This window comes from Bos grunniens, chromosome 29 (assembly GCF_055505025.1).
Source record: "Bos grunniens cultivar Pamir isolate PY7600 chromosome 29, Bosgru_T2T1.0, whole genome shotgun sequence".
Lineage (NCBI taxonomy): Eukaryota > Metazoa > Chordata > Mammalia > Artiodactyla > Bovidae > Bos > Bos grunniens.
The window spans coordinates 20,690,892-21,826,793 of NC_141193.1; the positions used below are offsets into that span (position 1 = coordinate 20,690,892).

At 47.7% G+C, this 1,135,902-nt stretch overlaps 11 protein-coding genes, 7 long non-coding RNA genes and 1 other non-coding gene across 93 annotated transcripts; 9 read left to right on the forward strand and 10 right to left on the reverse strand.

Moving 5' to 3' along the window:
* The first annotated feature begins 78,995 nt into the window (after window positions 1-78,995).
* Window positions 78,996-683,218, forward strand: KIRREL3 (kirre like nephrin family adhesion molecule 3). Of its 6 annotated transcripts, XM_086383694.1 has the most exons (17): window positions 78,996-79,401; window positions 553,522-553,599; window positions 585,222-585,371; window positions 590,778-590,927; window positions 640,261-640,418; window positions 648,115-648,265; window positions 653,552-653,657; window positions 658,651-658,799; window positions 660,238-660,365; window positions 661,692-661,818; window positions 666,010-666,110; window positions 669,548-669,746; window positions 670,719-670,754; window positions 674,338-674,445; window positions 675,896-676,005; window positions 680,936-681,022; window positions 682,016-683,218. In XM_086383694.1, the coding sequence occupies exons 1-17, from the start codon at window positions 79,347-79,349 to the stop codon at window positions 682,457-682,459; spliced, it is 2,337 nt and encodes a 778-aa protein (XP_086239820.1). In that variant the 5' UTR covers window positions 78,996-79,346; the 3' UTR covers window positions 682,460-683,218. The 6 variants fall into 6 exon arrangements, with proteins under 6 accessions (XP_086239820.1, XP_086239821.1, XP_086239826.1 ...); XM_086383695.1 differs by lacking the exon at window positions 670,719-670,754; XM_086383696.1 differs by lacking the exons at window positions 78,996-79,401; window positions 553,522-553,599; window positions 585,222-585,371; ... (1 more) ...; window positions 640,261-640,418; window positions 648,115-648,265 and adding an exon at window positions 652,561-652,884.
* LOC147342228 (uncharacterized) lies at window positions 380,717-400,860 on the reverse strand. Its single transcript, XR_015157575.1, has 3 exons — window positions 400,658-400,860; window positions 399,755-399,955; window positions 380,717-380,847 (listed from the first exon to the last, which is right to left on the reverse strand). It is a non-coding gene; the product is annotated as an uncharacterized LOC147342228 (long non-coding RNA).
* Window positions 582,863-586,961, reverse strand: LOC147342229 (uncharacterized). Of its 2 annotated transcripts, XR_015157572.1 has the most exons (4): window positions 586,763-586,961; window positions 586,318-586,434; window positions 583,923-584,031; window positions 582,863-583,536 (listed from the first exon to the last, which is right to left on the reverse strand). It is a non-coding gene; the product is annotated as an uncharacterized LOC147342229 (long non-coding RNA). The 2 variants fall into 2 exon arrangements; XR_015157573.1 differs by lacking the exon at window positions 583,923-584,031 and having other exon boundaries at window positions 583,187-583,536.
* Window positions 590,811-592,333, reverse strand: LOC147342230 (uncharacterized). Of its 4 annotated transcripts, none has more exons than XR_015157569.1 (4): window positions 592,100-592,333; window positions 591,933-592,019; window positions 591,785-591,846; window positions 590,811-590,940 (listed from the first exon to the last, which is right to left on the reverse strand). It is a non-coding gene; the product is annotated as an uncharacterized LOC147342230 (long non-coding RNA). The 4 variants fall into 4 exon arrangements; XR_015157570.1 differs by having other exon boundaries at window positions 590,812-590,940; window positions 591,780-591,846; XR_015157568.1 differs by having other exon boundaries at window positions 590,820-590,959; window positions 591,780-591,846.
* Window positions 628,995-740,073, reverse strand: ST3GAL4 (ST3 beta-galactoside alpha-2,3-sialyltransferase 4). 29 transcript variants are annotated; one of them, XR_015157565.1, is made up of 14 exons: window positions 732,060-732,170; window positions 701,254-701,326; window positions 700,867-700,951; window positions 700,353-700,433; window positions 700,057-700,154; window positions 699,795-699,855; window positions 699,012-699,107; window positions 698,737-698,926; window positions 697,968-698,111; window positions 692,977-693,120; window positions 666,713-666,910; window positions 666,244-666,405; window positions 660,282-660,394; window positions 659,316-659,927 (listed from the first exon to the last, which is right to left on the reverse strand). XR_015157565.1 is itself a non-coding variant. In XM_086383732.1 (12 exons), exons 2-12 carry the CDS (start codon window positions 701,267-701,269, stop codon window positions 650,565-650,567), a joined length of 1,053 nt encoding a protein of 350 aa, XP_086239858.1. In that variant the 5' UTR covers window positions 701,270-701,326; window positions 732,060-732,170; the 3' UTR covers window positions 650,416-650,564. The 29 variants fall into 29 exon arrangements, 28 of the variants coding, with proteins under 28 accessions (XP_086239843.1, XP_086239847.1, XP_086239845.1 ...); XM_086383732.1 differs by lacking the exons at window positions 659,316-659,927; window positions 660,282-660,394; window positions 666,244-666,405 and adding an exon at window positions 650,416-650,636 and having other exon boundaries at window positions 666,845-666,910; XM_086383722.1 differs by lacking the exons at window positions 659,316-659,927; window positions 660,282-660,394; window positions 666,244-666,405; window positions 732,060-732,170 and adding exons at window positions 650,416-650,636; window positions 721,566-721,907 and having other exon boundaries at window positions 666,845-666,910.
* On the forward strand, window positions 731,171-741,522 carry LOC147342232 (uncharacterized). The gene is made up of 4 exons (XM_086384518.1): window positions 731,171-731,204; window positions 731,629-733,981; window positions 736,732-736,797; window positions 739,645-741,522. Exons 1-2 carry the CDS (start codon window positions 731,171-731,173, stop codon window positions 732,534-732,536), a joined length of 942 nt encoding a protein of 313 aa, XP_086240644.1. The 3' UTR covers window positions 732,537-733,981; window positions 736,732-736,797; window positions 739,645-741,522.
* Window positions 741,450-782,856, reverse strand: DCPS (decapping enzyme, scavenger). Of its 5 annotated transcripts, none has more exons than XM_086383755.1 (6): window positions 782,733-782,856; window positions 780,745-780,919; window positions 754,785-754,930; window positions 748,545-748,658; window positions 743,632-743,742; window positions 741,450-741,840 (listed from the first exon to the last, which is right to left on the reverse strand). In XM_086383755.1, exons 1-6 carry the CDS (start codon window positions 782,733-782,735, stop codon window positions 741,574-741,576), a joined length of 816 nt encoding a protein of 271 aa, XP_086239881.1. In that variant the 5' UTR covers window positions 782,736-782,856; the 3' UTR covers window positions 741,450-741,573. The 5 variants fall into 5 exon arrangements, with proteins under 5 accessions (XP_086239881.1, XP_086239883.1, XP_086239879.1 ...); XM_086383757.1 differs by having other exon boundaries at window positions 741,450-743,524; XM_086383753.1 differs by having other exon boundaries at window positions 782,635-782,856.
* Window positions 782,581-788,851, forward strand: LOC147342234 (uncharacterized). Its single transcript, XR_015157566.1, has 2 exons — window positions 782,581-782,708; window positions 787,061-788,851. It is a non-coding gene; the product is annotated as an uncharacterized LOC147342234 (long non-coding RNA).
* Window positions 784,601-802,985, reverse strand: TIRAP (TIR domain containing adaptor protein). Of its 8 annotated transcripts, XM_086383761.1 has the most exons (8): window positions 802,607-802,705; window positions 796,805-797,004; window positions 795,858-796,151; window positions 794,981-795,129; window positions 792,700-792,823; window positions 792,336-792,494; window positions 789,484-790,095; window positions 784,601-787,712 (listed from the first exon to the last, which is right to left on the reverse strand). In XM_086383761.1, exons 6-8 carry the CDS (start codon window positions 792,400-792,402, stop codon window positions 787,693-787,695), a joined length of 699 nt encoding a protein of 232 aa, XP_086239887.1. In that variant the 5' UTR covers window positions 792,403-792,494; window positions 792,700-792,823; window positions 794,981-795,129; window positions 795,858-796,151; window positions 796,805-797,004; window positions 802,607-802,705; the 3' UTR covers window positions 784,601-787,692. The 8 variants fall into 8 exon arrangements, with proteins under 8 accessions (XP_086239887.1, XP_086239889.1, XP_086239890.1 ...); XM_086383763.1 differs by lacking the exon at window positions 796,805-797,004 and having other exon boundaries at window positions 802,607-802,725; XM_086383764.1 differs by lacking the exons at window positions 795,858-796,151; window positions 796,805-797,004 and having other exon boundaries at window positions 802,607-802,725.
* On the forward strand, window positions 802,244-806,524 carry LOC147342236 (uncharacterized). The gene is made up of 4 exons (XR_015157571.1): window positions 802,244-802,379; window positions 803,228-803,400; window positions 804,033-804,145; window positions 805,276-806,524. It is a non-coding gene; the product is annotated as an uncharacterized LOC147342236 (long non-coding RNA).
* A 236-nt stretch (window positions 806,525-806,760) lies between these two features.
* FOXRED1 (FAD dependent oxidoreductase domain containing 1) lies at window positions 806,761-814,514 on the reverse strand. 14 transcript variants are annotated; one of them, XR_015157562.1, is made up of 11 exons: window positions 814,363-814,514; window positions 811,915-812,135; window positions 811,148-811,258; window positions 810,558-810,676; window positions 809,567-809,661; window positions 809,165-809,266; window positions 808,727-808,803; window positions 808,212-808,372; window positions 807,988-808,117; window positions 807,645-807,847; window positions 806,761-807,443 (listed from the first exon to the last, which is right to left on the reverse strand). XR_015157562.1 is itself a non-coding variant. In XM_086383702.1 (11 exons), exons 1-11 carry the CDS (start codon window positions 814,490-814,492, stop codon window positions 807,189-807,191), a joined length of 1,506 nt encoding a protein of 501 aa, XP_086239828.1. In that variant the 5' UTR covers window positions 814,493-814,514; the 3' UTR covers window positions 806,761-807,188. The 14 variants fall into 14 exon arrangements, 12 of the variants coding, with proteins under 12 accessions (XP_086239828.1, XP_086239836.1, XP_086239838.1 ...); XR_015157563.1 differs by having other exon boundaries at window positions 814,238-814,387; XM_086383702.1 differs by having other exon boundaries at window positions 807,645-807,749.
* A 151-nt stretch (window positions 814,515-814,665) lies between these two features.
* Window positions 814,666-821,014, forward strand: SRPRA (SRP receptor subunit alpha). Its single transcript, XM_086383701.1, has 14 exons — window positions 814,666-814,847; window positions 815,477-815,560; window positions 815,856-816,019; window positions 816,412-816,575; window positions 816,829-816,988; window positions 817,120-817,273; window positions 817,499-817,590; window positions 817,692-817,810; window positions 817,931-818,017; window positions 818,321-818,493; window positions 818,591-818,804; window positions 819,444-819,607; window positions 819,692-819,790; window positions 819,927-821,014. The coding sequence occupies exons 1-14, from the start codon at window positions 814,731-814,733 to the stop codon at window positions 820,053-820,055; spliced, it is 1,920 nt and encodes a 639-aa protein (XP_086239827.1). The 5' UTR covers window positions 814,666-814,730; the 3' UTR covers window positions 820,056-821,014.
* A 262-nt stretch (window positions 821,015-821,276) lies between these two features.
* Window positions 821,277-869,852, reverse strand: SIRAL1 (SIR2 antiphage like 1). Of its 6 annotated transcripts, none has more exons than XM_086383750.1 (8): window positions 869,774-869,852; window positions 845,414-845,506; window positions 841,366-841,618; window positions 831,819-832,046; window positions 829,025-829,153; window positions 827,265-827,550; window positions 822,151-822,207; window positions 821,277-821,771 (listed from the first exon to the last, which is right to left on the reverse strand). In XM_086383750.1, the coding sequence occupies exons 2-8, from the start codon at window positions 845,497-845,499 to the stop codon at window positions 821,758-821,760; spliced, it is 1,053 nt and encodes a 350-aa protein (XP_086239876.1). In that variant the 5' UTR covers window positions 845,500-845,506; window positions 869,774-869,852; the 3' UTR covers window positions 821,277-821,757. The 6 variants fall into 6 exon arrangements, with proteins under 6 accessions (XP_086239876.1, XP_086239873.1, XP_086239872.1 ...); XM_086383747.1 differs by having other exon boundaries at window positions 822,151-822,210; XM_086383746.1 differs by having other exon boundaries at window positions 868,844-869,852.
* A 102-nt stretch (window positions 869,853-869,954) lies between these two features.
* On the forward strand, window positions 869,955-879,317 carry RPUSD4 (RNA pseudouridine synthase D4). Its single transcript, XM_086383752.1, has 7 exons — window positions 869,955-870,168; window positions 870,542-870,707; window positions 871,898-872,099; window positions 876,273-876,366; window positions 876,444-876,588; window positions 877,821-877,918; window positions 878,621-879,317. The coding sequence occupies exons 1-7, from the start codon at window positions 869,980-869,982 to the stop codon at window positions 878,858-878,860; spliced, it is 1,134 nt and encodes a 377-aa protein (XP_086239878.1). The 5' UTR covers window positions 869,955-869,979; the 3' UTR covers window positions 878,861-879,317.
* Window positions 879,318-892,059: 12,742 nt separating this feature from the next.
* Window positions 892,060-895,928, reverse strand: LOC147342241 (uncharacterized). The gene is made up of 2 exons (XR_015157574.1): window positions 895,610-895,928; window positions 892,060-895,342 (listed from the first exon to the last, which is right to left on the reverse strand). It is a non-coding gene; the product is annotated as an uncharacterized LOC147342241 (long non-coding RNA).
* Window positions 895,929-973,045: 77,117 nt separating this feature from the next.
* On the forward strand, window positions 973,046-979,689 carry LOC147342242 (uncharacterized). The gene is made up of 2 exons (XR_015157792.1): window positions 973,046-977,890; window positions 979,274-979,689. It is a non-coding gene; the product is annotated as an uncharacterized LOC147342242 (long non-coding RNA).
* On the forward strand, window positions 975,922-976,116 carry LOC147342243 (U2 spliceosomal RNA). The gene has a single exon (XR_015158191.1). It is a non-coding gene; the product is annotated as a U2 spliceosomal RNA (small nuclear RNA).
* A 31,205-nt stretch (window positions 979,690-1,010,894) lies between the features above and the next one.
* CDON (cell adhesion associated, oncogene regulated) lies at window positions 1,010,895-1,110,334 on the forward strand. Of its 9 annotated transcripts, XR_015158047.1 has the most exons (24): window positions 1,011,358-1,011,614; window positions 1,013,349-1,013,479; window positions 1,044,298-1,044,434; window positions 1,046,252-1,046,524; window positions 1,047,992-1,048,138; window positions 1,049,160-1,049,303; window positions 1,050,162-1,050,449; window positions 1,052,218-1,052,487; window positions 1,056,439-1,056,516; window positions 1,057,600-1,057,944; window positions 1,064,379-1,064,668; window positions 1,066,418-1,066,592; window positions 1,069,086-1,069,214; window positions 1,072,608-1,072,811; window positions 1,074,860-1,075,041; window positions 1,075,921-1,076,026; window positions 1,080,973-1,081,095; window positions 1,085,003-1,085,224; window positions 1,087,231-1,087,481; window positions 1,090,667-1,090,746; window positions 1,100,802-1,100,872; window positions 1,100,967-1,100,993; window positions 1,101,087-1,101,383; window positions 1,104,545-1,104,836. XR_015158047.1 is itself a non-coding variant. In XM_086385470.1 (23 exons), the coding sequence occupies exons 3-23, from the start codon at window positions 1,044,359-1,044,361 to the stop codon at window positions 1,101,188-1,101,190; spliced, it is 3,585 nt and encodes a 1,194-aa protein (XP_086241596.1). In that variant the 5' UTR covers window positions 1,011,358-1,011,614; window positions 1,013,349-1,013,479; window positions 1,044,298-1,044,358; the 3' UTR covers window positions 1,101,191-1,101,820. The 9 variants fall into 9 exon arrangements, 7 of the variants coding, with proteins under 7 accessions (XP_086241594.1, XP_086241590.1, XP_086241593.1 ...); XR_015158048.1 differs by lacking the exon at window positions 1,056,439-1,056,516 and having other exon boundaries at window positions 1,011,182-1,011,614; XM_086385470.1 differs by lacking the exon at window positions 1,104,545-1,104,836 and having other exon boundaries at window positions 1,101,087-1,101,820.
* Window positions 1,110,335-1,112,328: 1,994 nt separating this feature from the next.
* Window positions 1,112,329-1,123,447, reverse strand: VSIG10L2 (V-set and immunoglobulin domain containing 10 like 2). Its single transcript, XM_086385471.1, has 12 exons — window positions 1,123,366-1,123,447; window positions 1,121,432-1,121,779; window positions 1,120,914-1,121,189; window positions 1,118,665-1,118,940; window positions 1,117,866-1,118,114; window positions 1,116,871-1,117,131; window positions 1,114,992-1,115,282; window positions 1,114,059-1,114,355; window positions 1,113,258-1,113,380; window positions 1,112,749-1,112,773; window positions 1,112,597-1,112,649; window positions 1,112,329-1,112,459 (listed from the first exon to the last, which is right to left on the reverse strand). Exons 1-12 carry the CDS (start codon window positions 1,123,445-1,123,447, stop codon window positions 1,112,362-1,112,364), a joined length of 2,379 nt encoding a protein of 792 aa, XP_086241597.1. The 3' UTR covers window positions 1,112,329-1,112,361.
* Between the last annotated feature and the right edge of the window lie 12,455 nt (window positions 1,123,448-1,135,902).

Here is a 1,135,902-nt window from a genome sequence, read left to right on the forward strand (position 1 = left end):
CACCCCTTCAAAAGGAAACAAAGCGCCCAGACAAATGAAATGGATTGCCCACGTTCAAAGCAAATAATTAATGGCAGCCTGGAAGACATTCTGGTTCTTCCAAATCCCAGACTAGTGCCCTTCCAAACCACAGTGGCAGAGAGGGGGCACAGCTGTGTCCTGGCCATCAGAAAAACAAACAACCCCCCCACCCCCACCCCACGAAGCACAGTGAGAAAGACCGTGAGGGTGGCTGCAGGCATGGAACCCAACGGCCAGCGCCCAGCACGAGCAGCCCTCCCAGGACAGAAAGGCGCCAAGAGCTGCCACCCTGCCCAGCGGCTGGCACGATCGCCAAGTCACCAGAGTCCTTGAAGGTGGGAATGCCTCAGAAGCGCCCACCCCACCCGGAGAGGCGGGAGAGGCCAGGCTGCCTTAGCGACCGTGGCGCCTTAATTGAAGCCGGCGCAGAAGAATAGGGGCCTGAGGCCCCGGGTCCCCTCCGCCCCGCAGAGCCGCACAAAGCGCGCCAGGGCCGCCTTTCGATTGCTGCCTCCCAGCGCCTTGTAGCTCTGGAGAACTTTTAATAGAAATCTGCGGAATGAAATGGGCTACAGCTGTTTGCCTTGATAAATATATTTTATGCTACATGCCTCAGCCGCCATCTGTTTGCTGATACGAGCACTTCTTCGTGGCAACTAAGGAGAAGTCATCAAAAGGAAGCGCAGGAGATGGGTTTCCGAGCAGGTAGAGAAGCAGCAGGCGGGGGCGGGGCGGAGGGATTGTTTTCAGGCCGAAAGGGGCCGGCCTGGAGATAAAGGCGGGGATTGCAAGCGCAGAATGGGGGCGCCCTGGCCAAACCAGAGAAACCACCCACTCCAGGATACTCTCACTGCATCTCAGAGCCCCGGTCTCTCCTCACTCCGTCGACCTTTGGCCTTTAACACGAAAAGCAAGATGATGACCGGAGTTTCAACGGTGCCTGCCTGTAAGCAGTGGTGAGCTTGCCCAGTGGGCCCTGGCTACAGGCTTCTGGCCTGTCAGTCCCGCAGGAGGAGCCTGGAGTCCCTGCACCTGATTCCCTGTCCCCTGGGCCCACCTCCCACCTCCTCTCATCCCGGCTGAGTGCAGAACAGACCGGGAGAGAGAGGCAGAGGCCAGTGCCCTGAAAGAAGCAACCTATTCCAGGACCAGACCGAACCAGGGAGCAGTTTCAAGGCACGTGTGCTGAGCCCCGTGGTCACACAGCTGCCCAGTCCTGTAAGGACTGGGGAAATGGTCCAGGGACGCGTAGAACACGTATGAAGGAGGAGGGACTTGCGCATTCTGGAGCTCTGAAATATTTTCTTGGAGGGCAATAGATTTGCTCAGTCTTGAACCCTTAAAGCCAAAGAACAGTGGAGTCACCTTAAGAGATCACCAGCATCCAGAAGGAAAGACTCAAATACTTGGAGGGCTTTCTGATTTCGGAGTGCAGATGCCTCTGTGCATGCGCCTTCCTTCCTCCACTCCTTCCCTGCTCCCTCGCTTCCTTCTTTCCTCCCTTCCTCCCTTCCCTTCCCTCCTTCCTTCTCTCCTCCACCCCTCCTCCCTTCCTTTCCTCCTCACTTCCTTCCTCCCTCCCCTCCTTCCCTCTTTCCTATCTTCCTCCAGCCCTCCGTCCTTCCCTCTTTCCCCCTCCTTCCTCAGGGGAAACAGGAGAGGCTGCTATGACTCATCGCTACCCTGAGTGGCACCTAGTTTTACATCCCCACGGCATCACTCACTCCCTTGTCCCCCACCCACCAGAGCTCCCGCTGCCCCAACCGAGAAATGCATCCCAGCTGGAAAGGGGTCTCGGCATGCATGGACCCCACGAAGCCCCACACAAGAGCAAACTGGCACCCGGTGCATCCCCTGGCCCAATCTCCTCCCTCCACCCCCACCCAGGTGCTGGCAGGGAAGAGAGGGTGCTGACCCCTCCAGCTGGCAAGATGAGGGCCGCTGACACCACCAGCAGCCTCCAGTGCTTCCTTCCCCATTCTGTGGGGCTGTGAACCTTCGAAACGACTAATCGGGTGGGGAATTGGAGCACCGAGCTAGTAGGCTGAAGTGAAAGCAAAACTGGATCCCTGAGAGCCGAAAAAGGAGGGACAGGCTTCCAAAATCGTATTAGTCAAAAACAAACAGGATGCAGCGCCTGCTGCTCCGCGCCACCTCCTCGCAAGGACGTGGGCAGGGTGGCTGTTGGTGACAGGCTTTGAGGCGCTCTGACAGAAGGCATGAAATCATTGTGTACTGAAGATTGTGGTTTCGGGTCCAAGAAACCAAGTGCTCTGGACACGCTTCAGAACTCCTGGCTGTTCAATGAAGCCAGAGCAAGCCTCGGGCTCCGATGGAGCACCAGCCCCCAGTATTAATAAGTGTTTCCATGGCACTTGATATTTTGCAATTATCTTCTCTAACACGTCTGCCTTAGCAGCAGAAGAAGGCCAAATAGAAATCCGTCTGCCCTCCTGGATGCCTGCCAGCCCTGAGGATGAGGTCCTGGCCTCATCACCCACCTTGTGGAGCCTGAGGGGTCTCTGAGTTTGCAGTCTCTTCTGTCCACTCTCAGTTGCTGGCTCCATGCTCACTTCTACTACTTCACTGTCCATCTCTCAGTTCAGTTCAGTTCAGTTCAGTCACTCAGTCGTGTCCGACTCTTTGTGACCCCATCAGTCGCAGCACGCCAGGCCTGCCTGTCCATCACCAACTCCTGGAGTTCACTGAGACTCACGTCCATCGAGTCAGTGATGCCATCCAGCCATCTCATCCTCTGTCGTCCCCTTCTCCTCCTGCCCCCAATCCCTCCCAGCATCAGAGTCTTTTCCAATGAGTCAAGTCTTCGCATGAGGTGGCCAAAGTACTGGAGTTTCAGTCTCAAGGCCAGCTCAAAACAGACAGCATCCACTTACTCATCCCTCCAGCACTTGTGGAGGACTTACTGTGTGCCAGGCTCTGTTGCAGGCACTGACGATACAGCAGTAAGTAAAGCAAACAAAAATCCCTGTCCTCGTGTAACTTACATTCGATGAGGAGGTGGATAAATAAGAACCAGATAAATATTTAGCACCATAAATAAAAATAATGCTGGGTGAGAGAGAGAGAGTACCCAGAAAGGATATCATTTATTATAGACCTAATAGTCCAATGGTCTGACATCTGAACAGAAATCAAAAGGAAATGAGGGAGTCAGTTAGGCATGCAGGGAAAAACACCCCAGGCAGTGGGAGCAGCGGGTGCAAAGGCCCTGGGGTGGAAACACGCTGAGTGTTGAGAAACAGCAAGGAGGCCAGTTTGGTTGGACTGGAGCCTGTGCAGGGCATGTGTTGTCATGTCACAGATGGGGTCTGTGAAGTAAAGAGTCAGTTACTCAGTCGTGTCCAACTCTTTGTGACCTCTGCGGGCTGTAGCCCTCCAGGCTCCTTTGTCCATGGAATTCTCCAGGCAAGAATACTGCAGTGGGTTGCCATTCCTTTCTCCAAGGAATCTTCCCAACCCAGGGGTCAAACCCATGCCTCCTACATTGCAGGGGGATTCTTTACTGTCTAAGCCAGCAAGGAAGCCTGGTTTAAGGTGTAGCTGGGCCTCTAATAAGCAACTCTTTCTTCTTCAGCTGGTCCAGCCCCACAGGACCATCCGTCTTCAAACTCCTGTGCGTGCGTGCTAAGTCGCTTCAGTCATGTCCGGTTCTTTGAAACCCCATGGACTCACCAGAGAGGAGCTCACCAGGCTCCTCTCTTCATGTGATTTCCCAAGCGAGAACACTGCAGTAGGCTGCCATTTCCTCCTCCAGGGGATCTTCCAGATCCAGGGATGGAACCCACATCTCTTATGTCTCCTGCATTAGCAAGCAAGTTCTTTACCACTAGCACCACCTAGGAAACCCAGTGACTCAGTTGGACTTTATTGGCATTTGCCTTGTGGCTTCACCGATTCACACACTTTTATTTTCTATACCCAAAGCAGATGAAGTTTCCCCAGATTTACTCCTGATTTCTGTGTCTTTCCAGAGCCCCATAGTCCTCCCACCCACCCCTCCTGTCTAACATGCTGAACATCTTTCCAACATGCCCCTGAAAGGAAATGTGGAAAAAACCACACCTCATCAGTCACAGGTCCCTGTGAACCCACCTGGGTACTCAGAAACCTCTTCATTTTCAGTTCTAACGTCAGTCAGACAATGGTTCCACTGTTCAAATTAACCCTAAACACGAATCCATTGAGAGGTCATTTTTTTCACTTAAGAGTCATTGATTAATTCATTAACTTAAAAAAAAAAATCTATTCTGCTGGGGAACAAAAGGTGAATGAGACGGGTCCCCTCAACAAGCACCAAGTCTAGTAGACAGGTAATAAGAAAAGAAGTAAATGTTAACACAAGAATACAAAAAGCGATATGAGAGACCAGAGGACGAAGCAATTAATTTTCCATTAATTTCTTCCCAGAGAAGACAGGGAAGGCTTTCCAAGGAGAGTGACTTTGTCGGTAGGTAAGTAGGATGCATAGGAGTTTTACCAGAGAGAGGGGAGTGAAGGACATCAGAACCGAGCTTCTCAGCTGGGGTTGATTTCTCTTCCCAGGGTGACTGATAATGTCTGGAGAGGTTTTGGCTGTTGTGGCTGAGTCAGTGATGTTCCTGGCCTCCACTGGGTCAAGGTCAGGGATGTTGGTAAGCATCCTACATACAGTGTACGGAATGTGTATGTGTGTGTGTGTGTGTGCGTGTTAGTTGCTCAGTTATATCTGACTCTTTGTAATCCCATGACTGTAACCCACCAGGCTCCTCTGTCTGTGGACTTCTCCAGGCAAGAATACTGGAGTGGGTAGCCATTCTCTTCTCCACAGGATCTTCTCCACCCAGGGATTGAACCTGGGTCTCCTGCATTGCAGTTGGATCCTTTACCATCTGAGCCACCAGGAAAGCCTACAGTGTACAGAATAGTCCCCAGCAAATAACTATCCAGCCCAAATGCCAGCAGTGCTAGGTTGAGAGACTCCGCATTAGAAGTAAAGAGAACAACGTGTAAAAGGGCATCAAGTCATACAAAGGTTGGGAAAATCTAGAGAACAGTAGAAGAAGTTCAAGTATGAAACAGAAATCTGGAGTCAGTGGAGGCCATGGCCAGAGATGGTGCCGGGAAGGTAGGTTTGAGCCGGAGAGAAAAGACTCAACAGCCCAGACTATGAAGTTTGGCTCTTAGATAACACAGACCAATTAAGAGAGGCTGAAATAGGTGAGAACAGCAGCTGCCAGTTTTGGAGCCTCTACTTGGCTGGATGCTTTGCCACATTACCTCTCATTCTTAAGAAAGAGACGGAGAAACCCAGAGGGCAGGTATTGTTATTTCTACTTTACAGATGAGGAGACAGGGAAGTCACTGCTCAGAAAACAGAAGCCGCTTGCTCAAGGCCAGCCACAGGAACAGTTACAATAAAGGATTTCGATCAAAATGAGATCTACCCACCTCCTGCGCCAGTAAACCTCACAGGCAAATCAGCCTCTCCCAGTTTGACCTCCTCTGCTTACCTAGAGCCTTCCAGCCCCTGGGGTGTAACCACAGGGCTCTGAACTCCCCGAGCTGAACAAAAGCCTTCTGAAGGAAGGGAAGCCTGGCTAACACAGGCACACATTTGGGATGCCAGTGACATCATTCCATTCTTTCTACACATTGGCATATTTTGCATCACAGGAAATATGAATGAATAATCTGTAGAGAACAACTGAGCATCTGAGAATCTTCCCTTCTTTTCCTTTCTCTTTCTTCCTGCCTCCTGCCCTCCCTTCTTTTCTTCTTTTCTTCCTTCCTCTCTTTCTTTTTCTTTCTTTCTTTCTTCATTTCTCTTTCTTTCTCTCTGTCTTCGCCCTCTCTCCCTCCCTCCTTTCCTTTCCTGAAACAGTGTTTTTGGCACCCTAGGACTATTCACCAAAAACCATCTGCTTTCCTCCTGAGCATGTAACCTGCTGATATTTCCTGGCCCCCTTGTGGCCAAAGGACAGAATTTCGGCCAATGAGATCTCGGTACAGTGGGCTGTACCTCACCTTGGTATGGCCCTTAGAAGTGACCCGTCTGCTATTCTTGACCCCTCACCCCATCTGCTGCACACAGAGGATGCAGAGGGTACAGAGCTCAGTGCAGACCAGGAGAGAAGGAGCACAGGCCCTGGGATCCAAGATAACTTGCCAACCAGCTACCTCCTCATTGGGCTTGATGTGAATGGCAGGCTTTTATTGCATCAACCAACTGAGATTTGGAAGTTTGTTTCAGTAGCTACATTTGTTTGCCTGACCTAGTGCAGGGAACATGGATGGTGTGGCAACATGTAGGACTGAGTTCAAAATGCAAACAAGTGGCTTCTGGGGCAGAGTCCAGAAATAGGCAGGCACGAGGGTCAGCTGGGAATCAGAAACCTCGTAAGTATCTGCTTCATCATCTCTAGTATGCGGCTCTGATATCACATTACCCGTTAGAGCTGAGCAGAACCAGGCGGCTCAGCGGTAAAGAATCCACCTGCCAATGCAGGAGAGGCAGGTTCAAGCCCTGGGTTGGGAAGATCCCCTGGAGAAGGGAATGGCAACCCACTCCAGTATTTTTGCCTGGAGAATCCCATGGACGGAGCAGCCTGGAGGGCTACAGTCTGTGGGGTCACAAAGAGTCATACATGACTGAGCAGACACACACACACACACACACACACACACACACAGAAGGACACATTTTAGGCAGAAAGATGGAGAAACTGCAAAAGACAAATGCCCCCTTGGTGAATCCACATGGTCGAGGGGCTTGCCTGGAAGCTCCACTGAACGACTTCTGCTCACTTCTGGGGGCCTTGCGTTCTTACAAGGGAGGCTGGGAAACATCGCTCTTTTACGTGGCATCCTGCGTCCCAGGATAAAATCAGGGTTCTGTTAGTAAGGAAGAAGGGAGGATGGATACCGGGTGGGAAACTAGGAATCTTTTAAAAGAAGGGAGGGGATGGTGGTTTGTGAATCAGAACACACTGCCTGGACTGGTTATATGACGCTGGCTTCCCCTTTATGTGCTGGACTGTTTCTGGCTTCGTCAGCCTGGGGGCGGGGGGGAGGTGGGGGCAGATCAAGGTGTGGGTGTCTGAAATGGCTCTGCCCTAGAGGGGACCCACCCCACCTCCCTTTGTCAATTGCCTCCAAAATGGTTCTGTCTCTGTCTCCTCAGCCTCCCTCAGCCCAAACCCTCTGCACGCTCGCTCCCCCCTCCCACAGAAGATGCTGCCGCCTCTGCCTTAGTGCTCCTTTCAGCAGCATCTCCCAGGGCGGGAAGCAGCACCACGTGCCAGGGCTCCCGAGCGCCCACTACTTCTCCCCATCTGCAGTTAACACCAGAAAAACATACATTCTCCTGCCATCAGGCGAAGCCTGTTTCCAAGTCCTGTGTGGAGTCAACGCCCCGCCCTCTGTCTCTCCTGCTTGGTGTTACTAAATGCAGTTCCCCTGGGGCACTGGGCAGAGACCTGTAGCGAGACAACAACACAAATTAACCTGGAACATAGGTGTGGGGGTGAAAAGCAGCTTTACCAAAACGAGAATAATAAAGGGCCGGTAATCACCCCCTTGATGTTCTCACTTTGGGGTGCCGCACGGAAAAAAAAAAAAAAACTGTGCTGTATTTTCCAACTTGCTTACAGGACTCACTGAGGTTGATTAAACCCTCTTCTCCTGCCTCCATGCCTGGCAGCAACAGGAAAGAGGCAAGCTGAAGAAATGGAAATCAGTCTGCCCTGGCGTTGGTGCTCGGGGAAGCAGGCAGGGGAAGGGCCTCTTAAGTCAGCAACGCAATGACCTTGAGCCAAAGCTGGCTTCTGGTGCCCTGGCACTGGGCACCCAAGTGCTGGGACTTTAGAAACAGGCTTTGCATAGTTCAGTATGTAATTCAATGTCTTCACAGCAGTGCAAACTGTCTCTTTCTGTTTTCCTCTACTTCTATCTCATTGAGACTATTTTCTCCCTTTCTCTCTTTCTTTTATTATTATTATTTTGCCTGCCAGGACTCTAGATCGCATGGGCTCAGTAGTTACAGCCCACAGGCTTAGTTACCCCCAGGCATGTGGGATCTTAGTTCCCCACCCAGGGACTGAACCCACATCCCCTGCATTCGAAGGCAGATTCTTAACCCCTGGACTGCCAGGGAAGTCCCTCTTCATCTCCCTCTTATATAAGGAATATTTTGTTCAAGATCCATCAAGGGCGTACTTCCCTCATGGCTCAGGAGTAAAGAATCTGCCTGTGCAGGGACATGGGTTCCATCCCTGGCCCAGGAAGATCCCACATGCTGCAGAGCAGCTAAATCCATGCACCGCAACTACGGAGCCAGTGCCCCAGAGCCCTCAGGCCACAGCTACTGAGCCGAATTGCCTGGACCCTGTGCTCTGCACCAAGAGACACCAGTCAATGGAAGTCCGAGCGCTGCAACTGGAAAGTAACCTCCCACTCACTGCAACTAGAGAAAGCACACACACAGCAATGAAAACCCAGTGCAGGGTTAAATAGATAAATGTAATTTAAAAAATAAAATATAGCAAAAAAAAAAGACCCATCAAGGGCACTTTGGTCATCTAGGGCCCTGCTTCCTGAATGTTAATGTGTGCACACACCCCTGGGGGATCTTGTTAGAATGGAGATTCCAAATCAGTAGACCTGGGGCACTTCTGAGATGTGAACTCTAAAGAGCTTCCAAGGAAATGCCAGTGCTGCTGGTCCTGGAACAAGCTCTTCACCTTGGCATTGTTGGCAAACATGCTTTGATTGGTTAAGCATTGAGACTTGAAGGTATGTTTGCCAGAGCATATCTAGAGCACAATCAGGATCTTGGATGGAAGACTCTGGGGCTTGTAGAACTACTGATCCTGCACTTAAAAGCCCATGGGTCTAAGACTTAGAGGCGGGTTCAAAGGCAGAGAACTCTGCCAGATGAACCAACCCCCACGCCACATGCAAAACCGAGGTGTATGTGAGATGGACCCATTGTTTCCAAGAGGAACCACTGACTTTACACAGGCTACGGGCAGGTGACTCTTCATCGTGCAGCACATCTGTGGAACGTTCTGCTCACAAGTGGCCTCCTGAGCAGAGGGGGCCAGAGAAGTTTGTGCTTCCTTCTTTCTTTGATATCAACAAACAACTGTGTCCACAGCATCCCAAAGACTGATGTTGTTGTTCAGTCACTAAGCTGGTCTGACTCTGTGCAACCCCATGGACTGAACAAAGACTGCCAGGCTCCTCCATCCATAGGATTCTCCAGGCAAGAATACTGGAGCGCGTTGCCATGCCCTCCTCCAGGGGATCTTCCCAACCCAGGGATCGAACCCATGTCTCTTATATCTCTTGTGTTGGCAGGCAAGTTCTTAACACTCGTGCCACCTGGGAAGCATCACCAGCTGTTGCTAAATGAGGGCCATGAGGAAGTGGCCCACGGGCGCCTGAGTTAGGCAGCGCTCCTGGTAAGTTGGGAGTTTTACCCAAACGCAGAGCTAGATTGCCGTCAGCCTTCATGTCATTAAGGCAACACTGTTGAGGACACGAACATTTCCCCCAGGAGAATGATTCCCAGTTATTCCAAGCAAGAAGACCTACCACCATGACTCAGCAGAGAACAGCAAACTCTATCCACTCGTGATGTCTTTTCTCCCCAGAGGTCCTGTCCCTGCGGGTGAAAGTTTACCACACTCGTTCCCCTCTGACTTATTTCTGGTCACCAGGGAGATGGGAGAGATGAGAGATTGTTTGAAAGAGGTTAATGAGCCCACAGGCTGTTTTTCCAGGGACAGAGTTCTCTCCCTTTCTCTTTGCCTCTCCTCCCGCCTAGAAATGCTTCTTATGCAAGCGTCCTTCTCGACTAGTCTGTGAAATGCAACTCAGATTTTGACATTTCATCTTTTTACTACTTACCCCTCCTCCCCAAATGCTTTAGAGGAGCTGATAAACTATGCAAACAGGTTGCACAATTGTGTGTGAACTAGAATATACCAACTTGAATTTCAAGTGCTGGGTCACTTGGCTGTGACATAAAGATGGACAAATTACTTAAATCTCCAGCCCTCAGTGTCTGCATTTGTACAATGGCTCCCTGTCCACCTTAGTGTCTATGCTAATTATTGGAAGTAAGTGGTAGTCACTCAGCCATGTCCAGCTCTTTGTGATGCTATGGAATGTAGCCCGCCAGGCTCTCCTGTCCATGGAATTTTCCATGCAAGAATACTGGAGCAGGTTGTCATTCTCTCCTCCAGGGGATCTTCCTGACCCAGGGATCAAACCTGGGTCTCCTGCATTACAAGCGGATTCTTTACCATCTTAGCCACCAGGGAAGCCCAATTATTGGAAGTAATATCAGTATTTTATAATATCTAAACCAGATGACAGAAATAAAGATTATATGTGTCAATCTCAATCTCCCCATTCCTCCCACCCAGTGGATAACTAATGAGAACCTACTGCATAGCACAGGGAACTCTACTTAATGTTCTGCGGTAATCTGAATGGGAAGGAAATGCAAAAGGAGGGGATATATGTAAACGTATGAATGATTCATTTTGCTGCACAGTGGAAACTAACACGACATTGTAAAGCAAGTATGTTGTTGTTTCATCACTAAGTCACATCTGACTCTGTACAGAATGCATGAACTGCAGCCCATCAGGCTTCTCTGTCTATGAGATTTTTCCAGGCAAGAAGATTGGAGTGGGTTGCCAGTTCCTTCTGCAGTGAATTTTCCTGACCCAAGGATCGAACGAACCCATGTCTCCTGCATTGGCAAGAGGGATTCTTTACCACTGAGCTACTTTGGAAGCTTACTCCAATAAAAATTAATTCTAAACAATTTTGAAAAATGAAGATTATCCCAAGAATATTGGAGTGGGTAGCCTATCCCTTCTCCAGCATATCTTCCCGACCCAGGAATTGAACCAGGGACACCTGCATTGCAGGAAGATTTTTTTACCAGCTGAGCTAGGAGGGAAGCACCAATAATGATTAAGGAGCTATAAACAAGGTTTTTATTTGTTTTGTTTTTTTAAGGGAGGGAGCTGGTTACAAATAGCTCCAAAATTATAAAACATTATAATGAGGCAACAATATAAGAAGACAATGAAGCAGAGGAAAGGTGACATGAGTCATAAGATGAAGATGACAAAGTTTCCATGACAGGAGAGCTTGGTGATGAGAGGGGAGTGGCACTCAGATTCTGGGGGTGACAAGCCACATCCCTCCATGCACACTTTTGGAGGCCACATTAGGGAGTTTGCATGTTTTTCTGAAAGACCATGAAAATGATCAATGTGTTTCAAGCAGAGAAGTGCTTGATAACATTTGCATTGAAGAAAGTCATTTATGTAGAAGTGTGGACATTGGACTTGAGTAGGTCGAGACTGGAAGTAAGGAAACCAACCTAGAACTCTGTGTCAATGACCCAAGTAAGAAAGGGCAGTGCTCAGGGCTTGGGGAGTAGCCATGCGAATGGACAACAGTGGATGGAGTCAATAACTACATGAGCAGCAGGGTCCAAATGCCACAGTCTCACCTCTGAAACCTCAGGTCATCAATGGCAAAGGATCCCCTCTAGGAAGGCAGACTGGATCAGCAGGAAGGTGCCACACTTCTCATCAAAAGAATTGCATTTAATTCCTAGCCTTGCCATTAATTAGTTAATAATTAAACTTAGCTTCATGGATTTGGGTAAGTCACTTAACCTCACCAAGCCTCAGTTTCCTCATCTATAAAATGGGAATAATAGTCCTGTCCCATCCTGCTTACTGGGCAGTTGTGAAGCTCAGATCACACATAATACAGGAGAGGTGCCTTGTGAATTGTGGAGCACTGCATAACTGTAAAACAGCTGTATTCTCTAGACATGCAGTCAAACCAAACAAAAAGAATAGACAAATGAGAAAAGAACATCAGACTGCTCGTCACAGCCCCCTGCCTGCTGCCTCCTTGGCCTGCTTGACTTATATGAGGCCAGGGCTTATTGCCATGGTTCCTTAAATTTTAGAAAGCCTTCCACAGTGAGAACACTTTGTGAGAATCTTATTAGACACAGCAAAGACCGAAATCAGCACTAAGTTCACATATAAAAGCTTTAGGAAAAAAATAAGGATTTCTCGAGAGGCTCTATATGTGCTTAAATGGCGCAGAGAGCTAAATTGTGAAATTACAAATGAGATGTGGAATGGCATATTTGATTATACAGAGTTATCTGCAATGCCTCATAACACGTAAGAAATTTGAGAGACTGTTTATCTGGCATGAGCTCAGGAAGAGCTGCAGAAGAACTAATTGAGCTCTAACAGGGTGTTCCCAAGACAGAGGTGTGCCTCTGTAGGGACTGTAGAAACTCGGGGTCTCATCGTGGTGCCTGGGACCCCAGTTCCTCTTTATCCCCCAAATTCCCAAGGCTCACGTGTACTTAATTTCCCTTGACTTACTTGAGAAGAATGAAAAGATCATCCCTATTTCACAGGTATTGAGACTATGTCCTTAAAACCGTAAGGTATGGTCTCTACTCCCCACCAGCTGACAATCTAAGAGGGTCCATGAGATAGTGTGTGACACTAACCCAGGGTCCCTCATGTTGGGGGAGGCAGGAGAGCACAGGCTTTGGAGCCAGTCAAACCCTGACTCTGCTGTTTACCAGAGGCCGTGGATAAGGTCCCTTTACCCATCTGAGCCTTGATCAGTTCAGTTGCTCGGTCTTGTCCCACTTTGAAACCCCATGGACTGCAGCACACCAGGCCTCCCTGTCCATCACCAGCTTCTGGAGTTTACTCAAACTCATGTCCAATTGCGCCGGTAATGCCATCCAACCATCTTATCCTCTGTCATCCCCTTCTCTTCCCGCCTTCAATCTTTCCCAGCTTCAGGGTCTTTTCAAATAAGTCAGGTCTTCACATCAGGTGACCAAAGTATTGGAGTTTCAGCTTCAGCATCAGTCCTTCCCATGAATATTCAGGACTGATTTCCTTTAGGATGGACTGGTTGGATCTCCTTGCAGTCCAAGGGACTCTCAAGAGTCTTCTCCAACACCACAGTTCAAAAGCATCAATTCTTTGGTGCTCAGCTTTCTTTATAGTCCAACTCTCACATCTATACACGACTACAGGAAAAACCACAGCTTTGACTAGACGGACCTTTGTTGGCAAAGTAATGTCTCTGCTTTTTAATATGCTGTCAAGGTTGGTCATAACTTGTCTTCCAAGGAGCAAGTGTCTTTTAATTTCATGGCTGCAGTCACAATCTGCTGTGATCTGGGAGCCAAAAAAAAATAAAGTTTGTCACTGTTTCCACTGTTTCCCCATCTATTTGCCATGAAGTGATGGGACCAGATGCCATGATCTTAGTTTTCTGAATGTGGAGTTTTAAACAAACTTTTTTACTCTCCTCTTTCACTTTCATCAAGAGGCTCTTTAGTTCTTCTTCCTTTTTGCCATAAGTGTGATGTCAACTGCATATCTGAGGTGATTGATATTTCTCCTGGCAATCTTGATTCCAGCTTGTGCTTCATCTAGTCCAGCATTTCTCATGATGTACTCTGCATAGAAGTTAAATAAACAGGGTGACCATGTATAGCTTTGAAATATGCCTTTCCCAATTTGGGACCAGTCTGTTGTTCCATGTCCAGTTCCAACTGTTGCTTCTTGATCTGCATACAGATTTCTCAGGTGGTCTGGTATCCCCATCTCTTTAAGAATTCTCCACAGTTTGTTGTGATGCACACAGTCAAAGGTTTTGATGTAGTCAATAAAGCAAAAGTAGATGTTTTTCTGGAACTCTTTTGCTTTTTCGATGATCAAACAGATGTTGGTAATTTGATCTCTGGTCCCTCTGCCTTTTCTAAAACCAGCTTGAACATCTCAAGTTCACGGTTCACGTACTGTTGAAGAAGCCTGGCTTGGAGAATTTTGAGCATTACTTTACTAGCGTGTGAGATGAGTGCAATTGTGCAGTAGTTTGAGTGTTCTTTGGCATTGCCTTTCTTTGGGATTGGAGTGAAAACTGACCTTTTCCAGTCCCGTGGCCACTGCTGAGTTTTCCAAACTTGCTGGCATATTGAGTGCATCACTTTCACAGCATCCTCTTTGAAGATTTGAAATAGCTCAACTGGAATTCCATCACCTCCACTATCTTTGTTCATAGTGATGCTTTCTAAGGCCCACTTGACTTCATATTCCAGGATGTCTGGCTCTAGGTGAGTGATCACACCATTGTGATTATCTTGGTTGTGAAGATCTTTTTCGTACAGTTCTTCTGTGTATTCTTGCCACCTCTTCTTAATATCTTCTGCTTCTGTTAGGTCCATACCATTTCTGTCCTTTATCGAGCCCATCTTTGCCTGATATGTTCCCTTGGTATCTCTAATTTTCCTGAGGAGATCTCCAGTCTTTCCCATTCTATTGTTTTCCTCTATTTCTTTGCACTGATCACTGAGAAAGGCTTTCTTATATCTCCTTGCTATTCTTTGGAACTCTGCATTCAAATGGGTATATCTTCCCTTTTCTCCTTTGCCTTTAGCTTCTCTTCTTTAAGGTCACCTCAGACAACCATTTTGCCTTTTTGCATTTCTTTTTCTTGTGGATGGTCTTGATCACTGCCTTCTGTACCATGTCATGAACCTCTGTCCGTAGTTCCTTTATGGAGCCCTGATCTCCTCCATGCTAAAGCAAGGATACAGTGCCTGGAGTGCTGGTGGAATTAAATGAAATGTTCACGCAGGGCACAGAGCCCCGACCTCGACACTGGACGTGCTCTGTAGCTGCTAGTACTCCATTCGTGTTGTGGGTGGTGCTTACGATTAAGGGTGGAAGGGAGGCTACCCTGGTGGCTCAGTGATGATGAGTCTGCCTGCCAATGCAGAAGACACGGGTTCAATCCCTGGTCAAGGAAGATGCCACATGAAGTCCATATGTCACAATTATTGAGCCTGTGCTCTGGAGTCCAGGAGCCAAAACTACCGAGCCCACAGGTCACAACTACTGAAGCCTGTACACCCTAGAGGCCGTGCTCTACAACTAGAAAAGCCACTGCAGTGAGAAGCCCGTGCATTGCAAGTGGACAGTAGCCCCCACTCTCCACAACTAGAGAAAAGCTCACACAGCAGTGAAGACCCAGCACAGCCCAAAATAAATGAAGTTATTGTGGATGGAAAGTCATTGAAGGAGTTAGGGGTTGCACAGAAGGAGCACCCAGCCTCCTCTGACCCTAGGTTAGCTCCACCCCCTTCATCAAAGTCCCAGGCATCATCCAGGTGCACCCGAGTACCAGCCACGGTATCCCAGGATGCAGACATCACAGCAGCAACCAAAGACGTCTGTTTTCCTCAGAGTAGAAAATAAGAGGATCAGAAAAAAGCAGGTGCCCTCCCCTGACCCAAATCCTGCTGAAGAACCCAGAGCTGGTCTTCTATCCCCACCCCAGCCAGGGTGGCTTTGCCAGGACCCCTTGGAAGGAAGCCTAGCCCCCAGGTTGCTGACATGGCAGCAGCGACCAGCAGGCAGGTGTGCAGGCAGGACGTGCTCACAGGAGAGAACAGATTGAGAGGGGCTTCGGAGAGTCTCCGGCACAGATGCTGACGCAGAAGGGAGACTCTTCCCTGTGTTCCATCTTCCCGCCCCTCCCAGCAAGCCGAGGAGTGGGGCAAGGAATCTGAGATGGATCAGACCTGTTCATTTGAGTCCAACAAGGTCTAACACCTCCTCTTCTAACCTGCGCAATTGAGGCTGGGACCCTGGAGGTCAACGTGGAGACATAGTTAATAAAGCCTACATGTGGAGGTCTGTACCACCCCCAACTATGAGCATTTGTTATCTGACTGTGGAAAGCGCAGATGAGTTTTGCACAGATGACAAAACAAATGCATAATAAATCTGTGTTTGTGTGTATCCAGGCTTGTGTGTTTGTGTGTGTGTCCATGCATGTGTGTGTGTGGGCATGTGTGTTTTGGGATAAAGAGGGTGAAGCGATAGGAAATGTACAGATTTTCATTTAATTTCACTTGCTAATCAATACTAAAAGAATGAGGATGGGACCTAGAGAAATAGGACAAAGGCGTAACACGGAGGCTTTTTCCTGTTGGTTGTTGTTGTTGTTGTTCAGTCACCGAGTCATGTCTGACTCCTGTGACCCCATGGACTGTAGCCCACCAGGCTCCTCTGTCCATGGGATTCCCCAGGCAAGAATACTGGAGTGGCTTGCCATTTCCTTCGCCAGGGGATCTTCCCCACCCAGGGATCAAACCTGCGTCTCTTATGTCTCCTGCATTGGCAGGCAGATTCTTTACCACTAGTTCACCTGAAAAGCCCATTAAAACATTGTCCTTTCAGATCAGCCTCTGACACGAAACTAATTGTAACCTCTAATGGGGCTCTCAGAGAAGGCAATGGCACCCCACTCCAGTACTCTTGCTTGGAAAATCCCATGGATGGAGGAGCCTGTTAGGCTGCAATCCATGGGGTCGCTAAGAGTCGGACACTACTGAGCGACTTCACTTTCACTTTTCACTTTCATGCATTGGAGAAGGAAATGGCAACCCACTCCAGTGTTCTTGCCTGGAGAATCCCAGGGAAGAGGGAGCCTGGTGAGCTGCCGTCTATGGGGTCGCACAGAGTTGGACACGACTGAAGTGACTTAGCATAGCATAGCATAGCAATAGGGCTTTATAACCCTTTAGCGTAGGACACACAGCCTGCCACTGAGAAGATGCTCCAAGGCATTTGCTTCCCAGAGCTTAGACTCCTTCACATCAAGCTTCATCTGTGGTACATTTACCTGTGTATCTGGCCATCTCACCTAGCAGATAGTGGGCCCTTTAAGGACAAGACCTGTATTCATCTTGAAATCCCCAGTGCTGAGTACAGTGGTTGGTACCTAGTGATGAGCAAATGAAAGAGTGAATTACACGTGAATGAATACATCTCTAAATTCCTTCTGATTTCTCTGAGGCTGTTTCTAATTCTAAAATAAGAGTCGATGTGTACCACATGAGCGCACAGACAATAAATGCTATTACATCTCTCAGGAGGGGAAGATCGCTTTCAGCTAGAATGGTTGGGAAAGGTTTTAAAGAGAAAATGTGATTTCAACTGAGACTGGAGAAGGCATAGTATCTGAATATGTTGATGGAGTGGGAGGACCTTGTAGGAGGAAGGAAGGGGGCAGAGCTAAGAAAGAGCAACCCCTCTCACCACTGGGCTCCTTGTCCGTATCTGATCTATATGGGAAAAGGAGAAGTGAAGTTGGCTTTTTTCCTCTCTCCCTCTGCATCCACTTCAGAATTCTCAGAGCAAGCGTGTCATCGGATTCACTCTTCACACGTGATGCTTCATAGTGAAAGATTTGGGGGTAGAAGTGGCAGAGTCATAAGGTGACCAAATGTCCCAATTTGTCAGGGAACAGTGATTTCCTCAGACTCTTGAGAGTCCCTTGGACTGCAAGGAGCTCAAACCAGTCAATCCTAAAGGAAATCAACACTGAATATTCATTGGAAGGACTCATGCTAAAGCTGAAGCTCCAATCCTTTGGCCACCGATAGGAAGAGTCGACTCATTGGAAAAGACCCTGATGCTGGTAAAGATTGAAAGCAGCAGGGGAAGAGGGTGACAGAGGATGAGATGATTGGATGGCATCACAGAATCAGTGGACATGAGTTTGAGCAAACTCCAGAAAATGGTGAAGGACAGGGGAGCCTGGTGTGCTGCAGTCCGTGGGGTCGCAAAGAGCCAGACATGACTCAGTGACTAGCACTTCCGAGTCATCAGCTCTCTCAGGCTGCAGGGCTCAGCAAACTTTAGACTACTGAGGCCCCGTGACTCCCCACAAATGCTATCAGATTCAGTGAGCAGCCAGTCAGCATTCATAAGGGTCCCTGCTTGGGCGGGGCCAGAGCCCAGGGGTGGCAGGGGGTGGCCAGCTGGTTTCACAGACTCTTTGGAAGCCTTGGCCCCAGTGGGCCAGTAGGCCCCAAGCCACTCTTGCTACATCAGACTGAGATTTGGGGGAAGGGATGAGGTGAAATGGGAAGAATTCCAATTCATGTCCAGGAAAAAAGAGGATTTATGGATAAAACAAAGTCAGCTAACTGTACTTTTCCCATTTTTATTTTTTAATTTTCAAGCCTACTGAAGGTTGAAAGTATAATACGAATGAAAACGCATATACCTTTCCTTGAACTTGCTTTTCCAATTGCTTACATTTTGCTCTATTTGCTCGAGATCGCTCTCAGTGTTTTTGCTAAACTGTTTGAAAATTAGTTATAGGTATCTTGAAATTCAACGTCTGAAGTACTTCAGCATGCCTCGCCTAAGAACGACGTATTATCCTACATAAGCACAATGCATTTTTCACTCCAAGACACTTACCTCCCAAGACACTGATACAATATTATCTAGTGTGTGCGGCTGTGTGCTCAGTTGCTCAGTCTGACTCTTTGTGACCCCGTGGACTGTAGCCCACCAGGCTCCTTTGTCCACGGGCTTTCCCAGGCAAGAATATTGGAGTGCATTGCCATTCCCTTATCCAGGGGATCTTTCCCACCCAGGGATTGAGCCCACATCTCCTGCATTGGCAGGTGGGTTTTTTACCACTGTGTCCCCTGGGAAGCCCTTTATTATCTAATTGATTCCCCATATAAAATTTTTCCCAATTGTCTTAGTAATGTTTTGATTCAAGACCCAATTAAAAATCCTCTACTCCTTTCTCTTGTTTTGGTCTTTTAAGACAGATAGTTTTGGAGTACAGGCTAATGTGGCATATCTCATAATCTAAATTTGAGTGTTTGTTCCTTCACTGTCAAGTTCAGATTAGACAGTTTTGGAAGAAGTACTACAGAGGTGACATATCCTTCAAAGCCCAGCATGTCAGGAAGCTCAGTGTCATTGTGTTTCAGCCTTGATAATGATGCCAGAATTCGCCACCATAAAATCTCCTTTGTAGATAATAAATAATCCATGGGGTAAGTCCATGTGAATATCTAATGGAATTTTAGATGAAATTTTCTAATGGAACTTATGTAATGAATTTACCATCCAGTGATGCCCTTTGTCCAAATAAATCATTGTACTAATACTTATCAGAGGTGAGTTTTCTATCATTTTTTCTCCATATATAGGTTAGCATTCTTCTGTAAAGAACGGTACATCATCACACATGCATATACACGCTTATTTGTTAACCTTTTATCTTGAAATAATTAAAGACTCATAAGAAATTGCACACACAAAAATATGACAAACAGGCTCAGGGTACCCAAGACGAACCTTCACTCAAAGATAAGATCCTACATAGTACATTATCAAATCCAGGAAATTGACATTGGTGGAATGTGTTAGCAAGACTATAGACTTGATATTTTTATAGTCATGTTAATTTTTTTTTTTTTTTTGAGTGAGAGTGATATATTTTCCTGCTTTGGTGCCAGGATTTTGCTGACTTCATAAAATAAGTTAGAAGTGTTTACTACTCTTTTTTGAAAAAGATTGCATAATATTGACACTATTTCAATAAATGATTGAAATAAAGTATATAGATTTTTTATGAATTTCACTTTAAAATTTTTTTCAATTGTATTCTAATTGTTTAATGTCTCTTTGAACTCATTTTTTCCCCATTGTATTACTATCTACTGCCAACATTATTCTTTTTGATGCTCAAAATGTCTCACATTTAGCTAGTGAGCACCCCTTCAAGCCAGCTCATGTATCTTGTTGATAAGTTACCATCAGTTTCTGAGCTATACTTTGATTTCTGTTACAAGGTGTCGGAGGTTCCAGATCTATATTAGCCATTTCTCCAAGGGACTTGATTCTTTCTTTTTTTTTTCCCTTTGAAACTTTGATCCTGATTCCAAGCCCTGGTTTCTTTTGGTGGGGAAGCTGATTTAAGTATAAGATCTGGGCACTAGGTATGCTAATTGCTACTGGATTTTAAGATCCTTCCAATTCTTATTGATTCCCCTTATTTAAATCCAGTGTCCCACAACTCTTCCTCATAGCTCAGATGGTAAACAATCTGCCTGCATTGCAGGAGACCTGGGTTTGATCCCTGGATCAGGAAGATCCCCTGGAGAAGGAAATGGCAATCCACTGCAGCATTCTTCCATGGACAGGGGAGCCTGGTGGGCTACAATTCATGGAGTCACAAAGAATGGGACACAATTGAAGCAACTAACACACACACATGTCCTTATCCCTAGCTCCTATCATCATCGATGTATTTAACTCACCTGCTGAGTCATTCAACCGTTTTAGAATTACTATACCAATACTGGGAGGGATTGGGGGCAGGAGGAGAAGGGGACGACAGAGGATGAGATGGCTGGATGGCATCACTGACTCGATGGACGGGAGTCTGAGTGAACTCCAGGAGTTGGTGATGGACAGGGAGGCCTGGCGTGCTGCGATTCATGGGGTCGCAAAGAGTCGGACACGACTGAGCGACTGATCTGATCTGATCTGATACCAATACTACCCACTACCAACATCAAACATACGATGTAAGTTCAAGGTGTCTTTACAGTTCTTTTTTTAAAAACTAACCTATCAGGGCCTTCCCACTGGCTCACTAGGTAAAGACACTGCCTGCAATACAGGAGACACAGGACATGTGGGTTCAACCCCTTGGGAAGATTCCCCGGAGGAAGAAATGGCACCCCACTCCAGTGTTCTTGCCTGGAGAATCCCAGGGATGGGGGAGCCTAGCAGGCTACAGTCCATGGGGTCACAAAGAGTTGGACACAACTAACCAACTGGGGAGAAGGCAGTGGCAACCCCACTCCAGTACTCTTGCCTGGAAAATCCCATGGACAGAGGAGCCTGGTAGGCTGAGTCCATGGGGCCGCTGAGAGTTGGACACGACTGACCGACTTCACTTTCACTTTTCACTTTCATGCATTGGAGAAGGAAATGGCAACCCACTCCAGTGTTCTTGCCTGGAGAATCCCAGGGACGGGGGAGCCTAGTGGGCTGCTATCTATGGGGTCGCACAGAGTCTGACATGACTGAAGCGACTTAGCAGCAGCAGCAGCAAGCAACTGAGCTCATCAGGATTTACGCTGGAACACTGGGCTCAAGAGTTCGTGAATTAATTATTTATTTTCTGCTTGGTTGTATTCTCAATTTGATATGTGGTTGGCTTCCAGTTTTAAGATTTGCTTTGGAAGTTACTGACTTAATTTTATTTTAAACTGTATGAAACACTTATACAATTTATAAGACAAAACTATATAAAAAAGATATATTCACAGAAATCTCATTTTTGTCCATAATGATTCCTTCCCCCATCCCATGCCTTGTAGTAACCACTTTCCTTAGTTTGTGGTTCATGCTTCTTGCATTTCTTTTTGCAAAAGTGAGGAAATAAGTTTGTTTTCTTCTCTTTTTTTTATATAAAAGGTAACATACTATGTACTCTTTCACACCTTACATTTCGCTCTTAACAATATATCCTGAACATCATTGCATATCAGTTCCTAGAGAGCATCTTCATTATTTTTTACATTGTGTATACTGTCCTGTGTGGTGTGCTATTCCATGTATCTACTATAGCAGGCACTTCAGTTGATTCCAATGTTTTCTTACAATAAATAGCACCACAGTGAATAACCTTATCACAAGGGTTTATATTTGTGGAAGTGTATTGCAGGATAAATCCCAACAAGAATAATTGCTGGCTCAAAAGGTAAATGCCTAGTTTTGTTCAATATGAAGGAATCTTCTCTGTGGAGACTCATCACCTTACTCTTATATCAGCAATTTATGAGAGTATCTATTTCCTTGCCCAAAGTGTGTATCGTCAACTTTTTCAATTCTGCTGCTCTGATAAGTAAAAAAATAAAAATAAAAAAATAGCAGCAGAATGTAGTTTTATTTTTCATTTTTCCAATTGAGTAAGTTTCAGCAGTTTTATACATATTTGAAGACTATTTGTGTCTATTTTCCTCTGAAGTGTCTGTTTCTCCTGCTCATGTTTCTTGCAGGTTTTGAACTTTCATTTCTTGATTTTTGAATGTTCTTTATATACAAAGAAGCTATCAGCTCTTTATCTATGATGTATATTAAATATACTTTTTCCAAGTTTGTTGCTTATCTTTGGACTTTTTCATCTTTCTGCCATGAAAGAATTTTGTTTTGTTTTAATATTTTGGCCATTTTTCTTCTTTTAAATCTGGATTTTGAATTATGATTAGCAAAGCTTTCTCCATAACCAGATTATAAAGAAATTCATCCATATTTTTTTAAGTACCTTATTTTATATAAGGAAATACTCATGTGGTTTCCTTTTTTTTAACATTTAAATGTCTGATATATTTAGAGTATATTTTGGAAGATGGTGTGAGATATGAATGCATTTTTATATTTTCCCAATGGCTATCTACTTTTCCAACCCTTTATTAAAAGGTCCACCTACTTCCCAGAACTTCTTAAATTTGGAGTTCTTCTACACTAAATAAGTCCTACAATCAATATTAGTCATGTGGGTTTTTCTTTTTGTACTTTTTTGGTGTGATACTTCCAAGCCTAGAAAGAAAGAGAAGATCCAGGGGGGCGGGGGCAGGGGGAAGGACTAAGGGTTAGAAATGCAGAGTTTCTAAATATACATATTTTGCTTATTTTTAAGAAATACATGCTAATGACAAATATATTTTTGAAGAAATACACACTAATGACAAAAATTCACATAGTACAAAAAGTTGAACAGTGAAAGGTGAAAAACATCCTCTTAGATAGCAGCTGGGCTTCCCTGATAGCTCAGTTGGTGAGGAATCCGCCTGCAATGCAGGAGACCCTAGTTCGATTCCTGGGTCAGGAAGATCTGCTGGAGAAGGGATAGGCTACCCACTCCAGTATTCTTGGGCTTCCCTTGTGGCTCAGCTGGTAAAGAATCTGCCTACAATGTGGGAGACCTGAGTTTGATCCCTGGGTTGGGAAGATCCCCTGGAGAAGGGAAAGGCTACCCACTGCAGTATTCTGGCCTGGAGAATTCCATGGACTGTGTAGCCCATGGGGTCCCAAAGAGTTGGACACGACTGAGTGACTTTCACTTCACTTTGAGATAGCAGCCACTGTTGCCAGTTTCCTATGTATCGGTCCACATGTGTCTGTGCAGAGAGGAAAAATGAGAGAGAGAAAGAGAGATGGAGAAATGCTTTAAACTAAAGAGGTGGAAAGTGAGCTTGTACCTATAAAAGGCCCGTTAAGTGTCAAGAAAGTAAAGGTTATCACTCTATCTGCCAATGATCAGTATTTTCCAACGGTTCTGTATTGTCATTCCATTTTACAGATGAGAAATCAAAGTTCAGAGAGGTGAAGTGACTTGTTCAAAGACCTCAACTAGCAACGGGAGATTCCAGATTTGAATCAACACAGTCCCCTCTGTACCAGGATGTGAACAGGGAAGGAGTGGGTGGTCTCCACCTATGAGTGGCTGCTTGGGGCTCCTGAAGGCACACTGTCACCACCCCCAGAATGACTTGGCAGTGGGGAGCAAAGGGATGTCCAGGTTGTGCCAAGAATGAACATGTCATGGCATAGTCATGTGGTCCTTGACGGGAAGTTCCCCATGATGGAAAGGGAGGTTCATGCAACAGGGCAAAATCTCCCATCCTCAAACACTTTGGAGTTTTTTCTAAACCCTGATACTAGGAGAGAAAAAATTCAAAAGATATACTGGATTATGTCAAGAAACATTAGCAGCTGTGACTCAAAGATACATGGGAGGGCGCATATCTCTTGACTCAGAGGGGTCCTTTTCTTAGTCACTTTGCAGCTTTTACCACACTTTAATCTTTTAGAGAAAGAAAGTGATTTATAAAGTGGGGGGGAGGTAAAAATAAAAGATTGCAACAGAAGGATTTGCTTCACAACAGCAGTTCGTGGCAGCATGCAAGGAAAATATAGAGAAGAAAGCATTGTTATTCTATTCCAGAGAGAGGGTTTTTGAATACCCAAGTAGATGGGTGTCAATTTCTGTGTATTAAAACATTCAAAACACAGCTCTTTCTCACAGAAGTTCTTTCTATTGTAGTGGAGACATATTTTTTTCTCATCTTTAGGGATTACAACTCTGCAGAAGAGCACTGGCTAAAAGGGGATGCAGGAGTGTGGGAGGCAGCTCCCCTGGAAAATTTTCACGTTGTCTGTCTTTGGTTCCCTGGAGATTTTTACTGCTTCTGGAATAGGGTCCTTGAACTGTTCCAGTTCTTGAGATCCTGGATATTGGATTAGGGTGGCCCTTTGCAGGAGCCACTTCATCAGTATATGGCAGAGTTTCAGCTGATGATCAAGTCTATGTTTTCCCATTCCACTTTCTTTCCTGTATCCCCAATTACAACCACCACAAAAGGAGGGGGGAGCACTAGAATTCTGGATTCTGTGTATATGTACAGTCTATGTGCTTTTTGATCACCAACTGCAAACCTGAACTTCTCTCACAAGGATGTTGCGGGCCTTGCATGGGTGTCCATCTCTGCAAGGATGCTGCAGGCCTTATGTGGATGCTCAACTTTGCAAGGATGCCCAGTTTTCATGGTTACCCATCTTTACATGGACAGCCATCTTCACATAGATGCTCACACAATCAGCTATTTGCTCAGACACAAGCTCCACCACAGCACCTAACCTCTGATCTCCCAGCCTTCCATTAATTCGCCTTTTCCTCATTCTTTACTTAATGCCCTTCAACTCCTACTCTACTCAGATTCTAGCCAAGGGAATATGCTATTCCCTCTCAGATTTTTTCATTTGTACAGTCAGGAATATTCCCTTGCTCTTCCTAGCAGATCTCCACACCCTTTCCCATTTAAAAATTCTATTAAAAACCCATGATTTATAGCAAATCTCCCTTGAGTTTTTCAAATGTTTCAAATAACTCCATTCTCACCCTTTAGCATCTGTCTTTCCATCCATCAACTAGCGTATTTATTAGGCACTTGCTATGTGCTAGACATTGTGCTAATATGAGGGAAAATGACATTTGTGTTACACAGTTTGCAAGGCATCTTCACATCTGCTTTCCTATATAATCTCCACAACAGCTCAAAGTAGGAAGGGCAGAAATAATTACTAATCCCATATTGCAGATTAGAAAACTAAGGCCCAGAGGCTCAGGTGGCTGCCAGGAAGTGACAAACCCCCAAATTCAAACAGAGCTCCTTTCGATAGCTCAGGCGCTTTGTATCAAGCCTCAGGCGGCATGTGTGTGTGCCCCTGCGTGTGCCCCTCCCCCCAATCCATACTCAAACCCACACAGTCTGTCTTTATATTTGTAATTATTCGTAAGCATGTTTTTCTCTGTTTTTCTAATGTGTTTGTTCTGTCTTCTCTGTAATCAATAAGGTCCCCTTAGACCACAGCCCAGAGTGGCTCTCCAAGCTCGGTGCAAAAAGGGGTAGAGAAAGTCAGATAAATCCACAGCTCTTCAGAGCAAAGCGGGATAAAGGTTTCGATCTGTACAGATACTGTCCCATCTAAAATGGCAGTGAGAGGTACTGAGAGCCCATGCAGGTGGGCTCCCTGGAACTTTACCCGTTTAATAAGTATTAGTGATTTTTGGAGCCATTTCCATTCCTTCAACACAACCCCGAACAAATCAGCTCTGAGTCTCCTTTCCAGTAGTTCTCCCTTCCCTCCACACAAAAGCTGGTGAGGATGAAAAGCCCCCATGGTGGGCATCTAATTATCATCAAACTGCAAACCCATTTCTCAAGGATCCTTCCCCATTGCTAGAGAACTGGATTAATCAGCACGGTGCACAGTGGTTTTGCAACTCTTAATTTACTAGCAAACACTCCTTCTCTCCTGAGAGGAGCTGTTTTGTTACATGTAATTAGACCATGTATGCAACCCTACGTGGGACTTGTTATTTTTGCACAGGAGGATTACAGAGCCGTCTCCAGGTGGGGAATGGTGACATGCTACAGGGACAAAGGTATGCCGGCTGCATGTTCATTTGCAAACCTCCTCTGGCCCAGCGTGGGAGGCTCGTTGGGGAGATGGGAAGGCTGGAGGCCCACGTGGGCTCAGCTCATCTGACTAATTGTCTGGGGCAGGAGGTTTGGAAGATAATGGCTGAAGCATATGGTTTCTACTGCTTCTGAGATTTTTCTGCCTCCCAAGAGCAAGGCCAGCAACAGCCGTCCTGGGTCTGAAGGGTGTGGTGGTAACTTCAGAACCCCTCCTTCTCAGGACACGTGCAGGGGACTGGGACATTTAGGCAGAGCTGCATCTGATTCCAGGGAACAGAGAGGTGGCGGGGCTTCAGAGACTCAGAGACCCAGATCTCTCTGGACCTTAATCTCCAATCTTGGGGCTTTTCCTTGTGAATGCTGATCCTTCGCAAGACCTCAAGGAAACATCACCCTCTGGGAAAAGCTCTTGAAGCTCTCAATCCCACCAGAAGCAAAAGGAAAAGCGAGCACTGGAGTTCCAATCCAGTCTGTTTCAAAACCTCTCCACCCACTTGCTTAGAACCTCTGCTCATCACTCAGATGGTAGTAGGAAAAGCTGTTTAGAATTCGAATCAGTCACTAAAAAAAATCCTACATTTGCATTTGTCCTTGGCTGTCTTTATTAATGATGAGGATACAGGGGTCTGTCCAGAATACTTAGGGTCGAGTACTTCACAGCAGCAAGAGGTGCCCTGGTCAGACAGGAAGAGAAGAGACTTGACAGGAACCCTCCTGACCCATCCTAGGTCCCGGTTCCTGCTGCATCACTTACTGGCTGTGCGACCTTGGGCAAGTCATCAGCTCTCTGAGCCTCCATCTCTGCAGACATCTGAGGCGGATAATAGCAGGAACGTCTGACCTACTTCTCAGCGCCTTGGTGAGGATCAAATGAGATAATGGACATGCAAGAGCTTTGTAAACCATATCCCGCTTTACAAAGGAAAGTCGTTATTAATAATAATGACTCTTCCCGCTGGTAATGGCTGTCCGCTGGGAGTTGGGGGGGATATTCCGCCAGCTCTGCCTGGCTCTGTTCAGGTCCTCTTTGAAGGCCTGGCGTGGGCCCTGTCACTCACCAGGAGACACCTCGGGGGACTTTGTCAGAGGTGCTGGAGGAGAGTGGCCAGGGCACCCTGTCCCTCAGGTTTGAGGCAGCATAACTGTTTTGACATATGATGGAATTTGTCCTCGCACAGGTCAGAAAAAAAGCCCAATACCGATGCTTTTCATCTAATTTCAATTACAGTCATTAAAACCCTTACTCCTGAGTCAAGCCTTTCCAAAAAGCCATCAATGACAGCCCATTACAGAAGAGTTATTTATAGTGGCGCATGTTAATTTTACAGTACCACAGACCAATGATTCATGGCTTGGCATTAGTGAGAGACATCATTCACAGGGCTGAGTGATCCCTGACATAACAAGTGCTGCTCTGAGTCTCTGCAGGGACGATTCAAGGCCTCAGACTTGGAGACCAGGCCCTGTGCTGAGCAGAACATGCAGAGCCTCTTGGCTTGGCCCATTCCACCCAAGGACACCTTCTATCCTAAATGGAGGAGAACAGGATGATCGGCTTTGGGATGGGAGTGTGACATCTATAGGATTTCTAACTGAGATGCTATCTGACCTGGGCCAGAATTGCAGTTTTCCTTCTCATACTGACAGCTATTGGGCTGAGCACTTAGTAGATCTCATACCATTTGCTGCTATACAATAACTCTAAGGGTACATCTGATGCCCACCTGAACTGGATGGAAGCAGATGGCTCTAGGGCCATTGAAAGCCCAGCTTCCTTTTATCCGAACTACTGCAACCTCAGGTTCGTAAGTGCCACTTTGCCGGATCAATATCGGGCCTCTTGAATCTTGGTCTATTTGTGGCTGAAATTCTCCCCCTTGATTAAAAATTCACCAGGAGGCAGCCTGATGTGACATTTATGAGTTCCTGGAAGTCCATAAATGTTGAATGTTAGAAATTAGCGCAAGTTGTTTAGATGATAAAAAGCAATAAGCAACCAGGAGGACTAATATTCAGCACTCTTATATTTTTATTGTCTATCCATGAAGCCTCACAGCAAACTGGAATGAAAACCTCATACAAAGTGCTTCCAAGTTTGAAGTAACCTTCCTACCAGTCCCGCCTCTAAATAGTACTCTCTTCCAGATGAAGGTGAGTGGGGTTCAATGCAACCGACTGCCCTCTTTCCTTCCAGCTTGGGACCACTTTGACCATGAGTAACTGGCCCAAGTTCCCTGCTCTGTTTCAACACAGACCATGATAACAAGTATTGAAACTATGTTGGCTCTATCTTCATATAATGGTAGCTCTGCAATCATTGGGAGGAAAGACGGGCAAAAATAAATGTGTGACTTCATCATTTTGGAGTTTTCAACCACAGGGTTTTTATACTCCACCCATGATTATTTCTTTCACATTATTTCCTGCCCACATCCCAGCACTTTTCTGAGCCTCCGTTCCCCCCAGACATTTCTATAATGTTCCCTCTGTACACCCTTCCGGGCCATCGATCACAGTTCTGGGAGCTTTAGCATGCTTCCTGGGAGGCCTTGTCTAGTCTAGGCTGAAGTCAATGAAAAGACAGAGAAGGTTCAATGACTAAGGCTCTAATGAACCAGCTGAGTGCTGTTCTACTTCTTTTACTGCACGGCCGTCCAGAGAGCAGTTTGTACGGAGAATTCCAATTCTGTCCGGTGACTGGAACGTTTCAGAAAGTACCGTGAGGCACTCTTCTTGACTCTCAAATGGAGAAACCAGAAATGTGCTATATTATGGGTGGATGAAAGAGAGAGAATGGTGCAAAGAGGACAGGGTCTGGAGCCATGTGGTTTGGATTGATTCCAAGCTCTACCATTTACCAGGTTTGTGACTTTGCTCTTTAACCTCCCTATGCATCTATGCTGTCTTCTGTAGAGCAGAAGTGATGAGGTTCCTGTCATTAGGAGAGAGCAAATGAGTTTACATTTGAGGGCATTACCTATTAATAGCACATAGTCTATGCTGTACACGTGTTAGCTAAATGACAGACTTTTTTTTTTTGGAGTATTATTGCTTTACAATGTTGCATTAGTTTCTGTTGTACAACTAAGTGAATCAGCTCTGCAGGTCAGGAAGCAACAGTTAGAACTGGACATGGAACAACAGACTGGTTCCAAAGAGGAAAAGAAGTACACCAAGGCTGTATATTGTCACCCTGCTTATTTAACTTCTATGCAGAGTACATCATGAGAAACACTGGGCTGGAAGAAGCACAAGCTGGAATCAAGATTTCCGGGAGAAATATCAATAACCTCAGATATGCAGATGACATCACACTTATGGCAGAAAGTGAAGAAGAACTAAAAAGCCTCTTGATGAAAGTGAAAGAGGAGAGTGAAAAAGTTGGCTTAAAGCTCAACATTCAGAAAACTAAGATCATGGCATCCTGTCCCATCACTTCATGGCAAATAGATGGGGAAACAGTGGTAACAGTGTCAGACTTTATTTTGGGGGGCTCCAAAATCACTGCAGATGGTGACTGCAGCCATGAAATTAAAAGACGCTTACTCCTTGGAAGGAAAGGTATGACCAACCTAGATAGCATATTCAAAAGCAGAGACATTACTTTGCCAACAAATGTCCATCTGGTCAAGGCTATGGTTTTTCCAGTGGTCATGTATGGATGTGAGAGTTGGACTGTGGAGAAAGCTGAGCCCTGAAGAATTGCTGCTTTTGAACTGTGGTGTTGGAGAAGACTTTTGAGAGTCCCTTGGACTGCAAGGAGATCCAACCAGTCCATCCTAAAGGAGACCAGTCCTTGGTGTTCATTGGAAGGACTGAGGCTGAAACTCCAACACTTTGGCCACCTCATGCAAAAAGTTGATTCACTGGAGAAGACCCTGATGCTGGGAGGGATTGGGGGCAGGAGGAGAAGGGGACAACAGAGGATAAGATGGCTGGATGGCATCACCGACTCGATGCACATGAGTTTGGGTGAACTCCGAGAGTTGGTGATGGACAGGGAGGCCTGGTGTGCTGCCATTCTTGGGATCGCAAAGAGTCCGACACGACTGAGCGACTGAACTGAACTGAACTGATACATAGATCCAAGAGAAAGAGACATTTTGTAACTGGAGTATGCTGCTGCTCCTGCTGCTAAGTCGCTTCAGTCCGACTCTGGAGTATAGTTGATATATAAAGTTGTGTTAGTTTGGGGTGTACTGCAAAGTGATTCATTCTTTTTTAGATTCTTTTCTCATATAGGTTATCACAGAATACAGATTAGAGTTCCCTGTGCTATGCAGTTGGTCCTCATTGGGTATCTCTCTTATACATAGCAGTGTGTGAATATTCATCCCAAGCTCCTGATTTATCCCTCCCACCACAAGCATGTTTTCCCTTTGATAACCAGAAGTTTGTTTTCAATATTTGTAAGTCTGTTTCTGTTTTGTGAATAAGTTCATTCATATCACATTTTAAATTAGATTCCATATATGAGTCATATCATATAGTATTTGTCTTTGACTTCCTTCACTCAGTATGATAATTTCTAGGTGCATTCATGTTGCTGCAAATGGCATTATTTCCTTCTTTTATGCTTAATAATATTCCATTGTATTCCACATCTTTATCCTTTCCTCTGTCGATGGACATTTACGTGGCTTCCATTTCTTGGTTATTGTAAATAGTGCTGCAATGAACACTGGGGTGCATGTATATTTGGGGATTATTGTTTTCTCTGGATATATGCCCATGAGTGGGATTGCTGGACCATATGGTAGGTCTATTTTTAGTTTTTTAAGGAACTTCCATTGTGTTCTCCATAGTGACTGTACCGATTTACACTGAGAGACATTTGTAATTTAAGAAATATTTATGGACTATCCACTGCCCAAAGACACAATGTGAAGCAACACGGGAATGGAGAAAATGAACAAAATATGCCTGCTTTTAAGGACAGTGTTTGGAGAAGCATGGACATAGCCTCAAAAAACCAAGAGGAGGGCTGGTGCATGATCTATGCAGGGGTATCTGCACCAGTGATGGATAGGCCACTCCACACAAATGATGGAAGGCCACTGCTGGGAGGGGTCTAAGAAGGTTACCCAAGAGATGATATTTGAATTGCTCCTTAAAGGATGAGCAGTATTTCCAAGGGCACATAATGTGGGACAGGTGGCAGAAGGCTGCCCCATGGGTGCCTAGCACAAACACAAGGTCGAATTGCCACCCTGCATGTCCATCAACCCCATATCTGTCTTCTCCCCAGGGCTCCTTTCCCAGGCTTGCCTGCCTTTCTTCCTCTTTTTCCATCCCTCCCTTCACTTGAAAATTTCTACCACAGGCCTCCCTTTTCTTCCAATTACTTTCTTCTTATTTTTATCTTTCTTTTAATTTCAAAAATTAATGTAAGCTATTTAAATCAAATAATATAGAAAGATACAAAATGAGAATCAATTTTTCTTCCTCCACCCCCTGCTCCCTAGAGGTAACAAGAGTGTGGTCATTTTGAAACATGACCACAAATTCTTAGTGCTTCTCCCTCTGATGGGAGCGTTACGTCTGGCCCCTTGAAACTGAGCAGGTTTATAGCTACTTCTGCCCATAGAGGAGGACAGAAGGGACAGTGCATGCCTTCCAAGGCTGAGACATTAAAAGACCATGCAGTGTCATCCGTGTTCACCCAGCACCCTCTCTAGTAACCCTGAGCTTCCATATAAGAAACTCAGCCTCCTGACATCCTGGATAGTGAGGCTGCTGCTGCTGCTGCTAAGTCGCTTCAGTCGTGTCCGATTCTGTGTGACCCCATAGATGGCAGCCCACCAGGCTCCTCTGTCCATGGGACTTTCCAGGCAAGAACACTGGAGTGGGGTGCCATTGCCTTCTCCAGGATAGCGAGGCTAGGTGCCCACATTCTGGGCAGTAGTCCCAGTTGGGTCCAGCCTTCCAGCCTTCTCCAGCACTTACAGAGTTAACAGACACCACTGCACAACTAATTCAACCAGCCTTTTAACGAAAACTCCTCCAAGTTTTTGGCATTACAAAAATCCAGCCATGAACATTCTTATCTATACATCTTTGCTAAATGTATGGGTGTGTCTGTAAGACAAACTCTCAGAAATAACATTGCTGAACCAAAGAGTACGTGTGTATTTCCAGGCAAGAATACTGGAGCAGTTTGCCATTTCCTGCTCCGGGGATGGAACCCACATCTCCTGCATTTGCAGGTGGATTCTTTATCATTGCTCTACCTGGGAAGCCCTTTAAACAGGTTATGTCAATTTAGACTTCCTGATGGTGCATGAGAATGCCTATTTCCCCACAATCTCACCAACACTGAGTGTTATTGCTTTTTCATCTTTACCATGCTGACGTCATCTCTGCCTCCTTTATGATGTGCCCCAGCTGTGTGCCGTGTCAGCAAGCCATCCAAGCGTGACCTGTCTCCACAGGCAAACCCAGGGGAGGGGGCCTGTAGAAGTGGGGAGGAGGGGTGTATAGCAAGTTCAATATTAAAGAGAACTAAGTTAACACAAAGATGAGACATAGAACATAGCAGCCTTGCATAGCAGACGTGTCAGAATATAATGGAACTCAGCTCAGTGACATCCTGCTAATGGCAGGCATTATCTGAAGTCCAGAAAGACCCTGTTGGAAGAAGAGAGTTTGGGGCTCAGGGAATGAGGAGGGAGGTTTGAGAAATGAAAGGAAGTTCTTTCAGTTAATCAAAGTGCTCACTGAACAGCTGGCTAAAAATAGAATATTTTATAATGATTGATTTCAACCTGGATGATTCCAGGGTACAGTCAAGAATCATGGGCTCCAAACCTCACTGCCTAGCAATATTACCTGGAGTGTTTTTTAGAAAAACATAGATATTTCATCTTCCTAACCATTGCTTTTAAACACATATATTGTTACCATGATTCTGATTCAGTTAAGGAGCAGAGTTTCTCAAACTTGCATGGGCATCAGAAACACCCAAGATTTAATAGTAAAACACAGATTGCTGGGTTCCACCATAATAGCTTCCAATTTGGTAAACCTGGGGTGGGCCTGGGAATTTGCATTCCTAGCAGGCTGCCAGCAGATGCTGGTCCGGAGTCAGAGCCTGGGGACCAGTGCTACAATAGGAGCAACATTAAGAGCTTGCTGGCTGGAAATGCAGAAACCCAAGCCCTACCTCAGACCTGAGGAATCAGAATCTGCATTTAATAAGAGACCCAACCATCTGTGTGCTTATTAAGCGCCTCACTAAAGGTCTTACCTTTGTTGTCTGGGAAAAGATTCAAAGGGAAGAGGCCTGAAGGAGTGGAAACCTGCCAGGAAGACCTGCATTCTGGTCCCAGTACTAATGACATTCATGATAAAATAAATTGCTTCATCTCCAATGGCTTCTGTTTCCTTATAAATAAAAGGGCGATACTGAGGTAAGTAATCCTGTAGATTTGTTGTTTCCTGTGCTTTAAATTTGGTAATTGAAACACCATAAGAGCTGAATTGTATTCACCCCAAATTATAAATGTTGATGTCCTAACCCTCCAGTACCTCAGAATGTGACGGTATTTAGAGAGCATGTCTTTAAAGAGGTTGCTTGTGGTTCAGCTGCTCAGTCAAGTCTGACTCCTTGCGATCTCATAGACTGTTGTCTGCCAGGTTCCTCTGTCCATGGGGTTTCCCAGGCAAGAATACTGGAGTAGATTGCCATTTCCTTCACCAGGGAATCTTCCCAACCCAGGGATCGAACCCGTGTCTCTTGCATTGGCAGGCGTATTTGTTTTTTAAATATTTATTTATTATTTTTGGCTGTTTTGGATCTTCATTGGTGCTTGGGTTTTTCTCCAGTTGCAGGAAGTGGGGGCTACTTTCTATTTGCCATGTGTGGGGCTTCTCGTTGCAGTGGCTTCTCTCGTTGGGAAGCACAGCTCTAGGGCACACAGGCTTCAGGAGCTGAGTCCGGCAGGCTCAGCAGCTGCAGCCCCTGGGCTCTAGAGCACAGGCTCAGTAGTTGTGGCCCAGGGGCTTAAGTTGCTCTGAGGCACGTGGGATCTTCCCGGACCAGGGATAGAACCTGTTACTCCTGCATTGGCAGGCAGATTCTTTACCCATTGACCCACCAGGGAAGCTAGCAGGCCGATTCTTTATAGATGAGCCACCTGGGAAGCCCCTTTAAAGAGGAAATTGAAGTTAAATTGGGTCTCCAGGGTGCATGCTCAAATTCAATGGACATGAACTTGGACAAGCTCTGGGTGAAGGTGAAGGACAGGGAGGCCTGGCGTGCGGCAGTCCATGGAGTTTCTAGGGTGGATCTACTCTGACTCGTGTCCTTACAAGAAGAGAACAGGACACAGACAAGCATAGAGAGACAGTGAGAAGACAGAGTGAGAACGTGGCCATGTACAAGCCAAGGAGAGGCCTCAGAAGAAACCAGCCCTACTGACACCTTGATCTTGGGCTCAGAGCCTCCAGAACTCTGAGGAGATAAGTGTCTGTTGTTTAAGCCACCCAGTCTGTGCTTCTATGTTATGGCAGCCCTAACAGATGAATATACATGTGTATTTTAGAACTTTGCAACTAAATCTAGATTAGAGTCTAAATGCAGAAATCTGATTTCTTATTACCACTCATTTCACATCAGACCCATTAGCTACTGCAGGAAGAATGCCAGGGCTTTCCACTGGGGCCTCAGGTTTTCTAGGTAATTCCAACACGGGTGCAAATTCATTTCCCTGGATTCCATACCAAAACTATGGAACCCTCATTTACCATCAAACATCCCATTTTCCCCAACCTGATTGCCACATGTACCCCCACTTCCACCAGCCCTACCCATTCTGCCTAGATTTAGCTACAAATTTTGATCTCTAGGGGACTTCCCCAGTAGTCCAGTGGCTAAGACTCCAGGTTTCCAGTGCAGGGGGTCCAGGTTTCATCCCTGGCCAGGGAACTATATCCCATATGCTGCAACTAAGAAAGACCCTGCATGCGACAACTAGGATATAAAATCAACACACAGAAATCCCTTGCATTCCTATACACTAATAATGAGAAAACAGAAAGAGAAATTAAGGAAACAATTCCATTCACCATTGCAACGGAAAGAATAAAATACTTAGGAATATATCTACCTAAAGAAACTAAAGACCTATATATAGAAAACTATAAAACACTGGTGAAAGAAATCAAAGAGGACACTAATAGATGGAGAAATATACCATGTTCATGGATTGGAAGAATCAATATAGTGAAAATGAGTATACTACCCAAAGCAATTTATAGATTCAATGCAATCCCTATCAAGCTACCAACAGTATTCTTCACAGAGCTAGAACAAATAATTTCACAATTTGTATGGAAATACAAAAAACCTCGAATAGCCAAAGCGATCTTGAGAAAGAAGAATGGAACTGGAGGAATCAACCTACCTGACTTCAGGCTCTACTACAAAGCCACAGTTATCAAGACAGTATGGTACTGGCACAAAGACAGAAATATTGATCAATGGAATAAAATAGAAAGCCCAGAGATAAATCCATGCACATATGGACATCTTATCTTTGACAAAGGAGGCAAGAATATACAATGGATTAAAGACAATCTCTTTAACAAGTGGTGCTGGGAAATCTGGTCAACCACTTGTAAAAGAATGAAACTGGACCACTTTCTAACACCATACACAAAAATAAACTCAAAATGGATTAAAGATCTAAACATAAGACCAGAAACTATAAAACTCCTAGAGGAGAACATAGGCAAAACACTCTCCGACATACATCACAGCAGGATCCTCTATGACCCACCTCCCAGAATATTGGAAATAAAAGCAAAAATAAACAAATGGGACCTAATTAACCTTAAAAGCTTCTGCACATCAAAGGAAACTATTAGCAAGGTTAAAAGACAGCCTTCAGAATGGGAGAAAATAATAGCAAATGAAGCAACCGACAAACAACTAATCTCAAAAATATACAAGCAACTCCTACAGCTCAGCTCCAGAAAAATAAACAACCCAATCAAAAAATGGGCCAAAGAACTAAATAGACATTTCTCCAAAGAAGACATACAGATGGCTAACAAACACATGAAAAGATGCTCAACATCACTCATTATCAGAGAAATGCAAATCAAAACCACTATGAGGTACCATTTCACACCAGTCAGAATGGCTGTGATCCAAAAGTCTACAAATAATAAATGCTGGAGAGGGTGTGGAGAAAAGGGAACCCTCTTACACTGTTGGTGGGAATGCAAACTAGTACAGCCACTATGGAGAACAGTGTGGAGATTCCTTAAAAAATTGGAAATAGAACTGCCTTATGATCCAGCAATCCCACTGCTGGGCATACACACTGAGGAAACCAGAAGGGAAAGAGACACGTGTACCCCAATGTTCATTGCAGCACTGTTTATAATAACCAAGACATGGAAGCAACCTAGATGTCCATCAGCAGATGAATGGATAAGAAAGCTGTGGTACATATACACAATGGAGTATTACTCAGCCATTAAAAAGAATACATTTGAATCAGTTCTAATGAGGTGGATGAAACTGGAGCCTATTATACAGAGTGAAGTAAGCCAGAAGGAAAAACACCAATACAGTATACTAACGCATATATATGGAATTTAGAAAGATGGTAACAATAACCCTGTATACGAGACAGCAAAAGAGACACTGATGTATAGAACAGGCTTATGGACTCTGTGGGAGAGGGAGAGGGTGGGGAGATTTGGGAGAATGGCATTGAAACATGTGAAATGTCATGTATGAAACGAGATGCCAGTCCAGGTTCAATGCACGATGCTGGATGCTTGGGGCTGGTGCACTGGGACGACCCAGAGGGATGGTATGGGGAGGGAGGAGGGAGGAGGGTTCAGGATGGGGAACACATGAGAAATAAAGGAATAAAAAATTAAAAAAATAAATAAATAAATAAAAAATAAAAAGTCAAAAAAAAAAAAAAAGAATACATTTGAATCAGTTCTAATGAGGTGGATGAAACTGGAGCCTATTATACAGAGTGAAGTAAGCCAGAAGGAAAAACATAAATACAGTATACTAACGCATATATATGGAATTTAGAAAGATGGTAACAATAACCCGGTGTACGAGACAGCAAAAGAGACACTGATGTGTAGAACAGTCTTATGGACTCTGTGGGAGAGGGAGAGGGTGGGAAGATTTGGGAGAATGGCAATGAAACATGTAAAATATCATGTAGGAAACGAGTTGCCAGTCCAGGTTCGATGCACGATGCTGGATGCTTGGGGCTGGTGCACTGGGACGGCCCAGAGGGATGGTATGGGGAGGGAGGAGGGAGGAGGGAGGAGGGTTCGGGATGGGGAACACATGTATACCTGTGGCGGATTCATTTTGATATTTGGCAAAACTAATACAATTATGTAAAGTTTAAAAATAAAATAAAATTAGAAAAAAAAAATAGATCCCACAACTTAGACCTGGTTTAGCCAAATAAGTAAATATTTTTTAAAAAATTCTGATCTCTGACCTTTGATCTCAGTAAACCCCTCTTTTCACAAATCAAGTAAATCACATTTCTGCAGCGGTTCCTGGTTGTTTCATAATCCCTTTGCGCAAGAACAGGTTTACATTGATTGAATTTTCATTCAGATCATTTTTTTCCCAGCTAAACCAAGACACTCGCAAACATAAAGGATAAAGATGATGAGGATAGGAGCTGTCCAGTCCAGAGTAGGTACATTCAGACCATCTCCTTGCTTCACTGTAGTTGCTAGAGTAATATAGCTTAGAATTAAGAAGTCTAGAATTCCTCTAGTTAAATGCAAAGACTCAGGCCTCCAAACGCTAATATAAGAATCTCCAAACACTGTTTTGAGAGCCCAAAAGGTAAGCCTATTTTTCACAAGTCAAAGATGTAGGCATCTTGGGCATTTTCCAGTAGAGATACAAGTAGTCAAAGTCCTACAAAAGAAGAAAAAATACTTAAGACATTTTCTGAGCAACGGAAGGAATGTCAAAACTTAATGTTTTTTTCTTTTTTCCCATCAAGGTAGTATAAAAGTGTGTTTCTTAGCCATAAATGTGCATGCACGTCACCTGGGGTCTTGTTAAAGTGTTCATTCTGATTCAGAAGGTCTGGCATCTGAGAGTCTACAGTTTTAAAAAGCTCCTAGTGGGGTACTTCCCTGGTGGTCCAGTGGTTAAGACTCCACATTGTCACTGCAGGGGGTGTGAGTTCAATCCCTGGTCAGAGAACTAAGATCCCACAGGCCTCACAAAGTGGCCAAAGAAAGTCCTAATGGAAGCCCACTCTGCTGGTCCATTGACTGCACTCTGAATAGCAAGGATCTAATGGAAGGACTGATGCTAAAGCTGAAACTCCAGTACTTTGGCCACCTCATTCAAAGAGTTGACTCATTGGAAAAGACTCTGATGCTGGGAGGGATTGGGGGTGGGAGGAAAAGGGGACAACAGAGGATGAGATGGTTGGATGGCATCACTGACTTGATGGACGTGGGTTTGAGTGAACTCCGGGAGTTGGTGATGGACAGGGAGGCCTGGCGTGCTGCAGTTCATGGGGTCACAAGGAGTCAGAAACGATTGAATGACTGAACTGAACTGAACTGAATGGAAAGAGAGGTCTATGGTTTCTGCAGTTTCAATGATACTAAGGTTTAAATTCTAAGATTTGCTTTGGATGGGTTAGTCCCCTTTACCTTGTCCAAGGTGGGTGTTTGAGAGACACAAAACCTGGACATCGTTCCTGTGGGCTCTTAACATCTTTTGAAGAGGCCAGCAAGACCAGAAGACATCCAATTTGTTGGCTATTATTACAAGTGGTGTGTTCCAGCTCGCTCTTCTGCACTGACACAAAGAAAGAAAGCATTAATAAATGATTGCCACAACCATGAGTTTAAATTGTAGAGTCTGATAAACATCCCTTCTCTATCTTTCCAGGTCCCTGGAGACATTCCCTAGGCCTGGTTATACAAGCTCAGCAGTTTTCTCACCTCCTAGTCCCAGAGGGTACAGTGTCATTAACCGAGGTGCCCACCAGAAAAGCCAACCGCAGGTGTCCCCCACAGTCCACCAAGTTTCTGAATAAAACTTGTGTCTCTGTTGGGGTCTCTGTTGGGGTCACCTGAGGAGCTTCAGATACTGCTGATGGCCTAGTGTAATCCTCAAATGCTGAGACTTAATTGGTCTGGAGTGCATCCTGGGCTTTAGAATATTTTGAAGACCTCGCCCCTACCCCAAGATAGTTCAAATGTGCAAACAAGTATGGAAATCACTGCTAAACTGTAATTTTCTGAAGGACTTAAAAGAGCTGCCTCTCAAGCGATTGTTCATTCATTCATGCATGCATGCACAGTCGTTTAGTTGCTAAATCATGTCTGACTCTTTGCGAGTCCATGGTTTGCAGCGCGCCAGACTTCCCTGTCCTTCACTATCTCCCAGAGTTTGCTCAAACTCATGCCCATTGAGTAGGTGATGCCATCCAACTATCTCATCCTCTGTTGTCCCTTCTCCTCCTACCCTCAATTCTTCTCAGCAACAAGGTCCTTTCCAGTAAGTCAACTCTTCGCATCAGGTGGCCGAAGTTTGGAGCTTCAGCTTCAGCACCAGTCTTCCCAGTCAATATTCAAGGTTGACTTCCTGTAGGATTTACTGGATTGATCTCCTTGCTGTACAAGGGACTCTCAAGAGTCTTCATGCATATATACAGCAAATAATTGTGCCAGTGCTATGCCGGGTCCTTTATGCCAAAGAGGAAGGACATAGCCCCTGCCCTCAGGGGTTGGTAGTCCAGGAGAGGAGATGTAGATGAGTGAACAGACAACTCAAGTATAGGATGATGGTTTCAGGTTGGTGGGACGATGGCATGAGGGATGACAGTAATGACAGAACCACATGTCTCCTGTGCAATTGCCTCTCTCAGAATCAAGACACCAGATGGCAGTTCTGACAAGAAGGGTGTACAGTATTCACTCATTCAACAAATATTTAGTGAGCACGGATCACACGCCTATCGTTGGGTGAGTTGGTGAGTAGATGGCAAATGAAGCAGTTGACTCCATAAACACAAAGTCTCATTCAACTCCCTAAATTTTTGGATTTCCTAGTAGAGTAGATATTTGTTGTCTTTGTGCTGTGCTGTGCTGTGCTAAGTCGCTTTAGTCACATACAACATCATGGACTGTGGTCCGCCAGGCCCCTCTGTCCATGGGATTCTCCAGGCAAGAATACTGGATCAGGCTGTCATGCCCTCTTCCAGGGGATCTTCCCAACCCAGGGATCAAACCCACATCTCTTATGTCTCCTGCATGAGCTGGCAGGTTCTTTACCATTATGGACAACTGGGAAGCCCTTCCTTGTCTTTGCTGCTGCTAAGTCGCTTCAGTGGTGTCCGACTCTGTGTGACCCCATAGATGGCAGCCCACCAGGCTCTGCTGTCCCTGGGATTCTCCAGGCAAGAACACTGGAGTTGCCATTTCCTTCTCCAATGCATGAAAGTGAAAAGTGAAAGTGAAGTCGCTCAGTCGTGTCTGACTCTTAGCGACCTCATGGACTGCAGCCCACCAGGCTCCTCCATCCATGGGATTTTCCAGGCAAGAGTACTGGAGTGGGGTGCCATTGCCTTCTCCTTCCTTGTCTTTAGTTGTTTGTAATTCTGTCTCTCTTCTGGTACCAGAACTCAGAACTTTCTCTGAGAAACAGCCACATTTCTGGGGATTTTTCTGGGGAATTTCCTCTAAGTAGAGCATCAAGTTTTTCTGGCTTTGATTTTATCCGTGGACTTAAAACTTGATGTGTACATGGACATGGATCTGTTGGCTTCCATTTTGCAACCTATGGATAGATGTAAAGGATGCGGCCAACTTGAAGAAGTGAGCCAGGAAGTAGAGACTGCTGTCTGGATGGCCCTGGATAAGGTCATGTCTGTATCCCCTGCTATAGGGGCTCCCCTGTTGGCTCAGAAGGTAAAGAGTCCACCCACAATGCAGAAGACTCGGGTTTGATACCTGGGTCTGGAAGATCCCCTGAAGAAGGGAATAGAAGGGCTCTCCCCTGCTGGGTATGCTCATAATTTTCCTTTGGAGCCTAATCCAACTTGACTTAGCTTTTCTGGTATTTGCAACCCAGAGTGTCTGAACTGCTGCACCTAAAATGGATTTTTTTCAGGACTATTTTTTGTGTGATTGAAAATAAGAATAGACCCATTAATATCTGTTCATGAATTGCTCAGTTTCCTGTTTTGTAAAAATGTGTTTTTTAGAGATTCTATTCTAATACATCTTTAGGTGTATAAATAAAATTCTCTAAAGTCAGATCATGAGCTTAAGATGTTCTTTAGAAAAGTATTTAAATAATGCTATACCTAGTAAGCAGCTGCCAACTAAAGCTCAAAGAGCAGATGGAGAGAAGTATTCCAGGTTGTTCTCTTTGCCTTCTAACAAGTACCTGAGAAAACCTTCTAGGTTTGAGAAGCCTGGGTTTGGGCTTTGCATTCTCTGGACAGTATTGCTATGTGATTAGGAATTATGGTGAGGAGAAGCTGGTGAGGTTTGGAAGGTCTTGAGCCTCAAAACCAATCAGCTTGGAGTCCCAGCAGAGAGGTGTGCTCAGCTCCTGAGGGGTCAAGATATCCATGGTTCCAAGATCCTGGGCTGGAGATCACCATGAAGGTAGCAATGGTTATCAAGTGAGGTGGAGGAGAGTTTGTTAAACTAAGTGTATCTCTTCACCAAGTACTGCTTGTCCTTCTAAATATCTCTCAAATTGTCTTCTTGATTCCAACTGTCTTGTCCAAATTCTCATCATCACTGCTGCTGCTGCTGCTAAGTCGCTTCAGTCGTGTCCGGCTCTGTGCAACCCCATAGACGGCAGCCCACCAGGCTCCGCCGTCCCTGGGATTCTCCAGGCAAGAATACTGGAGTGGGTTGCCATTTCCTTCTCCAATGCATGAAGGTTAAAAGTGAAAGTGAAGTTGCTCAGTCCTGTCCGACTCTGAGCGACCCCATGGACTGCAGCCTACCGGGCTCTTCTGTCCATGGGATTTTCCAGGCAAGAGTACTGGAGTGGGGCGCCATCGCCTTCTCATCATCACTAACCTAAACTAATGCAACAATCTCTTAATTATTCTTCCTGCTTTTGTTTAATTGGAGGATAATTGCTTTATAATGTTGTGTTACTTTCTGCTGTACAACAATGTGAAGAAGCCATAATTATGCATACGTTCCCTCCCTCTAGAGAATCCCTCCTACTTGTCCTATCCCTCTAGGTTATCACAGAGCACAGAGCTGAGCTCCCTCTATTATACAGCAACTTCCAACTAGCTATCTATTTTACCTATGGTAATATATGTATTTCAATGCTACTCTTCTTCCCCTACTATGTCCACAAGTCTGTTTTCTGTGACTGTATCTCTATTCCTGCCCTGCAAATAGGATCATCAGTCCTCCTAGTTTTAATACCATTTCCACCTCCAGGCACCGAGTCAGTCCATCCTCCAAGCTGCACCCAAGTGGGCCAATCATGCTACCTATTTAGAATCCTTCTCACTTGTCCCATCACTTACAGAAGGTCCAAGATTAACGTCAAGGTACCATTTGCCTCTATCTACCTATAAAAACTTTACCTCTAGTTCCCAGCACAGGCTAGGTTGCTTCAAGTATTTATGCCTGTGCTCACTGCATTCTTTCTCTTTCAAAGTCTTTTGGGAAAAACCCTCTTCATCCTTTGAAACTAAGTCCAGATATTCCCTTCTTCAGGAGGCCTTTCCAAGAATCCCCTAATCTTCAAAGCCAATTCCTTCCTTCTCTGTTCTTTATTTATAATTTCTACTTACCTTTATCCTCTAATATCCTGCCATTATATGTTTGCCCTTCTAAGTTTGAGTTCCTTTAAGACAGGAACAGTTTTGGGGCTACCCTGGTGGCCCAGTGGTTAAGACTTTCCTTCCAATGCAGGGGGCGTGGGTTCAATCTTTGGACAGAGAGTTAAGATCCCACATGCCTTGCAGCCAAAAAAAACAAAGCATAAAAAAAGAAGCAGTGTCATAACAAATTTAATAGAGACTTTTAAAAATGGTTCATATCAAAAATTCTTAAAAAAAAAAGATAGGACTAGTTTCTTATTCATTTTCTGTCTCTAATATCAAGTACAGGGCCTGACATATCATAACTGTTGAAAGTTAGTCACTCAGTTTTGTCTGACTCTTTGTGACCCTATGGACTGTAGCCCCCCAGGTTCCTCTGTCCATGGAATTGAACCCAGGTCTCCTACACTGCAGGTGGGTTCTTTACCATCTGAGCCACCAGGGAAGCCCTCAGTGAATGTTCAGTGAATTGAACTGATTGCATATGTCTCCAAGTCAGTGCTGAGGGTGATTTGGAAACTGTCAGCCTGATGATCAGAAAGTGAAAGTTGCTCAGTCCTGTCCAACTCTTTGCAACCCCATGGACTATATTCTCCAGGCCAGAATACTGGAGTGGGTAGCCTTTCCCTTCTCCAGGGGATGTTCCCAACCCAGGGACTGAATCCAGGTCTCCTGCATTGCAGGAGGATTCTTAACCAGCTGAGCCACAAGGGAAGCCCAAGAATACTGGAATGGGTAGCCTATCCCTTCTTTGGTGGATCTTCCTGACCCAGGAATCAAACCAGGGTCTCCTGCATTGCAGGTGGATTCTTTACCAACTGAGCTATCAGGGAAGCCCCCTGATGATCAGGGGTGAGATCAAAATTAGATTAAGATGAGACAGGAAATGGGCTTCCCTATGGCTCAGTGGTAAAGAATCTGCCTGCAATACAAGAGATAAAGGAGACATAGGTTCAATCCCTGAGTCAGAAAGATCCCCTGGAGGAGGAAATGGCAACCCACTCCAATATTTTTGCCTGCAAAATTCCATGGACAGAGGAGCCCGTGGGCTACAGCCCATGGGGTTGCAAAGAGGCTGACATGACTGAAGCAACATAGCACGCACCCACAAGATGCTGCTGCTGCTGCTGCTAAGTCGCTTCAGTCGTGTCCGACTCTGTGCGACCCCATAGACGGCAGCCCACCAGGCTGGGATTCTCCAGGCAAGAACACTGGAGTGGGTTGCCATTTCCTTCTCCAATGCATGAAAGTGAAAAGTGAAAGTGAAGTCTCTCAGTCATGTCTGACTCTTAGCGACCGCATGGACTGCAGCCTACCAGGCTCCTCTGTCCATGGGATTTTCCAGGCAAGAGTACTGGAGTGGGTTGCCATTGCCTTCTCCGACCCACAAGATGGGAAATAGCTAAAAAATAGTGATAAAACTTTACCTATATGCTGATATCGCCTCTTAGAAGTTATCTAATTTAATATGTCAGGCTTACCATGTTTAGCTTTTGCATCAGAAGTAATATATTGAGACTAATTCTGAAGAAAATATATTTATAAAGTGTGTAGATTTGAGTTGAAATCTCCATAGAACTCTCACACACTAATTTTGACTTATACCCAAACACCTTCTATCTAGTTTACTCTGGGAGAAAACGGGATTCCAATTACCTACCCTAAATTAAGTTAAAATGTCTGAGAGGAAAAGAAATTCTTTAAAAAAATTTTTTTAAGACATTCTTTAATCCTAATTATGCAAAACTAAAATTAACTAGTGGAGACTAGATTGTCTGAATCCCAAAGGGTCAGAGTACAAAAAGGGAGAGAGCAAAGCTCCATTACCAGCCTGCCTTACCAATCCAGATGACTGGGTCCCAGCAATGATTTCCAGACAGTCTATAGCCCAGAGCCAGGGGCGTGAACCAAAGGGCCCCTCAATTTTTTTCTGAGTCTACAGTCACCCTTTTCAGATAAGCCCTGCTGGAGCTGGGTTGTGTTTATTTCTAGTAACCATTAAAGTTACAGCATAACTCTAAACTAGCAGCAGTAAAAGAAGAAGAAAAAAAAAAAAAAAAAGCCAGTGAGAGGGAGCCTGAGATTGCCTTGTAAAATTGGCAAGGACTTTCTGTTGCTTTTTGCTACTGCTCTTAAATTCAAGGCTGGTTTCCACGTTCCAGAAGCCCTGTTTTGTGACTGACTGATACTGGGAAGCAATGGGGCAATTCTCCCATGTTTTGCCCCTTCGTTTAGCAATTTCACTGTTAATATAATAAGATTAACCTTTTTGCTGCAGTGAGTGTGGCTTCTTCATGCCAAGGACACCATCCTGTTCATAAGTATAATAAATCCTTTAAAAAAAAATCCAACAATCAAGAGACAAATGTAACAACCTGGAATTTCTGGATCCTCCACCAATTTAATTAGAATGGCAATGAGAGAACATGTGCCTAATTAAACTGTCAATCAAGCCAAAATGACATGCATCCTATTTATACAAATGTTTACTCCTGTTTCTGTGGCTTGAATCAGCCCTTCTAGCCCAGGAGGCAGCAAGTGGTGATTAAAAAACAAGTGAGATGAGAAATCTCCCCAGACTAAGTAATTTAGCTTTACTTGGCTGCTTACAATGCTTTTGATTATTTTATTTTTCATTAATACACTTCTATCTTTTTAATGTTGTGTTGTGAGTGTGTTTAGTTGCTCAGTTGTGTCTGACTCTCTGCGGCCCCATGGGCTATATAACCCGCCAGGCTCCTCTGTCTGTGGAATTTTCCAGGCAAGGACACTGAAGTGGGTTACCATTTGCTACTCCAGAGAAGCTTCCAGACCCAGGGATCAAACCCACGTCTCTTATGTCTCCTACATTGGCAGGCAGGTTCTTTACCACTACTGCCACCTGGAAAGCTTCATTTCTAATGAAAATGCACATACTATACATGCATGACTTGATCATTTCCCCCAGACTGACTACATCCATTTACTAAGACCAATCACCGAGCATGGTCGGCAACCCTGAAGTCCACGACTTACGCCTTCCAGTAATGCTCCCTCTCCTCCTAAGGGTAGCCACTGTCCTAACTTCACACAGCTTAGTTTTGCCGTAGTTTTTGTGTATTACATAAATGGAATCATTGGGAATGTACTCTTCAAATGTCTGTCTTGCTAACATGATGCTCTGAGATTCACCCACAGTGCCTTCTTACTGCTGGGTCATGTGATTGTGTGGCTACACCACACTCCACACACCTATGATCCATTCCGCTGCTGGATCCCGTTGTTTGAGTTGTTTCCTGTTTGGGATATTATGGGGCTTCCCTGGTGGCTCAGATGGTAAAGAATCCGCCTGCAATGTGGGAGACCTGCGTTTGATCCCTGGGTCAGAAAAATCCCCTGGAGAAGGGAATGGCAACCCACTCCAGTATTCTTGCCTGGAGAATTCCATGGACAGAGGAGCCTGGTGGACTACAATCCAAGGGGTCACAAAGAGTTAGACACGGCTGAGCGACTAACACTTTCACTTTCACTTCACTGGAGTATTTTGAGAAGTGTGGCCATTAACATTCTAGTACATGCCTCTTGGTGATATATGTTCATGGGCTTATTGGGTTGTAATTTGCCATAAAAAAAAAAAAAGAATGAAATAATGCCATTTGCATCAACATGGATGGACTTAGAGATTATAATGCTAAGTGAAGTAAATCAGTGAAAGACAAATGCTTATATGCAGAATCTAAAAACAAATGAACTTATTTACACAACAGAAATAAACTCACAGACATTGAAACAAACTTCTAGTGACCAAAGCAGGGGCGAGAAAGTGAAGTCAAAGTGTTAGTAGCTCAGTCATGTCTGATTCTTTGTGACCCCATATGGACTGTAGCCCACCAGGCTCCTCAGTCCATGGAATTTTCCAGGCAAGAATACTGGAGTAGGTAGCCTTTTCCTTCTCCAGGGGATCTTCCCAACCCAGGGATCAAATCTGGGTCTCCCGTATTGCAGGCAGATTCTTTACCATCTGAAGTGGGGGTAAGAGTAGGGATAAATTAGGAGTTTAGAACTAACAGATACACACTACTCTGCAGATGATAGATAACAAGGACCTGTTATATAGCCCAGGAAATTATATTCAGTATTTTGTAATAACCTATAATGGAAAAGAATCTAAAAGAGAATATAAATACATATATATGTATAAGTGAATCACTTTGCTGTATAACCGAAACACTACAAACCAAATATATGTCAATTAAAAAGTAAAAATTAAAATACATATACATGCATATACTCAGAATCTGACCTTTCTTTGGTTATTCTAATTTTAGACACCATGGTTCTTTCAAAAATTTATTCTATATTTTAGCATTTTTACTACCCTTTCTTTGAAATTTTCTCATAACACACCTCCCTCTCACCATGCTGCCCCTCAACCTATTTGTCATGACATTATAGGTACTTGTTTTTTTTTCCCTTACTGATATCTTTCTTTGTAATTTCCTGGCCATTTTCTCTCCCTCACTTTAGCTTCCTGATCTTCTTGCTATTCTATTTCCATGAAAAATCAATGTTTTTATGTTTTTTCATTTTTATCCATGTTTCACAAATGTGTATATAACGATGATATTGGGGATGATTTTAGAAAGAATATGGATGAATATTTCTTTTATAATAGTTATTTTATTTTACTGTATATTAGACAAAATATAACTAGCACATAAAGCCTGAGATTTCACAGACATTATTGCCTAGATGAAGTGAAAAAAAAAAGTTTAAGTTAAATTACAGTAAAATATTAAATAAACAATACTATAAGAGCATGAAACAGAGGGGAAAAATGTAAGTAGTACAAAATTGAAGCTAAGGAAATGTATGTGGGTCTTCAAGTAAAAAATGTTCAATGTTCTCTTTGAACACTTGTGATGGCCACCTGGAGAGGTCCATTTGGATGATGGTCCGTCATAATTTTAACATTAATAAATAACCTCAAAATGATTTCCCCCCCAAACAAGTTCCTCTATTGATTCAATGATTTCACTATTCTAGAAGGCCAAGTCCAACAACTGGACATCATCTTTATTCATCTCTCCCTTTTGTCCCTTTTATTCACTAAATTTTTAAATTCTGAAATGACTGTCACATTTACCTTTTCCCTTTTATTCTCATTAACATCATCCCAAGCCATGACCCAATTACCTCATACCCAGATCACTGTAATGACCCCCAAACTACCCTCTTTCTCTATCTAAATTCAATAGCTTTCTGCCAATGCCCTAAAATCATCATTCCCATGCTAAAAATTTCCAGTAACTTGCCCTTAAAGCAATGTCTAAGATCCCTAACCCCATACTAATAATAACTAACAAGGATTGAGTTTTCTGTGCTGAAAGCCTTACAGGAATTTTCTCATTTAATCCTCATGACAACCCTATAAGGTAGATACTATGGATGAGGAAACTAAAGTTTAGAAGTTAAATGGCTTGCAAGAGCCAGTAAGTGGCAGACCCAGAATTCCATCTCAGATGTTGTTCTGTCACTCAGTCATGTCCAACTCTATGATCCCATGGACTGCAGCTTGCCAGGCTTTCCTGTCCTTCACTGTCTCCCGGAGTTTGCTCAAACTCAGGTCCATTGAGTCAGGGATGCTATCCAACCATCTCATCCTCTGCCATCCCTTTCTCCTTTTGCCTTCAGTCTTTCCCAGCATCAGGGTCTTTTCCAATGAATTGGCCCTTTGCATCAGGTGGCCAAAGGATTGGAACTTCAGCTTCAGCATCAGTCCTTCCAATGAATATTCTAGGTTGATTCCTTTTAGGATTGACTGGTTTGATCTCCTTGCAGTCCAAAGGACTCTCAAGTCTTCTCCAGCACCACAATTCAAAAGCATCAATTCTTTGGCACTCAGCCTTCTTTTTGGTCCAACTCTCACATCTGTACATGACTACTGGAAAAACCATAGCTTTGACTATAGGGACTTTTGACAGCAAAGTGCTGCCTGTGCCTTTTAATAGGCTGTCTAGGTTTATCATAGCTTTCCTTCAAAGGTGCAAGCTTCTTTTAATTTCATGGCTGCAGTCACCGGTTGCGGTGATTTTGGAGTCCAAGAAAATAAAATCTGTCACTGCTTCCATTTTTTCCCCTTCTATTTGCCGTGAAGTGATGGAACTGGATGCCATGATCTTAGTTTTTTAAAAGTTGAGTTAAGCCAGTTTTTTCACTCTCCTCTTTCACCCTCCTCAAGAGACTCTTTAGCACCTCTTCAACAGCCTAATGCTATCTTTCATCTAGACTGCCTATTGACAAATCCAACATTCTTTCTAGTTATGTGTCATCTTTGTGCCCTCTACTCCATTTCCTTTTCTCCCCTAATTTAGGTGAGTCTCATTCTTTAAATATTGGGCCTCTATGAAGCTCCACCCAGGTTCTGATACTCTATACTTCCCCGCCACATATACACATTGCAAAACCACCTTCTGCTATAATAATATCCAAATTGTACCTCTCCTTTAGGACCTGACTCAAGTTTAGCCCCTTATTTTGATGCTAACGCTAGAATTACAAAATTACCCCTGGAAGAAATAGATGGCTGTACTTCCAGATTGAAAACTTACACACGTGGGCCCTAAATTGCTTAGCTTCAGTCCTAATGTGAACCTGGCTCTAGGGACAAATTACTAGGAGGGAAGAAGCCAACACCCCCACCCCATCCTATGAACAGAATGTCCTTTCAAAGAAAGGCAAGTGGACTCAGTTCAAGGCATTTCTTCTCAACTTTTTATGTGCACAGGGCCTTTTCAGCTCATTCTTTGTCATCTCTGAAATGAAGGGGTGGGTATAGATTATGTCTAACTTTCCATCTAATTCTAACGTTCCCCCCACCGCCCGTGGCCTTTTATTACACAAAATGAACAGAAGAGACAGCTCATTTTTGCCAGCTCTATTTCTCTTCTAGCTTGTCTGTGGACAACAGCTCAAGGGATGAATTGACCAATTGAAAAAAGATCAGTAAGCACAACAAATCCTGCTGGACCAACTGTGTTCCATAGACATTCTATAATCATAATAACAGTGTGTGTATGTGCTAGTCACTTAGTCATGTCTGACTTTGTGACCCCATTGACTGTAGCCCTCTAGGCTCTTCTGTCCATGAGAGTCTCCAGGCAAGAATACTGGAGTGGGTAGCCTTTTCCTTCTCCAGGGGATCTTTCCGACCCAGGAATTTAGCCCAGGTCTCCCACATTACAGGCAGATTCTTTACCATCTGAGCTACCAGGGAAGCCCCAAACACAGGCTGGGTTACAAATGTGCCAGTGTTTCAGAGACAGAGAGACAAGCATGAGTTCTGCCCACAGAAATCATGGCCTCAGTAAGCAGTTGGTCCAGCAGGATTTGTTGTGCTTACTGATCTTTTTTCAATTGGTCAATTCATCCCTTGAGCTGTTGTCCACAGACAAGCTAGAAGAGAAATAGAGCTGGTAAAAATGAGCTGTCTCTTCTGTTCATTTAAATAAAAGGCCACCGGAAAAAAAAACAAAAAAAAAAAAACAAAAAAACCTTAGAATTAGATGGAAAGTTAGGCATAATCTATACCCACCCCTTCATTTCAGAGATGACAAAACTAAGGCTCTAATAGATACAAAGTCACACGCCCAGTTGTGTCTAACTCTTTAGGACCGCATGGGCTATATAGCCCTCCAGGGTCCTCTGTCAATGGGATTTTCGAGGCAAGAATACTGGAGCAGGTTGCCATTTCCTTCTCCTCTTGGGAATCTTCCTGACTCAGGGTTTGAACCCAAAACTCCTGCATTTCCTGCACAGCAGGTGGATTCTTTACTACTGAGCCACCAGGAAAAAGTAACGTAATGGTGATAATTAATGGCATACGTAGGATTGGAATCCAGGACTTTGAGCCATAGTGCAGTTCTTAAATCCTTAAAGCCACAGTGCAGTTCTTAAAACCACAAGGCTTTTAAATCCTAGCTCTCTTAATAGGGCTATAACTTTGCAAACATGGACACACTCTTCCCTTTCTGGGATTTAGTTCTCAATTCTGTAATGAGGCTAATACTGATGATTACACTAATTTTGAAGGATTATTATAAGAATCAAATAAAGTCAAGTGCAAAAGGTAGAGAGCAAGAATCTAACACATAATAGTTGCTCAAAAGATGTTCTTTTGTTCACCCAAATAGTTGTCGGTGGACATCAGGAAGAATCTAGCTAAGACATATCTTCAGAAGATGACTGAAACATTGAAGACCTAATCTCATGAAGTTTCTGAAAACCCAAGAGAGCCTTGAAATCAGGGTAGGGAGAAGGGAGGCAGATGTGAGAGGGATGATGTTTAGTGGCAAACGTGTCCCCCTTGTTTGTTTTTTAAAGGAAAAGGTGTGACTGGGTGACTCATGAAACACTAATTAATTTTTTTTTATTCTTTTCATCCTTGTAACACAAACAAACCACTTTTAGCAATGCTGAGCTTTCTGTAGACCCAGGAAAATAATTGTCTGAGTGCAACATTAATTGCTTTAAAAATTAATTTTATGTTTTAGATTTGTTTTTTAGATGTTAAAAGTGAGTGTTAGAGCTAAGTCTTAAGTTAGGTGACCCCTAACCCAGTAGAAAGAGGCAGAGCTGAGGAGAGTTGCTTGCCAACCATCCACACTGCAGAGTTCAGAACTTGGCCTCATTCTGGGTCTCTGCTTATGGTGATGGAGCTGCCTGACCCCGGGCAATGACGTTACATCCCAAGGTGGTCCTTGGAAGAGAGTTTCTCCGAGTGCTGCTTCCTGCCCTTGTCTGCTTGTTCTGAAGCCTGCTAAGACTATCACACTTAGATGGGGTCTGTGAGGGCTGATATCAAATGATCAGGAAAATTCTGATCTTGCAGAATGATTTTTGAGTTTTTAAATTATGAAAAATGTATATGCATAAAAGTACAGAAAATCATTTAACAATTACCTATGGACCATTCACATTTTCTGTATGTTAACTTTTTTCCTATATGCTCTAGAAAAAATTTTAAAGCAAAAATTTACAGATATAATTGAACACTCCCAAACGTGGCTTAGATGGTGAAAACTCTGCCTGAAATGGAGGAGACCGGGTTCTCTCTCTCGGTTGGGAAGATTCCCTGGAGAAGAGAATAGCAACCCACTCCAGTATTCTTGCCTGGAGAATCCCATGGACAGAGGAGCCTGGTGGGTTACAGTCCACGGGGTCGCAAAGAGTCAGACAGGACTGAGTGACTAACACTTTCACTTTTCACTTTTTGAAATTTTTCTGTTGCCTCAAAGATAATCACCATCTTGAGATTCAGTTTTATCTTTATATCTGTACTGTTCATAGTTTTACTATGTATGTATTCACAAATAATATATAATATTAATTTGTTCTTGAATGTTTTATATAAATCATATCACCTGCACATGTATTTTTGTAACTTGCTGTTTTTCACTCAGCATCATATTTTTGAGTTGTGTATATGTTGCTACATTTAAATCTAGTTTGTTTTATTTTAATAGGCAATACTTCATTGTATGAATGGACTGCACTTTATCTGTTACATTATTGATAGACATTTAGATGTTTGCAGTTTTTTTGCAATTACTTAAGACTGCAATGACTATCCTTGATCGTATCTGCTTATGAACATGTGCGAGATTTTCTCTTGGATATACATATAGGAGTCGGTTCCTGGATCATAAGGCTTGTATGTCTTCAGTTTTACTAGACTTGGACCAATGCTTCTCCAAAGAGGCTGCACTAGTTTACACTCCAATCTCCAGTTTATGATAATTCTTGTCTCTTCTTCAGTGCTTGATGTTATGAGACTTAAAAAAACTTTCCTAATCAGATGGGTATTAAAATAACCTTTCAAAAATAAATGACCTTTCCTTTAGAAGTTAGTCCTTGATCACTAGTTTGACATCATCTGTATTTTGGGTGACCTGGTTACTAGCCAGCCTGTTACCCTTCATGACTAACTGTGTTAGCAAGTGCTTATAAAGGAATAAATTAATTAGTTAATGTATTTTCCTTTCTACAAACAAGGTTGCATGTTTTAAAATGTTTTTTCACTATTGGGGCTTCCCTGGGGGCTCAGATGGTAAAGAATCCACCTGCAGTGTGGGAGACCTGGGTTCGATCCCGGGATTGGGATGACCCCCTGGAGGAGGGCATGGCAACCCACACCAGTATTCTTGCTTGGAGAATCCCCATAGACAGAGGAGCCTGGTAGGCTACAGTCCATGGGGTCGCAAAGAGACACAATTGAGCAACTAAGCACAGCACAGCATTGGCTTTTTGAATTTTCTTTTCTGTGGATTTCTTTTTTAATATTAGTTATTATTTTACTATCTTATACAATTTTAAAGGTTATTTTCCATTCACAGTTATTACAAAATACTAGCTATGTTCCCTGTGATGTACAACATATCCTTGAGCCTAACTTACATCCAGTAGCTTGTATTTCCCCCTCCCCCATCCCTATATTGCCCCTAACACACACTGGTAATCACTAGTGTGTTCTCCGTATCTGTGAGTCTGCTTATTTTTTGTTATATTCACTAGTTTGTTGTTTTTTGGTTCCACATATAGTTACTTGCCTATAAAACAATATATAAGTATATATCTTTCTCTGTCTGACTTATTTCACTAAGTATAATGCCCTTGAAGTTCATCCATGTTGGGGCAAATGGCAAATTCCATTATTTTTTATGGGTGAGTAATATTCACACACACACACACACACACACACACATACATAGCACATCTTTATCCACTCATCTGTTGATGGGCACTTAGGGTGTTTCCATATCTTGGCAATTTAAAAAAATGATGCAGTGAACATTGGGCTGAATGTATCTTTTCAAATTATTTTATTTTTTTAATTGTTCACATATATATCCAGGAGTGGAATTGCTGGGTCATACTGTAGTTTTATTTTTAGATTTTTGAGAAATCTCCATACTGTTTTCTACAGTGGCCATACCAATTTACTTTCCCACCAACTGTGTGCCCGTGGACAAGGGTTCCCTTTTCCCTTCATCCTCTCCAGCATTTACTTGTATTCTTTTTGATGGTAGCCCTTCTGACAGCTGGGATGTGGTATCTTACTGTGGTTTTGACTTGCATTTCCCTAAGGATTAGTGATATTGAGCATCTTTCACATGCCTGTTGGCCATCTGCATTTCCTCCTGGAAAAGCGTCTACTCAGTTCTTCTGCCCATTTTTAAATTGGGGCTGTTTGTTTTTTTGATGTTGAGTTGCAGGAGCCATTTACATATGTTGGATATAAATCCCATATCAGTCATATCATTTGCAAGTATTTTTCTCCCGCTCAGTAGATTGTCTTTTTATCTTGTCAATGGTTTCCTTTGCTGTGCAAATGCTTTTAAGTTTAATTAGGTCCCATTTGTTTATGTTTACTTTACTTTAGGAGATGAATCCAAAAAAAAGAAAAAATCTCGCTGCGATTTATGTCAAGGAGTGTTCTGCCTATATTTTCCTCTAGGAGTTTGATAGTATCTGGTCTTATATTTAGATCTTTAATCCATTTTGAGTTTATTTTTGTATATGGTGTGAGACAATAAGTGGTGCTGGGAAAACCGACAACTATATATAAAAGAATGAAATTAGAATATTCTCTGACACCATATACAAAACTAAATTTCCGTGTTTTTTTGTTCATGTCCTTTGCCAATTTATCTCTTGCTTTTTTTTTAACATGTTTGTAGAAAAATATTTTTAATATTCTGGAAATGAATCCCTTGTTGACTATGCAATATTGATTTCCTCATTCCCGAGCTCTTCATTATTTTTATGGGGCAGACTTGAATGTGCAAGCAGCCATGGACAAGCACTGTCGTTCAGGGTTTCCCAGGCACAGGATGTGTTGGGCTGTCACACTGGATCCGTAAAGCAATATGGTGGAGTGGCTGGAATTCAGCAAGCCTGGTTTCTAGCTTCATCTTGACCCTTGATTAACCCAAGCATTCTCAGGGCTCTTTTGCTTCATCTGTGAGATCATAATATGAAGGTCAACCTCTATGAAAAGCAAATAAGATACATAAAATCACCTTTGAAAATGTTGTGCAAATGCTAGCCATTATTACTAGCAGCAACTCAAACATGAGACTATCATATTAGTCTGCTTGAGGTGCCATAACAGAATATGATAGACTGGGTGGCTTAAACAATAGAAATGTATTTCCCCGCAGTTCTGGAGGCTAGAAGTTCAAGGTCAGGTGCCAGAGTGGTTGGTTTCTGGTGAGTAGTTTCTTCCTGGATGCTGACTTCTTGATGTGTCTTTCCATGGTGGAGAGTGAGCTCTGGGTCTCACCCTCTTCTCATAAAGGGACCAGCCTTATCAGATTAGGGCACTACCTTTGACTCCTTTTCATCTTTATCACCTCCTCAAATCTCCAGATATGATCACATCTGAGGTTAAGTCTTCAACATAAGGATTTGGGGGAGACACAATTCAGTCTATAGTAGTTATGGTACATTGATGTCCACACATTTATTTCCAAAAGGACCTAAATTTCTTAATCTTTCTATAGGGCTTGGAGACCTAGAGAGGAACACCACTAATTCTGTAGTTATCTCTGACTTGCTCTATTCAAAAGTATTATTGTTATCAAACCAAAGGTTGATCATTTCTGAGACTCTCATTCAGAAGGAACAAATTCTGATGGTTGGTATTTTCCCCATAACGTAAACTTCAAACTGATAAGGTGAAGAGACTAGAGCAGTACCATCCAATAGAGCTTTCCTTGATATTATAAATGGTCTATAAAATCTACACTGTCTAATACAGTAGCCACTAGACCCATACATGATGGGAGAAGTGTTTTTGTTTTTGTTTTATTGGAGTTTGGTTGATTTACAAAGTTGTGATAGTTTCAGGTGTACAGCAAAGTCAGTCAGTTATACACATACATATATCCACTCTTTTTAAGACTTGTTTCCCATATAGGCCATTACAGAGTATTGAGTAGAGTTCCCTGTGCTATACAGTAGGTCCTTATTAGTTGTCTGTTTTGTGTATAGTAGTGTGTGTATGTCAATGCCAGTCTTCCAATTTATCCCTTCCTCTCATCCCCCTGGTAACCATAAATTTGCTTTCTACATTGGCACCTCTATTTCCATTTTGTAGATAAACCATTTGCAGCAAATGGGGGGGGGAACTAGAGATTGTCATACTGAGTGAAGTAAGAGAAAGTAAAAACCAGAGCTGTGACTAGATGGACCTTTGTTGGAAAAATAATGTCTCTGCTTTTTAATATGTTGGTCCTTCTATGACCAACCTAGACAGCATATTAAAAAGCAGAGACAGTACTTTGCAAACAAAGGTCCATCTACTCAAAGCTCTGGTTTTTCCAGTAGTCATGTATGGATGTGAGAGTTGGACTATAAAGAGAGCTGAGTGCTGAAGAATTGATGCTTTTGAACTGTGGTGTTGGAGAAGACTTTTGAGAGTCCCTTGGACTTCAAGGAGATTCAACCAGTCCATCCTAAAAGAAATCAGTCCTGAATATTCATTGGAAGAACTGGTGCTGAAACTCTAATATTTTGGCCACCTGATGTGAAGAACTGCCTCATTGGAAAAGACCCTGATGCTGGGAAAGATTGAGGGCAGGAGAAGGGGCCAACAGAGGATGAGATGGTTGGATGGCATCACTGACTCGATGGACAGGAGTTTGAGCAAGCTCCAGGAGTTGGTGATGGACAGGGAAGCCTGGTGTGCTGCAGTCAATGGGGTCATAAAGAGTCGGACACGATGAGTGACTGAACTGAACTGAAAAAGACAAGAGAAGCTCGAAGCTCACATGAAAATTCCAAACGGGGGGATGCATGTGTCAGAGAATGGCATAAATCAAGAAGGATGGGCAGTAAGGAAGGAAAAAAACTCTGAGGGGAACAGGCCTATACGAAGTACAGCACTGGCACATGCTTCAGAGGTCACGCATGTGGAAAAAATCAAGTTTTTACCTTTCCCATTTTTCTTCTACTTTTAGGAAATCTGAGAAATAATCCTTAACGATAGAGGGTTTCCAGATTTATGATGGAGAGGCCCCCTTGGCAACCAGGCTGAACTAAAATTCAGCACGCCTGAAATGAGAAGAGAAAAAAGCATCTACTTGTTCCTTCAAAAGGTTTCAGCTTATAAAATGATTTTCCCAGGGTCCCAAATAGAAGTAGTTCACAGAAGGAGATTGGGGAGCACAGACAATTCAATTACACAGCCAGGCTGTGAGATCTGCCATGTCAGTCCCATCTCTTATTAGGGAACGTCAACAAATTCAAGATCCCAGAGCATCTGAAACTAAGAGCAACCGTCAAATAAGGAAGGTCCCCTAGGCTGGTCAATAAGTGAGAGAACAGTAACACAGATTTATGAAGGCCATGATTCTGAATTATTTATCAAAACAGAAGATTAGACAGCTCCAAATCTGATCTGGAAACACAGGTTTGAAAATTCCAGCTTACTCACACAGTTCAGAATCTCAAACACTGGGACTTTTCTGGTGATTCAGTGGTTAAGAGACCAACCTTCTAGTGCACAGGAGATGGTTTCCCTGGTCGAGAAAGTAAGATCCCACACGCCGCGGGTAACTAAGCACCCTAGCTACTGAGCCCACAACTACTGAGACAAATCCAAGCGACGTAATGAAGACCTAAAAAAAGAAAGAGAAAAAAATCTCAAAAGCTACTTCTTTAAACTCAGAACCAAACTCTCAGCCATCATCTCATGTCTTTGGCTCCCCAACTGCCATTCACACACTCTCAGACTGTATTTACTATGTTTGTGATTTAGCCAATGCCTTTGTGTGCCTGACAACCTAGGCGTTCAAATGATTAGAACCATCTATTGTGCTCAAATCAATAGGCTGAACCCACACTTACTTTTTAGCTCAGAAAAGGTTTTCCATTTTTCCCCGTTAATGGCCTTTAACATCTGCGCCAGTAACCATCAAGCCAGGATAAAATGTCCCTGAGTTGGAGCAGAGGGGTGAGACAGGAGCCATGGGGCCCAGACACCTTCATACACCTCGCCAGAATCTTAAAAGTGTGGAGTCTCCTGAGGAAACCACATCCCCCAAGTCCCCACTCCTTAGTGAAGTCACTCCCTCCCTCCCTCCTTCACCATGCCCTCTCTGCCCTTGACCCAAATCTCATGTGTCCTTGTGGCCCTCCAAGGTGATGTCCGGATCCAGGTTTCCATGGTGATACAATCTGGACTCCCATAAGAGAGCCACAAAGCCAGGAGGAGTCCCAGTGCCTTTGCAAAAGTTGTAACATTATTATTCACTCCATGGACTCAGTTGCTCTTATTATTCTTTACAATGGGCTTCCCTGGTGGCTCAATGGTAAAGCATCTGCCTGCCAATGCCTGCTAACGTAGGAGACACAGGTTCAATCCCCAGGTTGGGAAGATCCCCTGGAGAAGGAAATGGCAACCCACATCAGTGTTCTTGCCTGAGAAATCCCATGGACAGAGGAGCCTGGTGGGCTACAGTCCATGGGGTTGCAAAGAGTCAAACATGACTGAGCGACTAAACAACAACATTCTTTACAATACATGCTGATTCTCCTGCCTAAGAATCAGAGTAACAGGTTAAGTCTGGAGAGTGATCTGCAATGAACTTCACATTTAGCTGGAAATGGGTTCTAGGGCCACCCCGCACAGCCCCCTCTTGGTCTTGGGAACATCCCTGAACCTCCCCCAGCCTCTCCTTTTCACCCATACTGTAGGGGATCATAATCATAACAGACCTACGGTTACCAGGGTACCTGAAAGAGAATTCTCCTGAAAGGACCACCACAGGCCCAAGCGGTCCTGACTCTGATTCTCTGGCTCTGTTAAAACTTACAGCAAAGAGTGAAGTAAGGTCCTGTTTTTCTCACCCGCTCATCTCTCACCTAGTCTCAGGAACAACAGATCATAATAAGTTTAACACTATCCATGGTGGCATTGGGGCATGTCTTGCACCTACAAATTTGAAAAAAGAAAATGAAAAAAAAAAAAAAAAAAGCAAGTCTCACTTGGGTTGTTACACTGAACAGGCAGAGAGGAGCTTGGGGGTCTGCAGCCTCTTCACCCAGCCCAGTCTGGGTGTCTCTGCATCGCTCCAGATGCCTTCAACTAACTGGCTTTTCCAATGACAACGTGGGCCCCTCAGAAGGTCCAGCTTCAGCTTTGTGAGGCCCAAGCCTCTTCCTGGGTCACACCAATGCCTCAGCTCATCTCTGAAATGAAATGTGCCCCCATCTGACCCACAAAGCTGCACACCATGCACCTCCTGTTTTGCCCTCTTCACCGTGTTGATCTCCGGGCACCGGGTGAGGTGGGTGGGTGGGGTAGGTGGGAGGTAGGAGTGTCCCAGTGAAGCAGAACTCTTTTTTGGAAGACTTGGCCCCTGTAGTCCCCACCTCCTATTGATGCCGAATCCAGCCTCTGTACCCTGACACAGAATTAAATCTCAGAGACAGAGTTCTGGGTGAAGCAGAAAAGAATAGCTATATTGCTTTGCCAGGCAAAGGGGGGCACAGTGGGCTAATGCCCTCAAAACTGTGTCCCAGGGACTTCCCTGGTGGTGTAGGGGCTAAGACCACACTCCCAGGGCAAGGGTGCCTAGCTTCCATACCTGGTCAGGGAACTAGATCCCACATGTCACAATTAAGAGTTTGCATGCCACAACTAGGGCTTCCCTGGTGGCTCAGACGGTAAACCGTCTGCCTACAATGCGGGGGACCAGGGTTCAATCCCTGGGTCGGGAAGATCTCCTGGAGAAGGAAATGGCAACCCACTCCAGTCTTCTTGCCTGGAAAATCCCATGGATGGAGGATCCTGGCAGGCTACAGTCAATGGGGTCGCAAAGAGTCGGACATAACTGAGTGACTTCACTTTCACTTTCATTTTCATGCCACAACCAAAGATCCTGCATGTTGCAAATAAGACCTGGCGTAGCCAAATAAAATAAACGTTAAAAAAACAAAACAAACAAAAAACCCTAAACTGTGTGTCCTGACCTGGAAAGAGTAGTGAGAAGTTTTATAGTAATGGTTCAAAGAGGAGGGTGTGATCAGTTCATGGACATTCTTCTGATTGGTTGGTGGTGAGGTCAATGGGCGTGGTCATCATCAACCCTCTGGTTCCAACTGGTCTGGGCTCTACCTGCTTGTGGGCAGCATACTCTTAACTTATCGCACCTGGAGGGAGTTTCCCGATATGCTTGAGGTGCAGGACACTTCCCCAAGACTGTACTATTGTTTCTCTCCACTCTTCCTCCCTTGTCTCTGCATCCCCTCCTTTCCCCTAATTAGCATCCGTTTGAACCTGTCCATTGGAATTCAGGGAGGCTCCTGGGGACTGAAGGAAGCCTATTTCCTGTAATCAAGACCTGGGGGACGCTGGAAGTCTTCCAAGCAGGACGGCGTCCCCCCGACCCCCCGCACCCCAACAGGGTCCTGCTTGGTTTCACTATCACAAGCTTGGGCGTTTTAACCAATTGATGGTCGATGGCTTGCTTGGTGACTTTTCCTGGAGGTTCCTGAGACCCTGCAGGAGCTTCCCCAATGGCTCAGCAGTAAATAATTCACCTGCAAAGTAATGGGCAGGAGACAAGGGTTTGATCCCTGGGTCTGGAAGATTCCCTAGAGAAGAAAATGGCAACCCACTCTAGTATCCCTGCCTGGGAAATCCCAGTCCATGGAGGTCTCAAAAGAATTGGACTTGGCTGGGCAACTAAACCACCACCTGAGACCCTGCAGGGCTTGAACAGGCTAGAAATTCTGTCTGTGCTGAGCAGGGCTGTGTCCACCTACTGGTGAGAAACAGGAAGAGGCCCTCTGAAGAAGCCCTGCAAGGCAGGGCTAACACCCAGCGGCAGAAGGAAAGAGTCATGAAAACTCGCCTTGGGGTGAGCAGAAGAAAGAGAAAACCAGACAAAGACAGGGGCTTTTAAAACAAAATATGGTGCGTTTGAGGTAGAATTTGCTTCAGAGTACTTGGGAGAGTTAGAAGAAATTCCACAAAGGCCTGAATGTTAAAGTATCAGAATGAAATGTTAAAAAAAAAAAGATACGGGAAAATCAAGTAACAAAATAATCATGGGTTTTAGAAAAATTGAGTTGAATGTCTCCTTAGATTTTCTTCTTAATTGGCTAAAAAATGGATGTATTACATAACTTTTATGTATTAATAACTTCGCTTTTACGGAAGTCTGGCCACCAGCCGTGATTCATGAGCCCATCCAAAGGGCCAGTACACAGTCGCCCATGAACACTCACCCCAGTCCTACGTACCTACAGCCTGCAGGAAGGCTGCTCCTGATGGCAGAGCTGCAAGTAGGAGTCAGAGCTATTTTTCCCCACGCATATGTTGATATGCAGCAAAGCGGACAGCCTCGCTCTGTGCAAGCTGTCCTATTGAAGGCTCATTTCCTGTCAATCTTCCTTTTTTTTTCCACAAAGCTTTAATTTTTTGCCACAGCACTTTCTACATTTTAGTTTCCTGCAAACCTCAGGAAATAGACTGAAATTAATATCGTCAGATGCTTCTAAAAGTGCTGGCTTGGCGGCACTGCAGAACGCTTTCAGATGCCATTTTGGGATTAAAATATACCAGTTATGCCCACCCCCCATCCCATTGTTTGGAGGAGAGATCTGGGAGAGGGATTGTGTCTGAGATTGGACCGACTTGAAATGCAGATTTAACGAAAACTGGGAACGGAGACCGGCAGGTAAGCCACCTGGAGGAGGAGATGAAGAAACAAACCCGGCAGCAGATCACAGCGCCCCCTCAGCCTGGACAGCGGAGGACAAGACCCCTCAGTCTTGTTTTCCTTGCAGATCTTTTAAGCTTCGAGTAAGACATCCCTGCTCTAGGGCCTCCAGATCTGACTCCAGCAAGAAGCGTAAACTGTCATAAGAAAAAAGAAGAGGTGGAGAGATGTATTATTAGCTCTGCCTTCCCAACCAGCAATGATTGGGCAGAGGAAGCAACCTATGCCTAGCTTTTCTCATGTCCCTGAGAAGCTCAGGCCGGGGGTCAGACGGACTTAATGTTGAGACCCCGTTGTGCCCTGACTTTCAGCAGATCCCTCCTTTCCAGATCACAGCTTCTCTGTCAGTCCAACATGGAGAGATGAGTCTCCCCTCCCTCCCTGTACAAGGATGTCACAATGATAAACTCCTAACAACTATGCAAACATACTTCGGGTTCTTGAGGGGGAGAGCATGACACGAAGCGAAGTTATTTTTATTATCGTTGGCTTCTTCATCTATGACTTCCTAAGAGTGTTACATGAGGCCACGCTATTACAGCATCTCCAGAAATCTATGTGAAATCTTTGTGATGTTGCAGAATGCTCAGTCCTTTTACGCTCTTTGGATTTATTCACCTTTGGGATCCGTCAGCAGCAACTTCTCCATTGTCTACACCACACAGCCTCTGTCCAGTCCATCCGGGAGATGTATGGATTGAACAGACAACTCCTTTTCCTGTCTGTCCACACCTGGGATTCAAGTCCTCAGCATCTTCTCTGTCTCCAAAACCAACAACTACGTCTCTGATGTTTCTGCTTCCGGCTCTCACTATTCAGCCATCCTCCACATCACCTCCAGCTATCTTCCTAATATGTCACTCTAGCTAGGAAACCTCAGTGATCCTCCAGAGATCTTCTAGGAAAACCTGTATTTTATAAATGAGAACATTGGAAAGGCTAAGGGAATCACCCGGAGTCACCTTACCAGCCAGGGGCAGAGCTGGACCGAAAGCCGGATTAGACCCCAAATCCTAGGTGCAGACTATTGCTCACCGTGTTCTGAATAAAGCTAGACCAGAAGCATAGTCCCTGATCCCAGGCCTACACTATTGCTTGTCAGCTTTCAGGGGTGCCTCCTACCCTGCAGAATAAACTCAAGCTCTGGACCACTCCATGCAGCTTCACAGAAGAGAAATATGACTATAGAGGCTTAAAAATTGGGGCTTGTTTTTTTTTCCACAGAATGAGAAGGCAGGAGGAGTTACAAAGCGGATGCTGCTGCCCCAGGAAGTCATCATGGATCCAAGTTCCTTCTCATGCTCTCCTACACCTGGATCATTGCTTCATGGTCACAGGATGCCTGCTCCACCTCCAGGCCTCAAGTTCATGTTCTAAACAGGAAGAAGGAGAGAGGTGCAAGGGCAAAAGGCATAGACCAGGTGAGTCCTTTTTCTTTTTTTTAAAGTTAAAAAAAATTTTGACCACCGCACATGGCGTATGGGATTGTAGTTCCCCAACCAGAGATTGAACCCGCACCCTGTGCATTGGAAGAGCAGAGTCTTAATCACCAGACTGCCAGGGAGGTCCCAAGGTGAGTCCTTTTGGTCACTCATCCAACGGTTTTCCCAGAAGCCTCATCTGGGAGCCATCGGTGTACATGATGAAGGTGAGAGTTAAGTCATGTGATGTCCCTCTAGCTGCAAGGGAGCTGAAGAGGTTCACAGTTTTAAATGCATATAATGTCACACTGAAAAAAATAGAGGTTCTGTCAGTAAGGAGAAAGAGAAGCAGGAATATGGAGCGTGCAACTGGCAATCTCGGCCACATATAGGTTAGTGTTGACCTTCACACACCCTACAGGCCCACGCCAGCTGACTTTCCTATTCTCACTTCCTCTCACCTCGGCCACTCACTCCATGACCCAGCCAACCCAGGGCACCCGGTGCCCTTCCCAAGCATGATGGGGCGTGGGGGGCTTTCCTGCCTTGCTGCTTTTACACACCTGGTTGCCCACCACTTCTTTAAAACCCAGTTGGCATATCACTTCATTTTTCCTAATGCTTGCAGTCAAAATTAACCTCCGATTCTTCTATTCACCAATAACATATTGTACTTATCTCTATTAAAGCACTAATCACATCCCACTCTGAAATATAATTTGCCAGGCACGTATCTGCCTCATTCAGCAGAATGTAAGCTTCGGAAGACCGAGGATCCTATCTTGTTTATCTCCATATCCAGTATGACGTTTAAAACGCTGTTATGTTCTACGCTAAATGCCTAAGTGTTTAAAACTGGAATTTTTTTTTTCTCCTTTTGCATGCATGGCTAAGGATGGGTGAAAAGGAACACCTCATAAAGCTGTGTAAGTAAAGTTGTTGTGACCTCCCATCTCCCTAGCATAGTCTGGTACTACTCTCTTTGGAGGCAGAAGGATGAATTCTGGAACTTTTTTCCAGCCAGTGGACTCTATGATGGTGTTAACGCCCAAAGGATCAGTGACTGGTGGTTTGCACTGTGTCTTTTAAGCTCTAAGCACTCTAGGGTGACTCAGACAACTGTTTTTTCGCCCTTTTGGTTTGAACCTGAGCCTCACGAAACTCTGCCCTGTGTTGATCTCCAGGCTGAAGCTCCATCAGGCTGAAGTGATGGCTGTTCTCTGCACCCTCCTGACCTCCATCACCACCACCAGGGTTTACTCTCCAGCGTTCCCCACTTGGCTCTGTGCCCTGATGAACTGACTCTGTGGGATTCAGACTCCTCTTCCTTCTGTTTTTCAGTTGCATTTGGCCACCAAGAATCACCAGAGATGAGTGCACAGGAGGAGAGAGAGGGGTGGAAATAATTCTTTCGCTGTCCCCTTTCTGCTGCAGGGCTCAGCTGTGACATTGGTAGCATCCTGCCCCTCCAGGATTCAGCTCCTGCCATGGGGCCCCGGCACCCTGCCTTCAGTTCACAAGCTTCCACTTACCCGGGTCCCTCATCTCTGCTTCAGGGCTGTGTTGGGGGTGGTAATGATCTTAACCACTGTTCCACCTCCCTGCATGTCTCAAGATCACCTCTGATGGTGTCCCAGAACCCAGCCCAACCCTCTGTACACAGTCTATGAAATTTCCTTCCTCAACCTATCTGAGTGTATTTTATTTTATGCCAGGATACAGACTGGCATGGCTGCCAAGGCCCTTGCTCCGTGACCTGCATTAAAGTCTTCAACGTGATAAGGACTATTCAGAATTTTGAACTGGCTCCACGAACACGCCATCTACAACAGTCTCCAGAGAAGCCCAGCTAGTGTTTCCCTTGTTCTCTGAAGACGGAGTGAACCTTCACTGAAGACCCGATGCCTATCTGTATCCACAACTGCATTACACTTGAATGTTTCAGAATGAATCTCTTTCTCGGATACAAAAACGTTTGTCCTATCTGATAGGATGGCCTATGTTTGGGGAGATGAGGGGAGGGCTGGGGATAAGAGTCCGGTGGATATTCAAGTCTCTGATTAATTATGTGTAGAACCAAATAAGTTAAACAATGCTTCCCCCAAGACCTTCCTGTCTAGAATTGAAGGGTGTGAATGTCAAGAAAGCTATCAGACAGTGACACTCTGAACTCAGAATTAACCCTTTTCTGCTTTGTGTGCACTGGACGTCTGATAAGATGGTAGCTTCCAAACTCTCCCCAACACGGGTCTCCAAGAAACTCAAGCCTGCAGAGACCGAGCAGAGGCATTTAATTAGTCTCTTTCTTTCTCTGTTTCCTTTTTTCCTTATTTTCCTTGTCCACCCCTCCCTCTCTCCTTCCCCCTCTTCCTTCCCACTTCTTCCTTCCTTTCTTTCACTCTTTCTTTCCTCTTCCTTCTGAAAAGGGGCAGCGGTACCCTAAAAGAATACCACAAAACCACTGGTACACTTTTGCACATAGAAAATGATGAATACATGTAGACTTGAGAGTAGTCAGTTCGAGGTCACTGCCATCTTCCTCCCTGAGGCCAGCCAAACATCCTTTACTGAAAAGTGTCGAGGGTTCCTCTTTCCCCTCCCTGTGTTTGGACCAGATTTAAAAACACCGGGAGACTCAGTGTAGCTCCTGTTTTCTCCTGCTCCCTCACCTTTTCCCTTCTGCTCTTTTCCCCTGACCACAACAGCAATTACCGCTTCCCTGGGAGGCTGGATCAGATAGGGATGAAAAAAGCAAGTCTTGCCTTGGAAAGCCGAAGACAAAAGGAAATGAATGCTTCAATTTCTGCTTCCTTCAGGCATATTAAAGCAGACTATCGCTGGGAAAAATCTCTGAGATATATTGTTAAATTCAAAGAAGATATAATTGCGGAATAATGTACATCATGTGTGATTCCATTTATGCATTTGTGCTCAGACTGCTTGCTCGTTTATATGTATATAAACTCACAGCACAAGACTCCAACTGCTAATAGCAGTTACCTCTGGGAGTAGATTTGGGACGAGGGTTGGTGAAGGAGGGTGTTCACACTTTTAGACGTTTCTAGAATATTTGGTTCTGTAAAATGAGATTAACTTCTTTAGTTTTTGCTTAGATAAATAATATATGGATTCTATCACAAATAGTGAATTCTTTAACAATCTTTTTTAGGTCTTTTCTTTTCCTTCTGTGCTACCAGGAAGAACCAAATTAATTTTCTCTATATTTTAAAAATTGAGATTTCTTCACTTGAAATACATCCTCTGTCATTTCGGGGTGTCATTGTGCTTCCTGATCATGATTTAAAATAGGTTGTAATGAATCATCTTCCACAGTAAGTTTGACTAAGTCAAGTGAAAATGGTTCAAAGGAAATCAAAATTATGAATTAATCTCCTCTATCACCACGATGATGCCTCTCCTACTGAGTTTTATTGCTTATGTTCTGGAAGGTGGAACATGGGAAGAGAATAAGGAACCGCTGAACTCAGGGTCCCTGATTTAACTAGGACTCCATGGGGTCGCTAAGAGTCAGACACGACTGAGCGACTTCACTTTCACTTTTCACTTTAATACACTGGAGAAGGAAATGCCAACCCGCTCCAGTGTTCTTGCCTGGAATCCCAGGGACGGGGGAGCCTGGTGGGCTTCCGTCCATGGGGTCGCACAGAGTCGGACACGACTGAAGCGACTTAGCAGCAGCAGCAGCAGCATGTCAGGTTTGAGTCCTAGCTCTTCCTGCTCCATTGGGCCCATTGTAAGACTCCCCTGCCTATTCAGCCGACAGCAAATGCTCCCTTCTCAGAGTATCTGTATCTTCCAGCTGCTTTCAGCTTCTCTCAAGGGCTTATACTGTTGTCCTATATGTCTCATGAAGCGTGACAGGCTCCTTGAGGACACAATGTAAATCTTTTTCATCTCTGCATTGCCAGAGCCTACGCCTAGTGCCTGACACAAAGTAGATGCTCAATAAATATATGTCACATGCACATCTGAATGAATGGATGAATGAATGGTTGGCTGAGTCAAACCATGAGTCTTGTTTTGTGTCTCCAAATGCACTGGAACGTACTTGAGGACAGGAGCCTACATCTTAAATCTTCTGCATCCAACCAGTATTTCTTGATTGACTTCTCCTATTTTATTTTTATTTATTTATTTTTATTTGGCTGAGCTGGGTCTCCATTGCATCATCCAGGGGCTTCTCTGGTTGCAGTGCACTGCCTCTAGGCTCACCAGCTCAGCAGTTGCAGCGCACGGGCTTAGCTGCCCCCCAGCATGTGTGATATTAATTCCCCAACCAGGGATCAAACCCGAGTCCTCCTGCACTGGAGGGCAGATTCTTAACCACGGGACTACCAGGGAAGTACCCCATGTCTCCTATTTTAAAGGATAATACCAAAAATACTTACAGAGATTTATATCTTGATTTTTTTTTTTTTTTGCCAGCCTATTGACAAGCTGGCAAAAAGAGGAGAAGAGATGTGTTTTCCCCTCATCTTGTAGATAATTCCAGTGAGGCACAGAAAGGTGAGACAGCTTGACAAATGAGGAGAATGGAAATGCACCTCCTGACCTTTCCAAGCTCCTCTCCGGGACCCACCCTTCTGGCCCCCTCAAGAGCCCAGTGTTTTCTGACTGTGGACTTCCCTTCCCGCCAGGGAGTATGCCACAGCTCGGTAGACAGCCTATTGCCGGGTGCTCTCTGAATTTCAGGTAGTTAAAGTAGAAAGTTGCACTTCATAATTAGATGGTAATAGCATAATTATTTGAAGGCGCCTTATAATTACATGCCTCCTCCCCAAGCTCTTTAGCTTCTTCAACTGGGATCTTGGTTCCTGTCCCCTTCCTGTCCTACATCAGTGCCGTGCCACTGAGCCACCAACATTTACCAGGGATGGCTGTACCGTGATAAGGGGGGAACCTCCAGTGGATTCTCTCCAAAACTCAGAACTCATGGGCTCTCACTGTTACCACGTGGCAAACCCTACTTCAAATCACTTTGTACATGGTGCCAGATAAAAGAGATGGGAGGTTAAGAGAGTACTGGGAAGCCACTAAATTTAGATGCCTCTTCAATATTTATCTCAAAGAAAAAGTCCATGACCTCAGTACACCCCGCTGAGGTTCTCACCTCACTAAGCAATTCTCTCCTTATTTTGTAACCCCCAGTCCCATGATAAACAGATTCCCTATTGGTTAGCCTTGAAAGAAAAGAAAAATCACCATCATCTCCTCCACCGATGGAAGAGATGGGTGCTTTTCCTTTCTCTCGAGGTGGAATATGGCTCCAAACCGATAGTCTCTGAGCAGGGAACGCAGATATAAGGGCAGAGAGTACAAAGGACAGCTCAGGTGGGACAGCAAGGCGACTCGCAGTCAGTAGCACACATCACCCACTTCGAAAAATGGCTGACTCAATGAACACCCTGTCTCAAGCAAGAAAGGGCCCAAGGGAGTCATTAATGAAACCAAGAAGCTCAGTTTTACGTCTCCTTCCAAAGATGGATTCACTGTACTCCTTTCCATCCAGGTGGGTGAGTTCCTGTTGTGTGGAATTTGTCTGCCCTCACTGAAAACTCCAGTCAGGCAATGAATTATTCCAAGTAAATTAAGCGTATCGATCCCCTCCCCTTTCTGACACTTTGCAGATATTGCTATCAAATCATGTCCCCTGCAAATGTCAGTTTTTGCCAGACATCTGAAGAGGGGAACAAATATTCTCTTGAGTTTCTCAGAGTCTAACAAGTCCTCTTGGGGGTCTAATAAGACTTGAAGGAACCAGGTGATGACATAACCCTCGGATGAGATGGGCTGTTTACAGTGGAGAGCTAGCATGCTTGGCTGAGGGGAACAAGGTCATGGCTGTATACTTCTCTGTATTTCTCAGGTAATATCAGATCACAGTCATGGGTTGTATCTTAACTCTGGCCAATTTTCATACAAATGCCAAGTGGACCAGAGAGAAGATCAGACCACAGAGCATGAACACAAATTGTGAATCTATGACAATTCCGGGAAAAAAATCAGGCTATATACCCAATGAATAGGATGTAGCATAAAACTTTATAAACTGTAAGGCAGCAGCCTCTTTCAAGGTGAAGTCAGGCATCATTTTGTTAAGGATGTGCTTCTTTGATGTTAATTCTTCTTCCCAGATGACCAGACTCATCCTTTTCTAAATAATAAATTCCTAATAAAAAAAAAAAGCTTTCTCAGTCTTATCTAATTGAGCGTTATTTTTTTAATTTTTATTGTTTTGGCTGAAAACTACCCTATTAAGGCTGTTGAATATATTCAAAGGATGAACTGTCTAAGATGAATAGTCTGGCCCAGATAGCTAACAAATGTATCATATAAAGTGTTACTTTCATCCACATTGAAGTCCCTTATCACACACTGAAATTCTTATGGATGAAAGGATATAATGTCTGAATTTGCTTCAAAATAATCCAGTGAGGTGGGAGGAGGATGCAGGATTAATGAAGCAGACCGGGCCCTGGCTCGATCATTGCTGAATCTGAGTGATGGTACAGGGGAGTTCTGATAGCAACGCTTCTCAAACCTCAACACAGGTCAGAATAATCAGGAAGGCTTGTTAAAACACCCAAACTGGGCCCCACCTCAGAAATTCTAATTCAGGAGATCTGGGTGGAGCCAACAATCTGCAATTCTAAAAAGTCCTCAGGGGGATTTCCCTCGTGGTCCTGTGGTTAAAGATCTACCTGCCCATGCAGGGGACACAGGTTGGATCTCTGGTCTGGGAAGATCCCACATGCAGTGGGATAACTAAGCCCATATGCCACAACTATTGAGCCCTTGTGCCACAACTGTAAAGCCTGCATGCCTAGAACCAGTGCTCCACAAGAGAAGCCACCACGATGAGAAGCCCACGCCCCGCAATGAAGAGTAGTCCCTGCTCTCTGCAACTAGCGAAAAGCCCGTGCAGAGCAATAAAGACCCAGCACAGCCAAAAATAAAGCAAAAAAATAAAGTTCTCAGGAGAGGTTGATGATGCTGGCCTGGGAACCCCAAGTTGAGAATCATTATATTAATCTATTCTCTCTGTTTTTTGTATATTTCTTTAAAAACCAAATGGGACTCAACTGGACTGGCGCAACAAAACAAGGTGGAGGAAAGGAGTTCCTACTTTTCTGCTTGTTCAGAATCTCAGACAGGAGCAAAAAAGTTAAAAAAGCAGAAAAGAAACACAGACAACAGGAAAAGCGCTGAACCATCAACACAATTTAAGCTGGGCTGAATCTGGGAAATATTAATGCTGGTTTTCCTCCTTTACTCTGAACCTGTATCTATATAACAGTTATGGAGCATGCTAGCTTCTCAGCTGCTTGGGACTGTGCCTTTAAGCAAAATAAATAACCAGAATTTCTAACTGCTTTTTTTTAATACAAGAGCTGGAGCTAGGCTGGGGTTTATATAGATTGATGACATCACTTTGCATCTTTGCCTGAGACTCAGTTTGGTTTTAAAAGGTACAGTCAAGAAATCTTTTCTTTAGGTCTTTCCAACGTACCTAGTTCCGGAAAGTGGATGTGGGGCTTTCTGCAACTAGTTGAGTCTAGACACATCAGATGATACAGAAAGAAAGTTTCACACTTGAGACTGAATAGTCACAAAGAGGCGAGCTGGACCTCTGATCTAATTTTATCTTATTTTAAAACCCTCATTTAGCCAACAATGACTGCATGCCAAGCATTGAGCAATAGACTCTGGGATATGCAAAAAAAAAAAAAATTCCAACAAATGGTCCTTGACCTTGAAGAGCTCACACATAGTTTAGAAGGTAGACGTGTAAATAAATATACTATAATAGTAATCGTTATAGAGTAACCATGGCTGTTGTGAATACGCTGCTCGTTTTCAACTAAGGGGAGAAAGAGGTGACACAAACAACTCATGGATGACAGTTCAACTGGTTCTGAAGTGGTGAGCACCTATCAGCAAAGAGATGCATCAGCGAGAGGCATGCCAGAGAGGAAGCCGTGGAAGAGAGATGCGGGAGAGTCAGAGTAGCTGTTGACTCTAATCAATAAAGAGTAATTTGATGGGATTAAAGTGTGGGCTGTGAAGGAGGGGGCTGTCGATGGGACAGAAAAGGTACGTTTGCTTGGTGTGCCCTACACACGGTGATAGAAAGTTTATACTTTCTCTTGGGGACCATGCACCCCAAGGTGGTGTAGGCGGAAGATTGCACAGGGCTGAATTTTGAACAGACAAATGCGGTAGGTCAGACAGTGGAGAAGGCACTGTGGACCAGGCAATGAGTGGAGGGAGCCATGAGTTCAGGGAGACATGATGACAACCTGGTCGAGGGCTCCTTAGTTCAGACTATTTGCACAGGAAGCCACTTGCTAGCATGTTGGTAGGCTTCCCTCATAGCTCAGTCAGTAAAGAATCTGCCTGCAATGCAGGAGACCCGGATTCGATTCCTGGGTCGGGAAGATCCCCTGGAGAAGGAAATGGCAACCCACTCCAGTATTCTTGACTGGAAAATCCCACAGATAGAGGAGCCTGGTGGGCTATAGTCCACAGGGTTGCAAGATTCAGACACAACTTAGCAGCTAAACCACCACCAGCATGTCAGTAGAAAAGTGGATGTGTGTGTTTGTGTGTAGAGGTTTTTCCTTTTTTTAAGTCTTTATTGAATTTGTTACAATATAGCTTCTGTTTTATGTTTTGGTTCTTTGGCCCCAAGGCATGTGTGATCTTGGCTTCCTGACCAGGGACGGAACCCACACCCCCTACATTGCAAGGCGAAGGCTTAACCACTGGACCATCAGGGAAGTCCCTAGAAGTTTGAATATATGTAAACTTACGTAATTTCATAAAGCTAGATAAATCTAAAAGTTGCATATACGACTTTGATATTACCTATCTATCCATAATATGAAGAGAAGAAAAGAAGGAAGAAAGGAAGGGAGGAAGGGAAAATGCTGTCTATACATAATAAACAGAAAAGAGGAAGTCAAGTTTGCCATCCAGGAAAAGAGCTTAAAGGCTTCAAGTGAGAAACAGCTGCTCCTTGGGCTTCTCTAAAGGTTTACTAATTTATAACATGGGCCTAGGGTGTGTGTGTGTGGGAGAGGGCAATGGCACCCCACTCCAGTACTCTTGCCTGGAAAATTCTATGGACGGAGGAGCCTGGTGGGCTGCAGTCCATGGGGTTGCTAAGAGTTGGACACGACTGAGTGACTTCACTTTCACTTTTCAGTTTCATGCATTGGAGAAGGAAATGGCAACCCACTCCAGTATTCTTGCCTGGAGAATCTCAGGGATGGGGGAGCCTGGTGGGCTGCCATCTATGGGGTTGCACAGAGTTGGGCACGACTGAAGCAATGCAGCAGCAGCAGCAGCAGGGTGTGTGTGTCGGGGGGCGGCGGGGAGAGGGTTATGAAAAAGAATAATAGAGAAAAAGAATAAATGTGGTAAAATTTTTAAGACTTTGAATACCACAAATGAGTCATAAATTGGAATTTCACTTTGTCTTCCAATATTTTCCACATAATTAGCCCATTCATATACACAAAAAGAGCACATGACATATTCCAAAATGACACAAGACTTGTTCCAAGCACTGAAGCAGGATGCTGAGGCTTGCCACCCGTGCCATCCCTGGAGCAGGGATGAAGGTCCTGGCCTGTGTGTTCAGCTGGCAATGAGACAAGGCACCCGGGCATGGCCACCACCTTTCATACCGTTTCCCGTATCTTTTCTTCCCTGTAAATTATACACTCCAGGCCTTTGCCGAGGGAGATAATGCTGCTCCCCTGAGAACTGACTACCCAGTGCCCTGCATGCATGAGTGTGTCAAGCCTAAACAGGTCTATTGTTCTTAAACAGAACTGCCAGAGAAATTGTCTCCTTGTGTAGAATGATGCTGAAGAGATAAAAATATCTTTCATTTCTATAGTGCATTGCATCTTAAAGTGTGTTCCACATTTTGCAAACTATATATAGGCTCAATTCATTACCCAGCCCCATAAAATACAGCCAGAGCAGTGGCAGGCGCATGCCAGATGTTTGACAATGGTTTAATAACAGAGTGAAGAATAAGTTAAATTGGATCCAGAAAACAGGAAGAGGGATGTGGGGCACTAGGTAAGACTGTGCCAGTCACCCTAACTTTATGTATTAAGTGCCTACTGCCTACCAGGGCAAAAGCTGGGTGCCATGGTACCTGAAAGGTACTGCCCCTACCCTCATGGGGCCTCCAGGATATTCTGGAGAATGCACAATCAGATAGATTCTACGGTCCATTCTGATTCATGTTAAGAATGAGTTAAAATACAAGGCGCAATGGTCCTTTCAAGGGTGGCATTTACCATGAGCCACGCTGGCATCAGCATTCCCTCTCTTGACTAAAGGGTTTGCATCCAGTAGAATTATAGAATGTACGTTGAAGAGAAGCTATGAAGGAGGGATATGGTTCTGGGGAAAGTAAGGAAAAGAAGAGAAATCACAAGATGAGCAAGTTGGGGAAGGAAAGAGGGTACTCAGAGTAGGATGAAGATGAAACAGTTTGGGGATACGTTGTGACCAATGAGAGCAGAGGGGCCCACGCAGATTCCAGGGTCAGCACTATTTTCTTGGGGGTGGGGATGTCACTGACAATAAACTGCCCGAATGCTGAATTCCCTAAGTCACTGGGGAAGCACATTCAAATCTCTCCAGGCTGAAAGGTGTGGGTTCTGGAAAACAGACAACAGGATTTTAGGATTGGGAGGGATCCCAGAGAGCCATTGTTTTATTTCATAGATAAAGCAGGATATGCCCAGGTTTATTCAGTTCAGTTCAGTTCAGTCGCTCAGTCGTGTCTGACTCTTTGCGACCCCATGAATCGCAGCACGCCAGGCCTCCCTGTCCATTACCAACTCCCAGAGTTCACCCAAACTCATGTCCATTGAGTCGGTGATGCCATCCAGCTATCTCATCCTCTGTCGTCCCCTTCTCCTCCTGCCCTCAATCCCTCCCAGCATCAGAGTCTTTTCCAATGAGTCAACTCTCCGCATGAGGTGGCCAAAGTACTGAAGTTTCAGCTTTAGCATCATTCCTTCCAAAGAACACCCAGGGCTGATCTCCTTTAGAAGGGACTGGTTGGATCTCCTTGCAGTCCAAGGGACTCTCAAGAGTCTTCTCCAACATCACATTTCAAAAACATCAATTCTTTGGCGCCCAGCTTTCTTCACAGTCCAACTTTCACATCCATACATGACCACTGGAAAAACCATAGCCTTGACTAGACAAATCTTTGTTGGCAAAATAATGTCCCTGCTTTTGAATATGCTATCTAGGTTGGTCATAACTTTCCTTCCAAGGAGTGTCTTTTAATTCCATGGCTGCATTCACCATCTGCAGTGATTTTGGAGCCCCCCAAAATAAAGTCTGACACTGTTACCACTGTTTCCCCATCTATTTGCCATGAAGTGATGGGACCAGATGCCATGATCTTTGTTTTCTGAATGTTGAGCTTTAAGCCAACTTTTCCACTCTCCACTTTCACCTTCATCAAGGTTTATTAAATGGTTGCAAAACATAGCAGTGCCCAGGCCAGAGCCCGGGTCCAAAAGCTTGCCCCTGACCTCTCTCTCAGGCCTGGCCTTGGGTGAATCAGTGCCACAGACAGGTCCTGCCCTTTGGGGATGCTTCTGAAAGCTGAAAAACAAGTTCTTGGGGGCCTTTCCAGAGCAGTGCAGAGAGACTAACCACAGTGCACAGGGGTTAAAGTCTTATAATCCACCTACACAGATGTAAGCCAGAAATTTCGTTCAGATAAATGAAAGAGAAATAGGCTGAAAGATTGTGACCGCCCAGGTCAGACAGGCTGCCACCCAGGGAGAACCTTGGAAGCCCATTTGGTCTCTGCAAGTATATGTAGCTTCCAGCCCTTATTAACTCACCCAGGAAGGGAGGGTCAGGTTACTGGGAACTCCCAGGAGGAGCCTGTTCAAAATGAGTTTAAATCCCTGGACAAGGAGGTTTGAACCAGCACTGGCAGGATCTAAGAAAAACAAAAGGAAATGTGGTTTATAATGTATCTGTGCAACAAATAACACGGAGGCATTAAACAGGAAATTCTCCACCCTTGATGATGGCCCCTCTCATAAAACTGCCTCTCCTTCTCCTTCGTGGTAAGGGCCCCTGGTAAACACAGGAAGGTAATTTACATGCACTGCACAAGAATTGCAGGAGATGGGGGGGGGGCAGCCATTTGAAACTCAGGCAGAAGATACTGGCCCTGTATTGCATCTCAGCCCTCCAGCTTCCTGTAGGGCCTCAGGCAAGTGAACCCAGAATGACCCCACAAGAAGGGATTGCACCTGACAGATGACCTCCAGGGCAAAACCTGTCTTGTTAAAAAGCCAATGTTGTTGTTGTTTAGTTGCTAAGTCATGCCCAAGTCTTTGCAACCCCATAGACTGTAGCCCACCAGGTTCCTCTGTTCATGGGATTGTCCAGGCAAGAATATTGGAGTGGGTTGCCATTTCCTCCTCCAGGGGATCTTCCCTACCCAGGAATCTCTTATGTCTCCTGCATTGGCAGGTGGGTTCTTTACCACTGAGCCACTAGGGAAGCCTAAAAAGTCAATGAGATGGTTCATAATTTCGTTCCCTGGATGCACCTGTGCATATGCTTCTCCCCAACTAGAGGGCAAACTTTCCAAGAACAGAAATTCATGTATTCATTCCACCCATCTTTATTAAGTAGCGCAAACAGGCCTTTGCACAAATGGAGGGAATAATAAACATTAGAGACACTGGACGAAGAGCCAGGAGGAAAGTCACGGAAAGTGGTGATGAGGCAGTGTCTGGATTCTCAAGGGTTTGGGGTACTAATCAGCGGTGCTGGGACACTCCTGCCTCACTCTCTGGCCCAGAACTCAGAAAGCAGACGAGCAGGGTTTGGAAGCTGTCCAGAGATCTACCCTTCTGAAACATACTGGCCGGAGAGCAGCTCCGGAGCCAGCCCTCATTCTCCGAAGGGAGATCCCGCTCGACTGGGGTGGGGGTTCAAAAGAGACTGCACTTGGCCTTGAAGGCCCGAAGGAGGGGCTGGAGACTGACCACGACAGCCTCGGGTTCTGCGCCAGATGAAGAAACACTGGAGATGATGCCACCTGCTGGCGAGGGGCCCGGCTTCGCGCGGTGGGCGCAACCGAGACCCGGAGCCCAGATGGGCAAAGAACAAGAATTCGAGCAGTTGTTCAAGTGCTGGTTTTCTGCTGCCTCTTTAGGGTCTCCACCTCCTAGGGCCAAGCCCGGAGACTCCGGACGCCGAGGTTTCCAGCGGGGGCGGCGGGCGTCCTCCCCCGGCCCCCTCCCCTAGCGGCGCTCGGAGGTCTAAGACTCCGCGCTTCTCCATCAGGTGGAGCAGTGCTCCTCGCTGCCGGTCTCCCCCGCTCCCTCCTAGCCGGCGAACTGCACGCAGGCACCTAACAGCGCCAGGAGGTTAATCGAGCCCCCGGAGGAGGTGAGGCCGAGGACCAGCCCGGGCGGAGGTGGCGGGGCCGCCGTCGGGGCTGGCGCCAGAGCCCGGCCGGCTGTGAGTCCTGCAGGTACCGCTGTGGTTCTCGCTGCCCCACGTGGTGGCTGCTGAAGACTGCCCGTGGTTTTTCCGGCACGCAGGCTTGAAACGCCTTCTGGCCCTTTTAGAGGCAGGCAGCTCACCACTTAATCCAAGCGTTTTTCCCTTTCTGCCGGAGACCGGAGGCTGAGGGGCGGCGGGGGCAGAGGGGCTGGAGGAGGGAACAGGCCCAGCTGGCTGGGGTGGGCGTGGGGGACCGAAGCCAGACCGAGAGTCAGGAGGCCAACCACAGGGACCAGGGGGTGAGGGAAACCAGGCACTCCCTACCTCGGAATCTCCCTCAACCCTCTTTTCCTGATCCAGAGTTAGTGTGTGTGGGTTGCAGGTGCCTGTATGTGAGCCTGATTTCCGTGGATTGCACAGGTCATGACCCAGGGCTCCTGACCTTGGTTCCTAGTATTTATTTCCTTCTGGGTCCGAATTAAGCAAGTCTGGGCCCCAGGCCACTTAGGAATTAGCAAGCAGAATTAACAACAGCTTAAAGGATGAATGTCAGTTAAAACATCAAATGTTGCTTTGTAAGGTGCAACCTATATTCTGTAATTATTTGTCTTACTCACAGCAAGGTTGGCCTAAAGAATGATGCCCAGACCTGAAATTTCTTCCTGCCTGCATAGATTCAATGAAAAGCTCCCAATAAAAGCACGTTTCTATTCGTGCTGTGTTTTCACCTTTGATATGTTATTTGACATGTTATTTAGAATTATTGTTCATCTTTTGCTTGTGTTTCCTGATTGGCTCTTCTGTTTTGTTGCATTGTCTGTTATAGCAAGTCCCTGGACTAAGGCAATGCTGACACTTTATTTAGATACCTTGTTTGCAGTTTACCTGATGGGGTGCCTCTTTTGGGTCCTCTTAGTTTCCTTTGCTAAGCACTTCCCCCCCACCAAAGCTTGCTTACAAATTTCCCTTTGATATGTTTAACAGCCTCTAAGGGATGCAGTTAAATAAACTATTAAGTGAAGAATAGAAGAGTCAACAGAGCAGACACCTACTAATTTGTAGACCTTTGATGTCAACAACCAGATGTCAGCTCCTACTAGCACACACTTTCACGGGTGCCCCTTCTCTCTTTCTTGTTCATAAATACTAAGGGATGCATTTTTTAAAAAGTTAAGATCCACATGGAAATTTGGAGTTAGAATGTATCTTGCAATCAGCAAAGTCCCCCAAATACGTAATACTTATAAGCTAAGAGTTTCCCCAAAGACCTCCCCAGGGTCCAGTGACAGATGAAAGTAATGACTGATTTTATAATTGTGCGGCACAAATCAAGGAAGCATCTTCCATTTCCCTCTCATTATTCATTACCCCCCTTCTTCTGCATGCTGCTGCACATTTTTATATGTTGCTTTGTAACTATCCTTATAGTTAGGTGTGTTCTCTGATTTGTAACTGTCCTCATAGTTATAGGTGTTCCACACTAAATTACGAGCTCCTGAAGGCATGGACTCTGCCTGCAATTTTATTTCCCCCAATGCCCTGCTTATACCAGGCATAGCTAAATGTCTATCAAGTAAATAGACCTAGATAAATTTGCTTTGATATCCGGGAGGAAATAGAGTTTGATTTGAATGTGAGTTTGGTGACAGGTAAAAAAAAGACCTGAAGGTTCTTAGGAGGCACTGCCTATGACCTTGGCCTCTCCTTCGCAGTAGGATTCACAGCACCTCTTGGAAAAAAGACACAGAGGGATGGAGCGCTCCTTACAGGAGAGCTTCCAAATGTAAAACCAGGCAGCTCCCCATCCTTGGTAGGAAATGCACAAACCAGGATAATAATAATCAAGGGGCATGTGTCACCCATTTACCTGTTTTCCCTCTAGTTCCTTCATTTTGTTTTCTAGCAGTATCGCAAAGCAAAACCAAGGTGCAAACATCCCCATTTTATTACTGAGCCCCCCTCCTAGGAAAGTCTCAAAAATGCAAACCACGCTTATCTCTTCCCCAACTCGGAGACTCCCGCTGCACATACTGGCCGAATCCTTCCTGGAGAAAGGTGGACACCCCCGAGCCCCCCCACCCCACCCCGTGCAAAGTCAAGGCAGGCATATTGTTATACTGAGGCTAGGTACATCCAGCCATCCTTCACTTCACTCCTTTAAACAACATTATGTCCTGTGGACAAAAAGTCTCAGCTCCGCTCCCTGTTCAAAATGCCTTTTGGTCAGTGATGGTGACAAAAGCTGAATTTCCCCCCATGGAGGGGGAGAAAGAGAAGGAAAGAAAGAAAGGAGCCTCCCCCCGCCACCACCAGCACACCCTCCTTTTTTGCAAAGATCGCCTTTCTCCGAGTGTTTCCTCTTTAATTATGCCCCGTTTCCCCTCCCTCTCCCCCCGCCCCAGCTTCAGTGAAAGGAGCCCTTCTGTCACTCGTCACTCGCTCCCTGGCTCGCTCGCGCGCTGGCTGTGGGAGGAGCCGCCGGAGGAAGCTGGGTGCCTCGGATGCCGAGCGCCAGAGGATGGAGCTGCTCCGAGAGGGGACGTCGCTGACGAGCCCGGCTTCCCGAGGAGGCTAGAAAACAGGCAACTTGCCTCGTCTGGGCTGCGGATCCCCCGAGGCACGGAGCCCCAGGCCACCCGGAGGGACCGACGGACAGACAGACAGATGGTCGGCGCGAACCCGGGAGGACCGCGGCGGAGGCTGAGCAGCACCGCGATCCGCCCAGCAGGAGAAACTCACCGCGAACCCAAGTTGCCCCACCGGCTTCCCCTCGGCGCGCGGAGGAATGAGACCTTTCCAGCTCGACCTGCTCTTCGTCTGCTTCTTCCTCTTCAGCCAAGGTAGGACCCGTGCGCCGCCCGGAGTTGCAAAGAAAGTCGGCTGGGTTGTCAGGGCTGCGGGCAGAAATTGTGGGCAGGCTTTGGGAACTCGGACTGATGGATGCGTCTCCCGGTGCCCGGCCGAGAGGCACTGGCATCGCCTCTTTGCCTTTGAAAATGCAACAAAATGGTACTGTTTATTTTCCTTCGGAAGGCAGGGCTGCGGGTGGGGAGGGAGGGTGACTTTCTCCCCTCACTTGTCAACATCCAGCTCAAACTCTCCAATGCAAATGAGTTCTTTATGCTCCCTGTATGTTAATTAGGCGGCATCTCTGTGGCCGTGCGGTGCGGTTCTGAACTTCTGGGCGCCTCCTCTCCTCCAGACGCCGGTTGGAGAAGGAGAGGGTCGAGAAGGAGAGCTCTGTTGAGGTGGCTATTTCAGCTCGAGGAAGGTCTGCCTTGCACGGATGTATTCGGAAGGGAAGGCGTGCGGAGGGGGCTGCGATGACCGAATGGAGCGTGGGGGTGATGTGCAGTTTTGGGGGAAAGCTTCTAAAGAGTTTCATTGCGTGTCATCCGCTTCTCTGAATAAGAGTGCATTCTGAGTCCTACACGGCGTTAGATTTCAGGGCAGAAAATGAAATCCGCCCCCCTCCCCCTGGTGCAGACGCTTCCTCTCTGCAGCTTAGTAGTGGCAGAGAAGTCGATGGACTTTCCCAAAAGAACTTGGCCCCCTTGGGCTCCCTGCCCCTGAAAGCAGCCTGGGCCAGTAGCCGTGGAGGGAGGGGAGGACTGTTCCAGAAAAGGATGGCGAGAGTGCCCTCATAGCCAGCAGCATCCGGAGTCACCTGTGGAATTGAGTTTGAGGGACTAGTCAGCCGCTTCCTTTCCCCTCTCCTGGAATGCCGGCCGCTGTCTCTGCCATCTGAGGCGGCGTTTGTGCCAGCCAGCACAGCTCTGGGAGGAACAGGACTCTCTCAGAAAAATCCACAACAGAGCACATCCATCTGTTGATTAAATGAAGGGTAAAAGTTTTCCAGAAAGCACAGCACCGCTATGGGTGGCTGGCTTTGCAAGTAAACAGCATGTCTCCATGCCTCCCCCTGATGAAAGCTGAAACCCATGCCTCCTTCCCGGCTCCTCCGCTGGTGCTTGTGGTCACTGCAGATTTCCCCCTTGTCAAACTTTGCTTCTGACCCTCCTGATTTAACCTGGGGGCCCTTCCCCCACCTGGGTGTGCATGTGTCCCTGATTGTATATAATCCTGATGTACACACTCACACACATGCACACACACACACTCATGTATTCATGTGGTTGTGTTGCCTCTCACCAGGGCTCTCTACAACAGCAGGAAGATAAATTGCCTTCCCCAGAGTTTTCAGGCTGAATGAATAAGGACTATCTCAGAACACTGGTATAGAAACAATTTGGGTTCTATTACCACTTGGGGAGATGACCCTCCTTCTTGAATGTGTTTGTGCTCACTTATGGATACACATACACAGCAGCACACATGCTCTCTCTCCTCGTTTACCTCTTACCATTCACTCACTCAGGAAGTTGCATGTAGAATCCCCAAATAGAGGATCTAACTGGCCGTCCCACACCCAGGCTCCCCGGACCATTGCACGTTTTACTGTGCCCACTGATTGTGCTAGAAGGTTGAGCTGAGACTCTCCTCTAGGTTGACACAAGAAGCCTGTAGCTGTCTAAGTGGTTCTCTGACTATTGGAATCATCGCAGCGTCCATCTTCTATTTTGCTTATTTCTTTCTGGGTATGGAGCTATTTTTTGAGCTGCTCATATAAATCTTTAAATATATGGAGATTAAATGCTCTGTTTCTTCTACTCTTATCCCCGAGGGCAGTGGGAAGGAACCACAGCATCGTGCAGTTCAGAGTTTCTTGCTCTTCCTGACTATTCTGAGCTTGGCCAGCTTTGCCCACCCTACCAGATGGTAGGTGCATAGTCCACAGGACTCCAGAACAGGGAATTCTGGAGAATTCCTGGACTCCAGAGCAGGTCTAAAGAAAGACAAGGAGACCTAAGTGGACCTGGCCAATGAGAACCCTCTACACTACTGAACGTTGTACGGTAGGGTCCTTGAGTTGACCGTGTCTGACTGCAGGAATGAAGGATCAAGTGGGACAGCATTTAATGGACTTCACTGGGATAGAAGATCTTTTGACTTGATCGGGGGCATTGATGTGAATGTGGATGTTGTTTGTAGTCTTGTGAATTCCCCAGAGAGTTCTATTTGACCCTCTACCCATGTATGCTTAAGGCATATACTATGCCAACCCCTGCCTGGTGCCATATATTTATCAAGGTATCAGATAGAGCATATCCACTTTCAACAGGCCACTAGGGGACTAGCCCCCCTCCCCAGGCTCTGAGTGATGCCCTCTCTCATCCCCCTGACTGTGGTTGCACCCCACCCGACACACACACTGAGCCACGCCATCAGATGCCACTTCCTGCGTGCCTTCCTCCCGGGATGCTTTCCAAGGAAATGTGCTGAGACTCAGGGATGGCCCTCGACTTGGAGAAAACAAATGCCCAGGGCTCTTTTAAGGGCTTTCTGTGGCCCTCTATTGACACATCCGTCTGCTGTCCCACGCCTCTCACAATGGGAACCTGCATGTCATTCTGGAGTCACTGGAAACAACTCTCATGTGTCCCATACAGAGGGGATGCTCCAAACAGCACTCCGAAGACTTTAAAAGCAAAACACTTAAGTCAACTCTTAGAGTCATTTCAATCCTCCTTTCTCTTTTAGTTTGTCGAATATCTATTCAACGTTACTTTTTTTTCATACCCCCTCTTTAGAGAGTGAAATTTGGGTATCATTTATGTTAGTGATATACTATACCCCTAATCTTGTAAACTTTGGGCTTTTCAGATAGATTGAGATTAAGTATGTGTTGGCCACTCTTGAGGTGGCCGTAGAAAAGCCAAATGGCATGCCTCTGTTCCCGCCCAGCTGGTGTCCCCGGGCCCAGCTCCCCACAAGGCAGTGGAGAGGTGTCAGCGACTGCTGTTTGTGGGTTTCTCCCTTGCTGGGGCTGCCTCTTCCTCCGCTGTCAGGACGGCATGCTCCATACAGAGAGGGATAATGTCACAGCACAATTTGCCTCCCGCAGAGAAGAAGCATGTTCTGCCCCTGGGTGAAAAGGAATTGATTCTCTTGTCATCCACGCGCTTGGAACTCGCTCTGTCTTTCCCTTTATCATTTTGGTTTGCCCACCACGATTTCCTTCTCTGCCCTCCTTCATCTTCAAGACCTGGCCCATCCAGCCTGCACGTCCACACTGTAAATGTCTTTAGAGGGACGATGTCCCAGCAGGACTGGGGACACCCTGCTTCCTGTCAGATCTCAGGTTCTGAGACTGTTCAGGGAACATGTGGTGGTACAGACTCAGCGCCTCCTACTTCGGCCGCTCCTAGGAAACACGCCCTCTTGCCTGCTCTGTGACGCTTTGCTCTAGCATCCCAGAGTGTCCTGTCCTGCCTGGTGACTTGATGGGTCTGAAAGTTCTAATTCTCGGGAGTCCATTCTCTTATTGGCTTTGTGTGTGCGCCGTGCTGCTCTGGATGTTTTGGGGCAAAAGCGAAAACTTGCACTTGCCCATCAGTGGCATCTCTAAGTTGAGGATTAATCCGGGGTGCCATCTTCCTGTTGGGAAGATTCTCAACCACTTGCTGTCCTGACTTGCTGGCAGAAATCACCAGAAGGGCTGTCAGATGGCCATCAGAGGGGCAGAGGTTCTTGGTGATGCGAATCTCCAGGGAAATAGAAGAGCGACATGCAGAGAGAGGGTAAAATAGGGTGTGAGAAGAGAGAGGGGCCCGGATGAAGGGGGCCAGGCTGGGGCTGACAGGAAGCATGAGAACAGAGGAGCAAGGGCCAGAGGCTTCAACTGGCAAGAAACTCCCTTGGTGGGGAGGCTTAGAAAACAGCATGAGCATGTCTGAGGCAGCCAGGAGTATGGAGGAGACGCTGGGGGTACAGGCTGAGAAGGCGTTAGAAAAGGAAACTGGGAGTGAGCAGCAACTTTGGAAGCATTTATCATTACCCAGAAATGTCATAGAACAAAGGATGGGGCAAGGAATAAGTGTGAGGCTTCCCCCATGGGCACCCCAAGTGGTCTGATGGCTTGTCTAGAGGGGTAGAGTCAATGCACAGATGCCAAGGGTGTGGGACCACTTCTTCTTTCAGAGACATCCTGGGTGACGGGGACTTGGGCATGTCTGTTGGGTCTGGGGGTGGTCACGGTGTCTGCTGCCTGGTGGGGAGTTCTCAGCTGCCAGCCAGACCTATAGAGAAGGGAGGAGAAATATCCCAGGGGGAGAGGGGCGTGGGCTGGGGTCAGGGCCTTCACACTGCACTTAGGATCCCACAGGGGCCTCCCTCTGGGGTTACAGAGACAGATCTTGCCTGGAACATGGCAGCAGTGAGCCAGGCTTGCCACCAAGGAGCCCTCTGCCTGGTGCGCCTGTGTTGGTAGGAGCCAGGGCCAGCAGGGGACCGGGTGGAACAGGGCAGTGTGCCTGAAGATGCAATTTTTCTTTTTTGTTCAGCCCAGTGGGGGTGACTTAGGCGGCATTATGTTTGCAGCCCCAAAAAAGCACATGAATAATCCCTAGTGAATTCAAGAGATTTCAATAGCAAAATAATAACAATACTAATGATTCCTTTGATTTGCAGAGTACTTTTCTTCCAAGGAGATAAAAAGATAAACTGTTTTGGAAACATGAACGAGGAAAGAAAATTGCCTGTGATGGAGGATTGGGGAGGAGGGTCAGGAGCATTCATTTTAGGGTCTCTGGGTAATTGGTGGGGGGAGGGGTTTACACGGACTTAAGCATCATTTCTCAGCTGTTGTCCTTATCCGTCTAAGATGCTGAGATGTCTTTTGGGTGAAAAATCAGTGCAGGCCTTTTAAATCAAGGTCAGTCTAGAAATAATGGGACCCTGAATTCCACTGCTGCCCCCCTCCCCACCAGGAATAGGCCTGTTCTAATTGGAGGAGATCAGCAAGACCAGAAACTTGCTGAAATGCATACAGGGACTCTCACCACTGTGCCAATCTTGACCATATTGGTGGTTCTCCAAGCAGAATAATTGGGGCCTCAGTGATCCCTCAAAGTCAGTGGGCTCCCCAGCATCCGTGGAGCTGCTGCCCTGGGGACATCTGCACCGGCAAGTTTCATATCACGTCACCACTGTCCACAAGGGAGCAAGGAGCTAAGCCTGCCAGCATCCTGTGCCAGGCTGTGATGACTTCGCCCAGTATTCCAAATGGAGTGGGATTTTGTTTCCAGTTAGGGGAATGATGCCGCGTCTACTGCATTGAGATGGTATACAGCTCTGTATGTCATCGTGTGTCATCTCCTTTTCCCTGGGGGAAGCCTGTTCGGTGAGCCCATCAAATCAGAATATAGATGCCTTATGGATCACTGGTATACTTCTGTCACATGCGGGCAAAGAACGCTAGGTCCCACTTTCTGCTCAGCTTGAGGAGTAAACAGAACGCACACAGTTGCATAGACTGGGGATCTCCACCACCATATTTAACATTAGCTTTTTACTTCTAACCCACTGAAAGAGCTAAGGATCAAATATGATGCTTTTTTCCCCCTTTTCTTCCTCTGTCAATGGTAAAAGTGCATATTCTGGCTGTATACTTTTAGAAGTCAGTAAATGTCAATATTAGTTAAGTGTTTCCTTTATATCACTGCAATTTAGCATAAGCTGCTTGGAAACAAATGTGTTCCGTAAGCATACAGTGTTTCCGTGAGTACACAGTCAATACCACTATGAGGATTAAATAAATGTCAGCTTTCCCTGGGCACACTGGTAACGAGTTAAAACCATGGAAATAGTGGCCAGCAGGAGCGACTGCTGCTCCTTACAGAAGTCTTGTGTTGCAGCCTGGCTGGGACATGGAGTCTGGGAGACGGACATTCATCCATCTCTTGGCTGGATATTAAGGCAAGGGAGGAGCCAAATGTAGACACCTCCTGACATTCCACAGAGAGATTTTTCCTAGGAGTCCAGAAGCCTTACCATGCCCACTTCAAGCCTACTCCCATCCAGGAACTCCCGGTCCACACACACACACATACAACACTTACTGCTAAAATGTAGTGATGTCCAGGGCTTAACAACACATCAGCCATTTTCCTGAAATGGGAGATGAGCTTTCCCTCTAATCTTCCACCTGGTGTTACTGTCCTCATGGGCAAAGTGAAGGAGATTTTGCCTGAGGTTGTTTATTTGATGACTGAAACAAATGCTGCCATGGCATGCATTTGTCACTATTGAAAGGAGGTGTGCGCATCAGGCCGGATTATCTCGATGGTCTGCTTACTTGGCCTGTGTTCACTGGACAGATGTTGCAAGTTCACATTCTTTCTAACGAATGTCTAGAAGACAAGAATTTGAAATCTGGTGCTGACAGTTGCAGCAATGACTACCAAACATCATTTTCGCCTTTCTACACTCTTCCCCGGGGGCTCCATGCAGTCTGGGTCTCAGAGGGCCTCGTTTCTTTCTCCTTCCTTTGTGATGAAGCACCTTTGTATGACACCAAAGCTCCATCCTGTCCACTCAGCCAGCCCTCGTTGGGGGCCTACTGTATGGTGGGCACTGTGCCAGGGGCTTTTGATGGGAAGATGACTGAGGGTGTGTTTCTGCCCCAGGGGAGCTCTCAGACTAGTCGGGGAGCAGACAGTTGGACTTGTCATTACAGTTCAACAGCTCAGAGCAGTCAGAGTGTTCTGAGAACAGCGGGGTTGTCTGAAGGTGTTAACAAAGGCTTCGCAGAGGAGGTGAATTGATCGTAAAAGATGTCTAGGGTTCTTCCGATGCTGCAAAGAAAGAGGGTCCCAGGTGGTACCTCAGAGAGTGTGCACAAGTCAGAAGGTAGGACAGGCATGTCAGGGTTCAGAAGTAGTGGTTTACTTGGGGGCTGGGATGCTGTGTGATGAGGAAGCTTGTGAATGGTCGTGAATACCGCGCTAAACATTTTGAGGATGGCTTGTCAGCATTAAGTCTATTCTTTAGAAAAATCATTAGTGGTTGTAGTCCTCTCTATACTATGGGTTCAATGGACAAAAAAAAAAAAAAAAGAGAGGGATCAACATGTTATCTTTCTTGGTACTCCCTGTGTTTCACAAGGGGCTTAAAAATGGAGAATTGAATGGAAATACGCTCACTCATCTTCCTACATGGTAATGTGTAAAAGGATGGACAAGTGAGCAAGAGAATAAGTGGGAAGTTATGACTTTCACTGTTGGTCTAGATTCTAGAGGGAAGGCAGAGAAGGGTAGTAGGTAGATGCATAGTAAAGGACTGGATAAAGAATATGGATGGGACCATGGAGAAGGCAGAAGCAGGGATGGTCAACTACACACTGGACTGTCAGTCGGACGGACTGTGCCAGGAATGAGGGTTTCCAGTTTCTGGGGCCCCTGGCAGGCTAGGTTGAGGTGGAGGCAGCCTGAGGACGAATGGTAAATAAAAAAGGGAGACTGAGACAGGATGAGACAAGCAAGAGGTGCCTGGGGACAGTCTGCCAGGGATTTCTTTCCTCTTCTTAAGAGGCAGCTAAGCTTCCCTGGCTTTGCGGGCAGCAAGGTTACAAGCTAAATGATTGTACTCAGAGGTTAGAAATGCTTACCGATCTCTAGCAGCAAGTAACCTTTCATTCAAGAGTAAAGAACGTCATCAGGTCCACCCGCGTGTTTTACACTCTGGTCTGTTCTCTTCAGGAAACGACAGGGTGGGGGGAGGTGGTGCTGGCAGGACAAGCTCAGGGGTGAAGCCAAACCCTGCATCATTGTGCAGGAAGGAGACCGTGACACCTCCAAGAGTGTCCACAGCTAACCCTAGTGTCTCCTGAAAGGCTCAGACTGGAATTCGGGCCATCAGAAATGGAGGAGTCAGCAGGGACAGCAGGATCTACTGTATAGCACAGAGAACTATATTCAATGTCCAGAGTCCCTAATAGAAAAGAATACTAAAAAGAATGCATATGTGCGTACAACTGAATCACTTTGCTCTACAGCAGAAATCAATGCAACATTGTAATTCAACCATACTTCAGTAAAAATAATACTAAAGTGAATCTCCTGCTGGCAAATAATAATAGTGATAATGGAAGAGTTGGTTCCTATGAAGGAGATTGAAGAATAGACTCAGTTCAGTTCAGTTGCTCAGTCGTGTCCGACTCTTTGCAACCCCATGAATCGCAGCACGCCAGGCCTCCCTGTCCATCACCAACTCCCAGAGTCCACCAAAACCCATGTCCATCAAGTCAGTGATGCCATCCAACCATCTCATCCTCTGTCGTTCCCTTCTTCTCCTGCCCTCAATCTTTCCCAGCATCAGGGTCTTTTCAAATGAGTCAGCTCCTTGCATCAGGTGGCCAAAGTATTGGAGTTTCAGCTTTAATATCAGTCCTTCCAATGAACACCCAGGACTGATCTCCTTTAGGATGGACTGGTTGGATCTCCTTGCAGTCCAAGGGACTCTCAAGAGTCTTCTCCAACAGTTCAAAAGCATCAATTCTTCAGTGCTCAGCTTTCTTTATAGTCCAACTCTTACATCCATATATGACCACTGGAAAAACCATAGCCTTGACTAGATGGACCTTTGTTGGTAAAGTAATGTCTCTACTTTTCAATATGCTGTCTAGGTTGGTCAAAAGTTTCCTTCTAAGGAGTAAGCGTCTTTTAATTTCATGTCTGCAGTCACCATCTGCAGTGATTTTGGAGCCCAGAAAAATAAAGTCAGCCACTGTTTCCCCATCTATTTGCCATGAAGTAACTCCGGGAGTTGGTGATCGACAGGGAAGCCTGGCATGCTGCAATTCATGGGGTTGCAAAGAGTTGGACATGACTGAGTGACTGAACTGAATTAAACTAAACTGATGGGACCGGATGCCATGATCTTAGTTTTCTGAATATTGAGTTTTAAGCCAACATTTTCAGTCTCCTCTTTCACTTTCATCAAGAGGCTCTTTAGTTCTTCTTCACTTTCTGCCATAAGGGTGGTGTCATCTGCATATCTGAGGTTATTGATATTTCTTCCGGCAATCTTGATTCCAGCTTGTGCTTCCTCCAGCCCTAGATGACATCAGAATTCCAAGAGTTCCTAAATATTATCTATTAACAGCAAGCTATTTAGACAATACATTCTTCTACCATCTTCTACCATCTAGGAGGTCTGTGATGTGTTACAGATCTCTTTGTCCAGCTCATTTTCTTGTAGGTACTAGACAGATTCCTTGGGTTGTGGTTGGTCGCAGCAGCAGCGGCCATAATTACGGTGGTCGGGATGACAATGATGATAATTTAGTGTTTTCACATGACCTTCCACAAGCGGTACTTCATTCGTCACCGTGATAGCAGTGAGAATCATCTATTGTCATAAACCTCGGAGAGGTTCAGCTGCTTGACCACACTGGCTCCCCATCCAGCTGACTGTGTGGTCCAGAAGCCTTCGTGCATCTCAAGATGCTGGTGGATCCGCATCAGCAACATGGACAGATGCAGGAAAGGCTGCTAAGCTGGGGCCTGAGATGAGCCATGTTCTTAGAACCTGTGTGAGTCCTCAGTGCCCAGGCACAGAGGAAGGCATTGGGGGTGCCCTATGGAAATTGGGAAGCTGACCTTTGAACCGTGACCCCAAGTTGCAGCTCTCTCTCTTATTTTGACTCCAGACTCTTCCTGAGTTGATCCCTTCCTTTGTCTGACTTTCAGCGTTACCTTGAGGGTTCAAGGTTTCCAGGCCTCTCTTGCCAGGGAGAAATGACAGGTTGGCCTTTTGGGTTGAATAGCAACCAAGGAGATGCTACCTGGGAAACTCCTTTTGTGACTGTTCTGACAAAAACGAAAGCAAACACAAGGCTGGTTGATTAAAACCTCCATTTCTTTTATACCCTGTGTGTCACATACTACTCAGCACATAGGAGATGAATGAATATTGAAATACTGAAACATGGACTTCCCTTGCAGTCCAGCAGTTAAGACTCCATGCTTCCACTGCAGCGAAGCACAGGTTCGATCCCTGGTCAGGGAAGTTCTGCATGCCACGAGTGTGGCCAAAAAAATGAAATGTGGGGAAAAGTGAAAGAAAGAAAAAGCAGTCCGTCTGACACCCCCACCTCACCACGCACCACAGCAGAAGCTGAGACGCCCCCACGGAGGACAGAGGAAAGACCCCGAGAGTTTAAAGTATGGTCTTGCCCTATAGGAAGCTCTTCCTCTCCCAGCAAGGCCTTGAATAGCCATCGGGTCACCAGGAACACTGCCAAGAGATATACCCTCTGGCAGCCACTGACCCCTCCCAAGAAACAGTCGGGCCTTCTGTTCTCTCCTGCATGCCAGTGCCCATCTCTGTAAGCCACCTGCACCTGTCACGGGGGTCGCAGCTCCGGCACAGTGTGACAGGCCACCTGTCACCTTTGGCGATGCTGGGAGCTATGGCAGCTTCAGAGTGACATGGGGCCGGGCTGGCTCATCATGCAGGCGTGCAGGGGACAGGAACTTGAGTTGTCTCCTGGGGGCCCGTCCCAGTGCTGCACAGGGAGCGACCGCCTTCCTTCCCTGCCCCACTGTCCTGGTCACAGAAGGAGAACAACTGCCAGTTAACCTCCCCGTGGCTTTGTTCTCCACGTTCGAGGGCCCGCACTTTTCTGTGCCTCGCTTAAGGATGCTGGAGTCTACCCCACGATCACAGGAAGTGCCATTTCTTTGGGGAGCTGGACTCTGAAGCCTTTGTCTTGCATAAGACACTGGGTCCGTGTGTCTGGTGGGGAGAGGGCCTGTGTTTGTCTTAGGACCACAATGGTCAAGAGCTGGTGGAACGTTAAACAGAAAGTTTTGGGATCTTAAAAACCAGGTGAGCTCTGCAGTTCCTACATCTGCCTGATGGTGGCAGCAGCAGCGCTTGCAAAGCCCAAGAGTGAGCTGAGAGCAGGCGGCCCAGGGCTGTCCCTTAGTACCAGGAAGAGAGAGAGGCTCCCAGGCCAGGGTACCAGGGCCCCTCTCTGCCCCGGGCCACCGGGCTGGGGCAGCTGAGTGTGGGCAGAGGGCATGGGAGGGAGGCGCAGGCTTTCCTGGCGGCAGAGGCTCCCCAAGGAGGCTCCCTTCCTTTCTCCTCTTTCTGATGGATAAGAGGGCAGAGCGCTAAGGGGAATACATGCCTGCGTGGAATGGCAGGAGGTAGGTGGGCACAGTTAAAAGTGCTCAAGAGGCTTGGAAGAGCTACAGAGAGAGGGGGTGAGAGAGCTCTCAGCTAACGAGGTCTGTCCTGGGGGTGATGGGGGGGCTAGTCCTCCCAGGCGGGCGGCTGGCAGCCAGGAATCCTGCTTCTCCCCAGGAGAGCCCATGCCCCTCTCAAGTGTTTGCCCCTTTAATGATCCAGGAGCCAGTATTTCTGCTGCTGCTCCCCTCCGCTGCTGAAAAAGCCAAACAAACATGCTAAAATTAGTCCTCATTATCCCTGATCTCCTGGGCAGGCTCAAGAGGAGTCACTCTGTTTTTTTACCTCTGGACTGAAACAGTCACCATTAAAAAATTGCTGTGAGCCGTGGCTGCTTGTTTGAAAGTGTGTCTTTCTGGGCAGGGTAACCAAATCCTGAAGTGGGCACTGGTAACTGATGCCCTGTGCTCTGTCTGAGGGAAGTGGAGGAGTCCTCTCGGCCCCAAGAACTCTTAGTCTCTTCCTTTATCTTCTAGGGGGAGGCAGCTGCCTTGTTTACCTTTTGAGAATTACAAGCAGGATGGACCAAAGGCTCAGGGTCAAACCACAAGCATCATAAACTAAGATAGCGGGCTGTGAGATAAAGGAAGGACGAGGTATCTTTTGAGCATCCCTCACCAGTCTCCTCTGTGTAGCCTGAGGGGCTGGTGGAACTGGCCGTTTATGTTGCCTGAAATGGTCAGACGTTGTGTGGCCGACCATTAGGTCTCAGTTGCCAGTGGGATTAGATGAGGTTTGCTCAAGCCCGAGCAGCCTCCCACACCTGAGTCACCACCAGCGTCCCTCACTACTTTCTCAGGAGCCAGGAGAGCTGCCATCTGCCCAGTCCTCACTGCCTGTCTTCCTGAGGGCGGGAGAGGTTGCAATAGGGTTGGGAGGAGGTAGGATGCTCTGTCCATTCTGCTAACAGCTCCACTGGCACATAGGGGTGAGCATCTCATGTCAGAGAAGAAAACCATTGGCATCAGGTTTGCAAAACCTCATTTGAAACTGCAGATTGGATGCTAACACAGGTCAGAGAGGCAAGCAGAGCTGTGTAATTTGAGAATTTGCCAAAAAATAATAGAGGTATCTCTCTTCCCTATAGGAAAAGGTGTTGCAGCAAGGTGATCCTCTGCTTTGCTGTCCCCCAATTTGGCCACTTGATGCCCTTTCTCCTTTTACAAACATAGTCTTCCTTCTGGGCCCCTTCCATAGAGAGCTTTTCCGTTCTTGATGAGAACAGAAAAGAAGCAAAACTTCTCATAGTCTCCTTGTGTTTCTCTAATATTGATGCCCTAAGCAGTCCATTCTGAAGGAGATCAGCCCTGGAATTTCTTTGGAAGGAATGATGCTAAAGCTGAAACTCCAGTACTTTGGTCACCTTATGTGAAGAGTTGACTCACTGGAAAAGACTCTGATGCTGGGAGGGATTGGGGGCAGGAGGAAAAGGGGACGACAGAGGATGAGATGGCTGGATGGCATCACCGACTCAATGGACGTGAGTTTGAGTGAACTCCCGGAGATGGTGATGGACAGGGAGGACTGGCGTGCTGCGATTCATGGGGTTGCAAAGAGTCAGACACGACTGAGCGACTGATCTGATCTGATCTGATCTAAAGCTGGAACCAGCCATGGGAAAGCGCTGTTGAGGCCTGTGGCCAGGTCCTTTGCTGAGTTTGCCTGCATTCACCTACTTAATCCTCTCAGCCACGTGATAAAAAGCCAGGCCTGTCATAGCCTTTTGCAGATGAGAACTACTAAGGCTTAGATTCCATAACTTGCCCATAGGTCATACCACCACGGACTGTAGCCCACCAGGCTCCTCTGTCCATGGAATTCTCCAGGCAAGAATACTGGAGTGGGTTGCCATTTCCTTCTCCAGGGGATCTTCCCAACCCAGCGATCAAGCCCAGGTCTCATGCATTGCAAATGGACATTTTACCATCTGAGCCACTAGGGAAGGCCAATAAGCATAGGACCATCACTTCAGAAATTTGGATGAAGACCCAAATCCTTTGCTGCCCATCCCTTGAGGAGGAATTCTGGTCCCACGGGTCTTTTGTAAGCCACAGAAACCTCTGGCATCACCTCTGGTCCTTCTCCTTCCTAACGTGTAGGACTTGGGAAAAAGCACTGATAAAAATGAAAGAAGTCATCTCCCCTTATGCAAAAGCACGAGTAAGAATTTGAGACGCTTTCCTCCATGGCTGGTGCTGCTCTTTACCTCCACCGCTCTCCAGTTCAGCTTAACGTTTTGAAAGCTAAGTGCTAATTTCTTCATGAGAAGCTACCACCTAACTTTCCCTCTGTGGATTGATTTAAAAAAAAAAAAGTGAAACCCCATTCTGCTTAGGGAGAAGTTAGCCTGGTATGAGCCGTGCCCTGTGAGAACGGAGCTACTCCATAGGAAAAGAAACTCAGGACATCAAAACCCTCCTTTGTGTCAAGTCTAGAAGAATGAAAATGTCAGAAGACCACATGCTTCTGAAATGATTAATACTGGTCGTTAGGAAGAAACAGAAAGGACTCTTGGAAAGCAGAGGAGTCTACATGCTGTTCAGCCTTCGACTCTCCTCGCTTTGGATCCAGCTGCAGGTATATCTTATCTTGTGTCAGAAGTTATTTCTGAAGATGACTTGTATTTACCTAGGCCATGCTTGAAATCATAATATTGATTTAAAATAGACACTTATGATAAACTAGCAAAACATGAAAGTTCTTCGAAGTTTTCAGAGCTCCTTTAGATTGAATCAGAGGAATATAGAGGAAAAATGCCAGGCTGGAAGATCCCCACGTGAAAGATGAAACCCTCCTTCTTATTCCGCCAACTAAGTCCTTTAGTGGAACACACGGATCACATCAGCATTGTGCTGTCAGCCGTTGCCGGGGCTCCAAATCCACCTGGATGCCTGCTTCTCTGGACATGAGCTTTGCCTTGGGTTTTTCTCTTCATCAAATCAGGGCAGGGTTATTTACAGATAGAAATCCATACTTTATAACTGAAAGCAACTGAATGCTGAGCTGATCAGAATCAAGAAATATCATCCAGAGAAACCGATTCCTGTCCTTGCCTGTTCTCCTGTGAATAATAATACAAAATCTGCATTCCCATCTCATTATTAGCAGATATTTATTTTCTAAAAACTCCACACCACCGAGTTCTTGTCAAGGAAAATAAAAATATATACACTGCTGTATTTTTAAGTGCAAGGAGATCAACTGCAAGAAGGAGATCACACCAGTAAATCCTAACAGAAATCAACCCTGAATATACATTGGAAGGACTGATGTTGAAACTCCAGTACTTTGGCCACCTGATGGAAGGGGATGACAGAGGATGAGATGGTTGGATGGCATCACCGAATCAATGGATGTAAATCTGAGCAAACCCTGGGAGGTAGTGGAGGAGAGGGGATCCTGGTGTGCTGCCGTCCATGGGGTCACAAATAGACACAACTTAGCGACTGAACAATGAAATTTTTAAGTGCAATTGTCTTAGTCTTCTCACACTGTCAACATCTTAGTCTGACTCTGATATCGTCTGCCTTAAATGTTTACACAGGTAGGGCAGGGCTGTTTACATCTGTAAGAACTGTTGCAACCCAGGTGGAGCTAGTGATGAAGAACTCTCCGGCCACGGCAGGAGATGCAAGAGAGGCGAGTTCGATCCCCGGGTCCAGAAGACCCCCCGGAGGAGGGCATGACAATCCACTCCAGTATTCTTGCCTGGAGAATCCCACAGACAGAGGAGGCTGGGCTATAGTCCATGGGGTCGCAACCATATGAACTGGAAATGTTTTTTCAAATCCCAGTATGAATAACCTTTATAGCAAACAGTTTTGCTGCTTTTGTTGAGTAGGTTTCAGTGAATGTGAATGTCTACCAGACACCAGTGTGGAGGTCACGACTTTCCCTCAGTAAACACTGAGATACTTTAAAATACCAGCTTCACAGATGCTTGTCCATAAAAGGAAAACAGGTTTCTGGTGGTGCATTTTCTGGCACCGGACTGCCCTGGATCCACTCTACCCCTCACACCCAACCTTGCTTCATGTAAATCCTGATATATTAACTTATTCTGTGCAAGGAGTCTTGTTCTTTTAAACAGTTCATGAGGTTCCCATGGCAAGTACACGGAGATGGTGAAGTACAGGGAAGTCTGGTGTGCTGCATTCAATGGGGTCGCAAGGAGTCGGACGTGACTGGGCGACTGAACAACAACAGCGAGGGGCCTTGAGAGCAGTTTTCAACCAGTGGAAGCAAGATGACTCGTGAAAGCTGCCTCTCAGAGTTTTTATTCAATATATCGTGTTATCTTAGAATGACTTTGATGGTGAGAATTGACCTGGGAGTTCCCATAGGTCCTGAACTAAGAAGGACTTCCCTGGTGGCTCAGGTGGTAAAAAGTTCACCTGCCAGTGCAGGAGACCTGGGTTCGATCTGTGGGTCGAGAAGGTCCCCTGGAGAAGGAAGTGACAACCCACTCCAGTATTCTTGCCTGGAGAATCCCACGGACAGAGGAGCCCGAAGGGCTACATTCCACGTGGTCACAAAAGAGCTGGGCACAGCTTAGCGACTCAACAGCAACAACAACCTGAGCTAGGAAACCAGACAAGCGCTAAGGCCAAGAACATGCAGTTTAGAACATAGCAGCTTTACCCAGCCATCACCGAGACACGCTCTGAGAATCGTCCCTTTCCGTGTGACTCTCAGCCCTGACGCCCTCAGGAGAGCCGTGATGATCTGTGCTGACAGGATAGACCGTAGCTCAGGACAGTGGGGTGTTTTTTTTCCACCTGCGCTTCAGGGATGTGTATTTTAAGCCAAGGCTGTACACCAGAGTTGCTCATGACCATAAAAGATGGATTTTCTGTTTGGTCCAGATTCCACATGTATATAATAATGTACCCTGAGAGTCCTTGTTATGTTGTTGTTGCTTTAAAAAAAAAAAAAAAAAAACTCTTCAAGGTCAATACAACCTCAGACATCGATATTTGCTTCATTGTGAACTGGGATCTACTAGTTGCTCACTGTCATTTTAGCTTTCAGTTCATAAAAAAGGATGTTTTCATCACTAGGCCTCTGGGCCTCTTTCTTCAACCTGGATCACCGATAGGAAACTGGATGCAAGAGCTGATGAATATGACGACGGGAGGAGAGAGACGTGGGGCCAGTGCCTGATTTGAAGACACCCTCAGCCCCTCCAGGGGCCACTGAGTGTGCACTGTGCGTGTTCCCAGATGTCTCAGTGATGACGTGATAGGAGAGTGGAAGGGGGAGAAAGACACAGGTGCAACCCTCAGGTTCACGAGGAGAGACAGACGGACAGACAGAAAGACTGAGGAGCTGAGACTCATGTGGGAGACAGATGGTCTGGTCTCCCAGAGATCAGAAGACTGTAGGGTTCAAAGAACAGCTTTAACTCTCCCGACCCAGGTGGGGACCATGAAGGCACACACTTGAACAGAAGAAGGTTTAAAAATTTTATTATGAAGTTCTTAAGTAGCTTAGCCATAAAGATGGGCAAGTGTCCCAGATTGGGGTCACAGAGGTCTCTGTCTTTTAAACGGTTGTCGTTCCTTTGATGGCCTCCCAACACCTTCAGGATGAAAGATCTTCAGGACAGAAATCAGGCCTCCCTCTTCTCTCATGCACCCTTCACTCCAGCCCAGCTGAGCTGGGGGCATCTCTGAGTGCCCTCTGCTCCCTCACATGTCTTGGTTTCCTCACCTAATTTCCTTCCCCCTTGGAAATGTTACTGACCAGGGTGCTTGGCCTCCTTAATCAATAGAAATTGACCAGAGGCCAGGCAAGAAATTCAGACCAGACTTTATTGGGGCCGCTACCAGTTTCTCTTGCTCTCTCACTTGATCAGGGAAACCGAGCTGGTTCCGTATATGGAGTGACGGTAGGGGTGTGTCCAGGGCTCAGGCTCGACGGGTGCCTTAAGTGGTCTGCCCACCCCTTTGGGGGTGGTGTGTGTATGAAGCATGCGCAGTACCCTGCTTTTATTCCTAGTTCTTCAGAAGTGGCGTTGGGCTTTTTGATTTCGTATCTTGTTGTTGATAATTGGCCCCAACTGGCATGCATGCAGTTATTTTTAGTCCCCTATAGTTTCTTTGTATTTTGTTACTTGAGGATACATTTGTCCAGGTGCAGGCACTACGGCAAAGTGTCCCACGTCCCAGCCTGCCTCACTAGGACCTCCCCTTTCCCCCATGTTGGTCTGGCTAACTTCCACCCTAAGGGTCAGCTCACCTTGCCTCCTGGAGGGCTTCCCTGACCTCCCTCCTCACAAGGAAATAGAGCTGCCCTTCCTGCCTCCTTCCAGGCTCTCTTGTCACCCCGTATTGAAGTGGCTTTTTCCTGTCTGCCTTCCGTTCAGAACTGTGAGCTCCTGGAAGGCGAGGGCTGGCCCTGTGATCTCGGTTTGTGCAGAAACCCTGCTAGTCCGGTCATCACGCATCTCGTGCTCCGCACGTGGGGAGAGGATGGAGTGTGTCAGTCTGGATAGCTTCTGCCTTTCATTTGCCACCCTCTGTGTCGTGGCCCTCTTCTGTGAAAGGGACCCAGGCATCCTCTCCACCTGCCTCCAGAGGTGTTCCTAAGGGAGGCGTGTTTTCAATCACTGTGAAGGTCACTAAGCACAGAGGATGTATTCACCACCCTCTGGTGCAGCATGTCCAGATGTGGTGAGCTGGTGCCCAAGGCCAGGACAGGTCTGCTCGGATCCTCGGTCTCTTTTCAGGGCAAGACACCACATGGCTTTCTCGGGGAGCAGGTGAGGCCAGGAGACCTTTCTCAACAGGACTCATCAAGAGAATGAAACTCAAATGCCCGGAAAGACAGCCATTGTATTAATGTTAGTGTGTTCCCTCTGCAGCTAAAATGGTGCTGCATGCATGTGTGCATGAGAGGTCGCTTCAGTCACGTGCAACTCTTTAAACCCCATGGACTGTAGCCCACCAGGCTCCTCTGTCCATGGAATTCTCCAGGCAAGAATACTGGAGTGGGTAGCCACTCTGTTCTCCAGCTGATCTTCTCAACCCAGGGATTGAACCCTCATCTCTTTCGGCTCCTGCATTGGCAGTTAGATTCCCACCTGGGAAGCCCCTAAAGTGGTGGTGGTGGTGCTGCTGCTGCTAAATCGCTTCAGTCGTGTCTGACTCTGTGTGACCCCATGGACGGCAGCCCACCAGGCTCCCTCTTCCCTGGGATTCTCCAGGCAAAAACACTGGAGTGGGTTGCCATTTCCTTCTCCAGTGCATGAAAGTGAAAAGTGAAAGTGAAGTCGCTCAGTCATGTCCGACTCTTTTCGACTTCATGGACTGCAGCCTACCAGGCTCCTCCATCCATGGGATTTTCCAGGCAAGAGTACTGGAATGGGGTGCCACTGCCTTCTCCGAAAGTGGTGCTAGATATGTGTTATACTTGGGAGAAGAGAAGAAACAGTTACTTGTATTGTTTTCTGCATGCCCTGGTTCAGTTGAGAAGGGCTGTATTAATTTCCTATGGCTGCTGTGCAAATCACTACAAACTTTAGTGACTTAGAACAACACAGATGTGTTACAGCTTTGGAGGCCAGAAGTCTAAACTGAGTCTTGCTGGGCTCAGAAGTCAAGGTGTGGGCAATGCTGGCTCTTTCTGGATGCTCTCAGAGAGATCTGTTTCCTGACTTTTCCAGCTTCCAGAGGCAGGCTGCCTGCATCCCTTGGCTTGTGGCTCCTCCTCTGCATCACTCGACCTCTTGCTTCTGTCATCACATCCACTACAACTTAATCTGCTCCTCCCACCACTCTTATCAGGTTACATAAGTTTCCCTGGTGGCTCAGTGGTTAAAGAACTCGCCTGCAATGCAGGAGACACAGGAGATGCAGGTTTGATCCCTGGGTCAGGAAGATCTCCTAGAGGAGGGCATGGCAATCCATTCCAGTATTCTTGCCTGGAGAATCCCATGGACAGAGGAGCCTGGCCGGCCACAGTCCATAGGCTTTCCAAGATTTAGACACAACTGAATGGGCACTTGCACACATATATGTGATTACATCGTGATCGTGAAAGTTGCTCAGTCCTGTCCAACTCTTCGCAACACCATGGACTATACAGTCCATGGAATTCTCCAGGCCAGAATATTGGAGTGAGTAGCCATTCCCTTCTCCAGAAGATCTTCCAAACCCAGGGATCAAACCCAGGTCTCCCACATTGCAGGTGGATTCTTTACCAGCTGAGCCACCAGGGAAGCCCAATTGGTTACATCAGGCCCACCCACATAATTCACGGTAATCTCCCATCTCAGCATCTTTTAATTTAATCGTATCTGCAAGGCCCCTTTCACCATGTAAGGTGACGTATTCCAGGAGATGGACATCTTTCAGTTCAGTTCAGTCACTCAGTCATGTCCGACTCTTTGTGACCCCATGAACCACAGCAGGCCAGGCCTCCTTGTCCATCACCAACTCCTGGAGTCCACCCAAACCCATGTCTAGTGAGTCGATGATGCCATCCAACCATCTCTTCCTCTGTCGTCCCCTTCTTCTCCTGCCCTCAATCTTTCCCAGCATTAGGGTCTTTTCGAATGAGTCAATTCTTCGCATCAGGTGGCCAAAGTATTGGAGTTTTAGCTTCAGCATCAGTCCTTCCAATGTATATTCAGGACTGATTTCCTTTAGGATGGACTGGTTGGATATCCTTGCAGTCCAAGGAACTCTCAAGAGTCTTCTCCAACACCACAGTTCAAAAGCATTAATTCTTTGGCACTCAGCTTTCTTTATAGTCCAACTCTCACATCCATACATGACCACTGGAAAAACCATAGCCTTGACTAGACGGACCTTTGTTGACAAATTAATGTCTCTGCTTTTCAATATGCTATCTAGGTTACTCATAACTTTCCTTCCAAGGAGTAAGTGTTTTTTAATTTCATGGCTGCACTCACCATCTGCAGTGATTTTAGAGCCCCCCCAAAATAAAGTCAGCCACTGTTTCCACTGTTTCCCCATCTATTTGCCATGAAGTGATGGGACCAGATACCATGATCTTCGTTTTCTGAATGTTGAGCTTTAAGCCAACTTTTTCACTCTCCTCCTTCAGTTTCATCAAGAGGCTCTTTAGTTCTTCTTCACTTTCTGCCATAAGTGTGATGTCATCTGCATATCTGAGGTTATTGATATTTCTCCCAGCAATCTTAATTCCAGCTTGTGCTTCATCCAGACCAGTGTTTCTCATGATGTACTCTGCATATAAGTTAAATAAGCAGGGTGACAATATACAGCCTTGATGTACTCCTTTTCCTATTTGGAAACAGTCTGGTGTTCCATGTCCAGTTCTAACTGTTGCTTCCTGACCTGCATGTAGGTTTCTCAAGAGGCAGGTCAGGTGGTCTGGTATACCCATCTCTTTCAGAATTTCCCACAGTTTATTGTGATCCACACAGTCAAAGGCTTTGGCATAGTCAATAAAGCAGAAATAGATGTGTTTCTGAAACTCTCTTGCTTTTTCGATGATCCAGCGGGTTTTGGCAGTTTGATCTCTCGTTCCTCTGCCTTTTCTAAAACCAGCTTGAACATTTGGAAGTTCACAGTTCACATATTGCTGTAGCCTGGCTTGGAGAATTTTAAGCATTACTTTACTAGCGTGTACATCTTTGGGGGCTCGTTATTTGGCCAACAGTTGAGGCCGTCTGAGTGTGGATTGGAAAATAATTTCCAAACACAGAACATTTCAAAAGGGAGGGGATTTATTAAGGACAAAGAGCAAAGATGAAGTGGGCACTATGAATGCAGCGGGCCGACCTCCTGACAGACCACGGAAAGCCGACAGTTTTCGTGGTTAATAACCAGTTTGTATGGCCTTAAGACAAAGAAAATTCCTGCTGGAAGGTTGGTGCTAGGTGATTGGTTGGGGTGCTAGAGGGTGTTTACTGGACTGGGCATCTTTGCCTAATTGGGAGTCAAGAACTGGTTAGTGAGGACCAGGGAGCTTTTGGCCAGGTTACAAAGGGGCTCAGTCAGCTTCAGAGGTGACCTTAATCCTGGGCTCCGCTTCTGTAGCCTTGGTGCAAAGCCTCACACCTGTGGCCTTGCGAGCAGGACTCAACACCAACCACAGGGACCATAGTCAAAATTGGAGCTGAGTGGTCCTCTTTTTCAGGAAAAGGTCAACATTCCTGTCCTAACTCTCTGTGGGAGAAATCTGTGCCTTGGTCTCACTCTCCATAAATTAGAACCGTCTTTCATCCTGTTTATGTTTATAAAGTGCTTTGGTATTATCAAGTAAAAGGTGCTTAGTATGGAATGGCTATTACAATATCCTACCATGACTTCGTATAAATTATGCTTACGTTAATCAATGGAGCTGCTCCGAGATGCAACATTTCTTAGGTCCCGTGGGGAAGAGATTAGGGGGCGTCTATTAAAGTCTGAAGTTAAACCTCACTAAATGATTCTTAATAGTGATGTACTTCGACTTCATTAGCGTGGAGTAAGTGAATGCTCCTTGAGAATACTGTATAGCCCGTACTCCTCCTGTCTTCGGAGTCACTGAAATGGAACGGGAGGTAAACAGCAACAATAGTGTAAGACAAAGGACTCACGGGTACAGGGTTTTCCTCCTTGGATTTGCTATAGATTTTTCTCTCTTGGGCCCCGTGTCTGGTTGAGTCTCTGGCTGGGCAGGGGGTACAGGGAGTGGGTATAAAGTGTGTGGCAGTGAACGTGGGGTTGTGGGCTCAAAGATGAGTTTGTGTGTCCAAGCAAAGCAGAGTGTGTACTGTGATTGTATTGGACACGACTTCGGCTCATGTAGGTCAGGTGTCCCCAACCTCCCAGCCACAGACCTGCTAGGAACTGCGCTCACAGCAGGAGGTGAGCAGTGGGTGAGCGAGCGAAACTTCAACTGTATTGACAGCCACTCCCCATCACTCCCCTTACCACCTGAGCACCACCTCCTGTCAGGTCAGTGGTGGCATTAGATTCTCACGGGAGCGGGAACCCTACTGTGGACTGTACATGTAAAGGATCTAGGTTTCATGCTTCTTATGAGAATCATCCCCGAACCATCTCCCTATGCCCTGGGTCCGTGGAAAAGTTTTCTGCCACGAAACTGGCCCCGGGCGCCAAAAAGGCTGGGGACCACAGATGTAGGCCTTAAGGCTCCATTAGTGCGCTGAAAAGGCTTTATGAAGTCTCCCTCCACTGGAGACGGAAGAGGCCCCTCTCGCTCCCCTCACCACCAGATGCCTTAAGACTCCAGAGAAGGAGAGCTGAGTTTCAGCTCTCAGAGAATCCCCAGATGGGGCTCTGAGTCTGTGTCCACCTCCTGCTCACCCAAAAATGCCCCACAGCTCTGCCCTGGGAGCCCAGGGAGAGACACCATCCGCAGACAATGATAGCATCTTCAAATAGGTTTACACAGCATTCATCCCTGGGAGGGCCTGTGTCCAGGAAAGGTTATGCTGCTGTTAAACTGTCCCAGGGGGAGCATCACAACCCGCCCTGAGCCCAGGACTCTGGGGAATTAAAGGAGAGACAAGCCCTGAGAATGATTATAATCCCATTATGCAGAGCTCCCCCTATTTATTTCTTCATATGGATGAATTTGTATATATTTGCATTTTGTTCTATCTGATAATATGCATAGAATTCAAATTGAAATGACATGAATAGATTTGAATATTAATGAGGCGTTGAAAGGCTGCCATCACTGGCAGAGTCGCCTGGCAAGGGAACCTGTGTTGCAGAACTCAGCCATCTCCTTGGGCACAGGCCCCACCACGCACCAGCCCTGGAACCAAGGGCAGGGGAGGGCTGAGGGCAGGGGTGGAGGGAGAAGCCCCCCACAGCTGCCAGCACCAAGCCAGGAGCCCATTCCACAGAGGGGAGGGCCATTGTAAACAGCCCCTGACTCTCACTGGGTTATCCTCAGACATCCAGACACATGGTTTTAGCAAGGCCGTGAAGGTCAGATGGCTTTCCCACACGAAGGGAAAAAGCGGAATTGCCTTTGCCCCCTAGAACTGGGAGGTGAGGGGCAGAGTTGTGTTGCAAACAAATAGGTCCAAGTAAGGGTAGCTCTTCCTTAGGACCTACCCAGAGCCTGGGCTTTCTTCTGCCCTAGATCCTGGAGCTCTAGCACATATAACAATTCAGTTCAAGTTGCTTAGTCATGTCCGACTCTTTGAGACCCCATGGACTGCAGCATACCAGGCCTCCCTGTCCATCACCAACTCCCAGAGTTTACTCAAACTCATGTCCATTGAAGTGGTGATGCCATCCAACCATTTCATCCTCTGTCATCGCCTTTTCTTCCCGCCTTCAGTCTTTCCCAGCATCAGGGTCTTTTCAAATGAGTCAGTTCTTCGCATCAGGTGGCCAAAGTATTGGAGTTTCAGCTTCAACATCAGTCCTTCCAATGAATATTCAGGACTGATTTCCTTTAGGCTGGACTGGTTGGATCTCCTTGCAGTCCAAGAGACTCTCCAGAGTCTTCTTCAACACCACGGTTCAAAAGCAGCAATTCTTTGGCACTCAGCTTTCTTTACAGTCCAACTCTCACATCCATACATGACCACTGGAAAAACCATAGCCTTGACTAGATGGACCTTTGTTGGCAAAGTAATGTCTCTGCTTTTGAATATGCTATCTAGGTTGGTCATAACTTTCCTTCCAAGTAGTAAGCATCTTTTAATTTCATGTCTGCAGTCACCATCTGCAGTGATTTTGGAGCCCTCCAAAATAAATCTGACACTGTTTCCACTGTTTCCCCATCTATTTGCCATGAAGTGATGGAACCAGACTCCATGAACTTAGTTTTCTGAATGTTGAGCTTTAAGCTAACTTTTTCACTCTCCTCTTTCACTTTCATCAAGAGGCTCTTTAGTTCTTCTTTGCTTTCTGCCATAAGGTATCATCTGCATATCTGAGGTTATTGATATTTCTTCCAGCAATCTTAATTCCAGCTTGGGCTTCATCCGGACCAGCGTCTCTCATGATGTACTCTGCATATAAGTTAAATAATCAGGGTGACAATGTACAGCCTTGCTGTACTCCTTTTCCTATTTGGAACCAGTCTATTGTTCCATGTCCAGTTCTAACTGTTGCTTTCTGACCTGCATACAGATTTCTTAAAAGGCAGGTCAGGTAGCACATATAACACCCCCTGGTTATTTTCTATGGGATGATGACATTCTGTCCACGTGTTCTCAGTGGATCTGAGGGCCCTCAGTTCTTCTTGAGGCTCTGGTAGGAAATCACAGCTGGTCATGCTGGTCAGTGTAACCTGCCTGGGCCCTGAGCTAACACCCTAGAAGAAACAGAATAGAAAAGCTTGTGAACATAAGAACACGTACTCTGGTGCTCATTCACCATCATTCTTGTCTTTGTCTAGACATTTGGGTAACAGTTTATCCTACAAGGTGTCCTGTGGTTCCAGGCTTCAAATATTTAAAACTCAGCATCAAAATTTGTAGGCCCATTATTTAAGAGGAGCTTCCTTGGTGGCTCAGTGATAAAGAAACCACCTGCCAATGGACGAGATGCGAGTTCGATCCCTGATCCAGGAAGATCCCCTGGAGAAGGAAGTGCCAACCCATTCCAGTATTCTTCCTGGAAAATCCCAGGGACAGAGGAGCCTAGCGGGCTATAGTCCATGGAGTCCAAAGAGTCGGATATGACTTAGCAACTGAACAACAACAACAAAATCATGTGAGAACAGCGTTTTTGGCAATTTCAATTGGGTTAATGGTTGACTATTGTATAGAGTGCTAAGGATTAATGTTTCTAAGTGATCTGCAAAATATTTGATTTTGTTCTAACTCAGTCTTGGCTGGTTCCAAGTTTAAACCCCTAGCACCTGTTCTAGGGGCTAATTGTGAGAGCAGATAACAATGAAAATATACTTGTGAGTTGTTTTGTTTCCTAGTCCATGAGATCTCATATATACCCTATTGTCTCTTCTAATTCAACACCTGAACGCTAAAATCGTTTAACCCCCTGTTATGGTCCTCATCTCAGTGAAGGATCCCCCCATATTCCCAGTACCTTGTCCTGAAACCCACGTCATCTCCAGCCTCCTCTTTCTAATCTGCCACAGCCAATCATTTGTCTTATTATGACAATTTTAATCTGAACTGTTTCTATCACCCTGCTTATCCTCATCATTTTCTCTCAAAATATTAGAATATCTTAAGTTCCTCACTTTCTTTCCCAGAGTCATCCTTCAGCATCGTCATTCTTCACTACTTGTAGCTTCCTAAGATACAAGTCAGATTTACTCTTTCCCATCTCAGCCAAGTCCTCTGGTTACCTTCTGTCTGTAAACTGAACCCTGACACCTCCACCTGGTATCTGAGTCTGCGCCATCACCCCACACTGAAAGTGCTCTTCAGTCTGGAACCAGCTGTCTTTCTAGCATCAACTTCTCTCCATTCCTCCTTGCTCTTCAAGCTTTGGCCAAGAAAGAAAGAAAAAAATAATATTCCCTGGATATAAACATGCCCTCATGTCCTTGCATATGCAATTCCCTCAGCCTAGATATTCTTTCATCACTTTTTGAAATACGCTTCCTGTTTCAAGGCTCAGCTCAAAGCTCACCTCTGCCATGAGGTCATTTCCTGTTTGCAGCTCAGAGACACGCCTTTCTCTGTCCTCCCAGACATGATGTAAATACCCTGTTATATCAAGTGATGTATCCTGCCCTATTTGTTGCTTACTGGATACCTTACCAACTCAATCATGAGTCCCACAAGGAGAGAAACTCTAATGCTTTAAAATTTTTTATATCATCTGATCAACTGTGACTATCAACAAATGTTTAGTGAGTGAGTAAATGAAATAAATGAGTGGAAAGGGTACACTGTGTCTAGAGCTGGTCCAGTCCTCCGCAGCTTCCTGTTCAGCCCTGGCCCCTATTCAGCACCTGACGTTTGTCATTAGCTGTTCGGTCCTGTCCAACTCTGTGACCCCATGGACTGTAGCCCACCAAGCTCCTCTGTCCATGGATTCTTCAAGCAAGAATACTAGAATGGGTTGCCATTTCCTTCTCCAGGGGATTTTCCTGACCCAGGGATTAAACCTGGGTCTCCTGCATTGCAGGCTACCACACTAATGTTTATTAAGCTTCTACAACACACTCCAGGTACTTCTTGTGATCTCTTTGATTCACAACAAAACACTAAAACAAAGAGATCCTGGGGACTTCCCTGGGGGTCCAGTGGTTAAGACTTCACCTTTCAATGCAAGGGGTATGAGTTCAGTCCTTAGTTGAGGAACTGGGATCCCACATGGCTCATGGCCATAAAAGGAAAACATAAAACAGAAGCAATATTGTAACAAATTCAATAAAGACTTTAAAAATGGTCCATGTTAAAGGTCAACATTCAGAAAACTAAGATCATGGCATCCGGTCCCATCACTTGATGGGAAATAGATGGGGAAACAGTGGAAACAGTGTCAGACTTTATTTTGGGGGGCTCCAAAATCACTGCAGTTGGTGATTGCAGCAATGAAATTAAAAGACGCTTACTACTTGGAAGGAAAGTTATGACCAACCTAGATAGCATATTCAAAAGCAGAGATATTACTTTGCCAACAAAGGTCCGTCTAGTCAAGGCTATGGTTTTTCCAGTGGTCATGTATGGATGTGAGAGTTGGACTATAAAGAAAGCTGAGTGCCAAAGAATTAATGCTTTTGAACTGTGGTGTTGGAGAAGACTCTGGAGAGTCCCTTGGACTGCAAGGATATCCAACCAGTCCATCCTAAAGAACAGTCCTGGGTGTTCATTGGAAAGACTGATGTTGAAGCTAAAACTCCAGTACTTTGGCCACCTGATGCGAAGAGCTGACTCATTTGAAAAGACCCTGATGCTGGGAAAGATTGAGGGCAGGAGGAGAAGGGGACGACAGAGGATGAGATGGTTGGATGGCATCATTGACTCAATGGACATGGGTCTGGGTGGACTCCGGGAGTTGGTGATGGACAGGGAGGCCTGGCATGCTGTGGTTCATGGAGTTGCAAAGAGTTGGACAGGACTGAGCAACTGAACTGAATTGAACTGGAAAAAAAAAAAATCTTTCATTCCATTTTTCAGGTAAGGAAACTGAGTCTTAATGAGCTTAAGAAATTTATCCCAGGTCATACCTCCAGTGGGTGGTAGTGGTAGTTACTCAGTTGTGTCTTTGCAACTCCATGGACTGTAGCCACACCAGGCTCCTCAGTCCATGGAATTCTCCAGTCAAGAATACAGGAGTGGGTGGCCATTCCCTTCACCAGGGTGTCTTCTTGACCCAGGGATCAAACCCGGGTCTCCCACCTTGCAGGCACATTCTTTACCATCTGAGCCATCAGGGGGGCTGGTGGGTAATAAAGCTAAAACAAAAGCTTAAACGCTCTGCCTCCCCAACCAGTGTTCCTGCCACTACCCCAACTCCGCCTCTCAAGGCAGCAGCCAGAGCAGCCCGACTCTGGCTTCCCCAGTCTCTGGGTCAGGCTTCAGTGCTCCGGGAGAATGAATTTCCTCAAATCAGTCCTGGATGCAGTTATTATTTTATAGGGATGTTGTAAGTTGATAAGGTAGCTGTTATATGTTAATAGCCATTGTAATGTTGTTCTTAAGGCCTATTACTGGGACCCGTTTGTATTTTAATGTGTGCAAAGGTGATTACAACTTTAATATGAATGTTAAACAGATTAGCTGATTTATGTGGAAAATAAATAAATAAACGAAACCCATACTCTCATTTCTATTCATTTCTCTCTCCCTCTCTGTCTTCCTCCCTCTGTCCAAAAGCAGATGTGGTCTGTGGAGCACTGACAATGGAACAAAACGAGAGTGTTTTCTGGGTGATAAATAGTGGTTGTAGACGGGCCTTTTGTTCCCAGTGAATTTCGACTGTGTGTCCTTAATAGCTACTCGTCAGAGACTTCATGCTTTTGACAGTGTTTGGGGAGTTCGGTTTTGTTTGTGAATTGTGCGTTCACCATTCTCTCCCTCGAAATTGTGTTCCCCGCCTCTGGGAAGCCCCTGATGTTTTCTCAGTACACACTGGAAAGTGTGCCAAACCTTTAGAAAGGCAGATATATCCCTATGATGCTGATGTATCCAGGGGCAGAGAGCATAGAGGGGAAGACAGATTTGAAAACACGCAACTAAGGTGCAGGTAGATGGGGCCCAGAGCGGTCTGCATGGAGCTCTTTCTGTGGAAGCAGTCAGGAAGTATGCTAACCCACTGGGTGGGGCAAGCTCTCAGAGGAAACTTCCTCCACAAAACAGAGCTCCAAGGATGAGTTGAAGTTTGCCTAAGAAAATAACCCGGGGATTGGAGGGGGCTTGGAGGAAGGAAAGGGTATTCCATTGCTGTTTTTCAGTCGCTCAGTTGTGTCTGACTCTGCAGCCCCATGAACTGCAGCACGCCAGGCTTCCCTGTCCTCCACTGTCTCCTGGAGTTTGCTCAAACTCATGTCCATTGAGTTGGTGATGCCATCCAACCATCTCATCCTCTATGGCCCCCTTCTCCTCCTGCCCTCAATCTTTCCCAGCATCAGGGTCTTTTCCAAAGAGTCAGCTTCTCGAATCCAGTGACCAAAGTATTGGAGCTCCAGCATCAGTCCTTCCAGTGAACATTCAGGTATTTCATGGCATATGCTAAATCCTCAATGCATGAAGCCAGTTCCGGGAACTGCAGGGTGCTTGGTGTGGCCAGAGCCAAGGGCTTTGAGGCCATTGGTAACACCAGTGTTTCCACATATTGTGCCCTGAACCAGAAGTCAGAGAGCTTCCTGGCCCCGAAGTGTTAATTTCCATTGGATGGGGGAGGTAATCACCAGTGTATGGTTATCAGATACTTTGCATTAGGATGTAATTGCAGCAGAGGACAGGCACAAGGAAGAAAGTGTGCAGGTTGGTTATGCAGATTCCACACACGAAGTGGAGGAAACCTCACTGACAGTCACTGAAAGTGAAGTTGGAGGGGAAGATGAAGAACACGCCCATCTGAACTGGAATAGTTCAGTTCAGTTCTCAAATCTGTCTTCTCCTCTATTCTCTGTGCCCCTACTGTTGTGTGAAAATTGTATAAATCTTAATTGTGTTGAACTGGTTCATAGTGCTTTTCAGGTCTACTGTATCCTTTGACTTCTCTGTATTATTGGCATTCTATTAATTTTTGAGAGTTTGACATTGAAACTCCAACTAAAAACCTTAATTTATCCACTTAAATAATTGTCATAGATAGTGGAACTATAGGTAGCCTTCTTCTGTATTTTCCAAGTCTCCTATAAATGTATTATCATACTTTCATAATTTAAAAAAATGAGAAAGAGTAAAAAGAAAAGAACACACTTATCTGAGAGGATACTAGGTATGACACAGGAAGAAGTGGGGAGTGGACAGCAAGCCTTCGAAGGAGATATCAGAGAGAGGGACAGGAACAACAGGAAGAACCATGTGATTGCCTCCACACGGCACATAATGATAGATTAAGGAAGCCTTCAAATCTAACACCCCACCATGTTGACAGTTATCCTCTGGGCTTGACATCATAGGCTTGGTAGGGGGCACCTTGGAGGGGACCATGGTGAGGTGAAGATGGCGGTACTGGGCATCAAGGAATCATCGCTGTGTGAGAATGCATGCTCCGGGAGGTGGGAAGCATGGTGGGCAGAGTCTGAACGAGGGTACAGATAAAAGAAGCAGAGGTGATTGCTCTATGTAGCATACAGGATACGCACGCTCTTTCCTGGTACCAAGTACAAATTGGCACTGCCATGATGGGGACCTTCAACTCTCTGGACATTGGCTGGAAGGCCAGTCAGGCAAAAGCAGAATTTGTCACATCTTTTTTTTTTTTTTTTTGACTGACATGAGGTTGATTTACAATGTTGTGCTGATTTCTTCTGTACAGCAAAGTGACTCAGTTATGTTCATATATACACTCTTTTTTAATATTCTTTTCCATTATTCTTTATCCCACTAGGTTGGATATAGTTCTCTGTGCTGTACGATAGGACCCTGTTGTTTATCCATTTTGAATGTAATAATTTGCATCTACTAACCCCAAACTCCCAATCTGGCCCTCTCCTTCCCCTACCCTTTGCATCCGCAAGTCTGTTCTGTGGGTCTGTGAATCTGCTTTGGTTTTTTTTTTAGATATGTTCATTTTGTCATATTTTAGATTCCACATGTAAGTGATATCATATGGTATTTGTCTTTCTCTTTCTGACTTCACTTAGTATGATAATCTCTAGTTGCATCCGTCTTAACATCTTTTTAATTGCCTTATAGGCAGCTTGATTTTGTAGCATGTTGAGGAAAAAAAAAATCAATGAGGGACTGTGCCACTTGGGGCTCAAGTCTAAATAATTTTCTCTTTTTCAACAAGTATTTATTGAAAACCCAATACGTGCCAGGTGTTGTGCCAATAAGATGTACACTTCTTGATGACTTAGGCGTGTGCTAGGCACTCACTAAAGGCATGTTGAAAGAATGCAGGGATGAATGAATGAATGAATGGGTGGATGTATTGGAAATCTTGAAGGAAAATGAATGCTAGTCTTCAGAATTAAAATAAAAACAGGACACTGGGCATGATCAGACACCTATCCTAGGCTGTAGGCCTATCACTGAAATCCACAGGAAAAAAAAAAATAAGGGCAAGCAAAAGGAGAGGTGGTTCCAGAAAGATGGGAGCTTCAGAAAACAAAACGTACTTTGACAATCCAATATAAATCATACTGATAAATCACTGGGCGGCTTCTAAAGAAGCCAACGTGGCCACCCAGACAGCTCTCTAGGGACCTCAGGTTGTAACAAGATGCACAGAAAGGATGGAAGGTGGGTACCCAGCACAGGGTGAGTTCAAAGAGGAGGAGGGGCCAGAAAACATTAAGACCAGGATTGAGCTAAATTTGCAGAGATAGAAAAAGGGAAATCATGAGAAAAGACAACATGGAGATTTCCAGTGCTGCTTGAGAAAGGAACACAGTGTTCATTAGTTACGGAGAACTTCTTGGCTTCTCTTTGGCTCTGTCTTTTCACATTTGAGAAGGAATGCGCTTGGCTGAGAAGAAGCTGAAACCTGAGCGAGGTGCTGAGATGGTAAGAGTCTGTATAAGGCTGAGAGTCCCAGAGTTCAAAGGTTCAGTGCCAGCCCTGTCACTTAATAAACTCATGCCAATACTAACCTCTCCTGGTTCAGCTTGCTGCTGCTGCTAAGTTGCTTCAGTCGTGTCTGACTCTGTGCGACCCCATAGACAGCAGCCCACCGGGCTCCTCCGTCCATGGGATTTTCTAGGCAAGAGTACTGGAGTTGGGTGCCATTGCCTCCTGGTTCAGCTTACCCTTCTGTAATCAGCTTGAGATAGCCAGAGTACAGATGTCATAGATCTGTTGTATAGATTAAAAATGTGATGCAAATAACACACTCAGTGTCTGAGTCTGACATGTTAAAAGAGTCAATAAATGTTAGCTATCGTGATGACGGTGATAATGATGATGACTAGACAATTAAACAAATATGACCTAAAAGTGAAAGTCGTTCAGTCGTGTCCGACTCTTTTTGCGATTCCGTGGACTGTATATTCTGCAGGCCAGAATACTGGAGTGGGTAGCCTTTCCCTTCTCCAGGGACTCTTCCCAACCCAGGGATTGAACTCAGGTCTCCCGCATTGCAGGCAGATTCTTTACCAGCTGAGCCACGAGGGACGCAACAAAATTAACTTCCCAGGCTATTGAAACAATTTGAGGGTAAGATCCTGCAACCATTCTGGGTGAACAATAGTAAAGAAATAATGGAAAATATGAGAGTCTGGGAAAGGATCGTTCTTTTAGAGTGGAGGAGTAGATGACAGTAGATTCTAGAAATAGCAAGCACGTGGGTTTCATAGAGATGTCTTATGGGGGGCAGAAATCTGCAGGAGGTAAATCTGATGGTTCATAAACACTTAGGAGGGCTTCCCAGTGCGCTAGTGGTAAAGAACCCATCTGCCAGTGCAAGAGATGTAAGAGACATGAGTTTGATCCTTGGGTTGGGAAGATCCCCTGGAGAAGGGAACGGCTACCCCTTCCAGTATTCTTGCCTGGAGAATCTCGTGGACAGAAGAGCCTGGCTGGCTACAGTCTATGGTGTCACAAGAGTCGGACATGACTGAAGCGACTTAGCATGCATGCAAACACCAGGAAATTCATCTGTGGTCACTAGCAGCTACCTTGGGCTTGCTCAGAGCAATTCATGCTAACGTCTCCTTGAAGAAAAAAATAATTGACATTTTAATTTCATGATCTGTCTCTCCTTTGTGATGCTGCATTATTCACAAATTTGATAAACAGATCTTCCTCTGTCTTAATTCCAGAGTCTCTTAATTGAAAAGGTTTGTTTATTGAAATCTCAGTATGAGGTAACAGTGTGACATGATTACAAAGAACGGACTTTTCCGCTTCCTCGGTAGAAGGGGCTGTGGTTGTATCGGGGACACTAGCACTGGGGATCGTGGCAGCCCCACCGCCCCACTCTCTGCTGATGTGACCTCACCTGGGAGAGTGTGCTCTGCCCTGAGAGTCACATCTTAGCCCCTTACAAACCAGGGCATCCTCAGAAGGCTGAGGGCCAGGGTGGGCATGAGCCTGGAGACGGTGTCATCCGAGGAAGGGTGGAGGACTCTGTGCATTATTGAGGCGAGACAGGCAAGACTTCCAGGCTTTCTCCAGCTTTCTCATGCATCAAAATCACCTGGGGTGCTTGTTTAAATTGCGGATTCCAGTGAATCCAATCCCTAGATTCGTAGAGATTCCGATTCATTAATCCCAGGAGGAGCCCGGGAAATTACAATCAAACAGACATTCCAGGTGGTTCTCATTGCAGCGGCCATATTTTAAGCAACACTGACTTAGAAGAACAAAATAATTGTCCCCAGAAATAAAAGTTCGCCTCTCCCACATGGCTGAGAGAACATAACCCGAAGGGCCGAGTCCTCGGCAGTCTTGCCAGCCCTTGGAGGGTGGGGGCCCTGGCTACTTGTTCCTATGTCTTTCCTTTCAAATACAGTGTCCGGCACACAGTAGGAGGTCAGCAAATATTCCTTTAATGAAATTACAGAAGATCGGAGAAAGAACTTGGCAAGAAAGAAGGCTTCTGCAAAAAGAAGCAGGTGGCCTTGTTAGGCAACCAGCCTGCTGTCAACAGCATCTCTATGGGGAAACTAGAGGATAACGTGTAAGAAGTGGTGTCATAAAAAAGATTGTCACGGGACAGAGGTTCAACTAAGGTGACCTCCAGCATATTTCACATTCTTAAAATCCAGTTAAAGAAATAAATATTTTTAAGTTTTTTTGGCCACGCCATGTAGCATGGGGGATCTTAGTTCCCCTACTAGGGATCGAACCCATGCCCCCTGTGTTGAAAGTGTGGCGTCTTAACCACTGGATCACTGAAATTATTTGCCAACAGTCCAGAGATGACAGAGTCAGAAAGATAGATGATGATGAGCAAACACTGGAAATGTGAAGAGGTGAGCGAGTCTCAGGAAGCCCTCGGCATAAAGCACTGAATGTCTTAGCTGTGAAATGGTCACCTGCAGCATTTTACATGGGGTCTGACTTAACTCTACCCCAAACGTTCACTGAGCACTGACTGTACGCAGACTGGAAGCAGAGTCAGAGCCGGTCTCTGCCCTCCAGGAGCTCACAGGGCAATGGAAGGGATTGTGAATCCTGCTTCTGTACCCTGAATCACAGAACATGAACCTGCCTCTCCTCATAAGCAGAGAAAACATTATGAGTCAGAACATTACCTGACTCATAAATCACTGGGTCCCTAGCACTTAGCATGTACCTGGCATGTGTGCAGAGTCGATAAATATTTGTTGAATGAATCAATGAGCAATAGACACTAATATTTATTGAATCCCTTTTTGCCGGACGGTGTGTTATCAATACATACCTTATATAAGTCATTACTCTTAATTCTTCCAAACTCCATAAAAGGCATTGACCTTGTTTTAAAAATGTCAAAATGGAAGCACTGTTGAGTTACTTGCCAAGGTCATAAAGCCTGTGTTTATGTGGCTTCCTAAACTCAGGCCATTTCTACTACACCGTATGAGTCTAGATAACTCGGTTTTGGTAAGTGGATTGAGATTCTGAGAGGTACAAGGTCTTGGTCAGGGTCACCCTAATGAATTGTAGCAGAACTGGGTCCAGACCTAAGGCTGGAACACGGGTTTCAGCTGCCACCGGGGCTCTTTGTCTCACAGCAGCAGCTGACCTTGCTCCATCACAGCCTTGCTTCTGTTGATTACTACGGGCTCCTGGCCTTCACACCAGGAGTGTGTGCCATAGCCAGTTCTGCCACTGACTAAGGGGGGCCCTCGAGGTGGTCTCAACATTGGGTGGGTCAGTTTGAACTTGGCATTGTGGATGGGGCAGGCAATTGTGAGATGCAGAGGTCCTAAGAAGACTCCCCCACCATAAAATGAACAGGTTTTCATGCCAGCGGCCCTCTGGCCTGGGATTCAGAAGCCTGTGACTAACATACACATGCAGATTGGCCTCAGAACTCAATTTCTGCCTCTTCTTTTTTCAAAACTTAGAGTTGGCATGAAATAAGTTATGTGCTAAATTGTCCTCCAGTCTCTATGGGTTCAGCTCTGCCCTTCGTTATACAAATCTAATTCCCATTGACTTTGGCCAGCGTCCCACTTGAGTGAAAGAGAGGGTAGATTTAAGGCTATCGACTCAATCAGAGCAGAATATTGCTCCTTCTTCTGTGTCACTTTTCTTGTGGAGGATGGGGGAAATGAACACAGGGCTTTTTCCCCCACTCCCGTGTGGTTGTTTCAGCTAGCTGTACCTAACATTTTCCAAGGCAAGAGAAGACGACCAGGGAAGGAAAAGAAAGTGTGTATGGTGTGTGTGTGTGCACATGTGGCACCCCTGCATGCACATGGGGCCTTAGTGGAAATCCACACCAGCCTTCTGGCTGGTATAAATGGAAGAGAATATTGGGCAGGTCACAAACTGCAGGAGAGCTAATGACCAGGCTCTGAGGTGGTCTATATGCACGTGGACTAAGTTGCTTCGGTCGTGATTGACTCTTTGCAACCCCATCAACTGTAGCCCACCAGGCTCCACTGTCTGTGGGATGTTCCAGGCAAGAATACTGGAGTGAGTTGTCATGCTCTCCTCCAGGGGATCTTCCTGGCTCAGGGATGGAACTTGTGTCTCTTGGGTCTCCTGCATTGGCAGGCAGATTCTTCACCACTAGCGCCACCTGGGTGAGGTAGTCTACATGGTACCCCACACCATCGTCAGAACTCCAGCTGATGACAGCAAATATGTAGACCCCCACATCCATCTGGCCACAGCTACCAGTCCTGTTGGAAGAGATGCTCCGCTTAACATCCTCTCAGCATCACTAACTCTCAGGCTGAGTCTGGGAAGTGGGTCATGTTAGCAGGTGCTGGGCCTGCACTCTAGCTGCAAGGGAAGCTGGGAAAACCAGGATCTGGATTTTTGCAACTTCTACCTGGGGGTGGAAGGAGACTCTTTCCTACTAAGCCTCATGGATACTGAATTTCTCCCAATGTAGGAAGGGTTACTCCTGCTGAGCAGCCAAGAGGAAGAACACATCCACCCCAGGCAGATCTAGTGTGATTTTCCCTTTTCATTCAGGAGACACAGCATGTGAAGGAATGTAGGTGTTCAGTCGCTAAGTCATGTCCGACTCTTTAAGACTCCATGGACTATAGCCCACCAGGCTCCTCTGTCCATGGAATTTCCCAGACAAGAATACTGGAATGGGTTGCCATTCCCATCTCCATGGGATGTTCCTGACCCACAGAAGGAAGCCTCATCTCCTGCAATGCAGGTGGATTCTTTAGCCCTGAGCCACCAGGGAAGCCTGTGTGAAGGAATATATCTGCATAACCCTGTACTCTCTCTCCCAGGCCTTTCCTGTGCAATCACCAGGTCTAGGAAATGTCTACATGGTGATTATACCCTGTGATATTTTCCAGTAAAACAGGCGCTGAGGTGTCATCCCCTCTAACTCATCCGGTATTCTCAACTTTCCAAATAAGAGAGACCAGATGAGCTTTAGTGTCGCTTTGCAGCAGTGGGTTTATCATTATAAATCAGAGAAGGGGCTGTATAAATTCTCTGCCATGAAACTGTCTCTCTTAGACTGATTGAATTTTCAGATACTGCTCTTACCTCGTCAGATTCCATTGCTGGTCATCTTGTCTGTACAGTGGACTGGGCCCAAGGCCCACAGAACCTGTGTGTTAGGAAAATCACTGCAAATGAATCATTGCAGTGATTTGAAATGAATAACAAGATTCCCCTGCCTCTTTATCTGTAGGCCTTACAGGATGGACCACAGGAAAGATACAGAAGCCCTGCCTCAGTGCTCTTTGCTAATTTAGATTAGACATTGATTTATGATGAGTGGTTTCCATTCCAACACTTTAGGTTTATCTCCAAGCAAAGAATCACAGTGATTTTTTTTTTCACCTCCATGGTTCCTTTTGGAGCTCTTTCTACAGTAACTCCCCCTCCTAGGCTTGCTGAGTTAAGGTAATGTGGTCCTGTTTTTATGGGGGCAAAAGAGAAAGAATCTCAATGACATGCTGAAGGTCAGATGACAGGATAAGGAGGCAGCACCCAGGACAGAACATTAAAAGCCTGTCCGGCTTCCAGTGGCTTTCGATCTCATGTTCACATCCAGCTGTTATCTCTTGAAAATTTTTAAACAGTCGGTAATGATTGCAGTCTTTTCAGTAGAGATCATTATTCTCAGGTCAGAGCTGGGAAAACTGGGCACTCGGAATTGCCTCTGCATCCCCTAGTCATTCAAGAATCAGAGATGGACCTTGATGGGTTTTTACTAATGATTTGACCTCCAGATCGTTGCACTTTTCGTGGTGTTTATTCAGTTCTGTTTCTTTAGTTAATGTCACCAGGACTGTGGGTAATACATTCTGCTCATAAATAATCAAAACCCACCTAAATAAGAATCTGCTTCTTTGAGGAAGATGACAATAAAGAGATACCTAGGAAGGTGAAAACTGTTGTGTTGAGGGGATAAACAATAGATTAAAGGAAAACGGAAAAGCACTATTTGTTTAATATTTTAGCTCTTAAAACTACCTGAGCCCTTTTACAGCCACTGCAAGTGAGGGAGGTGCTGGAGGCTGGAATCCAAGCTAGAGGTCACAGCCGCATCTCAGTGTCTATCTGTCTTTCCACTGCTGTGTGGACAGATGTCTGGTAGATACTCATCAGATACTAATGTGAAAGTGTTTCTTCACTTCCTTGCATGCATGCTAAGTCGCTTCAGTCATGTCTGATTCTTGGTAACTCCATGGACTGTAACTCTCCAGGCTCCTCTGTCCGTGGGCTTTTCCAGGCAAGAATACTGGAGTGGGTTGCCATGCCCTCCTCTAGGGGTTCTTCCTAACCCAGGGACTGAACCCATGTCTCATGTCTCCTGCATTGGCAGGCAGGTTCTTTACCACCTGTGTCACCTGGGAAGCCCCTCGACTTCCTTAATAGCAATACTTTATCATAACAGCAATAGCTAGCCTCTGTGATCCGTCATGTGTGTGCTCGGTCATGTCTGACTCTTTGTGACCCCGTGGACTGTAGCCCACTAGGCTTCTCTGTCCAAGGGATTCTCCAGGCAAGAATACTAGAGTGGGTTGCCGTGCCCTTCTCACTTCCTTAGGTGTGAGCCTATTTGGAGCTCAACAAACGCCCTCTTCATAGAAACAATGTTCTAAATTAGAACACTGGCCCAGCGGTCCCCACACTTTTTGCCACCAAGGACTGGTTTCATGGAAGGCAATTTTTCCACAGGCTGGGGTGAGGCAGGGATGGTTCGGGGATGATTAAATCTCATTACATTTATCATGCTCTTTATTTCTATTGTTATTACATCAGCTCCACCACACATTATCAGGCATTAAATCCTGGAAGTTGGGGACCCCTGCCTTAGCCCATCCACAGAATTTTGTTTAACTTGAAACGTGGTTGAAATACTATGTGGTGGTGGTGGTTTAGTCCTTAAGTCGTGTCCAACTCTTTGTGACCCCATGGACTGTAGCCCAAAGGCTCCTCCGTCCACAGAATTTCCTAGGCGGGTTGCCATTTCCTCCACTGAAATACTACATGTTTACAATTTTACATATAATAGAAAACACCCATGTCATTGTATCAATAAACTCGTTAACAATTCAATAATTAAAATTTTAAAAAGGTAAAATCAAAACTGTTCTGTTATTTGATATTTAAAAAAATCAGGTTTCTTTAGAGGACAATATATTGATGCAAATCATGGCTCTTCTGGACCCTGGAAGTTTGTCACGGTTTGAAAGTTTGATGGTACAGGTTTCTTTTTGTCTACTTTAGCTCTAAAGTAATGGATTTCTATTTAGTTGATACAGATGCATTACTTGGATTTATACTCATCTATGGATAATACCAGTGACCCTGGAGCAGTGCCAGGGCTAGGAGCACCAATCCCTATGCAGTCGAAAATGCACCTGTACCTCTGCAGGTGGCCTTCTGATTCCCTTCTGCATCCCAGGTTCTGCATCTATGGGCTCAGCCAGCCGTGATAATGCAGTACTGTAGTACTATTTAATGAAAAAAATCCATGTATAAGTGGACCTGCGCAGTTCAAACCCATGTTGTTCCAGGATCGCCTGTAATTAGAATTATGTTTAATAAGGAGATTGTGAAAGACTAGAAGAAAGGAAAGAAAAGAAAAGGATGGGATTTCCTAGAAAACTCAAATTAAAAAAAAATTTAAAGGAGCCAAAGAGAAATGTGTACAAACATGGAAAGCAGTGTGCATAAAGTAGAATGAACTGAGTTTTGAAGAGTAAAAAACAGAAAGGAGAATTTTTCAAATGTGTAATATCCCTAAGGGGAAAAGGCCGATTGTAGGGAAGGTCGCAGTTCCCTAGGTCACCTCTAGGTGGCAGTGTCAACCCTGAGCCGTTTGGCTGTTCTGAGACTTGGGGAAAAGAAGGCTAGTTTCAGCCAGATTTTCTTTTGTATGGTGTTGTCTGAACTCAGGTAGAGTCTTACATTAATTAAGCACATTAACATATTAGCAAAACTGATTCCCCTTACTGGTTTTGCTGGAATGAAATACAACCCTTCAAAACCATTTTCTTGGGACTTGCCCAGGGGCTAAGACTCTGAGCTCCCAAGGCCAGGGACCTGGTTTCAGTAGTCAGGCAACTAGACGCCACGTGCTGCAGCCAGTCATTCTCATGCTGCAACTAAAGATCCTGCGTGCCACAACTAAGACCAGGCACAGTAGACCTAAAACAGTAGACCTAAAAAAAAATTGTGTTTGTGTACTAGGATCCCAGCACTTGGCTGTTCCCAGGGAGTCAATAGTAGGGAGAAGGTAGAAGATTAAAAAAATATGGATAAGCTCTCCTGGTGCCTCTTTCCTCCACTCAAGAAGAGAATCCTGGAAAGAACCTATCTCCAGCTTAGACAAGACCCACAAAAGCCATATTCCAGGTTGGCACATCATCTCTGAGTTACTCAAAGCGGCCTTGTGCCATCAGTGGTGTGAAGAGTGTCAAGGCTACCACCAGGGTTCACTGGAGGCTCCTTCATGGCTACTTGCTCTTCCCTCAGTTCACTTGGGTAGAATCTACATGCTTGTGATTAGTTGCCAGTCATGTCCAACTCTTTGCGACCCCATGGACTGCAGCCTGCTAGGCTCCCCTGTCCATGGGATTCTCCAGGCAAGAATACTGGAGTGGGTAGCCATTCCCTTCTCCAGGGGATCTGCCCAACCCAGGGATCGAACCCGGGTCTCCTGCATTGCAGGTAGATTCTTTACCATCTGAGCCACCAGGGAAACCCAGAATCTGTCTGTGGGGAGGACATTTCCTATATCCTAATGTGGGGTTGCATGCATGTGACCTTGGACACACCAAGCTCCGTTATCACCCTGCCCACAGCTCCACAACCCTAACAGGACGCTCTGACCGCCTCTGCCCGGGTTCACACCCACCCCTTCTTACAGGCTCTGCATGGATATCACCTCCTCAGGAGCTTTCTTTCCCTCTTTTCTGTGAATTACCCTCATCTTAGGACTTGCCACACCACACTGAATGGCCAGTATGTTTTCCCCTGTAGTAATAACCCCCTCTCCCTGGAAGACTGGTGGTTCTAAAGCCAGAAAATCTATCTTCTCTCTCCTTCCCCTGTGCCCATGGCAAGCATTCAGCAACTGTTTATTGACTAAGTGCATAAAGCGAGTCCCCCTTGACCACACTAATGTCCACGGGCACTTCTACCCCCAACGTGGTTTTCACAGTTAAGTGGCTTCCTTGGCACCTGAGCACCCTCTTCTGTCCGAGCAGAAGTGTGCTGTGTTCAGAGCCTGGTGTTCCAGTGAATGGTCGCAGAGCAGGTTCTCAGACACCTCTGCTCCAAGTGTCTCCCTCCCATCAGAGGTCTGTTCCAAGGATGTGGCAGGATGTTTCTGTGTCTGGTATGATGCTCAAAAAATGCATCTCGTCACATCCTGTTAGAGCTGAAGGAACCTTAGAAATCATCAAGCCACGCCCACTGTTTTTTACAAATGAGAACTGCATCCCAGAGAGGTTCATTCAGTCCCTTTCCTAAAGTCACACAGCAAGCCTGCTGGCAGACTACAGCTGAAAACTCCATCTTGTATCCCTGCCATTTTCCTGTTGCAAAGTGCTGTTGTGTACGATTCCTGATCCATGGGCTCCTGAGCGCCTTCTCCTGGAATCATGTGAGCAAAAGTGGTGCAGTCTTATAAATGGGCTAAACAAATATATACGACAGCTTACTCATCTCAGAGCAGCTTTCTTGAGGAGGAGCTTAGCGTATTTAATAAGGTGCTTTTAAACAGGAGCAATTTGGATAGTTTCTCCAGCTCACTGTTAGCATTTATAAGTGCCCCATTTCATCTGTAATCCGCTTTTACAAGGCACTGGTGAGCCTTTGATGGCAGCAATGAATGACCCAGACGGCTTCATCCCAAATGTTCAAACCGAGCTGAAAATTTGGGCGAATCTAAGGTATTCATCTCCATAAAAAAAAAAATCCAAACACATTGACTCAAATTGCTCTTCTCCATCCAGATACATTAACTTTTTCTTCCTTCTCCCTTTCTTTCTTTTGCATTTCGCCATTTCCGTGTTCTGGTTATGGCCCACATCTGGAGCACGGCAGCTGTCCTGTAATGTGCAAGCTGCGGTGTGTAATTTGGAAAACTTGAATACAAATATCTGTTAATTAAAAAAAATACAGAAGCATGTTTGTCAGCTTGTAATTATGTAAAGAAGAACACCAACTCCCAAACTAATTTAAAAAGCAAAATGAAAATAACTTTACCAGTGGCTTTGCAGACTCCAACAACTCCACATTTAGCCATTATGTTTCTTCCAAGTATCCCAGCTTCCTTTGCCAACATCCACGAAGTTGTCTCTGGGGAAAGCAGGTGGGCCCAGTAGCATACTCAGGAAAGGGGGCCTGAACTGACGGGTCACTCGATTCTGTTACTTGCTCCTTATGGTAAGTGGAGGGTGGGGTTTCTCAGCCTCAGAGCTGTTGATACGTGGGGCTGGAGTCTCTGTGGTGTTGGGTTGCCCCATGTATTATAGGATGTTCAGCAGCATCTCCACCTCTGCTCCCTAGAGGCCAATAACACCCACCCATGCCCCAGTGCTGACAGGCAAAATGGCCCCAGACTTTGCCAAGTACCCCTGGAGAAGGACTGGTGAAGAAATCGCCCTTAGCTGAAAAGCAGTCGTTTTTCATTTGCTGTTTAATACGAACAGCACAGGACTTGGCCTCAGAAGACTTGTGTTGCCGTGGACACTTCATTGCAATTATATGACCCTGGCTGAATCTCCGGGCTTTTCTCGACACCAGCTTCCCCATCTCTATGATGATGGGTTTCTGTGAAGGGCAAGTGGGATGTGGAAGGTTTTCGGATGTAGAAAAGGGCATAGTGAAGGCAGTTTTTAAATCATTGTTGTTATTATTGTCACGAGATGGCTCCTGAGGTGAAACTTTGGAGGAGGCCAAGGAGCAGCTTTGCGCAGTGGGGAGAGACTCCCTGTGAGGACTTTGGCCGGTTAACACAGAGCACAGTCCTGACCTTGACCTGTTAGCAGAGAGCTCTCACGTTCTCTGAGGCTGGGGGAGCAGGTTGGGCTTGTGGTGTTCTTTGGTGTTTCTGTGAGCTTCATTGTAAGAGCACTGGGCAAAGAAAATTGCTGAGGAGCAGCTGATGAAGCTGGAATAATTTTACAGACACCAGAGGAAGAGCTGAAAGAGGGGCTCCAGGCCCCTCCCCATGCCCTCCCTCCTCCCTGTAACAGGTTGTTGTTGCTCAGTCACTCAGTCGGGTCCAACTCTTTGCGAGCCCATGGACTGCAGCACGCCAGGCTTCCCTGTCCTTCACCATCTCCCGGCGTTTGCTCAAACTCATGTCTGATGCATCGATCATGCCATCGAACTATCTCATCCTCAGTCGCCTCCTCCTTCTCTGGAACAGGTTAAGAGGTAGGTGTTTGAACTACTCAGACTGCTGTGAGGTTGTGTAAACACCAGGCTTCAGGTCAGAGAATGTCTCAGAACCTTTTCTAATGGTCTTTTAACAGTAGAGAGATTGTCAGCTGTCCGGGTGGATAAGACAGGCAGGTGGATGGATGAGATAACCACACAAGGGCCTTTCCAGCTCAAGAATTCTAGGATTCTGGGTTCAAGGCTAGGCATTCTGGAACCCAAACCCTCCCTTAATTCATGCACAGATTTCTCGGGGAGACAGTGATCTAGCAGCAGCTGCCACTCACGAAGGACAGCTCTGTGCAGGAAGAAGTGTACTGAGCCTTTGAGGTTTATCATCTCATTTAACTTTCCAGACAGGCATTATTCCCATTTCCAAATGGGAAAGCTGAGATGTTTACAGATGAAGTAACATTAAAGGAAGGGCTCCCCTGGTGGTGCAGTGGTAAAGAATCCGCCTGCCAATGCAGGAGACATGGGTTCGAGCCTAAGATCGGGAAGATCCCCTGAAGGAGGGCATGGAAACCCACTCCAGTCTTCTTGCCTGCAAAATCCTGTGGACAGAAGAACCTACTGGCCTTCAGTCTATGGGTTTGCAAAGAGTAGGACACGACTGAGCAACTAAACAACAGCAACCTAATGCAAAGCAGGGATGCGTTGTTTGTGATAGCAAACCCATCAGCATCTCATCCAGGTCGATGAGGGGAAGGGTCTGTGGCAGGCAGCTGGACTCCAAGTTCACAGGCACCTGGGCTAGGAAGGCCAAAGGGCTGCCACTCACAGATGGGATGGGTGGGTCCCAGCCTAGCCAGGCTCCTCTGCTGAGCACTTGACCCTGTGGCTAAGCTTTGAAGGCCAAGCATTACAGGGGGGTTTAGGAGGATACCGTAATGTTGAAAATAAAAAATAAAATAAAGACAGGAGAGAGAAGCTGACAGCTTGACTAGAGCACACACAATCGATACACCCAAGATAACAATTTCTGCACAACAGTGACTTGCTTACCCAGACCCCCAGGAGACGTGGCTGCTCTGACAATCGGCAGGAATTCTGACTCGCTACAGATCTTTTCATCTCCTGCCTGCTTTTTCATTTTACCTTATTAAATATTAAACCCTGTAAACACTTTCATTTGTCTGCGCCATATTGCCAGTCAAATTACCTTTCTGTAACAGGGAGTGCATGCTAAGTCGTTTCAGATGTGTCCAGCTCTTTGCGACCCCATGAACTATAGCCTGCCAGGCTCCTCTGTCCTGGGAGAGGGATTCCCCAGGCAAGAATACTGGAATGAGTTGCCATGCCCTCCTCCAGGGGATCTTCCCGACCCAGGGATCAATCCCATGTCTCTCGTGTCTCCCACATTGGCATGCAGGTTTCTTACCACTAGCGCCACCTGGGAAGCCCTTTCAAATCGTATTAGTATCTCTTCCCCAGGCCATTCCAAAACCCCATGGCAGAATCAAACAAGGATGGACCTGAACTGCTGATAAGACTCCTGAATTTTTTTTTCAGACCCTGACATCAGCTAACTACGTATATCTATTCAAGTCAAATCACTTTCTTTCCAAGCAAACAGCATGGATGTGCTGTGAAGACCCCCACCTTCCTTCCAACAGATTTAAAGTCAATTGGAATAACTTTGAAACTTCAGAATTCTAGAAGTGGAGCCCCATCAACTCAAGGACCTGTCTGTGGATTAGACAGAGCAAGTCATGATCTGTCACTTCTCTGGCTGTCATTTCTTGGTGCTCTGGAGTTGTTCATTATTTCCCAATGTTAAATATCCAAAAAACCCAAAAACAAACAAAAAACAGCAAGGCCAACGTGATACATTAGGGCAATAGCATATTCCAAAGTCAGAAATAAATAAGATTGTGGAATTAGCTAATATTTTGGATTATCCATGTTTCCCTTCTCGCCTTTAGCAAAGACAATCAAAACTTTGTAATATATAAAATTCAAATTTGAGACAATGCAAAAGAAAATTGATTCTATGAATTCAAATGCCCGTTACTTGTGTGTTATTATTTTGTGATATTTCTTAGCACAAGCATCCCAGGCCCCCACTGGGAAAGCCAAGGCATTGCTGAGCATTGGAATCTGATGCTAACTGTTGTGCAAACAGAAAAACGACTCTCCCTTCCCAGTCACCAGTGTAGGCTCCTTGTTCTACAAAAGATAGAAATGAGAGAACTTACGATGTGTAAACACCCAAATGCCTCCCTGTAAATAAGCAGTACAGTTGACCAGCCCAAGTGGATTTGTCAACAGTGGGAAAGAAATGAACTGAATTGAAGGAATTTAATCAGATGGACTTAAGATTCTACCAGGAATTTGAAATTAAGACACCATCCTTTACATCTTTGCTAGTCTCCCCAGAGTTCCCAACCCACCCTCTTCTCCAATCCATCTTCTCATTCATGTGCTGCTCTCTCCGTGCCCTAGGTAAAGTGATTTAACCTTTTCCTGGCTCTAATGACCCATCTGTTGGGTTTGGAGAGCAACATTTGGGTGCATCTGGTAGAATGTGGTCCCCTTTAATGAGTGTTTGGAAAGTGCTTTGAACATGAGTGGCTTCCCTGGTGGCTCAGATGGTGAAAAACCTACCTGCTCTGCAGGAGACCTGGGTTCGATTCCTGGGTCAGGAAGATCCCCTGGTGAAGAGAAAGGCAGCCCACTCCCATATTCTTGCCTGGAGAATTCCATGGACAGAGGAGCCTGGTGGGCTATTATAGTCCATGGAATCACAAAGCGTTGGACACGACTGAGCAACTAACACTTTGAACATGAAGTGTTCAGTTTTAATATTGCTTTCCAATGTCCTTGACTAATGAAATGACATCTTCATGTCACAGCGAGTTCATTTTGGAATGGAGTCTGCTGAATCCAGATTTCAGTTTGGGGGTCACCGAGAAGATTTATTTTTCCTTGGGGCAAATATTGACCTTCTGAGCCTCCATCAATATTTACCTTTTGGGTTAATAAATCTCAGTGTTGACCTTGATAAAAGTCAACAGTCTCCACAGAAGCTCAGGCCTGCATCTGTGCTGCCTTAGTTCCAAAGGCTGTCACTTGATTCTGTTTTAATAAATCCCTATTTGCAGGAGTTTATAACACAAGCTGTTGGCGTGCCCTCAGGGGCAGAGTTGTTGGGTGTCTCCCCGCTGGGCACTGGTGTAGAAATGCTGAAGTGGAATTATTCAAGTGCTCCTTAGAAAACTCCTGATCTTATGTTCATACTTCTCTTCTTGCTGGGAGGGGCTTTCTAGGAGAGCCTACCCAACTTGCAATAAAGTACAGACGAGACTGATTCCTAACAGAGTCTATCAAACTGGATGATTCCATTCACTGAGGCTTGAAGGCTATCTATTTGGGAGAAGGAGATACATGCACCCCAGTCTTGTGTTTGTAGATAGTGGAGGTTAATCTGAACATGCTGACTGTCATCAGTAACGCTGTTCATCACCAAAGAGACCACGTAGCTTTCATTCTCTACCATGAACATGCCTGGAATAGTCTATCAGCCGAACTGAGATCAACTGTGAACGTGAAGTCACCCAGTCATGTCCGACTCTTTGTGACCCCATGGTCTGTAGCCTACCAGGCTCCTCTGCCCATGGGATTTTCAAGGCAAGAATACTGGAGTGGGTTGCCATTTCTTTCTCTAGGAATGTACATATTTAGTCACATTCAAAAGTTGTATTCATTGAATATTTTTTCAGAAACTACTGGGCCAATCTCTTTGCTAAGGTGAGGTTCTCTTCTCTCTCTTTTTAATTGTCTTTTTTGGAGTATAATGTGTTGGTTTCTGCTGTACAATGAAGTGAATCAGCTATGTGTGCGTACTTAAGTTGCTACAGTCGTGTCCAACTCTTTGCGACGCTATGGACGGTATCCTTCCAGGCTCCTCTGTCCGTGGGATTTCCAAGGCAAGAGTGCTGGAGTAGGTTGCCACGCCCTCCCCCAAAGAATCTTCCTGACCCAGGGATTGAACCCGAGTCTCCCAGAGTGCAGGCAGATTCCTTACCATCTGAGCTGCTGTCCCCTCCCTTTTGGACCTCCCTCCAACCTTCCCCATCCCACCCCTCTAGGTCATCACAGAGCATCAAGTTGAACTCCTTGCTGAGCCCTACAGTTGCCTACCACCTGGGGCTGAGAATAAAAAAAAAAAATATGTGAGGCACGGGGCTGACATGGAGGGAACTTTGACTATAGTATACACAGAGTTGAATGCATTCCTCATTTTTCCTACATCTCACCCTCGTCAAACAGTTATATCCACACCTCTCCCACCATGAACAGGTTCAGAGCAAGAGCTGGTACTCATGTAAATCAATTGGAGTCACATGCCAGCAGGACTAGGATCATTCATTCTTTCCAAGGACAGCATTTCCCACCACCTTCAGGCACCTTGCCAGCATCACATCACCTGTAGTCTTTGGGGAACAGTTGGAGAGTTCAGCTTGGTTAAAGACATGAGCAACACGTTTTGTAAGAGCCTTTGAGCCTGTGGAGAAGATGTTATCCAAGAGGAAGGGTGGGCAGTGATGAAATGACAGATCAATAGTGTAGCTGCTGTGTTCATCATGTTTTGTCTTTGGGGTTTGAATTTAATTGCTTTCCATATAGATTCGAGGAAAGAGAATGGTTCATCACAAAATATTTTGTTCAGAAATGTTGCACAGATAAACAGATTTCTAGAATAAATGTGCGTAAAACTCAAAACCTTGTCCAGCACGTCTTATGATAAATGAGGCTTTTTTATGTGTTTCCCATTGATTTATCTGCTTTTAATGGGCCCATTTGCAAGCAGCAGTGCTTCCAAGCTCTCAAGGATCATGTGTGTGTGTGTGTGTGTGTGTGTGTGTGTGTGGTGAAGGATGGCAAAGGGAGAAAACTAGCCATTCATTTATTTCAGAAAACGAAGTGTTGGGAGACTAGATTTCTCCTACAGACTTCCTCCCTTCTCCATTATTTGCAGTCCTTTCAGTTTATCAGGCTATAATAGCCTATTTTTTTGTTTACCTAGATTTTTCTAGGTAGTTGGGGAAAATACATTGATGAGAAGGTGACAGGAAAGGGGCCTTCAGAGTTACTCACCAGTAGGGTTGATGTTGTCTGAGTTTTTAGCTCAAATGTCAGCTTCCCATCTGCATTTTTCTGGGTATCCCAGGCTGATGGACTGTTAGCAGCTGCCTGGAACCACAGTTCAAATCCAGTCAGTCTTGATGAACTTGATTAATTGAGCTCCAGGAGCTTTGCCTGGCGCTGGTCCTTTGGATCAAAGCCTTAAGATCCCAGGCACTGTGTCTTGGGCGAGCTCTGTATGTGCCCCAGGGCCTCTTTAGAAAGATTGGGTTTGTCTCAGTGTCCTATTCTCCGTTTCTGGAAAAGGGAAACAAAAGCAATAACAAATAGACAAAACGAAACCTCTCATAGGAGAGCTTGTCCTGTCCCACAGAGGGTAGCTAGGATATTAGCGGCCCTGCTCTTAAAATGACTGCTTGTGTTTGTTTTCCTCATTTCACATTTATTCACGGAAGATTTGCCTTTTATTTATTTATGGCAAATGAGTTAACTTCTTTTACTCCTTTTGTGTCTCCTGGGTCCTGCTGAGGTCTTATCTGATACTCCGCTTTCTTCCCGACTCCCAGTGGACTTGCAAGGGAGGTCATTCATTCATTCAGACAACAGCCCGTTTATTAAGTATTTGATATTTGCCGAGTACTTTGCTGGGAACTGCAGGATTTTCAAAAATGGATCAATCAGCATTCCTGTCCAGAGGGACAGAATGTATCATTGAAAGGCAGACTTATATAAACATGTACAGTAAACATTAGAAGGAATGAGGAAGAATGAGTTGAAACAGGGCTGATGTGTACCAGAGGTGGGTGGACAGGCCTAGATATGAGAGGAATCACGAGGTCAAGTCTGCTGTTCTTGAGCACCGCTTGCATTTAGGGAGTGTCAGATGAGTGTCCCCAAGGTTGGGTAACAGAATGGAAGGTGGGGCATCATCTGAAATGGGAACCAGTGGAAAGGAAGCAGGTCTATGTAGCAAGTACCATCATCTCATTTGGACTCACTGAATGTGAGTGAACTTGGAGGTGTCTGGGGAGGGGTTTCAAGTTGGCAGTTGAATATGTGATATTGGAGCTTGAAGCTTGGAGGGAGCGATCTGGACTAAAGAGAATGCTTTGGGATATTTATACATAAAAGTGGAAGTGGAAACAATGGGAGTGGGTGAAATTTTCCAAGCACAGCTTGTGGAGCAAGGAGAAAAAAGGCTAAGAAGATCCAGTAAAAACCACCCTTAGGTGTGTATTGGTCAGAATTATCCAGGAAAAAAAAAATAACCAATAGGGTATATAGAAATAAAAAGAGATTAGTTAAGAAAAAGTAGGTTCCTGTGTTTATGGAGGCTAGGAAGTCCCACAGCCTGCTATCTATAAGCTAGAGAACCAGGCAGAACTGCTAACGTATTAAGTTCTAATCCAAATTCCAGCAGAATGAAACCTAGGATGAGCCAGTGGTTTAGTTTGAGTCCAAAGGCACAAGAAAAACGGATCTTCCATTCAAGCAGTCAGGCAACGGGAGTTCACTCTTACTCACGGGAGGACCAGCCTTGTTGCTGACCTAGTCATCCCTCCACTGACTGGGTGAACCCCACCCACATTGGGAAGAACAATCTGCTTTCCTCAGTCTGCTGATCTCATCTAGCAACAGCCTCACAGCCATGCCAGAATACTGTTTGACCAGGTGTCTGGGCACCCTCTGAACCAAGGGGCATACAGAAGAGAAAGAAGGGGCGGCAGAGACAGGGAAGGTAGGGAGAGCTGGGCTGAAATAGAAGAGCTTGTGCCGTGTCGGAAGGACATGGGACACCAGCCATGTCAACTTCACTTAAGACCTGGGCTTCTCTGGGGACATCACACATTCCAACATTCTGACTTTGTGCTTGATGAGTGGTTGTGCATATGTACTAAGTCACCTCAGTCGTGTCTGACTCTTTGCAACCCTATGGACTGTAGCCCATCAGGCTCCTCTGTCCATGGGATTCTCCAGGGAAGAATGCTGGCATGCATTGCCATACCCTCCTCCAGGGGATCTTCCCAACCCAGGGACTGAACCTGTGTCTCTTATGTTTCCTGCATTGGCAGACAGATTCTTTACCTCTGGTGCCACTTGGGAAGCCCCTGATAAATGGTCATGATCAGACAACTTTCATATTCACACTCCGGGCTGTCCTCTTATTTTTTTTCCTTAAAAACTCTAAAGTACCACTACTAGAAGGGGTGAATTCACATTTTGATGCCAGGCACTGTGTTCTACATACATCCTCTCATTTACCTCTGCCAGCAGGCCTTAGAGATTGTCCAACAAACCTAAAACTTCAACTTAAGATTATGAGATGCTGTAAGGCTTAAGAGATAGTAGTGGACCCCTGTTCTCCATTGTGCTTTGTAAACAGAAGCAGCATACAATTAAACAGTCTTAGTACTGAGTGACATGACAGTCCTCAAGATAGATGACACCCTGCCCATTTTACAGAGGAGGAAACAAAAGTTCCTTGTGATTGATTTGCTGCTGCTGCTGCTGCTAAGTCGCTTCAGTCGTATCCAACTCTGTGCGACCCCATAGACAGCAGCCCACCAGACTCCCCCGTCCCTGGGATTCTCCAGGCAAGAACACTGGAGTGGGTTGCCATTTCCTTCTCCAATGCATGAAAGTAAAAAGTGAAAGTGAAGTCACTCAGTCGTGTCCGACTCTTCTCCACCCCATGGACTGCAGCCCACCAGGCTCCTCTATCCATGGGATTTCCCAGGCAAGAGTACTGGAGTGGGGTGCCATTGCCTTCTTCAGATTGATTTGCTAGTGAATAGTAAAGCTGATTTCTCAGGTGGCGCTAGTGGTAAAGAACCCACCTGCCAATGCAGGAGACCTGAGAGATGCAGGTTTGACCCCTGGATTGGAAAGATCCCCTAGAGAAAGAAATGGCAACCCACTGCAGTATTCTTGCCTGGGAAATTCCATGGACAGAGGAGCCTGGCGGAATACAGTCCATGGGGTTGCAAAGAGTCACACGACTGAGCTTGAGCACAAAGAAGTAAAGCTGGCAGCAAACCCAGGTCTTCTGGTGTCTAGGTTTGTTGATTGCAACCTGGTGCTCCAGGTTAGCCCCAGCTACCTGTGTAGGAAGACATCAAGGCTGAGCCTCAGATTTTGTCCTGTCCAGGCAGAAGTCAGCCGTGACTCAGGTCCACAGCAGAGCCAATCTGCTCCCTGCTCCTCAGAAACTTCTGTCATCTAAAAGCTCACCAGACTGCCACGGTCCATCCAGCCTTTCTTTGCTGCCTGTGCTCTTTCTCAGACTCAGAAAGTGCTGAGCTGTCAGTGCCGGCGGCCCTATTCTTGGATGCGCTGAACATCAGGTGAGATAGCTTTGAGCTCGCACCTTCCCCTGGCAACATTTGACAAGCTTTTGCAATAAAGAAATTCAGAATTAATACCTGACAATTAATCTCCAACTTGAAAAAGCCATATATCCCGTATGTGTAACCCCTGGACATTTCCGTTTCCAATCTGTGCAAGTAAGATAACATTCTGAAAATGAAATGTAATCGTTAATGAGCGATGTTCTTTAGGATAGATTGATCTACAGCAGTGAGCAGGCTCCATGATCTGAGCAGTGGCTAATGATAAGGAAGAAGCAGGAGAGTCGGAAGAAGGACAGAGATGAGCATCGAAGCCGTGAGATCAGTCCAAGAGGCTGGAAGGTGGAAGGCCAGCTTCCATGGAACACCGGGCAGCTCTTCCTGGGGCTTGTTGTTGTTCAGTTGTTCAGTCATGTCCCACTCTTTGTGACCGCATGGACTGCAGCACACCAGGCTTCCCTGTCCTTCATCATCTCCTGGAGTTTGCTCAGACTCATGTCCATCAAGTCGGTGATGCCATCCAACCATCTCATCCTTGTCATCCCCTTCTCCTCCGGCCTTCAATCTTTCCCAGCATCAGGGGCTTTTCCAATGAGTCAGCTCTTCACATCAGGTGGCCAGAGTATTAGAACTTCAGCTTTAGCATCAGTCTTTGTAGTGAATATTCAGTGTTGATTTCCTTTAGGATTGACTGGTTTGATCTCCTTGCTGTCCAAGGGTCTCTCAAGAGTCTTCTTTAGCACAACAGTTTGAAAGCATCAGTCCTTCAGGGGCTTACCTCTGTGAATTCATCAGTTGGCAGCAGCCATTGTCTGGACCAGGACAGGGTTAACTAAGGCACAGTGGGGAGACACCAAAGAAGCAGAGAAGGTGGCCTCTGCTATGAAGACTTCATAATTGCATTGCAGAATCAGACCATATACACCTGAAGTTGATTAAATGCACCACCCAAGAGACACCCACATAAGTACAAGTTGATATGGAGCCTGGTGGTTGTGGGCCTATTTCCATGCCTCTTTGTCACCCAGCATGACGACTAGAATTGCCTGGCAGCAATTGTCAAAAAGTACTTGTAGATCCTTGGCGAGAAGTCATCAGGCCAAAACATGGCATTGTGATTTCTTATTATATTTAATGGAAAATTGAAGCACTCGGATATTTCCGAAGTGTAATTTGTTCTGATGGGTAGGCCGACAGTGAATTGGACTGCTTCACTAGGGAAGAGGCAAAAAATAAATTAAACAAATTAATGACTGTGACGCATTCCAGGGGAGAGAATGCAGTTGATAACCCACCCACCCCCACCCTACCCCCTAACAAAAAATCATCATTTTATGGCAGTCACATCTCCTTGGGCTGCTGCTTCTTGTGGGTATTTTTAAAAGAAAACTTCCCCTCTAGTCGTTTTCTTTAGCCCAGTAAGCACAGTTGCTAATTTTCTCTCATTTGGAGATTTCCCCCCTGGAACCATATGCCATTAAAATGCTTAGACATGTGGAAATGGGCTGATGAAGATATGAGGAGACAGGGAGTTTCAGACGAGGAGAGATTTTGTCAGATGGAATGGCTCTGACACGGGATTTACTAACCAGAAGAGAAAGATCCTGCCACGGGACAAGGAGGAGGAGAGCTGGGCCCCGTCCCCGGAAGCATCCAGGAGGCATGTGCCCAGTTCAGGCTCAGTGCCCAGCCTCTGGCAACTGCTCATTGGCAGAGCAAGTGAATGAGTGAATGAACAAATGAATGAATGAGTGAGTGAATGAATGAGTGAATGAATGAACTCACGAACAAACAGGCGAATGAGTGAGACAGATGAGCCACTGATGCAGAGAGGCAGACCAGAATCTAGGAAGGGGGGTGAGGGGTTGCAGGACTTGAGAGCACCTGATCATCAGTGGGAACCATCAACAGAGGGCATGGCAGAGCACAGTATAGTGTGGGGTGGGGTGAGGTGGGCTTGGCGTGTGGACCCATAGCTGAAGTCCCTTTTTCCTAAGAACTGTTTTACACCTCGCATTTACTTATGTGATCATTCAATTCACATTTTCAGGATAATATTCCAACTATTTTAAGAACTGGGCTATCAGTGGCACCGACCGGCCAGAATAGACCCAATTCCCAGGGGCACTGGCCAAAGACCCAGAATGGCCATCCAGGACTGCACCTCAAGACCTGAGTTTTCTGAGGATGAGTATCATGTTTGTTTTAATGTCTTCTTAAATCCTCAGCACCTTGCTCAAGCCTTTGATATAAATATAGTTCCTCTGTATGTAGTAGCTACTCAGTAAATGCCTGTGGAATGAGTGAATGCATTATATAAGGAAGACGTGCTTAGTTGGATGGAGAAGGAGGCAGGCCTTATCCAAATGGCAGGACTGCCTGCCTTCCCTCTGGGGCCCCACAGGGCCTTGACGCACACACACGAGGGCAGAGGCATACTCAGCCCCCAAAACCCCCACCCAGGGCAACCTGTGTATTTCTACCAAAGCGCTTTCCTCGGCTTGGGTAAATAGATCTGTTAATACTCTCCAGCCTCTCTCCTTTGTTAGGGAGCCCAGTGTATTAATTAAAAACCCAGGGCAGCTGTAAGTATTTTCAGAACAAGGATTAAGCCAGCTTTCTGTCAATTGCTTTCAAAGTGATTGCTTTTGCTCAAGATATGCTTTCTTGAGGGGTTAAAGCAACACGCTTTCCTGTCTTCCATCTCCTCGGTTTTACCTCATTACCCTGTCGGCCCCTTCCCCTAGTTCACGCTCAAAACCAGCTTCAGTGGGAAGACCACCATGAAATGTCACGTGCTTGCAGCTGTGCCCCCTGGGGACAGACATGGCTCGCTGGGCACTAATACAATCAGACCAAGGCCAGCGTGGTGAGCGGGTCAGCCCCTACTCCTGCCCACCTCCCAGCTTTGCTGAGTTAAGGCATAGATATTAATAACATATTCCTATCAAACATGCATGTCCTACATAACGGGTCTCAGTTAGCTCTTCTTTTTTGTGTCCATTACACGAGTGGCTTACACGATGACTGTGCACCAGGGGACCCATTTCTGCCTGTTATGGGAAGGGACATTCTCTTAGAGCTCTTCAGGGGTGAGCCAGGCTGTCTACAGGGGTGCAGCTCACCAGTGTAGGCTCTTGGTGTTGTTGTTTAGTCACTAAGTCGTGTCCAAGCCTGTGAGACCCCATAGACTATAGCCTGCCAGGCTCCTCTGTCCATGGGATTCTCCAAGCAAGAATACTGAAGTGGGTTGCCATTTCCTTTTCCAGGGGTTCTGCCCTACCCAGGGTTCAGACTTGTGTCTCCAGCATTGGCAGGTGGATTCTTTACCACTAGGGCCACTTGGAAGTCCAGACTCTCAATATGACTGTTGAAATGAACTGCCCAGGAGATTCAACTAGATGGTCTTTGAGGGCGCTTCCTAGGATGAAATGTAGTGTTGTGAATCAATTGTCTAGCAGGGTTTGAGTTGAGTTGGGAAGACTGTCTCCCCTTCTTCATGGACAGGCTAGGTTCTGCCCTTTCTGGATCATCCACTCTACCCAACCTGTATAGTTGTTGTTCGATTATTAAGTCATGTCCGACTCTTTGTGACCCCATGGACTGCAGCACACCAGGCTTCCCCGTCCTTCACCATCTCCTGGAGTTTTCTCAAACTCATGTCCATTGAGTCAGTGATACCATCCAACCATCTCATCCTCTGTCGCCTCTTTCTTCTCCTACCCTCAGTATTTCCCAGCATCAGGGTCTTTTCCAAAGAGTCAGCTCTTCACATCAGGTGGCCAAAGTATTGGAGCTTCAACTTCAGCATCAGTCCTTCCAATGAATATTTAGGGTTGATTTCCTTTAGGATTGACTGGTTTGATCTCCTTGAAGTCCAAGGGACTCTCAAGAATCTTCTCTAGCACCACAGTTTGAAAGCATCAATTGTTGGGTGCTCAGCCTTCTTTATGGTCCAACTCTCACATCCATGCATGACCACTGGAAAAACCGTAGCTTTGACTAGTAGTTCCCTCTTATCTGCAGTTTCACTTTCTTTGGTTTCAGTTACTCACGGTCAGCTGCCGTCTGAAATGTTAAATGGAACATTTCCAGAAATAAACAGTTCATAAATGTTAAGTTGCATGCTGATCTGAGTGGCCTGATGAGATCTCATCCCATCATTCTCCATCTCACCCTGGATGTGAATCATCCCTTTGTCCAGGGCATCCATCCGTCAGCCACTTGGTAGTGGTCTCAGTTATCAGATGGACTATCACAGTGTCAGCTGGAGTTCAGGCCACATTCATTTACTTAATCAAGGCCCTGAAGTGCCAGAGGAGTGATGCCGGCAATTTGAATACATCAAAGCTATGAAGTACCTTCTTTAAGTGAAAAGGTAAAAGTTCTCAGTATAATCAGGAAAGGAAAAAAAAAAAACTGGAATGCCGAGATTACTAAGATCTATGGTAAGAATGCGATTCATGGGGTCGCAAAGAGCCAGACACGACTGAGAGACTGAACTGAACTGATGGTAAGAATGAATCTTCCGTTCGTGAAATTGTGACGAGGGAAAAGGCATTCATGCTCATTTTATTGTCACACTTAGAATGACAGAAGTTAGGGCTGCAGCGCATGATACATGCTCAGTTCAGATAGAAAAGTCATTGAATTTGTACAGGGTATTTGAGAGAGTAAGACCACATTCAGATAACTTTCATTGTAGTATATTGCTATCATTATTCTGTTTTATTATTAACTGTTGTTAATTGCTTACTGTGGCTAATTTATAAATTAAACTGTATCATATGTTTGTAAATATAGGAAAAATATAGTCTGAATAGAGTTTGGTACCATTTGCAGCTCCAGGTGTCCATGGGGGATCTTGGAATGCATCCCCCAGGATAAGGGGAGATGATATAAAGGGCTGGAGGGGGATATGGGGATGGGGCTGGGACATAGATAGGAGAGCATGAGAAAAGCAAAGTAGAAAGGAACATTCCTGAGCCCCCAGACAACTTGTAATTTGCAAATCTTTACATTATAAGCAATGACTATTAAGTAAATCAGCATGTTCTCCATTGAAATGATAAATAATCAGCTATAATAGCACAAAATACATCTGAACTCTAATGTGGCCAAAAATAAAATGTCGAATCTGAGGCATATTTTTTGTTTTGAGAGACCTGATATGAACTTCCTGAATTCTTTTCTGATTCTCACTTGGGTTCAGGCAATGACTGACTCCATCCTCTGGTACCTACGGGGATGACTTCAACACCTCTGCCCCACTCATTTGGAAACCTTGAGGAGTGACATAAGATACAGGAGATGTTCACAGCCCCTGATGAGAATTTAGACTCTGCGCGTGTGCGTGCACACACACACACACACACGCACGCACACACGCACGCACGCACACACGCACGCACACACACACACACACGCACGCACACACAGGCCTGGCAGACCTACATCTTTTCTGTATACCATTCAGCAGACTGTGCGGTGAAACCCAGCCTCAGCAAAGAAAGAAAGGGGGAAAGGAAAGATCTAAATCAGGATAACATAAATAAGCCTGTGGCAGGCAGAGAAAAACCCAAACAAGTAATAACACCTGGGAAAAGTCACTGCAGAATTTATATAAAAACAGTATATCACAAAAGCTCTTTGAAAGACCTCTGAGAGGTAGAAATCACAGAAATCCTTTCCTGCCAACCTGTGGTTTAAAAGCATAGGAATTATTCTTTTGTGAAACACTGGTGACCAATTTGATTATTTTCTGTCAGCAATCAGCCTTTTGGTCTTGTCATTATATTTAGCAGGTTGGTAGATCTCTTTCTCTAAAATGTGTGTGTGTGTGTGTGTGTGTGTGTGTATGTCTTTAATTCACATTTGCATCTTAGATTTTTCTACAGGGTCACCTCTTTGAACTATCTACATTTTCAAATCATAAACAAATAAACAAAACAGTATGTGTTCTTAAACCCTCATTGTTTCTCTATCCCCTATATTTTCCCAAACTTTTCCTGTGCTATGAGCTAGTATACTCAGTAGCTCAGTCGTGTCTGACTCATTGTGACCCCATGGACTGTAGCCCGCCAGCTGTCTCTGTCCATGGGATTTTCCAGGAAAGAATACTGGAGTGGGTTGCCCTGACCTCCTCCAGGGGATCTTCCCAACCCAGGAGTCAAACTTGTGTCTCTTGCGTCTTCTGCATTGCAGGCGAATTCTCTACCCACTGAGTAAAGAAGTCAGGGGAAGTCTCATGCATATCTCATGCTTCTGTGCTCTGCTCAGTCACTCAGTCGTACTGGACTCTGTGAACTCATGGACTGTATAGCTCGCCGGACTCCTCTGGTGTCTCTTGTGCCTCTTGCACTAGCAGGCAGATTCTTTATTACTAGCGCCATTTGGGAAGCCTTATATATATGATAAATGCATATGTATTGGCCCAAGCTCATTTTTGTGCCTTGGGCTCATGATTGATCTTTTTAAAGCATATTTTCTTAATCCAGGAAGGGGTGATGGGTTGGTGGGGATATAGACGAAACACAGTGGGGCATGAGCTGATTCATTGTTGGAGCTCAGTGATGGCTACTTGGGTGTTCCATTATAACTATACTCTCTACTTTTATATGTATTTGGAAGTTTCCCTAATAACCAGTTTTTTTAATAAAAAAATTATAATAAAAAAAAGAGCACATTTTCGGTTCATCTTTCCTTTTTCCTTTGGCCAATGGCTTCTTTCCTCCAGGTGAGTTCACTGCTGCAGATTTCAGTGGAGCAGGAAGGATGGCTGGCAAGCCTTCAGCCGATCCTGCCTCTCTGCCGGATTGCTGGGACGAGTCTCTCTGTGCTCCGTCCATCACTCAGGGGCTTGGTTTGTCCTCTGGTTGCTTTGTCTCCAGTGTCTTGTATGCCAGCCTAATGATGGGCACAGCTGTCTTCACACCTCAAATACAGTCAGCCCTTCCATGATGAGGAGGAGGCAAGATGTGTTCCTTATTGAGACATTCACCTCCGATCCAGTGAGACATTCACCTCTGATCGGGATTGTCTGCTTCTCTCTGAGTCATTTCTGAGTAGAAGACACCCATCCACCAGTAGCAGACACCCCTTACCCTCCTCCTTATACCAAACTCTCGCTGGTCAGTAAGGCATTACTGAGCGTTTACTGTGTGTTCCGCAGTGAGCCAGATGCTACGGGCAATAAACTGGAAATTGTAAGACATGGTTTCTGCCCCTCTGAACCTTATGTTCTAATTAGAGAAAAATCCAAAAATATGAGAGTCCATTATGAAATGCTCAAAGCATTTGTATTGATGCACCCGCCTCTCTTTTTAAACTCAGGTCTCTGGATTACTAGGCTTTTTTCTGTTACTTTTCCTTTGTCTTAAGGCTAAAGGTACATGTGGTTCCTCTCTCCCAAGGCTACCCTCAGCACATGCCCTTTATTTACCTCTTATGGTAGACAGATGATGGTCCCCAAAGATATTCTCATGCCCTAATCCTAGAGCTTGTGAATATGTTACCTTTCTTATTAAAAGTGACTCTGGGGACTTCCCTGGTGGTCCAGCAGCCGAGACTCCAGGCTCCCACTGCAGGGGGTCTGGGTTTGATCCCTGGTCAGGGAACTAGATCCTACATGCCATAACTTTAAGACCCAGTGCAGCCAAACAAATACATATTTTAAAAGTGACTCTTATGAGATTAAATGACTTCCCTGGTGGCTCAGACAGTAAAGCATCTGTCTACAATGCAAGAGTCCTGGGTTCGATCCCTGGGTTGGGAAGACCCCCTGGAGAAGGAAATGGCAATCCACTCCAGTACTATTGCCTGGAAAATCCCATGGACAGAGAAGCCTGGTAGGCTACAGTTCATGGGGTCGCAAAGAGTCAGACATGACTGAGCAAATTCACTTTGACTTATGAGATTTGGTTAAGGATTTTAAGGTGGGGAGATTATCCTGTATGATGTGGTCAAACCCAGTGCAATCACAAGAGTCATCGTATAGGGAGGCAAGAGGGACAGAATCGGAGAAGGGGATATGACAACGGAAGCAGAGGTTGGTGTGATGCAGGACTGGGAGCCAAGGATGCAGGCAGCCTTCTGAGGCTGGAAAAGTCAAGGAAATAACTTCTCCCCCAGAACTTCCAGAAGGAACCCAGCCCTGCTGAGCCACCATCCACTCTGACCTCCAGAGCTGTGAGACAATAAATTGGTGGTGTTCTGAGCTACTGAATTTGTGGTCATTTGTCACAGCACTGATAGGAAAGTAATACACACTCATGCCACCCCTGGTTGCCTGTCTCACCTTTGCCTCTTCCATCTCCCTTTCTGCAGGTTATGGAATGGCAACACGTTTAGGTCATAAATAAACAAAATTCCATTTGTTTTTAAACCCTCATTGTTCCTTTATTTTCTGTATATTTTCAACCTTTGATAACCAGATTACTTTAAACATAGGGTAAGATGGTGATTCTCGAGTCTGTCACCAAAATTGCCCATGGAGTCTTTAAGGGGTTCCCCACAGACCCCCCCATCAGTGGCCCCTGTCCACTCACTGGTCTTTGGCACTTACCACCTGAATGAAAATATTTTAATGAAGTTGTGGTAGATATACATAATGGAATATTACTAATTTCTACAAAGGAATGCATCTGAGTCAGTTCTAATGAGGTGGATGAACCTAGAGTCTATTATACAGAGTGAAGTAAGTCAGAAAAAGAAAGACAAATATTGTATATTAATGCATATATATGGAATCTAGAAAGATAGTATGTGCAGGGCAGCAAAGAGACACAGACATAGAGAACAGACTTTTGGACACAGTGGGAGAAGGAGAGGTGGGATGATTTCATTCAAACATATACATTACCATATGTAAAATAGATAGCCAGCGGGAGTTTGATGTATGATGCAGGGAACTGTATTTGTGAGGGTTGATCTTTATTCCTCAAGTAGTCTTTCAACCAGATCCACTCCATCACTCTTCTACCAAGGAGTTTATGTGCTCTGTGCAAATGTAACCAGTCCTTGCTTCCTGGGATCCCTAAAATACATATGCAGGTGGATGGTCCCTCACCTCTACCCTCAACTGTGTGATGGGAGACGAGAGAAGAGAGGGACCAGTCCAGATCAACACCAGGCAAAGGCACTGGTTACCGGCTTGACCTTAGAGAAGGCTGTATCTTTCTACATGGAGGAGGAAAGTGTGAGCCTCTTCTTAATGCATGAAGCCTGAGCAGAGACCTGAAGGCAGAAATAAGAATGAATGATAGAGAAAGGTGACCATAGTGACGAAACTAGCCTGGTTGAGCCATGGCATTTATGAGACATGAAATTAGTTGTGTGTATAGGGTCAGATTCTGAAGGCTTTTAACCACCAGCCATTAGCCATGGTGCTCGGGCACTGGGTATCATTGTATATTTTAAAGCTGGAGAGTGATCTAATGCTTAGGTTTCCATAACTAACAAACCAAAAGGAAGAAGGAAAAAGTGGCCAAATATCTTAAATTCCTCTTGGGCCTATTGCCTGATTTATCTTGGACCCCAAACACACAGACATGTGCAGATTTTCTCGGATTATTTATTTTGGTTTGAATGTACACAGTGGAGAACTCGATGTGAGCTTGGCTGGATGCTTCAGAGAAAAGAGCTGTTGTGTATGCATCTGTTGATGCAACTGGTACCCAGACCATCTGTGGGTGGTTCCTGCCATTCTTAGCAGCCCTCTTCTCCTGCAGAAAGAAGGTTCCCACACTGAGTCATTTGGTGGCCATTGAATTTTATTTTAGGGATGTGTCCTAAATGCCGAGAGCTTCCCACTCACTATGCAGAACAGAACACTCTCTGAGAAGAGGATTCCTGTGTGTCTAACAACCGCACAGTACCCAGGCACTCGCTCTCTTTTGTCACCGGCTGAATGAGGACATGTTCAGCCTTCAATCTCCGAGGGTGAGAGCTTCCAGGGAGGATGCTTAGCAGCCTGTGAGGGTTTGAATCTGAACTACACCTTGATGTCGCTCCACACGAAGGTGTGTGTGCATCACTGTTGCAGTGTTCCAGAAGAATCAGAATCATAAACTCTAAGAACTCGAAGGGACCTGGGAGTCCGACTGCCTACAAATCACTAACCTCCAATCGAGAGTCCTTCTGGGTCGAAGTAATGCTGGTTACAGCAACGTGCATGGACCTAGAGGTGATCCTACTGAGTGAAGGAATCAGAAAGAGACAAGCACCATATGATGTCACTTCATGTGGCATCTCAAATATGACACGAGTGGAACTATCTATGAAACAGAAGCAGACTCACAGACATAAGAGAACAGACTGTGGCTGCCAAGAGGGTCGGGTGGGGGTGGGAAGGATTGGGAGTTTGGGATTAGCAGATGCAAACTGTTATATATAGAATGGGAAAGCAACAAGGTCCTACTGTATACACAGGGAACTGTACTTAGTATCCTATTATAAACCAGAATGGAAAAGGATGTGAAAATAAGACTTGTTATATATATAACAACCACTTTGCTGTATATCAGAAATTAATAACATTATAAATCAACTGTACTTCAGTTTTTAAAAAAGAGTCATTCTTCCTCGTGCTGTCTTCTTCTGACCAAAGCCAAAGATATCTAATACCTTACAAAGATATCTAATTCATGGTAACCAGTAAGCTGAGGTACCGCTTCCATATAGCACTTCTAGAGAGATTGAATTCTATGTCTTAAGCTCACCGAAAATCATACCCGCAGACCCAGCAAAATCATATCTAGGAATTTATCTGAGGGAAGAAATGAATCAATTCATCAAAGTATAATATTCCTTCTCAATAGTGCTAAGGAAATTAAGCAAATGAACAAAAACAATACCTCCTGTTGTAGAATAATAAATACTAATAGACAAAAATATAGAATGATAAATATTAATAGAGAAAATGATGTTGTTGTCCAGTTGGTAAGTCATGCCTGACTCTCTGCAACCCCATGGACTGCAGCACACCAGATTCCCTGTCCTCCTGGAATTTGCTCAAACTCATATCCATTAAGACTGTGATGCCATTCAACCATCTCATCCTCTGTCGTCCCCTTCTCCTCCTGCCCTCAACCTTTCCCACCGTCAGGGTCTTTTTCAATGAGTCAGCTGTTTGCATCAGGTGGCCAAAGTATTGGAGCTTCAGCTTCAGCGTCAGTCCTTCCAATGAATATTCAGGGTTGATGATAGTTTATGTTTTTAGCACTTGCTCTGTGCCTTTGCTGAGAGCTTTATATGTATTATTTCATTCATCATTCACCCAGCTCTGCCATGTTTAGGGAATGTGCATATGTCTGGGTGGGTGTTAGAGGTGAGAGTCTTGGGCGTTCTGTGCCTCTGTTAGGCTTCGTGAGGACCAGCCAGCCGTGTCTGCTCCCTCACGGCCCCTACTCTGACCTCTGAGTTGCTGTCCCACCCCCAGGTTTCTGCCTCACTGGAGTTGAACGATACATTTCCCCAGTTTGGTAAAGCCACGAATGGGGTCAGTTTCCTATTCCTCCCATCCTGTCTGGGTGGGCACCGCCAGAAGGTAGAGTTTCTAGGAGTACTTTGAATAAAGAGGGAAATAGCACTGGGCAAATTCTGAAGAAGGAAAGTTTATTTCTATGTGTCTTTTAAGTTCACGGTTCGTGGTTCATGTTAGTTGCTTCAGTTGTGTCTGACTCTTTGTGACCCCCACAGACTGGGGCCCACCAGGCTCGTCTGTCCATGGGTTTCCCAGGCAAAAATGCTGGAGTGGGTTGCCGTTTCCTTCTCCAGGGGATCCCGATCCAGGGATCGAACCCATGTCTCTTACATCTCCTGTGTTGGCAGGCAGGTTCTCTACCACTACTAGCACCACTGGGAAGCCCTATAAATGCATATTAATGCTTAATTTAGCATCTCCTAGCTTTCTGGACCTTACAACCACAGGGAAGAGCTGCACTTTCTGTCAGACTGGACCGTGACCCTGGGTTCCTGCTTGTTCCCGCTTGCTGTTTCTACTGCGATTCTGATGACTTTCTGGCTGTGAGCATAGCCTTTGACTGCCATGCACCTTAGCTAATATCACAGTGACTAGAACCATATCCTGGTCCCCTGAGCTCTTGGCTACCCTGAAATCCTTCTATGAAGGGGGACAGGTTCATGCCAGGGAGCCTTTCTTATGCTGTTCTTAAAACCTTGACTTTTTTCTTTTTTATGATCAAGTACGATGTCAATAATACAGAATTGGTTTCTTATTAAATCAAAGGAGAAAGATATCAAGCGTGATAGGTATTATACTTTAAGTTGATTACAAAAAAGCATTTATTGAGGGTTAACCACTTGGCAATGGATAGAAAATCAATTACACGGTAGTTAAACATCCAATAATATGTATTTTAATGAACAATTCATATTTAACACCTCTTATGAAATAATGGGCTGTACTAGAGTTTGGGGTAACTTAGCTGCAGTTGGGATGTTTGAGTTAACTCTTGAAGAGCCTGACACCATTTTTTAAAAATTGACATGTCATTGATTTATATTAATTTCAGAAGTATCACTCATATGTGGAATCTGATGCTGTGTTTTGTCACATAGCATTCTGTAGCTTCATGGTAAGTGAGGGCTGGTTCACTTCTGTTCTGACATTGTGCTTCCTGACCCACAACAGCTTCTAAGAGCCACCTTCTAGACTAGAATCAAAGACGAGACTGATATCACGGTGGTCTGAAAGAGCAAGTTGTATTTTGAAGAACTCACTAGGATGGTGCTGTGCATTATGAAATGACATTTCCAGATTTCTTTAAGAGACCCAGCATCCCCATCCATAAGAGACCCATCTCTCCATCATCTGTCACATCATCTCCCACGTGATACGTGAGAACCTGACCCAGACATCTTTATCTTGAAAAGGTGTTTGTATGTCTTGTGTGCGTGTTTAACTCAACTCAGTGGCTGTTCATGTTTTTCTGTTTCACTGCACCCGTCCAATCAAATGTGGTTTCAAGATAGAAAGAGACCGTCCAGTTTCGAGACATGCCAAGACACCCACACCCCCAGCTTCATTGAAAGTCATTTCGGAATTCCCTGACTCCATTGCTGCTCTGGGTTCTGTAAGGCGCAGCCACTCTTTTCAAAGGAGTTCATAGTCTGTGCCTCTAGAATCAGACCATGGGAGAGTCCTTCTGTTTAGCCAATTCACAGCTATTTTACAGAGTTAGAGGAGAGGTGAAGGAGAGAGCAAAGAGTGGAAGACAAGAAGAAAATAGCAGTGTGCAGGTGGCAATTGAAAATGAGAAGCAGTGAAGCAGGGAGAATACAAAGTGGGTATTTCATAGGTGGAGGATGGCTGTGGGGAAGGTCAGTTCCCATGTGGGAGAAGCCGAGTGGGCAGAGGACCATGGAACTGAGTAAGCTATTGATTCAGTAAACACTGGCTTTGGCTGACTTTATGGAGATTACCAAACCAAGCTGAAGAAGGTAGGATGGTTAGCAGTTAGGAGCTTGGGCCCTGAAGCCCGGTGAGCTAGATTCTTTCTGCCACTTGCTAGCTAGGTAACTGGGAAGTCATTTAACCCCTCTATGCCTGGACCATACAGAGTACCTAGTACAAGGCCTGCCACATCCGAAATACACAATAGACATTGATCAAACAATGTGTGCACAAGGATAATCTACCTTATATGGTGGTTTTGTCCAGATAAATTTAAAAACCCACGTGGAACAAGCATTTAGTGCATTGCTTGATACATAATAATGGTAACTTAATAACAATTATTATTATTGCACCTATTAGTAGGTGTTTGATTCTCTGTAGTGATTTAATCTTGTTATTTAAGTGATGCCCTTCCTGTTATGGTTATTGGGACATATTTTGTGAGCTCTTATGATTATGACTGACATAAAGTATGTTCTCAAGATAAATTAAATAAATGAATCAATTAATTTGTGAGACTTAAAGAGTAGAAAGTCACCTTACTAAACATCTAATGTAGCCTGTATATTTTATAGCCTTATTATAAATCCTTTTCTAGAAATAAATAAATAAAGCAGAGTAGTGTTTTATTAATGAGGACACAGAGACCCAGTGCTTGGTTTGGCCTGGGTGACCCAGTACGTGAGGACCAAGGCAGAACTACAGCCCAGGTCTTGGAGCTCCCAGCGTGATAGCATGTCTTGTCAACCAGATCCTCCCCTTCAGAGGACAAGGGTGGCTGGTCAACTGTGAAGCCTGGAAGCCACTGCCTGAGACATGAGTTTATTTTGCAGTTTGAGGGGCTTCGGGAGATGGGGAGGGACAGGGAGGCCTGGCATGCCACAGTCCACGAGGTTGCAAAGAGTCGGTCATGACTGGGCGACTGAACAACTATCATTTCAGGGGAAGAAATGCAATTTGAGTCTAAGCTCTGGGTTCTTATCCTCACGAGGGGGATTTGAGCCCCAGTTTAAGGACTCTGGGTTCTTGTGTCCAGTTCAGTATTCTTGGCAGCTCTGGTTAAGCTTCCTGACTTGATCTGAATTTCTAAAGGCCCAGCTCAGGATCTGAGATTTGGAGAGGCCTCATTCTAGCCGCTGTCATCATAGGCTGGAGGAAGGGCCCACGACGAGGCCAGGAGTCAGATGAAAGAGGTCAGTGCTGCTTGGGGGATGCAAGTGGAAATTCTCCTTGGAGGGCATATCCCTACCTTTTATGGCTGATGTGCTGGATGGATCAAAGAGAATTTGCATATAAAAAGGGACCGAAGAGGAGAAGCTATGGTGATTATGGGGGACAAGAAGTGGGAAGAGTGTGTGGGCACCTGTATTAGGTGTGTAGTCTCATTTCGCTTCCAGCCTGGTGGACTCCAGCCCATTCCCTCGGAACTTCAATCCAGGGAATCCTTAGCCAAAGGCCAAACACGTGACAAGTACTCAATACGTGTTTGATGAATGGATGAATGAGCCCATGAATGAATCTAACTTTAGAGCTGAAAGGGACCTTACTGGACCTCAAGTGATGGATATAACCAACATGATTGCAGTGATTAATTCGAATAAAGTCACTCTAAAAGAAAGCACTAACAGAAGCTTTGAAAATGCAGAATTTATAGTCATCAGCATGCTTGTTATTGTCACCGTCTTGATGGTGACCTGCCTGGAATTCCCCCCCTCCCCTTTTCGGGCTATCCTAAGGAGGTGGGAAAGCTTCAGTCTAGGAGCCCCGTGGAGGAGGGGCAGGTCTGTTGTGAGTCTAATGAGGTTCTTAGGATGGAGGACAGAGAGCAGCTTCCCTGCAAGGCACTGGAGGAATCCTGAGATGTGTCTCCCCACAGCCTGGGGGAACATTTCGAAAGATTTGCTCAATCGCAAGTATAGATTAAAATGGTATCAAAAGGCCCCAGGCCACTTTCTTCTAGGGACCTCCTTCTAGGAAGACTCAGGGAAGAATGACTTCTTTCAACAGGATGGCTGTGCTGGCTGGAAGGAAGGGGAAGAAAGAAGGTGTAGGGTTCCTCCCTCGGTCCCTCCAGGAATTAAGCGGAGGTGTCCTCACACCCCAGACACAGCCAGGCATGGGATCCACACTTGTGGCTGAAGGTTGATGACACTTCTCTGAAGAGCTGTAGACACTGCAACACCCAAGAAGGATGGCTTTGTGGTGACAAGAATCACACTGGACAGCGGCCGGGCAGGGGCGGGGGCTGCAGAGAGCGGGGGCCCTGAGAGTCTGCAAACGTGTCAAAGCAGTTTTGTCATTGCAAAAGCAAACCGAAGGCAAAGCATCACGGAGAACTCGGTGCGAGGCAGGCAGAGTGTGTCAGGGAGATTTAATTTGTTTCAGAGCAGAGGGAGTCGAGTGGGCCCCCGTCCCTCCTTGGAGCGGGTAGTGATGGTGGGGTAGACGTGGATGAAGGGCGGCGGAAGCTCTCCACCCCGGATGGGATGTGTGTCCACCAGCCCCATCTACCTCTCCGTTAGCATCTTGAATAAAAGGCAAGTGGAGAGAGGGCAGAGCTCAGCCTGCAGTTTAAATCTGGTCAGAGCCAATATCTGAGAATCCCCCATGCTGTTAGCCAAATGAAAGCTAATGCAGCTATGAATTGGCAGCTCCGGGAGCCGGAGGAGGGAGCTGGGTTCTCCTCTGTCTCATCCCTAGCCTAGACAGAGCCAGGAGCCCCGGGGAGGCCAGTGTGCATCCCTCAAGCAGACAGGTGTTAGAAGGGGTGGCAAGTGCAGGCGCGCCCCTTGGGCTGCCCTGTTCAGGTTGCAGAGTCCAGCCTTGTCTCCGATGGAGCCCGAGTCAAAGCTCTGCCTCTTCTGGAAGGTTTCACTGGAGCCCTGTCCCCTTGGAGAAAATTTGGTTCATGCTCTCACCTTCCTCTTGCCCACCTGGATCATCTGTGAGCCCTGGAAGAGGTTTCCTGGCCTGGCCCTCAATTTCCAAATGAAGAAGCCCCCACTCAGTCTGCCTTCAATGACGGCATAGCCCCCAAACCTTGAGACTTCATTTCACTCATCCTAACAAGATGTTAATCAAACCAAGAGGACAAAAGGGATGATGACGCCTTCCTTTCACTTACGGAGATTGCTCTCTAATGCTTCCCTTAGAGGAAACGCCCGCCCTTGACCCCTCACATCAGTCATTCTGATCCCCCTGGACCCTGCGGTCATGCCTGCCTCCTAACCTTCCACCCCATATGGCACTCACACTGAGAAATATATTCACTACTAATGCCTGACACTCATTTAGCTTTCGGTCCATGATTTAATCTCGTCCTGGGCTTGTCCTCACCCGTTCTCCATTGCCCCGTGTAAATGTGCTTGCCAGCTGCAAAGAGGCAAAGTCGGCCATGCTTAGGCAACTCTGTATGTACAGTATGATCTGGAAAGGGGCTTCTGTTGATGATGCTGGTGATATTGATAGCAGACTGTGCTGAGAAGGACAGAGAAAAGCTGTGATAGTTCCAGGACTGAGGCGTTCTGTGGCAGAGATGGAATCTCCCTCCATGCCTCTCCGGGATGCAGCTTTCCCTGGAAGGGAGAGGAGGGGAAGGATGACGATGAATGTCTCACCTCAGGGGGCTGCTCAAGGCCCAACGCCATCTCAAGAGCCAACCCCCGAGATCCTCAAGGGAAAGACCCAGTGGAGCAGCACCAGGGCCTGAGACGCTGATGGGAGTATTTATCAGAAATCTGCAAACAACTGTGCCAGAGTAGAGGCTTGTCCCATGAGACTTTGTCTGCAGTAGGTGGGAGGTTGGAGGGGATATCTTAGAGTGAAATCTTTTAATGTTCCTCTCCACCGCAGTAGAGCCTCTTTAATGCAACAAATCGGAGCAGCTGCCTACTTCACTGCCTGCATGTTAATGCGTGGAGCTGGGGTAACAATGCCCTGGCAGGATGACCTTACAGACCGCTTGGCTTTGAGATGTTCAGAGACAGGGAAGGAAGAGGAGGTCACAGGAGAGCAACAAGCCTGGAGGAGGGGGCTGCTTCCCTGCCAGCCCTGGAGTCTCAAGGACAGCCTGCTCAAGAGAGTCCCTGCTTTTGGAGTGGCCACACAGAGTGAGCCAGGGGACATCTGAGACTCCTTTCCACTGAAGGGCCTCATTCATTAAAACAAGATACAAAGCACCCTCCAGCACGGGCCACCCAACTCCCAGGATGAATGCAGGTCACTGTCCCCGAGCGGCTGCCACTTTATGGCACTTGAGTGACCCTCTTCAGCCGGGAGAGGAAGGGAGAGAGTAGGACCTGGGCGTTTACAGAATGAGTAAGTCCCTGTTTTCTGAATCCAAGGTTGAGGTTATGCCCTGATTCTTTGTTCCTAAGTCCTTCTTACTAGTTAACGAGATTCTTTGTTACTACCTTGACAGGGTGATACAGTAGCTGGCGTGAAGCAGGCCCTTTGGAACACTGGAGGTGATGTGGTGATAAGCGTGAGGGTGATGATGATGATGGTGATGATCTGATGCTAACACGATGTAACAGGTCTAGCGCTTACCATGGGCCAGGCATGCAGGAGGGTTTCTCAGTGCCTGTATCATTTAATCCTCATTCAGCTATTTGCTTGATAATGCTATTACTCCATTTTTATTAACGAGTAAACTAAGTCTCAAAGAGATTAATAACTTGAGATCTTAAGAGATGAAGAGTGTAAAAGTATTCATCCTTGGAAGAACATATATGAAGCTCTCTTGGAGTGTGTCTTATTTCAGAGTGTTTGAGCCAGAAGGGAATTTAGGTATCATCTGCTGCTGCTGCTAAGTCGCGTCAGTCGTGTCCGACTGTGCGACCCCATAGATGGCAGCCCACCAGGCTCCCCCGTCCCTGGGATTCTCCAGGCAAGAACACTGGAGTGGGTTGCCATTTCCTTCTCCAATGCTTGAAAGTGAAAAAATAAAGTTAAGTCTCTCAGTCGTGTCCGACTCCTAGCAACCCCATGGACTGCAGCCCACCAGGCCCCTCCGTCCATGGGATTTTCCAGGCAAGAGTACTGGAGTGGGGTGCCATCGCCTTTTCCAAGGTATCATCTAGCCCAACACTTTTTATTACTCAGATTAAAAAAAAAAAACTGAAGCCTGGAAAGATGGAGAGACTTCTGTAAGGCTAAAGTCCTGGAAATTGGCAAAGCTGGGGTGAAAGGCTAGTTCGGCTGAATTCCAGCCCTGTGTTCTTTTCATTTTGGCAAAGTCCTTGTCTCATTGTCTTCCTGTTTGGAGTGTTGCAGGATTTTAATTTTTAAGTAACTCGTTGATGGCTTCTTGTGAATTAAATGCATGCTGGAACTAGAGCATTAAAAAATTGGAAAATATTCGAGGGGGAAGCTTGGGTCCATTGAGCAGTTACAGGTGTACTGAGACAGACACTTGGAAAGTCCACCATCTTCCCCAGGGAAGGGGAGGGTGCACCACCCTGACCCGGCCTGCTTGGGGAAGGCTGCAGAGTTGGAGGTGTTTGGTTCAGGTCCTGGGACTCTTGTTCATCCTGGCTGGTGCCCAAAGACTGAGAAAGGATGAAGAGGAAAGAGTGGGGAACAAGCAGAGATGAGGCTTTCCACTTATCCTCCTGAGTGTGCCCAACGCATGCTCCAGGCTGTAGTGACGTAAATGCCAGTTTATGTACCATGCTGGGCTGGCTTCCAGGAAGCACCTGCAGAGTAAATTAAAGGCTGATTCCTCAGTCCTTCTCTCAGAACTTCTGATTCAATAAGTCTAGGTTATGATTCATCTGTATTTTTAAAAATTGCCTCCTGGATGATTCTGATTATCGGCCGTATTTGGAGCCACTACTGAAGGCTCTCGTGTCATTGGGCAAAACACTGGAAGCTGGAGACAGAAGGGACAGTGATGTCCAGTTACATAAAGGAAGGTGGTATAGGGTTTGAAGGGATGTTTCTAGGTGTTTTAACTATAGTTCTGGGGCTATTGCTAAGAATGACATTGAGGGTGATTCCAACATTAAGGAATAAGGGGAAAAAAAGGTTTTATGGGTATGATCCATTATTTGACTGGAAATGAAATTTTCTGTAATTACAATTTCTTGTCTGACATGAAGGCTCAATTGAAATAAAATCATGACTAGTGTCCGAATTATCTAGATCAGTTCTCCTGTATGCATTGTCCCTGGGAGTCAACACATAAAGTTTCCATCACGCTACATAATTATCTGGATAAGTGAGGCAACTAATAACTCCATGGTAACCTGGCCATAAATCAGTTTGCTCAGAAAACTCAGGCTGATGGAGCTGGAGGAGAGGAGGGAAACTGATCATGGTCCAAAGGGCTGCATGGCAATCCTGATCTCATCCGGTACTTAGGATGAGGTGCCGTCAGCATCTAAGGGCTAAATCGATGCCTATAGGAACAAAGATGGGGGACAAGGATAAATTAAAAGTCTAAGGTCATCCCTCAGTTTTCCAGCTGGCAGACTCCCAAAGTGAAGTATTATGAGCCATATGACTGGAAGAACATGGCAACTTCAATATGGAGAACATGGCCTTAGCACATAAGATAAATGTCTGGACACTCTGTTGTAGCAGATGGAGGGGCGAACACACACACACACAGCATGGAGATGGGGAAAAGTTCCTTCTCTCCGTTGTAAATTTAAATGAAGTCCAGAGTAGAGAAGGCCATTTGTAAGGTCTGCTGAGCTAATGGATTCATAATGATTTTTAAAGCTTCACTCGGATAAGAAATACTGTTCATTTTTTAATTGCATATAATTATACTTTTTCATAATCTAGGGCGGCATAGCAAAAGTAAATCTACTGGCTTAATTATAAATCTTTTTATTATCTGGAACCCTGCTGAAATAAAAAGAAAGAGAAACAACTGTTGTTTTTCTAATCTAGGAGAAAGGATTTAAAAAATATTCTCAACGTTCAATGAGTTATGATGCTTTTGATGAGAGAACACAGGTTAGTTTCATGGTTGATACTGCTTTGTGGGGAGACTGTAGAAGTGCCGAGGTGTTGTGACCTGCCTGTGGTCCACATTGCTTCTCGTCCTGGAGGAGTGGCTTTGGATGACCTGCTCAATAAGCTAAAAGAGTCCTTTTTATCCCTAGAGGTGGACTCTGTGAAAAGCTTTAAGCTTGAAGGGGCAGGAGGTTGGGAGGATGGGACTGTGAAGAGGGTAGTGAGAAGCCGAGGAAGTGAAACCCCCAGGAGTCAGATTTTTCTTTCTACTGGGTTTCTCCTAATGATTTTCCCAAGGTCCTCAAATGACCCTGCGGCTCACTCAGAGTGAGCCTGGGGAAGACCACGCGTCTCTGAAGGACACAGGATGATAAGTTGGCCAGGAAGATTCATTGCTTCCATGGAGATAAGATTCGCTGTATTTTCAGTTTCTTGCAAAGTGGAAATGCCAAGTCAATTGCATATAGGAAAGTAGCCCCTTCTGGAAGGAGTGAGGGCAGATTCCAGGCTACAGGACTGTGCCAAGGTACAGTGAGCATGGTTCTCCATGTCCAGCTCGCCTTATGTCTCATCTCACAAATCTGAGAGATGCCCACAGCCCATGGGAGGCACCATTGCTAGGAGACAGCTGTTGGGTGGTCCATGCGTGCAGGCTAAGTCACTTCAGTCATGTCCAAGTCTGTACAGCCCTATGGACTATAGCCCCACCAGGCTCCTCTGTCCATGGAATTCTCCAGTCAAGAATACTGGAATGGGTTGCCATTCCTTCTCCAGGGGCTCTTCCCGACTCAGGTATCAAACCCTTGTCTCTTATGTCTCCTGCATTGGCAGGAGTGTTCTTTACCACTAGCACCACCTGGGTGGCCAGTGGAAGCCAGTTAAGTGAGGTAGCCTTTCAGTAGCACCGTCCCAGCCCCCAAACTGTTGCATTGACCTGTCTTCTCCCTGGCCCAGGCTTCTGAGATCCCTTGAAAAATCATCAATTCTGGCTGTCCCTTGTTTGAGTGAATCAATTATTCAGTCATTGCTGGGGAGGCAGGAGCCCAGAAATAAAAGTTAATTAAGCTCCTAAAGGGTGATCTACCCATTTAGGTCTGATGGAGATGGATGATATTGCAGCCCATCTCAGAAGCGGGAGATTACTTCTTGGGAAGAGGCAGCAGTTAGCAATTAAACCTCTCTGAATCCTTTCAAAGTACTTTTCACCATCCTCCCTCAATTCCAAGCCAATATGCACATCAGGCCCCACGACAGCTCGAGGATGCTACGGATTACCTGTCATCACCTGGAAGAGCACTGATGGCCATCACAGTGATGTTGTGGTGTGTGCCTGGTGCTGGTGGAGAGGTCTCACTGAAGCCAGGCAGGCACCAGGGCTGGGCTTCACCCTCCAAGGGGATTCTTTCTCCTCTGGCTCATTCTAGGCTCCAAGAGCTGTCCTTACACCTGGTGGTGCTGAAAAGTGATGTTTTAATCTTTACCCCTGGGGGCTTCCCTGATGGCTCAGATGGTAAGAAAAAAAAAAAAAAATTGCCTGCATTGCAGAAGACTCCAGTTCAATCCCTGGGTCAAGAAGATACCCTGGAGAAGGGAATGGAAACCCACTCCAGTTTTCTTGACTGGAGAATTCCATGGACAGAAGAGGCTGGACGGCTATAATCCACGGTATCACAAAGAGTCAGACACGGCTGAGCGACTAACACACTAGGAAGAAGCAGAACCTCACATCTCCCATAGAAAACTCCTGTACTGTCCCCTACATCCTGTAATCAGTGTGAGTTTCCTGAAAAAGTTGGAGGATAAGATACAAAAGTGGTTGTAAACAACATAAAAACACTAGGGTCTTTATTTTACTGTTTAAAATGTGAACATTTCCAGCACACACTCAAGCACTGTGAGTTTTGCTAGCTAACCTGAAGCCCACTAGGGATCATCCAGACCCATTTCCAAGTCGATGATGTTTTTAATCCGTGGACACATTGAGCAGCTCGTTCCTTTATCCTAGGGCATGTGCTTTATGCCTTTCAGTTTCCCTCAGAGTGGGCAAGACACATGCCAGTTGAGGATCCCAGCACTGCTACTTACTAGCTCCGTGACCGTGAGCAGTTTACTTAACTTTTCTTAGCCTCAGTGTGCTCATCTGTAAAGTGGATCTAATGATACCTGGTTTGCAGAATCATAAGAATTACAGAAAAAGGCTCTCTGTTGGCTTTGTGGTAAAGAATCCACCTGTCAATGCAGGGGACATGGGTTTGATCCCTGGGTTGGGAGGATCCCCTGGAGAAGGAAAGGACAACCCACTCCAGTATTCTTGCCTGGGAAATCCCATGGACAGAGGAGCCTGGCGGGCTACAGTTTATGGGGTTGCAGAAGAGTCTGATACGACTTAGCAGCTAAATGATGACAACAACCTGGAGTCAGGCCTGGTGCCTAATCAGTGCTCAGGAGGTGGGTTTTGTCTTTGTCGCTGTGATTACTCTTAGACCAGTAGATTCAGAAACCTGGGTACAAGTCCCTCTTCTTCCACTTGCTACCAGTTTGACCTTGAATGAACTGCATAGTTCTGCAAAACTGTAGTTTTGGCATCTGTGAAGTACGACTAGTAATTTCTACTTTAACAGATAGCAGTAGGTTTGGTGACAGCAAACAGGAAAGCCAGCCACAATGGTTTAAACAAGTAGAGATTCACTGATCTCACTTAACAGGCCTGCCAAGGACATGATGTTAGAGTTGGTCCAGCAGTTTGACCTCATTAGGAGCAGCATCTTGGCAATGCTCAGGGGTTCTCTTGCCCTTTTTTATTGATTCTGCCCTTCATGATCCCAATACAACGTGGAGAAGGGGGAAGCGGAAGGCATGGAAGATCTGCTTCTTGGTGTCAGAAGAGCAAAAGCTTTCCCTTCAGCACACCCAGCAAACTGATGTTCACATGTCACTGACCACAACAGGGATGAGGGTCAGACCAGCCAGCTGACAATGTTGGCCACATCTCATAGTAGGGTTCCTGAGATAGTAGATGAGATGGTGTGTGTTAAAGCATTTTGTAGGTGCTTTACCAAAGAAAATTATTATCCTCACCCCAGCCCTTGCACAAAGCAGAGGCCAGTCAACTGGTCAGTGGGAACTCTATTGTTCAGGCCTTTTAACCCACACAGAGATATATGAAAGGCATCCGGGAGGCAATGGTTGTTTTAGGACTAGCCGACAGGTCATACCCTCTTTCTGACCAAGCTGGGGGATATCCTATTTCATTCTGCCAGCAAGATGACATTTGAATTGAACTTCGAACTTGGTGGCTTCAGTTGTCTCTGCTTGATCTAACTATGAGGCTATATCTTAGATAAATACAGTGAATTTCTGGTGCCAGCAGGAGGTATTCCTGAAAGACTCATTCATCAGTAATGAGGTGATGTGAAATTAATCACAGGTAGTCTCCTTAATGTGTGCCCTCCCATTCATGGGCCCCCATGACATCCTTAATAAGCATCTGCTGTTTTTAACAGCTTTATTGAGGTTTAATTTACATACTGTAAATTCACTAACTGTACAATTCAATGATTTTTAGTAAATTTACACAGTAGTGGGGCCATTGCTACCATCCATTGTAGAATAAGTCCATCTCTCTAGGAAAGGTCCTCGTGCCCAGTTTCAGGCAGTTCCCAGAACCGCTGTCACCCACAATCTCCCCTGCCCTGCTCTGGGCAATTATTGAGCTATTTTCTATCTCTGGATTTGCCTTTTCTGGGCATTTCATGTCAGTAGAATTTAATAATATGTGGTCATCTGGATCTTCTTTCACTGAGCATGTTGTTGAAGTTCATCCATGCTGTAGCAAGCATCAGAAGTTAGTTCATTTTTTTTTTTTATGGTTGCCAAGGGGGAAGGATGGGGGGAAGGGATAGTTCGGGAGTTTGGGATGGACACGTACACTCTGCTGTGTTTAAAACGGATGACTAACAAGGACCTACTGTAGAGCACATGGAACGCTGATCAATGCTATGTAGCAGCCTGAATGGGAGGGGGTTTGGGGGAGAATGGATTCATGTGCATGTATGGCTGAGCCTCTTTGCTGTCCTCCTGAAACTATCATAAGGCTGTAAATTGGCTATACTCCAATATAAAATAAAAAGTTCAAAACAGAAGTTAGTTCATTTTATTTTTAAATTGTATTTCATTGTGCGGCTATAGAGTTAATGAACATTTAAATGCCTTCCACTTTCTGCAGTTATGAATATACTACTATGAACATTTACATGCATGTCTTTTGTGGTCATATATATTTCTCTTCAATAGCTATCTATGGGTGGATTTGCTGAGTCATGCAATAAATTTATGTTTAACATCCTAAGAAGCTGCCAAACTGTTTTCCACATTTTACCAGAATGAAACATTTGTTACAATCCATGAACTTCCATGGATCCATCATCACCCAAAATCTATGGGTTACATCAGGGCTCACTCTTGATGTTGTTCATTTCTGGGGTTTTCACAAACATGCTTGTTCTTTATGTATGTATCTGCTTAGGTGGAGTGTCTGATCTGGTTTTTTGCCCACTTTTTTTATTTAACCAGGTTATTCATTTTCTTACTGTTGAGTTTTAAAAATTATTTATATATTTTATATATTGCTAAGTCAGTCAGTAAGTCGTGTCCGACTCTGTGCGACCCCATAGATGGCAGCCCACCAGGCTCCCCCATCCCTGGGATTCTCCAGGCAAGAACACTGGAGTGGGTTGCTATGTCCTTCTCCAGTGCATGAAAGTGAAAAGTGAAAGTGAAGTCGCTTAGTCGTGTCCGACCCTCAGTGACCCCATTGCAGCCTACCAGGCTTCTCCGTCCATGGGATTTTCCAGGCAAGAGTACTGGAGTGGGGTGCCATTGCCTTCTCCAATATATTTTATATATTAGTCCTTTATCAAATATGTCTTTTGCAGATATCGTCTCCTAGTTTCTGACTTGTCTGATTTTGCCTATGTTTAAACTGAGTTGTCTGGTTTCTCATCATTGAGCTTTCAAAAGAGTTCTTAATATGTTCTGGATATAAGTTTTTTATTATGCATCTGATTCACAAAATTTTCTCCTAGTATGTGACTTATATTTTAAATTTCTTAATGGTGTCTTTTAAAGTACAAAAGTTTTAAATATTTATGAAGTCCAATTCTTAATGTCTTTCTTTATGGATCATTCTTTTGTTGTGTATTGAAAAACTGTGCCTAAACAAAGGTCTCAGTGGTTTTCAACTGTTTCCTTGGAAAAATTTGTACAGGTGTAGCTTTTACAGTTATCTATATGAATTTGGGGTAAATTTGTTTATGTGGTATTAGGCATGGGTGTCATTTTCACATTTTTGCATGTGACTATCCAACTGTCCCGGCACCTTTTGTTGGAAAGGCCATTGAATTGCTTTGGCATCTTTTTAAAAAATCAATTGACCATAAATGTAAGGGTTTAGTTTCAGACTCTCAGTTCTATTCCACTGATCAACAAGTCTATCTTTATGTCAACATCAGATTGTGGGGGTTAGTGCAGCTTTGTGAAAGTGGAAGTGTTAGTTGCTTAGTTGTGTCTGACTCTTTGTGACCCCATGGACTGTAGCCCACCAGACTCCTCTGTCCCTGTAATTCTCCAGGCAAGAATACTGAAGTGGGTAGCCATTTTCTTCTCAGGTAATCTTCCTGATCTGGGAATCAAACCTGCTTCTCTGTGTTGCAGGCAGATTCGTTACTGTCTTAGCCACCAGGGAAGCCCCTACTGTAGCTTAATAGCATGTTTTCAAATCAGAAAATGTAAGTAATTCAATTTTATTCTTCTTCAAAATTATTTGGGCTATTCTGGGTTCTTTCCATTTCTATATAAATCTTGGTATTGGGTCAATCAAAAAATACTGTTGTGATTGTGATAGAAATTGTGTGAAATAGATATTTTGTGAAGAATTACCATCTAACATATTTTAGTCTTTATATCCATGAACATGGAATGTTTCTTCATCTACTTGAAATTTCTTTAACTTTTCTCAACAATGTTTTTTAGTTGGCAGTGTATGAATTTTCACTTTTGTTAAATTTATTCTTAAATGTTTAGTGTTTTATGTTACTGTAAATGGATTGTTTTCTTAGTGTTGAATGTATATCCTGTGACCTTGCTGAATTCATTTATTAGCTCTATGCATTTTTGTTGTAGATCCCTTAGGATTTTTAATATGTAAGATTTTCCTCAAATAAAGACAGCTTTCCTTCCATCTGCCTTCTATTCTGATTGCCTAGTATCTGTTACTGATTTTGAAATTTTACGGAACACTCAAAGAGTAGAGAGGAGGTCCCCAGGGAAGATAGCATGATGACTCTGGGGAGGCAAGGCCTGCCAATTGGAGCAGGGGTGGCAGAAAGAAACAAGGAGTCGTACATTAGAGGGTAATGACTTTGGACTCACTTATTCACTTTGCAAAATACTGGGATGAAGGAACTGTCATGAGAAAGCCATGTCCAATTTGATGGTAGGGACTTAGCTTTTTGTTTAAAAATTTTTTTTATTGATGTTCAATTGTTTTGCAATGTTGTGTTCATTTCTGCTGTGCAGAAAGCTGAGTCAGATACACACACACACACACACACACACACATCCCCTCCCTCATAAACCTCCCTCCCACCTCCTGGTGATTGAGACTATGATAGCGAGTCAGAAGATGCATTATTATTGAGCTTCTTTCAGAGAAATTGAACAACACACTCCAGTATTTTTTACTTTGTTCCCTGAGGAAATGGCTTATTCCCTTCCCATTAATTTGGATGTCCTTTTCTGCTGGGCAATGGGTGGTACCCCACCCCTTCCAAATGAAGGTAGGGAAACAGTGACTTGAGGGTAGCCAGATGAACAATCAAGAAATGAATTGGCAGTCAGGTTCGATGCAGGATACAGGATGCTTGGGGCTGGTGCATTGGGATGACCCGGAGGGATGGTACGGGGAGGGAGGTGGGAGGGGGTTCAGGATGGGGAACACGTGTACACCCGTGGCAGATTCATGTTGATGTATGGCAAAACCAATACAATATTGTAAAGTAAAAAAAAAAAAAATGCATGTCAAAAATTATAAAAAAAAAAAAAGAAGGGCTTGAGTCCATGAGTTTATCTGCCATTACAGCAGTAATTCCAAACCATAGCAACCAGGCTTCCTCCTCTCCAGTGAAAGAGCCTTTTAAATAATCGCTCATTATTTAACATGCAATGGCTATATGGCTATGTGAGCTGTTATCTGTTTATGTTGACTATTAATAAATGATTAGACCATATTGTGTGGATTTTAATAACTCCATAGGAAGGCGAGTGTGGCCAGGAGGTGAAATCTCAAGCAATTACACATGCATAAGTTGAGTTATGTTTTTTTTTTTTTCCTAACACACAGAAGCTGTTCACTTACAAGTGAATTAAACACACAGGCCTGCTGCCCTTGCTTGGGATTCTGGCCCTGCAAAGAGAAGGCACGCACAGCAGATGCTAGGTTCCTGGTGGGAAGAACCTGTGGGAAGCAGACGTGGCAGGATCTGCCCAAGGCAAGAGCTGCTGTTGGCTAGGCTGGATGCATTGCATTACGCCTTGGCTGAAAACCCCCGTCGGGACAGGAATGTTGACAGTCATGGTCATATCTGTGTGAGGCCAACCAGCACTTTTAAAATGTATTCTTCTAAATCAGCCTTGAAATAGGACTGGCCTGCTTGACTGCCCCGCCCGCTCCCCCAAACTGGACTGCTTTCCAGATGAGACCCAGAAAGCCACACTGCACCCCTTACAGACCTGCCCTTCCCCATTCTAGACAAACAGGTGAGAGGCTATTGGAAAATCAGGATTAGAGTATCAGCCAGGGAGCTTCTTGATGAACTCTGCTCTGGGAGGTCAGACAGAAGCAGAGCAAGCACCACAGGCTTCGGCCACAAAATGGAAATGGACTCAAATCATTTTCTTGTCAGTAAGGATTTTCAAATCAATATCAAGCCTCTTTGCTACATTCTTATTCTTTTTCTTCTTTTCTTTCTGTCTGCTGAGGGCGATGATGAATTTCCTTCTCCAGGTAGCCGTAGAGATGAAGTTTTTATACTTTCATTAGGTACCGGGGTGCCCTGGCCACATCCATCCAGGTAAGAACGCAGCACTCCAGGGGGCTCAGCCTGACCCGGGGCTCTGCAGCACTGGTCATTGTCTTTTCTCTTTGCTATGAGGGGGTCCACTCCACATTTCCTGCCTCTTGCTCCAATCTGGAAACTGCCGACCTTCCCTAGGATGCTGTAAGGAAGAATGAGGGCAGGTATATGACTGTTTCCTTTCCCCCTTTGAATTGTTTAGACAACCAGGGCTACTCAGGATCCTCTCTTACAATGCTACTAGAAAGCAGATTTGGACATAAAACAAAGTCACCCTCTAGGATGGCCATCCTAGAGGGTTCACTATAGACTCCCTCCAAAAGAATTGTATCATAAGACTGTCCCAAGCATAGATCTCACGGCACCTGGGCTCCAGGAAGACAGGGAGGTTCGCCTCTGTATCCCTTTCTCTTTTCATAACCAACAGGGAATGCTTGTGGAGTGATTGACAGCGAAAGATGGAGGAAAGGGTGGAGATGGGGGCAGGAGGGAGGAGATGGGTAATAGATTCCAGTGTGTCCATTCATTTATCTGGTCTTGATTGCAGCGCATAGCATGCGCCAGGCACTGCAGTAGGTGCTAGGCATAGAACAGCGCCCAAGAAACAGGATCATCCCTCAAAGAGCTTACTGATGAGCTGGGGGGGCAGGCAATGAGAGAAAACAGACACATGCAGATGGTGCGCTTGAGTCCTGTGCTGGCCTGAGCACAGAGGGTTGTGCGAGCTCAGATGAAGGGTGTTCAACTCCCCAGAAGTTTCTGCGCAGGTGAGATCTACGCTTGCTCTATGTGAGATGAAAGCTGGGGAGGGAAGGGATGTTGGGGTCAAGCGAACAGAATGTAAACGCCTGGAGAGAAATGACTGTGTAGGCTGGGAGTTCCAAGTGTTCAGTGCAGTTGGAAAGAGTGTGGGGAAGAGGGTGATCAACCTTGAGGCTAGTGTGATACCCAGTCTGTAGATGATGAAGGGCCTAAGAAGAAGCTGCGTGAAGGATTTGGGGCACAATCCTGGGAGCAACTAGTGCAAGTGTGAAAGTGAAAGTGTTGTCATTCAGTCCCATCTGACTCTTTGTGATCCCATGGACTGTAGCCTGCCAGGCTCCTCTGTCCATGACAAGAATACTCCAGACAAGAATACTGGAATGAGTTGCCATTCCCTTTACCAGTGGATCTTCCAGACCCAGGGATTGAACCTGGGTCTCCTGCATTGCAGGCAGATTCTTTACCATCTGAGCCACCAGGGGAAGCCCCAAGAGCAAGGGAGTGGGGGTGGGGTGGGGTTTGAAGCATGGAAGTGGCAGGATAGTACAGGCAGTTCAGTAAGTCACCCTAAACTGCACTGGGCGTGAGTTGGGTTGGGAGAACTGAGCTGAATGCAGGGAGATGGTGAAGGAAGATGGCAGACCCAGTGGAGGCGTAGGAATGGAGAGCATCCGGCACCCGCCCCTCATCCCTAGCATCCTCCTTCAGCTTCCGGTCCAGGCAGTCATGGCAGGAAGAGCAGAAGACATCAACCAAGAAAGTGGATGCATCACAGAGACAGCTTTTAAGCTTGGAGGAACTTTGAAGGAGAGAGAGAAAACGCCTGCCACAGATCTCTGGAGAGCTTAGGAAAAGTAGGGAGAGACCTGCCCCGCTGAACCCTAGGGGAGGGCAGAAAGGCGATGGGCATGCAGCATGGGTGTGGGGACATTTGGGAGAAACGCAGTTCCAGTGCATCGCACACAGGGCTCAGGAGGCATGGGTGAGATACAAGCTTTGTGAAGAATGGGGAAGAGATGGCTTTGGAGAGCACAGTGGGTTCATTCATGAACTTACTGAGATGCTCCTGTTACCACAGTAACATGTCAAGGGTTTTGCAGATCTGGGAGGAGAAAAAAAAAAAAAAAACCCGAGTTACAGTACTCAAAGCAAATTAGGTCACTGTTACGAGTTATTAATTTTAATGCATTAAGAAAAGTGTGCAAGGGGGGAGTGAAGGGTTTGTGTATGTGTTTTTTTTTAAACACAGCAAATGAGAAACAGCAAAAAGTACAACAATAATTATGCTGAAAGCAAAAGTGAAGTGTTCCATAAAATGTAAGAAATGAACAAATTACACGCCCCTCCTCCCCCTCTCCCCACCGCTTCCCCATCCCCTTTCCCCTCCTCCCCCTCCCCTTCCCCCCTCCTCCTTCCTCTCCTTCCCCTCTCTTCCTCCACCCTCCCTCCCGTGTAGTTAGGGGTGGGTGAGGTGGGGGTGGGGGCCCCCCACAGCCTCTCACGCAATAATGAGCTCTCCATTCCCATCTCTGTGCACACTGTGGGACATTGCTTAAGCCAAGCTGAAATTCAGGGCTGGAGAGAGGGCACAGAGGGGCATTTTTCTGGGCTGAGTTATGTTTAGTGCAGAATCGCTCTCAGGCAAATGTGCAGTCTGATGAAGGGAAATTGGAAGCCATGAATAGATTCTCCAGGAACTTTCATACCCAAGGGGACTCCGGGCAGGCTGCTTTTTTGGTTTCTGGGCCTGGCTGACTCACTCCGCAGCCTACTTCCCTGATGGGGCTCCGGGTCCCCCCGGGTGCGAATCTGGGTCATGTGTCTCTCCAGCTTGGACTGGCCTGGTGCGCCTTTGTTCTGTCTCATTTGGCTTCCCTTTTGTTGTTGCATTTGTTTGTTTTTTATCATAGTCAGTTCTGCTCTGCATTTTTGGGGGCAAGTCAGAAAATGTCGTGTTCCGGATGATGCCGCACGTGGAACTGACCTCCGTTTTTCTACACATAAAGTCTCCCTGTCCCCCTGCTCCTCTGACCTCTTCCTGAACACGCCCTCTCCACCCAGCCACACGTTCCCCTGTTGCTCCCTGTCCTGGTGGTGTTCACCAGTCAGACCGTGTCCTCTGGAGGATCTTCTCTCTCCAGGGTCACTCATTCCACGAACAGATACTCTGAGATTTGAGGACATGTGAAAGGACCAGGGAGATGACAAAGGCAGCTCCTGCGCTTGACTCTTACGTGAATATTGCTGGAGATTCAGGCGACAGAGGGCCAGGCCGGGGCGGGGATTGTGGAAACCTTGACATCGTGGTTTCTGTTCTACCTGTTGTTAGGTGGCTGGAGTAAAAGTCATGTCCACATTTTCCTGTGAAAGTGGTCCAAACGGAGAGTGGTCAAAGAAGAGCTTTCATTTTTCATTGTTTAAAATAGCGTTTGTATTTATGATAAAGAGAGAAAGAAAAATGTGAGCCTGGTGGGTTCTCACAGATATGATCGAGCTCATACCTAGCATTGCTAAGTAGGTACAGATCCAGAATAGTGGGTATAGTTGAATAGTACCTATCAAATATAAGTGTGTGTGCATGCTTGGTATGCTAAGTCGATTCAGTTATGTCCGACTCTTTGTGACTCTATGGACTGTAGCCCACCAGGGTCCTCTGTCCATGGGATTCTCCAGGCAAGTGTACTGGAGTGGATTGCCATTCCCTCCTCTAAGGAATCTTCCTGACCCAGGGGTCAAACCTCTGTCTTTTATGTCTTCTGCATGGGCGGGCGGGTTATTTACCACTAGTGCCACCTGGGAGGATTGTGTGTACGGGCAGGCATAAATCCAGCCAATATTTGTTGAGTAGTCACTGTGTCCCAAGTATGCAGTGTGTGTGTATTTGTGTGTGTATGTGTGTGTGTGCACGCGTGCGCAGCTGCATGCATGTTCCACGTGCTGCATTAGGGAGCTTTCCTTTCAGTAATTTGTATGACCCACTTCTCATGTCTTTAGTACTTTCTGGACACTGGTAGAGAAATCAGATTTTTTTTTCCCAGAAGCTAATTTACCTTGTGAGTGGAAAGTTCCTATTTAATTGATTCCATCTTTCATGATCCAAGTAAACTATAATCTCAGCTCAGTGGTCAATATTTTGGCTACTTGGTCCCTCAGCCTTGAGCACACGGCTGGGGCAGGCAGAGAGCCACCGTCATGATGCAGGAGGAAAGGGGAAAACAGCTCAGGGTAATAATCTGCTTTTGATTTTTTTTTCCTTCCTTTTCCGACACCCTCTCTCAAATCCACTAAAACAGGGGGAAATCCATAACGATTAGAAAAACTTCCGACTGAGACCTCTTTCTCCACTGGCTTTCATTTTTTCTCCCACCCTCTTTAGTATTCAGAAGCCACCCAAACATCAGAGGTTTCCACGAGGCTCGGCTGTGCTCAGCATCCCAACCACAGAAAGGGAAGGGAAATTTTCACTGGAGATTTTGCCGTTCCTTTCAGGGCAGTGCCAGGTGGCTTCTGTCACATCCCAGACCTAATTCTTGCAGCAAGTCACTAGAGCAATGATGCCAAGAGTCGAGCGCCTTCTGCTGAGGCAAAGAGGGCATGCAGAGATGTGAATTAAGTGGGGAGCAGCCCCTCACTGGACACGGTACCCAGGGAGCCTCTCAGCTGTTCCTACAGAGCCATGGATCTCCCTGGACAGAACCTGGGGAGATGGACTTCAGGGCAGCCCTACAGGAGCTGCTGCTGCTGCTGCTGTTGTTAAGTCGCTAAGCCGTGTCTGACTCTTTTGCAACTCCACGGACTGTGGTCGGCCAGGCTCCTCTGCCCATGGGATTCTCCAGGCAAGAATACTGGAGTGGGTTGCCTTTTCCTCCTCTAGGGGATCTTCCCCACCTAGAGACTGAACCCGTTTCTCTTGCATCTCCTGCAGTGGCAGGCAGGTTCTTTACCATTGATCCATCAGGGAAGCCCACAGGGAGCCGATGGGCCACCAAATGACAAGAAAATACTCAAATCAGCCCAACTAGGTTCAGTGATGAGCCTGGGCTCTATGTATGACTATCACTGTACAGCCTCCTAGTTATTTGTCTCCCCGTCTTTCAGAAGACAACTGAATTGCTTAGCTGAGGTGGCACTGACTAGTGGGCGGTTGATCCAGATTTCAAACCCAGGTTGGCCAGGCTCCTCCTCTTCACAGCAGACGGGCAGGCTGGGCCTTCAGTGCTGTCTCCCAGGGTCTCCTCTGCTCCGTTCCCAGGGCCTGATGTGAGTGTGCATGAGGAGTGGGAGGACGGGGGACGGGTATGCAAGGTTGGGGTCGAAGAAAGGACATGGGTAGGAGAAACAGCATCCTCAGCCCCCTGTGACCACGTGCAGGACAGATGATGCCTCTGGACACGGATGTCTGAGATCCGGGTGACCTCAGCCTGGCAGAGAGCCCTGTTCTGTGACCACTGCAGGTACAAGGAGGAGGGAGCATTTGGGCAGGTACAGGGCCAAAGGGGAGGAGAAGGCGGGTGCAGTGCCCACCTGGTGGGGAGGCGCCAAGGCATCACCACCTAGAGCCAAAGAGCAGGGGGGCAGATGGGCCGGTGAGAGGGGCAACCGGCGGTTTTAATGCTGATTCCCCGGTGGTGACTCCGACTCCGGGAGGTCCGTGGTCTGGGGCCCTGCGGAGGGTGGAGCTGGGGAACCGGAGGTCATTAACAGCAGGAGGACATGATGCCAAGGAGGAGAGGGCAGGTAGGTGGGCTCCCAGGCAGTGGCATCTGCTTTCTAGCTCAACCCTCCCGCTGCACTCAGCTCGGGCCTGACCACCTTCTCCATCTAATCTCTAAATCCCCACTCTGCCTCAGGCGACTCTGTGACTCTGGGCCCGTGTTGGGGGGCAGCTGCGGACTTTTTCAGCTCTCTTCTCCATCCCTCCCCATTCCCAGGCACCTGTCACTGCCTGGCCTGCCTCTGGCTGGCAGCCTCCTCACATGTGTGGGAGGGGGGCCTCTCACCTGTCAGGACACGTGGTCATGCGCATTAAATCCAGGGCACTGACAGCCCAGGAAAAGGGCAGGAGAGCCTTCCAGTCCCCAGTGGATTATGATGGTGTGTGGCAGGAGGAGAGATGGCAGAGGGGCACCAGCCAGACCTTTCCAAGAGCTTCCAGGACGCTGTAAACCCTCGCCCTTTCCTCTCGTGGAAGGAGAGAGCTGGGAAGAGGAGCAGAGATCCCTCTAGAATAGTCTCTTTCAAGAACACAGACATCCTTTCCCTTTGCCCTAAGGGCACAGCACCCAGGTGTATTTGCTATTTCTTCCCTGGCTCCTCTGCACACACACGCACACCAGACACACACTAACACACACACACACACAGTCACATTGAATATCCATGCTATTGGAAAGTGAATCAGGCTGATAACAACTCCCTCTACCTGCAGGAAAACTAACCAGGAGGAGTGGGGAGACAGGGGTGAGTGTCAGAGGGGTGGGGTATGGGCATCTGGCATCACCACCATCATTGGCGGAGATGCAAGTGAGCAGCCACATTTGCTTGAAGAGACAGGGATTCTAATGGAGGCAAGCTACCCCTTTATCTTTCTGTTCTCCCAAATCCCCCAGTGGCCCTGCCTTAAAATAAATGTCACTCTGGGGCCAGATTCTGAGAGGAAGTAAACAGAGGCTGAAGAACAGTCGTAGGGCTGGTGTACGAAGCCACATGTGTTCCTTATTGCAAATGAGCAAATATAAGAATGACATAAAATTAATGGGCGTTAGACTTCCCACATGTCTGGAGATCTTTTCTATTTTAGATCCCAATCTTTTTTTTTTTTTTCCACTGAGCAAATATTTTTGGAGGGCTTGTTAAGTGCCTGGTGCTCCAGTAGGTGCTGGAAGAGAGCTCTCTGAAGGTTGTAAACAGGACAGTGAACCTAACCTGTGCTGAGGAAGATCACTCTGCAGTGAGGAGAAGGGATGAGCTGCAAGAGGGTCAGGAAAGCCAGCTAGGGGGATTCATCCAGGTGAGGAAGGAACGGGTGTAGGAAATAGGTCCAGTGAATGCACGCACCCCTTGCAAGAAGTTTGGAAACAGAGTGGAGAAAGTGGGTAGGTAGCTGCAGAGGAATCCAGGGTAAGGAGAGGGGCGCTGTTGCCACTGCTTTTTGTTTTTAGGATGGAGAAGACTTGCACATGTCTTAATCCTGTTTGTAGAAGGGGAGAGGGTAAAACTGACAGGGCACGGTCCCTAGAAGCGGGAGGAAGGGACCCACGGCACAGATGGAAGGATAAGCCATGTATGGGTCGTGGCCATTTGTCCTGTGTCCTAAGTGGAAATGTGGAGAGGGTGAACACAAAGTCCAGATGAATGGGGCATTAAGAAAACACTTCTCTGTTGACTTCTATTTTGTCTGTGGAGTAAGGAGAGCTCCTCTGCTACACGAGGGAGCCAGGGAGGCAGTAGTAAATTTTGGGAAGCACGGAGGAGACAGGATTCAGCCTTTGCGGAGGCTGGGAGACAGACCTGATCAAGAGGTTTGCAGATGGTGGGACAGTCAGTGGAGGCTGGAGGTCATGCATTCAGATGGGGTCAGTTGAGAAATATAGCTCCATTTGACTGCAAATGGAACCAGTGGGGTGCTGTGGTGATTTGGTCTAGAAACTCTCTTTTAAAAATCATTTTTAAAAGATTTGTTTTATTTGGCTGTGCTGGGTCTTAGTTTCAGCATACAGGATCAATTCCCTAACCAGGGATCGAACCTGGGCATTCTGAGCACAGAGTCTTAGCCACTGGATCGCCAGGGAAGTCCCTAGCCTAGCAACTCTCAGCATCCCAGAATTGGGCACAGGGGTAAGTGTAGCGGGTGACATGATGGGGTCTCATGCATTGGGTGAGCTGGTTAGGGAAGAGAGTGGAGATGAGGGGTCTGTAGGATAAGGAGAAAGAAAAAGGCCAAAGAGGGGAGGTTTCAATAATATCCAAGAACATATCTGTCTTAGAGCACATTCTAAGCTATAGCCAAGAAAGATCAGGAAAATTAGGAAACTATGGATAGGAAATAAAGTATCTAAATTTATTCTTTCAGGAAAAAAAAAAAAAAACAGGCCATGGCACTGCCTCACAGGAACAAAGCAAGTCTTCACGGGAAGACTTCTTTAACTGGAATCCCAAATCCAGATCCAGTGGCTTAAGTCCCATGGTGAAGTGAGGGTCTTTGCAATTTATAGAGATTTCGCTCAATCTTTTGTTCCTTGAAGCAGTGATTTGAGAGCTTTATTATAATGCTGTGCGCTTATGGCTGTCTAATCAACAGGTCTCTTGGGTTTGCTTCTTATAGTGACCAAAAAAAGTCATCTCATAGGTATAGTCAGCAGTGAGAGAGCCTGTGTAAGGCAATAAAGCGTGAGTGTTAGGAGCAAGAGTTTCGGGGGTCATATTTCTAACCTCACCACTTATTGTCTGTTTGACTTCAAGGAAGGGGTTTACCCTTTCAGAGCTTTCATCTGTGTGATAGAGAGAATGACGAGTGCTTTATGGGACTGATATGAAGACTGCATGATAGAATTAAATGATGAAATAAACGACAGTTATGAACACAGCACCCTGTCAGGCATGTAGTAATGGTTCCGTGAGTGACAGTTGGTGGTAGTAGTAATATTCTTCCTGATTAAGGCAGAGGGACGAGCTAGTCTCTATGGCACATCCCTAGGTAGCAACAAGTATGACCTGCATTTGCTGTTGCCATGCCAACTGAGCTGGTCCCATGTGGCTGACACTCCACCTGCTCCAGCAGCTCCTGCCAGTGCTCCCTGGAGCCTTACCCCCTAAAACTTCTCCACATCTACTCCAAAAGCCACGCGTTCTGATTCAGCCCCTCTCAGGAAGGGTGCTTCTTTTCCGGCTGGCTGTGGGAATTTAAAAAGCTTCTGCACATTAGGCCTCGATGAACTGAAGCATGTCCCAGCCACAGCAGCTTGAGCACCCGGAACAGCCGGACCGCAGCTCTGTTATCTCCCTCAGCCAGAGGAGTAGGCTCGCCACCCACGTGTCAAGGCCTTGGGCGGTGGCCTAACATCAAGGACCTGGTTATCAATTATTCTAATTGTTATTCCTCACCGTGGCTAGAACTGCCGGTGTTTAAAGGAGTTTCCATCCTCCAGATCCATAAGCTTGCCCTTGGCTTATTGAGCCAACCACACTAGTTTAACAGAAGTGATTTTAATTACTCAACTGGAACTACAAAAGGAAGTGAGGAGGGCATGGGGGGCTGTGATCAGTGTTTAAGCAGAGGGCCGGCGTTCTCTTATCTTAGGGGCAAAACCGCTCCTGATGGCTACACCTCCCACGAGCTCTCTCCCACCCACATCACAAGAGCATCCACACTGAGGAATCAGATGTATTGAAACCCACAGAGCTTCCATGCCTCAGTTCTAAAAATTACACGCTTGTTAAGTACTCAAAGGTGTCGAAACCTAAGTTGATGTTAAAAAATTGTGTTTCCTTGGGTCTGTATACACCCCCATCTAGTGTCATAGGAATGTCTTGCTGGTCCAGCTGCCCATTCTTCACTAATGTACATCAATCAAGATTGCACACATGTACTGCACTCCATTGGTAGTGGCTGCCTGGCATTCAGTGTAGGAAAAGATGCTGGTAAAGAACACTATGCTTGACTAGTAATGTCTGCCATGGGCACAGGATGAAGAATGGAAGTACCCTTTCTATGTATCTGCAAACCCGATCTTAGTTTACAAACCTCTGGGAGGCGGGAATATACTGTTTTAGCTCTTCGTGTAAATGTACCTAACATATATCATGAGTTATTAGTGATGATGGTGGTGAATATTTATGCCAAACTGCAGTAATTTAACCAGTTTTGGTGTAGTTGTTTAGTAGCTAAATTGTGTCCAACTCTTTGCAACACCATGTACTTTTGAGCATGCCAGAGTTTGCTCAAACTCATGTCCATTGAATCGGTGATGCCATCCAACCATCTCCTCCTCTGTCATCCCCTTCTTCTTTCGCCCTCAATCTTTCCCAGCTTCAGGGTCTTTTCCAATGAGTCAATTCTTCCCATCAGGTAACCAAAGTATTGGAGCTTCAGCGTCAGCATCAGTCCTTCCAATGAATATTCAGGGTTAATTTCCTGATTGACTGGTCTGATCTCCTTGCAGTCCAAAGGACTCTCCCTTGACTAGTTTTAGCAGCTAAAAATCTCGTGATTGCCCTCTAACCTGTAAGCTTGTTCATCACCCTGTCGGAGAATAAGCAATACAGTTTACAAAATCTTCACTCCTTACACTAAAACTACTTGGATAGTCTAAAGCACTGTCATAAATATGAGACACCAAATTGTCAAAATAAATAAAGAGGGAAGTTTTGCAGTGTGGCAAATTCTCCTCTTCTCCTCCTAAATCACGTTTATTTGCTTACTTGAAATTCACTACATGCCCTCGGCATCCAGCAATGATTCTGAGGCTCAGCTGGACACACACTGGGGAGAGGGAACAGCCTTATAAGCAAATGAATGACAAACACCTCTTTGGCTTCAGCATCATCCATCTCACTCAAGTCACGTGTCCTTCAGCTGCTCTGCCTCAGGTCCGTGTCGTCCCCCTGAGAAGCACATATATCATCACATGTAACCTTGTATTTCTGAGATGTGTAATGCATGTGCCAGAGATCAGCGTGGAGTCGTATGAAGACCAACTTGAAGAGAGGAGTCACAGGTCCAGATTCTGCCCCCTGACCCCACAGGCTGTGTAATCACAGACCCAGTGAAAGAGTTTGGCAACTACCGGAGACACAGCTGGATGGCAGGGAGAAGCAGATTCTGCCCCCACCCCCACCATCCCTGCCACCGCCCGGGGCTTCTATCATCTCATTCCGGAAACTTCACCCCAACTCTGACATCCATCTCTATGCTTAGGAGATTAGTGGAGGGCAGAAAAATGATTATCTGTTGCCACCCGAAATCATGGCAGCCTTCAAAAATCTCATGCTGAAAATTGGATTGCCCCAGTTCATCATCACTCATTACCCACAAAATGTACATATATGAAGTGAAAACTGTTGTAAGGTGGCTGACTATCCCTGCAGGAGAAGCAGGCTGGGGGAAGCCAAGCTTCTCTTTGAATTGGCTTGAAGCTTAAGCATCAGATATAAGGAGAAGCCAGGATGTTGGGCCAGGCCTAGTCACCTGTCTAAACCTTCACTTTCTATTATTTCAGTTGTGAAAATGAGTAGATGGGACCAGGTGATTACGAATGTTCTTTCCAGTTCCAAAATTTCTATTCAAGACCTAGACTCTTCCTTGGCAAAATTCCGCCCGACATTCTTTCTAGGTGGACTATTCCTAAGTTGGGGTGCCCCATTCCATGGTCTGTATCAATAACTTTGTTGTTTACCTTTTTAATGAAGAGGGATAAAGTCTTCACTGAAACTTCACAGGCTGGCTTTCTATTAATACCCTGGTCAGTTGAACGTGATAAACTAATCATACAGCCAGAGGACGTTCAGAATAGTCTATCTCATGCGCATTTGCTTTCCTCTTCTTTAGATGTGATTGATCCTAATGAGTGGTTCTCAAAGTGTGGTCCCAGAACCAGCAGGATCAGCATCACTTGGGAACCAATTAGAAATGCAGATTCTGGTGGTCCCCCTAGACCTACTGAATTGACACTGTGGGAGTGGACCTCAGAACTGTGTATTTTGATAAATTCTCCATGTGATCTCCAGGCATGCTAAGCCTTGGGAAACACTGATCTACGTGAGAAAAATAGCCCCTGCTGAGTGAGGGTCAGGTGATCTGAAATCTACTCCAGTTTCCCATTGACCAGCTGTAGGATCTTAAAGTACTCACACCCCATTTGGAATTCAGCTACTTTATAAGTAAACTAAGGAGAGTGACTACAGCCATGAAATGAAAGGGCACTTGCTCCTTGAAAGGAAAGCTGTGGCAAACCTAGGCAGCATATTACGGAGCAGAGACATCAGTTTGCCAACAAAGGTCCGTCTAGTCAAAGGTATGGTTTTTCCAGTAGTCATGTATGGATGTAAGAGTTGGATCATAAAGAAGGCTGAGGGCCAAAGAACTGATGCTTTTAAATTGTGGTTCTGGAGAAGACTCTTGAGAGTCCCTTGGACATCAAGGAGATCAAACCAGTCAATCCTAAAGGAAACCAACCCTGAGTATTCTTTGAAAAGACTCATGCTGAAGCTGAATCTCCAATACCTTGGCCACCTGATGTGAAGAGCTGACTCATTGGGAAAAAACTGATGCTGGAGGCAAGAGGCTCTAAAGGGGTGGCAGAGGATGAGATGGTTGGATGGCATCACCGACATAATGGACATGAGTTTGAGCAAACTCCAGGAGATGGTGAAGGACAGGGAAGCCTGACATGCTGCAGTTCATGGGGTCACAAAGAGTCAGACACGACAGAGCGACTGAACCACAGGAGAAAAGGATGGCTTTATTTATGTTACTCATTTGGAATAGAAATAGGTTACAATTCATCAGTAGGTGTAGAAGGGCTGTGAACAAGTTGAATGCATTTTTCACATGACTAGAGTTTTATTCATTCATTCAACAAGTATTTTTCCTCATCTATATGCTCAGGGTCTGGAGGATACGACAGGAAGAAGGTAGATAAAGTCTTTGCTGTCATGGAGGCTACACTCCACACTGGATTCTTGGTGATACTGTTTGATATTTACAAGTAGTTGTATGATTCATTTCAAGATTAGGTTCAGATCTCTCAAGGGATTGGGAAAATGGGAAATGCTTTTACCTAAGAGGAAGATCAGGTTATGTCAAGCATAACAAAGAATAAGTTGACTACAATGCAGCTAAAGCAATATTAGCTACCAGGACAGAACATAGGAAGAGATTTAGAAACTGTCAAGCTGGGTCTTCCCTCAGCACAGCAGAGACTTGGCTGAATGGTACTCAGGCCTCATACAGATTATATTTCAATTCTGTTCTCTCCATCCGAGCCAGCCCTCCTGGCTTTTCTTGAACAAAACTGGATACTACAAAGAGTAAAGCAAAGCCTGTATTCCCTGAGCTCTTTTCCAGAATCATAACTGGTAGCTCAGTTGGTAAAGAAGCCACCTGCAATGCAAGAGACCCCGGTTCCATTCCTGGGTCAGAAAGATCCCCTGGAGAAGGGATAGACTACTCACTCCAGTATTCTTGTGCTTCCCTGGTGGCGCAGCTGGTAAAGAAACCACCTGCAATGCAGAAGACCCGGGTTCAATCCCTGGGTTGGAAAGATCTCCTGGAGAAGGGAAAGGCTACCCATTCCAGTATTCTGGCCTGGAGAATTCCATGGACTATATAGTCCATGAGGTGGCAGAGTCGGACACAACAGAGATTTTCCCTTTTACTACCATCCGAGGGACTTGCCACGTGGCGCTAGCGGTAAAGAGCCTGGCTGCCAATGCAAGAGACATGAGAGATATGGGTTTAATTCCTGGGTCAGGAAGATCTCCTGGAGAAGGAAATGGCTACCCACTCCAGCATTCTTGCCTAGAAAATTCCATGGACAGAGGAGCCTGGTGGGCTACAGTTCGTGGGGTTGTAAAGAGTCGAACACAACTGAAGTGACTGAGCATGCGTGCACTACCATTTGAGATACGAGCCCAGTGAGAATAAATAAATGATCATCAGATAGTTGGACCCCAGGACCAATTTTCAGGAGGATTTTAATCCTTAGCCACTATCATTGACAAGCAGCTGCTTTTTTCTTTTCTCTTCAATCCAAAGCTAAAATTCAATTTCCTAAATTTTATGAAAAGAAATGAAAAATGTGCTGGGGGGAAAAGAGTAGCTCGGGAGAGTTTTTGGACTTCAAAACCCTCAAAAATCTTTTAATGATTTAAGTGTAAAGGAATCAGAAACATACTGATGAAATTCCCCTTGATATCCACATGGTGCTTACAAATTCTGGAGGGAAGATTTCAGCAATGAAATCTGCTTTTTTTTTTTTTTTTTTTTTATCAAACTCAAACCATTTGAGATGCCTGGTGAACTCCAATATGGTGCGATCATATCTTTTCTCATAACAGTCCCTTCTCCCCAAAGGCAGAAGGGGAGGAAAAAGCCTAATTAAAGAGCATTGGTTTTTAAGGTCAGAGTCCTGCGGGAAGCGGGGAGGGGGTGGGGGTGGAGGTGGGGTGAGATGTCAGGTTGTCATACGCTGAGTTGTTTGTGGTGTTTACACTGACCCACAAGTGTGCCATGGACAGACAAGATCAAAAGGTAATCGTCTAATCTTCTGCTACTTTTCAACCTACAGTTGGCAAGAAGTGTTGCATCCTAAGTTCAAAAACAGTAAATTTCCAAGCTGTCATAATATTGAGGTCTCAGGTGTATTGCTTGCTCTGCATAATTAATTGTAAAGTGATCATTTGTACACTGAGATATTTTCCTTCAAACGTGAAAGTGGAAGTCTCCGCATCTTTGCCTCCGGCGGGCAGAAGAAAAAGTGAAGAGGTATGTGCTCTCCAGGCACTGACAGTACCTCTCCTTTAACTGAGGCTAGCTGATAAGGGGCTTGGAGGGTCTTCAGCTGCCTGGGCCCTGACACCTACCCACTGTGAACCCCACCCACTGCTCTCCAGATCTCCCCCATTCTTGAAGATTGTCCCAGCAAGTGTATTCATCTCTGGTCTCCTTCCCTCTGGATTCTGGCAGCCCCCACAGTCTCTGTGTATAATGTATGCCTGAATGTGTACTCTCAGTAATTCTTCTGGAGTTTATTGTGTGTGTAAACTCTCTGAGAACAGAAACCAGGCCTCATAATTCTGTGTCTTCCAAATCACCCTGCAGAGTCCTAAGAATATAGTGGCACTTGATATATACTTGAATTAGCTTGAGTGCTGTAACAAACAAGTCCTGAGTCTCAGCACCCTACAGCAAGAAATACTGACCTCTTAGTATCATTGCAAGGGCTTCCCAAGTGGCTCAGATGGTAAAGAAACTGCCTGAAGTGAGGTGACCTGGGTTCAATCCCTGGCTCAGGAAAACACCCTGGAAAAGGGAGTGGCTACTCATGCCAGTATTCTTGCCTGGACAATCCCACGGACAGAGGAGCCTGGCGGGCTACATTCCATGGGGTCACAAAGAGGCAGATACAACTGATTGACTAACAGCAGCACCACCAGTATCATCACAGGGGACTATGGGTTGGATGTGTCTGTACTCCATGCAACTGCATTTTAGGGCCTTGGGCAAAAGAGTAGCATCTCTCTGAGACATTCCTTTCTCATGACAGAGGGCAGAAATTGGCCAAGCCAGGTGAGACACCTAGGGTCAAAGCATCTGCCCACACGTGGCGTACCTCAAGTTCTTTCATATTCCATCAGCTAAAACAGGTTGTAAAGCAAAGGCCGGTGCAAGCCTGATGAAGGGATGAAGAAGGAAACTCTGCCTTGAGGAAGCACTATATGTCACATGGCAAAGGGAGGAGGGCACCAAACCATGGGGAACAGAATGCAGCCTGCCACAATGCTGCTGATGGATTGTACGTGGGGTGGGAGGAGCTGACCTCCTCTTCATGAGTGTGGATGGATGTGTTGCCTGGTAACGAGCCCCCTCTAATGCACGCATGTAGACATCAATCACAGGGACCCCTCCTCAGCTTTGCAGCCCTGAGGACCCATGCACCCTCTGCTCTGCCCGGCCACTTCCTGTGTTCCTCCATCAGTGCTGAGGTGGTGGTCTCTTCCCAGGCAGACTTGGAAGGAGGTACTTTTTCTTACAGAAGTATTCTTTGGGCTTCATTAACAGAAACTGACTGCAGTGGTCTAAAGTCATAAAAAATTTTGCTCACATAACCAAAAATGCAGCGTTGGGCACTATCGAATAAAGCCTCTGGATCTACTTTTCCATCTTTGTCTTAGTCCCTTTTTTCATGGATTGGCTTTTTCCCCAAGCAGGCCTCCTTCCCAACCATAAGATAGCTGCCAGCATCAACCTTGGAACATGATTCAGGCTTTACATCCAGGGAGAGAGAGTGTGTGGGCTTTCCATCACTCTCATAAGAGTGAGATGAGTTTCCAAACACCTCTCAGCAGTCCTTACTTGCATCTTGTTGGTCCAAAGAGGGCCACTAGCCCAGTTCTGAACTGGTGACTTGTCAGGGAATTGGACAGCCCTCAGACCCACTGGAGAAGGCAATGGCACCCCACTCCAGTACTCTTGCCTGGAAAATCCCATGGATGGAGGAGCCTGGTGGGCTACAGTCCATGGGGTCTCGAAGAGTCGGACACGACTGAGCGACTTCACTTTCACTTTTCACTTTCATGCATTGGAGAAGGAAAGGGCAACCCACTCCAGTGTTCTTGCCTGGAGAATCCCAGGGACGGGGGAGCCTGGTGGGCTGCCGTCTATGGGGTGGCACAGAGTCGGACACGACTGAAGTGACTTAGCAGTAGCAGTCAGACCCACCAGGCTCACCCAGGGAACTGATTGTTTCCCTATTGAGCATTGCCGTTATTCAGTGAAGGAGAAATGGAATAGATCTTAGAGAGTGTCCTGTGTTTCCCAGCCATAATTGGACAGTCTGGTGTCAATTGCAGTCATTATTGATCCAGATAGCTCATGGAGAAAGGACATTGGAAGATGGGTGAGATGAGCTCAGTCTTCCCAGCTCCTGTGCCGCGTGTTGTATCCACATATGAATCTCACTGGATGGTTATGGCCAGAGGTGCATTCTAAATTTCACCTGCCTGCCAGCCACTCCTGTTAACTATGTCTGCTTGGCTGAGAGTCTTTTCCAGCCAGCTGGTGGTCCCCTAAGGGTTGCTTCTCGTGCCTGCTTTGACTGATTGGCGCACCCCATGTGTCACGACTCAGCACCCCCTAGCATGTCATCATGATGAAACGGCCCTGGTAGTCATGACAAAGAGAGAAGTTCATCACTGGGTTCTGTTGTCACGTCAAGTCTCTCTTGGCTATGCTTTACCTGCCACACCCGTGGGAATGAAGAGAGATGACTGGTAATTAGGCTGCTATAGCGGGGATGCTCCATGGTGCCTCAGAGTCGAAACAAAGACCCTGGAAGCATAATGAATGGCAGGGGCAGAAACCTCACAGCTACACAGTGTGAGCTCCAGGAGGAAGGTGAAGTGCCTGGCCCTTCTGCTCATCAGGCTCTTATTCCAGACTAACAGACAGGCTGGGTTATTTCTATCTTGCAGCTCGTGGCGGGTTGCCTATGGTGTATGTGTGTGTGTGAGACAGAGAGAAAGAGAGAGAGATGTCCTCCTGGTTGACACCTGTGTGAGAGATGCTCAGCACTGGGGCCAGTGAAAGTGCCCCAATCTTCACACATACTCGCTGGAGGAATGTGAGATGGGAGGGGGTGATCAATGTGAGAGAAGTGAAGAAATAGCTCAGACAGTGACAGACAGGGTCCAGAGAGGTGAAGAGAGGGAGAGGTGGGGAGGGAAGACTGGCTGTAGATACCTGTGGGCCTCACCTTTACATCCTGAGAGTCACGCTGGGCTGCGCTAATTGCTTGAGATGCGGGTTGCCAGCACATCTCCGGGGAAAGTAGCCATGCTACTGATGGCTGTGCTTTCGTCTGATCTTGTCTTTCTGAGAGGAGAGCTGGTCTCCAGACATCTCCTGGAGTTCTGACTCACTTCATCTAGGCTTCTGGACCCCACTCTGCTCCCACCAGGGCTCTGAATGATTGGGACTACTCTCTGGGTGCCTGGGGCTGGAAGCAGCTCTCCAGGGCTTCTTTTCTGGTCTCCACTGAGTCATCTCACCATCCCCTGAGGCCAGTATGTAGTGTCCAAGTGTCTGTATGCTGCTGGGGAAGAGTGGAGAGATAGTTCCAGAAAGAATGATGTGTCTGGTGGTGAAAGTAAAGCTCGATGCTGTAAAGAGCAACACTGCACAGGAACCTGGGTTGTTCGGACCATGAATCAAGGTAAATTGGACGTGGTCAAGCAGGAGATGGCAAGAGTTAGCATCAACATTTTAAGAATCAGTGAATTAAAATGGATGGGAACGGGTGAATTTAATTCAGGTGACCATTTTATCTTCTACCGTGAGCAGGAGTCCCTTAGAAGAAATGGAATAGCCCTCAGAGTCAACAAAATAGTCCAAAATGCAGTACTTGGAAGCGATCTCAAAAATGACAGAATGATCTCGGTTTATTTCCACTGGGGCAGAAGAGGACATTCCTTCATAATAATCTGTCTGCCCCACCACCCACACCTCCCACCCCCACCACTTCTTGGGGGCTTGTGCACATGTCAAATCCTTCCTCTTGGGGCAGGGAGGAGTGGGGCCAACAGAAATCTGGCCCGAGCCTTCCCTTCTCTGGCTGTTGATGGCCAGCAGGGCGCAGAGGTAATTTAATGGCTGGGCAGCCTTAGTGCTAGAATGCCCCGCTGGTCCCTGCACCAGAACCCTCATCGGATTGGGCCATATGGAAGCTTCACCAGCAGATGCACTGGCCGCGTCCCTCTGTCTGCAAAATCTCCATTAGGTTTTTTAATTAGACAAATGTCAGTGTTTTATCCGGGATGAGAAACTGTTTTCTGAGGGTGGCAGCAGTGCCGCTTTCAAAGGCAGCACAAGGACTGCCTTTCCTCTGGGGGCCTCCTTCTCCCTTTGGGGCTCCTACTTGGAGAGGAAGTGTGGGTCATGGTTGTCATCGCCTGTACCCCGAGCTCTGTCATCCCTTGGAACTTCCTGCTCTCATTGCTTCCCCTCCCCTCCCCTTCACCCCACCTCCTTCTGATCACAGTAGCCCCCACCCCCTGCCTCCGAAGAGGATAAAATACAGGAAGAGGGATGTTGGCGGCCCAGGACAGTTGTAGAGGGAATTGTAAAGCCCAGCCTTCCTTCTTCCTGGCTGTTGGAACACATATCTTTCTGTCTTGCTCACTGCCAAACCCAAGGGTCCAGTGCAAGCCCCTCCTGGGCTCCTTTTGCTAATGACACCATCTGATAGCAAGGACGCGCCATCAGAGGAGCCACTGCTACCAGCTAAGTGGGACTGGAAGTGTTGAACACTTCCTGCATTCCATCAGCAGTGTACAAACACTGTTTGCTGGGAAGAGGGGTGTGTTGTGGCCAATGTGGATTGGCTCGTTGGGGCTTAAGCCAAGCCCAGTTGCCTTTTTAGGTGCGTGATGTTGACTCTTGGAGAGGCTGGAAAACTTGCCCAATTTCATCATCCACAAAATGGAGACATTATATTTATCACATGGGCTTGTTCTAAGACTTGAGTGGGTTTTGTTGTTGTTGTTCGGTCACTAAGTCATGTCGGCCACTTTGCAACCCCATGGACTGCAGAACGCCAGGTTCCTCTGTCCTCCACTATCTCCCTGAGTTTGCTCAAATTCATGTCCAGGTTCCTATGCCATATTGCTCCTCATAGCATTGGACTTAACTTCAGTTGCCCTCTGCTCTTCCCCAGTAGCACATTGGACACCTTCTAACCCGAGGGGGCTCATCTTCCAGCGTCATATCTTTTTGCCTCTTCATACTGTTCATGGGGTCTTCAAGGCAAGAATACTGAAGTGGGTTGCCATTCCCTCCTCCAGTGGAGCACGTTCTGTCAGAACTCTTCACTATGACCTGTCATCTTGGGTGGCCCTGCCCCGCATGGATCATAGCTTCACTGCGTTACACAAGCCCCTTTGCCACCACAAGCCTGTGATCTATGAAGGAGTATGGCTTAATTTATGGAAATTCTTCAACAGGGACCTAGGTTTTCGTAAGTCCTTAGTAAGGAATGGGTAGCAAGATTTATCATGAAAATGACCACAAGTCTGTGTAGGCGTCTCAGCTCCTGGTTATGTTCCTTGTCATCCAGACCTGATCAAGGATTTGAAGACTTCTCTCCTTGCCAGCCAGCAACTCCAAAAAGGCCTTACGATCCCCCAGTCACCCCTTCTCTCCAAAGTACTCCTTGGTTGACCCCTTCTTCTTTTAAGTGAGGGCCTTTATACCTGGGGCTGTGTGTCCATCAAACAGCTGCCCCCTTTCCTTTCCTGAGCAGGAAAATCCCACATCCACAGAGGATGTTTCAAAGCCTGACTGCTTCTGGGAATGCAAGATTGAACCATCTGTCGGTTCCAAGATGCACACACACCATAAAGAAAAGGATATCTGGTGATAGACTCGGGGCTGAGTTAGGTTTGTTGCTTTGAGCTCAGGTAGACAATTTAGGGTGATTTTAATGACTCTGAAATGTTTTATCTTTTACAACCCCTGGAACTGCCGCTCCACAACCTTAACAAATTGCCGGCTTTCCATCCCTCTCTCCCTGTCATCTTCAGTTAATGCAAGGTCCATTAGGACTTGAGAAACTTATTATTGCAATAAAAAAATATACCCTACCCATATCACAGACCATATATCTGAATCTCGCCTAACGCCCGCCCAGGGATTAATACATATTTTAAGCAAGTGTTTTACAGTGGCGATGCTGCAGATCCCTGCACAGCCATTCCCACCGATGCTGAGACAATAGGAGCAAAAGGTCATCTATGGGGTCAGGGTGCTGCCTCTCCTGGGCTTTTGGAGACCAAAGCGCATCCCCCCACTCCTCTGGGAGACGGGGACCATCATAACCTCAGTCAGGAGAGCCCATTTGAGTTGTACATTATCCCAAGGGTTGGTGTCTGTGCTCGAGGTGTGCGTCGGAACTTACATCACCATCTTGTCAATGGAATCACACCCTGGGAGCTAGCGCTTAGCAGGCACTGAAGATGCAGTTTCCACCTTCACCCTGCGGACAGCCCGGGTGCTCTACAACCTGGACCTGGTGTTTTCTGTACCTACAAAGAGTCCTTCAGGACTACAAAGAGTTCTTGCTTGGAGGAAATATCAGGCTAGAGAAAAGGTCTACCCTCAATCCCACATCTGTATACCTGTGATGGAAAAAGCCCACAGGTGGGACCTGGGCTTTAGTACACAACCCCTACTAACTCCTCCCTCTCCATCCTGACCTCCTCCCTGCCCTACCAGTGCTCATTTCTACTGCAGAAATGAGCACCTACTTCAGTTCAGTTCAGTCGCTCAGTCGTGTCCGACTCTTTGCAACCCCATGAATCGCAGCCCACCAGGCCTCCCTGTCCAGCACCAACTCCCGAAGTTCACTCAGACTCACATCCATCGAGTCAGTGATGCCATCCAGCCATCTCATCCTCTGTCATCCCCTTCTCCTCCTGCCCCCAATATCCCTCCCAGCATCAGAGTCTTTTCCAATGAGTCAACTCTTCGCATGTGGTGGCCAAAGTACTGGAGTTTCAGCTTTAGCATCATTCCTTCCAAAGAAATCCCAGGGCTGATCTCCTTCAGAATGGACTGGTTGGATCTCCTTGTCCAAGGGACTCTCAAGAGTCTTCTCCAACACCACAGTTTAAAAGCATCAATTCTTCAGCGCTCAGCCTTCTTCACAGTCCAACTCTCACATCCATACATGACCACTGGAAAAACCATAGCCTTGACTAGATGAACCTTTGTTGGCAAACTAATGTCTCTGCTTGTGAATATGCTATCTAGAGTGGTCATAACTTTCCTTCCAAGGAGTAAGCATCTTTTAATTTCATGGCTGCAGTCACCATCTGCAGTGATTTTGGAGCCCAGAAAAATAAAGTCTGACACTATTTCCACTGTTTCCCCATCTATTTCCCATGAAGTGGTGGGACCGGATGCCATGATCTTCGTTTTCTGAATGTTGAGCTTTAAGCCAGCTTTTTCACTCTCCACTTTCACTTTCATCAGGAGGTTTTTTAGTTCCTCTTCACTTTCTGCCATAAGGGTGGTGTCATCTGCATATCTGATATTTCTCCTGGCAATCTTGATTCCAGTTTGTGTTTCCTCCAGCCCAGCGTTTCTCATGATGTACTCTGCATATAAGTTAAATAAGCAGGGTGACGATATACAGCCTTGACGGACTCCTTTTCCTATTTGGAACCAGTCTGTTGTTCCATGTCTTACTATCTACCTACTACCTACTTACTACCCACCTATCTATTCCACCTGCCTGCCATTTTTCTAAGGACACCCTCCTGCCATTCCCCTGCCACCCAGAAGATACAGATTAGGTCTTCCATCCTTCAGGGTCATAGTTCCCTGCATCTTCATTGTTCTTGTTGTTTGGTAGCTAAATTGTATCTGACTCTTTGTGACCCTGTGGACTGTAGCCCACCAGGCTCCTCTGTCCATAGGATATCCAGGCAAGGATACTGGAGTGGGTTGCCTTTTCCTTATCCAGGGGAGAAGTGCTACAAAGGAAGAGAAAGCAGGGGAGAGGTTTGGGGGTCTTGTGGATGGTAGGGTAATTTCACGTCAAGTAGTCAAGGGAGGTTCTTTTGAAAAGGCGACACATGAATTAAGATCTGAAGACAGTGAGGGGATGAGCCGTGCAGGTACCCAGAGGATGAGGACCCCAAGCAAGAGAACCTTCACAAGGGAAGGGTCTGGACCAGATGGAGAAAGTGCAGAAAATGAGTGGGAAGGAAAGCAGGAAGAGGAGAGGCTGGAGGAGAGCAGAGGCCAGACCCTGCTAGCTTTGTCTTCATCTCTGTCACTTTACACTAATTTTCTGTTTACAACTTCAGCCCATCGTTCCATTAGACTGAAGGAAAGAAGCATTCATCTTTGCAGCTCTGGGGGTCAACTCTGAGCCTTGCCACAGCTAGTATTCAGAACACTTTTTGAACAAGTGCTAGAAGCCCTCAAAGAGCTCCAATCCTAGACTTATTTTCCTCGCTTAATTTTGTTATTGAAGTTCTCTTAGCTTTACAACCTGTCGTTCCATCAAAAAGTTTCTTTCCTGGCCTCGAATCTGCAGGCTGTCTTTTTCTTGTTTCATGTGTTATGTGCCATTGGCAATGACCTTCCATTTCTACTTCCTTTCTATCGCAGCTGTCCCAAAGTGTGGAGGAGACTGTGGTAGTCTTTGGTGAATATAATCATAACTATATTTGATCAGATGCAGATCCACCTCCCTCGGGAGATGGCCCAGTCTTCAAAGCCAGATGTGTAAGCATACAGATCAGTCACTGTGTCTGAGTAATGGGGCATCTGGGGAAAGAGTGCAAGGGTGTTTCCAACTGGAAAAGTCACTGCTCTGTCCTCTGACCAAATCGCCAGTAGAAATTCAAGTCCAACAGCAACCATAATAGTGACATCCTGTACTGATGGGTTTGTTGACCATGTGCTGGGCCCCATGTGGGTGATTGGACCCAAATCAGAGAGGTGCCCTTGTTTGAAAAAATAAGGGCACTATGGCTTCCTTCATAGACTGGTTTCCTTCTTCGCTTTGAATGTCCAAGCGATGAACCTTTCATTGTACCTTTCTTCCATGGAATGGAATAACTCAGAAGCAGAAAATTGGGGTTCAGCCAAACCACTCTGACTTCTCTTTATGGCCCCCCAAAAGACAAGACAACTCACGACAAGACAGACATCCCAGAAAGAAGCCAGATGCAGCCTCATACGTGGGGCCACATAGGAGAGCTCTAGGGTCTAAAAGGGCTTCCCTGGTGGCTCAGATGGTAAAGAATCTGCCTGCAATACGGAAGACCTGAATTCAATCCCTAGAAAGATCCCCTAGAGAAGGGAATGGCAACCCACTTCAGTATTCTTGCCTGGAGAATCCTGTGGACAGAGAGGCTATAGTCCATGGGGTCACAAAGAGTTGGACATGACTGAGCGAATAACACTTTCAGGGTCTAAAAGGATTGTAAACTTTCAGGAGAATCTACCTCGTTTTATAATGTGTGCAGTTCACATTGCCTGCTTTTAAAATTATTCCTGATTATCAGTGAATATAATGTTCCAATACATGCTAAAAAACAGTGAAAGGAAATGAGATTTGAAGCAAAAACACTGTTTCATTCACTTATCTGCTGGAAGGAAAACAAGTTGTTGGGCCGAGGGAGCAAGGAAATCATTTGTAAGGTCCTCGCCATCTGGGAGGCTGTGTGACCTGTCTCTTTTGGAGTCATCTTGCTGTTCACACGTCCCTTTTCTGAGCCTCAGTTTTCCTCTGTTGATAAGAGACTAAGAATTCCAGTTCTTTCCCAGCCTCCCTACTTTTGAAGGCTTCCCTTTAACAAAATCCATGCCACCAACAAAAAGGCTTCTGCAGTCTCGCCAGGCAGGATAACTTCGATTTCAGAGATGAGGAGCTGCATCTTTGAACTGCTTGCCTCTTGAGTGGTCAGTGGGCAGAAGGAAGCCCGTCAAAAATCTTCAAAGGAATCAGAGGGTTTGGGGAGAAAGGGGACCAGTGTCTGCAGTGAGAGGACCCAGAGAGGAGGCAGGATGGGGCTGGCAGTGTGATCGCAGCCTGGGGCTCTACACAGCTCCCAGCCTTGAAGCCCGCCTGGCATTTGGTTCTACAAAGCTCCTGGTTTAGCAGATGAAATGGAAATCTGAACTGACAACTTTGTATACAAACCCCAAACAAGATCGCCCTGCCTGTCAGCTGTTTCATCTCCACCAGACTTCCCCACTCTGCTGCACTGGGATTTTTGTACTGCTGGGTGTGGACAGGGGAACCCTGGAGCCCTTTGGGGAGTCACATCCCCTTGAAACTGTTCCCCAGCCACCCAGCATGGAGTGACTGTGGCAGATAGGGCTCTGTGTTGTCAGGCTGTGGAGGTGAGCATAGCTCCGTTTTATGCACTGCTCCAGTGTTTTGTTAAAGGTTCACAGCCGGACAGGTTAGACAATGGTGGTACCTTTCAGCAATGGAATCTCACACCCGTCCAGTACGCAGGCTGAGACTGGTAATGTGTTTGCTGGTCACAAGTGGGACAGGTCCAGCAAGGCCTAAAAGAAGGCATTCCCTCCTCATTCTCTGACCGCTGGGCAGGGAACTGGGGCTTCCCTGGTGGCTCAGACGGCAGAGAATCTGCCTGCAATGCAGGAGACCTGAGTTTGATCCGTGGGTCAGGAAGATTCCCCTGGAGAAGGACATGTCAACCCACTCCAGTATTCTTGCCTGGAAAATGCCTTGGACAAAGGAACCTGGCAGGCTACAGTCCATGGGGTCACAAAGAGTCAGACATGACTGGGCAACTAATACTTTCTTCCTTCCTATGGGCTCCTCGGCTTGGAATCCCAAGAAGAATGGGCATGATGTAAGTGCCTACCTAGTGAACTGATGAATTGAAATTCTATAAGGCTCTTTACCCCCACAATGCCATTTTGCAAATGAGAGAGCAAGGTGGGTAAAAGTTAAGAGGATTTCCATCCATCTCAAAGGAAGCCTGTGTATCTGGTTCATACCAGCAGCTCACAGACCCCTCTGTGAGCCTCTCCTTCATTGTGAAATATTAACCAGCCCTGCCCCACACCCCACCTGGGCATGGCAAGTCCTGCCCTCAAGGATGGAACCCTCTATATGTGGCCACCTGGATGGGAGGGGAGTTTGGGGGAGAATGGATACATGTATATGTATGCCTGAGTCCCTTTGCTGTCCACCTGAAGTATCACCACATTGTTAGTCAGCTATACTCCAAAGTAAAATAGACTTTTAAAAAAAGAGATAGACTCCTCTGAATCATGCTTAGCTCACCCTCTACAGATTGAACAGTATGGTCCTAGAGCCATCCATCCAGGAATGAGATAGAGTGGACAGTTGGCAAGACACTGCCCTTTGTGCCAAACCAGGGAATGACCCAGACTCCCTCAGGTTCTCCTCTGAAGCATTGCCACAAATATGTATCTGAAGATGAGTTTTCATGTTACTTCCTATTTCTGCATCGTCACCATCATCATCTCGAGTTAATTATTTTTTAGCTACTTGATGATTCTTGGTACCCTCTTCGATACCTTCAAAGAAAATTTCCACAGTTTTTATTCTCTGGGGTCTTAATGTCTCAGAGGAATGGCTTCCATGCCGACAAGCATAAAGAGAACATTACAAACACTAAGTGAATGTGGAATAAAAATAGAGCAAGATTAAATATGGAATTATGCAAACTTCCCCCACCTTGACCATCTTCCCCCTCAAAGCTATGGGTGTGCTCAGTGGTAGCAGGGGACAGGTTTTCTTGGCCCAAGTAGGAATAGTCTTATGAAACAGATGACTTCTTTCCCTGCTGTCAAAAACATATATTTGGAGTCATCAGTGGGAAGCCATCAAGCAGCTATGCTAAGAAGCGTGGCTAAGAAGTTTTAAGGAGATGTTATTAGGAATGACCTCTTATTCATAAAAGATTTTGTGACCAAAAGCCTGTTCTGTTGATGTTGCTTCAGATGGAGTCTCTTGTATCAACTGTAATATCCCTAGAGTAATCAGTGTGATTGGCATCAGAAATGCAGTAAATATCAGGGCACAATTTAACCAGCAACAGCAAAAGAGCAAGTAATCATAAGTGTGGGGGCCTTTGACCATAAAAATGCAGATGTTTACCTTGAATGTTGATTTAAACCATCTAGATTTTGCACCAAATGAAGCTTGAAATGTATCAACTGAAGTACAGCATCCAACTGATAAAAAATAGTCCTAAAAGCTTTGACTTTCTATGAAAAAGAGATTTCCAAGGGGATGGTCCTCTTAGAGCCAGGCAATTTGCTCCATGCCACTTTCATAAAATCATAGCATTTTCAAGTTGCAAAAGACCTTTAGGGTCTCATAATCCAGCCACCTTTTCAATGCGGAAAATCTCCGCTAAAGAATTACCTCCAGGCCAGGCTTGAAATATGCTGCCTACCTGAGAAGGTCTATTGGAGGGTCACCTTGGGGAGTGTTGATTCTGTTCCGGGGTGAACCAAGGGACTGTGTTCTTTGTTGGGCAACTGAAACTGATGTAAGCCTCCCAAGCAAGGTCCCCGAATGAGCCAGGCTCCCTAGAGAAAGTGGCAGGAGGACTTGTGATACTTGGAAATTTCTTTGATTTAAGACCATCTTCTTATTTCTCCATCTGACAGCATCCATTGTTATACTGACCTATTAAGGTGATTACAGAAAGTGTTGGTGGCCCAGTAGATCTCATTTTCATCACTGCCAGCCTCCTGCAATCACAGCTGCTGAACAGGCCATAAATCCAATAGACTGAATGGCTCTGGGACCTCTGCAAAGAGGCTGCAGCTTTTTCTGTTTCCACTTAGGCCAGGGTTATGAGTAGTAATAAACTCAGCAGTCAGGCCAGAAATGTGATGATGGGGGAAATGAAAAAGGGTTCAAGACAGGATAGGGGAACATATGTGTACCCAGGACTGATTCATGTCAATGTATGGCAAAAACCACCACAATCTTGTAAAGTAATTATCCTCTGATTAAAATAAATTGATTAATTTTTTTAAAAGAAAAGAAACAAAAAGAGAAGGGGTTCAAGAAAGAAAAGCAAAGCCAGAAGAATGCTCAGCTCCCCTTGAGTCGCTGCGTTTTCAAATTCATTAGCAACCCCAATTATTCAGTTCCTCAATTTTAATCTCTAATTAAACACTACCACAGACACTGTATCTTCAGAGGGTGGGATTTAAGTGGCCTCTTCTTAATAATTGTGCAACTATGATCCCTGCATGTTTAACCCAGAAAATAAAGGGAAAAAAAGTGTATTAAATAAAAAGAAAGAAGAGAAAAACCGTGAATGCCTAAAGCTCATGCCAAATGGTAATTGCAGAGAGACATTATTTTCTCTAAATATAGCAAAGATGACTACAAGGCTTCCAGCATTCTCCTATAATAATTTCTTAAATCAAAAGCGTATTTGCTGATATGAGGATGCTCACTGTAGCTATTCTTTCTGGACTAATTAGACAAGCTAGAAAACACCAGGCAGAGGTACAATATGTTGCTGGCTGAGAGTATTTTTTGCTTATTTCACAAGGTCGAAAAATCCTGAGCTTCCTGTTTAAAAAAAAAAATTATTCAGATGAAGTAATGAAATAAATATAGGCAGAGATGTGGGGCGGTAACATTTTGGTAACCAGATTTCTGTTTATTTAAAGAAAAGCTCCCTGAGAGAGGGAAGGCACATGTACATCGCCCAAGAAGGAAATGTGATTAAGACGCAGGTAGGAGGAAGATCGAACACGAAATTGCACCTCTTCCATGATGATAGCCGCGTCAGAACTAGCTTATCCTGTACCGGGTATTGGAAGAGCCGTGCCCTGGGTTTGCCTGGCACCTGTCCACTTCCTAACACACTGCACTGTAGTTGTCGATTTTCTCACTTATCTGCTCGTAGACTGTGGACTCCAGGGAAAGGAGTGTGCCTTTCACTTCTGTACCCGCAGGAATTAGCACCTTGCCTGATACATAGCAAGTACCAAATAAATGTGTGTTAAACAAATCTGCTGCATTAAGGCAGTATAGTTATGAGTACATTCTTTCCAATTCCCTTTTGTAAAGCCTTAAACTAATTGCATATGAAATATACACTTCAGAGTCAGGAGCAAATGTGTATTACATACATACACGATAGGTATGTGCATACTGCTGCTGCTAAGTCACTTCAGTCGTGTCCGACTCTGTGGGATCCCCAGAGACAGCAGCCCACCAGGCTCCCCCATCCCTGGGATTCTCCAGGCAAGAACACTGGAGTAGGTTGCCATTGCCTTCTCCAGTGCATGAAAGTGAAAAGTGAAAGTGAAGTCGCTCAGTCGTGTCCGACTCTTAGCGACCCCATGGATTGCAGCCTACCAGGCTCCTCTGCCCATGGGATTTTCCAGGCAAGAGTACTGGAGTTGGGTGTCATTGCATACACATATTACAAATGATTAATTTGACCCAAGGAATCAAACTGAGAGTAAGCCAGAAATTTTAAGCAATGGGAAGGAAACTCTTACTCTATAATAAAGATACAGAAGTACATTCCTTCTGGCCGGAACTGATTCTCTTTTGTCAGTTATGTAGAACCCTCCATCCAGGGGGTGTTTCCTTGCCAGGGTCAACTGTGGCAACTTTGTTTGTGAAGTTGCTCAGTCATGTCCGACTCTTTGCAACCCCATGGACTGTAGCCTGCCAGGCTCCTCCGTCCATGGGATTTTCCAGGCAAGAATACTGGAGTGGGTTGCCATTTCCTTCTCCAGAGGATCTTCCCGACCCAGGGATCGAACCTGGGTCTCCCGCTTTGTAGGCAGACGCTTTTACCATCTGAGCCACCAGGGAAGTGGCAACTTTAGGTGGCCCCAAATGGCTCAGATGGTATAGAAACTGCCTGCAATGCAGGAGACCTGGGTTCGATCCCTGGGTTGGGAAGATCCTCTGGAGAAAGGAATGGCTATTCACTCCAGTATTCTTGCCTAGAGAATTTCATAGACACAGGAGCCTGGTGGGCTATAATCCATGGGGTTGCAAAGAGTCAGTCATGACAGAGCTACTAACACAATCACCACAAAGCCCTGTGCACACTCCATGCTCTACAGTGGCAATACCATCAGACCAAGGCTTAGTGAGTGTCTCTCACTGAAGGCTGATACCCAAGAGCCAGGATGTGCTCAGCAGACCCCAGAGTGCTGGGCACTGGGGATGTTTTTTTTCACTGTCCTGTAGAAGAAAAGAATGGGGCTTCAGATGCTCTGCTCTTGAAAGATTTCACATTGCAGTGGGGGGTGTCTTGAGAGCCACTTGGCAACCAGCTGAGGTCTGTGCAGCTGTGAACTCCATGATGGCCTCAGTGCCAGGCAAATTCATTGGTTGTTTCTTTGCTTCAAGGAGGACAACCAATTATTGAAAGAGTTTGCACTGGACACCCTCAAGATGCATATATTTTATTGAGACCATCAGGTGAGAAAAGAACTTTTTCAGTCTTCACCCTCAACAAGTTTATAGAAGAAATTAACACAACACTGTAAAGCAATTATACTCCAATTTAAAAAAAAATAGAAGTTTATAGTCATGTAGGGGAGATAAGTTAGAATGACAAATCTATGCTTGGGGCTAGTCATCAATTTGTTAGCATTGTATATGATGACTTTGGACATCCAAGTTGTAACCTAAATAGGGCCATGATTCAGATGATCATTTAGGGTATCAAGGGCCTTTAACCCTAGTAGAGATTCCCTACGGGCTTCCCTCATGGCTTAGTTGGTACAAAATACACCTGCAATGCAGGAGACCTGGGTTCAATCCCTGAGTTAGGAACATCCCCTGGAGAAGGAGATGGCAACCCATTCCAGTATTCTTGCCTGGGAAATCCCATGGACAGAGGATTCTGGTGGGCTACCGTCCATGCAGTTGCAAGAGTCGGACACAGCTGAGGTTCCCCACAGGTTCATAACTGTTCCAAGCAGTCACCCATTCTCTCTCCAGCCAATGTCCTATTTCACTGCTGATGGACTTGGTTCTGAGTGCCCTGTGGCTCTCCGCATCTCCTTCCCAAGAGAATGCGGCTGGATTTGCTGAGACTGTGCAGATTTTTCAGACTTGCACCTAGCTGTCTCCTCTTCAAAAAGCCCCCTGCTCCCCAAGTGAAAGTGGACAGCTTCTTGCCGCAAGGATGAAGATGACTTCTTTGTCATTTTTTCCCACAGAAAAGAAAAATGATGAGAACTGAACATTAAAAAGCATCTGTAACTTGAAGCAGGTACCATGTATTGGTTTGAGCTGACGTCCCAGGACCTAGCTGTTGGTTCCATGTTTTGGTCTTTGCATTGATTTCTACCGGAGTCTCCTCCAGGTCCCTTTCTTCTCTCTCCTTCAGTCCTAACTGGTCCTCTTTCTTTTAGTTTCCAAGAAAAAGCAGCTACTTGACTTCACTTGCAACTATTTTGAAAATGTCTTTAAATAAGTGCAGTGCATTCCTTCCAACAGAATACTCTAGAAGAGCTCAACAGCCCTGAAGATATACAATCAATACTTTGCCTGAACCATTGATACCCTTGCCCATCACTTAAATATCATTACAGGAAAGATTTCAACAAGATCACGGCACATTATACTTTAAAGTTTGACTTTAAAGGATGCCTGGGCTTTGCTGAAAGGCGTTAGTAATGGAATTCTTTATCTCTGAGCTTAATTTATTCTGGGGAGAATAGGACCATTATCTTAAATCTATTTTTTTTTCCAACAGAGAAAACAGGCCTCAGAAGTCCAGCACTTATAAGGAAATCATTGTTTAATTACTTTTTTGCTTAACCCTTTACAGAGGAAAGGGAGTGGGTGTGTGTTATTGGCAAATGAATATGCTTTCCTATTGGGTTGCCATCAATAGACTTGCAGTATTTCTTTTTTTGTCATTTCTATTCCTATGCTTCTCTGCGATTCTTGCGTACAAGAACTCTAGAGTCAAGGAAACCTCTAACTGGTTCTGAACCCCAATGGAATCCACTTTCTCCTTGATCATGGGTGATGAAGGGGTCTATGGTTTGAAGAATGTAAGTGACCGGTGACTGAGAGATTAATGTTCTGGTGTTAAACTATATAGTTGGTATAAATTAGATACAACAGAGCTGTGTGTTTTCACACCTGGGAATGGACACAGTTGTGTGCAGCTCCTTGACTCCTCAGTGTGTCTCCACTGCGTAAAACACTTGTTTGAAGAGCAGAGAAAATGATCTATCAACTGACTCCTTTTACAAAACACCAACCACCAAGCAATTAATAGACTCATTGCTGCTTCCCTCCCTCCCAGCAAATTTGCTTAATTGAAGGGCAGTTTGGGATTTGTAGAAGGAGATGTGAGCTCCAGGAAAGAGCGTAAGAAGATGCTACATGTCTAGGATTTCTTCCGGGGCCCCTAATGTTGTTGTTGTTGTTGTTTTCCTATTCTAATATGTAAAGCTCAACCAAGCCCCCATGACACATTTTGGGCCAGGTTTGGGGATCACTTGTGAACTAAATGATGTCTTCAAATGTTACAGAACTTCAGGAATAGCTCTTTTGCCAGCCTTAGGCGTCATCAGCCTCCCTAGTCAGTCCTTTTGTTTGATGGCATGTTTCAGTATGGAGCTACCCTGGTGATTCAGCGGTAAAGAACCTGCCTGCAAGTACAGGAGACCTGGGTTTGATCCCTGGGTCGGGAAGATCCCTGAAGAAGGAAATGGCAACCCACTCCAGTATTCTTGCCTGGGAAATCCCATGGACAGAGGAGCCCAGTGGGGTCACAAAGAGGTGGACATGACTTAGCGACTAAACAACAACAACCACCTTTCACTACAACTGCTTCCAAAACTTGATCCCTAGGATTCAACTGGGCAGACATGCCAGTTGGTGAGCATGGCATGGCTTTCCAGAGGTCGAGAGGTTGTCCAGCTTTAAAGAAGGTTTATCTTCCACTACATACTTACAGATTGCTTGGGTGGAAGGAGAAAAGTAGGCACCGTTATAATTCCAGCAGCAGCGAGCTTATCAGAGTTCACATTCAACTTTCAGCTCCTTCCTTTCCTCTCCTTTGTCAGTTAGGGTACATGGCACTTTTTTTTTTTTAACTGCTATTATCAGAGATTTTGTGTTTAATGGTTTGCCGGGTCACATTTTATAAGTGCAAACGACTTTGATGACCTCCATTACTTCTTCTTAGCTATCTTCACATCTCTACAGAATGAAAGGCTATAAAGAATTCAGACCAGATCTTGTTTTGATCAACCTCTCCAAATGACCATTATACCCAAGTCAAAAAGTCAGTGCACTTCCCAAATCGGAGTCTTATACATAGAACATCTCCATTTTACAAGAGAGGAGAACATTCCATCCTTATGGGTCAGTTACTTTGCAACTGAGTCTAATTGACCTTCTGCTTTCTGTTAGCCTTAACTACCTCTAGTCACAGGAAACCCAGAATATCCACCTGCTTTTGAATCCCCTTGTCTAACAGCATCCTTACTGATTGTACAAGATAAGCAGGTTCAGTGGGCCATTGGAAAAGGGAGCCTGGGTTGTCATCAGAATCAGTGTCTATGCTGGAATTTACATTCTCTACCCATGCTCTAAGTTAGCAAGCTAATTTTAAATTGAATATAAGCTGAAGAAATGTTGGCTGGTTATATTTCTCACCTAACGGTCATTATCACCCATCTAAGAAGAACACTCTTTTCTAAATTATTTTACCATTATCCCTGGTCCTCACTCCTGTTTCCCTTCTCTACCCTAGGTAACTATTCTATGTTTGATACATGTCTTTTAATATGTATGTAAATAAGCAGCATTTTCTATGTGAATGTTGTTAATTTACCTAAATGACATTGTACCACACATATAAACCTGTTTCTTCTTCCATCCAACTCTACAGTTAAGAACTGTTCATATTGTTAATATTTACCCAGTTTTTGTCTCTAACTGATGCATTTGCAAAGTTTCACTTATCCATTCCCTTTTGATGGATCTTTGAAAAATGCAAGTGTGAGCCTCTCTGTCATGTCTGACTATTTGTGACCCTATGGACTGTAGCCTGTAAGGCTCCTCTGTCCATGGGATTCTGCAGGCAAGAATACTGGAGTGGGTTGCCATGCCCTTGTTCAAGGGATTTTCCCAACCCAGGGATCAAACCCAGGTCTCCTACATTGCAGGCAGAGTCTTTACCATCTGAGCCACCAGGGAAGCCCTTGATGGATCTTTGGGTTGCTTCTAATCCCATTCCCCACTCCCATGAACCTGCTTGAGAATTCTGGCATTCATACCCCCAGACCAAATGTCTGGGCCTTTAGGGTGTATGCTGCTGCTAAGTCGCTTCAGTTGTGTCCAACTCTGTGCGACCCCATGGACGGCAGCCCACCAGGCCCCCTTGTCCCTGGGATTCCCCAGGCAAGAACACTGGAGTGGGTTGCCATTTCCTTCTCCAATGCATGAAAGTGAAAAGTGGAAGTGAAGACGCTCAGTCCTGTCTGACTCTTAGCGACCCCATGGACTGCAGCCTACCATGCTCCTCCGTCCATCGCATTTTCCAGGCAAGAGTACTGGAGTGGGTTGCCATTGCCTTCTCCATAATTTTATTGAATACTGGCAGATGTATGCTAAAATAATTGACCAGTTTATATTCTTACCACTAGTTCTGGAGGTTCCATTCCCCACCCCATGTCCACTAACCTTGGTATTCTCCACTTTTCTAATTCTTGCTTACCTAATTGATACAAAGCAGTATTTCATTGTTACTTTCACTCATTCTCCTTACTGATGACTTTGATGCTAAATCTTTACTTTCAAATTTCCACGAGATAGGAGGGAATAGCATCTGAGAACAGAACCAGGGCAAACAACCGGAGATCGCCAGAAACAGAATACCTGAGTCCGCAGGGCAGTTCTTCAAACTCCCCAGCCTGTACAAGCTGTGGTCCTTATGATGACCGCCCTGATGCTGCAGGAATTCAGGGACTTGATGGTGTTTCATGGGCTTGGACAACCCAGGCATCTACTCCCCCTTCCCCAGCAGAGGCAAAGTGACATGCCCTCCCTAATCCCAGCTGCAACTCGAGCTGCCATACATCAGTGGATATGTGCAGACTCACTTAGTTTAATGTTTCTATCAAAGTAGCCCAAAGTGCCATCTTATCAGAGGATCAATTTTATATCAGAGGGTCATTAAATTCTTTTTCATGAGAATAAAATGGGCTTTTGCTGCTGCATGTTGTACTGCTGCTCATCTGAAACTGGAGATGAAATCAAAGTGGAAGAGATTTAACCAAATTATCCATCTTCAGAAAATAAGCTTCACTGCAAATGTATTTTTGATGTGGCATTGTGCAACACAGAGAGAGGAGAAATAAAAATATCCTGATGGTCCTGTTATACACTGACGGGGGGGAGGCTGTGAATTTAACTCTCCGTGGAGGCAGGGGTTCACTCGCCCTCCCATTGGCAGTGAGGTGGGGTTAGTTAGGAGTTTGACAGGTGAATGACAAGAGATCTGATCCTTGTGATAGATCATGCTGGCATCCAGTTGAACTGCACGTTCGTTTGTTTTGTTTTCTAAAATATGATTTGACTTTCCGTGAGGGCTTGAACACCTTCAAGGGAGGTCTCGCTGAGTTGTGTGATCCAGAGCTCAGCACAAGAAAAGCACCCAGGGCCGATTACCCACTGCAGCCCCTTCCCTGACCTCTTCCTGGGGTCTCGTGACTGCGAAATCCTAGAGGAGCAAACCAGCAGAGCCAGAAGCAAACAGAAGCCATGGCAATGTTTATGAAAGTACCCCTGGGCAGCTGGTGTTTAGTCCCGCAGGCATGTCCAGCTCTTTGCAACCCCATGGACTGTAGCCCACCAGGCTCCTCTGTCCATGGGATTCTCCAGATAAGAATTCTGTAGCGGGTTACTATTTCCTCCTCCAGGGGATCTTCCCAACCCAGGGGTTGAACCCAGGTTTCCTGCATTGGCAAGCAGATTCTTTACCACTGAGCCACCAGGGAAGCCCACCCCTGGGCAGAGAACTGGACTAAATGTGGGAAGTACTAAATATGGGAAATACTAAATGTGGGAAGGAAATGGGAGCACAGGATAGTGTGCTTGGGTAACAACAAAGAAGGCAAAGAGTCACAGAGATGAACCCTATGGTGAGAGTGAATTCTCAAGTGCTAGAGATCACAGATCACATCGCCGCTCCCCCGGGGGTCGGAGCAGAGTCAGAACTCTGGACGGTGTTACAGTCCTGGCCAGTCCACACAGTCCCCACACCCTGGATGGTGGGGCACTGAAGACACCAGTGGGCCCCACACTCCATGCATATTCCACACAGTTTTCTGGGACATCAGTGCTGTTGTTCCATCCACTGGGAATGCCCCTTACTCTGCCTGCTTCATAGGTTTTGAGGTTTACTCCATTCCAAGTAAAGAGCAGAAGTCTTTAAAAAACACGCCTGTCGCAAGACTTCCCTGGCGGTCCAGTGGTTAACACTTCACACTTCCAATGCAGGGGGCATGGGTTCCATCTCTGCTCCGGGAACTAGGATCCCACATGCTGCACAGAGAGACCAAAAAAAAAAAAAGGATGCCAGTCAGTGGTTCTTCAAGAGCCATGGGTACCTGGAGGGTGTTCAGAGGAGAGCCACGAAGCCAACCTCAGGGGCTCAAAGCCCAGTGTTGGAAGAACTCAGAGAGGCTGTCTGACCGGCTCAGCTTTTCTCTGAGATGCTGCCCTCTCTCAGGGCTCCTTTTTCCCCTTGCAGATGAGCAAAGAGACAGCGATGCCTGGGATGCTGTGGGTTCATTGCTGAGCCATCCAGCCACTGGCAGTGCATTAGAGCTTCCATGGTGTCCCGGAGAATGATGTCTCTGTGATGAATGGAGGCCTTGCCTTTAAAAGACCCAGCTGCATTTTATATATGCCATAAGCCATGCATGTGCTCTTCAGAGAAAACAAGAATGAGGAAAAAAGAAAAAAAAAAAAAAAAACATTTGCAAGATAAGTAAAGAGAAATGTAATCCCTCAGTGGAATGAAGGGTGCTTTGAAATGAATGGGGGATAATCCTTTTGTTGTCTATTACAAACGCACTTTATTTCTGTATTATCTGGCTATGAGAATGTGCCGTTTGCTCTGGTGACACAACCCACTGCAGTTTCTTCTCTCGATGTCATTTTTAAGTGTGTGACAAAGTAGTGTTTATCGCCAGGGGTCTGAGGCGTCTGCCGGTGAGGGCGGCTGGGTCATGTGGTCACTGAGGCTCCTGACAGAATGAGTTCTGTCTCCTGCTCAGGACAGTCGTGAAAGGGAGGTTCAGGGCAGGGATGGGATGAAGGTCCGACCCCGACCTGCTCCAGAGGCGAAGGTCCGGGGCTGTATTCACATGGGCTTTCAATAGCCAGGAGAGGCATGACTCAGACCCTCACTCCATCTGAGACCCGGGACTCATCTTGCTCTTGCAGGATCTGACGTTCAGGTCTCTTAAAGGGAGAGCAGGAAGATTCTGAGCGCTTCTCAGAAGCCTTTTGGATGGTGTTTCCTTCTTCCCACCTGTTCTCTCAAGCCTGCTCTGCTTGTCTTTTTCTTCTTCCCACCAGAAAGATGCTCCTTGTTAGTGTTATGGTCGCTCAGTCGTGTCTGACTCTTTGACTGTAGCCCACCAGGCTCCTCTATCCATGGGATTCTCCAGGCAAGAATACTGGAATGGGTAGCCATTCCCTTCTCCAGGGGACCTTCCCTACCCAGGGATTGAACCTGGGTCTCCTGCACTGCAGGCAGATTCTTTACCATAAGAGCCACTGTGGAAGCTTTCCTTTTTCTTCTTCCCACAGAAGGATGCTCCTTATTGGGAGGCAGCTATCATGGAAACACCAGGACTGATCACAAGCTGCAGTAGCTGGGAATCTCTGTTCCTGGGAGTTACTTCCTTTGAAGCTCAGATATTGCCATGCTGATCTGTTGATTTTCATTCAAAGCTCTTTGTGTGTGTGTGTGTGTGTGTGTGTGTGTGCGCGCGCGCGCGCACGCATGCTAATCTCTTGATCCTGACAGACAGCTTTGGAGTCCTACACTCTGTAGATTCCCAGAGAAGATGGAGCATGTTATGCAGGATTCTGTAACTCCCACTCTTAGTGCCTAGATAGCTCAAGAGCTCATCTGATTGCTGCTCAAGAAAATACTGGAGGACAGGACTGGTGAGTGATCATGTCACTTTCTGCTTTAAAGGTGCCAAGGATAAAATGGCCCAGTGTATTTTATCCTTGGCCAAGGATAAACATGAAGTTCTGCAGAGAGCTCCCCACTGCAAACCCAGCCTGACCAGACAGCCTCAGCTGGCTCTTTGCCACTTTCTGCCCTGGGACCATCATGCATGCTGCTCTCTGTCCCTGCCCCATTTATCCAATAACTTCTACTCATCTGCCAGAGTCCAGCTGAAATAGCCTCTCCTCAAAGAACTCCCTACACCCAGTGAGTAGATCGGGCCATCTTTGATGATACCTCATAACTCTGGGAGCCTGGTGGGCTGCCATCTATGGGGTCACACAGAGTCGGACATGACTGAAGTGACTTAGCAACAGCAGCAGCAGCATAACTCTTTATTTTAATTAACGTGATTAAAAATGAAGGACGCACTGGGGAATTAGCAGCTCACTATACGAGCTTCCCTGATGGCTCAGATGGTAAAGAATCCACCTGCAATGCAGGAGACCTGGGTTTGGTCCCTGGGTTGGCAAGATCCCCTCGAGAAGGCAATGGCAACCCACTCCAGTATTCTTGCCTGGAGAATCCCATGGACAGAGGAGCCTGATAGGCTACAGTCTAAGGGGTTGCAAAGAGTCGAACACGACTGAGCGACTCCCACTAACATGGTCTCCTCACACTGAAAGATAGACTCGAGAGGCACAAAACACACCTGGCCTATTTTGTTCCCCACTACATCCCTACAGCAGGATAAATACTGACCAAACAAAGAAATAAATTAAGATAACTCTAGCTTTCTCTGGTTTGCATATGTAAACCTCCATTCATCACTTCCTTTCACTCTGTTAGAAGGAAGACAGGAAGGCTGATTCCCATCAGTGTCTCTCACAATCACATCATCCTCTGAGGTCGCCCTCGACGTGATGATGTGGGCATGTCAGCCCTGGAAATAGGTTTTGTCACGTCTTCCTGCAGCTGCACTGGGGAGAATTCTGCTAAGGCTGCTGGAAGCTCAGCATCGACATGCCCACCACCTCATTCTCTGCAGCACCCAGAGCCCACACAGAGCACTGAGTCATGCGTGACTCTGGGCTCAAACCGCCCAGAGACTATCTCATGGGTTTGCATTCTGCCTCCTGAGAGCTTCCAGTCTAAGAAATAGAAACTGATTCTAGAAACGGTACCTGCACCCAGAGTTTCCTGGCAACAGGATCAAAACCTGAAACTCTGAATGTTAAGGCATTTATAACATACATAGTTCAGTAGTATAACATTTGTCTTGGCAGGAAGGGACAAGTTGAAGTACATTTGCAGGTGGGAGATGGTTGGCTGGCTGAGACGACTGGACATAGAGGGATGTGAAGCTTGGAAATCAGATGGGGAAACAAGTTGACTTTCTCACAGTAACCCAGATAGCCAGGCTATAGAGAGGGTCTATTTCTCTAGAGTCTAAAATTTTAGCCTTTCAGTTCACCGGTTCACTGGTTCTGTTTAGGGCATGAGTTCAGCAACAAATTAAGAAAAGTGTCCCCAGTAAATGCTAATAAGCCCCAAGAGAAAACAAGGGCATCCCCATGCATACCAAATGCACTTATTAGCATCCTTGCTATTATGAAGAAAAAAAGAGTGACCTTGCAATCGTTAGGAGCTTAAAATGCTATGACTTAAGTTTAGGGGGACACATGTTACATTGTAAAACCTAATTAGTGTTCCCTTTGCTAATTGCTGCCTAGCACTGAGCTGGATAAAATAAATGCATGATAGACGTTTCAGAAAGCAGACATAACCCCATCACCGTTTTTAAAGGAAGTGAAATTACAGGAGAAGTGCCATTTGAAAAGGTGTTTATCTGAATTGTTGTGAGTGTCGTAAGGGAAGTGGGGAAGCCTGGGCTGTGAGTGGATTTATTTGTCCCCTAAATGCTGAAATCTGCTTGGGAGAATACTGTTCTCCTCCTATAGTTCTCTGATGTGAAAACAGGGGTACCAGACAATAGAGGGAAATTACTGCATGGAAACAGCTGTGCGGGGAGGGAGGTGGTGAAAGTGTGTCTGGACAGGTGGTTAGAACGCTCAGCAGTGGTCCAGCCCAGACCCAGGGCTGGGGTGTCGGGCTGCACACGTGTGCCCAGAGGTGGGTTTGTCCCCCAGACAAGCTTGACTTGAGTTTCTCCAGTTCACATGGAAGACCTGATGGGTTCCCTCCACTCTCATGGGATATGAAGGGATTCACAGCCCCTTGGCCATCTTGGGGTCAACATACCCGCAGTGCCAAGGGCACAAAGCTGGGATCTGGCTGCAGTCTCTACCCTGTTACATAACCATAAGAGCAGAAAGGGTTGAATCATCAACTATACCTGCCCACCCACACCACACACACATCCATACCATGAATACACACACACATACGCACACACTTCAGTTCCGTTCAGTCACTCAGTCATGTCTGACTCTTTGCGACCCCATGGACTGCAGCACATCAGGCTTCCCTGTCCATCACCAACTCCCAGAGCTTGCTCAAACTCATGTCCATTGGGTCGGTGATGCCATCCAATCATCTCATCCTCTGTCGTCCCCTTCTCCTCCTGCCTTCAATCTTTCCCAGCATCAGGGTCTTTTCAAATGAGTCAGTTCTTCACATCAGGTGGCCAAAGTATTGGAGTTTCAGCTTCAGTATCAGTCCTTCCAATGAATATTCAGGACTGATTTCCTTTAGATTGACTGGTTTGATCTTGTAGTCCAAAGGACTCTCAAGAGTCTTCTCCAACATCACAGTTCAAAAGCATCAATTCTTCGGTGCTCAGCATTCTTTATAGTCCAACTCTCACATCCATACATGACTACTGGAAAAACCGTAGCTTTAACTAGACAGACCTTTGTCGGCAAAGTAATGTCTCTGCTGTTTAATATGCTGTCTAGGTTGGTGATAGCTTTTCTTCCAAGGAGCAGGCATCTTTTAATTTCATGGCTGCAATCACCATCTGCAGTGATTTTGAAGCCCAAAACGTAAAGTCTGTCACTGTTTCCATTGTTTCCTCATCTATTTGCCATGAAGTGATGGGATCGGATGCCATGATCTTAGTTTTCTAAATGTTGAGCTTTAAGCCAACTTTTTCACTCTCCTCTTTCATTTTCATCAAGAGGGTCTTTAGTTTCTCTTCACATTCTGCCATAAGGATGGTACCATTCTGCATATCTGAGGTTACTGATATTTGTCCCAGCAATCTTGATTCTGGCTTGTGCTTCATCCAGCCTGGCATTTTGCATGATGTATGCTGCATAGAATTTAAATAAGCAAGGTGACAATATACAGCCTTGGTGTACTCCTTTTCCTATTTGGAACCAGTCTGTTGTTCCATGTCCAGTTCTAACTGTTGCTTCTTGACCTGCATACAGATTTCTCAGGAGGTAGGTAAGGTGGTCTAGTATTCCCATCTCTTGAAGAATTTTCCACAGTTTGTTGTGATCCACACACACTTATACATACACTTATACACATGCTTATACACACACATACAGACACACACACACACTTATACACACATACATGTAATTATACACACACTTATGCATACTTTTACAATTATACACACACATATACACACACACACTTATACAGACACATTTATGCACTCATATACACACTTACATGCACACACTTATACATACACTCACATGCACTTATACACTCACACACACACAGCCTTGCCTTGCCTCCAGCTATGCTCAGCATTCATAATAAGGTTGTGAAAAGGGAAATCATTTTCTCAGCATTGGCATATTTTTTCCTCCTTAAGGATAAGTGATGGCTGATTTTCCAAGGGAAAAAGTCTGCCATGTGCCTCTCTCAGGGCCCCTCCTGAGTGCATCCTAAATGGTACAGATTAAAATCAAGTCATAAATGTTACAGCCAGAAGCACTTGTGAAGATAGTTTAGTGCTTTGTTTTCCTGGTAGGTTCTGAGGAGCGCTGGGGTGCCCTGAGGTCCCTCAGCCTCTGCTGGGGCGGCTGGTAGGAGGGGGCCCACGAGAAACAGAGCCAGCAGGGGCCTCATACCACCGGGGAGGCCCCTCTCAGCTATTGTAAATAGTGAGCTGCATGTCAGATTTCGTTTGAAGAAGAAAACGCTTCCACTGCTTAAAAAAAAATAAAATTAAAATGGTTGGAAATTGCCAAGGCCATTGAAGACAAGGGAGGCTCTGGGATTTCCCTCGGGCTGTGTCTGATGCTGGTAGGGTCAGGACCAGCATCCAGGCCTCTGGGTCAGAGATCTGTCTCCGGGTCGGTGTGGGAGGACAGTGAAGAGCGTCAGCCGCTCCCAAGGGTGGTGAGGACTTTGGATATAACAGGGGACTCCCTGAAGAACGTCAAACCCAGCCTCACTTTCGCAGACACTCTTAGGTGGTCTTAAGTAAGATTCCTTTCCCTGAGCCATATTTCCCAAGGATCATGCTCCTCTTTCAAGGATAACGGGGACCTCACTGAAGTGGGGGAGAGGATTGGCTTCTGCCCACCACTGCAGCTGCCCCAGGATCACCTCCACCCCTGCCATGGCTCTAGCGTCAGCAGGTTATAACCCAGATGGTCAAGGCTGGATTTGGAAACTCAGTTGCTTCCGTGTGGTTTCCGACGTCTGCACATTTGCCTTGTTAGCCCGTGTGGCTTCTCAGGGATCAACTCCTGCCATTTGCTGCCTGCCAGCATTAATGCCAGCAAGACAGACTAGCAGCAGAGAAGCGCCTACATCTGCAGCCCAGGAACCCCTCCATCCAGGGGTGGTGGGACCTGTGGAAGGCAGCAGGGTTTCATAGCCATTTCACCTGCCTCCTTCTCCTCCTCATCGTCCTTCTTCCCAGCTCCCCTGTCCTTTCCAGGCACTGAAGATTTAAAAAAAAAAAAAAAACAGAGCTGCTGATAATTAAAATTAAATCTCTGTTCCACCAATGTCTGAAGCTCTGGGAAGTCATTATCAGAGTCAGACAGTGATATTTTGATATCCTGGAATCTTTTTGATATAAGGAATCAAGTTCTAAGGCAGGAGAAGATAGAGCGCCATGCTATTTCCTAATCAGCCTTTATAATTTGTGGTATCTTGGGACGCTTCTCAGATGTTTCCACTGTGGCTTATGTACACTTCAAACCCGCATGCCATTAAATGCAGAAGCTGGGTACTGAATTAATGAAGGGAGCTTCAAAAGCCCACCTCTTTGGCAAGCTGAAGATCTGAGGGTGAACTCAAAGACGGTGATGGGGCTTTGAAAACTGCTAAGCACAAACAATAAACCTCATTACATAAAGTCAGTAGAGTGGGCTCAGGAGTGGGATAAGGGGAGTGGGGCGCAGAAGGGGTGAGACTCAGCCTGACAACCGGCTCAGTCGGGGGGCTGGGGTTGGAGTGAAAAGGACTGCGTTTGGGAAAATCATGTGATATATATAGAAGCCATGCTGAGGAAAGTAGACAGGAGGATGATGGGAGAATCCAGGGCACAGGCAGGCCACTGTGGGGACAGTGATGGGGCAGCCTTCCAGCTTGAGGATGCTGTGGGCGAGAGGTGGTCCGAGTTTAAGAGTGGGATTGCTGGCTCCTGTCTCGCTCACTCTAGCAGCTTCAGAAACATCTAGAGAGGGCAGAGCTTTTGCAAAGGGTGTGTAAAGCAAGAGAGGAGCTGATGGAGTCCACTCAGATGTCTAAATGTAGTCTCCGAAGGTTTTTGAGGTTATGAGTCATCCTGTCAAACTGAAGCTTAGCTGGATATCTAAAATGGATAGTCAACAAGGACCTACTGTACAGCACAGGGGACTCTGCTCGATGTCATGTGGCAGCCTGGATGGGAGGGGAGTTTCAGGGAGAATGTGTATGTATGGCTGGGCTTCCCAAGCAGGTCAAGAACCTGTCTGCTAGCGCAGGAGATGCAGTTTCGGTCCCTGGGTCAAGAAGATCCTCTGGAGGAAAGCATGGCAACCCACTCCAGTATTTTTGCCTGGAGAATCCCATGACAGAGGAGCCTGGCAGACTACAGTCCATGGGGTCACAAAGTGACTTAGCACGCATATGTATGTGGCTAAGTCCCTTCGCTGTCCACCTGAAGCTATCACAACATTGTTAATCAGCTGTACCCCAATACAAAATAAAAAGTTTGGAAAAAAAGAAGCTGAGCGGGGACTTCCGAAACTCTCAAAACACCTTTATGCACAGTCAGGGAGTAAGAAGCTTAAGGAGTTGATTGCTATTCAATGGGAGAGTTCTTCAAGAGATTCCCTTGAAAACTGGCCAGCAGTTTGGATGATCAGAGCGCCAGACCAGTGGGGGTAGTTTTCAGAAGTAGCTGGGGGCCACAAGGTAATATGTGGAGACATTTCATTAGGACACAGCAAGAGAGTGAAGAACCGCTCAGCCTTGGGTCCCAAACCTCTCCCTCTAGACCCTCCTATAGGAAAGCTGAGGCCACTGGGGCAGTGCAAACCCTTTCTGGGCCATCACTGCTAGCCAAGGCGGTCCTGCATAGGTACCAGGCTCCCCGAGGGTCCAGGCGGGAGGCCAGATCTCTCGTGAAGCTGCTGAGCATCACAGAGCGTCCCCCTCCATTGCCAGCCCTCTCCCTCTAATAATTATATCTTCATTTTAATTTGAGAATTTAACTACAGAGATTACACTGACCCTTTCCCCTAGAATGAAAGGACAGAGGATCCTCTACCAGATAGTTATTTGTGATTGCGGCTGGGGGTTTATTTAAACTAATTTTATTATTCATGACACTGACAATTTATGCAGTGAATGCAATTATAGGCTATGATTGGCTGCCACCGCTAAGGGCGAAAAGTACCACTTCCCTGAATGTGCAAGAAAGAGAGGCAGAGAATATTAGAAAAATAATCAGTCACAGAAATATTTTTTATGAAGTGTTCCCCCCAAACCTTCATTGAAAAAAAAAAGCTAATTTAATTTCCCAAACACCCTGCAAAAGATATCTAATTATCCACTGCTAAATTGCTCTCATAATTTTTTCCAAAGTTCTCCATTGTTTATGCCTCTGTGAGTTCTCCTTGTCTGCAAGCAAAGAAACTGTCGTCTTGATGCACAGGTCTCAAAAAGACCTCCTCTCAATGATGCTTCCTGATGCTGTGGTCTGTGCATCTCTGATACGTTTGCCCATTTAATCAGGAGATATCTGAGGAACAGACGTGAATTGTTATCATCTACAGTTGGAGCAGAAGTAGAGGGAATTGCCCTTATTTTCCCTTTTTTATCCATTTTCCTGAGAGAAACCATTAACACATTTGTTTGGACATCAAATCAAGACCAACTGTGGTGCGTCCACACAGTGGAATACACCTTGGCAGTGGAAAGAAGTGAGCTAGTGATACATGCAGCAGTGTTAGGTGAATCTCAGAATAGCTATGCTAAGTGAAAGGAGCCCAGCAAAAAAGAGTTCTTAGTATGTGATTCCATTTATATAAAGTACTAGAGAAAGCCAACTCATTTTTAGATACAGAGAACAGATCACGTAATTCCTTGAAGGGTGGAGGCAGGCAAAAAGGAGCGATTACAAGGGCACATGAGAAAACTCTGGAGGGAGGGATGGCAGTGTTCTTTCTCTTGATTGTAGTGGTGCCTTCACAGGTAAATACATATCAGAACTGATCAAATGGACACTTTGAATATGTACAGTTTATTGTATGCTGACGTTACCTCAATAAACCTGTTACCATAGACACACACCCCTTAGTGTGTGTGGAACAGTCTTGACTCCAGCATTTACTAAGTATGTGACTTTAACCTCTGCAGATGGTGGTTTCAGATCAGATCAGATCAGATCAATCGCTCAGTCATGTCCGACTCTTTTACTCATCTGTAAAAGGGGATGCTAAGGTCTTCTCTGCCTACCCCATAGGGCATTATGAACATCAGCATGAGAACACAACCCAGGTGTATTTGTACTGATAACCTCACAAATTGGACTTCCTCAACCTCAATCCCTGGAGAGGTAAAGGGAGTCAATGCTGCTGTCCCAGAACCTAGCATGTAGTCAGCACCCAGTCTTTTTTAATTGAAATGATGGACCTCCAGTGTTTAACGCTTAGTAAACCTCCACTGGGACCTTCCCTGGTGACTCCCTGGTAAAGAATCCACCTGCCAGTGCAGGAGATGTGGGTTCAATCCCTGGGTTGGGAAGATCCCCTGGAGAAGGAAATGGCTACCCACTCCAGCGTTCTTGTTTGGAGAATCCCATGGAGAGAGGAGCCTGACAGGCTATAGCCCATGGGGTCAAAAAGAGTCGGACACGACTTAACAACTGAACAACAGACCTCCATTGGCATCACAGAGTCTAATTATTATCTATTCACTGAATTTCTGATAGGGGCTTATAGAATTCTGAAATAGCACATCTTAGCCTGGAAGGGCATCAGGAAAGCCTTTGACCACATCCTAGCTTCAGATAGATAGGATGTAAAGACATCTAGTACCTGCTTCATGGCTTGGCCTTTATAAAGGATGCTTGATGGAGGGGAAAGTGGTGACCAAGATGAAATTCCTAGAACCTTTGATGAGCTCTCCTACGCTGTTCCCTAGTATAGGAACTGATCCATAGAGAGCCTGGTGAGAATCTGGCAAGAGCTCTTTACGTTCACAGCACAGCAAAGTGGAACTGAGGTGGGGAGGCGCCCTCACTTCAAAGGCTCTTGCAAGCCCAGGAGAGCTCTGAATTGTAAATTGTCTGATGTCGGGCCTCTGCGGCTGTTGTGTAGATGAGCGTCGCAAACTCTCAGAATTTTCTCCCTAGCTTCCTGGCAATCAGTGCAGCCCACTTGATCACTCATCCACCTCACTCCAGCCTGTACTAAACATTTGTTTATGTCACCCTTTGCAGCTCTCACAGTATTTTCACGTAATTATCACATTTAGTCTTCACCTTGGTTCTGTGGGATGTTTTGGATGGATCCTGCTATGTTTCCTGTTTGTGGCTAGAGGAATTGACGCCCATATCAGTGAAGACTCACCTAAGGATCCTCACTGAACAGAGTGGAGAGAAGAACCAGTTCTCTGCCTTCTAACATCATTTCCTATACTGTCTCTACTCACGCCCTTCCCAGGGAGATGGTTGATAACATCACCTCTGCTTAACTGATTCTGAAGGCCACGTTATGCCAATTTCCACTTTTCAGATATGTTGGAGAGAAATCATGTGACCTACGTAATAAGCTCACGCAGTGGCTGAGTGGAGATCAGATCCTGGCGAATGCAGCTTCCTTCCCACTGTACCCATTTCGTCTCCAGCGTAGGCAGACCTTGTTTTGTGGCATTTTGCAGATACAGCATTTTTTTACAGGTTGAAGGTTTGTTGTGGCAACCCTGCATCAAGCACTCTGTCAGCACCATTTTCCCCCCAGCATTTGCTCACTTCATGCCTCTGTGTCACATTTTGCTAATTCTCCAGATATGTCAAACCATCTACCAAGAAAAGCATGATGAATCACTGAAGACTCAGATGATGGTTAGCATTTTAAGCAATAAAGCATTTTTTAATTGGGCTTCCCTGATGGCTCAGTGGTAGAGAATCTGCCTGCCAATCCCTGGATTGGGAAAATCCCCTGGAGAGGGAAATGGCAACCCACTCCAGTATTCTTGCCTGGGAAATCCCATGGACAGGGCCTGGCAGGCTACAGTCCATGGGGTCACAAAAGAATTAGACATGACTTAGCGACTAAATGACAGCAAACTTTTTAATTAAAGTTTGTAAGTTTTTTAAACAAAAGGCTATTGCACACTTAATATACTGTGATATATTTTGAACTGGGAAACCAAAAAATTGTGTGACTGGCTCTATTTTGATGTTCACTTCATTGCAGGGCTCTGGAGCCAGACCCCCAATTCCTCCGAGGTATGAAGTTCATTTCCAACTTTTGAGATGTGTGTGTCTTTCCATTGCCTTTACATTCCTGACCAGGTTGGGAGAACCTTGGGAGTGGTAGGGGGTGTTGGGGAAGAGAGGTGGAGAGATGAATACCGACTCAGTGGACCAGCCCAGATCCTGCCTCTCCCATTCCATCCCTGCAGTGATGGTTGGGTTGCAGAATAACACACCTCAGTGCTTGCCAAGGAAAGAGTGGTGACCCTTTTGACTTCACGAATTTGGAAGAAGAACAGCATGGAACCTAAATTTGAACAGAGAGGAGAATCCTCCCTGGAAAGCACACTGACCGTGACCACAATCAGTAATGCTCTGTCCTCCTCAGCCTCCAATCCCCCGAGCACCTCTCACCCTTCCATCGGCGAAGACATGCTTGTCTTTTTGTCTTAGAGTGATGAGGGCATGCTTGCTCTAATGTTCATGGGCTGCATTCAGAACAGAACCCGGGCAATTAGGAGTTTTGGAAAGTCAGACTCAGATGTTTCAGATGACACGATACCTCCGTTATTCAGAGGCCACCGTTTCCAAATCACATTCTGTAATTTTGTGCCCTATTCACCTTGCCTGGGTCCCTACATGCTCCTGGCCACTGTCTCTCTCTGCCCCTTCCAAGGTCTTCTGGGAGCCTAGTCACCGTGAAGCAGCAAAAGAGGTGCAGGGAGAATGATCTCTAACTCATGTGTTCACCTTAGGTTTTGACTTTCCAGAGCCCACCTGGAACCGTTATCCTCTTTTTTGAATGTTGAAGGCATCTTTTTGTCCCCCGAGGAGACATTTTTGAAACAGATCACCATTGGAATGTGAATTTTCCTGTCAAGGGTGGGACAGAATAAAGAATGTGGCCATTATTCTCCACTCATAAAAGAAGCCTCCCTCCAGCTGTTACTCAAAAGACAGTAAAAACCCTCCTAGCACCGGGTCACCCTGCAGACTGGCGCTTCCCCAGTCGAGGCCCTGCCCCAGCATTCAGTGCTTGGGACCAGGCTGGAGGCTGATGGCAGAGCTCAGCTTTCGAGCCCAACCATTCAATAATGCTCTAATTAACTACCACAAACTTCAGAGGACCCACTAACTATAATTGAGAGATCAACGGAGGCTGCATGGAGTTAGATATGCATACTAATTACTGAATTAGCCAACACCTGTTTTGGAACTTTGTGCTGAAACGTGGCTGTGTTTCAGGCTGCTGCTGCTGCTGCTGCTAAGTCGCTTCAGTCATGTCTGACTCTGTGTGACCCCATAGACGGCAGCCCACCAGGCTCCCTTGTCCCTGGGATTCTCCAGGCAAGAATATTGGAGTGGGTTGCCATTTCCTTCTCCAATGCATGAAAGTGAAGTCGCTCAGTCGTGTCCAACTCAGCGACCCCATGGACTGCAGCCCACCAGGCTCCTCCGCCCATGGGATTTTCCAGGCAAGAGTACTGGACTGGGGTGCCATTGCCTTCTCCAGTGTTTTCAGGCAGAAGACCTTTAAGTGTAAGAAAAAAGTTTGTCTTTAGAGAGAAAAATGAGGCCCAGTTCTTGTCTGGTGAATAAGACCATTTCGTTGGCAATATGTAGTTGATAAAGCCAGGGGTGAGGCAATGCAGATGAAGCGGTACATGGAGTACTCTGAAGGGAAGACAGGGATGTTTAGAATGGATATCAATGAGGATATTGATGTCAGGGAGAGAGGCATGCTGGGATCTGGGTGTTTCATGGCTGCGCCTGGACCACATTTCTGCATCTTCTGCATCTAGGGGCACCACCTATTCTGTGCTAGGAATAGGTCAGAACCACTTAACATCTTCATTAGGACAAGGAAGAGCAGGACAGGGACAAAATATGTCAAAGGACAGTGTAGAGGAAAAGGTGTAAGAGTCGGGCCCCAACCTAGAGGAGAGCGCAGGCTGAGAGAGGACAGAACACAGAACTCAGGTGCCAGGCAGACCGTACATGAGAAGGAAAGAAACTATTTCTTAATTCTATTCCTCATTTTTACTGATTAGCTTCAATAACCTGTAATCAGTGGATTCAAACGGGAGAAATCATACTTACCCTGTGAGCCTTGTAATTTTTAAGATAAAATATTTGTTGCCAAATGGAAAAGTGGAACCTATTTTTTAAAGTCCCAGATACTCTAGGATGAGCACAATGGGGCACTCATTGTGAGATAAGCCAGCTCGGTGCCCTCTGCTCTGCGCTCCAGCTAATTGATACAGTCTTAATTCATCAACGAAGGGACTCCCCATTACTATGAAAGAATTACCTGCAAGAAAATAATAAGGCAGATTTACTATTTCTGGCTTGTTCCTCCATTGGGAGAAGAACGTGTGATGATGCTAAGAATATTGGTGTTGGTGATGATGGTGATGATGAATGCGATCATTGACATTCACACAAACAAAACAAGATCGAAGGGCTTCTGAGATTCTAGCATGATCTGTCCTTACACCATCTTTTCTCTTTTTAAAAATATACATTTATTTATAATCTATTTGGCTGTGTCAGGTCTCGGTTGTGGCACATGGGATCTTCATTGCATCACACGATGTCTTTCATTGTGGTGCCTGGACTCTCTGGTTATGGTGCATGAGGGATCTTAGTTCCCCGACTAGGGATTGAACCCACAGCCCCTGAATTGCAAGGTGGATTCTCAACCACTGGACCACCATGGAAGTCCCATTATGCTCTCCTTTCTCGGAAATTCAATACACTTGATAAGAACCTTTCTGAAAATTTCTAAGAATATCTGTTTGGGAAACACACTATTTTTTTCATGCTTCCATCCTTTCTCTGAGAGGCTATTCTGAGAATGAGAGTTGCGTGGGTACTGCAGAAGATGCCACCACACAGAGACTCCTTATGTTTCCCACCGTCTTCAGGGATCCAGGTAACCTTGAATGTGGATCTTCTCAGACTTGACACACCTCTGCATTTGGCATCTTTCTCACTGATAAAGTGTCAAAATGAAGGGGCGCTTGTCCAAGATGGAAGGATACAGTACCCATGGTCATCTCTTAACATCAGATTCCTCTCCCAACTTCAAAGGTTTAACAGCCTTGGAAATAACCCCGTTTCTACTACCACCCTATCTGAATGGAGGATTTCTCTATTGACACTAAGTCCAGAGAAGGGTTTCTATGTGAAAAGAATATACTAGCCTCTTAACCTTTTGCCCCCTTCACCCGACATTTATTCACAGAGGGTTGGGTTAAATGATCAACGCTGGGTGCTGTTAAACCACACAGACTGTGGGTTGTCTGATATGGAGAAATCTCACTGCCGAGCAGCCACTGGCTGTGCGTCTCCTGTTGACTGCCCGCCCCGTGTGTGTTAAAATCTGCTTTTTGTGCTTTTGTAGCTGAGCTTTTCCACTTCATTAGCCTCTGAGGAGAGGTGACATCATTGCTTTTGAGCTCCCCCACAACCTTGACAAACCTCCTTGTCCCACTTCTCTAAGGGTAGGCCTCAAAATCTGTCATCTAGCTGATCAGTCAGTGAGTTTCCTGGGTCACGATCCTTGCGTGCTGGATCTTTTGTTACTTTCCCTCTTGGAGCACTGAGCTGTCCTTGGGTTGGGAGAGCGGTAGCGGTCTTGTGCACGTGTCCATCTCCCACCTGCCCAGCCTTCCCCAGCACCCTCTGAACACATCCTCCCTGCATCCTGACAGCCTGGCTTTGGAGACTTTCCTGTGCCTCTGTGCTTGGACTTGGAGCCCACATTGTAAACTTCTCACACTCACGTGCTAGGAGATCCCTGAAGCTTGGGTTGTCTTCATGGTGATATAAAGAGAGATTTGTTGGGACTTCCCTGGTAAGTCAGACTCCATACTCCTAATGCAGGGGGATCGGATTTGATCCCTGGCCAGGGAACTAGATCCCACATGCTCCAACTGAGGGTTCACATGCTGCAACTAAGATCTGGTGTAGCCAAATAAATATTCTAAAAGAAAAGAAAAAGAGAGATTTGTCCAGTAATGTGGTCTCTGGTCTATTGATTGACACTTTCTAAAACAGTATTTCTCCAATAATAGTCAGAGCTGTGTGCATGTGTGCGTGAGTGCTAAGTCTCTTCAGTCATATCTGACTCTTTGTGACCCCATGGACTGTAGCCTGCCAGGCTCCTCTGTCCATGGGATTCACCAGACAAGATTCACCAGTGGGTGGGATGCCCTCCTCCAGAGGATCTTCCCGATCCAGGGATAGACCCCTGTCTCTTATATCTCCTGCATTGGCAGGCTGATTCTTTACCACTGGCGCCACCTGGAAAGCCCAGTCCAGAACTACTTCCAACAAAATCATCCACAGAGATTGTTTAAAATGCAAATTCCCAGTAACCGCCTCCACATTACTGAACAGGATTTCTGGGAGTGGAGCCCAGGATTTTAACAAGCTTTACAAGGGAGTCTTATATATGCTGAGAACCGAGCACTACTAGAGAACTCTTGAAAAAAAATTATTGGAGTGTAGTTGCTTTACAATATTGTACTGGTTTCTACTGTACAGCAAAGTGAATCAGCCATATGTATTCCTATCTCCCCCTTTTTTGGATTTCATCCCTGTTTAGGTCACCACAGAGCATTGAGTAGAATTCCCTGTGCTATACAGTAGGTTCTTCAGTTGTTTAGTTGCTCAGTCGTGTCCGACTCTCTGAGACCCCATGGGCTGTAGCCCACCTGGCTCCTCTGTCCATGGTATTTTCCAGGCAAGAATACTGAAGTGGGTTGCCATTTCCTTCTCCAAGGGATCTTCTCCACCCAGGGATCGAACCCAAGTCTCCTGGGTTGGCAGGTGGATTCTTTACCATTGAGCCACCAGAGAAGTCCAGGTTGTCAATAGTTATCTTTTTAATACATAATATCAATAGAGTATATATGTCAATCCCAGTATCCCCATTCATCCCATCCCTGCCTTTCACCCTTGGAATCCATATGTTTGTTCTCAATGTCTGTGTCTCTATTTCTGCTTTGTAAATAAGATCATTTATGCTAATTTTTTCAGATTCCATATATATGCGTTAATATACAGTATTTGTTTTTTGAGAATTTTTTAAATTAATTATTTTAATTAGAGGCTAATTACTTTACAGTATTGTAGTGGTTTTTGCCATACATTGACATGAATCAGCCACGGGTGTACATGTGTCCCCCATCCCGAACCCCCTCCCTCCTTCTTCCCCATCCCATCCCTCAGGGTTGTCCCAGTGCACTGGCTTTGAGTGCCCTGTTTCATGCATCAAACTTGGATTGGTCATCTGTTTCACATATGATAATATACATGTTTCAATGATTTGAGAGATAATGTTTTTAAACTAGTAGACCTGAAAATTGTTTGTTCATCTAAACACACCTGATGCTTCACAGGATCTTAAGGTCAACATATGTCATGAGGATCACTGAGGTCATGTGTGCCATCTCCCCAGGAGATTACATGTCCTCCTCTTTAATATTTACAGAGGGAGGGAGCTCACAGCTTCAAGAGACTTCCAAACTGAAGCTGCTCTAGTGATCAGAAAGTTCTTTGTACTGCTTCAAAGCCTCCATCTTCTCTGCTCAGTTCCAGTTTTGACTCTGAATAAATATATAATGGCCCTTCTTTTACACAGCGTGCTTTCTAATATGTGTGCTCAGCTGCTTCAGTCGTGTCGAGCTCTTTGCTCCCCTATGGACTGTAGCCTGCCAGGTTCTTCTGTCCATGGGATTCTCCAGGCAAGGATACTGGAGTGGGTTGCCATTGCCCTCCTGCCAGGCAATGGCAATGGGTTGCCATTGCCTTCTTCCCTACCCGGGGGTTGAGCCCACATTTCCTGTGTCTCCTGCATTGCAGGAGGGTTCTGTACCACTGAGCCACTCAGGAAGCCCATCTACTTTCTAATATTGGATCATAAATTCAATAAATAAGCATTTCAAGGCACTCTTTACAAATCCATAAGCTGACTTGGGTTCGGCTCTGAAATTCCAAACCTGAGTTTGGGTCCTTATGCTTACCCATGAGATTTCCATAGTGTGATATGGAAAACTTTGTAGGGATGTGAATGCTCAAAGAGGTGTATGTGTGTGCTAAGGAGACAGCAATGAATTCTTTGCCACAAAAATACCCTTCATGAAGCTTGAAGAGTGTTAGATTTTTTTCCAGGGGCGGAGATGAGTAAAGGCCATGCCAAGGTGCCAGCATAAGTAGCATCATGGAGATCGTGATGGTGACCATGCACTTAGGAACCAGTGCAGAGTCATGTGTGCATAGAAAACGGGGAAGCGGAGCTGCAGGGGCAGGAGGTGGCAGGAAGCGACAGGAGAAGCACTTGATGGGAACAGATCTCCAAGGGCTTTAAATGCTGTGCTGTTTGGAGAGACCTCTCACCAGCCTGGTGACCTGGGTTGCCTTTCCACATTGCCTCCTTTTCCCCTTAACTACTGCAGGCTTCTCCGTGGCCCTTTCCAACACTTGCTGTTTCTCTTGTCTCCTCCTCAACTGCCGAGAAGTAAGGCCCCAGACTCAGTATCTGACTCAGTCCCTGTTTGGAAGAAAAGAACAAAGTAAAGTAACAAACCTTAAGGACTTTGGCTTAAACAAGAGGAGATGTATTACTTTTAACAAAAAGGACACTTGCTCTAATGGGGAGCCATATATGCTGAGTTGGCGTGTTAGTAGATGGGGCTCAGTGGACAGACCTTCCAGGTCTCTCTAAATTCTCACTTCCTGTCTCTCCTGCATAATCATCCAAATCCCAGCAGATCATATGCAGAGGGGTGAGGGGCTCTGCAGCCATGGTCTCTGAACCTAGGGTCTCCATAGGTTTCTTTGTTTGAGTGACTTTTAAAGTTTCTGTAACACTGGAAACCTGCCGCTCAAAATGCATCCATTAGTCCAGGCATGTGATAGGAAATTTTCCGTCACTCAGGGAGTCACGGAAGGGGGTACAGAATCAGCTATTCACTGCACTGGAGGCAGCCAGGAATGTCCAGGATGGCTCTTGGCATTGCAACATTTGTTGGCATCACCAAAAAGCATGAAGAATAATGGAACTAAGAACAAATATCATTTATCAACACATATATATGCAATCTAGAAAGATGGTACAGGCGAGCCTATTTGCAGGGCAACAGTGGAGACACAGAATAAAGAGATTTGTGGACATAGTGAGGGAAGGAACAGGTGAGATGAATTGAGAGAGTAGCCTGGAAACCTACATAATACCATCTGTAAAATAGATAGCCAGTAGCAATTCGCTGTATGATGCAGGGAGCTCAAACCTGGGCTCTGTGACAACCTAGAGGGGTGGGATGGGGTGCGAGGGGGGAGGGAGGTTCAAGAGGGAGGGGACATATGTATACCTATAGCTGATTATTGTTGAGGTACGGCAGAAACCAACACCGTATTGTAAAGCAATTATCCTCCAATTAAAAAAAATAAACAAAGAAATGTAAGCAGTAAAAAAGAGATTGCTGGCAGGCAGAGAGTTTAGGGCCTTCGTTTCGTCTGCATCCTTCAGTGTCTCTTTCCCCTGGTTACAATCACACACACACAAAGGGCAGGGTGGACAAGCCGGCCCAGCATTTTGTAACAGCAAGATGCAAATACAGAGGTATGATTTGTGTGCTGAGTTCAGCTGACCAGGGAAGTGAGCGATGCTGTAACTGTGGGGTTAGATTTATGCCCACCAGACCGCCCCACATTGCTTTAGCAGGATGAAATTCAAAAATGCCCCCTACTGAGCCGGAGGCCTGCAGTTCCTGATCTCAAGGAGACAAAGGTAATGCATGCACCTGCTCCTACTTTAACAAGTGGCTGGCAATTTTTAGATACATTTGAAAGGATCCTTCAGTAAATAGTGTTCTCAGAGAATGTCAAGAGGACATGCGTCAGGGCGAGCACGAAGTTTCCAGGACTAGAGTGCTCATTTCCCAGATGTTCCAGAGTACAAAGAAATGTTGCGGAATATGACCTTATCAGGGGCCGATTTAGCACCTGCCCCCCCCCACCCTTGCACCCTAGGAAAGTTCCTGAGGGGATCTTCCATGCTCCAAGCACTGCTTACTTAGCTCACCCTACTTTTAGTTCATCCATGCCTTCCCAGACATTTTGACACTTGTTTTTCAAAACCAGGCACTTTTTTTTTAAAGTTGCATTTTAACGGAGAAGGCAATGGCACCCCACTCCAGTACTCTTGCCTGGAAAATCCCATGGATGGAGGAGCCTAGTGGGCTGCAGTCCATGGGGTCGATAAGAGTCGGACACGACTGACCGACTTCACTTTTCACTTTTCACTTCCATGCATTGGAGAAGGAAATGGCAACCCACTCCAGTGTTCTTGCCTGGAGAATCCCAGGGACGGGGGAGCCTGGTGGGCTGCCATCTATGGGGTCGCACAGAGTCGGACACAACTGAAGTGACTTAGCAGCAGCAGCAGCAGCTTTAAGGAAAACCAGCTCAGCCAATTGCTGAGACAGGTCCTAGCCTAGGACCTTCTGTCTCAGGGACCATGACCGAGGAAAGCACAGTAGGGTTGGTTCAGAACCAGCCTCCTTGGCCAGGAAGCCAGGTCTAAATTGGGAGTGCGTCATGCCAGCCTGTTCATGGGCTCTGCAGCTCTTTGACAAGGGCACTGATCTGGAAGAGCTTGGAGAAAAGTAATGGGATCGGCTGGCACCTGAGTGCGGCCCCTTTAGCAGAACATGAGAAGCGAGAGGCAGCTGCACACGGAGTTCAGCCATTTATGCCACTTGGACCCATTCCGGCTAATCAAAGATACACTCCCATTAGGTACATTACACTGACACTGTGATTGGTGGAGGAGCAAAGGACTTGTCAGCGGAGTGAGTATTGGCTGTCACTCCTGCTCTCAAGCTGCCTGCCTATTTGCGATTTTATTTTCAGATGTGATTGACAGCTGGATGGCTCTGACATTCTCGGCGCAAACATACAGCCTGTTATTATGCTTGCATTAACATTTTGATAAACACACGGTGCAGCGTTGGAAAAGTAATTACATGTCATCACTTCAGTGCTTCATCAAAGAAAAGTTTACTGTGTAATTGCTCTGTGATTTACCTAGGTAGAATGTGTTACATTCCACAAAGGCTCTCTCTATTTAATAGTTTACATTTACTCTTTAAAATACACAAGATCCCTTCCCAGGGGCTTCCTTGGTCTAAAATAAACTTGGCAATATAATTTAGCTTTCCATAAATACACTTAGATATTACTGTGGAGTACTTTTGCATAATAGTTATTTAATGCCGAGTGTAAATATGCAACACATTATATTGGCTGAGCTATCAAAAGAAAGAACTTTTTGACGACAAGGAAAAAAGAGGATATTGTTACCTTGGTTTCTGCATTAAGAAAAGGGCCTTTTGCTCTTATATTTATATCCATGCTTTTCACAATGACATCTAATTTTACAATAAAGTGACTTGAGCTGAAGCACCGAGCAGTAGAATCTAAAATATTGGTTCTTGTTAGCGTTTAAAGAGCTCTTGTGATGTGGCGCTGAAAGAGGTATGTTCTGGAGGAAAGCACACATGATTGCAGGGTACTTGGAAACTGGAGACGAAGGGACAGTTTGACTGATGTTCACTCAGTGGGATCTGTCTGAGCGGCTGGAAATTCAGGAAGCAAAAGGTGGGAGGGGGAAGGGATGGGTTGAACCACATAGTTGTCAAAAGCCTCCAACAGAATCTCAGAAGGTAAATTGCATTTATGGCTGATACAGGTAGGGCACTTGGATTGGCGTGTGCTTTGTGATTATTGAGAGGCAAATCCTTACAGCTGCAGCCAAGATCAAATAGGTAAAACTTTTCTAGGATGCTCAGTGATCATGTGGACGTCTAGATTAGCCTGCATTCAAGAAAGGATAGGTGCAGAGAAGGGACAGAGAGGAGAGGGTGGGCTGGATGACCTCTAGCTTCCTACTTGAGGGGTCTCCTTGGGCACGATGCCCCCTGATAAATACTGCAGCTTCCTCCTTGAACAACTGAGATGGGGAGTAGGGGCAATGCTCTTTTCTGAGACGGGTCAGCCGCTCAGTAAGGGACGTGGAGGTGTAGGTCTCTGGAGAGAGATACTTCTGGGTCATGAGATCAGTTGAGTCCTTGACATGACCTTTATCATAAATCTAAGTGGTCTCTTTGCCAAAGGGTTATTCTCTCGGATGACCCACCTGGTCCTGTGCTGTGCTGTGCTTAGTTGCACAATCGTGTCCGACTTTTTGCAACCCCATGGACTGTAGCTGCCAGCCTCCTCTATCCATGGGATTCTCCAGGCAAGAATATTGGAGTGGGATGCCCTCCTCCAGAAGATCTTCCAAACCCAGGTATCAAACCCAGGTCTCCTGCATTGCAGGCAGAGATTCTTTACCATCTCAGCCACCAAGGAAACCCAAGAATACTGCAGTGGGTAGCCTATCCCTTCTCCTGGAGAACTTCCTGACCCAGGAATTTAACTGGGGTCTCCTGCTGTACCGACGTTAAATGAATGAACCACAAAATTCTAGGTGAAATCCAAAGGCTTTTGATTCTCTGGCTGTTATCCTTTTTGGGATCACTCACGGCTGCATGGTAAGAGGTTTAACAGTGAGCAAGCCGGGAAGAAATGGAAAAGATTGCAGCCTGATCTTGAAAAGGAAGGTGGGAAACTGGCATTCAGACAAAGATGAAGAGGAGCAGTGAAAGGATCAGAAGCGGGTGAGGGCCATGGTGTTGATCAGAAGGGCCTGTAGTCATCCCTACAGCGTGACATCTATTCAGCTGGGTCTTAAAAGCAACCTCAACTGTATCAGCTGCTTCTTCAGTGCAGCTGGCAGCCACAAAAAAGAAACAGTTAAAAACACGCATTTCCAGATGTGTATAACGGTTCAATAATTCCACATTAGTGTATATTAATCCTCTCTGGAAATTGGCATTAACTCGGCTTTAGCACCAGTCTAAATAAACACGTCAGCTCTTTGAGCGGGGGCTTCTTTGCATAACAGCTGCATGGAGCATCTGCATCCTGGTTATAGGTTCCCTCTACATTACCTCTGAAATGAGCTCCACTTTCCCACTTTACATTTAGCCGGACTCAGAATACTCTCTCCTTTGGCTGTCACTGATGAGAAGAAAGATGCCATTGTAATTGCCAGTTGGCCTGCAGAGTAATGCCCTGTAATTGACAAAGATTGCTTAGCTGCAAGAAAGAAAGATACGCTGATTAAGAGACATCATCTTCAATATTGCATTTAACCCTCAGTCTTTTTCCCCTTCACTTTTCACCTGAGCCCTGAAAAGGATGTCTTGCCTTCTTTGCTGTGCTGTTTTACTCTTTATGGGAGAAAAAAAAGAAGTGCAGTGAGGTCCACAGGGGAACACTTGGTCCCTGGAGAGTAATTTCACTGAGTTGGGAGACTTAAAAGCTTTAATATGGTTATATGCTGAACTATCCAAAAACAGAATTTGTTCCCCATCACATTTAACGCACCCTTTGACCTGCCAATCCCACGGTGGCCAAGGCTTATTCCATTTTTCATCCTTGCCTCAAACTACTAGGTCAGATCTTTAGATCTTCATTATTCTTGGAGGGCTGTTTGTGCATATGTGTGCGAGTGTGTGTGTGCCTTTGCTCCCGAATTCAGGGTTGTGTGTGTTGCATTTTTCCTTGAGAATCACATTGACTTTTTTTTTTCAGAGAGCTTTAAAAAATTGCGCTGTTAGAAAGAAAATATATGGGTTAAAATGCATTTTTCATGTCCTTTCATGCTTTATTGATTTTTTCACTCGTTTTTCTTACAAAAGAAAGTTTTAATGCAGTTTTTGGGGAAAAAAACAGTTAGCAATTGCTCCCTCCCCAGGAATAAAAATACTGGACACCTTGCTTAAGAGATCAGCAGCATATATATCTAATCAGCATCTGTATATAATGGGGGTGGGAGGTGGTGAAACTCCATTAGTCACCCGTAACACAGCTCTTCCCGAGACACACTATTTTAATAGCTACAGGGGACTTTTAATTCTCTACAGTTTCTAACTCTGCAGTAAAGTTTAAATGTCCTTCGGGGAGTTTTTGATGTACCTATGGGATATTGAATCTGAAGACAGAATAATTGTGTCTAAAAACGAACACTACCGAGAGAATATGTATCTATCCATTTATCTCTCATCCACATACATACCTCTCTCTCTCCCTATGAATGGTAGGTCACGTGTGGGAGTGCCAAAGCCCTGAGTTAGGAGTCAAGGGTATCCAGGATTTCATCTCAACTCTAAGACTCTGGATGAGTTATCTTGCCTCTTTGAGTCATCTGTGAAATAAGCAACTTGGGTTATATCTCTAAGGAGAAATCTAGCCCTGACACTGCAACGGTTTAGCACCTGTTATATTAATATTCTGCCTTTTCATGCATAAAAAATGAGAATGGTGAGTGCACGATGGCTGTTATCACATCCTGCTGTATGTCACAGCCTTTATGTTTCTGTGGGCCATCTTGAGCCCAGAGATATTGTTACAACAGTGCGACCACTCACTCCCTGTTCAAACTTGTTGTTCCGTTGCTAAGTCACGTCTGACTCTTTGCAACCTCATGAACTGCAGCACGCCAGGCTTCTCTGTCCATCCCTCTCACCTGGAGTTTGCTCAAACTTATGTCCACTGAGTCGGTGATGCCATCCAACCATCTCATCCTCTGTCGCCCCCGTCTCCTCTTGCCCTCAATCTTTCCCAGCATCACTGGCACATTCATGAGTTCTTCTAGCCAAATCAAGTTGATAAGTAGAGATGCCTTTCCAAATAAATCAAGTCAGAAGTGCTTTCCTCTAAATCAGTTGATGCTGGAATTCTTTTAGCTCCCAGTATAATTTACTTTGTTTTCCTGGGGTAGACCCCGTGTGCATTAGGTATGTCTAGGGAGTCTATGCTTCACCCACCACTTCACTCACCAGTGAAGCAGAGCAATGCTTTCCACTGTAGGCTCACAGATCCTAACTATAAACTGGTTGGGTTTTTACAGATCAAATAATTTACTTTCCCGGCCTGTTGACAGACCAAAGCCTTTCCATCCAGACTCACATTGGACTTGAATGTACAGAAGCCACAGGAAGATTTAGAAATTACATTCCGCCTTGGTGTCAACAGAGGATTGGCTCCAGAACCCTCTGCAGATACCAAACTCCATGGATGCTCAAATCCCTTATATACAACGGTGAAGGTATTTGCATATGGGCTTCCCTGGTGGCTCAGTGGTGAAGAATCCACCTGCACTTCAGGAGACACAGATTCTATCCCTGGGTTGGAAAGATCCTCTGGAGAAGGAAATGGCAACCCACTCCAGTATTCTTGCCTGCGAAATCCCAGGGACAGAGGAGCCTAGTGGGCTGTAGTCCATGGAGTCACAAAGAGTTAGACGTGACTTGGCAACTAAACAGCAGCGGAATATGCATATAATTTGCACACATCCTCCCATATACTTTAGAATCATCTTCAGATTACTTATAATACCAAATTCAAGTTTTGCTTTATTGGGACTTTCTAGAATTTTTTTTTTTTTTTTAGCATTTTCAGTCTGTGGTTGGTTGACTCCATGGATGCAGAATCTGCAGATATGGAGCGCTGTGTATGTATATATGAAATCCAGCTTTCATATTCGAGCCCAGTTCCAGGTGTCATTCAGCTCTTGGCTGGCCATTCCAGAAAAAAACAAAACTCTTGCCCCTAGTGGGTCCACACTGCTTCCTATCAGCTAAGAAGCATACAGTGCTTTTTCTCAATCTGTGATCTCTTAAAGCGCTGGACAGCTGCTTGGCCTCCCCCTTCCTGTTCAAACATCTGCCAAGCCTCCTATCCGCCTGGCAAGGGGTCCCCAGCCTTGCCTTGGCCAAGCGCCACAACCAATTTTTATATTTATGCAAACTCAAGGAGCCTCCCGCCCCTTTCTTGTCTGTTCTTCCTTCTCCTTCATCCTCATTAATACAACTCTTTTCATCATTTCAAGGATAGTCTGTCTTAAAGTGTTCTGTCATCTCTTGTAAGGGTTATCAATTATGAAATATTTTGGCTTAATGATAAAGTCATTCTTGTTTCCCATTCATTAAAAACTACTTACTGAGTATGTACTGCGACCAAGCCCTATGATAGATGGCATAGGTGCAGTAATAAACAGCACGATGGAGTCTGTGCAAACTGATCAGCTATGTGCTTATTTTTCCCTGAGTGTGATAGGCAATCCAACTATCCAGATGATCCCAAGCTTCTCTGTACCACCCAGACACCCCTTCTCCACGTCTTTCTCTGGACTAGGGCTCCCCAACCTCCGGCAGACTCTAATGCCTGATGATCTGAGGTGGAGCTGATGTAATAATAATAGAAATAAAGTGCACGATAAATGTGATGAGCTTGAATCATCCTGAAACTATCGCCACCCCCACCCCCCGACCTCAGTCCATGGAAAAATTATCTTCCATGAAACCAGTCCTGGTGCCAAAAAGATGTGGGACTTCCATCTCTAGACAATGCCTTTGACCTAAGAAATTGATTCTAGTAAGCCTGTACACAGCAGGTGCCTTTCTGCAGGCAAGCAGCAGCAACTCTTGGTCAGGAGAGAGAACTCCTAATGCTGATTCTGGACAGAAAAGACCCCAGCCTGGTCTCCGTGGTCTGTTTAGCCAATGATATTCATGCCAGAAAGTCCTGAAGGATAGAGGGATAGACTTTGAAGTGACTATTTCCAACATGAGGTCATGTGGTGCACCCCTCTCATCACCAAAGTCAAGCCTGGCCAGGCTGTGCTTGCTCTCTCCAGGGAAGGAGGGGTTTAATCTCACTTTCACCTCCAAGCCTTTGCCTGCTTTCTAACATCTTATAATATAGGGACGTGTCCTCCCGTGAGACGCCAGGTTTTCTCTCAAAGTCTTCATCTCATTAATGATCACGCTGTTACTCTGTTTTCCCTGTACTATTCCATAGATCATTTTTATTATGTAGATACAAACCCTTTGATATTATAATTGTGAAGTACATTCGATGAAGACAAATGCGGAGAGCGTAATGAGAATGGATTGCCAATAAAAGTTGAAAAACAATGAACCAGTTTTAAAAGCAAACCCTTATCCAGAGCACTGTCACTCTGAAAGCTCTGTAGAAACGCCTTGGATGGAAAAAGCTTATTTTTAGTCTAATGTTGATAAAGGTTTGACTTTGGTAGCATCTTAATTATCTGATAAAAGCCAGAGTCCTATGCCTTGCTCACCTCTAATGTCTAATGCCTTCTACTGGCATTAAAATTATTGCCATGGCTCCAGAGAGAGAAACAAGAGATAGCAGCATTGGATTTCTGAGATGTGAATTAGAGTTTAAAGAGTCACTTGGTTTTGTTTAAACAAATTACAAAAATAATGGGTTGCCCTTAAAAGGTCTGTTGCGGGTATTGTTATCCTTCACTTGTGACACCGCTGGCACTGCCATTCCGAGTATTATGTTTTCCGATAGTCCTGAGGGGAGAATCGTGGTTTCTGGGGATTTCATCTGTACTTTTGTTACTTTGCCTCTGATTCTGAAGGGCAGAGAGAAAAAAGGTTCAGGGTCATAGCTGGGGGTGGGCAGAAGAATGTATCAGTTGATTGGTTGAGGCCAGATTGATTGACAGGTTGATGTAAAATCAAAAACTCTGAATTCACAGAGGGCTGGGAAAGTATAGAATAGGGCCACACATTGTAGTGGTGTCCCTTAGATCACGGGTGCCCAACCTCCAGGATCTAGTGCCTGGTGATCTGAGGTGGAGCTGATGCAATAATAATAGAAATAATGTACACAGTACATGTAACGCACTTGAATCATCTCAAAACCATCCCCTCCACCATTCTTGCAAAAAATTGTCTTCCATGAAACCGGTCACTAGTGCCAAGAAGGTTGGGGACCACCGCCCTAGAGGCCAGTGTGAGTAGTGTTCCTAGTATGCAGGAAACGAGAAGGGCAGACACAGACCTCCGCCAGGTGAGGGTCAGTCATATCACAGGAGAGTGGGACACAGACTGACCTTTCCAGGTCACTTGAGGTCTCTGGACCTCCCCGTCTCTGCTACAAAACGAGGAGGCTGAGCTGTGCGTTCTCTGAGGTTGCTATGCATTTAATATTTCATGAGCCTCTGGAGGCTGGAAGTACCAGCTATGAGTCCACGCAGAGCCAAATGGGAAGCTGAATACCAAAAATGCCCCCTCTCATAGAGGGAACGTGCCCGTGGAAGTATTTAAGCAAACATTTTGTAGGGTTGACCCAATTCTCACATTAAGAAAATAATGCCCAGGCCCATATGGCTAATTCCTTCCCAAACTGTTTGTCTGCCATCATGCAAACTTACCCTGAAAATAAAGCGTCTAGGCGAATTTCAGAACCCAAATGGAGCAGAATGCAAATGAGCAAGATAATGGCAAAAAGTACATTTACTTTGAAAATTCTTTCGGGTGCAGTCATCAGCGGCAGAGACACTGGGATGTTGGTTTTTAAACGACGCTGCTTTGTGATTCCAGCATGTAATTTTTACCTTGGATAAAAGATGATGCTGTTTATTGAGTGCCTTCCCTGACTGCTTTTTTTTTTTTTTTTTTTTTTGCTTTGGCAAGCACCTAGCCCTCCTCACAAGCACAGCTGGAGATGTGAGATACAGGATATCCTGTTGTGTTGCAAAGGAAAGACCCATTGACCCCACTGTAAATCATGACCTAGACCCTCGGAGTTAGGAGGGTTCTTGAAGACTGTGTAGTTACTTCATCCCCAAGTTCTATCTGTCTGATGCCACCTGGGAATAAGAAAATGATAATGACACCAAGGCCAGAATGTTGCGTTTGAGCCATGGTTGGGGCAGGTACTTTGTGTTACCTTGACACCTGAAGAATAACCAGCACAGTGAGATGTGAAACTGTGGACATTATTGGGTTAATTCTGAAGGTGCAGACCACAAGGCTGCAGAGATGGGATTCCTTAGGAGAATTTTTTGGGGAGGAGAGAGTGTGAGAGATGACCTGGGCGTCCTAATCTGTGGCCTCGCTAATTGGATTAACCTTCTAATTTCCTATCATGGCATCCTTACTGTGGTCCCTAACCTTTTTGGCACCTGGGATTGGTTTTGCGGAAGACAATTTTTCCACGGACTGGGGGTGATGGTTTCCGGATGATTCAAACACATTACATGTATTGTGCACGCTCAGTTGCTAAGTCCTGTCTGACTCTTTGCAACCCCATGGACTGTAGCCTGCCAGGTTCCTCTGTCCAGAGGATTTCTCAGGCAAAAATACTGGAGTGGGTTGCCATTTCCTCCTCCAGGGGATCTTCCTGACCCAGGGATCGAACCCATGTCTTGTGCATTGGCAGGCGGGTTCTTTACCACTGAGCCACCAGGGAAGCCTATTTATTGTGCACTTTATTTTTAATCCGATGCTGCCTCTGCTCTGACAGGAGGTACCTGTCCACAGCCTAGAGGTCAGGTACCTCTGCTTTAATACTGGGTAAACAGTTACTGCTTCTTTGCTCGCAAAAGCATCCATCTAGCACACAAATAGCAGAGTTGGGCCAGACAGCGCTAGGAGATTCCTCCTGTCCGGGAGGTGCCTGGTGCCTGAGTCCGTGGACATGTCCCAAAGGCCTTTATGCTGGGTGTGAGTCACTCCTCTCCTTAGCTTTTAGAGTGATGAAAAATAATTTTCCAGCGGCCAGTAATTATATAAAAATTGCTTTTGCTTTAAACAAGAATTATGCCTGAACCTTTGGAGCCAGAAGAAAAATGTACAGAGGGAATCATTAATTTTTGAATAAAAACACTTACTTTCCGGTAGCCAACAAGGGAGGGAAATGTGAAATTGGTGTTTTCTCCAAACAGCCCAGCACCGCTCCCTGATCTGTTTGCTCGATCTATTACCCAGTCACCTGCAAAGTTGAATGTCTTGTTTGGCCTGCATCTGACTTTTATTCTTTTCCTTCTACCTATTTTGTAAGGACTGTGTTATATGCATACTTCAGACTTCATTTGCATCACATTAAAGTAAAACATTTTAAATTTCTTCACAGCAGAAGTAAATCTGACAGACTTTATGAAGCTATTACACCTGCAGGTATTTTATACTTTTAAAATACATTCTTGTCAAGCTATCTTAATTATATTATTATATGTACTTTTGAACTTGTATCCGCTATTCCATGATATATTACACTTTTGACAGAGCCGTCCAAAAAAGCTACTATTTCTATCAAAGTTCTGGGGCTGAACAAAGATGTGCTGTTGTGGATTCTGCAGGAATGTGTTCCTTTACATGCTGGAATGTGTAACCACTGATGGAGTGGTTGCTTTAATTTTCCATCCAGGTGATGACGCGCGGCCAGTGCCCTTCAGGATTGGTGGCCAGAGATACAGCTCATCTAATAACTCAGCTTCAGGGGTGAACACTGCCCATGCCCTGGGTGCCCTCCAGGCCTGCTCTGGGAGTTAGGCTGCCTTTCAAAGGACCACAGCTGTCACTGGGTTCCACAGGGCACACCAGAAATGCAGAGGGCTGCTCAGTATCTTGTTTCTCGTTTCTATTCAGCATAGTGTGGCTGCACAGAGCAGGAAAGTGCCCCTACTCGTAGAGAATGTGAATGCAAGGCTAGGCTGGGTTAGGCTGGAAGCAGAAAGAAGGCTAGAGGCTTTATGTACCTGTTTCAAAGGTAACACAACCTGAGGTCCCTTCCAGGGGCCGCTGCGCCTTTGCTGTAGCTGCTGTCTGCATCAGTGCAAGGTGGGCGCACTGTGGTCTGTTCGGGTAGCCCAGTCAGATTGGGGGATATCCTGAACTGGTTGGACAATGGTCCCTCCTCTGCTCCTGATGGCAGGGCATCCCTGGGGCTCAAGCTCTGTGAAGGCAGGCACGGGGTGAGCGTTCTGTTCACCCGTGTCCCCAGCATCATGCGTGGGCCCTGGATGATGTGTGCTGAATGAGGGCTGAGCTGACTTTAGTTGCAGGTGTACCAGACTCTCTGTCTTCTCTGGGCTCGGATCTCCCTTCTCTTTTTTCAAAGAACTTTTGTGTCCTCCAAGAGCTCCCCCTATACACTATTGAACTGAGGGAGACAAGCTCTTTATCATGGATGCGCTCAAGTAAACCCTGAAGCAAAGATTTCTACTTCCAGGGAGAGGCTGGGACAAGCGATCAGAAGACCCCTTTCCCCTCTGATTATCTAGATTCTCTCATGGCGGGTCTACAAGGTAACAGCTCTTCTGACGAGAGGCTAGGAGAATGACAGCAGCTTTATTCAGAAGCCTCATTCTTCCCTTGGGAAAAAAGGTTTCACCATAAGCCTTCTGTTTCATAGTTTCCCAAGCCCTGTAAGGTGTATCTGTATCTGGCATTGTTGAAGGTGCGGAGTGGGTAGGTGACTTACCCAAAGTCGCACAGCATAATGCAGCACAGAATGCGCTATCCAGCCCAGCTTTACTACCACTCGCACCATGGACCTCTCCCTTGATTTCCTTTGAGCTCACAGGTGACCCTGAGTGTTCCCATCCCACTCGGACCTAGAGGTCCTTCATCACCTCTTTGTGTTTCCTCTTCCTTCACAAGGACACGCGACCCTAATTTGGGCATCAGAACAGAAGACCATGTGTTCAGCAGACCCTGACTGGAGGGCACAGCTGTTTGAGGGATGGAGATTGCTTCTGAAGAGTCTATTTGGACCGCTTTAGGCATCATCTGTTGGCTTTATTGAAGGAAGCTCCACGGATGCTCTTGATGCCTGCTCCCAGCTCCAGACCCCAAGCCAGGCCAAATTCCAGGTCATCAGCAGAGCTGATTGTCTGGAGAAATGTGCCCCATGCCCCTGTGGTCAAATAGAGCTGTTTGGGTCCAGTCTTTCTCTGAGGCTGGAAAAAATTCCCACTGCCGACTGCAGAAAACACCCATTCCATTTGTCACCGTGCGTGTCCATGACCCATGCAGCACCCTGCTCCAAGCCATCCTTTGCTCTCTGTATGGTGAGCAGAGCCCCAAGGCCTCCACTAAGCACAGACATGCAGGGCACACCCTGGGTCCCCTGCTGTCTGCTCTCTTGTCTGGCAGGTGCAGAGGGTAGATGTGCCCCAGGGCTCCTGGACTTCATGGCTGCAGCCTTTGCAATGAGTGGACTTGGAAGAGAGGCTGAGTAAGCATCTGTTTGTCCTGTCTGGGACCTGCCAAGCCTAGCATGATGAGGGTGTGTGTGGTGGAGCCAGGAGGGCCCACAGTGGGCGAGGGGAATTGGCATGGGCCAGCCAGGAAGTTGCGTTCTCCTGAGATGTTTGCCTCTCACCGGGTCTGTCGGATATGATGTGAAGGATCCGTCTTCTAGGAGACTTGCATCTCAGGTGCAGGGACAGAAGCCTCAGTGAGAAAAGTCCAGCTCTGGTTTAGCACTTTGGCTCTGACCCAGTGGTGGTTGGTGAGCCGTCTCTGAGTGATGATTCACTTGGCTGGATGGGACTTCCAACCGGCCTCGGCCCCCAGAAGCCAGGCTGGTTCCATTGCCACCTTTGATAATTATGTCCAGTAACCAACCGTCTAATGGATTCACTGTTGAGTGCATGACATAGGTAGCCATGGCATCTCCAGGAGGGCATGCAGAGTGGACCATGCTGCCAGGGAAAGGGGGAAGATGCACTCTGCTGCCCTGGCAGAGATGAACCCAGGGCAGAGAGGACACGGCCTTGGCCTTGGACTCTGGACAGGAGCCCTGCCCCAGGACAGAGATCTCCTGGACTGCACACTCACCAGCGCTCACTCCTCCTCATTAATCACGGTGTTCTCAGGCACCAGTTACAAAGGTAGTGTTCATGTACATGTGGATCAGATGAGCTTCACTGAAGAGAAGACTGTTTAGGGGCATCTGAAGCTGATGAAGAAAAGGGTGCCCATGTTTGAAAGGCCACTCAGGGTGGGTACAACAGGATAAATAAAATGATGGACCCATTACAAGAAACTTGTAAACACTGTGGCTTCGGGAACTGAACTTTTATCACTTTAGAAGCCAGAGAAAGGCATAGGGATTAGCTTGCTTTTGAACAGAGGGGTATTTTTTTCTGTGAACACAATCCAATTTAAAGACCATTCATCGAACACCCACTCTGTAAGAGGGATTTACTGTAAAGACTCAATGTGGCATAGCCTCTGCTGTAAGGACTTCCAATCCTAGTTTGGAGTGGGGCGAGGTAGGGAGCTGATAAACCAAACCCCCGGATGAGCATACCATGAGAAGGATGCTGCCAGCCTCCTGTGAACTTGTGTGACACCAGAGCCCAGGGCTGAGACGTTGTGAATGGCCGACCTGGTTTATTACCCTTGAGCAGAACCCATGTGGACAATTGGAATTGATCTATTAGCAACTATGCATGCCTCTACAATTAATAAAGACCCCAAAGCACCTACTTTGGGTTCTCCCAGAAATAGATGCGATTCGAATGCAAGCAGTTCATTTGGGATGTGATCCCTGAAAACACTGTAGGAGGCGGGGAGGAAGCCAGGGGAAGGGAAGGCAGCCAACAAGCAGCTCATTATGTCGAAGTCACTGTGGGGCAGCCAGAACTCAGGCTGCACAGAACAGACCTCAGAAACAGCCGAGCCAAGGGGCAAGGAAGCAGGCAGGGCCCTTGTCCCCCTGCCCCCATCTGTCACCGGCTGAGAACTGCTTCTGCCTTGTTCTGCTAGACAGACTCCCTCAAGTCCAGGGTCCCTCCACAAACAGCCTCTGCATGTAGAGTTGGGTGCTGCTGAGACGGTAGGGCAGAGCACCAGCCACGTCAAAGACAGTGACAAATAAGACCAGACACCATGTATATAGGACCTCCACTTCTGCACCACACTCGCAGACTTGGTCATACTTTATCCCATGGCTAGCCCATAAGCCAGACTGAGCAAGTGCCTTAGCTTAGCAGACATCATGAATGGTGACGAAGTCTAAGCAAACCACAACCATCCTTCAGTCACTAAAGAGTGGCGGTAAAGGATCAGAATGAGTCTTTCTCATGACGGTGCCTCATCCCTGCTCACTCCACCTAGGGCCCCATTCCCCATCCTCAAACCCTACTGGCCCCCCTTTCCTGAAGCTCTATCCAGCCACACTGAGGACTCATGCTGATCTTCAGAGTTTTTTAATCCACCTTTCCCATGCCCTGTACCACATAGCCAAGCAGGAACAAAGCCCCTGGCGAAGGCTGCCTTGCCTGGCTCTCTAGTTGCATCTTTTCAGGCTCAGCTTTGCCTCTTTCATGACAAGGAGAAGATTTCAGATTGCCTTCTGTCCCCCACATGCCCGGCCTGCCATCGTATGTGTTTAATAGACGTCTGCTTGATTATCTTGAACTGGGCCCATACCAGACTTCTCTAAAGAAAACTGGCTGTGCCCTTCTCCTGCACCCCTCAGTCTGCATTGAGCACTTTCCCAAAATGAGAAAAGGAGACGTTTCCAGATCTGGAAGCTCTCTGGCCAGTCAATGATCAAGTTTATACTGAATGTGCCTTGCTTATCTGGCTGTGAGGTTAGGAGCTGTAGGGGATACAGGTATATCAGGCATGAGCCACCTCCTTAGGGAGTACACAGTTTTATTACAGAACTAAACTAAAACCTAAAAATCAATTACCTCAGAAGTAATACTGGGCTGAGAGGCTGTCAAAGGAGTGGTTAAAGACTCATAAAAGAAAAAAGAAGGCAGAAAATCTGGATTCAGATTCTGGCCAACTTACCTCCTAACTGAATGTTATTGTTTTAGAGTTGCTAAGCCTTGTCCGACTTTTTGAGACCCCATAGATGGTAGCCTGCCAGGCTCCTCTGTCCATGGAATTTCCCAGACAAGGATACTGGAGTGGGTTGCCTTTTCCTTCTCCAGGGGGTCTTCCTTACCCAGGGATCAAACCCATGTCTCTTGCATCTCCTTCATTGACAGGCGGATTCTTAACCCCTGAGCCACATAGCTTTAAATAATTACTTCGCAGAAGCTAAGCCTTCATTTTTGTCACCTGGAAATATTTACAGCATCTCCTGATGGGGTTTGTGAGAGTGGAAAGAGGTAGTGTGTGTAAACCACATGGTGCCCAATAATCGCCCCATGAAGTGTATTGTCATTGTCTAATATTGGTATTATCTGTGTTCTGATTTGAGTCATTGCTGACTCAAAGTGCTATGAAAGTTTGGAGAAGTGACTAAGCAGACAGGCTTAGTCATGGAAAGAGAGGTGGATGAAGTGGGTATTAGATTGGTCCTGGAGAGAGTTTTAGAAATGGGAGGAAAGAGAGTCTTCCAGGAGGGGACAACGAATGAAAGGTGACTGCAAAGGTGTTCAGCATGCAGGCATCTTGGGGCACCTGGCCCCACGGAACCCCACGGGAGTGCAGGGTAAATGGGAAGAGAGTCAGGCATGCAGGTCCTGAAAGCTGGCATGCCTGGTGAGGAGAGATCCGATTTGCTTGGAGAACGGTTTTAGTTCCCTAAGCAGGATAATGGCATGATAGTGGTGGAGTTTCAAGACAGTGATTCTTATGGAGGTGGAGGATGGTTCTAAGTGCAAGAACTTGGGAATAACGAGAATACAGGCTGTGGGAAGGGAGCCCCATCCTGCCTGGCCAGGTCTGTGGAAAGGGAAGCACAGTTTCTCTGCAGGACAAAAGCCGCCTTCCTCACCATTTTTGCCTAAATGCTGGGCAGTCTTCGGCTTCTTTGTAGTGTTTAGACAAGGGAGAAATCCCAGCACCTATCCCTGATAGCTCTCCTGGAATCCCAGTCTAGACACACAATGGGAGCATGCATATTTCTCTTTCTTCTCTTTTGTGCTCCAAAGATGGTCTGACATTGGTAAATCACTGCAGCAGACTTTAAATGATGTATGAAATGAAAAATCCCTTCCCTGTGTATTGGGAACCTCCTACCCAGCAATGGGTTGTCTCTGCTGGGCTGGCTACTCTATTATTCAGCTCAGAAGCTCAGTGGAGGTAAGAAACTTGTGATCACAAAGGGAAAACAAAGTTAAATTTTTTTTAAAAGTAAGAAAAATATCTACTGACACATTTATGTCTTTCTCCCTGGCTCTCACTTTTTGTTGTTGTCTTTCTTTTTAATTTCTGCTAAAGCTTTTTGGGTAGGAAAGCTTTTTTCTCCGCTTCCTTATGCATTTTTATCCCACCCAAATGTCTAGTCTCATTCCTTAACTTCCCCAAAAGACAAAAACAACAACTTTGTTTCAGAGTCCTGCACAGTTGATGGTATTTCTGTTCCTTTCGCAAGAACCATTTTTAGTTTAACCTTGCTCCTGTGAGTAGTTCAGGATGGCCAAGGTGGGAGGGGCTTCCTGATGGATTAGCTCAGGTGAGCTCCACACCCAATGGAATCCTGCAGTGCGGCCCCGCGGAGAGTATAGGATGGTCATTGCTGCAGCAGCCTGGGTCTGCTTTAAGAAGCGGAGACAGAAACTGTCCCCCTGATCTCTACCTCAGGATCTGCTAAGCTCAGGCTAAACACATCCATGACCCACTGTGTGAACTCCATCAGCGCCGAGAGCAACAGGCAGTCTTGACTCAGAGAAGCCACTGCTTGCCTTTCAGACGGAGCTACAAATAGACTGAGAGCCTCTTTAGTCTGCAGGGAGAGCGGAGCTTGATCAATTTGCTTTTAGCCGATGAAATAATCATTGACGTGGACTTCTAATCTTGGCGCAGAACAGTCAAGAGGCATTTTAGCTATAGATGGTAAATGGGATCATCCCGGGATATATTTAGCAACGTGGCCTGGGGGCAGAAGAGAAAAAGGCTTTGGGATCCAGGAGACACGTGGGTGCTAGAGCCTCTCTGTGTCTGGAGGCAAACCGCTGATTCCCTCTGGCTTCTTGGAGTCATGCACCAGTGCATGCAGGGAGGGGCCAAGAGGTGCTCTGTGCTGGGCACTGGGTGTGGAATCACCCACATGACGCACACTACCTGCACCTACAGGTTGACAGGAAAACATGTAAGGAAGTGGAAGACTGTGGGAGAGCAGGGAGCGTACGCGTGCATGGGACAGAAGCGGGGTCCGCAGGGTTCTGAGCATATGCGCTGCAGCCTGGATGGGCATCCTGATTCTACCAGCTTTAGGGGTGTGTGACTGGGGCAGCTCGTTTCACCTCTGCCCCTCAGTCTCCTTACCCATAAAACGAGGATAAATCTGCACCAACTCAAGGCTTGTAGTGAGGGACAAATGCTTGTAAAGGCACCTACTTCACTGAAGTGTAGGTCACTGTTCCTTATGAGGAGAAGAGCGAGCCAGGTGCACCCAATCTGGAGAGCACATGGAGTCCAGACCAGTTCACACATCATCGGTTGCAGTCTTATATTTGTTTCCAAAAGGAGACGGGCCATGGACAGTTATCCCCCAGCATCCACAAGGGACTGGTCCCAGGAGCCCCATGGCTATCAAAATCCAAAGATGCTCAAGTCCTGTTATATAAAATGGATGCTGCATCTCTGGATTCAGAGGGACCATTGTGCTTCCCTAAGTAATAAGAATTTCAGAACTCGGCCACTGCTCTTACCTCCGCCATTGGCTATCACATGTCACCATGGCAACGCGGATGTCACAGGGGCAGGTGACCCTCCCAGCCCCACTCCCGCTTTTCTCCAAAAGTCACAGGGGGAAGGGGAGATCCTAAGGATGCTCCGTTATCAGCATCCTTAGGGTCATTCTGGAAGCTGGTGTCCCCTCCTGCAGGAGGCAGTTTCTAGGATGGAGTGGAAGAGAGTTTGAACCAGGTACCATGTAGTTCCTTAGTTCCTTAAAATGAGAATAATAACTCCATTTTCTTGACTTCACAATTGAAATAGACAAGGAAAAGGCCTTTATAAATGTGAGTGTGCATAATACACATCTGGTCAGATCCTCTCTTTATCCAAGTGTTCAGCTTCAGGAAGGTTGCACAGGGTGGGGGGAAGGCGGGCAGGGGGAGTTAATACCCACTTCACCACTTATATCATCCGAACCAATCCGGCCGCCAGTGGGTTTAGCACATGATGCAGCTGGATCACAGCAGTCTCCGCAGAACTCGTGCCTGGCTGCCTGGCTCCAGGAGAGCTTTGGTCACCAGGTGCGACCTGCACCTGCCCTTGGTTGTGTGACCTTTGGCACAGGAGGGAGGCAGGGTGGAGGAATAGCACCTCTGGGGGTTTCTGAAAAGCCCGCAAAGCCTCCCCTAAAAATCAAGCTTCACATGATTGCAAGGATCTCAACTTCACTGACTCAGGTCTTCTCCCTCTAACTGTGCATGTGGGCACGCATGTGCACTCAAATTCCCCCTCCATTCAAATACCCAGAACCCTGATTGGACAGCTGAGAAGAGAAGGCTGGGCCTCGGGGCAGAACAGTAGCTGAGCAGTCCCCGATCTTTTCCCATAGGTAGCACATTCCAAACCCGCAGCCCAGGTGCTGCAGAAACACCTCCGTACTTTCTTCCACACCTCCATGCAGGGGAAGAAGGCATCCAGGCCGTGACAGCCAGGGATCCACAGGAGTTGCTGACAGCCTTTCAGACAGAAGGGAGCCGACAGGAAAGGAGGAGGCCAGTCTCTAACCATCACACTTCTTACGCCTGGAATTAGCGCCTTGTCACTCACAGCTCTGGCCTCCCGGTGCTGGCTGTCACAGCCATGGAGCAGGTGTGATGCCCAGGATCTCCGTGATCAGGGAGCCACAGCGAGAAACTGCCAGCCACACTCCCACTCTGTCTGCTTTGTGAGTGCCTGGCAGTGTAGACTCGGCCTCCAGGGTCTACACCGTCAGATGCATCCATCTCTGGCAGGTTGATTTCTCCGTGCCTTCTCATCTCTCAGAATCACAGGATGCAGAACTGGAAAGGACCCTGTTGTTACTGATGAAATAATGAGGTCCAGTGGGATTAGAGTAGATGGTGGGAGTAGAGGATAGTAAATGGAGATTGGAAGTCAGTGCCTGCCTCCTTTCTATTGCCTCAGCAAGGGGCGATCAAGCCTCTTCCTTCATCGGGGCTACTCCCTGCCAGGAAGGGACAGAGGCTTGAGACCCCCTTCCAAGCCCACTGCCCATGTGCACATGCCCATTAAACTAGCACACCTGGTGTCTGCTCAGATGGGGTTCAGATTTTCCCAGATCCCAGGAGGAATGGAGATTTTTATCAATACCCACAGCGGAGATGCTGGCTTGGTTTCCAGTAAGAGTCAGTGAAGCTGGGAAAATTACTCATTACAGTTTTATTGATATTCACTTCACTCTGCAAATGACCTGGGATGGTTCTGACAGGATGTCTTAATGGGACTGGCTGAGAATCCATTTGGGTGGATGCGGGTTAATGGGGCTGCAGAGACTAAAGGGTTCAGTTGCATCGGCCCTGTTCCCCAGGCGTCTCCTCCACCATCAGGAGCAAAACGACGTGGGACGGTGCCATGTGTGATGCTCGGGGGAGTCGTGCTGCTCGGGAAAGTCTCAGGTCTCTTTTCCTCTCTCTCTTCCATCACCTGAATAGCATCAGACCTCTTCACTTTGATGTGGCTTTGTTCATCAGGGCTGCTTGCTGCCAAGAAGAGGGGCCGGGGAGGCCCCTCTCCAAGCCTGATGCCCACCTTCCCACGCACATTAAACTGGTTCTGAGAATAGTGGTTTAGATGCAGGTGACTAGAGTCTCATTGTCTGCAGAAAGATCTCATCACCTGGTACCGTCCAGTGCTCCCAGATATCTGTGGCAGCCCATTGGGTGAACAGGTCCCAGCGACTAGCCCCAGGGAAACACCATCAGCCCATCTCTACTCCAGATCCAGGTGGGGAGAGAATTAATGACCCAACAGTTAAATATGAATAATCTTTGACTGCCAGCCAAAACTCTTAATACACAAACATAATTAAATCCAGAGCTGTCCAGCAGAGTTGGAAACATCGAAAACCGCGTAGCCTAGTTCTTGCCCTTAAGGTGCGTCCAACCTAGTAGGAGAAAGATGGCATCAAAGCCCAGCTAATCTTTAGAGATTGATAAAGTGGGGCAAATCTGTAATTGTGCAGAGCAACAGAGAAGCTGATCGCACTGTGAATGCTTGGGTCTTGTCAATGGGTAGGATTTTCCCACTCCAGTACTCTTGCCTGGAAAATCCTATGGACGGAGGAGCCTGGTGGGCTGCAGTCCATGGGGTCGCCAGGAGTCGGACACGACTGAGTGACTTCACTTTCACTTTTCACTTTCATGCATTGGAGAAGGAAATGTCAACCCACTCCAGTGTTCTTGCCTGGAGAATCCCGGGGATAGAGGAGCCTAGTGGGCTGCCGTCTATGGGGTCACACAGAGTCGGACACGACTGAAGCGACAGCAGCAGACTTCCTTCCAACTGGCTTCTGTATAGGTTTAAATGGAACCTCTGTCAGGGGCTTAGCAGCTAGAGAGAGAAGCAGGTATATTTCACCCCTTCCATCCTGGTTGGGGTGGCCTTTAAGACTGTAGTTGTGTCTCATTGGAATCCAGTTCCCATGGGGTGGCCTGTGTCTCCCTCCCTGGCCTGGCTACCCTATGTTACTAGCCTTTGGGTGTCCTCACACTCCCCTTTTAGACTACCTGACATGGGCTCTGTCCACCTGGCTGCAGCTTGACCAATACATTCCGAGAAATGGTGAAACCAAGCCCAGGGCAACACAGCTACCACATACCATGGCTTTGTTGTTGTTCAGTCAATCAATCACATCTGACTCTTTGTGACCCTGTGGCATAGCCCGCCTGGCTTCCCTGTTCTTCACTATCTCCTGGAATTTTCTCAAACACATGTCCATTGAGTTGGTGACGACATCCAACCATCTTGTCCTATGCCAAGAGGACGAGATGCCTTGTGCTTCTGCCACCAATCTTTCCCAGCATTAGGGTCTTTTCCAATGAGTTGAGTCTTTGCATCAGGTGGCCAAAGTATTGGAACTTCAGCTTCAGCATCATCCTTCCAGTGAATATTCTGGGGGGTTCAGTTCAATTCAGTCACTCAGTCGTGTCCAACTCTTTGCGACCCCATGAACCGCAGCACCCCAGGCCTCCCTGTCCATCACCAACTCCTGGAGTCCACCAAACCCATGTCCATTGAGTCAGTGATGCCATCCAACCATCTCATCCTCTGTCGTCCCCTTCTTCTCCTGCCCTCAGTCTTTCCCAGCATCAGGGTCTTTTCCAATGAGTCAGCTCTCTGCATCAGATGGCCAAAGTATTGGAGTTTCAGCTTCAACATCAGTCCTTCCAATGAACACCCAGGACTGATCTCCTTTAGGTTGGACTGGTTGGATCTCCTTGCAGTCCAAGGGACTCTCAAGAGTCTTCTCTGGGGAGTAGCTGAGCAGAAATCAACTCTTGTCCTTGCAAAACTTCCTTAAATGGATGTTTGCACCCCAGCAGCTCATCACTTAATTTTGTGGGAAACCAGAATCCTTGTCCATAGCTTGAGTCCTTCAGCAACTAAGACCACTGTCCTAAGAGATGGTGGCCATCCAGCTGACCCCAGGATCCCCAGCCAAGAGCAGCTCCACAGCCTTGTTTAAACCATGCTTCCCTCCAAAACTCTTCTCCTGGGGAAAAACCACAGTCCCTCCCATCAACCCGGCAGCCTGCCTCTCCAGCCATAAATAGAACTGTGACTGAGCTGGTTTTGAAGACTGTCATTCTCTCAGCATCCCTTTTGCGGGAGACTCTTGTGTATCAGCTGTCTGTACACGGGCTAGTGCGTGAGTGCTCAAGCCTGCCCCTCCTCCTTCTCAGAGTCCCGAACTGAAAGCGACAGACAGACAGACAGACAGACACAACACACCCACTTTCACAGAGCTGACCAATTTCCTAAGCGATCAGAGCCAAAATATGAGCCTGCCTGTGGATGATAGATGAAGATTCACATTGGCTGTGTATGTGAGTGAGAGAGAGAGAGAGAACATGCTAACATGCTCTTAGGAGGTCAGAACCGAGAGATTAATCCCCTTTGCTGATGACGAGCCACACCCAGTGGCAAGCAGCTTGTCCCTGGCCCTCCGTCGCAGTCTCTCCGCCCCCTGCTCACCCCGTCTCAGCATTTACGGTGGGTCTCTAGTGTACTGAGAGGGAACTGCATCTGACAGTCTGATGTCTGCTGTTTAAGTCGTCTTGCTTCATGAAATTGGGCCCAGCAGCCCCTCATAGTGGCCGACTCCAGAGCAGCCTTAGACGGGATGTCCTTCAAGGTTAAGAGAGAAAAGCTCCTTCGGACGAGCTGGGTCTATATTTGTGTATTTCGCTGCCATGATGTGAGAGCTGAAATGGACCAAACTGCTTCCCAGCAGGAGCCCACAGTAATATTTCTCGAGCTTTCGTACACAAGCCTCTTGGCCTGGTTGGCTGGGGCGGTTTGTGGGTAAGTGGGGCCCTGGCCAGGTGCCAGCATGTTAGAGCTGTGAGTCTGTTGCTTAGTTCATCTTCAGCACCAGCTCCGTGCCCCCTGGCTGTCTGGAGCAGGGCTGGGGCAGCCATGCTCGTTAATTTCCCTTACGTATGTTGGAGCAGGGGTTTCTCTGCCCCTTCTCAGAGCCTTCCACTGCCTCCAGCCCCTGCCATCCTTCTGGGCACATCCTGACAGTGCTGGAGGAGCCAGGCTCACCCTCACCCCCCCAGTGAACAGGTCTGCCAGGAGACCCTCCTCCCAAAACGTCGGCTGCCTCTTTGGGAATTAGGCAAGGAGTTATGATAAGAAACATGTCCATCTGGGGTCTGGATATGCTGGTTACGAAAGGTGTGACCGTGGAGGAAATGCCTGTGTCAGATCAGAGTCCCAGATGCAGTCCCGAAGTAAAGACCCCTGAGCTGGTGCTCCCAGGGGAAACAGGAGGAGAAAGGGCAGCAGATGGCAATGGAGAAGAAGCCAAGCAGGGGTGTGACTTCAGGTGGAGCCCAGTCTCAATGACCCTGCAGAGAAGCTCCAGAATGTAAATGACACCTTAGGGTGTATCTGAGTCTGCAAACATTCATCCTCCCACACCCATCATTGGCTGGGAGCCCCAAGGCGCATCCATACTCTCAGGCATCTCCCATTCTCTGAAAGTTTGGTGAACAGTGGGGCCAAGCGTCTCCATGCCCCAATGGCAGCGGTGCCTGGAGACTGGCAGGTGTGGAGCAGTAGAAGCAAAGCATGCGGGTGGGCAGAGGCTGCCCGAGGGACCAGCAGAAGGATGCAGGGGGTCGGGGTGGGCCACCAGTTGAGCCCCCTGCCTCCCAAGTGCACTGAGCTTCATGGCCCTGGTTGTAAATGGAAGATGCCACTACGTAGTCCATAAAGTTGTTGTGAGACTGAAAGCTGGCCACATACACAAGTAATCCCACACCTAAGCGTGCTATCTCAGTCGTGTCCAACTCTTTGGGACCCTTTGGACTGTAGCCCGTTAGCCTCCTCTGTCCATAGAATTTTCCAGGCAAGAATACTGGCGGGGTTTGCCATTTCCTACTCTAGGAGATCTTCCTAAACCAGGACTCAAACCCACAGCTCCTACATAAAATGTTAAGTGGGAAAAAATTCAGGATATAGATTTGTGTCCCTGGCATACTCACCATTGTATAAGATTCTTAAAATATTATTATTGGGCTTGCCAGGTAGTAACTCAGTGGTAAAGAACTCACCTGCCAATGCAGGAGACATAAGAGACATAGGTTCAATCTCTAGGTCAGGAAGATGCCCTGAAGGAGGAAATGGCAACCCATTCCAGTATTCTTGCCTGGAGAATCCCATGGACAGAGGAGCCTGGCAGGCTATAGTCCATGGGGTCACAAAGAGTTGGAGAAGACTGAAGCTACTTACCATACCATTATTGGAAAGCACTCAACATGCTAACGGAGATAATCTCTAGGTATTGGAACTCTGAGTTATTTGTTATTATGTCTTTGTACTTTCCTGATTTTTCTCCTATGAGCAAGTGTTATTTTTCTTTTAAAAAGATACTTTAAAACACCAAGGCTTAGAAAGATCAAGCAGTTTAATTAAATTCAGTGAGAAAAACTTAAAGGCCATCTTGTTTTCACTTGTTTCCAACTCCTCCCTTCAGAGGCAGAGGCAAAGTCGTGAGGTTGATAGATTTTATCTTTGGTTCCTAATCCCCATCCAAGTGATGCATTTGCATTTCAACAGAGATCTCAGTGGATACTGTGACTTAAAGTTAAACAGGCTTCTTTACTATGGACTTTCCCAGCGCTATCAATGAGTTAAAGTGCATCCTGACTCTTGAGATGCAAAGTGTTCTCCCAAATTTTCCAGCACTAGGTTTCTTCAAAGAATATTTAAGGCACTTTTATCCCAGGAACAACTTTGGGAAACACCAGGCTTAAGGCACCTGGGCTTCCCTGGTGCTTCAGTGGTAAAGAATCGCCTGCCAAGCAGAAGGCACAGGAGACATAGGTTCAATCCCTGGTCGAGAAGATTCCCTGGAGAAAGAAATGGCGATTGACTACAGTGTTCTTGCCTGGGAAATCACAGGGATAGAGGAGCCTGGTGGGCTACAGCCCATGGGGTCGCAAAGAGCCAGACACGACTTAGCAACTAAACCACCTCCAGGCTTAAGGCAAGAGAAGGAGAGCTCTCTGGGGCAGATGTTTGGGGCCCAGCATGTCTCCCCAAATTTCCTGCTGGGTCCGCAGCTCCTGCTTCCACCCACAGCCTGGATCAGGTCCAGGAGACCCCAGAGCCTGAAATCTGATGAGTGAGCCAGGAGTGCCAGCAAAGGTGGTGAGAGGGAAGGAAACATGGGCCATGGGGCATCACCCACAGGTGTAGGTGATAGCATCATGTCTGCCTAGACCTTACCCAAAGGTGTCCAGAGGAGCCCTGGGGGAAGAGCCCTCCAGCCAGGAAAGGTGATGACAGGACCAGTGGGAGAACATTACCCACAGGGTGACCAGTTCCTCGGCTATCACAAACTATGGACATAATGCTGCTTCTTACAAAGCAGTTCCGAGTGGCGCGGTAGCAAATGTGTAAGGTAAGATGGCAGGAGGGGCCGCCCTAAGATCAGTATCTCTGAGACCCAATGTAGGATGATGATGATGTCCCCAAGCTCCTGAGCCAAACCTCCCTGCTATGAGTCCTGCCTCTGCTGTGCTCTGAACCCTCAGGCTGAAGCTGAACTTCTCTGCCTCCGAGTCCTCATCTGTGATGCAGGCATTACTTAAAGACAAGGACGCATCTACATCTGTGAGGATTATTTTAATGAGGACCGTGGCTAGGTATTCCATGTAGAGAGAAAGAGAGGTTGAAATGACTGCAGGGAATGAATTGGAACCTTGCAAGTTGCTGGTGGGAATAAACAATGGTCCAGCAGCTGCAGAGAACAGTATGGTGCTTCCTCAGAAAATAAAATACAGAATTACCACATGACCCAACAACCCCGATTCTGGGCGTACACCCAAGAAAACGGAGAGCAGGGATTCGAACGGCTGTTCGTTCATCATTTACAAGAACCAAGAGGTGGAGGTACCCAAGCGTTCATCAGTGGATGAATGGAGAAATAAACTGTAATATATCCATACCGCAGAATGTTATTCAGTCCTAAAGAGAGAGAAGATTCAGATACATGCTGAAACATGGATGAACCCCAAAGAGATTATGCTAAGCAAAGTAAGCCAGATACAAAAGGACAAATACTGTAGACGAATTTATAGAGACAGGAAGATCAGTGGTTGTCAGTAGGTAGAAGTAGGGAGTACAGATAACGGGGAGTTAGTATTTAATGGGGACATTTCAGTTTGGGATGATGAGGAAGTTCTGCATGTAGATGGTGATGGTCTTTGCGTAACAATGTGAATGTACTTAATACCACTCAACTACACGCTTAGAAATGGTCAAAACAGTATAACCTTGTTATTTATAGTTACCATAATTTTAAAAAAAAGTATTAACACTAAAGAGAAAAATAGAATCTGGAAAAAGCAAAAATCCATATAGGGAGTCAGGGCTGTAGGTCAGAGGCTGGAGGCCCCCTCTTCTTTTGTGTTTTCCGAGCAGACTTGAGTGAGACAGTCCCTGTGCCCTGGTTGTTGATCCGAGTGTTGAACTGACCTTGGACATCAGTCTCCATGTATTTATTTTCCATCCCACCATGAATACCCCTAAGACTGAGAAAAGTGAAAGTTGCCCAGTTGTGTCCGACTCTTTGCGACCCCATGGACTATACAGTCCATGGAATTCTCCAGGCCAGAATATTGGAGTGGGTAGCCTTTCCCTTCTCCAGGGGGATCTTCCCAACCCAGGGATCAAACCGAGGTCTTCCACATGGCAGGCAGATTCTTTACCAGCTGAGCCACAAGGGAAGCCCAAGAATACTGGAGTGGGTAGCCTTTCCCTTCTCCCAGGGATCTTCCCAAACCAGGGATCAAACCCAGGTCTCCCACATTGCAGGTGGATTCTTTACCAGCTGAGCTACAAGGGAAGCCCTGAGACTGAGAAAGATATTGTTAAATCGCTGACATTTGAAGTCCCTATCCTATATCTAGAATGAAACAGAGAACCGAGCGTTCTGCAGAGTAGGTTCAGAGATCTTGAAAGGAGGTCAAGAGAGTGTTTTTTTTAAGTTTGTATAAAAATAATTTTGACAGTTTTCACAGGATTGGTACAATGCCATAAGAAGCATATGCCTGGTGACAAAAACTTGGAGAGAGCCTGCTTAACACTCTGAAGTGGGCAGAAATAGGGGGTGAATGTTTTCCAGTTTTAATTTCTTTATTTTCTTTAATTTCTTTCATGGTGTCAAAGGTTGTTTTAATAATAAACAAAATGGACAAAAGGATAAAAGGAACAGTTGTAAAGAGCCAACTCACTGGAAGAAAATCCCTGATGCTGGGAAAGATTGAAGGCAGGAGGAGAAGGGGACGACAGAGGATGAGATGGTTGGATGATATCACCGCTCAATGGACGTGAATCTGAGCAAACTTGGGGAGATGCTGATGGACAGGGAAGCCTGGCATGCTGCAGTCCATGGGGTCGCAAAGAGTCAGAGACCACTGAGCGACTAAACAACAACAACTGCTGGGAAACTAAACGCGTGAAAAGCCCATGAAGACTAACAGCCTGCCCTTTTTAAAATCATTTAAAACCCAGACATAAGAAGTGGGATGAGATAAAAGCAGAATATCCTGCTTAATAAAAGTGAAAACAGCCCCTTGTATTAAAGACTCAAATTACGGTCACAGGATAACTCCATAAGATGGCAGTTCACTAAGAATCAATAAAATTCCAGTTTGTTTGGAAAGCCAAGTTGCCTATCTGCCAACAAACATATTTTGCAAATTGCCCAATTTACATTTAAAAAGATCCAACCTTAATTCTTCAAGAAACTGAGTGGAAGGATTAAGAGAAAGGAAAGGGAAAAAAACCCCAACAACACAGCCATTTAATCATCTTTTTTTTTTTTTGGTTCTGCAATATATATATAATTTGATGGAAATTGATAGCATTTGGAAAAAGGAAATATTTTTTCCATTAAAAGCAAAAACAGCAACAACACAAACAACTTGCCGAGTGACATGAAGTCTTTGTTGTCAGTGAGCTTTGACTGACTCTAAAACAGAGGGGTTGCTTTCTGACCTGGGCACATAGCCCACCATTGCTTTGTCGTGGTGGGATCTTTTGCTTGGGGCTTCCCAGGTGGCTCAACAGTAAAATATCCACCTGCAGTGCAAAGGATTCAGGTTCAATCCCTAGGCTGGGAAGATCCCCTGGAAGAGGGCACGGCAACCCACTCCAGTATTCTTGTCTGGAGAATCCCATGGTCAGAGAAGCCTGGCGGGCTACAGTCCATGGGGTCACAAAGAGTCGGACTCGACTGAGCAACTGAGCATGTATGCAAGTGACCTTTAGCTCAGTGCCTGAATCCTCATGCTTTCATTTCTTTGAAAATTAATATAATAAAAAGCACAGCAGATATTTTAAGCTCAGATATAGTACCTTGAATTTGAGTTCATAAGGTTCTTTCTCTGCTCTCTCCACCTCATTGCATCAGTGATGCTCGGAACTCATCACTTTAATGTAGAGACTTGACAGGTTTTGGAGTCCTGGTGCGGGGTGACCTTGCACAAATGACTTCTCTCAAGCACAGGTTCCCTGGTTGTGGTGAGAAGTGAGGAAAAGTGTATAGATGGTGTCTGGCATGGAGTGGGTGCTGAGGAGTTCACTCCTTTCCTGCCATGCACATTGAAGACCATTTTAGTTTCCAGATGGGCTTCAGAGAGATTCAATGACTGGTCTGGGGCTAGACAGCTACTAAATGGCAGAGCTGAGCCTAGAACCACGGTCTTCTCTTTAAAAAAAAATATTTATTTATTTGGCTGTGTCGAGTCTTCATTGGATCATGCTGGATCTTTCATTGTGGCACGTGAGCTCTCTAGTTGCAGAGCATGGGCTTAGTTGCCCCGACACATAGTGGAATCCCGTGGGATCCCAACCAGGGATCAGACTAGCACCCCTTGCATTGCAAGGCAGATTCCCAACCACTGGACCACCAGGGAAGTCCCTGGAACCATGATCTTCTGAATCATATCAAGCCCAGTGGCTGTTCCACTCACTTCCTTCCCTCCCTCTTCTCTAGAATTCCTGAAAAGTTGTGCTTTATAAAAGAATGGTAGATGGAAAGTAGTGGGATCAGATAAAGAGAATGGGCTGCCAAGACCTTTGCCAGCCCACCTTCCAGGTGGAGGAGAGGCCCTGGCCTGCTCTATAGCTGCTGGTGTGTCCCTGGCCTGTTTGCTGGAGCCACCTGCCCACGTGGCTCTCATGGCCCCAAGGGAGCTCAGAGGAATGATCCAGTTTTATGCTGTCCCATCAAAAATCAGCAAATAAGGAGCTCACCTCCCTGCCAGGATGTCTTAATCGCTCTCCCTGGGTGCCTGAGTCCAATATGCGCAGCCTACAGGCTAGAAAAGAGAGAGAACCACACGGCGGAGATAGGGTGGGTGACCTGAACAAAGACAGCTTGGGCTTGGGGGTGAGTCTGTGGCTCTGTAGTTGGCGGGAAAGGATGGTGAGCACAGTTTCTCCAGCTGAAATACAGGGGGATGAGAGTAGGTATTACCCAGGTTGACCCCAGAGCATCCCCCTTGTTAGTCCCAACCCTTCATCACTGTCTCTAATTTATCCACAGATATGTATTTGTGTAGCACCGAAACCGTGTCACTGGGGAAGCTCCCAAGCAGGCATGTGGAGAGGTGCCCCTCCGCATGGACACATCGCGTGGGGACCCCCAGTGCCTGCAGCAGCACACTTGTGTCCAATAGTTTATAGGCGATGCCCTGCCCCCGGCCCAGGACCTGCACCACTGTACCATCAGCGTGCTGACTAGGGCAGCACTGCCCGACGACCCGCACACTAAGGTTTCCAGACCACAGCCCTTTCATTCAGTGCACACCCACTGGCAATCTGGGCCCCGTGTAATTGGACATGGACAAAAAGATTTGAGATCAAAGCCTTCTCTGTACAGAATCCTTCTCCTTCCCGACCCTGGGAGTTCCTACCAGAGAGTCAAAAGCCCTGGCACCTTCCCAGGGACCCTACGGGGGCTGGTTGCAGGTCATCTGAACCTCCACAGGCTAGCACCGCTCTGCATCTGCATCAGTGTGCAGTGCTGACACAGCTTCAGGGTCCTTCCCACCCCCTTGTCTCCTGGTCTGACTGCCTCTGCAGCCGGCTTTGAGTGTGGGGTCTCCTGCGGACCAGAGGCAGGTTTCTCTGAATCACAGCCTGCCAGGGACCTGGTCTCTTAGCCTCTCACCCCTGCATGGCTGGAGCCCCTTGCAGGCTAGATTCCCAGATCCAGCATTTCAACCACTTGAGTCCATCTTTTGAATTTAGTAATAAACCTCTGGTGTCCTGGTGAAAATTTTCCTCTGTTGGCAGCAGAGATGGTGACCAGGCTCCCTCCACTCGCCCCCACCCCCTGACCTCTGTTCGTTGGCGTGGTTAGCTCATGGTCACCACGGAAGGGGTACAAGGAGCCTGGGCCCAGGGCAATGAGGTCCAAGAGGAGGAGGGGTCGGGAGGCCCCATGGGGACGGCCTGGGTTAGCTTTGCCTGCATCGTCAGTCCTGTGAAGGCTGCTCTGTGGTCCTTTCCTGTCCAGAGTGGGGTGCGAGCTGCAGAGCCCCGGTAGACTCTTCTATCCACTGCCACTTCCTCCTCCGAAGAGTGGAGGTGATAACAGCCACCTGCCAGGCTGCCCGTGCTGCTCAGTAAGATACGCGAGGAAACCTCTCCACAAAGTGCAAATGGCCTGCAGGTGGTGGCTGTTGTCACTGGGTCTTCGCTGTTTACCTCTGTCTCCTCTGCCCCAGGCCCCAGCCAGACAGACCACAGGGGCCTCGCCGTCCATTAGTGGCCGAGGAAAAGAGGCCCTGCTGCGACCGGACAAAAACAGATGTTTGTGATTACTGTTCCCCTCTTCTTTTAGAAAGTGAAATGAATAAAATGTCTGCAGTTCATGGACACTAAAGAACCTTTTCATATCAATTTAGGACGAGTTGTCAGCTTTGATTTACTAAGTAAAGTTCTGAGACGGGTTACCAGGGGACTGTCAGCCTCCTGGTAACGGATGGGCCTCAGCTGGCTGTCTGGGAACGAGTCTGCATCCCAGCCTCGCCACCTTCCAGAGAGGCATGGAAGGTGCAATGCACACACCAAGGCAGCCTCGTGCACTCTCGGTGGATCTTCCTACTTGCCATCACCCCCACCTAAGTCTCTTGCTATCTCTGCAGCGGCCCCCACCCCATACCAGTCCTCCTTTCTCAAATGCACCCCCATCTGTCACCAAGTGGAAAAGATTGCTGGGTGTCCCAAGCCTGTCCACACCTGCTCAAGGTAACCCACTGGTCAGGAGGGCTAGAATGTCTAGGAAGACCCTCTCAGAAGAGGGTCCCCTGGAGACCCCCATTTCTTTGCCAGGCCCCATGGTCTCATTTACAGCAGTGAGCTCTCTGGTCACTTGTTTATAGTATGAGCAAGTAGGCTGTGTAAGTTCCCGGGGGGTGAGGCTGGGCAGACCCACGTCAAATGCAGGAACTGGGGCTGGGGTCACTCCTTCTTGTAACCAGTGGTTGAGTGAATGACTCACTCACTCCAGCATTCACCATGAAATCTTTAAAAAAATTTTTTTTAATTTAATGTTGGACTAGAAAACTCTGCTCAATATTCTGTAATAACTTAAATGGGGTAGGAATTTGAAAAAGAATAGATATATGTATAATTGAATCATTTGTGCTACACCTGAAACGAACACGAAATTTCTCTCTGTAAGCATTTCACTGACACCTTTGTACTTGGCGATCTTCCGAATTCCCTCGACTTCCAGGCAAGAGCAAACCCCATCTCTTGGCCTGTACACCTGCTTTTCATAAGGTGGGGACACAGGTTAGGCTGTTTTGGTGGGTTTCCTGATGGTGTTCTTTCTTGGTTTTTGCCTTATTCAGAGACGTCTCTCGATAGCAGAGAACTGTTCCATGTCTCCTCTCAATGCTCGATCGTGCAGGATATTGTCCTAAAGGGCAGGAGAGAATGGGGATGCCGCGCTACAGAAAGAGGGACCAGCCTCTCAGTTAGGCTTCAGATTGTGTACACTGAGGTAGGGAGTCTGTAGAACTGTTCTTCAGAGGCCAAATAAAGGGACTGCTTTCGCAAAAAGAGAAAAATCTGTGATGCTTGGTCCTTCTGAACCTGACCCATATTCTCTGCTGATTGGGAGGTCAGCTCTCAGGCTAACTGGAGGTGTCATACTGAGTCAAGCTCACGGTCAGCCCAATGTCTGCCTGTGACAGAGGCCGATAGGACACTGGGCCTCTGGCAGCTGGCAGTTCACTTTCTGAGAATACATGTGGATCCTCATCATCCACACCTTGCCCTTCACAGCCCCTTGACTGTGGCTCTGTCTTCTCTGTACCACCTCTTGGAATGTGTTCTTTAGCCTCATTGTATAAACCATCACAGACTTCCCAGGTGGGTCAGTGGTTAAGAACACTTCTGCCCATGCAGGAGATGCAGATTCCATCCCTGGGTCGAGAAGATCTACTGGAGGAAGAAATGGCAACCCACTCCAGTGTTCTTGCTTGGGAAATCCCATGGACAGAGGAGCCTGGAGGGCTACAGTCCATGGGGTTGCAAAGAGTTGGACACAACTTAGCAACTGAACAACAACAATAAATAAACCATCCCATGTGGGCCAGAGTCAGGTCTGACCATGAAGCTCTGCAGATTCCAGGGACAGGACCATCAGTCCCACAGTAGCACTTTAAGGGCATTTAGATCCAAAAGGAAGGCTGTGCATGGAGGACATGAGTGGACTTGGTCTGAAAAAGGAGAGGGTGTTGTTGTTCAGTCACTAAGTCGTGTCTGACTCTTTACAACCCCATGGACTACAGCACACTATGTTCCTCTGTCATTCTTTATCTCCCAGAGTTTGCTCAGATTCATGCCCATTGAGTCAGTGATGCTATCCAACCATCTCATCCTCTGCTATCCTCTTCTTCTGCTTTCAATCTTTCCCAGCATCAGGGTCTTTTTCAATGAGTCAGCCCTTCACATCAAGTGGCCAGAGTATTGGAGCTTCGGCTTCAGCATTAGTCTTTCCAATGGATATTCAGGGTTGATTTCCTTTAGGATTGACTGATTTAATCTATTCCTGGTTTACGGTAATATCTATCTGTTTATGTACTGTTTCTACATATCCTCACTAAAGGATGGGAAAACTTTATAGCCATGAGTTAGAAAGGGAAGCTTTGTTTTTCAAATGTTGGATTTTATAATTGTTACCTGCTATACACTCCAGTATTCTTGGGCTTCCCTGGTGGCTCAGCTGGTAAAGAATCTGCCTGCAATGCGGGAGACCTGGATTGAATCCCTGGGCTGGAAAGATCCCCTGGAGAAGGGAAAGGCTACCCACTCCAATATTCTGGCCTGGAGAATTCCATGGATACAGTCCATGGGGTCTCAAAGAGTCAGACATGACTGAGCAACTTTCACTTTCACATACTATCTATTTACTTTTGCACTGTATACTTTTTTTAAATTAAGACCATTTTTTAGAGCCAGTTCTGAAAAAGGAGAGGGTGAACCCTAACATAATCTTCCCATGGATTAGTGCTTATCACAGGAAGGAAGGGGCAAGATGTTGGCCTCTCCACCTGGAACAGAGTAGATGGAAGAACATTTGTATCACGGAATCCTGAGAAATTTAAACTCAATACAGCAGCCGTTTTCCCATGACTAAGAGAGTTAGGTCCTAAGTCAAGGTCATAGAATTAGCAATTCAGACATAGAGGATTAGGTAGAAGCAATCAGATGGCATGAGGCAGACCCAACCTCCCGGGTTAGAAGTGCCATCTCAAGCCGTGGCCGTGGGGGCAGAGTCTGATAGAGACACACAGAAGCCCCATGAAGGCAGATGGGCGATTCCTCTCCCCACCACCTCCTCCCGAAGTCTCTGTCTGTCCTCTGTCCCACCTCTTCACTGCTGCAGAGCTCAGCAGACCGTGAATCACCCCCAACTACTCATTACCTGGCCCATCCTTCCCGGCCCAGAGCCTGACTGGGGATACAGGCTGAGGGGGAAAGGGGGTTGGAGGCTTACTCAGTAGGATTGCTTCTTCCTCCTCCTTGTTTCAACCCAAAGCCTCATCTTGACCATATATGTAGCCTTTGTCTTTTCCCGCAGGACCTAGGCAGAAAAATGATCATTGGATAGGAGCATTTAAGTATAAGACCTTTCTAGCCAGTTGAGAGAGAACTGGCAAGACACTGTCAACAATAACTAAAAAGGGTTATTTAGAGGACTTCCCTAGAAGCCCACTGGTTAAGAGTCCATGATTGCAACTCAGGGGGTGCAGGTTTGATCCCTGGTCAGGAAATGAAGATCCCACATGCCATGGAGCATGGCCAAAATATAAAAGGGTGCCTAGACGCTGAGCGTGGCTCTGAAGGACAAAGATGATGTTGTCGGGCACAGAGGAGGAGGAAATAAAGTTTTGGGTTTATTGCTGTAATTAATTGAACTATAATGGATATAACTCTCTTTCAATAAGCACACATTTATCAGATACTCATGGTGGTTAGCCCTGGGAATACAGATCAATAGGATGATCTGGAATCTGGCCTTTGAGGGCTCAGCCGTCTAGTGGGCCAGAGGAACGGGTAAGCAAATTATGAAACAAAGAAATCTAATAAGTGCTAGAGAAAGATCTGCACAGTATGCTGTAGACAGCAGAGGTGGAATCCCCTCTCTTTTTTTGCCACATCATGTGGCTTGTGGGATCTTAGTTCCCTGACCACGAATTGAACCCACGCCCTCAACAGTGAAAGTACCTAGTCCTAACCGCTGAACTGCAGGGGAATTCCCAGGGATTCCCTTTTGAATGCTTCCTCCATGTGTGGCAGCTGAATACAGCCTAGTCTGCCCAGGGAGATTAGACAGGGCTCCAGGGTACAAGGACTTCCTAAACAGAAGGAGCAGAAAGTACAAGAATACAGAGATGGGAAAGCATGGCCGGCTTGGGAAAGTATGAAAAAATTATCTGTTTCTTCTTCTGTAACCCCAGCCTCATCTGCTGTTTCAACTCAGATCCTCAGATGCTATGAGTCATGGGAAATAGGACAGTGTCACTGAGATACGGTCTGGAAACATCAACTGAGATCCTTAGACTTGACCCTGGGCACTGGAATGTTCGTGAAAATTCCAATTAGGATAAGTTTGTCCTCTTGTCCAGGCTTCCCTGGTGGCTCAGATGGTGAAGAATCTGCCTGCAATGCAGGAGATCTGTGTTCAATCCTTGCGTCAGGAAGATCCCCTGGAGAAGGTTATGGCCTCTTATCCTTGAGATTCCTACAGAAATCATATGTAAACCAAAAGAAACTAGTCTGGATGTCAGTAAGTTCTAGAGCAGTGATTTGCATGAATTGCCCCTTTCTGTTAATAGAAAGGATCAAAATAATTATGGTCTTCTAGAACTCAGGTCTCCAGAATGGCATGAAAAGGCAGTGATTACCAGTGTCAATAGAAACCCACATAATTTAATCGTGGTAGTGGCTTTTATTTTTTAATGGATCAATCTCCCAGAGATTTCTCAATGCTCCTGTCCCCAGTGAGAAGTTGATTTTATTGCTTTAGCTGTGTGTACTTTCCTTCCTGAAATCAAGAATACAGAGGGTATTCGGTAAGACACACGGCAGGAAGTGGATTCATCCTTGTCCACTTAAATATTCATGACAGCTTGCATTTTGGTTCAAAAAGACACTTGTTTATTTAGATAAGATTTAATTTATTCATAATTTAGCTAAATTTGCAGGCGCGTGCATGTACATTTTAGCGTATAAGTAGTATAATACATAAAACATCACCGAAGCATGCATATTGTACACTGACAGCAGTGGAGCCCGCCTGGATGTTTTAGGAAGATAACACACTTCTACCAGAGCAAAGACCCGAGCACAACGGCCGGGGATTGTGTGCCTGTAATGCGCTGACTCATCACTATGGTTTTACCCAAGGCAGACGTCTCATTAAAAACTAAAATGTATCTAATATAAAGTGATGCTGAAGGACAGCTTTCTGAAGCCAGTTATATGCTTCCTCCTCTTCCCCCCGGTCCTTTTTTGTTGTACGGCCGACCCCTTCTCCCGTCTCTAACGACAAACAAAATAACACAGCTCGATGCCCTCCGTGTTTATGGCTAATTAGTGACAGCCTTACATTAGCATTCATTTGCTCATTTATTCAACTAATATCTGTTGTCCACTTGTTGCATAGAAGGACTATTCTGGAAATTCCAGCCGCCTCTCAGAGCACCTGATCTATGTCTTCCACAAGAGAATGAGCTTTCTGAAGGCAGATGCAGTGGCTTGTCCTGAGACAGGCTGGGACCTGGGACCCTTTGCAGTGGTGCTTGCACCTGGACAAACATCTCCTTGAGCAACAAAATACAAAGAAGATATAAAGGACTGAAAATAACCACATGCATGCGCAGCCGGGGCAAATTATGGACAAGGAAATGTAAAAAGACCAAAAACCCAACTGCCGCTTCTGAAGATTTGGGAGAAAAGCAAGGTATTGGGAGCAAAAGCAGGGTACTACCCGTGCCCTCTGCACACAACATCACCAAAGGGGTGGGCAGACCACCTAAGCCACCCGACCCCTGGACCTGCCCCTGCCCTCACCCCATATAAGGAGCCAGTTCACCCCACCTTCGGGAGGGAGCAAGGAAACTTGTTCCTGTTCTTTCTCCCTCCCCCTCTCCCCCCACCTGCCCCCACTGCAGCGGGAGCTCCAGTAAAGCCTTTCCTGAATTTTTTGTCTGGCCTCTAATCAACTGTTATTGATTGGGGATGGCCACAAACCCTGGTCGGTATCAGGCTGCCCTGGTATTCTAGCCCTGGTATATGAGAGCTGGTGGATAAATATTGTTAATGGTGTAGATCATTATTTTCAGCAGCATATAGGAATTTTTAGAAATAGAGACAAAAGGTAACTTTCCATGCAAGTTTTTGCCATGAGAACTTTCTTATGACTTGTCGCTGACCATGAATCTGACAAGCCCTTTATCCTGACTCAAAAAAGAAGAAAACTCCAGTTTTTGTCCAGAGCTGGCAACAGTGAGCCTTTCCTCCTTAGTATGCAAGGCCTTTCTAGCCAGAGCACCGTTTATAGGCTTTGGGAAAGGAATTGGAGAGACACAATCTGAAGAGAGTGTAAGAGGATTTAAAGGGAGGCGACTTCTTTGGAGTCTTTGCTACCTAAAGGCATTAAAACTTTATAATGCCAAACAATCCCGTTTTTCTTTATTTATGGATCATATATCCCCCCTGTTATTACTGCCATATATTTTTCCAATCTGACAGCTGATAACACCGAAAATTCACTGCGAGCAAAAAAATCCCATTTACCACTCTCTCCAAGATAATAATTTTAGAATTAAAGGAAAAAATACATATACATGTCTATGCAAAAATATACATATTTATTTTTAGCCCCTGAACATGTACTCCACACTGAATATGGATTGGGTGCCTAAAATCACATTTTGATCAGTCGAGGGGGATTCTTTGAAAAATATCACCCTCAAATATCCTCTCTTACCTGTTAGCTATTAACTTGGGGAAGAAATATCAGAACCGGGCATCCTGGTTTCCCCAGAGTTGGCGCAATTTAATTTCAATTTGTCAAACATGACATGATGGCAGAGATTTATTTTTCTTCTTGATTTATTAGAAATGTTCTAAAAGGGGCAGTCTGTCACTCAGGTTATTTCAGCCAGACCTTTTGTTGAAGTTTCTTTTCCTTTGGCTTCCAATCCAAATCCACAGGAAGCGGGGAAAACAACCTAAGAGATAAAAACCACAAGGGGGAAAAAGAAAAGAAATCCATGTGTTTGAAACCTGATGACAAGATGGGTTGTTTAAATTGCTTCTGCACATTGATTTAAAGCCTGCCCAGTGGAAACCTCGATTCTATTAGCAATCTTTCCCTTCATTTCAATCACGGTAGTTGCTGTATCTTATTACCTTTCCGACAGATGATGTCCAAATATAATGTTGAAGACGATTTTTGTATTATTATTATTTTGTTAGAAGAATGATGGGCAATGACTTAGAGGTCTGGGGACAGAATTAGGAACATAAATAATGTGAATTCCAAATAACCCAAGATAATGATAAATCAACTGCACATTTAACTATAGATTATGTCCTAGATGTATTTCTGAAAATGGCAGTTATTTCAGGCTCCAGGGGTGCAGAGAGATAAGATATAATCTTGGCCATAGACTGGAAGTGGTGGAAAATGTTTTCCTCCCGTGTGAAATGAACAAGGCTTGCAGTGTGAAAGGTTGTGTTGTATTTTTTTTTTTAACAAAATCACCTTTAATCTCAAGAGTTTGTCATTGAGATGCCGTTGTCAAGATCACCAATATCTTTTGTAAAAATACTTCTAATTAGCCTACCTATACTTCAGCTCAGAGGCAATTCCCTGTGTTGTTTTGATATTTTTACCAGTGTGACTCCTTAATGATCATTAGGGTTGGAAATGGTGGGAAGGGGTCTTTCTGGACCCGTGTCTTAGACAAGATCTGGTACCCAATTAATTGTTATGGAAATAATCCAATGATAAAAAATGCAATCCATCCATCCACTAGGTTTTCTATTTTTACTCTGAGTCTAGCACCATCCTTATATATGAGGATCATAGGTTTCACTCAGGATTGTGAAATGTTATCTGACCTATATGTGGGAGTTTGCTTTTGCATGCTGAGCACGTGTTTTTACATATGCAGTCTCCTTCAATCTCACGAGGCTGGTTCGAGTCAACCCATTTCACAGTTGAAGAGACAGTTTTAGACAAAAATGTCATTCACTCAAGGTCACACACTTGTTAAACAGAGATTAGATTTGAACCAAGTGGGTTTTTTACTCCAAAACTTCTCTTTCCTACACCATGTTATGCTGAAGCTGTTGTTGTATTCACTTAACCAAAAAATACCTACTTAATAGCTTCTTTTTTTAACTTTTTATTTTATATTCGGGTATAGCCAGTTATGGAGAAAGAAATGGCAACCCACTCCATTATTCTTGCCTGGGAATTCCCATGGACAGAAGAGCCTGGCGGGCTACAGTCCATAGGGTGGTAAAGAATCGGACACGACTTAGTGGGAAAAAAAAAGAGAGAGAGAGAGAGAGCTGATTATAATGTTGTGATAGTTTCAGGTAAACACCAAAGGAACTCAGCCGTACATATATATGAATCCATTCTCCCCCAAACTCCCCTATCCCATCCAGGCTGCCACACAACATTGAGCATATCAGCAGCTTCTATTTGTCAAACCATCCGTGTTTTCAAGGTACTGAGGATCAAAGTAATGACTGATTCTGCTCCAAGGAGTGCAGTACCCAGATTGGTTTGCTGTGTGTTGGAAGAGCTGTGCATGGAGTGCCATGAGAGCATTTCTGAGGTCTCCAGTCCCACTAGGCTAAAGGAGAGCATCCTGAAGGAGTAGACCCTGGGTCATATCTGATCATGAAACACTTGCATGCTTCCTCCCTTGGCACTGTCCACCTTGTGCACATAACTAGATCTGTTGATCCGTTCTGCAATGAAGAGCTCAAGGAAAAAAATCCCTGAACATTTTGTCTTCCCTACACAAGTCAGAGGAAGCTGACCTTCTTGTTAGCGTGTTCTTCATGAGATTAAAGAAGAAAAAAGAAACAACTCTATCCTCTAGGCGTCTCAGACAGGCATCTTTAACCAGGTTGTCAATACAATAAAGACTTTTTGAACTGTTGGGTTTAACTTAAGTTTAAGCACTCTGTTCATCTTCCTTCTAGCTCTTGGCTCAGATCCTTATCATCTACCTTAGGATCCTGGTAGGGAAAACAAAGGCTATTTATCAGGGCTTTGTTGGAGTCAGGATTTATGCCAGGCAAGAATCTTAAAGGTATCAGACTTGAAAGTTAGTCTGTGTCACCTTTATCTTCTGCCTCACAAATTCTAATTCATCCTTGTGTGAGTTAGAATCATCCCATTGTATATAGTTAGAGGGCACAGCACTTGCAAGAGACCACCTTACTTCTGACATCAACTGAAATTTCAGGAGGGTCCCCCGAACCAACCCTGAGGTTTGATCATTTTCTAAAATGACTTACTGAACACACCAAAAGCCGTTAAAATCATAATTAAGGTTTTCTGCATTAAAAAAAGAATTAAAATCAGCCAAGGAGGAAGACTTCAGGGCAAATGCCAAATGCAAAGCTTAGATTAGTCCTGTGTTGTGGAGGCAGGATGCTCACCTTCCTGGTATCCACATTTAACAACACACAAGGGACTTCCCTGGTGGTACAGTGAATAATAATCCACCTGCCAGTGTGGGGAACACAGGTTCGATCCCCAGTCCGGGAAGATCCCACATGCCTTGGAGCAGCTAAGCCCCTGTGCCACAACTACTGAGCCCGAGCCCTAGAGCCCATGAACTGCAATTCCTGAAGCCCCTGCAACTCTAGAGCCTGTGCTCTACAAGAGAAGCCACTATAATGAGAAACCCACACACCACAATGAATAGTAGCCCCCACTTGCCGTAACTAGAGAAAACCCACACAAAGAAACCAAGACCCAGTACAGTCAAAAAATAGATAAAATAAATTTTAAAAATTAAAACACACACACACACAAAAGAAATATTGCTCACCAGGAAACTCACCTGAGCCTCAGTGTTCAGAGCTTTTATTGTGGCTGCATCGTGTAGGCGTGACTGGTTCGTAGATTGATTGATTGCTCTCATGTTTAATCTCAGTCTCCACGTCCAGTGATGCCAGGCAACCCAAAGTCCCCAACCTAAATCACATGGTTAGACTGTGTGCTGCGTGCGAACCAAAGCCCCCATCCAAATGAAGGCGCTAAAGACACTGACAATAGCCTGATCTCTTTGGGGTCAAAGTTCCGTAATTTACAATATCATTCAAAGTACCAGCTCTAAGACGCACCCCACATGCAGAGCCTGCTTTCCCCCTCGGAGCCCCCAAGGACTGTCCAGGTCTCTATTTGCATTGATTACATTGGAATTGAAGACCACAGCTGAGTAATCATTCTGCTCCAACCACTCAGCATCTATATGGTCAAGTGCATGCCCCTATAGGGTTACCATGCCCTCCTCCAGGGGATCTTCCCAACCCAGGGATCGAACTCGAGTTTCTCATGTCTCCTGGACTGGCAGGCAGGTTCTTTACCACTATCACCACCTGGCAAGCCTGAGCACATAGTATGCGCTTAATAAATTTTAATTGGGTTGAGTTTTTCTATTTGATGCGGAGACCCATCTTTAGATTTGCAAAGAGTTTAGATCTTACTAGCTGCTTTTTTATTTCCTGGTGGATATTTACTTTTTTTAGGTGTAATTCTTCTCTTACATCCAAGTGGAAGACATCAAAAAAATGTTTTAGCCTTCTACCAGCCAGTAAAACCCTCAGCTGTTATCTTAGCTTCCGCTGGTGGTTACAGAAGCTTGTTAAGTCTGAGCAAATACCATACACCTTCAGCATGTCGATGATGTTTATAGGAGAAAATGATTTCCAAACCCTGGGAAGTATAGAGTCAAGAGGAGCTATCCCACGCTTTGTGTTATTTCTCTAATGTGGTGACATTACTCAAGATAAGTCTGCAGGAGAACTCAGCTCACTGAGAATCAATTGCAGGACTTTGAGTAGAAAAACTCTGCTATGGTAGGAATAGGAGATTTCAAATAGAACATAAACAGGAGAGGTGGCAGGGAAGCCACTGAAAAATGCACAACTGGATGCCCCTGGGTCTTTCCCCCCAAGATCTGTTTCTTGTTGCATGTTTGTTGTTTTGTGGGTGGAGCAGCTATGCTCTGAGCATGATCAGTAGGCGGAACGCTTGCAAAAAAAAGCAATGATTTGCTTGCACTGAGCTTCTAATTATGTGCCAGCTGTGGAGTGTTGCTAATGAGTCTGGAATGGTGGCACAGACTAGGAGCCACACTGCCAGCTGTGCATGTGAGAGTATGTTCTCTGTGCAGCTCTGTGCAACCTGCGGTGCTCTGCACTAGGGGAGACGGGCTGCAGGTCAGAGGCTGCCGAGACTCCTGTCATGAGAATCTTCTTCTTTACAAATTGGGAGAGAGCAAGACTCTTAGATGGCAGAATTTCAAACCAACAGCATCTCAAAGTAATATTCAGTAATGGCATTCGGAGTGCCCCTGAGTGATCTAATTTCCAATTTTTTCTCAATAGTGAGCTGCTGAGATGATGAACAGTGTTATCGGCTCTTCTCTCTCCTGCCAAGAGTCAGGGTCTAACAGAGAGTTCAGGCTTCTGAAAGGAAGGGAAAGCCCATGTTTGTATCTATGACTCAGGCTTTTCTCTTAGCCTCCGATTGGATTATGTGTTAACCGTTATGCTAATGAGTAGTTTCATCCTAGCCTAGACCTGTTCTGGTGGCTAAGTCATCTGGAACGTAAACTCTTGAAAGAAATCCATCTTCCCCATCCCCCACCTCCAAATTCCAGGTCATGTGAGCTATAGCAGCCTCAGCAACCAGCCTACAATAGGAGGTCATGTGATGGGGTCATAAGGCCTTACAGAATGGTTCCAGGGAATATAGATGATCCAGCCTCAAACCACAATTAGTGGCTCAGATGGTAAAGAATTTGCCTGCAATGTGAGAGACCTGGGTTCAATCCCTGGGTGGAGAAGATCCCCTGGAGAGGGAAATGGCTACCTACTCCAGTACTCTTGCCTGGGAAATCCCATGAACAGAGGAGCCTGATGGGCTACAGTCCATGGTATCGCAAAGAGTCGGGCCTAACAGAGTGACTAACACTTTCACTTTCATACATCACTGGGGGCTTCCCTGGTGGCTTAGCAGTAAAAAATCTGCCTGTAATGCAGGAGACCCAGCTTCAGTCCCTGGGTCAGGAAGATCCCCTGGAGAACGAAATGACAACCCATCCAGTATTCTTGCCTGGAGAATCCCATGGACAGAGGAGCCTGGTGGGGTGCAGTCCATGGGGTGGCAAAGAGTAAGACACAACTCAGCAACTAAACAACAGCCATATATATCACTATAGATGTAATGGTTGCATTTCAGCTATCCGTTATACAAAATTATAGTGTAGAAAAAATTTTCAGAAAACAGACTTCCTCCCAAACGTTCTACATTTGGATGGGTGCCTTGGGTGGGTGTGGGGAGAGCAGATACTCAGAGCAAAAGAAGTTGAGAAGAAAAAAAAATTGAGGTGAACCCTGAGGGCTAAAACACAATGTAGACTTCCAGGAGAATAAAACCTCAGAGAGTGACAGGGTGTTAATTTTTCCTCACAAGTCTGGAGTCAGATGTAGGCCGAACATGATTTTCAAGAGCCTAAGACCTAATCAGACCTGTAAAAACAACGCACGTGGAGAAATGTGAAACTCAGGAAGATGGGGGCGATCTGTGTGTGATTTCAAATCAGTCTTTGTTGAACACGGCCAAGAGCTCCGGATGTCAGCAGCCTGCTCGTCTGCCTGGAGCCACGCCATGCTCAGGGGGCTAAAGGTGTGAGGACGTTCATTCTTCATACGCAGCACTGTGTCACCAACTGTCTTTACAAAGGAATTCCAATTTGCATGTTTCGGTGTAAAGGGAACACTTTATTTTTTATTTTTTTTAGAGACTCTGTCCATTGCTGTCTTAACGGAATACTGCTGAGATTCAAAAGGATGCTGGTTACGTGAGAACCATAGAGGAGTGGACAGCAAGACAAAATACAGCTAATATAGCAGATGGGCAGATAGGGGTGATAAAGCGTTTGTCTGTCAACAGGGAGCTGGCCGTGTGGACCTGCAGTGGCCAACTGGTTTGGGGACCATGAGTGCATCCCATTTGCCACAGATGATTTGAGCTTACACTTGTGTGTGCCTGTTTGTGGTATGTGAGTGTGCCTATTTTATACTTTTAAGGGCTTGTTGCCCCTGTGAGCAAGATACTTAACCAAGAAAAGGGAAGAAGATTGGGCCACACATAAAAGCAAGCTTTCATCATCATTGTGCTGTTTGCAGGAGGAAGGGTGGACCTACGTGACAAATCACTTCTGTTTGAAATAGTTGGAACCGCGCATCTAGGAGACTAAGCAAACTTGAATGATCCTGTTAGGAGGATTAACAGCAGTGACAAGAGGGCAGGGACAGCTGTATGCGAGGACATTCTGCTGGTATGGCAGCCTGAAACTCAGGAGGCTCTGCTCTGGATTGCTTCAATGCAGACCTTTAATATTATTTTATGATTTATTCTTTTTCTGTTTTTAATTAATTAATTTTTTCTGTCAAACCTCAACATGAGTCAGTTATAGATACATAATTTATTTTTCTTTTTTTAAATTGGAGTATAGGTGCTTTACAATGTAGTGTTAATTTCTTGTACAGCAAAGTGAATCAGCTGTATGCATACATGTACCCCCTGATGTTTGGATTTCCCTTCCCTTTAGTCCGCCGCAGAGATGAAGTAGAGCTCCCTGTGCCGTGGTGCAGGCTCTCATGGTTGTGTTCTTGCTTACTCGCTAAGTCATATTTGACTCTTTTGCAACCCCATGGACTGTAGCCCACCAGGCTCCTCTGTCCATGGAATTCTCCAGGCAGGAATACTGGAGTGGGTTGCCACTTCCTTCTCCAGGGGATCTTCCTGACCCATCAAATCCACATGGCCTTCTTGGCAGGTGGATTCTTTACCACCGAGCCACTGGGGAAGCCCTAGATTCTCGTTAGTTATCTATTTTATACATAGTGTTGTATATATGTCGATCTCAGTCTCCCAATCCATCCTTAACATTATTTTAACATAGCTTGATCCGGGCACCAGGATAGAGTCCCTTTCAACAAACCTTTGCTCAAAGGAACATGCCATCTGGGCATCAGACAGAAATACAAGAACAAGCACTGCTGGGTCCTTGAGGAGTGGGCATGCTGGAGTCCAGGCACAGGTTTTTCTAGGTCCCAGGAGCTGCATCGTGGGCTGTGCTGATCCTTTCTGCTCATTATGACATAACCAGAGCCTAACCCCTGTGTCACCTCTGAGAGCAGGGCCCTTCGAAAAGAAGACCCTTCAGCAGCATAAATTTGCAAGAGTGGTCTTGTGGCCCCATGAGTTTATCTTCCATCTGGTTCTACCCTAACGAGACGCGCAGCTCTGGCTCTGAGTGGTTTAGAATGTGCGAGGAATATGCTGTCCTGAAATACACTCCCGCCTCTAGCTTTCCTGAGGATGATTTCAGCGCCTGGGAGAGGGAGGAGGCTTGCCTTTCTGTGCAGCCTCTTCCAAGGATGATCTTACAGGAATAGTTTTATCTTAAAGCAATTATAAATTTTCACATGCTCATTTATTTATTTTCTCCATCATATTTATCTCCCAAGCGTATAATCATTGTGTGAGCTTTACTTTAAAAACAAACATACATTGACTCCTAGGCCTTGCATTAATAGATGCTGTTTATTCTCATTTAATGCAGCCCTGAGTTGAGGGGAAAACAGCTACTCACAGTGCACGTTACCGACATTGGTTTCAAACATAGTCAGTGCAGCAATGGCTTGACCCTGTTGTTCCATTCAGACCCCCCCCTTGCTGTAGAATCTGGGACATGTGTTCATTTTCCTTATTTTAAAAGAAAATGGAGAAATATTTGATGGAGAAATAACATTTAATTTTTGAGAGTTTCCAAGGTTTACATAGTATAAGATGTAAAAGACCAATTAAACATAAAGATTTAAGTAGTGTTTTATTTTTACAGTTGTAGAAATAGAGAGATAGATACGGTAATGTTTGCTTGTCAACCAGTTACATGCCATGGAGGCAATTGCTAAATGATGTTTTGCAAATAATAAGACATTTCAAATACTCAGCCAGTAGTATGAACTTGTCATTAGTTCTTTGACCACCTACTGTGTCTAACTATCACCCCAAATTATTTCTCAAAACTTGCTTTAATAGGACATTAGGATCCCTCAGGAAATATTCTAGGCTTGCTATTCCTTCAAACAAGCAAACAGAAAATACAGATTTTCAGTTATATGTAGCCCCAACTTATAAGTTGGGGAAAAATTATCTAAGGGCACATTCTGCAATTGCTGAGCCAATTAACACAGGTTGCAGTTGTTGCTTCTAAAGACGTTCAAAATGATGTATCTATTTGGGGGGGGGGGTGGTTCAAAAGAATGCTTTCAAGCTGTGTAGCAGTTACCCAATTGTCTAGATTGCTATTTAGAATAGAAGAGGATCAAATGGATGGATGGATGGTCAGATGGATGGATGGGTGGTTGGATGAATGGATGAGGCATGGAAAGAAAGAGATTGATTTAACAAATGATGAGCATATCCTCCAAGAAAGCTGTGCCCTGACTTTATTGGGCCCACTGTTTCTCTGGCCATTATTCACCTCCTAGAATATCATCTTGGTGAAGGCGAATTTCCATCAGTGAATAGATGGGGTAACAGTGATCCCAGAGTTGAACTTAAGCCAGGAGCTATAACCTCAAAGTAAACATCAGTGTCCCTGATTTACAGATGCAGACAGTGAGGCCTATATAGAATAAAGGATGTGCATAAGACCAGAAAGCTGGTACGGGGCAGTGCCAGTTTTCAACCCCAATTTGTGTGATCTGCGATCCATGCTCTTTCTTAATCCCTGTGCTGAGGTTTAGCATCTGTAAAGTCTAGCTGGTAATAATACCCAGAATGGTATTATTCGCAGACGTGAGCCATATGTGGACATACTCTTGGGCCACAAAGCACCATTCCAGTAATTATGATGTGATCTTGCTTCTAACTGCTGTAATGAAGAATCAGGGGTGACAAAATGCATGGAGACTCCAAGCTCCAGTCATCAGTGACATAAGCAATAATGCCACCCCTTGACATAGGGAGGTGCACTGTTAGGAAGAAACCTCTTCAAAAGCTCTCACACTTCAGCTGCTGTGCTAAGTGAGTTTTGCATCCAGGCAGTTAGACAAGGAATGCATCTGGCACCACTAACACCTTTCTAAATGCCTGCTGCCTGTCCAATTCCTGCGTAGCTGGCTCTTAACAGCCTCACTGAAATGGAAACACTAGGAGATGACTGTCACCAAGCCACCTGTAGAATCCAGGGTTGCAAGAGGATCAGCCCCTCGTTTAATTGTAAATAAACGAGGAGCTCCTCGCCATTCGATTCAGAAGGCGATCACTTAGAAATGTTAATGTTATTTACTGTAGCATGCCTGGGATGGTGGCGTTTCTCAACATCTGTTTTCATTTAAAATTTCTGAGTTGCCTTTGTGTTCCATTCTGCGGGCCCCGCTCAGTAATGATGCCGTTCATACTTACGAAGCAGGAGGATGGAGAGTGGCAAGTGGGAACCCAAACAAAATATTATTAATGAATATTTGCAGCTGCTGGTGGGACTTGGTGAGTAGCTGCCAGCATCACTGATGGAACTCATCTTGTAAAAGGTACTATGATAAATATCAGCCAGGAGTGATTAGCAAGGGTTGTTAATTCATGAATGACTTACAAGCAAACCAGCAACTCGATCACCACCAGAAACAGAATGCATTTTTTTTTTCTCTCTCTCTTGCAAGGCAACCAGAAGCTTAAGATTATAACATAGTCATCGTTGCCACACTCTTGGCTTTCTTTTTGTACCTTGAGAGGTTTAGTCTTGAAGAAAAATAAAAGAAGCAGAAGTGTCTGTGTGTTTAGGGAAATGAAGTGTCTAAGACCATGCACATCTTTCAAGGCTCAGATCAAAATTCACTTCTTCCCAACAGGCTTTTTGGCAACGTCCACCCTCTGGGCTTCCCTGGTGGTTCAGTTGGTGAAAAATCTGCTTGCAATGCTGGAGACAACTAAGTGACTAACAGGTTTACCTTTTATATACAAACACACATATATATATGATAAGTAGTACTGTCCTCATTGTACAGATGAGAAACTAAATTGAAGAAGATAAGGAACTCCACCCCTAGTATCACATGTCAGCTAAGATTGAACACAAGCCAGTACAATTTAGTTTAACATTGTGTAATTCATTGGAACATTATCCAGTGGAGACCATATGACAAGGGTCAGGCAAAGACAGGAGGAAAACTCCTCCCCCTATCTGTGACTCAAGGGTCTCCTTCCGACCCCTAGCACCCCTTTAGCTTACTCAAGTGCAAATCAGAGAAAACGACACCCACCAAAACTCACACATTCACTTATTTAAGGCGGTCATTTTGGGATCTGCCCTCCTATTTATTGATGCAACGATAGCGTTACACAATTTTGGAAATCCTTTAGCATTATGTCCAAAACTGGTTCAAAAGAATATCCTCTAATATACATGACTAGTTACTTCACCCCCAGAAGAGGCAGTGCTATCACCCTTTAAAGTAATACTGATCCCAGTTCATCCAAAGCAAGGAATTTAACAAAGCCTCTGAAGATAGAAAGACCTTCAGCCAGCTGTTTCCCCAACTTTCCTTAATGTCTGGGGTCACAGAAGAGGAATTTGGTTCTTCTCTGTTATTTAACTAAATACCAAGTAGTAAAAACAGAAAAATCCAGATGAACCTAAAGATAGCCTGGGTAGAGAGCATCCCAAAAATGGGCAAAGAAAAGTCCTCATCCCCAGCGCCATAGGAGGGAAGATGAAAATGCTGTTTCCCACTTCACTTCCAACATGGTGGCCTGAGGCTGCCCCACTGCGTGTCTCCCCGCCAGAGACGCTGACTCTGGGCTCAGGCACTTGGTGCCTTCATGAAAACATTTCCTTTGGGGGAAGCCATTTAGGCATCCAGAAAGATGTCCATTTGTTCCCTTCCTGTCCTCAGCTATGGTCCTGGGGGAGACTAGAATTGGCAGCATCAGGGTGGAGCCCCAACAGGTGCTTGCCTTTCTGGGGGTAGACCAGAGCACAGACTCCGGAGGAGCGCCAGCATCCCCGTTGAGTGATGATACCTCCCAACACCTCACAGGTGTACTTCCCAGAACATCCAAGTCCCAGATGTTCAGAGCAGAAACAACATTGGAAAAAACTGGAGGAGACTCAAAGGAAAGAATGATGGTCTAAAAGCCAGGGGGGACAAAGGGACCCCATTAAGAAACAGCCGCAGAAAGATGTAGCTGATGGTTGGTTACCTGGTAACGTGGGGGGAGGGGTCAAGTACATCAGTAATCACAGGGAGCCAATAGGTAATGTCCCCAGGATTCATCATCCTCTGTTCAGTCATTCTGTACACACTTACAGAGCATCTACCGGCTCCAGGCACGTCGGTCAGGGGTTGGGGAAATAAAGGTGATCAAACCAGGCCGAGTCTCGCCTCATGGCACTCACTATCTAGGAAGAGAAACAGATGTTAACTTGACAATCACAGAAATAGATGCTCACTTGCCAGGGCTTCCCTGCTGGCACATAAAGAATCTGCCTGCAGTGCCAGAGACCTGAGTTTGATCCCTGGGTCGGGAAGATCCCCTGGAGAAGGAAGTGGCAACCCACTCCAGTATTCTTGCCTGGGAAACCCATGGACAGAGGGGCCTGGTGGGCTACAGTCCATGGGGTTGCGGAGTCAGACATGACTGAGTGACTGACACTTTCACTTTCACTTTTGCCATAATGACCAGTACTGGGAGGAAGAGGCAATCAAAGTTACAGATGAATGTCATGGGTAGGTGACTATTCAGAGCAGCTTCTCTGAAGAAGCGGAGGTGCAGGAGGGCTAAGAGTTAACCGGACCCAGCAGAGGGAACAGTGCTCCAGAACTCTAAATAACAGTTGTTATTAGACTTTTGCTCAATTCTATTGTTCATTGTGTCGGTAATGAAGCACGTGCTGTAATGTCCCACACATGTGCTTTTCTTTTAACACTTTTGTAACTATATTTCCATGTAATTGCTTCCTTTTGTGATCCTATATATTTTGTTTTATATTTGAAAACATTACTCTGAGAAGAGGTCCATAACGTCTGCAGATTGCCAAAATTTATGAATTCCTGCTCTGCATCAGATGTTCAGATGCTAAGCATAATTCTGAGGGTGTTTCCCACTTAAAAACCCCCACCAGATGGTGGTGGAAAGTATGCTGGAGTTAAGAGTCAGAAGGCCCATATCTGGATACTGCCTATGGCCAGCTGTGTGACTTTGGGCAAGGTGTCACCCTCTCTGAACCTAAATGTCCTCATAGCAAATCTTAGGTAATATAATTCCTGCCTCGCTGATTGTCGTGAGTAGAAATGAGACCATTTGTGTAAAAGCATGAGGGTTTGATCCCTGGGTCAGGAAGATGCCCTGGAGGAAGGCATGGCAACTCACTCCAGTATTCTTGCCTGGAAAAATCCCATGAACAAAGGTGCCTGATGGGCTACAGTCCATGGGGTCACAAAGGGGTCAGACATGGCTGAGTGACTAAACAACAACTAACCTGCACAGATACGCCTTCCATAAACGTTTTCTGAATCTGACTGAAGGCCATGGGCTCTTCAGCCCATTTGCATATGCAGGCATGGGCTTGTGGGAAAAGATGCTTTTCTGTCTGCCTCCTGCTGGGACTTGGGGAGCCTGCCAGGATGCTTGGGGATGGCTCTGACAGCGAGATGCCAAGAGGAAACCTGCCTCCACTTCCAACCCTGTCCCCTCGGGTGAACCACGCTGAGCCAAAGGGTTCACAGGGATCGGCAGGAAAAGGGAAAACAATTTGTTCAGGGGCCCTAGAGTCAGACACTCGGCATGCTGGGCTGGTGGGGTTTTTCAGCTCTAATCAGCATCAAGTTGATCTCCTTTTGAGAGATACTAAGAAATCCAGACTATCTACAGGTAGCAGCCACCGGACACACCCAGCCCTCCACCTGGCCCCTGCCCCTTCACTTGCCATCCTGAAGCCCATGTGGTACCAGGGTGCCTGGACCGCTGTTCCGGACCCAGCTGTCAGCCTTCGCCTCCATGCTTCAGCTAGGGGCAGCAGGCAGCAGAAATTTTGTTCTCCATTTCAGTCTTGACAGATTGGTTGTTTTTCTTCCCCCTCCTTGATTTTCTTTTGTTGAGTTCCATTTTTCTGAAAATTAATTTATTGTGGCTGAAAGGATGGCAGACAGAGAACCCTGGAGACTGGCTTCCTGTATTTATCCAAGGCAGTCGCCTGGTGCTAGCAGGTTCCTCATTGTGGGGACCCACCGAGGAGACCAGCCAGGCTCTGGAGTTAAATAGCTTCTGTTCTCTGAGGAGCTCAAAGCACTTTAGAAACATGAGCTCATTTGGGGTCCGTACTGACCTGGATTCAAAGTGCCCCCCCGGTCCTCCCGGGATACAGATGTCTAAGACAGCCCGCGCTCCTGCGGAGGCCATTCTGTCCGCCTAGAGTCAGAAAAATGGAAACATAAAGCCCAAGTTAGATGAGCCTGTAATGAAAAGCAAATACCTTGGAGGTTAGATGAGGGGCTTTCAATTGTCCCCCCTCCCATGTTCTCCAGGCTTTGGTTTGTGCCTTAGCTGAGGCAGAACACTGTCCTTTCAAAGGATCAGAGGAAATCAGAATATGAAAGTGCCTAGCCTGATGCGACTTAGCAGCAGCAGCAGCAGCAGCAGCCTGATGTGTGGAGAAGGAAATGACAACCCACTCCAGGATTCTTGCCTAGAGAATCCTGTGGACAGAGGAGCCTGGTGGGCTGCCATCTATGGTGTCGCACAGAGTCGGACACGACTGAAGCAACTTAGCAGCAGCAGCAGCCTGATGTGTTACAAGTGTTGTTGTTTAGTCACTAAGTCTTTGTCTGACTCTTTCGAGACCCCATGGACTGTAGCCCCGCCAGGCTTCTCTGTCGATGGAGTATTCCAGACAGGAATACTGGAGCAGATTGCCATTTCTTCTCCAGGGAATCTTCCTGACCCAGGGATTGAACTTGTGTCTCCTGCATTGGCAGGTGGATTCTTTACCACTGAGCCGCCAGGGAATCTGGTGTTACAAATAATGGATTCTCACTGTGTTAGTTGAATCCAAAATGTCCAGAGTGATGCAGGCCAGTGGGTTCGATTCTTCTTGTATCGCCAAAGATGGACAGTTTAATCCCTTACATCAACTCCCATTTCTCCTTCTCTGGGTTATCTCTAGGGAATACCAGACATACATAGTAGATTACAGAGGGTCACAAAATCCTTGGGGCTTCGTAGGTGATGCAGTGGTTAAAAACAAAAAAATCCACCTGAGAAATGAGACCATTTGTGTGAGAGCACTGTTGATGCAGGAGACACGGGTTTGATTGGGAAGATCTCTTGAAGGAGGAAATGGCAACCCATTCTAGTATTCTTGCCTGAAAAATTCCATGAACAGAGGAGCCTGGTGGTCTACAGTTCTTAGGGTTGCAAAGGGTAGGACATAACTTAGCGAATGAGCAAGCTTGCATGGCTACACTGGGCCACCTGGATAATACATCTCAAGGTCAGCTGATGATCTTACTTTCATGTACAGCCTTAATGCCTTCCCCTTGCCATGTTCACATGCTCCAGGAATAAAGATATGGGCATCTCTTTGGGGAAAGGGAGGAGAGGGGTCATTATTCTGCCTACCACACTCTGGTGGTGGTGGTTTAGTTGCTAGGTCATGTCCGACTCTTGCGACCCCACAAACTGTGGGGACCCTGCCAGGACCCTGCCAAGCTCCTCTGTCCGTGGAATTCTCCAGGCAAGAATACTGGAGTGGGTTGCCATTTCCTTCTCCAGGGGATCTTCCCAACCCAAAAATCGAACCCAGGTCTCCTGCATTGCAGGCAAATTCTTTTCCACACTCTGTCAGATGGGAATGGCTATGTCTCCCTTTTATAAGTGTGGGAGCTGAGAATCATGGCAGTTCAGTAACTTTTCCAAGGTCACCCAATCCAAATGTCACTTCACCTGAAAACTGTAGTGTCTCAGCTAAAAAGCAGAAGTATTCTGGTGAATGGCCAGAGAAGCCCTTCCAAAGGGAGGGATGTCATTTGGAAGTGGACTAAACAAATCACCATGCCTTTCCACAAGCCCGTAGAAGTATAATTTTCTGTCAGCTTTATGGTGATGAGAAGCACTACTGGGGGTTTTCCCCCTGCCAGCTTCTCCAACCCGAACAAGAGAGAGAAAGAGAGACCTTGTCTAGGAAAACCCCTCCGAGATTGCTCGCTTATCTGTCCCTGAGAACTGAAGAAACACCATTTCTCATCTCCAGTAAAACCTTCCAATAATGAACTCTGCGATAAGGGGACTCCATTCATCGTGAAGCCACAAATCGTTCCAGTGCATCAACCCTTTCAGTCCCCAAGGAGATAAAGAGGGGATGTTTTGGAGCTCTTTAAAAACATTTTGTGTGCCTTGGACCTGGAAACCTCCACACGTGTGCCACACAGCACTTTCCTAGCCCCGCCCCAAATGCAAGGCTTGCTCTCCTGCACACGTGTGACATGGCAGTCATCCAGATACCTGTGATAGTGACCTTTAATCTCTACCAAAACCGCTCCAAGTAGCTGTTAATCTCTATGACCCTCAGTTTCCACACCTGCAGAATGGATATACGTACGCTATTAAATACCCAGTATATGGCAATAGGCTTAGAACTCAGGTCTGGCCCCAACCACATGCCCTGGCCACTTTGCCTCCAACCCGCTTTTCCACCTGCTGAGCCTCTGCTCAGTACTTCTCCTCCCAAGGACATCATCTGTCTGCCACTTCTCCCCTTTGTCAGAACTTCCCATCTGCCCTTCCATCCCACCTCACCCACCAGGGAGCCTGCTCTACCTACTTGACTCCCTCCCTTGGTCAGAATTCTCTTCGTCTTTCAGTGCAGCAGCTCATAATTATATGTCCTTAGCCCATAACTTTGTGTCTTTATTCATGTTTCTCCCTACATCTGAGTCATTCTCCCAGAAGAGGCTGTGAGCTCGTCTGGGACAGAATCCATTCCTTACACACACTTTCCCTGGAGTTCATCATGGACCCACCATAGGATGAGGGGCACAGGTGTCTGATAAGGATGACTTGATCTGAATATTGACCTACTTTATAAAATGTCTAGGTTATTATTTACAGAAGCTTACTATAAAGTTTCAGAAAGTTAAAGAGCTTCCTGTACACCTGAAACGAACACAAGCTTGTAAGTCAACTATGCTTCAATAAAAAAGAAAGACAAAGGACACCTGTAGTAACCAATAGCCAGTTCGTTGCTGGGTTAACCTGAGCCCCAGGAGTCCTGACTCCTCCTGCAACGTCCCCTCTACCCTACGGGCCAACTATCATCTTTTTCTTGGAAAAAACTGCCACAGGAATAAGATGGGACAGGGAATTCTGTATGTTTTGTTCATGAATGAACCACCAGCCCCTGAAACAATGCCTGGCACGTGGTAGGAGCTCTAAAACTATTGCATAAATGAATGAAAATTGTTGAAAAATATTTTGAATACAAATTTCAGATGAGTACCTTAATTAGCTATTAATTAGATGACACTTCATTAGCCCTCATCAAATAGAATCCAGATGTTCTGGACCCCAAACAAGTGCAGAGTCCAATGCTGAATGTTTGGAGTGAGGTCTGGATGATGATATTCTTGTTTTTCTTTTCTTTTTTTTTTTAAATATTTCTTTATTTTTGGCTGTGCTGGGTCCTCGCTGCTGCACAGGCTTTTCTGTAGTTGCGGAGAGCAGGGGCTACTCTTTAGCTGTGGTTCGCAGGCTTCTCATTGCGGTGACTTCTCTTGTTGCGGAGCACGGACTCTGGGGCATGTGAGCTTCAGTAGCTGTGGTGCATAGGCTCAGTAGCTGTGGTGCGTGGACTTAGTCGCTCTGCAGCATGTGGGATCTTCTCAGACCAGGGACTCAACTGGTGTCTCCTGCACTGGCAGGTGGATTCTTCACTGATGAGCCACCAGGGAAGCCTGAATGATGACATCCCTGAGACCTCTCCTGGATAATTCTGATACCTTTGAGAAATGCAAATCAAAACTACATTGAGGCATCACCTCACACCAGTCAAAATGGCCACCATCAAAAATCTACAAACAATAAATTCTAGAGAGGGTGTGGAGAAAAAGGAACCTCCAGACACTGTTGGCAGGAATGTAAATTGGTACAACCATTATGGAGAGCAGTATGAAGGTTCCTTAAAAAACTAAAAATAAAGCTAGATGGCATTCCAGTTGAGCTATTTCAAATTCTGAAAGATGATGCTGTGAAAGTGCTGCACTCAATATGCCAGCAAATTTGGAAAACTCAGCAGTGGCCACAGGACTGGAAAAGGTCAGTTTTCATTCCAATCCCAAAGAAAAGGAATGCCAAAGGAATGCCATATGATCTAGCAATTCCACTCCTGGGCACATACCCTGAGAAAAGGTATAATTCAAAAAGACACATGTACCCCAGTGTTCATTGCAGCACTATTTACAATAGCCAGGACATGGAAGCAACCTAAATGTCCACCGACAGAGGAATGGATAAAGAAGATATGGTTCCATTCCATTCCACACAATGGAATATTACTCATCCATAAAAAAGAGTGAAATCATGCCATTTGCAGCAACATGGACGGACTTAGAGATTATCATACTAAATGAAGTCAGAGAGAGAAAGACAAATATCATATAATATTGCTTATATGCAGAATCTAAAAAAATGGTACAAATGAACTTAATACAAAACAGAAAGAGAATTACAGGTGTAGAAAAAAATTATGATTACCAAAAGTGGGGGTAGGGGATAAATTAGGAGATTGGGATTAACATATGCACTACTATATGTAAAATAGATAACTAATAGGATTTACTGTACAGGACAGGGAACTCAACTCAATACTCTGTAATAACCTGTATGGGAAGAGAATCTAAAAAAAGTGGATATATGTATATATATATGCATAACCACTATACTCCACTATGCTCCAATAAGTCAATTATACTCCAATAAAAAATAAAGTACTCCATCAGAAAAGAGCCACTGCTTTATAGCAGAACTGTTAGTTGTCAGTTGTGAACTTGGCAAAACTCTAAGTTACACTGATACATTGCCTGCAGGTAAAATCCATCCGACAGGCAGAGAAGTTGGCCTCACTGACCCTTTCCCCGTTACTCAGAGAGGTGTATGGAGACCATATCCTCTGTCAGTTTTCCAAAGTCTAGCCTGAGCCCCACCCAAGGGACCCTGCACATCGTAACTGCGGGAGGAGACCCGCTGAGGTTCTCCTAACTGGGAGGCTGCCCGGAAGAACCATCCATCCATCTTGCCAGTGACAACAGCTGGAAGGAGCAGCCTCCACCATGGACCTGCCCACTCCTGCTCGACTACACCTCATTACACCTGAGAAATTGATATACGTGTTGTTTTTGCCTTGACAGGCAGGGTGGACTTGCTTCCTGTATCTTCGTGCTGTGTCTGCGTGTTGCTGTTAGTGGCACAGGGGACTGGATGTGCCCCTCAGCCTGGGAGAGGGCACTGCACACTGAGAGACACCCCTGGGGGCAGGCAGGAGCCTGGCAGACCACCCCATCATCCCAGGCTGCCCAGAAAACTAGGGACCCCAGGTTTCCAGCCATCTTTCTGTTAACGTCATCTCCTTGGGACCCCGCGTGTCTCCCCCTTCTTCCACTGGGCTGATGGGTGTCTAGATGTCTAAAGCTGCCCACATGTCCTCACCAGCCACATTATTCTGAGTGTTCACTTGGACCAGGCTCTGGGCCAGGGCAGGAAGGTGGGGATACATTCCCTGCCATTCGGGGTTCACTGTCTAGTGAAGTTTCACATCACAGGAAGTTGAATGACTGTGAAATATCCCTGAAGAATTTGGGGACCAGAGACCAAGTGATGGACTCGAGTGAAGGCAGACCTGGAGTCAACATTTATAGTCATTTTATAGAGTCCATGTAATGGGGGAGTCCTGATAATCAAAGAAGATTTATTTCTCTGTAGTATTTCCTAAGTCTCCAGATGAGTCTTAAGGTTCTGTCTCTCTCTGTCATACACACACACACACCAAATTCCTACTTTAAACAGAATATATAGAAAAGTGGAGTGATTAACATTTTATTGAAACCCTATAACATTCTGGGTGCTTAGTGCGTGCTTATTTGTGCTTAATGACTCAGTCGTGTCCAACTCTTTGCAACCCCATAGACTGTAGCCCGCCAGGCTCCTCTGTCTATGCGATTTCCCAGGCAAGAATACTAGAGTGAATTGCCGTTTCCTTCCCCAGGGGATCTTCCCAACCCAGGGATCAAACTTGAGTTTCCTGCATTGCAGCGGGTTCTTTACTGCTGAGCCACAGGGGAAGTCCTCATATTTATTTAATATATGCAACAACTTTGTGAGAGAGATGGCATCATAATTAGGTGAGGAAACTGAGGCTCAGAGAGGTTAGGGAACTTACCCGAGCCCACACAGCCATACATGGCAGAGGCGGGATTCAAGTGTCTACCTTACTCCAAGCTGGTTGAGCACCTCACACTCTGCCACCTGGCCTCCCTCTAGACACATATTTGCTTCACTGTTCAGCCTTCCTAAGTAACTGTTGGCCTTTTCGATGAACCAGAAGCAATTAATTACAAAGGGCCAGTCTATCATCTATGCCTCTCCATCCCACTGGAGCCCCCAGCCACTACCCCAAGTGTGAGAAGGATGAGAAAGCAAGCACTTCCTGGTCAGGCTGGGGAAGGGGAGGTAACAGAGAGGGTTCCTGTGATTGGCCATCAGAGACTTGGTCATGTGGATGCATGATTGGTCAGTGGCAGATTCTGGCCCCTCCCTCCATCTCTCCGTTCCCACAGAGCAGAGAAGAGAGCTGCATGGCTACCTTACCCCATGCTCTCTGCCTCTGGAGACCAGATGGCAGATGCCCTTGGTCATCTGCAGCCTTTGGCCAGCAATGGCATCTAAGTCACCATCAGCTTTTGCTAACTGGCTCTGCCACGGCCACTGCCCTCAGCACACTGCCCTCTTCCTCCTTGGAAACTGATTCTGACTCAGGAAATCTGCATTCCTTTTCACTTGCCAGTTGCTAAAGACATCATCTTCAACACAGCGCACGCTGTTCATCCTCTGGTCTTAGATGGGCTGTTGACGCACTTGGCTTTTTTTGCTGTGTATTGATGCCACAGTCCTTTAATTTTTTTCCCCTTTGCTGTTAATTTCAGTAGAGTTGGCTTTTTCCTGTTTAATCTTTTTCTCCCTGCACTCCTACAATTACGTGCTCCTTTCCTTGGCCCTGTTTTTAATGCAGCAGGTTCTCGCTTCTTTCATCAGGTACCATGTTCCCTGTAACTGCTTTTGATTGTGCCCAGTATATCCACATTTGTTTAACGAGGCTCTGCTCAGCGGCTCCTCTAGGAGCCAAGTCTCTGATTAGAAGGAACGCCGTGCCTGTGCCATTTCTGCGTGTCTTTTCTATAAATCACTTTTTTCTCTCTGAGTTTGTTTCCTGGACACTTACTGATTGTGGTAAGGCTCCCATCGCGTCCTGAGCGGCTTTGGGCTAGAACGACATGGTGAGCAGACCTTGGAGCAGACGCGAGCCTGGGGTTTTGCTTCCACGTGACTTCTGAGCTCCCAGCTGGGGAAGAGGAGGGCTGGGTGGGAAGGAGAGGATTGACAAGCATCCCTAAAACTCTGGGAGCACTTGGGAAATCTCTGGTTTGGAGATTTGTGCTTGGATCTGACCTTCAATTTTAGCATGAGGGATTATAAATGAAAACATAGCCAGAACTTTCTTTTGTCCCCTGTGGGGCTCCAACTTTACAATTCTAAGCAGTTCTAACACATTTAATTCAGAACCGAGGCAATGAATCCAGAGCACAGACGGATGAAACTTGCCTTCAGCCCACTTCTAAATCCAGGGGCCATTATAATCCTGTCGACTTGTCAAACAATGGATTTCTCACTCTACCTCAGGAAGCGTAAACTCAAAAAGAAGTCTTGCAACCAGAGTGATCACTCTAAGTGAAGGAAGTCAGAGAGACAAAGACAAATGCCATATGATATCACTTATATGTGGAATCTAAAATATGGCCCCAATGAACCTATCTATGAAAGAGAAATAGACTCACAGACATAGAGAACAGATATGGTTGCCAAGGGGGAGGGGGAGGAGGGGAGAAATGGACTAGGAGTTTGGAGTTAATACAAGCTCTTACATTTAGAATAAACAACAAGGTCCTACTGTATAGCACAGGGGACTTTATTCAATATTCTACGATAAACCATAGTGGAAAAGCATATAAAAGAGGATGCATTTATGTATATAACTGAGTCACTTTGCTATATAGTAGAATTTACCTTGACATTGTAAATCAACTATACTTCAATACTAAATAAATTAAAATTCAATTTTTTAAAATAGTCTTCCCCTCAAAAGGAGAAAAACAATTTGTCCGTGAAATTTTAGGAAATTCAACTGACATACGTTTGAGTGATAATGAATAAATATTGTTCTTATTTGTTATTTACCTGCTTTCTAATTTTAACACATAGCACTAGTGATAATTACCAAATCCTACATTTATAGAAGACTGACTCTTCCTTAAGGCTTTGATGGGGCAATTATCTCTATTCTGTCTGTGCTGTTTCCCTATAAATGTTGAAAATTTAGTCATTACCACTAGAACTAGCTGTGGCATTTTGAATACAGATACATAATAAGGAAGGAGGTCATTTGTTTATTAATATTCAAAACACCCAGTAATTCCTGCTCTTCTCTGGTGGATGAGCTCAGCTTTGGGTTTTGTAAGAACTTTACATAAACCAGTTAAAAACTCTGTTTCTGTGCAGCTTTTACTTACTAAGAGTTGATAAGCACTGTAACCAATGGAAAAGAGAACAAAAGTATATCTTGTAATAAAAATAATAGCTGCCATTTATTGAATATGATTGTGTATTGGGCAAAATGTGGCTTCAGGTTTGTCTTCTTCATTATCTCAGTATCTTTACAATAGAAGGCATTATCCTTCCCCCTTGTTACAGAGAAGTCTATAGAAGGCTCAGAGAGGTTCAGCATGTTCCTGAGGTCACACAGTAAGAGGTGTCAGAGCTAAGACAGAAGCAAGACCATCCGGTTCCTCAGCCTCATCCCTTCCACCCGGTCATCACAGGGGCCATGCTGGACTCTTGATATCCCCAGGCTTTTGAGTGGGGGGATAAAGTGTGCCAAGCGTTGTTATGGAAATGAGCTCATAAGCGCTACTTGCTGTGGTTCTAGAGAAGAAAGATGAAGGTTTAAACTAGAGACTTCAATTCCTTTTCTAAGTAAGTCAACACCATAAGAGCAGACTTTCGGAGCCAAAAGAAGGGACCAATGGGTTTAGGCGCTTCCGTGTCCACGATTAATCTTCTCAATTTAGGGTGCAATTTCAGGAAGGTGGCCTAAAGGGACAGGGAAGCGTGGTGGGCTGCAGTCCATGGTGTCGCAGAGTCGGACATGGCTGAACAACAACCCAAAAGAACCTGTTTATGTTTTGGTTTGTTTGGGCTGTGTTTTATCGCTTTTATCAGTTTTTAGATTTTGAGTAAGAAACTTTGAGAGAAGAATCCCATTCTCTGCCTCATAATTGTGACCTATTTGCATGAAAGTCATCACAGATACAACCCTCACTCTGTGTGTGTGTGTGTGTGTGTGTGCGCGCGTGCACGTTGGTCGCTCAGTCATGTCCGACCCTTTGCAACCCCATGGACTGTAGCCCGCCAGGCTCCTCTGGCCATGGGATTCTCCAGGTAAGAATACTGGAGTGGGTTACATTTCCTCTGCCAACAAACCTCAATACAAATGATCTAAGCTCATAAGTTCTGATGGCAACAGGGTTAATGCCAGTCAAGGTGTTTGTGAAGATCATCAAAGCTAATGGCAGGACTTCCCTGGTGTCCAGTGGTTAGGACTTTGCCTTCCAACACATGGGGTAAGAGTTCGATCCCTGGTCAGGGTGCTAAGATCCCACCTGCCTCATAGGCCAAAAATTCAAAACATAAAACAAGAACAACATTGTAACAAATTCAATAAAGACTTTAAAAATGGTCCACATCAAAAAACAAAATCTTTTATAAGCCAGGAAGTCAGTTCTTCAGTCACTCTTTGGGCAGCATTCCCCACTCACTGCAGTGAAAGTCAAGTAAGCCAAATCTCAAGGTAATATTTGGGTCCAAAATACTTCCAACTTTTTAAACAGTAACAACAAAAAAAAGATATCATCTTGGCAGGGTGAATGTGTGGGAAGGAGATAAATGAGGGACTGCCCAAGGAGAAGCAAGCAACGGGGATCAGGGATGGATCAGAGATTCCACCAATTTATTTGCTTCATACACAGGTGGTGAGAGGTGCTTTGGACTAATGAACATGTTTTTAATGATTTTGAAGTGAATCCCAAAGCCTTGTTAATGCTCCAGTCACAAAGGGAAGCAAGGCTGAAAATGCCTTCATCTCCCCTAGTCCTGGGTATCTGAAGGCACAGTCCTTGAATCAAGTTATTTTCAGCTCAGATCTGTGGCTGAATTGTTTTCACTAGAGATCTACCGCCTCCATAAAACCTTGCAGTGATTACAAGGAAAGGCAAGTCTTACTTCAACGATGGGAGCCTGTTCATGGGTTTGAGCTGGGGAAACCCAGGCCTGATACATAGTGGGCTGTGACTAACGAAATGGAGACACAGGTGTCCTTATTGCTTTGATCTGTCTGTTATGTCCTGCTGGGGTGTCCCACCTGGCTGCAGACTCCAGTGAGCGCCCCTACTTGGGAGAGAGGTGAGCGGGCTCAGGACAGTGGTGTGCTCTGGGCACAGTGAATGGGGACGGTTCACACAGGGTCTAAGAGACAGTGCCCAGCCCAGAACCTGGCTCGCAGTGGAACTTGATGGAAATGCAGTGGCTCATTGTTTGAGCCTGGTTCTTATGAAATAGTGGCTGCTCATTTCAACAAAAGGAACCTGAATTTCCAAAACTGAGGCTCAAAGTTCAAGCAAACTAAAGAAGCCTAATACTTCATTTCATTTCATTTCAGTTCAGTTCAGTTCAGTTCAATCATTCAGTCGTGTCCAACTCTGTGACCCCATGGACTGAAGCACGCCAGGCTTCCCTGTCCTTCACCAACTCCTGGAGCTTGCTCAACCTCATGTCCATGGAGTCAGTGATGCTATCCAACCATTGCATCCTCTGTCGTGCCCTTCTCCTCTTGCCTTCAATGTTTCCTGGCATCAGGGTCTTTTCCAATGAGTCCGCTCTTCGCATCAGGTGGCCAAAGTATTGGAGCTTCAGCATCAGCTCGTCCAATGAATATTCAGGACTTATTTCCTTTAGGAAATCTCCTTGCAGTCCAAGGGACTCTCAAGAGTCTTCAACACCACAGTTCAAAAGCATCAATTCTTCGGTGCTCAGCTTTCTTTACAGTCCAACTCTCACATACATACATGACTATTGGGAAAACCATAGGTTTGACTAGATGGACTTTTGTCAGCAAAGTAATGTCTCTGCTTTTTAATATGCTATCTAGGTTGGTCATAGCTTTTCTTCCAAGGAGCAAGTGTCTTTTAATTTCATGGCTGCAGTCACCATCTGCAGTGATTTTGGAGCCCAAGAAAATGAAGTCTCTCACTGTTTCCATTGTTTCCCCATCTATTTGCCATGAAGTGATGGGACTGGATGCCATGATCTTAGTTTTTTGAATGTTGAGCTTTAAGCCAACTTTTTCACTCTCCTCTTTCACTTTCATCAAGAGGCTCTTTAGTTCCTCTTTGCTTTCTGCCATTAGGGTGGTGTCATCTGCATATCTGAGGTGATTGATATTTCTCCCAGCAATCTTGATTCTAGCTTGTGCTTCCTCCAGCCCAGCGTTTCTCATGATGTATTCTGCATATAAGTTAAATAAGCAGGGTGACAATATACGGCCTTGACATACTCCTTTCCCAATTTGGAACCAGTCCATTGTTCTATGTCTGGTTCTAACTGTTGCTTCTTGACCTGCATACAGATTTCTCAGGAGGCAGGTAAGGTGGTCTGGTATTCCCATCTCTTTCAGAATTTTCCACAGTTTGCTGTGATCTACCCAGTCAAAGGCTTTAGCATAGTCAATGAAGCAGAAGTAGATGTTTTTCTGGAATTCTCTTGCTTTTTCGATGATCCAACAGATGTTGGCAAGTTGATCTCTGATTCCTCTGCCTCTTCTAAATCCAGCTTGAACATCTGGAAGTTCTCAGTTCACATACTATTGAAGCCTAGCTTGGAGAATTTTGAGCATTATTTTGCTAGTGTGTGAGATCAATGTGATTGTCTGGTAGTTTGATCATTTTTTGGCATTGCCTTTCTTTGGGATTGGAATGAAAACTGACCTTTTTCAGTCCTGTGACCATTGCTGAGTTTTCCAAATTTGCTGGCATATTGAGTGCAGCACTTTCACAGCATCATCTTTCAGGATTTGAAATAGCTCATCTGGAATTCCATCACCTCCACTAGCTTTGTTCATAGTGACTAACCATTTCCTTTCATGTAAGAACCCACAGGTTGGAATCTAGTCACCAAATAGTCACTATAGAAAAAAAAATACATATATATATATATATATCTCCATACATGGATGATGAGCATTTCCTGGAGTCCATTTTATATATATATAATGGACTTCCCTGGTGGCTCTGGTGATAAAGAATCTGCCCGCAATCAAGAGACCTGGGTTTGGTCTCTGGATCAGGAGATCCTCTGGAAAAGGGAAAGGCTACCCACTCCAGTTTTCTTGCCTGGGGAATTCCGTGGACAGAAGAACCTGTCGGGCCATAGTCCATGGGGTCGCAATGAGTCAGACATGATTAAGTGACTCACAAACACACACATTTATATACTGGGTTGGCTAAAATGTTCATTTGGATTTTTCCATGGAAATAGATAAACAACAAGGACCTATTATATAGCACAGGGATATTTGATATCTCCTAATAATCTATTGTAATCTATAATGGAAAAGAATCTGAAAAAGAGTATTGTGTATATGCATATATATGTATGTATAACTGAATCACTTTGCTGTATGCCTGACATGAACAGCATCATAAATTAGTAATGCTTCAGTTTAAAAACAGTTATAAAAAGTAGTTGCTAGCATCTGTGACATGTGTACCACGTGCTGAGTACTAGACATGTGTAACTGACTCATGGACGTGGAGCCTGACCTTTCTGGAACACTGTGTTCTATCTACTAGACCCCAATCAATGTGGATGCTGTCATAGTTCATCAAGAAGTGCTGTCATAAAGTGTGGGCAGATTCTGGGGTGGGGGAGGGGCTCTGCTGTCTAAACCACAAGTACGTGGCCTAGGGAGCCCACCCATCCCCCACACTCCTTGCCACTGTCAACATCGGCTGCATCTTCAAAACAACGTGAATGAGAGCCTACTGTATACGCTGCTGCTGCTGCTGCTGCTAAGTCACTTCAGTTGTGTCCAATTCTGTGCAACCCCAGAGACAGCAGCCCACCAGGCTCACCTGTCCCTGGGATTCTCCAGGCCAGAACACTGGATTGGGTTGCCATTTCCTTCTCCAATGCATGAAAGTGAAAAGTGAAAATGAAGTCACCCAGTCGTGTCCGACTCTTCAAGACCCCATGGACTGCAGCCTACCAGGCTCCTCCGTCCATGGGATTTCCCAGGCAAGAGTACTGGAGTGGGTTGCTATTGCCTTCTCCGACTGTATACGCAGCTCCATCATAAATGCCCTGAAGTTCTCAAGTAGGAGAGTAAAGGTCTCTGGCGTTCTGTTTTGTATGATGATAATAGTAAGAGTAAGTAAAATGGCACAGGTGTGCTAAGTCGTGTCCGAGTCTTTGTGACCCCATGGACTGTAGCCCGCCAGGCTCCTCTGTCCATGGGATTTCCCAGGCAAGAGTACTGGAGTGGGTTGCCATTTCCTTCTCTAGAGGATCTTCCTAACTGAGGGATCGAACTACAGTCTTCTGCCTCTCCTGCATTGGCAGGTGGATTCTTTACCACTGCGCCACCTGCCACACCCTGTTAAATGGTAGACAATAGTAAACTGTTTGCTTACTACATAGAATCTATTATATCTTGTCATCAAGGTAAATGGTTCAAATGTAAATTGAGTCTAAAAATTCTCCAATCCTAAAAGTGCCTTAACATTCTCAGTGACAATAGGCAGTCTGGGATGTGTCAGTATCAGTGCTTAAGGAGTGGGAGAGCAGGATTTAGAAATAGTCCTTTGAGGATGTGGTCTGATACATTTTAGGCTTAAAGAAGCTCTGCTAATGTGGAGTCCTATAAAAGAAGGCATAGCCGTCACATCACCATTCCTGCCCAATACACCCTGGTTCTCATTCATTCACTCATTCATTTGTCCATCTGTCCATCCAAACAGTCAACAGCTATTTATTGAGAATTTTCCATGTGTCAGGCACTTTGCAAGGTTCCAGGGACCTAGCAAGAAACAGCCCAGACACCGTCTCCCCCAACCCTTTTGGTGTTTACAAGACAGCAACCACATGGAAAATTCAGACAAGGACCACATGTTCCATATCAAAGTCATTTGGTTTCTGGGTCAAAAGGTCTCCTGGGAGAAGGAGGGTGCTGGGGGTGGGGGGAGGAGAGAGCTGAGGAGGACCTCCTTGGGAAGAGCAGCCTTCTCAGAACAGGAGGGAAGAGGCAACTGTGAACTCGAACAGGCCCTGGTGATGTACCAGGGGTGGAGTTGCTTGCTGGCTCCTTAGAGCCTGGCCACAGCAGGAACTTAGAATCGGGGATCTCACACTCCTGTTGGGCCCACAGTGGGGACCTGCACGTGCCCGGGGGTGCTGGCTGAGCAAGCACAGAGCCTGGGTGGCTGATGGAAGGGAGCAGATGGGATTTGTCAAACGGGCTGCATGGCTCATTAGCAAGCTCCCTCCTTCCTGTGCATGCTCTGATGTGCAAGCAAACACCTGCAGCTGTCCTGGAGTGAGCTCAGGGTTGAGGCGGTGCTTCAGACAACCTCCAGAAGAGCATCACACTCTCGGGGTCACAGCCAGGACTGCAACAAAAGGTGGAAACTGCTCTCTCCTACTCAGCCTCCCTGATTAATTTGGTGTTTCAGACTCAGTAGCCCATGAGGTCTTCATCTCTTTCAGTTACTCCTCCAAACAGATGTCCGTTTTATGAGCCATTCCTTAGCCTTGCCTGGGGTGCCAATTCCCCTCCTTCACATGAACGCCTCCGGCTTCCCCCAGCCTCCAGCACGTTGGCAGTGCCCAAGTATAGGGCTGAGTGCAGAAATGATCGCTGGTGGCTGATCGTTTTTGCCTTGTGGTTCCATCCAACCCCTTATGGGACGTGTGTGTGTGTGCGTGTTAGTCACTCAGTCATGTCTGGCTCCTTACGACCCATGGACTATAGCCTGCCAGGCTCCTCTGTCCATGGAATTCTCCAGGCAAGAAATACTGGAGTGGGTTCCCATCTCCTTCTTCAGGTGATCTTCCTGACCCAGGGATTGAACCTGGGTCTTCTGCACTGTAGGCAAATTCTTCACCATATGAGCCACCTGAGAAGCTCTATGGGATGTTTGCAAGACACTCAACATAAAGAGGGAAAACACGTTATAGCTTGGAAACGTGTGGAAACCAGAGATTCTGGAGGGAAAAACCTATGGGACTTGAGGGTTTATGCGAAATGTTTGTAAAGTGCTGTCCAGAACGAAAGCTTCCCAGAAAGTCTTCATGTGTCTGTAGGAAGCTAATGTATGGTAATCAGGGCCACGTGGAACGGCTGTAATTTTTGACAACATAACAAGGAACTTATCGCTGTTTTCCGCTGTTGCTGCATATTCCTAGCACCCTTGCCCGCTGGAGAGGCGTGAATAGAAGATTTATTTTGTATTGTTAGACTGTCAAGGCACTCTGGAGCAACAACTTTTAAATGATAACTTCCCCAAGCTTATAGAAGTTTTGAATTACACGCTTTTAGTCCAGCATGCGTGAAGGTCTGACAGCACTCTGCTCCCCGTCATCCTTCACTCAGCACCCTGTATGGTCAGTGGCTAAACACTCTGCCCTTCCCAAACCCAGTGGGACCATTATGAAGAATGACAGAAAGCTATTTCTAGACAGGAAGCGAGCTGAGGCCACTGACGTGTCATCGCTGAAAGAGAACTTCTTCACACCTTGGTCCTTTGGGGGCCCCAGGAGACCTTTCTCTGCCAAAACAGAGACCATCTCGAGTTAACTGAATGTGAGAAAGGATTCCGAGGTTGGGAGGGGGAGAGAGGGAGGGATGTGCAATGAGATGGGACACGGTTTCAGAAAAGTTTGGTCCAATCTTCCACCTTAGCGTTCCCTAGAAGTGGGCATGACAGCAAAGCTTTGCATAAGGCAGGACCTGATGTGCTTTGACTTTGATCGCTGAGCAGCTGATGACCTCTGTCATCCCTCCAACCTCTCCAGTTGGCATAGAGGGATTTGGTGCCGATACTTTGGCCACCTGTTGTGAAGAGAAGACTCATTGGAAAAGACCCTGATGCTGTGAAAATTTGAGGGCAGGAGGAAAAGGGAGCTACAGAGGATGAGATGGTTGGATGGCATCACCGACTCAATGGACGTGAGTTTGAGAAAACTCTGGGAAATAGTGAAAGACAAGGAAGCCTGGCGTGCTGCAGTCCGTGATGTCGAAAAGATTTGGACATGACTTAGCGACCGAACCACAAGTTAATTAATTAGTTAATGAGCAGATCTCTTGAATGGGGTTACTATCTGACAATCAGTCTAAAGACACAGGATGCGGCAATTTCATTTTTCACTCCTGTCTCGCCCCATTTTTGCATCCACTTGGCACTTAGAACTCTTCTTATTCCGCAGGTGCTGAGGTTACTGAAGTGTCTCTCTCCCCTGCCTGCCTGCTGGATCACACAGCGCTTTGGGCAGTGGTCCCCAACCTTTTGGGCACCAGGGGCTGGTTTCGTGGAAGACAGTGTTTCCATGGACTGGGGTGAGGGGGATGGTTTGGGGATGATTCAAGAACATTACATTTATTGTGTACTTTATTTCTATTGTCATTACATCAGCTTCACCTCAGATCATCAGGGATTATATCCTGGAGGTTGGGGATCCCTGCTTAGGGGGCACGGTCTGTGCCTTATGTGTTGTCTTCTGTGTCACCCAACACATGTGGCATTTAGTATGCATGTAAATAAACAGTCATGGGAATGAATCAGAGTCTTAGGCGATCATATAAGCCGTGGTCCTCCTGATCAGGCTCCTTCCTGAGCCCAGAGAAGGTGATGTTTTCCTCTCAGCCTCCTGCCTAATTTCATTTGCTCCCAGGGCATATGAGTCAGGGCTTGTTTTCCAGACTGGGTGAGCCTCTTTTCTCCACGACCCCTTAATGAAGGTTCTGCTGAAGCCAAGGGCTCGTGTAGTGAGATTGTTATTGTGGTTTTGCTCGTGCCTGCCGAATTCGGGTTTATTATTAGAGGGCTGTACACAAGGGCTGGCTTCTTGCCTGTTGTTGTGTTTTTCTTTTTCCTAAGGCAGCTGAAAACAGAATAGTTGCATTTGTTTTGAGGGGGGCAAAAAAGAACAAGAGATTTTGCAAACAGTTATAAAAAAAAATAAAAGCTGAATTGGTCCATTTTGGAATCTCCCGACCTTGACAGTGTCCTTCTGATGCTCTATAAACATTTGTTTGTGGGTATTTAATAAGCTGCCAGCTGACAAATTGCGGAACTTTTTGCAAGAGCCCCTTATCTTTTCTAGAACCACTGAGATGGCAAAATATATTCTCCGTCTCCACAATTCGCTCTATATTTGCATGTGGAAATTGGAAAGCAAGTTGTTTTTCTTCGTTTGCATGACAAAACTCAGACCCCAAAATACAATTCAGCATTTAATTTGAGCTAGTTAGAGAATGCAGAAAAGGGCCTCAGCCCCCAGTTGGCTCCATTTTGCTGCTGCTGTTTCTGTTGTTACAATTAAAATTGATGTATTACGCTGAGGATATAAAGTACCTCCTTGGGCAGCGCTGCAGTGAACCTGGGGAGCAGGCTGCCTCAGGAAGTCATGAGGAAAAAACAAACCCCATGAAAAGCTGCCTTTGTTTTTAGGTTTTAATAACTCCGTTACAACTTGGCAGAGGCCTCCCATCAGCGTGAGAGGGGGGCTGTCAGCCCTGGGGCAAGGACGGAGTTGCTGGAATGACCCCTTGGTAGCAGCCCCTGATCACAGCTTGCCGAAAGCAGATCAGGAGAAAGAACTTAGAACAGTTCATGTTTAAACAAGCGCTCCTCTTAGCCAGGGACTCCCCACAGAGTTCTCCATCCAGACAGGGATGCTCCGTTCCTTCCCCTCCCAGCCTCCAGGGGGCGCCCCATCCTTCACACTGCAGGCAATCTTTCCTGCCCCAGGGCAGTAGGTGCTCCTGCTGCTTGCAGGGAGTGGAGGATGCTTCCTTCTTCCTGATCCACACCAGGTGGGACTCCCACCCAGTCCATCTGCGTCCAGTGCCGACTGTGGACAGGCACTGTGCCAGGTGCTGAGGGATGCAGATAACCTATAATGGAAAAGAATCTGAAAAAGGAGAAAATATATGTGTGTGTGAGTGTGTGTACACATATACATACACACACATGAGCTTAGCAGGTGGCTCAGTGGTAAAGAATTTGCCTGCCAATGCAAGAGACATGGATTTGATCCCTGAGTTGGGAAGATCCCCTGGAGAAGGAAATGGCCGCTTACTCCAGTATTCTTGCCTGGGAAATCTCACGGACGGAGGAGCCTGGCAGGCTACAGTCCATAGGGTCGCAAAGAGTTGGACATGACTGACTAACAACAACACACACACACACACACACATGTTTAACTGAATCGCTTTTCTATACACTTGGAACTAACACAATATTGTAAATACCTCAATATAAAAAAAAAAGCAGGAAAAAAAAAAAAAACAAAAACAGAGGATCTGCTCCATACCTTGGAAGTCCAACGAAGGAGGCAGGCAAATGAACAGGCACTTTAACACCAAACTAGTCCATGCAGTGAAACTTTCGAACCAGATACTGGATCAGATTCAGACTCTGGCATCCAGAGGTTCTGTGTCCTTGGGCAGGTTGCTCACATTCCTAATCGGGGTTTCCTTTCAGCATCTTCCTCTAAGAGCATAATGAGCATTATGCAAGACAATATATGTGAACTGCTGAGTAGCATGCCCAGCCCCGAGTAAGTGGTAAATAGTAGTCGTGCCTGTCCCAATAGAGAACAGCCAGACCTCCAAAGAGGAGTCCTGACCTATATTGCAGAGCAGACTGTGGAATAACCTCAAAAGCCTTCTAGAAATGCTCAAAAGATTATTTTACAAAGTTCAGGGAATTGATGAGAGGAAAAGACATTCAGGCAGAAGAAGTGCAGAGTTCAAAGACCTGAAGATAAGATGGAGCAAAGCATCATCGGGTAGCTGCGAGTGGTTTCACATGAGGACCCATGAAGCAGAGCTGGTGTTCTCTGTCGTGGTAGGTGCATGTCCCGGAGTGGGAGGATTCAAGGTGACCTTTTTAAAGTTTTCAATTGAAACACGTTTTAAAATTTTCCAACATTATGTATGTATGAGTGGTGAAACATATAGCTAATGAGAAGGTCTCAAACACTAGAGTCTGAGGGCAAGTCTGAGGGCTGCCTGCCATTTAGAACATCTGTTCCCTGCAGAGAAGGGGCAGGCAGGGCTGGACGCTCTCATTTACCAGAACTATCCTTGCTTCTAACATCTTTCCCACCACGTGGAAATGCAACCATAATTCACCTTGGTGATCTTACAGCTCCCTGTGCCAAGTTCCAGAATTTCAGTGTGAAAAATTCCCTCACTAAGAAGCATAGGGTGTTATCCATGGTGTCTGATAGAAGAACTACAAACCTAGCAGGGACTAGAGTCTGACTCCTTCACCTTTCCATCTTCTTATACTGCATCCCATTCACAAACATGACGGTGTACTGGAAAGTCCTTACTCTCAGGGTCTCGGTGACACCCCCTCTGCAGGAAGCATCGTGGTTAATACCTGATCTTCACCTAATAATACTACAGGCAGACCTTGGAGGTGGTTTGGGCTCAGTTCCAGACCACCCTTGTAAAGCAAATATCGCAATAAAGCAAGTCACACAGATTTTTCAGTTTCCCAGTGTATAGAAGTTATGTTAACACTATAAGGTAGTCTGTAAAAGCCGCTCAGTTGTGTCCGACTCTTTGTAACCCCATGGACTATAGAGTCCATGGAATTCTCCAGGCCAGAACACTGGAGTGGGTAGCCTTTCCCTTCTCCAGAGGATCTTCCCAACCCAAGGACTGAACCCAGATCTCCCGCATTGCAGGCGATTCTTTACCAGCTGAGTCACAAGGGAAGCCCAAGAATACTGGAGTGGGTAGCTAGCCCTTCTCCAGCACATCCTCCTGACCCAGGGATCGAACCAGGGTCTCCTGCATTGCAGGCAGATTCTTTACCGACTGAACTATCAGGGAAGCTCTGATAAGCCCTATTTAGTATGAAATAGCAGTATGTCTAAAAAAACACAGTACATGTCTTAATTGAAAAGTACTTTATTGCTAAGAAATGCTAGTCATCATCTGAGTCTTTGGCAAGCTGTGGAAGCACCATCAAAGATGACTGGTCACAAATAGACAACTAATGATAACTGACCGCACAGCACGGGTTACTGTACTCAGTGCTCTGTGCTCGCCTAAATGGGAAGGAAGTCCAAAATAGAGGGGATATATGTATAGCGTAGCTGATTCACTTTGCCGTATAGTAGGAAGTAACACAGCATTGTAAAGCAACTATATCCAATAAAACTTAATTTTAAAAAAATCACTGATCACAGATCACCGTACTAAATATATTAACCATGAGAAGGTTTTGAGTTATTGCGAGAATGTCCAAAAGCTGACACAGAGACACAAAGTGAGCAAATGCTGCTGGAAAAATGGTGCCGTTAGACTTGTTCGATGTAGAGCTGCCACGGACCTTTCATTTGTAGCACAATAAAGTAAAGCACAATGAAATGAGCTATTCCTGCATTACTGTTCCTCACTTATAGGCGAGGAGTCAGAGGCATTGTTGTTGTTTAGTCACTAAGTCGTGTCCGACTCTTTTGCAACCTCGTGGACTGTAACCCACCAATATCCTCTTTTCCTGGGATTTCCCAGGCAGGAATACTGGAGTGAGTTGCCATTCCTACTCCATGGGAATCTTCCCAATCCAGGGATCAAACCTGCATCTTCTGCATTGCAGGCGGATTCTTTACCTCAGTGGTAAAGACACCTGGGAAGACCATTTATAGATTTCAGAGGTGTGGCCAAGAGTCATATAACTTGTCTGATGTTATCCACAGCAAGTATACCGTGGAACCTGGGGGCGGCAGTCCAAAGCCCATGAAAAGTGGCTGAATAAAGGACTTTTGTGATTACTATTTGCGCTTCAGGTAATGGAATAATATAATCTTAGGACCAGAAAAGTTCTAAGGTCCTCCCCCCAGATTATAGCTGGAGGTGGGCAAGAATTAGGGACTGCCAGCCCAGGGCCCCAAGGCTACTCTGGGAGTCAGGCTAGGCAGAGGATTGCATTTGAAGGCAATCTCTTCTCTTTTATTACCATCACTATTAGTACTCAAATTGTTGTTGTGCGTATATGAGGGAGAATATTATTCATGTTTTTATTATCTCCATGAGGCTCATCAAGGCTGAAGAATCAAGACAATAGCTCTCCCTGAAGATCTGAGCTGGGTTTTCATCTCATCCATTCCCCAGCCTCTCTTTTTGTCTCTTTGCAGTTTGAACTCAAATTGGGATTCAAGGTCTGGATGTTTGTACAATGGCTGGGCTGGTAACTGTTTGGGCATTTAATTTGGCACATGATGGACTCCATGTGGATTTTTTAAATTTGTTGAAATAGTTGAAGGGAGGAATTTGGGACACAGGAATATTAAGAAGACAGCCAAGGAGCAGATAACACTAGGACACGCAGGCTGTGGGTTGGGTTGGAGCCTCTGGTCCCATGGAGGTGGGGAGGGGGCTTGGATGGAGAGGCTGAGCTGGAAGCTGTGGAAGGTCCAGGGTACCAATAACGCCTCTTTCCCTCCATGTTTCCTCCCCTCCTTTCCTTCTTTGGTTGTCCTTCCTTGCTTCCCTCTCTCTGTCTCTCTCCCTTCCTTCTCTCTGCTTTTTTTACTTAACATAATAAGTAAATACTGAAAGTCTGTTGCATACTTTGTTCTGTGGAAATTAGCTATCACCCTGAAAATAAATGTTCTTCAGTTGACAAGATGAAAGGTTTGGGAAGCATATTTTAAAGCATTCCTAAATGAATAAATGGCAACTTAGAGACCACAGTCTGCAATCAGATCAAGGTTTCTTTTCCTTTTTGCAGGGGGGACACCACACCAGACTAAATACTAAAGTTCAGAGCAAAAGCAGGTGAGATAGGGTAAGGCTGGTGGGAGAAATGGCCTGATAGTGCACTGGGACCTCCGAGAAAGATGAGCAGAGCCTTTCAGTAATTACAGCCCCTCCATCCAGAATGGCTTCTAGTAGATTAATCTCGCTTCCCCCTCCAGGTCTATTTATTACTGAGATGTAGCCCTGCTCCCAATCTTCAGGATGAGACCTAAATTTATAAAGAAATCTTTCATGGTTTCTATAGAACTTGTCATCACTGCCTTGTTTTATGTATTCACCTATGAATGAATTAATCTGAATACAAAGATCCTGCTTTAGTATATAAAATATATAAATATATGCATACATACCTATGTAATTCTTTCACCATAGGTTAAGACCTATCTACAAAAACTCCTCAGATCTTATGACTGTGCTCCTCAAATGAAAAGCCAATCGTTTTTAATCTCAATCTCTTTGCAACCCCTCCCACAACCAGACACCCATCCAACTTCATCCATCCTCTGAGCTCAACTATTAGCCAAGAAATCTCCAACCAGTCACTGGAATGTGAGTCTTGACCTTTATCGCATCCCCTTTGAAAACCTAATTAAATCTTGGATTCTGCTTCCTAGAAAGACGTGCCCAACTCTTGAAGATGGTTTCACATACTTGATTCACTCTTAGGGATCTGAGCCTCCCCAGGATGGGAACCCCTGCTTGGAGGAGAGGTTGTTATATACCAATGACTTTCCAATTTCTGTTAGTAAATGTTGTGAATGTGATCTATGACTTTTAGTTCCATGCATCTGACAAACGTCCATAGATTTTTTTAAACAAAAAGAAGTCACAAATGAAAACAGGGAGGCATATTTCATAGTTTCTTTCTCTGTAACTAAAATGCTTTTGTCAAAAGATATTTACCCACGGGAAGCCTGGCCTGCTGCAGTCCATCGGGTTGCAAAGAGCCGGACACAACTAAGCGACTGAACAGCAATAACAACATTTACCCACAAATCTCCTGCTCCTCCTCCCCACCCAAACACCAGTTTCAGACCTGTTTCTCAAGGTGAAGTTCACCAGGGGACTCCGATCCACTTCCTGTGGCATCTTCTCATAAGCCTCTAAATGGACCATCATCCCCTCCTTTCCTGAAACAAGAGGGGATTTGTCATTGGAGAGCATCTTTCAGGTTGTAGGCATTTCCCTTCCACCGTTATGTATTTAAAGAAGAAAATTGCCACTTATTTGTACAGAGTAAATTGGCTTATGGGCCATAATAGGCTTCTCTACTCTTGTCTCGGCCAGGAAAAGGTCATCTTCAGACTGCTGCAATCCGCAGAACTCAGGGATTCTTGACAGCAAGTAGAGAAATCACATACTCCTAAACTGCAATTTCCTTTGCGGATTAAGACCTCACTGGTCACAGGTGTTTGATTTCAGCAGGTTTATTTTCTAGCATTGCTGGCTATTGACTGGGATGTAAATTGTACCTCATGTGCCCTCTTCAAAATACAACCAGAGTGTCTGAGACACACATATGCACAAACCTACATGCATAGGTGGGTACATACACACAAACACGCAAAAACACAGGCCACTGTCGTTGCTGTTTTCAGTTTGGATAGCTCAGCCGTGTCCTACTGCAGAAGGCCCTGTTCCAATTGATGTTATTAGCCATTGCCGTGGCAACAGATATAGATGGCTGTGATTGTGGCAGTAAGATGCCAGGTCCCTATGGAGCTCTTACCCTTGAGTGTATCTAGTTTACAGCTGAGACAAAATGAACATAAAACAAGCAGGCTAGAAAAGAAGTAAAAACCCATGTATTGTCCAGGGGATAGTACAGTTGACGGCCAGTGGTTGCCCAGGGGGTGCATGTGGAAAGTTAGCTCTGATCATCCTGGGATGGAAGGTCTCCTTTGATGAAGCAGTCATCTGCTCCAGCTTGTCTTCACAAGGAGCCTTAGTAAGTTATAGGAGAATGTCATAGTAGCCAAATGTTATCGTTGCTGTGTATTATAAATCTCACTAAGAATAGGATTTGTAAATGTGATCTATGACTTTTTGTTTCAATCCTTCGAGAGAAGAGCTTCCTAACCTCAATCCTCTGATGACACTCATGGGACTAGAGACGATGCTTACCTCCCCTAGAGAGAATCAGGAGCCTTCATCCTTCTGTGCTTTCGCAGAAGCTGTTCCCTCTGTTGATAAAGCTGTTCTTCACTTCTGTGCGTGGCCATCTCTTTTTCTCACTTTTCAGACCCAGCTCAGTTGTGTTCATCCCCATGAAGCCTTTACGTATTCCTCTAAAGAGACTGGAGGATGTAGCAGACATCCTCCTGTGTCCCATTGCACTCGTGGGACCGTATGTGCACATGCCCTGTGGGACCATGCATGACATTCAAGCAGTTAAGCCCAGGCTCCTCGGCCTGGGCGTTGCAAAGGCCAGGTGTGCCTCTCCGACTCTGGTCTGCTCCTCCCAGCACCTGGCATTCTGTTGGGGCTGGCACTTCATTCTCACCTACTCAGTGTTTCTGAATTGATGAATGAAGGAATCAATTAGGTAACTCTGTGATACTCATTTAGGAAGCTCCCTGGGAAAACAGCTCCCTTATATATAGAAACCATTTCTCATGCCGTGTGAATGATGAGTCTGGTACTAGCGCCGTCTCCCTGGGCTGAGCTTCCTTTGTTTCTGCTCCCACCTGCCTTCACCGTGCTCACATGTAGGAAGTTTAACTCCGCCGTGGTTAGCCTCTCTTGAGGTAGGGCCGAGGCAAAGAAAGGAAGAGAACTGCAAGACAAAAAATCAAGGCAGCAGGTAAAGGGATTAGAAACTGTGACTTTGGAACTGAATTTCTGCGTGTCCACTGTCTTTCCTCTTCTCCATCACAGCTACAGACAGCTGATGGACATCATTCCCCTGTGGAATAGCAGCAGTGAATCAGGTTGTAACCAAGTGATGGGGAGGTCGGGGTGCGTGGAGGCAGTGGAGTAGAATCTTGCTTTAGTTTTGCTTCTCTTAGCTTTTAGGAAGGTTCAACTTAAAAAAAATTTTTTTTATTGGAGTATAGTTTGGGGCTTCCCTGAAAGCTCAGTTGGTAAAGAATCTGCCTGCAATGCATGAGACCCCAGTTTAATTCCTGGGTTGGGAAGATCTGCTGGAGAAGGGAATGGCTACCCACTCCAATATTCCAGCCTGGAGAATTCTATGGACTGTATAGTCCATGGTGTTGCAAAGAGTCAGACACAACTGAGCGACTTTCAAAATATTGTGTTAGTTTCTGCGGTACAGCAGTTAATCCGCTATACATACATCCTCTCTTTCTGAGATGTCCTTCCCATTTAGGTCACCACAGACCACTGAGTGGCTCAGTGGTAAAGAATCCACCTGCCAATGCAAGAGATTCAGGAGACAAGGAAATGGCAACCTGCTCCGATATCCTTGCCTGGGAGATCCTATGGACAGAGGAGCCTGGTGGGCTACAGTCCATGGGATCACAACGAGTTTGACACGACTGACCACACGAGCACAAGACCCCTAAGTAGAGATCTACCACTGAGTAGAGACCCCAGGGATCTCTACTCATGAGTTATCTATTTTATGCGTAGTATCAATAGTGTATGTATATCAATCTGAATTGTTTATTTTGAACACATTAAGAATGTTTCCTATGACAGGCACTGTGCTAGGCACGTATGCGTTTCTCACTTATGCCTAGCCCACGTTGCTGAGTGGTCTCATGATTCCATCTTACAGATGAGGACCAGGTCAGGGAGGTAAAGTGTCTGGCCAAGGTCCCGCAGCTGGTGAGCAGCAGAGGAAGCATTTGAACCCAGGGAAGCCGTGCACTGAAACCTTGTAAATCAACTATGTTGTTGTTTGGGCACTAAGTCACTTCCAACTCTTTTGCAACCCCATGGACTATAACCTGCCAGTCTCCTCTGTCCATGGGATTTCTACACTTCAAAAAAGAAAAAAAAAAAAAAAATTAAGCCAAAGTACACAACCAAGGAAAGAATAGAGTATAAAGTACTACTCCAAAGGAGATAATCACATTTTCAACTCCTTATCTAATTCAGTCTAAACATGTTATGTTTCATATAAATTTTTTGAGGGAAAAATCCACAATTGCTATGATGACAATGTTGACAAAGAATTAAGAATAATAAACTACCAGGATATTTCAGTGTCTGAGACACATGTAAGTAATATGGACTTACCTTAGACATAAGGGTTCCCCAGAAATCATTCTCAAAAAAAAAGTTTTTAGAGGTGAAAAAATATTTTCTATAAAAATGGAAACTTCAAAGCTGTGGAATTTCTGATACATCCTCAGTTATGCAGAATAACTTAGTTATCCGTAAATCTGGGCTTCCCTGGTGGTTCAGTGGTGAAGAATCTGCCTGTGATACAGGACATGCAGGAGACACAAGTTTGATCCCTGGGTAGGGAAGATCCTCTAAAGGAGGGCATGGCAACCCACTCCAGTATTCTTGCCTGGAGAATCCCATGAATAGAGGAACCTGGTGGGCTACAATCTGAAGGATCACAAAGGGTTGGACACGACTGAAGTGACTGAGCACACATGCATGCAAGCAACCATAAATACACATCTTTTTAAAACACTCAGGTTAACCCAAGTTTCACTAAAACACAGAATTCCCAAGGAGATTGCAGCTTTGACCTTGGCAGGTCTGAGAGTGGGGATGCATCTGAGATGTGAGGTCCTCAGTGGCCTCACTCCTCTTGTCTCTGTCCCTCACCAACCCCAGCAGCCTGCAGATACCCTATTAGCTGGAGCTTCCTGAATCTGCAGCTCAGAGCCCTGCCAGTCCACTTTGCCGCCCCATCATTCCCATCACACCTGCATAACCTGTATAATGACCCCTGGCTTCCCGTTTGCTTCCTGATTGCCCAGGGTTTGAAGATTCTGCTCAGCCAGAAGACCTGGAGGTCATGCTTGGCCCTTGGAGGCAGCCTGTTTGCTGAGGACAGCGCACTGCATCTCAGACACTAATGGAGCTGAGAAAAGGCGCGCAGGGCTCATTATCCTTGAGGGGATCCTCAAGGTCATAGTCCCATAGACTTGCTGTTCGCAGGCAGAAAAGGCAGGAGAGAAGCGGATTTAAGAATCCTAGCGCTTGGTGTGGGGTTTTTTTTCGACACATATAAGAGGTGTAAAATTTCTGGTCTCCCACTGCAATTAAATCTTAATCAAGGGAGGGAGCTTCCTTGGTGCTCCAGGGGTTAAGAATCTGCCTCGCAATGCGGGGGACACTGGTTCGATTCCTGGAGAATCCCACATGCTGAGGGACAACTAAAACTGTGCTCCATAGCAGCTGAAGCCCGCGCTCCTTAGTGCCCATGCTCTGGAACAAGAGAAGCCACTGCAGTGAGAAGACTGCACGCCACAAGTGGAGAGTAGCTCCTGCGTTGCAACTAGAGAAAGCCCACGTGCAGCCCAGCACAACCTCCCCGCCAAAATAAAAAATCTCAATCAAGGGAGAAATCCCTGCCCGGAGACCTCCATACCTGCTGTTTACACTAACGCCCTAGTGAGGTTGTCTTTCTCTAAGTGCGCACCTCCCCCGACCCGGGTTATCATAGTGCAGCCCACGCTTTATCATGACAGCCTGTCTTTCCCCAGACCAGAAGGTGGAGTAGGTGCTCAGGCCATGCTGAGAGCTCAAATGAGGACAAGGGGATGAGCCAGGTTTCTGATAGACAGGGAGGGAAACCCTCAGTCCCACTTGGGTCACGTTCTAAATGGCCCAACTTAATTAGCTTTCCAGCAGTCTAGACCACTTCCCTGAGATCCCCCAGGGCATTCCTAATGATGCCGAACCCATGGACACAAGGGATGTTCCCTGGAGGCAGTGGGGCCTTTGAGATTCTTTGAGATCTGGTTACAGGTGACCTGGAGCCACGTTAAAAATGGTCCTCGCTATAGCATAGGGAACTCAACTCAGTGCTCTGTGGTGACCTAAATGGGAAAGAAATCCAAAAAAGAGGGGATATATGGGCTTCCCAGATGGTTCAGTGGTGAAGAATGTGCCTGCAATGCAGGAGACTCGGGTTCCACCTCTGCATGGGGAAGATCCCCTGGAGAAGGAAATGGCAACCCACTCCAGTACTCTTGCCTGGGAAATCCCACGGACCGAGGAGCTTGGCGGGCTACAGTCCATGAGATCGCAAAGAGTTGGACACAACTTAGTGACAACAACATGTATACTTACAGCTGATTCACTTTGCTTTACAGCAGAAACTAACATAACATTGTAAAGCAACTATACTCCAATCAAAATAAAATTCCTTGAATATATTTCAAAACCGGGGGCAGAGGGGGTTCCAGGGACCAGGAAAGATCTCTGCCATCTCTCTGGCTCTCCCTTTCCCCCTTCCTCCCTCCCAGCTCCCCTCTCTCAGCAGAACAATACCAGATATGCCCCTGCATGCGTGCCTGCTCAGTTGCTTCAGTTGTGTCCAACTCTTTGCAACCCCAGGGACTGTAGCCAGCCAGGCTCCTCTGGCCATGGGAATTCTCCAGGCAAGAATACTGGAGTGAATAACCATGCCCTTCTTCAGGGGATCTTCCTGACCTAGGAATCGAACCCAGGTCTCCTGCCTTACAGGCAGATTCTTTACTACTGAGCCACCAGGGAAGCCCAGATACCCCCTCTACTCTTCTGCTCAACTGTCATTTCCACCTGGGCTTACGTTCCCAGGAACCTTTTCTTCCCTTAAGTCTTCATCATCGTATTTTTCCGACAAAAAAAAAAAAAAATTTATACCCAAGAGCAATCTGGGAGGAGCTGTTCATGTAATAGTGTTTCCTCCTCTTCATCACTCACACACGCACAACCCCTCCTTCTTTGCAGTTCACAGAGCAGCTGTGCATAGGTCCTTACTGGTGCTCCACTGTGATGGGCCTTATTGTAATCTTCGTCTGGAGAGACTACGGCACAGCAGGACTGAGATCACAGAGCCAGTGAGGACTGGAAGCCTCCTTTAGACCCCAGACCATGCTCTCTCCTCTTTGCGCACTTTGTCTCCTCAATCGAAAAGCATTTCTTAGGCTATTACTACTCCACACCGTTTCTTTAAAGAGATCCCTGAAGACATGCCCGCCATCAAATTAGAAACCCAGAAAAGAATGAGGAGACCCTGAAGGGCAGACTCGGAGTGAGCTGTTTAGAGGCTCCATGTGTCAAAACGATGGTCTGTGGGCCCCATGTGCCCCTCTGTGCCCCAAGTCAACATGGACTTGAGACCAGTTGGAGGTGTGTGTATGCTCAGTCATGTCCGACTTTGTCCCCATGGACTGTAGCCCGCCAGGCTCCTCTGCCCATGGGATTTCCCAGGCAAGGATACTGAAGTGGGTTGCCATTTCCTTCAGGGGATCTTCCCAATACTAAGCCACAAGTCAGGAAAGGAGTGTGCTCTGAGACTCTCTGTTTTTGTTAATGAGGGGCCCCTCCCTTCTTTTAACCAAATAGCAAATGGCAAGTTCCTTCCCCCAAAAAATGTTTTCCTAATTCTTCAGCAACCCCAGTTTTTCTGGAACCCAGTACACCTGTTTCTGCTGCCACTGGCTGTGGAGCCAGCCTGGGCAGGCGTTCTAGGAGGATCCCGGGACATTAGTCAGCAGGTTAGGAACCTCAGCAAGCGATCTGCTAAAGGTTCTAGCCAAGGAGCAGGCTTGGACAGACAAGGAATATTCAGATGTTTTAAAAGGGAAAGAGGCTGTATGCCTAGGATCCCAGAGTGGGGAGCAGTGGGGGCCACCCTTGGGGGTCCCTGGATTAGAGAAGAAGAAGGGGGCTGCAAAGACATCCACCCGGAGGCCCCAAACATAGGGAGATCTTTGCTTTCTACCTGGCTGGGGTGGGTGTAATGAGTCATCACTTCCACAAGCATCAGCTTTGCACAGAGGGGAGTAGAAATCCACCCGCTCCAAGATACTCCCTTTCCCGTTCCTGCCAGGCACACAGGGAGGCAGAAACCACAGAACAAACCCGCGTGTTACTTTGCAGTGTCCACGGGCCCTCAGGATCTTCGTGGACACACAGATGAATTGTTTCAAGCCAGTCCGAATGCAATTATTTCATTTTCCTTCCCATTCCGAATTGTTGATGTTTAGAAATAAATTGCTCCCGGTGCTTCTGATTTACAAGGACAAAATGCGCATGCAGAAAACAGGGTCAGTGGAGTGATTTGAATTTCCATTACAATTACAGTTCATTTCAACCATATGATTCTGTGCTTTCCTCATCTACATCAGCCCGGTGCTGGCGGAGATTGGAGGCTGAGGCTCACACTGCCACCGTCCCCTCGGCAGCCACGTCAGTCACTCGGCCCCTACTGTAGCAGGCCACACAGTGGATCAGGACTCAGCCACTAAGTCAGCCACTCACGAAACTGGAGTGCCCATCAGGGCATGCTTTGAGGGATTGGCAGGGAGGAGGGTGTGGCTGAGCCTTCCAGGTAAGGGATGAAGCTGGAGAGCATCAGACACTGACCAGCAGATTCTTCCTGCCAACTACAGCCATGCCATCAGAACTATCCATATCAAGTACTTTTGTGAGCCAGACATAGTGCTAAGAACTTGACATGTTTTATACTCACAGCAGCTCTGTGAAGTAAGGTTATTATTAGTTGACTTTATGGATGAAAAATTGAGTCTTAAATAAGTGGCAGAAATGAAAATGCACAAATGGCAGAAAGTGTTAGTTGCTCAGTCGTGTCTGACCCTTTGTGACCCCATGGACCATAGCTCGCCAGGCTCCTCTGTCCATGGGCTTCTCCAGGCAAGAATCCTGGAGTGGACTGCCATTCCCTTCTCCAGGGGATTTCCTGACCCAGGGATTGAACCTGGGTCTCCTGCCTTGCAGGCAGATTCTTTACTGTCTGAGCCACCAAGGAAGCCCATCCAAATCATTTAGATATTCAGAGCCCAGACACATATTTCCCGCACAATGCTGCATCCTCCAAGTTCAGTGACAGGAGATTCAGAAAGCTGAAGGGACACCCCAGAGTCCTGCTTTGCTAATTGCAGGTGGTCCTGAATGTAGGTTTCAGGGAGTCTGAAGGGTGCTTTTCCCTTCCCCTCTCCTGCAGACACCTAACAGTGTGCAGAGACCTGCACAGTATCAGCCTTTCTGGGCCCACCTCTGATATGACCCCGCACCCCAGAAATGCTGCCTTTGGGATATCCCCTACTCCCCGCTCTGCGCTGTTCTCTGCCGCTCGCAGCCAGGCTTTTTCTGCGTCCCAGCACTGTGACACTCATGCTCTTTGAGCTAAGCATCAGCATTTTAAAGAACAGGGGAAAAGGTGATAGTTAACACAAGAGGAAACTCACGCCAACATCGCAGATACCCTATTACCCAGTGGGCACCTGCTCCGTATTTCACGCCAGAAGGAGGAGAATTTCGGTCTCAGTGGCAGAGACACTGGGGAGTTTCAAAACACATCACTTGGGCAGCCTGATCTGTTGAAGGGGAAGGCCAACTCTGCCACCACAGTTGTGATGTCTCTTTCTCCAGCTGAGCAGACTGACCCTCCAAGGCTCTCCTTCCCTCTGGATTCAGCAATGCGCTTACCCAGTACAGCTGGACAGGACTGCAGAATGGAATCCCTCTGTCCAGAGAAGGTCAAGACCATGCCCTGGACCAGTAAACTATCACCGACTGAGCCTCTTTCTTTTTATCCCATTAGCCAGATTTCTTTGGTCCCCCATTTTAATATATAATCAGTCAGATCTTGTGCATCTCACCTTTTTTTCCTTTTCCCCATTGCTCTCCGGGTCACCTCTAGAGACTTAAGAGTATGTTCAGGATTCCAACCTTATTGAATTAGCAAAAATAAAGTCAAGCCTATGTCTCCCCATGGATACAAAAGTGTCCCCTTGAAAGGTGAGTTTAAATCACAAATTAAATGAAGACATGATAGCAAAGTGGCTTATTATTGGCTATATGAATAGCAAAATAACCAGACAAGGTAATAGTTCAGCATGAAAAATGTGCTGTCATTTTTGATTCATGCTTTTCCCAAAGCCTGCATGAGTGTGGGAATGAGCTTGGTATTGCTGAGACTGGGCTGGTATGGGAGAGCTGTTTCTCTGCAGGGACCGGGTGAAGAAGAAGAGTCAGGGTTCAAACAGCTCTGTAATTATTTTTTTTAATTAATACGCTTTATTTCTTAGAGTGGGCTTCCCAGATGGCTTAGCGATAAAGAATCTACCTGCAATGCAGGAGACACAGAAGATGGTGGTTTGATCCCTGGGTCAGGAAAATCCCCTGGAGAAGGAAATGGCAACTCACTCCAGTATTCTTGTCTGGGAAATCCCATGGACAGAGGAGCCTGGTGGGCTACAGCCCTCTTGAGATTACAAGAGTCAGACATGACTTAGCAACTAAACCACCGCCGCCACCGCCGCCATTTCTTAGAGCAGCTTTAGGTCTATAGGAAGATTGAACAGAAAATACAAAAATTCCATATACATTCCACACCCATATTAACATCCTGCATTAGTGCCATATATTTGTTACTGTTGATGATCCAGGATTGATATATCTTTGCTAAATAAAATCCCTAGTGTACACATGGGCTTCCCCGATAGCTCAGTTGGTAAAGAATCTGCCTGCAATGCAGGAGACCCCGGTTCGATTCCTGGGTCTGGAAGAGCCACTGGAGAAGGGAAAGGTATGTACACTGGGGTTCACTGTCTGTATTGTGTGGGCTATAGGTTTTGTCAAATGCATGATGACGCGTATCCTCCCCTGTGGCGTCACACAGAGTATTTCACGGCCCTAAAACTTCCCTGGGCCCCACCAATTCATCCCTTCCTCTAACCCCCCAACCTCTGGCCATCTTTGTACTGTCTCCACAGTCTTGTTTATTCCAGAATGTCAGTAGTTGGAATCATGCAATGTGCAACCTTTGCAGATTGGTTTCTCTCACTTAGCAGTGGACGTTTAAACGTCCTCCATGTCTTTTCCTGATGTGATAGCTTGTGTCTTTTTACTGCTGAATACCATTGCCCTGTCTGGATGTACCGCCGTTTGTTCATTCATTCATCTATGGAAAGACATCTTGGTTGACTCCAGTATTGGGGAATTACAGGGAAAACGCTTCACTAAACTTTTGTATGCAGGTTTTGTGTGAACATAATGTTGTAACTCATTTGAGTAAATACCTAGGCCAACAATTGCCAGATCGTATGATCAGAGTATGTTTAGCTTTGTAAGAAACCACCACACTGTCTGGCAAAGTGGCTGCACCATTCTGCCTTCCCACCAGCAGTGAATGAGAGTTCCTGTTGGTCCACATTCTCTTTAGAATCTGGTTGTAATTTGTTTTCAGAAATATCCAGGTTAGGCAACTGCCCTGGTAGTCGGGTAGTTAAGACTTTGCCTTCCAATGCAGGGGGTGCAGGTTCCATTCCTCCTAGGGCAGCTAAGATTCCACATGCCTCTCAGCCAAAAACACCAAAACATAAACAATAGAAGCAATATTGTATCAAATTCAATAGACTTTTAAAATGGTCCACATCAAAAAAAAATCTTAAAAAAAGTATTCAGGTTAGAATATTTTTGTAATCATAAACCAACATTCTGTGACATTTTCACACACATTCTCTCATTTGATCTTTGTTACCATCCTATGAGGAAGCTTTTATTATCCCCATTATATAGATGAGGAAACTGAGACTCAAAAAGATTATATGAAAAGCCCAAGGTCACATAATAAGTGACAAGAGCAGGGGCTGGAATCCAGTCTTCTGAGGACAAAATCCATGTTCTATCCCACTGAACCAGCCAAAGAGAGGGAACCCAGGAGGGAACTATGGACCCAGGCGGGCAGACTCTGCAAGGTTCCTCCAGGGTTAACTTACCCAGGAAATAGACTGAACAAGCCCTAAGGGTACCTGAAACATCTTTTGGATAAAATTTTATAATAAGTGTTTAAAAAAATTAACTTCAACCATCATGAGAAATATCAGAACATTGTTGGACTCCCTTACCGTTATTTTGTGTCCAGCTCTTTGCAATCCCATGGACTGTATCCCACCAGTCTCCTCTGTCCATGGGATTCTCCAGGCAAGAATACTGAAGTGGGTTGCCATTCCCCTCTCCAGGGTCTTTTCCGGACCCAGGGATTGAACTGGCATATCTTATGTCTCCTCCATTGAACAAGCAGATTCTTTACCAACTTCACCACCCTGGAAGCCCCATTTTCTGGTCTTAGAATTGTTTTTATTTTTAAATAACAGAGGAAAGCATACTGTAATATTTTCAGCATTTAGTACCCTTTAATAAGGTTTCAGTTTGGCCCTAGTCTCTCTCTCTACAGATATTTCTCATGGCCTCATTGGACACTTAGCTGTTAGAAATCCATTCATTTATGCCTTTATATAACTTTCCAGATTTTCAATAGGCACCTATTAAAATCCAGGTACTGGCTGAGAGTAAAGAGAGGCAACATGTGTATTTGGATTGCAAATTTATTCACAGTAGAGCTCAGATATGCAGAGGAACTAGAGTTACTCCTATCTGCTTATTCCTTATCTGGACTTCTCATGAGTGGGCTACTGGTTCACTCCAGCACACTTGATCCAGTATAATAATTTACACACTTGCCCTAGTTAATTCTCAGTCTCTTTGGTTGAAATTGTTCAGTCTCTCAAATTGCACCCTCTTCCTTCAGCTGCTCCCTATCACATCCTCTTAGGAAAGACTCACACTGGCCATGCACCAATTCTTCTCTGAGGGTTGCTATTGATGAGCAGTGCTGTATCTACTTGATGCCTCCATGAGCCTTTTGCTGAGCCCCTGGTGACATCTGGTCTACCTCACTGTTACTTGTCTCTTTGTCTGTCTTTCCTTTTCACCTTCTGGCTGACTCATCAAACCCTTGACTCAGTGTTCATGTCCAAGAGAATTGAGGAAGGTTTGAAAGGGCAAAGTCTCCCCTCCCTCAGCCTGACCTGGGGTCTGGGGGCGAGACTGAGAAAGGGTGGGGCTCGCTGAGCCAGGACCCCAGCCCTGTCCACTGGCTCAGAAACTGCTCTCAGATCCTGTTTGCCTACAAATGGTTGACTGCAGCCTCCACCCGTTTTTCATTTTCATACAGGTGCCCTAGAAATTCATTTAAAAAGAAAGTTAAGAAAAAGAAATAGATCTGAATGGTACATTCAATTTTCTGCAAACCCCATAGCCATCAAGAGTGGCCAGACTTTCATTTCCCCTGTGCTGAGGTCCAGCTGAAACTACCATGAGCCAAAGTCTGGTGAGATGGTAGCTGACTGCATTAGGCCCTGGCCAGGGACAATGAATTGGTTTTTTTAATTAAAACACTCTCTGCCTGTCCTTGAGGATTTAATACCTCAACTCTTTCCCTTCTCATCAGGTCAAAAAATAACAACCAAATTGTCAGTGCAGGCCTCAAAACACACTCTTTCCATAGGAAGAGATTTCCTAAACACGGAGCTTTCTTCAGAAGCAGACAGCCAGTGCACAGGAGGCAATTTCTGATCTTTTGTTCACAAAGATGCTTTTCCTCTCACCTTCCTAGCAGTCAAAACAGACCATTCCAGGGACCACTTATTTTTTTTCCTCCCAACCTTAACAAGTGACCTCACTGTCATTTGCAAGAATGCAAATGGATTTGCAAATCCCCCACACCGCCCGGTTTAGTCAGTATATTATTTTATTCATAATTTTTAAAAGGACACAGGCCATTTTAAGCCAAGCACAATAGGCATTGTTCTTGTTTCTGATGTCCCCATCCATCATTGACTCTTCTGGGAGCAGGAGTCGGGGGACACGAGACAGTGGTAAAGCCCCGACCAGCAGGGGAGACGGGGACGGGGACAATCAAAGGGCACGCTGACCCGCGTCCGAGCCGGTGGTGTTCTCACCACATCTGGGCTAGGGGCTGAAATCACTCTTTCCTCTGACTCATTGGTGGTGATGTGTGCACATTATTTATTCATCCGTTCATATGCTGTTTAGGTTTACCTCAGGCTGGGTGGAACACCTGCCAAAACAATCAGAAAAAAAAAATTGATCAAATGGTGGTATTGTTTGTATTAGAGTGTGTGTTTGTTTGATGAAGTATTGAGCACTGATGCGCTAGGCATTATGCATATTGAAAACTTGCAATAGCGCTGTGTGATAGGTGTCACTAGTTTCATTTGCTAGATCAGGAAACTGAATCTTACCAAGATTGAGTTCCCTGACCAGTGGCACCAAACTAATCAGGGACAAGCCTCTTTCAGTGAAAACTGTAAGGCTGTGACTTTTGATTGAGAATCTAAGACTGCCTTTCCTTTGACTAGTCACCCATCCTTGTATTCATTCATCATCCGACATGTATTTCCCAAGCATGTGGACCAAGTCTCTTTAATTTATTAGCATCTGTCCAGTGCCATGCCTGGTCATCTCAGATTGAGAGATGAGAGACGAGTGAACCAGAAACAAGGGAACTAACCCTTGGGGTCAGTGAGAAGACCACAGAGTGGGCTAGGGGAGTTACAGATGGAGCTCAGAATTTCAGCCTGGGCAGCTAGAGGGACAAGAGATTTCAGTTACTAAGACAGAGAAAACTAGAAAAGGATATGGTCTCTGCAAAGGAATGTGATTAAAGAGGTTGGGGTTTGAAACAGGGTCAGTCTGAAATGGCTAAGAGATAGTCAAGGGAAGGGTATCAAGTAGGCAGCTGAATACAGTGGGAAGGTTTGGGCTGGAGATGTCGATATGGGGATTGTCTACCATGTATGATTGGAACTGGTGAGATTATTAAAGAAAGGATAGCACAGAAAGGAAGGGTCAAGGTCAGGGTCTGTGTTTATGAAACAGGACCTGCCAGGGAGGCCAAGAAGAAGCTAAAAGAGAGGGATGAGCAGGAACAGCCGAGAGCCTATCACCTGGACTGAGGGGAATCATATTCAGAGAAGTCGGGAGGAGGCAGCGTGTGCAATGTTTCCTGCAGCTCCAGGAGGAGGGAGACAGAAGGCAGATGGACCCCAAATCTGGAACTCATCTTGACAGGAATGAGCTTTTGTAACTGTAGGGTGGAAACCAGAAGAGGATGGCTTGAGAGTGAATGGGAGGAGAGGAAGTGGAGCCGATGTGTGTAGGTGACTTTTTTCAGTTGTCCTAAGAAGGATACAGAGAGCAAGGGAATGACAGCCAGAATAAGGTGTGGGGTCTAAGGGAGATTTCAAGAGCAGGTGGTACTTGGGTAGGAATTTGTTTGCTTTTTTGCCTAATGAGAATGGTCCTGAGAAGACCATTCAGGGTGCAAAAGGGCTTTAGGACGCAAAAAATTAGAAGCAGTAGCTAAGGAGCCCTGGCCAAGGCAGGAGGAGATGGACACAGAGCCCATGGTGAAGGACCAGCTTCTGTCATGAGAGACACCAAATGAGAGAGGAGGGAAGAAGGAAAAGATGAATGCACATGTGGTAGGTTTGCAGATTTGGCTGTGGAAATGTCTCATTTCTCCATAAACTACATCCGTCATCAACATTTGACAAACCTACATTAAGTGCCTACTGTATGCCCCGGCTACTAGGCACTAGAGATGCAAAGGTGATGAAGAGTAGTCTTTGCCCCAAAAGCGTTCATGGTCATGTTGGAGAGACAGACACCTGTACCACAGACTCATCACTTGCCGGAGGTATGCACAGGACATGGAATGGGGCAGGGGGGTGGGGGTTACATCCCAAACATCAGATCAAAGAAAGTGATTTAAATTTCTGGGCAGGGTGCCTAAGCTCACATAACTATTCAGGGTGCTAAATAGATATCACCCTTTAAAAAAATATATTTTTGACTATTTATTTATTTGGCTTCCTCGGGTGTTAGTTGCGGATGTGTGGGTTCCTCGTTGCAGCACACAGGCTTCTCTCTAGTTGTGCTGAGCGGGCTTAAGAGCACACTGGCTCAGTAATTGCGAGGCACAGGCTTAGTCGCCCTGGAGGCATGTGGCATCTCCATTCCCCAACCAGGGATCAAACCCACATCCCCTGCATTGGAAGGTGGATTCTTAACCACTGGACCACCAGGGGAGCCCCCCAGATATCACTCTTTGATGATGACAATTATTTAGAATTCTGATTTTCTACCAATGGAGGTCATGATGTGGGAACTGAAATCTTCAAAACAATCCCGCACTTCCCCCATCCTCTTCCTGTGATACTGCCGGTACAATGTACGGCTACCTGAACGACTGCAGATTGAACTCTGACCATCTACAGATCAAAACAGGCAGTTTCTTTGATCATGAGTGTAAGGCCTTTGTGGTTGATCATGTGGAGAAGTGGTGATGATGTGTCTGATGAGGCTAAAGCTGGCTTTTAACCCAAGCACCGTGCAAACTCGCACAGTTCGGTTCAGCCTACATCCTTAAAGCAGGCATCTCCAGGGGGAGCTTCACACCGCAGGTTTCGCTCCATCCTGATACCCCAAGAGATGGCTATGCTGTTCTCTTGACCTCTCTGAGAGGTGTGTTTGCACTCTGCAGAGCTGCTGGTAGGAAGCAGACGGAGGAAGCAAGGATAGGAGATTGACTCAATCTCAAAGCCAGTGACTGCAGACAGTACAGAGGCAGGATGCAGTCTCTCCCCTCTGAGTCAGCACAGTGAGAAGAATCATGTCTCAGCCGGGAGAACGTGGAAGCCCAATGAGACCAAGATGAACTTAAAAGAACTTGGACCTGCAGATAAGCCCTGGGAGGCAGTGTCCATGGGAATAGAAAAGAAATGATTAGAAATTATTTTTCTAGCTGAGAAATCAGCAACTGACCCATCCTCACTTTTTTCCCACCCCAACTCCATTCCCCATTCTCTACACCCTCAGTGACTGGCAGGTGTCAGGGGAGGTAGAGTATTGTTTGGGCTAAGAGTATGGGTTCTGGCAGGCAATGGCAACCCACTCCAGTGTTCTTGCCTGGAAGATCCCAGGGACGGGGGCGCCTGGTGGGCTGCCGTCTATGGGGCCGCACAGAGTCGGACACAACGGAAGCGACTTAGCAGCAGCAGCAGCAGCAGCATGGCTCTGGGGCCACGGAGCAGCAGCAGCAGCAGCAGCAGCAGCAGGGCTCTGGGGCCAGGGTGCCACGTTTGTCACACACCAGCTGTGGCAAGTCCTGATCTCTCAGTGCTTCTGTTTCTCCATCTGTAAAATGGGGACGCTGATGGTGATGATACTTGTAGCTATATTCTAGGGTTGTTAGGAGAATGAAGTGGAACAGTTCCTGGCACAGAGTAGATAGTTAATCAATAAGGAAAACTGGATAAATGCCAAGAGGAAGCAGGGTGAAGAGTGGATGTGTCAGAATAGACGTGCTTCCATTGTCAGCAGGCAATCCGGAGAGGCTAATTCATCAGGAGTGCTCCCTTCGAAGGCAAGCTGTCTCCGCCAGCTGACGGGATGGCAGGCCTGGAAACAAAGGCCCAGGCGAAGAGTGTCTATGCTTCACTGGGTGGTGAAAAGAAAAAGAAATAACAAGAAGCAAGTATTGTGCTCCTGAAACTGGCTGTCCAAACTGTACCATTTCTGCCGCCCAACTAAGGAGCTGAAAGAACATTTACATTCATTAAAAATTTATCTTTCCAGGGGAAAAAAAAAAAACAGTCTTTTTTTCCTCTAGTGAGAAACATGAAAAGAAGATGCTAGAAATTGGCATGAAAATTTAGGTCTCCCTTCCTTAGCTGCAGGAAGGAAAACAATGTGATGAAAAGTTCTGCTGTGTGTTTGGGTGTGTTTATGTTGACTTGGGTGGGTTTGGTTGGAGCTTATTGTTCTTAGCGTTTGGCAAGGATTTGAATTATATGAATAACAGACACTCGGGGCCATGGTGTGATATGATTAATTGTGCCAGCTCCACACACAGAAAGCGGGCTGTTTCCTGTGGCCCTCACATTGCAAATCAAAGAGAATCCTGAGAACATGTACAATGGGGAGGACAAAACCCATCCGTGTGAGGGTGGGCTGGCTTCATCATTTCATCGTTCTGTCATTCATTCCGTCACCTTTTCCCTCCAGTGAGTGGCCCCTGGCTCAGCTAAAATCACATCTGGTCCATCTTTTCACTGATAATGTAACTGGCCCCCTGTGCTGGCTTTCCTCACTATGATGCAGGCAGATGCCCCAACCCACCCTGCTCCATCGACCAAGATTTCCTCTAACTGCAGATAAGGGGCTGCAGAGGGACACTGCCTCTCCCCCAGACCCCCCCACGGCCATGCTGCTCCTGATTGCTCATTTGGAAAGACCAGCCCCATTTCTGGTCCTCCTTCATACTGGTCTTCACTGCTGGCTTCACTAAGGGCTTCGGCCCAGGTAAGGAATCAAGTGAGGAGGCCCAGTGGTGGCCCAGTGGTAAAGAGTCTGCCTGCCAGTGCAGGAGACATAGGTTCAATCCCTAGTCCAGGAAGATCCCACATGCCATGGGGCAGCTAAGCCTGTGCTCCACAACTACTGAGCCCATGTTCCAGAGCCTGGGGGCCACAACAAGAGACGCAGCCACAGTGAGAAACCCATGTACTGCAGCTAGAGAGTAGCCCCCACATGGCAACTACACACAGCCCGGGCAGCAGTGAAGACCCAGCCCAGCCAAAAATAGATAAATAAATTACCAAAAGAAGAGAGAGGGAGAGAATCAGGCAGAGCCCTGCATGAGTGCCTGCTCAGTCGCTTCTGTCGTGTCTGACTCTGTGGACTGTAGCCCACCAAGCTCCTCTGTCCACGGGATTCTCCAGGCAAGAATACTGGAATGGTTGCCATGCCCTCCTCCAGGGGATCTTCCTGACCCAGGGATTGAACCTGCATCTCCTGCATTACAGGCAGATTCTTTACCGCTGAGCCACCAGGGAAGCCTGCAGAACCCTGTTGACATCTCGAAAAAGAAAAAAAGAAATCAAGTGAAGGCTTCATCCAAGGTGCCCTGCAAGCAGAACCAGCCTATCCAGGGCTCCATTGCCTCAGCCCAGGGAGCCCTGGGGAGGGGAGCCATGGCTCAGGTGTGGAAAGGGCATTTGCTCTGTAGATGCCCAACTGTGAACAGCATACAAACTTAGAGTTGGCCAGCTTCCCAAGTAGCCTAGATTGATAAGATGCCAATCACTTTGATAAAAAAGGGCCCCCCAAACTGGTCCTGGAGGAAGTCAGTATGTTGATGTTAGGAAATCACCATATCATTCTTTCCCAGGCAGTGTGTTCCCTTTTATGTTATTAATTTTTATTAAGGTTCTTTTATTATCGATGACAATTATTATATGTTTCTATACATACTATGAACCCCACTATTCATATGCATTGGGGGACAGGACTTGACATATTTTTAAAATAATCACTTCCATTAGGATGTAATATTACCACATCATAGAAAGTCTAGAAACTAGAGAAAAGAAAAAAAAAATCAACTCAAATCCCACCCATCTAATACAAACTCTGTTAGCATTTTGGTGAATTTCCTTTGAGTTGTTTTGCTATGCATATTTTAACATAGTAGTAATTATCTTCACTTATATTTTGCATATTTTCTTTTTTCACTTACCATAGTTATCATATGCAATTTGCACATTATGTAATTCTCATAAATGATTGTTTCAAGGGTTTCATAACATTCTATCAATTCTATGAACCATAATTTATTTAACCCTATCTCAATGGTTAAATATTTAGGCTGTTTTTGCTATTATACTTTTAAATTTTTTTGGTATCTAGGATTATTTTCTGAGAACAGATTGACAAAAGTGGGATTACTAAATCAGAGGGTATGAATATTATTTTGACTGCTGACTATTGTTGTTTAGTGGCTAAGTCGTGTCTGACTTTTCAACCTTATGGATTTAACCCACCAGGCTCCTCTGTCCATGGGATTTCCCAGGCAAGAATACTAGAGTGGGTTGCCATTTCCTTCTTCAGGGGATCTTCCTGACCCAGGAATCGAACTCAAGTCTCCTGCTTGACAAGTGGATTCTTTACCACTAAGCCACTTGGGATGCCCACATTGATGCCAGATTGCTTTCTAATGCATGTTTCAGTCTAACCGTATTCTGTAGGCGTTTTGGTCAGCAGTGTTGTCTTTATGTTATGGCCCATGCCTGGCATCCATATGGTGACAGTCTGGGCTGTCTTGCTCTTTAGAAAGAAGGCCCTCAAGAAGGTCCTTCTCACACCCCCGAGCACGTCACACCACGGGGCACTTGGTGGATTAGGAGGAACTAACAGGATCTCTGACCAGGGTGGAGGCAGCCTTGAAAGAAGCGTCTGAATGTGTTACTTTGTTAGGATGAAAAGCAGAAAATTAATGTCAGACTTATCGTGCATAACTCGAAATGCTTGTTTCTGCTTTATAAAGACATTCTCTTACAGACAGCCACCTGTCTAGCTGTCACCAGATCACATGTAAATAACAGGAAACAAGTCTCCGAGGGGAGTGCTCCGGCTGGATTGCCCACTGTTCATCTCCCCTGCCCCCATGCTTTCCATACCTTTTTATCCCCATGGGGGTTCAGGAGGCTTCAGTGTAAGACTCTCCCTCTACTCTATCTCTGTGAGCAAAATGTAATTAAGAACACCTCCCTTGACACTCCTGGATTTTCTACCGTCAAACAAGTAGGAAACTGGAGCTGTCGTTGTCCATTGAAAGACCGTGCTTCTTGAAGAGGAATACACAGGCCACTGGTGGTTCGTGAGATTTCTCCCAGAAACTCGTAGGTAATGCCCTGTAGTATTTCCATTTATGATGAAACTGACTCCTCTTATTTCTAGTACAAATTAGTACTCTGTGCAGATGCAAGACAAGCTCTAAGAAAACCGGCAATAGAGTGCAATTCTGACTTTAGTACTACCACTCAAGCTGTTTATTGTGCAAGAACACCTAGCTTGGAGGGATAGTGAGTGGGCATGTAGCAAGTCAGTTAAGACTGATACCCAGCCTAGTGGCCCCTCTTCAGTTTGTGTACCCTAGCATGAAGCTATATCCAGTTAATGTTATTATCCTAGGAGTACCATTTGAAAAAATATATTTCTTTCTTCATTTGGCTTGCTCTGGGTCTTAGTTGCGGCTTGCAGAATCTTCAATCTTTGTTTCGACATGTAAGCTCTTAGTTGAGGCATATAGGATCTAGTTCCCTGATCAGGGATCAAAGCCAGGTGCCCTGGGAGCACAGAGTCTTAGCCCCTGGACTACCAGGGAAGTCCCAGAGTAGCATTTTTAAATGAACTTTTTATTTAAGAACAGTTTTAAATTTACAGAAAGATTATAAAGCAGTACAGAGTTCCCACACATACCACACCCAGTTTGCTCCACTGTAAATGTCTTCCATTAGCATGTACACTTGTTGTAATTAAGGAATCAATCAGTTCAGTCGCTCAGTCGTGTCCAACTCTTTGCGACCCCATGAATCACAGCACGCCAGGCCTCCCTGTCCATCACCAACTCCCGGAGTTCACTCAGACTCACGTCCATCGAGTCGGTGATGCCATCCAGCCATCTCATCCTCTGTCGTCCCCTTCTCCTCCTGCCCCCAATCCCTCCCAGCATCAGAGTCTTTTCCAGTGAGTCAGCTCTTCACATGAGGTGGCCAAAGTACTGGAGTTTCAGCTTTAGCATCATTCCTTCCAATGAACACCCAGGGCTGATCTCCTTTAGGATGGACTGGTTGGATCTCCTTGCAGTCCATGGGACTCTCAAGAGTCTTCTCCAACACCACAGTTCAAAAGCATCAATTCTTCGGCGCTCAGCTTTCTTCACAGTCCAACTCTCACATCCATATGTGACCACTGGAAAAAATATTGATACATTATTATTAAGTGCATATTTTATTTAGATTTCCTTAGTTTCTCCTCAGTACTCTTTTCTGTCTCAGCATCCCATCCAGGATACCACATTCCATTTACCAGTTTTGTCTTCCTTGGTCTGCTCTTAACTGTGACACTTTATCAGATTTCGTTTGTTTTCAAGGATCTTGCCAATTTTGAAGAGTCCTGGTCAGGGATCTTGTAAGATGTTCTTTGGTTGGAATTTGTCTGATGTTTTCTCATGATTTAGACAGGGATCATTGGTTTGGGGGACAACCTCAAAGGTAGAGGGCCACTTTTGTCACATCATATTAAGGGTACAATCTATCAACATGACTTGTCACTCTAGAGCAAAACTTTGATCACCTGCCTGAGGTCGTGTTTGTCAGGGTTCTCCAGGTAAAGTTATTCTTTTTTCCCTCGCTTTTCATCTTGCTTTAGAAGGACATCACTACGTGCAGCCCACAGTTAAGAAGTGGGCAGTTATTCTCCATCATCTCAAGGGCAGTGTACCTACACACATTTTTTGGAATTCCATAGCATTGGAGATTTACCATCCTCTCTGTTTATTTGCTCTACTTATTTATTCAATCACTGATTTATGAGTCTATACTGTATCCTCATTATTGGTATGGATATTTATTTTATACTTTGGGTTATAATCCAATGCTATTTTATTGCTCACCTTCCTCCATCTTTAAGTGTTAAGTGTTAGTCACTCAGTCATGTCGGACTCTTGCATCCCCATGGACTGTAGCCTGCCAGGCTCCTCTGTCCATAGGATTCTCCAGGTAAGAATACTGGAGTGGGCTGCCATTTCCTTCTCCAGGTGATCTTCCCTACCCAGGGATCAAACCCCGGTCTCCTGCATTGCAGGCCGATTCTTTACTGTCTGAGCCACCAGGGAAGCCCCATCTTTAGACACTGGGAATTCTTTTATTTGGTTTGTATCCCGTTGGTGTAACCCATCACAACTGGCTTTTTTTGGACTGTGTTTAGTTGTTTCCTCCAAAACAAAATATGCTGAAGTCCTAACCCCCAGTATCTCAAGATGTGACCTCTTAGTCTGAAATAGGGTTGTTACAGACATAACTAGCTCAGAGGAAGCCAAACTGCAGTAGAATAGCCTATTAATCTAATGTGACCAGTGTGTTTATAGGAAAAACAGAGAGACGTGGGGAGAAGATGGCCATGTGACAACAGAGGCAGAGATTGGAGCGATGTGTCTACAAGCTAAGAAATGCCAAGGATCACCCATAAATACTAGAAACCAGGGAGAATCAGGGGAGGATTCTCCCTTACAAGTTGCAGAGGACGCATGGCCTTGCTGACACCTTGATTTTAGACTTCTGTGTGTGTGTGTGTGTGTGAGTGTGTGTTGCTCAGTCGTGTCCGACTCTTTGCAACCCCATAGACTGTAGCCCATCAGGCCCCTCTGTCCATGGGATTCTCCAGGCAAGAATACTGGAGTGGGTTGCCATTTCCTTCTCCATCTACTGACCCTCTACAACGGCAAATTCAAGATGATATTCTTTTTTTTTTAAGCTTCATCATTTGTTGGTGGCTCATCAAAAGAGCTCCACAATTTCCTTTTCTTCTCCAGAGCTGAGTTTGTAAATGAAAGCGGGTGGGCCGGGTGGTCCATGGAGCCCTCTGGTGCCCTTGCATGATGCACAGGCCACAGGGAATAGAGGCCCCTTCAAGGTCACCTTCCTACATGTGATTCCTGCTGCTGGGGAAGAACAAATGTTTTTATTAGGAAAGGAGATGAGCCCCATTCTTCATAGAATTTTAGTGTCAGAAGAAACCTTGAAAATGAGGTCCAAATAATTTTTTAATGACACAGGGAGAATGCTTATGATAATTTAACATTAAGGGGAAGGAAAAGCATGTTACAAAATTGTTTGATTTCACTCTGCAATACACTATAATAAGGAAGCAGACTCCACCAAAATATTAACAATTGTTTTCTCTGAGTGGTGGAATAATAGGTGTTTTTAATTATCTTGTTTATACTTTGATGTATTCTCCACGCTTTCTATAATAAGTACACATGACTTTATCATCTGAAAAGGAATGCTGAGAAAGAACTTAAAAGATGTCTAGTCCAAGTCACCTCTCCACTGCAGAGATGAAGAAACCAGTGCCCAGAGAGATTAGATGGTTTGTCCAACATCATGCGCACATTCAACTGAAAAGTCAGGAACCCATGTGCTGGCGTAGAGCGCGCGTCTCTTCCACAGCTCCTGGTCAGTGAGTGGAGCACATCTAGAGTAAGCCCTGGGGAAATACCACCCCCACTTCCGCCCACACCACGCATGCGTCCACAACCCCCTTTCACCTGGTCCAAAACACCCAGAGTTAAAAATGTTTCCCAAACCCTCCCCCTATTTCACCCAGGGGCATGGGAGCCCTTGCCATCTCTAGAGAGGGGAAAGGAATTTTGATTTAGTCTCTGAGATAGGCAGGCCTTCAGTGAGATCTTTATCTCACTGAAACCCAGCAGTGAGAATAGGGGAGAAAAGGACTGACATTGTTGAGGCTAACTCAACAAACTAAGCCTTAAGGCCACTTTGTCCCCATTTTACAGATGAAGAGACTGAGGCACACTCATGGCCACCAGGAGCAGAACTGGGATCCAGACTCATCTGACTTTCTGGCCCAAGCCCTCCCATGACCAACATTACCACCCAGCCTCCCTGCTGTAACACGTTTTGGGTGCATATTGAAAGCTCCATATGTATTTGTTGAATTTATATAATGACCTCAATTGTGTCCCATGCCTGAGAGTTCAGCAGGCTTTCAGCAGACTCTCAAATAGCATCCTGGAAACACCTGCCAGCCTAGCACAGGTGGCCTGGTCTGCGTCCAAGGTGATGGATATGATGCCAGATGTGGGAGTCTGGGCACTTCTGGGTACCCGCTTACCTTTGTGCAGGACATTCCCCAAGCTTGATGCCCTGTCGAGAGGCTGCTCCAGGAAGATATATACTGATGAGAAATCTCAGCCCCCAAATTCATTTTTCAAAGAAGCCAAGCAAATCTGGTGATTTATCCTCTGTCATTCTGATCCCAGCATATGTTCCACATCAGGTAAGTGAGATAGAAGGGATGGTTCAGCAAACATTAAGTTAAAAGAAACCCTGTCAGGCTTCCCCACGAATAGCAGGTTTTTATTTAAAGCCACAGAGTAATTAATTACATTGGGTAAAAAGCTGAGGCTCTCTCCCGCACTGCACTTCTCAAGTATGTTCCGCAGAAGACATTGTTCTTACACAATCACGGTGCACACACCCACGCTAGCTTTGTGTTTGTCCTGCTTCCTCATTTTTTTTTCCTTCTCGTCTGCTGTCCTTTCCTGTTTTTCTTTGAATATGAAATCCTCCCTGTCTCTCTCTCTGTGCTTCCTGCCTATCTTCCCTCTCCTAATCCCTCACCATCTCTTCCCTCCGCTGGGACTCCTGTTTCTAGTCTTATTAGACATTCTGTCCTCCCTTCCACTCACAACTTGGGGCTTCCCGTTACCAGTGGGTGAAGCCAGGCTCAGCCCAGCTCCCCCTCCAACCCTGCCTCTGGTGACAGAATTAGAGCTTGTTCTCTTCATCCCTTCTAGCATCTCCTCCTGAAGGTACAGATGCTGGCAGAGCACTTGGTCCTGTCATTTCTGCTTGGTCCTAAGAAGGGAGTCATACCATGTATCATTAGTTCATGAAATGAATCTGAATAGTAGAGAGTGTCATGACTCTAGTTGGCGAATATAGTAGACTATTTTGGATGGAGCCATGTAGATGGACAGATTGGAGGAAGGAAATAAAATAGTATGGAGAGACATTATCGTTTTATTCGTACGTTCATTCAGTAAGTATTTATTGGGACTTCCCTCGTGGTATGGTGGCTAAGACTCCAGGCTCCCAACGCAGGGGGCCTGGATTCACCTCTGGTCAGGGAACTAGACCCCACACGTTGCAACTGAAGATTCCACATACTTCAACCAAGACCTGGCGCAGCCAAATACATAAACAAATATTTTTCTAAAAAAGAAGCATTTATTAAGCATCTGCTACTGCTAGGTCACTTCAGTCGTGTCCGACTCTGTGCGACCCCATAGATGGCAACCCGCCAGGCTCCCCAGTCCCTGGGATTCTCCAGGCAAGAGTACTGGAGTGGGGTTGTCATTTCCTTCTCCAATGCATGAAGGTGAAAAGTCAAAGTGAAATCGCTCAGTCGTATCTGACTCTTAGCGACCCCATGGACTGCAGCCTACCAGGCTCCTGCATCCACGGGGTTTTCCAGGCAAGAGTACTGGAGTGGGGTGCCATTGCCTTCTCTGTATTAAGCATCTACTGTGTGCTAAGTTTGATATCAAATGTTGAGAATATTAACCTAAAGTAAAATAAGATTCTGATTCTTAACAGTCCAGTTGGTAAGATACACAGTTCAGTTCAGTTCAGTCACTTAGTCATGTCTGACTCTCTGTGACCCTGTGGACTGCAGCACACCAGGCTTCCCTGTCCATCACGAACTCCCAGAGCTTGCTCAAACTCATGTCCATTGAGTCGGTGATGCCATCCAACCGTCTCATCTTCTGTCGTCCCCTTCTCCTCCTGCCTTCAATCTTTCCCAGCATCAGGGTCTTTTCCAATGAATCAGTGCTTCACATCAGGTGGCCAAAGTATTGGAGAGACACATGAAAGCAACAATTATAAGTACAAAACAAGATCTTATAAGTAGTGATTGGGCAAGATTTTTTTGGACTACAGGAGAGGATATTATCATCTAGGTGGGATAGAGAGAAAAAGAGTTAACCTTTAGGTTTCCCAGGAAACAGTTCTGCAAACAGTGTCATAAAGGAAATAAATGTATTTTAGGAAGAGAGAATAGCCCTGTTCCCAGTTGCAGAGGAATAAAAGGTCGAATCCTGTTGAGAGACCCACTAGTGGAGCACGTCTGGAACATGAGCAAGGGTAGGAGACCCATGGGATATGAAGCTGCAGGGCTTCGGGGGCAGGTCAAGGAACTTTTCAAGCCCTACCATGGAGTCCAGACTTCAGTATGTAGACCATAGGGAGCAACTGAAGACATTTAAGCAAGAGAATCACATGGTCTGTCTTGTATTTTTATGAATCACTGTGGCAGATGTGTGGATTGGCTTATAGGTTTCCAGGACAGGTGGCTGGAGACAGCCTTTCAGATAAGAGATGATAAAGCCTATACCCATAGCCGTGGTGATGGACAGAGGTGGCAGGAGCATTTGTCAAGTTTCTGTTGTGTTCTAGGTATTGGGCTGGATGCTTTCTTTCGTGTTACCGTAGACGTGTGTTCAGAAGCGTGTACACAACTGCATAGCTCATCACACCAAAACTGAGCACACAACTGGTAGACTATAAAATAATAAGGATGGCAGCTCCTCTGCACCAAAATGCTATAGATGGGATTGAAATAGCTTGTCTTGGTGTTTACATGGATGACGTGATAGCTTTTGTTCAAGAAGAGCTAACGTGGCATTTTCCATACACCACTTGTAGGAATGAATGTCGGCACAACCTTTCTGGAAAGCAGCATGGTCCTACTTTTCAAAAGCTGTAAAACAGGCAATTTTTGTTCCAGCGATTTCTATTCTAGAAATTCAAACTAAGGGAAAAAATGAGGGATGCGTGCGAAGATTTAGCTAACAGGATATTTATTGCAGCATTGTTGTCATAGCAGAAATATGAAAGCCATTCAAATGGCAATGATTGAGGCCTGGTTTAATATGTTACAGTGCAACTGTACGGCCACGTAGTTTGCAGTCTTCGGTGCCGTGGAAGTATATTATTGGACATGGAAAGATGTTCACACAGATTTACCCCTCTTCAAAGATGCAGTCTAAATAAAAACGGTTGATTGCTATGCAAACACAACTTTAAGACAGATTCCCTGGCATGCTCCTGCACTAGTTTTCAATATATTTTTAAGTGAAGAAGCAAGCTACAGAGCAACATATATAGTGTGATTCCATTTTAATTAAAAAAATATGTGCATGTGAATCTCATGAATAAATAACCCTAAGAAAGGATGCCATGATATCTACTGAAATGTTAATGTATTTATCACTGGATAGGGAACCATAGGGGTTGGATCATTATTATTTAATTCTTTTGGGTTGTCTATAGATTTTTTCATTTATTTGTACAATGGACATGTATTTCTTTTTTAAATTTATTTAGTTTTAATTGAAGGATAATTGTTTTACATATTGTATTGGTTTCTGCCATGAAAGTGAAGTCGCTCAGTCATGTCCAACTCTTTGTGACCCCATGGACTGTAGCCTACCAGGCTCCTCCCTCCACGGGATTCTCCAGGCAAGAGTACTGGAGTGGGTTGCCATTTCCTTCTATGGTTTCTGCCATACATCAACCCTAATCAGCCATAGGTAATACATATGTCCCCTCCGTTATGAGCCTCCCTTCCACCTCCCACCCCATCCCACCCCTCTAGGTTGTCACAGAGCACCCGTTTGAGCTCCCTTGAGTCATACAGCAGATTCCCTGGCCATGTATTTTACATATTGTAGTGTATATGTTTCCACGCTAGAGTAGCATGTGCATGTTTCCATGTATTTCTTATATTTAAAAAAAGAGGGACTTCCCTGGTGGTCCAGTGGTTAAGAATCTGCCTTCCAACATAGGAGACGCAGGTTCAATCCCTGGTCGGGGAACGAAGATCTCACATGCCACAGGCAACTAGAGAGAAGCCCATGCACTGCGACAAAGACCCAGTGTAGCCGGAAAAAAAGAAAAGAGGAATAAGGAAGCCTATCACAGTCCTAACAAGCAGGCAGAAAGTCAACTTACCCTCTCCTGTTGCTTCATTTATGTGGCTATCCTGCTTTATGTACCTATTGTTTCTAGGCATCATGGAAGGTACCAAAGATACAGGAATAATTAAGCATGATTCCTGTCCTCAAGGAGCTTATGGTCTAGCAGGGAAATTGATTAATAGACAAATAGTTATAACATGGTACGGTAGGGAAAACAATGATGAAAGTGTGTACAGCGTTTGGTGGGCTCACATGAGTCCTGTAGGTGATTAAAAAGTGACTTGCATGGTGTGACTGCTGTTCAGCCCTCCGTGCCTCTCCTCTTGTCTTGGTTAGGAAAGAGGCAGCATGGGAAACCAGCTCTAGTCTGGCCATTTAGCAAATGCGGTTTTCTTGTCTATGCGGCAAAACTTTGTCATTTGCTAAGACCTTTTTCTGCCTCCATCCTATCTTTCCAGTCTCACCTTCTGCTGTCACCTTCGTTAACCTCACATCCTGCCTCTCACCTGAATGATTACCGTCCTCTCCACCTTGCAGACCCTTTAAGCACTTGGTGACTTGAAACACACCATTCTCTTTACCTCTAACCCAGGCTTCTCGACCTCAGGACTGTTGACCTCTGGCGCTGGAGAATTTTGGATGGTGGAGGGGGGCGCATTGTGCCGTGCCTGCGTTTTGGAGGATGTTTACAGCATCTCTGGCTTCCACTCTTTAGAGGCAGTAGCCTCTCTCCAGTCATGATAATCAAAACTGTCTCCAGATACTTTCCCTGTGGTCCAGTGGCTACAACTCTGCACTCCCAATGCAGGGGGCCCAGGTTCAATCCCTGGTCAGGGAACTATATCCCACATGCCACAAGTAAGACCCAGGGCAGCCTGATTACTTAACTAATCAATTTTAAAATTAATTAGTTGGTTAACTAATGTCTCCAGATGTTGCCAAATACCCTCTGGGAGAAATAAATCTCCCCAGTGTAAGAACCACTGGGATCCCCAATCATGGAACCTCAGAAAGGTCACTTCATTGTTGGGCCTGAGCCTTCATCTAGAGAGTAGAAGTAGAAGCAAGCAAATGCCTGTGGCTATGGCAGTCATGGTTCATTCAGGTTTACTGGGCTCCCCCTCACCACCATGCTCTACACTGTGCTGTGAGATCAGGGGACATGGGGAGAAGCCCTGTTCCTGCCTCTCAGGTTGTAGGGGAAGCCTGTACATGTCCAACAATTATCCAGCAACAGGCTGCAGCATGCGAGCCGAATCCTAAGCATTCCTGCCCTGCGGTCCAGCTGGCAATGCCACGCCAGGTTTCTGGACAGCTTACCTCTTGACATTTGGGGTTTGGTACTGCTCACAGGGGCTTCCCAGGTGGCACTTGTGGTAAAGCGATGCAGGAGACATAAGAGGTGGGTTTGATCCCTGGGTGGGGAAGATCCCCTGGAGGAGGGCATGACACCACACTTCAGTGTTCTTGCCTGGAGAGTCCCAGGGACAGAGGAGCCTGGTGGGCTACAGTCGCAAGGAGTTGGACACAACCGAAGCAACTTAGCACGCACGCACGCACCACCCACAGGTGGCTGTGCTGGCATCTTGCAAGACATCTATGCAGCATCTATGGTGCCAAATCCAAGTTTCTAGGACCCCAAAAGTCCTCACATGGTCATCACTCTCCTGGGCTTCTGGGAACTGCTCGGGACATTGCCGTGAAATCTGGCCACTGCATCACCCAGGGCTGCTCTGAAAAATGCTCTCTGTGGTGAAGAAGGCAGGCAGGGGACTCGGTGGAGGAAAAAGGACCTCCACTAAACCATCTCCTCCGTTCTCTTTGGATGACTGTGAAGTTTAAAATAGTCGACTTCTCTGATGCCAAAATCCCCACGCTTTGGAAACATGTCCTGCAGTGTTTCAAGCTAGAGCTGTTTCTAGAGAAGGTCTCTCAAGAGACCGGGATTCACCCTCGTGTTCACCCACTTGGTGTGGGAGGCAAGGTCCACCTGGTCCTGCAGCCGTGTGTCCCTGATGAGAGGCATTGCTCTTGTTTTTCAGTCACTCAGTTGTGTCCAGCTCTTTCACAACCCCATGGACTGTAGCCTGCCAGGCTCCTCTGTCCCTGGGATTTCTCAGGCAAGAATACTGGAGTGGGTTGCCATATTTCCTTCTTTAGGGGATCTTCCCAATCCAGGGATCAAACCCCCGTCTCCTGGGTTGGCTGGTGAATTCTTTACCACTGAGCCACCAGAGAAGCCCAAGAGGCACTTTTCTGGCACTTGTTCATCATCTTGTTTGACTCGCCAACCACCCCAGGAAGTAGGTGGCTGTGTCTTTATTCTACTATCGGGAAATTGAGGTTTTGAGAGGTTTCATCACTGGCTAAAGACGGTCAGAACAAGGACCTGAAACCCAGATCTCTGCCTCCCTCCATGCTCACTGCCCAGCCCCTCAGGAAGCTCTGTCTGAAACACCCCTTTCCTGACCCATGCTCTTCACTCCTGCCTGTGTGGGTGTGCAGAGGGCAGAGGACGTGGGAGGGAATCCCCTGCAGACGAGGCTGAGCTGGTTTCCTGAGGCCAGGCCCCAGCAGAGCAGGCAGAGACTCAGGAAGCCCCCAAGGTGAAGGGCACCCCACAAGGACTGAGCCAGACCTGACTGGGGAAGATGCCCAGACCATCCTGCCTCCAGAGCCTGGACCCGCCCCCTCGGAGCCTGGTCCCTCCCCCTTGGAGCCTGGCGCCGCCCCTCTCGGAGCCTGGCCCCTCCCTGTCGGGAAAGGGCCGTGGCCCCCGGGGCTCAGCACCCCTCCACCACTCCCCAGCCACAGGAGTCAGGAGCCTCCAGGCAGCCTCTTTCTTCAAATTCTTTAGGTAAAAGAGCAGAAACATGGCCAGTGTGATGTGAAGAGCCCCAGACTTGGCTTGAGAAGAAGCGAATTCACATCCCAGCTTACTCCCTCATCTACAAAATGCAAATAATATCATTTCTGCCTCTAAGATCTGTGTTAGATTTAAAAATAAAATTTAACTCTTGATATATTCAATATCTTATAATAGCCTACAATGGAAAAGAATCTTTAAAAAGATATACAACTACACACACATATGGGTATATGTGTGTATATATATATATGTATGTATATAGATAGATAGACTGTATGTGTGTGTGTGTATGTGTGTGTTTGCTCAGTCGGGTCTGACTCTTCAAAACCCCATGGATTGAGGCCCACCAGGCTACTCTGTCCTTGCGATTTCCTAGGCAAGAATACTGGAGCAGGTTGCCATTTCTTTCTCCAAGGGATCCTCCTGACCCAGGGATCAAACCTGTGTCTCCTGCATTGAAGGCAGATTCTTGACCATGATGCCACCTGGGAAGCGGTGTGTGTGTGTGTGTGTGTGTGTGTGTGTACACAACTAAATCATATTGCTCTATGCCAGAAATGAACACAACAATGTAAATCAACTGTATTTCAACTTTTAAAAACATAAAAGAGAGGGGGAACCATTGCCAAGACCAATACCAAAAAGAAAAAAATCACATACGTAAGGTATTTTCCAGCACCTGGTCCACGAAAGGCAGTTTTTACTGGGAAGTGTTTCCTGAGCACTTACTATGCACCAGGCATAAGAGCAGACAGGCCCTGAGGTCCTGAGGAGAGAGACAGGCTCTGGCATCCTCAATGGTCTGGAGAGCCAGGCAGGCAGGGCATGACCGGGCTGCGCAGACTCGCTTAGCTGATTGGGAAGCCAGGGAGGAGGAGCTTGGTGGTCTCAGGCGCTGGCCCAGGACTCATATTTATTTCCCAGGGAGTCGAGATGGCCCCCTTGGTCATGGAGCCCCCACTACCTACATTGCCCACACAAAGCTGGCTTTATCGGAAATGTCCACACTGCTGGGGAAGATCTGTAACTTGACGCTTAACACAGTGGGACCAGGGAGAATTCCATTTTGCTGTCGGGAACCCACTTCCAATGCATCCATCTGAATTTTTAAATCGATGGACTCCTTAAGTGAGCGCATCTGGCAAACAGCTCCTTCTGCCTGCCTCCCACGGCTTGCATATTCATTGACAGAACAACAGGGAGGTGAACGCAGTGATTTCTAAGAATGAGGAGCTGCTCTTCTACCTAGGGAGTTGGGTATCCATTGTTTACCCCAACTTCTTAGAGACAATCAAGCCTAGTGGACAACTGGTTATCAATAGCATAATGGGGAAACTCTGTCATGATTTTATTAAGATAAACCACATTTGGGAGTCCTGGGGTGCAGCGGGGGTCCATTCTGGGCTGCTGTCGGGTGGGGCAGCTCACAGGCAGCGTCCAGGACTTGTTCAGAACAGCCAGGAGCAGGAGGCCACCTTGATACATTGTTGTTCAGTCACTCAGTCGTGTCCAACTCTGCGACTCCAAGGACTGCAGCACGCCAGGCTTCCCTGTCCATCACTGTATCCCGGAGTTTGCTCAAACTCATGTCCACTGAGTCGATGATGCCATCTAGCCATCTCGTCCTCTGTCGTCCGCTTCTCCTCCTGCTCTCAATCTTTCCCAGCATCAGGGTCTTTTCCAGTGAGTCAGTTCTTCACATCAGGTGGCCAAGGTATTGGAGCTTCAGGGTCAGTCCTTCCAGTGAATATTCGGGAGCTTTAGAAAGAGGAGTGGGAGGCTGGGCTACAGCAGGAGCCTGCTGTCAGCTTGGTTTCCACCAAGAGTGCAGATCCAATTGGCTCGGAAGATGGGTCAGCATCTCCAAGACAGCCCTGCCCTGCAGGAACCAACCCAGCCCAAGGGCTAGGCTGTCTGAAGGAGAATTTTTCCAACTGGAGCTGAAAGCACTTGACAGGAGCCCCATTCCGTCTCCACCCTGAGGGGTGGGGGGTCACGGTCATGCAGATGCAGGGTGGGGGTGAAGGGTGCAGCCCACACTGCTGTCTGCCCCTCTGTTTACATGCTGCACACACACATGCCGCATTAGGCTTGGGTGAGGGCACAGGTGGTGTCTCAGGTACTGGTAGCCCAGAGACCTCATGACCAAAGCAAAATTCCATAACTGAAGCCAAACCAGGCCACTTCCCCATCCACCTGCGTGTCTGAGGGCACAGTCCATCTCAAGACCATGGATGCCCCAGCCTGCTGCCCAGCACCCGGTGCCCATCCTCTGGGTTCCAGCGGGAGGTGATGGAGGTGGCCACTGGCGTGGATTCCAACTTCTGTCTCCCTCCTCCTGCACACAAACTGGCTCTTCCTGGGGCCTGTTTCCCTGCTGGGTTAGGGCCCTTGTCCCTAACCTCCATCTCTACTCCCTACCCCTTCTTCATTAATTTAGTGACCTGAAGATTCCATGCCAGAGCCAGTACACGAGTCCCTAGCAGAGTGTGGGCCACAGAAAAGCCATTTGGTACAAGGGGCTTCCTTCCCGTTTGCCTCCCTCTTTCCTTCCAGGCTTCAGTGTTCACTGTGTTACCCCTGGGACCCCCATCATTTCTTCCAGCCTGTCACAGGACCTACACCCTCGCCCCAACCTTGTACCTATCTGCCAAAGTATCTGGGGACAGTGCGTATGTATGTGTGCATGTTTGCTCAGTCACTCAGTTATGTCTGACTCTTTTGTGAGTCCACATGACCGCATGGACTGTAGCCCACCAGGCTCCTCTTCCATGGGATTCTCCAGGCAAGAATACTGGAGTGGGTTGCCATGCTCTTCTCCAAGGGATCCTCCCGACCCAGGGATCAAACCTGAATCTCTTGCATCTCCTGCATGGGCAGGTGGGTTCTTTAGCACTCGTGCTACCTGGGAAGCCCTATCTCTGCAGCAGTCGAGAGGAAACAGGGGACCACTCTGTGCCCTGCCTCCCAGGGATCTGGAAAGTCTCCATAAGTATCCAAACAACTGAGACTCAGAGAAGGTCTTTTTGCTTTCCTTCAATCACTCGTTCAGTACTTACTGTCTTCCAGGTTCAGTGTTGGGGACGGCGACATGAGAGATGAATAAGGCATGTGGGTCCCAGGCTCCAAGGAGCTCACAGGAAACACACATACAGCTTGACGCTCTTCCTAGGGCAGAAGCTAGTGCTCTCAGGGCAAGAAGGACCGTGGATTGTCTCCATTACTCATATCTCTGCAATGACCTAGGTTCTAGACCCAGGGTTAGTTCTCACACCTCACTGGGTCTTGAATTAGAGTTCCCCAGAGAAACAGAACCAACAGAATGTTTGTGTGTGTGTATATATACACACACACACACACACACACATATGTGTGTGTGTTATACGTTTATTTATATGTGTGTGTGTGTGTGTATATATATATATAGAGAGAGAGAGAGAGAAAGAGATTGATCTTAGGGAATTGCTCACTCAATTGTGGGGCTGACAAGTCTAAAGCCTGCAGGGTAGGCCAGCAGGCCAGACACCCAGAGCAGAGCTGCAGTCCGAGTCTGAAGGCCATCTGCCACCAGGATGCCCTCTCACTCAGGAGAGATCAGTGTTCGCTCTGTTCAGGCCTTCAGGGGATTAGATGAAGCCCATGCACAAGTGGAGCCCGTTGAAGGACAATGGACTTTACTCCAAGTCCACTGACTTCAATGCAAAATCCAAAAAGCACCTTCAGAGAAACAACCAGAATATGTTTAACTGCATATGTGGGCACGGGCATCAGTTGACACATGAAATTAACCATCACTGTCCTTTAAAATCAAGCAACTGAACTGCAGTGAGTTGGAAGATTCCTTCATTTCCAGCATTTTAGGAGACTAGCAGTTCTGGTAAACGAGACACAGACTGTCCTTTCCCTGTTGGAAGTTTTTTGAGAACCAAAGCTATTCTTAGCAGTTTGCACAAGATCAATGATGCCGTCAAATGATGCCACAGTGTGTCCCCCTCCCCAGCTTACTGCCAATCATGAAACCTCAGGACCTGACTTAGCTCAATGGCCTGGTTCTAATGTTCATGGGAACCACCTGGGGACCTTTCAAGAGAGCAGTCTCCCAGCCCATCTGTGAAGACTTGGATTTGTTAGATGTGGCCTGGACGCTGGGGGCCTGGGTCCTAAAGCCTACACAGTGAGAAAGGAGCTACTTGGGACCTGGGAAGAAACACCCCAAGACTGAAAACAGCATGACCTCATCTCCAGGGGGCCGCGTGATTAAGGACCCCCAGGTGACTTCATTGGGGGTGATCTGTGGACACTGGAAAATGCGGGCCTGGCCTCTCCAGAGGATCTTAGGCTAAAGCAGTGAAGACGCGGTGGGGCAGGGTGTGCAAAGGGCGAGGTTGGTGCCCTTGGAGACATCAGCTAGCATCTTGCCATCCCTTTGCTTCTTCCTGCCGTCCTACTGCTCACCCGGCCCTCCCACCCTGTGGCTGAAGCTTCCTCCTCCTAAACCTCTTCCTCAAATTCTTCCTTACTCTTCCTGAAATTCCAAATTCCAAACCATCCCTGATGGCTGCGGTGCCTAGGTTGGTGTCTAACCTGTACACGCACTCTCTGTTACTCTCTATTCCAAAAACCATCTTAGCAGCCTTGAGTTTGAGGGTCTGCTCCTCAAAAAAATGATATGAGGAAGGAATTCAGCATCCTTCCTGAACCCTGTACCCCAAATCCTACTGCTGTGTTTCGTTTCTAATTTGTAGCACCTCTTTCCTCCCAAGTAACAGTTGGAGACTTCATCAGAACTCCCCCGGGTGGTTGGGAGTCTAGAATAGATACGACTTTCCATCAGTGAGAGATGCACTGGGTCTGTCTGCCAGCTAGATCCACCCTGCTCTCCAGGCAGGTGGGGGGATCGTGGATCCCTGAGTTTGTCCCCCAGTCACCACCCTAAGACAGGAAGCAGTGGAGAAGAAGGGGTTTACGGAGGCAGGACTATGTCTAAGGATATTAGGATCTAATTAGCAAGAGGATGCTGTTTTCTCTTGATGCTAAGACTGGAATTGTGGGGTGTTGGAGAAGACTCTTGAAAGTCCCTTGGACTGCAAGGAGATCAAACCAGTCAATCCTAAAGGAAATCAACCCTGAAGATTTATTGGAGGGACTGATGCTGAAGCTGAAGCTCCAATACTTTGGCCACCTGATGGGAAGAGTCAACTCATTTGAAAAGACCCTGATGCTGGGAAAGATTGAAGGCAAAGGAGAAGGGGCTGGCAGAGAATGAGAAGGTTATATAGCATCACTGACTCAGTGGACATGAATCTGATCAAACTCCAGGAGCTAGTGAAGGGCAGAGGATCCTGGCATGTCTGCAGTCCATGGGATCATAAAGAGTCAGACAGGATTTAGTGACTGAACAACAATCCAGCAGGCTAAATTAGCTTACACCAAGGTTAAGAAGGGACTGAGCTAAGGGAGGAGTGAGGTAACAGGAGTGAGAGCAGAGCAGCTCCCATAAGACTTGGTCTGTATCGCTTGGTAGCAGATGTTGGTTCACTGGTCCATCTTCTAGCCACTTGTCAACTCCTGTGCTTGCCTGGGGGGAGACATGGAGCCCAGGCAAGGGCTTTAGGAAGAAGCCAAAGTGAGTCTTCCTCAAAGGCTGTCTTGAGGAAGAGTCCTGGGGAAGGGGCATGAAATTAGGGGTAGCCTCTCTTGTTGGGCATGACTGGGTGGAAATCATCTCCTTCAAAGTCTGTGCATCACCAGCCGCCCCCAAAATCACTTGCAACAAGAAGCATAATACGTTTTGCCTTCTGTTTTAGAACCATCAAGGCACTTTTTAAAAGATTTTGTTAATTTCCATTTGCACATGATTATTATCTATTCAGAATCCCCTGGTGCAAATGAATCACACACCAAACATCACGTCTGAGCTCTCGCAACCCACTCGCTGACCCCAACACTGCTGGGACTGGAGGGACAGGAAGAGAAAGGGGCTGAGTGGCAGGGAAGGGTCAGAAGTCTTGGGAGAAAACCAGAAGGCTCCGTCGGGTGTCTGTAGGTCGGAGGCGGGTGAATCAATTTATGATCTCTCTGGGATATGTTTAAGGCAACAGAGGAGAAAGAAGACAGATGGGTGGGTTCTGCTCACAACCAGAGCAAGAGAGGAGGGTGGACCCTGACCAGCGTGCATCAGACAGGCTCCACCCAACTCCCAGGTGCTGGCTCCATCATTGTTCCAGGGAGTGTGTGTGTTAGTTGCTTCAGTCGTGTACGACTCCTAGCCACCCCATAGACTGTAGGCCACCAGGCTCCTCTGTCCAAGGAATTCCTCAGGCAAGAATAGTGGAGTGGGTTGCCATGCCCTCCTGCAGGGGATCGACCCAGGGATCGAACCCACATCACTTTACATCTCCTGCACTGGCAGGCAGATTCTTTACCACTAGTGCCGCTTGGGAAACCCAGGGTAAGCTGCAGCCATCCCACCTCTGAGGCTTGAAATGTGGGAATGTATACCTGTGGCGGACTCATTTTGATATTTGGCAAAACTAATACAATTATGTAAAGTTTAAAAATAAAATAAAATTAAAGTGAAAAAAAAAAGTTGGACCTATCTGCAGAGTCTAACCAGGAGGTTTTATTTAATTAAGTTTTATCTGTGTTATTTTTGACTGTGCAGGGTCTTCATTGCTGCTCGGGCTTTCTCTGGTTGCAGTGAGTGGGGGCTAGTCTCTGTTGTGGTGCGCAGGCTCAGTAGCTGTGACACGTGGGCTTAGATGCCCCGTCACATGTGATATCTAGAAAGATATCTTTCCAGACCAGAGATCAAACCCAGTCCTCTGCATTGGCAGGTGGATTCTTAACCACTAGCCCACTAGGGAAGTCCTACCCAGGGGTTTTTAATGGTATCTGCAAATTCCCCCATAGAGGGATGTGAGAAAACCAGTAAACAACTGTTACCCACAGGAGTAGACACTTAGGGAGTTTGGGATGAACACTGCTATATTTAAAATGGATAAGCAACAAGGACCTACTGCATAGCACAGGGAACTGCTCAATGTTCTGTGGCAGCCTGGATGAGAGGGGAGTTTGGAGAAGAATGGATACGTGTGTATGTATGGCTGAGTGCCTTTGCTGTTCACCTGAACCTATCACAACACTGTTAATTGACTGTGTTGTTGAGTTGCTAAGTTGTGTCCAACTCTTTGTGACCCTATGAACTGCAGCACGCCAGGCTTCCCTGTCCTTCACCATCTACCAGAGTTTGCTCAAATTCATGTCCCTTGAGTCAGTGATGCCATCCAACCATCTGATCCTCTATTTCCCCTTTCCCCTCCTGCCTCAGTCTTTCCCAGCATCAGGGTCTTTTGCAGTGAGTTGGCTTTTCGCATCAGATGGCCAAAGTATTGGAGCATCAGCTTCAGCCTCAGTCCTTCCACTGAATACTCATAGTTGATGTCCTTTAGGATTAACTGGTTTGATCTCCTTGCAGTTCCAGGGTCTCTCAAGAGTCTTCTCCAGCACCATAATTTGAAAGCATCAATTCTTAAGTGGATCAAACAACAACAAAAAAGCAAAAACAAGACATCTGATACCCACAGAGTCCTAGCTATATGCCCCACATTCTGTCAAGTCAACCTGACTCGTTCTGAATTGTTAGTTGCAACCTCACTTTATAAATGAGGAACCAAGGCTGAAGGAAGTTAAGCCAGTAGCCCAAGATCACACAGGTCATCAGTTTTGAAACCCACATCTTCTGATTCCAGAACCCCAGCTGGGAACTCGTATTCTTCTGCCTCTTCCCTGTGAGCCATCCATCCTGTGTGAGCTCACCAGAGACAAATTTCTAGTTCCTTGTCCTTCACAGGACAAGGATCAAACAGGATCTTCAAGAAACATTTAATTAAGAGTTGCTAAATGAAAGAAGGAAGGAACCGGGGGACCGAGGAATCTGTCCTTGCATTTCAATGTGAATGGAAATATGCAAAGTACTTGGGTATCATATGCAAGTCAACATCTACCATTTTCATCAGCTGCCTGAACTGGCATCACATGGAGAGAGGAGAAGGTCACATGGGTTTCACTGGGGTGGGCTCTCCATCTTTCTTTTTTTTACTGGGGTATAGTTGCAACTCATGGGGTCACAAAGAGTCAGACATGACTGAGCGGCTGAACTGAACTGAACTGAACTGATAGTTGCTTTGGGCTCCCCTCTTGATGTCAGTATCTTTCAGGCATGACTCAGTTGACTTGAGCAGATATTGTAGGATTTGTGTGACTCTGGCCTCTCTTGATCATCTATCAAAATTCTATCCATCCTTCAAAAGTTCCTTCCACGGAGCCTACCCTGACTGCTGGCCCTTGTCAAATCTATTAAGCCCCCTGCCTTGTTCTGGGTCCTTTGCTAGGGGAGACACATGTAAGCAGGTAATGGCAATGTATTAGATTTTGTGCAATATTAGAGGTGTATATGAAGCATAGGAGTAAGAAAAGGGAGTGATTGGCAGAAGATAGGGCCGGCCGGAAGGTCAAAGAAGGCTTCACAAAGGAAGCAATACCTGAATGAGATCTTAAAGTCTCAACTGACAGATAAACGAGACAAAAGGCAATCCCAGAAGATAGACTGTACAGAGCAATGGCCATGTCCCACAGAAGTGTGTGTTTTGGAAGCTATGAGTACTAATTATTTTTAAAGATTTTGAACCATGAATCAGATTTTGTTATTTCCTTGCTTAAAATGCCTCGCTGGTTCCCATACACAGAGAAAGCATGCCATGACCTGTTCAAATTATGGTCTGTACCTTCTGCTCAGACTCATGCTGGGTCCCCTTGCCTCTGGCTTCATCAAGCTCTAGCCACAGCAGCCTTCCTTCTGTTTCTGGTGGATAACCAGCTCATTCGTGCCTCAGGACTTTTGCACTTGCTGTTCTATTGTCTGGGATTCTCTTTTCTTAGCACCACACCCCTCCCCCATTTCAGAGAAAGAATGTTCATATTCAAGTCTCAGCTCAAATGTCACACCAGTCCGAGAGTCCCACTCTGCCCACCCCATTCATCATACTCTTCCAACCAACCTCCAGTCACTCATTACCCTATTTTACTTCCTCCTGTGTACTTCTCACTGTTTGAATCTATCTTGTTTATTTATTTGTTTGTGCCAAGTCTTGTGGCATGCAGGACCTCTTAATTATAGCAGGCAGGATCAAGTTTTCTGACAAGGAGTCAAACCTGGGCCCCTTGCATTGGGAGCCTGGAGTCTTAACCACTGGACCACCAAGTTCCCTGAACCTATCTTATTTCTTTACTTTCTATTGTTGTTCTCTTCTACACACACCAAACCATAAGTTCGTAAGATCCCCAGTGTGCTGACCAACTCACATGCATTCCAGACATGCGGACACACAGTGCTTGTACCTAATAGGCTCTCAGTACTTGTGGAATAAGTGATGGCTGTATGGATTAATAGATGGGTGGATAGATGAACAGATGGATAGATGAATGAATAGATTGCTGGATGGATGGATGAATAGATGGATAGATGGATGGATGGATGAATAGATGACTGGAATGGATGGATGGATGGATGAATAGATGGATGGATGGATGGATGAATAGATGGATGGATGGATGAATAGATGGATGGATGGATGGATGGATGAATAGATAGATGGATGGATGAATAGATGGCTGGAATGGATGGATATGTAGACAGATACATGGATGGATAGATTGATGGATGGATGGATGACTAGATGGATATGCGGATGGATGAATGGATGGATGGATAGATGAACAGATGAATGGATGGATGGATGGATGAATAGCTGGATGGATGGATGGATGAGTAGGTGACTGGATGGAATAAATAAATGAATGAATGATAGTTGCCAGACAAGGCTGATATGAGGAACCGTAAGGAGGAGAGACTTAGGGAGCTGACCCCACTGGGCATTGGATGTCATGCAGATCATCTATCCTGTATCTGATGAGGACACTAGGAAATGAACATTCTCACCAGGCAACTCAGCATTTGATTATCCCTTGCTCTACATTGCCTTTTGAGAGCTTCTCATGCCTGAACCTTATCTCACCAAAATGCCAACCACGTTTCATGAACCAGTGTTTTCAGAGAACTCAACATAGTCCTTCTTTTACTGAGTTTTCATGGGCAAGTTTCTCCTCATAAATTCTTCTAGCACTGGGTTGAACATAGGGCAGGTTCTCAGTAAGTATCTGTTGACTGACTGAATGTCTGAGGTGGTAAAAAGAAGGGAAGAGTAAAAAGAAGGGAATTGACATATCCAGCACAGTGATGTCTGGGCACCCGGCTAGGGCTTTATGTATTCAGTCCCCACAGTTACCTTACACAGTGTGTTATTAGCCCCCTTCATGGTCAAACTTGGGCCTAAAGAGGATGGACAGAGGGTCTTACAGCTGACAGGCAGCGGAGCCAGGACTCAGGACTCCTTCTGCTGATCCATGCTGCCCTGCACTCTGTCCACAGTCCTGGCCTGCTCGCTGGGTCTGTCCCAGAAGCAGACTCAGTGGCTACAACTAAGGCAAGAGTTCAGCGCCCCAGCCCCTGGGTCTCTGGAGCCTAATCACTAAGGATGTGAGCTCTGCCTCTTGCCTTGAGGGTGCCACCAGCCCCCTCCCAGCATTTTCAGATTTGGCAGGAAATGCCCTCAGCCTTTCTATGAGGCCCTTTGCCCTTGGGGCTGGGTGCCTGGTATAAAACACACAGAGAGGGAGACTGATCCCTGGGCTTGCTGTCTCTTCCGGTGTCCTAGTATTACTGCAATTCCCTTCATCACCCCCATTTGAGCCTGTGTGCGTATCTGCTCAGTCATGTCCAACTCTTTGCAACCCCATGAACGGTAGCCCACCAGGCTCCTATGTCCATGGAATTCTCCGGACAAGAATACTGGAGTGGCTAGCCATTCCTTTCTGCAGGGATCTCCCCCACCCAGGGACTGAACCCCAGTCTCCTGCACCGCAGGCAAATTCTTTACCCTCTGAGCCACAGGGAAGCCTCTCTGGAAAACCCGGCACTTGCACCTCTAGCTCGCTCCTGAACATCCGTGCTCAGCAGAGCTCTTGGTGTCTTGCAGGTCTCCGTTGTGCTAACCCAGCCTGTACATCTCATGTTGAGAGTTCCCCTTCCCCACAGAGCAGCCACCCCCTCAACCCCCTCCTCTGTGCCTGGACCAGTCCCTAACGGCCAGACAGAATTAGTGATTTGACTCAGCTCTCCGTGCCTCAGTTTGCCCATAGGTCAGATGGAGCCATCTCTTTCTCTCACCTCCACAGGGGAGTCCTAGGGACCATTTACTGTAAGCAGATCATTGTAAGCATCATAATTATCAACAGCACTTTATGATCTCCCATCAGAAAGATGATCATTTTCTGCAACACCCCTTCTCCTCTGCCCAAGGCGGAAAGTTAATTCTGTAAGTGCCTGTTGAGATTACAAAAGCCCCAGCAAAGAGCATCCTTGAATAGGCCCCATTTGGGGAAATGATCCTGAGATGACGCTGCTGGCTCCTCTGTGAGACCCACTGATTCCCTAAAACCCAAGTGATGCCATCTTCTTCCCAGAAAATGTGTCATTAGGCAGGGATATATGGTTTCATGCTTATTTTTCTTTTTGTTTTCTTTTTTTTTTTTTTTTGGCCACTCCATGAGACATGTGGGATCTTAGTTCCCTGACCAGGGATTGAACCTGCGCCCCTTGCAGTGGAATCACAGAGTCTTAACCACTGGACTGCCAGGGAAGTCCCTTGTTTATCTTTTTAATAGAATAAAAGAAAATAAAAGAAAAATAATGCCGCATGTTAAAAGGAGGAAAGAGAAACAAAGCAAAATAGCACAAGATTTCAACCCTGCCCCCTGTCTCCCGTTTTGTTTTTTTCCCCCTCTCTATGTAGGAGTGAGTGTTCTAATTCTGCAATGCTGTCATTACTGTACTGGGTTTGGCAGGCCCATATTACAGCACCGAGGCTGTCAGGAGCCGATGACATGCTGTCTGTTATGGGCTCCTACTGTTCTCAGCCAACCGAGGGCCAGGAAGACAGGAGAGGAGGTGGGGAGGGAGGAGGCTCCACTTGGGTTAGGCATCCTTGGAGATGATCATTTTAACCCACTCACAACATTACGAATGAAATGACACTAGAGAACACCCCTGGAGGGCTGGTGAACGCAAAGGGTTATGGGGATTGGAAATAAACAGCAGAACGAGGAGGTGAGTTTACTCCACCCAGAGCATCTTTCCAGTGTGACCAAGCTCACATTGCTGGCAATGGCTTCTATAGCACTGAGTGGATACTACAGAGCGCTAGATTACGGGGCTTGGCCAGAAGGGGAAGTGGGGTGCTTCCTTATCCAGGTAGCAATTTTTTTTTTAAAGTTTTCATTGGGAAAAAAATTGGTGAGCTCAAACCTAGTAGGAATCTAGCACTAATCATTCCTCACCTCTCAGCCTGGTGGCAGAACTGGGAACAATTAATCACCCTGAGGACTGGGGTCCGACTCTCCCTGCTGAGGTCAACTGCGTTGCTATGCCGCTGCTTCTAATCTGCCTGGGTCCCTTTGCCTGATCTTTGACCTCGTAAAGGGAAACAGTGAAGAGAATGATAGCAGCGCCCTCCTCCCCTAAGGAAAAGGGCTTTCTTTGATTAAAAAAAAAAAAAGAACTTCCCCTAAAAAAAAGGCTTTCCCCTAGGTCCTATGGAAAAGGGCTTTCTTTGATAAAAATAATAATAATAACTGTAGAAGTAAATAATGGTGAGCTGGCAATTGTCAGTAAGAACATTGTTTATTCCATGGCCAAATTCTGGAGCCACAATCCTGCCTGAAGATAGCCTGAGGACACCTTAGATGAGGGAACCCACCTGCCATGTGCCCCTTGGGGGCCACAGAACAGGTGCAGTGGATTGCCAGCTGTGAGATGCTCCTGGTCCTCGGGAGGATGTAGGCATGATGGTCCAGGCTATTCCTTTGCTCTGAGCTCTCTGCCACTGGGACCTGGCCTGGAAAGGAGAAATACTGGAATGAGACTAGAAAAGGAACACAGGGGCTTAACTCTGTGGGGTTTCAGTAAGTAGATGACTCCGTAGAAGAACTTGAGCATTGGATGAAGACTCTCCGTGTTTCAGCCCTAGAAGTTTGTTCCTTTATCGTGGCCTCCAGGTGGGGAAACTGATACCTCAGCGGGAACTAGAGTCTGCAGAACCACGGATTGCAGTTGGCCCAGGGTGTCTGATGACCGTCAGGGGTTTCTGAGTTACCAGTCTGTGGTCACCAAAGCTCGGGAGACTCTAAGTGCTTTTTGTCACCCTCTGATCTTTCATGAAAGGCTTCCTTCTTCCATCTCCGGGCTGTCATGATTGCCCTTTTGTGCTGCCTCTAAGCTGATACCTCTTACTTTTCCACCTGTATACTATCGATGACACCTCAAGAATTCTTCAAACTGTAGCAAGGAACCCTTGCACTTGACAAACAGAGCTGAGGTATTGGTAGAAGTGACACTTTGGTGCTTCAGTGAAGATGATCCAGGGTGTGGGGCTCTTGGCTAAGACCCAGTCTTAAGGGGTCCTGCTCCTTTGGGTCCTGAAGTCAGACCTTGGAATAGCCACATTTAAGATCCCCTGGAGGAGGGCATGGCAACCCAGTCCAGTATTCTTGCTTGCAGAATCCCATGGACAGAGGAGCCTAGTGGGCTACAGTCCATGGGGTTGCAAAGAGTCGGACATGACTGAAACGACTTAGTGCACACACACACACACACACACACACGCACGCACACACCTATACACGGGGCTCCAGAAACTGACAGCTCAAGCCCCAAGCAGCTGGATATGATGTTCCACTTGTGTGTTAAATAACATAAACCCAGTATTCAGGGCCTCCAGGTCCAGAGTGAAGGAGAGGGTGGTGACCAAGATCACATAAACTGAGACCCATGGAATGAGGGGGGAATTGTTTTGGGGGTGGAGGTCCAGTCATCATTGGCTCACAGAGGGTTGACCGGAGCCTCCTGAGGCAGCAGGGTGCTACGGAGAAGGAGACAGGCATCAGAGATGGATGTGAGGAGGGAAGGTCCTCTGCACCCCTGGAAAATGTGCCTCTACTGAGAGCAAAGCGGGAGCATCACAGTTCTGAAGCCACAGTGCCGCCTGTTTGAACGACAGATATCCGTAGCTTGCACACTGCAGTCATCTTCTCCATTAGCACCTAGCTAAGGAAGGTGGTGAGAAGCAGGATGCAGGCAGAACGAATACTTGCTGAGGCTGTCGCGCTGCTGCTGTCAGCCTGGTGACCATGATGACCTCCTGTCGGATGCCTTTCCTGGAGAAACTGAGTTATGTTTCATTTTGCCCCAGGGTATGCGGGTGAGTGGGTTAGATAGGGGGTGGGGGGGGCGAGTTAGCATTTTATTCATCCTGATCTGAATCCTTTTTCAAACTCAAATGGCATGCATAATCTTCGCCTTAATTAAAGCTTCTGAAATATCACTGGGCATCCATGTAACCCCACCTTTCCTTGCCCTCTACAAAGAAGGAGGATGGGGGAGCTTTGCTGGGGAAGGAGGTGGGGGAGGACGGTGCAGAGTTGTAGGGGAAAAGAAAAAGATACCGGAAAAGAGAGGAAAGATTCCGGGGGCAGAAGCCAGAAGAGTTGGAAAGGTCGGCTGGAAACTAAGTGGGGTCGTTAATCAGAGTCTGATGTTTTCAGAGAAGAAAAGGGGGGGAGGTGGAGACACAGAATTCACTGGGCACCTACTGGGGTCCACGGCCCCTCGTGTACAGGGGCTGCTTCCATCATCCTGACCTGACAGGTAAGGAAACTGAGGCTCCAAAGCCTGGGAACTTGTTCAAGGTCATACAGCAAGTACGGGGGCAGGCAGGCTTCAGTCCTGTGCTGGGGGCACCCTGCTCACCTCCCACCAAGCCCCGCCTGTGCCCCAGCCCCTCCTCAGGGGCACATTTCTTGAGTCACTTATTAGGCTGTTCTCACAGATTCCATGTCTGTGTCCTGCGGCTCTAGAGGGACTAGACCCCTCAAGAGAGGGTCCCCCGTCGGCTGTTGCCTTTGCAATGCTTCTTGCCCTCTGCACTCCCGTGCCCTCTCCTTCCCCTCACCCCACCAAGAGCACCGTTCAGGGCTCAGCAAATGGTGAGAAATGAGCAGAGCCATTCTGCCCCACCCTCAGCACAGACGTGGACCTTCCAGGGGTCATTTGCTTCCAGCACCCCAGCCACAAGGCTGGTTATGGAGTTGTCACATCACAGAATGCCAAGCTGCAAGGAATTCCAGCCAGCATCCAGCCTAACTCCGCTATTTGGCTCCAGAAGGAGGCGAGTGGTTCAAAATCACACAGCTGGTTAGTGACAGAGCCAGAATGGGCTCTCGACCCCAGCCCGGCATTCATTCCTGTCTGCCAGACAATGAGAGGAAGGTGTCTGGGAGTCAGGACGGGGCTCCTGGGTCCCTGCCCCCCTCCTCCTGCCTTGCCATCCTCTCCAACATCAATGCCAAGAGCCCTGAGTATGACTGACGTCTGAGAATGTATCACCAGAACTGTCAGCCACAACCAAAGAAGCAAAGGAGGAACTGGGGGGCCAAGAGCCCCAAATTCTACAGAGTTGGTCCTCAGCTCTGACTTAGCTTTTACCTGTAGAGAGTCTGCCTGGCAGGTTGACAGGAGAAGAAGACAGGAGCCCCCACCCCCGGGTTCCCCATGGAAAGTCTCCATAGCAAAGGTTTCTGTTGAGGGTCACATAACAAGGACGCAACTTAACAGCCACAAGAGCGTTCATTTCCCTGTCATCTGGAGGAGCATGACTCTATCTGTGGTTTCCAGGGGCTGCTCCAACTCCCACTGTATGTCCCGACTCCAGTCGATGGGAAGGGGAGAGACAGAAGAGAAGCACTTATCTCTTTCTTTTAATCCAGAACTTGTACTCATTCCTTCTGCTTATGTCCAGTTGGCCGGGAATTGATCAAAGAGTTGCAAGGAAGGATGGGGAATGTGGGTTTATTCTGGGCAGCCTTACTTTCTACTGATATTTAGGGTGTTCTTTAGTAGTAGCTAAAAAAGCAGAGCAGAATATATATTAAAGGACATATAATTTGGAAAAAGAAAAAAGGCTCAGTGGTAAGGAATCTGCCTGCCAATGCAGGAGATGCAAGAGATGAAGGTTCAATCCCTGGGTCGGGAGGATCCCCTGGAGGAAGAAATGGCAACTCTCTCCAGTATCCTTGCTCGGAAAATCCCATGGACAGAGGAGCCTGGTGGGCTACAGTTCACGGGGTCTTGAAGAGTCGGACACGACTGAGTGATTGAACGTGCATGTAGCACAGTGGAAAATAAACAAATGAAAAAAGGACCTCTAGTAATGTGTGTGTGAGATTATTTCTAACGAAACTTATGCATCTGCTTTGGCCACCTGATGCAACCCAGTTCCCCCAGCTGAGGGAGGGGGTCCTACTGTGAGGCAGCCCCAAATGAATGGCAAGTAAGCCAAGAGGAACAACCAGGAGACCCAGACTAAATTCAATTATGGGAGATTCAGAGCTAGATATCAGAAAATGAGATTGAAAGCAGGGGGCAACCTCCTGGGGAGGCTCCCTAAGAGATTTTATAGGAAAGAAGATAAAACCAAGAACAACAGCAGAGATCATAACTCAGCTCCAACCCCCAGGGGCTGAGTGGGGTGCCCACCGCTCTACCTCGAATACATGGAGACTACACGGTAATTACATTTTCACAAAATTAGTTAGCGTTAAGGGTAACTACGTCCCAAAGTAATAACAGCATAACCATATAATCTGCTTTGTGAGTTAGGCTTGCATTTGCTTCCTAAATCCTCTTCCCAGTTGCTGATCTTGACACTTCAGGGCATATACAATGCACTGTCAACTGATAACCTCACCTTGAAGGAAGAGGGTGGGACGGAGGTTGTCCTCATGTGCAGGAGGCAGGAGCAAGAGACTCTGGACACTGCCCTCTGCCGGTGACCAGAAGCAAATCGCCATCCCTGCAAGTCTGGATGGGTAAGAAACTCTCCCCAGAGGCCAGTCCACCACAGTGCCCCCACCCCCGCCCGCCCCGCAGCCAGCCGCAGGCAGAGCTGCCAGTAGCCTTGGCCTGGGCAGAGAGCCTGGGATCTGATAAGCTGACTGCTATCCCTCTTCCTTTATTTAGGCCGTGCATGACCCCGAGCCCCTGTCAACTCCGTTTCCACCCAGAGTTCCCATTCTTCTCAGACTGGTCAGGACAGGGATTCCAAGTCCTAGCAGATTCTTCAAAAGAAGGGAGGAAGTTGGAGGAAGTGGACCACCTCCATGCCCATCCCATACGACCCCTATGGCTCAGCATCAAGGAATATGTAGACAAACTGACCTTCAGCTTCTTACTGCATGTATGGTGAGCAGTATTTGTTGTCCCAGAAGGTGAACATGGACAAGAGAATAGCCACCTTCCTAAGCACCCTAATCCAGAGTGACCACCCTCCTTTAATATGTGTATGTGTGTGCAGTCAGTCATGTCCGAGTCTTTGCAGCCCCGTGGACTATAGCCTGCCAGGCTTCTCTGTTCATAGAATGCTCCAGGCAAGAATACTGCAGTGGGTTGCCATTTCCTCCTCCAGGGGATCTTCCCAACCCGAGGGTCAAACCCACGTCTCTTGTGTCTCCTGCACTGGCAGGCAGATTCTTCACCAACTGCGCCACCTGGGAAGCCCACCCTCCTTTAAGTCCTAAAACTACATGGTACATTCCAGCTTATAAAACATTTCCACAGCCACAATTTCATTTAATTCTCAAGACAATTCTATCAGTTGGTCGTATCATTCATATTCTATTGCTGAGACGCAGAGGTAGTTTGCCAAAGGTCATGCAGCTGATAAGTAAAGGAGCTTAGACTAGAATCATGATCAATGACGTCAAGTCCTAGACTTGTTCCAGAACATCACAAAGGCCTTGGGACTTGCCTGGTGGTCCAGTGCTTAAGAATCTGCCTTCCAAAGCAGGGGACATGGATTCAACACCTGGTCAGGGAACTAAGATCCCTGACCACAAGGCAACTATGCCACAGGGCAACTAAGCCTGTGTGCTGCAACTAGAGAAGCCCCTGCATGCCACAATGAAGACCTAATGCAACCCCCCCCCCCCAAAAAAAAATATCCAGTGGCTTCCCAGCTCCTAGCAGACCCTGAATGGAGCACTAGCACAGGTGGGTGTGGTGCTGCGTCATAGTGGGTGTGTCTTGCCCTGTGATTATCCTGTGTGGTCTTGGGTTTGTGGTTGCTCCCTCCAACTATGTTGCAAGTCAGTGAGACCAGGGACAGACTCTTGTGCCTCCTTTGGATCCCTCCAGCATCAAGCTCAAGATGGAACATAAAGGAGGACCTCAAACATGAATGAAATAGATGTAGATGGTCCACAGAAATGCAAGCTGTAAGAACACACTAGAGGGACTTCCCTGGGGGTCCAGTGATTGCGACTTCCCAATGCAGGGGACATGGATTTGATTCCTGGTTAGGGAACTAAGATCCCACATGCCTCCTGGCCAAAAAAACCAAACCATAAAACAGAAGCAATATTGTAACAAATTCAATAAAGACTTCCAAATTATTTACATCAAGGAAAAAAGAACACCCTAGAATGAAACTCTCTGAAGGAGCAGCTACGAGGCACGAGCAAGGGTGGTGCAGACAGGCTGGGCATGGAAGGCTCCCACCCTCTCTGAGAGCTTCCCCTTTCCTCCTGTTGAAATAAACGTATTTAATGGTCTGGAGTTCTCAGCATGGAAGCAGTGAACAGTAAATAGGAGCCATGAGTTGGCAGCCTCCCAAAATTCCAGAGTAGAGACCTACGGGTGACTCCCAGCCAAAGAGGAGAGAGGAAAGGAGAATCTCAGATGGGGCAGAAACATGCCTGACATGTCTTAAACACCCAGTAAATATTTGTCATCCAGTGAAGCGGCAACCAGAGTAGAAGGTTCTTGGGAGTAAGGCGAACTGTGCTAGATAAAAACCAGTTCCATGGGCAATGTCAGAGGCCCTTCTGTCTGTGTAGGGAGTCCTGGTTTTGTCTGTGTAGAGAGTCCAAACTAGATAGGGTGCCTTTGGACTCTCGGCTTATGTTTGGGCTTGCTTAGCTGGCATTGTGTATTTCCCTCTTGTCCTCCATGTTGACCATTTTTATCTGAAAACACCCCAGCCCATCTTATTCTAGCTGGCATCAGTGACTCAATGGACATGAATTTGAGCAAATTCCGGGAGAGAGTGAAGGACAGGGAAGCCTGGCGTGCTGCAGTCCATAACGTTGCAAAGAGTTGGACATGACTGAGCGACTGAACAACAACAACAAATTTCCTTACCCCAAAGAAAATAGGATCTCTTTTAGAGATATTGATAACTGTATTTCAGAAAAGCTTATTTTGTTATTGTCTGAACAGAAAGGGATAAAATATGTTAGATATATTTAAGTCCAATTGTCACAGTCAGGTTTCTTTATGTCATAGACGTGACTTCTCTAACAGTATATTTGTACATAGAGCTAGTGAGCTCTTCCTTCTAGAAAATTCTCTTTAAAAGCAATCCATCCTCCCAGCTAGCACCATAGATGATGTGTTGTCTACTAGCGATTGCCAAAGATTTTTCTTTTATCACTGGCCCCTATCAGTAAAATTTTAGCATATACCTAAAATATATGCATTTCTACATAAATTATACACAGGTATTCCAGCTTCAACGTATTATATGCATTCAACAATATATCTGTAAAATAGGCGATATAGAATTAAGAAATGAAACACTCTTTTCCTGTGCTCCAAAGTATTGGATGATTTACTGGGGTGCCCCCAACCCCCTGTGGAGGCCACTGGCTTACACAAGACCACACCCAATGCCCCCAAAGTTACCATAATCAAGGAAGCATTTTACATTGTTTTCTTGGGTAGCTTGTTTTCCAAATCAGTGCTGAAACATCCCGTTCCAAAAGGTCCCGTTCCATCATGTAAGGGTTAAAAAAAATACCAACATGCCACATTTCATATCGGTCAAAGCGTTTTCTGCCACAGAAGCAGTTTTGAGGGAGAAATTGTCATCTAGCACCACAGTTATGCAAATGTGATAGTTATTTTTGACACTGGTAAATAATAGTTCTGTATGCACAGGCGCTGTTTTCTTACCTTATCATGCAGTCTCAAGTCATAATTTAGATGTTCGTAAGTGATTAGCATTTGGGGGCTATGGTAAGCAATTTGTGCAGTGTTCCCGATCTACCTTCTAACTTGAAAAGGTGATTAGCACTTTGAGGTGGGGAGGAGGGAATACCTAACAAACCACTTCTCTTATCAAGGTGAATCAAGCCCTCTGATGGATGATTGGTTGATGTACGGACATGAGCCATACCCTGTGTTCACATTAGAACTAACGAACTGCCTTTATTACAAATTTGCCTTTATTACAAAATTGACTTCTCTTCAAATAGTATGAAAATCACTACCCCTCAGAATAGTAGGGGTATTTGGTGGCAACTTATTTGGTGGCAGAACAAAAATAGAATGAAAATATGCATGTGACACTGGTAATACAACAAGCACTGTACTATTATAAAAATCTGAGGAAGACTACAAGACAGCATTGCCAGCCCAAAATAGCTAACTGAGAAAGATTCCTTTATGCTAATGCTCTTAATTGCCTGGGCAGCTTTATAGAAAAGTCAGTTCCTGGCTAGGACTTTGAGAATCTTAATAGCCAAAACCAGGAGCCCAGTAAAAATAGTGTCACAGCAGGAACCCTGGTTCCTTCCTGCATTCTCTGTACTGGATGTCTTTCTGGCTAATTAGTGAATCACAGCCATTATGCAAATGAGCACTTCCTGATTGGCAACAGCTTGTATCTCTCCCCACCACCCATGCAAATGAGGCCAACTGAATGGTTGTTTGTAGTCCAGCACAGAAGGAGAGAATGAGAAAATGTCACAGCCAGTCTCCTTTGGAGATCACATGGTCTGACTTCTCAATTTATAGAGGAGGAGACTGAGCCTTCAGAGATTAGGACCCTTGCCTAAAGTTAGTAGTAAAGCCAAGCTTATTTTCAGGTTTTTAAACTTCTAATAGACTGTTTTCTTGCCTTTAATTTTTATTTCATCTTGGAAACCTTGGGATTCTACACACAGAAACTCGTGAAAACCCTATTATGGCAATGGGAAAACTAAGGTTGATAAAATGAAGTGTCATCAGATCAGGGATTCAAGAGACTTGTCATTTGAGGGACCCTAAAACCAGGGACTCTCTGCCCATCACATGGGAATTGAGCTCTATCCCCTGGCAAAATTCTTGGGTCATCTAAAACCATCATGAAAGAACATTGATGTGACTTTCATGAGTCCCTGAAACACTTTTCTACAGTGCTTAGGAAATACTCAAGGTTTCCTATCCCCTCTACCCCTGGAGTTCTAAGCTGAGGCCAGTGACTTCAGTCGTAGCAAATTTGTATTAGGAAAGCTCTACACTTCTGAATTGTTGAGACTGGCTTTATCTTTTCTTTCCTTTTCTTTTCTTTTTCCAGTTCCTTTGTAATCATCTCAAAGCCAAGTGCTCATTTCCACCAGAACTTTAAACATTGTGCCTTTATGTAGCACAGCTTTTAATTTTCCTCCCTAACAGAAGTGATTGTTTATGTTGTAAATGCCACATTAGTCTCCATGAAATGGAGATGGAATTGATTTTCATTTCAGAGATTTCACAGCTTGCCCCAGAACTTTGTGCTTGATTGCCAGTGCTCAGAAATGCATGGGCTTCTGAGAGGTTCAGAAATGATGTGTGTAACATGGCATATAAAAATGTGAGAATTGGAGCTGCATTTGTTGGGAGGACAGACCCCTCGTGTCTCAGTAGCTTTGTCTGTCCAGGTACTCAAAGAAACCAATGCCTTGAGAAGAGGTGACACCTTCAAGAAACAGACTTTAGTGTCAAGTTAGAGTACCCAGAGTACCACCTTCTTTCCCCTCCAGAAAGCTCTGGAAGATTTATTTATAGGTCCCTTAATTCAACTAGCATTTCCTGAGCACCTGCCCGGAGCTGCTTGGGCATCATTGGAGTGAAAGGAGTGGCATGCACCTTTGGAAGTTTATAACCTAATGGGGAGGGAAAACACAGGATGCCACCAGCGTATTTGGGAGGGACGAGTGGATGTGCTCCAAACCAAATACAACGCATACACCACTCAAAGCAACGGATGGGGAAAGCTACACGGGCACGTGAAGAATGGAGACCAAATGGAGGGCAGATGTCAGGTTGATCCAAAGGAAATGTTTTATTTTTGCTTGTCTCCCCTGCAGCCCCCTCCTCCTTGGGGAACCCTTTGTATTTAACTGCTGAAGCCAAGATGCCAGATGGCTCCACTCTCTTTCAGAGATGTGAGATAATGCCACTGGCATTTCAGGGGCTTGGACTGATCCTACATCTGTTTTGATCTTGGTCATCTGTTGGTCCGGTCACCCAGAAGATATGCTTTCCAAGGGACCTGCCTAACTTTCCTGGAAGCCTTTTCCTCTTTAAGAACTCTGTTGAAACTGGAGTTGTGAGAACACAGTTAGCATTCAACACAGTTGAGATATTCCCTGTCATTCTGTTGACTGTTATATTGGACAGACCACTTTAAAGGTCAACATCTTCATATGGAGTGTACAGAATGATGTCTGCATAGTGCTCTATATTTTTTCTGTGCAAGGTTTTTGGGGTTTTTTTAACAAGAAGTTCAAATATTTTCATTGACGTATAATTCACTTCCAATATGATACTAGCTTCAGGTGTGTGGCATAGTGATTCAATGTTCTATATATTATAAAATGATCGCTACCGTAAGTCTAGTTACCATCAATCATGATACAAGTCATTACTATGTTTTTGACATATGTATATGTATGGAATATACCTTCAAGCAACTTAGGTTGCTCCTACATCTTGGCTATTGTAGTTAATGCTGCAGTGAACACTGGGATGCATAAACCTGTTCAAATGAGTGTTTTCATTGCTTCAGGTAAATACCTAGAAGTGGAATTCCTGCATTATATGGTAGTTCTCATTTTTATATTTTGAGGAACCTACATACCTTTTTTCATACTGGCTGCGTCGATTTGCACTTCCGTGCAAGTGTTCCCTTTTCTCCACATCCTTTCCAAAATTTATTTCTTGTCTTTTTGGTAATAGGCATTCTGACAGATGTGAGATGATATCTCATAGTGGTTTGTATTTGCATTTCCCTCATGATTAGTGACGCTGAACATCTTTTCATGTGCCTTTTGTAGTGCCACACAAATATTAGTATTGCCTGTTCCAGCTCTGTGAAAAATGTCCTCAGTACTTTGACAGGGTTCCATTGAATCTATAGTTTTCTTTGAGTATTAATAGTATGGACATTTTAATAATGCTAATTTTTCCAGTCTATAATTATGGTATGTCTTTCCATTCATCTGTGTCATCTTCAGTTTTTTCAATTTCTTGTCATTTTCAGATATGTCTTTCACTTCCTTGATTAAATTATTCCTAGATATTTTATTCTTTTTGATGCAGTCTTAAAGGGGATTGCTTTCCTAATTTCACTTTCTGATAGTTTGTTGCCTGCTAAGTTGCATCAGTCATGTCTGACTCTTTGCTACCCTGTGGACTGTTGCCCACCAGGCTCCTCTGTCCATGGGATTCTCCAAGCAAAAATACTGGAGTGGGTTTCCATGCCCTCCTCCATAGGATCTTCCCCACCCAGGGATCGAACCTGTGTCTTCTGCACTGCAGGCGGATTCTTTACCACTGAGCCACTGGAGAAGCCCCTGATAGTTTGTTACTAGTATATAAAAATGTAAAAAGGTTCTCTATATTGATTTTATGCCCTGCCACCTTACTGAATTCACTTATCAGTTCTAATGCTTTCTTGGTGGAGTCTTTAGGGTTTTCTATACATAACATCATGTCACCTGTAAATAGTCTTACTTCTTCCCTTCCAACTTGGATGTCTTTTATTTACTTATTTTTCTTGTTTGATTGCTGTGGCTGGGACTTCCGATACTGTGTTGAATAAAAGTGGCAGTTGTGGGCATCCTTGCCTCATTCTTGATCTTAGAAGGAATACTTTCAGCTTTTCACCATTGAATATGTGTTAGCTGTGTGTTTGTCATATATGGCCTTTATATATGACTTTTGTGTCATATATGGCTGTATTAGCATATAGGGTAAGGTATGCTTTCTCTATACACATTTTGTTGAGATTTTTATCATAAATGGACACTGGATTTTGTCATAAGCTTTTTATACATCTGTTGGGATGATCATATGACTTTTATCCTTTGTTTTGTTAATGTGATATATCACATTGACTGACTTTTCAGATATTGAACCATCCTTCATCCCTAGGATAAATCTCATGTGTTCATAAGTGCATGATTTTTTAATACATTATTGAATTTGATTTGCTAATGTTTTGATGAAATTTTTTTATTTTCTATTCATCAAAGATGTGTTGTGTGTTAATTGCTTAGTTGTCTCCAACCGTTTGTGACCCCATGGACTTTAGCCCACCAGGCTCCTCTGTCCATAGGATTCTCCAGGCTACTGGAGTGGATTGCCATTTCCTTCTCCAGGGGATCTTCCAGACCCAGGGACTGAACCCAGGTCTCTTGCATTCCATGCAGATTCATCAAAGATACTGGCTTGCAGTTATTATTTTTTTTTTAATTCTGGTTTGGAATCACAGAATGCTGACCTCATAGAATGAATTTGAAAGTGTTCCTCCTGGCTCAGTTTTTTGGACTAGTGGGGAAGGACAGGCATTAACTCTTAAATGTTTTGTAGAATTTACCTGTGAAGTCATTTGGTCCTGAACTTCTGTTTGTTGGAAGTTTTGATTACGGATTCAGTTTCATCACTAGTAATCAGTGTTTTCAGTTTTTCTATTTGTTCCTGACTCATCTTTTTCGAGGAGAAAGAAACTTACCCATTTCTTCTAGGTTGTCCAAATAATTGACATCTAAATGTTTATAGCAGTCTCTCATAATTATAGTTCTGTGGTATAGTTGTAACGTCTCCCCGTTTTATCTCTGATTTTATTTATTTGGGCCTTCTCTCTTTTTATCTTAATGAATGTGGCTAAATGTTTATCAGCTTTGTTTATCTTTTCAAAGAACCAGCTGTTCATTTCATTAATCTTTTGTATTGGTTTTTATTCTCTGTTTCATTTTTCATCCTGTTCTTTACTATTTTCTCCCTTTTACTAACTTTGAGCTTTGTTCTTCCTTATCTAATTCCTTTAGGTGTAAAGTCTAATTGTTTACTAGGGGTTTTTCTTGTTTTTGCTGTAAGCATCCATCTTAGAACTGCTTTTGCTGCATCCCACACACTTTGGAAATTGCATTTCCATTTTCATTTGTCTCAAGATATATTTTCATTTCCTCTTTGATTTCTGCATTGACCTATTTGGTTGGGTTAGTCTCCATGTGTTTATATTTCTTCCAGTTTTCTTCTTGTAATTGATTTATAATTTCTTGCTGTCGTGGTCAAAAAAAGATGCTTGGTACCATCTCAGTCTTCTTAAATTTATTGAGACTTGTTCTGTGGCCAAACATGTGATCTATGCTGGAGATTGTTCTGTGTGCACTTGAAAAGAATATGTATCCTGTAGTTCTGGGATGGAATTTTTTATATATCTATTAAATCTATTAAGTTTAACTTGTCTTTTAAGGCAAATGTTTCCTTATTGATTTTCTGTCTAGATGATCTATCCATTAGTGCAAGTGGGACATTAAAGTCTTCTACTATTATGGCATTACTGTCTGTTTCTCCCTTTATGTTTGTTAATATTTGCTGTGTGTGTTTAGGTGCTCCTATGTTGGGTGCCTAAATATTAACAAATGTTATGCCCTCTTTTTGAATTTATCTTTTTATCATCATGTAATATCCTACTTTGTCTTTGTTACAGTCTGTATTTTGAAGTCTGTTTTTTTTTTTTTCTGATACTAGTATTGCTACCCCAGCTTTCTTTTTGTTTGCATTTTCAGGGAATATCTTTTTCCATCCTTTCACTTTCAGTCTGTGTGTGCCTTTAGATCTGAAGTGAGTCACTTGTAGGCAGCATATGGATAGACCTTAATGTTTTCTTTCATTTTCTCAATCCATTCAGCCACCCTATGTCTTATGATTGGCACATTTAGTCCATTTACATTTAAAGGGATTATTGATAGTTATGTATTATTTCCAGTTTGCTGATTGTTTTCTGGTTGTTTTCATAGTTCTTCTCTGTTCCTTTCTTCTTGTCCTGGTTTCTTCTCTTGTGATTTGATGATTTTCTTTAGTGTTATATGTGGGTGCCTTTCTCTTAATTTTTTGTGTATAATTTGTAGGTTTTGGTTTGTGATCACAATAAGGTTTATATATATGAGTCTATATATCGTAGTTTATTTTAAACTGACAGTTGCTTAGGTTTGACTTCATTCTAAAAGCACTATATTTTTACTATTCCCTTCATCTTTTATTTTTCTGTCATATTTTCCATCTTTATATTTTGTGTATCCCTTAAGTACTTGTTGTGGTTATATTTGGTTTTACTACTTTTGTCTTTAGCCTTCATACTTCATAGCTTTTTAAGTGGCTGCTCCACTGCCTTCCCTATATATTTGCCTTTACCAGTGAGATTTTTTTTTTCATAAATTTTCTTATTACTCGTTATGGCCTTTTCTTTTCTGCTTAAAAAAGATCCTTTAACATTTCTTGTAAGGCCGCTTTAGTGATGATGAACTCTTTCACTTTTTGCTTGCCTGGGAACTCTTTATCTCTCCTTCAATTCTGAATGATAACCTTGCCAGGTAGAGAACTCTTGGTTGTAAGTTTTTTTTTTTTTTTTTGGCACTTTAAATATATCATGCCACTTTCTCCTAGCCTGTAAATTTTCTGCTTAAAAATTAGCTTATAGTTTTGTGGAAGTTCCTTTGTATGTGACTAGTTGTTTTCTCTTACTGTCTTTAAAATTATCTCTTTAACTTTTACCGTGTTAATTTTGGCTTGTCAGTGTGGTTCTCTTTAGATCCATCTTTTTCAAGACTTTCTGGGCTTCCTGAGCCTGATTATCTGTTTCCTGCCCTATCTTAGGGAGGTTTTCAGCCATTATTTCTTCAAATAAGTTTTCTGCCTCTTTATCCCTCTCTTGTTTCTACAAAACAGTTCTCTCGCCTGGTCTTGAAGGTATGATCTTGCACTGGATGGCTTTTGCAGGCTGGATGGAGTAGGAATGGTTGTGAGCCAGGGTGAGGGGTATCCCAGGGTGTGCCATTCAGCATATAATTTACATGGCAGTGTTGGGAGATGCAGTCACTTTGCTGAGGGATATCAGGGGATCTTATTTTGAATGATTGTCATCATTGTTGTTATAAACATTTCCACTTAATTATAACTAGCTCCATTGAGTTATAAATATGTACATTTTAATGTTAATAATATGAGCTTTATTGGCTAAAGATACAATCAGTGATTAAAACAGATATCTCTTGATGTCTAAAACCACCACCCTAAATTAATGATAAGAGTATAAAGAGCCCTGGTTGACTGCCAATAGATGAACAAAACTTCTTTACATTAAGATAACAACTGAGTGAGATTTAATACTCCTGAGTGAGGGTACTGGGTCATCTAAGCCGAGTTGAGAGTCTCTCTCCCTGTCTGTCCATCTGTCTCTTTCTGTCTCTCTCCTCCTCAATGGCAGATGACAAACACACGCACAAGGTAGGGAAGAGGGGGTGGAAAAAGTGCAAATAAGTGACATGGAGAAGAGTTACTTGGAGCTGTCAGGGGGACACATTTTGACAAGGGGAGATGGAATTAGTTGGCTGCTGGGGAAAGCTTGGATCTATAGGAATGGTGGTGGAGAGGGCCACTTAGGTACTCAGGGAAGCTTCGGTCAGTATGCCGATGGTTTCCCATTGTAGGCCTTTTTCTTCTTTTATGGTGTTTTTTCTCTCTCTCCCTCTTTCTCTCTCTCACTTGCTGGTGTTTCTTCTTTAAACGGAGTAGGGGGAAGAGGTGGCTTGATCAACGCCAGTTCTCATTTTGCATCGAAGGGTAGTATTGATTTTCCACCCATGACTGCTGAAAATTAAAATTTCTTCATGAAGCGGGGTTCTATTCTTGTCGTATTCCTTATCTTTTTAAATATGATTACCTGCACTTCAGGGCTTCATGGCTAAAATCGTAATGGACTTCCCTGCCCACCACAGTGCACAGGATCAAGAGAGATTTGCCTGCAGGCTCGTGCTTGTGGCTGTAGGAGGACTGGCAAGGGCCTTGGGCTGGAATAGATGTTTTTCCTCTGGTGAGTTAATGCCCTGTCTTTGGGCCACCGGCTTATTGACTTACTACTAATTTTCCTGTCAGGATAATTCTTCCAATCAAGATTTAAAACAAACTAGGGGGTTACTAAAGCGCTGAGATTAAAGCCTAATGCTTTTTTTTTTTATTTGATTAAGATACTCTTATCTGGTTTCTTTGGGCCCAATTTAAACTCGGCACAAACCTTCCTTAAAGGGCCAGACTTGTTTGTTTCAAGCAAACACTTTTTCTCCTCTCCCGCTGCGTATTTGCTCACTGGGAAGAAGGAATAGATTACCCCACTGCATCAACTTTCAGGCAGCTGTTCAGGACAATTTTCTTCAATGTCTTGCCATGGAAAAAGAGACCAGTCATTTCCTAAGTGGTGATTTGGGGTGACCTATATTTTAGGAAACTATTGGATTCACCATCAGCTCCTGTCTTTCCAACATGTAGACCTAAAGCCTTAACAGAGAACTGCACTTGGGGGAGAGATTATTGAAAGAGGAGAGAGGATCTGGAAAGAACACAGCATGGTCACCTGATACCGCTCAGTGCACAGACTCGCCGTGGCTTTAAAGGCCGTCTTTTAAATTTATCTCTTATCCCCATTCTTTGCTTCTTAAATGATGTTGAGCCCCTTCACCAGTATCTGAGGAAGATATTATCCTGTTTATAGCCCTTAAGCTGTGACAAACCTAGACAGCATATTTAAAAGCAGAGACATCACTTTGCTGACAAAGGTCCACATAGTCAAAGCTACGGTTTTCCAATAGTCATGTAGAGATGTGAGAGTTGGTTCATAAAGAAGGGTGAGCGCTGAAGAATTCATGCTTTTGAACTGTGGTGTTGGAGAAGACCCTTGGGAGTCCCTAGGAATGTAAACAGATCAAACCAGTCAATCCTAAAGGAAATCAACCCTAAATATTCATTGGAAGGACCAATGCCGAAGCTGAAGCTCCAATACTTTGGCCACCTGATTCCAACTCATTGGAAAAGACCCTGCTTCTGGGAAAGATTGAGGGCAGGAGGAGAAGGGGGCAATGGAAGCTGAGATGTTTGGGTGTCATCATCGAGTCAATGGATGTGAGTTTGAGCAGACTCCAGGAGATGGTGAAGGACAGGGAAGCCAGGCGTGCTGCAGTCCTTGAGGTCATAGAGAGTCAGACACGACTGAGCAACTGAACAAAATCCCTTAAACCAAGTACACTTGGTTTACGAAGACTTGGATCATCCCCTTCTGTTCTTATCTGTACATGTCCATTTGTACTCCCAAGAGAAAGCTCCCCAAGCAAACATCCAGCCCAGCTACATAGTCTGGGTTGCAGCCCAGAAACAGACATACAGGGAGCATGAAGTCAGTGAGGTGGGTTCTGGGGATGCTCTTCTCAGCCCTGAACATCTCTATTTTTCACCAAGTTTTCTTTTCATCTCTCTTTCTATTAAAAGTCTTCTCAATGCTAATGCAATAAATTTAGATCTGTAGCCAGATGCAAAGCAAAACTTTTGGCAGGGAACACTCCATCAAAAGACATTGCAAATGAAATATGCTCTCCCTTGGGGATTATTCTACAGTTTAATTTAATTTGATATTTCAAATTAAATTAATTCAAATGGTGATGCAGTTTCCAGGGAAAACAGACTTCATTTATGATGTTCTGCCACCAAATTGTTTAGCAGCCATCATACATCTCACATTGTTAATGAAGAAAGATAAATAGTGACAAGGTAGGCTCTTCCCCTCATTTTCCAGTCCCGGCCATAAATAGAACACAAGGAAACCCTTCCAGCATCATACGCTCACTTACTGAGCAGCATAAATATTTATTAAGACCATTATAGTTAAGACTAATACTATCTGTGGACCCTTCTAGCTGATCATTTCCAGGCATGTAATGAAGATGTATGGGACCTCAGGAGAAGAACAGATGTGACGATTTCCGTTTTATAGTCCAGGAGACAGGTGGTGACAGGATTTACCCAGCCTCATATGGGGAACCAGGATGACAGGCAGGAGCTCAGATCCAGTGCCCAGGTTCTCAACCCTCCACTTTATCAGGTTATGCTCCCAGCTTGTAGCCCTTCACTCAGTCTTAATATAATCTGAACTATGTCTGCAGTGTCCAAGCAAACAGAAAAGGGAGTCATTATGGAGTAAATGAATCAACATAGACATTCCATCTGGGAAGCCAAGAAGACTTGCGTGCCACAGTTGTGTTTTATGTAATTTTAGTGTTCAGGTTATCAGACAGCGAAAGCACCTCTTTTCTTCGGTTGCCATTTTTGTTTGTTGTTTTTCTTAAGTAATCTAGGCTATTACTCTCTTTTGCAAGTATGGCTAGCTGAGAAAGGAACCCTATATCCCCGTGGTTTAGGATGGAGCTTGTGACTCCTCAGGGTCATTGCAGGGCCCTCCTGCCTGGTTCTGGAAGGCCTGGCTGGCTATGAGTTGGAGAGAAAGATGCAATTCCCCTCTGAGGCTTGGGAAGAGGTACTTGGTGCTCTCATGGGCGGTCACTTTGTTTGGAAAGGCTTCCTCCAGTATAGAGAGTGGGCAAGCAGACATTTACCATTGTGTTATGTCCTGGGGGTCGGGAAGATCCCTTGGAGAAGTAAATGACAACCTACTTCGGTATGCTTGCCTAGGAAATCCCATGGACAGAGGAGCCTGCTGGACTACAATTCATGGGATCACAAAAAGTCAGACACGTCTGAGCAGACACATGCACGCACACACACACATATGTCCTGGGGGCTTTTTTTTTGCCTATTTTTCTTCTTTCTTTTATAGCACAGGTTTATTGAATGCATGCTGTCCCTTGAGTCTACTAACCTCGTGTCCCAAAATGTTGACTGGAGGAAGGCAGACCATTGTGGAAGGCTTGCTTCTCTGCTACTTTCTCTATGCCCACTGGCCACATGAAAACTCCAAGGCTTTTCTGCTAAACAGAATTTAATATTATGACGAGAGACTGTGGAGGAGCACAGAAAGCTAGATTTATAGCGGTTCATGGCTGCTTCCTTCAACAAAGGACACAACTTTTAGCGAACAAAGGGGAGTTTATCTACACCAACATCTCATGCCCCCAGCTCTGCCCAGTTCAGCCCCATTTCCTCTTAAAATCCACAGAGAAACAAGCAGACTCCTTTATTCTTTTTTTAGGCCTTCATTTGGGGAGAGTTCTTTTTTCTGGGTACAGCTAGGAGAATCCATGGGTTTAGATTTTTTTTGTCTGGAGAAATGAAATTTGCATTCCTCTGACATGTGAACCTTTAGGGAAAAAATAGTAATTATTAGAACAATGATACTTTATACAATAGACGCTTGTAAATTATACACAAACTTGAAAGCCTTCAGTGTCCTATAGTTCTGCATTTGTTTTCAGGTACAACACCCAGTGGGCTCATTCTGTTGTAAGGATAATGCTATTATGCAATCATTATTATTAGCACAGTAATGATCATGTAAATACTACAGCACATAATTAACTCACCAGCCAGTTAGCACCTAGGATCTCTTGAACTCATAAATGCCTAACTGATCCTGACTTTTTTTTAAAGTCATCTTTTTAGTTCTCAAGAGAGGAATCCACAAAATCCAAAAGTGAGGAGGTTCCTAAAGACAGTTTTGAAAGCCAAGACCCATAGTCAGCTACCTAGCCGAAGAGACCGTTAAGGGCTACAGTGTTTTGAACATCTCCCAAGAGCTCGGGAAATGTTTCAGCGCAGTGTCTTATTTCCTCTTCACAACTCAGGGATAGGGGTTCCTTTCCGGCTTTTGTAAAAGAAGAAACTGCACCACAAGGAGGTAAAGTAACTTGATCAAGGTCACACCCTCAGGCAGAGTTGGATTTGAAACCAGTTCTTTTCTCTCTCAAGCCAAGATTTTGGCAAGCTGTATGTCTATAATACAGTTTGGCCGCCACAGTTACAGATAAACACAAGTTAAGGAGCCTGGACTTGTCTCTCTTTTTCTATGCATCTCCTTTCACTTTGCATTTTTTTCCTCCCTCTCTAGTTTTCTTCTTATAATGAGATAGACACTGAACTTTTACACTAGTACTCACTCTTTATTTTTTCTTTTTCTACTCAACAAATACATTTGCTAAGAATCCATTTGCAGCAGTTATTGTAACAATTACTTTGCACAGTTTTTTAACCGATGGTTCCTCTGGCCCTTAAGATCTCACGCCCCAAAGTTATTATAACTCCCTTATCAAGGAGCTCAGTGTGTAGAGAATGATCTCTGTGACAAATGCTAAGTGAATTGAGTTTATTTAGCCAGCGGAATAGAAACTTGAACAGTGTTTTTCAAACAGCGTTCAAGTTTATAACAGAAATACTGAAACCTTCCCAGCTGTTCTCCACTGCTGGCAAAAACAGAACAGAAGGAAAGTGGTTCACTCAAAGCAGCAGACATTCTGATTATGTATAAGAACTTTCTGGCTGTGAAGAATTGTTAGACAAGGACATGGTTTACTGAGGTGGGCTGTCCTTGGAGACCTTTCGGAATAGGACAGTTTGCTTCCTGGGGCATCTCAGATGTAGAGAGACTGGATTGAATGAGCTGAGTAGCGGGGTCATTCAGGCTAAGTCCTCTCGTTGCACAGAATGGATTTAGACAGTTTGCACTGTCTCTACAAAGTGGAAGTTGCATTCATTTTCTGGGAAATTCTGCAGCACAGATAGAAGATAAACTATCTCTGATCTAAAGGATCCAAATCGATTTCTCTGTCCAAATCACATGTGTACACATCCGGATAGAGAAACTAGACAAGATCATCTTAAGATAACAAACTTAATTGGATTTATAAAAATCTATAGCTGTTGTTAGCCTTAGAGGTAGGGGCTATGTAAATGTAAGCCATCTCTACAGTGATAGTCGATGCGCACTTTATTAGCACAGTCATGGAAATGGAGACAGATGAGCATCAGTCACTACGGACCTGGGTTCAGATCCTCTTACATTTCATGTGATCGATCTGAGAGTCTGCTTCCCCTGCTATAAAATGAAAAGCGTTATAATACTTCCTGGTATGGCGAGAGGGAGGTTAAGTCAGCATTTGTACATCACCCCACAGAGTACCTGTCGATATGGGGTGGTTCTTTCCCAATAACATGTTCCACAGAACCTCTTCCATTCCAGCATGGACTGGTGGTCCAGCCCAGGAGCACTGTAATTCCTCATTGCTACATTCACTGGCAAGTTCATACCACATCCCTCAGCCAAACCCCTCCAGCCTGGGCTCTCATTTGCAAAGATGATAGCAGAGGAGGGCTCTCTCTGGCTTTGAGCTCATACATATCTGGGCATTGAGTGTTTTTACAGCTGGTGTGTCATTTTCACGGCACCTCCAAGGAACAGGAGATGTTCAGTGGGGTGGGCGTTGAGGAGGTAGCACCACAGCAGAAGCACTGAACTGGGGATTCAAGGACTCGAGACTGGCTTCAGGGTTGCCAAGGTGACTCGGGGCAGGTCAGTTTACTGCCCTGCACCTCAGTAGCAGTTAGCATGCCTTCTGCGCCGACTGTGTGGTGAGGACCTGCTTATTACCTTCATTATCGTCAATATCCCCAGTAAGCCCTGAAGCAGATAGATAACACAGCCTTCATTTTACAGAGGGGGAAACTGAGGTTCAGTGCAGTTGGGGGTCTTCACAGAGGACCCCTGATAACCAGTGAACAGATGAGCAAACATTAGCACCCGTGACACAGGGCATCACAGTGGGCACCGGCCCCACTCCTCGGCTCTGACTCAGTTTCCTTGTGGAAAAAATGAGGCTAGATGGAGTTCTCTGGGGTTTTCTAGGGCCCAGATAGCTGATGAACCTAATTCTGGACTTCTCCCAGCCTCAGGGCCAGTCTGGATGCATGATGGTGGAGACGTGGAAATGATGCCAACCATCAATTTCCATCTCTCACTCCCACCCCATTCTTTTGTCTCCCTCTGTAAAGACTATTTGGGAGTTCTCTTGTATTTCCTTCCCTGAAAAATAATCATTGGCATCTTTTTTTAAAGGAAGACTTTTTGGTAAATGGGCAGAGTCCAGAAAGTACTTTGGTAAAGGAGCCACTTGCAACATGATCCTATTTCTTTCGGCCATACTCTTGTAGCATCATTATGGGCCATCAGTTAGCCTCCTCTACCCTTGCGTGATCTTCTGGTGCTCAGTCTCCAAGAGAAAACGGGCAGGAAGAGAGGACGAGGCTTCCTCGTTGGATGCGGAGGAACAGGGCAGCGGCAGTCAGTTGTGTGTAGCAAAGGTGTAGACCATCCAAGCCTACCATAAATACCAGCGAATGTTCAGATAAGTCATATCAGGAGAGGGCCAGGGGACCAAATTTATGTAGTTGAGCAAGGATCAAGCTCCAAGGGAACACAATCATGGTCTATAAATACCTCTACAGAAACAGTATCAATGAAGTGAGAGTTAATCACCATCTCCAAAGCCAGGAGGACAAAGTGCACTAGCCCTCAGCGTGGAGAGGGAGCTGGAAAGCACAGGAGTGAAAACTTCAGAGCTGAGAGAGGCACCGGGACAAAGGGCCCAGCTACCCAGGGAAAGTGGCCTTGCTCCCCCGCTGCTTGGAGACCTGGCAGGAGGAGAAATGCTAATTGAGCCAGAGTCCAGGGAGGCCCGGGAAGGCTAGATGGGGGTCAAATGGGATGACCCAAGGGGTTCCTCCACCTATGATTCAGCAAACTGAGGAGTAATTACTTGCTCTTGCAAATTGCTTGGTAAATACACTGAGTAAATCAAAGTAGCCATTTCAGCAGAGGAGTAGCTGGGGATGGGCAGATCGGAACCTGCAGATTCTAGAGAGAGCCTGTGCAGAGGTGGGTTTGTTTGTGAGACTTGCTCTCATAACACTGGATGGCCACTTGTCTCGGTTATTTTTTTGTGTGTTCACTTTTAGCTGCGTGGCATGCGGGACCTTAGTTCCCCAACCAGGAATCGAACCCACACCCTCTTCACTGGCATCGTGGAGTTCTAACCACTGGACCACCAGGGAAGTCCCTGACCTGATTTAATCCACATTTATTAGCACGAAAAGCAGCTTCTCTTGTCAGACTGCGGATCCCCTACCAAGGGCCTTATTGAGCCCCAGCCTCCCTGTTCCTGCCCCTTCCAGAAGAATCCTGCTCCTCTTCTGTCTCCACCACCTATCACATCCCGCCTGTCCCGCCCCGCCCTTCAACAATATTAATGACTCCAGCCTAAGTACCTGAGTGGAACCAGGCCTCTCCTCCACAAAGCATGTTTAGAGATGGCCCGAGTGCCTGCTGGGAATAATTCTAGCCATAGGCAAGCTCAAGAATTATTGATGAAATAACCTTTTGGGGCCTGAGTCTGGGGTTTTGCAGATGCAACGGCAAGATTGTTGTTTAAGTGGGGACTTGATCAGGCAGTGACCTAGAAAACATTTAGTTCTTTTATTGCTTTCACAGCTTCCCGGGGCTAACGCTGTCTACTGCCACGGAAGCCTGGGCAGCTCACTGGGAAAGGGAATGAGGGGAAGTGGACAGTGAGGTTGTCCGCAGATCCAGAAGGCCAGAAGGAAACGAGACAGTGCCTGCACCCCCAGACAAGAGCACCCTGGGTCTCCCACAGCACTGGAATGGCGTAAAACAATTCAGCTTTGCAGCAACTTGCTGTTTTCACCTGAAATGCTCAACCTCACTGGATTCGAAGAGCAGATAAATCCATCAGGAGGGAGGTGGTTAGTAATGCAGGAGGCCTTTCCAGGAGCCATAGCGCTAGGCTGGTTCAGATGGATACTGAGACCTAGATGAGAGGAAAGTCATCTGGAAGGTCAAGTTCAGCGCCAGAGGGGTGGGGACTTGAGGCTGACCACAGTTCTCCAAGGGGCAAAGACCACCACAGGCACCCTCTGCAAATAGAAGCATAGGGGGCTCGTCTCTACTCCCTGCATGTCCCCTCACCCGTTCAATGATTCTCTCGATTTGAACAATCTGTGGAAGGGAAGACCTTTGGTACCACAGTAAGAAGTCCAGGGAGTTTCTCGGTGGGCCAGCGGCCAGGACTCCATGCTTTCACTGCTGAGGGCACAGGTTCCATTTCTGGTTGGGGAACTAAGATCAGAAAATTTTTTTGAAGTTCAAAATCTCTGAAGGTAGGACATGAGCATATCTGTTTCAGAATACATTCTAGAGGCAGTGAGGGCTAATTAGAACCAGGCAGAGACTGAGGGCAGAGAAACCCCACATATACACAGTGTGGGCCACAGATCACCCACCAGGGAACCATAGGGCCCTTCCCCCAAATCTATCTAACTGGACATTCTAGGCGAGGGGCTGGAGAACATATGCTTGTAATAAGCCCCCTGCGTGATTCATGAGTACCATGGAGTTTGAGACCAATGAGTTAGGGACACGTGTGTATGTGTGCGTGCTCAAGTCATGTCCGACTCTTTGCAACCCCATGGTCTGTAGCCCACCAGGCTCCTCTGTCCAGTAAATTTTCCAGGTGGGAATACTGGAGTGGGTTGCCATTACTTCCTCCAGGGGATCTTCCCAACCCAGGAGTTGAACCCATGTCTCTTGCGTCTCCTGCATTGGCCGCCGGGTTCTTTACCACTGTACCGCCTGGGAAATGAGTTGGGAAGTGATTGCCGTATTTGCAGTTCTCCAGGTGAGAGAGAGCAAGGGCCTGGATTCGGAAGTGATCATGACAATGTAGAAGACAGCAGGCCTTCTTCTGTAGAGAACTTCTGTAGCGATGTTGTTATCAGGATGTGATTGGATGAGGCAGAAAGAGAGATCTCCAGGATCGTGCTGAGGTTCCCAACTTGGGTGCCTGGGTGGCTGGTAATGGTGATGCATGGAAGTTGGAGTTTTCGTTTTGAAATTTTTGAGTTTCTGATGTTATGCGCAGGGTATGCTGGTGGAGATGTCTGTCAAGTCATCTGAAACGCCCATGTAGAGCTCAGAAGACAGGAGGCAGATCACAGGGAGAGCTAGGAATTTGGGACCCTTGACTGATCCTGCATAAAGTTGATCCTAGTTCGAGAGGCAGAATTGACCACTTTCTCTGCCACATATCCATAACACCTGTACAGCACGCATCACACCATGTGGAGTCTGTTTGCTTTATGTACCTGCTCTTCTACTCAGTCACAGGCTGATTAAGAATAAGAACCCATCATTCATGTCCATATGCCCAAATGCCCAGCACAGTGTCTGACATACATGAAGTTCTTTAAAATATCACTGAATACATGCAAGAAAATAGAGAATTAGATGAAATCAAGAAAGGTTCTGTGGACCTGACCTCAGGAACCATCAACATTTACAGGGTGGATGGAAGAGGACAGGACTGCAAGGAAACCTGGCAAAGGGTGGTTAGAGTGGGATGAGGAGAAGCAAAAGAAAACAATGACAAGGAGGAAAGAGAGAGGAAGCCCTTGGCTTCCCTGGTAGCGCAGATGGTAAAGAACCTGCCTGCAATGAAGGAGACCTGGGTTCGATCCCTAGGTTGGGAAGATCCCTGGAGAAGAGAATGGCAACCCACTCCAGTATTCTTGCCTGGAGAATCCCATGAACAGAGGAGCCTGGTGGGTACAGTCCAGGGAGTTGCAAAGAGTCAGACACGACTGAGCAACTGAACTGAACTGATGAACTGAGACATGACTGGGCGACTAATACTTTACAAAGAGAAAGGAAGACCCTTCAGTTACTGCAAAGAGACCAAACAGGGATCTGACTGGTGGTGGTGACCACTAATGGTGTCCCGTTCAGGAGTGAGGCTAGTGTGGTACAAAGATAAGCTCCAGACACCAAGTCTGGCCTCTGGAACTTTCATCTGGTTCTTTCTTTGCAAGTCCAAGTAGCTCTGGCATCATGAGGGTGAGTTGTGAAGCCAAGAAAACCCAGATTGTGTTAAGCAATGAGATGGCCAGAAAAATCCAGATGGTTGCTACAGCTCAAGCTCTCATGTGGTCCTCCCAAGGAAGTGAACCCAGTGGTTAGATCATCTGGATACTTTTTTTCCCTTCTCTCCTTGATCTTTGGCCTTATAGGCATCTTTTCATGCAGATGTTTGGGAATTTAGTGGGAAAACAAAGAACCATCAGAAATGGCCATACCGAGAATACCCAATATTTACTGTAACACAACCAGTTATCTGGGGGCTTTGTTTGGTTTGGTTTTCTTTCCTTTCTTTCTTTTCTTTTCTCTTTTTCCTATCTTGGTCTTATTTCACTGGCCTCAGCTCACATGACCACATTGTAAATTTCCATTTTGTCTGTTGTTTTTTTTTTTTTCCCAGACGTTGAAATATGAACCAAATGCTGTTTTTAATGAGTTAGGAAACTGTTCCGGCATCTCTGTCTCTCTCTTTTGCCTTTTGAATTGCTGTAGGGTGTACCTCAAAGCTTCTGTTGGAAGCCTGCAATTTCAGAGTCGTTTTCTTTAGGCAAGAGAAGCTGTGCTGTATCTCAGAGATATCACCACGGCTCAAGTTCAAAGAGTCTCTGGTGGAAGAACCAGGATATGGGGCTTGGAAGGTGGGAGGGTGGGAGGTGCTGGAAGAGGTGTCTTTGGATCGTCTGGAGTAGCTGGCTGGAGGCAGGGTGACTGCCTGGATGGTGGGGGTGCCCACTAGTGGCCAGGGTCTCACTCTTTAAGCTAGACCTCCAGCCCATAATATTCAGCTACCCCATGCACATTTCCACCAGGATGGCTCCCCTCACCTCAAACCTAAAATGTCTTGAGCAGAGTCTGTTGCTTTTCTTATCAGTTCTATTACTGTTTCCGTCTTTATTTAGTATCTTGGACTGTGAAGAAGGCTGAGCGCCGAAGAATTGATGCTTTTGAACTGTGATGTTGGAGAAGACTCTTGAGAGTCCCTTGGACTGCAAGCAGATCCAACCAGTCCATTCTAAAGGAGATCAGCCCTGGGATTTCTTTGGAAGGAATGATGCTAAAGCTGAAACTCCAGTACTTTAGGCACCTCGTGTGAAGAGTTGACTCTTTGGAAAAGACTCTGATGCTGGGAGGGATTGGGGGCAGGAGGAGAAGGGGATGACAGAGGATGAGATGGCTGGATGGCATCACTGACTCGATGGACGTGAGTCTGAGTGAACTCCGGGAGTTGGTGATGGACAGGGAGGCCTGGCGTGCTGTGATTCATGGGGTCGTAAAGAGTCGGACACGACTGAGCGACTGATCTGATCTGATCTGATGTGGCAGATGGAATTTTAAGTGTTGGGGTCATGATGATGGGCAACAAAGACACGGTTCCTGGCTGAGGAAGCCTATGTTCTAGTGAGGAAAGCAGACTTGAAATATGGTTGACATTGTCCTGAGTGCCATAAATAACAGTAATAACACTAATGTTCATTGAGTCTTTACTGTCTACCAGACGCCATGGACACCACCATCGGACACGGAGACTGGACTTAGTCTGGAGGGTCAGGACAGGCTGTAGTGTCCCTAACTGGTCCCCACTGGCCTCCAGACACACACTTTGGAAACTGAGGTCTCTGTCTCTTCTTCCCACACCTTCCTCTGTAACATCGCCAAGCACGGCGCCACCTCCATCACCTGCCCCTCCTCTCCATTCTTTGCCTCCCTCCCTGGTCCAGTAGCCTGCCTCCCACAACTGGACATCACAATAGCCTTGGCCTCTCTGGTCCAGAAAGGCTGCTTTCTGCTCAAAGTCTCAGTCACTAATTCAAAAAAATGTTTATCAAAGGGCCTTTCCTCACCCCTCACAATTAGGTTGTGTGTTTCAATAGAGAAACTGATGCTAACTATGGTCCCTTGACTACAGATAGTCCAGCCTCCTTCCTCTGGTATGCTTGCCCTCCCCCCACAAGCCAGCGTTCCAGATTCATCCCCACAAATGGCCTGTTCACATGTCCCCTGGCATGACTTCTGTCTTCTTGGGCTCCCTGACCCTCTCCACTTCTACTTATTATTCAGTAATAAGGCCCTAATCAGATGTCACCTCTCTGTGAGGACTTCCCTGGTGAAGCCAAGAAGTGAAGTACTTTCTCCCGTCACTGCATTTATTCTGAGAGGCATTCATACTGCAAATACAAGCCTGCGTGTCTCACACACTCATATACATGGCACACACGTGGCTGATAACCCCTAGGAATCCTTGTGTGCATCTACTGTTGGTAAGCCTTGGCTTTGCTCCAGGGCCTGTGCTAAGCAACCAGCCAGATTCTCTCTTGTTCTCATCATGGCCCTCTAACAAAGTAGCTCTAGCAAAGTATCAAATATGGGGATATGATAACAAATCACATCCCTGTATTACAGATGAGATCAAAGAGGTTAGGTGAGTTGCATAAATAAGGTCACACAACCAGTAAGTGCCAGAGCAAAGGTTCAAAGCCAATTTTGACCTAATCCCATGTATGTAACACTGCATGGCCATTCACCAGGCAAGAATTCCTCTTCAAACAGTCATGTACCTCAGCTTCCTTGTACAGTGTTTTGCATGCAGTATGCATTCACCGTTATATCCCAATACCTCACACAGAGTCCAGAACATCTGCTGCATGCACAGTAGATACCTGGGACTGAGTGAATGGAGCTCTTGCCGGGCACTCCAACGAACCTTCTAAAGGAAAACAGCCACCACCGGGGCCTGAGAGTGTTAACAAAAGCTCCAGTGATTCCTATGCAGCCAGGCAGCACCTGTCCGCAGACTGCTGTCCAGCCAAAGGGACACTGAGGCAGACAGTTGTTGACTGACTATCCCGAGGTTAGCAGCCTACCTCCCACCCCGAGCCAACTTTTGTAGTCAGTTCCTCTTGGTGTCCGCCTGGCTGTAAGATAAGAAACTAACACTGGGCAGAAAGCAAGCCCTTGTCTCCATCTGTCCTGTCTAAGGAGATCTTAAATTGGTTTTCCTGACTCTTTCCTCTGAGGAGGTCCTTACCAGGGCCTCATCTCAGATAAGCTAAGTAGGGGACAGCCTCCAAGCAGCTGACCTAGAAACTCCAAACCACAGCAAACCAAGTCTTTGACCTGGAAGGGCCTTGTTGTTGGGTTTTGCTTAATGCAGATCCATCATCTTCAGAACCTTCTTGCCTCTTTAGAGAGGAGCCATGTTGCCTGGCAACCAATGTGTCAGTGAGGTGACAAAGTTGTTGATCAATAAAGATTGGGTCTCATAACCTCTCTCTGAAATTATGTTTGGTCTCTTTGAGTCTCTAAGCCACTGTCTGCTGATGTCTTAGCAGCTGGGGTGATGCATTCAAAAGAAAATAAGATTCAGAGTTAGACATAGCTAAATCAATGTCCCAATCCAGCCACATACTGGCTGTGTGACCTTGACAAATCACTTGCCCTCTCTGATTCTCAGTTTCCTCAAACCAGTGGTGAGGAGACTTTAGTGGGAAATCTCAGGTCCTTCCAGTTCTGACATCTATGATCTGTGTTTCATGACCTGGGGCATGAGCTCCTCCCATGATCCAAGTCTAGTGTGATGAAGGGACTCAGTTCTGCTTCATGTTGGTCATCCTGAGTTATCATTCTAGACAACTGAGGCATGAAAATAAGTCAGAAGCAATGAGAGGGTAGGATACATTGTCCTTCCATGAAAACCTTCCTCTTCCCAATCCCCAGTCTTGCCTTGATAATAAAACCCCCTTTCCTACAGACAGACAGCACGACTCTCTGGGAAATCTTCAAGAAATGTCGTCCATATGTTTTTGAGTCATTTACACTGAACCCATCATAATATTGTTCTTTGAAGATCCATTTACATTTGTTCTAAAGGCTTATTTTAAAGCTTATGCAAATGAAATAGATTAAGGTTGCATTCTGGAAGCTGAGGCTGGAAAATGGGAAGTTCATTTTAAAGCTCGGTGTAAATAGAGTTTCACATGTGTTCTAAATAGTTCTTCCTTCTTAGCCCAAGTGGCCTCCGTTCAACCCTCCGGTAACCTCAGACCGAGAGAGAAGTTCTCTGGGTGGGAAATGCTAATTGGTGGCAGTTAGGAATAATGGAAAGAGCCAGGGAATGGGAGCCTAATTCTCCCCCTCTTAACTAGCCTTATGGCATTGCATGAGTTCCCCAGTCGTCCTAGGTTTCAATTTCTTCATTTGGGTCCCACACAAGATTTCTGTGGCTCCCTCATGTCAGCATCATAAGAACAGATTTCGAGGAGCAGCTTTTGGACTCGTCACCCTGATCTACTGATTTATAGTCTCCAAGAGTGAAGCCTGGATTTTTTTTCCCGCGCCCCCCAAGTAATTCTGATGTGTGCCCAGGTGTGAGAACCACTGGTCTAGGTAATCCGTAAAGATCTTCCGTCTTCACCTACAAGATTCTATGATTTGTTTCTGAAGTCTCTCTTTTCCACATGTATGTCCCTACCTGCCTCCTACACTCTTGTATGTGCTAAAAATTTTCGTTCTTCATATGGCCCACATTGTGGACACTAGGGACTTTTCTTGGAAGAACCCTGATGCTCTTGTTGAAGGCTGATTGGATGTAAGAAACTATCATTTGTCATCCCAACACACTCTGATGGAGAGGCTGAGGTGTGGAGCTCAATATCCGGTGGCATTACAGAGCCCCTAAGAGTCATTGTGTCTGCCCTACAGAATCGAGCAGACCCCCTGGTGAACAAATACATCAGTCAAATGACCTGCATATTGATACCCATCTACCTTTGTAGGTGGTGAGTAAGTGGCATCATGGGAATCTGCCTTAGGATGTGGACCTGTGCTCCAACGCACTGGTGAAAGTGGAGATGGGGGAGAAGAGTCCTGGGCTTGGCGAAGGACACCTTGTCTCTGACCTGAGTTGCCTCCTCCAACCGTTGAGAACGGAGGGTTGACTTGTGTTACATCACTCCTGGGATGGCTTTCTGCTCAATGCCTGCAGAAAACAGCTCCTCATGATGAAAGCTTCCCCCTGGCCTGCCACTGTCCCTCCTCTCATGTAGCCCCAAAGTCAGCGCTGTCTGATGTCATGTCTGAGGGCCTTGTCACTTGTTATACCATGGAGGACTCTCGGGGAGTGAGATGTATCTTCTGCTCAATGAGTCTGGCTTTCTCCACGCAGCGTGGCCTCGTTGTGATGTCAGTCTGGCAAGGGTTACCTTCTCTGCTCCCAACGAGGAAAGGATATACCTGAGCTCAGAGAGGCAGAATTAAGGATCTGTCTAACTTTGCGGCTTCCCTGGTGGTCCAGTGATTCCGAATCCACCTGCCAGTGCAGGAGACACGGGTTCAATCTCTGGTTGGGGAAGATCCTACATGCCGCAGATCAACTAAACCCACATGTACCGCAGCTACGGAGCCTGTGCTCTAGAGCCCGTGAGCCACAACTCCTGAGCCCACGTGCTGCAACTGCTGAAGCCCGCTCACCTACAGCCTGTGCTCCAAAGTGAGAGAAGCCACGGCAGTGAGAAGCCCACGCACCGAAAGTAGAGAGTAGCCCCCACTCGCCAAAACTAGAGAAAAGGCTGCACACAGCAACACCCAGCACAGCCAAAAATAAATAAATAAGTAAAATTAAAGAGAACTGGTCCCCATGGCCATCTCAAAAAAAAAAAAATTTTGTCTAACTTTGTCCTTCAGTCCGTTTTTGTGCGCCCACCCCTCCCCACCTCTCCATCAAAGCATCCAGTACCCCCTAGCTGGTAGCTGGCCGCTACCATCTTAAAGTCTTGAGCTACAGGATTATTGTTTTATTAGTCTTCTCTCCCAAGATAAAAGACGGTGCTGGGAGAGAGCCGTGCTTTACCCATAGGGATAAACTGCAAATATAAGCAGCGTGATTCCAGGCAGGAGAGATCTGTGAGTGAGGGGCTTTCACGTGACCATCCCTCAAGTCAGGGCATGTTTGTGACTGCTAAAGGCCTGGAGTATCCAGACAGACTTTTCTCCAGACGACTTCCAGACGACGGCGGCACCTACCATCTCCATTGACTTTAGCAATAGAACAGTTTCGTTTCTTTCAATCCTATTTATAAAAGCATTTTTTACACCGCTGCTTCAATTCAGCCCCATCTGCAGTTCCTTCCATTAATCACAGTAGAACTCCCCACTGTAGCTTTCATTACCTGCTCGAAATGAATGTGGAGAGAAAACATAATTAGATGCCACTTTTAAAAAATAATATCTCGAAAATAGAGCAATGACTTAAATAAAAAAGAAAGAAGGGGGGAAAAAAAAACACCATTTGAACTAATGGGCCAAATTACCTTAGGTTAAGCTGGATTTTAAATCAGGTTTTTCTTTCTTTCTTTCTCTTTCTGCCCCCCTGCCACCCCTCCAGTGAATCATGACAGATCTAGAGTTCAGCTGGATGGGTGATTAGATTTGCTCGTCCCAGCTGAAACAATGAAATATTTCTGTAATATTAAACGTGTCAAACTGATCAAAGTGCAGTGTCAAAATTCTAAGTGCTCCTTCTCGTCCAATCCCCTCCGCTCTGGCAAAATGCAGCACATTTTATTTGCTGCCCCTAAATTCCCTGAGGTTCTTGAAACCTGACCCATGCTGCCTGATTGGCAGGGGTTAGCGCCTCTCTGCTGGAGGTGTTTGCCCCCACCCACCCGAAGGCCATCTCACCTACCAAGCCTGCCCCCTCTCCCCCGCCCCGCCGCCCCCACCCCATGCCTTAACTGTGGTTTGCGCCTCTTTCCGCCTGAAATACAGACTTTGTATTTGAAATACAGACTTTTTTTTTCTTTCTTTCCAGAAAAGGGTATTTTTTTAATTCAAGTAACCAGAGGGGGAGCCCCAGGCCAGGACAAATAATGACTACCTCCTCCCCGACAGAACAGGTGGAGAAGGTGGCCCCCGCACACGACAGTCAACACAGCCCCCCCTCACTCTGCTGCAGCATCCCAGGGGCACGGCCCCACCTTCCCTGGGACTGGGGTAGTCGGTACCCGCTTTGCTCCAGGCCCCTTCCTCCAAGAGCTTCCTGGAGGAGGGGACCGTGGCAGAACACGAGGCAATGAGGATGAACATTTGGCGCTGGTAGCCACAACAGTGACAGATGTCCAAGAATGAAACATTTAACAAACAGCAACACAACTGTCCCGAGGTAGTTTGCAACAGAGGAAAGAGGGAACCCGAACCTCGGGGGTTGGGGAGGAGCAGAAGGCTGGGAGTGAGCAAGACTAGCTCCTTGTTATTAGTGCCCCAAGGGAAGGAAGGAGGGGAAACTGAGGCCTAGAGTGGAAGCAGACAGGGAAGGGGAGTGGCTCCAGCTCGCCTGAAGTGAGGGGAGCCCAGGCCTCCTGGGTCTCACCTGGATAAAGGAGACTGCATTTTCCATCATTGCAACTGGATTCCAGGATGAGGGCAAGGCGAGCTGGAGACTGCCTAGATTCCTACCTTCCTTCCTGTGCCCCCAAGAGGGTGGCCCAACCTAGTGTAGGGACTAGGCAAGGTGGGAAGAAGAGGGGGTGTGAGCCACCCCTGGAGAGACACAGGTCGGTCGGGGGGAGGGGGGCATCTCGGGGCAGTCACCCCGCTCCAGTGGCCGCATCGGCTGCCGCTAGTACAATGGCGTGGGGCTGGTCCAAATGTGAGGATGAGATGGGGCTGGGGCCACTTTCAAGGCCGGGGAGCCCTCCCAGGCCCCTTAATGGGAAGCCAGAGGGGAGAGTCAGAGGAGATCCCCAAACCAAGAGCCCAGCCAGCAAGGTCCCCCCACGGAGGGAGGAGGGTGCAGCAGTGCAGGAGCAGCTAAGTGGAAGTCAGCTTGGTGCAGGAGGGCAGGCGTGGTGTGTGGGTCAGGGGTCGCTGGGACCTGAAGTCAAAGGGAGCTGCTCCCCACTCGGGCCCAGGGACCCTGCAGCAGCTGGTGTGCCGTGTAGTGTGGTGGTGAGGGTGCAGGTGGGTGGCGATGATGTGAGGGCCTGGGAGAAGGGGCTACCCAACCGAGTGGCTGAGCCTGGCAAGAAACCCTCAGAAAGAGCGTATCAGGTGGTGTAAAACCCAGGCAAGGTTCAGGGTGCTCTGGACCCCCACCCCTTGATCAAGGGTCCAAGCGCTCCTCGGGCTGCTCAACTTGACCCAAATTCCTCGGTTTCTTCCCCTGTAAATGAGAGTAATTCAGTACTGCCCACTCAGCCTACAGCAAGCACAGAGAACTCTGATCATTGTTATGTGGCAGGCTGGGTGGGAGGGGAGTTTGGGGGAGAGTAGATACATGTATATGACTGGCTGAGTCCCTTCTCTGTTCGCCTGAACGATCACAACATTGTTAATTGGCTATACCCCAATACGAAAGGGAAAAAAGATTAAGAGATTTATGGAGGAGCCTGTAACCAGGCCAGGAGGAGGTCACTTGAACACCATTGTGAGTGTCATCTGGTGCTCAGTGGGCGAGTTGTCTGCAGAAGCTGGGCAGTTCGCATTGGTGAAGGCACGTTTTAGACACGAACATGGAACCATGGGGAGAGTTCAGCTTCAGAGCCAGACCAGTCTGGATCTGGGTTTCTGTTCTGGTACTTTCTAGCTGTGTGGCCGTGAGCAAGTTCCTTGGTCTTTCAGGAACACGGTCTCTTGTTTGTACAGTGGAGATGATATTACATACCTGCCTTTTAAGATCGCTGAGGTGTTATAATTAAATGAAACATGTATTTAAGCACCTGGGACAGAGTAGGCTCTCAATAAATGATGGCTTTATCACTGAGGTGCTCTGTTTACTGGACATCGTCTGGAAGAATAAGGAAACGAGATGTCGCTCTGCTTTTAAGGAGTTTCTTGACTGACACCAGGTCAGCCCTGAGGCACTGGGGGGCTCAGGGTGGAGTTCATTTCTTTTCTTTTTCCATAAACTTTTTTTCAGGTAACTACCTCATTCATGCAGCAATAATCTCTTTCTGGGTTTGTGTGTGTGTGTGTGTATGTGTGTGTGTGTGTTTAATGTTGTTTTGTTTGGTTTGGGCCTTCTGTTCTCAAGACCTGCTAGGGCTAAAATAGGAAAGGCCATTTCTGGGAAGAGAAAGGATGGAGGAAGCCAGAAAATGGGATGTCTGCAGTGACTTCATTTCTTAACAAATGAGAAACAAGCTCAAGATGTACAGACTAAGTGCTATTAATTACCACCCAGAAAACATGGAACCACAATGCGGTGCTACTGGAAAAGAACCAGGAGCCTCAGCCTGGTTACTGAAGGGCCCCGCTCGTCTCCGTGAACCCTGCATCCCGTTCGTGTGGCTCTGAGACGCTCTGAGAACCCCACGGGAGGCACAGGGAGGGCACGCCAGGTGGAGTCTGGACAGGTTCCTGCATGAAGCCCACTTCTACCTGTGGCCCGTGTCAGGGACGGGGGGAAGGAGGGAGCTGTCTGCTGGGAGGAAGGCAGAGGACCAGAGGAGGCGGGTAGGTGAGGCAGCCAGCAGCGCTGCTGGGGGTCTTCTCACCTTGGAATAAAGACAGGTCAGGTTTTGTTCCTGGGCTTAGCTGTGGGCCTTGCACACTTAGTACCCAGCACACAGGAAGCCTTAGATGTACTTGTGCATTTAAGATGTCCTGCCCTGGGACCTCCTTGTTGGTCCAGTGGTTAAGACTCCGAGCTTCCACTCCTGAGGGCACAGGTTCAGCCCCTGGTTGGGAAAGTTCCATGTGCCCCACAGTGTGGCCAGAAAGGAAAAAAAAGAAATAAAATGTTTTTATAAAGAGCCACTGTATCGCACAGGGAACTCTGCTCAGTGTCACGTGCAGCCTGGATAGGAGGGGAGTTTGGGGGAGAATGGATACACGTATATGTCTGGCTGAGTCCCTTCTCTGTTCACCTGAAACCATCACAACAATGTCAATTGGCTTTACCCCAAAACAAAATAAAAAGTAAAAATAATAATAAATAAATAAAATGTCCTGCCCTGACCACCCTAGTGCACACACAAGTCTCCGCTAGTTCACCACGTCCCCAGACCCCCTCATCCACTGTAGGATGCTGAGATGGAGAAGCACCTAACACACATTGACGTGTCCTGCGTGTCATCCTGGTGCTAAGTGTTCACGTAAGCGATCTCATTCCGTCTACCCCTGGGATGATCATCATCACTGTATCGTTAGGGAAACCAAAACTTGGAGATGCTTAGCCCTTGCCTGAATCCTTCGCCAGGATCCACATGTGACCCGAAGCCCCTGTTCTCTCTCCACCACATGCTGTCCCACCCCAGACCCCAGAGTCGTGGAGACTGCTTGGGTGGTAACGCATGGCGACCGGTGATAGGGAGGTGAGCGGCGTCACCTTCTCCCTGCCTCGGTGGCCACTGCCCTCGGCACTCTGGAACTGCAATCGCCAACACACTCTCTGCCTTGAATGTGTCCTGCTTCCCTCCCCGGGCCCCAGCCCAATGCATTGACAGCCACCTTTGTGCCCAAAGTCAGCTCCCAATCAGGAGGACACATTAATTCTCCCCTTGACAAACATGACCCAGCTCAGCACACTCACCCAGATTCTGATGTCGAATCTGCATCAGAAAATTGCCAAATGGAGCAAAAGTGGGAAACTTACTACTTGAGAAAACTTTAGCCCTTTTTTTCCCCTGCAATCTAAACAAGATGCTGCTCCTGAAGATAATGTGTTCTGATGTAACAAATTGCTGGCTCCCTGAATAGCACCTCTCCCTCCCGCACTCCATGACAGCCAGAGTAGGGTGCAGCCTTTGAATTCTTCTTCCTGGGTACCACAGGGACAAGCCTGGCAGCCCCCATCAGCTGCTCTCTCTGTGACCTTTCACCCTTCCCCTACGCAATTTTCTCAGCTGTAGAATCAGGAGACGGTCTAGACAAGGATTGCTCAGCCTCAGCACTGTTGACCTGTGGGGTAGGGTGACCCATTGTGGCAGGGGCGTGGAAGGATGTGTAGGAGCAACCTTGGCCCCAGGATGCCAGGAGCGCATGTGCGCCCCCATCCCCACCAGCTGTGACAACCCAGGGTACCTTCGGACATCTTCTGCAGAACAGAAGAGAATCACTTGCCTATATAGTTGCTGAGGATCCTTCCAACCTTCGAGCTCTCTGTTTAGAAGGCAGTAGGAACACACAAAGAGCTTGGATGGGGTGGTTGACCAGAGGTGGACCCCTCTATTCAAATCTCAGCTCTGGCGTTTACATTTCAGCTTTTTATGTAACTGGTCAAATGACTTTACTTCTCTGAGCCTCAGTTTGCTTATCTGCAAAATGGACGTGACCATACCTATTTCATAGGGTAGATTGAAGGATTCAATGAGAAAATGTATGTAAAATGTCTGGCACATAGTATATAGCCCCCGAAACGAGGCTGTTTTTGCTGTGATGGCAACTGAAAGTAAACCAGATCATCTGTTTTCCCTGGACAGTCCCTCTGGTGACCCAGTTCATGCAGACTCACACAAAACTGGCCAGCCAGCCGCAATACCTATGCAAAGAAAGACGCTAATACATGGATTAAACACTGCTCTGTCCTTGCACTATGTTAGCTGTGGGAATTCTCAGGCTACATCAGAACTGTAAACAGCAGTGAGAATTAGCATAGTTATGGAGATGGACATGAGTCTCAGTGAACTCCGGGAGTTGGTGATGGACAAGGTGGCCTGGCGTGCTGCGATTCATGGGATCGCAAAGAGTCGGACACGACTGAGCCACTGATCTGAGCTGATCTGATCTGATGGCTGTGGGCATAGCCAGACCCCAGTCAAAGTGCAGATGCCGAGAAGCTCAGGGTCTGGAAATATCAGAGTATTTCTTTTGTACCTTCAGTATTAGGAGTCAGTTCTCTGACTTTTCCATTAAATTTATATCATCCATCCCCTGTTACCCGGGATGAATGCGGTATAGGAGACCGGAAGGGGTGAAAAGTAATTTTTAGCTGGATTTGTTCACTCTCAGTTTCATGTCTCCTCTTTGGCTTGGTTCTGGCCCCCAAGCACCATTTATTTCAGTTCATATAGAAAGAGACAAGGAAATAATATTAACACCTGTCCTGAAACCAGAGTTACAGGATCCAACTCCTTCTTTTCTCATTTCCCATCTTCAGAGGCCTGGCAGCCGTCCGTTCCCTCCAAAGCCACCTTCTCCAGTAAGCCCCAATTCCCTGGGGCACCTTACCAAGTTCATACCCTGGTCTGGCCTGCCCCATGAGTGGTTTTGCTTTTCAACAGAAGTGTTGAGCTGGCAGGTCCCAGGCCTGGTTTCTGTATTAACTGTCCACAAAGAATGGATGGGGGACACTGGCATGGGGCCGATGGAGACGCCCCTTCCTCTCTTCCTGGTGGGTCCTGCTTGAGTCTCTGACACTCCAGGGTCCCACGGTGCTCACCTGTCCTTGTCGGTTTCCTTTGCTATTACTCACTTCCTGTTCCACTCCTTGGCCTCTGATTCATGTGCAGATCCAGTCGTGTTTTGGCATGACTGCAAAGTGCCAGTCTCTTTCATGTATTTCAATCTCACCTAGCCTTCCTGCTGCTGCTGCTGCTAAGTCACTTCAGTCATGTCCAACTCTGTGCAATCCCATAGACGGCAGCCTACCAGGCTCCCCCGTCCCTGGGATTCTCCAGGCAAGAACACTGGAGTGGGCCTAGCCTTCCTAGGAACTTGTTTTACAGATTTACAGAGAGATCGAGGGTATCATCAAAGGCCACCACTAACCATTGGTAGAACTGAGTTGACATGTCCCCAAAACTCTGAGTCCCGGTGCTTGATCCTCTCCCCAGCAGCTGCCAACCGTGGTCCCAACAGGAAAATTCTTTCTTCCCTAAGATGGGAAACATCCCCTATGAGCCTCCATGCTACAGATGCTGTGACTGGTCCAGGCCATGCCAGTCAGCCCTGCCCTTGAGCAGAGCCAGAAACAGGGCTGAACTAAAAGACAGTGTCGTTCTCTAAACATTTATGTCCGAGTCTTTCCATCGTCATTCCCTCGGCCTCAGTTAACACCCAACCACCCCTTTACTTTCACTTGAAAACTCCTATACATTCTTCTAGAATCGGCTCAAGAATCACCTTTTCAGAGAAAGTTTCTCTGACCTCTCCATGAATCCCCCTCTCACTGTGAATATATCTCTACTATAGCAGTGGCATTTTGTGTCTTATTTATCACTTTCCACAATTCCTAGGATATAACAGTACTCAATCAAGGGTTCATAAATGAACAAACAGATGAAAGGAAAAATGGAGGAGGTTGGGTGGTGTACATGAAATCTTGGGCCAAATAACTAATACAGTATTTGAACTACTTTCAAAATTGTCCAAGAAAAATCTATCATGGATTTTGAAAGTAGAGCTTTTTTTTAAAATTTTTTTCATGAAAGCCTGGAAATTTTGAGAGAGCAGCAGAGAAAAGCCTATTTCTTCCCACCCACTGCTTGATTTCCTCTAGAGCAGTGTGTCTCAAGCTTTAATGGGCACACGAGTCACCCGGAGATCTTGTTAAGATGCAGATTCTGACTCAGTGGTTCTGGGGTGGGGCTCCCAGGTGACCCCCAAACTGTCAGACCACACACTGAGAAGCAGATTCTGATTCCTTCCAAGCTGCTTCCTGCCTCGTCTGAAGTCCCTGGCCTGTCCCTTTGAACCCCTGGCAGGGGCAGAACACCCTGGCAGCCCTGTGCCAGCTTGGCAAGGCAGCTGTCTGCTAGTTTATTTATTCCCTCCCATTATCACCAGAGGAAGAGAGTCTGTAGACATGCCACATCTTGTTTACAGCGAGCTTCAGAAAAGTTAAAAGTGCAAGTTAAAAAAAAAAAAAAATTGCCTCAACAGCCCCTTAGAATCACACGTATCAGGGAAAAAATGGGCTAAAGGAAATTCATAAAATATTAAATGACACTGTGTCAAGACACAGATAGGGGCAGAACAGTAATTAAAGTAAACAGCGCATCAAAACCTTGGCTTAAGCCGTTATTTAAATTGAAAGGAAGTGTAGGAATGGATCATGTAGCCTCGTATAAATGTGTTTCCAAGAGCCTTTTAAGAATATTAATGATTATGGAAGTATAATGGCGGCATATCAATGATCATCTTTACTACAAGTGACAGCTCAGAGGGAGAAGAAAAGAGCCGAGATCCTTCCAAAGATGCCGCCCCTTTGGTCGTCCCAGCACACTGTGTCCCTCCCGGGGACAGAGAAGGACTCGGAGGATGGTGGAGGTGTCCCGAGTTTAGGCCGCTGCTTTCCTGCGGTGAGAGGGACAGAGGACTGTCCAGACAGGGCGCCTTGGGGGTGACTGTGGTCCTCCTCCTCTGGTCCAGGATACCAGCTGAGCTCCTGCTGGGCGTGTGGCCTGTGACACCTTGCCATTGCTAAAAATACTTTCCTGCCTTGCTTGAAAGTTGCTGAAAACTGCAACAGCCCCAGACCAAAAGGGAGACTGTAGAAAACCATAACTGATGTTTCAACAAAGGGGCTAGAAATTACCGGTCTGAATTGAAAGGTTGTACTCTTATTAAAGGAGCCTCCCAGGTGGCAAGTGGTAAAGAATCTACCTGCTAATGCAGGAAATGCAGGTTCAATCCTTGGGTCAGGAAGATCACCTAAAGAAGGAATGCAACCCTCTCCAGCGTTCTTGCCTGGAAAATCCCATGGACAGAGGAGCCTGGAGGGCTACAGTCCATGGAGTGGCAAAGAGTCAGACACAACTGAGCACCCACGTACTCTTATCAGAGGTGAAAGTGAAAGGGTTTATTAGTCGCTCAGTCGTGTCCGATTCTTTGCAACCCTACGTACTGTAACTCCTCTGTCCGTGGGATTCTCCAGGCAAGAATACTGGAGTGGGTTGCTATCCCCTTCTCCAGGGGATCTTCCTGACCCAGGGATCAAATCCAGATCTCCTGCATTGCAGGCAGATTCTTTACCATCTGAGCCACCAGGGAAGCCTCCAAATATCTCAAGACGCCTCTGAGCCCAGCGTTCGTGTCTTCAGTGTCACGATAAGGGTGGTCTCCCTCCTCTGATGTTGGATTTCACCAAAACTATCCAAGAATCCAACGGGTAGGCAAGCTGTTCAGGGTCCAAAATGGAGCTCTTAAGCCCTGTTTTCCCCTAGGGCTCAGCATCTTGCTAACCTCTGGTTTGCTCTGTTTTCTGGTAAGAGAAAGGTCTCCCACTGGGTCTTTGTTGTCTATGGCCCTCTGGGGTCAGAGCCCAAGTTTCTCCTTAGGCTGCTTCTTCTTCAGCAAAGTCTCTCAACGAGCAGCGTCCCAGCACCAGAAGGTCACCTTCCTAAAAGTGTCTCCTCTCTTCTCTGAGGTGGCAGCCAAGCCACAGCCAGTATCCTGGTTCTGGGCCAGGCTTCCCAGGCCAAAGTTGAGAGCAGGAGCTGGAAGAAAAGACTCGGTCTTCATTGTCTCTCCATCCCTCGATCTGGCCTTCCTGGGGCTGAGATGGATTGGATTGGCCATTGTCATGAGGCTGTTTAGGCCTGACTTACTTGGTAAGAAGCATCATCTTATCCAGCTGACCAGACAGCTCCAGAGTTTTGAGCCCAAGCTCAGCTGACAACGAAAGCACTGCTTCCCTTTCTGTGCTTGTATTTTCTCAAGGTGGCCTCATGAGGAGTGGACAGGATTGGGGATGTTCCTGCAACCCTGGGCTCAATATAGTAACTTACCAAGTTATTGCATTATAAACTATAAAGTCATTTTATTGTTAATAATAGCTTCGTGTTGTTGTTCGGTTGCTAAGTCGTGTCTGACTCTTTGCGACCCCGTGGACTGTATGTAGCCTGCCAAGCTGCTCTGCCCATGAGATTTCCCAGGCAAGAATACTGGACTGGGTTGCCATTTCCTTCTCCAAGGGATCTTCCTGACCCAGGGATCAAACCTGTGTCTCCTACATTGGTAGACAGATTCTTTACCACTGTACCGTCAGGGAAGCCAGTAGCTTCCTATTAACTACTATATTATTCTAGCCATTACTTACAATCCTCCATTTCAAATCTCTGGCTTCGATTGCCGTTCCTGCAGGAACCCTGGGTCTCCTGATGGATGCATTGGTGAGGCCCCGAGGCAAGGTGGCGAAGAGGTGACATTAACGAGATCCCCACTCCTGGTGCCCCCCGGAAACCCGCTGAGCTCCTAGTACCCACCCCACTTGGTGATTTTCTGGCAAGCACTTCTGCCTCTCCTCCCTGCTGGGGGCTCAGTCCTCAGTTGCTGTCTCAAAGAGCTGCCTGCATCAGAGTGGCCACTGTTTCCAGCATCTTCCTTTCACAGTCCCTTTGGTTTTTTTGATCTTCCTTTCACAGTCCCTTTTGATCTGGCATATGCTGGGGGTGGGGAGGAGGGTAGGCTTTTGTCTTGCAGCTTGTGAACAAATGGAACCACTTAGGCAGCGGCAGCAGCCGGCCGATTCATTTCTTGTTCTTCTCTAACCGGGAGCAGGAGGGATCCAGCAGCTCGGGACCTACCAGTGGTCTCCTTGAGGCCATTAGGTCTGGTGAGCAGAGCAGAGCTTGGGAGCCCTGAGACCTGAGTGCTAAGCCCCGTCCTTGCTGCAACAAGGGGTGTGCACTTCAGCCAAGCCTGCTTCCTTCCCCCACTGGTTCACCATGCAAGGTGGGTGTCACTGGGTCTGCAGCGATCAATAAAACCACATCTCAAGGAGATGGCAGCAAGGTGAGAGGTGCATGAGAGAATACACACGAGCGTGTAGGAGCAGCCGCTGTGGTGGAGTCTCCTGGTGGCCCAAACGGTACAGACTTGACCTGCAATGCAGGAGACCTGGGTTCGATCCCTGGGTCAGGTAGATCCCCTGGAGGAGGAAATGACAACCCACTCCAGTATTCTTGCCTGGAAAATTCCATGGACAGAGGAGCCTGGCGGACTACAGTCCATGTGATTGCAAAGAGTCAGACATGACTGGGCGACTACACTTTCACTTTACTTTATATTAAGTATTTATAAGTCATCTAGAGATGATTTAAAGTGTATGGGAGAGTGTTTGTAGGTTATATGCAAATATTAGAGCATTTTGTATAAGAGCCTGGAGCATCTGGGGATTTAAGTATGTGTGTGTGTGTGGGGGGGGGGGGGCATTCCTGAAACAAATCCCGTGGATCCTGAGGAAGAACTGTATGCTAAGAAGTTGGGGAGTGGAGAAACGCAGATGGATTCGCTCGTGGTTAAGAATTCTCTCAGGAAGCAATGAAGAAAGTGGCTTAAAGAGGAGCCTGAGGTCAGAGAGACCAGTTAGGAAAACATGGTTTTATCAGCTCTGCGCCATCCACATTTGGACAGGACTAAAAATTCTTGGGAGGTTGGGGCTGTCTTGTGTGTTTTATGATGTTCAGCCACATCCCTGACCTCCACCCACCTGCCACTCAGTCATGATCATCAATAATGTCCCCAATGATCATCAAGTCATCACCAATGATCCCCACAGAGGCAAAGTTTCCTCTGGGTGAGAACTGTTCCTCTAAGCAAAGGGTGATGCTATCCTAGGTGTGGGGCTTCCCTGGTGGCTCAGACAGTAAAGAATCTGTCTGCAATGCAGGAGACCAGGGTTCGATCCCTGGGTTGGGAAGATCCCCTGGAGAAGGAAATGGCAACTCACTCCAGTATTCTTGCCTGCAGAATCCCATGGACAAAGGAGCCTAGCGGGCTACAGTCCATAGGGTCACAAAGAGTCAGACACCACTGAGCGACTAACATTTTCACTTTCACCCTGAGTATGGTGTGAAGCTGGTGATACATGGAAGACACATTTAGCAGTCAAACTGAGAAGGACTCGGGACTTGCAGATGTGTGGGGTGGGGAGAAGGGCTGAGGCCAGGATGACCCTGAGATTTTCAGTGGACAACAAGGAGATGTCAAAGATACACTGAGATGGGGAGAAGAGGGCACAGACCAGACTTGGCAACAGTGATCAGGCTGATTAGACATGCTACACCCAAGGGCCTGTGCGTCCCCGGCTGCAGGGGTCAGAAGAAAGTTGGCTCCAGGGGCTGAGGATCAGAGCCCAGATCTGGGTGGAAGACACAGATTCAGGCTCAGGGAGTGATGAGGCTGTTCTCAGGAGGGGCATCCTGGAGAGAAGGGGGTGAGGATAGATCCTAAAGACACCAGCATGTAAGCAGCTGGGGGAAAGGACAGGTCACTGAGAGGAAACAGATGTCAGTGAAGGATCAGGAGGACGATATCCTAGAAAAATGACTGGGAAGGAGAGTTTGCAAAGGAAATGTCACAGAAATGTCAAGGAAGGGAAGTGGGAAGCGTCGGCTGATACGTCAAAGGCTTGCTTTTGGAGCAAACATGAAAGATCTGTTAAAGGTTCTCAGCGCAGGACAGACATGCAGGCTCTTAGTGGCGAAAAGGGTCCCCCCTTGACCCAGGATTCCCTGGGCTTCCGATTGCCTCCCAGCTTGTAAAATACAAGTGCGAGCCCAGAGGGCTGCACCGCTGGCTCTTTCCTGTCCTGGGAGTGCTGCCCTGGGCGCCCCCAGTGGCTGCAGCAGGACCCAGGCCGCCTACCTGGGAGCACCGACCAGCCTGTCCCCTGTGCCCCCCACTATCTCCAGCAAATGGAGGCCAGGAACAGGTCCTGTCTTCCTGTCTGCCCTCTGTTTACAAGGAGAACCCTGGGTGTGTTAAGATAACTCGCTTCCTGAAGCAGCGAGGAGAAGCCCTGTTGACCCACTGATTCCCTCCTGGGCTCTGTGAGTTCTACTGCAGTGACCTGGTGAAATGACCCAAACTCCTACTTTCTGTCTGTCCAGCATCGTCCCTAAGATGACCCTCCCCAGACTGTACTCCATCCATTCCTGTTCTTGCTCTCTCTTTCCGTTCTTTACCCATGCACTACCCTCTTCCCTGAAAGAATTGTTGTAGTTCAGTCTTTAAGTCGTGTCCAACTCTTTGCGACCCCATGGACTTCAGCACACCAGGCTTCCCTGTCCTTCACTATCTCTCAGACTTTGCTCAAACTCATGTCCATCAAGTCGGTGATGCCATCCAACCACCTCATCCTCTGTTGCCCCCTTCTTCTCCTGCCTTCACTCTTTGCCAGCATCAGGTTCTTTTCCAGTGAGTCAGCTCTTCGCATCAGGTGGACAAAGTATTGGAGCTTCATCTTCAGCATCAGTCCTTCCAGTGAATATTCAGGGTTGATTTCCTTTATGGTTGACTTGTTTTATCTCCTTGTTGCCCAAGGGACTCTGGAAGAATTAGGTTTGCGTTAAACTAGAAGTCTTGTGCTTCTCAGATGTCTGTTTCCCTGGCTTGACCTCTGTCCAGCAGCTCTTCTGCTCCACCTACGATTTCAGCAGGACTCAGGTAAGAGGAGAGGAGACGGCCAGCTTGTGTTTACCTGGCCTGGGATGGGCACCCATCACTCTGGCCTGGTGTAAGCCCACAAACATGCACACCTGCTCTCAAACAACCCCAGCAAAGGGACAGCCTACTGCTCGACCCAACCCCCACCTCTCCTCCCATCTTTCAAGCTTTGGAGCCTAGGCTCAGCTCCCTGAATACAGACAGTACCCTGGGAATGGGGGCCACGAGAGATCAGGGCAGGAGCTGTGGGAGAGGGATCATGGAGTCAGCACAATGCATGGGGCAGGGAGGGACCAGGTACAACATCCTTCATCCAGAAGACTAGGTTACTCACTAGACAGACCAGTCCCTAAATCCTTAAGAGCCCTTCCTCCACGGATGAGTACTCAGCTTTTCCTCTGTCTCGCTCCTCTGCTGTACACAAAGTCCAGGTTGTCCAGGGTTTATTGGGTCCCATGTTGGACTCACTCAGCCTGAAAAACTAATAACTGTGTTTGGCAGGTGGCCAGCAGTCAAACCTGTATCGTGTCAGCTCCCATGAACCGACACCCCCAAACTGCATATGGGCCAGGCAGGGTGCTTAGCGCTAGAACAGAGTAGGAAGTGAGACACACCCTGCCCCTCCAGGGCCAACACTGCAGTGGGGAGAATGCATCCGTGGACACCTCACTTTATTATGGTGGGTGTGACATTGGTGCTACACAAGGACATCCATCCATGTGACACCTCCATACCCACTCTGCAGAGGGAAAAACTGAGGCTCAGGGGCTTTGAGTGACTCACCCCAGGGCACATAGCTATTCACAGGTCCTCTGTGATTTTTATTTCACTGGGCTGGCTTCCCTGCGGTGGTGGCCACCTCATCTACTGGTGGCCTTGTTCTGAGCATCACTGCCCTGTCAGGTCCAGCCCCTCTGATTCTGCCCCTACCCCTGTGACTCTGATGTGTAGGGACCACCTTTGCCCCACTGTCCTGGGTGATCTGCTGGAGGCTCCCAGGTAGCGCTGATCCACTTCTCTCAGAGTTGTGGGGCGTGGGGACTGCAGGAGAAGTGCTCACACCTGGGGCAGCCCCACTCCATGCTCATGCTATCCCTCTGGGCCTCCTCACCCCTGGATGTGGGGGACCCAGGGGTCCAGGTTAGCCTTCTGTGGCCCGAAGCTGTCTCCATCTGCATCCATGCAGGGTGAGTCATCCAGACACAGCCGTGCCCCACCCCCCCACTCCCCACCCGCCTCGGAAGTTACCAGTTCAGCCCTTTGGTCCTCACAGAGACCATGTTTCAGCAGCAATTGTGGAAATGGCTCGAGCTAAGTCAAATCTGATTATCTTTGGGGAGAAAATTGAATTCTCCACTTTGTGAGGCAGACAGAGAGATTAGAAGGAGGACCAGAAGAGCACAGCTCACCCAGGGTGGGACGGCCAGACACTCGGAGGGGCGGAAGGAGGGGGCGTGCAGAGCGGGAAGGCTGGCCGCAGCGGGCGTGCAGCTCTCGGGCTTTGAGCCTCACAGAAGCCTCAAGTCCTCCAGACTGAGATTCAGCACTGAGCCAGGGCATGGCTGTCTGCTTACGTCCTTGTTTTAGTTTTAAGATCTGTGAGCTCAGAGGCCTGTCTTCTTGAGCCGAGGCCATCAGAGGCAAAGGTCTGTACCTGTGGTGGAGAACGTGTTGCAAGCGAGCATGGAAAGGAGGAAGGAGAGGCAGCCTGAGCTCTTGTGAATCCAGTGGGGAGAGAGTGTTAGGGGACGGCCAGCCTGCTGGATGCAGGGAGTGTCCGCATGGGGGCCCCCAGCGGCTGCGTCCTCTAGGAAACCCCTGCTGGCCACAGGCCTTGGCTGTTTTCTTGGTCATTTCATACACATGTATTGAGTTTCTCCCCAGGAGGCTCCGTGCCTGGGCACTGGGAATTCAGAACAAAGGCCCTGCTGTCAGGGAGCTCTTAGTCAGGTGGGGAAGATGGGCTTGTCTACATTGGCCATGACATTCCCTGTCGAGACTGAAGAAGCAGCGGACTGCCCTATGGAAGTGGGTAAGAAAGAGGAAACTTTTCAAAAGAGGGGGCATCTGAGCCGGGCCTTGAAGGATGTGTAGGAGTTTTCCAGGAAGAAGGTAGAAAGGGGGACATTCCTAGCACAGGGAACAGCACAAGCAGCGGCATGGAGGCTCAGATACACGGTGTGTCCAGAAATGGCGTGCAGTCCAATAGAGAGCGAAGGGAAGTGACGGGGTGGAGAGAAGAGGCCGGAAAAGTAGGCTGGAGCCACTCAAAAAGAGGCATCTTGAGAAGTCCGGGCTCTTCCCCAGAGCCGAAAGTTTGTCCCAGAGAAGTTTCAAAAGAAATGATGGGCAATTTATGAGAGAAAATTCTAGAAAACATGTCAGAGCTCTTCCATGGATCTGTAAGGGATTTATAATGGCTCCCTTAGGATCACTAGAATCGCTGGATGTCAGAGCTTTAAAAAACTGATGAGAGGATCTCTGTGGTTATCAAAATGGGTTCAATGGAGCCCCAGGGTTCCAGAGAAGGGCTTTCGAGACCCACTCTTGGGCAGCGGGTTTAGAATGGGAAGGAGGGTGCTCAGTGGGGTGGTCTGCAGAGCCCCAGGGACAGAGACCACCAGCCCTGAACATGCACTCCTGGGGTCCTTCAGCGAGGTCGGTGCCCTGACAGTCCATCCTGCCGCAGCCTCCAAGCCAGGCAACCTCTTAGGTAGACAGGGGAGCTATGGAGTGCACATCCACACTCGAAGAAATTGGGAGGGCCAGGCAGCTTGCAGACAAACTGGGGCAAACTGACAGGCATGATAATGCTTTTGTTTATGAACCGGCAACAATGAGATGCAAGGAAATGTCCAAAAAAAAAAAAAAGTCCAAGTAGGTGTTAGCACCATTCCTATATTGTATGGTTTGCTTTGTGCTGGAGTCAGTGAGTCAAGGCCACTCATGCACAGGGCAGCAGAATGCAGCCTTCTGTTTTGCTTTGATCTCTCCTGATAGCACGCTCCACCAGAGATATCATAGCTTTAATCTCTTGACACTGATGTTAAGTTTCTGGAGCTCAGTAGAATCTCCTTGAGATTAATCCTTCATGGCACAGCCAGCACCGTGATGTTCTCTCCCATATACATCACACCCAGCCACGCGTCCCTGTGGCCTGAGCCTCTGTGGTTACACACAGGCTTAGGAGAGAACCCCGCTGTGTCCTCCCCTCCAACCTCCTCTCTTTGGTTAAAGCCTTGATAAAATGGAAAGCTGGTTAGGCAGACACCAGGAGACCCGCCTTTGATTCCTGAGTCAGCCACTCTTTAGGCAAATTCCTCACCTCTTTGAACCTCAGTCTCTTCATCTGTAAAACAGGAATGAAAGCTCCCGCTTCCACTCTAACTGCACACTGCTTAGCACAAAGTCACAGTTCCATAAATATTCATCAAAGGAATAGTGAATTGACTGGTTGATCTAGGATAAAGGGGAATGCAGGAGAGTTGTTACTATTAAGGTTAGTTTAGGGAGAACTCTCTGCACATAAGCAAGGCTTGGTCTTGCCTCTCACACTCAGCATTCAAAAGATGTCTCATTGGAATTCGAAATGGGAAGAAAGGCCTCGAGAAGAAAGGCAGAGAAAGCATACACCTGGACTCAATCTTGGCATGACGTATCCACTGAGCAGCAGGAGAGACTTCGCCAGCCCTCAGGGAGAGGAAGGTTTCACTCCAGCTGGAAATTCACAGAACCCACCCATCTCATCAGCAGCCCCTCCCAGATCCTGTCTGGGTCTTTAAAGAAGGCTAATGGGGAGTGACATGGCTCAGAACCTCCAGGGCATCCATCTGCTTGCTCACTCACTGTGCATCTTATCCATAAGAGGAATGAACAATGACAACAAGTCTGCTTGTGTGTGTGTGTGTGTGTGTGTGTGTGTGTGTGTGTACACCAGCTGAACCAGGAGCCTGTCTTATGATGATGTTCATGTACCACAGCACAGGTGTTTAAGGTATAGAGAAAATGGACCAACCTCAAGGAGATGGAAACATGAAATCTTGTTGTTCAGCCACTAAGTCATGTCCGACTCTTTGCGATCCCATGGACTGCAGCACGCCTTGTTCCTCTGTCCTCCACTATCTCCTGGAGTTTGCTCAAATTCACGTCCATTGAGTTGGTAATGCCACCCAACCATCTCATCCTCTGCTGCCCCCTTCTCCTTCTGCCCTAAATCTTTCTCAGCATCAGGATCTTTTTCAATGAATCGGCTTTTCGCATCAGGTGGCCAAAGTATTGAAGTTTCAACTTCAGCCATCAGTCCTTCCAGTGAATATTCAGGGTTGATTTCCTTTAGGATTGACTGGTCTGATCTCTGTGCTGTCCGAAGGATTCTTAAGAGTCTTCTCCAACACCACAATTCGAAAGCATCAATTCTTCAGTGCTCAGCCTTCTTTATGGTCCAACTCTCACATTCATACCTGACCACTGGAAAAACTATAGCTTTGACTGTGCAGACCTTTGTCAGCAAAGTGATGTCTCTGCTTTTTAATATGAGAAATCTTACACGGGAACTTATTTTCCCCTGGCCAGGGCAGATGAAACCTACCTTTGCGGTGTGAGACGGGGGTCAGGTTCTTCTCCCCACCTGTCTCTCCGGTCACCCACGTGGTCAGTGGCGGGAGGGTGTGGGCTCCTCTCTGTCCTCTGCAGGAGGTTTGGGTCTGAGAAACAGTCAGGCAGGACACAGAGGCTCAAAACGGGCAGCCCTAGCAATTCATTTTCCCATGGAGCCTGCCCACACCTCTCCATGCCTCCTTTTATAATCAGAAAGCCTTGTGAAACAAATCAGATCAGAGTCTAGTTTCCTGCAACTGTGTTCATGCATAAAAGAAAATTCCCAGGAACCCCGGGCAGGGAGATAACTGTGCTGGTGTTCACCTTCTCTCAAAGTATCTCAGTGCTTTGTTGGTTTGGGAGGTTGTTTCCTGAGTTCCGAGTCCAGCAGGTATTTGTGCTCATCCCTTTCTTCCTTCTTTCTCTCCTCCCTTCCTTTTTCATATCATATCAGGTCATTTATGTAATTCAACAAAAATTAATTGAACATCTCTGTAATCAGGCACTGGCCTAAATGCTAAGAGTATAAACACATAATAGTCACTGTTCTCAAAAAGCTCACAGTTTAAAACAGTAGAAAATACTGTTTATTTTCGTTGCTCTACTAGGGCCTTTATTTTGTTTTTGTTTTTAACATTCTTTTTTTTTAAATTTTATTTTATTTTTAAACTTTACAATATTGTATTAGTTTTGCCAAATATCAAAATGAATCCGCCACAGGTATACCCACGTTTCCCATCCTGAACCCTCCTCCCTCCTCCCTCCCCATACCCTCCCTCTGGGTCGTCCCAGTGCACCAGCCCCAAGCATCCAGTACCGTCATCGAACCTGGACTGGCGACTCGTTTCATACATGATATTATACATGTTTCAATGCTATTCTCCCAAATCTCCCCACCCTCTCCCTCTCCCACAGAGTCCATAAGACTGATCTATACATCGGTGTCTCTTTTGCTGTCTCATACACAGGGTTATTGTTACCATCTTTCTAAATTCCATATATATGCGTTAGTATACTGTATTGGTGTTTTTCTTTCTGGCTTACTTCACTCTGTATAATAGGTTCCAGTTTCATCCATCTCATTAGAACTGATTCAAATGTATTCTTTTTAATGGCTGAGTAATACTCCATTGTGTATATGTACCACTGCTTTCTTATCCATTCATCTGCTGATGGGCATCTAGGTTGCTTCCATGTCCTGGCTATTATAAACAGTGCTGCAATGAACATTGTTTTTAAGGTTTTTTTTTTTTTTACCTTTTTTGTTTTGTTTTATATTTGTTTTATTTATTTATTTGGCTGCACCGGGTCTGAGTTGCAGCACATGGGATCTAGTTCTCTGACCAAGGATCAAACCCAGAGCCCCTGCACTGGGAGCACGGAGTCTTAGCCACTGGACGACCAGGGAAGTCTCTGTTGGTTTTTTGTTTGTTTGTTTGCCACACCTGCAGCTTGCAACATCTTAGTTCCCTGACCAGGGATTGAACCCAGGCTCCAGGCATTAGAAGCATAGAGTCCTAAGCACTGGGCCACCAGTGAAGTCCCAAGGGTGTTTATTTTTAAAGCATGGAGAAGGGTCCTTGCTTAAGGACTAGCAAAAGGTGCTAGGCACTCTCAGCCCCAATTATTTATTGATCCCACAGAGCATGGGAGTCAGGAATCCAAGGGAGAATTGGTTTGAAAAAATTGATGCTTCTTTATCGCAGAGTGTGCTGGACACAGCGGGGCCCCTCGCTTCCTGGCCTGACTGCTTCTGGCTCCCTCTGCACGGCCCCACCCCCATGAATTCGGTGTTCTCTGGTTCTGCCCTGTTCCCTTTTCTTCCCGTTTCATTCCGCAGACACAGAGCCCTGATGAGTAGGAAGGCTACCAGGGTTTCAGTGGGGAAGCCCAGCTGTGTTCGCTGACTGCCTCCGCACAGGCCGGGTGTTAGATGCCGGGGCAGAGATGACAAGCCCCCAGTCCCTGCCCACGGGGGTCTTAGTCTTGAGACAGGAGTGCAGGAGCCTTGTCTGTGCCAGACATTGCAATGCCGTTTCCATGGGCAGCCATAGATGTTTTAAGAGGAACAGAGAGGCAGATGGTGGATTCTGTCTTGGGAGACAAAGGATGGTTTCGCCATGGAGGTGACCCCTGGAGCTTACCACCTCGTGAGAGAAATGAAATTTGTGCAGAAATCACTATGCTTCAAGGTAAAACTAAAGCACCATGAAGCAAACAAGAAGGAACATATTTCTGGCTAGAAAATAAGAAATGCTTCATGAAGAGGGGGTCTTGGAGCTGGACCTTGCCAAGGGGCAGAATTTTCAACAGCGTTCACTAAGTCAGTATTTACTGGATAATTATCATGCTATTCTAGGTCAAGAGGAATGTGATAATTTAGAAGATAGACAAAATTTCTTGCCCTTATAGAGCTCAACCTCTAGTCATGAAGACAGAAAATGAATAATATAAATTAACTAGAGCAGGAGTTCAGCAAACTTCCTGGGAAGGGTTAGTTAATCAAGAGTTTAGTCTTCGGACCATATGGTCTCTGTCACAAGTACTCAAGTCCACTGTTACAGCACAAAAGCAGCACATAAATGAAGAGGTTCAACTGTGCTCCAATAAAACTGTATTTATGGAAACAGGAGTGGACTGGATGTGGTCCATGGGCCATCATTTGCCAAGCCCTGATGCAGTATGTTAGTCAGACGTGCTCGAAAGAAGATATAAGTCAGGAAGGTTAAAGTAAGTGAAAGAAATGTTGGAGGAAGGGGGTGAAGTTTTAGTAGGTGGGGGGTCAGAGAATATAGCCTGTAAGAAAGTGGATGAGACTTCCTGGCAGAAAGTCAGAAAGAACGCATAACCAGAGATCAGAAGAGCCTTTCAACAGAGGGAGCAGCAAATGCAGACCTCCAGGTTCAAGTGGCAGTGAGGAGGTGATGCCTGGGATGTTTGCAGGCAAACAGATTTGATAGATTGGAGAGAGATGCCATATGAGGGAGTCCTAATTTTCTTTCTAGGGAAGGATTTTTCTGTAAATCCCTCTCTTCTGATCTGAGCAGACAAAAATGGTTCAGAAGCACAAACAAGCTTTTTAACTGGGAGTCCTTTTTAACTGAGGCCAGGACAGGGCTGGGGGCCCCGATGGCCCTGCCCAGTCGTGAAGCTGCTCTCATTCCCCCAAAGCACCCCACCACTGTCCTGATTCAGCTCATGGGCCGCCCTGCCAGGCCCTTCAGCCCGTCCCCCAGCTCCTCACTGCAAGCCCAGCAGGGCGAGCCTCAGTGATTGGTCCCCTCTTCTCCTTCTTGAGGAGCAGGCTCCCTAGAGAAGATGCTGGGGAGGCCCCTGTTCTGAGCCATGCTGGATGCCTCGCTGCCTTGCTTACTCCCCAGAACCGTTTAAGGGAGGTGCTAGGAGGACAGGGGGGCAGGGCCAGTCCGTGACACCCCCAGTCCAGTTCATGAGGGCCAGTGGGTGAGATTAAGTCAGGACCTGACTTTCTTTCTGAGTCTCTGTGAGGCTTCTCACTCAGTTGCAACCAAAGGGAGTCAGTTGACTCCAAGGCAAAATTGTTCTCATTTCACGGTCCCCACCCTGACCAGCTCAGCTGATGCCCAGTTAGCTCCTTCCATAGGAATCCTAGTTTCTTTCTTCTCTTGGGCATGTGAGATAGACCTTCCTCCCAGACTCTTCCAGCCCCTGCCCTCTTAACATGTCAGACCGGATGCCCACATTTCTCTGCCTCTCCTGGCTCCTCTTCCCCTCCTGGTCCCCTCTCTGTCTCCTCCCATTTTTCCCCAGGCATCTTCTTCTCCCCTATTCCTCTAGCATCATCCCCATGCCACAGGCCAGCCCCTCCCTCCCCAATTAGGGTGGTCTCACCTGGTTTGCCCCGGACAGTCCTGACACAGTTATGAACAACTCCCCAGTCCCTCCCCAAAGCATCTCTGTTCATGATACACGTCTTCACCTAGACGGAACATGGGCGTGAACTCTAATTGAAACCCTGTGGATCTAAATGGAAAATAATTTTCAGTTTGTCACACTTTTCTCCCCATCTAATGTTTTTATTTCTTTACATCATCCAGCAATCTAGCGTATTTCCTTGGGGTCTCATTTTTAACTACTATGGTGACACCTTCTTGGAGGGATTTGGGGTCAAGGCAAGCATTTCTTTTTTCTTTAAAAAAAAAAATTGGGGGAGTATAGTTGCTTTACAATGTGTGTTAGTTTCTGCTGTACAGCAGAGTGAGTCAGCTCTGCATATACACATATCCCCTGTTTCTTGGATTTCCTTCCCATTTAGGTCACCAGAGAGCATTGAATAGAGTTCCCTAAGCTATACAGTAGGTTCTCATTAGTTGTCTATTTTCCACACAGTAGTGTATATATGTCGATCCCAGTCTCCTAATTCATCCCACCACCGCCCCTTCTCCTACCTGGTGTCAATTTTCTCTCTGTCATGGAAGTGAGCAAATATAAAAATGAAAAAGGTAGAGTGTTTACACTGAGAAGGCTGGAAGTAATGACATACTCGTAGCATTCCCACCTTGGCTTCTAAACAGCATGTTCCTTTAAAAGGAGCAAGCACTCCTTGGGGGAAAAAAGACTATTTCCAAAGATGGTACAGGGCCGAGGCATTTAGAACTCAGTATCACCAGGGTGCCAGGCAGATATAGCCCTCGAGCAAAGCCCACCCCCTGCCAACTGTGCTACACGCCCCTGTCTGCTTGCGAGCAGCCGTGTGGAACAGGGCGGGAGTACTGGAGGCAGACTCCAGGGTCACCCTGGGTCTAAATCCATCCCCTCAGCAAATATTTATTGGGCGCCTACTGAATGTCTGGGCACGCCCTATTCTGAGCACTGGGGACACAGGAGTGGAAAAAATAGACTCCCTGCCCCCAAGACTTCGCATTCTACTGAGAATAGAATAAATATATATATATCCGGTGATGAGAAATTCAATGAAGAAAAATAAGACGGAGTAAAAGAGATAATGGCACCCCACTCCAGTACTCTTGCCTGGAAAATCCCATGGACGGAGGAGCCTGGTAGGCTGCAGTCCATGGGGTCGCAAAGAGTTGGACACGACTGAGCGACTTCGCTTTCACTTTTCACTTCCATGCATTGGAGAAGGAAATGGCAACCCACTCCAGTGTTCTTGCCTGGAGAATCCCAGGGACGGCGGAGCCTGGTGGGCTGCCATCTATGGGGTCACACAGAGTCGGACACGACTGAAGCAACTTAACAGCAGCAGCAGCAAAAGAGATAGCAGGCAGAAAAAAAAAAGTAAGGTCTGAGATCTGGAGAAGGGAGCCTGCTTAGCATGCCTGAGAAATAGCAAACAGTCAGTGCTGCTGAAGCAGAGGGAGGAAGGAGATGAGTAGGAGCTGAGATGGGAAGGGTGAAGGGCCAGATCCCGACCCTGAGCCACTGAAGAGTTTGGACAGAGGAGCACCAGGATCTGAGTCACACTGTGTGAGGATCATGTTTCCACCCTGTGCTGGGAGAACACCTGAGGGGCAAGGAGAGAAGGAGCCACCTCCTAGGAGCTGGCCCAGGACGATGCTGCCTGGGACCAAGGAAGCAGCTGCAGAGATGGTGAGAAGTGGTCAATTTTCTAGATAAAAGATTGATTTGAATATGGAGTGTCGGAGAAAGAGGGGGACGACTTCTGATGCCGTAGCCTGAGCAAGAGGAAGACTAAGTTTGCCGTTTTCTGAGCAGGGGATGATATTGAGGGGATTAGGTTGGGGACTGTGGACAGGATGTGGATCAGGGCTTCCCTGGTGGCTCAGATGGTAAAGAATCCTCCTGTCATGCAGGAGACCCAGGTTTGATTCCTGGGTTAGGAAGATCCCCTGGAGAAGGAAATGGCTACCCCACTCCAGTATTCTTGCCTTGAGAATTCCATGGACAGAGGAGCCTGGCAGGCTACATCCCATGGGTTTGCAAAGAGTCAGACGTGATTGAGCGACTAACACTTTGGATGGATTACCTTTTTTAATATATTTATTTATGTGGCTGCATCGGGTCTTAGTTGTGGCAGGCATGCAGGATCTTTCATTGCATCTCAAGCTTCTCTAGTTGTGACTCTCGAGCTCAGTAATTGCCCCACAGCATGTGGGATCTTAGTTCCCTGACCAGGGATCAAACCTGTGTCCCCTGCCTTGGAAGGTAGATTCTTAACCACTGGACCATGAGGGAAGTCCCGAATTACATTTGAGACGTTCATAAGACATGCAAAGAGAGATGTCAGGCAAGGAGATAATCTTCAACATGTAGGTAGTATTGGAAACCACAGGACTAAATAAGTTAACTTAGGAGTGATGATGGTAAAGAACCCACCTGCCAATGCACGAGACGTAAGAGATGGGGGTTCGATCCCTGGGTCAGGAAGATCTGCTGGAGGAGGGCATGGCAACCCACTCCAGTATTCTTGCCTGGAGAATCCCATGGACAGAGGAGCCTGGCGGGCTACAGTCCATAGGGTCACAAAGAGTCGGTCAGGACTAAAGTGACTTAGCAGCAATAGCAGGAGTGAGTATAGACAGCCAGAAAAGCCCTAAGGTCCTTCAACATCTGGAATAATGTGGAAGGACCAACGAAGAGATGGAGAAGGAACAGTTGTGACCTAAGAGCTTGTTCTCCCAAAGAGGAAGAATGGAAAGTGTTCAAACAGGAAGAGCTGATCAACCATAGGAGTTGACTGAGGGATTTGACAGTGACTTTGGGGCAGGGGGTGGGGGGAGGGGGCGCGGTACAGAGAGCTAGGGGCAAAATCTGAGTGGGTTCAAGAGAGATTGGGTGAAGGGGAATTGGAGATGGTGGATCCGGCTCTTCTGTTATGCAAGAGAGAACACAGAGGAGGATCTGTGGCTGGAGGGGACCAGAGTCAAAGGAGGTTTGTCCATTTTTTAAACCTCAGAGATACCACAGCATCTTTGTAAGGAGATGATTACAGAGAACGGGGAAATGATGGCCCCGGAGAGAAAGGGTACAGATGTTTGGATCAGTTTCCTTGAGTAGGAGGGAGGGGCTGGGGTTTGGCCTCAGGGGGATAGGGACTCCGTGAAGCCCCTGTAGTACGGCACCACTGGGGTGCCTGGCCAACGGGGGGCTACCCAGAACCCAGGAAGCTCTGTGGGGGCCCCAGTGAACTTGGCAAATCACTTACTGTCTAACTCTGTTTCCATGTCTTAAATATTAGCTGACCATGCCCACTCAAATGACCGCTGTGAAAGGTAAATAGATTTTAAAAATACGTACAGAAACAGAAAAAGATTTACAGACTTAGAGAACGAACTTACGGTTGCCAGGAGTAAGGATGGAGGGAAGGGATAGTTAGGGAGTTTGGGATGGACAGGTACGCTCTGCAATATTTAAAATGGATAACCAACAAGGACTTACTACAGAGCCCAGGGAACTCTGCTCAACGTTATGTGGCAGCCTGGATGGGAGGGGAGTTTAGAGGAGAATGTATACATGCATATACAAGACATATACATGTATACATGACATATACAAGTCATACATGTATATGTATGACTTGAGTCCCTTCACTGTTCACCTGAGATTATCACAACATTGCCCACGTTAGCCGGCTAAACCCCAACACACACACAAAAAAGAATAAGTGCAGAGGGCGGCGCATGCCCCATAGTAAGGGCTGGGCAAAGGCTGGTTCCTTCTCCCCTCCCTCCCCCAGCTTGTCCTTCAGGGTTTCCCTGGGACCTCTGACTCCTCATGAGACACGGGGATGGTCCTTCTGCTTCCACTGCTGCTTTGAGGTCGGCAGGGCTGAAAGCAGGAACAGCCAGGGGCTGTCATTCTCTCAAACACCCGCTTTGTGTATCTGTCTCAGCAGATTTCTGCCTGTGTGTTTGGTGAGTCATTCTCCTATGACGGTTTTTCATTTCTGTGCAGTCTCGTGGAGCTGGGCTCTGTAACCTGCACCTGCTGTAGCCAGAATCTTCAAAGAGCTACTTCCCACTGAGTGGAGCCCAGCCAGGGGGCTCCTACCCTCCCCAGGAGCCACATGGCAGGGGAGGGAGACGCCTGGCTGCTTCTCCAGGACGGCCCCCGCCTGCCTGAGCCTGAGACAGAAGCTGGAGGTACAGTTTCAGGAGACAGAAGTCCCCCTCCTGACAGCCTGGGTGGGAAAGAGAGAGAGACCCAGGCCCAGGGTGCAAGCCCTCCTCTTAGCCAAAGCTCTGAGATGCTCCTTTGCCTGACTAGGAGGTCCATGAATCCCTGACCCAGAAAGACTGGGCTCTTGTCATGAGGAAAGGGACATTTTAACTTCCATCCCCAAACCTCCCGAGGAAAAAATTTAAAGTTCTGTCAAAACAGGTTAGCATATTAGCAATCAGGGCTCCCAACCATCTGTATTTGTTCCATTTGCGGCGTTTATGACGGTTATCCACATTAATTATTTCACTGCTGAAGTCCCTTCTAATTTCTGAACACTGTTATTTCTAAGAAAGATGGATATTAAATACGCCACACATCAGCACAGGGTGGCATTACAGCATGCTATTAAGTTTGGATGCTGAGGCCCAGCAGAAAATAGCTTTGCTATTTGTAATTGCAATAAAGTGTCTTATTTTGTGGTTCAAAATGAAGAACAGCACTGATGGAAAGGGATTTCTTAGTCTGGCAATGACCCTGAAGTCACCAGGAAAGACAGAGACCACGAGGCTGGGGTGGGTAGGGAACCTGGGGACAGAGATGGGGAGAGGGGGTTGTAGAGGAAAAGACATGGGGTACTGTGATTTGTCCCAACACCTGCCTGTCGTTCAGTCACTCAGTCGTGTCCGACTCTATACAACCTCAAGGATGGCAGCACATCAGGCTTCCCTGCGCTTCACCATCTCCCAGAGTTTTCTCAAACTCATGTCCAATGAATTGATGATGCCATCCAACTATCTCCTCCTCTGTCACCCCTTCTCCTCCTGTCCTCAATCTTTCCAAGCATCAGGGTCTTCCTGCCTGAGGGGAGTTGAAAGGATCACTTTCAAGAACCATCAGAGGTTTGGTTGAGGGGTAGCCAAGGAGCCTGGTAGGCTCCAGTCCATGGGGTCGCTAAGAGTCGGACACGACTGAGCGACTTCACTTTCACTTCTCACTTTCATGCATTGGAGAAGGAAATGGCAACCCGCTCCAGTGTTCTTCCCTGGAGAATCCCAGGGACGGTGGAGCCTGATGGGCTGCCGTCTATGGGGTCGCACAGAGTCGGACACGACTGAAGCAATTTAGCAGCAACAGCAGCAGCCAATGCTAGAACATTCTCTTACTGCTGGTTTGCAGTCTCTGGAGCCCCCATTAGAGAATTTGCAGATGGTCAAGGGGAGTGGAACCCCGCAGACAGTAGCCACTTTCAGAGAGCGTTAGCTTATAAACTGTTCTTAAACGTCATCAAACATCATGGCAGACGTGGAAAGGAGTCTTTATTATTATCATTACCAGGACAAACAAGATAAATAACTCTTCTCTTAGCTCCCAACACCACTCCCCAAAGAAGACAGCAGTGGATTAAACAGCTAAACCCCAAGAAGGCATCTCTTATTTTCTATTAAACTTTTTTTTTTAATGGGGACCATTTTTTTTAAGTCTTTATTGAATTTGTTATAATACTACTTCAGTTTTATATCTGGTTTTTTGGTCGTGAGGCATGTGGGATCTTAGTTCCCCAACCAGGGATCGAACCTGCACCCCCTGCATTGGAAAGCAAAGTTTTAACCACTGGACCACTGGGGAAGTCCCAAGAAGGCAGTCTTGAAGGTAAAGCCCAACAAGAAGGTTGTTGGAAAGCGCAAATAGCTCCCTCTCTGGGGCTCTTTGCTTAAAAGTGACCTCTGAGATTCCCATCTGTAGGGGGCTTGTAGGATTAAATGCTTCATTGAGATCCTCTCCTGCTCAAGCGTGTCTGCATCCTCTCATTGGCTCACTCATTTATCAAAAATGTACCACGCAGCTACATGCATCAGGGTCTCTGCCCGGCCACAAGCCAACAGGAGGCAAGAGACTCGAGTCATCTTTCAAGGGACAGACAGCTAACCAGAGCAACAAGGAAGTCCATGGACACAATCTGAGAAGGGGGAACAAACAGATACCAATTGAGAATAACAGGTAGATGCCATTTAGATGGGATCCAGGATAGAGTGAAAATCAACTGATAACAAATCCCCCACAAACTCAAGCTAGAATATAACGCCTTTGCCTGGCATAGCTAGTTCTTAGAGGAGTGTGGTAACTCTTTCTGCTGTGGAGATAGCGCCCCCTGGTGGTTGGAGGCCTAAGTTTTTACATCTATAGGACAGTCCTTTACATAGGAACCTTCAAATTGCAAATTTTCAAAGTTAGGAACAGGTGTTCCATCAACATCAGGTGTGAGTGAAATTGCAGCTTGCCCTCTGTCTCCTATTGCTGACGATCCTTCAGCTCTACCATCTCCCATCTTCTCTCGTCCTCCAGTCAGTAACGCTTTTTGCCTGTTCACTGGATGCCAGCCCCTGTATGCCAGCTGTTGTACAATACAACTGTACTTTTCAAGGTCCTGTACTGTAAAATTAAAAATGTTTTCTTTATTTTTTGTTTTTGTTTTTTGTGTATAATTTGTGTGAAAGCTATTATAAACCTACTACAGTATGGTACTGTATAACTGTGTTAGTAGGGTACCTAGGCTAAGTTTACTGTATAACTGTGTTAGTAGGGTACCTAGGCTAAGTTTGTTGGACTATTGATCAAATTGAACTTACAAATGAGCTCTCGGAGCAGAACTCATTTGTATGTTGGGGTCCTACTGTATAGGAAGTTTCTGTGATAAATTGGTACCTTTGATGGGAGCCCAGTAGTCCATAAAGGCAGGCGTGTGCCTGTTCCCCTGAAGTGGGGCCGATCTTGGAGCATCTTGAACTTCCTTCATCCTTGAGTTAAGATCGCAGCCTCCCCTCTTCCTCAGTGTTGTGATTTGGGACAAAGTTACTTAAATTCTCAGAGCCCTCCTTCTCCTCAACTTATATTAAAATGAGTGTGACAGCTCCCTGGTAGCCTAAAGGTTAGGATCCTGGGCTTTCACTGCCGTGGCCTAGGTTCAGTCCCTGGTGGGGAAACTGGCATGCCACAAGCCACATGGGGCAGCCAAAAAAAAAAAAATAGGTGTGACAGCACCAATGTGGTGTTGGTGTAAGGATTAAGCAAGATAACGACATGACAGCCAGCCCAGTATGTGGCTGCTAGCAGGCCCTTCACTGATGTTAGCTGCTTTACTCTTAGCTTAAGATTTCCAAACGCTCTGCATCTCCCTCCACTCTGCCCTCCTCTCTCAAACGCCCATCCTGTCCTCTTTGGTCTTTTCCCTGGCTCCCTCCGCTCGGTTCCCCTCCCCTCTCCTTTCTTCCTCTCTCTCTCTCCACCTCCTTTCTTCCTTCCCATCACCTCCCACATTTCCCCTCACCTCCCTGGGCTTTCCTTTTTTCTGCATCTCATCCTCCGCCCTTTTCATGCCCAAACCTCTTGCCACAGCATCTAAGAAGTGACACCGGGGCACACCGAGGGTGCTCTCCAAAGATAAATGGCATCCTGTGTTAAGTCCAAGAGGAGCCATCTTCTGCTATTCAATAGCACCATGGATGTCTTGTATTCTTCAGAAGGGCACCGGGCGCCTTGCCACACTCTTCACTCAGGAACCCGGGTCCCTCCGCCGCCTTCATCCTTGGTGACGTCTGCGCATGCTCCGTCTTCCGGTCGCTCTTTTGAATGCTTTCTGATGCTGGCAGGCTCCGTGCTCCCCTTTCCCTCCTCCTCTGCTGGCCTGCCCTCTCCCCCCTTATCTCGCCTTGCTTCTGTCTTCTGTATCATCACACGTGTTAGCTGTCCTTTGCCTCTTGTTTTTGATTTGCAAAATGGCCCATGTTCCCCTTTATATTCCCCAGCTGCGTTTGCTCCAGCAGCCTGCGATAGCTCTTGCCTGTCACGGCAAAGGCTTTTTCATCTCCATTTGGAGCCATTTGCCCTGATCATTTCTCTCTTCAGTATCACACTGATGAACCCATGGGGTCTCTAGCTGTCAACAATCCCCAGGAAAGGAGAGCTTGTTCTTAAAACTTGCTTTTTAATTTGGGGGCCCCTGGGAAATGGGGCTGGTGCATGCTGAGTGGAAGCCACCAACTGGCTCAAACAGGCCAAGTGGGCACGAAAATCTTTGGGAAGGAAGCTGGAAGGCCCAGAATGGTTGTGTTTCCTTCCCACGCTAGACAGATGGAAGGGGTAAGTAGGCCAAGACTGCTTTCCTCAAGTGATTCTGTCTCTTAACAGTTTTCTTTAAGGAGGAAGGAAACAAAATGATCAGATGGCAAAACAGAGATATCAGTTGTCCAGGCATTGTTCCTGGGGTGGAGAGACGGGCGACTCGCACAGAAGACCCAGTGATAGCATCCCCAACCATGCCGTCGCATAGAAAGGTCGTGTGTGAGTTGAGAATTTAAAATACATGTGTTAAGTCTTATCCTGCACCCTGTGGCTCAAGGCCTCCAGGGGAAAAAAAAGTCCTGCAAAGGAAACCGCTAGCTCTCCAGAAGTAGACCTCCTTCTCCATAGTGGGATGTAGTAAATATGCCCCGCTCCCTCTTGGGGCAACTAGGGGAGATCCACTGTCTTATTTGGATCACCCTCGAAGCAGATTCTGAGACAAAGATTCACATGCACGTGGTTCATTTGGGGTTGGGGGGTGATCCCAGGAAACACGGGTGGAAGGCAGGGAGCCAAGGAAGAGTGCGCTCACTGCACCCAGGCCCACGGGCGGCTCTGGGTGTGGCCTTCTCCCACTGAGAAGCGAGGCCACTAGGATATTTGTCCTTACGAAACCCACCCATCGTTTGTTGAGGGTTACCTCTGGGGCGATAACTCCCTGCCCCCTGCCAATCACCTCACCTTGGTGTTTCCTCCTCAGCCTATAAGACGTCAACATCACTTCCTCAAGGAAACCTTCTCCACGCCCCCAGCCAGAGCAGATCCTCTCTTTATTAGGCCCTCACACCCTCTGCGCTCCTTCAGAATTTCTTATCACAGTAGAAATTGCATAATTAATTGTGTAATTAGTTGTTTAATGTCCGTAAGTTGCCATCAGTTACCAAGGCCTGTTAAGTCTGCCTCCTAACACATCTGAAATCTTCCATCCTCGTTTCTTCCACCAGCACAGCCCTGAGCCAGGCCTCACCTAGGCCCTGCAACAGCCTCCTGGCTGACCCTTCTGGGCATGTCCCTCCTCCGCTTAAAAGCATCCATGGCTCCCTTGTGCCTTTGTGAGAACCAGCCAGCCCTCACTCAGCTACCAGCCTCAGCCAGGAAGTCCCTGACTTCCTGAGAAAGAAGAGCTCCAGCCCCTTGCAGGGGCTGGCTCCCCTGCATGGATGCCCTCTCTCCCCTCTGCCTTTCCCATCAGTCCAGGCACTTCCCTGAGAGGCCCTCACAGGACATTTGTCCTCACGCCCCACGGCAGCCCCCATCTCATGTAGGTTCCAGCACTATGAGCCTCCTCAGCCCCCATGCTTACCCGATTTCATGTTTCTTACACCGTGTTACAGCTGACCATTTACCTCATGTCATCCTTATCAGACTATGAGCATTCTGAGATCAGGAACTAAGCACAGCACTCAGCACCTAGCACCCAGCACCTAATACCTACTACCTACTACCCAGCACTCACCACCTAGCACCCAGCATATAGCACCCACCACCTAGCACCTAGCACCACACCAGAGCTTAGGAGGCTCTAAGGAAGTATCTGGTGAATGACCCAAACCCTTGGAATACATAAATTATAGCTTCTTTGTAGGCAACTGGAAGGGGGCTCTTGAGTGATCTCTGAACTTCCTGTTACTTTGTAGGAGAAACAAGGATGGATAAAAGCGGGTCGTGGCGTCAAAGTCGCACTATCTCCACCTGCTTCTTTTCTCTACTGGCAGCTTTTTGGTTGTCACCAACCTCTGTGAGTCCCAAACTCACAGACCTCCTGTCCTCTCCCGCCTACCACAGGCCCCACCCAGTGACTGGCAGAAGTCCTTGATCCTGAGGTCCAGGGCACAGGGCATCATGCTGGAGACCTCACCTGCATCCCGACTCCTACGGGAGAGGTGCTGTCACCAGGAGAATAAGGGAGTAACCACAGGCCTCCAGTTTACCTTTTCCTTCCACGTCCCTAGGAGGCAGAGGGGACTGCTGAGTGGACCGAAATCCAGGCGCTGCAGCGATGAGGCAGGTGGCAGACTGGCCCTCTGGCATGAAGAGGTCCTGGCCCTCATCCATTCAGAGTGGCCTCTGAGTGTCCTCCCACCCCCTGCCTCACTCAGAAAGACCCCTTAGGAATCTCTTTGATAAGTGAGGACAGCCCCGCCCTCTGTGTGCACACACGCACACACACACTCCCCTCTGCTTCACAGCACACATTTCCTCCTCCTCCTCGGGGCTCCCGGCAGCCAGCTGTACCGTCACTTTTATGATAGCAGATGATTCACATTCAAACAAACTCTGACTCACCAGGGACTCAGAAAGAAACTGTGGGCGACTGGGAACACCGCAGCTCGCCGCTTTGCCTTCCCTTTCCTGGCATCATTTGTGTCCAAAGAGGACCAGTGGGAGAGGGGCCTGGCTGGCGACGACTGAAGCCCAGGTACCACTGTACTGAGGAACAGTCAGCCGTGCCCCTGGAGAGTGGGCTTCCGGGACTCCTAAGGGGGCACTTTCAGTGGAGTGCTAGCTTGTTCGTGCGTCTGGGATATCATGTTCTTAGGGATGTTACTGCTTTTGATAATGAAGTGCTTCTGCCCGTGCGGGTCGGCGGGTGGCTCTGTGACTCAGCTGAGCCCTGGCCTTTGCCTGCAAAGCATCATCAGGCAGTGAGGACTGTGCTAGAAATCCCCACCTGACTAAAGCAGATCTCTGAGCCCATGCCTGCTCAGTCACATTTCTGTGAGACCAAAGCTTTGCATTTTGTTTTCCCACAACTAACAGGATACCAGTTCCACTGTGAGGGAACCGTTGGTTTAATTAGCCGTATCAAGACTTCTCCTGAAGACACATATGTAAAGAAGTGACTTTTGGACTCAGTGGGAGAAGGAGAGGGTGGGGTGGTTTGAGATAATAGCACTGAAACATATGCATTGTGTGTGTGTGTGTGTGCACACGTGCATATGCTAAGCCGTTTCAGTCGTGTCTAACTCTGCAACCTCTTGGACTGTAGCCCAGCAGGCTCCTCTGCCCATGGGATTCTCCAGGCAAGAATACTGGAGTGGGTTGCCATTCCCTTTTCCAGGGGTTCTTCCTGACCCAGAGATCAAGCCCGTGTCTCTTGCATGTCCTGTATTGCCAAGCCGGTTCTTTACCACTAGTGCCAATTATCATATGTAAGATAGATGACCAGTGCAAGTTCCGTGCTTGAAGCAGGGCACCCAAAGCTGGTGCTCTGGGACAACCTAGAGGGATGAGGTGGGGAGGGAGATGGGTGGGGGTTCAGCATGGGGCGGGGTGGGGGGACATATGTATACCTGTGGCCAATTCATGTTGATATATGGCAAAAAAAAATCTCAATATTGTAAAGTACTTATCCTCCAATTTAAATAAATAAATGTTTTTAAAAAATAATTCTCCTGAAACTCAGGTGGTTACTTGCTCACGCACCAGGCAGGATGGAGTTCCTTGTTTTGCACTAACTTGGTCCATGAAAGGATGGAGCCGAGTCTTTTCTCTAAGAATCTAAAAATGTGTCACGGTCTCCCGAGGTTAGCGTTCAAAACCTGAATGCCAAGAATGTTCGACGATCGGTTAAATTAATTTGATTAGTGGAGACCACAGATTTTTCCTGAGGGAAGGTGAACTTGGCCAGTTTCTCCCCATGATGAGCTGAGTAGAGGCAGCTGCGACTCCCTTTGCCCAGGGAGGGGGCACCTGGCACCCTGGGCTCCCTTTGCCGCTTCTCTGAGATGTGCCTTCCCCTCAGCCCCCAGCCCCATGACACCCCTCTCCCTGTGAAGACATTGATCAGGATGAGACTGTTGCCATGCATTAATTAACGTCTCATTCATTATTAAAATGGCCTTTATTGAGCTTTGGCAGCTCCGAAATCAGCTTTCATGGTGGTGGCTGTGGTTGCCCTTTAGTAATTCTATTTGTAATAATCAACTGTGATCTGTTTGACTTGGAATCACTTTTCTTATTAAACTAAACCAAACCTTGATTTGAGACACTTAATTATAAGTGAGACTAATTTGCTTCCCCTCAGGGCACCAGGGACTCCAGGTCCACAGAGGGATGGGGGAGGCCTGCGTCTGAGGGTAGAGGAGGGGCACCTCCCTGGGAGACTTGGAGAGTGATGGTCATTCATGCAGAGCGACACTTAGAGAAATATCCCCCCAGGCTCTCGTCTGCACACACGTTTGCTGGAGCTCTAAGGACCGCCTTCTTGGCTTATTAGGAATGCCGGAGGCCCTGGAGGGTTACTTGAATGAGATTGAGCCATCTTGGGAGCTGAAGCTGGCTTCCCATTCGAGTACTTCCGGGACCAGGCTGAGAGTAAATAGGAAGGGCTGGTGGGTCAATGGAAGGGACACTGGGCTGATCCTCATCCCCTCGGCTCTGAAGTCTTCTGTTTCTGGCTCTGTGAGCTCAGTAAACAGGCCCCTCTAGACAACGCACCTAAAAGCCACTCCTAAAACCCATCTGGTGGTCAGGTAGACAGTCCAGGGCAGACTGATGCCAGCCCCTGTGCTGATTGACATGCATGACACAGAAGTGTGAGCACAGGCTTCACAGAGAGGAGACTGGGGCTCAGACCCAAAAGCTGAGGCTCATCTTCCGTGTCTCGTGGGACCCTTACTCTTATTCTCAGCTCTGGATCCCATATCTCTGCAATGACTGTGACAGGAACTACCTCGCAGGGGTTTCTGTGGATTAGAGATAAGGAAGGTGAGATGCTCGCATGGCGGTGTGATGCTCGGTGCATAGAAGACGCTCAGTAGAGGGAGCTCTTGTTATCAGTATGTGCCCTGGTGCCCCGTAGCCCCACCTTGTCCCCCACTTCTCCAGCCAGTACCTGCTTTGTTGTTTAATCACTAAGTCGTGTCTGATTCTTTGTGACCCCACGGACTATAGCCCTCCAGGCTCCTCTGTCCATGGAATTTCCCAGGCAAGAATATTGGAGTGTGTTGCCATTTCCTTCTCCGGGGGATCTTCCCGGTCGATCCAGGAATCAAACCTGAGTCTCCTGCATTGGCAGGCGGGTTCTTGACTGCTGAGCCACCTAGGAAGCCCAATACCTGCTTAGTCTCCTGTATTAGTCTGCTATGGTTGCCATAACAAAGCTCCACAAACTGGGGGACTTAAACGAGAGAAGTTTATATTCTCAGAGTTCTAGAGGATACAAGTTCAAGATCAGAGTGTCAGCAGATTTGGTTTCTTCTAAGCCTTTCTCTTTGACTTGAAGATGGCCATCTTCTCCCTGTGTCCTCACATGGCCGTCCCTTAAGTGTATCTGTGTCCTCTTCTTCTCAGGACCCCAGTCATGCTGGATCAGAGCCCTCCCTAATGAGCTCATCTTAACTTAATTACCTCTTTAAGACCCTATCCCTGGTCACATTCCTGAGGGTTGGGACTTCAGCACATTTACTTGGGGGCACACAGTTCAGCCAAGAACAGCTCCCCACCACCATCACAACCACACATTAGCAGCTGCTTGTCTGGACTTTAGCCAGATAGGTGTGAGTTCTGTCTTTCCTATTTGACTGCTGCTGCTGCTGCTAAGTCACATCAGTCGTGTCCGACTCTGTGCAACTCGTTGGACGGCAACCCACCAGGCTCCCCCATCCCTGGGATTCTCCAGGCAAGAACACTGGAGTGGGGTGCCATTGCCTTCTCCATATTTGACTGCACTTTCCACCAAAGGGCCTGCCATTCCCCACTCCTCCAAGAGACCTTGACTGGAACATTTTTCTCCTTAGGATAGACTTTGTGATAAGGCCAAGTAGTCAAATAAGAGCCATATTATGGGGGGCGGGTGGTTTGAATACCAGGAAAAGAACTTTGAATTGCTCTAAGAATTTCTTGATCCTTTTCCTTAGGGATATCTGCCTGCCATGCAGGAGACACAGGTTTGATCCCTGAGTCGGGAAAATCCCCTGGAGAAGGAAATGGCTACTCACACCAGTATTCTTGCCTGGATAATTCCATGGACGGGAGTCTGGTGGGCTACAATCCATGGGGTCACCAAGAGTCAGACACAACTGAGCTAGGAACACAACAACAACATATAGTGAAACACACTACATAAGGTTATTGACAGTCTTAAATGAAGTGTCCCGGGCTGGAGCAGTGCCCAATGCAGTGCAGACACTCACATACCATCGCCTCCCTCTTGACTGGGAGGAGCACACTGCAGACAGTACTGTGGCACATGCATCTGCCCCAGTGGCACAGGCTGTCCTGGGGTGGGGCAGAAACTGTGGGGTTCGATGGATGGGGGCAGGAACAATGGGTTAGAGAAGAAGAGACTGTCACAAGACACCTGGAGAAGGAAGCACTGAATTTAGGGACAGTGTGGATATGAGGTGGGAACAATGAAATAGAAAGGGAGAGATGAAAGTTGATCCCATGGTCTTAGACCTGGCTAACAACGGTGCATTCGACAGAAAGGGGAGCTGGAGAATGGAGGAGTGGGGTGTGAGCTCTGTGGAGGTCATGCAGAAGCGGAGATGAGGACTCTACTGGAGAAACTGGGGAGAATGTGCCAAGGAATGTGAGCTCAGATTGCTTTGACCCTTCATTTGCCGGGAGCCTCTTCTGGACATTGAACTGCCCACCTTCCCAATCACAGGAAGCCCAAGTGGGAACCTCAGCTCGTGAATTAAGTCGAAGGATGATGATGACTCCTGGTTCTGAGCACCCCGGGGTCAGGATTTGAGACCTGAGATAAAGGACTCTAGTTCCTGTCCTCCCCTCCAGTCATCCCCTTTAAAAAGAAAATAGGGTACTCACCACTGGATTACAGATCTTCTTTCCCATTTTCCAAGAGGAGAGCAAATAAAATTTCTGAGCAGAAGTGCTTCTCTGGCTAACTGTCCTGGGTGAGGAGGACATTGCTATTCCAATATTTTTATTTCAGACTTTCAGGCCTTCTCAGATGCTTGACTTCACAGAGTCATTTTGCCTACTTTCATGGCGATACAACATTGTAAACTGCCAGGGAGAAAAAAAAAGCAGCAGCACAGGCTGATAAGGTTTCAGGCAGCATGAATATGTTCTGACTCCCTGGATCAGGGATTTCTTTCACATGTGAAAAGCAGATGGAAGAGGGACACGGTTTATTTCTTGATCATCAAATGGTACATGGACGCCCCTAGGACCTGTGGGAATGATCACCTTAGTCAGGGACACCTACGAGAAGTCCATCAATCTCGTGGTCTGCTGGCCACTTACTCAGCCAGGCTGCCCCATTTAACACGGCAGGTGAGTGAACAGGCAAGGGAATGAATGAGCCTGGACATCCACAAGAAGAACTAATTTCCTAGGGGAGGCAGGAAGAAGGGTATAAGGGTTCCCAAGAAAGCAAGAAAAGATAATCAAGGTGGCCAAGAAAAAGAGCTTCAGAGCAATTACTAAAAGCAGTTTTTCTACTAGGGAGGAACGATCCATGGAGGGAGACTTCCTAAGGAAGTGCAGCAGAGTCTATAGAAGAAGAGAATGGATTAGACTGGGATGAAATGGAGGTATTATCCCTGGGGCTGGTAACAGGGCTCAGAGCCCCAGACCCTGGCTCTAAGAACTAAATACCATCCCTGCCATCCACAGGAAGTACCCACTGGCACAGCTGAGATGCGGACTTCAGGTGCTGGTGATGAATAGAGCAAGGGAACAAAATAGTACAGAAATAGGACTTACCTGGCAGTCTAGTAGTTAAATCTCCATGCTCGCACTGCAGGAGACATGGGTCTGATCCCTGCTCGGGGAACTAAGATCCCACATGCTACGTGGCATGACCAAACAAACAAACGAAAAAGCAACAGCAAAAAAAAAATAGTACAGAGATAGAGCCAAGCACATTATGTGGGTTAGTTTGTGATAAAGGGGTGTTCCAGAGCAATGGGAGCAGGATTCACTTCAATAAATACTGTTGGGCAATTGACTAGACATTTGGGAAGAAAATATGTAAACAGAATGCCTTCCACATTCCTTATACCAAAACAAATTCCACCGGGATTTAAAAAAAAAAAAAGAAATGAAAAAGAAAAACCAGAACAAGAAAACAAGAGAGAAAGAAAATGTGTCTTGTATATATTGGTATACACGAAGTGGGAGGCTAAAAAGAAATCTATGAAAAAGGATTTGTAACACAAACGACAAAGGGCTAATTTCTTTCGTTTGTCAACTGAGAGTTCTTGCAATTCAGCGAGGAAAAGAGTTGTTAGAATTCAATAAAGTGAAAAGCTCTTATGAGCCAGTAGAAAAATGAATAAAGGACATTAGGTGCAAAAGAAAAAATAGCTAATAAGCATATCAAAAGGCAAACCACTTCAATCATCGCTGAAGAAAAGCAAACTAAAACACGGTTGATATTTTTTTAATCTATCAGACAAGAAGAGATGAAAAGTTTGATTACATCGCCATGCCCTTGTGGGCAAGGATATAGGGAATCAGGCACAATCATATACTTTTGGTGGGAGGGAAAAATGTGGTGGGGCACCTTTGGAGGATAACTTGACAGTATCTGTCAAAATTTTAAATTCACATGTCGTTAAATAAGAATTTTATTTCTAAGAATTTAACCTAGAGATATTTATCTATACATGTGCACAAATATACATGTCTATTGCGCTACCCCTGCAAGGAATCAGACATAACATGCGTGCATGAGTGCTCAGTCACTTCAGTCATGTCTGATTCCTTGCAACCCCATGGACTTTAGCTCCCGCAGGCTCCTCTGTCCATGGGATTCTCCAGGCCAGAATACTGGAGTGGGTTGCCCTGCCCTCCTCCAGGGGATCTTCCTGACCCAGGGATCAAACCTGTGTCTCCAATATCTCCTTCATTGAAGGAGGATCCTTTACTCACTAAGCTACCAGGGAGGTCCAGATATAACATAAATGTCTTTTAATAAGATACTAGTTTTGTAAAATTATAGCAAATCAATGCATGACTACTTGGTTATTAAAATGAATAAATCAATCCATTTAGTACTCTCTTTCTGTGTACCAGGCCACTTCACAACCGGGTAGCTTAAAACAAAAGCCACCAAGTCTTTCATGGTTCTGTGGCTTGGCTGGTTTCAATCCAGTGGTTCATCTGCTCTGTCTGTTATCACCCGGGGCTGCTACCATCCTCCGAAGGCTCAACCGGGCTGGAAAGCACAGTGACTCACTCATGTGGCTGGCAGTGGATGCTGGCTGTTGACTGGGAGCTCGGCGCATGCTCTCGGAGTCGGGTCTCAGTCCTCCAGGGGTCTCTCCCTGGGATATGGGCTTCCCACAGCATGGCAGCTGCATCCCAAGGGGAATCTTTCCAAGGACCTGCAGGCACAGACAATGGATTTTAAGCCTGTGTCGCAGAAGGTACACAGCACCCCTTCCTCCGCATTTTACGGAAGAAGCGGCAAGGTCTTTGTGGCCGTCTGATCCTCCATGGTGTGTTTTCCATTTATATGCATATACGTATACACTGGCAACCCACTCCAGTACTCTTGCCTGGAAAATCCCATGGACGGAGGAGCCTGGTAGGCTGCAGTCCATGGGGTCACTAAGAGTCAGACACGACTGAAGCAACTTAGCAACAGCAGCATACCTCCATATACATATGGCTTCCCTGGTGGCTCAGCAGTGAAAAAAAAAAAAAAAAAACCCGCCTGCCAATGCAGGAGACACGGGTTCGATCCCTGAGTCACAAATATCTCCTGGAGTAGGAAATGGCACCCCACTTCACTTTCACTTCCTGTGAAATTCCATGGACAGAGGAGCCTGGAGATTCTACAGTCCATGGGATCCCAAAGAGTCAGACAGGACTTAGTGACTAAACAACCACCACCTCCATATACATATACATCTATACATACATACCTGCAGATACATATATATATATATAATATATATATATATATAATTTCTGGAGTGCGGCACAGAAACTGTTTCTAATTCTGGCATCAATGGAAAAGGTCTGACATCTTTGTACTGTTTGCATTCTCACTATAAACATAACTTTTTTTAGTTAAAAAAAATTTTTTAAGAAAACCAAACTCATGTCTTAAGCCAAAGCAAGCTATATTCAGTAGATAAACTCTCAGTTTGCCGCTCACATATAAAGTTTGGCCCCAAGCTCCCTCCCACTCTAATCGTGCATCTCTGTCCCCTGAGGAGCTGACTGATCATTTCTAGAGGCAGAAAACTGGGCAAAAAGTAAAAAGTAGTGGCTTTGGACCAACGACTTGGTTCAAGGAGGAAACTATTGCTGCTTCTTGTGGGTGATGGTCTGTTGAGAACCTTGCCTTCGTCTTGGACAACCCTTGGTTTGTTTTGTCACCCACTTTAATGAGAAGCCTTGGGGTTGGTGTCATGATGCAGCAAGAAATACCTTGCTGATGCAGACATGAAGAGGGCATGGAAACCCAAGTGTCAGGAAGGACTTGGACTCCCCTATCAGCCAGGACTTACGAAAACCAAGTCATTGGAAAAGAAAGTGTCCTCTACATATGGAGAGTAAACCTGGGCCACTCGCACACGTGTGTACAAGCACACTCACATCGATGAGATGGTGTTCCCGAGGAAGACTCTTCAGGGTTATGGTTGCCAAGCTGAGTCGAGCTCTGCCAAGATCTCTCGGACAGAACTTCTAAGTGAGGAGACTGTGAGCCTCTCGCCACCTGAGTCCCTTCACGCCCCAACCAAAAGACCTCAGACAGCTTGCCTAGCCTCTCTGGCCTCAGTTTTCTGTGTAGCATGGGGGTAAGATGATAATGGTACTGACCCTGCAGGGTGCGGTGGGGATAAAGATAAAGTGCTTAGCACCGAGCCTGAGACTTGACCGGTGATCAGTAACTGCCCAGGTGATACTAGTCATGAAATGACTTCACCGGCTTCTCACAAGAGCCCCCTGAGCAGGGCTGCTGCTCTGTATAGCTCTCAGGGCACGTCATACGTGCAGCAGGCAACCCTTGGCCACATGCAGTACACAGCCTGTGCAGCTGCCCATGGTAGCCCAGGCCGAGAGACAGGCCAGACACTGTGAACAGGAATCCAGGTCTCCTGGATCCTCCTGGCCCTCCCACCCCATTGAGCTGCCCACACTGGCCAGAGCAGTTTCCCAGCTCAGAGAAAGTGCTGTCCCATCACTTCCTCTTTGGGATGCACAGTCACCATAGACTGCCCGGAAAATAAAGATGCTCCTCCAGAGAATGAACTATGATTGTCTTCAGGGCTTCTGGCCAGAATAAGCCATGACAGAGCACATGACCCCAAGTGAGCAAGCCAGACCTGTCCCCCTGCCCCCTCCTGGGGACAAACTGGGCATGGGCCTCCATGCTCCCAAGGGGGAACTGGGCAGAGAGGAAGGCATGGGTACCAAGGCAGGAAAGCAGAGCAAGGAGTGGCCAGCCCTGAAGCCACCGCTCATGGCTTTGCTCAGGTGTGCTCAGAAGATGATACGCAGTCTGTGGGGCACCGCATGAGAGGAGTCCATCAAAGCACAGGCTGACGAGCATCTTCCCCTCCAGCCTGGCACCAGCCCCCAGACCAAGTGGCACAGCCGGCCGGAGTGACATGCACCCCCCGCTGCACTTGGACTTGGAGTGAGGGTGTGACACCGACAGAGATGATAGTAATAATCATCATGTCATGTATTTCTGAATCCCTGCACATGCTTCAAGGAGATTGTACTTTCTTTAATTTGTTGTTCAGCACAAGCTTGCATAAATACCTGTGCTGCCATCGGCGGGGGGCTGTTCTGCCTGACAGCCTCCACGCTGAGCGCCGTACCTGCATCATCACTTACTCTCACAACAAATCTGCGAGGCTGGTATTATTCTTCCCCATTTTACAGATGAGGAAGGCAGCAGGAAACAGAAACCTTAGGACGCTTTCCTAAAATAAAGTAGCTAGTTATTGACAGAGGCCAGATTCAAAGTCAGGTATCACTGGCCACACACCCATAATCAGAGCCATCATGCTTTATGTGTAAATCAAACAGCAATTTAATTAACAAGTACGTTAGGACCCTGTTCTAAAGAAGGAACTTGATTTTAAGTGGATAACCAACAAGATCCTACTGTACAGCACAGGAGACTCTGCTTAATGTCATGTGGCAGCCTGGATGGGAGGGGAGTTTGGGGGGAGAATGGACACATATATGGGGCTTCCCTGGTGGCTCAGATGGTAACGAATCTGCCTCCAATGCAGGAGACCCCGGTTCCATCCGTGAGTCAGGAAGATCCCCTCGAGAAGGGAATTGCTACCCACTCCAGTATTCTTGCCTGGAGAATTCCATGAACAGAAGAGCCTGGCGGGCTATGTGTATCTCACATGTGTGTGTATATGTATATGTGCGGCTGAGCCCTTCAGTGTTCACCTGAAACTGTCATAACATTGTTAATTGGCTCTGCTGCTGCTGCTGCTGCTAAGTCACTTCATTCTTGTCCAACTTTGTGTGACCCCATAGACGGCAGACCACCAGGCTCCCCTGTCCCTGGGATTCTCCAGGCAAGAACACTGGAGTGGGCTGCCATTTCCTTCTCCAGTGCATGAAAGTGAAAAGTGAAAGTGAAGTCACTCAGTCGTGTCTGACTCTTCGTTCTAGTTCAATATAAAGTAAAAAGTTAAAAAAAAAAGAAGAAGAAGGAAATTGAGGCCTAACGTAGGTTAAGGAACCAGTGCAGGGCCATGCAGCAAGTTCACAGCAGATCCTGGTGCCAGGGCCTGGCCACCATTGACTAGTCTGAGAATCTTAACAAAATGAAAAATTTTAAACCCTAAGAATATTTTATGGCACCTTCACAGGATATTTGTCTTCCCTGTTTATAGATGGGAAATCTGAGAACAGGCCAGAAAAGAATTTGTCCAAACTCTCCCCAAGATGTTGGGGGGATTGTTCCCCACTAGGCTGGGACCAGGCTCCAGGGCTCCTCCCAGGAGCTGCCGGCCCAGCCCAGCTCCTCTTTCTTCCTGCCCTTCTCTCTCCTCCTCTAGCGAAGAGGGTCCTATGGTCTCTGCCCTCCTTACCTCATTCACATGCTATATGAGTGTCCCTTGTGGCTCAGATGGTAAAGAATCTGCCTGCAATGCAGGAGACCCAGGTTCGATCCCTGGGTTGGGAAGACCTCCCTGGAGAAGGGAATTGCAACCCACTCCAGTATTCTTGCGTGGAGAATCCCACGGACAGAAGGAGCCTGGCGGGCTACAGTCCATAGGGTCACAAAGAGTCCAACACGACTGATCGACTACACAGGGACTTTCCAAGCACGGCAGGAGAGAAGCTGCTTTAAAAAGCACCCACCTAGTGACTTTCGGAGGAATCTTCCGTTTCCAGATAAGGGGCCGAGGGGTGACAGGTTGCACGCTCATAGCCGCCAAGGAGAAAGGGCATTGCCTCGGGGTGTCTCTGCCCTGCTGCTCCCCGCTGCTTCTCTCAAATGTCCTTTCATGCCAGCATGGGCACAAGGCCGCCGCCCTCCCATCGAGACAGAGAATCCGGGGCTCACGGCTTCTCCATGGGTCATGAGGATGTTGGGATTAATGCTGAAAGATGAGTGCGTGGACCATTCGCCTGTGAGGTCAGCTCATCTAGAAATTCATCATGAAGGGGGCGGGGGTGGGGGGGGTCTCTCTCTATCACACACACATGACTCTACCCCATCATATAATTCATTTATTGAAAAAGGGACTGTGTCATTGAGGAATGAACCTTGATGTTGGAAAGCGGTTGAAATGCATTGAGATCATTTCTCTGGCACTACCTGGTTCAAATGGCCCTTTTCTAACAATGCAGTATGGTTTCCACAGAGAGACACTGACGTATGCTGACTTTCAGAGGCTATTTTGGGATGAATGGACTGCCGGGCTGGCTTTTGTGGGTTCTCATTAAATGAAATGAAGCTGGAGGTCTTGATTCGGGGCTTTGTCTACATGACCAGACACAAAGCAAAGAGTTGCTGGGAAAGGATCGAGGCAGGGGCTGGGTTTAAAAGGACTGAGCTCATTAGTGGAACCACGCTGGGGAAGGTTGGGGATGACCACTCTGCCTGTGAAGACCTCAAGGAGATGTTAGCCCATCACCCGCTGAGGCCTGTTTGGACACTGTGGGGCTGGGAGGAGGTTGCAGGAGAAGAGATTTTTATGTAGTGAACAGTGATGTGAACCTCGCAGACAGATGAGACCTGGCCTCTTGGAGCTCCTGGGCACTTCTTGAGGCCCAGACCCCAGCCCTCCAAAAATGACACCCTGCAGGTCCACTCAGGGGAGGGTCCCAGCAGGGGAGGGCCTTGGCCCAGCAAAAGGGCCAGCACACCCCAGCTTGGTCCAGGGACAGAGGAAGAAGTTAATAAAGTAGCATGACGCCAGAACCTCTCACTGTTTGCCGTCCCTACTACTTGGAGAAACTTTCTGGGTTCTTAAGAAGAAAGGAGCAAGACTCCCTGGTGGTCCAGTGGTTAAGTCTCTGGTTAAGGCAATGCAGGGGGTCTGGGTTCAATCCCTGGTCAGGGAACTAGATCCCACATCCTGCAACTAAGAGTTTGCATGTCAGAAGATGTAAGAACTAAGATCTGGTGCCACCAAATAAATAAAGATTGAAAGAGAGGGAGAAGACGAAGAAAGAAAGAGACTGTGAGGAAGAGGAAGTAAGTCTGAATGGGAGAGTCCCAGGAGCTAAGGGTAGAAGGCCCCTCTGAAGGTGACCTCATTGCAGCCTGAGTGGTGGGAGGGTGTCCTTCACTCACTGACCTGCCCTCTCTGGAATCTGAACATGTTCAGGTTCCTGTGGGATACTCTGCTGACCCTTGGAGCTGGAATAGGGGGAGGCAAAGGGATCTTGACTATAACCATGTTCCTTCATGATGACCATGTAAGGGTGGTTTGAGGACCTTGGGTGGGTAACTGATGGCACCTTGGATTCAAGATGTCTACTTTCAGCTCCATCCTCTTGGAACAGTGCCTTTAACATATGTCGTTGACTCTCCTCTTTCATTTATTTTGCATTTCCTGAGCAGCTAAAGTGTGCCATCACCGTGTTAGGTCTGGACAGTGCGATGCTAAGCAAAGTAAGATAAACAAATAAGATATGTTTTCCTGCTCTTGAGTTCACAGCCTAGGGACGAATATGGACACATAAGTTGTTAGAATCCCATAACATAACAAATTTTAATAAATGAGAAAACACGATGCTCTGACAGTAACTATTAAATAAGGGAGGATCTAGAAAGTTTTAACAGAAGGGATTTGAGCTGATTTTTGAGGAAAAATGAGAGATAGCAAGCAACGAAAAGGGTTGGGGAAGATATTGCTGAGAAAGGGAATGGCATGGGGACTTCCCTGGTGGCCCAGTGGCTGAGGCTTCGTGCTGCCAATGCAGGGGGCCCAGGTTCAATGCCTGGTCAGGAAACTGGATCCCACATGCCACAACTAAGAGTCTGCATGCTGCAACTAAGACTTCGCACAGCCAAATAAATAAATATTTTTTTAAAGGAAGAACATGGATAAAATCTCCGAGGCAAGAAAGAGCAGGACACTGGCAAGAAATCAGAGGTGTAGGAAGTGGTGGCGTTCTGGCCAGGCACCATTCATCCTCCAAGATGGAAAGACTGCAGCCAGCCAGCAGCTCCCAAGTCTGCACAGCCTCTCACATGCAGGGTTCTCCTTTGATTCTCAAATCAGTCCTACGACTATTAGCCCTATTCTATGGATGCATTATGAGCTTGGGGTTTTACATGCTCAGTAGCTGCAATGCCAGCGAGAAAGGTGGAGGGGAGGGAGCTGCCAAGAGTCCATATACAGTCATTACTCCATATCCTTAGGGCATTGCTTCTAGGAACCATAAGGATACCAAAATTCAAGATGCTCAAGCCCCTTGTGTTAAATGATGTTGTGTTGGTATGTAACTTGTTCACATTCTCCCATATGCTTTAAATCATCTCTAGATTACTGATGATACATAATGCACTGTAACTGCTGTATAAATAGTTGCCAGCACACAGAAAATACAGGTTTTGCTTCTTGAAACTTTCTGGAATTTTTTTTCCAAATATTTTCAATCCATAGTTGATTCACTCCACAGATGCCATGGATATGGAGGGCCGGGGGCAGTCTTCTCCTGCAGGAGTCGGCAGGTGCATTAGAGCAAGGGAAGGAGGGAGGAGGAGGGGGTGAGCCAAGGTATCCTTTTCACTGGTTCCAACAGGAAATGAACGCCACCTCATTCCAGATACACGGCTCTAAATTATTGTCAAGTAAGATTTCCAAATGATCTATCTTAGACTCTAGAAACTGTAGGCAGAAAGGGAGTTGTAACCTGTTTCTGGTCCCATCCTCCTGCTTCTGGCCCCCTGGAGAGTCTGGGCAGTGATTGTACCTATTAGGGCCACCCTGCTTCTGTTCATGGGAGTATGATTCTTCCTGTCATTCGAGCTCAAAATCTGGAAAGTCAAGTCCGACAGCTTCTGCTTCCTGCGTCCTCTAATTCACCGCAGTGAACTCCATCCGTTTGCACCCTGCACGGCTTCAGACCTAACGCTCATCCATAGGCTTCTCTGCTTCTCCTTCTGCCCCTTTTCTCCCAGAGCCATGCACCGATGTGACCCCAGGAGACCACAACATGACCTGAGGCAAAGTTTCAGCCTGTCCTTTCCCCCCATTCAAAGCCATTCTAGCATCTTAATGTGCGTGTGTGCTCAGTCATATCTGACTCTTTGTGACCTCATGGACTGTAGCCCACCAGGCTTCTCTGTCCATGGGATTTTCCAGGCACAAATACTGGAGTGGGTTGCCATTTCTCCTCCAGGGGATTTTCCCAATCCAGGGACCAAACCCCTGTCTCCCACATGTCTCCTGCATTGCAGGCAGATTCTTTACCACTGAGCCACCAAGGAAGTCTTCTAGCATCATACGTGCTCAGCAAATGTTTGCTGAATGAGGGCGTCCACGCCACTTTCTCGGGGAAGTGCAGAGCCCTCTGCATCCAGAGCCTTCTAGCCCCAGGTCCAAGTGGCCGTTGCAGCCATGTCTTCTACTACTCACTCACCCTTGGCCGGGTCTTCAAGGAATGGGGCCATCACCCGCTCCACGTGGAGCTTGTACTTTCCTGCTCTACTTCGATCCTGGCTTCTCCTCCAGTGAGAAACCTCCCCCCTCCACCCCCAACCACCCTCACCCATCTCTCCTGGCAAAGTGGCTCCCCTCTGGCGAGACCTGGTGAGATGCCACTCCTCCTCCAATGAGCCGTACCGGGTCATTCCTAAAACGTGCCTGTTTAAGAAAGAAGAGGAGAAGCTTGCTAACTTATTGCTCTCAGGCCGCATGTTGCTTTGGCTCTCTGATTCTCATTTTCACTCATCTGTTTTAAAAAAATAGTAATGTTGATTGTCTCAGTCATAAAATTGCCAAGAATATCAAATACAATCATGTATGTGAAAGTTTTTAGCAGATGATTGTTGGAGATTAAATAACAATAATTATTATGTACATATTATATTATTCTTATGCATACATTTTCCTCTCCTTGGTAAGCTCTACATCTGCTCTAACACAGTCACCACCAGCCACCCATGGCCGGTAAGATGTGGCCAGTTCACACGGAGATGGTGCTATAGGTGCAGAGATACTTACCAGATTCTAAGATAAGTAAAATATCTATTTAATAATTTTCACCATAATCACACGTTGGATATATTAGTTGAAATAATACATAATACTAAAATAAACTTCATATTTTTGTTTAACATGGCTACTGCTAAGTCGCTTCAGTCATGTCCAACTCTTTGCAACCCTATGGATTGTAGCCCACCAGGCTTCTCTGTCCATGGGATTCTCCAGGCAAGAATACTGGAGTGCATTGCCATGCCCTCCTCCAGGGGATCTTCCTGACCCAGGGATCAAACCCACGTCTCTTACGTTTCCTGGGCAGGTTCCTTACTAGTGCCACCTGTATTAGGACATTTAAAAATGTCCTGAGAGATGTTATATTTCTGTGGGTCACCACTGCCCTGGAGAACGGAAAGCGTGTCTTATTCCTCTTTTGTAGCACCTTGTGGGCACAGTCTCAGTGTTTCTAAGTAAAGTATTTTCTTCATTCACTCAGCCATCCTGGGGAAGGTTTGGTTGTGATACTGGATGTGTGAGGATGAGTTGGGGGAGGGGCTCTGGCTGTGCCATCATCACCTCCCCAGGAGGTTTCCCTGGCCCCGTCTGCATGTGGCTGTCACACCCCAGTGGCTCCCTGCACCACTTCCCAGGCTTCAGGAGTCACTCAGGCTGCTGGCCTCACTCCGCCTTCCACCCATCCTGCCTCTCCTGACAACCAGAAATGGAACTGTTTATTGGAAGGAAGGTGAATTAGAGTGTGATTTTTTTTTTTTTTTACATGGAGGTAAAATCACTGGGAAATCTGGGAAAGATTGAAGGCAGGAGAAGAGGGTGACAGAGGATGAGATGGTTGAATGGCATCACCAATTCAATGGACATGAACTTGGGCAAACTCCGGGAGATGGTGAAGGACAGGGAATGCAGCCCATGGGGTCACAATGAGTCAGACATTAACCGACTGAACAACAACAAAAGCTTACTGATGAACAGGCACCTTCCCACACAGCATCCTAGGGCCGCAGCCCTCTCATTCTCCTGTCTATGGAGCAAGGGCTTGGGAAGTGCTCTGCTTCCTGGCCATGAAGAGGCAGCGATGGGCGGGAATGCTGGAGCCTTTCCTGCTGGATTCCATGCTGGAGGCCACCTGTCTTCTCTGGGGCTCCCTGCCAGAGAGTGGAGAGGAGCCAGTGGCAGTTGAAGTTGCTCAGAGGCCAGGACATTGGGTGAAATTCCCGACAGGCAGAGCTGTGGCTTCCAGGCCAATGCCTTAGGCCACTGACACTCCCAGCCCCTCCGGCTCAGCTTTCCCCCTTCCATTTGGATTCCTCTTCCTCTTCACGCTGCAGATCCCTTGTCTAGTTCTCAAGACACGCCAAAGGGATTGTTGTTGTTCAGTTGCTCAGTCATGTCTGACTCTTTGCAACCCCATGGACTGTAGCACACCAGGCTTCCCTGTCCTTCAGCATCACCTGGAGTTTGTTCAAACTCATGTCCATCGAGTCAGTGATACCATCCAGCCATCTCATCCTCTGTCGTCCCCTTCTCCTCCTGCCCACAGTCTTTCCCAGCATCAGGGAATAGACAAATAGATTCAATGGGTTAGATCTGATAGAGTGCCTGAAGAACTATGAAAGGAGGCTCATAACACTGTACAGAAGCCAGTGACCAAAGCCATCCCACTGGAGGGATAGCCCTGAGCAGATGATCTCATGGCCTGTCACCTTCATTCAGGGCACGGGGGCCCCAGGTCTCTACCAGCCCCTTCTCATCTGCCCAGGGCTCACCCACCAAGACAAGCCCGCAGAGGAGGACACCCAAAGTGGGGATACAGTGTGGTCTCTCCTTCTTTTGACTCCATCATGGCGTTTGGAGAGATTACAGGATCTTTAAAAGCAGAGTCTTAGCAGGCCTAGGAGACGGATTTGTCTCTCCTGAGTGTCTTTTCTTGGGGATATGTGTCAGAAGGATTCTTAAATCTTCAAACAACCCTCATCTTTCTGTGAGCCTGAGACTGTGGTAGCAGTAAGGCACAGTAAAAAACCTGCTGATAGACAGATGGAATGCTGTAATTATACGCAGGAGGGAGAGAGGGAGCGTTTGCCGAAATTATTAGTGTGGGCAGACAATTAGAGGCTTTTCCAGAAGATTACACTTTTCCCTCCCATCTGCGCTCCATTTAGGAGTTTTTACATTCACAATGCTATTTCCTCCTCAGCTGTGCCATTTGCCATTTTGCCCAAATTATTATTGTGCTTGACTTTGCGTTTGCTCCGACTTCGCCAGCATTCCCGTCTTCTCCTCCCGGCTCCCGCTCTTTCCCTCCCCGTCACTTCCAATCTCTTCCTCCTTCACTCTCGCTTCCTCCTGCTTCCCTCATCCCCCAGCAGAGAGCCAAACACGTCCATCAAGAGTGAGGTTGCTTCTTGGTAGGCTGAGTGGGACACTATCAAATAGGAAACACCAAGAAGGTGATCAGAGTGACCTGGAGCATGCTTGCTGCCCTGGGACCTACGCCAAAGCCCAGGGAGAAGCCGGGATCCCAGGGCAGTAGAGCTGAATGAATCTGCGGTTGAATCCCTGTCTTGGAGGGGGAGGAAAGCACATGTGTTCTCTCCCATCCGGTTACACCTGAGCTCAGGTTGTTGGGATGGGTCCAAATCTGACTCCTTATGAGCCCAAGGCTTTAGATCCCAGAGCCTCATTCACATTCACTCTCCATTCATCGATCCATTCATTCATTCAACACAGAGTACTCGAGCAGCTACTGTATTGCAGCAGAGTCCTCAAGCAGGACTTACCACCGGAAAGGTGGAAGAGAACCAGCGTCACTCAATGTCTGCTCAGAGTCAGGGCCTGCAGAAGGTGTTTGGCAGGTGGGAATTATTGTCTTCACATTTCAGATGAGAAACTAGGTTCCAGGAGGTTGAAGGACTTGCCCAAATCAGAGATGTCGTGCCCGATCCTGGCTCTCTGGCTCCAAGGCCAGTGGTCTCCATGGCATTCCCTTGTGCCTGGGGAAGCAGAGTGGTTTGCAAGCAGTCCTCTAGCGGTCCTGCCGTCTTCTAGATGAACAAGCGTGTGAACAGTTACAGCAGTAAATGAGGAGGGCCGTGAGCCAGGCGGAAGGGGTGGCTGAGCCTTCACAAGGAGCCAGGGAGGCGTGGGCTGGAGCAGCGGCCAATGATGAGCAGAAGCCAGCAGGCGAGGGAGAGAGGTGAGGGTGGGCACCTGGGCACAGGGGCAGCAGGCCTGTCTGGCAGGGCTGAAAGGGATCAGGTGGCACTTCTTCAGTGCAACTTTTTATTCAGCACTTTCACATATATTATACCACTTAATCCTTGGGGCGGCCCTTAGGTAGACATCACGGTCTCCATTACACAGATGAAGAAACTGAGGCTCTGGGAGGGTGAGTGACTGGTCCAGAGAGGAAGTGGCACAGTGGAGCCCTGACAGGCTGTGTTGGGCCCCGAGGCTGGCAGTGTGTGGAGGAGGGCCAGAGGGAGACCCAGTCTGGAGTCAGGGAGGTCTGTCAGAAGGCAGGTCCGGAGGCCAAGCGGCGCCTGGTCTAAGGCTGTGGAGGTGGAGGCAGGATCCGGAACTGATTGAAAGTTGGGAATGATGGAGTGGAAAGAAGGCGAGGAGGATAACTCGAAAGTTATGGTAGAAGATACTGGATGGATTATGTTGCCATTAACTGAGCTAGGAGCTCAAAGGAAGAAGATCAAGTTCTAGGGGGAGGGTGGGAGGTGGGGAGAAAGACAAGGACAAATTAATCGAGAAGGAAGCTTTATGCCATTGAGACTTTCTTAGGCAAGGTAGCTGAGGAGGCAATTGTGCCAAGGAATTGGGGGTGTTACCATGAATTAGAGATAACCTCACTCCTTTCCCACCAAAACTCAATTAAAAAATGACATCTCCCAGTGTGAGTAGACCTAGAGACCATCATACAGAGTGACGATAAGTCCAGAAAGAGAAAAACAAATAGTGTGTATTAACACATGGATGTGGAATCTAGAAAAAATGATATAGATGGTCTTATTTACAAAACAGAAATAGAGATACAGATACAGAGAACAAAGACACAGACACTAAGCCGGGGCGGAGGGGCAGGTGGGGGGATGAATTAGGAGATTGAAATTGATGTATATACTCTATTGGTACTATGTATAAAATACATAACTAATGAGAACAGACTGTATGGCACAGGGACCTCTACTCAATGCTCTTTGATGACCTTAATGGGAAGGAAATCCCAAAGAGAGGAGGTATAGGTGTACATGTGGCTGATTCAGTTTTCTGTACAGCAGAAACTACAGTAACATTGTAAAGCAACTATGCTCTAGTAAAAATTAATTTAAAAAATAAATAGAATGTTTATACTGATACCAAAATGAAGTCTCCCAGGAGTGTGATACTCCATAGGAAAAGCTGGATTCCCTAGGAGTCAGGCTTCCTGTCCCTGCTCCCTTCACCTCTTGGTCTCTATCCCAGCCTCTTCTTGTAGAGCCACGGAGCCTCAGGGACACGGAAGCCCCAGACAGGCAGTGGCACACAGACACATGGACAGAGACACCCGACACCAAGGAGCCGGCTGGGCCCTGTCAGAGTTCTCTGAGAACCACCTGGAGGGTGAGCAGAGGCAGCACAGCTGGAGGGTCGTGTTCTCAGGGGCCTCAGGGGCATCTGAGCCTGCAGAGATGGGGGCACCTTGAGGGTTAGTCTAGAGGGTGGAGTCTTGGGGAAGGAGGCACCAGTGCCAGGGTTACCAGCCAAATAGAATTCAAGTCGCCACATGACTCGGAAACTCACAGAGTGAATCCCGACGGCTTTGGGGTCTCTGTGCAATGAGACCGTCAGTTAATGAAACCACTGGGCCAAATCAGGAAAGCTGATTGCGGTTCTAAGGCAGACACTAACTCTGCGATCCTGGATGGATCACTTCCTCTCTCTGAGCCTCACACCCCTCCCAATTCCATGAGTCCTCTGACCACGCAGATAGGAGAAACCCCAGAAGTAAGGATGAATAAGAGCAGGGGGTGGCAAACTTCCCCTGTAAAGGGCCAGATTGTTAATATTTTCAGCTCCATGGGCTCTATTGTCTCTCTCAGAAATACCCAACTCTGCCTTTGCAGCAGGAAAGAACCGCAGATAGAACCCAAACAGACAGGCATGACGGTATCCCGATACAGATTTATTTATAAAAACTGACGGTGACCAGATCTGGCTATTGGTTGCTGATCTCCGACCCAGAGCATTCTGGGCATGGGGAACCTCGAACCTGATCTTCCAATCAAAGCAATCCCATCCTTTTGGGAGTCTGCGGCAGGAGATGAGGTGAAGTTGAAAGCTGAGCTCTCTTCCAGCCATCCTTCTTGTTGTTGCTGCTGTTCAGTTGCTCAGTCATGTCCAGCTCTTTGATCTCATGGACTGTAGCCCACAAGATCCTCTGTCCATGGAATTTCCCAGGCAAGAATGCTAGAGTGGATTTCCATTTCCTTCTCCAGGGAATTTTCCCAACCCAGGGATCAAACCCACATCTCCTACATTGGCAGGTGGATTCTTCACCGCTAAGCCATGGGATTCCCCGCCAGCCATCCTTAGAAGGGAATTTTACATTTAGTAAGCCTCTGCCCTGTACCAGCTAAGATTTCACATATACAATAAGCCTCCATCACCAGGATTACTAACAACAGCTCTGTGTTTAAAAAAAAAAACTCTCAAAGTTTAAAAAAAGGTGGCTGGGGGACTTCCCTGGCGGTTCAGTGGTTAAGACTTCGCCTTCCAATGCAGGGGGTGCGGGTTCAATCCCAGATCAAAAAAATAATAATTGGTCCATATCCCCCCAAAAAAATCTTAACAAAAAAAGAGAGAAAAGGTAATAGTCCTAGGGTCCTGTTGCTTAGACTAAAACCAGGATAAAACTTCAAAGACTTCAAATGGCATCCCATAGTTCATTAATCCCCCCAAGCAGGTCCATTTCTGTTGGAAGGCTACTCACTGCCCCCAAACCTGTCCTCAAAGCAGCCTTCCCTGCACCCACTCTGAGCTGACGGAGATCTGAACAATCACACTTCACACTCCCCTTGCTTTCTCTGCAGTATTTCCCTTCCCCACTTTTAAATGTCATGGAGCATGATGCTGACACAATGAGACAGAATCCCCAGTCCAGACAGCCCCGCAGCCAGGGGAGACAGAACCCCGCACATGCTCGCTGGGATACAATGGGAAAGTGCCATTCGCTTTAAATAGATTCCCATAAATAAGCAATAAAACAGGCGCAGCCATTTGCAGCGCGCATTTCCAAGGTTTGATGAGCTAGGAGTTCGGACGAAGGGGAAAAACAAAGAGTCTTTCTCATTATTTCCCCATCCCTGCAATTTTCTTTTACTGCCTGCCGACTCTGAAAGGGAAGAAACGAATGTGGCTCCCTTAGGAATGGAGCCCGCGCTCCCATCTCCCGCTACAACCTGCCAACTTCCACGTCGCACTTGTGCGAATGTCACTTTGAGAGCTATGCCTCTGCCCTTCTCTCTCCGACCCTGGCCGCCTCCACCTGCTGCCTCCCTCCGCCGGCCTGCCCTGGGCCTTTGTCATCAGGCTTGGACGTCTGGAGAGATGAGGCGGACAGATGGGGTGAGATCTGGGGAAGGGGCAAGGAGGAGGCCACTGGGGACCAGAGAATCTGAGTTTTGTAAAAATGTGTCTAGACGTGGAGGGGATGCAGCCCGGGCCGGGCACCATCAGAAATGTCTTCGTTTCCTTTCTGTTCTTCTCTGATGTCAAAAGTAACTTCCTCCCTGGGGAGTGACCTCAGTTTACACCAACATGGAAAGTGACGGAGGCCGTCATGTGGACTGATGAGGTTTTCCCTTGATAAATTCACCCCGATTTGAAACGCCGCTACTTAGGCTACAGGTGTGTATGTGTGTGTGCAAATGTGTGGGCCCATGCGTGAGGTAGCACACACCTTCGTGTTCACTCTCTTTGGAACCATGTCCCATGCCGTGAGTCATGCGCTCCTATGGCCTCCCTGCATAGGAGAGCACGCGCACCTCTCTTTGTCTCCATGTTGACTATGACTCATTCTTCACCTTCTGATTGGAAGGTGTCGGAGAAGGCAATGGCACCCCACTCCAGTACTCTTGCCTGGAAAATCCCATGGGTGGAGGAGCCTGGTAGGCTGCAGTCCATGGGGTCACTAAGAGTCGGACACGACTGAGCGACTTCACTTTCCCTTTTCACTTTCATGCATTGGAGAAGGAAATGGCAACCCACTCCAATGTTCTTGCCTGGAGAATCCCAGGGACGGGGGAGCTTGGTGGGCTGCCGTCTCTGGGGTCGCACAGAGTCAGACACGACTGATGTGACACAGCAGCAGCAGCATGACTTCCCACAATCCACGTGGCCTTTTTGGCAGTTTCCTCTGACTTTGCTCCCTCTCTTGAATCCCAGCCTTTGCTTAAAACCAAAGGATCAGCTGTAACCAAGAGCTGGTTTTTCTATTAATATCGAGCTGCTCTTTCCCCTTGCCCAAACTTACTGCCCTTCCTAGGATTGCTTAGTGAGCGTAAAATCCCAGGAGAGTGCCTGCTCACTGAAGCCATCCTACACAGACATGAACAGGCCCATGTTATAGATGATTCACACAACTTAACATCTGATTTTATATTATCATATCATATATTATTCCCAATATATGGAGTATATTTCTCTAATACTTTGGCCACCTGATGCAAAGAACTGACTCACTGGAAAAGACCCTGATGCTGAGAAAGATTGAAGGCAGGAGGAGAAGGGGACGACAGAGGATAAGACAGTTGAATGGCATCACCGACTCAATGGACGTGAGTTTGAGGAAGCTCTGGGAGTTGGTGATGGACAGGGAAGCCTGGCGTGCTGCAGTCCATGGGGTCCCAAAGAGTCGGACACGACTGAGCGACTGAACTGATTATTCTTCTCAAGTTATTTCATACATGTTAGACTGTTAAGCTCTCTGAAGACAAAAAACTGCACACATACACATGGACATTTCTTATGGACTAGCCCTGTTAGTAACAGCTAGCTATTGCTATATAAAAAAAAATAACGCCAAACTCAGTGGTTGGAAAAACTGTAAGCATTTCTTTTCGCTCACCTAGCTATATGTCTGCTGGGCAATTCTGCCCATCTGGGCCAGGCTTGGCTGAACTTAGCTGGACTCAGTCACCTGTCTGTAGTTACCCGGAGGTGACTGGGGAATGGCTGGTTTTAGATGGTATCACTCACGTATCTGATGGTTGCCTGACTTCTGGCAGTCACTGCAGCCATGCCTGGAACCAGCGTGTTGTCTGTCCCAGGCCTGCTGACACAACAGCATAAGGGTTCCAAGGGACCATGCAAAGGCTCTCAAGGCCTCAGCTCAGAACCTGCATACCCTCACTGCCACCACATTGTACTGGCCAAAGTAAGTCCCAAGGCCAGCTCAGATCCAAGGGATAGAAAACAGACTCCACCCATCAAAGGGAAGAGCTTCACAATCACAATGCAAAGGATGTGGATGCAGGGAAAAATGGAGAATTGGAGCATCTTTGCTGACAGCCTACCATACACACTAATGGATGGATACATAACATGTTGTTGTTGCTGTCCAGTTGCCAAATCATGTCTGACTCTTTGCGACCCCATAGAATGCAGCACTTCAGGTCCTCTGTCCTTCACTGTCTCCCGAATTTGCTCAGACTCATGTCCATTGAGTTGGTAATGCTATCTAACCATCTCATCCTCTGCCACCTGCTTCCTCCTTTGTCATCAATATATAACGTAACCCAGCACAAAATCCAAAACTCAGTTCTGTTGTGATTATACTCATATATACGTTCTCATCCTTCTTGGTACCTAGCTTTGATCTTTTTCAAGTCTGGCCATGGTCTGGTCATCCCAGGACCCACCTGCAGGTCAGGAGGAGGTCTTTGTTGCTGCAAAATAGATCATCCAGTTGAGTGAGATCAAGGCATGAGTTTCATCTGTTAGATCGGTCAACCTGTGAATCCATTGTTGTTGTTTAGTCGCTAAATTGTATCTGACTCTTTGCAATCCCATGGACTGTAGCCTGCCAGGCTCCTCTGTCCATGGGATTTCCCAGGCAAGAATACTGGAATGGGTTGCCATTTCCTTTTCCAGGGGATCTTCCTGATCCAGGGATCAAACCCGAGTCTCCTGCATTGGCAGGTGGATTCTCTAGCACTGTGCCACCTGGGAAGCCTTGCGAATCCATCAGACGGTAGTAAATCAAATATGAATTCAGTAAGTTTCATTACCTCCTTTAAGAAGCAAGCAGAAAGCTTTCAAATCTGTGATCAAAACTGCCAGCCTGATCATTGCCCAGAGAAGAGCCTAGGGATCAAGGGGAAGGGATTTAGGAAGGACTGTAGCTTCCACCTTCCAGCCAGTCTTTGTCCCCCATACTGACAGCAGTCACGTGACCTCAAAGTTTTCTTCAGTCTAGATCAAAATCATCTGAGAGGTTTCTATTGACATTTGTGGCCTTACTCCATTTCTTGAGTGCCAGTGCGCCAAGCTGAGACATAACTGAACTAAATACAACCATTCATCATGCACTCTCCTCTTTAGTCAATAAGTGGCTCCTTTTATTTATTTTCTAATTTTTGTGTTTCTTCACTTAACATATTTCCTTTGTGAGGGGAGCAGGGGGGTGAGGGGTGAGGCTAGGTTATTATATTGGAGTTTCAGGAGTTGAGTGTGATTTTGTTTAATGCTGATTGAACCCGAGATTCTTTTCTTGAACATTTGGCAGTAATTTAGTGAGTGCTTATACAGTGTGGCTCCTGCCTTTTTAAAATGTTTTTTATTGTTGTAAAAAAAAATGACATGAAATTTACCATCTTAACCATTTTTAAGTGTACATCTCAGTTATGTTGAGTATATTCAGATTATTGTGAAACAAACCTCCAGAATTCTTTCATCTTGCAAATGTGAAACTCTATACCCACTAAATAACAACCTCCCTTCTCCCCACCCCGCTCCCACCAGCCCTGGTAACCAACATGCGACTTTCTGTTTCTGTGAATAGTCTGCTGTATGTATATGCCACATGTTGTTTCTCCATTCATCTATGGAGGGACATTTGTGTTGCTTCCATCTCTTGGCTTTTGTGAGCAATGCTGCTATGAGCACAGGTGTGCAAATATCTTTGCGAGCTCTTGCTTTCACGTCTTTCTGATGTAGACCCAGGAGTGCGCTTGTTGGACCAGAAGATGGTTCTGTGTTTGTTTGTTTGTTTTTAATTTTCTGAGTATCCTTCATACTATTCTCCATCGCAATTACACCATTTGACATTCCCACCAACAGTGAACAGGGTTCTGATTTCTGCACATCCAAGACAACACTTGGTATTTTCTGGGTGTTTTGAGAGTCGCCACCCTCAGGAGTGTGAGGTGACATCTCACTGTGACTTGGATTTGCATTTCTCTAATAACTAGTGATCTTGAACAATTTTTCATAAGTTTGTTGGCCACTTGTAGATCTTCTTTAGAGAACTGTTCAGGTTCCTCAGCCATTTTCAAATTGGGTAGTTTGATATTTTGTTTTTGTTGTTGCATTTATGTATGTTAGTACTATAATTTTTAAAAAAAAAATCATGACTTTTTCAACAAACAAGAAAACTAGGCTATTGATGACAGCTGTGTTCTATCCTCATCTTCCTCTGTCCAAAGTAACTAAATACTATCTTGAATCTTATGTTTGTTATTTCCTTGCCTTTTTTTTTTCAAATAGAGTTTTATTAACAGCTACATGCTTTCTTTAAAAAATAACATTTGGGATGTGGTTTGACTTTAATTTTATTTTGTGTATTTTCTTTATACTATATTATTTATTTTAACTTACAAATGTATCTATTATGATACAAAGGGGATCAGGCAATATTAATTATCTGGGGGCTTGCTTTTTTACAAGGCCTTCCCTTGTGGTTCAACTGGTAGAGAATCCACCTGCAATTCGGAAGACCTGGCTTCGATCCCCGGGTTGGGAAGATCCCCTGGAGAAGGGAAAGGCTACCGACTCCAGTATTCTGGACTGGAGAATTCCATGGACTGTATAGTCCATGGGGTTTTTAAAGAATTGGACATGACTGAGCGACTTTCACTTTTTTTTTACTCAAATTTGGCCACTAAGACGTAGCCATGGTGTTATATGTAGCTACTGTTCATTCACTTTAGCTGAGGTTTATTATTGCATTGTATGCTCACAGTGCAATATAATTCTCCATTCTCCTGTTGGAGTTCATTTGTATGGTTTCCAGATTTGTGCTGTTTATGGATCATGCTGGCGTGAGCATCCTCATACTCATCTCCAGAAGAATGTGTATACGAGTTGCCGTTGAGTGTATTCCTGAGAGTGGGATTGCTGGATTGTGGGGCATTTGAATGTCCAACTTCACAAGAGAATGCTAACTGTTTCTGAAGTGGCTGTACAATTTCACACTCTCCCCTACCCCAGCAAGGTACAGAAGGTTCTGTCAATCCACGTTCTACCCAACACTTGATATTGTCAAACTTCTCCATTCTTGACGGTGAAATGGGGGAGGGTGGTGTCTCGTGTGCCCTTGGTGTGCATTTCCCTGATCATTAGTGAGGCTGAACCTCCCTGCCTGTGTTTATTGGCCATATGTGTTTTTTAATCAACTTCAGAGCTTCTGTTCATGGAGACACTGCAAAGAAAGGGAAAAGCAAGTTACCCACTAAGGCGAGTTATTTGCCTCACACATAGCCGACAGAGACTTAGTGCAAAATATATCTGCGAGAAAAGGACAACTCACCTAATAGAAAACAGAAGAAGAAACGGCCGGCATTTCACAGAAAACCCCCCAGTTGTTACTGTTAGCCGTAAAGATGTGTTTCTATTCATAACACCAGCTGGTCGTATCGTGGGGTTTTCTAACATCAGATGGGGACTTCTCCTAGTGTAGACACAATTTTTTAAAGACTTGTCCTCCGCTAGTTGAGAGATTAGTCAGACAAGCCTGCTGCTTTCTCACTTGGCAACTGGAGGATTCATCTGAGTCCAGAAAAAGGTGTTCACAGGGACAAAGACTTAAAGCCAAGGAATGCTCAGGTGGTTACCTGGAGACACTCGAGCCTTAGAAAACCCTACAGCTGAAGGTGTGAATAACCATCCTTTTCAAGGAGAGCGAGGTTACATTTTCTCATCAAGGCCTTTCCAGAGTATTCCCAGTGGAGGTGGGGAATCTTCTCGTCAGTGTCCATGCCTTGAGGAGAGGGCGACCATTTCTCTTGCCCTAAAAGTGCTCTCAGATTGATGACCAGAAAAAAAAAAAAAAACAACTATGTGGAACTAATTTCTCTCGAGCATTCCCTGGAGCCAAGGAAACGGTTAAGTATTTAGGCTTTGAAGGATTTCCCTGCTGGAGTGAGGTTTCTGGTGAAGAGAAGAAGGGTAAGAGAATATATTGATTAAGTAAATGAGTTGAAGGGAAGGGACATGAGCTGTCAATCATTTTCCGCATAGTCTGCCCCGCAGAGGATACCAAAATGAGGCCACTCTTGGAGGTCAGCCTGGCTCCCTTCTCCCACTTCCTCCAGTGGCTTCTGAGGGACTTGTAGAGGGAAGGGCCGAGCGAGAGAAGAGCAGTGAGACAGAGAGGTAAGTGGAGACTGAGACAGGAGTCGGCACTCACGCCTCTATTCCTCTCTGTCGCTAACTATCTTTCTAAGGTGGTGCCTGCCACTTGCAGTTAATAGCAAGTGTCTTCCCATATTTATTCACTTACCTGTCAAGGCTACCCATTCCCTGTGCAGCAGCGGGGAATCTGACTGGCAGATTATGCCTTTGGTGCTCACCTGTCAGTCCCAGGCTCTCCTCTGCTGGATCGGAGACCCAGGCCGACACCGGAAAGTGACAGGCAGACAGGTAGCTAGTTGCAGTGACTTGAAGCAAAACTAACTAGAAGCTGGACCCTTGCAGTGGACATTACGAGGGGAAACGGCGAACAAGATATCTTTTCCAATCTCCAGGTGGGGCTGGGATGGAATGATTAGACCTGTCAACACTGGGGCGTGTCAAGGTGAGACAGAGCCAGGTGACAAGACCTTCAGCTGGAAAGTCTGAAGGCTTCTCCTCCTTCTGAACCCTGGAAACATCCTCTTGGGAGCTTGAAGGACGGGAAGGCCCAGCCTGTGATCACACACACATACACACACACAGGAAAGAATGTTAAGTGAGAGGCTGGAAAACACAAGCCTGGGTTCCAGAAGTCCTGTGGCCTACTGGGGCTCATCCTCCAGGTGCCTCATTGTCCCCAGGTCTGGATGAGCAAATTCCTACACCATATAGTCATCTCAGAGGCTGCTGGCAGAGCATACTGGATCATTTGAAAATCATCTTTCTTAACTATTTCCCGGATTCGTTCTAGTTGCTAAAACAGCACACCACAGATTGTTGACACTGTCAGCAGGACCACAGAGGCTCAGCTTATCACTGGTGAAGGTGGGGTAGCTCATGCCAATACATCATTATACCTCTCTCCCTTTCTCCCTTGCCCTCTCCCTCTCTGTCTCTGTCTCTCCACCCCCCGTCACTGACACACACACAAACACACACACCTCTACATCATGTCTTTACAGCCCAGCGAAAACAACATTGCGGGCAGAAAGAAAGCATCTCTCAGTCCCACCACTTTCTGGCTTTTATCTCCCCCTTCCTCATCATCTCTGGGTAGTTAGCATTCCATGTTATTAAGCAAAAATGTCTTGTGACAGCAACCATGTCATCTCTGAGTCTTTTAGCGTTGACGCAGACAAGAACAGAGCGTATGAAATACACACATTTTCCTTCCGTGCAGGAAACTGGGACAGCAACAGAGCTTTAGAAACACACACTGTCCTCCCTACAGAAAACTGACATCCTATACTCAAAGCCAGTAACAACAATTCCTTCCTTTATTGTTTAATTATGAGCTGACGCAGCCAAGATAAAGACCCAACCAATCCAGGGCTCAAAAATGCCAATCACTCTCTGAAGAAATTAGAGGCTGCCTCTCTCCTTTTTATTATATTTGTTACGATTGGAGTTTGTTCAGCAGTAAGTGCAATATTGACATTTAGAACCCCTAGCAAAGAAAGAGAGAAAGATAGGAAGGAAGAAGGAAAAAGGCAACCAAAACATCATTTGCTTCACATCCTTGAGCAGTTTCCGACTGGAGGCCATGAGGGTTTCCTTGCTCTTTTTAATTTATTTCCCCTCCCCCCTTGCATACATTCCCACAGAGACATGTCTTCCAGTCAACAAGGTATCTGAGATCAATATCTCTTATGTACAGCACGCATACAACTGTGTTCTAAATGGGAAAGGAAGGTTATTGAATGCACTTGTCGAGATCGTCTGGCTGTGGCCGGAGCCGGGTGAGGAGGTAGCTGAAGGCAGAAGCAGGCCAGGTGGGGAAGGATGCTCCCAGGATTACTGAGTCAAGTGCGGGCAGCGACGCTGAGCCCTTCCACTGCATCTGTCTTCAAGCCCCAATTATTTCGGGCTTCTCGGTATTGACATGTTAGCAAAGGCAGGAGTTGTCCTTAAAAAAGTTGTGCATCTTCTTCCCCTTACGTGCGTGTGTGCTAAGTGGCTTCAGTCGTGTCCGTCTCTTTGTGACCCTATAGACTGCAGCCCGCAAGGCTCCTCTGTCCATGGGATTCTCCAGGAAAGAATACTGGAGTGGGTTGCCATTTCCTCCTCCAAAGGATCTTCCCAACCCAAGGATCAAACCATCGTCTCTTGTGTCTCCTGTGTTGGCAGGCAGTTTCTTTACCCCTAGCGCCGCCTGGGAAGCCCCTCTTCCCTCTCGACATTTTCATAAATAAAAGTGTTTATCCCTCAAATGTAACCAGTGCCCAAAATCTATTTTATAGACATTAAACCTTTTGTTTTAGTTTCCTAGATTTTGGGGGTCTTGTTTGGTAGCAGAGACGGGCTTCTCCCCTGCCAACAGTGTGGTCCAACTTCGGTCTTCCCCTCTCTAAGGCCACACTCATGCCACCATGACCCTGCTTCTCCCTTCACCAGCCATTACTCATGGGCTTTTTGAGCTTCCTCTAGACTGCAAGCACTTGGAAATCGAGATTGTAGCATCCATCTTTGCATCCTCAGTATCCAAAACAGTGCCTGGCATGTAGGAACAACGGAAGTTTGATGAATTCAGAAATTAAAAAGCAGAAGACTTCCCCAGCCGTCCAGTGCTTGAGACTTCACCTGGCAATGCAGGGGGTGCAGGTTCGATCCCTGGTCAGGGAGCAGAGATCCCACAGGCCTGGGGCCAAAAAACCCAAAACATAAAATAGAAGCAATATTGCAACAAGTTCAATAAAGACACTAAAAATGGCCCATATCAAAAACAACAACAAAAAAAAAAACTTTAAAAAAAGAAATTAAAAAACAATGTACTAACGAGTTAATCAATCAACTGATCAATGAATGAATGGAGCATGTAAGAGATGTTCACAGAAAAATATTCCACTAAATTGTAAAACCTTTCTGGGAGTTAATAGAAAACTGTAATTTCTCCCTCAACCAGAACCTATAGCTCCAAAGGGCTAGGGGAATTTTTAGAAGCTTTGGTCTACATTCTTGTGGTTTCTCTACATGAAAGCTTCCAACTGGGTGAGACTGTCTTGCTTCCAAGGTTTGTTGGTTCAAAAATAAAAAGATTTTAAAATAACTCTGAGCTAGGTAAATTTGGGGCTGTTATATCAGGGTGTGTGTGTGTGTGTGTGTGTGTATGAATTCTTCCCTCTCTGTACCAATCAGAAAGAGATTTTTTTGAAGCAAATGGCCCTTTAGTCAGGGCAAGTCTGAATTAGCTTTGGCAAGAAAGCCAAGAGAGAAAATAACAACCAGCTCATTTCCTGGCACAAAGCAGAGCCCAGCGCATGTTTGAAATACATTGTGTAAATTAATCAGTTCCTTTCTGTGGCATGGTCTTTCCCGAACCCATTCATGAACTTGAGCTCCCCTAGGATTGTAGCCCTCCAGGCTCCTCTGTCCATGGGATTTCCCAGGCAAGAATATTGGATTATGTTGCCATGCCATCCTCCAAGGGATCTGCCCCACCCAGGTATCTAACTCAAGTCTCCTGTGTCTCCTGCGTTGGCAGGCAGATTCTTTACCACTGAGTAACCTGGAAAGCCAGTACCTAGACTGATTCCTAAATGTTTACTAATGAGAAAATATCTGGATGAATTAATGAAAGACTGCTCAATACTGTCGAAAGTCTGGAGATGGGGAAACTACACAATACATGGAAACCCACCTATAGACTTGAGCCATGCACTGGAATGCATGGGCAGATGGATGGTCTGTGGTGAAGTTCAAAGTGGGACAGAGGGCAGAGTTCCCTGCCAACAAGCAGAATCGAAGAGAAAGGAGAAGCTGATGTGGTCAGGGCTGCCCAAGGCTTTGCTCAGACCCCAGGGTTGGGGAGCAAGAGCAGAAAGGATCTTTGCTAGTCTAGAAAGGACAGGAAAAAGCCATCACGTGGACCAAGAGTAGTAAAGATTTTACACGGGGACTAGATCCAGCACTGAGCCCCGTGTGAAGAGGAAAAAGCTTGAGGGGCCCCTGACTCGGTGTGTTTGCCCCCTGATCCCAAGGGCTGTGAAGTGGCTTTAGGAAGCACCACAGAAGGACGTGCTGGCCACCACTCTGCATGCCAAGATGCTGCCCACGGCCTGGAAACATCCACGGTCATGAGCAAGGGATCAAAATGAGATGGAAATGACCTGTCACAGCATTTTAATTCAGCCACTATATTTTGGAATTTATATTTTAATTAAGGTTTATTTGTTACCGTTGTGACTGTAATTCTGAGAAGCACCAAGCCTGCCCTGGCAGAGGGAAGAGAGGAGGAAGGCATATCATAATTCAAATAATTATTAATCTAATCTCATTAAGTATAGATTGTCCATATCGCTGCTGGTATTAGGTGCTGGGGCAGACCCCTTCCTGAACCAGTGCCGTCAGCTTGCATGAAAAGTGCCCGGGGACTCCTTCTCCCTCATATAAGGCAGAGACCCCATCTCCTTCTGGTAGACTTTCTACCTCCAGCTGTCCTTCAGAAGTTCTCCTGCACAAAATCTGTGCCGTGCTGGGTTTGAGACAGGCTCTGGGTTTAGCTGTGTGCCCGCCACCTGCCCCTCACTCCCGGGTGTGGAGCTGGGAGCTCCTTGCTCTGCTCTCAGCCCCAGAGGACACCTCCCCAGTCCTGCCCGCAGGGGGTGTGTTTGCAGGTCCTGCTCCCCTAAGAGGCCATGAGCTCCTCGAAAAGATTTACTGTGTCCTCCACCTTTGCATTGGAGAAGGCAATGGCACCCCACTCCAGTACTCCTGCCTGGAAAATCCCATAGACAGAGGAGCCTGGTAGGCTGCAGTCCATGGGGTCGCTAAGTGTCAGGCACGACTGAGCGACTTCACTTTCACTTTTTACTTTCATGCATTGGAGAAGGAAATAGCAACCCACTCCAGTGTTCTTGCCTTGAGAATCCCAGGGACGGAGGAGCCTGGTGGGCTGCCGTCTATGGGGTGGCACAGAGTCGGACATGACTGAAGCGACTTAGCAGCAGCAGCAGCAGCCACCTTTGCATTTCCTCCAACATCTCTTTCCATCCCAATATCTACAGGAATGTGTGTGTAATATTGCTTCAGTATTGGAGCAAGAAGGGAGGAAGGAGGCAGGGGGGGATGCAGGGAAGGAGAGAGAGAAGAAAGAAGAGGAAGTGTGCGGGGAGTGAGACAAAGACAAAGAGCCCCATTCTGCTGAGAGTCACTAGGGGCTAACCAGTGCCTCCTCCACCTTCCCGAGTACCCACTCCTACCCCTACTCCCACAACCAACCTGCTCTCTTTCCATTCCTCATGGGTGCAGATGACTAATGAATTTCAAAGCAAAGTGATTAGGTGGCCTTTACAAGCTTCAGTACCTACCAGAATAACTATAAGTCACTCTGACATCATAAACGCCTTCTCAGAAAATGTAAACAAGAGAGGAGACATAGCCAAAGAAATGAATTTAATTCTAAAGCATTTTCTTCTTTATTTTTGATCTTCAGTGAGTCAAATTAGACTTGCCTGGTAGGGGTGTGGGAGGGGAGGTTCCCACACCACCAACCATTCTCTGAGACCCCATCTGGGGGTCCTACACTTCAACTCAATCCTGACACTCTCTGCACAGAGCCAGCATCAGATGCGACTGGTTAAAGGCTCAGTTCCACAAGACTACCCCCTACTTCAGATACCAACAGGAGCAGTAGGTCCCCAGGTTACCCACAACTTTTTTTTTTTTTAATTTTCCTCCAGAAAAGCGGGAAAACAGTTGTCCCTCAACCTGGAATAAAACAGGGCACGGGGAAAAGCCTCTCCTGGCACCTCTGCCTACCCACAACTTTTGTCTGGCTTGGCTTACAAATCGGAAGTTCCCACCACCCCCTCCTCAGGTTTGATTAATTAGACTCGCAGCACTTAGGGAAGCACTGGCTTATATCTATTAGTTTCTTAAAGGACATTATAAAGGATACAGAAGAATAGCCAGATGGAGAGATGCAAAGAGTGTGGTCTGGGAGGGTCCCAAGGCCAGGAGCTTCTGGCACCATGAACTTGAGATGTGTCAGCCTCCTGGACATGGGTATGCTCACCCACCAGGGAGCATTCCAAACCTCATGCTATTAGGATTTTTATGGAGGCTTCATCATGTAGGCTGATCCATCATTAACTCCACATTTGCCAGTTCTCTCTTCTCAAAAGAGTGGGGGTTGGGGGCAGAAAACCCCAAGCTTCTAATCCTTCTAAATCCTGTCTTTCCAGTGGCCAGCCCTCATTCAGAGTCTTGTCCAGAGTCACCTCATTAGAACAAAGGACTCTCCTCTCACCGAGGAAGTGACGAGGGTTTCAGAAGCCCTGTGTCAGGAACAGGGGTAAAACTAAATGTTAGAACAGAAGGCGTTCATATCACTTAGAAAATTATAAAGGTTTTAGGGGTCCAGGAACAGAGGCCAATATGTATATTTCCTGTTATCTCACGGGGATGGAATGAAGGGACACAAGTGGTCAGATGCAATCACGCAGTAATGTGCACAGTTCTCACTGATGGTTTCCCCAACGTTCCCCAGAGCCCCTGAGGTTTCGTGGAGGTGACTTAGGTCCACCTTGGGTTTTAGGGAAAAGCAGGTTTAAGCACCTAAGTTTTACCTCCACGTGCCTTTATGTAACTGTTCTTTGTTTAGATCTGATTTGTGAAAAGAATCCTGCTGTTTAAAACAACAGCGACTTGGAAACCCCTGATCTTGTCCAACTCCCTCTTTTAGAGCAGAGGAAATAATCCCCATGGTCAGGGGAGTCCCACCACCAGCAGGTGACAGAGCTGGGCACAGATGCTGCGCCTGCTGACTCCAGCGTCACGCAGGTCCTAGTCCAGGGCTCCGAGCAGCCTCTCCCCAGAAGGCGTCCCAGCGCCTGGGCATCAGCTTCAGGCTGGCTCAAGTGTCAGCATGCCAGCTGCTCCATGCAGAGCCGAACCCTGGGCTCAGGATCTCATCACCCTGGGAGGGACCTCTGAGACCCGGAAAGGACCCAAACAGGAAGCACTTGGGACCTGGTAGGCCCGACTGGTAGACCCACACAAGTCTGGGGCCCAGCCAGAGTTTCAACAATACATTTTGTTTCTTCTCTGTAAGCAAGTTTACCTCCTGAGAGAGAGGAGCTGCTGGTCCTGCTGAATGGAGCCTAATTGGAGATTTCACTGCTCATAGACAAAACGGAAAAGGGGCTGATATCAGCACACTTATTTTCAGCTCCTGTGCTTCAGGCCCACCCTCTCAAGTCTGCGTGGTCCCTGTGCTGCGCAGCTAGTGTCCTAGCTCGTCAATAACATTGCTTAAGCACTGCGGTGTCAGGCCAGGTGCTGGGAGAGTTGCCTGCCAAACCTCCCGTTACCCTCCCCATGCCTCCTGGATGGAGCTACCATCGTGCTTCCCATGTTGCAGAGAAGAGACAGAGGTTTCACAAAGTCTGATGACTTGTTCGAAGTCACTTGAAGACCCTGTCTACAAAAATCACTAGATGCCACAGACTCACACCTCCGGGTCAGATCCGGAAGGGTTTCCCCGTGGGGATGGCAGCTACTTGGAGAACTGTCCCGATGTCACATAGTCTGTCCCACTGATTCACAGACCACCCAACTGTCCAATGTTTCCAATACTTTAGCATCCAAATTCTTTTTTTTTTAGTTCTAAGCTTTTTAATCAGAAAACATTTTTATCTGAAGAGATTGCATTTGAAGTAGTAAGTAGTAGAAAATTATTTTATGGTCCCCAAATGTCTTTTTTTAGACCTTTTATTTTGTATTGCGCTATAGCCGATTAACAAACAATGCTGTGATAGTCTCAGGTGAACAGCGAAGGGACTCAGCCATACACTCCCATTCTCCCCCAAACTCCCCTCCCGTCCAGGCTGCCACATGACACTGAGCAGAGTTCCCTGTGCTCTAAATTAGGTCCTTGTTGGTTATCCATTTTAAATATAGCAGTGTGTACATGTCCATCCCAAACTCCCTAATTATCCTTTCCCCAGTCTTACCCCCTGACAGCCATACATTCGTGCATGAAATCTGTGGGTCTGTTTCTGTTTTTTAAGTTCATTTGTATCATTTCTTTTCAGATTCCATATATAAGGAAGGGACTTTAGCATCCCATTTCTAACCCTCAAATTCAGTTCAGCTACCTTGAAAGTAGCTCCAAGAACACTTGTCACACATTCTGTCCCAATTTGAGGGTCATAAAATTTGGGTCACGGTATCCATATGATATAGATCAAAGGGCTTGACGTGGATTCTCACCTCTAAAAATATCTCATGGAAAAATACCTGAAATTCTATGAGTTCTATTCTCTTTGTCTTAAACATTAACTGGCCCTGCATTATTTTCCTAAAATACCAATACCCCTGCAGAGTAAATGGTAACTTCAGAACATTTTAAGGTAACTCACTTTGCCAGATTTCCCATACTGTCAAAGAAGATTGAGGAAAGAAGTCACCATTCAGAGACCACTGCTCGCTTGTAGAAGAGGACCTGAAAGAGGACTAGGGGATAAAGCGGGGACTGACTAGCTCTGTCTCCCCAAAGAGCTGGGCCAGATGCTTTGTACTTGTCTCATTGACTCCTTGAGGAAACCCTAGGGTTGTGGGGAGTGGTATTACCCCCATTTTATAGATGAGGACAGTATGATTCCAAGAGGTTGCTATGTCACCCATTCCAAGCCAGAAAGAAGAGAAAGTGACCTGTTGGGCTGGAAGGGATGTTTCATAACCACCAGCACGTGAATCTGTGTCTCACAGACCCCGTGGGTCTAGTGCATGGAATGGGGGCATGCCCTCTACACTGGTTCTGTGCCACCCACTCTTTATTCTCCCAGGTCCTGGTGACCTTTGCAGTGGTTAGGGGAGAGGAGTTTTTTTATTGCTTTGCATCAAATAATAGATAACAGAAAACTTCAAATCTGGAAATGACAGAAGATTTAGTCCAATTTTGACATCTGGTCTCCTGATTCCCAAACTAATATTTTCTTTCTTCCTACGGGAGGGTAGGATGTTTGAAATCTAATGGGTAAAAGAATTCTGAGCAATCGTTTCTGTTGCATGATTTCATTTTTTTAAAGGTACATTAGATTTGCTTGCAGTGTGTATCTGGTCTCTCAGGACCCAGGATGCTGAAAGGCAGAGTCCTCAGGAATACTGATCCAATACTATTAGCCATGCAGGTCCCTGAAGCAGAAAGGGACAGGCGTGGGATTAACATTAAAAGAAATTCAATTAAACAAATAGTGACCGGCCACCAGCCAGCGACTATGTGGGAGGCAGTGGGCCAACTCCAGCAACACTTTGCAAAGCTGAATCTTCTACCTCCAGGTCACACCACTGATTGTGTGTGTGTGCATGCGTGTGTGTGAGTGTGTGTGTGTGTGTTTGTGCACACATTCCCACAGGCACACACTGTTCTCTACTCTTCCCACGGTGAACTGAAATGAATAAATCCCCCTAAACTGCCCCCCTCATGAGCAGCCTTGGAAATAAGTCCTATTTACAAATATTTCATCACCCCCGCTACCTCCAGCCCCATGTTCCCCTGATAACTCTAGGCAATAACATGAATAAAACTCAGAAGGATTTCCTTCTATGGGGCATCAATCATCACTTTTCCTGGGCAGATCAGTAAGTGATTCAGTGCAAGGCAACGCTGGAGATATTAGGGAGTGTCTGCAAACTCCATGTCTCTGGGGTTTGGACCCTAGCTAGGGAAAGAGTAAGTTGGATCCGAGCAGGGCACCAGGGCCTCCTTTGGATGCTTCTGACATTATTTCTCACATTTTACCACCTAAGAGGGAGCTACAAGTCCCTTTAGTCATTGCTGCAGAAAAACGTTTTGACATGAACTCTCATACATCACAACGGAGGTTAGTTACCAAAATGCACACATTTGCCTTAGCCGGTTTCATTTACTACCCTTTAAATTATTTCTCAGCCTTGCAAATCTTGCTGTGACAGACAGAGCAGGGGGGTGGAAACCACTAAGTGTTCATTTTTCATATAATATATTCCAATCCTGTTAGGTCGTGCTGCTGAAGGTAATATTTCTGGCATTCATTTAATGAAATTGACATTGATGAATGGTTAATTATACAAATTACATTCTTATTAAATCCCCTAGAATCGGTGCCTTAAAATTTCCTAGCTATGGGCTTCTTATGGCTGATACCCTTTTTTTTTTTTTTTTTTTTTGCTCTGAGTAGCTCCTCTGTTGGCTGCTGTTAAGACTGCATATTTTTCCTCCTCCAAGAAACTCTGAAAAGCATTTAAAAATCCCCTAGTTAAGGAAATTACTGCAGATAAGTTAATCTTCATGGGATGTTTAAAGCCCAGTTCTTGCATATGTTTATCCTGATTTTTTTTTTTCCCCTCTCTAGACAATATCTGCCCTGGAGGTGGAAGCAAAGAGGGGAAAACTCTACCTCCTGCTGAATAAGGGTCTGAGGGGCAGGGAGGGGAATTAGCTACATAGCCAACTGCCTCCAGGCTGCTGGCTGTGTGTATAGATCTAATAGAGAAGTCGACACACATTGGGCTGATGGGAAAGAATCAATAAGTGGTCCCTCGCATGCTAAGTATTCCCGGCTGAGACGCTGTTACCCTGAGAGCAGCCGGCTTCTCCCCCCTTCACTGGGGAATAGAAGGATGAATCGTATTCATTAAGAGAACAATTCTTTCTGTTACCCTGACTGCTCACAAGACAACTGATCAACTGCTAGGCAGTCGGCACTGAGTAGGCACCTCGGGGAATTGGAAGCAGTCTTAGGGAGTTCACACATCTGAAGGAAATTCTTGTCAAAGAACAAATGCAAAGTTGGATTGTTTCCTCCAACCGGAAGAGGCAACAGAAAGACGTGTGATTCTGGGAGGACCAGACTCTGTTTTCAAAGCCATCGTTATATTTCTGTTTTCAAATGCCTTGGACTCACAGCCAGGAGGGGGCGCTGCTGGGCTCCACCGGCTCAGCTGATGGGGGGGTTCCTCACTCCAGGGCTCTCTCTGGGGACACTTCTTGTCCGTAAACCCACACTCCAGGGCTCTCTCTGGGGACACTTCTTGTCCGTAAACCCATGTCACTCAGACCATTTGGTTGGCTGGGGCAGGTTAGGTTCCTTTGCCTAACTTCAACTGGTATGTGTCTTGTGTTGATTTTTTGTGGTAGGTTGGGGCAGCCTCAGGGAGTTGTTGCTGTTCAGTTGCTAAAGCCCTGCCTCTTGGCGAGCCCATGGACTGCAGCACACCAGGCTTCCCTGTCCTCCACCATCTCCTGGAGTTTGCTCAAATTCACGTCCATTGAGTCGATGATGCCATCCAACCATCTCATCCTCTGTCATCCCCTTCTTCCCCCGCCCTCCATCTTTCCCAGCATCAGGGTCTTTTCCAATGAGTTGGCTCTTCGCATCAGGTGGCCAAAGTATTGGAGTTTCAGCTTCAACATCAGTCCTTCCAATGGATATTCAAGGTTGATGTCCTTTAGGACTGACTGGTTTGATCTCTTTGCTGTCCAAGGGACTCTCAAGAGTCTTCTCCAGCACCACAGTTCAAAAACATCAGTTCTTCAGTGCTCAGCCTCCTTTATGGTCCAGCTCTCACATCCGTACATGACTACTGGAAAAACCAGAGCTTTGACGTGGGCAGCAGGATGTGTCAAATCAGCAGTTAGACTGAAGTTCCTTTTGTTTCAGTGAATCATGTGGGCAAATCCCTTGATTTATTCTGAGTACTGTTAAGTCAGCCAGACTCTAAGCAACAATCATTCCCATGCATCCGTGCTCAAGTGACGCATTTACAAAGTCACGGATTATCATGGTTAGTGGTACTAACTCTCTAGAGTCAGAAAGACGGGTTCAAATCGAGACTCTGCTTCTGCCTGACTGTGTGACCTTAATGTCCTTGCTTACAAAACGGAGGTAATAATAGCACCTGCTTCAGAGGGATGTTGTGAAACTTCACAGCACACATAAAGCACTTATGTGCATAAAGGCCTGTGCAGGGGTTCCATGAGTGAGAGTTTTTTGTATTATATAGGAATGCTTTTCAACTACAAGTAACATGACACCCTTCTGACTGTGACTTAAACCATAAGGATGTATATTGGTGGCTTTACAAAAAGTCCATGGTAGATTGTCTCAGAGCTGGTCTGACCTCTGAGCGTTGTAATCAAGAACACAGGCTCCCTCTATTTGACTATTCTACAATCTGTAACATGTTACTCTTCTTTATTTTTTTTGAAAGATACTATATTTTTAAATTTACTGTTTAGTTCATTTTTAATTGTAGTTGATTTACAATATTACGTTAATTTCTGCTGTACAGCCAAGTGACTCAGTTACACGCACACACATATATATATATGTTCTTTTTCATATTCTTTTCCATTATTGTTTATCCCAGGATATTGAATATAGCTGTGCTATACAGGAGGACCTTGTTGTTTAACCATTCTATATGTAATAGTTTCCAAGAAAGATACTGTATTTTCAATAGACTTTATTTTTTTAGAACAGCTTTAAGCTCACAGAAAAAGTGAGTTGAGGGTACAGAGGTTTCCCATATGCCTCTTCCCTCACACAGGCACGTGTTATCTTTTCATCCTCATGCTCACAACACGGCTGCCAGCATTTCAAGCACATCTACATCCAAAGCAAGAGGAAGGTAGAAGGGGCAGCACCAGCAAAGCTCAAAGCCTGGCTTCCCATTTGTTTCAGAAAGCAAAGTATTTTTCCTAAAAACCTCGTAACAGATTTCTCCTGCCATCCTTTTGGTCAAAACCTGACCATCTGTCCAGCTCTTTACTACCAAGTTGAATAAGGAGCAGGCAGTTGGAGTACCTTCTGAGTAGCTCCATCGTCAGTATCATCTAATTCTGCCTCGCACCTTCCTGTCCTAGGATGTGAGATTAGGCCCAGCCATCTTCTTCCGTTGAGGTCCTCTCTCTGTACAGGTGTCGCCAGTCTCTGGCTGGGAGATACGGGGATGGATAAGACCAGGCACAGCACAGGAGAAGGGTCCTTACTCCAAGAGTCCATTTACTTCTGAAAGAAAGCAGAACAACTCTACCACCCTGACCCAGGGAAAAGAGATCTTTTCCCCTTGTTCTCCTGTCCACCCCCATCTGTGCTGAAGTCAGCTCGTGCAATCACACATTACGAGTTTTAATTGTACAGCAAGAGGAAAGATGGGAGATATTAATCAGGTGCTGAGAGCTTGGAGAGTGAAGGTAATAAATAGACTATTAAGTTAACCAAGTTTTCGGCTTCACTCGTGAAAGCCGCCATCTATCTTGTGTGGTTTTCTGCATGCTTCATTACCACATATAACCATACTGAAAAAATATGCCTTCTCCTTTATAATGAGATGATAAGTTCCCTGCAGTGGAAGTAGGTAGCAGAGCCTTGATTGGAAAGGTTCGTGAGGCTGGAGCATGAGAAGGGGGTGTCTGTGTGGGTCCTGGGATCTGGCACTGATGCCAATGACAGGGCACAGCTTTGGGGGTGATGTAGCCTGAATCACCCAGCCCTGAACATTCCCAGGGCCCCAGGGTGTCTGGGGGCTCAGGCTCCTGCCATTCCTCCCCGTCATGGACACGCAGTAGAACAGGGATATTCGGCCCAGCCCAGGGCAAACATCGAGATGTCACTGGAATCAGCTTCACCTGGATCTGGTCCATCAGGCCCCCCAGGAATCACTCGGGGAGCCCCACTCACGCAACTGCTGGTGGACTATTCATCTTCTCTTCCCCACCCACCCCACCTGCAGCACTTAGCAACTCAGTGGGTGTCCAGCCCGGCACTTTTGCTTATGGGCTCGGAGGCCTTGGACAATTCATTTAATCTCGCTCACCTCGGCTGTCTCATCTGTAAAATGCGGTTAATAAGACTACCTTTCTGGAGAAGTGGAGAGATTTAGATGGGACAGTGGAAAAGCGCACAACCCTGTGCTTGACGCCAATATCCTTCCTCTAGAGTGAAGATGAAGTTATCAGATGAGATAATTGAAGCTTTCATAGCTGCAGTAAGCCCTGTATTATTTGGTTCCATTCACATGCAATCTCTGGAACAGGGAAGTCTAAAGTGACGGCAAGTAGGCTAGGGTTGCCTGGGGCTGAGGAGAGGAGAATGCAGCCAAGTCTAAATGGTTAGGAAGGTGACAGCAAGCGAGTGCAGGGCTTCTTGGGGGTGATGAACATATTCTGAAACTGACTGTGGTGGGCGTCGTACCTATCTGTGAATATACTAAAATAACCATTATACACTTTATACGGTGAGCTGTGTGGTATGAGAACTATTTCTCAACACAGCTATTAGAAAAGGACCATTCATTCTAATAAAAATAAAACATTACAGCAGCAAATATGGCACCGCATGTGGCCTGTGGCTGCCGGTGGGCCCGAGACACATCTCTGGCCCAGGCACATGGAGCCCTGGGCCACATCACACGGTCTTGAACGGAGAACTCCAAGGCCTGTCTGCATCTCTATCCCCAGACTACCAGAGGCAGCTCTTTAGAGAATTCCTAGGATCTTTGCCTACCTGCCAAAACTACAACCACAAACAAGAAAAAGTACATCTGCAGACGCTAGTTTGAGAAACACAGGTCTAAGAGCAGTGTGTCAAGGAAAGGAGAATTTTCCAGAGCCAGCCCCCCAACCCAATGGGCAGGAGAGGCCCCAGGATGGGCGGAATTCCCCAGGCCTGAGACAGGATGGATAAGGAGGGACAGGACAGACTTCCCTCCAGATATGAATGGCATTTGCTCGGACTCCTCTCTCCTGGAACTTCTCAGCTCTGTCTGTCCCTTAGGTGTCATGCCCCTGATATTGTGTGTTTCTTTTTTTAAAAAAAAAATTTCTTTTTAAAAATTTTGGCTGCACCGGATGGCATATGGGATCTTAGTCCCCAAACCAGGGATCAATCAGCACCCCCTGCAGTGGAATCAGTCTTAACCACCAAACCACCAGTGAGACCACCAGGTCTCACTGTGTGTTGTTTTTCTGAGGTGAATTCACCTTTGCCCATGAGATCCACTCTCACCCTGATGCTAATGACACCCCATCTGTAGCTCCAGCCAGGTCTCCTCCAAAGCCCCACACCTAGACCTGACTCGCGTGCCACATCCAATCCAGGCAGCCCCAAACCACACCTGTCACCCCACCTTCCTCAAGCTTCCCTCTCCTACTGAATTTCTTATCCTGATTTAATCATCATCCAGTTTCTCAAACCAAGAGCATGCGGTTGTCCTCAACACCTTCCTCTCCTTCTGTCTCTTGGTCACATTCATTCCGTTCTGCCTACAAAATAGCTTTCTCTTTGCTTGGGTTACTTCTGTGACCTCTGAGTAGTCTCAGAGCCTCCAGTGTCTCCTCTTTAAACCATTATCCATGCAGCTGGTCATTTCCCTGCCTCCAGTGGCTTCTGCTGCCTACAGACTAGAGTTCAGTCCCGTCTGTATGGCTGACAAAGCCTTTCATGAACCAAGCCCATGGGTGCCTCCTTTCACTCCTCACCTCTGCCATGACCAGCACCTTGTCAGCCAGGAAGCGGATTCTTTGTTCCTGGGAGTGACAGAGAGATGGTAGGCACTGGGATGCCCCCACAGTACAGGCTGGTGACCGACCCCTTTGTCCCCACTACCCCCAGGCCCCTAACCAGAGAAACCTAGTCTAACACTGCTGCCTGCGGCTTCAATCCCATGATATCCAATGCCTCCCCCACTCACCCCCTCCATCCGTAACCCCCACATGAAAGCAAGTAGAGGCCAGAGCTCAATGGTTGGCACTGCAGCCTCCATCCCAAATTGTGGGCTTTTAACATGCAGAATTGAGCCGTAATTAATAATGCGCTGAGTGTATAATCGCACAGCACAGCAAAGGCGGCCCAGCCCATTAGGTCAAACGTGCTGAGTGCCACGGAAGAGCAGAAATCCACTTCTAAAGGCGTGAACAGTAGCTGGAAACATAAAAGGTCAGATCACGGGCTCAGTTGGACTTGATTATATGAGACGAGGGTGGAGATAAAGGCCCCAAAGCTGCGATGATGTGCTGAGGAGATAAATGGAACCAGCAGGAGCAGGGTGGTGCTGATGTCATCCTCAGAGGATCTGAGAGGCCAGCTGGAGTGGGCAGACAGCGAGCCGGAGGTGAGGCCCTTCTGCAGACACTCCACTTGGATGTGACTCTGTCGAGCGAGGTGTAGCTTCCTACTCTTGACCGGGCCCGACCTCTTCATGTGCGTGCTGGTTAACGTCATCCGCACCACTTCGTCCAGTCCTGTCCTGTTTTTCAGATGGAAATAAAGCTCACGTCACCCAATACTGCAGACAAGAGTGACATGTTTTCATGGCTGTCCCAGCTGAGGGATGGAAAGAGCATTTAGAGAAAGCACATCAGTGTCTCGAGTCTTAGAATCCATTGATTATGACTATCTCTTTTTTTTTTTGGCCATGCCACGGGTCTGTGGGATCTTAGTTCTCCAACCAGAGATCAAACTCATGCTCCCTGTATTAGAAGTGCTAAGTCTTAACCACTGGACTGCCAGGGAGGTCCTCTGGTTTTTTTTTTTCTTTTTTTTTTAATAACCATCCCTTATTAGAAATTAAAATTCTTAGCCCCCACGCAAAGCCCTGTCCGTCTTTTCCCACTAACCACTTCAAATAGTCTTGCTGTGAAATTTGGAAGTGAAAGGCTGTTTTCCTTTTGTGGGTCCCCAAGCCGTATGTGGGCTTGGGTGGCTGTCAGTATTAGGGAATGGCTTCTTGTGTGGGCTCAGGAAAGAGGACGGGGAAGGGCCTGGGAACCTGCGAGGCACGCTCCTCATAGCAGTCAGGCCGCTGAGCCTCTCCAAGCCCTTCCTTGGCACCACTGCTTTGTCCAGATGTCTCACTGTGGAGTCAGGACTTGTAAGCATGGGGCCTGACGTGTGGTAGGTGCTCAAGAGGAACTTGCAAAGGCCGTGAAATCTTGGACAGAGGTGACCTGGTGTACCCAGGACAGCCCATCCCCTTGAGATGGAGCCTGGGGATCAATCTCACAAAAAAGGTAGAAAGTATAGTATCTGAAATCCTCTCCAAGCTGCAGAATTCCCCACACATTGCTCAGAAAAGAAGTGCCCTTCCTTCTTTCTGTGACTCTCCAGCAGAGCCAGACGGTTGAAGATTAGAGTTTGAAAGGATCCTCGAAGTCCTGTCGATTTGAGCCTCTCCATTAATGAGTGAGGATGCGGGGGCCCAGAAAGGATTAAGGGGTTCAACCAAGATCACACAGAGCCATGACCAGAAGTAGCTTCATGCCCTGAGAAGGCTCCAAATGGATGACCCTCACTGGTATATGCTCCATTATCCCTCCATCCTTTCATAGTTAACTCACAAGCGACCTAAGTGTGGAGGGAGAGAATCGCACCCTGGTGTTTAAGCGTCTTTAAATCCTTCTATGAGCTGAGTAAGGATGAACACATTTCCCAGTGGAGGAAGATCTTACAGACCCCAACCCAGAACTATTTCCTGATTGGGATAAAATTCCAGAATCTCCTCGCCATCCCACTCCAGGAATCTCACAGAAGGCACATGCGTAGTGAGTAAGCCCCTGAACCCCCATTTGCTTTTCCATGCCCAGTCCCTGTGCCAGCCCCAACCGTGGTGATGAGTGAAAACACAGATGAATTTTGGAAACATATTAAGACGCAATTATAGATTCCTTGCCTTTAGACGCTTCCTCCTTCCCCCTGGGTCCCTAGAATTAACATAAATGCCTTGGTCAGGAGAAGCTATGAAAATACTATCCATCTGGATCTAATTTTCAGAGCTGCTGGGCTACAAAGTGACCAATAGCTAAAGGTCTATTCATAAATTTTCTTCTCGGTGCCGCCTGCCTGAGCCCAAACTCTGCCGGCAGTCCGCCTGTCCTGACCAGATAACAGATGGGACCACTCAGATTCTGCACACGCGGCACAGTGCTCTGGCTGACCAAGCTCCCTCTCTCTGCCCCTCCAAGCCAAATGTGGCCTTGTTTCCTTGAACTTCATTTGTCTGGGTCACCCGCCCTCCCGAACATCTCTGCGGGTGTGGCTGTCCAAGTAAGCTGAATACAGCCAAGTGCCGTTGTCTGCACCTGCTTCTCCTTTGGCTATTCAAACCCTTGACTGCATCGCCCCATCTCGGCCCCAGAAGCACACCTGGGGACCATTTCCTTTTAAAAAAATGTATTTGACTGTGTCAGGTCTTAGTTGCGGCACTCGGGATCTTTCGTTGCAGGGCACAGCCTCTCTAGTTGTGGCACACGGGCACAGTTGCCCTGTGGCATGTGGGATCTTAGTTCTCCAACCAGGGATTGAACCTGAATCCCCTGCGTTGCAAGGCAGATTCTTAACCACTAGACCACCAGGGAAGTCCTGACCATTTCTGTCTTTAATACTTTCCCCGGAGAGCAAGGAGGGCTAGAAGAGAAGGAAACTCAAGCCTGTTTACTATATACCTTTCTATAATTTGTTGAAGCACAGGTTACTGAAATTGGACTAAAATACCAAGTTTGAGACTTCAGGGTTAACTCAAAGCAGTTGGGACACAAGACAGTGATTCAAATAGGAGTGAGTTCACGACTTAACTAGTTAGTCGGCTGCTTTGTTAGTTTAGTTAGGTGATAAATAAGGGAGGGACGCATTGCTATAGGTACAAGAAAAGAAATACTCCACCAGTTATCTGGCAAGATAACAGATTCCCTTAGTACCCTTAGCGCTGTGTTTATTATCTGTGTATCCTCCTAGCTCTGTGCCTTAGACTTCCCTATGCTTCATCCAGTCAACCCTCTCCTCTCCCCAGACCTGTAGTAATAATCTGTTTACCCTCTCCATAATGCTGCCTTTTCCAGTGTCACATAAATGAAATCATACTGTATGTAGTTTTTTCAGACTGGCTTCTTTCCCTTAACAATTTATATCTAAGATGCACCCGTATGATGGACTGATACCTCATTTCTTTCTTTTATTTTTTTTTTTTGAGATTTTTTTTATGTGGACCATTTTTAAAGTCTTTACTGAATTTGTTACATACAATATTGCTTCTGTTTTATGTTTTTTGTCCCCAAAGCATGTGGGATCTTAACTCCCGGAGGAGGGATTGAACTCTGAACCCCAGCACTGGGAAGCAAAGTCTTTACTAATGGAACACTAAAGAAGTCTCCCTCATTTCTTTATATCGACGAATCTTACTTATTTCATTACACAGATGTACCCAAATTTGTTTATCTATTCATCTCTTGGCTGACACCTTGGCTGCTTCCAGTTTTGATGGTTATGAGTAAACCTGCTATAATAAGCATTCACATGTTTTTGTGTGCAAATACATTTTCAAATCAGTTGGGTAAATCCTAGAACTGCAATTGCTTGATCACATGGTAAGAGTATGTTTAGCTTTGTAAGAAAGTCCCAAATCGCCCTCCAAAGTACCATTTGCCTTTCCACCAGTGATGAATGGGCATTCCCGTGACTCCACATCTTTGCATTGTCTTGTCAGCTTTTCCAATTTCAGCCATTCTATTAAGCATGCAGAAGTATCTCATTGTAGTTTTAATCTGTGTTTCCCTAATGGCAGATGATATTGAGTTATCTATTCATATGCTTACTTGCCATCTGCATATATTCTTTGGTGGAGTGTCTATTGGAATCCTTTGCCCAGTTTTTAACGGGGCTGTTTGTTTTCTTATTGTTGAGTTTTAAAGAGTTCTTTGTGTGCCTTGGATTCAAGTTCTTTATCTGATGTGTGATTTGCAAATCTGTTCTCCCAGTCAGTGCCGATTTGTTTTAAAAAGATCACTGTTGCCTGTTACAAGGGGCCTTTTCATTGTTGTTTAGTTACTAAATCGTGTCCAGCTCTTTTACGACCCCCGTGGACTGTAGTGCTCAAGAAGGAAAAAGATTATGTGAGCATTTAAAACCACTGAGGGAAGCTTGCCTCCAGCCTAGGCAGAGGCTCCTTTTTCTTTCATCCGTAAAACGGGTCTAGCGGCTTCTCGGAGTAGTCAAAACTGGGCAATCCTGCAAAAGCAAATAAAAGAAAGATATGCATGCCGGTACAGGGGAAGCCAAAGAACCAAGAGCAGGTGAGTTTGGGTGAGGCATTTTTCTAGTTAGCTCTTCACTGCAGAACTTCACGAAAGGAGTAGGGATGGAAAATCCTAACAGATGGAGAAAGCTTCAGGGTATCACTGGAAACCCCTCCTTCATCCAGAATATTCTTATTCTTGGTACACACACCCTCATCCGTGGGAAAGAAGGGCAGGGCTGGCATCTTTGTTAACGCTACAATAACCAAACACCCACAGGAATAGACTCTCCCCTGAACACTCTGGGGTGGGCTTTTAAATCAACCTGAAAGTTATTAAAAGCCCAGGTGAACCACTCGAGGGATTAAATTTTTTTAAAAAAGAATGGCCTGCCAACAGCTCTTTATAGATTTGAGACAGCAAATGGCGCATTATCGGCCGACTCTCAGCCATAATGAAAACCAAGAAGGGGCTCTTTTGTTAAGTGGGGGAGTCAGGAGGGAACTGATGAAGGAGGGCGGGAGGGAAGGCCACCATGCTGCCTGGGATCCAGTGGATGGAGCTCTTCTTCCCGTGGGAAGCCCCCCCAGCTTGGACAGCCCATCAGACTTCAGGGAAATGGAGGCAGTCTGGGGAGAGGAAAGTCCAGCATCTTCCTGTTGCCCCCAGTGTGCATCAGCCCTTCATGAGATGCTGAGGTTTCTCTGAGACACGATTTCCCAAAATCCATGACCACAAACAAGTGTGACCAAACAGTCCTATCCCACACCCTGCAGAAAAGCAACTGCAGAGTTTCACTCCAGGATGCCAGAGTCCAGGGTTTTAACTGCCTCATCCCAAGATCAAGAAACACCAGCCTTCCCAGACCGGCCAGATTCAGAACCTTAGGTCTTCTGTGACGTGCTCCCAGGGTCACTGCTGTGCCATGCCAAATTGCTTCAGTTGTGTCCAACTCTTGGCAAAGTCCAGATGTGTGGGGGGCAGGGGGCACTATTTTCAGGAACAAACAGGATCAATGATTTTTAGCAAAACCTCCTCTAGGCAGGAGTGCAGTGACCCTGGGACTTCCCATGTGGAGCTAGTGGTAAGGAACCCACCTGCCAATGCAGGAGATGTAAAAGACACGTTCCATCCCTAGGTCAGGAAGATCCCCTGGAGGAAGCCATGGCAACCCACTCCATTCTTGCCTGGAGAATCCCATGGACAGAGGAGCCTGGTGGGCTACAGTCCATGGGATTGCAAAGAGTCAGACACGACTGAAGTGACTTGGCACACATGCATGCACACACACAGAGACTCATACACACACACACACTGCTCAGAAATGTCAGTTGTGACTATCCCAAATGAGGCCCCAGGAGAGGTCTTAGAATCCAGGCAGGATGACGGTCCTACTGGGCCACTTGAGTTAAGATTCTCTCCAGGAGCAGAAGCGTGGGCTCAATTGTTTGTTGACTCCATCATAGCAAAGTCGAAGTCATTATAGCCATGGCCCTCCAGGGAAAACCGGTTACAAAGAGGCTGCGTTTCTCTCTCTTGTCTCCCCACATCTTTCCTCCACCTCACATCCTGCTTTCCAGGCAATTCCCTTCTGCAAGAGTCCATTAAACACGTCAGCAACACCTATGTGCAAACAGCCCAGCTCTCTCCAAAGCCACATTACTGTTGTTCCAGAAGCACTTCTAGGCAAGCAGTTCTGAACCAAAATATTTGTCAAGCAACTTAATATCCAATCCTGTGCATACGGTACTTCTGAATGATATTTGAAACTGGAAATTGTTTGTCTAGAATTCAAGAGAAAAGAAATGGACTTTTGCTGTTATTGAATTTGTTAGAGGCACATTCTTTAATTTTTTTTTTTTCCTCTCTTAACTCTCAGCTTTCAAAGTTATTTCCTTGTCCTACATTATGGAGTCATCTGAAGTTCCCCCCACCCCCCGACCTTTTTTTTTAACCCAGAATGATAGCTTTTCCTGAAATAAATTGGACAAAAAGATGCAGAGCTACTGACAAATAAAAATGCCATGTTGAACAAGGTTCCTAGTCACTCCAGCATTTCCTAGGATCGATGTTTGGTATCTGAACCTTGTAAGACTCAGGAAACCCTGACCCTGAGGCTGTCGGTCAGGATCTCTTCCTCCCCGTGAATCTTTCAACGTTTGTTTTCCCACTGCAGACCCAAAATGCACATGCCCACAGCAGCATTGCTCATGGATCAACATATCCACTTAGCAGCTGGCTTCTCAAGAACATGGTCTTGTTTATTTTTCTGATGGAAGACCTCTCAGTCAATCCAAATAAAAACGGGAAAAGCAAAAGCCCCACCAGAGAGAACAAGGGAGCTGCGTTCAGCCCTAAGCATTAATATCACAGGGCAAGAAAATAAACCGTGTTGGGAGAGAGACTGGATAACCAGGCAGCACAAATCACTAATACGGTTTTCCTTGTGCCATGAAAGTGAGAAAAATGTTTCCCTGTTGTTCCTAAGTGAAGGGAATGGGTTATTGTTCAATAAGCTTGTCTATAACTTTCTTCTCATTAGATTTGTTCCGTCTTGGTAAACCCTTGGAAGGCTTGGCAACCCCAAAGAGCTCTCAGGGCACGTAGCTCTCTATTCCTCAGGAGCTGGCTATGCCGTGTGTGGGTTCCACACACACGTTCCTTCTTCCCTCCCCTGCTCTCCAGCTCTTCCTTGCTGGCTCATCACTGCAGGAAGAAGAGCTGGTACCCGGGCAGGAGCTGGAACACAAGGCCGCCATCCATTGTAGATGCAGGGAGATGCAAGATGGTAAGATGACTTGAAATTATTTGCCAGACAGAATGGGATTCTTGCAATCCATGCTCTTCCTAATTAACCAAGATCCTACTGAACTTCTCTACTGTTGATTAATGTTTCTTCAACTTCTATAGTAAAGAAGACAAATGGTTCTGAGCCAAGGGTGCGAATCAGCATCTTTTGAGCATCCCTTTCCAAATAAAAGTGCCTAGGTCGTCCCACTCCAGGGACTTGTGTACAGTGACAAGATCAAAAACAATAGCATATGTATGCTGATACTTATGTAGCATAAACAGAAAATATTCTATACTCTTTATTTTAAGGCGTCATGTAACCCTCATGGCAGCCCTACCCCAGGTTTCATTATGAGCCCCATTTTACAAATGGGAAGAAATGGAGGCAGATAGCATTTAAGAAAATTTCCCAAGGTCACAGAGGTGATAAGAGCTGGAGGCCGGCATGTTTGGAAACGTAGCATGTTTCCAAGTTCTACATGCTTTGCCATTAGAGTCTGCTTGTATTTCTATTAAAATATCTCCTAAAATGTACACCTGGCTAAGAGCCACTGTGTTCTTGTTTAGTCACTGAGCTGTATGCAGCTCCTTTGCAACTCATTGGACTGTAGCCCACCAGGCTCCTCTGTCCATGGGATTCTCCAGGCAAGAATACTGGACTGGGTTGCCGTTTCCTTCTCCAGGGGATCTTCCTGACCCAGGGGTCAAACCCAGGTCTCCTGCATTGCAGGCAGATTTTTTACCACTGAGCCACCAGGGAAGCCCACAGAGGGTATACCCTGAGCAAAATATGGTCTCTGCTCCCAGTGTGAAGGGGAAAGGAGACACACACTCAAGTAATCAAAATATCATAAATAACATATTGAAGGCTGTGGAAACCTACCGTATGATCATTATTCATTCTGCCTGGAGGGGACAGGGTAGGGACCCTCAAGCTGGACGCCGAGGGATGAGCTCCAGTACCTGAGGGTGAATGTTCTCCCCAGGGCATTCCTGTCAAGAACAGTGTGCATGGACCAGGAAGCAGTTTCTTGTGGCTGCAGCCAAGGATGGAAAGGGATGAGGTTCAGCCAAGCATCACCGAACCAACCTTTGAGACACTGAAACAAGGGAACTAATTTCCCTGATGTCTTGCAGGATGTTTGGTCCTGTCCAAAATACCCAAATGTCTGCTAACCAGATGCTCTACAGGACGTTTGGTCCTGTCCAAAACGTCCATAAGATAGGTGGTCCATGCCAAAGGGTCCTTGAGATTTGGTCGTATCCAAAATATACATGAACATATGTGTTCAGCGCCAAATGGTTTTGCACAGAATCCAGAGATCAAGGGCCTTTTGGAGTGAACCAAATGGTCCTCCAAATATCAAGAGCCTTTTCAGTTCAGTTCAGTTCAGTTGCCCAGTCATGTCCGACTCTGTGACCCCATGAATCGCAGCACGCCTGGCCTCCCTGTCCATCACCATCTCTTTGGCTTGGGCCAAATGCCTTATGGACCAAATGTCGTATGGATGTTTTGGACAGGACCAAATGTCTGCCAGCCCAAGATAGCTCACAATCTAGGGAACAACAGTGGGCATCTCCAAGAACTAACTGGCCTTGAGGGCTTAGAAAGGGCACAGTACATCTAGTAGAGATGGAGATACTCTGGTGTAGAGATGACCCCCAAGAGGGCGAAGCCTAAATTCCTTCATCCCTTTCGGCATCCCCAGCCCCAACAGAAGACCTGCTGCCTTCCCTCCATCTGAGGCTACTCCAGTCAGTCTTGTCTCCTGTATTCCAGGTGGTGGGGTGGGGGTGGGAATTCTCAATGCTGAAAGGCAAAGTCCATCACGTGAGGTTTCACGGTATTTCCCTCTCCACCTTTGCTTGCTTCCTCTTTTGTTCATTCCCTGTCTGTCACATCAGACAAGGGTAGGTTCTGTGTGATCCTCTTTGTACTTCACCTGGTATGTTTAAGGGGTAATGGGGATGATGATAATAATGTTGGGAAAAATGCCCATGGCCCCAGCAAAAGTACACATTCTCCTTCTGATCCTCAGCTTGGTAATAGAGGGTGCATTAGGGATATATCCACTCAACTTGCTCTAAACAGCTCTAGTATTAATGGAAATTTTAATGAAAAACTAAGCCTTGATTAGGTTGCCAAGCAGAATTCCCACACTAGGCAGAGTCTGGTTAATTTCCCTTGTGCCAGGGGCACAGGATCTCACACACAGACACACACACACACACGGCATTCATCAAGTTCCCACTGGGCTCCAGACCAATGACCCTCGTGCTTTCTTCTGCCAGCTCAACCCTCGAATCTAATACAGGATTGCAGTGGCTCTGCCATGCTTATCATCAGAGCGGGCTCAGAGATTAGGACCTGCCAGGGAACTCCAAAAGGATCATCCAGGTTCTCTCAACCTCCTTCACCTGCTCAGAGAGAATCTGGAATTGGCCAGAGAGATCTATAGGTTCAGAAGTAGAAATTCAAAGGGCTAGGTGCCTCTCTTTCTGGGCAGCCGTGGAGTACCAGTCCTCACTTCCCTGGGTACCAGCTATTTGTACAGCTTCCCAAGAAACACAGAAGCATACACTCGTGGGAGATGTTTTAATTATGACAGGCAGCTCCATCTATCCCTGTGCAGTAGAAAGCGGCACCTCCTTAGGGAGATCCAGGAGTTGTAGGAGAGAAGCAGTCAATGGCTTTGTCTTGTTAAAGCCAAACACGATGTGGAAACTTCCTCCGCAGCCCCCTCCCGCCTCTGCTCACAGGCCACATTCCGGATCCTCATCCATTCCAGGCATGGGCAGCCAGGTGTGGGGGGTGGTGTGGACTCACACGTACTCTTCCCGGGGCTTCTTCCTGGTCCGAGCCTGAGCAGCACCCTGATGCCTGATCAAGAGCATCTCTGCCAAGGAGAAGCCAGTGGATAGGGACAGTGGATCCCTGACTCCTGTTCTGGGTAGAAATGCATGAATAAGAAGAGAGAGGAAACAAAGGAAAAAAAAAATGACCTAAGTAAAAGTAAGATGGTACACTGCAGACAGGCGAAGAGAGCCTGGCTGTTGAGGAGCCATTCGAAGCAGAGGAGATAGACTGGACCTTTTCTTTTTTCTCTCCCCGTAAGTTCCTTCCTTGATAAGTCCTTTGCTCTGCTCTGCCATTTCCAGCATCACCAAGATCTGCATGGGGCCTACCCCCTTTTCTGGTGTCTCTGATGCTCAGTGGGCAGATTCCCCGAAGTGTCTGGAAGTTGTTATGGTTATGGGCTCTTGGTCATAGGGTTGCATTTTCCCTGTTATTAGTCCCTAATGCTGCTATTCACCAGTTGTGTGATTCCTCTGTGATCGCTGATGGAAATACTAAATTTTCCTCAATGATTGCACTTTGGTGGAGGCGGGGTGGTGGTAAGAATAAACACAGCTTTCCCCTTTCAGATCCTGGATGCAAAAAAAAAAAAAAAAAACGCTACTTGTCCGGGGTTGCGGGTGCGGGGTGGGGGTGGTAGTTGCAGGGAAGCAGTCTTATTTCTCTCCTCTCAATAGGCTTTTGGCTCTCTCTTTGTTTCTCTGTTTCTTCTACCTGTCTGCACCTCCCTCCCCCCAGTTGCCATTTATTTCCTGGCATCCTAAAGATGAAAAATCCTCTTTCAAAAGCTGGATTTGGTCCTCAGCTTTGTGAACTGAACCAGGGCCTCCTGTTTTCTTGCATATCACAGAAGAGACTTTTGCTCAGGTTTTCTTTCTCAATCCTAGATGCACACAGAATCTCCAAGGTACTTTTAAAAATCATTCCCACTAGGGACCCACATTGGATGGATTAAATCAGAGTCTTTGGATGTGGAGCCTGGGTGTCTGTCTGTTTATGCTCCCCCCAGATGATCTTAATGTGCCGCCAACAGAGAAAACCACTCTCTGGCCACATCCCCAAAGCCACAGACAGCTGCCCTCAGAACCCTGTAATCGTCACAGCTCATGTCCTTTGGTTCTCTTAAGGGTTGAGGTCGGGGCTGACCTGGTAGAAATAGAATCAGCAGACCCTCTGGCTGACAGGGGACTCATTGAAAAGACCCCATGAATACAGATTAACCCCAGACATTGGCTCTCTGACCCACTTGAGTAATGTACCTCCTCCTTCAATGACCTTTCAGCCCAGGTAATTCATTCTTCGTTATTATTTGGGACAGAATACAGACTTGTAGAAGTTGTGGGGAACCCCTCTCATATGCTCGTGTGACAATTGTATCTGTTCTCTTTGTGATAAACAGCATACAACCTAACAATGCTTATCAGAAACCCACACGAGGCATGACCCACTGCTAGTCACTATTTATTCTAAAAGACAGTGTATGTGCCATTTGGGAGCTTATGTCATAAGAAAAATGACACCATCCAAACACAGTTAGTTACCCAGAAGGCAGTGACAACTCTGTGCCGTCTTTTTTTTTCATTTCATTTTTTCTTAGGATGTTTTGGTTTTGAGATCTATTGGGGGTGTTTCACCAAGATGTTAATGATGGAAGAGTTGTGGCTGTGACACATAAACATTGGTGGTTTCTATAGAGTCTGATTCCTTCCAAGTCTTTCATCTGGTCTCAAGTGATTTTCCCACTGGCCTCTGTCTCAACCTTGCTACCCAAAACCCAGAGCAAAGCAGAGTCATTTGCCAAACCTCCATCCCATATAGCTTTCTGGATGGTGTTAATATATAGCCCAAGGAAAACCATATTGTATCTTTTTATTGGTTCTTGAAATGGCTTCATCCTTTACTAACCAAGCCTCATCTTTCTCAGAGTCAGTGCATGTTCTAACTGTGGAACAGTTTTATGCTTTACTGCCTTGGCGATCAATGTGACATGCCAAACAAGATTGCTTTCTCTGGCCTGGTAATAGGCAGGTCATCTTTAAAAGTTTGCTCCTCCTCCAATGGGCATCAACCTGACGTTTCCAGCCATTTACCTGGGTCTCCTGGGAGCTCTTATCATCCAGACAATGGGTTCCCTTCTTGGAAATGGTCCAAGACACACAGTCAGTTTCTCAATTAGTCATGCTAATGGAGGTGAGCAGTAGTGCAGATAATCCAAAATAGCAGGTCGTCTGAAAATCACTTTTATCGGCTTTGGAACAAAGGCTATGATGCCGTGCATGTAAGTGTGTATGCATGAGTGTGTTCCCAGCAGCATCACATTTTCAGTGGATTGTCTGCACTTTATATGTAGCAGAGTTTGCTTTCTCTAAGGTAACATCATTTGAAAGTGGGAGTAAGCCTCCAACCTTAACTTGAGTAACACATGCTCCCTAAGTAATCTGCAGAGGTGACGAAGGCGGCCATGGACCTCTGTTTCAGTAGTTTTGTGGGTACCGCCAGGCTTGTTCTTCCCACATGGGTGTCTGCTGTGCCCTGCATGACCTTGGTGGGGGGGAGGCCACCAGCCCCAGATGCTAGGGCTGTTGGGAGCTCCTCATAGCCACTCCCTCTACCGCTGCAGTCACCCCTGCTTGGTGACCACACTGAATTTTGTTTCCCCCTTCAGCACCAAAATGCCACCTGGGAAGCGGAGACTATCAGATGTTCCTGCAGAACAAGCATCCTACCGCCCCAACCTTTCTTGGAAATTGATTACAAGTTCTTAAGGTTGACTTGAAAGGAACCACATGGTGGGAAGTGGTTTTTAAACCTTATTGAACATAACACTCACCCAAGGAACTTGTTTTAATTGCATGCGTGTGAGCTTTACTCACAAAAATTCTAGTTCAGATGCCTGGGGTGGGTCCTTCAATTTGCATTGTTGTCAAGCACATTACCCTTGGAGAGACTCCCCCTGGAGAATCTCTGCTTACAGAATCATTCTGACTCGGCTTCTGATCCGACACTGGGCGGTAGCTTGAGTGAAGATGAACATCAGCCTTTTCAGGCTCTTTTCCTTCACAAACCATTATGTTTTGGTCCAAACTTGACTTAACAATGGACCAGAAGGGACCATTGATTTGGGGTGGGACAACCCAGTGAGCTGGAAAGTGTCCAGACATGTGGGTCAGTGCATCTTCTTCCTAGCCTGTCCATGTCCTGAGATGCACAGCCAGCCCATAAGCCACAGAGCCTTCTTAAATGATGCAGTAATAATAGCTACTGTTTATCGGGTACTTATGAGTTAGCCTGCATTATTGTTAATGTTCCACATGAATTTCCTCATTGAATTCACTTAATCCTAAGAGGTGTTATTCTCATTTTGGGAGGACCCGTGGAGAAGCTATCTCTTTGTAGAGCCAAATTTAATATACAAGGAAAAAAAACAAACAAACCCAGCATGTTTGGGATTCTTGAAGGAAAGACAGCATGTAAATCAACTTATTATCATTAGCATTCATAACTATATCCTTGGAGGCAAGAGGGGAAAAAGTATGATTTTCTGTAGCTTTCTAAGAGATGGTTAGTACTGGAGCAATTAGCAAACTAATTGGCCAGTTGAAATGGTTTTCTGTGATCTTCCTGATCGATGCCCACTGGCCTAGCCTCCCTGTAAGGTATAAGGGTTAGGTCAATTCAACAGCTGTGACCAACCACCTAAAATGCGGCTGTCACGCTGGACAGTTTCTCGTGTTTCAAAGATCAGGGCGGACAAAGTAATAGGTCCAATGGTTTATTTGATCATCAGTTTTCTAAAATAAGCAGTAGAGTCACATAAAGGACTCTGCTGCAAGTATTATCAGTCTTAAGGCAGAATCAAGCAGGGTATAGAGGAGAAGCAGGATGTGAAATAAGGTACAGAGGAAACTAGAAGATAAAGCTGTTGACATGGAGCCCTAAAGACAGGGGAAAGGTCTTAACAAGATGCAAATCCCATTCGGGAAAGCTCTCCAACTCGGTAATTAAAGTCTGTCCAGGAATGTAGAGCTGGCAAAGTATAAAAGATCAATAGGTTAAATACTTTATGTTGTTTAATCAGATACTTAACACAAATCAAATATTACCTTATTGAGGTTATGAGGCTAAACGAGGGCACCATGGTGGTGAACATTCATTACTGAGATGCCAGTGGATCATGAAAATAGCCAGATTCATCCCTTAGTCACCTCCAGCCCTGAGATGAGAAATTAGGCCAGAAAGCCTGTGCAGGACTAAAGTGGCCTCTGTGCTTTTTTCTATAGGAGTAGCTAAGGAAGTTGGGGTTATGAGTTTCCCTAGATAATTAAAGGTACCAACTCCTGAAATGTATAAAAAGGCGTGAAAATCTACTTGAAGCCAGATATACCTATGTTAGTCACTCAATCATATCCAACTCTTTGTGACCCCATAAACTGTAGTCTGCCAGGCTCTTCTGTCCATGGGATTCTCTAGGCAAGAATACTGGAGTAGGTTGCCATTTCCTACACCAGGGGATCTTTCCCACCCAGAGATCGAACCCAAGTCTCCACACTGTAGGCAGATTCTTTACCGTCTGAGCCACCAGGGAAGCCCTACTGATGTGTAAAAGTGAGGCAGACCTCTACAATATTCAGGACCATAGAAAGTTCCCTCTTTCTTGTAAGACAGAGCCTTTTCATTCCCTCCATTACCATAACAGACAAGGCAGTGTTAGGGTATGAAGATGCCAGTCTTGGAAACAGTTCTCTGAGAAGGGATCCCATGGGGATAAGGGGTCAGCTAGCCGCTTACGGGAGTGGGAGAGCAGTGACTGAGCCACAGAGGAGCCGAGTGATCCTCAGGCTTGGGCACTGCAGATCTTCTGTTAAATTCATGGGGATCCAGTGCGGAAAGCTTTATCAGTTGATCATTACTTGTACTCTGCCAACTCTACTGGCCTTAATCTAGTCAAATTCTGTCTTGTCTTTCTCTAGTAGATAGAGGTAAATCCAGAATGGAATTTTACTGGAAACTAAGAGGAAGCAAAAGGGAAAGGAGCGGTAGAATTACGGATGTATCACCACGACTAAACGCATGGTTCTGCATCCATACAGACAGCACGGGTCCACCGGACCCCATCTGCAGAAATCCCAGCTGGTTCCCACTGCCTCCCAGAGCCCACGCAGAGCCCCCTCCGGGGCGGAGACAGACAGTCCCTGTCTTATTGTCTCTCTCCCCTCACTCCACCTCACCTCCACCGTACTGCCCGCCCTGGATTTCCACAATTCCTGGGCCCACCTGCAGGAGAAAAAAAGAAAGACACTGCCCTTTCTCTTCCAAAGAACACATTCTTAGGCACTGGTTCCACCAGCTCTCACCTGGCAAATCTGTGTCCTGTCCTTCCTGGAGGCTTCTCCCGATCGCTTCTCTCTGGGTTGGTTTGCTTGGTTCACCAAAACATGTTCTCTAGCAGAATATGAGGGTGGACTCTACTTTTATGGACACAGCCAGCATTTCTCTAATATTCTAAGCCAGCAGTTTTCTAACAGGGCCCCTCAGAGCCTTGGATACCAAGAAAGTCCAAACTGCTTGTGCAGTGAGAGGGCTGAGCAGAAAGGACCCAGGACCCAAACACCACTTGGCAACCACCACCTGATACCTTACCGATACCAATTTTCTGTGTGGAGATGCCATATAAAACCTCATCTGAAAAGAAATCTACTACTTACAAAAAAAAAAATACCGGAAACCATTATTCCAAGTTTTCTAGACTCCCAGTGGTAGCTCATTTTATTCTATTTCCTTCCCAAAAGATAACAAAACAGTCCTCATAATGACTAGCAATTCTTGAAGACTTGTCGAGAGCCAAGGCTTTTCAATGCACTGCCTGATATAAACCTTCCTTCTAAGGAATAACATCCATCCTGCACATGAAGAAGCCACATGAGAAACCAGCCCAAAGGCCTCCCAGATAGGAAAAGCAGAAGCAACAAGCATCTCTCCAATCACTGCCCTCCCAACCTCACTCGCCAAGTATTGTTCCCATGACCACCTGCTATTTCTGGCTCCAGGGCGGGCTGTGGTTTTTGACTCCTTGGCCAAGCGCAGATAACTGACAGCCTAGGCTCCAGGGTGCCCTGCGCGAGACTTCCCAGCTCAGGTTCTCCGCCCACCTCCGGGGTTTCTAATTAGCTTCCAACACCTCCTCTCACACCTCCCTGGGCCCCACCCACCTTTTAGAGTCATCTGTTATGACAACACCTTCGTCAGTAACAAAGTGTTAGGAAGAAGAAGAACAAGAAAAAGTTAGTTTTGGCCTCAAAAGCCAGACAAGAGCTAGTGTTTGCCATTCCTACTACTATGGTTCCACTCCCCCCGCCCTATCTTAGGGGGTGGGTGGGTTTTCCATGCTGTTATCACCCCCCGGGGACCTGCGCCCAGACAGGAAACCAGACCACCAGGATTTTCCCCTTCATTCTCTGCCCTCTGAGACAGCTGGAACACAGCCTTCATACAGCTTTCCTGCAGCCTGGAACCCTGGCTCCGGAGATGACAGATGTGTGCTGTGAAAATTGTACTTCCTCTCTTTTCTCAAAGTGGCTTCCAGTCCCCAGAGTGAGAGCACGGTAGCTCCCTTCCCTGGTTAAGAAGGGAAGCAAGGCGATGGCAGGAGGGAGAGCTTTTGAGTTGACAAGTGAAGTGGTTTTTAACCTTCCAGATTCAGTTGTTTGCGGAGGGGAGAGAGAGGGTGAAGGAGAAAAGAGGCAGGTGCGATTGCTTCAGCAAGTCAGACTTTTCAGAGAAACAAAGAAGGCATTTGTCAGAGCAGAGCTATGCGAACCCACCGAGAATTCAGGCAGTTAGCACCTTGGCAAGCCCCTGCCTTTGCAAGCTGTGACCTAATTTCAAGAGATCCCACTTATACTGTCTTCTGGATAAAAACAGGCACAGTGAAACCTCTCCTGGATGAGGCTCTGACATCAGGAATAATTATCCTGACTCCAGTAACTAATCCCCTTTCTTACCCCTTCCCCCTAACCCAACCCTGCCCCCTTCTCTCTCCTTTTCATAAATCTTTGGCAGAGCTGCCAGATCACATGCCCCCAACACAAAAGTCAGACTTGCTCCACCATCACCCATCCACTGTGGGTGAGACCTGTGTTTAATTCAGCCTTGGCCAGCCAGTGAGCTAGAGCTGTCTCTCAACATGTTCTTCCATCCTGATTAATATCTGGAAGGTTGAGCTGTCTTTTTAAAACCAGGAAAGACCAAGGAGTTACCTCTGGGGTGAATGCGGGCCCTCTGCAGACTCCTGGCCTATTACCTAATAGGTTGTTGCTGTTCAGTCACTGCATCCTGTCTGACTCTGCCTCCGTATGGACGGCAGTGTGCCAGGCTTCCTTGTCCTTCACTATCTACCAGAGTTTGAGCAAACTCATGTCCATTGAGTCGATGATGCCATCCAACCGTCTCATCCTCTGTTGTCCCCTCCTCCTCCTGCCCTCAATCTTTCCCAGCATCAGGGTCTTTTCCAGTGAGTCGGCTCTTCCCATCAGGTAGCCAAATTCAACTTCAGCATCTAATAGGTTGCTAATATAATTAAGGGAGTGGAGACAAGGCTTTAGAGAAGCAAATTCTTAAGATATTTACAGTTTAAAATAAAATTGAAAAGCAATAAGGCAGTGTGAACAGGAAAGGTTGTAGAGATTTAGGTACACACGTTTCCATTGAGTCCAAGCATCTGTATTCTCAGGGGCTCAGACCTCCCATGGTATCAGGTTGGAGAGGTCTACAGCTGGAGAGGTCTGGAGCGATGAGGTACAAGCTCAATGCCCCCTCCAGACAGATGTGGCCTTTTCAGGCCATTACTTTCTAAGGTGTGGTGAAAAGTGAGGGAGAGCATCCATGTGAAGCAAGGGAGCATCCTAGATTACACATGCCCACCTTCATCTTTGAGTTAACAATAGGAAACTCTCCTTCTTAGAGGTCTTCTGAGAAAGACCAAGGCTAGCTTCATATTTGGTATTTTAGAGGCAGATGCATAGAGGTAGGGGAAAAGGACAAAGTATTTACTTAAAGTTCTTTTCAGTTTAAGTATCTTTGATCCATCTTCTTGGGATTGATTCATTTTGTTGGTGAAATGGAAGAAATCCTGGGTGCTAAGGAGAAAACTTGCCTTTCTGTAGCTTCTAGCAGGCTCAGTGGTTAAAAAAAAAAAAAAAAAAAGAATCCACCTTCTAATGCAGAAGACAACACAGGAGATGAGGGTTCAATCCCTGGGTCAGGAAGATCCCCTGGAGGAGGAAATGGCAACCCAATCCAGTATTCTGGCCTGGAGAATTCCATGGACAGAGGAGCCTGGTGGGCTACAGTCCAAAGAGTTGGACATAACTGAAGCAACTTAGCATACACACAAGAGCACAGTGATAAAATGAGTATCCCTGTAGAGAAGGGCCCCCCACCACCCTTGCATCTTCCACCCCAGGTATCCTAACCATGAGCCCTCACTCAGCCTAATGAAACTGAATGCAGAGTTTTGTTGCCCAAACTGAAACAATGCAGAGTCTCTCCAAGTCAAAGAGATTCTCAAAGTAGAAATTAACATTTCCAGGCTTCCCTTGGGACCAGAGCCCTGGAGAAGGGAGATTTGAGGACACTAAACTCTAGAATTGAGGACTGTGGCCACGCTGTGACTGAGGCTGAGGTGAGTGCCACCGTGAGCCTGATGCACAGAGAACAGCAGGCAAGGAGAAGACTCAGCCATGGCCCCAAGGTGGTTCTGTCCAGGGAGAAACTGGGGGACCTCCCCCCTGAATCTTCACATTGGTATTTGCATGGTATCTTTTTTTAAAAAATTAATTTTTAAGTTTTTATTTTGGGAGGGGCTGTGGTGAGTCTTGCTGTGAACGGGCTTTCTCTGGTTGTGGTAAGCAGGGCTACTCTCTAGAGGCAGTGCATGGGCTTCCATTGCAGCGGCTTCTCTAGCTTCGGAGCACAGGCTCTAGAGCACATGGGCTTCAATAGCTGCAGCGCAAAGGCTCAGTAGTTGTAGCACATGGGCTGTAGAGCAGACGCTCAGTAGTTTGGGTACACAGGCTGAGTTGCTCCACGACATGTGGAATCTTCCCAGACCAGGGATTGAACCGGTGTCCCTTGCATTGCAAGGCAGATCCTCAACCACTGAATCAGCAGGGAAGCCTGCATGGTATCTTTTCCTTCACCCTTTATGATGTGACTGAGTGTAGCTAGAATAGAAGGGAGATGCCGTTTTCCATTTGGCAGTACAACAGATGGGAGAAACGTCAACAGCCTCCTGTGTCTTCCTCCTTCCCATCCTCAGGTCTCACTGTGCTCCCCTCTGTACTCTCAAGGAAACTGCAGGATCGGCCGTGGTCTTACCACATCTTGTCCGGCTTCTCCCACTAGGTACACGGGCTCTGCTCCTTGCCCTAGCCTGCAGCATGTCACCCTGAATGCTGCCTGGACAGAGCTGTGCCTACCTATCCAGGTGAGCTGGAATGGAACTCAGAGTGTGGTGCCCAGAGTTCATGTTAGGACGTCCGCCCCGGGAGTGCTTTTCTCATGCGGTATCTAGCGTGTGCTTAGCATTTTACATCACAGCAGTTCTGTATCCATGTCCATTTGAATTTCACGACCACCCTGTGATGTGTCGTTATCTGCAACCTACAGCAAAGAACTGAGGCCCTAGACAGTGACTCTTCCCAAGGTCAAATTCCTGGTTACTCACTGAGACCTGGAGCCTGGCTTCCTCACTGGGTCCAGCTGGTATGCCTTCTGCCATCCCATCCCTGCCCATCCTCCATGAGCAGTTCACATCCATTTACTCTAAGGACCACGCCAGGCCCCAGTGCTGTCTCCTTCATCTGACTGTGGAAAGCTGTCTGCGTCTCAGTTGCCTGGTTATTCAATCACTCTCTTATTTACTTAACTTTTCAGGTGTGTACACGTATTCTTCCAAGAAAATTATAAACAAGGTGTCTGGCATACATTTTATTGTGCCTGCTCCCTCTCCCCCATCCCCACCACCCCCCAACAAAACCCAGTTAAGAGTGTAGGAGACATTTAACAAATACCGGCTGCTGAATGCATGAATGAATGACTTTTTTAATCAAATATAAATTAAACTGGTGTCTCATCCAAAGCAGAACTTCTTGCATTAACCCCTGTGGAGCTGTTTCTAATGCAGTAGAAGATCAGTGAGGTGGCTGGCCCTTCTGTCACTGCTTCATGGAGGGGAACCTGGGGAGAGAAATCTGAAGGCCTCTGACCTGGTGGGTTGCCCATAGAATGAAAATTTGGTATTAAGATTTCAAAAAAGAATAACTCTTCCAAGTCCCCCATTTGGGATGGTAATAACAAGGGTGGCATTAATGAGGTTTATAATAACCCTGATGTTTTGGAGACAGTGGGGAATCCAGGAGACTGTGGATCACAGAGTGATGAAGTGCAGGGCTTCAGAATCAGACATCCCCAGGGTCCCAGCCTTGCTGCCTACTGGTTGAATGGATGACTTTGGGCAAGTTCTGTGACCTCCTGTCCAAAGTCCCCTGACTTGTGAAGTAGAGATAATAATAGTATCTATTCTATAGAATAGATTCTATAGATAAGGATGAAATGATACAATGTATATAAAGTGCCATCCACACTGCCTAACACTTAGAATCTGCTCAAGGTACAGTAACTCTTGTCCCTCGGTCAGTTCAGTCCAGGCTCCTTCCCACCCAAGCTCATTGGCCAAATGGGATCCTGTGTATGTGCTCAGTCCTTCAGTCATGTCTGACTCTTTAGGACCCCATGGACTGTAGCCTGCCAGGCTCCTCTGTCTATGGGATTCTCCAGGCTAGACTACTGGAGTGGGTTGACATTTCCTTCTTCAGGGGATCTTCCCAACCCAGGGATCGAACTCACATCTGCATCTCCTGCATTGGCATGTGGATTCTTTACCACTGAGCCATCTGGGATGCCCCCAAATGGGACCAATTCCATATAAAAAATAAATAAATAAAACCAAAAAACAAAGCTAAAGATCCTGGTCCCCAATCCAGAGAAGCCCATCCTCCCATTCTGAGCAGCTAAATCCCAGTTTGCCAGTGACCCCCCAGAAACATGGGTTCTTCTTAAAGGAATTCTCCAGACAGGTCAGAGACCATGTGCGCCCATCTCCCTTCTAGCCCAGAGTTAACAAGACCTTGCCGTCTCATCTTTTCCCCTTCGCTTAGAACAAGATCAAACTCCCCTTCTTGCCTCCTTCTCTAGTTGGCATAATGACTTCCTCCACCTTGTCTTAAATATCTGAATTCAAAAACGTTAATTAGGGACTTCCCGCGACTTTATGGAGGTGTCATGATTAGACCTGTTATTACCACCCCAAATGGGAGAATTGAACATCAACTGCTTTATGAACCCTTTATCACAATTAATGCTGTCTCCAAAGCTTGCCATTTATTGGGTGCTCTGGTATAATCATTCCTTATATGTGTTTCAAGACCTTGTATGAGTACAAATAATTTAAACTAATTAGCTTATTATAAAAAAGGAATGAAAACAAATGGCACATGAATGAATTGTGAGGTTTCATATGGAATTAATATCTCCCTAATACCCACAAATTTGGTAAATTCATTATGCATCTATAATCAAACCTGATGAATCCCCTAGATAATTCAGAAGTAATTATGCATGAACTGCTGCCACTTACTTTAAAGTGCTACCAAAATAAGAGATTTATCCTCAAGATCCAGTTAGGCTCCAGGATAACTAGCACTAACCAGACACGTCTTGTCAAAATCAGCTATTAAAAAGTGTGCTGGCTTTGCATCCCCTGCTGCCTGCACTGACATCTGTAAAAAGCAGCCTCAAGCCTCAGAAACATGGTGTTGTTTTCATTGGGGTTTGTTTGTGAGATTTGGGGTGATGGAAAAGGTTGCTCAGTTGGACAGCCACCAAGGCCCCTAGAAACACTGCACATCCTATATGATCACCAGTTCCCAAGAGTCAGTCTTCATCTAGTTGAGGAGTCTTACAGCAAAGAACCATTCTCTGTTTTCCACATGGACTGTAGTTATTTTCCCTCCCAGGACTACATCAGTTCAGTTCAGTTCAGTCACTCAGTCATGTCCAGCTGTTTGCAACCCATGGACTGCAGCATGCCAGACTTCCCTGTCTTTCACCAACTCCCAGAGCTTGCTCAAACTCATATCCACTGAGTCAATGATGCCATTCAATCATCTCATCCTCTGTCATCCCCTTCTCTTCCTGCCTTCAATCTTTCCCAGCATCAGGGTCTTTTCCAGTGAATCAGTTCTTCGCATAATGTGGCCAAAGTATTGGAGCTTCAGCTTCAGCATCAGTCCTTCCAACGAATATCCAGGACTGATTTCCTTTAGGATGGACTGGTTGGATCTCCTTGCAGTCCAAGGGACTCTCCAGAGTCTTCTCCTACACCACAGTTCAAAAGCATCAATTCTTTGGTGCTCAGCTTTCTTTATGGTCCAACTCTCACATCCATACATGACTATTGGAAAAACCATAGCTTTGACTAGACAGACCTTTGTCAGCAAAGTAATGTCTCTGTTTTTTAATACCTGTGGTTAAATCTGGGCCCTGTAGTTAAGTCCAGGCCCTGATTTTAGCAGGTTCATTCAACCAGGCAAAATGAAATGTTCTACCCTTGGAACTATTGCTGCTTGTTATTTATTTCCAATTTTCTTAAAATATAACTCCTTATTTTCAGACACAGCTCCTGTTTGAGCGTATGTTTCTTAAAAGACTGTGACAGTGCTCGTTATTACATATATTCATTACATGTATATTCGTATGTATATACATATAGGTAATAAATATTTATTAAATATCTCTGTGCTACATCAATAAGTAAAAGAGACAAATAGCCAAGCCTTCACGGATTTGACATTCTAGTGGGGAGACATAAAATAAACAAATAAGTAAGATAAATAATATGTCAGGTGTGATAAGCATGCTAGAGAAAAATAAGGCCAGAAAGGAATGTGGAAAAAGGGATATAGTACAGGAGTGGGGTGCAAATTTTATATTTTTTATTTTTTGGACAATATTGTCCAGCATATGGGATCTTAGTTCCCCAACCAGGGCTCAAACCTGCACCCCCTGCATTAGAAGCACAGAGTCTTAACCCCTGGACTGCCAGCGAAGTCCCACAGATTTTAAATAAGGTGGTCAGTCTCTGAGAAGGTGACAGCCAAGCAGTGTCCTGGAGGAAGTGAAGGACTGAACCATGTGGGTCACGTAAGGGCAGAGCATCTCAGGCAGAGAGAACCGCAAGTTCGAAGGCCCTGAGGCAGGAGTGTGTCTCATGTGCACGGGGGAACAGCAAGCAGACCAGAGTGAGTGGAGCAGAGCCAGCCAGAGGATGAGGAGGGATGAAGTCAAAGAGGGAGACCAGAGTGAGTGGAGCAGAGCCAGCCAGAGGATGAGGAGGGATGAAGTCAAAGAGGGAGACCAGAGTGAGTGGAGCAGAGCCAGCCAGAGGATGAGGAGGGATGAAGTCAAAGAGGGAGACCAGAGTGAGTGGAGCAGAGCCAGCCAGAGGATGAGGAGGGATGACGTCAAAGAGGGAGCAAGGAGGCAAGACCAGGAAGGATGCTGATGTAAATCTTGACAGGGGTTTGGGGTTTTATTCTGAGATAATTAGGGATGGAGAAATGATACCATCTGACTTCAGTTTTAAAAGCATCACCCAGACAGCACCATTGAGAAGAGATTGTGAAGCAGCAAAAACAGAAGCAGCAGGGAGACCAGTTAGGAGGCTCTGGCAAGAATCTAGGTACAGGCTCTTCTTAACTGGGCCCAGGGGGTAACAGTGAGGGATGAGAAGCATCAGAGCCCGAACTCAAACTCTGTGAAGGAAGAGCCAGTAAGATTTGCTGACAGATTTGGTTGTTTTTGTAAGCTTTTCAGCTCCCAGAGGCGAACCTTATACCTCAAAGGTGCCTGAGAAATATTTGCTGAATGAGTAGTCTAAACACATTCTTAAAATATTTGATAATAATTCATTATTTGTTATTTATAATTAATTATAATTTAGACCTCAATCAGGACATTTGGGGTTGAATTTGATTTGATTTGAGGATAAACAGCACACCTCATATGACTCAGTTTCACTCCCGGGGCTGAGTTGCCCGGGAGTTGCCTTACCTAGTAGAAACTCATTAAACATTTGTTAAATAAATGAATAAGTTAATTAAAAGAGGTGTGCAAAACCTGGGACCTTGTCGCTCCTTGACTTCCAACTGAAATGCTAAACAACAGGCCCTGGGTCTGGGGGTCTTCTTTCTGTGGCCCCAGTCAGAGTTGCATGAGTTTCATAAATATTGCAAAATGGTGCCAAGGTAGAGTATGCATGCATGCGTGTACGCTCAGTCATGTCCGACTCTCTCTGACTCCATGGACTGTAGCCCACCAGGATTCTCTGTCCTTGGGATTTTCCAAGCAAGAATACTGGAGTGGGTTGCCATTTCCTTCTCCAGGGGATCTTCCCGACCCTGGGAGGGATCGAAACTGCATCTCTTGCATCCTCTGTACTGGCAGGAAGGTTCTTTAGCAGCTGAGCCACCAGGGAAGCCCAAAGTGCCCAGAAAAGTGCCTAAAACGATCATCTAGCCTCCTGTTTGTCGGTGGTGGGAAACAAGAAATCCTTTCTAAGTTCCTAAATGTCATCATCATTACTAAATTGCTGTAGGAATAAAAATTCCGTTTATACCATTGAGGATCATTAAATTCTCTTCTGAATCTGATGCCAAAATTGAAATAATTGGCCCGTTGATGGTATAACATGGAATAGAACTACATCAGCTTGTGGAGGAAAGTGTTGTTTCAACATGTCGAATGGAACAGGAACTTGGGTAGGTTAGATGGGTTTGGTTGGCAGAGGGTTGCTGTGTGGCAATTACAACTGACAGCCCAGATCATGATTAAAAATGCTTGGAGCACAAATTTAGAGTTACAGGAAAATAAATGGATTTTGCAATTAAACCCGAGTTTTGAATCCATTGGCTTTTCCAAGGCATGGTTAAATTCTGGTTCAGGAGGTCAAGTGCAGATTAGGCATGCTGATACTCAGTGCAGGGAAGGTACCAAACAAGAACAAAATAAATAAGGATAACAGATTGAGCTACAGTCCAAGAACAAAGATGCGTTTTAAATGAAAATCATTACTCACCGATGCCGGAGCACAGACCCAGACCAATTCAGTGCTGACTCTAAAGAGAGAGACCCACTGGGCGCTCATATCTTAACCTGCAGATGCTAATGCTGACCTGTGGGGGGTGGGGCAGGTTAATTAGCTGCTGGTTGTAAAGCATTATTGCTTTACTGAGTATTATTATTTTAATAAAGGAGGCTCATGAAAACGTCTCTGGTGGTAACTCATGAAGAATCATTTTGAGGACAAGAGTACTCGTACATCATTCTGAGTGCCGCCTATGTATTTGAGTATCAACAAAAAATTTACTGTTTAAACATAAATCTCTGGAAGAAGTTGAAGTTAATTAAAAAGGTTTAACAGCATATGCATTAGTATTAGCCCTGGCCCTCTTTAGCATGGAAAGAAGGGAAGGAAATAAAACAAGGTATGTGAGGAAGCAGTCAATGTAGGCATTTAATTAAATGTGGTCCAAAGCACAGGCAAAGATACCACTTTATCTGCCATTCAGAGCCAGGAGAGAGAATGGGATGCAGGGAATGTTCCCTGAAGAGCGATTCATGTTTTTAATTAACAAAGGCTTTGAGCGTCCTTCCTACATTTTTTTTTTCTTTTGAAACCTAGAATTTCACCTTGTGCCGTGATGCTTTCTGTTCAGATGTGGGAGGCCTCCGGCCAAAAACTATAGCCCAGTTTGAGTGCATATCCTCTGATTTACGCCCAGCCATTACTCACTGATCGGTTCATTTATGCCACGAATATTTGTAGAGTTTCTACTTTGTATGACCCGTGGAGACTTTTAACTGAGATGGGCTGGTGTCTGCCCTCCAGCGGCTCCCAGTAGAGAAAAAGTGGCATGCCCACCACAGCGCCACGTGGTTCACTTGGATGGGGACCTGCGGGGTCCGCGTGAAACTGCGTGCTTCACTTGGCCTTGGTTTCCCTCGCCGTTGTTTCTACGCCCACTATTTAAGGTCCTCCACTGAGGTTGTTTGCCTCCAAACCCATCTCCCTGTCCCCAGCTCATCTCCAGCACAACCCCCCTCATTTGATTGATTGTCATATTGATTTTCCTAAAATATGGTCGCTCCTTTCTCTGAAGTCCCTAATAATTCACTTGGCCCAAAGTTCAAGCCCATACTCCTTAGCATAGCAATCACAGGCCACAGTAAAGCCTGACCTATATCTTCAGTCTTATTTCCCCTAACACTTGCCTCTCCTGTGTGATCTACTCTTTTCCACTTCAGTGTTCATGCCGTTCCCTCTGTCTGAACTAGCTTTTATCTACACCTGTCGAAATCCTCTTTACCTTTCAAGATCATCTCAGAGGCTGTCCCTCCTAACTATTGATGAGCTCTCCTCTGTGTAAAGAAAACTAAACATTTTCTTTACTTATAATTCATTCAGTCAACTAATATTTATTAAGCATCTACTCGGTGCAGAGAACTTTAATAAATATATTTTATTTCATCCTTACACTAATCCTGTGAGAGAGGTATCATTAATATTCTTGTTATAGAAATAAGAAAATCAAAGCTATGTGAGTTTCAGTCTCCTGTGCAATATCACAGAGTTAGTAAGGGTGGAGCAGGTTTACAAACTTAATTCTAGTGCTCTTTACATCAGCCTAGAGTTACCATGCCATTAATGCACTCTGCCTTCCATTGGGTGGAAAGAAAGGAAATAGAAGAGACAGAGGGTTGCTCAAGTGTCTTTTCTACCCTCCTGGATTATAGGGATTTTTGAGCTCAGGAACTATACTTGGTTTACTTTTGAATTTTTCACTTAGAGCCTTAGACATAGAGGAGATTCTTGATACATGTTCACTTTGTTGAACCTGATGTATAGTTTAGAATTTTTCACATATAAAACCATAAACCTGGGAGGAACATAAAGACCTTATATCATCCATCCCCTGCCTCAGAAAGACTCTGTGCTCTCTTCTGACTCGCCACACCCCTCTGTCTCATTACTCACTGAAATTCCAGTATGTCCACAACCACTTTCCTTTCCTGCCAGATGCTCTTGGCTTTTGTGAGGCTTCTTGTTTGTTTGTGGCCTATTTCCAGATGTTTGCTTGGAGACAGTGGTCACCCAAGGAAATGAGACTCGTTCTTCTCTAAAAAAAAAAATCATATATTGCATTTTGGGGTGCATTGGGTCGTAGTTGCAGTATGCAGGATCTTTTGGTGTGGTGCACAGGCTTAGTTGCCCCACAGCTTATGAGATCTTAGTGCGAATGTAGGGTCTTAGTTCCCCGACCAGGGGTTGAACCCATGTCCCCTGCATTGGAAGCTGAATCCTTCCACCTGGACCACCAGGGAAGTCTGAGACCTGTTCCTTTTAGAATGAGAGCTTGCTTGGAAAGAGCAGAGGAGAGGGAGGGAACAGCGAGAGGACGGAGTTCACATCCCTGCGAGCCTAGCTTGGGCTCAGCCACATGGCAGTGTGCTCTCACAGAGAGGCAATTTCATTCCCCTCCTGTTCCCAGTAGGAATCCAGAAACAAGCTCACTGTTATCTCCCAGGAATGCTTTGCCTCGTGTGGGCACAGCCACAGTATTTACAGGGAAACTTGGCACAAACTGAGCCGCTTACTGGTCTCGGAAGAGGGAACAGTGAGAACTAATCACCAACCCCAGCGAGGCCCACGCAGGGAAGGTTTTGAAACTGGAGCTAGGAGGCAGGGGAGCATCGTCAAAATCTGTTACTTGACATGCTAACGAGATGATGGGTGCTCCCTCTGTTCCCATGAGTTATGGCGGTCTACCCTTTCTAGGGGGGCCTCTTGCTCTCCAGAATCCCCCAGCAGCTGCCCACTGGGACCTGAGTTTCATCTGAAGCACCCCAGGACGTCTGCACACTTTACAGGGAGGCTCCTCCCCATTGACACCTGCCTGGAGTATGATGCAAAGAAGACCCCTTTGTAGCTGCTACTTGGAGCTGCAGAACTGACACTCTTGTCCTAAGGAGTGGAAGTTAGGCAGAAGCACATCCAGGCAAAGGCACCTGCAAGAAGGGGCTGAGTGAGCATCCTTCACATGGGTCTATGCGAACGGATAGAAGTGGATGAGCAGGACCGAGGCAGGGGACTGTGCCGTGAAGGTGAAGGCGAAGAGGAGGAAACAGCAGTGGGGAGAGATCTGTGACCCAGGGCAAAATGACAGAGGGGATACCCAGGAATATTGTTTCTCAACTGCCTCTCTCATGAGCTGCTTCTCGCACTGAGTTAGGCATCCCTAAGTGCAAAGGTCCCTGTGGGTCACCCTGAGATTTGGAGGAAGGCTTCTTCCCTGGTGGCTCAGACAGTAAAGAGTCCACCTGCAGTGCAGAAGACCCAGGTTCGATCCCTGGGTCGAGAAGATCCCCTGGAGAAGGGGTTGGCAGCCCACTTCAGTATCCTTGCCTGGCGAATTCCATGGACAGAGGAGCCTGATAGGCTACAGTCCATGGGGTCGCAAAGAGTCAGACACAACTGAGCGACTAACACTTTCACACTTACTCTCTTCCATGTGAAAGAGCACCAAGTAATATGAGAGGTGTATCTTTAAGACCAAGTTGTGTGGCTCAGACTACATGCAATGGGGTGTGTTTATCTGACTCCTGGACCTCCCTAGCCACACTTGCAACCAGGTGCATGTAACCCAGAAGGAAAAGCTGACTTAATTCCGAGGCCAAATCCTTCCCTCAGATCTCAGCGTGTAGAGTATGCATCCAGCAGACTGAAATGCTTCTGATGTTCATAATCTAACCTGACAGTCTGTTTGCTCATTCCAGATGAGGCCACCTTCCAATTGTGTGTCTGTGTGTGTGTGTGTGTCTGTGTCTGTGTTTGGGGGAGTGGGCTGTCCCATCAGTCTTGACAGCCTTCTTTCCCAAACCAAAGTGGAACCCCAAAACCTCCTCCCTCCACTGTCCACGGCTGTTCCTCCAAGTGGCCCAAGCCAGTCTCCACCCTGAAAATAACCAGAACTCTCAGGAACTGACCAGGAGCTGAAGCAAAGTGATGGGCTCAAAAAAAAAAAAATTATCACAGAGTGTCTATGCCTTATTTTTTATCACAGTATGGGTGGGAAATAAAGGAGTAATGGCTTGGGAAGGTGGGAGACTAATTGTCTTCTCTGGGCACGTTCATTTCATATTCATTGTCATAGTGCTGATCGTAATGAAGTTACTTAGTATTCATGCAGATGTCACATCAAGTTCCTCCATAGATGTTTTACTGTAATTTAGCATAAGTTAATGGATATCTATATTAAAGTGTTCCCAATTAAGCAAGTGGCCTTTCTATTCTACAGGCCAGATTGGATTGGATAACCATGAAGTGTAAGCAAACTAAGCCTCCTCAGATCCCAGTTTCAGAGGTCAAACCTAAAATGAGTTTAGCTCCTCCTTGTGTCTATTTCACAGGAATCCTAGTGGCTCCAATGTAACTTTGTAACTGACTGATCCTGACAGATGAGTTGGAAAGCGGATGATTGATGGGCCCAATATATTTGAACAAAATCAACACCGGGGAGAATACTAATGCACAAGTCAGGCCAGCCAGCAGAGCGGACGCAAGCACAGAGTCAGGATTAGTGGATCACATCTCCAGCCTGCAGAGCCCTGAGACTGGCCGGAACTGTCCTGGGATGCAATTGGTGGTTAGTTAGCATCTGCCTTCTGAACTCTCCTGGATTAGAAGCTGCCACATTAGAAATGGTTTATTGAGCTCTGTGGAGGTTACTTTTCAAGGCTTAAGGGATTGGGTTCCATTAAAAAAACACACAAACAACTTGTAAATGAGGTTTGGTCAAGCAAAGGAACTTTTTCCCCCTTTATGCTCGCCCAGAAGTAGAAAATTAAAAGGACCCAAAAATTCAAACGGAAATACAAATAGCTGCCTAGACCTTCACTGAAGATAAAACTGATTCAGTCAATACACAATGTTTCTTTTTTTAAAATGTTATCAAAAGGTCAGAGCCAGTGGCCTTTGAAGGCAAATCTCATCTGACAGAGGTGGCCCTCCAGAGCTTAAGTCTCCAGATCCATTAGCACTGAAGTGTTTCTTCTGGCTGGGCTTTAGGACGGTGGGAGCCCAGCTAAGTCACAAGGAAGCCATGGACTTTGGCAGCCCAGCTCAGGACTGAGAGACACCAACGGTACCCATGGAGATTCCTCACACATTGCTTGAGAATCTTAGTTCATCCAACAAAAAAAAAAGCATTAGATGGCGCTCTTCCAGGCCCTGGGGACACAGTGCTGAGCAAAACAGAGCTTACCTATTCTAGAAAAGGAGATGAGTAATAAGTCATATCCAGACACTATGCCTTCTATCATGGGGGGCTCTTGGAGATGCTTCAGTCACCACCTGGCTCTTCAAGACTGAGGTGCTTTAAAACAGCAGCCCCCTCACATCAGCTGCCTTTCTCACCAAGTTTCCTACATTAAATGAATTTCAAACCCTCAGCCTGGGCTTCCACTCATCAAGGCCAATCCATGACCAAGACTGCCTGCCAAATGACTGCAGTAATAAGAAAGTATATGAGCAGTGAGGGGAACTTCTAAAAAGAGAGAATTATCCATGGACCATGGGCCTATCCTCCCAGACCATCTTTAGCAAGATGGCCGACCCTCATCTCAGTGCTCCCGCTTTGGGTTGACAGTGCTCCCCATCCATACAGGAATGAATTCTGTTTGTGTAGACTCTGGGAGCTAGACCCAGCACAGAATAAAGGACAACTCTCATACCTTTGAGCTTAGTTGAAAAGGAGGGTTGGTGAAACAGGTAGACTTTCTGGCTCTCCTAAGGAGAAAATCGTCAACTTTAGTTAAAGCCAGAGGATAGACAAGTAGGGTTTTCCAGCAATAGCAAATGGTGGATTGAAGGAAAAACGTGGTGGAGCTTTGGATTCTTTAAGAACAAGGAAGGTGTTTCTATTTCCATCTCTCTGGCATGTTTTAGGAAAATCCTGTCAAGAGGAGGTCACATGACCTAAGTGTTCTGAGTTCTCCGATTCCGAAGCAGCATCAGTTACTGATCCTGTGCTGAGCTCCCCATTCCTGGGACTTTACAGTTCTCCCCACACGTTGGAGCAGATGATAATTTTGTAAAGATTCTGGAGTTTACTAATCCTGGTACCGCACGTGTGCTAACGAAAGGGAGTGCTGCAAAGCTCAGTTCTCTTCAGTCTCCAATCTTTAATTCAAGTGCTCCCCTTCTTCAGAGCAGCTGTACCTTTCTGCCCCTGACTCAGACATCTCTCCTCAGGCTCCCACTGCACTCTTAGGGTGCATCACATTGTATAGTGATCTCGGGTTACTTGCTAGTCTTCCCACCATCATCTGTGTATCCCCAAAGCCAGGCTAGGCTTGGTACCCTTCAGACATTCTGCAAGTTTTATTAAATGAATAACTGGATGGGTGGATGGATGGAAGAAGGGATAGATGAGTAGGTAGATGAATGTGAGAATCACTGATTATTAGCTTCTGCTAAGGAAGTCTTTCTATGCATTTCTATCCCTTTATAAGTGCCCAACCTTGAAAGGGAGAGAAATAGGTCCCCATTTTCCAAGTAGTATTTTATCAGCCCAGACACTAAACCGTACTTTTATCAGGATTTAGACCTGATTCAGTTTTTCCTTCTTTTCAGGACTAGGAATTGAAATAAACCTATAGGTGGAATTTGCAAGAGGACAAGCTAGCTGACTAAGTGTGCCTGCTGGGTCTGGGCAAGCAGATAGGCAGAGGCTTGGATAAAAGGCTGCAGAAGAAAGGAGGGGAGGCTGCCCAGAGTGATAAACAAGGAACATAGTCTCTGTAGTGGGAACGTGAGGCCAGAGGCCCGAGGAGGGATAGACAGTGTTATAATTGCATCTGGAGCCTTTGCATCCAGAGCAAAAGAGAGGCAAAGTAAGACGAGGATGCTTGCGACATGATTCATTAGTGCTGTGGCTGCTAATTACTAAAATTTCCCAAGTACTCTGAAATCAGCCCAGATGGAAATGAAAACTCAGCACCCCAGAAATCAAAACTCAATATCCCAACGAGGAAGTTTTGTTCTCCACCCTGGAGAATATGTCCAGTTTAAAACCCCCCTTTAGTATCGATCTAGGCTTTCCAGAGTATAATGAGGAAGCAGCGTAACACAGTAAGGGATGAAGAGCAGGGACTGAGTCACTTTGGAGCAGGGGGTTCCTCACCTCCCTGCCATCCTCCCCTGCCTAAGAAGGCCTCAAAGCAGGAGGAATAAACCAGAAGAAGGGAGGTAACCTGGTATATACTGAGCACAGACCCTTCCAGGTGCTTTCATATGTCTCTTTTTATCCCCCCATAATGCAACGAAATCGGGGTCACTCTCATTGTACCGAGGAGGACACACTCTATGACATTAAGCAACTTCCCTAAGGTCACACCGTAAATGGTTAAACCAGGATTCAAATTCAAGCCCAGATTGTCCGGACTTCCTGTGTGGTGTCGACCCTATCACCCCCCTTTGAGGAGGCACAGAGAGCTCTGCTCACCCAGCCATGACCGTAAACAGCAGCAGAACACGTGTCCCAGGCAGACACCGAGAGCACTGGGAAGAGTGCACTGAAACACCGCAGACAGGAGTGCTGGGTCCAGGAGAGCAGCACGAAAGACCAGAAGCCGACAGAGGGACCGGTAGTGGGGTGGGGGCAGCGGGCCAAGAGATCTAGGAGGTAGGAGGAGCGGCTGACACCCACCATTCTGTAATATGAGCCCAGTATGAAAGCCACATACCCCATGGCTTCATACACTGCTCCTGTGAGGGCCAATTCTAAGATCTAAGCATCACGGAGCCCTTAAGAGGACAAGTACAGGAAGGGAGAAAGAGGAGGACAACTCATTTCTAGGGCCTCTGGTCCTATATGCCAGAGGCTACGTACATGACTCCTCATTGATCCTTCCAGCTCTCTGAAATTGTTTTTCTTTCCCATCTGAAGCAAAGATAGTTAACTCAAGAATAAAACAACAGTAATGTTTGTTGAGTGCCAAGTACACGCCATACCTGTGTATAGCTGTGTATCCTGTATCCCATAATTTTATGGCTATCTAAGGATAGTGCGATTACCATTTCTATTTCTACAGTTGAGAAAACTGAAATTTGAAGTTTTTTGTGATTTTCCTAAGATCACCAAAATAATAAATGGCTCTTTTTTGGAAATCTGATTCTTTACTGATGAGGGAACGAGCGGTCCCAGCTGGGTGGAAATGGGGTGTGAGGAGGGCTGGATGAGGGAGACTGACCCCCCAACACATTCCTACCAGGTGTACCCAAGGCCAAGCTAACCAAAGACACTTGCTTCCCTTTTGTACATTTTTGAGAAGTAAAGCCTTAAACCTTTGAGATCCAAGAATCAAGCCTTATTTCCCACACAAAGTCCTCCCCATCTCTCCAGCCCAGGGGTCCTTCCCCGCAACTCCAAAGTTGTCCCGGCCCAGCCATTCTACCTGCCCTGTGAGCCATCATCCACTTCACCTTGATTAATCCCAGTTGTGTCCCAAGCATTCACCCAGGGAGGCCAGCAACTAAGGTAGTGTGACAAACACAGGCTTGATTAGAGGCTCCTGGCTCTGTCTGACCAGCTGCAAAATGGAGAGGAGAGAAGGCACCTTCCTCATTCAATTGTTGTGAAGATTAAATGGAATCATTCACGTCACATGCTTATCACAGAGTCTGGCACAAAAGAACATGCTCAAGCGGGAGTGCCCACCACTCTCCCAGGGAAAGCAAAGTCAGATCCAAGCCACATACCTGTTGACAGAGCAGAACAGACAACTCATTTAGTCCTCATGCAAATCAGCCTTGTACGCTGGATCACCCCAGAAATAGTCTATTCTCCCTTCAAATGGGCTTCCCTGGTGGCTCAGATGGTAAAGAACCTGCCTGCAATGCAGGAGACCCGGGTTCGATCCCTGGGTCAGGAAGATCCCCTGGAGGAGGCATGGCAACCCACTCCAGTATTCTTGCCTGGAGAATTTCATGGACAGAGGAGCCTAGTGGACTACAATCTCTGGGGTTGAAAAGAGTCAGACATGACCGAGCAACTAAGCACAGCACTCCCTTCAAGTGGGAGCTTTGAGGGAAGGTAAGGCAGATCACCCGGAGAAGGCAATGGCACTCCACTCCAGTACTCTTGCCTGGAAAATCCCATGGACGGAGGAGTCTGGTAGGCTGTAGTCCGTGGGGTCGCTAAGTCAGACAAGACTGAGAGACTTCACTTTCACTTTTCACTTTCATGCATTGGAGAAGGAAATGGCAACCCACTCCAGTGTTCTTGCCTGGAGAATCCCAGGGATGGTGGAGCCTGATGAGCTTCGGTCTATGGGGTCACACAGAGTTGGACACTACTGAAGTGACTTAGCAGCAGCAGCAGCAGCAGCAAGGCAGATCACCATACCAGCCCTCCAGAGCAAGAAAGAAGGGCTCCCCAGTGGTCAGGTCTGATTCATGTGGAGTGGACTGTACTTCTGTCCACTGAAGGGGGTTGGAAATGCATCTGGACAAGGACACTCTGGCAAGAACATGACTGCACCATGTGAAGTGAAGTCTCTGTCGCAGTGGTCCCCAACATTTCAGCACCAAGTGCATTGCATCTATTGTGCACTCTATGTCTGTGATTATTACATCAGCTCCACCTCAGATCCCGGAAGTCAGGGACCCCTGCTCTCTGGGATACATCCATTTTTGTATCTACATGCATGTGTGCTAAGTCGCTTCAGTCATGTCTGATTCTTTATGACCCTACGGACTATAGTCTACCAGGCTCCTCTGTCCATGGGATTCTCCAGGCAAGGATACTGAAGTGCGTTGCCATGCCTTCCTCCAGAGGATCTTCCCAACCCAGGGTTTGAACCGGCATCTCCTGTGTCTCCTGCATTACAGGCAGATTCTTTGCTGTTGAGCTATGGGGGAAGCCCCTTTCCATATATCTACACTGTAGATACATTCTCAGCCTAAATAAATATTAATATATTGTTGGTACAAAAAGATGCTCTGATGAATGAAGAAAAAGAAAGACCATAGTATTTAAGCTGAATTTTAACATTTAAAGAGTAATTTCTTAAAAATATATATTTAGACCCCAAGTGTCATACGGAAAGAAGGACTGGTGAGGGCTTGTAAGTATATTCCTCATACTGGCAGCCGATCTGCAGTTAAGGAGGAGAATAGAAAAGAGAGAGCATCCCTTAGGATGCTGGGAGCTGTCCAAGGTGCTGACAACAGCCCTCTGTATAATAGCCTGAGTGCCCAGAGCACCAGGAGGCAGCAATGAGGGGCTCAGATAAGCAACATGTTTTCCCAGAACTGGCCAGCTGGAGACAGAAGCTAGATTCAGAAGGATTAAAAGGGGGTACAAGAGGGAAACATAGAGACTCCTACGCTCAGCAGGATGCATCGCCCCTGCCACAGCAGTACAGTAGCAACTGCCTTCCTGCATCGAGTGTGTGTCCAGACCAGCTCACACCTGTTGAGAAGAGGACAGCTGAGCTGTAGTCCACTGCCCCTGAGTGGACATACCAGGGACTTGGAGGAACTGGAAGACAAGGGAGGGTACAGTGAACAATGTGAGCAAGGGTTCAAACAGGTCCTTACAAGGGTTCCCACCAGGTTGGTCAAGGGGGCTTGGACATGCTGCTCACCCTAGTCTCCAGGGGCCCACAGCCCCTCACTGCCTTGCCCCTCTGCAGGCCTGCTTTGTAGGCAGAACAGAAAAGAAGGGGCACGAGAACGGGGCTGGCAGCAGGGAGGGGGTGAGCAGGAAAGGAGCAGAGATGAGAAAGTAACTGCTCGGTGCTGAGAACAGGGAGAGGGGAGGGTGAGAAGGTAATCTATGTTATTGCCAACGTGTCAGTCACAATTACTCACTCGCGAGAAAAGTAATAAAGTTACATTATTCACACATTACGTGGAACAAGCTATTCAATGCTGCCTTCCTCTGAGCCAAATATTGTGATAATTTTGGAGATCATAACTTAATTGAACAATGAATTAATAATCTCGTGTGTGGACATTTTCCGTTTGTATGTATGAACCGAAAGCCAGAGGTTTTCTTCCCATTCTCTGGGCCACACAGCAGTCTGTCAGTGAAGCGAGACACATGCAGATTTCTCACCTCAGGGAGAGACCCACAAGGTCAGTTCTCCCTTTGTCTGGGGTTTCTGTAGCCCAGAATATGAGCCTTAGCGAGAGAAATCCAGCTAAATATCCGTAAGACATTGCTTGATATTCATGGTTCTCAAAGCATGTGGTCCCTGGCCCAGTAGTCTCTGAGCATCACCTGGGAACCTGTTAGAAATGCAAATTCTTGGGCCTCCCAGACCTCCTGAATCAGATACAGGACCCAGAAACCCGTAGCCTTCCAGGTGGTTCTGATGCCCAGTAAAATCTGAGAACCACAACTTTATATAATCTAGGTGGCCTGGAGGGCTTCCCTGGTGACTCAGTGGTAAAGAATCTGCCTGCCAGTGCAGGAGACGTGAGTTCAATCCCTGGATCAGGAAGATCGCTTGGAGAAGAAAATGGCAACCCACTCCAGTTTTCTTGCCTGGAAAATCCTACACAGAGGAGACTAGCAGGCTCCAGTCCATGATGTCACAAAAGAGTCGGACACAACTTAGTGACTAAACAACAAGGTGGCCTGGAACCAAGGAGTGAGGGGTTTCTGGAGGTCTGGGGAGCCAGCCCTTCCCCCACTTGATTTGATGGCCCCCAATCAAACAACGATGAAAAGGAAAGTGAGGTGTGCTGCACAGACCGTAAGACCAGGGTTCACGGACCCAGGTCTTCAGCTAGGCTCTTTCCTTTGGGACGAATTTCATAACCTCACTGAGCCTGTTATCTGCAAAACAAGGATAACAATTCCTGCCTCTTCGCAAGATTGTTGTGGGGATAAAATGAGCTAATGGATTTGAAAGCTACAAAGTGCTCCGCAAAAGTAAAGGATTGTTATGGTGTCAATACAGGAAGAGGCTGTGACAGCGTGACACGCACTCCCTGCCGCAGGCAATGCAAATTATCTCAGGGTGCACTGGCTCCGCCTGCCCCCACCCCACACTTCTCCCTGGGGGTTTTCTCACCTCGTCTCTCTCCGTCTCTTTGTGCACACTCAGTCATACCTTCTCTGAGCAGAGCCCTGGGAAGCATGAGCTGGGGAAGGAGGAAAGAAGGGATCTGCTCAGGACCTTTCACTTCTATGTGTGAATAATTTCTAACTGCAAATAGACACACTGTGCTGAAGCTTGAAGGTTCAAGTTCTCATGTCATACTCCCCACTTCAAACCCCAGATCCAACATTTACCTGGTGTGTGTGGACCTCAGCAAGCTTCTTAGTCACTCTTTGACTCAGTTGCCTCCTGTGAAAATGGTAAAATAATAGGACATATCTGTTAGAGATATGTAAGGGTGCTCACGAAAGAGCAGAATGAAGGAATGAGTGAACTAACAAATGGGACTTCCCTGGTGGTCCCATGGCTAAGACTCGACGCTCCCAAGGTAGGGGCTGGGTTCCATGCCTGGTCATTGGCCTACTTCTCTCCTGATCTCCTGCTAAGACCTCCTCATTGGCCAGACCCAATGCAAAGCCTATGGCAAGCGAGTCTCAGAGTCCACACAGTTCAGATTCACAGGGCAGTGGGCAGAATCTAGAGGAGCAAACAGTTATTTTCCAACACAACAGTCTCTCCACCCTCCAGAGAAAGCAGGGCAAAGCCCTGTCTCACAGCTGTCTTTTCTCCCCACTCCTTGCAGCCACTTGGAAAGAAAAGTGTCATGAGCAGCCCAAGAAACACCCCTTTGGCCCAGAGGCCCCTCAGCTGGTCCCCCACCCCTCACCCCAGAGCTTCACCCCAGGGAGCTCAGGAGGCTGGCAGTTGCCAATCATTCATGTGCCCCCTCGGATCCCTGCTGAGCTTCCCAGGGCGCAAACATCTGGTTGTCTCCTGGGACCACAGTCCTGGTGTGCCTTCACCCACATGCGTGCCTCCTCTGCAAACCAAGTCCACGCAGCAGGCCATGCTAAAGATCTCTACATCCCCCAGAGATCAGCTCAATGGAAGGAAATGTGAGACACACACCTTTCGCACAGGTCTAGTCCAGAAACGAGAAATGTGCCTCATGGGCAGGGAGTGAGGGCAGGTGTTAGGAAGGGCAGAGAGGAAAGGAGAAAATGGAAAAAAACAACAAAAAAAGCCTTGTAATTAGATTCTGCAGGCTGCATCCTATGGCCAACCTTCCAGGCTCTCTAAACTAGGCTGTGCCCTTTAAATGCTCATTATCAACAGTTCACAAAGTGTGTGGGTGTGACACCTCTGCTGGGTCAGTGAAGTTTGCCTTCCTACTACAATTAGACACTTTCACAACATCCTCAGTTGCTCACATTTTACCCAGAAGAGACCCTGAACAGGAGCAAGGAGCCCTGAGGGGGCAATGAAGAGGGAGACTGGCTCCAGGTTGCTGAACAGACTCAGGGAATCCGAAGACTGGGAGGAGAAGGGGGTGCTCAGTATCACCCTTCCAGCATCGGCGGGGAGGATGGCCATCAAGTTTCTCTGTTCTGGTAGGGAGAGACAAAGAGGAAACAGATATGCCTTGCGCCAGGAGAAACGTGGGTGAGCCTTCAGAGGCGGGCTACAGAAAGGTTGATAATAGAACAAGTGGCTAGAGGAAATTGTGAGATCACCCACCATCACTAGGTGAGCTGTGAGGATGAGATTTTGCTTTTCTTGCTCAGTGGGCATTTACCAACTACCACCCCCGGTGGCTCCACGGTAAAGAACCCTCCTGCAACACAGGAGACACAGGAGACGTGGGTTCGATCCCTGGGTAAGAAAGATCCCCATGGCAACCCACTCCAGTATTCTTGCCTCGAGAATTCCATGGACAGAGGAGCCTGGCGGGCTACAGCCCATGGGGTCGCAGAGTCAGACATGACTGAAGCGATTTAGCATGCATGCCTACTCTGTACTCTCAGGGTCCACAGCTTAGACATGTGCTCAAAATCCAAGGCTGGAGTGGAGGGGTGGGGGAGGGGGGTGAGGAAGGGGTGGGCTAAGTATATCTACATGGTCTCTGGGAGGTGGGCTGCTTGCCCCCAGTGCCCTGGGCAATGCTCCCACCACCAGAGGAAAGAGAGCATTTCCTTCAGTATCTTACAGAGAAGATGAGGCTGGTTGAGCCCCCTAAGAGGGAGAGGGTCCTGGCAGGATGAGAGAGGAAAGCAAGGGTTGGATGAAATGTGTGATCAGAGGATGTAGCTAGGATGCCCTGCAAAGACAGGGGAAGTGTGTCCTGAGAAACACCATGGGACTAATCATGCCTGAGCCAAGAATGCTCCCTCGCATCCCCAGATGAAAGCCATGCCTTGGCCTGCTTGTTTCATGGTATTGATGGGTTTTATCCCTAAGAATTTCTATTTTCTCATTAGACCCACTCAACAAGCCTGCGAGGTAGGTAGGGCTGGTACGGTCCCTGTTTTTCAATGAGGAGCCCAGGCCCTTACAACTGGGCTGGGCTGCTATGCAACTTGGTGGTGGGTTAGTCGCTAAGTCATGTCCGACTCTTGCAACCCCATGGACTATATAGCCCACCAGGCTCTTCTGTCCATGGGATTCTCCAGGCAAGAATACTGGAGTGGGTTGCCATTCCCTCCTACAGGGATTTTCCCAACCCAGGGATCGAACCCAGGTCTCCTGCACTGCAGGCAGATTCTTTACAGACTGAGCTACGAGGGAAGCTATGCAACTTACCAGAGACCAACCTCACATCTGAAGCAGTAGGCACTGGTTCTGGAGGCTGAAGTCTGAGATTACGGTGCCGGCGTGGGTGGATTTTCGACTGTGTCTGATCAGAGCCTCGTATGGCCTTTCCTTGGGCTGTGCAGAGAAACTTGTCTCATCCTCTTTCTTTTTTTTTTTATTTTATTTATCTTTAGATGTGCTGGATCTTAATTGCTGTGCACGACTTTCTCTGTAGTTGCGGTGCTCGGGCTTGTCATTGCGGTGGCTTCTCTTGTTGCAGAGTGTGGGCTCTAGGGCAGACAGGCTTCAGCAGTTGTGGCTCGCAGGCTTAGTTGGCATGTGGGATCTTCCCAGACCAGGGATCAAACCTGTGTCCCCTGCATTGGCAGGCGGATTCGTAACCACTGAACCACCAGGGAAGTCCCTCGTCCTCTTTTTAAAAGGGCTTTAATCCCAACGTGGGGGCTCCACTTCATGACCTCCTCTAAACCTCCCTGAACTCTGCCTCGTAACACCGTCACAGTGAGGATCAGAGCTTCAGCATATATTAATGCATTTGGGGGAGGAGGACGCCTAGCCCAGCTAGATGGTGGGAGAGAGAGCAGAAGGATTCAGGCCTCCCAATTCCTGACCACACAGCCACCACCCCATGCCGTCACTACCCCAGGAGAAGAGAGGAGCCCTCCGCTGGGCCCCCCAAGTGCTCTCTGAGCATCCGACATCTCTCTAAGCCTGCCAACACCCACAAAGAGCACCCCTCCCCCTCAGCCCGCCACCAATGCCATCTCCCTTCTCTCGAGCTAATGAGGCAGCAGGCCCCACGTGGGGTCCCAGTGACAGCTGCTAGGAGCGTGTTTACCGAAGCCAACCGCTGGACCTGACAAGATGTGTTAATTAGGAGATGATGCTGTGTGGTAGGACACATCGGCCTCGTGGCAGCTGGACGGGCAGCATCAGTCACCATGGAGCTGAGGAGGCTGCCTTGACATCCCTCATTAAGGCAAAGCTTGTCCCCTCACCAGGTGACAGCCCCAGACTTGGTGAAGACTCACCACTGGGTGTCCCAGCAAGGGGCACCTGAAGCCAGCCCAACGAGTGAGGTTTGGTTAGAGCCCACCTGTGGGAACGTGGACGAGACGACAATGCGTCCACAAGGCTTCCAGGGCCCTTCACAGTCTGGCTGCAAACCTACTGCTCCTGTGCCCCCAGCGATTCCAAACACTGCGCAGTCACCTTCCCAAGCAGGCCCATTCACACATCTATGGACTCATGCAGGTCTACACTCCAGAAGTCGCCCGATCCCCACTGCTTTCTCCTTATACGGAAACACAACGAAAGCTTACAGGTGCAGCTCAGATGCTGCCTTCTTGTAAAGCTTGGCCTCGTTCCTTCACAGGCAAGCACACACACACACACACACACACACCCTTCCTTTAAACGCGGTTCAAAACTTTTGTTTTTCTTTTTTAAATTTGTTATTCAAGTACAATTGATTTACAATCTTGTGTTAGTTTCAGGTATATAGCAAAGTGTGCATATATGAACGCACGCACACACACACACACACACACATATTCTTTTTCAGATTCTTTTCCCATATAGGTTATTACAAAATACTGAGTAGAGTTCCCTGTGCTAAACAGTAGGTCTGTTGTTTATCTATTTTATATACAGCAGTGTGTACATGTTACTCCCACATTTTTATTTGTTCCCCTCCCCTGCCCACCTTTCCAATTGGTAACCAGAAGTTTGTTCCCTATCTCTGAGTCTATTTCTGTTTTGTAAATAAGTTCATTTGTATCATTTTTAGGCTCCACATATCATATATTTGTCTTCCGCTATCTGACTTTCTTAGTATTAATATGATCATCTCTAGGTCCATCCATGTTGCTACAAATGGCACTAATTTGTTCTTTTTATGGCTGAGTAGTATTCCATTATATATATATATTATATAGATATAGATCAGATCAGATCAGATCAGTCGCTCAGTCATGTCCGACTCTTTGCGACCCCATGAATCGCAGCACGCCAGGCCTCCCTGTCCATCACCAACTCCTGGAGTTCACTCAGACTCACGTCCATCAAATCAGTGATGCCATCCAGCCATCTCATCCTCTGTCGTCCCCTTCTCCTCCTGCCCCCAATCCCTCCCAGCATCAGAGTCTTTTCCAATGAGTCAACTCTTCGAATGAGGTGGCCAAAGTACTGGAGTTTCAGCTTTAGCATCATTCCTTCCAAAGAAATCCCAGGGCTGATCTCCTTCAGATCTCCTTGCAGTCCAAGGGACTCTCAAGAGTCTTCTCCAACACCACAGTTCAAAAGCATCAATTCTTCAGCACTCAGCTTTCTTCACAGTTCAACTCTCACATCCATACATGACCACAGGAAAAACCATAGCCTTGACTAGACGGACCTTTGTTGGCAAAGTAATGTCCCTGCTTTTGGATATGCTATCTAGGTTGGTCATAACTTTCCTTCCAAGGAGTAAGCGTCTTTTAATTTCATGGCTGTAGTCACCATCTGTAGTGATTCTGGAGCCCAGAAAAATAAAGTCTGACACTGTTTCCACTGTTTCCCCATCTATTTCCCATGAAGTGGTGGGACCGGATGCCATGATCTTCGTTTTCTGAATGTTGAGCTTTAAGCCAACTTTTTCACTCTCCACTTTCTTCTTTATCCAAAAAGTTTTGAATTTCTGTTATTCTTGAATGAGACTTATTAACAGGCTGGTATGTACCACTACAGCTGTATCAGGGCCAGTTGTTAAAATTTGGAAATATTTTCATGCTGACAGATAAGGGGTCCAAGCCTCCTCGTCCAAGCTGCTTCTACTATTCCCAAACCCTCTCTCATGATACCCCCTACTGCCCAGCACCTAAAGGATTCATGCTTGGCATGAAGGGCCCTGCTTTAGCCCTGTGGCCCTATGGCCTGAGCATTCTGATTGGTCAGTGCACTCACCTTGCCAATTATTGAACATCTGAATATCCACCCTGCTCACCGGTCTGCTGTGCCTCAAAGCAGGGTATTCTCTTTCCCCCATTAGAATGTCAGTCTCTCTTCCCCCGGGGATCCATGGCTGCACATATGCCCGGGACCACTGTTTGCAAAGAACTTGATGGTAAAAGGGCACACACACACCCAAGATCCCCAGCCTGCTTCTGAGTTGAAGCTCTGCTTTTTCTCTCCTTTGGTTTCAATTCCATGAGGATTCTAGGCCCAAGACTGTAGAAATATATGCTGGCCAGGGCCAGCGCATGTGCCCTAAACCCGACCGATGGCTCCCACCCCACAGCTTTCTTTCTGTTCCAGAACACAGTCCCCCATTCACTGAAGAAGCATGCGGGGACACCTACTGTGTGCCTGGAAGTGGCATGCAGAAATGGAAGAGGCGCAGCGCCTCAACACACAAGTTCACATTGCACTGGGTTTAGACAAGAAAACAAGCACAGTGCACCAGGAAGGCTGAGATAATAGAGATAAAATAAAGGCTGAACGGTGTCCTGTGGAGCCTCAGAGGAGGAACCGCTACTAATTGCACACAGAGAGGCAGGGATGGTTCTCAGGCAGGAGAGAAGAGCCGGCTGTCTTTAAGGACGGCTAAGAGTTTCCCGGGCAGCCAGTGTACAAAAGATACAGAGGATAAGAGGACACAGAACGGGACTTCCCTGGTGGTCCAGTGGTTAGGACTCTGCCTGCCAATGCAGGGAGTGCAGGTTCGATCCCTGGTTGGGGATATTTCCTTCTAAAAAGCTCATGGCCAAAAAGCAAAGAATGAAACAGAAGGAATATTGTAACAAATTCAATACAGACTTTCAAATGGGTCCACATCAAGAAAAAAAAATTTTTATTTAAAAAAAATAAAAGGACACAGAAGGGTCAGCGATGTCCACAGTGGCTGGGAACAGGAGGGGCCAGACATCAAAGGGAAGATGGGGCGGGGTGGGCAGGATGAGAATGTGATCATGCCAAGGAGTTTATCCTGTCCACAGAGAGGGGCTGATGGAGGTCTGTATGCCGGGAACTGACAAGATCAGATTCATCTTGTAGCAAGATAATGTGAGTAGCAATACAGAGACTGAATTGGAATGTAGAAAGATTGGGCGGCCTGTAAAATTTGACTGAAATGGGATTTGTTTACGAGTAATTGATTTCTTACAATTACTAACCCTGAGGTTTTTTACAGAGCCTTTTAGAAGGAAATATCACTTGTTTCAGGTCATATATTCAAATAGTTTCCAGCAATCCTACCTAAAGGTGACTGGGGATAGACTTGGATAAGAAATTCTAAGATCTGAATTCTAGTCCAGGCCAGAACTGCCTCGCTGTGTGACCTTGAATAAGTAGCTTAACCTCTCTGAAAGCAGTCACTAAAGTCATGCACTAGCATAGTCCCATGCTCAGATCATGGGGCACAGGATAGGAGCTGTTACTCAGGGCTGGCTACTGCAGGACTAGAGGCATTCTGCTTCAGTATTATCAGGGGCATGCAATGCTTCTGGGTGATGAGTGGGAAAGCATACCCTATTCTCTGCAACAGGATAGAGTCTGATTTCCCAGGACCCGACAGGCTTTTGAGATATGCATGTAAGAGCCCTGTGCTTTCTAATACTCAGTGACCTTCATGAGGAGTCACTAGGAAACGCTGTCAGCAGTCACCCCTGCCTCACTGCCACCACCCAACCTCACCCCGGTTCCCACCATCCTTCCTGTGGTAGGCCTACCTCCCCAAGCTCTGGGTCAGTATCCAAGGGCCCCTTCCAGCAGCCCCGCGCTCATGGCTGGCCTCAAGTCAAGCATCCTGAGGTCGCCCCACATTACATCATGACAGATGTTATTGATGCTTGGGAATTACTCAGCCCTTTGAAAACCCACAGCCGCAATATTTGTCTCCATTAACATCCGTGGCAGCACTTCAGTGAATCAATAGGATACTTAATGCTGAATTACAGGACATACCCAGGCAGCCTGCCTCCGTGGAGCCTAATCTGTCAGGTGAATAACACAGGACAGTGTTCCAAGCCCAGGGTGACAGCACCCAGACTAAGAAGGGGAGACCTAGCATAAACAAGCCTTTGTTTACCTGTTGGCTGGAAGTGAACCACAAATTCTTGATCTTTCCAATTATAGTTGTGTTTTTTTTTAAAGCAACTGATGGTGTTTTCTTTTCTTTCTGGCATATGAATCATGCTTCATCGTATAAGAAAAACACGTGGGTTTTGGAGGAGAAGAAAAGAGTCATCTGTTTAGAGAAAATAACAGATGACCGAGCTGCACAAATGTTTCCCCATTTACCTCCCCACTCCCCACACCGCAATCAAATATTCTGGCTTTATCCCCCTATCTCTATGTCCTTCATTCCGATTTTCTTAATATACATTTTTTAAATTATGGTTTATTTTTGTTTATTTATTTATTTATTTTATTTTTGGCTGCACTGGGTCTTCGTGGCTGGCTGCAGGCTTTCTCTCGTTTCGCAAAGCGGGGGCTACTCTCTGTTATGGTGCCTGGGCTTCCCGTTGCGGTGGCTTCTCTTGTGGAGCGCAGGCTCTAGGGCACTCGGGCTTCAGTAGCTGTGGCACTCGGGCTTACTTGCAACATGTGGGATCCTCCTGGACCAGATATCAAACCCGTGTCCCCTGCACTGGCAGGCAGATCCTTAACCACTGTACCCCCAGAGAAGCCCCTTCATTCCTCCTGATTCGACCCACAGCGCCATTTTCCTTGTTAGTAGCCTGGCCTGTCCTCCAGGGATCTCAAAGCACTACATCACCGTCCATCACCAGTGTGGACGGTGCTTCCCGGACCACAGCCATTGCCGGGGAAGAGAAGGGGTCCAGTCCTCCTCATCTCAGTTTCTGCCTCTTCCCTTCCGACCAGATCAAGCATTATTTACTGAATTCAGAGGACTGCTCACTATTATTTTCTCAACAGGCTGAAATATCTACCCACCAGCCCCTCCTGAACTGAGGGGAAGGTGGGGCATAACTTACTTGCTGGGCTCATCGCAGGCCCCACTTCATTGACAAGGACATTTCTGGTTGATTGGTCGGTTCACTTTCTTGAGGGCCTGGAATTTCACCCTGTATCTTTGTCTGCTAGCTTGATATTTAGTCAGTGAGGTTCTTCTCCCTGCTTCCTTTGGCTTCTCCACTCTTTGATTTTAAGAAAGCAATAGGGACACCCTGCACACAGCCTAGCCCTGACCACAGGCACATTCCAGGGGCTGCAGAATCTCATCAAACATCAAGTGGTCGACTTCACACAATACCAACCCAGTCCCTTCCTTCAAAGACCTTGAAATTATAGTGAAGGGGCAACAGACTGAGAGGAACACGTGGGATGAAGTGTCCATGGAGAATGAGGAGACCCCGCTTCATCCATCTGCACAGAATTCAGGCTGAGTCTCTTAAGGGACGCTGCCCCTCCCCCACTGTGGGGCTTGGCTCAAGGCACTGAGGAAGGAGAGAGTTTCCTGGCGAGTCAGACTGTTCACGTGCAAAGAGCCTCTGCTTCCCTTCACTTCCAGGTGATTCCGTCTTCTACCCTGGTTGTTATTCAGTTGTGTCCGACTCTTTGCAACCCCATGGACTACAGCACACCAGGCTTCCCTGTCCTTCACTATCTCCTGGCATTTACTCAACCTCATGTCCATTGACTTCATGATGCCATCCAACCATCTCATCCTCTGTCAACCCCCCTTCTCCTCCTGCCCTCAATCTTTATCAGCATCAAGGTCTTTTCCAGTGCATTGGCTTTTCACATCAAGTGGCCAAAGTACTGGAGTTTCAGCTTCAGCATTGGTCCTTCCAGTGAATATTTATGGTTAATTTCCTTTAGGATTGACTGGTTTGATCTCCTTCGTGTCTACCCTGGAGCTGTGTTTTAAAACAAGGGAAAAAGAAGCAGGCTGCCCCGCCAGCTTTGTCACCGTAGACAAATGACTACCTAGTTCTATTTTCTTATCTTTAAAATGGAGCAAAGGTTGTGGGGAAAATCACATGAGATAATTAGTGGGTGAGACATTATAAATTATAAATGTGATACAAATGGGCTCTGAGAGTCAGATTGCCCTGGTTCAAATTCTGCACCCACCGCTCCTTAGTCGTGTGGACCTTGTGCAAAACTCTTGAATTCTCAGTGCCCCAGTCTCCTCATTGTGAAGTGGGATTCAAATAGTATCTGCTTTATGAGATCTAGTTTAAGAATTAAAAGCATGAATATAGATAGAGCACTGAAAACAGTGTCTGGAATGTACTTAGGATTCTAAAGTTAGAATACTTACTCTTTTCCTGTTTTAGAATTTGAGCTCCTGGGATTCAAGATCTAGTCTCCCCTAAAGGATAATAAAGATGCCAAGCTAATTGCCCTGAGAACTGATAAGGGTGTCTGAGATCTTGCCGTGGTCACACGGGCCACCAATTGCTGTCCTACAGAGGGGTTATCTGTATGGCCCTTCCTCCAGAGGGACCAGGAGCATCCTCACTCAGAACCACACCCCCGCTACTCTCCTTCCACTTTCACCAAGACCCTCATCCGAGAACAGAAACTCAAGGTTCAACGTGGAATAAAGTATGTCACCATTTTTAACAACATTTAGAAGGCGCCTCTAAGAAGAGTAATTAAAACAGCACCCAGAGGTGTGATAACTTTTTCTCTAGGAACACAGAGTTCTCTGCTGGCTGGTTTAGCACATGAAAATTATTGTATACAAAGTAACTTAAAGATGCAGTATGAGCCACAAATCCCAAGAGAGATTAGGGACTGTAGCAAAATAATGACACAAATGCAATCCCAGATACAGCTGTAACGGGTGCTGAGGCTCGGATTCCTGCCAGCCCAGCTCCTGGCCAGCACGTGGACAGTGACTCAGAGCTCTCCACTCCAGAAAAAACTCAACTGAGAGCCCCAGGGGTTCTCTGGTGGCACTAGTGATGAAGAGCCCGCCTGCCGACACAGCAGACGTTAAGAGACGCCGGCTGAATCCCTGGGTCGGGAAGATCCCCTGGAGAAGGGCATGGCAACCCACTCCAGTGTTCTCACCTGGAGAATCCCATGGACAGAGGAGCCTGGTGGGCTATGGTCCACAGGGTCCCAAAGAGTCGGACACGATTGAAGCAACTTAGCACACACACACGAGCCCCAGGGACTGCTCCCCCAGACCTCCAACTCAGCAGTCAAAACTGAGCATTTTCCACCCAAGTTGGACAAGATAATTACCTTCATACAGTTTGAGAAACATGGTGATAGATCTCATTTTATTTAGTACATTAAGGTTAGAATTTGTGCAAGACAGTAAAGCAAATCTAAAAATATATGGTACTATAGTAAAATCAATAGGGATTATTAGGAACGGAGTGTTATATCAGAAGCAATAAGGCTTGGAAATCCAAGAAAACAATGTTCCCAGTAAACCTACGATAAATGACTATGATTTAATCACTTGGTAAATAAGCCAGTATTTCTATGGGTTTTATTGTTTCATGGTATTAAAAATGCACATTAGGGATTCTCCAAGATAACTCTTCTAAAGCGTATATCTCAGAGTAGCATCATTTTGGCAATTTATGCTTTTAAATAATAGTATATTATTTTCTTCGTAGATCTACTTTTTTAAGCCTCTCACATGCTTTTAAGATTTCACTTGCCGTTAGGTGATCACGCTGAAGATTCTCAGGTCTTTGAACACATGAAATTATATTACCCATGCCCTTTCTCCTACTTCATAGAACATGCACACTTGGGAATTCCTACAAGGAACTTGGTTTTCCGAACTGCTTTCCATTTATCTGGATAGTAATTCCAGACGTTGGTTTAGAAAATTGGAAGCTGTCTGACTTGAAGTTCTCATCTCCTATTCAAATAACCCAAATCAAAAGGGGCTCTCCCCATCCCCCACTCAGAGCTGTTCTGAATAGTCAAATGAAGATTAAACTCTTGATTTAAGTAGCTACATCTTAGCAGTAATTAACATGTACATCAAATACTCTTTTTCCCCCTTTGATATGATGTGGTACTAGAATTTAAACCCTGATGAAGGTGCCAAAATTAACTGCAATGGGAAATGAATAATAATTCCTTTAAGATGACTTTGCCCTTTGCATTAGCTTACATGTGAGCCCTTTTCCAAACTCCGCACTCTGCTCTTAGGAAATCTGCAAATCAGGCACACAGGTCAGTTCCAAAGATCTATGAGTCCAGGGCAAAAAAGAAAAAAGCCTTAGTCCTATGCCCGTGTCTGCATATGTTCTCATTCGTGTTAGCTGGACGCACTCTTCTAATGAAAAAAGCAGAGGTTGTCTTCTCTAAGTTTGGATGATTTATAAGAAGTTAGAGAAGGAATTTAAAATGGGGTGTGAGGCAGGAAGAAGAGATCAAGAGACCTGTAAAGGCATTTGGAGCAAGAGGAAAGAAAATGAAGGTGGGACCAGAGAAGGGACGTTGTTTTCTTGGATTTTCAAGGCTTTATTGCTCCTTCTTTGTGTAAAAATCCTTTGATTTAACTTCCTAGGGCAGTGGTTCTCTATTTTTTGAGGACGATGAAAATTTGAGATCTGAGTAAAGCTCTGAAATCTCTTCCCAGAAATGCACACATAACACACCTATGCATACCTATAAAGACACCATTGTGTATGGGATGTGTGGACCCAGCTGCAGGCCTGGAAATCCCATATTAAGAACCGCTGTACCATAAAGACTTAGTCTAATACCCTTACTTAGTGAATATCCATGCAATTAAGAGTGCCTTAAATCCTGGGCTTGTTGAAAGTAGGGGTTTTGGGTTTTTTGTTTTTTGTTTTTTTTAGATCTGATCAAATTTCCCATTTATTTATGAGCAGTATTTTGCAAACTTTAGTTTTCTGCATCCCATCTGTCATATCCATTTACCATGTCCATGCCGTAGTACCATAGCTGTACTATTACTGACAAAGTTTTTCTTTAAACTATCTTATTCTTCAAAAGTAAGTTTGTGAAACTCCCCTGCTAGTCCAGTGGCTAAGACTCTGTGCTCCCAATGCAGGGGGCCTGGGTTCAATCCCTGGTCAGGGAAATAGGTCCCACATACTGCAACTAAGAGTTTGTATGCCACAACTAAAGATCAAAGATCCTGTGTGCCACAACTAAAACCTGGCACAGCCAAGCAAATAAAATAAATAAATATTTTTTGAAAAGTATGCTTGTTACAAGATACCACATTTTAATAAGGTCATGGATAAACAAGAGATCAGTCAGTGGAGAATGATCAAGATGGTGAGGAATCTAGAATCCAAGTATGGACTGAAATATGAGGGGAAGTTTAGAAAGAACTATGGGGAAATATGATGGCTAATAAGAAAAATACGAAAAAGAAAGCAGCCTTGTTCAGTGTTTTCTGTTGGTTTTTGGTGCAGAAATCATTTTACTAGAAGAACCAAGTTTGATCAGTAGGAAAGATAATAATCTTCCCGACAATTAGAAGCTCCTCCTTGCAATCTAGTCTCCACATAGCATCTTTTCAAAATATGAATCAGATTACATCACTTTCCCATTCAGGCCCATCTGATGGCTTCCCACCACCCTTGGAATAAAATGCAGAGTCCCCACTATGGCAGGTGGGTCCTACACCGTCTGGCTCCCACCTTCCTCTCTGGGCTCATCTCCTCCCCATCCTCCTCCAACTTGATTCTTCTCCAGGCTGTTGGCCTTGTTTCAAGCGATAAACTCAGTCTCACCTCAAAGACTTGCTATGTCTGGTTTCCTCTGCTTCAGATGCTCTTCCCTGGATCTTGGGGAGATGGTATGTCTCAGTTCAGTTGTCACGTCTTGAGCAAGCTCTTCCCTAAATGTTCAATCTCAAATGGTCCCCACACCCACACACCCTCTGCCACTGTTTCATGGTCTCCAATGCACTTATCACCACCAGAAACTCTTTCATTTACTTTTTCTTTTCTAATACTTGTTTCCCCACTAGAACGCAAGACCCATGAGAACCAGGGCCTTGTCTGGCACACCGCTTCTGAAAGTGTCTGAAACAAAGTAGGCATTTACACCTTGGGTGGGCAGGAATCAGACAGAACTTCCTCACGAAGTCATTCATGGGTTTTCTTTCCACAGAGGTGGGTGAATCAAGTCACAGCCCTTATCAAGGATGCTCCTAGCGTTGAATAGGTAAATGAATTCAACTCTAATTTTCAGTTCTGAGATTTGCACATTTCATAGCCTGATGTCACAGAGGGAAAAGAGCATGCACTTTTAAATCAGACGGGCCTGGGCTTAAATCTTATCAATAGTTTTGCTAGTTAAACATGGGGCACTCTGGGCAAGTCAGTTAACCTCCCTGGACTTCAGCGTACTCCTTATATGAAAAATGGGAATAAAACTACATATCTTGCTGGGTTGTGGGGAGGATTTAAGAAGATAACAAGTATGATGCACCTAAGGGTGCTACAATGGTGTCTCTATTCATGCATCAGAACTTGCTCTACGGCCCACCAACATTTGACAAGAAGGCTGACTTGTTGGCAATATTCAAGCTGGAAGTTTTGGAGGGCATCTTCGTTTCCTGAGAAAACAATATGCCTCTTCAAATTCTTTTTGAAAGTAAATAAGTATAAATTCTGGAGGACAGACATCAAAAGGAATGTCTGGCCTTGCATTTCTGACCCAAATAACACTTTATCCGTGCCATCGATGTAGTTCTGAATTTCTCTGCAGTGGATCTGGAGGTTCCCCTCTTTTTTTCACTCCTTCCCTCAGGTTTAAATGGCAGACAGAGCTGGGTTTCTCCCTGACTGCCATCTAACCGCTCACTGACCAAATCCACGTCTGTCTGATGATGAGAGCATCCTTCCAACCCACAAGGGAACCCAGATTCACCCCTCCCATGGGCTGAGACTGTGGCCTCAACCTGGTCTGGCCAGGAGAACCCCCTCCCAACAATCACTTGGTAAATCGGGGTTATTTGCCCAGGAAAACCCCCTCAGAGGATATCCTCCTAAGTCCCCAACTTTAGTTCAGACTGCCCTAAGGTATGGCATCTGCAAGAGAATGTAACATAATGAAAAACAGAGGGTTAAGTCGTGTTTAGATAAGACTCACTCTGCTGCTGCTAAGTCACTTCATTCGTGTCCAACTCTGTGAGACCCCATAGACAGCAGCCCACCAAGCTCCCCCATCCCTGGGATTCTCCAGGCAAGAACACTGGAGTGGGTTGCCATTTCCTTCTCCAAAGCATGAAAGTGAAAAGTGAAAGTGAAGTCGCTCAGTCGTGTCCAACTCTAGCAACCCCATGGACTGCAGCCTACCAGGCTCCTCCGCCCATGGGATTTTCCAGGTAAGAATACTGGAGTGGGGTGCCATTGCCTTCTCCGAAGACTCACTCTAGTTTCTAATTTAATCTTCAAACACCTTTGAGTCTCAGTTTTCCCATCTGTAAAAGGGAATCAGCAACATATGGGAAGGTGGATATTCAGTGCCCAATTCTCCAGTACTTGCTCCCATCCTTATGCTTACCATCTAGTCACTGCCACCCCCAACCCCTCCAGAGAAAGAGGGGACACCTCTATGCCTAATAAATCTAACAGGAGAGTGGTCACTGCAGCCAACTAAATTCCCCCCTGCTTCCACGTGAAGTTTGACTTTGACCATGTTTATGATAAATGCCACGACCTTTAGAACAATGCACCCTGTGTTAAAGGAATCGCCCATTCCACCGACTTATCCTCCCCTCTTCCCTTTGCCTGCCTCTCCTTGCCCTGTGCTGGCCCCTCTCCCATCCAGTCTCCCAAGCCTCCATTTCCCAGTGCTCCTTGGAGCCTTCTGCTAATTGGCAGCACCATCTCAGGAATATTATTTCCGTGCCTTTGGCTATGTCATCACTTTGATGGAAGACTTCCTGGGAGCACTCTTTCCTTCATCAGCTGCTTCAACCCCTCCACCTTATTCCCTGAGCCACGCGGTAATGCAATCACTGTGTCTGTGTGACATGAACAGAGAAGTAACACGTTGTTTCATGGCCAAAGCAGTCTTGCATCTCCCTCCCAAGACCCAGGACTCCTCTCTCCATTCTGCCCTGTCGCCAGGGGCATACACAGGAGTCTGCTCCCTAGTCATGTCACCATGGACTTTAATGAGAAAAGCAGGCGGGTGGCAGAGGAGGTCACGACACCCATTACTTGGAGACGACCACTGCTGCCGGGAGAGCTTTCCATCCTGGAGCCTGTGCGGCAGAGGTGGCGAGGCTCCCTCTGTGGACCAGACCCACACCTTGCTTGCTAGTGGAGCCGGGGTAGGAGGCTGATGGGAGCAGTAACCAGGTGACCCAGGACTTAAAAAATCCGCCCTGCTTCTGGCTCTGTTATCATCTGGGACCAGCCTAACTCCATCTGTATTCACTGCCATGGCGTAGTTAACCTAAATAGTTGTGTATCTTCAATCTGAGCACCTCTGGGGCTGGGGAGCCCTCTGTAACCCCAAAAAGTCCACGCAGGGTGCTGGCAGGCAGATAGCACAACAGTTAGGAGCACAGTTTTGGTTTTTGGTTTTTTTAATTGCCACAGTGTTGTGTTGTTTTTTAAGTATTTATTTATTTGTTTGTGTCGGGTCTTAGTTGCCGCATGAGGGCTCTTTGTTCCGTCACGTGGGATCTTCCACATTGAGGCGCACAGACCCTCTAGTTGTGGCAACACAGGCTTAATCACTCCCCAGAATGTGGGATCTTAGTTCCCTGAGCTGGGATCAAACCCATGTCCCCTGGATTACAGAGCAGATTCTTAATCACTGGGCCACCAGGGAAGTCCCAAAGCACAGATTCTGAGGCAGACAGGCTTCAGTTCCCAGCCAGTCTCTGCTACATGCTAGCAATGACTTTGCACATTACTTGACCACCTGGTCTCCTTAACTGTGCATGTGTGTGTGCTCAGTCACTCAGTCGTGTCCAACTCTTTGCAACCCTATGGACTGCAGCTTGCCAGACTCCTCTGTCTATGGGATCTTTCAGGCAAGAATACTGAAGTGCGTTGACGTTTCCTCCTCTGGGGGATCTTCCCAGGAATCAAACCAGCATCTCTCCTGTGGCCTCTGCATTAGCAGGCGGACTCTTTACCACTGAGCCGCCTGGGAAAGCCCTTCCTTAACTGTAGACTGGGGTAATAAATAGATCTACCTCTGAAAACACTGGAAGAGCTAAAGGAAATAAGCAAGGAAAGTGCTCTGCCTAGCGGGCATTAGTGACAGTCATTCACCATCATAGAAGTGGTTATCGGCATTTGCTGAAGACCATGTCAGGAACTGGATTAAGTACTAGGAATGCAGAGGTGAAAAAGATATGGTCTCAAGGCGGAGAAGATGGTCATAAAAGCAGGTGACAGGGAATATGGGAGCAGAGCTCTATATTACAATAATTCTTCCTTATAATGCAACAAAATCGGTTCCCCAGACTCTCTACACACTGGCCCGAGTTCATCCCCCCGGAGCAACTGAAAATCACTCCAATCCTTTTTCCGCATGACAGCCCTTCAGCCTATTGAAGACCACAAATCATGTCCCCTCAAGTCCCCCCTCTTTTCTAAGTTAAACAGTCCCAGTGCCTCTCTAAAAATAATAAACCTGGCTTATCTTTCCACATGCCTTTCTCCAAAAAGCAAAAGGTATTTTACCAGCCCCAGCTCAATCATCTTTTCAGCACAACGGGCCCACAAAGACAGGAAGATGTATTTGCCCGATCCAGACCTGATACCAAGAGAGATTCAATTCCATTTGGGACCCCCAGCTGAGATATGCCAAATCCCAGCTCAGAGGCACTGTCCAGTGACTGTGGCCTTCTTTTCTGTTTCACCAGCTTTGACTGCTAAGACATCACTGCCTGGCTTATAGCATCAGGCAACCAAAAATCTGAAGGAACATTTGAGACCATCTGGACCAGGGTTATCTGCCTGGGCTTTATGATAGAAGTTCCTGGGGAGTGTTTTATACAGACACCAATGGCCAGTGCCATTTACCTACAAGAAATTCTTTTTTTAGTTCTGGCTGTGCTGTGCAGCATGTGGGATCTTGGTTCCCCAAGCAGGGATAGAGTTCGAGCCCGCTGCAATGGAAGTGCAGTCCTAACCGCTGAACTGCCAGAACAGTTCCAAGAAATTCTTAGTCACTTGCTCTAAGGGCCTGGCCATCAGAATAATTTCCAGAGCTTCCCAGGGCATTCTAATACACAACCAGGATTAAAAACCTGCCAGTCTAGCGCACCATTTCCTTGTGCACTTGAGACAACTGTCCAAAGAGTAGAAGTGATCTATCTGTTCAAGTTTACAAAGCTAGTTAGAGGAGAAGGCAGCATTAGAAACCCTGGCTTCTGCCTCCCAGTCTAGTATCTTTTCACCAGACTACCTGGAGATTAACATCCTGACTTCAGACACACCAAGGGGTGTGCCTTGAGATGCTATAGGGAAATAGACAATGGATTTTACTCTTCCAAGCCCTAAACCCACCACGTTAATCCCTCTCTCTTTTCTAAGTCTTTCTACTCCTCCCTCACCTCTGTACTCCAGTCTTAAAATGTGGTGTCAAAATGCCATCCACAAAGGGAGAGCTCTATTCAGTTTTCAGCCAAAAGAATTACACAGGAAAGAACCTCACCGTAAATCAAAAGCCAAAAGCAATTCTTAAAACCAAATTAAGGTCCTGAGCATTCAGCAAAGCCTCTTTAGAAATCAACCCTTCAGGTTCAGTTCTCTGCTAGATAAAGGCTATGTAAGGGAGGGCGAAAAAGAAACAGTATTAAAATTCCAGAAATGTAATCTGAAATAAATAAGTGATATTCTGGCCAAGGTAGTGCAAGGGTTTTAGTTCCCAATATGAGGGAGCTACTTTACATTTTAATAACTGCTCATTGAGAAAATAATATTATTGCTCTGGTATTGGGAGATTATTTGTGAACAAAAAATATTAGAACTTGTCAGGAAGGCATTTATTTTCTTTTTTCCTTCTTTCTCTACTGCAATATTCTTCTACCTAATAGAAGATGATTACAAAAATAATTATATCAACCAGTAGCCAATACACACACAATAAATGGGGAAAAATGAAGGTTGTCTGGCATCGGATTGCAAACATGAGAAGGGGAAAGCGTGTGTCAAAGCACACGGGGATAATTGCACATCAGTCAGATGATTACAGAGTGGGTGGAAAAAATTAAGGCAGCTGATTGGCTGCCGCATGTTCATATCCCAGATGGAAATCAGAACCTGGATCAGAACTCATTAGTCAAATTACCCACTCCCTGTATCCATGTGGAAAAGCCAGAAGCGCAGATGGAGTTCTGTGTCTGAGAAAATAATCTAACCTTAAAACCCTGCCCCGTATGAGTCTGTAATCACAGAGCACTGGGATCCAGAGCCAGTTTCTGATGGCTCTTGAACTCCTGAAATTATGTGTATTCATACATATACACTTATCTAGAAAGAGATTCCATGTTTTTTAATATACTTCTAGAAAAGCTATTCATCAAAAATAAATAGAAATAAAAATCAAGAACCATTCAACCGCTCTACCTCCTTCATTTGAAAAATAAACTAAAAACTGTCCCCAGAAAGTAGTTTGGCCGTTCTGCAAAAAATTAAATGTGAAGTTACTCTATGACCCAGCAATTCCACTCCTAAGTATGTAGAACTAAGAGCCTATGCTCACACACAAATGTGCATGCGGCTTTATTCAAATAGGTGGAAGATAGAAACTGAAATGTCCATCTTATGCTGAATAGATTAAATATGATATATTTACGCATGGAGTACTATGCAGTCACGAAGAGGAATGAAGTATTGACACAGGGTACAACACGGATGAACCTTGAAACCATTATGCTAAGTGAAGGCAGTCACCAAAGGCCGCATACGATATGACTCCATTTATATGAAATATCCAGGATGGTCAGATTCTTTTTCTTTCTTTGGCCTCAAGGCATGGCTTGCAGGATCTCAGTTCCCCAACCAGGGATTGATCTCCAGGCCCAGCAGTGAAAGTGTCGCATCCTTATCACTAGACCATCATGGAATTCTCCAAGAATGATCAGATTCTTAAAGACAGAAAACAGATTAGTGGTCGCTGGGCGGGATGGGTTGGGGATTGGAAGTGACTGCTAATGGGTACAGGGTTTATTTTTAGGGTGATGAAAATGTTCCAACTTAGCTAATGAAAATGGTTGCAAGATGTTGTAAATATACTTAAAAGCCACAGTATTGCGCAATTTTAAAATGCTGAATTTTACGTTAGGTGAATTATAGCCTCATTTTTTGAGTGTCCAAAAAGTATCCCCAAGTTCACCAATCAACAGCAGAGCAAAGTCATAGGTGAGCATTTTGAGAGCAAATAGAAATTAGGGGAAAGTAACCCGAATTGGGGTTTCCCAGGTGACACAGTGGTGAAGAATTCCCTTGCCAATTGTTGGGGCATAAGAGATGCAGGTTTGATCCTTAGGTCAGGAAGACCCCCTGGAAATGGCACCCCACTCCAGTACTCTTGCCTGGAAAATCCCATGGATGGAGGAGCCTGGTAGGCTGCAGTCCATGGGGTCACGAAGAGTCGGACACGACTGAGCGACTCCCTTTTCACTTTTCACTTTCATGCATTGGAGAAGGACATGGCAACCCACTCCAGTGTTCTTGCCTGGAGAATCCCAGGGACAGTGGAGCCTGGTGAGCTGCAGTCTATGAGGTCGCACAGAGTCAGACACGACTGAAGAGACTTAGCAGCAGCAGCAGCAGGTGACACCGTGGTGAAGAATTCCCTTGTCAATTCATGGGGCATAAGAGATGCAGGTTCGATCATTGGGTCAGGAAGATCCCCTGGAAATGGCAACCTGCTCCAGTATTCTTGCCTGGAAAATTCCATGGACAGAGGAACCTGGTGGACTATAGTCCATGGGGTCGCAAAGAGTGGGACATGACTGAGCACACAAACACACACACACACACACACACACACAAAACCCAAATTGAGATCATATGTATTTATGCACTCCAGCATTGACGGAGGCTCATTATATTCCAGGACACCCCATAGTGAAATAATACATGTACTCATGGTCTCTTCGACTGACATTCGAGTGGGAAGATGACAGTCCACCAAACACACAATGAATTGTGTAATTACAGTAGTGGCGTGAGACGTGAAGGAGAAGACAGGTGACATGAGTGTGTAACAGACCAGGCAAGGGCAGGGGACAGGGGGCCTCCTTGAGGAGGTGGTTCTAAGGGGGTAGGAGCCTGGCATATTTTAGGAAATACAGGAGAACCAAATGGCCACCAGCACCATAGAAGGGCAGAGGGGCATGTCTGAGTCCAGAGAGACAGCAGTGGCTTGTAGACCAGATTAAGGATTGGGGTCTTTAGCAAAGGAGGAAAGGAAAGATATACCCATTTGAATGAAGAGTTCCAAATAATAGCAAGGAGAGATAAGAAAGCCTTCCTCAGTGATCAATGCAAAGAAATAGAGGAAAACAATAGAATAGGAAAGACTAGAGATCTTGGCAAGAAAATTAGAGATGCCAGAGGAACATTTCATGCAACAGTGGGCATGATTAAGGACAGAAATGGTATGGACCTAACAGAAGCAGAAGATATTAATAAGAGGTGGCAAGAATACACAGAAGAACTGTACAAAAACAAATCTTCATGACCCAGATAATTACGATGGTGTGATCAAGCACCTAGAGCCAGACCTCCTGGAATGTGAAGTCAAGTGGGCCTTATAAAGCATCACTACGAATAAACCTAGTGGAGGTGATGGAATTCCAGTTGAGCTATTTCAAATCCTAAAAGATGATGCTGTGAAAGTGCTGCACTCAATATGTCAGCAAATTTGGAAAACTCAGCAGTGGCCGCAGGACTGGAAAAGGTCAGTTTTCATTCCTATCCCAAAGAAAGGCAATGCCAAAGAATGTTCAAACTACCACACAATTGCATTTGAAAAGGCAGAGGAACCAGAGATAAAATTTCCAACATCCATTGGATCACTGAAAAAGCAGGAGAGTTCCAAAAAACATCTATTTCTGCTTTATTGACTATGCCAAACCTTTTAACTATGTAAACCACACCAAACTGGAAAATTCTTCAAGAGATGGGAATACCAGACCACCTGACCTGTCTCCTGAGAAATCTGTATGCAGGTCAAGAAACAACAGTTGGAACTGGACATGGAACAACACACTGGTTCCAAATAGGAAAAAGAGTACGTCAAGGCTGTATATTGTCACCCTGCTTATTTAACTTCTATGCAGAGTACATCATGAGAACACTGGGCTGGAGGAAGCACAAGCTGGAATCAAGATTGCTGGGAGAAATATCAATCACCTCAGATATGCAGATGACACCACCCTTATGGCAGAAAGTGAAGAACTAAAGAGCCTCTTGATGAAAGTGAAAGAGGAAAGTGAAAAAGTTGGCTTAAAGTTCAACATTCAGAAAACAAAGACCATGGCATCTAGTCCCATCACTTCATAGCAAATAGATGGGGAAACAGTGGAAACAGTGAGAGACTTTATTTTTGGAGGCTCCAAAATCACTGCAGATGGTAATGGCAGCCATTAAATTAAAAGACGCTTGCTCCTTGGAAGAAAAGTTATGACCAACCTAGACAGCATATTAAAAAGCAGAGACATTACTTTGCCAACAAAGATCTGACTAGTCAAAGCTATGGTTTTTCCAGTAGTCATGTATGGATAAGAGAGAGTTGCACTATAAAGAAAGCTGAGCGCCAATGAATTGATGCTTTTGAACTGTGGTGTTGGAAACACTTGAGAGTCCCTTGGACTTCAAGGAGACCCAACCAGTCCATCCTAAAGGAATTAAGTCCTGAATGTTCATTGGAAGGACTGATACTGAAGCTGAAACTCCAATATTTTGGCCACCTGATACGAAGAACTGACTCATTAGAAAGGACCCTGATGCTGGGAAAGATTGAAGGCAGGAGGAGAAGGGGACGACAGAGGATGAGATGATTGGATGGCATCACTGACTCAATGGGCATGAGTTTGGGTAAACTCAGGGAGTTGACAATGGACAGGGAAGCCTGGCATGCCACAGTCCATGGGGTCACAAAGAGTCAGACATGACTGAGCAACTGAACTTAACTGAACTGAGCCTTCAGCTGAGATGTGGTCTGTTCGTGAAGCATTCAGACTGGCTAATCTGGGGAGAACAGATGGAAAGAGGCAGCATCAGTAGGCAACTGGGAGACTACTGTGGTCTTGTCATCCAGGAAAAGGGTCCAGGGACAATGTACCCCACACGCAAGCAGGTTAGAGGACACTGATAGCAGTGAACCAGGAGGGCAAATCTATGCAAATACTGTTACAGCATCTGGGTTCTGGCACATCATCCCGCCTGCCACACCTTCAAGAAAGGTACGAGGGAGGGCTGCAAACAAGAAAGTGAAAAATGAAGCGGGTGAGTGGGAAACACGGAGATGCTCGGTCATTCACAAAGTCCAGTTTGAAGAAGCACAGGCTGGAAGGGAGTCTAGCTTCCAGGTGTGTGTGCTCACCAGAGATGAATAGAGACTGTACAGTAAATTGAATAGATAATCTAAACAGATTTGAACCTTAAATAGAGGAGCCTAAAGCTACAAAAGACGTTATCCTTCAGAGCTGTTAGAAGCGCAAAATGTACGTTGGCTATAGAAGGAAAGTGGTGAGAAGATAGCAGTAACAATAACAGTAGCATTGGGTGGGCCAAAAAGTTTCTTTGGGCTTTTCCATAAAATGCTATGGTGTTATCTCATTTAATTTCCCCCCAGGGACCTCCACGTGAGGAAGCTTCTATTATTATGGCCACTTCTCAGGTGGAACCACTGTGGCTTAGGTGATGGCATTTTCCCGAGGTCTCAGGGCTAGAAAGAGGAGCCAGACCTGCACACAGCAGTCTGCCCCCGCCCCTGCCCTCCGGCACCTAAGGCAGATGGCTTGGTCTCCCATCCTCCCCATCACAGGCTCTGGGGGCTGTCAGCTTCCTCCTGAAGCTCGTAGATCTATGGCCCAGAGTCCCCGCCTTCACTCCAGGCCCAAGTCAGGTCAAGGGAGTCTTAGGCTCTGTGAGGAGCTGGTAGTCCCTGAGGGCAGAGGTCCTGCCAGGCCTGCAGGGACCCAGGAGCCACTGAGGCAGCTTCAGATGGACGTGATGAAACCGCTCGCAGGGACACCGAGAGCCCCGCAAGTGAGCACAGAGAAGTGGGTTTCTCCAGCAAGTCCCTGTTCCTCTTTGCTCTGTCTGCAGTCCAGGCCCCTCTAGACTCTCCTTGGCTCCTCCAACCCCAGTGACTTATAGGGCTGGAGGCTTACACTTGCTCTGTAAGACCAGTGAGCAGCAGAGAACAGAGGTTCCCCCACAAAGGAGCCAGGCTGAAAGCGAAGCCGACCCCTTACTCTGGTTTCAGACACATCCTCCCACCTCTCTCTCCAAGCCACCCGTGGCCTCAGAGTCACTTCACGTAGGCTGGCAAGGCGCCCTTCCTCTCCCAAGGCAGGAAGAACTCGCATCAGCCAGCCATGCTGTCCCTCTAGGGTAGACCAAAGGAAATCATAAGTAATAGATGCTACACAAACAATGTGCAGTTAACCCAGCCACCAGCCCTGGGGAAGACACACATTAGCCATCTTGTTGTTCAGTCGCTAAGTCGTGTCCAACTCTTTGCAACCCCACAGACTGCAGCACGCCAGGCTTCCCTGTACTTCACTATCTCCCGGAGTTTGTTCAAACTCATGTCCATCATGTCGGTGATGCCATCCAACCATCTCAACCTGTGTCGTCCCCTTCTCCTCCTGCCTTCAATTTTTCCCAGCATCAGGGTCTTGGTGGCCAAAGTATTAGAGCTTCAGCATCAGTCCTTCCAGTGAATATTCAGGGTTGATTTTCTTTAGGGTTGACTGGTTTGATCTCCTTGCGGTCCAGGGACAGGCTAAGCTGAAACCTGGAGGAAGCCACCCAGGGTTGCACAGGAGCGGCAGCTCAACCTCAGTCCTTCAGACACTGCCCCCTCCCACCAGCCCCCTTTGCCCGGGTTCCAGCTCCAGCAGGAGAGATGCATGCCCAAGGTGGACAGACCGCTGTCAATTTAAGACACTTAAACGTGGGATTGGAGTTGCAGTAACTTTAGTCCCATCTTTATCTCCATGGAAGTTCTTTCTGGTTCTCCTGCTACACTGTTTGCTGAGTGTTGCTACAAATAGCTGCGCCTCTGGCTGAGTGTTTCTGCTACCCACCCTGACAGTGATTGTTTTTTATCAGGGGCTCAGGGTGACCTCAGCCTGTCTCAGTCGCGGCGTGGCTGGCTCTCTCCCCTCCTGCCCCAGGCTTGGCCACCTCACTGTGCACCCCGTTGCCCATTTGGACACCAGAAGCACACTCCTGCACCAATGCAGTGAGGCCCCAGGGAAACTTGCAGATCACATGTGCGAGTTACCAGCTCACATGCGTGCCTCGCACTCTGCCTCCTGACCAGCCTCCCTCTGGTGGTAGAGTCTCCTGCCCCCAACCCAGGGACCATTATCCCCTTAGGCAGAAAGGGTGAGAAGGGGTGGTCCTTTGTGTCTGGATTTGTCCAGATCATTACCAGCAGACAGAGGAGCTTTGTGATTAAGGAATCCGTTTGTGGGATGGAAGAGGAGGCACCATCCAAAAACACCTGCCTGGGAACCCCTCTAGTGAGGCCACACGAGCCCCTCCCCTAGACTGAGGAAGGGCACCAGGGGCTAAACTCTGTCGAAAAGCAAGGTTAGTGAATGTAAGGACGTGATCTTCAGTTCAGTTCAGTTCAGTTCAGTTGCTCAGTCGTGTCATGGCATTTTCCCATCACTTCATGGGAAATAGATGGGGAAACAGTGGAAACAGTGTCAGACTTTATTTTGGGGGCTCCACAATCACTGCAGATGGTGATTGCAGCCATGACATTAAAAGACGATTACTCCTTGGAAGGAAAGTTATGACCAACCTAGATAACATATTAAAAAGCAGAGACATTACTTTGCCAACAAAGGTCCGTCTAGTCAAGACTATGGTTTTTCCAGTGGTCATGTATGGATGCGAGAGTTGGACTGTGAAGAAAGCTGAGTGCTGAAAAATTGATGCTTTTGAACTGTGGTACTGGAGAAGACTCTTGAGAGTCCCTTGGACTGCAAGGAGATCCAACCAGTCCATTCTGAAGGAGATCAGTCCTGGAATTTCTTTGGAAGGAATGATGCTGAAGCTGAAACTCCAGTACTTTGGCCACCTCATGGGAAGAGTTGACTCATTGGAAAAGACTCTGATGCTAGGAGGGATTGGGGGCAGGAGGAGAAGGGGACGACAGAGGATGAGATAGCTGGATGGCATCACCGACTTGATGGATGTGAGTTTGAGTGAACTCTGGGAGTTGGTGATGGACAGGGAGGCCTGGTGTGCTCCAGGAGAAATATCAATAACCTCAGATATGTAGATAACACCACCCTTATGGCAGAAAGTGAAGAGGAACTAAAAAGCCTGTTGATGAAAATGAAAGAGGAGAGTGAAAAAGTTGGCTTAAAGCTCAACATTCAGAAAACTAAGGACGTGATCTTAGGCAGCTTAATTCAGCTCGGTTGCCTGGGGCTAGAGGAGGAGCTGGAGCAGAAAGTCAGAAGTTTTAGCTGTACTAATTAGAGTTCACACACGCCTTTGTTATTCAGCCTGCCAGATGGAAGGGAGGCTCCTCCCCAGGTAGCATCTGAGACGCATCACCTTTCTCTCCCACCTGGCCCACCCACCCTCATCCTGGTAGCCGTCCTGGACCAACGGAGGGCTCAGATCCCCTTGGCTCACCCCTTAGGGAGGTCAAGGGTGTGGGTGGAGCCTGCACCTACCAGCCTTCCTCCTGGTTGCTAACAGGCTGGCGTGGCCAGCCCACTGGGTGGCAGAACGTGTCAGGGGAGAGCCGAAAGAGCTTGTCATGCCCTGGTTGCTGTGATGGGGTGTCAGTCCCCAGCCCTGCAGAGCTGGCCCAGCGGCGACTGTCCTGAGCTGAGTGTGGATCTGGCCTCAGGACCCCTGTTGGTGCCGCACTCTCAGTGTTCACCTGTGCACCCTGCAGGGTAGGAAGCGAAGAGGAAGCGGCCCGAAGGAAGGAGAGGGGCAGCCCATCTTGGAAGGATTCGGACCTTAAGCAAGGAATGGAGGACTCGGTTTGTCCCTCTGTAGAATGGCTAATTGCACAAACCACTGGACATAGATATAGCAAAGCCTCCTTTTGACCTTTCTGCTGGAGGTTTAGTGCTCTGAAACTGGGGAAGCCACCAGATGCCCATTTGATAAACAGAACAATTAATACTGGCTGTAATGGTTCTTGAACCTGGAGAGCTACTCTTCTCTGGGCGATTGGGAGCCAGAGTTCCTGCTCCCAAAGGACCACCCCACCTGTGGAGAGGCTGCTCCCTCCAGTGGAAGGTGACAGTTATGGTCGGCAAGTTCTGGTCCCCTATCTCCTTGCTGATCTCGCCTTTAGCCCTTCCTCTCCCAGCCTGGAGCTTCGCATGCCTATGAGAGTGCATCCCCGACCATCACAGACTGACATGGTCTGACACCAAAATGTGATCAGGGGAGTTGATGGCCTCGGTTTCCTTTCCTGCGAAAGGAGGCCACGGACCCATCTCAGCCCTGTGATCCCATCGCTCCCTGGGGCTCAGGCGCCAGAGTCCTACCCCCTGCTGGCCTCCTGGCAAGGCGGGTTCCCCCTGAGCCTGTGACAAGCCCTGTGACTGGTTCACAGCTCCCTGCCCACCAGGAAGCCTCCTTGGAAGCAAGTAACTGCTTAATGAGGTAAACACACATGTGAAATTACAAAGCTATGGAATCCAGGCAGATTCTGAAGCTGCTTATATCAGCTAGAAATCACCGACCGGCTCCCGCCCATCCTCACACACCTGGGACCCTGTGATGTCCCCAAATCCCTCCCTTCTTTGCTCAGTCTAAGCTGTCAGAGGAGCAAAAACGGTGTGGAAGAGAGCAAGCCTGTTGACGCGTGGCGGCTCGGCTCAGCCACGTCGGAAGGCCTCGGCGGAGTTTGAGGAAAGCGTCCCTGGAATGTTAAACACAACCCTGGGTTCCCCGCCTGCTGCCTTGAGCCAAGTCACATGTCTTGGGGACTGGGGCTCTGCCAGCAGCCTTCTCTTGCTGCCCATGCTGGAAAGACGAGGGTCTGAGCCTGTGTCAATCCCAGAGCACGTAGGCCCACCTGGGATGTGGCCCTGTGGTCAACCTGAAATGCGGGAGGCGGTTCCCAGGGAGCCTGACTCTCCTCCCGTCTGTAGCCCTGTGAAATTGACAATGACGATGTTAATAACCCCCAGCGTTTCTGGAGTCCTCACTGTGTTGTGTCCCAGCCCTGTTCTAAAGAATTAACACAGCCTGCCTTGTTCAGTCCCCACAGTTGTTTAGTCCCTAAGTCACGTCCGACTCTTTGTGACCCCATGGACTGTAGCCTCCCAGGCTCCTCTGTCCATGGAACTCTCCAGGCAAGAATACTGGAGTGGGTTGCCATTTCCTTCTCCAGGGGATCTTCCCAGCCTATCGGTCAAACCCGCGTCTCCTGCAATGGCAGGCGGATTCTGTACCCCTGAGCCAGCAGGGGAGCCACAATAACCCTTCGAGACAGGTATTATTACTGCCTGTGGTTTACAGGTGAGGAAACTGGGACACAGTAAGGGAAGTGACTTGTGTCACAGTTGGTAAGTGACTGACCTGAAATCTGAACCCAGGAATGCTGGCCCCAGAGACCACGTTCATAAACACTATGCTAAGCCGTGTCTTACATAAAAGAAAGATCTTTAGATTAGTATGACTGGCTCTGGTTTTAATATTTTAACCCTGCGCATTGTGCAGAGAGCTTGGCTTGCCTTGTGTCAGGGAATGCTCACCAGAGTGCTGGCAGGCAAATGCTGTGGTCTCCTATTTCAGATAAAACTATGGAGGCTCAGAGAGATTCAATAACTAGGTCAGAGTCGCAGAAATGGTGAGTGACTGACGCAGGTGCCTTCCCAAGTCTGTCTGAGTCCAGAGCCTCGGCTCACTTGGAGACATTACCTCCCATGCTCCCTTCCAAAGGGGATGGTCTAAGCACCTCCTTTTTGTGAGCCAAAGAATGAACAGAGGGCCCCTGAGTATCCTGAGTGTCCTCTGCCTGTATGCCTCTGCTTCGACTCTGGAGAAAAGGTGCCACGAGAGGAATCACTCTGCTCAACTCCCAAGAGGGACCTCGTCCCCCTGCCCTCCCGGCCCTGGTCTCTCCACCCTCGTGCCCTGAGCTCAGGCCCCTTCATCCTTCCCCCTAGCCCCCGGGGTCCCTGCTCACCCCGGGCAGGGATGCACAGCTCCAGACCAGCATGACGGATATGTATGGCCAAGAATGGTGATGTATTTATTAAGTGAAACCGACAACTTTCATTAACCCAAGCAGACGTTATTAAAACACGCCGGTTATCTCTGGGAAATGAAGTGCCCAGCGCAGGCTGTGAGCCGAGTTCCCGCACGCTTGCTCTGAGCCGCTGAGTGTGGGCTGGGCCTCCCCCCGGCACCTTGCATCTCACCCATCATTTCCCATGAGGAGGGCCCATCCTGAGCCCCGACACTGCATCCTTACAGCAGTCACCGCAGGACCCCTCTGTCTGGCATCCCTCTGCGATGGGACCGCTAGACCCGGGTGGCCTGAGCCCCAGAGACCCCGGTACTTCATCCTTCCACTCCCTGCACCTGGAGATGGAGCTGCCACGGAGCCCCTGAGTGACAGCATCAAAGGCAGCACGTTAAACCTGACCAGACTCCTGGCAGTGGCTGAGGAGGCATCACTGGAGATGTGGCTTGATGGGGTCCCCACTTTCCAGCCCTCTTGAGTTGGTGACTAGATAGAGTTACCCACGGGGGACCAGTCAGGGGCAGGTGGAAAAGCAGGGGTGCCTGAGAAGAGGCAAGAGGATGGGGAGGAACGGAGAAGAGAGGGCAGGACCAAGAAGGGTAAGAGAGAGGCTGGTCGGCGTGACCACCCCTGCCCTGTGCGCCATCTGTGATCGTGGGTCTTTGCTGCAGGAATCAGTGATGATCTAAGTTGCAATTCACAACTGGCTGTCTCATCGACCATCTCGTTTGCTCCTTGTAAGGCCTGCTCCCAGGGCCATAGATCAGCTTGGTTTCCCTCTTGTGCCCATGGCGAGAAGAGGTTCAGAGAGGTTACGTAACTCAAACCAGGTTGCAGATTCACTAAGTGGCAGCTTTGGGACGGTGTCCGGGCCTCCGGCCAGATGTCCAGTCTTGTTTCAGGGTCTCATCTCACAAACTGTTCTTTTTATTAAGTTCCAAATGCTGGAGCCTGGCATAGTCGAACACTGTTTGGAGTCTGCCATTCTGCACAACATCAGAACCACACCCAGTGCTCCAGGGGCTCAGGCCAGACCATGCGCTATGCCACAAGGATAGCGAGGTAGCCACTGGGCTACCCCGACCCATCTGCTGGCCTCTCCACTGTCTTATCTGTGCAGCGAGTTCTCTACAGGCCCATAGAGGAAACTGACTAGATGCTGTGCACATGTCCCACACAGCCTGGCAACGCAGCAGTGTTCAGCCAACCAGGGCTCCTGGTGTTCTTCTTAAAGACCAGAGCAGAACTGTGCAGTGGGTCAGGGTTTGTTGACTGCCCTGGTTTTTGTCCTATTTTAGGAATAGCATCTCGCAGGCTTTCAGGGACAGTCTGTTCCCCTAAGCAGCTTCACCTTTCTCACCTCCGTGTCCTCATTTTGGGTTAAGAAACGCAGTCATCATAACACTGGACATCCCGAGGGCACAGCACAAGGACGGGGCTGCGGCTTATTCATCTTTTACTCCCACTACCTAGCATCTTGTCTGATGTGACGGGTTATCAATAAATGTTAATAGATGGATAGAAGGGAGGCAGGGAGGGAGCGAAAATGCCAGGTAAACACAAAGCGGATGGATAATGAGATTTCGTGGCATTCTGTGGTCACTCACCATCCCAACAGATTCAGGGGCCTCTTAATGACTGGACAACACACGTGTTGCTCCGTCTTGGGATCATGAGGGGAGGGGTGTCCGTCTGGTGTGTGTGTGCATGCTCAGTCGTGTCTGGCTCTGGCTCTCTGTGGCCCCACGGACCGTATAGCCCGCCAGGCTCCTCTGTCCATGGGATTTCCCAGACAAGAATACTGGAACGGGTTGCCATTTTCTTCTCCAGGGGATCTTCCTGACCCAAGGATTGAACCCGCGTCTCTTGCATCTCTCACATTGGCAGCCAGGTTCTCTGACCACTGGGTCCCCCGGGAGACAACTGGGAGACATGGTAAAGCCTTGTGATGGGGAGTGTGGGTCTTATGCCCACTCGCTGGCCTGTACCATTTTCTCTTCCCATCAGCAGGCCTGGCCAACCCAGAGCTGCCAGCCCTCCAGGCCCAGGAGAGGGGACAGCCATGGCTCCCCTTCTAGCGTGGTCATGGCCCGGGCATCAGGCCACATCCAGAGAGCAGTATGGCCAAGCTGTCAGAGGAAGATGCCACCACCTTAATGCTCTGATGCTCAGATGCCCGAGACCTGCACCCACCTGTTCCTTCCCGCTCAGCTTATCATCTATGCAGAGAAGTAGCAGAGGGGGTGCTCAGATGGGGGCATCCGCTGAACTCTCTGTGCTCCCCTCTCCTTCTACGACCCCTCCGCTTTGGCAAGGCCCCCACCCCACCCCTTCCTCCCGTGACCTCTCCCTCCCCAGGCTCCAGGACCCTTACGCTCCCTTATGTCTCAGGGACCTGCGGAGAGACATATTTCTCTCCAAACCAGCTGCTGTGAGATGATGCCAGGGGAGCACCAGAGCTGGCTGGAGCCCCCACACCTGCCCACTCATTGGTATTTAACGGGAATTGATTGTTTTAATCAAAGCACTAAGTGAAACAGGGAGTTATGGTATCCTCACCCTGCCACGGGGCTCAGCAGCCCTGGAAACCTGTGGAGGATTCTCAGAATCGTGGTCCCTCCTTTGCAACATGGATTTCCTACTGGAGTGCAGCCAGAGCCCTCCCCCTCAGGATGGCTGGGGTGGGGGTGGGGAAGCAGGACATAGGCTCAGTCTGAGCTGGTAGAGAAAGGATCTCAGGCTGGTCTCTCTGCCTCCACAAGCCAGACCCCCGGTGATTATGTACTGAGATCCCTGCAAACACAGTAGACAGAAGCTCACTTCTCCCTTGGCCACGCCTCCTTGGGCCACCCCCTCGCTGCGGCTTCAAACTTACCCAGAGCAGTTCTTAAAAAGCTCATTCTCCGTATGATAGGCTCCAGTTTCATCCACCTCATTAGAATTGACTCAAGTGCATTCCTTTTTACAGCTGAGTAACATTCCATTGTGTATATGTGCCACAACCTCCTATTGCACAGAGTGAAGTAAGTCAGAAAGAGAAAGGCAAATACTGGATATGAACGCATATATATGGAATTTAGAAAGATGGTAGCAATGATCCTATACGCAGGGCAGCAAAAACGACACAGATGTAAAGAACATGCTTTTGGACTCTGTGAGAGAAGCAGAGGGTGGGATGATTTGAGAGAATAGCACTGAAACATGTACATTACCATATGTAAACTAGATGACCAGTGCAAGTTCGATGCATGAAACAGGGCACTCAAAGCCAGTGCTCTGGGATAACGCAAAGGGATAGAGTGGGGACGGAGGAGGAAGCGGGGTTCAGGATGTGGGGGGCACATGTCAGCCCGTGGCTGATTCATATTGATGTATGGCAAAAGCCATCACAGTACTGTAAAGTAATTATCCTCCAATTAAAATCAATTACTTTTTTTTTAAAAAGCTCATTCTCTCTTACTTGTCCTTCCAGCCCCCAAGAACTGCCCCAGAACAGAACCACAAGGTCAGGGTCAGTGGGCTCATCAAGGCCGTGGTTTCCAGGTCTACTGTGCTGTGTTCTTTGTCGCTTCAGTAGACTCCAACTCTCTGAGACCCTATGGACTGTAGCCCACCAGGCTCCTCTGTCCCTGGGATTCTCCAGGCAAGAATACTGGAGTGGGTTGCCATGCCCTCCTCCAGGGGATCTTCCCATTCCAGAGATCGAACCCATGTGTCTTGCATTGGCAGGGGGATTCTTTACCACTAGTGACACCTGGGTCGCGCCCCCAGGTCCTAAGGAAGGTCATAAATTGGACTCAGGTCTAAAGCTAGGGCGAGGCTTCACCCTGACCGTGGAGCCACATCTCCTCCTTCCTGTGATAGAATTGTAAAGTAAAAAAAACCTGGATGCAGGCCTTAATTCGGTCATTTGTGAGCTGTGTGACTTCTGACAAAGTGCTTCACCTCTCTGAGCCTGTCCCACATCGTCAGATGAGGATGGCTTTGCAAGACGGTTGTGAGGATCACAGGGAAGAATATATGTAGGTGTTCTGCGTAATCCGTGAGGCATTTGACAAAGGCAAGTTATTGTGAAATCGCTGGGCAAGTCTCAAAGTACAGACGGCCACGGGCCAGGCCTCAGGGAGCGGAGTTGGAAGGCCCGTTTCCTCCCCCACTGACTCCACACACCACAGGCTCCATAACCCCCAGACCTAAAAAGCTCAGAGGGCTAAGGTCTCCCTGCTGGAGCCGCCTCTCAAGGCACCCAATGCCGCCCTCCTTCAGAGCTGCAGCCTCAGCATTCATCAGACCCGCCGGGGTGACCTCCTTGCCACCGCTCCTGGGGAAAGGCTTTGTTTTGTGAGGAGGGAGGGGAGCCGCCTGGTAAACAAACTCAGCCATTCAGTGAGCTCCTGCTCGGTGCTGGTCGTGCACCGGGAAAGGCCACTGCCCCGCCGGGCCTCACCGGGCCCCGCCGGTTACCCCTGTGACTTCGCCAGGAGAATCAAAGAGGCAGCCTCGGGTGACCTTGTTTCATCTCAGACACTCACAGCCTCCCGTGTCTCTTGAAACACGTGCTGTTCTGCACACACAGCTCTTGGGCTGGGATGTCCACTTTTAGTACAGAAGGCCTTAAGGAGGGCCAGGTCCTCAGGAAGGAAGGATGGAGCTAGGATGGAAGGATCTGGCCTTCATCCGGAGCATCGTGTGTACAAGAGTGAGGGCGGAGAAAGGACACAGCCGTGCCGAGGAAGGTGGCGTGGGCCACCCGCTGGTGATACCTTGCTCCCTGCTCTCTTTCCTCTGATTTCAACCATCTCACACGCACAGCTTGGGCAGGCCACTGTGGAAGATGGGTCACATTTCAGGGGGATGTGGGGGAACAGAACTCCAAAGACGAGCCCAGCAGTGGAGGTTGTGGTTTGGGGCTGAGCAGGAGACTCCAGACTGGTGTCTAGGAGTTCGGGGGGGCGGGATGAAGGGCATTGCAGGAGGATGGGGAAGGATGGACAGGGCAGGGAGGGCAGGGGAAGGGCAGACCCACTTTCCCAGGTTCCCATGGGTGCCTGGGGGGGAAGGACCGGCTGAGCAGCAAAGTACAAGGCTTCTGTTTACAGCCATCTATCTCCCATAATTAGCCATTTAGGAAGAAAATAGCCTTCAAATTCAAAGGTAAATTGACTTACATTGGGATAATAACGTTTGATTGAGCACGGGAAGTTCATCTTTAGAGTATGAGAGCAAACAAATTGCTTTTCTTTCCCGGCGCTTGGGAAGAAACAAGACGAGATTGCAGGTGCCCCTGGAGCTGGGTCCCCATCGCCTGGAGGCATTAGCAGGCCCGGAGCTCAGCCGTGGAACCAAGGGTGCCCGCGGCTCAGGCTCCGCTGGTTGTTTCCTGATCCTTGTTTTGGAGGGTTTTTAAATTATATTGCATCACATTGATGCAGCAATCCGTTATTATTGTCAACAAGAGCATGAAGAGACATAAATTCCCTCCCTTAGATAGAGGTTGGCTCATAAATACATTTCTTTATTGCTTCCTAGATTGGAGAAATTGCTCTGTGCTTTGGCTTCCTGGAACACGGTGCTGGCAAGGGGAGGGGGGCAAAGGTTTTTTAAATTTTGCTTCTGAACAACTGTGAGATCCTGGATGATTTTCTGTGGACGTCACTTCGTTCTGAGCTTTCTGGGGGTGGGGGGATTGGGGAAGGGGTGAGAAAGTAAGGAGGAAACATAAATAATGGAAATGCTTATCCGATATAGATACAAACTGATCAGGACTCAGATAAGGAACAGGAGCTCTCACTGGAGCACGCACTTGTTGTTTTCAGAGGAAGAAAGTTCGAGTCAGGCTTTGAAAAGTGAGCATGGAAGAATTATCAGAGGTACATACAGACCCCCAGAGCATCATTGATCAAACCCCTCCTGGCTCTTTGGGTTCTGACAGAAATTCAGATTTTACATAAGTTATCAACAGAAACCAGGAATCACCTCTATAGAGCTTCATCTCAGCTGTGTCTGTCTTCTGTTTATTCTGATAATATATTGTTAGAATAGGAGTAAAGAGATGTGAATAGCCCATAGATTAGAGCATGCATGTGGATGTGGGTGTGTGTGTGCAAGAATGCATCACTAAAGTGGATGTGAAAGGTTTAAGTCCTTGAGTCTAAATATGGAGACCCACACTGGTTACCTACTTCTGTGGAACAAAGTACCCCCAAATTAGCCACTTAGCACAGTACACATTTATTATCTTAAAATCTGTGGCCCACCTGGGTCCTCAGCTCCCATGGAACCCAAGACTGCCGTCAAGGTGTTGGCCAGGCCTGCAGTCACTTCAGTGGTCACCTGGGATCTGGTTCCATGCTTATTCCTGTGGCTGTCAACCCAATTCAGTTCTCTGCAGGCCATTGGACTGAGGGCCTCAGGTCCTCACTGGATGTTGGCCAAAGACCATCTCTGGTTCTTGCCCCATGGGTCTCGGCAACAAGGTGGCTTTCTTCTGCAAAGTGAGCAGCCAAGAAGACAAGATGAAGCGTGTGTGTGCCAACTGGACTGACACAGAAGTCACAGTCCTTCATGACTGAATCACAGCTATGTCCTGCCACCACTCTAGCCATATTCTCTTCACTAGAACCAAGTCACTAGGTCCAACCCACATTCAAGTGCAGCGAGTACACATGAGTGTGAAAACCAAGAGACAGGGACTTCCCTGGTGGTTCAGTGGTTAAGAATCCGCCTTGCAACTCAGGGGACATGGGTTCGATCCCTGCTTGGGGAGCTAGGATCTCACAGGCAGCAACTAAGCCCAAGTGCTGCAACTAGAGAGTCTATGAAAGTGTTAGTCGCTCAGTCATGTCTCATGGACTGTAGCCCACTAGGCTCTTCTGTCCCTGGGATTCTCCAGGCAAGAATACTGGAGTGGGTTGCCATGCCCTTCTCCAGGGAATCATCCCATCCCAGGGATTGAACCCAGGTCTCCTGCATTGCAGGCGGATTCTTTACCATTTGAGCTACCCTATACACTGCCAAAAAAAAAAGATCTTGCATGACACAACAGATTCTGCATGCCCCAACTAAGACCTGAAACAGCCAAATAAATAAACAAACAGAAAACTGGGAGAGAGGAATTATTGGGAAACTGCCTTGGTCAACAGTCCCTGGACTACCCAATCAGATCCCCTCAAATGCGGACCAAGACAACAGAAGCCCAGCTGGGAGTTGAATTCTGGTCCTCTCCCCAGGGCCCATCCCACTGCAGAGAAGGTCATACCTCAGAAAGGAGGTCAGTGGATGCCCTGGAGCCAGGGGAGTGTCCTGATGAGGGCTGCCCAGAGCTTAGCTACCCAACAGCTGAAGCAGGTCCCCTACAGAGGCCCCTGGTGATCCCAGGAAACTTCCTCAGGCTCAACAGATCCTTAGAAGTTTCATTTGAAGGGGAAAAAACGGACTTCATTTGAAAAAAGTGAGCTTCAGTTTCTACGCAGGCCTTTGTCCTTGACCCAGATCCAGCCAGACACCAGGAGAGAGGGGTGAAGCACAGAGCCATACAAGGGAGTGAGAGGAATCAACAGCCCAAGAAGAGCAGCCACCTTTGCACTTTAAGAGTTAAAGGCAACAGAGAAGAGTCGGGATGAAATCGCAGGCGCAGCAGAAAGCACCTGCCTCAGAGAGAGAGCCATTAGAGGCCAAGATTCCGAGCGGGAACAATGCAGCTGAGACAATGGATGTGCTGAAAAGCCCTGGAAATAGGGTGCACAGACTCCCGCTTCTGGGATGTCTTCACAGATTAATAAGGCTTTTGAGGATTTCCAAAAATGTTTCTATGAGTCAGAGCCTAGAGAGGCCAATGTGGGACTCTTTGAAGCCTCCTTTTCAGCAGCTTGAAACGGCAGACGTCTCTGCACCTGGCAAGGAGGGGCAAGGCCTGGGCAAGCCAGGAAAAGCTAATGTGTCTCTAGAAAATGGGAGCCCACAAGGGGACTTTATAACAGCCCCAAGCAAGCCATTGAACTTGGAAGGCAGGCACATGCCTTAGCCCAGCAACAATCCACCCCAACGATGGGAGGGAGACAGCCACTGCTCAGATACAGAACATGCATGATTTTCAGACTGAGAGGGGACAGCATTCTCAGAAGCCTAGGAGTAGACCCCAGGAATCAGAGATAACATTTACAAGGCAAAACAGCAATTATTATTCCCACTGTAGAGGTATGGAAACTGAAGCTCAAAGACATTTAATGATTTATCTAAAGACTCAGCAATAAATGAGAAAGCAGGTAATCATTCTGTATCATTGTCATTCCGTGATTAGTAGCAGAGCTCCAAAGCTTTAGTGACATAAAAAAAGTTTAGGGGTTAACTTTTCTCTCATGTAACATGAAGCCTAGCAGTAAAGTAGGCGGCCCATCCTTAGCACTGTCTTCCATACTTGGTTTATACTTCATGGTCATAAAATGGCTGCTGAGGCTCCAGCCATCCACTCCACATTTCAGGCAGGGGGAAGAAGAAGAGGAAAAAATAAAACAGATGCACCCTCCTAGGTGAATTAGCCATCTTTAAAGAATGGTTTCTGATTACATCTCATTAGCTATCTATAGCTATTCAAAGGGGGCTAGGAAATTCATATTTTTTAGTTTGGTTACATTCACACCTCAACAATATAAAGATTCTGATGACAAATAATGGGAGAATGTATAATAGATAGGTCAATAGTTTGGTGTTTTTTTCTTTTTTTAATGCCATAAGACTCAAATTTCCCTAAATCTAAATCCAAAATTCTTCCACGACCTACACTGCCTATGGTGACCATGGACAGAATGGTCAGACTACTGAGCGCTACTGTGTCCCCTGACTCTAACACAAAGTCAGCAGCTGCACTGAACTCTGTAGCACTCAGAGCGTCCTGCTGCCCAAGCACTATTGCTGCACCAAGGACCCCAGAAAAATCTGACCCTGCCTACTAAATCCTGGCCCCGTTAGTTGTAGACCTGCTCAGATCATCTCTCTAAAAAGTGCTGTCTACTCTGATCAAATGAATTCACATCTCTACTTCACTTAGGGCTGCTCAAAACCATGCATAGGTCTTTTGCTTCCTCTACAGGAATATTAAGGGATGTTATGGGGGAGGGGAATGACAGAGTATGAGATGGATGGCATCAATGACTCAATGGACATGAGTTTGAGCAAGCTCCCGGAGACAGTGAAGGACAGGGAAGCCTGGTGTGCTGCAGTCCATGGGGTCGCAAAGAGTCAGACACAACTGAACAACAATGAGACAATGACGTGACTGTTGTGTTCCACTCTACACTGAACTGTATTTCTGAATTATGCAGAATCGGTCAAGTTACGGAGAAAAATGTATGCAGGAATTATAGCAGAAGAATAACAGTCAGTTGCATATATGTTTATTAATTTCCCAGAGATCGGGGCTAGTTGCCACATTCCACCCCACTGATACCAACTTGTATACCATTGCAGGGAAGACAAGGGTCCCATTTTCCCCTAGTGCAACAAACAAAGAACCCACACCCAGTCGTTGGGGGAAGTACTTGAACGAGCACAGAGTGGGGCCACTTTGAGACCAAAATAGTTTGGCTTTCCCACTGGAAACGGTGACGCTGACAGCGGGGCAGTGTGACAGGGTCATTCTTCCCACCAGCTTCTCTTCCCCCATTTCCAAATTTCTCCCTGTGACATTTCAAGTTACAAGGCTCCCATTTCAGAACTCTGACTTTGAATGTCTTTTCATATTGGCCTTGAAGAAGACGGTGTCATCGGTGACCTTTTTAAAAGACCACGGGGGCTTAATTAAAAACTAAACTTGGCCACTTAATTCAGATGATCCTGTCGACTCCTGGCCATGCAAGTGAACTCAGCCTTGTCAGCTTGCAGCTGGCTCCTGGCACCACCCTTTGGTGTCCCCACACTTGTAGCTGCAGAGTGACAGGCAGGCACTGGCCCAGGCCCCAGGACCACTGAGAGCTGAGGGGCTCTGCGGGGGAGGGGAGGAGCCCATCGGGGAAACCGAGGTGTCTGAGCAGGAGAGGGACTCAAAGGAAGAGATTGGGGGGCCGCATGGACTTTGGGTGATGGTGAGTCTAGATCAAAGGCACTCCTGCTGTGTCCTAACTTCTTCTAGTGGCTCAGTGGGGGACGGGAACCCATGTGAGGACCCCACCCTGCTCCTTCCTTCTGCTTTTGAAGATTCTAGGGATGGGCAGGTGGCTGTACCCACACACGTCTCCCTGAGCTCTGCTTTCGCTCCCAGAAACCATCCGCAGAGGCCACCGAACCCATCTGAAAGACCAAGTCGGAGGGTAGGCTCTGCTCCTCGGACTCTGTGAGTCGTGGCTGTCATTCCGTGTGAAGGATACTGTGAGGAGCTGTGGGCTCCTAGGAGAGCGCGGATACACGTGTCTTCTCCCCACTGCCCATGTGTGCCTGCCAGGAGACCAATGGAGCGTTCCTTCCCAACCACATCCAGTAACTAAAGACCCGACGCAGCTAAGAAACATGAGAAGAGTTTGTCAGAGGTTGAATCAGCTGCTTGACACTGGGGCCCAGGTCCTCACATTGCTACCTTCCCCCACAGAGAGCATGTAGGGAAAGGAGACCTCGATTCTGCTACTTCTCCCATCACTAGCTGGCTGTGCAAACGTGGACATGTTACTTAACCTCTCTGGGCCTCTGTAGACTGAATGATATTCTGCAGGTGATGATATTCTAGGTTTCCTTGTGCTTTATTCATTTGTTTGAGAGTTTGCTGAACATCTGTGATATGCCAAGCGCTCATCAGATCTTAGCATAACGCCATGAACAGAGCATTCTTGCTACAGTCCTTCATGGGCATCGATGCTGGACATTAGAGTCACAGGAGTTTTCTGGAAGGGAATCTTTTTAATTGTAAACACCTCTGGGGAGGACAACTCAGCCCTGAAGCAGGATCCCCAATCTCAGCTCATGTGTCTTTGCCTGTGGCCCCCTAGAGCCTAGCGCAGAGGGATTTATCCTGGGAGGATTTCCTGCCTTCCTAGCAGCCAAGAACTCAGCTGCTTTCCCAGCTCCTAAAGGAAGAAACCGATTGCTAGCCTATGCCTCTGGCTCTTAAATCATAGCTTAGGATAATTGTCTATGACCACGCACCAGAAATCGCCTTGGAAGTGCAGGCGGTGTCTGTGCCTGAAGAAGCTCTTGGCAAAGAGCTCCTGCTCACTGTCACGGCGTCACCTATTTCTTGCCATTCCCCCGTCACTCTCCAGGGGGCAGTGTGGCCTGGCTGAAGGGACTTGAGGGCTTTGGAAATGGAAACCTCCTTCTGGTGCTGTCTTAGTCATGTACTGGCTGTGTGACCTTGGGCAAAGCGCCTGATCTCTCTGAGTCAGAGTCGTGTCATCAATAAGACCATGCAAACAACACGTACCTTAAGGGTCATGGTGGAAATGAAATGTTTTCTGTAAATGCTTGGTAAATTGACAAGGCTCCAATCAAAGGTCAGGTGTTACGATAGGAAGACCTTGACAAGGGAGAAAGAGGTCGAGACCTGCTCGAGTTGTGGGGGCCTTGCCTCCTTCATTTTGCTTCCCTGTCTCCTCCCACTGGGCCTGCAGGGGATTCGAGGGCTCTGCCCCGGGGCTGGCCACCAGCCATCTCCGGTCTCTGGGGCCTGAACAGGAAGCTGACTCGGGCTCCTGTCTGCTTAGAGTGGGCATCCACCCCGTCAGCCCCTCCTCCCTGCTCCAGTGGGTTAAGAGCCTCGGAGAGAGAAGAGGATGTCGATAAAGTGGCTCTCGAGGGCTCTCCAGTCGGGCTGGCAGCTCACAGACCTTGTCACCATCCCCACAGCTGCGGGGACACAATGCGCCAGCAGCCGAGGGGACCCGCATCCCCTGCCTGGGAACCGCGTGCTGCAGCCACGAGGCCTCTGTCGGACCCAGAGTCCCAGAGCAGCTGCAGAGTGGCTTTTGCCAGGAAACGCCACTCCCCTTGATCCCCACGCTGGCCCTGAGGGCGGAGACCTGCCCAGTGGAAGGCGAACAGAAAACGCTGAACAGCCCCTGAACACACATCCCTTCACTGTGGCTTTAGAATTCTGCATGATGTTTAGGACAATGATTTTTTTTCCCAATGTTCTAGTCAGGGTCTCTGTCCTTTTTTTTTTTTTTTAAGGCTTTTATTTTTTCCTTTTATTTATTCATTTGTTTGGCTGTGCCCAGGCTTTCTCTAGCTGTGGCGACCAGGGGCTACTCTCCAGCTGCGGTGAGCGGGCTTCTCTTGTGGCGGCACGTGGGCTCTAGTCTGCTCGGGCTCAGTAGTTGCAGTGCGTCGGCTTAGTCACGTCACAGCATGTGGGGTCCTCCCAGCCCAGAGATCAACCCGTGTCCCCTGCATTAGCAGGCCGATTCTTAACCACTGGACCACCAGGGAAGCCCCAAGGAGCCCTATCTTTCTGTAAGGATCCCTAGGCTGGACAAAGAAGGGGAATGAGCCAGGAGGATGTGTTAGAAATCAGAAAATCATAGAGCTGCCGAGAGCCTTACAGTGTTTCGGCTCCTGCCTCCTTGTACCCTTAAAAGTCCCAGTCATGAGGCCTCTGGAGCCCAGAGGGGTGAACCAACTAGCCCAGACCCTCCAGCAGTGGACAGCTGCACTGTCTGGGGAAAAAAAGACTCTCTCCCTTCATAGAACCAAACCCTGCCGTCACCACCCTCCTTAGGTTTTACCAGGCATCCCTCCCAGCCTTCCTTTGCCTCCTCCTTCTCTAGGGAAAGGACTTCCATGTCCTACCACAGACTGTGCCTGGCGCAGCGATGGGGACATGGGACTGGAAGGGACCTGCACTACACCACACACAGCAGCAGGAAGGGAGTCGAGGGGTGTGGGTTCTCTTCCCCACAGAAGCAGAAGGAAGGGCAGGAAGCTCTGCAAATGCCTGTCTACTCCATCTCTCCCAGTGATTTGTCAGTCAGTCACCAAACACCTGCCCATCCACTGGGCAGAGTGGACAAAGTGAAGGTCTGGCCTTTTCCTCCAGAGGAGAACAGTCGGATGGCATCTCCTGATGCCCTGAGGACCACTGTAGTAATGAAAACAATCCCGTGAGCCAACCCACACAGCTTCCTGGAAGGGTAGCTGAGAACCATGACTTCCCAGCGTTGGAGGGGAGGGGGCACAAATCCTTTCAGGGCTTCCCTGGTGGCTCACTTGGTAAAGAATCCTCCTGCAATGTGGGAGACCTGGGTTGGATCCCTGAGTTGGGAAGATCCCCTGGAGAAAGGAAAGGCTACCCACTCCAGTATTCTGGCCTGGAGAATTACATGGACTGTATGGGGTTGCAAAGAGTTGGACACAACTGAGCGACTTTCACTTTCACTTTTCAAATCCTTTCAATCGTCTGCTCAGAGCTATGAAGATTCAATGTTCTCCCTCCCAAAAGCTTTCATGCACGTTTGCATGTTCACCCCAAATTAAGAAATTGCACAAGTCCTGCAAATCACCCCATTTGTGCAGGCCCAGACCCCAGCGGAGGATGCTATTATCAATCGTCTCATTCATACAGAGCACTGTGGCTGCAGGGAAATGACCAGCAGGCATGCAAGCGGGGCTGACCAGACAGTAGGGAGCGGGGCCAGGCAGGTGTCCCACTGCCCATCCTGAGCCCAGAGGGAAAGTGGCAGGCTGGGAAGTGGAGGTCTGCTGCTGGGTCCACTCAGCCCTGTGCCCAGTGCCCATGTGAGCAGGAGAGGCTGTGGCCGGGGCTGGGGACTATGTGACATGTGGCCTGCTGTCGTCAGCCAGAGAGAGCCAACAGAGTGAAAGCGCCGGGTCCCCTGCAGCCTCCTGATAACAGTGCTAAATAAAGGTAATTTTCCCACCGCCAGCTAACAATGGCCAGGCACACGGGCAGTGACCGCAGAGTCAGTCGCTTCCTGGACTCGCTGTTGGGGAACCACTCCACAGAGCCACCTGGCCCGGGGTCCATGTCCACACAAGGATGGCGTGCAGAAAACAGCATTCTGGCTCCATGGAAAGCCAAGCCCACAACATATGCTTCTCCTAAAGCCCTGGTGCTTTGCTCCTGGGGAACCACTCCCAGCGGAGGGGATGGGCTCCACGGCTTCTGGCTGAGAAGCTCTTTGCGCGAGCATCCTACCATGGCTGGACCACGTGCCTCCTCCCCTCAGCCCCTCCCGGCTCCTAGGCCTCCACACGGAAGCCCTTCCAGCCCCTCTGCTCTGGGCAACAGCCCGCTTCTCTTCTCATAGCTCCAGGCCCCTCACCCCTGTGGCCGCACCCAGCTCCCCACAGCAGTTTCATGTCCCAGCTTAACCTGGGACAGGTTCCAAATTCACTTGCTCCGGAAGGCCTCCCAGACAGACCTGCTGGCCTACTGCCCCGGCTGGCTTGGCTTTGACCCAAACGAAACAGCTACTTACTTACTCCTGGCCCCGGGCACGCTGCCCCCACCCGCCCCCACCCCGAGCAGCAGGCTCACCTGCCGCGTTTCCTTTGCTGTGGTCCTTTGCATCCTGCTGTGCTGTCTTCCTCACTGGATCGGGCCTCTTAGGAGGCCACCCGATGGAGGAGAAAGAACTTGAGCTGTCAATCAGCTGCAGCTGTCGAGTCTTACTCCCCCCTACCCCACCCCAACCCCAACCCCCGCCGCCGCCCCACCCCACTCCTTGGTTGTGTGACTTCAGACTTTGCTCTTCCTCGGTTTTCTCATCTGTAGAAAGGAAATGAGGGTGCCGGCTCCACTATGTTCAGTTCATTGTAAGGATTAAAACAAGAACTGTTGGGAAAAGGCCTAGAACAGAGTCCGAGACGTCATAGGTGCCCAGCACACTTAAGTTCCCATCCGAGGGGCCTGACAGCCGTTCTAGGATTTTATTTCATGGTGCCCACCCAGGGCGGCAGACAAGCCCCTAGCCCAGTGAAGGACTCATCTCCTGAGAGTCCCCAGACCTAGGCTCGCAGGCCCCAGAATCTTTGGTTGCCCTGAGATGATGGGAGAGGGGTGGGAGCTGTTGGCCTAGCAACAGGCCTGGGGCTGCTTGGGCTCTAGGAATGGTGAGCTTGGGCAAGACCCAGACTGTCTCTGAGCTTCCATTTCCTCCTCCTAAGGAAAATCTCCAGTAATTGGCACTTCCAATTATGGCACAGATGGTAAAGAATCTGCCTGCAGTGAAAGTGACCTGGTTTCCATCCCTTGGTTGGGGAGATCCCCTGGAGAAGGAAATGGCAACCCACTCCAGTATTCTTGCCTGGAGAATCCCATGGACAGAGAAGCCTGGCAGGCTACAGTCTATGGGGTCTCAAAGAGTCAGACACCACTGAGTGGCTAACACACACAAGGAAAATCTCCACCCTCTCAACCACAGGCATTATTGTGAGGAACAATGCCTGTGCCCTGAACAATATAAAGTGCTTATCCCGTGAGAAACAGTGCCCCAGCTGATATAACCAGCTGGGGCTTACCCTGCCCAAACTCTTTCCCAGCCAGAACACTAGGGGATTCACCCAGGGATTTATGCCTGGAGGTTAAGGAATTATCTTGTTGAAGTGTTTATACGCTTGGGTTATGGCTGGTTAAAAGAATGGGGCCAATTGTTAGACCTGAACGCATTAATACTATATTAGTGCTTTAGATCACTTTCTAATAAGGCAAGTCCCCCAGGGGATAGGGTGAAATGAGACACACAGGACCAGCAAGCTGTGATGAGAAAAGATACAAGGAGAAGAGGGGAGGGAAAACTCGGGTGGGGTGCCCAGCAAGGGAGGGCTGTGAGAAGCCCCAGCTCTGAGCTGTTTAGGAGTTGGGACGATGGGTCAAGGGAAAGACATCAGGGAAGTGAGAGGGCAAGAGAAGTTTTTACTCCCTTCAGAGTTCTTCTGGTCGTATTTCCTGCCTCACTCCATCCCCATCTTCCTCCCATCCCGACTCCACCTGTACACTCCTGGGGAAGCTCTGAATGCACAGTTACCAGGTCTGATGCTACTCCTCCTCCCTTGGATGTGGACGAGCCGGCACTCTCCTCCTCCCACCCAGGAGGACAGAGACTGCTGTCCGTGTCCCCAGCCTCCTTGAGCGGGGACAGCAGCCCCCCTCCCCAGGCTCAGCTCAGGCCCTAATTACACCCTCCATCACTTTCCCACTGAGGCTGAAATGGGGACACATCGCTCACCAGGCAGTGGCAGCGACCTTCACAGGCCATTTCACCTCTATCCAGCCCCCGACTCGCCCAGGACCAAGTGCTCTCTCAGCTGGAGCTTTCTCTACAGGCCCCAGCAGAGCCAAGTGCAGCCGGCGGAGACATAGCCTACGAGGGGGCAGGAAAGGTAGGCTTCAGCCCGTGGCCACACAAGAGGGCGACAGAAAGGGCTTTACCCTCAGCAGCTCATTTCTGGAAGTCTTGGGGACTGGATGAAAAAAGACTTATAGTTGCCAATCTCAGACTTGGGGACCAAAAAAATGTGAGCACAACCTTAGACTGTATTTATTGCAAAGTGATGCTCAAAACATAGGGATGTGACAGGTCCAGGGTTTTGCACAGTCAGGTTCCATCTGCGATTTTGCCCTCAGCTCTAGAAGTCAGTTTGAAAAGAGATATTAACAAAACAGAGATCATCAGGGTGGTTTAGGTTGAAGGACCATGTCAGATGAGGAAGAGGTAGGACCTACAATAATTCAGAACACAGGCCTCCAGAGTCAGCTTCCTGGGTTCACATTTGAGATTAAATAAATGCTCAACAAATATAAGCCAGCATTAGTGTTAGTATTGATTACTGTATTATTATTTGTATCTGTGATGGTGATTTAGTCTCTCAGTCGTGTCTGACTCGTTGCAACCCCCTGGACTGTAGCCCATCAGGCTCCTCTTTCCATTGGATTTCCCAGGCAAGAATACTGGAATGGGTTGCTCCAGATCTTCCCAACACAGATTGAACCCCAGTCTCCTGCATTACAGGTGGATTCTTTACTGCTGAGCCACCAGGGAAGCCCATTATTTGTATCTACATCAGTATTAACATTCATATTTATACTCATGTTGGTGTTGGGGTTCGTGTGGGTGCCCGAGGATACTCCCTGCTGCAGTTGGGCCCTGGCTGGTATTCAGGGGGAGCCCCAGTCCTGAGAATGAGACACAATAGAGAGAGGGGCTCTGGGTTGTAATTGAAACAGGACTCAGCTAGCAGCAGGGCCCAGGGCTGGCACCCCCCCAACCCCGGCGGGGTGAGGACGCGGGCAAGGTAAGGTGAGGTGGCAGGACACAGTCGGCCGAGGGGCAGGGTGTTTATCCAGAGCACAGGGAGCAGGTGCCCTGGGTCAGGAATCTGAGGCTGAGAGCTGAGGTGCACTCCAACCCTCCTAGGGAGTGTACACACCCACCCCAGGGCCCAAAGAGGATGGATGTGCTTTGAGTTCAGAAACCTAGGAGTTCTTCCCCTAGCACGGCCACTTGATGAGCTGTGTGACTCTGTGCAAATTACTGAACCTCTCTGAGTTTCCATTTCCTCATTTGAAACAGAGTGGCTGCTTCACAGGATGGGGAGGGACTTCGCTAAACCCACACTCTGGACGTAATGAAATGCCAGCTCCATCTTCAGGGCAGATGCAGAGGTCCCCTAGGCCTCAGCAGTACAGCTGATGCCACCCCGCCTGCGGTCCCCTGCCCCCTTGACCAGAGTGACCCTGGTCATGGACCCAAGCAGCCCGAAAGTCCTGGGAGAGGCAGGGTGCAGCCGCGCGCCCCGCATAGGCTGCCGCCTCTGTTCCCTCCTTGCAGACCCAGCCCAGGCTCTTCGGCTCTGGAGGGCTTGGAGGGTCCTTCACCTGCCTCCCTGTTATTTGTTGTCCCTGTTGTCTTGAGGAACAGAAGAGAAATATTGTCTCCAGCCAGAGCTGCAGGAGGCAGACACCTCAAAAGGCAGTGGCTCGGGCAGCAATAATTGTCCTGATTGGAAGGCGTTTTGCCGGGTTGCTGGGAAGCTCGGGGAAGTGCAGACGGGTTGCCGGAGCCGAGGGGGTCCAGCGAAACCCTGGGGGCTCGTGGTTCCCTTGAAGAATGGGCTCTGGGCTCCACACACCAGATTGCTGTTATTTCCTTCTGCCTGCAGCAAGCTCCCTGCTGGAGTGACTGATGCCCTCAGTCTCCCCCTGGCTCCCCACCCACCATCTCCCCAGCCTCACCTCAGTTATCTCAGGAGACAGAATCCGAGCCCCGCTCACAAATCTGCTCCCTGGATGCATATTTCCTGAGTGCCTGTGTATCGCCAAGTTATGTGCTAGGTGCTTGGGATGCAGCAGGGAACAAAACAGATCCCTGCACTGAGGAGACAGACTGAGCAAAACATAATAAATAAGTAAAATATATAGTCCTGCAGAGTGTCAGGTGATGGAAGGGCAACTATAGACAAAGCAAAGCGAGGCAAAGCGAGAGTGCTGGGGCAGGGCCCCCCAAGGGGAACCTCCCACAAGGCTCTTCCCCTTCCCCCCACCCCACCCAGGGACCAGCCCCCCAGCAAGTTTCCACTAAACCACCCCCAGCTGCTATTTCAGAGAAAGAGAGCTCCAACCTCCCCTGGACTCCTGTTCCCACGCCGACCAGCCAGGCAGCCTTCCCAGGTAGCTTATATTTATTTATTTATTTGACTGTGCTGGGTCTTAGTTGCAGCATGAGGGATCTAGTTTCCTGACCAGGGATCAAACCTAGGCCCCCAGCACTGGGAGCATGGAGTCAGCCACTGGACCACCAGGGAGGTCTGTACAAAGGACCCTTAACATGGAAAATCCCACTTATTCCTCTCCCAAGGACACTCGTGGCCAAGTGTGCCTATTCCCATTTTGTGGTTTAAGAAAACAGGGGCTCCGGGAGGTTGAGTAACAAAGATCAAAGTCACACAGGTCTGGGAAGTGTTTTTTCTCAAATGTGGCCAGAACGTGGACTTCCATCCTAGCTCTTGACTACCCTGCAGTGTGCCTCTCACTCTCTGATCTCATTCCACCCAGAACAATCCCATGAGCCAGGAATAATAAAGCCCATTTTGCTGACAGGAAACTAAGACTCAGAGAGTCTAAGTAACCTGCCTAAAGTCACACAGCGAAGCAAATGGCAGAGCCAGGACTTTTCCCCGATCCGCCTCCTCTCCCAGGGCTCTCTCCCTGCCCAGCAGATCCCACATTTAACATCAGCTTGTCCCCCCTTCCTCCAAGCCCTCCAAAGACAGACCTCAGTCCTCTTTGCAGCCAGACCTCAGCTCTCCTTGAAGTCCTTCATTCATTGCCTTCAGTCACCCCTATGAGCACTAAAAAGAAGAGAAAAGATAGATGGCAATAAGAATTGTATTCAACTATTTTACTTAAGTCATAATCATTCCTAATCTAAATTTGCAGGAATGTGTTACACAGTCTAATCGTTCACATATATTGTACTGCGGTTTCAATTTAGTGAAAAGTAAAAGCCATTGAGAAGGCAGAAATATGTTAAATGCATGTCTCCCCGATTACAGTCCTTCAGTTGATAGAGCACGACCGGGTTTTTTGACTCAGGGGTAGTTGCTGTCTGCTCTGATTTGGGTGTATTTCCAGTAGCTCTGTTACGTACCGTTAAAGGCTCAGAAGCCCAGAGCAAGGTGAGGACCCTCCTGGCTGTGATGTCGGGGCAAGGGAAGGGCTGGGGGTTTCGACTCACTGCTTCTGATGGCACAATCACCCTGCTGGGGTCTGCTAACCCTTCAGCCTTCACCCCCCAACTCTAACTGTCCCTCCAGCTCCGCCCCAGTACAGACTGGACACGCTCTTTCTGACCTCCAGGCCTATGCATGGGCCGCCTCCTGAGTCAGGAACACCCTGCATCCCTGGCCTATCCGTCCATCTCCCAATTGTCCCTTGGGTTTCAGCTTAGATGTGATGACCCCTGTGAACCTTCTCCAAGAACCACAGCATCTGGTGGTGACTCTCCTGCACACTGTCAAGACACCAGGCTCCTCATTGGAGCAGCCATCACTCTCCGTTATAATCGTCCACGGTCCCTCCCCCTACACCACCAGCTCTTGTAGGTCTGTGACTCTGTCTTGTCCCTGAGCCTGGTCCCAGTAGGTGCTCAATGAACATTCACAGGGTAGACCAACAGCCCTGAGCATTTGCTCACTGATTCGTCCCCCTCTGACACTTTCAGAGCCCCAGCCACACATCTACCTCTGGGCTTCCCAATGAACTCAACTGGGTGTCTTCCTTGTACGACAGAGGGACCACAATGAGCCCCCAGCTGGTCAATGGCCAAAGGATGTGAAATCCAGGCCGGGGTCCCAGCTCCCAGCTTCCTGCTGCCCTGCCTTGTGATCACCACCTGTCTAGATGTGGACAGGACCGTAGTAAGGTCCTCAGGGCTCAGAAAAGGTGATGAGGCATGATGTGGCATCGTAAAAACTGGCTTTGAGGCCAAAAGATGCAAGTTCAGTTCCCACTTCTGCTACATACGTGGTGTGACTGAACAACTCATCCAATCCATCTCTGAACCTCTACTGTAAGGTTTGCAAGGGGGAGCGGGGGGACAGTTTTTTCTACCTGTCTCAAAGGGTTGTATAAAGATCCAGTGACCAGCAAGGCATGAGGGGGACTACCTCCTTCAAAGTGGCAGTGCTCATGTGAGCATAGAACCCACAAGACACCCCCCAACTCATGTACAGCCAGGGGGACTCGGCAGGACAGCGTTGTAACTTGACCATGACTCCAGCTCCAGTCGGGTTACCTCGTTGCCCAGTTCCTCCATAAAGATTTAGACCAGAGAGGTGGCAGTGCTCAGCAGTGGGATGCTTATAGACTTCGGCTCTGGGTCCCTCACAAACTGGGACATGTGGACGAGGGCACTCTCTGATTTGAGACCCTCAGTGCCTCTTCCCAGCCAAACATCCTGCTGTATTTTCCCAGACGTACACGGTCACATGAGCTCATCCCTCACTTCCCGGCATGGACCGGCGGCGTCCGCGGTGGGGAGGGATCCAGGGGCTGAGTGATGCTCTCCAACAGAGAGTTTGTTTTTAAAGAGAGGAAGTCAAGAATCATGTTCCTGTTCCAAGCTGCCGAGGGAATTGGGAAGGCAGACGGCCATTACTCAGGTTGGAATCCCGCCAGGCCTTATGATATCATATTTATTTGCCAAGAAAAACACCTTCCTGACTTCTCTCAGTGAGGGGGAGCCAAGGCCCAACCAGTAATGCTTTGTGCGGAAGGCTGAAGACACGCAGACGGAGACGAGTGATAACAGCGCCCGTTTCGTTGATAAAGGACGTTTAGCCAGATGGACCCCCACAGTTTGTCGAGCAATGCGGACAGGTGAACAGACAGCTTGAAGGGCTGGGCCCAGGCCCCCTCCTTCCCGTGAGCCTTCTTTGCCATTTGGCGTGAAGGTGGAAAATCAAGCAGCCTCCTACCCAGGCCTCTGGTTCCAAGCACTGATAAGAAAACAAGGCATCAAAGTGCATCCTGTGGATAAAAGTCCCCACACCGTCTTGGTAAAGGTTCATTTCAAGAGCCATGCAAATGAGTGCAGTTACGTGATAGCCTATGCATTGAGTTACTGTTACTGGGGTCCAGCCTGTTGGTTGTGAGATGTGCATGGAGCAGGCATCCAACATGCGACAGTAACTAAGTCACGATGAGGAAGGTCTTCCTCAGTCGTAACAAAACCCCTCCGGCTTCAGCTTAGGTTCAGCGGGACAGAAGGAGCGGAGCTGGTAGTACTGACGTCTGCTATTCTGAGCACCGTGGTGCAGCTGCTGCTGCTAAGTCGCTTCAGTCGTGTCCGACTCTGTGTGACCCCATAGATGGCAGCCCACCAGGCTCCCCGGTCCCTGGGATTCTCTAGGCAAGAACACTGGAGTGGGTTGCCATTTCCTTCTCCAATGCATAAAAGTGAAAAGTGAAAGTGAAGTCGCTCACTCGTGTCCGACTCTTAACTAGAGGAGAGCAAACTTCCGTGCAGAAACTTTGAAAGAGCCACATTTCCTGTACTCTGCTGCCTGACCGGCAAGGCTGGACCAAACGCATGATGGGAACTGAGCCAGAGAAACACGTGCAAAATGGGTTTTCAGGCCCCTGGGGGTCATGTGATGGAGAAGGAGGAAGTGGGTCATCTGAGAGTCCAGGAACATGAGTTTTGGCAAGCTCCAGGGTCAGTAGGAAGGAAAAGCATCAGCAGGAGTTGGCCAGACCATGTCGTCTTGTATCAGGTCTAGATCTGGGCAGCAGAGGGGTGGGAACCCCTACACCCAGGCCCTGGACGACTGGCTGGGAATACCCTCTCCCCAGTAGCTGGACTGTGCTCCCAGGACCTGTAGGTATTATTTCTTTGCAGCGTGAGTGGGTACCCTGACCCCCACCAAGTTGTATTTCTCGAATTTCGCTCTCAAGGATGGCTTGGTGGCAGATATACCATCTCATTTTCCTGGAGGTCCTGAGGGGCAGCCACCAGATTGCACAAGCTGAATGTCAGCTACGTTAAACTAACACATTCACATCATTGAAAAAACCCTATTTACACATAATAAACACAGGGACGGATGCCACAGAGGAAATAATGTAGTATTGATTAAAACAATGGCCTGTAATGCCTTCTGAAAGGCTGCAGTCACCAGCAGCTTCCTCAGCACGCTGCTCACAGGCAGCTCCCTCCCTGGGGGCCTCGAGCTGTCACTCCCCAGATAGAGGAGAATGGGCATTTCCAACCCCCTCCCACCACCCCAGATCACTGGAGGCTACCCTTGTGGAGCCTTCGCAGCAGGCCAGGCACTGTACTCGGTGACGGATCTCTGTCTCTCCCCATAACAGCTCCTCCAGTGGGTGGTATTATTATTTCCATTTTACAAAGAAGGAAGCAGAGGAGTTAAATGTCTTGCCGGGGACTGTGCAATTCATAAGTGGTGGGGCTGGGATTTGAAGCTGGGCCCGCCTGAGTCCACAGCATGCCCTACCAGCACTATGTTAGCTCTCTATGTGTTGGTTTGATATCTAAGACGAGGGTGAGAGACAGGCCCCTTGTGTTAGGCCGTGCACTAGGTGACGGGGGTCTGGGAGAGATTTTTATCAATTGATTTGGTGATGCTAGAGTCGGGACAGTGTGGGGTGGTAGGGGGAAGGCTCTGTGAGCAGCTCGGCCATGGCCATGATCCTCGCTATCTTGCGCTGGGAAGAAGGCTTACAGTTTTAGCAGATCTGGGGATTTTGGAATCTCAGAAATGGAAAAACTCATTTTAGAAAGATAACTCATTGCCTGGGGCAGCTGGCAAGCCAAGAGCAGAAGCATACTGTCCCTGGTAACCACGCCGCCCCCTCGATTCCGCAGGAGTCCACAGCCAGCTGAGGACAGCAGGAGGGTCTGCAACCAGTCGCTGGTCAGATGGAGGAGGTACCCTCTGAGAGCGCACAGGAGGCGGAGGGCCAGGGGAGCAGGCCAAACGTGGCGGGGTTACTTTCCATGATGAGGAGTAGCTGGTTTGGGGCAACTGAGGACGGGAGGGTCTGATGGCCAAAAATAGACAGCAGAATCCACCCCACCCTACCCTAACACGGCAGGAATCAGAAGCTCTTCTCTGCGCTGTGTGACTTTGGGGGAGTTGCTTGAGCTGTTTGAGCCTCAGACCAGGAATAGGGATGGTCCTACTTCCGTGTCAATGTTGCGAAGACTTAATAAGAAAATGAGTGTGCGGCGCTCAGGCGTTGGCCCAGCGTGTGGTCAGCTCTCGGTGGACCTGAGTGCAGAAGGGATACACAGTCCTCTGAGGACCCAGGAGGACCCCCTGCATCCATCTCCCCCCTGACCTGGAGCTGAGGGTGTCTGCCTACCCCTCAGCCAGCTCTGCCCAGCAGCTGGATTCAAAAGGTGAGCGGGTAGATTCTGCATCTGCCGAAATCCTTGCTTTGCAGGGTTTCTCTTTCTTCTACTGTTGCAGGGATTTCCACTAAACCCTCTAACCGTATCTGGATTATTGCTTCCGGCAGCATCAGGGGAGCACGTTCTGATACCAACTCGTACAGGCAAAATGCGGAATGCAGAAGCACAAACGGGCTCAGGGAGGCTGGTGAAGGTGCCCACTGGGGCTGCTGGCAAAACTCAGCAACCAGGCAATAGCGCAGCCTCGGAGCGGGCAGTGGTGGGAGGGGGACCCTGGTCCAACACGAGCAAGGAGGTCACTGGCGTTCACCCCCTTTTGGAGAGGTGAGAAACCTGGTGTTCAGAGAGGTTCAGTGATTTGGTCAAGATCACCCATAAGGCCAGACCAGGTCCAAATAAAGGGGAGGATCCTGGCTTGGAATCAGACAGACTTGGGTTCCAGCCTTCTTGCCATTTTTGTGTGATCTTGCGCAGGTTGAGTAAGCCCCTGACAATCTGTTTCCCCTTCAGTGAAATGAGACTATGAGAACCTGCTGCACAGACCTGGGGGCCACCTCTCCCCCTCTCCCCTATCCCTCCTTATTCTCAGGATGCTAAGGAAGAAGCAGTGAGTGAAAACAGTGTTCTAAATGTTCAGAGAGACTGGGCTAGGGGGATGCCTTCCTGGGCTGCCAGCGTCCCAGGCCCCAAACTCCTATGGGTTGTTTCTCTTGGAGAAGAGGAAGACCATCTGCTCAACTTCTGAGTCATCAGTTGGAAGAGGGATTTGTCTTATTCTCTGTGGCCTTGTGGGACAAACAAGTCATAGTTGCAGGGCAGTAGAGGATATTTAAGCTAAATAGAAACGAATTTTAAAATTATTTTATGTGTGTGCTTAGTCACTCTGTTATGTTCAGCTCTGTAACCCCATAGACTGTAGCCCGCCAGGCTCCTCTGTCCATTGGATTTTCCAGGCAGGGCTACTGGAGAGGGTTGCTATTTCCTACTCCAGAGGATCGTCCCAACCCAGGGATGGAACCCCATGTCTCTCGCGTCTCCTGCGTTGTCAGGCAGGTTCTTCACCACTAGCACCAACTGGGAAAAGGAAAAGCACAGACCTGTGAGGTAACGAGCTCCCTGTCACTAGAAGAATCCAAGGAGGGTACCACGTGACTACTTCTCAGAGATGCTGTAGAGGGGATGCTGAGAGGGTGCACCTGAGTGATTTCAAAGGCAAGGAGTAATCACTGGGTTTCTTGACCAGTTACTCTCCCTGAAGGGAAGGATGAAGTCCAGAACAGAGGAAGGACAGCCAGTTTCTAGAATGTTGGCCTCCAGAAAGGATCCCCCACCCTGGGTATTGGACCCCCACTGATCAACAGGTGGCCCAGACCTTCTTCCTTGGATTCTGCCCTCTGCCCCCTGCCATCGACCTGAGTGCAGAAATCTAGCAACTGAATTTGTTTTAGGTGACATTTTGATGAATTTAGACCCAAACTCACTCATCTTATTGATCCTACAGAAAATGTTCATCCTTTAAAGACCACCCAACTGCATACTTAATCCACACGCCATACTCCGGGTCGATACAAAATGCTGCTAAGACAAATGCATTGCAAGCCCTTTATTGAAAGAAGGTTTTGCAACATTCAGGTCACTCTCCGCTCCAGCCAGCAGGACCTCCGTGACATGTGGGGACATGCCAAGTGGCGGTCAGCGGAAGTCACAATTTCTAAGCCCACTAGACTGCTGGCTGCTGACGGCTATGGGACTGGGACCCAGCATTTATCCACCCTGGGCCTTAGTTTTCCCCTCTGAGAAATGGGAGACTAACAGAGCCCTCACCAATTCTGGGTGGAGTAATTGACACAGCTGTGTGTCATGGTGCCCAGCATAAACAGTGGCTCACTAAGCCTAGTGCCTGTCCTCCAGCTTACATCCCAGCACAGAAAACTTCACCTGTGGCTCAGAAGTCTCCTGAACTTCAGCTGATTAAAAAGTCCCCAGAAACAAAGCAGAAGGAATAGAAGGAAAAAGTAGCAAGCGCCCATGTACGTGTGCATCTACCCTCAGAGCAGCGGCCACCCTGGCCCTGGCCACACTCAGGCCCAGGGGTGGCGCCTGACACATACCCCCCTCCCAGGGTGAGGTCAGCTCTATGGACAGCGTTCTGCAGGTGGTGATGCTGAGGCCCAGGGACTCGTCCAAATGATATGTCACTTCCTACCCCTAAGTGATGTGTCTTCAATGTAAGCTCAGAAGGGCAAGCTTTGTCTGTCCCTTCACCATATCCATAGCAAGCAGAACCAACTCAGAATGAACGCTCAACAAATATGGAAGAAATGAATGAGTGAATGAAAAACAGAATCGAAGATGAAAACCTGAACAACTTGAAACTTAACCACATAAGGCTGACCCCCATCAGGGGCTGATTCAGGCACATTTCTGAAAAAGGAAGGGCCAGTAAAGGACAAAGAAATGCAGAGTCCTGTTCCCAAATCATCAGATAGTCTCAGATCTGAACCCATCCCCAGTCCTCCAAGACATAAGGGTAGATTGTCCCAGCCTATTAAGTCACTCATCATGTGTGTTTACTGAGTGCCTTCTATGTGCCAGACTTTACACTTAGGTAGCAGATTTGCAAAGGTCAGTAAAGGTGGTCCCCACCTCAGTGTCAACACGGGCAGTGCAAAAGATAACAAATCAATGTTGCATTCACAGGAAGTTTCACAGCTACAGTGCTTGCAAGGCAGAGCGGTGCCCAGGGCAGGGGTGCCCAGCTGCATGGATGGGTGAGAGAGGGTCACATGGAGAGGGAGTTTCCTCAGGGGTAGGGAATGAACCATGGGCAGGATGGGATGAATGCTTGAGGGGAATGCAGGAATCCCTGCTGGAAGGAACAGTGAGGTCCAAAAACTGGAATCAGAACCAGTCTTCATGACTAGTCCTGTGGAGGGGCAGAGGGCAGGTCAGGAAACAAGACTGGGAGGGACGCAGGGGAGAGCATCTTCCCCCTCAATCCAGGACTAAAGGACACAGCCCTGTCCCCCGTGGCTCTGGGCAGATCCCCTCACTCCTCTGAGTGTTGGTTTCCTCCTCCGTGCAAGGTTGAAGGGGGTGATTTCTAAGTTCCCTTCTGGTTCTAACATTCTATGACATTTCTGACTAATGCACAAAATCAAATATGTACACAAGACCAGAGGCATAAGAGAATACGCAAAAAAACGTGGATTAATCTAATACAAACAGAGTAAGAACTGAATGGCAAACCTGTTAAACCTGTGGCGTCACCACCCAGCCTCAAGTCCTAGTTCCCAGAGCCCTGTGGTCCCTCCTCAGCCCTCAAGGAAAGGGAGGCTCCCAGTTGTCCCCTGGGAAGTCTCACCAAGTACTCTAAACAGCCCCAGTTGATGGCACAGCAAAAGCATCAAGCAAAGGCACAGGAGGGTCTCCCTGCCTTCATTTTGGGCCAGGGGCAGGCCATGAAAGTACTCCTCAGCCCACAGAGCTTCCAAGACTTAGAAGAAATGCCCTGGTCAAGAGTGGTGGGAATCCTTCACGGCCCCCAGTTCCCTGTCAGCATCATTTCCAAGCTACAGTCTCCAAGGAAGGGGAGGTCTTCAGACCCAACAACTGCTAAATCCAGAGGGCTTTTCGGGGTCCTTTTGGTAAGAGGCCAGGCTTCCCTGATAGCTCAGTTGGTCAAGAATCCACCTGCAATGCAAGAGACCCCAGTTTGATTTCTGGGTCAGGAAGATCCACTGGAGAAGGGACAGGCTACCCACACCAGTATTCTTGGGCTTCCTATATCTGCAAGGCAGGATACCTGGGTTTGATGCCTAGATTGGGAAGATCCCCTGGATAAGGGAAAGGCTACCCACTCCAGTATTCTGGCCTGGAGAATTCTATGGACTGTATAGACCATGGGGTCACAAAGAGTCGGACATGACTGAGCAACTTTCACTTTCACTTATTAGTTTGAGAGAGGGTAGCACCTGGAGAAGGCAATAGAACCCCACTCCAGTACTCTTGCCTGGAAAATCCCATGGACGGAGGAGCCTGGTGGGCTGCAGTCCGTGGGGTCGCTAGGAGTTGGACGTGACTGAGTGATTTCACTTTCACTTTTCACTTTCATGCATTGGAGAAGGAAATGGCAACCCACTCCAGTGTTCTTGCCTGGAGAATCCCAGGGACGGGGGAGCCTGGTGGGCTGCCGTCTATGGGGTCACACAGAGTCGGACACGACTGAAGTGACTTAGCAGCAGCAGCAGCAGCAGCAGCCTCTTTGACAATACATGAAAGCCACAGTTTTCTCCCCCAGAAAAATGCCTACCTATGCTTCAGGGGTGGAGAAGGCAATGACACCCCACTCCAGTACTCTTGCCTGGAAAATCCCATGGATGGAGGAGCCTGGTAGGCTACAGTCCATGGGGTCGCTAACAGTCAGACACGACTAAGCGACTTCACTTTCACTTTTCACTTCATGCATTGGAGAAGGAAATGGCAACCCACTCCAGTATTCTTGCCTGGAGAATCCCAGGGACAGGGGAGCCTGGTGGGCTGCCGTCTATGAGGTCGCAGAGTCGGACACGACTGAAGCAACTTAGCAGCAGCATGCTTCAGGGGTATGTTGTTTGCTGGGGGTGAGGGGGTTGTTTTAATATTTACTCATTTCTTTGGCTTCACCGGGTCTTAGTTGTGGCACACGGGATCTTGAGCTGTGGCATGCAGACTCGTAGTTGCGACATGTGGGATCTGGTTACCTGACCAGCAGTGAACCCGGGCCCCCGCTGCACTGGGAGTGCAGAGTCTTAGCCACTGAACCACCAGGGAAGTCCCTCTGCCTCAGTTTTATATGCAGATTCAGAAGAACGTAAGAACCCCTGAGGGAAGTCCCCTTGAGGTCCTCAGACCCCAGGTTAAGTCCCCTGCCTTAGTTCAAACTCTCTATTTTGCAAATGAGAACTCTGAGACCCAGAAAGAGTAGGTGACTCACCCAAAGTCACCCAGCTAATTAGAGCCAGATCCCCAGGAAAAGGGGGCTAGTATCTGCCTCAAGCAGGGGCAGCTCCCGGCAGGACACATCATCGCTGGTGCCTGACCCAGAGCCAGGCTTCTAGCAGAGGGCAGGGCCAAACTCGGGCCGGGAACAGAGAAGAAGGGACCACCAGGCCCCCACTGACAGGTGCTCTCCTCTGGGAACTGGCCGGTCCCCAGAGCTTTCAGCTTCTGCTGCCTCTCTGTCTGTGGTCTTCCCACAGCCAGGAGAAGGGACTCGAGCTCCCTGGCTCTGCACCCTCCAAGTAGCCAGTGTAACACGCGGGCAGGCTCCACTCCACTCCGCACACAGAATGCTCCTTAGGCCAAACCGGGAGAACTGTGCCTCCTTACTGGTGTTCACAGGGCAGCCAACATCCCCTCATGGTGTGAGCAGGAGACCTGGGCTTGGGAGTGCTAATTATGCTATAGGAATTAAGGGTTCAGGGGGTTAGGATTTACGAGAACTCAGGCTGTGAAGTCAGACAGAGGCCCAGATTCGAATCCTGGCTCAGCCACTTGATAGATAAGCTGACCCTTGGCCATATATATTTAACCTCTCCAAGCCCCAGCATCCTCATCTGTGCAATCGGATGACCATGGTACCTCCTCGGAGGACTGGTGTAAGAATTTAAGGAGATAATGTATATAGAGTGCTTAACACCATGCCTGGCAATACATTTTCGCTGTTTTTGTCACACTGCCCTGGGGGTCCCCAGGGTTGTGGAGCCTCACCTTCTGAATCTCACACCCAGTGACTTGCTGACACCGTGGTAACAGGGTAGAGAGAAATCCCTCTTCCTGATCTTCAGAGTATTTGCTGAAGAGTGCAGCAGGAGGTGTCCGCAGAAGTCGGGAAAGAACTTGCTGTGGTCGTCAGAGGCTGCCCGAGGAGAAATCGTGAGCGTGCCCTCCCTGGAGATTTCAAAGCAAGTCCTGACCTTCGTAAAACTGTTGAATGGCTGTTCTGCCAGGCGGCAGGGGAGTGAACACACGTGCTTCTCCTGGCTGGACCCCAGCCACTTCAGCTCGGTGGTCAGCCAACACAGCACAAAGCCTGGAGAGGCGGTGGAGACGGATGAGAAACCACAGGTGGAGGCCCTCAATCACGTCTATGAAAGGCCTGGAAGCGGAAAACAGGGTGGACAGCTGCTGCTGCTGCTGCTAAGTTGCTTCAGTCATGTCCGACTCTGTGCAACCCCATAGACAGCAGCCCACCAGGCTCCCCCATCCCTGGGATTCTCCAGGCAAGAATACTGGAGTGGGTTGCCATTTCCTTCTCCAATGCATGAAGTGAAAAGTGAAAGTGAAGTCGCTCAGTTGTGCCCGACTCTTAGCAACCTCATGGACTGCAGCCTACCAGGCTCCTCCATCCATGGGATTTTCCAGGCAAGAGTACTGGAATGGGGTGCCATTGCCTTCTCCGAGGGTGGACAGAGCTCTCCTCAAATGTGAAGACTCCGCCGGTGGTGAGGACGTCCTGCTCTCAGGACAGAGAACAGGCGGGAGAGGGGCCCTGATGGCCCTTCTGTCGATTTTTCCGGTGTGAATATTCCCACCGTGACACCGTGGCTGACGTGAGGCTTGCCTGTGTGGCATCATGAAACACTGTTGTCAGCAAAATAATGTTGCCTGCTGTACTGGTAAATGAGCGATGTTGCAGGCAGCAGCCTCCCGCTATGGTGAGCCCTGAGGATCTCAGGACAGAAACAGGATGCCCACCATCAAGCAGTCAGTCACTGCAGCCACCCCCAACCATGCACCCTGGGGATACTGGGATGAGAAAGCTCAGGATGTTGGTTCCAGATAGCTGAGGTGCCTATCAAAGGAATGAGCCAGACTCTTGATTCTCCCCATAATTTAGCAGAAAAATGCTAAATTGCTTAACTTGAGATGGCTGGTTTTCTTTAATTGCCTGTCATCTTTTGATGTTCAGAATACCTGGTCTTTTTTTGCAAAAACTCCTATACATATCCTGGTCTCTCCCTTACCTCTCTCAGAACTATCTTAGAGGTTGCATCCCAGACTTAAATCCTCAGTTTTGTCTGGCAAATAAAACGTAATTCTCAGCTTTTAGTTGTGCATTTTTTTTTCAGTCAACACAGTGCTGGGAAAAGATACCCAAGCCCGTGCTAGGTCCCAGAGCCGCAGGACAGGCCAGGGGACTGTGGGATCCCTGGGCTTCAGTCCCACCTGAGTCCTTGTGAAGAACAGGCTCGGGCAGCTTGCCCCGAAGGCAAGTTTGTCCTTCTACTGAGTTGCCACCTACCTCCCTATAACCTGCACCCTGTCCGACCTCTCCCCAAAGTCCTGTGGTCAGTCGGGCCTCTCCTCCCTGCCCAACCATGATCCTCACCTGGGCCCCTTGTGGCCTGTCTTCCAGACGCTCGCCGGCCAGGCACCATCCTCCCGGTGCTCCCAGCTTTGTCTACATGCCTCTTAAATAAGGGTTTACAGGGCTGGGCACCACCCTCCCTGTGTTCTGAGAGGGGCAGAACCTTCCATCCCTTGCTTGAACTAGACATGTCATGAAAGGCTCTTTATTTGGATCTCTATGAATATGTGTTCTGACTCCTTGCCTAGTTTCTAAGACTCTGAGAGTCTGTCTTAACCTTCTCCCTCCACCGCCCAGTGCCTAGTATGTGCCCTGCGCTTGCTCTGCCGTTACTCACACCTGCTGGCGAGGTTGGCAACGACTGCCTTCAGGCCTTTGGCTCTTCTGATTCTGCACAATACCAGCCTGGAATCTACACTACCACGCCAGCCAGGGGTGACACCCCCATCACGACCGCCACCACCCAGCCCCTTCCCCCAGGAGCTGAGCACAGCGGCCCCCTGAGCTGCTATGAGCATTACCTTTACAACAGTTTGGAAGCCTTGATTCAAACTACAGAACCAGAGCCCTCAGGCAAACAAACCTCTGTGCTAGAGAATTTCACTCCTGCCCTGACTTATAGCACACCTCTTCCCTTTATAACACCACGTCGTATTATTGTTCTAACTCCCGTGTGTTAGGCACTTACAATGTGCCCAGCCTTGGTTGCGCACCTTTGGACAGGTAATATGGATACACACCTCTCCTTATCTCACAACTTTCCTCATCAATCACTTCCACTCGTCATCACAGCCCAGGAGGTCTCCCTTTCATAAACTTAGGAGACGATGAAGGGGCAGCCTCAGATCAAAAGCCAAGTGGAGGTGGGAGGGCCGCCGCACCACAGTGTGAGAAGTCCCATGGGCCGTGGGGTCAATGGTGCAACGTTCCTGTGTCGACCCCCCTTGGTCTCAGGATCCTGGAGAGGAGGACCTGGCTGTCCTGTCCAAAGTTTATAAGCCAGGACTTCCTACTCACCAGGCCCTGGGCTTAAAGGCCTCTGCGTGTATAAGACCAGGTTACAGCACCGGGTCCTCCAGCCAGAGAACCTTCTCCAGACTAACCAGAGATATCAATATAAATCCTCCTGCAGGCAGGACCGGCCACCAGACTCCTTCCCATGGCTGCTGTCCTCTGTGGACCGGCCAGAGGCTGAATCGAAGTCCATGACTGTTTCCAATGGGCATCGGAGGCATCATGGATCCCACCGCCCACATGCCCAGACACCTCTGAGGTCCGTTGCTCCCAAACAGAGCAGGAAGGGTTCAGGTCATTCCTGGACCCACCCACGCCTGCTCCCGGAAGTAGTAAACAGCCCACAGGTGACTCAACCAGCAGGTTGTGGGGGCAGAGGGGCAGGTGGTGAATAAATCCCATTTTCCTTTCAGGGGAGATTTGTTTAGGTGTCAGCTAGTCTGGAACTCCTTCCCATCGTCCCATCCACCGTGATAGGCAAGCCTGTGTCTTCCTCTCCCTCTCTCACACCATCTCAGCACCCTCGTCCTCTGTCCTGGTGGGGTTGTCAGGTTCATGGCCCCAAAAGGGGTCACCTCTCTGGGGCTCGGCTATCAATGTGTGCAGAGCTCGCCCAGCCCCATGGCATGCCTATTAGCAATCAGTCTCCTGCTGGGCCGGCCTTGTGGTAAATAAACTTTCATGTTCTTATTAAGTGATGGCTGGTGGTTTGGAATCACTACCCTGGATCTGTTTGAGGTTGATTCCTTAATCAAAGCTCTCAGGCTCTCCTCCGCCCCCTCACCACTGAAAGGTTATCATTAAAGAGAAAAAAGGCTCTTTGATTTCTGTTGCTGGGCCTGCCAACTTGGATCTGGGGCTCCAGGTGAGGTGGGGGGACGCTTGGTTTTACCCCCAAGCCTTGTGTTCAAATCTCATCTCTGCCAGCAGTAGCTGGGTGAGATAGGGCAAGTCATGGTGTCTCTCTGGTCCTTGGCATCCTTCTTCAGGGTGGTCTCAGGTGCGGTGAGCTTGTGTCTGACAGGTTGCTAAGCCTGTCAAGCGCTGTGAGCGAGTTAGTCCTAATACCTGGTCACAGCCTCATTCTCAGACCCACATTCAAGACCCTCAGGGTCAAGGGCTTCCATGGAGCTTCCTGGAAACAGTGGACCTTCCCTAAGGCGCCTTGGACAAGAACAGGGGGTTAGAACCAGCCCGCGGCATTCACCCTAATCCTCTCCCAGAGGTACCCCCCAGCAAGAGCTCAGCCCCTGGACTCCCCCATTCTGCTTTCTTCACCTCTCCCCTCTTCTTATCTACATCTGTGCTTTTTGAAGGCAAGAGAAACATGGAGCTAGTGCCTCCATGTAGCTGGATAAATAATTACTAAATAAATAAATAAAAGTAAACAAAGAAAGCCTCCAATGAGCTTGAATTGCTGCCGTGCTGAGAGGTAACTGGCAGACTCGATTTAATTATAAGATTCAGAGTTGTAATGGGGTGTCGGGGGCTCCAGGAGGATTTCAGTAATGGGAGGACAGCAGGGTTTCCTGCCTTCCCCGCTGGCTCCTCTCCGAACCTCACCATCCACTTTCCTGCCTTGCTGGGTGGGCGGGAAGTTTAGCACTGTTGTGGGGGGTGAGATCTGGCCAACCCCGGGCCTCTGCTGCTCACCAGCCTCACCTCCCAAGATGGCCCAAGCCACGATGCACTGGTGGGCAGGCCCGAGTCGGGAAGTATGGATGGAGGGGCAGAGCCTGGAGGAAGACACACTCCCCTACACCCGTCCCTCCTCTGCCCCAGGGAAAGGGTGAAGCTTCTGGGTGGGCGCAGCCCTGGCAGCCAGGCATGGCATGCTGACCAGACTGTCAACAAGGCATGGTGACTGGCCTGGCCTGGCCTCCCTCCTGTACTGCTTTTCTACCCAGAAAGTGGAGGGAGCGGAAGCCTGGTCCACTCCCTTCCACCCTATTCTTGTGTGCTCAGTCTCTCGATTGTGTCCAGCTCTGCAACCCTATGGGCTGTAGCCTGCCAGGCTCCTCTGTCCATGGGGTTTCCCAGGCAAGCATACTGGAGTGGGTTGCCATTTCCTACTCCAGGGGATCTTCCTGAGCCAGGGATCAAACCCGGGTCCCCTGCATTGGCAGGCAGCTTCTTTACCACTGAGCCACCGGGAAGCCCAACCCAAGTACCCTGAAAGACCCATACTCCCCGCTCTCCCAGGACACCTTTCCCTTCTTCCCACCCTCTTCCCTGGTGCCAGGTTAGAACAAACGTCTCCCTCCACTCCTGCCATGACCAGTGGCCTGGGGACCAAGGCTGGCCATTCCCGCCTGATTCCAGTGAGACATTCTTTAAAGCCAGTTCACCGCCCTTATGGGACCCTCTTGGTTCATCCGCAGCCTTCATGATTTCATTTGGGCTGTAAATGGGTGACAGGAAAGTTTGTAAGCACAAAATTAAACAGCAGCAAGGCTCCCGCTGCTCCCCCTCCCCCATTCCCACTCCTCCATACTTCCCTGCCCTTCCCCTCACCCCCACCCTGCCTCCCTGCAGGCTACCCTTCCTTCTCCAGGCCTGGACTTGCCAGGGGCCTAACTCCCACGAGGGCTTCTCAGAACTCCCTGACTTTCTAGAAGTGCTGACCTGATTCACCAGCACCCTCTAGACACACATGGTCCCCTTCCTCTGTCTGCGGTCTCTGCAGGTCACCTGGGCTCTGTGTGCAGCATCCAGGCTGCGTTCCTAGCAGAAGAGTGCAGCCCGGGCCCTGGGGTCAAATGGGCCTGGGATTGTGTGTGTGTGTGTGTGTGTGTGTGTGTGTGTGCAGATGATTTCTATTTTCTTCTTTGTATTTATTTATTTTTAACTAGAGGGTAATTGCTTTACATTGTTGTGTTGGTTTCTGCCATACAGTACAGTGTTAGTCGCTCAGTCATGTCTGACTGTATGATTCCATGAACTGTAGCCTGCCAGGCTCCTCTGTCCGTGGAATTCTCCAGGCAAGAACACTGGAGTGGTTTGCCATTTCCTTCTTCATGAAATCTTCCTGACCCAGGGATCAAACTCGCATCTCCTGAATTGCGGGCAGATTCTTTACCATCTGAGCCACCAAGAAAAGCCCAGGTTCTGCCATACATCAGACATAGGGATACATGTGTCCCCTCCCTCACGAACGTCCTTTCCTCCCTTGGCTCCTCCACCTCCCGGTTAGGGGACTTTGGAAAATTGCCTAGCTTCTCTGAGCCCCATCCGATCAACGTGACTATGAATCTCTGTGAGTGTTAAAGCCACAAACCACGTTCATAGGCTCCTACTGGGCCCCTGCCTTCTGGCATTGGAGCTGGGCGTTAAGAGGACACAGGTGATGGGGCAGGGGCACGTGGGCATGGGGGCCCTCAGGCCTCCTGCTGCCCGTAGCTTTGGTCCATGGGCACTTCGTTGGTCCCACTAGAAAACAGACAGGAGGGTTGCCCTCTTTCTGCCTGGCCTCCCGGCATGATTGACTGGCTGTACCAGGCTCAGGCTCCCCAGGGGCAGGCCACAGCTGTTGAGCATCTGGCCCCATTCAGACATTAGTCACCAACTCCCAACTTTCTCCTAGGAAAAGTCTAAAAGCCTTCCAGGCATATGGCTGTCAGCAGTCCCCGTTCCTCTCAGGATAATTGGACTGATGACAGGCCAGGGGTGGGGGAGGGGTGGGAATGGCCTTCATGGTACAGTTTCTGTGTCATGGTCCCCCACAGCGCAATTAACCAGTGGGATTAGACATCTCAAATCAGGGGTGGCTGAGGGAACTTTGTACATGTGATAAAATGTCCCTATAAAATTCCTCCACCAGCATGATTAAACTTTCCCCAAGCCCCCGCACCTCTCACAAAGACATGATACTAGTAGTCCAAACACCTCATTTATAATCGGGTTTTCTGGCCTCCAAACTTACTAGCTGTTTGACTCTCGAGTTACTGTTTCATATTTTGAATTATCTGTTTCGTATTATTAGGACCAATAACAGTACTCACTTAAAGAATTGTTATGATAGAAGATAAAGCATGCCAAGTTCTCAGCCCAGGGACTAATCAATCATAAGTGTTCAGTGCATGGCCACTTTAATGGCACTGGTGAATTAAGTGAGCCTGGTCCAGGGAGACGACACGCCAGTGGAGAGGGGCAAGGCTGAGCTGCGGCCAGCCCCTAGGGGAGGAGTGGGCAGGCGGTCCCATGACCAGTGTGCAGAGGGGTGTGGCAGACTCTGCCTATGTTGCGGGCTGCAGTGATGCCCAAGTGGCCCAGAGGAAGGCCACCACCCAAGTCAGCTGGTGACCGAGTTGAGATTCCAAGGAATTAGCCAACTGGGAGAAAGACCTCAGGCAGTAACTGAGGGTAGGGGGTGAGCCCAGCCTCAGAGAGAAAGATAAGGAGGATGAAAACAGTCAGGGAGGGTCTCAGAGAACCAGCCAGGGGTGCCAAGACTCAGAATTGGTGAGGAGTTCTTTCTCACAGAGAAGGGAGGCCAGTATGGAAGTCCCCAGCCATGCCTCAAGCTTCACCACTCACAGCTGGCAAACTTCCTTCCGCCTCTAAAATGTCTAATTCTTTATCCACAAAGACAGGAACAATAATGCTTAGGTTCATAACGTTGATGTGAGGGTGAAATAAGATGAGGAAAGTAAATGCCCAGGGCTGTCTTTTTCCTGCCCTTGATGTACAGACACAGGGCAATGAACAGAGATTTGGAGAAGCCAGAGGACTGGGGATCACATGGGCACCAGATTTCCTGCAGGCACATGGGACCTGGGGCCAGCAGCAACGCAAGCAGTCATGGACCCCACAGCTAGAGATAAGGAGTCGGCTAATATGCCGTCTGCCTTGGCCACTCTGTGGTAGGGCCATGCCAGGCAGTAAATGGCATGGCTGAGGCAGTTGAGAAGTCAAGGACGGGCAAAGGGCTACCCCGAGGTTGGTCCTTGCTGTTGCAGAGAGCACAAGGGGCTTCCTATCAGACAAGGCTCTGAAGGAGCCTGACTCAGGGGACTTCCCGGGCGGTCCAACGGTTAGACTCCACACTTCCATTGCAGGGGTCATAGGTTCGATCCCTGGTCGAGGAACTAAGATTCCACATACCACACAGCCAAAAAATAGGACCAAAGAAATGAGAATGAAGGAGCCTCGCTCCCTGCAGGAGCTAGTGAAGAAGGGTTGGTGACTGCAACAGCTTTTGGGAATTATCTCAATGATTGCCAACACTTCCTCAAAGAGGAGCCCTGGATGTAAGCTTTGTATGAAATTCTTTGTTTTTAGAACTGAATTTAAGACCACAGCTGTTTCAGATTTCTCTTATAAGAATTTAATTGGTATGTAATAGCATAGTTAATTAAATACAAATCAATAGTTTAAGGGAACTAATTGATACTTAATATGAATGGGGAGAAAAACTTAGTTCTAATATAATTAACTCATATGAAATTAGCAATGAAAGAGCAATTATGCCTTTACAACAATGTAAAGTTTATAGTGCTTTAATAAACTTAGCATTAGCAAGCAATGAGATTCAAAAATTATGAAACAGGTATTATTGGGCTATTAAACATTTATTACTTGTCCTCAAGGCCCAGAGTCATGCACTAGTCAGAATTAATAAACTTTTACTATCCCTCTCTTCAGGACTCTTTCCTAGAGAGCTTGATCAGTAAACTGTGATCTTTGCGTGATTTACGGGCATCCTTATTGCCTGGGATGTGAGTGATTATGCTGAAAACACGAGCAGGCAGACCCAATGCAGAAAGCAGTTTAGTAGAATCTCGGCGAGAACTTTCCAAACATGACACTCCAGCATCCTGCCACCCAGGGGGCCATCGCTGGGCAGAATGGCTCGTGATGAGAGAGGCCATGGGTACTGACACCCAACCAAGGCAAACGCTAGACAAGTCAGCAGCCCCCCAGGCCCTTTGAGATGACCACCCCACCCCATACAACTCCTTTTTCCTCCTCAAGACACTTACAGCAATTATTGTTGTTCATGTAGAAATAACTCCAGCTCAGCCTCATGACACTTTTTTAGTTGAACTGCTGCTTGTGTTCGACTTGACTTTTTCACAGGCTAAAAGTCTCCTGAGAGTCCCTTGGACTGCAAGGAGATCCAACCAGTCCATTCTGAAGATCAGCCCTGGGATTTCTTTGGAAGGAATGATGCTAAAGCTCAAACTCCAGTACTTTGGCCACCTCATGCGAAGAGTTGACTCATTGGAAAAGACTCTGATGCTGGGAGGGATTGGGGGCAGGAGGAGAAGGGGACGACAGAGGATGAGATGGCTGGATGGTATCACTGACTTGATGGACGTGAGTCTGAGTGAACTCCGGGAGTTGGTGATGGACAGGGAGGCCTGGCGTGCTGCGATTCATGCGGTTACAAAGAGTCGGACACGACTGAGTGACTGAACTGAACTGAACTGATGTCCTACCTACATCAGTGGTCCTCAGCGTTTTTGGCATGAAGGACCAGTTTCATGGAAGACAATTTTTCCATGGGTCAGGGGGCTGGAGGGGTTGGTTTCAGGATGATTCAAGTGCATTACATATACTGTGCTCTTTATTTCTATTATTATCACATCAGCTCCGCCTCAGATCATCAGGCATTAGATCCTAGAGGTTGGGGACCCCTGCCTTACATAACCAGCCAGATTGTAATCCCATTGGAAGGAAGCTTATGTTATGTATTTTTGTCTTGAGCATCATGCCTCTCTAGTGTTTGGGGTTAAATTTTTAAAATATTGATTTAATTTGACTGTGTTGGGTCTTGGTTACAGCACGCTGATCTTCGACCTTTGTTACATCATGTGGGATCTTTTCTTGTGGTGCACACACTCTCCAGTTATGGCACACGGTCTTGAGAGCATGTGGGCTTCAGCAGTTGTGGTGTAGAGGCTTAGTTGCTCCACAGCCTGTGGGATCTTTGTTCCTCGACCAGGGATCGAACCCGCATCCCCTGCATTGCAAAGCAGATTCTTAACCACTGGACCACCAGGGAGTCCCTGTGGGTTGGGTTTTGTAGCTGCCAGTTTGTGAGTGCATGCTGGTGGTGGAGGGGTGATGGCAGCATCATATCGTCATCGCCTGATGTCACAGGTTAGGGTTAGAGCCTGTATCACCCTCCTGCTTTGTGTGTAAATTGTCATCACGTGAATTGGTCTATAGACCACGATATTCGCTCTCCAAGGGCAGTGAAGTTGCTTTAAGATGTGTTTCTTCAGATCTGAACTCATGCTCATGTGATCATCCAGGACCTGTCTACTTGGGGATCTTTCAAATACAGGAAATCCGTCATGCACCGTTGTCATCCATAAGCAGCTTCCTCGCTCCCTCCAACTCCCCACTGAAGACCCTGTGGGGTCTTCCCGTCCCCCTGCTTGAGCCTCTCTGACCCTTAGCCTATTGTCTAGGCTGAGAAGCATCTCCTGAGTTGCCACTTACTCTCTGTTTCAGGCACCTGTGGTCACTGACCTCGCCTGCGACACCCCCGGCTGGTCTTCCCGCCTCGCTTCACTCCTCCAGCCCCGCTGACTTGTCGCTGCCACACTGATCTTCAAAGATGCCACCTCACAGCTCATTGAGTCACCCTGGACAGGGCATATCACTCCCTGAGTCACCCCTTTGGCATCTGTTTAAAAAAAAAAAAAAACACAAAGGAAGAGGGGAAGATTTGATCACCTCTAGACTGCATTCTGATGTTTCAATTTCACCCTCGTTGGGGGTTTCTTCGAGGTCCTTTACACCAGGTGCTGTCTCATTGGATTTGCATATAAACCAAGTGAGGAGGGTCTTACGAGCAGTATCCACATTTTGTAAATGAGAAAAGTAAAGCCCAAAGAAGCCCTGGGGACTGCTCAGGGCGGAAGCCAGGCTCCGGCTGGCGCTGGTGGTTTTGCAGCCCATGCGGCCCCACTGCCCCCAGGTGCTCTGCGTGGCTCCCGCCAGGTCCAGCTGACGTCTTTGCCATCTGCTCTCGGGCACCAGCTGGGGAGCTATTTTCAGCCCCTGCTCTGCTCTCCCATGTCAAGGTGGTGGGGGTGTGGAGGCTGCGAACGTCCCCCTGAGAAGCCCAGGGTCTTTTCACCTGCCTTCTCGTCTTGGGCTGTCCTGGGAGAGCAGGAAGAGGGGGAACATATCCACGCATTGCCTCTTGCTAGGTGGGTTGCAGTGGTCACACAGCTGCTCTTCCCCGTCTGGGCTTGCCTTCTCCTAGACGTCATCTGCATCCGTGCTAAAATGACCTTTAGAAGATGCAAGTCTGGCCTGTCTTCTGCTAAGCACTCTGTAGAAAAAATACAGACTCCAAGGCAAGGCTCACCAGGTCCTCCAGAATCTCGTCCCTGGCTCTGTCTCCTGCCTCACTTTCTCCACTCCCAAAATCTTCGCTACAGCCACACCAAACTGCCTGCCCACCACACTCTATTTCTTGTTCAGTAGGCTCCTAGGGACATCCTCCATCTAATAGCTTCAGGTAATAAATGGATGCCAGTGCTGGGAAAGGGCAGGAGGGCAGCAGGATAAAGAGACGACAGAGGTTGAGATTGTTGGTTGGCATTACCCACTCAATGGACATGCGTTTGAGCAAACTCTGGGAGATGGTGAAGGACAGGGAAGCCTGGCATGCAGCAGTCCATGGAGTAGCAAAGAGTTGGACACGACTTAGCAACTGAACAACAGCAAACGTGAAGGGATAGTTCTCAGCAAGTGTCCCTGGACCATGGTGACTGGGCAGGGCAGGAACAGGTGGGCTTCCAAATGCCTCAGATAGCCTCAGGTGAGGAAGCAAGACCCAGCACCCATCCACTGTCACCAGCTCTACCTGTGATTACTTCACAGCCCATTCATTTCTGGCCAGGGCACCAAGCGAGCACTCTTTGGGCAAATGTCATCCACACACTGACAGCAGGAACGCTCAAGGCATTCTGGGTTGACATCAAGACACATAGCTAGTGGCTTTCCTGGGAGCTCAGTGCTAAAGGATCCACCTGCCAATGCAGGAAGCGCGCATCCAATCCCTGGTCCCGGGAGATCCCCCGTGCCTCGGAGCAACTAAGCCCGTGCACCGCAACTATTGAACCCACGCTCTAGAGCTCAGGAGCTGCAACTGCTGAAGCCTGTGCACCCTAAAGTCCGTGCTCTGAAACAAGAGGAGCCGCCACAATGAGAAGCCCATGGACCACAGCTAGAGAGTAGCCCCTGCTCTCTGCAGCTGGAGAAAAGCCCAAGCAGCAGCGAAGACCCAGCACAGCCGGAAATAACTAAATAAATAAATGAAAATTTAGAAGACACATAGCCAGCCCTCCCTCCCCACCTTCCCTCTTTCCCATCACCTCTCGTGCCCACCACCCCCACTGTCCCATCTTAGCAGCCCCTCTGACTGCTCTCTAGCCGGCTGGTGCCTCTCAGGAGCCTTCTGAGTGGTCATGTGCTGCTACCCTCTTCGTCCCCCATGACTAAGGGACAGAGGTCAAAGAGTCTTGACCAACAGAAATAGCCAGGCCACAGAGAAGACCGGTTCCTCCCCTCTTCCTGTCTGTATTAGCTTGCTAGGGCTGCTGTGACAAAGGGCCACCAACTGGATGACTTAAACATTAAAAAAGGTAATGTCTACCAGTTCTGGAGGGCTTCCCTCATAGCTCAGTCGGTAAAGAATCTGCTTGCAATGCAGGAGACCTGGGTCCAATTCCTGGGTCGGGAAGATCCCCTGGAGAAAGAAATGGCAATCCACTCCAGTATTCTTGCCTGGAAAATCCCATGGACAGAGGACCCTGACAGGTTACAGTCCATGGGTCGCAAGAATCGGACATGACTTAGCGACTAAACCACCACCACCACCAGTTCTGGAGGCCAGGAGTCCACAAAAGACACTGGCAGGATTGGTTCCTTCCAAGGGCCTGAGGAATGGCTCCCTTCTGGCTTATCAACAACCCTCTCCATGTTCACATGGCATTGTCCCCGTGTGAGTGTCTGTCCCAAATTTCCCATTTATGAGGACACCAGTCATGTTGGATTCTGTGCGTGTGTGCTCTGTCACTCAGCTGTGTCCGACTCTTGCAAACCCATGGTCTGTAATTGGCCAGGCTCCTCTGTCCATAGGAATTTTCAGACAAGAATACTGAAGTGAGTTGCCATTCCCTTCCCCAGGGGATCTTCCCAACCCAGGGATCCAACCTGTGTCTCTTGACTGACAGTTGGCTCTTTACCACTGCCCTACCTGAGAAGCCCCGTATCAGATTAGAGTCCCCCTAGTGACCATTTTAACTTGATTACCTTGGTCAAGTCTCTATCTCCAAGTAAAGACACAGTCTGAGATGCTGCGGGCTTCCCTGATAGGTCAGCTGGTAAAGAAGCCACCTGAAATGTAGGAGACCCTGGTTCGATTCCTGGGTCTGGAAGATCCGCTGGAGCAGGGGTAGGCTACCCACTCCAGTATTCTGGCCTGGAGAATTCCATGGACTATATAGTCCATGGGGTCACAAGGAGTCGGACACAACTGAGTGACTTTCACTTTCACTGAGATATTGCAGTCAGGACTTCGGCATCAGGTTTAGGGAAACCCAGTTCACTCCATGATCCCACAGGACCGCTGATCTCTGCTGACACTTCTATGTCTGTCTTTTAAAAAATATTTATTTGTTTTATTTATTTGGCTGTGTCGGCTCTTAGCTGCGTCCTACAGGCTCTTCACTATGGAATGCGTGATCTTTCATTGAGGCGTGTGGGCTCAGCAGTTGTATCATTCAGGTTTAGTGGCCCTGAGGCATGTGGGAACCTAGTTCCCTAACCAGGGATCAAACCCGTGTTCCTGCATTGGAAGGTGGATTCTTTACCACTGGTCCACCAGAGAAGTCCCTCAGTGTCTGTCTTCATTCATAGCATCGGCTAGCCCTGGGATCATAGCACGAACCCTAGGAATTAAGCCAGAAATCAGACCTGGATTCCAGCCTGAGCACTGGCCAGGCTAGACTGTGCTTTGGCCTTGAATTGTCGTTTTACTTCTCTGAGCCAGTTTCTGAAACCAAAATGGAGGAAATCACTTCTGGCCTTGCCTGCCTCACGGAGCTACTGTGAACACCCAATAAGACAGTGAGTATGACAGTATCGTGAAAAAATAAGTATCCCACAAATGTGAAGTAATATCTCCGCAATACCATGATTACTAGGAAGAATAAAGGAATCCTCAGGCTAGAAAAAGTCCCATCCTCACCCTCAGCAACTGAAGGAAAACCATTCCTTTTATGAAGCCATCTTTTTTTATACCTCCCGAGAGGAAACTGCACATTTCCCAGACTCCTATTCCATGAATTACAGCGTTCATTCACTCCAGGCCGTCCTCACCTGACCTAATCCCCTGTGGCTCGGTCAAGCCCATCTGACCCATTCTCTCTGGCCTGGGTCACTGCCCATTATTTCTTAGTCATCTCTTTCACTAAATCAGACTTTTCCTGATCGCTCGCCATGTGCCAAGCACTGTGTTTCGGACCACGGACCCTGAGCCTAAGAAGACACTATCCCCACCCTTCTGTGGCTCCCAGGCTAAAGGCTGGCAGTTCCCGGGGTGCAACCTGGCTTTCTCCCTAAGAAATATACCCCTTCTCAGGCAGTGCTTCCTTATGTAGGGTGTGTGCGTCGAAGGCACTTTAGTCATGTCCAACTCGTTGCGCCCCCTTGGATTGTAGCCCTCCAGACTCCTCTGTCCATGGGATTCTCCAGGCAAGAATACCAGAGGGGGTTCCCATGCCCTCCTCCAGGGGCTCTTCCTGACCAGGGATTGAACCCATGTCTCCTGCGGCTCCTGCATTGCAGGCGGATTCTTTACTGCCGAGGCAATGGGGAAGCCCCTCCTTGGGTAGCAGTGTCTCCTAACTCTTTGTTCTCCTGAGACAGCACCCTCCACACCTTCACAGGCAGGTGACCCTGGCCTTCTTTGCACTGAACTGTCCTTCAAGCCAGGATGACTCCATTCACGTCAGTCTTTTTCTGTGGACCCGTTCAGTGCATCTGGTGGTTCTGCTACTGATTAGTGCTTAGCCAAAAGCTGCAGCCCCAAAGTCTACATGGAGAAGACCTCAGCCTCTTGCTGTTTTAAAATGCACATCTGGAGGACTTCCCTGGTGGCCCAGTGCTTAAGACCTCACCTTCCGATGCAGGGAATGTGGGTTCGATCCCTGGTTGGGGGTCTAAGGTCCCATATACCTTGAGGCCAAGAAACCAAAACATAAAACAGAAGCAATATCATAACAAATTCAACAAAGCCTTCAAAAATGGTCCACATCAAAAACAAACAAAAAGTCTTAAAAATAAATAAATAAAACGGGTATCTGGGATCTGACTCCACCATCAGTCCCATACCACCTGACAAAGAAGGTGGCCGTCTGGTGGCTGACCCAGCTCACAGTGTGAACGATACCTCTTCTATCACATTCCATCATCTCTCCACTAATAGCCTGGTTGATCTGGCTTGTTGGAATCGTAAGCTGTTGGTTCGTGCGCCCTGCATGTTTCTCTCTGGTCACTATCTTTGACCACACCTGCGTTTCCAGATTCTCCTGGAATCACACCTGGGCCCTGACCTGCTTCTTCATGTATCACCAATAACCTCTAATTTACCTCTGCAAGTCTCTCCCGAGAACATCCTCAATTTTCATATATGGATAGCCAGCTCATTCTCATGTATTTAATCCCCCAACCTGCTCGTTCTTGCAAAGATCCCAGTGGCTTCTCCCCACTTTTCAGTAAAGACTTAGTCAGAGAGCCCTCTCTCACTTAATAAATTTCTGCAGTGTGCTTATTAGTGCCTTGTAATATAGATGCCTAAATAATTAAGACTAACCCACACGTGTCAAATTAAATGAGCCAAATACATTGAGAAATTGCTTTGGCCTCCATTTCTTTTATTAATCAGGTTTTTTTAATATAAAAAAGAAAGTCTTTTCCTGCTCATTTGCAAAAATCAAACATGGTCCATGAGAATCTTACTTATAATAACCGTGTGTACATACAGCCTCTTTCATTGGGCAATACCCCTGGTGGCATATTACATGACATAGGACAGGGTGGGTTGGGGTGGCAGAGACAGTCAACTCAAAGTCAGCAGGTGATCCACAGTCTCTAAATCTGTAGGAGGACCATGCCCCTCCATTTCCCTGAGAGTTGAGGGGATAGTCCAAGAAGCCCTGCAGGAACACTGGCCGAAATTCACCCAGAATCTTCTGCCCACACTCTTCTGCCAGAGTTTGTTCCTGGGCTCAGTGCAAGAACCCAAACCCAAGCTCCCTTTCTCATTAGGAGCCACTGCTGATTTACTTCAGATGAGCATAGGAAGTCAGTGGAAAATATAATAGGAATCATCAGCAATTGTGTCATTCTCATGATGAACAATATGCGTGCAGTTATAATGGGCTGGTTAACTCTGAATGTCGTCAGCATGTTGAGGTTTCAATAGGGTCCTGGGCTAGAGGCTTGTTTGCTGGGGCTCAGAGCCACCTCATAGCTAGAGCTTCTGCAGCCCCTCCTCCTGGCAGGCTGCATTCCTGCCTCTTGAAGGTGGTTGTTAGAAAGAATCCACAAATATAGTAAGTAAACATCAAAGGGGCTTTGATCCGCATGGCTTTCGACAGAGCAGGAGCCCCTGAAGAAAGGGCCGAGGCCTTGGATGAGGGAACTTAACATCGTCAATTTGGGCGCCTGAGATGTAAGGCTGTTTGAAGTGAGGGCGTTTTGGCTGTGCCTTCAGACGAGCGAGCGTGGAGAGAAAGGAAGAGAAGTGAGTGCCTTTGGAAAAGGCACACTCAGATCTGCTTCTCTGCTCTTTACTGATAGTCAATAAACCCCTTTAAAGAATCAAGAGATCAAAGCCCGCGACCTCCCTGGGCCATGGCATTCCACCACCACCCACCATGCTTTGTTTTCCTCTGGGGCGGGAGCCCCTGAGCTTGACTTATCTGTGTCTCTTGGGCCCTTTCATCCTGCTGCTCCGAGAGGCTGGGCCTGGACCACAAGAGGTGGGGGGAGGGCTAGAGGAGAAGGAGCCCAGCCTCTATACACTCTGGCAGTCTAGATGCCGACTGGCCAGGGCTCAGAGTATCACCAAGTGTCGGGGAAGAAGATGCTGTGACATAACCCTCCGTGGCACCCTCCTTCTCTAAGAAACTGATGGAGGGAGTAGCCAGGCACCTGGGAAGCTGACGAAGCCTGGGAGGAGTTGCTGTCCCATCCCGGCCTCTTGAAATCATACCCCTTATCCGTTTTCCCAGTTCATGGCGGCTGCCACATCTGTATGACTTCAAAGCAAAGAGGTAGGGGTGCGGAGGCTACAATAATCATGGGAAGTCACTTAACATTTTTGAACTTCAGTTTTCTCATCTGCATAGTGTGAATAGTAATAACCCATCTGCCTCCCTCGTGCAGTGGCTGTGGGGAATCCAAAGAGAAACCTGTTTCAGAACCCACAAGTGCTGATGATGAATCAGGAGTAAAGGTCAGATGTGTGTGCACACTCAGTCACGTCTGACTCTGCATGGAATGTAGCCCGCCAGGCTCCTCTGTCCATGGGATTCTCTTGGCAAGAATACCGGAGTGGGCTGCCATTTCCTACTTCAGGGGATCTTCTGGATCCAGGGATCGAACCCATGTCTCTTGAGTCTCCTGAATAGACAGGCAGATTCTTTACCACTGCACCACAGTTAGGGCAAAGGATAGATACCGGAGAGGAAATCTTGACTGGTTAACCAAGGTACTCCAGTCCAGGGCTGATATACAATGGGCACTGATTTTCAGAATATCGTCGTGCGGGAAAATTGGTCTCTTGCATTTGCTACCTGGAATCATTGTTCTAACTTGTTGTTTTTTTGGGTCAAAGTCTTCTGGGACCCGAGTCTATGTCTTATGTTTCTTAACCATCCCCACCCCTGTGCTCCACACTGAGTCTACACTCCTAAGTGTCTGATGACAATGCTGAATTGTGCCTGAATGTAAGGATGAACAGGGATCCTCAGCCCCAGACATTCACTCTCTCCCAAAAGTAGACTCTTTCTGCCTACACCTTGACTCCTGTATACTGTGTGTAGTAAGTCACTTCAGTCATGTCCAGCACTTTGTGATCCCCTGAACTGCAGCCCACCAGGCTCCTCCATCCATTGGATTCTCCAGGCAAGAATACTGGAGTGGGTTGCCATGCCCTCCTCCAGCGGATCTTCCCGGCCCAGGGATTGAACCTGCCTCTCTTATGTCTCCCACTTTGGCAGGCGTGTTCTTTACCACTAGCACCACCTCGGAAGCCCCTTGGCCCTTGTGTCTTCCCCTAAATTCTCCACTGTGTCTGGTTGTGCTGTTCCGTCCTGGACACCACTGGCTGGACTCTGCCTCTTCTCTGGCTTCACCACAGTCCCGATGTAATCTGGGCATACCCCTTTCAAGCCTGGGGACTCATTAACCTAGAGAGTAAAGGTTATGACTGTGGACTCTGCCTCTTGTTCAGAGTCAGGCTGCCTCTGTTCAAACTCTTGGTTCTGCCACCTACCAGCTCTTTCATCTAAGACCACCTACCTAATATGCTCATAAATGAGGATATAATATAAAAATGGGGATAACAGTGGTAAATCATAGAGTATATCATAGTGGTACCTCAAAGAGTTGTTGCAAAGATCAAATAAGCAAATTATTGGCCTTAAGTTATGCCTGGACTGTATAAAATAGATAACTAATGAGAACCAACTGTTTAGCACAGAGAATTCTGCTCAGTGTTCTGTGGTGACCTAAATGGGAAGGAAATCTGAAAAAAAGAAAAAAGAGGGAGAGGATATATGTATAAGTATAGCTGGTTTACTTTTCTATACAGCAGAACTATCGGAACGTTGTAAAGTAACTATACACTGATAAATAAATAAATACAAATCACATTCGCGACATCTTAAAGTTATGAAAATCCTAGAAATAAACCTGATGAAAGTTTTGAAAAAAATCATGCCTGGACCAAGTGCTTTCTAAATGTTTGTTGAATAAGTAACCCTTTTGTAAGAGCAACAAGCTTCACATCTCTTGCAAAAGGACCTTCGCTGACCCCTGACCCGTTCCAAGCTCACCCATTCTGCTTTTCTTCCAGAGCTGGGCCTCCAGAAAAGAGGATGCTGTCTGGTGCTGGGCTACATGACCAAGGACAAGTTCCGGAGAATGAATGAAGGTCAGTGGGAACCTGCCTTCTCAGGGGTGATGTGGAGGGAGGAAGCTCTGCCTACAGCTGTGGCAGCAGGAAAAAGACCCTGGGGCTTCTCAGAAAGGACAGCAGACCGATGAGGCTCATTTCCATGAAGCCGTTCAGATAGCAATGTAGGGAAGAAACATTGTGTGCTGATTTATGAGCATTTTTTCCTACTCTCTTCCTTCCTCCCTTTAGGTCCCCTCCTTCTCTTCCTGTCTCTTCCCTTCCCTTTGTCCCTCACCTACCCACCTGGCCCAACTAAATCTGCTTCTGTTATCTTTTCTAATCCAGACCTGATGGCCTTTCTCCTTAACATTCATATTTTTTGAATGCTAATTGAATTAACGGTGCCTCACAGGGGACTTGGGAGAATACTAAAGAAGAATAAGGCAGAGCTCTTTATTCTCAAAGGATTTCCACTCAAAAACCTGCCCTCTTTCCCAACTCCTTCAGCCCTACCTCTCCCTCTTACTCATAGGCCATTCTGTCTTCCTCTAGCACTGGGTCTTTCTTCGGACGCTTGACTGGGCCACAGAAGGCAGGAGGTGGTGGGGTGGAGAAGGTATTGGCATTCATGTGGAGGCTGGGGCATGAGAGGAATGCTGCCACTTCTGGGGCCACTGTAATAAAGAGCCAATCCCCTCATCCCCAGCCATCTGTCTCCGTGCAGCTAATAACCCTCTCCATCAGATGCCACAGATTGTTTGTCAGGATTCAAAAGTAGATAAACAATGGCTGGGGATGCCATTTATTCATTAAAGTCAGACAAATGAAGCCCTGGCTTCTCACTAGCCCAGATTGCCGTGAGCCGGGCCCCTCCCTTCCCAAGGCCCAGTGCCCCCTGTAGCCTCATTCCCATTCCAGGCATAGAAAAGATAGCACACCTGTACCAACTCTAGCCCCAAACTTAGACCACAGCATAGCTCCAGCGCCCTCTTCCTAAGCTCCTCAGCTGGCTCTCCTCCAAGCCTCTAGACCATGACACCACACTCCCACATGCTCCCCAGACCTAATGCCTCACCAGCTAGAGCTTTGTTGCCAGGACCCATCATGGTGACAGTTTGACAACAGTTAGGTCAGTGCAATTAAGCACAAAGAATATCACCTCCCTGGTTTCACTGCCTGCCTGTATAAGAAGGCAACAGCATCAAGAAGCTACTTCTTATTTGTAGGAGCCCCATGGCTGAGCACAGCCAGCACTGAGGCTGCATTTTCTGCATCCTGCCAGTCAGTCTTCCTTCCTCACTTTTCTCTCAGCCCAGCCCTCCCTTCCCACCACCACCTTCTTGAGTGTGCAAGGCAGTAACTTCTCATTTGTGGGAACTGACAGCATGGCTCTGTCCATGGTGCTGAATAGACACATTCGCTTGCTGGCAATGCTCATTAGAGAAGCTAAAATGAGGCTCCCAGGGAATGGGGGAACCAAAAAAGTCACGAGCTGGGGTGGATTTGAAAGCTCAGGTTCCAAGTGTCTGACCCCAATAGAAGGATACTGACTCCAGATCTTGGGGCCTGTAAAGAATCATATCACAAAGGATGACGAACATGATTCGACTCCTCACACTTTTCATAAGTGGCTCGGGCTGCTATAACAAAATACCACAGACTGAGTGGCTTAAACACAGAAATTTATATTCTCGCAGTTCTAGAGACTGGAAATCCAAGATCAAAGTGCCAGCATGGTCAGGTTCTGGCGAGAGCTCTCTTTGTGGTGTGCAAACAGCAGCCTTCCCACTGAGTCATCCCACGGCAGAGAGAGAGAGAGAATGCTCTGGTGTCTCTTCTTATGTGCGTGTGTGCGTGCATGCTAAGCCTCTTCAGTGGTGTCTGACTCTGTGGGACCCCATGGACTGTAGCCTGCCAGGCTCCTCTGTCCATGGGATTCTCCAGGCAAAAATACTGGAGTGGGTTGCCATGTCCTTCTCCAGGGGATTTTCCCAACCCAGAGATCAAACCCACATGTCTTATGTCTCCTGCATTGGTAGGTGGGTCTTTTACCCCTAGCGTCACCTGGGAAGCCTGTCTTCTTAAAAAGAAGTTTAAATACATTTGCTGTAAAGAGAGATACAATGGTAATACCCTGAACAAGAGCTTAAGGAAATGGTAAGAAAAACAAATGCACCCTTAATAGCTCCTTAGACATTGTTCAAGTAAAGAAGAGGGGAAGAAAGGGGACTAGAAGAGGACTTGGGGGCAAGACTAGGATCTGATTACTTCTAAGAATGGTTAGCCTTACTTTGTGCAACAACTAAACTAAGACAGCATTTTAAAATTATTTTATTTTAATTGGAGGATAATTACTTTACAATATTGTGGTGGTTTTTGCCATACGTCGACATGAATCAGCCATGGAAGTACATGTGTCTCACCATCCTGAACACCCCTCCCACCCCCCTCCCCACCCCATCCCTCTGGGTTGTCCCAGAGCACTGGCTTTGAGTGCCCTGCTTCATGCATCAACCTTGCACTGGTCATAAGATGGCATTTTAACAGTCTTTATGTCTTTAGTTTGGCTGGGTCGGGTCTTGGCTTTGGCACACGGTACCTTTGTTGATACATACAGGAGCTCTCGTTGTGGCCAGTGGGCTTCTCTAGTGTCCATGTGGGATCTTAGTTCCCCAAACAGGTATGGAATCCATGTCCCCTGCATTGGAAGATGGATTCTTAGCCACTAGACCACCAGGGAAATCCTTTTTGTTGTTCAGTCACTCGGTTGTGTCTGATTCTATGTGACCCCGTGGACTGCAGCACTCCAGGCTCCTCTGTCGTTCACTATCTCCCAGATGGCATTTTAAATAGGTTTTTCTTGTTAAAAAAAGTAAGATGCCAAAACAACGCCCCTTCTCTTTGAGCCTCTTTTCAAACACACACAAGCCACAAAAATGGGTTATTCCTTTCAATGGATTGTGATCCACTTGGCTGGGAATGAGTGATTCTAGGTGCTTTAGCCCAATTTATATCCTCCCCCTAGTAAAGATGAACTGAGAATCAAGCAGGAGGCAACAGAGGCATCAGCAATGGCCGGGAAGTAGCAGAGCAGCTTGCCCCCCATCTCTGCCTTCCTCACTGCCTGTGGTTCTCGGCTCTCCCAAATGCCCCAGTGCACATTCATGCCCACACACAGTAGCTGCTGCTGCTTCTAGGTAAACAAGGAGATGAGGGGGTGGCAAGCAAGTTAAACCACCCTGTATGAGGAGTTACAAATCTCAGCTAACAAAGAGGAGACAGGATAGGAGGTAGGTAAGTCGGTGGGGCCGAAGGGGAGATGCTGGAGGTCGGTGGGCTTTGGTCCTGGAGGGGTGAGAGGCATGAGGAGGGGAAGAGGGAGGGGCCTGGAAAGGAGGCAGATGTCTCTCTGCTCCCACTCCAGCCAGTCTAGCTACCCCAAGTGCCATATTACATATTTTTTTTCTCTTTCAAAAGCTCACACACTCAAACCCCAGCACGTCTGCACATAACAAAGAAGCACCAGCAAGCATGGGGAGCTGTTTTATGGTTTATAATTATCTTGTACCAATAGTCAAAATGATTATAACTTCCACATATTAATAATTGAACTGGAATAGCAGCTATGACATAGATCAAGAAGCAGACATCTCTGTCCACACTGCCCTACACACCTTGCTATAAATTGAACACTTGGTACAATAGTTTTTAAAAATTATAATTTTTTTTTGCCCAGATGTTGAAATTAGTGAGATACTGGAACAATTATCTGCTTCTTCTATTAAAGATAAGATGGTGATCATTATATTTGCCATTTAGTATAAATAAGCAAGACCTACTTGTGCTGCACTGAGGTATATTTGCTCTGTTTAACAGTATCTAATAGAGTGTCTGTCACCCAGGAAGAAGTGGTCCCCTATTTCATTTGTTTCCTTGTGAATTTTTGTATCTTTTTTTCCCTCCATTCTCCCCTCCTTGCTACATTCCCCCCAAAAAATAACAGCTTGAGAAGGAGCAAGAGAAAAATAATGAATGAACAGGAGCTTTATAGATCTGGGGTTTATCATAAGCTAGAGTAATCGCAATTGGTGCTGTTAAACTACACAAAGCAATAAAAAAGAAAACACTATTCAAAGATCGTTTAAGGAGGCATGTGATAGTTAATGAGAGGTTTGCTCTATTTGGGAGCACGTAATAGCTTCTCGGGTAGAATCTGCAGCATTTGCAGGAATGGAAGTGGTCGGTAAAATATGTGTGTGTGTGTGTGTGTGTGTCTGTGTGTCTGTGTGTGTGTGTCTGTGTGTTCTTTCCTGTTTGTGCTCAACGTATCTGAGGCATCAAGTGGAAATATGGACAAAAATCAATGAAAGGCCGACAAAAAAGGAGCAAATAAAGACAGACTAGGCATGAGACTGTCACGTTTGTTTGACATAATTGTCTTCATGTGATTAAGTACATGGTGCTTTAAGTAGGAACTGCTGGAAGGAGATCATTTATTTATTCATCAAACAGTCAATGAACACGCACCATAAAAATAATACCAATTTTTCATAATAAGTGCCAGCTACTGTTCTAAGCTCTAGAGCTTCAAAAGTAAAGAAGACGAGATTTCCCTGGCGATCCAGTGGTTAAGACTCTGTGCTTCCACTGCAGGGGGCATGGCTTCGATCCCTGGTCTGAGAACTAAGATCCCACATGCCAGGCAGTGCGGCCAAGGGGGGAAAAAGTAAATAAGCTATAGTCCCTGCCCTCTCGAGCTCCGGATAAAAAACACAGTCGCATCTCAGGGTTCCTGTCACCTCCAAAGAGACCCTGCCGGACCACCTTACCTAAGTGAGATTCCCCCCTTCCCCCACCATTGAGCTCTGTTGTGACAACCAGCCTATTTACTTGGTGGTACTTACGCTAACTGATGATTATTTATTACATTGTCCCACCTAAGAGTTAGCTTCAGAAAGGCAAGGATCCTGCTTTCCTTGCCAGTCCCTGGACCTTAGCCCAGTGTCTCACACATAGAGACTAACCAACCATTTTGAAATTAAATAATTAGTTTGTGGGCTTCCCAGGTGGCTCAGTGGTAAAGAATCCACCCACCAATGCAGGAGACATGAGTTTGATCCTTGGGTCAGGAAGATCCCGTTTAGAAGCGAATGGCAACCTACATTCATGCATTGGAGAAGGAAATGACACCCACTCCAGTGTTCTTGCCTGGAGAACCCCAGAGACGGGGGAGCCTGGTGGGCTGCCATCTATGGGGTCGCACAGAGTCGGACACAACTGAAGCGACTTAGCAGCAGCAGGCAACCTATTCCGGTATTCCTGTCTGGGAGATTGCATGGACAGAGGAGCCTGGAAGGCTACAGTCCATGGAATCACAGAGTCAGACACGACCAAGCAACTAAACAACAAAACAATTAGTGCCATGAGTGTCAATGGAGGAATCCAGAAAGCTACCCACGGGTGTAAGGGGAATCTGGAGAAGGAGCTCAGTAGACAGAACACTCTGACACAGAGCGCCAGTCTTCAGGTCCCCAGCAATTCCCTATGACTTACCTCTCTGCCTCTCCTCCAAGGCCAGCACTACAGTCCCTCTTGGGAAGCCAGGATCCACGCAGATCGGCGGAGAAAAGGGCTAGGAGGTGAGGCTGCCCGGGATGTGTCTGTCCTGTAGCCAGCTGCCCTCCTTCCTCACCCCTCCTACTGATGGACCATCTTCTCATCTAGGGCATCGCTAGGCAGGTATTTCCCGTCAGAGCTGCAGGGGAATTGCTCTCACATCACTCACACACACACACACACACACACCATTCCCTTCTCTCTTCCCATCCTTCCCCCATGACCCACTTCTCCTGGAGGGCCCAGAACCGCTCTCCATCTCATGCACATTGCTTGCCCAGGGTGGACCCTATCCACGGGCAGAACAGGAAGCTCTCCCATGGTGTCAGATGAGGGGCTCTGCCTGCCTCTCAGAAAGCCCAGTCCTCCTCTGTGTTAGAACCTTGAACCACCCCAGGAACTACAGTGCAGCCCACTCACCCAGGGAGGCCTGGGGTCGATAGGAAGTTGCTGGAAGAGGCAGGACCACAACCCAGGTCTGCTGACGTCCAGTCCAGTGCTCTTAGAATGCAGAAAGAGGGGGCTGAGGCCACAGTCAGAGGGGACGCCCCTAAGGCTTTGGCTTGAAAACACAGAGAAGGTGGAAGGGGCGGGAGAAAGTGGGGCAGAACACAGGAGACTGTCAGCCTGATGTGGGAGAAAGTCAGGAAAGGTGGAGAGGGGGACACAGGCCAGGGAAGACCCTTTCTTTCTACAGAACCAGAAAAGCCTACTGGGCCATAGATTAGCAGTGGGAAATGAGGGGGAATGGAGGGGGAAGGAGGAAAAGGATGTTTGAGGCAGTGGAGCCCTGGCCTCCCTGCTCGGGTGTCCCTTTGAGGCCGAGGTGGACCTGCCCGTGAGGCTGCCATCTTCCCCGGGCTGCGTATGTGGTAGGGGGCGGAGTCCAGGACCTTCAGAAGCACAGGCACCCTCTGCTTCTTACTCAGTTATGGGAAGCAGGTATGCCTCCCGGCTGCTTTCATCCTCCCTGTGGTGGTGGTTTAGTCTCTAAGTCGTATCTGACTCCTGTGACCTCATGGACTCTAGCCCTCCAGGCTCCTCTGTCCATGGGGATTCTCTAGGCAAGAATACAGGAGCGGGTTGCCATGCCTTCGTCCCAGGAATCTTCCCCACACAGGGACAGATCTCACGTTCTGTATCTTCTACACTGACAGGCAGGTTCTTTACTTCTAGTGCCAGGGCCCACAGTCATTTTCCTGAGACAGTCTCTTCACTGCCTGCCAGAGCCCCCGGGGTGCTGGCTAATACTGTCATTTTGTTAGCTGGGGCTTTGGGGGTGCATTTTTTCTTATTTCATTTTTCTTACTGATGTGTTTTCTTCTACTGGGCTGCAAAGCCGATTATTTGTATAACATCCCTGTTTATTATTTATGGCAAAACTCAGATTTCCAGGGTGCTTTATGATTGTTATTTAATTTGCTCGACGCCTTGGAACATGGGTCGTCCATTTTCATTCTCCTGCCTTGATCCGACTGTGGATTTCAGAGCTTTTTCCCAGGCCTGTTCCTCCAGCCACCATTCCTACCAGGAGACCTGCTTGGCTAAAGCAAGCTGGGGGCCACCTCAACCACAGACCCTGCCAAGCTCCTTCTCGGACTTCTTTTCGCTCGCTGTTCTCTCCAGTTCTCACCAAGACCTAGAAATGTTGCCTCCTGAATATCTCTCGAACCCATCCACCTCTGTCCATCTGACAGCCACTGCCCTCACCCATCACCACCCTCCCCGACCTGGGCTGCATGTTCGCTCTCCTAACTGGCTTCTTGGGTCCATCAAGCCCAGCCCCTTCCCTCCCAGTTCATTTTTCACACTTCAGCCAGAGCAGTATTTCAAAATGCAAATCTGAAAATAGCACATTGCTCTTGAAACTATTCCAGTGGCTTTCTATCACCATTAGGAAAAATACCCAAATCCTCAGCATGTTTTATAAGACCCTATAGAATCTGGTTTCTACTGAACTTTTTGGCTCCATCTTGCCCCTGTAACGCTCTGTAAAACTCCAGTCACATCAGTCTTCTTTCTGCTCCTCCAACAGGGCACGTTCCCGTCTGCCATAGAGCCTTTGTCTGTACTGGTCCCTCCTCTTGGGATACGGACCACACCTGCCCACACCCCATCCCCAGACCCTTCCCATAGCGGCTCCTGCTCATCTTTCAGATCTCAGCTGAAATATCACTTCTGCAGTGAAGCCTCCTCAGACCCACCCCTCCCTAGTCTAGACCAACTTCCTGTGTTCCATGCTCTTATATTCCTTTCCTTCCAAGGGCTTAGCTAAGTCTGTACCCAGAAGTTCATTTAGCAGTTATTTAGCTCAGACCTATTTCCCCTCTCAGTCTTTAAGTTCTCCTAGGCAATGGCACCCCACTCCAGTACTCTTGCCTGGAAAATCCCATGGATGGAGGAGCCTGGTGGGCTGCAGTCTATGGGGTCACTAAGAGTCGGACACGACGGAGTGACTTCACTTTCACTTTTCACTTTCATGCATTGGAGAAGGAAATGGCAACCCACTCCAGTGTTCTTGCCTTGAGACTCCCAGGGACAGGGAGCCTGGTGGGCTGCCATCTATGGGGTCCCACAGAGTCGGACACGACTGAAGCGACTTAGCAGCAGCAGCAGCAGCAGGTCTCCATTACCTCCCAGGAGCCTGGCATCAAGTTTGCACACAATAGACATAGTGTGCAAAGAATAGTAACCACAATGATCTTCTCTGCCCCTGGGCAGTAGCTCCCAAGCTGCTGGAACCAGGCAGCTGGACAATCACAGACTCCTAGAAGAAACATCAGAAATCACCTGGAGAAGGGGAAGCTGAGACCCAGGAGAGTGATAGGCTTGCCCAGAGCACAGCAAAGGACTGAAACCAGACTTCTGAGCCACTTCCAGCCACTTCCCCATCTCACTGTGCTGAGTCCTTGAAGTGTGGGTGTGACCGACTAAGCGGGTCCAACAGGGAGGTCCGCCTGCTGAAAATGGGTTTGGGGCAGTGTTTTGAAAGAGACAAGAAGCAAGAACCTCTGGAGAAAAGGAAAGGAAGTAGGTCCTTTGATACAGACATGAAACGCACCCCTGTGAGCCCAGTACTGTGTTGGGCACAGGAGTTCCAGGGTTTGGACACAGCTTCTGACTTCAGGAACTTTGTCCTCCACTGGGGGAGCTTAGACATATTTCATGTCAAGGTGATTTTGTGGTTGTTTTGTTTTGTTTTTTCTTTTCAACTTTGTGGTTAGTATGCTTAAGGGTTAAGCACTGTGGCTTGGGAGACTGAAATTTAGGCATAGTCAGAGCAGGTTTAGAACCATACCATCAAAGAATCTTGAGGCCAGAAGGGACCCAAGGTTATCTAGTCCACACTCTCTCTTGATGGCTCAATATCCCCACCAAGTACCAATGTATGTAAATACTTGTCAACACTGTGCTGCCGTGCGCTCATTTGCTCACCAACTGACTGACTCTGTGTCTGTGACTGTGCCTGGCCCTTGGCACGTAAAGACATAGTCCCTGCTCCAGAGGACAGCACAGCAATCACAACACGCTGTCATACTGGCTGCAGCCAGGTGTGTACAGAGCCTTGGGAACAGAGAAGAGGAACCCAGTCCAACTGCAGGCCAAGTGAGCAGGGCCAAGACAGCCTCCTGAAGACAGTGATAATCTGAGCCGAGCCCTGGGAGCAAACTTTATTATCAGAGGCCCTTGCAACCTATACTTGAATCCCTCCAAAGACAGGAAACTCACTACCTACCAAGGCCACGGGTAGCCCCTCAGCTAGGCTCTTATAAAGAAGTTTCAAATAGAAAACACCCCTTCAACCCCAAGACTCCACAGTTTTGTCATTCTGACTACACTGAGGACAATTAACCGGGTGACCGTTAGCAGCCACTGGCCAAAATCCCAGGGTCTCACACTGTGTCAACTCTGCCCAGGCAAGCTCCGCTTTCCTCTGTCTGCCTCCCCTTCCCCATCCAGCCAGCCTCAGCCAGCCTCGAAGCTTTCATCACTGAATGCCAAGACCCCCGCCTCTACTTCCCTCCCCAGGGTGGGAGAGTCTGAATAAATGAGAGTGCTTAATGGCCTGCGGTGCCATAAAGTTTTAGAGCTGTGTACCGGAATGAGCAGGTTCAGGCTGAGATGAATTATCCAGACCTTTTATCAAAGGAGAGTCAATAAAAACCTGAAGGCGCTCACCCCATCTCCTCGGAGTGGCCGTGTCACACGGCCGGGCCCTGCGTTCTGGAAATAGTCATCGGTGGGTGCGTTTCCCACCCCTTCCCCAATCCATCTGCTTTCTTCCCTATGCCTTCTCTCCTCAAATGTATTTGTTTCTATGGTAACTGTGTTGTTACTGGTATGGGAGGAGTTTAATGACATTCAGAAGTACCAAATCAAGTCCATTTATATAATGGTTTGAAATACACATAATGGCCTGTGGAATATAGGACACGGTGACAGTTTCAGTAACTGCGTACAGACTGTGGGATAAATAGAGCGAGGTGGTACTCCCCCCAACCTCCGAGTCAAACGCACCAGGAATAACCACTATTCTTAGTACAAGAGAGGTACCTCTCAACCATTACTCAGGAAAGGGTCTCAAAACGCCGACACCAAGCCGTTCTCTCGTTGAGGAAGTGTGCTGGCTGGACCATGGGTCCTCTGCGCCCGCCAGGGTTTGACCGGGGAGTCAGGTAGGGCAGGTACAGAGAGGATGGGACTGTCCAGAAGTATGGAAAGAGCAGCCCTCCTGCCCTGGGTCCTCGGGCGCCCCCCTCAGCCAGCCCGAGGTAGAACACTCCAAGAGCTGGCGCTTACGGCTCCTGTGCGTCTGAGACAGAGATTTACCTTTCAGGCACCCACCGTGTGCCTGGTGCTGGTGGGGGGTGGGGTGGGGGGGACATGGCGATGCAAAACCCATGGAGGATGCCCTTGTCTTAGCTCAGGTTCCCTCAGAAGCAGATGCTAAGCAGAGACTCGTCCAAGAGGTGCAGGAAGTGCCAGAAAGATGATAGGGAGTTGACATGAGAAAGGGAAGGTGCCCCACGCTGGGGGTACTATCGGGCCCTAAATGGGGGGGACAGTGGAAGCCTCATCCCAGTGGGAGGCTCTGGGAAGTGCTGCAGAAGCCACGCCTCACGGTCAGGCCACCCAAAGATTGGGGTGTCTATACAGCAGTCTGGTCAGTAGTGGCCTTTGCAGATGGAGAGAAAGACCTCAGGAGAAGGGTGGTGGGTGCTGGCGGTTGGGAGCTGGCCTGAGGGAGACAGGCGGGGCATCGGTAGAGATGACTGCAGCCCCCAGGGAGTTTTGCGTCCAGTGGGGAGACAGGCTTTCAGTGAACCAGCAGAAGGCAGGGTGATGGGAGAGCTGGAGGGGTGGGCAGGTGAGATGCTCTTGCAGCTTAGAGGTGGGAGAAGCCATTTGTTCTGGATACTGGGGGAACTTGGGGAGAGTGGGAGAGGTGAGAGGGAGCTAGCCTGCAAGTTCTGGTGCTCGGGAGGCGCCTAGGACACACACCGTTTAGTTTTCATGCCGTCACAGGGTAGGCGGTGTTTCCTCCATTGTGAAGATGAAGTTAGCGAGGCTCAGAGAGATTAGTTATCTACCAAAAACACGCAGCTAAGGTTCAAACCCTGGTTTTTTTTTTAGTTTTTGTGTTGTGTTTTCTTTTTTTAACTTTTTATTTTGTATTGGAGTAAAGAACCCTCCTGCCAGTGCAGAAGACATAAGAGACATGGATTTGATCCCTGGGTCAGGAAGATCCTCTGGAGGAGGGCATGGCAACCTACTCTGGTATTCTTGCCTGGAGAATCCCATGGACAGAGGAGCCTAGCAGGCTACAGACCATAGGGTCTCAAAGAGTTGGACATGACTACGGTGACTTAGCAGGCATAGCCAATTAGCAAACAATGTTGTGATATTTTCAAGTGGACAGCAAAGGGACTCAGCCATACATGTACACGTATCCATTCACCGCCCCCCCAAACTCCCGGCCCATCCAGGCTGCCAGGTAACTTTGAGCAGAGCCCCCTGTGCTCTACAGTAGGACCTTGGTTATCCAATTTAAATATAGCAGAGTGTACATGTCCATCCCCAAATCCCTAACCATCCCTTACCCCCATCCTTCCCCCCAGCAACCATAAGTTCCAAACCCTGGACTTCTTACTCCCACTCTGCCTCAGGGAGCTCCATCACCATCAAGGGCAGACATGACCAAGAGCCTGCTATACATGTATATATCCATGTGGATCTCTCTCATGGCCATAGACTGCCCTCTCTCATATCTCCCCACATTGTGCTGTCCATGGGCCCCCATTCAGGCAGTCAGGTAGCCCCTCTGATCCCACCCCAGATGTAAGCTGGACTGCCGATACCCACTTGAGTGAATTATCTGGAACTCACAGTCCTAGGAGTACAGGAAAGAGAAGAAACAGACGGAAGGGTTGGGGGAAGGCTTCAGTTCCAGTGGGCCCTACAAGTGTTCTTTCTACCCCGTCCTCACCTCCCTGCCCTGCCCTCCCAGCCCTGCTCCAAACTCATTGCCTCAGAAAATACGGCCAAAGAGGGATCATACAGACACACTTCTCTGGAGCAGCATTTCTGTCGCACGTTAATAGGTGTTCTGTGAAATAGAGGATGCAGGGTCAAATAAGGTGGAGAGAAGCTGGGTGAACCCTAACTAAACAAGTCTCTCCTACAAAAACTCCTAGAGCTGTTAAGTGGCCAAAGGGTGTGGAGAATCCCCCAAAGGGGGATATGGTTCTCAGAGTTCCCCAAACTTACTTGACCACAAAATATTTTCCATAGAGCATGTTTTAGGACTAGGATTTCTTGGAATCCACTTTGGGTCATAATGGTTTAAGGCCAGCTCTGCCACTGACTCATTGTGTGAGCTTTGTCAAATGAGAATAAATTAAGCCTGGTGGGCTGCTGTCTATGGGGTTGCACAGAGTCGGACACGACTGAAGCGACTTAGCAGCAGCAGCAGCAGCATGAGGACCACTGGGCTTCCCTAGTGGCTCAGTTTGTAAAGAATCTGCCTGTAACGCAGGAGACCTGGTTTGATCCCTGGGTGGGAATATCCCCTGGAGAAGGAAATGGCAACCCACTCCAGTAGTCTAGCCTAAAAAATTCCATGGACAAAGGAGCCTGGCGGGCAACAGTGCATGGGATCTCAAAGAATCGGACAGCACTGTGAGACTAACTTTCACTTTCACTTCATGAGGCCCAGTAAAAAAACAGGAATGAAAACTCTTTACAAACCATGAAGTAAATGATGCTATTATTTCTTTACACGAAAGATGGTGCTATGGTTTATTCACATAAAACAAAGTTTTATGTGAACACTCAGTTCCCAGAGAAACACTCAGTTTCCCAGAGAATATTTCATTAGGAGTCCAAAAATAATAGTTATTACTAGTGTTTTTTCAGTAACAGGTTTGGCTCCTGATTAGTCATGTGACCTTTATTTTGACCTTGATCTCTCTTGACCTATGTTTTCCCATCTGCAAAATGGGTAAACTCACCCTCTTTGCTCCATGAATTTGTTGCCGTGATAAAACACACACAATGGTTGTGTGGTGCTTTGCACGATGAACCGTAAAACACAAGGCACTATTATAAGTGTTCTAGGTTAACACCCTCAATTCAGTCCCACTTGTGCTCAGACCAAAACAGGAGATGTACCGCGGGAGGGGACTGGCTTGTGGGAGAAATAACAATGACTAATCATTTTCATCCATATTTATGATGTTGGGAGCCTTGTATGAGCTTCTCACTGAGGGGACAGGATGAATATTTCATGAATGAACACCAAAGGTAGTATTAAGAGGAAATGGACAGAGAGACCCCCGCCTGCCTCTGCCGCCACGTTCAGCTGGGATGTCCGCACAGCTCCAAGCCCATGACTGACCCCAAGGAGCAGGGCAGCCAGTCGGGAGGAAGAGCTCAGGCCTCCGCTCAGATGGGGAGCTGTCCAGCACATACTGGCCAAGGGACCCCTGTCCTGGGAGGCAGGAGAGCCGGTGCCCACTCCATACGCCAGCTGGGTAGCCTTGGGCGAATGACTGTCACCACCCTGGGCCTCTGCTTCCACCCTGTAAAAAGGCATGATAAGCTCAGCCTTGCCTGGCTGCAAGGTTCCAGTCCAAGCCCTGTTGTTGGGAAGACGGCTTTGCCATGCACACAGGTGGGAAGTGTCCTATTCATGTCTTCATGCAGCAGACCACCATGGAGCACCCACTGCGTGCCAGGCACTGCCACGGCCACAGAGCGCCAAATGCTGCGTCCATCGCTTCATACGCACCACCTCGTATAATCATCACTGCAATTCTGAGAGGTGTCTGTCATTACTCCCATTTTCCACAGGAGAAAATAAAACTCAGGAAAGATAAATCACTTGCCCAAAGCCATGCAGCTAGTCGATGGTAGAGTCCAGGTGTGTATGAAGCCAAGACCCTTCATTCTACGCCGATGGCACATCTTTGTCTGTACTTATGCAGAGCTGGTGGGCACGCTCCCTCGACCCCGCCAGCTCCTCCTTATTCTCTTCATGCCTTGTGCTCCCTCTACGTGGCCCCCACTGCCTTCTTCCAAACCTCCTATAAGAGGTTGTACAGTCTGCCCTTGAGGTTCTAATTTCTGTCCCTATCCATCAAGACTGTTGCCTCCCAAGACCCTGGACAGCCTCCATCTCTTATCTGGCCAGCCATCAAGTGGTGTAAAGACTGAATACCATCCCCACTTAAATGTCCTCAGAAGATGAAGCAAGGACAGATGGGGGCAGTGCCAGGGTTAAACCCAGGGAAGTCTTCTCCACCTCCTAATGGACGCCTCTAGAGGAGGCTCCGGGCTCTTTCCATCCATCCCGCAGCATGAGGACTCTACCATCCCTACAGACCTCTTCCCTGTAGGGCAGTTCCATGTTATCTTGGCTCATCCCTTCTTCAGAGATGGAAGAGACTGTTTTAAACCTGCCGCCCCACCAGCTCTTCTCCGGGCCTCTGATGCCATTAAGTTTCATTATAACGAATAAACACCACAATGACATTTATAAGTTACCACTGAGCACAGAAGCACAAATATGAAGCAGATAAACTGCATTTGATCCAAATAATTACTGCAGGCAATATTGGGCTTAGTTTGAGCTGGCAGCCGGGTATCGAGTAATTTATTAGATTGCGTAAGGCAATGTTGCACGTTGCGTTTTTCATTATTGTGTCTCTTCCCCTTCTCTGTGGTCTAAATAGGTTAGGGGAGTTTAGGGCCAAACAAAGACAGACTTTGCTCAAGCAGATTGAGGCTGGGAGGCGTCCAGGAATGGCTTCTCCCCAACAACATGGCACTTGTGAGAGAGGAGAGGGTTTCAGATTATCACGATGCTGCCAGCCAAGGGCAGTTCCCTGTACCCCCCACCCACCCACCCACCCACTGGCCCAGATACAGAAAGAGGCCTGATAGAGGGGATAAATGGAAGGACAGGATGGAGCCCCTAGGACACCAAGCCTGGTTCCTGCTGCTGGCTTCCTGCTGAGTTTCTTTGTCTTCATCCAAAGACCCTCTCTACCAGAAGCCTTCTGTAGCCCCAGGCAGCCCTGGGCAGCCCCAGATCTGAGTCCCCAGACCTCTCCTGCAATAAAGAAAGGGAAGGAAGCAGTCTGCCAGCCAACTCTGCAAAACAAAGCAACGAGAGCTGGCTACCAGCTGCCTCCTCCCTGCCAAACCCAAACTCATAAAGTTTGATTCAAGGGGTTACAATACCTCCTATTCAGAGTCCCTCCCGCCCCATCCTCCCAGCCTTAGTAAATTACCCAATAAGCAACAAGGACTGTAGTTATTGTGCAGTTAAATGGTGTTTGCCCAGTAAATCCTGAGCAGAGTACTAACGGTGATATACAGTAACTAATTATGGACATGAATTCTCTCCCCGAGACGCCGAGTGGTACCAGATATTGTTGCGTTTCATGGAGGAGGCTTGAAAGCTGCTCTGTCCCCTCCAGTGAAGCCAAGAGTAACTTTCCTATTAGAGGAGCCGTCAGGACCTCTGTTGGCACTCCAGACTGGAAACCGAGATGTCCCAGGATGGGGATGGGGGGTCAGACAGGAATGAGGCCTCAGCTCCCATGAAGACTCCCATTCACGGTCCCCCATCCCATGCCCAGTGGAAGGGCATGACTGGGTACCAGCTGGTCCTCCTCGGGTTGCCTTTACAGCAGAGGAGATGCTCCCCATCACAGTGGCTGTGGCAAAGGCCCAAGGCTCCAGCCGTGCAGGAAATGGAAGTCATTTTTCTCACAGCCCCAGACTGAGCTGAGAAAGCCATTCCAGGGAGTCCGCCTTTGTAAAAGGCTTCTGAGCAAGGAGGCAGCAGGGCCGGGCGGGGGTTCCTCTGCCTGGCTGTGGACGACTTTTGCCCTAAATGGTTGTTTACGGAGGTGATCTCAGGCCCAGAAGTGCCCGGGATAATCAGAGGTGTCTCTGGTTGATTGTGATCTGCAGGTGAGATGGGGCTTGTGTCCAGCACTAAGAAGCAGGTGTCCCATCAGCTTCCTGTGTATTTTGCGAGCACAGCTGGGAAAAGCAGTTGTCAGCCTCTGCTTTCTGAAGAGGAAACTATATAGCTCAATCACGGTCTACGCTTACCGGAGACTGTCAACTGAAGTCCAGAACTGGAGTCAGATGGTTCAAACACCAGCCTCCAGCACACGCTGTGACCTTGGGTGGGTTTCTTAACCTCTCTGAGCTTCCATTTCCTAATCCATAAAGTGGAAGGGATTCTCTCTATTCCTCGAAATGGTTGCCATGAAAATAGCTCACCTGGATTTGAGGCTACTGCTTCCAGGGAGCTCTGCATCTGCCAGTCCCATCCTTCCTGCCACCAGCTCACCTCCTCGATGCCTGGGCTCAGTGACCCAGCCTCAGCCCATCTGGCACTCCTGTTAACACACACACACCTTCCTCTCAAAGTGCCTCCAGCATCTCTCCTTTACCAACATCTCCATTTCAAACATTCAAAACAAAGATAAGGGGCAGTGACAAAATTTAACTTTATTTTGTTTTCTTTGCTGCTGCCTTCTCAGTGTTTGATGTAAATACTCTGAGCCCCCACCAGGGCCATGGTTAGGTGGTGATGGGAGAGGTCAGGTGACGCCGAAAAGGGCTGGCATGGGCACACTCTAGCAGTGGGACCTTGGCTGGTCATGGCTTTAAACCTTGGCATTCAAGTGTCTACGTCACGGTGATGATAGAACCTTCTCGAAAGAGTGTCAGGAGGGTGGATTAAGTAAAATAAGGTATGTGAAGAGCTTTGTGATGTGTAAAGCACATGCGAGACTTTAGCTGTGGTTAATATCTTAGAGCAGCCAGAAGACAGGACCCAGAATCCCAGCGCGAGGAGAAGAAGAATTACGATTTTAATTAGGACGCATATATAGTCAGCTCTCAATTGTCTGCTAGCAAATTGTCCCCATTCCTGGCAAATGCTATCACCAAGACTACTTAATGAAGTCCTCTGTTAACATTTCACAGCTTCTTATTTTTTTCTTATTTGTATGAGGCCCAAAGGGAATGAAAGTCCTTTAAAGGCAAAATTAGCTAAGATCTGCATCCTCTTCTGGAGAAAGTGTGAGCCACAGCGACAGCAGGCTGGGGAGGGTGAGTGGATCAGTCCGAAGGGTGATGTTCTCCACCCAGCTGAGCAAGAGGCCAGAGGGAGCGTCATCATTGGGTTCTTTTGTGGCTTTTTTTAAGTGTTAAACATTCCCAGAACATCAAACACATCCATATCCAAACATGAATACCAAAATGCATTCCGATGTTGAAAATAAATGTTATTACCTTGGATTATTCATCGTTTTGAAATGTCCATCATTTTGGATTATTCACACACTTGCTTCTCTCTGTTCACAAGATCTTTAAGAATGGATTGTCAAAACCGCAATGAGATACCACCCCACACCAGTCAGAATGGGCATCATTAAAAAATCTACCCATAACAAAGGCTGGAGAGGGTGTGGAATAAAGGGAACCCTCCGACATTGTTGGTAGGGATTCAAGTTGGTGCAACCACTATGGAGAACAGTATGGAGGTTCCTCAGAAAACTAAAAAGAGAATTACCATATGATCCAGCGATCCCAGTCCTGCACAAAACCATAATTCAAAAAGATACACGCACCCCTATATTCACAGCAGCACTACTTACAATAGCCAAGACATGGAAGCGAACTAAATGTCCACCAACAGATGAATGAATAAGAAGATGCGGTACATATATACACTAGAATATTACTCAGTCATTAAAAAAGCACAAAACCATGCATTTGCAGCAATATGGATGCAGCTAGAGACTGTCATACTAAGTAAAGTAAGTCAGAAAGAGACATATACGGGACTGATGCAAGTAATATGAACCCTTGTTTTTTTTAAAAAAAAAAAAAAAAAGATCGTTAGGACATAGATCTTCCCCAAACAAACCAAATTGGCTTGGGAGATTTGCTTTTTTTCTTTGTGCCTTGTATTTTTTTTTCTTTTCAGCCTTAACCTCTCCTGCTATCAATCCCTGGCCGGGGAACTGAGATCCCACATGCCGTGTGGCGTGGCCAAACAAATAAATTTAAAAAAATTTTTTAATACATTGAATAAATCACAACACTGAACATCGGGGCTAAAAGAGAGCACCTGAGGAATTGACTTCAGTCTGAACCCTGCATTTACAGATGGGAGCTGAGTCTTGGAGGTGGGAAGGGTCAGGCTCAAGGGCACACAGCTAAGAGGCAGCAGAAGCAGCACCACGTGGGTTCCTTCTGGGCCTGGGTGCTCAGGGTCAGGACACAGCTTCCTGTGTCCAGACAGCATCTCTTATAAAAGGGAACAAGGCTCCTGGGACATCGTGGGGTCCATGGTCCACGGCCCCGCCTCCAGCCCATCCCAGTGGTTCCCAAGCTGCTGTGCTCTAAGAGGGTATGTGGAAATTCTGTGCGCCTGTAACCGATGCCAAAAGCTGCCTCTCGGGTTAATGACAGCCCATCGCTGCTCTTCAGATGAGCTTTCTCTGTCTCATGCTGCTCCCTACCCTGCCCCCCAAATGGTTCAGGGAGCACACATTCCAGTCCCGAAGACACAGCACCCCAAGACACAGAGGGAGACGCGGGGCTTAGCCCAGGCCCCTGGCCAGCCAGCAGCAGGGCCCTCCTGCTGGGAGGACATGCAGGGTCCCAGCCTTCATGGGCTGCCCGATGGTCTCCCGTTTCCACCGACCCCCATGGCCACCGCCGAAGCCCACACTGTTCTTTCCCGTCCTGGTCAGACATCCGGCAGGCGGGGTGGATGGGCTCCTTCACAGGCACGCCCGCGCCAGTGTTTCCGGCAGCCCTTATCAGTGTGTTCTTGGCATCCAGAACTTGACTGAATGGATGGAGGATCCTCTCCCAGCCACTAATGAGCTCAGCGCAGGCTGGAACTGGGGCCACAGGCTGATAATCAAGAGGCGAAGGATTTATAGTGCCTTTGGAGTCACCCTGCCTCGGCCAGCCCCATTGTTTTTCATTAGAGCCCCATGCTGTCCAGGATAACCTTGGCGGGCTGCGTGTCCTGGGGAGAGTCGAGAGAGGCTGGGAGAATCACAGGCTGCCTGGCCGCCCCAGCTCAGGCCAGGAACAAAGTGGGAGAGCTAGGAACTTGTACCCCTCACCCAGCCCTGGAAAGAACAGTCAGCCTCTCCCATATAAGCCCCCATAAAAGTCCAGCACAGTTTCTGGAACGTTCATGATACTGGCAAGCTTCTCTTCAGCCGTGTTTCAGAATCAAGGCTACAACAGCTGCAGACAGCAGTGTGGAGGTTGAAAGTGTGTCCCAGCCCCTCTCTCTCCCAGCAGAGGTCCAGGAGAAACAGACAATGGAGGGAAGTCTGTCTTCCACCCCTGTCTGTCCTTCTGGCTTCTCTGTATTTCCAATCCTGGTCCAAAAGAAGATTGACTTCTTTCCAACCCAACAGGGTTCGAAGCCTGTGCGAACTTTGACAGGAGTTAGACGTGCTACCCAAGGCAGTTGCCACCAATACTCCCAGCCTGGAGCAGCCGTGTCCCTCTTAGACAGTCACATCAATGCCTATAACCTTCCAGATTAGCAGATGAGTTCTCAGGTCAATACCCAATGAGAGGACATGTAGTGAAAACACCTCCCACTGCCTGAGCCGTAGTGATGCTCAGTTAAGTGCAGGTGAATCCCACCTTCTTCCTCCAGACCTACTACATCCAGGGTATCTTCTCCTGAGCGATTCTGCACCCCTCTCCATCAACATATTTACAACTGAATTCACTAGCCCTGCAACCTGCTTCTTTCCCTGAGACAGAAGTGGCTCCCCCAGTTACCCATTCACCCCGTCCTGCAGCCCAGGGAGAGGGGGGACCTTTATGCCTCTGTGCTCCTCATCTCCCATCAAACTCAATAGCTTGCTAGCTCAGTGCTACCTCCAGTAGCTCCTAAATCCATTTTCAGCTTTAGCCTGATCCCTTATGAGCAGAATCCTTCAGATCAGTCTTCCTGCCTTCGGATTCTTCTCCTTTATCCATCTGCCTCCCTGCTGCCACCGTGATCTTTCTCAAACTCAGATCTGAGCCTGTGGGTCAACACCAGGGATGGTTTCTTATCGGTGAAAACTTCTTAGTGTGCATTCGAGGGCCTGTGCAGCTGAACCTACTGTGTTCTGTTGGGCATCCTACACAGGCTCACAGTGAGGGGGTTTCCTCAAGTGTCCTGTTCATTCTCACAGACAACCTGACGAGCATGGTTTCCATCCTACGGGGAAACTAAGGTTCGGAGTGACTAGGAAGTTTCCCCAGGGGTGCACAGCTGTGGCGACAGAGCCAGAGATCCAGGCTGGACCTTGTAGCATCCATCCTGTTATTCCCTGAACTTTACCTACGCCATCCACGTCCCAGGAAACATTCCCTGCTTGCCCTCACCTTCTTACCCTTCCAGGCTATTTCTACAGCCAGCCCTGGGATCCCTGGTGGTCCAGTGGTTAAGAATCTACCTTCCATTGCAGGGGACGCAGTTTTGATCCCTAGTCAGAGAACTAAGATCCCACATGCCAGTAAGGGTGCATGCTGTAACAAAGAGCCAAATAAATAAATACGTATTAAAAAAAAAAAAAGGCCAGTCCTTCTGTGACTCTTTTCCCCAAAAGGAAAGATCTTTCTTCCTTGAGACTTTCTTTATTATTATATAAATTTCAGGTGTACAGCATAGTGATTCACAATTTTCAAAGGTTATACTCCATTTGTAGTTATCAAAATATTAGTTACATAGCCTGTATTGTAGAATATATCCTTGTGGCTTATTTATTTTCTACAGTCATTTGTACCTCTCAGTGCACTACCCCTCCCTGCTCCCTCCCCTCTTCCTGCACCTACTGGTAATCACTAGCCTGTTCTCTGTATCTTTGAGTCTGTTTCCGCTTTGTTACATCCTTTGGGCTTTTATACCTCATTTGGGGCACTTTGTACTTTAAGGGTTTTATTTATTTATTTATTTTTGTCTGCACCTTGCGCCACGTGGGATCTCAGTTCCCTGATCAGCAATTGAACCTGTGCCCCCTGCAATGGAAGTGCAGATTCTTAACCACTGGACCGCCAGGGAAGTCCTGGGGCACTTCTTATTTTAGTTCCTGTGCATAGATTTGTCTCCTCCAGACACTAAGCTCTTTGTCCTGGAAGATACCTCAGTCCCTCATCAGCATCCCCACACCTGGCCAGGGGTCTTGGAGGTTGTTGGGGTGGGACCGTCCCCTGCCTGTGGCGCATGGCACATCACGGGACCGTTACACCCCGCATCAACCAGTTTTATTATTAGGGGGGTATAACATAACCCCATAAGCCCCAAGTGGGTCACAATAGGATGTTCCAGAAATTTCCCAAAGCTCATTCTACTGCATTAGGAGCTGGGCGTGTGCTGAGCCCCCAGAGAGCTGCAGAAGTCAAGGCTCAGGCTTCCAGGCACGACCGGAGCCATCCTGCCCTGGTCCCTTCCCACCCCACAGCTGCGCGCTGAGCTGGCTCCTGCCTCCCCTTCCCTTCTTCCATCCCCTGCTTCTCAGAACCAGGGCAACTTCCCTTAATCTCATAAGAGGCAATTTGCGTGCTCTGGGCTGAGAGAAAGCTGGCGACAAATAGCCCCGGCACAAGTATTCTTCAACCTTCCCCAGTTGGTCACTAATAACAGAGCAGACGGTGACATCTGAGCCTTTTCTGCGTGGCTGGGCAGGCAGCTCCAGGAGACTGAAGCCGGCAAAGGCAGGGCTGCAGGAGGCTCAGATGTTCACATCTCTCATCTGCGTGACTCATGGGAAGAAGCAGGTTCTAATCGGTCCAGTTTCAGGCTTGCAAAGCCTCCTTTCCCAGCTCTGGGACCCCCTTGTGGCTCCAGCTTTAACAGTCCCAGGCTCAGGAAAGGCTCACAAATAGTGATGAAAACTACAAAAATAAGTCACCCAGAGAGAGGGGAAGAGGAGGGTGCGCACATCCCACACCATCTCCTGACCACCTCCTACCTGACCTCTGAGCACAACAGAGCCAGGGGATACCAGGGCACATGCGGACATCAGCCCCCCTGCTCCGCACATCAGGCTCCAGTGCAGTTGGCTCTGAGCCTGTCTCTCCTGTTACACTAGCTAACCCCACACCCCTGCTCTCTGAACTAGTCCACACTGACCCCCACAGAGGGCTGCCTCTCACACCACCGTGGGACCACCTGACCACCAGATCGGTGACTGGGGAGAGACACAAACACGTGTGCCTGTAGGCATAGCAACAGACTTAGGACACCGGCATGCCAGTTTGTCCCCAGAAGGTCAGGGCTGAGAGTTATGGCTGGCAGGGTTGGGTGAGCACCCTCCTCAGAGTCTGGCATGGAGGACCCCGGGCACCATGGGCACAGGGCCACGGGGCCCTCTTCCCACCTGTTCCCTGCCCCCTCGCCACACACACACAGAGTCAGAGGGAGGCAACAGCGCCGGGAGCCCCTGGGACCTTAAAGACTGTCCAGACCCACAGCAACCCTGACAGCAGAGAGAAGCCTTGGCCTTCTCAGCCTGTATTTCAGTCCCAGGAAAAATTCCACCCCCCAAAATTCTAAACCAGAGGCTTTCAAATATTCTAAAAGAGTAAGAAGTGTTTATTTGAGCAAAATTGTGAGTGGTTGACAAGGAATAGAAGCAGAAAAGGTCTGGCTAGAGAACAGGTGGGGCCTGGAAGCCAACCGACTCAACCCCACCAACATACATGCACACACACACATGCACACACGTGCACATACACACTTGTGCACGCACACACACGCACACCCTGAGGTAGCCAGGTCCCCGGAACACTGATGTAAAGACATCACTCTTGGTGGGTTGGTCCTCCCAACCTCAGCCAGCAGAGTGCCTCTCCCCCTCCCCAGGAGGTAGTTGGGAATTGAGAGGTGACCTCGGATCAGGGGCCAGAGGTGTGTGAGCTCATAGGCAGTCATGGAGTCTTCAGCATTTTAAATGTTCTGCTGGAAGACAGTGGGGACCTCCCAGAGCCAGATGGTGATGGCTTGCTCCGTGTTAATGTGACCTGCGGCGAGTCCCCAAAACAGAGACTGCAGTGAGGGGCCATGTGGTCAGGGCTGAGAGGGGCGGCCCCTTTGGGGAGCCTGATGGACTGGTAGAGATGAGGGAGTGAGGGGGTAGTGGAAGGGAGTGTTGAGAACAGTCTGGAGAAGTCATGAGAGATGCTGGGCAGCGAGCAGAGGGCAGGGGGCAGCCGGCTGCAGGAGAGGGCAGCAGGGCTGGGGGAGGGGCGGCTCTGAGCTGGGCTGGTACAAGGGGTGAGGGGGCCCCGGGGGCTTCTCCCAGTGCCTCCCCCACCTCGGGCCAGGCAGCAGCTGCACCTGTCCCTCCCGGCGCTGAGGAGTTGAGAGTCCTGCCACCACCTGCCGCCACCTCATCCTTTCTCCCCGCCTCGACAGCCCCCGCCTTCATCCCCACTTGGACTCAGAGCACAAGGAACTCACACGTGGCTCGAAGCCTGGGGCTCCCCAGAGCCCTCCCTGCTCTTCATCCTTCCCTCCGGCGACAGCCCCCGCTTCCTGAGGTTTGGAGAGAAGGCTCCCAAAGCCCCCACCTGCTCAGACTTCCTCCTCCGCTCCCACCCCTGGCCTGCTGAGCTGGGGGTTCTGTGAGAGCCAGACCCTAATCCTGACTCAGTGAACCTTGGAGGGTCACAGCCCTTTCTGGGCTCAGTGTGGAGACACAGGCTCCCCCTCCCCGCCCCGCCTCAGTGTGGTAAAGTCACAGAGCTGGTGAGGTGCTGTCTTGGCACGGGCAGGTCACAGCAGCCTAGGCATGCCAGGAGACACATGGGCCGGGGACAGTGACCTCAGGGGCTCTGAAATGACCCTGGAGGGCCTCTCCCTTCCTGGGATGGGACCATCCTCCAGGGAGGGGGATAGGAAAGATGGCCTGCGGCCACCACCAGGACCACACCCCATCCTCCCCCCAACCCCTCAAATGCAGGAGAGTTCCACGTGGGTTTCCTCCCTGGCCCTCTCCTTTGAAGTTTCTCGAGACTTTTCAGTTCTAGTCAAGGGCAGGGGAAGGGGGTCTCAGGCGGGTCTGTGTGTCTCTGGGGGGCTGAGGACTGTCTAGTAAAGGACCGCAGGCTGCGGCTCTGACACAGGACTGCTGGCCTGGTTCCCCTTCTCCATCACTCAGTGCCCTGGGCTCCAAGCAACTGCATCTTCCCTTGGGTCTCATGGGGTACCCATTCCATAGGACTGCTGCTGCTGCTAAGTCACTTCAGTTGTGTCCCACTCTGTGCGACCCCATAGACAGCAGCCCACCAGGCTCCCCCGTCCCTGGGATTCTCCAGGCAAGAACACTGGCATGGAGAGAATTCAAATAACCCCTGTAAACCTTTTAATTCATGTGGTTCATTCAATGAAAGTCAGCTATTTATTAATTCTATGAGAATAAAAATACTATTTATAATACTTATGGCAACCGACTCCAGTATTCTTGCCTGGAGAATCCCAGGGACGGGGGAGCCTGGTGGGCTGCCGTCCGTGGGGTCGCACAGAGTCGGACACGACTGAAGCGACTTAGCAGCTACATAATATTTATATAATAATAGTATTATATTTTTAAAGATTTTCTGATGTGGACCATTTTTAAAGTCTTTATTGAATTTGTTACAGTGTTGCTTCTGTTTTATGTTTTGGTTTTTTGGCCCTGAGGCATGTGGGATCCTAGCTCCCTGATCGGGGATGGAACCGGTACCCCTTGCAGGTCTTAACCACTGTTGAAGTGCAGGGTCTTAACCACTGGATCACCAGGAAAGGCCCAGTAATGGTGTTATATTAATAACTATAATATTAATTATATTAATATAATGTTGCTAATAAGTGATATTATATATGTAATAATATAACATGTTATGTATAATACTATATTATATGTAATAATATTGTAGATTATCAGTTCAGTTCAGTCGCTCAGTCGTGTCCGACTCTTTGCGACCCCATGAACCGCAGCACGCCAGGCCTCCCTGTCCATCACCAACTCCCAGAGTTCACTCAGACTCATGTCCATCAAGTCAGTGATGCCATCCAGCCATCTCATCCTCTGTCGTCCCCTTCTCCTCCTGCCCCCAATCCCTCCCAGCATCAGAGTCTTTTCCAGTGAGTCAACCTTCGCATGAGGTGGCCAAAGTACTGGAGTTTCAGCTTCAGCATCATTCCCTCCAAAGAAATCCCAGGGCTGATCACCTTCAGAATGGACTGATTGGATCTCCTTGCAGTCCAAGGGACTCTCAAGAGTCTTCTCCAACACCACAGTTCAAAAGCATCAATTCTTCGGCGCTCAGCCTTCTTCACAGTCCAACTCTCACATCCATACATGACCACAGGAAAAACCATAGCCTTGACTAGACGGACCTTTGTTGGCAAAGTAATGTCTCTGCTTTAGAATATGCTATCTAGGTTGGTCATAACTTTCCTTCCAAGGAATAAGTGTCTTTTAATTTCATGGCTGCAGTCACCATCTGCAGTGATTTTGGAGCCCCAAAAAATGAAGTCTGACAATGTTTCCACTGCTTCCCTATCTATTTCCCAGGAAGTGATGGGACCAGATGCCATGATCTTCGTTTTCTGAATGTTGAGCTTTAAGCCAACTTTTTCACTCTCCACTTTCACTTTCATCAAGAGGCTTTTTAGTTCCTCTTCACTTTCTGCCATAAGGGTGGTGTCATCTGCATATCTGAGGTTATTGATATTTCTCCTGGCAATCTTGATTCCAGCTTGTGCTTCTTCCAGCCCAGTGTTTCTCATGATGTACTCTGCATATAAGTTAAATAAGCAGGGTGACATTATACAGCCTTGACGTACTCCTTTTCCTATTTGGAACCAGTCTGTTGTTCCATGTCCAGTTCTAACTGTTGCTTCCTGACCTGCATATAGGTTTCTCAAGAGGCAGGTCAGGTGGTCTGGTATTCCCATCTCTTTCAGAATTTTCCAGTTTATTGTGATCCACACAGTCAAAGGCTTTGGCATAGTCAATAAAGCATTATAGACTATATGTAGTATATAATGTTGTATGTTAATATATAATTAATAATATAATTATATTAATATAAAATAGCTATATAATATAATTATTAATATAACCATAATAATACATTATTAATATAATAATAACTGTATATTAATATATAATAACTCTTTGCGACCCTATGGACTGTAGCCCTCCAGGCTCCTCTGTCCATGGGATTCTCCAGGAAAAAATATTGGAGTGGGCTGCCATTTCCTTCTCCAATATAGTAACAAGTTGTATAATAGTAAGTACTATGCTGTGCTTAGTCGCTCAGTCACGTCCAAGTCTTTGGGAGCCCTTGGACTGCAGCCCGCCAGAGTCCTCTGTCCATGGGATTCTCCAGGCAAGAATACTGGAGTGGGTTGCCATGCCCTCCTCCAGGGGATCTTTCTGACCCAGAGATTGAACAGACAGAGAAAGACAAATATCATATGATATCACTTATATGTGGAAGCTAAAAAAATAATACAAATGAGCTTATTTATAAAACAGAATTGCAGACATAAAAAACAAACTTATGGTTATCAAAGGGGGAAAGTGGGTGAGAGATAAATTAGGAGTTTGGGATTATATATATAATATATATATATATGTGTGTGTGTGTGTGTATATATATATATATAATCCCAAACTCCTAACTTATATATATATATATATATATATATATATATATATATATATAAAATAGACCTGCTGTATAGCACAGGGAACTATATTCAGTATCTTGTTATAACCTATAATATAAAAGAACCTGGAAACGAGTATACACATATAAATATATAATGGAATCTCTTTTGCTGTACACGAAATGAACACAACATTGTAAATCAACTATATGCCAGTTTAAAAAAAAAAGTAACTAAATAAAAATAAAGCCTGAGAAGGGAGGTCACCTGAGCTGCCGGGCTCCACAGCAGGAGAAGGCCACTGGACAAGATGGGAAGCTGAGGCAGAAACCTGAGAGGGGGTTGAGCCCACAGTGAGAGCAGGACCCTGGTGGGTGCAGTACACGCTCTGCTTGGATCAGAGCTGCCAGACAAGGGGGCGGAGGCCACAGATGTGAGCACCTGGAGGGACAGACCAGGTCACATTCACCCCCTTCTTGCCAGACAAGGCAATTTCTCCCTCCTGGCGGGTCTCAATAAGTGTGTGATGAATAAACAAAGTGTCTCTAGGAGCTTCTTACCTATGCAATATAATTCCCAGGAGGTTGTAGAAAATGATAATTTGCCTTTCACCTCTCTGGACTGGAAAGTCGAAAGTGAAAGAACTGGTAAGGAGATGCTTCAGACAAGAACCTCCCTCCGTGGTCTGCCCATCACATCTCCTGGGGCTCCTCAGCCTGAAGGGGAAGCCCCTGGGCCTGTCCCACTGGTCCATCCCTTCATATCCTCTCCATCTTCAACGCTGTAACCTTCATCTCCTTTAGAAGTGACGCCCAGCTTAGGTGCTACTTGAGAAAGTGTCTCATTGATTTGAAAGAGAAAATCATTCTTAGTGGCTTGAATTTAATCCGCAAAAATTAAAATTTTGCTGAGGACTTCCCTGGCAGTCCAGTGGTTAAGACAGCACACTTCCACTGCAGGGGTTACAAGTTCGATCCCTGGTCAGGGGAACTAAGATTCCACATGCCAGCCAGTACAGCCAGAATAAACATGATGAAAAGGCAAATTGTCAGAGTGCACCCTCCCCCCAAATAATTTACAAACCATGTCTTTTGGGGCAGCCTGTTGAGACTATTCCAGAGAAGGCAATGGCACCCCACTCCAGTACTCTTGCCTGGAAAATCCCATGGACAGAGGAGCCTGGTAGGCTGCAGTCCATGGGGTCGCTAAGAGTCGGACATGACTAAGTGACTTCACTTTCACTTTTCACTTTCACGCATTGGAGAGGGAAATGGCAACCCACTCCAGTGTTCTTGCCTGGAGAATCCCAGGGGTCGGGGAGCCTGGTGGGCTTCTGTCTATGGGGTTGCACAGAGTTGGACACGACTGAAGCAACTTAGCAGCAGCCGCAGCAGCAGTTAAGACTATCCTGGGTACCAATCTCCCTCCAGAAACATTCTTTCCGTGGAAAAGTTGAGGGGATCCAAACAGACAACATATGAGAGCCGAAAGCTCTCTCTGAAGCCTGCTGGAGTAGATCAGGGGACCCTAGTCCACTGGAGGCTCACTCCTGTTTCCTTCCTTTCAGGCTCCCTTCTGTCGGCCCTGCCCCAACTCCTGGCTCTGAGGCAGCCTCCAAGGAGTAGTGACCGCTCAGTGTCCACCTCCACACCGGCTTCCCGGGACCTTCCCCTCCCAGCCCCTCCAGCCCCGGTCTCCATGGTGACAGCCCTTCTCCCTGGGGCACCGCCACCCCCGCCATCCTCAAGCTTCTCACCCTCGCCCTGGCCCACACCTCCACCTGGGATGCCCCCTGTACCCCAGCTTTCCAGATCCCCTCGCCGATACCAAGAGGAAGCAAGGGGGTGCTCCCGCCACAGGCCCCCCTGTTCACGGGCAGTCCTGGGGCTCAGGCTCTGCTGCGGAGGGCTTGTTCATCTCAACCCCCACCCCCACCCCTGGCTCCCAGTTGACAACCTGATAATTCTCTCTGATCACACAATCTCTGGCAGCTATGGTGGCTGTCTTGCCACTGTCCTTCTTGCAAGAAAGGTTTTGAGATAAAAGAATGTGCTGCGAAATCATCATTAGAGCCTTGGAGAAGGGGCCTGGGAGAGGACTGGTCTGCCGCCCACGCAGCCTCTCCGTCATCCCAGCTCCTCCCTCTCCCCTTCCTCCCCCTCTTATCTCTGCCGTCTTCCCTGTCTCTCTCTTCCTCTCCACTCCTTCTCTCCCTTTCTCCCCATCCCCTCACCCTCTGGCTCCTTCTCCACTCTTTCCCTCCCTGTCTCCTCTCATCTTTTCCCTCCTTCTCTCTCTCTTGTTTTGGTGCCAGAAGCAGTCTAATTACAACAGAGAACTTGAAGAGACAGAAAAAGAAAAAAAAAAAAAAAAACACCCCACCGCACAGAGCTGATGAAAATGTCCTATGAAATCTAATTTGTAAAGCTCAAATCAGAATAAAAAGTGTTACTCCCACAATTCAGGGCCAATTTGATTTTTAATGAGATTCCTCAGAGACCCAGCCAAGATCTCAGCAAGTTGAAAACCTACCACCTTCCTGCCTTCCACACACTCTCTCTGCCATGTGGACCTCTGTCTCTCCCCCGCTGCCATCCCCAGTGCCCCTCGGGGACATTCCCCAGTGGCTCCCTTCTCAGGGCCATCTCTTGCTGAGAGCTTGGCCCCAGTCTGGAGCTCTGTGTCCCCAGGATGGGCAGCAGACAGTGTCCGCGACCTCTGTGGCCACCCCAACTCTCTCCCGGTGGAGAAACAGCCTGCCCACCAGGTCCTGTTTTCCTCGGCTGTGTATCTGTGTCCGCAGAGTAGGGTGTGGGAAAAAAATACAAACTTAGAAGTCACGACCCTCAGATCAAACCCCATTCATTAGCTGTGTGAACTTGGGCAGGTTACTTTGCCTCTCTGATCTGGGTTTCTTTGGTGTAAAATGGGAGCTGTTCTGCTCTGAACGGTAATCAGTCAGTTACAGGAGGGACTGCATGTGAAGCCCAGATGGCGCTGTGGGCCAGGAGCTCAGTGGACATCAAGGTCCCAAGTCCCGTTGTCCGTTCAGCTGTGGCTTCCCAGGAAACGTAGGTCACAAGACACCCTCTTCTTCGGCAATCCCTCCAGGTCCAGGCATAGAGATCCACTCGCTGTAGAGGAGAACACAGTCCTTAGAGCCAGAGTCTTGGATTCACAGCCCAGGTCCTGCCACTAGAGCCTCCCTGGACAATTTAGAAACCTCCAAGCCTCCGTGTGCTGAGTCCCTGTGACACGGGGTTGATGAGGCTCCACACGGGTGTTGTGGGCACGTGACAGCCACGGGAAGGTACACAGGGCACTTGTGAGTAACTAATATGCGAGGCTTCTGTTAATATTTTTCCCTTCCTTGGGCCTCATGTCCTCATCTGGAAAATGGGGATAAAAATAGCACCGACCTCATAGGTTGTTATGAAGATGAACATACCAACAAGCTGATATTCTTAAATCTCAGAACAATGCCTGGCGAATTGTACCCACTGTGGGTGTGTCTGTTTACCTTAGTCATGAGCTGGCTAAGGTAGATGATTCAGGGAGGAGTGTGTGGGAGGGGTGGGGTCACACTGATGGTCTGCTTCCAAGTGACAGTGAGGCTGGAGTAGGGTCTGCTGCAGAAAAGAAAGGGACAGGAGGATGGGTGGAGACAGTGACCTGCTCCCTCAGCCACGTCATCTGCCACACTCCACCTGGACCCACTGAGTGCCCCAGAACTACACCTGAGCCCGCCATGTGCCAGGGGCCCACAATGTGCCCCTGTACTCCACCCAGACCCACTGTGTGCCCCTGAACTCCACCTGGCCCACTGTGTGCCCCAGAACTCCACCTAGGCCCACTGTGTGCCCCTGAACTCCACCCGGACCCACTGTGTGCCCCTGTACTCCACCCGGACCCACTGTGTGCCCCTGTACTCCATCCGGACCCACTGTGTGCCCCTGAACTCCACCCGGGCCCACTGTGTGCCCCTGTACTCCACCCGGACCCACTGTGTGCCCCTGTACTCCACCCGGACCCACTGGGTGCCCCTGTACTCCACCCGGACCCACTGGGTGCCCCTGAACTCCACCCGGACCCACTGGGTGCCCCTGTACTCCACCCGGGCCCACTGTGTGCCCCTGTACTCCACCTGGACCCACTGTGTGCCCTGAACTCCACCCGGACCCACTGTGTGCCCCTGAGCTACACCTGGACCCACTGTGTGACCTCAGGCATGTCACTCCTTTCCTAGGAGCCTGTGGGTAATAACAGCTAACTAGCATTGCAGTTAATCCTCCATGAATAGCTCTGTTCTTTTTGTCCTGTAGGGCCTGGCTCCTTGGGGTGCTGGTCCTAGTCCCATCCTGGAAGCCACTAAAAGGATGATATTATTCCTTGGGTTCCCAGGTTTACTCATGGCTCTCCCCTCTCCTCCATGTCCACGGCCCTCTTGAAGCACACCCCCAGAGTGCTTCCAGCTGGAGGTCTGTCTCCTGTCTCTGCCCCCTTGTGGAAGTAAGTGCCAAGGAGTGTCGTCAGGTGGAAAGGGGAATAGGGTGTCCCATGGCCCGTTTGGGGCTGGAGGATGGCGAGTCCACAGCGTGAGTGCACTGGGGGTTGATGCGCAGGGAGCTTGCAGCTGTGGCCAGCTCCTATGAGCAGGCGATGCAGCTGAGGGCGGTGAGGAAGCTACTGCTGGGCCCCAGCGGGAAGGGAGGTACTCTGGGGGGCTCTTGTCTCCTGGACCAGCCTGCTCTCCACTTGCATAGATCAAGCAGAAACCCTTCTGGCAAGTAACTGACCGTCGTGCTTGTTTCCTTCCTAGGTCAAGTGTACTCCTTCAGCCAGCAGCCCCAGGATCAGGCTGTGGTGTCGGGGCAGCCGGTGACACTGCTGTGCGCCATCCCTGAATACGATGGCTTCGTTCTGTGGATCAAGGATGGCTTGGCTCTGGGCGTGGGCAGGGACCTCTCGAGTGAGTACCCCCAGGCCTCCCTAGGAAGGCCTGGAACCCACCCCTGCCCTACCCACCCACCCACTCTCCTAGGGAACCCCATCTTCATGGCATTTGGGGGGATTAAGTCTCAGCTTTCATTGTAGATTCCATGAGCAGAGTCAGGCAAGGCAGGCCCTGGTCCAGGATGCACAGGACTTTGAGGGCCCCTCTGACTTCCGGTGGTGAATTACAAGTAAACCCTCCATTCTGGCTGTCAGAGCTAAACCTAACACAATGTTGGCTTGTCGGGTCCATTCCAAAGTCAAACACGTCTCATGTAAAGTCAGATTTCCAGAAGTAAAGCCTTCGTCTTTCTTGAACCCAAAAGTATTCCCCACTTAAGACACAACCTGGTTCTTCCCTTCTTCCGTCCATTGTTGTTTGTTGCTGTGTTTTTAATTGCTAAGTCGTGTCCGACTCCTGCGCCATCCCCATAGCCTATAGCCCACCAGGCTCCTCTGTCCATAGGATTCTCCAGGCAAGAATACTGGAGTGGGTGCCATTTCCTTCTCCAGGGGATCTTCCCAACACAGAGGTCGCACCCACATCTCTTGCATTGGCGGGCAGATTCTTTTGCACTGAGTCACCTTGGAAGCCCCCTTCTATCCGTTAAAGGGAACCAAGTAGATTGAAAATGCAAAGAAAGCTGGTAGGGCTTAGAGGTCACCATGCAATGGGGAGAAAAGAAAACAAGTGTTTGAAATAAATTCCAGGCCCTGTTCAGCCCACCCAGGCTGGTATTCCGCAAAGATGCACTGGTGGGCTCTGGTGCCTATTGACGACTGGTGTCTGAGCTGCCTGGTTGGCACCATGCCCTGTCACCTGTTAAGGATTGTAAATGTCAGCCCTTACGCCCATACAGATGTCTTTCCAACCCATCCTCTCCCCTGGGAGAAAAAAGACTGAAATCATCTTGGTCACTCACCCATCAGTCACTGCAATTCTCCCCTGGTGAGGGTCAGCATGCAGCCATTTACTAAGCTTAGCATGAACTGTACAATGCAGAACACGGGATGTGAGTGTCCCTGCCATCAAGGAATGTCTGGGGATGGAGAAGGAGAGAAAAATATGTATTCAACTGAGAAGTGGCTTTGCCTCTCTCCTGGTGTACAGCTGCAAGAAAATAAAAATCGAAGTGCACTTGGGAACAGGATGGTTGGGAAATTAATATTTTAAAATGTGAGTTATGTCTTGCCAGAAATGTATATTGAAACATTATAGCAATGGTCAATAGCATCCCGAGGTTTGAGTGCTACAGCCCAGCTGAGCATGGATAAAATACACAATCACATCTCCAAAATATACTGTGCTGCCATAAAATTTAAGTATTATGGGAACCAGCCAATTTCAGGGACTCTGAACTCCCTTACCCGAGAGGAACTGGGGAAACGACACGATCTTCCTGAACCAGAAGGGTTCACACTTCACGTGGCTCTGAGCAGGCTCAGCATCACTGCTGGGTAAGAAGGCTCTCTGGGTTCCTGGTCCGTTGTTTTCAGCTTCAGTCAGACACTGGGTTCTTGTTGGGTCAGTGGCCAAGAGGAGGCCCCAGGTCACTGCGGATGGTTCCTAGGGTGGTCATCGCCATACAGATAATTGACCCTCTGGCATTCACTTCCACAAATGACTTTCTGGGACCGGAGACTGGGTCTTGCTAAGCGCTGGAGGGCAGCAGGCTCTCATGGACTGGGGTCTGCTTCCTCTCCAACCTGACTCCATTGATAGAAAGAAGTCTGGCCCTCTCCTTGCAGAACCAGTGAACTCAAACTCTTAGTAACATATTTTCTCTGGATTTGATCACTTGTCCCAAAATAGCATCATGACAGTGATGACAACTATATGCTTAATAAACATTGTTTGCTTGCCTGATAAGAAAGTGAGTGTAACAGTGCAGCAAGCACTAAATATTACTGGGCCCTGGGTTGTGGGGTTTTGGTCTGCTGCAGCTCTGCCGTCTTCTATTTTAAATATGTGGCTCCATTCAGTCCACCAGAAATGATCCCTAACTGAAGACCTTACTGTCTTCCTGGCCACCGAGACTGGAAAAAAATCGGTCGAAGGAAGTGATTTATAAATACACTCCCTCATATTGATAGAACATTTTTCTTCTAAGAAGCTCAAATTCTTCTCAGACATTATCTCATAAATCTACAATGATCCATGGGTTATAAAAAAGAAAAAGAAGTCTTTTCCTCTTTTTACTTGGCAGGTAAATAAAGTCACAGCTGAGAAAGAAATTGATTCAAACATATCTCAAGCCCAATGCATGGGCAATATTGAAAGCAAGAGGAGAAGGGGGCAACAGAGGATGACATGGTTGGATGGCATCACTGACTCAATGGACATGAGTATGAGATCGTTAGTGAAGGACAGGGAAGCCTGGCATGCTGCAGTCCATGTGGTCACAAAGAATCAGACTCGACTTAGTGACAGAACAGCAAATTCATGGGATCCTGACTCCCAACCCCCAAAACGCTTGTACCCTGTCTGTTAAAGACAGGAACCTCTCTGGCTACCTTAATCACTGTCATGGTCAATTTTTAATTTATTTTTAATTGGAGGATAATTGCTTTACAATATTGTGTTGGTTTCTGCCACACATCAACATGAATCGGCCATAGGTATACATATGTCTCCTCCCTCTTCAACCTCCTTCCCACCTCCCACCCCATCCCATCCCTCCAGATTGTCTCAGAGCACCAAATTTGAGCTTCCTGTGTCATACAGAGTTTAAACTAACATTTGTAGACTACTTACTGTGTCAAGTGCTTTACGTAGATAATCCTATCTATTCTTCCTCATAACTCTACCAGGTACTAGCACTGTCCCATTTTACTGACAAGGAAATGGAAGCACAAAGCAGTTAGGGTAACTTGCCCGAGACGGCAGAGTTAGGGGCTGACAGAGCTGACATTAAAACCCAGGGAGTTTGCCTGTGGAACCCAGACTACCCATAATTTTACCTCCCCTGAGAGTAGCAAAAGAGAGTGACGGTACTAGTGGAAGGAGCTAGAACTTGCTCTGAATCTGTGATCCTGGGCCTGTGTTTTCCAAAGATGCTGCCAGTCCTCAGAACAGCATCACGACCCGTCGCCTAATTAGGCGAATACAGACAAACCCATCACTGATGTTTTCAGCAGCTTAGGAGAGCAGAAGGCGGCTGCTGTTGGCTAGAGACAGCAAAACACGAGCTCCGGCCAGGATGCCTACAGGGGGCCAGGAGCTGGTCACGAGACAGCAGGTCGGAGGGGCTGGGGGCCGCCCTCCAGCTACACTGATGGCAGCTGCAGCCGGGCGAGGCTGGACCAGCGCCCACTCCAGCTCCTCACCGGGCCCCGTGGAGAGCCAGCTCAACTTACCAGGCTCCTCCCCAAACCCCAGCAGAGGGCAGGAAGGGCGGGCAGGAGGGGAAGCCATGCTCTTGGGGCTACAGCTGATGGCCCTATAGCATCTCCGGCCAGGCCTGAACAGCTGTGGAGGGCATGCTGGGGACAATGCTAGCCGTGAAGACGTGAGCCTAACAGGCTCAGCCACACAGGATGCACCCCAAAAGCATACTGGGGAGCCTGGCGGAGGATCACTGCTGCCTCCACTGACCAGGAATGGGTGCCCCTTAACAGCCCACCCCCAGGGAACCCTGCGCTCCCCTCTGGAAGACCCGTAGGTTATGGGAGTAAGAGAGGCCCTAGGGCACCCAAGAAATCTCCTCTGTAGTGTCCCTGACAGGGGATTGTCCCACATCTGCTTGAATACAGCCAGTGACGGGGACCTCACTACCACCTCTGGCAGCCCAGATCTCTGTTGACACCAGCACCTTGCTAACAGTAACCTAAAGGGCGTCCCCACATTCATTGTGCCCCTTGGTCCAATCCTTAGAAGCTACGCAAAAACATCTAACCCCTACTAAAAGACTGAGAAAAATTTGAAGAGAGCTATGGCACGTACCCTGTCTGTTTCTGTCTCTCAAGCCTTAGTCTTCTCTTTAAAAGGCCAAACGTGCCCAACTGCCTCCTGCTGAGAACTCACTCTGCCCCAGTGAAGGCCCTTCAGAAAGAGAAGCAGTTTGGGGCTGTCGGAGGGTGGATGGGCCTCTGGAAAGAGAGGGACCCTGAAGGTGGGGACACGCAGAGGTCGGGGAAAGTGGTGCATGGAAAACAGGTCCTGTGGAAAGGAACTAAGGAGATCGAGGGCCCAACAGCAGTGAAGAGGCAGACGCAGAGAACCGACTTATGGATACAGTGGGAGGGGAGGAAGGAGAGGGCGAGACGAATGGAGAGAGTGGCATGAAAACATATACACTGCCTTATGCATAATAGACAGCCATGGAGACTTGCTGTATGACTCAGGGAACTCAAACCGGGGCTCCCTAACAACCTAGAGGGGTGGGAAAGGGTGGGGGTGGGAGGGAGGTTCAAGAGGGAAGGGACATAGGCATAACTATGGCTGATCCATGTTGATGTATGGCAGAAACCAACACAATATTGTGAAGCAGTTATCCTTCAATTAAAAATAAATAAATTAAAAAAAAAAGAAGGTCGAGGGCCCAAGATCCGGGACAGAGAAGCTCTGCCCAACCTGGCAGCCACACCCCTGATGTATTTCAACCCACAGAGCCCCAGGAAAACTGCTTAATGATTCATCATATTCAAGCCTTTATTCATCTATTATTCATCGCCAATAGTATAAGAGGCCCCCAATTTTTAAGTGTCCTGAGTGTCACCTAAGTGCTTAATCAGGCCCTGGGGTCCCGGGGGGTCATAGTAAGAATGACCAGAAAATAGTCACTTATAGCTCAGAGTGACCAGAGGCTCCTGGGCTCTGGTGAGTGGGCCTCGGTTGCTACTTCCTGTCCGTCTGCAACCAAAGTTTTCCCCCAAAGCCACTCTTGCTCTTTTTCCAAGTATTTTTGTTTCCTTCTTCTCTCTCCCTCTGGCCCTGTCTTCTCTGTGACTCTGAGCCTGGGTCTCTCTGTCTTTCTGTGTGTGTTTCCTCATCAGGATGTGTGTCTGCTTGGCAAGCCTCAGAGCCGAGCATGCTGCATTCCAGGGTGACAACCCATTGTGTCTGTCCACATTCAGCTCCTTTCCGCTCTAATAACAGCTTCTCTGACATCCCTAAACTTAAAACCTGCAGTACCTTTATACACACACACACACACACACACACACACAGACACGCTGTCCTAGCTCCCTGGGGAAGCTCACTTTTGTGCTCCTTACACTGACATCAAGGATCTGCGCTATCTCCTCCTGCTCTGCCGGCCCCCTAAGACCAGCCCCCCAACCCCTCACCCCCACCCGCTGGATGTCCCGCCCACTGCGCCCGTCAGTCATACCGGCTTCTCCACCCCGCCCCACCCCCCTGATGCACCTGCCTTCTCCCCAGGTTACCCGCAGTACCTGGTGGTAGGGAACCACCTGTCAGGGGAGCATCACTTGAAGATCCTGCGGGCGGAGCTGCAAGACGATGCTGTGTACGAGTGCCAGGCCATCCAGGCCGCCATCCGGTCCCGCCCTGCACGCCTCACCGTCCTAGGTAAGAACCGTCCCTGCGCCCGGCCAAGGATGCTGTGAGAAGCAGCCAGGGCTCAGCTCCAGAAATCGGGCCAGCCTGGAGGGGCCTGCCCACTGGACAACAGGGCTGCTGCCCCACCGTGTCCGTCCCTCCCCACCAAAAGGGGGAAAGGGAACGTCCCTGTGCTGGACATCGGGAGGCCAGTGCCAGCCGACCCCTGACTCTGCCCAACTCCAGCGTGTTTGCCACTGAGGAAGCTAAAGGGGCTCCTGGGTGCTTGTTTATTCAGTCAGGAAGCGTGTTCTGTGCACATGGTCTAAGCCAGGCGCTGTGTTTGATGATGGAGACCCAGAGAAGAAGGGGATGTATCTTTGAGTTGCTTCTTTACGAATTGCCCTTCCCTCCTGCTGGCAAAGCCCCATCTAGCCTCCTCCCCCATCAGGCTCTCGTGGTGAGAGCATCCACAGGGATGACCCTGGCCCTGCTCCTTCCCACCGTCACTGCTCCCTGGGAATCCCGGCTCTCAGCGGAGGCCCAGGCTGGCTGCCTACGTCATCCCCAGGAGAACCATTACAGGTTCTTAGGCCACATCACACCTCTGCCCTCCTGGTCTTTATCTCGGTTTCCCTGGGGACATCCTCCTGAAGAGGTCCCCACTACTGGGCCCAGGCACACCTGCCTGGAGACCAGGGGACGGGCTCAGCTACTCCCTCAACCGCCTCATCCTCATTTAGAGTTCAGCCCCATCAACTGCCTCCTCCCGCCAGATGCTAGCGCGGAGCCAGGCCTGCTGCGAGCCACGCCGGTGCATCAGTAATAATAGCTAAGGTTTGCGTCGCGCCGCACAGCAACCCTTTCAGTCCCTCCGCTTACGTTACCTCGCTGTTCCGACGCTGACCTGGGGATGGGGAAGGTGGCCCCAAGTGAGGGTTTGAGGCTCCTAGAAGCAAAGGGCAGATGTAGCAGGGTGGTACACAGGCCACCGGAAGAGGGAAGTCCACCCCCAACCCGCTGGCCCGCCACTACCTGCCCCCAGCAGCTGTTGAAGAGTCTGACAACAGGGTCACCAGCTGGGGTGCTGCCTCCTCACCACCGGGCAGCTGAGGCACATGACTAGTCAGAGATGAAATATTTAAGAGGGCGTCAGATCTACATGGCCAGCACGCTGGGATAGGCCCTGGAGGACCACTCACCCAGTGCAGAGCTTGGCTTCTTGAGACGAGGAGGAGGAACTGGGGGCCAACCTCAGAGATCCCCTTCAACCTCTGAGTCTCCCCCAGAAGGGATGAGAGAAATAAACCTTCTCTGGACGGTCAATGAGCCGGGGTCCCTTGACGAGGAAGTGGCGGGCCCCCTGTGTCAGAGGGAAAGTCGGCCACCTGCGTCTCCCTTGAGATATTGCTGAAATGGCACCCGGCCTTCGATTGCTGTGGGGATTGAGGGAAAAGAGAAGGAGGGTTTAGTGCCTAACATATTTTCTGATCTTTGAGGATTGCAAAAGGTTAGTATAGATTTGCTAAGCAGAGTTGTAGGATCTTTTTTTTTTTAAGAGGACTGGATCCTATTTTATTTGGGAGTTGGGGGCGGCGGGTGCTGGACTGTGCCTTTGCTGCTGCACATGGGCTTTCTCTAGTTGCATCGAACGGGGCTGCTCTTCGTTGCCGCGTGCGGATTTTTATCGTGGCGGCTTCTCTTGTTGCGGAGCACAGGCTCTAAGGCGTGTGGACTTCAGCAGTTGTGGCACAAGGGGGTTAGTTGCTTCGTGGCATGTGGAATCTTCCCAGACCAGGGATGGAACCGGAGTGCCCTGCATTGGCAGGCAGATTCTTAAGCACTGGACGACCAGGGAAGTCCTGGGTTGTAACGTCTTTATCTCCAGAGGTTTGATAGCACCATGCTCCACTCTTGGACCCCTTCTAGAGGGTGAAAGTGAAAGTCACTCAGTCGTGTCCAATTCTTTGCGACCCCATGGACTATACAGTCCATGGAGTTCTCCAGGCCAGAATACTGGAGTGAGTGTCCTTTCCCTTCTCCAGGGGATCTTCCCAACCCAGGGATGAACCCCCATCTCCCACATTGCAGGCGGATTCTTTACCAACTGAGCTATCAGGGAAACCCTTCTAGAGAGTACCAGAGATGCTAAACTGAGAGGGCCCTGAGCATTGCCCACTCCTGACTTCACACAGGACTTAAAACAGATGGGGATGCCTCTGGTCCTTAAGTTCTCATCCTGGGATCAGAGCTTCACCTGGTCATACCAAGCCACAGCCCCCTTTCATCTGTACTATCTCAGTTGATTACAAAGTCCAAGTTATCCCAGATATTTTACAGATAAGGAAGTTGAGACTCAGAGAGACAAAAGCTCTCATGGGAGGTCACACAGCTCACTTAACATTCAAAACAGACCCCCGAGTTTCCAACTCCAAACCAGTGCTCTCTGCCCAGTGTCCACATTTCTAAATGCCAGTAGGACTGCCTTTGTCCAGTTGGTGAAGAGCCAGGCTTCTGCGAGCAGGGCCGCAGGGTCTGATGGGAACAGACTTAATTTTGTCTTGGGTCACATCTAGAAGGCTTTCAGCCCCCCATCTCCCTCTCCACTGGCCTGACCTGGCACTGTCTTCTGGGCAGAGCTGGTTTGTGGGGGGAGATGTTTCGTGAGTCAGGAGATGAGCTGAGGAGAGGGAAGGTGAGTTTCCAGGAGACCCCAGCAGGATGGCCTGGGTGGAATTCCTAAGGCCAGAAAGGGAGCCTAAGCTGGCGTTTATCCATCAGCCTTTCACACAGACCACACCACCTCTCCTCCAGCTTCCCCAGACTCTGCCACAGTCTCCCCTGACTCCTCAAGGGTACCCCAGGTCCCCATCTCTCACCTGTTCATGTAGGTCCCCAGCCCTGAATGGTCCTGTGGGTCTGCACCCTAAAGCTAGTCCTATGGATCCCCTCCCTGAGCTGGCCCTGCAGGGCTCCGGCTGAGTTTCTCCTAGGTACACAGCCCCACCTACTGCCCTGGAGGGCGGCCCTGCATGCAGACACTGACCCAGCCTTTTGGAAAGGGAGCCTGGTCTACTCACAGTGGTGAACCAAAAGGGCTTCTCCAGTGCCAGTGGAGGAAAGAGGGCTGTTCCTACCTCGGCCAGCCAGCTTCCTGACCCAGATCCCATCTGCTTTGCCACGACATCTCAGCCTGGGAGTGACCCAGCCAGATCCCCAAGGCCGGGGAAGGGGGATCCCAAGGAGGGTCTCTGCCTTCCCTGTGTTCCAGGAATGAGAGAGACTCCTAATTTTGTCTGTATTTGCCTGAGATAGATTTTTAATTAAATAAAGTAAAAGCCTGATTACAACCTGCAGAAGATGTGAGAGCAGAATCAGATGGTATTCCTGCAAAATTGCAAAGCAAACACTGGCTGGACCAGAGGGAGACCCCCAGGGGTCTTCCATCAAAACACCAAGTGAGAGGGCAAATACGAGAGATTATATAGCCAACAGATGTGCATTGTTAAAATATGCATCCGCCGGCAGCCTGCTTGGAGAAGCCAAAGGGCTAACTCAGAGTCTGCAGTGCTCCAGGGAGGGCCTGGGAACCTGGCCCGGCAGCCAAGCCTAGAGTCACAGACACGTTAATTAGCCTTGTGTTTCCAGCTCTCAGATGCAATCAGGTGGGGAGCAACTGTGAGTTGAGGGTCTGCTTCCCCAGGGAGACAAGAGGGAGGGAGCCAGGGAGACAGAGAGGAAGAAGGGGAAGAGGCAGCTCCTATGAAGCTGAGCAAGGTAAGGACTAGGCACCCTCCCACCCCCAGACCATCCCTGGAATCATGGTGTCAGAGACAGAGTCACAGGCCTGGAGACAACAGTCATGGTCCTGCCATTAACCAGCTGTGAGCTGGTCACTCAGCCTCTCTGAGTCTCAGTTTCCGCATCTGTGAATTGATGCACACGCCGTTTCTCCCACCTGCAGGAACCTCTGAATTGAAAAATACCAAAACCGTCCCAGGGCCAGAGGAGTAAGGGGGCAATAGCATTTGATCCTTTTAACTTCATGAAAGCTGGATGGCAGGAATTTGGGGAGGGGACCCAGAGCAGGAGGACATAGGCACCAAGGATCTGATCAACAAACGTTTGCTGAGCAGGTATTAGGTGCCAGACGCTGGAGACTCATTAGTAAATGAGAGAGAAAATCTCCCCTGCCTAGTGGAGCTCGCATTCGAGCAGAGAGAGAGAGACAGTCACTGCACAGTAAACACTGAGCCAGCACGCTGTGTAGCCGCGAAGGATATCAGGTGGAAACACGTGCTATGAAAATGGGAAAGCAGAACAAGGTAAGGGGGATTGAAAGTCTGGGGGTGGAGGAAGAGGAGGATTGTGGATGTCGAGTTAATTATTAAAGAAGGGATTTTCCCCGGCTTCCTACCCCATTTCCCTCTTCTTCCTGGTTCGTTTTAATATTAACTCTACTGCCCTGTGGCTCCCAGTATTAACAACGCTTCCTACATCAACATGAATTATTTAACGACGGAGAGTAAGTCAATTTAAATGAAGAGGGCATCTTTAAGATGATGTAAACCCCAAATACTTTGGAGCAGACAAATAAGGTCCAAATGTGTCTTCCCTTCGTCTCTGTCTGCAGCTCTTTCAGCTGGGGAGCTCTCAGGCCTCTATGTCCACAGAGCCGGCAGCATCCCCCAGTCCCCAGTCCCCTAACCTTCTGGGCAGGTGGTTCCAGAGAGAGACGGAGCACAAGCCAGGTCCCACAGCAAAGGCAGGCGGAACTGAAACGGCCAAGAGCACTGGCTTCTAAAGTCATTCTCTCAGAAACCGGTGGTGAGAGTGCCACCCCGTCACCCTGTCAGGGATGGGGGCACAGCCTGAGCAGCTCTTCAGGGGTGAGGAAGCACCGCCACAGAACAAAGCCCAAGTTCCCTCCGTGGCATGCGGGGCCCCCTGAGGCCTGCCTTCAGCTTGCTCTCCAGCTCCAGCTCCCGGATAACGGCACCCTCCACTCACCACACCCCTGTGCCTTTCCTCGCATGTGCTTCTGCCTGGAATGCGCTTCCCAACCTCTCTTCCCTTGGCCGCTTCTTGCTCACCTGGCAGGATTCATCTTAGATAGCGCCTCCTCCAGGAAGCCCTCCCTGAACGTCACATGGCCTGGCTGTCCTGCTCTGGGGTCCCTTAGCCTGCTGCCCCACCTCCATCACAGTGCTCGCCACATTCTGTTGAAAGCCACTGTTCACATGTCTGGCTCCTACACTGGGTGTCTGAAAGGCAGTGTGCAGCCCTCACACCCAGCCTACAGGCACATGCCAGGGCCTCAGAAAGTGTCCCCCAGGTGGCGGTAGTGACAGAAGTGGGACTGACTAGTGGGATCACACTGACCCTCACCATGAGAACAGTACCTGGTAGATATACATCCTCGATACACAGGAGAGTTGTGTTGTGTTTGTAGAGGCAACACGGCTTCACGGTTAAGAGCCCACAGCCAACTTGACTGCACTTGAAACCTGTGGTGTGACCTTGGACAGGTATTCAGCCCCTCTGTGCCTCAGTTTCCTCGTGTGTAAAATGGGGAGATAATTTCATCTGTCCTCTTAGTCTTAGAAGATTTCATGAAATAATACACATAGGGCATTTCTCACACCAGCACCTGGTATGCCACAAGGCATGCAGGCATTGGCTGCTGTTACTATACCTGTTGTTGTTACTGTTATTCCTGAAATGCAAAGAGAAACCAACAAGCGATTCCTCCTTCCTGGGGGATCAGGCGGTTGTGTCCTGGAGAAGCGGTTCCATCCAGCGAGCAGGCAGAAATCCACAAATCCTGCAGGGGCCTCTCCGGGCTCGCGCACCCGGAAAGACAAGCAGAATTGATTTCCTTATCTCCTCATTAAGTGAGTTTTGCCTGGGCCCCGGCTTGGTCTTAGGTGCCGTATCACATTTGTGCTGTGCGTCTGCTTCCTGCCACATTCATTACCCTGCAGTCACCCCCAAATTGGGGCAGCAAGCAAGCCGGAGATGGGAGAGAAGAGCAAGATCACCCTTATCTCCCGAAGCTCCAGGACAGAGGTGGTGCCTGGGCGGCTGTGCACCTTGCCTCATGCACACCCGTGCCCACCCCCAGCTGGTCTCCCCAGCCTCTTCCTGCTCCTCTGCCCTCTCGGGAGCCCAGGCCACTCCAAGCCTCCCTGGGCCAGTGGGAGATTCTGCTTCTCCCCCTGTCTGGCCACTGTGCGCCCCTCTTTGACTTCTTGCTCTAATTCTGTGCCCCCCTGCTCTTGTAGGTTACAAGGTGGGCGTGGCTTTAGGGATCATTGAGTTACTTGAAGCTGACGCATGGTCCCTCAATTCCAAATTATAGTATAAGCTCCCTGGGGGTGGAGTCTTGGTCTCTGCAGTCCACACTTGGATTCAAGGCCATATGCTCCCTGCAAAGCAGTTGTTGATGGGAGATCAGCAGAGATGGGGTGTCTGCCTGGAGGTCCCTGTAGCCACTGGGTGGTGTGTGGACTTCAGAGCTGAGTCATGATGGCCCTCTTTCTATGTCCAATGGTGCCCCCCACTACGGTCCCCCTTTTCCTCTAATCGGCCATGTTGCATGGAAAGGAGCCCACCCTCGTCTCCTTGTTCTTACCTCAGCCTCAGTGGGCTGTCAGGAGAGGCTGCTCCTCTCTGGCCAGGGTCCATCCATAATAGAGGAGAGTGTGGGGAAGAAGGGGACCCACAGATGCTGGGTGACCCCCAAGGCTCCAGAGAGGTTGGAGACCCCTCAGGGATGGAGTCAAACCCAGCACTTCCCCTCTTGGCCTGAATGTAGGTGGCAGGGGGCAGGCGGGTCCCTCTGAAAGGAGAAGGAGGCCTGATGCAAGAGATGCACACACCCCTCCTTACCTCACCCAGCATCTCCAAGGGCAGTTGGAACAGATTCAGCCAATGAGAGAAGAGCTAAGCTGTCTGGTCAAGTGGCCTTGCCGAGGTGACCTGATGCCTGATGTCACCTTGGGAAGCTCTTACCACTCAACGATGGAGGTGCCCCCACAGAGCCAACCCAGGGCCAGCCCCTCCCCTCCCCATTCCAGCATCTCTTGCCTTCAACCCCAGCCCAAGGGAAGGCAGGAAGGTTTGTTGGAGGCCACCCAGGGTCTGCTGTATGCAAGGCGCTCAGCTTCCTGCTCCTGCCCTCCACCACTCCATTTCTAGTTCCTTGCCCCCCTACACACACCACCCCCAACCACCACTAAGTGACCTGGGCTCTCTGGGGCAACCCTGCAGTCCACCGTGCCCAGGGCACCAGCATGTCTCCAGGTCCAAGGAGGGCCAGGACCCTGGCCAGGAAGTCAGGCAATGAGCATCGTTGCCCCAGTCCTGCCACTGACCAGCGGTGAGCCATGGGATCCCCAAGTTTAACCTCCTGGGACCCGCTTTCCTTCTCCTGGGGAAAACGAGGAGCTAGAAAGATGACATAACAGAACCACTCCATAGTTTGTGCTTCTTTCTCATTCCATCCCGGTTCAGGGGTCATTGTTCCCCGAGTCCTTTCCCCTTGCTCCTGAGAGCAAGAATAGTATGTCCTTCCGCTGCTGTAATCAAGCATGACCCTAAGAGATGCTGAACAGACTCCACTGCTCAGCCAAGAGGAATGTGGGCTCAGACCATGGAGATTTGCAAAAATTGGGCCCTGGATCCTCTGGCATCCACAGTTCAGTGTGAAACCAGCAGCTGCACGGCTGCGTGTGAGATTCCAGCCACTTGCCTGTCACTTTCAGAATGCAGCTGCCTCGAGGCGGCCCTCACCAGTTCTGCCATCACTACTTCCTCTGGCCTGGACTTGGCCTCCCACATCCCTCCCGCCTGAAAAAGCCCCGTCAAGAGCCTGCCTCTCTCCAGGTAGCCTCCTGGGTCCTCTGTCAGGAAGCCTAACTGGGTCCCTATTTGTGCATCCAGATACACAGTGAGCCAAGGACAAATGGACTGGTGTGCACACACACACACACACACACACACACACACAAGTTCACAGCTTGCAGATTCATCAGTGCCCCCGTGGTGGAAAGACATGAAGCCCCTCAATTAAGACTATGGTCACTGCTGCATGCTAAGTCACTTCAGTCGTGTCTGATTCTTTGCGACCCTGTGGGCTGCAGCCCACCAGGCTCCTTTGTCCATGGGATTCTTCAGGCAAGAATACTGGAGTGGGTTGCCAATCCCTTCTCCCAACCCAGGAATCAAACCTGTGTCTCTAACATCTCCTGCATTGGCAAGTGGGTTCTTTACCACTAGCGCCACCTGGGAAGGCCAGTCACTGTTGGGAAATGGAGAAATCTCAGTAAAGCCACAAAAGTTTTGACAGGCCCAGAAAAGGATGGAGCTGGTGGTGCACGTCACCCCAGCACAAGGCCCACTTCTCTACCAAGTCCCCCTAAAGAGAAATGAAGCTGAAGGAAGAGTCCTAGTGGACTTAGAGGGAGAGGCAGGGCCAGCCAGCCCCCCGGGGGTGAAGGGCCCCCTCATGGCTCCAACCTGTGGGGCAGAGTGGGTGTCACCCCGGGGATTCTGCCCAAGCCCAGAGCTGGGGAGTGCCTGAGAGGCTGGGGCTGGTCAGGGAGACCTTGAAAGGGTAAGAATAACTCACTACTTCTCCACTCCGACCTCAGCCTGGCTTGAGAGGAGGGTTTCATGGCAAATTATGGATTTAAAACTAGCAATGAATCTCCATTACAGCATGAAATGAGAAAGGAAAATGCCACTAAACGGCAGCCTTCCCCCAGCAGCCAATGGGCAAGGGAGGGTGTCGTGCTAGGAGGGAGGAGAGAGACGAAGCTACACAACCTGAGGTGGGCTCCCAGGAGCACTCCTGAGAGCCCCCGCACCCAGGGCCCACGGATGACCCCACAGAGATGGAGGATGTGATGCCACCAGCAGGAGCCAGGAGCCAGTCTCTCCCCACGGGCAGTTTTCTGCAGAGGAAGTATGCACGGAGCTACGTCAGGACTGGGGGCGGCCAGAGCTTTGTCGTCTTGCCGCTGTGTCGAGATGAGCCCCATGTCATAGGTCCAGCTAGAGAGGCGCAATTCAGGGACCTTGACCCACTGCTGGGCCATCCACACAGGGGGGCTTTTTTACCCCCTCACCATCTCTGGCAGGCAAGCCTGAGGTTTCCTTTCGCAGATGCAGAGGCTGACAGACAAAGAAGCCCATTCACTTGCTCCAGGTCACTCAACAGTTAAGAAGAAGAGCTAGAATCTGAACTTGGGTCTTTCTGGTAAAATACCCTTGCCCTTTCTGGCTAAGTCACGCCCCTCCCCTTTCCCCAAATTCTGTTGAGGATTACTGCTGCCTGACTCCTCCCCTTATGATCACAGGTCTCTTTCCAGCCCCAGGAGCTCCGGGAACCCTTTCTGAGCCCTGTGGCCACCCAGGCCCCCAGAGTCAGAGGGGCAGCCTTGCACAAGAGCCAAGGCTTCATAAAAACCCTTCCTGGCAGCGCTGTTCCCCAGATGCGCCTTGGGAGCCAGGGCCCCTAGACCCACAGCACCCATTTTCCGTCCCATTAAGTCTCATCATCAGGGGAACCGCCGGCAGCTTCTTTCCCCGTCGCTCTGGGTCTCTAAATTATTCTGTCCGTTGCGGGGGAGGTTTTCCTGACTGGGAGGTTTGTAGGCCCCCAGAAACCCGCATGACTGCCTCCTTCTCAGGAAAATACATAGCTGAGCCCCACAGCCCACGAAGACTTGCTTCCAAAAGAGTGTCACATTTTCACAAGTCGATCAAGGTGTTTGTAAATGTTTATCGAAAGGGAGAACTTTCCATATGTAAATATGTCAGGAGCGGTGTGATGTGAGCAGCTGAGAAATCACCAGTGCCTGGAATACCCTTGCAGCCTCCAGGGTGGAAGGCAAGAAACGGGGGCGCAGGCTATGACTTCACAGCCATCCCCCTGAAAGAGCTGGGGCTGCTCGAGCCCCAGACACACCCTCCGCTCGCTTCCCCTCTGTCTACACACGGAGATAGACACACATTCGGCAGGGTGATGGAGGAAACTTGTTTTGCACATGGGCCGATGGCGGTCTAGAAAGAAATAAGCCAGGGGTTGCACGATCCCTGGAGAGGGAAAACAAGTCCCCTCTCAATCTGCAAGACAGAGAACAGTGGGCTTTGAGCAAGGGTCACCTGAGACTACCCTGTCCCTCCTCCTGCCCCAGCCTCAAATACCAACTTGACCTGGGCAACAGTTCTACTAAGAACCAATAGAAGCCCCCCAGAACCAAACCTTGGTTAGACAATGTTAGAGATGGAAGTGTTGCCAAAAGTGGGGTCTGGCTGCCCACCACTTGAAGGCTAATATTCAAGAAGCAAGAGTGGTAGAAAGAAAGTTGGCTTTATTCCAGAGGTCGGCATCCGAGGAAGAGGCTCGACTTGTGTCCAAAGGTTGACTCCTGCAGTGGACAAGGGCTTATAAAGGGGAGTTTCTGGGGTTTGTAGGTGGAGGGAGGTGGTCCTCTTGAAATTGGTCATGAGTGGTCTGACCAGTGTCATCTTGACTCTTTTAAGAACAGTTAGTCTTCAGTTCCAGCGTCGGTTTGTTCCCCTCCCTTTGAGGTCAGTTCTCGGAATTGTTGCAGCTTATGTCATGGCTACAGTCTGGTCATCATGTAATTAACTTCTACTGGGTGGGGGTTCTGGTGTCTGCAAAACAGCTCACAGGATATGGCTCAGAATATTATCTATAGCTCTTGAGGGGAAACTAAAAGTCCTGGACTTTGCTTAATGACTAAACAATTATTATTTTTTGTCCTGTTTAGCTGTTTTCTTTTGCTTCTGCATTTTCTCATTCTCATTTATTTATTTACTTGGCTGTGCCGAGTCTTACTTGCGGCCAGCAGGATCTAGTTCCCTGACCAGGGATTGAACCTGGACCCTTTGCATTGGGAGTGCAGAGTTTTAGCCACTGGACCACCAGGAAAGTTCCGTTTCATTCTGTTTTTTCAATATACCTGTATGCACCTTCTGTATTCCTGGCACTGTCCTAGGCACGGGAAATGTGTATATGATCAAAACAGATTAAAATCTCCTGCCTTCATGGAACTTATAATCTAGCAAAGGGAGTGGGGCAATAAACAATAAATATAAGAAGAGAATGTTATAGTTTATTAGAAGGTGTTAAGGGCTATCCAAAAATGTAAAGCAGAATGTAAGAGAGAGGGTTTCCTGGAGAAAAGGGCAAGTTGAGCAGTCAGGGTGGACTTCTCAGAGGAGGTGACCTTTTTCATCTTCCCCTTTAAGAGTTTTACTGAGGTTAATTTATATACCGTTAAATCCACCCCTTTTACTTGCACAACTGAATGGTTTTCAGTGAATATATAAAGTTATACAACCATGGCCATAACCCACTATTAAGTCATTTCCTAGAAAAGATCTGTTGTCAGTCTCTGCACCCATCTCCAGGCCCAGGCAACCACTGATCAGCCTTGTGTCTCCGTGAATTTGCCTTGTGTGGATATTTCATACAAATAGACTCTTAAAATAAGTGGCCTTTGTGTCTGGCTTCTCGAGTTAGCATTATGTTTTTGAGACATCTGTGTTGTAGTAAGTGTCCATAAATTATTTCTCTTTTATTGTAATGTTTATTCACTTGTTTATTTGCCTGCATTGGGTCTTAGTTGCAGCACACAGGATCTTTCGCTGTGTCATGTGGGCCTCTCTAGGTGCTCAGGCTTAGCTGCCCCAAGGCATGTGGGATCTTAATTCCCTGACCAGGAATGGAACCCATATCCCGTCTTTGGAAGGTGGATTCTTAACTGCTGGACCACCAGGGAAGTCCTATAGTTCATATCTTTTTGTTATTTAGTAATATCCCATTGAATGGTGGTGGTGGTTGTTCAGTCGCTCAGTCATGTCCAGTTCTTTGCGACTCTATGGACTGTAGCAGCCAGGCTTCCCTGTCCTTCAGTATCTCCTGGAGTTTGCTCAAACTCATGTCCATTGAGTCAGTGATGCCACCCAACCGTCTCATCCTCTGTCACCCCTCCCGCCCTCAGTCTTTTCCAGCATGAAGGTCTTTTCCAATGAGTTGACTCTTCCCATCAGGTGGCCAAAGTATTAGAGCGTCAGCTGTAGCACCAGTCCTTCCAGTGAATATTCAGGGTTGATTTTCTTTAGGAATGACTGGCTTGACACCCTTGCTGTCCAAGGGACTCTCGAAAGTCTTCTCTAGCACCACAGATGGACCTTCTTTATGGTCCAACTCTCACATCTGTACTGGAAAAACCATAGCTTTGACTATACAGACCTTTGTCTGCAAAGTGATGTCTCTGCTTTTTAATATGCTGTCTAGCTTTGTCAAAGCTTTCCTTCCAAGGAGCAAGCGTCTTTTATTTTCATGGCTGCAGTCATGGTCTGCAGTGATTTTGGAGCCCAAGAAAATAAAGTCTGTCACTGTTTCCATTTTTTCCCCATCCATTTGCCATGAAGTGATGGGACCAGATGCCATGATCTTCATTTTTTGAATGTTAAGTTTTAAGCCAACTCTTTCACTCTCCTCTTTCACCTTAATCAGGAGGCTCTTTAGTTCCTCTTTGCTTTCTGCCATTGTATAGTTAGATATATTTTGTTTATTCTTTCATCACCTGATGGACATTTGAATTGTTTCCAGTTTGAGTCTGTTATGACTAATGCTGCTATGAGCATTCACATTCACATGGTAGCTCAGTGGGTAAAGAATCCACCTGCAATGCAGGAGACACAGGTTCAATTCTTGGGTTGGGAAGATCCCCTGGAGGGGAGCATGACAACCTGCTCCAGTATTCTTGCCTAGAGAATCCCATGGACAAGAGGAGCCTGATGAGCTACAGTCCTTAGGGTCACAGAGTCAGATACTACTGAAGTGACTTAGCGAGCACACACGAGCATTCACATACAAGCCCATGTATATGTGTATGTTTTTACTTTTCATGGGTAAGATTCCTAGGAAGTGAAATAGCTAGACCATGTGGAAAGCTTACACTTAACTTTTTAAGAAAGTGCCAAAGTGGCACCAACCTTGAATTCCTGGGGGAAATCCCATTTGGCGATGGTGTTCAATCTTTTTTTTTTTTTTTTTTTTATGTTGCTGCATTCAGTTTGCTAATTTGGGACTGAGGGCTTTCAAAGTTTCCAAAGTGGCTACATCATTTTACTTTGTTCCCACCAGCAGTGTATGAGAGTTCCAGTTTCTCTACATCCTAGTCAACACAGTATTGCTTGGCTTTTCTGTGATGACCCATCTAGTAGGTTGAAGTGGTATTCTGCTACACTTTCAGTTTGCATTCCCCTAATGACTTATGTGTTGAAAATCTTTGGATCTGCATATTATCCATCTTTTATTTTCTTTGGTGAAGCATTTATTCAGATCTTTTGCCTATGTTTAAACTGCATCATTTGTCATATTATTATCATTTGTAAGAGTTCTTCATACACTCCAGATACAAGTCCTTTATCAGATATATAATTTGCAAATATTTTCTCTCAGTCTGTGGCTTGTCTCGCTATCTCCTTAATGGTATCTTTTGAAGTACAAAAGCTTCTAATTTTAATCGAGCCCAATTTATTAGTTTCTTTTCTTTCACGGAGTGTGCTTTTGGTATTCCATCCAAGAACTCTGTCTAACACAAGGTCACAAAACTTTATATTTTCTTATACAAGTTGTTTTAGCTCTTACAAATAGCCCATGATTCATTTTTTATGTTTATCCTTTTTAACTGTATTCATTTTTTAATTGGAGGATAATTGCTTTGCAATGTGTTGGTTTCTGCCACACATCAACATGAATCAGCCATAGGTATATATACATATGTCCCCTCCCTCTTGAACCTCCCTCCCACCCCCTGCCCCTTCCCACCTGTCTAGATTATCACAGAGCATCGGGTTGAGCTCCCTGCATCAGCAAATTCCCACTGTCTAATTTATACATGGTAATGTATATGTTTCAGTACGACTGTCTCAGTTCACTCCACCCTCTCCTTCCGCAGCTGTGTTCACAAGCCTTTTCTCTATGTCGCTCTGTTACTGCCCTACAAATAAGTTCATCAGTGCCAACAAATAGGATTCATTTTAAATTAATTTCTGGGTAATTTGTCAAGCAAGGAACTAAATTCATCATTTTTGCATGTAGCCACCCAGTTGTCCCAACTTCAGTTGTTGAAAAAGACTACCCTTTCCCCCACTGAATTGCATTTGTCAAAACTCAATTGACCAAAAATGTAAGGGTTCATGTCTCAACTCTCAGTCATGATAAATTGATATATATGTCTATTCTTATGCCAACCCTCCACTGTCTTAACTGCTAGGAACATTATACTAAAGTTTAAAATCGGGAAAGATAGGTTCTCTGATTTTGTTCTTTTTCAAAATGGTGTTAGCTATTTTGAATCCCTTGTATTTCCATATGAATTTTAGGATCAACTTGTCAATGTTTGCAAGATGGTTGCTGGAATTTTTTATAGAAACTGTGCCAAAACTATAGACAAATTTGAAGAAAATTATCATCTCAACTATACTGAGTCTTCCAATCCATGAACATAGAACATGTCTCCACTTATTTAGTTCTCTAATTTTTTCCAATGACATTTTATGGTTTTCAGAGTATGTCATATTTTTTTGGTAAAGTTATTTCTGACTATTTTATTATTTTTGATGTTATCCTGAATGGAATTGTTTTCTTAGTTTTATTTTCAGATTTTTCATTGCTAATATATAGAAATATAATTTTTATATATAGATCTTAGATCCTATAACCTTGCTAGACTCATTTTTTAGGTTTTAATAATTTTTGTGCGTTCCTTAAGATTTTCTCTGTGTACTATCACTTTGTTTAAAAATGAAGATAGCTTTAATTTTTTCTTTTCCAATCTGTTGCCCATTTTTTAGTAATTGGACTGCCTAAAACTTCCAGTACAAAGTTGAATAGAAGTGATGAGAGCAGTATGTGTGTGTGTGTGTTGTGCGTGTGTGTGTGTGTGTGTGCTAAGTCAATTCCGTGCATCTGATTCTTTGAGACCCACGGACTGTAGCCCACCAGGCTCCTCTGTCCATGGGCACTCTTCAGGCAAGAATACTGGAGTGAGTTGACATGCCTTCTTCCAGGGGATCTTTCCAACCCAGAGACTGAATGCACATCTCTTAGGTTTCCTGCATTGGCAGTCACGTTCTTTAACCACAAGCACCACCTGGGAAGCCTGCTGAGAGCAGACAACTTGACTTTATTCCCAGTCTTAGGAGAAAGTCTTCAGTCTTTCACCATAAAGGATAATGTTAGCTGTACTTTTTTCATAGGTGCCCTATATCAGGTTGAGGAAGTATCCATCTGTTCCTCCTTTGTTAAGAGCTTTTGTCATGAATGATATAATCCATATTAATAGAATAAAGTTTTTTTTTATCTTTATTCTATTAATATGGATTATATTAATTGATCTTCAAATGTCAAACCAACCTTGAATTCTGGGGAAAATCCCATTTGGTCATGGTGTATAATCTTTTTTACGTTGCTGCATTCAGTTTGCTAATTTTGAGTTGAGGACTCTTCATCAGTATTCATGATGGACAGTGGTCTATAATTATTTTGTGATGTGTCTGTCTTTAGTATCAGAGTAGCACTAGTCTTACTAGAATGAGTTGGGAAGTGTTCCTCCTCTACTTTCTGGAAGATTTTGTGAAGGATTGATAATATTTTTTCCTTCAATATTTGATAGAATTCACCAGTGACATTGTCTGGACCTGCAGTGTTCCTTATGGGAAGATTTTTCATTATTAATTCAATTTCTGTACTTGATGTAGTTTCTAGTCAGATTTTCTCTGTAGAAGCTGATTTCTGAACAGACTTGAGAGGTGAAGAATTTAGCTGTGAATCTTGGAGGAAAATTTCCACTTGAAGTGAAAAAGCAGAATCTTTGAAGGGTCCTCAAGAGAGGAGTAACAGGCTCTGACTTACATTTGAAAAGCCCCACCCTGACTGCTGGGTTGAGACCAGACTGTAAGAGCGCCAGGAGAGGAGCCTGTAAGGGGCTTCTGCAGGGATACAGATGAGCAGTGAGGGGACCCAGACTGGATGGTGGCAGTGGGGCCAGGAGACAGCAGTCTAGGAGAACGGCAGGAGCCCACGGTGATGCCAAGGATTGGGGTATGGAGCCTTTTATCCCTATAAAATTGGATGCGAAATTCTGAATGAAGTTGTGCATTTCTGGGGAGAGGTTTCATATTTTCAAAGGACTAAATCAATTAGCTCCCCAGATTTTAAGAATGGCTAATCTAGACCAGCATCTTCATTTTTAGGAAAACTATGATTCAGAAAGGTTGGGTTACTTCCCCAAGGCCACACAGCAAAGCTAGGGCTATCCCAGCTGCCTTGGCCACCACCTCAGGGGGTTGCCTAGTGGTATGTGTCATCAGGACCCCTCCTTGCCAGTCCAATGAGACCCACTCACCCCTGCCTAGGAGCACGTATGGGAGAGAGCTGGTGTACAGAAATGAGTCCCCCTCTGGGCCCAGCTTCTGTTGCCCACATCTGCCTTCATAGTCACCTGCCTTCTCTGTCCACGGCCATTGGTCCATCTGGGATCCCCAGGTTCCAACCTCACCCCAGGAAGATCCAAGAGAATGCCTTTCTGCTACTCACAGCTCTTTCTCCACACAGAATCACAGGAAAGCAACACCGTATCTGCCTAAGAGAGCAAGACCCTTGGTTTTTAATCTGTGCACGAATCTTATCTGAACAGGTTCAGGTGGCAAGGATGAGAGAGAAAAATAATTAAGGGGAGGCAGGTGAAATGTTGACATTATTATTACTTAAGTGCTGCCACACTTTTAGTTCATGCTTTTATACCCATGACACCCAGTGAGGGAAAATCAGCTTCCCATTATCTAAGCTGCACACCCGCTCACCCCACCTCCCCACCACCTATAAATCTTATTTAAACGAGTTCCATTGGCAAGACAGAAAAATAATTAAAGCAAAGGTAGGTGAAATGTTGATGTTATTAGTGTAATGCAACAGTCTGTTCAGTTTCTACACCAGAAAGATGCAGCCAAGGGAAATCAGTTTTAAAGATTACCTTTCCGAGATGAAAGAGTGTAAAAAGTGAACGTGTTAGTTGCTCGGGCTTGTCTGCCTCTTTGCGAGCCCCTGGGTTGTAGCCCGCCAGGCTCCTCCATCCGTGGGATTCTCCAGGCAAGAATACTGGAGTGGGTTGCCTTTCCCTTCTCCGGGGGATCTTCCTGACCCAGGGATTGAACCCACATGTCCTGCATTGCAGGCACATTCTTTACCATCTGAACCATTAGGGGAACCCCCAAGATGCAAATCAGAGCTCAGAAAGCTGGACTTAACAGAAGAGTGCATCAAACCAGGAATCATTTCGAAGTCTGTAGCAGTCTCCCAGGGGCTATTAAGCTCACGGTTTACTTTTTGACTGCATTCTATTTTCTTGAAAATCCTTTATTTCCCACTTATTTATTGACTAGAGACATCGGCACCAAAACAAAAGAAAAACAGCTGGGGGAGAGTGATCCTCCAGCCGCTAGTCTTAAAACTCCATAGCAGGCAGTGATTCTCTGGAGCGGGGATCTGAACACTCCTGTGGACCAGCGGTTAACTGAATCGCTTCCTCTTCAAGGGGTGCCCGCCCAGAGTGGGTGGACTCTTTTGGCTGCTGCACAGAGGAGCCGCCACATCTTATCTTCCCTGGGGGAGTGGCTGAGGGGCTGTGGGCAGCACTCCCAGGACAGGCCCCTAGGCATCGCACACAGGAGTCAGGAGCTTTGCAACAAGATGTGACAAACACCTCCGCTGTGTGAGGTGGTGTGGGGTCTGCCCAAGAATAAGAGATGTCAGAGTGGGCAGAGACCCTATGACTCACAGAGTCCAGACTCACGAGTGGCCACTGGCTGCCAGCAGGTCAGGTCCGGCACACAGCCGTGTCCGGTCGGCTCCTAAAGTATCTTTGTTGTTGATGCTATTTAGTTGCTAAGCCATGTCTGACTCTTTGCAATCCCATGAACTGCAGCACACCAGGCCTCTCTGTCCTCCACCATCTCCCAGAGTTTACTCAAATTCGTGTCCGCTGAGTCGGTGATGTATCTAACCATCTCATCCTATGCTGCCCCTGCTCCTTCCGCTTTCAGTCCTTCCCAGCATCAGGGTCCTAAAGCATCTTTAGAGATTTTTAATTCATGGCCAACATTTTAAATTCTGGAGGGTTATGTATTAAAAATTCAGATTTCTGGTTCTTTTTTTTTTTTTTTTTTGGCCACGCCTACAGCATGTGCGATCTCAGTTCCCCGATCAAGGATTGAACTGAGTGTCCTGCAGTGGAAGCAAAGAGTCTTAAGCATAGGACCACCAGGGAAATCTTCGGGCTTCTCTTGCAAAGATCTGGCAACATTAAGTTTGTTCTCTTGCTTGTCAATAATCGTGCAGTGCCTGCTCCCTTCATGGCAGTGTGGTCACCAGCCTCCATTCACCTGGGTCACTCCATGCATTCCTGTTACCTACATTGAGTCTGCCGCCCTGATCCCCCCTACCCTAGACCTGCCCTCAGGGAGCTCATAGTGAGGATCAGCAGCTAAAAGAGAAACGGAAAGGAGATGAGGGAAGACAGAATGCCAGAGGCATCCAGTCGTTCCCGGGGAGTCACCAAGGGCAGGCTTGAATGGGTTTTAGGTGAGGTTTCAAGCATAAGAAGAGTTTGGACAGTTTAATCGATTTGGCCTAGAAGAGTGTGGGCAGCGTGTTCCTTCCTGGCTAACAGCGGATCTCTTGTAAACAGCCCAGAGCTTGGAGGTGAACTCTCTCTGCCACTCACTGCCTGGTCTGGAAATGACCCCTGTAGGGTGTGGTGCAGAAATGGGCCCCAGGATGGGCTGGAGTGGGATCTGCTCCACGGTCAGTGAACTAAATGATTCATGTTCCCCAACATGGCCAAGGAGAGGCTCTTCCCCGGCTAAGCTTGCATTCCAGCTAATGGAGAGTTATCATTAACGTCATACCCACTTCAGAACTGAAAAAATAACAATGCATTAAAAATAGATCCCATTTTCAATCGGATGAATGTGAGTCTCTGGAATAGCTTGTGAGCAGCCTCATCTGACACAAAATGGGCTTTGGTTCCAGGCCCTTCATGCTGCCCTGGGCAATGGGTCTCTGAGGACTCCCAGTGGAGCCTCTGGAGCCTGCTGTCCAATATGGCAGCCACCTGCCACAAGTGGCTGTTTAATTTTAATTTCAAATTAATTAAAATCAAATAAAACTAAAAATACAGTTCCTCAGTGGCACGAAGCCCACGTCAAGTGCTCAGTAGCCATATGGGACTTTAGGGAGGCTGGTTTAAACAGAATTCAGGCATTCCTGGCCAAATTCCACCAATCCTAATTCCAGAAACCCAACAGCATCCAATATTAGACACAGATTCAAAGGTTTAGACCTGGAGGTGTGGAGGTCAGCACCCTGCAAACATTTGCACTGATGTCATGATGCAGCTAGGAAGGGGAGGCGTCTCATCAATTCACTCACTCCTTGACTCACCAAATCTTCACTAGATACCAACTATGTGTGAAGCATCATGTAGATACAGAGTGGAGGTATAACACATCATCTGTGCCCTCAAGGAGTTTATGGTCATAGGAAAAAGAAAACACAGAAACTCTTTACAATCATATAAGACAGAATGAAAGAAGTATTTAAAAGTATAAACAAGATACAGAGAAAATGTTTGTTTCAACCAAGAAAACCTGGGAAGACCTCACAAGGGAAGTGACTGCTGAACTCTCCCTTGGTAGGAAGAGTAGAATTTTAGTAGACCACTTATTTATTTGGTAGATTATTTAAAAATAATCAGGGCTTCCCAGGTAGCTCAGTGGTAAAAAAAAAAAAAAAAAAAATCCACCTGCCAAGGCAGGAGACACGAGTTCAATCCTTATTCCAGGAAAATTCCACGTGCCATGGAGCAACTAAGCCCGTGCACCACTACTGAGCCTGTGCTCTAGAGCCGGGAACTACTGAAGCCCGTGTGGCCTAGAACCCATGCTCCACAAGAGAAGACGCTGTAATGAGAAGTCCGAGCACCGCACCCAGAGAATAGCCTCCGCTCGCCACAAATTGAGAAAAACCCACGAGCAGCAATAAAGACCCAGAGCAACCAAATAAATAAATAATAAAAAATAATAATAATCAGGGGACCTCTCTGGCAATGCAGTGATGAAGACTTTGCACTTCCACTTCAGGGGGCCTGGGTTCGATCCCTGGTCAGGGAACTAAGATCCCAAAGGCCCTGAGGTTGCATGGCCAAGGTAAACAAATACAGTAAATAAATTAATTAATTTCATTCAATTAAAAAATAAAAGTCATCAAAGAATGCCCTGGTGGTCCAATGGTTAAAATACCATGTTTTCAATGCCCAGGGCACAGGTTCAACCCCTGGTTGGGGAATTAAGATCCCTCAAGCCAAGCGGCACAGCCAAAAATAAACAGATAAAATAAAAATAAAGACTTGCAAACTTGAGAACATCCGCCAAGACTGGGAAACTATAAAGAGTGATGTTGTTTTTAAAAAATTATCATAAGAACCGGAGCAAAGGCACGGAGGGATGAAAGAACAGCGTGCCCTGACTGAGGCGTCAGCCTAGGGACGGTTGTCGGGGATAAAGAGGAGCGTGGGGGGTGGGGTTCATCAGGAAAGGCTGAGTGCCATGCAAGGAGTTTGAACTTGCGTGTGAGCAGTAGGGAGCCAACTCAGGTGCTTGTGAACATTCATCACCACATATGAGGGCCCCAAAGAGTATTTGGGGCCCGGGTCTGACAGCAAGAAAGTGTTGGCTAGTTGGATCCCAGTTAACAGAAGGTAGGACAGCATAGACTCCCCAAAGCCCTTGCTAGAGACAAAAAGCAAGTAAGTGCCCAGAGAGAGGGTACCCAAGTGGCGGTGAGAGTCACTGCCCTCCATTTCTGTTAGCCAGGGAACTCTCATGCATGCCTCAATTCAGCAGTGATTCTACCAGCAGACATCCCATGGTGCCTGAGCAATGTTACGGCTTCTTTAATGATCCAGAAGTTTCCAAGCTTCGGGGTCCTGAGCCACTTAGTCGCTGGCATTACCTGCACACCCACTGCGGGCAGCCCTGTCGGGTGAGAGACCTCAGCCTCAGGTGCAGGGGAGCACCGCACCGCCCGCCGGTGCCAGGCTGGCCCAGGGGCCAGTCCTCAGTGGAGGGTCAGAGGGTGAGGCCACCCACTCCTCACAAGACCCCTCCCCTGTGTCTGTGGCTCTCAGACGCCCCGGAGACCATTAGCACCTCTCTGGGAATGTCTAACTGAAGACAATTTCTAGCTGGGATCTGTTATAATTACCAATTAGGTCTGATTATAATTACCTCTCGCTGCCATCCCTTACCTGGCACCCAGAATAGGACAGGGCCCTGCAACAATTAGCAGTGAGTCTTTCCTGATACGCTGGCTGATTAGCAACACAATTGCGGGGTCGGGGGGTGGGGGGTGGTGGGGAAGAGCCTGACTTGTTAGAGGGAGGCTGCTGTTTACCGAGGAATCAGTAATCAAATTAGATTAAAATTAATGAGGGGGGAAACTCAGAGTGCAGAAATGCAGTTTTTCCCCTCAACCACCTCTTTTTGTGTGTCAGTTGATGACATCATTTAGGGGAAGAAGCTGAATTCCCCTGTGCTTCTCCACCTCAGGTTTTTGGGGTTCAGTGACCACCCCGTCTCTGCCCAGAGTGACGCAGTGGACGTGATCAAAGGACTCACTGCTGTGTGAATGTGGGAAAATCACCTGAGCTCTCTGAGCCTCAGCCTCCTCATCTGTGAAATGGGGACAGTGCTTGGCTCTGAGCCGGACACCTGCCCCAATTATGTGCAGGACTTGGGGGTGGGGAGTGGGGGGATGGGGGTAAAGGTGCCAAATACCATGGCTTAGTTTTCTGGGAATCTCTGGGCTCAGTCCCAAGCTTGGCCCAGAGAAAGTGCTGGAGGAGGAACCACACTTAACCCCCACCCAGGACCGATAGGGAGGACTCTCCCTTCCCCAGAGCAGCAGGCCAGCATGGAGAAGAGATGCCAGCTGAGATGGGAACAACCATCCCTGGGCACTCTCACCCCTTCACCTGCTGGATAAAGTGACAACCTCCCAAAGTGGTTCACCATAAAGAGAGGAAACCTGGGAGCCAGCTGTGCATCCTTGAGGAAGTGAACTTACCTCTCTGGGCTTGAGCATCTTCACCCATGAAGAATCTTCCAGTCTCCCTGAGCAGAGGGAGGCTCTAACAGCCCTGGAAGAGTGCAATGTGACCATTACACAATCCGTGGGCCAGTGCCCTGAGGAGACCTGAAGGACTTGTTTAAACCACCCAGATTACCAAGCGGGTCCACCCATCGCCTGCTCTATGCTGGCAAGAGACAGCAGAGATGTCAGACTCACAGAAAACAGCCCTTCTTGTTGTTTGGAGAGAGGAACACACGCACGCAAGCACACACACACAGCCAAACAGGTCCTAGACTCAGGTATCTGCAAAGGTCACACACACACACACACACACCCATGTAAAATTTGCTAATTTATGCAGCTGCTCGGCTGATCATTTGACCTGCTCCCTGGAAGGATCCTGGGGGAATCCAGGACTGTCTTTACTCCACCATCACACCAGCTCCAAGAGCGAGTCCCCTGTTCCCTCCACCCTTGGTTCCTTTCCAGCAGGAGCCTTCTGCCCTCTCGGGCCCCCAAGAAGGAGCTCTGGATGATCATGTCCCTGGGGAAGGGGCCCCCCAGTTCCCAGGGACTCATACAGACTTAGGACCTCTACCTATCTCCCACTTCCCCAGCCTTGGCACCCATGCCTGCCACCCCAAGAAGTCACACACCTTTCCTAAGGGTTCCTGTTTGGTGCTGACCTGGAGGAGATAGGAGTCCACAGCTAGACCTCAGTCCCTTGATATCCCCACTGGTTTAGTCTCCTTCTCCAGGACAACCCCCTCTTCACCTCCGCCCCAGAGGTCTTCCTTCCTGTTGCCTCCATCACACCCACCTTGCACTCTGAACTTAGCCAAAGATTTGGGTTCCCATGTGGTGAGCAGTGAGTTGGAATGAGCTGAGTGACAGAGCAACATGGACTTATCGTCAGACCTCTGAGCCCTAGTGCCGCCTGCCCTTGTCCACATCACTCGGCCTCTCTGACTCTCGGTCTCTCATCTATAAAATGAGGATTAAGAATACCTGCCCTACCAGTGTTCAGGGTTATCGTAGAAAGGTGTCTGTGTGTGAGAAGGCGCGTGACGAGCAGCATGGCGCCTCACAATGTTTTAGCACAGATACCGTTGCAAAATCCCTGCCGGTTCTCTGTTGCTACATAACAACTCATCCCCAAATCCAGGGGCTTAAAACAGCAGTGATCAGTTATCAACTCTCATAGTTTCCACAGATCAAGAAGCTAAACCCAGCTCTGCCAGATGGTTCCGGCTCAGGGTGTGTCATGGCCATCAGACCCGCAGAGAGGTTGGGTCGTGTCAAAGTCTGCTTTACTCGTGTGTCTGGTAACTAGGCTGGGAAGCTGTGAACGGCGAGTGGCGGGGGGTGGGGGCTGGGGTACCAGCTCCTCGACCTCTCCCTCCATCTCTATGTGTCTCTCCACGTGGTCTCTCCAGTGCAGTGGCCTCAAGGCACTGAACTTCTTACATGGCTGCTAGGGCTTCCTAGTAAAGAATCTGTCTGCAATGCAGGATACTCGGGTTCGATCCCTGGGTCTGGAAGATCCCCTGGAGAAGAGAATGGCAACCCACTCCAGTATTCTTGCCTGGAAAATTCCATGGACACAGGAGCCTGGCAGGTTACAGTCCATGGGATCACAGAGAGTTGGACACGACTGAATGGCTAACACTTTTAGGTTTCCAAAGCACATGTCCCGCCTCCAGAGGTAGATGTACCAGAAGTGCCCTGTGGCCCCTGGGATACCTAAGCAGGGTGGGGCCTCGCCCACCTGGCCCTTGCTCAGCCATCTGCAAGGGGAGCCCCTTCCCTGCCTCTCTCCCTGACATAGAGCCCACGCCATGAGCTCCCACCAGCCATGGCATGCTATGGCCGGAATCCATGTGTGGGCACCTGCCGACCACACTGGGCCGCCTTCTGCAGGGAGGTACTCTAGGGCTGGGGGTTGGGGGAGGGCCAGGCAGCAGACTCCTTTCCTGTCTCCAGGGTTTCTGGGGAGCTGGGATTTAAGATCAACAAATAGGAGGTCAGTTTCCCAGGATCCCGAATCCAAATGTGGCTTTGACTGGCTGACTAGGCTCCAGGTTCTCATAGTGAATTCAGAGTCTGAGCGGGCTCGGGGCATGCAGCCATGGAGTGGCAGGGCTCGAAAGGCACTGGGGGCCAAGAGCGTCCAGCTTAAGACCCACCTCCCTCCGGCCTCAACTACCCGCACCTCGGGGTCTCCCATCCAACCCATCCTCTCCTAGGCATTTGCCACCCGATTCGCTCACTTCCTCTGCATGGAAGACTCCTCTCCTAGCTCCTCCATGTCCCCACCTGCCAGCGGGCCCCTCCAGGCCTCAGCCTTCCTTCCCCAGCCTCTGTTTTAGGGTCCCTTCTAGGTTCCCGGCGTCCTGCACTCCCCGTAACGGCCCTCCCCACACAGTCTACGTTGGGCGGGTCTCTCCCCACCCGGACTACACGGTCCCTGTAGTCAGGGACCAGGTCTCCCTGCTCTCTGCACCCAGCACTGAGCCCAGGCCCAGCAGACGGCAGCTCTCAGTGCAGTTCACACAACAGATGAGTGACCTCCCAGGTCACCATTAGCTCAGCGAGTTTACCTTCCGCTGTGACTGTCCAGCGCATTCTGGGGCTCATTCAGGGTCCTGTCGGACTGAGTGAGGCGCGGCCACAGGGCTAAACAAGCCGGGTGCCCACTGTTCCTTTCCAGCCTGCTTCCCTCCTCCAGCTTGGCCAGCATTCCCAGCAGGGGCACACAGCCCTCCACATCCATCTTGAAGAAGTCATTTCATCTTTGAGCTCCAGTTTTCTCATCTGATATGCATGCATAGTCACTTTAGTCGTATCTGACTCTTTGCGACCCCATGGACTATAGCCCACCAGGCTCCTCTGTCCGTGGGATTCTCCAGACAGAATACTGGAGTGGGTTGCCATGCCCTCCTCCAGGGGATCTTTCCAACCCAGAGATCGAACTTGAGTCTCCTACGTCTCCTGCACTGGTAGGCGGGTTCTTTACCACTAGTGCCGTCTCTCATCTGATAACTGGGCATAATAGTAGCTGCTTGTCTAAAAGGTTGTTATGGGGACTTTTCTGGTGGTTCTGTCATTTAAAAAATAACAAAAACTCATTGCTTCCAATGCAGGGGGCACGATCCCTGCATTTCGATCCCTGATGGAGAAACTTAAAATCCCTCATGCCCTACAGCACAGCCAAATAAATAATAAAAGGTTGTTTGAAAATCAGATGAGTGCAGGGCGTCGACGTGTTCCTTGGACTGTGAAGGCAGGTCTGAAGAGAAGCCGGGGTCTGTCACCGGGTGCGCTGTGTGCTTCCCGAGAGAGGGGCTGGCACCCGCTCCTTCCCAGCTCCGCACTCAGCCATCAGCTGAATTCATACAGCTCTGCTGACGGCATGTCAGCAGCTCATAACTGGCTGTAATGGGAGAATTTACACCACAAATATGGCCAGACACCACAGTCAGGGTTTTTTGGGTGTGTTGTGTCATATTTACCATCTGACTTGGGTGTGTTTACCATCTGACTTCCCTGGTGGCTCAGATGGTAAAGCGTCTGCCTACAATGTAGGAGACTTGGGTTCAATCCTTGGGTTGGGAAGCTCTCCTGGAGAAGGAAATGGAAACCCACTCCAGTATTCTTGCCTGGAAAGTCCCATAGACGGAGGAGCCTGGTGGGCTACAGTCCGTGGGGTCACAAAGAGTCAGACACGACTGAGCGACTTCACTTTCTTTTCTTTTCTTTCCTGTGTCATGTTTGGAGAGCTGGGTTGACAGCACACCCCTGCCCCGGCCCCTCCCCTGGCTTAGTCTGTGAAGAACAAGTCTTCCCGTCCGTCCCCACTGTTCAAAGAGGCTATGTGTCATAAGTGGAAGTGCCCTGAATTCTTTAGCAAAACCAGGCTGGAGAAGTCCCAAGTGTGAGCCTTTATTTCCTGTGACTAATGTCCCTTAGTATAATCAGCCTTCATCATAAAGCAGGCAGGAGCAGTGACAGACCTGTGACTCACACCGGGAACCGCGCCCGGACTGGAGAGATTGAGGCTTCGCCCAGCAGCCTCCCAGGGGCCTGGATGTGGGCCCTGGAGAGCACTCCTGATTCAGACCCCAGGCCATCCCAGAGGGTTGGGATGATGAGGTTGAGCCCCAGGGGGCCTGACCCGGATCCAAGGGCTACCCCTCATTCATAGGTGGCCTCGGGCATCCCATTTAACCACCTGAGCCTCCAGGGATGGGCAAGAAGAGGAAGTAAGATCCTACCTTGAAAGCCACTCAGTTCAGTTCAGTTCAGTAGCTCAGTTGTATCCGACTCTTTGCGACTCTTCACTCAGACTCACATCCATCGAGTCAGTGATGCCATCCAGCCATCTTATCCTCTGTCATCCCCTTCTTCTCCTGCCCCCAATCCCTCCCAGCATCAGAGTCTTTTCCAATGAGTCAACTCTTCGCATGAGGTGGCCAAAGTACTGGAGTTTCAGCTTTAACATCATTCCCTCCAGAGAAATCCCAGGGCTGATCTCCTTCAGAATGGACTGGTTGGATCTCCTTGAAAGCCATTGGAAAAGTATAAAGTGCCAACCCAATACAAAGCAGGGACCGTGGGTGCAGAAAGGGTCTTCCAGCAGGGCGGGAGAGCTGGATGCAAGTCCATCCACCCCTGTGCAGGTGGGAGAACTTTGTATTCATCGTGTATGTAATTAGCACTATGCTGTTCAGATTAAGCACCTACTGTGCATCATTGCTTTCCTGGGCACTAAAGATAGGACAGTGAGCAAGACAGAAAAAGTCACTGTTCTCGTGGAGCTTCCACCAATGTAAGGAGACACATCAAAGAATTTGATGCCTTTGATCTGTGGTGTTGGAGAAAACTCTTGAGAGTCCCTTGGACTGTAAGGAGATTCAGCCAGTCCATCCTAAAGGAAAATCAGTCCTGAATATTCATTGGAAGGACTGATGCTGAAGCTGAAGCTCCAATTCTTTGGTCACCTGATGGGAAGAGCTGACTCCTTGGAAAAGACCCTGATGCTGGGAAAGATTGAAGGCAGGAGGAGAAGGGGATAACAGAGGATGAGATGGTTGGATGGCATCACCAACTCGATGGACATGAGTTTGAGTAAGCTCTAGGAGTTGGTGATGGACAGGGAAGCCTGGAGTACTGCAGTCCGTGGGGTCACAGAGTCGGACACGACTGAGCGACTGGACTGAAAGAGACACACAGACAAATACTACTACATTTTGAGTGTCATAAAGCAAAACGAAGCAGGGCGAGGAGGAAGAGAGTGCTCGAGCACAGGTCCGATTTCGTATGGATAACCCTGGAGGGCCTCTTTTAGGAAGTAACCCGTCACCAAAGACCTGGAGAAAGAGAGGAAAGTAAAGGAGCAAACGTGGAGAAAAGAGCATTCCAGGCCGAGGTGGGGCAGAAGTGGGTACAGCAAAGTCCCCTGAGGTAGGAGAGTTCCAGGAACAGCAAACAGGCCTGCCTGGCTGATGCAGTGTGAATAAAGGAGAGAGTGATGAAGGTGCAGTCGGAGAGAGCAAGATCTTGTGGGCTCTTGTAGATCACAGTAACCATCTCAGATTTTCCTCTGCTTAAGACAGAAACCACTCAGGACTTCCCCTGTGGTCCAGCGGTTAAGACTCCACCTTCCAATGCAGGGGGTGTGTGTGCAATCCCTGGTCGGGAAACCAAGGTCCGATGTGCCCCAGGGTGCAGACAACATTTTTTATAAAAGGAAAGAAAAAGAAGCCACCAGAAACTTTGAGGGGAGACATAATGTGAAACAGGTCGTGCTGGCTGCTATTTTGAGACGAGATCAGGGGAGACTGGGATTGGGGAAGGCGGAGGAGAGACAGAGGGAGCAGGAATGAATGCAGAAAACCAGTCCGGAAGCCCCTATGTGGACCAGGCGTCCTGTCGTGTGACCTGACGGGGCAGCAGTAGTACAGGTGTGAGAAGCGATGAGATCTGTGTACATTTCAGAGGTGGACCTAGAGCAACTGGGGTGTGAGGCACAGAGCGAAGTCAAGGGCGCAGGAGGGTGTCTGGCGCGAGCTGCTGGCGGGTTCATTTGCCATCTGCTGAGACCTCGGGGGTAGAAACCAGTGTCCTGTGCCTCAGGCAAGGCGGGGTGATGTCTTCTGTGAGAAGAGTGGTGAGAAGGGGCGGGGCAGGCCCCCCACACACAGGCTCACTGAACAACCAGACCTCTGAGCTCCCCTCTTGCTCCACGGGCCTGACTGGAACACCAACGGGGCCCCTCCCTCAGTGGCCACCCCTGCCTCCCACCCTCCACACAACTTGAGAACCACGGGTCCGAGAGCATACATGGGGTCTCCTCATCCCGAGGTATCACCCAGCATGTGGGAGGCTCTGAGAAGGAAGCCCCGGGGATAGGCCATCATCCAGACCCTTAGGAAATTCAGAGCCTGCCGGGGGACACGACAGGGACTTCTCTGGTGGTCCATTGGTTAGGACTCCCTGCTTCCACTGCAGGGAGTGTAGGTTCAATCCCTGATCCCACATTCTGCTTGGAGTGTCCAGAAAAAAAAGAATCTGTGGGACAGTGAGGGCTGTGGACAGTCAGGGGAGGCTTCGGAGAGGAAGCAGAACTTGGGTCTGGAGGAGGAACCACTGTGGGATCAGCCAGAGAGGGTGGAGGGCCCTGGAGGTAGGCAGCAGCGGCCGGGGGGCTCACATGCAGGGCCTTTGGTGGTTCAGAGGACAGGAGAGGTTGTGGCCAGGCGATCAAGGGCCTTGACATCAAGGAGTAGGTTCAGGTCTTTTCTGCAGTCGGGGGCACCCCAGGAGGACTCTGAGAAGCAGAGAAGAGGGTGCACAACGCCCTCGAAGCTGTCCACCTCTACCTGCGTCCACTTCCTCCCCTCTATTTCTGCACTGGCTCCCAGCCCCCAGCTGGGCCAGGTTCTGAGCAGCAGGGCTGCAGCCTGCCCAGACGATGGGAAATAAACAGGGCTGGGCCAAGTACGCAGCACCCCTTGTGCCCAGCCTGGCGGCCCTCGCTGAACCTCACCCTTTCCAGGCACCAGTTCAGAGCGTCTGCCCACCTGGCTTCTCCCTGCCTCCCCGCCCCTGAAACCTGGGGCCTCCTGACCTGATTAGGGCGAGTGTCACCACACGAGGCACTTGATGGATGGGCTCAAGAGTGGATGCTCGTCTCTGTCTGCAGGGCCTCGCAGCCCATCCATCTTCTCTTGGCAGCCTGCTCCCGCCCCAGTGCTCACCTTCCGGGGACAATCCTAGGCTGACGTGGGCCCCAAGGACTAGCCTGTGTCTTGTCCCCCACCAAGGACAGGAGAGAGGGACAGCTTCCTTCCCTGGAGGGTATCAAAACAGGATCAAGGTTGGGGTGGTGCACAAAATGTAAGGGGCACCCCACAACTCAGTAATCTAGATGACTATTTTAATGCAACCTTTTAAAAAAAATCAGAGATGATACAAAAATGATATAAAATCAAGTGATATAAAAATCACTATTTTAAAAAATTTTTTAATCTTTAATTTCTGAAAAAAGTATCAAAGCATTGAATGTGGGAGGAAAAAAATGTGTGCCCCTAGTTCCATGATTCTACATATTTTTTGATGGTTAATTTTCTTTTCAGAACACTGAAGTACTTGAAAAAATATTGGAACATTTAAAAGTAGGTGTGTTTAAACTCACAAGATTATTTCAAACTGAAGTATTTTATTTACAGCAAAAATAGAGTTTATTGTCATTTCGCTTTCCTGGCTTTGATGGAAGCAAATGCATCAATGATGATAATAATCTGCTTTCCTCTTCTTTTCTCATTTTCAGTTGGAAAAAAATGGCCACATTTGATCATTTCTCATGACCAAGTGACCATCTTAAGTCTTTTTAAATTAATTTCAGTTTAGATAAAGAGCCTGCCTTTATTTAAAATTGTGATGTTTTGTTCACTGTGAATATTTTTGCATTCGTTTTGGTATTATTTTGTAATTTTCATTCAACTATGATTTCTCTCCATTTCTGAGGTTTTTGGCAAGCCCGTAAATTTCATGCCCAGCCTTGGACAACCTGCCCCCAGCCAGAAAAGGGTTCCAGGACCCCCGGGCCTGGGGGAGGGGGCCCTGGGAATGAGCCAGCTCTAGGGCAGCCAGCAGTCACCGTCACCATGAGTCTTGGAGGGAGGAGCTGGCTGGGGATGGTGAGTGTAAGGTTCAGGTGGGGCCACTGCTTTGGGCCTAAAGTTCGAGATCCAACTCAGATTCTGGCTGTGTGACGTCAAGCAACTCTCTGATCCCTGCTCAGCTCTTCGCTCCTGAGTCCCAGAGGGCTGTTGAGGGTGGCCCTCCCCTGCCCTGCTCACCTCACTGGGTCATGATGAGGTTCAAGGTAAACCATACGAATGACCGCCCCCGTGCTGGGCAGCGAGGGCAGCCAAGGCTATTCCACAGCCTCTCTGTTCACTCAGTGCAGCGTCAGAAAGTTCTGCTTCATGTCTAACTTCTTTCCTCTGCCCTCCCTCCCTGGTCCACCTTTTCTGGAAGACGAGCCTAGAGGGCCTATTTAATTCTGCAGCCAGTGGCTCCGAGCCGCAGCTCCGCGTCAGCCACCTGAACACCCCTCTCTTGAGCATGGAGTGGGAGTGCTGGGGACTTAGAACAGTAAGGGCCTGGTGTCCACCGTGCATGGCTCACCTCACAGCCCTTCTCAGCACCTTGACACCTCGCCGCGAGCACCTGTGCAGGCACACGCCACTTGTGAGGAAAGGCTCTTTCCTGCCAGAGTTTGATGGGAAACCTTACAAGCTGCCTGGCAGCTGCTCCCCCCTCCCCACCCCAGCCCCTCGTCCCTCCCAGAGCCCTGGCCTCTGCTCTTGTCTGCCTTCTTCCTCCTCAAAAGGAAGCTCCTCTCAGAAAACTAGATGGACAGAGCTAATTGGGAGCCAGGAAGAAGAAACTTCAGGCAAGCTAATGAGCAAGCCTGGAGTGGACACGAGCCCAGAGGGGCTCTGGGAAGCCATCCGGTCCACCCCCTGCCTCGGGGCCATGTGGCCCGCCACATGCAACTCATCCCTAACAGGAGAAAAAAAGACCAGCTCTGGCCATGAAAAAGGATGAAATAATGCCATTTGCAGCAACATGATAGGACCCAGAGATTATCATTCTAAGTGAAGTAAGTCAGACAGAGAAAGACAAATATCATATGATATTGATTACATGAGGAATCTAGAAAAAAAAAAGATATAAATGAACTTATCTACAAAACAGGAACAGACCCACAGACTTGGGGAACAAATTTACAGTTACCAAGGGCAAAAGGTGGGGTGGAAGGGTAGATTGGGAGTTTGGGATGGACATGTACACACTGCTGTATTTAACATGGATAACCAACAAGGACCTACTGTGTGGCACAGAGAGCTCTTCTCAGTACTCTGTGATGGCCTATATAGGGAAAGAATCTTTAAAAAAAAAAAAGTGGACATATGTGTATGTACAACTGATTCATTTTGCTGTACACCTGAAACTAATACCACATTGTTAATCAACTGCTCCAATATAAAACAAAAATGTAAACCTGAAATTATCACAGCATTTTGAATCAGCTATGTGTTAGTCGCTCTGTCATATCTGACTCTTTGCGACCCTGTGGACTACAGCTGGCCAGGCTCCTCTGTCCATGGGATTCTCTAGGAAGGAATACTGGAGTGGGTTGCCAATCCCTTCTCCAGGGGATCTTCCCAACCCAGAGATCAAACCTGGGTATCCTACATTGAGGGAGATTCTTTATTGTCTGAGCCACCGGGAAAGCTTACCCCAATACAAATATAAAAACTTTAAATTTGTTTTTAAATAAAAGTATTTTAAAAAAGAAAACAGGCTCTAGAGAGAGGCCTGCCACCTTTCCCCTCTCTGGGTCAGTTCTTCCTAACATCTAACCTTGCTCCCTCGCAGGGCACTTGAGCCCCTCTTCCCTTTCAGTGCAGGTGGCGACTCCACACTGACCATCCTCTATGTAATTGAGCACCTGTGAGTGACCCACTTTGTGACCAAGGCCAAGCTGAGGGCTGTTTCATTCAGGGAAAGCCCTGCCCATCTCTGGCTGTTTCATGTAGGGAAAGCCTTGCCCATCTCTGCCCAAGGCTACGACCTATGAATGCAAATGAATTTCAATGGGAGTCAAAAGTAAACATCATCATTTGAGTCAGTTGCAGTGAGGTGGCTGAACCTGTTATACAGAGCGAAATGTCAGAAAGAGAAAAACAAATATTGTATATTAACACATATAGATGGGATCTAGAAAAATAGTACTGGTGAAGCTATCTTCAGGGAAGGAATAGAGGCACAGACGTAGAGAATGGACTGTGGACACAGTGCGGGAAGGAGAGCGTGGGGTGAATTGAGAAAGCAGCATGGACATGTATACACCGCCACGTCTGAAACAGATGGCCAGTGGGGAGCTGCTGTACAGCACAGGGAGCCCGACCAGGTGCTCTCTGATGGGAGGTGGGGAAGGAGGTTCAAGAAGGAGGGGACATATGTGCAATTATGACTGATGTGCATTGATATATGGCGGAGACTACAACAACACTGAAAAGCAATTATCCAACTAAAAATAAATAAAGTTCTTTTAAAATAGAATAAAAGTGGTCAAAAAGGAAAATCGCCTTGGCTCCTCTACTCCCCTACACACACACACACACACACACACACACACACACTCACTCACTCACTCAAACGGTGTGTTCCAAAGTCAAATGCAAATGATACTTTCAATTATGTACCAAATCTGGACCATCCATGCCTCTGGCCATGAACATTAATGCCCATCACGGAAGCCGACAGTGGCTTCAAGACACATCCAATACGCTTCACTTCAAACCAGCCCTGAACACCTCACACACCCACTTCTCTGAGCAGCTGATGGGCTCTTCCCCAGCGACACGTACGTATGCAGCGCTGATTCCTACGCGGTGACAGTGATGTAGATCAGAGCTGAAACCCATATATTCTGATCGCAGGGCACTCCCAGCCACTCAGTGCTGTCCTGCCTCTCTTTATGGAGTGTGCACAGAACCCTCAACAGTCGGTCAATTGCTAATCAAATAGAAAGGGATACCTTAGAAGGGAGACAGAGGAAAGCAGGGAGGTGATTAAGGATCCAGGGGTCGTTAGGCGTAGCTGACAGGGCCCAGAGAGAGGGATGGTTGATGGTGGAGAGTAGAGAACACAGAAGGTAAAAAAAAAAATTTGTCCAATGTCTCAGAAGTTCAGGGGACACCAGCTGTCCTGGGTTCCATTTTGTGACTCCAATCCTTCTTGTTGTTTAGGCAGTCAGTTGTGTCCAACTCTTTGGGACCCCATGGACTGTAGCCCTCCAGGCTTCTCTGTCCATGGAACTCTCCAGGCAAGAACACTGGAGTAGGGTGCCATTCCTTCTCCAGGGGATCTTCCCGACCCAGAGATCAAACCCATGTCTCCTTCATTGGCAGGCAGATTCTTTACCACGGAGCCACCTGGATGGCTCCCAGTAGCCAATCCCTGTGCTGCTGCTAAGCTGCTAAGTCGCTTCAGTCGTGTCCGACTCTGTGCGACCCCATAGAAGGCAGCCTACCAGGCTCCCCCGTCCCTGGGATTATCCAGGCAAGAACACTGGAGTGGGTTGCCATTTCCTTCTCCAATGCATGAAGGTGAAAAGAGAAAGTGAAGTCGCTCAGTCGTATCTGACTCTCTTAGCGACCCCATGGACTGCAGCCCACCAGGCTCCTCCATCCATGGGATTTTCCAGGCAAGAGTACTGGAGTGGGGTGCCATTGCCTTCTCAGAGCCAATCCCTGTAGTCATCTGCAAATAGGCAAAGCCCTAAAACTGGCCTGTGAGTCCACACGGAGTGCCAGTGGGGCCAAAGGAGTCCTCAAGACATCTTAGTGTTCATTAGTGTTTCCGGACCTGCACCTCTCCAAACACCCCCATCTGGAGGCTTTGTTTTTCCTACCCAGTTCTCCTTCTTGCTGGCTTCTAGTTTTACCCTCCACTCATTTACTCAGTACCCATCTCTTGAGCACCGACTCTGTGCAAGCTCTTGGCTGGGGCAGGAGAGACAAGGAGGAATACAACGGGCCTGCTGCTCTCCGGAAGTCACCCCTAGCCAGACCCCTCAGTCCAGTCATCCGCGAGATCCAGGAGCTCCACAGGAGCCAAGGAGAGGCTCCCACCCAGCTTCGCCCACAGCACTGGCTGAGGAACCGGTTCACACAGGGACGAGACTGCTCCCTGCCTCCGATACCGGGCCACAGTGTAGAGGGGCTCATGCGAGGCACTTCAGCAAAGCCTGAAGGTCACGCCTGCGCCCTCAAGTCAGGAAGGAAGAATGGGTGTTCCGAGAAGAGAGAGTAGGTGCTCCCTGAGCCCGTAAGTAATACAGTGTAATTAGCTATAATCACCATGCTGTACATTAGAGCCCCAGAACTTGTTAACCCTACAACTGGAAGTTTGTACCCTTTGACTGACATCTCTTCCGTTTTCCCCACCCCCAGCCCCTGGTAATCACTCTACTGCCTGTTTTTCAGAATTCAGCTTTTTTTAGATCCCACATATGTGATATCATACAATACTTGTCTTTCTCTGTCAAACTTATTTCACTTAGCACAGTGCTGTCAATATTTCATCCATTCAATATTCATTCATTCAATATTTCAAGTTGTCACGAATGACAAAATTTCCTTCTTTCTCATGGCTGAGTAGTATTCCATTATATATATGTTTTTCTTTCTCTATATATAATACATATAGAGAACTAATACAATTCAATAGCAAAAAAACAAACACTCAAAAGTAAAACAGGCAGAGGAACTGAATACAATTTTCCAAAGAAGATGTACAGATGGCCAACAGGCCCATGAAAAGGTGCTCAATATTGGTTATAATCTGCTGCTGCTGCTGCTAAGTCGCTTCAGTCATGTCTGACTCTGCGAGACCCCATAGACAGCAGCCCACCAGGCTCCCCTGTCCCTGGGATTCTCCAGGCAAGAACACTGGACTGGGTTGCCATTGCCTTCTCCAATGTATGAAAGTGAAAAGTGAAAAGTGAAGTCGCTCAGTCGTGTCTGACTCTTAGCGACCCCATGGACTGCAGCCTACCAGGCTCCTCCGTCCACGGGATTTTCCAGGCAAGAGTACTGGAGTGGGGTGCCATCGCCTTCTCCAATCGGTTATCATCAGGGAAATGCAAATCAAAGCCACAATGATATGTTACTCCCCACCTGTTAGAATTGCTGTCATCAAAAAAGGTGATAGATAGCAAGCTTTGACAAGGATGTGGAGAAAAAGGAGTCTTTATATACTTTTAGTAGGAATGTAAATTGGTGCAGCCCCTATAGGAAACAGTATGGAGGATCTTAAAAAACTAAAAACAGAACTACAATGTGACCCAACAATTCCACTTCTGAGATACATCCAAAGAAACTGAAATCAAGATCTTGTAGAGGACTTCCTTGGTGGCCCAGTGGATAAGAATCTTCCTGCCAATGCAGGGGACACAGGTTCGATCCCAGGTCCGGGAAGATTCCACATGCCATGGAGCAGCTAAGCCCCTGTGCCACAACTACGGAGCCCACGAGCTGCAACTACGGAAGCCCGTGTGCCTGGAGCCTGTGCTCCGTGACAAGAGAAGCCACTGCGGTGAGAAGCCTGCGCGCTGCAATGAGGAGTAGCCCCCTAGAGAAAGCTTGACACAGCAGCGAGGACCCAGTGCAGCCAAACAAATAAATAAGACCTTGTAGAAATATTTGTACTCCCATGCTCACAGTACCCAAGAAGGGGAAGAAACCCAAGCGTCCGTCAACAGATGAACGGGTAAAGAAGATGTGGTGTATACCTATAATGGGACACTACTCAGCCATGAGGAAGAAGGAAATCCTAACATTTGTATGGAGCCACAAAAGATTCCAAATAGCCAAAGCGAGCCCGAGAAAGAAGAAAAAAATCTGGAGGTATCACTCTTCCCGATTTCAAACTATACTACAAAGCTATAGAAAAAAGAAAGAAAAAGAAAGAAAAGTAAAAAAGCCTATAGTAATCAAAACAGTATGGTCCTGGCATAAAAACAGACATATAGACTAATGGGACAGAATAGAGAGCCCAGAAATAAGTTCATACATATACAATCAACTAACATTTGACAAGAGAGCCAAGAATATTCAATGTGGAAAGGACAGTCTCTTGAATAAATGGTGTTGGGAAAACTGGATAATCACAGACAGAACAATGAAATTGGACCCCCATTTATAGCACTCACACAAATGAACTTGAATTAAAGACTTAAACATAAGATTTTGAGACCCTAAAACTCCCAGGAGAAAACATGGGGGGAAGCTCCTTGACAGTGCTCTTGGCAGCAACTTTCTAGATGTGACACCAGAAGCATAAGCAGCAAAAACAAAAATAAATACGTGGGATCACTTGCAACTAAAAGGCTTCTGCACTGCAGAGGAAACCATCGACCAAACGAAGAGGCAATGGGAGAAAATGTTTGCAAGTCACATACCTGACCTGGGCCTTGTGGACACCCTGCCTCCACCCCAGGGAGCACCCAGCACATGGGGAGAGAAGGTAGCCAGCCTCCACCTCAGCACCCCCAGCTCGCAGTCCCAGCTGCCAAGGACCTCCTACACCCCGCAGCATTCACGTGTCCCCTCGTTCAATCCCACACGAGGAGCCCATGGTAGTTCCACTTTACAGATGTAGAAACTGAAGCTCAGAAATTCACAAACTTGCTGAAGGTCACCCAGTGAGGAGGCTCCCAGGTCTGAGAGCAAAGATGGTGCCCACTTCTCACCCCCATACCACTTCCCTGGGGCTGGAGAGACAGGGGTTGGCAGCCCCAAACCCAGCCCACCGACCCCAGCAAATGCAGCTGTAGAGGTGACTAGAGGCAAGTGGGGCGTCGTTTCCTGCCCTGGAGAATCTAACCCAGAGCACAGAGTAGAGCCAACATCTTCTTCTGGCCAAACCACTCAGCTCTCCTCCAAAAGGGCAGTATTCTGATACAGAGCACACCAGGCCCAAAACCAGCCCCAGTCCCACTCCCACAATAGTGATGAGCACCCCCTGCCCAGGCGCACCCCCTGCAGTGGGTGCTGTGAGGGCCACCCTGAGTCTCCCTTTCAGGATGGAAGAACTCCTCTCCCCCAACTGCTAGGCTGTGGGGTGGCCAGCTCTCTGCTGAGCCCCCTCTGGGGATTACCTGCGGCCAAAGGGAGGAAGCCCTCCCCCAGTGACTGGCCCCCGCAGGGCAGAGAAGCCAGCCTGCCCTCCTGGGATGGGACAGCCCGAGGGCCCCCCACGCAACGTCACTGCTTCTTGTTGGGATCCACTGAGATCTCCAAGGTGCCACCCCCACAGCCAGATGCCCTTCTGTCCAGTCCTGTCTCCCTCTTCCCCGGAGCTGGTCCCGACAGGCCTCCCCACTAAGCATCCTCAGGTCTCTGTCTACTGTGCTGCCCCTCACCCACACCCTCCCCAGGGGGAGGATGAGCATGACTCGATTTCCCTGCGATGGCAGAGAGGGCTCAGCCTTCTCCCGTTCCGCATGGCAGCACCCTGGCAGATCCTAAAGCAGAAATGTTCGCCTATAAAATGCACCCTCTCCGTATAAAATGCGAGGCAACGCTCACCAATTTCTGTGGAGAAATGTGGGCTCTCTCTGTGAAAAATGAGGAAGATAGGAGATTTCAAAAATATCTATAATGCTAAAGTTCGGATGAGCAGTGAAATGCTTTCTGTAATGAATTCAAAAAGAATTGCCCTTTTTCGAATTTAGAGGCTTGTGCTTTTTCAAAAACAGACTCAGAGCAGAGAAAGACTTTGACTTTTTTTCTCTTAGGATGCTGGCAAATAGTGGATTTGATAAATTTGCATAAAGTTGAAAGGTACGTTTAGTGGTTTTCTGGGATTCCCCGAAATGAATTTTGGTGGCAAGAAGCCCAGAGAAAGCATTGTGATTTTTTCCCCGCTTGGCATGCTGCCACTTGGCTTTACGGTTCCCCGTGACAAGGGACACTGTGTTTTCTCTTTTTCTCTGCTCCCATTTATCTTGCTTCCCAAGTGGGTGTCTTGCCCATCACCAGGCTTCATCTCTTCTCGTCCTCTCGTCCTGCCCGTCCGTCCCTGTGTTCCAAACCGAACTGTCTTCATCACTTCTCTGTCTTCTCGTCTTCCCCACACTGCTTCAGCCAGCTACCATAGGAACAAACACACAGTTTTATAATGCAAAAATCAGTATTCCTAATCCCCCATGTAAAAGCCAATTATTGCGATTTGGTGTGTTTATTTTTTAAGCTCCTTAATAAGGTGACCCTCTCCCGCATGCCCCTCAATTTCCTGAAGCTACAAGTATTAGTCAGGAAGGTTCCACTGGCCTTACTTCCCTCCTTAGTGAAGCCACAGATTCTTTTTTTTAATTAATTTTTGTTGGAGTAGAGTTGCTTTACAATGCTGTGTTAGTTTCTGCTGTACAGCAAAGTGAATCAGCTCCACATGTATGTGCATGCCAAGTCGCATCAGTCGTGTCCCACTCTGGGACCCCATGGACTCCAGCCTGCCAGGCTTCTCTGTCCATGGGTTCTCCAGGCGAGAATGCTGGAGTGGGTTGCCATGCCAGGGGATCTTCCCAACCCAGGGATCGAACTCACATCTCTCATGTCTCCTGCAATGGCAGAGGGGTTCTTTACCACTGGCGCCACCTGGGAAGCCTAATTATACATATAGATGTATATATACACACACACACATATATACCCTCTTTCTTGGATTTTCTTCCCATTTAGGTCACCACACAGCACTGAGTAGAGTTCCCTGTGCTGTAGGTTCTCTTTAATGGTCTGTTTCATACACAGCGTGTAGGTGTCAATCCCAATCTCCCAACCCATCCCACCTGCCCTTTCCCCACTTGGTGCCCACACATTTGTTCTCTGTCTGCCACAGAGCCTCTTGAGGACGTGGATTTGCTGGATGGGAGACTGTAGCAAAACCAACCATATCAGTTCTGCTTTCTATTTATGGGACCAACCCAGACCCGCTTGAGTCCCTCGGGCATCGTTGAACTGGCTCAGGATGGACTCCGTGATGCTGTGAAAGGGCTCTCTGTGTAAGGGCAGAGCACACAGAGACAGCATCCCACACGGGAGCAGCCAGGCTGCACTGAGGCTAGGAGAGCAAGGTGAGGGTAGCCAGGCCCTCAGCGGCCTGAGCCAGAGCCCTGGCTCCCCCACTCATAAGCTGTGCGACTTGTCCCAGGTGGTCTGCCAGGCTATGCCTTGGCTTCCCCATCTGTAAAATAAGGATGCTACGAGGCCCACTGGCAGGAGATCACTGTAAGATTTAAACCAGTATATAAGCAACCCCTCCACCACGCCAGACTTCCCCCCCAGACTCAGGTCTGTGGAGCAGGCGAAGCCCAAACTCAAGTTAAGGTCAACGCCAGCTGGGGAGCCTTGGGGAACGCTGCGAGGCAGATATGGGCCTGAGAAGGGCGTCCACGCCATCCTGGGGCCATCTGCACAGGAGCCAAGCTGGAAAGGGAAAAGTCCCTTTCTCCTTGGGACAAAACACCTCCAAGGTGGCCTGAGGGATGTCCCCCCGCACCTGTCCCCAGAGTCCCACATGCCCCCACACCTGCCCTTGACACACCATTGCACGTCAGTGACCTGCTGTGAACACACACACAGGCACAGACACATAGAACACACACAGACACACAGGCACACACACAAGCAGACACAGGCGCATGTGCACACACACAGGCACACACAGGCACACACACAGGCACACACACAGGCACACACACAGGCGCACACACAAGCAGACACAGGCGCATGTGCACACACACAGGCGCACACGTGCACACACACAGGCACACACACAAGCAGACACAGGTGCATGTACTCACACACAGGCGCACACATGCACACACACAGACACACACACAGTCGCACACACAAGCAGACACAGGCACATGTGCACACACACAGGCGCACACACGCACACACACAGACACACGCACACCCTCTGCTGCATGGAGCTGCTGTCCGCGCCCTCCTGCTCTCTCACCCCATCCCCCTGCTTGGCACACATCCTGTGACTCATTTGTTTGCTCGGGGTTAATGAACATCCGTCTCCTCCACAGCAGCTCCTCACTGATGAGACGGCTCAGTCCCTTTCAGGGTTTAATCGGAAGGAAACAAGAGTGCACACCCTGCCTAATTTGAGGGGGAGGCAAGTGGCTTTGCTTGATGTTGTCCCTGCAGCATCTGTGTCCCTGCCCCCACCCCTCCTCCCGGGCCCTGCCCGTCCCGGCCTCTCACCTCTCCTCGTCCCCCCTGTGCTGTCGTTGCTTTGCGGGGAGGTGCTGACCTCCGTCTTGGGAGCCGAGGCTGGGGTGCAGAACAAGGAGGCAGCAGAACGAGAGGTTGAAACAGTGACCTCACGTCAGCTGCTGCTCTGTGTCCACGTGGACTGGCTTACTGGGCAGACAGTGATCCTATGGGCAGCTAACAAGGGCTGAGTCCCTGTGCAGTACTGAGCTCTGGGACGAGGCGCTCCTGTTCACGCGGGTCATCAGCACCCGGCCCTGTGAAACAGAGACTGTCATATCTACGCCATCCACGCTATCTTGCCCAGAGAATGAAGTACCTGCCCACCATCAGGCAGCCAGGAGCTGAGCGAGGCACCTGCCTCCCGTCTTTTCCCCGCTTATCAAGAGCTCCGGGGGAGAGGCACGCTTCCCTGGGTCCTGACCTTTGCAGGTCACAGGGGTCACGATTCCCTGAGTTCAGCTAGTCCAGGCACCCCCAGGCTTGGGGCAGGGATGGAGCTAAAACACAGCCTCCAGGCCTCTCTCCCCTGGTCCCTCTGCCTCCAACCTCCCAGGAAAAGTGTCTGGGCGATGGTGCCACCTCCATGGATGACATCCCTTAAAAAGACCCTATTTGCATCCGACCCAAATCTCCTTTAGGCAGACCTGACTGTAGTGGGGAGGATCCAAAGAGGAGGTAAAGACACCTGTACTGTGCGTGCACTTAGTCGCTCGATCCTGTCCAGATCTTTGCGACCCCATGGACTGTAGCCCGCCAGGCTCCTCTGCTCATGGGGATTCTCAGGCAAGAATACTGGAGTGGCTGCTATGCCCTCCTCCAGGGGATCTTCCAAACCCAGGGATCGAACCCAGGTCTCCCATGTTGCAGGCAGATTCTTTATCATTTGAGCCACTTAGGGAAGCCAAAAGACACTGACATTTAGCAAATTACATCTATCTAATAAACCCACATACAGGATTGCCAGAGAAAATACAGGATGCCCGGTTATATTTGAACCTCAAATAAACATACTAAAAATTATTTGTGGCTTATCTGAAATTCTAATTTATCTGGGTGCCCTGTACTTTTATGTACTAAATCTGGCAATCCCACGTCTCCTAGCTCCACTGCTTACTGGCTGTGTGATGCTGGGCAAGTGACCTGACCCCTCTGGGCCTGTTTCCGCATCTCTAAACTACACGTAAGTGCGTCGACCTGGTACAAAGCTTCCCAGGTGGTGCTACGTTAAAGAATTCACTTGCCAATGCAGGAGACGCAGAAGTCACGGGTTCGATCCTCGGGTCAGAAAGATCCCCTGGAGGAGGAAATGGCAACCCACTCCAGTATTCTTGCCTGGAAAATTCCAGGACAGAGCCTGGCGGGCTACAGTCCATGTGGGTTGCAAATAGTTAGACATGTCTGAGCGGCTGAACACATACACACACTTTGTATAGGGCTGTTGAAAGGATTAAATGATGGCTTTTGGACACTGGAAGAGTTCTGAAAGCGTTGTAAGCTCTGTGGAAATGTTAGCTATTATCTACATTATTACTATTCGTCATTGTTGTTGTTCTACTGGTATTACTATCAGTACATCCAAGGTTATAACCCAGGAGGTGGTATAAATGCAAAGATGCATTAAGACCCCTCCTCTTAGCTGTTGGGAACCTGGATCAGGTTCCACAGATCAACATCCCAGGAACTGCAGTGGGCGCCAGCTGGTGCTAAGGGAGCGTGGACATTTGCTTCCTGCTCAGTGGGGTCAGGCAAGGCACCAGACAACCAAGATGTATTGAGGCTTGCTCTGAGCTATACTCTTTCCTGAGTATAGGCGTAGAAAGGAGAATCCAGCAAGGACCATCCCTCAAAGAGCTCACAGCTGTGGGATGGCCAAGGGCACCAAGAGCCACATAAGCTCATGGAGGTAGCACATGGTCTTAGGGCTGGGGCTGAGCTTGAGAGAGGGCTTCCTGGAGGAGGTGATAGAAAATAATGACCAGGGCTTCCCTGGTGGTCCAATGGTTAAGATTCTGTGCTTCCAATGCGGGGGGTGTGGGATCAATTCCTGGTTGGGAAACTAAGATCCCACATGTTGCACGGTGTGGCCAAAAAAAAATAAAAAGAATGACCAAAGCTAACCAGGCAAAGGTGGCCTTTGGGCTGGAGAGAGAACAGGATCCCAGCCAGTTACATCTCAGGATGAAGACACTGTCAGCAGAGGGAACTTCACAAAGCATTGTAGTTGTAAAGGCCAGGGTATCCTTGCAGACAGGTGAACGGACCTGTCCAGCGAAAGCACAGGAGGAAGCTGAAGAGAGAAGGCCTAGCTGAAGAAAGCCTTGGCTGGGGTCCACGAGGAGGAACTGGGTTTTACCCTGGAGCAGCGGGAAGCTGTGGACACTGAGAAGCAGAGATGGAGCCAGTCACCGTCCATCAGGGAGGTAGAAAGGATTGGGGTGGAGCAGACAGATTCGCTGCTGAGGATCCAGTGCTGGGGTGACTTTAGGAGCCCAGAGCTCTGGGCAGTCTTTCAGGAACTCCCCAGACAGTAGGTTACTGCTGAGCGTATCGGTTAGTCTTTGCAAACGTAATGATTCTACGAGTCAGTGATATGGCCATGCCCAGCTGAGATGATCACACGGGGTCAGGAGGGCACACACATGCCCTTGCATCTTTCTAGTGTGATGGCCCCACTCTCGTGGGCACAGAGTCTGAGGGGACGGGAGAGGAGGGAGGGCCAAGCAGGCAGGGTAGCAGATCACCCCAGCACACAGGGGCTGGCCTCGAGTGAACAGACAAGAAGAGTTACTGGCTGGAGGAGGGAGAAGAGGTGGGAGATGGTAGAGCTGAAGGATCGTCAGCAACAGAAGACGGAGGACAGGCTGCAGTGTCATCACACCCGATGGCCCAGGTTCCAATTCCGTGCTGGATCCCAATGCACGTTCACATCTTTGAAAGTTCGCAACTGGAAGGTTCATACGTAGGGGACTCACCGTATCGTTTATTTATCCATTCACTGTCTAACTCTTCCACTGGGATATAAACTCCACTTAGGCAGGAGTTTTGCGTCCCTGCTGCTTCAAACAGGGCCAGGTACACAGTAGGTACTCAGTGTGGATTTTTCGAATGCCTGCTGGCCCTGAGAAGCTGACTTAAAAACGGGCGCATCTGTTGTCTTTACAGTCTGTGGTTCCGCACTTTGGCCATCAGGTGGCGCATCGATGTGCTCGAGGCCTCTGGATGCGGGGATCACACAGGGCCCAGAACCTGACAACGGGCAGGATGGGAAAAGTGAGCAAAGCGAGATGTGAATGGCAGAAACCTTCCTCCTCTCCCTTAGCGGACGTCTCTCCAGCACACACCGGGAGCCAGGCCTGTGCTCCATCGAGCCCTCTGAAGTCAGGCTAGGGGACGGGAATGTGGGGTCTGAATGCATTGAGATAAAGAGCCAGGACCCAGGCAGGAGGTTTGAGCAGAGCTCCGGTTTTACGGGCAGGTCTGTGTGCCGCTCTGATGCTGGTAGAGTGTACATATCATAGGGTCAGACAAACTTGCTTCTAAATTCCAGCCTTTACCTGCTGTGTTACTTAGCAAAGTCATTTGCTCTCTCTGAGCCCCCGTTTCCTAATCTATAAAGTGTAAGTCCTAATAGCAGCTGTTTAGAATGATGTGTGTGTGTGTTCAGTCGTGTCCGACTCTTTGCGACCCCATGTCCATGGGATTTCCCAGGCAAGAATACTGGTAGTGGGGTTGTCATTTCCTTCTCCAGTTCCGAAGGATATTTGGTTTTATTTCGAGAATAAAACAAGAGAGCCCTTGGCCCGGTGTCATCCGCAGAAACAAAACTAAATATTGTTCTCAGAAACTGGACCTCTGTCCATGGGATTTCCCAGGCAAGAATACTGGTAGTGGGGTTGTCATTTCCTTCTCCAGTTCTGAAGGATACTTGGTTTTATTTCGAGAGTAAAACAAGAGAGCCCGTGGCCCGGTGTCATCCGCAAAAACAAAACTAAATATTGTTTTCAAAAACTGGACCTGATCTTCAATATTTATCTAGCCCTATCAAGCTACACCTTCATTCTTCGTAGCATAAAAGTAATCCTATAACAACCTGCAGGTATCTTGATTGCCTCACTTTCCAGATAAGAGGGCGAAGGTTGTCAAACTGTATAACTCTATGCACACATCGCACCGCTTATGAAGCGGTGGCCTCGAGCCAGGTTCTGCTCAGCAAACGTGCGTGAAACCACCCTGGAGCAGCAGGTGCTCTGCCAGGTGACGAGGACCAGGATGAAGGAGGCTGCAGTCTAGGGAGAGACAAACACATCTGGATCATTTCCATAGAAGAGGTGGGATACTGAGAATGATATCCAGGATGCTATGGGATCATAGACAACAGTTACTTGGTCCAACCAGGAAACGCAGAAAGAGATGGACCGGGCCCTCCACGCATCGTACTCATTCATGTCTGACTCTGCAACCCCATGGACTGTAGCCCACCAGGCTCCTCTGTCCATGGGATTCTCCTGGCAAGAATTCTGGAGTGGGTCGGCTATCCCCTCCCCCAGGGGATCTTCTCTATGGACTCAGTAACCCCTTAGCTAAATCTGCAAGGCTGAGTAAGACTGATCCAGGAAAAGAAGGAACTCCAGCATCTCAAGTTAAAGAACTGCTGTGGGAAGGAACTTGCTAGGTAACACATTCACGCGGGGGTCTACGCACTGGTCAGAAAGTTCGTTTGAGTTTTTCATACGATGTTATAGAAAAACCTGAATCAACACAATATCTTTAAATCCAGTGTTTAGTGAGCAGGACCGGCTTCCCAGGAGTCGCTAGTAGTAAAGAACCCGCCTGCCAATGCAGGAGATGCAAGAGATGTGGGTTCCATCCCTGGGTCAGGAAGATCCCCTGGAGGAAGGCATGAAAACCCACTCTAGTATTCTTGCCTGGAGAATCCCATGGACAGAGGATCCCGGAGGGCTACAGTCCATGGGGTCGCAGAGTCAGACACGACTGAGCAACCGGTCATGCATGTGCCCTCTGGCCTCTCTGCTCGAGTCCCCCTTGTCCTGGGCAGCACAGCTGGGAGAAGGTCCTCGGGGGCTCCCTCCTACACAGGCAGATGCAAGCAGTACCGCCCACAGGGCGGGTGGCCAGAGAGGGGCAGAGGAAGCAGGAAGGCCCCCAGCCGCCTGCCAGAGTCCTGGAAGACAGGTGAATGAATGGCAAAGAGCCAGCCCAGGACTGCGAAATTCATACGATGTGTCTGTTCCGTAAGCAGCGCCCGGGAGCCAGCCCCCGTCCCAGGCAGGGAATGACCCCCGGGGCTGACTTTCAGCTCTGGGCACCAGCTTGGCCTGAGTTCCATCAGGTCCTCTCAGGCCTCAGTCACCCAACAGTTAATGCGTTTTTCCTGACTGACAACAAGCTCAACACTACAACAGTCAACTATTTTTATCTCCGGATTAATCACAAAAGGCTAACGCTTCCACCTTCCCTGTGATTAAAAATTAGGAGACCAAGCTCTACAGTGGCTCAGGATAATAACCAATCCTGGGAGGAGGGGGGGTGGATGAATAATGCATCTCCAGGCTCCAGGCTCCGGCTGCTCGAGACTTTCTCCCTGCCTGGTCCCCCAGCTCCGGGCCGGGCCTGAATGGGGAGGTAATGAGAGGTCCCCTCCCGTCGGGAGCCCCAGCTGCCAAGAAGGACTGTTGATTTCTATTCAGCCCGCTGCCCCCAAGCCTCCCCTCCTCATCCCCCACCACCCTCACCCACCCCAGCCCCATCCGCACCCCCTCCTACCCCATCTGGTGTGCACCGAGGCGAAGGCCGATCAATAATGCATGGTTACATGAATAACCGGCATGATAACCACTTATTCGGGAAGATGTAATCAGGGCCCATTCTGAGGGTGTGTGTGTGTGCGTGTGTATGTGTGCACAAGCGTGCCTACGCACTCACACCACACAGTCCCACTCCCCTCTCCCCTCCTCTAACCCGATATTATAAACACAGCATGAAGGAAGGGTCCAGCCTCGCTGTGCTTGCTTTTTAGAAAGGCCTCCTTGCTCTCCATGCCCTGATCACAGGCTGGTTCACTGAGCAAAGGCCCAGAGACAGCCTGTTCTCAAACCTGGCCTCACAGCAGAACCCGCTGGGAGCATTTATTTTTGGTTTTGGTCGCACCACATGGCTTGTGGGATCTTAGTTCTCTGACCGGGGATTGAACCAATGACCCTATGGTGGAAGCATGGAGTCCTAACCACTGGACCACCTGGGACTTCCCTTCTCTGGGAGCTTTAAAAAGCCCCAGCGCTCTGGTCCACCTCCTGAGATGGGGATGCAGCTGCTCAGGGTGCAGCCTGGCGACAGGACATTAAATACCTCTCTGGGAATATTGTAAACTGCAGTGAGAACCGCTGTCTTGGGCCCAAGGCCAGTCAGTGCTGAGGAACGTTCGAGATCCCCTGGTGTACTTTCACATTAGATGGCTGAGGAAACAAAACCGGACAGGGGCTGCCTCGCCACTTCAGCCTCTGATTTAGGGCAATTTCCACAATCACGCCCCCTCGACTCAACCCCGGGGAGGCCTTGGAAACTGCACGGCCAGGTGTCGATGCTGTTACCAAAGCTCCGGGTGGTCGTTTCCAGTTTCCCTGGCCCTCAGCGAGCTCAGTCTGAGTACCTCCATCCTGGGCGGCTGGAGGGGAGGCAACAGAGAGGGGAAGCAGGAGGCCAGCCCTGCTGTAAGGGTGGCCCGAAGCACAGAGATAAAATCCTCTCACACACACTGTCACATCCACCCCCCATTTACCACAAGCCCTCATCCGCCTCCCTGTGGCTCTCTGGCCCCAGAGCATCACCAAGGCCTCCAGCACTAATGAGGGGGTAAGGGGAGCGTGGGGTGGGGGGCTGGCCTCATCGTCCAGCCCACACCCACCATCTGCTTGCACCCAGGCCCCCTGGGAGGCTGGGCAGGGTTGAATGAGGCCATCTTCCTCCCTGGGCCAGGATCACAGTAGAGGCCCGAGGCTGATGAAAGCAGCTTGGAAGCCCGAAGGGTTTTTTCCCCTCAGCAATAGAAACTTGAGAGTTGGCACCAGCCAGGCCGTGGTTCTGAACCAGGCTTCCTGGAGGCCGGGAAGGGAGAGGCAGGGGCACTGACTCAAGGCATGCATCTCAGGATACTTACCTGCCCCAGAGCCTCCTGGAAAGAAGGGGAAAGTGTTAGTCACTCAGTCACGTCCGACCCTTTGCAACCCCATGGACTGTGCCCACCAGGCTCCTCTGTCCATGGGATTGTCCAAGCAAGAATACTGGAGTAGGTTGCCATTTCCTTGTCCAGGGGATCTTCCCGACCCAGGGATCGAACCCAGTTCTCCTGCATTGCGGGCAGATTCTTAACTGTCTGAGCCACCAGGAGTTTCTTTCTTTCTGTCTTTTTAAAGATTGATTTATTTATGGCTGTGCTGGGTCTTCGTTGCTAAGCACAGGCTTTCTCTAGTTGTGGCCTGCTGCCTAAGCCCAGAGGTGCAGAAGCTCACTTGGGGCCCGAGTGGGAGGATGGACTTCCTCTGGTGACTGGACAAAAAGGCCTTTTGCATGAAGACCTCAGCCCTCACCTGACGACCCCGTCATCCATTCACTGAGCAAACACACAGCTCAGCCCTCCTCAGGCCTCCAGAATTGACTGATCAGCCCCTCCCCAGGGACCCATCAGCTGGTCTCCAGGGAGCACCCTGCCCCTTCTGGTTTGTCCAGGAAGGAGAGGCAGGGCGCAGCAGGGGCCTGAGACCCTCGAGCATCCACAAGCACGAACCTCAGAAGAGGCTCTGTGACCTTAGGCCAGTCACTTAACTTCTCTGGGCCCCTTCTCCAAACAGTAGTCACCCATCACTATCAGTGCCCACGCAGCGTCCCATGGTTGTCATGGGGGTCAGAGACATGACTGCACTTTAGCAAAGGTTTATGGAGCTTGCGCCAGGCACCGGGCCCTGAGCTGGGCTCCGTGGGAGGCGACACTCTCCTCCTGGCAGCCCCCATCTCTCAGCGGGGACTGTACTGCCATGAAATAGAGAGGAAGGACCAAGCAGGAGAGATTCATTCCAGCTCTGGGAGGAGGGAGTTGGAGCCGCTCTGGGAGAATCAGGTCCAAAGGCGATGCCCAGGGTTGCACAGCTCTCTGGAATGCTGTCTCAGCCTCGAAAGCTTGCCTGTCACCTGTCCCCTGCGAGGGAAGCGGCCAGCCTGGTGCTCCAAGTCTCAGGGGACCTGCTTCCAGCCCTGGCCCCCTCCACTCAATCGCTGTGTGACCTTGAGCAAGTCACTTAATCCCGCTGAGCCTCTGTTTCCGGATCTGGGTAATTGGGATAATGATGTTTACCTCACAAGACTGCGGTGAGGATTAAATCAGATGACAGATGTGACAGGGCTTTGTTTTCAAAGAGAGAAGTTAGAAAGAAGGATAGGATCCAGGCAGCAGTGGCACGCTCTCCGATCTGCAAATCGCAGCTAATGACGCCTGCCCTGTCCCCTCGCAGGCTGCCGCGCGGAATGAGATGATGACATGAGCGTCCTCTGCAAATAAACATGCGACGCCTGTGTCGGGATTACTGCTGTCGTCGCTGTTATTGTTATAGTACAAGAGGATTATACATTTTATTAAAGGATGATAATTACTGTTTGTCAGCGGCTCCATAAAATCCACTCAGCCTTGCCCGAGAGGAGGGGTGCCCTCAGCCTGACCTCTCCCCTCTCTCTCCCCCCACAGTGCCGCCCGACGACCCGGTGATCCTCGGGGGGCCTGTGATCAGCCTGCGGGCTGGGGACCCCCTCAACCTCACCTGCCATGCAGACAACGCCAAGCCTGCTGCCTCCATCATCTGGCTGAGGAAGGGAGAGGTGATCAACGGGGCCACCTACTCCAAGGTGAGGCGGGGTTGGGGGGATGTGGAGGAGGGGAGGAAGCGGGGCTGGGGGCAGGGCACAGCTTGCCCCATCTCTTTGCAGCTCTTGGCTCTGCCTGGATGACTTTGTATCGCCTTTGGCTCCTAGCTCTTTGTCTCTTTGTGTCTTTCTTTTTCTCTCTCTCTGTCACTTTTTCTCTAAAGTGCTCTGGCTCTATTTATCCGGTCTTTTCTGTCTCTCCTCCTCTTCCTCTCTTTCCTGGGGGAATTGCTGGGTGTGGTGACAACCCTAAGAATGGAGTATGGTCAGAGGAAACAACTCAGGGACAGAGGTGGACAGAGCCGAGGGTTGCCAGATAAAATACAGGACGTACAGTTAAAAGTGAATCTCAGGTTTGTTGTTGAGTGGCTTGGTCGTGTCTGACTCTGCAACCCCATGGACTGCAGCACACCAGGCTTCCCTGTCCTTCACTATCTCCCTGAGTTTGCTCAAACTCGTGTCCATTAAGTCGATGATGCCACCCAACCATCTCATCCTGTCGCCCCTTCTCCTTCTGCCCTCAATCTTTCCCAGGCTCAGGGTCTTTTCCAACGAGTCGTTTCTTCGCATCAGGTGGCCAAAGGATTGGAGCTTCAGCATCAGTCCTTCTAATGAATATTCAGGGTTGATTTCCTTTAGGATTGACTGGTTTGATCTCCTTGCAGTCCAAGGGAATCTCAAGAGTCTTTTCCAGTACCACAGTTCAAAAGCATCAATTCTAAACAACAAATAACTTTTCAGTGTAAGTATGTTCCAAATATTGCATGGGCCATACTTATACTAAAGATTATTCATTGTTTAACCAAAATTCAAATTTAACTGATGTCTGTATTCTCATTTGCTCAATCTGCCCACCTTCCCAGTGCTGCCAGCTGAAGCCGTTTAGGTGTTTCCCGTCCCAGGTACCTGGCTCAGGGGGCAAGGAGGGCTGCATGCAGCCCATAACCCCTTACCAGCCCTGCACCTGCTGTACCCACCTGCTGGGGTGCTTTTCTCTAGTTCACACAAGGTGCTGTGAGCTGAAGGGCTTCCCAGGTAGCGCTCACGGCAAAGAACGTGCCTGCCAAAGCAGGAGACGTAAGAGACACGGGTTGGATCCTTGAGTCAGGAAGATCCCCTGGAGGAGGGCACAGCAACCCACTCTAGTGTTCTTATCTGAAGAATCCCATGGACAGAGGACCCTGGTGGGCTACAGTCCACAGGATCACACAGAGTCAGACATGACTAAGGTGACTTAGCACATATGGAACCTAAACTGCCTCCATAAAGGCCCCATGTCCAAATATGCTCCAGCGAAGTTAGGGCTCCACCCTATGAAATCTAGGAGGACTATATATATATACATATACATTACAGACGGGGAAACGAAGGCAGAAAGCTGACGTTACTACGACATGTGATAGAGCTCGGGTGTGAACCAGGTGTGTAGGACCCCAAGGCTCTACGATGACACTAACACTCTCACCCAGGAAATGTGCTGTGCAGATCCAGTGAGGGAAGGCAGTGATCCTAACAGCTTCCCTCTGCTCATTCATGACCATCCTTTGAGGCAGATGCCATTGCTCCCATTGTACAGATGGGGACCGTGAGGCACAGCAATATACATATATATATTTCAGGGGCCTGGCAGCTCTGACAAGCTATAGACCTGTGACTTGGGCTTACAGAGAAGGATGGATGACCCAGCAGCTCCCATGGACTCAGCCCTGGGGGCTGTCAGAGCCCAGCCCTCTGTGGCTCCCTCTCCCCCAGGACTGACCTCGGCAATTGTGATGTCCCAAAGGCAGAGCAACCCCAGACTGTTGTGCAAGAGAAGAGGCTGGGGGCATGAGCAGCTGAGACAGAGACAGAGAGAGAGGGAGAGAGAGAAGCCGAGAGGACACGCAGTTGCAACAGTCAAGTAGGAGTCACGGTCTACAGGAAAAACCCCACGGGGCCACCCTGACAGCCCTCGAGGCGGAAGCCTCAGCATCTGTCACATGGTACGTGTTTAAGCCACTGAGCCTGGCAGCTGAGAAGCCGGCATCCAGGCTCCACCACCGTCTAGCTCTGTGGCCATGGGCAAGCTAGCTAACCTTGCTGTGCCTCAGGGTTCCCATCTGTACAATGGGACCAATGGCTCCTGCCTCAGAGGATGGTCATGAATGAGCAGAGGGAAGCATGGCTGTTAGGATCACTGCCTTCCCTCATTGGATCTGCTCGGCACATTTCCTGGGTGAGAGTGTTAGTGTCATCGTAGAGCAGGCCTTGGGGGTCCTACAAACCTGGTTCACACCTGAGCTCCACCACATGTTATGGTAACATCAGATCTCTGCCTCAATTTCCCCATCTGCAAAATGGGATGATGATAATAGGTATTATGACAATTGCTGCGAGACTTAAGAAGAATAATGCATTTGAACACCACAGCAGAGCACAGCCCTGTTCGCTGCAACTAGAGAAAGCCCCGTGCACAGCAATGAAGACCCAGCACAGCCAAAAATAAAAAAAGAGAATAGTGCATTGAAAGTAAGGGCTTTGTAAACATTCGCTAGCATCCTTGGCTCCTTCCTCCCAGAGCCCTGTTTCCCCAACCCTGCTCTCCCCCCACAGAGGTTGCTCAGAAGGCCAGGTTTTGTTTCGCTGCTCCACCGTGTGACCTGCAGGGGAAGGGTGCTCCACCAGCCCCCACCCCCCACCCAGCACAGGCTGGGGTGCCTCTCCCTGAACCCAGGGCGGCCAGAGCCCTCGTGGCCCAGGTGCCTGGGTGAGCGCTCGCGGCTCCCAGCGGGTTTCTGGCTGCAGAAGCATGGGAACTGACGAAAAGCCATCTCTCCAAGTCCTCTCTTCCTGGACACCCAGCCTCAGGCCGTCTTCGCTGGGACTGGCACCAGAATGGAGGCCACATGGTGGTCATCTGGAAGGCAGACCCGGGGAGGCAGGACAGGCTGTGGAAGAGGAAGGAAGCCAGCTTGTGCTGAGACCAGAGGAAAACCTTCCCTGGGAGCCAGGTTCCTGCTCCATCTGCTGCTCCCCAGCAGCCGCAGCCAGGTGGAAGGAGGAGGCCTTAACCCTGAAACGGTGGACAGGGGGAGGGTCGCTTGACCTTGGATGTCCACAGTCGTGTACGTGTCTGCCTTGAAGCCCCTGACCTTCCAGCCCTGCACTTCTGCTACTTCCAACTTGAGACTGCTGCCTGCCCCAGGGGTGCCCACCCACCACCACCAGGACCACAAGACTTATTAGAGCCCAAGCTACGTACGAGTTCTCTGGCACAGCACCTCTCAGAGCCCTCCCTGCGGCTCAGCTCTGCACTCTGTCCCCACCGGTCCCCGTAGCATCCCATCTGTTCATCTCAGGCACCTGGAGCCTCCACCCAATGTCCAGCTGCCACTCATCCTGGCCTTTGTGAGGAGCATCCCTCCTGCCCCCAGGACACAAAACTAGGGGTCAGTCCGTGAGGACACAGTGTCTGGGGACGCAAAGCATGGCCCAAATCGCCACCTTCTCTGACAGCCCTTAGTGATAACAGGCCCCAGGGATTCCCCAGGCAGCCTTAAAAGGGGAAGCAAAGAGAGATGATAAAAAAAAAAAAAAGAAAAGAAAAATTAAGGGACACAGCAGGTGGTGAGTGAGGTGAGTGAGGAAGGAGAGGAGGCCTTGTTGCCAGGCAATCAGGCCCGCAAGCCCTTTCCAGGTTGTTTGCATATCAATGAACATCCCAGATTTAGCACCAAGCTGGGGGCACCCGCTAAGTACCCTCCAAATCTCCTTCCTCCCTCACCAGTGGTCACCGCTGGCCTTGGAGAGCTCGGCCTGGCTCTCCACTGCCCAGCTGAAGCCTTGGGGGCAGCGGCCCACACTGGACAACCTTACACAGGGTGCAGTCTTCCTCCCCCAGAAAGCCCAAGGCTTCTCACCTGCCCCTCGCCACCGCCAACTACCACTGCTGATTGAATGCCAAGTGCCTGCCATTGGTGACGGGGGTGCAGAGAAGGAAGCAGCACGGGATAGGCAGGGTCCAGAGATGAGCCCTAAGCCACTGGGACAGTGGGGAAGGCTCTATGGATGCTAGTGGGTCAGCAGTCAGGGGACACACACCCAGGAAGACCCCTGCCCTGGCATGTTCACCCCTGAGCAGGTGAGGTATATACGCCCACTCCTGGTCCATATCTGCAGACACAGGTGGGACCCACAGGAGAGGCCATCAGGGTCACACTTGTGCCCACCAAGCTGCAGGGAGCACTGCCCCAGGCCTTGGAGGTGGTGGCCCCAGAAATGAGCGACTCACCACTAATAACCCACTTACCCTCTGGCTGAGGGTGAGCTAATGACAGTTTCACAAGCAGGAGGTGGGGGTGTTGGGGCCCTGTGTGTCCCCAGAGCCAAGTTCAAGAGAGGGAAGCAGGAGAAGGGGCAGGAGGACAGGCAAAGAGGGGCTGTGACAAGAATCAGCAAATCAGAGAGTGTCTACCTGGCCTGGACGCGGGAGGTCCCAGGGCTTCATTTGCATGTGAGAATGGGGGAGGTTGACAAGCCAGGCATGAAGGAAAAGAAAATAGAAAGCAGAGGCAAGGAGATGCGGAAGTAACAAGGGAGGGAGGAAAAATCAGGGTGAGAAGACCCAGGCCCCTTCTTTGCCCCAAGCTCGGCTCCCTCCTACCATGAAGGCTTTATGGACCACCCCCCACCGGAGCTAGGAGGGGCCCTCCCCTGGGGAGCGGGCGCTGTGCCCTCCCCTGGTTTAATAAACACATCTCCCCATCTCTAATTAGGTGGAACAAACAACTTGAGCCAGAATTTTTATTTCCCAGAAAAGCACACGCCCGGACACAGTAAATATGTCATTAATCATCCTTCCGGGCGAGGAGCACCCTGGGTGCGGGGAGCGGGCAGCAGTCAGGGGCCTAATTAGGAACTCGAGCCCTTGACTCCCCTCCTACTGGCACCCAGATGGCCCTGCTCCCCAGCACCCCATAAGCAGATCAATCCGAGGGTACCCCGGCAGACTGAAATTTATGTAAATGTCCCTGTTAGCACAACGGAAAGTAAAGAAAAGAAAAGCGGGAAAGAACAAAAGCATCTTCCTCCCCACCTCTCCTACCCCAACCCCGCGGTCTTATTTTCATCCAGCAAATTGTGCTTATTATCGCTTGGCTATTTATAGACGCGTGAGGTCTGCTGAAGAGCCAGGAGCCCGCCGGTTACTATGGTGCAGGGGAGAGGTTCCGGCTGGGCCGGTTGACGCCACGCCCACTCTGACCCCACCCCTGGGGCCAGCCTCCAGATTAGCACCCCGGCCCTGAGGCTGAGCTCCAGACGCTCAGCCCTCGGGCTTCTGGGACTGACCGTGACACCCTCCTCCAGCCTCTCTCCCAGATCCCTCTGCAGCAGGGCTGAGACCACCACCCCACGTCCCAGGAAGGAAGATGGATGAGAGCAGGCCTGGGCCCCAGCGGTTTCCTCGAGCAAAGGAGAAAAGTCGCGGGACTGCTGCCCTGTCCTGTGGTGTCTCCACATCTGAGTCTGGCTTTGTCTACAGCGGGAGGCTGTATCCTAGATGGAGGCTCCGAGCCTGTTCTAGTGCAGGCCACGGAACTGAGGACCCAGAGTCGGGGTCCAGCTGCCTGTGGTAGTCAGTGCTTAGTCGCTCAGTCATGTCCGACTCTTTGTCACCCCGTGGACTATAGCCCACCAGCCTCCTCTGTCCATGGGATTCTCCAGGCAAGAATACTAGAGTGGGTTGCCATGCCCTCCACCGGAGGATCTTCCCAACCCAGGGATGAGGTCTCCCGCATTGCAGACAGATTCTTTACCATCTGAGCCACCAGGGAAGCCCAAGAATACTGGAGTGGGTAGCCTATCCCTTCTCCAGAAGATTTTATCAAACCAGGGTCTCCTGCATTGCAGGCGGATTCTTTACCAGCTGAGCCACTAGGGAAGCCCTCAGCTGCCTACATGTCTCTACTAAAGGGAGGCTACTTAATCCACTAACTGTTGCCGTCTCAAAGAGGGGATCACACCACCCTGCTGGCTTACAGGTCCCCAGGAAGCTGCAGTGGGGAGGTCGTGGCTCAGAGCTCACCATTTTCCTATGCAAATCCCTGCCCTGCCCAGCAAGTTCCTGACTCACTCCAAACTCAGTTTTCTCTCCAGTTATTTGGGAGACAAGGCTCCCTTCCTTCCAGGGTCCTGCAAGGATCAGAGACAATGTTGTGGTTATTTTCAGGGAGGTTTTGAGGAAATAGAGTCTATCCATCTCTTCCTCAGCTCCAATAATGCGGAAAATAAGATCAAGTTCCTTCCTGGAGTGTACTGAGCAAGTCCAGCCCCCAACCCAAACCAAAATGGCCCTCCTGCCCACTGCACCTCCCCAGTGGGCACCCACCTTTGTGGGCCACCAGGGAGTCAAGGGTGCAGGGTACCAAACTGATGGGGCAGTAGCTGGATGCGGTCTCAGCTGGGGGAGTGGGTACCTGCAATGAAGGAGAACAGCTGCCATGAGGAATCAGCACGTGGTCAAGAGGAAGACAGGGGACCTTTAGGCCTGCGTTAGTCTCTAGGGCTGCTGTAACCAAGTACTACAACTTGGTTCTTCAGACAACCAAAATCTATTGGCTCACCCTTGTAAAGGCAAAAATGCTGAAGTCAAGGCGTGGGCAGAGTTGTGCTTCTTCCAAAGGCCCCAGGGAGAATCTTCTAGCCTCTTCTAGTTCCTAGGGGCTCCTGGCTTTACTGAGCTTGTGGCAGCATCATTCCAGTTTCTGCCTCCTCCTTCCTACAGCCTCCTTCCTTGTGTCTCCTTGTCTTTTCTTCTTTTTTACAAGGACACCCATCATTGGATTTAAAGCCCACGCTACATCCAGGGTGATCTTGTCTCAAGATCCTTAACTAATGACTAATTACTTAACTAAATTGTGAAGGCCCTGTTTCCAAATAATTTCACATTCTGAGGTTCAGGGTGGACATGAATTTGGGTGGTTGCTCTTCAATACACTCCAGGATCCTGTTACTTACATCGCCACCACCAACTCAAAGTGAGTTTAATCAAGTTCCATAGCCTCTCTTGATCACACCTGTTTTCTCAACTGCTAAATGAAAGACGATGGCACCTGTCATGTCTGTGGCTTAGTCTGAGCTCCAATGAGGTCTGGTAGTGAAATGATTGAAAAGTTGAGAGAGTTTATACAGGTAAAGTAATGAAATGGTCAGTGTGCGCTGATTCTTCATGCATCTCCACCCTAGCCCTGCCTTTACCCCCACTCCCCAAGCTGTGCACCCTTCTGCAGCCAGCATCATTCCCAGGGCCACAGCACCTGACTGTTATCCCCATCTCAGCACTCCCTACAGACACAGAGACACCCTCAGACCAGAGGTAGAATAGTTACAAGTTCATTTCTACATAGCACCGGCAGCCTGGTTTCCACTGGGCCCAAGCTGGTTTCTTTTGTGTCTGGGTGGGCAAGTCACTTTCCAGTTCCTTTTTCTTCCTGAAGCCTGGCGCTCAGCCAGGCCAGGGAGCCAAGGGTGACCTGTGGCTCTGCATGGAGATGGGCGCCCCCGGGTGTCCTGAGCTGACCTACCTCTATCCACAGAGCTCCTTTCTCCTCTCCGAGGCTGGCGCGTGTCCTGCCCCACATGCCCAGCTGTCCCAGTGATGAGTGACCTGGGGCCTTCTTTCTCCCCACCCGACCCATAGACCCTTCTCCGAGATGGCAAGCGTGAGAGCATTGTGAGCACCCTCTTCATTTCCCCCGGCGATGTGGAGAACGGGCAGAGCATCGTATGCCGAGCCACCAACAAAGCCATCCCCGGAGGGAAGGAGACCTCAGTCACCATCGACATCCAGCGTGAGTACTGACCTGGCTGGGGGCAGGGACCACCCGGCACTCCTGCCCGGAGCACAGGTGGGTGGAAGTAGCCAGGCCGGGGCCAGACCCCTGCAGGACGGCTGGAGGCAGGACCTGGATCCGCCAGTCCTAGGGGCTAGAGGGTTTGTCTGGCACCCAAGGACCGTTTTGTCCTTCTTACCGTCACAGGTGAGGGTGACAATCCCCTTATAAACATCACTGGGGGTTCCCTGGCAGTCCAGTGGTTAAGACTCCACTTCCACTACAGGAGGCACAGGTTCGATCCTTGGTTTTGCATTCACCTTCTTCACCAGCTATTAAAACCCCTCCACCTCCATCCACACCAAGCAGAGGGCTCTTCCATTCCCCATCCAATGAGAGCCAGGATCTCCAGGGCTCTGGACCAAGAACCAGGGTCATGGGAGGGAGGCTCTCGCTTTAAAGGTTGTGTAAGTCCAAGGTCACCCTGGGAGGAGTGTCTCCCTCCCCTGCCCCAGTCTAGGCCCCACTGTCCACACCCACCTGCTTCTTACCTGTAGCAGATATGGCATCAAGCTGCAGGCCCAAGTATGGAAAGAAAGCAAGATGTTGGGGGGATGGGGTAGTCTACAGCCCAGAAAGGCTCTACCACCCATGAGCTGTGTGGGCCTGAGCTGGTCATGTCATCCTGGGGACGCTGGTTCCTAGTCTCATTTGACTGAGTGACATCCAAGGTCTCTTCTTGCCCTGGGATTGACCATGAATCAGAGGTCTCTCCAGACACAAGCCAAATCTGGGAGGAATGAGGGAGAGAGCCATAGACATCCAAGCCTCCTGTACCAGGCTGCCTGTCGTGGCCACTGTGCAGCCCCTCTGTCCTCTCCCCCCACCCCCACCCAGCTGGTCAGGAGGCCTGTGCCAGCCACAGAACCCCCACAGAAGAAACCACCGGGTCGGCGCTTGGGGCCTGGCAGGAGAGCCTTGGGGGGAGGTATGTTTCTGCATCACAAAGCAGAACCTCTGTCAACAAGAAAGTCATCATCATGACAACAGCCCACCGACTATTAAAACACGTTCCCCTGAACACGCGCTAATACCATGATGGATTTACCAGGGCGCACAGACAACAGTCTGCCCTGGAGGAGGGTGCCGGCCTTGCCAGGTCTCTGGGCCTCGCTGACTTTCTTTCCAGGGACATCTCAGCCGCCCCAAGAGAGAAGCAGCAAGAATGAGGTCAAAGTGAAGCCGAGAATCCAGGTGCCCAGTTTCCTAGATGGGCCCCGTCCGAGGCAGTCCGGAGTCGTGGTTAAAGCCACAGCATCCTTCCTGGTTGGAATTCTGGCTCTGCCACTTACTGAGTGATGCTGGGCTGGTTATTTCACCTCTCTGTGCCTCGGTTTCCTCATCTGTATGTGGAGGTGCTTGGCTCGTACATACACTGGCTGGAAGGATTCAGTTAAAGCATTCAGGCAGCGACCCCAGCGCAACACCCAGCACTTGTCATGGGGGTGCAGCTGCCCCTCCCCGGTGCCCCCAGACCCCACAGGGAGGGGAGGTCTGCATCCACTCCTCCCCCCTCCGCAAGGTGTCTACACACACCTGCTGAGCAAAAGAGCAGGCTCTCTCTGCCCGCTCCCTCCTGCGCTCCACCCTCCCACCCCCACGCATCCCTTTGTTCATTCAATAAGCGTCCAGCTGTTTACTGTGGACACCACAGGCTGGATCAGAGCTGCCTTTGCAAACCTGCTCATTTTCTCAGTCAACCAAGAAGTATCCAAACTCAGCAAAAACACATTTGTTGTTTGTTTCCCTTGGTCTTTAGATGTTACCCAACGGAAGACAAAGCCCCCAGATTGAGTAATGGGAGAGAAAGCTAACACCCCCAAAGTCTCGCTGCATCTGGACTCTGCATCCAGCTGCCAAGCTTCAAATGGATGTGCTATAAAATCACTGAGTCATGGAGTTTCTCTCCTTTCTCATGCCTTCCTGGATGTAATACTTCCCCTGAATGTGCGTGCGCGTGCACACACACACACATACACGCATGCGGAGGCAGGCTGCTGATGGAAACTCTAACAGACTCTCAGCTGTAACATCTGTTCAGTGCAATCTCAGTTCCGCCAGCTACATCAAAGCTGCCCCCCTGCAAGTTATGCAACCGACATCACAAATGGGATTAAAATCATGTTTAATAGTCGGATATGACATAAACTATTTATACCTTTGGAGCCTGGTGGACTTCTGAAAATTCATATCCTGCACATGCAGAGGAGAAGTGTGGAGAGAGGGGTGTGGGCACCTCTGGGCCTGGGGTGGAGGCTCAGATGAGACTGGCCAGTGTGGAAGGTTCCCGGGGTGTGGGGAGAGCCTGTTTTCCTGGGTACCGAGGATGCTGCAAAGAGATGGGGAAGCTTCAGGAGACAGGCGCCCACAGGATAACTGAGACGGGCAGCTCGGTGGTAGAGGAGGGGAGCAGGGGAGGGGAGCAGACAGCCAGAAGGGTCCTCCAGCAGGCGTGTGTTTCATCTCTCTGTCCTTGGAAGTCTCACCACTTTATAAAGGACAGCCAGGTGGGGACAGGCCTCCTAGAGCACGTTCTGTGACTGGTTTCTAGAGGCTGTTGAACTAGCCTTGAAAACTGGTGGTTCTCAGCTGGGTGGGCCAGCAGACAACCCACTCAGGTGATGGGGAAGAGCCAGGAGGAGGCTGCAGGGTTCTGGGGGTGTAGCTGTCTTGGGAGACGGAGGCAGAGCTCTCAAGGCAAGTCCTGGCCACGCATCTTTGGGTCTGCTGGAGTCACGCTTTAAAAACCAATGTAGAGAGCTTCCCTGGTAGCTCAGTGGTAAAGAATCTGCCTGCTAAGGCGGGAGATGTGGGTTCAAAGTCCTTGCTCCGGGAAGATCCCATGTGCTACAGAGCAGCTGAGCCTTTGCACCACAACCACTGAGCCTGCGCTCTAGAGCCCAGAGCCACAACTATCAAACCCACGTGTCCCAACTACGGAAACCCGCGCACCCAGAGCCCGTGCTCCGCAGGAAGAGGAGCCACCACAGTGAGAAGCCTGCGCGCTGCAACTAGAGAGAAGTCCCCGCTCGCTGCAACTAGACAAAAGCCCACGCAGCAGCGAAGACCCAGCACAGCCAAATAAATACAAACTTTTTGAAATAATTCCTATTTAAAAATAAATTAATAAAAACCAACTTTGAGGCCACTGAAGTAGCCAACACTTCCCCATAATTAACTCTCCAGGAAAAGGCAAGCAAGTCATAGGAGACGTTCCCAGAATTGTGGTCCTATCCAGAACGGATGTGGGGAGAACAGCTCCAGCTTGGCCAACCACCTGCTGCTGTCAGGAACCAGCATTCTCTCCTGCGTCTTAACAAGCTGTCTGCACACCCCAGTGCAGCCCTGTGGGTCATCTCCCCCCAAGCCCGGCACCCCAGCAGGCAGCTTGAACACCAGCAGGGCACAGGGAGAGCACGCTGCCAAGCAATCCCAACTCCAGGTTGGGTGAGGCTCCGTCTGCAGCTGGGCGGCTGCACAGTTGACTCTCGAGGGGCTCAGGGAGCCCTCTGTCGTCTCAACTAGGAGCTGGCCCAGGTAGCTGGAGTCTTGCTCCACCAGTGGTGCCCTTCATGTGGACCCAGAGCAGGTCAGCATTTTCCAGATGGTCTCTGAGAAACCAGCTTTCTTACTTCTTTTTCTGAAAATGGGGTGAACCCCCAGCAAGTCCTCCTGCCCTCCCAGCATAGAGCTGTGCCTATAGATGAGGTCTGGCAGAAGATGCGGCCCCAGGGCCTTACTAGGACTCAGGGACCAAGCTGCCCTCTTCACTCAGCCTACAGCTGAGCTCCAGCCAGACCTCCAGGCCTATCATCTCCGCTCCCCTGGAACGTGGACCATGCCCAGGGTGCTAAGGCCTGGGCGCCTACCCCGGAGCACAAGGATGCCCAGCTTTCAGAGCAGGTCCTGAACTGGCCTCCCCCGAGCTCAGGAGGGCCAGGCCGCCTCGGGGTCTCTTTCCAGGCTGATTCCCCACCTCTGATCTCTGCTGTGGATACCGTCTCCTCTGTTTCCAACTCTCTGTCATCCTGTCTCTTTCCTCTACGTCTCATTATTGTCTTTGGCTTTTTCCCCAGCACCTTATCATTTTCTGTCTCCATCTGTTCAGTCCCCCTTGGTCTTTTGGCCTTAAGTCTAAAATTTTTGTCTGATTTTGTATCTCTCTGAACACGTGAGTCTCTCTGAGCCTATCCGTGTCTGCTCTTTGCTTCTCTGTGTTTCTGCCTCTGCACTTTCTCCCTCCCTCTCTCTCTCTCTCTCTCTCTCTCTCTCTCTCTCTCTCAGTCTCTCTCCTTCTCCTTCCCTCCCTCATCTTCACATCTCTCCTACATGGGCATCTCTCTGCCCCGCTTCCTCCCCCACTTCCCTTCTGCACAACCTCTCTGTGTCTCTGTCTCCCCGTCTCTCTACCTCTCTGACTTCCTGTTTCCTCCACCTCTGATCATTTCACACTTGAGAGCCGGGCTTCATCGTGTTGAGTGACAAAGATGAGCCCTGCCTAGGGAACTGAGGGCTGAGTGACATCCGTCAGTACTCAGCAGAGATGGTTAGGCTCGGGGAAGGCTGTAAGTGCCAAGGTAACAGATGCACCTTTACACAAAGAGACGCAAGACAGACATTTCAAAGACAGAAAAGTTCGTATTTAAAGGGACTTAGTATCCACATCCTCCTCGTGCGCCCCCCACGCCCTTTTCACACCTCTCTTTCCTGCAGTGGTTTGTTCACCCAAAGCTGGCATGTAGGCAGCAAGCACCCTCTGGGGCCCAGACAGCCCTGCTTCCGGGGTGGCTGTTCATTTAAACACCAGCCTTGAATCCATTCCTGATGCTGGGAAAGATTGAGGGCAGGAGGAGAAGGGGGCAACAGAGTACGAGATGGTTGGGTGGCATCACCGACTCAGTGGACATGAATTTGAGCAAACTCCGGGCGATAGTGGAGGACAGGGAAGCCTGGCACGCTGAAGTCCATGGGGTCGCAAAGAGTTGGATGGATACAACTTAGTGACTGAACAATAACTTGAATCCATAGCAGGAGTCCTGAGCCCACTGCCAGGACGCCCTGATTCGGGCACTTCCAGGGACGGAGGGAACCCCCTGCCGAGGCCCCCAGTTTTCTGGGGACCACCAGGGGAGTGGCTGCTCTGAGAGACCCTGGGGGTGGAATTGCTGGCCTTTACCCTCATGTTCCCCCAAACCATGGCGCACACAGCACCGCAGTCTGCAAAGGCACCTCTTCTCTCCGCAGACCCCCCACTTGTCAACCTGTCGGTGGAGCCGCAGCCAGTGTTGGAGGACAACGTGGTCACGTTCCACTGCTCTGCCAAGGCCAACCCCGCGGTCACCCAGTACAGGTGAGAGGCCCTGCTGGGGGGGTCCCCTCGATACCCCTGCCTGTCGCAGGGCTGTCAGCTGTGGTCCAGGCGTCCAGCACGGTGCTTGGTCCGCTGTGGGTGTCTGGGACCCTTCTCCAGCACACCCGTTCACCCCTCCCTGGCCAGGTGGACCTTGCCTTTTCCTCATGAACACACACTCCCTTCCTCTGAGACAGAAGATGTCACTCCTTCTGTTTGCACAGCTTCTGTACCCCTTATTTCTGAAAGGAAGGAGACTCAGGAGAAAAAGCTAAAACAAGCCATCACGGTCAGTCAGATCCAGATTCTAGTCCTGTGCTCACCAAACCGGTCCCCTGGTAGGGTGGGGTTGCTGGGATCGCCAGCCCTGACCATCGGGCACCCAGATTCATCATCCCCACGCCCCCTGCAGCTGTTGCTTGCCGCACTGATGAACGTCTCACTGCTTTTCACAAGCCTGTCCTTCCCTGTTGAAGGCGGGAGCTGCTGTCACTTACAGCTGTCAGCATGGAGCTCGTGTGGCAGGCCCTCAGCGCTCCAGAATGTGGGCTCGCGGACTCTGTAAACACACAGAGCAGCACCTCTGGGCCTCCTGCCTGGGCATCACCACTGCATGAGACTTCCAGACGCCAGTGGCCTCAGAGGTGCTCCAGGGCACACTCAGACACTCCCCGCCACGGCCCTCACTCTGCCCGGCTTCTTCCCCCAGCCCAGACCTGATGGTGCGCCCCCTCCTCCCCCCCACCGCTGGGATGGTTAGGAAGCCCCAGCATCACCCAGTGCCAGGGATGCTGATGGTCCCAGACTTGGAAACAAACCCGTCGGTGGGAGTGGAGGACAGAGCCAAAGAAAGGCAGCATGACCCCAGAGGGCAGAACCTGAGGAAACAGGTCAAAGAAGCAGCCACAGGTTCAGGTTAGACACAGGCGATGCTCCCTGCAGTGCAGATAATTAATGCTGGAACCTGAAACCCAGGGAAAGCACAGAGCCTTTATCCTTGAGGATATTTTTAAATAGGATGAAAACCTTGTGTCCTCTGGGTTTAACCATTCATCAGGCTAGAGGCAGGAGAAAGATTAGATGACCTCCAGGCTCCCTGGAGTCCCGCGGCCCTGTGGGTCCGGGCGGCAGGTCTGGCTTGGCTGGGACAATGACAAAGATGCGGCAGGAGATTTCTGTATTTTTCTCTGGGCTTCCAGCCTGCACCTCCGAGGCCTGGGCTCCATCCACAGGCGGGCTTCTCTCTGCTATTCTGCTCACAGGCCCTACACACCAGCTGTCGCATGCCCAGAAGAGATCTCTCATGCCAGCTTCCCTGGGCACCCCTTCTCTCCCGCTGACACGCTACCCAAGCAGACCCACCCACATTCATTCTCATATCATGACAGTAATAAGGGATAAGTCTACATTTGAAGAGATCATCGAGAAGCAAATGTGGCAAGATATTGACCACGTTTGGTGAGTCTAGGTGAAGGGAGTATGGCAGTTTCCTGGATCGGTCTTGTGACTTCTCTATACAAAGTTACGTTTAGTTTTTAAACTACAAAGTTAATGAGCCAGGACCTGCAGGTTTCCACAGGTTCTGGGTCCCTGTGGTTTCCCTCTGTCTCCATCCTTCCCTACAGCTCAGAGCCTGGTCAACCGTCAGGCACAGAGGAGGAGCCAGAGACATAGGCCGGGCCCCTGCAGGTTTGACAGGCGTGCGCCTGATCCTACTTGCATCCTTCCCTCCTGGCCCTCCGGCTCTCCGGAGGCCCCAAAATGCTTCAGAGCGGATCAGGCACCCTCAAGGGCTCCAGAGGCTTTCGGGGAGCCCTTCCGGCCTCCGGGGACATGTCAGGGAGTCCCGGCGGCCCAGGAGGAAGGGGGTGGTGAGAGGACGCCGGTGTCTATGCCCACCCCTGTGGCTCAGCCCCTTGGCCTCTGAGAGGGCTCCCCCAGCAGGCAGATGGTCCTTCTAAATGCGGTGTTGGGATCCAAGAGGAAAGGCCTTGAGCAATCTCAGCACTTGAGTACATGGATTTTTCCCAGCTGCCCTGGATGGGACTAAGGGATCTTTGTTTCTTAACTTCCGCCTTGTCTTGATTGCTTCCTCCTGTTTCACACAAGAGGTTTGTGATCTCGGAAATCAGAGATGCGCCCTGGTCCATCCCAGCACCCAGCAAGGGGCCCCGGGTGGAGGTGGGAGCCCGTCCAACTGGACTCAGCCATCACTTGGCTGGACCGGCCGCCTGGGGCAAGCATACCTGAAGCACGGCTCCGCCTGCCTCTCTGCGCCCCTCTGAGGTGTCAGGGCCCCCGCCCCACCACGCAGGGAACAGGGCGGGGGTCTGCCAGCCAGTGTGAAAGGCGGGGCTGTGGAGGACAGCCTGTTGGCAGTGACACTCCAGCCTCCTGATTGTGTGATATAAATAATTAATCCTCTTACATCTGCTCGGGCCAAATTACACATTGATTGGTAAAAGCTTAATCTGACTCTTGTTCCGAGGGGCTGGGCGAGGCGGTGAACACAGTGGTTGGGAGGGGTGTGGGGCAGGTGGGTGGTGGGAGGGTGAAGGGACTGGAGGAAAGAGGAGGAGGAGGCCGAGCTGAGAAACTAGAGAAGAGAGGAGATGGGAGCGGAGGGGAGGGCAGGGGAGATGAGACCGGGAGGTGGGACAGAGAGGGGAGGAGACGGGAGGGGAGCTGGGAGAGGCGGGGACTTGCTCTCTGGCTCACCCTGGTCATGTGACCTGCTGCTTCAGTGAGTGGGTTGAGCTTCTGGAAGGGATCCCTCCGAGGGTTTTTGTTGTTTTAGGGTTTTTTGTGGGTTTTTTGGGTACAGAAGGGGAATAAAGACAGGGAAGAAAAAGAGTGGCTGAGTGAGAGGTGAGCTGGGGACTCGTGGGGTGACCCCCAGAGACCCAGCCCCACAGCGGCTGAGTTCCTCTCAGTGCCCCCCCATTTCTAAGGTGGGGATCGGCCCTGGGGAGCTGGGAGCAGCATCTACACAGCCCTCCAGCGTCTCTTCAGTCTCCCGTCTTTGAATCTGAGAGGGGAAGCCAGACTGGTTGGGGGAAGAGGAGCCCCGTGTGGCCAGGAGGGCTGAGTTCCAGGCCAGAGATAGCCCCAGCCGTTCTGAGTTCCTGGGGGCCCCAGTAGGGAGTCTTCACCCTGCTTACGCTGTGAGGGACCTCAGACGGGTGGGGAGAAAGCCCCCTCTTCCCCTAGGAACCCCCAGTTATGGAAGCGGACTGGCCAGCACAGCCTGCTGCCTGGGGCTGTGGGCAGCCGGGGGCAGGAGGACCTCACCTGCCTCCTCCTGGCCCGGCCGGCTGCCCCTCCTTGTAGCATCCCACCACCTGCCCCTCACGGCTGCAGGGTGGGTGGAGCCGGGGCTGGACGCCGATCCACCACCGTGTCCCGGACTGAACGCGTCCGCCTCAGGTGGGAGCTGTGCCTGACTGTTAAGTGTGGTCATTAAATTAAAGTTAGAGATCGAAATGATTCATGAATAACTCATAATGGGTTGTTGGGAAGCTCCTTCAGCTCTCGGGGAACTATGGTTTGCTCTGTTGTTAAACTGTAATTGTTATTATTAATTGTCTTCTTAATAACGATCTGACACTAATTCAAGATAATAACTGCACAGTGCCAGCCTGGTGCTCTGTGCGATACTGGGAGACGGCCACCTCCCGAGCTGGATGGACTGGCTAAGCAGGAGCAGCTGGAGGGAAGGGCAGGGCCCAGGCCTCTGTGACCCCAGGAAAGGGGGCCCTGAGAATGTGGCTACCTGGAGTCGTGGTAGCCCCAGGATAACGGGGGCCCCCCAGCCCTGGCAAAGACATGCACTCCAGGGACTTCCTGGTGGTCCAGTGGTTAAGACTCAGTGCTTCCACTTCAGGGGGCACGGGTTCGCTCCCTGGTCAGGGAACTAAGATCCCATGTGCCACACTGTGGCCAAAAACAAAACAAAGTTTAAAAGACACGTACCCCAAAACAGGCCTGAACTACAGTAGGAAGTACCAGTTGAGAACTTGTGTGTTTTTTAAAAGTTTGAACCATAATAAGAGTAAACCAGGGAAAACTCTGATTCTCTCTCCTTGCACAGCTGTGAGGAGAGCCCCCAACCTCACACACATGGGCACACACACCCCTGGGGTGCTCTGCCATACAGACAGCAGGCTGTCTGCTGCACCAGGACAGTGATCACCGCCCCAGGGCCAGACCCAAGATACCCATCAGTCAACTGGCCAATTAAAGAAGTCAGCATAGCTGTCTTCCCATCACCCCCACCAACCCAACTGCTGGTCCCATAAAAGCAGTGCTGAGACAGCCCAGGTCCCCAAGGAGCAGAGCCAGGATGGGAGACAGAGGGTGTGGAGGAACATGAGTAAGTAGGAGAGGGCTGAAGGGCTTTTGGGAGAGAGGGCACTATGATGGGACCCACTCTGGGGACAGGAGTCAGGACTGGGAAACTGGGAGAGCTGCCTATCACCGCTCCATCAGCGTCTTGTCTTGTCTGGAAATCAAGCTTCCTGATGCCCGTGCATGTGTGTACACGTGTGTGTGCAGGTGTACACGCGTGAATGGGCACACACCACTAGACCTTGGCCTCTTCAGTCACGGGCTTGGCCTCCTTTTCCAATGTGGTCCAGGACTAGACCCCCAGCGAGCTCAGAGCAGGAGCCGAGCTGCCCAGGGTCTGGCAGTTGGGGTAGCCATTGCCTGGCCAGCCACGTGGGCAGACCCACTGAAGAGCCAACCCACCTCCCTCCAGAATAACCCATCAGTCAAGTGCTTCTGGCTGCCTGGTGACCCACAGCCCAGAGCCCACCACCGACCCCTTCCCGAGCCCCAGAAGTAACCCCGCTGTGGAGGCTCCCCCAAGGGGCCCCTCGGGGGCCTACCCTCCCCTGCCCCTCGCCAGGCCTCATCTTCCAGCGGGTAGGACGCATCCTGCCCCCCTACCCCGGGCCGGAGGTCCGCACCAGCCCCTATGCCTGTGTTGCAGGTGGGCCAAGCGGGGCCAGATCATCAAGGAGGCCTCGGGGGAGGTGTACCGGACCACCGTGGACTACACGTACTTCTCAGAGCCCGTCTCCTGTGAGGTGACCAACGCCCTGGGCAGCACCAACATCAGCCGCACGGTCGACGTCTACTGTGAGTGGCTCGGGCCTTCCCTGGCTTATGGGCTCAGGCTGGTCTCCACTCTCAGCTGGAGGAACCATCGTGGGCTCATTGTACACAACATAAGAATGCCTCCCAAGCTCGGAATCCATGCCCTTTACAGAAAACGTCCCCATGTACTGTCTCGTGTTTATCTTGACCCTCATAATCTCCCAGGGAGGGGACCTCCCTGGCGTCCAGTGGTTAGGACTCTGCTTTCACTGCAGAGGGCGAAGGCTCCATCTCTGGTTGGGGAACTAAGATCCTATAAACCGTGCAGCATGGCAAAAAAAAAAAATCTTTAAAAAAAAAAATCATCTAGGGAGGCTAGAATTCTTATTCCTAGCACCCAAATGAGGGGACGGAGGCCCGAAGTCACACAGCAAATGAGGAGCAGAATGAGGACCAAGATGGGTCAGCCTCCCATCAGGGGTGGCCCCTCCTTGCCACTGGCCAGGCAGGGACCCTCGAGGGAGCCAGCCCTCGGCTGTGTTCACCACGTTGACCATGTACAGATTCAGAAGCACTCTAACAAACTTTATTTCTGACCCCCTCACCCCCACCGGCCTCAGCAGGAAGCGCGATGACTCCCTGTTTGCATCAGGGGACTCTTGTGGGCCTCCTGACCCCGGTTTCACACCTGCTCCCTGAAGGCAGCTCTCTGCACACCCTCCTGTCACTGCCCCTGAAATCCCACTGCTGCACCTGCTCTGGGGACCCAGACTCCGTCTGCAGGGGCTTCTGGGTAGGGCGGGGGAGGGGCAGGGGGGACGAGCCTCCACTAACTGGATACGTGCGGGGAAAGGACCTGAAGGCCTCCGTGGGGAAAGGACCTGAAGGCCTCCCCTTCAGTGTTGAAAAGGAGGTGGGGCAGGGCCGGAATAGAGGATAATGGAGGGTGGGGTGACACCGTGCAAGAGGCCTGGTATCCCCCACCGCTTATCTCCCAGCCCTGCAGTGGCCCTGCGGTGGCCCAGGAGCTGGGCTCGATGCACGGGGAACTTGGCTCCAGGTCACCTGCTGAGGCCTGAAGGAGGTGGGCAGTTGACTTGAAGGCAGACAGAGATTCTGGGGTGGGAGGCAGGCCCCTCCGTCCACACCCTGGAGCCAGGGTGGGGCTTCCTGGAATCAGGACAAAGGGAAGGGGATGGGAGAGCGCTGGGGGGCAAATCCAGGCAGAAATGGGGCCAGAGCAGCTTTTTCTGGGCCTGGAGCTGCCTACTTCCACGGTGGGCCCCAGGGAGGCTGGGCTGGAGGAGAGGGGCCCTCCTGCTTAGCTCCCAGGCCAGGCCCAGACAGGTAGAGGCCTGACCTGTAAGGGAATGGGCCAGCGTGGATGGACGGGGCAAGCACAGTGCGGGAGAGGAGGGGCGGACAGGAGCGTCCCGCACCCCACCACCACAGCCCCGGCTCCCCCCTCCTCCCATGGCAGTTGGGCCCAGGATGACCACAGAGCCCCAGTCCCTGCTCGTAGACCTGGGCTCGGACGCCGTCTTCAGCTGCGCCTGGACAGGCAACCCATCCCTGACCATCGTCTGGATGAAGCGGGGCTCGGGCGTGGTGAGTCCACAGCTGGGATCACAGAGAGCCTGGCAGGGGTGGGGTGACCTCAGGCCCGGGGGGAAACTGCCTCCCGGGGCCCCTCTCACTCACACACTAGAGATGAGAGTCTCCCGTGTAAACTACAGGAAGAGGAGCCCCAGAAAGGAGAGAGGGAGCCCCAGGTACCCACACCTACCCCCCTTAGGCCTAAACACATTCAGCCAGTACAGTTTTGCCCTGTCGTGAACCTTATGAGAAAAGCAGGTGGTCACCAAGACGCTGGGGGTGAAAAGTCCCTAGAGAGGTTTTTCAGCTCTCCCCTAATAGTCATGACCTTCAGCTTTGCAGTTAAGCCTGGCCTTCTCCCTGCTTTTTCCTCTTTTAAAGTGTGTGTGTTCTTTAGAGGAGGAAATGGCAACCCACTCCAGTGTTCTTGCCTGGAAAACCCCATGGACAGGGGAGCCTGGTGGGTTACAGTCCATGGAGTCGCAAGAGCCAGACATGACTGAGCGACTCAAGTACCAAGAGTTTCAGACCTCCCTCCTCCCAGGAGGACAGGGAGAGCCTCAGGCAGGGAAGCCGGGAGGAAAGTGGCCTCCGTGTCCCCTACTGCCTGCTGGACACTACACTGTCCTCCGAGTGTCACTGCTCCGTTATAGGGATAAGGAAAGGGCCTCAGAGAAGAGAACTAGGGCCCAAAGCCACACGAGCAGGCACCTCAGAAGCCGGGATCTCAACTCAGACGTTGAATGCCAAAGCCTATTTCCTTCTCATCCCTCCAAAAGTCAGTGTTAGTCTCTCAGTCGTGTCCAACTCTTTGTGACCCCACGGACTGTAGCCCTGCCAGGTTCCTCTGCCCGTGGGATTCTCTAGGCAGGAAGACTGGAGTGGGTTGCCATTTTCTCCTCCAGGGGAGCTTCCCGACTCAGGGATCAAACCCAGGTTTCCTGTATTGCAGGCGGATTCTTTACCGCCTGAGCCACCAGGGAAGCCCCAAACCTCATCCCAAAGGGACACTGAAATGACTCAGGACAGACAGATCCAGGACCCTCACAGAAGCTCAGCTTCAGGATAGTCCTTCTCTCTCACTCCAGCCTACCCCCTGAACCCACCACTTAGGGCTGCAGCGTCTTCAACTTCACAGGGTCCTCTGTGCTGGGGCTCCCCCCATAGGATGGTCCGCCTGGCGCGCTGTGTAATAAGACATTCTGCCCCCTACCCTACCCTGGGGTTGTTCACTGAGACGCTGCAGATCTAGCCCCACACCCCGCCTCTCAGCCCTTCTGGTTCAGAGACAGAGCCCAGCCCCTACTCTCGGTGTCTGACCCTCTCCACATCTCCCAGGTCCTGAGCAATGAGAAGACCCTGACGCTCAAAGCTGTTCGCCAAGAGGACGCAGGGAAATACGTGTGCCGAGCCGTGGTGCCCCGGGTGGGGGCTGGGGAGCGAGAGGTGACCCTGACTGTCAATGGTAAGACCCCACTCATGCCAGGGAGCGGGTGGGGGGCCAAGAGGGTCCCCGGCATTGCTCCGAGGGGTTGGTTTCTGCTCTGGGTCTATAGCGTTCCATCCACCTCTTCACGTCCACGTCAGAGCCCAGCCCTGACGTGAGGAGGGACCCGGGTGGTTTCCTGGTCACCTCCCTCCTGTGTGCTGCTTCCACAAGATCTCAGCCCTAAGAGTGACGGCTGATGGATTTTTTCCTGACCAGGTAAAAAGGTGAGAGGATCACTGGGCAGCCAACATAGATCCCACATCCATCCTTTGACCTTGACCTTGGCCCTGGCGGGGAATTTTAGAGGGCATCTCTGTGACTCCTGGTCTACCTCTTCCCTTTGCGTTAGAACCGGTCAACCGGGAAGACCCACCACCATCCCCACAGGGCCAAGTTCAAGGGGTCCCCTGAGGGCAGGGAACTGGTCTTATTGTATATAATAAGGTCACAGCATAGCAGGAGAGAACAGTGTGAGTTGCCAGAGAGCTGTCATGTGAGATGTTGAGGGCACAAGGCCTGGATCTCGGGATGTAGACGGTCACAGAGAAGCGGGAACCTAGCTCAGGTCACACCCAAGGAGGCTGGAGCGGCAGCACGGGGGTTCCGTGTTCCTGCCGTCCTGTGCGCTCGGCAGCCAGCTCGGCTGGTCTGAGGGGGTGAGGACGCTAAGGGCACCCCGACCCCGCGTTTCCAGTCAACTTCCCTCTGCTGGGTTTCATTTCGGGGTGAGCCCCGGCAAGAACCAAACCACCGACCCAACTCTGTAGGGCTGCTGCAGACCAGGGCCCAGGCGAGGGGCTGAGCCAAGACCCCGAAGTCAGCCCGAGTGGCTTCATCTCGACCCAGGAAGCTGCCCACTGACAGCGTCATCTGGCCTCCCCTTGCTAGAGACCGAAACCAGCTTGGCACGTCCTCACCGCACCCCGCCCCCGCCCTGTCCACTGCTGGCCCCATTAGCCAGCCTGCTCCATCTCTTTCTTCTCCCTCCCCCCCACCCCCAGAGGGAGGGTGAATCCACTCAGACCCCAGAACTGTCTGTCCCGGGCAGAACCCGGTCTCGGGAGCCTTCCTGCCTTTCCTACGTGTCCCCAGGATGCCACCAATAAATTGGTGCTGCAGGGCTAAAAATAACAGCATCTGATCGTGCCTCCGTATATCCATGGCAACACGGGCTGCAGCCTTTTCCTGCCGGCACCAGGCCCTGGTGAAATCAGTGGCCTCCCCACTGCCCCGTCTGGGAGGGCACAGGGAGTCGTGCTGACCCGTGACCGCGGCCAGCTCCGCTCCGACGGCCCTGTGACCAGTCCGGCTGGGGCCCTTCAGACTCACATGTGGCCCCACAAGCCTGAAGCTTTTCAAGGAGCATCCTCCTGTCTGGGAGAAGCACGGTCAATAGAGGAGGGACTGAAATGTGTGTCACTTCAGGCTTTCAAGCACTTTCCAATGGGCGTCAAAGCGGTTTCTCGAGGCGGGAACACACACCTCAGAGGACACTTGTCTTGGATGGGACACCCCAGCCTGGGCCCTGGAGTCTCCAGGGTGTGATCTGTATCCTCCAGGGTACTGCGTTCCAACCCCCTCCTCTGCCTCCAATCCTTTGGCACAGGCTCCCCTTGGCCGCCAGGAAGGGAAACACCCGAGAGACCAAAGTGAAGCAAGGAGGCAGGGGGATGAACGGACTGGCCCGCAGAGAGGACCCTGCCAGCCCACACTGGAGTAGACTTGGGAATGAACTTATCTGTACTTGTGTCTGGAGAACAGGCGGAGGGATGGTGAAGACCTTTGGGCAGGGCCTGGACCCAAGGGCCCCACACTACCGACAAACCCCAAATGAGATGAGGTTCTCGTCCAAACGCACCCAGGCCGGGGGATTACTGCTGGCTGTCGCCCTTTGGGGAATAAACTTACCTAGATCTCGACTGATTGGGCTCAAACCTGGGATTTGCAGAAACGGGATGGAAAGCATACCACTGCTGCATTCTGATTCCCCTAACCCTGTCTGCCCTCACCCAGATTTCTATTCTCGTATAAGGAGCCCTTATATGTGTATGTATTTTGTTGTTGTTCAGTTGCTCAGTCATGTCTGACTCTTTGCAACCCCATGGACTGAAGCAGCCAGGCTTCCCTGTCCTTCACCATCTCCTGGTGTTTGTTCAAACTCGTGTCCTTTGAGTCAGTGATGCCATCCAACCATCTCATCCTCTGTCACCTCCTTCTCCTCCTGCCCTCAATCTTTCCCAGCATCAGGGTCTTCCCTGGTCACTTTTAGAACAGCTGAGACACCCCACCCCACCCCCACCAGGGAAATCCTAGTTCCTGGGAAGTGAAGGCAAAGAGGTTTTATGGGATCATCACTTTCCGCCCAGCAGCACGCCTGCCTTTCAAAAGCCAAAGGCTTCTTGGAGCTAAGGGATCTAATAGAGAAACCCCTGAGGGTAGGAGCCCTTATCATGAGGGTCCCCCCCACACCCAGCACCAAGCCATTTCCCAGCCTAAACGCAATAGGAGTCACCTCGGCGATTCCCACGACGTTTCTCCCCTTGGCTGAGAGCTACTCGTGGAGATGCAAATCTGCTTTAATTCAGGTGGCTAATATACAGCAAATACGTTTGCAGCAATTTTTGTTTTGTTCCCATCATAAATCTGCCCGTCCTCCAGGTCCCTTGCTTTAGTTCTCTTTCCTGCCTCCTAAGCCCCAAACTTTACCCCAGGGATTGAGAAGAGGGCACAAGGGTTTCTGCCCCCTCACCCTTCGCCTCAGCCACCCAGCCCAGCCAGGAGCCCGAGTCTCCTCCCTCCCAGTCTCATTCCCAGATGGGCATAATGAAGGAACGACTTGGGTTAACAAACAGGCAGAAATGGACAGGAAGCACTGCCAGATTCCTGGTGGATCTTCCAGGCTGTCTGATGCGGTAAATGAGCCAAGTGTCCCCGGGGACATCCATGATCATGACCCGTACACCCATGCACACCTGGGCCGGATTTGATAACGTTGAGGTCAGCTTTGGAGCCATGGTCCCACCTGGGCTGGCTGGTATGTACATGGAGGCAGACAAGATGATGAACTAAGGGATCTCCTGAGACACCTGTGAGATGAAGGCTGTGAGCTATCCAGCCCAGTCCATCTATGTGGGGTGATTCCCCACTTGGGGGAGGAAGACCTTTTATTTCCCTTCCTGCCTGGTTTGCCTGGCCGGAAAGGACACTGATTTGTTAGGCAAGCGCGCCCTCTACTGGAGATATGAGGGAATGGTTTGAAATCCAAAAGCTGACTAAGACAGAGATGACTTTAGTTTGCCAACAAAGGTCATAGTCAAAGCTATGGTTTTTCCAGTAGTCGTATATGGATTTGAAAGTTGGACTATAAAGAAAGCTGAGCGCCAAAGAATTGATGCTTTTGAACTGTGGTGTTGGAAAAGACTCTTGAGAGTTCTTTGGACTGCAAGGAGATCCAGCCAGTCCACCCTAAAGGAAATTAATCCTGAATATTCATTGGAAGGACTGATACTGAAGCTGAAACTCCAATATTTTGGCCACCTGATGCGAAGAACTGACTCATCTGAAAAGACCCTGATGCTGAGAAAGATTGAAGGCGGGAGGAGAAGGGGACGACAGAGGATGAGATGGTTGGATGGCAACACCGACTCAATGGACATGAGTTTGAGTAAGCTCCAGGAGTTGGTGATGGACAGGGAGGCCTGGTGTGCTGCAGTCCATGGGATCACAAAGAGTCGGACATGACTGAGTGACTAAACTGAACTGACTTTAGCTAGGGGAGGTGACATTTCCTTCCTTCCTTCCTGACACCTCCCCCACTCCCTTCTCAGGTTTGCCGCCTCCTTTTTAAAGCTCTCCCCGCCTGCCAGGTAGATTTCTCTCGCCTGTGGCCTGTGAGGTCCGTTAGCACTTTGCCCGGTGTCAACCTCATCTCCTTCTATCACCACCACCATCTTCTATTACAGCTCTTCATGTGTCTGGGAATCCTGATTTAGAGGCATTCGCTCACTCATCTTCTCCTGAAAGGTTTATGACTGACGCCTCCTTTATCTCTGAAGCCCCTGCTACATGTTTGCTGAATGGATATATAAACTTCTGAACTCGCTGCGAGGGGTCCAGCCGGGGGCCCGCCCCTCCCGATTCTCTGATATGATGCTGTCTCCCCAACAGGACCCCCCATCATCTCCAGCACCCAAACCCAGCATGCCCTGCATGGGGAGAAGGGCCAGATCAAGTGCTTCATCCGGAGCACGCCACCTCCCGACCGCATCGTGAGTGCCTGGGGGTGGGCTTGGTAGGGGGGCGGTGAGCAAGGGGGACAGCCACCCCCCCACACACACACTGAACAGTCTGGTGGGTTATCTCTGCCTGCAGCTACTCAGCCATCTGGCTGGTCAGTCTCACCTCTGCTCTCCCTTTCTTATTGGGAAAAACTTCCTTGGGAAAGCATCAGGAAGACAAAAGTCACAGGCAATTTCTTTTCTCAGGGTGCGGTGTGCTGCTCGCCCATGGGTGTGTTTAACTCTGCTCTGCCTCTCAGCTGTGCCTCTGACCACATTCTACATCCTGTGGGCAGAGGGGAAAGAGGGCAGCAGAAGAAAAAGATAAACCATCTCTTCCCTTTCCTGGGTTCAAGGCCAGTCGTTAGCAAAGTCATAAACAGGAAGCAGTTATAGTCAGCAGACCCCTCTCTGCACCTCCGGAGGCCTCCTCTGCTTGGCTGTCCATGGAGGACGCTGCGCCATTTATCAAGTTTTCCCTGCAAAAGCATCACTCCATTCTCCCTGTCCCCTTCCTCCAAACCCTGCTCCCCACAGGGCAGTGCGGCTGAGGCAGCCCAATTAGCTCACTCCTGGCCCCCCTGGGTATTTACCTTTGTAAAAGGGGGGGTCTTCCAGCCAAGTTCAGCTGAAACTAGCGGGAGCTGGGGCAGAAGAAAAAGAGAGGCAAGCCCCAGGGCCTGGGTGGTCCTGCCGGAAGACTCAAGTTCACAGGGCAGCTTTACCTTTTCCAGGGACGGCGGTGCCAGAGTGGCGGTCAGGGGCACATGCCCGACAAGTAAGGTGCCCTCCTGTAGATGAAGACATTACAGTTACACCCTTCCTCAGGGGTTGAGCTCATTCACTGTGTGAGTCACACAAAAATGGCAAGAGTTCACAGATAGGACTAATACCTGTGTTTCTCTGTTCCTTTCGCTCTTTTAATGGTTTTTAAAATGTAAGTGTAATTATATTTCATTGTCAATGGAACATTATCAACACTGTCCCATCGTGGATAATATCCAGTCCACCCCGAGCATGTTCACACAGTCTTTGTCTTCTTGGAGATGGGACTCGAGGCCAGGGGTTCTCAACTGGCAGAGTTCTGCCCCCGGGGAGCATTTGGTGACAGTATCGGATGCAGTTAAACACCCCCACAGAGCCCAGGGCACCCCCAGGAGCGACCTGGAAGTGGCTCGGGGCGCATCCACCCCACCCTCTAGCACTCATTCTGTTGCCGAACACTGCAACAAGAGGGGTGGGGTACCGTGTACCTGAAATGGGTCTGAGAATCAGTAACATCACCATCCTAAACCGAGCTAGACGAAGATTCTCTCAGAGCACAGCCTTTGTACAGAGTAACAAAACCAGACTCAGTCAGCCTGGGGCTGGTCTTCACCACCTGTCAGGGGCATCATCTGAAGGAGGAGCTCCCATTGCTACCCCAGGGCCCCCTGCTCACCCAGGGAAAATGTTCCGACCCAGAGCCGCATAGGGACCCTTGTCGATGGAAACACCCTTTGAGGTGGCCCAGCCTCTAAGCCTGCGTGTGTGTGTGTGGGCACGCGCATGTGCTGTCTGTGGGGTGGTGGGTGTATCAGTGTTGTGATGTGTGTGTGGGGGGCTGCGTGTATCCGTGTTGTGATGTGTGTGTGTGTGTGTAGGGGGGTGTGTATCTGTGTTGTGATGTGTGTGGGTGTGTGTGTGTGTATCCGTGTTGTGATGTGTATGTGTGTGGGGTGTGTGTATCCGTGTTGTGATGTGTGTGTGGTATGTGTATCCGTGTTGAGATGTGTGTGTGTGTGTTATGTGTATCCGTGTTGAGATGTGTGTGTGTGGGTGTGTGTGTATCCGTGTTGTGATGTGTGTGTGTGGGGGGTGTGTATCCGTGTTGTGATGTGTGTGGGAATGTGTATCCATGTTGTGATGTGTGTGTGGGGGTGTGTGTGTGTATCTGTGTTGTGATGTGTGTGTGTGTGGGGGTGTGTATCCATGTTGTGATGTGTGTGGAGGTGTGTGTGTGTATCCGTGTTGTGATGTGTGTGTGTGTGAGGGGGGGTGTATCCGTGTTCTGATGTGTGTGTGGGGGGGTGTGTGTGTATCCGTGTTGTGATGTGTATGTGTGTGGTGTGTGTGTGTGTATCCGTGTTGTGATGTGTGTGTGTGTGGTATGTGTATCTGTGTTGTGATGTGTGTGTGTGGGGGGGTGTGTATCCGTGTTGTGATGTGTGTGTGGGTGTGTGTGTGTGTATCCGTGTTGTGATGTGTGTGTGGGTGTGTGTGTGTGTATCCGTGTTGTGATGTGTATCCGTGTTGTGATGTGTGTGTGGGGGTGTGTGTGTATCCATGTTGTGGTGTGTGTGGGGGTGTGTGTGTCTATCCGTGTTGTGATGTGTATGTGTGGAGGGGTGTGTAACCGTGTTGTGATGTGTGTGTGTGTGGTATGTGTATCCGTGTTGTGATGTGTGTGTGGGGGTGTGTGTGTATCCATGTTGTGATGTGTGTGTGGGTGTGTGTGTGTATTCGTGTTGTGATGTGTGTGTGGGTGTGTGTGTGTATCCGTGTTGTGATGTGTGTGTGTGGTATGTGTATCCGTGTTGTGATGTGTGTGGGGGGGTGTGTGTGTATCCATGTTGTGATGTGTGTGTGGGTGTGTGTGTGTATTCGTGTTGTGATGTGTGTGTGGGGGTGTGTGTGTATCCGTGTTGTGATGTGTGTGTGTGGTATGTGTATCCGTGTTGTGATGTGTGTGTGTGTGGTATGTGTATCCGTGTTGTGATGTGTGTGTGTGTGGAGGGGTGTATCCGTGTTGTGATGTGTGTGTGGGGGGGTGTGTATCCGTGTTGTGATGTGTGTGTGTGTGGTATGTGTATCCGTGTTGTGATGTGTGTGTGTGTGGTATGTGTATCCGTGTTGTGATGTGTGTGTGGGGGGGTGTGTATCCATGTTCTGATGTGTGTGTGGGGGTGTGTGTGTATCCGTGTTGTGATGTGTGTGGGGGTGTGTGTGTATCCGTGTTGTGATGTGTGTGTGTGAGGTATGTGTATCCGTGTTGTGATGTGTATGTGTGGAGGGGTGTGTATCCGTGTTGTGATGTGTGTGTGTGAGGTATATGTATCCGTGTTGTGATGTGTGTGTGTGTGTGGGGTGTGTGTCCGTGTTGTGATGTGTGTGGGGGGGGTGTGTATCCATGTTGTGATGTGTGTGGGGGTGTGTATGTGTATCCGTGTTACGATGTGTATGTGTGTGTCTGTGTGTATGGTGGTGGGTGTATCCATGTTATGATGTGTGTGCATGCTGTGCTGTGTGCACACGTGTTGTTATGTGTGCTGTGTGGCAGTGATCACGACTGTGGACCTGGCCGTGTCCACCCGGGGGTGGGGAGGCCGCCTTGTGGTCCTGGGGGGTGGTCCTGGGGGGTGACCTCCTGATTCTGTGCACTCGGGCAGGCCTGGTCCTGGAAGGAGAATGTGCTGGAATCGGGCACATCGGGCCGCTACACGGTGGAGACGGTCAGCACAGAGGAGGGCGTCATCTCCACGCTGACCATCAGCAACATCGTGAGGGCGGACTTCCAGACCATTTACAACTGCACCGCCTGGAACAGCTTTGGCTCCGACACGGAGATCATCCGGCTTAAGGAGCAAGGTGGGGTGGCCAGGACTGCCAGGTCCATGGGCTGCGGCCGCTCCCTGCGAGGGCAGGGCCCCAGGCGAGGTCCTCCAGGGTCCTGGGGGGCACAGAGCTGCCTCCAGGGTGCCCCTGCTAAGCTGAGGGGTGACCCTTGCACTGTCCAGTCCCTGGTGTGCAGGGGGCCGGGCTCAGCCATCTGCGGTTCCCTGGGGGACACAGGAGACACATGGACCACTGTGCTGGGAAGGAGATGCCAGAGGGCAGTGTGCAGGCTCGGAGGAGGGAGCCTCAGAAGGGCGTGGAGGGGATTCCAGAGAAGCTGGGCAGGCAGTCTGCCAGCGGCGCTCCGGGTCCTGAGGTTGGCTGCAGGTCTCGCCCCTTTTCCAGGGGCTTAGTCCAGGGCAGACAGGACGGTCCAGGGGGCCTGGGCCCTGGCAGCCTCTGACCACTCCCAGATGAAGGCCCACCCACAGGCTGCCATGCCTTGGAAGAGATTCTGGGCTGAGCAGGGGGCCTCAGGGCTACCCTGTGGATCCCACACTGCTCCCAACACTGCCTCCCTGATAGATGCTGCTTTGCATAATGCTTTGCCCACATAATTTGCATAATATCATCCACACATCATCCCAACCCTCCCGGTCCCCTGTGGCTTACCCTCCGTGTCTTCCCCTCAGTGCCCCCACTCCTGTGCCCCCCCTTAGTGTCCGCACCCCTACCTCCTCAGAATCACCACCCCCCCCGCCACCCCACGTCTCTCTCTCTCTCTCTAGCCCCATTCCCCTGGAGCCTTTAAGTCAATCTGAGCCAACTCCAAGTTCAGGTTGGCTAGTCCAGATCTGTGGGGTGTCCCAGAGCCATGACAGGAGAGGGCACCCCCACCCCCACCCCTCTGACCCTCCAGATGGCTGCCCCCACCCCCACCCCCAGTCCCGTCCCACCCTGGCCAGCCAGGCCCTGGCTGTGGACGCTTGCTTTATTTCCAAACAGGTTCGGAAATGAAGTCGGGAGCCGGGCTGGAAGCAGGTACGAAGGAGACATGAGACTCCCGGGATGGGGAAGGGACCGCTGGGCTAGCGGGGGAGGGAGCCCAAAGCGGGGGTAGGGAGGCCGGGGCAGGCCGCTAACTTCTCTGCCCTCCCCCCCATCTTGAGGGTTTAGTGCACTCAGAGCATCAGGGCGAGGTGCCCAGGCAGGGTGGGTCTAGGGACCCCCGAGACCTGTCTCCTCTGTGGCTGCGCCCGCAGGCTCCCTGCATTCCACACACCAGCTCCTGCTCCTCCCTGTCCTCCCTCCCGTTCGTCCTCTTTGGAAGCCCTGGCTCCTCCCCTCTGGGGTCAGCTCCTCCCCTCTGGGGTCAGCAGCTGGCCTGCCCAACACCTCCCGCTTCTCACCATCACCACCAGCTTGACCATCGCTTCCAGGACACCAGGGCTGCCCCACCCTGCTGTGACCCGCACAATCCATATTAACCCCACGCTTTCCAATGGCTGGCTCCTAACACCACTCTTGCATTCCCCATGGAACTGTCATCTCACACCAGGCCGCTGGGCACTGCTTCCCTCCCCAGGGACTCGGCAGCCAAGGGGTCACCAGGCTTCCTGGGTTGAGTTGCTCTGTCTTGGGACCTCCTCAAGAGGAGAAGCCCCCACTCCCAGGGAGAAACCCAGAAAAGAGAATCAGGACTTTGCAAGCCAGACCCCACAGTGTTGACAAAGGCCCTGATGAAGATGTGGGATGCTCTGCCCTGGTTCTCCCACCACACTGGCCCAGAAGGAGCTAGGACTGGTCAGTTCCTCCCACAAGCTCCTGATGGGGCCCACGCACACCCTCCCCTCTGGGCAGACAGCCACTTTAAGAGCATCAGTCCCTACACAGACCACTCAAGGAGGCAACACAGACTCCTGTGTTCCCCCTGTCTCCACCTCTCCTGGGTCTGCACACTCCTCTGAGCTCCCTGACACCTTCCTTGGTGGCTGAGACTCCTAGGGTGGAGAGAAGACTCAGTCCCTCTCCAGGGACATCCCAGAGAGCCCTGTCTAGAGAGGGACACCCTGTACAGGTGACCCAGCAAGGAGTTTCGCACAGGCCTTTATGGAGGGAATGCCACCCTTGAGTGCCCCGCCACACGGGACCCTCTCCCTCTGCCCCGTCCCCCCGATTAAGACAGTTCTCCAGATAAGATGGTCACACACCCATGCCTCACCCAGCTGTTAATGACTTAAGGAAATGTGGCCTCAAGGACACCAGACGCAGAGACCACCCTAGATACCACTTTCCTTATTCTTGGATTTCACGGTCATTGAGGCCCAGGCAGGTTAAGGAACCTTCCACCTTCATCCTTTGCTCTGGGCTCAGCTGAAACAAGACCAGAGTTTTCCAAGGACTCCTAGACTTCCTAGGAGTCTAGGAGAAACTTAAGTCCAACCCAAATTCATCAAATTCAAAAGCATTGCACCAACGAACTTCCAAAGCAGTTTTCCTTCCTGCGAGGAATTGAAACCTGAGATGGAACCATCTCACTGGCAGAACCAGCTCATGGGGCTGGCTGAGGTCAAGTCCGTTGTCTCGCCCCTGACTCTTGAGACCAGGCCAACACCTCCCGTTTGTTGTCCCCTGGCGCCCCTACAGGGGCCTCAGCCACCACTAGGCAGGTGATGCATGGACCTGTGTGCAAGTCCTGGGCTAGAAGGGAAATCCCACAGTGACAGCTGACACTGCCCACCACCGCGGCACCCGCTCCTTTGGGAGAGGGACCCTCCCTCTCCCGCCAGCCTCTCTAGGGGCTGCGGTCTGCCAGGTTCCTCCTCTTTTCTTCTCTTTAAAGAAAACAACAGTGCGAGACGAGAGGCCAACCCCCGTTGAAGACAGACACCTGGAGTCCCAGTCATCTACCCTGAGAACATCATCTACCCTTGAGAGCAGTGGGAGAGGACCTCAAAAGTCCTCTAAAAGGGACTTTGCTCTCGTTGCATCTGCTGTGGTCCTCCTTCCCACACAGACACGGGGGCAAAGGCTTGGATAGTTTCGGGTACCAGCTTGTGCCAGCCTTTACCTGCCTGCATTCATCTGTATGAATCCCAAGGGCTTCCCCTGGTGGCTCAGTGGTAAAGAAGCCCCCTGCAATTCAGGAGATGTGGGTTCGATCCCTGGGTCGGGAAGATCCCCTGGAGGAGGAAATGGCAACCCACTCCAGTCTTCTTGCCTGGAGAATCCCATGGACAGAAGAGCCTGGCAGACTACAGTCCATAGGGTGGCAGAGTCGGATGTGACTTAGCGACTAAACAATGACAACAAAAACCCCAGCCCTCCCCCACCCTCAAGGCAGGCGCTGTTACCATCCCAGTTTACAGATGAGAAAGGAGAGGTAAAGTTGGTTGGTCTGGGCCGTACAAAGGCTGTGAGAGTGGAAGATGCCATGTGACGCAGTGTGCGGAGCTGGGCAGGACGAGGAGGGTGGTTAAGAGGAGACCCGGGTTTGCACTGGTTCTACTGCATCTGCGTGTCCTTAACCAAGTCACTTGACTTCTCTGGGCCTCCGGGTGTCCATCTGTAAATAGGAGGCTTGGACTCTGTGAGCCCTAAGCTGTCCCTCTCCCTGCATTCCTTAGTTTATCCCCCCATGGACACTTCAGGGCCCCACATCTTATGCTCAGACCCCCTCTGCCACCACAGAAAGGTCTGGACCGTCTGGAAGAGTGACCCCGCCACCCTAACGTCACCCTCCCCCCTCCCTACCCATCTCTACTGGAGGAGGGCGTGAGACAGACTCCAGGAACTCGGCAGGAAGTGGAGCCCTGCCTGGCTGGCATTCCGGGCATCTCTCTGGCAGGGTGGGGTGTCAGGATTCCTGCCTGGGAGACTGGCAGGACTGGGCCTCTCTCCTTAAAGAGGTGGGGGGAGGGAAATCCCTGGTTGTCCAGTGGTTAGGACTCTGCAGAGGGCATAGGTTCAATCCCTGGTTGGGGGACTAAGATCCCTGTATGCTGCACAGCATGACCAAAAAAATTGGAAAAAAAAAAAAAAGATTTTTTTTTTTTTCCCCAAAAAGAGGTGGGCGGGGAACTGTGATCCTGCCGTCCGGCCTCTAAGACTTGCCTGTGGCACCTTCCACCTGCGATGCCCAGGCCCTCAAACTACCTCAGACCTGAAAAGTCTCTGAAAGCTGGTTGTCCATGTCCACCCCCAGCCCCGGGAAAGAGAAGAGAAGGAAAATCAGAGCGAACAAAAGCAGCAGCAGTGACCATCTGCCAAAGAAAAGCCAGGGACTTAGACTCTCCCGGTTTACCCCTGTGGAGCGCTCAGCTGCACCCAGGCTCGCCTCTCATCTCCACGCTCCCCTCCCCTCCCATGTCTGCTTGCTTCGTCTCCCCCTCATCACCACTCCCCATCTTTCTCAGTCCCCCTGCCCCCTCCACGTGACCCCTGTCCCTGCCCGAGCTGACCCCCGTGGCCTCTGCCGGAGCCTGCCCAGGCCCCCGCGGCCTTTCCCAAGTGTGCCTGTGCCCAGAGCTGGGCAGGGGCTGAGCCCAAGGAGCTGGGTGGGGTCCCCCAGGGGAGAGCTGTCTGTCCTGGCTTCCCCGTCAGCCCGCCTGCTTCTCTCCCACAGAGGCTGTACCGATGGCGGTCATCATCGGGGTGGCCGTCGGAGCTGGCGTGGCCTTCCTCGTCCTTCTGGCAACCATTGTGGCCTTCTGCTGCGCCCGCTCCCAGAGAAGTACGGGAGGGAGACCCGGGAGCTCGGGGAGGGGGACAGAGGAAAAGGCAGGGCTTAGGCTGCCCCGAGAGCAAGTAAGCGGGAGCAACAGGGGCCCCGCCAGTGCTGTGAGCTTCAGGGCCAGGGCCGGGTCTCACGTGTATCTTCCCATGTGCGGTGCTTTGCCCCGCATCCGGGACACAGTGGGCACTCGACTGATGCTGGGCTGGACAGAAGTGGACGTCCTCCCTCAGGGCCATCAGCTGGCACCTTGGATCAAACACACACCACACTCCCTGTGCTTTGAGAACTGTGCTGAAATCCCTCGGCGGGGGCAGGGAAGGGGAGAATCCTTGCCCTCCAAGATCTGCTAGTCCAACCAGAAAAGCAGGTCACCCACACACGAAAATAAACAACAAAAGCATTCAGGGAATTGCTTCGTGTGGATTCTTAAAAGGCCTTTAGTCATTAGGCATAAAATGCGGGTGTTGATGCCCTCTTGAATCGTGTGCGCCTGGACTCTCCATCCTGAGCGTAGCTCTGAAATTCTGTGTGCTAGACAGACACGTGGAAGGGTAGGTGGGACGGCGGAGCCGTGGGAACAATAGAGACACAGTCTTGCAGCCCCACCTCTTCTACCCCGTGACCTCCGGGCAAGCCACAGCTACTCCAGGCCTCTGTTCCCTCCTGTGTGACAGCAAGGGGTCAGCTGAAGTGACTTTCAGGGTCCCACCCAGCACTAACATTCTATGGGCATAAGGCACCAAGTGAATCAACAGAGGAAGCCTGCGCCCTCCTCCACTTGGCAGCCTTCACGTGTTGGAAAAAGGCTGCCTGTGTCCTCCCCTCCAAGCCGAGCAGCCTTGCTCTCTTGAGGGCTCCCAAGGATGCAGTGTCAGGCCCGCCCTTCCCACCCACTCAATGGACTTCATAGGGAAGTGTATTTTAGCAGCAATTTCCCAGCAGAGCTCTCCAGGTATCAATGGGCTTCCTCCTCTAGAAGCCAGTAAGCTTTCCATCACAAAAGCTGGACCACGCTAGCACAGGGGTGTTTCCACTTCGGACGGGAGCTGGACCAGAGGATCTCCAGGTCCTTTCCAAGAATCGGAGGTGTGATTCTCTGAACAGAGAGACCAGAGCCGGGTAGGGCAGGTCAGAGAAGACTTCTAGAAGGAGGTGAGAATTTAGTAGGATGACCAGTGGCCATGGGAGCAGCAGTGAAAGGCTGAGAAACGTGCAACCAGGAGCCCTTAGAGGAAGCACTCTGAGGCCCCTACAGCAGCCCACAGCACATCCGGACAGGTGTTCTATTACTGGGGTGGGAGTGGGAGGGGCGGAGGGGGAATTCATGAAACTGCTGAGTTCAGGGGCTAGAGAGTAAATCCAAGGGGAGCAGGGAGCTTGACAGCTCAGGCCCTGAAGTCTGAGGTAACAACTGTCTGTCGTCTATGCTTTCTTATTTTATGTCCAGATCTCAAAGGTGTTGTGTCCGCCAAGAATGACATCCGGGTGGAGATTGTCCACAAGGAGCCCACCTCGGGCCGGGAGGCTGAGGAACACCCCACCATCAAGCAGCTGATGGTGAGAATGTCATCGTATCCCTGCCCCACCCAGACCTCTGTGCCCTGAAGGCCCCAGAACCAGAGGCTTCCTGATGCTCTAGATGCTCCTGAGAACAAAGCATCAGCCAAGATGTGCTTCTCCGCCTCCCCCAGGCCCCCCACCTCAGTTATTAGGCCAGGCATCCTCAGGCAGACCTAGGAGGCACCATGGGTTGGGTTCCAGACCACCACAATAAAGCGAGTCGCATGCATTTTTTTTTTTTTTTGGTTTCCCAGTACATACCAAAGTTACATTTACACTATACAGTTAGTTAACTGCACAGTAGCATTGTGTCTTTTAAAGTGTACATACCTTAATTTAAAAGTACTTTATTGCTAAAAAATGCTAACCATCATCTGAGCCTTCAGTGAGTAAGAACATCATCAAAGATCGACTGATCACAGATCCCCATAACAAAGATTATACTAATGACAAGGTCTGGGGACTTCCCTGGAGGTCCAGTGGTTAAGACTCCTGGTTCCCATTGAAAGGGGAGTGGGTTCAATCCCTGGTTGATGAACTGAGATCCCACATGCTGCACAGCCCAGCCAAAAAAAAAAAAAGGTTTGAATTGTCATGAGAATTATCAAAACATGACACAGAGACATGAAGCGAGCAGCAAACACGTTTGGGAAAATAATGCCAATAGACTTGCCCAACACAGGGTTGACACAAACCTTGGATTTATTAAAAAAAAAAAAAAAAATTTGCAAAGTGCAATAAAACCAAGTATGCTTGTATTCTCAGTCAACAAAGGTGTATAGTGTGTCTACTGTATCGTGTTTGGAGCTCTCAGAGACCCAAAGACAGCTAACATGCATTTCCAGCTTTCAGAACCCAGCTGTCCAGTAAGCAGAGAACACCTGCATTGTTGTCGTTGTTTGGTCCCTAAGTCACGTCCAACTCTTTGTGACCCCATGGACTGCAGCACACCAGGCTCCTGTGTCTCCCAGCGTTTGCTCAGATTCATGTTCATTGAATCAGTGATGCCATCTAACCATCTCATCCTCTACCACCTCTTCTCCTCCTGCCTTCAGTCTTTCCCAGCATCAGGGTCTTTTCAAATGAGTCGGCTCTTTGCATCAGGTGGCCAAAGTATTGGAGCTTCAGCTTCAGCATCAGTCCTTCCAGTGAATATTCAAGGTTGATTTCCTCTAGGATTGACTGGTTTGATAGCCTTGTAGTCCAAGGGATTCTCAAGAGTCCTCTCCAGCACCACAATTCGAAAGCACCAATTCTTTGGGGGCTCAGCCTTCTTTATGGTCCAGTTCTCACATCTGTACATGACTTCTAGAAAAACCATAGCTTGACTGCTTGACTATTAGGACCTCTGTCGGCAAAGTGATGTACATAAATTGTCATAATATGATGTGACATAACATATAATCCTATACACATACACACACAGGTATTATCAACATTCAGTACATGCCTTCTCCCCCGCCCCCAAGGAAAGTCTGCAATAAGCATAGGTTCCTCTTCAGAAGCCGGCCTGTTGTACACTTATAACTTCTCTGGCAACTCCAAGGCCACTCCCTCTCCTCCTCCTGATTCCCACTGATAGACCATGACTCATCCCTCTGTGCAGACAGACCCTGGAAAACTCTGCTAGAACGCTCAGTTGCATATTGTGTCACGGTTATAATATGTCAGAGGAGCCGCAGCAAGCCAGTGGGTTAACAGCCTGGGCCTCTCTGTGCTCCAATCTTCTCATCTAGGAAATGGGATGAAATGGCAGGGTGAGGGCTCAGTGGGTAAACCCCTGAAGAGTGTGGAGCCAGCGGAACACAGTGAGGGCGCCAAGGAAGGGGAGCTATTGACATCGATGTGAAGTCACCTGTTTCCTTATCTGCCTCCACTAGAGAGGGTGAGCAAGCTGCCTTAAGTCAGCCCTGTGTCCCTGGCGCCTTCCACAGTCCCTGGAAGATGCTCGCCGCCATTCAGTGAATTAAATTGACGTCTTCTCTTCTGCTCTTTTTCTATCCAGTTGATTTTCCGGTCCTGTCAATCCCCACTTCACCATCTTTTCAAAGAGGTGCTTCTGCCACTTCTTCATTGTTACTCCTTAGCGCAGGCCTCCCTGGTCCATGACAGACAGCATCGTCCCAAGCGGTCCCACATTCTCGCCTTTTACCATTTGACTCACCAGAATCTTTCTAAAATGAATATCTGATCCTGTGGTGTGTGGGACCTTAGTTCCCCAGCCAGGGATCGAACCCACATCCCCTGCATTGAAGGGTAGATTCTTAACCACTGGACCACCAGGGAAGTCCCACATGTTTCTCTTCCACAGTACGTTTCTCTAATTACCTGTGAGCATCACCAGATATCCCAGAGTTTCTCAAAGGTCTGCTAATGTCTACTTCACCCAAGCGAACACAAGATCTGACACATGGAACAGTCACTCTTAAAAGGGAGGGGACCACAGCCCAGACCTGGGCAGGAGTGGACATCTCTGTTGATGAGCTTTATCAAGTCTGGTGTGGAGGTCCCTATGCCTGTCCTTCATCCCCCAGGGACCTTGCATTCCCTCCTAGTGGGATGTTCTGAACTCCCCTGACTGTCTTGACACCACTCTCCCGTCCAGACCCTAAAGAGTGGGGGTCACTCAGCAGTCAGTTAAGAGTAGGGGATAACCTCAGCGGAGAAACCCACTGAGGGCTCCCCGTGGGGAGACCTTCTTTCCCCCGCCCCAGTACAGCCCCAGTATGGAGGAAAGGCAGGCTTAGCAGTTGAATCTGGTGGGAAAGAAGAACTCGATCCAGATAGCCACAGCATTTACTGGAAAATGAAAAAAGAAGCATTAATGGGGAGCTAACAGAACCGAACTGCTTTGATTAATTCTCTGGTGCTCCAAAAATAGATCAGGAAAATGAGTCACAAAGAAGAAGTCACATCCCAGTTACGAGAATGGGTGGGAACCTGGACCAGACTGTGTTAGATGCGGAAGTGATACACAGGAAGGATATTCTGCACCATGGGACAGGCACCACTGTGGCTATTCAGACTAATTAATACACCCACTGTGTGCCAAGTATGCTTTATTTTTCACCTTAAGTGCATTATTTTTTAATTTTTAGTAATTTTGAGGCATGTCCCTTCATTCATTCATCTGACATAACATTTCTGACAGCCCTGCTGTATGGCAGGCACCACGCTGGGCACCAGCAAGTCAAAGAATTAATACAACACAATTAAATATGATTCCATTCCAAACAGATTTTGGTTAATGACCACAGGCACTGTACCAGGCATGCTAGAGACCCAAAGAGAGACAAAAATAGATCCCTGCCCCCTGACTCTCTGGCTTCCATTCAGGAAGATAACTTTTAATAATAATCTAAGTCCTTGCAATGAATAACAGGTGAGGCCCTAGTTGCCACCTCCTCGCAAGTAGCTTCCATTGATTCCTTTTCAAGGTCCTGCCCACTGCCCAGAGGTTCTGCAGTTATTTATCTACAGGTCCACCTCCTGCTGAGCAAAGCTGTTTCATAAAGTCTCTTGATATTTGTTTGCCTGGCCTTCAGCACAATGCCTGGCCTGAAGTTAGTCAGTTCAGTTCAGTTCAGTCGCACAGTCGTGTCCGACTGTTTGTGACCTCATGAATCGCAGCACGCCAGGCCTCCCTGTCCATCACCAACTCCCAGAGTTCACTCAGACTCATGTCCATCGAGTCAGTGATGCCATCCAGCCATCTCATCCTCTGTCATCCCCTGTCATCCCCTTCTCCTCCTGCCCCCAATCCCTCCCAGCATCAGAGTCTTTTCTAATGAGTCAACTCTTCGCATGAGGTGGCCAAAGTACTGGAGTTTCAGCTTCAGCATCATTCCTTCCAAAGAAACCCCAGGGCTGATCTTCAGAATGGACTGGTTGGATCTCCTTGCAGTCCAAGGGACTCTCAAGAGTCTTCTCCAACACCACAGTTCGAAAGCATCAATTCTTCGATGCTCAGCTTTCTTCACAGTCCAACTCTCACATCCATACATGACCACTGGAAAAACCATAGCCTTGACTAGACAGACATTTGTTGGCAAAGTAATGTCTCTGCTTTTCAATATGCTATCTAGGTTGGTTATAACTTTCCTTCCAAGGAGTAAGTGTCTTTTTAATTTCATGGCTACAGTCACCATCTGCAGTGATATTGGAGCCCAGAAAAATAAAGTCTGACACTGTTTCCACTGTTTTCCCATCTATTTCCTATGAAGTGATGGGACCGGATGCCATGATCTTTGTTTTCTGAATGTTGAGCTTTAAGCCAACTTTTTCACTCTCCTCTTTCACTTTCATCAAGAGGTTTTTTAGTTCCTCTTCATTTTCTGCCATAAGGGTGGTGTCATCTGCATATCCGAGGTTATTGATATTTCTCCCAGCAATCTTGATTCTAGCTTGTGTTTCTTCCACTCCAGCGTTTCTCATGATGTACTCTGCATCTAAGTTAAATAAGCAGGGTGACAATATACAGCCTTGATGTACTCCTTTTCCTATTTGGAACCAGTCTGTTGGTCCATGTCCAGTTCTAACTGTTGCATCCTGACCTGCATACAGATTTCTCAAGAGGCAGGTTAGGTGGTCTGGTATTCCTATCTCTTTCAGAATTTTCCAGTTTATTGTGTTCAAATCCCTGGAGGTGACAACTGTAGCCAACAGAGAAAGGGAAGAAAGGAAGGGAGTGCCTCCCGCACCCACCTCTTTGTCTCCAGCTCTCACGAGGGGGTGGGGATAGGGGTCCAAGGGTCCAAGAACAACAGTGAGATCTGGAATCTCCTCCGGACTCTTGTCACCTGCCTCTGGGGGGAGGGGGAGGCAAAGATGGCAAGCATCTTTTGAGTTCATTTCTCCAGCTTTCCCCTGGGATGAGTGGACAGTCAGCCCACCTCCTACCCTCTGAGCAGCTGTTTTGGGGTTGTAGATGGACCGTGGCGAATTCCAGCAAGACTCAGTGCTGAAGCAGCTGGAGGTGCTCAAAGAAGAAGAGAAGGAGTTTCAGAACCTGAAGGTAAGGAGAGCCCTGCTTACAGTCACCGCACGGCCTGGATTCTAGGCTTCAGCGCTGATGACCCCAGCCCCAGATCCGAGCAAACTACAGCAGCAAATAAGAAGAGAAAGGCCAGAACTCACCTTTGGGATCTCTCCTCTCCATCAAGTTGGGATCACCCCCCCCCCACCAAGGAGATGAGAGAGTTAACTTCCTCTCCAATCACATTTATAATGAATTTCCATGTTCTGGACTAAAACAAAAAATAATGAAAGGTTCTCACATGACCTTGAGCTGCTGCTGCTGCTGCTGCTGCTGCTAAGTTGCTTCAGTCGTGTCCGACTCTGTGCGACCCCATAGATGGCAGCCGACCAGGCTCCCCCATCCCTGAGATTCTCCAGGCAAGAACACTGGAGTGGGTTGCCATTTCCTTCTCCAATGCATGAAAGTGAAAAGTGAAAGTGAAGTCGCCCAGTCGTGTCCGACTCTTCGCAACCCCATGGACTGCAGCCTACCAGGCTCCTTCGTCCATGGGATTTTCCAGGCAAGAGTACTGGAGTGGGGTGCCATTGCCTTCTCCGGACCTTGAGCTAGCTGCTCTGAAATAACAAAACATGCTGGGCAAGACTGGCTTTCCCAGGTGGCGCTAGCGGAAAGAACCCACCTGCCAATGCAGGAGACGTAAGAGACAGGAGTTCGATCCCTGGGTTGGGACGATCACCTGGAAAAGGAAATGGCAAGCCACCGCAGTATTCTTGCCTGGAGAATTCCAGGGACAGAGGAGCCTGACGGGCTACAGTCCATAGGGTGGCAAAGAGTTGGACATGACTGAGCAATTAAGCACACACTGGGCAAGACCCTACTTGAATACCTGCCAGCATCCTGCCCAGGCTAATAATCCACACCCCCACTCTGGCCCCCTGCCTACCTCCCCTACCTTCCTCCTATCTGTCCCTGGCCCTTCCCCACTGTCCATCAGGTGATGTGACAAGGCTCTCCCTCCGGCCCCTGCAGGACCCCACCAATGGCTACTACAGCGTCAACACCTTCAAGGAGCACCACTCGACCCCCACCATCTCGCTGTCCAGTTGCCAGCCGGACCTGCGCCCCACAGGCAAGCAGCGCGTGCCCACTGGCATGTCCTTCACCAACATCTACAGCACGCTGAGCGGCCAGGGCCGCCTCTACGACTACGGGCAGAGGTTCGTGCTGGGCATGGGCAGCTCGTCCATCGAGCTCTGCGAGCGGGAGTTCCAGCGGGGCTCGCTCAGCGACAGCAGCTCGTTCCTGGACACGCAGTGCGACAGCAGCGTCAGCAGCAGCGGCAAGCAGGACGGCTACGTGCAGTTCGACAAGGCGAGCAAGGCCTCGGCCTCCTCCTCCCACCACTCCCAGTCCTCTTCGCAGAACTCCGACCCCAGCCGGCCCCTGCAGCGGCGGATGCAGACGCACGTCTGAGCATCCCAGACCGAGGGTGGGGGACGGGTCGGAGCTCGGTCTGGCTCTGCAGAGACTTTGCAAAGGACCCCGGAAGCAGCCGCCTTCAGGACAGCCCCGAGGGCCACCACCCTCCCCGCAGCCCCGACCGATGGAGCACAAACGTGGGCCTGGCGGCAGCGCACACAACTTACAAGTAGAGACACGGGAAAAGGAAGCAGCCGAGAGGAGGTGTGCTCTTTACCCGCCTCTCAGTCCCGGCCTTTTTCTGGAGGCCCTCCTCCACCTGCTCCTCCCACAGGCTCCAGAGGCAGCTAAAACTCTGCTTTTGTGAATTGTACCCGTTGCTGCCCGCCAGCCCTGCCCCCATTCTTGTGCTTCAGTACCGCAGCCCTGGGAAGCAGGGGGTCAAGCACTCCCCGGTGCTGAGCTACCCCAGCGCCCCCTGCCGCTCCCAACCTCCGAGGCTGGGAAGCCAGCGCCGGCCCTGGCCCTTGGCCGCCACCCCAATTTGTTCGGTGTTTTGTGTCCATACTCTTGCAGTTCTGTCCTTGGACTGGAGGCCTCTCAGCTCTGCAGTGGGACTGGTCTAATCAGAGACTGTGTCTGGGTGGGGGGCGGGGGGGGCAGTTGGGGGGAGAAAGAGGGAAGGAGGGGGAGTGTGACACGCGGGGACCCCTCGCCAGGCTGTGTGACCCAGAGCCTTCCCTACCCCTGCTTCGTGTACTCCTCCTCCCCCACCCCTGCACATTCAGAGTCAATATAAGGAGTGTGAGAGCTGCTCTGGTCAGGGTTCTTTAAACAGCGGTTGGAGAGACTGTGTTTGGGGATGCATGGGGTTTGAGGGGACCAGCAAGCAGGCCTTTCAAGTGATGAGACTCGCCTTCTCAGCTGAGCCTAGAGGCACCCACAGAACCGTGGTCCTGTCTTCAGTACAACTGCAGGGCCACTAGAGGATGCAAATCAGCTCCTCATGCCTACCTGCCACCTGAGAATAAACATTAGGGGCCCTGCCTCCAATAGATCCATTCTGTTCTTTTGTTCCTGCTGAGACAAGGGGAGACCCCAAGAACTCAGAAGATGCTTTGGGAACCCAGGGTTCCTGGCCTGGCTTTCCTTCGGCTTTCCCAGGCAGTGGAGAGCTCTGGTTGCGATGGCAACAAGACCTAGAGGCAGACTCCTCTAGGAAGTGCCCAACCCAGAGGGCACACGAAAGCAGGGCCTCACCAACCACCTGACTCATGCCAGATACAGCTCAGGGGCAAAGGGGCATTGGTGGGGTCCTTCTAGGCCTTTCTTCTGGAAGTATTCTGCAAGGTCAGCTCCCTCCATTGGGGGTTCAGGGGAGGAGGCCCTCTTCAAAGAGCCTGTGCCACCAAGCACCCCAACACTGTGAGACTCAAATGATGTTCCAAGAATGGCTTTGTTTGGGTGGAAAGCTTGGCGTGGTGATGGCCAACAGGCTGGCATGGATAAACAGGGCCAAATTAGAATGCTCACTCTGTGAGCTTTGCAGAAGCCATGTTGTCCTGAAGGTTGAAGTTTCCTCCTAAGTTTTAGCCTCTTCTCCTCCAACTTTCCCTGGAGTCCTTACCCATCATGGGAACCTTCATCATGAAAGGCTGCTTCTCTCCACCATTGCTTCCTTGCTGCTAAGTCGCTTCAGTCATGTCCGACTCTGTGTGACCCCATAGACAGCAGCCCAGTAGGCGCCTCTGTCCCTGGGATTCTCCAGGCAAGAACACTGGAGTGGGTTGCCATTTCCCTCTCCAGTGCATGAAAGTGAAAAGTGAAAGTGAAGTCGCTCAGTCGTGCCCAACTCTTAGCCACCCCATGGACTGCAGCCCACCAGGCTCCTCTGTCCATGGGATTTTCCAGGCAAGAGTACTGGAGTAGGGTGCCACTGCCTTCTCTGATTGCTTCCTTGGATGGCCTCAATCCACAGACTCTATGCGTAGCCTTCGTAGCATCTCCACTCAGAGGATTTATCGGTTTCCACCATATTTCCTATTGCTTCAGAACCTCCCATTTCCTTTATATCTTCCTTTATAGCCCCCAAGCCGGAGGGAGTAGAAACTGATAAAGAAATGTAAGTGAGCATCCCAGCCCCACAGCTTGCTCCTGGTACCAGAGCACCATTTCTGGCCCAGCACATATTCCTGTGGGCTCCAGCTTAATTTTTTTTTTTCCCAATAATTGCTAACATTTTAAAATTTTATTTGGCTATGCTGGGTCTTCATTGCTGTGCAGGCTTCTCTTTAGCTGTGGCAAGGAGGGGCTACTCTTTGTTACCTAGCAGAGGTTTCTCATTGAGGTGACTTCTTTTGTTGCAAGGGCTCTGTGGGCTATGGGCTCTAGGATGCACAGGCGTCAGTACTTGCAGCACGTGGGCTCAGCAGTTGTGGTTCCAGGGCTCGAGACCACAGGCTCAATACTTGTGGCACATGGGCTTCGTGTGGGATCTTCCCGGACCAGGGATCGAACTCGTGTCTCCAGCATCGGCAGGCAGATTCTTTACCACCGAGCCACCAGGGAAGCCCTCTGTCTTCTAACCCCACAAGCCCTCTAACCCCACAAGCCTTCTTTCCCATATATGTCTTGCCTTTGCTATTAAAGAATAAGGGTCTAAGATCAAATGCAGAATGCCTTGGTGTGCTAGAATAGGAGGAGGATGACCTAAAGACAATCTGTCCATTTACTTCTACGCTTCCCCACCTTGGAGGCGGGTGGAAAATTGACCTTCTAATCCTCACCACAGACTACCTTGCCCCTTACCCCCTGCGCAATCATCACCACCCCTAATACACAGTTCTTCTAAAAGAATGGAGGTGCCCATTCTTTTCTTGGAGCCCAAGGTTATGGCACAAAATAACCTGGTAAGAAATATGATCTTCTGGAGAACAGAACCCTCTTTTCCCTCAGAGGCTCAGACACTCCTAGGATGGGGCTGTGGACATCACAGAAGATGGGGCTACCCCCTGAGCCCTCTCCAAGGAAGAAACACAGCGGAGAATCACTGAAAGGTTACGAAATCACACGTAAGGCCTTGGTGAAAGAGAAGAACACAGGTAGGTGAAATCAGTAGGCTCTATCACCAAGGCATTGAGAAGGATGCTGGACTGAGCCGTGCACATCCTTTTACCCCTCTGGCCCCATTTACTTCTCATGCAGGAGTGAAAGGCAAAAAAAGTTGGTAAAGGGAAGTGTTAAAAAAAAAAAAAATTGAAGGCAGTGGGAAGCCCTGAATTTCCCTACAAGTGACCTCACATCAACTGAAATGAGTGCTTCACATCCGTAATCTTATTTAATTCCTGCATTTCTACAAAGTATCACCATTTAACAGACAAGGGAGTGAGGCTTAAGAAACCAAAAGACCAGCCCAAGGTCACAGAGCTAACAAGTGACATGTGTGAGATTAAACACAGATGCTTTCCTCTGTGACATGTTTCCATCCACAGCAAAGGCCTAAGGCCGCTTGCATCCTAGAAAACGGCCGGTGCTGAAGGCCATAAGGACCCACTCGGGGGCGGGCAGAGGAAGGGCAGGCTGCAGCTCCAGTAGGAAAGCAGGACTGGCATCCTCCACCCCCAGTCCCCGAATGACCGGGAGCAACTTCCTGGGAAAGGGTGTCTGTGTATCAAATCACCCCCCACCCACAACGCCCCATTCCCAAGGCCAGGATCCAGCTTTCCGATAGCTTTACAATTCGTTATTGGCTCTGAGTCACTGGCCGAGGGCCCGGTTTCTAACTCTCAGGCTCGTTATCAGTCTGGAAAGCCCAGGGTTATTTCCACCATGTCTTCAACTCTCATGGAATGGAAGGTGGTCTCATACAAAGCCCCAAAGCCCCACCATAGTAAACCCATCTCTGATGAAGACGACTGAGACAAGTGCTCTAAAGGCACAGGCCTTGAAGCTGCCTGGGAGCTTCCAGAGAGGAGGGGAACACGAGAAATAACAGCAAACGTAATAAGGCTTTTGGGAGATTTCTCAGAACAGGAGAAAAGAAGCCAACAAAAATTCCTTTGCACTGCCTATGTGGGGGTGGGGGAGGGGTACACACGGGGCACAGGGCCTTTGCTATGAAATGATCAGAACTGAAACGCCAGGTACACACTCCAGGAGTCCCACCAGCCCTTCCCAGGTACAGTGCATGGTTTGTGATGCCACCAGAAAAAAGGACAAGGGGGGGGGGGGGTCCTGTAATTAGTTTCTTCTAGGAAGTTTCCCTATAAAATCAACTCTTTGTTGAAATAAAAGTATAAATATTTAAATAAAAATGATCCTAATTTGCATATAGATGTTTATTTCAAAAACATGAACATTTAGATATAAACCAAGGACATTTCAACCAAATCTTGATGTCTACTTCCCCTTTAAAGAAGCCTCTTATGGAAGCTGTTTTTAGGAGCTGTAACCACAGGCCAGCCATTTGCACCTTCAGCATCAAAACTACAGATCTCTGAGAGTCACTGATCACACACTCCCTTGCTCTGACGTTACTTCTCAAATTCAGTAAGACTCATCTTTTCCCCAACTCCCTGTGTTTCCATTTTCCTAACTAGGTCATCAGTTGGGAAAAATGAGACAATCCCAAGCTACTTTTCTTTCTAAACATAAGGATTTATTTTCCTGGATGAACACATTTGTGCTGCAGGAAGAGGCCCGTCCACTCTTTCCCTCTCTAACTGCTGTTCTTCCTGGCTCCATCTCTTCCTCCTCTCTGTTGGTGAAATCTTGGACATGTACTGAAAGCTTTTGGACCACAGGTCCTGTGGTTTCACACCTACCACAGCCCTCATCTTTACAAGGCCTTTTGTGAACACATGAGATTCACAAGATCCATCCTTGAGTTCTGGTCTACATCCCTGGGGCCTGTATCTGCCTGCCATTCCATGTTCTCAGAGCTCCTCCCTGGGCCAGCCGGCTCAGCCCACCCACAGGGCTGGGATAGCCTCAATCCCTGGTCCAAATGCCTCCCTTGTGCTCACTGACCAGGGAGCCCCGGCCACACAAAGGAACTTCCTTCTGTTGCTTCTCAAACTATGGCCCTTGGAAAGCTATGAGAACAGTCACATAAGGCTTCTCTATAGCTGTCTTCTTTGGAGTGACTCTAAAGTACTAAGATTCAAAGACAAGGTATGTGAAGTTTCAAGAAACAGGTCTTCTTAGGGAGAATCGGGGTCTTATTAACTAGACCTTACCTGAAATCTACTCCTCCTTATACAAGACTAGGAGTGCCACTCAGAATAAAAGCTGAATATAGGGATTTATCCCTGCAAAGGTCATCCTCCATTAAGCAAACACAGGTTCAAGGGAACTAGGTTCAAGATACCATCTTCATCACCTTTGTAAAGAAATTAAAGGGCCAGGGCCTTGCTGCCCAAGGATTAGAAGATAAATCCACGACACTAGTGGGGTCTGCACTTGGGAGAAATACTGAATGGAGAAGGCATTAGTGATAAAGTGATACAGATAAAGATTCAGGGCTTCTACAGCAGAATTTTCAGATGAGAATTTCCTATCTGACTTTTAATTAAAATTGTCTCTAGCTCTCTTGCCATGCAGGGCTACAGGTGGAACAGAAATGTACAGGAAAAAAAGCACAGAACTGGAAAGAATCTCCCTACCAGACTGTAACTTGTCCTCTTGTTGATATTTTTCTTTAGGAGAGAAACACATTTTTAGGCAAGTGAAGACACTCCTTAAGTGTTAAAGTTGGTGAGGTACATAAATGATGTTTTAGGAAACCTCAGAATAATAGTTCTGGAACAGCTTAGTTAAGTAATTCCAACTTCAACTCCCTGGGGTGATTCCTATCATTCCCTCCACCAGTTCTATTCTGCCAGTCTTGCAAGATTCTTGAGAGGAAACAAGAGGGGTTTGAGGGGTGAGGGGTGCAGTACTTTAAATTGGTCTTCCCAGGAAAGCTGAAATCTGGCTCCCAAAGTAGTTTTTCCTAAAGCCTTTTGTCAAATCCTCTGTGCTGACCCTCCTATACCGGACTGCACTCCCCAGTTTGCTCCCAGCTGCCTGCATTCCCTTTACTTGAAGAGGGGGGCCCCCAATACATTAGGGCCCCCCCAAATCTGTCATCTAATAAGACCTAAGGTTCATCTCCCTGCCTCAATTCTCAAGTACAGAATCCCCATAAACTCTAACAAGAGAGGTCAAGTCACTAAGAAAGATCTGGTCAGGAAAACAGTCCGTTAACTACTGACATACACACACAGATCCCTCCTCAAACTCTTAAGTTGGAAAGATTTCCTGGAATCACATCCGGTACAAAACCAAGGAAATGCTCAAAACTAACAAATAATTTTCTGAAGCTATAATTAAGACATCAAAACAGTCAGATGGTTTGGGGGGAGCTTACCAACTATTAAGATGTACTTCTCAACCTTTGTTTAGCAAACTGCCCTGGTAGGCTGCCTGCCATGGAAACGTTGTTGTTCAGCCCTCAGACCAGGCAGACTCTTTCCAACCCCATGGACTGCAGCACACCAGGCTTCCCTCTCCTTCAATATCTCCTGGAGTTGGCTCAAACTCATGTCGAGAGAAACAGATAATGCCACCCAAAAAACACCTTTCTCCAAAAGCACCTGAGAGTATCTGACTTCAACTTGAAAACCATTGCCAGAGAGCAGTTTGAACTCACAGTTCTTTGCTGTTTTCTGCGAAGCCTGCATTTGAGTCCTCTTACCAGCCTCTTACCTTCCTCTGCTGAGCTTGTTGGTGACTTGAAGACAAACACTTTTCTGTAACTAGCCCTACCTGGGCATACGTTTGACCTTCCAGATGGACCTCACCTGTTTCATATGCTTTCAGGTATTCTCCATCATGCAAAAAGTAGCTTTCCAATCTAACATTGACATCATACTTTACAGTCGACCCGATGTTTTTCCAGACATATTCCCACTAGATCCTTAAAACCTCCTTGTGGGACAGGCATGCGTAATCACTATTTTACAGGTCACGTGACAGAGCACGGTTTTGTGTGTGTGGGCTTACACCTAACTGCCTCACAGACAAAACCGCTTCCGAGTTCAAACTTTTCGCAGGCTGCTGGCCAGTCTCTGGGGGAAGGCAATTGGATGTATTCATATCCTCGGAAAGTGTCAATAAAAACCTGAAGTGCTCAGCACTTTCACTTGATGTGAATACAGAACATCATTTCGACGTGATGACGGACTAAAGACCCAGGCTCTGTCTTGCCCAGCTAGGAAGTGGAGCTGGTTGTTCCGCCTCTTCTCCAGGCCTCTGTGGCGGAGAGATGGGGCGCACGGTCTACAACGCACTGGGCGGATCTCCTCCGATGGCCTGCAGCCCGAGTCTGTGTCACCCCCGCCCCAGCGGTGACATCAACGTAGGTCACATGAGCCAGCCCCGGCGGGAGTTCAGACAAGCCCCCTGGAAAAAACCGTGGTTCGCCTGCAAACCAGGCAGACAGACGGGCGCGGGCTCAGCGGCCGCTGCCAGGCCCGGAGCCGGTTGCCAGGGAGGCGCCGGCCTCTCAGCACCCCGGGAGGCCCCCGGGCGCACCGCGCTAAGGCGCCGCTCTGCCCGGGTGGCCCCTGCCCCGCGATAGCGGGGCCGACGACGCGTGCGCTGCACCCGGCCTCCGCCCCCGCCCGCGGGACAAAACCGCGCCTGCGCGTAATTAACGCGGCTCAAGGGCACCGGGGATTAGCCTGGGTTTTGCACGCAGACTGTTGAGTTGGAAGAGGCCCTTGAGATTATCCTGTAGTCTAGACGACCAGGGCAGTGGTTGCGGGTGCTTGTTAAAATTCCAGATTCCTGGGCTCCATCCCCAGAGGCCTGGGTAAAACCCGAGAATCTGCATTCTTAAATCACACCCAGATGATTCAGCACAGGTGGTCCTCATTGGCTGGACCCTCCCTCCTATTTCAAGGAATGTAGGAATTGGAGCACAAACGTGGAGAAGTGATCAGCCCAAGGTCGTACAGAATTAAGTGGCAAGCAAGTCAAGTACTTTCCCTCTGCCGTGCCCTGCGTCTCTCCTGCCTCCTTTTCCGGGCAGGTGGGCTGGCGGGCAGTTCATCCGCATTGGTCAGGCTAACTGAAGAATGGCAGGCCCTTTCTCAGAACTCAAAAGAGCCCCAGCCATCAACTCCTCATCAAAGCTCCACCACCTGCCCTGGGGCCCCTGGTGCTGCCTCTGTCCACCTGCGATTGGGGTACCCTGGAGAACGCTGAGCCCATGCCCCCACCCAGGGAGCAATGGCCAGTTTGGGGGGTATACACACCCCCTTCCCATACACACTCCTGTGTGGATGTAATCATGGAGGACTGTGTGTAGGCATCACACACTTCATGCAAAAATGTAAATCGCTCCCATGTCTACATGCGTGTGTGTGTGTGTGTGGAGTTTGGCGGGGGGAGGGGTATGAGTTTGGTTTCTGGCTCGAGTTTAGGCACATCCAGTAACAGGCAGTGGCCCCAGTCCAGGACAGCTGGATCATACGTGCTGACAGCCACTTTCAATGGCCTGCGCGGGGAACCGGACACTCCCATGCAAACCCTCACAAGCAACAGCTGCAGATGCACCAGGAATAAGCTGAGCAAGGTTCCTGCACACACTGAAGCCTGGCGGGGTCAGCAAGGCTCCCCAGGACAAAGCTGGCCCATGTGGAGGAGAAAGCAGGGGGCCTGGGGCTGCGGCCCTATTTGCTCTCACCCCTGGGGGGACAGCAGCTAGCAGAGGGGTTCTGCCAGGTTTCTGAGAGAGCAAGTCCATCCCCTGCCATGGTCCTCTGCTCCTCCGAAATCTCTGCCCCTCCTTATCTGTCCTGTCCCAGCCTCACCGTCTCAAAACCTCAAGGCTGCAACTCTTTCCGAGAAAGCCAGGAACACAGCTGTGTGTCCCTTCCCTCTGGGGGAGGTCCGGCTCTCCCTCCTGGCTCCAGATGTAAAGGCACAGTTGGGAGAGTGGCGGGAAGCCCACTTGGCAGCTTAGTAGGGTCTGGGAAGATGGGAAAGAAAGCCGGGCAGAGACCGGCAGACAGCAGGGCTATCACGATTATAAAAACCTGGGCCGCGGGGAGAGGGGGTGGAGGACAAAAGCATTCCATCATTCCATCGCCTGGCCCATCGACTGCTCACAGGCCTTGCCAAGCCCTCAGACAACACCCGTGCCCTGCCCATCCCAATTCTGGCTGCCTGGGCCCCTGGCAGGACTTTCTGTAAACTCCATTTTATGATTCCCACTTAATCTGAGAAGGAAACTTGGCTTTCTTTGTCTGTCTCCACCCTTGTCCTCAAACACACACCTTCCAACATGTGATTCTGGAAACAAGGCTGGTGAGGGAGAGGGAGGGGAATGAGGGTGCTGCCCCTCCTGCCTCTGGAGCGTAAACCAGGATGCAGAGCCAGGCTAGGTGTCCAGCAGACAGGGCCGTCTGGGCACCAGTCACTTGCCTGCTATGTCAGGGTGACAGTGCATGACTTGGCACCACCCAAGCATCATATTCAGTAAACAATGACTTCCCAAATAACCCTGGCCCTCCTGCCCACCACCAGGCGAGGGGGCCCACCGCTGTGGCCCGCTCCCCATCCACGTCTTCTTCAATCCGAAAGGACAAAGAGTATCACAGCTGCTTCTGTTTTAGGAAAAATAGTTTAATAATTTGTAACCTATTTTAGGTCACTTCCACCATGGAGCCCCTGTGCCAGTGCTCTTCCCAAGCCTGCTGGGAGGGAGCAGCCCCTCTGTGGGGGGGTGGGGCACCACCCACTTCAGACGCCCCACCCTCCTGGGAGGCCCGCTCTGGGCCTAGGCCGTAGTGGGTGCGTCACTTCTGTCTGTGTCAAAAGTGAGCAGAACACTGTCATATGCCCCCTCTTCTGGATGCCATGGGGCCAGCCCACAGCACATTCCTACCCCTTAATTAAATAGCCCCTTAAATAATCTCCTGGCACTGGCAGAGAGGGGATGCCACAGAAGCAAGCCCCCATGCCCAGGCGCAGCCCCTCCTGCCCCAGGGCCTCCACCCTGACTCCATCTGGCCTCCACCAGAGCAGCCAGGGGCACGGCCTCATCTTAGACCTGGCCCCCTCCCCACACAGGAGAAGGTGAGTCCAAGCCGGCCATGCTGGCACCTGGCACCCCCAGAGGCACGGACCGGGGCCGCTCAGCAGGGTGAGCCGATGGGAACAGCCCTTGCCCGAGTCAGAAGTAAGTGAGGTTCTTGACCGCTCCGATCTCCAGCATCCGCTTGATGGCCAGGGCCTCCTGGGAGACATTGTGGCCTGACCACTGTGGAGACAGCCAAGGAAGCAAACTGAGGAACTTCTAAGCAGCTCTCTGGCTCTCCCGTGACCCCACGCCCTGGAGCTCTGTTCCCCAGGCCGGCTCTCGCAAGGAAGACAGAATAAGGAGGATGCTGGCCTGGGAGTCCAGATGCCTCTCTCTGTGTGACTCACAGGTGAACCATCTCTGGGCCCCCAGCACCACCCTCACTCACTCCGTGTCCCCAGGCCAGTTGGCTCCACCCAGTTCACCAGCAGGGACCACTTACCATCATGGACTTGAGCGTGATATACTCATAGTAGTGAATGGACTGCTTCTTCTGGTGGGCGTCTGGGTAGCCGAAGCCAGCAATGTGTACCAGGTCACAGAGGTGGAGGGCCAAGGTGATGGCCAACAGCCCTGTGGTGGGCTTCTGAGGGACAAGGGGTGGGCAAGGTATTAGAGGGAGCCAGAGTCTTTCAGCATCTCTAGGCCACCGCTCTGCAACAGAATCTTCTAGTATCATGGAAATGTTCATCATCTGTGCTGTCCTATATGGCAGCGAGGAGCCACGTGGGGTTCATGCAGCTAAGGAACTGAACTTTTTATTTGATTCAATTCTAATTAAATTTTAAATAGCCTCCTGTGGGGAATTCCCTGGTGGTCCAGTGGTTAGGACTCTGACTGAGCTCTCACCGCCAAGAGCTTGGGTTTGATTCCTGGTTGAGGAACTAAGATCCCACAAGCCATGGGACACAGCTAAAAAAAAAAAAACAAAATAGCCACATGTGGCTCATGACTACCATATGGCACGCTAAAGCTGTGCTTAGTCACTCAGTTGTGTCCAACTCTTTGCAACCCGGAGGACTGTAGCCCACTAGGCTCCTCTGTCCATAGGGATTCTCTAGGCAAGAATACTGGAGTGGGTTGCCATGCCCTCCGCCAGGGGATCTTTTCAACCCAGGGATCAAATCCAGGTGTCCCACATTGCAGGCAGATTCTTTACCATCTAAGCCACCGGGGAAGCCCAAGAACACTGGAGTGGGTAGCCTATCCCTTCTCCAGGGGCTCTTCCCGACCCAGGAATCGAACCAGGGTCTCCTGCATTGCAGGTGGTTTCTTTACCAGCGGAGCTACCAGGGCAGCCCTACCATATGGCATAATACAGCTTAATACCTCTGGGGAAGGATGTATTAAGACCTTTGGGGATGATTACAGAATGATGGTAATGACAACAATAATAATAGTATCTATGACTTTCAGACCACTTGCTATGTGCCAGACAGTATCTTATCTTACCCCTATGTCATCTCATCTGTATGTGCTTGCTCAGTTGCACGTGACTCTTTGTGACCCCACGGACTGCAGCCCACCAGGCTCCTCTGTTCATGGGATTCTCCAGGCAAGAAGACTGGAGTGGGTTGCCATTTCCTCCTCCAGGGGATCTTCCCAACCCAGAGATCAAACCCACATTTCCTGCTTTGGCAGATGGATTCTTTACCACTGCACCACCTCTCATCCAGTCCTCACAAAAACACTTTGAGATCGATACTTTTACTAGCCCCATTGTATACAGCTGGGAAACTGAGGCTTAGAACTATTAAACAAGTCTCTCCAGGAGTAGAAAGGTTCTGCTCTCCATCCTGGAGAACCATACCTCTCCTGGAAGCCCCAGAGCACTCACACTCCCGGGCTGTGCGCCCTTCATGAGGGTGGGCTCTGCCTTCCGTAAAGTGGGGTCGGCAGTACCCCCCGACCCCCCACCGTAGGGCCTGCTATGAAGATCTCAGTTTCTCCACCTGCCCCTAATTCATCCACAGGGATGTGCCACCTTACAGCCTAACCTCACACATCCTCTTTCTTGGCTGGGATGACCTACCTTCCAGACCTCAGTGCCCACTCCCATTGACAAGCCACTCCCCGGAACTTGTCAGACCCCGCGAGGCCGGGTATTCCCCAGGGCCCCTTTCTGCGCTCTCCTATCTGTCACTTCCTGCCCCAGCCTTCCCTTTCAACCCTGTTGCTTTTACTTCCACTGTGTTATCTCAACCCATTCAGACCTCTGCCAAACCACACATTCATCACCTTCTAGCAGCTCTGCCTGGACGTGGGCTTTTTAACTAGTCAAACCCTCCTCTCCCCCTGTATTCCTGTCATTGTTAAACATATTACCATCCACCCAGTTGTGCTGGAAACCTGGAACAATCATACAGCCCTCAATTTCACCTTAAAATCAATGCTGCTGCTGCTAAGTCGCTTCAGTCGTGTCCGACTCTGTGCGACCCCATAGACTCTGTGTGAACCCCACCAGGCTCCCCCATCCCTGGGATTCTCCAGGCAAGAACACTGGAGTGGGTTACCATTGCCTTCTCCGAAAATCAATGCTATAGCAGGAGAATTCTAAGATGACCACCAATGACCCTTGCCCTTGAGAGTGTGTGTAACCTACGAAAATGATAAGATATATTACTCTGTGTTAGATTGCTTCATATGGCACAGAGGACCGGAAGATAGACAATCCTGGTGGGCTTGACCTCCTTTCATGAGCTTTTACATCCTGGTCTAGAGGTCAGCAGTGGAGGAAGTCGGACATGTGAAACACAAGAAGGATTTATCACGCATTGCTGGCCTAAAGATAGAGGGGGCCGGACAGCAAGGTATGTGGGCAGCTCTTAACAGGTGGAGGGTGTCACCCCAGGCTGAAAGCCAGCCACGAAATGGGGACTTCGGTCCTGCAACCACAAGGAACCAAATTCTTCCAACAATAGAAATGAACTTGGAAGTGGATTGCCACTTTGAGCCACTAGACAAGAATGCAGTCAGACTGCCAACTTGATTTCAGCCTTGTATATTCTAACCAGAGAATCCAGCCATGCTGTATTGGACGTCTGACCTCCAGAACTATGAGTCAATACATGGGTGTTGTTTTAAGCCGCTAAACTGTGGTCATCTGTTAGGCAGTGACAGGAAACCAACATGGATGTCAGGTCCATCCATTTCTTCTTCCTTCTGCTAGAAGCCAGGTTCTTGTCCTCATCTCTGGCTTCTCCCTCTAGCCTTCACCCTCTGCCATCAGGGGTGTAAAATTCCTCCTTGCTGTCCCCCATCCACCTCCACGAGCACTAGAACTCAGTGCCAGGGGCGCTGCTTGGTCTTGCCGAATGAAATACCTTTCCCCAAGTGTCTGCTCCCTGGGCCCCATGACCCCTTAAGGCCCAACTCTGGTCTCACCTCTTCTGATGGTACCTCTCCGGACAACCCAAAGCAGAGGTCTACGCCTCCTCCAAGACCCCACAGCACTTGGAACAACTCTCTGCCAGAGCATCTTACCACTCCAGGTTACAACCTGTGTGTTTATTCTGCTAGGCTGAGTTTCCTTAGTGCAAAGAGCATGTCTTACTCCCCGTGTATTCAAAATTGGGGCCTGGTGCTAAGCAGTTACGAAAGCAGGCATTCAACACAGGAAGTTGAATCATAATAGATATTCAGTAAAAAATAAAATCATAGGGAGTTCTCTGGTGGCCGATGGCCTAGTGGTTAGGAGTCCAGCTTTCACTGCCATGCATGCGTGCTAAGTCATTTCAGTCGTGTCCAACTCTTCACGACCCCATGGACTGTATGTAGCCCACAAGGCTCCTCTGGCCATGGGATTGTCCAGGCAAGAATAACCAGAGTGAGTTGCCTTTTCCTCCTCCAGGGGATCTTCCCAACCCAGGGATCGAACCCACATCTTTTATATCTCCTACACTGGCAGATGGGTTCTTTACCACTGATGCCATGGATTCAATCCCTGCTCAGGAAACAGATCTCGCAAGCCGTGTGGCACAGCAAAAAAAAAAAAAAGAATAAAATCATTTATACAAAATTTGGCTAATATTTATTGAGCATTCGCAGTGTTCCAATCTTGATGATAAGCACATTACATAATTATGTTTTTAAATCCCAGAATGGCTATTGGAAAGGTCAGTACTGATCATTTCTCCACCACTCAGATAAGAAAAAGCCTCTAAGTGGTTGACTGGCCCAAGGCCATACAGCAGGCAGCACCTTGAGTCCTTTCTCTGATAGTTACCTCTGTCTCCTACCCAACACAACCCGAGGGCTCAAAGACATGAGGAAGTACCTGCTTGAGATGCTACCCAGTATGACGGAGCCCGTCAGCCAGAGACCACTAGAGAGCCAAAACCAAAACCATAACTTGCCGACGCATCCTGCCTCCCCAGACTGCCACGCCTAGCAAACCAGGGTACACAGGGCCAACTGCAATTCTTTTAACTTCCTTAGACCAAAATGTTCCAAGATCAGATCACAGATAAAGTGATCAAATAGTAACAGAAGGATCTGGGCTGGGCTCCATGTTCATTTGGGCTGGGCTCCAAAAACAAGACTATGACTGTCCAGAATTCCCTGGCTGACCAGTGGTTAGGACTCTACAGTTTCACTGCTGGGGGTATAGGTTCATGCTTGGTTGGGAACTAAAATCCCACAAGCCACATAGTCAAAAAAAAAAGACTACTGCCTGTCCCAGTAAATCCCCAGGGTACAGATTCTGATCAGTGCCTGCCAAAACCATCCTCTAACTCTAGCCCCCAAGCCATAAAAACACCCTTCCCTGATGCCCCACTTTGGCGATGCCTCTGGGCATCTCAAGAATCTGCACTCTTGGGCTTCCCTGGTGGCTCAGTGATGAAGAATCCACCTGCCAACGCAGGAGACACACGTTTAATTCCCGGTCCGGGAAGACTCCACATGCCTCGCCACAACTAAGCCCGTGTGCCACGGTCACCAAGCCTGTCCTCTAGAGCCTGGGAACTGCGACTACTGAGCCCACGTGCCTCAACTACTGAAGCCCAAACACCCTAGAGCCTGTGCTCTGCAAAAAGAGGAGCCACCGGATGAGAAGCCTAGGCACCGCGACTGGACAGTAGCCCCCTACTCACCACAATGAGAAAAGCCCATGTAGCAACGAAGACCCAGCACAGCCAAAAATAAATAAAAGTATATAGTTAAAAAAAAGAAAAAACTTGCCATTTGTTCTTTTAAAGAAAAACAAAGAAAGAGTACAAACTCTGCCTTGCTGTAAACATCAGTGCACCAGCCTCATTACAGACAGGTGTGTGCCTGGGGCCTGTGTTATTCAGACGCATGCCGCCCTCTCCACTGGTATTCTCCCTTCGTCTGGGGTCCTCCGGACCTCCCCAAGCCTCTGGAAGTCCCACCTGCTTCCCACCCAGGACCCCAGCCCTCTGGCCTCCCCATCCGTCCACAACCCCTCATCACCTGCTTAATCTTGTGTGGCTGGTGTATCGGCAGGCTCAGCAGTTTGTCGGCTGCGATCTCCATGTAGAAGGGGTTGAGAATCCGAATCTGTTTGGGGTTGACGTCCCAGATGAGGGGAGGCTGTTTCCAGAAGCCCTTTCGCACCTAGGCGGGTGGGGACGGAAGGCGAGAGGGGAGTGGGTTGAAACCTGCTTCTCGAGTCCGGCCGCTGGGCTCTTCCAGGGAAAGGGGTCCATGTGGGGATGGCGTGGAATCCTCATGAGTGCGGGGTGAGGGGTGGGAGTCGGGACCAGAGGGGAGGAGCAGGGCGAGAGGGGAGTGGGGCAGTCCCCGTGGGAGGCCAGGTGACATGGTGTGGAGAGCACGGGGTCTAAGCCTTGCTCACTCCCCGTGACATCCACACAGGTAGAAGGGGCTAGGTCAACATCTGGCAGAAAACGGTCAGTTGGACAGTTCAACATTCAACCGATGGCAAAGAGAGAGAGTGGACTTTCTGGGATGTGTCCGCCTAAAAGGACAGAGATCTCGACTTTTCTAACCTGCCCACACCTGGAGATGCCTACAGACTGGTCCCTCTGCTCCCAGGCTTCTCACTGGGGCGCCCTGGGCTGCCGTTGCCTGAACGCTGTGGCAGAACACTGAGCTCACGCCTCGCCCTCACTGGCTCCTGAGGATCTTGGGCACACATGACAGAGCCGGAGGGCCTGAGCCCGGGCAGCGTTCCCCTACCGCAGGCCGAGACCGCTCCGCTCCCAGTCTCCCCACGTACTCGCTTCTTATCACTCAGGATGCTCTCAATCCAGTGGAAGTCCATGGCCTTGAAAGCCACCAGGACGAGGAGTGTGTCAGGGTTGTCCTCCACTTTGGGGTTGAAGTGGGCGGATTCAGGGTAGAAGAGACGCATGGTGGTCTTGGAGCCCACGTCCTGCTCGTAGCCAGCCACAGGGGCACTGTTTAACCTGGGAGGCGGGGAGAAGGATGCCCGTCACCCTGAGCTCCGCTGGTCTGTTCCCAGACAGAAGAGGGAAGGGCGGCCATACAGACCTGATGACCACGTCGTACTTGTTGATGGTCTCTCCCAGCGAGCTGTTGCGCAGCCGATGCCCGTTCCCCACCACCACGCAGCGGCGGCACTTCAGGCTGCCATGGGAACAGGGTGATGAGGCCTGGAAGGAGCCCCTGCTCCGGCTTCACCTTGCTCTCCTGTCCTCGTCTGCCCCAGGCCCCCTCAGCCCCTGCTTCCCATGGACAGTGCAGACGCCAAGTCACTTCAGTTGTGTCCGATTCTGTGCAAGCCCATGGACTATAGCCCGCCAGGCTTCTCTGTCCATGGGATTCTCCAAGCAAGAACACTGGAGTGGGTGGCCATGCCCTCCTCCAAGGGATCTTCCTGACCCAGGGATGGAATCCGTGTCTTTTAAGTCTCCTGCATCAGCAGGCAGGTTCTTTACCACTAGCACCACTTGGGAAGCCCCTACATGGACCAGGCATCTCCAAAGAGTTCTGCTCCTGGTCATGCTGACTCTGCAGCCCTGGGCTTTCAAGGAAGAGGAAGCTGAGCAGAGCACAGGAGAGAGAGGAGGAGAGGAGGGAAGATGCCTGGGAAGGACTCTGAAGCAATCCCATTTCAGAGTCCCTGACTGCCCCTAAGGCTGGCCTGTTACCACGGCAATACCCTCAGCAACCTCTGCCCACCCTAGCAACACGATACCCAGGCTCGGTTGCCATAGGGACTGGTGTCCCCACCTCCCTGGAGACAGGCAGGCTCACTGGGAGGTGCTGGACCACGACTGTTTCTCACTGAGGCAGGAAGGCATGTCTCCTTACCTCTGGATGCTCTCTGGGATGGAGTAGCTGGTGATGGCTAGCACCCGGAGGAGCAGATCTTCTGCAAAAGGACCAGATTCGACAGGGCTGATGACAACAGCAACCTCTCCAAAGGCTGCCAGCCCTTCCTCCCCTGACCCCAATGTCTGAGCCTGGCTGAGAACTTGGGTGCTGGGACCGTGGGTGGCAAAGACTGAGAAGTAGTGTGGCCAAGGTGAGGCCACCATTCCTACCCACCCCGCTCCCCAAGGCAGGCACTTACCACTCCCCTTGGTCCCATAGGGCAGCTCATAGAGAGATGGGGTCTTGACCCAGAAATAATCTTTAAGCTGCAGGAAGAAAGGCTGTTCTCGGGAGTAGCTGTGCAGAGGTGAAGGCAGGGAGGGGATGAGAAAGTGATTAATCTTGATGCCAGAAACAGGGTCAGACCACAGACTATCATCATGTATACACGTCCAAGGCCTCCCCCGTCCTCACTGGCTTCACCTGACCCATGTCCTCCAGCATGGTTTCCTCCTCCTAGCTGTACTCAGCCCACCTCCACCCTCACACACGTACTTGCCAAAGAGCTTGGAGACCATCTTCTCTGCCTCACCCTGGAGGCATGGCTCCTTCTTCCCTGGGACGGGAAAATAAAAGCTGGAGACAGAAAAGAAGAGGAGATAGGAGCTCCAGTCAGACCTCCCAGGCCCAGGGGCCAGCGTTCCAGGCAGCTCTCACCTCCTCCCAGGGCATGAAGGCTCCAAGGCCCTGGAGAGTGACTCACAAGGTGGAATCATCTCAGCCCAAGTCCCACCTTGAAACCAAATCACTGCGAACCCAGCTCTTCCTTCTCCTAAACCCCTTGGGTAAGAGACCTGGGGACCCATCCCAGACCTTACCTCCCCAAACCCTCCCAACCACGCTCACTGAAAGATTCTGAGCTAATAGTGTAAGGGAGAGGCCACCACCTGGCTCTCTGAACCGTCCTCCCTACCACCAGGTCCCCACTCCATGACACTCCATCCCTGAGCCCCCTTCCTAACAAAAACAAAATGAAAAACCCACAGAAGAACATGAAAGATGGACTCACAGTTCAATGTACCTGTCCTCTCGAGAGATAGAGTACCACACCATGACAGCCAGGAACAGAGCCAACATGGCCAGGAGCTTCCAGCCTGCGGGGCGAATGCACACAAGAGCTGGAGGCAGGAACAGGCAGGCACGGCCCCAGGCCACCTGCCACACCTGCCCCGCCCGGGGCTCCCGCAACCCCAGCTCAGAGCAGGCCCCTGCTGGGCCATAGTTCTCTGGCTCCGGGCTTGGACCTGAGCATGTCTGCCATCCTTCAAGAGGAAGAGAGGTGCCCCCAGCTCCGTATCTGCCCTTCCACAACCCCCGGGAGGGTCGAGGGAAGATGCTGAAGACTGCCTCCGGGGAGCCCATCGCGGAGCGTGGGGAGCTCGTGGCGAACACTCACGGGACTTGCTGATCATGTTTCTCAGGTGCCAGGGTTCCTGGGGAGAGTTGTCATCCCGGCTGCCTCGGGCCACCTAGGAGGCAGGAGTCACAGGTGTGCGGTCAGCGCCGTGAACGCTCTGGCCTCGGCACCGGACCAGGGCACACCCACAGCCTGCCTCTTCCCGCCTCCAGGAAGTGCACAGCTGCAGGGCCATCCAGGGAGCAGCCCTCCTCACTCTGGATGTCCCCCTAACCCCTCAAAGGCGACCTCAGGGGTCCAGAGGGATCCTATGCCCCAGAAAGGGAAACCACATCCCACCGCTCACGGATTCCATCCCAGGCCAGACCGGCCCACCCCAGCTTCCCAGGCACGGCTCCCCTCACTGTCGTCTCCCTTGGTTTGACCTCAGAAGGGTCAGCTCCAGGAAAGAGATGCACATCCACCCATTTTCTATGTGAAAGTTAAGCTCAAAGGTACAAGGGTGTGATTCACATTTGCACAAGTGAAGTGAAGTTTATCTCTTCTGCATATTCAAGGCATTCCTTTGGTGCTGGCCACCACCCACCCTTCCATCACCAAGCTCCCGCTACTCCACCGGAATAGGTCCACTGGGGCCACACCCTGGTGAGGGTGGGGGCTACCAGATGGTCCAGGAGGCCTCCTTCAGCCCTTGTAGACTCTGGCTGAGTCACAACGTCCAAGCCTTCACTGCCCAGGTGCACTGGGGAAGGCAGTGGAGGCGGCTGTTTTAATGGGAGCATAGAGAGCAGGAGGGGCTTCCTCTGTAGCTCAGCGGTAAAAACAATCTGCCTGCAATGCAGGAGACATAGGAGACGCAGGTTCGATCCTTGGGTCAGGAAGATCCCCTCGAGGAGGGCATGGCAACCCACTCCAGAATTCCTGCCTGCAGAATCCCCATGGACAGAGGAGCCTGGAGGGCTACAGTCCATGGGGTCACAAAGAGTTGGACACGATTGAAGTAACTGAGCACACACACACACACACACACACACACGGGCAGTGGAAGGGTCTGCTCGGTCACAGAGGAGACAGGAGACCCTTTCAGGAAAGGGCAGAGGCCGGCAAGGTGAGGACGGAGCAGGGTGCGTTGCTACATGCACACAAAGACATCCTTCTGATCACACATCCAGCCAAGGGCCATGCTTCTGAGTCACCGGGAATTCATTTCTGCAGCTCAAAGAGCCACACAAAGAGATATGGGACACAGGGCGCCAGCTTCTTCTCTCCATGACATTTTCACTTCCCCAAGTGATCTGGTTCATAAGAATCACGAGAGCCATGTACTAAAAACACAGATTCCAGGGCCTTTTCCTGAGACTGCTCCAGCCAGCTGGGGTGGGACCTGTGACAGTCATTTCCACAAGCAGGCCGACTGATTCTTCTGACAGACCAGGGAAGGAAGAGAAGCCCTCGTGATTGTGCTCTCTTGGAGATAAACGAAAAATCTCAGATGATTTCTCAATGGTGGGGGCCAGCATCAGGACGAGATCTGGTTCTTGTTAGAAACCATAAATTGATTATCCTGAATGCTGTTCTATTAAGGAGTCGATGCTCTGCTCTGGGTGGGCGAGGGGGGCACTCCCCAGGCTCCACCCTGAGTACACAAACACGCAATGAGAATGTCGAGGGGAAGGGAAAGCGGATGGGGAAGAGGAGGGGGGTGTGGACCAGAGTCAGATGTTCTCAGTAGAGTCAGGAGGGCCCATCTCTGAGTCCCAGGGTGGTTGGAGGATGGCTGTGTCCAGGAAGGAAAAGTTTTAGAGTTGTAATCAGCAGACCTCAGTGGAAGTCAAGACCTACTGCTATTCCAAGGGTGGCCCGCCTTCCGATCCACCCAAAGCAACTGCCAAGTCATTCCTGACCACATCATCCCTTTCATACGCTTCTCCCTAACTGAAATTCGTTTAATTACTTGCTCTCTGTCTGTCTCCCCCACTGCAAATAAGCCCTGAGAGGGGAAGAATCAGGTCTGTCTTATCCCCAGCTCAAGCCTCAGCATCCAGCACAGCCAGTGCTCAGCAAGTATTGAATAAATAACATGTTGGGTTATCTTGGGGGAGTCACTGTTCACTTTCTGACCCTCGGTTTCTTCAGCTGTAAAACTGGGAAGTTGGTCTAACAAATGCTTGTGATTCCACTATATCAATATTTATCAGATCCACAGCCTGAGCTTCACCAGGGACCTTATTAGAAATGTATAATCTCAGGTCGGACTTCCCTATAGCTCAGATGGTAAAGAATCTGCCTGCAGGAGACCCAGGTTCCATCCCTGGGTCAGGAAGATCCCTTGGAGAAGGAAATGGCAACCCACTCCAGTATTCTTGCCTGGAGAATCCTTTGGACAGAGGAGCCTGGTGGGCTGCAGTCCATGGGGTCACAAAGAGTCGTACACGACTAAGTGACTAACACACACAGCCTCAGGTCCCACCCAGATGCACAAATCAGAGCCTGCATTTGCAAAAGATCTCCTGATGATTCACACGCACAGTCAAGTTTGAGAAGCACTTGTCAAGATGGATGTCCTTGAACTTGGTTGAAGAGAAGAATTGCAGTATCTGGGGTTCCCTACCCGGGAATTCTGACAGAACTGGTCTGGCCCAGCACTGGAATTTGTTCAAGCACCCGGGGTGATTCTAACCCTGTCAATGGTTGAGAACCACTGGTCCAGATAATGGTGGAAGCAGGCTTCTCAATCTTCAATACGTGCATTCTGACTCAATGGGTCTTGTCAATCTACATTCTAACCAGGTCCCAAGTGGTGCTTGCTGCTAGACTGGGACCACGCTTTGAGCTGCAAAGCTCGAAACCAGATCCTTCAGGCTCGCCCATTTCTTTACACTGTGAACCGCCCCTTCTCCCACCCTTTGAGCTCTCACTCTTCTTTTCTGATAACGAATCAGCACATCGCACTCTGGCTCCCTTTATCGAGAGGTCACAGCACTGGATACACAGGGCAGTTACCTGAGAAGCTAAAGCATTTACTGATATCTGGGCCCCACTTTCTAAGAGTCTTATTTAATTGGTTGAGGGATGGGGCCCAGGCACTGGCCAGCAAAAACCAAACAAACAAAAAGCCTTCCCTTTCTTGTGATTTGAACACACAGCCAAGATGGAGAACACTATAGAGAGTGTGTTCTGCGGTCACTGAAAGTCAAAGGTCTCAGCCGTCCTCGATGGAGCAGACCTTTGCTGGTCTGAGATGATGGGTCCCCAGGAACAAGACAATTACTCTTTTTTGAACCTCCTGCCCAGTACAGTTCTACACTTTCTTCCTAAACTTATGCTAGGTAGACTGGCTAGTCCTGGGGTTTGCTCCGAGAAACCAACTAAGGATGCTATCTGCCCATGCCTTCCCCTGGCTGGCCAAGCCACGAGAAGGCTCAGCCCCTCTAGGATTCTAGGAAGACAGGTTTCTTGGGCTGGCTGCTGCTTCAAGACCACTCGGAGTCTTCTCCCAGCAGCTGTCCCCCATCCCTGACAGCTCCTGGGGACAAAAGGCCATGAGGAAAGTCACAGAAGGGTACCTGAGCAGGGGAACAGGAATCTGCTCCACTCACATCCAAGGTGCGGCAACCTCTGCCTGCCACCAGCTGCCCGGGAGATCCAGCTCAGTCAGGTAAAGCTGACCCCAAGGCAGGAACACCGTGTGCCCTCCCAGTGTTCTGCTGAGAACCACGGTGTCCCTGCCTGCAGAGGTGCTGAGCCCCACCTCAGACTCGCCGAAGGGCAGACCTGGGGGACGAGGGGGAAGGACTGAGGCCTCCCACAGCCCTGGGGGCCTGGCAGCATCACACGCTCCACAAGCACTCAGCAGGCACCCACTATACCAAGAGGAACAGGACTGGGCATCACCTGTGGACACGGCCTGATGCCGGGCCCCTCCAAGCCCCTGGGCCCATCAAAGGGCTGTGGCTTACTGTTCCTGAGAAGGGGGATGGGAAAACCGGTGGGGCAGAAGCACAGACTGCGATCTTATGGTTCAGAAACCCTGAGCGAGTCACACGATCTATGTCTGTATCCCTCAGTTCTGGGCGGAAATCCGAGGCTGCCCACCTGCCACCTCCACACTCATCTGCCAGTTCTGCTCCCTCCTGCCCCCTCCACCACGCGGACACCGGTCCCCACCCACACTTCCAGCGTTGCTCCCAACCAGTGACTGATCCCCCTACCTTGCTGCTTCCATCTCTCCCCCTCCTCCACTCCCTTTGACTTAGACTCAACTCTCCCTGTACCTAAAACAAAAACAAAACCCTCTCTGGGCTTCCGTGGTGCCTCAGTGGTAAAGAATCCGCCTGCCAATGCAGGAGACGCAAGTTGGATCCCTGATCCGGGAAGATCCCATATGCCACGGAGCTACTAAGCCCGTGCGCCACAGCTACTGAGCCTGTGACCTAGGGCCCAAGAGCCGCAAGTACGGAGCCCACGTGCCACAGCTACTGAAGCCTGCGTGTCCCAAAGCCCATGCTGCACAGCAAGAGAAACCCCTGTAATGAGAAGCCCACACAGCACAACTCCAGAGTAGCCCCGGCTCTCCGGAACCAGAGAAAAAAACCCGTGCAGCAATGAAAACATCCCCATCACAGCAAAATAAAATAAACTTTATTTTTAAAAAGCCCTCTGCCTCTGTCTCCTCCTCCAGTTACCCCTGCATCTCTGTCTCGAGCTCCAATCGTCAAACTCCTTCACCTGTGCCCCATGCTCACGTGCCACTCAGCCCTCTACCGGTGCACTACCCCATCCCTACCTTGTTTTTATGCTGAGTTCACTCCTGCCGCAGCCTTCCGAGGCCTCCTAACTGTCAACCTGAAAAAGGTCTATTTTCACTCATCTCCCATCCCGAGACCCCTGCTACTATCAGCCGAGGCCTCCCTGGCTTCTAGCTCAAGACTCTCTAGGTTTCCGCCACGCTGGCTGCACTTTCTTTAAGCGCTGGCATTCTCCAGGGAGCTGCCCCTGAACCCCTGTTCTTTCTCTGTTTGTCTTCCCAGGCCAGGTTCGTTCATCTTCAGAGGCTTAACTACTACTCAAACCTTGATGATTCAAGCTCTTTTTTCAGCTCTGTAATTTCTCTCCTGGAACCCATCCTAATATTTCCAGTTTTCTACTGCACATCCTCCCTGTGTGTATGCTGAGTCGCTTCAGTTGTGTCTGATTCTTTGTGACCCTTTGGACTGTAGCCCGCCAGGCTCCTCTGTCCATGGGATTTTCCAGGCAAGAATACCGGAGTCGGTTGCCATTTCCTTCTCCAGCTCATCCTCCCTTAATGATCTGAAAGTTTTCACACTTAACATGTCCAAAACTGGACCCCCGTCTGTCCGTACCCTCCCAACCCCACATTCTCATCAGCTCATCCATCCAATGTCCCCCTTCCCTTCACACCATCCCTGCTAAATGCCATCAATTCTACCCCTGGTTCCTCATTCCAGCAATGCTTGCTGAACTCCCACTAAATATTGTGGAGGCACTTGGGTGCAAAGCCTGATACAGCTCATGGCAGCGTAAAGGTCACTTAGCCTAGAGCCGCGGAAGTACTGAGTTGGCCAAAAAGGTTGTTCGGGTTTTCCCATAAGCTGGTACCAAAGAACCCGAAGGAATTTTTGGCCAACGCAATTCTCCTGAAAGCAGCTTTCCTCTCTTTTTCCTGAACCATAGACTGATTCTAGATCTCATCTCAATTTCTCCACTTCCTAACCGGTCCCTTCACAAGTCTTTCTTCACTCGAGCCACTTCTTCAGAACTACCTACACAGTATCTTTCTAAGAAACAAAGTGGACCAAACCACCCTCCTGCTTTCATTGTTCCCCATTCCTTCAGTGAAAAACCAAAGCTCTTTGTAGAGGCAACCAGGGTGCTTCACTGGGCTTCCCTGGTGGCTCAGCAGTAAGGAATCCGCCTGCCAGTGTGGGAGATGAGGGTTTGATCTCTGGGTTAGGAAGATCCCCTGGAGAAGGAAATGGCAGCCCACTCCAGTATTCTTGCCTGGGAAATCCCATGGACGAAGCAGCCTGTCGGGCTATAGTCCATGGGGTCAAAAACAGTCGGACACAACAACTAAACAGCAACAGGGGTGCTTCGGTCCCAGGCCACAAGCCCGGCGCGTCCATCTCCTAGTTCCTCCTAGTGCCTGCAGGAGCATCTTCTTCTCTCAGAATCCCTACCCCTCTGCACAGGCTTCCCTCCTATACGAAGACCCCAGGCCCCCACTGTTGGCCTCAACAATCCCACTCCTGCACCATTGGCTCAAACAGGCCCTCCTCTATGAAGTGTTTTCTGACAATTCTTGGCAATGTTTTTCTTTCCACACAATATCATTTATGTCTTGATTTTAGCACCTATCAGATAGTAAAATTTTGTATTATATAATTACTATATTCATGGCTTGCCCACTATCCTCTGACCTCTCCAATTATAAGCTTGTTTATACCAACAGTCTATGACAGCATGTAGCCTAAAGAAGATGCTTTATCACATAATATAATTTTATATTACACTGTTAAGTGTTTTCATATCTTGCCCATGAGACTATGACCTCTGAGGTCCAGGCCAGCTTTATATCTTCAGACTCTATTACAGTGCCTAGAACCTAGCAGATATTTTATTGGGATGGTCAAAAAGTTCATTTGGGTTTTTCATAACATCTTCCAGAAAAACCCAAAAGAACTTTTTAGCCAATCCAATATAAACATCTGACACACAAGTGATAAGATGAGATTTAAAAATGTATTACATCCCTTGTTTTTGTTGTTGTTTAGTCATTAAGTCGTGTCCAACTCTTTGGCTACCCCATGGGCTGTAACCCACCAGGATGCTCTGTCCATGGGATTTTCCAGGCAAGAATATTGGAGTGGATTGCCCTTTCCTCCTCCAAGGGATCTTCCCAACCCAGGGTTGGAAGCTGCATCTCTTATGTCTCCTGCATCGGCAGGCGGATTCTTTACCACTGAGCCACCTGGGAAACCCCTGACATCTGTTACTGATCCTGAAACGTATTCTGCACTCACTGTGTACAACAGCAGGGGGCAGGTCCCAACCTCACTGCCATTGCTTTAGGGACCAAGTGAGTCGTCACCGTGGGGACTGTCCTGGGCACTACAGGCTGGGTACCAGCACCTTTGACCTCTACCCACTAGGTGCCAGGACTCCCACTCTCCAGTTCCGATGCCCACAATGCCTCCAGACATGACTGAATGTGAAAGCTACACTGCAAGACTCTTTTTAAGGCATGATCTCAACCCTGTGAGTGAAACACTCTTATTATCTCCACTGTGGAGATAGGGAAATGAGGTGCAGCAAGGGTCAGCAACTTGCCCAGGGTCGCCGAGCTAGTGAGGAGCTGAGCTCCAGAGGCCACACTCCTAACCCCTGCCTTCTACCACCCCTAAACCAGCTGGTGAAGATGCCAAGATCCTTGGAAAGCCCATCTGCAGCCCTTTGGAGCAACTTGAGGAAGCTGCTCTCCATTACATCAAAGTACTTCCAAGGCTTACGAGAGCTCAGAGAAGCCTCCCTCGCTCCTTCTCAGGCAGGCCTCCTGGTGACAGTCTCCAGCCCACCCCCAGCCCCAGCTCCCCTGGAAGCCCTCTAGCTTATCCTCCATGCCTGCAGCTGTGCTCACTGGATTACCATCACCCTACATCTGGACACCAGACTTCCACAAATGCTGGCAAAGCCCGCATTCAGTTTCTCACGGTCGGGCCACTTCACTGGCAGGGAGCCTTGGCCGGTAAGCCAGGTCTCCTGGACCATGAACTGGTGTGGCTACTCTGTGGGCCCTTGGAGCAGGTCTGTGCTACATCTTACTTGCAAACACCTCACCTCAGGAATCTCTGTTCAGGTCTCCAGCCTGCTGAGGTGTTTGAATCTCGAAGGTGCCACCTAAACCCACAGTGGTTCCTCAGCTTAAGAGTCCTCTGCTGTGATTCCACAGGGCGGTGTGAGCTGGATGGTGACGTTTTAAATTTAATTTCCTAATTTTATTATGCCCGTATTATAATAATATTTTCTATTCTGCCAGAAATTTGCATCTAGCTTCCAGGTACAGCTATTTCTTTGCATTTCTTTTCCGAAGGTGGCCCAATGAGTATTTAAGTTACAGACATCCCCAAACTATTATTTATCTGGGACAGATTGTGATTAAAGATAAAGAATGTCAAATTGCATATTTTCCAACAGACGCAAACTTGCAAGGCATATTTTATTTCTTAACAAGGGCCTAGTGTGGACGATGACTTGAATGTAACTAATACAATTGGGAGGTAAGGCAAGGTGAGGACAGAAGTCGTTGGAGTTTTGCTCTGTTATATTCAACCACTCCTGGGTGTGGTCCACTAATTGCAGTTCTCTAGAATGACCAGTCATCTGAATCACCACTCCTCAGCTCAAAATCACCTCTGTGGCTCCCGTCTACCCAGAGAGACAGGCCAAGCCCTTGCTCTGATCTGTGAGGATGCACGTGATCTCCTGGCCAGCACTCTCTGCCCTCCTTCCCTGTTTTCCTCATTCACTCTGCTTCACTCACACAGGTTTCACTGTTCTTGATTGGGCTGGGCCTACCCCCTGCTCTCAACCTTTGCACCGACTGTTCCTTCAGCCTGGAATGTTCCCCCCCAGACATAGGCTTGATACCTCCCCATTCAGCTTTCCACTCATCTTCTCCACCTCCCGTCAAAAATCCCCCCGACACCTGCCATGTTAGATCCCTCTCCTCGACTGCCTAGCCTGGGTGGCGCCAGTGGTAAAGAACCCGCCTGCCAATGCAGGAGACACAAGAGGCATGGGTTTGATCCCTAGGTCAGGAAGATCCCCTGGAGGAGGAAATGGCAACCCACTCCAATATTCTTGCCTGGAGAATCCCATGGACAGAGGAGCCTGGTGGGCTACTGCCCACTGGGTTGCATAGAGTCAGACATGACGGAAGCGACTTAGTGTACCTGCACTCCCGGCCTGCAAAGAACTTCTGTTGTTTTGTTTGAGGCGGGATCAACCATGTCTGTAACAGTGACTGGCACTCAGCAGGCTCTAGATACAAATGTGTTGAATTTATCAATGGATCTAATTGTTGGGAACTTCACTGTCACAGAGCAGGCCAAGAGAGAGGGGAAGAGGCAGTGGTAATAGATCAGATACCCACTCCAACCCCTCTGGCCTGACCACTAGCTAGACACAGGCTGCACTGTGCCTTCTCTCCGTCCTAAACATCACAGCATGATCTCACAGGACGGGTGGGGAGTGAGCTGGTCTTGGCCCCGGGCTCTTGTGAGGCAGCAAAGGGCAGAGTAATTGACCAACTGCCTCAAGGCCCACCAGTGGGCAGACGTGGCACCTTTCCAGACATCCAAGCTTGGAGGAAAGGAGAGGATTCCCCATGCAGGGCAGGAAGCCTCTCTGATCCCCACCCGTGGGGTCCACAGAGTACCCCGGCCTCCACAACCGGCATCTCAAACAGCCCCGGCCTGCAACCTCCTGTAAAGAAACACTGATATTGTCCACTTTATCAGCTGCCAGTCACAAGACACCACAGACACCACAAGACGCCACATGAAAATCATGTTTCTGGAGTCGGCCCGGGTGGGGCAGGAGCTCTGAACTCCATTCGCTCAGTAAAAAGGCTGCAGTCCGTTGGGACTCTCTCTCCCGCGTGCATGCGCTCTATCTCTCTCTCTCTTTCACTCTCTCTCCTTCCCTCCTCACGCACTCCTCCACTCTCTTCTCTTCAAGTCTTGGATTCTCCTGCTATCTTCTAAATAAAATAGAGCTGTAACACTGATTTGCCTAAGAGCTGTAGCACGGTTTGTCCAAGACCCAAGAGCTGTGACGCACCGAGGGCTTTAATGTCCGTTGCTCCAAATCTTTGTTGTGACGAGACAAAGAACCGAGGAACATACACTCGCGTGACATCTATGGTGCCGTGACTCGGATATAACCTGGCTGAAACAACCTCTGCGTGGAAGAGGCCAAGCACAGCAGGAGCCCAACTCAGTGAAGCTCCCGCGCTAGAAGCGGAAGACGAAGAAACCCAGTGCAGGGGAAGGCCCATCATGCTGAAAACCTGAAAATGAAAAATGAACTCAGCAGGAACCTCACACGGCCCAGTCTCAGATTCCAGAAGACCTCCGGTTAAGAAACCTTGGACCACTGAACAAAACCCCGAGAGGGATTGTCAGAAGATCCTCTGACCAGTCCTGAGGAAATCTGGCACACTGATGGAAGCAGCTTTGTCTTGGATGGAAAAAGAAGAGCTGGGTATGCAGTAGTCTCCAATTTTGAGACCATAGAGGCTAAGCCTCTGCCACCAGTCAAGGTACCAGGACATGACCCCTGGATTCACTACTCACAAGTCAAGCCATGGAAGAAAACAGAAGAGGACACTCAATACACCTGTCAACCAGCTACAACATGCAGTGCCAGTTCAACAAAGATATAAAACTACAGCTGACCACGGAAAATATCACACACCCTTGGACACCGCTATAAGGACTCTGAGGATTGAGACTAGCAAGAGCGGGGAGGCCCAATACCCTTCGCTGTCCCAGTTGAGCAGGAAGTAGCCAAAAAGACCTCGACACCCCTATTCCCAAAGAATTGGGCCTCCCATCTCTTGAGGGGGGGAATGTTAGGTAGGTAGAATAGGGAAAAGGAGTCCAAAATGGCGGTGGCTAAAAGACAAGGAAGGTCCGAGGACCAGAGTGAAGACTTCAGGCAGAACAAACAGAACAAACAGCACTCCTGGCTAAGCCCAATTTGCATAGGGCAGGCCCAGGTGGAGGAAAAAACATAAAAAGAGGAGCCAAAGCACTATCTCTCGGACTCTCTCTCCTGCGTGCATGCGCTCTATCTCTCTCTCTCTCTCCCTCCCTCCCTCCCCACGCACTCCTCCACTCTCTTCTCTTCAAGTCTTGGATTCTCCTGCTATCTTCTAAATAAAATAGAGCTGTAACACTGAAAAAAAAAAAAAAAAAGCTGCAGTGTTATGATGGGGTGGAGAATCAATAATACAGGTTCATAAGCATAAACAAAGTGAAACTGGTGTGGCCGGGGATCTGCCCTGTTCCTCCCCCAGGCCTCCCACCCAGGAGTTGATGAATCCGGCCCCCAGAAGTCTAAGCTAAAGGCCCTATAGGATTGGGGCTTGAAGCCACCAGTACGGCCAGTCCCCTCCCTCCCTCTGGCTTCCAGATGCCCCTTCTGAAGATGGTGGATGGCACCAGCCCCGTGGTGTCCCATCCGGGGAGAGGTGACTGCAGTCTCAAGTGGCCAGACCAGGCCAAGAAGCGCTGTTGGCCACGGAACATACACTGGATTTCAGAGACTCACTACCAAAAACAGTAAACAATCACCTTAAAAATTACTCCCATTGAAAGTGTGTGAAAGTATGAAAGTGTTAGTTGCTCAGTCGTGTCCAACTCTTCGAGACCCCCATGGACTAAAGCCCACCAGGTTCCGCTGTTCATGGAATTTCCCAGACAAGAATACTGTAGTGGGTTGCCATTTCCTCCTCCAAGGGATCTTCCCAACCCAGGGATGGTCCCTGGATCGCCTTCATTGTAGGCAGATTCTTTACCTGCTGAGCCACCAGAGAAGCTTCATTTACACTGATGTGGCCAACCAGCAGCCCACACTTCCCCTCGTGGGCGGCCCAGGGGCAAAAGCCTCGGCCTGACCTTCTGAGAGCCGTCATTTTAGAAAGCGATCATATTTTTTAAAAAAATTATTTACATTGATCTCACACTGAAAGTCTTTTGTCTATACTGGGTTAAAACAGTAAAATTAACTTCACCTTATTTTTACTTTTTAACATGTGGCTAAATTAACTTTTTTTTTTTAATTTAAAATTACCTATGTGACTTGCTTTAGTGGTTCCCATTGCATTTCTATTGGACGGCACCAGACCAGTCTCCCAGGCCCCACTAGAAGCATCAGAAGCGTGTATGAAGGTGAATCCGCTTCTGGAGGGCTACACCACGGCTGGGAGGCCAAGGGCTCCTTTACAATGATTCTTGGTCACAGTGAGCACCATCCTCAGGTCTCAAGTGCATCAGAGTCACAAAGACCCTCCTCTCCTCTGTCTACATCCCCTCCACAGAGGCACGGTTCAAAGTGTCTGGACCACCTGGCCCAGCGGCCCAGCCTCCACTCTGCCCACACCTAACCTCCGCCTGACCCTGGCATCCCACCCGGGACTGGCTCTCAGCCCCTCCCTGCACGGCCCTCTTGAGCAAGTAAGATGAAGGGAGGTTTCCTGGTCATAGGGTGTCTCCAGGCTTGGAGCCCTCCTGGCACCCCACAGGGTGTGCTGGCATCAGCTTACAGTGTGGTTCAGGCACCTTGGAGCTGGTAGTGTTTGAAGTGAGTCAAAGGTAACAATAGCCAGTTCTGCAGAAAGAACACCTTCTTGGTATAAAGGTGTGTTTGTAAGCATAGCATCAACCACTTGGCAAAAAAGCATGGCCCTGGCTGGCTCTTCCCAGGTGTCCAGAGGACTGCTGTGATGGCTGACGAACAGGTCAGGCAGAATTGCCTCCCCAGGACCTTGTCGCCTGCTCTGGCCAAAAGCTGTGACTGGGGACTGGCCTCCAGTACTGAACCCTCCCTTGTTCACTTACCAGACTATGACTTTGGGGAAACCCCCTAAGAATCCCTAAGCCTCAGTCTCCCAATCTGCAAAATGGAGGTAGAGAGTCCCTACCAGTTTGGTTGTGGTGGTGAACAAGAGAAGTTAGCTAAAGCACACAGAGAAAAGTGGTAGTCGCTCAGTCGTGTCCAACTCTTTGTGACCCCATGAGCTGTAGTCCTCCAGGCTCCTCTGTCCATGGGACTTCCCAGGCAAGAATACTCGAGAGGGTTGCCATTCCCTTCTCCAGGGGATCTTCTCCACCCAGGGACCGAACTTGGGTCTCTGGCTTTGCAGGCAGATTCTTTACTACTTGATCCTCCAGGGACCCAGAAAACACCCAGAAAGAGTGACAGTACTCCTGCCTCGTGTGCTAAGTGGAATCCAAAGGCCACAACTCTGTGGCATGTGGGTAGATCAGAACATCACTGAAAAAACACTGTTTTTCAGTCTGTTTTCTGACCAAAAGCACAGCATTAAGGGCTGAACCTTACATGGTGCAGAATTGGATGCCAACTGAACTGAGGAAGTCCCGGGTGAATCCCCAAGGCTTCACCAGACCTCCTAAACACACCCTCTCCTCCCCAAAGATAAGAATCTTAGCTCACAAGCCCCCATCTGCACCCCAGTCCCATCTGAGGATGGAGGTGGAGGCGAGGTCAGAGTCCACAGTTTCACATCTGGGGCCTTGTCGGGGTTGATCACAATATAAACGGTGAGGGAGCTGACATCATTGGTGGGACCCGAGCCCAGGCTGCTCTCCCAGCCAGCCCTCGAGGGTCCTGGTATTCAAGCTTCCTCCCGGCGTAGGGTCCCGGGCTTCCCCATCACTCCCAGTCTGTTCCGCACCGCTGCCCTGTTTTATCTCCTCTTGTAAGGTACACCACACCATCTCCCGTACTCAGGAGATCTGGCGACCGACCCATGAAAGCAGCGACTTTAGGGCCCACAGTATCTCCAGCACCAAATGTAACACCTGATGCGTGGTGGGTAAGTAACGAATATTGAAATGAACAGATGTCTAAATGAATGAGCAAATTAGCAGAACAAGTATGAACGGAAAGTTTCGTCAAGTTAAAACATTCCAGACCCTTCCTTTGCAATGACCTGGGCAAATTAGGCGCCAGGAGCTTGTTAGAGGCTCAGTTCTGGACCTTGCAGAGCCAGCCAGTGCCATGCTTTTTTGCCAAGTGGATGATGCTATGCTAACAAACACACCTTTATACCAAGAAGGTATTGTTTCTGCAGGACTGGCTATTGTTACCTTTGACTCACTCCAGCTCCAAGGTGCCTGGACCACACTGTAAGCTGATGCCAGCACACCCTGTGGGGTGCCAGGAGGGCTCCAAGCCTGGAGACACCCTGTGACCAGGAAATCTCCCTTCATCTTACTTGCTCAAGAGGGCCAGCCTGGGCTAACACCCCAGCCAGCAAGCCCCAGACCTCCAAGTATCCTTGGCCTCCTGGAAGTAGAGGAAAGGGGTCTGGACACAGACTTGGGGTTCAACCCAGGTGGTCACGGGGCCGGGTGTCCCTTGACAAGGTTCAACATGTCCTGGGCCTCACTTCCCATCTGTGAAATGAGAGCAGTAAGAATATGTTCTCAGAGGCGTGGGAGACTCAAAACATTGCCCAGGATTAAGAGCCTGCAGCCTCCATACCGGCCGGGTCCAGAGGAAGCACGTGGGCCCTGGAAGCTGAAGGTGACTCCTGGTCTGGGCCACTCCCCACCTGCCCTCTGTCCCCCAGCACGCGGCAGTCCCTCTCTATTCAAGGTCTGCCCCAGTCCAGCACGGAGAAGAGACCACAGCGCCATCTGCAACCACAGCCATAACTGCACTCACCTCTCCTCCCAGCTGCTGGGGCCACTGCCACACTGCATGGGACACACAGCTGCCCAGGGAAAGGGTACTGCCACCCAGACTCTGCATGAACTAAATGTGGATCCCATGTCCTAGCCAGGCTCAGAGTGTGCTGCTGGGATGGGGAGAACATGGGATGGAGAAGAGGGATGAGACTTCATTGGAGAAGCCACTCTCCGTTTTTGGGTATATCATCTCCTAGAGAAGGTGCCCAGATCCCTGATCAGACCCCTCTCCTGAGCAGTACCCCATTTGCAGAACATATCCTCACAAAATCTGCCCAGCCACAGGCAGAAGCGGTGGTGCAGTGGTAAAGAGTTTCGGCCTTGGACAAGTCAGAGACAGCACATCATCAACAAATACCTGGATATAGCAGTAATCCTTCCAATCAATCAGAAAAAGACCAAGAAACCAAAGAGAATAAAGCAAAGGACAGGAAAAGGCAATTCACAGCTTAAACCCACACACTTCATAAACGTGAAAAGATGTCCAACCTCACGAAGTGACCAGGGAACGCAGATTAAAACCAAACATGACTTCTTGGACATTGCTGGCAGGAGTTAACTGAAACAAGGCTTAGAACAGTAATTCATCATGTCTATTAATAGTAAGGCTGAAGGTGTGCATACTCTCCAATCTGGTAATTCCACTTCCCTGTATGGTTCACGGTAACTCACCTTTGTGTGTGTACACACACCAGGGACGTTTATTGCAACACTGTGGCAACAGCAAAGGAACAGAAATGCCTTACATGTCCACAAATTGAGGGGCAGCTGAACAAACTCTGCATCATCACACGATTCAATACTATACAGTGACTTAAATTGAAAAAAATTCCTCATATGGATCTATTAGGATAAACCTGATGCTTAAGCTTTTGTACTGTCAAAGGATACAAGTATCAGATCAGATCAGATCAGTCGCTCAGTCGTGTCCGACTCTTTGCGACCCCATGAATCTCAGCAGGCCAGGCCTCCCTGTCCATCACCAACTCCTGGAGTTCACTGAGTCTCACATCCATTGAGTCAGTGATGCCATCCAGCCATCTCATCCTCTGTCGTCCCCTTCTCCTCCTGCCCCCAATCCCTCCCAGCATCAGAGTCTTTTCCAATGAGTCAACTCTTCGCATGAAGTGGCCAAAGTACTGGAGTTTCAGCTTTAGCATCATTCCTTCCAACGTATATGATCTCATTAACTTTAAAAACACATAAAACAAGACTATACAGAGGGTATGTGAGCTATAAGAATTAAAAAAAAAAAAAACATGAAGATTGACATGTACACACTGCTACATTTAAAATGGATAACCAACAAGGACCTCAGTACAGCACACTGGGAACTCTGCTCAATGTTATGTGGCAGCCTGGATGGGAGGGGAGTTTGGGGGAGAGTGGATCCAGGTATATATATGGCTGAGTCTCTTGGCTGTTGTCACACCATTGTTAATTGGCTATGCTCCAATATAAAATTAAAAGTTAAAAAAAAAAATGGAGGAATCGCCCAATTCTTGGTGACTATTACATTTACCAAGAGATCAAATAGACTGGGATGGATTATAGAGTCAGGGCTCCGTTGTATTCTTCTAAATACTTTATTTCTTTTAAAACATCAGACATAATATGCAAAAACATTAACATCTGCAAATCTGGCTGTCATATGGAATTCTGTTTTCCTTTCTATTTTGAAATATTTTTATATTGAAGACACCGAGTTACAGATTTTAAGTCAAAAATTCAGAAGCTATAAAAGCAAAGGGAAATTCAACAACATAAAGATTTAAGGAGCAGAAGGGAAGGAAGAATGGGGAGAGAGAGGGAGAATGAACAGTTAAAAGACAAATGACAAGCTAGGAAAAGTACCCCTCTAACAGATGCGTATCCGACCAAAGAATTCCCTTTAGCCTATAATCTGCTCATGCAAGTCAATAAGGAAACAAGTCAACAAATCAAACAGAGAAATGGGCAAAGGACATGAATGAGCAGCTTACAATACAGAATGTAATGGCACAGAGGAAAGGCTTGTTCTTCACTGATCTTAATAGCAAAGCTCCAGAGGCCTGCCAGAGCTGGGGGAGGTGGGGAACAGACCCTTTCTAAGATCAGGGGTGAATCACAGTGACCTTTTTGGAAGTGACCTGGCAATATCTGTTGAAATCCCCTTAGCCTGGGAATTCCATCGTTACTTCTACAGAAAAGTCTCCTGTGTTTGCATGAAGATTTCCATCATGATCTTTACACACAGCACCATTTGCAACAGCGAAAGATGTAAATGACTTGAAAATCTACCGAAAATCCACAAGGACCTGTTTAGAAGCACCACCACACAAATAACACACGAAACACTATGCAGCTGTGAAAAAGCGGATGCACATGTCAGCACAATGCCACCAAAAGAGCGCCCGAGCACACGATGAAACTTCAAAAAAGCAGGTGGAGAGCAGTGTTCCGTGTATCTCCAATGCCCTTCTACCAAATGACCTACATGCTGACGTGGCTATGTCTCTACAGGAATCGAATATTCAAAGAATGCAAAAGAAACTAAGAGGGCAGGGGCTGAGAATGGGAGAAAGACCTTCTTTATGTTTAAGACCTTTTACGCTTAATTTTTTTTTTTTTTAATGGGTGCGTGGGATACACTTTCAACTCAAGTTCTGCTAAAAGAACTTGGAAGGAAGGAGGAAAAAAAAAAAATAAGGGATGTAAACTCTGGAGTACTTACATACCCAGACCTGAATTCCAGATCAACCACTTACTGGCTGCACAAGTACTAGACAAGTCACCTTTCTGGATCCCAAGTTTGTGTCCAATGGAGATTAAAAACGAGGTCCTTCCTCCTGGGGTGGCTGGATAGGCTAGGTAAGAGGAGCTCCAAGGTGGTTATCATAGAAAAGTAGAAGCTGCTGGTCTCAGATTCCAGAACACACTTTGTCTTTCCCTCTCAGGGGTCCAGCAGACACGAGCCCTTCTTGTCTCTCTTTGCATCCCACTCTGCAGACAGGGAACGACAGGGGCAGCCGGGCACAGCCCTGCACGCTGGGTGTAGGGCCCGGCCTGGGTGGGGAGTGGGGGCTGAATCCCAGCCCTCCCTCAGCTTGTCAAACCATCTCCTGGGTACAGAGCTATGTCCAGTTGCAGGGGTCATTCATCCTGCTTTCCATAACGTCTCTGTATGGGCTAGGAGCTACCTCAATTATAGCAGGAAATTAATTAAACACTCCTCTGTAATCCCTGCCAAGTTACAAAGAGCAAAATGCAAAGATCTAAAATATACACTGAAGTGTAGGGGGGTAGGGTAGGGGTTGTCCTGGGAAAGTTGGCATCGTCAGCTCATTCGTATTTATATTTCTGTGTCATTTCCTCTGAACTCACAGATACCCTTTTATTTTTTACCAGCAGATGTGGTTTCTAGGGAAAGAGTTCTGCCACCTTTGCCCACTGGTACCCACTTCCTGAACCTCAGGCTGCTGGGCGATGTTCTAAGTGGAGGTCACCCTGGGGACGAATTGTGTGCAGGGCCAAGAGTCCCAAGGGGACAACTCCCTGTCCCCTGCTTTCCTCAGAAGGGCGAGTCAGCAGGAACAGCCCTGAACCAAGGCAGGTTGGGGGTGTGAGGCCTCTGGGGACACAGGCAGGCCAAGGAGCACAGAAGAACCACGAGCTGCTGAGCACTGCAGGCCTGCTGCACTCGGGGTGCTGACTTGGGCACTGAACTACAGCAGGGAACCAGGTAATAGGCCTGGGCTCCTGCAGCGACACGTCGTGGGGAAGACACCCTAGGACCTCACAGATAAATAAGAAACGGCGATGGTGAAACCCAAGGGTGAGGCCAATAGAACAGGGGAGTGGAGCAGAGAGAGACCAGCGTACCTTAGGATGGAAAGTCAGTAGGTCCTTGGCTTAGACCTCAGACAGTGGAAAGGAGGGGGTGGAAGGAGGGTTGCACTGAGGGGAGTGAGTTTCCAGCAAAAGAGAAGAGCAAAAGACCCTGAGGCTTGTCAAGTAACAGAAACAGGTCCCGGGTGACCAGAGATGGGGAGGAACGGCTGGTGGTGGTGCCAGGGAGGCCTGCTGATGGGGTAGTCCAGGATGTCACAGGCCACCCCGGAGCCTGGACGTTACTCACTGTCCTTGAGAAGTCACCAGAGGGTATTAATAAAGGCATAACCCTCTGGACTCAGTTTTAAAAAGATCCCTGGGGCTGTCCAGCAGCTCTTGTGTCTCATCTTATTTAATTTTTAAAGCACTCTATATGGTGGGGCTTCCCAGGTGGCGCAGTGGTAAAGAATCCCGATTTACAGATGAGGAAACTGAGGCACAGAGAGACACATGAAGGGTTCCTGAGGTCTCCAGAAATAGACTTCAAGCAGTCTGAACTGCTCACTTTCTGGCACCCATGAATTGGGGTGAGCTGTCTCGGGTCGCTCTGGACAAGCTCCTACATCTCCTGGGCCTCAGATTTCCCATCTGTAAAATGGGAGCAGCAAGAACAAGTTCTGGGAGGTTTGGGAGCCTCAAAACGCAGCCCAGGATTGAAAGCCCACAGCCTCAGTACCGGCCTGGCCCCGAGCAAGCACTTGGGCCCTGGAAGCTGAAGGACGGTCTTGGTCTGGGCTTCCCCTGACGGATGGCAGTCCCTCTCCACTCAAGGTCTGCCCCCAGCCCGGCACGGGGAGGGGTCCACAGCTCCCGCCTGCCACCACAACCACACACACACTCACCTCTCCTCCTGGCCGCTGGGTCCACTGTACACACTGCATGGAACACACACAGCTGCCCCAGGGTGCGGGGGATCGGCAGACTGCCACCTACACTCTGCCTGCCCTCACTACACGGGGATCCCACGTAGGAGCCAGCTGGAGGTCTCAGAGGAGAAGCTGCCTTCCCTCTGCGGGTACAGCCCCTCCTGGAGAAGATATCAGGCTCCAACGGGGTGTGGCCACAGCCCCCGAGCCAGCACCACAGAGTGACACCCCTTTTACGAGCCACACCTCCGCCCCCCAGCTCCAGGGGCAGCGCCCTCTCCACTTGAGCCTCAGCTCAGTCCAGTGTGGTGTCCCCCTCTCCAGGGCTGGAACTCCCAAAGTCCCCCAGCAGGGCAAAGGTCAGTCCACATCTGAATTCCTAGTAGGAGCCCAACGGGGTCAGAGCCGCAGAGGGCAAGAGCAGAGGGCTGTGCATGCTGACCAGGTGGCAGGTACACAACCCCCAGGGTAGGATGCCTAGAAGAGAAATGAAACCGTGGAGAAGGAAAACATGACCTCTGTTTCCTGCATCAGCCTGTCCCCTGGGAGTAAAGATCAGGTGAGAGAGACCCTTTTGAAGTCCTTTTTACATTAGTAAGGCTTTTCCACGAATTAGTTGTATATTCAACTCTCCTTGAAGTAAAGGTTACCCATGAGTGAAGGGACGGGCGACTAGACTTCTAGGTGTTGCTGGGGAATGTGTAGACCGCCCCCCGCCACCCCAGCCTCAGCAGTGATCCCTCTGGGGTAGGGCCGGAGCAGAGAAGGTGGAACTGCTGGGAGGAGGGTCAGCCCATTAAATATGACCCAGGGTCTCCTTGGCCAGGGGCTCCTGCAGGAGAACCCAGAGCCCCATCCCCACCCCAGAGCCAGGAGGCACCAGGAAGACACTCTGAGCTCTTTTTCAAGCTCTGGTCCACTCACACCCTGTGTGTCGAAACCTACAAACACATCTCTGAGCACAAACACATGAATCCCTGTTCAAACACAAGAGCACGCCCCAAAATAAATCCTGGGAATACACAGGAACTGACTCCTACACACATACTCTTCCTCCTCCTCCTCCCTGCCCACCCTACTCCCAGCCCCAACATACAGCTTCTGGGGCCAGCTGGGCCCCCTCTGCCAGGGCACTCTCTTCCCCCATCCCTTGAGGAGGGAACTGCCCACCGGCTTCTTCAACTTCAGCTCCAGCTCCACCGGAGTTTGTTTGTCAGGCTGCAGGTCCCTTGGGCCGTCAGCCAAGGAGCCTGAGCTTCGGGAGGAGCCAGGAGTGGCTGAACCAGCCCTCTGGGGAGCTCTGCATCTCCAAAAGTTGAGTAAAGGGAAACCCAGGGCTCCTGGCTTGGGGTGGGCAAGCCCAGCTCCGTGGCCAGGAGCCCCAGACCCCTGTTGGGCTTAGAGGTACCTGGGAAGGTGAGTCGTGGGGGAGACAAGCTGCAGGAAAGCAAGGGAGGAGGATACACAGTCTTGTGTCCTCAGGGGTGGGGGAGTGTCCTGGGGCAGCTGGCGGCCAAGGTCAGGCAGGGGGCCGAGGCCCCTGCCCCGGAGGAGGATGCCCCCGCCAGCCCCTCGTGCTCACTCACCACCCTCCTGGCCTGTCCCAGCCTCTCTGCACCTGCAGCTAATCTTCATCCGCCCGCACACAAATTCAGGACACTCCCCTACCCACCTCCTGCCCCATTCGAGCCCTTGTGGGCTCAAGCCCTAAGGCACGAGCAATTCCACGCTCAACCTGGCACCCAGTCCTGGGGGTGGAGGAGGGCAAGACTCGGGCAGTCAGGGCCTGGGGACTGAGGATTCCAGAGTCTTGGGCTTGCTCGGCCGGTTTGTGCCTCGCCCACACCGCCTCTCCCCAGAGCTGCTGGCCCAGGGTCCCACGGGACGCCCCTGGGCGGGCACCCTAAATCTAATGGAGGCTGGTGCCCAGGGTCAAGCCACGAGCCAGACCGCTGGGTGCTCTCGAGCCCAGGAAAACTCCGGGCTCTGCCAGCAGCTCCTCCCCTCTGCCCTTTTAAGAGTCGTCCTTGAACTCAGGCTGGAAGGGTGGCCTGTGCACGAGCAACCCCTCGGGGCCAGCTCACACCCGAGGCTCCTTCCAAGGAAGCTGGGGCCATAAGGCGACTTGGAGCAACCGAGGCACGGAGGAATCGCCGACCCCGAGAAGGCCCAGGAGGCCAGCCTCTGCGGGGCCCTGGCCCTGTCTCCAAGTGGGAGGCCCCATCCAGCCTCTTCCGAGAGCCCTCATTCTGCCTAGGAGCTGTCAGGATCAGGGTCCCGGGACACACCCAAGCCTGGCCAGCCCACCTGGCCTTCCCAGCCTGTCAGTCCAGCTGTTCTAGAAAGGGAACATTTTCCTCTTACTCTATTTGGATAGCTGCAGGGACAGCCACAGGGAGCAGAGAGGGTCTGATTATTGATGGAGGCAGGGTGCAGGGCCACCAGCCTCTGAAGGGGCTGAGGGCCTGGACCTGGGAGGCCTAGGCCCCCCTCCCCGACAGGGTCAGAGCCCCTCAGCACCACCACAAAGAGAGTAGCCGGAGGGGGCTCCCCAGGCCCAGGTCCTGGAAGACGGACTCCCATCTTTAGGGAAAGTGATCAGCAACCAGGTCGGGTGAGGACACCTCTCAGGCCCAGGCCCCATCCCACCCCCGTGCTCCACTCCCCTCCTCTGCAGGTCCCGGGCTGACAGCTGGGGGCTTCAGCAAGGAAGACAAGGCATCCACAGGACAAAGGCAGAGGACCTGGAAACTGATCTTCTTCCCACCCTGGGAGGCAAGAAGTGGAACCATGGGGTTGAGCTAAGCGCCTCCCCTCCCTCCACGCTCCTATCTACCTCCTCGACAGCCGGTCTCTCACGCTCGCCTCCCCTCTCCTCCCAGTCCTTGTCCCCTTTCCAGCCGCCCCATCCTGGTGTCTCCTTGTCCCCAACTCCTCCTGCCTGCCTCCCCCGCCCCGGTTATGTAAGGGGCCCGGGAACACACAGAGGGAGCTTTGTTGTCAAACCAAATCCATACGGAGCCGGGAACGGCCAGCGCAGCTGTTCCCCATTCCCTCCGCCTTGGCAGGGGTGAGACACCGGGCAGGAAGCCCCCGCACGCCTCCCTTTTGGAGGGTAGGGGGCGAATGCTGGCCACAGGGCCCCCAGGCAGCTGAAAGGGTGGCCGGGGATCAGTCACCATTGCGTGGGACCACAGCAGGGGACCAGTTGGCCCTCAAGACAGAGCAGAGCCTGGGTACAAAGCCAGGGGCCCAAAGCCCAGAGAGGAGAGCTCAGGGCTGGGACAGGGCTGCACCGTGAAGGCCTAAGGGGGCGCCCAGACCGACACCACTGCACGCTATTCTCGTCCGCCCATGGATGCGGGCCTGCGTTCTGTCGGGCACACAACCCATGGACACACTCATCTGTGCTCACCTGAAAGGCATCTGAGCAGAACTCTCCTCTCTGCTCTGACCAGCCTCTGCCACCCCAGGTACCTCTGGGGAAAAGCCTTTGTGCTCTGGAGAGAAGAGGGTGGGGGGCAGAGGTCAGAGGCCAGAGAAGCTCCACCAGCCAGCGTTTCTTGGCAGACCCTGTAGGTCCAGGATGAGAGCCTGCCTTCCCGCCCAGGAAGATGTCCAAGGAGGCAGGTGAGGGCCCAGGAAGCTAAGCTAAGATGAGAGCATCGGCACTTGGGGGCGGCAGGCCCTAGCACTTCACCAAATGCAACTGTGGACGAGCCATCTCAGTCAAACGCTGGGGCTGCCAAGGAGGAGGCCCTCCGGAGTCTCCACGGCCTGCAGGGCGCCCACCTGGCCCACTTGAAGTCCAGCTGCCACATTAAGCAGAACGGTGTGGGTGCCAAGACCTGCGGTGGGGCGGGGGCAGAGGGGCAAGGGAAAGAAGGGAAGGCAGATACAAAGGAAGAGGGGTGGTTGGAGAAGAAGGGGAAAGAAATCAGAAGGAGGAGGGAAGGAAGGCGGTGGCAGTGTGGGGGGCTCAGAAAAAGGAGAGAAACAGGAAAAGGACCAAAGACGGGACTAAAGGAAAAGAGGACACAGCAACCCACTCCAATATTCATGTCCTGGAAAATCCCGTGGACAGAAGAGCCTGGCAGGCTACCATCCATGGGGTCGCCAAGAGCGGGACACGACTTAGCATAAAGGAGAAGTGAGAGAAGAGCCCACCCAGCCTGAGAGGATGCCCCCTGGCAGCCCTCCCACACCCTCTGAGCCAGATAGGTGGTCCACGATCAGTAGGACAGGGTGGGGGCATTTCCAGAGAACTGGTCCCAGCCCAGCCAGCGCCACCATCAGCCATGCCCCAGGGGTTTCAGCCTCAACAATCCTACATCTTTGGAACCTAGAAGATAAACCAGGACCTCAGAGAAAGGAGAGATGGGGGCAGTGGGTGCACAGGAGAGGTAGCTCCTGCCTGGGGCAAGAGTCCTTCTGTGACCTGGAACAGTGAGTTCCTTTTCTGAGTCTCAGCTCCCACCTTTGCAAAAAGGAGTTACTGACAGGCTACTGTGTGCCAGCCTGGTGCCGGGGATGCAACGGGAAGTCAGGCGGTCGAAGGTCCTGCCCTAGAGTCAAACATCAGCCTAGACCTCTGAGGCCTCCCCAGCTCACGTCTATCATCTGCGCTCCGTGAGTCAGTCTAACATCAGCCTGGACCTCTGAGGCCTCCCCAGCTCACGTCTATCATCTGCGCTCCGTGAGTCAGTCTAACATCAGCCTGGACCTCTGAGGCCTCCCCAGCTCACGTCTATCATCTGTGCTGCGTGACCAATCCCGTGCACTGCCCTGTGAGCCCTGTTATCAGATGTGCTCGTGGAGAATCAGAGCTCCAGACATGCCAAAGATCACACAGCCGGAGGCAGACAGACAAGACAGAGAGCACCTGCCCGGCTTTCTGGCCCCCAAAGAGGTGCTCTTCAGTCTCTGGGCCCCACCCTGAATCACAGAAAGTGCACCTGCCAGCATTTACAGAGCCGGACCCCAGGCCCTGGGATGTTATCGGATACGCGCTCTCGAAGTAAAGGTCACCAATGAGGAAAGGGATGGGCTGTCAGACTTCTAGGTGTTGCTGGGGAATGTGTAGACCGCCCTCTGCAATCCCAGTCTCAGCAGTGATCCCTCTCCGGTAGGACCAGTGAAGAGCAGGTGGAACTGCTGGGAGGGGGGCTAATGCTCAGCCCATCACATATGACCCAGAGTCTCCCTGGCCAGGGGCTCCTGAAGCCTCTATGGGGAAACAAGGAGGCAGATCTGAGACCCCACAGCCCCATCCCCACCCCAGAGCCGGGAGGCACCCAGAATATACTCTGAGTTCTTTCTCGGGTGAGCTCTGCTCTGCTCTGGTCCACTCTGTGTCAAAACCTACAAACACATCTCTGAGCTCAAACACGGAATCCCTGTCCAAACACACCCCGGAATAAATGCTGGGAATACACAGGAACTGACTCCAACACACACATAGGCACTCGACCTTCCTTCCAGACACAGAAGACAGAGCCCACCTGCCCAGATTCTTGGTCCCCAAAGAAAGTGCTCTTCAGTCTCTGGGCCCCACCCTGAATCACAGAAAGCGCACCAGCCAGCATTTATAGAGCCAGACCTCGAGTTAGGACGCGAGGTGTGTGCAGGGCCATCAGGGAAGCCTCAGGATGGGCTCACGTTGGATGCTGAAGGACACTGCAATCTAGGAAGGGGGCTGCCACTGGCACCCAAGTCACTGTCAGGGGCCAGCGGAAGCAGAGGCCAGAGCTGAGGGCATGGACACATGGCCGGGAGGTAAGGACAGTCCTGCTGGAACCCAATGCGGGTTTTCGAATAAAAAGAGTTTTAAGTTAAGACACCCTCTGTCCCACTTTCAAATGCAATTTTATATGGGACTCCAATATGTAGAAGGAATAAGTGGAGTTGTTTGGGTTGAAGCAAAAATGGGGGTGAACCCCCTCCCAAGCCCTTACTCCTGACATGAGACCCTAGAGGGTTCCATTCCAGGGGCGCTTTTCTTGGACCCAAATAAAGTGTCAGGCAGGAAGGGAGGTTAGGACCAGTCTGTGCAAGGACCTGAAGGCAGGGCTGAGAAGGGGGATGGGAGCAAGAAGGTGACCAGCTGGCCCTGGTGTGGGGGCACAGAGGGGAGGCCCCCCTGAGGGGCAGCTTCCTGCTCATCCCAGGTCTTGCCTCTCCTGCTTGCCTCTCCCAGGTCTGAATAGGCTGTTGGGCCAGGTCCTCAACGGCCTGTCAAAGGCGAAACTCTTCTCCCTTGACCCCAAGAAAGTGTGTGCGCGCACAGTCGAATCCGACACTTTGCGACCCTACAGACTGCAGCCAGCCAGGTTCCTCTGCCCATGGGATTGTCCAGGCAAGAAGACTGGAGTGGGCGGCCATTTCCTCTTCAGGGGATCTCCCCGACCCAGGGATGGAACTCATGTCTCCTGCATATCCTGCATGGGCAGGTGGATTCTTTACCACTGGCTCCACCTGGGAAGCCCTCACCCTAAGAAAAGGGGGAAACGGAGCAGGGACACGGTGAAGACAAGGTCATATCCAATCTATATTCTCCATCCACTCATCAAACAAATATCTCCCAAGCATTTATTATGTTAGACACCACGCCAGGCAAGAATAACACGGCAAAGAACACGACAGGTTTCTGGAACTTACACGAAACCACTCAAGAGTCAGGGAGGAAAACGCCTTGAAAGTTTTCAAACCCATTCACACCACAAACACGCCCCTCCCATGCCTGTATCGCCTGGGGACCATCCCTGTCAGGGTCACGGTTGAACACTATCAGTGACACGGCCCGTTCCCCACCCACCCCCAGGCAGAGTCTTCTTCCTGGAATCTCCAGATGGCCACACTGAAGACCTTGTTCCCTCCCCTCCCTAGGCAAGGGAGCCCACAGAGCGCTGGAAGCATTGTTAAATGTGCCAGTTTTATTTTTCATCACGACAAAGGACGAAGCTTCATCTCTAGTTTTGCTGGCTCTGAGTCACTTGCTCAGAACCCAAGGAAACGAGCCGGCTCCATTCTCACCTGCCCAGAGCTCCCAGGTCTCTGGGTCCCTGCCATTGCCCATCTGCCACTGTTCCCTTCCTGTAACCTTTGAGCAATGGGTCCCCGGGGCACAGCCCCGCCACCCCCACTTCTCTCCTGCTAACCCTGCCAACCAGGCCTCCCTCTGCCTGATCGGAGCAACCTCTAAGAAGCAAAAAGGATGTGGATCTTTGAAGATCCTCTCTGGTCTTGAGCCAGCCCAGGACGGGGTCCAGGAGCACCCTGGAACAAAGGCGCCACGGCCCTGCAGGAATCTGGGGGTGTCAGGAGCAGCTGCCAAGGCAGGTCCCCGAGCTCAGACCCCAGAGGACCCCGCCCCATCCCCACATGTCGCCGCTGTTGCCGGATGAGGCCTTGTGGGCAGCAGCGAGGGAGCCGCATTTCCAAGGAATAGGAGCGGGCGGGCAGGCCAGATGGAAGCAATTACCGGCGGGAAAGCAGGAGAGGTGGGTGCTGGCAGGGGCTGGGAGGGGCTGCAGGAGCAGGGAGGGAGGAAGGGGAACCCGGCCCTGCCCAGGTGAGAGAGGCAAGGGTTCGGAAGCCCAGGACCAGCTGGGTCAGATGTGGGGTTCAGGGCTGTACAGAGTTCTGGACTGCGAATCAGGAGGGCCATGTCCCCCTTGGTCACCAACACCCTGTAGCCTTGAGCAAACCCTTTTGCGTCTCCGAGATGCATCTTCTTCACAGATCTCAGGGAAAGGTAAGACAAGCTTGGGGAACAGTAAAGAACTGGGTTGAAAAGCACAAGATTTTGGACGCAGGCAGAGTCCCAGCTCAGCTGCTTAGGAGCTGTGTGACCTTGGCCAAGTGGTCTATTCTTCCCACGCCTCCCTGTCTTCATTTACAAATGGGCTTCATGAAAGGGTCACACGAAGCGATGTAAATAAGTGAACAGCACAGTTTTGGTTTTTTTTTAGAGGTTTACTGGGCCAGGCTTTTAATAAGCGCTTGATAGGTAAATTGTAACCACTTTTGTTATTCGCTAAGTCCCTTTTTACTAGAAGGCCAGGTATTTGTGAAGGCTGCCCCGGCGGAGGACACAGGGCAGACCATGGACGCAGGAGCATCACCGAAGGCCCTGGAGCCCGCACCCTGGTGGAGGGTTTGGACCCACGGCAGAAACAACAGTGAGTCAACCCAACACTCTGCAAACAGCCTCCTGTCCTCTTTCTAGCAACCATGCTCCCCACCCTCCACAGGAGAGCAAGATCCCAGAGTCCCCGTTCCACTCAGGCTTAGGAGGGAAGCGGCACCAGGCCTTGCCCACCCTCGAGGTCTAAGTGGACACCGCCTCCAACCCCCCGCAGCAGCACCCTCCTCCCTGCTGGGCTTGGGGCAGAAGCCAGGGCTTCAAATTCTAGAACAATCACATTGTGTCTCTGCAGGGTGGCTTTGCAGGGGGTAGAAGTGGCAGAAATAGGGCAATCATCTGGCTGCAGGGCTACTGGTCCCAGGCAAGGGGCCAAGACTGAAAGAAAACCTGCAGCTCAGGATGGCCTTCCTCATCTGAAGAGCAATCAACACGGGGCAGCCCCTGGCAGAGTTTCCCCCTCTGTGGGCCTCAGGGGCACCAGTCGGAGGCCCGTCGCACCTGCCTGGGGCCCAGGCATCACTACAGCTGCTCCCACTTGTAGCAAACATTTGACCACTTCCTCCGTCTGTAGAATAAAGGACGTCTCACACACACACACACACATACACACACACACACACGGATTGTGGTACAGGTCAGGAGTGAACTGGAGTCCAGGCGTGGCCAGCAGCCCCTCCTGGCACACTCAGAACAAGCGTGCACAAGTGCTGAGCACCTCCAGGAAAGGGTGACCAACGAGAGAGGGGAATTAATGACTACAGGCACCCAAATCTGCCCGCCCTAGGCACTTCCTCAAGGAAACCAAAAGGACAAGAGTGGAGAAGGACCTGAGATGGAGAGGTATGAGAAGCTAGCTAGTTCCTGCAGAAAAATGCGTACCCCCAGGCAGCTGAGGAGTCAGGGGGGTGGGGGAGGGTCAGGCCCTGTACATTTTCTCCGTGTCCCCTTACCTGAGTGCCCTGCTCCCTAGCACCCACGGTCCAAACCCCGGAGCCTGGGAACTCAGCTGGGTTCTGGTGGCTGTCACAAGCTGTAGGTCTGGTTCTCAGTCTCTGGGACCCTCTGGGACACTGATCTGAAGGATCCCTTTCAGGAGACTGGAGGTGCCCACCCCATCTTCATGGGCTGGGATCATGGTTTATCACTGCAAGGAGGAGGGACCCCTTCTCCATGACAGAGAGGCCAAACTGTTGAGCCGCTCTGAGTGGAGGAGTCCACCCAGACAATGCACCCACATAGGGCCTGGGTGGGCACACAGTGCAAGGTAGATGCCGGGCCAGTGTGGGTAAACCACCGATAATCACAGGGCCCAGGAAGGGAGGTCTGGCCCCAGCTGTAGAAAAGCGAGGAAGAAAGTGTTAAGTGTCAGTCACTCAGTCGTGCCCGACTCTTTGAGACCGCATGGACTGTAGCCTGCCAAGCTCCTCTGTCCGTGGAATTCTCCAGGCAAGGATACTGGAGTGGGTTGTCATTTCCTCCTCCAGGGGATCTTCCGAACGCAAGGATGGAACTCAGGTCTCCTGTATTGCAGAGTCTTGACTGTCTCCTCTCTTGCAGGCAGAGCCACCAGGGAAGCCCTCCCTTTCTAGGATTTGGTACAGTTCTAAGAGGAGCAGATTCTCAGTTCTAAACCAGAAAACTGGATCCTAGGAATCTAAAAGGGCTGGAAGGGTGGAGGGGCCAAAGAAGTCTGTTTCTGAGGAGTGGGAGTGAGTCGCTGCTTTGGGAAGGGAAGTGGGTGAAGGACGAAAGGGAAATCAGCTCAGAAGGCTTGGCCTCGGCCTGGGCCTCCACTCACGGGCAAGGGACGCTATGGCACCAAGCAGCAGCCCACTGCCAAGCCACGGACGCTGCTCAGCCCCCAGGTCTAACACGAGACCCCAGGCTACTTTCTAACTCCTACCATCCACCCTCCCCTCTGAACCCCTGGTGACCTGGGCTCTGGGGGGAAGGTCCAGGCTCCTGGCTCTCCTTCAGGTGCTGGGAGGGAGGCCCAGGGCCCAGGGGACAGCCTTAGATCTCCTGCCCAGCGCACAGATGCTGAGGGATGGGGCACAAAGAAGCTCGAAGTGGAGACTCAAACCAAGCCAGGTACAGGCCAGAGGGACCTGAGCCATGTCAACTCAGGCAGGGGGTATTCGCCGATTAGCTCCCAGCAAAGAGAAGAAGCCCCAGAAGTTCATTTCTAGGCCCGAAGCAGCTGGCACCTCGCAGGCAACCTCTCTAGATTTATGGGCAGCCTTTGGAGAGTCTTGTTGGAGAGTGTGGGAGAAATGCTGCTAAGAGCAAATACTCACATACCTGTGCCTCTGTGCAGGTAACTTCCATGGCACTCAGCACCTTAACGATTCCTCCCCGCCACTCCCCCTAAAAGATGCCAGGGCGGTGGTCTAGACAGGGCGGGCGGCAGACCACAGCTCAGGAGAGAGTGGCTTTGCTTTGTGCCTCTGTGCCACCTTAGCCGTGCCAGGCCCGTTCCCTAGGTTCCGCAGAGAATAAGTCTGCCTAAACTTGGCTTCCACACTGTGCCTCCACCCCCCACCCCACCCCAGGGGATGGATAGCACAGGCTGCCCTGAGAAGCGAGAGGGTGTGCCAGCCTGTGGGTGGTCAGGAGGTCAGATGGACACAACTGAGCCCCCCGACACTGTCTGCAGCCCCAGCCCTCTGGCGGGAGCCCTCTACCCTGGCTCAGGACCCAGTCTGGGGGACAGGGGAGCAACGGCAGTAGATGAGGCCTCAGATGGCCCAGGCAGAGCCTCCCCCAAGACTGGCAATGGAGGTCCCAGCCAGCAGAGGCCCCAGGGGGCACCCAGCACTGACAACTGAGCCCAGAGACTCTACCCGGGACTGAACTCCACCCCAACCCCATCCCTCCCCACTGCCCACCACCCGGGCAGGTCCCAGACACAGTATCCTAGGCCCAAAGACCCCCAGGAATGTGGACTGGTGTCGGGCACAGACAGCCTGCAGCTAGCGACCCCCACACTTGGGCTCTGCTTGGCGACCTTGAGTCTCCTGCACACAGGCGGCCCCAGCAGAGCCTGTCAATTCCAGCCAAGCCAGCCTGCCGACCTCCTGGACCTGGTGGGGCAGTTGTGGGGAGCAACCGCGGCTCAGAGGATGCCCAAAGCGGAGGCGGGGGGCCTCTTCCGCCTTGGCGCAAGGCTGGGGGCTAGAAACTTTCCAGAGAGGACCGTCCCATTCGCTCACTCCCAGGGAGCAAAGACAATTGGCTTTCCGTGGAAAATCCCATCCAGGGCAAGGAATCCCTGGGCCGTGGCCGCCCCTCCGGGACCCCGACCCGGAACCGCGCGGCGCCCACGTGCCCGGCCCGACCACCTCCCCTATCGCGGCGCCGGGCGGAGAACCGGGCGGCCGGGACCCGGAGGTGCGCCCAGCCCTCGCTGGCGGGCCCCAAGGGGACCGGCCGCCGCGTACTCACCCTCGCGGGTGGCGCGGGGCGGGGCAGGACGGCTCCGCGCGCAGCTCAGATCCGCTAGGCGCACGGGCTGGAGGCGCGGCGGCTCCGCTCGGCCCGGTCCCTGTCCCAGGCGCGGGGCCGGCCTGGGAGCGGGCAAGTCCGCCTGCTGGGAGGCGGGGGCCGGGGCCCCGGCGTGGGGCGGAGAAGGGGGCCGGACACGCTTGCGCACACTGCCGGGGAGCCGAGCGGGGAGCAGGCAGACAGGAGAAAGGGCGGGGTGGAGGAGGAGAAAGGGCTGGGGTGATCCCGCTTACGGGCGGGGCCGGTGGCCGCCGACTCGGGATGGTGAGCCGGCGGAGCCGGCCCCCGGCGGGCCCCAGGGCGAGAGAAGCGGAGGAACAGACCGATCGGGCGAGCGCGAAGGGGTGTGGGGTAGGGGTGGTGTTGTGGGGGAGGTGTGGTGTTGTAGGGGCGGGTAGGAAGAGACTGGTGGGGTGAGGGCGCAGAGTTCAGGCGGGCGCAGCCTGTGAGTAGCACCAGGATGGATGTGGGCAGCGCAGCCCATGCACACCCTCCTGGAAACAATGAGCCCTACAAAGCGTTCTCCGCTCTCCCACGTGTGGAACCGTCTTTCTCCCTCTCGGGAAAGTGAGGCACACCTCTCCCACGCACAGTGGCCAGGTGCCCTGGTCGGAGACCTGCACCCTCCCTTTGCAGGAGTCTGGCCCTGCCACCCCCAAACTTCTCCCTGTGCACCTCCTTTGCACACCCCTTCTTGGCTTTGAGAAAGCGTCTCAGTTTCTGTTCCTTACTGAAGGCGCCAGGCATCTTGCCCCCAGCGGAAAAATCCACCAGGGCCTTAGCCTAGTGCCTGGGCCCCACCCCCCCCCCCCCCGCGCCACCCCCAATCAAGCCAGGAAACTACTTAGGCTGAAGAACCGTCCAGAAGTCACCCACAGGACAATCCCTAGACCCCGAGACACTCTCTCAGAGGTGAAGAGCCCTTAGTGTGAAGAGCTGGGGGAGGGGGGCAGAGTGGGGAGGGGGTAGCAGAGCTCCAAAGAACATGTAAGACCCCACCCCCCAAGAAAGCTTAACCAGATAGTGGCAAAGAGAAGACTCACGTGGATGCCCACTCAAGGATAAGTTAGGATAGAAGCTAGTACAGACGAACCTATTTGCAAAGCAGAAATAGAGACACAGAGGTAGAGAATAAATGTACGGACCCCAAGGGGGGAAAAGGGTGTGGGGCCAACTGGGAGACTGGGGTTGACGTGTACACACCATCAATGGTAGTGGTGGTTTAGTTGTTAAGTAGTGTCTGACCCTCGAGACCTCATGGACTGTAGCCTGCCAGGCTCCTCTGTCCATGAGATTCCTGACCCAGGGATGGAATTCATATCTTCTGCATTGCAGGTGGATTCTTTACCCCTGAACACCCAAGGGAGCCCATAATGACACATACTCACCCCAGTATCATACAGAGTAGCCTGCAATGCAGGGGGTTCTTTATCAATAGTGGAGGGAAGCCCTACACTATTGATACTATGTATATAAAATAGATCACTAATAAGAACCCACCTTATAGTTCAGGGAACTCTACTCAGTGTCCTGGGGGTACAGGTATACATAGAGCTGATTCTCTTTGCTATACAGCAGAAACCAACACATTGTAAAGCAACTATATACTCCAATGATTTTTTTTTAAACCAACAGATTTCATTTAATACTGATGTTAATACAAAATGTAATCAGATGCAAATGCCACGTTACCATGTTCTTAAAGTCGTTAAAAAGGGGAAAAAATGTTGTAGGGTTTTATTTTCACCTTTCTTTTCCTAGCTGTCTTTTGTGTTCACGCTCAGTCACTTCAGCCATGTCTGACTCTTTGTGACCCCATGGACTATAGCACACCAGGCTCCTCTGTCCATAGGATTCTCCAGGTAAGAATACTGGAATGGGTTGCCATGCCCTCTCCTCCAGGGGATTTTCCGGACCCTGGGATCAAACCCACATCTTTTATGGCTCCTGTGTTGGCAGGCAGGTTCTTTACCACTAGGACCACCTGGGAAGCCTAGCTGTCTTTTAGGTAGAGATTTTTGGTTTGTTTACTTCTTATGTGTTAAAGAATTTGATTAGTCTTATGTACTTATAAATTCATCTTTTTCTTGCAGTTAAACTGCATAAGACCTAAAATAATCTGTTTCTATTTTTTTGTTATCTTTTTTATTAAATTTATTTCTTTTTAATTGAAGGGTAATTGCTTTACAGTATTGTGTTGGTTTTTGCCAATCAACATTTGAATCGGCCATAGGTATACCTAAAAAGAAAAACAGAGTAAGTTAGCACAGGATATAACTAAGTATAAGGCATGGGTAATTGACGAGGGGGGTTCACAGAAATGCCAGCTCTAAGTTGGCTTCAGCCGAATCTGGAGGGTTCATGGTCTGAGAAGAGGTACCTGAGGAAACACTCTGGCCTGCGTGAGCACAGCAAAGGAGGCAAGGTGAAGACAAGGGGCCTTGAGCGCATCTACAGATGGCTGTTCATCCTAAATCACACCGTGCATGGTGGAGGTCTTTCCTGCATCTCACCAGTGTCCAAGTATAATTAATGCTTGGTGTTGTCAATCAAGCATTCACACAAATACTTATCTGGTATCAGCTCCAGCTCTGGCAGAGTGACTCAAGTCCCTGCCGGGGGGCAAGGCTGAAGGGAGAGAGACCAGCCTCCCTGGTGCCGGGGTGGAGGTCAGAGGGGAGACACTGACCCAAAGAGAGTAAAGCAATTGTCCGAAGAGACTAGAATCGCAGAGCTGAACTGTGAATCAACCTAGCTTTGCAACTTTGCAAACTCTTTAATGAACTCGATCTAAACACAGCTGGCAGTTCTTGTTCTGAACCACGTAAACTTCACCCTGTGGGAAAAATCAAACTGAAGGGCCAGCTTTGCTCTTGGAGACCTGATTTCCAACTCTGCCTTGGTCACTAAATAGGTTTAATTTTCTTGTTAGGAAAAAAAAAAATGGAAGTAACTGTAAATTATTCAAAGGGCTATTGTTGTGAAATTAGGCAACGGATATAAATTTGCTCCAGCAGTATAAGGTGCTGTTAAAAGTGTGTGCTCTTATCATACACGTGGCACCCCCTCCTCTAACCAATAAACTGTATTCAGCTCTCCTCCCTTCTCCTTTCCCCAGCTTATCCTAGGCCTGGTTACTGAGTGCCCAGAAGCTAATTGTCTAGACTCCTCCCCTCAGGCCGCAGTGTGCTCACTCACGGTCTTTTCCCTCTAGTTCTTCAACACAGCCAGATGCTTAGCTGGCTGCCTAGAACCATATCATCTGCGGGCCAGGAGGAAAGTGATTCTGGTACTTTTCACCTGAAGCCCCTCCCAGCCCACTTGCCCATCAGCAGGGCACTGGGAGTTGCTTACCAAGAGGCAGTATGGTGGGGTGACCCAGCTTCGGCTCCTAAAACTGTTCCTTTTGGGGCCAGCTGTGCCAAGGATGAGTCAAGACACCCTGAGGATCAGTGGTCTGGCTCCTGCCCCCGTTCCTAGCCATATTGCCTCCTTTCCCACCTCCAGAGCACCCCCTTTACCTCTCTGGTTCTGTCTCTGCTGTGGAGGAAGTTGGCGGACACAGCTCTGCTGGGGCGCTCAGGGGGCCTCTCTCTCTCTCTCTAGGGAGCAGAGGGAGGAGACAGAGGAGCAAGGGTTGTGGGAGGGGCAGGTGCATCTGGAGCTGGGAGGCCAGGGTGTGGGCCGGGGTGTGAGCCCTTAACACATGCGCCTCCCCAGGCCTCTGGCTCCTGTCCCTTGCATTTGCCACGTTAGCATCCTGCCCACCGGAAGGAGGGAACGGCGAGATGCCGTTTGAAGAAGAAATAAACCCAATCCGCATCTCAGACGCTTTTAAAAATAGCAACTTGGGGAATGGTGTTTCAGCTCCTATTTTTATCAGATTTATACGGCTGGACGCTCGAGCTGTGCAGTTCCCAGGGATCTCAATAGCACCGGACATCACTATTGTAGTCTTAGAAACCTGCTGTAAGGCCAAGGCTAAAATGCATTCCAGGAACCTGTCGGCTGGAAGAGATCCTGAGAAGTCATTGCATGCAGCCCTCATCTCTTTTAGGGCCACAATCAATGAACCACAGAGAGTTTATGGCTCACTTTTTGCCTTCAAGTCTCGGTTGCCATGACTTCAGTGCCCAGTCTAGGATGTCATGGCCTTCTAATCCGGAAGTCCTTTTTAATATCTAACCCAAATATATAGGCTGGGTCCTTTAGGCCCTTCTGGCAGTGGGAAAATGGCAGCTAACATTTATGAGTTCTTACCATGTCCACAGAATCCTCTTGTTGAATCCTCACGAAGCCCCTCGGGGTAAGCACGGCTTTCACTAACTCATGGCTGACGAGCAGTTACCTAACTTGCCCAAGATTACATGTGGATACGGTGCAGGTTCTGTGCAGGAGTTACCAGACCATGCTGGCACTGAAAAGAATGTACAACAGGATAATACATTTCTCCATAGTTTTGCCTTTCATTTCTTCCTGGTCCTGAAGGAAAAACTGGTCAGGGTGCTATTGGACGTGCTGGAAGCCACGTTTTAGGTTCTGGCCATGCTGAGCCATGCTTTCCCTGAGTGTTGTGTCTTAGCTCATGGTGGTCGTTTGGCTCTCATTTTAGCCTGGAAGTCTGGCTTCTCCTGGCGTAAGCTCTCACGGCCCCCTGTGCTTTTCTCAAAGTATTCAGGTTTGTGGAATTACTTTGTAATTATGTCTATCATTGTTGTTGTTACAAGCAGATTCAAAGGATTAGATCTGATAGAGGGTCTGAAGAACTATGGATGAAGGTTCGTGACACTGTACAGGAGACAGGGAGCAAGATCACCCCCAAGAAAAAGAAATACAAAAAGGCAAAATGGTTGTCTGAGGAGGCCTTACAAATAGCTAAGAAAAGAAGAGAAGCAAAAGGCAACGGAAAAAAGGAAAGATATACCCATTTGAATGCAGAGTTCCAAAGAATAGCAAGGAGTGATAAGAAAGCCTTCCTCAGCGATCCAAAGAAATAGACGAAAACAATAGAATGGGAAAGACTAGAGATCTCTTCAAGAAAATTAGAGATACCAAGGGAACATTTCATACAAAGATGGGCTCAATAAAGGACAGAAATGGAATGGACCTAACAGAAGCAGAAGATATTAAGAAGTGGCAAGAATACACAGAAGAACAATACAAAAAAGATCTTCATGACCCAGATAACCATGGGTGTGGTTACCCCTCCCACAAACACACACCATTGATAACCATGATGGTGTGATCGCTCACCTAGAGCCACACATCCTGCAATGCAAAGTCAACTGGGCCTTAGGAAGCATCACTACGAACAAAGCTAGTGGAGGTGATGGAATTCCAATTGAACTATTTCAAATCCTAAAAGAGGATGTTGTGAAAGTGCTGCACTCAATATGCCAGCAAATTTGGAAAACTCAGCAGTGGCCACAGGACTGGAAAAGGTCAGTTTTCATTCCAATCCCAAAGAAAGGCAACACCAAAGAATGCTCAAACTACCACACAATTGTACTCATCTCACATGCTAGTAAAGTAATGCTCAAAATTCTCCAAGCCAGGCTTCTGCAATACATGAACTGTGAACTTTCAGATGTTCAAGCTGGATTTAGAAAAGGCAGAGGAGCCAGAGATCCAATTGCCAACATCTATTGGATTATTGAAAAAGAGAGTTGCAGAAAAACACCTACTTCTGCTTTATTGACTACACCAAAGCCTTTGACTATGTGGATCTTAACAAACTGTGGAAAATTCTTAAAGAGATAACAGACCACCTGACCTGCCTCCTGAGAAATCTGTATGCAGGTCAAGAAGCAAGTTAGAACAAGAAGAACAGTTAGACATGGAACAACAGACTGGTTCCAAATCGGGAAAGGTGTACGTCAAGGCTATATATTGTCATCCTGCTTATTTAACTTATATGCAGAGTACATCATGCGAAATGCCAGGCTGGATGAAGCACAAGCTAGAATCAAGATTTCCGGGAGAAATATCAATAACCTCAGATACACAGATGGCACCACCCTTATGGCAGAAAGTGAAGAGGAACTAGAGCCTCTTGATGAAAGTGAAAGAGGAGAGTGAAAAAGTTGGCTCATAACTCAACATTCAGAAAACTAAGATCATGGCATCTAGTCCCATGACTTCATGGCAAATAGATCGGGAAACAATGGAAACAGTGAGAGACTTTATTTTTCTGGGCTCCAAAATCACTGCAAATGGATGGTGACTGCAGCCATGAAATTAAAAGACGCTTACTCCTTGGAAGAAAAGCTATGACCAACCTAGATAGCATATTAAAAAGCAGAGACATTACTTTGCCATCAAAGGTCCATCTAGTCAAAGCCATGGTTTTTCCAGTAGTCATGTATGGATGTGAGAGTTGGACTATAAGGAAAGCTGAGCGCCCAAGAATTGATGCTTTTGAACTGTGGTGTTGGAGAAGACTCTTGAGAATCCCTTGGACTGCAAGGAAATCCAACCAGTCAGTCCTAAAGGAAATCAGTCCTGAATATTCATCGGAAGGACTGATGCTGAAACTCCAAAACTTTGGCCACCTGATGTGAAGAACTGGTTCATTGGAAAAGACTCTGATTCTAGGAAAGGTTGAAGGCGGGAGAAAGGGATGACAGAGGGTGAGATGGTTGGATGGCATCACTGACTCGATGGACATGAGTTTGAGTAAGCTCCAGGAATTGGCGAAGGACAAGGAAGCCTGGCGTGCTGCGGTCCATGGGGGTCACAAAGAGTCAGACATGACTGAGCAACTGAACTTGAGTTGTTTGTGGATTTACTTTGTAATTATGTCTATCATTGTTGTTAGTTGCTAAATCGTGTCCAACTCTTTGAGATCCCATGGACTGTTGTTGCCGGCCAGTCTCCTCTGTCCATGGGATTTTTCAGGTAAGAATCCTGAAGCGGGTTGCCTTCTTCAGGGTATCTTCCTGACCTAGGGATCAAACCCAAGTCTTCTGATTTGCCAGGCAGATTCTTAACCGCTGTGCCACCAGGGAAGCCCAATTATGTCTATGTGTCTCACTAAGTTGTAAGCTCCATGAGAGTTCTAGTTCCATATTCTTGTCTTTAAAAAAAAAAGACAGGGTAGATGTTCAAAACCTTGTTCTTTGAATTTAAACACTTTAAACAAATTTAGTCCATGTTTCTTTTTTAACAGTGGCTAAAATTTGGTAACTTCAAGTTTACATAGACTCCAGAATCCAATGTAATTTCAATGAGAATATGGAGCAGAGAGTTGCCAACATTTATTTTGCTATGTGAGGATTTTCTGAAAACAGCTACTGTTAATTATCACCATCTTCTTACAGAAAAAAGTCCTTTTAGGGTTCTATATACATGTTTGGAATAAAGATTTAGTCCTTTCTGAGAAGGAAGAGTTAAAAGACCCACATCAACCTATTCAGAAATAAAACATATCCATTCAACTCGTTTGGAAATACAAATATCACAAGAGAAACATTTTCAAATATTACTTTGTTCGCAACTGTTTCTTGATTTGTTTCTCCATTCCCAGGATCTGCGTTCAACAGAACTAGACAACGTGGAGCTAACTGTCCAACTCCTCCTGAAATGTTATTTTTCTCAGTTTCATGAAGGAATGTTGACAAATATAGAACACTCAGCAATTTTGCCCTATGAGGAAACTTTTGGGCAAACTTGAGAGGAGCCGAGGAAAAGCAGTCACGTCTCCAATCGCTCTCCTCCCTCCCAACCCAGCCAGGAAGAAAGTCGGCCAAGGACTGGGGCCTGGCGCCGGTGGGGAGCCCTCCGAAGTTTATGAGAAGGTGACACCCACCTCCGCTGCACTCACCGAGGACACGCAGCTAAACGCACAGGGACAGACGTCCATGCCGTCAGAGAGGGCTGGCAGTGGCTCATCAGTCAAGCGGTGCTGAGTCTTAAGGACTTTCTGCTCAGGATGCTGTCTCAGTGGAGGTGGGGAGCTGGGTGGGTCCTGCTAAGTGAAGGCAGGAGGAAATCTAAGGCAGAGGAGACGGTTCTCATTCTGCATCCCTCAGGCTGAGGACTGTCTGTCTGCCCCCTAGCCTGGGAGGCTGGGAGTGTCTTTATAGTCGTCTCTGGGTTCCCAGCCCTTAGGACATTGGCTCAAAAGGCATGCAGTGAGTCAAAGCATTGGATTCCATTACAATCATGCCACTTTGGCCTGCTGCGTGTATGATCACCAGCAGATCCCTCTGTGGTGGATCCTCATCCCTGCACCCCTTGACAAAGAAACAGGCTCAGGAGGCCTTGGGTCTGATGCAGTACGTGTTTAATAAGCAGTGTGAGGAACAAGCGAATGGAGCTTGGCTGTGAATCGTACCCTGGTTCTCGGTCCAGGGTATGCAGAATAAGGGCCACCCTGCTTCCTCTCCCTCCGTTTTCATCTTCCTTTCACTCTGCAAGACCCACATCCTACCTCCCCTGGCAGTGTGTCCTGAGGACGCAAGATGCGGTAACTCATAGCCCCACGTTGACCGAAGAGCAAATGCCGGCCCCTCTCGGGTAGCGTGATGTGTCTGGGAAGAGGGCCTCGTGTGTTTAACTACACGTTGCCAATGTCTGCACCCGTGTCCCTGCTCTGCTGGAGCAGTGGGAGACGTCACTTTGCCAGATACGCCCTTGATGTCTTCCTACAGGCTATCAGCCTTGGGTGCTTTGAAGTCCCTTCCTGGCCTGGCAATTCTGTGGTCAGGGATCTAGGACAGCGGTCACACCTTGATCCGTGACTCAGGGCTTTTGGACTTCACTGCAACCATGTCACTGTGCCCTGCTGACACGGTGGATTTATCTTCCGGCTGCTCTATGGCAGTGTGTTTTGTCTTCCTGTCGAGATAACGAACTCAAGGCCACAGACTCACTGACCAAGGAACAGAGGCAAAGGCAGTCGTCTTGGGCTTGCATCATCTGATTCTGATTAAGGCCTTCCCACTTCCAGGAGGCCAGCCTCCAGCCCTGTCAACAAGGGTTTATCAACAGGACTGGCTCACACATGGGAAGTGTGCGTTAAGTGCTGGAGGGAAAGAGGAAGTGCTGTCAGAAAGACTATAGACTACTTCCAGAAAGGTTTCATATGTGGTTTTCTCTGAGGGGGGACTCCCAGACATGTGGACCATCAGGAAGAAACACTAAGTGGGAAGAAGGAAGAGAAAGGTGGTAGCAGAACAGCAGGGGTGAAAGCAGGGAGGCCCAGGACGTGAAGTCCGCCAGGAGGGGCCCTGCAGGAAGCCCTGAGCCCTCCAGGTTGGCCGTGCCCCCTGCCTTTACCCCGCTAGGGTCGCCCACTCCACCTCCCCAGGCCACACTGTGGGTCCATACTGAACGAGACTGATAGTTTATTCTCATGCTGGGAAGAAGCCAGTACAAAATACATTAAAAAAAAAAAAATTCACTTGGTACAAAAAATCCTGCTGCCCCCATCCCCCACAAGGGTGGTCTCTTCTCAGCTTCTCTGGGCCTCCTGCAGGAGCGCCAGGAGGGGGTCGTCAGCCCGGAGTGCAAAGGTGAGCGTGCGACGCCGGTAGTGCTCGGGGTCCTGCTCCAGGTTGTCGATCACCTCTGCCAGCAGGTGGGCGCGCTCCACGCCGGCACCCGGGGCCTCGAAGCCCAGGGCGGTGAAGTGCACGTGCAGATGGTAATACGAGGGCAGGTAGTGCAAATACACGCGGAGGCGGTCCGCCGCCACCCGGTAGCGCCGCAGGATGGCCTCCTGGCAAGGAGTGGGGGGCGGGAGGGTCAGCTGCTGCCCCCACGCTGGCGCCGGCACCCCCTCCTGCCCACAGCCCCCACCAGCCTCTCCGTCGCCCCACGGGTGGCTTCGGGATCCCTGTCTGCCATTCTAGGGAGTCAGCAGGTGCGGGTGACAAGCAGCGAGGTGGAGGTTTTCTTCCCAAGGAGGGGGACAGTGGCCTCGATCAGGGCTCCCCGCTCCAACCTGCTGGAACACCTGCTTCCTTGGTCACAGCTGGGTCTCTAGGAAGTCTCGGTGCTAAGCACAGGGGCCCAGATTCCCAAGACTGGGGGACTTGCCTGCCCTGGAGGAGTTACCAGGCTTAAATCATCAAGTGGGTGGCAGGAAGCCTTTTTTTCCCTGCTTAGCACAGAAGAGAGTGGAGCCGGGCTGCGACAGAGCTAAGGGCTTGGTGGCAGAGAAAGGCCGGGGGAGGGGACGTGGGCAGGGCTGGACAGAGCTGGGAGGCATCACAGGATCCTTGGATTCTCACTGGACTCCCAGCAGAAGAGGAAAGCATCACCCTTAAGCCGGGCTCCCTTGGCCCACCCCAACCTTGCATAGTGGTAGAGCTTTTTCTCTTCCAACCGCCTTCAGAAGCCTCCAAGCCTCTTGGAATTAAGAGAAGATTTAATTTCCAATGTAGGCCAATCTCTGAGGCGGCAGGGGTGAAGAAAGACAGGGCCCCAGTGAGCTCAGAATACACGCTGCGATTGTACTGTGCCCTTCTGATTGGGTGCGTCCCTAGGAATCTGGGCATCAGGGTGACCACCAGGGCACCCAAAGGGCTTCCTGGAAGGCTGACCCCACCTGAGAGGGTGCTGGAGTTGCCAGGGCAGATGCAAGTGCTGGCCTGACACCTCCCAGGTGCCCTGCATCCAGAGAAAAGAGAAAGACAGCCGGGGACATGGTGGGGTGAGCAGGCAGGTGGGAAGGCAGGTGGGCACAGTGGGGAGGGGGCCAGAGGGGAAGGAGAGTGGCCCCAGGCAGAGCCTCGGAGCAGGGCTTGTTGAACCTCGACCAGGGGAGCCTCTCCCGGGCTGGAAACCTTGGTGACAGCAGGCCTAGCATGGAGGCTGTACCATCCAGTGTCTCAGAGGAAACAAGGCTGAGGCCAACCCCACAGAATAACGGGTTCAGAAGGACCCCTCCAGATACCCAGGCCCAGAGAGGCGAAATGACCTGCCCGGGGCCACCAGGGGGCTAAGGTCAAAGTGTCAGAACCAGGATCACAGCTCCAGATTTGAGACTCTCCTCTCCCCCACCATCTGCCCGGGCCCCCAGGGCTGCTTTTAGCAGCCTTTTCATCTGATTCAGCAAATCTCCCAGAGGGAAGGTGTCCCAGAACGCCAGGTGCCAGAGCGTTCAGTCTCTGCCCTCGAGGTACACGAGGGGACACACGCAGATCCATGTCAGGTCGTGGACCATCTATCCAAGAAACACGTGTAGCGTGATGCAGCTGTCACGGGTAACCCTGGGATGGGCGGGCACCCCACATGTGACCTGCAGGACAACGTCAGGGAGCAGAATCGAGGACCCGAGCTGAGGAAGCCTGTGTGGGGTGAGGCGAGGGGGCTGAGCGCAGAGCTGGAAGGCAGGGTGGGACCAGGACCAGGGGCTTCCTGAGGCCATCTACAAGCCTTCACAGGCCCCTGCAGGGCACCTAGAGAGAAGCCGTTTCACAGAAGGGTGGGGTGAGGAAAGGAACACACGGGAATCGGAGTGTAACCCCTCTGGGCCCTGGAGTGGACTCGGCCCCGGGAACCTCACCTGACCCTCCCGGAGAATGTTCCTGAGCAGCGGCAGGTGCTCTGCGGTGAGGTCCCGAAGCGACTTGATGCCCCGGCGATGGCAGATGGCGATCAGGTACAGGTCATCGAGCTGTGCGGAGACAGGCGGGGTGAACTGGGCTCAGCAGGGGGGCCAACCGCGGAGGCTGCCCATCCTGGAACTGCCCCCTGAGAAGTCAGGAAGCACCCCCACCCCAAGGCCTGCAGGGCCAGCCGCCGCCAATCCCAGGGACACTGTGGCCAGACCCAACCCCAGGCAAGGTGGGCGTCCACCTGCCCCGGGTGAGTGAGGGTTGTGTGAGGGAAGAAGCCTGTGTTTATTCTTCCTGCTCAAAAATATCACACGAGAGTATTTACATACTCAGTAGGGGGGCAGAAGTAGGGGGGCTTCAAGAAAATGCCATGAACCACTTTTATGGTCTAATCACCTGTACTAAGTGCTGTAAGACACAAGGGGAGAAGAGTGCAGGAGGAAGAAGGAAAGACCAGTGAGGGTGATCAGAGAGGGACAGGGGGCCTGGGTCGGGAAGAAGAGGGAGGGCTTGGGAAAAGAGCACTGAGCAAAGGAACAGTAAAAAAAAAAAAAAAAGGCTCAGTGGCATTGGTTGGGGGAGGAGGGCTCCATGTGCCTGGAGTCCAGGCAGATGACAGGTGGAGAGGCAAGTGCGGGGGAAGGGAGCCTGGGGCCCGCGGGGCAGTGAGCTCCACCTTGCTTCACCCTTGTCTCCCTTCCCGTATCTCACAGGGCTCATACACAGCCGCCCTTCCAGAAGACAGTGGCTGCCCGAAGACCTGGGGGTCACAACAGTACAAGGACCCAAGGCCAACAAGACCTGGAGCCAAAACCTTGAGCCAGAGAGGAAAATGACTCTTCCTCTTGCCCAGAAAACCCTTCCTGTCCCAGTCTCCACTTGCCCAAACCCTGGCCTTGGCCAGTTTCACATCCTCCTGCAAAGCAAGCCCCAGACACCAGGGCTCCAAGGGCCAAGGCCTGGTGCGGATCCACCGGCCCTCAGCTCTGCAGGCCAAGCTGCTAGATTCCTCAATGAGATAATTTGGGGACCATGAGTCACCCGACCAAGTCCCCAAGGGCCCCAACTTAAAAACCTGGGAATGAGACTTTCCAGATGGTGCCTGGTGTCCAGCTATGCTTCTTCATGCCAACACTCTCCCCATGCCACACACACTCGTCTCCGCCAGAGCCCTAAGAGCCGGGCTTTCTGCCCCTGACCGGCCACACGTGAGCGCGGTGGGAACCTGCCAGCAGACGGCTAAGCAGTGCCCACCTGGGCCTCAGCTCTGCCTGCAAGTCCCTTCTGGACTCTTCCTTCTCATGGCCTGTGTCCAGGACTCTTGTATAAGCTGAGACCCAAGGAGCAGCAGGAAATGAAGCTGTCTGAACTAGGAGTGTGTGCGTGTCTGTGAGTGTCTCCAGCCGTTCCACGTTGTCACTGTCACAGGCCCTCCAAACAAGAGTAACATTTGTTTAGATGGTATCTGTTGACAAATTCCAAAGATGACATAAGTCACACCTCTCTGCTCCACTGGCATGGAATGAAGCATGAAGCCTGTGCTGGGTGCCAGCTCACGGGCTGAGTGAGGGAAGGAAGACAAACCTGTCCTTTGATAGCAGACATGACCCCGGATTTTCCCCAAAGGGCCCCGGCTGCCCAGAGAAATGATCTGGGGAAAAAAAACAAGGGAGGGGCTGGCAAGGGTCTCAGACTGGCATCCCAGAAGGCAGCACATCAACCCCTCTGGGGAGACAGAGGCCATCAACCTTGTCTACTCTAAGGCAGGGCAGCAAAGTCGAAGCAACAGCCTCCTAGCAAGGGGCAAAACGGAGAATGGCTGGAGCCCCGGACACCCATGGCTCCACCTCAGGAGAGACGCGGAGATCGAGGCTCCTGCCTGAGTGCCTTAGACACAAGGATCTACATTCCGTGAGCTGAATGTGTCTGTGTGTCTCCATGAACACGCACATACATGCTGACACGTATAGTGTGTAAAGACTATGGAGGAGAGACAAACCATCTCTTCTGGGGCAGGGACGTGGAGGAATGTCGGGTGAGGGAATGCACCTTCATTGCCCACTCTGTGTGCTATTTTTATTGTTACCATGTACATGCTGGTGTTGGCTTCCCTGGAGGCTCAGATGGTCAAGAATCTGCCTGCAATGCAGGAGATGTGGGTTCGATCCCTGGGTTGGGAAGATCCCTTGGAGAAGGGAATGGCAACCCACTCTAGTATTCCTGCCTGGGGAATTCCATGGACAGAGGAACCTGGAGGGCTACAGTCTATGGGGTCGCAAAGAGTTGGACATGACTGAGCTTCTAACACACATGTAGATGTATTAACTGGACCAATTCCTACATCCCCAAATAAGCCAATAAGAAGGAATATACAGTTTCTCTCTACAGAGAACTGAGGAAGGGATTCTCTAATCTCCAGGGAGCCAGAGTCTCCAGCAGACATTAGGGACTTGATCAATATTTGTGGGGCTTCTCTGGTGGCTCAGTGATAAAGCAGCCACCTGCAATCAGGAGACATGAGTTCGATCCCTGGGTCGGAAGATCCCCTGGAGAAGGGAACAGCAACCTGCTCCAGTATTCCTGCCTGGAGAATCCCATGGACAGAGGAGCCTGGTGAGCTTCCAGAGGAGTCAGGCACGACTTAGTGACTAACAATAACAGCAAAATATTTGTGAGACGGACGGACAGATGAATGGATGGATGGACGTTTTTTAATCATGGGCCACCAGTGAGCGGAAAAAGACACGATTCTCGGCAGAGCAGCGACACGAGGGGCCGCCAGGGTGGCTAGAAGTCCCCTCAGAGCACATGCCAGACCGCCCTCTCCTCTGTCCTCCTCTGGTGGATGAGGATGAGGACAGAATTCCAGGCCTGGCCCGCCTCCCTGCTGGACACACTAATTCTAGGGAGCCGTGGGCCTCAGTGTTCTGTCACAAGTCAGGGATGTAAGGCCCTTAACTGTGGCACCACAAGGAGACAAGCGGTAAAGAAGCAAAGGTCAGGCACAGTCACACCTGTCCAGTCAGCAAGTTAAAAGCCTGTTACTCAGGCTGGCCCCTTCAGAGCCCCAGGGCGAGTCACCCCACCATGTGGCTGGGACCCTGCTACAGTGCCTGAAGCCTGTTCTCTCTTAAGGGGACAGACAGCGGGCAGTGCCCCGGAGTGCCTGAAGCCTGTTCTCTCTTAAGGGGACAGACAGCGGGCAGTGCCCCGGCCAGGTAAGCAGGAGCATGGGCTTCCGCTCTCGGTGCCACAGGCGCCAGAGTGGTATGGCTCCTTGTATGGGGAGGCTGCGGCTATCCCCACATGCAAATCACCTCCTGCAAATCACAAGGTCTTCAGGGACCTCATGAATCCAAATTCCTCCTACCAGCTCCCCCCTACCCACGCACCCCCACCTCCCTGCACCGTGTGTGTGATCCAGAACGGCCAGCGCAAGGCTGCCCAAGGGGGCGGACGGGATTGACAGAGCCTCCCGGCGTCCCTACCCCACGGGGGCTCTGGCTTCATTCCTTCTCCGGTCCTCTGCCCTCCCTTCCGGCCTGAGTGGGGATCGGCTGGTGGGGGGGGCGACCTCTGCACATCATCACGCAGAGGGGAGGGCGGGCTCCTCTGACCTTCCCAGCTCAGCACTGAGACCTCTGGAAACTCCCTTCAGATTCCCTACCTGCCTCCTCCTTCCCCCACCAGCCACATCCAGGAAGTCCCACGAGCCACCCCAGGAGACAGCTGGCACTGGCTCGCCCGTGCCTCTGAGCCTGAATCCTGTCCCCCTCACCCCGGCCACAGGCTCGGCTCCCCCGTCTCTTGGCAACTGGAGTGGTGTGGCTGGCCAGGAAACCCACCCCACCCAGCCAAGAGAATGCAGGTGAGCTTGGCAGAGGGCACAGAGGCCTGACCAGCGGCTGAGAGAGTGAGACAGGAGGCGTCCCCCCTGGCGGGACGGGCCCAACTCCAGATCAGTGTCCCCGGGAAACCTAACAATGATGTGAGGAACACAGAGCCTAGAGGGGCCCACCCGAGAGCCTGGTTAGTCACGGATTTCAACTGGGAGGAGGAGGGCGGATGTCTACCTGCCCCCCACCGCCAGCCCCCAAGAGCCCAGGGCTGGCTTCCTGGGCCTTATCCGGGCCCAACTCCAGTCTGTGTGGGCACAGCGCTGCCTGAACCCGGTGCCCTGCTGGTTCCTGTTACTCTCAGGGCATGACAGTCCACCCAAAGAGGCGGCAGCCAGCGAGCCTGGGGATGGGCCTCTCAGTGTGAGATGAAGGAGGAGGAGAGGAGGTGCACAGAGAATGCAGAGGACTGGAGGGGCAGCGTGAGTGAAGACGGCTCCTGGGGAACCAGGGGAGGGGGGCGCTCGGGGGCCAGGCAGCAGAGCCGAGACGCTTTGGTGGGTGCGGTGTCTAGGCCGCTGGAGGCCCCCTCTCTGGCTCGGGCAGTGCAGGGGACTCCTCCGGCTGGTCCCCGTGGTTTCTGCCAGCCAGTGCTGCCTGGATGTGCTGGTGTCCAGGGCGTGGGGAGGGGTAACCTGTCCATTTCAGGACTCCGGGTGCCCCTGGAAGGGAAGGTGGCAGCCTCGCACGTGGCTGATGAAGGAATAGCCCGTGACATCATGACGCAAACACTGCCCATCCTCACCCTAGCGTGAGAGGTAAGCCAGAAGGGGCTTTAACTGGCCCACTGAAGGGTAAACATTTGTGTAGGTGCTCCCACTGCAGACAGCTCAGCCTCCCCTGTCGGTTAATCATAATCTTCTTAGAGAGCGAGAGACCAGCAGGAGGAAGAAGGGCAGGATTAGGGAGCGGCAGCTGGAGCGGGGCACTCAGAGACCACAGAGGCCCAGCGCGAAATCCTTTACCTGCTGTTGGTTCCACTTGAGGTCGGGGATCAGGACAAAGCCATCGGACGGATCCGGGTTCTCAAAAACAATCCGGTCGGCTTCAGCCTTCTTGTTGAGAATGTTGTACACCCACTGAAAGGAGGGCAGAGAGAGGGGGTTCACAGGCCAGTCCTTTCCCCAAGAGACAGCCCACGCTGGGAGAGGTAGGTTCAGGGAAGGACACCCAATGGTAAAGGGGCACGAAGCTCAGGGGATCCACACTCAGGCCATCCTGTCCCAGATATCAGCTCTTGGGTCCAGAAGAAACTTCCCCTCCCCATGGCCATCCCCACGGGGGTCACTACAGCTGCCCCCACAAGGGTCCAGATGGAGCTCACTGTTTAGGCCCATCCTGGCCACCCCTGTGCACACGCTCTGCTCTGGCCTCACAGGCCTGGTCTGCAATCCCCTTCCACTGCCCACGGGACTCTGGTGAAGTGTCCCTGCACCCCGACAGGACCATGGGGCAGAGAGTCTGCTGGGAGTTCCTTCTGCAGAAGGAGCTTGCCATGCACCAGGGCAAGGAAGGGCTTATGTTCTAGAAGTAACCGTGCTAGGTTTCCCAGCCCCACTGGGATTCTTGTGAGCGTGGGGTTAGCGCCTCTACCCCACCCGACACGGACCCTTCACGACAAAGCAGAAGAAACGCCACATGAGAGGCAATGACACAGACCCTTCCTCCCTTCCTGTCAACCCTGGGCTGCCAGCTCTCCCATGGCCTTTGATCAGCTGCTGTCCACTGTCTTCAAGGACCCTTCCTTGAGCACTGCATGGACCCCAAAAGCATCACTTTACCATGAAGGTCCTGGTGGCCTCTCTGAGGAAGCCAGCCTGCAGCCTGGAGGTCAAGATACGAAGGCCCTGTTCTCATGGGGCTCCAACCCCTGGAGCCCACTCCACTCCACTGCCCCTGAGCGCTGAGAACCCTTTGCCAACGTGACTTCCTTCCTGGCCAGTGAACTCTGCCCGAAATCTGACAGTGAACCCTGCTGCACAGCCAGAGAGGGGGCAGGAGTTGGGCTCACCCAGCTGCCCCTTCTGCCCCATGGTCAGGAAGGCACTCAAGCTGACGAGGGCTGGAGGAGAGGACAGGGCACCGACACGGCCAGCCAACACGGGGCTCCTTAGCCCACCACCAGGAGTGCTGGCACAGCAGGGTCAGCGAGAGCCAGGGCTGTCCCCCCAACCCCGTGGGGGCTCCCTTCCCACGGCCCCCTAAGTCCACATCCTGCACTCTCGGCCAGCCCAGCCAAGGCCAAGTGCAACCATCTGATATGGAGAGGGACGAGGCAGAGGGAACCTGCCAGGGACGATCTGGGCCTCCCAGGCCCTCCAGTAAGACCCAGAGGCCAGTCACAGTAAGAACCCACCAGAAAAGAGGGGCTTTCCCATGGACAGCCTGGCCATGCCACTTCCTGGTGAGGCCTGGAGGTCATTCTGCAGTGGCTTCTTTGTGCAACCCTGGGGCAAGAGCAATGCAGAGCCCAGCAAGTTGAGAATGTCCCAGGGGAAGCATTTCCTCTCTAACTGGACATCTCTCTAGGAATGTGCCACTTGAGAAAAAAAGTCAGTCAGATCCTGATCGGAAATCTCCCAAAAACAAATGGGAGGGAGGGGATGGTGGTTCTGCGTGAACAGCCCTGGGACTGCCCTGCCCACAGCGGGCCAGGCCACCCCAGGGCCCTGCCTTCCCCCACAGCTCCTGCCTCCACCTAGAAAACAACATATCAGCTGGGGGAGAATGAATGGGCTCTGGAGCCCAACAACATGGGGCTCATCTCTCACCTCCAACACTAACTAGCTACATGCTGCAAAGTGATTTCATCTAAGCTTTGGTTTCCTCCTTCATCAAGAGGTGCTAATTATACCCACAGGTTAGGGCTGTGGTGAGGACTAAGCGAGAAAATGCTCACACAGGCATCCAAAACAGAGCCCTGCCCAGGGAGGCAATGGACAGCAGAAAAGTTGCTGGGAAAGGTCAGGCTGGGCGTGCCTGAGGCTGCAAGACCAGCTGTGGGAAGGGGAAAAAGGAGACTGGATGAGAGCAAAGGAAGTGCATTGATTCTGGGGCAAGAGAGAACCATGTGTGAGACTGGAGGGCGCCCAAGGGCTGGACGGTGTGGTGTGATGAAGGCGTGGTGGATAAGAATCTGCCTGCCAAAGCAGCAGACACAGGTTCGATCCCTGGTCTGGGAAGATCCCACATGCTGTGAGGCAACTAAACCCATGAGCTGCAACTACCAATCCCATGTGTCTACCTAGAGCCCGTGCTCCACAACAAGAGGGAGCCATGGCAATGAGCAGCACCACAATGGGGCAGAAGCCCGCTCGGCAACAAAGCACAGTCAAAAATAAATATAAAGCACAAGGTCTTGAGGCGCTGAGGTGTCAGGACAAGAGGCCAAACCCTGGGCTCACAAACGGATCTCTAAGGCTCTGGATCCAGACATCCCACTGCATTCTTTTTTTTAACTGGGAAATTACAAGCACCTCAGATTTGAGTATCCAAGTAGTATCGATGGCTAAGAGCACAGACTCTGGGGCCAGGCGACCTGGCTCTGAAGCTAGTCTCCAAAAGCTTGTTGTTGAAGATATGGTGCCCGCAAAATGCTCAGGACCATTGCTGTTCTAAGTCACCTCGTGGCTGAGACATCCCAAGCCAACTCACTGTCCTCCACGGAAACCCACTCTGCCATCCATCCCACCATCTGCCACTCATTGCCCAAGGTACCCCCAGAGTCACCCCCAGGCTCCCCCTCGCTGCTCCAAGCCAGCCCCCATCTAGGCCCTGCCTCTTAATAAAAAAGAAGCTCTCCTCTGCCTCTTCCTCCTTCTACTCTCACCACTTCCAACTGCTTCTTTAAATCTCATCACATTACCCACGTGCTTAAAGCCATTTACAGGACCCTCAGTGCCTATAGCACTCGTCCAAAAATCTGACAAGAGATGATTTTTTTCTAATCTAGATTTCCCAGGTCCATCCTGAGTCAGTAGATACCAAGGAGGGCCCTGTGCTCTGTATTTTATAAAACCTCAAGAGGCCATGCTGACGACTGGCAAGGTTTGGGAACTCCTGGTCTCCTGGGTAAAGTGCACACACCTCTTCCTGGGCCCTGCCTGTCTTCTCGTGCTAGCTCCCCAGATGCATCAGAGTCCAGCCCTCTGAGGCCCTGGAGTTTCTCTCTGCTCTGGCTGCAGTGCCCTGTTTATTCTGTCCACCTGGCAAACTTCTCTTTTTCCTTTTAAGATCCAACCGGAGGATCCTGTCCCCAGTGAAGCCCCCCACCATCTGGGCTGATCACTCCCCTTTGTGTCACACCTCTACGTTATGTATTAACCACCGAAGTGCTCATCCCATTACATTGCACGCCTACCTTCCTTACAAGACTGTGGGGACATTATCAGTGCTTATCCTGGTGACCCTCCAGGCCTTAGCACAGAGTCTGGGACCTAGGGGATGCTCAATAAATATAATAGCTATTGCCAATTAGCTCTGAAGAGTTCCAAAGAATAGCAAGGAGAGATAAGAAAAACTTCCTCAGTGATCAACGCAAAGAAATAGAGGAAAACAATAGAATGGGAAAGACTAGAGATCTCTTCAAGAAAATTAGAGATACCAAGGGAACATTTCATGCAAAGATGGGCACAATAAAGGACAGAAATAGTATGGACCTAATAGAAGCAGAAGATATTAAGAAAATGTGGCAAGAATATACAGAAGAACTGTGCAAAAAAGATCTTCACAACCCAGATAACCATGATGATGTGATCACTCACCTAGAGCCAGACATCCTGGAATGCAAAGTCAAGTGGGCCTTAGGAAGCATCACTATGAACAAAGCTAGTGGAGGTGATGGAATTCCAGTTGAGCTATTTTAAATCCTAAAAGATGATGCTGTGAAAGTGCTGCACTCAATATGCCAGCAAATTTGGAAAACTCAGCAGTGGCCACAGGACTGGAAGAGGTCAGTTTTCATTATAACATATATTGCATCTGATCCCATCACTTCATGGCAAATAGATGGGGAAACAGTGGAAACAGTGAGAGACTTTATTTTCTTGGGCTCCAAAATCACTGCAGATGGTGACTGCAGCCATGAAATTAAAAGACGCTTACTCCTTGGAAGGAAAGTTATGACCAACCTAGACAGCACATTAAAAAGCAAAGACATTACTTTGCCAACAAAGATCTGTCTAGTCAAAGCTATGGTTTTTCCAGTAGTCAGGTATGGATGTGAGAGTTGGACTATAAAGAAAGCTGAGCATTAAAGAATTGATGCTTTTGAACTGTGGTGTTGGAGAAGACTCTTGAGGGTCCCTTGGACTGCAAGGAGATAAAACAAGTCCATTCTAAAGGAAATCAGTCCTGAGTATTCATTGGAAGGACTGATGCTGAAGCAGAAACTCCAATACTATGGCCACCTAATGCAAAGAACTGACTCATTTGAAAAGACCCTGAGGCTGGGAAAGATTGAAGGCGGGAGGAGAAGGGACAACAAAGGATGAGATGGTTGGAGGCATCACCAACTCGATGGACATGAGTATGAGTGAACTCTGGGAGTTGGTGATGGACAGGGAGGCCTGGCGTGCTGCAGTCCATGGGGTCGCAAAGAGCTGGACACGACTGAGCCACTGAACTGAACTGATTGCCAATTAAGCTGAGTGCTTGTAAACTTGCTAGAAACAGCCAAAAAAGAATACATGGGGAAATTCCCTGGCGCTCCAGTGGTTAGGACTCGGTGCTTTCACTGCTGAGGGCCTGGGTTCAATCTTTGGTCAAGAAACTAAGATCCCACAAGCCACACAGCTCGGCCAATTTAAAATAATAAAGAACAAATGAACACTCATGTCACCCAGAAGTGGGGAGAGTAGTAGAGTTATTTCCCAAGAGGATGTGTACAGTGGTCTTTAAGAAGGTGCATATATGACTCACGCCGAAACTGTATTAAGGACTTCCTCTCTTTAATCACATATATGTGCAATTAGTGCAGCGAAACACACATTCCAGGACATCCACTTCACGATCCAAGATGCTTTCTAGGAAAGATGGAGACCAATTTCCTTACTACTTAGAAGACATAACAAATGCTGGAGGTCTTTGTTAAAAAACGGAAAAAAAATCAAGCCAGAGTGAGCTAGAGAAGCCTTGTGCAAATCCTGTGTGGGGCCACGGCTAACAGCCTGGCCAGGTCTTCCCCGTGGGACCTCCCTCAGCCCCTGTCTGCCTCCTGTCCTTCCTCCTCCCAAGGACAATCCACCTGGCAGGACCCCACACTCAGGACACCCTCCCCTCCTCTGGGCCTGGGAGAAATGGCCGTGAGCTTCCCATATCAGGACACCCTGCCCCACCGTGGCCACACTCTCGGCTGGAATACGTACAAATGCTCAGGGAACGGGAGTGAGTGATAAAGAGGCAGGATAGGAAAACAGCTCATCCATCACATTAACCCTGAGCATGCACATGGGGCCAATCTCGGGAAAGGCTCTGGTTGGTGCTGGGCACAGACCCAAGGAGAATCAGATCTGCTAGCGAAATGGCCTTGCGTCTGGCCCAGGGACTGAATACACTCTGAAGATGCTTCCAACCCGTGAACACAGCCCTGGAAGAAGAGGCTGTGCAACCATCCCCTCCCCCCGCTCCTGCCCCCCAGGATGGATGCAGGGGGCGAAAGGGAAGGAGAAGTTTCTCCCCTGGGACTCCACTCGTGGAGGCTGGCTAACTGTGGGTGAAACCAGGAATGAGCGCCTGGATGGGGAGGCCTAACCAGCATTTTTTTACCATTTACAGACCTCTGGTCTGGGTAAGCCATTCTTGAGATCGCATCAGCGCTACTAGAGAGTAGCCAGAAGTTCTTCCCAGGGACTGGACTGCTCTGAGATCCCAGACTGCCTCGGTGGTGTGCCCGAGACCAGTGTCAGTTCCCTGATCCATGCAGATGACTGTCCTCCGCAAAACACGACCGCCTGAGCCCAGCACTTTCTATGCCACTTATCCTGCCCTTTCCTCTCCACAGCACTCTTAAGTCTCACGTCTGGTGTGGTTACATATACATCCGTGTCCTATCTGACGCCTGCACAGGAGGTAAGCGGCGTGAAGGCAGGGACGCTGCTAGCCCCTGGGACCATCTCGACCGACGCCTGAGAAGACAAACACTGGCCTCAGGGACAGCATTCTGCGTGCAACCCGTGGAGCCTGCCTGAGCTGGTGGTGGCCGGTACCTGGATGCTCAAGCTCTGGGACTCCAGGTGGGGCAAGGTGACGTTCCTGTAGTCGCTGCCCGTCTCTCGGACCAGGTGGAGGTCCTGGCGCAGATACTTCTGTAGGTGCTTCTCTGTAGCAGGGTAAACCACGGTTGTCTTCACATCTGCAAAGACACAGCACAGCCCCGGCCGCGGTCAGCCACGCTCTCCACACAGTCCTGCTACCCTCCAGCCTCCCTGGCACCGCGGTGAGGAGGCGGCCACCGTCTCGTCTCTGATTCCCCAGTGACGGGAGCCGAACGCTAAGAAGTTATGATTCGCCTGTGTTCCACTCCCATGAGGCGTCTCATGCCGTTAAATTCATGAAGGTGAATCACTCTCAGAATATGGAAAACATAAGACGTTCATGGATGGATCATGGGGCCCCTCGTAACCCTTAACCCCAGCCCTTCTCTCTTACTTTCTGGGCACAGGAATGAAAGGTTTCTGACTCTTCTCACATAGCAAACGTTCTAGTATGTGGCCTTCTGAACCCAAAGCTGAAAATCTGGTTTAAAGTCAGACTCCCTTAATGCAGGGGGGGAAGGCACAGACGCCTGGGAAGCCAAGTCCTCGTCCTGCCTGCTCCTTCCTCGGGACCCCTACCTGCGTCCAGGTGTTTAAGCTCCCTGTGCCCCTGCTTCCCCATCTGTCAGCTCAGGATAATAACAGCTCGCGTCAGAGGGTTGGGAGGATTAGCAAGTCAATACCCGAGGAGCTCTTAGACCAACAACGTCTGACACATAAGCAACACTATTTAACTACTGGCTATTCTCAACCCAGGGTTACTCACCCTTGACCTTGGCACCATCAAGGCCTAGGTAATCCTTTGCTGTGGGGGCTATCCTGTGCCCTGCAGGCTATTGAGCAGCACTTCAGGCTTCCCAGATGCTAGTCAAACCCTCTCTCCAGTTGTGACAACTACAACAAATGCCACAGATATTGCCAAATGCCCCCAGAGGGGGGGACTGCCCCCTAGTTGAGAAGCACTGTGTTCATCGCAAGGAAACCTGGTCGTTTTCCTAAAAAGACTCCAGGCTAGGGTCCTTGTCCAGCAACACCTGGTTTTGGTTAAGTCCTTTTCCCTATTTCTATTAGCATCTGCCGCAACAGCTTGAATGTAGATCCGAAAAGCAGGAAACGGTGTCTTAAAAATCAGTTGGGATGTTTCTCAAAAGACCGACATCCTCCCCGATGCCAGATTCAGATGTGTTTCCCCGGAGGAGCCCCTGAGAGGGGGCCGCCCAGCACAGGCACCGCACACTCCGGGAGATTCTCAGGCTCGCCTACACACCTCAAGACCCAGCTGAGAACCACGACCCACACACGCACGTCTGGTCTTAGGATGCAGGTGATGCTCATTCCACAGGTGAGGGACGAGGTCACAGGGACTCCAAACGTACCCGACACCACGCTGCGGGACGGGCTTGGGACGGCAGGGCAGAGGAGGGCTGGAGCCACGGTCTTCCCGCCCTGAGGTCCATGCTCTTTCCACCCCTGCCTGTGGGCCCAGCATCGCTGTGCTGCAGCCCAGCCCAGGGTGGGCGTCCAGAGATGCCATGTCAAGCACTTTCATGACTTCCAGAAGGACCAAGGGCCCATCAGATGTAGCAGGCCCACGGGCTGACACACGACTCCCCTTCCCGGCTGCGCCACCTTGGCTGTGTCATTAACCGGAGTCTCAACCTCCTCATCAGTTAAGGATGGTCATAAAACCGAGCCTACAGTGTGGCTGTAAACATTAAGGTGTTTCCTCAGAGCCACTGGAGGCGCTAAGTAAATGTCACCCCACTTCCTGGGAATCTCTGATCTGACCCTGAAAGGGAGGCACGGAGGCCTCTTCACAACCCTCGGGGCCTTTCTCACGCCCACCACCCTCTAACAGTCCAGGGGTCACAGGCCAGAAGTCAAAGATCAAGCACAAACAAGATCTCAGGAGGCAGGGGACTGCCTGAAATAGATGGGATGTCACCCCCTTGGCCCCTAGCCGTGTAGCCTGGTGGAGAAGGGCCAGATTGTGACACCCATCAGCCGGGTTCAAATCCTGACTGTGTCACCTCGGGCACCTGAGACGCCAAAGAGCAGAGGGTGGGAAGTCTCTAGAACAGCAATCCCACCTGCACCCCCACGGAAAAGTCCCCCGCGAACGTCCTCAGCTTACTCCTCTGGGTCGCCTGGGTGGGGCATGGGGACCAAGGCTGTGAGCCCTGGCGCTCCCTCCCATGGGGAGACGGGCAGGGACGACCTGGAGAAGAGCCGTGCCCCACTGGCAACGCACGCACCGCCTTGGGCTCTCAGCCCGGGACTCCCCGGCCATTCCAGGCCGGAAACCCACAGGGCCTGCAGGCGTGCCCACCTGCCAAGGCTTGCCAGAGACTGTCCAAGCTGCTGGGAAGGGGGCGAGACGGGCCCCTCGCCAGGCCGGCCCCTCCTGTCCTCTCCTGAGCAGCAGGGAAGAATGAAAAGGCCCCGTCCAACTGCTCCTTTCTGCCCAGAGGAGACCTGCCCTGCTGCGCTCTGAGCCCCAAAGAGTCATCACTCCCAGCCGGGTCTCAGTCAGACCTTCACTCCCGGCATCCAGATGGACACTGCCCCCCAGTCTCGCCCAGGCCTCCCTGCAACCCCGCTGACCGTCCTTCCCCGCGCCGTCTCAGCTCCAGCCCTAGCGACCTCCTAGTGACCTCCTCACACCTGCATTGACTCCCATCTCCAGGCCTTGAACCTGTTCCCCTGCTTCACCTGCTCAGGTCTCCGTCCAAGCACAGCACCCCTGACCTCACCACACCCTGGGGTTCGCCCTGCACGACCTGACCACGGAGGACAGCTTTCCTGCCTGATTCCCCCAGGGATGTCTGTCTACCTGTTTTACCGCATTACCCCCGGCACCCGGAAGAGAGCCGAGTATACACTAGGCACTCAGCAAATACCGAACAAACAAAAGAAAGAATCCGACCTTCTTATTTTTTGGAATCTGACCTTTTTAGACTTTAAACCCAGGAAGTGCACTTCTTATCCCAAATGGAATAATACCTCTCTGGGGGGAAAAAAAAAGTCAATATATTTCCCAATGCTAAGTTTCTCACTGGCAGCCAAAAGCAAGCTCTGGTGTTTATCCAAATGACCTGCAACTGAACTTCAGGAGGAATCTGGTCAAGAGTCAAGGCCTGATAAACACTCAAATATCGGATGAAAATATGTAGGGGACAGGATATCGACCCAGGGCCTCAAAAACAGCTCCCTTGAGATTACTCATTAATTGCAGACAGGGACACAAAGTGACCAGAGCATCATCCCTGTGAGATGAACTGACCACACAGACCTCCTGAGCTGTGCTGAGGTGCGTGCTCAGCTGCTCAGACATGTCTGACTCTTTGTGACCCCATGGACTGCAGCCCACCAGGCTCCTCTGTCTGTAAAATTTTCCAGGCAAGAATACTGGAATGGGTTGCCATTTCCTCCCCCAGAGGATCTTTCTGACCCAGAGATTAAACCCAAGTCTCCTACACTGGCAGGCAGATTCTTTACCACTGAGGTCACTTGGGAAGCCCGTGCCGTGGGGCGCCTGCCAACGTAACCTGTATCCCATTGCAAGGTGACATCACCTCCCAAACCCAGGGACACCCGATAAGACAAGTGGCTTCCCAGCTCCTCCAAGGTGTCAAAGTTAGGGCTGAGGGACTGCTCCAGATTAAAGGACACTGGAGACTGGACTGGATCGTGGACTGCGGAGGATGGGGCAGGGGAAGTTTCCTGCTTGAAAGTGGCATTGAAACAGCAGTAAGATTAATAACGGTCTCCACATCACGCAATGGTTTCGTATAAATGTGAAAGTTCCCCAAATTGACCATTTTACTCTGGTTCCTGGGAGACACACACTGACACGTTTAGCGATAAGGGGCTACCATGTCTGCAACTTACTTTTCAGTAACAGAGGTAATGGTGACAAGATATTACTGTATGTGTATGTGGCAAGAGAAAAAGGAAATGTGGCCATGTTATCAAATGGTGATTTAAACAAAAAAGCCTTTTGTTTTGCTTCACTGGGTCTTCCTTTCTAGTTGCCACGCGCGGGCCTAGTTGCCCTGCAGCATGTGGGATCTTAGTTCCCCAACCAGGGATCGAAGCTGAGTCCCCTGCACTGGAAGGCAGTTTCTTAACCACTGGACTACAGGGAAGTCCCCTGCAGAGCTTTTATTAAGGGAGTTCTTTGTACTATTTCTACAGTGCTTCTGTAAGGTTGAAAATTTTTTTCAAAATATAAATAAAAAGGTGTGGGTACCCTCTACTCCCTGGCCGCTCACCGCCAGCAGAAGTGCCAGCCACTGTTCTGAGCCCTGTGTGCCCATGAACCCACTCACTCGCCACAGCCAGCGTGAGGCGGGTCTCACTCTGGTGCCCGGGCTGCTCACAGGGAAGCTGAGGCCAGGGCTGGGCTTTGGCCTTGGCACCACGGGCCGGCCCCCGCAGGTCAGCAGACGGTGCTTCACCACCTGCCTGGCACCCTCTCTGCAAACCCCATTCAGCAAAATGACTTAAGGGGCCCCCTGCCCAGGATGAGAAGTTCCTGGCACCTCCCAGCCCAGAAGCATCTCCCAGTGGCTAAAGAAGCAACAAGGAATCTCCTGACCCTGCCCTCCTGCTGACATTCTTAAAAAACAAAAACAAACAAAAAAACTCTAAAACCCATTTCTCAAAAATGACCACAGTTTATTTAGAGAGCTTCCTTGTCAGAGCCTCCCTTCCCATCATGCTTTTTCAAACTTTGGTTTTATTTTTAGTTTTAAGGTATATCTTGCACATAAAAGTCAAACAAAGCTTGTTTTTAAATGTCTTCTGCTTCCTTCCCGAGCACCAATGTCAACTCTTTCAGCCATTTCTTTGGTCTCATACTTCCACAGTTTCAAATTACAAATATTTTTATATCTTGTTTCACTTTGATTTTTCAGTTTTATTAGTTAACCTCCCATTAGGGAAGATAAGGATTTAACTTTTTTTTTTTTTTAAACCAGCTCTCAGTCAATCCTAAAGGAAGTCAGTTCTGAATATTTATTGGAAGAACTGATACTGAAGCTGAAGCTCCAATACTTTGGCCACCTGATGGGAAGAGCCAACTCATTGGAAAAGACCCTGATGCTGGGAAAGACTGAGGGAAGGAGAAGGGGATGACAGAGGATGAGATGGTTAGCTAGCATCACTGACTCAACGGACATGAATCAGAGCAAACTCCAGGAGATGGTGGAGGACAGAGGAGCCTGGCGTGCTACAGTCCACAGGGTCACAGAGTTGGACATAACTTAGCAACTGAACAACAAGAATCAGCTCTCTACAAAGAGTGTAAGTGCACATGTATACATGCACACATGCTCTTCTCCACCCTATTTTCACAACACAATCAGATCACAATTTTGGATAAATCAGTACTCAGCATTATCAACACCATTATGATGATGTAAATGCTGTCCACTGCTGAAGAATACACCATGAGTATTCTTCCTTGCAGCACAACTTCTGGTATACAGAGTTAACATTTACTTGTTTACTTTTCTATAAACTCGTCACACAAGTTTTATCCCCACAAGGACTTCCCTTTTTATAAATGTTTCCTCTTGATGTTAAAATTCATCAGACACAAGGACAATGGTGTGTTCACAGAGCCCGTGACCCGAGCCTGCAGGTGCCCCATGTAGAGCTGTGGCCTGGGAGCTCCGAGCACTGCCATCCTGAGGGGCCCTCCCCCTTGCTGTGTTGGGTACCTGGTTTCCCGGATCCACTATCTTCCTCTTTCAGATCCTTGTCCTCATTTTGCTGAAGCAGTGCTTCTCAAGCTTAAGCGTGTATCAGGACGCCTGGGGTGGGGCATTTCTTTTTTTTAATTTTATATTTATTTTTGGCTGTGCTTGGTCTTTGCTGCTGTGTGGGCTTTTCTCTAGTTGTGGCAAATGAACACAGGCTTCAGTAGCTGCAACACGTGAGCTCAGTAGTTGAGCCTCCTGGGCTCTAGAGCACAGGCTCAGTAGTTGCGGCACACAGCCATGTGGGATCTTCCCGGACCAGGGATCGATTCTGTGTCTCCCGCACTGGCCACCAGGGAAGCCCTGCATGCCTAACAGGTGCCCAGAAGATGCTACCACTGGTCTGGGGACCATGCAACAAGAACTAAAGTACAAACTCAAGATGTGTCCAGCGATATGGCACAAGGAAGATACACTGAAAGGCTTGGAACATCTGAAAAGGTCTGTATTCTACTGCCATGCTTAAAGAGCTCAGCTAAAGAATTCTAGGATAGCAATGACCCTCCAAGTCTGAAAGCAATCTCTGCAACCTTCCGGATTGTACTGCTGCTATTAAGAAGTCTGAGGCACTCTGATCCCAAGCCTGCGTACTGACCTGCTTTTTCCTCTCTGTCCCGTGTCCTGACTGTACTGATGGTGGTAAAGCAGGTTTATTTCCATCCATCAAGCTGGGCTAAGTGCCAGGCCTTTTCAATCTTGAAAATCATGTTCTTCAGTTCTGGAACTCATTTCTTTCTTTTTTTAATTGGAGGATAATGAATAACAATACTGTGATTAGTTTCTGCCATACATCAACATGGATCAGCCATAGGTATACATATCTGGGACCCATTTCTTCGATAAGTTTCTTCCCCACTCTCTCAAGCCCTATCTTTCTGGAACACTATTTAGATATTTAACTTCTTTGATTCGTCTTGTAGTTTTCCTTTCTCTCTCGTTTCCAGCTCTATATCTTTCTGCTCTACTGTTCAGAAAGTGTTCTTCATCTCCTGTTTTCATTTCCGCCATACTTTCAATTTCTAAGAGCATTTAAAAACTTCCTTTTTAGTAGTATTTTGTTCTTCTGCTTTTTTTTTTTCCCCCCTGCCATGATGTTTTAATCTCCATGTCTGGAAGACTTCATGACTCAGGCCTGGGCTATGTGGAAACATAATGAGCTACACTTAAATAAAGTTTCCTACCTTGAGAGTGAGTTTAACCTTGTCTAATCTTTTGCTTTCTTTGCTTTTATAATTTCTCTCTGAGATTAATGATATCTTTGAAAATTTCTTCTCCCGAATAGCTTCTATCTCCTCCAAGTCTCTTTCTTGTCCTTGGTTCCTTTTCCTTGCCTCTTCTTTTTCAACTGAGGCATTACTCAAAAGTCTGGCCAACCGGCCTGTCCGCTCACTCATATTTTAGAGTGTGAAGATGCTGGAGGGAAGCTTGCTGACACAGGAGAGCTTCATGACCATCAGGCTATTCCTTTGCACATGATAGAGCCCCTGAGAGCTGAAGTCTTTTCTCTTGAGCTGCTCAGATTCCCCAGAAAATTCTTCCAATTTCACACATGGAGGTAGGGGCCTGGCAGACAGCACTGAGTGAGGAGGAAGAGAAGCAGGTGGGCAGAGGGAGGGCGGGCAGGGTTCCTCTCAGGGTTCACCGAATCTGCGGACTGCTACTTAACCATCTGCATTTCTGTGCCGCGACTCCACTGACACCAAAAATCTCTAGACCCTCCGTTTTAACCTCTCCAGCGATGACCAGTCCTGTGAAGTGGAGAAGGGATTTCAGTGGCTGTGGCTCGCATTCCCCTTGGCCGGCTCAGGTTTACCCTCTCCAACCTGCCACGCCAGTTCCTCCTCCTCCATTCGCCTCCTTGGTTTGTCTCCTCTCCCTCAAGTCTTAATGGGTTAACTTTATTTAAAGGCAAATCATTTGAAGCCCTTTTGAGTGAGCGTTTTAAAGGAAGCAGCTGGGCACCTGAACTGCCCACTTTTAACTGGAAGCCCAGGTTCCTGTCCTCTGTCTCCCTCCTCGTACTTTATTTTTTCTTCTTAGCCATTTACTGCCTCTTGGCCTATTTATCTGTTCTTTATGTTCCCCGCCCTGCAGCTGCACGCACCTCAGCTCCCTGAGAGCAGAAACGCTGTTCTGTGCACTGGGTGTGCCATGCCTGAAACAGACCCGAAATGAACTGTGACACGGTCTACACAGCAGAATATATACTGTGCCAAGTTACTGTTACAAGCGTGAGTGCATGGACCACTACACGCACAGAAGTGCACACAGAGAACAGTCCAAAAAAGTCAGGACATGTTCTAAGATGTGACCGATCTCTGGGCAGTCGAGTTGAATGTAACTGTAATTTTTAAAATTAGTTTTTCAGGGTACTCATTGACAGAGGAGCCTGGCAGGCTACAGTCCGTGGGGTCACAAAGTGTTGGACACGACTGAGCAACTTTCACTTTCCATTTTCTAAAACAACTATGGATCACTTTATAACACATTTATTAAAAACATAAAAATAAGCTGCTCCTGAAAACCGAAGCCCAGAGAGGTTAAGTAAGTTACCCAAGGCCACACAGCCGGCAAGGGGTGGAGCTGAGACCTGAACCCAGCAGTCTGACTTCTCTGTGCAACAAGGCTTTCCCTGCCGCAGGGCTAGCCCTTTTCAGGCCCTTTCCTGAGAAACCTGTGGTGCCGCCACTTTCCCCAAAAAGCAGCCCTGTCAGACTGGAGAAACACGATTCGTTCCAGCCCCTCCCGGAGACACAGAAACAGCTGTCAGCAAAACCGAAGAGCTCAGCAAGGAGCCAGAGCAATGGGAGCTGCAGACTGGGAGGTCTGGGAGCACGTCGGCGTGAGCAGAGGCCGACCACGGGCTGCTGGCCACAGTGCCCCCTGGAGGGCAGGAAGTGGGGGCACACTCCCCTCCGGCGTGGGGGGGCTGTCTGAGGAGCAGCCCCCACAGGGTGTGCAGCCAGAGGCGGGGCTGGAATGGGCTCCGGACGGGAGGGTGGATGGGTGAGGATGACCCCCCTCACAACAGAGATCCATGACTCATTCAACATCCGGGGGTGGTACCAAGCGCCCCGGCACCCTCCCAGTCTGACAGCGCGGGACGGTGGGGAAGGAGGCCTGGGGCGGGGTGGTTGCAGCCCTTGTAGGACTCAGGGCAGCCGTTCTTTCTCTGTAAGGACGCTACGGCAGTGGGAAGGGTCATAGCGACGCACCCCAGGTGACGGCAGCCAGCCCTTCCACACCCGCTCTCTCTCTCCGCAGCCTGAGGAGCGGGCCGGCATGCCCATGGCTGGCACATCTTGGTGAGGGTCTCCTGAATGCCCTTCTCCGATAATTGAAGCCAGCCCTGCCACCCCGCCCAGACATGAAGGCCCAGTTGCTTTCGGAAATGGGAAGCAGGCAGGGCTCTGGGAAGGAAAGAGCAGCTGTCTTTCTTGCTCTCTGCCAGAGCGGGCTTAGCCAAATCCCCAGGAAAATGCTGCTGCACATGAAACATGAAAATGCAAACCACAGACAGTCTGCCTGCCTTCCCACACACATGTTCAGACAAGCCTGCTCTCCAGCGCGGCTGCTGGCTTCTCCACGATGAGGTCACTGCTACGGCCAGGCCTGTGATTTCGGCTCCCCCTTCATTATCGTGGGCCAGTTTCAACTTATTTGACCCAGATGTGCAGGCCCAAGGGAGCAGGGGAGAGGCAAGAGCGAAGCGTGAGAGGGGTGTGAAGCCCACCCTGCCCCTCCCTGCACAGGAGCCACGTAGAGCCTCACGGGCGATGGGCTGCGGCCCGGGCCAGCAGGGCCCCCCGATGGAGCACCCCAAGAGAAGGCCGGCAAGGGGGTCTCGCAGGACCTGCCATTTTCGTTCCTCTTCTTGGGGACTTCCCTCGGCTGGATGACGCGCTCCTCAGCCCTGGCATCATGGTGAGCAGAGAGCTGGCTGGAGGCCGCAGAGGAGGCCTGGGGCGGGGTGTGCACTGTCCCCCGCTGAGGGTGCTGGAAGTACTCAAGTGAGGCCTGAAAAGACCTCCATCCGGATCAAGGATAAACAGCGCCAAAGGGTGTGGTTGGGATCTAACTGGAAGCTCCAACCACCCCATAGCAAACATCCAAACTGCTTATTATCCGTCTCAGTGAAAAGCACAGGAGACGGGGGAAGATGCAGATGCTGATGGTAGCAAGATCCTGGCTCTGGCAGCTTCCTTCCTGCCCCTCCTCGGTCCTCCCAGGCCCGGGAGGGTCATGGGGGGGCTCTGATGAGACCCGAAGGTCCAGGCCATAAACTCAGTGACTCTGGATGCAGCCCCAGGGGTTACATCTTCGGATATGGGGCGGCTGCAGCAGGATGGTACTCCACAAAGGTCCCTCTGAACAGAAGGGAGAGATCTGCTATCTAACGAGACAATGGAACTGCCAACCGACAGTCCTGGTTAGAGGTGCAAGACCCTTTCCCCCACAGACAGGAAGATACCGTTCTGCAGTCCAGCAGACTAGACTATAAGGTCTATTAGACTGACTATTCAGGAGTCCCAAAATATGGCCTCAATTTTGACTTCCTGTCTAAAGGCATCACCTGGCTTCACTCTGAGAGGGGCAAAAGTGCCAAGCCTCAGGGCAGCCTGAGTGCTGATGCGAAGGGAGGAGAAGGCCACGGGCACAGGCCTTCCCGGGAGTCAGGGCTACTGGAACTCCAGGCCATCATCACGCACGGAGAAGCATGAATTTGAAGCGGGCTGCCCAGGCTGAAGTGGAGCAGCCATCCCGTGGGTAATCCACCCTCGCCCACTGGCCCTGAGAGAGCGGACTTTCTGCTGACTCGAGCCTTAAGACAGCCACAGAGTCTTGGCGTACTGCCCCCTCTGAGAGAGAGAGGGAACAAGAACACACAGGCCTCGTGGTGGTGGCCACATTTCAGCTCAGGCTCTATTTGCTTCTAAACAGGCTCTGAACACAGTGGCTTTTCCCAGCCTCGTGGAAGCCATGAGCCTAAACACAGAACTGAACAGAGGCTTCCGCTCCAGCCTGTGGAGGGAAGAGACGGGGGCACACAAGAGGTTGCACTCATGGGCTCTCCGAGCGGAGCTGGCAGAGGGGATGAGTACAGGCCAGTCAGACAGCTGAGAGGAAGGCAGAGCCCGTTCTGGATCAAGGACTCTACTCGGGTGGCAGAGACTTCCCATCTTGAAGTTTCTGCTTGCTCTGATCCCATTGTCCCTCCAAGCCCTAGAGAGGGCCCTGGCTCGCTAGTGTTGGAAGCCCTGAAGCACCCAGGGAGAGAAGCAGAACTGTGCCATCTTTCGGTGGCCTCTACTGACCAAGAGAGACTCCTGTGGGCTCGCTCACCTTTCCCCAGCTCCATTAAAGAAGCCCCCTTTCAGGACCTGCCAGGTGTCCAGTAGCTCAGACTCTACGCTCCCAATGCAGGAGGCTCAGGTTCAGTCCCTGGTCAGGGAATTAGATCCCACATGCTGCAACCAAGAGTTTGCAAGCTGCAATTAAAGATCCTGCATGCTGCAATTAAGACCTGGTGCCGGGAAATAAATAAATATTAAAAAAAAAAAAAGAAGCCCCTTTCTGGACTTCCCAGGTGCCCAGAGGCTAGGACTCCGTGCTCCCGATGCAGCGGGGGTGTAGGGGGTAGAGGTCCTGGGTTTGATCCCTGGTCAGGGGACTCAGTCCCATATGCCACACCTAAGAGTTTTCATGCTGCAAATAAGGCACAGCACAGCCAAACAAAATTTTTTTTCACAAAAAAGAGAAGCAGCAGCCCCATTTCAAAGCCCAGCTAATGCTAGGAGCCCACTCTGCTGCTCTGTCCACATTGCTGGCCCCACCTGCCTCCCCGACTCCAAGTGTGGGAGGCGCTGCCTCTGCACGGTCCACCCCATCCCAGAGGCACCCCTCCATGGCCACCTGCTCCTCACCAGCATCTCCCAGGTACGTCGCTGTAGGCAGGTATAAAGAACCTCCAGAGTTTGGAGTGAGTGTATTTGGGAGTACACAGCACTTGTTGATGAACTGACAAGCATTCAGGCTGTGAAGTAAAGACACAGCCAGAGGCCCCAGTTCCACCTCATCTTTTGGGTTGATTTATTTTTAAAAATAATTTTTACTATCGTTTGCCCATACCATGCGGCATGTGGGATATTTGTTTCCCAACCAGGAACTGAACCCACAACTCCTACAGTGGAAATGCAGAGTCTTAACCACTGGACCACCAGAGACGTCCCCAGGCTAAACTTTTGCTCTGCTTCTTTGTTTGGTTTGTCTGGGGAAGAGGTTAATGTCCTAAACAATCTCTATCAGAACATCACAGGATTATAGTCTCAAATGACTCAGAAGTCTAGCCCCCAATCCTTTTCATTGAAGTAATCACCAGTAATAGGTAAGGTGCTCATTATTCCAGCCTTTTGATGGATGAATGTAGATATTCATGTAGAATAAATGTAGACATTTAATGAATGTAGATGTATATGAACGTATCTACATAAAGGTGCTTTTCTAGCACAAGAGGGAGGACCCTTTATGTTACCTGTGACCTCAGAACCCTCCCTCGTTAGTCCAGGCAGATCATCTTCCTCTGTTGTAACAATCAGTACGCACATACCTCATCTTATTAACCCCTTCATACACACAGGGCCATTTAGGTTATTTTTGCTCTTACTTTTCATTTTTTATATCACAAACAATGTTACAATAGACACCCTGGCCCGCTCTTTCTGATATGCACAAATGACTGCCTAAGTCAGACCCCTGGAGGCAGAAATGCTAGGTCAGAGGGACCCAGGTTTCACAATCTTACGGATCTGGCCATGTCTAGCCAATACCCCGCCCACCGTGCAGGAGCACTGAGGACACTCTGCGTGCAAGAGAGTTCGGGAGAAACAAGGTGCCTGTCTCAGCTCACCAACACTAGCTCCACTGGCTGTGGCCTCAATGGGGTAACGTCTCTGTGGTCTAAGCCCCACCCGGCACACGGACACATGTGAGGAAGGCCCCCATTTCCTATTTAATAGTGATTCTCGGAACATTTCAAAAACCCACTGCAATGCAGTGATGAAATACAAATAGGAACAAACCCATAAGAGGGAACGTGAAGGGACAAGCAGCAGAAAACAAGAGACCGCGATTCATTTCCCAAGGTTAGGAAGTGGAAGGCAGGGTGTGAGTGGATGAGGACCGCAGGGGAGGAAGCTGTAGCCTGGACCACCATCAGGGCCACAGGCAGCGCATCGCCAGCCTCCCCACGTGAACCAGGAAGAGGATGTGGGCTCTGAACAAGCAGGGACAGAGGGCAGGACAGGAAACAGAGCTGGAAACCAGGACCAACTAAGGGCCCCTCTAGGGACTTCCCTGGTGGCCCAGGGGTTAAGACTCCATGCTCCCAATGCAAGGGCACCTGACTTTGACCCCTGGTCAGGGAACTAGATCCCACAGACCACAAATAAGGATCCCATATGCCTCAATGAAGATCCCACAGGCCACAGCAGACACTTGGTACAGCTAAGTAAATGAATATTTCTTTAAAAAGAAAAATAATAAAGAGCCCCTCTAGAGAAGAGCTGTACCAACTAGCTTCATCCATGGCCTACTTCCATCATGGGGGCAGGCAGTTAATGCAGGGGAAAACAGAGGATTGTGCTCCAAAGATATTAACCCTTGGACTGGAACAGGGGTAATTCTTAAAGAATGTGGAAAATTTAAAGAGATGGGAATACCAGACCACCTTATTTGCCTCCTGAGAAACCGGCATTCAGGTCAAGAGGCAACAGTTAGAACCAGACATGGAACAACAGACTGGTTCCAAATTGGGAAAGGTATACGTCAAGGTGTATATTGTCACCCCGGTTATTTAACTTATAGGCAGAGTACATCATGCTAAATGCCTGGCTGGATGAAGCACAAGCTGGAATCAAGAATGCCAGGAGAAACATCAATAACCTCAGACATGCAGATGACACCACCCTTATGGCAGAAATTAAAGAGGAACTAAAGAGCCTCTTGATGAAAATGAAAGAGGAGAGTGAAAAAGCTGGCTGAAAACTCAACATTCAAAAAAACTAAGATCATGGCATCTGGTCCCAACACTTCATGGCAAACAGATGGGGAAACAATGGAAACAGTGACAGACTTTATTTTCTTGGGCTCCAAAATCACTGCAGATGGTGACTGCAGGCATGAAATTAAAAGATGCTTGCTCCTTGGAATAAAAGCTATGACAAACCTAGACAGGATATTAAAAACCAGAGATACTATTTTAGCGACAAAGGTCCATATAGTCAAAGCTATGGTTTTTCCAGTCATGAAAGGATGTGACAGTTGGACCATAAAGAAAGCTGAGAGCCGAATAATTGATGCTTTTGAACGGTGGTGTTGGAGAAGACTCTTGAGAGTCCCTTGAAATGCAAGGAGATCAAACCAGTCAATCCTAAAGGAAATCAGTCCTGAATATTCATTGGAAGGACTGATGCTGAAATTGAAGCTCCAATACTTCCGTCACCTGATGCGAAGAACTGACTCACTGGAAAAGACCCTGATGCTAGGAAAGATTGAAGGCAGGAGGAGAAGGGGATGCCAGAGGATGAGATGGTTGGATGGTATCACCGACTCTTTGGACATGACTTTAAGGGAAGCCTGGCGTGTTGCAGTCCATGGTGTCGCAAAGACTCGGACACGACTGAGCAACTGAACTGACTGGAGCAGGAGCAGACGAACTCTCTGTACAAAGTGTGACAGTCAATTTGTGGGGCATTGCTGGTTACATACAGCCTCTGTGGCACATTCTTCTTAGTTTTCTATTTTTTTTTTTAAACTAACCCTTTAAAAATATAAATACCACACTTATCTCACAGGCCTCACAAAAGGAAGCAGGCCAGATGTGGTCCATGAGGCACCGTGGACTAGAGAGTACATAGGCTCCAGACTGGGCTGGTACCTCCAAACTCAGGCAAGGCCAGCCAGCAAGCCCTGCTCTCTGTCTATACAGCTAGCCGTCCAAGAGAGACCTGTGGGGGCAACAGACCTAACTCAGTTTGCTAGACTATCAGCCTGGTTCTTCATTTTTAAACACAAATGAACCGGGACTTCCCTGGCAGCCCAGTGGATAGGACTCTGCGCTTCTGCTGCTGAGGGCCCAGGTTCAATCCCTACTGGGGGAACTAAGATCCCACGAGCTGTACTGCATGGCCGAAAAAAAATTTTAAACTTAAAAAAAATAATAAACATAACTGAACTAACATTCACCAGGCACTAAGGGAAAGCCAGCCGTCTGAAAAAGAATGACCAAAATAAACAACCAGAACCAGATCCCAGAGGAAACGGGATCATTTAAGGGTCAGGAGATAATTTTTAAAACAATTCTAATTAGTGTGTCCGAGAACGTCAACCCAATTTGGCTTCTGTGAAGCAAGAGCAAGATGCTATGAAAATGAAATAATCAGAGGACCAGAGGGAGAAAAATTAAAAAATGAGGCTCCCAAATGAAAACCTTTACTAGGAAGTCTGGAGGACAATGTTAAGACCGTCCACGAGACTCCAGAAAGGAAAGACGTAGATGGGGGCAGGGACAGGACAGAACCAGCACACAGGACCAATCCAGGACGTCTAACCACTAACAGGATTTCAAGGAAGAGGAAATAAAGGAAACGCAGAGGAGGACATTACCAAAGAAATGACAGGAAAAAATGTTCAGAGTGAAAGGCTGACATAACACTTTAAACTGAAAGGGTCCAAAAGCACCCAGCAGGGAATGAAAAAAAAAAGTCTCACCGAAACACAGCCTTACAAAACCCCGGTACGCTAAAGACAGAGGACATCCTATACACTTCCAAAGAAGGAAACTAATAAAGCAAAACAAAACAGGAAAATCCAACAAGAAAAAAATGAAGTTCACTATAGAGAAATGAGAATTAAACTGGTGTTAGATATCTTACTGGGCTTCCCTGGTGGCTCAGTGGTAAAGAATCCACCTGCCAATGCAGGAGACACGGGTTCAATCCTTGGGTGGAAAAGATCCCCTGAAGGAGGGCGTGGCAACCCACTCCATTATTCTTGCCTGGAAAATCCCACGGAGAGGAGCCTGGTGGGCAACAATCCATGGGGTATCCTATTAGCAATGATGGATGCTATAAGACAAGAGATTAACGCATCTGATGTTTGCAGGGGAAATAAATTCAAATACTGTACTCAGTCGAATCATCAATTAAAAGTGAGGGCAAAACAAAAGACTCAAAAGTTTTCCTCCCATTTATTCTTTCTGAGAAAGTACTTCAGAATGCATTTTCTAAAAAAGAACAAAATAATATAATTTGCAGCAACATGAATGGACCTAGAAATTACCATATTGAGTGAAGTAAGTCACAGATGACATCAGTTATATGTGGAATCTTAAAAAAGGATACAAATGAACTTACCTACAAAACAGAAATAGAGTCACAGATGTAGGGAACAAACAAACCAGGGGGTGAGGGTAGGGGGGATAAACTGGAAGACCGGGGCTGACATATACACACCACCAGATAGAGAGATAACCACTAAGGACCTGCTGTGCAGTACCGGGAACTCTACTGACATATACACACCACCAGATAGAGAGATAACCACTAAGGACCTGCTGTGCAGTACCGGGGACTCTACTGACATATACACACCACCAGATAGAGAGAGAACCACTAAGGACCTGCTGTGCAGTACCGGGGACTCTACTGACATATACACACCACCAGATAGAGAGAGAACCACTAAGGACCTGCTGTGCAGTACCGGGGACTCTACTGACATATACACACCACCAGATAGAGAGATAACCACTAAGGACCTGCTGTGCAGTACCGGGGACTCTACTGACATATACACACCACCAGATAGAGAGAGAACCACTAAGGACCTGCTGTGCAGTACCGGGGACTCTACTGACATATACACACCACCAGATAGAGAGATAACCACTAAGGACCTGCTGTGCAGTACCGGGGACTCTACTGACATATACACACCACCAGATAGAGAGAGAACCACTAAGGACCTGCTGTGCAGTACCGGGGACTCTACTGACATATACACACCACCAGATAGAGAGATAACCACTAAGGACCTGCTGTGCAGTACCGGGGACTCTACTGACATATACACACCACCAGATAGAGAGAGAACCACTAAGGACCTGCTGTGCAGTACCGGGGACTCTACTTCACACTCTGTAATGACCACACGGGAAAAGAATCTAAAAACGAGTGGAGATCCGGATACGGACAACTGATTTCACTCTGCTGTACGCCTGAAACTAACACAACAGTGTAGATCAGCTACACTCCCCCCAAAACAATTTTTTTTTAAGTAAACAAGGACTGCACTTCAGCTAAACCAGAGTAAAACAAAAATGAAAAAGACACAGCACCCAGAAGACAGACACTGGCTCTAACCCAGGGAAGCTGTGGAGGCAAGTCTGTTATGAGTCTGAGGCATGCCTCAAGAACTAGGTCTCCAGACTGAAGCCAGGAAAAAGCGTTCCAGAAACAAAACTTCCAGAAAGAAAAAAGGAAATACCATTCAACAGATTATTAAATTAAATGGCTAGGTACTTTCAAAAACAGAGTACAGATCCTCCTCACCTTACGATGGGGTTACATGCAGATAAAGCCATCATAAGTTGAAAACGCATTTGCAACACCTAACCTACCGAGCATCGTGCTCAGTCTAGCTTACCCCAAACATGCTCAGAACAGTTATCTTAGCCTACAGCTGGGCACCACCATCTACCACAGAGTCTGTTTTATTATAAAGTGTCACAAATCTCACATAAATGAATACTATGAAAATGAAAGTGTTAGTCGCTCAGTCGTGTCCGACTCTTTGCGACCCCATGGACTATAGGCCCCCAGGCTCCTCTATCCATGGGATTTTCCAGGCAAGAATACTGGAGTGGGTTGCCATTTCCTTCTGCATGTAGCTTGCTGGGCTTCTCTATCTGTGGAATTCTTCAGGTAAGAATACTGGAGAGGGTAGCCATTTCTCTCTCCAGGGTATCTTCCCCATCCACGGATGGAACCCAGGTCTCCCACATTGTAGGCAGATTCTTTACTGTCTGAGCCACCAGGGAAGCCCAACTGAATACTATACTGAAAGTTAAAAACCGGATGGTTTTAAGTGGTTTGCCTCCATGTCTCGGGATTGCCTGGAAAATACAAGTACAGCTGACAGAGAAGCTGACAGACAGCAAAGGATAGAAGTGCCGGGAAGGGAAGGGAAGGCTTTTCGATATTTCCCCTGACAGAGTGATACAACTTAGAGTATGTGGAAGTGAAAGTCACTCAGTTGTGTCTGACTCTTTGTGACATGGACTATATACAGTCCATGGAACTCTCCAGGCCAGAATACTGCAGTGGGTAGCCTTTCCCTTCTCCAGGGGATCTTCCCAACCCAGGGATAAACCCAGGTCTCCCACATTGGAGGCGAACTCTTTACCAGCTGAGCCACCAGGGAAGCCCAAGAATACTGGAGTGGGCAGCCAATCTGTTCTCCAGGGGAACTTCCCAACCCAGGAATCGAACTGGGGTCTCCTGCATTACAGGAGGATTCTTTACCAGCTGAGCTACCAGGGAAGCCCAGAGTATGTGGAATAAGGACTAAAGATTTCAGTACATTTAGGATTCCAAAGGCAATTAAAAAACAACAACAACTTGAAAATAATAATGTAAATATCAAAAACTGGGAGAAGGAGGGAGAGGGGTGAGGAAAATATAAAGGAGGCTTCCATCTTCCACCACGGGAAACCAATAATGTCAAAATCTGATAAATCAAGGAAGAGCTGCATAAGCATATTGTTCAATTATGTGTCTGGAAGAAACCACTAGAAGCACTAAATCCCAGAAATTGTCTTAATGGTAGTCACTTCTGGAAGGCAGAACCAGGGTGGGGGAGAGTGGTATTAGAGCCTGTCTATCCAGATAAGCCTCAGCGCCATTTGATTATCTGACCATGTGACTGCGTGACTTTGTTAAATGCCCCAGCCTACTCCTGAAGTTCTTATTTAGTAGGTCCAAACTCTGCATTCGAAATTCGAAATTCTGATGACCTGTGCTACTTTAACAACCGTCTGTGCTAAGTCGCTTCAGTCGTGTCTGACTCTTTGCGACCCCATGGACTACAGCCCTCCAGGCTCCTCTGTCCATGGGATTCTCCAGGCAAGAATACTGGAGTAGGTTGCCATTTTCTTCTCCAGGGGATCTTCCCAGGGATCAAACCCACATCTCTACGTCTCCTGCATTGGCAGGCAGGTTCTTTACCACTAGCACCACCCAGGAAGCCCCGAGGTGCTTTAAGAACCACATGAATAATATCTCCTCTGTGTTCTATTCAAAGCTGAGAAATGATGGTTCTCCAAGCTCCTGTGACATAGAAGCCCCCTGATGTGGACTTTGATTCAGAGAAACTGAATCTCAGAGCAATTCCGTGACCTGGCCTGGAGGTGCCCACTGGCCCTGAGCCTGGGCTATTTCTCGTACTGATGAGGCTGGCGCCCTTCCACACCCTGCTCCGGACTGGCCAGCCGAGACCTGTCTGGCCAGGCTTCCTCCGCGGGTCATTATTCAGACAGCACTTGTCCTTTGGCTCAGCTGGGCTGGGAGGGCCGCCAAGGACACCCGAAGGGATGGGTGAGAGGCCAGTGCCAGTCTGTGCTGGAGTGGACCCACGGAGCCTGGTGCCAGCTCTGTCCTCCTGGCAGGAGGACCACATGCGATCCCCCTCTGCCTGCCTGCATCGGCCCCGAGTGGGCACCGCACACCACAGGGCTCCCTCGTCCGCAGGAGAAGAAGGGGAGCAGAACCGGAAGTCTACTGGTGCCCCAAACCGGGAGAGAGGAAGGGGCCTTAGTCAAACACTTTGACTTTCAGCAAGAGTGACTAGAAACCAAACTGGAGAACGAGGGGAGAGGCCTATAATGTAGCAGGGTATATTGTCAGTTTCTCTAAGGGCCTGCCAGCTTTTAATTTTTAATTGGGAAATATACAGCACATATTAACATGTGTATATACACATATACAAATACTTCATGTTCACATATATGTATACATATACACATACATATACATTTGATGTTGTTCAGTCACGCTAAGTGGTGTCCAACTCTGTGACCCCATGGATTACAGCACGCCAGGCTTCCCTGTTCTTCACTATCTCCTGGAGTTTGCTCAAACTCATGTCCATTGAGTCTACCTAACCATCTCTTTCTCTGTTGTCCCCTTCTCCTCCTGCCCTCAATCTTCCCCAGCATTAGGGTCTTTTCCAGTGAGTCAACTCTTTGCATCAGGTGGCCAAAGAACTGGAGTTTCAGCTTCATCATCAGTCCTTCCAATGAATATTCAGGGTTGCTATCCTTTAGGATTGACTGGTTTGATCTCTTTGTAGTCCAAGGGACTCTCAAGAGTCTCCTCCAGCACCACAATTTGAGAATATCAATTCTTCGGGGCTCAACCTTCTTTACAGTCCAACTCTCATATGTACAGATGTTAAGAGTTATTCAGTCCCTAAGTACACCAATATTTAATATATGTATATGTCCATAAATCTATATTCCATTTAAAGACCTAAAGGAACATCCGCTTATGGAGCACACAGCCCTAGAAACAAATAATACCTGAACTCTGCATCACCCCCAACAGGGATAATCATTTGCTGAATTAGGGGTTGATCATTTCTTTTTTTATCTTCCTAGTTTCATGAGGCCTGTGTGCATTCCTAAGCAGTGTATTGTTTCGTTCTGCTTGTTTTTCAACCTTATCTAATCGGAATCTTGCAACTCATTCTTTCTGTCTTGCCCTCTGGGTGGCAGGGGGAATGGGGGCGCTGGAGGTGGGTGGGGGTGGAGGGGTGGAGGTGGCGGGGTGGTTGCGGCGGGGAAGTCATCCTTCAGGAAGAGTGTATGTAGCCGCAGCTCCTCAGTGTTCACTGGATGGAGAAGTCGTCCATGCAGGATTTACTTACAGACTCTATTGTCAGTTGCTATCTGGACTATTTCTAGTTTTCTTCTATGCTGCCTGGAAAACTCTTCCAGGAGTGGTTGGCCTTTTAACGTGCTCCTTCTCCAGAGCCTGGGTTTTGCCTCTGCACAGGGCACAGGAGGAACACCAGGCCAGTAGCTAAGAGTTCCTGGGGCTTCCCAGGTAGAGCCAGTTGTAAAGAATCCGCCCACCAGTACAAGAGATGCAAGAGACACAGGTTCAATCCCTGGGTCGGGAAGATCGCCTGGAGGAGGAAATGGCAACCCACTCCAGTATTCTTGCCTGGGAAATCCCATGAACAGAGGAGTCTGGTGGACTACAGTCCACGGGGTTGCAAAGAGTTGGACACGACTGAGCACACAGGCTAGAGTTCTGGGAGTTCCCTACAGCCACGAGATGATGCGATTCCCGGGATCCCTCTCTCCGTGGCCCGGCCTCCCTCACTCACAGAAGCCTTTTGCCCTGAACCTGAGATCCCCGCCCCTGCTCTAACAGCAGAAAAACAATGGCCTTCTTTGAGGCAGTCCGGATTTCTGAGTCACACCCCTCTCCCTACTGTCTGCCCCTTCTTCCCCAGGTAAGGAAACACAGCTCTCAATGAAAGGGCTCCATTGACCAGCCATGCGTGCGAGAGCGTGAGAGCAAGAGCAGGAGGGGACCCCGCCTCTACCTGCCTGGACCCAGCCACCTGGCCCGCTCGGTCCTCACACTGGCCACGTGGCCACGGGGGAACAAAGGAAACACACCCGTGGTCAGAGCCAGGCATTTCTCCATATGTTACATATATTGCTCCACTTAAGGCTCATGTAATTTTAGAGGTGGGAAAATAACAATAAAAGATGACAAACATTTGTGAATACACACCATATGCCACTGTGCTAAAGGCTTTATATACCTTATCCCAGTGAGTCATAAACCACAATAGTGGTGATTAAATTAACTTGGAGGTTAAGACCAGTATTTAAAAAAAAAAAAGGAAACAGACGAGACTGGAATAAAGATGAGTATACTAGAGCATGTCGCACGATGTAAAGGTGTTGCTTTGTGAGCTTTTTCTTTCCCTTCAATTCACGGATATTTATTTCCCTGGGCTGGGTCAAAATGTAAAATTTATCCTCTCACTGTGGGTAGAGGTTAAAAAACTTTACAATGCCCCTTCCTGTCTTATCCTGACGTAGGTTCAGGTGCTAACCTAATTTAACAAGAAAATAACTGCAGCGACTTCCTCAGCCTCATCTCGGTTCACACACCTTGGTCAGCACCCACCCACCAGGCTCCTGAAACAGCGGCTTCCCCGCCCCTTCCTCTTTCCTCCCCCAGTGCTGTGGCCTCAGCCCAGAACATTCTCCCCGCCCCCTCACCAGCTCTCTGCACAGCTGGTTCCTTTCCATCGCTCCGGCCCCAGCGTGGGGGTCATGTCCGCAGAGTTCCTGGCCTGCGGCCCGAGCAGCCCCTTTCCTGTTCTTGGGTCATGTGGACGTGCGTCTCCTGGTTGCTGTCTGCCTTCCCCGTGTGAGCCCAAAGGAGACACTATCCGAGGTCCTCGCGGACGCACCTGGCACCGGGCACACAGTTGTGGTTGAGTCGCTGAGTCGTGTCCAACTCTTTGTGACCCGTGGACCGCAGCACGCCAGGCTTCCCTGACCTTCACTACCTCCCGGGATTTGCTCACATTCATGTCCGTTAAGTTGGTGATGCCATCCGACCATCTCATCCTCACCCCCTTCTCCTTTTGCCTTCAATCTTTCCCAGCACAGGGGTCTTTTCTAATAAGTCAGCTCTTCATGTCACATGGCCAACAACTTCCCAATTTGTTGGATGAATACAGACACTCTCAGGTCCTCGTGTTGGTAAAGAGCAAAGCCAGGGTCCCATCCTGGGTGTGCCTGAGCCCTTGACCCCTGCACTACACAGGAAAACTCAGACACAGCACCTACTGGCCCTGGCCCCATCACGGGGAAGTCTGGGCGCTTGGCTGGGTGGGGCTCCGACCCCCAGTGCTCTCCTAGGGCAACAGGGTGTGTGTGGTGGGGTGGGGAGGGGGGACACGGTGGGCTCTTGTGGTCAGCTGAGAACCTGGAAGAGATAAGCGAGGAAACAGCAAATCCTGAGGCTAGAAGAAACTGGCCAAAGAATGGAGAAATACCAGAAAAGATCATGCGGGCGGTCAAAGATCATGCGGGTGGCCAGCTCAGAAATAAGCTGGTGACTAGGTCACACAGAGTCGGACATGACTGAAGTGACTTGGCGGCAGCAGCAGGATTCAAGAGGTGGGGCTAAAAAGCCAGAGGACCAAGGCCAGAGGAGCGGTCCACAGGAACACTGTGGCCTTGCTGCCCCCTGGTGGCTGTGGAATGCTTGGCCCCCAGAGGGGGAAAAAAAGGGTGGGCTGGCCTGTGGGATCCACTCTTCAGAGGTCATTTACTGAGGGTTTGGTGTAGGCCTGGTTGCTGGGGACTGGAAATGAGGCTGACATGGCTCCAACTGACAAGGACCGCTGTTCCCTACATCCAGGCAGTGACCCCACTCTGACAGGATTATTCCCCCTTTTCAAGTAACTTCGGGGAGCCACCTCCCTCAAACGGGCCTCAGAGGGCACAGATGGTATGTCACTCATCTCTGGAGCCCCAGCACCAGGACAGGGCCTGGCACGTCAGAACAGTCATAGCGGCTACTATTTCACAAGTGCTAAGTGCCTCCACGGCAGAAAGTGAAGAGGAACTAAAAAGCCTCTTGGTGAAAGTGAAAGAGGAGAGTGAAAAAGTTGGCTTAAAGCTCAACATTCAGAAAACTAAGATCATGGCATCTGGTCCCATCATTTCATGGAAAATAGATGGGGAAACAGTGGAAACAGTGTCAGACTTTATTTTTTTGGGCTCCAAAATCACTGCAAATGGTGACTGCGGCCATGAAATTAAAAGACTCCTTGGAAGGAAAGTTATGACCAACCTAGATAGCATATTAAAAAGCAGAGATATGACTTCACCAACAAAGGTCCATCTAGTCAAGGCTATGGTTTTTCCAGTGGTCACGTATGGATGTGAGAGTTGGACTGTGAAGAAGGCTGAGTGCCGAAGAACTGATGCTTTTGAACTGTGCTGCTGGAGAAGACTCTTGCGAGTCCCTTGGCAAGGAGATCCAACCAGTGTATCCTAAAGGAGACCAGTCCTGGGTGTTCACTGGAAGGACTGATGGTGAGGCTGAAACTCCAATACTTTGGCCACCTCATGCGAAGAGTTGACTCATTGGAAAAGATCCTGATGCTGGGAGGGATTGGGGGCAGGAGGAGAAGGGGACGAAAGAGGATGAGATGGCTGGATGGCATCACCGACTCGATGCATGTGAGTTTGGGTGAACTCCAGGAGCTGGTGATGGACAGGGAGGCCTGGCGTGCTGCAATTCATGGCGTCGCAAAGAGTCCGACACAACTGAGTGACTGAACTGAACTGAACTGATGAAAGGTTTGCTTGTCTCACATCAAGTGTTCACATATATTTCTGAAGGACAATAACAGCACCCTTTCTTGGGGGTACAGAAAACACTACGCCTATCCAAAAGACTGTGGCAGGGTATCTGTAAAGCCAAGCTGTTCCTAAATGTTAGAGGGCAAAAAAAGAAAGCTATTAGAAGACTGCCCTGTGCTGCAAAGCAGATTCCAGGATTTCCTGGTTGGAAGGAACCTTCAAGGTCAACCAGCCTCCCTCATGTTTTCCACAAAGCTGCCTCCTGAATCTAATCATGGAAAGGAAAAGAGCTCACAGCATGACTAGCTTTTGGCATGGAATATTCTTCCTCTTTTTGTTCAGTCACTAAGTCATGCCGGACTCTTTGTGACCCTGTGGACTGCAGCACATCAGGCTCCTCTATCCTCCACCATCTCCCAGAATTTGCTCAAATTTATGTCCATTGAGTTGGTGATGCGATCTCACCATCTCATCCTCTGTCACCCCCTTCTCCTTTTACCTTCAATCTTTCCCAGTGTCAGGGTCTTTTAGAATGAATCAGTTCTTCTTCTTAACAAATTAAAAAGTATTAATACTTATGATCAAAACCAAATCTCTGGGACTTCCCTAATGATCCAGTGGTTAAGCATCCACGTTTATACTTCAGGAGGCGCTGGTTCAATCCCTGGTTGGGGAACTAAGATCTCCCACATGCCAACCAAGGCAGCCAAAAAAGAAATCATTAAAAAAAAAAAACCCAAATCTCTGCTTTTCTTTTCCCCTCAGTTCAAGTGTAATAAAACTACAAAAGATCGAAAGTGATACCCTACCTCTGTACACATCAGGTGGCCTGCCCATAATACAGCTCAGGCCGTTTCCTCCAGAAGAAGAAAGGCTGGCCTCCCCAACCTCTGCAGGAAAGGCCTGCCTGGTCGCACATCACATTTGGACTAAGTACAAGGTCTTGTGTTTCAGGCAACCATAAATGACCAAAAATCTCTGCTTCTTAACTCACAAAATCCTCCCCTTCTCAAGTCCCTCCTCAATTACACTTCCTGTCTCCCCACCCTAGACAGTGAGTTCCTTCCGGAAACTAACTGATCTTACAGCACCCAGCACACTGCTCATTCCATAGCCATGTGGTGAAAGCAACTCCTTGATCAACTAAAGATCTCAGTTTTTCTGCTACCTATTTGCTGTGTGATCTTGGACAGCTTTCTTAACCTTCCCAAACTTCAGTTTCCTCCTCCGTAAAGTCCTACCAAAATAGGGCTGTTCTGAAGATTAAATACAATGACACATGTAGAATACTTAAAACTGGTGGCCAGTACAACATAAAGGGTTTAAGAAGTACAGACAGTCACCATTATTCCTAAGAATCACACTCCCGCCCCAAAGCACATCATGCTGGAGCTGAGTTTCTCAGCCTTGACACCACCACCATTTCTTTGTTGTGGGGGCCCATCCGGTGCTTTGTAGGTTATTTAGCAGCATCTCTGGTCTCCATCCTCTAGGAACCAGCAACACCCTACCTCCCCAGTTCTGACAACCAAAAATGTCTTCATAGAATGCCAAGCGTCCCCTCCTCCTTCACAGGGGACCACTGTAACTGGAACATGTAAATCTGTAGTGGAGTGGTCATTGTTCCCCTATTTCCCCACCATCACACTCTCCCCGCAGACAGCCACCTCCACTCCTGTCTTACCACTGAGTTGCCTTGGAGGGAAAAGGTGATAGGTGCTGTAGACATCATTGGAGAACTGGAGCTGGAGCTCAGGACTGCCCTTCAGGAGCTGGGCCACCTGGTCCACCTGGAAAGGCGTCTTCTCTAGGATCACGACAGCATCCTCCCCATCCCCGTCCCCAGATGCCTCATTCACCTGTGGGGGAGACACCATCAGTGGGCCCAGAGGCAGAACCACTGGGGAGGCCCGGAGAGCAAACATAAACGCTCCCAGGGCCTCTGCAATCCCAACACTTGGGGTTTCCTTCCCTGCAGTCTTCCCTCTGGGGAAGTCTAGCCAAAGGTACTCATGTTTCCTCCCACAGAAGACATCTCATCAGCCCAAATCCTTGTGGCATCCTTCTTCTGAAAGATGCAAAGCTTCTCCGCTATCTTCTCTTTTAGGCTCATAAGGCCTCTGTCAAATTCTCCCCATTTTACAGATGAAGAATCTGAGGTCTAGAGAAGATTAAGTGACTTGCCCAAAGTGACACAAATAGTCAACGCTGAAACAGAAAGTAGAATCTCTTGGGTATCCCAACTAGTTTCAAGCTCCAAGGTTCTCTTGGTTAAAATCTTCAGCAGGAACCGCAGACTGAAGACAGGTGGGCTCAGAGAACCACACAGAACCTTGCTAAAAAACAAGAGATGCAGGGATTTCCCCGGTGGTCGAGTAGTTAAGACTCCACACTTCCAATGCAGGAGGCATGGGTTCCAGCCCTGGTCAGGGAACTAGGATCCTGCATGGCCAAAAAAATGAGACACAGAGATAGGCTCAGATGCCTCAGACAGGTTCCCCCGAGCTTCCAAAAGTGAAAGCTCTTGCCAGGAGTTCTGGAGAACCCTCTGACAGCCTCCTCACTAGTTCTTGGGGTGGTCTTCAGTCTCTCCTGAGTCCGTGCTAGAAAGCTGAGCACATGGTATTTGAGCCAGCGGTGTCTGTCTACTGGCAGATACTGTGCATTCCTGGAGATCAAAGATGGTAATTCTCATCAGTGCTGGCCTGTCAGCTCATGGCATGTAGAACTGGACCAGCAATTGAATAAACTGTCTCCCCTGTTGGGGTGGAGTCCTGCAGAGCAAGGATCAAACCTCCTGCAGTCTCTATGTCACTGCCTGGGGCTGCCTGGGGCCTGGATGAACAAGACCATCCAGCAACATTTACTAGCTTCTGACAGAAGATGAGATGGTTGGATGGCATCACTAACTCCATGGACATGAGTTTGAGCAAGCTCTGGGAGTTGGTGATGGACAGGGAAGCCTGGCATGCTGCGATTCATGGGGTCACAAAGAGTCTGACACCACTGAGCAACTGAACTGAACTACAAACTTACAGTAAAGAATCCGCCTGCAATGTAGGAGAGGTGGGTTCCATCCCTGGGTCGGGAAGATCCCCTGGAGAAGGGAATGGCAACCCACTCCAGTATTCTTGCCTGGAGAACCCCTTGGAGAGAGGAGCCTAGTGGGATACAGCCCATGGGGTCGCAAAGAGTCGGACAGGGCTGAACGACTAACACTTTCACTTTCACTAGCATCTTACAGGTTTAATGAATGAACGATGAATCCTTAGGGACTTCAACATGTGATTTTTAATCGGCAATACACTCTACTGGTGTTAGTTCTTTATTTTAGTAAAAGAGGAATTAAGAAATTTAGCCTTACGCGTGTTAATTCCCTTAGTTAATTTCACGGATAATCCTGTCCCTTCCACCAACCAACCCTCGGATGCATATTAGTGCATTCTGCCTCCCCTGTCCCAGGATTGGTATTTTCCGAAGAATCTATTAAAAAAAAAAAAAGGCAAAATCCGCCTCCGAGGCGACGATTGGGTCACCCCTTCCGTATCCCCTCCCCAGAACTGCCTATTGGTACCTTCCCGTGCAGGAAAATGATTTTGTCCCGCGCAGACTCCCTCAGCACTTTTTTCACCCTAAAGCCGGAGAAAGGTAAGCGGACAGGGGCAGAAGTACCATTCCCAACGCCCGCTTCCTCTCCCTCTGTGCTGGATGCCTCCGCCTCCTCGGCGTCCAGTTCGCGCTTTCTCTTGCTCTGCTGATGGGCTAGCTCCGCCATGCTGCCGGGCGGGAGGTGTGCGCCTGCGCAAACCTCACAAGCTCCTCCCACCCCGACAGAAGTGGCGACTACAACTCCCGACGTGCTTCGGGCCCGGAGATGGGGGCTCTTCTGGCGCTAAGGAGCCTAGGGGCTCGGATTCCTGGGACCTCCTCCCATCCAGCGTTTTAATTCGAGGTTACTTGTCCTTGATCCCCTTGTGCTGGCCCGCCCTCGTGGAGACCGGTGCTGAGGGAAAAGAGAAGGCAGCAGGTCTCTAAACAGGAGGGCTAGAGAGACTGCCATGTAAAAATTGTATTTATAATTTCTCTGCAACATCTCTAAGGGGCCACCACCTCAATAAAAGGCCAACTACCTAAAAATTTTTTTAAAAGCTGTCCCACTGGAGGAAACAAGATGTTTAGGAAACTTATCTGCGTCAACATCTGGCTCTGGAGAGAAGGGGGAAAAACAAAAATCCTGAAAACTTGTAATCACTGGTCAGTTTCCATTCAGGTTTAGAATTCAGATTCATACTGCCTACATGATCCAGGAACTCAAACTGAAAAATCTATTTCAGCCAGTTTTGTAGTCTTCACCTCTTGTTGTTTAGTCGCTGCGTTGTGTCCGACTGTTTGCAACCCCGTGGACTGTAGCCCTCCAGGCTCCTCTGTCCATGGGATTTTCTAGGCAAGAATACTGGAGTGGGTAGCCATTCCCTTCTCCAGGGGATCTTTCCCACCGAGGGATCAAACCTGTGTCTCCTGCATCAGCAGGCAGAATCACCAGGGAAGCTCACCAGTAACACATAAAAAGTATAAGTTAAAAATAACTTGTAGTTCCCTCTGCAGTGGATCCCTCTCTTGCTTCAACAGTGCTTGGACGGAACAGACCCAGGGATGCCCCTCGCTCCAGCCTCCGACCACCAGTGGAGCCTTCAGAATCAGTCACTCAGCTGTCCACTATCACCAGGAGCAGCCACAACCATTTTGGGGAGCTTAACTCCTTATTACAGATTAACCATGAGCTCCCAGATTGGTCAGAATTATTCCACTGAGGTGGTGGCCGCTGTCAGTCACTTACACTGCAGGCCTTCTACACCTACCTCTCTCTGGGCTTCTATTTGGACCGCAACATTGTGGCTCTGGAGGGTGTGGGCCACTTCTTTTGCAAATTGGCCATGGAGAAGCACAAGGGCCCTCAAGCATCTCTTGAAAATGCCAAGCCAGTGCAGCAGCTGGACCCTCTTCCTGGAGGTGCAGAAGCCGTCTCAAGAGGAGTGGGGTAAAAGCCAGGACGCTATTGAAGCTGCCCTTCTCCTGGAGACGAACCTAAAACAGGCCATTTTGGATCTGCATGGCCTGCGTTCTGCCCGTGCAGACCCCCACATCTGTGACTTCCTGGAGACCCACTTCCTAGATAAGGAGGTGAAACTCATCAAGAAAACAGGTGACCACCCAACCAACCTTCACAGTCTGGCTGGTCCCCAGGCAGGACTGGATGAATATCTCTTCAAAAGGCTCACCCTCAAGCAAGACTAGGACCCTCTGGAGCCCAGGGGCCTTTTAGGAACCACCCTAACATCAGGGCTTCTGCCTGAAGCCCCTCTCTATAGCCACTAGGCAGCTTTTTAACATCCTGGAGCCCTGTCTCAAGCTTTGGACCAAATGGAAAAAGTAAAGCTTTTTGCAGCACAAAATAAATAAAAATACCTTTTACACTAGCAACAGAAAATATGACATGCTAAGGAATAAATCTCATAAAAAATGTGACTGACCAATATGGAAAAGATTTATACAAAGTTTATTGACATACATTTAAAGACAAAGAAATGGAGTCATAACATTTTTATAAAGTATTAAAACATCTATTCTTTCCACATTAATCTCTCAACTCAATGTAAGTCCAATAAAAATACTAATTGGCCCATTCCTGGAATCTGACACATGGAATAAACAATTTATATGAAGGAATAAAGGAACAGGGAGGGTTGAAGTGATTCTGAGGAATAAAGGAAGTGGGAAGAGCTTACTGTAAATTATCGAGGTTTACTAACAACCGCGGTAAGTAAGCCAGGGTGCCACTCACACAGGGTACATGAAGATGAAGGAAGGAGCCTGGAGAACCTAGGCGTGTGATACATGACAAAGACACCAGAGACAGCACAGTCAGTGGGGGAGGATGGGCGCCAGCAAAGAATGGCTATTCAAATGGGGGGGAAACGGCTCTCTGACTTACAAATCGAGAGCAACAAAAACAAACCCGAACAAACATCCAAACATCCAGCTGGATTAAAGAACCAAATGTAGCTACTTCCATAAGAAAATACAAGAGTAGGGAAGATTTCCCAAAGAAGACACAGAAAGCGCAAACTACAAATAGAAGTGTTTACATTAAAAAATAAAACTTCTTTAAAAGATACTGTTATACTGTGGTCATATTTTTTTTTAAAAACTTCTAATAATTTAGAGAGACATACTTAAATATTTAGAAATAAAATAACACCTGGGTTTTGCTTCAAAGGATCTGGAGGTGACTTATGGGTAGGGTTATTGTTAATAAAAGCTTATCTCTGAGCTGGTAATTGTTGAAGCTGGGTGATAGGTATGCAGGGATTTGTCAAATTGCCGCCTTCCTTTTAGTGTATATTTTTTATAATAAAGGCAAAAGAGAAGAAAGAATATTATGACAATAGGATACCAGTATTCACCCACCAAATTCACACACACTTTAAAAACTGACGTGTGTGTATGTGTTAGTCACTCAGTTGTGTCTGACTCTTTGTGACTCTGTGGACTGTCCCCCACCAGGCTCCTCTGTCCATGGAATTCTTCAGGCAAGAATACTGGAGTGGGTTGCTATTGCCTTCTCCAGGGGGATCTTTCCAACCCAGGGATTGAACCCTGGTCTCCTGCATTGCAGACGGACGCTTTACTATCTGAGCTACTAGAGAAGCTCTAAAAAACTGATAATTCTAAGTAATTCCCTAGCAGTCTAGTGTTTAGGACTTAGCGCTTTCACTGCCAGAGCCTGGGTTCAATCCCCAGTCAGGGAAGTAAGACCCCAAAAGCTGTGTAGTGTAGCAAAAAATAAAAATAAAAAAATCTGATAATTCTAACTGTTAGCAAGAACATGAAAAAGTGGCAACTCTTACACACACAGGGTAGGAACAGAAATTGGCAGAATCAACTTGGAGGAAAATTTCATATCTTCTACCAAGACCATTACTCTTAACTATTCCCCATCTAGGTTACATCCTAGATCTTGCCCTGGAAAACATATACAAGAATAAAAATGCTCACAGGCTTATTGTTTTCAATTAAAAAAAAAAAAAACTGAAACAACCCAGTGTCCATTTGTAGAAGAATGTGCAGCTAAACAGTGGTATATTTACATAATGGGATGAAAGTGAATGTACTGGAGCTCCATGCATCAACGTGGATACATCTTACAAACATATGGCCAAAGGAAGGAATTTGCATAATCTGTAAACATAACACCGCTTATTTACAATACAAAACCATGTAAAAGTATGCTGTCAGGGATGCATACATACGTAATAAATTTCTAGAGAAAAGCTAAGAGTGATAACATTCAAAATTTAGGGTAGTGGTTACTTCTAGTAGGAGAAGGAAGGAGAATATAATTAAGGGCTTGTGAGAGTTTGTTTCTAAGCTGGGTGTAGAGTACGTGAGTGTACGACATTATTCTTTAGTCCTTTCATATATAATAAGATAATTTGTAATTAAAGGTTTTCTCATATATGCAGATAGCAAATCATGTACACTTGAAACTAATATATGTCAATTATATCTCAGTTTTTAAAAAAATATATATGTGTATATATTTTTTCAGTAAAAGGAGATGTTGGGGTGGGGAGTGGATGAAGAGACACAAAAGTATACATCAGGGAAATAATAAGTTCATTTCAGCTCAACAACAAGTTTTATTGAAAACATACCATCCTCCAGAGGAATATGCTGATCCCTCTGAGTGCAGAGGTGAGGAGCTCTCTGCATGAGAAAGCATGAGTTCTGGCCAGACCCCTGATGAAGCCCGCATGTCGGTGCATCGATGAGTGGGCTTTTGACCCCAGCTAAAAGGTCTGAGTTTCCCTTCTCTTTGCCCCACCTGCTCCCTGCTCTCTCCTGTCTCTTCTGAATGGTCTCTAGGTGTGGGTCTCGAATGACAGGTGTGCAGTGGAAACAAACAGCAGTGCTGAGGGCATCTTCCTCGTGCCTTTCAGATGTGAACGACGTCACAGGGAGACCCCGGCAGGAGTGTGAGTGTGAAAGACACCATACCTGTTGCTTTCTCCTGACGCCTGCTCAGGGCTTCCCCCGGCACCGCGGAAAACCACGCAGCTGAGGCAAGTGGTCCAGGATTCCAGCTCCTTACTCAGGTGAGCCACCTCTTCAAGAGGAATGCACCTCAACACCAGTGCCCGATTCCAGGGGATGAAGACACAGACACGACCTGCCAGGCTTCATGTCCAGTCACACAGGCGGCATCACGTGGGCCATATCTTGGTATCAGCACTTCCTCCAACCTCCACTTTCTGGCTCTTCCAGGCCTTCCTGGGGGATCCCCAGTCTCCCCAGGCCTTCTTGGGGAAGTCCCCAATCTCCCCAGGCCTTCCTGGGGGAGTCCCCAGCCTCGCCAGGCCTTCCTGGGGGGACTCCCCAACTTCCCTGGGTCCTTCCTGAGAGCCCACGGATATGGAGGCCACAGACAGTCTGATCCCTGGGTCATATACAGTGTCCTGCAAACTCACTCCTTACAACTCAGTGTGTCTGCTGAAATCCCAGGCCCTGGGCCCTCTAACTCCATTTCCCACTTTGCTCCAACTTTCTGGGTGCTGTGGTGATGGATCAAGCATCAGCCAAGGGTCTGCAGGTCTGAAAGAGATCCAAGAGGCACAGGGCTTGTCACCATCCTCAGATCGCAACATCTCTGTTTCCCAAATAGCTCCCTGCCTCCACTGCTTTTTAATCTATATTTTACTTTCCAAACCCACTGTTACATATTGCCCCTCCCTGGATATGCTTATCATGGGCAATCCTTTCCTATTATTTTGCACCTGTTTGCTTTACTAAACCAATACTAAACCAGGGTCCCTCCTGGCATGTTCCTGGCTCTTGGTGGACATTCCTAGCTCTTGAGGCCAACCTGACCTCAATGAGAGAAATCTAATACTATTAATACTAGTAATGATGATGTGTATGTGTGTGTATGTTCAGTCACTCAGTCATGTCCAACTCTTTGCGACCGCATGGACTGTAGCCCACCAGACTCCTCTGTCCATGGGATTTCCCAGGCAAGAATACTGGAGTGGGTTGATATTTTCTCCTCCAGGGGATCTTTCCGACCCAGGGATCCAACCCGTGACTCCTGCATTGCAGGCTAATTCTTTACCCACTAAGCCACCCAGGAAGTCCCAATAATGATGATAATGGCTAATATTTATTGAGGACTTGACATGTGCTAGGCCTTGCCTGTTACAAATATTTTACATGTGGCAGGCAGTATCCTGAATACCTACTTAGTGTACATACTTATTTAGGTATATAATATAATTCTCATTCAACCAATGAGAAAACCCAGGCACAGAGCAGTTAAGTAACTCACCCAGGTAACACAGTCTTTTCCAAAGCCTGTATCCTGAACTACAGGTAGACCTCAGAAACACTGCAGGTTCAGTTACAGACCACCATAATAAAGCCAATATTGCAGTCAAGTGAGTCACAAATTCTTTGGCTTCCCAGTGCATGTAAAAGTTATGTTTATACTCTCCTGTAGTCTATTAAGTGTTCAAAAGCATGATGTTTTTAAAAACAATGTACATACCTTCACAGAGAACTATATTCAATATCCTGTGATTAACCATAATGGAAAAGAAGATTAAAAAAATATGTATAACCGAATCACTTTGCTGTAGAGCAGAAATTAACACAACATTGTAAATCAAATATACTTCAATAAAAAGTTGATTTAAAAAAATGTACATGCCTTAATTAAAAAATAGGAATAGAAACAACTGCTCAGTCGTATCTGACTCTTTGTGACCCCATGGACTGTAGTCCACCAGGCTCCTCTGTCCATGGAATTCTCCAGACCAGAATACTGCAGTGGGTTGCCATTTCCTACTCCAGGGGATCTTCCCCACCCAGGGATCAAATCCGGGTCTCCTGCATTGCAGGCAGATTCTTTACCATCTGAGCCACCAGGGAAGCCCTAATTTAAAAATACATAGTGCTAAAAAAGAAAAAAAAATGCTAATTATCATCTGACCAGGAAAGGTTGCCACAAACCTTCTGTTTGTAAAAAAAAAAAAAAAAAAAATCACAGTATTTGCCAAGTGCAATCAAGTGAAGCCTAGGGACTTTCCTGGTGGTCCAGCGGTTAAGACTCTGTGCTCCCAATGCAGGGCGGAGGGGAGACTGGTTGTTCCATCCCTGGTCAGGGAACTAGATCCTGCTTCCCTGCAACTAAGAGTTCTCAGGTGACAACTGAAAGAGCCTTCACACTTCAAGGAAGATCCCCGCCAGCTAAAAGATGCTGAGCAGACAAATATTTTCCTAAAAAGATAAAATAGAGTGAAGCCCATACTAGACAACACTGGGTGTCTCCTAAAAGCCCAGGTAGAGCAAGCCCTTCCCCAAAGCTTACACCGCATGACAGCCTCCTTGACTTGGCGGAAGCCACCTTCGGGACCGCGGCCGTCCACGAAGTACATGTATCGGAGCTCGGCGGGGTAGGCGGCTCTGCTGAGGCCGGACATCAGGGGGATGGTGCGGCCCTCGGCCCCGGGGGCCTCGCTCAGCGCCTGCAGCATCTGGTACCTGCACCACGGGTCCCGGAGGAAGCCGGGGGTAATGAGCAGCACGCGGCAGTGGCTGCTGCTCAGCGCGTGGCACAGCTCGGACACGATGGCGCCACCTGGGGTGGCGTCGCGAAGCTGCAAGAAGCAGCGCAGGCTGGCGGCACCGCCCTCCAGGTAGGAGACCAGCTCCTGGGCGGCCGCCAGGTCCTCCTCGCTGTGGCACACGCACACATCATAGTCCTTGCTCCAGCGGCCGCCGCTGCTGTTGCCGCTGTTGCCGCTGCCGCCGCCACCGTCAGCGCTCCCGTGCGACGGTGCAGGGATGGGAGACACCTCTGAGCTGGAGCCCAGGGATGGGGGGCTGTCCGGTGAGCTCGGGTGTGAAACGTCACTGAGGGCGCTTTCTGGGGAGACGCGCATCTTCGTGGGCTTCCTCGCCAGGGCCTGCCTGAACCAGTCTGCAGTGGAGAGAGGCATTGCTTAGGCTTGGAGTTCTCAGAAGGGGCTTCCTCCCGACCCCACCGGAGAAGAGTCACCTCAGGAGGGACCCCAGTCCGTCTCCCCTGCCCAGCTTCTCACACCAGCTGTTCTGTGTACTGTGTCCATCCCTCAGGACTTGCCCCAAACTTCCCCTTGTCTTTAAAGGTTTGGGAAATACATAAAAACTGGTTGTTTGAACTTCCCGGGTGGCCCAATGGTTGAGAATCCGCCTGCCAATGCAAGGGACACAGGTTTCATCCCTGGTCCAGGAAGATTCCATGTGCCTCCGGGGAACTAAGCTCCAGCGCTCACTCCAGAGCCCGCGAGCAGAAACTACTGGTGCCCACGTGCCCTAGGGCCCAAGCTCCTCTACAAGGGAAGTTACCGCAATGAAAAGCCTGTGCACTGCAGCTAGAGAAAGCCCACACACAGCAACAAAGACCCAGAGCAGCCAAAATAAATAAATAAGCCTGGCAGTTTTATAAGTCAGCGGAGACGTAATACCTGCTTTTCCTACTGTACTGCATATTTGAAAGTTACTAAGAGAGTAGATCTTAAAAGTTCTCATCACAAGAAGGAACTGTAAGGTAATGGATGTTAACTAGAGTTAACTTAGTTAACTAGTTAACTAAGTCTAAGTTAACTAGACTTAGTGTCACGATTATCTTGCAATGTATACAAATGCTGGATCATTATGTTGTACATCTGAAACTAATGGAGTCGAGTATGTCAGTTATACCTCAATAATTAAAAAAAAATCTTTGGTATAACAATATGAGAAACAACAACAACTCTAGCTGTTTTACCAGCCTGGTTAGGAAAGACAGCTTTGCCTGCTCCACACCCTTTGGTTTCTGATACACTCATCCTAACCAGAACGTCCCACGAGATGACTAGTCAACCATCTGTGAGTCTGTAAGCAGAATTGTATTAAGCTGGTAAATGTCAGTTAGTCCCCAAACCCACTTTTAGCACTCAGGGGAGGTGGATTTAGATTAAGGGGAGCAAAAGAGAGGCAGGGATTGGCACCTGTTTGGCCATGAGAAATCCTACACGCTAGGTACATGCATGCTAAGTCTCCTCAATCATATCCCACTCCACGACCCTGTGGACTGTAGCCCACTAGCTCCTCTGTCCATGGGATTCTCCAGACAAGAATACTGGAGTAGGTTGCCATATCCTCCTCCAGGGGATCTTCCCAACCCAGGGATCGAACTCACATCTCTTATGTCTCCCACATTGGCAGGCAGGTTCTTTCCACTAGCGCCACTTGGGAAGCCCTGAGAAATCCTAGCTTCCTGCCAAATGGGGAAAATGGAAATGTGGAAGGAGGTCACTGTCAGAACTCCTGAAGACCTTAGCACTGATTGATTCCAAACCATACTTTGGAGGGCCCCACAGATTTGATTGTGGACCGCTTGCTTTCTGGATGGCTTTAAACAAGCCAGTCAATGTTTCCACTTCCTTATCTGGAAAATGGGTTCATTTCAGTTGTTGTTGAAGGCTGCTGCTGCTGCTGCTAAGTCGCTTCAGTTGTGTCCGACTCTGTGAGACCCCATAGACAGCAGCCCACCAGGCTCTGCCGTCCCTGGGATTCTCCAGGCAAGAACACTGGAGTGGGTTGCCATTTCCTTCTCCATTGCATGAAAGTGAAAAGCGAAAGTGAAGTCACTCAGTCGCGACCGACTCGTAGCGACCCCATGGAATGCAGCCTACCAGGTTCCTCCATCCATGGGATTTTCTAGGCAAGAGTACTGGAGTGGCTTGCCATTGCCTTCTCCGGTTGTTGAAGGTTAGAGGAAATAATGCCATATCTGGCATATTGTTGAGTACTCCAAATGATTTCAACTCAGCCTCTCCAGCTTTTGATCAGGACAGAAAGTCTGGTATTCTGGAAGTGGACTTGTCCTCTCTCTCTGCTCTGCTTATCTCCTTCCTCTGAATGATTCTGAGTGATTTAGATGACAAGAGACAGCAAGTTAAGTACTCAGCATGGTGGTTTCCAGGCTGGGACGATTAGCTGAGCACACCTGGGAGACCAGTGAGCCAAAATGATTGAAGGCTCCCAGAGGCACACCTCCTCATTCCCCACAGAGACCTGGGCACTGAGGTCAAGACAGGACCACTCCCCCTGACCATCAGCCTCCTTTGAATCTCTTCAGGGCCTGTGTTTGGGGGCCAGGCAGCCTCCTGGAATTAGGAGTCTGTGTCTACTCACCAGCCATCTTGCCCAGAGGCTTCTTGGACCTGGAGCCAGGAGCCGGGGAGGAGGTTGATGATGCCATCGTGGTGGGGTCCAAACTAACCCCATGAGACCAGGCATTGGTAAAGTGGGAGAAGGGAGGGGCCCCAGTCTTGACCTCATGGAACAGCCATTCTACAAGAGACAGAGAGAGCAGGTCACAAAAGCTGGACCTACCTTACTCCCAGTCTCTGGGCATGGGCTCTGGGAGTTCTTTCTCTCTGGGTGCCTGACAGAGGCTCAGTCTCTAAATGGGTCCCTTATGGGATTAGGGTCAGCCACCACTGGGATTAGAGCTGGTTTCTAGTGAAACCCCAATCTGTGTAGTGATCAGACTTACAGAGTATGAGCTCAGCATGACCAGCAGAGTGACTGTCCTCTGCGCCACCTGGCCAGGGTTGCATTCGGGATCTGGGGAAGGGCAACTGGCAAGCACCTCGTTGTAGGAACTTCTTGTGTAAATGCTGAAATCAGAGAAGAAGGTCTGTTGCTACTTGAACAAATAATTATGTGTCAAGCTAAACAGATATTTTGCAGTAGAAAGCCAGCTCATGTAAGAAACCTTGGAAAACTTTTCCTCCAAGCCTGCCTTTCCCCAAATAACTCCCTCCATCTGCCCCCCAGCCATCCAACCTTTTCTCCCTCCCTCTCTCCCTCAGCTGCACAAAGTGGTAGAGTTTACAGACTCTGCAGGCAGAGTTCCTAGATCTCTTATGAACTGTGGCCTCTGGTAAACTACTTACTCTTGCAAAACTTTAGTTTTTCCATCTGTGAAATACTACAGCCTGCTCAGCATTATTGTGAAGACTACATGAGATGATTTACGTAAAGTGCATGGTATAGAATGCTCAGGAAAAAAATTACTCTGGTAGCTGAGTGGTAAAGAATCTGCCTGCCAATGCAGGAGACACGGGTTTGATCCCTGGTCCGGGAGGATTCCATATGCCTGGGGCAATTACGCCCGTTTGCCACAGCTGTTGAGCTTGTGTTCTAGAACCCAAAAATCGCAATTACTGAAGCCTGCGCACTCTAGAGCCTGCCAGTGCTCCACAACCAGAGAAGCCACCGCAGAGAAGCCCCAGCACCTGCTCTTCACAAATAGAGAAAATAATAAATAAATGAAAAAATAAAACAATCCAGGGACTTCCCTGGTGGTCCAGTGGTTAAGAATCCACCTTGCAATGCAGGGGACCTGGGTGCAATCCCTGGTGGAGGAACTAAGATCCTATATGCCACAGACTTACTAAGCCCAAGAGCCGCAACTAGAGAGTCCACATGCCGTAACGAAAGACCCTGTATGATGAAACGAAGACCCAACGCAGCAAATATTTTAAAAAATAAAACAAGCCAGATACTGGAGGGATATAGTCAATGTTTTTCCAAATTCCAGAAGGTTATTGGTTTACTTTTTGGAGGTGGAGGGAAGGGATTGTCAAAAGGCATCAACATTTATATGGAAATGCAAAGGACCAAGACTACCTCAGATGGCAACTTGCTGTGTTCTTTTCCCACCACAATGACCTAACGTCCCTGATGGCGGAGACTCTTTCTGCTTAGGCTTCTGGGAGGATACTGTGTGGAGCAGAGCCCACCTGATCTGAAACAGAGTCACTGCGATCTAGTGGCTTCTGGAGATGAAGGGTTGGTAGAGGACTGGGCACTAGAGCAAGGACTGCTGTCTCACTATTTGATGGATCTGCAGAGGTCAAGACAACCCTACCCCGCCCTCTCCCCCGCCCACTGCCCCAGGAAGCCACAGAGAAAGGATATGTCTGAATAGACACACTGAGATAAAGAGTTTTCAAAAGTTGAAGAAAGTCTTTCAACGTTGGACAAACATGTTTCATTCGGCTAAATGCTGAACACCCTTATGCCAAGCTGACGGAGAGAAGACAAGAGGTACTGATGATTCATGAAAACATAAAAGTTCAAAAAGAGAACTTGAACTGCAGCAGCAGAGGGCGGGGCAGGTGTCCGGGGGCAGGAGGAGTTGGGATGGGCTTGGGAAGAGGCATGTTTGAAAGAGCAAAGCAGACAGCTGCGAAGCCAGCCAAAAGGACACGAAGATGGGAACATTAACAAAGATGTGTGTTTCTTTTCCTACCTAATATTCTTTGGATTTCAGACCCCCTAAGTGGAGAGGCTGAGGCAGTGCCTAGTAACCACTGTTAGATTTGGGAGTTGTTGGGGGTTTTTTTTGCTTTAATTTGCCTGTACCAGGTCTTAGTTGCGGCACATGGGCTCTTGTTCCCCGACCAGGGATCGAACCCAGGCCCCCTACATTGGAAGTGGGGAGTCCTAACCACTGGACCACCAAGGAAGTCTAGGAGTTGCTGTCTCTTGACATCTTCATTTCAACCATTCAAGATGTCCTTCCGCTCCCTGCCCTGCTCCCCGCAACCAGCCCCCCAGTAGTAGACACAATGCTACTTACTTTTTATCTTAAACATTTTTTCAATTGTGTTTTAATTTGAAAATTCATTATTTGACTTTGACACACAAACTGGAGACTGATTTGATATTTTTATGACAGCTTAAAGGTTCAAAATTGACATAAAACTTTAGTATACTTAACCAATGTAGATTTAAGATTCAGTTTCTCAGTTTCTCAAATTACTTACCCTTTTGACACTAATGCTGATTTTTGGTAGCTGTGTTTTTTCATTGTTTGTTTAAGAAGAAGTCCAATTGCCCAATAGCCACTGGAAGTGGACTGGTATAGGCCCTAGTGACTGACGTTATGGAAAAGTTCAAACACAGGAAACAGCATCTTTGACAAAGGAAAATTGAGCAAGAATGAAGATCAGTTCCATTAACTGTGTACACTGTCTGTTTCCCAGAATCTAAAACCCTACTGCATTTTCCTTGTTTCTTTTCAGTTCTTGTGCGGCCGAGGTTGTGGAGCGATCACTCAGATATGCTTTAATCTTGACAGGCTTTAGTAATAGTCTGGTATTAGATGTAGAAGACATACTTGTCAGGCAGACAAAAAGCTAGTGAACCCAAATCTCCAACTGCAAGTTCTCATCACTCGCTCTGTCTAGTCTCTGATTTGTTCTGTAGTCACTTTTCCCTGTTCCTTTAAACAGTTCATCAAGTAGAAGGATATAGACCTAAATACCTACTTTGTAGATAATTACAAAAACTTGATAGAAAATTAGTAAAGAGCTTCTTCAAAACAAAACCAAAAATAGTAGCATGTTACTGTCAGTGTTATTAGAATACTTTTTCAATATTATAAGAAGAACTTAGAATGTGAGGTAAATACTATAAAGCTCCACTGAATAAAACCCAAAGTGTATTAAGTATTATTCAATATCTAACTGGTCTCCAGTACCTATTGTATAGGGAATGTACTGAAACCTATGAAGATATATGATTATGTATCTTATCCAATTCATATTCCATTTCTGTTAAACAGGAAATATTATCTGTGGAAGATGGCACAGTGGTCCCCCAAAGACATCCACATCCTAATCCTGGGTGAAAATAAGCTACCTTACTTGGAAGAAGCAGACTTTGCAGATGATATTAAGGGTCTGGAGATAGGAAGATGAGCCTGGATTATCTAGGTGGGCCAGTGTAATCACAGAGGTCTTAGAAGAGTTAGAAGGGTCAGAGTGAGAGGAGATGTGACAGCAGAAGCAGAGGTCGGGGTCCTGTGGGGCGCCTCTTCAAGGAGATGAATTCTGCCAACGTGGGGCTATCAGCAGGAACGCGGCACCCTCCAGAAGTCGGAAAAGGCAAAGACCTGGATTCCTCCCTAGCAACTCCAGAAGGGATGCACAGCATCTATAAGATAATAAATGTGTTCAGTACGAATCCACTGTTTGTGGTACTTTGTTACAGAAGCAATGGGAAAGTAATACACAATTTTTGATTGCATGTGAGGCTACTGAATAGAGACAGCATTGACTCTAAGTGCTAAAAACTGGTCTGCTTAAAGGTCTAAACTGTTCGAGGGAGTTTTTCACTTCTTTGATGGATATAGTATCATCTACACTTCATCTGATCTTTGACTTCAAAATTAAGAACATTGGTTTCAAAGGCTCAAACACTTGCTGAAATGCTTGTCAGGACAGGATTCATTAGAACTTGCAGGACAATGTCCCTTAAAGTGCTGAAATTATGGGACTTTCTTGGTGGTCCAGTGGCTAAGACTCCCCGCTTCCAATGCAGGGGGCCCAGGTTTGATCCCTGGTCAGGGAACTAGATCCCACATAAGAGTTCACTGAATGCTACAACTAAAGATCCTGCGTGCTGCAACTTAAGACCTGACGCAGTCAAAATCAGTATTTTTTTTAAAGTGCTGGAATTAACTGTTAATAGCTTGACAGACATAGGTAAGGACACTAAGGTGGCCCCAGTGTTCACAACTGTGAGCACGGACAGGACATATAACTTCTTACAACAGGGTATGGCGAAGGTTGTAGTATGTCACTCACCTACTACGTTACTATGCATATGGTGCGTGTGTGTGTGCAAGCATATGTTTATAAATGTATCAGTTCAGTCACTCAGTCGTGTCCGACTCTTTGCGACCCCATGAATCGCAGCACGCCAGGCCTCCCTGTCCATCACCAACTCCCGGAGTTCACTGAGACTCACGTCCATCGAGTCAATGATGCCATCCAGCCATCTCATCCTACATACATATATATATCATATAATTAGTAACATGATCATGTGTGTATATACATTTATACTTATTGATACATACATATAGTATGTATATTTGCTATATAAGATGTATATATAAATATTTAGATACTTATATTGTGTGTAAATATTTATATACATATATTTATAAACAATATAAAGATATTTATATTATGTATAATTTATATATAATAGCAAATATACATACTGCATGTATGTATCACTAGGTATAATGAATACCTATTGATGAATAGATAATACACAATATACGGATATTTTGTATTAATACAGATGTATGTGTGTGCATGGGAGTGGGTGTAAAAGTCCATCTTATCAGACTGGAAAAAGACTCCTTTGCTAACTTGGGAGTTTCCTATGTCATGAGAGAGTCAGGTGTCAAGGAACTTCAGGCAGCCTTGAGAAGCCAAGAGTGGTATCCCGCTAACAGCCAGCAAGAAACTGACCTCAGTCCTACAACTTCAAGGAGATGAATTCTGCCAACAAATAACCTGAGGGGGCTTATTAGTGGTTCTTTTCCCATTTGCGTCTCTGATGGCACCGCAGCCCTAGCTAACACCTGGACTGCGGCTGGGTAAGACCCCAGCAGAAGACTCAGGCAAGCCTTTCCCCGGCCCTTGATCCACAGAAACTTTGAGGTAACAGACGGGTGTTGGTTTAGCTGCTAAATTTGTAGTAATTCGTCATGCATCACTAAAGTGAACACAGGGACCAAGCACAAGGAAGAGTTTAAAAATGCCAGTTCCTATGCCCAACCCCAAATCCACTGAATCATATCTCTGGGAGGAAGACTTGGGAACCTGGTTTTTAAACAAGTACCCCTAGGAATTCTCTGGCAGTACAGTGGTTGGGACTCAGTACTCTCAATGCTGGGGCCTTGGTTTCAATTCCTGGCTGGAGAACTAAGATCCCGCAAGCCGCATATTGCGGCAAAACAAACAAAAACCAACCAAGCAAAAAAACTGAAATCACACACACACACACACACAAAGCCAACAAAACAAAACACACACACACACAAATACTAACAAGAAACCCCCAAATACTCCAGGATGATGATGCACCTAAAGATTGGTCTAGTGGGCTGCAGCAGTGGTTCCCAAACAAAGCTGCATGTCATTATCACCGAGAAAACTTTAAAAAAATATAGCTACCAGACTTCTCTGGTAGTCCAGTGGTTAAGAATCTGCCTGCCAATGCAGGGGACATGGGTTCGATCTCCTCTGCAGGAAGATCCCACATGCTGCGGGGCAGCTGAGTCCATATGCTCCAAGCACTGAAGCCTGTGCACCCTAAAGCTGGTGTTCGGCAATAAGAGAAGCCACAGAAACGAGAAGCCCATGAACCGAAACTAGAGAGTGGTCACCACACACTGCAACTAGAGAAAGCCTGTGTGCACCAATGAAGACCCAGCACAGCCAGAAATAACAAATAATTAAGTTAATTTAAAAGTAGCTACCTCTGGAAATTCTTATTCAATAAAGTGGAGCCTGCAAATTTGTAGTTTTTAAGAGCTCTACAGGTAATTCTGACACAAGGAACCACTTGTCTCGATGTATATAAGCAGTGGAATAATTGAAAAGTGCCCAGCAAATCTTGGGATTGATTTTGTGAAATAAATTTCAAACTACTAATTTCGCTATAAAGTCAGATTTAAGATGGGACTCTAGCAGGCAGAAAATAGTCATAGAACTCTGGGTAATTAACTGAAGTCTTATAATCTATATTAAACTAAATCTTTTTGCTGAATATATAACAAAGTACAAATGCTTTCAGCACTACATTTTGTAAATTTTGAAGACTTTTAAACATAGCTCAGTCGGTAAAGAATCTGCCTGCAATGAAGGAGACCGGGGTTCAATTCCTGGGTCAGGAAGATCCCCTGGAGAAGGAAATGGCAACCCACTCCAGTATTCTTGCCTGGAAAATCCCATGGACAGAGGAGATTGGCGGGCGACAGTCCATGGGATCGCAAGAGTTGGACATGACTTAGTGACTAAACCACCACCAAACATGTCAAGGGCTTCCCTGGTGGCTCAGTGGTAAAGAATCTGCCTGCCAATGCAGGAGACTCGGGTCCAGTCCCTGGTCTGGGAAGATCCCACAAGCTAAGAAGCAACTAAGCCTGTTCGCCACAACTACTGAGCCTGTGCCCTAGAGCCCCGGAGCTACAACTACCAAGCCCACAGGCCACAACTACTGAAGCCCAAGCACCTCCATACTCCATAAGGGGAGAAGCTACTGCAGTGAGAAGCCCACGCACTGCAACTAGAGAGGAGCCCTTGCTTGTCACAACTAGAGAAAGCCCGCACAGCAAAGAAGACCCAGCATAGCCAAAAATAAATAAATAGCAAGTCAAATTTTTCATATGTGTGTGTGTGTGCATGTGTGTATAGAAGCGGCCGCTATTTTATTTTTTTATATTTTGACTGTACAGCCTGTGAGATCTCAGTTCCCAGACCAGGGATGGAATCTGGGCCATAGCAGTTGACAGTGATGAATCCTAACCACTAGTCAATGTACCAGGGAACTCCCTAAATTATAAATCAAAAGCATTATGACTCTGGTTGTTAAAATCTAAAACCTTAGCTGTATTTCAGTCACATAGGAATATATCTTACTGACCAAACATGAATGGGAAGTATTTTAATGTGTTGCTATATTTTGTCAAATGTAGCAAACTGATCTTTGGAATACAGTTCCTAAGTTTTAAAAAACTCCCTTTGTTTTAAAACTATATCCTAAAGGTCCTTTTAAACTAAAATGATGTGAATTTACTTTTTATGTGTTTTGCCATAGGTCTCATGTAAATATGCAGGCATTGAATGTAATATAGACTGTGGTAGCAATGAATTTAATGATGGATACAGTTTATAAATTATGCTTTTATACATTAGTTTCCTTGTGAGCTTTCAAAATGATTGCTTTTTATGTATTTTTGAAAAAGGCTTGGGGGTGGGGAGGTCAGATATAAAAATAAAACCTAAAATTTTTAAAGAGGACTTCCACTACCAGTGTAATAAAGACAGTATAAAACAACAGTAATTAAGGCACAATAATATTCGTATACAAGGACAGACAAATGGAAGAATAGGGTGTTGAGAAACAGACCCACATCTATATACGCTCTTGGTTTATAACAGAGCTGACACTGCAGTACAGTGGGAAAGGTGGTCTGGGCCAATTTAGACCACCTTGTAGAACCAAATGAATCTTGACCCACATACTCCAACATACTAAAAAAGTAATTTCAAATCGATAGTAGATAAACATGAGAATCCCAACAAAGCTTTTAGAAGAAAATATAGGCGATTATCTTCCTGACTATGATTATTTTCCTGATTTTTAAAAACTGAGATATAATTGACATCTAACATTGTACTAGTTTAGGTGAACAACATAATGATTCAATTTATTTAGATATTTAGAAATGATCATCACAATAAGTCTAGTTAGCATCTATTACTATATACTTACAATTTTTTTCTTGTCCTCAAAACTTTCAAGTACTACTGCCTTAAAACTTTCAAATACAGTATTATTAACTATAGTCACCATGCTGTTCACTACATCCCAGAACTTCTTTATTTTATAACTGGAAGTTTATACCTTTTGACCACCTTCACCCATTTCGCACACTCCCTGTGTCCCCAATAGGTAACAATTAAAAAAGAAAAAAGAAAAAAACTGGACATAAATAATAGAACCATAAGGGAAAAAATGATAAACTGGACAATGTTAAATTGAAGAACTTCTTTCTTCAAAAGACATCATCAAGAGAGTGAAAAAGCAATCTCCTGAGACAGAAAATATCACATATCCAATATGTTTCATATCCATAATATTTAGGAACTCTTACAAACTGGTAAGGAAAAAAGAAATAACGTATTGGAAAAACAGGCGGCACAATTGAACAGACGCTTCACAAAAGGATATCCAAATGCCCAGCAGACATGAAAAGATGCACAACTTATTAGTCATCAGAAAAAATGCAAATTAAACCTCAGTGCAACCCGATTTCCCCTTCACTCAGCAGGATGGCTACAATGAAGAAGACAGATAGTATCAAGAACTGGTAAGCACGTGAAGAAACAGGAACTCATACACTGCCTGTAGGAGTGTAAACTGGTAGAGGGACTTTGAAAAACTGGCGCTATATTCCACTTCTAGGAATATACTCAGCAGAAGCACTTACACATGCTCACCAAAAGACAACCATAAGAAAGCCTCAGCAGCACTATTTACAACAACCCCACGCTGGAAACAATCCGTATCCATCAATCTATGTATCCAGTAGAACGTAGAAATAAACTGGGGTCTATCCATACAGCTCAAAATTACACATCAATGAAAATAAATGAACTACCAATAAATGCATGCATGTGTACTAAGTTGCTTCCGTCATATCTGACTCTTTGCGACCCCATGGACTGTAGCCTGCCAGTCTCCTCTGTCCATGGCATTTCCCAGCCAAGAATACTGGAGTGGGTTGCCATGCCCTCCTCCAGGGGATCTTCCCGACCCAGGGATCGAACCCGCATTTCCTGCATTGGAGGCAGATTCTTCACTGCTAAGCTACCGGGGAAGCCCCACCACTAAATGCAACAAGAGTTAATCAACATATTGAGCACAAAGCATCACACACAAAAGTACAGAAGTATGACCCTAAGTTTCCAAAGTTCAAAACCAAATAAAATTATTTATGATGTTAAAGCCAGGGTAGCAGTCACCTTTAGGTGAAAGTGATTGGAAGACATCTCCCCCAAAAGGGCATCTGGAGTGTGAGTGATGTTTCATTTATCCTGCAGTAACGCTAGGTACGCTGTACACTTAAGATCCGGGCACTTTTCTCTGTGTAGGTTGTACTTCAATTTTTATAAAAGGTTTTAAAACTAACTAGACCGTGACTTCCTCTGATGGTGGGTCATTTCTGACTCTCCGTAGCCCCTGGGTCAGCTCAATGAGTGTGTACCCAATCCTCCAGTCTCTTAGCTGCACTTGGCTGGGTGTGTGTGTTTCCGACTCTGCTCGCTGAGTACTGTCACACGATGCGCAGCCCATGGCCTAGGTTCACGAAATGACTGTGGAAGGAATCCCCCCTCATAAACCCTTACCCTTAAGTAAAGCCCTGCTCTTGCTGAAACATTGTCAAAAAGGCCATCAGAGGAGAGGCTGCGAGCAGAGAAAGAGGCGGGGAGACTGGAGGGAAAAGAATCTAGGTTCAAGACGGAAGCCACCTGACCGAGCCAGGCTGCGCAGGGTCAAGGACTCTCTGCACGAGCTTCTTGGCGACAGAGAAGGTGACAGCGCTCTCCAAGGGCGTTTTCACCCCGTTTCCGCCGTGTGAGTGCTACGGGCGGCCAGGTGAAGGGGCGGAGAGGGAATGATAGCGAATCCGGCAGAGGTGCCCCAGGGAGGGGACGGGCAAGTCCGGGAGCGGGGACCGGGGATCGGCCGCTAACTGGGTCGGACGCGGGCCTAAGGAGGGTCTCCACTGCCCGCGGGGGTCCTGCCGGCCCCGCCCCCTGCTCTCCCCGCCCATCGCGGCCCGTGGGGCTCCGAGCGCTCACCTGCTCCTGGGTGCGCCGGGCGCAGCCTTGGTGCGACCAGTGCGGGGCGCGGGCTCCGGCCCGAGGCCGTCCGCCCGTCCGGGGGAAGTGCCTTCGGCTGCCCGCTGCCCCGGAAGCGCGGAGGCGCCAGGCCCCGCGGCCCCTCCTCCGCCCGCCGCTCCCGCGCGCGGAGCCGGGCCTGAGGGGACGCCCTGCCCGCCGGCGGCCAAGTCCTCCGCGTCCGCGTCCTCGGGCCCACGGGGAGGATCGCGGGCATCCGCGCAGCCACTGAGCCGGCGTGAGCTTAGCGAGGTCTTTCCTCCCGAGTTCCCCGAAACCAGCAGCGGAACTTGCAGGCTCGGGGCTGTTCTCTGTCAAACAAGGAAAGTACCTTTGATTCACTCATTTAAGTCCTCTCAACACCCTACCAGCTGAGCCACAAGGGAAGCCCAAGAATACTGGAGTGGGTAGCCTATCACTTTTCCAGCGGATCTTCCCGACCCAGGAATGGAACCGGGGTTTCCGACCCAGAAATCGAACCGGGGTCTCTTGCATTGCAGGCGGATTCTTCACCAACTGAACTATCAGGGAAGCCCCAACACCCGGCCAGGGAAGCGTTTATACCTTCTTTTTTCTTTTCAGGCAAGTGAGGAAAATGATGCCAGACTTTTCCAAAGGCCAGGCACAGTCGGGTCGGTGGTAACAGCGGAGAGGCAGGCAACCCCCCAGGGCGACCGGGCCTGCCACGCTCCCCTGAAGTTCACGTTCAAGCCCAAGTACACGGCTGGGCACTGCCCTGCAGGCACTAAAGCCAGGTCTAGTGAGATGGGCAAACGGTGGCGGTGGCGAGTGCTGGGTTAAACAGTGAAGGGACATCTCTTTGGGATGTTGATGGACGTGTGAAGCAGCGGCGGGGGATATAGGGAGTGACATTTTCTGAGCTTGTTTCCCTCTGGAGGGAATGTCAGTATCTTCCTGAGCAGTGTTCCTTGGCATGTCCGTGTGGGAAACCCTCCTACTGCTGTGCACCTGAAATGCTGGAGGGTGGAGGTGGTTGAATAGGGCCAAGGTGGAGGAGACTCTTGAGAGTCCCTTGGACTGCAAGGAGATCAAAGCAGTCAATCTTAAAGGAAATCAGTCCTGAATATTAGTTGGAAGGACTGATGCTGAAGCTGAAGCTCCAATGCTTTGGCCACCTGATGCAAAGAACTGACCCTGATGCTGGGAAAGATTGAAGGCAGGAGGAGAAGGGAATGACAGAGGATGAGAGAGTTAGATAGCATCACTGACTCAATGGACATGAGTTTGAGCAGATTCTGGGAGACTGAAGGACAGGGAAGCCTAGGGTCTGCAGTCCATGGGGTCGCAACGAGTCTGACACAACTGAGCAACAAGGAAGAACATGCATGACCTCTCTTTCAATCTGACTTTCTACTTTTCTCAGCAGCCAGCCAAAAGGACTTAGTAGGAATCCTGGGAGGCAGTGTGCTGTAAGGTGGTCCAGAGGGGCTCTGGTGTGAGATGCTGGGGTTCACATCCAGGGCTCATCACCTGCTGGAGGTGAGACCTTGGGAACGTGCTGGGCCTGTCTAGGTTCACTTTCCTCATGGAGATTATGGTGTCTGGTTCCCAGTGTTGTGGGGAGTAGATGAGAGATGAGATTAAGCCTGTCAGCCAGCTCCCCCAGGGCCCACGTGTGCAGGAAGGGTTCCTTTTACTCTGCATGGAGTGTTTACCTCTGCTTTCCCTGCCACCCATGGGTCCCCTTCTCCCAGGGTGTCCTCCCTTTTCCCATCTCCACTCTTCAAACACCACCACTTCTGGCAAGGGTCATTTTTGCAGCTTGTGCAGGAAAACATGCCTTAACCTGCCCTTTCCACCCCCTTACCCCCAATACATCCTAGTACCTTGTTATTTGAACCTTGTGTTCAAGCAGCTAACCTCTGTTAGACTGAAAAGTCCCTGGGGCCAGGGATGGATCCGCTTCCAGCAGGAGCAGAGAGAGGAGCTCAGGCAAACACACTGAGAGCCAAGGATAGGCTAGTCACACTTGGTATTGGGGCAGAGGTGAAAGCTAGGGGACTGTGTCCCTCACAAAGGGAAGACAGACAATTGCAGGCTAATTGCAGTCCTGTAGCCTAAATAACAGAGAAGGCGATGGCACCCCACTCCAGTACTCTTGCCTGGAAAATCCCATGGATGGAGGAGCCTAGTAGGCTGCAGTCCATGGGTCGCGAAGAGTAGGACACGACTAAGCGACTTCACTTTCACTTTTCACTTTCACGTATTGGAGAAGGAAATGGCAACCCACTCCAGCGTTCTTGCCTGGAGAATCCCAGGGACTGGGGAGCCTGGTGGGCTGCCGTCTATGGGGTCGCACAGAGTCGGACACGACTGAAGTGACTTAGCAGCAGCAGCCTAAATAAAGCCCCACAGGAGTGCAGACGGTTATTGTTGGTCAGCCGCTCAGTCATGTCTGACTCTTTGCGACCCCATGGACCACAACAAACTCTGGAAAATTCTTAAAGAGATGGGAATACCAGACCACCTGACCTGCCTCTTGAGAAATCTGTATGCAGGACAGGAAGTAACAGTTAGAACTGGACATGGAACAACAGACTGGTTCCAAATAGGGAAAGGAGTATGTCAAGGCTGTATATTGTCACCCTGTTTATTTAACTTATATGCAGAGTACATCATGAGAAACACTGGCCTGGAGGAAGCACAAGCTGGAATCAAGATTGCCGGGAAAAATATCAATAACCTCAGACATGCAGATGACACCACCCTTATGGAAGAAAGCAAAGAGGAACCAAAGAGCCTCTTGATGAAAGAGGAGAGTGAAAAAGTTGGCTTGAGGCTCAACATGCAGAAAACTAAGATCATGGCATCCAGTCCCATCACTTCATGGCAAATAGATGGGAAAACAGTGGAAACAGTGGCAGACTTTATTTTTGGGGGCTCCAAAATCACTGCAAATGGTGACTGAAGCCATGAAATTAAAAGACGCTTGCTCCTTGGAAGAAAAGTTATGACCAACCTAGACAGCATATTAAAAAGCAGAGACATTACTTTGCCAACAAAGGTCCGTCTAGTCAAAGCTATGGTTTTTCCAGTAGTCATGTATGGATGTGAAAGTTGGACTATAAAGAAAACTGAGTGCCAAACAATTGATGCTTTTGAACTGTGGTGTTAGAGAAGACTCTTGAGGGTCCCTTGGACTGCAAGGAGATCCAACCAGTCCATTCTAAAGGAGATCAGCCCTGAATATTCATTGGAAGGACTGATGCTGAAGCTCCAATACTTTGGCCACCTGATGGGAAGAACTGACTCATTGGAAAAGACCCTGATGCTGGGAAAGATTGAAGGCAGGAGGAGAAGGGGATGACAGAGGATGAGATGGTTGGATGGCATCACCAACTCGATGGACATGAGTTTGAGTGAACTCTGGGAGTTGGCAATGGACAGGGAGGCCTGGCGTGCTAGTCCATGGGGTCGCAGGGAGTGGGACGTGACTAAGCGACTGTACTGAATTGAAATAGACTGTAGCCCGCCAGGGTACTGTCCATGGGATTTCCCAGGTGCCATTTCCTCCAGTGGATCTTCCCAACCCAAGGATCAAACCCGTCTCTTATGTCTCCTGCATTGCAGGTGGATTCTTTACCATCTGAGCCACAGAGGTTTCATTCCTGCCTTCCTAACAAGTGCAGCATTTGCGGTCCTGGAGGAAGTAGCTGCTGGAGGAGGAGCCAGATGAAGGCCTTTTTCCTCCAACCGTAGGTGGGGGTGTCTGTACAGAAGGAAGGGTGAGTGGATACTGGACACTGAAGGAGGCAGCCTCATAGGGTTAACACAGATACTGGGTTCAGCTTGCCCCATCCCTGCCCCCTGCCCCTGGCAACTTCCTTCCTGTGTTTCAGCGAGAGTTTGTTGCATTCATTCCGCGTTCAGGTGCCTCTTCCTCTTCTGCTCACTTGATAAGTCCTGGCGCTTACCTACCCTCTACTCAGGGGTTCCACTGGCCACCCCGCCACCCCCGGCCCCCGGCAGCACAACTGCCCTCTCCTCCCTCCCTCTCCCAACGGATGATCTGGGAGGGCCACCGACTAGGGTGGTGTTTCAAAAGCGACTGCCATTAGGTGAAAAGACGAAGGGACAGAGGACTGCTAAAAGGAAAGAGTTAATCACATTTATTGATCAATAAGGAGGATAAACAGAAAAGTCAACAGACCTAGGCCAAGCTGCCCCAGGTTGCTTCTGGTCTGGGCTCTGCTGAGAGAGGCAGAGGCAGTCTCTCTGGTTTGGTACCAGGAAGGAGCCAGTCCTGGGTCCTGATGCTCAGGGCCCCTGAGGTGTTCTGTCCTGCTGGGCTACTGGTGGGAGGCATCAACCTGGGCCCTGATCAGTCCTGGGGTCCCGCCCCATCGTTCTCCATTAGCATGGGCCTGGGCCCATATGGGGCAGGGCGCCCTGGAAGAGAGGCGGGTGGAGGAGACCCTGGCTTGGTGCTGGGGAGGCCCAAGCTGTGAGGAGGTATGAGCATGGCCAGGATCAGAGCCCAGGGTGACACAGTGGGTGGTGGGCCTGTGAGGCACTCCCGAGCTCAGAGGATACAGTGTTCCTGGGCCTTCTCTCCAAAGTAAAAGCGGCTGAAGAGGAAGGGGCTCAGGTTGATGGTCTGGAAGTGGCCCTCCAGCACCATCTCGGCCACAGCCCGCCCCACGGCGGGGGCCTGCTGGAGCCCGTGGCCACTGAAGCCCGTCGCAAAGTACATGTTGATGACAAGGGGGTGGGGGCCCACCACGCCGTTCTGGTCAAAGGTGTTGTAGTCATAATAGCCAGCCCAGGCACTCCGGACCTGCGGGAGCACGAGATATGGGGCTCCTGGGAGGGCTGCCCATGCACCCTACCTCACTCCCAGTACCCTCTACCACCTCTGAGCAGGCCCACGGAATAGTCCTCAGCCATTGTGAAGTGGAGGCCCCTGTTGTGTGGGGTGGGTGGCAGGCTCTGGGAGCAGGCCCAGAGGCTCCAGGGTCATCTGTCTCAGTCCAGTTACCTTTAGAGTCTCAAAGGCTGGTACCCTCTGGGCCAAACGGGGCCACACCTTCTCCTGGAAGAAGTCGTAGTCCACTTCCAGGTTCCCTGGGTCTGGTTCCTCCTCCTGGTAGGGAGAGGTGGGGACAGGGCTGACGTTGTCCAGGACAAGGGCAGATCCAGACGTCACCGACCTCTTTAGTTGGTCCCCTTGGTGGGCAGGGGCTGGGGGGGAAGAGACCCCAGTTCAAAGCCAGAGGGGACTGTGACATCAGTTCCCGCGTGGGGCCCTCCAAGGAAGCCTGACTCCTGAGTGACACCCGCTCTCCGTCTCTTCGCCAGCACCCTGACCGCACGGAGCTTACCTCTGTGGGGCTACAGCTGCCCAGGTAGTTGTTGCCTAATCCTTCCCGGCGGAAATAGGCTCCACTGGAGTCTGCAACGAGCGGTGCCTCCAGGCCTGGTCCCTGGGGGCAGTGCCACAGGTACACATACCTGCCGTGACCAGCAGCGTGAGAAGTGGCGAGAACAGTGACCCCCCACCCCGACCCTCGTGTAACCACCCCCTGAAGAGCCCTGGAGGAGTCACCTTTTCCTCGGCTCCACGGGCAGCTTAGTGCCCTGCATGGTACCTGGCGGCCCGTTCCCAACACCAGCCAGCTCTGCTATTTGGCCAGACCAGGCCCCCGCTGCATTGACCACTATGGCACACTCCACAGGCTGGAACTCCTGGCTGTGGTCCATCTTCACCTGCGGACCCCAGCCTCGGTTTACCCACACGGGAAGCGGGTAGAAGACGATCAAAAGGACAGGCATGTGTAAAACAGCCGGCGAGTGGGAAGGGACTATGTAACACAGGCAGCCCAGCCTGGCATTTTGTGACATCAGAGGAGTGGGATGGGAGGGGGGAGGGAGGATCAAGAAAGCAGGGATATAAAGAATTATGACTGATTCGCGTTGTTGTATGCAGAAACCAACACAATATGGTAAAGCAATTTTCCTCTATAACTAAAACAATTTAAACAAAATGCATAAACACAAGGACAGTCATGACTTTCCTCACTATGCACTTTGCTAAGGGAGGCCCCTAGGCTGAGAACTTACATGGACCTCATGGATCCTTTTCAAAGTCAACTGCTCCCCGCTGGCAGTCTCCATGTGGCTGGAGGAAGAGATGAAACCTGCAGAAAAAGGGAAGAAGGTAAGTCCTTGAGGGCTTGAAGAGGAAGGAAATGGAGCTTCCACGGTTCCCTAAGGACAGAGAGCTGGAGGCTAGGAGCTGTCCCACAGGCATCGAAGCCAAAAGGGACAGGGCAGCCAGGACGAACTTGGCCACACAGGACAGGATGATGCCGGAACTTCAAGCAGCTCACGAGTCATGGAAAAATCTGCTTAGGAGCTGGAGGTGGGATGCTCAGGACCAGACCCGGGGAGAAGCCCCCACTCCCCTTGCTCAGCCTGTGTGTGCAGGCGAGACCCGGTGTGGGCTGGCCTCCCCGCCGCCAGAGGACATAAGCCACGGGCACCGGGCCTCAGACTCACGCGTCACCTCTCCTTGGCAGAAAAGGACCCCCATGGACTGTAACTTTCGCCGAAGCCCCTGGAGCAGACACCAGGGGTCAAACCAACCCTCGTTCTCCAGCCCTGTGAGGAGAAAGAAGACTCGTGAAGGGGGCCTAGGACCTTCCTCTCCTGTTGTCTTTCCCACACCCTTTGACTCCTCTTCAGGGCTCGTAAGCTGGAGAATGTCACACTGATCGACTGCACCAGAGCTGGATCCTATGAAAGGACAGAGCTGGCCTGGCCCGGGGCAGGTCCTGCTGGCCAGGAGGGAGGAGCTGTCCCTCCTGGGACAAGTTCCTCCTTGACTTGGCTGCAGGGCGCGGAGACCTCTCACCCTGAGGCGCCCCTCAACCTCTGACCCCCTCTCCAAGTAAGGCTCACCGTATGATGCCAAAGCCACTCCCTCTGTGTTGATCCAGGGAAACTTTTTCTGAAGCTGCTCCGGAGACATCAGACAGACTTTGGCTCCTTCCTGCCTGGAGGAATGCGTGGGTCTGCGCATGTGTGCTCAGTGAGCATGTGTATGGGGGGCGGGGGAGGAGGGAGAGAAGGGGGACCTGGCTCCACAGTCAGCTCACCCATGCCACTCTTCCTTGCTGCCTGGTCAAAAGTCCAGCCTCTGCCCTCCCTTTCCACTCTGACAGCCTAGACTCCCTTTGGCCACACCAAGCCCCCTGCCCCCCGCCAACTGTTCCCTGTGCTTTCACAACAGGGAGGGTCACTCTGTTCTGCTCAGGGGGCCCTTCCCGTCCACCTTCCAGTACAGTCCTGCTCACAACACAACTGTCCCCTCTGCAACCCTGATGCCCAAAGGCAGCATCACAGGTGCCCAAAGGACACACGAGCCCGATGAGGCAGTCTGGTTCGAATCCTGGTGCCACCACCTACTAGCTCTGGGTGCCTCAGGTTCCCCACGTGGGAAATGGGGATGTTCTGACAACTAAATGCGTTAATGTCTGTGATGCATTTAGGATGTGACTTGACGTCACTAGTCACAGTCATAGAGCCATCTGGTGAAGATGCCTGCTCTTGACTGGCTGGTCATGAGACCCCACAGCCTTTGACACGAGCCCTCCATAAAGCCTACGAGTTCTACTTTCTGGCTGTTAGAGAAAACACTTGTGGATTCGTGGGACTTGGTAGAAGGGATGTGTCCTGGGGGGTTCTCATTGCCTGGGAATTTAGGAACCACTGTGACAGCGACTGTCCGTGTCTGGATACAGCACTTAGCACGGGACAAGGAGGTCTGCCCATGTCCATCCTTCTGACAGACTGAGCTCCTAGGGCCTGTCTCATCAGCTCTGTCACCCTGGCCTCTAAAGTGAGTCAGAGGGTGCTGAGATGCAGCGCGGAGGCCGCGCCAGGCGCCCACCTCTGCATTTTCACGTTGCGTTCCATGATCGCAGCCCCCTCCTCAGAAGCCAGAAGGAGGTAACCGGAGGGGTTGAACTGGAGGTCTAGGGGAGGGTCATCGACCACCGCCAGGTACTCCTGTGTGCAAAGAAAAGCTCGTCCAGGAAACTGACTTCAAGAACGGAGGCAGTGGGACTTCCCGGGTGTCCAAAGGCTAAGACTCTGAGCTCCCAGTGCAGCGGGTCCAGGTTCAATCCCTGGTCACGGAACCAGATTCCACATGCCACATCTAGACATCCCACAAGCTGTAACTAGAGATCCTGCATGATGCAACAAAGATCAAAGATTCTGCATACTGCAACTAAGACCCAGTGCAGCCAAATACATAAATATTAAAAAAAAAAAAAAAGGGAGAGGGAGCTTTTCTGGCTTTCTTACCACAACCCTCAGCTCAGTGCCCTAACCCAGAGAAAAGCCCCCTCCAGGCACTGCCACTGGGAAGAAAACTGGTGTTTCCAACTCCTAGCTGCCCTGTCTCCCCTGCCAGCAGGACTGCCCCCCTCTCTGGGCTAAAGGAGGGGTCGCCACTCCCACCCCCCCCAATCTCACATTGATGTTCCGTAGAAATTCGGCCGAAAAGAGGGAGAGCTGGACGTTCTGAGGCAATGAGAACTGCTGGCGAATCCCGCCCACGGAGAGCACGGTGGAGGCCCGGGCATACTGCGGAGATGAGAGAAGGTGAGGCGGGCCCTGTCCCGTGTGAGAAGAATACTGTCGTGGAGGGTGAGAGTCACATGTCCAAAGTTGAAGGGGCGTCCTACCCTCAGGTTTTATAATCTAAGAGGAGCTGAAGTGAACAAACCCAAATGAAGGCAGTGAGAACAATGGTCATTAAAATCCTTATTAGGATAGGTACAGAGCAGAGGATCAGTCATCAAAGGGCAGGACACCCTCATACAAAGTTACAAAATGGTAATGACCCTGAAGTCCAAGGCTGGAGACTGACTTTTGGTTCTGCTAACTGGAAAACAGAAGGACATGGCCAATGGAGCAAGACCTGTGACTAGCCAGCAGTGGTAAACAGGAACAATTAAAACACAAAAACCTCAGAAGCAATGAAGCCTGCAAGGGGTTTGTAATAACTGCGCTGATTACAGCTGGAATGCAGGCCAGACCTCTGCAATCTCAAAACACACAACAATTGTGAAATTTGCTTTCAAAAGCAAAAACCTTACTGTCAAGGTCACTAGTTTGAGGAAGAACCTGGGGCTGTTTCACAAGGGCCAAAGTCCTGTCCCTTCAGAGATTTCAGCCTTTCTTCTCCTCCCCTGCCCCTGACTCTGAGTTGCCAGACTCTGCCCCACCTCAGACCTCACCGTGTGGTCCCGCTCCACCACCAGCACCCGAATGGCACCTTGCTGCTTCTCCAACCTCTTCAGCCAGTAGGCCACAGACAGGCCAAGCACCCCACCCCCCACAATCACCACATCTGAGCGTTCGGGGGGCAGGTGGCTGGTGTCATACAGTGGGTTCCAAGCCCCGCCAGGGAAGATGGACTGGATCTTCTTCTTGATCTCCGACACCTTTCCATCCCAGTCTGTGGGATGCAGTTATGATCAGAGAGGGCCATGCATCTCCTTTCCAAGAGGCGGGGTGGGGTGTGTGTATATCGTGGTCAGAAGATGGGCACAGGAAAAGGTGGGCTAAACTGACACTGAGTTTTTAGTCCTCACAAGGTCAGCTGGCACCCAGCAGCATTCCACAGCTTTGCCTCATGGTCTCTGTGCCCAAGTCGCACTTCCTTTGAGTGCATTATACTAGCTCTGCAAGATTCAGCTTCCTAAAGTGAACACTCTCTACTCTCTCCCTAGGCCAGGGGACTTACACATTTCTCTCCTGGGCTTCTGGACGAATAAGTCCTGGCACATCTAGAGCCACAGGGCCCTCAGAAGCATGGACCTCTGAGTGGCACCTTCTCCTGGATATTCATCACCACCAGCAAATCTACACGCACATCCTGCCTGTTATCAAGTTCTTATGGCTTTGCCTCTTAAATCTCTCTCCAATCTGTCCCCCTTTTTTTCCCCATCTCTACCACCACTGCCCTGGACCAAACCACGATGATGTCTTTCCCACGAAGGCTGTTAAGAGCTCCCATTTCCACTCATTCCCCTCTTGTCCTACCCCCCAACTTCTTTCCTATATCACAGCTTTGTTGTTGTTGTTCAATAGCTAAGCCATGTCCGACTCTTTGCAACCCCGTGGACTGAAGCACGCCAGGCCTCCCTGTCCATCACCAACTCCCACAGGATGCTCAAACTCATATCCACTGAGTCGGTGATGCTATCCAACCATCTAATCCTGTTGCCCCCTTTGGCTCCTGCCTTCAATCTTTCCCAGCATCAGGGTCTTTTCCAATGAGTCTATCACAGCTAGAATGACCTCTTCTGAACATTAATCTAATCAAACACTCTTTTGCTTAGAACCTTCCATGGCATTCCATCACTCTAAGGACAAAGGTTCAAAATCTTTCACGTGGCCTGTGAGACACTGCCCAATCTAGCTCTTGTTCACCTTGTCTTCCCAGAACTCTCCAACCTCACCCCTTCATTTCTGCCACAGAGGACTTACACAGGTGTTCTCTCTGCTTTGAAACTCTGCGCCCACTTCTTTGCCCAGTTAAGAATCCTTGGTTCCTTTTGATCTCAGCTCGGTTATCATTTTCTCAGGAATGCCTTTCCTGACCTCCCCTAGACTATGCCAAGTAATCCTGTTATTATCTCATAGCTATCTCATAGCTCAGTGAACTGTTCTTCTGCAACATGCAGCACACTTGCAACTTTGAACTCATCTGTGATTGCTTCATACTGCGCTATGTCTATCTTCTCCACCAAATCTCCAGCCTAGCACATCCTAAGTGCTCAATAAATGCCTTGAATACATGAATCTTTTTGTCTTTCACACCAAGCTCATAAATCTCCAAGTCTCCTGTCACTGTCTCCAGTCCCAAGTTCAAACTCTTCTCAGCATTCGAGTCTTTCTTTGATCTGGACTTAACCTTACCCATAATTTCATACTACTACTCAACTCTCTATCCGATGGCCTTTGCTAATTCCTTGCACGAAAACGATACTTCTCTAACCTTTGCTCAGTTCTCCAGAACCTGGAGCTCACACTTTCCTTGAGCCAGTAAACACCATCTTTCAAGGCTGATCTCAGTTTCCAGCCGTTCCATGTATGGCTACCAACACTACCTACTGGCAGTGCAGGACATCGTCCTAGTTGGCTTCTCTTCAGTTTTCAACTGGTCTACGAAGCCTTCCCTCTCCAGCTACACCTCAGACACCTCCAGGACGTGTATCGAATCCTCTCTCTTCTTTCCTCCTCACGGCCACAAAACAGCATCCTGCTTGCAAGCACGACTTCATTAATTTCTGTGCAACCAAAGAATCAGCCCGGCTGCAATTTTGGTGGCAAACTCAGGCATAGAATCATCTGGGATATGTCACCTGAGAAAGGCAACTCTGGGATCCATACCCCTGTCCAGGCTCTACAAGCTCCGGCAGGCAAGGTTACCCCCTACTCCGAGGGACCCACTGTCTTCCCAGCGTGGGCTGGGATTCTGAGTCCTGAAGGTCACAAGGCTGGAGACTGGGGACACCCCAGAACCACGATACCCTCCGCTGCCCTCAACTTTACCCAGAGTAGAGCCTCTTCTGTATGTGCCTAGCCCCCGTCCGGAGAGGCACGGGCCCAGGCGGAGCCGCAGCGCCCTCCGAAGCATGGCCCTGCTGTTGCTGGCCGCTAGGAGAGCAGCACCCTACCCGGGTACAGTCCCAGCCTGCAGTCACTACTACGCGACGCCAGTCGTTCATTCGAGCACTCCCATTGCCAGCGACGCCACGGGGTCCTGCCCCCCCCCACCCTATAGGCGGTCGGTCCCTCCCAGGACATGCTGAGAGGCCCGCCGAGGCCCGCCCCCACCCTCCATTGGCCAGCTGGGCGTCTACGTCAGTCCTGCGCGCCCGTGGGCGGAGCCGCGGAGGGATCCGGGCGGCGCTGAGCGGAAGTGCGGCTGCGCCGGTTTCCGGGGCCGCTGGTGTGACGTGTCCCGCGCTTGGCGCAGCAGGAAGCAGCGGCGATCGAGGCCTGAGTTCCCGGCGCCGGCCCCGGCTCCTTTCCCGCTGCCGCCATGCTCGACTTCTTCACCATTTTTTCCAAAGGCGGGCTCGTTCTCTGGTGCTTTCAGGGCGTGAGCGACTCATGCACCGGGCCTGTTAACGCGTTAATTCGTTCCGTGCTGCTGCAGGTACCGCCCCGCGGGATCAGAACTCCGGGCTCGTCCCCCTCCCCCCTGACCCGACCCCTAGTCCCCTTTGACTGATCCCGGGCCTCCCTCTCACCCTGTCTGCCCACCTCAAACTGGCCACTCGCTTGTAGCCAGAACTCCGCTTCTTTCTCCCGCTCCTATCAGACCATCCCTCAACTTTGTGATGTCCCCTCCCCCCTCCGCTTTCTGGGACTCTGGCAGGATTCGGTAGTCCATTGAGACCTCCCTTCGTTCCCCAGTTTCACTGCCAGCGGCTTGCTTTTCTGTTGTCGCAAAGGCTGGATGAGATAAAGGATGAAAGAACGTCTTTTAAGAAGTGTAGATAGTGTCCGGCTGCCGGTAAACCTGATTGTTTACATGAGGACTCTTCTCGCTGGCACATGTCGGTGCCTCCCACCTTTCCCCTCCTTCCCCCACCCCCCCAGCTGGGTGTCTACACTTTTCTCCCAGGTGTAATGCTGGAGAGCAGTGCCCTGAATCTTTTGGCCCTGGAGGACAGGTTTGAGTTTAGGGGAATGTCTGGTTCCTTCCCGAAGGTAGTCCTGGAGGGGCCCAGCTCCAGGTGTTTGAGGGGACAGTCTGAATTCTGAGATACACTCTTTTTCCAGGAGAGAGGAGGTAACAACTCCTTCACCCATGAGGCACTCACTCTCAAGTATAAACTGGACAACCAGTTTGAGTTGGTGTTTGTGGTAAGTGAGGGTATTTTAGAGGGGTAACGATTACACTGACAGGCAGTCCTGATGATTCAGAAAATCCTGATTAATTGCACCCAGTGTCTACGATGAAGTAACTGAGAAAACAAGGAGGGTGGAGGGGAAAAGGGAAGCCGCTCTTGGGCCCAGTCAGAGGGCTTGGCTGCTCCTCAGGTCAGGGAAACCGGCCAGGGGCTGAGCCAGTCCCTGGAGGCCTGGGTCAAGTTGGCTTCCCTCTGTTCTGGGCCAGCATGTAAGCAGATCTGCTGGCTCTGTTCCTTTCCCTGAACAGGTAGGTTTTCAGAAGATCCTAACACTGACGTATGTGGACAAGTTGATAGACGACGTTCACCGGCTGTTTCGAGACAAGTACCGCACTGAGATCCAACAGCAGAGTGCCTTAAGTCTATTGAATGGCACTTTCGATTTCCAGAATGACTTTCTGCGGCTCCTTCGGTGAGAGGCCTCCCCTCTGCAAAATCAATTTCTGAGACTTGATGAGTTCCCTTCCTTCCCAAGAGGGCGTAGTACACTGTGGGTTGAAAGGGGCTCCTGAGTTGGCTTCCCAGTTCTGATTGCCTGCTTGGTGTGAGGGCCCTTCCCCTGGATTTAGACTGTCAACCTTTTCTCTTTGGGCTTCCCTGGTGGCTCAGATGGTAAAGAATACCTGCAATGTGGGAAACCCAGGTTTGATCCCTGGCTTGGGAAAATCCCCTGGAGAAGGAAGTGTCAACCCACTCTAGAATTCTTGACTGGAGAATCCAATCCTGGCCCACCAGGCTCCTCTGTCCATAGAATCGCAGAGTCAGACACGACTGAAGCGACTTAGTATGAACTTTTCTCTTTAGTGAAGCAGAGGAGAGCAGTAAGATCCGTGCTCCCACTACCATGAAGAAATTTGAAGATTCTGAGAAGGCGAAGAAACCTGTGAGATCCATGATTGAGACACGGGGTGAAAAGCCTAAGGAAAAAGCCAAGAATAACAAAAAAAACAAGGGGGCCAAGAAGGAAGGTGAGTTTGAACTTGGACATCCAGGGGCATGAGACGTTGTTCAGGTGGCACTGAAGCGGCTCCCTGTCCTTCCCTCTGTCGTCGTTTGCCTCCCTGGCTCAGGTGCCCACCACCCTCATTATTGTCCCCAATGTCGGTGATCCCCCAGGTGTTTCTTCACAGTTTTCTCTGAATGATCTGGGAGGGTTTTCCCCATTTGTCTATTTTGTTGGAATTCGGTCTTTTTTTTTTCAGTGAGTTTTCTCCTTGACAGGTTCTGATGGCCCTCTGGCTACTAGCAAAGCAGCCCCTGCAGAAAAGTCAGGTCTCCCAGTAGGACCTGAGAACGGGGAGGAACTTTCCAAAGAGGAGCAGATCCGCAGGAAGCGGGAAGAGTTCATTCAGAAGCATGGGAGGGGTATGGAGAAGTCCAGGTGAGCAGCCCAGCTTTGCCCTCAGCTTTTGCTATCCAGACACGTTAGGGGTGAGGGAGTCCTTGTCTCTGAGGTGGATGCTGCCTCTCCTGCTGCTCCACCATAATCCTCTCTACTGTAACCCTTCACAGCAAGTCCAGTAAGTCAGATGCTCCCAAGGAGAAAGGCAAAAAGGCACCCCGGGTGTGGGCACTGGGAGGCTCTGCTAACAAGGAAGTTCTGGACTACAGCACTCCCACCACCAACGGAGCCCCCGAAGCGGCCCCGCCTGAGGACATCAACTTGGTAAGAGGTAGCAGGGGCCAGAGTGAGGGTTAATGGTAATAAGCAGCAGGGGGAAGGAGAGATGAGGAGGGCAGTCCCCTTGATTCCTTGGAGCCAGAGGGTGGGTTACATTTGGAGCTTCTGGAGTCAAAGGGGCAGAGCAGTGTGGGACAGGGTCACTCCAGGCTTCCCTCCCCACCAGCTCATGGTTTCCTGATCCCTTCTTCCTCTCCCCACACCCTCCAGATTCGAGGGACTGGGCCTGGGAGGCAGCTTCAGGATCTGGACTGCAGCAGCTCAGATGATGAAGGAGCTGCTCAGAACTCCACCAAACCTAGGTACGGGATTTGGTGGCGGGTGGCGGGTATGGCTCCAAAGGCACAGGATTTGCTGGCTGCCTGCTGGCTTTCTGTGCATCTGTGGTTTTCTGTGCCTGCAGTGCTACCAAAGGGACTCTGGGTGGCATGTTTGGGATGCTCAAGGGCCTTGTGGGTTCCAAGAGCTTGACTCGTGAAGACATGGAATCTGTGCTGGACAAGATGCGTGATCATCTCATTGGTGAGTCAGGACAGGGCAGACTCGTGTTTTTGGGCTAAGGATAGTGGGGTAGAAGGGCTGTACCATGGGGGTCGTTCACTCCTGCCAGGGCATTCACCCCACGCTTGTCCCCCTCCTTAGCTAAGAATGTGGCAGCAGACATTGCAGTCCAGCTCTGTGAATCCGTGGCCAACAAGTTGGAAGGGAAGGTGATGGGGACGTTCAGCAGTAAGTATCTCCCCAGACCTAGAAGTGCTTGGGTGGAGGTTATGAAGTCACCACCATTCTTATTAGATGCGTGACTTTTGACAAACTGTAATCTCTAAATCTCTGTTGTTTCACTTAGACTTCAGGTGTTCATGACATCTAACTTAAGAAGATTTGAATCAATTACTTGTCAGGTGCTTAGGGCTGTCAGATATGGTGTGTATTCCTGGGCAGGATCCTAGTTCCCTTTAGCTCAGCAAGATGCCAGGTGTTCGGAGCACCTGGCTTGGGCTTCATGGGTATACCTCCCTGCCCCACCCCCAGCGGTGACTTCCACGGTCAAGCAAGCTCTGCAGGAGTCCTTGGTGCAGATTCTACAGCCGCAGCGCCGCGTAGACATGCTCCGGGACATCATGGATGCCCAGCGTCATCAGCGCCCGTACGTGGTCACTTTCTGTGGTGTGAACGGCGTGGGGAAGTCTACCAACCTTGCCAAGGTGGGTGCTGTTCCCCAGCCTGAGTCTGACATTGTTTCTGCTGCTTTTTCCGTCTCTGCCACTGTGGGGCTGGCTGACAGTTCTGCCTCTTTTGCAGATCTCCTTCTGGCTGTTAGAGAACGGCTTCAGTGTCCTCATCGCTGCCTGCGACACATTTCGTGCCGGGGCTGTGGAACAGCTGCGGACGCACACCCGGCGTCTGAGCGCCCTGCACCCCCCCGAGAAGCACGGCGGCCGGACCATGGTGCAGTTGTTCGAGAAGGGCTACGGCAAGGATGCTGCTGGCATTGCCATGGAGGCCATTGCCTTTGGTACGGTGCACAGCAAGTGTGGAGCTTGTGCGGGCCCCTTTGCTCCGGGGGTTCTCTTGGAACTTGCAGAGGACCAGGGTTACCCTACCACCAACTTTCTGCTCAGTAGCAGCTCAGAATTAGTGATGTGCCATGCCATGCTCCACTTTGGGGTAACGTGTAGTTGCAGGCAAACCTCATGTATTCGTTTTGTTACCTCAATATTTGGTCACCTTTATCCTCCTGCTCGGGCTTCCCGGGTGTGGCTCAGTGGTAAAGAATCTGCCTGCCAATGCAGGAGACAAAATAGATACAGGTTCCAGCCCTGGGTCGGGAAGATCCCCTGCAGGAGGAAATGGAACCCACTCCAGTATTCTTGCCTGGGAAATTCATGGACAGAGGAGCCTGGCGGGCTACAGTCCACAGAGTTGCAGAGAGTCAGGCACACTGAGTGTACACACACACCCACCTGCTCTCCTTTCCCTAAATATGCTTCATGACAGCGTGTGGAAACTGTTTCTTACATCACCTTCTAACTTGATTCAAACCTAAGGAAATAAACAGGCAGACTTCTAATAGGGCCAGTTTAGGACCTGTTAAGAAGCTGGAAATGAGTGTAACAGTCCAGGAGTTTTGAGTTGACCACTTTTTTCTTTCTAGCACGTAACCAAGGCTTTGATGTGGTGCTGGTGGACACAGCTGGCCGCATGCAAGACAACGCTCCCCTGATGACTGCCCTGGCCAAGCTCATCACTGTCAACACACCTGACCTGGTGCTGTTTGTGGGGGAGGCCTTAGTAGGCAACGAGGCCGTGGACCAGCTGGTGAGGGCTCGGGCCTGGTTCTCTTCCCAACCTCAGCTCTGGCCAGTTAGGTATGTTATATTTATATCATGTTTCTCCTTTCAGGTCAAGTTCAACAGAGCCTTGGCTGACCATTCTATGGCCCAGACACCTCGGCTCATTGATGGCATTGTCCTTACCAAATTTGATACCATTGATGACAAGGTAAACATGGGCGAGACAGGGCAGTATGGGACCAGGAGGGGAGTGGCTGTCCTTCACAGGGGAGCGGAGCCTCCCGTCGCTGAGGGAGTGCAAAGGCAGGGTCCAGAAATGACTGGGTATCCTGTCTCTGCTTCAGGTGGGAGCTGCGATTTCTATGACCTACATCACAAGCAAACCCATCGTCTTTGTGGGCACTGGCCAGACCTACTGTGACCTACGCAGTCTAAACGCCAAGGCTGTGGTGGCTGCCCTCATGAAGGCTTAATGTGGCTCTCGCCTGATACCAAATCACCGCTTCCCCCAAAGTCCCTATCCCTGTATCAAGAATGTGCTTTAGAGTATGTGAGCAGCTTGTCTTCAGTGTAGTTCAAAGGCAGAGTGAGGGGGGCTCCGGGGCCTGCAGCCCCTCGTAACCCCACTCTCTGTTCAGCCCAGCCTCCACCTGCAGGGAGGGCCTAATCATGTTAGTCACTGCCCACTACCCTTCCCCGCCCCACCCCCGTGCTCTTCCCTCTTCCTAATCCAGCATCCCTCACTCTGCCTACAGACTCGGTCTCATTACAGCTTTGACCAATGGTTAGTAGATCCAACACCAGAGCTCTGCTAGTTAGTGTGGTCATGGGGACATCCGAGCATCGTCCCCCGCTCCATTAGAGAAGAGGCTTGAGAGCCTGCTCTGGGTCTCGATGGCCCCTCTCCGTAGGATACACAGCATTCAGGTCCGCAGGGCCAGGATAACACCCCTACACTGTGGCAGTGTATGGCCTCTTCTTAATTGCTGCTAATTCAATGATCCCTTCCCCTTTTCCCCAAAGCCTCAGCGAGGCCAGAGTGATGTGTTACAGATGAGTGAGAGGGGTCCCCGCCTCCCACAGAAGTAAAAGGAGCCGCGCTGCAGTGTTGCATTGGGCTTCTCAGCCTCCAAGACCTCCTCCCACTTCCAGAATCCACACGTAACCGCATGTTCCCCTTCCCGGGAGAAAACCAACTGTCAGGAGGGGTACATGTTGCCCCCTCCCCCTTCTGCTCCCCAGCGGATCCTGGCTCCTCCTCCTCCTCTACAGTGCCTGGTAGACGAGCGCCACGCTGAAGAATGCAGACCTTGTTAAGGCTTGTCCTGCAGCTTGGTGTTACAGATGTGCTGTTAGTGCAATAAGGTGAAGGCTGTCTGCCCAGAGGAATACATAATTTATATGAGAAAATACATTTCATAAGTAAATTGCCTTTTAGGTCTTGGAGTCATTTTACAGAGGATTCAAAACTAAACTACAGCACACTAACTAGAGTTTCTAGGGTACATGGCAGGAAGGGAAACGGGAACTGATAATGTTGAGGAATCAGGTGAAAATCAGCGCTTGTCCCCAGAATGAGATCACCTTCCCCACAGGGTACAAGAATAGAACTTTTAAAATTTAAATTCGGCCTGTACCTTTGCAGGTCAGGAGTTTTCTAAAGTGACTCAAAGTAGAGCTGGGGCCCTGGGAAGTAAATGAAGAAGCTTTTAATATTACAGCTCAATTATGTAAAATACTGTACACTGTAAAAGGTCTAGAAAACTAGAGCTTCAAGTCATATTTTAAAAAAGCCATTAAGCTTAATTGAAAAACCAAGTATAGAGTACAAAACTGCCGCAAGGGCCACGGCGAACCCGTGGCGTCGAGAGCCCAAGTCCTCTGTGCAGCCACAGTCGGTGGAAATGTCCTGTTGACCTGCTGTGTGGACTCAGCCTGGGGTGGGGTGGGGGCTCCATTTGGGCCCCTTGTCACTTGGGTATTGAACTGGAACAGGCTGCAGAGGAATGAGCCGGCATGAAGGATTAAGTTGGACATCTCTGCTAACCCCCAGCTTTCAGCCTCTGGGTATTGGTACTTCCTAGGAGCTGCTTCGGGTTCTTGTAAGTTCACTTGTTAAACACTCCACGGTAGGCCCTGACAACTTGATCTAATGGTGGCCGTTCTCTAGCGCTCTCAGGTACTATGGTCTGCAGAGAGAAAAAAGATGGTAAGTGAAGTTTCACATGTCAGGTTTATCCATCTAAAGCTGCAGAAACTGAAAGGAAAGTGAAATCGCTCAGTTGTATCCAACTCTGTGACCCCATGGACTGTAGCCTACCGGGCTCCTCCGTCCATAGGATTTTCCGGGCAAAGGTACTGGAGTGGGTTGCCATTTCCTTCTCCAGAAACTGAAGTCAAGCTTAATCCTAGAAAGGACAAGACACCAAATACTAGGAAACCTGTGAATGGACTTGGTAGGAAAATCCAGACTCTACAGGTGGGAGAGCTAAGTCATTCTCCAAGGTCTTAACTGAGTGCTGGGAAAACGTTTTCTGCTGACAAATGGTTGAACAGGAAACAGTATACCTCTTATTTCACTGTGTGCTGTAGACGAGCCATTCAGCTGGCCTTCTCTCACGATCCCTGCTAAACAGAACACACATCAGTATCAGATAATATGACCGAACAGCTAAAACTTAGCAAAGCAGCCAACTAAAGGGAGGTGAAAGCACATGGTCTGACTAAGGATGAAATTATCACTAATGCACAGTTGCTGCTGCTGCTAAGTCGCTTCAGTCGTGTCAGACTCTGTGCGACCCCAAAGACAGCAGTCCACCAGGCTCCCCCGTCCCTGGGATTCTCCAGGCAAGAACACTGGAGTGGGTTGCCATTTCCTTCTCCAATGCGTGAAAGTGAAAAATGAAAGTGAAGTCGCTCAGTCGCGTCCGACTCTTAGCGACCCCATGGACTGCAGCCTACCAGGCTCCTCCATCCATGGGATTTTTCAGGCAAGAGTATTGGAGTGGGGTGCCATTTCCTTCTCCGAGGCAGGGGCATAAACCAGGTTAGTCTTCACACTGTTGTACTAGATGATAGGGAAACACTGAGGTCCCTGAGTGCGCTAACACTCCTTGTGAAAAAACAAGTGTGTCCCTAACTAGTCCAGAAGCCCAAGTTTAGGTAAATAAAACTACTCCAGCCGGGGACAGGAAGCAGCATGCAAGGGGGAAAATTCAGTCAAGCAGAAGAGTGACTAGGAGCTGAGCTAACACCCCCAGAATGGGCTTAGAGCCTTGCTGTCTGATACAGTGCCATTGGCCACATGTGCTATTTAGTTCTAAATTAAAAACTGTGTTCCTCAGGGACTCCCCTGGAGGTCCAGTGGTTAGGACTCCGCACTTCCACTGCGGGGGGGTGGGTTCGATCTCTGGCTGGGGAACTGAGATTCCACAAGCGGCATGGGGCGGCCAAAAAAGAAAAAAGTCTGTTCCCCAGTCACACTTAACTACACTTCAAAACTCAATGGCCATGTGTGGCTTGTGGTTACAGTACTGGACAGAGATGATAGAATACTTCAGTCAGCACAGAAAATTCTGTTGGACAGCAATGGAATAAATAATGCGTGGGAAGAAGTTTAAAACTGAATACACAGGAGAAAAGAATAGCAGACAGAAACATGGACAGCTGGAGTAAAAATAAGCAAGAGACAGCGCTCGAACATACAAACTGGGATTCCCCTCCTGGAAAACAGAGCAATATTTATCAGCCACTAAAATGTTACCTTTGACCTGGTAATTATACTGAGAATACAGCCTATGGAAATTACTGGCAAAAGGAAAAACTCCAGGGATGAAGATACGTTCACTGCAACAGTGCTTACAATAGAAAAAACTAGATACTGCCTAAAACAGGGAAATAATTAGGTAACTATGACACAGTGGATTATAACAGTCATACTGGCTATGAAGACTGCAGCCATGTGCGGAAATGTATGGTATGTATCACTGAATTTAAAAAGTACCAGGACTGTATATAGATTTTGTTTACAACCATGAGGAAATGCACAAGGAAAACTTAACTGAAATACACCAAAGTGACTGCTCTTGTGATAGTAGTGAATTATAAAAGAATTACCTTATTTTCCCCATTACTTGATTTTCCTGAAATAAATGTATCTGCAGCCTACAGAATCTTCCAACCTAAGTAATTTTCACTTCGCAAAAGTTTGGACACAGCACAATGCCCGGTACAGAGCAAGAGCTCAGGGTTATAAAACAGCAGCGGTGAAAGACCTCTGACCTCTCACTGGTATTTATCTATAGACTCAAAACATAACTGTGGATGGAAGGTAAATTTGACTTGAAGTGCTTTAACCTAAAACTGCTCTGCTAGATTTCAGATCACAAACTTCAGCTGACCATTCTAATTAAAGCCCCTGGCCACACGGAAAATCCTTGATGTTTAACAATTCACAATACCCTAATGAGTGGTACAGAGAAGGCAATGGCACCCCACTCCAGTACTCTTGCCTGGAAAATCCCATGGACGGAGGAGCCTGGTAGGCTGTCGGACACGACTGAGCGACTTCACTTTCACTTTTCACTTTCATGCATTGGAGAAGGAAATGGCAACCCACTCCAGTATTCTTGCCCGGAGAATCCCAGGGATGGGGGAGCCTGATGGGCTGCAGTCTATAGGGTTGCACAGAGTCGGACACGACTGAAGCAACTTAGCAGCAGCAGCAGCAGCAGCAATGAGTGGTAACTTCATGGGGAGTTGCTCTGCTAGGAAGCCCATGCAGCTAAGGACAGTCTGTGCAGCTTCGCAATACTTCTGATGACTTTTGTCAATAAAAGACTTAGTGTAGGAAGAGCTGTCTGGCGGGATTTTGTTCTCTTCCACATTAGCATCTTCCCTGGCTAGAAGACCTCAAGAACACAGATGAAAAGAACAAAGTGAGTACTCCTTGCCCAGTGGAAAAGCCTACTGAGAGTCCCACCTATGGGCAAACAGTAGAAGCATCTGGAATATTGCATGACAACAGAAAACATCACCAAGAAAGATTAGCAAACTGCTTTCACAGAAAAGATAAATTGGAAAATTTCCTTTTTTAAGGGCTTTTAAAACTCTTCTATAAAAAGGGTAGACTTAGTTTTCAAAATGTTTAGTTATGGTGATGCCTTTTACAAATCTTGTTCCATCAAAACAGAGCCATGGATAATCACAGTTTGTGGAATTTCTCATCACATGAGAATCCCATTGCATAGGACAAGTTCTCTCTATATTAAACTACCCATCCTTTAAGAGGCCCCTAAGATGCATTCAGATTGACCATGAAAATGCATATTAGCAAATAACTTTTCAAGAACATATTCTACATAACAGCAGTAAGGTTTCTTTGGAACTGTGTGCTGAGTCATAATGGGCATACCTTGGGGCCCGGCTTTATTCAAACTAAGGTCTTAAAAAAGCATTCTCCAATTTAGCTATACCAAAAAGTTTTACATTTGGTAGGCTGAGGAAGCTTGCCTGGAGCCGTTAGTAAATGGAAACTTTTATCCGCATTTGGCTTTCTAGTTAGAACTGAGAGGTAAAATGTCAAGTGAATGGTACCCCTAACTTGACTTTAACGCCACCACAACAGTTTCCACATAACATTTTTGAAGCGTTTTTTTTTCCTGTTTAAAAAGACAAAGCATAATCGTAAAAAATAGATTTTCATATTTCATAACATAGGAAAAAATATTAAACACGTTAACTCCTACTGCCTAGAGACAGCCACAGTTAATTTTCTAAGCCTCATGCCAGGCATATCTCTATGCTATTGTTTAGTCGCTCAGTCATGTCCAACTCTTTGCGACCCCGTGGACTGTAGCCCGCCAGGTGCCTCTGTCCACGGGATCTCCCAGGCAAGGACACTGGAGTGGGTGCCATTTCCTCCTCCAAGGGATCTTCCCAACCCAAGGGTTGAACCAGCATCTCCTACATTGGCAGGTGGATTCTTTATGGCACCAGAGAAGCCATGCACACCAAACAAAAATAGAAAACATCTACAATCTTGTATGCCAGGGATTGGGATACAAAAATGCATTTTACAACCTGCATTTTATTTTTTCCACTCAGAATATTATATTTCTGACATTATTTTGGGCAGTAAAAGCATTTTTTATTTTATGGCTTCATATGTATTTAATATTTAATCAATTAATAAATGGTGTATTTATAGAATCACCTATTTTCTGGAACATTTTAGGCTGCTTCCAATTTTTGCCATTTACCCACAACCCTGACTACATCCCCACGCCTTTATCTTTGTGCAACTGTGTCGTATAATCGTGTGAGTGTCCAGTGATCTCCTTTAGAAGAAATTTCTAAGATAGATTTTATCGAAAGGGATTTCTGGGTCAAAGGTTTTAAAATTCTGAACATATTCCAAATTTACCCTTCAGAAAAGTTGTAATAACTTTACCTTCCCACCAAAATTGCACAAATATATTTTTTTCCTCACAGCCTTAGCCAAAAGGGAGTTACCATTCTTCCCTATTTTTCAAATCTAAATTCTTTCTTTTTTAAAATTTATTATTTTTCGGGGGGAGAAATATCAATAACCTCAGATATGCAGATGGCACCACCCTTATGGCAGAAAGTGAAGAGGAACTAAAGAGCCTCTTGATCAAAGTGAAAGAGGAGAGTGAAAAAGTTGGCTTAAAGCTCAACATTCAGAAAACGAAGATCATGGCATCTGGTCCCATCACTTCATGGGAAATAGATGGGGAAACAGTAGAAACAGTGTCTGACTTAATTTTTTTGGGCTCCAAAATCACTGCAGATGGTGAATGCAGCCATGAAATTAACAGACACTTACTCCTTGGAAAGAAAGTTATGACCAACCTAGACAGCATATTAAAAAGCAGAGACATTACTTTGCCAAAAAAGGTCCATCTAGTCAAGCCTATGGTTTTTCCAGTGGTCATATATGGATGTGAGAGTTGGACTATAAGAATTGATGCTTTTGAACTGTGGTGTTGGAGAAGACGCTTGAGAGTCCCTTAGACTGCAAGGAGATCCAACCAGTCCATTCTGAAGGAGATCGGCCCTGGGTGTTCATTGGAAGGACTTATGTTGAAGCTGAAACTCCAATACTTTGGCCACCTGATGCGAAGAGCTGACTCATTTGAAAAGACCCTGATGCTGGGAAAGATTGAGGGCAGGAGGAGAAGGGGACGACAGAGGATGGGATGGCTGGATGGCATGACCAACTCAATGGACATGGGTTTGGGTAAACTCCGGGAGTTGGTGATGGACAGGGAGGCCTGGCGTGCTGCAGTCCATAGGGCCGCAGAGTCAGATATGACTGAACAACTGAACTGAACTGCCCTGGGTCTTTGTTGCAGTGCACGGGCTCCAGGCTTAGCTGCCCCTCGGCATGTGGGATGTTAGTTCTCTAACCAGGCATCGAACCCACATTCCCTGCACTGGAAGGTACATTCTTAACCACTGGACTACCAGGGAAGTCCCTGAAATCTAAATTTCAATTGCATTTCACCGATTAGTCTAACCTGAAAACTAACCATGATCTCCCTTCATAATCTGGTTAGGATTATATTCTGCATCTTGGTGATGACCTGACCCACCACAAACACATAACAGGCTGAAGAACAGCTGCCCTCCGACCCCTCTTAGTCTCAAACGCAACTTACCTGACCTTCCCCTCGTGGAGATCTCACATGTCAGTCGTTTGAAATATTCTGGAAGGTCAGCATAGTCATTTCCATAGGAGATGACCTTAATCCCTTTGTCCAGCATGTTTTCTCGAAGCTTCTTGAATTCATCCACATCTCCTCTCCGAACTAGCATGAAATGTTCTAAGTCAGATTTATGCTTGACGGCCTCCAGAAAAAGGGCTTGGAAAGTGGTGTCATCCACAGTCCAGCCACAGCCCAGGAAGAGGAATGACTTGTTTTCATAGAGTTTCTGAATCTCTCTCTGGTAGGGAGAGAAACAACATGTGAGTCACACTGTGAAGACAGGTCTGCAACTGCTGCATCGAGCAGACTGTGATGAGCAGTGAACCAGGGTGAAGAGTCAGAGGATAGATACGCCCATGAAGGAGCACGATCTTCTCACTGTCTGCTGCTGTAACTTGATGACTGTTCTCAAACTGTATCTTTACCTGGCATTCTCCCGCAGGGTCTGTATTCATTTTACTCTTTCCATTTTTTGACCATATCTGCTTTTTCTGCTTTACAAACTGAGCCATGAATAACCAGAGAATCCCATCACCAGAGTGCTCAAAGAAAACCTGGCCCTTAGAACATTAATGCACATGTGTATATACTTTTAAGACATTTTCTAAAGATTGTTTTGATATGGACCATTTTTAAAGTCTTTTATTGAATTTGTTACAACTTTGTTTTGTTTTATGTTTTGGTTTTTTGGCCACAAGGCATGTGGGATCTTAGATCCTTGACCAGGGATCGAACCTGAGCCCCTGCATTGGATGGCAAAGTCTTAACCACTGAACTGCCAGGGAAGTCCCTGTGGGTATACATTTATACACACATGTATGTACATATATATCACACACTACGTATGTATTAAGTATTAGAAATGATTTTGCTTAAGGGATCACTCAGTGTCAGTTACAGATAAAGCTGTAACAGATGTCAGGGAAAGACCGGGTGAAAAAAAGTCCCCTTGTGCTTTAAAAAAAAATCACATTTTCTTGGTCTTTTTTCATGAAGCCTCCATTTTATTACCCTATGCAAATTAAAAACAATTTTTCTCCAGTGATCAATAAGTGAATATGTATGATGATTCAATACAAAGCCACCATCATTTATATAAAAACTCTTCAGAATGTATGCTCTAGTAGTAATTGGTCAGTGAAAAACTGCACAAATTAGTCTTGGCATAGAGAGGGTTACTAATTCCATGTATGTGTGTCTGTGAGTGCTCAGTTGCTCAGTTGTGCCCGACTCTTTGTGAACCCAGACAGGCTCCTCTGTCCATGGGATTTCCCAGGCGAGAATACTGGAGTGGGTTGCCATTTCCTTCTCCAGGGGAGGTTCCCGGCCCAGGGATTGAACCCGTGTCTCCTGTGTTCCTTGCACTGGCAGGCAGATTCTTTACCACTGTGTCACCTGGGAAGATAATACCATGTATACCAAATAATGAATACAAATATATCTTCTTTGTATGTGAAGATGATGCCAGTAACAGTGCCAACTGCTGGCTGTCAATCAAGAACAAAGTAAAACCACAGGGCCTGACACCTGAAGAGATGTCTGACATTTCCCAAGATGGCACACACGTTCACAAGCTAAGAAGCACAGAAAAGAATGCTTGGCCTTCCAATTTTAAGTGATGAAAAGAAACTGTTAACCCTGGAAGCTCAGTGGTGTGTTCAGAAGGTTCCCAGACAGGCTTTCCCAAGAGCAGCTAGGTCAGCACCACTTACCATAACTTCAGTATTCCTGAGCACATTCTGATAACCAGCTGGGTGAAGGACAATGCCACTCGGGTTGGTGTAGACCCCATGGATGTGTAGGACACTCAGCTTCCGCTTCTCCTGAGCCCACTCAAGGACCTGCACAACATAAACATAGCTTAGCCAGGTGGGCAGGACTGAGCACCTGCTTCAAGGTCCCAGTGGGCAAGACAGTCTTTTGAGGACCAGGCTTCTGACACACTCTCCAGCTTCATAATATCACAGGGCAAGAATGTGGCCACTCGATGTGGCCTTTGTACTGCAGGCATGACTGTTAGGAATGATGGCAAGTCTGGTAATTTCTCTTGCAAAGAAACAATCAAAAATCAGAATATGTCATCATCTGCAAAAACCACATGGGCTCTTTCCACTGGTGATACACAAGACAGCCACAGATGGCCCTTTCAGTATGGATCCCCAAGACGTCAAGCCTTGTAGTGACTCCCTGGTCTAGTCCCCTTTCACATTTACTCCAGGCTTGGCCATATGGCTGGCTTTAGAAAACGGGGCATAAGCAAACAGGAGAAGAAACTTGGAAAACGTTGGCACAATGTGCCTTCTTTCTCTTTTGCTGCTTTTGGAACCCAGCTACCATGTGAAGAAGTCTGACGGCCCAGCCAACAGCCCGCACAACAGACACACAAGCAAGGTTATCTCACACCACCCAGTCTGGCCACCAGAGGACCACAGTCATGTGGGCAGCCTGCAAAACCAGCAGAATAGCCCAGCGGAGCCCATTAGCCCAGCTCAGGTGGCAACTTCACATTATCATGGGCAAATAAAGTGTTGTTTTAAACCACCAAGTTTTCAGGGTGATTTCTTGTGCAGCAATTGATAAGTAGTAGAAGAATCACTTCAGTCACCTGTGAGCTACCTAAGAGGCCACCAAGGAAGAATGACCACTTAGCCACCAATGGTAAGGACCAACCGGGTCCCGTGGTTTCCATTTTCCCAAGGACTTGAGACAGTATAAATTTGTTTTTATAACACTCTAGAGAAATAAGGTATGATTAGGGAAAAAAGAGGCACAGAGATTTAGAATCGTAAGTATTACTTGGCTCTATTCTGACTACCAGTCAGTGGCTTTAACCCTTTAACTTCAATACTGCCCCTAATGTGGACTAACTACAAAAGCAAATCTTGAGACTCCGGGATGAAAATGAGAAGGAAAATTTCAAGTCTGCTAGATATCCTTAACTTTATTTTTCGGCTGCACCTCGCAGCATGTGGGATCTTAATCCCCTTACCAGGGATTGAATCTGCGCTCTCTGTGATGAAAGCATGGGTTCTTAACCACTGGACCGCCAGGGAAGTCCAGGAAATCCTTAACTTAAGAAAGACCCTTATGCGTCTGATGCTGGTCATGATCTTCAGAGATTACATCAGAAACAGGATGGAAGTTGTTTCCTGCCATTCATTTTAAATTTAATTCAATCGTTTATTTATTCACAAAATATTTACTGACCACCTACTAGTATGTGCCAAGTACTTTCTTAGGCATCAGAGTAAGAAGGGCTGACATGGTCCCTGTTCAAATAGAGGTGCTTTCCTCTAGGGCAGACAACAACCCAAGATGAAAATGGAAAGTTACGACACGTACTCCATTGAAAAACTGAATCCAAAAATAAGGGTGGGTCCCTTTTAAATTAGGGTGGTCAGAGAAGACCTCTCGGAGGAAGTGATTCACAAGTGGGGTCTTACAGGTGAAGAAGGAGCAGGCCGTACAAAGCATGGGGGCAGCAGGAGGAAAACACTCCAGCCAGACAAAACCAGTCTTCACAGCACCATTTCTCTAAATTGGATTTCCTTTTACAACCTGACTTCAAGGCCAGCAAAACCACAAGACTGGTATCACAGCCCCTGCTCTGGCCAGGGCAGTGCTATGACAATGAGTGCCCGTGGGGGAAATCATTGGTTTGTCCCAACTCTACTTAGATGGGCTCTAAGTGGAACACAAAGGCAGGTTCCCAGGAAAACAAAGTATACAAGTAAAATTACAAAAACTGCAGGGCAGGACAAATGAGACCCAGTGAAGATCTATAATCCCTTTTTTTTCTCTCTCCCCTTTGATCATTAAATCTCTGACATCTTTTTATGGCAATGGAAACATTCTCCCTTTCATGGCTTCAGTGCATTTCATCACTCAATTTAATGGTGTCACCTATAGACTCTCCTATTGGCGCTAGATTTCCAACTGCAAGCCCTGGCGACCGCCATAATACAAGCCTTCTCTCGTTGGATGAGAGCGGTGGACATCTCTAATTTCATTACTATGAGAGATGACTTAGGCATAGTATGGGCTACATTTAATGTCTGCTGAGGTGTCCTTTAAATATTAACCTCATCCAGCTGTCACTTGGCCGGAAACTTGATTGTCAGACATCAGAAAGTAGTTTTTGTACATTTCTAACAGATGCTATGAAGAATCTGTCCTAACAGAGAAACTAAATCAATACCACACCCACCTGATATTATCAAATGTTAACAATTTAGATCTTACAGTTCAACTGGCTTCCTATCATCCTGCTTTAAAATTGGGTGAAACTGTCCAAATTCACAGAACTGAACACTTTTAAGATCTGTGCTTTTTACTGTACACTGATTTAATCTGAAAAAGCAACAATCCAACTAGGGATAAGAGTCTCCCTCTCTATCTTTCCATGAATAGAGTGCTATACAACATCCCAACTAGAAAACAGTTATTTCTGATGAGGATTCAATCTGCTGGCCAGAAGAAGGGACAAGCTAACCCTTTCCTGTTTACCTTCTTCTCATCAGTAAGGTCAAGGGATTCCAGCTGTTTGCCCTGATCTGCCGCATACAGTTCCAGGAGATTGTCAAAGTTTGTAGTTAATACCAGGGCTCCGTTTTCCATCAGGTGGAGAACTGACTGAAGTAGCTGCTTTCCAGAATCTTCCATCTTTGACTCCAAGTCATCAAATACTTCGTATAAACAGTCCTTGAAAAATGTGGATCGGACATTACTAGTACGCTGGGGAGGGATATAAAAGGGAGAAGTTAGTTCTCGGCATTTTGGTAGGTCATTTGTTTTGCACTCACAGGTAAAATACTTGTCTCCCTTACAGGGTGGACAAGGTAGGTGCCAAGTCCCAACACAACACTCAGTCCGTATCAAGTGACCCAGGCTATTACATCATATGCAAAGCAGCATACACTCTGTAAATAGGCATATTTATGAATGAAGACGGTGGGCACGGCTAGGAGAGGTGACTATTAACAGGAAAAGCTGAGGTAGAAAACAGAGCACCAACCACCCTTTAAACAGGCCCCAGGTCAGAAGACAACACTTTCTGTTAAACTTCCTTTTCCGGGGAATAACCACCAGACAGCTCTCAAGGTGCTCTAACATGTCTTTTTCTAATCCCAGGTGCTTTTTACAGATGTTGATGGATAAAGAACAAGTGGTTTAGCTTCTCCGTGCCTGTTTTTCCCTAGTATAATCCAGCAACTTGTTTACAAGTCTTCCAGGAAGAATACTTATTATATGATAAAAGGTTTCCAAAAACCTGCATTTTGCAACTGGTAAAAATACCAAACACTAATCAGTTCTGAACAGACTCCCTATTCCTTAACATATGGTTCATTTAAATAACTGCTTTCCCAGCTTTGTTTTGAATACATGTAAAATCTCTGAGGACTAGTGAGGAAACAGAATATCAATCTCAAGTGAGAAGTTGGCTTTCTAGTTTAATAAAGACCAAGCAATCCCTGGGACCAAAGGAATCTGAAACAGGGAAGCAGCTATGTAATGTGCTATAATAAATATCTGATCCGTATCTTATTCCTGCCACACCATCCCTTAGACAATATCTAAGCAGAGAATCATTTCTTAAAGGTCCCATTAATCCCCGTTCAAACTCCAAGTAACTGCAGCTAGCTGCTAGATAGAAGACAGCAATAATCTTTCTATTAATCCTCAAAGCAGCCCCCTTACCTTCCTGGTTTCACCTGTATACCGCCCTAATAGCACTGTGCTCCAATAAAGATCTGGTTCCACGGAACCAGGTAAACAGATTCATAAAACATACTTCAATTTGCCAAATGTACCTCCTGTTTTTCAAAGTGTTTTATAAAAATTACCCATTTTTTCATTATATCTGCCAAATAAAGGGTAAATTACTTTCGCAGGAGAAACGTGAGAGCACAGAAGTGCAGCCTGCCTCTGCAGGTGCTGACGCAGCCAGGAGTCATCCGGTCCTGCTGGTCGCTGTTCTGTGCTGCAGCTACCCTGGCCCTGTTGTCAGCGGCTCAGCCTCCTTTCCAGGGCTAACTGGATGGCAGAGCCCACAATTTATGTGGCTAAGGACGTGCGTCACATCTGTCAACTTTTGCTCATTCTCTTTACGTGTCACGTTTTTTAACTTTTGCTCATTCACTTATATCATGGCATAAATTATTACATCACATATTAGCAGCCCATGAACAACCAACTGGGGACTCTAATACTTAATCAGAATTAATGACCTGATCAGAAATAAACTCTAGTTACTGAATTTTACTACATATAAGGGAAAGTGAAAGCATTAGTCGCTCAGTCATGTCTGACTCTTCGACCCCACGGTCTGTAGCCTGATAGGCTCCTCTGTCCATGGAATTCTCCAGGCAAGAATACTGGAGCGGGTAGCCATTCCCTTCTCCAGGGGGTCGAACGTGGATCTCTTGCATTGCAGGCAGATTCTTTACCATCTGAACCACCAGGAAGGCCCCAAGGCAACTACTAATGAATGTCATGCACTTTTCTCAATTTGTTATCAAAAATACAATGCCCCTTTAATGTCTACCAAAATTACAATCCATTTGTCCTACAATCTTGCAATCTCATTTCTGGGAATATATCCCACAGATGTAATTACAAACAAATAAAATGACTTATGCAACATTGTCACTGCTCTGTTATCTGTGACAGTAATAGACTGGAAACAAGCCAAGTATCCACATACAGGCAACTGGTATGGAGAGACCAGGATATACTGTTAGGTAGAACAAGTGCAGATCAGCATGTCTAGAGTGCTACCTGCTGACATGCGGGTGGAAGCAGTGAGGGAAGAATAAATAGAATCCTATTCGCTTGTTTTCACAGAAAGAAACACTGGAACGATGCTCAAGACAGTGGTGACCCATAGAAGGCAAATCTGGGGAAAGGAGGTGGACAAAGCTGTGGATGCGAGTGAGATGCCATAATGGCTGTTACATCTTTTTCGTCATTTTGATTTCTGCAAAGTGTGAAAACAGTACCCATTCAGAAAACCAAATTATGTTTAAAATTAAACAATACAGTGACTTTAAGAACTGCCTTGCTGTCTCTTATACCTTTATTTTGTACTCTGATGCATACACACACACACACACACACACAGTTAAACAAGGTAATCTAGCACCAATTTAATCATTATACACACAAACAGAAACACCTGGGTATACAATCAGGTAAGCATGGGCTTATACTTCCTTGCTTCTCAGAAAAGAAATGCAAAAGGTTAAAGCCTGGAAAGAAAATTCATGAGTCACGTATTTTAGCTGACTATCTTTGGGTCCTACTTCTTTTGGTTATTATATTTTGCATCTCAACACAGAGAGGAAGGAAATCAGCTACTGGAGCAGCATCAATTCCCTCAGACTTGGAGTGAATTGCTTCTCTCTTCAAACAGGTGACCCTAGAACTCAATTTCCCAACAGTGGCCTCTCTAAGTAAAGACAAAGGAATGAAAACAAATAAGGAGGTTCCATGGTCAAAAGGAGATGCTGAGCTCCCACACACATTTATGGACATTTTCTCACTCATTTGAAACAGTGGACCGCGTCCAAGGTTGCTTCATTTCCTCCCACCCTGCAACTCTCGTCCTTCCGATCCCAGACATAGTAAAAAAACAACACAAAAAGGTTATTAACAGTTACCGTGCCTTATACTATGTACCAGACACTTCACATACAGAAAATGCTCTCATTTATTTTTCAAGTGGGGTAAGTAACATCATTCCAGTTTTACAGGAGCAAAAATAGATTCTGAGACGTTAAACGATGTGCCCAGGGTCCCGGTGCCTTTAAATGACAGTCTTTCTGCTCCTGAAATCCAAGGTCTTTGCAATGTCATTTCCCTACTGTAAGAAACTGGCTCAGTGGATGAGCCTTTTTGCCGTGTCATATTACTATTGTTTGTTAAGATTCTTAAAAAAACAAACAAAACTCCAAAATCCAAAAAAGGACATTTTCAAAGACACACAAAAGTTAAAAAAAAAAAAAAAAAGAGAGAGAATGTATAATACACCTCCCCCGTAACCATCATCCGATTTCAACAATCATCACCAATGGCCAATCCTGCTCAACCTAAACTCCCCTCACCACAGCCCTAGCCCCCTTCACTGAAATTTTTCTGAGCATCATATCATCCAGATACTTCAACAGTTTCCTAAAAGATAAAGACTCCTGCTGACATATAAAAACGTCTGCAATACCACTATCACAACTTAAAAAATGCAATACCAATTCCTTAGTAGCAAGTACTCAGTGTTCATATTTCCCCAAATGCGTGTGTGTGTGTTTCTTACATATCTCCTATTGGATTGGTTTTCAAGATGCAGCCCATGGATACCGTGGATCCCTAAGATTCCTTAAGAGGTCTGCAAAGTCAAAATTATTTTCATAACAATATGAAAGCAATACTTGCCTTTTAAAATTATGCTGATATTTGCACTGATGGTACAAAAGCAATGTGCTTCCCTTGCGGCTCAACTGGTAAAGAATCCACCTGGAACGCAGGAGATTTAGGTTTGATCCCTGGGCTGGGAAGATCCCCTGGATAAGGGAAATAGCCACTCCAGTATTCTGGCCTGGAGAATTCCATGGACTCTATAGTCCATGGGGTCGCACAGAGTCAGACACGACTGAGTGACTTTCACTTTCACAAAAGCAATGAAAGGAAGAACTGCTGGTGTCTTGGTGTGACTCGGGACTCAGGGAACCCAGCTTGCCAGTCATCACAGTGTTCTTCACCACCAAAGACTACAGTAGAGAAGAATGCCAGTTTCACTTGAGAACGCCCTTAATAAAGCAGTGAACATAATCAGTTGTATTAAACGCGGACCCTTGAGTACACGTCCTCCTAATACTCCGTGTAAAGAACAGGAAGTACACAAGAAGCACTTCTGCAGACTGGAGTCTGATGTGGGTCTTGAGGCAAAACATCGGTGACTATTTTGAGTTTTAAGCTGAACTAGGTGAACTAGATTTTGTCATCAAATCTCATTTTTAATTAAAAGAATGACTGGCAGACAAATCATGATTATTCAGATTTGAGTATTCTGACCATTTTTGCAAAAATAAATGAAGTGAGCCTGTCATTTCGAGGAGAAACAACCCAATGATTGCTGCCATTGCTGCCAAAGATAAAAGCTGAGCTTTCCAGCAAGAATCAGGTTTCTAGAAAATGTTTACCTGCCACCATGAGCATGACAGCTTCCAAATACCTTTGTGATACGACTGGCAGTGATTTTAAAGGATGCATTTTTTTTTTGTATGTTATAATGAAATGGGTCAAATTCTAGAATAAGAAGATTCTTCTAAATGCAAGATGGATCATGGAGCTTAACACATCAGAGTAAGGGAAGTTCAGATTCTATATCGCCACTGACATGGCTATAATCTGACTTTCAGATTCCTTATGGCTATTAATCTCCAGGAAGCCATCACTTACAAAATTTTGGTGTAGTATCAACAATGAATATCTACAGTTATCCAAAAAGAGTTTAAAATACTTTCCTCTTTTCCAAGTGTGTACCTGAGACCTCACTTTTTTCGCACAGTTACACCAAAACCCCACAAACACACGGAACTGACTCCATTAAGCAGATGTGAGGGTCTGTTTTCTATTAGGCCAAACACTGAAGAGATTTGCAAAATGTGAAACAATACCACTCTTCTCACTGATTTATTATTCTTTTTCACTAATTTATTTTTGTTTTGAAAAATATAGTTGTGTTTCATAAACATGTTATTTATGTTAGCATATAATAGGTTTATTATTATTTTTAAGAGAATTTACTATTTTTTCAATTTCTCAGTTTTAATTTCTAATAGTGAATAGAGACATATATATTATAATTTATATATAATATAAAAGAGATATAACCCAGAGAAACAAAAGCTGTTTGAGATTCTCAGTAACTTTTAGGAGTATAACAGGGTCTTGAGACCCAAAAGTTTGATAATTGCTGTTTTGTTGGAACTGACAATTACACTTTGAGGTGAGTAATAAATCTCCATCCAGAGATAATCAGTGAGTCCAGTTTCTTACTTGGTTAGTATATACTGACACTGACTTTAAGTTCTCTCATTACTTTCAACGGTAACCAACCCAACTAACAAGGTCATGCTTTCTACTCTCCGGAGACCATTCCAACAGACAAGTGGGATGGCAGACAAGTCCATGCCTCCAAGTCTTCCTGGACTAATACAGCATTCTTTGTCCTCATGAGCTCTTTCTTTTCCCCCTAGAAAGACAACACTTTTATTGTTACCTATTTAATTTTTACTGGGAGCACAGTTGCTTTACTATGTTGTGTTAGTTTCCACTGTATAGTAAAGCCAAGCAGTTATATGTACACACATATCCCCTCTTTTGGGGGGATTTCCTTCCCATTTAGGGATTTCCAGGTGGCTCAGTCAGTCAAGAATCTGCCTGCGATGCAAGAGACCCAGGTTCCATCTCTGGGTTGGGACAATCCTCTGGAGAAGGAAATGGCAATCCACCCCAGTACTCTTGCCTGGAGAATCCCATGGACAGAGGAGCCTGGCAGGCCACAGTCTGTGGGGTCGCAAAGAGTGGGGCACGACTGAGCGACTAACCGTTCACTTCACTTAGGTCACCACAGAGCACTGAGTAGGGTTCTCTCAGCTACACAGTAGGTTCTCACTGACAACATTTTTACTGACTGGCTGACATACTTCTTTAATACTTTTCCCTTATATTTTGGGGCGATACAATTTTTCATTACTGTTTTATACAAGTTTGTATTTTTTTGAGCATTAAAAATTATGTATGCTTTCTTCTCTCTCAAGTGTACTTGTCAGGTATTAACACAGTCACTCTCACTTTCATTGACTAGTGTTTAAATCATAATTTTCTCATCCTTTTACCTTTAATGTCTCTATGGAGATATAGTTCACATAACATACAATTTACTTATTTGAAGTGCACAGCTGAGTGGTTATCTGCAGATCCACAAATATGTGCAACTGTCACCACAGTCTTTTTTTATTTTTTTTGGCCATATATCATGGGGCTTGTGGGATTTTCAGTTCCCCAATCAGGGACTGAACCCAGCTGCAGCAGTGAAAGCCCAAAATCCTAATCACCAGGCCACCAGGAAACTCCCTACCACAGTCAATTTTAGAAAATCTTCACCGTCTCAAGAAGAAAGCCTGTACCCTGGAACTCTCGCCTCCTGCCCACCAACTCCTGCTACTGCTAAACCACCAGTCCTAAACCACTACTAAGCTGCTTTCTGCTCCTATAGATTTCCCTAGTCTGGACACTTGATATGATTGGAATCTTCTAATACGTGGTCTTCTGTGACTGCCTTCCACTCAGCATAATATTTTAAAGGTTCATTCACATGGCACCATGTATCGGTAATTTGATTCCTTTTTACTAGCAAGTAAGATTCCACTGCGTGAGTGTCACCTTTTGTTCATTCGACAGCTGATGGACAGCTGCACTGTCTTCACCTTTTGTCCATAATGAACAATGCTATAAACATTTGTTTATAAGTTTTTGTATGGGCAGATGCTTTCATCTCTCTTGGGTGTGTAGATATGTGTGTGTATGCAAATGCAACCACTGGCTCACACAACAACTCTGTATTTATTTGAGAAATGGCCAGTTTCCCACCTTGTCTGTACAGTTTCACAATCCCAGCAATGAGGGTTCCAATTTCTCCACAGCCTTGCCAACACTTACTATCCGACTCTGATTCCAGCTATCCCAGGCATGAAGAGGTATCTGACACGGTATTTTTTTGGCTGCACTGGGTCTCCACTGAGGCGCACGGGGGCTTCTCTAGTTGGGGTGCAAGGGCTTAGCCGCCCCAAGGCACGTGGGATTTTAGTACCCTGACCAGGGATTGAACCCACGTCTCCTACATTGGAAGGTGGATTCTTAACCACCGGACCATATCACGGAAGCCCCTGACATGGTTTTTGATCTGTGTTTTTCCAATGACTAATGATGTCAAGCATCTTTTCATGTACTTATTGGCTATTTGTATATCTTCCTTGAAGAAATGTCTATTCAAATCCTCTGCCATTTAAAAACTGATTTTAAATGCCAGAGAGGGTGTGGAGAAAAGGGAGCCTTCCTACACTATTGGTAGAAATTTAAATTGGTACAGCCACTATGGAAAACAGTATGGAGGTTCCTTAAATAGAGTTACCATGTGATCCAGCAATCCTACTCCTGGGTATGTATCTGGAGAAAACTCTAATTCAAAAAATTAGACACACCTCTACATTCACAGTGGCACAATTTACAAGAGCCAAGACATGGAAGTCAACCTAAATGTCCACTGACAGATGAATGGGTAAAGAAGATACAGTACATACATACAATGGAATACTATCCAGCCATAACAAAGAGTGAAATAATGTCATTTGCAGCAACATCCATGTAGAAATTATCATACTAAGTAAGTCAGACTTACTTAGACAAATATCATACGATAAAGACAAATATCATAGAGGAGAAAGACAAATATGATATGATAACACAGATGCAATCTAAAAAATTATACAAATGAATTTATTTATAAAACATAAACAGACTCACAGACATAGAAAACAAACTTACTGTTATGGGAGTTTGGCATTACCAGGTCCAAGTTACTACACATAAGACAGATAAACAAGGCCCTACTGCACAGTAGAAGGAACTATATTCAATATTCTTAAACTATAATGGAAAAAATATGAAAAAGAATATATGTACAACTGAATCATTTTGTTATACACCAGAAACTGTATAGAACACTGTAAATAAACTGTATTTAAAACAATTTTTTAAAAAAACTGGATTATTTGCATTGTTAAGTTCTCTATATATTCTGATACCACACTGTCACCAGACACATGAATTGTTTACATCGTCTCCCATTCTGGGGGCTGTCTTCTCACTTTCCGGATAATGTTTGGTAAGCCTAATAGCTTTCATAACTTTGACAAAGTGCAGTTTAACCTAATTTTTCTTTTGTTTCTTAGGCTTTTAGTGTCACAATTAAAAAACTACTGCCAGATCCAAGGTCATGAAGCTTTAAAATTATGCTTTCTTCTAAAAGTTTTCTATCTTTTAGCTCTTAACATTTAGGTCTTTAATCCACTGAGTTAATTTTTGTATACGGTATGAGGTAGAGGTATCAGGAACTCTTAAAAGTCTATTAATTTTTATACTGTTCTAGGTTAGTAACATTTTATCCCAATTAAGGACAATGAAATGAATAGAGGAAGTAACAGGCCCTAAGTTTATGAATGAGTCAGGAACTAGGAAGGAATTACTTTTAAACGCCTTTCAGGCTAACACCTGATGACACCTCTTTTCTACAGGCCCTCGGGCGTAGGGGCAAAAAGCAATGGCAATGACTGACTTTTAACGGAGTTAAGAGTTATATTTTTTTCAAAGGTGCACTTAATCTACTAAGCTTTAAAACATGCTTTGGCTACTCTATTATATCCAAATATATCTTAACTGAATCCTAATTCTTAAACATTTTTAAAACAAAGCAAGACAAGAAGGCCCTTATATCATTCAGGAACTGATTTCCAGCTCAATTTGACAAAACATGACTCTCTCTCTCTCTCTCTCTATGAATGAATGAATGAATGAATGAATGAATGACTGCCTTTAAAAGAAACATTAAAAACTGGCATGGCTTCATCCACAAAGTAAGAACTAACTTGAATCTTTCTGAGGTTCTCTAAAAGACATGGATGCTAGGGAACACAGCTTTTATAGTAGTGAGCATACTACTACTATAGAAAAAGTAAATTTAAAACAGCAATAATGGGACAGTGGCCTCACTTTGTATATATAAAGGCTTCAACAACAACATTATCATCATTGCCACTCCCATCCCCACACTGATATGGGGTTAAGGTAACTACCCTAATCAGGTCCATGGACAGACATTTTGGAGAAGAGCTAAATGTTACACAAATCTACAAACCAGAAACGAACATCCTGATTGCATTTAGCACGCGTGTCCTGTTTTAGGGAAGATCAAATACCAAGCATACAGAGTACTCACGGGAGACAGTTTCTGGATGAGGTCATGGGCAACATGGACGAGGTTCTTGTCTTCATGGAGACACTTCTGAAATTTTTTGCTCTCCTCATCTTCTAGAAGATCAAAATCTATGGCCGCATCCAGTAAGGCCTGAATCAGCCCCTTCCAGGATTTCAGGGCTGGGACCTGGGGCGCAACCGCAGCACTGATGCCTGTTCCAATCACCAGCACAAGCTCCCGAGGCTTCTTAGTTTTCAGGCTTGGGAGCAGCTTCCTGAAAGGGTCAAACAAATAAGATGCTTGGGAACACCCTGCAGACACGAGGCGCAGAGCAAAGCTATATTAAGCCACCGTTTCAGCTCCACTCTTGCAGCCGCAAAGGTGACAAGCACGGGTCTAACGCCTTTACAAAGCAGACTGAGCAAAAAGACCAGAGTACATGCCAGCGTTTGCTGAAAACCAGAGTAAAAATCCTACTGTGGGAATCCTAAAGAGCCTGATGAGACCAATCTTCTCTTTCGTAATCCTCACAACCTAAGAAAACCCACTAACATTAGGAAAAGGTCTGATTATCACAGCTCAGCAGAGTTCTGATAACTAAACTATATTTTAAATCAACATACATTTCAAAAAGACATGTTTGATTTGGACTCAAGAGAGAAAAGAACCCTCTCCAACATGAAATTCCTACCACTGAGAAATGTAAAACAGGAGACAAAAGAAAAGCCAATACAAACCTAAGCCCCAAATTTGAGAACGTTAAGATGAAAATGGGCATGACTAAAGTGAAGCATGAGACAGTCAAATATGGGAACAAATTTGCCTTTGGTTTTGTTCTAGACAACCTCAGGCAAAAAATGAAATAGTAGCAAACAGAATCCTGAAAACACAAGAGCCTTACAGACCTAAATAAAGAAATAACTATTCAACGGACGTGACGCAAGGTGGAAAACATTCCTTTCTTCCCGTGATAAGCACTGCGTTCAATCCTGACTTCTGTGTGAGACAGCAAGGGTGCGAGTTTTTGTGTTTTGTTTCTCCACGCCCCTTCATCCTGAAACTGTATTATTAATAAAACCTGTTTGAAATATGTTTATGCACTTTAGTTTTTGCTGATGGCATGTGTTTTCTTAAGAAATTACCCTTCTCAGCCTTTTGTCCAAATAATGAAATGAACAGAAAAAGGATCTGTATGCTGGCATTAACGCAAGAAAGGAGCAGGGCTTTTAGCCTTGAGAAACCTGGTTTTGAAACCTGGTTTTCTACCTCTAGAACTGCCTTCCCTACTCCCAACTTGATGAAAAACTTATCCAGCACCACACACAGTGGAGTCCTTGACTGCAAAAGCTTTGTCTGTTGGGGAAGACGGATAATGCAGGCTAGAAGCAAACAATGAAAAGTGCGCTTCGGTTCAAGGGGATCAAGGAAGTGAAGCAGACACAAACATATACTTAAGAAAATTTCTAGAAGGATTTACAAGAACTGTACAGAGTAGTTAACTCTGGGGATTGGGGAGAACAGGACTTTTGCTTTGAACTTGAATGTGCTGTACTATTTGAATTCTTTACCTCAGACATTACAGATTTGAGGTATGATTTTTCCATATTTAAGATTTCCGGTTACAAAGGGAAAATGTAACAGTTGTTTCATTTTCAGCTCTTCCTAAAACACTAAATAACAGTAATTTTAAAAGAAGGCATAGGTTCATAAACAGTCAAATAGGAGAAGATAACGGAAATAGGAAAAGTAGACAAACTAGGTCAACAGAGCTTAGGAGCTGCCAAGAACCGAGCCCCTGGGTAGAAGCTTGGGCATTAGAAGCTTGGGGATGTTCGGGTAGAACATAAGAAGGCAGAGGGTCAATTCACTGCAAGGCTGTGTCAGATGCGGTCAGAACACTAGGAAGGGACGCCTATCTTCTAGGGAGGTTTGACCAGAGGCTTCTGCATCTGAGAACATACAGCCCAGCTTGGCGAGGTGCCTGTGTTAATTCTGTACAAGAAATATGAGATTTTCCCTTGCCCTCCCCTCCTAAAAGAAGACTCCCAGGCGTGGGCAGTCAACCTCAGACCTGTACCTCAACCCCACTGGGTCAGGAGACAGGAGGAGTCCCCTTTGGGGAAAAATGATCCACATGAGAGAAAAGACCCACAGAGGCCTGCCAGTGACCAAGCCCCTCACCACAGAGTCTCCAATTGGCTTTTTTTTTTTTTCCCAATTGGCTTTTTAGTGTTTTCTCTTAAACAGGAGCAGAAAAATAAGGGTCGCCTTACCTTGAACAAACTCCCAGCATGTGAGTTACATCCAAACAAGCCAGCAGATAGAGAGGAACTTGGGGAAAACAAGGGAAAACACAGGAAAGAGAAGAAAAACTGAAAAGGAAACGGACATTCTCACAAAGGTTTTTTTAAAAAATGGCATCTGTGAAACAGAACAGGATGTTATAAAAAAGAAAAAAAAAAGTGGGCAAACAAAAAGGTTTCTTAGAAATTAAAACTATAACAGAAATAAAAATTCATAAGGTGGGAGATACAACTGAGAAAATCTTTGAGAAAGCAGACTGATGAAAACAAAAGTGACAGAAAACTATAAGAAAATTAGAGCCTTATCCAGAAGGTCCAGCGTCTAAATACCCAGAGTTCTATCAAGACAGAAAACAGAAAAGAACTGCAAAGGAAATCATCAAATAAGTAACACAGGAAAACGTTTCCAATGTGAAATCACCAGCAGTCTGCTTAATAGAGCTACCTGATATCCAGACTCACATGAAGATACAGTGCTGTTAAATTTCTGACTACTGAGGAAAAAAACAACCATCCTTATGAGCGTCTAATGAGAAAAGAAAAAGAGGTCATATGTTACAAAGGACTGGGAATTAGATCAGAGTGGCTATTTTGGCAGGAATACTTAGATGTTAGCAGAGGATGGACAACGATCTCACAACTCTAAGGAAAATGATTTTGTATCTCAAGTTTTCTACTCAGCCAGATCGTCAAATCAATGTGAAGAGTACAGTTAGACATTGTCAAATGTCTCCCCAAACTTTTTCCCTCTGAAGTCTTACTAAAGAAGCTGATGAGACATTTTTCAGCAAAATGAAGGTGTACGCTGAAAAGGACGATCCAGGAAACAGAGGATCCAACGCAGGAGAGACGTGAAAGGAATGCTCAGGGTGACGGGAAAGGAAATGGCAGAGAGCTGCAAGGCGGCAGGCCAGGAACCAACTGCCAGAGGGAAGAGTCCACAGAACCATGCTAAGCTAGCACGTCCCTGGCGTGGGCCAGTGGATTAGGAGATCTACTCTCTGTCACAGTCTGAGTTTCAATTAACAGGCTCAAAGAAAACAAAGCAAGCCAAAAAAACGGACACTCTTAACAAACAGGAAGAGAAAAACGGACAAGAAAAGTAATCATCACATATTACGCTCAGCTATGAACACTATTTATACAGTCATACGATGTAAATATCAAACCGAAAATTGTGATATAAAACATACGAGGACGTTGTGGGGAGAGTCTGTAATGTATGTGTGTGTTGTGGGGAGAGGCTTTGAGGGGGGTGTGTGTGTGTGTGTGCGTGTGTGTGTTGTGGGGAGAGGCTTTGGGGTGTGTGTGTGTGGGTGTGGGTGTGTGTGTGTTGGGAGCTATGAGGGGAGGATTCATGATAGCAAACCTAATCCTTACTTTCCACAATTTGAAATAGGTAAAACCAAAAACTAAAAAAAAAAAAAAAACCAGCAGTAAACACAAGAGTACTAAAAATCTGGAAGCAAACATCAGAAGAAACAGACAAAGTTGAAAGTGATTAGCTCCAAGGAGGGCTGAGGCACTACAGCCCTTGAAGAACTGACTTAAAATCATATACGTTTCTGACCTTGATAAAAATAAAAATTAAATGCAAAATAAAAACAGTCTGACTTTTCCATGAAGGCCAGTGTTTTCTTTTTTTCTTTTTGAAGGCCAGTATTAATTAGTGAAGCCAACTGGGATGTAGGGCAAGTTTATTCTTTTTCATCAGCTACCACCAATGGTGATTTGCTCTGCTCCTCAGACTTCTTTCGCTTGTTTACCTGGGCTTCTTGGTGGGGGGTGCGCCATCACTGAAGAATCCCAAAATCTTGTCTATATCCGAGGCCTGGCTCCCTGTGGAAGCCATCCAGTTTCTAAAATAGATTAAACACCATGGACCACAATTAGATGTGTAAAGTACATTATTCAAAAGAGCACATGCATTAAATAGTTTTAATAAGCTATACATCCTGAAAGCGATTTAGAGGTATAACTGGCTTAACAGAAACTCATTAATCAATGAGTGTCCCAAACTTCTGGGATTAAATTCATCCAAAAGAAAGTGACCTTGAAATTAGGGTTTTGAAGCTCTGTACTGTTAGCTGACATACATAGCTAAACACATGTTCTGAAGGCTCCCCCTCCCTCCCCGACCCTGCTTCAAAAGCAAACAGAGCAGAACCAAACCGTCGCCAACTCATGCCAGTTGGCCACCACTTTGTGGAGCCAAGAAATACCTGCTATTCTACCTTGAGACAGGTCTGGGGAAGACTTACGGGAAAACCCATGGGTGACTGTGCTACACATCCCCATATTATTAATATCCTTTACTGTCACCTAAGGAAATCACTGGATCCAGAACAGGATAATCAATACTAATTTGCTGACTGCTGGACATTCCTTGTCTCTGAACAACTGGTTCCTCACGCCGGGGAAGCACGACTCTCAATCTAAGCATATGCTTACTCTCTTTCCTTAACAATGGTTCTATAAACATCTGTAATCTGGACAAAGTACACTCACATAAAAAATTGAGAAAGACGACTTGAGAAAGATCAAAGTAAAATATAGAGGGAAGTTATTTAATGTTTATTAAATCAAGTCCAATGATTAATTCAGCTACTAAATCAGAGTTTTAACAAACTCTGTAATAATGCTTATCACGTGCCAAACACGATTTACAAACATGAACTCATGTTATCCCCATTATCTTATGAAGTACTACTATCGCCCCATTTTAGTGATGGGAAAATTGAGGCACAGGAAGCTCAACATGTGCTTGTTCAGTCACTAAGTTGTGTCTGACTCTCGGTACCATAATTCAAACCAAGGCGGTCTGCCTCCCAAGTCCGCGCTCTTAGCTGCGCTATTATAATCTAAAAACATTGTCCAAGTATTATCTTCTCATCTCCCCCCACCCCATTTTTAATACGCAGTTCAAAACCATCAAAGAAGGGAGCTCCCACATTCTAGAAATCTAAAAACTAAATCCCACGTTCAGATTTAGTTGAAGTAATGGTGATGCCGAAGGCTATGGCAGCCCACTCCAGTACTCTTGCCTGGAAAATCCCATGGATGGAGGAGCCTGGTAGGCTACAGTCCATGGGGTCGCTAAGAGTCAGCCACGACTGAGTGACTTCACTTTCACTCTTCATTTTCATGCACTGGAAAAGGAAATGGCAACCGACTCCAGTGTTCTTGCCTGGAGAATCCCAGGGATGGGGGAGCCTGGTGGGCTGCCGTCTATGGGGTCGCACAGAGTCGGACACGACTGAGGCGACTTAGCAGCAGCAGCAGAGCTGCTACATGACTCGGTGCTCTGCTGATACAGTTAAAGCAGTCAGTTAAATTTAGGAGCTGAAGGAAATCATTTTTTTCTGGTGATAAGCATTACATATTACAAACCTCCCAGCAGTACCAACTAACCAGAACCCCAGATCAGTCCCATCATTTTCCCCTGGAAAATGTACTTGTTTTGCTGGATTCTCTTCTGACAGATGGTCAATTCTTGGTGTTGACACCTGAATACTAAGCTTTTCCATTTTTTTTCTTTATAGAGTCAACTATTCCAAAGGTCCCTTCCATATACATAATTTATGAGAATTAAATATGGCCAACAGCTCTTGACAAGTTGTTACTGGAATGTTCTGGGTCCTTTTACTTAGGAACTAAATGCAAAGTAATTCAATATGCCCATATTATATTTGATCACATACTCATTCTGTCTTCTAACATTTTTTCTTCAGTCTGAAAGATGTCTCATATGATACAATATTACATGTACATCCCAGTGATATCTAAGCATAAGCCATATCTTATTCCTTCTAGAGTGCAATTTCAGAAAAAATAACTCTAGTTTAGCATTTATCCTAAACAATGTGCAGCTACTGCTAAAGAACTTCTGATTGTGAAAATCTTGCACAGAATTCCTAACATGCATCAACTAGTTCACACATTAATTTCTTTGCGTGATCGCCACTGGAGTTTTCATTTCAGTGGGACTTAGCAGAGGCGGGGAATAGCTTTTCTGCCATAAGAAAACAAAGGCCGGTGTCTTCATTACTCCAATTACTGCCAAGCTACTGAAAAATCCTTCAAGGCCAACAGAGTTCAACAAAATAAAAGATGCTCATCAAATGCCAAGACAAGTAACCTTATTAACAAAAATTTTAAGGCCTAAATCCTCATATCAGATAGGATACTTTTACTTCGAAATATGTCAGCTTGGCAAGAAATAGGATGCTCATATCTGGTGGATGAAAAAGTGAAAAATTGAGGCCAGTGTTCTAGGAAAAATCCAGTAAGAGATATGGAAAAAGGAAAAAAGAAAAAGAATTGGCTATATGAATGAAATTAAGATTACCTAAGATAGCAGTTATAGATTTGAAAACATGAAAGAATTCCAGAAGTCCCTGCTTTCACAGCATTTTGGTTCTAGAAAGATGGCAAAATATGGCTTCTTTTTCCACAGAGGGATGACAGTGGGGCCTTGCACCTGCTCTCCTCATGCTGATCTGGGGGTCTCCCTCTGCTTCTAGTGTGTGGTCTTCCGCTCTAACGAACCACTGACATGCACAATGAACTCAGAATAACACATTTTCAGATACAAATGGATGGAATAAATAAAGAGAAAAGTTCTAATCATGACATTTTTGCCTAGATACAAAAGATGTACAAATGACTAGCTAGCAAAGGAGGTCCTTGCTTGGTCTAAAAGATCAGTTATATTTGTAGCAAGCTTTACCCTTTGCTGTTTAAAAGTATCAACAAATAGAACTGACTGGAATAGACTGGCTTATTTCTCCAGCATAAACACAGAAAAGGGTTAACTGTTTTCTAAGGGAAAAGATAGTCATCCTCTGATTTGGAAGAAACCAAGCCCCTCTGATTGTGGCTTTTGGACTAATTCCAACACATCTGTTTTTTTAGAAACTATGGGAGAGGAAGGAAGGAAGGAAGAGACAGGCAGTGTAAGGTACTACAAGAGGGCATCCAACAAGCTTGCGGGCAGTTAACAGTTCACTGACACAGTTTAAGGCAGTGATGAATTCAGTTCTATCGGAGACTGCAGCCTATCCTATCTGTTTTGTATAGAACGAAGTTGCCATTCTCATCCTTCTCATTCACACACAAAAATGGAACTGATATATAAGAACTGTACGTGGTCAGTCTTACGGACTCTGTGGGAGAGGGAGCGGGTGGGGAGGTTTGGGAGAATGGCATTGAAACATGTATAATATCATGTATGAAACGAATCGCCAGTCCAGGTTCGATGCATGATACTGGATGCTTGGGGCTGGAGCACTGGGACGACCCAAAGGGAGGGTATGGGGAGGGAGGAGGGTTCAGGATGGGGAGCACGGGTATACCTGTGGCGGATTCATTTCGATATTTGGCAAAACTAATACAATATTGTAAAGTTTAAAAATAAAATAAAATTAAAAAAAAAAAAGAACTGTACGTGGAATCTATACAGATGGCATAGATGAACCTACTTTCAGGGCAGGAAGAGAGACAGAGATGCAGACACAGAGAGAGGACATGTGGACACGGGAGGTGGCGGGAGATGAAGTGGGAGATTGGAACTGACACACATACCTGACTCGGATTAAAGCAGGGAGCTAGTGGGAGCCCTCTGCATAGCGCAGGGAGCTCAGCTCTGTGCTCTGCGACCACCTAGAGGGGTGGGGGGCGGGTGCCGGGAGGGAGGTGCAGGATGGAGAGGACATATGTACACACAAGGCTGATTCACAGTGTCACAGAGCAGATACTAACACGACGTTGTAAAGCAACATACCCCAATTTTATATACATATATATACATGAACTGTATTTAGCTGTGCCTCGCTGTGATTCCTCTGTGTGCACCAGTCTTCCTCTACCTCTGGTTAACTTACTTTGTTCCTACTTTTATCCCTAAATTGCATGTGACCAACACCCTCTCCCTTCTGTCAGATGAGACCTGTATCACACTCATTTCCTGGAAATTTGCTTTAATACAGTCACTGATAAAATGCCAGATTCATACTACTTATTCTTGGGATTTCACCAGTAAACAATGACCCAGCAATGAAAAATGTGAGAGTGAACTCATAAGATACAGGATTTCTGGGAAGACTTTCGGGATTGAGAGGTATAATCACAAATTCTAGAAAGCCTTTAAACTCAAATCCCAAAATAAACTACACTGATATTCCGGGCTCAAGAGCTCAGATGTTGTTTTTATCAGTTATTTTCGATTATAAAACCAAAGTAACACAGCATGTAGAGGGAACAAAACTGTTTCAAGAAGGAGTAATGGAACATCCGAATTAAAATCTGATTTGAAGCAGAAGCTGGTGATGGATGCCGATGGTTTTACTGTGCAAAGGATGATAACTGATAGATTCCTTCTACGTCACTGCTTTCCCTCCTGTGAAGTTTCTGAGAAGGTACATGCTGAAAACAATGACACATGATACTAAACAAGGAGGTTTTAAAAATATTCAATGAAAAAATCTTCCACATCCAAGTAGTATGACCGTGCAAACAAATTTATCACAAATGACCTAGGCAATTCATTAAAAATGAGAGTAAATAAATCTTCAAGGGTAAGACTGGACACTCTAGCCAGTCCTTAAAAACTGACATCGTCCTCCTAATAAGGCAGGTGAATTATGAATGACCGTGCCCTCAACTGCTTCCTTCTCACGAGAACAAAAGGACAGGGAACAGATGCAGATTCCTTCAAGTCCGGGTAGCCAACAAGCTGTCACCATTATAGAGGATCTCTCTCGGAGTTGGAAATTTGACAAGTCTTAAAGGGAAGACTTTCCTGTCATGACTTAAACACCACTGATTTTGAAAAAAAAAAAAAAAAATTTAAGTTGCATTTTGACATACAGCTTGGCAAATGTTACAATTAAAAACCTCAAGTGTAGCTGGATGTTAACAGTGATTAAGTGAAGTGTCAACACCAGGTTAGACATCTCAGAGGTCCCCATATTGTGGCCATGTAACCCAAACCCAATCTCAAACCAAACCGAGGACAGAATATAAGAAAGATAAACAAAGTAGACCTGTCTTTGCATGGTGTCTTAAACTGATAGAATGCATTAAAAAATTGGGGTCTTATGTTTAAAACTCAATTCTCAAAATATCCAATCAAGAGAGATTTAGGACTAAGCTTGCTCTGAGTGCATTCAATCTTTTTATCCTGTCATTCAACAAATCAAACGTCTACAAAACATTCGCTCTTGAACTTCCCACTCGGGATGGCAGTGCAACTGGAGGCCTAAAGAGGTCATGGCATTTCCTTTTAAAGAAAAAGAGGGTGGGCAATTACATCTGGGGGTGATGCACAGAGTTCTATTTTTTAAAAAGGGAAAAAAGGCCTTGCCAATTTTTTAAGGCCCCTTCTAACTCTCAGTTATGCTAACCTGGATCACTTTCCTTTTTTACTGAGAGATGAACATAGAATGTTTTGCTTCAGAAAGTCAAAGACCTGTGCGTCTTAGCATTTTCTTTAGTGATCATACCTCGGCTTCAACCTCATAGGAAATGAGCCAGAAACAATGAACAGCAATTTTGCAGAAAGGACTCAAGTATGAAACAACCATGACAAATGGGGAAAGGAATCAGTAAGAAAAAAGTTTAAGAAACCACAAAAGGATACTCTGAAAAATAAAATTCAGAAACAGGAGAAAAGATCAGTCCTGTCTTCCCAGGTAAGCCAGTGGTAAAGAACCCGCCTGCCAATACAGGAGACATAAGAACTCAGGTTCAATCCCTGGGTCGGGAAGATTCCCTGGAGGAGGGTATGGCAACCTACTCCAGGATACTCGCCTGGAGAATCCCATGGACAGAGGCCTGGCGGGCCACAGTCCATGAGGTTGCAAAGAGTCTGACACGACTGAGAGACTTAGCACACACACATAGCTGGAACACCTCAAGTATCTCACTGGATAAACTAAGGCTGCTTCTTTACAATTAGTACCATGCATCCGAAACAAAAGTGATACGGAATATACACACCAATATAATACACTTGATACGCGTGTGACTTTGACAATATTCTACTGTATCAGTCATTGATTAGGACTGGAAAGGAGCAGAACCCTGTGCCTAAACCCCTGCCCCCACCTACCCAAGGACAAAAGTGCCTGCCTACTGTTTGTAGAGAAGCTGAAGTCTCCCATGCCTCAATGAGTCACAAAGGAGCAGGCTCAGGCAGCTTGAGATTAGGACAATAGAGCCATAGATGCAGTGTGGGCTGCACATTCCTGAGGTCTTGTACAAACCAGACTGCAGCTGTGCCGTAAACGGCTCCATCTTGAGCAGTACTGAGTCTATGGCGAACAGCTCCAAGGAATGACCTTAAGAAAATGGGATTAACCCCACTGCTCATCAGCTTGTTCTGCTTGTTTATGTAAATAGGCAACAGTACCATCACCAACAGACCCACGTGGACATCTTCTGCTCTAAGGATACGGCACTGCATGTCAGCAGAAGTCAGACCTTCACCCATGATCCCACAGAAATAGAAGGATGTTCTCACAGGTGGGGATACGGAAGCAGCTTTTGGCAGGAGAGAGCTCTCTGCAGGAGGCCCCTCTTAGATCAGGCATCCCCATTCTCTACTCATCTCTGGCCCCAGCACACCTTTCAAATCTTCTGACCACAGAACACCTTGCCTAATCCTGATCTCTTGGATCTTTTTGTAGATCAAAGGAGTAGAAATTAAGAATAAGTAACTAACAGATGACTAGATCTCCTCCCAAGCTTCTCCTTCAGCTTTCCCAGGAACACACTGTGAACAGGACAGCATCTGAAGAAAAACCACAGCAATTCCTTGGTTGTTCAGTGGTTAGGATTTGGTGCTTTCACTGCGGCGGCCCAGGTTCAATCCCTGGCCAGGGAACCAAGATCCTTCAAGCTGCAGAGCCGGAGGTGGGGTGGGGTGGGGTGGGGGAGACAAGACTGCACACAGTAGGAGGAGGGTTCTGCATCTCTATCTCAAGGATTAACCGAGATGAGTTCCTTTTTCCCTTTAAAAGCTTTCATGGCCAAGCAGAATCCTGGGAGACAGTTTTTGGAGGGACACTGAGCCTACCGTATCTGCATATTGCCAGCATTCTGATTAGCAGTAATTTTCCTTTCCACCAACATCTGTCTCTCAAGTACTGATTTCTGAGCAGCCAGCAGCCGGACCTGGCTGGGGAACAGGCCCTTATACAAGCAGTGTACCTGATTTAGGCTGCCAACTTAAGAAACACAAGGAAAATCTCACTGAGTTAAAGAACAGAAAACATAGATCACCAAATAAAAATGATAAAAGAATCTGGAGCTACTGAGCTTGAAAGAAAGAAGGGAGGCAACCAAATCTGCTCTAAAGTCCCCTCAGACTCGGCCCAATCTTCACCTCCATCACCGCCCCTCTCTGAGACAAGTGCGCCTTTGCCAATCTCTGCTACGAAACAAAGCCTTTGGCTTTTGAAATCTATTCATTGGAAGGGTAAATTTTCACCTTTTACTAAATGCTAGTTCATATGAGCTTGTGATCCAACATCAGTTTCTTATTTGAAGAAAAAGAGATTCTTTTGTTTGCTTAGCTGCCCTATGAAATGAATTTAAGAAACTTTTGTGTTACTTAGGAATTACCTAATTCAAGTTAAGACATGAGTTGGGGTATTTATAGATTACCACCTGCAGAGCGTTCACAGGATGAAAACTCTTTCCCTAATTTACTCATTTATTTTGGCATATGAACTTTTTGAATTTGACTGAGAAGCCTGTTCCTAAAAGGCAGAGGAACTCCCTCCCTCCCTCTAAACCTGCAGGTTTCTCCACTCTTCCGCAAACAGGCCTGGAGCACTCTGGCCTGGGGCCTTTCTTTGTGTGGACTGTTCCTTTTCCTGGATCTGCTCACCCCCATCCCCCATCGGTACATGTTTCCAATCCTTTGCTCCACTCAGACCTTCTCAATGATGCTACCCTGATCACTGTATTTAAAGCTGCAGCCTCCTCACTCCCTGCACCAGATGCTCTACAATTTCATAGCATGTACTACCCCCAGCACACTAATTATATTTATTAGTAGTATAATAAAGATACTAATTATGCTTATTAATTGCCATCCACCTCCTCCCACTGGAATACAAACCCCTCAAAGGGCAGGGATCTCAGTTTAGTTCACAAGCATCCTCAGATCCCAGACCAGTGCCTGGCACAGGGCGGGTGAGCAAATACTTCCTGAATGAACTAACTGAAATGTAAGATGTTGCTCATGATCACAATTACAAGAAAGAAATTTATTGTGCAACAGACAAAGCATTTCCAATTAAAAGAAACATCCTATTACTGCTTTTAAGGCAGTCAGGACCATAAAAGGCTGACTTCTTTTTAAAATGGAACAAGTGGGAAAAGACAAATTCCTGTGGAAATTGTGTGCACGGTAAATCAACATTCAGACTATATCGCTTTTCAGATACACTAACAGAACAGGGGTTGAAGGGAATCTGATTCCAGCAGGCAAAAGGATTTCAGACCTCAAGTTTTAAGAACGCTCTCCAACACTAACTGAACATTTTTAGATATATATCATCTTATTTTTATAACTCAAGTTTCTGATATCTAAGATGTAAACTGATTATTTATTTGGCTGTGCTGAGTCTTAGCTGTGGCATGTGAGATCTAGTTCCCTGACCAGGGGTTGAACCCAGGTCCCCTGCATTGAGCTTGCAGAATCGTAACCACTGGACCACCAGTGAAGTGCCTAAACTGATTTTTAAGGGTAGATTCTTAATGCAAGAACTCTTTCTGGTAAACAACTCAAAGAAGTCAGTATTTAGGGCTAAAAATATCTGTTTCTTTGTGAACTTCCCCAGTGGACCAGTGGTTGGGAGTCCACCTTGCAATGCAGGGGGTGCAGGTTGGATCCCTAGTTGGGGAGTTGAACCCACATGTCGCAACTAAGACCCCACGTGCCGCAACTGAGACCTGACACAGCCACATAAATAATAAAAGAAAATACTAAAAAAAAAATCACTTACTTTTATTTACTATATTAAATCTAAATTATTTTACAAATAGAGAAGAAAGGCTTTTGTAGCAGCAGAACGGATTTCAAAATACAAACTGGATTAAGTCATGGCTCAGAAATCACTCAATGGCTTCTCTGTATTTAATATGAAACACCTCATCCTGCCGGAAAGACCTGGCCTGGCCTGGCCTCTGCAGTCTTCTCGACAACCTCCCTTCCAGCCCCCTGCCCTATCCACACGGGACACATCAGCCACGCCCCCAGCTCACACAGTCTCCCCTTAGAAGGGCAGGTGCTCTTTGTCCTCGGTGAGCACCTCTGCCCCCCGCCGTCCCATCGCTGAAGCCTCCCCTTCCCACGGAGGCCTCGTTTACATGTCAGCACCTTATTCACCTTTCAAAACACCTGCCCTCAGCTCAGTTTCTGTCATACAGTAAGTGTTTACACAGTGGAGTAAATATTTAAATATTTGCTGAATGAATGAGTGTGTACGCACCAGGAGTTAATTCAAAGTCTAAGAGATCAACTGATACTTTTAATTTTATGAGCTGTAAAAAAAATACACACACAAAAAACCCAGGGTGACTAGGTAAAGTGTGGTATTGCTTCTTTCACGCCAAATTCACTCCGTGAGGGACATGCGTCACTCAGCTGTTTCAGGGTATGCTCACTCCCACATATGAACATGCTTACCTGCCCTGCAGGAGTCGTCATTACCTTTCAGTTTTCTTTTTCCCAATTACATGAAAAAAACACAAAGATTACACAGTAGCTCTACAAAAAGTCTATAGATTGTTTTATAAAATAAAGTTACATGCAGAGAATTTTCAGTCCACTGAGGTTTCCCTCTGGCCTGGGCCACATATATTCTGTATATGCTGGCAGTTTAAATTGACAGTTATTGTATTAATTACAAGGTGTTGAATTTTCATGTTAATACCTGTTAAATGCTAAATGCCAGGCACTGCACTGAAACTAATACAATTATTACAGCATCCAGTTCACCTCCAACGAACTCTATGCAGCATTTACAGTGAGCCAGGCATGGTTTTCTGCACTTTGGGAATGTTCACTCCTCTATGAAGGAGACACCACCATCACCCTTACATGTCACAGATGTCGCAGATAACAGAGACATTAAATAGCTTGCTAGTACTCACATGGCAGTTACACAGTAGACAAGGGACGCTGACTGCAGAGTCAATGTTGTGGAGACACAAGTCAATACTGTCTCACCAAAGATGACTAACATCATGCCCTTAAGGGCCATACCTTTGAGAAGTCTCCACCTTTAGGGGAAGTGGAGCTGTGAACGTATATATATATGTATATATATACACAAGAGAAGACTCTACACATGAACACCACCAGATGGTCAACACCAAAATCAGATTGATTATATTCTTCATAGCCAAAGATGGAGAAGCTCTATACAGTAAGCAAAAACAAGACCAGGCACTGACTGTGGCTCAGATCATGAACTCCTTATTGCCAAATTTAGACTTAAATTGAAGAAAGCAGGGAAAACCACTAGACCATTCAGGTATGACCTAAATCAAATCCCTTGTCATTATACAGTGGAAGTGACAAATAGATAAGGGACTAGATCTGATAGACAGAGTGCCTGATGAACCATGGAGGGAGGTTCATGACATTGTACAGGAGACAGGGATCAAGACCATCCCCATGGAAAAGAAATGTAAAAAACCAAATGGCTGTCTGAGGAGGCCTTACAAATAGCTGTGAAAAGAAGAGAAGCGAAAAGCAAAGGAGAAAAGGAAAGATATTCCCATTAGAATGCAGAGTTCCAAAGAACAGCAAGGAGAAGTAAGAAAGCCTTCCTCAGCGATCAATGCAAAGAAATAGAGGAAAACAACAGAATGAGAAAGACTAGAGATCTCTTCAAGAAAATTAGAGATACCAAAGGAACATTTCATGCAAAGATGGGCTCGATAAAGGACAGAAATGGTATGGACCTAACAGAAGCAGAAGAATACACAGAAGAACTGTACAAAAAAGATATTCACGACCAAGATAATAACGATGGTGTGATCACTCACCTAGAGTCACATTCTGGAATGTGAAGTCAAGTGGGCCTTAGAAAGCATCACTACGAACAAAGCTAGTGGAGGTGATGGAATTCCAGTTGAGCTATTTCAAATCCTGAAAGATGATGCTGTGAAAGTGCTGCACTCAATATGCCAGCAAATTTGGAAAACTCAGCAGCGGCCACAGGACTGGAAAAGTCAGTTTTCATTCCAATCCCAAAGAAAGGCAATGCCAAAGAATGTTCAAACTACTGCACAATTGCACTCATCTCACACGCTAGTAAAGTAATGCTCAAAATTCTCCAAGACAGGCTTCAGCAATATATCAACCGCGAACTTCCTGATGTTCAGGCTGGTTTTAGAAAAGGCAGAGGAACCAGAGATCAAATTGCCAACATCCGCTGGATCATGGAAAAAGCAAGAGAGTTCCAGAAAAACATCTATTTCTGCTTTATTGACTATGCCAAAGCCTTTGACTGTGTGGATCACAATAAACTGTGGAAAATTCTCAAAGAGATGAAAATACCAGACCACCTCACCGGCCTCTTGAGAAACCTGTATGCAGGTCAGGAAGCAACAGTTAGAACTGGACATGGAACAACAGACTGGTTCCAAATAGGAAAAGGAGTTCGTCAAGGCTGTATACTGTCACCCTGTTTATTTAACTTATATGCAGAGTACATCACGAGAAACGCTGGACTGGAAGAGACACAAACTGGAATCAAGGTTGCCGAGAGAAATATCAATAACCTCAGATATGCAGATGACACCACTCTTATGGCAGAAAGTGAAGAGGAACTCAAAAGCCTCTTGGTGAAAGTGAAAGTGGAGTGTGAAAAAGTTGGCTTAAAGATCAACATTCAGAAAACGAAGATCATGGCATCCGGTCCCATCACTTTATGGGAAATAGATGGGGAAACAGTGGAAACAGTGTCAGACTTTATTTTTCTGGGCTCCAAAATCACTACAGATGGTTACTGCAGCCATGAAATTAAAAGACACTTACTCCTTGGAAGGAAAGTTATGACCAACCTAGATAGCATATTCAAAAGCAGAGACATTACTTTGCCAACAAAGGTCCATCTAGTCAAGGCTATGGTTTTTCCTGTGGTCATGTATGGATGTGAGAGTTGGACTGTGAAGAAGGCTGAGCGCCGAACAATTGATGCTTTTGAACTGTGGTGTTGGAGAAGACTCTTGAGAGTCCCTTGGACTGCAAGGAGATCCAACCAGTCCATTCTGAAGGAGATCAGCCCTGGGATTTCTTTGGAAGGAATGATGCTAAAGCGGAAACTCCAGTACTTTGGCCACCTCATGTGAAGAGTTGACTCATTGGAAAAGACTCTGATGCTGGGAGGGATTGGGGGCAAGAGGAGAAGGGGATGACAGAGGATGAGATGGCTGGATGGCATCACTGACTCGATGGACATGAGTCTGAGTGAACTCCGGGAGTTGGTGATGGACAGGGAGGCCTGGTGTGCTGTCGTTCATGGGGTCGCAAAGAGTCGGACACGACTGAGCGACTGATCTGATCTGATCTGATCTACTCCTTGGAAGGAAAGTTATGACCAATGTAGACAGCATATTCAAAGGCAGAGACATTACTTTGCCAACAAAGGTCCATCTAGTCAAGGCTATAGTTTTTCCAGTGGTCATGTATGTACGTGAGAGTTGGACTGTGAACAAGGCTGAGCACTGAAGAATTGATGCTTTTGAACTGTGTTGTTGGAGAAGACGCTTGAGAGTCCCTTGGACTGCAAGGAGATCCAACCAGTCCATCCTAAAGGAGACCAGTCCTGGGTGTTCGTTGGAAGGACTGATGCTGAGGCTGAAACTCCAATACTTTGGCCACCTCATGCAAAGAGTTGACTCATTGGAAAAGATCCTGATGCTAGGAGGGATTGGGGGCAGGAGGAGAAGGGGACGACAGAGGATGAGATGGCTGGATGGCATCACCGACTCGATGGACATGAGTTTGGGTGAACTCTGGGAGCTGGTGATGGACAGGGAGGCCTGTCCATGAATCGTGCTGCAATTCACAGGGTTGCAAAGAGTCGGACACTGAGTGACTGAACTGAATACACACACACACACACACACACACACTGGCTTGGTCAAAAAGTTCATTCAGGTTGTTCATGGTATGGGAAAACCCAGATGAACTTTTTAGTCAACCCAATAAAATACATCTGTGCTAAGTTTATCATGCATGTATGAACAGATTAACACAGGAGATTAACAACTGTGTTTGAGTAAGACCAAGAATGGAGAAGGCAATGGCACCCCACTCCAGTACTCTTGCCTGGAAAATCCGGTGGACAGAGGAGCCTGGTGGGCTGCAGTCCCTGGGGTCGCTGCAAGTCGGACACGACTGTGCAGCTTCGCTTTCACTTTTCCCTTTCATGCATTGAAGAAGGAAATGGCAACCCACTCCAGTGTTTTTGCCTGGAGAATCCCAGGGACGGGGGAGCCTGGTGGGCTGCCATCTACGGGGTCACAGAATCGGACACAACTGAAGCGACTCAGTAGTAGTAGTAAGATCAAGAAATACTTTATGGTAAATAGGTATCATTGTGGTAAAATTCAATGACATCATTAGGACTCATCCTCCTTTACCTTTTGGAAGCGTCTAACACGGAATTCCATTCTCATCTCCTCCGGATGCTGTGTTTTCCCGGCCTTCCTCCCATTCCTGTACTCTGCCCATTCCCTGAATGTGCACCGTCCTCAGGGGTCTGAGGCTCTCCAGTCCAGCCCCTTTACCTGCTCCCTCCTCTCCCCACCGCGTCTATTCCAGCGCTTACCATGCCAACTAAATGCTAATGTCTCCCAAATCTGTGTCTTCAGCCCAGATCTTGCCCGTGTTTCAGACCCATGAGGTACCTACTCAGAGTTTCATTACACAGTCCTTCAAACCACAAATACACTTTTAGACAGTCCTATTTCAACCTTAAAGATCAAAGCATCGTTTGACACCCTGTTCCGTATCATGTGTTAGAGGTCTCCGAGTGGCAGAAATAAGCTCTGGGTGATAGGATTATTGGTGATTATTTCCCCCTTTCTGTCTCAAGCACTAATGCAAGTACTTATTGATTTTGAAAGAAGTGTCCTCCACTTTAAGGAAGTTTTTGCGAGTACCTTCCCTGGATCAATTTCAGTAATCCCTTAAGGAGGAGAGAATGACAGACCAGCCAGAACAAAGGGAAGTGGCTAAGCTTACGACTGTGTGTGCTCAGTCATGTCCAACTCTGAGACCCCATGGGCTGTAACCCACCAGGCGCCTCTGTCCAAGGAGTTTTCCAGGCAAGAATACTGGAGTGGGTTGCCATGTCCTACTCCATTATGACCGTAAATCTGCCGGTATTCTTTTCAGGATTTTTTTCTCTTAATAAAAATTAACTGAAAAATATTCTCTTTGATCTGTAAATGAACTGAGAGATAAAAACATTGTTTATACCTGAAACTAGAATCTGAAAGCTCCAGAAAGAGGCTATTATCTGCTACAAGGGCCACTGGAGCTAGAATGGCTAGGCTGACTTAGAAGAAATAGCCTGAACAGCACCGCTTTGCAGAGCAGGTGGCATCAGTCTTAAAAAGCAGCCAGTGAAAATAATTGAGGAGAAAAGCTGAGAGCAGAACAGGTTAGGAAGACCTAAAAACATACTTTCATAAAGAGCAAAGGAGGTCAGTGCAAGACCGAGGAGTCAGAGGGAGCAACAACAGACGGCTGGGCAGCCTGGGTGCCGGGGGACACTGCACAGGAGTGGGGTGGGGTGGGGAGCACCTTTCCTTTCTGAGAAAAGGACAGGTCACATGTAGGCACCTGGGGAATACGAAAGAGACAGTGAAGTAGAAAGAGCAAGTGATCCCACCTGGAGAGAACTGCTGTGGGTATTTTCATTTATAAGGAGAAAAGCAGTTTTCAGGAGGAACTTCTGGGGCAAGTTAAAGCATCCTGGTTTCATGCTGACATCAATTCAAAAAACAGCATTCTTGGGACCTTGCCCCTGCTTCTACAGGATACATTTTCTTATATGCAAGTCCCCTTCTGGTTTTGTTTTCAATTTTTCTTCCTTTGTTTACCTTAATGTTTTATAGAAAATTATGATGGGCCCTCTTTGGAGCTGCTGCTGCTGCTGCTAAGTCACTTCAGTCGTGTCCGACTCTATGTGACCCCACAGATGGCAGCCCACCAGCTCCCCCGTCCCTGGGATTCTCCAGGCAAGAACACTGGAGTGGCTTGCGATTTCCTTCTCCATCTTTGGAGCTATTGTATCCATACGACAAGAATGGACAATATAAAAAAGGATCAAAGGAAAAGAAAAGATGGGGAGAAAAATCACAGAAATGATAGAAGAAAATGTCCCAGGATTGCAGGACATGAATTTTCAGAATAAATGGATCCACTGTGGATCAAGAATAGCAGAAGAGGAAAGACCCACACCAGGATATACCATCATGGAACTCCAGACCACCAGGGATGGAGGGACTGTCCTCAAACTCCCAGTGAAGGAGAAAAGAAAAACCGAGCCAGCAGAACAACCGTATGCAGAAAGGGTGTGAACCTCCATGCCTCTAAAACACTTACAGACCCTGGGAAGTATAAGGACACCTTCAAAACCCCGAGAGAAAATCACTTCTAGCCTGGGACTCGACTCTACTTCCAAACTATCAAGCAAGTTTGTGGGCAAAATAAAGTCCTTCAGATTTTTCTTAGGACATAAGGACGCAACCAAGAAATGCGACGCCATGGGAGCCAGCCCGGAGCAGAGTAAAGGCCCATTCCTGAACGACACTGACAGGGAGCAGTGAAGGGAGCAGGAAGAAGACCGCAGGCTCCATAAGAAAAGTGGAAGTGACACATCTGAGTGCACAGATGATGTTGCTGATAACAATGTGATTCATACTTGGAGCATCTGGGAAAAAAATTAACACAGGCAAGCGAAAAACCGGGCAAAGGTGAAGGCCGAGCAGAGCAGGAGCACCGGGCTCAGCGGTGAAGGGCTCGGGGCAGAGGTGCAGACACAGGGGTGCTTCCTGCGCAGGGGCGAGGGGGCGACACCGATTCCTGGGCCCTGACCCAGCCCTCACTGAGCCCAAACTCCTAGAGGAGTGACCTGCTGCAGCTTTCAGGTTCCTCAGGCGACTCTTCCCAAGCATGTTGGGGAAATGCTGACCAGTACACTGGGATCAGTAAACTCAGAACTGACTTGCTTTTCTAAGTCAGTTAACAGTGCAGCTCTCCTTTTAACAGCTAATGTAAGTTATTTTCATTAAACCAAAAATATCATTAGGGCAAATGCAGCATGTTCCAAACGTCAAAGATAAATAAACACACACACACATCCAATCGACATCTTTTTATATGGTCAATGAATCTATGACAAAGAATACACAATAGGGAAAAGACATCCTTGTCAATAAATGGTGTTAAGAAAAGGAGACAGCAACTAGCAAATGACTGAAACCAAACCACTTTCTTACACTGCAGACAAAAACAAACTCAAAATGGATTAAAGACTTAAATGTAAGATCCGAAACCAAAAGCTTCTAGAAGAAAACACAGACAGATCTTTGACCTTGATCTTAACAATTTTTTTGGATCTGTCCCTTCAGGCAAGGGAAACAAAAGCAAAATAAACAAATGGGACTACATCAGTCTTTAAAAAGTCTCTGCACATGAAAGAAACTATCAACAAAACAAAAAGGCAGCCTACTGAGTGGAAGAAGAGACTGTATTTGCTTCAATCACAATTAAAGTCAAGTACAGTTCCTTAAAAAAAAGATACTGTATTTGCAAACACATCAGATAAGGGTTAATACCCAAAATATACAAAGAATTCACACAACATCAAAAAAACAACCTGACTAAAAAATGGGCAGAGGACCTGAACAGACATTCTTCAAGAAGATATACAGATGGCCAACAGGCACATGAAAAGATTCTCAACATCACTAACTATCAGGGAAATGCAAATCAAAACCACAATGGGATCCCATCTCATACCTCTCAGAATGGCTGTATCAAAAAGACAAGAAATGACAAATTTTGGTGAGAACGTGGAGATAAGGGAAGCTTCCTGCACTGCTGGTAGGACTGTAAACTGCAGAAAACTGTATGGAAGTTCCTCGAAAACCTAAAAATAGAATTGCCAAATAATCCAGAGATTTCACTTCTGCGTATTCACCCAAAGAAAACAAAAACATGCATTCAAAAAGATAACACCCACACCAAGGTTCACTGCAGCGTTATTTACAAGAGCCAAGATATGGAAGCAACCTAACAGTCCATTGATGGGTGAATGGAATATTACTCAGCCCAAACAAAAATGAAATCATGCCACCTATGACAACATCTACAGGGTATATTATGCTAAGTGAAATAAATCAAGAAAGACAAATACCATATGATTTCACTGATACATGCAATTTAAAAAAGCAAAAACAAAAATGAATCAAGCACAGGGATGTAATATAAGCATAAGGAATATGGTCGATAACAGTCTAGTAACTTTGTATGGGGACAGATGGGTACTAGACTTACTGTGGTGATTTCATAAAACATGCAAATATCAAATCACCATGTAGCACGCCTGAAACATAATGCTTGCATATATTGCAATTAAAAAAGCCATTTTTGACTCACTGTGAAATTTTCAAATGATAACAGAAAACAGGTTTATTTTACTTAAGTAACCATCTGTTGCAAAGACCTTCCTGAATTTCTCCAGGGATCCTCATATCCTTTGGCTTTTATCAACAGCATTGAATAGTCCCTTAATTTTCCATCATCCATGTACTGGAAACACAGTTTCCAGGTTCACCCTTCCAGTGTATATTCCATTTGCCATAAGACACTTGGTCATCTTCATTTATACAAATGCCACAAAACACACAGCTCTTAAGATGTTGAAAATGCTCCAGTGTAACATTCCTGTTTTACAATCATAAAATGCTGTCTAATAATCTGAGTACCCACTACACACTAGGAACCAGACATATTTATCTTCTTGCTCATTGCAACAATTTTACTAAATTAGTATTATTAATTCCATTGCACATAGGATGAAACTGAGGCTGAGATTAAATGCTTGTAAATAATAAAGTGCAAGATGCAAACCCCAGTCTGTTTTAGAAGCTCATGTTGTTTCTAAAATATCATGCCTGTCTCATTTCCTGCAAGTCCTGGAATTTCAGTGATCATCTAGTTGTTCATTCCGTCCCCTTTTCTAATGAGAAATTTGGGGTCCAAAACTTTGAAGTGATTCTCCTAAATGGCAGAATTAGACCAAATTCCTCGGCTCTTGACACCTACTCTATTTTTATTCCACAAATCTATGTACCTGGTGCTATCCTAAGTGCTGGACAGAGCTAGCATTTATCATTAACTCTGTGCGGGGCTCTACTGTGCTTTAACCTGCACTGACTCACTCAATCCTCACGGCGGTCCTAGGGTATAGATTAATTCCATTTGACAGGAGGAAGAAACTAAGTGAGAGAGCATAAGTAACTTGCACGGGGTTACACAGCTAGCAAGCAGCAGAGCTGGTTTGAAACCCAGTCTGTCTGACTCGGAAGTGCAAGCTCTTAGCATCCGCAAGGTGGACAGTTCACATTATCTCTTCTGAATGCCCATATGGTTTTAGTCTTCTAATTAAAAGTGTACACAGGATGGGTGGACCCTTCTTGAATCCAGATGATTCAAACAAATGAACTGTTAGGAAGTGAAACCAACGGGAAAATCTGTGCACTGACCGGTTGCTCAGTAATACCCAGGAACGTATTTTTTAAGGTGTGATAACAGTATTGTGGTTATGTTGAAAACTAGTCCTTATCTTTCGCAGATACATACCCAAGTGTTTACAGATGAAACGATTATTTCTGGGATCTGATTCAAAACCATCTGGGAGTTAACGGTGGGATGGAGAACAAGTCTCGCCTGGGTGTTGGTTGGCTCCAGAAGCTAGTGATGGGTACATGAGGTTTATTAGTTCTTTTCTATCATGCAAATGTTTGAAAATTTCTATGATTAAGAAAGAATGCATGATTTTTTTTAAAGGCAAGAAAAACCATGATATTAACAGTATTTGGAAAACAGAAATATGAATGATTTTCCCTCCTCTACTTTTTTATTTTCAATTTTCTATAATACTTTTATAATGGAAAACATAAAATAAGCTACTTAAAGAAATTCCTTATTTTCTCAGAAGAGCCAGAGCAAGTCAACCCGTAATCTAATGAGGTTAAAGTATCATGACAAACGCATTTCCCACCTCTTAATCAGTTAACCACCCATTCATACACTTTAAAATGGGCCACTTTCTGAAGACAAGTACGGTCTTTTTTTTTTTTTTTTTTTAATATTTATTATCTATTTGGCTGTGCTAAGTCTTATTTGAAGCATGTGGGATCTTCGATCTTCATGGCAACAAGCAGGATCTTTAGCTGAAGCATGTGGGATCTAGTTCCCCAACCAGGGCCAGAACCCCAGCCCCCCGCATTAGGAGCACAGAGTCTTAGCCACTGGACCACCAGGAAGTCCCCAAATATGGTCTTTAAACGGGCCAAGAGCACAAAGGCACATGAACGCAGAACAGATTACAGACAGATTTAGCAAAAATAACGACAGTCACCCAGACTGATGGCAGTGATCACTCGGTACTGTGGTACACATGTCGAATTATAATGCTGTACAACTGAAACTTACATAACAATAATAGTAAAGGGAATGTAAACCCCCAAAACAGATATGGTCAAGTAAAAATGGGCGATGATTCAAGGGATAATATATAACATGCTTTGGTTTAAAAACAGAACAAAACTAACTAGTGATACCATTACTCTTGAGAGTTAGGCAGAGTTTGGGACGAAGATCTTGAACGTGTAAGGCTGCCCTTCGCATGGACCTTAGCACAGGGAGCTTCTCCTCGCCTGTGTATGGCCAGCTGGGGACAGGACAGCCACAGCTCCAGGGACAGCTGTCTTATTCTTCAGTGAAACAACAGTAATTTCCACATGTCACAGTATGAAAATAAAGTTTGGGAAGTAGTGGCTTAAGCTCGAACTATCCCGATCATTGCTCAAAAGCTGAATAAACGTGCAACAAGGGGCGACGGTATACAGTAATCTCTTTTTGAAATATGGTGGCACAGAAAAAGGCACACACCCGTGTTATAGGTCAATACCATTGTTTCCGTTCTTCTTTTTTCCCATCTGCACTCCCTCCCACGCCCCACCCATGAAATCTGAAGGTGTCTTCCAGCAGCGCTCAATGAAGCAAACACAAACGCTAGCTCAGCGGCGTAAGGTCCAACTGTGGGGCAGGAGCAAAACCCTGAATCCCTGTGCCAGTGCTAAACGCACTCAAGGTAAGTCTGACATAAATTCCACTTGATAAGAAAGAGACATACTTAAGTGTCAGTGGACGGAAAGTCTTCATAGAGTAGAAGCTTAGAGCTAATAAGGATCTTCTTTTATTATTATTTAAATTTTTTATTGCACCTTATGGCATGTGGGATCTTAGTTCCCTGACCAGGGATCAAACCTGCACCCCTGCACTTAAGTGTGGAGTCTTAACCACTGGACCACCAGGGAACTCTGAAAAGACAATAAACTGAAGCCCAAATTACTCACTTAAGTTCACAAGCAGCTGAACTGGGGCCAGTCTCCAGCTGCCAACAACTGCACTTCCCAGGACACCTCCAGAGACCTCTTGTTAATTGCCTCTTTGAATCTCTCTAAAACCATAAAACAATCTCCAAGTACTTCCTGCTTTGCAGGGAAACAGAATCGATGGTTAATCTGCAACTAGCAAACCAATGTTCAAGGAACCAGAAGTTAACCTCATGCCACTAATTAACCTTAAATTTGTGATATTTAAACACAATTTCCTTTATTAGTCAGTTCCTGTTTATATTTATGAATTAAAAAGGAGGCTTTGTCATTCTTGCACAGGATAGAAAATATTTTTAAAAGCAAACTATCATGGTCTTCTTTATATAGTTATGGCGGGGGCACATATGATAAGTATATCAAGATCTATGTCTAGAAGCTATGTTTGTACTCTGCGAGAATGAAGACATCACTAATAAAATTCCCTTCCTTGTACTAAGAAAACGTCCAGACAAAAGAGGCCCCAACCAAAAAGAGAATATGAGATTGGTGGAGAAGCTGAAAAATGAGCTACCAAGACAGGATCAACTGAATGAGGAAGAGGAAAAACACAATATGCACCTCTGCATAAATTCTTTTTAATATAAATTTATTTATTTTAATTGGAGGCTAATTACTTTACAATATTGTATTGGTTTTGCCATACATCAACATGAATCCGCCACGGGTGTATACATGTTCCCCATCCTGAACACCCCCCACCTCCCTCCCCATACCATCCCTCTGGGTCATCCCAGTGCACCAGCCCCAAGCTTCCTGTATCCTGCATCGAACCTGGACTGGCAATTCATTTCACATATGGTATTATACATGTTTCAATGCCATTCTCCCAAATCATCCCACCCTCTCCCTCTCCCACAGAGTCCAAAAGACTGTTCTATACATCTGTGTCTCTTTTGCTGTCTCGCATACAGGGTTATCATTACCATCTTTCTAAATTCCATATATATGAGTTAGTATACTGTATTGGTGTTTTTCTTTCTGGCTTACTTCACTCTGTATAATAGGCTCCACTTTCATCCACCTCATTAGAACTGATTCAAAGGTATTCTTTTTAGTGGCCGAGTAATACTCCATTGTGTATATGTACCACAGCTTTCTTATCCATTAGTCTGCTAATGGACATCTAGGTTGCTTCCATGTCCTGGCTATTATAAACAGTGCTGAGATGAACATTGGGGTCTGCATAAATTCTTGTGTATTGAGAGCAACTTTATTTCAATAACCAGCAAGTGCCTAGACTTAAACGTTAAGGAAACAGAAAGTTTTGTATCCATATTGGCTAAAGCTGTACTGTGATATCAAGCAAAAAAACTCTTCAAATTTCTCTCTCAAAGTTTCAACAAGAAAAATCTAAAAGTTCCTTCTCCAAGAAAAAAAAAGGGGGGGGGGGGACCAGTGTTGTTATTCCTAGGCACTACAGTGTATGCCTTGGGTTAAGGTGAAACCCAAGAACACAAGGTCTGCGTCACTGGCAATGATATCTGAGTAGGTTCTTCATTTTGTTTCCTGGCACAAAGAAAATCCTGCAGGAACAGGGGTCACTTTTTAAACACTATTAAGGACAGGTTAAGGCAGAAATACGTTCCCCGGCCCGGACGAAACCATAAAAGTCCTTCACCTAAAACAGGCTTGTAATTAACATGAGGACACAAACTTAAGTTCTGATGTCCAAATTTTAGAGTCCCTGGAAAGGAGGCTTCAAAGTACCTACTTAACATATAATATGGGACTGTTTACTGAAATTAGAAACTGGGTCTGGGGCATTATCAGCAAAAGGTGGTAATTCTCAACTTCTATACATCTGTGTCTTTCCTGTGAATCTGCGGAGGAAAAACGGTAGGAGAGACAGAGGCTGTTTCCCCAGTATCCCTTGAAATTCTTCACATTTATAACCATCACCTCTCATTACAGAAACACAGACAGGCTTTCTTTCCCCCTCTTTACAAATACATCTACTCCTTCCTCCACTCTTCAGATAAAAAAATGGACAGAAATCAGATGATTCAAAATGTTCAGACACACCTAATACGAGCCTACAATGCACCTCACCCAGTCCAGGGATATTTGTAGGTTCACTCTGCACCAGATGGGGGGAATTAAAAAAAAAAATGAATGAATGAATCCATAAGGCACTCACTGTTCAACAGCAGCTGCCAACTGATACATCTTGACCTGCACAACTCAAAATCAATTTAAACTCAAAGGACAGTATGGCGTAGGGAAGAAGACCACTGAACCAAGCACAGCCTTACTATTGCCCACCTAGTTTGCAGCATCCTAGCTGATTCCCCTGCTCTCAAAGCCCCCTCCTTTTCAATGTGTCCTGCATTCAACTGTCAGATTCGTTTCTACCTTTCAAGGAGTCTCCCTCCTGCTCGAGAAGCTTCACAGACTCCTTAGATCACAGACTCACATCTAGATCAAACTCTTCTTCAGGTTAAAGTCTTCTACAGGCTAGCTCCACTTACCTGTTCAACTCTGTTTCATGCCAATCCGTTTTAGAGGGGTAGGACACAAGCCTAGTTCCACTAACTCGTCTGGCAACCTTCATGCTCAGCAGTCACTGTTTCCTCTAACGTCAGCGCAGACCCATTCGCTTTCTGACATTCCTTTAGGGCTCGGGCACCATCCTTAACAAATGCCAGGTGTGTCCTAAGCTACTTTTATAGTGTTACTATCCCAACCAGACGTTCCTCTTCCCTGCCACCCCTTAGTGAAGTCAAACAGTCTTGACTTCGCTTAGTCGCAGACAGTTTGGGCATGGGGGTCCCCTTGTAAGAGAAGGGGAGAGTCTGGAGAGACTGCAAACGGCGGACGAGGAAATGAAGGAAGGAGAAAAGGGAAGGGAAGGTTCCTGCTCTGTACTTTGTCTTCTCTTTGGAAGACGTGGGGGGGGGGGGGCGGGGGGAGGGGGAGTTGAAGCAGGAGACTCCAAGAAATGAATTCTTGAAAGCGGCAGAAGAAACTCAAGGTGCTCGCTAGGAAGGAAATATAGGCCCCTGGATAACGGAAAGGGCTCCCATCACCCTGGGAGAGAAGGACTAGTTACAACGTGAAACAAAGGTTGGGAGTCAGGAGGTGAGGGGTGGAGAGGTTTCACTGATCCCACATCTCCGAAGGTCGAGCCGTAAGGAAAGGAGAAGGGATGCCACGCGTCCCTCGGGGCAAGAGGGACAGGGTGGGCGCCTCAAGACGGCTCTGGGGCGAGCATTCATGGGGCATCTCTTCTACCCGGCGCGGGGGCGGGGAGGTGGTTTTGAGTGGGGTCGTCTCTCAAAGGGAGAAACGGTTTCCCAAGACAGGGAACTCCGAGAACGGAAACCCCGGGTCCGCAAAAACGTTAAAGCTTTGAGGCACCGGCATTCCGCAGTCCCAACCCGGCTTTCGCACACACTCACCGCGTCTCCTCCAAACGCCACCGCTCCAGCTGCAGCTACCGGCCGGCGCAGCCGCACTCAGCGCGCACCGCCCCCACGTGACGCGCCCCGGGCCCCGCCCCGCCCCACCCACGCGACTCGAAGGGCCCGCCCACCTGCCCTCCCGCTGGCCCTTTTGTTGCTCTCCCCTGGGCGTGGCCTTGCCTCGCCCCTCCCTTCTCGGCAAGATGGTGGTGCCCGGCTGTAGCGCGCCGGGCCTCTGGGTCCGGGGCTTCGGGCAGTGTCTCGGGAGTCTCTTCACCCTCTTCTCAAAGCCACTTTGTTCCGCGGCTGCTGCTGCCTCTCAGCCCCTGGATGCTCAGCGATTAGCAGAGAGACTCCGGGCCCAGAAACAGCAACAAAAGACGAAGGAGCCGGTGAGTCCAGAAGGACCACAACTCCCAAGAGGCAGTGAGCTCACTGGGGTGAGGGAGGGAGGTAGGCGGGTCCTCTGACACCTGTCAGGTAAATGTCGAGGGCTTGTGGTGGGAGAACTGGGAGGAAGTGAAGGGGACAGCTCAGCAGGGTGCAGGATCTTCCTGTGGGCTGGGTCTTTGGCTCCTGCCGACCCCGGCCTTAAGCCCTACTTGGGTACCAGTGGGACAGACACGCCCCCCTGCTCTCAAATTATACTCGAGGAAGGCGCTCATCTAGTGCAGAGATACAGGCATTCCCTTCCCAAATTCTCACCCAGATTTAGTGAAAGACCTCCTCACCGGACATTGACCGTCTCTCCTTCTCTCCCCCTAGGCGCCCACAAACCCTGTTCAGCGGAGAGTGCGAGAACTAGTGCGGTTCACAGAGCAGCTGCAGCGCGTCCACCCCAACGTGCTGGCTAAGGCGCTGAGCCGGGGAATTGTCCATCAGGACAAGGAACTTGTGGTCATCAATAAGCCCTACGGTCTCCCTGTGCACGGTGAGGAGCACGTGGCGGGGAAGGGGGAGGGGCGCTGCTGCTTTCTGTTACAAGGAAGGGTAACTCTGACATTACTCCTGGGGCTTTCTGAAGCTTTGCTTTCAGAGTAATTAAACTTTTGTAAGGATACTGACCTATGTAAGGCATCAGAGAGGACACAGAGATAAAGAAGACGGTCCCCATCTTCCAAGCATCTGGCAGCCAGCAGTATGGAATTTGCTGTGTGCCAGCCTCCACCAGGGATTGCTATAGAGGACCAAGGCTGTGTAGTTCCTGTCTTCAAATTATTTTCCATCAAAATTGGGAAAAAGGGTATAACGTGTGTTGGTGTATAACTAGCAAAACCCCAGGGCACCTCGACCTTAATGGACACCCTGATGTTTTTATTTTCAGAGATAGCTAGAGTGAGTCAGGAAAGATTGACAGAAAAAATGCATTTGTGGAAGGGGTTTTGCTGGAGGAAAAGGCATGTTTTAGCTAGAAGTACAAACGCTTTGGGGGGGAGATACAGAGATGGTTGTACATGAAAACAGGGAATTAAGTTAGACATTGTCTAGTGCTTTGTATTTTTCTCTCTTGATCCTTCCATTAAGTTTCTTGCCTTTTCGTTCCCCAAGAAATAATTATTATCCTGATATTTACATTTTGTAGATAAGAAAACTAAAAGTTGAAAAGGGTAAGTAATCTAAGGTCAGTGGCTAGTTAGGAGGCTCCATAGAGTGGAACCCAGGAATGCCCATCCTTTCAACTCCTGGAGGGCCTGATGGTCTTGCATTTCTCACTAGGGTTTACTTGGCAGATTCTCAAACCTGTGTTTATATAGTGAAATATCAGACCTCATTTTGGTTGCTAATTTTAGTTTGAGTACATAACTACCTTTAAAAAATTGTTTATGTGTGAGGAGAAAGCCACATAACCTGGGATCTTGTTTCTTAAACTTTATTATGCATATAAGTCACTTGGGCGTTTTGTTAAAATGCAGAGTTTGACTCATTATCTGGGTTGGGGGGGCCTGAGATTCCTTTCTAGCAGGTTCCCCGGGCATACATGTTGCTAGTCCCTGGACCACACTTCAGTTTTACTGCCCTCAAGAGCATCTGCTGTTAATCCAATAATCTGCTTTTCCCAAGTCGAGGTCTTTGATGGGATCTTTCCCTGGCCACTCAGATCTCTGGCTCTTTCCTTCTCAGGTGGCCCTGGGGTCAAGCTCTGCATCAGTGATGTACTGCCCGTCCTGGCAAAGATACTCCATGGCCCCAAGGCAAAGCCGCTGCACCTGTGCCATCGGCTGGACAAGGAAACCACAGGTGTAATGGTGTTGGCTTGGGAAAAAGAAGTGGCGCATCAAGTCCAAGAGCTGTTTAGAACCCGTCAGGTGACAAAGAAGTACTGGTATGAAACCTGTCGATAGCGGTCGAGGTGGTGTAGGGCCTCTTTCATTTCTTCAGCTCTTACATCAGGAATCCCTGGTGACAGAAGGCACTGTCTTAGGATCTCTGGACATATAAAAATTATAGGAAATAGATTTAGTGCTTAGACTATTAGAGTCTGATAGTATGCTGCTGCTGCTAAGTCGCCTCAGTCATGTCCGACTCTGTGCGACCCCATAGACAGCAGCCCACCAGGCTCCCCTGTCCCTGGGATTCTCCAGGCAAGAACACTTGGGTGGGTTGCCATTTCCTTCTCCAATGCATGAAAGTGAAAAGTGAAAGTGAAGTCGCTCAGTCGTGCCCGACTCTTAGCGACCCCATGGACTGTAGCCAGCCAGGCTCCTCCATCCATGGGATTTTCCAGTCAAGAGTACCGGAGTGGAGTGGTTCCTAATTATGGCTGTACATAAAAATTATTAAAAACTAATTATGCAAGTAATATGATTTGATTGTTGTGGTAAAATGTCAGACAGCATGGATAAAGCAAAAAAAAAGTCCTGGAGAATTCACTCATTCTATTATTCTCGTTCCTTCTCTTGGGGTTGTTTGGTTTTTATTCCTGTGGAGCTTACTCATCCTATTTACATACATGTCTGATGCAGGTTCGATCCCTGAGTTGGGAAGATCCGCTGGAGGAGGGCATAACAACCCACTCCAGTATTCTTGCCTGGGAAATCCCATGGACAGAGGAGCCTGGCGGGCTACAGTCCACGGGTTGCAAAGAGCATGACACGATGGAGTGAGTGAGCACACTGATGTGTACACTGTGTGTGTGTGTGTGTGTGTGACATTGTACAGTGTACACTGTGCTTTTCCGACTTAACTCTTCATTTGTAGGCTCTTTCCACGTTGGTGCATGTAGATTTACCTCAGTTTGTATTTATTTGGCTGTGCTGGGTCTTAGTTGCGGTGTGCGGGATCTTAGATCTTCGCTGTGGCATGTGGAGTCTTCAGTTGCAGCTTAGGAACTCTGAATTGTGGCATGTGGGATCTAATTCCCTGACCAGGGATCGAACTCAGGCCCCCGCCATTAGACCACCAGAGAAGTCCCAATCTTAGGGGTTTTTTTAATATATATAATTTATTTAGTTTTTAATTGAAGGATAATTGCTTTACAGAATTTTGTTGTTTTCTGTCAAACCTCAACATGAATCAGCCATAGGTATATGTATATCCCCTCCCTCCCATCTCCCTCCCCATCCCACCCCTCTAGGTTGATACAGAGCTCCTGTTTGAGTTTGCTGAGACATACAGCAAATTCCCATTGGCTATCTGTTTTACATATGGTAATGTCAGTTTCTATGTTACTCTCTCCATACATCTCACCCTCTCCTCCGCTCTCCGCATGTCCATAAATCTATTCTCTATGTCTCTTTCTCCATTGCTGTCCTGCAAATAAATGCTTCAGTACCATCTTCGAGTCCGTACATATGCGTTAGTGTGTGATATTTATCTTTCCCTTTCTGATTTACTTCACTCTGTATAATAGGCTCCAGGTTCATCCACCTCATTAGAACTGACTCAAATGCGTTCCTTTTTATAGCCGAGCATCATTCCATTGTGTATATGTACCACAACTTCTTTATCCGCTCATCTGTCAATGGACATCTAGGTTGCTTCCGTGTTCTAGCTATTGTAAATAGTGCTGCAATGAACAGTGGGACATATGTGTCTTTTTCAATTTTGCCAACCTTAGTTTTTTAATAGAAGAAAGGTACATGAGCAAAAACGAAACCACTCCTATCCCCCATCTACTCTATTTCCTGTTCCTGAAGCAGTTACTGTTGCTAGTGTCTCGTGTAAACTTGTCGCATTATGTGGGACATGTGTAAGCAGATGATTGTGTGGCAGCGTGTTTCGCATTGCTTTGCAATCTGCTCTTTTCACTTGGACAGTATATCTTGGAGGGCCTTTTGTGTTGCACAGTTAGAGCTGTCTCCTTTAAAATGGCTCTATTGTATGTATTCGTTGTGTGGATATGTCATAACTTCCTTATTGATGTTTAAGTAGTTTTCCATTTTTCAAAGCCTCTTGCAAAGAATATGTGAGTATATCCTTAGGACAGATGCCCAGAAATGGAATTGCTGGGTTGAAGGGTGCACACTTTATAAAATTTGAATGGTTACTACCCAAGTTGCTCTCCAAAATGATGCTGCTGCTGCCTCTATGTCACTTCAGTCGTGTCCGACTCTGTGCGACCCCATAGACAGCAGCCCACCAGGCTCCCCCGTCCCTGGGATTCTCCAGGCAAGAACACTGGAGTGGGTTGCCATTTCCTTCTCCAATGCATGAAAGTGAAAAGTAAAAGTGAAGTCGCTCAGTCGTGTCCGACTCTTAGTGACCCCATGGACTGCAGCCTACCAGGCTCCTCCATCCATGGGATTTTCCAGGCAAGAGAACTGGAGTGGGGTGCCTTTGCCTTCTCCACCAAAATGATGATGTCAGTTTTTATTCCCACTAGCCGTGATGGTATCCACTTCCCATTATGCCTGACCAATTCATTTTTAAAAGGTTTGCCACTCTGATGGGTAAAAAAATGTATATTTTATTTTCTGTTTCCCTGTTAACTAGTGATGTTGGCTGGTTTTGTGTGTGTGTGTGTGTGTGTGTGTTTATCGATGGTTTTAGTTTTCCTTTCTGTGAGCAGACTGTTTTCTTTTGCCTGTGTTCTATAAGGTTATTATTTTATTTTTGATTGGTGAGCATTCTTTTCATATTTTGGATGTTAGTCCTTTTTGTATTATAGATTTTGAAGTTGCTTTGCTATCTTGGGAACCTTAAAAAAAATCTATATGCTTGAAACCCACCCACAGAGGTTCTGATTCATAAGTCTGGTGGGTGTGAGGTTTAGGTATCTGTGTCTTTAAAAAGCTCCACAAATGACTCTGATGAGGAATGAAGTTTTAAGAATCACCTCAGTGAGAGATGACAGATAATGGAGCAAGTTTAGCATGGTAGCTAAATGCTCAGAAAGATCTGTGTTCAGCTCTCACCTGTGTTATTTACCAGTGTGAGACTTTAGGTAAGTTATTGAACCCCTCTTACTAGATTTGGGATTCTTTGAGAGCAGGGATTTTTTTTTCCTTTCCTTTTTTTGTTGGGGCATGCGGTGTACACAGCGTGGCTTAGGGAATTTTCCCAACCCGGCTTTGAACCCATGCCCTGCAGTGGAAGCACAGAGTCTTAACCACTGGGTGGCCAGGGAAGGCTGGCCAGTAGGGATCTTTGTCTTATTCATCCATATAAAACCAGTGCCTACCTAAATCGGTGCCTGTTTACACTCAGTGAATATTTATTGGCTGAACGTTTTTGAGCAGGAGCGTTAGGTCATTAGGAAGGGTCATCTGGTGGTTATAAATCAGTGTAAGTATGGTAGAATGCATCAGATAGCAGTCTAAACTGCTACCAACCTGCAGCTGGGTGTCCAGAGTGTGAGATGTCATATCTGAGAGGGCTTTTGACTCCTGGGCCAGCGAGTCTGTGTTAGGCTGATTGACCTGGAGGAGGTGTAAACGTAAGGACAAATCAGAGTCTTCTACCTGTCTGCAGTGTGATGGACCTCCAACAAGAGAGGTTGGGAGTGAGTTACTGAACTGTGTTTGGGGTTCCTGTGACTTTTGGAACACATTTCCTCCCTGTTTCATTTACCTGGCAAATAGAGCAGGAGCAGTCCTATGAGTTTTTCATTCAGCTCATTTTATTTATTCATTTGTTTCCTACGCAACTTGAATTTACCATCTTTTATCCTTTAAAAAAGAAAGATATAAAACATACAAAACTATATTATCCCCCTTTAAAATGAAACTGCCCATACTTAGTTTTAAAGGCTGGATGAAAGACCATGTTACTAATATAATTGTTTTTGTTTGTTTTCCTGCTCTCTCCGCACCCCCCCCCCCCCCCGCCCCAGTATTCTGCAATCAGCATATTTACTTTAGTAGCAGAAAAGATAGGTTTGTAAGAATAGTGATAGCTGTCAGGCCAAGCGCTATACCAAGAGATTTGGGACCCTCTGACCCTCAGAACTCACTACAGTAGTGCAGAAAGTCCAGCATGAAACCTCTAAGTAGCCGAATAACCAAGGAGCAAATCCCTCATCTTCATGGCTCAGGCCAGGGTTTGTGTGTCCCCGCAGGGCCATCACCGTGCGCGTCCCAGTGCCTGAAGCGGGAGTCGTGGACATCCCCATCGTCGAGAAGGAGGCGCAGGGCCAGCAGCATCACCACAAGGTGGGTGGGTGAGCACTTCTGGAGGGACGGGTTTTCTGCTCGTCTTTGAAGTCACATCTCGATTTCTTTGGCTGCAGATGACGCTGTCCCCGAGCTACTGCATGGACGACGGGAAGATGGTGAGGGTGCGGAGCAGCCGGAACGCACAGCTGGCAGTGACTCAGTACCAGGTGCTAAGCAGCAGCCTGTCCGCCGCCCTCTTGGAGCTCCAGCCTATCACGGGTGAGGGCGCCGCTCTTCGGCAGCCGGCAGAGCCGCGGGGCTCCTCAGGGCTTCACGCAGGGCCTTGTGCTGGGCCCCGCCCTGCCTCTGAGCCCCCGGGATTATGGGCCGCTGAGGTTGTACCAGAGTGTGCTTCCGGTGCTGATCCAAGGCTGGGAGCTCCCATGAGGATGTGAAAAACAGTAGCATAAGAATATGAACAGTTTGCTTACGTTTATTTAAAAATTTGCAAACGGGTTCCTCAAAAAGATGTCTGTCTACCGCTGTTCATAGCGGCGCTATACACAGTAGCGAAAAGGTGAACACAACCCACATGTCCATCAGCAGATGATTGGAAAGACACGGTGGTACTTCATGCATGAAGTATTACCCAGCCATAGAAAGGAAGGAGGTTCTGACATGTGCTTCAGCTGGATCAAACCGTATAGACATTAGCTAAATTAAAGAAGCCCAGCACAAAAGGGCACACGCTGTATGATTCCACTTATGTGAGATACCTGGAGTCCTCAGGTTCCTAGAGACGGGTAGCAGAGTGGTGGCTACAGGGGCTGGAGGGAGGAGGGGGTGGGGAGTTACGGTTTTTGGGGACAGGGTTTCAGTTTAGGGCGAAAGGGTTCTGGAGATGGACAGTGGTGATGGTTGCAGAACAATGTGAATGTACTTAATGCCACTGAACTGAACGCTTAAAAAGGATTAAAATGGTAAACCTTGGGACTTCCCTGTGGTCCAGTGGTTAGGACTTCGAGCTTCCACTGCAGGAGCACATGTGCCAGGCCTGGTTGGGGAACTTAGGTCCTGCATGCCGTGCTGTGCAGCCTTTAAAAGAAGAGAGAATTCCTAATGCACTACTTTCAAATTCTGTTTTTAAAAAAAGTTCAAATTTTATGTATATTTTGCCATAATATAAAAATAAATGTGCCAAGTAGTACTATTTAATGTTATACGATAAAGTTATTTTTTACAAAAGCAAAAAGCACGGCAGCGATAGACCTCAAGTTGATCGGAGTGGTTATGTGTGGTGCAAAGGGAACTGTGACGGGGAGGGGTACTTAGAGGCTTAACGGTATTATTTCCTAATAGCTTATCATTTGTTATATTATCCTTTACACTTCATTGTAGCTGGGGTTTTGCCAATTTTACTGTGCTTTGATTTAATATGATTAGAAGCAGATGCTGCCAGTAGTATCGTTTCTATGGCTACTCATAAGTCTCCTCCCTTTCTCTTTTTAAAGGAATAAAACATCAGCTTCGCGTTCACATGTCTTTTGGGTTGGATTGCCCAATCCTTGGTGATCACAAGTACTCAGACTGGAACAGGCTGGCCCCCCAGGTAATATCTTTTTGGCCCAAGATGCAACAGAATAAGGGAGAAAACTTATGCTTTCCCCTTGTTAAATCCCTAATGTCAGTTGCAGCAAAGGCGTGTTGATTATTTTCAGACACAGCGCCCTGCCAGCTGGGCTTCCCTGGTGGCTCAGCAGTAAAGAATCCACCTGCAGTGCAGGAGACATGGGGGTCACGGGTTCAATCTGTGGTTCGTTAAGATCCCCTGGAGGAGGGCATGGCAACCCATTCCAGTATTCTTCCCTGGAGAATCCCATGGACAGAGAAGCCTGGCAGGCTACACTCCATGGGGTCACAGAGTCTTGACACTACTAAGCAACTAAACAACAATAATTCTGCTAGCTCTTTAGGTTAGGGAGGAATTCAGAAGCAGACAGGAGACTTTCTGAAGGCTCAAAGCAGCCTTTCATGCTATTGCTAGAGTCTTGGTGGAAACTTGTTTTTCACTGTTACAGCTCATTCTCTTGGAAAGCCAGAGAACTGGCCAAAGAGAGCTGTCCCAATGTGGTGGGTTTTCTGTCACGTGGGTTCTGAACCCTTCCTAGAGACGGCCCTGAAGCAGGCTGTCCCTCACTGTGTCATCCAGTGGGGATCAGTGATGGGACCCCGGAAGTGGAAGTCTTCTACCCCTGGCTGCTGGTCAGAGGCACCGCCAGCCCGGCTCTCACGAGCTCTTTCCTTTGTGCAGAAGCTGTCTGCCGGGATCCTGAAGAAGCTGGGGCTGCAGCAGTCCAAGGCCCGCCACCTCCCCCTGCACCTGCACGCCTGCCAGCTGACCCTGCCTGCCCTGCAGCCCCAGAAGGAAGAACTCACCTTGCTCTGCAGGCCTCCTCGCTACTTTGTTAACTCCCTGCGCCGTCTGGGCTTAAAGATGCCGAGTCGGGACCACAGTGCGGACGAGGAAGCCGCACAGCCAGGAGCCCAGTGAAGACGGTCGGGCAGTCTGCCCTGAATTCTTCACTTTGTTTAAGGGACTCTGCCGACTTCTCACCGGGGCCAGACTCCAGAAGAGCCAGGTGTGAAGAGTTGGAGAAACCGCTGCTTCGGGGCTTTTACTGGAGGCTAGCATCTGTTTCCCACCACTCTGGTCACACTCTGGGAAAGCCAGCAGGCAGCTTCCCTGCCTCCGAGGCAACAGGAGTCCAGGATCAGGAGAGCTAAAGCCCGAGATTGCTGATCAGGCATGGTTTTTACCCAGCAATGAAGCACTTGATCTATCAGGACAGTTCCTGTGGTTGGAGAGAACGTGATGGTTATCTAGCTCAGAGAGGGATTCAGGAGCAGTTTCTGTCCTCATGGAGTCACAGGACTGCTCAGCAAAGCCTTTCTGCTTGATTTGTTCAGTCCCAGATTTTTAAAAATATTATTGGAGTTTGATCGCTTTACAATGCTGTTATTTTTTGCTGTACCACCAAGTGAATCAGCTCTATGTATACATACATCCCCTCCCTCTTGAGCCTCCCAGCCTCCCATCCCACCCCTCTAGGTCATCGCAGAGCACCAAGCTGAGCTCCCTGTGCTATACAACTGCCTTCCGCTAGCTGTCTACATTTTCCAGGTGGTAATGTACATATGTCAGTGCTACTTCCCAGTTCGTCCCACTCTCTCCTTCCCACCCCGTTTCTACATGTTCATGCTCTACATCTTCATCTCCATTCCTGCCGGGCAAATAGGTTCAGCTGTGCCGTTTTTCTAGATTCCATCTATATACATTAATACACGATGTTTGTTTTTCTGATTTCATTCTGTATGACAGTCTCTAGGTCCATCCACATCATTACAGATAACCCAGTTTCTTTCATTTTTATGTGTAATATTCCACTGCGTATATGTACACATCTTTATCCATTCATCTGTTGATGGATCAGTCAAAGATTGTGTAGACAGTCATCACGAACAACAAGGCTTCTCGCCTGGCTCGGCCCAGGAGCCTTGCTGTGCAGGTGATCATGGAGCCTGTGAGGGGTGTTCAGTGAGCAAGGAAAGCAGGTGTAAACTACGGGCAGTAACAAAAGCACGTGGAGCAGGCAGGGTGTTAGGCCGTGGTGGGAGCCGTGATGGGAGCACCCATATACCTAAAGAGGGCAGCAGTTAGCTCCAGCTGAGTGTCACTCTGGGGGAACAGATTTCATAACGTTTTTCAGAGTGAGGAAACCCAGCCATTCATGTGAAATCTGCCAGCATCTCGCTAGCTAAGTCAGGATTTAGTTAGCTTGGGTAGGCTGCTGCTGCTGCTAAATCGCTTTAGTCATGTCCGACTCTGTGCAACCCCATAGATGGCAGCCCACCAGGCTCGCCTGTCCCTGGGATTCTCCAGGCAAGAACACTGGAGTGGGTTGCCATTTCCTTCTCTAGTGCATGAAAGTGAAAAGTGAAAGGGAAGTTGTTCAGTCGTGTCTGACTTAGCGACCCCATGGACCGCAGCCTACCAGGCTCCTCCATCCATGGGATTTTCCAGGCAAGAGTACTGGAGTGGGGTGCCATTGCCTTCTCCGTTGGATAGGCTAGCAGATCCTATTTGCAGGTTGGGTTTCATCTGCAGGCTGTCTGTTTGCAGTCTGTGTTTAAAGACTGGTGTAGATGTTTGGGAACGGGCCATCTTGAGAGTTCTGCATCAGTGTTTGACGTTTTAGCTTCATGTAGCATCTGTCCTTTCTAGACTAGGGGATGGCTTTGGTTAGTCTGTAAACACTATAGTTAGTGTTGTGAAGGAGCTGCCATTTCTCGAATCTTCGTTGTTTCAGAAGCAAGCCTGTCCTTGGGTCTCAGGCAGCTGAGCCAAGCACCACTTGGAGGAAAATGATTTTAACCGCTCCTGTTAGTGGTCTGGCTCGCTCCTGTCTGGATTTTTGCAGCAGTACAATCTTGCAAACAAATACACCTCATGTTACCTTGGCTGAGCTGAGAAAACTCGGAATGATGACAGAGTTGGGGAGGGACCCCATTAGGTGCTCTCTCTGTGTTGAAAACAACTTTCTAAACCCACTTTCCTGTTCGCATAATACTGTTACCCTGCACCACGGACTTAACCTTAGAAGCACAGACGAGGTCACTATGTGTGCTCCGCAGCAAGAGAAGCCACCGTAACGAGAAGCCCGCACATCACAACCCCACTCGCCGCAACTAGAGAAAACCCCCGCACAGCAACCAAAACACAGTGCATCTAAAAATAAGTTAATTAAAAAAATTTTAAGTGTTTTTAAAAAAAAATATTCAAGGTGCCAGGTTTGGGGGTAGCATCTCCTGAACCCCATCACCAAATAGCTACAAAGTCAGGGGTTCCCATTACCTTCTCAGACTGGATAATCCTCTGGAACAACTCTCAAAACTCAGCTATACTTGCTATTGCAGTTTTTATTACGGCAATAAACGAGGAGGCTCATGGGGTGGAGGTCTGTGAGAGTCCCAGACACGAAGCTACCCTGGCCCCTCCCTGGGGATTCAGGACTACAGCCCTCCAGGTACGAAGAGGGTGCCAACCTTAAAGGTCACATAAGCTCGTCTGGAGTCTATTGGGGTTTCATCATATCAGCAAGATTGATTAGATCACTGATTATTGAACTCAGTCCAACTCTCCATCTCTAATCACATGGTGGGTCTATTGACATACCATTGACAGGCTGCACCCGGACACACCCCAGGGGTTACACAAAGTGTCAGGACCCATCCTAAGTAACAAAGACACTCCTATCATTCCAGAGATTCAGAGGCTTCCTCCCAGGAGGCAGGGACACAAGCCAGGCAAATTCCTTACTGCACAACACTTGCCCCTTGCACTCCTGTTCCTGGAGTCATCTCCATGTCCTAGATGGGGACCCCTTCACCTTCCGGGCTCCTTGGTGGCTGGCTGTATACGCCTCCGTCAGCTACAGCCTTAAGGTTCTCTTGGACCAGTGGCCTTGAAATACTTCACTTCCTTTCTTGCACCCCACTCGGCACACCCTTATCTGCTGTGATCCAGGGCAGTGAGAATGGGGTTTTAATCAAGCCTGATCACCCGGGAGAGTGAAACTCTGCTTTCCTGGGGGTGTTCTCTGCTGTGCTCCCAGTCACAATAAACTGTGCTCAGTCATGTCCAACTCTTTGCTACCCCACGGACTGTAGCCCGCCAGGCTCCTCTGTCCATGGAATTTCCCAGGCAAGACTAATGGACTGACTTGCCATTTCCTCCTCCAGGGGATCTTCTTCACCCAGAGGTGGAACCTGAGTCTCCTGCCTCTCTTTCCTTGCAGAAGGATTCTTTACCGCTTAACCATCAGGGAGGCCTTGTGGGGCACAGTAAACAGGCTCCAAATACTGCTGGGGAGAGTGGTTAGAGCTGATGCGGTTGATACGGGTGGGGTAGGGGGAGGATCTAGGGTGACTCCCGGGGAGCCTATCCTGAATTGCCAGGTAGATGAGGTGGGTTACCGTAAACAGAGGATGAAGAGGTTTGGGGGGCCCCTCCCAGCCTGTGTCAGTGCTGTCATATAGCCGTGTATCCAAAGGGGCACTGTTGCTGCTGCTAAGTCACTTCAGTCGTGTCCGACTGTGCGACCCCACAGATGGCAGCCCACCAGGCTCCCCCGTCCCTGGGATTCTCCAGGCAAGAATACTGGAGTGGGTTGCCATTTCCTTCTCCAATGCATGAAAGTGAAAAGTGAAAGTGAAGTCGCTCAGTCGTGTCCGACTCTCAGCAATCTCATGGACTGCAGCCTACCAGGCTCCCCCGTCCATGGGATTTTCCAGGCAAGAGTACTGGAGTGGGGTTCCATTGCCTTCTCTGAGAGGGGCACTGGGGGAGGGCAATTACCCCATGTGCCCTGAGCACCGAAAAGTGCTCATCACTCCATACTTCCTGCCGCATATCCTAATAATTCCCCATAATTATACCTGTCTCCTCCTTTCTCGTGGGCAGGCATGGTGCTTTCCTCTTTGGCCCCCAAGCCCTATACCTGTAAACTCTTGAAAAGTGACTACTGAACAGTAAGGCAGTCCCCCAACTCTGGTAGCTCTCAGGCTCTGGATCTAGATGGGCTTTCAGTTCAAATGATGGCTCTGATAGTTATTGGCTGACTGTGGATAATTTATTTAACTTATCTGAGCCTCAATTCGTGCACCTGCAAAATGGGCATAATAACAGTACCTCTATGACACAGATATTTTGAAGGATTAATTAAAACAACTCATATTAAGTTCTCAGAAGAGTTCCTGACAGATGGCAAGGACCCAATTAATGTAATAATAGGTTGTGTGTGTGTGTGCTCAGTCACTAAATTGTATCTGATTCTTTATAATCCCCTGGACTGTAGCTCATGACACTTCTCTGTCCATGGAATTCTCCAGGCAAGAATACTGGAATGGGTTGCCATTTTCTCCTCCAGGGGATCTTCCTGACCCAGGCATTGAACCTGTGTCTCCTACATTGGCAGGCAGATTCTTTACTACTGAACCACCTGGGAATCTGGTAATGTTAGGTTAAAGCAGGTTAAATTTGCCATTTTTATTGAGATGGTATTCACATGCTATAAAATTCACCCATTTAAAGTGTAGAATTCAGTGGCTTTAGTACATTCACCCCAAGCTAATTTCAGAATACTTTAATTCTCACAAAAAAGAAACTCAATATCCACTTTTAAATTAATGTATCTCCTTTTGCTTGTTGTGCTTGTTTGCTTGTTTGTGCTTCATATATTTAAAAATTGCCTAATCCAAATTCAGAGATTTACCTGTTTTTCCCTCTTAATAGTTTTCTAGGTTTAGCTCTTACATTTTGGGACTATCAGTTCAGTTCAGTCTCTCAGTCACGTCCGACTCTATGAGACCCCATGGACTGCAGCACACAAGGCCTCCCTGTTCATCACCAACTCCCAGAGCCTACTCAGACTCATGTCCATTGAGTCAGTGATGCCATCCAACCATCTCATCCTCTGTCGTCCCCTTCTCCCACCTTCAGTCTTTCCCAGCATCAGGGTCTTTTCAAATGAGTCAGTTCTTTGTATCAGGTGGCCAAAGTATTTGAGCTTCAGTATCAGTCCTTCAAATGAATATTCATTACTGATTTCCTTTAGGATTTATAGTTAATTTAATTGGGTAAGATTTAGTTTTATTACAGTATTCCTACGAAAGAAGCAAAATGAGGAGTAATTGCAATTTCTCATTCTACCACCAAATGGCAGCAGTCTCCCAGATTTAGTCTCCCCTTCTGGCCTGAAAGCGGGAACAGGTTTTAATCAAGCATCTTCCACAACAGCGTTTTGCTGTTTTCCTCAAACCTCCAGATACTCTTGACATTGGCTTCCCCAGCATTGTAAATCTCGGGCCTTTTATTTTTAAGTTAGTTTCAAACTTAAACTTTTCTGTTCTCTGGTGGAGAGTGAGACAGTGGAGGGAGGTCATGGTTTAGGCTCCCCAAGTGTATTCACTCTAGAATGAGACTCATAAACACTCAGTTATAAGAGGACTACAAGTTCACTACAGACATGTGGAAAGTATAATCAAGCTGCTCTCAGTTATGGAAAAGCCCAGACAGGAGTACATCTTAGGTGGGGCACAGTGACACCCAGCCCTTCAATGGGAGCACTGCCTTATCAGCCCCAGGTCTGTGTTATGGGGCCCCACCTGTGCACCAGGGGAGAAGAGTGAGAGAGAAGTAAAAGAGTAGGAATCTGAAAGGCCCACCTTCCTTTCGGGAATAAACACCTTCTGCTCTGACTCACCGGCCTCTCTTGCTGGTTTCTCAAAGTATTAGCAGTTCTGAGTTCCCTAAATCTGCCCGGGAGAGGTCTTGCTACTTCCTCACCCCACCACGTCCAGGCTTCCCAACTGTACACAGGGTTGAAGGGCCACCTTTGTCTGCCTCCCAGATGGCCTAGAGACAGCTGAATTTACCTGTGAATTCTGTTAACGGGACCTCTTCCATATTAGGCATGTTCCATTCATTTATAAGTCATGGCTGTGCTCAATTTTTCACTGTTTAAAATAAAAGCCTAATGGAAATATTCATTTACCCACCACGTGGTTGCAGAGCTCAGCTGAAATATCAAGCATGCTTAGCAGTTGGCTGCTTTTATTTTGGCCCAATGTGTCGTAGTAAAAAATTGCAATCTCTTTGTTGATCGGAAGCACTCAGTGATATGTGTGATTAGTGATTAGTATGATTTTGACTAATAAAAGCAGGCCGATAAAATGTGATTTGATAAATAATGGGGGGAAATAAAGATGGCAGTTTTGGAGGCTGGGGCTGCACTGATGAGCTTCAGGTAGCCGACGTGTGTGAGAGGCTGCTGCCCCTCCTTTCTTCCCTGCCCCCTCTACTCCCCACAGCCTTTCTCAAATGGGTTTCAGAGTCCTCAGGCTCCTGCCCCTTCCACACCTCCCACCTGCGTCTGTGGGCCCTGAACCCCAGCATCAGAACAGACCGTGCACCCCCTTTCCCCAACACCTGCTGACCAGTCTGTCCCGGGGTGAGTGTGGATGCAGGAGCGGGAGGCAGGGAGCCTCGAGCACCAGCTCTGATTGTGGGCGGGCGCTGTGCTAACCCGGAGCCTGTCTCTCAACACTCTGGGAGCTATTACCATCTGTCCATCAGCAGCTTCAAGGAGCCAGGAGCCATGACCTGGACCATTCAGGGAGCGAGCGAGGGGATGGGCCCCCACTTTGATGTGAGCAACAGGGTCAGAGAGGGAGCAGGAGGTGAGGGCCAGGCCCGGGCTGCAGACAGCAATCTCCTCTCCAAGCTAGGCTTCTCCTCTCCCAGCCAGGCTTCCACAGTGACGCCAGCTTGCCTTCATCGCTCCTTTCCAGTCTCCCTGCTCTGGGGCCATGTCTCCACACAAGCCTCTGGGCTGCTCTGAGCTCCTGTTCCCACTTCTCCAGCCCATGTCCCAATTGTGGACCCATCATTACCTGTCCGCACACCCTCCCTGGATGGGGAGTGAGGCAGTGGGAGGGCGGGAGGGGGTGGGTGGGGGACGAAGCAGGGAGCCCCTGGGGTGGGGGCCAAACCTGCTTGATTCTAAGAGGCAGGTGGTGACTGCTTCCTACAGGAAGCACAGGATCTGAAAGTCAGAGGAGAGAATCTTCCCTTCGGAACCAGGAACCGCAGGACTGGGAGGGGCCTCCACCTTCAGCTACACTTCTCGCAGGCCATGCCTAGCCTGGCCCTGCACGCTTGCATTCAAGGGGCACTACCTCCTGAGCTTCCCATGCTCACTGGTGGGGGGAGGAGATGGGAGAACAGGGAGGGAGGAAGATGGAGGACAGAAGGGCAGAGGGAGAGAGCCATGGGTTCCCCTGGATGTGGCCCGAGTTACACACATACACACACACATACACACACATACCTCCTACAGCCAGGCCTGAACGGCTGCCAGTTCATCCTGGCCCAGTCGGAGAGTCTGGCCTTTTTCCTGTCTAAAGTTACAGAATTTTCCAGAAGTTCCCTGGTTTTTTTTTTTCTTCTGGACTCATAAACCAGATTTCCCCCTGTCCTTCTACTTCACTGGCCTAGAGAAGAAAAGCCAGAGAGAGAGAGCAAGTAGGCAGAGGGCCTGTGGTCTCACACCCATGGCTGACCTTTGTCTCTGTCCTTCCTACTTGGAGCTCCCGGAGCCTGAGTACCTGCAACACCAAAGCCTGTTGCCTGCACAGAGCCTCTTGCATGAGTTAACTTATTTGCATGCGTGCGTGCTAAGTCGCTTCGTGTCCATGGATGGTAGCCCGCGAGGCTCCTCTGTCCATGGGATTCCCCAGGCAAGAACGCTGGAGTCATCCCCAGAGTCCCAGAGGATGAAGAATAGCCCTGACTGTGCTGTCCTTTCTACAGCACAGGACTGGGAGAGGTCTCCACCTTCAGCTACACTGCTCGCCGGCAATGCCCAGCCTGGCCCTGCACACTTACTACAGTTTAGGGGAGACATAAGAAAGGAAGTTGACTCTTTATTTCCAGAAAGACTGGAGTCAAGCTGGTTCTGGAAGTTGCCAGGCAATGACCGAGCAGTTAGACCCCTAGGAGGGAATGTGAGGAGGCTGCAGTGTAGCTCAGGGGATCACCCTGAGAACAGAGTAAATACACTGGCGTGCCCCAAACTGGATAGCCCACTAAAGACGGAGCTGGAGACCATGTTGGGAGTGGAGGACACGGTGGTCACCCGCAGCCAAGCCCCCTCCCCTGCGCCCAGCCAGGAACTGGGTAGATTCCTGGGTAGAGCAAGCACAGCGTCACGGGCAGCCCCCGAAGGGCTGCGGATGCCTTGAGAGGTGTGCAGCTGATCTGTAGGTGCTGATATGAAGCCAGGACTCTTGGGTTCCTGATTTGAAGGTCAGAAGCCCAAGATGCCAGGGCTAAAGGAACCCCCAAGATCCGGCATCAAATCCTTCCTGGAATCAGAGGAGGAGGGATGAGTTTGCTCTATCAAAAGCGTTCTTTCCTTCCCATCCTCTGAGCAGGCTCACTCAGCGCCCGGCATCACTCATCCCTGGGCAGTTTAGCTGCCATCAGGGGTGCTGTTTGGCGCAGGAGATGGAAGGGGAGTTAGAGCAGGTGGGAGGGCAGACAGGAGCGCCCTGGGCGTGGGGGACACTGGCAGCTTTGTCTCTTATGCCCACCTTTAAGGGAGGGAAGGACAGGGGTTGTTGGTGGCCGCCCCCTCCCAACCCTACACAGCACGCTGCCCTGTGTCTGGGTCAGGGAATTAAGCTGTCCTCACCTCCCCAGTAAGAATGGGGCCTGACGGGCTGTGACAAGACCTGTCAGTGCTGGGGTCCAGTCCCAGCCAGTGCTGATAAGGCAGGTAGCTCAGGACCCCTGGGAAAGACAGGACTGGGAGAGCAGTATCCAGGTCTCGAGGCGGGCAGTGCAGGTGGGAACAGAGCAACCTTTGTGCACCCCTGACCGGCCCTGGCCATGGATGGCTTCCTGCCAGGGGCTCCACTCCACCCCTACCTCGGCACCCGCTTGGGACCAGGCTTTCAGCTTCTCCTGGGAGCTCATCCTTCAGGGATGAAGATGGGGACGAGCTTCAAGGAGAAGCAGGTGACAGCGACTGTCTTGGCCATCGTCTAGTGCCTGCCTTCCCGGCCTCTCTTCTCAGCACTGTACTGGGCAATACCAACCAGCTGCCAACTCCTGGAGCTGAAGTTGGGAAGCATGTGAATGGTGGGGTCATATTCCTGGGGGCAACCCACAGATCCCCACTTGGGTCTGTCCTGGGAGGAAGCTGAGCCTCTGTGGGAGCCGGGCCCCCACCAGAGAGGAGCAGAAAGCACCTGGGGACCAGCCTCTTCATGGTCCCCAAGTCCTCCTGGTCCCTGTGGCTTGGCACGTCCCTACATGAGCAGGGACCTTACTGTGCTTGCATTTCTGCTTGGTGAGGACATTCTGGGGATGGAAGTTCTGGGCCCTGAGCCCCAGCCCAGCTCATCCCTAAACCATGAGGCTGGGTAACTGCAGTTGCAGGTGGGGATGGGCGACAGAGTCCGAAAGCATCGCTCTGATGTGCTGGCTTGTTAGCTGAGTGTGGCCGTGGTCTCAGCAGGAAACTCGCCGCTGGACTGCTCTCTGCCTCCTCCGTCTCACATTTTCCAAAGAAATGTGCCTCATCACTTCTTCTCTTGTTCGCCCCCTCCTTCTGATCGGCCCTAATATCAACCAGGGTGGGCTCCAGGCCTGGGCTTGGGGGACACTGGCAGCTTTGACAGGCTGCCTCTCAGCCTCAAAACCCCCCGAGAGACGCTCTGACCTTGTCTCTTCTTGGGTTGAGGACCCTACTCAGCCCTGCTGTGTCCCCCTTGGGCCCGGAAGGAGCCTGGGAGGGTCCGTCTGACTGGTGGTTCTCAGGGTCCTTGCTGTGATCTCCAGGAGCTCTGTTCCCAGCCTCCCCCTCCTGCCCAAGCTGGCCCTGGATGGACCCCGCAGACCAGCCACCCAGCTGACCAGACTCCAGGGTCTCTGGTTGCCGCTGGAGCTGCACAGAGAGACTGGGGAGGCTTGCAGAGGCCTCTAGGGTTCCAGTCGGAAAGATGGGACAGGAAGGCACCCACTGGCAGGCACGCTCCTGGGTCCCGACCCGGGACGGAGGCCAAGAATTCTCACGCAAAGTCAGGCTCCGAAGTGTGACTGGCTGCTCTTCGGCCGTTTCCCTGCGTCTGCCATCGTTTCTGCTGCGGCCTCTGCCTCTCTCATCCTCTTATCCTCTCTCTCTGCGTCTGTCTCTCTCTGTCTCTGTCTGTCTCTGTCTCTCCCCTGCCTCTCTGCCTCTCTCATCCTTGCGGTCTCTGCGTCCGCCCCTCTGTTGGTCCCGCTCTGGTGGCTTCTCCTTCCTGTGCAGAACCGCCTCTCCCCTTCTCTGTCTCCCTCTTTTTCTCTGTCCTGATGGTCTTCCTTTGTGTGAAGTCCCCCCTCTCCTCCACCCGCAGCTTCAGCCACATCCTCTTTGTGGCCCCCCACCCCTGCCCCCGTCCAGCAGGAGACTTGTCCCCAGGACCCCCTCACGGAGACCGGGAGACCCCTGGGTTCTCCTCTAGACACCGGGAAGCCAGCCCTGTGGTGGGGGAATGGACGGTGGGCTTTAACCTCTGAAAGTGTCCCCCTGCTCTCCTGGCAAACAATCTGAGTGCTCAGGTGCCTGCTGGGGTTAAGGTCTCCAGACCAGTCCCCTAACCTCCTTTCCAGTGGGGCTGCTCCCGTGAGTCCCCAACGCTACACTGTGTCCCCAGGCCCCACACATGGAGGGTCCCTTTTCTGCTGTGAAGGGGAGACGAGAAGGAAAGGGGAGGAGGAAGTCCTATGTGCCTGGTTCCTGGGGAGAACACCGGGCTCTGACTCCAAAGACTGGCTTGAAGACTAAAAGGACCAAGGGGCACGGCTGGCCGCAGCATCGGTCCCCAGGTGACCCTGTGCCGCGCCACAGCCTCCTCTGTGTGCCGCCTTCAGACACTGCTGGGGGAGGAGGGTTGACTGAAAACAGCATCGCACAACAGAAGAGGGAACCGCGGATCAGAGAGGCAAACAGTCAGCCCAGGACACACAGCAAATTGCCGGCGTTGCTGGGGTGGCCTTTCTTCTCCACGCCCACCTCTCCTGGCTGGGATACTGCCTGACGCCATCCGGGCCGACTGCCGAGTGCAGGCTGCTCCTGCCTCCCACCCGCAGTTTCTGCATTTATAAATGCCTGAGTCTAGCAAACTGTTTTTGGGCATCTTCTCTACCCCAGGCATGGGGCTGGTTTGAGAGCTGGATGTGGGTGGCACCTCCAGGGGGCCACCTGTCTGCTTCGGGACCACTGTTCTCCACGCTGCCTGTGTCTGTGTTGCCCATGAGCCAGGGCTGAAGGGAGGAGGGCACGGGCGTGGGTTGGGGGGGCTGGCCGTGGGGTGAGGAGGGTGGGTGGAGGGGCCTGGATTTAACGAGGTGACTGCCACTTGTAAATGCAACAGAAGGCAGTGCAGCTTGTGTGAACTCTGACCTCTCCTGTCCATCTCGCCTTTCACCAGGAGCTTTACGAGAGCGGCCCCTTCCTCAGAAGGGACCCACCGCAGCTTGGGGATGCTTGGTCTGAGAGGGTCAGGGAGGGTCGAGGTGAGAAGAAGGGCTGGGCCCAGGGCACAGGCTAGGGTTCACCCAGGCCCCTGCACCTCTGCCTCCCTAAGAGGAGCGCTGGAGAATGGAAGGTGGGTGGGGCGCCTGGATTTGAGGAGGAATGTGAAAGTCGCTCAGTCGTGCCTGACTCTTTGTGACCCCATGGATTATACAGTCCATGGAATTCTCCAGAGCAGAGTACTGGAGTGGGTAGCCGTTCCCTTCTCCAGGGGAATCTTTCCAACCCAGGGATCGAACCCAGGTCTTCTGCATTGCAGGTGGATTCTTTACCAGCTGAACCACCAGGGAAGCCCAAGAGTACTGGAGTGGGTAGCCTATCCCTTCTCCAGCGGGTCTTCCTGACCCAGGAATGGAACTGGGGTCTCCTGCGTTGCAGGAGGATACTTTACCAGCTGAGCTACCAGGGAAGCCCAGAGGCATAGATTACAAAACTGGAGACTTCTAAAAATGCAAACTCCCAAGCCCCAACCCTGGGGTTTCTGGTTCAGTAGGTTTGAGGTGGGGACTTCCCTGATGGCTCAATAGTAAAGAATCTACCTGCCTAACAGGAAGCGAGGGTTCTACCTCTAGGTTGGGATGATCCCCTGGAGGAAGAAATGGTAACCCACTCCAGTATTCTTGCCTGGGAAATCCCATAAACAGAGGAGTCTGGTGGGCTACAGTCCATGGGTTGCAAGAGTCAGACATGACTGAGTTACTAAATAACAGCCACAGCAGGTTTGAGGCGGAGCTTGGAATCTGTAGTTTTAAAATGCTCCCATGGTGATTCTTAAACACAGCCAACTTTAGCAACCACCATCGTGCACCACAGAGCAATGTGGCCTGGCCAGAATCATCCTCTCACCAGGCGAGCAAACTCCAGTTCTCAGGGATGGTCCCTGGCTCTGTTTACGGATGTCCCCATGCACCAGGTACTGTGCCTTGTTTCACAGCCATCACCCTGATGGGCCCTCCTCGTAATCCTGCAGGATAGATGGCATGATCTATATTTCAAAAATGGGATGGAGATTAAATATTAATAACTCACCCAAGAGGACACAGAACTGAGATTTGAAAACGATTCAACCTGTCTCCAAAAATTCTGCCGTTAAGTAGATACTATTCCATTGCCTTAATGGACCTGTTACTGAGTCCAAGCTCGCTCTGCTGTTGGGCAATGGCCCAACAGGCCTATGAATCCAACAGATGAGGTGTTGAGGCAAGGAAGAGACTTTATCTGGAAAGCCAGCTGACAGAGGAGATGGCAGACTAGAGCCTCAAGATAAACATCTTATCAGGGTCGGGATACCAGGTTCTTTTCTAGATCAGAGATGGCGGGAGGTGAGGAAGGCCGTTAATCTTGCAAACATCTCCTAGAATGAATGGCAAGCCTCCGGCAGGGGATGTGTTAATTTCTTCTTTCCTACCATCCACAGGTGGAAAGGGTTCTGAACAAAAAGGCACTTTAGTTTAACAGTCAGGCAAAGGGGCAGGGTTCTCTGAGGCAAGCCATTCTGTGTGATTATAATAAAAGCAACAAAAAGCAAGTCAAAGAAATAGTTCCAACATGGAGTCAGAATTGGCTTCTTCTCTGCAACAGACCTATGTAAAGGTCTCATTAACACTGAGATATCCAGAGTGTAGGAACCAAGAAATCACAGTCTTACTAGTTTCTAAATATAGTCCAGGGGCCAGCTTTGGATGCCATGACTTAACACAGCCCCACAGGGCAGAGACACAGGGCAGAGGTCCATGACTGCCTCCCCAGGGTTGAGCACAGGCGTGATGCATAGGATAAGCTTAATAAACGCTCATCCGACAGGTAGTAAATACTGTAAAAAAGAAATTGGAAAAAATCCCTTGATGCAAAGTGTAAGATGGCCCGTTCTACACTGGACGCTCCTTCATAAAACAAAAGAGGTTTTTGGTTTTTTTTTCTTTTGAGCAGAAGAAGTGGGTTTGGCTGAAAAGGACAGGCTTTGGGGAGGGTCCTGTGTCAGCCAGCGCTCCGGGGACAGAAGAAGGGCCCCTTCCCTCTGGCTTGCCACCCTCCTGCCTGCATCCCCCAGGGCAGGTTTCAGTGGGATCCACCACCCTCGGTGCTAATCTTCTGAAGAGGGTGTTATCCAGGGTTGTCCATGCCTAGAGGCCCGGCTCTGCAGGGCCCATGCCCAGGGCAATGTGTTGGCAGATTTAGCATAATTTTGCCAACACTTCATTCATTCAAAAATGACTTTTCAAAAAGAATCATTCCTGGAGCACCTCCTACTTCACATAGGTGCTAGCTTTGTTGTTGTTCAGATGCTTAGTTGTGTCTGACTCTTTCGACCCCATGGACTGCAGCACACCAGGCTTCCCTGTCCTTCACCACCTCCTGGAGCTTGCTGAAACTCACATCCGTTGAGTTGGGTGATGCCATCCAACCATCTCATCCTCTGACATCCCCTTCTCCTCCTGCCCTCAATCTTCCCCAGCATCAGGGTCTTTTCCAGAGAATTGGCTCTTTGCATGCTGATGCTTCAGCATCAGTCCTTCCAATGAATATTCAGGCCTGATTTCCTGGTTTTATCTCCTTACAGTCCAAGGGACTCTTAAGAGTGTTCTCAAACACCACAACTCAGAAGCATCAGTTCTTCAGTGTTCAGCCTTCTTTATGGTCCAACTCTAACATCCATGCATGACTACTGGAAGGAGCTAGCTACATGAAGTGGAGAGCATGTGGTGTGGGATGGTAGGAAGCAGAGAGGATGAGGAGCTGGTGAAGGGTAGAAATGAGATGTGAGGAGCTGGGGTTTTTCAGGGTGAGGAGGAGAAGGAAGGCTGCCCTGTCTGCAGATTTCACCACTGCTCTCAGAGATCTTAGGGAGCGGCCTGGGAAGGCTCCTCGCTGAGGGTAAATGATGTGGGAGGTGATGCTGGGGCACCTGAACCTTGAGGCTTGGCAACATCCCAGGTGTGGGGTCTTCACACAGGGCCAGGAAGGCCGTCCCAGCCATCCTGCCAAAGAGAAGGCTGGAGTCCCTTCTCCCTTTAGGCAAAAGTGTGTGTTAGTCATTCAATCATGTCCGATTCTTTGCAATCCCATGAACTGTAGCCCTTCAGGCTCCTCTGTCCATGGGGATTCTCCAGGCAAGAATACTGGAGTGGGTAGGCATTCCCTTCTCCAGGGGATCTTCCTGACCCAGGGATGGAACCCCAGTCTCCTGCATTGCAGGCAGATTCTTTACTGTCTGAGCCCCTAAGGGGCCAATTAAATGTCTTACCAACAGGGATACTTTTGAGAACAAAGCTGACACTCAACAATCACTCCTGGACACAAGCTTAAACCAAGACTGTCCGCAGGTGTCCAGAACTGTGGTTATCTGCTTGTGGGTCACCCCCACGAGTCGGGGGCCCTCAAAGCCAGGAGTCTGGGTTCCCAGTTAATGGTGAGAGCAAGTGACAGCAGCAGGAAGTGGGGCAGCCTCCTGTCTGGGTGTCTAAAGGGACAGCAGAGTCCCAGTGGGGAAGGTACTGGGCAGGGTCTTAGCAGGGATTCCAGGCTGTGGTCAGAGCCCTGCTCTGGGGGGAGCTGCAGGCAACCAGACTCCACACCACAGTGAGAACAATAGAGCCGAAGCAGAATGGGCTGGGATTTGGAGCGGGGCCGTTGGATAGGGCCGGGCGAAGCCACTCTCCTCCCATGACTGGGGGACAGGGGCCCAAGGGAAGAGGTGTAAAAGAGGCTTCAAGGGGCTTCACAGGACACACTTTCCCACCCTCCCACCTCCATCCAGCCTGAGGCCAGAGACTCCTATTTGTCACCTGGACCCTTGGAAGAATCGTTTGAAAGCTATTGGCCTTCTAAGAAATTGCACAAATGCTCTCCCACGTACTATTTTTGCACTTCCAGGGGATTCATGCACCCTAAGAATCTTTATCCTAGGAAATGATGCATTCCCTGAGCCTAGATTCTTGACCCATAGAAACTATGAGATAATAAATGTATGTTGCTTTAACCACCAAGGTTGTAGTAATTACACAGCAATGAACAACTAACACATCTCTCATTAGCTTTTTCTGATGCTGTATCACTCTATCACAAAGGATGTTCTTCCCAGATTATGGGACATGCTCCCAGACGCTGTCACACCATCTGTACTGGCTGTCTGTTATATTTACAGAAGTAAATTTCTTGGCCTGGCAACCCCTCTCTGAGGAAATCTTGTCCTGGCTGAGCTACCCAGCTAGAAAATGTGGCCACCTAGACAGCCCCAGTCTAGGGGATACCACCTGGGAATTGACAATTGACAATCAGGATATAGTAAAAGCAAGAGAGAACTCGAATCCCACAATTTCCTCTGCCCTTACTCACAGTAGGGGCTGTTTCACAGTCTTTGCTAGCCCCTTGCCTCCAGCATGTTTATCTGTAGTTAGTAGTTACTCTGGAGAAGGAAGTGGCAACCCACTCCAATGTTCTTGCCTGGAGAATCCCAGGGATGGCGGAGCCTGGTGGGCTGCCGTCTCTGGGTCACACAGAGTCGGACACGACTGAAGCGACTTAGCAGCAGCAGCAGCAGCAGTAGTTACTCAGTACATGTTTGCCAATTCATTTGATCCAGTCACTCCTGAAGTTAAAACTGGGGCTGATGAAGAAGTGCCAGGCCCCATCAAGGGCACCTATTACTTAAATTTCAGGACAGTCCACCTGGCCCAAAAGGTAGGGGCAGTCAATGTCAGGCCTTTGAAGAGGACTTGTGGTGCGGAGAGTGTAGCGAGAGATAATGACCCAAGTTGACATCTGGATCTGTAAGGAAAACATCAGCCTTTTCAGTCTAAGGCTTTCATCAGTCTTCACCTTGACCTGGAGGCCTGGGGAAAGAGCAGAATGGTTTCAATGAGACATCGCACTAATTTCCCCGGGTTCTCCTCTCTTTTAGGAAGGAGAGGAGCAGAAATTGAAGGAGAGGATTAGAGATTTCAGGTGTTGGGCTCTGAGATTCCAGTTATATTGATAAGCTTTTCCATTTCCTTCCTCAGAAATTAGAATTAGATGGAAGAAGGCTTTGAAGTCCAGAAGCCCAACCATCTCATTGCGTAGGTAAAGAAACCAAAGCCCAGAGAGGCAGACAGACTTACCCAGAGTCACACAGCCAGTGGGTTGCAAGGCTGATCTGGAGCCCCGTGCCCTCTCTGGATCACTCCCTGCCTCTCCACCCCTTGGATGGGGACAATTTATGGACATGGGAGCCAGGACATTTTATGTGGGTGCGACCACAGCCAGGGACTTCCCACACTCTGGGGGGAAGCCTGCCGAGAACAAACGTGGGAGGGCCTGGGCCACGGCCCATCTCCCTGCCCTCCCTGGAGGCGCTGAGAGTTGGGAGTTCGGCAGCAGAGCGAGGCATGTTGTTCGAATTTTCTTGGCTGGGCGGTCCTGGCAACAGCTCTTCATTTCCTGTAAGGGAAGGCCTTTTAAACTCCGAGTTCAACCTCTCTTAAGATGGGGTGGGGTTGGGGCAGAAAAACAAAATCCTCAAAAGCAGAGCCTCTTCGCTCTGACCTGGGGTGCTCTGGTGGGCTGGTGGAGCCAGCAGTTGAGAGCAAGGGCCCTGTCCTGTGCCTGCGGGCTCTGGGCAGAGATTGGAAAGGCGGAAGGAGCAGAGCAGAGAGAGGGCCACTCCTCCAAGGCGTCCACCCAGCTTGCGCTCATGGTAATGAGCCTGGGTCTCTCCTCTTCCATTTAAGACTTGTTGCTGTTTAGTTGCTCAGCTGTGTCCGACTCTTTGCAACCCCATGGTTGCAAAGAGTTACAGGACTGTAACCTACCAGGCTCCTCTGAAAAATCCATGGGATTTTTCAGGCAAGACTACTGGAGTGGGTTGCCATTTCCTTCTCCAGGGGATCTTCCCAACCCAGGGATCAAACCTGAGTCTCCTGCATTAGCAGGCAGATGATTCTTTACCACTGAGCCACCAGGGAAGCCCCCATTTAAGACTAGCTAGAGGTTAAAAATTGTTTTTCCCGCCCCACCCATGCCCCATGTTGGATCTCATTTCAGATCAGATCTGGGAACCTCTTTGATCCCCCAAGTCTGAATCAGGTTCCCTCCTAGGTCCGTACAACCATAGTGCCCTGGGTTGCCCCCCTGCCTAGCCTTTCATTGACTGCAGTTGCCAGCTTGCCTGTCTGCCTCCATCCACTGCCCAAGCTCTGATGGGGAGACACCCCTGTAAGTGAGTGAAAACGATGGGATGAGGGAAGGAGCACCCAATTCCCTCATCTGGTCCCATGAGGCCTCTGAGCTGCTATGCCCAGAGATGGCAAGGACACCAGGCCTCTTTTTCTCCAGCAGGCCACTCCTGGGAGGAAGTCTGACCTTGGGCCAGGCAGGTCCCATCCAGCAAGGGTCAGGGTATGAGCCACTAACCCCCTGGCATTGCCAGTAGCTGGGAGACTTTTTGGTTGCCATGGTAACACTCTGCACATTACCTGACAGTTAAGAGGCATTCCACAATGATTCCAAGGGATAAATGAAACATAGCTTTTCATAGCCTTTTCTTTTATGGCTAAAAATGCCAGATCCTTCAAACATCACTCACGTGACATGATTTTTGCTTCCTGTCTTATCCTCTACTTTCAGTCAATCCCTCTTAAGTTTTGACACCCAGAATTCACAGCAGTTCTCCAGGGTGGTTTGACCCACGAAGCTGAGCTGTGTTGTTACTTTGCCAAGTATGGATACTGCTTTTCTAGAAGGCAGTCTGAGGTTTTTAGCAGATGCAGAGACCTTGGCCTCCTGTAGTGTGTATAACAAACCCAAATTCAGAGGTTTTTCTTGCCAAGTATGTTCTATTGGTTTCCCTATCTCACCCTTATAAATGTGTGGGTGGGTGGGTGGGTGGGTGTGTATGAGAAAGAGAGATTGAAATGTAAGTGTAGGACCTTGCATTTATTCCTTTTTTTTTTTTTTAATATTTATTTACTTGGCTTCGTCAGGTTTTATTGCAGCATGCAAACTGTTAGGTGCGGCATGTGGGATCTAGTTCCCTGACCAGGGATTGAACCCAGGCCCCCTGCATTGGGAGCATGAAGTCTTAGCCACTGTACCGCCAGGGAAGTCCCAGGACCTTGCATTTATTTATTCCTATTATTGTATCTTGCCCAATTTGTGCTACTGAGATCTGGGTTTGTTTTTTTTTTTTTTTGACCAAGAAATTTTCCTTTGCACTCAGACTCATACCTGTCTCTGACCTTCTCTCTAAAATTGCCAGTATGTACCGTGTGCTCAGCATGTGACAGGTCACTTTGCTGTTGGTGTTCAGCCACTCTGTTGTGTTGGACTCTTTGCAACCCCATGGACTGCAGCATGCCAGGCCTCCCTGTCCTTCACTATCTCCCAGAGTTTGCCCAAGTTCACGTCCATTGAGTCGGTGATGCCATCCAACCATCTTATCCTATGCTGCCCTCTTCTCCTTTGCCTTCAATCTTTCTCATCATCAGGGTTGTATATGAGGATCACTTTATGTGGATTTTTTTTTATTCCCTCTTTAGTCCTCACAGCAACCTATGATGTAGGTATGTCAATTGGCCACATTTTATAGATAAACAGGATTTCCCCAAGGTTACAAGAGTTAAATTGTGGAGCAGGACTGTGAACCCATCTATCTGACTCCAGCCCTTGCTGTTAACTGCAACAGTATACAATCCCCACGTTTTCATCCAAATCATTCACTAAAATGATGGGAAGGAAAGACTCAGGGGCAATACTGCCGAGGGGATAAACGTGGAGAAGCCTGGAAGCAGGGAATGACTTGTGTCAGGATGAAGGTTCCAATACGCTAGAATGTGAAGGGAGTGACATCGTCTGTTTCGCACCATACAAACCCATTTGCAAAGGATCCAGGAACCTCACGGGAAAGAACTCAGATAGCTACACAGATGTCCAGATCCTTCTAAATATCTGTAAATGCAGGGAGGCAAAACGAGACCAAAGGAAATCAGAGCCTCAAGTGTTGACCAGAGCCTTTGCCTCTGCAGTCCCTTCAGCTGAACACCTGTTAACACTCCCCCAGCCCCAAATCCCTTTGCCGAGCAAACTCCTACTGATCCTTCAGTCTCAGCTTAAACATCGCTCTTTCTAGAAAGCCTCCCCTGCTTCCCCAGACCATTTGGTCCAGCTGGTATAAGTTCCTAGAGCACCTTGCCCATCTCCTAAATGCTCAGTCCCCTTGGAGTAGCTCATTCCTTGTCTGGCCTCTGCTGGACTATGAGTTCCACAAAGGCAGGGCCCTTACCTGACTTTTTCTCTACTCTGACCCAGCTCCCAACCTGGCCCAGGGGAGACTCCTCTTAGAAAATCAACAAATAGATTTTGAAAACAGTAGGTGGGGACTTCCCTGGCAGTCCAGTGGTTAAGAGTCCTCACTTCCACTGCAGGGGGCACAGGTTCAATCCCTGGTCAGGGAACTAAGATCCCACATGCCATGTGGTGAAGCCAAAAAATATATAAATTTAAAAAATAAAATAAAATGGTAGGGACCCGAACCTATGCTTCTAACACACACACACACACACACACACACACACACACAGTAGGTGGAGGAAGGAGGGCAGCAGCTGCCATGTCTTTCCTGTACAACCCCAGCCCCAGTCACTCATCTTTCCCAGCCTCTCCTTGCCTTTCCTTGGGTTTTGCTTGATGTTTGCTTGAACTGGTTTCACCATCACCTGATGTTAATGGGAAATGAGAACCCACAGAGATCAGGTCATCCCCTGTCTGGGAACAGCACTGCCCAGGTAATGCAGCTGGGCTTTCCTTCTGTGGCAGGATATTGAGGCTTTCTGCCTCAAGCTTGCCAGCTTGGTTTGTCTGTGGCTTTGAGATATTTTTTTTTTGTCCCCCAATGCAAGAAAGTCAGTATTGGGAAGGTTTTTTAAAATGCCCTTCAGGGACTTCTCTGGTGGCCCAGGGGATAAAACTCCAAGCTCCTATACAAGGACCTGGGTTTGATCCCTGGTTAGGGAGCTGGATCCCACATACTGCAACCAGAAGATTGTGCATGCTGCAACTAAAATAAAAAATAAAATTAAAAAGGATCCTGTGTGTAACAACTAAAGATCCCACAGACCACAATGAAGATCAGAGATCCTGCATGTAGCAACAAAGACCCAATGCTGCCAAAGAAATAAACAAATATTAAAAAGTGACATATCACAGCCATCCACCAATGACGCTGAAAGTGAGCCTGAGCCTTGGGGAATCGGGGATTTCACTGCACTGACAACACGGTATTCTGGGAGTTACCACCTGGACTCTGTCCCTGCATGTGGTCCTGTGCTGGTCACAGTGCCAGGACAAGGCCAGGCCTCCCAGGCCCTCCTTGCATCCCACGGGAGCAGTGCCAAGTCCTCAGAACTAAGGAGAATAAAAGAAGTCAGCGAATGACTGTACTCAACACAGAATGTGAAGATTTCTGGCACCCTTACACTTGTATTCAATTTTAGCCAATTAGTGTTGACTATTTGCTATGTGACAGACATGATATTGTATGTCATCTCATTTATCCTTACACCTCCGTCCTGGATAGAGTAAGGATCACTGTCTCCATCTTGCAATTGACAAAACTGAAGGTCAAGGAAGTTACAGGAACTGACTTTGGGGCCTCCCATCTTTGCTGGGGCCTGAGACCCCTCAGTCCATTCTGAAGGAGATCAGCCCTGGAATTTCTTTGAGGGAATGATGCTAAAGCTGAAACTCCAGTACTTTGGCCACCTCATGCAAAGAGTTGACTCACTGGAAAAGACTCTGATGCTGGGAGGGATTGGGGGCAGGAGGAGAAGGGGACAACAGAGGATGAGATGGCTGGATGGCATCACTGACTCGATGGACGTGAGTCTGGGTGAACTCCGGGAGTTGGTGATGGACAGGGAGGCCTGGTGTGCTGCGATTCATGGGGTCGCAAAGAGTCGGACACGACTGAGCGACTGAACTGAACTGGACTGAACTGAGACCCCTCTGTTGTACCCCAGTGCTAGTTAGCTCCAGGAGGGCAATCCCTTCCGCCCTGGCTTTGGGACCACCGGGTGTGGAGTTGCTTTTGACCAGGGTCTCATGTAGAAGCAGACAAAAGCGCCAATGGGCACATCACTGTTTGGGGAGCCGGCAGCTTCCTCCCTTGGCCATGTGAACATTTTCCAAATATGGGGAGCCATCTGTTGATGATGTGAACACTGGGCAACTTCCACTCTCATCACGAGCTTGGCAGCAATGGAAAGTGAGTCCAGAAAGAGCCCTTGTGTATCATAAAGGAAATTTAAGCCGTATGTTTCTCATTCATTTATTCTTAAGTCATCAAAATGTTGGTTTTTAAAGAGGCTTTTGAAGTCTAACTTGCTTTCTGCTTTTTTATGGGGGAAAGAGAGAGGAAGTCACGATTCTTCGGCTGTAAATTGCCTGGTTTGGGCAAAGCTGGAGATGATCCATTGCCCAAATACCGGAAGAACTGAGGAAGCTCCAAGCAGGGGGCTGCAGGGTGGGATGGGCTGGGTTGCCTTAGGAACCTGGGTAGGACTCATGCTCATTCAAAAAAAAAAAAATGTGCAATGGCTATTGAGCAAGTGTCAGGCACAGTGAAAAGTCCAAGATAGATGATTCACAAGCATCTTCCGTCAGTGTAGGAAAGGAGGAAGAGAGACATCTAGATCATCTAGCATGCCATTCTCCTATAGGCGACTCCTCTGCCCACTGTCACCTTGCTCTGAGCAACACGGTGATGAAGATGTGGTGCCTGAGGCTTCCCATGCACTGCATGCAGCCATGGGGCTGTGAGTAGGATCTCATGGGATCTCTGCTGTCCTGCTCTAGAGCTCCTGTTCTTAACCTCTGCTGCCTCTAGCAGGAGAGGAGCAGCTACCTAGGTAGGGAGAAAGGGAAAAAAAGACTCTCCAGGCCCAAGGCAAGGTTGGAGAGGCTAGTGAGGGCCAGACTGTGAGGGCTGTGGTACCAAGGCAAGGCTGTGGCCTCTAACCTAAGAGCAGAGGGAAGCTGCTGGCAGGTTGTAAAAGCTCTCGGGCTGCCTCTAATGTGCATTCAGGGTTGAGAACCTCTGGGACGAAGATGGTGGCAGTTAAGGCAAGGAGAAGCAGACAGACCAGAGAAGGACCTTGGGCTTCAGTTTCTAGGACTTGAAGTGTTGCCTGGTGGGCAGGGCAGGGAGGTACTGAGGATGAAGAGAGGAAGGTAAGTGATGGATATGGAGACTCTCGAGATGAGCTGTCCAGAGACATCGGATTTTAGGAGAAGACTGCTGTGTGGACACTACTGTTAAGACCAGAGCTTCCGTCTGAAGAGTGAGCACAGCTTTGCCCTGAAGGTTGTCCAGGCTTTGAAACCAGGTCACCCTGGTCCTTGTAACCTAAACATCCTAATTAATTTGTTTACAACACAACATGGCAAGTGTCACAACAGAGACAGAAATAAAGCTCTAGAGATGCTGGGTGAACCGAGGGACTAATAATGCCAGAACCGTCAGAGAATGCTTTACTGAGGAGGTGACCCCGGAGCTGGTTTGGGGAAGGGTCGTAGTTGTTCTCAGGCAAAGGAGGAAGAGGATGTCCTAAGTGGGTAGGAGGGACAGGGTTGTAAAGCATCCATTGAGTCTGGGAAGCGCTGAGGAGGTCAAAGTGGGAGCGACGTAGGCATGTCCGGGAGAGGAACCAGGACGAGATGGAGAGATGAACTGGAACCAGCCGAGAAGGGCTGTGGAAGTCAAAGGATTTGGATTTTCATTTTGGTTCTACTCCTCTAGCTTGTAAGTTCTCCTCAAAGGACTTGGTCTTTGACCTTCTGTTGGGGGCCTACTGCACTCATCTCACACGCTAGTAAAGTAATGCTCAAAATTCTCCAAGCCAGGCTTCAGCAATACGTGAACTGTGAACTTCCAGATATTCAAGCTGGTTTTAGAAAAGGCAGAGGAACCAGAAATCAAATTGCCAACATCCGCTGGATCATGGATCCAGAAAAACATCTATTTCTGCTTTATTGACTATGCCAAAGCCTTTGACTGTGTGGATCACAATAAACTGTGGAAAATTCTTTAAGAGATGGGAATACCAGACCACCTGACCTGCTTCTTGAGAAACCTATATGCAGATCAGGAAGCAACAGTTAGAACTGGACATGGAACAATAGACTGGTTCCAAATAGGAAAAGGAGTACGTCAAGGCTGTATATTGTCACCCTGCTTATTTAACTTTTATGCAGAGTACATCATGAGAAACGCTGGGCTGGAAGAAGCACAAGCTGGAATTAAGGTTGCCGGGAGAAATATCAATAACCTCAGATATGCATATGACACCACCCTTATGGCAGAAAGTGAAGAAGAACTAAAGAGCCTCTTGATGAAAGTGAAAGTGGAGAGTGGAAAAAGTGGGCTTAAAGCTCAACATTCAGAAAACGAAGATCATGGCATCATATCCCATCACTTCATGGCAAATAGATGGGGAAATAGTGGAAACAGTGGCTGACTTTATTTTTTGGGGCTCCAAAATCACTGCAAATGGTGACTGCAGCCATGAAATTAAAAGACGCTTACTCCTTGGAAGGAAAGTTGTGACCAGCCTAGACAGCATATTAAAAAGCAGAGACATTATTTTGTCAACAAAGGACTGTCTAGTCAAAGCTATGGTTTTTCCAGTGGTCATGTATGGATGTGAGAATTGTACTATAAAGAAAGCTGAGTGCCAAAGAATTGATGCTTTTGAACTGTGGTGTTGGAGAAGACTCTTGAGAGTCCCTTGGACTGCAAAGAGATCCAACAAGTCATCCTAAAGCAGATCAGTCCTGGGTGTTCATTGGAAGGACTGGCGTTGAAGCTGAAACTCTAATACTCTGGCCACCTGATGCAAAGAGCTGACTCATTGGAAAAGACCCTGATGCTGGGAAAGATTGAGCGCAGGAGGAAAAGGGGACGACAGAGGATGAGATAGTTGGATGGTATCACTGACTCAATGGACATGGGTTTGGGTGGACTCCGGGAGTTGGTGATGGAGAGGGAGGCCTGGCGTGCTATGGTTCATGGGGTCTCTAAGAGTTGGACACGACTGAGCGACTGAACTGAACTGGGGGCCTATGAACACCAGAGAATCCTTGGAGCCAATGGGCTCTTGGAAGGTCATCTAATCCATTCTTCTGTTCTTAGGGGCACCAGATCTAAGTTGTCCTGAACACAAGAGAAACTTCCCTATATTTGAAGCATTTTAAAGAAGGAGGGACTTGTGTGGTCCAGTCATTAAGACTCCATACTTCCAGTGTAGGGGATGTGGGTTCAACCCCTGGTTGGAGAACTAGGATCCCACATGCCATATGGCATGGCCACTCCTCCTCCCCCACTGAATCCTTCTACCTCACTGAGTCATACGTTGGTTGACAGGAGACCTCATTCTAATTCTTTTCCTCTATTGTTTCAACTTATTTTTGTAGATTCTCAAAGGAATGGAAACAGCCACCATTTTCTGAAATGAAAGATGTCTACACTCTTAGGCAATCACCAATAAAAAACATTTTTTGGACTTTTACTATGTGAAGGCTCTGTGTTGACCTGATGGTAAAGAAATAGAAGGCGTATTTTTTGGGTTTGAGTTGCTCTATCTGCTGAGTCAGGACATAAAAAAAGAATACTTGTAACATCGGGAAATATATGCTAAGTTAGTGCCAAACAAAATCTTCCTGATCCCCTTGAACAGATCTGGGGTGTTCCCTGCCTATGTTCCCCCGTTCCTGGTACACACATTACTTCCACATAGCAATTATCCTGAGATATCGTGGCAAATATATTGTGTATTTCAATACATAGCCATGCTTTTATTTATTCATTACATATAATTTAAAAGAAAAACATATACATGCTTTAATTACTTTAAAAATTGTTCATTAATATATCTGTAAGACTGAGCTCCTTAAGACAGAACATCCTCTTTCTCTCTGTCCGAAACCCTCCTCCTACCTCAGTATCTAGCTTACACTGGGTGCTCAATTAATGTTTGATAGATTAATAAATGAATGGTAAATTCAGTACTGATGCTGAAGCTGAAGCTCCAATACTTTGGCATCTGATGAGAGGAGCTGACTCGTTGGAAAAGGCCCTGATGCTGGGAATGCTTGAAGGCCAAAGGAGAAGCGGGTGGCAGAGGATGAGATGGTTAGATAGCGTCACCGACTCTGTAGACATGAGTTTGATCCAATTCTGGGGGATAGCAGAGGACAGCGAAGCCTGATGTGGTGCAGTCCATGGGGTCCCAGAGAGTCGGACATGACTTAGCAACTGAACAACAACAGCATATTTACAAAATAATACAAAGACTGTGTATTTCTCTTAGGAATTCAGGGAATGGAGGGACTCCTGTGGGCCAGAACAGTCAGGAGGTTTCACAAAGACAGTGAGGCTCCTGCTGCTGCTGCTAAGTCGCTCAGTTGTGTCCGACTCTGTGCGACCCCATGGACGGCAGCCCACCAGGCTCCCCCATCCCTGGGATTCTCCAGGCAAGAACACTGAAGTGGGTTACCATTTCCTTCTCCAATGCATGAAAGTGAAAAGTGAAAGTGAAGTTGCTCAGTCGTGTCCGACCCCTAGCGACACCATGGACTGCAGCCCACCAGGCTCCTCCGTCCATGGGATTTTCCAGGCAAGAGTACTGGAGTGGGGTGCCATTGCCCTCTCCGAGTGAGGCTCCTACCATATGCCCAACTTTAGTGATGAAAACTGGGAACCGAAATAATGAGGTTAGAAAGGGGTGAGTTGGAAACAAGAAAGGTCTCCCATTGTCCAACTCCAGCTAATGTTTTCCAGATTGGAGGCACGGCCACTTACTTGAAACACAATGGATTCTGGGACAATTGATCAATGAATTGTTTTAATATGTGTGACCACGCATTGAATCACATGGATCTTCAGTCCCTCCATGCATTCTCTGGGGTCCTGGAGCACCAGATATTGCTCTGGTTTTCCTGAGGTCCCTGGGATCCCACTCTCTCCACCAGAGACTGTGCCCCCTTCCCAGCCAGTCCCCCCGTCTCTTGTTCAAATTAAAATGGCTAATTTTAGACACTTCCTGATTACTCCTCTCTGGACCTCATTAGTGGAATTAAAACATTTGGAAGCTCAGTTGGAGGAGGAGCCCCTTTCATTGGTCCTGGTCTGTTTTTTTTCCATCTCCATGTTGCTGTTGATGTTGGCTGCCTTGGAGAAAAGCAAAATGAACTCTCTCCCTAAGAGAGCGGACCACAGGCTGTTGGCTGAGTGCCTGAGCCAGTGGGTGAGGCGTGAAGGCACATATGTCCAAGGGGATATGCCCACCTCTGATGGCAGGCACATGTTTTGCTCATAGTCTATCTGAAAAATGCATAGGCATTCATTTTTTCATTTATATATTCATTCAACATTTAATGATCACTTAGTAATCCCCAGACACTGAACTATCCTATATTCTAGGTCCTAAGGGTAGAAAAACATCTAACAAATGGCTTCTGCTTGCTGAGAACTTCCAATCAGGTAGGTGTGATGGACCAGCATGGGACCACCAACCCATGAGACCCATGTACAGGTATGCGAAGGGCATTCATCTTGGAGTATTTCAGTCTAGGTTCTGTCTAAGGATTTTACATGAATTTGCTCACTTAATTCTCACAATAACTCTATGAGCATAGAGAAGGACCACCTAGTTTAGTACGGAGAAGGAGCAAAGAGCAGGAAGGGAAGGAAAGGCAAAGGGAAGGAAGGGTATTCTAAGCAGAGGGACTGGCATTTCTGAAAACATGGAGGCCCCGGACTTCCCTGGCACTCCAGTAGTTAAGAATCCACCTTGTATTGCAGGGGACACGGGTTTGATCTCTGGTCAGGGAACTAAGATCCCACAAGCCTCGGAGAAACTAAGCCTTCGAGTTGCAACTACTGAGCCTGTAAACTAGAGAGAAGCCCTTGCAATGCAATGAAAAGATCCCGCATGCCACAACTAAGACCGGATGCAGCAAAACATAAATAAGCAGATACAATATTTCTTTCAAAGGATGTGGAGGCCCCCACCCCCACACAAATCAAGTCTGGGGGTCTGTTTACCTCTTTCTGCAATTCTTTTTCTCTGCCCCAGAGGAAAAGATCCCTGCAAATATCTTGAAGTTGGTGACACCTGTTGATTATAAGATGAATTTCAAGCATCTCCAGGGCATTTTTATTTCACTGAAAACAGACTCCTGCAATAGCCATGTCTCCTGTTGGATTTGCACCTTATCTAATAGCAACCTGGCTGGGAGCCTATTAATCTGCTCACCCCCACTGCCATCATTTTCCTGTTTCTTGCTCCTCCCCCTGCTCCTGTAAATTGATTCCAGAAGCTCTTTTCTCACTTTTAGTCTAGAGCCTCCTAGGTTGACTCCTTCTCCTCCACTAACAGCTCATTTTCTCGAGAAACTATTCATCAAGGTCTCTCTCATCTCTTCTCTTTGAGTCCTAGTCCACCTGGAACTGTCTCAAGGCGGGGTTCACAGCCCAGAGACTTCATCAAATTCAAGATAAATGGGCCACAGCAGGAGATGCTGTCAGTGTCCATCTGTGACTGGCCGGGGCTGGACACCATAGCACTCAGCGTCTTCTGACAATGTGATGTCCCAACTGGGATTTGTGTGGAATCTAAACCACAGGCTTTCTGTGGTACCCAAACCCTAGCATAGGAAATGGAGAGGGGATTTGAAGAGCAAGGAGAATTGCCAGCACGATTTAGGTCACAAAGGAGATACTTCTAGAATTGCTGAGAAAAGAGATCCTGGGAAGAAGGTGAGGTCAGAAACACTGATGCTTATCCTTCTGAATCAGATGGTTCGAGAATCTCAGCACATTTTCCCTTCATTGCCACTTTTCAGGAACGTCAAGCTCCTTCTTGGGTTCAAGGCCAAGGACACAACGCCCTTTCCCTCTCTCCTGCACCTCCTTTGTCCTAAATCATAGAGTTCTGAACCCCAGCCTGGGATGAGGGAGTCAAGGAGTCCTGAATCTGGTCTCAGAGAGGAGAGAATGGTACCTCTCAAGAAAGCCAGCTCCCCTCCTGCCTTGGGTCTTGGCTCTGTCTGATGATCCTCTCCAGAGCACTCGAGGCCTAGCATCTTTTTTTAATGGGAACAAGAGACTTGTAAATCCCTGAGCCAGACTCCCTTGGAAGCTCCTGGCTCAGCACTTGCCTCCTGGGCTCCCTGCCATGGGGAGCGTCTCCCATCTGCCCGCCCTCTCTCCCAGACTTCATCACGCATTGAATTCTGGCTCCGGCCAGGCAGTCTCGACTGCCTGGCCCGGACTTGGGCCTGCTCTGGTTACTAAGGGTAAGCATCTTTGGGCTGAACTATAATCCTCAAGGCCCTCTGAAATTGGGGTTGCTGGATCAAGAGCTGCTGACCCAGCATTTGGGGGAACGTTTGAGAGAGGAAGTTTGGAGAGGTCCCGGACAGCCATCAAACCAAAAGTTTAGGTGAAATCTACCTACAGTTGCCCCTTCCTTAAGTGGAGGCCCAGGCACACATGTCCACCAGTTCCTCCTGTGGCCCCATCCAAGGGAGCTGATCTCCCTCCACGTCCAGCTGTCCATCTGAGTGTCTATCTCTCTGCCACTCTGATCAGGGGGCTCCTGGCCCCTCCCCTCTCATCCTCCTTTCTTTTTTTAAAAATAATTTTATTTATTTGTTTATTTTTGGCTGCTCTGTGTCTTCGTTGCTTTGTGTGGACTTTGTTGTGGTGAACAGGGGCTACTCTTTAGTTGTGGAACACGGGCTTCTCACTGCGGAGGCTTCTCTTGCTGCGGAGCACGGGGCTCCAGGTGCGCAGGCTTCAGTAGCTGTGGCCACACAGGCTCAGTAGCCACGGTGCACAGGCTTATTGCTCTGAGGCATGAGGGATCTGCCCGGACCAGGGATCCAACCCGTGTCCCCTGTAGCGGCAGGCGGATTCTTTACCACTGGCCCACCAGGGAAGTCTTCCCTTCTTCCTTTTCCAGTCAACCTTGTCCTTCGGCTAGAGGTCAGGCGCAGGGGTCTCCAGGTGCAGCCCGTGCTCAATGAGAAGAGTCAACCCCGCACTGTCAAGCCGATCTGTCAAGAAGGCTTTAGGGTTTGTAATTAGGAGGGCCAGATGGCCTCCTTCCTTAGTCTTTTCCGGCTCCCTCACTACCCACCCACCTCCACCCTGGCTTGTAACTTGACTTTTTAAGATGGAATTAAAAATTGAAAAGAAAGAAAGAGAAAAAAATATATAGAAGGACCACTAACCTTCACTCCCTCCCCATGTTCTAAAAATCGCTTTGTGCCAGGTCTTACTTCTTGACTCCTGGTGTCTTTAAATGTCCTTAGAATTTGCAGGACAAAGTGTCTGATGGAGGAAACTGATTCCTGGAGGTTGTCCGAGGAAGGAGGTTTCTCTCCTTTGTGTTACAGCCGTGGGGCTGGGCCTGGAACCCAGACATCCCTGTACTCCAGCCTCCATTGGAACTAATGGGGTAGAAACAGCCAGGAGGCCACGGGGAGCTCTGGAGGGCTGGCCAGGTGTGAGCCCTAACTGGCAGGGCGGCCTTGGACCAGCTTTTTCTCCTCGTTGGGTCTCAGTGTTTTCATAGAGAACACTTCTGCTTTTGAAGGTACTTCTGATAAGCGACTACAGGAAAAGGAATGACTGTTGCTAGCAGCAGTTCCTATGAGAGGTGGATGACGTCAGCCTTATAGGATTTTGTGGTGGCGCTGGTCTGTTTTCTGTTTGGGGGCTTCCCTGGTGGCTCAGCTGGGAAAGAATCTGCCTGCAATGCGGGAGACCTGGGTTCCATCCCTGGGTTGGGAAGATTCCCTGGAAAAGGGAATGGCTAGCCACTCCAGTATTCTAATATTCTGGCCTGGAGAATTCCATGGACTGTGTAGTCCATGGGGTCACAAAGAGTCGGACATGACTGAGCAACTTTCACAGGCCTGTTTTGCTTAAAATATGGAGAGGATGTTGGCTCTGGGGGCGAGAGCTGCTGGCTGGAGAAAGTAGCTGAGGCCGGGCCTGCCGGAAGTCACTGAGTCCAGGCGAGTCCAGGCAAGTCCAGGGAGGTCCACGGCCTGTTTTCAAAGATTCATTTCCTCTCCTGGGCCCATTTCGAAGGAAAGCAGACTATGTGAGCACAGAGTTGTAGAAAAGAGTTTCTTGACCATCAAGACAAATCTGTCTGCGGCTGTCCATCTGCACCTTCTGGGTCTCAGTCTCTCTGGGAAGCTTCCCCCTTTGGGACCCAATGAGGCTTCCCTGATAGTTCAACTGGTAAAGAATCTGTCTGCAATGCGGGAGACCCTGGTTCGATTCCTGGGTCAGGAAGATCCTCTGGGGACGGGATAGGCTACCCACTCCAGCATCTTGGTCTTTCCTGGTGGCTCAGATGGTAAAGAATTCGCCTGCAATGTGGGAGGCTCGGGTTTGATCCCTGTGTTGGGAAGATCCCCTGGAGGAAGCATGGCAACCCACTCCAGTATTCTTGCCTGGAGAATCCCCATGGACAGAGGAGCCTGGCGGACTACAGTTCACAGGGTCGCAAAGAGTCGGACACGACTGAGCAAATAAGCACAGCACACACTGGGAAAGTTTAATTGAATATTTGTATTGAAAACATGAGCCGGGTACCATGGGAGAACTGTGTCTACTTTTTGCTCCGGATTAGAGAACTTTAATTGTGCTGAAAGCAGATGGGGGCTGGGGCTGGGGACGGGCCTGGGGGATAATGAGTCTGAAGTTTGTTTCCTCCCCAAACGGCCCCTCCCTTCCTCCTCTCTCCCTGCAGAGGAAAAGGGACAACAGGCTGTGGGCCACCTGGGCACTGCCCTCTGGGCACTCCGCTCTCTGGGCCCCTGCCTGGTGTTAGGAGCTAGGGGAGGATGGCCTGCATTTGTGCCCAGTGGGAGGGTGGGGCGCACAGGTTCTTATGAGTGTGAGGTCATCACGTGACAGGGGTTGGTGATGAGGTCCCTGTGGAAGGCCTCTGGCACGTGACAGAGAGGCTCTGGTCAGGACGGCAGTAACAGCAGAGTCCACCAGCCAGGGCGCTCAGCTGGCCGCCCTTTAAGCCCTGAGAAATGCCACGGATCAGTCCCTCTCCTTGGAAGGCATAGGATGAGTCATTCTTCATGCCACTGTCCTCACAGTGGCGCCTGAATTTTGTCAGTCTGGCCACGTTTGGGAGAGTCTGCCTGGAAGTGGGGACTTGACTGGGTTCCAGCCGTCTCGAGGTGCCCCCTGTTCACCGCCTGAGGTCCCTGTGAATGTTATTGTTTGTTACCTGAGCAGTTTCGAGAGAGGCCCCTGACGGAGAGGCTGGGGGACTGGCCCCGGGTGGCACTCCACAGCTCTGTGGACATCAGGTGCGGCCACCTACAGGAGCTGGCCTGCTAAGACAGGTACTGCTGGACGAGACCTCAGAGCTGGACAGCAGTTAGGTCACGAGTCACTCCCTTAAGCCCACGCACCAGTTCCAGGCAGGACTGGGATCTCACCCAGGTTTGTCTGCCCCAAAGCCTGCCTTCCCCTTACACCAAATGGAGAAGCAGGATGAGGAGTAGGGGCTTTCAAATCAGTCTACAGATGAGGAAATTGGGTTCTACTACCTTCCTCTCTGAAAAAAGATTGGGAAGAGAGACATGAAATTGCTGCCGGTGACTCTAAGTCTTTAGCGGTGTGAAGATGGAAGTGGTGATGTCTGTATCAGATCCGGTTCCTCTCCTCTGCATCGCTCCCACCCCACCCCCACCCTGGCCTGTGCTGAGATACCAACAGCCTATCATTGAGCACCCACTGTGTGCCAGGCCCACTGCAACTGGCCCAGACAAGTGCCCTCCCTTAGTCCTGCTGCAGTCATGGTAAGGAGGGGGCCTCACTCGATTTTAAGAGGGAAACTGAGGCAGGGAGATGCTGAGTAACTTCTCACTCGCTCAGAGAGCCTGGGGTGTGCCTCCTGAGCCTGGAACTAACCACTGAGCCACGCAGCCCCCAGGGGAATGCTTCTACTAGTAGCTCCACGGCCACGTCTCCAAAGGGGGGCTACACTACGGCTGGGGTGGGGGAAGGTCATCATTCTCTGGTCCTCAGGGGGCGGCCCCATGCCCCTCAGCTGCAGGGAACCCAGAGATCAGATGAGGCAAGGCTGGCCCTGCTTTGGGAAGGGGGGCCCCTCCCTTCTCCTGCCTCCCTCGGGCCTGGTGGTGGCAGGGTGACCCCAGGGCCTGGGTTCCAGGGCTGTGAGCTTTATTCGTGCCTCACAGGGGAGGCTTACAGCAGCCCCAGGGCGCAGGGCATTTGTAGTGCCTTGGTGACCATGCAATGTGGAAGGGACACCTGACCTCGAATGGAGGTGATTTGTCCCTCTATCTGTGTTCATTAGGGAGAGGGGTGAGGGGTGTTGGAGGCGATCCAAGGTCCAGGAGGATGGAGAAATAGGAGGAGACTAGCTAACAGGCCCAGGACTTCCCCTCCACCCCCGCCTTGGGATGCTCCCCATTCACGGACTGTGCTGTCCTTGCTCTCCCAGACCAGCCAAGGGAGCTCCAAACCCACGACGGAGGCCAAGAGCAGCTGGGAGGACGCTCGGCCTGGCTCCCCTTGCAATAAACAGTAGTAGGAAAATGCAGCTGTTTGTGTATAAACTAAAGCTCCTTACAGCCCCGGAAGCCTCTGACTCGGGGCCCACTGGCTTGGAGCAGAGAACACTGTGGGGAGAAATATCATGTGTGAGCTGTGACTGCTGGGTCCGAGCATCCTGCTGCCCCCTCGCCCTTCTGCACTCTCTGACCTGCCTTGCCACCTTCCTCTCACCCGCGCTGGAGCCCAAACACAGCCCAGCTGCAGGAACATCAGTCTCTCAAGACACGCTTTGGGCTCCTGCACAAACAGAGCTGGTATCAGGGGAGGGAGATGGGGGAGAGGCCGGCAAGCTGGGAGAGGGCTTTCCTTACGGATCGGATGCTGTGAAACGTGCCAGAGGAGGGGTGCAGGCACTTGGGACCCTGTCATCCACAGGGATACACCTCCTTACCCTGAGGGCAGGGTGGAAGCGTAAGGAGTTTGATGCTGGACGGAGTCCACTCTGCAGGGCGAGGGAGAAGGTGCAGGCAGCCCTGAGGAGGAAAGGTTGGAGATGGGGCGCTGAGAAAGGTGGCAGTGATGGTGGGGGTGGGCATTCGGTCCATTTTGACATTAGCTGGTTATGCAAATAACATACAAATTGGCCCTTTATTGTGTTTTAGTCAATAGCCAGGCATTTTTTATCTTTGACTGGAAGCTTTGGTCTCTGTAGGTCCCAGCAGGTCACCAGGTGGGAGGGGGCTGGCAGCCTCTGAAAGAGGAGGATGGGAGGGGAGGGGTCATCCCTTTCCTCTGCCTAGTAGCTGTCACCCCAAAGGGGCTGGGGGGTACTGGCGGCAGATAGACCCCAGGAGTCCCTCCCGTGGGCCCTCTGATGGAAGCGCTGATGTTCACAGGCCGGGTGTGGGGGTGCTGGGGGGTGGAGGGTGCTGGGCCTGATGGATGGGCCCTGGCAGCAGCTCTAGCTGCCCTGCTGGGGGTTGGGGCCCAGGCTTCTCCGAGCAAGGTCAGGCTGAGGGCAAAGGGACTCTGGCGGCTGAAGTGTTCATGGGGTGGGGGGCAGGGGGCCTGCCCCCCTGCAGGGCTCTAGCGCTGGGTGCACAGGGGGAGAGAGAAAGGACAGGTCCCACGTGGAGGGGGTAGTAAATGATTGTCTGGGGAATGTGCCCAGCGAGGATCACTTTTTGTGTTGCTGGGCTTCCTAAGGGACTAACATGCCTGTATTTTATGTGGGTTCCAGGGTGCCCATGTTGGGGAAGGATGGAGTCCAAAGGCAGCACAAAGCCGAACACACACACACACACACATACACACACACACGCACACACACATACACTCTCCTTTTATTTTTTTAAAAAGCGGGAATCTGGTTTCCATGGAAACCTAACCACTTATAGATCTGAGGCGTCTAAACTGACATTCTTCGATGTAAATCAGGTCTCTCCTCCCACCTGTTTCTCCAGCGCCCCAAAGTGCAGCGTCAGATTCCCTCTTGCCCAGTCCCTGAGGGTCCACTCTCTCCTGTACAGGCCCCACACGCCTCCCTCCTCAGGTGCCCGGGAATTGCAGGGTGGGAATTAGTGGGGCAGCCCTGTCAACTTCTGCCTCGTGGTCACAAAACTGGGACCCAGTTGCCCTGTCCTCAGAGGTCGGCTGCTGTGCCATAGTTGGGGGCGCATCAGCCAGACCCGGGGATATCCATGTGTCTGAGTGAGAGGGAGTCGGGAAGTCAGAGGGCCTTTGAGGGCACCTAGAAGTGGCTGTCATCACCTTTTCCCCTTTCCAACCTGTTCTGCAACCCGCACCACCACCTGAGCATCCTCTCCCAGAAGCTCTTTCAGGGGCCTGGAATCTGAGGGATTGGCCCCACTTGGTGGTGAGAATCTTGCTTCATTGAGGTGAACGTTCTCCAGGGCAGCTCAGGGTTGAGGCAATATGGTTGGGGCAGGACCAGCAGACAGCTGTCACAGCGGCTGCCTCCTCACTTCATAAATTCCCGTGCCATTTCCCTGGGATACCTTGATTTTGACCTCCACACAGGGAGCAAAGTCTTTTCTTTGTGTCCTAATAAACAGCCTCAGCCGTGGCTGGCTTCCAGCTGTTCGGCGGCCCCTTGGGCCCCACCCCCTCACCCTACAGGCTCTTTCTCCCCGTGAAGTCTCATTAACTGGAGGCTTGGGGCCAAGGCAGGGCTCTTGCAGTCCACCTCTCTCCTTATTAGCACAATCATTTCTGTCTGGCATGATGGCCTGCGCTTCTCCTGGAAGCCTGTCTGCACAGAGGCCCCTGAGAGGCCCTGGAAACTCTGCCTTGTGTCCTCAGTATGACTGGGGCATTTCTCCGCTGTGGTCATTAACACAAAGGGGCTGTGGATGTGGGGGGACTGCCTAGGTCCTCTCAGGGCCCCACGGAGGCAGCGGCTGATGGGTCAGATGCCAAAGTTAGGTCTGTAATACCTTCTCCCTCAAAGCCGGCCTGGTCTTTGTGAAGAAACTCCATTCCTGGTGGCACTTAGGTCAACTTAGGCACTAAGTTGACATTCCCACTGTCAACTTAGGTCACCCAGAAGGTATTTGTGGGCCTGCATACAGCTCTCTCCCTTCCTAAAATTCAGTGCAAAACTTGAACTGGGCAAGAGAAATTTCACGAGGAACTTAAGATGTCCTTTACAGGCAGGTTTCTTCCTGGACATCTGAGATTGGATTTTAGGCTGTTCTCTGTACACCTACTCCCTCCACCCCTGAATTTCTGTCTGCAAAATCCAAAGTGCTTTCCCCTTCCGCTTTCTTGAATCAGTTGTGTAGTGGTTAAGAACTAAAGAAGTGGAATCAGATAGGCTTGGGTGCAAATCCTGTTGCTACTGTTTGCTAGCTGGTTAACAGGGGAACTTCTCTGAACTGCTCTGAGCCTCAGTTTCCATGTCTGGAAAATGGGTGTGATGGAAGTAATACTGAGCTTTGACAAGAGAGAATGCCCATAACACATATGTTATCAGCTTTATCATCCCTAGGACAAGCAATGTACATTTGTACATAGAGTCTCAGCGAGGTGTGCCCTCTTCTACCTGGGTCAGGACATAGGATTATGTATGCTTCCCACTTGCCCCCCTGCAGGAAGCCCAAAAATGGCCTAGAAAGTTTGTTTCAGCAGGGAAAGGTGTTTTTTTTTTTTTTTTTTAATCTAAAGAAGACTTGCAGGTAGAAAGGATCCACAAGGCCCTGAGAATATTAGGAACAGGAAAAGGAATGCAATGGCCACATGTAGGGGTGGGAGGAATACACTCCATCATGGGTCTTTTTGATTCTTGTTCTGTGTCTACATTATACAAAACTGACTTTAAAAAAAATGTATAACATTTAAAAATTAAATATTAAAAACATACAAGGGGACACACTGGGACAGCAATCCTTAAGCTTTTTTTTTTTTTAATTGAAGTATAGTTGAATTATAATGTGTTAATTTCTGCTGTACAGAAATGTGACTCGATTTACATATATATTTATTTTTCTTTCATATTCTTCTGCATTATGGTTTATCACAGGATATTGAATATAGTTCCCTGTGCTAAACAGTGGGACCTTGTTTTTTATCCATCCTGTATATAATAGTTTGCATCTGCTAATCCCAAACTCCCAATCCAACCCTCCCTCACCCTCCATACCCCTCGGCAATCACAAGTGTGTTCTCTATGACTCTGATCATGTTTCTGAATCATAGTTAGATTCATTTGTGCCATATTTTAGATTCTACATATAAGTGATATTATATGGTATTTGTCTTTTCGACTTACTTCACTTAGTAAGAAAATCTCTGGTTGCATCCATGTTGTTACAAATGGCATTATTTCATTCTTTTTGTATGGCTGAGTGGTGTGGTGGTTTAGTTGTTAAGTCATTTTCCGACTCTTGTGACCCCATAGACCCTTTCAGGCTCCTCTGTCCATGGGATTCTCCAGGGAGGAATCCTGAAGGAGGTTGCCATTTCCTTTTCCAGGGGATCTGCCCGATCCAGGAATTGAACCCAGGGGGATTCTTTGCATTGTAGTGGGATCCTTTACCGACTGAGCTACGAGGTAAGCCCTGTAAGGGTGAGTAGTAGTCAATTGCATGTATGTATGTACATATATACAGTCCACGGGGTAGCAAAGAGATGTACATGACTTAGCGACTGAGCATGCATGCATGCACGTCTTTTCTTCAAGGTTTAGCTCAAATTCCGCCTCTCTGAAGTCCTATCTCTTCCTACCAAATCAGAATTCACTTCCCTATCCTTCCATATATGTTTTCGCTCATTTCTCTAATCTAGCTCTTTCCTCCAGCCTGTTTTACGTTATCTCTAGTCATTTGGATGCTACACCCACTATTGACTTAGAAGTCCCCCAAGGACAAAGACCACAGCTCAGACTAGTTCTAGGGTTCCCAACTCAGGGCCCAGAACATCGTTAAGTTCTCCATCAATGCTTGAGAAAGCGTGAGTGAGTGAGTGAATGGTTCTTAGCCCCCAGGACCTCCTAGACAGGCCCTGATATGTCCTGTCTCTTTGAACCTCACTTTTCTGGCTGTAAAATGGGGACTGAAATAATGGAGCCACCTGGGAGAAATCAGCTGGGTTGTGCCAGAAGACGCAGCTGGGCCCTGATGGACGCCCAGTACATGTGGGCAGTGCTGGCCCTCAAACTTGATGTCAGCTCTACCGCGTATAGATGTCTTTTGTCCACTTCCCACATGGCTCCTTGATGTCACAGGTCATAGACTTAGCTTTAGGGCCTATCGCCCCCAGACACGGAGTAGTTACCCCAAGGACTCAGCCCTCTGCCCCATCCCGCACACCCCCTGCTCCCCAGAAGGACCTCAGGACAGAGCTTCCTGACTCTGCGGCCTGCTGACAGCCTCAGGGCCCATGCTTGGAGGCGGCCTTGCCAGAGAGTCCACACGCAGACCTCATGTCCACACGCTCCATCCCGTCTTTCATTTCCCACTTTATGCCTTCCTTCCTTTCTCCTTTTCTCCTTCTCTGTCTTTTTTTTAATGTTTATTTAGAACCTGGATCACTTGCGTTGGAAGGCAGATTCTTACCACTGGGCCACCAGGGAAGCCCCGTTTCTCCCTCCCTCTTGCTGCCTCTTCTCCACGTCACCCCTCGGCTTGAATCTGCAGAGCAATGTGTGTGTGAGAGGAGCAGGGCGGGCATGGAAGGAACACCCATGATCTCCCATCTCTGGCCCATCATCTGGCCCTGCTCCCGGGAGGCGCTCGTGGGTTACCCTGAGTGAGAAGAGGCTCTTTTACCCTATTTGTCTTTCCTTCCTGGTCCTGCCAGCTCCGTCCCTCATAGGCCCTGGAGTAGGGGTCTTGTCAAGGGTCTTCTGCAAGTAGAACATTTCTGGGTAATGGATCCAGGGTTTTACAGACTCCATCAATCCTGCCTCAAGTGAGAGTTTCTGTCCTTCTCTCAGAGCGAAGGCATCTTTTCCCGTAGCGCAGTAGGAAGCCAGGCATCGTGGGGTTGTGGACACGCAAATGATGTCAGTAAGGGCGCAGGGGCCATCGTGGGACTTTTCCTCTCCTTTCCCCCGTCACAGCACCAGCACTCCAGTCTCCCTGGGCAGCAGAGTCCCAGGGCAGCCGCAGTTGCCAAGGCGCTACAGCCCTGGCGGGACCCCTCTTCCTCCTGCATCTTCTGTATTTGCTCCACAGTCCTCAGCCCCAGTGGAAGCAGCTTCAGATTTATATGGTGCTATTTACTGGCCCTCTGCCAATTAGTGACACTTTGAAATTCCCTTATATGACGCACTGCTGCTCTGACAATAAACAAGTCATTAGGCGGGTCGGAGGGCAGCTTCCAGCTGGATTTGATTCATTGTTTCTGCACTGGCTCAAGAGGCTCATTAAGATGCAGGGTCCTGAGCCCAAGGCTCAGGAAACCCCTAAAGCTGGAGGCAGATGGGGCTCCTGCAGGCCCAGGTGCTGGTAGGTCACCGTGTCATCTGCTTTCCCCCCTGATCCCCCATGGGGCTCATCCCCACTGCTGGAGGCGATACTAACTTCCAGCCCAGCCTCCACCCCACCCCCAAATTTCCTAAGACACAGACATGGGACCAAGGCCTCCCAGGCAGTGGACTTGAGGAACAGGAGGGTACAGTGCAAGGAGGCTGGAGAGCGGGGAGAGGTTTAAGTGTTGGAGGAAAGCCAGGCCACTCCGAGGGGTGATTTGGGATGGGGAATATCCGTGGGACACTTGAGTGAGAGCCTGGCTGTTCACTCTAGCTTATGTTCTTACCTTGCAGCTTCAAAGGCTTCAAAGGACCTGACAAAGGTCTTGGAGATCACCCAGGCCGATTCCCCTGCCTCTGTTTTGCAGATGCAGAATCTAACACCTCAGAAAAGTGCAGTGACTTTTCCAAGTCCACTGGGCTCAGAAGTACCTGAGATCAGACTAGAATGAGGTCTAACTCTTGATCCAAACTGCTACCTGCACGGCCTCCTATGAAAGAACCCATGGCTTGGAAGAGAACAATGAGGTGTCCTAGGAAGAAGCAAGCAAGGGCCAGTGCTTGCATCTGCGTCCCTCCTCCCGTGATCACCCTGCATGCCCCCGGCTTACGGGATTCTGCATAGAGGGAGGGGTCATGTGTGGGTACCTAAGGGTTTTGTCTGTTTCTGCAGATAAATAAGGAGGCTGGGACAGAACGCTGTGCTAGGCACTAGGAGGGACAGAGATGAAGCAGGCAGGCTTTTCAAGAAGTACTTGGTCTGTTTGCAAAAATTCATGACTTAGAATACAAACCACAATAAAAAAAAGTTACCAGTAGGTAAACACAGAGCTTAAAGTCTGAGCAGTAAGTTCCACCAATTGAGTCATGATAATGTTGCCTAGGGAGTTACTAGATCAGATGCAATCTGAGGTGTTAGGGACTTTGGTTTTGAGGCCAACAAGGGGGTAGATGACAGGATCTCTCGTTCATAAGAGGCAGATAGCTAAATAGAGACCTCTGAAAAAGCTGGGACCCTGGGAGGGATGAGTCCCCAGAGAAATCAAGACAAGAAACATATCACTCAGGTCCTTAGGGTAGTGACAATTAAGCTTATGCATACCGGGGCTCTGAATAGAAAATAGTCTCCAGTGCGAAGAAGAAGCAGCTCCAGATCCAAACCATATGTGACTACAGTGTCTGAATTTCCACTGTTGGAATTCCCAAGCTGAGAAATTAATGTAAAAATAGATTCCAGACCAGTAAAACTCAGGGGTATCAAGAGGAAGAAGGACAAGACTATCCTAGAAGAATGTGTCCCAGAGAAACAGCATTCTCACAGCAAAATATAATCCTCTTTGAAGCTGCACCAACAATAAAAAGAAATTGCAAACCACATGAGGAAACAATACGCCTGTAGGGAAAATCAGCAAACATAACAAACTAGTCCAACATCCTGATAACATAAAATAATACAGCAATCTAAAAGAGACCTTAAAGTAACCATGTTTAAAATGATTTAAAAGGTGAAAAAGCAATGCAAACCATAAGTAAAGGATAGGTTATTTTGAAAGAGAACAGAAATTTACAAAGAGAACCAAATGGAACTTTCTAGAAGTGAAAAAGAATAGTCATTGATATAAAAGCTCAGTGGATGTGTCAAACAGCAGGATAGACAAAGCTGAACAGAGACTTAGTGAACTGAAAGATCAAAGGAAATTACCGGAGATGCAGCACAGAAAGATAAGGAAAGAGAAAATATGAAAGAGAATCTAAGAGGCATGGAGGGGAGAACAAGGGGATCTAAACTACTCTACAGGGAGGTACAGAAAGAGAAGAATAGAGAGAAGGGGGAATGGCAATATTTCATTTTCCGGAATTGACGGAAGACATTTATCCTCAGGTTAAAGAAATGTTGGAAGTTCTGAAGAGGACATACATAAACAAATCTTATTCAGATATATTATGGTGACACTAGATTCAAAGAAACTCAACCAGTGTATAATATTGCCCAGGAAAGTCTGGGAAATTCGTGGGTCACTGAGGCTTAAGCCTGAGTAGAATTTCCAGAGACAGAGAGTACGGTGAAGCTTTTGAGGAGATCTAAGAAATAGTAGGAAAATAGGAGATTCCAGCCTGTGGGACTGGTTTCTGAACAGGTTTCAACTATTTGTTTTGAATTAAGTTACCTAGACCCTGGATACCTGTCTGTTAACCAAAAGTTTGAAGGGACCCACCCCTGCTCTGTATCTTCCCTCAAGCCTGTCTTTTTCTTTTTAATTTGTTTGTTTATTTGTTTTATTTATGATTATGCTGGGTCTTTGCTGCCATGTGGGCTTTTTTCTCTAGTTGTTGCAGCTTGCAGGCTTCTCCTTGCGGTGGTTTCTCTTGCTGCGGAGCACAGGCTCTAGGCACTCAGGCTTCAGCAGTTGTGGCCCGCGGGCTTAGCTGCTCCGTGGCATGTGGAATCTTCCTGCGCCAGGGATCGAACCCCTGTCCCCTGTACTGGCAGGCGGGTTCTTAATCACTGAGCCACGAGGAAAGTCGAAGTCTGATATTTGACCTTCCTGTTCAGGTACCCTGCTCTGCCTCTGAGATCCACCATGATTCCACAGCCCTGGGAAGGTCCCTTTCTGAGACCACTTGTAACCATATTGCCCTTTGAGGCCTCCCCCTCCTTTGGGGGCTGAGTTGATGTTGGATTGTCCAACCTTTCTTCTGTCTACTTGGGGTCCTTCGGGGCAAAGAAAGCCCCTGCTCTGACGTGGACAGCAGGGGCTTGCCCTGCTGCCTCTGTGCCTGGTTAGCAGGGCCAGCAGCTTCGGAGGAAAAGAACAACCTGGCCATGGTAATTGGCTCATGAAAGCTGCATGTTGCTGGAGGGGGAGGGAGGGTCTGGAGAGGAATGGGGAGAGGGCTTAATGGGAAGCAAATGCCAGAGAAGAGCCTGGTGGGGACCCTCCCCCAATTCATGGCATTAGCATTCCTCAGACACCTGCAGGCTCTTGGCCCTGGCTGGGGCTGGGCTGGGCTGGCTCCTCCCTGCTGGTGCACAGAACAGAAAGATGAGGTTTGGTTCCAATTAAGGGGGCAGAGAGCAGAGGTGGGTGTGAGACAGGAGACCTCTTTCTTATATCTTTGACAGCATGTGATTTTATCTGGGAGTTGTTGAATTCCTCTTCACATTATGGCCGTTTATGGCGTCAGGGAAAGAGCACTGGGCTTTGGGACCAGATGAACCTGGTCTGATCCCTTTCCTGGCTTTGTGGCTGTAAAAAAAGTCCCAAATCCCTGTATGAATAATGAGGGAATCATATCTACCTAACACGGTTACTGCAAGAATAAACAAGGTGGACCACTCGAAGGCACCCAGCAGAGTGTTTATTATGGTAACGGATACTCAAAAAATAACTTTCTCTCTCCCTGGACTGTAAATCCTTTTAGGGGAAGGATGGCGTCTGGTCCGTCTCTATAACCCTCAAGGAGCCTCCTGTGGAGCCAGGCACACAAAAGTGACTGTTGAGTAAATGAGGGAGTGAATCCCCTACACACTGAGCCCCCAGCCCCACACTGGAGCAGGTCAAAGGTTAGCTCAGAAGCCTGAGATGCCAGGAAAGGAAAATGCTGAGTCCCCGAGGTCATTAAAATGAGTATGTGGCAAGCGGGCGATAGCCCATAGAAAGGCAGTCTCTGCTTCCTTGAAACCACTTGAAGAAGTCACTCCATCTGAGTACTGGGGACTCTGGGTCCTTCTTGAAGGGAAGAAACTGTCCTGGGGAACCGGAGGCTGCCCCTGCCCAGGGACCCACCTGGCCCAGGAAGGATGGCAACCCTCTTCCACTTCTCCCACTTGGTATGTGCAGATGCCATGTTGGGCTCAGCGAGGGACAGGCTTGTCTAAGGCTGGAGGAGGGTGTGCTGGCCTCTGGGGTTGGCGCCCCTCCAGCCACGAAGGCCTTTGGCTGGGGCTCCTGTCCACCTGCTGTCCAGCTGCTGCTGGTGGAGCCCTGGTCGGCCGAGGCATCTTCCACGCATTTTAAATCTGTCGTGCCTCGGTGCCAAACATCTGTAGCATAGATCTGCTGGCCGTTTATTTTCTGTTTGTCTTGGGTGTGACACCATCTCCATTCTTCACTTCAGTGACTCTTCTCTTCATTATTATTGTCTCGACTGCTCTGTTTATTTGCTTCCCCCGAGTCCCAACCACTTTCCCTCTCTTGTCCCACATTTACCGGGGCCCATGCCAGCCCCCCTGCTTCCCTTCCTCCCCAGTGCCGGGCCCCTCTGCTGGTGTCCCGGGGCCCTGCTCTCTCTGCTGGGAACCTCACTCAAACCAGATGTGGCTTCCTCCTCCTCTTCCTCCTTCTTCCCCTGCTTTGCCAAGGGCTGCACGGGGTCGAGGGGGAGGGGAGGCCCTCCACCCACATCCTGCTCCCCCTCCTCTGCTTCCTTGCCCCGCTCCTCGGCCCAGGCCAAGGGGAAGCAAGCAGTGCATGACAGGGTGTCCATTTAGTGCCAGCAGTGAGGGGTGGTGGGCTTTTCTGGTAGCTTAGCTGGTAAAGGAACCACCTGCAGTGCGGGAGACCTGGGTTCGATCCCTGGGTTAGGAAGACCCCCTGGAGGAGGGCATGGCAACCCACTCCAGAATTCTTGCCTGGAGAGTCCCATGGACAGAGGAGCCTGGTGGGCTGCAATGGGGTCACAGAATCGGGCACGACTGAGTGACTGAGCATGGCTCAGCACAGTGAGGGGCGGTGGGCGATGCTGGGCAGGAATCTTACCCCTGAGAGCTCACCTTGCAGGGCCCTTGGTCCCTCCTGCAACACAGCTGCCCCAGAAGGATTTGGGTTTCAACCAATGACATTAAGTGGGGCTTCCCATGTGGCTCTGTGGTAAAGAACATGCCTGCCAATGCAGCACATGCAGGTTTGATCCTGCATCTGGGTCGGGAAGATCCCCTGAAGAAGGAAACAGCAACCCACTCCAGTATTCTTCCTGGGAAATTACATGAACAGAGAAGACTGATGGGCTACAGTCCATGGAGTTGAAAAGTCAGACACGACTAAGCGACGGAGCATACACACACACACAATGACATTAAGTATCTCAAACTGTTTGACCACAGGTTGTGTCAAGGCTCCTTTGCCTAAATATTGTCTGATTGGCGATATCTTACAACTGGTTAGTACTTATGGGCTCTGAGAGGCCTTTATTTCCAGTCTCAGCCACCCTCCCCACAGTCCTGGAGATGCAGGGGTATCAGCTCCTCATGACAGACATGTCTCAGGTTCCAATATCATTCAGCTGATAAAGACCAAGTAAAGATTTGAACCCAAGTCTGATCTCATGTGAAGAACGGCTGATGAGCTTAAAAACTGGATCTGCCTTTCTCCACCTGGCCCCTTCAAAGTTCCCCTGTTGCAATATGTGGGAATGAAACTCTTTTTAACAAATAGAGGAGACGTTCATGGTGGTCCTGTGGCTAAGATCCCTTGCTCCCAATGCAGGAGGCCAAGGTTCAATTCCTGGTCAGGGAACTAGATCCCACGTGCTGCAACTCAGCGTTCACATGCTGTCACTAAAGGGATTCTGCATGAAGATTGAAGGTCCTGGGTGTCTCAGCTAAGACCCAGCACAGCCAAATAAGTAAATAATTAGAACTAAATATTAAAAAACACAAAACAACAAATAGAGAGTGTGTGGGTGTGGAGGCATCAACCAGCCTAGGACATGCCTCTTTGTTTCTGGGATCATTTCTACCTCTGGCCATGGCGGGGAGGGTGGCCATTGGAATTTGACCTTTGGGCTTACCTCAGTGGTTGTCAGAGGTGACATTATAGCTTTCACTGGGCAAAGGATACTAGACTGTATGAGGGAAAGGAGTTGTAAGAGAAACTGGACACAGCCTAGCATCAGAGGAGGTGTGGACCAAGGCTTAAGACCTTATAAACAGTCACCAATCAACTAGGTCAACCAGGGGCCAGGCCAGGCTTTCTGGAACTTGAGCTTTTATCATGTGATGGTTAGGCTCTAAGTAAAAGAATTCACAGGTAAGAACACAGAGTTACCAGGGCCCCTCCCAAGGCCTTGCAAGGAGCCTGTGCAAAGGTCGTGCAGTTCTTGGAAAATCCGCCCCAAACAGAGCTCGAGCAAGTTCAGACAGAGCAGATAGGTGGATGCTCAGTGGAAGCTGTAGTTTGGAACAGACCAGGACGGTGGTTATCAACCTTTAGGGGGCCCAAGACACACCTAGAGGGTGTATAAAATGTGGGCAGGAACTCGCCCCTAGAAGCCTTGCTTCCCTATAGATCTGGGTTGGGACTTGAAGCCTGCGTTTAAACTCTGGGTCATCTGGAGGAGTCTGAGCCTGGATGTTTGGGGATTAATCTCCAAGAAACACTGACCCAGCCCAACACTGTCCTAAGGAGGTTATGGTAAAGAATGAGGAGCCTGGCCATAGTCATAGAGCCAGACTGGGCCTGAGGCAGAGCTGGGGTCTGCTTCCCCAGTTCACCAGTCCTTCAGCTTGCCGCATTCCTTCAGGTCAAACCTCACTTCCGGAAGTAGCTGGGTTGTTGACGTGGGGGTGGAGACATGATGGGTGTGAAGCAGGGAGAGGCGGGGATTGTATGGGAGGGAAGCTGTCGGGGACACACACAGCCCCCCTGCTTCTGACTCTTGAAAGAGAAGTGACCCTGGACCCCAAAGGCAGTGCCCAGGCCTCTGGGGAGGAGACCTTTAATTGCTGACAGGTGCCTCAGGAGTGGGGCAGAACCTCTCCCAGAGGGAATGTCCAAAGCATTCCAGAGTCCCCGGGTCAAAGGTCACCAACAAAGGACCCAAACGTTAAGGCGATGCTCTCATTAAGCCAAAATAGTGACTTGTCTTGGTAGGAACTTTGTTTATTTTGGCTGGAGGTTTAATCTAAACGTCTGTTGATAAGCGTCTCCTCTTCCCCAGGAGTTTACTCTGAAGACTCGTTACCTAGCAAGGAGACCAGGGGTGGGGAGGACAGGGAGCTGGCTCCTCACTCTCCTTGACAACCAAGGGGACAGTGGGAAAAAAGCAGCTAGAACGGGGGACACAGAGAGCACCTGCCAGATGGAGACACGCCCACCTGCCACAGGGGCGGAAGGACCTGCCTGGATCCACACCCCCCAGGCCCATGGTGCTCAGAGTAGAGCGGGGAGGGACTTGTTCCAAGTTTCAAGAGGGCTGAGCGACCCAACAGGCCTAGAGTGTCAGGTGAGACGTCCTTGACCTCTTCACTGCACAGCCCCAGGGGACGTCAGCCACAGAAGTATTCGAGGGACAGGGCGGCCTGCTCTTGAGAGTGTGGTTACTTAACGTGTGCCCACTCATGGGGAGGAAGGGCGAGGACAGCGGAGGAGGAGGAAGGAAGGAAAGAAGGGATGGAGGGAGGGAGGAAGGGAAGATGGAAGGGAGGAAGGGGCACATTTTCCCTGAATCTCTACTTTGTGTCAGGCCCCGGACTGGGTGGGACGTTCAGGTGGGCAAGGCAGAGAGGCCAGGGAGCAGGGTGGAGCAGGGCCGAGGGGCGGGAGAGGGAAGCCGCCGGAGGAGGGGCCAAGCCCCTTGAAAGCTGCTATTGTTTGAGGTCTCTACTCAGAGAAGCCCCGAGTAAAAAGAGCTTGTTAGAGAGGGCCAGGCTGGAGACAAGCGGCTCTCAGAGAGCCAGTGAACCGTGCAAAATGACTTAAACTAACATCCCTGACTGCACTGGGCCGGGACCCAGGAGTCAGGACCGTGTGCTCATCAGAAATTCATAGAAGGTGCCCTGCAGCTCGGCTTTCTCTGGCCGCCTTGTTCATTGAGCGGTTTTTTTCTTTCCAGTCCCGCGGCCCTGAAAGGGAGACGGGGGCTGCCTGATGGGGAAGATCAAGTGGCCTTTGAAAACCTCTCTCGGAGTTTATTAAACCCCGGGGCCAGGGCAGGCTGGCCTGGAGGCCCAGGCAGGCCTGGCTCCGCCCTCCCAGCCTCCCCGTGGGGAACCTGGCCTGTTCTCATGTTCCCAGATCGGAGGGCCTGTGCCAGGGACAGGGAGAGGATCCTGAAGGCCCTGGAGAGAACACACGCATCTTTTTCCAGAAGACTGGGCGGGGCGGGGGGTGGGGAGCATGAGATAGGGGGTCTGAGCCAGGTGGGCACCCTTCGCCCCCACAAGTGACATGGCCTTCTCTCCCTGGGCCCCACAGGACACCGTCTACTTCCTGCTGGACCGCGTCTCCCCACTGCCTCTCCCAAGTGTTAGTGCTCTCCACCCAGAGGAGAGGCGGTGGGGGCGAGGAAAGGAGGGTCTCTAGGCCGGGTCACAGCTCAGGGACAAGGCAGGGCAGGAAGGTGGCTTCTCAGAGGAAGCCTCGAGTTTCCGGCACCTGGAGCCCCTTTCAGACGGAGAGGCCAGAGCTCACACGGGCTGATGCTCAGTGGAAACTGCCCCCAACTCCAGAGGGACTGGCCCTGCTGAGACGGCCCATGGAAGTGGGGTGAAGGTCGACCTTCAGCCCAGAAGACTCCTGTGAAAGTGCTGTGTAAACTGTGTCAATGGACAGCATAGTTGTGGTGGATCCGTTTATTCCACAAATGATTACCGAGGGCCTCCTGTGTGCCAGACACGATGCCAGACGTTGAACAGAGGTGAGGAGCAAAGCCGGCCAGGGGGCTGTGAAAGCGACTGCTCTGGAATCAACAGGCTGGTGACCCCAGGCAACGACCCGCAGGGCTCTGAGTCTGGAGTGGGAGGGTAGGGGGGAAGGAGCAGAACCAAGAGAGAGCGACATTGGACCAGAGCAGCTCCTTTGACCTGTTTATATCCTAGCAAATTCGCGGTCCGATTTCTTTTGAAAAGATAGTTCGCCTGATTTAAAACAAAAATCATCACTCAAACCCCCTTCAACATCTTGTTTTCAACTCTTTTGTCTTGTTTCATTTGCTGTGCTCCCTTTCCATATCATTCCAAGGCTGCTTCTTCCTTCTCCCTAAGGAAAGGGAAGCGAGCACAGGAGATTGCTTTCTCCACCCCCACCCCCAATAGGAGACTGCTGTATCCCAAGATGACTTTTGATTTGGAAACCAGTCTGTCTTGCCCACCCTCGTTAAAAAAAAAAAGAATGTTTTTTTGGCTGAGCTTTGAGGCATGTGGGCTCTCAGTTCCCTGACATGGATAGAACCCGTGCCCCCTGCCCTGGAAACACAGAGTCTTAACCACTGGACCATCAGGGAAGTCCATCAGCCTCTTTTTATACTTCCCCTTCAGACAAGTTCAAAGTCCTTTATAGTTTTTCCTAAGCTCCTCAGTAACTGTAGAGAATAAACAGATGGGGGCAGTCTGAAGATACAAAGCTAGAGTTCAAAGTCATATATGGTAACTCTCCCTGGCCCTGAATAGAGTGCAAGGTATGAAAAATGGCTGTGTTTCCCCTACACTGTGGGCCTCTTTCTCCAGGGCCCAGGGGGCTCACAGGCAAGTTTGAAGCACTTACCTCCCAAATTAAGGCCAACTCTCATCCCCTGTTGGCATTGCGGGCCAGCAGCTTGTCCTACAGGTCCCTGAGACCACAAAGGACATTGGTTTGGGCAGTGACGGTGGTGGTTCTTTAAGCTTAGCCTTCTTGGAGTCAGACACCAACCAAATCTAGGCAGGCAAGGAGATTTAAGCTCAGGTGCTGACTCTTCCTGACTGGGAAGGTGGGTGTCTGCAACATTCTGTTTAGACCGATCCCAAGACTGTCGTTGTTATTTTTCTGAGAGTGTTGCTATTGACTTGTGATGTCTGCCAAGGGTCCAGGTTGGAGGAATGATAAAAATCGGTGCTGTTTCTCCCACTCCTGAACCAGATGAAAAGAGGTGAGACTTACAGTGCTTGTGCTGACTATATTTTTTCTGAATAAAAAAAAAAGAAAACGAATAATCTGACAGTGAGACGGGATATTTGAATCTGGGAAATGTGCCTCAAAGCTCACCTGTGTGTTCACTGCGTGCATGTTCCTTCACAGAATCAGAGTTCTTGCAGCTGGTAGGGACTCCCAAGAGAAATTATACCTTAGTGGTTTGCAAACTACACTCATACAGGCTTGCAATGATAAGCCTTTCTTTCAGGGAAATCTTGCACAAAAGCATAAACAAATACACAGATAATGTGGAACTGCTCCGGTCTCCTTGTCCTGAGTAGTGAACCACCATCTGCTTTTTTTCTTTCTAACCTTACAGGTCCAGGCTTCCCTCACTTCTTGCTGCGCCTGCCCTAACAACGTGGCCACATGCCCTTCTCCATGCCAACAGCTCGATAGGCATCCACGTCTTAGACCTCAGCCTGGGCTGTGTCATGGTGCCATCCCTCTTCCCCATCACCTGCCCACCTTCCCTTGCTCTGTAGGTCCAGTGTGTCTGACTCTTTGCAACCCCATGGACTATAGGCTGCTAGGCTGCTCTGTCCGTGGAATGCTCCAGGCAAGAATACTGGAATGGGTTGCCATTTCCTCCTCCAGGGATCTTCCTTGCCCAGGGATCGAACCTGGGTCTCCTGCATTGCAGGCAGATTCTTTACTGTCTAAGCCACCAGGGAAGCCCCTGCAGGTCCACAGTCACCTCTAATTCCCTGCATGTGTGAGGAGGAGGAAGCAGTGGCAGCCCAGGACTGCAGAGGATAAACCCTTTGCTGCTGAGCTGGACCGGCGCCTGGCTCTGTGCCCATGGCTCACTCACTATTTCCCCATCTCCTCCTTCTCTGAACCTGTCCCTGCCCTTTTGTGCACTCACTTTCTGGAGGCACCACCTGGTTCTCTTCCCTCCTGCTCTGCGTTCTGTTCATTTCACTCCCGGAAATGCCCTTCTCTCTGAACTTTTCTTCTCTGTTTCATTCGAAGGGCCTTTCAGAAGACACTTGCTTCCCGGGAGCATCCCTGGGTTAAAGAAAAGTAGAACTCTTTTCCCCTAATATTTCCACCCATTCATCCGTACTTAGCACAAAACCCACCGGCACATCATCCCCGGGCATCACGCCAGGGTTAGTTTACTTTGTTCTTGGGCGCTGCGCTCTGGGGTCTTCCTGATTTATTCTGCGGTTCAAGTGCCCTCTGCCTGTCTTTGCATGGCTGTTTGACACCATAGCCCACAGGCGGGCATTTCGTACAGAGACTACAATGAGAAAAACAAACGGACCCTGTAGAAGGTGGCCTGTGCAGGCTGGGCTGGGCCAAACGCAGGGAAAGGGTGGGAGGAAGGGGTGACTTGCAGTTCAGCCTCTTCTTCCTTGCTGGGGAACTTGAGGACTGTGATAGCTTGACTCCCAGGTCCCACCCAAGTCTCCCCTTCTGGGTTGTGTCAGGGACCCTGACTTTGCTGACAGCCCTCTCCTCACCTCCCTACCCTGTACCGTCCCAAAGGACAGCCAGGGGCGGGCTGCAGTTCAGTGCCTGTCAACTAATTTGGTGGGATGGAAACATTAAACACTCCAAACACTGCTTGTTGGAGCTGGGTAAACTCACACACCACAGTTTACTTTGCTGTCAGAAATCCCCTCGCTTACCACAGAGCAGAACCCCCGAGGAAGGGGACCCCCTCCTTCCCCGCCCACCAGAGGAGACCCTGCCTCTCTCTTGCAGCCAGACACCCTTCCAAGCTTCAGCCCCCAGTCGACTTCTTCTCTCTCCTCCTCACTCCAGCTCTTCTCCTCCTCCTGTCTCTTTCCATCTAACCCTGGATCCTTCCTAATCCTCCTCCGGACTTAGTGTCTCTCAGCAGCTCAAGGCCAGGGGCACTCACCCCTCAGAGCAGAGCGATGGGGCAAGGGAGGGTGAGATCCAGGCATTTTTACAGGACACGGAGGCATCGGGGTACACCCCCGTTTCCTTCCTCATTCCACGCAGCCTTGGGCTATGAGCCCTCCATTTAGGAGGGGCAGGAGTTGAGATCGAGGTGCAGAACTAGAATATGAGGTCGGAGGAATGTGCAGTCTCCTGGGTGGGTGCCCGGAGGAGTTTTGAGTTAGGAAGGAGGGTGTCCCCGATGCTGGGTAGCTTTGCACTCAGATGGTAAAAAGTCCACCTGCAGTGCAGGAGATGCAGGTTCGATCCCTGGGTTGGGAAGATCCCCTGGAGGAGGGCATGGCAACCTACTCCAGTATTCTTGCCTGGAGAATCCCATGGACAGAGGAGCCTGGCGGGCTTTAGTCCACCGGGTCGCAAAGAGTTGGACACGACTGAGCGACTAACACACACCCACAGATGTTCCTTGACGTGACAGCTCCTGCCCCGCTTGCTGGCCTCCGGCACCCCCACCTCTCCGAAGGCATGTGCAGCCCAGCCAAGGTTTTCTATTTGGCTCCACTTGGAAGTGCAAACCTTGAGGGCTTGAGATGAAACATATGCTGTTCTGGAATGTGGCTGTGAGCCAAGGGAATGCTCAGAGGCCCCTACAGAATTTGCAGCCATCTGCCTGGGTTGTGGTTGGGGTGGGGTGGGGGAGAGGAGGTTTGTGTAACAGACCATTAGGGGCCAGAATAGAGCGATGGAGGCTGAGAGCACCTTCATTCTCTCCACCCCACTTATGACCATGGCCTCTTTCAACACTCTAGTGGATCTCAATGTACTGGATTTCCTTCCCTGGGGAGACCCAAAGCTAGGCTTGACCTCAGCCACCGAGGGCCAGGGCCGCTGACTCCCAAATGAACAGATGCTGATTAGTGTGGCATTTTGCATATTTTCTCTGAATGTAACTCATTTCCAGCCCAGAGGCATAAACGACTGCCCTCACCATCTTTCCCTGGGACCCATGTTTTTTGCTCTCCCTCTGAAATTCCTTGTGACTTGCCATCCCTGCCTTTTGTGGCTTTTGCTCACCCACTCCCTCAGCTTCCCCGGGCCTCACTGGGCCCACTGAAAAACCCCCTGTTAGAGGGGTCCTCGCCTGCCCTCTTGAGCGTGGTCAGAGAGCAAAAGTTCAAGACTTGCCCTTAGCTTCTCCGAAGCACAGAAATAAGTGGGCTTGTTGAAGTATGGGTTCCTCACCCTTCTCCGTGGGACGCCCTGCCTGGGTTTTCTTGGATGAGTGCAGGGCCAGGCTGGGAAGTTTCTGGCAAAGACAAGTTGCCAGGGAAGTGTGATCTGTCCTGACAGAGACATGGCTGGCAGGGACCCCACCAAAGTCATGGGTCACAGAGCTCCATTCTGGGAAATTGCTGGCAGTGGGGGGGTAGGAGGGGCTGGCCTGTGAAGGTAGGGAATTCTCAGGGGTTGGAAAGGGCCTTGAAGATGTTTAAACTCAACACTGTTAATTTATTACTATTATTAATTTTTTTGCACTGATGGTGAATCTAAGAGCCAGAAAAGTAGAAAGTATTAGTCACTCAGCTGTGTCTGACTCTTTGTGACCCTATGGGCTGTAGCCTGCAAGGCTCCTCTGTCCATGGGATACTCCAGGCAGGAATACTGGAGTGGTTGCCAAGCCCTCCTCCAGGGGATCTTCTTAAACCAGGGATGGAACTCAGGTCTTCTGCATTGCAGGCAGATTCATTCCTGTCTGAGCCACCAAGGTGGCTACAAGAGCCAGAGGGTGAAGACTATTTTTCAGAGGGCATTCTTTGGGTGAGGGGCTGAACTAGAGTCAGAAGCAGGACCCTGGACTCCCAGTCCAGTGCAGCTTTCCCAAGACACCACCCCCTTGAGTTCTCCATGAGAAATTTCACCCCATTCCCAGAGCTGTGGAGGTGAGAGTGTTTCGATAGGACTCCAGTTCCCAGCTTTTGAGATCTGCTCCTGAGAGGGGTAGGTTCTCTGAGGATGAATGCCCCCCATCCCCTGATGAACCCCACCACGACATGGGGGTGAGACACACCTCCGGGAGGGACATGTCTGCTTCTCAGGGAGCTGTTCCCCATGGTCACCCTCGTTCCCTCGTAGAGGCTGTGTCCCTCATGCTCCACCCTCAGCCACAGCGCCTTCGACGAAGAGTGGATGCCTGAGGTCCGCGGGGCATTGGCAGGACGTATAGCCACTCAGTTTTTCCTCTTGAAAACTTTGAGATAAGGGGCTTCTCTAGTGGCACAATGGCAAAGAGTCCACCTGCCAACGCAGGAGAAATGAGATTGATCCCTGGTCTGGGAAGCTCCCACGTGCTGCGGAGTGACCAAGCCCATGTGCCATAACTACTGACCTCGTGTGCTACAACTGCTGAAGCCCACGCACTTAGAGCCTGTGCTCTGCAACAAGAGAAGACACCGCGATGAGAAGCCTGCGCAGCACAGTGAACAGTAGATCCGGGCTCGCCGCAACTAGAGAAAGCCCGTGTGCAACGGCGAAGACCCGGTGCAGTCAAAAATAAATTAATTAAAAATTTTAAGTTTGAAATAAAAAATCATAGACTCTTCAGCCACTTAGTTGTAGAGAGCTGGACTAAAACTTCTTTTTCAATGAGGACTTGAGCCAGGACCCCTAGGGTGAAACCACAGGCAAACCAAGTAATGCACAGAAAAGTTTAGACAGGAGACTCTGTAGCCCAGGAGAACTATGAGGCCTGGTTCTTCACTTATTTGTCCTCCAATAGTTTTTTTTTTTTTTTGGCTGCTTAGCATGCGGGATCTTAGTTTCCCCACCAAGGATCAAGCCCACATCCCCTGCAGTGGAAGTGCAGGGTCTTAACCACTGGACCACCAGGGAAGTCCCTATCCACTTTTTTGTACGTTAATGGGTTTCTGCCCCTTGGGACCCAAAGCACTTTGACCAGAAGTGATGAGAAAGGGAGTGTTTTAGCATAAAATTCCCCAACAAGCCTGACTCAAGTAAGACTGGACCAGAGCTGTCAGTGGGAAAGGTATATGCCCACTCTGTCAAAGCAGACATGGGACTCTGGGGGTAGAATTTAGGGACCACTAAACATGGTCCCTAACATGGCTATCCCATGCCATGTTACTAGGAGAAGAGAACTCGGTTACAGACCATGACTTACTCCTCCATCTTCCGTCAGACAGAAAGCCCCTCTGTTGTGGAGACTCTCACTTGAGAAGCTCTCTGTATCCTGTTTCACCTCCTAGAGAGTGTTGGAATGAATGTAGTTCTTCTTGGTGGAGAAACATCTATTGTATTCACGACTGTTAGCCAGTATTACTCTAATCTCCCAGGAGGCTCAGTGGTAAAGAACCCGCCTTCCAATGCAGGAGACTTGGGTTCAATCCCTGGGTCAGCAAGATTCCCTGGAGGAGGAAATGGTAACCCACTCCAGTATTCTTGCCTGGAGAATCCCATGGACAGAGGAGCCTGGTGGGCTACAGTCCATGGGTTCGCAAAGAGTTGGACGCTACTGAACAGGCACGCACAATGGAAATACCATCATGTACGTGTGTGTGTGTGTGTGTGCTGAGGGTGGCGGAAAGGTAGTCAGGTGATTGCTGGAATGTGAATTTGAGGGTCAAAGATATGATCATGCCCATCTAAGTTGATTCAGGGACTCGGGGGTTTGGAAGAGGGTGACAGACCCTGAGTGTACTCCCCACTGGCTCCAAGCACAGAGAGACCAGCCCCACCCCAGGTCCCATCTCTCATCTGGAAGACAGAACTGTATCTTGCAGCAAAGCTCCATCTGCCAGCCAGATGAACGGTACCTATAAAAACTTCCCACGTCAAGCCCCATGGGGCTAAAGCCTCTTCCAGAGCCTGCTGACAACAGGAAAAACAATCCCAGAATGACATTTCTCAAAGGGCTCGGAGACGCTTGCTGTCGAGAAGGGATCAGGGAGTTTGATGTTGTCCACAGACATCTCAGGAAGGACTCCTGCAATGGGAGAGGGACGGGAGAGGCCAGGACGAACATGGGGAGAATATGCAAAAGCATATTCACAAAAAGAGGTCCCTACCTCCACTGTAACAAAAATCCCTACCATTTACGGAATGCCTCCAAAGTAGCAGGCCTCCCACAAACGTCAGTTCATTTAGTTCTCATTACCCTCCAGAGTAAGCACGGCTTTCCTCATTTCTCAGAGGAGGAGACTGCAGCTCTGAGAGGGCAAGTAGTTTTCCAACGACCGCGGGCATGCCACCCTGCCTGCTGCTTCATGTCTCCGAAACAGAACGTCTTCCAGACACTAGGGGACCACTATGGGACTTCCCTATAGCTCAGATGGCAAAGCACCTGCCTGTAATGCAGAAGACCCAGGTTCAATCCCTGGGTCAGGAAGATCCCCGGAGAAGGAAATGGCAACCCACTCCAGTATTCTTGCCTGGAGAATCCCACAGACAGAGGAGCCTGGTGGGCTACAGTCCATGGGATCACAAACAGTCGGACACGACTAAGCGACTAACATACATGGGCAAACAGGGATGAAACGGAGCTCTAAGAGTGTCAGTCAACTTCAGACCACGGTCTTGGTCCTCTTGGAAAGTGAAAGTCGCTCAGTCGTGTCCAACTCTTTGCAACCCCATGGACTGTACAGTCCACGGAATTCTCCAGGCCAGAATACTGGAGTGGGTAGCCTTTCCCTTCTCCAGGCGATCTTCCCAAGCCAGGGATTGAACCCAGGTCTCTTGCATTGCAGGCAGATTCTTTATCAGCTGAGCCACAAGGGCAGCCCAACTGATGGTCTAAAGAAGGAAAGGTGAAGAGGAGAGTTCCTGAAACTAACGAGTGTCTTTTTTTAAAATAAACTTGCCAAAGTCTGACTGTTGAGAAATGCAGGCCACACTTTGAAAGCAGGTCCTTAGAAAGCTGATGTTTATCAGAGCTGCTGTACAGCAATGGCTTTCGGGGCTTACAGCATATTCCTTGGGAAATCTTCATCTTCATTGTCTGGGGCAGCTTCAATCTTTCGGGCAAGAGCCAGAAGTCATTTCAGATTTGGGTGAGTCATCAAATTGGGCTGTATTATTTCAGGTCCAATTGAGGTGTGACCCTCCTTCACTGAAGTACCTGGTGTCATCAAAAACACAAAGGAGCCCTTGGGGTTTGATGGAGCCCAGAATCCCATGAGGAGAAGGCAATGGCATCCCACTCCAGTACTCTTGCCTGGAAAATCCCATGAACGGAGGAGCCTGGTAGGCTTCAGTCCATGGGGTCCCGAAGAGTCAGACACAACTGAGCGTCTTCACTTTCACTTTTCACTTTCATGCATTGGAGAAGGAAATGGCAACCCACTCCAGTGTTCTTGCCTGGAGAATCCCAGGGATGGGGGAGCCTGGTGGGCTGCCGTCTATGGGGTCGCACAGAGTTGGACACGACTGAAGCGACTTAGCAGCAGCAGGATCCCTTGAAGTGAAGAAGTGAAAGTCGTTCAGTCATGTCTGACTCTTTGTAAACCATGGACTATACAGTCCATGGAATTCTTCAGGCCAGAACACTGGAGTGGGTAGCCTTTCCCTTCTCCTGGGATCTTCCCGACCCAGGGATTGAACTCAGGTCTCCCACATTGCAGGCAGATTCTTTACCAGCTGAGCCACAAGGGAAGCCCCAGGATCCCATGGTGACTGGCATGTCCTTGCAGGGGCTGTGAGGAGGCCTTGAACAAGATCTAAGAGGTCTTCAGAGGGAAAGACACGATCAGACCCAATCAGGGCATAAGTAAAAACATACATGGTTCCATAAAGTGGCCTGGGAAAGATGCCACATTAATAAAAGGAAAAACGCAGAGGAATGTGTGAGGAGGGAGCTGCTGAGAATACGTGAGCGCCTATAAATTTGGCTCTGCAAACCCCACCCCCCATCTCTGCTCCTACTTGTTTTTCATTAAGACTCAACGACAAGCCCTAAAGAAACCAGACTGTTCGTGGAGGCAGCAGGGGGTGGAGCTGGGCACCTGGCTTGGGTCTCGCCTCCTCTAATCCTCTGTATGTCCCCTGCCTGGTCTCTTCCCTTCCACACATCCCTGGGGCCAACTGCTCTAAGTAATGCTCCCTCTGGGTGTTGTACGAGCACTGCTGTCTTGGCAGGCCAGGATGCCTGGTGTAAGGAGGAGGGTTAGAGTGGGTGGGGTGCTGGAGGGCCTTCATTTCCACCTGAAACACTATTTATATCATGGGAGTCATTTCCCCCTTCATCTCCCCCACATTGGCCTTAGGGACCAGCCAGTCCCTTGACAGCCAGCCAAAACCTTATCAAAACCTTATTTCCAGGCCCCAGCCCAACAGAAAGTGAGCTGGAACTCTAATCAGAGGGTAGCTCCCAGGTGGAATTTGCCGAGAGTCAATAATCAGAAAGGCAAACACTGACAGCAGTTGAGAGGGGAAGGAGGAGAACTGGCCTGCATGCTGGAGGAGCTCCCAGTTTATGGAGTGTGGGGGACAGACACTGACATGAGCATGAAAACAAAACTGAGAAAAGATAATGCAAAGGTCAGTGCATCAGCAAAAATTATCGACTAAGCCCTTAGCATCGAGGAAGTGGCAGAGAAAGAACCATGGGTATGAACAGACCAGCTTGAGTCTGCTGGGATCATTCACAACATTTTCGGGAAGAAGATGAGTCTTGCAAACTCAGGTCTCAAGTCTTGAGACCTGAAGCCCAGAAGACTAAGTTAGCTATGGAAATGAGTTGCTGCTGTTCAGTCGCTAAGTCATGTCTGACTTTTTGCAATCCCATGGACTGCAGCATGCCCGGCTTCCCTGTCCTTTACTATCTGCTGGAGTTTACTCTAGCTCATGTCCGTTGAGTTGGTGATGGCATCCAACTGTCTAATCCTCTGGCATCCCCTTCTCCTCCCGCCCTCAATCTTTCCCAACATCAGAGTCTTTTCCAGTGAGTCGGCTCTTCCCATCCAGTGGCCAAAGTATTGAAGCTTCAGCTTCAGCATCAGCATCAGTCCTTCCAATGAATATTCAGGACTGATTTCCTTTATGATTGACTGATTTGATCTCCTTTCTGTCCAAGGGACTCTCAAGAGTCTTCTCCAACACCATAATTCAAAAGCATCAATGCTTCCATGCTCAGTCTTCTTCATGGTCCATCTCTTACAACCATACGTGACTACTGGAAAAAACCATAGCTTTGACTATACGGACCTTTGCTGGCAAAATGATGTCCATGTTTTTAACATGCTGTCTAGGTTTGTCATCGCTTTTCTTCCAAGGAACAAATGTCTTTTAATTTCATGGCTGCAATCACCATCTGCAGTGATTTTGGAGCCCAAGAAAATAAAATCTGCCACTGCTTCCATTTATCCCTCATTTATTTGTATAAAGGGATGGGACCGGATGCCATGATCTTTGCTTTTTGAATGTTGAGTTTTAAGCCAGCTTTTCCACTCTCCTCTTTCACCTTTATCAAGATGCTCTTTAGTTCCTCTTCCCTTTCTGCCATTAGAGGAGTATCATTTGCATATCTGAGGTTGTTGATATTTCTCCCTCAGACAGTCTTGATTCCAGCTTTTGAGTCACCTCGCCTGGCATTTCGCATGGCAGCAGGTGGATATTTGCTCTTGGGTGACAGCATTTGCCAGGCGTGGTAATGGAGGGGCACAGCTGAGTTGGGGAGACTTGCAGGAGGCTACATTTTGCGGAAGTGGAGGGTTGAATTAGTGTGAGTAGCACAAGTGGATTTGTGTGAGTGGTTTGACTGTGGGGAGAACAGTTGTCAGAGCAATTAAATTCTGAAAGTGTGACCTAGGAGGCCACAGTTCAGTGGCTCAGTCATGTCCAACTCTTTGTGACCCCATGAATTGCAGCATGCCAGGCCTCCCTGTCCATCACCAACTCCTGGAGTTCACCCAAACTTATGTCCATCGAGTTGATGATGCCATCCAGCCATCTCATCCTCTGTCATTTCCTTCTCCTCCTGCCCCCAATCCCTCCCAGCATCAGGGTCTTTTCCAGTGAGTCAACTCTTCGCATGAGGTGGCCAAAGAATTGGAGTTTCAGCTTCAGTATCAGTCCTTCCAAAGAACACCCAGGACTGATCTCCTTCAGAATGGACTGGTTGGTTCTCCTTGCAGTCCAAGGGACTCTCAAGAGTCTTCTCCAACACCACAGTCCAAAAGCATCAATTCTTCAGTGCTCAGGTTTCTTCACAGTCCAACTCTCACATCCATACATGCCCACTGGAAAAACCATAGCCTTGACTAGATGGACCTTTGTTGGCAAAGTAATGTCTCTGCTTTTTAATATGCTATCTAGGTTGGTCAAAACTTTCCTTCCAAGGAGTAAGCGTCTTTTAATTTCATGGCTGCAGTCACCATCTGCAGTGATTTTGGAGCTCCCCAAAATAAAATATGACACTGTTTCCACTGTTTCCCCATCTATTTCTCATGATGGGGAATGATGGGACCAGATGCCATGATCTTCGTTTTCTGATTGTTGAGCTTTAAGCCAACTTTTTCACTCTCCACTTTCACTTTCATCAAGAGGCTTTTGAGTTCCTCTTCACTTTCTGCCATAAGGGTGGTGTCATCTGCATATCTGAGGTGATTGATATTTCTCCCGGCAATCTTGATTCCAGCTTGTGCTTCTTCCAGCCCAGCATTTCTCATGATGTACTCTGCATACAAGTTAAATAAGCAGGGTGACAATATACAGCCTTGATGTACTCCTTTTCCTATTTGGAACCAGTCTGTTATTCCATGTCCAGTTCTAACTGTTGCTTCCTGACCTGCATATAGGTTTCTCAAGAGGCAGGTCAGGTTGTCTGGTTTTCCCATCTCTTAAAGAATTTTCCACAGTTTATTGTGATCCACACAGTCAAAGGCTTTGGCATAGTCAATAAAGCAGAAATAGATGTTTTTCTGGAACTCTCTTGCTTTTTCAATGATCCAGCAGATGTTGGCAATTTGATCTCTGGTTCCTCTGCCTTTTCTAAAACCAGCTTGAACATCAGGAAGTTCACGGTTGATATATTGCTGAAGCCTGGCTTGGAGAATTTTGAGAATTACTTTACTAGTGTGTGAGATGAGTGCAATTGTGCAGTAGTTTGAGCATTCTTTGGCATTGCCTTTCTTTGGGATTGGAATGAAAACTGACCTTTTCCAGTCCTGTGGCCACTGCTGAGTTTTCCAAATTTGCTGGCATATTGAGTGCAGCACTTTCACAGCATCATCTTTCAGGATTTGAAATAGCTCAACTGGAATTCCATCACCTCCACTAGCTTTGTTAGTAGTGATACTTTCTAAGGCCCACTTGACTTTACATTCCAGGATGTCTGGCTCTAGGTCAGTGATCACACCATCATGATTATCTTGGTCATGAAGATCTTTTTTGTACAGTTCTTCTGTGTATTTTTACTACCTCTTCTTAATATCTTCTGCTTCTGTTAGGTCCATACCATTTCTGTCCTTTATCGAGCCCATCTTTGCATGAAATGTTCCCTTGGTATCTCTAATTTTCTTGAAGAGATCTCTAGTCTTTCCCATTCTGTTGTTTTCCTCTATTTCTTTGCATTGATCACTGAGGAAGGCTTTCTTATCTCTTCTTGCTATTCTTTGGAACTCTGCATTCAGATGCTTGTATCTTTCCTTTTCTCCTTTGCTTTTCACTTCTCTACTTTTCACAGCTATTTGCAAGCCCTCCCCAGCCAGCCATTTTGGTTTTTTGCATTTCTTTTCCATGGGGATGGTCTTGATCCCTGTCTCCTGCACAATGTCACGAACCTCCATCCATAGTTCATTAGGCACTCTATATCAGATCTAGGCCCTTAAATCTATTTCTCACTTTCACTGTATAATCATAAGGGATTTGATTTAGGTCATACCTGAATGGTCTAGTGGTTTTCCCTACTTTCTTCAATTTAAGTCTGAATTTGGCACTAAGGAGTTCATGATCTGTGCCAGTCAGCTACTGGTCTTGTTTTTGCTGACTGTATAGTGCTTCTCCATCTTTGGCTGCAAAGAATATAATCAATCTAATTTCAGTGTTGACCATCTGGTGATGTCCATGTGTAGAGTCTTCTCTTGTGTTGTTGGAAGAGGGTGTTTGCTATGACCAGTGCATTCTCTTGCCAGAACTCTATTAGCCTTTGCCCTGCTTCATTCCGTATTCCAAGGCCAAATTTGCCTGTTACCCCAGGTGTTTCTTGACTTCCTACTTTTGCATTCCAGTCCCCTATAATGAAAAGGACATCTTTTTTAGGTGTTAGTTCTAAAAGGTCTTGTAGGTCTTCATAGAACCATTCAACTTCAGCTTCTTCAGCATTACTGGTTGGTGCGTAGAGTTGGATTACTGTGATATTGAATGGTTTGCCTTGGAAACAAACAGAGATCATTCTGTCATTTTTGAGATTGCATCCAAGTACTGCATTTTGGACTCTTTTGTTGACCATGATGGCTACTCCATTTCTTCTAAGGGATTCCTGCCCACAGTAGTAGATATAATGGTCATCTGAGTTAAATTCACCCATTCCAGTCCACTTTAGTTCACTGATTCCTAGAAAGTTGATGTTCACTCTTGCCGTCTTCTGTTTGACTACTTCCAATTTGCCTTGATTCATGGACCTGACATTCCAGGTTCCTATGCAATATTGCTCTGTACAGCATCGGACCTTGCTTCTATCACCAGTCACATCCACAACTGGGTATTCTTTTTTCTTTGGCTCCATCCCTTCATTCTTTCTGGAGTCATTTCTCCACTGATCTCCAGTAGCATATTGGGCGCCTACTGACCTGGGGAGTTCCTCTTTCAGTATCCTATCATTTTGCCTTTTCATACTGTTCATGGGGTTCTCAAGGCAAGAATACTGAAGTGGTTTACCATTCCCTTCTCCAGTGGACCACATTCTGTCAGACCTCTCCACCATGACCCACCCGTCTTGGGTGGCCCCACATGGCATGGCTTAGTTTCATTGAGTTAGACAAGGCTGTGGTCTGTGTGATTAGATTGACTAGTTTTCTGTGATTATGGTTTGTGTGTCTGCCTTCTGATGCCTCTCGCAACACCTACCGTCTTACTTGGGTTTCTCTTAATGTTGTAGAGTCCACAATATTGCCCAAAGATTTCTGAAAATCTAGCTACGCTCCTGCCTCTGTTCCTGGAAGCAGAGACTCAGGTGCACTTTATACTTGGAGATCTATCCAGCCTAGAAAGTTTGTCTCTTTGCTTTGAGTTGATGGGGAAATTCTTTGGTGACCCACCCCCAGCTCCTGGGGTTGCAATCAGATACAGAGCTGGATGGACTGTCATCTTTGCTTAGGAATTTGTGCAGGGACTCAAGGGGCAGGAAGCAGCTGAGATGCCTCCAGTTAGTGCTGCAACCCGAATACTCCCTAAAAGAAGCTCAGTGGGAGACCTGACAGACACTGCATTGTTCAGCTGTACAGCTGGGAGCAGCTGCGGGGCCCCCGGGGTTCCCCAAGCATGGGGATTGTGGATAAACTTCAGCCCAAGCTCACAGACATCTGATGAGATCAGTGGCGTGCCAGGCTGACTGGTGTGGTACCCAGGTTGGGCTGGTCAATGACAACGACAAAGGCCTTAAAGAGCTTGTATTCTAAATGAAAAGACATCATACTGATGTCGTGGAAGGTTGGAGAAAGGGAGATAGAGGGACTCTTTCGGGTGGAGTGGGGGGAACAGTGTCCTCATATCATCTTTGGAGTAGCTGGCCAAGTCCTCCCCTCTCTCAGTCCAAGCTCCGGATGGCAACGGGCTGAGTCATTTTCCCAAGGACTTGGGAAATCGTCCCTCCGCAAGAGGGAGGCCAACCAGAAACTGAGTCAAAGAACCAGACAGTTTCTGAGCGAAAGAACCAGACAGTTTCTGAGCGAAAGAACCAGAAGTGAAAAAGGACCTCAAAGAGCAGCCTATTTGAGACTTCCACATTACAATACCTAGAAAAGTGAGGCAACCCACTCAGAGTCATGTCCCTCGTTCGTGTCAGAGGCAGAATTTGAAGGCCAGAGGCCAGGCCATTGCTCCTTTGGATGAGGACACTCAATCCAGCTCTCCAGAGGCTGGCAGTGGCCAAGATTAAGGTGAAAGGGGCAGGAATTGGGCAATACAGTGGGTCCATTTCAACATAAACTGATCAGTGTACAAATGAGGTGCAAAACTAGAGGCTAATGAGCATTACAGATAGAGGGGCAGGGTGAGCAGTGGGAAGAACAAACGGCTCTGAGTTGACAGACTGGGGTTTAGATTCCTAGTCTTGTCCTCTGTTTAACGGAAAACGTGACAGTCTTTCTGAGCCTCCTATAAAATGGTGCTAACATATACTGCAGGATTCTTGTAAGAAATAGCACATGTGAAGGTACTTTGTGTACAGGAATCATTTAGGCAAATGTTAGTCTTTATTATGGTTTTCAGGATTGTCACGGGTGAGGCTGTTGAGTTTAAGACTGGAATAGTTAGTTACTTCCCTGATGGCTCAGTAGTAAAGAATTCGCCTGTCAATGCAGGAGATTCAGGTTCAATCCCTGGGTCTGGAAGATCCCCTGGAGAAGGAAATGGCTACCCACTCCAGTATTCTTGCCTGGGAAAACCCATGAACAGAGGAGCCTGGTGGGCTACAAGTCCTTGGGGTCCCAAAGAGTCAGACACGACTTAGCGACTAAACAAGAACAACAAAAAAATTAGTTAGGGTTCTCCTAGTTCTCTGAGCTTCTCAGCAGAAGAGGGAAATCTGATCATTGACAAGGGTTCTACTTCATCTTGGGCTCATCTAGATTCAGCTGTAGGAACAGAATTAGGGCAAAACCCAAGGCCTGGGTGGGAGCTCAGCTATACAGTGAGGAGCCTTCAGGATGAGGGTTTCTAGTCTCCCGTTTCTGCCCCAGGAGTTTTGGCTTCCCTGAGAAGTGCCTCTTGCAGAGGAATGAAGCCTGATACCTCTCCACCTGAACAAGTCCCTCTGACTATCTGGAGGGTAATAGTGGAGCCGGGAGACGAGAAGAGGAAGGAGTCGGGATTGCGGGGGAGGGGTGCCTACTGCCAGCCATGAGGCCACATGCTTCAGCCAAAACCACTTGGAGCCACTTGGACAAAGGCATCCTGGCATCATCTCTGGCAGGCCTGATGACACAGCCCTCCTGACCTTGAGTACCAGCATTGGGCTGGAAGTTATGGCTCAGGCATTAAACTAGGGGAACACCATGGGGTACCTCGAGGGGGAAGGCTCGGGAAAGGGAGGGCCCTGTTGTGCTCCAGTCCAGAGCAGCAGCAGTTTTCAGAGGTAAAAAGCCCTGCTGTGCAGGCTGACTTCATTCCTGGCACACGCTTCCCGCTTGTTGCAGACGCCTGCAGGTCTGTTTTAATATCTGCAGCAACCACATTCCTAAACAGGGTGGGTAAGAGGCTTTCTGGACAAGACTGCTTTCCATCAGAAATTATTCAATTCACCAGGGTCAGATATTTTATAGAGAGCTGGATTGCTTCTTGTTTTTGTTTTTTAAGGAAGAAAATGAAAATTCAGAGAGAATGACTGAAGGCAGAAACTAGAAGCAGAGAAAGGTCCTGAGGCCAGGAGAAGGGAACGGGAACCTGGGGTCATTGGTGAGGGAGAGAAAGGGATGAAAGACAGGTAAAAGGTCTGGGAAAGAGCCCACTCTTGGGGTGTCGCCCTGCCTAGACTTCCTCAGACCCTGATGGGTTTACCTGTCACCATCATTTATTCATCCACTCAACCCACATTTAACTGCTACGCTATGCCAAGTGCTGTGCCAGAAATACAAGAAATCACATTAGTTGTCTATTTCTGTGTAACAAATTACCATAAAACTCAGTGGCTTAAAGCAATACATGTCTATTTTCTCAGGGGTTCTGTGGGCCAGAAGTCCAGCACAGCTTAGCTGGGCCCTCTGCTTCAGGGGATCTCACACGGCTGTTGATCAAGGCTTTGACCAGTGCTTGAGCGTCATCTGCAGACTCCGCTGGGGAAGGATCTGCTTCCGGGCTCAGATGATAGTGGGCAGAGTTTAGCTGATCAAGAATTGTTGGATTTAGGGCCTCGGTGGCCAACTTGTCCTCACCCAGAGGCTGCTCTCAGTCTTTGCCACAAGCACAAGCTGGAGACGACAGAGTAGGCTAGCAAGTAGGGCCTCCCAGATGGCTCAAAGGTAAAGAATCCTCCTGCAGATGCAGGAGATGTGGTTTCAATCCCTGGGTCAGGAAGATCCCCTGGGTCCCCTGGATGGCAACGCACTCCGGTATTCTTGCCTATGAAATCCCATGGACAGAGGAGCCTGGTGGACAGCAGTCCATGGGGTTGCAAAGAGTCAGACATGACTGAGCAACTAAACAACAAGAGCAAGTCACAACTTTGTGTAGCGTAATAATAGAAGTGATGTCACATCACTTTCTGCATGTTCTATTGATTAGAAACAAGCAATGGGTCCTACCAAGCTCCAGGGAGGGGATTACACAGAAATGTGAATACCAGGACATGTGGATTGTCCAGGACCATCTGAGAGTCTGCCTGACACACAAGTCCAGTGGTTTCCTGCCTTTAGAAGACTCAGTTAACAATGACCATCACAATAGTTATGGCAAGTGCGGCATACTTACATGCGCTTATAGTGTGCCAGGAACTGTGCTAGGTCCTTTTATATATGTTTGCTTTTAATCACGATTTGAAAAACTTGAAAGTGTTAGTCCCTCAGTCATGTCTGACTCTTTGCAACCTCATGGACTGTAGCCCGCAAGACTCCTCTCTTCAAGGGATTCTCCAGGCAAGAATACTGGAGTGGGTAGTCATTCCCTTCTCCAGGGTATTTTCCTGACCCAGGGATCAAATCCTGATCTCCTGCATTGCAGGCAGATTCTTTACTGTCTGAGCCACCAGGGAAGCCCAACCCCCTATTTAGGAGGTACACTTACTACCTTCTCTCTGGGTGAGATAACAGAATCTCAGAGAGCTCACAGTAGCCAGAGATCTAGGAGATTTTGAACTCACATTTGTCAGACTTTAAAGGCTTTGTTCCTACGCCATCTTCTCTGCCTCCCAGATGAAGGGCACTATAACCTGGGCAGGACTAGACAGTCCCTGTGACTGGGGCACCGGTGAGGGCTTCAGAGGTGATGACAGAGAAGGAGCACTGCTCAGGAAGTGAGCGGGACCCTAGAGGAAGTCCAGGGGGTGGAGAAGACACGATCCTTTGCTCTTGAGGGGCCCTTGAGGTTCAAGTGGGGAACCGGACTGAAACACAGCCCCGGGGCGCTTGCTGGGAGCGGCAGCAAGTGCAGACGGAACAGCTGTTTGAAGGAGCTCCGAAGAGACGGGAATCCGGTGGCTGTTTAGATTAGTTTTCTAATTGGCTGAGTGTTACCAAAGGCTCTTGTGTATACAATGGGGATCGTTCATCTTGTCTATTTGTATATCCACTCATGTTCTGTCACTCCCTGATCTGCTCAGCTGTCTGCCTCTTACTGTCAGTTTTAGCCCCAGAGAGGGCTCACGTCTACGGGAGGGGACGCTTTCTCCCTGGCCCTCAGCAGAGCAGGGCAGCAGGAGGGACACTTCCCAGCCCCAGCCCCACCCTCATCACGGCCCGCCCATCCGCAGCTAGTGCCCCTTCCTGCAGGGCCCCCACGCCCATTCCAGTCATCATAACCCATTCATTTGCAGCAAGTGGGTTTACATGTGTTACCGTGTAGCTTCACGACAAGCCTGGAAGCTCGGCTTTGTTACTGTAAATGGGAAACCCCAGAGAGAGGTCAGATAACTCTCTGGGCATTACCCGCACAGTCAGGAAGTGGCTGAGCCAAGCCTTGAAGTTGTGTCCCACTCTTTGACTTTCTTGTGTGGTCTGTCAGTCTGCCCCACCAGACACGCCACATCCCTCAAGGAATTTCCTTGCTCAAGAAGCCATAAAGGGGCCTCTTGGCTGACAGGGTCAGTCCATTCTCATGCTTTTGCCCATCTTTCAGGACCCTCCAGTACTTGCCCACATCCCCTCCTCCAATCCCCCATGAACCCATTTCAATTCTATCATGAGCTTCTACAGGACTGAGTCCTGGTTTCCTAACTCCTGGAAATACCTCAAGTTTGTTGGTTTCCTCTCAAATCAGATTGGTATCTTTAGATCAGGGACCAAGAGACCAACTTCCCCCACCATCCTCCCAGCCCAGGCACAAAGTAAGTGATTTTACCATGATTGATAATGAAGGAGGGAAGCATGACTATGTGGCTAGGAGGACAGCTAAGGAAATGAGGGTTTATTCCCAAGGCAGAAATGAGTCTGCCCGTGGGGATGCCCACCCAGGTCATTACAGTAAGTTCCCTACATGGAAACCTCCAAGTTGCAAACTTTCAAAGATGTGAACATGGGTTCCATCAACATCAGGCTCTAGAGACGTTGCATCTCGTCCTCCGTCTCCTGTTGCTGACGATCCTTCAGCTCTACCCTCTCCCATCCCATCTCCCTTCTCCATCAGTAACTCTCCCTGCCTGTTCACTCGAGGCCAGACCCCTATGCCAGCTGTTGTACTGTACTGCTGCACTTTTCAAGGTACTGGACTGGAAGGTTAAAAATGTTTTCTTTGTGTGTGTATGTTTGTTCATTATATATTATTTATGCGAAAAATATTATAAACCTAGTTCTGTACAGTACTGTGTAGCTGATTGTGTTAATCTGGTACTTAGATTAAGTTTGCTGGGCTTATGAAGAGATTGGACTTACAAATGAGTTCCATTCCAAGAGTGCTCTCTAGGTGTCTGTTAACAGGTTTTCTGTCACACATATACATATGCGATACGGGGGAAGGGGTGGGGGAGAAGCAGCTCTTTACATATCGTGATGACACGCCTGTCACAGCCCGGGGAAGGGTGGCAAAGAGAAGGTCCATTCCTCAGTAACACTCAACCAGATTTGTTTCTTGGGAATATCATTTAGAGAATTAAAGAAACTCTATACAAACTGGATGAACAGTTAGTGATATGTTGGTTTCCCCGATCACTACTACTCTTCTATAAAACTACATGATGCAAAAGTATAGCTACCATTGATGAAGCACTTCCTATGACATTTTACAAATGCTCCAAAAGTGATCATACTTAGTCTTCAAAATTGTTCTGTAAATTAGCATTAGTATCCTTTCTGTTGGAAATTGACACTCACAGAGATGAGGGAGATGGTTCAAAGGTTCAAGATTACACAGTAGGTGTCAGGATTTGAACCCAGGCTGCCTGATTTCCGACCCCCCGCAAAACTTTGCCCTTAGAATCTGATGCCAGTAGGCCTCACAGTTTGGGGGTGGGGGGAGTTTGTTTTTTGTTTTTGTTTTGCTGTAAGGGGCTCAGTAAATATGCCTGTTCCTCCTTTCTGGCTGGAACTTGGTGATGGGAGAGAGAAGGTTGGGGTCCCTCCTTCTTTTCTAAGAAGATCCCAGGGTGTGGATTTCCTCCCCGCCTAGTATAGCTCTTTGCTTTGCAGCTTTGTAGAAGTGGGCAGCTGGCAGGAGAGCTGCATTTTTTAGGCCCCAAGCTGCCTGCTTATCTCAGGGAGCCTTGATTTACGTTCCTCTATCTTATCTCAGTCCGGGGCCCCATGATGGATTTCACCTCCGGCATTTGGAGGGCTGCTCCTTGCCAAGAGCACTCCCCAGTAGACAGATGGAGGAGACAGCTCTGAGATCCCTGCTCCGGGACCCACCCTTGCCTCTCCCAGCTAAGCAGAGAGCAGAAGACTCTGCTCTTTCAGATTGCAGAGGGTGAGGCGGGACTCAGAGACTCCACAAGGAGAAAACTGCCTTCCCCTAGAGTTGGCCCAGGCCTGTCCTTGAGATGTGTTAGGGGAACAGAAAGGGAAGCAGAATAGTAATATTGGTGTGGTACTTTCCTTTTCATTATGATCCTTCATATGTCTTTTCAAATTTAATCTTCACAACTAAATAAAATAGCTTTGTATTCTTACAGATAAGGAAGCCCAAGCTTAGTGTGACTAGAGTCACCCAGACAATTAGTGAAGAATTGGGTATCCAACATATGTCTTCTGACTTTATTATTTATTATTATTATCACTTCTGGGGGGGCCATGCCACACGGCATGTGAGATCTTAGTTCCCTGACCAGGGATCAAACCCATGACCCAGCACTGGAAGCATGGAGTCTTAACCACTGGACCACCAGAAGCTCCCCTGTGTCTTCTGACTTTAAATCCTATGTGTCTTTCACAATGCATCAAGTAGAAGAGGGTTTTCTCTTTTGCAGAAAGCATCTCCCACATGCCTTCTCTTCATTTTTACTTCTTCAAAACAGAATTGAGGCTTAGATCAGGGTGGCCCATTCCTTGGCAATGCTGGAGGGCACATAGAAGACAGGAAGGGATGCTGCGTTGAGTGAGGGGCTGAGGGTCTAAGTCCGGCAGACTTGAGGTCAAAAGTCACACTTGGAAGGAAGAAGGTGGACATCCACCCCTTCTCAGGCCCAGAAGGGAATCAACAGTGAGTTTCTCAACAAAGAAGCCTTGAAACTTCAGAAGGCATCATGCTGGGGATGGCACCATGCTGGGGATGGCACAAAGCCATGTAAGGCCAACGCTCAAGAGAAAGATCAGGCAAACAGCATTAGTGAGGTTCCCTGCGTGCCAGGCAAGGGGCTGGGGAAGTTACTTACTTGCTTTGATTGGCACAATAGTCTTACAAGGGAGGTTTCATGAGGCTTGGTTCAGAAAAGTTAGATAATTTGCTTACGGTCTTATAGATGGTAAATGGTAGTGCTATGACTCAAATCCAGGTTATCTGACTCTAGATCTATTAGTAAGCTGGAAGCCTTTCTTTATCACCCTGGAGCATGGGAAAATGGGGGTTCTCTCCCCCAGACCCAGAACAGTACCTTACAGACGACAGCTTAACGAGGTGACCTCTACTTCCTAAGCTGCCCTGCACACATCCTAAAGATTTAGAGGGAGAAAATATTTAACAGGAAGGCTTCAGGTGATTTGTCGAAAGAACTCCAGATGCTCCCTTGCTGGCCATGTGTGAATCTTTAAGGACAGTGGTGGTGGTGGTGGTATAGTCGCTAAGTCATGTCCAACTTTTTGCTGTCCCATGGACTGTACGCCATCAGGCTCCTCTGTCCATGGGATTTCCCAGGCCGAATACTGGAGCAGGTTGCCATGCCTTCTCCAGGGGAGCCCACATCTCTGCAATGGCAGGCAAATTCTTTACCACTGAGGCACCAGAGAAGCCCTTAAAGACAGTGACTCTGCTTATTCATCTTCACATTTCTGGTACTTAACACTGTGCTTGGCATAACAGTAGGGGCTCTTTAAGTGCAGGCTGACTTGGACTAGAACCTTGACGTCTTGTGGCTCAAAACCAGAGAAGTTATATTGGCAGACTGGCCAAAAGTACATAAATTCACAGAGCAGAGCTCAGGGAAAACTACAGAAGAGACAGGTTTTTGAAAGGAAAGATGACTTGGGTGGGAATTAGGTGGGAGGCTTGAAGGTAGCTGTGGCAGAAAATGCATCTTTCCTGGGGTTGTGCAGACCTGGGCTCCAGTCCCAGCTCTGTCACTCACCAGCAGAGGGACCTTAGGCAAGTGGCTTCCTCTCCACGAGCCTGTTTACTATTGTTGTAAAGTGAAGGGTTGGACCAGTATTCTAGGTAGGATGCCTTTCAACTCTTAGCACAGCAAGAGTTTTACATCATTAGCCTCCCCATCCCAACAGTTTCCAGGGGAAGATAATGAAATTCACCTCTTAAAACAGAAAACAAAGACCTCTCTGGTGGTATAGTAGTTAAGAATCCGCTTGCCAAAGCAGGGGACGTGGGTTTGATCCCTGGACTGGGAAGATTCCACATGCTTCTGGGCAAAAGCCCTTGCTCGCAACATGAGAAGCCATCGCAGTGAGAAGCCCACACACCCCAAGAAAGGTAGCCCTGCTTCGCCGCAACTAGAAAAAGCCTGCGTGCAGCAATGAAGATCCAGCACCGTCAAAAATAAATAATTAAAAATAAGACAACAGAAAAAAGTTTCACCTCCAACTTAAATGCGTGAGGGGCCATCTTCCTTGAAAGGCGAGAATGAATGAGATGTCATTAGGTGGATCTCTTCAAGCCTGGAGGTGTGGCTACTTGTAGGGTGGATGGGCCCCCTCCGTAAAGTTCATCTCCATAGACAGTTGGAACCAGTCTTCAGTACCACCACAGAAGCTGCAGCGGCCAAGGTCAGCTCACCTCGGAGGAGAGTGGGGGGCAGGAAAGCACTGCTCTCCTGGGGGATTCTTAGCTCCCCAGTGTGCCAGCCACCTCCCACCCAGGCATTTGCACAGCTAATCTGTTACGTCTTCCTCCGTAATTTAGCACTTTCAGACAGTTATGGTTAGAATCTGTTTATTTTTCTAAACCTCACAAAAGCCCCATAATACAGCAAGAGAATGAGGCGAGAAGGAGAGGGGGCCGTTGGGGGTGTGTGAGGAGTGTGGAGTTTTTCTAGAAATATAAACTCAAAGTTCAGATGCTCTTCCCCATCTGTAGGACAGCTGTTGTGGCATCCCTCCATCCCCAAACTCTCGCATTCCTTTTCAAGGATCCCTTGCTGACTTCCCTCCCACCATCATTCCTTTGAGGGAACGTGGCCTGGAGAGCAAGCCGTGGAGAGCTGCCAGCTACTGCCACCTGACGCGAGGCCTCGTTGCTTTTGCCTAAGCCTCTCCCCTCTCCCTCCTCACTATGGTGTCAAGAAGAGGGACGTTTCTTCCTTTTAGTCACGGTGAGAGCAGAGGACACATGGGCTGGAAAAAGAGATTTCTCCCTTACATGGCTGAGTAGGAGGAAGTTTGTGGTCCAAGTGGGCCCACCCCTAACCTAACCTGATCTAATTGAACATTATCTTACCCGAACCTGATGCCCCAGGTGGACTTACTCTTTTCTTGCCCTGGAGGTTTCCATGTGTCTAATCGCCCAGCTCTAGCTAGCATGGTGGAGGGAGACTGGAGTCAATGAACTTTCGCTGAATGGAAGGATGAATGAATGCAGGGATGGATGGCATCTTAGAGAACTGATTGAAGTTTCAGCAAGAGACATGAAGACCAAGACAGGGTAGCTCATCAGATGCCCTCATGCCTTTGGGGAAGAAGAAAGTTTCGTATGGGAGAGGCAGAAAAGGACGAGTTTAAATTGAGGCATAAAGGATAGAGAACTGGTTAAGTAAGATGGGAAAGGGCCCTTCAGTTCAGTTCAGTTCAGTTCAGTTGCTCAGTCGTGTCCGACCCTCTGCAACCCCATGAATCGCAGCATGCCAGGCTTCCCTGTCCATCACCAACTCCCAGAGCTTGCTCAAACTCATGTCCGTAGAGTCGGTGATACCATCTAACCATCTCATCCTCTGTCATCCCCTTCTCCTCCTGCCTTCAATCTTTCTCAGCATCAGGGTCTTTTCAAATGAGTCAGTTCTTCACATCAGGTGACCAAAGTATTGGAGTTTCAGCCTCAGCATCAATCCTTCCAATGAATATTCAGGAATGATTTCCTTTAGGATTGACTGGTTTGATCTCCTTGCAGCACATCTAATTCAAACCTATAATTCTTCAAGGGAGGCACCAAAACCCTGAAGGGACAGCAAACCAAGTGACCTCCTTAAGATCACAGAGCCAGGCTGAGGTCTTGAATCTCTTGATTGTTTTGTCCCTGACAAAACATTCATTTCCTTTTCTCCATGCTCACCTCAAATTCACTGATTCCAGAAAAGCACCTTACCTAACCTGGGGATCCTTTTTTGGTGGGCTTATTAACCCTAAAGTAATTTGAACCTTCTTGAGCTCACCATTCTTGAGTCCATGTAAGCATTTGCCTTGTGGCCTCAAGGTCACCCCACTAAAACTGAAGGCTGGGTGAGGGTAGCCAACCACATCGGGCCACTTTTACACCAGGCTGAATCCATGGGATGTTTTGGTTGGTTGGGCTCTTACCGAGGTGTCAAATCTTAACCTCTAGAAGTTTCCACTGACGTGCAGATAAGGGAATTTATGCAATCTTGAATGAGATGTTCAAACACTGTTCAGTGTTCAAGGACTTCATAATTAAATGAGTGTCCCAAATAGCACCCATCACCCCCAAAACCAAGCATATCATTAGAAGGAAGTGTAACCCACATGCAACTGATTCACAGAACTATAAGTTATCCCAATGTTTGACTTTGGGAATGGTTTGATGTGTATTCTGCTTTTTTTCAACTCTTAGATTGGTGAGTTGGTCAAAACAAAATAAACAGCTACGCAGAGAGACAGAAACAAGTTTCAAGAAGAGGCATGACCTGCAGGCTCCTCCCCTAGGTCTACCTGGGGACAGGATGTACGTCAGGGCAGGGAAAGCACCTAAAACCCAGAAACCTTCCTCAATTAATTAATGCCCCTTTTGCTTGTACTTCTGGAGTGCTGAGCCCTACTACAGAAATTCACCCAGCCTGGGAGATGGTGTCATCACAGATTTATGACATCTGATCTCTGGCGGACCCCCAAGAGCTACACAGCGACCCCATCAGGTTAGTCTCCATGGCCTTTCCAGACATCAACCCATCTTGGGGTCTTCTCAAGACCCCAGTCCCTCTTTCTCAACAATTTTCTGTTTTGCAGAGAAAAGGGGAGGGTCCATCAAGACCTTTTCCTCCATCACCTGTCACTCTCTGCAAACCTGCCTGCCTCTGCACCCCTCCTCCTCATGAGCCACTTCTGAAGGGCCAGCCCAGCTCCAGAGCCCTCCTCTCTGCCAGCAGCATCACCTTCAGCTTCTTTCTGCCAGGCCTGCTTCCTTGGCTCCCTCACTCGGCAGGTGGTCCCCAAGATCCACCCCTGGTCATTCTCCTATGAGAAAATCTCAGAGTCCATTTTCTGGGGAACCTGACCTGGGAGAAGGAGTGTTTCAGGCACAAGGAATGTGCAGCTGGTATCCCATCTCCTCCTCTGTTTCATTTTTTCCTCTTTTCCCCCTGAATCTTCAAATTCCACCTCTCTTTAGCATATATACATCTTTAAGTCCTTCCCATATTAAAAAATGAAAATTAAACTTGGCTTGTACCTGCAGGCCCTCTCTATTCATGACCCCTCACATCCTCCCTTTTGGTCAAGCTTCTCAAAACTAGTGACCTGTCACCATGCCCTTCATCTCACACTCCCTCAACCCAGGGTGTTGGCATCAAGTCAACACTGAGGTGCACTCCCCCAAGTCACCACCAGCAGGCGCTCCTCAGTCTTTCTTTTACTTAACCAGTCAGTGGTTGCTCAATGCCTTGGGCTTCCCTAGTGGCTTAGATGGTAAACAATCTGCTTGCTGTGAAGGGGACTCAGGTTCAATCCCTAGATTGGGAAGGTCTCCCGGAGAAGGGAATGGCTGTCCACTCCAGTATTCTTAGCCGGAGAGTTTCATGGACAGAGGAGCCTGGTGGGCTATAGTCTATGGGTCCCAAAGAGTTGGACACAATTGAGTGACTTTCATCATTTTTTCTTTTGTTACCAGTGGCCTTTCAATCTTGACCTCCTTTGGTCCTTTGGCTTGTGGGGGTACTGCTGTTTCCTGAGTCTCTTTCTACTACTCCCCACCCCCCTTCCACTAGATCCATACATGTGGTGGGGGGCTGCACACCTTCGCTTCTCACTCTACCCACTCCCCTCTTCTGGCAAAGCTGCACCCTCATGCCCATGACCCCATATCTGTACTTCCAGCCAAGGTTTCTCTTCCAAACTCCACCTGTAGTTCTCTGAGATAAAGCAGGACTCCTGAGAAGAACTCTCTCTCCCCCTTGAATTTGCTCAACCTTGTGCAGACCTCCATCTTGGAGGAGGGTGTCAGCATTTCCCCAGGGCCACCACCTCATCCCCAACTCAGCCCTGGCCATTCCACTCCTTCAGCACCTCTCCCTTCTGCTCTGCCCGCTGACCCCATTTCCAGGCTTAGTCCAGCAGTCACTCCTTCGTATTCTTTTTTAACACATGAATATTCATAGAAGCTTTATTTCTAACAGCCCCAAACTGGAACCATCTCAGATGTCTTTCAATAGGTGAATGGTTAAAAAAATTATAGTACATCCATACCAATGGTAATTAATCAGATCAGATCAGATCAGTCATTCAGTCCTGTCCGACTCTTTGCGACCCCATGAATCGCAGCACGCCAGGCCTCCCTATCCATCACCAACTCCCGGAGTTCACTCAGACTCACGTCCATCAAGTCAGTGATGCCATCCAGCCATCTCATCCTCTGTCATCCCCTTCTCCTCCTGCCCCCAATCCCTCCCAGCAACAGAGTCCTTTCCAATGAGTCAACTCTTCGCATGAGGTGGCCAAAATACTGGAGTTTCAGCTTTAGCATCATTCCTTCCAAAGAAATCCCAGGGCTGATCTCCTTCAGAATGGACTAGTTGGATCTCCTTGCAGTCCAAGGGACTCTCAAGAGTCTTCTCCAACACCACAATTCAAAAGCATCAATTCTTCGGTGCTCAGCCTTCTTCACAGTCCAACTCTCACATCCATACATGACCACAGGAAAAACCATAGCCTTGACTAGATGGACCTTTGTTGGCAAAGTAATGTCTCTGCTTTTGAATATGCTATCTAGGTTGGTTATAACTTTCCTTCCAAGGAGTAAGCGTCTTTTAATTTCATGACTGCAGTCACCATCTGCAGTGATTTTGGAGCCCAGAAAAATAAAGTCTGACACTATTTCCACTGTTTCCGCATCTATTTCCCATGAAGTGATGGGACCGGATGCCATGATCTTCGTTTTCTGAATGTTGAGCTTTAAGCCAACTTTTTCACTCTCCACTTTCACTTTCATCAAGAGGCTTTTGAGTTCCTCTTCACTTTCTGCCATAAGGGTGGTGTCATTTGCATATCCGAGGTTATTGATATTTCTCCCAGCAATCTTGATTCCAGCTTGTGTTTCTTCCAGTCCAGCGTTTCTCATGATGTACTCTGCATATAAGTTAAATAAGCAGGGTGACAATATACAGCCTTGACGTAGTCCTTTTCCTATTTGGAACCAGTCTGTTGTTCCATGTCCAGTTCTAACTGTTGCTTCCTGACCTGCATACAAATTTCTCGAGAGGCCGATCAGGTGGTCTGGTATTCCCATCTCTTTCAGAATTTTCCACAGTTTATTGTGATCCACACAGTCAAAGGCTTTGGCATAGTCAGTAAAGCAGAAATAGATGTTTTTCTGGAACTCTCTTGCTTTTTTGATGATCCAGCGGATGTTGGCAGTTTGATCTCTGGTTCCTCTGCCTTTTCTAAAACCAGCTTAAACATCAGGAAGTTCACGGTTCACATATTGCTGAAGCCTGGCTTGGAGAATTTTGAGAATTACTTTACTAGCGTGTGAGATGAGTGCAATTGTGCGGTAGTTTGAGAATTAGAAAGAAATAAATTATTACTATACGCAACAACTTGGATGAATCTCCAAGAAATTGTGTTGAGTGAAAAAAGTCAATCCCCAAAAGTCACACTGTGTATAATTCAATGTATGTGATATTTTTTAAATAAAAAAATTTTAGAAATAGAGGGCAGACTAGCGATTGCTACTGAAAAGAAATGAGGTTGGAGAGGCGGGTGGGAAGAAGGTGGGTGTGGTTATAAAAGTACAACATGAACGGGCCGTCCCTGGAGGTCCAGTGATTAAGACTCTGTGCTTCCAATACAGGGGGTATAGGTTTGACCCCTGGTTGGAAAACTAAGATCCCACATGCTGTAGGGCATGGCCAAAGGGAAAAACATTTTAAGTACAATGTAAGGATCCTCATGATTTACCATTTTTCTAACCTTAAAAAAATAAATAATAACTTTATTGAGTTACAATTCACCTACTATACAATTCACCCATGAAAGTATATACAAATCAATGATTTTTAATATACTCACAAATATGTGTATTCATTCTCACAGTCAAATTTAGAGCATTTTCATTACTCTGAAAAGAAACCCCATAGCTACTAGAAATCATTCTCTCCAACTTCCCCCAACAGCTCTAGGCAAACACCAGTCTATTTTCTGTCTCTGTAGATTTGTCAGTTTCGTGTATTTAATTTAAATGACATCATGCATATGGAGCACTCCCTTCTTGATAGCTATCGCTACAGGCTCTTAGCTGGCTTCCCCTTGGCCGGTCTTGGCGGTGCTCCATCCGTACCACACAGGGAAATAAGAGCGATATTATTATGTTGTCCTTCAGTTCTTTACTTAAACTTCTCCAGTGGTTTCTCATCACTCTTGGGATCGCATCTCAACCCTTCAGCACAAAAAATCCTGTGGGATCTGGTTTCTGTCAGTCCAGCCTCCTTTCTCCTTCCCACTCCTCGTCTTTATGCTGTAACATTGAAGTTCATTGTTCTGCCTCCCAGAACTCGGAGGGTTTCTCATGGCTCTGCATCTTTGTTCTTGCTCCTTCCTCTGTCTGTGTTCCTATTTCTTGGCTTGTCTGCCTGAAAAACTCCTATTCATCTTTCCAGGTGTAACTAATGTGCTGCCTCTTCCTGGCAGCTTTCCTTGATTTCTCAAGGCAACTGGAATGCTCTTTCCCTCATCTCCCTCTGCCACACTTCACCCCTGCCCCCATGTGAATCAGGACCTCACTTTTAGTGCCAATGTGAACTTGAGGCCTTTGTCCACCTCTACATCTAAGCCTCTCGAGAGGAGGGCAGTATCCAGATCTTTCCATCTTTGTACCTTTTATACAAAGTGCAGAGTCTGACCTTATAATAGGTACTTGATAACTGTTTAATTGGTAATTATGCCTAGCTTTTATTAAGCACTTTTACTAAGGCCAGAAGGAGTGCTAAGCCCTCTAATTTATTCTGTGATTTGGTTCACACAATCACCCCATGAGGTAGATGTCCTTTTCTATTTTATTTTACTTTATTGTATTGTATTTTATTCTCCTGGTTGTGTCACATGGCTTGTGGGATCTTAGTTCCTGGAAGGGATTGAACCCCAGGCCATGGCAGTGAAAGTACTGAGTCTAATTCCTGGACTGCCAGGGAAGTCTTAATGCCTATTTTATAGATGAGAAAGCTGAGGCTTAGAGGAGAGCCGCAACTCTCCCAAGCTAGTAAGTGCCTCAGAGGCAGTGTGAGCCACACTCCCACTTAAAGGTGCATGCATGCTGCTATTTGCAGCCCTTCTGTGGTTAAACACTCAGCACGGGGCTTCTGGTGTAGCTCCCAGCCTTCCACACTGTCCACCCTGCTCAGCCCATCAGTACTTGCAGTTAATGGGCCTCTACCTGTTGCCTTGGGCCTTGAGTCCGGCCCTTGGTGAATGAGATTTCCGCATTCACAGTTCAGCCAGGCCTTTCTCCTAAGTCAAAATCCTTTCTCACTGCTAGAGTCCCACCACCCTGCCCAGACTCCTGTAGATCTGATGCCCAGTTTCCTGGCTAAGAGTTATGCTTCCTATGTTTTACACACACACACACACACACACACACACACACACACACACACAATGGAATATTACTCAGCCATAAAAAGAACAAAATGTTGCTACCTATAGCAATATGGGCGGACTTGGAGGGCATTCTACTGAATGAAATAACTCAGAGAAGGGCAAACACTGGATGATATCACTTATATGTGGAACCTAAAAAATAAGACAAACTAGTGCATATGACAAAAAAGAAGCAGACTCACAGGTACAGAGAACAAACGAGTGGTGACCAGTGTGTGGGGGGCAATACAGGGATGGGGGAGGGGGAGGTACAACTATTGGTTCAAGACAGGCTCAAGGCTGTATTGTACAACATGGGGGATATAGCCAATATTTTGTAATAATGTAAATGGAAAATAATCTTCAAAAATTATGTAAACTTTTTTTTAAAAAAAGAGTTCTGCTCAATGTAAAAGAAAAGTGAAAATACACACAATTTGTAATTCCTGTTCTCACTTCTGTTCGGGGTGTTTTATTCTGATTTTTTCTTTTTACTCTTAAGTCTATTATATATATATCAGTTTTGTTTTTCCCAAGAGCTAGATGTTAGAGTTTCACAAATAAAATGTTTTTTTCTATATTCAAAAAATAAAAATAGACTAATGTCTTGTTATATGTCAATTATACCTCAATTTGACTTTTGTCATTAAAAATAATAAATAAAAAAACAAACAGACAAAAAAATAATGAGTTCTGCTTCCTGACACCTGCAGATGTAAAGCCATCAGCAGTCAAGGATGCTTACTTCCCAGGCTTGTCTAGCCAGTAGGTCTGTGTTGGGCCTTCTGACCTGGTGTGCACCCCAGGCCGGGCCACACCCCCAGCTCTGATGTGAACACTTCCTGCATCGACACAGCAGTCTTAGCACGCCTGCCACCTAGCCCAGGGCCTCCTTGCTTTGCTCTGAGTCTCCTCGTCCTGAGTTAAGACCTCGTTGTTTCCTCACACTGACAGAAGCTCAGGGACCAGAGAGCAGGTGGAGACAGAGGATGAGACCTTGGAAAGGCCTATGAGTGCTGATCGGGGAAACGCCAGGACAGAGGTCTCCAGCCGGTGGTCCCCCATACCCGCAACTGGAGAGTTCACACCTGACTCAGCCACGGGCCCACTCTGTGCTTTTTCTCCCTCTGCTGCTGTTTGCTTGTCATTTCGGCAAAGCTACAGTGAACGTACAAGGAACGTGCTCCTGACAACAGGATTAATACTTTAAATCCAGCTTTGATTGCCCTTAATGATCACTAGTATCTGACTACAGAAATTATATTAACAATATGCAGTCACTCATGAAGAAAACTTGGACTTCAGGAACACACTTCAGGAACACACTGATTGATCTCAACAGGGAAACTGTTTTAAAAGCTAATGCCTCATTTTGTGGGTCATTTTTCTATAATGCACTTTCCCACATTTCATCTTGTTCCAATTTGGTTCATTTTTTTTTTTCCATACAATAAGGGGGAATAGAGTTAGGATTGAATTAGTATAAACATGCTAATTAGTTAGTATGAATTATTAGTTCTTCTGCACCCCGCAGCAGAAGGGATGCTGGAGACCTCACATAAGGCAATCGATTCATCTTTAAAACAACCACCTAAAGATGAGGATTTTAGAGACAGGAGTCTGGTAACTTGCACACTGTCCTGAAGCTAATAACAGAAAGGCCAGGACCTGAAACCAGATCTGCCTGGTGTTAGCGCTTATGGCCCTGGGCTCTGTCCACTGTCCCTTGCCCTGACTTGGGCTCTGGGCTTCCACACAGGCTTAATAGCACCCACTCCCCTGAACCCTTCAAGGGGTTTGATTTTCTTAAGTGGATATTTTTTTAAGATTTTTTTTTTTAATGTGGATCAGTTTAAAAGTCTTTTCTGAATTTGTTACAATATTGCTTCTGTTCTATGTTTTAGTTTTTTGGCGGAGAGGCATGTGGGATCCTAGCTCCCTGACCAGGGATGGAACCCACACCCCCTGCCCTGGGAGAAGTCCCAACCACTGAACTGCCAGGGAAGTCCCCTGATTTTCTTGTGCATTAAACACAAATTCCTGGTGTTCCTCTTGAGTCCCGTTGGCCTAAGATGACTTCGCCTCTGCTGTTGCCTAGCTGGAATTCAAGCTCTAGGTAACGAGCCTTCCCAACCGACTCACTGATGGTGAGGTGCCTGGTGCTCAGCTGTGTGCTGGTTGTTGCAGGATGCCACCCTTCCTGAGAAGATAGGGTAACCCCTGGGTTGCCCCAGTGTACGGCCACTATAAACACGATGAGGACTCTTCTTCTGGGTCACCCAGGAGGACATCATTCCAGAACAAGGCAGAGACGTTACTATCTAACGGTCGTCTGTTGAGATTCGGCTGTCTGGATGGTGATTGTCTGCTTTAAACTGTCCTGACTACAGAGGGCCACCTCAAGTGAAAATGATCCAGAAGATTGGCAGGGGAAGGGGTCTTTTGGGGGAAGTAGAGAGAGTTCTGATCTTGCCTCCTGAAGACCCATTCATATATATATATATATATATATATATATATATATTTATATTTATACACACACACACAGTTACTATGTACTTTTTCTGTGCTTTGCAGTTTATTTTTATTTATTTAGCTTTTTTTTTTTTTTTTTTTGGCTACACAGTATGTGGAATCTTAGTTCCCAGACCAGGGTTCAAACCCTCACTCCCTGCATTAGAAACTCAGCATCTTAACCACTGGACTGCCAGGGAAGCCCCATTCTTAAGATCTTGGAGAAGCTGTCTTTTTTCCCAGGGCTCCCATTAGTTGAAAGAGTTTCTAGATCATCCTGAAGGTGCCCTTATATTCCGGCCACCCTCAGGGCTGACCTCACGCGATTCTTAGAAGAGGCTGGGGCTGGGGCTGCCAGAGCCAGCCTCTATGGAGCTTGGGGGCTGGGTCTCCAAGCACCGGGGCCCCTGATGTTCCAGCATCCTGGGGGAAGGTGGCAGTGTCAGCCACAAGGCTGAAGGTAGCTTGTCAGGGCCGGGGCCCCATGGGGCCTCTGCGGACGGCAGGGAGCACAGGCGTGCGTAAGCGTGCAGCGTGTTTATTTATTCTAGGAGCTGTTGCTAAGTCAGGGGTGTTTGCCAGCAGAGAGCTGCCTGAGTGCCGTGTTTGTTTACTTAGCAGAGTGCAGGGAAGGACAAGGCGAGAGACAAGTGCAGGCTCTGAACAACTGGAGCTGGTCCTGGGGGTACTATGAAAGGGCCCAGGCCTGGGTGCTGCTTGTTTGAGAGCGCCCCCTTCAGGCCCACTGGCTCAGGTGTGCCTTTCTTACCAGTTTGTCGGGATCCTCCGCCCAAGCAGGATAAAATTGCTAATCCCCCATCTTCCATCAGGGCTTCCCAAGTGGCACAGTGGTAAAGAATCTGCCTGCCAACAAAGGTTCAATCCCTGGATCGTAAAGATCCCCTGGAGGAGGAAATGGCAACCCACTCCAGTATTCTTGCCTGTAGAATCTCAGACAGTGAAGCCTGATGGACTACAGTCCATGGGGTTGCAAAGAGTTGGACACAACTGAGCACACGCTCAGATCTTCCCTTCGTGCTGGGGGTCTCCTGGTGGCAGGGTCCTGAGAAAAGGTGGAGGAGAAGTGGGAGGGGAGGGAGTGTAATGACAGGATAACTGATTCTAAGCTAGGCTCCACGGACCTTGGGCAGGTCACTTCACCACCCTGGGCCTCACCTGGTTCCTCGTCTGTAGAATGAGTGATTTCAGAGTCTCCTTGCAGCCCTGTGTCATTTCTTCCAGGACTTGGAGACACACACCAGCTGCTTCCCATCCCCTGGGGCCTGTGAGCACCAAGCCTCTGCTCTGGTCTCACCCCACTCCCTCCTCGCCCAAGAACACCCCCGCACCCCCACCCCGAGCTTAGACCAGCCTCTGGACCAGGCAACGCGTCTGTGTGAGGCTGAGGCCCACAGCCCCCTCGCCCCCTATCTATCCATCTTCCAGGTTATATATTGGCCACAGGTTCTCTGACTTCAGGAGAGAGAGAAAGAAAGGGGACAAACCAACAAGAGACCCTCCCAAGACCCTGTCTGCCACCGGCTACAGGCCAGGCAGGCCTGTTCCCCCAGAAGCCCGAGTTGGCTGGAGTTCAGAGTTGGTTCTTCCCAGCTGGGTGGCCCCAAGGACTCCCCAGAGGCATCTCCCTCCCTCTGCACTGCCCCAAGGCCCAGCAGTGCATCTGCTCAAGTCTCTAAGGGAGCACGGCCCCCCAAACACAGGCTGGCTGGCAGCCAGGGCTGGTATTCTGGCTCCTACACCAGCAAGGAGGGGTGGCAGGAAGGCCCTGCTAATCCCCCAGGGAGAAACCTCCTTGGCAAACAGAGAGGAGTGAGTGCCTGCCCTCCACCCCTGCCTGGGGCCATGGACGCCATACCCCAGGGTGTTCCAGGCAGGCTTTGTGTCTCGGTGCTCTGCTCACAGGTGTCGGGGCTGTGATCCCAGCTGAGCCTGTCGGGTAAGAAAGGGAGACCAAGTTCTTCCTTTTCAGGTTAAGGCTCTTGTGCAATCTATGGCTTACCCCAATTCGTCTCAAAAACCCAAAGGAATTATGAAGAAAAGAGGGCAGGTGGGTACATTGCCCTCTCCAGGCTCCAGGTTTCTCTAGATCCCAATAGCCTGTGGGCTTTCCTCAGTGTTTAAAGAGGAGGCCAGGACTGCCAGGCTGGGCTACTAATTATATTTATTTATTTGGGGCTGTGCTGGGTCTTCATTAGGGCTCGGGCTTTCTCTAGTTGCGGGGGTAGACTTCTCATTGCGGTGGCTTCTCCTGTTGTGCAGCACAGGCTCAGGGCGCAGGGGCTTCAGCAGTTGCAGCTCCCAGGCTCTCGAGAGTGGGCCCAGGAGTTGCGGTGCATGGGCTTAGTTGCTCTGCAGCATATGAGATCTTCCCCGACCAAGGATCGAACCCAGGTCTCCTGCATTGGCAGGTGTATTCACTACCACTGAGCCACCAGGGAAGCCCGGGGCTAGTAATTCCTTCTCCTTCCTCCTACCCATCACCCCACCACCCACCTCTGCCCCCAGCACACACACAAACTCACACACAGAGTCAGCCCTCTGCCAGTGAGGCTGCCACTCTTGCTGGTACCACATAGAAACAGATGAAGAGCTGGAAAAATCACCCCCAGGCCAAAGAGAATCAGTGTGGAAAAAGCTGAGGAGAGAGTGAAACCAGATACTGAGAAGGCAGCCAGTGGGGGAGGTGCCCCCCACCGCCCCGCAGACCTCCTGCCAGCCCCTCCTGGAACTAGAGGCTGGGTGGGGGTCCAGGCCACCCTTGGCCTGCCTTTCTCCCGCTTGTTCAACTGACGGGTCACCTGGGAGGGGCTGCCAGGCCCTGCTTCTAGGACCCTTAGTCTCAGATCTGGGAAACGAGAGTCTTTCCCAGAAGACAATCCCTCCTCTTGTTTGGCTGTCACTGGTGAGCGAGGTCTCAAGAAAACGGAAAGTGTTATTGAGCCGCTCATTCGTGTCTGGCTCTTGTGACTCCGTGGACTGTAGCCTGCCAGGTTCCTCTGTCCATGGAATTCTCCAGGCAAGAATACTGGAGTGGGTTGCCATTCCCTTCTCCAGGGGATCTTCCCAACCCAGTGATTGAAACCAGGTCTCCGGTACTGCAGGCAGATTACCATCTGAGCCATCAGGGAAGTCCAGAGTGAGGTCCCAAGGGTCGAGCTATTTCTTGCTTTCTCCTACTTGTCTCTGTCTCCACTTCCCTTCCGGCATGGAACCAAAGCCAGGAGTTGAATCTGGGATGTAAGTGGGCTCCCAAGAGCCAAAAGGAAGAAAATCTGGTCTTGGTTTGAGAGATCTCTATATTCCCAAGGGAGCCGGTGCCATGCACCTCATTTGAGCCTGGAGGGTCATTTAAGGGCCACTTCCAGGCCTGACTCAGTGCAGACCTCAATGCGGGAGGGGCTGGCATGACTCAGGTCACTGACAAGGGTCAGAAGGTAGAATTCCCTTGGTGTCTGCCCCTCCCCCTCCCCCTCCAGGCACAGTGTGGCTCTGGTATTCCCAAGGGGAATGCTTTAACCCAAACAAGGTCCCTTGTGTCCAGGTGGACCATTCCCAAACCCATTTCTATCAGGGATCATTTTCCTGAGACTTTTCAGGATGGGCAATCACAACCGAAGCTGGTTGTTTAGATCGGAAAATCTGGGTGTAGTGTCATTAGAGAAACCAGAAAGTCTCCTCACAGGAACTTTTTCTCCCCCAGCCCGTCCACTCCTCTCCCCTGAGTCATGACGATGAACAACTTGGACACAGGGCTTTCTCTGGGCCAAGTGCTCCCACAGCCCCTGTTCCTGCTGACCCTGCCCCTGCAAGATAACTGATATTCTGCTCCACCCATCAGAGGCCAGAACGCTCAGGGCAGCTGTGGCCCGCCTGGGACTGAGCAAGCATCAGGCAAAGGCAGGGCCTGACTTGAAATCTCGGGTTCTTTCCCTGGATCCTTTCTGCTGGCCGCCCAGAGATGGGGGCGGGATCAGCACCCTCCTGATCGTCCGTGGGATGAAGGGGCTGACTGCCCTCCAGCTGGGCCTTTGGTGATGGCCTCAGCCCTCGAAGATCCCTGGGAGGACTTCCTGCTCTCTTTCCTGGGTGTCTGCCAGGCCAAAGCTTGTCCTTTTCTCTCTCTGGGTCACCTGCCCCAAAGATCCTATGCTCCTTCTCTGCTTCTCCACTTTTTTAATTTTTTGGCTGGGTCTTCGTTGTGGCATGTGGGCTTTCTCTAGTTGTGGCAGGCAGGCTTCTCTTGTGGTGGTGCTTGGACTTAGCTGCTCCAGAGCATATGGGATCTTAGTGCCCCGGTATCCCCTGAGTTGGAAGGCAGATTCTCAATCAATGGGCCACCAGAGAAGTCCCTGCTTCTCCACTTCTTCCCCTTGATATTCTTGCCTCTCTTTCAGAAGTGAGGGCAGGAGTCACCCCAGTGAAGGTGCCAGCACTCCCGGGGTGCTTGACTCTAGCGCTGCCTCATGTCCTTCATTTTTGCTGTGGCCTCAGCATGGAAACTGATTTCTGTTGGATGCTTCGGGACTTGTAAAGAACCCCCAGTACCTACTCCCACATTCAGATTCACTACGTGACCTTGACCCTTAGACTCACTACGTGACCTCGAACGGTAATTTAGACTCTTCTGAGCCTTTCTGTTCTGGAGCAAGACAACCCAACCCAAATCTAGACCTGAGAGGCAGAAGCGAGGTGAGAGGCACAGAACGTATCCTTTTTTCCAGAGCAGAAGTCAGTTCCCATCCATCCGGTTCCCTAAGGCAGCCGTTCCCTTCACCCAGTGACCTTTGCCTCCCCACCCCAGGCCTCTCAGGAAAGGTGATTGTGCGAAAGCCAAGTTTATCTCAAGAAATGCAATGAATATCTTGGAGGGAGTGGGGTGAGGAGGAGGTTTTATCCAAAACACATGTTATTGCCACTATTCTAGTTATCTTGGATATTTCCTGCATGTTTGTCACCATGGTAACTGACTCGGCATGAAACCTCGCTTGCCGGGCCCCGGGGTCGGCAGAGCGGCCATGTGGTGTCAATTTGGGCCTCGTGCTGCTTTTCTGTCTCTCTGTCTCCCCCAGCTCGGGTCTCTCTGTCATTTTTGTCTCTGTCTTTCCTCAGCCTGTCTCTGGGTCTTTCTATTTTTCTTCTCCCAGGAAATAACAGCTTGTGCTTCCCTGACTGCTGTAGGTGGAGACAGCCCTCCCTCAACTCCTCCTGGCATCCACGGCTAAGGACATCCCAGAAGGGATGAAGCACGGGAACTGCAGGAGCTTGGCCTTGAGCTAGGGAAGGGCTCAGCCAGGCTCTGGGCTCTTTGACAGACTGGCTCCCTGCCTGCTGAAGGCCCCTGGGAAGGAGGGGCTTAGGTTCTGGGAGACACTGGTTAGAAGGATGTGGGCTTTTTCTTTTAAACATAGGTTTAAATTAAAAAAATAATGAAGCAGCTCTTTTTTTTTTTTTCCTCTTTTTTAAAAACTTTTATGTTTTGGCCACGTTATGTAGCATGCAGGGTTTTAGTTCCCTGACCAGGGGCTGAACTGGTGTTCCCTGCATTGCAAGCACAAAGTCTTTTTCTTTCTTTTTTTTTTAACTTCTTATTTTTGTATTGGAGTACGGCCTCAGAACAATGTTGCAATAATTTCAGGTGGACAGAAGGGACTCAGCCATACATATACATGTATCCATTCTCCCCCAGATTCCTCTCCCATCCAGGCTGCCACATGACATTGAGCAGAGTTCCCTGGGCTCTACAGTAGGTCCTTGTGGGTTATCCATTCAAAATATAGCAGTGTGTCCATGTCAATCCCAAACTCCCTCACTATCCCTTCCTTTCATCCTTTACCCCAGCAACCATAACTGTGTTCTTTAAGTCTGAGTCTCTTTCTGTTTTGTAAATAAGTTCATCTGTATCATTTCTTTTTAGATTCTGCATGTAACTGACATCATATGACACTTCACAGTCTGACTTAATTGACTCAGTATGACAATCTCTAGATCCATCCATGTTGTTGCAGCTGACATTATTTCATTCTTTTTAATGACTGAGTAATATTCCGTTGTGTGTGTGTGTGTGTGTGTGTGTACACTACATCTTCTTTATTCTCTGTCGATGGACATTTAGGTTGCTTGCATGTCTTGGCTACTGTAAACAGTGCTGCAATGAACACCGAGGTGTATTGTGTATATACCCTTTCAGACAATGTTTTTCTCTGGATATATGCCCAAGAGTGGAATCGCAGTGTCGTACAGTAACTCTGCTTTTAGTTTTTAAAGGATTCTCCACACTGTTTTCCACAGTGGCTGTATCAGCTTACATTCCCACCGACAGAGAAGAAGGAGTCCAGAAGCATGGAGTCTTAACCCCTGAACCACCGGGGAAAGTCCTAGGATTTGAGCTTCTGATCCTGACATTCCCTGTGTGTGGAAGCTCTGCTTCCCAGAGCTCTCCTTTCCTGGACTTTTGGAGAAGAGATAGGTGTAGAGTGATAGAGCCAGGGAAAGAGAGCTAAAAGCCATGCAAGAGAAGCAAAGAGAAGCTAAGGAGTCCCCCAGAAGGAAGGGCTGTAAGGTATCCAGGTAGGCTGGCTTCCCGGGGCCCTCGGGGCTCCCAGTCCTTCCCCTAGGGCTGTGGGTGTGGCAGAGCCATCATGGACAGCAGTGTCGCTCCGCGGGGACATGGGGCAACAGGGAGGGTGTTGACAACCACAGCCTGGGAGGGAGCTGGGCCAGCCATCTGGAAAAGGCCATGTGAGCAGACGGAATATAAACAGGCAGCTCCACGGGAGGTGAGGGTGTCTCCTGGCTCCCCCACCCACTTCTGCCCTTGGGTCTTCCTTCCCTCCCTGCCTAGGAGGCCTGGCAGCTCTTGCCAGCTGCTCTCTACCAAGTGTCTGCAGCCACACCCTCCGGAAAGGCCTTTCCAGACAACCTCCCCAATTCGTCTTCATTCATCCTTGGTTGTTTCTGATCAGGTCTGGTGCCCACCCCCTGAACAAGGTAGGCCTGGGCACTCTACTGACCCAGATATTCAGGCAGGATTGGCACTTCCCATGGGACTGCTTGGAGGAGAGAGGAGAAGTGGCGTCAGACTCAGAACCTGGTGGCTGAATCAGGAACTGCCACCATCACGGCTCCCACAGGCTCAGCCCCCTAGATTGATGGGCCCCAGGATGAAAAGGAAGAGGCTGGCCAGGCAGCCACTGGGCAGGGCCCCGAGGGCAGTAGTCTGCTGTCACACGGCCAGCATCCAGGAGAATATAGCACATCAGCCTTCTCTTGGGCCAGTGCCTTTCAAAGAGGTTCAATCCTGTGGATGAAACAGACCAGCAGGAAGACAGTCAGAAGAGGCTCTGGGAGTCAGCCAATAGACTACAGGGGCCCCCTGGGCTCTGAGAGGGTCCCGGGGCCAGGGGACAGGGACAGGTCCCAGAGAGAGGGCCTGTCCAGAATTAGGTGGTATGTCAGAGCTTCAGTCAGACTGGACAGGATTCAGGAGAGGCTCTGTTTCCAGGGAGGCACTGAAAGGCCAAATGGGAAACTGAGACAAGACCAAGTTAGCCAAGGCTCGGGGGCAACAGTGGGTGGGCAGGCTGAGGCGTGTCCAGTGTAGAGAAGCAAGCAGACACGGCTGGACATCGAGCTCCCCCACTCAGCCTTGGACAAGCTTGAGAATTCGCTAAACCTCAATGTGCTCATCTGTGAAATGGAAAACATACCGATTTTGCAGATTCAGGGAGGCCTGGTGTGCTGCAGTCCATGGGGTCGCAAAAAGTTGGACACCACTCAGCGACTGAACAACAGCAGCTAAGGAGTAACTAAGATGTTCCCTAGCGGCACCACTGGTAAAGAACCAGACTGCCAACGCAAGAGATGTAAGAGACATGGGTTCGATCCCCGGGTTGGGAAAATGCCCTGGAGAAGTACATGGTAACCCACTCCAGTAGTCTTGCCTGGAGAATCCCACGGGCAGAAGAGTCCATGGGGTCACAAAGACTCAGACACGACCAAGCGACTTAGCACGCACACACAAGATGTTCTTTAGAAAGAACAGTGTCTAAGAGCCCATGGGAGGTGGCTGACAGAGCTCTTGCTTCCCCGGAAGGGGAGATGGTTCCACACCCTTCCCCTAAGACTAGTATGCTTCTTGGTTTTGTTAGGATTAGCCCAGAACCTGTCTGGACTCGAGTGGGTGGGGCCAGTGCTGACAGCTGAAAGGAGAGAGCAGGGTTCTGAGCCTGGAGATCAGGGGTGAGGGCTGGGATGGCTGGCTCCCACCTGGTGCCCAAGGAGGCAGTTATAAATGGAAGTAGTTTGTCTGGGGGAGTCCCTGGCAGTGTGCTGGAAACCAAGCCGCAAGCATTCAAATCCACCCCTCTTCCCAGGGGGCCATGCAAGCCTTGCTAAGACAGGCGGCTGAGGTCCCCAAGCCACAGTGTCTAACAAACGCATCCAAAAGGATCGGGGACCCAGCGTGTGGTGGGGTGGACACCTGATCCAGGCAGCAGGAGCCAGGGTGGGAAACCAAGGATGGGGACGGAGCGGCCTGAGCGTGGGACAGAAAGCAAGGGCTTCAGGCAGGCGACTGGCCAGGCCTGGGAGGGCCAGGCCGGGGAGAGACACGCCGGGCCACGTGGCCTCAGGGATGGTCCCTCTTTCCGGCCAGGCCGGGGAGAGACACGCCGGGCCACATGGCCTCAGGGATGGTCCCTCTTTCCAGTCTGTGTCTCCAGCTCCACCCAAAGTCCAGGGCAGTGGCCTTTGGTCCTCACACGGCCCTGTTATCTGGAGTGAGTGAGTGAGCAGCCCTCTGTTTTCCTGCTGGACGAGTGATGCTGGGGACAGAGGAGGGGCTTGTGATGAGGAGGCTGGGTGCTGGTGCTTCGGGAGAACAGGTGGTTGGGAGCAGCGCAGGGCACACAGGAGAAGGGCAGTAAGGGCCGAGACAGCTGCCTGGGGCTCCAGGCCTGGGGCGGGGCTCCAGCTCACCCCACATGGGGCCACAGGGATTTGGGTGGGAGGCAGGAGCTTGCACCCCTCCTCTAGGTCTTCCCCACAGAGACCACAGCTCAGGACCCAGCTGTCCCCTCCCAGTGACTCACGCCTGGCTGCTGTCCTGCCCACGCCCAGGGCGGGTCCGGTGCCCCAGCACAGGAAGGGCTGTGGCGTGGGTGCAGAGGACAGGGCGTGGTCGGGGACCTCGGGGTGGAAGGAGACATCCAGGCCGAGAAGCCCTGGCACCTTCCGGATGGGTCAGCCTGTGCCACCTCAGCAATGTGGCTTTGGGCTGCGGTGGGAGTCTGTCCCCCTCCCTCCGCACGGAGCACAGCAGGCCACTTGTTTCTCAATAGCAAATGGCACTATGTCATCACCACAGGGTGGATGTGCATTTTTGTCCTATTTGCTGGAGTCGTGGGTAGATAGCAGTGGGGACCTGCAGGCTGGGCCAGGGATGGGGTTTGCGGGACCCAGGACGGGGCTGCAACCACATAGGGCAAAGCCTTCAGAGGCCTCAGGAAGCCACAGTCCCTGCTGGAGCCCAGGGGCAGCTCTGCAGAGACATGAGGAAAAGAGAAACAAATGAAGCTGTGCATGCATGCTAAGCTGCTTCAGTTTTGTCTGAGTCTGTGTGACCTCATGGACCGTAACCTGCCAGGCTCCTCTGTCCGTGGGATTCTCCAGGCAAGAATACTGGAGTGGGTTACCACTTCCTCCTCCAGGGGATAATCCTGACATGGGGATCAAACCCACATCTTTTTACATCTCCTGCACCTGCAGGGGGCTCTTTACCACTAGCGCCACCTGGGGAGCCCCCAGAGAAGCTAGGATTAGTTATTGGCCGTAATTATTGTTAATAGTAATGACTAGCACAGAGTCGGACACGACTGCAGCGACTTAGCAGCAGCAGCAGCAGCAGCACAGAGAAGAAAATGGCAACCCACTCCAGTGTTCTTGCCTGGAGAATCCCACAGACAGAGGAGCCTGGTGGGCTACAGTCCATGGGGTCACAAAGAGTCAGACACGACTGAGTGACTAATGCTGAATGACTAGCATTCATCTCCTGAGGGCTGGCCTGAGCGATGTGGCTTGTGTATATTATTTCTTAAATTCTCCCAATAATTCAGTGTTACAGGTGAGGAAACTGAAGCTCAGAAAGGTTAAGTAAAGGTCCTCATTGCCATAACGATCAAGCATTAGAGCCAGGATTTGAACCCAGGCTTTCTGATATTCTGACATCTTTTGTGTTATAAAAAAGTGCTTCTACCAAGGTCTGACTTTTTTTTTTTTTGCCCTGGGCACAGTCCGTTAAAGCTTGAGAGGCCTTTCTCAGAAAAATGTTTTTTATAAAAAATGGAATAGATTCACAAAGGAAACCAATTACACTGAAATATAGTTGTCAAGACATGAAGAAAGGGGATATAGTATTATATGTGCTTTTTATGAACACATTAAATAGCAAGATCTAATAACTATCGTAGTCTCAAAATGGTGATGGATGCAAAAGTATTTCATGATATCAGAGAAAACTGCTGTGTGATTTCTATTGGTGGCAAAGCTGTGGGTTTTGATAACGCAGACATTCTTTTTTTAGTTAATTAATTAATATTTTTAGGTAATTAATTACTCTTCTTTTAAACTAATGAATATTCTTTTAATTAGTTGGTTAATTTTCTTCTTAGTAATTCTTTTAGGTAATTCTCTTAGATAAACCAATTAACTCTTTTCAATTAGTTAATTAATATTATTTTAGTTGATTAATTTTTTTTCAAAGTTAATTGATTAATTAACTGAAAAAAAGAATATCCATGTTATTGGTATCCACAACTTTACCATCAGGAGAAATCACACAGCAGTTTTCTCTGATATCATGAAATATTTTTGCATCTATCGCCATTTTGAAATTAGGATAGGTATTAGATCTTATTATTTAATGTGTTCATAAAAAGCACATGTAATACTATGTCACACGTCTCCATGTTTTGAGCACCATATTTCAGTGTGACTGGTGGTTGTGCTGGGTTTTCACTGCTGCGTGGCTTTCTCTGGTCATGGTGAGCGGGGGCTGCCCTCACTGCAGTGCGCGGGCTTCCCACCGCACAGCTTCACTGGTTGCAGGGCACAGGCCCTGGAGCGCAGGAGATAGTGGAGGGCAGAGAAGTCTGGGGTGCTGCAGCTCATGGGGTCACAAAGAGTCAGACACAACTGAGAAGCTGAACAACAGCAAGGAGCTGATAGCATCCCTTGCTTGGCTGTCCCGAGGCATGTGGAATCTTCCCAGACTCAGGATCGAACCCATGTCCCCTGCATTGGCAGGCGGGTTCTTATTCACCGCCAGGGAAGTCCATGGATAGTCTTAACTGAAAGCAATGTCATGTTTCAGTTAGAGAACTGTGAAAATAAAGGTGTGATTTTTTTCCCCCTCATTATGTTCCCAGGCCCCCAGATTTCTGAGGATGAGTCAGAGGTTCAGACTCTAAGCAGAGCTAGAAACCTCTCTTTTTGCCCTGGTGGCAAGGGGTGTGCAGACTACTTCCAGACTGTGGAGCTCTGTGCCTGCTGGGGAATCTTGAGTGGCTCCTTAGCCCAGCTGTAAATAATCTGTCCTTGTGACCTACCTGGGCTTTGGGGCTTAGTGAACAAAATTACAGAAGACCCAGTTAAAATTGATTTACAGGTCAACAATAATAATTGTTTAGTATAAGTACATCCCATGAAATATTTGGGACATATTTATTGTATTATTTTTCCATTGCCATGCAACACAGGTAGCAGCTTAAACAGTACAAATTCTTTAGCTCCAAGTTCTGTGGGTCGGAACTCAGCCCGTGTGACTCATGGGGGTCCTCTACCTAGAGTCTCACAGACTGCAATCAAGATGTTGGTCAGGCTGCATTCCTTTCCAGAAGCTCTGGGATGTACCCGCTCCTCCTCCTCTGAGTTTCTGAGTTCAGTTCCTTGTGGTTGTAAGATGCAGAATCTGGTTTCCTTGCTGGTTGTTAGCAGCAGGATGCTATCAGCTCCTTGCTGTTGGTCAGCTTCTCAGTTGTGTCTGACTCTTTGTGACCCCTTGAGCTGCAGCACCCCAGACTTTTCTGCCCTCCACTATCTCCTGGAGTTTGCTCCAACTTATGTCCATTGAGTCGAGGATGCCATCCAACCATCTCATCCTCTGTATACCCCTTCTCCTCCCCACCTCCATCTTTCCCAGCATCAGGGTCTTTTCCAGTGAGCCAGCTCTTCCCATCAGGTGGCCAAAGTATTGGAGCTGCAGCTTCAGCATCAGTCCTTCCAATAAATATTCAGGGTTGATATCCTTTAGGACTGAATGAGCCTTGAAGGCCATCAAAATGACCGTGGTTTGTGTCCTGGGTGGGAAGGGAAGACTGTGGAAGTTTCTGAGCAGAGGGCTAGCATGATCTGCTTCAAGTATTAAATAGTCTTTGCAGCTACTCGACAGTGGGCATGATGTGTGCCCAGAACTGCCAGACAGGGTGTGGGATACATGGTCACTGCCCAGTACGGACCCCATCCACAGAGAACTGCAGCGCTGGAGAGACACAGCAAGGCGGTGTGTCGAGCAGCAAGAGCCGGGACTTTAAGACAGAACTCTGGATTTAAGTCTTCCCTCTTCTGCTTCTCAGCCTGAAAAGTTACCCAGATTCTCAGTTACTGCCGTGACCACACCTGCCTGATGGGGTGATTTTGAAGCCTGGCTCATCACACAATGCCAGCATCAGAAAAATAAAACAGTGGCTATGTTATTATTGAATAATAATATGGGGTGGTTTTAGACTCTTCATTGGAGGATCAGTTGGTAAAGAATCCACCTGCCATGTGGAAGACCTGGGTTCCATCCCTGGGTTGGCAAGATCCCCTGGAGAAGGGAAAGGCTACCCACTCCAGTATTCTGGCCTGGAGAATTCCATGGACAGTCCATGGGGTCACAAAGAGTCAGACACAACTGAGCTACCTTCACTTTCGAGGATGAAGATGGCAGCTGATGGTCTGGAGTCAGTGGTCCCCTTCAAGGCAGGGGAGACGGCTAACTACCAGAGGGATGGGGGTCAGGAGGTAGAGGAAGGGAGCTGGCAGAACCCAGGGGCTGGAGTAAGTGGTGGGTTCGAGGTCACAAAGACACACAGGGTGAGGTCAGCGGGACATTGAAGATGGAAGCTGGTGGAGGGGTAGGCTTGGGCAGGTGCAGGATCAAGCTGGTGGGAAGGCCTGATTCTGAAGAACACAAACAGGCGTTGTCTAATCGGAGGTGACAGGGAGCAGGAGAGGGACTGGAGGGAGGGAGGAGCACGACAGACCCACAGCCGGGCCAGAGGGTTGGGATAGAGTGGACCTTGGGCAGGTGTCCCAAGGCCAAGGATTGCAGGCAGAAGGAAGTAGGCCTGTTTGTCCTGAACCCTGATCTTTTAAGCAGCTGTCCCCCTCAGCCTAATGGACCACAGGAGGGGGTGGGGGATGCACGGGCTGTCCCTTCCCAAGGCATAATTTCCACCAGCATCCCATCAACTCTCTGAGAGCACAGGCATCCCAGGAGAGTCACAAAGTGGGGTGACAGGGTCTCTACCCCGCTGGGTGAGATGAGATGGTTGGATGGCATCGACTCAGTGGACATGAGTTTGAGCAAACTCCAGGAAATGGTGAAAGGGAAGCCCGGCTTGCTGCAGTCCAGGGGGTCGTGAAGAGTCGGACGCAACTGAGCGACTGAAAACCAACCGCCACTGGACGCAGCCCCCAGCTTTTCTCTCCCCACGTTCCCTGAACTGGGGTCTGTGCAGCCCTGTGGGGCTCCAGGCCAGTGATTTCCCACCTGGTCATTCCCAGGCTTCAAGTGTCCCGGGAGGCAGTTTTGGAGTTTTGGTGAGCTGTTTTAGTGTTTATAGACACGTCTAACAGAAATCATGTATTTTCTGTCATAAGGCTAACTCCTGTTCATCCTTCAGAAACCCAACTTAAATGTCCCCCCTCTGGGAAGCTTTCCTGACCTTTCACACGTCAGGATCCCAGCAGGAACAGATGGCTCATTGCAACTGCGTAACTGAGAGTTTCAGAAGGGACTACTGAAAAATCTATTGGCAGATAATGCATTGCCTCTATGCAGACTCAAAAAAAAAAAAAAATACAAATGAACTTATTTCCAGAACAGAAACAGACTCACAGACTTAGAGAAGGAACTTACGGCTACCAGAGGGGGTGCTCAGGGAGAGGGGTAGGCTGGGAGTTTGGGACGGACATGTACACACTGCTCTATTTAAAATAGATAATCAAAAAGGACCTACTACATAGCACAGGGAACGCTGCTCACTAGTCTATAATTACTTAAATGGGAAGAGAATTTGCGTAAGAATAAATAGATGTATATGGTAAAAAAAAAAATAACTATTGGCAGGATTAAGGGACATGAATGACAACATCTCAAGACCTCACCCACCCGAACTCTAAAGAGACAAGGGAAAGAGGCAGTGACCAGACCCCTGCAAGACCTGCTGTGATAGAAGGGGCTGCCTGGCAGGCTCTGTGGCCTTTAGAAGAGATCACAGCCTCAGCCAGCCCATGGTGGCTGATCAGGGAGGGAGCTGACACTCTCCCCAGGCCAGGGCCTCCCATTGGCAGCACCCACCTGGAAGCTGGAGGGCACAAGAGCCACCGACCCAGGCCTTCAAGTCAGGCCTCAAGGTCCAGGGCTGGGTGATCTGGGAGTACATGGATTTGGAGGGACAAAGGACAATATCCAGCCTACTTCTGGTGTTAGCTTGGGCTGCCATAATCAAATACCATAGACCGGATGGTTAATCAGTAGAAGCTTATTTCTCACCATTCTGGATGCTGGAAGTCCAAGATAAAGGTGCTGGTCAATTTGGTCCCTGGCAAGGACTTTCCTCCTGGCTTGTCGATGGCCACCTCCTCACTATGTCCCCACATGGGCTTTTTTCAGTGCACGCACATGGAGAGAGAGAGCTTTCCTATATCTTCTTATAAGGGCACTGATCCCAAAATGGGAAACCCCGGCCTCATGACCTCATCCAACTTTAATCACCTCCCAAAGGCCCACCTCCAAATACCTTCACGTTGGGAGCAGGTAGGGCTTCAACATATGCGTCTGGGGGGACACAGGCCACAATACTGCCTCAGGGTGGTTCTGCACTGACTTACAGTGTGACTTCGGATGACTTACTTAGCGTCTCTGGGCCTCAGTTTCTTCATTTGTAAAAGTAGGGTAACTATGAAGATTAAAAAAGATGTCAGGGAACACATAGTTTTTACAGGCAGAAGCCCAGTGTGTTTCCCTTTGCCTGGCAAAGCAATAAAGCTACCATTTCCCTGTTGGTGTTGTTCAGTTGCTAAGTTGTGTCTGACTTTTTGTAACCCCGTCAACTGTAGCATGCCAGACTCTTCTGTCCTCCACTCTCTCCTGCAGTTTGTTCAAATTCATGTTCATTGACTCTGTGATTCTATATAACCGTCTCATCCTCTACCATTCCCTTCTCCCTTTGCCTTCAATCTTTCCCAGCATTAGGGCCTTTTTCATTGAGCCAGCTCTTCCCACCAGGTGGCCAAAGTATTATAGCTTCAACTTCAGGAACAGTCCTTCCAATGAATACTCAGGGTTGATTTCCTTTAGGATTGACTGGTTTGATCTCCTTGCAGTCCAACAAACTCTCAAGAGTCTTCTCCAGAACCACAATTCGAAAGCATCACTTCTTTGGTGCTCAGCCTTCTTTATGGACCAACTCTCACATCCATACATGACTACTGGAAAAACTATAGCTTTGACTATACAGACCTTTGTCATCAAAGTGATGTCTCTGCTTCTTAGTACATTGTCTAGATTTGTCATAGCTTTCCCTCCAAGGAGCAAGTGTCTTTTAATTTCAGGGTTGCAGTCACCATTGCAGTAACTTTGGAACCCAAGAAAATAAAATCTGTCACTACTTCCACTTTTCCCCCTTCTATTTGCCATAAAGTGATTGGACTGGATGCCAGAAAAGAGAAAAGAAAGGACTTTCCTCATGGTCCAGTGGTTAAGAATCTGTCTTCCATAGCTTCTCAGCCTTTTGGCTAAGATCAAGTGTAGCATCTGTTCTTATCATTTTAATATCTGATACATCCTCTATCCGAGGACAATATATTAAATGGATTTTTGGAGCAGGCTCCAGGAGTTGATGATGGACAGGGAAGCCTGGCATCCTGCAGTCCATGGGGTTGCACAAAGTCGGAAAATGACTGAGCAGCTGAACTGAACTGAACTGAACTGAACTGGAGCAGGGATTTGGAGTAGAAGCTTGCTCCAGACACTCCACACATCAACCTGGTATTGCAATACTTCCAGGAATGGTGCACCCCCTCTGGGGAATAAAAAAAAAAGAATCTGTCAGCCAATGCAGGGAAAATGAGTTTGATGGATTCCACTTGCCTGGGGGCAACTAAGCCTGCGTGCCCCAACTACTGAGTTTGAACTCTAGAGCCTGTGAGTTCCAACTACTGAGCCCATGTGCCAGAGAGCCCGTGCTCTCAAACAGGAGAAGCCCACATACCGCAACTAGAGAGAGCCCGAGCAGCAATGAAGACCCAGCATGGCCAAAAATAAATAAATTTTTTTAAAAAGAAAAAACAATGAAAAAAAAAGGAGGGGGAAAAAAAAAGATATTGCACCCCCAACCTGGACAGCTGTTCAAGCAGCCTGAGAAATCCCACCATTTTCCATTCTGGCCACCACCCTCCACCCCACGTCTTTTCTTTTCTGTACCCAGTGACATGGGATTATGCTATTCCTCTGCTCAAAGCCTCACCATGGCTTCTTATTTCACTTAGAACACAATGCAGCTTCCTTATGGGGCTGCGAAGTCCGCCACCATCTCACAGCTGCGCTTCCGTTCTCAGCCAGGACTGTATTCCTCCCCCTTATCCCTGCCAGGTTTCAGATCTGAGCTTAAATGTCATTTCCTCAGAGGAGGCTTCCCAAAGCCCCCGAACTCCCCGTTATGTTCTCATGGTGGCTGTCCTTTCCCATCACAGCAGCAACTGCATCCGGGGAAAACATATTGCAACTCCTCATGGGATGGATTGGAGCTTCGTCGTGAGAGCAGGAAACTCGACTGGCTTCCCCACTGCTCAGTCCCGGTGGGCCCAGTGCAGCTCTTTTCCAGCACATATTTGTTAAAGGAATAACAAAGTAAAAGGTCTTCCCTGGAATGCCAGCAAGCTCTCTGGGGAGACGAAGACTGACACAGAAAACTGTTCAGCACAACGCAGGATAATTTGTGTCTAGCCCGTCTCCAGAGAGCTTGGCCCTCACCCTTGAGGCTTCAGGAATTCAGAGAAAGGAGGAAAGGGTATTAGCTACCTCGTGAAGACTCGGCTTGAGGTCACTCCTTCCAGGGAGATGGAAAACAGCAGGAAAAGTCACATTTGTCATGTGTCCACAATGTGCCAGAAACGTATCACACAACATCTCTTTAAATCTTCAGTTAAATCTTCTAGTTTTGCAAATGAGGAAACTGAGGCCCAGAGAGGTTAAGTAAGTCATCACCAAAGTCAAAGTCACGAAGTCACACAAAGTCACACACCAAGTCAGTGGCAGAGCCAGGATATCAAATCAACCAGGCCAGATGTCAAAGCTTGCATTTTTGCAACCAGGCTTAGTAGAATGAGAAGGGAGATGGTAAGAATTTACTCAGGTAAAGTGGGCAGTGGTTCAAATGGGGCTTGTAACAGAATAGCATCTAAACTACAGTAATTCTGAAAGCTGGGCTCGTTCTGATGCAGAGCACAGATCTTAAATGTTACCAGGTACATGTGGGTTCTGAAGGGTCCAGCAACAACGAGGACAGCGAGACCCACCCAGAGCAGCTGCAGCCCTCAGAGATGGCCCAGAATCGGACAAGCCCTGTAATGAGCATCTGGGCAGCACTCCCAGCATCTGACCTTGGAAGGAGGCTGCAGAGCTGTGGTTTGGGAGGTTTTCCTTCCTCAGCCAAGACCCCCTGGAGCCTGTTATAAGGACCCAGGTAAGGGAGCTAGGTGGTGTGGGGCAGCCAGTTCTGTCTTGATAAGGTGGGGGAGGAGAAGGAGGGGTCATTCCTGCCAGGCTGACCTCAGCGGGGTAATGTGATCAGCCTGTCATGGTTCTGAGCCCTGATTTGGGAAGAACAAAGAGGCCAGGCCCCTCTGCCTCCTCTAGCCCAGGAATGCAGCTGGGGCCAGGCCGTGACCAATCAGGAATGCAGGTTGGGAGTGCGGCACGAATGCAGTTTGTACAGCCAGGCGTTCCTGCCGCGATGGGAGCGGGCTCACAAAGCCAGTGGACAGGGCCCGCGCTTCCAGCTTTGATATCCCAGCCCTGCCTCTGGGGAGCCCCGCATCCCGGAGCTGTCTGGCCCCACTGCCCCATGGTGGCCCTCTGCGGTGGTGGTGGTGGTGGGGTGGAGAGTGAAAAGTCCAGATGCAGACACCCCAGCCCCAACAGTGCTCCCAGGTGCTCGCATCTCCTTGTCCGTCTCCATCGATCATCAATCTCAGGAAGTCTGAGAAATAGGCCCTGGAGGGCGGGCGGGGAGGGGGAGCTTGGCCGAGCCTCCTGCCTGCTCCTCAGGGGTTTGCGAGATGGATGCACAGACAGACAGACAGACAGATGTCCCACAGGAGAGGCTGCCAGGCCTCCGCAGCCGCTGCTGAAGACAGGTCCTAGAAGCCTCTTGAGGCTACCCTTTTCAGGGAGATAAATAATGTTGGGGTTGGAGGCGGGTGCTGACCCCTGAGCTGACTGTTGAATGCTTTCTGCATTCCAAAGCTCTTCACCTCTCCCTGCCAGCCCAGTTCCACCAGTGTGGGGTCCTCTGGGCCTACCCTTCTCTGCCCTCCCAATTACCCTCTGCCCCCACCCCTCCTGCAGTTCCTCTCTTCCTGGGTATTAGCAACCGGGGTGCTTCAGTGTTCACAAAGCACATCCATACACACTAGATCATCTGATCCTGAGAACCCTACGAAGTAGGTACTCTTGCCCTCATCTTATGCAGGTAGGGAAGAAGGAACAGAGGTGGTAGGAGTTCTGGAGGCAAGAGGTTAAAGGATATGAGAGGGAGTGCTCGTATGGATGATCCAGTTGCCTCAAGAGACAGCAGGAGTGGAGACGGAGAAGCTACCAGGGAGCCAGTGGTTAAAGGAGCCCACAATGTGGGGACCAGGAGCTTGAAACTTTCTCTCCCCAATGTCTGGAGCTCTGGCAGTGCTTAGTAAAAGCTTGCTGACTGATCGAATGTGCCCAGGGTTCTCTTGATCTTCCTGCCTTATACTTGCTCTTATGAAAAGACCTGAAAACTGCACTGACATATAAGTAACTGATGGCAGTTTTCAAATGATGCCCCTCAAAGGAGTCTATTCTTGTGTTACAGATCCCATTCCCATGAGCAGACCCTGGAGACTCTGCAATGGGAAGACCCAAAAGACAAGGACAGAGGAGAAGAGGGTTTGCCAAGGCTTCAGGGGCTCCCAGCTGGCGGTGGTGGGGGCGGGGGGTCAGAAGAAGGAGACTTCGATGGAGCAGAAAGGAAGCCCGGGAGAAGTTCTGGTGTCCCCTCCAAAGTTCCCCTCCCAGAGTCATAGAATGTAAGAGGCTGGGGGACCTTAGAAGTGATCCAGACCTTTGGTGAAGAAGAAAGGAAGTGGGGACTTCGCTGGTGGTCCAGTGGTCAAGACTTTGTACTTCCACTGCAAGGGGCACAGGTTCGACCCTGGTCGGGGAACTAATATCCCACATACCGTGTATTCCGACCAAAATAAATAAATGAAATCTCTACCATGGCCAAAATGCCCTATGCTTTTTTAAAAAGGAAGGAAGGAAGAGTTCCTTATTTCTCCCGTTCTGTGTATTGGTTTCATTCACTCAGGCCCCCTGGCAGCTCCTCGGTTTTTGTCATTCAGGCTTCCTAACCAGAAAGAAAACAAGGCTTCTCTCTCCTGGATGAGGTTGGTGTGAAGGATCCTGGGAATGGACTCTACGCTGGTCCAGCTTGATGGATGCTCACCACCCTAGGACCCTGGAGCCAGTATGACCCTGCATGTATTTGGACAATAGGTTAAAGGATGGAGAATGGTTCTCCAAGACAGAGGGTAATCACATAACTAGCCTCTGTGTGAACCCCCAGCTGGGCAATCACCCTGTATCAAGTCTACTACAAAGCAAGCTCATTGAAGAAAGTAGGGAAAACCACTAGACCATTCAGGTATGACCTAAATCAAATCCTTTATGATTATACAGTGGAAGTGAGAAATAGATTTAAGGGCCTAGATCTGATAGATAGAATGCCTGATGAACTATGGAATGAGGTTCGTGACATTGTACAGGAGACAGGGATCAAGACCATTCCCATAGAAAAGAAATGCAAAAAAGCAAAACGGCTGTCTGGGGAGGGCTTACAAATAGCTGTGAAAAGAAGAGAAGCAAAAAGCAAAGGAGAAAAGGAAAGATATAAACATCTGAATGCAGAGTTCCAAAGAATAGCAAGAAGAGATAAGAAAGCCTTTTTCAGTGATCAATGCAAAGAAATAGAGGAAAACAACAGAATGGGAAAGACTAGGGATCTCTTCAAGAAAATCAGAGATACCAAAGGAACATTTCATGCAAAGATGAGCTCAATAAAGGACGGAAATGGTATGGATTTAACAGAAGCAGAAGATATTAAGAAGAGATGGCAAGAATACACAGAAGAACTATACAAAAAAGATCTTCACGACCCAGATAATCACGATGGTGTGATCACTCACCTAGAGCCAGACATCCTGGAATGTGAAGTCAAGTGGGCCTTAGAAAGCATCACTACAAACAAAGCTAGTGGAGGTGATGGAATTCCAGTTGAACTATTCCAAATCCTGAAAGATGATGCTGTGAAAGTGCTGCACTCAATATGCCAGCAAATTTGGAAAACTCAGCAGTGGCCACAGGACTGGAAAAGGTCAGTTTTCATTCCAATCCCAAAGAAAGGCAATGCCAAAGAATGCTCAAACTACTGCACAATTGCACTCATCTCACACGCTAGTAAAGTAATTCTCAAAATTCTCCAAGCCAGGCTTCAACAATATGCGAACTGTGAACTTCCTGATGCTCAAGCTGGTTTTAGAAAAGGCAGAGGAACCAGAGATCAAATTGCCAACATCCTCTGGATCATGGAAAAAGCAAGAGAGTTCCAGAAAATCATCTATTTCTGCTTTATTGACTGTGCCAAAGCCTTTGACTGTGTGGATCACAATAAACTGTGGAAAATTCTGAAAGAGATGGGAATACCAGACCACCTGATCTGCCTCTTGAGAAATTTGTATGCAGGTCAGGAAGCAACAGTTAGAACTGGACATGGAACAACAGACTGGTTCCAAATAGGAAAAGGAGTTTGTCAAGGCTGTATATTGTCACCCTGTTTATTTAACTTATATGCAGAGTACATCATGAGAAACGCTGGACTGGAAGAAACACAAGCTGGAATCAAGATTGCCGGGAGAAATATCAATCACTTCAGATATGCAGATGACACCAGCCTTATGGCAGAAAGTGAAGAGGAACTCAAAAGCCTCTTGATGAAAGTGAAAGAGGAGAGTGAAAAAGTGTGCTTAAAGCTCAACATTCAGAAAATGAAGATCATGGCATCTGGTCCCATCACTTTATGGGAAATAGATGGGGAAACAGTGGAAACAGTGTCAGACTTTATTTTTATGGGCTCCAAAATCACTGCAGATGGTGACTGCAGCTATGAAATTAAAAGACGCTTACTCCTTGGAAGGAAAGTTATGACCAACCTAGATAGCATACTCAAAAGCAGAGACATTACTTTGCCAACAAAGTTTCATCTAGTCAAGGCTATAGTTTTTCCTGTGGTCATGTATGGATGTGAGAGTTGGACTGTGAAGAAGGCTGAGCACCGAAGAATTGATGCTTTTGAATTGTGGTATTGGAGAAGACTCTTGAGAGTCCCTTGGACTGCAACGAGATCCAACCAGTCCATTCTGAAGGAGATCAGCCTTGGGATTTCTTTGGAAGGAATGATGCTAAAGCTGAAACTGCAGTACTTTGGCCACCTCATGAGAAGAGTTGATTCATTGGAAAAGACCCTGATGCTGGGAAGGATTTGGGGCAGGAGGAGAAGGGGACAACAGAGGATGAGATGGCTGGATGGCATCACTGACTCGATGGATGTGAGTCTGAGTGAACTCCGGGAGTTGGTGATGGATAGGGAGGCCTGGCGTGCTGCGATTCATGGGGTTGCAAAGAGTTGGACACGACTGAGCGACTGATCTGATCTGATCTGATGGCATTTAGACACATTCTGTTGTCTACTGACAGGGAAATTGGTGAATAAATTATGGTACCTCTTATGGAATTCTATGCAGCTGTTAAAAAGATTGAAGAAGAGCTGTACATCTTTGGATGGAAAATCTCCATAGTATATTAAGTAAAACATGTTTCAGAACAGTCTGTATATGGTATTTATGTATAACAAAGCAATATATATATATTTATGTATTTAAAATTTACTTTTAAAAAGTTGGTAAAACTTTGTACCAAACTGTCAAAGAGGATGACCTTTATATATGTACATATTTTTAAAAATTCTTTTACCAAAGATATATATTGTTGTTGTTTAGTTACTAACTTGTGTCCAACTCTTTTGTGACCCCATGGACTATAGCCTGCCAGGCTCCTCTGTCCATGGATTTCCCAGGCAAGAATACTGGAGTGGCTTGCCATTTCCTTTTCCAAAGGATCTTCCTGACCCAATCCCGATCCAATCCATGTCTCCTGCATTGACAGGCAGATTCTTTACCACTGAGCCACCTGGGAAGCCCAAAGGTATGCACTGCTTTTGTATTAAAAAAAAAAAAAAATGAATATACACAGGAAGGAAAAGGTCCAATGCTCATAGTCTGTAAGGAAGATGGAGGACAAAGAAATTAAATGACTTGCACAAAACACAAAAAAATAAGAGCCTGATGTTCAAACTGCCGAGGAGGTGGCCTTCTTTCATTATCTGTCCAGTCTAGCAGCAAGGACGGAGGTGGTGGGAACCCACGGGGATCCAGTCCAGACGGCACCAGGGGCAGGCCCGGGAGCAAGGAGGGAGCCTGAAGTGGAGGAACAGAGTGGTTGTTGATTCTGTAACTTGCTGATGTTTTCAGGTTTTGCCCACCACCCCTCCTTTGCCAGCAAACACTGGCCTGGGGACACATGTTTACATCTAAATGCTAGGAATGGATTAACCCAGTGTCTTGCTGGAGAGGGAGAAGCCTAGGTCTCCAGGAACATGAAAGGAACTCAGTGGCTCCAGGGATAATGAGAAATGAAGAGGCTCAGGTCTGAATCAATTAGAGTCTCTATCTGAAATGTAAACCAGGTTCCTGCCCAAATGCCCTTTTCCCTCGTCCTGGTCCTGGAGTCCCAGAGGAAGAACCAGAGAACAATGCAGCCTTTGGAGCGGCTGCCTTTCGGAGGCCAGGGCCGTCTGTCTACTGCATGGAGGCCCCGGCCCACGTGGGGAGCGTGGGCAGCTCAGCCCACCCTCTTCCGTGCTCCTGGATGCCGCTGACACTGAGCCCTCAGCAGCCAGGGTTGCCTGTGCTGACTCCTAACTCCAGAGCCTGTGCCAGCACTGGGGGACAGACAGAGAGATCTGGGGTCCTGCTAGGCATCAGATGCTCAGGTCCTGATAGCAGCAGAAGCCCCCAGTCCAGATTCCCATGGCTGGGCATCTCCCCACTCCCACTGCCCCTCCCACATTCACAGTGCTCAGACTTACAATGTCTGTTCAGGCGAATGTGGTCTGAGGTCTCCACCAGCCCTCTTTCTCCAAGTACCCTCTGAGTGTCCACATCAGAAGCTTCCCTCCTGATCTCTCTTTATCGTCTCACTTCCTCTGAAATCAAGGATGAGAGGAATTCCAGTTCTAGCATTTTCTGGCTGTATCACCTTACAGCCCTTAGGAACATTTTCTTCATGAGCCTTTCTGGGCTTCGGTTTCTCATACTATAAAATGAGGTTCAAGGCGAGGAGTCCATGAGTAAGTCATATATGGAAAGCTGAGTCCATAGGAGATCTTTTTCTCCCGCCCCTCTGTGCCTCATCCCTACAGCCAGTAAAGGGAATTAACACAATCTGCTAAAGGACAGGGGAGTAGCTGCAGAGAGGAGACCCCTGGGGAGCTCGGATCAGGAGAAGGTGTTTACTGAGAGTGGAGACAGAGATTCTGGTTGACAACGATCCCGTAGGCCAGTCACCCCAAAGAAGAGGGGGCGGCTGGATGGTCTGTTGCCAGGGCTCTCCCCAGAGGAGATCAATTTCTCAGTCACCAAGTGGTGGGAGAGACGACCGCAGGAGAATGGCAGTGGTCTTCAAGCACATGCGGGAACCACAAGACGAGGCAAGCAGACATCAAACCTGATCCTAGCTGATGTGCAGAATCACGAGGGCTACCCACGTGTGACCGGGAGCAGAGACTTCTCGGCCTAGTGAGGTGCGTGAGACAGCTGCCTGAGGGCAGTGGGTCTGTGTGTGTGTGTGTGTGTGTGTGTGTGTGTGTGTGGTTTTTGGTCTGGACTCTGAGGAGGACTTCCTGTAGCCCTGCCAAGCCCCACTTTTACATATTAGGCTTCTGAGCCCAAGACGTGTTGGAAAACTCCCCTGGGAGCAAGAAATGAGACAAAGTGATGAGACAAGAAGTTCGTGCATGAGAAAGGCTCGTGGAGAAGGAAATAACCTAAGGAGAATGAAAACAAAGTGGTCAGTAGGTTTGGTGGCAGAAGAAAGGATGATCTAAAATACAGACAAGGCAGCTCTGGGAAAATTAAGGCCAGCCTGGGTGAAGAGCACGGGCCCTGGGTACCACACTGTGTGACGCTGGCCATGGCTCTTCTCCACCTCAGTTTCCCTATTTGCAAAGGAGGATAGAAATGCTTGCCTTACAGGGCTTCCATGTGGGTTGAATGAGCAAATACACAAAGACAAAGCAAGATATTAACAGAAGGGTTGGGACATGGACAGGAGGATGGTGAAGAAAAAAGGCAGAGCTAGAGAGAGACAGAGAAAGGGCCAGTCACAGGGGGAGGGGGCACATGTGGAGACTTGGAAATCTCGGGTGGTTCCTGGGGCCTCGGAACATCCCCCACCCTGGGGTCTGTCTCCAGGACACACACACAGACACAGACACAGACACACACACACACACACGACTTCTTGTGGGGACAGTCCTTCCGTTTTCTCTATCCTAGTGCATTTTTTGTTTTCTGAATACTTGCTACTTGAAGACACCGTGCTGAGAACATTATGTCTTATATTACGTAATCTGCAAGACAGCCCTGAAAGGCAGATAGGTGCTGAGGCAGAGAGAAGTTAGTTACATAGCTGGTAGAGGTGAAGCCAAAAATTAAGGGACCATCAAGTTTTCACAGTGACCCAACTAGTATATGGTTACTGTTCATTAGCTTAATTCACTTTCATGCATTGGAAAAGGAAATGGCAACCCACTCCAGTGTTCTTGCCTGGAGAATCCCAGGGACGGGGGAGCCTGGTGGGCTGCCGTCTATGGGGTCGCACAGAGTCGGACACAACTGAAGCGACTTAGCAGCAGCAGCAGCATAAGCTTAAAATAGTATCTGACAGATCATAAAAGCTGAATAATTGTCTTATCATCTTCACCATCATCATCATTACTATGGCTGTGTCTCGGCAGGCAGGATAGAACAGTGGAGATCATATCCAAGCATAGACTTGAACTCCTGGTTAAAGATGCCAGGTTGAACACATTAACTTCATTCCTCCTCAAATCCCACTAAAACAAAGATTAAAGGATACAAATAAACAAACAAAAGTATAAACCCACAAAGACATGGGAAAGGAGACAATAGCAACACAATTTTGGAGGCTAGAAAGCACATTTAATAAATACCACATTAATATGTGGAAATGGTCTAAGCAGGATGGAGAAAGTTAAATCCTGAGACACGAACACTGCAAATTGTACCTCAGAACTCCCAAAGACTCAGGAATTAGTGATAGAAGATAATTCTAGAAAGGAGAGGGCAAAGTCAGCACTGAAAACAAGGGGATTAAAAGTTGGCTCAAGCACTTCTCTGGTGGTCCAATGATTGGAATCCACATGCCAATGCAGGGAACATGGGTTCGATCCCTGTTCCGGGAAGATCCCACAGGCTGTGGAGCAACTAAGCCCGAGCACCACAACCGCTGAAGCCCACATGCCTAGGTTCCATGGTCTTCAAGGAGAGAAGTCATCAAAATGCAAAGCCTGTGCACTGCAACCAGCAAGGAGCCCCCTCTTGCTGCAACTAGGAAAACCCGTGCACAGCGATAAAGACCCAGTGCAGCCACAAATAAATTATTTTTCTAAATGTCAGCTTATAAAAAATTTTTTGTTCAAAGAGCTGATGAGCCCCAGATCCTTTCCCCTACTCCACGTTCCCATCCCTAGCAAAGACTGGACCTCTCTAGAGAAGAGATCAAACAGATAGTTTCTAGTCTGAGGCATACCATGCACAATCAGAGGTACATGAACACATGGGAACTAAGTGCCTGGTTACAGACTGAATGTGGAGACCACCAGCCTTTTCCCCATAAATGGCGAAAGCCAGGCTTATCCTCTTCAGGGAGGAGACCAAATAAAGTTTTTCTGAGAAATATTATCCAGAGAAGGCAATGGCACCCCACTCCAGTACTCTTGCCTGGAGAATCCTAGGGACGGGGAGCCTGGTAGGCTGCCATCTATGGGGTCGCACAGAGTCAGACACAACCGAAGCGACTTAGCAGCAGCAGCAGCCGAGAAATATTACCAGATGACATCAAGAGTTTTCCAAAGGGAGACTTACTTCCCTGGTGGCCTAGTGACGAAAACTCCATGCTTCCAATTCAGAGGGTGCTGGTTCGATCCCTGGTCAGGGAACTGGATCCTACATGCTGCAGGTCGAGTTTGCACGCCACAACTAAAAATTTCACATGCTGCACCGGAGACTGAAGACCCCATGTGCTGCGAGACCCGGCACAGCCAAGTAAATAAATACATACTTTTAAAAATTAAAAAAAAAAGGAAATGAGATGGATAAAATACCTAAGTTTCAGCATTTGAGATACATGAGGAGCAACACTCAATGTGGGAAGAGTTTGAACTAAGTAAGTGACAAACACATAGAACATAAAACATCTCAGCAAACAAACCAAAAGCATTTTTAACACGAAGAGAAAAATTTAGCAGAAAAAAGGAAAACAATCATTATGTACTTATGACTTGGCTGTGAATAGTGTTTATATATTCATAATAAGGTAAATATTGAATGTTGATATAACCCAAAACATGATCCAGTTATACTGGGAAAAGGCAGGCTGAGTGGGTCAGAAAACATGTGTGGGTGTATGACCAGGGCAGGGGGATTTGGCCAAAGACGGATAAATCCTTTTCTTCCATAATGGGGAATAAAGCAATGCCTATGTTAAAATTTTTAAGAAATGCCTAACATTGAAAAATTAAAAGTAGTGGTATAATCTTGCTACTTAACAATACGAAAGTAATGAATCAGTTAAAAGGAGTTGAAGAAGGAACTGGCTGGAGCAGGGGCTCTGCTGTATTTCTTATCAAGCTTTGCAAAAAAACATGATAAAGAACAGAAGTAAGAGCAGGAGGTGGAGGAAAAGAACTCAGAAGGATCCAGTAAAGACGGTTCTGTTGTATTTGGGGCAAATGATTTAAATTATTTGATTTCTCTGATTTTCTCCTCAAAAAATGAGGACAATAATCCATAACTGACAGTGTTCTTTTTGTCTCTGATATATAGTAATTAACATTATTGGAACCACAGACAGAGTCATCAAAGAATTAACCCTTGTTTTCCCATCTAGACAATGGAGATCATCACCTGCCTCATTAAGCTGTTGAGAGATTAAATGAAGTAACTAAGGTCAAACACAAATACTTTGGAACCAAGCAGGACAGGACTTTGGTCACATATCCAACTTGGTGCCTAGCGATGATGCTCTTGTGTACAGAGAGCTTACTCCTTGAGGAGCTCCATTCATGGGCTTGTCCCTCATCTTCCCAGGCAGAATGTCCTTAATCACCAGAACAGCCGTGTATGCTGTTCAAACAGATAAACACCAGCCATCATAATGCATGTGAGTAATCACATCTGTGCAGGGTGGAACAGACCAGAAAGACAGTGCAAGTTATTTTTGTACAGCTTGTCCACTTCCAAAAAAGATTAGTGATGGAGCTGCAAGAGGAACCCAGGACTTAAAGATGAGAATCTGGGGACTTCCCTGATGGTCCAGTGGTTAAGACTTTGTGCTTCCACTGTCGAGGCAGTGGGTTCAATTCCTAGTCAGAGAACTAAGATCCCACATGCCTCATGGCACCTTCGAGAAACTTGAGACAAAAAAAGACAAAGAATCTGGCTTCAGATCTCTACTTCACCCCCATTAACTGTAGCCTACCAAGCTCCTCCGTCCAGGGAGTTTCCCAGGCAAGAATACTGGAGTGGGTTGCCATTTCCTTCTCCAAGGGCTCAGAAGTAGAAGTAATAGTAATGGTAATATACACATAGCAAATAAGACTTAACATAGAAATAAAACCCCAAAACCATATAGGGAGGAAGAGGAAAACAAGAACTTATTTGCTTTAGTTAGTTTAGTCCTTGATTTCCTGGCAACTAAATGAAAACTAAAAACACAGTGATTCTCATTGATAAAAAGCAAATGAAAATAAGGCGCCTGTTTCTGGGGCTAAATTCAAAGTAATGTGTTCTATCCTGGAAAAGAATCCCAAGGACCCAGAATGAATAACATTGTACAGAATTCTTATGATAATTTCTTATGATAATCCTCAATTAAAATTGATATCAAGACATTAAAACAGTGTTTAATGGAAGTATTTCTCCAGGAACTGCACTTCTGAAGTCTAGAATGTCTTCTATGGTGAAAATCACAGTTTCTTCTCACCAGGCTTTTAACAGAAGCAAGGCTGGCAGATTTCTAATCCTCACGACAGCCCAGAAGGTAGATGCTATTTCAATATTACCCTCTTTTTACAAATGAGAAAACAAAAAGGATGAACAATTTTGCCAAAGCTGCACAGCCAGAGGTGGTGGAATCACCATAAGGTTCAATCTCTTTCCATTAAACCAGACCATCTTAAACTTAATACCTGGATTAGTTTTATGATGTGATTGACCATCACACCCTTTAACCAGTCTTCAAATACCAGTGGTTTCACTGGGCTTGTCTTCAACTGGACTGTAGTTCAAGATTCAGTTCCCACATAACTATCCAGGGCTCAAATATTCTCGTCTAATTGAAGGGAGACCCTACAGGTTCTTCTTAGCTTTCATCTTACACAACTTTTTTTTTTTTTATGAGCATTTGATGATACGGAACATTCTTTCTGTTATAGCAATAAAACGAAACACATCGCATTCAATAAAATTGTGCACTCTTTCTTCCTGGCAAGTCATAGTTTTGTGTTTCCTGGGCAATATTTTACTTGGGGAGCATCCGGAGTTTTCAAGCACATCCACTCCACATGAATGATTGGTTTTCTCCCTGTGGTTATGAGGAATCTATCAAAGCCAATGTAGGTTGTTTGAGGTTTCCACCAGCTTCTCATTGGCCTTGATTCAATGGACAGGAAATGGATCACAGAAGAACAAGATGGGTTTCCCTGAAGTCTCAGCGGGTAGAGAGTCTGCTTGCAATGCAAGAGACACAGAAGACGCAGGTTCCATCCCTGGGTTGGGAAGACCCACTGGAGGAGGAAAATGGCAACCCACTCCAGTATTCTTGCCTGAAAAATTCTATGAACAGAGGAACCTGGTGGGCTACAGTCCATGGAGTTACAAGAGTTGGACATGACTGAGCGACCCAGCACTCATGCAAGAACAGGACAAATCCCTAGCTGTCAACGTTTATACTAATCTAATTTGGGCACCACCATGAAAATGAAAGTTCTCAGGAATCAGGGCTAATAACAGTTTAGAACATTCTGAACCACAACACCGTTTTGGTTTCTTTTTCTTTTTCTCTTTTGTCCTTCACCTTTTAAATTTAAAACTTTAGTATGATTTTTTTTAATTAAAAAAAATTTTTTTGCTACACCATGCAGAATGCAGGATCCTAGCTCCCCAGCTAAGGATCTAACCTGCAGTGGAAACTCGAAGTCTTAACCCCTGGACTGCCAGCGATGTCCCTTAAATTTAAAACTTTAAAAAGTATACCCCAGTAATCTGCTCTAAGATTATCTATGAATGAATATTCTTGCTTTAAAAATAGGAGGGGAAGGAGTCCTCTGACTACAGATGTGGTAGGTCTTCTAGGAGTAGGTACATTGAAGGGACCAAGGGTCCCAGAATACCATGCTGAGTGACTCACTGCTGTTCTATAACAGAATTACTATCTGGGGCAGATTTGTTGTTGTTCAGTCACTAAGTCGTGTCCGACTTTTCAACCCCATGACCTGCAGCACGCCAGGCTTCCCTGTCCTTCACTATCTCCTGGAGTTTGCTCAAATTCATGTGCATTGAGTCAGTGATGCTATCCAACCATCTCATCCTCTGTTGACCCCTTCTCATCCTCTGTTGACCCCTTCTCCTCCTGCCTTCAATCTTTCCCAGCATCAGGGTCTTTTCTAGTGAGTTGCTCTTCCCGTCAGGTGGCCAAAATATTGGAGCTTCAGCTTCAGTATCAGTACTCTCAAAGAATATTCAGGGTTGATTTCCTTTAGGATTGACCGGTTTGATCTCTTTGCAGTCCAAGGGAGTCAAGAGTCTTCTCTAGCACCACAATTTGAAAGCATCAATTCTTGGACGCTCAGTCTTCTTTATGGTTCAACTCTCACATCTGCAAGTATCATCCTCCAAAATTGAACTGTCTCACCTAGGGTAATCCCACAGATCAGATTAATCAGCCTAGCAATTTAGGAGTATATTTACAATTAATTTCCTTCCTAGAGTAAGAACATTGCTCCAGGCTAGATCTCCTAAGAGAGCATTTTTGAGATTTTTTCCTATTATATGAGTACAGTAGTTAATGGCAACGTTACCTCTGGACATTGTCAAGACCCAAGTAGTTTTGATCATTCTTTATGGCCATGAGTTTCAAATGAAGTTCATATATCCGGAGGGAAACAGGCAACATGCCATGGGAACCTGTAAAATTGCAGGATAAATACACTCATTTTCTGAGCGTGTCCTTTTCATAAAGACTTAAAGTGAATCTTTAGTGAATCATGTGAGTAACTGAACAGATAGTAATTTATCAGATGCAATTATAGAGTATAAAAATAGTTTCATGAAATTTTAAGATAAAGTGTGAAACTTTAAAAAGATTTCATGCAAGTGATAAGCTACTGTCTCAGACTCCTCAGGGTACACAGATTTTTCACTGATCTTGGGAAATGGTCACTGAAAGTGAATCCACTTAGAATGAGAACCAAAAATAGTTCATAGTAAATAGCAGGGGAAAAGGGGTAGATTCAAATTTTACATTGAAAATTATACAAAAAATGTGAAAAGTAAGTTCACTTAACCCCATTTTAACAAAACGTTAAGTTCTAATTGCAACCATGCAGTATTTTTTTCTAAAAAAGCAAATGATTTTTTTTTTTTTAAGCAAATCTTCACTTTGGGAAGATTTCTGACAGGATATAATATGGCCTGAGACATCACTTGCCCTTTTGACTTTCACAGCAGGATCATAAAGAATCATTATATTTCTCAAGGGAATTAAATCCTCTGTTATTCAAAAATTATCTTTCAGGGACTCCCCTGGTGGTCCGCTGACTAAGACTCTAAGCTCATAAGCAGCGGGCCCAGGTTTAATCCTTGGTCAGGGAGCTAGATCCCACATGCCGCAACTAAGAAGTTAGCAGGCCATATTTGAAGATCTCACTTGTTGCAACTAAGACCTGGTGAGCCAAATAAATAAATAAATGGTTGTTTTTTTAATTCTATTTCAGAGCACCTATCAAGTTAATAATTTTGTCAATTTTCTCTGTAATTATGAGTGACCTGTGGTTTCTCGGGGCTTTGCGTGAATTTCAGTGGTTATCCAACACCACTTTCATTGACTTCATGAAATCCCTGCGTTTTGTGCCAGATTTGCCATTGTCTTTGCCTTTTGGGGTCAGATACTCACCACATCTACCACCCAGACCACCAGGCAGTGTTGTGAATAAGGATGTAGATGCAGCTCTGGGGGGTGAAGAGACGAATGCTAGGTTTAGGAGGGAGGCTACTTATATGAGTGGTCCATTCACTAGAGGACATGTTCACATTATAATAGTACTTGTCTCCCCTCAGTTCAGTTCAGTTCAGTTCAGTCGCTCAGTCGTGTCCAACTCTTTGCGACCCCATGAATCGCAGCACGCCAGGCCTCCCTGTCCATCACCAACTCCCGGAGTTCACTCAGACTCACGTCCATCGAGTCGGTGATGCCATCCAGCCATCTCATCCTCTGTCGTCCCTTTTTCCTCCTGCCCCCAATCCCTTCCAGCATCAGAGTCTTTTCCAGTGAGTCAACTCTTCGCATGAGGTGGCCAAAGTACTGCAGTTTCAGCTTTAGCATCATTCCTTCCAAAGAAATCCCAGGGCTGATCTCCTTCAGAATGGACTGGTTGGATCTCCTTGCAGTCCAAGGGACTCTCAAGAGTCTTCTCCAACACCACAGTTCAAAAGCATCAATTCTTCGGCGCTCAGCTTTCTTCACAGTCCAATTCTCACATCCATACATGGCCACTGGAAAAACCATAGCCTTGACTAAACGGACCTTTGTTGGCAGAGTAATGTCTTTGCTTTTCAATATGCTATCTAGGTTGGTCGTAACTTTTCATGCTAGGAGTAAGTGTCTTCTAATTTCATGGCCGCAGTCACCACCTGCAGTGATTTTGGAGCCCAGAAAAATAAAGTCTGACACTGTTTCCACCGTTTCCCCATCTATTTCCCATAAAGTGATGGGACCAGATGCCCTACCCAGCCTCAAAACTATGTGGGGACTCGGACAGAAATACTTAAATAATAAAGAACCCAGGGCGCATGCCTTTCGATAAAGACTGCTTTGATGAGAAAGGTAGGATAGTTTCTACAGTGTAGAACTTTGGAAATTCACTGACCACTTGTTCATGGACTCTACCAAAATAAAATGTGTGTCTAAGGAAAAATCCATAGAAACTTTTACTTGTGGGTGCTCCTCCAGCCTTCCTGTGTGACTCTCCATGCAGGTGAGAGTCCTGGTTAGACATCTTAAAAATAATATCAAAATTGTTACCTGCTCAACTGGTTTCCATACTTATGGATCTAGTCCCATTCTTCAACAAAGAACATCATCGCTCCAGGGTCTCTTTATGGAATATAATATTGAACTACCTGCTGTCTGGCATCTTTGAAAGGTGACACTTATGGAAGATTGTCTGAGAAACACTGAATTTATCCATTTCTTCAAATGTTAAAATTTCTATCTTTTTCCAGTGGAGATGCCAGTTCTGGTCTACGCTGTATCTACCACTGCAATTTGAGACAAGTCTAAGCAAATTTGGCAAGACTGGTGAGACAAACTGTCTAGAAATCTATTTGTGTGAAGGACCAAGGCACCTCCCAGGAAATAATCCCAAGGAAAAAGAGAGGAAGTTGAGTTTGATCTCATCACAAAGCTCGGTGTCAAAGGGGAATAGAGAGGACTTCTGAATACAACCTCTTGGGCCAGGAGGAACAATCATGTGTACAATATTCTTTGAGTTGGCCCCTGCTTTGTCTGGGCCTAAGAAATGAAAAGAGGTAGCTTCATGTAAAAAGCAAAAGAGTTGTTTTCATTAAAATTTTGGTCCATATCAGGACACAAGACTGCATCATGTTGGTAGATCTCTAATGAGATATGATGTGATGGAGAGAGACATTTTCTCCTTTTCAGTGGAGGGCCTTCTGAGAGCTCCATGTCACCCTGAACTTGCAGGGAAAGAAAGTCAATGTCCAGCCTAGACTATGATGCTGAACAGGCCTGGTGCTCCCTGTGACGTTGCTGGGAACCAGCAGAAAAGGCAGCTGACCTGGTACTTAGGATAAACTGTTCCCAGAAGAGGCAGCAGTGCCCAGTGGATGCCCAGCTGACTGACCTGGCTTGTGAGGACATGCAAAATGCTCCCTGGGTTCTCCTAGGAATAATTATGGGAAGACTGCAGAGAACTAGAAGTCCTGCATCAGCGGGTCTGAATAAGAGCCAGGAGGATGTAGACCATTTTTGCTGAGTGTCACCATGTGTCCCCCAGGGCGTACGTCACAGAGCAGGATGGTGTAGCGGATGCTGTCAGCCCCCTCCCATACCTCCTTGACTACTTCAAGGCCCGCTGGCCCACAAGTCCCTGGCAGCATCTGCATCTCTTTGCCTAAAGGCTTTCTCTGCCTCCTGGAGCTTGCTCTGTTCCACCTGCTTGGTAGGGTGAAAATGCGTGGGGATTAATGCTTCTAGGAGCAGCCTTCAACCAATGACTGATGGAAGTTGGTATACAAATGCCCCAGCTCCCTCCCCACCCAGGTAGGATTACTCTGAGGCTGTTTAACAAGCCTTGCATTTCCAATGGGAAAGTTCTAATCTTCCTTTGTAGCAACTAACTTGACCGTACATCTTTTGGGGGGCTTCTTTTTCTTCTGTCTCACTTGCCCACCCACTACCATTGCTTACTGGGACTGTATCTCAAATAAATGCCATGCATTTGAATCCTTTTCTTAAGGTCTATTCCTAGGGGAACCCAAACTAAGACAGATGGGTTACACTTGGAGCCAAGTAAAGCAACACAAAGCTACTCTTTCAGGATGCTTTATCTTGAATATTCATCGAACTGCTGTGTTTTTTTTTTTTGGCCACACTGAGTCTTGGGGGATCTCAGGCTCCCCACAAGGATTGAACCTGAGCCATGGCAGCAAAAGCCTGGAATCCTAACCACCTAGGCCACCAGGGGACTCCCCATCAGTGTGTTTTTACAGAGGTGCATTTTAATGGTAATGCTTTTGGTTTTTATTGACTATGCCCAGAAGCTGCCACAGAAGCCCAATACCTTCAGGAGCCAGCTAAAGATGTTACGCAACACTTGCTATATGACATTCATTGTGAGAATTACTTCTAAAATTTTAAGATGGAAAGGGTTTTTGCTTAGTGTGAGAAGCTGGTATCATTCCTGCATTCTGATAAGGAGAGCTGGATACCAGACCTACATACTCTCTCTCCCTTATAGGAAATTCAGAAGCCAATTTGGAGTTCAGTTATAGTAAATATATAGAACTTTATCACCTGCATCTATATACTTCTCTTCCCTAGACTGGATATCAATTAAGGTATGTTTTCTCTGGTCCTGATCATTTATTCCCATTTATATCTCTACTTTATCTCTACTTTAATTTTTTTTTTTAATTTGGCTGTGCCAAATTAAATTTGTGGCCGGTGGGATCTAGTTTCCTGTCTGGGGGTTGAACAGGGTCCCCTGCACTGGAAGCTTAGAGTCTTAGCCACTGGACCACCAAGGAGATCCCTGCCTCTCCTTTTTATGCGCATCTCTTCGTAAGCTGACTCGAATCTTTGGCAGAATTAGTGGGTATATTAAACAAGGTGTTTAATAAGCATTTAATGAATTACATTTGAATGCCAACTCTGCAGACATCCAGTCCTGGAAACCCAGATGTATGAATCTCCCCTCCAGAGCATCTTACCCCTTAAGGCAGTGCATCTCAGACTTTCTAGATTCTGTGATTGTTTCTTCAGCCGACAGGAAAGGCAGATCAAGTCAATGTGAGCAGACATCTGGTACAGACATGTGGACAAGAGGATGGGACCCCTCACTCAGCTTGGACTACCCCCTTCCTCATCTGTATGAATCACCTCCTCCTAAGCCTTAGATCCCTGCTGGGAGCAGGCTGCCCAACAGCTCTGGAGAAAACCCAGCAGGGTGTGGGGCTTTGAACCCCAGCTCTGGGGCTGGGCCACAGTAGCCACTCTGCTGCCGCCCAGGAGAGAGGGACCCCTCCCTTCCGTGGGCCTGTCTGCCCACCAGCCGAGGGCTGTCCTGCCCAAGTGTACCTGAGCTCGGGTGCTGACTCACAGGTCAAGAATTAGCTTGGGGAAGGGCCCTCCCCTGGCCACCTGTTGGTCTGTCTGGACCCTCTCCTTGCCCACTGGACACTGCTTCCAGCTTCCTTCAGGCTGTGGTGGAGATGGCATGGGTGGGGCTGGGGTGGAGGTGAAGGGCCTGGGGAGTCAGCGGGGAGGGGATGGAAGGAGACTGCCCCACAGGCCCCAGGTTCTGCCTCTTTTCTGGAAGCTCTTTCTAAACTGAGACACGCCCCCCACCCTCCATCCTCACCCCCAGCTGTTTGTCTAATGAAGAAACCTTTCTGACCCAGCCAGTTAAAAGTCCTGGCCCTTCGCCTCATTACTGCCAAGCCCAGAACTAAAGAGGTGAAAGCTGGCAGCCTTAGGCTGCCTTCAACTTGGCAACTACCCCTCGGGGTCTGTGTCTCGGAGGCCCAGCTTCTCAATAGGGCTGTGTTCTCAGTCCTGGTTAAACAAAGCCGGGCCGCCTCCCTCCTGGGCGCGAGCCCCCCATTCTCGTCTTTCTGTGCGGGATTAAGAGCTGCTCTCTTGTTTGGGTGTCACTCTCCCTTTGAACTGCCGTGGCTTCATCTGGTTTCAGGCTCAGCTTCCTGCCAGGAAGTGGATTTACCCCTGGTTTGTTGTTACTCTCGCAACAGGACCATACCCAGGGGGAGTGGGGCTCCTTCTCCCCAGAGACCTCTGCCTGTGTGTTCCCTCCCCTCCCCCTTCTCTCTCCAACCTAAGTCCCTAAAGTCAGTCCCGGTCACCTCCTCTCCCCTCTGAATTCTCGTGCCACATGGGCAAAGATGGAGGCTCCAGTGATGGGGGGCCCAGGTCTGCTTGTCTAGGGGCACCAAGGCGAGCAAGATGGAGATGCTAAAGGCTGGGTGTGCTTTCACCAGGCTGAGGGAGGAGAAAGCCCTGAATTGATGGGGGACGCTGGGCTGGGTCCCTCTCTGGGACTGGAGTCTGAGAGCCTCTCACTCTCTTCTTTGTCTCTTTAAAATATTTATTTATGTGGTTTCACCAGGTCGGGCCTTAGTTGCAGCATGTGGGATCTTTGATCTTCATTGCAGCATGTAGGATCTTTTGTTGCAGTATGCAAACTCTTAGCTGTGGCATGTGGGATCCAGTTCCCTGACCAGGGATCGAACCTGGGGCCTCTGCATTGGGAGTGTGTAGTCTTAGCCACTGGATCACTAGGGAAGTCCATCTCAGTCTCTACTTGAAAGTCCCAGAAAATGCTAAACTACTGAAAGCCAGATCTCTTTGAGTGCAAATTCAGGGCTATTTCTCTCATTACTTCTAAAATGTGTATTTTACCTTAATTTGCAATAGACAGAATCTTATAGACACAGTCCTTGAAGTACGGAGAGAGTGTATGTAATGTAGAAGGGGGTCAATTGATCTTAGGTACATTGAAATCCAGGCAGAAGACAGATCTTTCTTGTCTTATGTAGAAATATATAAGATTTCCTTCTTAAATAGAGGGAAGGCTATTGTCCTCTAGAAAGGATCTTCCAGAAAACATCAAAAGAGATATAAAAGTATAGTTCAGCTGATATCCCTTGTAAGGTACAAGAAGTGTCTCTCCAGCAGCCAACATAACACCTTCTATTTTATTAATAATCAGGGAAAGGTGAGCTTTGGCAGTAAGAACTCACCTTGGCCCATATTTCTGGAAATCCTCTTCAGAGGAGTGGATTTCAGGGGAGAGAAGTTAAAGAAAGGTGGTGATCTCGCCTGGGGCAGGGGACTGTCTCTCGATCAGGACACGTGTTTTCCCTTGTTTGTTTCTGTTTGGTTTTACCTGCCAGCCCCCACACAACCTGTTAAGCGAGAAAAATTGGCCCCTAAAACTGGGAGTGAGGGCTCTGCGGGGCAATGAGATGAAAACAGATTCCGGCGTTGGGCCGGAGGAGAAGAGATATGGGTTGTGGGTGACAGAAAGTGGCTCATGAGAGGAGGAGGATGGTGTCAGGTCGCAGAAGGTTCTGGACAAAGGAGCTGAGAAGGGAAGTGTGGCCGAGTGGATGAGCAGGAGCCCAGAGAAAGCCAGCAAAGCCACCCTCCAGGACCGCCCTCCCCTGCACACAGGTCGTGGGCCCAGAAGGTGCTGCTGGCCCAGGCCCATCAGCTGCCCTCCTCAGAAAGCCTGAGCTGTGCTGCTGGCAGCTCTGGGCCTCCCATCCCTGAGGTCCTGACTGCAGCCGCCGGCCCTGGGAGCCTCCTCCGGCTGCCAGAGGCCCCGGGTTTGTCCCAGTGCCCAGACCTAATGAGCAGCTCATTGGAATCCGCCGAAGGACGGGGCGCAAGGAGACATGCTAATTAACGTGATTGCTGTTCTTTAATTAAGCAATCATCCCCCCAAAGAGGGTATTATCATGCAAATAGAGCCCTCTTGGGTGAGGTAAGGGCTTTGGGCAACAGCTGAGGTCTGTTAATAAGGCCCCAGAGCGCTGGAGGGCAGGGATCCAGGATGCCCCATTGACTGGGTGGCGGAGCCCGGGAAGCAATCACGCCTCACAGCACGCCCTTTGTCTCTCTGGGCCTGGGCTGCAGAGCAGTGGGAGGCAGGGACCCCGCACCTCCCGCTTCTCCATCTCTCCAAGAGAGGCTTTCAGAGCTGTGCAGGCTGGAGGGGTTTGTAGGACAGGGCCTGGTTTGGTCCTTTGTACAATCAACGCCCCAGTTATAGAGCATCGGGGCACAGACGGGTTGGAATGTGTGGGAATGGGGGCTCCTCTGTGTTCATAAACGTGGAAGATTCTACAAAGGGATGAGCACCATCCAGACTCTAATGGAACAGAAAGAGACTGAAATGAATCACCCACCTGGCCGACTGGGTCAAACCACTTTCTCTCCAAGACCTAGTTTCTCATCTTTGTTTATTATTCATTAATTTTTATTGCAGTATAGTTGCTCGACAATGTTGTGTTAGCTTCTGTGAGCTCTGTCGCTCAGTCGTGTCTGACTTTTTGTGACCCCAGGGATTCTAGCCCTCCAGGCTCCTCTATCCATGGGATTTCCCAGGCAAGAATACTGGAGTGTGTTGCCAAGACCTCCTCCAGGGGATCTTCCTGACCCAGGGAGCGAACCTGAGTCTCCTGCGTCTCCTGCGTTGGCAGGCAGAATCTTTACCACTGAGTCTCCTGGGAAGCTTCTACTGCATAACAAAATGAATCAGCTGTACAGTATCCATATATCCCCTCCCTTTTGGATTTCCCTCCCATTTAGGACACCACAGTGCATTTTCTCATCTTCGGAATGGGGTGCTCACAAGAGCCTGACACGGTTATCATGTAAGTAAGTAGTTGTGAATGCAACAGGCTCAGGGTTTCACGCCTAACCTAATGGTTCCTGAATGGGGTGGCCTACTTCCACAAGGCGACAGATAAGATGTATCTATGTATTTTTATTTGCTAAATCCAACAACCTTATCGCTTGTCTCAGAGATGTTTGGGCTGTCACGACTGGACAAGTGGGGGCTACTGGCATCTGTTGGATAGAGGCAGGGGAGGCTGCTAAGTGGGTGCATGGGACAAAGAATTATCTGCTCCCAAATACCCACAGTGCTCAGGTTGAGAAGCTCTAATATAAACAGTACCTAGTAAACCTGACTTAGGGGAAGAAGTCATGAAGCGATGGTGTGCTTTCTAGTGTGGCTGCAAGTCACCTTGGGACCGGCTCTTTGGGTGTTTCTGTTTTCTCAAAGAAAAAATTTGGATAATAATTGTGTTTTAAGTAATGGAACAGACAGGCTGAGGCCGAGTGGTGCTGGCTGGTACTTGGAGTCCCGTGCAAGAAGCGGGACCAAAAAATCAATTATGAACCCGAGGAGCCTCAGAGATAACAGAGTCTGCTCAGAGCTAAGAGGAAAGTGGGCCTTCATGAGAAGAGGCCCAGGGCCCAGCCTGTGGGCACAATGAGGCCCCTGAGAGCCGGTGTTGGCGGCTCCTGGATGGTAAAGAGGGAACCCTACTCACACCTTTGCTGTTGTTTAGTCCTTCAGTCGTGTCCTACTCTTGCGACCCCACGGACAGCAGCCCACCAGGCTCCCCCATCCCTGGGATTCTCCAAGCAAGAACACTGGAATGGGTTGCCATTTCCTTCTCCAATGCATGAAAGTGAAAAGTGAAAGTGAAGTCGCTCAGTCTTGTCCGACTCCTAGCGACCCCATGGACTGCAGCCTACCAGGCTCCTCCATACATGGGATTTTCCAGGCAAGAGTACTGGAGTAGGGTGCCATTGCCTTCTCCAGGGGATCTTCCTGAAAACGGGGATCTAGCCCATGTCTCCTGCATCTTGTGCATTGGCAGGTGGGTTCTTTATCACTGAACCAGAGTCTCTGGTGGGGCTGGTGCATTGCTGTGGGGGAGACGAAAGGCAGAAAGTCAACAAACCAGGCCATCCAGCAGTGGGGAAGATCAAGCCTCTTGCTCCCAGAAATCTTGGACACCTTTCAGTTTGGTTTTCAACTTACTGCAAAATAAATGTTTTGTGTTACAAGGAGACAGAGATACTATCTCATCAGCCCTACTAGTTTAGCACCGCCTCTGCCAACCTCTCACTCGACGTTTGGCAGGGGAAGGAGCGAGGAGAAAAACAGGACCAGGTTCTGTTTGCAAAACATTTTCATCAGTCAAAAAACTGCCAGGGTTGTGAATATTAAGTAAACCCTGACTCACGGAGACGGATACCTTGCCTTGCTTTTCTGGTCCGCTGGGTAACAGGGTTCTGTTACTTTGGGACTGACAGCTCTAACATTCTGCAGGCTCCTCGGAACTGCTCTGGCTTTTTCTGAACAAAGAACAATCCACAAATACACCTATGGTTTGCAGTGGATAGGAGTGTGTTTACAGGACCGAGGACTTGGGCTCTCTCTTCACTCAGGAGGGACCCAGTGAGATCGCCCATTTAATCGCCTCCCACCTACACGTGGGGCTGGGTGGCCTGAAGGCCCTTCTGCCAGTGGATTTCACGAGAGTGTGACCCAAGTGTCAGACCTTTTCAGTGAGTTCCCTACGGGCCAGCCCTGTTTTTTCCATTGCAGGATTTATAAGTGGGTTTGAAATGAGAGCATAGTTCTGCCTTGCCAGGAACAAAGGTTTTCACTGTGTTTTAGTCACTAGCCTAAGACACCATAATATAAGCCAGGCTCCCCAGTCCCTACCTCGAGCAAGTCCCAAAGTGAAAGTTCATCCAAGAATAATAATAGTAATGGTATAGCCCAAACATACACTTACTACGTACAAGGCATTGTTCTATCCTTACAAAACCAGGAGGTAGGCATTCCTAGCACCGTCATTTTTGAAAGTGGAGCTCTCCTGTTTTCCTTATTCTTAAGTCAGGCCAGTCTCCTTCCTTCCCCCGTAGCTTCTCTTCCGATCTGCAGGTTATCTCCTTCATTCTGAATGTGAACAAGGTCTTCTGTTAGCTTTGAAACAGTTCTGCATTTCAGTGCTACCTGACTCTTCTAAGACCCCCATGGACTGTAGCCCCGCAGGCTCCTCTGTCCGTGGGAATTCTCCAGGCGAGAGTACTGGAGTGGGTTGCCATTTCCTCCTCCAGGGGATCTTCCCGACCCTGGGATTGAACCTGTCAGTCGGGTGGGTTCTTCATCACTAGCACCACTTGGGAAACCCTGAAACAGTCCAACCCAGTTCTTTCAGTGGTTTTCTCCTCAAGGACCACTTCTTTCTTGATCTTTAAACCCATAACCTCAGTCTTCACCATAACCGCTGAGTGCTTGCTTCTGCGCTGCTTTGCCTGGTTTTCTCATTGTGGAGACCACATTTAAAAAGCTATGAAGCATGAGAGTTAAGTGTGTGTCTATTCTGAAGTTCACCTGCTTGGGTTTGAATCCAGTTCTATATCTCTAGCTGTGTCACCTTGGGTAAGTTACTCAACGTCTCTGAGCCTTGGTTTGCTCCTTTATAAAATGAGAATAATATACCTGTTTCAGAGGAACGCTGAGTGAGTGCTATCAAACTGTGCCTGGCACATAATAGGTACTAGCTAAGTGTGATGTTATCTCACTTAAAAAAGACTAAATGTCTCAAGGGCAAAGATGCTATTGTATCTTTCTATGAGTGCTAAGCTAGTGATAAACAGAGAAAGCTTGATAAGCATTTGTGTGGGTCTTTGGCTGCTCAAAGAAATGGTGAAAAGATACATGTGCCTTCCTGGGACTCCACCCAGGAAAGCAGCAAAGTGGGAAGTCCACATAAAGAAGTGTAGAATCTTGATAATATCTTGTAGGCACTTAGTAAATGTCATTGATTTAATTTCATTACACTTAATCAGCACTATGGAGAACTTCGGCAGTTTCAGTGTTTACAGGAAGAGAAAGAAATAGAGAAAAAGGACAGTAGGAGGATAATGATCAATTCATCTCCTTCTAGCCTTTGTCTTGTTTTTTCCAGGTGTTTGTTAAGCTCAGCACCTTCTGAGCCATCTCTGAGGCAGCCATGGGGTGGAAGTGTGCACTGACCCAGGCTCGAGAGGAAACACAGGGCTGACTCTCCAGACTGGGGCTGCTGATCGTGGTAGAAAGAGAATTTTGAGAATGGCCACCTTCCTGGTGACTCTAGATGGTTGCAGGGCTCACCAACAGGAATCCAGCCAGGCTGAACATCCCAAAGACATTCTGAAATGTTTCCTGTGTAGGAGAATGGTGAAGCCAACCTCTGGGCCTGGAAGGGGACCAGGCTGCAAGATGTTGACATGGGGAGAGAAGGGTAAACAGGGCCTGTGAGAGGAGTGAGCTATCTCTGAGGCAGCCTCACGTGTGGAGGCAGTGGATTGGACCTGATGGGCATGTATAGCCCCCAGAGGCTTGTTTCTGATGGTTAAAAAGGAAATGATCTCACTGTGGAAAAAGAGTCCTAGAGTCCTGACATTCTGCATTGCTCTGGCTTATTTTGGGACTTAAGTCGCAATGCCCCCATGTCCATTCCTCCCTTCCTTTTGCGAAAGGCCCCACGGTCCTCCTTCTGCAGCATTTTGAAAAATGCTAAGCCCAGATCTCCCCAGGCACAGTCCTTTCATCAAGGTGGAAGCCCTTTGTGAAGGGGCCCAAGAGAAGCTGGGCTGCAGGAGGGGCTAATTGGCTCAGTGTTGAGCCTTTTGACAAATCCATGAAATGAATACAAAGAGAATGGGCCAAGAGATGTTTCTGAATGCAGGTGGAGTCTGAGACATCAAGAGAGCCTGTGAATGGGTTCTTCCAAAGGTCTTCTCATGCCCGAACCTAGTCTGGGACCACGTAGGGGATGGAGGTTGCTAATTTCAGTCCCCACATTGCTGGTCAGGAGATTAGTGGCCATAGGGCAAGCGGAGAAAGGGTGCATGTGTGTATGTGTGTGTGTGTGTTAAATTGCTTTAGTCCTGTCTGATTTTTTTGAGACCCTTTGGATTGTCGCCTGCCAGGCTGTTCTGTCCATGGGATTCTCTAGGCAAGAATATTGGAGTAGGTTGCCATACCTGCTTCCAGGGGATCTTCCTGACTCAGGGATCGAACCCATGCCTCTTACATCTCTTGTATTGGCAGGTGAGTTCTTTACCACTGGCACCACTTGGGAAGCCTCCAGAGAAAGGGTATGTGTGTGTGTGTGTCTGTGTGTGTACTTAGTCCCTCAGTCGTGTCTGACTCTTTGCAACCCCATGGACTGCAGCGCACCAGGCTCCTCTGTTTGGCCTTAAATGTAGGCAGCACAGATCCAAACATGTGCTGTGATCTGAACGGCGGTGGAGGAGGCAGAAGACACCCCCCCTCCAAAGCCAAAATATCTCCAGTGGTGTCTGCTGTAGCACTTGGAAGTCTGCTCCTATAGAGTGATGGCTTGAGATCCCAGGAGAACCAATTACAAAGCTGCTCTCAGTTATTGACCCCTTAGATTGAATTAGCCTGAAAACACGCTGAGAAGCCCATGGCCAGTTTACATTGGCAGCTTGGAGAAACGTCGAGAAAATCTGTCTCTTTCTCCATCCCACTCCCTCATTAACTAAGGCAGTCTCTGGTGCAGGGAGGCGAGGGACAGTGAGCAAGAACACAGTGAAAATTGCTCTCCCTCCCCACCACCACTCGTAAACCTCCCTCACTGGGGTAGCTAGCTCTCAGTGGCTCTCTCCTACTTGCTTCCCTCCCTTTTGGGCATAAGCATGAATGTAAAGGCTGAATCCAAAACTCAAGGGGGCTTCTCCAGGCTCCTACCTCTGTCCCAAGTGGCCGGAGTCCCCATCTCTCCTCCCCTGGTGTCTTCTTCCTATCTGGGCCCCGGACCCTGGTCTCTGTAGCCCTTACGGAAGTGGTAAGGCTGAGACGGTGATGCAGAGTCAGAAACATAGAGTTTTTTTGTTTTTTTTTTTCATGGAGAATTTTGAGGGGTCAGTGAAACTATTCTATGTAATGTTATAGTGGTGGATATATGTCATTTTACATTTGTCCAAACTCACAAAGAGTTTCCATTCCTCCTGGAAAATGTGGTACCCAGAACTCCCAGGATGGGACGGACAGTATCGGGGAGCAGGCAGTTGGTAAATGACCTGGTCAACATGTGGTCAAGGGAGAGGACAGGACGCAGAAGAGGGGACGCGGGGAAGCATGGTGGCTAGTACAAGGCATGAGGTAGAGGGAGACCCAGGGACTCAGGGAGCTCTGTTAGGAGGGGCGTGTTAGGACTGAGGCTCTCTGGAAATACTTTTAACCAACCTAGAGAAAACACTTGGTTAGGTAGGGTGTGAGCAAGACTAAGGATGATGAGTCATGAGCTCGCCTTGTCGTTTTATGTATGTATGTGTTAATCTGGTTAACAAGCACCATAGAAGGCTTGCCGTGTGCCAGGCTTATCTCATCCTCATAACAGGCTTCTAAATTTATGTCATTTATGGAGCGACTTCACTTTCACTTTTCACTTTCATGCATTGGAGAAGGAAATGGCAACCCACTCCAGTGTTCTTGCCTGGAGAATCCCAGGGACGGAGGAGTCTGGTGGGCTGCCGTCTATGGGGTCGCACAGAGTCAGACACGACTGAAGCGACTTAGCAGCAGCAGCAGCAGCATGGATAGCTATTCATATGAAGACCAAGTATAATCCTTATTACTAAAACGTGAACCATCAGGACACAGATCATTAATTCACATGTGCTCAGTTTTCCACTGCTCATGTCGCATGATAGTTGTTCACAATGAAAGCAGAGAGAGAGAGAAAAAAACATAAAGCAGAGAGAGAAAACTGGTCTGGGGGAGGAGAATTCACAGTGATTTTTACCATGATGATAAAGGTAATAATAGTAGCTATTTTAAATTATTGATAATGTTTTTATTATTTCAAAGCCCATTGCTTTGTATGCATTATTTCATTTAATCCTCACCACAGTCATAGGAAACAGGTACCATTATTACTGTTTCGCAGATGAGAAAACTGCCGCACAAAGCCTAAGTAATTTGTCTGAGAGGCAAGTCAGTTTCTGTAACATTCTTTGCTGCTGATTTAAGAAATAAAATAACTGATGAGGAACTGTGGCTGTCTAAAGCAAGCTGGTGCATATAAAGAGCAAACACGCTGCACCAGCTTTCATTACAGACCTGTCTTTCTCTTTCCTGTAAAATGATCTCCACATTCTTTGCTGGTGCAAAGGAGATGCGTAAAGTCATTTTCTCCCGACCTGGTGTGTGGGTAAATTAATCTGGCGTCACAAACCCAGTCACAGCGTTAGGTGATCTGTGTGTAATGGGTTTAGGCCGTGAGCCTCCGGAGCTTAGCCTGCTCAGCATTAAAAAGGCCATAGAAATCTCTCTCTCCGTGAAATCCTCTTGCACACATTCAGGAAATGTACAAGACAGTGAGGGTACAGTCAACCTCTTGGAATTTCTTTTTGAAGAAAAAAAAAATATCTCACAGAGGAAAACTGTTGATGACCCACCTCTGAGCTTTGGTAGGGAAGTTATCCTGCAGTCATTAGATGTGAAATTCCAAAGGCTTGGAGGAGGGTCAGCTCCCTTAATAACATGTCAATATTAAATTACATCATAAATAATCAGAACTTCCTGCATATTTAACGGGAACTTTGTTGTATAAATTTGGAAACCGTCCAAAGGGAGACAAGCGACTTTTGTTATTGTTTAGCCCTCTGGGCCCAACTTCTTGTGGGATTTACTTGTTATTTTGAACTTTGGAACCTTTAGCAGAGAGAAAGGCCCTAAACCAATTGACTTTTAGATGGTCATTTTCCCTTCCCTCTTTCAGTTTTAAATTGGTTAATGTTTTTTCTTATGTAAATAAGATCCAATAAAATCCAAAGCCATGACGAACATCAAAACATGTGAAATCACTGTTTGGTTTGAAAACCTTTAACAGACTGAGCCGGCTTGGTGATGACCAACTCTGACCACTCTTGCTTAAGAGGGACACTCTGACATTTGCCACATCTATCAGTCATTTCTTCTTTTTAAAAAGATATTTATGTATTTACTTATTTATTTGGCTGCACCAGATCTTAGTTGCGGCATACGGGATCTAGTTCCCTAACTGGGGATTGAATCCAGGCCCCCTGCATTAGGAGTACAGAGTCTTGACCACCGGGGATGTCCCTTATAAGGTCATTTCCAGCCCAAGAATATTTGAGAGGCCCATAACATTCATTTTGGTTGGTACCAAATCCAACCAGTAAGGTCTGATTTTCTACCATAAGATACAATACAAATATAAGTTAATTACTCTTATGACCCAAAGAAGAAAGTCTCAAGTTCATGATACAATTCAATCCTTCCCCTGTGGGCCCCTTTGCTCTCAACAACTCCACCTCCCACTGCTCCTGAGTACCACTCTGCTCTCATCCCCCGGGCTACTCGGGCTACTCGCTGTCCAGAACCTTCCTTCCTCTTTCCATTCTGCCCTCACAGCTTTGTTCCCTGTGCCCCTCACTCCTTGTTGGGAACCCTCCCCATTTCTCTACTTCTCTTGGAGCCTTCCCCAGCCTCCAGGCTGAGGTCACGTTCTCCTTCCTTCTTAAAGCCTTTCTACCTCCCTTGCAATTGGGTGTTGTTTCTGTACTCACCATGTTCTGAGATCCTACTGTGCATCAGGTGCTGTGCTAGGAATTTGACGCAGGTGATCTCATTTAAGTCTGGAAAAGGAGGTATTGTTTTCATATCAAATTTTGGAGTTTTGTCTAATGATGAACACCCGAGTTGTTCTTAATTTGTTACGAGCAAGGCCGAAGTGAATGACGTTCACATCAGCCTTGCACACGCGTGTAGGAGAGTCTGTAGGATAGATTTAGAGGCTGGGACTGCTGGATCAAAGGGTGACAGCATGCTGAATTTCTATAAACATCTTCCGATTTTCTACCCTGGTGGCTGTGCCATTTTTAATTCTTAGCATCAATGTGTGAAAGTACACCAGGCTTCCCTGTCCATCACCAACTCCTAGAGCTTGCTGAAACTCATGTCCATCGAGTCAATGGTGCCATCCAACCATCTCATCCTCTGTCGTCCCTTTCTCTTCCTGCCTTCAATCTTAAGTTACAATACAAATAACCATTTGATAAATACCAAATGAGCAGGATGCCGCCAAACACAAGTTTTCAGCCCAGCTTGAATATCATTAACTCGGTGATCTTGCATTTTCTTTACCTCCATTTCCTTGTATATGAAACAGGCAAATTTGGAGACAAGTGAGGGGGAACATGTTACCACCCTGGCCACTGCTTTCTGATATATCACAAGAGACATAGCTGGTCCCTCACCAGGTGCTCCAGCTTGGCCATGAGAGTTGCCTCCAGTGGGGATAAACTGAAAAACCAAGCCTTGGAACAGGACATGGATAGATAAGGGAGCTACAGTGGTGTTCCTGCCATACCCTTCTCACCGTCATAGGGACGATAACCTATGATAGGTGATAACACACCTGCACTTTTGGGTTTGGTCATTTCTTTCCAGCTCACAGACCAGATTTTGTGATTGATGATTTAAATTATTTTCTTACAAATATTGCATATTAATCTCCTTGTGCACATCCTCCAGCACAGCTCCAAATTTAGTTCAGTCTAGTGCTTTCTTTCCCCTTATGCCTGAGCAGTTAAATTTTGATAAAGTCATGTAGATTCCATCACTACAAATTCACCATCTCCAATCTAAGCCAGGCCCTCACTGTCCCTCATCAATCCCATAAATGCTTTTCAACTTTCAGTTTTCAACTCTCATTTTTCTAATGACTATTCCAAGCCCCCATCACCTTCCCCGAGCATCCTTTTCAAGTCTTACACCTTGAGTTCTCTAAGCAACCCACCCTCCAGATTCATCGGGATAATTGAAGGCTTTAGATATCAGAATTTTAGAGATCTATCCTTGGCCACAGTTTTCTAGGATTCCATATTCTTCCTGAGGCTTCACCTCTACTTTCATAGTGTAAAAACTACTCTTTGTTGATGACTTTCAAATCTAGAACCTGCAGCTTGGACTCTTCTATCTAATAGACACTTTTACTTGGAAGGTCCATGGACACCTCAAATTCAAAAGTATCCAAATCAAACACCATTGTTCCTCTAAAATCCATCTATCGCGCAGGGCATGGTTCTCTTCCCGAGTACATGGGTGTAGAGAGAGGTCACCAACTTCTCAAGCTAGAAGGCTGATATCATCCTCAAGTCCTCTCTCTTTTTTACCTTCCACATGTCATCAGGTTCCAAATCCTGCCAAGATTTCCTCTTGTTTCTGGAATTTCCTTTCTCTTCACTTTTCGACAGTTGATCCAACTGGACAGCCTGGATTGCTTTGGAAGCTTCCAAATTGTCTGATCTCAGGCTTGGATCCCTTAAATCTGTCCTTATAGCTGCTGCTTGGTGATCTTTCTAAACATAAATCTGCCCATATCACACTCCCCACTGCACTGACTCCCACAGTCTATAGAATCGAGTCTCAGCTGCTTGGCATGACGTGCATGGCCATCTGTGATCTGGCCTTAGCTTCCTCCTGCAATTCCTTTCCTTACCAGTCCTTACCCGACCCCTCACACTTCAATCACAAATGAGTATTTGCAGTTCCTTTGAGCAGCCTCCTTTCTTGTCTTTATTCATAACATTCCCTCTGCTAGACCACCCTCCCATTCCTTCACCAGCACCTGGCCAACCCTATTGTCCTTTAAGGCTTAGTTCATGGGTCACATCTTTTGGGAAGCCTTTCTTGACAAGCCACTCTCCACAAACTCTAAACTGGGTTAGCTACACTGACCCTGTGCTCCCACGCCTTGCTTGTTCATTGCACTGAAGATGTTTCAAAATACTTATCCACTGATGGATCAGTATCACAATTAGATTGTGTGCTCTTTGAAGCTTGTGTTGGGTCCTATTTCTCCATGTATCTCTTTGCCTAGCAGTGGCATAGAGTAGGCGCTCAATGATAATACTTGTAAAATATTACTTTACATTTGTAAGTGAACAAATAAGTGAACAATTCATTAATGGGAAACAATTTGCCCCTGGAATGAATTCACTTTACAGGTAAGGTAGCAAGGGAGTAATCAGCATCCAGAAACATCATGATTATTTCCCAGGCCTGATTAAGAGTAACAATACCATATGTGTGTGCTGAGTCGCTTCAGTCATGTCTGACTCTTCGCAACCCTATGGACTGTAGCCCACTGTCCATGAGATTCTCCAGGCAAGAATACTGGAGTGGGTTGCCATGTCTTCCTCCAGAGAATCTTCCCAACCCAAGAACTGAAGCCCCTGTGAATTGAGCCTGCCTCTTACATCTCTTGCACTGGCAGGCGGGTTCTTTACCACTAGTGCCACAAATAGGCATAGTGATATTCAAAGGGCGCTATGAGTCTTGGGAGAGCCCAGAATCAATGAGGCTCCAGGAGAGAACCCTCAAGAGCCTGTAGAGAAACTGCTATGGGATTCTCAGAGTGCTGCAAGAAACCTACAGGACTTCCATCTCATTCATACAAAACTCTCAGTTCAAATAAACCTTCACTGTTTACAGGACATCTTATTTACTGATTGAAAAAAATCATAAATGAAACAATAGAGAACAAAGAAGTAGAGTTCTTTTTTCCCTCTCCTCTACTGACTTTCTTAGGACCAGATGCTTTCATAAAGACCCTGGATATAGCTAAAGTAAAAAACTAAACTGTCTGAACACCACACTTTGATAGCCTTTGCTTGTGAAATTCAGTTAAGAAGGTAGTGAAGTGAAAGTTGTTCAGTCATGTCTGACTCTGCGATCCCATGGAAGGTTAGGAATGTCGTATTTCTCCTGATGTTCAGAACTGAGTGTTTTTGAACTCCAAGTATCATTAGAGCTCTTTTTTGTAGTTAAATAGTAAGGGACGACGATGGTAAAAAAATTAACTGCTATTATTATTATTATTATTATATAGAGGTCACAATCCTCGAATGCCCATGCTGTGGCAGGTGCTTTCCACTAAGTATCATACTTATGCTTCACAGCAACCTTTAAATACAGTAGAAATTATTTTCTTTTCTGTTTGAACAACTGAAGTTCAGTGAAATCAGATCACTTGGGGCACGTCCAAAGGACAAGTTGGGAAGACTCTGGGGCCAAAGGCCGAGGTGGTTGCACGAGGCGACGCTGAGCCTCTCCTAGTCTCTAGGAAGTTTTGTTACCTGCCTACGTATATGTGAAGGCAGAGCGAGAGAAGCGGTGAATCCGAGGAAAATTCACCGCCTAAGAATCTAAATACTAAACGTGGGGCAAAGGCGAAGGAACCAAAAGCGGCGGGAAGCCGGAGCCATAAGGCAGACACTAGGTACGAGCCAAGAGAAGAGATGGACTGGCTGGCTCCGCAGACGGCTTAGGTGGAGGGATGAGGGGCGGGGCCTGGGCGGGGAAACCGGGGCCCGTGTAACCCAGTAGTGCTCGTGCTCGAGCCCAGTAGTGGACCGCCCCAAAGGCCGCCTCTCCCGGGGAAGTAAAGGTGAGGGGAAAGGGAGTGCAGGCATTATGGGAAACTCCGAGAATTGCTAAGGCAACTCATCCTTCCCCATCCTAAACCAAAGCAGAGACTGTTCTCTCCTTTCCTGGGGGGGCTACCTTGTAGGGCAAGCAAGAGGGGGACAAGGAGAAGGGCCTGCCCGGAGCGCACCCCCTCCCCCCAGCTCGTTGGTATAGCCCGTCCCCCCGCCGCTGATCTGGCAGGCTGCGCGCGCACCCTCTGGCGGGGCGCGGGCCGGCGGGGAGCTGCGGCCTCCGCGGCCCGGTTCCCTCCTCCCGCTCCTCGCGTGCTGTTCGCTGGCGCGGCGCCCGCCGGGTGACGCGCCCGCGCGCCTTGGCGGGGAGGAGCGCGGCCGCGGGGGCGCGCCCCGGTGACTCCGCCCACCCACCCCCGCCTCCCCTCCCCTGAGTCCCGGGTGCCCGGCTCGCGCGGCTTGGTGCGAGGAGATCGGGACCCCGCGCCGCCCGCCCCCGCGCCCCCCGCCCCGGCGTGAGAGGTGCCACGCCCTCCCGCTGCCCTGCCCGGTGCATGGAGGGGCCCGTTCGGATCGCAGCCGCCGCCGCCGCCGTAGCCGCCGCCAGCGCGCGGGGGATGACCTGGGGGTGGCTTTCGGAGCCGGCTGCCGCGCAGGAGGTCTGGGGGCTTAGCCAGCCCCGCTGAGAGGTGCGGGGGTGGGGTCGCACCTAAGTGTGGGCGGGAGGGGTGGCCTGGGGACACCGGGCTTGGGCGCCACGAGGCTTGGGAGCTGGAGGTCCGGGGGAGCGGGCTGCCTGGGAGGGCTGGGGGTCCAGGCTGCGTTCGGGGTCTGGAAAGGGTAACTGAAGGATGCGCAGCGGGGAGCTCCTAGGTTCCCGGTCCTGGGGACTCTGAGCCACCTCGTGGAGGAGGCGGGGTGAGGTGTCAGTGACACGATACAATCTCTTTGACAATGATCCGCTGGGGCAGGTGAGATGAAGCATAGCGGGGTGCAGGGGGCGCCGGGCACGTTTTCCCAAGGGAGCCGGATCTCTCGCCTCTCAACCTCCATCCCCGCGGAGCGCCCGAGAGAGACAGTGATTTATGTGTAGGGAGAATCAAGAGAAATTTCCTGCACAATGTATCTTTCTCTGCCTTCACAGACTCAGTGACTTCCCAGCCCCAGGGAGCGTATTTTTTCTTCTCCTCTGTAAAGCATTCTGTGGATTGCATTATCATTTGCTAAATACATTACAGCCCGCTATTTATTTCACTCTGCAGCTTCCAGACCTTTGTTGCATTCTCTCCACATCTAGGAATTTCAGTAATAAATCACCGAGGGGCTAGAGAGCCTCTCTCGCCCTTCCCTTCATTGTTCTCCCCAGCCCACCAAATCAGGTGGAAGGCTCTCCAAAAAGAGATTTCTCCAGAATGCCTGTTTTTCCCAGTTCAGACTCCAGAGGGTGGCAGGTGCCTGAAGGGCAGGCTGCCTTCCAAGTTGGCATCTAGAATTGAGGGAACCTCATTAACCTCTGTGTCCTTAAATCAGACACCTTGAGAAACAGAAGACTGGACTAAAAGGAAACATGAGATACAGTCTCAGGCCAGTGGCCAGTAAAGGTGAACAAGGCCAATTCTCCTTCCTTGCCTCACTGATGCCACAAGCCGCAGACTTTCCAGCTGACTCTTGGCATACCTAGTGGACAGTGTCTGGTAGGAGAAGGTGGGAGGGGGCTGGAGCATGAAATGGGTTTATTCTCAGTATAATTCTAAACAGTCTATTACATTTTATAGCTCATTTTTTGGGGAGTAGTCTATTTTAGCTGAGAATGTGGGAGTAGTTCAACTTTTAGGACAAGATGAAAGCGACCTCTAGAAAATTTCTGGAAAATTTAAATGAGTGCTTAACTAGAAAGCATTCTTAGGAACCCAGAGAGGCACCAAATACTGTAGTTTCTGTTTTGCACATGTGGAAATAAACTGCCTCATACTCTAAGTTATATGAGAAGGATGGAGAAAACCTGTTTCATTTCGTAAAGACGTGCCCTGGGTGTGTGTTTGGCAGCGTGTGGAGCAGAAACATTTATATTTCTGTAAAACACGCACGCACGCACACGCGCGCACAGACGCACACATGTGTATATTGTTTAACTTTCATGCAAAAACTGGGATATAGTATTTGGGAAATCTGTCTTTGTTTGAATAGTTTAGTCAACCAGGAAAATCAGTTACTAGAGGTACTGTGCTATTGTTTGTGTAGTAACTCACTTGGGACGCCTTGATTGATTGCCATGGTTCTCATCAGCCTCCTCTTCTGTGGAAAGTACTTAAACAGCTCTGACCCTCCAGCCAGGAAGCACAGAGAACCCTTAGGACTTGGAGCATACAGATCTACCTTGTGTAGGTTGGCTTCTAAATCAGTGTTACTTGTCTTCTTTGCAGGTGGCTTGCCTGTGCATGGCAGGAATTAAATTCATTTTAAGATAGGACACTCCCCACCGTCCCATCTGTAAGAGGAATCTTTATGTTGGAGTAAGAACTTCTGCCATAGGGCTGGGCTCAAAGAATTTCAGGTAAAACTTGTTGACTAGTTCTCATGCTTTCTTTTTCTTTTCCCACTTTTGCCCTTATGCTTTCGCGACTTTCTAGATAATTTCATTAATGGTTTTGTCAAAATGGAAGTTGAAGTATAATGTTGCTTCTTTAGAAATGTTTCTTATGCAGACCTTTGGACTAAAAATCTGTAAGATTTTTAGGTACTGTTTGTAAGTGAATCGGTACTGTTTTTAAGTAAAATACTGGAAAAATGATCTCAAGAATTAAGCCTTATTGTAGCAAAATCAGGCTGGAGATCAGAAATTTAAAACCATTAAGTGAAAAATTTGTTATTTGTTAACACATTGTTACATTAGCTATTGCCTTGTGGTTAGCATTTCTACTGTGTAAGAGTGGAGCTAAGGCAACACATCAGAAGAGAAGCCTTGACGTCTAGGGATAGTCTCTATAGACATATGATCTTACTACTTAATAGAAACTAATTAGATTAGAAAGGAAATTTGGAGTCTGGTTGGTAAACAGATTGCTCTGAAGGACTTGATTTAATGTGGGTTTTGATGGGTGCTTTTTTTCAAGAAATTTTATTAACTTGAATTAGAGAATGCTTTATTGTTTGTATTTTAAATTTTATATTATACATAAACATTTCATTGATTTATAAGCACTCCATTTATAAATGTTGTATATATGGTACTGACTCATTTTTCAGGAGAACAGAAAGGAGAGCTTGACTTCAATTACAATGAAGAGATAGTATATGGGATATATTTAATTTCACTTTAAATATATTGGATTACAATTAAATGAAAAACTGGTTTGTTGGTTTTTTTTAATCCTTCAAGTTCTCCCTCATTGTCTGTGCTCTTTCCCCCCATTGTCAGGCTTAAAACATACAGTATCATTGTCATCTGTCCCCTGAATAATGGTCCTGAGGTGATATTATTAATGTGGCTTTTTAAAATCAAACTAATTATACTTGCCTAAAAGAGCCACATGTGTGTGATTCTAGCTGCCTGGTGCCTTTTGAGAGCCCTGGAGACAAGCTAGTGAATAGAGCTGAAAATTCATTCTGTATTTGATTAAATGGAACAGACTTGCTGCTCCTTACCCCAGCAGGGGCGATGAGATCTCTTGATCCCCGAAGCGGCTCCAAGACCCTGGGAATTCCATTAGCGAGCACCTGAGGAATTTCTGCCCTGCAGTGCCTTTTTTGTATGTGTGTATGTGTGTGTGTGGAGAGGGAGGGGAGCCGAGTGGTGATGGGGGGGCGGGTGGTGGTGGGCGTGGGGACGGAGAGAGGCTACATTAGAAGACTCCATATGTTAGTGGATCTAAAATCAAGGCAGGACTTAACAGCTTATCTTGTACGAGAAGAGCCCAACCCATAGGCAGATTGCTGGCCAGGACTTTCTTAGCAGCACGACTGTGGTGATGCGTCTTTATCCTGAAGTGCACGCCACTGTAAGTACAGAAAGTCACTTTTCTGCTTTCCCTCCGAAGCACAAGCATATACACGTTGCAGACCTGGTAAGTTTTCTGTGAATGATCTTTTGATAACTATGGAAAATCATGGTACAGTTTGGTCTCGCCTGTAAGGGCCGCTTTATTGTTTTAATAACTTTTCAGCCAAGAGCAGAATCAGACTTTTCTGTGAAGCAGAGTGTTTTGCAGAGATGAAATGCTTGTTTGAATAGGCATATTTAAGTTTGCTGTGTTGTTTTTATATGACTTTTATTGTGTTTTTGTAACATTATCGCAGAATTTACCTTCGTGCAGGGTATGTCTGTCTCTTCTGTCTTTTGAAAAATTTCTCTCTGCTAGGATTTTTTAAGACATCACTTTGCACACTTGCCAGCGGCCACAAATAAATGAAAATATATCTATCAAATATTCTGTAAAATCTTTGGAGCAAAATTTTTGAGAAACATCAGCATGTCTCTCCACTCCACCCCACCCCAGCCCTCACCCCACCCTTCTTCCCCTACCCCTGAATGATTTTTGAATACAGACGCTCTTCAGACTATGAGCCTGGTTTGTTTCTTATGTGTTTTTCAAGGAAGAGCAGTTCTGAATCTTGGACGTTCTACTTAATTGATTTTCATCTTCCAAGAATAGTTAAAAATGAGTGTGAATTCCAGTGTTTGTAGCTTTCAACTAGAGCAGAGAGCAGTAGCCTATTTGATAGATTTTGTTTCTGATTAAAATCTTGTGTGTCACAGATCTCTCCATCCAATTCCTGTGTAGTCCTCTACTAGAGCCTCCTAAATGTTTAACACTAAGCGTTTAAAAAATAAAGAAGTCTTTTAGAGAATATGTTTAACTTTTTTTTCTACCTTCTTCCTGGGCTTGCATTCTACTAGTATGCTATGCTAAGTCGATTCAGTCGTGTCCGACTCTGTGCGACCCCATAGACGGCAGCCCACCAGGCTTCCCCGTCCGTCCCTGGGATTCTCCAGGCAAGAACACTGGAGTGGGTTGCCATTTCCTTCTCCAATGCATGAAAGTGAAAAGAGAAAGTGAAGTCGCTCAGTCGTGTCTGACTCTTAGCCACCCCATGGACTGCAGCCTACCAGGCTCCTCCGTCCATGGGATTTTCCAGGCAAGAGTACTGGAGTGGGGTGCCATTGCCTTCTCCGTCTACTAGTACGGCCAGATTGAAAAGACTCTGGGATGAATGGGAGTAAATACTAAAGTTAGCATTGGGCCCCTCTCTGTTCACAGTTGTTCAGGAACTTTGCTGTGTGGTGTATTTTGATGGCCAGAGATAATAAAACTATCCCAAAGCAGATTTTGTTTTGCTACCTGTCAGTTGGAATGTGAGTCAGGACTTCAGTTCTTGAGAACCAGTGCTGTGCTTTTAACCATAGACTTAGGAAACTGTCCAGTTCCTTACTACTTGAGAGGGGGGAAAACACACAGGTTATGTTACTGAACTGAGACATATTCTGCTTACATTTGGTTACAATATTTTTATATTGCTCTTGTGTAAACAGAATTAAGAAACTGACATACAGCTTGCTTTTCAGCCATTCTTGTCATAGATTAGCTCATCTCTTTTTATTTGTATGAGTTGGGAAGGTGATTTCGATCTAAGGCTTGACTTCCTCATCCCTAAAATGGGGCTAATAATGGTAGTAACTGCATTGTTTTGTGGATTACGTGAGATTCTGAAAGTAAAGCACTTGGCATATAGTAAGACCTCTATGAATGTTAGCTGCTATTTTAGGTAACTCCTCCTGTACACATTAGTCTGTTACTTTGATCCAGAAGTGATTTCTTTTGAAGATTAAACAATGAGGAATTCTCTGACGTTAGTAATAGTGGGGGCACATGGAACTGCTCTAATTTCAGTATGCTACAGTTCTCTTCATTTTGCAATTGAGACTTAAAAGGCACTTGGAAACAATGTTGCATCCCCCCCCTTTGAGGTATAATAGGAAAATGTACACAAGTGTACAGTTAATGTATACTGAGCGAACAGCCAGATGAAGTTTTATATATGCACATGTGTGGTAACCGTTACCCAGATCAAGATGTAGAACACTTCTTCATCTTGGAAGGCGCCCTGGTGCCCCTTCATGGACTTCGCTGCCGCCCCCAGCCGAGGACAGCTATTTTGACTAGTCTCAACCATACGTGAGTTTTGCCTGTTCCTGAACTTTATAAAAATAGACTCACATGATAAGTATTCTTTATATCTGGTTTCTTGCACTGTTCCTTATGTCTGAGAGCCATCTCTGTTACTGTGTATGGTAGGAATTCATGCTTTTCAAATTGTTTTAACATCTTTTGCCTATTTTGAAATTCATAGTAGTTCATTTTATTGGCACATTAGGTATGTGGTTATTGGGAAAACAAGAAAATAACATCTCTTCCTCAGTCATTAGAAAATGAGGTCCTAGTCACTATCTTAGAAAGAACTTATGTTTGTACATGAAGTTGGGTTGAAGGTTCCGTCACCTTCAGTGACAGTTCCATGAACCAAATCCTTTGATAACTGCCTTCACTTGTGTGTGTGTTTAGAAAGGGAGAGAGGGAGCCTCAAAATAAGGACCATCTAAGGTAGCTGATAATGTTCATGCTTAGGATTTAATGTCAAAGTCAATACTTAGCATGGTGCATTCAAGGAAAGCAATAACTAGCTCAGCATTAGCATCATATTCTCTTAGGAGAAAGCAAAGCAACACAGTGGATTCGTGGGCGGGGGGGGGGGGGAGAAAAATCCACCCATAATGGAAGAAAATGGAGCAAGGATATTGTTATACTGCAGGAAAATTTTGAAGAATGGGACCCCACAGTTGATTCAGGAAGAAGAATTTTAGTCACTAACGTTCTGAACAGTTGCTGTCAGTCTCTGCCTATATGTTTGGAATTTCTATTGGTATTGTTGGAATTCCCTATTACAAAATAAGTAAAATTGATTTCACCAAACAGTGAAATAAGAATACCAGATGATATGGATGAATCAGAAGTGTGTTTTTTGTTTTTAAATTTTGGAAGGGGCTGCAGCTGAGGTTAATAGTGTGTGTTTCTGCTCTTGGAAATGTTGATGAAGCATTTTCTGGGTGTTCTGCTGGGATACAAGCCACTTCTCTCTCTCTGGAGACATTGTCTTTTTCAACGTTTGTAATTTTATTAAATCTTCTTTTTCATAGCTCCTTGACACCAGGTCCATCTTCACATACAGCCATGTACAGGATGGGTTCCTTTGGACTACAGGGGGCAAGTGGTCCCCTTTTCTCTTAAATCAGAACCCCAGCAGCCAAGATTTCACTGGGGGTGGGGAGAGTTGAAATAGTGATATATGATTCATCTTTTGTCCCAGAGGGGGCACTCAAAAGATGCAGATTTTTTTCAAAAGAAGAACTGTTGACAACTAAAGCTGCCTCAGGACAGAAAATGCTCTTTTAAAGGGCGTGAGCTCCTTGTTGCTAGACGTGTTATAGTGGTGTTTGCAAAAGATGCTGCAGAAGAAATCTTTCCCTTGGGTGAGAGTTGGGACCTCATGACCCCCAAAGGCCTTTTCAGTATGAGCCCATGAGACAGGCTCTCCTGAGAGGGCTGTGCTACTTAACCATCACATTCAATAGTTCCCCCTTACCCCAGGGATCACTTGCTGCAGTTTCATTTCCCTGGGATCAATCACAGTCCAAAAATATTACATGGAAAGTTCCAGAAATAAATGATTCATAAGTTGCAAGTTGTGTGCTGTTCTCAGTAGTGTAATGAAATACTTTCCCCCCACCGCTGCCACCCAAGATCCCCAGACCTTCAGTATTGTCCTGCCGCTGACATCCAGCCATTCACTTCGTCACGCCTGGGTGACCAGGCTTATCAGGAGCTGGTGATCGTCCTTCTGACAATATGTACTAGCCTAATTCTACATCACAATGCCTGTTACTCACCTCACTTCATCACATCCAGTTGGGCACTTGGTCACCTCCTATCATCATCATCATAAGAGCAGTATTCATAATAGTGCAATATTTTGAGAGAGAGAGACCACATTCATATAACTTTTATTATACCATATTGTTAAAATTGCTCTATTTTATTGTTAATCTCTTACTGTGCCTAATTTATACATTCAGCTTTATCATAGATATGTATGTATAGGAAAAAACACAGTATAAATAGGGTTTAGTACTATCCACAGCTTCAGACATTCACTAGGGGCCTTGGAATGTATCCCCTGTGGATAAGAGGCGGGGGCAACTGTACATAATTTTGGAGGGAAAAAATGTGTAGAGTTCCAAACAACCATTGGATAAATAAAGTTTCTCAAACCAGCTCTAGTTTAAAGTTGAGGACTGCCTCTTCTTGTTGACCCTTTCACTTTAAATGTAATTTAGTTTATCAATAACAAGTAAATGTCAAATATTCTTTTTTACGTAAAGAGAAAACGGGGCCCTTTCCAGTATTCTAAGCATATCATTAGCAGAAATGAGAACACTTTACAAATATCTGCTACCTTTTTAGGTAGGTACGCACCTGAGTTTACTTGAAGCTTCACCACTGGCCAAGTAACTGACTCACTCCTACAGAGAATTACGAGGCTTCCCAGATGGTTCAGTGGTAAAGAACCTGCCTGCCAATGCAGGAGACACAAGAGGATTCGATACCTGTGTCAGGAAGATACCCTGGAGGAGGAAATGTCAACCCACTCCAGTATTCTTGTCTGGGAAATCCCAGAGACATGCAGAGTCACTGATCTCACTGGATTTTTAAGGGCAGAAGTGTGTAATTAAAAGAAAGCTTAGGATTAAAAAAAAAAATGTTAAAGATATTAGGACTTCTATCATCACATTATCACTGGAATGCTTGTCAAACATTTTATGTATTTAAGATGTTTAATTTTGTTCCGTGCTGTTATTTTGTGCCCAGAGAGCTGATGTCAGATATTGTCTTTTTTTTAAATACATAGTATTAGAGGAGTTTTCCTGGATTTCTGGCACTAAAAAGTACATTCTGCTTTCTGTCTCTTGCCAGGGAAATTTCTAACAGTTACTGGCTTTTTAGGTATCAGAATAACAGTAATTAGTATTTTCTCTTTTACTATCATTTGAAATCTGTTCAGTGAGTAATTGCATACACTGCCTGGTTGGAGGTGAAATTGGCAAAGGGGACGAATGTCTAATGGATAAAATACTACTTTTATCAGGCCATGAAATTACTGTAGTGACATCAGAACTTGGCAGCCTCTTGTATTCCAATAAAAAGAGAAATAGCATCATAAGCTAGGGATAAGATTTTTCTTGCCCATTTATTTTGGATTATTTTCATGGTTTTAGCCTCAGGGCATGTGTGCAACAAAATAGCACAGTGAATAACAGGCAATAAGAAGGAGTGAACATAGCTTCAGCTGGAACGGATATGCTGTTTTTCACTCACTTCTGTTTCAGTGGTTTAAACTTCCTCCTAGGTTGGTGAGTGTGAAGTTATGAGATTAGGTATGAAGAATCCTCCTCTATGAAGTGAAGTTAAGCTTCATTATTGATGTTACATAGCTTTCAATATATTGAAAGTTTGATAATTAGCTGTTGAAATGGTCATATGAGGGGGAATGTCTAAATGTGACTATGAGTGGGATTGTGTCAGACAAGTGCTGTTTATTCCAGTAAACACCAGTAAAATGACGTTGTTTGAATCTAGTGTTTCCTCCTGCCTGTGTTACCCTGTTCACTCTTGAAATTAGGCTAATTAGGCTTTTAGATATTGCCATGATTTAATGACAACTGATGCACCAGGATTTCAAATTGGTTTCCATGCATCTGAACAGTTGTTCCAGTAGATCTTGGGACTGCTGAATCCTGGGAAAATAGTTTTATGTTTCTTAATAGATTATTAAAACACCCAAGTAGAACCACACTGGTCTTACCATTGTGTTGTGTCCATAAATTACCATGTGGGTTCTCCTATTCCTGATCACTTTTTTAAACCAGGTCATTTTATTGTTTCTTCCATTAAGTCTTAGATGGTCTTCCAAAATGAAATTACACATTTTGTTTTACAATAAGAAGGATTATAGTATGGATGGGTTAGATTTTAGACCTAATTCTGCATTTTTACTCCTCTTGAAGAACATATTTTCAAGTCATATTATAATCTGATTAGAATTGGGCCTGACCTCTAAATCAGTTCTTTTGATTTCTATTTGTTGAATATTAGACACACTTCCTTTACTATGGTCAAGTCCTTTTTGAGAGTAAAACGAAAACAGATCAAACTTCTACTCTGAATCCCTAATTCCAAGCTCTAGTTATTAAGTTATTCATGTTTTGACTGTAGATCCATATAAACGCCTTTCATAGAATGTTCTTCATACACTTTAGAGCCAAAGTTTTTTTTTTTTTTTTTTTTAGCCTCATGGCGACTAAAGCCAATTTTGAATCATTCTAAGATGGGTTGTTAACTGTGGTCTCCTATTAGGTTAGCCAATGAAATTGTCATTATCTGTTATCCTTTTGTGTTCGAGGATGTATTTTAAAAGAGCTGTTGTCACCGTGGTTAGGCCTTAAAATAATTTTAATTTTGTCACTGTGACTGCAGCCACGGTGGGATTTTAAATCATAAACAATAAAGCTTGTGCAGAGATTTGACAATCTTTTTTTTGCAGCATCAAATAAATTTTAGCTCAGGGATTTGACTGAATACATCTTGTTAATGTTAATAAGGTCTTGTAGCTAACTCCCAAAGTGAGTTTCTAAATATGAGCTTAGTAAGTCCAGGTTGTACCCTACCCACAGGAAAGTAACAGTAGAAATTGTTTTAAAGAAATTGTCAAGGTTTTACTTATTTGAAGATTTTCTCTTCCAGATAGGCAGATTATTAGGAAAAAGATAGGGAAACAATTGACCCTGTAGAACAAAGACAGCCCTTGATCAGATCCATGTTTTCTCAGCTCGGTGTTGTACACATATACTGAATACTTAATGAGTTGTGACTGTAGATGTCAGCTGGGCATGGAATCAAATTAACAGACACCACATACTAAACTCCTGAGGCCTTCAACGATCAAGAATGAGAGACTGAGTTCTGAGTTTTTCATTTGTGCAATTAAGATTTTTTTCCCCCCTTCATGTTGAAATGTGAGTTTTCTGGAGAAAGAATCCATTCACTTGCCATTTCCTAGACAAACAGTCCCCATTTGCTTTAAAAGTTCTTTCTAATTCACTGAGAAATACTAGCATCTTTTGTGCCTGAATCATCTAGAGGGATTTGTACTACAGAAATACTTGGGCAATTTAATAATACGCAGTGTGGTGACAAAGGAGCAAAGTATTGCTTTGGTTAAGCCAGGGGCCTTGATTGAATGAGTGCCCTGCAGACTTATCAGAATGATGCTTCCAGAGGATTGGGGAGCGAAAGACGGTCCTGACACTGCATGCGCAGACAGGTTGGGTGGAACCGGGACCCCCCTGTGCTCACGCAGCTCCGTGCTGAGGAATTGCTAGTTCAGTTAGACGCCTATCCTGTGATTCTTTTCATTCTGTTTACAGAATATTTGTGTCCTACCCTCTATTTCTAATGGTTGTTATTTCTTAAATAATTCTATAGGGTCCTTTGTACTTTGCAGAGTGTTTTAAAAGCTTTTTTTTTTTTTCCTGTTTGCAATAATGTATGATATAGTAAAGTTTTCATAAGAAGGGAAGTCATGAGGAAAATAAAGATTGAGCATTGGTTTCACACACAGGAGTTTTTAATGTAGTTCAAAGTTGGGTTAAAATATCTCTAATGTTGGAAGAGGAGATTATTTGAAACTGGGGTCTTTGTTTTTAAGCTTAATTTAGATTATAAGTGCACGTTTGTATGATTAGGAATAGAATGAAATAGTTGAATTTTAAGGTTTTTTGGTTTTTTTTTTAATTTTTTGGTTGTGCCATGTAACTCATGAGATCTCAGTTTCCCCACCAAGGATCAAACCCTGGCACCCTGCAGTGAAAGTACTGAGTCCTAAACATTTGACTGCCAGGAAGTTTCTTGTTTTGCTTTTGTCTTTGACATTTGTAAACCACAAACTGCATCCGAGATTCTATTGGAAGATACTGAGATAGTGAAGTAAATTTTGCCCAAGGTAAAATTGACCCCCAGGTGTTTTGTATTTTTTTAAGCTCTTTCCTCTTTAAAGAGGTCTTTAATTACCACCACGCCCCCCCCCCCGACCCCCCCACCAGCAACAGGGATCCTTATTTTCCAACACATTTTTTTAGAGCCAGGTACCTGGATTCTTAGAAATTCTTTAATGGTATATTCCAGCTGAAAATGAAGTTTGAAAGCCCTATCCAGTTACATGCCCAGTAAGGAAAATAGCAAAGGGGGCTTTTAGAAATAAATCTCATTTTACATATACATTTTTGCTTGTGAAATAAATATCAAATCAAATTGAATGCTCTTTTTCTTAACATTTGTTCCACGGTACCCCTGTGTTCTGAGCATGACAGATGAGGTCAGTGCTTAATCTTATTTTCTGTTTCTTGGATATGTTAGAAAATGAATACAAACTTTGTAACTTTAAGTGATTCTTCTCATATTTCTTTTGTCAATCATTAACTATTTCTTTTCTTTTTTAATTTATTTAAAATTGGAGGTTAATTGCTTTACCATATCATATTGGTTTCTGCTTTATAATAGTTTGAATCAGTCATAATTTGAATCAGTCATAAATATATATATATATATATACATACCCTCCCTCTTGAGCCTGCTGGAGAAGGCTATGGCACCCCACTCCAGTACTCTTGCCTGGAAAATCCCATGGATGGAGGAGCCTGGTAGGCTGCAGTCCATGGGTCGCTAGGAGTCGGACACAACTGAGCAACTTCACTTTCACTTTTCACTTTCATGCATTGGAGGAGGAAATGGCAACCCACTCCAGTGTTCTTGCCTGGAGAATCCTAGGGACAGAGGAGCCTGGTGGGCTGCCGTCTATGGGGTCGCACAGAGTCGGACACGACTGAAGTGACTTAGCAGCAGCAGCAGCTTGAGCCTACCTCCCAATTATTAGCTATTTCTTTTCTGTTTTATATCATTGTATGAAAGAAAGTGAAAGTGTTAGTCACTCAGCCGTGTCAGACTCTTTTGCAGCCTCATGGACTATAGCCCGCCAGGCTCCTTTGTCCTTGGCGTTCTCCAGGCAAGAATACTGGACTGAGTAGCTATTCCCTTCTCCAGGAGATCTTCCCCACCCAGGGATCAAACCCAGGTCTTCTGCACTGCAGGCAGATTCTCTACCATCTGAGCCACCAGGGAAGCCCCATATCATTGTATAATATTGGCTAAAACAAATGTTAATGCTACAGCATTTAAGGATACCTTACTTGTGTTCTTTCATTGTAGATCAAACTAGTTTAATGAGATAGTTTAAAAGTTTTGGTGACCAAATGGAGAAGGAAAGAAAGAAAAATAGGTAACTTAAAGGCAAATCTTGCCCCTCCTCCTGGGCTGGAGAGAAGCTGAGTTATAAGAGCACAGAGTCCAGCTCCTAGTTTGAGGTGTGAGGCTGTTTATTTTCACTCTGGAGCTGTATATACTACAGAAGGAAGACTCTGGCCTTGCTTAACCTAAGCAAGTCATTACTTATCTACGATCTGGCAAGCGATTTGATTAAGGTTGACAGAACTCATATAATATCAGAACCAGGCCCTCTTAATGATTGATGAAGCTTGTCTGTAAGTTTTTTTTTTTGAAAGGACAAAAACAGAGCAAGAATGAATACTTGTTCAGATCTCCAACTGCCCAGTATCAGCCAAGTCTGTAATGTACTGTAGTTTTATCTGTCGGGGTTAATAGGTATTAATTTATATGTTATTTTTAATGGTATAACTAAATGGCTTTAAAAGAATATTTTTAGATCAGTAGGTTAATTTGACTTCTACGTGATTAAATTCTTGAAATTTTGGAGATATTGCTTCACACCTTAACATCTTTCTTACGACTTTCTTTGATGTTATATATATATTCTTTTGTCTAGTGGAATTTTTTAACCTGTAAGGAATTTTCTTATTTATTTTCTGGTGAAATTTGAGTTCTTTGCCAATTTTTGGCTTTAACCTAAAGCATTTTTACCCTCTTGCTGTCTTACCATGCAACCATGATTTAGAAACTTGTAATAGTGTCACTGAGTGTCCCTGCTAACCTTTGCTATGTTATTTGTTCCTTATTCTCATTACCAACAGGTTCTCTGTATGACTAAAATGTGCAGATGTTCTTTTTAATTACTGTTTAAAAATTTTTTAACTTTTTATTTTGTATTAACAAACAATGTTGTCATAGTTTCAGATGAACAGCAGAGGGATTCAGCCATAAGTATACATGTATCCATTCTCCCCCAAACTCCCCTCCCATCCAGGGTCTTGGCAACACTTTAAATCATTAGTCTACATGTAGTTCTGTGTCCAACCAACATGATTTCTTGTGTTTTAATCATTCATATGTTGCTTAGTAGAAATGAGTATAGGACCAGAAGAACTCTCTCCACCTTATTTTAAGTAAATTGAGCATAAGGAATTTCCAAATGAGTGAAACAATTGAGAATGAATTCATTTTCTGTAAGTGGAATTTTCATAACCTGGGAGCTTTCAGGCTATTGATCATACAGGTTTAGACTACAGTAAACTCTGGAGTCAGTGTGAGTGGGATCAAAGCCTGACCCCACCATCTCCGTGACAAGGCCTCTATGTTTCCCTGTCTGTATAATGGGATCACCTCAGTTAATCCTCACAGAGTGATAGGTGCTTGATAGGTGCTTCTTGCACGTGAGGGGTTGCTGCTGTTATATTATCTGTGAGTTCTGGTCTAATAGTTACAAAATATTATTGTGATGTTGCTGAATTCAAGACGGTCATTTCAAAATAAAATGAGTTGGGATTAAACTTTGGGGACTGTAAATGTGGAAAGAAACTAGAATTGATTATATGTTGCTGTTGAGTTGGTTAGGACTTGGCTTCCATCGCAGAGAGTGGTTAGGTTATGTGAATAATATAATAGCTGGTGGTGATTTTCCCATATCCCCTTTCTTACCTAAATTTCAATTTTGTTTCTTTGCGATCTCCCGTTTCTCCTCATCTCCCCAGACTTAATAGAAACCTACTTTAGTACCAGGAAAATAAAATTTTAGATACGAGATGAACTTCTTACCTAGTCTTATTGACACGTTCTTAAAAGCAAGAGCTACCTATGGTTGGAACCTTTTGTTGATTCTTCTTGATAATTTTCCCACCAAAGGTACAAATGTTCTTATCTGTGGGAAATCCCAGTGCTTTCTAGGATTTTGATGTATACATACTTAATAATGAGTTTGGCTCTTAAGTCTCTTTCAAATTACTTTTTTTCTCTTGGGCTTAGATATGGTCAGAGCAGATAAATACTTAACTGGGCTTGATAGCTTTGAAGACCACCAATAAAGTGTCATTCCCAAGTTGTTTCTAAAAAAGAAATAGAATAGACTTGCGATCATCTGATGCAAATGTTTGATTTGGAGGGAGGCCAGTGGTGCACAGTCAGCCCCACCCTAGCCACGCCCTTGAGTTGTTTCTCTGGCCGGGATAAGCCCTCAAGTGACTGTCGAAGATTGAGATTTAGCAGTAGAGGGGAATCCAAAGAACTGGAGCCAGGAGTTGTGGAATCAGAACATGGAAAGGTAGGGGGCTGCAGGCATCACTTTCTACCTGACTGTGGCCTGTCTGTCCTGGAGTTCCTTTCTGTCATCAGCAGTGACAGTACTAATGCTTCAGGAAGGAGATACTGTTCTGTCTTACTTTTTTGTTGTTGTTTTAAATATTTTTTTTAGTTAAGGTTTGAGAATTCATCTGTTTCTTCTACCTTACAGGTTGGCCTCATTATTGTATTTTTATTATATCACTGGAATCCGGGTTTTCAGGGAAGCACAGTAAATTTTGCAGCAATAATGAGCCTGTTTGTAGAAAAAAACATTGTACCATAACTCTAACATGCACAGATTTTTAAGATATTCCCTCTGGGGCCTATGGATAAAGCTTAGTTGAAATGCATTTATAGAATTTTCTTAAGGTAGTGGTCTTGGTGGCTATGGAGGTGGGTAGCATTTACAAGATTCTTTTAACCTTTTTGATTTGGGGGAATGTGACTCTAGTATTTGAAACTATAATTCTTGTCTTGTCACCCCCAGTCTCAGTTGAGATTTGCAAAGATGTATGTAATCAAGGAATTAGCTTTGTGTGTGATTAGTTAACGTCTTAACGGAGGTGATAATGTCCTGTATTTTGCTAAAAAGGAGTGGACACTTAAACTTGAATAATGTACCACTTCTTGCCTGGAGAATCCCATGGAGGGAGGAGCCTGTAGGCTACAGTCCATGGGGTCACAAAGAGTTGGACATGACTGAGCGACTTCACTTTCACTTATCAAAGGGAAAAATTTTTATAAACCCCAATATTGTTTAAAAAATTTAATTATTAACCTCATTTAATTATGTACAAAATAAACTAGATGCAAACTTCTTATAAAACTAAATTTGCACATTGTGACAAAATCACAAAACCAATGTAATTCAAAAATGTTAAATCTTAAAAACTGTCTTGTTACATTGTCAGTATTGAGTTGAATAAGGGGAAGATGCATGTGTGCTAAGTCGCTTCAGTTGTGTCACTCTCTGCGACCCCTGTAGCCTGCCAGGCTCCCCTGGGATTTCCCAGGCAAGAATACTGGAGTGGGTTGCCGTGCCCTCCTCCAGGGGATCTTTCCAACCGAGGGACTGAAGCTGTGTCTCTTATATCTCCTGCATTGGCCGGTGGGTTCTTAACCACTAGAGTCACCTGGGAAGCCCTAATAGGAAGACTTGGCCTTTTGATTTGATTCTTTGATTTTAAGCATGTTTAACATTATTTTTCTTTTCTTTTTTTAAACCTTTCATTTTTATTTTAATTAATTAATTGATTTTATTAATTTTTGGCTGCACCTTGAACGGAGAAGGCAATGGCACCCCACTCCAGTACTCTTGCCTGGAAAATCCCATGGATGGAGGAGCCTGGTGGGCTGCAGTCCATGGGGTCCCTAAGAGTTGAACACAACTGAGCGACTTCACTTTCACTTTTCACTTTCATGCATTGGAGGAGGAAATGGCAACCCACTCCAGTGTTCTTGCCTGGAGAATCCCAGGGACAGGGGAGCCTGGTGGGCTGCCGTCTATGGGGTCGCACAGAGTCGGACACGACTGAAGTGACTTAGCAGCAACAGCAGCACCCCGAAGCTTGTGGGATCTAGTCCCCTAACCAGGAATCACACCCACATCCCCTGCATTGGAAGCCTGGATCGTTAACCTCTGGACTGCCAGGGAAGCCCCTATTTTTTCTTTTTAATAATGAACTTGTATTTAACTATTGGTCCAGTATTTTGTGGGCCACTTTAAAAGTACACTCTGATACATAATACTGAAAAAAAATTTAGAATTCATTTGATGAAGTGCATGTATGCATTCTTATTTACTTATTGTTGATGAGCCATGGTAATGTAGGATCTTTGTAGTACATGTGTTTCTAATGTTATATTATACCATCTGCGATGTCATCTGCTTTTCAAGTTGGCACACTTATGTTGCCATGAGCTAGAAGATGATTTACAGTTCCTACTTTTCTTTTCACCTGTTTCAGAACTTTCTTTGAATGGTATTATGTAACATCATTTGACCTTCACATGTCATGGGTATGATCCAAGAACACAAATGTAAACCAGGCATGGAAATCTTGTGTCATGTCTTTATCATTTGTCTGATGACCTGGAATAAGATAACAATAATTCAGGTTTCAGCAGTGCAGAAACACAATAAAATTAAAAAAAGAAAAAAGATTTTCATACCTTCAGAAATTCATCTGCAGATTAAAACTAAAATAGAGAAAGAAAACTAAAACCTCGTAGATTTAAGCATCCTTCCAGAATGAGAAGTGGCTGTGGATTCACAGTGAATTCAACAGGCATAAAGAAGAGACTATACTCAAGGCTCTCCTTTTATTTAAGAAGCTGTGTGTAGAAAGGGTGAAATGGAGGCCTGGGCTCACCCTGGGCTCAATCTCACCCCCATCATTTATTAGCTATGCAATCTTGGGGAGATTATCTGAACACTCATTTTGTGTAGTTTACTTCGCAGGTTTTAGATATACAGAGGTGACCAAACTAGATGTGGTTCCCTTCCCTCATGGACCTACTATTTAATCCAGGTCCGGTAGAAATTTTTTACATTTATATGACCTATAGATATCTAGCCTAGTTCTTTATTTTCACAGTGTAATGAGTCAGGTAAAACCAACTTCTGTGCATTCCCTTCAATACTGTTCCCTTGGTTACCATTTTTTCTCAGGAAATCAGATTCAAATGAAAATCAAAGCCATTACTGAAGAAGGAAAGAAGTTTTATTTTATCTTTTTTTAAAGATCTTATAGACAGGGCCATCTTTATTTGATGTACCATGATGGTACAGAGAGAAAATTGCTTTAATTTATAGAAGATTATAATAATTTATTATGGAAACGCTACAGATTCAGGTATATACTTGTTCATTGATTAAATTTAATGTGCATACAGGGAGATATAGGACTTCTATAACATAGTATTGGAGTGAAATTCCTTATGTTTTATCTCAGTAATTTCTTTAAAAAAATTTTTTTTTTCTTTTTTGTAAAGTTTTAAAACAGAGTTTGAAAATAGTCTGCAGAGAAAGTAAGGGGATAACGGGAATTTTGCTTCCCAATAAGGTCTAGAAGTTTGGCCTGTTTTGGAGAGGAATGTTAATAATGAAAGTACAGGTGCTGCTGGGACCAGTGGGGTCTTTTTTGAGTGGCAGAAACCCGTCAGTACTAAGAGCGAAAACGCTGCTTTCGGGAGATTTGTTGGTTGACATTCGAGACAAAAATCTGAGGGGTGTGTGTGTTTAATGCTCCATTAAGAGACACATGATTTAACTATTTTATAACCAAATGTTGGTGATGAGCTGCTATAACATAATCTACTGATTTATCAGACTGAAGACTTTAAAGTCTTGAAATTACTGTTTCTCAACATTGATCTTTAAACCAGCTTGATTTATAGTGAGGATTTTATATTCATATGGAGTAAGATGAGAAACAGCCAGCTGAAAGACATGGAGTGATTATTTCCTAAAGCCAGATTTATTCTAAAATTACTTTTTGGCTCATGTTTTGTTCTGTTCCAATGAACAATGATTGTAGATGGCAGTTCTTCTTTTCTTTTTTTTAACTTGGTAAATGGTTCGTATACTTACATGGGACGTATGGGTGTTTTGTTTTATTTTTAGGTGTCTCTGGTTATTGAAATCCAAAACTCTGGGAACTATTGCTCTCGATTAAATTTGGTAAACTATCAGTGTACAGTTTTCCAAATTGGATGTGTGGCGTCTTTGCTGTGTCTCATGCTGAATGTTTCTCCATCTGTAGTGTTTACAGCCGTGTGTTTATGATGCGTCAGCATCAAGTCGGATTCTCCCTCTGACCACAGACTTGAGTTGGCTTTTTATCCTCCTCCAGCAGGACTGGTAATGCCTCACTTAGTTTTACATGTACCTTCATTGTTCCATATACTGAGGTCAGGAGGCAAACACTTAGAGAGTCTCTCTCTCTCTAAGAGTTGCTTTTAGCTGTTTTATTAGTCCTGCTGTTGGTTATTTTAATTACTTGTATGTTTTATTTGTACCCCAAGGCTGCTCAAGCAAAGAATGCAATTCAAATAAACAAAATAATATCTGATTTTTGGAACACCCACACCTGCCAGCTGGGCCTTCCTCTTAAGTTCTTACTCAGGTTGGCATGGAAGCTGGGCAGAGAAAAAGGAGGTGATTATGTAGAGTTATGAAATGTTTTCTTCAATGTAAGTTCTTGGAAAGCTTGATAACTTAGTAGTTTTCAAATCAGCGGGGCTGTTTGCTTCATGATCAGTCTTTCTTTTGTAAGACAACCCTGAGTTTTCATGAGAAGTTCTGTCTTTTCCATTGTGCATATGTTTCTACCAGTGTTCCCAGAATTCTGGGAAAACCTCACAGATAATTTGACTGTAAAATAGTGGATGACACTTTCACAAAGCAGGAAAAATTTGTAGGGAAATTTCTTCAGTTTCTTCGTTATTATTGTTCAGTCTCTAAGTCGTGTCTGACTCTTTCGGGACCCTATGGGCTGTAGCCTGCCAGGCTTCTCTGTCTGTGGAATTTTCCAGGCAAGAAAACTGGAGTGGATTTTTCCTTCTCCCGGGGATTTTCCTGACCCAGAGATCGAAGCCCTTCTCCTGCATTGGCACGTGAATTCTCTACCACTGGGCCACCAGGGAACCTCAGTTTCTTTACCCGAATACAAAGTAAAGGGTCTGCCTCTTCAAGTTCTTACAATGAAATCATAAACTTGTCTCCTGCTTTTTTTTTTCAACTTGGTGTTTTTTTTTGTTTTTTTTGTTTTTTTTTAATAAGAGTGAACACAAGCACTCTCTTTTTTGCTTGCAAACTGGAGGGCTGAACTATATGCTTTTGACTTAATTTTTAGAGCTGAACTGTTGTTGATTTTGGACACCTTTGCTGTTTCTCTTCCCCCTTTCCTCTTCATTAGTGTAGTCATGTTTGGAGTCTGCCAGAGATGAGGCAAAACTAGTGTAAGAGGTGCGCACAGGCTTTTAAGTGCTTTTTCATTTAAACATAGCGCTTGTAAAATGTTTGTCATAGAATTCTAAAACTGAGAGAAAATTGTGGGGTTTTTTTTCCCCTCTATTTGCAGACAGAATCTAAGCCACACTAATTTACTAAATGTTCCACCTGACTGAATCCTCTAGGAAAAAGAAATACGTCACTGTAGACTACCAACTGTTAATTTTTAAAAAATATATTTTGAATATTCTTATTAAATACTTTAAAAATATGTTATTAAAAAATTCAAACTCCTGTCACTTTTGGAAACTCTTTTTTATGTCAAAAAAGTTCTAAATGCTGCTGTTTATATGTAATCCAGGAGTTAAAGATGTCAGAGATTTAAGAAATGAGATCAAGGTCTCTGTTATCTTATTCTGCTTCTATGTCATCTTTTCTCTAATCATTTTTTTTCCCCAACTGCTTTGAATATGGACGCTCAATACATTTTTGTTGTATAAATGAATTGAGAAACTGCTTTTTGTGTTTTTAGGCTACGACTTTCAACTCTACTCATAATGTCTTAGAAAATGGGTTGAAGGAAGAGATTTTAGAAATTTAAGCAAAGGATCCAACCCACAGCATTCTTATAAGATCCAAATTAATCACCTGTCATTATATGAACAATCAAGTTAATCATTCTCTTCTAAATCTCACCAAGAATGAAAACCAAAAACTCCTCAAGTTGTTCTAGAGGCCAATAATGAGTCCTTAAGAGTTCAGCTACAAGGTATATGCCTGTATCAACATGTATGTTCTACAAATGTCAGCTATGACGTGAGTGTAGTGTGATATGAAAAAAATATATATCAGAAGTATACCAGAACTTAAAATATCTAAATCAGAATTATGTCTTTAAAGAAGTCTGTTACCTAGGGAAGCTGTATATTTAATATCACATTGCTGTTATTGTACCAAGAAATTTGGTGTTCTTTTGGAATTGCCTTTACTGTTTATGGCACTTAAAAAATGTTTTTTTGTGTTCTTGAGTATTTTGGAACTAACCATTAATAAATTAATTGAGTGATGTTGATGGAGTTAAAACTATATGGGGTTAAAAATCAAGTGTAATCATAATCTAATGAGATGATTTTTATGTCTTGTTTATACATGGACACCAAAAATAATAAACAGGGGATTTTCAGAAAAGACTTACACAGAGGAGCGTCACTGGAGTAAGTCTGTCTGTCTTCCTGGGTGGGTCTGTCTGCTGTGCTGGTTTTCCGCTCGTGCCCTTGTGTGCTGTGTGTGTCTGTGTGTATCTCCTCTATCAGTGTGTTCTTGAATTCTTTCTTTGGACCTTCCTGTTTCCCATTGTCCAATCTAATGTCACAAAGCAGCTGCTGCTCTTTGGTGTACATGCGTGCAGCCCAGCAGAGTTGCTCCAGCAAGCTTTGTTTCATTTCTGGTGGACAAGGTGGACCCACTGCTAAAACGGTGTCTTAGGCTCTCCCAGTTGGACTAAAACTTCATGCAGTATTGTGTTGTGTTTACAAAGATATCCCAATCTTAATTGATCCATTTTTCTATGTTCACTTCATCAGGACGTTGTATCTTGATCATTTCTTTGATTTTTATCTGTCTGTCAAAGCTTCTAAGAATGCAGGGGTTTTTTTTTCTACAGGCCTTTGTGTGTTTTTACTTATTTCTATATTTATCAGTCCATTTGTGGTGACTGTGCTAAGTGCACGGGAACCTGTGATTGACATGTATGCTAGCCTATGGCAGTGCTCGAAGGGCCCTATTCTCAGCGCCTAGTGCACAGACGTGATGCTGTGACAGCTCTGGCAGAGCCGTGTCTGACCTAATTCCCATCACCAGCTTGAACAAACTGGGCCTCCTAAGAAATATACACCCCTTCCGTTATTTTATTCAGCTAGGTTTATTTATTTTTGGTTATGTTTATTTTGCTTTTTAAAAATTATTTATTTGGCCATGCTGGGTCTTAGCTGCAGCATGTGGGGTCTAGTTCCATGACCAGGGTTCAAACCTGGACCCCCTGCTTTGGGAGTACGAAGTCTTAGCCACTGGACCACCGGGGAAGTCCCTATTTTATTTTTTTTAAATTGGAATATAGTTGCTTTACCATGTTGTGTTATAGTTTCTGCTGTACAACAATGTGAATCAGCTCTATGTATGCATATATTCCCTTCCTCTTGAGTCTCCCTTCTACCTTCTTTCATTCCACCCCTCTAGATCGTCGCTAAGCTCCCTGTATTTTATGCAGCCAAGTTTAAAGGTGGAAGAAGGTACTTGGAGACTAGTATCACTAAGTTCCAGGTCTCTAGGACACTCATAATTCAGCAGGTCATATAATACAAAAATCATCCTGATGGAGGTCCAGTGCCCAACCATCATTGATTCAAGTTTGTTTGCAGCCAAGATATTTATTCTTAGATCTCTAAATTTTTGTTGTTGTTGTTGTTTTGCTTTTTCCTCAGTATTTTACTGTATACATTAGAATATATTGCATGGAAATGAGTTTCTCCTTCAGTCCTTATTTCCTCATTATGAAAATGAAATCTAAGCCAAAACCCCTTGAGGGTGTCTTTCGTCATGGCCAAGGAAAATTCATTCCATTTGGTAAGGTCTGAGCAAGGCATTGTTCTTATTAACAACTATATTAATTTTATTGCCTAACACTTATCATCCAGAGCTCTTTTTAAAATGGCTTCACCTTCCTTCTTCTCATTCTCCATCAAAGAGCATTAGCCCAGTGTCTGTCTGGATCTTTGTAACATCAGCCTGTTCAAGTTCAGCTAGTTCTTTGCAAACTGAAAACTTTGCGTTTGGCGTTTGTTTTGTGGTTACCATTACGGTGTTACGTTTTCCCACGAAGCCAATTCCAATGACAAACCCGAAAATTGACTGAGAGTTGGATTTGTGGCAAGTGTTGATTTTGTGATGCTTGCAAGGGATTCAAGAATAATCTCCTTGAAACTTGCTGTATTTTGTGTTTTTAATGATCCCTCCTAAGTCATGCTTTAGAATTTCCCTTGTCTGTATGCAGCTATGCTTTTAAATATTTGGAACACTCCTGTACAGCTTACTGTGGATGCCAGAATTATCTTATCTCCACAATTCTTGGTTTCCTGTGCTCTAGAAGCAGGAAGAAATAGCCTCTTTGAAAGAGAGTGGAACAGGAACACTTGACTTTAAAAGAAAAAAAAAACACACAAATATGTGACTAGAACCCAACTCGGCCCTGGCTCAGACTCCTTCTCTTTTGGTGAGTAATTAAGACCACATTGGCTCCCATTGCAGCTGGCAGCCCCTCACGAGTGCCTTTTTCTGCTCATGACCTTTGATCTCAGTGACCTTTCCTGGGGTTAGTCCTAGGCCCTTTGCATTGTGTCGGAGCTGAAGTGGCTCATGTGCAGTTGATTATTTCTTTGCTCATTTGGCCTTTTTGGTGCCATAACTCCAAGTCACTTCCATTTGCTTCCTCGACTTTTGATGGTCCACAGTGAAAGGAAATGCTTGTGGAGGCAGCAGGATCAGCGTGTCTGCTCGGCTGACTTGATTGAGGCTCTGGAGAAGTGGGGGAAGGGCTGTGAGGTCTGTAGGTGTCAATGGTTTAAAAAACTAGATGCTTATGACTGCGTGATCCTTCCAAGCTCATGGAAGCAGATACCACCAAGAGCTGCGTTTCCAACAGCAGTGGAGGTAGGGGAGTGGGGCTGGGGGCGGAAGGGTTGTGAGGCGGGGGCGGTTGTGCTGAGTTCTGGTGAGAAGAGAGGTCTACCCACTGTTGACCTGGCCTACATGCTGGACATCCTGCATCTCTGCTTGCACAAAATTTATACACTCATTCTGCCCTCGAGCTTTGCAGCAGGTCGCAGAATGCATCCTTGTCAATTGCACATGACTGCTGGAAAAGATGCTCTGGTTTCTAAAAGCACTGAGAATAGCCCCCAGAGGGGAACATGCTGACTCTTAGAGGCTGCATTTGCTGCCACTGGACTTAGGAGAGCTCTTTTTTCCCTTCTCCTTTCCTCCCCTTCCTCCTGCCCCTACCCACGCCTCCAGTCAGACCACTGAAGGATGCCTGCCAGCTGTTACTCTCATTTCTTGGGACCCCATGTGGGCAGCCTGAAGACTGTCACTGATCAAAGGCTGCAGGGAAGGAATGTGTCTGGTTACCCTAAACCATGGTTGGTACCTTTGAAAGGTATACGGGGGCGTGAAAGTCCAGGGACATTTAGGAACTCATTTTTAAGAAGTCTTGAGTGTCTGATTCCATCCCTGGAATATAATTTTCTGTCTTTTCCTCTTTTGTTAAGACAAAAAACTTTTACTAGCATTGATCATGAGCTTTATTTTTGGGAGAGGAACGGATACCCCTTTAAAGTTGATTTTATTTCATTTTTAGGCTTTAGCCTGAGACTCCTTCCCCCTTAGGGAATCACAGTTTCTCTGCCCTTGCCTCCCTCATCACTCTTAAGCTTTTCAGCTTGCCTGCTAGGTCTTTCCTAGAGTTTCTCTTAGCTCCAACTCAGCTTATTAGTTCCACACCTTAAGATGCATCCTTTTCGTTCCCTGCTAACTCCAAACAGCAACAACAAACCACGGAAAGCCCTGTGGTTTCTCATGTGTTTCCTGTCTTAGTGAAGGCAGTCATCCACATACTCACTCTTCCACGTCCGAAATCTGGACAGCAGCCTCAATGCCTTTATTTATGGCCGAAGCCAAAGGGAAACAGAAGTGAGCGGACAGTGGATTCCAAAGATGTCTAAGAGATGTATTCCTTCCCAGGTCACATCGTTCACTACCCAAGTTCCATTAGTCCCTCCTCCTAAATAGCTTTTGAACTTGTCCATGTCTTAACATTTAAAAAAAGTCTTTCACATGTATGCCCTGTTATTTCTCTAGTGCAGGTCCCCTTTCTTTTTCACAACAGCCTCCTAAACCCTCTTCAGCCTTTCTCCACATGGCAGGGTAAATTGTTTGTCAAAGGCACAAGTCTCATCTTGACTCTTGCTGCCTAAAAGCTGCTAATACTCGACTCGGAGGAAAAAAGCCAAATGCTATAACTGGATTTATTTTGTTCTTGATACTCTGGCATCTACTCAACCATGTGGCCTTATTGTCTCCCTGTCCTTACTGTCCACTCTAGTCTGTTCTTCCTTCCTCTCTGTGTGTCTAATTCTGTGCACACACTCACCCTTCTGCTTGGAATATGCCGCTCCCCTTGCTTTTCCTCCCTTCCCCCAAACTTCTCCCTCTGACTCCCCTAATCATGTCTCCTCTGGGATGTCTTCTCAGCCTCTGAGTCTTGACTGGGTGACCCTTCTGTTTTTCCGGTAGCACCTGTGCTTGCTTTATTTTGTGGCTCATCTAACCCCTCCTTACCTACTTTAATTCCGAAAAACTTGCATATCCTAAAAGCCTTGCTTCTTTATCTTCTTCTCTTTGTTTTTGGCCACACCCTGCGGCTTACAGGATCTTAGTTCCCTGACCAAGGATTGAACCACGGGCCCCAGCAGTGAAAGCACCTAATCCTTACCATGGACTGCCAGATAATTCCATTGAAAGCCTTGCTTCTTAGTGAAAACCATTTCCATTGATTCTGATGGGGAAAAAAGTCATGACATGTTCCATCCCAAACCAGGAGAGCTAAACTATTTCCACGGATAGAAAAGTAAATCAACTTAGCAATAAAAACTAATTTGTGTAGGTGATAAATAGGTGATACTATTTTGAAAGCAAATAGATAGTGTCTTCCTAAATATGTTGCAATGAGTTTATTTCACTTAGCAAAGGAGAAAGAGAAGACTTGAGGGTGCTGGCTGGTGAAGGAGGGCTGGGGAGGGAGTCCTGCCGAGGTGGGGCAGGGAAGTGGACTTGGAGACAGGAAGTCCTTTATAGCATGTAGTTACCTTTCATTCACGTGGCACTTCAAGTCATAGCACACAAAAGCACCTGATGGCAGAATAAAGGCTAAGCATCAAAGTGTTCCACAGTTGTGAAAACGATGTACTCCTGCTGCAGGCAGAAGATTAAGCGTTCACCGTCCTTTCTTTCTTGGTATCTGTTCACAAAACATCCAAATAAATATAGCGGACCATTCAGATCCTCTAGATATTCTCTGATAAAGACTGTGGCGTCGTATAAACTGGTGGGTGTCTCTTTGCCCACAGCTGTCCAAGTCTCCTTGTTTAGTTTCTGATTGTAAAAGTTATATAAAAGTTTATACCGAATAAAAAGAAGCCATCCACTGCTTAGATACAGCCATCATTTAAAACTGGACATTTAATTTCCGAACACATGGGGTTTTTAAAGTGTCTTTGGCATTAATTTCTCATTTAAATGCTTTCTTCTCTGCGATCACCCTGTGTTTTCTGTCTTCTGACTTTATTGAGGGTTTCAACGGTCAAGTCAAAGGTCTCTCTTGGTAAATGTCACACTGCACTTAAAACTGTGTGGGGTATTTTCAAATATCTTTTGATATTGACTTCTAATGTAATTCCACAGTGATAAGAGAACAGACTCAGTATGATTTCAATATTTAGGCCATGAAATTTTTGGATCTTGTTTCACGTCCTTGGATATGTTCCAGTGTCTCCTAGTTTATAGTCTATGGAAATTTGAGTAGAATTTGTATCCTACTGTTGTGTGAAAATGGAATAAATCTTAATTCTGTTGAATTGGTTCATGGTGCTTTTCAGGTCTTCTGTATCCTTCTACTTTTCTGTATATTCATTCTGTTAATTTTTGAGAGTTTGATATTGAAACTCCAACGAAACATCTTAATACTTAATTGTAATATATAGTGAAACTGTCTGTAACTTAGTTTCCTATTTTCCAAGTCTTCTGTAAATGTGTTACCATACTTTCATAATTTAAAAAAGAGAGAGGAACAAAGAAGCCGTCCACAGTATGCAGTAGCCTTGGAGCAGCAAGCTTAGGTGTTCTGTTAGGTGAATCAGTACTGGAAGGGCTTCTTGAGTTGTCACCTGCGCTTACCTGATTTGAAGCATCTTGAAGGCAGCTGTCCTGCCGGTTTCGCCCCCGGCTGGGTTCCCAGTACAGCGCAGTGCCTGTCACGGAGTAGGGAGATGCTTAGTGTTTGTCCAGTGAAGGATGCATTCCTCTGCTTTGAACTCTTTTAATACTTTTTACATTCTCATCTACTTATTATATTTTTCTTTATTTCAGAGTTCATTAATTCAAGCCCTCTTTTCCAAATTAGGTTGCACTTTCCTCTAGCTCAGAAATCATGCCTTCCTCATCTTCCTCATCTTTGTACCTCTCCCAGGATCTTGCCCCAAGTAAATACCCTGCATATGGAATTAATTGATTGAATGAATATTTCTTGGAAAAAGTAAGATTCTCTGAGAAGTCTGTGCAGGAAATGTTGTTTGCTTAGCTAAACTACTTAGATATTCAGAATGAAGAAAACTTGGAGAGGAGATTTACAGTTGCTTATGATTAAGATCAAGGTGGTTCAATGGGTTTAAAAAAAGGTTTTTGACTTCCATAACCGAAATTGTGCAGAATTAAGCAGTATCTAGTAAAAAAATTTTAAGTAGACATGCTTTATTTTTTCTTTTGTTTCAGTTCAGTTCAGTCGCTCAGTCATGTCTGACTCTTTGTGACCCCGTGAATCGCAGCACGCCAGGCCTCCCTGTCCATCACCAACTCCCGGAGTTCACTCAAACTCATGTCCATCGAGTCGGTGATGCCATCCAGCCATCTCATCCTCTGTCGTCCCCTTCTCCTCCTGCCCCCAATCCCTCCCAGCATCAGAGTCTTTACCAATGAGTTAACTCTTCACATGAGGTGGCCAGAGTACTGGAGTTTCAGCTTTAGCATCATTCTTTTGTTTAGTTACTGCCAAAATATCATTTTTTCCCTTCCACAGTTGAGAAATAGAATGCTTTGAAATAGTTTGAAAATAAGAATCTGTCTTTTTTTTAAAAAGAAGGAAATTATTATTTTATGAAGAAAAAGATGCCTTTAAGAAAGAAAACTAAGAATATTATGTTTTGAAGAACAGTACTGATCCCAAAGCCGAATTTTTTGTTCACAAATTAATCACAGTTATTCCCTAAGCCTCAAAGAAAACTCTAAGAACATCTGATATAGGAGTCTAGGGAGGGGATAATGCAGAGAGGCCGCTTTGATCATCCTTAGGAAAGCAGAGGCGTTCCTTCAAAAACAGAGGAATCAAATCTAGAAATTCAGGAAAGACTTTTCCCAAAGGATTATTCTGGCAGTGTGTTGAAAAGGGGTTATAAAAGCAACAAGTTCACAACCTGAACAATAAGTTAAATAAATGTTAGGGAACTATTTCCTTTCTTATTCTGAGATGAGGCATACCTTTAGTTTCCCCTTGCTGACAGAAATTCTCTTAAGCCTGGGATGGCTTAAAAGTACAGTTTGTAATGTAAGACAAATTGGCTTCTCTGTAGGCATGCAGGAAGGGCTTACAGAAAGCCCTGAAACTCAGGAGGTACCAGCTCATCTTGAGTTAGGACTCAAGGAGCAGCACTTGGGCTGTCTGTTACTCTTCTTGTGGTCAGGGATGTTTGTTTGCAAGGCTGGACCTAGGTTTCCCTTGGTGGCTGTTGAATATAATTTCAAGCTACCTGATGAGTAGGGCAATGAAATCCAGGTCCTTTTTCTGAATATCACAATTCTCTAACAAGCTGAGCAGGCCTGCCAGGGATAAATATAAACCAAGTCAACAAATACTTAGTCAGTAACGGTTAGGGTTGTAATTCCTTTCCAACCACCCAAATTAACTGACAGTGTGAGTCTCACAGAAACATGGGCATATTCCTGTGTGATACTGTTTAGGTAGCAATAATGAGCTGTGACGTTTTAAAGGACAGCTGTAAAATAACTTACTAGATCTCATGCTGGGGTTAAAGTTGACTCTGGAATTTGTTTCACTGCTTTTCAATAAATAAATAGTTGAGGAGAGATTTGGCAAAAGGAAGAAACTCTCCTCCTTGTCCTCATCGTCTCAGGAAAGTGTCTGCTGTTAACAAGTTGTTTGAATGTTTGTTTTGCCTTGACTGCTTAGCAGCGGTGTGTCAGTTCTTGCCCTTGAAACAGGGGAGAATTCAAATAAACCAAAAAAGGCTTTCACACAGCTGGCCCTTTCTGCCAGTGAGTGGTACTGTAGTATTTTCTCCCACTTTTTAAAAGAGCTCATCAAGGAAACATTTAAAAGGCAGTCCTAAAAAAAAAAAAAAAAAAGGCAGTCCTTGAACTGATAGTAGATGAACTTGAGTTTGCAACTTGGATATTTTTGGAGTCCGTAGTATAGAGAAGAAGCAAGCAGATCCTGAGAAGTACTTGATTTATTCAGAGACGTTCTTAAGATGCCTTGCCTTGTATTGCTATACCCAGTTTTATTGATGGTTAGACTTAACCTTTCTTTTCACAAATAAGTATGCATGTAGAATTCTCACTACTAAAATGTCATTAATGTAGCTTTGGCCTTACATTTTGTTGTGTTTGGTAGTCACAAATTCTGTGTCCTGGCCAAGCAGGAATATGGGGAGTAGAATTTGTCATCAAAATAACCACTCTTTGGATCTCTAGCCTACCAGTAGTACCTGGTATACAGTAGGTACTTACTGTATGTTTGCTGATTTTTGAAATCATACTATGAATGAATAGTCGAATGAAGGAATAAAAATATAGCTAGGTCACATGGAATCCAGTACAGTTCTCACTAAATTTTACTTTGTTAAGGTACTTCTGGGAATTACATTCTATGAAGGTATTCTTTTCATTTTCAGAAACATCACATGCCTCTTTTCTGCTAGGCATTCAGTTCAGTTCAGTTCAGTCGCTCAGTCGTGTCCAACTCTTTGCGACCCCATGAATCGCAGCACGCCAGGCCTCCCTGTCCATCACCAACTCTCGGAGTTCACTCAGACTCATGTCCATCGAGTCAGTGATGCCATCCAGCCATCTCATCCTCTGTCATCCCCTTCTCCTGCCCCCAATCCCTCCCAGCATCAGAGTCTTTTCCAATGAGTCAGCTCTTCACATGAGGTGGCCAAAGTACTGGAGTTTCAGCTTTAGCATCATTCCTTCCAAAGAAATCCCAGGGCTGATTTCCTTCAGAATGGACTGGTTGGATCTCCTTGCAGTCCAAGGGACTCTCAAGAGTCTTCTCCAACACCACAGTTCAAAAGCATCAATTCTTCGGTGCTCAGCTTTCTTCACAGTCCAACTCTCACATCCATACATGACCACTGGAAAAACCATAGTCTTGACTAGATGGGCCTTTGTTGGCAAAGTAATGTTTCTGCTTTTCAATATGCTGTCTAGGTTGGTCATAACTTTTCTGCTAGGCATTAGAATTTGCAAAGTTGAACATGATATCATTCTTGCCTTTAAAGAGGTAGCAGTTATGTAACCAGATAAATTGCAGAACAGAGCAGTGAGTGCAGTGGTAGGCAGTGACCAGGGTATAGAGTTAGCACAGACGAGAAAGAATAAAACATATCTGGAGAATGGCATGGACCTTGTGAATATTCCTAATTTATTTGTTTGGTTTATTGTTCATCTCTCACACAAATGTAAGGTATACATTTTTGTCTGTTATTTTTTACTTATATATGTATTTAAGCTACTCTGACCCCAGTTCCTAGAATAGTACCCAGCATATAGTAAACATTCAAAGGGAGGTTCAAAAGGGAAGGGATATATATATATATATATATATAATACCCATGGCTGATTCATGTTGAGGTTTGACAGAAAACAAAATTCTATAAAGCAATTGTCCTTCAATTAAAAAATAAATTAATTTAAAAAACTGTAAAAAATTCAATAAATACTTGCTGAATGAATAATTTTCCTTTTGAAAGGAGTTTACCGGTTTTATTTCCACCAATGAGATATTATAGTGATTTTTACCCACATCTTCACCAGTGCTGGGTTATGTGAATCTTCTGTTTTAGCTTTGTTAATGTGTTATAGAATTTCGATATTAAAAAAAAAAACCCACAAAACCCAATATTTCCATGGCTGTCATCCATCTATCCTTAGCAGTTCAATTTTTCTGCTGCCATTGATAGCAATGGGCTTCCCTGGTGGCTCAGATGGTAAAAGAATCTGCCAGCAATGTAGGAAACCCAGGTCTGATCCCTGGGGTCAGGAAGATCCAGATGGCCAAAGCATAGCTATTGAGCAACCTCCTCTTCAGCTGTTTTCCCCTCTCTAGTCCTCCCCATTTCAGGAAACAGAACTTTATTCTGTTACATCAAAGACTAAGAGTTATCCTTGACATCTCTTTATCTCGCCTTTTCTACCCAAACCTTCAGCAGATTCTGTTGGTTTACCTTTAGAGTCTGCTTTAAATCTAGTGATTCAGTGACTGCCTGTATTGTATCTGATGCACCCTATAGACCGGTGAGAGGCAGTCCCTTATTACATCTATATGTTTTGGTCCTTGGAGCTTGTAAAAGTTCTAGAAACAGTCTTACATTTTAAAAGAAATAAGGCAATGTCCTGATACAGAGCTTAACAATTAGGGCAGTATAGATGAGAGAATCCTTATGATATAAATGAGACAAAATGCTAATTCTATAAATGAGAAATGGTAAACGGCTCTTTGAATGAAGCAGCTTGGTCAGTTGAAAATTCAGTTATTCAGATCCCAATTCTGAACCCTTACAGACACTGCTGTATGCTCCTCTCCCAACTCTGTGCTTGTCTGTGAGTCCAGGTAAGAAGAGAGAATGGCAGTTTGGGGGCTGAAGCTTTTCTGCATCTTCATCCTGTGAATCACTGGGTTCAGTGGCTGCCCACCGTTTTGCAAGCTATGTATAGAGAGCCTCCCATACAAGACAGACAGCCACTAACGAGGTGCTTGCACCAGCTTGTCCACACTCTTCCGTTCCTGCCCCACTTCAGTCTAGTCCACCCTCTAGTCAGGGATCTTAAAGCGTAATGAGACCCCATTACTCCCTTCTCTAAGCCTTCCAAGGGCCCACCGTTGCCTTGAGAAGAAATGCCGACATCTTCACCGTGGCTTTTGAAGCTGGGTGGGATCTAGCCTGGCTCTCCTCTGTGCTCTTTTTCTGGCTCATCCCACTCTCACCGCAGGGGTCTTTGGATGTTCTGCAGAAGGCTCAGGCCCCACCCAAGCCGGCCCTTAGTTTCTCTGTGCAATCCGTGAATCCCCATCTGAAAAAACAGGAAGAAAACCAGGAGTCCCTAACTCATAGTGTTGTTGTGAAGGTTCAGTTAATGTATGAAAACCACTGAGATGGTGTCTGGCCCGTGCAGAACGCTGTATAAACGGTAGTTAAAATTTTTTTGTTTTTGTTATTGTTTGTATTGTAAGGAATGTAGAGAAGGAATGTGTTTTGGTTGAGTTTTAGATGGTTGTGAGTTGTACAAACAGAAATGGGCGAAAGACCATAATGGATTCATTTGGAATGATTGGGTCTGTGTAAAATAATTATCTTAGTACTTATCCAAGTACTTATCTTGGAAAAGTAAGTGGAACTTCTGACTTTAATGCCTACAGATTATTTTGTGAACTGGGAAGATGTGGATCATTAAATGCCTTGTATTTGATGCAATCTATATAAAGCTTGCGAAATTGAAGGCAGCCACCATGTGTAGGACTCTGGCTCTTCAGAGAATAGATTTCAACTGTCTTTGTACTTTAGAATTTCCTTCTTTTTTTTTCCCCCCTATGTCTCTTAGTGAGCCAAAGCCTAGGTTTTGCCCTGGACGTCTGCCCTGCCCGCTTCTGTAATCTGGCGCTATGCATCCAGATTCTAGACCCTTACAGACGCTGCTGTACGTTACTCTCCTGATGCTGTGCGCTTCTGTGAGTCCAGGTAAGAAGAGAGAATGGTAACTTTTGGGGTGAAGCTTGTCCTCATCTTAATCCTATGAAAAACTTCAACTTTAAAGCTTTGCCAGTAGTAATGGTTTATAAAGACATTTCTAAGATTTGTTTGACCAGCGGAACAATTTTTAAAACTTTAATTAAACAATTTAAGGATTTCTTAGTAGTACTTCTAGGCACTTACAGTCCTTCCCATCATTGTCCTTGTGATTTATTCCTTTTGTTGCCTTGAAAATAAATATTTTCTGATCGTGCTTTTTTTCCAATGAGGATATGTTACAGATTTCTGAATTTGGAAATTATAATAGGAATAAAGTGCTGACTACATATCACTGCAGAGGAGTTTTAGAATCAGTATGTAAGAATACTCAACTTGGAATGAGAGAACTTGGTTTGAATCCCAGGTCTTATGACCTCGCCTAATTTATTATCTCTTTGCATTACTGAAAAGCTTTAATGTGTTTATTATTAAATGTACATATAAGCCCAAGGCTGAATCATGGCCCATATGCATTTCTTTTTATTTTAGATTTGTGTGAAGATTTATATAGAAGTATATACAAATACAGTGATGTTTGTTTATGAATATTTGTTTATTATCTTTGTTAAAAATACTATATAACTGTGTTTGATTTAGTAAGGGAAAATTGATTTAGTGGTTTTATTTCTGTTTTTTGTTGGGCTAAATAGCAACCTCAGATTCAGTTGAGGCATTTCCCTTAATCTTTATTTCTGGTAAAATACCCTATAAAAGTAGATTCAGCAATTTATTATGTTTTTTCTTTTAAGTATTTTATTATACCAGATTAACAGGATTCCTCCCCCATCCTCTTTTATGGGTGGAGGAGAGGGATCTGTTTTGATACTTGAGTGCAAGAACTTCTCTCTCCCAAATTCCTGGAAGAACAGACATAACAAATGAAACTATTCCAAACACCAAATAAAAATGTTCAGATTGATACCCCGTTTATCCTTACATCCCAGAAAGGATAGGCTTTGTATTTAAGTGTGGCTTCCTGACTTTCTACTTCTGCTTTCTTAAAAGTTGAACATGATTTATATTAAAGAGAAGTAGTCAAGAAGTGGTTGTTATTGTTTAGTCGCTAAGTCGTGTCTGACTCTTTTGCAACTCCATGGACTATAGCCCTCCAGGCGCCTCTGTCCATGAGATTTACCAAGCAAGAGTATTGGAATGGGTTGCCCTTTCCTTCTCCAGGAGATCTTTCCAACCCAGGAATCGAACCCCTGCCCCCTGCATTGGCAGTCAGGTTCTTTACCACTGAGCCACTAGGGAAGTCCAATCAAGAAGTACCATAATCTTTATTGATGAAATAATTTGCTCTTAAAAGTCAAATCCTATTGGTAATATGGAAGAGAATTCTCTTTATTTTGAAAGTCATCTTCTCTTTTTCAGATGCCTAATTTCCGGTTTTTAAAAACTGCTTCATTCAAAAAAAATAAATAAATAATAAAAACTGCTTCATTCAAAGAGCAGCTCACCATTTCTCATCTACAGAATTCGTATTTTGTTTATTTAGATTGTAAGGATTATTATCTGTACTGCCCTAATTGTTATCTTCTATATCAGGACGTTGCCTTGTTTCTTTACAAATGTAAAGCTGTTCCTAGAACTTATACAAGCTCTTAAGGACCATAGCATATCGATGCAGTAAGGGATTGCCTTTCGTTGTGTATATGCCGATAAGTATATTAACTGTGCTCTTTTTCTCTCTCCCCGTATCTCCTCTTCTCCCCCATTCCCTCCCCCACCTCCACCCTTTGTGTACGGGGAATGTTCCCTTGCAGACTTGGCACCTTATTTTGTTTCTGAGCCATTGTCTGCTGTCCAGAAACTTGGTGGACCTGTAGTACTGCATTGCTCTGCTAAACCTGTGACTGCTCGTATCTCATGGTTGCATAATGGAAAAAGATTGGACAGAAACGTGGAACAGATTAAGGTTCATCAGGGCACGTTGACTATCCTTTCTCTTAACCCCTCACTTTCGGGTTATTATCAGTGCGTTGCCAACAACAGCATCGGTGCCATCCTGAGTGGTCCTGCAACCGTATCCACTGCGGGTGAGTTTAATTGTTGTCCCTGTGACAGATGCTTTTTCCTGAAATGACTCTCGGTACCTGCGTTGTTTGAGTCGTGGAAGGAGCATGGGCTTTGGAGTAAGATACATGTGAGTTCTCATCCCAGCCTTGACATTTGTTGTGTTTAACCCCAGGGGAATGATACTAGAACCTCTGTGAGCCTAGCTTGGTGGCTTCCATTCTAATAAGGAATGTGAAAATTGTTTTGTGCAGAGTTAGGACAATTTTCTAACGTGAAACTGAATTTCCTTGTATTTTAAAGTTCTTAATATCAGCAACAACAGCTGTTGTCGGCTTTGACGCAGTTATTTCATGCAGTCCTTTATCTTTTTCTCAAATCTAATTGTTTTATTTACTTTGATTGCAGAGTGGTTTTCGTTTATTTAATTGAAACCAAGTTAAAGAAGTGGGGAGGGGGCGGGGAATAACGGCAAAGAAAGGAATGTTGAGTATTGAACTTACGGTAAATCTAGACTGTGTGGTTTTCTTAGTAAGTTTGAGCCATCTGCCTTTCAAATGATGATGGCTTCCAGTAATGGAAAACGTCTTTGTGAGGGCACCCCTATTTACAGAACAAATCTGGATTCCCCAGGAGTAGTGAGTTTGTCATAACTGAGAAGAGTAAATGTTTTTGTAGAGCTGTGACCCATGGACAGCTCCAAGTCACACGCTGGAGGGCTGAATTCCTAGGGGCAGGCTGCACAGTGCTTTCACCATTGGCCATAATGAGTAGTGCTCGCTCCATCTGTAGTAAACTTAACCCGGGAGAAATTGAGACCTAGTTAGGGAACTTCTTTGGCAGTGGTTAAAACTCAGTGCTTCCTCTGCAAGGGGCCTGAGTTCCATCCCTGGTCAGGGAACTAAAATCCCTCCCCACACACACACAAAAGTTAAAAAAAAAAAAAAGAATTAGTATATTTGGTGCTTCCCTGGTGGCTCAGACAGTAAAGAATCTGCCTGCAATGCAGGAGACTGGATTCTCTCCCTGGAAATTCAAATGATACACTGCTTTTTTTTTTTCTTCCTCTATGTCCTAAGTTCATTCTTGTAAACCATTTTATTGCCATGTGAGTAGCTACAAACAGAATAAAGATGCATAGGGAAAGTGAGCTGTGATGAGAGACTGGATTAAAAAGGATTCATCTTGATAGAATGGGGAACAGTTACGCTTTATAGTCCTCCCTCATGTTTCAGGAACAGTTTGCTTGTCTCGTAGTCTCCTGGAAGCATTGACTTCTCAAAAAAGGTGCCATGACTAAGCCCCAGCCCTCAACTGTGTACCTCTATCCCAACTGTTTACTGAGATAAAAAGATTCTGTACTCTGGGAACTGGGATTAGCGGCCACACACAGCTGTGGTGCCAATGTTTTTTCTGGTTTTAAAATGTCCTTTGGGGAAGAGAGTTCAAATTTGCATTTATTGATTGATCTGTCTACTTATTTATTTCAGTTCTTGGTGATTTTGGTGCCTCCGGAAAATACGTTATTACAGCAGAAGAAAAGAGCACTGGTTTCATTGCCTGCAGGGTACCAGATAGTAACCCCAAAGCTGAAGTGCGCTATAAAATCCGGGGAAAGTGGCTGAAGCAGTCCACAGGTGAGAACTCTAATGAAAAGCCAGTGGCGCCCATGGAACAAATGTCATTCCCTAGCTTCCTTTAAGCTCTGTGTGCTGGGGGCTGGGGACGCAAAAATACTTGAGATATATTGTCTCTCCTCTTGAGAGTCAAGTGGAGGAGACTAGAACAAATGGTTACAGTATAAGATAGAACATAATATAGAGAACAGGATAGAAATGATCATAGGCAATTCCCGGGTGGTCCAGGGTTAAGACTCTGGGCTTCCAACCCAGGGGGCGAGGATTCAGTCTCTGGTCAGGGAACTAAGATCCTGTATGCTCAGAGGTGCAGCCAAAAAGTAAAAATTAGAAAGAAATAATTACAACGCCGCACCTCCAAGGCTCACTCCTTCAACCTGTTCAGGAATCTGCTCAGATAATGCTTCCTTCAAGGTCACTCTCATGGCTCTATCTAAAATTATATGCCGTGTTTTCTCTGCCCCCTTGATTCAGCTTCCTCTTTTCTGTAGCACTGTATTATGTCAGTGGTGGCTTGCTTTTTATTCGCCTCTTTCTTGGCTACCCCATCCCTGCACTGGAATGCTGGCCGTGGGAGGGCAGGGTTTGCTCTATCTGCTTGCTTCATTGTTGTATCGCTTGGGCCCAGGCTGCTGTTGGCAGAAAGTAGGCTCTCAGTACATACTGTTGAGAAGAAAGGAATGAAGACGTGAATGAATACTGGCTGGTCAGTGCTGTAGGCAGAGGTTTGCCCAAGGTGATAGCTGTGGTCATTGTGTCTTTGTCCAAATATGTTTCTTGTGCTTTTGATTTTCTCAGTGAGTGGTCTGTAGTCGTGGGCTTGATTTTGTTACTCAAGTGCTGCTGACTTTTTTTCCTGTCTTGGCTTTCCTTTTCCTTCATTTAATGTTTTTTTCCCCCTGATTGCTTATCGGCTGCTTGTGTCATGTCTACATTTAAAGCATAACTATCAACCTTTGTAAATTTTAACTGGTGTCCTTCATAAAGAGAGAAGCCTAACTGCATTCCCTTCCTTCCACAGAGAATTATCTAATCCTTCCATCAGGAAATCTTCAGATTTTGAATGTATCCTTAGAGGACAAGGGATCTTATAAATGTGCAGCTTTTAATCCTGTCACACATGAGTTAAAAGTTGAACCCATTGGCCAAAAGCTCCTTGTGAGTCGTAAGTATTTGGGGGAATCATGGTCACTGGGGAGAGTCCTTGGAAGCATTCCACGTGAAGAGTTGGGAAATGGGAGTTCATTTTTCTTTCACATCCTGTTTGTTTATCATGAGAAAGTCTTATAAAAAATTACATGCCTAAATAGCATAATTCTGTACATGTTTTATTAATACAAATATAATGGCTTTCCAGGAGAGAATTTTGGTCGAATTGACAGAGTAGAATTCATGCGGGGGACTCTGCCTTTTGCCCAGAGAAAAAGAAATTAGAGAGACTTCGCTGGTGGTCTAGTGGTTAAGACCTTGCCTTCCAATTCAGGTCGGGGGGCTAAGATCCCATGTGTCTCAGAACCAAAAAACCAGACCATAAACAACAGAAATTTATTGTAACAAATTCAGTAAAGACTTTAAAAATGGTCCACGACAAACACAATCTTTAAAAAGAAAAAAAAAGAAATTGGAGAGCAAGTATCACTGTATATCAGTGGTAATCAAATTGGTGACTGACTGTGAATTATGAAAAAATATTTCTCAGTTGTCTTTGAGATATGGTAAGTCATAGCTGATTTTTAGCTTAGGGTGGTCAAGTTGTGAGTGGATCAGTAGTCAAAGCACAGTGAAGGAGTGGTCCATGTGCTTGGTGTGAATTTGACATTTCAGAACTATTAATTCAGAAGTAGCCCTAAAGGATCCCCAAGTCTTTTAAATTTAATTCTCAACTGAAAATGGCTTTGTTACCAAATAGGACCTTGTAGTGTAAAAAAGAGTAAATGGGAAGATGAGGATGCTCACAGCTTTGCTAAGGAAGAAAGTGGAAGTGGATACTTAATGATTTTTTTGCTTTGCCTTCTTTCTCCAGGTCCTTCTTCAGGTGACTTTCACATTCTTCACCCCACCTTTTCACAGGCATTAGCCGTTCTTTCTCGTAGCCCTGTGACCCTGGAGTGCGTGGTGAGTGGGGTCCCGGCTTCTCACGTGCGGTGGCTAAAGGGTGGTCAGGATGCTGTGGTGGGAAGCACTTGGAGAAGGCTGTATACGCATCTTGCCACGGACAGCATCGACCCAGCGGACTCCGGCAACTACTCCTGTGTGGTGGGAAACAAGGCTGGAGATGCCAAACACGTGACTTACATGGTGAATGTACTTGGTAAGACGTTACTTGTTAAGCGTTTTTTCAAGTCAGGCTATTTTTCCGATCTAACTGATGTTTGAATGGAAGATCTATTTGTGAACACTAAATGGAATAGAGACTATCTAGAAATAGCTCCCCCAGTAGCCAGAACAAGCTTCATTTCTCTAAGGCCCTGCTGGGACTTCCACGGGGGTCCCGTGGTTTGAGACTTGGCATTCCCAATGAGGAGGTGGGGTTCAGTCTCTGGTTAAGGAACTGAGATCCCACTGCATGCTGTGGTGCCGCCGCGGAAGAAAGAGGACTGCCGAGTGGGGCGGTACTTCTGTGTCGCACAGAGCCTGGGGTGTTCTTGGAACCTCACCCCTAACCTGGTTACACAAAACGGAGCTGGTTCTTCCTTCTCAGTGACATGGAGGAAAGAGACTGGAGTTCAACAGGATGAGGATTCTGGGCTGTATTGGTGTGTAGTGTCCAGCAACAGTAAGACAGAGTGCATGGGTGCTCGGTTACGTCTGACTGTTTTTCGACCCCGTGGACTGTAGCCCACCAGGCTCCTCTGTCCATGGCATCGCCCAAGCAAGAATACCGGAGTGGGCTGCTGTTTCCTCCTCCAAGGTATCTTCTCCACCCAGGGGTCGAACTCGTGTCTCCTACATCTCCTGCATCGGCAGGCGGATTCTCTACTATTGAGCCACTGGGAAGCCCAACTAAGACAGGGTACTGACTAGAAAATGTCATCTCGAAGTGGGTTTCATTTTATTTTCCCTTTGGAAATAGTTTCACAATCGCTGATTCATAAAATTTGTGTTTTCACTCACATTCTATGTGCACTATTTATTTCAATGACGTTCCTTTCTTCCAGCTGCCTATCTCACTGTCATGTGTAGCAGCAAAAATGTTTTGTCAAAACAAATTTGCATGAAAACCAGAAAAAAGTTTCATACTAAATATAGTTTTTGTCAACCTTCTGTACCTGTGTATGGGCAACAGTGGCTTGACGCAGGTTACATTGGCATTAGTATAAGTGTGTGGCAAGCAGGCTTTAAAATTTAATGATAATGAGGACTAGATTAATATACTTAATCGTTTAATATTGGCATATGTTACAAATGCCGATACATGATTTACTTTGTCCAAGTAAAAAGTGGCCTGATGGATACTAAAAGAAGATTTTTGCCCAGAGTACACCTAACCTCAAAGCAGAATTCACTAGGAAAAAAAAAAAAATTTTTTTTTCACTTCCAAATAAGCATTCTTCTATTTTGGCTCTTGTATAGTAAAGGAAATTATTATTTCAAAACAGATCATCTGAAACTCTGCATATGTGCATGTGTGTGTGCGCACATATGTCGGCTTGGGGGGTGGTTAATTGGGTGGAGAGATCTATTACATAAAAGGGGACTGCAACTGTAACATATGGTTTATCCTACTGGAAGAAAGTCAATACATTTCTAATTTTTTGTTGAAGATCACAGTGGATGGGAGAATGTGAGGAAACAATACATTTTGGTTTTAACTAGTTATTGGTAGAGAGAGTTTGTATGACTTGTGTGAGGGCTAACTTTATATTTTTTATTTTCATTTTTTATTAATTTTTATTGGCGTATTAGTTGATTGACAAAGTTGTGATAGTTTCAGGTACATAGCAAAGTGAATCAGTTATACACATACATATCTCCACTCTTTTAGATTCTTTTCCCAAATAGGCCATTACAGAGGATTGAGTACAGGTCCCTGTGGTATGCAGTAGGTCCTTTTAAATCATAATATGTTTTATTTTTAGAACATGCTTCAATTTCTAAAGGACTGCAGGATCAGACAGTGTCCCTGGGTGCGACAGTACAGTTCACGTGTGAAGTTCATGGGAACCCAGCGCCCAACCGCACCTGGTTTCACAACGCCCAGCCCATTCGCCCTTCCCCACGACATCTGACTGTGGGAAATGGACTGAAAATCAGTGGTGTTACCATGGAAGATTCCGGGCTGTATCAGTGTGTCGCAGATAATGGGATTGGATTTACACAGTCTACTGGGAGACTTGAAATTGAAAAAGGTAGGCTTTTAGGTCATGTCATCCTAGGAAATTTCACTGTATAGATGGGATTTTGTTTTGATTAAAAATTAAATCCTCTTTACAAAAAGGAAGTAATCCTATCACCATAGCAGAGCTGTGTTCATTTTCCATGTTCCTTTCTGCTTGCTAGTAGACCTTTCCATGAAGAAGCAACCTTATTTAATCAGGCTCATAAAAAAATGTTTTTTAATATTTTTTAACAGATACATCATTGCTTTAAAAAGGTATAATTTTAAAAAGTGTGTTGTAAAAATCTCACTCGTGTTCCCTAGCCAGTCAGATATCTCTTAGAACTAACAGGTTTTATAATTGTCCTGACTAATCGTGTATGCATGTGTATGGTTAATTACATATAACATGTGAGTTTGTGTGCATTTAATAGCAAGTCAGTTTTTTTACACAGATGATGCTGGCATTTATATAAATTACCTTGAATTTCTCCTTTAAAAATTTCCTTGGATTTTACCTTAAAAATTACCTTGATTGTTTTCACTTAACATATATCTTGGCCATCTTCGCATATGGTACATTAAAGAATATTTTCATTTCTTTTAAAAAATGGCTGCTTAGTCTTCTGTTGTAAAGCTGTGAAGGTCTGACTGATACCTCACGGATGACTGTTTCTAATCCTTTGCTGTTACGAGGAGTCTGTGATGAATGTCGTTCTACATAGATTATTTTGCACACATGTGAACATCTTTAAAGTAAATTCCTAGAAATAAACTTGCTAAATAAAAGCATATATGCCTTGGTAATTTTGACAGATACCTTGCTCTCTCTCTCTTGTTATCATTTTACACTCCTACCAGCAATGTTTCTTTATATCCTCACCAAGGCAGTGAGTTGTCAGAATTCTGTTTAATGTTTGCCTATCTGATAGGTTTTTCTAAATTACCTTTTGACACCTGTATTTTTTATTATTATGAGTGATGTTGAGCATCTCATCATGTGTTTCTGAGCCATTGAATTTGCTTTCCTGTGTATCGACTGCCCATTGTCTTTTGTACATTTTATATTATGTTGTTCATCTTTTTTATTATTTATAGGAATTCTTTTATTTATTTATTTATTTATTTTTACTTTACAATATTGTATTGGTTTTGCCATACATCAACATGCATCCGCCACGGGTGTACATGTGTTCCCCATCCTGAACCCCCTCCCACCTCCCTCCCCATACCATCCCTCTGGGTCATCCCAGTGCACCAGCCCCAAGCTTCCTGTGTCCTGCATCGAACCTGGACTGGCGATTCATTTCTTATATGATATTATACATGTTTTAATGCCATTCTCCCAAATCATCCCCCCCACCCTCCCTCTCCCACAGAGTCCAAAAGACTGTTCTATACATCTGTGTCTCTTTTGCTGTCTCACATACAGGGTTGTCGTTACCATCTTTCTAAATTCCATATATATGTGTTGGTATACTGTATTGGTGTTTTTCTTTCTGGCTTACTTCACTCTGCATAATAGGCTCCAGTTTCATCCACCTCATTAGAACTGATTCAAATGTATTCTTTTTAATGGCTGAGTAATACTCCATTGTGTATATGTACCACAGCTTTCTTATCCATTCATCTGCTGATGGACATCTAGGTTGCCTTTATATATTATAGAAATTAAGCTTTTGCTGAGAGTTAGAAATATTTCAAAGAATCAGTATGACAGAGACCAACTCTCTGAACTTGTTGCAGTTACTTTAGACTCTGAACTTGCTACTTCAATTAATTACTTCAGATGTTAATAATAAAAAAGAATTTTTAAATGGCATGTATTTGGAAATTTAGAATTATAGTTCTCAATGGCTGGGTGAAAAAATCGTAATGGAAATTTAAAATTCAAAATGATAATGAATATCAAAATCAAATTGTGTGGGATATAGGAGAGTAGAATATAAAAGGATTTATACCCTTAAATGCTTATTTAAAAAAAAGCTAGTAAAACTAAAAATTAGTGGACTAAGTAAAATAACAGAATAGATTTAAAGAAAACAGAAGAAAAGAGATTATAAAGATATGGACAGAAATCAGTTAAATAGAAAATTAAGATAAAATAGATAGGATCAGTAGGGAGAAACTTTAACCAAGGAGTTAGCCCAGTAATCAGTCAGAAAATTTAAAGTATTATTCATCTAATTTAATGAATAAAGGAGAAAAATAATACGATGATCTCAATAGAAGCAGAAAAACCATTTGACATAATTCAGTATCCATGTTAGACACTCAGAAAAATAGAAATAGGAGGGAATTGTCTTAACTTGATAAAGAATATCCAATAGAAAACTTACAAGAAACATTACCTTTAGTGGCAAAATGTTTAACATTCCCTTTAAAATATCTTTTAGTTGTCATCATAGTGCAGATTCTAACCAGCACAGAATAAGAAAAAGAAATAAAGATATTAGGATATAAGAAGGCAGAAGGAGAAGGGGGCGACAGAGGAAGAGATGGTTGGATGACATCACTAAGTCCATGGACACGAGTTTGAGCAAACTCTTGGAGATAGTGAAGAACAGGAAAGCCTGAAAAAAAAAAAAGGAAAGCCTGGCATGCTGCAGTCCATGGAGTCATAAAGAGTTGGACAGGACTTAGTGACTGAACAGCAATAAAGATAAGAGAGAAAGAAACCCAGCTGTTATTAATGTTACTGATTCACAGCTCCTATGGTTGTCATTAGAGAGAATCCTCTATAGTTTGTTGGCAAATTATTAAAAATAATAAAAGGTTTAGCAAGGTGGCTGATGGAGACCAATAAACAGGAATCAGTTGCCTTTCTCTGTACCAATGTGTTAGCAAGTTTCTCTAGAGAAGCAAAACACAGTAGGATGTATAAGATACACATCAGAGGAAATTTACTGTAGAAACTGGCTCACACAGTTAAGGTGGTCAAGTCTGTCGTCTGCAAACTGGAGAAGGAGGTCAGCTGAGGAAGCCGTTCAGTTGTGGGAGAAGTGATGGTATAAGTCTCAACCTAAGGCCCATAGCCAGAGGTCCAGGAGCACTGAAGTGCAGTGTCCTTAGGGCAGGAAAAGGATGACTAGGCTCATAGAGAGAATTCGCTCTTCTTCTGCGTTTTTGTTTTACTGAGGTCCTCATCGGGTTGGATGGTGCCCACCCACGTTGGGGAGGGCCATCTGCTATCCTCAGTTTACCAACTCAGGTGCAAATTTCTTCTGGAAACACTCCTCACAGACACACCGAGTTATCTGGGCATCCTTTAACCCAGTCAAGTTGACACATAAAACTAACCATTACGACCAGCAATGAAAAGTGTCATTTAAAAGTCACCTTTTTATATTAGAAACATTAAAAAGTTCCAAGTACATAGAAATATATAACAGTTCATGGATACCAAAATTCAGTATTAACATACTTCTCAGGGCTTTCCAAAGGCTTTCTGTAGATTCGGGCAATTTCAACTAAATCCTATCACTGGTTTGAGGACTTAGACAAACCAATTCTAAATCATATGGATGATCAAAAGCCAAACGATAGCTAAGACACTCTAAAAGAAGAACAAGAATGTGGGGGGGGCCTTGCTTTACCAGATTTTAGAACATATACAAAAATTTATAGTAATTAAGATAGTGCTGTAGGTCTTCCCTGGTGGCTCAGTGGTGAAGAATCCGCCTGCCAATGCAGGAGAGTGGAGTTTGATCCCTGATCTGGAAAGATTCCACAGCTAAACCCATGTGCCACAACTACTGAGCCTGTGCTCTAGAGCCTGGGAGCCTCAACTACTGAAGCCCGTGCACCCTAGAGCCGGTGCTCTGCAATAAGAGAAGCCACCACAGTGAGAAGCCTGCACACCTCAACCAGAGAGTACTCCCCACTCCCGGCAGCTAGAGAAAAGCCTGAGCAGCAGGGAAGATCCAGCACAGCCAAAAATAAGTAAACAAATAAATAAATTAAAAAAATTTTCTTTTAAAAGACAGTGATGTATTATTGGTGCAGGAAAAGACAAGTATACGCTTGGAACAAGACAGAGACTGTCATGAAGGATATGCAGGTAAGGATTTGACCTAGGTGGGACTGCAGATCACCAAGGGAAGGATATCCATTTCAGGTTTCCACGTGGGATAACTGGTTATCCAAATGGAGAAGAAGAAATTAAATCTCTGACGCACAAAGCCTAATTTCCAGTGGGTTAAAGACCTATATATGAAAGGCAAAATGGTGAAGTTTTTCAAGAAAATATAGAAGAATATATGATCTAGGTAAAACTTTTTAACAAGAAATTTGAGGCTAATTTTTAAGAAAAGATTGGTGTGACCACATTAATATTAAAGCATCCTTATTATTAAAAGATACCATTAAAATGAAAAGAGAGAAAATACTAGTAACAAATGTAACTCACAAAACAACAGTATGTAGTTACAGAGAATCCAGAACCATTATGCAAAAGATAAAGCACCCAATAGTAAAAAGGACAAAAGAGATGTGCAACCTCATTAGTACTGAGGGAAATGCAGGTTATGACCCATGAGATAGCATTTTACATGTACTAGATGGGCAAAAATTCAGAAATCTGGTAATTGTTGAATGACTTTGTCAAACGCAGGAAGTAGGACTAGAAAAGGAGAAAGATGTGCTGGAGAAAATGTCAAATGTCAATATTCTATTGTAAGGTCATGAAATATATGCTTCCAAAATATCTGGGACCAAAAGGAAGGAGGTGGTGCCACTTTAGAAACAAAAATTTGTTCATGGTATATGGTCAGAAATACATTTATCAACTATGATTCAGAATAGGTTTTTCTCCCAGAATTTTTGTGATCAGATTTTTGCCTCCTGGAACCAACTATTATTATTATTTTTTTTTTTTGAAGGCCTATTGCTTGGTCTTATACTTCTTTACACCTTTTTCATGGTAAAGTCTGAGGCTTTGGCTTCACATGTTCTGTGTTTGCAGTGACCAGATGTGCTGAAGATACCTGTGGGCAAGCTGTCTTCAGATGTTCTGTATTTATAGTGGCAAGCTCTCCTCACAGTTCTGTATTTACTTTTATGCAATAGGATGAAATTATTTTGTATTGTAGATACTATATATAACGTACTTAATTTTTATATGTGGATTATTTTTCTTTCATAGGCAGTGGACTCAAGCCCATTATAACTAGATCGCCAGCAAGTGCAGAGGTGGCCGTGGGTGACTCTGTGACTTTGTCTTGCAATGCCACTGGCCTACCGGTGCCCGCCATCCATTGGTACGACAAGCGCGGATTGATAACCAGTCATCTGTCTCAAGCTCTTAGATCTAAATCCCGAAAACCCCACTTATTAAGACCTGGGAGTTCTGACCCAGAGCCTGTCACATCCCGGGCAGGCTCAGGCTCTCTGTACATTCAGGCTGTTAGGCGGGAGCACGCCGGGAAGTACACCTGTGAAGCCACGAACGCGCATGGCACCGCACGGTCAGAAGCCGTCCTCGTGGTTGGTGAGTTGTCATTAGTATCTTTTCCCAGGGGAATGGGTTTCTTTGATAGTAGGGGATAAAATAAAATATACATTTTTTAGAGATTGTTGAACTTATTAAGTGAAAGTCGCTCAGTCATGTCCGACTCTTTGCACACCCATGGACTGTAGCCTGCCAGGCTCCTCTGTCCATCGAGTTCTCCAAGAAAGAATACTGCAGTGGGTAGCCTATCCCTTCTGCAGGGCATCTTCCCAACCCAGGAATCGAATCGGGGTTGTCAGCATTGCAGGCAGATTATTTACCAGCTGAGTTACCAGGGAAGCCCAGACTTATTAAAATATACTTCAAACCCAAGTCTCTTGCATCTCCCGCATTGACAGGCGGATTCTTTACCAGCTGAGCCACCAGGAGAGTCCCCAGGCAAATCTATATATTTGCCTCACCCTTCTTCAAAGTTATTTTTCTAACAAGATGTATACTATTCTTTTTATTTTTACTGATGTTGGATATAATGACTTAATTTGGAGTACTGGTATTTAGAATATTAATAGTATTCAAATTAATTCAGATTTGACTTAATTCACAATCAAATCTAATACCAGTGGGCATTAGTGAAGGTGCCCTATGCATAGGGCTGGTGTGAGAATTCAAGGAGATTATATCTGTAAAGTGCTTAGAACACTGTCTGGAAGTATTAATAGAAAGCCTTCAATAAATACTAAGTATTGGGTTATAATTATTGCCATCTAATTATTGTTAAATTATAATTATCCCTTGTGCTTCCCTGGTGGCTCAGATGGTAAAGAGTCTGCTTGCAAAGCAGGAGACCTAGGTTAGATCCCTGGGTTGGAAAGATCCCCTGGAGGAGGGCGTGGCAACCACTCCAGTGTTCTTCCCTGGAGAATCCCATGGACAGAGGAGCCTGGTGGGCTACAGTCCATGGGCTGCAAAGAGTCGGACACAACTGAGCAACTAACACTTTGGGATAATGTTTAAGGCATGAAGAAATAGTTCCTGATTTTAGTAAACCTTAAAAAATCCTTAAGTATAGAAAAGTAGTTAAGTGTTATATAAATTTATACACACTTACAGATGTGTATATGTATATATACTTGTGTGTGTTTATGTATCAGTCTGCCAAGCAAAAATAGGAGTGGCTCTGCTCAAAATTGTTAGCTGCAAGATGTGTAATGCAGGTACTGCTAGGGTAGAGCATTTGGCTCAAGTGGTTATTTTATGTAAATAAGGGGAAGATGGAGCTGTAGACATCACAGTCATAGCTGTTGGGACAAGTAAGTGTCTAGTTGTCTGATTGCCTCACTTTACTTACTCATTTATTTACTTTTTAATTTTTTTGGCCATACTGTGTCATGTGGGATCTTAGTTCCCCCACCCAGGGATCAAACCCAAATCCTCTGCATTGGAAGTGCGGAGTTTTAACCTCTGCACCGTCAGGAAGTCCCCCTAACTGCCTCACTTTAAATTTGAGAAATCCGAAGTACTTTGAAGATATATAATTTGTTTAGATGAGATATTTTTAGATTTTGAAGATTCCCCCTCACCCCCAGGATTTTATGTCTTGATAAATATAATTTTTTAATGTATAGTAATCCCATGAACCACATCCTGCCTGAGTGGTCCTCCATTGTCCCTTTTACATGTTCTACAATAATTATCAAAGTCTAGCTGAGTCTGCTGCTGCTGCTGCTGCTAAGTCGCTTCAGTCGTGTCCGACTCTGTGAGACCCCGTGGACGGCAGCCCACCAGGCTCCCCCGTCCCTGGGATTCTCCAGGCAAGAACACTGGAGTGGGTTGCCATTTCCTTCTCCAATGCGTGAAAGTTAAAAGTGAAAGTGAAGTCGCTCAGTCGTGTCTGACTCTTAGCAACCCCATGGACTGCAGCCTGCCAGGCTCCTCCATCCATGGGATTTTCCAGGCAAGAGTACTGGAGTGGGGTGCCATTGCCTTCTCCACTAGCAGAGTCTATTAGAGCTCAAAACAGCATGTAACAACCTAGTTCTTTCCCTGGAAGTCTGAGCCTATTATTAAATCCTAGCGTGCTGACAGCCTTTACTTTGTTTATTGTGAAGAGGGCAGTAAGCAAGATGAATCACTCCCTCACCTTTTTTTCTTCCCAGAGACCTTGGGTTTTTGAGGTTCTGGATGTACAAATATTTGTAGAGGGAGTTGTAACTCTTCAAAACTATAGTGAGAATTGGCCTAGGGTCCTAAATAGTTGGGGGTGGGGTTGCTGGTTTGAGTGGTCACAGTGGGAACCACTTAGGCAGATTTGGTTCTGTTCCCTGTTGACTTGGTTTCAACTCAGTCATTTACTCATAAACATGGCCATCATCATAGTACTCAGAAAGCCAGTGTTTTATCAATCTCTTTTCCAGTTCAAAAAACAATCTACCTTAAAAAATGCTAGATATCTTTTTTAGATGACCATTTCAGAGTTGTTTTGAAGATAAAAAGAGTTGTTGTTCAGTCGCTATGTCCAACTCTCTGTGACTCCATGAACACCAGGCTTCCCTGTCTTTCACCGTCTCCTGGAGTTTTTGCAAACTCGTGTCCATTGAGTCCATGATGCCATCCTCCATCTCATCCTCCGTGGCCCCTTCTTCTCTTGCCCTCAGTCTTTCCCCAGCGTCAGGGTCTTTTCCAAAGAGTTGCTTTGAAGGTAAATTGAGATCATGGATGTGAAGAACCTTTGGAAAGTATTATGAAGGCTTTATGCATGGTATCTAGCATCTTGTGAGCGCTCTAATTGTGCTGTTGGGAACAGTAGAAGAAAATTAATCGAAGCTCCTTTTCAATAAAAGTTACGGAAAAGTCTCATTGCAGCCCGAATAACACAAGTGGAATTTTGATACTCCTGCAGTAGACACAGGCTGTAACATTGCATTCTTCTCATGCCTCTGTATAAACTGCGGCATGTGGTACTCAAACTCTTCTACAGCCAAATACCACTTCCCAGTGGTGACCTGCCCAGAGGATGCATGAAACACTAATGATAAAAAGGTCCTTCTCCACTACCCTAGCCACAACTAATTGCCTCCACTTGCTAGAATCCATCTCTGCATGAGCAGGCTCCCAGCCACACCCTTCACATCCAGCCCTCATTCTGACTCACTAAGTAAACACGCCTGTTCCAGGAGCAATATTTGAAAGTTCTCAGTGAACTTAATTAATTTTCTTCTATCTTATTTTTCCACTAGCTTCTTGTTTTCTTTGATGGAGAAAGCTTCTGGGACACCTTTTCTCTCTTTTAAACAAACAGAGAACTGACCTCCCACTGTTAGCCCTGTTTTCTGGTTGGTTCTCTATGAAGCTGCAGTCATTCTAAAAATACTCCCACCTTTTACCAGGAATCTGACTTCATTGTGGAAAAGAGACTCTGCTGTTGTTTCCTAGGCTCCCTTCCTCCGCAGAATCGGAGACCTTTCGTTGTCTGTGTTAACAGCACTTTAGAGGGACCAGGCTGTCAGTCCTCGGGTTTTATTGTGTTGGCAGTTTATTTGTTTTCATAAATTGCTCTCTCATTTTTTCACGGCAGCACCACTAACATTCTTCTGCCAGCTGTTGTCGCTTAATCTCTCAGAACCCAAATTTCTTAATCTGTAAAATGGAAGTATTACTATCTTCCTAAGAATGTTGTTTTGAGAATTAAATGAGATGATGGTTATTTAATGTCTGGCTCCATGCTGAGCACATAATATGTGCTCTGTAATTCTTTTTGGGTGTAGGCGACCTATTTATTTTTTTCAGCACAAATAAATTATTTTTACCTTCTTCTATGTATTCTGTACGCTCTTAGTAGTGAATATTAAGGCTGTTTTTAGATTGGCAGTTTTTAAAAATTTTATTTTACTGAAGGATAGTTGATTTACAGTGCCTTGTTAATTTTTGCTGTACAGCAAAGTGATTTAGTTATCCATATAATACGTTTTTCATATTCTTTTCCATTCTGGTTTATTACAGTATATTGAATATAGTTCCCTGTGCTACACAGTAGGACCTTGTTTATCTCTTCTATGTATAATACTTTGCACCTCGGCTAATACCGAGCGACTAGTCCGTCCCTCCTCCACCCCACTTTCCCTCTGGCACCCGCAAGTCTGTTCTCTGCGTCTGTAGATACGTTCATTTGTGTCATATTTTAGATTCTGCATGTAAGTGATATCCTGTGGTATTTGCCTTTTTCTTATTTCGCTTATTATGATATAGACTGGCAATTTCTTAAGCCAACCTTCCATTTTATCCAGAAAAAAAAAAAATGGAAACAAGTAAATTCTTCCCTTACCTTTGCTAGTCTTGTTTCGTTTCCTCCCTCTTGTCTATGACTTGTCTTCCGAGTATACTAGAGGGAGGTAGTTCTCTGTTGTTGTATGCAGTGAAAGTGTTAGTCGCTCAGTCTTGTCTGACTCTTTGCAACCCCATGGACTGTAGCCCACCAGACTTCTCTGTCCATGGCATTCTCCAGGCAAGAACACTGGAGTGGGTAGCCCATTCCCTTCTCCAGGGAGTCTTCCCGACTCAGGGATCGAGCTCAAGTCTCCTGCATTGCAGGCAGATTCTTTACCATCTGAGCCACCAGGGAAGCCCATGTGTTAAGTTGTTCATCTTTTGCTGTGCAGTTGCTCAGTCGTGTCTGACTCTTTGCGACCCCATGGATTGCAGCATGCCAGGCTTCCCTGTCCTTCACCATCTCCTGGAGTTTTCAAAAACTCATGTCCATTGAGTCGGTGATGCCATCCAACCATCTCATCCTCTGTTTTCGCCTTCTTCTCCTGCCTTCAATCTTTCCCAGCATCAGGGTCTTTTCTAATGAGTCGGTTCTTTGCGTCAGGTAGCCAGAGTATTGGAGCTTCAGCTTCCAATGAATATTCAGGATTGATTTCCTTTAGGATTGACTGGTTTGATCTCCTTGCTATCCAAGGGACTGTCAAAAGTCTTCTCCAGCACCACAGTTCAAAAGCATTACTTCTTGAGCATTCAGCCTTCTTTATGGTCCAACTTTCACATCTGTACATGACTACTGGAAAAACCATCTTTGGGGATAGTTATATCTGATGAATGACTTAACAGGTCCCTTATTATCTTACAGGTCTGTGGGTTAAAAGGATAAAGTGGGCCATTCTGTGGGCCTTGCTTGGGGTCTCTTAGACCTTTGTAATCAGATAGCACCTGGGGCTGGAAATGCCCAAGAGGCTCCACTCACACGTGTGGCATCTTTGTGAGGGCTGGACTCCACCTACATGCCCTCCTCTCCCTCCCGCCCCCCTCCATTTCTCTCCCTTCCTCCCTCTCTCCCTTCCCTGGTCACTTCTCTCCATGGCTAGCTTGGACGTCTGTATGTGGTAGTGCTCTGGTAGGGGTGCCAGGCCTTCTTAAGGCTTAAGCCTGGAAGACCACAGCCTACTTTGGGCTTGGCATTGGTTACAGCCACTCATGGGGTAGCCCGATTCAGCACAGGAGAGGACTGTCCAAGGGTGTTAATACTAAGGGACCTTTGGGGACTAGCTACCCAGTAGGTAATGGTCTAAGTCTTGATCTTTTCTTTGCTACTTGTGTTATTTTGTTCCCAAGGGAGTGCATTACTCATTGTGTTCATTTACCAATTAGCGTAAAAGTTCCTTGTTGGCCAACTTAAAATCTCCAGAGGTTACACTAGCAACTTGTTGTAAAAGAGGGACTGCTCGCACAGAGCAGGGGAAAACAGCATCCTTTCACATCAGAGACCTGGGTTCCATCCCTATGTTGGGAAAATCCCCTGGAGGAGGAGATGGCAACCCACTCCAGTACTGTTGCTTGAAGAATCCCTTGAACAGAATATGGTGGACTATGGTCCACAGGGTCGCAACGAGTAAGAAACGACTAAAGCAACTTAACAGTAGTACTAGCTACCAAACCGCTGCATTGTAGAACTGCTTTTTCAGAAAATTAATTTGCTTCTTCATGAATAGTAGATAGCTACTGGAGATCAAACCAGTCAGTCCTAAAAGAAATCAACCCTGAATATTCACTGGGAGGACTGATGCTGAAGCTGAAGCTCCAATATGTTGGGCACCTGATGTGAAGAGCTGACTCCTTGGGAAAGACCCTGGTGCTGGGAAAGATTGCGGGCAGGAGGAGAAGGGGACAACAAAGGATGAGATGGTTAGATAGTATCACCGACTCAATGGACATGAACTTGAGCAAACTCCAGGAGATAGTGAAGAACAGGGAAGCCTGGTGTGCTGCCATCCATGGGGTTGCAAAGAGCCAGACATGACTTAGTGACTGAATGACAACAGCAACTGGAGATTAGATGTCTCCATGAATTTTAAGTTGAAATGTTACCTGTTTTAACTACTAGGGCTCAAATTGTGCTAACATTGTGTTAGATGACGGCACAATGTGTGAGAGACCCTGAAATGATGAATTTCTTCCATCTCCTCTTTCTTTCTCTGCAGTTCCTTTTGAGACAGATACCAAAGCAGAAATAGTCACATCTTCTGATCCCACTCAGAATGATAAAAGTGATGATTCAGAAACTGGATTATTGAGCTCATTTCCGGTGAAAGAACATTCCAGTGCCAAGGAATCATCATCAGAGAAAAACGCTAGTGGCCCCTCTGTCCCTGATGCCCCTATCATTCTGAGCCCCCCTCAGACACACACGCCAGACACCTACAGCCTGGTCTGGAGGGCAGGGAAGGACGGCGGGCTGCCCATCAATGCCTATTTCGTGAAGTATCGAAAGGTAACGTCTTGTCGTCTGTGATCTTTCTCTTCTCACATCCTCGCATCCTGTGTATAACACATGCTTGCTGTCTTTCACACTAGTGGAGTGGCAGGAAGCAGAACAGGAGCATCCCAGGGTGTGGCAGGAAGCAGAACAGGAGCATCCCAGGGTGATGGGTTTGGGAGAGAGTCAGCAGTCACGCTGGGTTCACCAGTCTTATAAAAACAGTAAGAGTGAAGTACAAATAACCTCCCCCAGATTGGGATTTTAAGAACCAAGTAACTTGACAGTTGTTTTGTTGACCGTTCCTTGGGGTTTGAGAAATCTTAGTTCCCCAAGCAGGCATAGAACCCTGGCCCTGACAGCGAAAGCCCCGAGTCCTAACCACTGGACTGCCAGGGATTCCCTGCTTCTTGACCTTTTTAATCAAACATTTTAACCCCTTGGGTGTAAAGCTTTATAAACCACTTTTTAAAAAGTAATTCCTTCCCTCTGTGAAGTGGCAGAAGACAGTTTATTTAGCGAAGAAGCAATTTCTTATTAGAAACCACTGTTTGAACAAAGTTTTCCATTATAATCTCTGATTAATATTTTCATTTCCAGTTGTCTTCCTAATTGTATTAATATTTTTCATTGGTTATTTGTTACGGTAAACGTTGGTCTGTCTTGATTTCTCAGATGATATTTTTTATCCACAGACTTATATTAAAACAAAATGAAAATCCTCCCTTCTTTGTTTAATGAGATTAGTAAATGAAATGGGAGGAGATGTACTCGTATTTAAAATAATTTTCTATATTCAAGATGTTTTGGTATCCATCATTTAATAGGAATATTTTTTTATCCTTTAGGTATTTTTTTAATTGAAGTGTAGTTGATTCACAATGTTAATTACTGCTGTACAGCATAGGGATTCAGTTATCCCTATATATACATTTTTTAAAAATATTCCTTTCCATTATAGTTTATCATAGGATATTGAATATCTAGTTCTCTGTACTAAATAGTAAGACCTTGTTGTTTTTCCATTCTCTGTATAAAAGCTTACATCTGCTATTCCAGCCTCCCACTCCATTTCTCCCCCTACAGTAATATTTTTAATATCTGGAAAAATTAACATAATGATACTTGGAAGTTTATTCACTGTTTTTAACTTGATGATTCTAGATGAAGGAAGTTTCACTGGTAATCCTGTCCACATGGAAACTTCCATGAATGTTGGCCCTTGGTTTTATTAAGGAAGGCATAACAGATTGGATCTCTTTTTCTTTCCTTCAACTCAACAAACAGTATAAAAACATGAAACAAGACTGTTAGAAATATATAATGCATAATTGCATAAATTATATAGACATAAACATGAACTATGATTTATCAGGTATTGTATATATTATATATTATCATTAGTACGTATTATTGTTTACTTAGTTAATTCTCCCATTAGTCCAGTAAGAAAGGAGCAACGTTTCCATTACCAGGAAAGGAAATGACTGGGTAATCAAGTAACTTCCTTGAGGCCATAAGTTAGTGGCAGCTGATGAGCAGCAGCCTTTTTCAAAAACAGTGAGAATCCCAAACTTCTCACTGCAGGTCTCCTTCTGGTTCTTAATTGGAAGAGGCATTGTGTCTCTTTCACTTTTGATGGTGCATCGCTTCCCCAGATTCATTTTGGAATTGAAGGACTTCTAGTTTTTATCCAATTGAAATGGAAAGATTTTTCTGCCCTATATCTCCATTTTGAAAAATGCCTTGTTTTCGCTTGGGTAGCTGGAGGATGGTGTTGGTGTCGTGGGAAACTGGCACACAGTTCGAGTCCCAGGAAGTGAGAATGAGCTCCATTTAACGGAACTGGAGCCATCGAGTCTCTACGAAGTTTTGATGGTGGCGAGGAGTGCAGCCGGGGAAGGACAGCCTGCCATGCTCACCTTCCGAACCAGCAAAGGTGAGTATAATCTTCCCTAAGAGGAGGGAGTTGGCTGTATTGATGTCACTTTTTAATAATTAGTGTCATTTTGGGGTAGCAAGTTTCTTGTATATAAATTTACTAAATAAACCTATTATAGTACCTCTTGGGGCCACATTTAGATGGTTGAATTCTTCTAGTCCATCTAGCATTTCACAGGTATTTTTGAGAGCTTATGATAGGTAAGGCATTAGGGTAAGGGACAAAACAAGGATAATCAAGACAAGATCCATCCTGATAGAGCTTCTACTTTGCTAAAAAAGGTAAGACATACACATAAAGGCCAACTCAAGGCAAAATTTCAGTTCAGCTAATATTTACTGAATGACTTCTCAGTGCCAGGTAGTAAACAAAATAGATAATACTCCTTTGCTGTCATGGAGCTTCCATTCTAGTTGGGAGAAGTTTACACATAAGTTATAAGAACATTAGTAGGTGTTGAATGCTAACAAGAGATATAAATTAAGGGATGGGTGTAGCATGGGTTTCTCAGGTGGTGCTAGTGGTAAAGAATCCACCTGCTAATGCAGGAGACCTGAGAGCCGTGGGTTTGATCCCTGGGTCGGGAAGACCCCCTGGAGGAGGAAATGGCAGCCCACTCCAGTGTTCTTGTTTGGAGAATCCCATGGACAGAGGAGCCTGGTGGGCTGCAGTCCACAGAGTCACAAAGAGTCAGACACGACTGAAATGACTTACATGCAAGCATGTGGGGTGGTAGCGGTTGTCCCAGTTTGAACGGGTGGCCAGAGAACTGAGCAGCTGACAGCAGGGCGGAACTTTAAGGAGGTGTGTGGAAACCCATGTGAGTATCTGGGGCTGGAATATCCCAGTAGAGAGGATAGCAAGTGGGTGTGCTTGGAGCACTGAGGGGCCACAGTGATGAGAGTAAAGTAAGTGGGGAGGAGAGAATGCTCAAGGAGATGGATGATCATCGGCACATTGTCCAACCTGCTGGAACACCAACTTTGACCCTGAGTGAACTGGGAGCATTGGAGAGTTTTGAGCAGAGTTGTGACACTGCCTCTTGTGTGTTTCAATGCTGGCTATAGGGCCATGCTGACTGTAGGGTCAGGATAGATTGGAGGAGGGCAAAGGGATAGGGAGGGACCAGATCTGACATGGTCCAGGCAAGACAAGATGCCAGGGGATAGTCTTCTGTGGGGCAGCTTGTGAGGGTGGTGGTGGTGGTTTAGTCGCTCAGTCATGTCCAAATCTTGAGCCCCCCATGGACTCCTGTTCATGGGATTCTCCAGGCAAGAATACTGGATTGGGTTGCCATGCCCTCCTCCAGGGAATCTTCCTGACCCAGGAATCAAACCCAGGTCTCCTGCACTGCAGACAGATTCTTTACTGACTGAGCTACAAGGGAAGCCCTCCCAGTTTGTGAGGGTAGCTTGATTGAAAAGATGCCATTTCAGGGCTTCACTGGTGGCTCAGTGTAAAGAATCCATCTGCCAATGCAAGAGACATGAGTTCAATCCCTGACTGGGAAGATCCCACACGCTTCAGAGCAGCTAAACCCATGCACCACAACTGGTGAACCTGAGCTCCAGAGCCCGGGAGTCACAACTGCTGAGCCCACATGCCGCAACTCCTGAGGCCCGTGTGCCCTGAATCCCGTGAACAAGAGGAGCCAAGCCACCACAGCTACAGAGTAGCCCCTGCTCGCCACGACTAGAGAAGAGCCTGCACAGCAACAAAGACCCAGCGCTGTCATAAATAAATAAAATAAACAATTTAAAAAGATGCCATCGCAGGTTGGCCATAGATGAACAAAAAGACTTCTGTGAGCAGAGACGGGAATTGGATACAAGAGTTTTTGGTGTAGCACAGTGTTGGAAAGGAGTTCTGATGATTGAAAAGAAATTGTCTATTGACTTTTGAAAAATATCCTTTTATTTAATTACTGTGTCTAGACAGAAAAATAGTATTTCTTATTTGAAATGTATTTTGAGTTATTACCCATAATTAGTCCTTAGTTGTTTATACAGCCTGACCTGCAAATACTGAATAATGAGCATGTATTTCAGTTCTGAAATAATCAATTTCATTTTTCCCCCCTTGAAATTTTAAAACGGCATGACAGCTTTCGCATGAAGAAACTTAACCGAAGCTCTTAAATAATGAATATTCTGCATCAGAATTAAGAAATATGTACAGTAAAAATAACAGTGGGTGAATAGTTTGAAAACCTTTAGTCATTTGGCTTTTTCATTTGTGTCATTTTTTATGTGTGTAGATTAAAGCTGTCCTGGTGAAGAGAGACACATTTTTGTTATAGGTACTAGAAAAAGACAAAGTAACTTCTCAAGTTAATTCCTCATATTAGCCAAGTAATTACAATGTAGATTTTAAATTTAGACACTGTAACCGATAAATTCATATATTTATATGCCAGTTGAGTTTCATAGTATCTTTTCTTATGCAAAGAAGCTTATTTGTATTATATTATGTTATATTGTACCTTTCTAGAGAAAACAGCATCATCGAAAAATACCCAGGCCTCCTCTCCACCTGTGGGCATCCCTAAGCGCCCTGTTGTTTCAGAGGCTGCAGACAACTTCGGAGTGGTACTCACAGATGCCTCTAGGCATAGTGGAGGTAAAGAGAAGATTCTTCACTTACTCATTCTGTTTGTTTCCAAATGTAACTGACCTGTTTCAGGTTATTAGGGGGTGGAGTGGGACAGGATATTTATTATTCAAATTATATCCTACCATATAACTCTTATAGGTTTTATTTCAACCATTTTAAAATGTCTTGAATTTGAAATCTTAAATACCCAGTACCATGATTGATATTCAAAGTAATAAACTCAGATTTCAAATGTTATGATACTAAGTTTTTATAACTCACAAAAAGAATTTTTCTGTCTCCTCTCTGGCATGGAAACCAAATTTACATTGGAACCCTGAACATCTGACTTGTTTTTTTTGGTGATTTGTCAAAATATGTCATGGTACCTATAGTATGACTTAGTTTTTTATTGATTGATTACATGTCATTCTCAGCTTTATTGTTGTATCATGTTGATCTTAGAGTGTTTAGATGTCATAACAATAAGATTTTTAAAAGACTTCTTTTTAGTATTTAATCATACATGAATTCTCCTGTTACAACATAATGTGCTTTTTGTGATCTAGGGAAGGCTTAACATTTTATTACTGAGCTCTAAGAATTTTCAAGCTTCTCTTCCCTATTTTTATAGTCTATGAGTTGGCCTCAGACAGAAGCAAGTCATAACATTTGAACACCTCTGTGGAATGCTTCTGCATCTTCAGTATCATGAGCTGCTTTTTCTTGAGTCCTTTCGCCTCTGAGATCAGAAGAACAAAAACCTCATGAACTAACACGCAGTACTACATGCTGGAGCAGCAGAGATCAAATAAATCTTGCCCTTGGAGAGGCTTACAGTATAGGAGATGATGCAGACAACTAAACCAATACCAATATAGCAGGGAGGATAGATCAACCAGCAACGATGGTTTTGATTCTGCCTTGGAATCAAACATTTCATGAGATTTACCTAAATCACTTCCTTGATAGGAAGGAGGCCCAGTGGCTGGCAATAAGAGATGTTCCCTAAGCTGAGCTTCAAAGGCAAGAATGTTATAGCTGAATGAAGAAGCAGGAGAAACGGTTCTGGGCAGAGACCTCTCATGCAGAGACAGATGAAGGACATGTTCTATTTCATTTAGAGATTCAGAGATTTTTATTTAGTGCTATGGGGAATCATGCTACAGTGGGGGAGGAAAGCAGTTGCCTTGTATGATGTCCTTAAAGATTCAGTCTTTCCCTGAAAGCTATGAAGAAGCCTGGAAGATTTTAGAGATGGGATGGGGGAGTGGCATCAGATGAGGCTTGGAAATACAGACAGTGACAGTGTGGATGGGGAAGGACACAGACCAGAGATGAAGGGAACTGAATCCTCACTGAAAGAAAGCAAGAAATATGGTGACTTGGGCAACTTGAACCATTTACCAAGATAGGTGATAAGAATTTGTTGCTGAAGGTTATGGATTCTGTGCTGGCAATCATGAGTTTGGTGTTATCCAAGCAGAGATAACCCTAAAGAAAGGATTTATTTAATCTTCACAATAACCCTGTGAGGAAGGGAGCATCAGCATATTACAGATCAGGAAACTGGGACTCAAGGGGGTTGTGGAACTTGCCTAAGGTCACCCAGAGAGTGGTGGAACTGCTATCCACAGTCAGATATTTAAGACTCCAAGAGCAGTATTCTTTATCTCCTTTCACATGCTGTTTATTTTAGGTATCGATGGTATTCTTCTCTTTAGGGACTTTCCCCTAATAACGTTCTTTTTCTACTTGGTCTGTGGTATTCTTTATGAGTTTTAACCTCATGTGAATCAACAGAGGAAGTTGTTCAGTTATCTTCGTATTAAAAGAGAAATTCACTAACTTCTATTCGTTCTGTTTCCATTGCTTTCTAACTTGAAAGGAATACAGTAAGTATCATGCCAAGTTGCCTGCTTTGAATGTGTTCATCTTTTCATCCATTAAACAATTTGTTTTTAAAATGCCACGAATTCCTTCATACAGGCACCATATGCAACATTATTTTGTTATGTGTTTGTATTCAGATTGAAGAGATGTTGAGACAGAGGGGTGTTGGTGGAGGCCAGACCCAGGCTAGACAGAGACAGGGCTTCCTGAGTAATTCACTGAAGTAATGTAACCATGGGGGCTTCCCCGGTGGCTCAGCAAGAAAGAATCCACCTGCTGATGCAGGAGATATGGGTTCAATCTCTGGGTTGGGAAGATCCCCTGAAGAAGGAAATGGTAACCCATTCCAGTATCCTTGCCTGGGAAATCTCACGAACAGAGGAGCCTGGCAGGTTACAGTTCATGGGGTTGCAGAGAGTCAGACATGACTTAGCGACTAAAACGACAATGGAACCATGGTCCAGAGCTGGTCCTCCTTGTTCCAGCTCTAGAGACATGACAGTGAGCGTGTGGAAGGGCAGTTGGTCTTGATAACCAGCTCATTCTTAAAAAGCTCACAGGTGACTGCTGTAAAGTGGGTGGCCGTTCACAACTTCCGAACTGTTGTACAGCCCAGGCTGTTTCTGTCCACACCCTTGCTCTGTAGGGACCAGGTGGGAAGCCAGTTATAACCACCAGATTGCTTGGCCAGCAGTTAGGGACATGTGTTGGCCACACAGTTTGAATGGCTGATGAACTTCCTCCTGAGGTTTCCACCTGCCATAGAATCGAGACCGTCTCGTCTGTGGGCTGGAAACATCCCTCCTCTTGGCCATGCTAACTGAGAGCTGCCAGGGGTTGGGTTCACGTGGATGATCACGTGGATCGTCTGTTTCCTGATAACACTTGTCTTTATTTAACTGTGAATGTGTCTTCCTGCTTTCATCCTAAGCAGTGGTTCTCCCTTCCCATTTTTATCAGGATTGATTTTACTGGTTCGGTTTATCCCTATTTTACTGCTTGCAGTCTGTTTTTCAGTAGTTTTTCTGTACTGTTTTTCTGTACAGTAGTAATAGCTACATTGCTGATTATTGACAGGCTATGATCATCATAGCTAATAAACAGAACAATCTATAGACTATTGGCTGAATATGTTTTCTATAGCTCAGTTGGATAATGAAAACCATTTAAATAACACATTGTTTTGAAATTTACTGTAAATTATTACCACAGTCAGACTTGAAGCACCAAGTAATAATTACTTATATTGTTTTAGCATGCCTCAGTCATCATACTCATTAACTTTCAGATTTTCAGAGATACTTATCAAGTTTATAAATTATCTCACTTTTCCTGCTACTTCCTCTATTTCATTGCACATTAACTTTTCAGAGGACAGAAAGAAAGTCATAATGTCATTAACTCTGGCAAGAATTTTGGTGCAGAGCCTTTAGTAAAGTGATGTTGGGGATTTATCCCTTTCAGTTCATTTGAGTAATTCTTGTTTCTGATGCTGAGGGTTATCGAAATGAATGTTTCCATTTTCAGTCCCAGAGGCACCTGACCGGCCTACTATCTCCACTGCGTCAGAGACGTCTGTCTACGTCACATGGATTCCTCGGGCGAACGGGGGCTCTCCAATCACTGCCTTCAAGGTTGAATATAAACGGATGAGGACTAGTGACTGGCTGGTGGCAGCTGAAGACATCCCTCCTTCTAAGCTTTCTGTGGAAGTTCGTAGTTTAGAGCCAGGTAGTAATATTCAAACATTTTGTTTTAGGCCAGCAGTGCTGACCTTAGATGCATATTCGTCTTTTTTTTTTTTGACCATGCCTACTGCATGCAGGATATTAGTTTCCTGACCAGAGATCTAGTCTGTGTCCCCTGCATTGGAAAGTCTTAACCACTGGACCACCAGGGAAATCCCTAAATACATATTTGTAATAATCATATATTCTTCTAATTGTTAAAGTAATGTGAGCTTATTGTATAAAAAGCAAAATTGTATCTGAAAGCAAAATATAAAAAGAGAATAGTCACTCCAAACCCACCCATCTAGAGATAACCATTGTTTATATTATGTTGTATTTCTTTCTAGTCTTTTTTCCTTTCTAATACAAACTGGGATCATGCCATAAATATTGTCTTGTGACCCCCTTTTCCCATGTTATATCATAATTAACAATTCTTCAGAACTCAGTGTTTAATAACTGTGGATCTACTGTGTAAGTATACCATGATTGACTTAACCTAGTCTTTATTTCTGGGCTTTAGACTATTTCTAACTGCAAATGAGTGGAAGTAGGGTGGTGGTGACATCTTTGTGTGTGTGTATGTATGTGTATTCTGCTATGAATGAATGTTTTAAGAGGGAAATTGCTTGTTATTTGACTACAATTGATCTGATGACACAGCATGGTTAAACCCACTACTTTGCTTTATGGATATGAGACAACCTCTTTGTTCTGTTAAGTTTTGTTTCAGCATCAGGGGAGCTTCTCCAGACCCCTGTGTGTTTAGTCGCTCAGTCATGTCTGACTCTTTGTGATCCCACGGACTGTAGCCCACTGGGCTGCTTTGTCCATGGGGATTCTCCAGGCTAGAGTACTGGAGTGGGTTGCCATGCCCTCCTCCAGGGGATCTTCCCAACCCAGGGATCAAACCCAGGTCTCCTGCATTGCAGGCAGATTCTTTACCATCTGAACCACCAGGGAAGCCCATCCAGACCCCCTAATATATGAAACAACCCATAAAAGAGGAAAGCACTAATCACAAATCAACTTTATTTACTTTTGTTTGTTTGGGTTTCATGACTGTTTTTGTTGATGGACTTTTAAATGTACTTTAGCAGCAAAAACCCGTGTTTGTCTGACAGGTAACAGGAGGAGCTCAGGAATATGTAGGTACAGTTGGGAGAGGGTGGCAGTTTTAAATATGGGCAAAGCTAAGTAACATTTTATAGATAGAAAAGACTGTTTTCAGAAGCTCAGGGGTTATTTTTGAGCTTTGGGGAAACTTGCTTTAGGGGTCTAATTTATTCTTTAGATTCAGATTTTCAGAAACTCACAATCCTTAGAGTTTTTTTTTTTTTTTAAGTTCTTAATATCTAAGCCAAACAAATACCTTCTGTTGTAGCTTAAATCTGATCTTTCTCCTCTTATTAGAGGGAGCAGAGTGACATCTGTGATTAGCCACACAGTGCCTCTTCATAGCTGTATTCCCTGTGTTAAACTTTGCTTCAGTTGTTTCTTTCAAAGTGGAAAAAACCCTATTGGGCTGGCCACAAAGTTCGTTTGGATTTTTCCTATGTACTTACAGAAAAAGAAAAACCCAAACAAATATTCTGGCCAACCCAATAGTTTCAGCAACCCACTCCAGTATTCTTGCCTGGGAAATCCCACAGACAGAGGAGCCTGGCAGGCTGCAGTCCATGGGGCTGCAAAGACTGGGACACGACCTAGTGACTAAACACCACCATCATCACCACCAGCTAGTCCTGTATTTGATGGGTATGACTTTAGAACAGGATGTTGAAAGAGAAATGTGCTCTTTCCTCCTCTCTCCTGGCTTCTTTCCATGAGGAACAGCATCTGTCTCTCCCAGGGACCCCCAGTAAGGTATTGGAATCTTGAACACACGCAATGAACGCATGCAATACCAGAGTGACAAGTGGGTTGAAATCTATTTACTATCTAGGCTTTAGAGCATGTCGTTGTTATTGCAGAGAGATGTTTAAGTATGATTGTTGTATTTTGAATATTGTCCCTTAAATTCTGTTTTTCTTTTCCCTCCCTCGAAAGGTTCAACGTACAAATTTAGGGTCATTGCTATCAACCATTATGGTGAGAGTTTTCGGAGTTCAGCTTCTCGTCCGTATCAGGTGGCTGGGTTCCCCAATCGCTTTTCTAACCGTCCAATAACTGGACCTCACATCGCCTACACAGAAGCTGTCAGTGATACTCAGATCATGCTAAAGTGGACGGTAAGTAAAACATCTTCTCTAATGACAAAAGTTTCTGATGTGGCCATGTTAGTTTAATATCAGGACATGATACTATGAATGGGAAATTTTTGAACTTTTAAGTAAGAGGAAATTGAGGGCCACAAATTTGTGTAAGAGCATATATTATAAGAGGGGCAGGTTTTGTTTTATTTTGTTTTAGTTTTTATTTTATAATGGAGTTTAACTGATTAGAGCTTCCCAGGTGGCGTTCTAGTGGTAAAGAGCCCACCTGCCAAAGCAGGAGACATAAGAGATGTGAGTTCAATCCCTGGGTTGGGAAGATCCCCCAGAGGATGGCATGGCAGCCCACTCCGGTATTCTTGCCTGGAGAATCCCATGAACAGAGAAGCCTGGTGTTTACAGTCCATGGGGTTGAACAGAGTCAGACACAACTGAACTGAAGCAACTTAGCACACACACACTCGTAGCTAATCAACAGTGTGATAGTTTCAGATGCACAGCAGAGGGACTCAGCTGTACATACACAAAAACTATTCTTCCCCCCAATTCCCCTCCCATCCAGGCTCAGGGGGCAGGGCTAAAAATAAAATGATTGTCTCTTCAGCTCTCATCCAAGTATTAACACAATCACCATTTCATGTTTTATTGTTTTTGAGCCCAATGTACTTTTTTGTCTTTGAGCCTAGTGAGACATAGTGCTTTATTTTTGTTTAGCCCTGCAGTAAGCTAAAATGCTCTCAGCACCTGTGAATACCTTTAAATTAAACTTTAAATGGCTATCAAGGATTTCTATAAAATGAAGCTCAAAAAATACTGCCACACAGATAAATAAATCTTAATGGATGTAAAAGTTACATTTATTTTTGTCTTTGACAAGTCTTTGCTTGTCTTTTCTAGTACATTCCATCGAGTAACAATAACACTCCCATTCAAGGATTTTATATCTATTACCGGCCAACAGATAGTGACAATGATAGTGATTACAAGAGGGATATTGTAGAAGGTAAGTGCCATGGACAAGCTAGAGTCTTAATAAGAGAGTTTTGGATGGAGAGGGTTTATAAATATTATGAAAAATGTCCCAGGGTAAAATAGAGTAAAAATGAAATGGCATATATGCTACTACTTTGAATTTTTTCCAAAGAAAGTTAATTTGTCCAGTTTAATACAATGGACCCTTGAAGAATGAGGGGTTGGTGGTTCAGTCTGTAAAGAATCCGCCTGCAGTGCAGGAGCTGCAGGAGACGGGTTTGATCCTTGGGTCGGGAAGATCCCCTGGAAGAAGGCATGGCAGCCCACTCCAGTATTCTTGCCTAGAGAATCCTATGCACAGAGGAGCCTGGCAGGTTACAGTCCATAGGATCAGAGGAGCCTGGCAGGCTACAGTCCGTAGGATCACAAAGAGTCAGGCACAACTGAAGAGATTTTGCAAGTATGCATCTTGGTTCAGTTTTGCATATGTGTGTGTATAGGAAATTATTTGCTTAACATTTGCTTTTCCCACTAAATGTTACTCTCCTCACGGCAGAGGGCCTTCTTTCCCACGGCTGTATCCCAAGCCCTACACTGTTGAGTTGTTCGGTATTTATTGAGTAAATGAATGGGTGAATGCTCAGAGTCCAGAAAAGAATAATGGAGTGTCTAGGGTGATCAGGTTGGAAAAAAGACATCTATGATAGCCAGCAGCAGAACAGCTTTCTTCAAGTTTTGTGTTTGTTTTTTTTTAATTTATTATTTTGACTGCTCTGGGTCTTCGTTGCTGGGCTTGGGCTTTCTCCAGTTGCAGCGAGCTGGGGCTGCTCTCTAGTTGCGCCGTGCGGGCTTCTCGTTGTGGGGGCTTCTCCTCTTGCAGAGCACGGGCTCCGGGGCTGCTCTCTAGTTGCGCCGTGCGGGCTTCTCGTCGTGGGGGCTTCTCTTGCAGAGCGCGGGCTCCGGGGCTGCTCTCTAGTTGCGCCGTGCGGGCTTCTCGTCGTGGGGGCTTCTCCTCTTGCAGAGCGCGGGCTCCGGGGCTGCTCTCTAGTTGCGCCGTGCGGGCTTCTCGTTGTGGGGGCTTCTCCTCTTGCAGAGCACGGGCTCCGGGGCTGCTCTCTAGTTGCGCCGTGCGGGCTTCTCGTTGTGGGGGCTTCTCCTCTTGCAGAGCGCGGGCTCTCGGTGCTTGTGGGCTTAGTAGTTGTGGTGCCGTGCTTAGTTGCTTCACAGCATGAGGAATCTCCTTGGGTGAGGGAGCAATCCCGTGTCTACTGCATTGGCAGGCAGATTCCTAACCACTAGACCACCAGGAAAGTCCTGTCTTCAAGTATTTAAGGACTGGAATGTGGAAGAGGTACTCAGTCTGTTGGGGGAGGACAGCTAGAAGGAAATCGAGTGAGGAAGAACCCTTTCATACCATATTTCTCTGATGTGGGTCCCCTCACAAAATAATAAACTCCCCAATTTGGGAGGTGTTCAGTAGAAGCTGGATACCTGTTTCTCAGTGCTAAGTTGGAACAGATTCTTGCTTTGGGAGGAAGGCTTCTTCTGAGGTCTTTTTTCACTCTAAGATTCTTTTTTTTTGAAGTATTAATTTCCTAATGAATCATCTCAAAAAATTGTGCCAAGCCAAGGTGACTTTCCTCTGACTTTTCAACGTCCAATAGTTTTTTTGTTGTAAGTAATCTTATAATAAATTACTTTTAATAGGTGGCATCATGTTTCTTTAAATATTGTGGTTTTCTTTTTATTGTTCATCCGTTACTTTTGTGATGTGATGCATCCATTATTTTTGTGATATGATGAAAAATTTGTTATCTAAGTTTTAATACCTGGCACAGAGTAGGTGCTCCCTAAATATTTTTTGAATGGAAGAGTGATTGTTTCTCTTTTCTTAATCTGGAAAAGTAGGAAAGAAATGAGTTCCCCAAACCTGCCTTCTTCATAAAGAATTGGGGAAGTGTGGAAAGATCATTGTTAAGGGCAAAAAAGATTCAGTGAAGTCAGGATGGTAGCTTCCTGGAGGTGGCAGTGGCTGGAGGGGGCATGAGGGGACCGTGGGGGCCGGGAACACGTGCTTCCCCCGGGTGCTGCTCCCATAACTGTGGCCTGTGTGTGACGTGCTTCCCCCGGGTGCTGGTCCCACAACTGTGGCCTGTGTGTGACGTGCTTCCCCCGGGTGCTGGTCCCACGACTGTGGCCTGTGTGTGACGTGCTTCACCCGGGTGCTGGTCCCACGACTGTGGCCTGTGTGTGTGAACATTCATCTCTACAGTGATGGGTACTTTTTCACATGCATGTTCATGAAAGGAAATAGCATTGTCAGTGACCGATCCACACTGTAGTCCTGGCTCAGTCTTCATGTTAGTTTTGTCTGGGTTAGGCAGGTGGAGGTGTCTGGTTTTTAGTTTTAAACTCTTTTGAGAGAGGTTACACTTTCGTTAGAAGGTCGTTCTACATAAGCCAAATATAAATAAAACAAACCTCCCTCTCTGTCTCCATCAGTATCACTCCCTCCCTTCCCCTTCCCGGTTCAACTCTAGAAATCCGCTGAGAAACACTTTCTATATTCTCTAGCTAAATCTTTGAACGTTTACAGACTTGAGTGTTGGCCTGTGGAGTGTGGAGCAGGGAAATTCCTCTAAAGGAGCTTTTGTTTCTCTTACCAGCATCTGTACATGTGAGCTTTGCCTTGTGGTTCACGAGAACTTGTTTATGAACATAATAGAGCAGTTAGCTGTTTAAGTGGGCTTCACTGTGCTGTGTAATTTGCTTATTCCTTATTTTCAAGTTTATGCACTTGAAATTCTTTTTGTGGCAGTTGGAAACTATTGGCTTGCTCTCCCGAGCCAAGAAACAAAGGTATTTATCCTTTCTACATAAAGTTTTCTTTAAAGTTTTAGATTACTTACGTATATCAACTCAAAACTGTTTAAGCTTTGAAACGCAATTACATTGTTAAAGAATACAGTAAGAGAAGAGCAATTATACTGGTACCCTACCTTTTGAATTAAGTTCCACGTTTAGATAAGCTGTAAACGTTTTGAACATACCAGTGTGTTTGTGGTGATTATTTTAATCTTGTAAATTAAGTTCAGTTTCAAGCAAATCAGAGTATGTCATCCTGATCTTTAAGCCTGTGCTTTCATTTTTTACCTTTTCTAAAACATTCTTGGTGAAAAAAACTGCTGAGCAAACAGCATGCTTGTTGGTTGATTATAAACCTAATAATAACACTTAGGTGTCTTATTTGTCAATGACCTGTAAAACCTTTCTGGTGATATTTTCTATAATTGGAATAATTTCAATAACAGTGGGATATTATTCTAATATGATATGTATTAGTTCATTTTCTCTTACTAGTAACTTATCAGAAGCTTAGTTTAATTCCATTTTTACTAGTGCTATGAAAGGAAAACTTCAAATCTAGTGTAATAATTATTCAAGTGAATGTTGTTGAGTGAGTTGGGGGCTGGACCAGGAAAGAACTAAAGATAGAGAAAAAAGTAGGAGTCTTTTAGCAAAGCTTTTGGAATTTAAAAATGGATCTGTTCTTATCTCAAGTAGATTTTGAGTCAAGTTTCTTTTAGAATCCTCTTTACACTTATAAATGGGGCCTAGAATTCCCCACTTGTGAGTTTTTCATAGTCCTTCGATCCTAAAGCAAGCAGATTCTCTTCCTTATAAAATATGGGGCTTGTAGAATATGAATGAGGGGCTTTGTATCGGTGGCCTGGAAAGGGGTATGCTTCCAGGTCGGGATGTTTTTGTCTGTGTTGAATCAGGAAGAATCCCGGAGCCACTGGCTCTGTCAGCCAAGTCGATTTGACTTGTGCGTGTGGTTTTGTTTCATTTATTTTTTTCCTTCTCTATCTTTAATTGACTCTTAAATCAGTTGGTGGTATAGTTGAGTTTCTAAGAAACAGTGAAAACAGTTTGAAGAGGTATTTTCTGAGAAGGATTAAAGGTGCTTGAAGAGTTCATTGAGTCTGGCAGACGTGTCCCTGTTTATTAAAGTTTGTCACAGGTCCACGGAAGTAAAAACAGAGAGTGATTTATATTGAAGTTGCTCAGTTTAGAAGTGTTTCTAAATGAAATGCTGGCTGTGTGCCACGGATCACAGCCTCATTCTTTACTTGTGTGGTTTGGAGACCCAGATTCAAAAGGAAAGAAATGGCGGGAGCAGTAGCCAAGAGCTTCCCAGAGTAGATTTTGCTGTTTGAGCATTCATTTATATGTTGGAGGGCTTCCCTGATGGCTCAGGGATAAAGAATCTGCCTGCAGTGCAGGAGACACAGAGACACGGGTTCCATGCCTGGGTCAGAAAGATGCCCTGGAGAAAGCAATGACAACCCACTCCAGTATTCTTGCTAGGAGAATTCCACGGACCCAGGAGCCTGGCAGGCTACAGTCCATACGGGTCACAAAAAGTCAGACATGACTGAGCACGCACATGCACACACACACACATGCACACATTGTGTCCCATTAGAGTGGAACTGAGAGTTTTGCTGAGGTCTGTCTTGTAATGGTCACTTGTTCTGGGTAAGACATTGTTTTCTGACCTCATACATGGCGTTGCTTTCTGGTGGATGAACAGAGTGGGTTGACTTGCTCGCTGAAGTATGGGATCAAAGGACTTGAGGGTTTTCTTTTAACTTATGCAGAAAATTAATATGTATTTTATGAAAGACTTACTACTAATTACTTGTAATGAAACAAAGTCTGAATCCCCACAGACAGGTTTAGCTTTAATTCAGTTTCTCTCTTCTCTTTACCATTTCTTTTCATACCATGCAATAGAAATGCTATTCATCTGTCATGTATCGCTGAAAGTATAAGGACATTTTTATTGCTCAAACTGACTATATGGTGATGGCACCTGCTCCAACTTCATTTTGAAATTACTAAATGATTTTATTGACTCTGTTGTTTAGATTATGGCGTATTTAAATCTTATCATCTATTTTTCCTTTCTAGGTTCAAAGCAGTGGCACATGATTGGCCACCTGCAGCCAGAAACCTCCTATGATATTAAAATGCAGTGTTTCAACGAAGGAGGAGAGAGCGAGTTCAGTAACGTGATGATCTGTGAAACGAAAGGTAGGGAGGGGTGAGAATGAGTGGTTCTTCCCTGGACAGAGCTAGGATTTTGAACTCTGGATTCCTTCTGACTATTGATGTGTTTCCATAGATACTTTGGACTGTTTTCTAGGTATATCCACTGTCTCAACACTCTAGCCTTATGTCAGCTAGAGCAGCGATCCCCAACTTCATTGACACCAAGTGCTGGTTTTATGGAAGACAGTTTCCCATGGACCAGGGAGGTGAGCAGGTGGTTTGGAATGATTCAAGTGCATTACATCTATTGTGCACTTTATTTCTATTATTATTACATCAGCTCCACCTCAGATCATCAGGCATTAGATCCTGGAGGTTGAGGACCCCTGGGCTAGAAAACTTGCCTTAAAAGTAGTTTAGATAAGTATTCATTGTAAATTTCTGCATGCCTCTGGGTAGGTCACTTCCCCCCAACCCCCTTTTTTTTTGGTCCTCTATGAAGGAATAGAAATATTTGCTGACTAATTTCTGAGATTGCTGAGAGAATTAGAATGCTTTCCCAAAAAAGTTAAAGAGAAGGCGCTACCTATGTTTAAAGTGGTTTTTGAATGACAGATATGTATACTACCTACCTGTTCAGTTAAGTGTAGTAGTTAAGTTCAGAATTAGTCGATAATTCTAAAATAAGATTTCAACTGCTTGCAGACATAGATTAGCTGTAAAATACTACAATTGTTGAAAACAGAAGATACCACACTTGAGTAACAGAAGCAGCCGAAGTGGAAACTGAGGCTCAGAAAGGTTGAATTCATATGCCAAGACTCAGCTTCATCGTTCAATTCTGAATCACATGTCTTTCTGCTTCAAAACCCACATGTTAAATTCACATTTAAACGTTTATACACACAGACCTGTAGACTAACCTTGAATTTCATTTGTTTAGCATATATTTGAGTACCTTTTTGTACTGGACACTGTTTAATGAACATTTCTTACTTGCCTCCAGATGCTGTGAAACTCAGAACAAAATTACATAAAAATGAAATTTCTTGTCTCTGCTCCCAAGACATTTAAGAATCTAGCCAGGCAGAACATAAAACAGAGACAACAATGTAATAACTGTATTGTTTTTAATAGTCTTATAGTATACATCATTAATCGACTCGGCTGGGGAATCAAAGGTTCCAGCTATAGACTTTCGGATGAGAGAAAAGCAAAAACCTTCTTTAAAATGTTAATTGGAACTTCGCTGGCGGTGCAGAGTTTAAGACTTTGCCTTACATGCAGGGGGTACAGGTTTGATCCCTGGTCAGGGAGCTAACATCCTACATGCCTTGTGGCCAAAAAAACTGAAGCAATATAAAACAGAAGAAATATTGTAACACATTCAATAACGACTTTAAAAAATGGTTCACATAAAAAAAACCGAAAAATCTAAAAAAATAAAATTTTAACCATTCACGCTGAATGACTTTCTGAAATGTATTACACAATCCCCAGCCTGTTTAAGTAGAACGCTGGATGCATGAGTTCACCTTTTTAAAGAAATGACTCAAGGTTCTTATTGTGAACAGTGATTATCTTATCTTCGTAATTCCGTACAGTTTTCTCGGGAATGACACAGTGTTGGAGGCCAGCCACTTCCCCCCACTGTTCAAGATTGTAGGCCATCGTGATTTTTGTTTAGTTCTCTGCTTTCTCTTTCTGTTTTGCCCCTTAACTTGCTCACGTCATGTTCTTGGCTCTCTCTTCTCATTCACGTCCATGGGACCATCTCACCCACTGCAAAAGTTTTTAAGTTCAGCGAGAGGTTGGCAACCGCTCATCAAGCTTGGTGGAATTATGAATAAATTCAGAGTAAATGAGGAGTGAACAAACCTGAAGAACTTCCCTATGAGTAATTGTGGTCTTTCATGTACAATCTGTAACATCCATTTTGCCTTAGAAACTTGTTTGTTGTCTTAGGAATTGGCAGGGACCTTAGAATTGTATAATCCAACATACCACCCAAAGTAGAAATTTCCTTTAGAGTCTTTGCCAGGTATTCTTCTAGCTTTCAATGCTGCAGAGCTCTTTCCTTTGAAAGGCAGCCTCTCCTTGACTGATTTCCAGCCCTGTTCTGTAGAGTTGAAGTTGCTAGAAAATGGAACCCCAATGTAATATTTGTTTTTAAAGATCACTCTGCTCCTGTAAGTAGTTAGGAACCGTAACAAGAAATGAAGAATAGTAACTAATGACAGTAACAAAATTGATTGAATGCTACCACATGCCAGGCTGTAAGCCGAGAGCTTTTTTACACGGATTAACTCATTTATTCTTTTATGACTTTATTTATTTATTCTAATTTTTTAAAAAGTTTTGGCGGCTCTGGGTCTGCTTGTGAAGTCTTTCCCTAGTTGCAGTGCGCGAGGGCGTCTCTTGCTGTGGCACATGGCTTCCCAGTGGGCTGCCCGGGCTTCTCTTTCTTGTCGTGGTACGCAGGCCCTGGAGCACACGGGCTCAGTAGTTGTGGCGCATGGGCTCTCTAGTCGTGTGATAGACCCTGCAGCATGTGGACCTCTCTAGTCGCGTCTCGAGGGCTCTCTCTAGTTGGGGCCTGCAGGCTTCGTTGCCCCGTGGCATGTGGGATCTTAGTTCTCAGTTGTTTCGTTACTGAGTTGTGTCCAGCTCTTTGTGACCCCACGGACGGCAGCACGCCAGGCTTCCCAGGCCTCTGCTGTCTCCCCGTGTTTGCTCAGATTCATATCCATTGAGTCGGTGATGCCATCTAACCATCTCATCCTCTGTTGCCCCCTTCTCCACCTGCCCTCAATCTTTCCCAGCATCAGGGTCTTTTCCAATGAGTTGGCCCTTTGCATCAGGTGGCTGAAGTATTGGAGCTTCAGCATCAGTCCTTCCAATGAATATTCAGGGTTGATATCCTTTAGGATTGACTGGTTTGATCTCCTTGTTGTCCAAGTTACTCTCGAGTCTTCTCCAGCACCACAATTTCAAAGCATCAGTTCTTTGGCGCTCAGCCTTTTTTATGGTCCAGCTCTCACCAGAGATCAAACCGACGTCCTCTAATTGGAAATTAGATTCTTAACCAATGGGCCACCAGGGAAGTCCCCTCATTTACTCTTCATCACAACCTTATGATGGAGCTGGTATGATTATATCTATTTTCCACATGCAGAAACTGGTTTATGGAAGTCAAGTCTTATGGCTAAGAGGTGAACAGTGGAACAGGATAGAAACCCGGACGGACAGTCTGGTTCCAGAGACCAGGCCATCAACCATTGTGCTGTCTGCTGCTTCTCTGTAACATGTAGAGCATTAAGAGCATCTTTTCTGGGGACAGAGAAAGTGGGGTTTATGTGCCACCTGTTTTTAGCTTTTGCTCTTGCCATTATCCAGAATACTAGTGAATTAGGTAAAAGGACTATGTTTACGTAGACCTCAAGAGTTCTTGGTTTTGCAATGTTTAGTATTATGTGTGCAGTTTTTGGAATTGTATATAATTGTTCTAGTAGTTCAAAGTCATGGCTTTTAATGTGATTTACAGGCAAAAGGCATAAAATAGGTAATCGTGAGTCTCATTCAGCTCAAAGTGTGTCAGACATAAAGGAGTTTTTGTCCCATCTGTAGGTTAAAATATTTTTATTTCAACTCTTTGGGAGCCTTCTGCCAGTACAATTGAGCAGATCATCATACAGCAGTTTGGGTTAGACCAAGTGCATCTGTGTCTCTGATCTGATGCTTTCTCTAGAATTTGTGGCCTAAAACCTTGGCACATTAGACTTTTAAGCTTTGGAGCCCTCTTTGTGACTCATTGGTGGTCAGATCATCTTAGTCACAAGTGTAAACAGACTGGCTCGTGTTCCTAACCAGACCTCCTTCGGAGAGTAAACCATTTCGTAGAGACTGTCTTCACCCTGACATCATGTTTTCCTTTCTGTTTTTCAACTAGTGAAACGGGTCCCTGGAGCTTCTGAGTATCCCATCAAAGACTTGAGCACCCCTCCGAATTCCTCGGGGAGTGGAGGGAACGTGGGCCCTGCCGCCAGCCCCACCAGGAGCAGCGACATGCTGTACCTGATCGTGGGCTGTGTGCTGGGTGTGATGGTGCTCATTCTCATGGCCTTCATTGCCATGTGCCTGTGGAAGAACCGCCAGCAGAGCACCATACAGAGTAAGCCATTCATCGGTGTCTCCTTCTCTTTTTTCTAAAGATGGGTAGAAAAATATTGTCAGAATAAATATTGATTTCTAACACGTTTGTGCATGAGTGTCGTGGGATAGAACACATCAGATGCTCTTCATTCGTGGAGATGACTTTAAGATGGTGCTAGCTGTCAGCCAAAATAAGTGGAGCATCAAATTCAATTGCCCAGGAGAAATAAACAGCAAAGCCCAAACTAAGCAGGTCTCTAAGTAAATAGCTGACTCAGTGCTAGGAAACTCTGGTGGCGTTGGACCACCAAAGAGGCTGAGGACTTGAAGCGTGGAGCTTTGGAATTGCTGCAGGAACCCCTCCGTACTGCTCCAGATCTTGTCAACAAGGAATGAAAAAGGCATGATGGAAAGGAAGCTAGTGAAGACTGTTCTAAGTTACTGTCCTGGAATGACACAGATGAAGACACCACACTCCTGACTCGGTGCTTCATGTACCAAAATAGCTCCAGAGTGGTGTCCCACCCCCAAGACGTGTCCAGGAGCTCTGGAGCTGTCAGTGATGGCGCTGCAGTAAAACATATAACCTAGAACCCTCTTCCCTTTTCTTTCCTCTTTTTTCATCCCCTCACCTTCTTACCATTCGTCTTCCCCCAGCTATTATAAAAGAGGACAGTCAGATCAGAGGCTTTAGTCTCTGCTGGGAGGAAGTATTTCAGTTTCCTCTATGGCCCCAGAGTAAAAAGATGATACAAAAGCAAAGACCCCAGCAGTGATAAGCGCTCAGCAGTTCTTAGCTGGTTCCTGCCTGTGGTCCCTTTTTAGTGAACAGCTCAGGGGGGAAAAGCGATTTATTTTTATCACCTTGTTGCCTTCCAAGAGATGGGCAGGGTGAGAAGTGGTGGAGATGGTGATGGTGGTGCCAGACTGGAAGAGCTAGCCATCTTTTGGGTCTTTTTCTAAATGGTTCTGATGTCATTGACTTTGATTGTGTGAGAGTGCGCTAAATCACTAAGAGTACTGATCTGCTTGTCTGAGCAAGATTAATCTGGCTAAAGTTACTTTTCTTTGTGACTTGATGATATGTTGAAAGATGGGAAATGGCAATGTTCATTGATGGAAATGTCCATTGAGTCATTGATTCAGAAGATAGTCATTGTGGCTCTCGCCTGTGTGCCCTACACTGGTGGACAGTGCAGGCATCATGCCTTCTTCGTGTAGTTTAGTGGAGAAGAGAAGCACTGACGGGAACACACGCGCTGTTAACACAGCTTAACAGGAGGAGGGACGGTTCCTCCAGTCTTGGCACTGTCCTCCAGTACCTTTGAAGAACTGATCAAAACTCTGACAACAAATCCTGTGCAGTTTAGATAATATACATTCTAAAGAACATTTCACGTTTTCTAAATATATCTGGTAGGTGTGCTTCTGGAAATCAGATATTTGAGGCAGCTATGGAAATACTTTTAATGTAAGGAAAGGGAATAATTAGCCTTTCATGCCCCACAATTTCCAACTTGGCTGTAATAACCAAGGACCTGTATGAATAGTGAATGTTTTCCCAATCACATCCTTTTACTTAAGTGGTGTTTATTGCTTTTTGAAATATTCTACCTAAAGTTAGCCTTTTGCTGGTGTTCCATACAATTTCTTTCAGCACTTTGAAGCATCGGGGAATTTAAACACATTTTCTTAGTGTTGCCGGTACTTTGATAGTTGCAACTTGCACAATTTATTCATTCTCCTTTGAGCAATTTCTCTCTGGTTGATTTCTCTTCCCATTAGAAGAGTCATAACTAACTCATAGTTCCTGGCTGCCTCTACACCGTTAAGGAAATAACAGTAATAACTTGATTAAAGCAAATCTCACAAAGAAGCTGTAAGTGAACACTTTTTAAGAGTGTATTTTAGTACAGTTGTAGTCTATTAGGAATTTAATTAATAAAACTTCCCGAACAAGAAGAATTGTCTCTTTCAGTCCCTTACCCTTTCTGTTTGTTTGCTTTTTTTGTTCTCTCTCAACAGAATACGACCCACCAGGCTATCTCTACCAAGGGTCAGATGTCAACGGGCAGATGGTGGAATACACCACTCTGCCCGGCACAAACCGGATAAACGGAAGTGTTCATGGAAGCTTCAGCAATGGCTGCTCGCATCTGCACCATAAAGTCCCCAATGGAGTCAGCGGGAGCTTAAACGGAGGGCTCTACTCCGGGCACGTGAGCTCTCTAACCAGAACACGCGTGGATTTTGAACATCCTCGTCATCTAGTGAATGTAAGAGACCTACTTATAAATAAAAGCCCCCTGTGCCCCACGATGTCAGGGTGCGAGAACATGGTCAGCACACGTGCTTTTCCCAATAAAGAAACCTCACAGGGTCACTGGTGTAGCCTGTGGCACCGGTAGCCCCTTGATCCAGACATCTTTGGAAGCTTTCTATTATCAAGCAGTAGTTGTATTCATCAATCTGAATTGTATCTAGAGTTATTTAGCACTGAAAATGCAGGGCCAATTATAAACAGACTGGAAGTTATTCTTGAGATGAAGCGGAAATACTATTGGCCATGGACCAAGCCACATAGTTTAAATGTGATTTATTTAGAGCAAAGTCTAAAAGCTTATACGCTTAGAGGACTCAGGCAGATCCTGAAATTGAGTGAAACAAGTTGGGGATGAGACGGAAGTAGCAAAGGTATGGGAGAGCCATGTAACAGCAGCCCTGGGGGGCTTCCCTGGTGGCTCAGTGGTAGAGAATCGCCCTGCCAATGCAGGAGACATAGGTTCAATCCCTGATCTGGGAAGATCCACGTGCTGCAGAGCAACTAAGCCCCTGGGCCACAACTGTTGAGCCTGTGCTCCAGAGCCTGGGAGCTGCAACTGCTGAGCCCACGCAGCCTAGAGCCCATGCTGTGCAACAAGAGAAGTCACCGCAGTGAAAGCCCACACATCGCAACTACAGTGTAGCCCCCGCTCGTTTGCTGCAACTAGGGAAAAGCCCTTGTAGCAATGAAGACCCAGCGTAGCCAAAAAATGAATAGATAAAATTAAAAAAAAAAAAAAGAAGCAGCCCAGGTTCAGCGCCTGTTGTCCACACACCTTGTGTGGCCAGGTCTTCTGAATTTTCACATCTGTAAATCCAGGTGAAATCTAGATTTTTTACATGTTGGCAACTAATTCCACTTTTAGAAGAAAGCCTTGCATGGGCCGTACACAGCATGGCTGGGTACCACCAGATTGTCACTTCTGACCTCCTGTGAGGTTTTCTTCATCTGTTTTGCCCATGTGTGTTTTGTGGTTGGCTGTAAGATTTTTATATTTTATAAGATTAGTGTTCTCTTCCCACAAGGAGAGATAAAGCTTTAGTACTACTTTATCTCAGTGCAGTGTAAGAGACCCGGGCTCGATCCCTGGGTTGGGAAGATCCCTTGGAGAAGGAAAAGGCAGCCCACTCCAGTATTCTTGCCTGGAGAATCCCATGGACGGAGGAGCCTGGCGGGCTATAGTCCGTGGGGTCACAAAGAGTCTGACACGACTGAGTGACTAACACTTTCACTTTCAACCAGCTGATATACTTTCATTTTTGAAATGGGAATAGAATGACTAATGTATTTTAGATTTGTACTGGTTTAAGAGATTCTCTGCACCAGGAAGCTTGATTTATTACATTGCTTGGATAGTCAGCTACTTTATTTTCAATCACATAAATAAAATGTTTAGTTGATCAAATTAAACACTCATTTACATTTTTGTCATTGTTTCAATTACAGATAAATCTGTCATAACCTACAATGTGCTAGAAATGAAGACGTTTATAGAGATTTTTTAAAAAATCTTGAACAGTAGTAAAGATTTATTAAAATCTTACCTTTGGAGACCAAAACTATGATATATATTTGTATCTTAAAGCTAGAAATCTAATGGCTTTCCTGTGACCTAGCTTTCATATGTTGTAGAAAAAATATTTAATTTGCTTTAGTACATCATTACCAAAAGTGAATAATGATTTCATTATTTTGTATGGAAAGACATGGCTTATATTCAGACTTTCTAAACTTTTTTTTGTCACCATTCCTAATCCAAACTACTAACATTGTCCAAGAAATTGAAGGAGAGAGCATTACCGTTTGAATAGCACATGCTGTTTCCATAAGAAAAAAAAAATAAGTCTGATGTTTGCTTTAGTATTTGAACACAGTACTTTGTGTTTTTTGAACAATGAGTTGCTATTTAAATAATAGCTGCCCCAGTAAGTGTGCAGTTTTACATGTTATCCTCTGTGATCTTAGCTCATTCATTTTCTTACTCTTCTGGATATGTGGACATTTTTAAAACGCTTTTGATCATAAAATGATTGAATTAACTTTAATATGTTTGGTGAGTCCAATAAATATGCTATCCTGTAGGTTCTTAACTTCAGGTTTTTCTACAGCTTTGGAGTTTATCCTCCTGGACTGAATATAGCATAGGCATATTCTTTCTCTCTCTGTTTTCTCAAAAGCTCCTGTTGCTAGTTGGATCAGGAATGTTGCAAAGAAATTTTCAGTACTTTTGGTTTGCTTAGATTCTGGCTGTTGTTATGAGATGAATGGAAATGGAAAGTATTCTGGGAAAAACAATTGCCTGAACTTTTCCTAACCTTGAGGGCCTGTTCTGGGCTTGGGGAGCAGTGCAACAGCCTCCTCCACCCTTATCAAATTCAGCTCTGCTGTTTTGCTTCTGAAAGCAGAATTTTGACTCTGACCATGAGGCTGATTCAAGTCTTAACCCGTTTTGAAGAACTCTTGCCATTGTATATGTCAAGTGAACATTTTACAGTGAGGTATGTGTTAATCTGGGCATTTTTCTTAATTGCTGGGCAGTTTCCGCCAAAAGCAACAGCACAATATTAATACTCCCCTCCAAGTCATCGCTGGCTGAGAATCTACTCCATCTGGAAAAATATAACATGTTTTAAGACTTCATGGAGTCAAGTGAACAACCTAATCGAAATAATTACAGGAAAATGAAGATGGGTTTATCTTGTGACATCATTCAAACAGATTTCCACCCTGTTTCTCCAGCTAGCATCCCATAAAAATTTTCCATGACTGCTAGGAAAGTGAAAATGAATAGGAGCTTATAACGTATAGTGTATTTTGGGCCCATTAGATTTGAAACACTGAAGGGAAATGACTAACCTTCTCCCTTCATTTATTTCCCTCTTTCCAGTACAAACATACATGCAAAAACCCATGGTGGTTGAGTTTGGGGAGAACAGTTTTAGTATTGTGCACAACCCCTGTGTGAATATAGGTAAATGGTGATAAAGATAACATGGTTCAAGGAGATGGTTAACATATACCACGTAACCATTTGTTGTTGATGTGGCTTTGTTTAACTGTAGAGATGATCTGATTTCTAGTCTGTGACACCTTCAGCACTCTCTTTTTTCCTTTTCCCTCCACTTCCTTCCTGACAAGGGTGGTGGCCTGTACACAGCAGTACCTCCGGCTGACCCGATGGAATGCATCAACTGTCGAAACTGTCGGAACAACAATAGGTATGCTGGTGTGTATTTGCAAGTTGTGAATAGGGGTGTGTAACTCCGTTTGTTATTCTGTGTTCAGCAGAGAAAGTTCTTGCAGTTTTTTACCTAAGTTATGTATAAATCTCAGAGTATGGAGTCTTAGGTTTAAGGCTGTTACTCAGTTGTTGCCCCAGCTTTACAATTGTTAAAGCTTCGTGCTTTGGTTTCTTTCGATATATTGACAATATAAAGGCTGTATTTCTCACTGAGATTCTATTAGAAGGTTTGATCTTTTTGAAACCTTTAAATCAGTGTCTTTCTCTTTATATAGACTTTATCTCTTCTCACATATTCTATTTTCAATAGACTTCTCTGTGCTGTGTGATACTTTCTACTCTTTATTGTAGATGACAGCCTGTTTGAATGTCGGGGGGAAAAACCCTGTGTGTGTGGTAATGTTTTTTCATGGTAACATTGCCGAAATTTTCTTATCAGGTTGTTCAATTTTTTTAAAAAATTCTTAAGACCTTAAGATAATTAATAATTAAGTAGCACAAGCTTGCTTTCTTTTAATTTCTGGGTTTTTTTAATTAAGGATTATATGTGCTCATAATATTTCAAACAAGATAGGAATATGTAGAGTGACATATACGTTTAATTTCTGACAGAATAGTCAGAAAGCTTTCATGCTGCTTCTTTATATATTAATCCTGAAGGATTATCAGATATTTTGTTGTACTAAAGTTACAACTGTCGGAAATCTCAGTTCTTTCTTTTACACGATGATGGTGTTTGATTACATGGTCTCAAAAGTCCTTCTCAGCTCTAAAACTCTGCAATTTAGAAATCATATTACAGTTAGTACATAAAATACCTGGAGTATTGGACTAGAGTTTGGATATTTCATTAGTGAAATGGGATTTGACCTATATTTTAAAAATGAATTATGAAATTAAAAGTTGCATTTGGGAGCTATCAAAGCCAGAACTTAAAGAAGGATCCAGTCAGCCATTGAATTAAAATTACATTGTTTCATCTTGTGTTTTGAGAGTTGCCAAGCAAAAGCAATAAAGCTTCCTAGAGATTTGTTTTTCATCATTTGCTTAACCCATTTTAGGGTTTCTGTATTAGCAAAAGCCATCTGCCTGTTTTGTGTACCAAGATTTGCTTGTCATATTTTAAAATGCTGTATGACCTTAACTAAACTTTAAGATGCTTGTACCAGTAAAGCCACATTTTTGTCCAGAGTTTGTCAAAGGCTTTATCACAACTTGTTAGGAACATGCTAAAGAATCGGTTAAGATAGTTCATACGCCCGGTGAGTAATCAGATGGATTTAATTAAAACACATTCTCAGTGGCTTCTGTGGCCAGCAGCAAATACGATTCAACCCAGACATTAGAATGACGTAGCAAGAAGACCTCAGGTCCAAGAAGAAATCAACATAGGCTTTGCCGCTGATTAAATCTATGCTCTTGGGAAAGTTAAGTAGTCTTTCTGAGGCTGTTCCTTATCTGAAAAACAGTGAGTTGTCCTAGATAGTGTAAAATTGCTCACAATGTACTCTGATTATAGCTTTTGGTAATTTGCTGCTAATCATCTTTATAATGAGGTATCATATCCTAGTACCAGAAATATATCCCATTTCCTTAAAAGAATCTGAAAGGCTTCTGCCATCTTGTGTTCACTGCCATTTTTGTTTATGTGAGCTTGTGTGTGTGTGTGTGTGTGTGTGTGTGTGTGTGTGTGGTCTTTGGGGTTTTATTATACATGGTTTTCTCCTTTAAGCCAATCAATATTTCTGTTGATTTTCAAGTTAGCGACCTCTTGTATTTCATGTTTGGGGTTTTACTTTTATCTGGAAACACAGATGAATTCTCTGCAGCCTTAGAAAGCCAGCATCAGTTTCTCCCTGGCCCAAATATTCTTCCTATCTCAGAATCTACCGTTTTAGGGCAAACCTTCAGTTTCCTGCCTGGGCTCCGAGGTTAGCCAAGTGGCTCACCTGGCTTCTTGGAACACTTATGTGATTCTGACACAGATTAACATCAAAAAGTACCTATCTTCAACTCTGCAAAATTGGAATCATTAAATCTAAAGGTTTCTGATTCTTTTTAACATTGTAATTAAAAACAGGCATCTCCTCTCAAGATCCTCAAGATGGCAAAATTTGTAATAAGCTTCAAATACTGAGAAGTAGATGATATATCTTTTATTCCCCCAAATATGCACAATTTTAGACAATTTGCACTTCTAAAATATTGACATTATTGCTAAGAATAAGCTTGCATTTCCTCATGCCAACTGAAAAGGGTATGTACACAAAAAGAAGCATAATGTCAGTTCAGCTATATGAGTGTATCAAGGGGGCATCTTAGAGTTTTTGGCTGTTCAGGCAAAATGAACATTTATTGAGTACTAGCCAGGCATTGGAGTTTCCAGGCAGAAGGAATCAAGTCATGGAAGGAGGAAAGATAACACTTACACGAGGGTAAATAGTCTAGTTCAGTAGTTATCAAGCTTTAGCGTGCTCTAGAGTTGCTTGGAGCACTTGTAAAAACCAAATTATGAAGCTCTATTTCTAGAGTTTCTGACTCAGTAGATCTAAGGTGGGGACTGAGAATTTGCTTTTCTAGTGCATTCCAGGGGTGCTTATGTCTGTTTGTGGGATCATGCTTTGAGAACCACTGGCATAATTTGGCTGGAGTAGCCAAGTAGTGAGTACTCATGAACCCCTAACTCATTTTATGAGCCTCTAAAGAATCCCCCTGCATTGCAGGAGACCTGGGTTCGATCTCTGGGTTGGGAAGATCCCCTGGAGGAGGGTATGACAACCCACTGCAGTATTCTTGCTGGAGAATCCCCATGGACAAAGGAGCCTGGTGGGATACAGTCCATGGGGTCACAAAGAGTCAGATCGACTGAGCAACTAAGCACATGCTCCACATCAGGGGCGAAGTTCAACCTCTCGATAAAGTGCAGTACTCGTGCTCGGTCATGTCCAACCCTTTGCGACCCCGTGGACTGTAGCCAGCCAGGCTCCTCTGTCCATGGAATTTTTCAGGCTGGAGTGGGTTGCCATTTCCTCCTCCAGGGATCAAACCTGAGTCTCCTGTGTCTCCTGAATTAGCAGGCAGATTCTTTTGCCATTAAGCCACCTGGGAAGCCCATCACAGATCATAAAACTGGAAAACCAGACTGAGTTTATATCATGGATGATCCTTACTGTCAGGGTTTAGTAGTTCATTTAATCAACATTTATTGAGTGCCCACCACATAGTAGGCCTCCCTCCAGAGAGGTAGCAGTTAATAAGAGGGAGTCACAGTCAGAGCTTGAAGTATGGTGAGCAGAGTTTGAAGAAGCACATTGAATCTCATTGTGTTATATTTAAGGAATAGGAAAAGTCCCCATTGTTTCTGTAATATAAAACATAGGAGAGATATGAGATTTTTGCCTTAATCAAAAAGTGGGGGACATGGGTTAAATGTTGAGACATGCTGGGCTTAGTGGCATCGTGATTCTTTTGAAGATGTTTGAGAAAGGGAGCCAGCGATGCAGAGATGTGTTTAGGCTGGTTAGTGGTGGTGGGATTGGAGGGAGGAGACCACTGTGACTACTTGTGTAATGAAGGCCTTAGCTTCATGAAAGGAATGAGGCTAGAAAAGGAGAGCTGAGTTCGATTCTAGAGTTAGAACTTTGGGGATTAGCCATTGACTGGAATGCACTGATAGCAATCTAGGAAAAGGTCCAAATGAATAGAGAGTTTCAGATGTGAATGGCCTGGTAGTCGCCACGGTGATAGTCATAGAAACAAGAAACTTAATGAAATGATATATTGAGGGAAGGTGATGATATTGGTTGGATGTTTTTAGAGTTTCAAGTGCCAGTTAAACGTCTAAGTCAAGCAGACAGATGAAAATGCTGGTCTCGAGTTCAGGGAGTAGATTGGGACAATGATCTCTATATTTACGAGTCATTTGTATCAAAGTAATAGAACTTAAAGATGGGTTGGACGTTTTGAAGTTCTCTACCTACATGTAAAAGTTGACCATTTTAAAGATATTTGGTGGTGGTAGGGGGGAGATTTTTGTTTTATCAATAAGACATTTATTTGGAAATGCATAAGTATGTGTATATGTATACACACATATATACAGAAATTGCTGTTTTTGTAGGATAAAAATGTTTGAATACCACCAATTCCATATTGCCTAATAAGACAAAGTTTGAAAGGAAAACAAATTTAAAAATCAGTGGATATACTAATGGAGACCGTGATTATTTTTATATATTTAACTTTTAAAGGCTTTTATTTCTTAAGTATTTGAAGTAATTAGACACTCTTTTCATAATTCTCTCGTATTGTTATTATTTTTTTGCTTACTGCCTTGACATATTTTCAAAGAGATGAGGCAAGGGGTGTGATAAAATCAGGAGAGTGAAAATTAAAGAGGATTCAATCATTCATCATTCACTCAACAGACATTTTTTTGAAAGTCTTTTGTGGACCAGGTGCCGAGCTAGGTCCCAAGGCTACAGCTGCAAACAAAATGGGCATTGTCCTTGCCCACTGAGCTTATAATTTGATGGGGAGACACATCTTTTTTCAAAATGGCATAAATAAATCATAAAAATGAATAAATAATTCAAACTGGGTGCTTTAAAGACAATATAAAGAATGCATTAGAAAGGAAAGACTTCACTAAGCAAGTGGCACCTTACGTGAAGAATTTGTAGAATTAGGTCAAAGAGAATAGGGATGGGTTTAAAGCTTTCCAGGCAAAGGCAAGGTACTATTTATGCAAAACCTTTAAGGCAGAATACTGAAATCCTGGGACTTTCCTGGTGGTCCAGTGGTTAAGACTGCACTCCCAATGCAGGGGCCCTGGTTCAATTCCTGGTCAGGGAACTAGATTCCACGTGCCATACTAAAAGATCCTGTGTGCCCCAACTGAGACCCAGCACAGTCAAATAAATAAATATTTCTAAAAATAAATAAGTAAATAAAAAGGGACTGCCCTGGTGAACCAATGGTTAAGACTTCATCTCCCAATGCAGGGAGTGAGGGGCATGGGTTTGATCCCTGGTTGGGTAGCTAGGATCCCACATGCCTCGTGGCCAAAAAACCAAAACATAAGACAGAAGCAATATTGCAACAAATTCAATAAAGACTTTAAAAATGATCCACATCAAAAAAAAAATCTTAAAATCATTGGTAATAGATACTTTAAGCTATAAAAAGAATGCTGGAATTCTTACGGAATCAAAGAAGGCTAATGTGGCAGGAACGTAGTAAGGGAAAGGGTCAGAGGTAGATGAGTGAATTAAGACCATATGGAGCCACAGTTGAGTCAGCGAAGGCTAGCATGACAGAGCACTCTGGAGGATAGAGTTTGGAGACTCCGTTGGATGGCACAAGAAAGGATACAAGGGATCAGTTGGATGGCTGTGGCAGCAGTCCAGGTGAGAAACAGTGCACTAAGATAGCTATAGTAGATGCAGAGAGAGGTAGGTGGTTTGGAGAGATTTAGAAGGTGCAATTTTTTTTAAAAGATATGAGGCCGCTGAGGGGAAGATGTCAAGGATGGTGTCCAGGTAATTGGATGTAATCACTGAACGAGGAGACACTGCGGGAATACACATAAGCCCGTCCACCCCTCACACACCTGGGAGTCATCCCCTTCAACCCCAGTGGTGCTTCATCAAACTCACCTTGACCCAGGGCAGGTCTCTTACTCTACAGATTACTGATGAGTGAAGAATTGATGAAGGCCTTTCCCCTTGGAATCTACCTGCCCTGTATCTTGCCGCTCTAGCTTCCCCCCCTGCCCACTGCCTTTTTAGATTTAAACTCGAATGTACTTCTTGGAGTGGCCTTTTAAAAAGCAAGTCATTGCTAACCTTAAGGTCCTTTTATCATCTTTCTATTTCAGTAATAGAAAACTTTGCCTTTCTTAAACTGGCATATTGACGTGAAAATTTGAGAACAGGTCAAAGGGGAGTGGACTCAACAGATAAGCGTTTGAGCAAACTCTGGGAGATAGTGAAGGACTGGGAAGCCTGGCCTGTTGCAGTCCATGGGTCACAAAGAGTTGAACACAACGTGGCAACCAAACAACAAAAGGGGAGTGCACACGCTAGCATTCTAGAGTTTTATTTGCTTCTAGGGCTTTGGTAGCATTTGTAGAGGACAACCCACTCCAGTACTCTTGCCTGGAAAATCCCATGGACAGAGGAGCCTGGTAGGCTGCAGTCCATGGGGTCGCTGAGGGTAGGACACGACTGGGCAACTTCACTTTCACTTTTCACTTTCATGCATTGGAGAAGGAAATGGCAACCCACTCCAGTGTTCTTGCCTGGAGAATCCCAGGGCCGGAGGAGCCTGGTGGGCTGCCATCTATGGGGTCGCACAGAGTCGGACACAGCTGAAGCAACTTAGCCAGCAGCAGCCTGCTCACTGCGTTTAGTCCATTTGAATGCTTTTTGGGTTTAAGAGTTGCATGTAACGACTCACTACGAACAGCTGGAAAGAAACATATTTAATGTAGCTTTGGGGGAGCCAGCCCCCTGCATGAACAACTCAGTTGAGAAATCCTTGTGCATTGCAAGAGTTAAACAGATTTTAATCAAATAAATCAATAGCTTTCTACTCTTCTCTCTTCAATTCAGAAAACAGTAGTGCAGTTCTGGATATGTCATTAAATGGGGTTTGTCAGTTGCTTGGCTAGTTTAATGGGAAGGGATTGACATTAAATCTGCTCTGTTTACCATCAGTCTTGATAATTTGTAAGAGAGGACACTGATGAAATTCACAGATGAATGAACTGAGCGGTCCCATCAGGAAGAAACAAAAATTAACTTTAAGTGTCCTAGAGAGATTGGAAATGGGCAGGAAGTTGCCAAGTAAAAATCAACTTGGAAAAATGTATATAATCCATCTGGGGAAAAAAGTATGAGCTATACATGGCTGGTGGTCAAGAGGAGAAATAAAACTATTGGGAATAGTGCTTTAGAAAACATAGATATTATAAATGACCTCCAAGTTTTTATGTAATGATCACCTTAAAAGTCTGAGTATTGTTGGGTTTGAAGGTACTCCTTCACCAACTTGAAACCTTCCACTGAATCAGATATACTCAGATAAACATAAGTGTGTAGAGATGAATGTGAAAACATTCCATTATAATAGTAGATCTTTTAGGTGGAGGGTTTGGTTTACCCAATTGGTTTGTGAAATATGAAAACAACTGCTTATCTAAAGACAATTAGACTCTGCTCCAGCAGGTTAATTGGTTATGATTCAACCCATCTCCTATCCCTGACCACTCAGCTACTTCCAAACTAGCCATAAAACCAAAGGAAGGAAATACACAGAGCCCAAGATTTGGATTCTCTACCATCTATGGTAATCTCCCTGATTCTCTAAGAAAAATATTCAAAAAACTGTGTCTAATTTCTTTAATTGATTGGTACCTTCCTTTTGGGGGGAAGTGACTTATATTCTGTTTTTGATATGGAGACCTGATCCTTTTGTCAAGGAGTCCTGTGGTTAGAGGAACCTGGTGGGCTATGGTCCATGCGACTGCAAAGAGTCGAACACAACTGAGCGACTAATACTCCCTTTAAATACATGTTGGGTGACTATAAATGACGGAATACATTACTGAACGTGGCAAGCTCGCTCACTCTCTCACACACACACAGTCTTACAAATAAAAGACCAACTCAGGGATCAAACCTGCAGCTCCTGCATTGCAGGCAGATTCTTTACCGTCTGAGCCACCAGGGAAGCCGGAGATGGCTGAGTGACTAACACCAACATGTATTGTCACCTGTTCTGTGACAGCCACGAATAAACTAATTCCCAAAAGGAAACTTCCACTGCATGGCTCAGGTCACTGCAGCCTGTAGCAAAGAGTGTATGGTGAGAACAGAGGACCTCCATGGCCCTAGAGGAATGTCATCAGGGTTCTGTTGCAGGGTAACTGATGACCTCCTCAAGATAAGGGCCAGGTCAGCCAAGTGACAGGCACAGTGGCAAGAGGAAACAGCAAGGGTGAGGTGAACATTAAAGCAAACCGCCACCAAGACGAGACGGTTTCAGGAGATATTCATGGAACACATTCATGAAAATAAGCATCACCATCCAAGAGGTTCGTGGGTAGTTAGTCCCTGCCCTCCAGGGATAATCAGAAGAGGAAACTTAAGGCAACATGTATACAATTATCTAATCACAGAAATTCTGTACATAATCATGCTTAACAAATATTCAACTATGTAATCAGAAATGGGATACTTCTCTGCAAAACATTCCAGAGGTGCTATGTAGTTTTGCTGGAATGTCCAAAATATGTTTAGTCAAATACTAATGCAACGTATTCTTCTAAACAATGCTGAGCTACTATTCCAGTTTCTTATTTCTTAGTGTGTGCTATTCAGATGGCTGCTTCAAGAATATTTTATTTTTTATTACACTGTAATAGTCATTCTCCTATCTTCTCCTTTGGTCAGACAGCCCTCTCCTGTTTCCTGAAAGATACCTTAGTAATAAACTAACAGGTCCCAGACCACCTGAATTCTTGCAAAGCAGCACAAATCTTTGTATGTGGCAAGATGCACGGAGTTCTGATTACTCAGTGTTTTCAAACTTAGACAAAGTCGTTTCATTGAGCTAGAGACAACCCATTGAAAACTGTCACTTCACCTTAAGCCAATAATAACTGCAACTGAAAGATTGAGAAGCCTAAGATAGATAAGAAAATACAAACTATTTTAATACAAAATAGTTTAATACAAAATACAAACTTTGTATCATTTAAACTGTGAGATGTGCATTGTAAGAGCATGTTAATAATGTCATAAATGTGCAGACATTTGCCCTTTTCTCTCTCTCTCACTACCTGTAGATTTGGGTCTCTTACATATATACAGGTACTATTTTTGTAGTAATCTGGTTGCTTTAGAAATTTTAATTAAAGCATCAGTAAATGCTTTAATTAAAGCATCAGTAAAATAATTGTTTCACTTGTTACAAGCTTAATTACATTCAGAACAGGTATCATGTTTCTTTTCTATAGACTATGTCCTCTGTGTTTATATCTTAGCACGTAACCCCCAGGTTAAAGCCATTTTCATGCTGACCCATGCAGACATCCAAAAATGAACTAGAAGTAATGTGACTCAATTACTTATATTCGGCTTTCTACATCAGTGGTCCCCAGCGTTTTTGGCACCAAGGACTGGTTTCATGGAAGACAGTTTTTCCATGGCCCCAGGTGGGAGGTGGTTTTAGGATGATTCAAGTGCATGATGTTTGTTGTGCACTTTATTTCTCTTGCTATTACATCAGCTCCACTGCAGATTATCAGGCATTAGAACGCGGTGGTTGGAGGCCCTGCTCTATGTGGTTAATTACTGATAATTATGAATCAGGGTTCACTGTACTAGAACATTTTAAACCAGTTTGGTTTATCAGGTTGAAATTTGGGTAATCATCACTTTACCAGTCCAACTCACATGATGATTTTACTGTCAGCACCACCCTGATAATTGAGACTCAAAGTTTGGAATAAAAGTATGCACTGAAGTGGTTTTCTATATCACTTACCTGAAAGATAGATGCTAAAGAATATCCAATAGGAAATTGTACTTTTCTCCTGCTAAATATCTGTGATTTCTTTTAAAACATATGTATTTAGTTGTTAACTCCCAGCTCATAAAACCAGACGACAGTATCAGCTCTCTAGATACTGTTCACAGTAATTGGCCCTGGCGCCTCTATCCTCACCATCCTTTGGTCCTGTGCCATCCGTGTCGTTCACCTTCGTTATCACAACAGTGCTGTATTTTTTTTCCCCACTATGAAGGAAACTAGTTTGTTCATTTGGAAAATGTGAAGCCTTGGCACTTGTTTTCATCAGTGAAGGCAGCATCAGAACCACATCTGCCATATTGTAACAGCTCTCAGGCTGGTAGCCAGTGTAGCGATCAAACATCTGTGAAATAAAATGTTCGCAAAAGTGCTCTACACTCAAGCTGTTAGACTGCCCTTAGAGGTCCTTTAAAAATCTCATCCTTTGCTTTAAAGAAATGAGCAGGACAAAAAAGAAACGAAAGAGGGAGAAAAAGACAACAGAAGAATTGAAGGCATCTTATCTGGTGAGTCTTCATTATTTTGTGTTAACATTATGAAATTTCATTCCTGTTAGCTCTGTGAAAGCCAGTTATTAACTTACAGTATCTTGTTTTTTAGGGAACTGCCCTGGTGTTTCAAAATCTGGCGAGTATATTTTTTTCCTACACCTTAACTTTACTTCTTTAAATGAAAATGTCTCTTTCTGACCCGATCCTTTTTTTTTTTTTTGTCTTTCAGGTTTCAGGTACCTTTGTATTACTTCCAGATTCCTGCAGAGAAATGGGACATTAAGCCAGAAGCTCATTTTGTTTGTTTTACATCATGATTGGGGATTTCATTAAGTGCCTGACTGTGCTGTGTCTCACTGATCTAAGAGCTTTCTCTGACACCAAGGACAGACATTGCCCATCCTCCAGAAGACTGACATTTAAGTCAGATAACTTTGAAGTCAACAGATAGAAAGAAAGCTAACCAACAGAGCCAATATGAACGAGGACAGAGATCATTTCTATTGTGGTACAAAAATCTTCAGGGGTAAGTATATGATTCATTCTCACTTTTAATCTATGTGTCTTAGTTTTGGGTGTGATCTATTATATGATATCTTGACCCGTTAGTTTAGTTGTTGCTCTTTGATAATAATTTTGCTTGCTTACAGAAAAGCTTATTTTAAAAGTGTGATGTTCGATGTTTATTATGTATCCATTCGCCATTTTTGCTGAGGTCCTACGATATGCCATTTACTACGTGCTTGGCACTGGACATGGTGACCTCAATTGGAGTCTAACACGCATTAGTAGTGTTATTACTTCCTAGAACAGCAAAATATTTCAGAGCGTTTTAACTGCAGTTTCTTCTCCAGTGCTTTCTTATTTTCATCATATAGTTTAATTCTATAAATATTTAAAATCTTTTAAGACAGTACAGTTTCTGTTTTTTTGCAATGTTTATTCACAAGTCCCAACATTATCTTTGTTGCTATTCTCTCCTTTCTTTTTTTCAGTTGATTTTTATTGGAGTGTAGGTGATTCACAATGCTGTGTTAGTTTTAGGTGTACAGCAAAGTGAATCAGCTATACGTATACACATATCTGCTCCTTTTCAGATTCTTTTCCCTGGGTCACTGTAGAGCACTGAGTAGAGTTCCCTGTGCTATACAGTAGGTCCTAGTCAGTTACCTATTTTATATATGATACTGTGTATATGTCCATCCCAATCTGCCGATTTCTCCCTCCCTCCCTGTCACTTTCCCCTTTGGTAACCATAAGCTTGTTTTCTACATCTGTGGGTCTGTTTCTGTTTTGCGTGTAAGTTCATTGGTACCTTTTTTTTTAGATCCCATATATAAGTAACATACGATATTTGTCTCTCTCTGACTTACTTCACTCATATGACAGTCTCTGTGTCCATCTGTGTTGCTGCACGTGACATCGTCTTGTTTCTTTTCATGGCTGAGTAATATTTCATTCTGTATATGAGCCTTTCTGTATGCCTCTTATGTCTCTTAAGCTTCTTTATATATTGTCCATCCTTTTGTGTCTTCAGTCTGAACACACTTCACGTTCACTAAACCTCTGGTCATCTGTGCTCAATTTCCACTTAACTCCATGAACTGAGCTCTTCATTTAGGTCATTCTATTTAGTTTAGAAATTCCAAATAATAATTATTGTTAGATGCTCAGTCTCTGTTAAAATTCTCCATCTTGTCACCTTTTTTCTTGAATATAATCATCCAGTTCTTTTAAAGTCATTGTCTTCTAATTCAATATGAGCATCACTTATTTTTCTTTTATTTCTGTCTTCGGAAATGCCTGGTAATTCTTTTTTATTGAATTCTGGACATTGCGTATAAAAACTCCTAGAGGCTCTGGAAGATGTTTTCTTCCCCCAGAAAGTATTTGCGTTTGCTTTTGGCAGGCAATTAGGAAAGGACCAGATCATTTTAACCCACTTAGAGACTGAGCTGATTTAATGCTGAGTTTCAGGTCTTTTTAAAAGCCTTGTCTCTTCCTGCTTCACTGTTATTTTCACAGTGTAACCCTTCAAGGGTCTCAGTTAAAAGCCTGGAGTGTTTACTGGGCCTTTTCTCTTTGGCAGACTCTGAACTCTTAATTTCTGTCTGCCCAGCCCCGTGAAAGTGCCAGAAGTTCTCCTCAGTTCCTCAGCCGCCACTGCATGCTTGACGCCTCGGTGTTCCATCCTGCACTGAGCTGGGCAGATGCCTTGTGAGGACAAGTGCTGCTGAAATTCACATTTACCTTCCTTCTGGAATCTTAGCCGCTTAAGTGCTGGGTAGCTCTCTGATGACTCCAATAGATTTAAACGCCAATGTCTCCATCTTTTTTTTTTTTTTCAGTTGCTCTTGGCAGGAGAGTTGTTCTGGTATAAACTAATCAGTCATAGCCAGAAGCCAGAAATGTAATTTTTAAGAATTATTTTCAACAAATCATGGTAGTCATATAGATTCCCTTGACCAGAGATATTTCTGGTTTTTGGAAATCAGAATCTTTCTTCCTCTCTAATTATCATCTAATGTAATTTCCTCAATTATAAGACTCTTGAGTCTGAAAGAGCATGGAAGGATACACACTAGTCTCTAGTTGGAATGCAGAAAGCACCTTACTCTCATCAGCCATACAGCCCTAACCATCTCAAAGCTGAGTGCTCCCAGTGTCTTGTATCTTCTTACGTTATACTTACTACACTGTAGTATAACCATTTGTTTATTCACTCTCCTCTGCTAGACTGGGAGCTGGAACCTGTTGTATTTATATTTATATTTTCAGTGTCTACCACAGTTTCTGACGTTTAGAAGGTATTCACATGTCACATGCTTTTAGAATAAAGGGTTCTTCTAAGTAAGTTTTTTTATACAGAGATATAATATTCAGTACATTCTCACTAGAAGTAATTTGAATACAAAAAGATTTTTCCAGGAGTTCCCAGGTGACCCAGTGATTAGGACTCCGCACTTTGCACTGTCGTGGCCCAGGATTCATTCCCTGGTCAGGGACCTAAGATCCTGTAAGCCACATGGCAGGGCCAGAAAAAGAAACAAAAAATTTCCCCCTGACATTGCCGCACATCGTAGGTGAATACCCTGTTTAGACTCTGTAGTTTCTCATGAATTGAATACATTCAAGAGAGTTTTCAGATTCCTTGGGTATTGAGACAGCGGAAGAGACTCGTGAAAAGATGATAACACGGACACTTCTAAATGGATGTCAAGAGGTCTGTGTTTACCTTTGTCGGCATCCCAGCATCCCAGGAAAAAGTTTAAGTTCAGAGTTCAATGAAATGTCCAGCAGACCCCTGAGGAATGCCTTGCTCTCCTAGAGTCATGGTCTGCTAGCTCAGTGCTTTGATTCTGACTCCAACACACTTTCTTCCATATCAGTCCTTCCTCTACTTTTTATTGCCTTAACACTTGCATCGGAATACAGATTTTCTTTGAATCAGGTATGTGTTTTTTCTGATGGTGTTAAAGGTTAGGATTACAGTCATATTAGATTACACTGCAGTCACGTTTCTCCGTGCAGATGAATACCTAACAGACATACTTTGCTTTCATGCCAGATGACTGGTATCTGGATTCTACTAAGTGTACAGTCGATCTGTTCCTCTCTTTGAAATTAAAGTTGAACGTATTTAAATTAAGGATTTGGTTTACTGACAGATATCTTATTCTCTTTCAGGTTCCAAGGCTTCAAGCTTAGCATTTGTTATTTCTGGTAACTAGAACCAACAGAGATGCTGGTGACAGCTGTGTGGACTTCCCTTTCCTGATTTTATGTTCCAGAAACATACTATCCCATGTTAAAAGGCTGGAGGTCCAAAGAATTCTTACCTTTATTCCCTAACATGCCTAACTCGAGCACACTTCTGTATTTCCTACCTAACCTTCCCGACCAAAGTCACATAAAATGTCTTCACTTTTCTCACTCCTAATTTTATAAATAAAAAATATTTTTATTTTATATGTAACTACTTCTGGGTCTCCAGTCTCCAGTTTCTATTAATGATGGAATAGCTAATCATGCACAGGTAATAATGATGGAATCTGGGCAATCTGAAAGTATTGTAGAGTAACAAGAAACAGGCAGGAACTGAATACATCTAACCTTGAAAGACAATGGGTAACATTTGTCTGTGGGTTTTTGCCTGAGGACATTCTTCAATCTTGGATTAAGAACACAAACTGAAGGTGTTGAAAGATGGAGTTTGAGGTCAACAGAACAACCAGAAAATCAGAGGGAAAAATCCAGTTTAAAAAAAAAGTTACATGTGAAAAATAGGAAAAAGTGATACTTACTCAAGGGAAGAAAATTGTCAATAGAAACAGACCCTGTTACAAATATGCTCAAGGACTCAATGAACAACACACTGTGGCTTCACGTGGGGAACTTCATCTTAGAAATAGAACCTGTAAAGATCAAATGGAAGTTCCAAAGCCGAAAAGCATAAATAACTGGAATGGAGAATTTACCGTTTGGGCTTAATATCAGATTGAAGACAATAGAAGAAAGAGTCAATAAACTAAAAGATCAATAGAGATTATCCAATCTGAAGAACAGGAAGAAAAAATTAGAGAAAACACATATTTTGGATGAAGACAGGAGACAAAAGTAGGGCAGAATTGAAGTGAATGTTTAGTACTAATAAATTCTGGCAATTAATTCTGCAAAGAAAAAAAAATTGAAAAATAAACAAAACTTGGATTTTGAATGTCTAGTTCTTATAGTGTGTCTTCCAAGAATGAAAGGGAACATCGCTGGTTTCAAAACTGTATTTTTGTTGGCTTTCATAAGGTCATTTCTCTCATGTGGCCGTAAGTTTCTCAGCTTTCTGCCCTTTTCCTCTTTTTCTGCTTCACTCCTTCCAGCATGAATGGCCTTTTCCTTCTGTGTGCTATATTCAGGAGCTAGTTTATTATGAAAGACAACTTCTAACAGTGGACGGAGGCAAAGGGTGCATGTGATGAGTCAGCATGTGCTGTTCCATTATTCACTGGTTTGCATTTTGATGCCTTCTCCTTTGTATTTCACTTTAATTTTTGAGATCTTGCTAATTCAAATCATAGTGAATCATTTAGTTAATTTTGAGCACCAGTCTTCCTTAAGAATCTGTGGATACAAAATACCAAATAATATTTCAAAGTAAGTGAATTTTAATTATTGACGCCTCTAGACACAATTCTGTCTGTTTTGGTTTACCCTTTGTAGGTGTTTCACCAAAACCAGCAGCACTTTCAGCAGCAGCCCCCTTCCTGTGGTCCCAGTGATAGCACCTTATCCTCAAGACGGTTTGGAAATGAAGCCCTTTGGTCATATGAAGATGCCTGTGTGTCTGGCTTCCACCGTCCCCGACTGTGTTCAGCCACCTGAGGAGGGCATCAAAGAGGATGAGACACCAACACCTGCTCAGCCGATTTGCTGTCAAGACAGTAGAGATGGGGCCAGTTCCGATTGTGTGGAAGATACAGCAGAGTTCCACAGAGGTACAGCAAGACATTGTAAATCTCAAGTTTCTAAATAGTCTTCAGTTAACTAAGAACTATATCAGGAGAGATGATGCTTTCAGAACGTTCTCTCTGTGATCCACTCATATTTCTTAGATTATTGCGTGGGGGTATTGGATATGTCAATAAAAGTTGACTCTGTAAAGGATTCTTTGAAATTCTGGGGTGTTTGGGGATGTTCTTTTGTTGGCGTTTTTTAATTTTTTGACCGCACTGCACGGCATGTAGGATCTTAGTTCCCCAGCCAGGGATCGAACCTGTAGTCCCAATACAGGGAATCTTAATCACTGAATTGCCAGGGAAGTCCCTGAAATTCTGTGATACACATGCTTCATCTCTGATTGTTCATTCTATTCTATTCTGGAAAATAAATCCAAATAGGCTTTGATTCAGTTTTGTACCTGAACAGTAGACTTGCTAGAAGGGTGCATTTCGTGATCCTAGGCTTCTTTTCTCGTCTGAGTTGATTCTGAAGTTGTAGTAGTTCTTGACCATGGTTACTTGGGGGCTTTAAAGGGGTTTGCTGTAACCCTTAGATGAATCATGTCACTGTCCATGAGAGCTAAACTTTATTTTAAACCTCTGCCTCCCTCAGATTCAAACATAAACATAACTGGGCTCTAATTTTGCTCATGGTTCTTTCTTTATTGCTGAAGGTAGTGTTTTTAGACTGCTTTGATAAAAATCAGCCTTTCTCATTTCATAGTGCTTCCAAACCTTTGTTTTTCAGGAGACAGCTGTGTGCCTTCAGAAGCTGAGAACAACATTTTAAGTTGGAATCCTCTTGTTTTGCCACCTGTCTCGAAGGACTGTACTGAAAAGACACTGTGGTGTCCTCCTGGCACTCCTGTAGACAGTCCTCCAGGGGTCCTTCAGCAACCCCAGGAAACCTGAGGATGCGGCAGTGCTCCGTCACGTTCCCACTGCAAGCCAGCAACTGCACGAAACAGCCCTGGGAGTGGACTGTGTGAAGGACATTAGTTCAATTCAGAGAAAGAGCGTTATTTATTTTTTGTTGGTAGTGATGTCATATGAATGTATCTTAAAATGTGTGCCCTTTTATGTTATTTATGCCTTAAAAGTTTCCCTCCCTCTTCCTTCCTCCCCCTCGTCAGTAAACAACCTCGTTTGGCACAGTTTCAATCACCTGAGACCGTGTTGTCCAAGAGCCTCAGCGACAGTAAGAGCCCCTCCTGCAAGGATCCTACCTGTTGGCTGATTCAGCTAAGAGGGAATTGCACAGGCCATTTGGGAGTTTTCAGATGGAAAGCTTGTCTTTCACTATTGCATTATCAGACTGTCTGAGAACATTGGAAATCAACCACAGTTGTAACACCTGATGTTTATAATAGATGTCTTGTAAATTTGATGAGTGCCTTCCACGGAAGTGAGGGTTGACCTATAGGCTGTCTGCATGTGGGCACAGGTTATGTCCAGTTTTCTAGGCAGTAATCACAGTGTTGTGGACATGACGGAGGTTAAGCTGGTCTGGTTGGGTTGTTGTAGAAGGCAGAAAGGGAGCCGGGACCAGAGAGAAAAAGAATGCCTTCAAACCCAGTATCATTTAAAATCACACTTATTTATAACATGGTTACCATGGGGCTCTTTTTGACTGTTTCTAAGAGAAAAATAAGACTTTCAAATGGTGACTAGAAGAGAAAGATCCATATTTTAAGAAGAAAGGGAAGGTTCCAGGTGGATCATCTTGGCGGAAGCTCTCCTGTTAGTATAGGAAGTATCGTGGTGCAACACCCCCGAAAAATCCGTATTTTCTAAGTTCCAGCTTGGGCAATACCTGAAAGATATGAGTGTCAGAAAAGAATCTGGAGGTTTGAAGTTTCCTGACATTTTTCCCGAATGTCGTCATTGTAACAGGCACCTATAGCTTTGATTGGCAGAGCTCGTAAATCACAGTTATTGCTGCCTCTGAGTGACAAGGACATTTGCAGCTGCCATTGAAAGGCTTTTCTTCTGCACGTCTGAAACAAAACAACACAGCACTCAGTGTATTTGATGGCTTGACTCGAGCTTTATGGATCACTGTCCTTTTTTGGACTGTGCATCCCTTTAGGGAAAAACAAAACAATTCTCTTTATGGAGAGTCAAGCGATTCTAGCATAAGTGAAAATATTTTTACAGTTTCCCAACAATTGCAGTAAAATAGAGTAGAATACTGTATTAATCGACTTCCTGTGTAAATGCATCCATATTCCCTTACATACGTCTATATATTTTAGAAATAGAACCGCTAGTGGAATGTGCCGTGTGAGCTGGGTCACTATGCAAGGATTACTTGGAGTAGAATGTAGTGGATACAGTTTCATAGTCAGGTACCACGGATGCTCCAGAGTCAAATTCTCCATTTCAGACATCCACACCTATAGTGTACTGGATTTATTCTTCATTGTTGCCTAGATGCACTTAGCTTTGGAGGGAGTTAGCTGCATCCTTTACTTCTGTGGCCAGCAAAGGACAAAGTCCTAGCACACGGAATATGAAAACATACCCTGTGTCTGCCAGTCAGGTTATAGTGCTACACTCACAAAGGGAGTTTCAGAAAACTGGGGGGTAAGTGTTTGTAAGCAGTCATTTTGATTCAGGAAACAGAGATGTATTAGCGTGAGCCTTAGGTCATAAACTGCTTTTAAAGATTGAGTTTGAATATGGGATTTGTCCACTAGGAAGAGAAAAATGACTTTAATTGTAGGGCAATCTCGTTGTGGACTGCTTTATTTATATTATTAGTAACGCTGTTTTAAGTGTTATCCCTTTAATTGTATTTTATTTATAAAAAATGCTTTTATATATTGAGATATATAAATATAAATATATATATATATATAATTGCCTTCATGTTTAGGAGTTATGAGTGCTCTCTAACTATGAGTTGTTCTGAACTTTTATGCTCTGCACATTTACCCAAAACAGTCCTACCTAATGTTACTTGCCAGGAAGTCAGAGGACAGGACAGCATGGGCGATGGCTCTAACATTTGTGAAGTTACTGTTATGTACCAGACTGCTGGTGCTTGCTACTACTATCTCAAATCTTCCTGTTAAGACACAGCTACTAAGTAGGTGATAAAGTCCCCAGATCACACGGGTGAGCCACAGAGCCTGAATCTGAACTTATCTGGAGCGGGAATCTGAGCTCCTGCTTTTCCAGACTGCTTTCCAAAACCATTGCGGTTCACTCTGCTGATGGAACCCGTTCTGTAAGCCCCCGGTCCTCCCCGCCGCAGAATTCCTCCAATCCTCTAGCTCCACAACTAGAGAGGCTGTCCCTGTGCCCCGCGGGCAGAGCTCTGAGCTTATTACCTGGTCTCCCCCGAGCCCTCCTTACTCCCCGTGACCCCCCTCCCTTCCTACCACCCCTTCCCCGGAAATTTGACCTTCTCTCAGCGTGATAGTGATCCTGTAATCCATCAGACCTCTTCACATCCCTTCTCCTCTTAGAACTCTGTGAGTCTTTGTTTTAGCATCAAACTCCCCCTTCTGCTATATCATTTCTCTAGCTCCTTTTCTCCCCCCTTCTTTTGGTTATGCACTGATCCTCTGATGATGGGCGCTGTACAGAATGTAAGTGAAATGGCAATGTTTTAAACCTTTTGAAGTGGTCTTTAAAAACAAAAGGCATTTCTTTCTGAGTTTTGTTTTTGTCAAAAGAGTCTGCGAAGACGGATACAGATTACTAAGCTGATCGTGACGCAAGTCTCATTCCAGCTACAGGACTGCCAAGAAGTCAGCCTTCTAACTGGATTTCACCTGTCTTGCTCTCTCCTAAAGCAGTGATTTTCAGATGCATGTTTTTGTATCATACTGAAAAGTATGTTTTATTTTCCTTAAAGTTGTAATATTATGTTTGAAATTGTATATATTTTAAATGATGTAGCTTTGACAGGTTTTATTTGGTCGATATGATTTTCTATTAAAAGAGAATGCTGCTTTCATGTAGAGTAGCTCATGAAGATGCAGTTCTCTGATGCTCCCTGTCTGTGTGAAGCTGCTTATAGCCTGTGGTGGAGATGGGTGCATGTCTTTGAAATATTTTGGACGTGTCCTTCCTTAAAAACCTCCTCTGCGCAACTTAGAGTCAAGTGAATTAATCCTTTCTGATCTGACTGCAGAGATCCAGGCCCTGAAGAAAAAGGATCCAGGACAAATACATTATGTGTGGCTGGGAAAATATCTGCAGCAAGGAGCTCTGTCAAAGCAGATACATCCCCTTAGGGGGCTTAGCATTTCTTCAGAAGGAAATGGGGGCAGAGGAGAGTGAGAAAGAGGGATCCCTTCTCAGACCTTGTCTATTTTTACCGTTAACCCCAGAAATTTAGTCTTAAGAAGCAGCTTAGCTTTACTGCCCTAAAAAAAAAGTGTCTGGGGTGGGACTTCCCTGGTGTCCAGTGGTTAAGACTCCACGCTCCGGGGGCCCAGGTTCAATCCCTGGTCAGGGAACTAGATCCTGTGTGCCACAGCTAAGGTCTGGCACTTCCCACGTGGCTTTTCTGGTGGCTCAGAGAGTAAAGAACCTGCCTGCCAATGCAGGAGACACGGGTTCGATCCCTGGGTCAGGAAGAGCCCCTGGAGAAGGAAATGGCAACCCACTCCAGTATTTTTGCTTGGGAAATCCCATGGACAGAGAAGCCTGGGGGGCTACAGTCTATGGGGTCGCAAAGAGTCAGACACAACTTAGCAACTAAACAACAAGATCCAGCACAGCCAAAAACAAAAACACCCAGTGTCTGGGCTGCTTCGACCAGAAAGCCACCAGGGACTTTTGCCTGTCACGGCGTGTTCCAGAGATTTAAACGGGCCTTCCTTGACCCTCAGCCCCAGTCCTGAGAGCTCTGAGGGAACCCGAAAGCCCTCTTCTCGTAGAGACTGAGTCCGTGAGAAACAGGAGCGCGCCGTTTCTGTCAGCGCTCCGTTTCCTCTCAGGCGCCACTCTCCCGATTCCTGGCAGGACCATCCCTTGGCCGCCTGGCTGTTTGTTCTCCTCTGCGTCCCCCGCGGAGGCAGTGGAACAAGCACGCATTTGTGCTTCACCCAGATGTCAGACACACACGCTCGGAGCCAGTGAGTCATGCCGGCGGCTGACAGAGTGTGACTTTGGCCAGCCCCGGGCCCCTGGCAGCCAGCTCCCCCAGCCTGGTGGCAGGAACCCCTGTCCCGTCTTGTTGGCACCGATTCTCGACTCCAGCGACTGTGAGCCCTTTGGCCACGGCAGGCTCTGTGCTGTGCCTGCACAAGAGGTGAAAGGGAGACAAGGGCTCTGGGCACCTGGCCCTCTACCAGCCCTGGTGCAGCTTGTGTTTGAGGGGGAAGGAGCTGGAGATTGGGAAAGAGCCAGAAGATCACATCTCTACGGCCCTACCATCCTGAAGGCGCCGAATTTTATCTGCTCTCGCAAGCTAAGCAGGGTCGGGCCTGGTTAGTACTTAGATGGGAGAAGAGCACATTTCTTGCTACCGTTGCATGAAGGGCACACACACACCTGCCTATCTCATTTCCCATCTCCTAGCTTCCTCCCAGTAGGGAAACCTGGGTCCCAACTGAAGCTGGTCAGCTTCTCCCCGTGGGAACTGCAAGTGGACTAACCCTCCACCAGTGAGAGCATCATGTATGATTTATTGAGAGATTGTTCAGTGCGTGAACTCAGGCTGGAGGCGGGAAGCTAGGTCATATGGGTCCAGACACCATTCCCAGCACCGTGGTTCTCACTTGCCCTCGGACAGCCAGCGATCTTCTCCGCAGTCATGTGTCTTCCTGGTTTTTCCACCTCCGTCTGCCATGAGCTGGGCCAGGACTGGTTTCGTAACCAAGTCATTAGAGGCCCTGCAGCTGAGCCTTCCGCTGGTTGTAAGAAGATGCTTATCCAACGGGAAGGGGTAGTTAGGGTCTTAGCTACCTTGTCTTTAAGATTCAATGTGACGAGGGGATGTTCCCATCCCCCCACCATCTCCCCTAAGCCTGTCGGCACCTTCCGCTTGGGGCCTCATGGTGTGGCCGTCACTGTGATGGTGACATTTACCGGGGGCTCCGTGGATTCTTGTGCAGGATCTGAACCTGGGGTGGTGGGGGATGGTTCGGTGCCTACAGAGAATGGACACAAGCAAAGGAAAGAGAGATGCCTGGGGGTGTCCCAGGTTGCTCCCAGAGGACAAGGGAGACTGATTACCATGGGTGACTCATGACTATTCTCCCCAGTTTGGGGGTAAAATTGGGCTTACCTGGCGTTGCCTCGGGGCCACCCCTTGAGCCCTGATCTTGGTGACTTTGCTCCCTGAGGGTGAAGTAGGAGAGTAAAGTTATACTTTCCCAGCCTTCCTGTCCAGTTAGAAGAAAATCCTGACCTCCAGAGTGATTGGGCTTCCACACGCACCTGGGGACGAGCAAGCGCCCAAGGCCTGAAGGAAGAAAAGGAAGAGGTGCATTTCTTGAGCAACCAGCCTAGGTCCCGGAAGAATAACCCTCCTCTCCCCAGGCTCAGGAACCTGGAAGGGGGTGCCCTAGATGCCCCAAGGTTCAGGGTTGGAGCCCTGATGGACTTCTAGCTTTGGGAAGAGGGCACAACTAAGGAAGAGCCTAGATTCTGCCCAGGGGAGTCTATGTATTGTGTGCTAAATTGCTCAGTTGTGTCCAACTCTTTGCAACCCTGTGGACCATAGCCCACCAGGCTCCTGTGTCCATGAGATTCTCCAGGCGAGAATACTGGAGTGGGTTGCCATTTCCTCCTCCAGGGGATCTTCCCCACCCAGGGATCAAACCCGAGTTTCTAGCATCTCCTGCACTGGCAAGTGGGTTCTTTACCATCCGACCCACCAGGGAAGCCTATCTAATATGGGGCTGCCTCTTGGGGTCAACAGCCCAGTCCTTGAGCCTCCCACTCACAGGGGAAGGTGTCCGGGTGCCGGGCAGCATACTGGAACACCAGCAGGGAGGCCACTGTCGCCACCACCATTCCTGTGCCTGCCGCACCCAGCACTGCCGCATAGGCACTGAAGGGAGGGTCCACTAGGAGAGGGTGTACAGGGTAGGTTTAGAGCCACTGCTGAGCTCGGCAACAGTGGCTCTGGGGCATAATGCAGGCCGTGCCCTGCTCCTCCGGTTGGCCCTCCACCTGGGGGTTGGGGGCTGTGATCAAGAGCAAGCCTTGACCTAGAGAATCGGGAGACCAGGTGTCTCCCCGGGAGAGGGTGCTCAGCCTGCCTGGGCTCCTGGGGTGTTGAGTCCCCAGCCAAGCCCCCTCTATCTGGCAGAGCAGGCAGTAGTCTGGTTATCTCGGCAGCCTGGGGCGGGAGGGAAGGAATACCCAGGGTGGAGAATGAACAGCAGGAAGCCAAGAGCCCACCTGTGCCCCGGGAGGTGAGACTGAGGCGCAGAGCTGGGCCCTCACCCTAATTTAACTACCAGCAACTACACCTCCCGTTCACTATTTCTTCTGATCTGAACTGGACTATGGTTCCCGCTGCTAGGCCCAGGCCTCCAGAGACTCTGAGAGGGACGGAAAGACAGCAGTGGGGTTACTTGAGATGGGGAGGGCGGAGGGGAGGGCGGAGGGGAGGACAGAGACTGGGGGTGGAGGGGCTCAGGAGGAAACAACAAAGGAACGCATGCCCTGCGGAGAAGAAAATGACTCGGGGTGGGTTCAGTGGAGAAAAGCAAGTCTCTCCACGACGCAAGCCCAGGCACCTGGTGTCTTCACCTCAGAGGGATGGCCAGCCGTACGATGATTCAGAGCCAGGACGCGGAAGGCGTAGAGGACCCCCGGGTCCAAGCCCCCCAGCCGCCGGCCCCTGCTCTCCGGCTCGATGTCACCAGCCACGGTCTCCCAAGCCCCTGCCCCGAGGCCTGGGACGCCGGCCCTTCGCTGCACCAGGAAGCCCGTCAGATTGCCGGGGCCTCGGACGGTCCACTGCAGCTGCACCTCGCTCCGGCGTCTCCCGTAGGTCAGGCGGCTGATGGTGACGTTGGGGGGAGCAGGGTATCCTGGGGTGAAGGCGGGGACACATACAGGCATGTGTGTGCATGCATGTGTGTGCTCCAGGGCTTATTAGGGTTTCGTTGAGATACAGCTGGTGGTGTGGGGATGCGGAGACGGGGGTTGTAGCCTCGACCACTTCTGTGTAGTTTTGGTCTGTGTTACCCTAGACTTACACACTGGCCTCAGTTTCCTCCTCTGTAAATGGAGGTGTGTGTTAATCGCTCAGTTGTGTCCGACTCCGTGGCTCCATGGTCTGTCCATGGGATTCTCCAGGCAAGAATACTGGAGTGGGTTGCCATTCCCTTCTCCAGGGGAATCTTCCCAACCCAGGGATCAAACCCAGGTCTCCTGCTTTGCAGGCAGATTCTTTACCGTCTGAGCCACCAGGGAAGCCCCTTATAAATGGAGGAAAAGGAAGTTATTCTGACTACATGGAGTTCTGTTTGCCTGAACTCGAGGGCATCCGATTCACGTTCACGTGGGGTTTGTGTTTTTTGAGGGTCCATCTGTGCCTGAGAAAGATAAGGCATCCAAGGTTTGAAGCAGAGAATCCGTGTGCCTTTCCACCTAAAGAGCAGTGGCTGGAGGTTCCCCATTCCCTCTGCGCACACACGCACATGTGCACACGACCCCTCACTCACTCAGGACCTCCAGCAGGACGCTCCGACTGCTGTTGCCCAAGGCATTTTGGGCCACGCACTGGTAGGTGCCCCCGTGGCGGACTGGGTCGGCACCTTGGACATTCAGGCGCAGCTGGGTCCCCTCAGGGTGCAGAGTGAATCCCAAAGTGCCTGGCTCCACCTGCCGTCGCTGAGGTCCCAGCCAGAGGAGCTGGGCAGGTGGCATGCCCCCCAGGAGGGTACATCCCAGCCAGGCCTCTTCCCCCTCCAGCACTGACACCCGGGGCTCAGCCACTGCCAGTTGAGGGGCTTCTGTAGGGACAGAGAGGATAAGGTGAGAAGGTGCCCGCTGTGCTGGTGGGGATGCTCAGAGGGGAGGCGCTGGCCAGTGGTGGAGGGAGTGGGGAGGGGAGAAAGCAGACGGGAGGGCTGTAGAGTTGACAGTGAAGCCTGCCTTGGCCCCGTCTGCCCCCTCTTTCAGTCTCTCATTTTATGCCGAATTCCCAGTACCACCTGCTCCAAGTTTTACTGACAGTAGTTGTGTTTCATGATGCTTCTCTCCGTCCCGACCCCAGAGCAGCTCCTGCAGGTGGGCCCCCGCCCTACTTAACCTCTGCATTAACCCCCTCCTCCCAGCACCTGGCCCAGGGCCTCCTATCCCCACCCCCCAAAGGCCCACAGCTCCTCCACCCCAGGCACAGGGCCGGGCCCATAGCAGGTGCTGTTTTTATGGACTAACTCCTAAAGACCCAGGGTTTCAGACGCAGGGTTTCAGGTGTGCATGAATCTCCTGTGATGGAATTTCCAGTCCTGAGGCTGAGTAATAAGGGAAAGAAATATGTTGAGTGGTAGACCTCCCTGAAAACCATGCTAGTCACTCGGCCTCTGCAGACCAAGACGTGAAACATTTTGTGACAAGTGTTCTGGGTGACGGCTATGCCGTTCGCTTTTCTCAAATTTTTACTTCATGTTTAATTCTTTGTTCATGAGTTGGCGATAAGCAGGACTGGCGTGGCCTGATGAAGACAGAGAAAGAAATCAGACCAAAAACAGAGGGAGTAGGAGAAGCAGGGGAGGACTTCTGGTGCCTGATTCGTTAATGCAAATCAAGAAGACACTTAGGCACCTTGTGCAAATTGATGAAAACCAGGGCGACAGCATCCCTCCAAGTCTAGACCTTGCGTTCCAATAACAGCCCCCCTCCCCCACTCCCCGGCCACACGTGACAATTTAGCAGTTGAAATGTGGCCAGTCCACATTGAGACGTTCTGCCACTGGAAACACACACATTAGATTTTGAAGGCAGTATGAAAAGAAAGAAGAATGTAAATGTCACTGATAATTTTATTATTACACGTTGGAATTAGTATATCAGCGTGTTGGGTTGTGTTAGTCGCTCAGTCGTGCCAACTCTTTGGGACCCGATGGACTGTAGCCTGCCAGGCTCCCCTGTCCATGGGATTCTCCAGGCAAGAACACTGGAGTGGGTTTCCATTCCCTTCTCCAGGGGATCTTTCTGACCCAGGCATCAAACCCAGGTCTCCCACATTGCAGGCAGATTCTTTACCGTCTGAGCCACCAGGGAAGCCCAGTGTGTTGGGTATATCAAGCTAAATAAAATGTTTCACTGTTTCTTTTTACTTTTTTAAAACATGGTTACTAGAAAATGTTAAATTCTATCTATGGCTCACATTATATTTTTATTGGACAACACAGGCCTAGACCAAGCCCCCTGATTTTATGCATCAAAAAACTTGAGGCCCTGGGAGGGGAGGTGACACAGGGTCTTGACTTACTCTGCATTTCTCCTCAGCCGCCAACCCCCAGAGCCCCTCACCCTAATTCCAGGGAGCCACTCTTCCCATCCCGCCCCAGAACCAAGCCTCTAGCTCTGACTCACCGAGCCGTAGCCGGCAGAGGGGGTCAGGGGCCCTGAGTGGGTGAGTGCCCCGGCACGTGAACTCTCTGCCAGCCAGGTCTTCCTGGGCCTGCAGGAGGTAGACGGCCGGGGAGGAGCTGCTGCTGCCCAGAGGCTGCTCCTGCTCATCAAGCCAGCTCAGCACAGCAGGGGGCTCGCCTCCGGGCCACTCACAGCTCAGCATGATGAACTGGTCTCTGATTGTGGCCAAGGTCCAGCAAGTGGGGCTCCAGAGCGGTTCCCCTGGGTAGGGAATCATGGCTCAGCACGGCGCTACAGGAGGAGAAAGGGCTGGAAGGCCTACCCATCCCTTCACTCTTCATTAATTGCTTCACTCACTCATGCCTCTGAGTACACAGTCACTCACTCACTCATTCATTCATTCATTCATTTGACGTTTATTGAGGGCTGACCATGTGCCTGGGAAACAGTGGGAACAGAGTGCGATATAATCTGATGTGTGCTAGAGCATAGGTAGAAAGACAGAGTCTCTGGGTCTTCAGGGAAGAGGACTGAAGACAGGACGACATATGAACTTGGCCTTGGTAGATGGGAAGGAGTTCCCAACGTAGAAAGAAAACTAAAGGCAAGTCTCAAGGCCAACATGCGATAATTGTTCACTGTTCAGTCACTAAGTCGTGCCCAACTCTTTAAGATCCTGTGGATAATGCAAGCGTGCGAGAATAGACCAGTAAAAATAAGGTCCTCCCTGGGGGCTGGGAGATGGTAACAAGGGTGTCACGGGGCTCTAAGCCAGACTTAAGCCACCGTGTGGGTGGAGACCGGGGCTGGAGAGGAGAGAAAAGCTGGAGGTGGGGACTGAGCCGTGCTGCCACCTCCCCATTAAGCAGCAGGTCTGGGAGACTGTGGTCTGCAGCCCCTTCTCCGATCGCATGGCCCCAGTGGTCTGGGCCCCGGCCCCCTGCCCACTCCTCTGCCTGCACTGGCATGCCCTGCCATCTACCATCTCCACTCACACAGTGTGATCCTGCAGAGCATGGGCAGAGCCAGAGCTGGGTGCCTGCCGGTGCAGGTGAAGGCGCTGCCGTTGGCAAGATGCGTGGCTGCATAACTCCAGGTGACGTTGCTGAGCGCAGTGGGGCCAGCTCCCTGGGGTCCGGCCCACTGCAGCTGGGCAGCTGGAAGCCCCCCAGGCCAGGTGCAGAGCAAAGCCAGTGCCCCAGGGGCAGGGAGAACAGCACAGGAGGGCTGTGCCTTGGGGGGATCTGGGTGGAGAAGCGTGTGAGGGCAGGGCTGGAGCAGTGCACCGCAACCCCCCCTCCACCCTCCCCCGACCTGGGAGCCTGGAGGCCTGAGGTGTCAAGGGTGGAGGAAGTAGGGAGAAGTTGGTGAGCCGGGAAAGAGTGATCTGTGTGAGGGGCTGATAGGGAAAGGCATAGTTCTCAGGCCAAGGGCAGAGGCTGGGAGAGGGGTGGGTATTCAGAGTCCATGAGGAATCCCAGAGCCCCCTAGGCCCCCACCTGGGAAGTCTCCCTTTCTCTGCTTTGCGCCCTTCTCTTTACCCTCTCTGTGCCTCAGTTCAGTCCCCAGGGTGAAAGAACAATTCCCTGGGGAGGGGTCTACATATGGTCATCCCGTCTTCCCGCCCCTTCCCACTTTGGAGGGCTTTTATAGACCCGCTCTGACCACCTAGCAACTCCATCTGGTTTCCCAAGTGTTCCCTCCCAATCCACATCCACACCAGGGCCCCTGGACTCTGCTAGAGCACAGGTCCGGGGGACTCCTGTTGCAAGGGGCCCCTCCCCACACACTCACAGTAGATGGTGAGCTGGACGCTGGTCTGCGTGTGGGTGTCCAGGCGGCTGTTGCGGGCCAGGCAGGTGTACAGACCTGTGTGGGCACGGCTGGCACTGGCGATGACGTAGGTGGGCCCGGCATGCACCTGAGTGTGGTCATGGAGCCACACGTAGAGGCTGGGGGGGTTGGATGCAGCCAGGCAGCTCAGGGTCACCTCTTCCCTCTCACTGGCCCCAAATCCCTCCTCAGTGAAGCCCAGTGGCTCCACGGTGATCACAGGATTGTCTGGACCATCTGGAGGGCAAGGAAGGCTTGTCATACCTCCCAGTCACTTACCATACCTTCAGTCACTCGTATAGTCGTTGCTGAGTTCACTCCCTACCCAGTGGGTATCTATGATGTACCAGCTGTGTCGACTACTGTGCTAGGCCCCCAGGAACTCAAGCAGCAGGGGCCTTCACAGTCCAGTGTAGGTGACCAGGGTTGGTGGAGGTGAGCACCTTGGGCTGGGGGAGCCCCTGAGGGACTGGTGGTTGAACTGGGGTCGGGGGATGGGCAAGACCCAGCTGGGCAGAAAAGAGGCAGGATGCCCAGTCCTTCCCATCTGCCTGGGATTGAGGGGTTTCTTGGAACTGGGGCAGTTGATCCTTTTAGACTGGAAAGGGATAAAAACTGGGTGAGAAGATGCCCTGAGCATAACCCTAGCAGCCAGCTCTCCTCACTGCCCCTGTCTCCTGGGTCCTCTCTCTCCCTGATTCCCAGAAATGACTGAATTCTCTGCTGGTTTCATTCTGCTCCTAATTCCTTCCCAAGAACTTCTCACCTGTCTCCCCCATGCTCCTCTGCTGACAATTTCCACAGGCCACATCATTAGTGGACATCCTTAGGCAGAGTCCTAGCTCCTTAAATGTGCTAGACCAGCGCTATCCATGTGTTAAATTTTCCAAATCTTAGAAAGGAAAAATAACCAAACCCAACCAAGTGAAAAAAAACACCAATTTTAATAATATTTTGTTGAACCACATACATGCAGAATATTATAGTTTCAATGCACAATCAACATAAAAAATATTGGGACTTCCCTGGCCATCCAGTGGTTAAGACTCTGTGCGTGCACTGCAGGGGGCATGGGTTTGATCCCCAGTTGGGGAACTAAGATCCTGCATGTCATGTGGCATGGACAAAATTTTTAAAAACTAAATCAATAAATAATGTACACTTATTCAAAAGTCATTTTTAAAAAGTATTGATGAATATATATATATGTATGTATGTATATATAAGTATATATATAGATATGTGTGTATGTTAGTCACTCAGTCATGTCTGACTCTTTGCAATCCTATGGATTGTAGCCTGCAAGGCTCCTCTCTCCATGGGATTTCTCAGGCAAGAGTACTGGAGTGGGTTGCCATTCCCTTCTCCAGGGGATCTTCCTGACCCAGGGATCAAACCCAGGTCTCCTGCATTGCAGGCAGATTTTTTACTGTCTGAGCCACTGGGGAAGCCCATATATATGCACAGATATACATACTTATTTTTAGATTAAATCTTCAAAGTCTAGTGTGCACTTTACACTCAGAGCACATCTCAGGTTCAGCCACATCCCAAGAAATCACAGTCACACAGTGGCTACCCTATTGGACAGTATAGCACTAGACTATCCTAGTCTTCATCTTTCACACAAACCCCTGATTTCATTTTTAAATTCAAAAAAATCTTTTGAAAAAAATTTTTAGAAGTTAAGTTGCTACATGTGTTCTCTTTACTGAAATAACTATTTTTGTCCTCGATCCACTTTTGTACAGATTGCTGCTTCTTTCCTCACTTGTTTTGGAGATCTTTCTAATCCTTTGTTTGCTGTGTGTGCTTCCAAGACAAGTTTCTGACTTCTAATTGCAACCTCTCAGCCTCAGACTTAGGATCAAATTGCCACCCTCTCTTTTCACTGAAACTCCCTCCCTGTTTCTTCAGGGTCCAATTGGTCAAAAGCAGAATTTCTGAGCCCCCCCTGAAGTTAGGGTAAACTGACCTTGAATGTATGCACATTTTCCTGGGAACAGGGTCCTCGACCTTGACAAGGTGAACATGCCCTGTACTAGAGCCGTCTTTGACCCCAGTGGGTACAAAGCCCTGACTCCCGCCTGCTGGAGCCTCTTGGAGGGCTAGGGTACTCCTGGGGGGTCCCGAGATGTGTCAGGAGGCCAAGCCCAGGTGGGTAGGTGGGTGCCAGCCCTGACCCCTTCCCCTCGGCCACTGTGACTCACAGATGACGTCCAGGAAGGCTCCATCACTGCTCAGCTGGCTGACGGCGTTGTGGGCAGTGCATGTGTACCAGCCCAGGTGGGTCCGGTTGACGGGGTCCAGCTGGATCAGACGCTTTGTGACCCCCATGAGAGCCTCTGCAGGGCCTCGGGGTGCCTGATGCTGCCAGACAAAGGTCACGGGCTCCGTGCCCTCCCGCACTATACACGTGGCCACCAAGGAGGCCCCCTCCACTGGGGACGGGTCACTCAGCCACACCTGAGGCTTCGATACAGGCACTGGCCAGAGGAAGGAGAGGCCCTGTGTTTGTTATCGCAGACCCAGGCCATGCCCAGCGGCCCAGCACTTGCTGGCAGGCCCCCGAGCGTCCCTTCGCATGATCCCAGGTGTCCCTGCTCCCAGGAGGAGGGCCCCATAGAACCCGAGCCCAGCAGAACATAACGGGCGGCACATGCAAATAGACTCCAAGCAGCACGCACAGCAGCTCAAGCCCGCCGGGGTGCCCGGCCAGGCCCCTCACCCAGCACGGCCAGAGCGAGGGAAGAGTAGGTGGCGTGGAGCTGGCCGCTGGCCGCATGCAGGGCCTGGCACAGGAAGTGGCCGCGGGCCCCCTCCTGCAGCTCCCACAGCACCAGGCTGCTGTTTCGCAGACTCACGGCCCCCAGAGCTGAGGCGCTGGCCTCCACCTTGAACTCCCCTCCACTGGCGACGGCCACAGGCTGGGGAATCAGCGAGCCCAGGGGAGTGAAGCTCCAGAAGACCACCAGGGGGGCAGACTGGGTGCCACAGTCCAGCTCCACTGAGCCGCCTCGCACTCCTTGGATGGAGGAGGTCTCCCTGGGGGCTCCTTTGGTCGGATGGAGCTGCCCTGGAGACAGAGAGGCAACGCAGACTGTCCGGGCTGGTCTGAGGTCTCCTGCTCCAGTTCCTCGCCCAGAATCTCTGTTATCTGCAGGTCTGCAGGGCGGGCCGGCTGGGCAGGGTTTGATAAGGCAGCATAAGCCTTATCAAAGTCCAGAAGGGACTTGGAAGACAAGAGATGGTTTCTGAGGGGCCCACAGAGCTTCCTGTCTGGCTGTGCTATACAAGTGGGTGGGTTAGGGGATTTCTTGAAATCGGGGAATGTGGGAGCAGAGGTTCCCATTAGGCCTTTCAGAAAGCTTGATAAAATGTAGATTCCTGGGCCTTATCTCGGAAGACTGAGTCAGAATCCCCGAATGGGGAGAGGGGTGTCAGGGCCCAGGAATCTGTATATTAACAACCATCCAGAAGTCAATCTGATGACCAGCCAGACAACGACCCCCGAGGCTCAGGAGGTATATGTGACCACTGGTAACTCAGGCTCTGGAGATATCTGCGTAAAGACTCCAGGGGATTCCAGACCCACTGCAGCAAAGGGAAGATGATCCCAGCCTGCCGTCAGCCCACCCAGCACCCATTCATTCATCAGCTGTTAATCTGGAGCGCCTGCACGGGGCCAGGCATGGGCTACCGTGACAAATGAGCCCTCCATCTCTGCCCTCATGGAGCTTCCGGTCCACCAGGCAGTAGACAGCAGTGATGGGGCAGATCCAGCAGGCACCCTCACGCCTGCCTGGGCCCCTGTCCTTCTGTCGCTTGTGGTCAGCATGCTGCAGGGAGCCTCAGCAAACTAGGAAAGATAAGTGCCTCGGAGGACGACCGAGCCCCAGGGCTCCCGCACACAAGCTTCTGCTGACTGAGTGCCCCCCGTACCGTGCCTGCCCTGAACTCTTCCCCTGCTGATCACCTACTGATCCTCACCATAACAACCACGGCATACCCTCCCCAGACTCGGAAACATGAAATCACTTCGTCTAAAACCACACGGTACATGGCGGAGCTGGGGTTGGAGCCCTGCCTAATCCCTGACCTCAGATTCTCCCCATTGCTGTCAGCTTCCCCAGAGAGAGAAGAGGAGGAGACGGGCATGGAGTTGGAGGGACGGGATCAGAGTCAAGATTCTGATGTTCAGCTGGTCAAGAAGAAAGGCATTTAATCCAGAAACCGGTGCTTTCCAACCCCGTGGACCTTACTTTGGACGCTATGAGCATCTCCCACCTGGACTATTGCAAACACCTCCCCACTGCCTCCAGCTCCCTGAAATCTGTCAGCTTTGGAAGGAACGTCCTGAAACCCAGGTCTGACCGTGTCACGCTAAGCTAACACCCCGACAGTGGCCCTCGGCACAAGCTGTTACGGCTTTTCAAAGTTCAGAAGAGCAGAGCACTCTCGGTGCTCGGGCCTGCCTCCCCGCCCTGGCACGAGAGGTCACTCAGCGCACACTGGCTGATGTCTGGCAGGTGGATGAAGTTAATGGACTTCACTGAACGGCTACACAAGGGCAAAAAGAGGATCAGGAGGACGAAAGGGAAAGAAATAATGGGATGTGAGTAGGGGTGGGCTCCTGTGGAGGGCGGACTGAGCATCACTCACCCGAGGCCCCTGGATGCAGAAGACAGAGAGGTGCCAGCAGCAGGAGGCCGAGTGGGCTGAGCAGGGCCCCCTGACCCACCATGGCCCCATCTCCCTGCGTGGCCGCCCTGCCGAGGTTCCTGCCCGCCTCTCAGGCTCCCTCTCTCCAGAGCAAAGCCCAGCCCTGGAAGGTTGGGGGGCAGTCTGGCTCAGGTTGCCAACCGGGGCACCTCCTGACACACCCACCCCGGATCTCCCGTTACCCTCACCATCCTGATTACAGGTGAATTATTTACCAGATGATTCACTCCATCCATAATGCAGAGTTGGGGAGGGCGAGACCGGGCCGGGGAGGACCCGCAGTCCCTGAAACTTGATTTCAGTAATATGAAATCAGAGAGTGTGAGCATGGATGTGGCAAAGGCCCCAACTTCGCCAGGTCCAACCACCCGTCCAGTGCGGGACCCCTGCGTGCAGCCCTCCAGACCACGGGGATCGGGAGGCTCACGTTGTCTGTGCCTCTCGTGTTTTCCTCACGTTTCAGGGAGAGACGCTGGTGGAGTGTTGGCAGGAGCCCTGGAGTCAAACACACTCCAGAGTTCAGGTTTGACTGATCAACCGAAAAATTTTAGGATATTTCTGAGCCTTTCTGAGTGTTAGTTTCTTCACAGATAAACGGGGATAATAATACCTCCTTTCTTGTAAAGATTATTGTGACTATAAACGAAAAACTTACACTAGCGTCTGGGGGGCTTCTTGGGTGCTTGTAATGTCCTATTTCTTGTCTCAGGTAGGAGTTACAGTACATCAAGCTGTATATTAGTTTTGTATATATGCTTGATACAATTTATACACACACACGTGTGAATGGTGCACATAGTCGGTGTACTAACATTCAAGCTCCTGGCCAGATCTGGCCTGCAAAGTCAGGGCCCTGGAGATGGAATGGACACCAGCTTGCTGGGCTGGCCTCTCTGAATCCCAGCTCTCTCTCCCCTCTCTTGTTCTCAGCACGTCCTGCTGCTATAGCTGTCTCTTATGACAACCTGACATAAGGTCAGAGTTTTCCATTATCTGATGGCAGGGTTTGGGGGAGGGTGAGATTCCTGGACCCCAGTGAGATGAGCTTGGGTGTCAGGTGTTAGGTTCCCTGGGGCTCAGCCAGGACAGGGGCTGTCAGAGCTGATGCCAGGCAGGGCATCACTGGGCCCAGGGATGTTGGCTGTGGTACTCTCGGCTTCTCAGTGGCCGTAGGACAGTGGAAAGACCCCTGTCCTTCACTCAACCCATAGCCAATGTTCTTCCCTGTCTTCCACAGGGTCTTTAGGCCCCATTCGTTCCTAACTCAGCTTTGAGTAGAATGGCAGATGGTTCCTGGGGATTGGGGTCCCGTGTAGTGGGGATAGGTGGGGCAGATAGGCTGCTGTCCTCTGTTTGCTGTCCCCTGTTGGCTCTATGGCCCTTCTCTTCTGATGCCTTCATCCTAACTGGGGGAGCATTAGAATGTCCATTAGCCATTCTTTGGGGAGCAGAGAATAGGGATCTGGGCTTGCCATCCACCCCAGGGTGGCTGGCACCCCCTGTATCCAGAGAAAACATGAGGATCCAGACAGGGTAAATCAGAACCCCTTAAAGTAGGCGTCCCCAACCTCTGGGATCTAATGCCTGAGGATCTGAGGGGGAGCTGATGTAAAACTAACAGAAATGAAGTGCCCAGTATACAAAACGCACTTGAATCTTTCCCAAACCACCCCCTCAACACACACACACACACACACACACACACACACACACACACACACATCCAGCATCTGGTAAACCCCCGTCCCACAGTGCATGTCCAGTCAATGTCTCTTTCTTGCCCTCTTTGTGTCTGGGTTGAACCGGAATCTGCTTTCCTGACACATCTGTCCTTGGGGTTGAGTTCTTCCAATGAAACATTGTGAAACTATTCGAATTCCTCTTTCAAATGCTGCTGCTGCTGCTAAGTTGCTTCAGTCGTGTCCGACTCTGTGCGACCCCAAGGACGGCAGCCCACCAGGCTCCTCCATCCCTGAGATTCTCCAGGCAAGAATACTGGAGTGGGTTGCCATTTCCTTCTCCACTTTCAAATGAAAGGCATTCAATATTTGCAACAGCATATCCGGCCCTCCTCTTCTCCACCTGAGTGGTAATCAGAGTCCCTGTCCATTGACAGGTCTGTGCTGGGTGTGCCGGGTGTTCTCAGCCCGCCAGGAAACAGCATTGCTGCCTGCATTTCACCAGTGAGCTCGAATTCTCTCCATTTCCCCCGTCTCCAATGCCTTCATTTCCCACCTGGCTCCCTACCTCTGGGCCTTCTTCAGTTTGTCCCCACCCACCCCGGGCTCCGTCCCCTCTGGGCTGGCTAGGGGTCCACGGAACTGCTAAGTTTCTTCTCCCTAGCAAGAAGATCACTATCTCTCTCAGTGTTGTACTGTTAGGGTTTTGCTTATCCATCTCTTGTTATTCAGTCGCTCAGTCGTGTCTGACTGTTAGTGATCCTGTGGGCTACAGCACGCCAGGCTTCCCTGTCCTTTGCTATCTCCCAGAGTTTGCTTAAACTCAAGTCCATTGAGTTGGTGATGCTATCCAACCATCTTATCCTCTGTTACTCCCTTCTCCTCCTTCCCTCAATCTTTCCCAGCATCAGGTTCTTTTCCAATGAGCTGGCTCTTTGCATCAGGTGGCCAAAGTATTGGAGCTTCAGCATCAGTTCTTCCAGTGAATATTTAGGGTTGATTTCCTTTTAGAATTGACTGGTTTGATCTTGCAGTCCAAGGGACTCTCAAGAATCTTCTCCAGTTCAAAATCATCAATTCTTCTGTGCTCAGCCTTGTTTATGGTCTACCTCTCACATCCATACACGACTACTGGGAAAACCATAGCTTTGTCAGCAAAATGATGTCTCTGCTTTTTAATACACTGTCTAGGTTTATCAAAGCTTTTTTTTCAAGGAGCAAGCATCTTTTAATTTGATGGCTACAAGTCACCATCAGCAGTGATTCTGCAGCCCAAGAAAATAAAATCTGCCACTGTTTATCCATCTAGTAAACACTGACTTCCCGGCCACCATGTACCAGGGTGTGTTGAATTCCGCTGCTTTATGGGGCCCACACCCAGGCTCACGAGCAAGGCTGGATGGAACTCAGCATGCTGAGTGGACACAGCAGCTGCATGGTGCTCCCCAAGCTCTGGACGAGGGAGCGGTGTGGCTGCAGCCACTCTCCAGGTTTCTGGCCACTGCCTCACTTTCCAGGAACCTCTGCATTGCTGTGGGCAGCATCACACCAGACTGTGACACTTGTTCAACTTTGGGGCCAAGGGACTCTCATGCCAGCCTCTTCCTGTCTTTCCCTCACATCTCTGCTTCTCTGAGTCAACTTGTAGGCCCCTCATTCTGTGCTGTGGTTTTAAGCCAGCTCGCCAGATTGTCACGACCATCTTGAATCTGATGCTGGAGCCCCAGGCCTCGCTCGGAAGGAGCAGAGTATGGAAGGATGGGGACAGTTGGGCTGGAGCAGAGAAAGCAGATGCTCCTAGAAATAAACGGCTTTTCCATGTGTGTTCACGTGGGCTTTGTTGGAGGCCAACTGTAGGCCCTGGGGACCCCTGTGGGAGATGAGCCGAGGGCTGGAGAGGAAATGGGCCAGAGGCTTTGCGGTCCACACAGCTCCCGCTGAGTTCATGGCTGAGAGGAGGGGTGGGGGGGTGGGGGGGGGCGGAGGGACAGAGGGTCCAGCAGGGGTCACCGCTTAGTCACTTTGTAAACTGCTCCTTGGAGGCCGGAGAGGAAATGAACAAGGCCTAGGTGGAGGGGTGAAGAGAGGGAGAACCACAGAGCAAGGGAGGAAGGGAGGGGAGGCAGAGGCCGAGGTGTGACCCTGAGGGCAGAGGCTCCTTGGGGCCTGGGGTCTCTGCTGGCTCTGCCTGGGCACAAGCCCTCCTTCCCTCTCCTCACCACTCTCAGTGGTCCCTTCCTGGGCTGCGGTGCGCAGCACACCCGTTTCTCCTGGCCTCCATTTCCTGATGGATTAACAATGTGGTTGTCATGCCCACCAGCTGCTTCTGGGGCTTGTTGTAAGAGTGTGGTGAAGGAGGAGAGGACTGTAAAAAGCATAAAAACCACTGTACAGATCGGGGCGTGAGGCCAGGGCAGACCTTGGAGTCAGCTCAGCGTTAAGATCCTGGCTCCGTCATCCACCAGCCGGGCGACAGCAAACAAGTCACTTACTCCAAGTCTCAGTTTTCCCCTATAAAAGGAGGCTGCTCTTGGAAAAACTGTTGGTTTTGTTATGTGTGATAATAGCTGTGTGTTTATATAAGACAATGTTCTGTTTGTCTTTTAGTGAATACTAAGACATTCAGGGATGAGATGTAATGGTATCTCTAAAATATCTTCGTGAACCTAGAGGGGTTGGATGAGGGATGGGAAGGAGAGTCAAGAAGAAGGTGTTATATGCATGTGTGAGTGCTAAGTTGCTTCAGTTGTGTCTGACTCTTTGCGACCCTATGGACTATAGCCCTCCAGGCTCCTCTATCCATGGGATTCTCCAGGTAAAAACACTGGGGTGGGTTGCATGCCCTCCTCCAGGGGATCTTCCTGACCCAGGGATCGAACCCATGTCTCCTGCATCTCCTGCATTGAAGGGTCTTTACCGCTGAGCCACTGGGGAAAGTATTAAATACAACTACTACGAAGAATCCTGAAGAAGGAAACGGCAACCCACCCCAGTATTCTTACCTGGAAAATCCCATGGACAAGGGAGCCTGGAGGGCTACAGTCCTTGGGGTTGCAAAGAGTCAGACACGACTTAACAACTGAGCATGCACGCGCTACTGAGAAAGAAAAAAAACCCTACGTGAAAATAAAACCGATGAAGCATCTTCAGCCAAGTCTTTAGTTCCACATTGCTTCAGGGGTTTTTACAGGGCAGACGCAAAACCTGCTTAATACCAAAGTTGTTGTTCAGCTAAGTCGAATCTGACTTTCTGTAACCCCATGGACTGTAGCCCACCATGCTCCTCTGTCCATAGGATTGCCCAAGAGTGAGTTGCCATTTCCTTCTCCAGGGGATCTTCCCAATCCAGGGATAGAACCTGCATCTCCTGCATTGGCAGGCATATTCTTTACCATTGAGCCACCAAGGAAGCCCTACACCAAAGTTAGCATTTCCCTATTTTTGTGAAGCCCAAAGTCATGGTAGGTATTCTCAGAGGAAGTGATGAGTAGGAGAAAGGAAAAAGCATTTGGAGGTAGAGTGGAGAGGGAGAGATTTTCCTGAGTTGAGGATAGGTCACAGGTCCCTGGGTCCCTGGAAAAGGATCAAGGTCAGGGCCATGACTGCTGGGGGCGGAGAAGTGGAGAGGCCCCCAGAGGCTCAGGCTACAAAATCAGCAGCAACCACAAGGAACCCGAGGTTCGAAGCTTCTCTGTTTTTGGTAACTCAGGCGACCCCTGGGAGGGGCAAGGACTCCAATATGGAATCCACTTTATCTGATTTTAGTGAAATAAAGGAACAGATACTCTTGCACACGTAAGTTTGTGGAGTGAGATTCACACCCACCTGCCTGCTATTGTTATCATCAGTGTTGCTGTTATTGCTATTATGAAATAGTCTGGAGCCTGGGCCTGGACACCAGATCTGAGAGCATATTGAATGCTGCTCCAGTAGACGGTCCTCTCTAAGAGAGGTTCCAGGCCCTTCCCTGCCCCAGCTGGTGCTGGGGCTTCTATCATGCCTGGAGTGCTGAGACAGCTTTCCGTGACTGAGGGCCTGGTTGGAGAATTCAGTCTTGGCTGGACCCAGTGAGCATCTGTCTGGACAGGGCTGTTGAGGAGCCAGGCACCAAGGTCAGCAGAGAAAGTCAGGGCTCAAGGAAAGCTCTTGCCTCTCTCTTCATCTTCAGGCCTAGCGTGCTCCCCGCCACCCCCTCCCAATCCCCTGCTCCCCAACCTGGCTCAATTCTCCAAGTTCCCTGGCTGGGGAGCTGGAAGGAGAAGGGAGTTTCCAGAATGTCTCTGTAGAGCTCCAGGGGGAGGCTTGGCAACTGGAGATTGTCAGCCGTCTCCTTGGCAACTGGCAGCCAAATAATTCTGGGAATGGAGGAGGGGGGAGTGCTCTGCAGGGCGGCCAAGAGAAGCAGATCCCCAGCCTTCTGAAAACTTTAATTCTTCATTACCTGTGTCAGTCGGGGTCCAGGCAGGAGACAGAAATCACATCAGTCAGTTGAAAAAGAGAATTGACTATAAAGAATTGGTAACTGGGTATAAAGTTGCTAATTAGGTAACACAAGAGCATGCTTGGGTGTCATGGAGCTGGCAACGGCAGGGGCTGGGAAAACAAAGGAAGAGGCTGGAATCACCGAACCTTCAACATGGCAAGGAGGGGGACCCAGAGCCTGGGCCTCAGACCCCTGAGGAGGAGGCTCTGAGCAGGAAGCGAAGACCCCTGGGCTTGTGCCCAGACCTCAGGAAGAGGCACCTGCCAGCTGGTGCTGGTGCTCTGGGGCAGGCGTGTGGGAGTGGGTGGTGGATGATGAAGCTGTCAGTGTCGGAAAAACTGCAAACTGCATTCAGCCGCTGCTTCAGGGTGGGCCTGCTGCCGCTGGGGTGGAGAAGTATGGAGTGAGGCGTGTGGGGAACACACAGGCGCAAGGAGATGCCCACCCTTCTTTGTCCATCCCGTAGCTTCCCTTTAGCGGCTCCTACTGGGAAATCACGAAGAAACAGCTAGCAAAGCAGAAATGGGGTTCACAGGGCCCAAGGTCAGCATCACAAAGCAGTGGACAGAGGATGGGTATGGACCTAAGACATGAAACCCTTAGAGTAGGGACTTCCTTGGTAGTCCAGTGGCTAAGACTCTACACTCCCAATGCAGGGGCCTGGGATTTGATCCCTGGTCACGGGACTGGATCCCACATACCACAGCTGAATTCACATGCTGCAACTAAAGATCCAAATGTCTCAATGCAGACTGAAGATCCCACGTGCTGCAAAGAAGACCCAGCACAGCCAAATAAATAAATAAACAAGAGAAGAAAAAAAGCAGTGTCCAGATCTTTACTTCTTTGAATCTCTTACACAAAGTACAGGGCCCAGCCTTATAATTGGCACTCAATAAATGTTAAATTGGTAATTATGCCTAGCTTTTACTAAGCACTTTTAATAAGGCCAGGCAGAGTGCTAAGTGATGCTGAGCATATAGTAGATACTAATCTAATATCTGGAGAAGGCAATGGCACCCCACTCCAGTACTCTTGCCTGGCAAATCCCATGGATGGAGGAGCCTGGTGGGCTGCAGTCCGTGGGGTCGCTAAGAGTCAGACACAACTGAGGACTTCCCTTTCACTTTTCACTTTCATGCATTGGAGAAGGAAATGGCAACCCACTCCAGTGTTCTTGCCTGGAGAATCCCAGACACATGGGGGGAGCCTGGTGGGCTGCCGTCTATGGGGTCGCCCAGAGTTGGACACGACTGAAGCGACTTAGCAGCAGCAGCAGCATCTAATATCACTGTCTGGCCTCCGTCTTGCTTGGTTCCTGAAAGGGCACATGGGCAGCCTTCCCTGGATGGACTCTGGCTTGTCTTGAAGAGTTACTGACATTCACAGGCTCTGACAGCTGGAAGGAATTTGTATAATGTTCGAGATGAAAACAACATCAGTGAAGAAGTATTTAGGTAAAAGTGGCCTTAAGAAAACGAACTATAAATCACTGTGATCAAATCATACATTAAAGGTAAAAGACAAGATAAATAGATCCAGGGGATGGAAATAGAAACCAGTCAGGAAATATAACCCAGAACATATGGACTATAGTATAAGAATAAAGGTGGTATTTCAAACCAGTGGGGAAAAAGGATAGTTTATTTAATAAATTGTATAGACACAACTGGCTGGCTGGCTGAAAAAACAAAACAAGGTTAAGCTCTCTACCCCATGAGTTATTAAAACCAAGTTTCAAATAGATGAAAGATTTAAATATATTTAAATTTAAACATTGAAAACAATTTAAATATTGGTTTTTATATTTAAACAATTTCACAAGGAAATATTTAAAACAATTTAAATATTTAAAACAATTTAATGAGGAAAAAATTAGGAGAATATTTATACAATCTAGGGTTTGAGGAGATTTTTCTAAACAAAGCAGAAAGTCCAGAAGCTATAGAGGAAAATTTTAAATGTTTAAATTTTGGAAGAATAAAAGGTAACATATACAAAATCAAAAGACAAATTATATACTGGAGCAAATATTTCAATTACCACCAGTAAAGAGTTAACATCTATAATACACAAAGAGCTCTTATACACAATAAGAAGGAGAAAAGACCTAGTTGAAAACAGACAAAACAAATGGTCAGTACATTTACGGGAAGATGCTCAATCTCACTAATAGCCAAGGAGATGCAAATTTTAAGACGTGACATCACTTTTCATTTATTAGAATAGCAAAACTTGAATGATGATAGCTAGGGCTGGTGAAGACGTGGGAGAGATGCACGCTCAAATACAGCTGGCTGCTGCTGCTAAGTCGCTTCAGTCGTGTCCGACTCTGTGCGACCCCAGAGACAGCAGCCCACCAGGTTCCCCGTCCCTGGGATTCTCCAGGAAAGAACACTGGAGTGGGTTGCCATTTCCTTCTCCAATGCATGAAAGTGAAAAGTGAAAGTGGTCGCTCAATCGTGTCCAACCCTCAGCGGCCCCATGGACTGCAGCCTTCCAGGCTCCTCCATCCATGGGATTTTCCAGGCAAGAGTACTGGAGTGGGGTGCCATTGCCTTCTCTGATACAGCTGGCAGGTATGTGAATTACCCTGGACTTTGGAGAAAGTGATCTGGTAACATATATAAAAATTAAAAATATGCATCTCTTTAATAGAGTCATGTCATTTCTGGAGTTTATCCTACAGGGGAGTAGGATAAAACCCTGACAAACTCCAGTATACAAGGTTATGGATACAAAAAATTCTTTATAACATTTTTTTTGTGTTAGGTTTTCCCACCACGCCAGTACTATAACATTATGCAGCTATTCAAAATAATAAATTGCGCAAAGACAAACGCTGTATGATTCCAGTTTAGATACATCTCTAATGGTCAAACTTATAGAAGCAGAAAGGATGGTGGTTGTCCATGGCTGGGGTAGAGGCGGGAGGGGGACTTGTTTAAGGGGTATGGAAGTTCAGTTTTGCAAGATGAAAAAGTTCTAGAGGTTGGATGTTCAGCAATGTGAATACTTTAACATTACTGAAAGTTACACTTAAAAACAGTTGAGATGATAAATGTTGTGTTATATGTTTGTGTGTGTGTTCTGTCGTGCCGACTCTTTGCGACCCCATGCATTGTAGCCCACCAGGCTCCTCTGTCCATGGGATTCTCCAGGCAAGGATATCAGAGTGAGTTGCCACTTCCTTCTCCAGGGGACCTTCCAGACACAGGAATCCCACATGCACCTCCTGCGTTGGCAGGTGGGCTCTTTACCACTGAGCCACCTGGGAAGCTATTTTACCACAATATAAGAAAAAATAAATTAGAAGCATTTTCATTAGGCTTCCCTGGTGGCTCAGACAGTAAAGTGTCTGCGTGCAGTGTGGGAGACCTGGGTTCAATCCCTGGGTTGGGAAAATCCCCTGGAGAAGGAAATGGCAACCCACTCCAGTACTCTTGCCTGGAAAATTCCATGGACTGAGGAGCCTAGTAGGCTGCGGTCCATGGGGTCGCAAAAAGTTGGACACGACTGAGTGACTTCACTTTCTTTCTCTCTTTCTTTCGTGAGGTTAGGTGAGAAAAGCAACTTGCAGAGAAGTTGGTGTGATATTTATGAAATAAATAGCAATGATTGCAAATAAATGTCTGTCAGGTAGTCAAGATCTGCTTGGCCATGACCCATGTACTCTGATTCCAGGGCATTCTCTCTTCTCCTCAAAGCCCAGGATTCTAGACTAGCCTTGGATTAAGCTCACTAGCTCTGTCAGCCTTTGGGCGGCAAAGCACCCTTTAGACTTCTGCCCTGGTGCTCCCCCATCTCATCCCTCCCCCTCCAGGTCCCCACAGGCTCTGGCACTACCTGGCACAGCTGTTTCCAATATTCTGCACAAACTTTATTGAAGGAGAAGCCCCGTTTATCATCCTTCAGGCCCTAGCTCCTCCTGATTAGGTACATATGACCTGACCTGTCAGCAGAGCCTGAGCCCCAGTCAAAGGGGAGATTGTTCTGAGCTGGGAGGTGAGAGGGGCAGGAACCTGGGGAGCTGAGAAGGGCCCTGAGGAGTCTTCAGCCAGCCTGGAGCAGATGTAGGTGTTCTCAGGATCAGGGGAAGGGGAGGCTGAGCTGAGAAAATTCTTTAAGGGCCCCTGGTCTGCTCATTTTCTCCAGCCATATTTTCTGTCTCTCTAGCCTCCAAGTTTAAGGTGTCGTGGTGGTAAGGTTAGTTGCTAAGTCGTGTCCCACTCTTGTAACCCCATGAACTATAGCCTGCCAGGCTCTTCTGTCCACAGAATTTCCTAGGCAAGAGTACTGTAATGGGTTGTCATTTTCTTCTCCAGGGGATCTTCCTGACCCAGGGATCAAATCTGGGTCTCCTGCATTGCAGGCAGATTCTTTACCATCTGAGCCACCAGGGAAGCTCCCTCTAGCCTCCAAGCCTCTCCAAGAGATATCCTACAGGAGGACCATCTCCCCATCTCCAGGCTCTAAACTCAGCCCAATTTCTCTTTCCTCTCATCTCTCACCTGTAACATGAAACACCCCTGAATATAATTTTTTAAAAAAGAAAAGATATCTCTTCACTGTTCAACTCTTCCCAAAAGTGTGGAAACTCAAATACTGAAAATAACTTCAGTAAGTTCAGTGCAGTTGCTCAGTCGTGTCCAACTCTTTGCGACCCCATGGACTGCAGCACACCAGGCTTCCCTGTCCATCACCAGCTCCTGGAGCTTGCTCAAACTCATGTTCATTGAGTCAGTGATGCCATCCAAGCATCTCATCCTCTGTTGTCCCTTCTCCTCCTGCCTTCAATTTTCCCAGCATCAGGGTCTTTTCTAGTGAGTCAGTTCTGCACATCAGGTGACCAAAGTATTGGAGTTTCAGCTTCAGCATCAGTTCTTCCAATGAAAATTCAGGACTAATTTCCTTTAAGATAGACTGGTTGGATCTCCTTGCAGTGCAGGGAACTCTCAAGAGTCTTCTCCAGGACCACAGTTCAAAAGCATCAATTCTTCGCCACTCAGCTTTCTTTATGGTCCAACTCTCACATCCATACATGACTACTGGAAAAACCATAGCTTTGGCTAGATGGACCTTTGTTGCCAAAGTAATGTCTCTGCTTTTTAACATGCTGTCTAGGTTGGTCATAGCTTTTCTTCCAAGGAGCAAGCAACTTTTAATTTCATGGCTGCAGTCACCATCTGCAGTGATTTTGAAACTCAAGAAAATAAAGTCTGTCACTGTTTCCATTGTTTCCCCATCTATTTGCCATGAAATGATAGGACCGGATGCCATGATCTTAATGTTTTAAATGTTGACTTTAACTTAGAGATCAGCTAAGTCTCAACTTACTCTCAATGCAGGAACTCTCTCAATAGTATCCTTGACCAAAGCCACGCCAGTTGATGCTTGAACATTCTAAGCAATATGGTCCAGTAAGGTAGTCCCTGGCCTCATGTGACTCTGTGTTCAGTTGTGTCCAACTCTTTGCAACCCCATGCACTTAGCCCACTATGCTCCTCTGTCCTTGGGATTTCCCAGGCAAGAATACTAAAGTAGGCTGCCATTTCCTTCTCCAGGGGATCTCCCTGACCCACAGATTGAACCCGAGTCTCCTACCTCTCCTGTACTGGCAGGTGGATTCTTTACCACTAGTGCCACCTGGGAAGCCCCAGCTATGTGAGTTAAATAAATATATGTTAATTAACTTGATTGTGGCAATCATTTCACAATGGATCGAATCAGCACCTTCTATACTTTAAATATACACAATTATATTCTCAATTATATCTAATAAAACTAGGAAAAATTTTAAACTAAAATTTAGTTTTTTAGTCACACTAGAAACATTTCCAGCTTTTAATAGCCACGTGTCATACAAAGTGTCAAGAAATTTAAGGAATCTCACCTCTTGCCCTAGTTGCAAGCTAGGAAGTTAATCTGCCAGTTCCATGGATGCCAGCAGAAGACATGAGAATTCAGGATTTGAGATAAGGACTTTATTATTTATAGCAGTATCAGCAGTCAGAGTATCAGCATTTTCTTTCTCTGGTTTCCTGAGTTCCAGTTCCCACAGGGCAATGTGAAGAGGGCCGGAGATACCTGCTTATATGGACATGCATTGGGTCACAGTATAGGACTAGAACTCTGAGTTTAGGAGACCTGGATCTTTTCTAACAGGCAGGATGCACGAAGTCCTTTGCTCTGGAGGAAGACACTACCTTTTCCTTCCAAAGCTGTTGGCTATATAAATGCCCTTGAAAAGTGTCCAGAAAAAAAGGCATTCAGTGCCTCTGCTTTCAAATATGCAGAAATGCGAGACCCATGGAG

Coding starts and splice junctions, on each gene's coding strand:
- KIRREL3 (XM_086383694.1), top strand. CDS start 79,347: ATGAGACCTTTCCAGCTCGACCTGCTCTTCGTCTGCTTCTTCCTCTTC. Junction 590,928..640,260: donor TGCACGCCTCACCGTCCTAG/GTAAGAACCGTC, acceptor CTCCCCCCACAG/TGCCGCCCGACGACCCGGTG. Junction 640,419..648,114: donor ACGGGGCCACCTACTCCAAG/GTGAGGCGGGGT, acceptor CCCGACCCATAG/ACCCTTCTCCGAGATGGCAA.
- ST3GAL4 (XM_086383715.1), bottom strand. CDS start 721,616: ATGGGGGAAGAGAGTGCCCTGGCAGAGGGGGCCCAGCTGGCCCCAGAA. Junction 700,155..700,352: donor GTCTCCAAGCTCTTTGGCAA/GTACGTGTGTGA, acceptor ACCTCTGCACAG/CTACTCCCGAGAACAGCCTT. Junction 698,927..699,011: donor AAGTACGACGTGGTCATCAG/GTCTGTATGGCC, acceptor CCCGCCTCCCAG/GTTAAACAGTGCCCCTGTGG.
- LOC147342232 (XM_086384518.1), top strand. CDS start 731,171: ATGGATAGCACAGGCTGCCCTGAGAAGCGAGAGG. Junction 731,205..731,628: donor CTGCCCTGAGAAGCGAGAGG/GTGTGCCAGCCT, acceptor GGCGACCTTGAG/TCTCCTGCACACAGGCGGCC.
- DCPS (XM_086383753.1), bottom strand. CDS start 782,835: ATGGCGGAGCTAGCCCATCAGCAGAGCAAGAGAAAGCGCGAACTGGAC. Junction 754,931..780,744: donor CCCTCCAAGGCAACTCAGTG/GTAAGACAGGAG, acceptor GTGTCTTTGCAG/ATGTGAAGACAACCGTGGTT. Junction 741,841..743,631: donor ACATTCTCCGGGAGGGTCAG/GTGAGGTTCCCG, acceptor ACTCCTTGCCAG/GAGGCCATCCTGCGGCGCTA.
- TIRAP (XM_086383758.1), bottom strand. CDS start 802,862: ATGCCCGCGATCCTCCCCGTGGGCCCGAGGACGCGGACGCGGAGGACT. Junction 790,096..802,606: donor CCCGGCGCACCCAGGAGCAG/GTGAGCGCTCGG, acceptor TCTCCACTGCAG/ACTGGTTCAGGCAGGCCCTG. Junction 787,713..789,483: donor CAAGGAGGCTGTCATGCGGT/GTAAGCTTTGGG, acceptor GATCTCTTTCAG/ACCTGCAGACCCTTGGCTGA.
- FOXRED1 (XM_086383702.1), bottom strand. CDS start 814,492: ATGTCCTGGGAGGGACCGACCGCCTATAGGGTGGGGGGGGGCAGGACC. Junction 808,373..808,726: donor AAAGGATCCATGAGGTCCAT/GTAAGTTCTCAG, acceptor TGGGGTCCGCAG/GTGAAGATGGACCACAGCCA. Junction 808,118..808,211: donor CCCGTGGAGCCGAGGAAAAG/GTGACTCCTCCA, acceptor TGGTCACGGCAG/GTATGTGTACCTGTGGCACT.
- SRPRA (XM_086383701.1), top strand. CDS start 814,731: ATGCTCGACTTCTTCACCATTTTTTCCAAAGGCGGGCTCGTTCTCTGG. Junction 816,576..816,828: donor CAAGGGGGCCAAGAAGGAAG/GTGAGTTTGAAC, acceptor TCTCCTTGACAG/GTTCTGATGGCCCTCTGGCT. Junction 816,989..817,119: donor AGGGGTATGGAGAAGTCCAG/GTGAGCAGCCCA, acceptor AACCCTTCACAG/CAAGTCCAGTAAGTCAGATG.
- SIRAL1 (XM_086383745.1), bottom strand. CDS start 868,926: ATGAAGGTTGCCAGACGAGTTAGTGGAACTAGGCTTGTGTCCTACCCC. Junction 845,507..868,843: donor CATGAAACAGAGTTGAACAG/GTAAGTGGAGCT, acceptor AATCTATTTTAG/AAACTGGATGGCTTCCACAG. Junction 841,619..845,413: donor CCCCCCACCAAGAAGCCCAG/GTAAACAAGCGA, acceptor TGACCCTTTCAG/GAAGCTGCTCCCAAGCCTGA.
- RPUSD4 (XM_086383752.1), top strand. CDS start 869,980: ATGGTGGTGCCCGGCTGTAGCGCGCCGGGCCTCTGGGTCCGGGGCTTC. Junction 872,100..876,272: donor CAGGTGACAAAGAAGTACTG/GTATGAAACCTG, acceptor GTGTCCCCGCAG/GGCCATCACCGTGCGCGTCC. Junction 877,919..878,620: donor GGAACAGGCTGGCCCCCCAG/GTAATATCTTTT, acceptor TCCTTTGTGCAG/AAGCTGTCTGCCGGGATCCT.
- CDON (XM_086385464.1), top strand. CDS start 1,044,359: ATGCATCCAGATTCTAGACCCTTACAGACGCTGCTGTACGTTACTCTC. Junction 1,049,304..1,050,161: donor CCAAAAGCTCCTTGTGAGTC/GTAAGTATTTGG, acceptor TTCTTTCTCCAG/GTCCTTCTTCAGGTGACTTT. Junction 1,087,482..1,090,666: donor ATCCTCGTCATCTAGTGAAT/GTAAGAGACCTA, acceptor CTTCCTGACAAG/GGTGGTGGCCTGTACACAGC.
- VSIG10L2 (XM_086385471.1), bottom strand. CDS start 1,123,447: ATGGTGGGTCAGGGGGCCCTGCTCAGCCCACTCGGCCTCCTGCTGCTG. Junction 1,118,115..1,118,664: donor CGTCCAGCTCACCATCTACT/GTGAGTGTGTGG, acceptor TTCTCCACCCAG/ATCCCCCCAAGGCACAGCCC. Junction 1,112,774..1,113,257: donor GCACCCGGACACCTTCCCCT/GTGAGTGGGAGG, acceptor TTCTTCCTTCAG/GCCTTGGGCGCTTGCTCGTC.